The 1,153,433-nt window shown below is 43.5% G+C and overlaps 6 protein-coding genes, 8 long non-coding RNA genes and 1 other non-coding gene across 31 annotated transcripts in view; 7 read left to right on the top strand and 8 right to left on the bottom strand.

The window, feature by feature from the left end:
• The window catches only part of PRKCA (protein kinase C alpha), a 361,121-nt gene extending 59,872 nt beyond the window's left edge, over window positions 1-301,249 (bottom strand). For 2 of the 3 annotated variants that reach the window (XM_032457034.1, XM_032457035.1), the window contains exons 1-8: window positions 300,849-301,150; window positions 297,858-297,889; window positions 152,347-152,429; window positions 47,027-47,138; window positions 43,581-43,709; window positions 11,049-11,205; window positions 9,844-9,978; window positions 9,494-9,590 (exon numbers count right to left, since the gene is read on the bottom strand). In XM_032457034.1, the coding sequence (XP_032312925.1) occupies window positions 9,494-9,590; window positions 9,844-9,978; window positions 11,049-11,205; window positions 43,581-43,709; window positions 47,027-47,138; window positions 152,347-152,429; window positions 297,858-297,889; window positions 300,849-301,021 (918 nt within the window). In that variant the 5' untranslated portion in view covers window positions 301,022-301,150. Of the gene's footprint in view, window positions 1-9,493; window positions 9,591-9,843; window positions 9,979-11,048; window positions 11,206-43,580; window positions 43,710-47,026; window positions 47,139-152,346; window positions 152,430-297,857; window positions 297,890-300,848 lie in introns of all 3 variants that reach the window. The other variant, XM_032457033.1, reaches the window with a different exon arrangement.
• Window positions 12,754-28,244, bottom strand: LOC116656755. Its single transcript, XR_004311675.1, has 3 exons — window positions 27,676-28,244; window positions 26,313-26,317; window positions 12,754-12,767 (listed from the first exon to the last, which is right to left on the bottom strand). It is a non-coding gene; the product is annotated as an uncharacterized LOC116656755 (long non-coding RNA).
• LOC116656753 lies at window positions 95,780-110,188 on the top strand. The gene is made up of 3 exons (XR_004311673.1): window positions 95,780-95,790; window positions 102,332-102,345; window positions 109,133-110,188. It is a non-coding gene; the product is annotated as an uncharacterized LOC116656753 (long non-coding RNA).
• Window positions 241,551-241,622, top strand: TRNAA-GGC. Its single transcript has one exon. It is a non-coding gene; the product is annotated as a tRNA-Ala (tRNA).
• Window positions 301,250-339,602: 38,353 nt separating the features above from the next.
• Window positions 339,603-350,090, top strand: APOH (apolipoprotein H). The gene is made up of 8 exons (XM_006177424.3): window positions 339,603-339,709; window positions 340,256-340,432; window positions 341,735-341,831; window positions 342,945-343,021; window positions 343,803-343,991; window positions 346,390-346,569; window positions 348,233-348,430; window positions 349,939-350,090. Exons 1-8 carry the CDS (start codon window positions 339,646-339,648, stop codon window positions 349,992-349,994), a joined length of 1,038 nt encoding a protein of 345 aa, XP_006177486.1. The 5' UTR covers window positions 339,603-339,645; the 3' UTR covers window positions 349,995-350,090.
• An 8,331-nt stretch (window positions 350,091-358,421) lies between these two features.
• CEP112 (centrosomal protein 112) lies at window positions 358,422-731,628 on the top strand. 3 transcript variants are annotated; one of them, XM_032457024.1, is made up of 27 exons: window positions 358,422-358,558; window positions 365,218-365,331; window positions 367,848-368,038; window positions 369,927-370,099; window positions 391,919-392,009; window positions 393,879-393,956; window positions 402,383-402,430; window positions 402,682-402,759; window positions 416,187-416,273; window positions 419,716-419,815; window positions 422,648-422,766; window positions 427,970-428,113; window positions 444,904-445,058; window positions 445,354-445,483; window positions 446,252-446,344; window positions 447,072-447,131; window positions 455,267-455,346; window positions 498,123-498,258; window positions 513,280-513,387; window positions 529,972-530,154; window positions 579,464-579,694; window positions 642,314-642,376; window positions 648,454-648,603; window positions 692,804-692,893; window positions 727,081-727,182; window positions 730,101-730,165; window positions 731,181-731,628. In XM_032457024.1, exons 2-27 carry the CDS (start codon window positions 365,226-365,228, stop codon window positions 731,182-731,184), a joined length of 2,865 nt encoding a protein of 954 aa, XP_032312915.1. In that variant the 5' UTR covers window positions 358,422-358,558; window positions 365,218-365,225; the 3' UTR covers window positions 731,185-731,628. The 3 variants fall into 3 exon arrangements, with proteins under 3 accessions (XP_032312915.1, XP_032312916.1, XP_032312917.1); XM_032457025.1 differs by having other exon boundaries at window positions 358,491-358,571; XM_032457026.1 differs by lacking the exons at window positions 358,422-358,558; window positions 365,218-365,331; window positions 367,848-368,038; ... (2 more) ...; window positions 393,879-393,956; window positions 402,383-402,430 and adding an exon at window positions 408,393-408,505.
• On the bottom strand, window positions 389,486-411,016 carry LOC116656757. The gene is made up of 3 exons (XR_004311677.1): window positions 410,665-411,016; window positions 400,275-400,279; window positions 389,486-389,497 (listed from the first exon to the last, which is right to left on the bottom strand). It is a non-coding gene; the product is annotated as an uncharacterized LOC116656757 (long non-coding RNA).
• On the bottom strand, window positions 626,561-636,591 carry LOC116656758. Its single transcript, XR_004311678.1, has 3 exons — window positions 636,494-636,591; window positions 631,233-631,234; window positions 626,561-626,571 (listed from the first exon to the last, which is right to left on the bottom strand). It is a non-coding gene; the product is annotated as an uncharacterized LOC116656758 (long non-coding RNA).
• On the top strand, window positions 731,203-809,569 carry AXIN2 (axin 2). Of its 6 annotated transcripts, none has more exons than XM_032457030.1 (11): window positions 731,203-731,264; window positions 782,192-783,121; window positions 790,755-790,895; window positions 799,063-799,165; window positions 801,630-801,770; window positions 801,891-802,402; window positions 802,664-802,858; window positions 803,155-803,388; window positions 803,877-803,972; window positions 805,185-805,352; window positions 808,909-809,041. In XM_032457030.1, exons 2-11 carry the CDS (start codon window positions 782,307-782,309, stop codon window positions 809,033-809,035), a joined length of 2,532 nt encoding a protein of 843 aa, XP_032312921.1. In that variant the 5' UTR covers window positions 731,203-731,264; window positions 782,192-782,306; the 3' UTR covers window positions 809,036-809,041. The 6 variants fall into 6 exon arrangements, with proteins under 6 accessions (XP_032312921.1, XP_032312922.1, XP_032312918.1 ...); XM_032457031.1 differs by lacking the exon at window positions 731,203-731,264 and adding an exon at window positions 779,365-779,385; XM_032457027.1 differs by lacking the exon at window positions 731,203-731,264 and adding an exon at window positions 779,737-780,043.
• Window positions 809,570-810,244: 675 nt separating this feature from the next.
• On the bottom strand, window positions 810,245-819,286 carry LOC116656754. The gene is made up of 3 exons (XR_004311674.1): window positions 819,276-819,286; window positions 813,078-813,082; window positions 810,245-810,447 (listed from the first exon to the last, which is right to left on the bottom strand). It is a non-coding gene; the product is annotated as an uncharacterized LOC116656754 (long non-coding RNA).
• A 99,377-nt stretch (window positions 819,287-918,663) lies between these two features.
• LOC116656752 lies at window positions 918,664-921,444 on the top strand. The gene is made up of 3 exons (XR_004311672.1): window positions 918,664-918,878; window positions 920,006-920,095; window positions 921,041-921,444. It is a non-coding gene; the product is annotated as an uncharacterized LOC116656752 (long non-coding RNA).
• Window positions 921,445-942,149: 20,705 nt separating this feature from the next.
• LOC116669215 lies at window positions 942,150-947,106 on the bottom strand. Its single transcript, XR_004326561.1, has 3 exons — window positions 946,972-947,106; window positions 945,204-945,457; window positions 942,150-943,046 (listed from the first exon to the last, which is right to left on the bottom strand). It is a non-coding gene; the product is annotated as an uncharacterized LOC116669215 (long non-coding RNA).
• A 5,143-nt stretch (window positions 947,107-952,249) lies between these two features.
• On the bottom strand, window positions 952,250-954,408 carry LOC116669214. Of its 3 annotated transcripts, none has more exons than XR_004326558.1 (4): window positions 953,946-954,408; window positions 952,895-953,082; window positions 952,725-952,780; window positions 952,250-952,483 (listed from the first exon to the last, which is right to left on the bottom strand). It is a non-coding gene; the product is annotated as an uncharacterized LOC116669214 (long non-coding RNA). The 3 variants fall into 3 exon arrangements; XR_004326559.1 differs by having other exon boundaries at window positions 952,949-953,082; XR_004326560.1 differs by lacking the exon at window positions 952,250-952,483 and having other exon boundaries at window positions 952,534-953,082; window positions 953,946-954,013; window positions 954,146-954,408.
• A 46,528-nt stretch (window positions 954,409-1,000,936) lies between these two features.
• RGS9 (regulator of G protein signaling 9) lies at window positions 1,000,937-1,113,260 on the bottom strand. 6 transcript variants are annotated; one of them, XM_032457020.1, is made up of 23 exons: window positions 1,113,138-1,113,260; window positions 1,111,636-1,111,746; window positions 1,089,256-1,096,092; window positions 1,088,579-1,088,804; window positions 1,081,723-1,081,825; window positions 1,052,423-1,052,519; window positions 1,048,625-1,048,675; window positions 1,047,107-1,047,213; window positions 1,046,869-1,046,920; window positions 1,046,553-1,046,611; window positions 1,045,319-1,045,395; window positions 1,041,050-1,041,131; window positions 1,035,870-1,035,941; window positions 1,028,012-1,028,041; window positions 1,027,257-1,027,318; window positions 1,025,313-1,025,426; window positions 1,023,223-1,023,338; window positions 1,019,676-1,019,763; window positions 1,017,564-1,017,702; window positions 1,014,277-1,014,362; window positions 1,011,832-1,011,949; window positions 1,002,688-1,003,163; window positions 1,000,937-1,001,357 (listed from the first exon to the last, which is right to left on the bottom strand). In XM_032457020.1, exons 6-23 carry the CDS (start codon window positions 1,052,496-1,052,498, stop codon window positions 1,001,210-1,001,212), a joined length of 1,953 nt encoding a protein of 650 aa, XP_032312911.1. In that variant the 5' UTR covers window positions 1,052,499-1,052,519; window positions 1,081,723-1,081,825; window positions 1,088,579-1,088,804; window positions 1,089,256-1,096,092; window positions 1,111,636-1,111,746; window positions 1,113,138-1,113,260; the 3' UTR covers window positions 1,000,937-1,001,209. The 6 variants fall into 6 exon arrangements, with proteins under 6 accessions (XP_032312911.1, XP_032312913.1, XP_032312909.1 ...); XM_032457022.1 differs by lacking the exon at window positions 1,081,723-1,081,825 and having other exon boundaries at window positions 1,088,554-1,088,804; XM_032457018.1 differs by lacking the exons at window positions 1,081,723-1,081,825; window positions 1,111,636-1,111,746 and having other exon boundaries at window positions 1,089,256-1,095,592; window positions 1,096,015-1,096,092; window positions 1,113,138-1,113,243.
• Window positions 1,112,806-1,151,887, top strand: GNA13 (G protein subunit alpha 13). Its single transcript, XM_032457023.1, has 4 exons — window positions 1,112,806-1,113,288; window positions 1,115,744-1,115,970; window positions 1,141,041-1,141,091; window positions 1,146,332-1,151,887. Exons 1-4 carry the CDS (start codon window positions 1,113,006-1,113,008, stop codon window positions 1,146,902-1,146,904), a joined length of 1,134 nt encoding a protein of 377 aa, XP_032312914.1. The 5' UTR covers window positions 1,112,806-1,113,005; the 3' UTR covers window positions 1,146,905-1,151,887.
• The last annotated feature ends 1,546 nt before the right edge of the window (window positions 1,151,888-1,153,433 follow it).

Genomic DNA, 1,153,433 nt, shown 5'->3' with positions numbered 1-1,153,433 from the left:
TGGGGCTGGGAAGTAGGGAGGATGCTGAGAGGAACAGCAGCAGCAAGCACTTATGGAGCCAGGCTTTGCTGTAAGCACTTTTTATATTTACCCCTTTAATCCTCTGAACAACCGAGGAGGGATGTACTCTAACCACCCCCATTTTAGAGATGGAGAAACTGAGGGGAGAGAGAGGGGCTAAGTGGCCCCAAGCCACACATCTCGGGGTTGGTGGAGCTGGGATTTGAACTCAGGCAGCCTGGCACTTCGCCACCACCCAGTGCTGCTTCCTTGGGGGTGACAGTTGAGAGCAGCGCTGTCCAGCAGGGGGGCAAAGCGGGGACAGCCCCTCCCCGGGGCTGGAGGGACCACCATTACCTCCCAGGAGGGGACCCAGGGAGGTGAAGCCCTTGCCCTAATCCTTTCTTCTGTGTTGTCTCTATTTCCCTTTCCAGCCACATTTTTTTTTTTTTTGCGCCAGCTCTTCCTACATGTTGGGAAATACAGCCCTAAAATACGTATATTATTTGTCCCTGGAGTAACAAAATTTCCAACAGTAGCAGAGACGAAACCATGTTGTGCAGGCACATTGTTCCACACAGGCAAGAGATGTTTGGGTTTGGGTCACAATTAGGATCTGTGGACCCAAGGGTGAGTTCATTTCATCAGAGGAGAGGTGTCCTCTGAAGGGACAAGGTATCAGGTGACGGGCGATTCATTTGCTTTTAAGCAGGCACCGTCTCCACGTCCTGGAACGGTCAAGAGGTCTGCCTTCTCCGAGGACGCACGATGTTTTTACTCTGAGGGAAGAAATCGCCCAGGGCAGTGACGAGGAGTCTTGAAAGGCGGACGTTTTCACACATGATAGTTACCACACTCTGCAAGATTTGTGAAACCTCAAAGAGTATTTTTCTTCTTCCTCATTTCCAATAACTCAGGGTCGCTAACCTCTGGTGGCCCCTCCAGGGGACATATTTGTAGTGTCACATACAAGTTTTAAAGATGAGAGACGGTAAAACATTATTTAGATGTTTTCTTTGGTGCAGTATTTTTGAGAGTCTATTATCTGTTGATGCTAGCTTAGGGCAGGGGGTGGGATTTTCCCTTGCAAATTCTTCACCCAAGTATTTGAGTGATTAAATTCCCCTCTTGGTTCCAATATGAATGTGCTGTAACAATCCCCAGCCGATTTTAATGATTAACAAAAGCAGTGCACTGAGAACACAGCTGGTGCGTGGCCCCCAGCCAGCTCCCCCAAAGGCAGCGGTGTTGTCAGAAATGACAATCGACCAGATTTTTAAAATAATTTACATGCAAGTTGCACAGTTCCATTGGGTCGTTTGGGGAATAGAATGGTTGATTAGGTTATGACAATCAAGTGCGTTGGGAAGAAATCGAAAAAAATGAGAAAAAATGAAATGTAGTGAGTAGCATTAAGCCACCATTAAGAACGTCAGGACGATCTGATGATTTCAGCCTGTGATGTATTTACACTACACCTTCCAGATTGACGCACATACGTGGTGTAAGAACACCGTATTGATTACATGCTAATGTGGATGTGTGCTTGGTAAGACTGAAAATTAGTCAATCTGTGATTAGAAATATATATTAACAAAAAGGAAGGTGTGCTGTCAATTTAAAGATGCACTCTTTCCCCTCGTTTGATGCTTTCAAAACAGACTTGAACTTATCTTTCTTCTCTGGTAGGAGATTTCAATCTTTCCTTGGTAAAACTTTAAAGGAACCTGATCTGAAGATGGGGGAGGGCTGGGCCACTCCCTGGGTGATCAACACACTAGCGTTTTTCCTGGCTGGAGGGCCATGGCCGCCTGGACAGGAGCACACAGACGAGGATAACAATGAGCGTGAGTTTTCAAGCCACCAGAACACACAGCACATCCTTAAGAGTGGAGCGCACGGCTGTGGGCTCAGGCTTGGTGGGGCCACAAAAACCAGGGCGGACGTTTTTGTGGAAGGAAAGGCGAAGAAGGACAGAGTGGTGGAGGCACTACCTTTAAGGAGCAGACGTCACAAACCTGGAAAAGACAGGGGAGGGAGGAAATGCTGCTAGGTGAGCAGGATGCCGCTCAGGGCTCGCCAGCTGCAGGGGAGCTGAGGCCCTTGCAGGGGCAGGAACGCTTTCCCGTGTGAACAGTGTCAAGCCACAAGGGGCCAAGACCCTTCCCTCTTCTTCCTCATCATGTTTCTACGGCCAGACATGGCGTCACGTCAACAGCTCCACTACATGCGTGTGTGTTTCTTTTGCTTTTGGCCAGTCCATATGGTGGGGTGATGAGGTACTGGGGTACCGGTTAATTAAGTATCTGCCATAGTAACAGCCAGTTACCTTTACATAGATAGCTGTTATTCCATAAATGAGCATAAAAGCAAACCCTCTTACCATTAAAGCTATTTGTAACAAAATTTATTTTTTCCTCGATGATGCAGAAGGCTCTTCAGAATCTAGAAGAGCCTGAGATTACTGGTGAAACATGAACTGGTTAGTCAAGCCAAGCACCTGGTTAACCAAGCTCTGGTTGATCGAACGCCAGGTAACCAAGTTATCCTCTTGAGGTATATACTTCTTGTAACCTTACAACTTCTGTCTCAAATAACCCACCATGATTGGGTAACTTTACTTTTTCAAGTACTAACGTGAGAAGAGCAAGTTGAAATCATCTTAACGGAGAATTCTATACACGCAGTCACGAGTCTACAGGTTGAGACAGTGCGTGTGTCAGCTCCTGGGAAAAAAATGTGAGAGAAAGGCTGATCTTCTGACCCCAAATTCCACATCCTGAAAGGGCCACAACATCCCTGAGCCTGAGCAGAGAGATCAGAGACAAGCAGATTACACTTTGTACTGGGAAGGCTGCTAAGATAGGACGCTGGTCAAACTGTGAATTTCACATCTCTTTCAGACAGGTCTGAACCGACTATCTTCTATTACATCTTATAATTATGGTCCTTTAAATCTGCAATCACAACGTCTATTTATAATGATTCTCTAAATAGGCCATCTTTTTCCAATCCCCAAAAGCTCTATTTTAGGCTAGAGATCTTAATCCATGTCAAGATTAAAGGGAACTACCAAGAGCAAGAAAAACATCCTTATTGGAATCCTGGGGTTGGAACGAAACTCAGAGAAAGCTGAAGCGTGCCTTTCTCCTGCACTTTCCTGATAGAGTTGCCTAATCTTGGCTTGAATCCTCTAGGTTCCGAGGTCTCCGGACTGGCTGAGATGCTTTGAGACGCACCTAACATGGCTTTAGAAGGGTCCTACCTCTGACTCCTGTCTGCAACAGGTCTCCTGACTCTACGGGACGACAAAAACGCTCCAGCAGGGACGGACACTTGCACACATCTGCCCTGCAGCTTCGCAGCCTGCCAGCAGCCACTGGGCAGTTATTCTTAGTCTTCAATGGACCCAGAAAGAACTCTAAGCTGTTTCAGGCTTGGACATAACAAATCAACCCAAATCTCCTTCCCGGAAAAAAAAAAAAAAATCAAAGGGGAGGCTTTTGAAGTGAATCAGCCTGATTCCTCTGCACACACCTGCAGGAGCTCTGCGGGAACACTTTCCAGACCGCACGCCCGCATGTCGGGGTGGGAAGTGAGGGAGCAAAACCCTCTGCTCCAAGTGAACAGGTCAACGTCAGCCGCAATTAGCCTAAACGTTAACTACCTGGTCTTCAGTGAAGTGCTGAAGACACAACAGCCGCTGAATTCACTGGGTTCCTGAGCCATGACACTCCAGGACCCCACGTGGCTGGTTTGATGCGCTGGGGGAGAAGCACAGGCAAAGCCACAGTCTTAAAGAGCAAGGAGACCTCATTTAAGAACACGAACAAAAACCATCAAGAAAACTGAAATAACCCCCCTACAAGCACCCCAGCCACAGGCTCCCCAGCCCCATCTCGGGAGCTGCTGTCTTGAGTTCCCCGAAGCGTCTGTGGTCCCAAGTTCATGCCACGTCACCTACGCGAGCTGTGATCTTTTCAGCAGTGGGGCGGGATTCATGTCCCTGGAACTGGAGATACTGGTACCTGGACAGGGAACCGACTGGTGGCCTGAGTCAGATCCCTGCTCACCTACGTTAGCTACTGGGTGAGAGCCGAGCAGACAGTCTGCTCTCCCTCGACGGTGGGAGTCGGGAACATTACCCACACGGCGCAGGCAAAGTAAAGGTCCCACGCCCCCATGACTACTCAGCAGAATTCTTAAGAACAAGGTTCACGTCTTAACTCTCCACCCACGGAACAGCGCTTGACATGGGGCAGATGTGGGGTTCACCAGCTGAGATTTCCAGAGCCACCCATTTCCGCGGCCACAGAAATGTGGGAAAGGAGCTGGTCCCTCTCCAAGAGCGACCATACTCATCACTCAGACGGGTTCTGCCTGACTGCTCGAGGGATCTGAGCGTGTAAGGGGAGGGAGGCTGTCTCCGCCCTGGACAGCTCCCACCACCTCCCCGGGTACTGGGCTCGGACATCCTCCCCTGCGATGCGGAGGGAAGTCAGTGAAAGGTGGATTCCTCACGGGGCCTGATGTTTAGATTCTGAAGCATTTGGAGCAGGACCCGAAGTTCTTACTCCGGAAACACGAAGGGGGCCCACCTTACAGGTGTGTCCGGCAAGTGCACAGTCTTTAGTTTTGCACAGGGAGGTTTCAGACCGGTTTCAAAGGCTTGAGAATGATGAAAAATGGGTAGGAGCTGAAGAGCCTGAGACAGAGGGAAGTGGAGGGGAGGAGAGGGCCTTTCTGAGGGACCTTAAGTAAGTTCTGAGATGCGTGAAAGAGCATGGGGTGTGGTGGGCGGGGCGCGGGAGGGGTGTGGGGGGTGTGGTGGGCGGGGCGCGGGAGGGGCGTGGGGGGGTGTGGTGGGCGGGGCGCGGGAGGGGCGTGGGGTGTGGTGGGCGGGGCGCGGGAGGGGCGTGGGGTGTGTGGTGGGCGGGGCGCGGGAGGGGTGTGGGGGTGTGGTGGGCGGGGCGCGGGAGGGGTGTGGGGGGTGTGGCGGGCGGGGCGCGGGAGAGGTGCGGCGCCCAGGACCAGGAAATGAGAGAGAAGCCTCATCCTAGACAGTAGAGCCGGGTCCTGCGACTAACGAGCTTGACGAAATTCCTCCTGTGCTTTTGTTTCCCCACAAATAAAAATGATTTTAAACATCCCTCCTGGTTTTAATATTCCATTATTCCAGGACTCAGTAAACTTCTGTAAAGGACCAGAGAGCACATATTTTAGGCTTCGTGGGCCACAGTCCTCGTCACAGTGACTCAACTCTGCTCTTGTAGCATGAAGGCAACCCTGGCCAGTAAGGGACTGAAGGAACACGTGTGTGTTAATAACACTTCACGGACACTGAAATTGGAATTTCATCTAATTTTCAAGTATCGCAAATATTACCCTTCTTTGATTCTTTTTCCCCAACCACTTAAAAGTATTTAAGCCATTCTTAGCCCACAGGCCATACAAAAGCCAGTGGTTGGGTGCAATCCCCGCACTGTTTCATGTAGATACGGTCGGGGGTGATGGGGGTCTGTCCTGCCGTCACATCCTCTCTACCGGCATTTCTCAAACTTAAGTGGGCACAGGAGTCAATTTGTTAAAATACAGACTCTGATCCATTCAAAGTCTAGGATGGGGTCCGAGATTCTGCGTTCTGAGTAAGCTCCCAGATGCTGCAGGTGCTACTGGCCCATGCCCCACACCTGGAGCTGCAGGAATCCAGAGTGCCAGGGTAGCCACCGCTTCCTTTTCTGGGATGCCCAGGAGTTCAGGATCCTTGGGATCGACATCTGTAGGGACCCCGCCCCTCCATCCTAATTTTTTGTAGGACAAGTTCCTTGGGAAAAACATCCTGTGTGATGTCACCCTTACTCCAGGCTTTTCTCTTTAAGGGCCCTTTAACTGCTTCTGAGGTGCCTGAGGTGGAATGAAAAGGACCCTTGTCCCTGCTGAGTTGCACTGTCTGTGTTATGTTAACGGACACCTGCTCTAACTCTTCCTTCCAGTGCCTGTCAAAGGGAAGCATCCTTGGTACCTGCTGATCCCCTGTGGGTACCAGGGCCTGGGTCCACCTAGATAACTGCTTCTAACATTTACCGTCAGGATTGCCCTGTTTCCTTAACCAGCAACGTCCACCCACGAGGCCACCCTGATAGCCACAAACACAAGGCTTTTCATGTCATTTCGGGAATTCATTTGATGGAACAGATGACCGGAATGCACTATCTTTTTTTTTTTTTTTTTTTTTTTGGTTTCCTAACTAAAACCACTTCCATAAGAAAATGTAAACTGAAAACATGCTGCCCTGCTATAGCATGAATGCGCTCACCGTCCCTTACAGACTGATAACTAATTCCGTTCAGCTGCTCTTGGAGGCTTCGCGTTTGCTCTGTGGAGCGGCAGCGTTAACCTCTGTTGACAATGAGCTAATGAACGCGTGAAAATAATTTCCGACACTAAAGGGCCTTGTCCTATTTCAGTTTGCGATTTTGCTTCTGAGACAGAGCTGAAGCACAACGAGTGAAATAAAATCTTTTAACTGTTGTGCATTTTATAGATTTTTTTCTCCCTTTAACATCCACACAGTTCAGAAAGTAATTAAGTAAGGTATTTAGGCGGTGAAAAAAAAAACAGAATCCATAACAGGGCATATAGATTTTCTGTTTTGTGTCCAAAGGGCAACTGAGAAGTATTCTGGTTTCCATAGTAACAGGGGCAGGCCTGATCAAATCAACAAACAGCTACAATTTATCTGAGGGTCTCCAATGAGCTATTTTTTTTTTCTCATCCGAAGACTTCTGAATTAGGATAGTCCTCAAAGACAATGGAGGCTTTTGGAAAATCCAATTTCAACAACAGTAAACAGAAGAATCCTTGCTTATATAACCGAGAACTTAGTCTCAAATGCAGTGATTTAAATATCTTAACTGTAATAGTAATTGGATCACATTTTACTTGTTAATCAGTAACAAGGAAAATCTTAAGACATTTCCCCAGAATAAATAAAAACCGATCTATAGGTGACCTTCAGGCACCTGCAGCATCCCCACGGTGGTGCTTCTAGGAGTTTCTGAACCTCTATCACGAACCCTGCAAAGCAGCTCATTCTCATAGACTATGATTATCAATTTTATTTTGGCTTCTTTTGGTTTAGACCCTGAAAAGGGTTCTGCATGGTCACAAACACAAGAAACTGTGAAGACACAATATCACACATTACTTTGACAGAAGCCATTGCTAATCCAGCTTTAGATTCCGACCAATGGACATTCTGTAGAATCTGTTAAAACAAACCTTTCAAACAAGATATTTCAGCCATGAAAAGTTAGTGGCACCAGTTCCCAAAATGCCTGTTAAAATTAACGTAGCTCATGCGATCACAGTCCTCAGGTCCCACATTCACTATAGTCTGAGACGTAAAACTTTGTGTCTAGAAAGGCAGGCCAGAGGTGTTCTCTGAGCCTTCACTTCTGTGGGCCTCTGACCCTCTGCTCACGACTCTTCAACTAACCAGAAGATCTCAGTAGATTTCATTGGGACATTTGGAATTATTACAAGAAATGTATATTATTAAATTACTAGATACCCCAAATATCCCAGCTTTGTTACATCCCTGTCTCTAATGTAGTTACGTGGCCACGCAGAAAAAGTTTATTATCTGTGCCCAGTAATGGGCTCAGAAACTTGAGGGAATCTAACCTTTCGAAATCCAAGTCTCTTGGAAAGAACTGGTTTCTAAGCCAGAGGAAAATACTGTATATTAGAAAGTCATGGGTTTGCATTTCAGTCCTCATCTTGCAACAAACTATTTTTCTTCGTTGGGAAGAATGTTCTAGACTAGCTCTGTCCAATAGAAATACAGTGTGACCTACATATGTGTGACGCTGGGGATGGGACCCAAGGAAGGAGCCTTCCTTGTCTGGTGTTCCAGGCTCCTTTCCTCTGCCGTGGGGCGGAGGCGGGAGCAGACCGTGAAGTGAAGGAAAAAACAAACAGAGAAAGAGCTCTTCCTGGCAGAGGTACCTGAAGCTTCCCCCAAACCCCAGCTTCCATCTTTGCACTGCATCACCTTAAGTAGCATGAGGCCTCTTGGGGAAGAACTTCATTATTCTCATACGTCTGTATTTTTTTTAAGAGCAGAGACTGCAAGCTGGTCCCCACTGGCCGAATCCTCCATGTGTCTAAGACAATAGATGTGTGTTTGACCTACACAAGGTTCAAGCTTTAGTTAGCTGCTAAAAGCAAAAGAAATCAGAACACGCTGTATAATAATCTGGACATTTGGCTTCTCTTGAAGAAGCAGATCTGGCAGCCGTGACCCTCCCTCATGCACAGCCACCATCAACTGGTACTGAGTAGCCAAGGCTGCCACCTTTAGATGGGCCTGCACTCGCCAGTCCCGACTGAACCCAACTGTCCTGCCAACCCTGAGGCTGGCTGTCAGCTGCCATTTATTTACATTCTCTCATTTACGTTCCTGAAGGCATCCAGACTCAACAGCCCCCACCCTTACGCACTTGCCATCCACATCCTCTGTAACCAAGTATCAATGTAACAAAGCACCGTGAACATTGTTATGTTTTACATCCTTTGGGATTCATTCTATCTGGATATGACTTACGTGTTTCTTGGGGATAAAATTTTATTTGGGAGAAGGAAACAACAGCAGGCGGAAAGCAGGACCATCAGAAGCCTGTTAGTGTCAACAGTGCAGTATCTCTGTGCACACACGTGCACATACGCACCAGAGGGGAATTCCAGGGAGCCCTAGTAAGCCTGAGGAAAGCAAAGACTCCAAACGGAATTAGCCACGTACACAGGCTGAATCTGCTACTATCGGAATCCCTCGAACAGCCAACAGGCAGGGAAAAAGTTGTGACTTAGAACATAAGGCAGGTGCTCAGAGAAAGAATGTTCGTTAAAGCTGACATGCCTGGTAAGTAAAGAAAAGTAGGGAGGAAGATGAGAAGAAATAGGGAAGTGAGGAGGGCAGAGGGGGAACCGAAGAGGGGAGACAGGAGATGAGTCTGGGAAGGAAGCAAACACAGATACCCTCTGGGAGGGAGAGAAAGAGCTGGCCTTTTTGAAAGATCTGCAGCAAAATTTAGATGCTTACTTAATTACACCCAGACGACCTCCCAGGTTAAGACCCAAATGACCTCCTGCCACTTGGAGGAGCACAGCCCCTCTTTCTAATGAGAAGACTGCACGGAGAACCTTGCCCGGCTCCCTAGTGACAGGCAAACCAATTTCTTATGCGGGAACCAACCATGCTCACTTCTGGGATATTTCCAATCTCCATTCTCTAAACGGTAATAGACACAGAATGTCAACAGCTTGCAAAGGAAGGTGATGATGCGACACGTATGCCTTTGAATAAAGAAACAGATTAACATTTAAATTACTTTTTGCCTTTTGGCCGGGTGACTGCAAAATTCTGGCCCCTCCCGACATTAGGCTTTCTAAAAGGAAAGGCGGTTCCAGTCATTTCTGCTGGTCTCCTCACCTCGAATTTCTGCCTGAGCTCCACGTTTCCTTCTTCATCCCCTTCTGGAATGGGCACGTTGTAGTACTCCCCTTCCTCCTGGTTAAGCAGCTTGTACCTTTCAGAGACACGGGAGGGAGGGAGGGGTGAGAGCCCTGCCCCGGCAGCGCCCAGGTTCAACCCCTCCCCTCCACGCCCCAGCCCGGCTGCTTCTGCAATCCATCCACGGGGAGATTACAGCCAGACAACTTCATATTCAGTGGTCCCTTCAGACCTAAACCAGCTCATTTTCTGAATCTTCAAATGCTCTAGTATTTTCAGACGATGTACTCTTGGCTGACACACACGTACTCGGTCTCAGGCTTCCTTACCATCCACTGGCTGGCATCTTCATCAGCTCTGAAACTCCGAAGGAGAGGGACCCCATGAAGTCGTTCCTTGTTGTTCGATCCCAGTCCCAGATTTCTACGGACAGTCGTCGGTCTTTATCTGAAGGTTTTAATTTGCTACGAAAAAACACAAACACAGACGCATACGAGGTTATCTTGACTGTGTATTTGGGGGGTGATGTCACATGCTCACGATCTGAGCTGGTGCCTCTTATTTTTTTTTTTTTTAATGATGTATTCAGTTCTCTTCCTGTGGTTCTCCATCAGCAAAGTTGCAGCCCCTTGGCAACCAAAGCTCCAGACTAGGGCTCGGCAAACTACAATCCACAGGGCACATCAGAACCACTGCCTGTTTCTATAAATGAAGTTTTACTGGAACACAGCCATGGCCATTTGTGTAGGCACATGTTGTCTGTGGCTGATCTGACTCCAGAACAGCATCATTGTGTACCTGCAACAGAGACTGTATGACCCATAAGGTCTAAAATATTTACTATCCGGCCCTTTACAGAGCAAAGCTGGACAGCCTCTGTTCTATACACTGGACAGCTACCTTCTGGTTGTGCACAGATAAACCGCTTCCTGTGTTCTAGTCTACAAAGAGGACCACTTGCTTGTGCTCAGCTCACTCAGTGTTTTCTGACCCCTACCTTATTCATGCCATTCCCTCCTCCCTTCCCCTCCTCCCTTCTTCTCTTCTACCATCTCTACCTCTGAAGTCCCAGCACTCCTTTAAGGCCCACTTTAAATGTCACCTCCTCCAGGAAGTCTTCCCTGCTTAGAGGTAAGAATAATCTTCTTATTTCAGTGGCAACAGCCACTTCTATGGTACTCAGTCCATATTTTAAAATTTATTATTTAAATTCTTACCTACACCCTCCTCTAACCCTCAAAAGAACCTAAGTCCATTGAGAGCTGGGACACACTATACATTTTTGTATCACCTGTAATGTAAAAGAATTTTTTGTATAGAAGTTACTGATAATAATTTGCGGCCTGCATTGTGTAACTTCCTGGTAAAACAAGTCTCTATCCATCAAACGGGGGTGACAACAGCTCCCTCTCTAGCCGGAGTGGGAGAGGGCTTAGGAATGAAGCAATATTTAAAGACGTTTGTAACAAGCTCACATCATCATCTCTAACAATGTGGAGGGAGGAAATCCAGCCAGGAGAGAGGACACACTTACAATGTAAAGGATTCATTCCACTGGGGGTTTAGCGTCGAGCGGATGGTTTTGGTTTTTTGTTTGCTTTCATTCTTAGGATCAGGAATAAGTTTCAGCTTCACATAAGGATCTGAAAGCCCATTTGGATCCATAGGGATTAGATTTTTTGCGTCTCGTACTGTGGAGAGAGAAAGAAGAAAGATCAAACGTTACAGAAAGAGAACAGACCGTGTTGACCAGTGTCCTGCGTCAGGACCAAAATGGATGAGAGACATCAAGATGGTGTTTGAGGGAGAGGACGTGAGGACCAAAAGCCTCTGACCCTCAACACAGGAAAAGCTGCTCACTGCCACCCTTGCCAGAGAGAAAGGTCCAGCCTGGAGACCCAGCATCCACCTGGTCCAGAGGGACCTGGGACATTTGGATGCTTGTCAGAAATGCAGACCCCTGGGCTGTACCACTGCGTCACTCGAGGCCCTAGAAGAAGTCATCTCTTTCCTGTGTGAAGGTCGGTGATTTCTAACTTGGCTGTACATTGGAATTGTGTGGGAGGGGGTTTAAAAATTCCAGTGCTTACAACTCAATTAGAATCTCTGGGGGAGGGGGGTTGGCCCAAGTTTTTAAAAGTTCCCCAGGTGATTCAATTGCGCAGCAGAGGTAAGAGCCATTGGTGCTCACAGCTGGAAGGCAGGCTGTGCTCCGCGGGTGCCCTATGGTCGTGCTCCGCCAAGGGAGGGGGGCCCGCGTCTGAGCAGCACCTGGAGCGTCACCTGGGTGCTCAGGAGACATGCAGAATTACACTCAGAATCCTCAAGGTCACAAGATTCCCCCCCCCCCACGTGACACTAATGCACATTCTATCTTGAGAAGTGCTCATATGCAAACCCACAATAATTAGGAGGAAAGGCCGCTTCACCCACAGAGATGCACCTGGCAGAGGCTTAGGACAGTGGGAGCTGAAGCCACTGTGTGTCAGTGAAGCCCCCATCTACCACTATGAGGAGAAGGGACAAAGGCCTGAGTCTGCACACCCCAGAGGTCTTCCTCACCATCTTCCAGTGGCATCTTCCCCGACATGGCTGGAACTCCCCATCCGCAGGGCCCCTAGTTAGCCAGACACCCTCAGTACACATCTAACCAGGACCAGGCTCTGTAGCCCAGTGGCTTATACAATGTGGCTCCTGGACAAGCAGCATCACCAACTGAGTCAGAACTCGGTTGCGGGGGAATGTCAAGCAACCTGTGTTTCCCAAACCTCCAGCTGATTCTGATGAAAAGTTGGCAAACCACTACGCTAGCCTTAATTTCACTGCTAAATTAAGGATTTTAAAGAATTTTTTTTTTAAAGGTGCTAGAGTTGGCAGTGGACAGGGACAGAGGAGGAGATGGAAGGATGCTAAAGATACTGGATCTTTGGGCACAGCGCTGAGAGCAGAAGTTCCAGACAGTATTGTCCTTACCAGTCTGGGGACACGCTGAGTGCTGCCACCTGCTGGCCAGCAGCCTTACATCTTCCTTGCCTGGAAGCCGTAGCGCAGGAAGGGGACAGGTGGGACCATATTCAAATGGTCTGGGGAGAGTGGGCTGGCTCAGGGCTACAAGCCACAGAGAAGCCAGGCATATGTTCCTGCTACTCCACTTACGCCTTCCAAGGATTTTTTTCCCCATAAGATGACATCTAACCTCATCCAGCTGCGTGTGCACAGAACAAAAGCCAGCATGCACGCGTGTGCTCTGCCGCTCAGGCCACCTGCTTCCGCATCCTGCCTCCATCACGTAACCCCAAGTTCACGAGCCTCTGTTTCTCCATCTAGAAAACTGAACAGGGACATATTTCCAGTGGTCCAGGACTGTTGGGAGAATTAAATAAAATAATGTGTATAAAGTGCCTTATACTGTTGGTGGTTTGGAAAATGGTGGAAAAGAAAAAAAAAGATTGCATGATGTGAGTGCCCACTTACTATGCCCTGGCCCTGGTGTTTCCGACACATCCCACTGCCTACAATTTCAAAGTCTACAATGAGGTAGGAGGTCTCTAGGAGACCTGGCCACCTGAGAATTCCCCCAAATTCATGTAGGTTTTTAATGCGATGCAGAAAGGTCTACACTCTTAAAACAGCAACCCAAGTATCACAAAAGATGAAAAATTTGAGTATAAAAATGAAGGTCTCCCACAATGGGCCAAAGGTCCCCCTCCAATTAAGCACTGGAATGAGAATCAGATACTTTTTAAAAGGCAGAAAGAGCTCCGGCATGTCTAACACAGAGGCCACGTCCCAGATAAACTAACGAGGAGCCATCAAGGCCGCCCAGAGCGCCTCCGGATGCAGAACGAATGCGGGGGCTGGCGTTTCCATCTGCAATTGGTAGTCCTGGCAGCCGGCACACATCAAACCAGGCTGACCTCTTCTGAGTGGTGATGAGTTAAAATCTTGATGGGATTTAAAGCTGTGGGCTTCCGACTGAGCTATGGTCATTAAAGTTGAAAACAAAAAGAGTTCTCAATTCCAGCTGTCACTGAAGTAGACCGTGGATCGAAATTTCAATTTCTTATCGCAGCGGAGAACAGCCCACCTGACGTGAGCCGGGACACCTGGATCAGGATTGGGAGCGACCAACTTCGCGTCCCACCTGCTCAGAATGTGGACTCTGGGGCCAGGCTGCCTGTGTCTGCATTCTGGCTCTGCCATTTTGTGTTTGTATAACCCTGTGCCTCAGTTTCTTCATCCGGAAAACTGTGAGAATTATGTAAGTTCCCACATGTACAGTGCTCAGCACAGTGACAGGCACACAGTACGCGCTCCATAATGATGAGTATCGTTGTTGTTGTTAATACAAGTTTCCGGCAGAGAACACAACCCCAGACACTTTGATGTCCAGAAACTGGACTGTCGGCTTAGGAATCGGCAGGCGAGAGCTGTGAAGAACAGTATGACGGGGAAATTTTCTAATGTGGTTTCAACGGCATGGTGTCAGCAATGTCTTAATCTACGGAGCAGCGCTGGAAGGTCGGACACACAGGAGCAGGTGTGCGGAGGCTGGGAGAGGGGAAAGCTAGGAAAGAGAAAAGAAGAGCGAAACAGGTGGGGCAGTGGGTGAGACGTGCGAGACGCAGGAGGGAAAGCAGGAGAATGTGATGAAGACGTGGCACCAGAGGGCAGTGAGGATGCTGCCTGGCCTTGGCGCCTCGGGGGCTCATGGCACTGGGGTGGGGGTTCCCCACCTCAGCTGTGCACTGGAAACACCAGGGATGTTTTTGTCAAATACTGATGCCTGGGTCCTGCCTGCAGAGAGTCCGATTTAATGGGTCCAGGCTGAGGCCCAGATATTAGCATCGCCCAAGCTTCCCAGGGGAGTCCTGGCGGTCGTTCTCAAAGTGTGGTCCCTGGGCCAGCATCACCTGAGGCATCATTTGCATCATTCAAGGACTCAGACTAGCATTTACTTTAACAAAAAACTGTACTTGGTTTTTTAACACTCTATATTTTAAAATGTATTACTCGAAATTTATCACTATGGAAAGTGGAAAACCAAGACTGTCTGTCATAAATAGAAAGCACCCATAAAAATAAATATGATGAAAATCCAAGGGTCCCTAATTTCTCAGTGGCCTGAGGCCTGCTGTCTCTCAGTTACAGAGGGGAAATTAACAGGTGAGAGGGTGTTAAGGACATTCCAGCCCCAGATAGAGTCTTTCTCCCTGTTACAACCAAGACTGAAAGAAAATTGAAACGGTAATCATTTTTTCACCATGTAATTTAATGCTTCTTAATGTCAGTTGAGCATCTTCAGAAATCGTCTCAAGTACGACCAAAAGTCAGAGCCCCTCACAGGCCCCGTGTCCAGGATGTGGAGTATTTCACAGCCCAAGAGCACCAGCAGGTCCAAGAACTGACCAGCACAAGTCCCATGACTCATTTCCTGCCTCTCGTCTTCTACAAGAACCAGAATGTTTTGACCCCCAGAATTAAGACAGAAAAAAAAAATCATGCTCCCTTGATAAATTATTGAGAATGAGAGTTTTGGGTGGGGGGTAAAGCTCTAACGTGCCAACTCCAGTTGGAAAGGTGGATGGTCTCTGCACACTGCAGTAGAGAAGCAGCCAGTCTTCCCTATAAACTCAGTGACACTACACTAATTGTGCTCCCCAGGGTCCACCAGGCTGGCCCAGAGCCCCGCGGGGGACCGCACGCGGCAGGAACGCTTCTCCCTCCCTATCTCATTCATCAGTTCCCCAGCCCCTGTGAGAAAAACACATTTGCTAAAGAAATACACCTGTTCCATGGCATTGGCCATTTCAGAATGGAGGACTACTCTGTCACTGCAGAACTTGAACAGAGAAAGAGAACGCTAATTCTGTCACCATCGTTTGACTTGAAATGGTCAACTGTCGAGCCCAGCACTGAGAAAAACCAACCCGGGGCTGAAAGACTATATAATTTCCTGATAATGTAAAGATACCATTTCTGGACAAAGTCCATTCAGATAAAACTATGGAGACTGAGAAATACCGGCCTGGTGCCCCAGAGACACCTGACATAGGTGGCTAGGTGAGCCCGGCGCATGTGAGTTTTGAGTAAGGGTTTAGGCCAGTGTGCTGTCTCAGCGTGAGCTCAGAGGACTGGGCAGCCCTAGCCGGGCTGGGGAATCTAAATCGAAGGTGTAGATGGAACAGCCAACACTTAGGAATGAAGCCAGGGGTTTGGCCCAGGGCCTGCTCGATGGAGGGGAAGCAGAGGTGTGGATGCAGGCTGGCGGGCAGGAAGCAGCGACCGCCGTGCTTTCTCAGGGAGAGGCAAGTGATAGCCGCAAAGACTTGTCAGCCGAGTGACTGTCTAATGGGCACGGGAGGACGCACGGTGACTGTCAGGCTCACTCTGCTTGGGCACAGGCTGCAGACAGTGGCTGACTTCTTAGGGGCAGGATAACTGAGTGGCCAGGAGCGTGGGCAGCTGGGTTCAAACCCTTGCTCTCGTGCTAATTAGCTGTATGATTTTGGACAAGTTACCCCACTTCTCAGTTTGTTCATCTGCAAAATAAGAGCAATAAAAAGTGCCCGTCTCATAGGGTTGCTGGGAAGATTCAATGAGGGAATACACATAAAGCACTTCGAAGAGGGCCCAGAGAAAATGAAGTGTCATGGGAGCACCTGCTGTTGTCACTCACGGTCATGCTAAAAAGTGTTTGCTGTCTTTCTCATCATCGTTGTCACCACGAGCACCAACATCCAGTCCTCCCGTCTGGTCAGGAGGCAGGGTGTTTCCTCTGGGTGAAGAAACCAAGTATGCTAAAGGGACACGTTCGCACAGGACTGGAATGCCCAGCCGTCAGGGCTAAGCCAGAGTTCAACAGTCAGCTCCCAGCTGTTCCAAAATAGTTTGAGATTAAAATAACAAAACAATTTGGTGCAATCCTGGATCCGTTCAGAGAATGGTCCAGATTGTCTCTTGATCCCAAGAAAATATGGAGTATAACTTACCAAGTGTAATAATGACCTGTAAGCTCAGCACCTAACATGAAAGCCAACACCGCTGGACCCACCTACCATCCCCCCGCCCCTGCAACCCCACCTGCCTGCCTCCCGGGGGGGTTGTTAACCTCACGCAGGGGTTGCCGGCTGGGCACAAGCCAAGTGGAGGCTCTGAGGGCTTCGTCTGCCACACAAAGTAACAGCCCTCTTGAGGACGCAGCTCCATCCCCTTCGCCTGCAGACTGGGATGGTCTTCACTGACCCATAGTAACCTGGCCCATCACAGAGTTTATACACATCTGGACGGCGACACTGTTCCGGGATGCACAAAGAAGTCAAGTGCCCCCAAATTCAAGGACAACACAGACCTTCAAATGATCTGTTCTGCTTTAGAAAATAATTCTCTAATTTTAGTGCCCTTTACCCCCCTCTAAGAGCACCCTATTCAAGGCTTCTGTTTAAAAAGCCAACAAGCAGCACAAAAGCTCAGAACAGGGACTTGCTGCCAAAGTCTGGATCGTTCAGTGTGTGCTGACCCACGGATCCCCTCCCACCTCCATCCTTGCTCCACAGCAAAAGCAAGAGTAAACAAAATTCTGTAATTCTACCCCACATCATGCAAAAGCCAAAATTATGTTTCTGGCACTACCAACCCCCCCCCCAAACTCTTCTTTGTTTAAAATTACCAAGGGCAAAAGAGGCATGAATGCAAAAATGCTGAGGGGACAGGTAAGCGCAGAGAACAGGTGAAGGGTTAGTGCCTGTGGTCAAATGAACCTGGTGTCTTTTAACATCAGGCGACAGAGTGATGGAGGCTCCGCAAATCCATCAACCGTGCCCTCAAGCAAACACAGAGCATCGATTTTGACAACTGTAGCGCCTTCTTTCAGAGAACTTTAGACCCGTAAGTTAATTTCTTATTAAAAATATGGTCACATTTGAACATAAGTTTCATGTTAGAGAAATCTGATGAGTTATTTTATTCCTAAGAAGTTTGCCTTTAAAGAGAAGGCAGAGATGAGCAGCGGGGTGTGTGAGCTCTCTCGTTTCTCCACTGAGAATGGCTGATTTCAACCACGTGGCACTGAGGGTGTAGGCTGGTCCCTGACTCCCTGGCACCCAAGAAGCTAAAGAACATGGTGGCGATGGGAAGGGACCACATTCCTGGAGAGGTTTCTCTGCGGCTGACACTGTTTTCAGCTAACTTTACGACAAAGAGAGGGATGCTATTCCAAGCCCATTTGCAGACGGGGACTTGGAGGCAGAGAGGAGAGGGGTTAGACCTGTGTGCGACACAAAGCTAACAGGTGGCCAGGCCGGGGTAGGCTTGGAAAACCCAGCTTTCCCTTGTTATTGGGTTAAAAATGACCCCAAACAAGACAAAGTCCCAGGGAAGAGGTGGTAAAACTGGCCTCAGCTAGGAGGGGATGGGAGAAGTCTGCCCAGGGGGATGGGGAGGGTGGGAAGAGACCACAGCCTGGAAGGAGGAAGGCCACAGAGCGCGGGGGGTTCAAGGAACACACGCTTTGGGTTGAGCTGTGGGTGTGGCGCAGGGGCTGGTGGGAAGGAGGATGAAGTGCGTATTTCTGCCTTGGTGCCTTGAACCCAGCTGAAGGGACCGTGGCACCTGACTTAAGGACGGGAGTGAAGTGGCGTCTCGGGCGCCATTTTAAAATCACTTGGAACATTGGGGTGTTCTGGTTACTAAGTGATCTCGACAGCTGGGCCTCTGGAACACGCTGACATCTGCCCGAGAACCAAGAGCTTAGCCCTGAGCTAAGTAAGACCACAATGTCACCGAGACTGAGGGCCCAAGAGCGTCCAGCGATCATAACACCAAAGAGGCCACGAGGGAAGGCTCTGCCCAGGCACACGCAGGAGCGATGCTCTGCATACACACGTCCTCTCTCATCTTTGCTGAAGATACTAACTCTAGGACCAACAGCACACAGAGCGCACACGGAGAAAAGGCAGCTGCAGTGGGTGTAGAGTGAGCCGAGTAAATCTGCTCAGGCAGAGATTTTTTTTTTTAAGATCGCAAAACAAATACTGAAACTCAGGAAAATGACATTCCACAAAGCAGCATGAAATGTGCCCAAAACAGTGTTTGCTCCCCCCAGAGGGATGCTCAGAACACCCAGTGTGTGCATGCCACGAGAGGCCTGCTGAGTGGGTGGGCCGTGTTTTCATTTTTTCTAATCCAATAAGCATTCACTAGCCTTATGCAGGAGAAATGCAATGAATGGAGTCGGGGAAAGGTTTGGGTTCATAAAATGTTTAGGTCCTGCCAGGTTAAAGCCTGCTGGCTGAGGCTAAGTGGAGTGTATCGAAGAGCATTCTGCCTCAGTTGAGAGTCTAGAACTTACCCCCCCACTTCTGCCTGCCTTTTGCCAGTAGGATGGCACAGGTTATAATCTTAACAGGTATAGCAGAATTAGTTTCCTGTGACGGCTGGAACACACTGTCACAAACTTGGTGGCCTAAAACAGAATTTCACAGTTCCAGAGGCCAGAAGTCCAGCGTCAATGCCACCAGGCCGAAATCAAGGTGTTGGCAGGACCACGTTCCCTCCAGAGCCTCTAGGGAACAATCTGTACCTTGCCTCTCCCAGCATCTGGCGGCTGCTAGCACGGCGGGGCTTGTGGGCACATCACTGCTGTCCCCGCTCAGCCTCCATGCCAGCCTCCCCTCTGCGCGCCAGATCTCCCTCTGTCTCTCTTCTAAGGATGCTCGCGATTGCACTGTCGGCCCACCTGGATAATTTGCAATATTTTCCTCATTTCCAGACTCTTCACTTCAGCACATCTGCAAAGACCATTTTTTTTTTTTTCCAAACAAGGTTATATTTACAGATTCTAGGGATTAAGACCTGGTATCTCTGGACAGTCATTATTCAGCCTCCTGCAAGGTACCGTTAAGGAGTTTGCTTTTTGGGGTGATGAAAGATGTTTCAGAGTTTGATAGTGGTGATGGCTGCACAATCTTGTGAAGATACTGACAACCACTAAATTGTACACTTTAAAAAGGTGAATTTTACAGTATGTGCACTATCTCTTAATACAGATACTAGGTACCACTCACTGACAGATTTCCACGTGCCTTACTTCACCTGCTCACTTCATCCTCACAATGTTCCTGTGAAACAATGACTCAGAAGCCCATTTTCCAGATGTGGGAACTGAGGCAGAGATGTTAAGTAACTTGCTTGAGGTCAAGCATTTAATAAGCGATGGATTAAAGTAAACAATCTTATGGTTACCAGGGAAAGGAGGGGTGAGAAGGGATAAATTTGGGAGTTTGAGATTTACAAACGTTAGCCACACTATACAAAAATAGATTTTAAAAAGTTTCTTCTGTACAACACAGGGAACTATGTTCCATATCTTGTAATAACGTTTAATGAAAAAGAACATGAAAACAAATAAATGTATGTATATGCATGCCTGGGACATTGTGCTGTACACCAGACATCGACACAATGTAACCGACGGTACTTAAATAAAACATAAAATAAAATAAAAATAAGTGATTGAGTCAAGAGTACCACTGAGTCCTGACTCGGCCTGAGCCTCCGCCCCTACTCTGTCCTCCCGAGGCGACCTCTGCACCCGGGGACGGCTGTTTTCAAAGAACAGGGGTAGTGGACTTTTTCTCTAAAGGACAAGATCGAAAATAATTTAGGCTCTGCAAGCCACAAAGCCTCCAGTGTGACTCCTCACGTGTGCTGGGGCATCGTGAAAGGAGCCACAGGCAAGGTGGAAACATAGGAACGTGCTGTGTTCCAATAAAACTTTATTTAAAAAAAAACAGGCTGTGGGCCAGATCTGGCCCTCAAGCCATGGTTTACTGATCCCTGACATAGATCCAAGACCCCCACCCCCACCCCTACTAGCCCCCAACTCCCGTCACCGACAACACACTGAGCAAGGAGAAACTGACACAGGAGAGGAGCTTCCTCTTCCTGGTTAGGACTCCGCTTCCTTCTGGTTCCTTCAGGGCCTCTTGAGCTCCGACCTTGTCCTGAAGCTTGGGAGGAGTCGGGGGGGCGGGGTTGAGGAGAGAGGGTGTGTCTTCTAGCAGGAACTAGGATCCACCGTTGTTGTCCTCCGTCGCCCTCTCCAGTCTTAGCAGACCCTTCGGAATCCGAACATCGCTCACATGTCCTGACGCTGGCTTCTCTTCCCCGGGCTGTGTTAGGCTTTCTTCCTATTCAAACCTGATTTGCAGCCTCCGCCCTGGAACATCTGATCAGGCCATGACCCGCTGCAATTTGCCAACCCCCCCCCCTCCCACCCCCTACAGGTTTCACACCCAAGTGCAAACAGTGATAAGGCATCAGCGGGGGCCATTCTTTAGTCATGCAGCAGCTGCTTCGGAAATTGGAATTTTAAAGGCGTGTGTGCCCATCAGCACTGGGATGTGAACAAGCTCCTCTGTTAGACGAGAGCCTGGCGCCGCCAGAGAGGCCCCGTGCTTCTGGGTCAATGTAGCTGCACCTCCAGAGCTAAGGGCTCGACCTGCTGAGAAAGCTGCCCTCCCCGCAGCCTAAGTGACTAGCTCAGGAGCATCTCAAGTGGCCGATGGGCTGCATCAGACAGAAAAAGGGAAGAAAGCCTCACTGCCCCCCGCAATGCTGGAGCAGTCACACCACGGAGTTCTCGTGTGGCCTCTGGGCCAGGCTTTCCCGTTCACATTTGTAGGAAGAACGCCCTGTTCTCGAGGTTTGTTGTCGCCTTCACACTGGGCCTCTTCTGACAGTGCTGCAAGGGGAGAAACCGTGTCTCAGACGCTGCCAGCTCCCTCACGCCGCTCCAAGTCAGCTCTGCACCCGGAGCCAGGAGCCAGACCTCCCCCAGCAAACGCTGGTGGGGAAACTGGTGGTGAGACAGATTGCTTCCGGAACAGGATTTACCGAACGTCCTTCACACGAGATGTTTCGGGGGCGGCCAAGCTGTCGAGCAATAGGCAAGGTTCCGGGACTGGGGGATCTGAGCTGGAGCCTCTCGACCCATCAGGGAGCCGAGCCCCAGCAAGAGGCGGGGGCATGTCACAAGGGAGCCGGGGACCCCGGGAAGGACCTGAGTCAGCAAGGCGGTCAGGTCAGCCCAGAAGGTCACCGCGGGAGAAGGGCCCTGGGCGGGCTCCAGCTGGCACAAGGAAGCGGGGAGAGTGAGCGAAAGCTCCCGAGTCACTTCCCGATGCACGCGGGTTTCAGCGCTGGGTGGTGACACGTCCACCTGAACACACTCTGGGCCAGAGTTCTGCCTTCTCTTCAAGCCATAAGCTCCTTTAACACAATATTACAGTTTCTATGACCATTTTAGGGCACTTGCGGGTCCTGGGTTGAGGACCTTAGCTGAATGTCTTCAGAGCCCGGTTCTCCAACGACTGAGGGATCTTCCTCCTTTGCCCACAGCCTTTCAGAACCTGCAGACAGAGGGAGAGTGTTCCTCTGGGAGGACTCCTACCTCGCTGGGGGTGGGCAGAGGTCTGGGAGCGGTCCTGGCAACGCGGAGCGAGAACCGGCTGGGAACTGCTCTTGGGTGGGGGGCGTGAGTCAGGAGGTCTGCCCGGGGTGGCCGCAAGTTTCTCCATGAGCTCGTGGGCGCCTACTAGTGGTCGAGCTCAACCTGGCAAAAGGAGGTATCATTTCCCCAACAGTTCAGGATGAGGAGTTACTAAGGAAGGTGAGAGCTGATGGTGAACGCATCAGACTGGTTCAGCAGAAAGGCTGCTTTGGCTAGCAGAAGCAAAAAGTCGCACCCTTCCCTCACAAAGGAATCAGAACTGGGAGATTTTCTATCAAAGCTTGAGCGGCACAGTATTTTTGAGGCTCCCAATCTAGAGAAGAGGCCGAGACCCTGTGCTCTCTGTTATTTACCCTAAATTTCTATCCGGATTTTAGGGACACTCCGTACTCCGTTCCACATTCACCCCGTGATGGCGGCAAGACTTAAGAGCTGGCAGCGGTTCTGAATGGTTGGTTGTTAAGTATGTTACAGAGTTAACCACACCCAACCCCTCACGTTCAGTACTTAGGGAAACCCAAAGACCCGTTCATACCAGCGAGGCCACCAGTTATTCTGAGCCCCTACGGCCTAGTGCAGCACTGCGAACAGACACTCAGGGACTGTTCCCTAAATACCTGAATCTCCGCGCCGCTCCCATCCTGGGCTTCTGGGCTCACCCCTTCATCCTTTCCTTGGCACAAGACCCATCTTCTCTGACCTTCCGCCCCACCACCAGCCCAGCCCATCTCCACAGACTCACAGCAACTTGGGAGCAGGGGCTGCCTCGTAGCTACCTGGGTATCTCCCCCCGACCCCTGGGCAGGGCAGCACAGGGCCAGGCACAACCTGCGAGCGCCCCACAGACTCCTGCTGGGCTGGAAAGCTAAAGCAGACAGGAAACCCTGCAGACTTCTCGCGTCTGGGCTGCAGTTCACAAAGCATCCATTTGGAGGGACTCTCGGACAGGGAAAAACCTCACAGGCCTTTTCAATGGAGAATAACTCCAGGCCCAAAAGGAGTTCGGCACTTTTTTTTTTTTTTTAACACTGCTTTGAAGGAAGGGTCACTGAGCTCACAAAGGCTAAAGGACATAAGACAGGGCTCCAGTTTTATGGGGAAATATACCGAAAAGAGCCATTTACACTTGGGAAAGGGCCACTGCCACGCAGAACTTCTCTGGACTTCAGGGCAAAAATGCGAAGGTGTCATCAACCACAGTGAAGAATTTCTGTCTGGGTAACAATCGACTGTGAATCTGTGAACAATGTGGGCTCCTGGCGCTGCTGGGTTTGCCCCTCTTGATCTAATTACCTTGAGTCAAGTCTGCGGATACCATCTGAGTCCAAACTCACAGAATCTCGGGTTTGAGCTCTTCCACGTTAAGTGACCCATACATTTGGTATTTGCTTCCTGTATTGCTGAAGCCAGAGGCGAGAAAAATGAGATACACTAAAAGCACACCAGCTCAACCCTCCCCGCCCCACTCCACATCACCCAACTATAAATCAGGATTCAGGGACACTCATCTCCCCCTTTAGGGCCTATTTATTGAATGTTCTGTCTTGTTGGTGAGACTCACTGTTCAGGGATAAGAATGTCATCTCGGTCCTAGTAAATCCAGTGGCCAGTCACATACCAGAAAACCTGAGCCAGCAACTCTTCGACCAGAGTCCCGTAAAATTTATGAAACAGAACTTAGAGGAGTTTGGTGTGAGATGAGAAAAAGCAACATTTGGTCCTTGGAAATGAACCATAAAACGTTTCACTACTTTTTCTCTTACAGTTAGTGAAAATAACAATTTCTATTAAAATTCTAGAATGCTGACGTTCCAAAAGGAAGTGGAATCTGGTTTGTGTGAGGGAAATAATACTTTCCAGGTTATCAGAGCCCCAAGTGAGTCTGCATAAATATTATAGGAAGGCTTAAGAAATATTTATCTTTCTTATTATGAGAGTAATGGATACACCCATCATACAAAAATTGAAATACCTGAAAGTATAAAGAAGAAAATTTAAATCACCTATACTTCCACTGGCAGAGAGAACCCTTGTTGGCACCTTGGTGTGTTTACTGCCAGTCTCTTCCTTTGCATCTATCTATACTATTTATTTTTATAGCATTCACATCTAGGAACAACCTGCTTTATACCATAACAAGGCATGCTTTGAAATCATTTTAAATGTCTAACATTCCGTCTTCCAGCTATATCATAGTTTATTTAATCCATTCCCTGTTTGGGGCCAATTTGTAGTTTAAAATTCTCCACCTTTATAAATAATGTGGCAACTGATCATCTTCATGCATAAATAAATATTCATCTGAGTTTGATGTTTTTCCCCAGGGGACATTATTTTACTAGAAGTGGGTCAGAGGGAACAAAACCATTCAAGACTCTTGACATACAGTGCCAAATTACTCCCCCCAAAGTCAAGCCGCCCAAACCAAACCTTAGGAAGGGTGTGGGGACAAAAGTTAAAAAACTGCATTGTGATTTTGACTTCCTTGATTATTTTTGTGGTTTAACTCCCCATACCCCACCCCCACGACATGGTTATTTGGCCATTAGTGTTTCTTTTTCTTTGATTTACTCCTTGTTCAAATTTCCTACAGGGTGTTAAAGAATTTTCCTACCAGGTCAGAAGAATTCTTTGGATGTGAATGAATGGCAGTGGCCCTTTGTCATATTGGCTGCAGACTTCATTTAGATTTCATTAACTGCGCTTCTAGAAACACAGAGGCTGATGTTTGTATACAGTTAAATCCGTCACACATTCCCTTTTTCACTTTTTCCGTTTCTTTTACATTTAGAGGACGGCCTTTTCTTGTCTTCCCTTGCCTTTTCTGAGATCAGCCACATATTCACTTGTATTTTCTTTCATTATTTTGTTTCTTTTTTATATTTCACTTTTAAACCCATTTGAAGTTTATTTTGGTGCACAGTGTGAGGCAAGATCTGATTTATCTTTTCTGCCAAATGTTTAGACAACTTTCCCAGCAACATTTGTGACGTGAATCTCCACTGGATTATGTGGCTTCTGCTGGTTTACGCTGGGCCATCTCTTTGGTCATATTCAAGTTTCTGTTACTTCTTGCCACAAGCCTACACTTGACATTGTTTCAAATTTCCAACCCGTTGTGAAGGACAGCCTTTTGCATCCAGGTGCCTAGTTTTCATGGCGATTCTCTCCTTCAGCTGCTTTCCTCTGTTCACCTGAAAGCTCTCTGTCCATTCTTTATTCTTAGTGTTCATGGCTTTTGCTTTAGGTTTTTAGGGTTCAGGACACCTCCACCCCCAGAATATAACACCTTGGCATGTTAATTGTTTCCAGCTGAAGGAATCTGAGAAACAGCTGGTGCAGAAAGGACCCTCTGACCTTTCCCATCTCCCATGAAGAGGTCTTAAAACCCTCACGTGAGAAGCGCCTTCCTTACACCTGGAGGCAAGAGAATCCTTATTTCTGAAGACAGAGGAACCCAGGGAGGGATACAAATGCAGGGCCTTGCCAATTCCCCTCTCTGAGCTCACTCACATCCTTCTGTCCTATATTTTCCCACAACTTGCCACTTTTCATCAAACCTAGGACAAAAACAGTCAGGTTCAACAGTTTCTTTGGGTCTTTATTTCCTTATGAAGGCTCCTGGGTCCCGTGAAATGTATATTAAATAAATGTGTATGTTTTTCTCATTAGTTATGTCTTTTGTTACAGAGCCCCAGCTACGAACCTGGGCAGGGTAGAAAGATTTTTCTGCTTTCCTACAAGATGTAAATTTCACTAATAGAATATACATCGCTGAATTTTTGTTAAAAAAAAGTCTGGAAACTCTGGGCAGTTTAAGCCTGTATTTCTGAGCACAAGTATGTACCAGACAAAATGCTCAGGACTTTGGATCTATTAAGCCCCCATAATAACCCTACTTGGAATCCACAGTTTACAGACAGGGAAGCTGACACTGTGGGGATTACGTGGTACCTGGCACAAGGTTACTCAGCTAATAGCGGGCGGGGAGGGGTAAGACAGGCAGCTGGATTCCAGTACACTCTTAACGCCTACACTGAACTGCCTCTCTCACGTTTTTTTTTCATTTTAGAGAGGGAGGTAATTAGGCATTTATTTATTTATTTATTTATTTATTTATTTATTTATTTATTTATTTATTTATTTAAATGGAGGTCCTGGGGATCGAACCCAGAACCTTGTGCATGCTAAGAACGTGCTCTACTACTGAGCTCTACCCTCCCCCCACCTCTCCCCACTTTTGTTTTCACTCTTTACCTAACACCTTATCCGACTCTGTTACCTAACATCTCCTGGTTATTTGTTTTGTTTCCAGCCCTTTGTTACATGGTGTTTTATTTGCATTAACCTTTCCCAGAAATTTTAGAACGTATAAATCTTGCTTTAATTCCACTGATGACGGTCTTATTAAAGATTCAGCCCCAAACATTTTTTTTTTAATTCTCTGTTTCTCCAGTCATCAAGGAAAAGAGTAAACGAGTGTCTTCAGAGGTCCTCCCTCCAGTGTGTGAAGACCTGCGTGGCCGTGGTCTACTCCCCTACCCCCCCCCACTGCCGCCCACCCCTATTTCTCAGTTTTGTTACCATAAAACTACTTAGATTTTGAGATTCTTAATTATGGCTATGATTGTCACATGATTGATAGTTCTCAATAATTATTTTTCACATCAGGATGTCCAACTGATTTTAATGCTTACTGCTTATCCTTCTGTCTTAGGACCTCCCCGTTCCTGAAGTTTTAATTTTGCCTCATTATTGTCCTGCAGTCTTCTTTCGCTGGCCTTTAAATAACTTCAAGAAAGGCATGCAGCTGATGTATATTCTGAGCCCTCGTATATATTAGAATGCATGGCTTGAACGGCAATTTGGCTGGGTGAGAAATTTTGGGGGAAAAAACTCTGTTTCTCCAAACTCTTTAAGTGATGCTTCCTTCTCATTGAGCTTCATTCTGGAAATAATGCCTAAATGGAGGGGGGGGGGGTGTTCATAGGAGGCCTTGGAGAGGATGGCAGCTGTGGCCACACTCCCTCCCAGAATGTAGACACAACATTCTTCGTATAATTTTGGAGTCTTCTCTGACCCCCTAGAGCTGGGGTGGGGATGGGGTAGGAGTGAGGCTGGGGGTGGGGGTGGGGTACGCCCACAGATCTGAAGTTCACATAAACATTCCTCCTCTACTACTTGGAGTTATTTCATCCAGATCATCTGGAAAGACGGAATCAGATTTGGGGGAAGATGATTTCTGCAAAGGCTGAAGATGAGGGAACTTGAAACCTGGGGCTATGATGAAGTGACTCCACTTTCCTCAGGAAATGAGGGAAGCAAGAATCATCTCTGGGAATCGACAAACCCCCGGCTCCTTCAATACTGGGTCAGAGCAGAGCTCTGCACAGTCCTCTGAAGGAGATGGGTGGTTCCAAGACTTGCAAGAACAGCCAGTGTCTGGCGTGAAAATATTCAAACAAGAGAGGAAAAGCAGAGACAGTGAGGCCACCACTAGGAGAATCTGTGAAACTGGCCCCGGGAGAAGGGGCTGAGCATTTACGTTCAAGTGCTTCTGGCCCCAGGAGCACAACTGCCTCTTCCTTGAGATAAATGTTAAATCTTAGCCTGATGCCATTAAACAGTTACCCGATTCCCTTGTCATAACTCCATCTTTGCCTGGCAGTGTTCCGAGTCCCCTGATGTCTGTCTACTGGTAAAGAAGGCACGACCCCAGTGGATTCCTGCTACTGGCAGTCTATGGGACAGTGTTTTAGAGGGCAAATCAATAAAATGGGTTTGTTATAAATTGTCTCCAGGTATATCTTGACTGCACTGCAGAGAGTGCTTTGATCAAGTCCAAAGACACATACATGGCCAGTTTTCTTTTTCTCTCTAAATTAATAAAGTGGCATCCTGGGGTACTACTCATCAGGACTGTGTTGGAATTGGTCTCCAGGGGCCAGGGCCACCTCTGGGTGAAACTTGGTGCCTTCGGAATGGAAGACCAGAATTAGCAGCACCTGCGCTCCTGCCTTCAGATGCCGCTGCATTTCCACATGTATGTCTGTTTTGGGTAACGGAGTGCTCTGATCCTAATAACCCCCCCCAACATCATCCCAAACATATGGACACTTTTTCTTGTTTTTGTTTTAAGAAAATTGAATCTACCACAAGACTAGAGCTTGAAATACCCAGATCTGCAGTTTTCAAATGTTTCTGTGCATGAGAATCACGGTGGAGAATTCACGCACAACATACGTGCAGGTTCCACTCTTGGAGGACTGGATTCAGGGTGTCTCGGGTGGGGGCAGCAGGCTGCATACTGAACAGCATCAAGCTTTGCAGCCCTGGTGTGGAGGAGGGAGTGGCTAACAGACCCGCCGGCCGGACCGCCATGAACCATGAAGGACACCTGAGCCACCCGAGACCCCCTCCGGCCAGTCCTGCCCTCAGCCCCAAACCCAGCAGGGCTCCCTCTTCTCAGAGCATCTCCACCTGGTGGGGTGTGGGGAGAGCCACCAACGCTCACGCTCATCAGCCTGCACCAGAAACACTTTTGTTTGTGTTACGTGGAAATTCCCGGGACATGGAGCAGAAACGTTCTGCTCAGATTCAAGTTCGAGCTCCACCTTGTCACCTGGCACGTCCATGACCCTCTAAGCTTCCACTTTCTCATCTTTAAAACGGAGATAACAAGCGTCTCACCCAGTAGGAACTCTAAATATTAAACGAGATCATGCAAGTCAAACCCTTGGCATAGTGCCCGGCACAAAGTAAGCAGTTAATAGCCCCCAGCTGGTGGTAGGTGTTCTTATCAGCATCATCCAGGAAAAAAGCAGTCGTCATATGGACATGCTCTGAGGCCAACTCTGTGCCAGGCACCCTTGGAGATGCAGGGATTCTGCACAAGAGGTAAGCCTCGTACGTGCCCCGGGCACACGGGACCAGCACTCCAGAAGGGATGGACCCTTCCACATCCAGAGATGGCACATAAAACTGGGAAAGACTCTCTTGTTCTGAATCACTCTTGTTAGCAAACCAAATGCACACCCTCAGGGGTCCCCCCAGGAGCAATGAATGTCAGAGTGGCCTTGGGGACACTGCTCCCGGGCTCACAGCTGGCATGACAGCTCCAGGGGACAAGACTTTCAGTTCTGAGTCTCACTGAGGGAGCTTCTGTCTCACGCATTGACTAAGACAAAACCCATCAAAGTGGGAGAGCCTGGTATCCTGCCTCTCAAACTCCTGATCGCACAGCATCAGGGCACTCCAGAGAAAAAGAGCTACAACAACACAGGGAAAGACAGTAGTTTGCTAAAGAGAGAAAGGGAGGGGCCGAGGGAAGGTGCCATGCTGCGGTCCTCTCCTGGCACTAGGGAGAATGGCCCCATTTGTCATTCTGGCTGCGTCATAGTCTCCTCCGCGCCACACCCCTCCCTGAGCTGGTGGAACACTTCTTTACTCAGAGACAGGGTGATGAGGCTACAGGGGAACTCGGTGGGAACTCGAACTTGGTCCGGCAGACCTGTCTCCATGAAGTCATTCACTTTCTGTGGGGAGGGGTTCAGCGTGAGTAACCAGGGAGGGGAGCGGAAGGGACCTCCTCCCCCTCTTCCTCAGCCGCCCCCTCGGTCTGATGGCTTCCCCTGCATCCGTGCTTAAAATAGACTGAGCTGAACTGAAAATAACCAAGGAGATTAAATTAAATTAAATCAGGCCTGGCTCCCAGGCAGCCGCTAATAAACTCATAAGCATTCACGTCAGCGTGGCAGACAGAGACAAAAGTGCTTGTTGGTTCTTAATTTTTTCGATCTGGAGTCGCTGAACCCTCAAGAGACAAAGCCCAATGAAACCAAGCTTCTTTCTATCACCTTTACACAAGGGGCTAAGTGCAGAAGAGTTTGGGACTGGTTACAAGCAGGAATTTGTTCTTGGTAGCTTGCCTGAGGGAGCCCCATCTTCCGGGGGCCTCTGCTGGGCTTCCCTGCCTGGAATGCGCTGGCTGAGCATCGGGTGTGACGCCTCCTTAGCCGGCGATAGTGCTCCTGCGAGGGCCTTGCACCCTCGGTTGGCAGGGCAGGGACCAACCGCCCCACCCCGGGGCTGTTCCCATCACCTGCAGGACCAACGGCTCTCCCGGACTTTCCTGGTCACCAACAATGGGCTCATTGCTCATCAGGGGCTATTAGGGGTGGGAGGGGTTCATGCCAACCAGAGGCTGGTGTTAGCACTTGTCTCCGGAACACCACAGTCCTCGGAGAGAGAGACGATAGTAAGTCATTTCCCCCCAGACTTTCTATCTGTTCTAATATTGCAGCCTTTAATCTGAGAACACAAAGCTGAAAATAAATATTCATTAAACTTACCACGGCAGGGCTAAGAGATTTTCACCTGCCAAAGCCTCTTATCACCTCACCCACAGTTTTCTTGTTTTTTTTTTTTTTTTTTTTAAACCTGGATGTTCTCATTCCTGTTGGGATCTTTCTCTGACTGAGCCCATCTGTCAACACTTTCGATGTGCGCAAGGCGACCACGTGCATCAAACCTAATGCGAGACTAAATTAACTCTGAAAAAGGCAGGACTGGGGGCCGAGCATCTCGGATGTAAAAGTTTTAATCCAGTGAGATGATGACCCAGCTGTTTGTGCAGCACCGAGCCGCGGTGCTGAGGCCATCACCGAATCGGCACACGTCAGGTAGAGAGAGAGAGATGAGGCGGGAAGACAGCCAGCGTGGGAGAACCCACGGCTCAAAGACTCTGCACAGGGCGAGGATCCCGTTCCCCGCGAGGCTTGACGGTGGGGTCATCGGAGATCCAACTGCTTTGGGGAGGACATCACAGGGAGGGGACCTGCCGCTTGGAGCAAAATTGCCACAGTTTGCAAACCAAGCAGGAGACACATCATTTACCCGCCGGCGGGAGGGACTGATGGATGGCGGGGATTCAAGGATAAAATGTCCCTTGCTTTTCTTTCCCCGGCTGAATGGAAGCTTGGCCTTTCTCGGAGAGAGAGGCGAAGAAACCAGAGGCATTGTTTGTGTGTCACCAGGGAGTTTGTTCTCGCAGCTGGAAGCCTTCACGAAAGCAACGGCTTCGGGGGTGAGAGGCGCAGGGCTGCCAGGAGCAAATAAGCAAGGCAGACTGCAGGCGCTGCCCGGGGAGGGGGGCGGAGAGTCGTTTCAGGCCAAACAACCCCAAATGCAGGCTGGGGGGCTTTGTCCAGGTCCCAGGCCCTAATCAAACGTGTCCACCCTTCCTGGCCACTTGCTCTATATTCTAACTGTGGCCCCATTCAGAGGGCTCTGCTTCCTGCGGGGACCGCCATTACCGCTTCTCCATCAACACCAGTGATGCTTGCAACCTGGTGGGCTGTTTCATAGCTTCTAAATAAGAAGGGTGTCATTAACATGCCAGGTGGCTGGACTGGACAAGCGCCACCAAATCAAAATGTTTTCTTTATCCTTGCCTGTTTCTGGAAACTGGCCAGGCCCGGAATATGTTCGTTGGTTCCAAAGGGACTTAGGAGTCATACCCAACTTTTGTACAGAAGCTCAGCCACTGCCGCTGCCCTTTAGCTGTTTCACACATGTGCAACATAGCTGAGGGAACAAGGCATCGAAGGAGGAGACCGTGTCCCCACCCCCCAATCAACCCTGGCGAATGGCTTATGGAAGTATTGCATTATCTGTTGTTTTGTTTGCTTGGCAACATCTGCAAAATTTTCTTCCCCCGCCCTTAACTGCCCTCTTATAAAACCCTGCCCTTCAGCCACAGTCCATGTGTGCAGGGGCGGCACATGGCCCGACCTGAACCAGTGAATCCTTCCCTGGGACATCTGGATTCGTGCCCGACACCACAGGAGGGAGAGATGAAGCTGTAAGAGGCAAAGCTCGGGCCGTGCCTTCTGCAATGCGGAGAAAGCTAGCTTGCTATGAAAAAGACAAACGCCAGCAGGACAGAGAAAGAAGAGGTGGGATACAGAAAGCCAGCCTCCGCTTCCAGCCGTTCCTATGGTCCCACAGAACCACATTCCCACCCCTGAATTCATAAGACACCCCAGTTTTCTCTGGATAACTCTCTTTTCTAAGAGGGGGCTGAAACTTGGTTTTGCCCCTTACAACCCAAAAAACCCTACCTAATAGTCCAGTTCCCTCTCTGAGCCTTGGTTTTTATACAGGACCACATCGCGAGACCAAACGCATCTCAGACCTCATCCAGGTGCTGGGTTCCTGGAGTCTCCAACTCTACTGTCAGCTCCTCAAGAGGGGACACGCCGACGGGCACCAGTGTTTAGCTCCTTCCTGAAATGACTCTCACGGCAACAGAACCCTAGAGCTGAAGGAGGCCTCGGGGTTCATACAGGTCAAGTGCCTTAATCAGAATTTGCAGATGAGGAAAGGAAAACACAGAGATTAACCGATGAAGCCAAGGTCCACAGCAAGTTAGAATCTTAAAGGTTCATCTCCTCAGCTTAATATGCAACCGTTCCACTCACACAGGGCTCCTGCAGTTCAGAGAGTGATGACTCCACAGTGAGCCGTGGGCCGTGCTTGGGAGACACGGTAAAGGGAAAAACAAACGAAACCTGGGATGAGATGTTCCTGAGTGTAGCTGGAGTCTCACTGGGGTTAAGGTAGGTCATGAACAAGTCAGGACAGAAAGAGCTAATGTGTCAATAAAGTGATACACTCTGATTCATTGAACAATGTAACACAAATGTGACCGGGACAAATGTGTCTTATGCATGGAGGAACGGTCCCTAATACTGAGCATCAGTTGGTGTTGAAGCTGGGAGTCAAATCCAGTCTATCTGACTCTGAAGCCAAGGCCATGTACCCTCTGAAACCAGATCACTTTCATGATCTTTTAAGTCCACTGCATTCTTTCTTCACGGAGTGTTAGTCATCGAATGGGTACCAGGAAATTTTTTTTTTTTCAGAAATAAATTGGCATCCTTCAGAAGCTGGAAGTTCTGAGGGTAACCAAGAGTCCCTGTTCTCTCTGGGTGGGGGAATGAAACAAAGTTCGGGGTCATCCTGAGTAGCTGGGAACGAGGAAGAAGTCATGAAGCTGGACCGTGCTGTTGAGAACATGTAGTGAACACACACTTTTCTTTTTGGCCTCTGGGTAGATGCCTTCTGCAGGTGGTCACCCAGGGATCCCATGAAATGAGAGCAGCACATACAGCCAAAGAAATATGCCCCCACTCCCTGCACCCCGACTCCCAGCAGGGGGTGGCTACAGGCACAGTGGCTTCACACAGGGAAAGAGATGCCGGTGGGGTATTTTCCAGAGTAAGAGCCCTCCTCTCTCCACCTCCCCGCAGGGTGTTCAGCAAAACCAGAATTTCTTTCTTTGGACGACTCTCCCTGCCACCAGTGGGTCTAAGCGGGTGAGGCAACACTCCCTCTGCTGTGATTTTCCCCAAATTCAGCGCCCCTGCCTTGAAAACTTTCACAGGAAGTTTGCCTCACATCTGTTCTTGCTTCATTATTCTAGGGGAAAAAAAAATGCCTACTTTGGGTTCAAAAGGGACCCTGACGGTCTTTAATTAACCACAAACTCTTGCATTAATTACCAAGGAAAGTGGGTGGTAACATACAACTACTGTTCTTTTCAGGAAAGAAAGTCCCCTATGGGGGATGCTCTGGGGCAGAGCTTCCTGCAGGTGGCCAAGCCCTGCTCTATTCATCGGGGATATTTTAGAACAACCCCAGGAGCTAACTTATCTTGTATCTTCCCCGGAAATCTGCACACTCTTTCCAAGTGGAAACGCCTAGAAGCTGAGATGAATATAGCCTGGTGTTTCTCTGTACTATTTTGGTGCTGATAATCAGAGTATGTGCATACCGTTAACTGGAGGATTCCTTCAGAAAGCATTTGAAAAAAACATGTTTGTGGGATATCAGAATAGCGTAATATTGGAAAGGACCACAAGGAAGTGGCTGCCTCTTCTAGCTTCTTGGTGGACCACCCTCACTCAGCCTTGAAGATGAAACAAATGAAGAGAGGAAGAATCTCCGCATTTATCTGGGGACGTTTCTAATGGTGAACCAAACACTGGGTGCTGATGCGTTCCAATCTTTTGCTGGGGAACCAAAGGGACACTTACCTGCTTTTGTTTGCTCTCCCATCCTGACCCTCTTAACATTGCCTCCACTCATCAAAGAGTTAAAAGAAAGCTTCAGTGCAAGTGATTAAAAAGACATCATTTTCAGGCTTCTAAGAGATTCCTCACTTGGCCAATGCATTTACTTTCTAGATGATCAAGTTCCTTGCAATACGTTCATGGCAATTAATCTTGTGCTTAAATGATAATCCTATAACTAGAAGCAATTAGAATCCTGCATGAGAATGACCTGCTCAGTCAGTGTCAATGTCCCTGTATGCTAATGGGATAATCTTGAAAGAGGCCCCAGAAATAATTTGTTTCTCCTCTTTCCGGGGATGCAGGGGTTCAAAGCCCATCTTTAAAAATGCTTCTTCATGTCAGGAGCCATTGAAGTCAAAGCGGGTGGAAGACTGAGGCCCCTATAAGGAATCCAGGGGCTTGATATCATCTTCATCAGGAGAAAGAAGCCACGTCACTTTGAGCTTGGATACCATTGTATCCTAAGACGAAGGCAATGCCACATGAAGGAAATGTCACTGGTGACCCTTACCCCGTCACCCTGGTCTTGCTGCCTCTCACAAACACCCAGGGACCAAGCACCTGGTGTGAAAAACCATGTTGGACCCACTGCACAGAGAACCATGCAGGAATAACACTCCAAACCACAGGAAGACAAACTGCGAGTTAGTAGACATGTGACAGTCAGCTCTGCCACTGATGGGTCAGGATGAGGTACCACAGTCAGGATGTAAATAATGACACGTCTCTTTGAGACGATGCAACCTTTTTCTTGGCAGATGTGTGTTTCCCTAAAGGATCCCAGAAGTCCTTTGGCTTTATGAACGAGGCTAGAACAGAATCATTTAAATATGATCCAGAAAGAGGGTTAAAAATGGGAAGAGTTGCCTGGATTTAGGATGTAGGAACACGGTTTCAAGCTGAATATATATGTGTGTGTATATATATATATATATATTTTTTTTTTTTTTTTACACTGTGTCCATCATCATCATCATTTACTCAACAAACACGTCTTAGGGAGAAACTCAAGGCACGGGGCTGGGGTACAGGAGATAAGACACCATCAGAGGGAGACCGATGTGTAAATAAACACGTAAGTGAAACCACATTATAAATGTTATAAAGGGCGTGGGGAGAAAGTGGCCCATTTGAGGCGGGGCATGAAATGTTAGGAGAGGTGTCATAAAGGGAGCTAGAGCTGAGTGTCAAAAAAAAGATGTTCCTGGTGGAGCAGGGTAGACAGCACAGGCAAAACTGAGGGGGTAGGAAACAGCCCGCCCCCTGGGGAAACAGCACGTAGCTTTTCCTTACAATGGGAGCACAGATCGCCAAGGGGTTGGGGGGTGTAAGGGAGGCAAGGTACTGGCTGTTGAAGGGCTCACACAGACATGTGGCACCTGCTATTAAGCAGTGTCCAATCAAGGAAGAAGACAGAGTAGACAAAGGCATGGAAACACACCAGTCACCACCTAGAAGCACATGCATTTGAAAGGGACCATGTGCAAGCACGCCTCTGGGACAAGCACGGTGCTAGCGGTTTTTCGCTTAGGGGTAGTTCCTGTTTTCTTTGGCAAAGGAAGCACCTGGATGTTAAGCACTGGCAAAGCTAGAGGTGGGTTCTTCCAAGACTGAGAATTCGAGAGCAAGGACGAGGCTGCAGTGGGAAAGAACCAGGGTGGGTAAGAAAAAAACAGAGATGGTAGGTTGACAAGGATGTGGCAGGTCACACGTCGGGCCAATTCCCGCACAACCAGCACACGTGCTGAAGGGGGCTTTGTTTCCATTCTTTGTTGCTCATTTTAGGTCTTCACTTTAAGGCATTGAAGAGGTCAGCCGGATTCCCTGCTTCTATTTTTATTTCTAGCCATTATTTCTGAGGGGAAATGACAGCAGATTCTCACCCACCATGGCGTCCATGGCGCTGCAGTGATTCCAGGAGCCGTCGGGCCATCTCAGAGTAGCCTCAACTATTAACCTCAAGATGGAAACACAAAATTGCAAACCCTTTAGCAACAGTGTGGGCCACGTCTGTACTAAAGGGAAGGGACTGTGAACGGGCACATAATCTCTTATCCAGATCCAGGAGTCAGCTGTGTAAGCAGGTGGGAGGCGAGTGCCTGGGGACTGGGGACAGAGGGTCCTCCTCCCAGCAGCCGTGTGACCGGGGGCAAGTCCCAGGAGCTCTGCCAGCCTGTTTCCTTGGTTACAAAACGATGATGATGGTGATAGCTCTTTTCTGGAAGGCTTGTTGTGGTCATCGACAGGAAAGCATCCTGGTACCTGGAAGGTGTTCAATCAACGTTGGTTTCTCTTCTCCTAGGACCGAGGCACTCAGTCAATACCAGTGGCTTCTGTGGTTTGCACTGATGTCCCCTGTTCCCACATCTGCCCCCTGCGTTCTGACCGGCTGGCTCTCCATCAGCATACGCGTCAGGGACTTGGATGTTGGCTCACCTGGGGCTTCCTTCCAGCTGAGAGTGATTCCCACAGAGCACCTTTAAGTGCTGTATCCACTACAACAAAAATTTCCAGCCTAACATAGCCCCACTTTTTAGAGGTTTGGTTGGTTTGAAAATTTTCACTGATGATAAACATTGCATCACACGTGCCTTGTGTGTATGTGTGTACACACACGTATTTTCAGCTTTTTGTTTTTGGTTTTTGTTGCACCATTTGGAAGTAAGTTTCAGGCATCAGAAAAAAAAATCACCCCTAAAATATTCCAGTATCCCCTTCATAACTGCATTGCCATTACCACCCAGAAACGTCACGCTGATACAAAAACATGATCTAAAGCACAGTCCAGAGCTGGACTCCCCCACTGCTCCTCAAGTGTCTTATTTTCACGACATTCACATTTTTGAAAAGTCCGGGCTGCTTACCAAGCAGAACGTCCCAATACCTGGATTTGTCTAGTTTTCCCTCACCTCATGATTCGATTCAGGTTATACAATTTTAGTTACAGTATCAGATAGGGGTACGATACTGTGTACTTTCTACTCCACCCCATCAGACGTTGGAGTCCTATTATTATTTCCCACTAAAAACATGCCAGTGTTCCTCAGAGACACGGCTGAAGCACAAGTTGAGCCCTTCTGTTCCCAAAAGAAAGGAAGTATTGGAAAAAATGGACGGGTCTCATCAAAGGGACACGATGGGAGGGGGCTCCCACTGGCCACTTTTCGAACGATTTGAACAACAACAACAACAAAAAGACAGTAACAAAAGAACTTGGGAGCCCAAATGGCAACTTTTAAAAAGATGTAGGGGAAATGTAAAGGGAAAGCTTTTCTCTCAGAGGAATGCCAGCTAATGAACGTAGAAGGGATTACAGAGTTAGAAAATCACCATTTTGCAGCCGTCCATGTAATAACTGATTAAGGCTCGTCCGTGGATGCTAAAACTATCGGGTGAAAGGTTGCTGGTCTCCAGGTACGACACCCAGACTTACTGATTATAAATTAAAAAGGTGCCTTTGCAGTGGAGGGATCAGATAAAGACACCTTAACCCGGTGGTCAGCTGCATCACCAGTAACGGACAATCTGGAAACACTGGCACATGAGCAGCTTCCAAACCAAAGGGCCAGCCACACCAGCTGCATCCCTTCTGTGCTCCTGAGCTAGATCGAAATCCCACAGCCAAGCTTTTACTGACTAGAAATTACCTCCAACTAACACCTTTTTCCTTTAGGCAAGCTTCTTGGTCCACCTCCTCCTCGCTGGCAGCCCCACACTGGTTATTACATTTCACAAGCCTTCCTGCCAGTGGGGAAAGGACCTGCACAAAGCTTTCAGGCGACCAATGGGCTACCTGCTGTGCCCCCTTTCCCAGCATCAACAAAGGAAGTCAAGGGTTGCCGTGAATCTCAAGGTCATGCCTGGAGGTCACGGTAGGAGACTGATGCCCTATTCTTGTTGAAAACACAGCTACCTGGAACTTTAAATCCTCCTGTTTGAAAAGGAAGTGTGTGACTCGGAGCTATTACCAAGTGACTCCTAAGACCCGCGCCATCTGTAAGCTGGGATGACTGTCGCCCTAACCCCTGGAAGATGGAAAGACACTTCCCTCCAGCTCTCCCCACTGCTCACTCAAAATCCCTGGAATCCTGCACTGCGTCGAGCTTCCTGAACACACCACACCCTCCCACGGTGCTGCGTCTTCACCTGAAGTGGCCTCCGGCTCCACTCTCACTACCTGTGTGATGCCACCTGCAGCTTCCTCGGGGCAGGTGGGGCACCATTCTTCCAAGCTCCCACCATGTTTACAGGTCCTGGGTGCACTGCCCTGTCATTCTTTTTCATGTCTTAACTCCCCACAAAGTCTACACATTCCATGATAAAGAATATATCTTAATTATCTTAGCATCCCTGGCACCTGGCAGAGAGCCTGACGCTTGGCTAATAAATGTATAATAAATGCTTGAGTCAAAGAATGAGTGACTGTCATACGAAGCTGCGTCTCACTGCCTTGATTCCGTTGCAACTAGGCTACAATAAGGTGGAAGAACACACTCAGAGAATATTACTGTTATTTTTAATCCACAACAACGTGATGGCAAATCTCAACAGCTGGGGCAGTGAGACAGAGACATTGAATCCAGAAGGTCGAAGGAAGGATGCAATCTGCAGTTTGCAAGGAGCTTCAGAACCTGCAGGAGGTCCTCCCCTCCCGGCTATGGAACTCGTTTTAGAACTTCCATCTCCGTGCCAAACTAGCAACCCAAAGTATCTGAGAAAAATCAGACTCTTCTGCAGAATAATCTACTTGTGGGAGAAACGTGTTCCTGAAACAGCTGTAAAGCATACGATATTTCTCCCATTTACTTACAACATTAAATTGAAAATTCATTCCCATGAGGGATTTTTTTTTTTACCACTCCTCCAAACCAAATAAAAAGCACACAAGAATGTAGAAAATCTATTAAAATGGCATATGGATAGGAAAAAAAAAATGGAACTGTTCAGATAACATCGCACCACTGCCCAAAGGCAAAAAACAAAAATACACCACAAAAGCGGAGGCCGTTCCCATAAATACTGCACCAATCTCAAAAGTAAACTGATCTCTGATTTCAAACGGGTGACTTCCAGCCCAAAGCAGGAGTCCGTTGGGAGTTTCTATTTTGGGAATTCTTTTTCAGTTCGAGCAATTCTGCACAGGTAAAATGGAGATGGAACCAATGTAACAATTAACACAGCTGCTTAGGGTTTAAGAGGATTTTCCAAGAAATCACTTGCATGTGTACCGTAAGCTTGGCTCATTATGGTTTATTGTTGCTATCTGCGTTTTCATCGAAGCCAGGCTAATTCCTCCATCCCATCTCAGCCCTCCGCTGGAGCTCTCTTCACCCTGCCCTCTCGAGTAACTACCATCCTTCACCCTGCTTCTCTGTGGAAACTTTCCCTCCCTCCCTCCCGCTTCATCACCCCCTAGCGCCTCCAACTGCATGCTATTTGGTTCCCACCTAATTGAGCACTTAATTATATGTGGACTTGGGTTGTTCTTTAACATGTGTTACTCTTCTCTCCCCTGGTTGTAAGTCCCACATTCAGACCTGCCATAACCCCAGAGAACCTGTGGAGTGCTCAGTATGGGTTTAGCAAATATTTATGGGTTCGCTGTTTCTCCAGGAGACTCTTGAATAAAAGAGACTTGGGAGGGTGCAGCCTATAGGTACAGGAGTCAGACCTGGGCTCAAGCCCCAACCCTGTCACTTTCTACCTCATAACTTGGAGCCATTTCCTTCCCTTCTCTTAGCTCATTTGCTTATCTCGAAAATGAGAATAACATTACTCTGTAGGGGAGGGGGTAGGGAGGGTATAGCTCAGTGGCAGAGTGTGGGCTCAGCATGCCCGTGGTCCTAGGTTCAACCCCCAGAACCTCCTTTAAAAAATAAAGAAGATAAATAAACCTAAGTCACCTCTCCCCACCAAAAAAAATTTTTTTTAAAAGGAACTAGGCACTTCAAATTAAAAATAAATGGAAAAGGGAAAAAAAAAAAAAAAACCAAACCACTCTGTGCTGGTGTTTTTGAGGGGTCCATGAAACAATGACTATAAAGCACTCAGCACAGAGAAAGATCCAGGCTTCTGGACAGTAAGTACACAGTAGGTGGACTCAGTCAACGGTAGCTGTTGCTACAGAAACCATTCGTCAGGACAAGCCGGTGCCTGGCCTGCCGGGCTGGGAGGCCGGTCACGTAGGAGGGACTGCGGTGCTGCTCAGCCTGGGACTCTGTGCAGTCCTTTCATACTGGCATCGGGAAGCCTCGTGTCTTCTCTCTGACTCTTTAGAACAATTTTGAGTGACTAACTTAGGTACCAATTTTTCCACAGATTTGTCAGGTACTATTTTAAAATGTGACTACTTTGATTCTTACACTATGGTTGTGTAAGAATGTTATTTTTAGGGGGTGCTGGATGACAGGTGTATAGGAACCTGGAACTACTCTGGCAACTTTTTTTTTTTGGACCGTAAACTTGACTCTATTATGGTTTCTTGTTTATATTTTTCCTTCTCGTTGAAGCCTGGCTAATTCTGATTCTGAAAATCTAAAATTAAACTAAAAGTTAAAAAAAAAAAAAGCTTCCTAATTAGTTATTTCCTTTAGTTTGGCTTCCTGTACTTAGGACTGCATTTCCTTCACAGAAAGAACAAATGTATTTTAAAATTAGATTTGCTGCGGACTGAATGTTTGTGCCTCCTCAATTCGTATGTTGAAGCCCTAACCTTCTCAGGTGATGGGGCATCGGGGAGGTAATTAGATCGTGAGGGTGGGGCCCCCATGATGGGATTAGTGCCCTTACGAGACACCAGCCAGTTGCTTCCTTTCTCCCTTCCCCTACCCCCAGTCTCCTTCTCCCCACTCTCTTCTGTCAAGTGAAGACACAGCCTAAAGGCAGCCCCTACAAGCCAGAAAGAGAACTCTCTCCAGAAACCAAATTGGCGGCACCCTGAACTTGCACTTCCCAGCCTCCAGAACTGAGACAAATTTAGTCGACGGTTATTTGTCGTAGCAGCCTGACCTAAGACAAGATCCCAATTCTTACTGGTACTCTCATGAAAATATCCCTACTTCTATCAATTGGATATCTATCCGTTAAATTTACCCTCTGTGTGACTTTGGGCAAGTTATTTCTTTGTGCCTCGGTTCGTTCAAAAAGTAAAGGGTAATAAAGTAAATTTCCACACAGGTTTAAATAAGTTGATTATGTAAAGTGCTTAGAAAGCGTCCCTTCTGTGGGACATGCTCAGTAGGCGTTCGCTGCCGTGGCCTTTATTATTATAAGACCACAGCTGCGTGCATATTCCTGGAGCAGAGCTATACCTCTGCACGAACGTACAGACTCGTTCTTGAGAGACTTGACCGCCTGTAGCCACAGGTTGTCCTGGTTGGCTCTGACACGTGAAAAGTCCGTGTCCAACTCAGTGAGGCCGTCTTCCCCTAAGATGATTCTCAAGCTATGAACCAAGCTCAGCTCCTGGCGATGGTGGAGTTAGCCTGTGAACCCTGCTGTCCCTGCAGGGTGGGTCTTTTCTCCTGTACCGTGTACCCTGTGCCACCCCCGCCAGGGCATCTGGGCCTCTCTCTGCAGTCTTCCACCTGCAAGTCTCCTGGGGCTCACAGGAGAGACTGGAAAACTCAGGCAGCACCATACAGAGGAGGCAGGGGGCCGGTCTAGCACTCACAGTGCGTGTTTTGCTCTATTCAGAAGCATAACGAGTGAGAGCTGAACACTGGAAAACCCTGGCCGGGTATTCCTGCCTTACCGGGAGCTGAGAACCTCACAGCTGAGCCCTGACTGTTCACACGGGGTGTCTATTATTCCGCCATCAGTAGCTCACAAAGCAGAGGAAAAACACTGCAACGTTTAGCCAGATGCTCCTCAACCACTTACCATCTATTACGCCCACATTTTATGGTAATTTCCTTCTAACCGGCATGCTCTCTGCCCCCAGTACCTGACTGCTCATGGCTCCCAAGGAGTCTGCTTGCTCTGAGCGGAGGGTCCCCGGGTGTGTGCCACCCAAAAGAAGGGAGATGCAGGTGAGAACCACAGCCCTAAATGCAAGGGTGCCAACAGGATGGTTTGGAGAAAATAAACACCAAAGGTCAGCAGGGATGCTGCGTCTGTGACTGGGATTTCCCGCACCATCCGATCTTGACCACCAGCTGTACTGTGTTTGTTTCATAAGGTTTTCCAGTGGCAAAGCGTGTTAACCCTCTCTTAGCAACAACTTGAAACCCTTTGCTTGATTTTCCCTGAATTCTTACCTGACAGGACAGCCCTGGGTAAAGAACTTGTCTATTTTTCAAAGAAAAAAAAAATGTGAGGATGTTTCCAAAAATAAGCTTTCCCTGGAACTGGCCCCTACCCTCCACCCTCATCTGTTTTCCTTAAACAGACCTTTTGAGTCTTTTTTCTATAATAGCTTCAATTATTTACAACAACATTAAAGTCAGTTTTTCCAATTTTACAATAGCTTAGAATTCTCCAGTACAAATGGAAACATGGTATGTTTTCAGATCTAATGGAAACCAGTGTCCTCATCAAGGAAGAGGGAGTGTGTGGTGGTACTGGAGGGGCCCCAAGAGCAAGGAAACAAGGTTGACATCTGAGAATCAAACCACACATCCACACGGCGGGTCGTCCAGTCACTGCAGAGACACAGAGTGGGTCCTGGGCCAACGAGACTCCAGGATACCTTAAGTGAGTGTGGACTTGGTGGGAAAACCAGTGGAAAACCCACCACATGACAGTGCCCACCCAGACACGGCCCTGGGGAGGCAGCGTCCCGGCTGTGGACAGGGGATTCTGGCCCCAGGGATGGGCTATTTGTGAGGGGTGCACACGGTGCGATGAGTAGACACACAGGTTCTGAAGTCAAAATGCCTTGGTTCCAATCCCGGCTCCTCACCTACTCTGTGACACTGCAAGGTTCTCCTCTCTCTGTGCCTCCATTTCCTTTTCCGGAAAATGAGGCTAATAATGAGGTAGTTGCGAGAACTAAAGAAATGAACCTATGTGAATTTCCTAGCACCGGGTCTAACACAGAGGTGGATGCTGGTCTCATCATGGTGGACTCATCGGTCACCAAAGCCTGAAGCCGTCAAACATCCAGGTCATCCACCCACCGCCACTTGCACTACTTCCACCTTCACCAACAGCACTGTTTAGCTGGCGTCCCTCTCCCGTCCCCAGGGGGCCAATACACCGGCCATGCTGCCAGAGTACCTCAAGCCACGAGATGATTACACTGGGTATTCGGGGATTCAGTGGCCAGACCAGTCTCCTGGGAGATGTGTTCACGCGAATCAGTGGCTCTGCATCTGACCAGCCCAGGTCTCTGAGCCCTGCCTCGGGGTCAGCCTGACCTTCACCCGAACGCCCGCAGAGAAGCCACACGCCTCACACCTGTCCGCGCACGCCTTACCCGTGACGTGGAGCTTCTCGTCGGCGACCACGGCCTTCAGGTAGATCCGCCCCCTCTTCTCGGTGTGGTCCATCCCGCAGAGGCTGGGCACGTTGATGACACACTGCTTGTGCACATTCATATCACAGGCTGTGAATCAAGAAAGCGAAGGGTGAGGCTGGGCATGTGGACTCCAACCATCACTCCCTTGGTGTTTGGGTTGTACCAGCACAAGTGAAAATGAGCTATCCTCTGACTCGATACTTTGCTGTAATGTTTCTGGTGACCTCACGAACTGTTAGCAGATGTCCCTTCCAGCACAGGCTTCGTGTGAGTGACAATTTCCTTTAAATACCATTACCATATTTGTCCAGTCTTCACCGAAGCAAAATACACCCTCTGCCTGGTCTTCTGTGAATGCCTCAAATATTTCACATTGTATAAAATTCACACAGGTAAAGGCGCACAAAGGGCAGAAGAGTTAATATTTTATGTACACAGAGGCGAATACTATGCAAATTTTAAACAGAGGATTTCTTTTTTTTTTTTTTTGCCAAAGATTTATGCCTTTCTGAGCTCACCACTCAGAAAGAGAATCTGCGGGTTGAGTATAGAAATTTATGAAATTTTCCTTTCCTCGGCTAATTCTGCATTTCCAAGGAGGCTTAAGTAGATTGCCTTTGCTGCTGTTGTTGTTTCTAAAAGAACGAGTGTTTGATATTTGAAACAGGTCTTCAAATATTTAAATATTATTTCAAGTAAAACAAATACATGCCTTGCATGATAAGCCATTCCTTACAGCTGACATTCCGTGGGTGAGACGGGAGAGGGTTTAAAAAAAAAAAAGATCAGCCTTATTGCAATGAACCAAAGAAACCCTGAAAAGAATCCTGTGTGCTGAAGACAAACATAAGACTCCGTGGAGGTGTTCCAGCTCTAATGTCCTTGTCCTTTCTGGCTTCCAGAAGGAGGAGTGGCCACTGGAACCCTCACACATCTTCGCTACAAGGCTCTTCTGTGACCTTTAAGGTGGAGTCTTCATGCCCGCTTCATTTTGAGTGTTTAATGTTAACACAGTGAGGTTACTTGCAAGAGGCGTTGTGAATAACAGGTATCTGCTATGACTAAACCAGGAAAATGGACACAATGAGGGAAGACCAATCAGCTGATTCACAAAAGTGGATTCTGTTCCCAAAGGTAACCGTTCAAAATCACATCCCTTGGATTCAGCCAATACCAAGGCTCTTAAAAAGCTGTGTGATGACTTGTGTTGATCAAATTCCATCTTCTGGGCAGAACGGGCAACTTAAAGGAGAGAAACGCCAGAGCCTCTGGAAAGGATACACAGACAACGGGGGGTGGAGGGGGGGAGTTGCGGGGGCATCGGAGGCTCGAGGGCCCGGGGTTGTATTCCTATCTTGGCTCTACCATTAGCGGCTTGTACCTCTTGGGAAGCTCATTTGCTCTCTGATTCTATTTCCTACTCTGCAAACTGAGTGGCGGGGCTACACCAGTGGTTGCTCGCTTTCTTTCCACCAAGAGGAAATATCTATAGTATTAAAAGCCTATAACGTGCAAGGGCACGGGAAGAGATTTCTTCTCTGCAGAAATTAGGGGCGGAGGTCTGGGTCCTGGCATCCACCTGCTTGTTCTCCTCTTCCAGGAAGGAGCCCAGGGAGCAGCCCCCCAAACACTAGGACTGCAAGGAAAAAAACGTTTAAAACAAAACACACTGGTTGAGGTCAGTGGTTTTCAAAATATTTAGTAACAGAACCCATTTTATAATCAAAACCTTAAGCACAATCCTCACATATAAACCAGATGAGTGACATATTATTAGCATACACTTAGTTAATAAATTCAAAGCTATACATTGACTTACTCTAAAGACGTCCCTGGATAACCAACAAATCCTTCTGATCCAAAACTTTTAAAACCAGCTGTTGGTGATGTTAGGTAAAAGCTCAGTTGCTAATTCATACAGAAAAGATATGCGAATAGTTGATTAAGGGCATCCTGGTCAGCTCTTCAGCTAAGTGGACGCAGCAGGAAAAACCTGTTGGCCTGTCCTGCCCCCTGCATGAGGCTGCCAACATCAAGTCTCCAAGGTCACCTTCAACTTGTCAAGGTCAAGTGTGTAACACACCTGAGGATTCATTCTTCCTCTAAGTTTTTAAATAATTGAAAGTGTATTTACAAATGCACTTAGAAGCCACACTGGCAGAATCCCTGAAAACTCTATCTTGGGAATCCCACGGGTGTCTTGAAACACAGGAAGCCACTGGCTTTGATGGCCACAAAGGTTTCCTTAGGGTATTAAATTCTGCAGCTCTGTAAGGTGAATCAGCCCTGTGTTGTGAGAAATTACCCACCTACTCCACAAAGTGCATATATCTTGATTTTTATGTACAGATGACCCTTGAACAACACAGGGTGGGAAGTGTGTAGGTCCACTTATACACGGACTTTTTTTTCCAATAAATACACAGTTGGTCCCCCATATCCGGAGGGCCGATTACGGGGCTTGAACTTCTGCAGATTAAGGTGTCTGAGGAGGGTCCTGGAACCAATCCCCCGTGGATACCAAGGGATGGCCACGTATGCATGTCTTTACGTCAGGACACACATAAAGGCTTTCGGCTGTAAAAACATCGTGAATGAATGACAATATGCTGATATTTCCATAACATTTCCCTGTTACTAGAAAAACAGGCTCAGTCATTACCTTTTCATGTCCTAAAAATTAAATTTTATTGAAAGAAATAAATGGCCTGAGGAAATCTTATTACATAAGAATAATCAAAGCAAAGAGTTTCCACAGATGTTTTTCTTTCCTCCCGGCATCGGGTGGAGAAACATACAGAACAAAAAAGGCGGATGGAAGGGCCCCGAGGTCTTCCTCACTAGTGGTCTTCAGGGAGTTCATCTCTAGCTGGACCGACAGACATCTGATCTGTCCGTAAACACGCAGGGCCAGTGAACTTTAAGTAAGACGCCCTCCTGGCTTTTAATTTTCATTGTGGTTTAAGTTTTAAGGAGAGCCTGCTGGATTTTTCCACAGTCCACCCACTAATTAGAGACACAGGAAGATAATGACTGTGGATGCTCAGTTTATTTGGAAGCTTAACCAAATGTGGAATCCGGAGGTGGGGAGGCTTCTTTGAACACTTGGCATTTGCTTTGGGGTTTGATAAGCCTGCATTTTATAGTGATGGAAGATTTCTACCACGAATAACTGTGGCAACACCAACTTCATTAAATCGAGTGCTTTTTCGGGGTTCATAACGAGGCAATTGAGTCATTTAAGAGGCCACAACCTCGACAGTGGAGAGATTCTACGCTTTTCCCGTTGCATATGTATCTGAACGTATTCTACTGATGAGCTGGTGCTGAAAAGTTACTAAACCTTAAGTGCTCTGTCAACCCTACAGAGCCTCGCCATCTACCAGAAAAGAAAACTTACTTACTGTCGCATTTCATCCCCTGATGGATAAGTCCATACAGCAGTGACCCGCAGTGATCACAGAAGGTGGGGCTTCCGTAAGTGTGGATCTTAAACTTGTGCTTGCTCCTGGGGTCCTGCGGGGAGAAGAAGCACACCGCTCACTCTGGTCGTGAAAGGACCACACTTTTGGACTAAGCCACGCTCAGGCCCCTCCCCCCACCCCATTTCACGTCAGGGTTCAGTGGTGCCAGACTGTGCCCATTCTCTGGGGTCGGACAGTGAGTGGCGGCAACTCTGCCACATCACATTTTAATAGGGTGCCCATTCTGAGCCACGTATCAGATAGCCGCATTTCCGCTCCTTCCAGGGTGTAATTTGCACAAATCAGGGTTTCTAGCAAAGCTATTGCTTTTGGACTAGTGTCAAAGTGCGGGAGGGCAAGCACACTGTTTTGGACGCCCCGGTACTGCCGTATCCCCAGTGTTCAGCGCAGGCTGCGGCAGAGAAGGCACAGAACCAGGGTGCATTTGTGAAGATGAACTGGATGACCCTGGATCCACTCAACAGAGTCTGGGCCATTTCCTTTTGGGTGAGGTTTCCAGAAATATAAGACCAGATATGCACCCAAACCAACCGGGACATCTCTCTGCTTCTGCACTAATTCCCAAAGCACTATATGCACCGGCATGGGGAAAGTCCAGCAGAATCCGATGAAGACTGGAAATGCCCTGAAAGGACCCCGCCCACAGCCCCCTGCTGCAATTTCTTTATCTTCTCCAGCGTGCCTTACAAATTACCGAAGGTTCAACCAGGCAGCCTTTTTTTCAGGCAGTGTTTTTGTTCCTCAATCCACAGACAGATTATAGATAAGGAAGACAAAATTACACACAGCATACTGGAGTGATTAAAGAACAGACTGCCCGCATTCAAATCCCCAGCTCTGTTACTTCCCAGAAGCATGACCTTGGACACATCACTTCTCCTTCCTGCATCACCTATAAAGTGGGAAATTAACAGTACTTGTCTTAACGTGGCTGTTCTAAAGACAAAACAAGTCGATCTTAGGAAGGTGCTGGGAAGGGTAAATCCACGGAAAGCAGTAAGCTCCTTCGCTCTTTGCACTCCTGTTTCTTAACACGTAGAAGTAGAGGGTGGAGCTCAAAAATGTTATCCTATTTGAGCTATGAAACAATTTCACAGTCGACATGCCCCTCTCAGGACCCGTCCTCATTAAATTCCTCCTCCCACATCATTCTTGTGGCCTGAGCTGTTGCCACTGACTGAAGGGAGATGGCAGGAAGGCTCCACTGTAGACAAGGTAAGCTTGAGGTATCCTTTAGGGTTTCTCAGATGCAAAGACACTCAAAGAAAGGTACTCTCGGCTTCTGACTTTCTACGTAGGTGCTGGTGACTGGCGGCAATCCCAAAGGTGACTTTGACTTCATAAGCCAACTGACCTTCTAGCTGACTTTGGAACACATACACCAATGAATTATTGTGACAACTTTTTTAAAGACAGAAATTTTAGAATTCTGAAACATTTCAATCATGCAGAATCATATAAAGGATAGTGAATCAGACACTCATGTCACCTTGATACCTGTTAGCATCTCCTCTGATTTTTCACTGTATAATTATCACCCTCATTCTACAGAGGTGTTACTGATCTGCAAAGTCGCCTGGCCGGTGAATTTCAGAGATGGGATCTGACCAACCTCTGAGACTGTAACAGTGATTCCCCCATGAGAGCTTTCAGAATTCCACTCAGAATGAGGCCCTGGCTCCCAACATCTTTTTAAAAATTTGGATATTTTGTAACACAGATTTTTGGGGAAAATGAGACCACCACCTGCTTTGTAAATAAAGCTTTATTGGAACACAGTCACACTCATTCACTGACATTTTCTGTGGCTACAATGGCAGAGTAGTCTAGACAGAGCCAATGTGGCCCACATTGTCTAAAATACTTACTAACTGGCCTTTACAGAAAAAGTCTGCTAATCTCTGCTTTAGGACCATGGTTTTCAAAGTTTGGTCCCTACATAGCACCAGCATCACCTGAAACTTGTTAGAAAGGAAATTATTTAGCCCCTCCCCAGACCAAGTGAATCAAACTCTGCCGATGAGGCCCCAAGGTGCGTGTTTCAACATGCCCCGCAGGTGATCCTGAGGTTGGCAGGTCCGTGAAGGGCGGAGAGCCGCTGCTTTAGAAGGTTCCTCAACAAAGACAGAGTAAGTGCCAGGTGCGCCCGGGTGTAAATGATTAACAGTGTTCTCCAGGCGGGTCACGTGTTTACTTTTGAAATGTCTCTCAGGTGTGAAAAATCAGCACCTTCCCTGCGAGGTGCCTCTTCCTAGCCAGTAGCGGCTGTGAGCGTGGTCTGGAGAATGGGCTGGGCCTTCCACCACTCAAGCAGTGCACCGATCTGCCCAGTATCGCAGGACGTTGGGCAAAATGTCAAAAGTGCAGGCCAGTGTCAGTATCAATTAGAAGTTCCCACGCGGATAGTAAAGGTTGTACCCTACCGCGTGGAGGACAAACAGGATGCTCGGGGAAAGGACACAGCCGGTGTTCCCCGCAGGAGGAGGGCACGTCAGCAACCAGCACTAGATAAATACAATGTGGCAGCGCACATGAGGCCCTGCGGAGCCTGGGCGCACGGCAGCTCCGGGGCAGCCGTCCTGCCAGTTGCCTGTCACATTGATCTCTGTTGACGTGGCACACGGGTAACTTGTTTCACTTTTCAGGGAAATCTAAGGCTTGCTCATCCAACCCTCATCTGGCATCTTCAGGCTCCAACCGGCTGGGGGCACCGGAAGAGAGGAAACCATGGCTTCTGCCTCCTGCACAAGGCTGGAGAATGACCCAGCCTTGGAGTCCTCATCCCCTTGACATCCCATGAGTGGCCAAGGCTGGTGCCTGTGATGACAGTGATGACAGTCACAACCAGAACACCACCGCCTGCTCCTCGATCATCACTGTGTGCAGGTGCTTTATGAGAACCAAGACCTCGCCTATAAACCGAACACCTTCCCAGGATTCTGGAGACCTGTTTTCTGACTCCAGCCTTGATACAAACTCAGCAGCCTTGGAAAAGTCATGTCATTTATTTAAGAAGCAGAAATAAAACCAGTCTGTCTATGTCATAGCCTGGGGGTGAGGCTTGGGAACATAGGAGAAAGGGCTTTGCAAACTGAAAAATCCCTGGACGAACACAAGAGAAGATTAATTCCAACAATGATATAATTGTAATGAACTCCAACGTGTCCAAGATTTCCCAATAATACCTCAGTGACCTGGGCTTGAATGGGAAGGAACAAGAAAGCTAATTGACTCCAGCGATCACAGGTGCCTCGACCTGCGGCCAAGTCGGCCAGCAGGCCCAGGGCTTCCTCTGCGGTTCTGAGTTCCTGCCCTCTGCCCCAGGCCGGCCTTGCAGGGCAATGTCCATGCCGAGCTGTAAGCTGTGAAACCACCTGGCAACCCAGCCCGCCCGTGCAGTGTCTTGACGCTGGGGACCCGTCCAACTCTCGCCCCACAGAAACAAGCCTCAGAAGCGCAGATGCTCTTTCCCGTCTGATGCACCTTACCCCGTCTGACAAAAGAAATCACAGTGAGCTGAAGAGCTGTGACTTCTGGTGATGTGCGGAGAGCAACTGTTAAAAACAAACAAAAAAACCCTTTCCAGCTCTCTGAGTTTCCATCAATAGCCAGTAACTAGTGGTGCATTTTACTTCTTTGGGCCTTGAGTTCTTCATCGGGAACCTGAGGGTGTTGGATCCTGGATCAGCGTCTTTGATGTGGGATTTGACAGAGCCCCCCAGTTCTGGGAGGTGCCCGCGGGCTGCTGAGGATGGGAGAGGCAGGCCACCGCTAAGAGACAAACGCAAACGTGACTACCCTACATGATCGCTTTGCTTCTGTCTTACTTAAAAAAAAAAACTTTTAATTTTTTATTTTGAAATAATTGAAGGCTCACAGGAATCTGCAAAAATAGTACAGACTGTTCCCACACACCCTTCACCCCGCTCCCCCCAGCGATAACATCTTACATGACCACGGGACACGAGCAAAACCAGGACGTGGACACTGCTGCAGTCACATTAACGGAAACAAAAGACCTTTTTAGCATTTCTCCAGATCTTCTGTGCATAATTCCCATGCATGTATTTTTACTGCACACTTATGAATTAAATACACTGTTTGCTGAATAGGAAATAGGGTAATATTTGCTGGGTAAATACCATGAACTCAAGTAGAACACCATCAAAGGAGCATCTGTTGTTGGTTCATCAAATATATAAACCACTGGATCTCAGGGGATGGGGTTGTGGGAGGACGAGTCTAAAGATTTATTTGAAAAGCAGAATCGGAATGCTATTCTCTAAGTACAGGGAGCACATGCTGTTTCTAACATTTTTCTGATCAGTTTTCCAACACAAAAGCATTTTGAGGCACAGGCTGACTGAGGGCTCGCTCAGAGTGCGGTGCCAGCCCCCGGTCACGGGGCAGTGAAAGGTGTGTCAGCGATGGGCTTCCCAGGTGATGCTCACAACCCGGAAGGAAAGACCTCAAGGCAGGAGCTGTGCCCCACCAGCTCCACCGCAGGTGTTCTGACAGCTGCTGAGTCACACAGTGAGTGCTGTGGTGTCCCCAGGAGGCTCTGTGTGGCCAAGGAAGTGTGCAGAGAGGAGCTGAGTCTTAAGTGTCCATGTGCCACTTGTCCTCAGGTTGTGAGAGGCAGTGTTTGATGGATGGGGCCTTAGGAGTCATTCTTTCATCTATAAACCCTGACCTCCAGTCCTTCACTTGGGTGATCCCCAGGTAGCACCCCGGCTTCTCTCATCGTGTTTTCCCTCCACCTGGTCTAATCATCTTATGCCAAGGCCCCATCTGCTGAAACATCTGAAAAGGCAAAAAAGAAGGCTGCTTCCTCTCCCAGGAAGCCACTCCAGATGTCAGGACCAGACACACTTTTCTTCTCTCCTTTAACCTTCTGGAGCATTTTATTTCCTTTACAGGCCACCTATGCATTCTGCTACTTATGACAGTTATTGCTCTGTCCACCTCCTCCTTCATTTTCTCATCATTTATCACACCCCCACCCCGCCTGGAGGACAGACACTGACGTCTAAAAGAGACGTGCTAAAGCACACTGCTGAATTTGCAACTGGACCGGAACCAAGGTTGGCAATTAAATTGCAAGCATCAGCATTATCTCTGGGCTTCCTGGAAACCAAAGCAAAAAGGGAAAAGAAACATAACACATTCCTCTGGGACTATAAAGCCCCTGGATGCAGAAATCTGTCTTTGCATCCTCTGAAGTCACTGTGTCTCACACACAGTGAGCCCTCAATACCCGTGCACGAAAGGAACTTCCAAATCTTTAACAGAGTATACTTTCATCTCTGTCCATCTGAGGATTCTGGATGGTCCTCCCCCATAGAAGGTATGGTAAGTCTGGCTGAACAAGTGCTCCAAAGACGTGTCTGGCTGGTATACACCAAATCTTCACTATGACCAAGTTAGTAACAGTCTCTCATTTAGTGCAACGCATGCAAACCTCACGTTCTACTTCTCCAGGCGCTGGCAATGCTCATTAAGTGGAGTATGAAACCTGCTGTCACATGTCACAAGCCTGACATTATACTATCATGCAAGCGGGAAACACTCAGCTCAGACGCTTCTGTTGTACCCACGGCTGGGGGAAGAAAAGAAGTTTTTGATGAAACCGATTTTTAGAGGCACAAATGAAGTCTAACCCACAAATCTAAATCTAGACCTCTTAGGAGAAAAAATAACCAATGAAAATTTCAAGTTCTCCTGAGCGCCTCGGCTGGCCTGTTCTGCCTAGCTTAATTTTATAACGTAACAACTTAACTGGAAACATCTCTCAGCATTTCTACCAGGACGTCTCAAAGTCTTTCACCATCGTCACCATCAGCATCACCATCACTCTGTAACGTGCTAAATGCAAACCCACGGATCTTCAGTGCAGGATACTCTGGTGCTGACTGGGCTCTGCATTTCCTAGATGTCTTCTGGTATTATCTACAGCCATCCAGGAGGCGTATTCCAGGAGAGTGTTAAGGTTGGGTCTTCAGGGCTGGAGACTCACCTAGCAGAGGGCGACGTGAAAGCTCTACAGGAGTTAGAGCTCCCCCAACACCAGGAGGCAGGCGATCAATGATGCTTCTCGACGAGGACGTCAATACTGGAATCAAAATCGCTTCAAATGCCCTTTTAATCTGATGAGTAAAATAACGCCAGTCTTTGGCTAGAGGCTTGAATTTCCCCCCATACCTGACTGTCTCTGAAATGCCCCACGGGTTTCTCGTAAAGGACCGAAACGGCCGCCACTGAGGGCTGGAGTTCAGCCTTTGGGAGTTTCCGGGAAAGACCGCTTTTAGGTGAAGCCCTGGGGTGTGACCTGACCTCCTCAGTCGCACAGAGCACTGCGGCTCCTTCAGCTGCTCCCTCTCGGCACCAAGGAAGGATCCCTGCTTTCACCATCTGATGTGTTCTCACGAGTTCTACTTGTACGCCAAGCCTTGGTCTAAATGTCACCCACCTGCTGACTGCACAAGCAACACCAAAGACATTGCTCCGAGGGGGAAGCTGGCATCATTTCTGTGATCTTAAATTTCTTAGGGAGCAGTTTTTTTTTAACTCCATGATTTAAAAAAAAAATCCTATTTAAAACTTTTTTTTTGTTAACATGAGAGTTATGACCAGAGCCAGATAGTCTGGTGAGGGCTATTTTATGTAACTTGGGTAGGATTATAATTATTACACTGGACACCGTGTGTCGGGGGAGCTAGCCTCCAACAGCCCTTCTCAGCCTTCGGACTCAGCCTGACCAAGTGGGCTCTGCCTTCGATTATGCCAGTCTTGCTGAACGTTGTTGTAAAAAAGAACTCAGGAACTTCCATTTCTGGTGACAGTTAATCTCTGATCTTAATGTAACCCCATTTTATTCTGATGAGTAACGTTTACCTTTACAGCTGGACTAACTTGTCAAATCAAACTTTGCTGGTAGAAAGATTCTTACAGATCCTTTGCCCAGCTACACAAGATGCTGTAATCATTAAATGTGAAGCGACAGACTTTTTCTTTCCCCTATATAAATCTCTACCAGCAAGGCTAAATACACCATAATTTACTTATATTATGGAATACTCTGTAGCAGTTAAATCAAATGAGCTAGGTCTTTTTGTAACAACACGGACAGATCTCCAAGATATATTGTCTAATGAAAAGAGCAAGCCACAGAAGGAAACATAAAATATAATGACATTTACGTAAAAAACAGATTAAAAAATAACCCCCAGATAGAGAACAATAAAACAGCTTTCCTCCAGATACAGCTATAAGTTAACTGCCTCCGGGAACGTGGGAGGACACAGTCGCTTCAGAGATAACAGTGAGAGAGAGGAGAATTTAAACGTGATCTAAAAGATTTAAGTTTTAAAAAATGAATTCATACATTATCTACGTAATCCAAATTGCCATGAATCCCTGCTGAATCTATTTGGTTACATTCCACCTGGCTGACGAGATGCCATTAGTGGGAGAGTCTACACGCGTGGAAGGAATTTGGGGCATAACTGTTACACCTGGTGATCAAACGGCTTTGTTTATAGCTTCTCTAGCATCTGCTGACATCACTGTGCAGATATCTGGTACCACCAGCCATCAATAAGCTGAAATCTTAATTAAAAGCTCTACTATAACCAACATCTCCCTACTCTAATACATTTCATATATTGTCATCATCTCAAGATGGACAAGCCGCCATCTTATCAATTACACCATCTTTGAAAGCAAGCCCCACACGGGGTGGAGATGCTTGTCCTCTGGGGAAGTTGCCAGCTGGCAATGACTGGGATCTTCCATCCTCTTCCAGGTGACAGGGCAAATGGTGGGGACCAATAACACAGTCTTCCACAGATGTTCCTTTCTTTCTTTATCTATATCATACACCTAGGAGTTCTTGGATTTCTCTTTCAAGGATCTACCATTATTTTTCCTTTTCCTAAAGTCATCCTGACTCTTCTCAGGGGAAAAAAAAAAATCATCTAAACATGATGTTTCTTTGTCCTTTCAATTAGGTGAGCTAATTAACCAGATTTATAATCAACCTGGCAGATGACAATCTTCCGAGGAAAATCTCAGGCTTAAAAGAATGTCCTATTTTTTTCGCTTTAAGTTTTTATTTTTAAATACTTTTAGACTCACAAGTCGTAAAAATAGTGCAGAGAGTTCCCAGGGAACCCTTCACTCAGCTTCCCTTCGATGAGAACACCTTACAAAACCATAGTACATGATCAAAATCCAGAAGTGACATTGGTACAATGCTGTTATGTGCATCTCACCAGTTTTTACCTGCACTCATGGTGTGTGTCCGTGTGTATGGTTCTGTGAAATTTACCACATTCACAGCCACAGCACAGAAGTGCTCCATCACCACAGAGAAGCTCCCCTGTACTACCTGCCCCTCTGTAGACATACCCTCCCCCCATCCTTAGCCTCTGGCAACCACCGCTCTGTTCTCTAATAGATACACTTTTATAGCATTTTTTAAAGCATCAAACAATACTTATGCTAATGAAAGACTTGCTTAGCTCCAATGCCATAGTTTGAAAGGAAAACAAAACAGGAACACAAGGAGCATCTTAATTATGTGAACCCTTGCCAGCTTTGAACAGTTATCTGTCTCCTAAAAATTCATGGCCAAGTTTATACGACGATCTAAGAACAAGTCAGAGATAAATGGAAATGTATTTATTCAAGTGTCGCCAAGCTTTCATCATCTTTGTTTCCTTTAGTAAAGACAGAATTGGGTTGTCGGCCACGTGAGGAACACTGGCTAAAGTTCTGAGATGGGGTGGGACAACTCTGAAGCCAACTATTTGACCGAGGTAGACAATGTGCCCGAAATGCTACCCTTATTTTTTGTCATAGACTTGAAAAAATATAACCTTATTTGCAAGAAGGCTGATTTTTATGCCCCCCTCCCTACAATGTTTTGAGATTCCCACGCGGCTGGTATTTGTTCAGCAGAAGAGGCAGAAGGTGTGTTCCTGTCTCTTTTGTGACTGCAAAGTCCAAGGAGGGCAGGATCCTTTCTTTAGGTGGCTGATTCCTTGTCCAGATTGCTTATTACTCCCAATAAATATTTCCCTAAAGGCAATCGTCTCCTAGCTATGTGAGATATTTATTTCCTGATGTTCAACGACCTCTGGGGCTATAGCCTTATTTTTTTTTAATGTGCAGCTTATGGTAAAATATTAATTATTTTAATCACTTGATATTAATGGATAGTTAAATAGATTTCAGTAGTTATTCAAGTATTCATTTATGTAGATAAAATCATATTTGTTATAATAACGTTACAAAATAGGAAGTAGAAAGAAAAAATATACACCCATAAATATTTTGGTATGTTTAGTTCAAGAAAGATATGCGTATGTGTGTTTTCTTAGGAATCATACTAAGCAGACTTGGTCTGCCATTTTTGTTTTACTTTTTTTAAAGCTAACAATTCATCTCAAACATCGTTCCATGGCACTTAATATAAAGCAGAACCATATTATGCTGTATGACAATTCATCATACAGCTGTACCATATTTGATTTAACCAATCCCCAACTCCTGGACACTTAGGTTACTTCCAATTTCACTATTACAAATAGCATTACCACAAGCATCTGCGAACACACACGGTGCAAGTGTCTTATCAGCTTCTCGGAGGACAAAAGCCAGAAGTGGAAATCTTGGGCCAAAGGGATGAACATGAAATATTAAATTTAAAAGCTATCCCACCCATTATAAGTGGGGGTCTGTTTTTGATCAAGACATTCTGGTTGTGCTGGATGGTTGCTGAACCTTCTAGACAAGCTTGCAAGTACCCAGTTTTCTGTCTGGGCTAAAAAGTGGCATGTGATTATTGCTTTTTACTTGATTTTTGTTAGGCGCAGGCATTTGTCCTTGAGTTAGGATTTCCCCATTTGCTCAGTGATGGCTGAGAGTTTCCACAGAATGATGGTTGACATGTTCTTGCCTCCAACTGCAGCTCCTCTCTCCTCAAGGATGTTCCTCCTGTTGAGATCCTTTCGTTCCTCTTCTAAAACTGGGAACTGACAAACAGTGATGGTCCAATCGTTTGGGGGGATAGTAAATCTCCAATGACTTGTCAGTTAAGCATGGCTGGCCTAAAGCCAGAAAGCAGCAGAACACATTACAAATTCAAAAAAAAAAATAAAATAAAACCTCAATTTCCAGCCTGCTAGTCTAAGTCTCTGGCACTTAGTTTTACACTGATGCTCTGGGTTCAGTTTTACAGATGTGACGGGGTGGCTCTGCCACCCTGACCTTCACCCTGACCTTCACTCAGGAAAAGCGCTCTCACAGGTGCAGCTGTATAGATCTTTTGCATCAAATCCTGCACAGCCCGTCCTCATTTCTGTCCAAGCATCTCTGCATTTGGCTGCTGTGTGCTGCCGGTTCTAAAGCATGCCCAGGTGTCCAGGAGAGGCATTCCTTTCTCTCTCGCTCTCCTTTTAAACAATAGGAGGCAACACTAATGCACTTTCCTCCAACTGTGACTTTAAGTGCATCCCAAGCAATGCCTCCTAGAATAATCACAAAATAGTGCTTGTTCACATATTGCCCAGGACGGCATCGCAGACCTCCATCCCCATGTCTTAAACCACGGGCATGTTTGAAGTTTGCCCTCAAAGCAGCAGAAACCTATGATGCATATTTGATTTGTTTGTTTGTTTGTTATTTAAATGAAACAAATACCTAACAAAAATTTCACTGGGAACAGGCTAATATTTCTACTCACAGCAATCAGTTCTAAGTGTTGCAAGTAAGGCAGAAATTCAGCGTGGGTTTTCCCTGACCAACGTTTAGCCCTCAGTGCTTACGTCTCCCCCTCTGCAGAGAGAGGCTGTGAGATGGAGCAGCAACAAGGAGAAGGGGGAGGGGGCGCGGTATTTGGACGCACCTGCGCAGGTATCTCCTAGTGATGTTCTTTTCATCTGAGGATGCAGGAACACTAGGATTGCCAGTATTCTAAAAGTTTTCCCCTCCCCCTGTTAACTGGCTAGAAAAAGTTCACATTTAAAAGAAAAGGGGAAATATACCACAAGCAGATGGCAGCCTGTGGTCTGCTGTGACCAATTTAAAGGCAGCCCCAGACGCCACCGTCCTCGCCCCCAAGCTCTACCTGTATGCAGAGGGTTGGGAAATGGATTTCCAGTTTACCAGTTTATCCATCCTTTCTAACAGGATACTGTGAGGGAAATGGGGGTGAGGCCGGATAAATGTACAGAATCCAGCTTATGATTTCCTTTTATTTTGTGATATGGCCATGTAGGGTCAAAGGGGGACGGTTCCCAGTTTAGAGATGAAGAAACTGAGGCTCAGGAAGGGAAATGATTGAAGCGAGATCCATGGCTAGTAAGTGGTAAACATCAGGATTTCAACACAGGCTTTTGATGCAACAGACAGATCTGACTGTGTGCTCGATACTGAACCAAAAGCAGACAGAGACATAAATGGGGGGGAGGGTAGAGCTCAGTGGTAGAGCACGTGCTTAGCGTGCACGAGGTCCCGGGTTCAATCCCCAGTCCCTCAGTCAAAATAAATAAGTAAATAAAGAAACCTAATTACCTCCCCCTCCCCAAACAAACAAACAAACAGGACATCAGTTGGCCAAGTAAGCTTATTCTGGTATCAGGATGAAGTTGATACATAGTACAGACACCCCAATTTTTTTTTCCCCCCAAGTAACTCAAATGGATGTGGGGCAGAAGGCTGTTTTCCCCCGATGACAGGAAAAAAGATAAAACTTAAAGTCGCAGCCTATCCTGAAGTAGAAATAAATGACACTGGCACCTTCCATCCTTAGTGTCTCTACCACCGCACGTGTGTCCAAGCTGGAATAGATAGACAGATACCCTCGAATTCCACTAGAGGGGAACAGAATGACATCGAGGGATGGCAAGTCAGAAGGGTTTTCAAAGCCGTCACCGTGAGAGCAGAGAGGAATCCCTCTGCCCTTGCTGGGCGGGGGAACTCGTGTTTCAGAGTGCGTGTGGCCCTCTCCTGCCCAGCCGCTTACTCCCAAGAAGTGAAGTCAGGCTGGAGTTTTATTCAGCCTCTGTGATACGTGCTGCCCAAACATTCTGTTATTTCTGTAAAGCGATTTTTCTATTATTCGTGATCAAGGCACAGCATTTGACGGCCAAACCGATGTCATTTCACAAAGACTGTCATTGATATTCTAAGAGGATGTGGTCTGTGCCAACAGACATTTCAACGGGGAAGGCAGTTTGTGATATGGAACCCCACGGGAGGCTTCCTCATGGTGTCCAGAAAGATGGAGAGTTTGTTCATCTCACAAATGGAGGACTCCAGCCCAGGCGCTGTCCAAGGGAACCATCTGCAGGGGTGGAAGTGCCTTCTAGCTCCCTGTCCAGCAGAGTAACCGCTGGCTGCATGTTGAGCACTTGAAATGTAGTGACTTCCACTGAGAAACTGAATCTCTAATTTGTTTTATTTTTCATTCACTTAAATTTAAATAGCCACAGGTGGCTGGAGGGCTGTGTTGGACGATGCAAATTTAGAACGCCCCTCCCCAGAGACACTCTGTTCAAGACTACGCTCCTTCTTCCTCCTCCTCCTCAGAAGTACCGCGGTGGCAGAGACCCCGGGAGGGAGCGCCGGACTCTCTGCAGGTAGCTGGACGAGCTAGCCCACTGCTCAGGGGTTGGGCACCTCTCTTGAGCTGGCTCTTTCAGGCGAACCCCTCCTCGCTACCCTAAGCCAGGCGTTCGATCCCCATAGCTAGTCCCCCAGGTGGCCGTCTTCCCACTCTATGGTCCACCCCAGCTGGATGACTTGTTGTGACTCACTGCCCCCATACGTCACTCCCAGGCTCAAGATGTCCTGGTGGCTCCCACTGCCTACGTGGTCCTGCCACAATCGAATTGTCCCACCTCCCTTCTCATCACAGACTCCCTGTCCACTACTCACACCACCTCCAAGCTTGCCTTGGTGTCTTTGTTCACAGGCCTCCCTCCTCCTCTGGGAAAAGCATGGATTCTACACATGCCTCAAAGCCCATCTGCAGGCCGCCTCCTCCCTGAGGCCTCCCTGACTGCCTCCTCCTACAGTTTTCCTCTCTTGTTACACAGCCTGGACCCACCCCGCCTACCATTTTCTACATGTTTATGAAGGATCGTTGTCACTGATCAGTTCTCTGAATACATCCTTTATTTGTCTCCATCTCAGGGCCTTTGCACTTGCTGTCCCTCTGCCGAGAGCCAGGCATTCAGATCCTCATCACATGGATGCCTCTTCTGGTCCTTCAGGGCTCAGCCCCTCAACCTCCCCTCCTGCCCAGAGAGGCTCTCCTTCTCTCTCCTGTCTAAAGGAACCCTCCAGATACCCTGGATTCCATTAGCTTCATTTATTTCTTCTCATGACTTAATCAGAACTTGTTTTTCTTATTTAGTTTTAACTTGTTTTTTTTTCTTTAAAAATGCAAATTCCTTGTTGCCTTGTTCATGGCTGGGCCACTAGTACCCAGAACAGGGCCTGGCATAAAGCCCACTCTTTATGAACCTCTGTAGAATGAATGAATCCCATAGTCTTCCCAATGGATGAAAAACTGAGCTCAGAGAGTGTATCTTATACTTTCTGGGAGCTCAATACATGTTCTCTGAGGATCGTGACAACAGTGACACTTAACCCGAGCTATGGCCTTCAACCAACTATATCACAGGCAACACCCCTTTAAATGAAGCTACTTTTGTAAGTGAACCTTCCAGGGTCTCCAAACAGACATAGCACCTTTTGACATACATCTGTCTCTTAAAAAGCTGACCTCAAGTGTAGGCAAAAAGATCTAGCTAAGTTCAAATACTTCAGGATGGAAAATTAAGTAATAGTCACACTGTTACCCGTTTAAGAAAATTCTAGGACTCTGGAAAATTCTAGAACTTTTAGCTGATTTCATTTCTGAATTTATGCCACTAAGAGTGACGACATAGGTTTTCTGGGGGGAAGAGGGGGCACTTCAATCTTCTTTTACCACATAAATGAGGTGTGGTAAGGCTTTTCCACTAGTATAAGATGGGGAAGAAAACTGTTTTAACATCTGCCCTTCAGGAAACAGAGAGAGAAGGCTGAATATGCAACATAGTTACAGTCTGGGCATTAAACTTCCTCGCAAATCAAGTTTGCTGGGAAAGGTCAGTGTTCTCCAGTTTATTGAGCCAATCACCTGACAAATGTTCCTCTGACATTTTATTTTCTGGGGACGTCGGTTTCCCACATTAAAATGAAAACCGCAGTCCTCGGGAAAGACAACCCCATATGTCTTATGACAACTCACTTTAAGATTATTTGGTTACACTGTATTCTGTCCTTGAGCACCGAGCAAAAGAAATGAGCCGTCTTCTGGGCCACTGGATCCGCTCTGCTGGGCTAACATTTTGGTTGTAAACATATCTATTTGTAATCAGCTTTCCTCTGTTACTATTAACCTTGTTTCTTGGATTACAGATGGAGATGGCTATTGTTTGACGGCGTGCAATTAACTATGAGCAACTCAGTATTCACACAGGCTGCCGATGTAGTGTTATGACTGTTAGGAAGTGTGTTTTGAAAGAACTTTCCCTTCTTTAAAGAAACTGAATTTAGTTTCAAATCCCTGCCAAGTGTTAATGCAGCAAACACCGCTGAGGAGCAGAAGTTACTTGGACACACCCAAACATCGCTTCAAATGAGATTTTCCTGACCATGTGAGGAACCTAGATGCGGCTGGAGACGGCATTTGTTTGTACCCTCACTTGCCATTCTCTGAGGTTTCTGTGATATTTTCTAAGAAAACACACCAGTACAAACACCAGATCAACCACAGGTATCTGTCCTCCTGAAAGGTGTATCCTATTCCATCAATGAAGCATCAATTTTTAACGTTTTCACTTAACTCTCACCCCAAGAGCCACAGACTTTGTAAAGAAATCTGGTTCTGTTGCAGAAAGATTTCTACTTCCTAAATGGAACAAAGGAACCTCCTGGTCGAAGCCCAAGTGGTCAAAACAGGTGGTATAATTTAATTGATTACACCAGGCTTTACAATAGTAAATTTAGAGCCAAGTACATATTTAAGCATATGGGAAGAAGATAGGGTTTGTAGGTCCTTGGAGGAGAAATGATCATATTTTTAAATGCCTCCATGGATAAAATCATGATTCTGATGAGTTTCTACTGGAAATGTTTCAAGACACCTGAATTGAAAAATTATTATCAAAAAAATGCCATTTCATGGAGCTCCAACACTCAGGCAACTCTTGGGATGGCTCTGTGAGGTTTCAGAAGCCTGTAGCCCCCCAGATTTCATTGCCTGGGACAGTTTGATTAATCCAAAATTTCAGGGAAAACGGAGCCTTCTTTCAGGATGAACAGCAAAATCAACCAGAGTTTTCTCAACGGAACTTTCAGTTCCTCTGCAGACAGGTTATGAGGGGTTAATATTGGTTAGAAGCAGATGCCACAGCTAGAACTAAGAAAGAGGCTAGCTAACCTTGGGCCGATGAATGGACAAAGACTCATTTTCCCTCTGCTGCAGGAGGACTACATCATGGAACTTCTGGGCTATTTTCAGACACTCCATGATAACATGGATTCCAAGCCTCAAGGCTATTTTGTTAGCTGCCAGATAGATCTATTTCCCTTTACAAAACACGCACAGAACAATTAAGAGGGAGGTTCGGCTGACATCGAGCCTCTCGAGGTACAGCAAGTGCTCGTACACTTCCTCTGGACAGCTGCCAGGGAGATATCTGGCCAGGCCACGAGCCGGTCGGTGTCAATGGGCTGTTGGAAACATGCTCACTTTGACTTCTCAGAACCACCCCACGTCCACTTACTGGAACCTTGAAATCCCTCGCAGCAGCAGACACTCCTAGGTCCCTGACCAACATCCATTCCTCCTCTTCCCCCTTTCAAACAGATCCCTGGTTTTTGTTGGAATGGCAGCGTGTGGAGCTAACAAAGCACGCTTCCCAGCTTCTCTTGCAGCTACAGAGGTGGCCGTGGGACGTCGCTCTGGCCAGTCAGACGTAAGCGTGAGTCTGCCGGCCATTTCCGGGATGGCTGTGCTTTCCGGTTGCAGGTGTGGCCCTTTCTCCGCATCCTCCTACCTGGAGGTGGGACAGTCCTTTTACGACCAGATGCAATGCTATTCCTCTTTGAAGATGGAGCCTCCTGGAAATGCTCTTAAAAAGGGAGCTGGGTTTTCTCATCATCGCAGAGAGACAGGCACCAGTGAAGAGAGGCTGTCCGGTGGGGGGCCGAGCAGTTCTGTGGCTTTTATCCACTTCATCCAGTCTTCACCGAATCAGAAAGCAGCAGGACCGGGTGCTTCTGCTTCTCTCTCGCGCTGCCGTTCACATGACAGTGGGACACAGCTCATCGAGGAAGCACTGCTCTTTGAAAGCTGCACGATCTGTTCCGTGTGGGACACACGTTTACGGAGCCATGTTCTCATCGACCCCATTGTGGCCATTTAAGGGAGCATGTGACAGGATGGCTGACTTGAAAATTTTTTTTAAATTACCCCAAAAAGCCTGTTTTCCTAGATGTTTTGGGCTGTTCCTAAGTAACAACTACCCACATCTCAATCTAGCCCCTTCCATTACATTATAACCTTTTTTTATAAAAAAAGCAAAGAAAGGGAAAAAAAAAAAACCCATAGTCTTCTGGACATTACACAGGAAGCTTCATTCCCATTTTCCTTCTTTCTTTCCTTCCAGAGGTTTAAAAGGGGCTATAATAGATTCCTTAAAACATCTGCTTAATGAGGTTTTGCTTGAGACACCGAGTGGGGGGTGGGACTGGTTTTGACACGGTTGAGCTTTGCCAAAACGCCGTGGCTCGAGGGATCCTGCCCAGCCTTGCCATCTTGAAAGGCTTTTACTTCATGGATGAAGATAATGATATTCATTTGAGGGGCATATTACGCCCTGGTGTTGCATATACAAGCCAGTCTTAATGGGTATTTTAAAAAATGTCCCACCGGGAAGATAGGCCACGTGACAGTGCCAGGCATCATCTGTTGCTCCCTCCCAGGGAGAAGGAAAAAGAGCAAAACAGTAATCCTAGTTAGATGGAGCCAGCCACTGTTCGCACTGTGAAAAGCTCTTCGGGCTTCAGCCCACACACTTGGCTTTTGGGCTTCCTCAAACCTTCGGCCCCTGGTAGGGTTGGCACCTGCCAGCATCCTAGGCCAGTTTAGGAGAGTTGACACAGATGACGAGAGAGTCGGTGAAAGAGAGGTTCCCATGTGCCTCCTTTGACAACCCGCTCATCCTTCCATAACCCGACCCTTCACGAGTCAGACTTAGCTGTGGTGGCCTTGGTGAGAAGCCACTCCTTCTGCCATTTTGCAGTGTTACTCTCCTGACCCCTGGCCCTCCAGCAGACTCAGAGTACATGCCACAGAAAACTGCCACGACTGTTAAGGTTTTCAAAATCCATAAAGTCTCCCCTTTCTCAGTTCCTGGGGCTAATTATGCCCAACGGCATCAATTTCACTCCTTCCTCACCTATTTCCCAGGGAGAGTCTGAGGGTTCCAGAGAACTAAGATGATTGAAGGACAGTTGGAGGAATGGGAGGAAGGGGAGCAGGGAAGGAGGCAGGAACAGTTTCTACCCGAAGAACGGGGCCCAGTCACTCAAGTTGTAACTTTCCTCTTTCCTCAGCAAAGGTCTAGGTCCCTCGCCCAGCCTCGTCCCTGTGGAAGGCAGACATGTAGGACAGGACATGAGCATCTCCCAGAACATGAAATCGTTTGAGTCACAGATTCCTCTATTAAAATTCACCAGGAGAGTCTCCAACACTGTAATCCCTTGCTACTTGAGGTCTGCTGCTTACCTTTGAGAGCCAGAGAGCTGTTGAATGCCCAGAACTTTCTCTAAATTGTACCTGGAATTAATTTAATGTTTTTTTTTATCATGATTTTTTAAAAAGTCATAATGGGTCCAAATATAATCTATTTGTTTTGTAACTGAAATCTTTGGAATATGTCTTTATTGAGAATATAGGTGGAGAATAAAGATTGTTCATAAACAAAAAGGAAAAAAGTGAGTGAGAATGCATGAATAAACAAACAATTAAGTTTCATGGAGGCAATCTTAACATCTCCAGGGCTTAAAAATTAATGTAGCATTTCTTCTGATCCTAGGTGACCATGTCGGACCAACTGAACTTTCATGACACAATTATGTTTCCGGCGCCAGAAAGGTCCTGAGAAATTAGACCGCTGCCTCTTTGCCTGATAAAATCTCAATCTCGGTCTAAAACAATGAGAGTTTCCCTCTCATTGCAACGTAAAAAGTTCCTGGTATCTTGGAGGGTCATGAAGGTGATTTATTTCCAGAATTCCTTTATGTTCTTTACAAGAACTTTACAAAGGCCAGCCCAGTGCTCATCCAACAGGCCTATGGAGTGTTGACCCAATTTCAATAGGGTTTTTAAAAAATGAGGGGTAACGATGTGCCCATCTATGGCCACAGCCGGGAGGCTGCCTTGAGTTTTCTTCCATATTTGGAGCCAGGTTTTGGTAGCTGGAGCCAGATCTGCCTGTGCTGGCTGCTCCAAGCCAGTTCATGCATAATTCACTCAAATGGATGGAATAGGCCCATGAGGGACAAACCGTGGCTTGTTTCCCCTGGTTCGTCATGAGATTTGCTCTCTGTTCTGATCTCGGTGGCCTTGTAATCCTCCCCCCTTTGATATTGACGAAGCTGGTGTAAGTCAGATAATGACACGAGATGTCTGGTGGCAGACGAACTGGGGCCCTTCGGAAGAACAAAGTTAGCCTTCAAATCCAGCCCATGAGCCGGGAGGGGGAAGAGCCCAAGAACTAGAAGACAAACGTGAAGAGAAACAGCCCATACCTAGGTAGGTGGAAAGACATGAAAAGGACCAGATATTCCGTGTTTAAAACCCAGGCCGTCATCCTGTCCCCATCAGGCCCTGAGCTGAAACAGCTTCTGAACATCTGTGCCCTTTGATCTTGGGCTGATTTCATTAGGAAGAGACTGCGAAGGACACGTGGTGATGCATTTTGGGTCACTTTTCCAGAGGCTGCAGTTTATAAATGTTCTGTGTTAATCAGAATTATAAGTGAGGAATTATTTAAACTTTTTTTTTTTTTTTTTACTATTGTGAGCTGTTCAGGCCTGTGTCCCTGTCTTACTCAACCTCCCATCCAGCCATGGGAAAGCTAGACTTCCTACTGTTATCAAGAGGCTGACCATGACCCCACCCTTTAAAACCCTCCGGTGGCTTCCCACGGCCCTGGAGAGATTCTTCGCAGCCCCCAGTCCCCTCTCTCCTGCCTCTTTGCCTTCTCACTGCCTAAACTTCAGTCACTCTGCTCTTTTCCTCCCAGATGGATCCCTCTGGAATAGACGCAGACGACACTTACCACAGTTGTAACTAATTAATTAATAGTGTGACGATGGCTCAGAGCAAATCTGTCTCATTAAAGTGCACACTCCACCCAGTGGTTTCCACCGCCTTGGGAGCGGGCTTTGGTAGCTGGGGACACATGTGCCCGTGCACGCAGCTCCCAGCCCAGTCTTGGCATAGATGGCGGAGGTGGACCGAACCAGCCACCGTGCCTTAATCACCTGTGCTCCCCCTCACACCCACCCCAGCACCTACCACCGCACCCGAGGCACAGCAGATGCTCAAAAGACACTGAGGGAATGAAATTAAAAAATGAATAAATAAATCTCAGTGCCACAAAGGCTCTTCATCATCGCACCTCACTCATTCTACATTCAGGGAAGGACTTGATCCAAGACATTCAGCCCCTGGCATCCATGCAGAGCTACCATCCAAGTCTGATGGTTGGACGTACAATGTTTATCTACTCTCATTACTGGGCTGGAGGTGGGGGGACAAGGACTCATACAGCCACCTTAATGTGCTAAATGAATTCTACATACTATGTGGATGTCTACATTTTTTTTATTTCTCATTTCATTCTTCTTACCCTAAAATTCATGGACAATTAGCAAGTAATGATGGGCTATGTATGGCCCAGCCAGATTTTCTGACTTGGCTCTCAGGAAACTGTGAATTATACAAAGATTATCTTTTATTCTTCTCATCTGAAACTTGGATCCAGAGCAGCGATCAATGTCTTACAGCCTAAAATCTCACTCAGCAAAGTGGCTGAGCAAAAGCATCAAGCGATTTTTATTAGTTTTGGATCTGTATGTAAAACACTGAATGTTCAAGTCCAAGCAGTTTCAAGGGACCCTGAAGCTCGATGCTGGTGCCAAGTGTGGGGAAGCCAACATGACATCCGGGGATGGGGGGTCAGGCACAGGGTCACGACTTCTGATGGTGCTATTTTCAATGCCTGTGATGCTCTGGTTTTGATAGTTATGGTTTGTGGGTTTCCTTTAAACTGGAGGCAGCTCTGACAAAGCTTTGCTTCATTCTCCTAGAGCATACACAGACCTGAAAGGACCAATGGCTGCAGTGGGAGATGATCAAGATGGAGATGTGAATTACTCACTTTCTCTCAGGCTTAGAGCATAGATAGCCCCCCTTTATGGATAAAAAAACCACTTACAAAGCTGTTGTTCTAAAGTAGGATGCTTTTACCCTAGGAACAGGGCTCCATATATGGTTCACTTCCCAGATCAGGCTCTCAATCCTAAAGTGCTATCTTCAGAGCCCTTTTATAAAACATAATCTCATGATTACATACATTTTAGCTGGGCACACTGAGATCTGAAAGTAAACACTTCTCCAGCAGCTAAGAGTGGTCATGTAGTAAATGAGATATAAGTGAAGTGTTACATGGACTTCCTGAAAAGCTGCTTAAAGGGAGAGGCTCTTTTTGCCCTTCTGTGGCCTGCAACACAGAAATGTGGGCTGGAGCTTCAGCAGCCATTTTGGAGCAAAGGGGACTGTGCATGGAAGCCATGGGCTGAGACGGTGTAGCACAGAGACTGACCCTTGTTCCTGATGGCTGTGGAGCTGCTCTGTAAGCTCTGGCTTACCCCCCTCTATATTCTTTTCAGATGAGAAAGAAACAAATACTCTTATTTAGTCTGCTATTATCTGAGAGTTTTCTATTGTATACAGCTGCATGCAATTCTTAACTGATACGCCTATGAATAACAATGTCTTTATGGGAAAATGGGATGTCCACAATACATCTATTCCTAAACCTTCTCTGGCAGTAATGACAAAAAGAAGACTCACATACCTCTGAAAGAGCCAGGAAGAAAGCATGATAATAGGAACTGACAGTGTGGAACTCTTCATATTTGACAAACATAGTATTTATTGGCCACCACGATGCTGAATTACTAAACCTCCTCCCTTTACAGATGAAGAAACTGTGAGATTCAAGGAGCTTAAGAATCTGCCCCAAGCCAGCTGTTAGATGGCCAAGTATGAGTTACATCTTTGGCATGAGACAGACACAGATATGGTTAACAGGTAGGAAGTGGTAACATTTTAAAGATCTTGCTGACAAATTTAGTAAAGTGCAATTACATGAGAAGCTAGAATAAAAAGAAGGTAACGGGACCTAATTAAATGAGATAATACATGCAGAGGTGCCTACCCTGAGGTAGATACTCCAAAAGTAACAGCTCCCATCTGGATTTTTTTAAAAAGCCCTTTCTGAAACATACAAATACAACACTCTCCTCCTTCCAATTTTAAGATACGTCTTATCAGATCATTTTGTTTGAGAAATAACACACACAGAAGCCCAAGATCATCTCTGTGCCCGAAAAGTGAGGTGGCTAGGACTGCATTCTAGGTTGAGTGGTGTCTCCTGCAAAATTCACGTCTACCCGGACCCTCAGGAGGCCGTATTTGGAAACAGGGTCTTTGCAGATGTGGGCAGTTAAATCAAGATGAGGTCATACTGGATTAGGACCTAAATCCAAAGACCGGCATCCTTACTAGAAGAGGGAAGGACACACAGAAACACACACACACACACAGAAGGAGGCCATGTGAAGATGGAGGCAGAGACTGAAGTGATGCAGCCACAAGCCAAGGGATGCCAAGAATTTCTGGGGCCACTGGAAGGCAGAAGAAGCGAGGAAGAATTATTCTCTAGAGCCTTCAGAGGGAGCATGGCTCTGCCAACACCTTGATTTTGGACATCTAGCCTCAGGAGAGGCTCTCTGTAAGAGAATACATTTCTGTTGTTTTAAGCCACCTGTTTGTGGTTACATGCCACAGCACCCCCTAGGAAATGAGTGGTCTGGAAACAGGGTATCAAAGAGCACTGACTAATGAAAGTGTAACACTGAGATGTTATACTTTCATTAGTCAGTGCCTTATATCTGAAAAATAACTCTCTCTCCATTTCTGTATATCTGAAAAATAACTCTGTCTTATGTAGACTGCTATGCTCTTGACTTCTAGTTTCTGCACCTCAGCACCACTGCTGGGCTGTCCTTGACTCAACTCTTAGGAACCTGCACCAGGCTCTAGGATGCTGGCTGAGAACTCTAAGAGCCAGTGTTCCACTTCGTTGGTGGTGATGTACTCATTACTGAGGTGAGAAAAGGTTGTGTGTCAAAAACACCAACAAACAACTGCTGATTAGATTTCAGGATAAGATTTGATTTCATCCCAGAAATATTGTGCACGATGGATACTTGTGTATGTTTGTCTAATTCTAAACTCCACGTTCTATTCTTCTGAAATGAACATAATCAACTTAAGTATACTTACGTTCGGAATATCAAGTGAATAAACATGACTGTGTACATACTCCATGGTTTTACGAGTCTGTGATAAAGAAACCCAATTATGATAATTTAAAGACAGAAACAATAATTTCCTGCAACTGTCTGCAAGAAAAAAAAAAAAAAAGGTTCTCTTCTTCCGGAAAAATTCACAATACCCACAAATGAGATACTTGTCTCTTGAGCTTCCACGCAACTTACTTAAAAATAAAAATCCTCCAACAGAATCGTGAAACAGTCTCAACTGCACATATAAATTTCAAATTTATATAACATATGAAAAATTCACAAATATCAAAATGTTCTCAATGTTAAACAGATATCTCCACTAACTCAGCATTCCCCCCAAGAGACTTAGCACCTACCCTAACAGGCTGTAAAAGGACCCAGGATTCTATGTGTGTGCTATACTTAATATATTTTTGCAGTCAATATCTGATGTCTCCAATAAACAAAATGATTCCTAAAACTAGGTTACAAGGAACTACATTATAAGCCAATCAAACTTGCTATATCTCTTTGGTGTTTAAAATAACTGCTATCTTTCCATTCATTTTTCTACCCAGACAGAGACATATGCTTAAAATAAAAGCAGTACACTTAAAACTCCACAATGAAAAGATAAACAACCCAATTATAACATGGGCCAAGGATCTGCACAGACATTTCTCCAAAAGAGACAGATAATGACCAATGAACAGACGAAAAGATGTTCATAATCATAAGCCATTAGGGACATAAAATCAAAATCAAAATCTCAATGAGAAACCACTATCACACCGACTAGGATAACCAGAATCAAGAAGATGTGCTGTAGTAAGTATTGGAAAGGACAGAGAGAAATTGGAGCTTTTATACATTGCTGATGGGGCTGTAAAATGGTGCAGCTGCCTCAGAAAACTCTCTGGCAGTGCTTCAACATGCTAAACATAAGGTTCCCGCACGACCCAGCAATTCACGTCCAGGTACATACCCCCTAAAACTGAAAACCCGTGTGTACACAAATCCTGTAATGTTCACAGCATTATTCACAAAAAGTGCGTATAACCCCGATGCCCATCGACTGATACCTGGATGAACCAAATGTGGTATACCATAAAATGAGATATCATTTGGCCATTAAAGGAACGAAGCACTGACTCATGCCACAACACAGGTGAATCTTGAAAACATTATGCCAAGGGAAAGAAGCCAGTCACAAAAGACCATTTACGTCATTTATATGAAGTGTCCAGGGGAGACAACTCCATAGAGACAGAAAGTAGATTAGTTTTTGCTGGTGGTTTCCACGGGTGGGGAGAAGGGAGAAATGTGGAGTGGCTGCTAATGAGCATGGAGTTTCTTTTCGGGGGGCTGAAAACATTCTAAAATTAGATTACAGTGATATTTGCACAACTCTGTAAGTATACAAAAACCCACTGACCTGTATTCTTTGAATGAGTGGAATTTATGCGAATTACATCTCAATAAATCCATGAAAAATAAAAAATGAACAACTGCTTTTTAAACTATTTATTTTTAACAAACAATAAAGCAATTTTTTTTTCATTCACAATTACATTTTTTTTTTTTTTTGCCATAACAAACACGGCTCCTATGACAATTCCTTCTCCACTCAATTATGGCATTTCCCTCTCTTTTTCTCATCTCTTTCTATCCTTTTCCCCTTCCTCTCTTGGGGCTTCTGGTCAAATCATTCGGACAATTCAATGCATCTGCAACTGAACCAGCGGCTGCTTGACGAAGTCAGTAAGATATATTTCTAGGACATGCAGCTTGACCGTGCATTTCGTTGACAGGCCTTGGAGAGTTCAGCCAGACTGACATTAGTGACCAGTGACTGGCAACAGGCTGTCATGGTCCTGCCATGTTAACTCACCAGGCTGTGGCTGGTCTCTTCCGTTTCTGCTCTGGACCTGGCTGTTCTGTTCCTGAGACACTGCTTAAAAGAGACACGTGCTGCACCTCTACCCTATCAGTCATCCATTCTTCCATTCACTCACTTATCACTGGACTTTGATCACATCCTTTACCACTGGACTCAGCAGCAAAGGAGAAGCACCACGGTCCATGTTGGAAAAGCCCACGCTTATCCTGCAGACCCACTGAACGACTGTAAACGCATCTTTACAGAACTTTTGTGCGGAAACACATCTTGCCAAATTCCCCTGTGCTTAAAAAAACAACTGAATCCTACAAGTCAGGCTTCCTAACGCTCTCTTAAATTTCAAGAAGGTTAGCAAAACAATCAGTTGAGGAAGGCCAACGAGGCAGAAACATGAGTTCCAGGCACCACCAATGACCTAGGTGGCACCTTCACCTGCAGACTCTCACTTGTTGAGAGGAGAGCGGACTATGCCTCCCCAGCCTCCCCGATGATCAGGACCACCATCTTTTCATTTTGGAAAATTTCAAACGCAGGCAACGAGTAGTGCGAGCAATGAATGAGTTTATGTGATGATCTCTCGGCCTGTTTTGTCTCAGTGAGAACACCCTGATACCCTGCCTTCCTCCTGCCTGCCCCACTGGACAGCTTTGCAAGGACACAAATTCTGGGCCATACCCCATGGAATTCTGATTGATCAGGTCCATAATGGGACTGGAAAACTGTTCCCCTCCCCTGAAAGACCAATGGCCTGGAAGACCCCTGAATTTCTTTCCGGCAACAAAATTCTATCAGCAGGGAATGTATAAAGCAACAAATGCCAGAAGTCAAGTTTAGGAAACTATAAAAAAAATTTTACATGCAGCATATATACTTTATCGTGCATTAAGCCGTTGATAAAGAAGCTGATATTACTTGTTTCAATTTAAGTGTTAGACCTGGACCCTCAAGAAAGAAAAGTTCTGCTCAGTGCAGTGTTCTAGAATTTAGAATTGCAACAACACTCCATTCTTACTGCTGGCTTGGAAGCAGAGTGGAGCCCACCAGCACCAAAGTGAAGATTAGGTACCCGGGGAATACCTCGCAGCACCCAGACGTCAGCATTAAACCAACCGACGTGCTTCACAGCATTCTGAGACCATCTGACAGAAGTCGGTACCAACATGCGCACGCAGTCGTGGACACCACCGCAACCCTGCTAACTGGCCAGGCAGAGAGTTCTGATTTGGTAGCTATTGTTATCTCCGACAACTTTATCTTTAAGATGACTCCCTATGACCATCTTAGCTTTCAAATGAATCCAACGTGCTGACACAGCATCTTGTTCAGAACAAACCGTCCAGATCTTTACAGGTAGCTGCATTCAGAAGCCAATTTTTCAGCTTCCCAATAACTATATTAAGAGCCTCAGCAAGAGAAGATTTCATGCTGCATTCCTGCTCTGAAATCACAAAACCCTAAAAATGAAAGGGATTTCAGGAACCACACAGCTACCCAAATTGAAAATGAATTTTTTCTTTTAAAACATTGCTTTGAACTTCTTTTTAACTGGGGTGTCCGTACAATCCAAATGACAATCGTCCACTAAATTGAATATAAATGCAAAAGTGAGACTTGGTTGATCCTATGGGCATCCCAGACAACCCCTGTACTTTCAGATCAGACGAGGCTGTACCCAGGGAAAACCAGGCTGCATGAGATCAGCTAACAGGAGGTGGAACCTAGAAGCAGCCGCTAAAGCTCTGAGCACATCCACCTACGATGTGCCCTGAGCTGGCTAAGGAACCACACGTTGCTACTAGAAAAATTAACATTTATATAGCTCATGTTCCTTGGCATCGATACCAACACATACAGGAGGAGAAAATGACATGATGTGTTTTCTAAACTGGAACTCAAGTGTTTTTATCTTTCAATAGGCTAGACTCTGATTTTTATTTTTACGACTTTTAACAGAGGGGTTGGTATAGGCAGTCTTTGCTTCCCTCACCTCCAAAGATAAGCTTTTTCAAAGGTAATTCATAGCTCGCTTGCAGCAGAGTCTGCACTTGACTGATTATATGTCTGAACTTTTCCCACAAAACTATGCAGATTGGAAAAGCGAGAGAATCATTTAACCCTAGAACGGTTTGGCAAAGTAGAATTAATCCATGATGTCTTAAGCACATTTTTCTCATTAAGACAATACTGCTTCGTTAATCTTCATTTGCAGACCAGTCAAGGAAGCCTGCTTCTTTTGGTTTTTGCTGATTGAAATAACCTGCATAAAATAAATATTCTAGGGACTATACCTCTTGGAAATATAAAGTCTATTTGTAAAAATTTTTAAAAATGTTCTTCAAAAAGTGACTGCCTTCCAAAATAAGGAAGTGAAGAAAAAATTTCTCAGAATCCCACCCACTACAACACTGCATCATTCTCGTTGAAATTACATTTCCTTTTTGGTAATTTTAAACATGTCTCTTCTTGGCAAGTTATACACAGATTAAAATTTTACTTTTTCATTTATTATTAGGTGAATTTAGTCATGCTATCCCTGACTTCAGAATAAATTTCAAATGAATTTGTAAATGGGTCATACTTTGTGTCATTATTCTTTCATTATTGAAAAGTCAACACTGTGGTGGACATATTCGTGCATGTAACTCTATACTTCTGCATTTTTTTCTTAGAAAATATTTCTAAAAGTAGGAAGGCCACAAGCTTCTTCGAGTTCTTGATATATATTGCCACATGCTTTCTAAGAGCAGTCCCAGTTTATGAAGCAATCTGAAACCTACTGAAATACTGCTTTGATATACTCTAACAGCAACTGACATTGTTAAAAAACTTTTTTGCTAATACCTGAGAAATATTTTTTTAAGTTCAATATCTTTGTGAAAGGACCAGAATATTTTCTATTTATTTGTTAATTATATTCCCTCTATTGTGCGCTTTCTTTTTGAATTCTTTTGCCAATGTCTCTCCTGGAGTCCTTATAAATTTGTATAAGCCCTTTACTAGACTTCTTTAATTCTATTGTCTCCTGGTTTTCCTTTGGTTTAGCCTTATTACACTTAACCTTTTAATCTCTCAAGTTTATTTTCATGCATGGTATGAAATGAGTGTCTAAATTCATTATTCTCCCAAATTACTAATGAGTTTATTCTAAATCTCATTTCTTTAGTAATCTTCCACTTCAATTGAGAAGTAGCAATTTAGACAACAATTAAATTCAGTATCTTTGTTTTTTTTTCCTCCCAAGTAAGGTGAACATATCCTTGAAAAAACCTGAGTGGCAAAGAAGAGACTGGAATCTTATTACTGTCAATTTATCTCACAAACCAGTGACTACACTTACAGATGTATGCGTATGTGTATGCATATATATCAGGCACACATATATGTGTGGCTATATGTACATACATACATATATATGAATGTATATAAAGAGAAGGAAACATTTTGAGAGCAAATATAAGAACTGGACAATAGCACTGACAGCCAGAACATTAGGCATGGTCTGGGTCTGATCAATAAAATTAAAACAAATTGGTGGTGAGATGGAGAAACACACAGCCCTCTGATTTCAGCATCTGCATCATGTCAATTCACGTTTGTTATTGACCTGACAGATACTTAGCTTGAGACTTTCAATATTTCGTTGTTCCTCTTTTTGCCTTATTTTCTCTCCTTCACTATAGGGGACTCTATAACTTTGAAATCCATTCATTTGTTGATTCAACAAATATTTGTTTTCTTATTTTTTAATTTTTATATTTAAAATTTTTTTTTTTTTAGTGGCGGTACTAGGGGTTGAACCCAGGACCTCATGCATGCTAAGCATGTGCTCTACCACTGAGCTCTGCCCTCCCTGCTCAACAAGGATTTATTGATACCAACTATGTGCCGGATACAGTTACAAAAGCTGGTGAAACAAGCCTAACAAGAACCCTGGTCTCACCAAACTTTCATGCGAATAGCAGTCCCCCCACCTCCACCCCCAGACCCTTTAACAAGATGGTGTAACAGAGAATGACTTGTAATGCGGAAAATCATGGAGGACCTGGGGACGGAAACCAGCCTCTAAGTGTCACTGGACCACGGAGTGGGAGGGGAGACGGGACACAGTGGAGGTAGCTTTTCTGACCACCTCTACTTCACCACGACGCCTTCCTGACTGTGTCCCTGCCACGGGCACCGCAGCTCATGCTGTATCTCTGTGCAGCTGTTTCGTTCCCTGCTGCACGTGTCCACGTGCAGGCACCATGACCCTGGCCTCTCTCCAGGACCCAGAGCAGTGTTAGCATCCGTTAAGGGAAAGAGTCAGAGTCCCTGAAAGATGCTAAGGGATTCCACTCTTAAAACAGACCCTAACTGAGCTAAAGATCTAATCTGTTCTTAGAAACAATAATTAGTACATATATGTAAACTAAAAAAAAAGTGCAGGATACTGTATATATGCATTTACATGCAATATAATGTGTATGTGCAGTCGAAGTGTAATAATTCTACCTAATAAAACTGAAAAAGGAGAAAACAAAAAATGAACGAACTAAAAACAGAACCTAACTGCACTGCCAACCCCATCTATGAAAACCCACATTTACTCAAATGCTGCTCAGTGGTGAGTATGAATGACACTGCTATGCTCATTCTTGTACTAGTTTTTTGCATGAATATATGACTTCACTTCTCTTAGGTATACACTTAGGAATACAATTGCTGGGGCATATGGTAATTATGTATCCTGTAATTAACTTTTTGAGCAACTTTCAAAAAGGTTCCCATTTAACGTTCTCTCCAGAAGTTACGAGGGTTCCAATTTCTCCACAGCCTTGTCAAAACTTGTTATTATCTGTCCTTTGATCATAGCCATCCCGGTGGGTATGAAGTGGTATCTCATTGTGGCTTTGATCATTAACTCTTTCATGAGACATCTGGTATCTTCCCATCAATAGGGAAGCCATGTTCTGATGGGGAAAGCAGTTGCTCCTGGAGTCCCACTGGCCTCACGTCACCATTTATGAGTTGAGTGACCAGGAGAAATTCTAAAAAAGCTGGGCCACAGCTCCTCAGCTCAAGCTAATGCCTGTCTCACTGCATTCAGCTCCTAGGACAGGGCCTAGCATGCAGCAGGCATCTAATAAGTGGTGGTTGTCATCATTGCCGTGCACTGGCCCTGTGGCTGGAATAAAATAATGCAGAATCTGGTGCCCTGGGTGAATACAAGGTCTAGTCTGCAAACCCTGTGTGTACACACTTCCAAGATAACATGTTAAGGGTTCTAATGAGAGATTCACCCGGAACCTTGGGACCAGGGGAGGAAAACACCCACACCTGGCAGGGGATGACAGCTTCACGGAGTACTTAACCCAGACAAAAAGTCATGCTTTATCATCCTAGTTTCACAATCTCCATGCTTCTGCCAAAGAGTTGGCATCGCATTACAGTCAACACACTGATAAATTCAGACTCTGGGTGAGTAAAGGTTCATGAAATCCTCAAGTGAAATAAGAATTGTAATTATTTTACTTTATTTTTCCAAGTTTATGTTTGAAGCTGACCCCAGATAGTCACTTCCTCAGAGGACACAGAAGACCAACTGGGAATTTCTTTTAAAAAAGTTAAGCTGTGGGTTTGGCGAAATCAACTTGTTCTCAAAATCAAGACGATCTTTTGAGAAGCAGATGCTCCTGGCACGCCTCAAGGGAACGCTAATTAAGTAGCGTGTGAGTAGACTTGTACTTTGTCCCGAGCACATGCTGCTGAACTGAATCCAGCAAACCGTGCCTTCCTTTCACAGCCAGACAATTTCCACCCAGTAAAGGGGACAGGAGATCACCTTGGCTAATGCAAACACCCTCTGCTCCACTGTTTCCCTCTTACAAGTAAAAGCAACACCTGGCAAACAAAATAACTGCATGGCCTTCGAAAATCAAGGTTTCTTTTAGTAAGTAACTCCTACAATATTCTGGGATTTGCATACGGGTTTAGAAATGCTCCATCATGCCAGGAAGCCTTGCTCTCTCCTCGGTCACTTTTTTTCCAACACTTCCCAGGAACAGGTTTTTCTTTGGAACTGGTATCTGTTCTATTTTGCTTTCTCACAAAACTCTGGGAAATTCTGTTGATAGACATGGCTCATAACAACAAAATGATGTTCCGGGCACAAAAGCAGCTGGGGGCTACGGGTAGAATGGATGCAGAGGAAGGTCAAAGCAAGAGGAGAAGGAAGGTGGTCACAAGCCAAGTGTCCACCAGCAGATGAACGGAGAACAAAACGTGGTCCCTTCATATGACGATTATGACGGAGCCTTAAAAAGGAAGGAAATTCTGACACCTGCTACAACACAGATGAACCCTGAGAACAATGCTAAGTGAAAAAGCCAGTTACAGGACAGACGTTACAGATGGCTCCTTTGATATGAGGTCCCCAGTGTTGTCAGATCAGACAGACAGAAAGTAGACTGGTGGTTGCTGGGGGCTGGAGGGATGGGGCAGACGGGGAGCTCCTGTATTATCGAGGACAGAGTTTCAGGTCAGGGGGTGAAAGGAGTTCTAGAGAGGGATGGTGGCGATGATGGTACAACAACGCAAACACACCTACTGCACCTCAACTGCACGCTTGGCGGTTAAAGATGGTAAAGCTTATGTTTTCTATTTTACTGCAATGAAAGAAGGGACAGACCTTCAGCTCTCTCTGACTCCCCGTGCCCACTGCAGAGGCACCTCCAAGTGTTCACGGTGCTTTCGTTTCTAGAAGATCTAAATCGTTAGGTCCGGGTGGCTGCTCTGCTCTGTTAGTCCCCACACAATGAAGACCCTCACTGGCGTGTATTCCTGGCACCCTTGAGACTAGTTATCCATCCATAAATCCTGATTTAGGAAGGCGCCTCCTGGTTCCAAGCATGTACATCCATACCCTGGTGCCCTCAGTTAACTATAAAATTGTCCCCGTGGCCCCTCGGTGGTGTGGAGTGCAGCTGCAAAGGCTTCCAGATCATTGTTCCCCCCGAATCCCTGTATGTACGTTACCCTACTGATCCATTGATTTTTGTTTTTTTAAAGAAGACCCGAAGAGGGCTCTGCTTACACAAACCTAAGTGTAAAAGGAACTAGATCTGAAATGCTTTACTTCTCAACCACCAAAGGAAACACAGCCGAGGATTATTTTTCAGGCTACCTATCATTCTTGTCCTGAATGAAACACGAGTCACGTGAGGCCTTTGGGACAACAGAGTTCTCCTGCTCCCGGGCCCTCGAGGAGGCGATGTACTCAGGAAAGGGCTAACGGCCTGAATTCCAAGGAGGAGCAGCAGGGAACCATGCAGAGCAGCTGGCCCCGGCCTCCCAGGGACCCCATCACAGAAACACCTTCTGGAGACAGCTTCCAGCTGCTCCTAAAATATCCAGGGCAGGAAGGATTCCAGATGGCAGCATTAGAGTCAGACTCTCTAAGGTCCACCCTTAAACCTTGCTTCATGTTCAAATTACTACTTTTCTCTCGTTCTATAGCAGCTAAGCCACAACATCCTCGCAATGAAAAAGGGAACTGTTTTGAATATGGGGGTGCATGTTCAAATTATACTTCTCAAATTATGTATTTCTCTGGATATAGGGCCAGCAGTGGGATGGTTGGATCATAAGGTAAAGTCTATTTTTAGTTTAAGGAACCTCCATGCTGTCCTCCGTAATGGCTGCACCAAACTACATTCCCACCAACAGTGTAGGAGGGTTCCTTTTTCTCCACACCTTCTCCAGCATTTCTCATTTGCAGACTTCTTAATGATGGCCATTCTGACTGGTGCGAGGTGATTCCTCATCGTAGTTTCGATTTGCATCTCTCTAACAATTAGCGATGCTGAGCATCTTTCCACGTGCCTGTTGGCCATCTGGATGTCATTTTGGAGAGATGTCTATTTAGGTCCTCTGCGCAGTTTTGGATTGGGTTGCTTGTTTTTTGTTTGTTTGTTTGTTTTTGATATTAAGCTGTATGAGAAAAAGGAACTGTTTTAAGTTTAATATTTCTTTGGTTTCCTGCAAAGGTGAGACCACTTAATGGAAATGAAAATCTTCCCCTTGCCATGATGCATTCGGGAAGATGTCTATCACCCTAGAAAGGACAGGGACGTGTCGGGGCCAGCTTCACGGCACTAGGCATGAGGTGGAGCAGAGCTCTGAACAGCGAAATGGTGGAGGCAGGAGGGCCAAGGAAAACTCGTCCCACGGAATCATACAGCACCGAGCTACAGTTCTGACTTTCCTTGCCTGGTTCTTGCTTGCTTTTGTTTTGTTTTTAAACTTACTTTTATACAGCTCAAAGGAACCACAACAAACCAAAGGTACCAAGTGAAAAATACGCCAGAAGGTACCTATCAAGAAGTAAGGTAACACTTATCAAGCCCTGGGTGATGAATGACAGCCCCGCAGGCACCAACTAATCACAGAGCCTGAGAGCAGGCACACGCGAGGGAAACGAGTGAGCCAGCTGTTCACACGCAGCTGGGCAGACGGGGCTGCCCGTGGACGTGAGCAGGGGACCAGCCACCGCCCACCTCCACGGGCTGGGCCAGCTCACTTTCTGCCTCTTCTCATCTCCCAACTGTGAAAAACGAGCGTATTGCATTTCCAAGGCTCTGTGCTGTAAGTCCTTGAGCTCAGCAAACAGCGGGCTTAGTGGTAATAGATTTCATCTCTTTTAATGCCTGTTTGCTATGATATTGTCGCGGGTTGAATTGCGACCGGCCAAAAAGATCTGCCCAAGTCCTACCCACTGGGACCTTGTGAATGCGACTTTACTTGGAAATAGGGTCTTTGCAGTTGTAATTAAGTTGAAGCTCTCAGGATCATCTGGAATTTGAGTGGGGGAGGTGCTAAATTCAAGTTCAGAGACTGATCTCTTTATAAGAGAGAGGAGAGGGCGATTTGAGATGCAGAGTCATGAGGAAGAGAGTCTTATAAAGACAGAGATAGGGCCTGGAGTGAAGTCTCTGCAATCAAGAAATGCCGGGGACTGCCGGTCGCCACTAGAAAAAGGAGACAGTGGTGGCATAGAAGGAACCAACTCTACCAACACCTTGATTTTGGACTTTTGCCCTCTAGAACTTTGAGAGACTACGTTTCTGTTGTTCTCAGTGACTGCACTGTGGTCACTTGTCATGGCGGTCCCAGGAAACTAACACAGATGTTAATTCCTTCAGTAAGAGTATTTAAAAAGGTTTCCACCTTGGTCCTTCACCTGGGGATGTGGATTAGTGAGGGAGTCACTAGCAACTTCATGGGCTTGCCTGGAATGACACACTTTTGTAGCAGAGCTGTAAGATGTCAGACGCTCTCTGCAGCGGAGATGAGCAGGGTTCCAATCTCATTTGTAATTTAATTATTTCCCCCTGGAACTGGGGAGATTGCAAACAAGCCTGATCTTCCTATGGTTTCCCCGAACGTGTTGGGTGATAACACGCTTGGTAACATGTCTTTCCTGGAGTGCCTGAATTCGCCCTTCACTAAAGTCACTCAGACCATCGGCATGAAGAAATAAAGACATTCCAGAAATTTCTTGCCAAACTAAAAATAAGGAAGCCATCTGGGAGAGTCATCTACAGCTTTGTTCGTTCTGTCGAGCGTCATCAGGCAGGAGCTGAGTGCTGGTAAATATAGGTCTAGAACCTGCAGTCGTTGGACCATTCCACCCAGCTAACACGTGCCAGGACAGGCTGTCCCCGCTAACAGTGGGTGACGTCATCAGGTTTGGGAACTCAAGGTCTTCTTTAAACTGTGTCCTTGGATCTCCCCGTGAAATATGCTAGTTAGGAGAGTTGTGTTTGTGGGAAAGGGCAAAGACAATCCTCCATCACACCAGGCCTTCGGGTGGAATAACTGAGGTGGGACAGATGTGCTCTCACACCAACCATGCCCTCCTGGGCATCTACTTTCCAACATATGAGGGGTGTTTAATCAGGTGGATCGAAAATCGAAGCAGTCCAAGAAGCAGAAATTTCCTTTTCCCATTTTGTTAGAGGAAAAAATGATAAGGATCCAAAACATTTTTATGTCTATAACCAAGATTGCTATTTGATTCCCCTCAGCAGCCATTCTCCTCTTCTAGTGATGGAAACCCCTCCCCAATCCACCCCCAGCATTTCAGCTGGCTGCCTGGCTGCTTGGCTAGGGACTCCCTTTGCCAGCCTCTCCTGCACTTAGATGTAGCTGTGTTCCTGGGTTTAGGCTGGAGGTGTTGTGTGAATCTTCTGGGTGTTGTCTTTAAGACATCAAATTTTAGTTTAGCTCCATCCCCCACCCTAACTTCCATGCAAACCAGCTTCAGCTCTGCAAACAAGGAAAGCATTCCAGCAATGGACAGCGCATCAAGATGGCAGAAACTCAGGTCCCCAAGTGACCACGTGGAGCAGAGCTCCCCACCAACTTCAGGACTGCTACCAAGCAAGGAAAGTAAACTCCCCTCTCAGCTTAGCCACTGTAATCTGGTATCTCTTGACCAGAGTGGCTTGGCGTTCACAACAAGTAATCCTCAGCGTTAGGCAATGTAAGCACTGAGAAAATGCTTTTCTTGCTTATAGTGTTCCTTCACTGGGAACAATTTAGGGAAAAAATCAGTTTGCTTCCACAAACTATAAGAACCAGAGTCAGTTTAAACAACTCAGTGGCCAGGAGCCTGGAAGGCTTAAAGGGAGCCTCTGAGGGCCCACACTCCAGTCTTGACTGAGGATGATTTGCTGTGTGACCCTGAGCAAGTCACTGGTCCTCCTTTTCTTTATGGAGATGAGATCTCTGATTCCTTGGATGCACAGGAGAGAAAAAAAAATAAGAACAAATGAGGAAGTTTTTCATGAAACCTAATTGGTGCAACCCTTAGAAACATCGTGAGTTTAAGTCCTTTCACTTTTTCTCCCCTTCACCCCCACCTTGTTTTGAGGGGCAGTGGTGTTAAAAGGACTTTCTTAGATAAAATGGTGGTCTACCTGATGGTAACTTTTAATATCCTTACTTTAAAAAATTAAAAGTTGCCCACTCTAATGCTCATCCCATCCATTGAAAGATTGTTTGCTGGGCCAGGAAACTGCCAAATCTGGGACTAGATACCTTCAAGCCATAATACTCTGTGGTCTCTGGGAACACAAAGGCAAATTCAGAGAGAAGGCAACTGATGTTTCAGTGGCAATTAAAAAAAAAAAAAAAGAAAGAAAACCACATCTGCTTGCTTGTCAGAGATGACAGCTCTCTTGCCAAGGTGCTCAGATCTACATAGAAAAGACCCTGTTCCCTGGAGAATCAGCCGTAGCCCAGCCCCGGGCCAACGTGGAAGGCACTCCACGTGGGGTGGGTGCCAATCGATGGAGTTTCTGCTCCCTTTCCTGTAACAGCAAATCACCTCTTCCAACCTGATGCAGAAAAAGCAAATCCTCGTAAATTAAATCCCCAAAGCAGGGCACTTTTACCAGGAAGGAGCTATTTAGAAAGTTCCAGAATGATGAATGAAACCTTTTATCTGAAAAGCAGAATTTGATTTTAGGCTGCTTTAAGCTGCTAGGGAACAGTCTTCTTTTTTCTGTTCTAACAGTTTCTCTACAAGGATTAACAAGCTGAAAAATCGTAATAATCATAAGAGCCTGCGTGAATACTACAGCAGGTCCTGGGTACGTACTTTATGTGCCTCATCCCCCCTGATTCTCACAAGGCCCCTGGGAGCATCTAGATTTCATAGGTGCAGAGACTGCAGCACAGAAAGGTTGAGTCTCTTGTCCATCATCGCAGAGCTGGTACATGGAGAGCCGGGGTTTGAACCCGGGCTGTGTGGGCACAGAGCCGCGCACTCCCCATGGCGCTCCGTGGAGGATGGTTCAGTGGGTCCTCGTGACCGGCCACACCCCTGTTCAGCGGGAGACGTCCCATTTCAGGACCGGCATCCTCTCTAATGTCCTCTGGGAGCCGTTACTCATCTGATGCCCTGGTGCACACCCGAGGACATTAGCGATGCTGTTTATACAACATTTATAACAGAACTTGACAGCCAGCAAACCACTTTTCTATCCATCCTGTGACTTGAACCTGACATCCGTGAGGCAGATAAGGCTGGTGTCATCATTATTCCTGATTGACAGGGGGGGACGCTGAAACACAAGAGGTTATGTGACTCATCTCCAACACAGGCGGGGCTGCTCCTTTGGTCCAGGTAAACACTGTACGTGGTTTAGATAGAAGACTAAGGTGTGGTGAGGGGAGCTACATGGACCATCCCGGGAGAACTTCTGACTGTGACTGCCCTCCTCCCTTAACTGAAGACCAGCCTCCTTCCTCCTCAGGACAGTCCCCTCGTGTCTGGAGTCAGCCACCTTCCTAGTCACCTGCCTCTGCATCTGGGACCAAGATCACCTCAGTCATCTCCATATTCCCAATTCACAGGAAATGCCCGGCACAAGACAGGTACTCAGCATGGATCCAGGGATGACTGAACCAGATGGTACCCCTTCTTCCTCCCCCATCACAATAAATAATTTGGGGCTATATTCCAAAGTCTTAGAAATGAGCATGGCTTTGATCCAGTAATTCCTAGTCTCAGATTTTTTTTTTCACAAGGAAGTAAAGATATTCACAAATATCCATGTTCACTTCAAAGCTTCTTCAAAAAGAAAGAAAGAAAGAAAGAGCCTTTCCAATAATAAGGAATCTTTCCAAATCTCCAAGATAGAAAGGAAAACTATGCAGCCATCAAAGCTGACACTGTAGGAATATATCCACTAGCCTAGAAAAGAGATTTCCAAAGTATTTATTAAGTGAAAAAGGTACAATCTAAAACCGTAAGTACTTTATGATCACTTTTGTTATTACATGATACTCAGAGTCATGCATGTACCAGAGAACACTAAGCAGAGTATTCACAGTAGTTGTCTCCTGGTGAGTAGAAATATGTTTTTGGTGGGATTTGTAATGAACATGATTGCTTCTGTATTAGGAAAAGCCCGTCCCCACTTTGGGAGGATGGCGGCTAATCGACCATTTGCTGGCTAGCCTTCATCTTTGAGAGGCCCCAGGAACTTATGACACTCGGAACCAGAGGCGGCCAAGCTTGTGTCCCCTGTGGTGTGGGTGGTGGCATCAGCAACTCATTACTGAAGCCCAGAGCACGTGAGAATGGAGAACCACCAGGGACAAAGGCATATTCCTGTAGGCGATGCTTTAAAAAGGCAAAACAAAGACTCAGAAAGAAAAAAAAAAAATGAAAACCTTGTCCTGATACCATCTCAATAAATAAGAACTTTCACAGTCCATTCGCTTCTTGTTAGCACAGCACAGACTGCAGGTGACCCCTGAACAACGTGGGCGTCAGGGGCACCAAAAATCCACAGGGAACTTACAATCAGCCTTGGTACCCCAGGTTCCTCTGTATCCGAGGGTTTAACTAGCTGAGGACAGGGCAGTACTGGAGCATCTGCTACTGAAAAATATCTGTGTAGAAGTGGACCCACACACTTCCAACCTGTGATGTTCGAGGGTCAACTGTAGTCTCAGAAGCAGAATAAACAGATCCTTTTACAGATGCTTCTTTTAAAGCTGGACTTGCTCTTTCCCATTTCTTGTTATTCTTTCATAAAAATACTTCAGTGAAAAATGTCAGACTCTAGTCTAGATACTTGCAATTCATAACAAAAAATTAGTACCCAGAATATGTAAAGTGTTTCTAACAATCAATGAGAAATGAAGCACCTCTCCCCTACATTCCCAAAAGACTCAGAGAAAAAAAAAAATATGCCAAGGATATATTTCACATAACAAATATATGAGAAACTGCTCTACCTTCCCAGCCGTCAGAGAGGCAAATGCCAGCTATTCCACACCTGTCAGGTGGAAACATTTTGGTAAATCGTATAAAAAGCATTCACTGGTAGGGACCTGAGACAACAAAACTCTTCAACACTGCTGGAGGAATGTAAATTGCGTTGGAAAGCAAGTTGCCAAACTCAGCACAAGAGATGCCCATCTTCGGGCCAGCAGTTCCCTCTCCAAGTGTGCCCTAGACCTAGAGAATTTTCACATGTGTGTGCAAGGAGGGCTGAAGAAGAGTGTAACTGAGGCTCTGTTTTAAAGAGCACGAACGCAGAAGCAGCCTAGCTGCCTAGCAGTAACGCAATGGATCAATTATTGCCGCTAGGTAACTGACAAGGACAGTGAGGGAACTAGATCTCTATGAATCCAAATGGATACATCGGAAATCTACATGGTTGGAAGGAGAAGAAAACAAGTTACAAAAGAACGTATATTGTATAATACAGTATACGTAACATTAAAAACACACAGAATGATGGTAATAATTCGCTAGAACATTTATACGCATGTTGAAACAGTTACACACGCGATCATGATGTCAACTTCAGGGCAGTGGTTATCTTGGTAGGAAGGGGGAAGGAAAAGGGAGGACGGACAAGAAAATAAAACTTGCCTCAAGAAGACACTGTTAGAAAGATGCTTCCCCAGGACTGTGGGAATGTGGGGATGCGCGGGGCCTCAGGAACGCATCCTCAAGTTCATCCTCCACGGTTCCCGTCCAGGATCTTGCTCATTTTCCACCCCAGGAAGGTGGAAATCTCTAGGGTTCCGAGCAGACGCTGTGTGCTGACCAGACTGAGACCATCTGTAATGGCGGCATCTGGGCAATATGGCGGCCGGGAGGCTCAAAAGGGCCTTCTTCACTGTTAACTCTGCCTGTGTCTCCCCAACCCTCCGCTGTGGCCGTGTGTCCGTCTAGGGTGCCAACGGCCCCCAGGCCCACAACCCCGTCACGACTGAGGCTGGCACGCTGTGGATACTTAGTCTGTAAAGTGGGATGATGAGGGATGATGACCGTGAAGAGCGTCAGACGTCGCCAGGGTACCAGCAGCTCGAGAGAGACCACATCAACACCCTGCACTGCCCGGGGAGCAAGCTGCTGGGGGAACGTAGTGAAGTCCCTCTCTGTCATTCGCCATCAACACAGCCACAATCTCCAAGTAAGGGTGTGACTCAGGCAGCAAAGGTACAAGTGGGGGCTTCTTCTAAACTAAGTTCTAAAGGGACCAGATACTGGTCCAGGGTTGAAAGGCTGGAGAAGCTTTTTTTTTTTTCCCTGATGAAAGGACAGTTAATTCTGTGTGCTGTGTCTCCTGCCGTAATCACTACCATGGGCTCACCTCTCGTCACACCAGCTAAAGATACAGTTAGGGAGAAATGATGCTAATTCTGCTCATTACCTGAACACTTGGAGTACTTTTTTTAACCAAGAGCAGTTTTTGAGGCCAAGCAGATTGAGTTCAAGGTCAACAGAGGATAAAAAGCTAGGGAAAGTCCAGGTGGGTGGCCACCTTGCGGTGGGTTTAGGATTGACCTCCAGGGGCTCCCAGAGGCCTCCCTTCCGCTGGCTCGGACCAAACGGGTTATGTGCCACAGCAATGACAACCCCAAATTTGTGGCCACGTCCTGGCCAGAACTCTCTGCATTAATTCACTGGGTCCTATCAATAACCTGTGTCCTCTAGAGAAGTCAACTCCCCCATTTGTCCAGATTCTCCCAACAGAAGCATTAGCTGTCAGACATCATCTGCCAGCAGACAAGAAAGTGAATGCTGAGGTCAAGGAGACGCTGGTTTCAGGTTCACCCACACTGACTGAGTTCCTGCTGGAAGCTGTGCCCTGGGCCAGTGGCTTTCACAGTCTCCCCCATTCTACCCGGAACCCAGTGGGGTAAATATTATCATCTCCATTTTACAGAAGAGCTGAGCCAAGGCTGGGAGGCATTTAATTAAGCCCTCTGGCCACAGGCTAGTGAATGGGGAAAGTGGCTGTCACACTTTTTCAAAGATAAGTCTGAATCCTAACCTCCAGTAACCCAGAAACATGACCACATGACTGTCTCTGGAAAAAAGGTCTTTGCGGATGTAATTAAGGATCTTGCAAATGGGTCTTAAGTCCAATGACCGGTGCTCCCAGAAAGAAGAGAAGGATCTGACAGAGACATGTGAATGAAAAACACTGCAAAGCCATATCAGTAAACAAAGAATGCTGTGGCCATCAAGTCATCAGCTGCCACTGCCACAGAGAACTCAGGATGCAGACAAGCAGGCAGCCCAGCCTCTGCAGCCACCTCCCCCCTCCAATGAGGGGACTTGGAATGTGGAAGGACAGGACCCTGGCCCTAGACAGCTAGGTGCTTGTCAAGGAATGATTTCAATGAGCCCAGACATTTGCTCCCTCCCATACACAGAAAAGCACTAAACTCTTTGACTTGAGATGCCTGGTTTTCTTTAGTTAACAGTAATATTTTAATGTTCTGACTACCTGGTCTTTGTTGTAAAGCTCCTATATATCCTGGCTCCTCCCTGTCTCTTTGCAGCAATCCCGCAGAGTGACCGAGAGGCTGTCATCCAAGGCTCAAAGGGGTTTGACTCCTCAGACATGTCTGCCGAATAAAACATAACTCCGCCTTTAGGTTTGCACTTATTTCAGTTGACAAGGCGCGGGGAGAAAGCCGTGTGATGACAGGCAGAGACCGGAAGATGCTCTCACAAGCACAGAAACACCAAGAGCTAAAAGGGGCAAGGAAGGATCCCCTTGCCCTCCTGAGCCTCTGGAGGGAGCCTGGCCCTGCTGACGCCTTGATTTTTGGACTTCTGGCCTCCAGCACTGGAAGAGAATAAATTTCTGTTGGTTTTTAAGCCACCCAGCTTGTGGTCATTGGCTACAGCAGTCCTAGGAAACCAGTCGCAGACACACCTCACAGATTTGCTTGAGGCCAAGCCAGAACCCAGTGGGGACGAAAGAATGGGGAGCCGAGGAGGGAGGGAGAGGCACGGGACCTCGTGTGCAAATGCGGTGTTGCTTCCTCTCTGCCCACCCAGCAGACTTCGGCTTTGAACCCAAACCAAAATCAACCAGAGAAGCGAACAGCATGAAACGCCAGCACTCTGAAAATATGTTATCACCCGCTTCTTAGAATATTCTTAGCTAATTCGGGGCTTTAGGCTGTGGGTCTTAATTTTACGACATGCATCTCTGCAATCTTAGAGTTGCAATAAAGATACTTTATCCTGGAGAGAGACTATAATAGCTCTGGGTGTTCTTTTTCTTTTTTTTTTTATTCCCCCTTCCCTTTTTGAAAGGCAAGTCCATCTTTTAAAAAAGAAAAATACTCAGCACTCATCATCCAACCACCTTAATGGGATTACTTCTCATTTAAAAAAATTATCTTTCAATTAAAATCATTTTCCTCTGCCCCTAACCAGGCAGAGTGATCTGTGTGTGTGTGGCTCATTTAACTAAACATTAACCCAGGAGCTGTTCGATTTCCATCAAGGATATGCAAGACCTGCGCTGTAATTCTTTAAGAATGTTTCCCCAAAGGAAACTAACCATTAACTGCGATTTCCTTCAGAATGTCACTTTAAAGTCTCGTAGGAATAAATTCATTTTGCACAGTACTTATACTTCTACCATCCATTCTTAACCCCTATCTTTATGTGCCCCCAAACAGAGAGGCCGGTTCAGGATAAGGAGTCTGGAGCTATTAAAAATAAAATGAGACCAGATAGAAAACCATCAAATCATAAAGCAATACTCATGAGATATTTCCCCCCCAAACCTGTCATCCAGTATGTTACTTGTCTAGTGGTCATATATCTGAGAACCTCAGCTATCTTCACCAGGCAGCAGAACCAAGCAGTAACGTACCCACACAGAAAACAAAAAATAATGAGAGCAAACACACAGGGCTTATTCTGTGCCTGGACTGTTTGAAATGTCCTAACACGTATTCATTCATTTAATCCTCACAGCAACACTATATGAGGTGGGCTCTTTTCTCCCATTTGACAGACAAGGAAACCAAGGAACAGAGAGGGAGAGTAACACAGCCCAAGACACACATCTCCTAGGTGGCAGAGCTGGGGTTCCATTAGGCTCTTTGGCCCCCAAAGTCCATGCTCTTCATCCATATGTTGCATAAAACTCTCATTCCTAAGAGAACAGCTCAGGGTCTAATGCAGGGTCTCTCTTTTGACTTTAGTTTTGGACTCCTCACTAGAAAGAGCCAACAGAGAGTCAACAGAGGTGGCCGGCTTTAAGGCAGGCGAGGGAGAACTTACAGCTCACATCCTGGTGGCCACTAGGGGAACAGAAAATGATAAAATTTAGACACTCTAACATAAAAATCCTTGAGGTTGGGGGGAGTCTGACACATAAGCAAAGTACCCCTCTTAGGCAGGACCATCTAGAGCCATTTCTGTGGAAGGACGAGGAAGAGCAGTGACGACCTACCAGGGAAATGTTGCAGAAGGGACAGAGAAGACCCCTGCAGGGGGAACATTAGCATCAAGGGTGATATTCAAAATATTACCCCCGGCACAGCCTGGGTACTGGTGCTCCGTGATCAGCCGGTCGGGATTCTGTCCATGAATAACCAGCACAGCCATCCCCCGGTGTGACCAGCTGAACATCCTTTCTGACTTTGATCCCCATTTCACAGGGGATGAAACAGACCCAGAGAAGCAACGGACCCTAAGAGACATAGTAACAGGACAGGGCCAGGGTTCCTACGCTGCATTGCCCAAACCGAGTAAGAAAATGCCTCCAGCTCCTTCTGAGACCACAGATAAGCATTTAAAATTTTTAGAGTGATCTTCTTTCCAATACGGTTAAGGAGGAAAAAAAAAAAAAAAACAGGGTGGAATGACATTTTGAGGCAAATGAACATGCTACGAACTTCACATCTCCGTGTCCATCAATCAAGTTTCTGGGAGCACAGCCATGCGCATCTGTGCGCGTCTGGTCCGTGGCTGCATCTGCGTCCCAGCAGCCGAGTTTGGTGGACGCGACAGAGACCATATGGCCTGCAAGGCTGAAAATATTTCCTGTCTGGCCCCTTGCAGGAGTTTGCTGGCCGCTGATCTAGAAAATTTATTTCGAAGAATTACTCTTCCTCTGGTGATAAATAAGGCGATAATGCAGTAATAAAACAATCGACAAGTAACACGGTCATTATCATTACTGAATTCTATCAATTCTAACGGGTGGCTTCATGCCAAGCGTGTTCAGTTCTGTAATGAGACAAACTTTCCACTCATCTTGTTTCTATTATTTCTAGGAAAATGTGCTAAATGGAGGATGAGAGGGAAAAAAACCCTCAAACACTCCCTGCTCCAAATTTAATCACACGCTGTATGATTCCACCAGCATGAAGCTCAAACACAGGCAATACTAATCCAGGCCGTCCCTTCCTGGGATGGCAGTGAGCGGAAGGGACGTGGGGGTGAGGGGTGAGGGATGCGGGATGCGGGACACTGGGATGTTCTGGTTTTGGATCTGGTGCAGGTTACAAGGGTGGGTTCAGCCGGCTGCACACTGATACTGCACTTTCATAAAACACATATGCTTGAATATCAGCAAAAGCTTATACATAAAAATGGGGAGCCTCTTGCACTCGGCTGTGCAGATGCTAATGTGCTTGTTCGCAGACCTCTGAGAGGCTAAGAATGCATGGGACCCTGTGGTCTCATGCCAGACTGCATGGGCACAAAGGCCCACGAGGAGAGCCAGGAGGGTCAGCCTATTCCCATCCCATCAGGTCCCCCATGGCCAAATTCTGCTGGCTTCCAGAGCACAGCAAAGTCCCGGGGTCTTGGAGATCTGAGCAGGAATGCAGGGACCAGTAGGCTGTGCGTGGACTGGCCTGCCGTCAAGGAACCTTTTGACTCCTTAAGAATGTGAAGCTGGAGGAGGAATCCTGGTCACTTGTGCTATTAAGGGAATGGAAATTTTAGCTTTAATAACAGACCATGGGTACCCCACAGGGAATTTAATTTATTAAGGGTATAAAATTCTTCACGACATCTGCTGAGGAACTGGCAGGGCAGACTCCTCCAGGGGACCACGGCAGCAGGTGTCAGGGCCACTGCTATGGGGCTCTGCCACTGAGGGGGCGAGACTGGGCTCCTGTCTGAATACGGTAAGGGAGAGCAGGAACTCACAGCCAAGGAGCAGGGTACGGGGTCAAGGAATGGAAAGTTACTAAGAGGAAACCTCAAGGGTGGTCTGTCGGGGTTCTGGCTAAACCAACCTAATAGGATTCTTGCTGAAGGCAGGCCAGGGTGATCAGATACCCCTCTGGAGGATGGTGGGGGACAAGGAACCCGACCAGATAATCGAAGGTGATCAGATATGGAGGGTGTGGACTTCTGGCTAAATTGACTCGACGGGATTCTTGCTTAAGCTGGACAATGCAGAGACGAGCCCAGAGGCCCACAAGTCAGAGCCTACTCGAGAAGAGAGTTTGGAGGAGAATGAACAGACTTCGGTCAAGGAGAGAATCTTCGCCAAAGCCACAGGTGGTTTACAGTGTGGAAGTCACATCAGAGTTGGGTTTTCTCCCCCCCCCCCCCAATGGTTTATCAAAGGCCTCACATCAGAGCCTTTAAGATGAACCTGAAAAGTCCAATCAGCCAGAGACTGGACTTCTTTGGAAATTAATTCTCCCTCTATTCCTTTAACCTATTTGAGTGCCCCCTGTGCGTGGGGAACCCTGAGAGATGGACTCGGCAGGGCAACCCCGAGAACGCCAGCTTAGCGGAGGAGGGGGACCCACACACAGACAGCGACCTGCACTAGGCTGCGGAGGACAAGCAGGAAGAGACCAGGTGAAGGAAGGAGGGAAATCCACCCCCTCCCCATCTTTACCTGAACTAGGACGCGACAGTATGTAATTTCTCCTTGCTTCCCCTTCAATCCACTGCCGCCCAAGCAAACAAACGGGTCCCTTAAACGTGCAAAGTAGATCGTGTTACTCCCTAAACTGCTGACAAGACTCCCTTGGCCCTATCTCTGCCTTCCAGCCTCACCTAGCTGGTCTAAGCCCCAGCCACAAAAGCCTCTTTCAAGACCCTGACCCGCCCAACAGAGATAATGCAGTGATTACAGCATGGGCTTGGGATCCAGACCACCTGAGTGCAAATCGCACCACCCTGCTGGCCGCTCTGTGCCTCCATCTCCACATCTGTAAAGTGGGAGTGAAAGCACCTACCCTGGAGGGTGTTGTGAAGATTCTGTGAGTTAATCTAGGCTAAATCCTGAAGCCTCTGCCTGGCACAGAGTAAACCTCAGTAAGCGCGTGCTCTGACAACGACACGGCTTCGGTCCTTGTCAGTCTCCTCCTCAAGACCTTCACATACCTTGGTCCTTGGTCTCAGGAAGCTCTGTCTTCAGACTCACACACCTCCCTGAACCTACTTCCTCCCACAATGTCAGCTGACTCGACACACCGCTGACTCCCGGGGTCTGCTGGTCACCTTCACGGCTCCTGCCACCATGTTCAGTTATGTAATGAATGCTGTGATGACTTGTCTGAAGTCTGTCTTCCCCACCTGTCTGTGTGCTCCACGAGGGGCAAGGCCACTTCTGTCCACTGTGCTGCACCCCCCGCCCCCAAACAGGGGGTCACTTAGGTTACTCACTCTCAAACGTGGGCATGAACGCAGCCGAGGTGAGAGCAGCAGCCCCGGCCGAGGTGGAGCGCCCTCAGTGCCCACAGCCCCCCTAGAAGTGCAAGCAGCCCCTTGCGGGGAGACAGAGATGAGAAGCAAGGGATGCGGCCGAGAGGACACCCTTGGTGAGCAGATGAAGGTCAGCGTGGTGCGCCGTGCTCAGGGGAGCCACGGGAAGACCTGGAGCTAAGGAGTCGGCGGGATGGCAGGTGTGAGGCACGGCGTGTGCGCTGGCGGTGGGGAGGGGAGACTGGGGCCGGCTGGGAGACTGTCACAGGAGTCCCAGACCTGGATGAGCACATGAACCACCCCTCCAGGATGGAGAGCTGGGGCCTGATCTAAAACAAAAGATGTAGAAGGGCTGGAACTTGGTGACTCGTGGACGGGGCTACTTCTCCAGACTCACTAGTAAAGGAAATCAACTTCACTTACTTTCTTCCCTGTGGTTATATCGCACTCAGGGGGAGGGACAGTTTGTACAAACCATCCCAACCCCAAATGCGTGTGTAGCCTCACAGACATTCTTGTTGACCAGATGGCTGAACGGCTTGCAGAGTCCACCTTACCTAACTGGTGCATTTCCTAGCCTGTCATCATTTTAAGGCGATAAATATAAACAGGCACAGATCCTTCTGTGCCGAATTCCTCTTCCACTTGGTCCTTCTCCAAGGACTTGAAACCGCATTAAATTGGAGGGTTTCTGAAGGCAAACTGTGCGGACGTGTCATGAGGGACACCTGGATGGGCTGCAGGGGGCTCTACCTGCCACACAGGTGGGGAGTCTTTCAAGAGTGCTGTGCTGGGGGGGGGGACGGTGCTACCCTGACTCTGCGATAAGATGAAAAGCAAATATCAAAGGGAGACCAAGGATTCTTACTTTTCAACAAATTTAGTCCGTCCCCACCCTTGCAGATGAAAAGAAAAATGGTTTGAGTCTGGCATCTCAGAGGGGACTGAGGGCAAGGGGATGGAGGAAGGTTAGTGGAGGAACTAGTCGGGGTGGAGGGGGTGTGTGACACCAGTGCTGCACTCGGGGCTGGGCTGCACTGCAGAGCAGGGGTGCAGGGCGAGTCGGCAGCTCATGAGGGGGCGCAGGGCACTGGGGATCGGAAGTGAAGCTCACGGGATCAAAAACCATGACTCATGCGGCATCAGGGGACACGCTGGGAGTAGCCCCCTCCCCGCCCTGTCGTCCGCACCTTCACCCGGTGTCACTCTCTGCTCTTAGGATAAATGTGACAGGGAGGGAACCTCACGCTTTGGACCCCTCCTCCTTCAGCTCCAAATACATGAACACACACACAAATACAAGAAAAAGGGGGGGGGGGATTTGAAAAAATACAGTCTACTCCTCTCCAAAATAAACATCTCCATGGGTTAGAAATGGAGCAGAAACCCAATGGTGTATCAGAGCTGAAGCCACAGGCCTGCTGGGTTCCAGGTCCAAAGGAGGCCCACCAGGATGGGCGGCTCCAGCTCCCACAGACAGAGACTGACGCGGTTTGGGTGAGGGGGGCACTGGAGTGAGGCCATGGCTGAGGCCCCTCCCTACCCCCTAGAGAACCCCCTGGCCCAGGCCACGTCCCAGGAGGTCTTTGACTTCAGGGTCTTCATGGCTTTTATTCTCCTCTGGAAAGAGAGCTTGCACTTCTGAGGCTGGAACCAGGAGTGGAGCTCAGAAGGAGAAACAGAGGCCTTGACAATTGGACCAAAGGACGCAAAACTCCCCACAACTAGGACCCGAGGGAAGACCCGTTGTGCCTGGCCAAGCGCTCCGAACCCAAGAGTCGGTTTATTTCACCATCTTTTAAGCCCCCAGACTAAGACTGTTGAGCTCAAAAGCACATTGCTCTTCTCCACGGAGAGACAACTTGCGGGTCTGAGAAGGGAGGAGGGAGGGACAGCACACAAACCCTCCCTAAACCCTCTGTAAGTGGGAAGAGTCTGGGGCGCCACACTCAGGAGTCAGCATGGCAGCCGCCCTCCACACCCCCCCTGCTGAAGCCCCCACCCGCTCGTTTTTATTCGACTAGCTGAACAGTTGCATCAAATGAAATTTCAAGCCTGGTCAAGTCGTACATGGATATCCAATTTCTCTTGTCCTGTGAGTAGCAGAAATGAAATTTTGGCATGTGGGGGGAAAAAAAAAAGAGTCCTCGAGCACCTTGCAAAAATCAATAGGAAGCAAATTACATGCCGACGTAAAGAGCCATGGGCCCCGGCACTTCAAAACGCGTTTATTCCACATTATAGACAAGGTCTGGAATCATTCAAGCTCTGCCTTCATCTTGATGATACCGACAGCAGGGGCTTAAGTCTCTCTCATGCTTTAAATTAATTTCACAAGGCCAGAATCCAAGCTTCTTCATGCTTTGTTCACCACCACAGAAGCAGGCGCTACTACTGTGAAATGAATTCCTTTCAGCTCACCTTCCTGTGCATGCGTCCTTTATACAGGTGCAACAGTGGTGCACAGCATGTTTGGTGCCGTTATGTTAACGCTGTGTTGTAACTGATCTTCCATGTTGTGGCCCCAGTCTTCCAGGCCACCGTTTAGAATGGTAGCTGGCTTTCCCTCCAGTTAGGGGATGGCTCGGTGTTTCTAGCTTTAGGTACTAATACTAACACTAACGCCTAACATGGAGCGCGTGTTTATCCAGACGCTGTTCTTAAGCGTTACTCCATTAAATATGACAATATACAAGGTGAGAAGAGGCAATGTTCACTGCGTGTTTCCTGTGTGTCAGACAAGGTTCTAAGTGCTCTGCATGTTAAAATTTCATTTGAATCCTCACAAAAAATACTCAGAGGGACAGATTACTGTCATCCCCATTTCAAGACTTAGAAACAGAGGCTTAGAGGTTGAGTGACCCGCCCCAAGGCACAGAGCGGGTAGACAGACATTTGCATGCATGTCAACTGATGGACAGCCCATCCCCTGTGCGGCATACAGTTGTCCCCTGGTATCTGTAGGGGACTGGTTCCAGGACACCCCTCCACACCAGATACCAAAATCCATGGGTGCTCTGGTCCCTTAGAGTCCACGAGTTCCACATCCCTGTCCACGGAGGACCCACTGCACCACCACTCCGCAGGAACGAGCCTTTCATAAAATAGCCTTTAAATTATGGATTCTTTCTTTAGGTAAGTAAACAGAAATTGCTAGGTCGAGACTATCAGTACTAACGCTCCTGGAGACATTTTGCCAAATTCACTTCCAAAAAGACCAGATCCACTTACAGACCACAGACAAGACAGGAGGTTTTCATCTGCATGTCATCTCCCTCGCCAACCCAGGGCATTGTGATCGCACAGATCTAAGAAGTAGGATCCTGTTTCACACTGCTTTGGGACCCTTGGGCCCATTTTTCTAGATGTTTACCTACAAGTGGTGTTTCATCTTTTGAGGATGTGGAAGACGTTGATGAGCTAGGTGTACGATCTGGTGGGTGGATGTGGCCCTTCAACATGAAAAATGCTACCTAGGTAGTTACGTATAACTCAGGAAAAACAGCACCGAAGCATAAAGTCAGAGGAGAGTGCTGTGTTTTGTTATAAACACTTGTGAACATTTTTCAAACGATCTATCCCCTGAATTTTTGGTCCTTTTTAAATTTATTCTTCACATTTGTCACTGTTAGAATTTTCTATAATGAGCACAATCAGAAAAAAAATAGGTGATTTCAAATGAGAGAAAAAGATGGCTGTTACTTACAGAATAATTTTTGCTTTCTGCTCTACTAGATTAATGGCCTGAGTGTCCTTGATTTCAGCAGAATAAGAACAGATCAAGAATTCTTGGGGGTGTCAGATATACAGCCAGATTTTATGGCTGTCCTTTATTTACTAGTTCAAAATTCCTTTATCTTTTATTTTTATAACGTAAGGGCAATTCAGAAGTGTGGGCTCACCTGCCGACAGCTTGGCTCTTACATCAACCATTTGGAAGAAGAGTTGTTTTGTGTGTGTGTGTGTGTGTGTGTGTGTGTTTTAACAATTTTCTCACTTCCCACAGTTACGCCATTGGCTCAACCCATGAACCAAGTGTTTCTCTATAAGTGTCTTAAGAGATTCATGAAAAAGTTCCTCTGTAAACAGAATACAAGTTTTTCCCCCCAAACTCATAAAAACAAGTGTGTATTTTTTTAAAGCTCCCAGGCCAGCAGTTCTCAAAAGCTTTTAGGACATGGTGGAGAGATGTTACACTTCAGGTTAGGATTTCAAGAAAGCTGGTTCCATCCTGGATATTTTCCTAAAATTTTCAAAGCCGCTCAAACACAATATTCATTCTGGAAACTGTACGAATACAATTGGAGGTGAATGTATTAGCATGTAGAGGTACTAAGGGTTTAACTGATTTTTGTCTTGGGTCACAGGAGCACCAGATCGGAGCCCCAGTCCCTGAATTCCATCTCAGTTTTCATCATCATCAGTTTGCTGAACAGACGGTGCCCCTATTGGGACGGAATATCAGCGTACCATGAGCACACATGAGGAGTCTTCCCAGCACCGTCACTGGGAGTAACAAGTTACCCCAGCTTTCCACTGTGTCCAGCAGTCTCTTCAAATCTCGGTCGTAAAATACATCCACCCTCCCCACTCCCTGCTTCAAACAGAGCCCCCATCCCTTTAATCTTTCTTCTATGCTGAGGTTCAATGGAAAGTTTTAGTTCCAGAAATGTACACCTGCCGCTAAACAACAATTTTAAAGACCACTGGCCTAGATCAATAGTCTATTTCCTGAGAATAACAATTTCCAAGGAATTCACTTAGGAAGGCTGTTCGATTAAAATGAGGTTGATTAAACTGTGTTTTTTTCCCTCCCTCTCAGTCCGATATATGTCTTCTGACCAATTTATTTGATGAAAGGTTCCAAATTAGCTTTTTCTTCCATCATGGAGAACATTCCAAATAACAGTGATAAGAGTTACAATGATTATGCACCGTGAAGCGTTTCCTCACGGGCATCATGATTTGCTAACAGGTAAATAACTGAATTGAAACGTATCTGTAATATACTGACAAAAATTACTTTAGAAATATGGGTGAAAAACCCCAGTCGATCCCTGAACCAGCTCCTCTTCTGTATGTTCAGCCGTCCCATGTGGTCTGCTAATAACAGGAAAACACAGAAATCAGCGTATGCAATTCTGCAATATGTCCGAGGTTAGGAACAGGGAATTTCTACACACTAAGATTTCTCCAGAATTCCTCCATCATGTTGACTGGTTTTAACTGTGCTTTGGTTTCACGCCTCACACATCTACAGACATGCAATACGAAATCTAAGAAACATGTGATTAGCAGCTCCCTGGAACGTGTGAATTATGCAGCAGATTGCTGTCTTGTCACAATCTGCAAATCATGCACACAGACGTGACCCTGCTTTGTCTTCACAGCAGCCTTAGAGATGGGGGCTTGAGTTCCACATGTGGCTTTGACATCACTATCGTGGGGGTAGGGTGGATACCCCAGAGAGAACGGCCAGATGATCTGTCCCCGGTCAGGACTGGAAGCTGAAACTAGGCTTCCAGCCCAGAGCCCAGCCCACTGGATGCTGCTGCTGATCTGCTGGTGCAGATTTCATTCCCACCATCCGGGTTGAAAAGTTTATCAACTATTTAAGTACCAGCTCCAGACAAGCATGGCTATATCAAGACGTTACGTATAACTGCAATAGGAAACCTGCCAAAACTGGTAAAGGACGGTGGGAAAGCCTGAAAAGAAGAGCTCGGCAGAGTCTTTCATACCATGAGTAAGTGACTTAGCAACACCACAACCTCACTCTCCACTCCTTGGCATCTTTCACCAGCCTCCACCACAGCCCCGCGGGCACCGGGCAGACACTGTTGACAAACCAACCACACAGTCGCCTGTGTTTGAAGGCATTTCTAAAACAAACTTTCTTTTAATCACGTGTAACAGATTCCCCACGTGCACATATTATAACGCACAGCCTGGTGCATTAGCACGTGAACCCCCTCCTGGTATCCACACTCCAGCCAACAGTCCAGAACCCCAGGGTGCCCGCCTGCCTCTTCTGGTCAACCACCCTCCCCCGCAGGGTAGTGGTTACCCTGAGGTCTAGCAGTATTGATGAGTTCTGCCTCTTTTTGAACTTTATATACATGCAATCATAGAAAACACACAACTTTGGGCCTGGATTCTTCAGCTCGCCCTGATGTCCGGGAGAATCACATTTCTGTTGCGCGTTAACAGGTTTTCATTCAATGTCATTCAGTGTTACACAGCGTTCCTTTGTAGGATCACACACCCACACAAATCCATTCTACCTGCAAGGGGCATGCGGGTTGTTTCCAGGTTAAGACAATTATGAATAACGCTGCTCTGGACGTTCTGTACGTGATTTCTGGTACACGTATGTACGCTTCGTTTGGGTCAATACCTAGGAGTAGAATTGTTGGGTCACAGGGGTGGATGCTCAGCTTTAGTTGATGCTGGTGGTTTTCCAAAGGGGCTGGACCGGTGTAAACCCCACCAGCACCTCGTTTTCAGCACACAGTACTGCAGACCTTTTTATCTTGTTCTTGGGACAGTGGCAGAGATACCTCGTTATAGTTTCAATTTGCATTCCCCTGATGACTTATGAGGTCAAGCACCTTTTCATATGTTTATTTCCCATTTGTACACCTTTCTTCACAAACTCTGCAGATCTGCTGCCTGTTTTTTCCAATGAACTATCTTTATCTTTTCTTCTTTTTTTTTTTTATTGAAACAGAGTTGATTTACAATGTTGTGCTAGTTTCTGGTGTACAGCATAGTGATTCAGTTGTGTGTGTGTGTGTGTGTGTGTATTCTTTTTCATTATAGATTATTATAAGCTATTGAATATAGTCCCCTGTGCTGTACAGTAGGACTTATTATACTTTATCCCTCCCCACCCTTTCCTCTTTGCTAATCCGTAAGTTTGTTTTCTAGGTCTGTTTTGTAAATAAGTTCATTTGTGTAATTTTTTTTATTCCACATATAAGTGATACCATATGATATTTACCTTTCTCTGACTTACTTCACTTAGTATGATAATCTCTGGGTCTATCCATTTGCTGCACATGGCATTATTTCATGCTTTTTTATGGCTGAGTAGTATTCCATGGTATATTACCACATTTCTTTACCCAGTCATTTGTTGATGAACATTTAGGTTCATGTCTTGGCTGTTGTAAATAATGCTGCAATGAACACTGGGGTGCACGTATATTTTCAAACTAGAATTTCCTCCGGATATATGCCCAGAAGTGGGATTGCTCAATCATATGGTAAGTCTATTTTTAGTTTTTTAAGGAATCTCCATACTGTTTTCCATAGTGGAAACTGCACCAAATTACATTTCCTTCCACAGTGTCGGAGGGTTCCCTTTTCTCCACACCCCCTCCAACATTTACCATTTGCGGTCTTTGTCTCTTTTTCGTAGTGATCTGTAGAAAGTCTTTTATTCTGGACACAAGCCCTTCAGTAATTATAGGTGTAGCAACATCCTTCCCCATTCCCAACTTACCTTTCATTCTCCCAATGTATTAATGCACTGAAACTCTTAATTGTATTGCAGTCCAATAGATTAATCTTTTCCTTCCTGGTCAGTGCTTCTTACATTCCACTTAAACACACATTCTTCTCTCTTTCAGTTTCTAGACCCTTTCGTGTTTTACAGTTGCAATGAGATCTGCCATCTATCTGGAACTGGTTTCCATGGAGAGTGGGACTTGGCAGGGGAAGGCGGGGTGGAGGGTTGAGATTTCCTTTTTTTTTTAATATGGATATCATATGGACCCAGCCTCAGTTATCAAAAAAGACCACCCTTTTCCTCCACCGCTCAGCAGCTGAGGACATAGCTTTGACGTGAAAATGTTGACCTTAAATGTAAAAACTCCCGAAGGACCCAAGTTTTCAGTCTTCCAGTCGCCTAAACATCCTTGCCCAATTCCTGCAGCAACACAGACACAGAAGCCCAGACAGAAGGCAGGATTTGCTCTCCACTTTGCCATTTCACACAAAGTTGTTCTTTTTCCTGACTGGTAAGCTTTAGACAACAGAATGGGAGGGAACGATTTTTAAATCATCTCAGAATGAAGTGATTATCAAGTCGTTTCTTACCGCAAGGAACTTCTGGATCTCAAAGCCCGTTTCTTAAGTTTCATTTTAAAAAACATCCCTGCTTCACTAATTCCACATCACTTCTTCCAAAGAGCTGTCCGAGGGAACAGCAGTTGGCTGAATGAATTCAAGATAATCAGATTCTGCAGTGCAGGCCTTCTGGGTCTTTACTGTAAAATATGCATTTGAGTGAGATCCAGACTCCTCTGCCTTAAAGCACGGGTTCCTTCCTCACCTGCAACACTCAATGGCGTCGCCCAGCTCAGCTGAAGAACCCAGTGGGGAAAAGGCTAACCTCCACAGGAAAGGCAACTCTGTTTTTCCATTTTTTAATGCAGTCTAGTATAGTCATCTTTCCCTTTATGCATAGCGCTTTTTCTGGTCTATCAAGAACTCTCCAGGAAACACATACAAACAGGCGTCTTCCGTGACATCATCACTGCTCTCTTTCCCCACCCACCAGCTCACTAAGACCCTGGTGATATCACAGCCAAGGCACGAACTGAGATTTTTGGACTCCTTCCCATCTGATTTTTCATTTCTAAGATATGAAGTGCTCCAAATATTTCTGAGATGAAGTTTTCCAAAACACAGCATATCTTGGCATCAATTCCTCAAGTGTCTAACTTGGAGGTAACCTGGAATTCCAACCTTTATGTGTTGTTGTGGAGGGATCCACTTTTTATGTCATGAAACCTTGTAACCGAGGATAGGGCAGGGAGAGGAGGCAGTGAAGTCCTGGACTGGGAAAGGGTGGAAATGATGGTTGGAACAGAAAAATTATCAACTACCAGGTCCACCTTCCTTTCCACTGGGAACTCTGGTAATGGCATCAGGAATTGTTGTATGCTTGGCCTTGGGGACAGACCTGTCGTGGCCTGGTAGGACCTTTGACCCCCGTAGGGACTGACACCCTGCTTCATTCACATCCGCAATTTGCTAACAACTCACCAGCAGGGGTCAGTGTCACTCACCAGACACAGCCGGGTGGGCCTCTCCAGCCACACAGCCACGCTCTTCCACGTTCCGGAAGTGGTCTGGTGACGCTGTGCAACTTACTGGCCCACTTTGCCTTTTTGCTTAGTCACTTCAGCTCCCATTCCCCTGTTTGCTCAAGACTGAATTTTATTACTTAAAGAAACGAGTTGCTTATACTCATCCTGAATTTTTCATACTGAACTCAATGAACGACTGTAGGCAGTTCACCGTATGGCATACCCAGCTCCCCTGGCCTCTGGTATTTACTTACGACAGCAGAAAGATTTGCCCTTTCCATGCTTTACATGTTAGGTGCAGAATGTACTCCCACTTGCAATGGAAAATGTTTGAACATTAGATACTGTGACAATTTTTTCATGTTTCCACTTAGGCTTCGATGATCTAGGTGGTGACTTTCTTTTTTCTAAATTACACAACATCTTTTCATTAAGCATCTTCCCCCAAACACATCCCCTCTAAGTCCCTGGGAGGCTGGTGAGGTTGATACTCCACACAACCGAGCTCCCTTTACCTTACTGTAAAGCAGGGTCCCAAATACTGGACAGCAAGGGTGCCTGGATGGACACCAGCAAAGAAAACCTGGTGCCAGAGAAAAGACTGAAGAACCAATTTGTAACTTCAATTCTGAAGGTAGTTCTCCATTCAGGGCTCATTGCTGAATTAAAAAATTAAAGATGATCGTAGTTCTTGTTGGTAAGATACAACTGTATTTACATTGATGATCCTTTTCCTTAAAAAAAAATTTCCTCCATTAATCTAAGGCCTATAAAATGTAACATTCAGGAGGAAAAAGTTCTTACTTGCCAAAGCAGGAAAAACTGTTTCTAGGGGCAGCCATTATGGAAAACAGTATGGAGATTCCTCAAAAGACTAAAAATAGACTTACCATATGATCCAGCAATCCCAATCCTGGGCGTATATCCAGAGGGATCCTTAATTCAAAAAGACACATGCACCCCAATGTTCATAGCAGCACTATTTACAATAGCCAAGACACGGAAACAACCTAAATGTCCATCAACAGATGACTGGATAAAGAAGTTGTGGTATATTTATGTAATGGAATACTACTCAGCCATAAAAATTAATCAACCGATGCCATTTGCAGCAACATGGATGGGCCTGGAGATGGTCATTCTAAGTGAAGTAAGCCAGAAAGAGAAAGAAAAATACCATATGATATCACTCATATGTGGAATCTAAAAAAAAAAAGAAGAAGAAGAAAGAAAAAAAGACAAACTTATTTACAAAACAGAAACATATTCACATAGAAAACAAACTTATGATTATTGGGGGAAAGGGGTGGTAAGGGATAAATTGGGAGTTTGAGATTTAAAGATACTAATACATAAATACAAAATAGATAAACAACAAGTTTATACTGTATAGCACAGATAACTATATTCAATATCTTGTAGAAACTTATGGTGAAAAAATATGAAAACGAATATATATATGTTCCTATATGACTGAAGCATTGTGCTGTACACCAGAAATTGATAACACTGTATACTGACTAAACTTAAATTAAAAAAAAAAAAACCTGTTTCTAAAAACCAGCTCTTTGTGTTCACAATACTTTCCTTCCAAAAAGTGGTCTATTTTACTGAATTATAGTTTTATCTGAAATTATGCTCTCTGCTTCCTTCCCCTTAAAACATAAAATATTCCTGAAGCAAACGGTACCCACTCCCTTTCACATCGACAGGTCATTCCACGAAGGAAGGAATCCAGGGACTTTCAATAGATCTGAAAGGAGCCACAAGGAGATGTGGTCCAGGGGGCATCTTAGCCCAAGGGCGGTGAGAATGACACCCGCAGAGACAGCGTCTAAGGTTTCCACACATCCCACCCTACCTGCCTGTTCTCCACCCCTCCGGCTGCAGTAATTCATCTCAAATGTAAATCTGGCCATATCACCTCCCAGACATCTTCAGGGCTGTGTCACCAACAGCTGGGCAGGCCCCATGACCCTATGGGGGTTCCCTTTCCAGCGCCTGCATCTTATCAGTTCCTCTAACATGACCAGATAACCTCTTTATTTCTAAGCCACTTGAGGACCAGGTCTGCGACTGCCAACTCTAAATTCCCAGGGTAGTCCAGTCTCAAAAAAAAGCATTAAAGCACATACATACAGTGGGAAGATCAGTGGGCTACAGTCAAAGCCTTAGTTGGAAACAATAAACAGTTTCCAGAAGTTTCTATGTACTGCTCTCTTGTCTATCAAGGTGTTGAGACCCCTAGGCAGAGAAAAGAACCACCTGGTACAAAAACGAGGCTGCAGATCATAAAACCACCACTTTCTCCGAGAGCAATTCCATTTGCCTTTGTTTTGTACAGCCAGTCCCACATTAGAATTCTGCAACCACAATTCACAGTTTGCTCTTAGGAGCTGGGATTAAAACTCAGAAAGAGGTCAGGTGGGTGCCTCAGAAAATGGAGCCTCCCTGGGGACTGCTGGTGGAGAAAGGGAAAGGTCAAGAAATGTAAATAGAGAAGACACAATGCTCGCTGAACTTTACAGCAACTCCTTCCCCCTCGGAGCACCCGTGACACTGCACAGGCGGCTGCAGAGAGGCAGGCACGCCTCTGATGAACTGGGCTGGAGACCAGGACCCCGAGGCCGCAGTGCTCTCCTGGGGCATCCAAGCTGGGGAGAGTGACTCACCAAGTTCCTACTACAAGAGGGGAAGATGACGCATTCCCATTTTACAGACAGGAAACAGGTGGGAAGAGTAAGAAACAGCTGAATGACACAAAGGAGCATGGTAGACAGAGGCCACGCATTATTTTTTTTCTAGCAGACCTGCTCAACAGAAATATAATGGGAACCATGTAGATAATTTAAATTTTCCTAGTAGCCACACTGGAAACATGAAAAGAAACCAGAACAATGTAAACGTACTTTAATTCAGCGTCCCTAAAATACTATCATTTCCATACGAAAATCAATGTTAAGAAATTATTAATGATATGCTACACCCCTTTGTTTATGCTAGTCTTTGAAATCTGATGTGTTTCTCAGCACACACATCTCCAGTCGGACCAGCCACATCTCAAGTCCCCCTGCTCCCCCCACCGCCTCATGGGGCTTGAGGCTCCTGGACTGGCCAGCACAGGTCTAGAGTCTGGATTATTCGGATCCTAAATCAACAGGGCAAAAAGAATGATATTTTTCATGGCCCGTCTCATCTCAGGACATCAAGGGTAAAATCAGTAGGAAACCGAAAATTTTAAAAAGCTTACAGGATTTGGAAGCAACCAAGATGCCCTTCAGTAGGTAAATGGATGAACAGTGGCCCCTCCAGACAATGGAGTATCATTTGGTGATAAAAAAGAAATGAGCTATCAAGCCATGAAAAGATACGGAGGAATCTTAAATGCATCCTACTAAGTGAAAGCCGGCAATCTGAAAAGGCTGCCTACTGCTATCATTCCAACTATGTAACCTCCTGGAACAGGCAAAACTATGGCCACAACAAAACGATCAGTGGCTGCAGGGAGTTGGGGGAGGTGGAGATGAACGGGAGCACAGAGGATTTTCGGGGCAGTAAAAATACTCTGTATGAGATTGTAACGATGGATACATGTTACGGTACATTTGTCAAAACCCACAGAAGAATACGATGCAAAGAGTGAACCCCTAATGCAAACTATGGACTTTAGTTAACATATCAATACTGGTCCACCAATGATAACCGATGCACGACCGTACTATGCAAAATGTTAATTAACGGAGAAAATTCCGTGTGTGGGTGGGTGGGGGCGGGGACAGTAATACGGAAACTCTCTACTTCCCAGTTTTTCTATAAACCTGAAAACATTGCTCCTAAAATAGTCTATTAATTAAAAAAAAAAAAAGGTTTACAATATGAGACAGCTACTCTAGTTACTGGTGCTTTAACCAAGAATCATGGGGAAGAAATGAGCATTCCACTTTGAATAAAAAAACATTTTGTATAAAAATTTCCCAAGCTCATTTACGAGCACTCGGTCCACCCAGAGAGAAGATACACACAAGATGGACACACGCCCGTCCTTCACGCTGACTCCCAGGGGGTGAAATCCTCACTAAATCCTCCTTCTGGTGCTTGCTACCACCTGTGTGGCCTCAGACAGCCGTTCTCCCCGCCCACATTTTGGTCATCTCCAAAATGGGGTCATAAGAGACACTTTCCAGGTTGTTTTATTCAGAGCCTTTCTCACAGGACTGGACAGATAGTAAGTTTTTCAAAACATTTCCACCTATCCTGGAAAATCCAGGACACCAGCTGGTAGATGCAAAAGACTCACGGGACCCAGAAGAATCTCGGAGAGCCTCAGGTAAGGGATGAGCTGGACCACTCGAGCCATTTCCCTTCTGCTTGTCCTCAGCACACTCTGGGTTCCCTCAAGGTTTCCCTCCCAGGCTGCCCTAAACGTATCTCAGCAATTGCTATTCCCCTTCCATGGCTTTAAGCAAGAAGGAAAGAATACCGAGAAGTTCGCCTGCGTTTCCAGGGTCGAACCCTTCTGAATTAGGGCAGAGGAGGTCTGTGGACACACCCGTTCTTTCAGTGTTGTTTTCCCTACCTTTTTTTTTTTTTTATTGTGGTAAAATAATAACAAACTACCATCCTCCCCATTTTAAGCTGCTCAGTTCAGTGGCACGAAGTACATTCACACTGTGGCCCCACCATCGACCACCAGCGATGTCCAGAACTGTCATCTTCCCCGGCTGATACCAAGTAAACACTAAGCCTTCAGTCCCCTGTGCCCAGCCCCTGGCAATCACTGTTCTACTTGGTGTCTACGAATCTGACTCTCTAGGTACCTCAGATAAGTGGACTCATACAGTATTTGTCCTTCTGTGACGGGCTTGTCACTTAAGCACAATGTCTTCAAGGTTCGTCCATGTTGTGGCAGGTGTCAGAATTTCCTTCTTTGTTAAGGTGGAATATTCCATCATATGGACAGACTACATTTTGCTTCTCCTTTCATCTGCTGATGGACACTTGGGTTGTTTCCATCTCTTGCCTACGGTGACTAATGCGGCCATGAACATGGGTGTGCAAATTACCTCTTCGAGACCCTGATTCCAATTCTGATTCCCAGGAATGGAATTGCTGGATCACACTCATTTGTAAAAAGAGGCATCGACTCTGGGTGTGGAAATGACACACCTTGAATGACAACATAAAGTCTCAAGGACTCACTCTCTTCTGATTGAAAACACACATTCTCAGAGGTGTGATTAAAGTGTGGGGCTCACTGTGATTCAAGGGTAAAACGTGGCTTTTCCTCTGTTTGCTAAAGATCTTTAGAACTCAAAGTCGCACTGAGCTGTACTCTCTGGCTCAGTTTACACACTGACAAGGACATTGGATTTCTTCATTAAAACAGGCTAATGAGTTCTGTACTCAAAAATTTAAACTCCAGCTCTGTCGGTAAACACGAGATCTTTTCTGAACCTTGACTGAATTAAAAAGCTTGTGAAAACGACCGTTTTCTGTACATCTACTCTACTGCTGCTTTATCAGATCAGTCTCATCAGTCTAATAGTACAAGGTTTGGAATCATTTAAAATGAGAGGTTTTGAGGAAAACAGCAGCTCTTGCTCGACAGAGGCCCACCTTCTCAGGCAGCTGTCTTGTTAGCACTTCAAAACCTAGCAGGCTTTGGCTGAATCGAAATTTAAATGGGAGAACTTCCAGGGAAGATCTGGTAGAGGTGGGAAGTGAAGAGACAGTGGGACCTGTGACTGGCTTCCTGAAGGCAGAGGCCAGGGTGGGTCCTTAGAACCCACCCTGGGAGCCCTTCCCTCCTGGCTGTCAGACGTGAGGGTCTCAGACAAGCTTGCCCAGCTGAATTACCTAAGCGTTTTGAAAACCTCCAAGGCCTAGGTTTCCAAACCCAGACCAGGTGGAAGAAAAATGCCAGAGGTGGGGCTGGTCAGATTTTTAAGCTCTCCAAGTGATTTGAATGGACAGACTGAAGGTTAAAAAAAAAAAAAAAAAAAAAAAAAAAACAGAGCTGGGAAGAGATCTGTGTAACACAGCTCATAAACAGCTTTTTAGTTACATTCTCCTAAATGATTCTCAACTATTCTGTGTGCTCTGATGGACTGGGGAGGCTGTTCCTACTTCACAGATGGGGAAATGGAGATTCTGAGACGTCAGATGCCTTGCCCAGAGTCCTACAGGAAACTCAGTGCTGCAGGGTCCCAGCCCAGTGCCCTCCCACTGCATCATGCTGCTTCACAACTTAGGAAAACTTCCTGGTAAAACCCAAAACCCCCTCTAAAAAAAAATACACTGATGATGGTCCAGAAGCACAGACCAATTTTTATCTTTTCCTGAGCCTGACTAGCAATACTTATGGAATATTCCTTATCTTGTCACAAAAATGGCGTCAACATCAGTTTGTATTTTACATGTTCAATGACATTCTCAGTTGCTCATTTTCTTGATTTCCTTTGGGCCCAGCCAAGGCTCTCCTTGACAATTTCTTCACATCCTGGATTTAACTGTTACACGCTTCTTCTGGGCATTCAAAATCCGACCGCCCTCTGCGAATCTTCGGAGGAAGAGCCAGCCTCTGCCAGGTGCTCCCACCTTCTCAGCGCTCCAATTTGTAAGTGACTGATTTGTCGTTTATTTGGGAGAGCATATTCTCCTCTCTGAAGAACAGCCAACAGCCTAAATTAAACCATCAACTGCAAATCTGCAGCCGGAATCGTTCAGCTGTGACACCACCACCACAGTCCTCTGGAGCCCCCACCTTCATGCTCCATGGCTCTGTGGGCCATCTTACAGCTCAGGGCTTATTAAAGGGGGGAAGTAACACTTAAAAACACAGTAAATAGTGAATTCCGAAATCTCATCTGCTCCAGAGGCCAGGACTCATTAGATCTGGAAACTGTTTTACTTCTCACAAGAGAGACTAGAGCCCAATTACCAGAGTCCGCACATGGGGGAAGGATCCTGGTAACACTGAGATTCCTCTTTTAAGCTGTTTACTTGAAACAGCCCTGGGATTTTTGAGTGTCTTAAATAAATTAATTCTGAAACGATTTTTAAAAATTGGATGCGAGGAGGATTTAACGAAAATTTCCAAAAGTATCACTCAAAATTCTCAGTGAAACAAAGAAAAGTTGCTTCTGGTTTCTCTGCAGCTCCGCCCCTAACTGCGTGTCTTTGGTGAACATCTGTAACCTCTCCGGCCTCGGTCTCCTCAGCTCTAAGAGGACGGTGCTGGAGGGCTTCTGAGGCTTGCCCCTACTCAGTCTGATCGAAGGCTCCAAACGTGTGGGTCCCCGAGCTGGTCCCCTGCAGCCCAGAAGGATGCCCCATGCTTGTGCAAATGTGAAGTTCCAGCGAGAGGGAGACCCTCCAGCATTAAGCCCCTCCTGGGGCTCTCAGTTTCCTGGCATTGCTTCCACCCTGTCTGCACTGGACCTGTCCGCTTGGCTCTAGTAAGACACTGTCGGATTTTAATTGAGAAGTGCGTCTGGCCCGAGGTGTGCGGATCTGAGCTGCACAGCGACTCCGCCACACCCATAATGACCCACAACGACCCACAACGTACTGACCGGCCGCTGGTCATTTTTATCTTCTCCCGGAGCAACTGCCGTCACCCCGCTGCTCTTCTCACATCGTCTCTTGTCCCGCCCTGCCCCCTTTTCCTCCAAGCAGTAGCCAGGGTCATCTCTTTGATAATCTCCCTCCCAGCCTAAAACTCTGTAGCTGCTCCCTTCCGCTGCTCGACAAGCATCGAATCCTTCACCGTGGCCGACAAGCCAGGCACTTTCTACCCCTGCTCGCCCCGCTCCTCTCTGCCCAGGATGCTCCACCAGGCCTGCTGTCCGGCTCCCTCAACCTGCGCTACACATCCTAGGTCTCAGCACAAAGGGCCCGTCCCAGCAAAGCTGCGCCCACTGTCTAAAGGAAGCTTATTTCCTATCAGTACACCTGGATGTTTCTGCCCATGTAGCACCTCGCGTGACTTTAAATAACGTATTTGTTTGCATAGATGTTTACTGTTAGTCTTGTCACCTAGACCATCGACCCCAGAAGGGGAAGAGTCTTTTTACGCTTTTCAGCGTCTACACGATGCCAGGCATGGAGTTGCTGTTAAATATCTGGTGCACAAAGGAACCACCAGGGAAACCACTGGCCTTGGGCTTCAAACCCAGCAGTGAGGAGCCCGCCATGTTCCATGAGAACATCTGAATGTGCAGCTGTTCCCATGTTGGCTCGAGCTAGAAAGTTCCTAAATATTTCAGCGTCTGGCAGCAGCGGGCTTTATTCAGAGGCAGGCGATGCATCACAAGGCTCCCCCAAGGCTCCCGCAAGGCTGGCAAATCAGCGCGCTTGCTGATGGGCATCTGGACTGCACGGGGATGGTGCCCCCTGCCTGTTTAGAACATGGGCCTGCGAGATGGACTATTCAGATCCGGTAATACTTACTGTAGATGAAAAAAAAATACCCACAAAAAAAGTAGGTAGGTGAAATCATAAGGACAGTGGAGTGAAATATATAATTATTTTGCACATGTATATACACCAGGATCCAAACTGGCGTCTTACGGCATCTCTCCTGCATGTAAACTCAAAGTGCCATTCCGTGGCTAACTCCCCACCCCGGGCCTGCAGAAAATCCACCAAGGTGGGGTCTCTCACCATTCATTAAGGAAACCAGTGGGAAAACACTGGCCAAAAATTCTCCAAATTTTGAGACTATAGGGAGAAAAACAGCAACTGCAGAAGAAACCTCTGTGGGCTCTATTACAAAGCACCCTAAAAGAGATGCTGGCCCTCTGCTAAAATTGTTCAGAAAAGCCAAACCCTCATATAAAACAAACTGTATTTTGGTACCTATTACATGAGAGCTGTTACACCAATGATTACACTTAACATAAGCATTTGGAAAGCCTAATGTGTCCCTCCCCACCCCAATTTTTAAGACTTTTTAACCCATTAGACTGTGTATATCTTTTTTTTTTTTTTTTGGCATCAGATTCTGTACCCATTCAAAGAGTAACTGTGGGACCATCAGTGATTTGTCTAGAAGTGTCAAACAGGAAATCTGCTCTTTTAAGTAGAGTGCATGAATAAAATATATCACTAACAATTTTAGAACTGTAATTTGTATCAAGTTGTCTGTCTTTGTGCAACTTGCTTCACAGAGCAGTCGCTGAATAATTCATTATGTCCTTACCCAAGTCCCTTAAAAAAAAAATCAGAGACACCACAGATAATATTCTATCCCTTAAATGAGTCCTACCCATCCCGTTTTCAACCAGTTGAACAAATCTCCCTGCAGCACAAAGGGAAGGAAATTACTCCGTCTCTAAATGTCTTTGGAAACCAGAGGGTTAACAGCTTTGAGAAACCACCTAGACCAGTTTCCAGATCGCTGGCAGGTTTGCTCCAACAGTCACTCAAACTGGCTTCCTTCCTCGCCACCCTGGCCCTACAGGGTTCTTCCCTAGGGAGCATTCCGGAACACCCTGTCATCCACACCCAACTGTCTTTCAAATGTCTAAAGACAGCTTTGAGGTCTTCACGCTCTCTCTTCCTTTGGTTAAATATTTCCATTTCTGTTGCTCCAGGAGTCAACTCTTTGTTTCTCTCTTTAAATAATGTATGATGGACTAAAATGGAATTGGATCGTTTTTGCCACCCAATGCCCAAGGAAACTATTGTCTTGACTTAAAAAAAAAAAAGCGGGGGGGATCATCCTTAGACCACTGGCGTTAACTCACTGGCAGAGGGATCCAGGTGCAGATGCATATTTAATAGATGTTTTCTGGTGATAAAAATGAAATCTTGAATTTTTAAAGTATCTTTCAGTGAAAGACCCAAATGTGCTCAAAGTGGAAGGCTTCCAGGTAGTAAACAGAAACTCGATGCCTGAAGGTGTCTCCTGAGCCAGCAGCTCAGCCGAAAAGAACCCCAGTCTCAGGGAGGCGGCTCCCAGGATGGCTCGCCCCCGCCCAGCTGAGCTGGATGAACGTCTTCCTTTCCACTGAACTTTTTTTCCCCCTTAAGAAAGAGTGGTAGAGAACCAAAAACTCATTTGGCAAAATAAAGAAGGCTCTGTATTTAATGACAGGAACAAAAAAATAATTAGTAGCATTAACTGCCAAGATATGATGAAGGAAATATTTTATGAATTCTTCCTGGATTCGTTAGTGTCATTAATGTCCCTGAATGTTACCAGTCATGATTATCTAAAAGACGCTGACATCCTCTTAAGTGCTTTGATGCATGGGAATAAAATACCTTAAGATGGTTTCTCTGCTTGAGAAAATTTACCAGCTGAGGTAAATATTCAAATCAAATCTGTGGTGGTAAGAGTTCATTATTTCCGACATCAACGTGGAAAAATCAGCGTAGTTCTCAGGCATCTGGAAAACACGTCCACGTTCTTCCGTCGTTATTTGAAACTATGAAAATGACTCGACTCTCAGGCGACTTTCTATGAAAACTCTGGACAGAGAACTTACCCCAGAATTAATCATAACACCTAGTAATGGAAAATTTAGTTTGTAAATAATTTTAAGCAGCCAGGGTTGGTGAAACCAGCACTCAATGGTTCAGTCATACGGTGGGTGTTTATTGATCAGTGATGGTAAGTCTGGCACTGTCCTAGGTGTTAAGAGATGGCTATGACTCTTACAAGGTCTGTGCCCTCCTGGGAGGGGATGACGACAAACTCTGTGGTGAGAGGAGGCAGGAGTTTGGAGTGGGGCGTGTATCACTCATGGCAGGCACGAGAGAGGCCACAGCTGGCTCCACTGGATGATTCAAAGAAGGATGGGCTTGTGTAGGTTTTCAAATTTATTTGGTGGGGGGGTAATCATGTTTGTTCATTTATTTTAATGGAGGTCCTGGGGATTGAACCCAGGACCTCATGCATGCTAGGCATGCACTCTACCACTGAGCTATACTTTCCCCCTGGGTTTGTGCTGGTTTTGAAAGGGAAATAATTGCTCAACAGGTAGGTAAGGTGGGCAAGAGGGTGTGGTTCCAGGCTTAGCATGAGCTAAGGTACAGAGATGTGACACATTCGTGTTTATTTAGAGGCAAAGAACTTCAGTGAGAAATGAAGGTAGAGAGGTAGGTAGGGGCAAGATCACAGAGGACCCTGAGTGCCATGGTAAACTAATGAGATTTGAGTCTGCTAAAGACAGAGGACAGGAAATAAGAGGCTTACGTTAGTAGCAGCAGGAACACAGGGGATATGGAGATGCTACAGAGGCCTAAGGCACAGCACTGGACAGAAATGAGGGGCAATGGAAGTGAACTACTGTAAGGGGCTTATTCTGTATGAGATGTAGTAATATTGGACGGCAGTCCATGATGGGTTAAAGATGTACACCATAAATTCTAGAGCCACCAGTAATAAAAACCAAAGAGGTGAGGTTGTGGGTTGGACTGTGTCCCCCAGAAAGTGATCTTAAAGTTCTAACCCCAAGTACAAGTGAATGTGACCTTACTGAGAGACAGGGTCTTGAAGATGTAATTAAGTTCAGATGAGGTCAGAATTAGGGGGAACCCTAAATCCAGTGACTGGTGTCTTTATGCAAAGAGGGATATTTGGACCCAGGCACACACAGAGGAAAGATGACCACGTGAAGACAGAGGGAGAAACTGGAGTGATGTAGCTGCAAGCCAAGGAGCATCAAGGACTGTCAGCAACTAAAAGCCAGGAGGAGGCAAGGAAGAATCCTTCCCTGAAGTCTTCAGAGGAGCATGACCCTGCCAACACCTTTATTTGGGGCTTTTAGGTCTCTCAGGTGAGAGAACAAATTTCTGCTGTTTGAGACATCCAGTTTGTGGTAACTAGTTACGGCAGCCCCAGGAAACTAACACAGCTAATAAACCAATGAAGAAGATAAAACAGAATAATTAAAAATACTCAGTTATTCTCCCCAAGAAAGAGAGGAAAGAGGGAAAATGAACTGAACACACCATCACAGAGAGATGGTAGTGATCATTAAATGAAAACTACAATCCCATGTAAGTTAATGATAACCCCATTACACGTAAATGGTGTAAAGACTCCAATTAAAAGGCAAAGACTGTCACAATGGATCAAAAGGTAAGACCAAGCTGCATGCCATCTACAAGAAACCCACTTTAAAGACACAGATGTGTTAACAGTACAAGACTAGGAAACAGTAAGTGTGTTAACACTAATCAAAAGGAAGCTAGAATGGCTATATGAACATCAAAGTCGACTTCACAAAAAAGAAAAATAAGAAAAGAAGTAGACTTCAGTGCAAAATTAGCACATCTGAATAATATCACACAAGATCTAATTTACTTTTTTTTAAGGTGAAAGTAAATAGAGTATATTATTTTCTGATGACATTACACATTAGTTCCTATTTTCCACCAGTGTTTGCTGAATATTAGAATTCTTCAGGACACATTACATACTGAAGAGATTTCTAGAATGATCAGATTTTTAAATGTTCCCCTCTTCTGTGTTTGTCATTAAAAAGTTTTGCCTCATTTTCTTCCTTGAAAGTAAACAAAGCCAGCAACAAAAAGCCAACAGGCACTGACAGAGCCTGAGATGGTTAAACCATTTTTTCTCATTAATTCTTCCTTTACTTTAGCTCTGGCAGTCTAGCTATAGATGCGAAACTCCTGTAGCTCATAGTAAGAAATGCATGATGTGATGTAAAATTCAAAAAAATAACGCTCTCAATATAAGGATACAAATACATTTTTTCCCTTAAATTTAAAGACATAATGTGTAGATAAAGTCTCTATATTTAACTCTTGAAGCACTGACAAGTAGAAGGAACAATTTTGAAAGCTCAGAGTGAAAATCTTCTAATGTTTGCTAAAGCCTAAACAAATGTCTGGCAATCCATAAATACTTGTTGATCGACTCAAATCATGTAATTTTGGGCAAGTAATTTACCATTTCCTCATCTGTAAAATGGATTAAATAATAGTAATCCACTGAGGGCAGTTGTGAGAATTTACTTTAAAAAAGTTATACTGTAAATTATCTTTGAATAAAGACCTAAAAGTACTATAACAAGGCTTCACGTAACTCTTGTTGTAAGAAAATGTCCACATTTTCCGGATAATTATGTTTTCCCCTTACCTACTAAGTCTTTCTTTTAGGGTTTTTTGGTTTGTGTGTGTGTGTGTGTGTGTGTGTGTGTGTGTGTGTGTGTGTGTGTGTGTGTGTTTTGAGACAGCATGTGTACAAGTATTTCTAAAATGTATTTTAAGAAATCTGCTTTCCAGTGGGGCTCCCCACTGTATGGGGCTTCTGTTCCTACACTAAGTGGCCTTGACCATCATGCCTCTGTATAATTATCAGGCCCGCTAAAATTCAGTCCTGCTCTCAATGAGTCTATTATTTCCCTGTCCTCTCATTTTCTGCTTCTGACGTTTGACGTAGGAAGCCACAGAATGGGCTTGTTTTGGGTAACAGACTTTGGGTGCTGGCGATTTCTACAGTGTTGGGTATATGGGCTTCATGACCACTCCTATATTTGCTAAATGTCTCACCTTCCCCCGTCTGACTTCTCTACTGCACAATGTTGCCTCATATTAATACTAGCAAACATTGATTTCCTTTCATCGGTCCCAAAAGAGAGTGGTTGATATCATCAAAAGCCTTATCTCACAGCCACTTACATGTTTTAATGTTTTACAGTTTCTCATTATCTAAATAAGAAACCAAGCATGGCTTTGGTGAGAAGAGAAGGAAGAGCCACGTGGTATTTAAAGATTGCCAGGAAGCCAAGAGACGTTGGCATTCTCGTGAACGTTCGATTAGTACACTTGAGCTGTTATAAGGAAACTCCCCCCAAATCATGTTTCATGTAAATACCTTCCGCTCCATTCACTGCACAGAAATCTGCCATCACAGGAAAGAAACAGGCAGGTGACCATTTAGGAGGCAGAGTTTACAACACGTCAGGCGCTAAATCAAGCACACCGCACTGAGTATTTTACTGACTATAAGCAAGAGTAGGAATTACGGACATGTGTAGCTTTGGAAATTATGTGAAAATATCAGCCTAATTCAACTTTAATTGGACGCCTATACATGAAACAGTAATTGACTCTTTATGCCTGTAACTCTAAGGCATTTTATAACTATCACGTTTTTCCAAGTACAGTAATTTATTTGACAAGGCCTCACTGACTCATCAAATTCTACCATTAAAATGCTACCCCCATTCTGAGAAAATTACATGCACACACTAGAATAAAATGACCTGCCAAATATAATGTCATTTAAATTTGATAAAACAAAAAATATCCATTAACCTGCACTTGATCATTTAATAGCATATTTTTTTTTTCCAAGGGAGACGAACACAACATTTCACACACAATGGCTGGCGTGTGACTGTCAAATTTCTCCAAATCGCTCTCGCTCACTTTCCCAGCCTTCGTCTCCTACCTACCACAGGCCTCTTTCGTGGAATCCCGTCCAACCACTACTTTTTGAATAGTCTTCGTAGTTTCTAACACTTTGCACCTGCCCAGAATGCTCTTTCCTGCCCCCGGGCACCACAGTATCCCCTCACCCAAGTCTTATTGTAGCATCTTTGCAGGAAACCTTCTTTGGGCATAAATAACCCCTCCCTTTCCTCATCTCCACGTACACGGGGCTTCTTACATGGGACTCCTATGCTCTGGCTTTATTATGGCATGTCCACGGTTGGCCAGTTGCCCGTTTCTCATCCACACACAGAAAGCTCTTTAGGCCAAGTGCCCCCACTGTATGCCCAGAGAAACCAGCACAAAACTTCTGCACACAATGATGCTAATAAACATGACCTGAGTAAAGTAACTGCAAACTGTACTATGGGAATCCTAGGCGTAATAAAAACAAAATATCCTATTTTTTATGCTTATACACAACAGTTTCTTAACAACCAAGTAATTTTAAGGTTAGGGGAAAATGTTTGGCTTAGTCCACTCTGCATAAACTGTTTAAACATTAACTAGTAAGTTTTAAAAGCATGAAATGACTCCTCCCCACCCCTGCGGCTTTATACAGACTCATAATAACTCCAGCAAGAGTTTAAGGCCTCTGTAAATGCCTGAAATTAAACTCCCACACAATGGCATTCCACATGGTGGATTATCAGCCTCACCTAGAACAAATACGGGCAAACTATCTCTAAAATTCTGCTGTGGGACCCAGAAATGTTTTAGGGGCTCAGACAAGCTTAAGGCTTTGACATTTAATTGATAACTGAGAAGCACACATTGATGGAAATTTTTTTTTTTTTGAGTTTTATTTGGGGCAGTGGTAATTAGATTTACTTATTTATTTTTTAATGGAGGTACTGGGGATTGAACCCAGGACCTTGAGCACGCTAGGCATGCTCTCTACCACTGAGCTATATATATACACCCTTGCTCCCACCGGAAAATCTTCACAGGCTCAGAAAGTTATAAACCACGTAACCATACGACGTTTCTACAGGGTGCACATTTTTCTGCAGCCTCCAATAGTCAACATGGTACAAAGGGACAGTATTTTACCTAACTTTGAGCATAATTAGTCACTCCCTTGGTGGCTTTCGTGTACGGCAGGCACATGGAGTCTCCCGCACTGCCTAGGCCCCGGGAGATGGGGACTGGAAGTCAGCTCTGCTTTGCACACGTAATTCTCACAACTGTCATCTGCTGCCTCTGGATGTGCCTCTGTTTGGAGAGTGGCAATTAGTTTTCCTCCCTCATCCGAGTCCAGAAGGGTAAACTAGCTTTGATTCCCAGTTAACTGCTCTTCGTCTGTTGCAGAAATTAATTTAAGCCACAGAGGGGGGAAAAAAGTTATGAGGGAGCTAAGCCTCCAACATCTTTTGGTTTCCTTTGGCTCTGCAAAGGTTCAGCGGTCCCTTTTAAGAACAACAGAGACAGGAGCCTGACTGGGAAGGCGGCGTGGCGCTGGCAGAAGCACCTTCCACCAGACCTTCTCACTGTGCTGCCATCTTCAGTTCACTCTTGCTTATCTCTGCCAGGCAAACACGGCACCCAACAGATTAAAATCTAGTTTTTAAAAAGAAGCCTCACTCTCGCATCCTCGTTCATCAGAGCTATGACAAAGAACAGGCCGAACCCACCTGAGAGCCTATTAAAACCTTTGCCTTGTCTCGTGGCTTTAGATGTAGTTACTAACCAGCCCTGCGGTGGCCGGAGGAGGCACCCACGTGAGGCTAAAGGAGAAACAGCCACTTCCTAGCTCTGCAGGGCTGTACCAGACACTTGCACAGGCTCTACCTTCTTTGGTTGTTCACCGCAGGGGGTGATGGTGGGGGCTGAAGGGGCTGCCATTTTTTTCGGCTGAGAAAACGGAGGCTCAGAGGGTTTAGGGTGCAATGTACCAGGATATACATCCAGTGGGTGTCAGAGCTGGAGATGAAACCACAGGCTAGTAACTAGCATTTACTATGCACTGGTCATAGGCCACCACCTCCACTCTCCACGAGGGAGGCTAGTCATCTCTCTTTCACACGAGGGACAAAAAGAGATGCAGGCAAGTGAAAGTGTCAGAAATGATGGAGGCGGAAATGATTCGGCACAGGTCTAACAGACTCAACAGTCTGCCTCCGACAGTAAACCCTCAGCAAAAATCCTGACTTTCTAGACCAGCTGGCTTTCCACCCCTGGGGCCCTGGCGAAGTGCTGGAGCCCCCAGGGCTGCAGGACCACCCCCCACCCCACCCCCAGCAACCCCGCTTCTCAGCACAGCCCCCGCACTGCAGCAGCTCCCCAGCCGACAGTGCTGGGCTATTTATGAGACAGTCCCTGCTCTGGGAGGACGGTGTCGTTAGCTTATTCATTCCCCCCTAGGAAGCCAAACCAGCACACGCTGTCCTCTCAGCACCAAGCCCCGTTCCGGGTTCTGCAGGCAGCTGCCTCCCTCTCCACCCCCTCACCGACAGTCAGGGTTCCTGACTCGGGCTGAGCCTGCTCCTCGCTGAATGTTACCCTTTGTCTCAGAAGGCCTGGGCTGGCTCTGACAGCTGGAAAGCCTGAACAACAATGATGAATCAGAGTATTTATTTTTGAGGTTTTCTCCAAGCTGCCTCTTCATCAGCCCTTAAATAGCAGCATTCAAGCTGCCACAGACGCTCCCAGAAGTTTGCTGGCCTGGGGTTCCCAACGGGGAAAACTTTGCCTTCCTGGCAATGGATGCAATAGTTTTCCGAACACCCAGTTAAAGGAAGGGTGCAAACTGAATTTCTCTAAGACAAGGCGGGTGGCGTATGTGTTTAAGTTGCTTTTATAAAAAATTCTTTTCAGATCCCTCAGGATGCATGGGCAATGCTGGACTCCTAAGTGTGGTGACCTTTTCTAAAACTGTGCTTTTCACTCTCCTTTAATTGGTGCCACCTAAGACTATGTGTTACATTTACTTGGTGCATCTGAGGCAGCTGGGGATCCAAGGCGAGGAAACACGTGCATTCAAATCAGAATTAAAAGCACCAGGCATGGGTACGATGTGGCTGTCTTCTGTGAAACTCTCGTGTAAAGCTGGCCATTCTTCTGAGACTGAAAGCTTAAATTCAATAATAAAATGATCAGACATGAGAAGGGGAAAAGTAGGAATAATTCACAAATTAGGTATCTGTTTTTTCTTGCTGCATCAACTGACGGTTAATCACAAACGGAAAGCTACTCTCCACCCAAAGCATTTATTTATACACACACACCCCACACCCAGCTGGGTACTTTGAAGAGAGCAAAGGAGATTTTTAAAAGGAGGCGGAGATAGTCAAGGGGGAAAAAAACCAAAAAACCTGCACTGAAAATCTGAGGATGGCACACAGAGCCATGATGATGCTGAAACACAAAACAGCCCCCAATAAAAACTACTTTAGTACGTTGACCTATGCACAGATCAGCTCAGACGAATGAAGAGGTCAGGAGGGAGTGGACTCTTTTTCTGACAGCTTGGGATGATAAAAGGACCGAGTCTGAAGTCCAGCTGCTCAGGTGTCTGTGCCTGGGATGAGGGCCCAAGAAAGAGAACATCTCGGCGGCAGCGGCTGCCCCGCTCTCTCTGGAACGGCCCTCCCTGGGGCCTGCAGGCACGTCACCCTGCCTGCTAATTTGCTAACTTCAATGCTTTTGGGGTAAACGCAGGGTTCCATTCTGTGCTGCGATATCCATTGCAACCTATGAAAGGTCACACTGAAGTCTCAACTGCCACTCATGTCCATTCTTGGACAAGGACAGTACTGACAACAATGGATGAGATTGAAAAATAAAAGCAGCGACCACTTAACTGTGTTCTGGACCTTCCACCAGATGCTCTAGGTCTGTTCGTTACTGAGTCCTCACAGGGCCACCCCAGGGTTATGTATTACATCTCCCACTTTGCAGAAATAGGAAATTAAGGCTGAGACAGGTTAAGAGACTCTGAAAGAGGCACAGCTTTAAACGACAGAGCCAGGACCCCAAAACCACGTTCTCTACCCTGGTCCCACAGCTCCGGAACGGATCAGCCCTGCTCCCAGAACAGCCCTCAGTAACATCAAGAAAAAGAAGAGACATCGTGGAGAGGCCCCTAGATAAGGAGGCCGTCTCTCAGTCAACAGAAAGATAAATATTTAACAACTCCAGAAATGGGGAAGTAGAGACTACTTCAATTTTGTTCAGGGAAACTTTGCTACAGCAAAGATGAGATGAGAAGATAAGGCTAGCACACACTGAATAGAGTGCTCTCAGAACGGTGTTTCGTGGCTTCTCCAGTAACGCCTGTCTCTTGTGACATCTTCCCACGAATGCTGATTTTTAAGCAGCGCCCCATATATGCAACATAAAGAAGCCCGACCACAGACCCCATCAAATCACAAACAGCGCTTAGACTTTTTGGATTTAGTTGCAATTCTTACCACCACCTCCTAAAATCCATCCCTGGAACAACAGAGCCACACAAGTTTACAGTCTCTTTCAAAATTTTGTTTTATTTTCTCAGTGATTCTCACCTGTAAGATTATGCTCCCTGTGGCCTCAAATAATTTCTGCCACAAATTACAGTAATAATTTACTTTGGTTGAGGGAGCTTTGGAGAAATACTAATATCAAAAAAGAAAAAAAAATAGATTATAGCTTTCTGCCACTTCTGATATTGGGTAGGCAAGACTTCTTAACGACCTGGATGTATGCTCAATTACTACGAAGAAGAATGTTAAGATACGCTAAAATACTATAAACAAACTGACAGAAAAATAAACCCTTCCTAACCCCTGGGCAAGGAGGTGTGCCTTCTCAGTACTTTTTCCAGGACATTTAAGGCAGGTTGCTCCCAAAGGACAGAACTCTACTGGGTCTCATCTGATGGAAGTTTTTCTAAAAGATCTTGGATGTTTCCCTGCTCACTTGAAAGGACCAAGGGAAGGATCTGGAGAAAGGAGAGCTAAGCCCAGAACCTGTCGTGAGAAAGCACTGGGCAAGGCACTCATGTGTGTTTGCCCTTTAAACCCCACGGCAAACCTTTGAAGGTTCCGTAGCTGAAGGATCTGCTGCTGCTGCCTCAGTGGTGGAGGCGGCGGCGACAGCTTCGACAGCAGCATCCCCCATCCTATAGCTCACAGGGGTTCAGCACGGAGCTCAAGGTCACAGAACCAGGAAGCGGAGAAGTCACTGCAACCCAGGTCTTCCGACTCTGAAGTTAACCATGTTAAACGCGCTCCCAATACCATCCCAGATACTTTAACTTGCATTATCTTTCTTTTCCCAGACGGTATAATCTAATACACACTGTAACCTCATAAAGCATTTCCTTAGGGTTTTATTTTCCAAGCTGCGTGTTTCTCTGTGGCTCTCCTGTGAACGTGCCTTCCCGGACCCTCAGAGGACCCAACCACATATATTCCACAATGGAACGCGGACGGGCTCAGTTAGCTAGTGCCCACCAAGAAGGTTCCAGCCTCCGGACAAAGAGCTCGTGTTTCTCAGACATCATTTTCCTACCAGGGCACTCTCAGTATCACAACAGCAACTGCCATCCGGAGCTGGGATAAGGAACAGGCAGAGGGGACCGCAAGAAGTGAATGCCAGGATTAGAAAAGTGGGACACATGCGAAAATTTTAAAATAAGAATTTTTTTTAAAAAGAGAGATGTCTTTGAAATGCAATGAGTCATGCCCAGGTAAGAAATGGAAATGCTGAGTATATAAATACCAGAGGGCATAAGCCAACGGCTATCCCAGGTCCAGGCAAACAGCGAGTGACCACAGGGCGGAGGCGGGAAAGAAAACCACCAACGCCGACCCCACCCTCCAGCACGGCCCAGGCATGACATGATTTCTGGCACATGTCTTCACTTTGATTTCCAATGCAGGCTTATTCATATAAAGGAGGGTGAGTCAGGAAATGGGAGGTCTGGCCTGGATGACAACAGTCCCGCTGTACGGGCCCCTCTTTAAAAGGAGGAGGATGGACCAGAAGCCTCCGTGGTCTCACCCTGCCCTGAGATCCAGGGACTCTGTTCTTCCTGTGGGAGGGAACAGAGGGAAGACAATGGTCGAGCAGTGGAGGGGGGCCCGCAGGAACTGAGAAGGGAGGGACAGAGCCAGCCGGCCAGGCACCAGCTGCAAAGGAATTTGCAGAACCCCCTTAGGAGCCGTGTTTTGTGCCTCCTGCTCTGGTCAGGGGGCCAGCCCTGAGCCGATGGGGACATCTGCCAATAGGCAGAGGCTTATGAGCAGCAGGGGTGAGGGGGCCTGGGTCCACGATGGGGCAGGTTAAAGCAGAGCCCTGCCTGTTTATACTTCACTAACACTCCAAGACAGCAATAGAGCTCTTTTCCTGCCATGGGTTGGCTGGAGGTAAGAGCCCCTGGCCTGATGAGCACGTAGCTCAACAGATGGCCTACATATACTCAAGAATATTTGAAGTCAGCCTCACCCTTGGTGAGTTCTCTCCCTGTGGCAAAATACGAGTGATGTGGAAGAGGCAGGAGAGATGGGCAGTGATGAGGGGGTCAAGTGTGAATCCTCAAAGCAGACGGCTGTCACCCTTAGTAAATCCTGGATGAGTCCCTCAACTTTCCTAAGCCACGGCTTCTTTTTGCTGAAAAGCAAAGAGGGTGACAGTGTAATCTCAGAGTTCGGGGACAACTCGAGGAACTCATATAAAACACCGAAGATGGCACCTGGTACGTAACATGCGCAGAGTCTGCGCTAACTACGAGGACTTCGGATGGTGTTGGTAGGAGTAACGATAGTAAAGCGCTAGTGATAGTCTGGTCTCACTAAAACTGAAGCAGATTCAATCATTTGGATCCATAAGATCAGTATACGCCACTAGCTGATCTACGTCTGCCCCGAGAGAGTCTCCTTTATTCCCATTGTCAGTGATGAATAAAACAGGTAGGGGTCAAATGACAAGTCTTGATGTTTGACCACTTCCCCTCATGCTAGAAATTTATTCTTCAAACACATTTGGCCCAGAAATTCAGAAAGATCAGAATAGTCCAAATACAAAATGCGAGAGGAAGTCAGACGTCGAGGGATGAAATGCAACTTTTATCAGATTTACAGAGAACTGACCAAAGGCCGTGGAATCTCCCCTCGTGCACCGGGGACCCCCGCTGTGCCCTTAGGAAGGGTACCAACTGCCCCACCGCAGAGCTCCCACTGGAAGGGAACATGGAAATACGAATCTTTGGCTCCGACACAAAATCACGGTCAGCTCCACTTAGAGAAGAAAACAGTCAAGGTTAATGCAATCAAAACGAATCCTGCTCAGACGGGGTCGGGGGTGGCGGGGATCAGAGAAGGACCTTCATTTTGTCTCCAGTGAGAGAAAAACAGACTAGAAGTTGAAAGCTCCACCTCCCACCCCTCCAAAAAGGACATGCTCAGTAAAGACGTCTGTTGAAGGATAAAAGGGTGGACTTCTGCCACCGTCGAGCCCAGCAACCTTCAGACGACTTGTTTAAATGCCTCAGAAGCCGGCCTGTCTGGGCTGCCCTTTCCATCGGCCTCTGTGGTGGAACAAATGCCTCTGAAGCGGCAGAAATAAGCCTGAGCCATCGAGAGTGGCCCTTCTAAGTCAACAGCGGCCTCTCTCTTTCAGGACAAAGCTTGTAAGAGGAAACAGTTCTCCCAGGCCAGGGTAGGAGGCAGCAGGAAGAATCTTCTCTGGGTCTTTACTTGGCTGCTTCTGATCGACCCACTGGGTACTCAGTGAAAACCTCAGATGGGAAAAAGTGATGGGCAAGACTGGCCTGTTACTAAAGAGGAAGCAGCAGGAGTCTGACCCTTGAAACAGCCCTCCTCGGCGTAGCCGGGTTCACAGCTCGTGGTGAGCCAGGTGCTGGCAGGCACACTCCCAGCTGCGGGTGTGAGCTATTCCAGGACACGTGGCCTAATAATCAGTAGGAGGCAAACCCGTGGGGATCAGGACAGGCAAACGCTGAGCCTCAGAAAACAAGGGATGTGGCCAGATGCTCCACTGCCTTCTGGAGGCCAGAGGGGCAAGGCTCCTCTCAAGTCAAGGCGAACAAACCAGCAGAGGAAATGTTCCCTCTCTTAGGTAAACCGAAAGCAGTTGCATTGGTTATGAGAAGGTGTCAGGGGAGAAAAATAGCTAACTTCCTAAAGTGAAAAAAGAGCCTACTACTTTTCTGCATGGTTTTGGACATCCCTTTAGTATCACCTGGTAAGAGAGAAAGTGGAGAAAGAAAAGGTTCTAAGAGACACGTCACCAAAAGCGTTAATGTTTCAGGTCTCTTTGGCGTTAAAATTCATTTTCAACGGGCTGAGGTGCTGCTGACTGCCGGAGGTTGAAGAGTTTTCCGGCCACGGATTTTCCTTCACTGAAACCAGGAAAGCAAACGTGTCTGTTTTGTGCTAAGAATGCCCCGTTCCGCTCCACACTAGGCTGTGTGTGCAAACCGGCTCTACCCACGGGGGCAGTTTCGTCGCTGGGAATAAACCGAATGTCACGCACCCTCGAAGGAAGGGTTCTTTAACTGCTGACTTTCGGGAGAGGCAGTGGAGGGGCTTGTCCACGGCCACAGCATTGACCGCCAGGCCACATCATCCATGGGTGAGAACATGGGTCCAAGCCAGTCCTGAGAGTAAAGCCTTGTCCCCTGCAAGGAGGGGAGGCCGATGGGGTGCAACTGCATTCAAAAGACAAACAGAAACTTATGAAAAAAGAACCAAGAGTACTTTAAAAAAAACTTTTAAACGAACTTTGAAAGAACTGAGTCTGTTTGGTGAAAACCAGCCAGCATAAGGGAGGAGGAGTTACCATGTAATTTTTTTCAAAGCTCTGGTTGGCTCCAATTCCTTCTGCACAAAGAGGGTTGAGACTCCCAAGGGACTCCAGCCAGAGCTGGGTCTTTCGCAGAAGTGAGTCACTTGAGGGAGAAAACCCACCCCCAAGGGCAAAGCCATCTGCAGTGTTCCCTCTTGGAAATCCACCCTGACCTGCTTGGAAGCGGAACACAGGTCTCCAGAGGCAAAGGTGCTAAATGATGTGGGAATAAACCCAAGAAGGCGCGGGAGAGGGGGGCTGCATGAGCAGGGGGGCTGCATGAGCAGGGGGGATACGCACAGTTGCCTAGCTCCTCCCCAGGGAAATTAAACTCCACCCCTGGAAATGCAGGCTCGAGGCTGTGAGAAGATTACCCACTTTCTCTGCAACCCAGCTGGGAACAGGCAGACACCCCGATGTGTGGTACCCAATGGTTCCATGCGCTGAGCAAAAGGCCGAGACCGCTGATGCAGAAGTGGGCGTGAAAAGCAGCAGTCAGGACAGAAGTCCGAGATTCGGTTTGCCTCTGTTCCTGCTGGTGGGCAGAGGGCTAACCCTTCAGGGAGACAGCAAGGATGGGAGGCCACTGCAGGGTGGCTTGTGAAAACGTGGGCCAGGTCACCTCACAAAAGCTCAGGGAACCAACAGCCCAGCCATTATTTCTGCCTCCAGACACCAGGCACAAAAAAATCCATTCTCCTTAAGTCATGGAGCAAAGATAATTGAGTCTAAAGCAGAGCTTCTCAGCCTGGCTCCACATCAGGACCACCTGGGGAGTGCTGCTAAAACACTGAAGCCATCAACTCCCATGTCGGGGACATGGACTTAATTGATCTGGAGATCACCCAGGCCTCAGCCTTCCTTTTAAGAGCTCCTCGAGTGATTCTCAGGGATATTCAGGGCTGAGCAGCACTGGTCAGCAGAGCCCTGGGCAGGGATGGGGTGGAGGCTGTGCATCCGAATGTTAAAGGGGATAACCCTGCCTTTCAACTGGTTGCCCACCACACCGATGCACGTGCAGACCCTGCCGGGGGCTTCCCTATGGCGTGTCTCCCCCGGCCCACTTCATCCTGTCTTTGTCAGAGCCCTTGGGTATTTGCTGAGTGAACAGGAGGCAGCCAAGTGTCCCACTGGGGCAATGGATGTTCCTGAAAAGATCCTAATCATCAAAAACCTAGGTGATCAATTAAGCTGCTGGAGGTGGTGTCAGGAGGACGAGAGAGGGCCCAGGGGGAGGAAGAGATAGAGAGATGAGGGGCCCGGCTGCTTATTCCACGGCTGGGGCAAGGTGGGGACACAGGTGATTTTTCTAGATCGCCACCCTTTGTCCCAATACAGCTGTCCTTCGGTATTTACAGGTGATTGGTTCCAGGAACCCCTTCGGATACCAAAAACCACAGGTGCTCAAGTCCCTTATACAAAATGGCCAAGTAGTTGGTTGAATTGTGGGTACAGAGGACCAACTGGATTCTCACCTGTGAAAGGCGAGGGAGGAATACTAGCATCTGAGGCTGTGTGGCCGCACGGGAGCTGCAGCAGAGACCCGGCTAAGACATGCCTGGGTTCTCTGGCCTGGCTCAGAGAACGCCTGTGAGCAGCTCAGGGAGTCCGCTTCCCTCGTGCTTCGGATACACGCAGCCCGTCCCTCCAACTAAAACAAAAATACAGGAGATTTGGGAGTTGATGCCTCCCCTCACTTCTCTGCAACAAAGAACAGAAGATGCTGGGAAAACCTCCATTTTATCCGTCATGGAGACAGAGTCAAACCGAGGATGGTAAAAAACAGGCAACAGATGGCCAAGGTCCAGTAGTGCTTTTTTACCTCCAGCCATCTCTACGGCTGAAAAGATAAGTTACTTGCTGTTTCTTCTGACCCAAGTATTTTTCAGTTTCCCCTGTTTTGGGGGAAGTCCAGTGAATGTCAAGGTTTACTCTGCCATCCACACCTGAGAACTGGAAGAGTTCCTGTCGTGGTTTTTGGCTTAATTATATTCATGTGTTTATATCTCTTCTCTCCATCTCTCAAATCAAAAAATGGTCTCAGTTGGAATAAATGTACCCACCTTACATCTCCAGAGTTCAAAGTACTTGAAGACCTTCAAGGAGACAGTAAGGACTGGATACATCACACAGTAGCCAATCAGAGGGAACTTAACCTGTGACACTTACTTCCTGAGAACTTTTCATGGGTGCATGAGATGGACAAATCAAAGCCAGAGGAGTATGGTTCCTAACTTGGGTCACAGTGACAGGAGTTCTGCCTCCTCCCTGACTCAGTCTGCCTTTGCAACGTCGCAGGTCTGGGAGGACGGAGGACAGAGCAGGGGAAAGTGTGTGGAGTGAGTCAGCTGAAACATCACGTCTATTTGCTCGGCCGGCGCACCCCCAGTATCAGCGACAGCTTGTCTGGAGGCCTGAGAAAGAGTTTTGACTCTGAAGAATCCAGGAAATACTGGACCACAGTATTCAGGGACTTCACATGAAGCCACAGCCCCAGGGGACTCCTGTGAGGATGCTATCATAATGATCTTCACTTAGCGGCTCAAAACATGTAAAACCAGCCTTGGGAAAAATAAAAAGAAATGAAAAAAATTTCAAAACCTTCATTTTACCTGGGGGGCAAAATGCAAAGACTCTGAGACTCTGGAATTCCACTTGCGGGCCACTCACCAGAGAAGGAAGAGCTGGTCAGTGTGAGTCCACCTGCAGGTGCACGACCCTCACCAATGGTTCCGCCAGGTAAGGCAGGGGGTCCCTTCACCAGTGACGAACCAGGCTCTGCAAGGTCACAGGACTGTGGAAGAGTGTTGGCAAGACCAGAAAATGGCTCACTGGCTTCAAATGCCCACAAGGTCAAGCTGCTGGGGGAAGTGGGCAGCTGGCCTTATCACAACAACTTCCTATAACTTGGAAATGGATGGACAGGTCAGAGATGGAGAGGAAAATTGGTATATCACATAATGTCTATGTTACAGAACGCTGCCACCGCCTTATAGAAACTGATCAAAGTCTGTAAACGTGTTTTTAGCTTAATGCTTGCTCTCCAACTTGTGCAAAGCTCTGAATTACAAGGATACCCATCGTAACCAAAGGTAACACTGCAGCTCAATGAAAGTCTGTTGAAAACCAGAGAGAGGCTTCAAAAAAAAAAAAAAAAATCAGAGATTGGCTTCCCTATTAAGGTTGGAGTCATTTGCCACCCTGACACCTCAGAACCCTGACAGTAATTTTGCTGGGTTTATATACGATGCACTTGATTCTGAATTTCAAATTCTACCATTTTCCCCCACTCTTCTCACGTTTAATAGTCACTTGCTGCCTCTTCGTCTTAACCACTCAACCAAAATAAACTCATCCACCACCAAATCAAAACACACTAACCAACTAAAATACGTAAGTTTTTTTTTTACAACCTTCAGGTATCATTTTGAAACCCCTTCCAGTTACATGTGCTGTTTTATTAGTTTTTATTGTTGCTAGAACAAAGGACCGCAGACTGAGAGGTTTAGAACAGCACAAGTTTATGATCTTACAGGTCTGGCGGTTGGAAGTGCGAAGTGAGCCTCTCGGGGCTATAATTCCGGTGGTGGCAGGGCTGTGTTCCTCCGGGGGTGCAGGGGGGGGTGGCTGTTCCCTTGCCTTTCCCGGCCTTTAGTGGCCGCTTACATACTCCGTGGCTCGCGGCCCCTTTCTCCATCCTCAGAGCACAGCATTTCCACCTCCGCTTCCCTATCCTTCTGTGACTTTGACTCTTGTTCTATTCTTATAAGGACTCTTGTGATTATTCAGGGCCCACCCAGAAAATTCCAGGATAATCTCTCCATCTCAAGGAAGTGTAACAGAGCCACCTCTGCAGAGTACTTTTTGCCGTGCAAGGTAACATTCACAGGTTCTGAGTGTAAGGATGTGGCCATCACTCTGCTACATACAGACGCATATCTATTATGCGGTTCCAACCGTGTACCTGCAGTGATTTCTTATTATCTTTTTCAGGGAACACTGTACTGCAAACATTTTCCATACAGTTCTCAAGATCGTTTTTAAACTATGTAAAGTCCCATCCAGTTGAGAAAAATCCATGGTAAATATATGCTAAGGAGGTGGTAGGTATGATTATTTTTTTCTTTTAAATTTTCTTTGTAATATTTCACAAAAAAATTTTTATTATTTTTTTTTAAAAGAGAGTGAGAAAGATAAAAAGCAGCTCGAATATATGCTGACCCAGGAGGCTCGAGCCTCCCACCACAGCTTCGAAGCTGATGGGAGGAGGTTTGAGCAGACAAAAGTCTGCAGTATTTCTCATGGGAGCGGAGGTGAGCCGATCTGTACTTCACTCTACGCAAAACACAATCAGATTGTCTCTCAGCAGAACAGAAACAATCGCCCTATTGTCTCACACCATGAATGACCCACAGAGCCACAAAGCGCCAACAGTAAAGGCGGGAGCAGCAACGGGCCCCCCCATCTGTATGCGCTATAGTCTCTAATTTGTCAGCTTGTAAACTGTGGCTTAAGGATTACAGCCTGCGGATGTAAACGGTATTGGCTGCCCCTGCCAAAATCCGGGGCCGGGATTACATTATCTCCAGATTTTACAAACTCACGCAAGAATCGGAATGCAACGCAAACTAGAAAAACCCTAAAAGGGCCTGGGTGGAGACTAGAGAGGTAGAGATTATAAGTGAATTTGCTTCCCAGGAACTATTCGGTCACATAATATATAAAACAGGGGTCAGCAGACTTTCTCTGTAAAGGGCCAGGTAGTCGCTATTTTCAGTTTTGTGGGCCTGTCTGTCGCAAGCACTCACTCCACTCTGTTGCTATTATAGGGCCCGGGCGGCCGTATACAACACACACAGCGAAACATTTACAAAAACGAGCCTCGGGTGGGATTTGACCCAACCAGCTGTAGTTGGCAACCCTTGATACAGAAGGGAGGACAGGTGTCTTTTTGTTACATAAAGACCAAAGTATCCCCAAACTGTTTCTTCACCATCGCTAAGGTCATCTTGAGCAAGCCCTGGCTGCTTTTAAGAGTTACTCAGATAACATGTTGTATTTCATTACTGGCCCCAACTCCTCCCTCCTCCCTATGTCCATGCCCTTCTTCATACGACTTTGGAATTCCTCCCATAAAGGTCAAGTACGTTTCCCTGCCTCCTGACGCTGGGCTCAGCCAAGTGACGTGCCTCGTCCAACAGAAGGAGGCACAAATGCCGATGTGCCAGTTCCAAGCCCCGAAGGAAGCAAACCCGGGGTTTGCTTGCCCTCTTGGGCTTCTGCCAGCCCTGGGAGGGGCACACCCACGCCAGCCTCCAGCTCAAGGGAGGATGAGAGGCCCATGGAGTGAGCCAACCCACAGCCCCATCCTGAGAGAGCAAGGTGCCCAGCCGAGCCCAGGTGAAACCAGCCAGACCTCCAGTGACCTGCACACTGTTGGTGTTTCAGAGCCACCAACTTCTGGCGTGGTTTGTCAGGGGACCACAGTACATGCATATGGATCTATAACCAATTGTAAAGCAAACCACCTCTTTATTTCAAACCCGCTCAATTCTCTCTGCAGAAATCATCTCCATATAAAGCCTCATCTCCTTCGATGGAACAACTGGCTAGTATATATATATGTATATATATATATACACACACACACACATATATATATTTCAAGCTTTATGTTTACATATACATTTCAGCTATACATTTACTTTAAAACTTGTTTGACTAATTCTAATGTTATTAGTAAGTGTTGTCAGTATTTCCAGTAGTGTATAGCTGCTTTTATCCATGGATCAAGACAGACATCTACGAAGCACTTTGAGACCCCTCTATAAAATGTGGCTTCTCATCACTATTAGAGCAATATGGAACTGTGCTGACTTTGATTGTTTATATACAGGAAGTATTATTAGCAAGGGCATTAAACAAAACGGTGTTTATAAAGCAACTGTACACAAAATATTTCCAGACAGTCTTCTGAATTAAGACGAGAAAACAAAACAAGAAATGTGACTCTTGGACAAGAGAGAAAAGCATATGGAGTGGCCCCGTCATGTTTCTGTTTAATTTATGGAGACAGATGTTCCTATGTCCCACTTTGGGCTGACACTACCGGGTCATCACCTTCATCAAAACTTCTAGTGAAGACACAAGTCTCAGTTCGCTGCAATCCTATTTGTCCAAAATAAGGTCAGGGGGTCATCTCAGACCCACGCCTTTCCACGGACACACCAACCCTCTGCAGCCCCACGAAGCAGGACCACGTGCCCTCGGAACCTTCTACCATTCGATGACTGCTGAGTCACAGTCACCACCACTGCTCATCTCTCTCCTCACAGAACGCACACACCGAGTCACCAGCGCTCAGGCAGCTCTGCTCCAGGAGCTACTCTCTCAGTGGATGATTTCAAACGTGAAAGTCATTTTCCAAAGCCAACCTTCCAAGGACGATGTAATTCACAACAAGGGGACAACACAGCGACATCTCTATTAATACATCAGAGATTACAACTTTCAATTACTGACGACGAAAACAGTTTGTACTGATGCTGATGGTGAGCTTTCTGGGACTTTGGTGAAAACCGGTGCAGCCGCATCCATCTGGTGGTTGACTGAAACCAGATGGTCTACGATGACCTCGGTCACAGGCCTGGTGGACGACGCTGACTTGGTCTAGGGGGTCCTCGGCCAGAAAGCTCATTCCGGCTCCGCGTGGCCTCCCATCCTCAAGGAGGACAGTGAGGGCTTCCTGCTACGGCAGAAGTTCCAAGAGAGCGAGCAAGACTGGGAGCCGTAAAGCCTCTCGATACCTCGGCTCATCACTCCCCACAATGTCGTTCATGCTGCATCTGCTGGTCACAGGAAGTCACAAAGCCCAGTCTAGACTCATCAAAGTGGAGAAACGGACTCCACCTCCTGACCAAAGATGGGCAAAATCATGTCAGAAGGAAGCATGCAACAAGGGTGGGAGGATTTGTGACCATTTTTCACAATATACCACAGGTACCTAGCAATCACATATTCTGCTGTTTCTATGTAAAAGGGCTTTGTAGCTTCCACGACTTAGGCTCCCCGCACAGTCACATGGCGTGGAGCCTCTGGGGAATCGAGGGGGAAATGATCTTGGATAAAGGAAGAATGACTCAGGTACCTGGCACAGGTTACCTGTCACCTGGGAGAACAGGGTAGGTACACTTCCAGGCTAACGGCACTGGAACACGCACTCCATGAGCATGGGGATTTTGGTCTGTCTCGGTCCTCGATGGACCCACAGTGCACAGGAGGGTGCCTGGCCCACAGCAGAGGAGGAATGAAGGTCTGAGAAATCAAAGCGTGATCGCCTCGTAGGGGTTCTGAACTGAACATGACGGAGTAGTTTCTCATGCAGGGGGACATGAGAAGGACCAGCTCCTGACACGTGGGACAGTACTAACTTAACCAACACGGGTCACCTGAAGTCGACTGTGTATGAGTCAGGGAATTAGAATTAGAGCAGAGAAATGACACGCTAAGATGTTTCCACCTTAGTTTTCCCAAAGTGACATTAACAGCTTCTTGAGGCTAGAAATCCAACAAAAGCATGATGAAGTAGGCTTTATAATTCCAACGGAACAAAAATGCTTTTAGGAGTGGAAATTTCTATCTTTGTGACCTTTATAGTCACAAAGGAATGTGAATTTCAACCAACAAATTAGCAAAATCCATGGTCTCCCACTGAACAACGGATGGCTGATAGAATCAGGGACCGAAAAGCAGGGACGCACAATAAATGCTTTGGAAAGGAAGCGTGGCGAAGGTTTTTGCTGAACATCGGATAGTGAACGTCGTCTGGTCCTCCTGCCCCATCCCCCCGCTCCCCCCGCCACAACTCGCGCCAAAAGTGAGCTGAGGCCTAAGAACCTAGTTAGGGGCAGAGAGGGGACAAGAATTCAGGAGTTCAGAGTGAACTTTAAGCTCCTTCCACTGCACTCAGCTGACAGTTTTCAACAGTATAAACAAGCTTTTGAATATAAGCAGCTAAAAATAGCCATTAGTCAGAGCCTTGTATTCCATGCGTTGACATCATCAGAAGGCAGATCCACTGGTTACAAGCCCCTCTGACGCGCACTCCGAAATGCCTCTCAAGTCACTGCCATCTTTCCTTCCACTGGCACCACCCTCTCTCCCCACCCAGGCCCACACTCTGTCTAGAAGGCTCTTGCATCTCCCAGCCATCTGAAGGGCATCACAGTGTCCCCTGTCCCCCAAAGCTCGCCCAGTATTCAAGTGCATTCGCGTTTCTCAACCGTCGGCATCAAGCGTTTGTGAGAGCAGGCAGCATGCTTTTCCTAATTCTTGTGCCCGGTGCCCCGGGACGGAGCCGCTGACACACATTTAGTGAAGCACAATAGCTAATATTTACTGAATCATGACTCTGTGACAGGCAATGAGCTAATGAGCATTTTTCATGCATTATTTCACTGAATTCATCCCCAAGCTCTACAAGTAAGTGTGCTTACTTACCCTATACACACAGATCAACGAACGATGGTTCGGAGAGGTTAACTGACCTGTTCAAGGACACGCCCTGTCAGGGTGCCTGGAGTTGAGATTCAACACTGGGATGATTTAACTCTCAAGGTCATGCTTGCTAAGACCAGGTCCTTCCCATCTCAGACCTGCCTGAGCTTGGAGTGGGGCCCAGGGACTGCATTTTGGAAAGCACCCGGGGTGATTCAGAGGTGCAGCCAGGTGTGGGGGGGGTGTCACTGTCCCACCCTGTGCAGCCCTACACTGAATGACTGGTCTTACTGCTGTTTTCCTGCAACCAGAGCGGTGGTGAAACCGGAGCCTGAGCCCAGGCCAGCCTGCCCACCTCTCCTCGGGTGGCGCAGGTCATCCACACCACAGAGACTGCTGCCCTTCCTCCTGGACACCACCCTCTTCCACGAATCCTCCACCACCACTGCCGGAGACCGATGGAAACCAGAGGGCACTGGATCATTATTCCAGGAGCAGTAACAGAATTTACGAGGAAGCAGGCTGGAGGGTTCCCCAAGGAAGTCCTGAGAGCACAGCCTGGGAAAGGAGCAGAGTTCAAGGCCCCATTAAGTTCACAGTGGGTCTCGCCATGGAAAATGTTCTAGGCCTTCTTTTGGGGCTTTACTCTTTAGTGAGCCTCCCACACAAGCCACATGTCAGCCAATGACAGACCCAGCCACACAGTCTCATCCCATTTTGCCAAAGTTCAGAAGAGACACTACGGTTTTCACAGCTACGCTCAGTAACCTGGGTATCATGAAACACCCTAGGCGTCCTTTTGGTTTGCCTGGAGCAGCTGGTCCCTCCTCTCTCTGCAGAGGACTCCGTGGGGTTCAGCACAAACCACCTGGAAGGAACTAATTCAGCCCCTTTGTAATACGAAAATACAATACCTACTAAAGACATATTTTCCAGGAGATCACAACCAGGGACTTCCAGTCAGTCCCGAGTTTCATCCTGCCCCCAGGCTCCCTCCTGTTCCCCCCACACTGTTCTCGCCTTTTGGCTCCACTAACAGCCAGGAACTGCTTTCTCCCCAGTATTGTTGAGACAGCCTCAAAGATGTCACTAAATAGTACTAACAGGAAACAAGCACAGGGATTTCAAGAAGCCAGAAAGGCAGGAGGTGCTTTATAAAACATAGGTGTTTGGTCCTGCCGTGCTGGGTCACTGGCTCTGCCCCAGGTCACCCACTGTCCTGGGACGTCCCTCGCCTCCTCCCAGGCTCGGGGCCGGTGCTGCTTCTCCGGGCTCCCAGTCTGCCTCCACGCGGTGGAGGCCCATCTCAGGACCCCAGCAGCTCCCTACTGGACACCTTGAGGGATGTTCTGGTCCAGACCAAGAGACTCCTGGTCCCCCGTGTCCCAGTCACCCAGCAGGGAAGCTGAAATGTGGCCAAGTGAGGAATGAGAGAGATTGAAGGGGCCACAGGTGGAAGGAGGGGTTCTTTCAGAGCTAAATTTGCATGAGTCCCTCCATCCTTTCTTCACTTGAATATTTTATTTCAGAGAACATGCGGTATTTCGACGACTGATCTAAAAGTAGAAACCAGGTCTCCCGATTTCCAAAGCCAAGTGTTCTCGCCTTTCATAGAGTAAAGAGATGAAACCATCCCTGACCCTGTTTCTTTTCTTACACACGTAGTATCGATCCGCGACGTCGGGAGGAGTGCATCCTCGGCGAGGAATCTAAATCTAGCCGAGCCTGGCCTTCTTTTCTACATACATCCTTCTAACTTGGGACTTCTTAAAGAATACAGACTGAGCCAGACTAGATTCATCACTGCATAATTGGATGTTTACTTTTAGTTGCCCTAATTAACCAAAAAGCGGGGGGGGGGGGGGGGGGAGGAATTCACAATTCAAGTTTTCTTAGGGAAAAAAAAAAAAAGCTGAACCTCATCTTGTCATTTACACCATACTTAGAGATCCTAGAGACAGGACTGAAGAAAAAGGAAGGGTGAAAAGCAATTGAGAAATGAGAAGAAAAGAATTCTGAGGTCACACACTGCCATTGTCCTTACAGATGAGTTTACCCTGGATGTTGACAACATGGGTCAAGACTGTAAAAATGAGAACTCTGACTTCAACAGTCATTGTACTCTGTATCCCCATCGCTACACTATACCATTAGGGCCCTATTTGTACTCCCGCATTATATAAAAGCATGAGTTAGCCGTTGCCAAATTCTCTAAGCGTCTGTGAATACACTTGCTAGAGAAAGTGCAGACTGCTGCAGAAATCCTGCAACTGTCAAACATTTTTAGGACTTTTCTTTTTAAGGGGGCAATTTTCAAATCAAAATTAGCTGAAGCTACAGTTTGGTCTGTATCGAGCGGGCAAGTCCCCAAAGAGTCCTGATCCTGCTGCAGGTCACACAGGATCGGAGCCATCTCATAAACTAAGGCCCCTTGCCTCCTAACAGACCAGTGATGCCCTGGTCTGAGACTTTTAAATCACTGCCGTTTAAACAAATAATACTGTATAGCAGATTTTTTTTTTTAAAAGCAACAAAATTAGGAATGACAGACCCTGGAGAATTTTGCTGTGTCTAAAATAGCACTGCAAGTGGTATTGGAATCATTCTACTTTTCCTGTTAAGTCTGGGGGCACCAATCTAAAGCCCAGAAATCGATGGTCACGTAGGAACAAGAGTGCAGGGTACTAGAGATAGAGGAGAGTGTGGTTAATTGTTTCTGTAGCCCAAGCAAAAAGCAGAATTATAAATAGTAAATCTGGACAGCTGAAGTTTAGAAGGAAAAGGGGCGCTAACTGCATTAACTTTAGTGAGTTGAATTTGACCTGATTTTTGTCAGTGAGATAAATGCACAAAGCTTTTTTTTCATTCTCAGTGATTCTACCCTTCCTCATAGCTCAGAAATCCAAAGTCACCTTGTTCAATACCCTTCTGTAAATGGTGGCAGCAGCAAACTCTGTGAGTGACCGAGAATCTTATATGGCAACATGGACTGTGTCCAGGGCAAAGCCATCCCCAGAAACATGTCCGAGGGGAGGTGGTTCTCAGACAGAGCGCATCACCTGGACACGGATAGCTGAGCCCCTTTCCTGGAGTTGCCAACTCAGTGCATTTGTGGCACCTGAATAAAGTCAGCCTTCCTCACCTGAAGGTTCTGCATCCACGAATTCAAGCCACCGTGAAGTGAAAATCTTAGGGGAAAGATTTTCCAGAGTTCCAAAATGCACAACTTGAATTTGCCATGCAACTATTTATACAACATTCACACTGTCTTTACAACTACCTACGTAGCATTTACACTGTATTAGATATTATAAGTGATCTAGAGATGATTTAAAGTACAGGGGAATACAGGCATAAGTTACATACAAATACTATGCCGTTTTACACAAGGGACTTGAGCATCTGCAGATTTTGGTATCTTTGGGGGTGGGGGGGTGAGGGATGACTGTACTGGCTTTTCTAACAAGTTCTGAGATGCTGCTGAAGAAACAGGTGTGGGATCCCACTTTGAGAACCACTGCCCTTGGGAATACTGAAGGGTGTGGGCGAGTTAGCAGTTCCCAAGCACAAGGTCTTTTATCATCATCCCCCCACTTAAACCTCACTGCAACAGATGGGAGCATCACCAATTGATAGGTGAGGAAACTGAGGACCAGGGAGGCCATGGTATCTGTTGGCAAGTGAGAAGGCAAGAGACAAAAACCCAGGGCTGAGAGCCCACCACGCCTTCCAACTGCTCTACCCACCCAGACCCGAGTCAGTGGAATCACACACATCGTAAAAATACCCTCTGCTAACACCTGATTGGGCTAACTTACGATTTGCAAATCTACCAGCAAAACATTCTAATTGGAAGCCTCGGAGCAAACGATGAGGCACAGCCGTTTCTCATCTCAGGAGCCAGTTTCCACCTCTAAATGGCTGTGGGGAATTTCTGCTGGAAATTTGGGAATTTCCAACAATTGTTTTAACTTCTGGCTTGCTCCTTTCTTGCACCACTCAGACTTCCAAAATCCTCTCTTCTCAGTAAGCCAACCCTAACTGGTACACAGTAGTGACCTGCCCCCAGCCAAGGATGTAACTCATCACCTATAACAGAAAAAAATATGTGCTCATTGCGTGTACCTTTTTCAAGGCTCCTATGGCTTAGGACCCTGATGTTTGCTTTGTTTATGGACGTCAAAATGATGTCTTCTTTAGCGTAAGCTCCAAAAAAAAAAAAAACAGAGTTCCACGCTTTATACAACATGCATCGGGCACAACATTTAATAAAGGCTCTGTGTTGATGATATGACCTGCAGTAACTCTCCATTTCAGGGAGTCCCTCGCACTGTGTAACAAAGCAACTCCAAGATCTGTTTCCATGGCAACAGCAGCATCTCGCAGGAAAAGAGAGAGCAAGAGAGTACAGAAAGGCTCTTTTAGAAATTGCCACCAAAATGCATATCCAGTTTAGGAGACTAAAAACAAAGATCTGGCCATGAGATTTGGGGTTAAAATCCTTTCTTCAACATACTCTCTAGTGACGTGCCTATTTTTAAACACCCGATAGGAACTGATTCAGAATACTATAAATACCACCTGCCTGCCAAGTTTCAGGAGGTCTAAAATTAGGTTACCAGGTTCATCAATTTCCCTTAGAAGATTCTAGTAGAAACAGACCAAACCATTCTGGTGGCAATAACAGGGAAATGCTGATAATTCAAATCTACGGTAAATAAATTGCATTCATTTAAAAGCTTAAAAACTAGTAGCAAACTCCAAAACCCTAATTTCTCCCAAATAAAATTAAAACGGGAAGTATCTTATAAGAGAGGAGCTTCAGAAGGCCCTTCAGATGATCTACCAAGCCACGTACAGAAAATAACTCACAGCCCTATGTACTATTACTAAATCACATCTTACAAATACGAGAGAAGAAAACATCACATTGTCCTTTTCTGTTGTGCTTGCAATCAGCCTCTGCCTGTGTGCCTTTCTCTCGTGGATGAGATGGAAATAAAATGAAACACCAAAACAGTCTGAGTAGCCTTCTCCCCGCCAAATATTTTTTTTTTTCTAGCATAATTTTTCTTTCATGGATCAAAGAAAGAGCCTTCTTATACTAAAAATATCCCAGAACAAGAGTCAGAATTGGGACCTATTTTTCTTTTTTCTTAGCTACTGGGAGGTAAGGTTATTTCACCTACGTGTGTACCAAGTTATTTTTAAAACTTGCCTTGTTTTTCTCCAGTTATTCTATTTCAATAAACAAGAGGGGACGTGGCAGCCTCTTGCACTCACATTCACGCTGAGCATCCTGGCTGTTGCACGGTCCACACTGTGACCATCAACAGAGATGCAAAACGGAACCCGCATCCATAAGCCAGAATGTGGAGAGAGCTTCGAGAACACAGCTCGTGGGGAATTTTCAACCTCACGTCACAAGCATGGAAGTCAGACGTCTAAGCTAGATGGCACTGGCACAAAGAACTGTGTGTCATCCATTATTCTCAATAACCATCCATTCTGCAAGCTGGCTCAACAACAACCTGAGAGAAGAGTATTGGTGTCAAGAAAGTCAAAACCGAAATCCTCTATAACATCAAGGCAGGGTCTCACTCATCTCTCGTCACTGACCTGCAAATTCAATCAGTGTCTGAGAGCCAGCCAAACCACCAGGTTCTGGGTGAGCACTGAGGACAGGGAGACAAAGATGGGCCTTTGTCCTCAAGAGGCAGCCACGTATGGGTGGAGACAGAGACAACTGCCACCCAGGGTTATCAGTGTCTTCAGAGAGGTGCGCACAAGGAGAATGGAAGAGGGGCGGCTGAATGCGGCAGGGTAGACGAGTCCAGGGAAGGAGAAGGGTTGGTCAGGGGTACCGAATATGGTTCTTACAGGAAGGCTAAGAACTGGTCGGGTGGCACGGGGGACAGCATTCCAGAGCGAAAACTCAGCATCCTTCTGAGCCTCACCTCAAACGTGAGAGAGGGTAGGGGCGCCATACTGCTCCTTCTGGGCAGAACAGAATTAGCCTCCCTTGCTCCACTCCTCAGGGCTCCCTGCTCCAGAAACCCTCTTCTATTGCCAGTAACATCTACGCTTCGAAAGTTCCTCTTGGGGTTTACAGTAAACTCTACTTAAAACACCTTTGTCGTTGGGTATGTCTCTTGGAGTTCCAAAGGCAAGTCTACCCTTCTTTCTAGGATGGAAGGCAGCTCTTCACAGTGCCTACAGCTTATTCCTGTCTTTGTGCTGAATGCTCCTGACTCACTTTCTAGGTCTCTGTACTGTAATTTCCCACCCATACCAGTTTCTCAGTACCTTCCTTAATGCCCGCTGTCCACACGGCACTTCATACTCCAAATGATTCCTGGTACCCATGGAGGATGCTCTGTTGCTACTCTGAATGACCACAGCTGCTTCAACCAACAGTGACTGAAGCAAAGCAGGTGTATCACTCAATCAACCTTACTAATTATCAGAAACTACTATGTACTAAGAATATTATGACCGAATAAGCACATTCTGGAAGCACAAAATATCTCACTATTAAAACAATAATGTTCCTTGCAAGGTAACTTAGAAGTACCATCGCCAAACAGAAAGAACAAAGTTTTTTTTTTTTTTTTTAAAGGCGGCTTGTTAAAAACAAAACTTATCCCAAGACGTCCTCATTCCTGTCTCCTTTCTCTATCATCAACAGATCAAGAAACTCAGTTAACTGGATTGTATCTGAAACCCCTCACAACATCACGCCAGTAACAATCCTTCCCGCACTGAGATGAAGTCACGGCAACAGGATTACAGGAAAGGACGCGAGGCGCCCCCGCTGGTGAGGGCAGTTATGTCTAGAAGGCAGGAGATCCTCAGCAACTTGAACACAGACTTCACCGTGAGCTGCCCACCAACACGCATCCTCCTCTTCCGTGTCACCGACATACCTTGATTTTGCTCTGGGTAGAAGTACAACTAGCTTCAGACAAAACCAGAACCTTCCGTTTTCTCTTCGGGGTGGTTATGTGACGCAGTTCTGGCCAACGAGATGTAAATGAAGGCTGTCGGATCGGGTTTCTTGGGGGAATTCTTGAAAAGAGAGTAGACTCAACACGCATCTGTGCTTTGCCCTGATCACCCTTCTCTTTCCTCCCGCTGGACACATGGATGGGGCGGTAACGGAGCAGCCGTCTAACCACGAGGGCAATGAGGACAGGAATGAAAGGAAGAGAGTTACACGGAAAGAAGGATGAACTAAAAGGCTGGGTTGCTCCTGGAATCCTGGAGACACCAGAGGTGCCCTGGAGTCCCCAGTCCGGACATTTTGTTACATGAGAACAAAACCCCTATTTAGTTCAAACCATTGCTTGGTCAGGTTTTCTATTACTCGTGTTCCAAATAGATACACTTAGCACGTGGCCGTCTAGACACATGCAACTAACAGCTCCGGCGTCACACTGCTGGGCAGAGAATCGCCCTCAGACGGGCGGGTCTGCTGCATTCGGAGAACACTCTGGGAGACTGCAGCACTTGGCCATATTTCAAAGAATTACATGGATGAGACTAGAGAGGGGTGCAAACACGTCACATTAGAACTTTTCAAAAAATGGTACTTTTTCAACAAGATTAAATCCAGAAAGATAATGATGTCAAATCATCTTAGAAATCAAATTATCCTGATTTCAACTTCCAAGGGTCTAGTTCCTGCTCCTCAGCACACAAGTTCTGCCACAGTCCCCATCACAGGATTTATTGCTTTTATACTAAGCTTTTGCACCCAGCACCATATAAACATTTTCCTTGTCTTTATTATAATCATGATTCTTCATAGCGGCCCCTATTTGAATGCAACTGATGTGTCATAATGTAGTTAACAGCTCCTCACTGCCCAGCAAGAATGTTAGTAGAAGAAACTGACATCTGCAGAGGGAAATCTAAGAAAGAGGACACTGCACCCAAGCCAATACGCAGACATACCATCACCTGCAATGTGAACATCCTATTAGATATAAATTATTCTCAAGGTTTTAAATTCAATGCTGATCACACTTAACTAGAACAACAATAAGAATCTGGTGGTTTAACTGGGTATTCCACTTCAGTAAGATTCATCATATACTTTTTATTTCCTAATGAATTTTATTGACCATATAATCTTAACGTTAAGACTACGAAGACTATGCTTTCTGTCCAGGGAGGGGAGATACATCCAATCACACAGCAGACTCAGCTGCCGTGGTCCGTTTCTTACTGTGTGTTGTGTGTGGCATTACAGTCATAGAAAAGGAAAAATCTCCACTGATCCTGGGACGTTTCTTCTTAGTTACACTCTCAGAAGGAAGGAAACAAACCTTGTTAAGATTTTTTCGTCTCTCTTGTACAAGTAAAATGCAGTCATTCACCCAAGCAACTTACTGTGTGCCAGACGCTGCTCTGGGTCAGAGGAGTGAGACAACACCCCTGCTCTCATGGTGCTTCATGCTGGTGGAACAGATAAAAAGTCAAAAAAAAAAAAAAAAAGTTTCCAGCGGTGACAAGGAGGATCAAAAGTACATAAGGGAACAGACTAATGGAAAATAATGAGGGCAAAATGGGATCTCCAGAGGCCTCTCTAACGCGTCACCTGAGCAGAGACCTGAGCGGTTGTAAACGCACTTCAGGAAGTCCTGGGCGTGCGCTGCGTGCACAAGGGTCCACCAGGGCCAAAGCCCCGAGGTGCAAATGAGCTTACCAGCAAGTCCTGCCGGTGAGGTGGACAGGAGCCAGATCACAGTCACCCTGGGCCCTGCTGGCCGAGGTAAGGAGTGTGCATTTCACTCCGATGGTCGAGCTAGGCCACTGAAGGGTGCAGACAGAGCGATGCACTGATCCGATCTGCCTGACACACGCAGAATACCACCGGGCTGCTGCATAGGGGATAAACTGCAGGAGACAAGAGCAGAAACGAGGAGCCACAGAAAGACACTACTGGGCAAGCCGTGTGCTTGTTCAGAGGTTATTTCATTGGACTCTCCCATCGTTGGGCTCCCACAAAACCAAACCAAAGCACATTATGTCCAGACCGACGGTGGGCACGTGGACTTGCAGAGAAGGTCTGTTTCATGTATGTATGTGATTCCTGTTTAAATTTTCAACGTGCCCCTTTTCTTCCCCTCTTTCAGCTCTGTACCTTAAGCTACTCTAAATTACTGGTTCAAAATGGGGAAGAAAGAAAAAAACACCTGATTACCATGAATTACTGGAATCTTGGGGCATCATTCAAACTTAGCAAATGCGAAAGCAAAGCACCCTCCCTTTCTAGTTTTAAGGCCTGCTGTGTGAACTCCTCTTTTTCAAGCATCCCTGGTCTTTTGCGATTAATGTTAGTAACAGGAGAATGAGAACAAATGAGTCATAACACAGCTTCCTATCTAGAAACGTGAAATCCACCTCCTCCTTCCATTTTCAAGTATGAAATTCGCATGTGTTAAACATTTCTGCCCCACGACAACTCTGCAAAGCTTCCTGCCTTGAAAAAGAGGTGGGGAGGGACAAGCTAGGGACCTAAAATTACAGGCAACAAGCAACAAGGAAACTGCCCTGTGAAAGGTACTTGTCTCAGGTATGTTCATGACATGGGGAAAAAAAAAACAAACCCTCAACTGTTGTAAAATGGTTTATAACCTGTGCATTTCAAAATAGATTCTTTCATGCAGCAACCTCAAAACAATGGAAGTTCCTCACCAGCATGCCGCTGAGTCATGAAGGGATTATTTACCCTGGGACAGGGACGCATATCACAGACACACACCTTTGAATTCAAACTGGAAAGAGATTAAAGGCTCCCGGACTCCTTAGCTAGCGGTTCTTTGCTTTCCCATTTCTCTTCCTCTTGAACTGTGATCGGTTACCAACCTCTCCAACCAGCAATTGCTTCAAGGATACAGATCTAAAACATGCAACTGACAAAACACGCATTTCTTTTTAGTAGGTTATTTCCTCCACCAACGTTTAACCAAGAAAATGTTCACCAAGTTAAAAAAAAAAAATTCTGGTCACACGCTCAGCAAGCACAGTTCAACGGGCATCCTGCATAATTTTATTAGGCTTAAATTTCAAGCACTGAAGAGTCCCTCAATACAAAAAAAAAATTTTTTTTAAAGGAAATTCACTTCCCAGAGACTAATTTAAAATCAAGGAATGGCTGGTACTGATTCTGAAACACATGGAATATTTTACAGACATTTTACCCAAACCAAGAAAATTCTTTTTATTTTGGGATCAGAGAACTTTTTTTTCTTCCATTCACTCTTTTAACAAACAAAATTAGTGATCACCCGTGAGTGGTACACCTGGTGCATTTATGTAGGTTATTCACTGAAGTAATCAAATAATCATGTCCATTCCAAGGTATGACTTCCCACCAAGGAAACACTGAAGACCAAGACCACGTTCTCTCACCTCTGCATCTCATAGCACCTGGCATGTAATACATCAGGCACCTCCATAAACATGCCATGACTTGTGCAGCAGAACTTCTAGCCCTGAGCTTCCAATGACTTGAGCCGTAAGTGGCAGGCTCACCAGACACCATCTCTCAGGTTCAGGTTAATGTGGCTGTTTGTATGTCACGAACTGTGTGATACTAATAATTCACTTGATGTGGGTCAGGAAAAAAAAAATAAGGAAGCCATCATACCAAATTTGATCCCAACCAGTCAAAAGCTATGGCCCAAAGCCACCATTTTTAAAACGAAACTCCAAATAGGACAGTGGTTTGAAGTGGCTGTGGCGGAGGGAAGGGAAGCCCATCCGGGGTAGCTCCCGCCCCCGCGAGGTGGCGTAGCACCGATGGGACATCCGTTCCTGAGCTGTGGGCAAGGTCAGGGCCTGCCTCAGGCCGAGCGACAACTAGCCAAGGAATTCAAGACCAGGTCAACACAACCAGGGCTCCAATTCGGTTTTCAGACCCTCGTCTGCTCATTCTCTTTGGTTCCACGAGTATTTCTCGAGGACCCATTCTGTGCCAGGCTCTCCGCTGGGCTTTTAATTTTCAAAGAGAAGAGATACAGGATCTTGCATGAGGGAACACAACTTTTTTTTTTAAACCTGGTTATTAATAAAAATGCCCCTGAGAAGCTGTACAGTGATTCCTGGGTGCCCCTCACTCTTCACATACCAAGGTCCCCTTCAAATCTGATGTCAGTTTATGACTTTCCCAAGAAAACCACTTTCCACATTATCATCTGACTTTCTTTTTGACCAAAAATGGCACTACCCACTTTAAACACACCCCTTTTTTTGGATCTGGATCCACTGGGCTTTTGGCAGCTTCCCCGAACAGTCTCCCCACACTCTCAAAGGCTGACAGTTTGTCAAGAGTGGGGATTTTGCAAAGAATGTGCCCCTGGCCGTAGGCACCCCGTTGAGAGAGGAAGTCTAAAGATGTCTGAGCAGTGGCAATGCTAGCCACGGATTAAGCTGAAAAGCCCCAGGGGCACTCTCTTGAGAACAGGCATTCTGGTCTACAGGTTACAAAACAAGGCTCTGACAGTCACACCACGTGGACACACCCCTCTCTTCTCACTGGCCACAATTCATGAGGGGTCGGGACAATGGAGTTCCACGCCTCAGCAGTCTCCTTTAGCTCGTCAGAACTGCAGATGAGGACGCCAAAGTCCTGGAGGCTATTTTTAATTCTCAGCGAAATTAATTTGGCGCAAAAGTAGCAGGAGTCCCTTCCCTTGTAGGAAATACTTCTGTTACTGTGAATCTGGTACATAAAAGAATCCACCCACTGCCGAGCAGAATTAGCACGGGATTTTTTTTTGTTGTTGGGTTTGTTTCCCTGAAATAACTTCTTTTTAAGGTTCCCCGTGGCATCATGGCATGTGATGGAATGGTACTGGGGTGGGGGAGGGGGGAGTGCAGAGCGTGGTTTCAGGACCTGGCGACGGCCACCCTCAGACGTCTGCCTGGAGAGATGCCACCAGGACGTGCAGAACACGCTGGGTCTCTGCTGCCTGTGCTCTCTGTACAGGTCCTCCCGTACATGCGTGTCACCTGAGTTTACATGCCACTGGATAGCAGCATTTGGCAAAAGATGTAACACTCTGAAGCCAGGAGGGAAAACAGGAAAATACTGGCCTACTTGTTTTTAAAAGGAAATTTTGAAAAGTACTGAAATAAATCCTAAAAATGTCACCATCTTTAGGAAGCCTTCCTCATTCTTCTGCTACATAGATGCTCTCCCTCTCCCGTGCCCACACTCAATAGCATTTTATTTCTCCCCCCACTAATGGCAGCTGTCACATGCAATCTTAGAGTCTGATTATTTGCATGCTTCACTCATCCTTCCCATGATAGAGAAGGCACCAGAAGGGCAGGAACTGTCCTTTGCCCTTATCTGACAGCATGAAGCCCTCAGTAAGTATTTGGTGATGGAATATTATTTAGGGGTGAAAACAGCTTTCAAGGCCACCAAGTTCAACTTTTATATTGACAAAGAAGAACACCGAGGTCTAGAAAGGTTTTCAGTGACTGGGCAGGGCAGGATTCCCAATTCCCACTCCAGGACTTTCTTCCCCTCACCCTGAATTGTAAATGCCACTTTTTAGTGCCTGCGCCTTTTACAAAAAACTCACTTTTACTTTGTCGGTTCGGAAATATCAAGACATTCCGGACAGAACAGGGCTTTGCTCACAGAATTATCTTATTTCCCTATCAAATGTAAGCACACACTTTGAGAAAACAGAAGATTCGCTAATTAAATTTCTTTCTAGGTTTATTTTACATGTTTCGAGTTTTGTTATAAATGTAAAGGTTGAATTTTAAACAATCTAGCAGCCTCTTTTCTTTGCTCGGTTTCTAAGACACCGAGAAGAACGTGAGAACAAGAGAATCCTCGCGACTGTCATCAAGCTAAGAAGGCAGCTTTGCTCTCCGGACACACGGCCGTCTGCCCCGCCCGGCCACGCACCGGATGCCGCTGCTGTTTGCAGCCGTTTGTGTAAGAGGTTCCAGTTTTGGTTCTAAATCAGTCACTTTCAGTCGATGCTCTCAGCTGCTTCAAATGGCTCCGTTTCACGATCTGCACAGACTTGAAAAGCTACCCAGGTCAGATGGACCAAGTTCATTCATTCCTTCACCTGGACCCTTCCAAACACCCCGGCAGGCGCCAGCCGACTCCTGGCACCGCCTGTGCGGAGGCGGGCTGGCTGGCTCTCTCCCAGCTCAGGGACAGTAACGGCCCAGGATGTTACTTTTCAATCCCCTGAATCTACGCAACTGTGTGGCTCAGATGTTAAGAAGAGCAAAGTATCGCAGGAATTGTTTCTCCCCAGACAGGACAGGGGCCCTGGTGAAAACACACCAGGCGAACAGTAACAGAACGGCTGAACAAAACTGCAGACAAAAGCCCAAGGGAAGCTTATCACCGCCAGCGCTCTAAGCCTTTCAGCAGGGCACTCCCTCCCCTGCTCACTTTTCCAAATGTCCACACGCCCAGCGCACAGAGTAAACCTTTCGAAGATTATGTTTCAATCGTTGTTCAGCATTTGTGTCATTTTAAACACGTCAGCTAAGACTTTTTTCTCCCTACAACTTCTGGATGGAAGGGGGCGGGGGGAGCGGTGTGTCTGGACACTATCTTCAGCAGCAGGACTGAGACTGGTGCGATTCTCTCCAAGGGTCGCTTTGCAGCTTTTCTCACTTAAGGGGCACAGACTGAAACACGCAGAGCAGGGACTGGACATGCTGCTGCAGGTACACACATGCATGCACACACACACAGGCACACGCGTGCACATTGGAAGCCCACACGCCTCGTCTTCCTCCAGCAGGATGGGCTTCCTGAGCTGATGCAATTTAAGGGGAACAGAGATTGTTCTAAGAACAGGGAGGAGTTCCAGTCTGAAGGACAAAGAAGCTAGTGAGCCGAAGTCCTTAAAAGTGGAGGGAAGAGGTCGGAGGAAGAGTCAGCTTCCTGGAGCATCACCCCCCTCCACCCCACCCTGCCCCGCAGCCCGCCCCTGGTCGGCCTCTTTCCATCACAGCCAGAGCAGGGACAAGAGAACCGTCGGGACAGGGGGTCCATGGCGGCTGAACACACAGCAGCACTTTGGTCCCGTTAGGAGAACAAAGTTCCAGGGCTCACTCCCCAAAGCCAAACGAGGTGACACTCCCTCCTCCACCTGTCCATGCCCTGGATCACATCTAAACTGGGGGGAGGGAGAGGGGGAGGGGGTGGGCAGGAAGGGAGAAGAGCTATTTCTAAATATGGACCAGTTTTGTCTTATTCCTTCATCTTATAAAATCTTGTATGCAAGGCAGGGGTGCTGGGCAGAGCCCTGAGCTGCATTCTGAGGGCCAGCACCGGGAAACCCAAATCCTGCACCAACTCAAAATGCCTTTCCAACACTGAGTGGGAAGAGTGGGACTTGTTCTGTGAGCTCCGGACCGCAGCCGCCTGCATCCCCGCTCCCGCTGTGAGTCCTGGCTCCCAGATTAACAGCATCAGTGAAGGAGTTAACTTCTCGTGTTCAGGTCTTTAAAAGTCTTTCCTTTTCCTTTCTTCTCCACTCAGGGTGCATGGGGTGGCACTTAAAGTCTCAGAAATCCTGGCTTTTATCTGCAGACATGCTGGTAGGAAGTTTCTGGGGTGGGGAGGGCTAAGAGATTGGCCTGATGATGTTTAGGGGGTCCCTTCCATTGAACCCAGAAGCCTTTTCTCCTCCAAGGCTCCCCACACGTGAGCATCCATTCAGTGAGACTGCTCCTCGAGTCTTGAAGATTGTCTCTGCATGAAAGTTTTTAACTCTCTTCTCACCCGGTTACTGTCATCTGGGCACTGCTGAGCCATTTTTCAGTACTTCTTTCCTTTCATCTTGAAGACGGCAGCGCAGGTGCAGTGTCTGTGGGTTTCACAAGGTTTGTCGCTGCTCTGGCCCCTCTGTGAATGCCTTGGAGTCTGCTGAGCTCGGCGGAGGCATTATAAAGCAGCACATGAGCTGGGCATCTGAAGCATTCACCGTGGTGTGAAAAAAGCTTAAGAAGATTCCATTTTTAGAGGAAAAAAGTGCTTGGGGTAGTTTTTGCTCTTAAAGCGGGTTTCATTTTTCCTTATCCTTCCCTTTCTTCGACCTGGTCTTTCTCCTGCCCTTGAGCACTTTTCTAAACATTTGACCAGGATGGTCAACGGTCACACCAGGTAGTAGGTACCACTGTGCTCCTCTGACCACACAACCAGGTCAGGAACCTCTCTCCCCGTCTCCCTTCATGGCCAACATCCTTGAATGAATCAGCCGCAAACCTACCAGATAGTCCAGGGGCAACGTGATGCTGCCCCAGATCATCTGATTTTCTTTCTTTGATATGCCTCAGTCTCCACATGGACAGAGCACGGTTAACCCAGAAAAAATCTTTAATGGCCCTTCCAGCACCATCATCCTGTGATTTTAAAACTTCCTCTACCATCCTTGGCTCGGCTTTGCGTCCTGACACCTTGCTTTTCCAACTTCCCCTCCAAGTGAGTTTGGTTTGGGCACCCTGCAGGTTTTTACAATAAATAAAAATCATCCTGCAACACAGACGGAAGTCACGTCTCAGGTGCCGGCTGCAGAAAGCCCCAGTCACAGGTATCTGAGCGCCAAGGACCAAAAGGCAGAACTTCCCCTTGGGAGAGAATGCACAGTCCTTTGTGAATCCTGGGAGGACTGGCTGATTTCTTCGTGCTTTTCTTAAATAGTTCATGTGCTTCTTTTTCTCTCAGATTCAAAAAAAAAAAAAATTCATCTCACATCTTCAGTTCTGAGGATATTAAAACAGGAGGCTCGGCATTGACAGCAAGTTGACAAACACGAAGATGAGCAGGAACAGAACCCAGCTGATCAAGACCGCAGGTGTGGCTCCCGGTGCATTTCAGAGCAGACAGCTCTGCGCTAGGCTTTCCGCCGGCCCCGGGCTCTCCGAGCAGGGTGGCCGCCCAGGGATCATCCCCAAACAGGGTAAGAATTCTGAGCATGAGAGGGGTTGCTGAAGACAACTGAAAGGCAGAGGGAGCACGCAGAAGCCAAGGCTCTCCCAGGTAAACAAGTCTGCCCTCTGCAACCCGGCATGTGTTACCTGTCCATGTGTGGAAAGCCAACAGAATTCATAACAAAATCACAGACATGATCGACCAGAGAGTTGGCCAACAGCCCCCTTCAGGAAGTGGATATGTCAGCATCTCACTCTCCTGGGTTCCCTCCCGCTTCTCTGCTGCTCCTCCTTGGTCCCCCTCCCTGCCTTCCTCTCCCGTCCCATCTGCCGGACGGAGTCCCTCGGAGCTCTCTCCTGCCTCGAACGTCTCATCTCCTCCCTCTGTACACTCTCTAGGCAAGATGATCCATCTTCTCCATCTTCCCCTGAACATCAAGCCTACCCTTTATTCAACCCATTTTCCACAAGGCAACCAGAGCAAGCTTTAGAAGATGTAAACAGGATCACATCGTTCCTACTTTAAAACCTTTCCCTGGGTCCCCACTGCTCCTGAGACTGTCTCCAAAATCCCTCACCAGACATCAGACGCCCAGTCTGCTCCGTTTCTCTTATTCACTGGCCCCCCTTCCCACATCAGTGCCATCTCAGCTTCCCCTCCCCTCTGTCTGGAACAGTCCTTTACAGGGTTCCTGGGGCCCCAGCACACGCCCACCATTCCCTTTTTCCTGGCACCTACTTATGCCTGAAGCCTGGTTTAGATGCTGTGTCCTTGGGGAAGGCTTCCGACCACCTCGAACAGGTCTCTGCGGTGAACCTGCTCAGAGCACCTGCATCCTATTTAACGAGGGCTATCATAATGTCTATCTTCCCCCATACTTCGTCCTCAAGAAAGAGCACGTAACCTCAAGAATGAACCAGTGGAAGGAGGGACAGGAAAAACCCATTTAAACACCTGCCTGCACTCCCCACCCCCTTTCCCAGGGCTGAAATGGGAGAACACCAGAGAGAAGTGAGGAAAGATAAAATGGAAGGATGAAGTTTAGAGGAAGGAGGTGAAAGGACCACCACATGATGCTTCAGGCCCACCTTCAGAAAAGCTGGGGCTCTTCATTTGCATCTATTTTTATCTCCAAAATGGAGACAATATTCTAGAACATTCCAGAAAAGGGCGGGGTGGAAGACAATAAATGGCGTTTTTTGTAGGTAACACTCATGGTCCTGGGCTTCCTGGTCCAGGAGGATGTGAAATAGGATTATCTCTGAGGTTCCCTCTGGCTGCCACGTCCTGGGAGTCTTCGCGGGACGGCAGTGGCTCAGAGCCGGCGGCTCCCACTGGATGCTGCCTCCATCAGCATCTTCACTGAAACACATCAACTGCCTCCTTACATGTGTCAAAACAACGCAGAGCTGAATCCCTCAGACACGGGAAGAAGTCAGCCCTGCCAGCATGGAGAAAGCCACTTGGAAATCAAAGTTTCCCGACGGGAGCAAGTGCCAAAGGTAGGAATCACTTGGAGCAAATAATTGAAGCATCCGGGAGCAAAGTGATCCAGCGAAAGCAACTCAGAATAGAAGCGTCTTCTCCCTCTGCCTCCCCCGCAATTTTTTTTTTCCATTTTAAATATGACTCCCTATGTACCAGCTTGAGTTCTCCACTCAATATACTTCACATACTTGCGTTTCCCAGGCCTCCAGACTGCTGATCCTGTTTTCTTCAGTCAACAAGAGACACAACAGAGCAGCTCAACCGAGACGGGCAGAATTAGAACACAAACACATGGAATTAGGTGTTCACACACGGGCGGCTTTGGAGACCATTTGTTCAGTGAAACAGATGCTAAATGATTTAAGTCAACAGGCACATTTATAACACATAATGAAAAGGCACCAAGAATCCCAGGAAGCAAACTAGGAACAGTGTGTTACATCCGCCAAGAGCCATGACGGCCCTATTACTTAATCGACTGTTAGAAATAAAAATGAAGGGTGATTTAGGTTCATTGTAAAACTTGTCAACACTTTCAGAAAAGAGCTGCATTGTGTTTGTGGAAGCTCTGAGTATAAATTGGGTGGATTTAGCCTCTGTGGGTGCCCAGCGTCAAAGTGTGCAAACAAGGTAACAGGAAGTTGTCTTCTGATCCGTAAGGAGTCTTGCCAGGGCTCCGAAGGACTCAATCTATTCATTAGTAAACGCCAACATTCTGTGAGACAAATTGGTAAGTCTTCCCATGACCAGGATGTGTCAGAACAACAGTTGTATAGGCATTCCAAAAAAAAAAAAAATTAAATTCGGAAACCTGTATTAACATAAAATACTCGTTTCCAGGCTACTTACATCAGTGTCAGGTCCTTTATCCGCACCCGGACAAGAAAAAGTAACGAACTCATGGCACCTCTTGTGAACCACAAAACAGCAAACTGGTGGAGAGAAAAGGAAACCAGAGTTAGAACAGCCCAGGTGGAACAGGCAAGCTTTGTTTTCCAAACAGGGCTACATGCGGCCCCAAGTCAGTTCAGTTTCACTACAGACAGTCTCACAAGCAGTGATTAGAAGGCATTTCATTTGAGACTCAGCAGCCTTTGGCATTGACTGGACTCAGAGATAACAGAACCACAAAATGCCACCACTGACCGGGCCCAAGGAGACCTGAGCCTTAGGTCCTCGTCTCTAAAGTTGAGACGGAGGGGGAGGCCACAGACTCTAAGACAGTCTTCCCAACGTATAAGCCAGGAATCAAAGTGTGAAGTGCTTTGCGCTGTCCTCCACCAACACACATGGGTGTATCGATGTTCGTACTTCATTGTGCTAACAGAGTATATAACATTTATAAAGAGAATAACTTATTATAAATCACATGTGGGTATCCCGAAGTGTGGCTTGCAGAACTTCCTGAGCAGATTTCTGGGCTTAAAGAAGTCAAGACATAAACCCAATCCACACCAAACAGCCCTGTGAAATGAAGAAAAGCTGGGGAAACATCCTCACACCTTCTTTTGTCTGCCTGCTTGCCTGTCTCCCACTGGCGGAGTCCCCACAAACCTACCAAACCCACTACATAGCACGCATTTTCCAAACCCAATATGGTTTTGGTAAGCATTTCTGAAGATGAGCCAATAAACAGACTATTACAGAAATAAGTCATCCGAGATGTTTATGAATAGTGTAATGTGGAGGATACAAAAAATAATAATAAATAAATGACTAGGTAATCCTTCCTCCTAACTTGAGGTCTGGTTGTAAAGGGCACAACCTGCCAGTCTACTGTTCTCTGCTGAACGCCGCCGCGCTGAAAGACAATGTACCCTGTGAAACGCTGGGGGAGTCCTGAGGCTTCACTGCAGGAGGGAGGCTAGAATTTCCCAAGTTCTTGGCTCTTTTCTTCTCCCAGTGGTGATACTACAACTCCCGGCACACGTGTGTCAACGGATGAAGTCAGCTGATGAGGGTCAACCACTTGACTCGGTAGGAGAGGTGAGCAGGGTTGCCAGGAGCCGAGATCCCAAGAGGAGATCAGGTTCTGAGCCCAGAACCAAGCGAGGGTTCCGAGGGCCCCAAGTGGCCGGGAAACATTCAGAATTATTTCTGAGAAGCATTAGCAGCTACTGAGAGGTTTGAACAAGAGTAACCCGGACTAAAAGCAGTGCTTCTGAAGGGTAGATGGTGATGGCACGGAGAATCTGATGGAACAGATTTGGGCCATAAGGCCCATTTGAAGCTTCTTGCATAGTCTAGGAATGAAACTAATTGGCCATCATTATACCATCTGCCAAGAAATGGAAGTGAGATGCCAGCCAGAGAAGTCAAAGAACTGATAGGACTTGCCAGCTGACCACAGACGCCATTGGCTGAGCACCCTCTTATGGGTCATTTTGATGGGCCATTTTACATGCATTATCCGCCAAATCCTCATAACACGACTTAATATGCTTCGACATTGACATTTTCTGGAAGGGAAGATACAGTACTGATCTCTAAGCATCTAGCATGTCATGAGCATATGATGTTTGCAGACAGAAGAGAGGATGAGAGAGGACAGATGGATGGACCAACAGAAAAGAGAAGGTCTTATGTAAAGTCACCCTCCTACTACATAGTGGAGCCATGATTCAGACTAAGGTTTGCTGGACCCTTGACCCCTTTCCCTCCACCCTGTCACATCCATTGACAGAAGCAGAAGAGATATTAAAGGTAATGCCAAGATTCTGCACATGGGTAACAGGAAAATGGGTACATGAAAAAATTATAAATATATTTAATAAATGTACATAAGTATGTATGTACATATGAAACCTAGATGTGGGTATGTCAGGAAAGTAAGATGAGGGATGATAGTTTTTTTAAAATAGTTTTATTTTTCTTTTTAAACAGTCTTACTTTAAGATGGTCATAATACAATGCCACTATCAAAGTACACCTTTAAAAAGAAACTCAGGCTTGGCATGAGCAGGCAGAGCGGGGCACAGGAGGGAGCCAACCGGATGAAGGTGAACATCGCAGACCTCATCAAGAGCATCTCTTCAGAAGCAGAGGCGCCCTGAGGGAGGGGAGCTCTCCGTGGCTGCCTGCCCCGCCTGAGCACCGCGCACACCTGGGCAGAGGGAGGCGGCAGCCCTGCACCAGAGCAAAGAGCCCCCCGGCTGCCCCGGGCAGGGCCAGGGCGCTGCAAAGAGCAGCAGTGTGCTCCCACGGGCCTTCGGCGCGGCGGCCTTTCCGCTCAGTTTCTGCTACAAGCATCTCCATTCCTACACGCTCCGCGGATGGCTGGCAGAGCAGTGCTGGGATGGCAGGAATTAATCTCATCCGCTTGCGCTCCCCAGACAGACAGTCATCTCTCATTCACTGGAATGAGAGAGAGAGCTCACTAAAGGGAGAGGGTCACGGGAGCATCATTTCCTCATCATAGTTGATTACGGACACGGTGTTCTGAAGGGAAAAGCAGCTCTCCTATTCTCTACTTAATCGTTTAAACAGTCAAGTCTTTCCTCTCTTTTTGAAAAAAACTGCCTCTGCATTCAGGTGGGCACTTCAGAAAACCCATGTTTATCAAACCCCTTTGGAAGGCCAGTCTGCCTTTCGCTCCCCATTTACCCAACAGGGCAATTATACGTCTCCAGCTGGAAGTACCTCTACTGTGTGCCTCAAAAAAAAAAGAAATCACATATCTGACTTGGCCCTAAAAAGAGTGTGGCCCTCACTACACAATTTGAAAGAGAAGCTTTCAAAAAAAAAAAAAAAAAACCCACCTTCCCCAAAATTACTTCCTCCTCAACCTGCCTTCCAGCCCCTCTTCTCCCACCTCACGTGAAGGTCGCACATCTACCAGCAGCTGGACTGGCCCAGCAGCAGGTGGAGAGCAGGCTCTAGGTGACTGCAGAGCTGTTCTACGTGAGTTACCTGGGGGAGGAGGACCCCGTAAGGCCTGTTCAAACACTCAAGATTCAGACCAGATGCAGAATGAGCCCATGCAGTGGCCACACCTGGGTGACTGATGGAGACAGAGCCGGGGACCCTCTCTGCTCACCCCACTCCCAGGGAGGGGAGCCGGCAAGAGGAGCTGCACGTGGGCTGACTCTGGCTGGAAGCAGGGTTTGCCTGGGAAACGGAGCAAGGGCCACAGAGGTTCCAGAAATCACTGATGGAGGGCTTTGAACTTCGGTTTCAAGTTCCAAACTATGTTGGGTGATTTCCTCCTAAGACAATAAATGAGGAAAAGACTGAATAAAACAAGAGCACGCAGTGGGCTCACCTGGACTGGACAGTGCAGGCTTTCCTCGGGCTACACATTAGGAGCTACTGTTTTTATCCTTCACTATTTGGATTTTTTTCCTAATCATCTCACCACGTTATGTGGAGCAAGGGAATGGGGGAGGGGGCGCGGGAGGTGGTACCTACCACACAGGATGCTTTTGATACTGATTTGCCTGGCCTTGGCAGGCAAGGAGGAGGGAGTGGAGACACATGACAGCTTCTTCCGGCTCCACAGTTTGTGTCCTGCAGCTGGACCCCCGGCCTGTAAACAAGCCTTTGCTGAAGCCTGCATAGGCTGGCCAATAAGACCGAGATGGAACCTCATTTTCGAAGACCCTGGGTCACCTCTGCTCGTGCAACCAAATGAGAGGCTTTAAAACACGAAGCTCTCCTGCAGCTTAAAGCCACAAAGTAAATCTTCAATTATTTTCTAAGCACAAAATCGCTTTCCTCTAATCCTCTGTGATATGCTTACGCTGCCCAACAGTGACGGACAACACACAAAATGTACAAGTCACACTAAGCAAATGACATGAGAGGACAGGAAATAAGACCATGGGCCTGGACAAATAATGATTCTGAACAGTACCAGGCTTTAAAACTGAGAACACTCACGCTACTGATCCACATTGCTTGCTGGTCTTACAAAGTAAACTGAACAAAAGCTGAAGTTTTTGTCATCTGTCAAAAGTTATGTTTCAGACACAGAATAAATAAGACACCCATGTTTGGATCAGGAATCCATAAAAATTGCTGCTAAACACAGGTGTGTGTTGTGATGCGGACATGTTGATGTTAATGGTGGTTCTCAATCAGGTATTAGTTTAAAGAGAATAAAAACCAGCAAAGGGCAGGCTGAAAGCCACTCAGTGTGAGAGAAACACTCCCTCCTGACACTGGCCCCCAACCCGTGAAGTCGGTAAGAGCTGATTCAACCACAACGAGTCTTGGGCCATGAGATGCACGGGCTGGACCTGAGTGCTTTGTTTTTGTGTCAGATGTCATCACACGGACGGATGACCTGGGACTCCTGATACGGGACAGTGTTTCCCAGGGCATTTTCTTGGGCAAATGGTAAGTCCAGAAACATTTTCCGTATTCCATTCATGCACAGAGATTTACTTAAAAAAAAAAAACAAAACTAAAAAACCACGGTGAACTGACACTATATAAAAAGAAATAACTTGTAATGACAAAGAATATGAAAACAAGTAAGTGTGTGTGTGTATATATACATGTATATACACATATACATATGTATGTATGACTGGGACGTTGTGCTGTACACCAGAAACTGACACATAGTAACCGATTGTACTTCAGTTAAAAAAAAAAAAAAAGGAATAAGCTGCAGTTAAGTGCTTCTTCCTCCTCGACGCATCCATGAAGATTCCCCCCCAGGAATGCCACCAGCATGACCACACACACATCAAGCAGGTGTAGCAATGGTTCTGACATGAGAAAAAAATTCAGTTAAAGATGATTAGTCACCATGTCATACCCACTAGGAAGGCTATTATTAGAAGAAAAGAAACAATACGATGGTGAGTTTGAGAAGACAGAGAAGATATCGGAACCCCCGTCCACTGTCGGTGAGAATGTAAAACGGTACACTCGCTGTGCATGACACTACAGCTACTTGTCAAAAAATTAAACACAGAACTACCGCCTGAGCCAGCAACTCTCCTTCTAGGCGTCTCACAAAAGAACGGGAAGTGGATGTCACGCAGATATTTGCGCGTGACGTTCACGCAGCATCACCGTGATAGTCAAAGGCAGAAACAACCTGAATGTCCACCAACAGATGAAAGGATTCACTATGGTCTACACATACAACGTAACATTATTCAGCCTTAAAAAGCAAATTTCGACCCACGCTACAACATGCACGAACCTTGAAAACATTGCCACGTGCAGTAAGCCAGACACAAAAGGACAATTACCACATGATCTCACTTATGTGAGGTACCTGGAATAGTCGAATTCATAGAGACAAAGGAGAGCAGAGGTTACGCGGGGGGAGCGCGTGTAGAATGGGGAGTTAGTGTTTAACGGGTACAGATTTTATTTGGAATGATGAAGAGTTTTGGAAATGGACAGTGGCCATGATCGCACAGCACTGTGCATACTGAACTGTACACTTAAGAATGGTTAAACTGGTAAATTTTATGTTATGCATATTTTATCAAGATATAACTTAAGTAACACATCAGCCGGGAGTGATATTTATACAATTATAAACAAGGGCACATAGTCTTGCTTAGGGGACTTTATGGTTATTTGTGTGTACAGTAGAGTTGGCTCCAAAACCAAGCATTTACTTCCATTACGTAAGATTCTAATTAAAGTCCATGCCAGACTAGAATGAGGACACGCAGTAAAATTTGGTTTTCAGAGCAAAGGACTCCCATGATTGTGGGGGAATGGAGATGTGCTATTCTCACATCTCACACGGAGATAGTTAATGTCAGTAATAGTGATGGAAATATGGACCCTCACACTGCAAGCCTGGCTTCCCTCCCAAATCCTTGAGACCCATCTCGCTTAACACGTGAAACAGGATTACCCCCGTTTACACTTCACAGAGCCTACCTGCCATGTTCACTGAGGGGAAAGAACTGTATCGTTTTCCATTTCCCTTCAAACAATAATTTCCTTTCACCCTCAAGTCTTCAGTCTGTATTTCAAGTTCAGCTCATAGTCATGTAAAATGGAACATGCATAGAAACCCCGGTATCCAAAATTAATGGGGTAAAAACCCATTATGTAACAAGTCCTGAATGCAAAAAAGGAACCTACTAAATTGAATAGTTTGACTTCATTTAGAACAGAAGACTGGTAGCTGAGCTGCTGCGAGTTCCTTTTTTTTAAATACATAAATGGTTGCCACCATGTGAGATGGTTTTAATTAAATTCTGCTTCGCTGGAAGGGATTAATGAAAGGTAACGTCACAGCAGAAGACAATGAAATCAACGTCGCTAAGGCAAAGTGAATTGCTTTCGGCTTTGTGGGGAAAGGAATGAAAAACTGAGCTTATATTATATTTGCATGTTAGGAGGAAATTATTGGTTTCAGATTTGTAACAATGAGAACAGTCTTCTCGTGTGAGACGCGTTAACGCTGTATGAAAACAAATCAAATAAATGTGCTTTATCACATAGCGCAAGGAATGCCATTCTTCAATAGCACACTGATTCTGCCCCTAAGCATCTGGGCATGGATTCCGAATAAACCCTTTCAGAAACCCTAATACCCCACTTCTGACCAGGCAGCCCTCTCCGCTCCCACAGGAAGGGCATCCGTCACCTCCTCCTCAGCTTCCTTGTCTCTAATGTCACCAAGTCCTACTGATGCCTCCTTTTTTTGCATTCCTCCCTGGTAGGATCTGAGATACATTTTGAAGAAGGAGCTGAGCGATTGAACACAAGGTAGGAAGGGGAAACCAAGGCAGCCCTACGCTTCTGGCCAGAGCAACAAGGCAAATGGTGTTGGCATTGTGCAACCAAGAGGAGAGCCCTGAGGGGAGACAGAGCAGAGAAGACCAAGGAGGGCGAGAGAAACCAGATCTCGGTGCTGGCCGAGTATTCACCCTCCCGACCGCCGCATGCGACCCACCCAACACCCTTCAAAACTTAACTCTCTTTACATAGACCTTTACCTTCGTACACACCACATAATCTCATACACCTGGATACAGAAGAGCCTGTCATGCATGCTTCCTATGGTTAGTGCCAGTGTGACCTGAGCTGCCCGCACCTGCAACTCAAAGAATTCTAAGTGACAGAGAGCGAGTCGGCAGGTTGTGGAAGAGAACGGAGGAGACCAAGAGGTAAGAAAGAATTAACCTGGACTTGAGGACCCGCAGTCTCGGTCCGCCGTTCACAGCAGTTACACCGCCTGAAGGAGAAGACTTTTCCTTGTGCTGTTGTTGGAACAGGGTGGGGAGTTCTGTTTCAGACAAGCTGAGCATGATCTCCTGGGGGATACCCCCTCCCCTCGACAGATTTGTCAGGCAAGCACGTGGAACTTCGGGCTGGAGGTCAAGGACAGCTGGGACCACTGACCACGGGCTGAGGGGCATCTGCATGGTTGACAGCTGAAGGCAGGACCATGGACAAGAGCTCCCAGAAGCCGGGGGGAGTCCCAGGGATGGACACCCACATTCACGGCTGCTGGTAGAAGGGAGGTGATGGTGGGAGAGGAGAGAGTCGGGAGAGAACAAGGGGCTTGAAGGAAGGAAGAAGTTTACACAGAGTCTAGAAGCTTCCTCCACAACCACGGAGAAGAGCTAAGCTCTGATGATGACTGACTGGTCCATCACGGCCCAAGCCACACACATGGAAGATGTCACACACATGACAGCATCGCACACACCGACGGGTAACTGCCAACAGTCCCCCTTCGTGTGCTGGCTTCAGCTTCTTCCTGTATTCCTCACTGCAGAACTGAAGGGAGTAGACTTTTCTGATATCAAATATCAATATACAATAATAAAACCTTAATACCTTAAGTAACTGTGGTATAAAGGCTTATCTGCTTTAGGGAACCACACACACACAAAAAAATCTCTTAAAAGTGTGTCAAGTCATGAAAAAGCGTTTCAAGGGAAATCTGACGGTTTGATTTTGAAGCTTGAATCCTGCAGTGTTTCTGTGCCAATTTCAACATCACCTAAAATGAAACAGGAGTGGTCAAAGTCAACAATTTCTGAAGCTGTGAGATGGGCATACGGCCTTTATCATTTAACTATTCTCTTTACTTTTGCAAGTTATTTGAAAATGTACATAATAAAAGGCTAAAAATAAGATAAAAGTGGCCAAGGTCTTTTCCTCCATCTATTGGTTAAAGGCTATTTGAGAAAGTATGTCACTATACTGACAGTCAATCAGAAAAACAAGAGCAGAGACTCGCACAATAAGTTTCTTTTATACCTAGTGTGTCAAGGAACATCCCACAATTCTTTCATACGATACAATTTATGATCTTGCAACAGTTGTCCTTCTAGTCTCTGAAGCACTCAGTGTAATTGATTACTCTTTCTGCCCATATCTCCTACCCTGAGTTGCCAAATGAAAGTGTCATCTGATCATTTCAGGCACTAGCGACACTGGTAGGGGTTGAACTGTGTCCCCCTAGCCCTGTAATTCATGTGGAAGTCCTAATCCCCAGTACCTTAGAACGTGAAGCTATCTGGAAATAGGGTTGTTGCACATATATTAGTTAAGATGAGATCATACTGACATAGGATGAGCCTTTAGCCTAATATAACTTGTGTCTTTATTTTAAAAGGGGGTGGGGGGGTGGGGGGTATTTAAACACACAGGAAGGATGTCCTGTGAAGATGAAGGCAGAAGTCACGGTGATGCTTCTGCGAATCAAGGCATGTCTGGCTGCCAGGGAAGCATCAGACTTGGGGAGGGTCATGGAACAGAGTTCCCCTCACAGTCCTCAGAAGGCACCAACCCTGCTGCACCTTGGTTTTGTGCCTCCAGGTGCCAGAACTGAGAGGCAAACTTCTGTTTAAGCACCACAAACTGGGGCAGCCCTAAGAAACTAATATATATGTATCTGCCAATCACCAAGGCAGTTTCCAGAAAGCAATTCAATAAATAAAAACTGTAATCAGATGGGTGTGTGTGTAAGGAAACAGTAATACTCTGCTTCTCAAATGGAACCCAGGTTGCTAAGAGAAGGGAAAAGTCTTCAGTGCCCAGCTCAAGCTCCGTATGTAAGTCAGCTCCAGCTTTCACCTCAGTGACGTGAACCAGGGTGGGCTGTAAGGGCTTGGAGGCAATGTGTCCCTAAAGCTCCGTGGGACAGCACGTTTATGTCCATAAAACTTACCTACATCACCAAGGAAGACTGAGGACAGCTTCAAGTCCAAAGCAGCAACGAGCAATTAACAAACGAATGAATCAGAATTCGGTTCCCACTTCCACAGAGGGGATAAAAAAAAAAAGGTGCCCACAAAGATTATGCGCGACTGTCAGTAAGTCATTTCAAACCTAAGTTGCTAATATGGAAATTGTGAAATTCAAAAATACCGGGGGCATTTGTACAGACTGATTTGCTCATGATCATAAATGAGTTTAATAGTCAGAACTCTTACAGGGTTCAATGCAGAAGTGTAATCAGAAGTCCCAAACTGAAAACACTGGCTTTTGCAGAAGTCCTGCTTCGTCCACTAGCTAGTATTTGCAGTCAAAGGCCTAACAGTGACCCTGTTTGTACAACACTTGCTGGTTACACAAAGCCCTTTTCAGTCTTTGGAGATGACGCGACATACGTTTCCACACAGGTATAAAAGCACCCAGAAAACAGACACCTGGGATCCTCAAGGGACCAGGAGCCCAGGGAAGTAACCTTCAGCACTCATCTTCATGAAGGTTATTACCAATTCTAAAAGCAGTAAACATCACTGAGAGTTTGAGAACAACAGAATCAGAGGCGACGTCAGGACGACCTTCCTGCAGTAGTTTTCAAACTGCGTCCCCTGGAAGTCTTCTCGGTGGGCTGGGCGGGTGAGTACTGAGGTTATGATTCTCCCCTGCCTCGATTCTTCTCTTGTTTAATCCTAGGCTACAGTTTCACCCTTAAGTCGAAGCTCTGAAATCCTAGCCGTTGCAAAAAGAGTCAACATCTTTAGCATGTATTTGCTCAGTCAACAAGCCACTGGGTTGTGAGCTGAACGGCAGAAGCAAAGCTAAGAACCATGTCTCTCTCTGTCTCTCTGGCTTGTAAATTTCACAACAGAGAACCAATTCACTTTCAAAATAAAGTTGCACGCTCATCCTTTTGGCCACTCCTTCCTCAAATACTTAAGAAGCTCCCAATAAAAAGCCAGGAAGATAGGCAGGCATGGAAGGACTTTAGGTTTAATAAAGCACAATTCTTTGGGGACCTCTGCCAAATAAAAAAAAAAAAAAAGAGAGAGAGCGAGAGAGAGAGATGGTGGGAGGCGTCTGAGAAGAGATGGAGAAAATCTTGAATGGTTTCAAGAAAGATGGTGTGCTTGGGTGGCTGGATGAGGAGTCAGCAAAAGAGCAGAGACGGGCCTCGGAGTCCGCAAAGAGCCCCGAAATCTGTAAGGTGGGAGCGTCTCCGACAGGAAATTTTCCATAGTGTCTCTGTCACAAGGAGTCAGGGAGAAGCTGACTGCGGCAAGCCTTATCAGAGCAGGGGCTGGAGGGCCACTGTCATGCACAGATCATGCTGTGGGTAGTGGTAAAGAGATACAAAATACAGGGGTTAGCAGAAAAGCAGGTAGTAAGGAAACAGGCAGTGGGTAGGAAGCATTCCATTTAGTTCAGTTCTGGTCAAAGATTTACTGAGCACCAGCTACATCCCACTTAGGATGCGAGCCTCTGATGATGGTAAAGATCATGAAGGTTCAGGTCTCTCCAAGAGCTTCGAGTCAAAATTAGGTAATTTCAAGATCATAAAGTAAGTAAAGTCTTCCCAGGGTGGGCTGTGAGAGCCCCAAGTTCACGGAAGACTCCTGGCGGACATCACAGGGTTGTTGAGGCTGGAAAAAAAAAGACCAAAGGTCAAAGGACTTCCCCCCACCACGTGAGGGCAGTCATCCGACAACCTACAGTAAAATCTGTGTAAAACTATACAAAGAGGCCTGGGCCACTTCATGTGAACTCTGGAGACAGGCAGGTGGTCAGCGGGAAACTCAAGGGCTGATGGAATGGAACGTGATTCACATCAACCGAGAAAATACTACTTTTGGTCATGGTTCACAGAAGGAAATGAGGAAGTTGTTCCAAATATTTTAGTAATCACTCTCAGAACCTAGCACTTTTTTTTTTTTTTTTTTTTTTTTTTTGGTTTTTGGTTTTAACTATTACATGCAATTACAAAGCTCCCGTGGGTAAAGTTAGGGAAAAAGTGTTTCATATTTAATGTTCTTATTTGGCTTTGATTTCAATCAACATTGGAATGGGGGTGAGAATAGTCTCAGAATTCAAAGGAGGATGTTAACCTTTAGTTAGAAATTCAGGGTGTAATAAAAGGGAACATGGTACAACGTTACTTCTGAAATTAGAGGGCCACCACAATGCAGTGGCAATTTTTAATTCTTAGAGATAAACACATGAAGAAAGTTTCCCTAAATAAAATGCTTTCATTTTCTCGAGATTACATGGCACTTACAGGGACAAAAAAAAAAAAAGTGTCCACATTATTATGTAAATTTTTACCCATCAAGCATTTCTTTCTGCTTTATCTTGGAGAACAATTCAAAAGAAGCCATAATATACTAATTACCTCTCTTTTATCAAGGATGTTGGGAACTAATAAAGCATCAGGGATGTGGAACACAACATAATTACAAAGCAAGGAGGCCAGAAGTTTCCAAAAAGGAAAGCTGAAGGTGTCCAAGGGATTCCAGTGCCCCTGGGGAACTGTGGTGAACACCGGGGAGAGACTCGAGACAAAGGAGCTAGGAAAGTTTCTGTACAAATAAAGAAATGAGGCAGAGAGCAGCAGAGAAGGATAATTTTCTTTTTTTTTTTTTTTTTAAAAAAGGCAACCTTACAAGGTGAATATTACATTTCCAAATTGCATGCCAGAAAATAGAAGGCAAAATAAGTCTAAAAATACGATAAATTGTTATCCAGAATTTTGAGACCAAATGCTTTTTAATCTACGCTTATACACAATACTTCAAAAAACTTACATTTGATAATAATTGTGATGTGGAGCTATTTATTGACTTTGACAGAGGTACTTATTTTGCATGGGTAAGAGTCTACATAAAGACAGGCCATGCTGGTAAACGGGTTGTGCCTGAGATGGTGTCTGTGGGAAGATTTTTTTCACTTATTTTTCCTTTTTGTTCATCTACATTTATTCTAAGTTTTTCAACCATTAACTAAAAACACAGCTTTCAAGATGATATTCATAGCAACAAGCTATAAGATCCTGAAGTGCTTTCTGAATCATCGTTAAGAGCACATTAGTAAGCGCCTATTTAGAATTAAGTTTGTCTTGTTACATTGTGAGCCTGCCGGGTATTTGCTGGATGCTCAGCGACGGGGGTCTACACAGAAATTAGAAAACAACTCTGAATGCTGGAGGACAGTAAAGGAGACAAGTACAAGAATCAAAAAGAAAAGAAGGAAACCAGAGCTGTGATAACATCGAATTGTTGCCTGCTTAAAAACTTTTGGCTTTGCACACCAGCAATTCCATACTTTGCAATTAATTTTAAAACAATATGACTAGATGTGCACAGAGCTGTGTGGCACAGAGATGTTTGTAACAGCATCCTACGCAAGAGCTAAAATTTGGAAAGAAGCTAGAAGTCCAACAACAGAGATGTAGGTTACCAGGTGTCCACCTGATGTGACACTCCACAGCCGTGAAGGAATCCTTACTGAAGCGGGTAAATGCCTGTGACACGTTGCAAAATAGAAGACAAGCTGGCTATGGAACAGAATGTTACAAATTTTAAAATGCATGCGCTATTCAACTCATTGAGGGGACCATTAAGTTGGTCAAGCTGGCTCAAACAAGAATTAACAATCCACCAAGAAAGGCATTCAAGAAAAAGGTTTACTGCGTTTGAGAATGGGAGGGAGTCACTTAACAGGTTTCTTTTATCGGGTGATGAAACAGTCTAACACAGATTGTGTTCCTGTTTGCACAACTCTGAAAAGACCTACTAGCAACCACTGGACTGTATACTTTGAGTCAGTTGCATATGTGAGCTACATCTCAAAGTTTTATGCTGTTTAACACACTATTTTTCTCTCAGTTTTGTTGAGATAATTGAGATACGACATCATACAAGTTTATGGTGCACAACAATGACTGGTGTTACTTATGACCTGAGCACTACAATGAGTTTAGTTAACATCATATAGACATAAAAACAATTCTCCATGTAATGGAAACTTTATTTTTAAAAAAGCTAAAATCAAACACAATAGGTACAACACCCTAAAAACATCGTCCAGGGGCAGCACTCCTGTGTAATGCTGAAAGTCATGCTCCTGACCTTTATGTCTAACACCTAAGTTTTAAAACGATTTTTTATAACATTAAAATGTTTTTATTTTTGAGATTTTTTTTTCTCCCTTAGATTTTCTAGATTGAGCTTTTTTCTTCCCTCCGAGTTATCTGTGAAGTGGTTCTGTTCACGGAGACATGAAATGCGTTCTCAGGTGGTTTCCGCGGAGGGGGAGTTCGGCACAGAGCCTTCTCAACCTGGCAGGGCAGCGTCCTCACCCCCCGACTTACCGCAGCCGTGATCCTGGGCACCTTCACTTCAGAAGCTCAATTCTCCCAACTCTTGAGATGGAAACGACCGCCACCAACCCTGCAGGGGTGTGAGGACCTGGCCTACGGGGCACAGCGGGCCCGCTCACTGAGCTATCCATCTTCTCAGTCTCCAGATCGGAGAAAAAGCAAGCTCACAGCGGGGACGGGTCATTTCATGGGGCTCCAGAACAATGTGACTAGACCGAGAGAAGGGAAAAGGGAATATTCTCAAAGGAAGGAAACCCAAGACAGAATCAGGTTGCCAAGGAAATCGATGAGTAAGGACACAAAATGAGCCGGAGCCTCGGGCAAGCGCAGCCCATGGAGGCCAGCAAGGGGGCTGTGCTTCCTCCCGCTCCTACAGAGAGAGGAGAGACACCAGGGAATCCAGACGGCCACCTCCTCCAGACTGCAGTCGGCAGGAAGACAGCCAGCCAGTGCCCCCAACCCCTGTGCCCAGGCCAGCCCCTCTCCACCCAAAGGCCGGGTGTTGATGGAGCCTGGGCCCAGCTGGTCTAGACCAGGCAGTGCTTTGTGGAGGCCCCCTCCCAGCCACACACAGCCTCCCGGGGAGCCCAGAGCCTCCCCGAAACCAGGCATGTCAGGAAGCTCGGCCAGGACAAAGGGAAGACGGGCCACGGAGCAGAGAGGCACAGGCCACCAGGGGCAAGCCGGCAGAGCTTGGAACCGCCACCCCATCCTCATACCCAACAGCTGAAGGCCCCAAATGTGTGACCGTGTAAGCCTCAAAAAGGGTCAACCGCCAAGGAAGGGAGTCTGAACCATGGCCTCTTCCAGCCCAGGGATGGTGGAAAACCACATAGGATTAAACAAGGACCCGCCACGAGCAACTAGAGTATTTCCTTTGAATGTTCATGAACAGCAATCAGAATCTCTCACTGCACAGTTATATTTGGTAGCACTCAATTCCATAGAAGTTAATCCATACCTATAATGTCAGCAAATACCTGTACCTGAAAAATAAGTAGAAGAGAGAAAATGCATCGCTTTTAGACGAGAGCTGGGAGGGAGACCGGCGTAGGAGAGGCAGATACAGGTAACAGGCTTTGCCTTCTAGACTTGCCTGAACCCACGTAAGGCAAATGAGCAGAAAATGGGGAACCAGGAACGATAGTATGTGTCCTGGCCGACTGTTCAAAAAAAATCCCCCAATCCAAAACGACCAGGGTGAACCACAGGCTAGACCCTATCAAGATGACATCAAGTCATCAAGGTTAATTCAAACTCCCACACCTGGCTTCAAAACTACAGAAATGCAGAGAAAGAGAAAGGAAATGGAAAGACCAAGGCATTTTAACGGTGTAATTAATGAGGTGTGACTGCCCAAGGGCTACTAGGAGAAGGGGCTGCATTGACAGATGTGTATTGTGTCGGATGGAGGAGGCTGAGTTCCACACGACAATTCCTTGTTCCTCCTGAGACACAGTTCAGGGCGCCAAGGCCCTGCATTACTGTGGATACAGTCTCTCTGGTTTGGGTTGTCTACAGATGAGGAAGGTGTGAGACTCAGAACCACGCCCTTAGAGGAATGGGGATCCGCTTCAAAGGGAAGGCTCCTCCTCCAAGCAAGCTGTTTGCAAAGACTTGACCGTCTGGTTTTGGCAGAAGGGATTAAGCTAGTTCTGTTTTTCCTTAAAGTGCAGAAATGCTATAGGACCAAAGAGTGGAAGTTGCAGGGTATCAGATGTCAGCTAACCATAGGAGAGAATGATGTAAGGCCTGCCTGAAAATGGAAGAGGCTTATGGGAGAATCAGGGGGTCACCAGAGCCGGCCGCTCAGGCAGAGTCAGGAAAACTGCTTGGCGCAAATCCTGGGGAGAGCATTCCGCGACTTGGCGTGACCCAGATTACACACAAACTTTACACACAAATTACACACAAATCCTAAAACCACCAAATTCAACCAAAGCAATCAACTGCAATAATCCTATTCAGAAAACGTTTTAGTCACTATTTAAACACTTAAGTTGAGAGAAATGAGCTTCTGGTACCAAAAAAAAAAAAAAAAAAAGCACATCTAAAGAGGACTCCGGGGGGAAATAAAGCCCTTCCTTCAAGCATGTGACAATACCTTGGGCACATTTTAAAACTAAAGGTAGAGTGTGAGTCTGGAGGCTGCAAACGTCATCCTTTTCCATCTGATTCACGACAGCTATTAAACGCGCTGAAACGCGCTGGGCATCCGGCAGGAGAGCCACGTTGCCAGTGAGTTGCCCAGGGTTCCCATTAATTTTTAAAGCTCCCATGCATGCAAGTACATACACACAAGGGAAAAAGAGACGATGTCACTGGAGATTTTGGATACTGTCAGTTGCACCACGAGTGTTATTGTTTCCTAGTCTGGGCGTGCTGCCGCAGAAGGATCTCCAAGTTAAACTGTGTCGGTGTTGGATCACTTGAACTGGTTGGTCACGTTTTTAAGATAAGGAATAAGAACAACAGTCTTCATAACACTCTAAGTGATTTCATTATAGATGAGGAAACAGCGCACGGGGAGAAGGAAACCGCGGAGTCACACAGTTAATGAGCGGCGAGGCTGAGTTCCAACCCTGCAGCGTGGCTGAGGGCTCAAGCTTCTACCAGGACACCAGCTGCTGGGGTGGTAATCTCTCCGTAACAGCGGTTATGGGGGTCTTCCTTTTGGTGGTGTTATGGTCACTATTAGGCTCTGATTTTCCCCAGCTTCATGCTGGGATTGGAACAGCAGGATGGGGACAGACTGGCTGGGCAGAGGGGGTCCATGGTTACCGAGGGTCCGGGCAGCAGGGTGGTTCCCTTTGTAAAGGGCAGGCGTTACAACAAGTGCTGGAGCCCAGGTGTGAAGCCAGGCCTGAAACAGGCAGAGCAGCTGCGGCAAAGAGGAGATGGGGAGCAATGTCCCAGGAGAGCGAACCTGGACAAGCCCACGCGGTCCGCCCAGGTGTGACAGACCAGGCACGGGAACAGGGAGACCCCTCGGCCCAGGGCGGACAGCAGGTACAGGCACCAGAGCAATACGGACCCAAGGTCTAGGGGGAAGGCCTGGGGTGCAGGGGTGCGGCCTGCCTGTGTAGTCAGGTAGGGGTACCCGACGCTGGGGCAGGAGAGAATGGGGCATGGGGGACAGGCTGTGGGCAGTTCCCCCAGCTCTGGCCGACAGCCTCCCCTGTAGGAAAGAGGAGAGGAAGTGGGCTTAAGGGCTCAGATGTGAGCCTGGTCGAGGACAAAAGGGCTCACCCACCGCCAGCGATCAGGCAAGCCTGGGCTCAAGCACTTCAGATGGTGGAAGAAAAAGCCGCTGCCTCTTCAAAAGGCAGTTTCTCCCAAAACTGAAAAAACGACTCAGTCCTCGCACAGGTAACCTGTGATTCTCCAACTACTTTATATTTGGGATCCACAGAGCTGGACCTCTTTTCCAAAAACCTCCTTTGCACGAAGGTGCCTGAGTGGAGGATTTCTGCAGACACAGATGGGATCTTGAGTCTTGTTAATCTGAAGATGTTCCCTCCAAGCAACTTGACCTGAACTCTGCTGACTCTTCACTTCTTTTGGCAACTGAGCACTAAAACCCGGGAAGGAAATATGAGGTCAATTTTGTGGAAACACCTGATAATGGATTTCTGTTCCCTCGACAAAAAAAAGGAAATTGGAGAAATGCTACTAGGATTCCTGGGCTATCAGTCATGATTTAGACTATTTCCACCCTGTTACCCTCAGTGAGCAAACACAGGGACGTGTGCACGCGGCTGGGTGGGCTGTGACCACAGCACCTGGAACCAGCGAGGCAAAGCTCAGGCCTTCCAGAAGCTTCCACCCCCATCCTGGGCTCTGTGGAGGTTGCCTCACTGGTGATGAACAAACTTCAAGCTTTATCCACCAAACTGATTGATCCAATTCTGATTCTTCTGCTCCCTCCTCTTTCTTCCCTAAATCCTTCAGAATGACTGAATCCGAGTTTGCCCCCGAGCTGCTCACAGTGACCCTAAAGGGAAGCCACCTTCTCACCCAAGGTCAAGTCCAACTTTGCCACCCCTTTTTCATGAGAGCAAGTGGGGATGGGATGAGGAGGGCAACACAGCTAGACACGGTTTCCTCTGTGGATGTAAGAAATCGGATTTAATATCTTAGCGCTTCACCCCATTTTTTTTTTGAAAAGCAACTTTCATGGTTGTTACACATGCAAAAAATCTTGGAAAAACTGAATGAACTATTTTCTAACTCATTCAGATTCACCAGTCCAAAAATGTGCTTTATGTTTGCCCTCCCCCAAAATCACAGAAGGCTGAAAAGCATAGCTCTGCTCTGTGATGGTAGTATTTTCCTGTGACTGTCCCATCGATAACACATCGCTGCAATCCAACTCCATTCAATAAACCTTTGCCAAATTCTCTTATGTGCCAGACACTGGCCCCATGAGATGAGTAACGGACAGAGCACAGGCTCATCACTGTACAGACAACACACGTTCCACGATGATCAGCTCTCCCACCGACGGACACGCTGTCCAGTGTGGCGACCATCCATCACTGCCTGAGAACAGAGTTCAAGACCTATTTGCTACACCAGGGTGTCCAGTCCTTCCCTGTGAGGTGTTACTTAGAGAAGCTGACACAAAATAAACTCTGCTCTGGTGAATGCTGCTCACAGAAATGCAAACATTAGGGAAATGAAATGTTAGGTCAGCAAATGCAAAGTGAAAACTCAAGTTCCAGAAATTAGAGGCCATGTCCAAAATAAGGTTCGAGTTCATTTATTCAACGTATCCTCATGCTCTAGAATTAATGGAACACTTTGTGCAAATATAACAAAATAAGCTAAAAAAAAAAATTGGTAACCAAATATAGGCCAGACACAAGGAAGGGTTTAGAAAAGGTGGTGTGTTTCCCCGCTCCCTGGAAATACAGCCTTTCAGGTGGTCTAATTAAGCCAACACTCCGTTGGAGATGCTGGGGGCCTCCCCAGCCCAGGCGAGCAGGTTGACGAGAAGGCTGCTTTCCGAGCCTGAGTCCATTCCTGCCTCTGACATTTGAGCAGTTTGGCGTTGGTTTCAGAGTTGTGTGCTTGTTTCCCTCATCATTAAGTCCTCGAATGGCAAGGCCTTCAAGACTGCTTCCCAAAGGACAGTTCTCAGTATTGAAATGGGGGGTAGGGGGACGTTCACAGTCTGAACTGTGAGACACACAGGGAATGACAAGGTCTGCACAGATCAGGGCCCCAGAGCCAGTGGGGGCAGGCAGCTCAGACGGTGGTCATCTCCGCCCTGAACACACGCAAACTGGTTCAGGTCTGTTAACCATCAGCGACTGACAGACGTCAGGGGACTTTCTTGGCATGTGACCCTGAGGTCTCACTGCAGTGCCTTCTTCCTGGAACGTGCAGCCAAACCTTGTTATCTTCTCCTCCCGTCCCCCCACCCCTCCAAAAAAAAAAACAAAAAAAAAACCAAAACCTGTTCCCCACACCCCCCAAAAAAGGTTCCCATATGCAGCATGCAGCAACGGGCACGTGCTGTGGGTCACCACCTCAAAGAGTGTGATCTTTCCAAGCCGTCTTGAACCTTCCACATGAAAAGCTACGCCAACAGTCTCTTCGTAGACTTCGAAGTTTACAGAGACTCAACAGACCCTGAGGCTGCTTTTGCCTCTAAGACTCTGGCCAGGAGGCACTTCCTGGCACTTCCCCTCTACTTCCAAAGTTTCTCCTTCCTAAAAAGCTATGATCACCTATGCTTAGGGGCTGGGAGATTTAACCCAATTGACCCTGTGTGTCTAGGACAGAAAGTCACGGCCACTCAATTCCAAGCTTATGAATCTGCAGGCGGCTTCCCGTCCCACTTCCAAAAGCTTCCTCAACAGCCCAAGTGGCAGCATTAGGCAGCTTGGTGAACAATCTCCTGTGCAATATTCTTCAGAAGGTGTCACAACCCAGTAACTCTCCCATTTACAAAACCATACAATTGCTATGAACCGATGAAGTACACAGAATGATGGACTTCAAAACAGATGTTTAAAAAAAAAAAATTCAACTCCCCGTGCCAAGTGCTGTACTGTGGTTATCAACTGGCAGAGGGATTGTGTTAATATTAGTTCTATTTTATTTTCTCCAATGAACATGTATTACTTAAAAACCTACATTAAACAGATCATCACGCTGGCTACAGAGCAACGGAAAATTGGGTGGAAGAAATGGGTTCCGAGCAAACCTTGTGAGATGAGAGCAGGTCACCTCTGTCTTTAGCAAATTCATGAATGACAATGAAACATCTGGAAGCCGGGGGGGGGGGGGGGGGGGGGGCTGTGCCTCTTCCCTGCAGCAGCTGCCACCAGGGGGCACTCCCTAGAGGAGGGGGTCACAGATCACCAGAACCTGGCCCCCACAGAAAGATGGGGGGGGGAACTGTGACCAAACACACTCTTGCACTTGGAGGAGACAAAGGCACCTGCAAGGGAAGTAAAACTAAGTGGAACCTGGTGGAGACTCTAAGACACCAGCCTCACATCCAAGGATGCTGAGCAGAAAGAGTCTAAATGGAACACAATGGTCCAACAGGGAATTAGGCTGAGCTACTCACCCCCAGCATTTCTGCTAGGAAGAGAAACACAAGCAGAACCTTCAGGGACAGATGGGAAGGTAATTTACGGAGGTAAGAGGAAGTGGTGCGTGGGAATCTGGGCTGTTCTCACTACGCATTCCACACTCACCACTCTCACGGCCCCTCCCTCCCCTCCAGGTCCCTTTCTTTGGGGCTTTTGCTGCCACGATGATGCCCTGGTTGTCTGGCTTCAGAGGACACCCTCCATTTGGAGAGTTTGCAAGTACAACCCTGGGCGTGGATTCCCCGTCGGTTTCCCCCTGAAAAACTGTGCCCACAGGTCAGAAAACAAGCAGCCAAGGCCTGAAGGATGCTTGCTTCTTGGCCAGACACACTGTCACTTGCAAACACGTTGGACCTTAGGAAGAGACATGAGTCATGATTTGCCAGGGGAAAAAAACCCACGCATCTGCAGGAACAATTCAGCCAGCTGATTGCAAACTGCTGCAGGGAGACTGCCACCGTGAACCAGTGACAGCCAGAGACCCGCCGGCCACACCACCGGGGACACAAGAGTCCCCAGCTGCAGGAATACCCTGTAATGTGGCTGGAACAGTATGGGCCAGGATACAAAAAGTTGTCTTTCTTCCAGCTCATTTTAAGAAATTGGGGGTTTGGGGAGCGGTATGTTATCTTCTCTAATAACTACACAGTGCAGACCCAGGAAAGGAAAAAATCAGTCTATACTTTGATTTTCTGGAAGCCAAAATACCAAACGGAAAATCTGTACTTATTGCAGTAACTTTATTCTTTCAGAGACAGCCTATCTTCATCTTGGGTTTTAGAGCATCAGAAGGAAAGTGTCACAATGAGACCGTCCAAGCTCCCAGAAGCAGCCAAGCAGCAGTGAACGAGGAGTTACTGAACGGAGAACCGTTTCTGCCGTTTCTGTGATCCACGTTTTCAGGCAAACGGAGCTACCAGCAAGGAGACACAGCTCACAGAGGTAATCCTTACAACACTCCTCCGAGTGAAGTTTTCAAAAACTAGAGAAGCACAAGGATTCCACTTTAATTGTAAAATGCAGGCTACTATTCATGACAGGGTTCTTTTCCCTGCCAAACAGCATGTTGGCCCAGCTAAAGGGAGCCGTCATCCTCCAGGCATTTTGATCACAAGGAAATCTAAGACGTCACGCTGTCACAAGGCCTCATTTACAGACGAGGACACGGAGGTGGTCAAGATGGGAGGGTCCCCTAACTCTAGGTCAGCCACAGGTAACACGCAGTGAAGGCACTGCCAACCTCACCCACTCAACACGCCGGAGTCCACGAGACCTAAGCGTCCGTCGTGATGGGGTGGCCCCACGCCGTGGCCTGGATGCGAGCTGGTGAACCGTGATGCACACGCAGAGATGGCCCCACGCCCACCTGGGAGCCAGGGCAAGCTGTGCAGTCCTCCTGCTCCAAGACGCTCAGAGAAAGAGGAAACGGAGTCACTGAATAGCCATTTCTCTTGTGCATGTTTTGGGGGGAAAAGAGCTATCAGCCAACCAGTCTGACACAGAAGACACACTGTAAAACTTTCTTGCTATGATGATGACAAGTATGTATGATGTGTGACTAAAACATGATGCTGGACGCCAGAAACTGACACTGTAACTGACTAGACTACAATTAAAAAAAAAAAAGCGCATCGCTCCATAGTACCAAATGCCCATCTCAAATTTAAACCAAGGACACGAGTAACTGTAGTCTTTTAATGAATGAAGAAGTCATAATTCAAATTCCCGCACGGACTTTCCCTTCCCATATGTGGCGCCCTGTACCCTGAGAAGCGGAAATAAGGTTGACAGTATTTAAAAACAAGCGTCTAGATGTTTGTGCCTCACGCTGAACTTAAGAATGCTATCTAGGTTTTATGCGGAGTATTTATCAATAGTAGAAATCCCTTTAAAAAAAAAAAAAAGACTCAATGTAACCAAATTCTGGCAAATAATACTTTGCCAAGAAGCCTGTCCTGTCCTGAGTAGGGAGGAAAGAAATGGGAGGACAGGGAGGGAGAAGCTACTTGCTGCTTGCTCAATGGGAAGCACCTCCTGGAACACCTCAGGCCCCACCTCACCTCCTCAAGCGAAGACCAGAGGCTGAGAGAGGGCTCCGCAAGGCCACGGAGGCTTAGAAGCCTGCCGCTGGGACACGGGGGACCGCTCCGTCCCAGCTCAGCATCCCCGGGCCCGCCCTCCACCCACGCACGCGCTCTTCTCCCACGTGCGGTTCACGCTCCAAAGCGCCACCCACCGAGGAGGAGGCGCGGGCTCAGGAGAGCGAGGACACCTGGACCCGCACTGTCACCTCCAGTATTTCACGGACTCCTCAGAACAGGGCTCTGCGCACGGCAGTTACTCAAGCACAAAACGGCTGCTGGTGCGTGCTGGCTTCTGTATTTCTTTCTCATGTCTCCGAATTAAGAATGACTTCTTTCAGAGAACTGAATGGTCCTACAGAATAGATGCTTTTGACTCACAGCAGAGATTACCTTAGGGTATACAAGCTGAGGTTTCTGTGTGAAGAAAAGCTTTTGAATTTTTTCCATGTCGATTTTTACACAGTAGCAAGAAAGTACATGGAAACAAACACCTGCAAAGAAAGTGTTTCAGGTGCGATTGGGGCCAACAAAGCCCCCTGCATGAGTGCAAAGAGAGACCACGGAATAGAGAATCGTCTTAGAGAATCAAAGCTGCCTCTCTTCACAGTGAACTGACTTTTCTCTCAACATCATTCTGTTAACGGTCCAACTTTTCAGGTGCCAATTCCGATATACTGTTAGGATAAGCCTAATAAAAGAATTACTGAGTAACAATGAATTCTCATGGCAGTGACGAAATAAAGTTCCCTTTCCAGCAAAATATATTGTGTTTGCAAGACAGCTCATAGGACAGACATTCTGGACAGATGTAAAAAATAAAGCATTAGTCTTCCACATTCGGCAAATATTAAGATGTTGTGGGACGGGATGCTCTGGAGTCATTCGTTCATCCACTTAAGTTACTGGCTATGTTATTGGTGAAATAGCAAACCATGTTTCTGAAAAGAGATGAGAAAACCACCACTCTTTTTAAAAATTTAAACTAAAGTGCAAAATTATAAAATTCTAGAAGAAAACACAGCAGAAAATCTAGGTGACTTTGCAGATGACAATGACTTTTCAGATACGACACCAAAGGTACAATCCATGAAAGAAGTAATTCATAAGCTAGACTTCATTAAAGTTAAAAACTTCTGCTATGCAAAAAGAAATACCCTCAAGAGAATGCAAAGACAAGCCACAAATTGGGAGAAAATATTTGGAGAAGACCCATCTGATAAAGAATTGTCATTTAAAACATACGAGAACTCTTAAAGCTCAAGTGAAGAAAAAAAGCAACCTGATTAAAAACTAGGCTGAAGACCTCAGCAGATGCCTCACCAAAGAAGATATACAAATGGCAAATAAGCACGTGAAAAGATGCTCCACGTTATACATCAGGGAAATGCAAATTAAAGTAAGACACCACTACATCCCATTAGAATGGCCACAGTCCAGAACGGTGACAACAGCAAATGCTGGTAAGGAGTTGGAGCAACAGGAACTCTCCTTCCTGGTGGGAACACAGAATGGCATGGTCCCTGGGGAAGACTGACTGTTTCTGACAACTAAACCACACAGTTTACCACACAATCCCGCAACTGCACTGCTTGACACACACCCAAAGGAGCTGAAAACCTACGTCCGCACAAAAACCTGCACACGAATGTTTACAGAGGCTTTCCTCAGAACTGCCAATGCCTGGAAGCAATTAAGATATCCTTTAGAACATGCGTGGATAAACAGTGATACATCCAGACAATGGGATATTGTTCAGTGCTAAAAAGAAATGAGTTTATCAAGCCACGAGGGAAAAAAGGATGCACACTGTATGAGTCCAACCATAAGAGATTCTGGAAAGGGCAAAACTAGGGAGATGATACAAGCATCAGTGGTGGCCAGGAGGTAAGAGGAAGGGATGAGTGGAATGCAGGAGTTTTTAGAGCAGAAGCTATTGTATATATTATGAAGGATACATGTCGATATATTTGTCAAAACCCAAAGAACATACACCACCAAGAGGGAACATTAATGAATGTCAACTATGGACTCTGAGTGATAACGATGTGTCAGTGTAGGTCCTTCGGCTGCCATCAATGTATCACTCCGGTGTGGGAGTGGGCTGGACTGGGGTGGGGGGAAGCGAGTATATGGGAAATCCCTATACTACCTTCCTCTCAATTCTGCTATGAGCCTAAAACTACTCTTAAAAAAAAAAAATCTGTTAAAAATGCTAGAGTCTTAAGGTTAAGAATTTAGGGTATGGGTATAGCTCAGTGGTAGGGCATGCACTTAGCGTGCGTAAGGTCCTGGGTTCCATCCCCACAACTTCCCATATAAATAAAAAATTATATGCATATGTATGTATGTATGTGTGTGTGTGTGTGTGTTTATATATATATAAAAGAATTTAACCATGTAAAATCTAATTTCCAGGTAATTACAAGTTTGCTCAGCCAGCTCACATGGTTCAAAGTTGCTGATCTGATTCATGATGGTTTTGCAGAAAAGTCAGGAAAAAACGATACATATGCCACGTCAGGTCCGACAGCAGTCTGATGTTCACGCTGCTGCTCTCCCGGTGACGGAGAGATGATGGAGAGCGTCACGGAAACGTGGGCCGGAAGAGCTCCCCGGCTGCCGGGGGAGGGGGGAGGATGTCAAGGTGAGTGAGGGTGAACAACCCCACTTGACATCACCTCCAGAGCTCCTGGCCAGATGTGGCCGGCTCTCTCTAGTCTGAGAGTTAAAACAGATCCTGCAGAAATCACTTCTTACAATTGCCAGTGACTCGTTAAAAAATTTGATATCTGCATATATGGGTGTGTGCACAGGTACATGTATGTATGTGTGTACGAATGTATGGAATTCTCCCTTCACACCCTACAGTTCATATTTTCTAGGTTTTACCAACAATAAATCTCTGGGCTGTTTTTAGTAAGAAGATATATTTTTTTTCCCCTTGAAGATGACATTTTATTCCCCTAAGCTATAAAACAATATGTTTACAGAAAGCAGAAACTGTGGGCGGTAGGTAGGGGTGTTTGTGCTTCTGTACAAGGAAGTTGCCCATCACTGATAATGAAGACTTGTGTCTCCGCTTAGAAAAGAAGGTTCCTGAAAAATACAGAACTATTTACATGCTTTAGTCAATTAAGAGAGAAGGTTGCTATAAGTGGTAAGTCTGTTATTTTGCGAAAGAAATTTGATATAATGGAAATGTTTATAGATATTACAGGTAAGGTTGTAAAAACTAAAATCCCGTGTCCTGCTGTGTATGTAACAAGATATGCAAGTATTGGGAAAACGGCATTTCTACAATGAGAGGAATCACTATCTTCAGGTGACCGTTAGCTACGGGACACCTGTTTCTGGTCTCTGCTTAAGCAGCACTCTCTCTGCCATCAGCGGACCCACTGGCTGCTTCTTGGAATGAAGAATCTTACGCTGCTTGCCAGCCTCCCATTTCTGCCTTTGTGTCCTAGACAGAAGCTGTTTCCTAAGAAAATAAAAGGATATCGACAAACTGGGCTTGGTCTCGCGCGCTCGTCTCGGAAACCACAGAGCACCCTTCATAGAAGGAACCCGCCTGCACATCCTCGGTTCAGAGTTAGGAGGCCTTAATGTAAGAGTCACAGACTCTATCACACCCCCTTCGCCCACAACCAAGGTTTCGTTTTAAAAGATGAAAATACAGATTTGAGAAAGGAAACACTGAAAACTGTTGATGGAAGACAAACACCTCAGCCGTGCCCCACAAAACGTCCTCAGTCAGCAGGATGTCCTCACCCCACGCCTGGTACCCCCAGGCACCAACTCTAAACACGCCAGCTGCCAATAAGTTCACGTGCTACCGTGAAGCCTACAAAATGCTCCTACATCAAGCCAGCAGGTTCTCAGGTCAATACGCTTTAGTAATCTGCTATCGTAATACAAACCGAAGGGCCGGCAAACACTGTCTGCTATTAAGAGTTAAATCTTTGGCTGTATTTTCCTCAGAAAAAATTTACATCATTTCTGCCACTCACCCCCTGCCTCGTGCGTGAGCAGGCTGAACCTAAATTACCACATTGTGAGATGGGCACAAAGAACGATGAGGGTAGTTACTGCACAGGAAGACAAGCTCGTTTTCTCAGTCCAAATATTGGGAAATGAAGCCTGCCTGGAATTGATCAGCACAGCTCACCCTCCACTGGTGTCCCACTGTTAGAACATCGGACTGTGGCTAGAGGGTTATCCACCTCTACCTTCACGTGCAAGACAACACATGCAGGTTGAGACTGAGCAAAACAAATCTGGTGGAAATCTGGTTGGAAGAGGTGTTTTTTTTTTAATTTTTATTTATTTTTGAACATACAGATATAACACGTTAGCAGTTGAGTTTCTAATTCGGCACCTCATCCTCAAACGTATTTGGATGTGCTTTTCTAAAGAACACCTACACCCATCAAGGCAATCTCAGGAAGGACTATACGTATATAAAATATTTCTATTTCATAAAACCATTCCTGGGATAAGCCCCAGAGTAGGAGCTGGGACACGTGAAGCCTTTAGCCGCTGCTCTGATAATCCGCAGCCTCTCCCACACGTCAAATCCTGGGAATCCTGCCCTGCCTCCACGGCAGGGGAGGTGCTAAGAGCCTGATGGTTTGCCCCCCATCCACTGGTTAGGCTGGCACAAAACCAAGCAATTACATTCAAAGGTCCAATTTAGCTGGTTCTCCAAAGCCCGAGCAGAACAGATCACTGGGATGACAAGGCACAATTTCATTCCACTAACTCTCAGTAAGCACCAGTGGCCAGACACAGTGTGACTTTAGTATTTCTCCCCTCTTCCACTGCTGAAATTTAGACACAATAGAAATGCACAAAATACACACACACACAAACCCACCTTCTAGAGACAGGGTAAGGGATCAAACAGATGGCTCTGAAGGGGTGGCATGCCTCAGTTTATTGGCCTTGAATGTACAATACTGCTCTTTTCAAACACTTTCATATACTTTCAGTGTTTGAACTGGATAAAATCTCAAGGAAGCTAGGTTTTCGTTTTTTATTTATTTATTTTTGAACACAGCAGTAAGCACTGTGACTCCCCCCCCCACACCACGTTCAGCCCTGCTCAGCATTTCTAATCCATCTTCGTGAACGATCTTCATGAATTTCATTTACAGAATTCATTACATCCCATGATGATTGGTCCTGAGAATGCTCATTCCTTTGGACTCACTAAAAAAAATACAACACTGGAGTTTTTATTTCAAAAATTATGGCAAACAGGCAGAGAGGAATGGTTAAAAAAAATTTTTTTTAAAATCAACTTCGCTTGCACCCAGTGAGCACGATGGAAAACCTGCTTTCATGAATGATTCATCCGTAGAGACTGCGGATGGATTACTCAAAGTCGGCTGACGTGACCCTTCCTGCACGTGTCCCGTGTCACACAAACACCACCCAGCAGGCCACATGCTCTCACTTGGCAGCACAGAAAAAAGAAAAGTCAGGAAACAGGCAGAGAGCGATGCTTACACACCAAAAGCCAAAAGACAGCAGCAATGTCCCCAATAGTGATTTGCTTAAAAGCACTCCTAAGAGAGTCAGATCAATAGGCACCATAAAAATAAGCAGAAACACCCTCCACCACAGCCAGCAATCACGCTACTTCCTTGCCTCTCATTTCACCAAGGAAGGAAATGGACACAGAGACAGCATTGGAATCAAAACCAAACACAGCAACATCTCATTTATCCAGCACCCTTAGCAGACAAGGCGTTCCGCCAGATCAATTCTCCAGAAAACAAACATCCTGCACCCACCAAAACGTATAAAGTCACCTGGAACCACTAATCTTTCTAAAGAGCATTGCAGTGCACGCAGAGGGCCCCCTCGCATCCTTGGGTCCCGCACCTGCGGTTGACTGAATCCGCAGATACCAAGGGCTTAGTGTAAGGGTGTCCGAGGCGGGTCTGGGAACCGGCCCCCGGCAGACACCGAGGGGCTGTGCCTTCTCACACAGGAGGCCCAGAACACGGTTTCAGTGACTGCTCACTATCCCGTCCTGGGTTCTGCTGTTCCAGTGAGCTCTTCCGTGTTCCCACTGAAGTCAGGCCGCCCTTGGTCACTATGCAGGTGTCCACACGCATGAGTGTGAAAGCTGGGCAGACGAGCAAACGTGGGTCCAAACCCCAATCCCACAACTCTGTAGCTGGGTAAATTCCAACAAGTTACCTCACCTCTCTGAGCCTCTCCCTCCACATGTGTAAACCCAGGGCAAGAAACCCCATGCGGAGGGTCAGGACTCAGCAGGCTTTTAACAAAGGCCGCTTCTCCCCACCCTCCCCTCTTCCCTTTGTTTTCCCTAATCTGATGTAAACTGGGAAAGTCAGTAGCCAAACCTGTAGGAAAATTTACGATAGTGTAATTTTCAGAAGATTCTGAAAGGGTCCTTACAGGGGACTCTAGCAGTGTTAAGACGTCCCCTCAGAGGGCTTTATGACAGGTGCTTGTAGTATTCAGTTTTTTTCATTCCAGAGCCGAGGCTCTGTTCCAGAAAGTTGTAGATTTTTTCTGCCTTCCATCAATGTTTTAGACATAACTTTGTCTCAATGGCCTAAATAGAAAGCAGATTAATCCACACAAAGACCCTAACAGAGGCAACACCTCACTGTGTGATTCTGTGAGACGGGCTCTCTTTTACGGGTTAATAATATCTCACACTTTAAAAACTAAAATCGGTACCCCTCACCGACTCAGGAGCTGCCTCGCTGTGGAAGGCACCACCTTCATGACAGGACTTCGTCACGATTACAGTACTTAGGTCAGGCTGCTTCTCCAAACCAACCTGATGGAGAGATGATGGAGATTATTAAGGACCCATGAAGGCACCAGACCTCAGCCCTTTACCTGTCAGGATGAAGACTGAGGTCTAGCAGGGTCCAGGAGGTGATCCCGGCAGATGACTTCGCTAGTGAATGATAAAGGCTAACCTCTGAGAGCTCACCTGTGCAGCCTGGTGCCGTGCTGGGACTCAAAAGGCATCTTATATCATCACCAGCCCATGGAGGTGACCCCATTATCACCACCATTTTAGAGATGGGAAGGTACTCCAAGACTCAATGAGTTAGAAGCCAAACCGAGCCACCTAGGTCCCCTAGATTTCCCTGTGGGTAGTAGGCCAACCTCTTCCCACCAAACTCTTCACCCCAAGCGCAAAGGTCCTACCCTCGGGCAGAGACACAAATATGTACCGCTCTGATCCACAGAGGCCCCAAATACACAGTTAGGAATGCAACTCTTCTCTTAGACAACTGCCCTAAAATAGTGTTGAGGTTACAAACCAGAGAGAGGATCCAAGGTGACTCTACCCCTTAAATTCTTAGCAAAATACTACATCGCTCCGTCATTATGACTCCAGGCAAAAACGTTTTCCAGCCTAGCCACTCCAAGCACCCACACCAAACGCCTTGCTGGTGGAAGCCACTGGTGTTCAAGGCACACCTGGGGTCACTAAGCCAGCCTAAAGCCCGTCTGTGTGTTCCCACTCTGCTCTCTCCTTTCAAGCACAGACTGCTGCTTGTCCAAGGCCAGGGTCTGCCCCTCAGCAGAACAGCGGCTGGCAGGGTGGAACAGCGGCGTGGTCCAGTTCTGCCCAGGCTCAAGCTGTCTGGTGCCCTAGTCTTGGAAGCCAGGGCTGGGGGGAGGAGGGGAGAGGGTAGGGGATTTTTTTGGGCTTTTATCTTCTCTTCTGACAACTATACTTAACCTCGAAATCAGGCCCCACATCATCTCCAACAGCAGAGAAGGGAGCTTGAATCAAGCACAGAACCTGAGGCAGGCACCTGGCCAAGCAGATGACAACTTCCAGTCCAGACGCGCAAGATCCACCCCAACCCACTGCAGGGAAGACGGGGCCTCACACCCGGGCAGGGTCTCTGACTCTTCCAAACTCTGGGTTTGGGGACGCCAGCCTCCTGCAGGGCCTCGGACAGGGAGGGCAGTCCGTGTAGGCCACCGACAGCGCTCAAACCAGGCGGGACAGGAGGAAACCCAGCACCAGCAGCTGTGTGCAGCCTGTATCAGCAAGCGGGCAGAGAAGACACCGGAACGACAGGCGGGGTGTTCGTTTCCCAGGGCCACCGTGACCACACACCAACCAGGCAGCTTAACACAACAGGAATTCATCCTCATGACTCTGCAGGCCAGAAGTCTGAAATCCAGGTGTTGGCAGGACTGGTTCCCTCTGGAGGCTGAGAGAAAATTCCAGGCCCCTCCCGGGTGTCTGCGGGCTCCCAGCAACCCTGGGCATTCCATTGCTCCAGTCTACTGTCACGTGGCCTTCTGTCCTCATAAGGACTTCCTACAAGGACAATAGCCTTTGGACCCAGGCCCCACCCTAATCCAGCATGACCTTATCTTAAATTACATCTGCAAAAACTATCTCCAAATAAGGTCACCTTGTGATGAATTTTGAGGGGACACCATTCAAACCCAGCACAGGGAGAAAGAAGAAAAGGGGAAAAAATAAAGTGCAACGTGAGGTTTATATGAATGTCTCCCTCCCCTCCTCAGACATGCACTTACAGAGAGAAGGATTCGGGGGAAGGCATGCACTGTAGTCTCTGCCCACCCTGAGTGTGCAGATTCTTGGTGGAAGGCAAACCCCACGCAGGTAAGCTCCCAGGCACCCACGCTGCCGCGACATGGTTTTCTCTTGGAGGGTATTAAGACAGTGACCAGCAAGTTCGGTACAGCCAAACTTCCATCACTTTAAGAAGCTGACGGGTTATCTGCAGAAACCAGGAGATTAAGATAGCCTTTGGGAACTCAGGAGTGATAAAGCTTCCGGCCTCGCTGATGCTTCAGCATTTAACATCCTCCTGGCAGCTCTAACCCAAAGCGCCCCGGGGGACCCCCTTCTCCTCACAGCATCAACATAAACGGTCCTGCTCTCAGCACCCCCCGCAACTTTATGGTGTCTGTGTGGCAGTGAGAGGTACTTTTTTATCTTATTTTTTTCAAGCACATTTGTGAAAATGTGTGGGGAGCTGACTAAAATTAATGAACTTTTCTCGCCAAAAAGAACTAGGTTCCAAATTTGGTCTTGTGTTGCCAAATAGACAGTGTGAAAGAAGTCAGTGTGTGAAGAAAAAAAGAAGAACATTCCAACGGAAAAGTTGAATACAGGCAGTCCCTGAATTATTTATGCTGATCTAAAGATACTATTCATCTGAGAAAAAGAAAAAGAAGTCCGCACCTGCAGCTGGGCCCACCATCGCCAGGTACCACTCAGCATTCCTCTGCCTCCCCCACCTTCCTCAACAAACCCCATAACTTCCTGAGCCCACCGTCCCCTGGTCAGGCGGGACCTCTCTGCCTGGCCCAGCTAACAGTGATGATGGAGGGAAAGGAGCCTTCCCCGCCTCCCCAAAAAACTCCTGTGCACTTGCACTGGGACTTGCCTACACCTTGAAAACTTGAAGCTTGCCCAGATCCTGCATTCTCCAACCCCAAATACCTGAATCAGGGTTTTCCACTGACTGAGAGAAGAAATGTGTAGTCATTTATCGCCAAAGCCCATGCACTCACCTTGGTCTTCACCGTTCCCTGGCATTTTTAGATCCATGTCTGCCTTGCACTGGCCTGCCACAGAGGCACTGCACACCTGAGGCTGTCACCCCCAAAGCACGACCCCTAGGAAGCTGCCACATCGACCAAGGAGTCCACAGGGCCTTTGCACCTGCCATAGCTGCCATGTGGAAGCAGCTGCCCCAGTGAGGACAGCAGGCCTGGCTCGGCTTGGACAAACCAGTCAGAGGCTGAATGCAATTAACTGTATAATTGAGTCATTTCAGAGTAATTGAGCTAAAGCCACATCATGAAACTAGGGCATGAGGAAGAATTGTCTGCAGAAAGAAACCAGACATAAATAAAGTCTCTGTAAGTATTGGGTTTGTATCCAATACTGACATCATAACAACTGAGCTTATCAATTAAAAAAAAAACTGATTTAGCTCGAATATATAGATACCACACCCTAGAAATTAAAACCTGGATGCCCCGGCTACTGGATCTGAAAAAAGAAGGTATTCCAACTCCCATTTAAGCTAAATGATCATACTGAGAACCTCAAAAACGTATCTGTTTCCATCTGAGAGGGTGTTAGGGCAAAATGGTAAGACCAGTGTTAGTCTGAGGAGAAGGAAGCCACAATCTGATTTACTTCCCGGTCATGTCCTGCTTTCAATCCAATTCAACCCAAAACAGACGACAGCAGTGGAACCGGAGCCAGTGGACTGATTCCCGACATCGTGACAGAGACAAGGGCTGATGGTGCAGAACCATGATGGGGGGTGAGTGCTGGTTCCCAGGCTCTTCTGGGATCCTCTCAAGTCCCCAGTCCCTGCCACCCCCGGAGCCTCTACCCCAAACCACAGGATCCATCAGTGATTTCAAACTTGGGGTATTTCCACCTCCACGACCACCGAACCAATGGGAAGTGAGGGGAGGGATAATTTCCTGCTCCGTTTCCTAGGCCACAAACATCCTTGGCCTCCCAGACAGGACCTCTAACATGCCTCTCCCCGAGCCAACACGGTTAAAACGTGGTAGTGGGCACAGCACAACGCTTCCAAGCACAGAAGGGGTTAGACAGGCCCTGTGGCTGGAGAACAAAGCTGCTGCACATCCCATCGTTTCTGAGGGACAGCCGTGTGCGTGGTTCAAGTGGTAACAGCACAAAGAGAGTCTGGAGCCCATTTGTGGGTTTGTGGACATCGTTCTAGCCAGGGGTTCACAGTCCCCATTCCTGAAGGTTTCAAAGCAACAAGAACACGCAGGGTGGGTTCCTATCTAGTGATGAGAACACCCCTCGAGGTTCCTGGAAGGCATGATGTCTCCAGAAGAAACGGAAACCTCAAGACAGCCATGTGGCCAGTTCCTCGTCCTGCCACATACAGCTGTGTTTCTCCCTCCTGTCCAGACTTCTCCCCTAGTTACCCCGTCCTGGGCAACCTCACAAGGACACAGTACCCTTTCTAGGGGCACCTAGCTCAAAGGCCAACCTCTGGAAACACCTGTGTTGCACCTGGAGTCAGGTCCCCACTCTCATCCAGGCGGGGGTCCACCCCGGATAGATGAAGGCTTCGGTGAGCTCACTGGAGGCACCCAGAGAAGGCGGCGGTGGAGACACTTGCCCAGACAACAATGAAACCGGTGGTTGTATTTTCAACACATCAAACCATCCAGGCCCCTGCGGACTGGAAGGTCACCTGACGCCTCCACTCCCTGGGTCAGTCTGAGAAGTGCCCCCACGACACAGAGGGGCCATAAATGATTTCACAGGAAGGAGGGGCGTGCACCGTGAAATGAAAAGTCTGCTGGTGCCTGCGACGTGGGATGCCCTAATCAGATTTCCTTCCCAGCAATGTCCTGCTTTCAATCCAATTTTCTGGACAGTTCGGTAGGGACAGAAACAGAAAAGGTATTTTCCAGGAGCAAATGACTTTGCTTTGGAGCTTTGGACTCATGAACTGGGGCAGGTGGGCAGTGCTATGGAAAGGCAGGCAGGATCTGCGGGTCCTCTGCGGCCTCTGCCTGGCTCCCACCCACCTTCACCCCCGGCTCCCACCCTGCCATCACAGGGGCTTCACCTGCCAGGCTCCACTGGGAAGGGAAAAGCAAATATGAATGTCATTCACGTACAACTCCTCCAAAATACCCGTTCAACCCTCTAATGCTGCTAGAACACAATTAAAATCATCCTACTCCTGTGGACACAGTCTAATTAGAAAAAAAGACATGCATTATGTTATTCAATAAAGTAACCAAATACAGTATTCAACTGTATATGACCCGCACATTAACACACAAGCCAAAACAAAGGCCTCTTTCACTGAACTTCTCTCAGGGAGGAAAGTATTTCCAGTTCTGTACTTTAAAATTTTTTTGAAATTAAAGATCACTATTTGATACTAAATTCTAACATATTTTATCATGAGACTCTCCATTTATAGACCAAGTCTGGAAAGAGCCAGTATTCACAGCTCAAGCATTAAGATTTAATATGGAGCTTCACCAGCCTGGCATGTACACCTTCTTGTTCCTTCTGAAGATGCATACTAATGTCTAATTTTCTAAATTTCATTATTTTATTTAATTATTCTCATTTTGGCGGGGGGAGGTAATTAGGTTTATTTTTAGAGGAGGTACTGGGGATTGAACCTGGGACCTTCTGCATGCTAAGCATGTGCTCTACCACTTGAGCTGGACCCTCCCCTCTAAATTTCATTCTTTTAAATCAATCCACCACTTGGTTAATGAATTGAGGAGTCAAAGAAAGAAGAACAGAGACGGAAATTTCTTCTGAATCCACTGAACACCGGCTCCTCCTTTTCTCCCTGCCGCTCACCGCTGAGGCGGGTGTAGTAGGAGCCAAGTGGCGGGTCGTTTCCCTTGGAGCAAAGCTCTGAAATTTCACTCAGCAGGAAACCTCCACGGAGCAGCTCCAAACAGAACCATGTTCTTCAAAAGTTAAAATGGAAAAGTCAAAATGTTTGACTAGTGGCACGAGCGAGCGGTTTTCAGTAAGTACCGCAGCCCACCTTGTGCAAGACAGACGCAGCGCGGGAGCCCGCCGCCGGCCACGCACAGCGCCGCACCGCCGCCGCCGGCACCCGGTCACCGCGTGACAGCAGGCGCCTCCTCTCCCCGGGGACCGCCAGGGCACAGGCGGTGCTCAGTGCGTGGATGAAGGCCATCTCGGTGGTAACTCATCCGCCGGAGAATACGTCACCTGCCCTGGGACCTTCTTTTAATGCCAAGCTCTCGGCTCCCTTCAGTACCTCCTCTTCCTGGGACCTGTCTGTTCATCTCCACCCTAGAACCTTCTTGCACACAGAGCACCCTCCTTCCCGCCCCATCAGACACTGGCCAGCACCGGGGCTGGTGGCCACCCTTCATTGAGCAGACAGTGTGGTAGGCATTTCTGTCTTGTTTTATTTAGCATTTGGGACTAACCCTCTTGGGTGCTTTTATATCCACTTCACGGAAGAAGTAATCGAGACTAAGAAGGGATGTGTCCCCTTCCTCAGAAAGCCAGCTCCCAACATCTGCAGACTGAGTGGGATGACCCACCCTAAGTCCTGAGAGCTTTCTCTCACTGTCCCCTTGACTATGTCCCTCTCGACGACATGACGGCTTTGAGGGCACAGCATGGTACCCAGCACGTAACAAGCACTCCACTTAGCAAGTAGTTATTACAAGAACAATCTTGTCCAAGGTCGCTGGTTTATGACAGACAAAGGTGTAATTCCAAAGTCCCTAGCCTTCCCATTCTTCCAGTGAAATTCTAGTAAGGCTGCAAATGATGTTTTTAAGGAAAAGAAAAAGAAAAAAAAAAAAAAACTCACGCTCCAAAGGATACTTAATGAAAATGAAAACCAAAGAAAAACGAGAGCTCGCTTCTTAAAGTAACCAGCACACAAGTACCACAAAGGCTGCCTCCAAAGTGAAGCCCCCGACAACAAAAACGCACTCGCTGCCCACATCCAAGGACTGATGGTAAGCATTCATCAGGGGCGGGAGGAGAATTTCTTCCTCCTTCCTCTGGTGCCACTGTCAGCACCTCCACCTCCACACAGCATGCTGTAAGAACACACCCCCAAACAATAAAAGCAACGGTCCCAAACCTAGAAGTCCCTTTTCCTTCCTAGAAGCCCGGCATTTCGACCCTCTCACCCGGCACCTGACATTCTGCTCTCAAAGGTAACAGCTTTATATACAGAGGCCTTTTCTCTGGACTAAACTATTTCTGAATAATGGACCACAAACTTCAGCATTCAGCACAGTGTTAGGGACACAGAGGGTGAGTTTCAGGGGGAGAAGAAAGGCTGGACAAAGATGTTCAGTTCAGAGAACGGGAACAGGATCAGCACTGGGTGGGTTTGCTACTTTGTCTGTGTGGTTTTCAAAGGCAATACGGCCAAGGATTTGCAAGAACCATACCTCAGTTTCTCCATCTCTCCATTCTGCAAAGCTCAAACAGCATTTTTAAATGTTTCGTGTTTTCCAAAAGCTGGGCATCACTGTCTCCAGAATACTATGAACAATGCACAAAGAAAAAAAAAAAACTGAGCATAACTGACAGATTCAATGAACTGTAAGTACTACTCGATTTGGTTGGTTTGCTGGCCAGAATCTCTCTCCCACTTGTCCACAGAGGTGCTATATGACATGACAGTCACCGCACTTCTCAAAAGCACATTTTGGGGGTAAAGTATGCCTATTTTCATTGACTGCTTACAGGGGTTTGAGTTTTTTTTAAGGGGAGGGGGTGGCAAGAGGGTTGTTTACTTGGTCTCATTTTGGCAAATCAAAGAGCCAGGGAAACCCACAGTGAGGTCTCTTTGAAGCACAGACTTCTGTTATAACTGGAATAACCCACTCCTCATGTATTTCATCACGAAATTGAGATTTTTTGTGTGCAACTAATTTTCAAAATAAAGAGTCAGCACAGAAACACAGGGTGTTTCTAAAGAATAATGCATTTACGACAATACTGGCGCCATCCTAATTTGCCACCCTCCTCGCACGTCGCAGTTTAATGGCACTGAGCCTAATGGGTCTCAAAGAACATGACGCAGCTGAAACGGCAGGCTAGCTTCCATTAGGCACCTCCATTTCCAAAACCAGCTTCCAGCTTTCACTAAGCTCCAAAGCAGCAAAATTCACCGTTCCCTTGAACCAGAGCGTATTTCTGCAATACCACACTTATTAGGACAAACTGCAATAGGACAAAGACAGCTAACGATCCGTGCACCCTAAAGTTAAGAGGCACTGAGTACGCACTCTGGCGCCGACCAGACAAAGTAACAGCGTGACATCAGCTTAACGAAAAAAGGCACAGAAGGCAACAGAACACAAAGGCCATCTTCCACCAAGATTTCATTCTGAAGAACTGAAATTTTATGGTGTTCATTCAAGGGTTTAATTACATTCAATCCATTAACTTTCACTGAGTGCCTTCTCGCAGCCACACGTGCAGCAAAACTAGACACAAGAGTGAGTGAGACAGCCTCACCCTGCGGATGCTCACTGCCCAGCAGAGGCAGAAAAATTACCAAATACTGTGGAAAGCAGGCAGAGGAGTGATTACTTCTGCTTAGGCCTTCAGAAGAGGTCAGCGGCTGAAGGAACTGAGCAAAGGGCTGAAAAATCTCCTCCTACTCAGAACTCACCTGGTCATGCCTAGACCCTTAGCCAAAGATGCATGCGGGAGGCTGGGGGTAGCCTCCTGCTGGAGAAAAACAAAGTGGGACTTGAATAGGATACACCTTAATTGCTTTCTTCTGTCAACACTCACTCTCTAGTTAGCCCCGATGCTTCTCAGCTCTGTCACCATCCCATGGACATCTCAAGGGTATGACACTTCCTGTCTACACATCACTAACATCTTAAGGTGCCTGCCAGGACACTCTCAGGGAACTAGTCCTCCAAATACAGGACTTACCCTCTTCATGATTTATTAGCCCATCTTTAATGGCTTCATATTGAAGCAATCCTGGAACTTAAGTCTACAGTAAACTCCTGGGGCATAAGACTACGGTAAACTCTTTTAAATTAAAAGGGAGGCATTTGCTAAGTAAAGTAAGTTGACAGAGAAATATCCTGTGCTCTCTTACATGTGGAATCTACATTAAGAAACCAAGCTCATAGATACAAAGAACAGATCGGTGGTTGCCAGAGCAGAAGGTGGGGGGTGGGAGAAATGAATGAATTTTTTGTTTGTTTAAATAAATTGAATAAATAAAGAGCAGTCTATTCAACAAATGGTGTCGGGACAACTGGATCTCCACATGCGAAAGAATGAAGTTGGATTCCCTATCTCACCCCATATATAAAAATAAACTCAGAATGAATCACCTGCCTAAATGGTAGAGCTAGAACTATAAAACTCTAAGAAAACATAGGAGTGTATCTTCATGACCTTGGACTAGGCAAGGGTTTCTCAGATATGACACCCAAAGTATAAGCGGCAGAAGAAAAAACATGGACATCAAAATTTTAAACTTTTATGCTTCAAAGGACATCAATGAAGTGAAAAGACAACTCACTGAATGAGAGAAAACTTGCAAATGTATCAGATAAGGGACTTACATTCCAAGGATATAAGAAACTCTTACAACTCAGTAAAAAGAAACCAATGTAAAAATGGGTAAAGGATCTGAATAGACACTTTCTCCAAAGGAAAGACACACACGGCCAATAAAATTGCAAAAAGATGATCAACGTGATCACTAGGGAAAGTGCAAATTAAAACCTCAATGAGACACCACTTCGCACCCAGCGGGATAGCTATCATCAAAAAGACACCGGCAAGTGTCGGCAAGAATGTAGAGGAACTGGAATGATCACGCACTGCTAGTCGAACTCTCCAGTCGCGTGTGGCTGCTTTGGAGATCAATTTCGCAGAACTTCAAAGAGTTAAACAGAGCTACCGTACGATTCAGCAATCCCACTCTTTGGTATAAACCGCTGGAGACTGGAGAACGTACGGTCACATGAGGGCTGTGGGCACCCTCTTCCACTGCCCTCCAGCGTAGGCTTGCCACCTCCTTAACTCGTGCCAGCCAGTGCCTGCTTGGTTCTTTCCGAAAAAGAAAGAACACTGGGCAAGAGGCAACTTAATGGAAAAACTAACTATTAAGAATTTAATGAATGGATTATATATATGATAATAAGGCTGTTTCACTAAGAAATCAGTAAAAGTGATTCAAGAGTGAATTTCTCCAATCCAATTATTAAAAAGGATTTGCCTGTCTTTAGAGACACCTGTGTGAGAGAGGAACAAGAGAGAAGTTTTTACCCTCTGAGCTCAGGGCAGGAAGATGACCCTCCTCCCTGCAACACACACACCCAGACCAAACCCTCCATTCACCTAAGCTGTCTCTTTGTTCTGCAGATTCTGGGGGACCATCAGGCCCTGAGATGCCACTTCACCGCAGCCCCAGGAGCACACTGGGCCCTCCGCTCCCTGGAGAGGTGTCCTAGGAAGCTGGACCAGGTGCTGCTGCCTCCGAGCGCCTGTGTGCGCAGGCCCCTATGTTTCTAGATTCTGCCCGACCACCAACATTGCGAGCAGAGATGAGTCACGATTTGCACAAACCCCAGCGCCCAGGGGAGATGGCATTCTGTAGCCCTTCACCGGAATCCAGAAGAAGGTCGGCCCGAACTCAGTCGTGTCAGAAGTACAGCTGCTTAGGAAAACTAAGCCACGATCTTTTTCTTAAACAGGATTAAACTGTATCCCCATCAGGGGCCAGTCAAGAGATGCTGAAAATGTCTGTCGTCATCTTTCCTGAGTCATGGTGACTAAGGAAGGATGGAGATTACTTCCGTCTTAGTTTAGAGAAGGTGGATCAGATCTGGGATCTCAACACCCATGTCTGGCCACCAGGCTGGCCACAGTGGGAGACGGTCTCCATCACACCCCCACCCCCACCCCATCTTCTAAAGTGGGGAGGGCACTGGTGCTGGGAGGGGTGGCTATCATTTAATAAAATCAGAAAGCAGTACCTTTTTCAGAGACAAGGTTGCTGGAGTCACAGAAAACGCCAGGGCTCAGAAGTCCATCTTGACCCCTCACGTAAAGGTGATCCCAGCCCTGAGGCAGACCATTAAAACCACCACCACCCACAACGGAAGGACCAGCTGAGTAGCATCCTCTACTAGTTATGGGGGACAGAGGGATGGGCCAGGCGCGTGCGCACCTCTGACAGCCCAGCACACTCAAAGAGACACCAAATGCAGGTTTAACAGACATGCCAGAGCTCCGTCTCAGGTCCCCGGCCACATGTAAGGCCACAAATGAGTATTTCTGTGTAGAACTCATGTGCTAGTCCTCCAAGGAGTCAGTTAATCATCTGTTCTCCCCCTAGGATGGTTTCTATCAGGCCTGTGCCCTAATAATGAGGAGAAGATTTCTCCTGATCAGGCCACCAGAAGCATCCCATTCAGAGGTAACTGTCTGAGTGGCCTCTCACCCCGAACAACTGGATTCCCTGGTGTCAACATCAGCCCAGACCCGCCGCCCCCAGCCAGCCTGGAAATGTCAGTGTCAGGTGCTCTTCTGTGCGGATCAGAGCTCGGTTTTCAGTCCCCTTTGCTTTCAGTCTTCCTTGGGGTTCAGGCCTAGAAGCGTTCCCCCGACCTGGACAAGTAGGGACTCAATTAAACCACAGGGAGCTCCCTGAGAAGAGAACCAGAGAAACAGGGTCATGGGCTTTATTTCAAAGTCCCCCCTCCACCCCGGCCAATGTCACAGTCCAGGCGGCAAGTTCAGGGGCAGGTCCCTGTCACCAAAACCTCAGGGCCCATTACATTCCCCGTCAGCACCTGCTGTGTGTACCGTGGCTCCCAAGTAGCGGGGAAAGGTGCTCAAGGACTCCAGGAACTGAGTGGGATTTTCTCAAATGCTAAGAAAAGAAACAAGCAGGGAAGGAAATTAGGTTTGCTCTCAAAAGCTTTATTCTCTCCACCAGGTGCAAACAAGGCTTTCAGAGGTGGGAGTACCTTTTGACAAATAATTCACAACCCCAAGTGCTAAAATTAAACTCCTACACGTGGGCAGACAAGGGAGAAACCCTTCCCAAAATGCATCGCCAGCACACTTCCTCCAAGCGGATCCACCAAATCCCCACCCCAAGGTAAGCCTCTGCTCCCTGACATCCCCTCCTTAACTGAAATGGCGTAACACACAACCTCCTTACATTTCAGAAAAACAGGGTGTTTGTTCCCTGAAGGTCCTAGAGGGAGGGCTGAGCCCGAGGCCTCGTCCACATGGGCAGCCAGCCTCTCAGCAGCTCTGAGAATTGGGTCACTGTCACCAGCCATTGTGAGACGCACCCCCAGAAAGAAAAGAACATAGCCAATCAAACCACAGCCTGCTGGCGACAGTGAGAGGCCTCCAGGTTCCAGGACATGGAAGTGTGAAAGCATGTGTCTTAGATCTGATGAGAGGACAGGCCCAACTTCTGTCAGCAGTTCCCGGGTTACAGGAACCAGACCTCGCGGGGCAGCCTCCGCACCCAGGAAGCTCACGGCAAATATGCCCAGGATGCCTCTTCCATCCGGCACCTTAACCCTCAACGAATGTGCGCCAAGCTCTGGGCCACGATGAGCACTAGGAACTTCACATACTGATCCTGTGAGGGATCATGGTCACCGTTCCCCTTCCATGGAGTGGGAAACCAAGGCTCAAAGGTTCAATGACTTGCTAAGGCCAGTGTGACTCCAAGCCCGTGGTGTCCCCTTCCGACCTGCACTGTGGGTAAGCCTGTCTCCAGGTGAAGCAGGCATCTGCCCACAAGCTCCCTGCCTTCATGTGGCGTCTCGCCAGCCCGATCCAGGGCTTTTCTGGCAACCAGGAAACCTCCTTTTTCATCAGGCTATGGGTGGGCAGGGATTTACTATGAGCTAAACCCCTCCCCACCCCTTTCCCCCTGCACCCTACCCTCTCTCGTCCTCTCGTTAAATGGGCACACGAGTCAAGCCGATTCCACTTAGCAGCGAACCGGCTACAAGGAACCAGTTCCCACCTCGCGGCCTGGTGCCAGCTCAGTTTCACGTATTCCCACGAGCCACAACTCGTCCCTCACCAGGACTAAGACGGCTACTTGCAGCTGAAGGGAAGTGTATAACCTGTTTGGCGAGTTGCTAAGTTCCTCCTTCCAAACTCTGGTGAGAATTCTCGGCAGCCAGGGCAGAAAGCTCGTTTCGTACACCATGACAGCTAAGGAGTCCAGCTTTCTTTTCCAGGCTCCGGAACCAAGGCTTGATTCCTTTCTAGGAGTAATTTGCCAACCACCTCATCAGAGCTGTCTCCCAGGTTAGTTCTCCTTCATTACGTTCAAGTCAGAGAGCAGAGGATGAGAGACCAGCCTGTGCATCATTGTAACACTGGTCTGGACACCTGCCGAGAAGGGCAGCCATGCATCCGGCTGGAAGCAGAAATTCTTGATTCCACCCTCTTGTCCACCTCTTGCAACAATGGAGTGCGTTACTGACCGTCTCTGAGCTCCAGCTATTGGTCTAGTAAAACAAAAGCCACCAAGCAATGGGCATTCCACGAGGTCTAACGAGACACAGTGTGGAACGGCCCTTTGAAAGCAGGACACTGACAAGAGATGACCGGGCACAGGACATGGTGGGGAGGGTCACTGGCATCGTGGTTCTTGTGTTCAAAGCAACTCCAGTGACAGGTTTCCTGAAGTGTGAAAACAGTTATTGGCTCTTAGGCAAACAGGAATCCAGGAACTGCTCCTAGCCACCTAGTTCTGGAAGAGTTACCCAGAAAAGTGAGAAAAGCATGGGTACACACGTGTGTTGGGGGGAGGTATATGAGAAAAAGTAAAAATGACGTACCAGAAGTACTAGTGAGTAGTTAAGTGTGTTAAATGGTGGGGTTCAAGGGTAAATACAAAGGTGGCTTTCGGCATCAGGAAGCCTGCAGTCTAACAAGGAGAGACAAATATGAATTAGATAATTATAATACGAAATACATCCTACCTAGGATGAACACCAGGAAGAAAAAGTATGCGATGTTAGCAAATCAGAGAGGGACCCGAGATGGGGTCCAGGGAAAGGTGTTCGGAGAACAATGTGCCCGCTGGGACCCAAGGAGAAGAGGCGGCCCTCACCCGTGAGCAGTGGGAGGAGCACCCAGGCTGATGGAAGAGCTCGCACGAAGACCTGAGACAAGGAGGAGGGAGCAGGGCACACTCACGGCACCTGCAGAGCAACGGAAGGTTCAGAGAGAGAGGGCAGGGGCAGATGACACGGGGCCAGTAGCGCAGTTAGAGAATTTTGAACTTTGTCCCCAAAGCAGTGGGAAACGTCTCAATGATTATAAGTGTGCAGCGGGCCTGGGAGTTTTCAATATCACTCTCCAAAGTGGCAAGAGACTGGGGAGAGGGGGGCCAGGGATGGATGCAGAGAGACCAGCCAAGAGGCTGGGGGATTAGACCCAGAAGTGAGAGACTGACACGCGTGCTATCACGTAAAAGTCACCCCTGCCAAAGGCGGGGCCAGGAAGATAAACTGGGTGGAACCTGGGGCGACAGTCCTGGGTGACGTTCCCGTCCATTCAGCCGCCCCATCTATCCATCCAGCCAGCACCTTCCAAAGGTTACTGCACCTCAAGTGCGGTGTAGGATAAAAGCCGCAAGAAGCCTATAGTCGGTTCTGATTCGTTCTAAGCAAACCTAGAGATTATGCCACTGGGATCTATTATGGTATAAATACACGCACCCCTTAGTCACCAGGGCTAAGGCACAGATCACTCCCGTGTGAATTAAGTGTGCTGTCTTCACCTGAATTCACTGTGTCGAGAACAAAGACAACAAGGAAACAGGCGGGGGGCGGGGGGGGGGGGGGGCGGAAACAGCCCCGAAGCCATGACTCTGGCTCCACGGGAAGGCCGCTCACGGACACTTGCTTCCACTTCTGAGGAGAACGCAGACACATCCCCGGCCTGACCTCGAAACCCACCTGAACAGGAGGAGCATCGTTCTCTGGATGAGAGAGTAGTCACATGAAGCTGTACAAAAATAACAAACATTTTCAAGGGTTTTCAAAAAAAAAAAAAAAAAAGTCAGCAAACAGATGGGACTTCAGTTCATTTTTAGATACAGAAACAGACTTTGAAGAGAAAGAGGAAGTAGGTTCCGCACTCAGGGAACAGCGTTCTCCTGTGCTAGAAAAAGAAGTTGGTGAGAGCTTCGAACTTCAGGACACACCAGTCTGGAAAGTGCTGGTGCCTTGGATTCCCTGGGACAGTGCCACCGTGTCACTTCACCCTCCAGCCAACGGTCCCTCAGCGGCTCTCACTGGACGCCCCCTCGCTCCCTGGCTTCAGGTTCCAGGCCTCAGGGGTAAGGCTCCCCCCGACACCAGCCCCAGATGAGGCTGTAGGTCCTGGTGCGTCTTAAGCTTCTATCAGGATTCCAGTTTACGGTTGAACGTCCACCTGCTGGCCGACTCCACATCCCGTGAGGGCATGGGGCCCCTTTCCTACCTTCAGGGTCCACCACAGGACTCCGGAGAATGTGAGTTTCAGAGGCATTTATTGGTCGGCTTCTTAAATGACCAGGTTAGTCAACAGTAACTAAGTTGACAAAATTTTTAATAATGGAAACTAGGTACAATCAGGAGTCTTTCCCATCCTGCAGCTTTGGGGGGAAGCTCTCAGAACTGTGGGGCCTGGACTTACGTTCATTCTTTTGATTCACCTCTTCAGAAACTGGATCTTATCAACTCTATGCAGTCACCATCCGTCCCTGAGAGGTCAATGACTTCTGATACTTAAGGAGTCGATGTTTCTGGTCTTTCAGGGGAAAAGTACATTTTGGGAGGGAGAGGCAGTTAAAAAAAATAAAAAGAAAGAAACCCCAAGACCTTTATTTAGAAGGTACATATCAGTCGAGTTCTTTCTGGGAGTCATTCAGGGAACCCAGCAGCAGCAGAAGGCTATCACACTAACTACAGGATTTCCAGGGTACATGGGAGGGATGACCAAAAAAAATCCTTGTTGTGCTTTTTAAAACATGACAATGCTGATTCCCTTTCTCTGCCTCTGCTCATCAGGTCCTTCGGGTCAAATGGGTGAAAGGTTTTCTTGTCGAGGGATGAAAAATGGTGCCTCTCCCCGAAAAGAGCCTAAGCAAAAGGCTGTATGCAACGAGGCCTGTCACAGCCTTTGGCGAAGATGCAGATAAGCAGGAACCCTGCTACTCTGTTTCCCAACTTGGCATCCACAGACCTCGGACAGGAAGGACCTCAGACCACTCGGCACCAACATAAAAGGGCACCGGGAGGCCCTCTGGGGACTACCTAGCTACCTAAGAGAATGCATTTCAGAATGAGACAGCACCAGCCCAGCAGGGCCATTTATGTTGAGAGGGCAGGAGAGACAGTCTTCCCACCTCCAAGGAGTGGGGACAGTAGCATCTAATTTATTACGAGTTGTTGGAAGGGTTGAATAAAATCAGGTCAGACACAATCTCAAACGGCTTATGAGCATAATTCTGCTTATGAGCATAATTCTTTCTGCACTGAGGTCCTCCCTAAATGCCAGTTACTGCTGACAATAATGGCTTATCACTATTTGGGGGGGGGGGGGCGTTTGGTTCTCTGTTCTCCCCTTAATCTTCTCTTCTTGGTCTGGTTTAAATGAAGTAACGGTTCTAACAGTACAACTTCCCAACATCCCATGGATGATCAGTTAGTCCAACAAAGTTCCCCAGACAGCCTGTCGTCTCTCTAAAATGCTCCTTTTTCTGAGCTTTTGGTAGCCAGGGAAGAGCCCAGTTGGACGGTGACAGCCAGCCTTGGGCTCATGATCTCACACGGACCCGGGTCCGGGCTGCGTGCACACTGGCGACACCAGGGCTGCCAGCGGCCGGGGGCACTGAAACACCCAAATTTACCCTTTGCCCTCAGAGCTGCTTTGCTGATGGAGAAACTGAGAAAATGACAAGCGTCAGGGTCACTGCCACGCGAGAACAGGACCCGGAGGGCACCAGACCCTCCGAACCCGTGGGTTCTTCTCCACCTGTCACGAGACTCGAGGGCTGAGAGAAGGGGACCCTCAGCTCTGCGGCCGTCGCCTCCGCCCCGTTTCCTCAGGACACCGCTCCCCGTCTCCTCTGAAGGTTCGGGAATTCGTTTTCCCCTCCCTTCCCCCAACAGCACATCACCTAGAAGCCAGCTGTACAGCTGTACCACCACCTGATGTGTCTACTCATGGTGTCCAAACAGGAAGAGAGCCTGTTAAGGGGTATTTATAGACGTGAGTCGGTTCTTAGAAAGAACTGACAGATGAAGGATTTTCAGAAAACTAAGGATCAGGAGGGAGGCGAGTTCACTTAGGGGTCTGGACTGTTTAAGGAAACACCCTACTTTTAGTCTCCTATTAAAAGGTGGAGAAAGGAGAACGTAGAGAATCATTCACTTCCTTTCAGGATTCAAAGCATCCTGACCCAAGCTACTCTGGAGTTTCCTCTCCCTGAATTCCACCTGCTCTGCTCCAGCCACAAACAAGGCACCTGCTGGTAGGAATGAGCAGATCCCTCTGTTTCCAAACTTGTATTTTCTAGGAGAAATGACTGCTTTAAAATAAAAGCTTTTAAAACTCCGAGTTACTTCCTTCCCAGTGCTGGGAAGTGTAATGAATAAGAAATCTATTATCTGCAAAGAGGAAAAACCTTCAAGTTTAAGGTTTGAAAACCATCACCATTCACACCATTTGCAAATAAATTTTTTTTTCCTATAGAGAACACCCGTTTCCAAGGCCTGGGCTCCGGATGCAGCCCTCACCCCCGCACGGCCTCAACCAGGGCAAGGCGGCCCCTCGCCTGCTCACCTTTGCTCCCTCCTCTGTGTCATCATGCTGCCAGCGCCCCACCTGGACCCCTGGTAATCCCTACCTACATTTGCAGTTCTCATTTCTTGCCCGTCATGAGTTGCTTTCCACGCGTCTTTTAAAACACTCAACTCTCCCCTGTGGAGGGAGGGGCTTCCGTTAGCTCTGCAGCCTCGTCCTCTGCATCCTCCAGCACGGTTTCCATATCCCTTGAACGCAGCTTCCAAATCATCCCCTCACTCAACTGCTCTGGCATCTTTAATCAGCGGTATTTCCCCCCGCCCCAATGTTCAGTCCTCTTAGCGCCTGTTTTAACATAAAAACCCCACTCTCTGTCCTTGGTTGCCATGACAACACAGTCTCTTGATTTGCCTCCTAATTCTCCACTTATTCATTGTCTGTCTTTCTTGGATTCCCTGTGGTCACCCACAAATCCACAGAGGGTAGCACCAACAGCACTGTGTCCACCTCCATTTGGGTCCATCCCTCACTTATCAACCTTTGCCTTCATTTGTTAGCAAGGTCCTTTATTCTCAGTTTCATCATCTGCGTCTCCCAAATCTAGACCGTCATCCTCATCCCTGTCTGATCCCCTACAAACATGTCTCATTTTCAGTAGGACGAATATGAACAGTGAAACAGCACTAACGTTTACTGAGTGCCCTGAGTGCCAGACGCTTCTCAGCCTTTTATGTGTGTTCTCATTTAGCCTCCAGAACCATCCTACAAGGTAGTTGACAGTTATGATGCCCATCTTATAAACGAGGAGACTAAGACAGACAGGTACATTTAGCCACAACTGCACAGCTAAGGACGGGGGTTGGAACCCAGGCATTTGGAGTCCAGAGTCCAACCTTCTAACCAGGACATACACTTCCTCTTCCTCTTGGGAATAACTTCCCAAGTGACTCATTTCTAGCTTTCACATGAACTTCGTCCAACATCAGTACCACCGAACCTCCTAGCCCTCAAGCTCTGGCATCCTGGAATTACTTCTCTTCCCTCCCTTTCCTATTCACTTTTTGAACAAATCCTGAGGACTTTTCCCCCATAATGCCTGGAAGTGGGACCCCAGCTTTCTGCTGCCAGCATCCCAGACGGCCGTCAGTTTCCTCTCACACCGCTGGGGCCGCTTCTTGCTGGTTCCCATCTGATGGAAAGTTCGCAGCAGGCGATGCCTCTCTTTCAACCACAGACCCACTCTAAGAGCTGCGATGGTTTCCCCTAATCCCTGGGGACAAATCTGCATTCCTTATCTTATAACTCAGACCCTCCAGTTCTAACCTCCCCACTGGGTTCAAAGCAACATGGGGCCTTCAGGGTGGTTGCATCAAGCACGCGTCCTCCGCGTTCTCAGCTCTGTACCGCACTGATTTAACACGTGCCATTCAATCTGAAATGCTCTCTTCATTTTTTCAGATCTAGCTCACAGTCACCGACTCCTACAAAGCCTTCCACGCTAGCCCATTAAACCCACTCTATGGGCTTTAGGCTTAAGTGCATATTGTTTTAAATACGTCTGTTCACATTTCTTTTCTCTATTACCTCTTATTTTCCCAGTTTAAAGGATCCTCCCACTGAGGCTGCAGGCTGCTCCTCTGCTCTTTGCCACCACCTCCTCTCTAAGAGCCTCGTCCAGTGCTAGCATTTTTAATGGAACATCGGAGGTGGCGTCGGTGGTCCTCTGCCTGTGAGCACACCTACACCTGCTCATAAGAACACAGCACAGGTGCACGATTACACCAACACAACAAGCTGCCAGCTGTAAAGGGCACCAAGCCTTGTTATCACAACATCTGGGGCATTCTGACAACTTAAGTTGCACTTTGTAAAGAAGTCAGGGTAAGAAAGGAGAAGTCTCAGTTTATGCTAGGAAGTCCGTCCGGTGAGGTGCGGTTCCAGGCCCTTGAGTGGGTCTGATAAGGGACAGAACTGAGAAGGTGCATAAGCTTCACTGACAGTCCTAAGGTGGAAAGGAGGTCAGGACATGGCGCTCAGGCCGCAGTATCTGGACGCATCACTGGCCCATCTCCGCCCTTGTGTTTAGAAAAGTCGTCTTCTCGTTCTCAACTCAAGCGCACTGGATTCCACAGCAAGAGCCCGGCACCTGATTCCGCCTTTGTTTCGTTCACACGTGATCAAAGCTTACCCACAGGAATGTGGCCAGCAAAGTACAAACAAATTTGAAAACGAGCATCAGGAAAATCACAGATCAAACCAAAAAGCCAAGTTGGAGACAGAAATAATGGCGCCCTGAGGCAGGGCTTCTTGGTGGTGGTGGCTGTGCTAACATTAACCGAACGGTCACCAGGTTCGAGGAAGGCTGTGAGACGTCGGAAAGCTCTCACCACTGTGCTTTACCCTTCACAGTAGCCCAGGAGGAAGACAGTATTCCTCTAACTGAGGAATCGTTAGTTAGCATGACTACTGGGGGCCGTAATTTTAGCCAAGACACAGAGAAGTTAAGCAACCTGTCCGGGGCCACACAGAGCTGGTCTGAAAAGGAGCAGCTACAAATCTGGTTCTGTATTTCCCAGCCACCAAAACAAAGAGGGAACCAAATGCCAGAGTGGAGCACAGAAATGGGAAGCCAGAACAACTCCAGCAGTGGCGGCTGGGGCTGGAATGAATCGAGAACCCTCCTACTTCTGCACACACATCCCCACCCCATTCACCGTGGACAGGAGCTACAAGACAAGCTCGATGCATCATCTCCGATTCACAAGCCATCATTTAAAGCCATTAATTTCCTTTTATTCAGGTCCCTCCCTATGCACTGTGGGGCTGTGATGTCTTCACAAGACCTGCATGAATCACATGATAAGCCACATTAAAGTCCAGAACAAAGGGACCGGCTTCCATTCCCACTCACAGCCCATCCCTTAAAGAGGTGAAACTGACAGCCCCACCAAGGGATGAGACGGCACAGTGCAGCCACTGTCCGTGGGGCAGAGCAAAGCTGCTGTCCAGATTAAGGACCAGCCTACTGCCTTGCCTCCCGTGCAGGCTGCTCCAAACCTCAAGGCTCAAGCAGGAATAAGACCCATTTGCCCCGGAGCACCAGTGGCTAGCCACACACCCAGGATGGCTGCAAGATTCCCAGAAAAGTCTGGTGAGGAGAGAAAGCGGTAGTGTCAAGGGCCCCAGAAGCCAGGCTCCAACCCAGCTCCCCCACCCCTGCACCAGGAACCCAGCTCCACGCACCCCGCCTGCTCCCTCCACAAATGCAGGCAGCCCGACTCAAACAGAGCCCATTCACGAGGGGCACCAGGTTCTCAGGAAAGTTCTACAAAGACAACCCAGTGCCCAGGTCTCGCCATAGGAGGCTCTGAGTCAGACATTTTGGAAACACTCCCTAGGTGTCTGGGATGTGAAACCCTGGGGGAACCTGGGGCCAGAGGAACTCAAAGCCCATCCCTGTCTTCCAGCTCCTGTGTTTAGAATAAGCATGCTCACTCGGTGTTTCAGGGAACAGACCAGGGGAGAGGCTGGAAATAACTCAGCAAGGAGAGAGGCTGCTCTTGACTGTGTTTACAGGAAATTTCCGTGAAGGTAATTTCATTACGAGATGCCTCGAGGGCCCAGGGCAAGGGCTGAGGGGACGCGCTGAGCACTGGGGTTTCCTCCAGAGCACTTGCTACTGGGAATATGCACACTGACTTACAGCCTCCGGAAAACATCCCAGTTATTGGAACACTTAATCTCTAGAGGTCTCTGCTTTTTTAAAAAAATGGAGGGGGGAGGGGGGCAGTAATGATATATCCAGATGAGGAAGAATTCTGATAATATATCCAGATTAGGAAGAATTCTTAATTCCAGCCGGCCACCTCCCTGTTTTCTGGGCTACCTCCTTCCGCTGGCTAATGACACACATCAGAGCTTGGCTGTGGACATTCCAACTTCAGTATCTTACAACATGCCTGCTTTCTCAGGCTGCCCCCTCACCCACTGAAAGGTACATAATATGCTAATCGGAATGGTGAAGGTTTGAGGGGGTCATCAATAGTGACTGGTCCCAGGCTTTCAGAAGGAAAATCTGACCTCTTTAGCAGTGGTGGTAGCCTCACTGTGTTCAATCAACAAACATCAATTGCACACCTACTATGTGAGCAGTAAAACAAAGACTCACACACACGAGGCATAGTCCCTGACACTAAGATGCTTTACAGCCTCAGAACTTACGAGGACTACATTCTCCTGCTGACCAACTGCAAGAACGTAGAAAAGCCACCTGACCTCCCTAAGCCTTAGTTTTCCTGAGTATTTAGTACAACAAAAACCAGACCCTTGCAAATCAAGTATTATCAGGGAGACTCTATAGGAAAGACTCTCCCTGGGGGTCCCTCCTGCAGCTTTGTCTGAGAAAGCACCAAAAGGAGGAAGGGGGAAGACGGGCAGGGGGGCAGAGCTGATCTCTAGTCATGGTGACAAGAAACCACCAGTTCATCTGATTGTTGTCAACTCAGCCCCAGTACACACACTTCCGGGATCCCCACGTCCTTGTCAGGAGGCCAGTCAACAGGTTCACCCACAAGACCTGGACGGTGAACACCCACTCACTCCCACCTGCCAGGGGCAGCCTAGCACCTCATGCTTAACACCCTCCAGAGGTGTTAAGTTCTGGCCCAGAGCACCTGTCTACACAGCAGAGCTCCCCCTTCCTTCCCTGGGTCATCAATCCACTCTGGTTCTCCAACGCTGAGTGGCAGGCTCTCCCCGCACTGTGCATCACAGAAACGCTTTCACCAACTTTTGGGGTCCATTACAGTCCAAGAAGGAAACGAGAAATGGACTTGAACGTGCCCTGGAAAGGCTGAATTGTTCCAAAATGCGAAGGGGATGAGAACATGGGGAAACTGTTACTGGTTTTTCATGTCCCAGGTCCTTGGGTCCAGCCAGTGCCCGTCTGGCTTTGCTGCGGATATAATTCTAATTCACTGAACTCCTGGCTTCCAATGCTCACCGAAGATTAAAAACTGCCCAAGACGTGGGGCAGAGGGAAGAAGCTGGCACCCAGGGGAACAGAACTACATACCCGCCCAGCTCAGGAACTCACTCCATGTGGTCCTCAACTCTCAGTATCAGATGGACTTCCAGTGTGACACAGTGAGGGAGGAGTGGGGAGGGTCCATGAATAAAAAATGTCAAGGGACCGGTGCTTTGAGGGGTCAACCACAGCGACCCAGAGCAAGGCTTTCTCTGCAGGCCTCTGGGTGGCTGCAGAGAAATTCTGTCTAAGTATTTCTGATGTAATCACGTTTTATTCTGACAGTTTGGGTCAAGGACCACAGGAAGCAATGAAAAGTCAAACTGTTTCCCTGCAGGCAAAGGAAAAACACAAGGGCACCTTTCCTGAGGAACCTGGTCTGTTCCCTCAAGAAAAATATGAAAAGATCTGAAAGTATCAAAGGAAAGGGAGGGGGGGAAAGGCAGCAAAATGAATTCATTTCCACCACCACAGTCCAGCACAGCTGCACTGAACTCATTTACATTTGCTATTAAATGGCCCTAATAAATATGAATATCGCACCGCATAAAGCACAAAAGGTCCCCATTTGAAACATCTAAAAGCACGGAAAACAATGGACCAGTCCCTCAAGGAGCAGCAGTGACCTCAGATACATTGTTATTTTTCCCTCCCATCGGAAAGACAATAAATTAACGGACAATTGCAACAAATCTCAGCCTTCTGAGAGCTAGTTATTAGCAGCGCGCAAACAGGAATACATTTTCCAGTGTGGGCAGCAAGGGCCAGCGGTGACTGCACCGCAGACTGCAGCCCAGACACCGCTCCCCAGAGCAGCGTCACCCTGTGAAGCAAATTAACACCCCACGTCTCCCTGGGTCCTGTGATTGTCCCCCAAAAGCCCTGCGCCAGGAGATAAGCTGGACTTTTCCTCCCTGCACAGAAGGTATAGGAATCGTGAAAATGAACCAACCCAAGTCATCAACAGTCATCAAGCAACACCACTGGGAGCCTGGGCCTGTAACAGCCATCTTCAACTCTGCGTCCGAGCACTTGGCCACTTCCATGTGGCCCCAGGACCCACCCTCACTTCTCACCTGTGCGGGCCAAGGTCACAGGGCAACGGTAACGAGGCGAAAGTTAGCTTTGTTCCTGCGAGTTCTCTACACCACAAATGGAAATTCAGCTTTACGGGAGGCAGAGCAGGGATTGGCTCCCATCTGGAACGCTCCTCGGGACTCAGGGTGCCCCCGAATGCCCGCAGACCCGGCCTGCCCCAGATGCAGACCTCGCCCCTCAGAGAGAAGGCAGTGCTTGACTAGCACAGGAAGGACAGGGTGGATGCCTCTGTCAGCTCACCACCAGCCCAAGCACTGCTCTGACCACACCTGGAAGATGCTGGCTCCCCTGCAGCCAATCCCCCTGGGCCTGAGGCACGGCAGGGGGTGTCTCTGGAATCTGCTGGGAGGCCGAGGCTAGAACCGCAGTGCGGCAGGACCACACTCTGCTCCTGTATTTGGGGCTGCCCCCGAAGCCTAGAAGGTCAAGGAGCTTGTCATGAAGAGAGGCAGGAGATTTTCACTCCGCGTGAACTTCACCCAAAGCCTCGACAGGCACCGTGACAGGAAAAGGAAGATGAGGGCTGGCTGGCTCCCAGCAGCGCGGAAGTCATCTGGGACCGCGCTGGGAAAGAAACAGGAACGGCCCAAAATACAAATCTGTGTGTCTGCATTTTTATCTTTAGATAAAATAAAGTGTAGCCCACGGGTCCCTGCAGGATGCAGAAAAAAGCTGTGTTCTCTCACACAGACCCGAGGGATGCTGGCCACAAAAGACGTATATTATACCTACAGTCCCTAAATCTGTGCAGGATAAGTTTCATTTTAGAAAACAGACCTTAAAGCACAAAACCAGACAGAACCTCCCCCCCCCCCACAACATGCCTGTAATAGTCCTTCTCATCCATGACACACTAATTCTGCCAACCCACTCTTAGGAACGCGGACTCTACCATACTTTTGCCTGAATTTTGCAGGGAAATACAGGCTCGGGGTGGAAGGAGGGGAGATGTGTACACAGTTCCAGGGAGAAGAGCAGGGATCAGACAGGTGGCAGCTTCCTTCCATAAAAATAACCAGGAGCTGGACCTTGGGTAAGTACGTTAACACTGGTTTCCTCATCCAGAAGATAAACGGGCTGATGCAACGACGAGGGAGGTCTGTTACCAGCCCTGACAGCCCGTGCAGCACGCACACACCACCTCTCACTAATTGGTTCTTTAGATGACAATCACAAATCAAACCGCAGCAAAGTAGGAAATCCTCATTTACTAGAGCCATAATGATAAAAACTCGAGTTCTGCTTCTGGAAACCCGTTTCATAACCACACCAGAACTATCACGACAAGCAATGAGAAGGCAGCACAACCCAGCACATGCATTCACACAGGCTTATCAGGTTTATGAAACCAGCAGCACCAAAGCTGGGCTGTCAGTTTTCATCCTGGAGGGTCCTACTACTGTTACAGAGCTAGACTGACTGGGGCATCTTAAAATACAAGCCTTGTAAGGTCAGGAGGAGTAAAACATTTAATTCTATATGTATTTATGGAGCACCTGCTGTATACCAAAAACCATGCCAGACGTCAGCTAACCCAAATCAGACATAGTCCCTCCCCTTAAGGAGTTTGGCCCTGGAAGAAAGTCCGTCCCACGGTAGCAGGAAAAAAAAAAAAAAGGCATTCTTCATCACCCTCAAAGATCTTCAAACCACATTTTAATATAAGACACTCTCAACGAGCGTGAATGCTAGCTCAACGTGCATGCGTACAGTTGGCTCGTCAAGTCTCTAGGTGGTCTAAGCTCCAGCAGAAGTCGGATTGTGCCATCACTTCAAGAATCCCTCACTCACTGTTTCATCAAAATTAAACACCTGTTGCTAGGAGCAGCCTTCCTCTTCAAAGTTTTCAGCTTAACTTCTCTGGAATACCTTCCAAGATTTTTTGAAAGCTCGTGTGCAGTTTCCCCTGAAAGCTGATGTGATGGCCACCATTTCTGCCCCTGGACCGATCGAGTAAGTCATCCCTGGCGCAGGCTGCCCTCCCCCTGCACCTCATCTCACCTGTTCATCCATATTTTGAAGAGAGCTCAGTGCCTTTGCTACCATCCTTGCTTCACGCAGAGGTGTATGGATTTACCATCTGATCACACATCCTTGCCATCAAATCAATCTATCAGGTTCCCTTACCCCTGTTCACTCCAGGGCATCAGTGCCAACCGGCTCAGAACAGTCGCCAGCCAGAGAGTGGGACTGGCTGAAGCCCATCACAGGAGCTTGGCCACCACTGTGGGGACAAGAGACGCTCTTATTTACTATAAGAAAGCTCAGAAAAGTCAACGATCAAGTCAGTCATGAAGTTGGTGGAGGGAATAGCTCAGTGGTAGGGCACATGCTTAGCCTGCACAAGGTTCTGGGTTCAATCCCCAGTGCCTCCTCTAAAAATAAAATAAACCTAATTACCTCCCCCTGCCAAAATAAAAATAAAGAAAATAATCCTGGGGGAAAAAAAAAACAGTCATAAAGTGAGGGTCTCTCATATTCCTTCAGTCTTTGCCCAGTACCACAGGAGCAAGTAACACAAAAGCTGTAAGAATAATTTCACTCAACTTTGTCCTTGTCTAGGACCATCAGATTCAACATTACTTTTCGTATCTAAGATCAAGCTGTGTCTTACTTACACGGCTGTTACATCTGGATCTTTAACTTTAATTACAATAAACCTTCCTCCCCTTGGGCTTCTTCCTCCTATTCATTCCCTCTTCTGAAGCAGCTGCCCCTGGCCCTTGCCCTTCACCACCGTACTGAAACTGCAACTGATCCGAACTTGACACTGACTTCCCGCTCTTAGAAACTCTTTCCTCCTTGGTTTCTGAGGTCTGCTACTGAATCCCAAATGCGTATCTTCAGTCTGGACTCCACGTTCGACCTACGAAGCCCTTGTCTGCGCAGTGATCTCCGGTCAGCAGGAACAGAACAAGGCCGGCATCTCTATAGAGGCGGTGCCGGCTGCAGATAAACAGAAAAAACTCAAAATGACAAACCAGGAAGTCAGCAAGTTTTTCCTCTGAATGTCCAGATAGTAAGTATTTGAGAATATATGGCTCACAAAGCCTCTGTCACAATTACTCAACTCTGCTGTTAGAAAAGCAGCCACAGACAATATGATAACAGATGGGCATTGCTGTGTTCCTATAAAGCTTTAAGAAAAACAGGTGGTAGGTGGCCCATGGGTCATTGTTTGCTGACCTTTGCCTTAATAAAGACTATTTATCTTACAAAACAAGGAAAGCCTGAGGCAGGAAAATTCCACATACGAAGGTCCTCTTTCCCTCTGCCATCTGACAAAGCTGGCTCTCCTCATGGTCACAAGACAGCTGCCACAACTCCAAGAGGTACATTCACAGAAGGTAACATCCAGCAGAAACAGAACTGGCTTTTCCCTGTACCCCCTTTTAGGGTAAGAAAATCTTTACCAGAAGCCACCTGTCCCACTGGCAGGGATCACATGCCCACCCTGAGGGGATTCCCATGTCTGAGATCCATCAAGATTTACTACCAAGTCACCTGGGCAAGGACCCCGTCCCCCGACAAAGCTGGGCTCTGCCAGCACAGAAGAAAGGAGCGGCTGTCAGGTAGAGAACCAACACACACTGCGTCCACAGTGACCTTCCTCCTCAAACCAGCCACCTCGCCCTCGTAACCACCCGCATCTTTCACTTTCCATTCTCTTTTATGTCTGTCTGTTCCGCCACCTCCCGAGCCTGGGCCTTCGTTGCACACCTGGCCCTGGGACACAACCCAAGATCTTGCTCCTTCTCCTTCACTTTCCATGGCAGGCCCTGTCTGACCGTTAGGAAACCACACGGTTTGGAAGCTGTCCTAGTGTCTTCCTCCCAAACCCACCAAGGCTCCTGCAGCCAGTAAGGACCAGCTCCTCGGTCTGCACTGGGGCCCGACCTCCCGCCAGCCTGTCCTTCCCCGACCCCATGCCAACCCTCTGCTCCAGCAGGACTTGTCCGCCCACCGGGCCCTGCACCTCCTGGCTCCCCCTCTTCCATACCTTCACCCCTGCTGCTCTCCCAACCTGAAAGGTCCCCCTCTTACCCTCCAAGAAACTACACCTTTCTCATTTCCCAGTGCGGGCACACGCTTAACAAGCAGTCACATGCAGGCTGTGAGGCTGGGCTGGACTCCCAGTCGCTCAGCCGCTTGCTGCTACAGCGACGGCCTCACTGCAGTTGGTCACCCTTCTCCCTAAAAGCCAGGACCCACGATGGGTATTTCAGAGACACCATAAGGACGAAATCTGCACTGGTGATACCAGCCCGGGCACGGAGTAGCTCCCTCCCATCCAAATCACATCACCTTTAAGAAGCCTTTGAAGACCATTCCTGCTGCTACAGATTGGCACTGTTTACACTGGGGTTAACCTATCGCTGGTACCTCAGGGCTTTCAAAAGCCCAAGTGACAGGCAAACACACACATAATCTGCTGCTCCGAATCACTGGGTTTGAAAAACACAAAACCTGTCCTAAGCCCCATGCAATCCTGTTTAGTTTTGGCATCGGGTCACCAGGCCAGAGAAACACTATTATTTTTTCCCATCCTCTACAGAAGGTCCTACGAACATACCTTCAAACTCATGTTTCAGCACAGCTGCCACTGTACAATCAGCTGACACCCCTGACAATGAAAACAAACGGCCTCCAATGGCAGGTCGACAGGGAGCTGACAAATTTCCTTCACACAATAAGCAGCAAAATAGCAAGTCTCCTACCACAACATCGGTGGGAAGCCCTGGCCTGGGTGGGCCGGACAAAGAAAACCAAAACCACCCTCAGGACAAAGTGCGCACAGGAAAGTGGACGGACCGGGAACATCGGTGAAGGGGCCTGGCGGCTACGGCGCTGATGTGAGATGAGTTTGGATGCTGACAGAGGTGGGAGGAAGAAGTCTCTCAGAGATGCCGCTTTTCTGAAGCAGTCAGGAAAGGGAAGGACCTGGCCGCATTCAGTGGTTCACCCAGAGCCCGCGCGAGTTACAGGTTTTATGAGCAACGGGACCAACACTCCAGTGCGTGGACGTTCATATCTGAATGTCATTTACTAGCCTCTAGCATAGAAACAGCACAGAAGTATATCGCTAAGGCCTTTACTTTGTATACAGGAAGAAGAAGAAATCCTGGCAATGACGGATCCTTCATAAACTGATTTTCTGAGGTTAAGAAGGCTCCTTTCTCTATTGTTAAACTCTTACTCCAAGCAGTATTTTTAGAAATAGGGGAATTTCGGGAATGGGCATTTATATTACATAAGCACAAAATCGGGGTAGATATTCAGAGTATCTGCTGTTCCTCCCCACCGAGAAGATGCTGAAGTGTGCAGGGCAAGCTGAGAAACAGCCCTCGACCAAGAAACACTGCCTCTCCCCGAGACACGCAGAGGGAAAGCGCGGTCCTCCCCTAGAGCCTCCTCACAGGAGCTCACGCCCTCCTTTATTTCTGCAAAGAGAGCGTTATCATGATGCTGCAAAGTGCCAGAGAGGATTGTTTTAACAAACAGGATTGTTTTACGCTCAAACTTCAACGGGAACACTTGATCTATTAGCTAAAGTGCACTGCAGCTGGAGGAGGATTCACAGCGGAACGGAACAGCACGCTGTGTTTGAAAACTGACGTCGCCAGCATTTAAAAGACTGAATTCTTAAACACTTTCAGCTCCGGAGGAGTGCTCTTCGTCTAATTAGAGCTATCCACGTACGATTCCGGAGCTGTAAAGTGTACTTTAAATATTTTTTACTGCATAATATGATTGTGTTTCTCAACTGGGGGGCAGGTCATTCAGGTAAACCCTCATTATTACTGCAGATTACCTGGGAAGGAAGAAAAACAGGATGCATTAAATGCCTCCGTAACAGCCTGCATAAGAGTACACCCAGTGACCAAGACTGGCAGGCGGTGGCTCTTAGGGGACCATCTTGAGTCAGGTTAACGATTATTGAATGTAAATGATGCTTCTAAAGATACCTGGAAGCCAACGAAATCTTTCTTAGTCTTACCATTCCATATTCATAATATGATCAGTAAACCCCTTGTTTCTAGACAATTCCAGGAGATTAGACTAAAAAAGCAGTCAAAATTCCAAACGTGTCAATCGCAAGTAATCAAAGATTCCCAAATACGGAATCCCAATGTCAGGCACAGGTATTTACTATGGTGCATAAAAGGTTGCGTCAGGCAGGAATCTGGGCAAAAGAGAAAAATACTAGTTCTATTAACTACAGGGACAAAATCCTCTCTGCTCTCCAGGCGGACGGACACCATTAACCCGGTGTGATGAGTAAAAATGAAATTCCACCGTAAGTCTCCAACACCATTGCTAACAGAGGCCAGAGTTCCTCTCCTTCTCTGCAATATCACTTTAATCCAACGAGGTCAGAGCCCCATCTTACCTGTGTTTGCTGAATTTGAAATTGGCCATAAAGAATCCAACCACCGTTTTAAGACTATAGCATCATGGTATATAAAAATGACTTGATGCATGGTCTCCTCTGTCTTGTATTTCATGACGATGCTGTCAAGACTGGCTAGGAGACGTCTGTCTTGCTTTCTCTCTACTTTAGGATTCCTGCACAGAGCCTTGCAGTTAACGAAAATCATCACTGCCTTTGAGTTGGGTTTTTTTTTTTTTTTTTTTTTTTTTTGCTGTTGTTGGTTTTTTGTTTTGTTTTTAACGAATTTGAAACTAACATGCCTTCCTGGCACACCTTTAACTTCCTTCCACATATGACATGTATTTCTCTAACTTTCAGTGTCTGAGGGTTTACTCCATGCTCTCAGTGACAGGGACATCCTCGTATGAATAAAACAGACAAAACCAGGGGGAGGGCATAGCTCAGTGGTAGGGTACATGCCTAGCCTGCGTGAGGTCCTGGGTTCAATCCCCAGTACCTCCATCAAGAATAAATAAACCTAATCACCTCCCCCTAAAAAATAAAAAATAAATTAATTAAAAATAAATAAATGAAACCAAACAAAATCCCTGCCCCGTGGAGTGTACATTCTAATCCATGACACATCAAAGAATCATAAACTGAGCTGTTCTGAACTCTTACATAATCCAAACTCAGGAGTCCCAGAACTACAGATTTCCAGCGCAGAAGTGAGCAGGGTAAAAAGAGGAGGATTGAAAAAAAAAAAAAAAAAAAGAGTTTTAGAAATATTCATCCTTGTAAGTCTGAAAGACACTCAATAGATCTACCCAAAATTGCCTTGGCTATTTACAAACTGACGATGGGGGTAAATGGTCAAAGCAAAGGGACAGCTCCTTCCTTCCAGAGAAATGAACCCTGAAGTCGGCCCCCAAAGCAGCACTTTGTTAGAAAAGCCTGTGAACTTCTGTGACAGATTCTCCCCAAAGCCAAAGTTCCTTTTTCTTTGCTTTCCCTCTCCAAATTACTCAACCAAGACCTTTTGGTTTCACTTCTCTTCTTCCTGAGTAAAAGCAGGAGAAGGTGGTTTGCATGTGAACTGAGATCAGAAAAGAAGTAAAAGCAAGCTCTTTTGGATCCTGTGGCAAAATTCATTGTGTTACAGTGTTTTAACTGAGACCATCAGGTATTCACCTACCAGCTAAGAATATTTCCATTTTGGTATAAAATTAACATTATCAATAAGCTAGCATTCTGATCCATCCTTCTTTCAAGTTTAATTTCTCCTTCTAAGACTTTGAAACTCCAGAAAAAGGAGGGAGGCAGGGGACAACGACATCACGGAATTCCAGAACTTCAGGCCAAAAGAGGCCACCTGTTTGAGTGCCATCTTGGTCAAAAAACTGGCCTCAAATTTTAAAGGCTTTGTCAAAATGGCCCATTAAAAATCTTCCAATTGACTTCTCTTCCCTTTTATTGTTACTAGCTCTTACTTTCCCCAAAGTTTAGACAAAGCTGATGCTTTAGTCTCTAGGAACAGACTCCCTAGACAGAGGAACAGTTTCCCTCGTTCAACAAACACTGAGGATGTGGTATGTTCACTACAAGCCTCTCGACATCAGGAAGTGCTGGGCATGAGGGACCACAAGTGGCAGAGTGGATGGGCGGATATCTGCCTTGAAAACTCCCCCCCCCATCTCCCACGATTTCTACTTCCGTCTCCCAGACTTCAATAAAACAGGCTCATCCATGAGTAGAAAGTTCTCCCTTGGAGCTTTTAGAATCTAACTTAGAGAAACCTTGCAAGCCATCCCATCTTCTCTGACAAGCCATGTTCTTCCTTCGCTCTGGCTCTTCCTTCCAAATGGGCAGATGTCACTTCCACACAAGACAGTAAAACACACACTTACTGAAATCCACAGAAGTGTGCGCTGAGCAGTCTGCACTGTCCATGAAGGGGAGGGACCACACTCCAATGCGGCTGATTTGGGGAACAGAAAGTATGTGCCGTGTCTGTGCAGGTCAATGCTGTGAGACAAAGAATGGCCTAGATTTCAACCCACTTTTTTTTTTTTTGCCATGAAGAGAGCTATTTTTTAAGATGGGAATTTGATAGAAGAACGTAGATTTCTATCAGGACCAGTCACATTTTTCACCTTCCTCCACCCAAGAGGCAGCTAAGCACAAGACCAAAACTTATGCCCGGGGACTGAGTCTAACAGGCAGCTGTCATTTTGCAGCGACACTGGAGGCAGGGGGACCCTCCTCACCTGGGCTGGTGTACAGATAAGCGAGCTGGGAGCTCTGCCAAGTCCAAGTCTGTTTGTTGAGGGCTCACAAGACTTAAAACCTCAGCTCAAAGCCATTAGAGGTAGAATGCCAAGATTCCACAAGTGTGGATGGCCAGAAGCAATCCTTGCAGCTTAGGAAAGGAGAGAGGCTGTTGCCGGGCAATGCAGGATGGGAACAACCAAAGGAAATACTGCAGGTAACGACAAGTCCCCTGCACGCGGCTGGGATCTCCCCAGGTAGGGACCGGAAGCTAGCACTCTAGCCAGGCTCTTCAGGGGCACTGGGGCAGCTACTTATCTGTAGTTACACCTACACTGAATGATGCTATAAACTCTACCATGGATTTAATGATTTTCAAATTATCTTTTTATTGCCTTTGTTAAAAAAAAAAAAAAAAAGGCCAGAGTTCTAGAACCTCTTCAGGCATGGTGACATGTGCACAAAGGTGATCCCAAACAAACAAACCACAGTGGAGATTCTGGCACCTGAAATGGCAGCCCATGGGAGTGGGGTACCCCACGCAATAGAAGGAAGGAAAGAGGTCAAGCAGGCTGAGAGTCAGACTGCTGGGGATCCGATCCCTGCACCGCCTATTCCCAGTGACGTGGCTTATTCAACTGTGTTACTTGCTTCCTCATCTGCAAAATGGGTCTAAGAACAGTGCCTGCTCAAGACTATTGGGTGGACTGAATGAATTAATCTATATAAAATACCTGGCATATGATCAACATTTATTACCCACTGTTATTACTGTCAGTCCTTGAAAAGGCTGGAAGGAGTCTAGGCAGGCCACTCTGGGGGTGAACGACCGGCTTACCTGGGAGTGCAGGTCAGCCCGCAGCCGGCGGCCACAGGCGGCCACACCCCCACCGCCCCCACTCCTGTAACTCCCGTTTCTCTTGCCCCCCACCCCACTGTTCTTGTCCGAGAGCAACACACACGGGGTTGTTGCGATGCCGTGCTGTTCTACTTCCCGCACAGCCCACATCCCTCCCCTTTCTCTGGTGTCCACTCCCAGCTGGTCTGGACAGCGGCTGCCCACCCTGCAGGGATCCAGGATTACACTGCCCGAGCGGTGGTCACGTGCAGCCTCGGTCGCCCACCTCAGAAAGCGCGAGTAACAAGGGGCAGGCTCTGTCATGACGGGAGACTCGGCAAGTATTTCAGATGATTAAGAAAAACCCACAGGTAGGGAGGAGATGCATCATCCATTCAACCAACATTTCGGGAATGCTTGCTGTGCACCAGGTTTGTGTCTAGAAGTCCCAAGGAGTCACCTGGGACAGAGGAACCTGAGAGTGCAGGTGGCCTGACATTTACAGCAACCAGGCAAAGTCCCTGTCACTCAATCTCCACAGAATCCATCTGATCCTGGCGGCACAGGGAGGTGGGGCCAGAAAGCTTTTTTTTTTTTTTTTTTTTGTCTCTTTGAAGATAAACTGGCATTATAGGAAGTTTAAGAAAATGTTTCATCTTTATGGAAATCAAAGAGAATGCTTTAAGAATGCTCTTAGAAATCTGCTGGTTTGGTTTCAGAACCTCTGACCTCTGACAAAGGTATTCCTGAACGAACAGCTTAAGACTCCAGGGGCTACTTTGGGCCCAAACGTTAATCATTTACAGCTGAGCAAGAGCAGGTAAACTGCCACTTTAGCGCAAGCTTCTCATCTCTTGTGATCACCGAGAGCTACAAAAGGCATTCTCCTCCAGCGTGAGCCAACCCAGAACCAACCTGGTGCTCATCTGACACACGGCTCCTCGAGGAACAAAGTCCACAGGTGGTGCTTTTCTACATGAAAAATTACACCGAAATTTAAATTAAGTGACGTGGGAGGGCATAGCTCAGTGGTGGAGTGCGTCTTCAGCATGCACAAGGTCCTGGGTTTGATCCCCAGTGCCTCCATTAAAAACTAAACCTAATTACCGCCCCTCTCTCCCAAAAAAAGACTTTAAGTGACCGCATCTTTTCTCAATCATGGTTAAATGCCAACATCACTGAAAAACTCAGCAGAGATTATATGAACTTCACTACAAAATATAATTCATGTCACATTGTCATTGAGATCATACTGGTAGAAATGCAAATTATACAAAATATACTGGATTTCACGTCTAAAAAAATTTAAAAAACAAAATACAGATGAGTTGGTCTAAAGAAATTTTACATTGCTGATTATAAAAGTAATCCAAGCTCATTTTAGAGAATTTGAAAAATGTATACAAAGGAAAAAAATCACACTAGCACCCAGAGACAAGCATTTTCCATGTTGGGATGTTTCCTCCCAGTCTTGTTTCCTGGACATATGGAAACATATTTCCTTTGTGGTGTATTTATCTAGACGTTTGCATCCTGCCATTTTATTAAATACATCACTAACTCGTCCTTAAGAACAATTTTCGGTGGCTTCATACCATGTCATAATGCGTTAAATCAGCCCCCGACGTGCCCTCTTTCTGTTTGTGTGATGCGTGGTGTCTGTCCACAGACTGTAACATCTGTTAGAATCACATCGCCACCCATAAACAGACACCAAGCAGACTTGGTAGCAGAGGTTCTGGAAGACGAGAATCACTGCCATGCTGGTCATATTACTTAAGAAATAAACAAACAGTAAAACTTCCCTGGTTACAAACATGCACGGCCAGGGAAGGGTAGGGGTGTGGGGTTTTCATAAGCTAGCCCAAACACAGAGACACATCCATCCTGCCACTGGAGTTAAGTGAGGCATGTGCCTGGCCAATTCACAATTCCACTCCACAAAGGAAGACCTTTGTCAGAAGTCAGAGGTTTTAAAACTCACAAAGTAAGGACACCAGGAAGCAGAGCGAGCAGGGCTCAGACAAGCATCCCCACAGAAGCTTCTGGAGCCATTGAGTTCCTGGTGGGGCTCCCCCATCCTCCTACAGCCACAGTTCTCAAACTTCCTGGGCTCACGGTAAATTCTACTAGCTACTCCTTGAAGTGACAGCTTAACTTCAATCATTAAAAAAAAAAAATCTGACAAATGCACAAGTCTGAATAACTAATTGGTCAGCCACTTTTAAGTAAAAGTGATGTCCCAGGAGAAAAGCTATTAGTTAAGCTGGTAACAAAAAACGGCTCGTCTTTTTTTCTTAAAACCACCATCCGTCAGCACTCAGCAGAGGTGCTTGCCACATACGTCCCATTTCGTCACAAAGAATACCAACAACATGGAATTCAAGAGTTAGAGTCTAATCACTTTCATTATTTTTACTGCTTCACTGAGGACGTTAAGTGGAACTGTACTGTTTTCATCATCACCACAAGCGCACGGTGGTGAATTTTAAGACGGTGCTACTTGGCTGCAGTCTCAAGCCAAAGACCCAGCAGCTTTGTTCACTGCTACTTAGGCACCATCAAGGCAAATGTCAACACCATGAAACAGAAAAAACAAACAAAAAACCCTCAGTGTTATCAAGAAAGTAAGTTTGACCCTAAGACCCTCTGGAAGGGTCTTGTAAGACCTCCAGGGATCCACAGATCATACATTGAGGACCTCTGGCCCAGGGGGGAAGAAAACTAAGGCAACTTCAAGGTAGTTTTTCACTTTCTATTTTTACAGGGAGGATCTAAATAATCTTTAAAAGTCTAGGCATATCTAAAAAGAACAAGCTAGCTCATTTTTAAGGACTGAAGGATTCCCAAACAATCACAGAAAATTCTAACTCTACACATTGAGCAGCTCACGCAGCTCAGTAAGAGATGGAAGCATCTCTAAGCCAAAAAAGCAAAGCCCTTGGTACAGAGGAAAGCACACATCTGAGGAAGTCATTTGCTGCCCAAGTTCAAGAGCTCAGCTACTCAAGAATGTTGATGAATTGGAACGAAATTTATACAACTGCTCTCAGAAACCAAGAATAGCAATAGATCACTTTTTTTTTTTAAGGCCAAGATGATGTTTCCTTATACTAGGGGTATTTAACTTTGCCATCTTAGCAACTGTAAACTGTCCTTCAAGCCAGGCAAGTGAAAACCTTTAGTGCAGTTTTCAGTGACAAAGTCACAGACTAGCCACTTCTGGGTCTCCATTTGTGAATTCATTTATAAGGAGTTAAACTACACTGGGAGGTCTCCTGGCAGTGCTTGCCAAGTACATGGTATAAAAATAATCCTCATACAAAGAAAACTCACCCTCACATAATGGACATGTATATGATTTGGTAACTTTTAAAAAATTCCTTCTCCCACAAGACTGAGACTCCCAAGGCAGAAAGTCAGTAACATACAGGCTATGAGTTTTTGTGGAGGGGACTAGGGAAAGCTGACCGGTCCTCACAGTCCGTCCAGACTGCCACAACACCGGGCACATCGGAGGGCGCCCAGCTGGGACTGGTGAGTTGAACAAATGAATGAAAAAAGTGAATGAACACAGATGGTCGACTGTCCAATAGGATCTGCCAACTGAGTCTGATTTCCATCTGGAGCTCTCAGAACACCAGGGACTTCCGATTGCATCTATTTAAAAAGGCCTGGAGAGCAAACATCCTTCGAAATAACGAACCTATTCTCAAATATTTAATTTTTTGGAACACTGATAATTTCTCATAGTCCCAATACATGTAAGAGAGGATAAACTGTCTAGGGCTGTTGGATAGACGAATGGGCTATTGATTTCCTAAGTTTTCCTTTCCCAAGGAAGATGGATAACCTTAATATAAATTATCGTCCATCAACAGAACACTGTACACAGGATATCAAAATGAGGGTGTTTCCTGCCTGAATGCCACAGGGAAAGCAGAAGACACCCACGGTACCCCCTGAGATCTAGACAAGCATGCTACATTTCCAGCAAATGAAGCAGAGGAGAAAGGGGAAAAAACACTTAAGCCTTTTTTTTTTAAAACCTCCTTTCACCCAACCCGTATTTCATGAGTGTTTTCATATTTTACAAGGGGACCTCAAAATGCTTTCTAAACTTCCTCCAGCCATCACTTAAGAGGTAACTCAAAAAACTCCCAAAAGTTAACAGTTTTCTGTTATCTGCCAAATACCATTTCAATCAAAAGTGCTAGACGTCCCCCACATCAAACCAACAAGCAGCAAGCGAACTGGTTTGTATTTGACCTTCTCTTTTGCCCCTAATTGCTGGTGAAGGTAAAATAAAAGGGATATTTGCACTAAAAATGGATGCAGTACGTCTAAAACCATTAAAAAAAAAAAAAAAAAGACAAACCAAAAAAATGCAACATCAGGTAACAAGTTATGGGTCTGGACACTTCCACCTGGATGGGCACAAACACATGCATGGTGCTTTAACACCCAAGATGGATTTTAAATCACTGATTCCAATGACCGGCTGACATAGACTATGCGTATTCTCTCATTTTCACAAGCTAGTTCTCAAAGCTCGACTTGTAAAATTAAAATGTTTGACAACCCCAGACTAAAATGCAGGGATCTGAATAAATCATACCATCACAAAGGTACTCATTAACTAACAATCAGTGGAATATAGTCAACAGAATCTCATAGCTCGAAGGTCTTTTAAACACTGAATAATCAGGTTGAAATTCTTTTCCTTCCAAATATTTTTCTTTTTGCATAATTTCAAGTTTACCTGCAAACAACATGTCATCATCCTATAGTTGCCTTTGACAGTCTACTTTGATTAGAGCATGTTTTCCAGTAAATCTTTCTTATGCCAAATATCATCCCTCCACCCAAAAGAGGCACAGAAAATGAATTAGGGTCAATGCCAATTTTTATAATATGTAATTGAGCGTAACCTTCTTGGAGTCATGGGCGGTTCTAACAAATTAGATAAATGCTCAAACCCTTGTCCAGTCATTTCAAAGTGAATTTCAGCTTTTAAAATAATGATTTTGAACTGCCTACCCACTACTTAATTCTAAGAAACACACACAAGTGTACATCTATGTTCAAGACAGACCTCAAATGCTGCTTGGAATGTTCAAGAGCGAACACCATAATCCTTGGCATGTTAAGAAACAGTAAAATTCTGCTAATGTAACATAAAAGGCAACACTTTTGCTAACGTGCTAATTTAACTATAAGGAAGAACTTTTTTTGAACAAGAAATGCAAAATATTCTCACAGAATCACACCAGCTTCTACATAAACTTTATTGATTCTCAGTCTAACAATTCCTGGGACATGTTTGGGTCCAAATAAATAGGTAGGTGGATAAAAACAATGAATAAAGAGATGACTAAAGATCACAAGTAATAAATTTAACTCATTTCAACAGGATGCCCACTGGACCAGTACATAATTAGTTTCACTGAATCTACACAGTAGAGTAAATACCCAGGCTTTCGTTTTCAAAGGAAGACCGCCTAGAGGTCACATGGGAAAGGCTTTCAGTCTCGAAATTACATTTCCTAGAAATAAAGCGTCCTCCACACATGAAGCTGCCAAGAATTCACCGTCAGTCAGAAGTAGAAGTGAGCTCTTCCTCCAGGTGTGATGAAAACCCTGCATGGTGTTCAGCTCTCTCCCGTTTGGCAGACAGCGCAGGAGATGGGAAAGAATGAAGGCGAATGGTCTTTATTTTGACCTCTTTGGTATCAGGCTCCCACCAACCACAGAAATTAGTGCAAATGATCAAATGCATTTTTCAAATTTGACATCTTCACTGCCAGATTCCTACCTAACTTCAGCATGACAGATTCAGATCCACCAAAATCTTTTCTATGACACTGAAACACCCAGAAAAGCTCTACCCAGAAAATGTTTCATGAAGCTGCCTGGGCAGCATTCTCAGCCCTGCCATAGACTCCTGGCAGGAGAAGCTGTGTATTTTCCAGGCAGGATTCAGCAAGTGGTAATTAGCCACCTGGGAGCCAGTCTGATTCTGGATGCCAACCAAACCCTGAGGTGACCCAAATCAGCCTTTTGTTCATGGAGCGTTGTCAGCATCTGGAGTGTGTGTGTGTGTGTGAGAGAGACACCAAGTCATTCTAGTCAAGAGACTACACCCATCAACAAATTTTTTAATTCAACATTGCTTTTCTTTCTTCATGGGAGATCTGTAGTCAAAAAGAGAAAAAAAAAAAAGAAAAAAGAAAAAAGGGAAAAAAACCTAGGTACTGAAACCCAGAGGCAAATCTGTTATCCCGCTTTCTTAGACATCTGTAGCCAAAGTTTTTGGGTGTGCTTGGCAACTGGCACTCACTAATGGGCTGCTGCCAGCTCCCATCACTCAACCCGCTAATTCAATGTATGACAGAGCAAACTGGGGCAAGCATTCAAATCCGACAGCTGGCTGGAGAGCAGGGAAGGAATTTTTTTTTTTTTTTTGTAAAGAGGTGAGAATAATGTATGCCAGTCTTCCTCCATACCAACCGTAACAAATGTCCAGAGGAAGCCCCCTTGAAACCCACGCATAGAAATAGCCACAGAAAACCTCGCAGAGCCCAGCAACGCAAACATCCTCCCAGCAAAATGCTTGACTTTTTCGAGCTAAAAAAAATCACTAAAGAATAGCACATACAAGCCGTCTGCCAGGATTTTTCAACCTTCTCCCATTCAGACATTAGTGCCTATTGGAAAGGATTAATTTTACACGGGAAGGACAAGGGGTTGAATTATTGGATTACAAACCCTCAGAGAAATATGCAGTGCCTACCAGGAACTTCAAAATTCCCATTTTTAAAGCCAACTAAATCTTGAAATGTCTGCTCTAACTGTGAAATTCAAACAGCAATTACACAGAAGGCTGGGGTAGTTTTTTTTTTTTCCTAATTATTAATGAATATGCAGTAACAGAACACTGATGCTGGAAGATCTGGTGGTGACACTAAATATAGGCCGATGTTTCCCATGTGAGACGACGGTGGACCCGAGGCAGAAAGCTTCACAGTGGAGAATGGATGGTCCTTGAGCAAAATCCAAGGCAAACAGTAACAATGCTCATCACTGTGTCTGTGGGCCATTTCAGGAAAATCAAAAGCGAGCAGCAAAACCGGGGACGTGAGGAATGCCACCTTAGGGACTGTGGGGCTGCCAGCCACGGAACCCTCCACGGCCCGCACGCAGCTCTGCCTCAGACTCTGCAAGAAGCAAGCACTGGGTGCCCTCTTGGCAAAGTAACCAGAGACCATCATACGGCATTCGCTGTTCTGCGCCTTCCCTCCTGACCCGAGAGAAATGGATGGGCTGACATTCCAGGAAGATGGGTTTCAATTACATCAAAGGGGGCCTTCTAGCTTCTGCAATATAGGGGCAGTAATAACAGGTTTCAGCAATTGTGCGACATTACTGCTGCACAGAACAAACTGGCAGCCACCACCCTCCAGGAGCCCATGAACGGCGACTTGCCCAAAAATCAATGCATAAAAGGCAAGCAAAGACCTGAAGACAGACACTAAGATGATTGCACAATCGCCCTTGGCAAGTCGGCAGCACAGTGCTGCAACGCATTATCAGAGGAAGCTCTCTTAGGCTTTTGTGTTTCCTGGAGAAGCCAAGAACAGGAAGTAGCCACCTTGCCAGGATTATTTGAAAGATGGTGTTGCACAAGCAGAGGGGATTTTCTGCAGAGGCTTTTCCAGCAGGATAGAATGAAAGCTACCAACAAACAGTTCCTGAGCATGTCTTAATGCAGCGTCCTACCCTGGACATTTTAATTACATTAATGCCCATTACCTTCCTTCCAGGCATGCAGGACGTGAGTGCATGGAACAGAATGGGGGTGGAGGGTAAGAATTCGGGGTGAACACCGAGTTTGGTGCTTGCCTGCAGCCCTGCTTCTTGAAACACAAGAACAGCCAGCTGACTTTTAAACTCCTGTTCCCGCAGCATTGTGGACGTAGCGCTGGAAAAGCCACAGCAGTCCTTACGCCACAGAGCAGAAGCAGAGTGCTCTTCTCTGGGATATGCCTCGTTTTCCAGCTGAAATGACCACAATTCAACAACCTGCACAATAAACTGGGGAATTTTCTGGACCCACTGAAAATTAGTACTTATTCAAATTTATAATGCCCCATTTCTCCATGCATTCTGTCTAAACCTCTGATTTCTTCTCATAACGTCATTATTGAAAGCTAGCATTATGCTGCGAAGTCCTATTGTTTGAGGGGTTCATAAATGGATTTACGGCTGCTGCTGAGTTCTCTGAAAGACTCAGTACACTCTCCTCTCTCACCAGGAGCATTCATAAAGATATTTCTACATCCACATTTGCCCTCCTGCAGAGCGCTGGGGTATTTATACCTGGAAAACTTTCACTTAAATTGCTTTAAGTGGGTTCTAAGTAAAACACTACTTGCAGTGATTCATTTTTCCATTTGATTGGCCAAGGATGGCAATTACAGCCGACAGGGTAAATTCGTAAATAAACTGTGCTAGTATCTTAGCTGAGGGGTACCATGCAATATGAAACTCAGGTTTCTGTTTGTCCGTCGCAGACACACTCCTACAGCAAGCACTCCTTTGCAAAGCTGTGCAGCTGTGTGCAAAGTAGTAAATTATCCGATGTGGGCAGCTCCTTCTGCACCCTCTCCCAGATCAAGGTCAGGAACACATCTCTGCAGGCTAGGTTAGAACGCAGATATGTTTCAGGAGGTACAAGTCTCAGCATTTAAAACATGTGATATTAAACCACCTCACAATGATTTCAATATACTCCCAGCATAAGATTTCTCAGCAGGTACTGTCCATAAAAATGTCATGTGTGCCATGGTTTGAAGTCACAAGACTTCGGAAAACCCCAGTAGGTTCTTCTTGATACAACCCTGTTAAAGTAACAGTGCCACATCCTCAATCACAGATCAAATCTTCAGTAAAGAAAATCAAGCAATTCACAAATAGGAATCAGAGGGCCACTATGTGCAGCAGGAGAAACCAAAACCACCGTTCCTGCAGAAGACATAACCAGGACAGGCGGGGAAGGGGGTTTCAACAGATGCAGGGGCCAGTGACATCGCTGATGAAAATGAAGTCACGCCACGAGTGACTCATCACAAAAATTATCCTTGAAGCATCTTCCTTTAGGACTTAGTCTGTCTATGTTTAGAAGCTTTCCTCTAACATTTCTGTGCATTTTACTCTAAAATGTCTCTCTCATCATCTTTAATCTCTTACAGATACTGATTCCACAAAGATTTCAGCCCACCCTCTCCACTGTCTTCTGTACCCCAGTTCTATGAATTACTTTTTCACCCTGTATCTTCGGCTTCTCCCTCACACCCATGAGACATTCTTAGTGCTGTGCTGAAGAGTGAGACGTCCTCAGGTTCTAAGGTGGGGCTCTCTTACTGCTTCTGCCACCTGGAGCCGCTTAACCTCCCTGTGCCTCAGTCTTCTCATGAGTAAACTGCAGGTAATAACCACCTCTACATCTCCTAGGGTTGTAGTGAATCAGCGAGTTCATTCATGTACAGAGCAAGCCCTCTATAATGATAATCATTTTAACAGTAACTGACCTCCGCCCTTCCCACTGAAAAGTGTATGAGTTAGGTCTCTCCCATCCTTCTAAAATAGCTTCCCCTGACCCTTTTTTCCACCTTTCCTATTTCCCTTTCCATCTTGGCTTCTTAAAAGAACACTTTACGCTCAAGGTCTCTACTTACTCACTTAACATCTAACTGACAGCAGGAGGGTATAGCTCAAGCGCTAGAGCGCGTGCCTAGCAAGCACGAGGTCCTGGGTTCAATGCCCAGCACCTCCTCTAAAACCAAATAAGCCTAATTAACCCCCCCAAACAAACAAACAAAACCATTTAACTGACATTAGCCTCCCACAACCACCAAGCCACGAAAACTGAATCCAGGAGACTTGACTGTTGCATGTCTATGTAGCTGTATCCGAAGGAGCTGACCACCCATTCGGGAACATTCCTATTATGTTCACCCCTGTGACTCCACACCCTCCTGGTCCACCCCTAACCGAAGGTTCACTCTCCAGCTCTCTCGACATCACAGGGTTTGGCCCAACGCTCACTGTGCTGCCTTACAGGCTATTTTGAGGCTACCTAGTCCCCGTCCATAGTTTTGGCCACAGGCCGCAAATCTGGGGGCTGTCTTCAAATTTCCTTCCTCACCAGCCAGCAAACGGCTGCTGATTTTTCTAAGTATTGTGTGAGCCCCCTCATTTCCCTCATCCCAGTTCTCGTCTCATCCCATCCCTCATCGACCACTGACCCAGTTCTGCACTCATCTCACCTGAAATTCGCCCACCCTCTCTGCCTCCACCTCCACGCCGCCAGCAGAGGGGGGCGCTCACACCACTCAGGAGCTTCACTGGCTTCCCGCCTCTCATCAGGTCAAACCCGAGCTCCTGGAAGTACACGAAGCCAACTTGGCGGGCCTCCCCTCCCGCCCATCACACCTCCTTGCCCCGTGCTGGGGCCCCTCTTCCCTTCGCAGGCCCTCCCTTTGCTCTAGCGGGTCTGGCTGCAGGGTCTCCACTCACACCTCCACCTTAGCAAGCCAACTGCTCACTTTCCAAAGCTCAGCTCCGGCTTTACCTGCAAGAGGCCATCTTGATGCTCACTCTGCAGACTGACCTGGTTACTGCCACCCCTTCCCCCTTCTCACCTGGGCTCCCGCCTCACCCTTCCCTGCACACTTTCGTCTCGTCAGCCCCTGGAGGGGAAGAACTGCGTCCTGGTCATCTTTGTGTTCTCAACTGGTACTCAGCAGGACTCACTATTTATGGGCCCGAGTATCTGCACCAAATGGTAAGTAAGAAAAAAAAATTAAAGTATTTAACTAAAAAGAGTTCTAAAGAGGAACAATGCCTGGAATACTCTTGTGCAATCAGCACTCAGATACGTATAGATGTTTTAAACACCCTCCCTTTGAGTAGGACAGCAGCAAATGTAGATAAATCTCAAATGATGCTTTAAGACCTATTTATAAACATAAGGGAAGGTTTGATATAATAGATATGAAATTACAGGTTGACCCCACACCTGCTAGGATGGCTATCACAAGACACAAAAAACAAGTGTTAGAATGTAGAGAAATTCCAACCCTTGTGCGCTGTTCGTGGGACTCTAAAAATCGTCCAACTGTTATGGAAAGCAGTATAAAGGTTACTCAAAAAAATCAGAACTACCATATGATCCAGCAGCCCCACTGCTGGGTGTATATCCACAAGACCTGAAAAGGGCCTCAGAGAGATGTTTATATTCTCACACGCATGTCCACAGCAGCACTATTCACAACAGCCAAGAGGCAGAAGCAGCCCAGCTGTCCATCCGCGGATGAAGAGGTAAAACACGGCGTACACATATAAGGAATATTATTCAGTCTTAAAAAAGCAAATCATGATGTATCTAACAGGGATAAACCTCGAGGACATTATGCTAAGTGAAATAAGCCAGTCACAAAAAAAATACTGTATGATTCCACTTACGAGTAACCACAGTAGTCAAATTCACAGAAACAGAAAGTAGGATGGTGGTTACTCGGGGGCCAGGGGGAGGGGGGAGGAATGGGCAATTATTGTTTAATGGATAGAATTTCACTTTCACAAGATGGAGAAGTGCTGGGGACCCAATGTGAACATACTTAACACTACTGAACTGTACACTGAGTGGTTAAGATGGTAAATTTTATGTTTTGTCATATAGAAAAGCAACTATGGGTTGAAGATTTGACAAATTCAAAGGGAACACCTCAAAATCTCATTTATTGCTTTAAAGAAATCATGCTTTTGGTTTGCAATAAAATTATATTCTTTAAAAAGCCATAAGAAAATTCCACTTGATCACATGACCAGCAGTTCCTCACGCCCATTAGCATCATTTCTCTGTGCTTTCCACGGCCAAGCTGCCCATACAGTTCATCTCTAAACTGGATCTGAATCTACATGAAAAAATGCAGAACCAGGACACACAAAAATTCAACATGCAGTAAAATTAAGTTTTTGGAAAGAGCACAAGTTTAATTTTTAAAGTAAACATAATGACTGTCTGCCTAGTGCACCGAAATCTCTGGAAGCTTTTAACAGCAGCAAGACCCTAATTACATAACCTTGTTTTAAATGAGTAGATGAAATTATGCTGCAGTTTTACACATTACAAAGAGAACACGCGAGCAGCCTAATGCCACCCACCTCCCCGTCACCCGTCTGCCTTTCCCGTTCATTAATTACATGCACTTATGATTCTTCCTTGCTGGTTATCCTGAGCATGAACACGCGTCCTCCAAGTCACAGAAAGCTCCCGTGTTCCTGCCTCGCCTCCTAATCGCCTGATTAAACCACACGACTACCGTCTGGTCCCCTACGGTTCCGAGTTACTCATGGAACTTTCCTTCCCCATCTTACTTCTCTCCACACCCAAATGCCTTCCTCACTCCAACCAGCCCACTTCCTACCCACTTTTTTTCATTTACTCTTCCAAATTAGCCCAACATCAACTTTGATTTTTGTCCTAAGACATCCCAAAGGCACCCTGAGTCACCGTTTAATTGAAACACGTGACTGGGTTACAAGGGTGCTGTGGGACCACCTACCTGGTTCCCTCTGCTCCCCTCTGTGCCTGCATGCAGCGGTCAGAGTGTCTGGCTGGAATTCTCAGTGGCTTTCAGTGTCACTCAGGCTTTAATCTCTGCTTCATTTTCCTTCCAGTTTCAGGACACTGGGCCTGGACTTGGCACCATGGGCTTTGGAGTCAATTCAGTCCCCTGCTCTGCCCACTCATAGCTGTGTGATTTCAAGGAAGTCACCTAACCACTCTGAGTTTCAACTGTATCACCATTAGACTGAAGAAAACAGAACATTGTTGCAAGGATTAGTCATGGAAATCAAGTGCTGAGGTTCACAGTCTGCTACAGAGTAGCCGAAAAAATGTCAGTGACAGTAGACAGAAGATCCTCTGGGGAAGGAAACACAGGGGCTCCAGTTCTCTGGAGCTTAGGACCGCAGCATTATTCCAAGCTCCTGCATTGTGCAGAGGCCATGGAAAAAGGTACAGAACTCAGGAGGAACTACAGTCGCATCTTGAGGATGCAGCCGTCAACTCTGCATCAGGAATAAACGATACTATCTAGAACAGCCCCTTGAGCAGGTCAGTCTCCCTGTAACGTATTAGTGATCACATGTGTTAAGGTCACCACAAAGCTCTAGGGTACCTGGACACAATCAAGTGCCCAGTATAAGGAGTTATCACAAAACTCACGTGGAGCACAGATGACTTACAGGAAAAAGCGATGAGAACCACCTATGACCCACCCACCCAGTATCTCTTAGTTACGCCTCAGACATTTGCTCTTGGTCAGTCAAGGTCAAGAGCTCCCAAACATAGGCTAATGGGAAAAAAAAAAAGTAGAAAAAATGTCCTTCAATGTATTATCTTTTATTTTAAAATTCTGCATCAAAATAGCATGCCTATCAATTTCACAAATTCCCTAAAAACTCTAAATCCCAGCACAGGTTGGACTGTGCAGAGAAACGCACACACACACTGTAGGTAAGAATGTAAACCTGTGCTTTGTTTCTGGAAGGTCACTTAGCAGCACATTATCAAAAGCCCTTAAAAGAAAAAAAGCCTGTATTGTTTGACCCAATAATTTCACTTCTAGCAATTCATACTGCAGTATGTAGATTTTCACGTAAGTTATATAGAAAGATGTTCACCCCAGCATTACTTACAATAGTGAAAAATGGCTAATAGGTCAATTAAAGTTAAATGGGCAAGTGATGCAGCCATCACATACTCTTGAGAAATATTCAAGAATGAGAACGTACTCCTGATGCATTAAGTATAAAAAAAAACTACATAAAATAGCATAGAAAAACAGATGTCAAGAGATACAGAAAAAAGAGATTATGAATAATTTATTCTTTTGTCTTCTTCAAACTGGCTCTAAAGAACATGTTACTTCTACACATGAAGACAGAGGAAGGTGACCTGTAAGAACTATCTGCCCTGTTTGCAAGGAGTTCCTTCCACTCCTTCATCCCACAATCTTCGTTTCCATCACACAGTATTTCCGAGACCTCCTTCACAAACCAACTCTAAACCAACTCCCTGGTTTGCGGCTGACCCAGAAAAAACTCAGATGGAAATGATTTTAATTCCATTCAACAAGTAGTATTTTATCCAGCCAAATGGCTCTGCGGAGGTGGCACCAGAACTATACTTAGTAATCATGTCCTTGCTCAGGTTTAAAATTAATAGCTACAGTATTCAATAAAGAACGGTTTAAACCTGTACGGAAATAAAGCTAAAAATAGTCACGCTGCCAAGTGCCAGTGTCTCGTCCCAGTGGGAGACTTCTCAGGTTGAACATGCAGGTTGGTGGAATTCCTTCTCATTCAGGAAAGCAGTGGAAAAAAACAGGATCTACACCAACTCTGCTGTGCTCAAAACGCAGCCCCTGGGAGCCCCAGTGGTCCCTCCCAAGGACCGCAGTGCTTTCTGCTCCAATGTCACCTCCCATAGTACAGAGGGACCTCTTATCGCCTGTCCTCAAGTATTCCATCCAACAGTGTACAGAGCAAGACTACCCCCCCCAAACTGTACTAATTATCTGAACTAAGAGAAAAGTGACAATTCACAATGTGTAGGTTTATCGGCAAACAGATCAGTTGTAGGATTCTTCCCTTGTCCTCAGGGGATGGAACATTGCTTAAAGAGTGGCCACCTAATCTGAAGGGGACCCGAGCCGCCGCCCCCAGCACTCCGCACCTGCACTGTCCAAGGCCACCAGCCGCACATGCCTCCTGAACACTTGAAATGGGTCCAAGTTCAAAGGGAGATGTCACCTTGAGGTGACACACACACCAGATTTAGGAGACCGTGTAAAAAGAACACAATCTTTTTTCTATCAGTTATGTTACAGTAACAGATATACTGGATTAGATACAATACTGAAATTAGTCTCACTTGTTTCTTTTAATGTGGTTACTCGGAAATTTAAATTTGCTTTGTAACTATTCAGCAGTACTTTCTTCAGAGCAAGCATCATCTGAAATGACTCTGTTCCACAGATGGATTTGCTGATTTACTGTGGGTCCCCTGGCCCCAGACAAGCCACACTAGACCCAGACGCAGCTGTCCTGTCCACTGCTGAACACTCAGCACCCAGGACCCAGGGTGCACGTCCCACACCATCAACAGCAATCAGCCACGGAAGGATGTGACTCAAAAACTAAGATCAATGTCCATCAGGCTCCCCAGGGCAGGCCAGCTACCGTACCTTAAAACTTCAGGTGTGAGTCTGTCCTCAAAAATCCACTCTCATGTTCTCCCTAAATGCCCCCACACCCATCCCCCCCAGAGGTGCCCGTGCTGGGTGTGGGAGGAGCACCCAGTCCCCATCCTGGCCCAGGATTTCTCAGCTTAGTCACCTCATGGTTTCTGTGGACCTTTGTGCTTAGAAAGAAAAGAACTTTTTGTTCGTGGTTAAATGCTAAACGGACATCCTCCCCAAATAGCCTGTCTCCCGCGGTGCTAGACACACCCCTCGGGGGGCCTGCAAGCTCTTCTGAGCACAGCAGGTGTCTGTTGAGTGCTGGCAAGTCCAACCCCGGCACTGTCCTAGGGTGCTGGGTTCTAAAAGCCTGTGACCTGAAAGGTCAGGCCCACCTCCTCCTCCAGGTCGGGGCTCACTGAAACCTGGACTAGACACCGCTGGCACCTGGAGGGGTCCCCAGGGCACTGACGTGTGAGAGCTGCAGACCGCCCCAGGTCACCACACCGCCGGCCCCCACCCACCGGTCACCCACACTGCACAACCCAGACTCTGGGGCCTCCAGCTCCAGTCGGTGGCAGGAAGTGGTGGCCCCTTTCTGTCCGTCAGAACTACTCCTGTCAGTGGGGTGTGGGTGGGAGGGTTGCTTTTCTTTTTTGGACCCCTACCGAACTAACAAGATTGTGAATTAGATTTGGATAATAATGCAGATTGTCTGTGTCTGGGAGAAACACATCAATGAAGTGATGACGGCCAACGCCCCAGATCCAGAGGGGGCTGGACACCCTGAATGGACAAAGTACCCAGAAGCCAGAGCTGTCCTACGGTGCTCCCTGCCATCATCCCACATTTTCCCCATCTCCGGACCATGCCTATATCTCCTCCCCGTGATCAATCACCGGCTAGAATGCTGAACAGAGCCAAACGGTACTGACTCTCCCTTCATTCAGGAGGGGAGTTTAAGAAGTCAAATCACAGACCCCGGTTTGCCAAGGGTAACCACCACTTCGCATGGTGCCCTGTGTTCCAGCCCTCTGGTCTATGTCCGGAATTAGCTCCATTTCACGTGAGCTCTCGTTTCTACTCCAGACTAATACTGCGTATTTACTTTCCATAATTTCCCCTCCATTTAGCAAAAAGAAAAAGCCTCATTGGACTGGCAGTGCCTTTCTCTCTGGTCCAGAGTGTGTGTCTCCTGCTCACATCACGTGCACCTGCAGGTACGACCAAGTGCACACGGTGCTTCAGAGGGGGCCCTGCAGCTTCAAGGATGCAGTTTCAGATTTAGTAAAATTCTACATTATAGGCTAGAAACAGCAGAAGTTCTCACTGCTTGGAACCACCTGCATTTCCTTTTACTGATAAATGTACAGGATTGTTAAGCATAACTACAAATTAAAGCCACAGCTATTATGAAAATGCAGAAGGTGGATTTGTTCCCCCAGCAGACTAAACATGCTGCTGGTCTACACAGCCCTCCCCCCAACCCCCCGACACACTGATCAACCTACTAGTAAATGCAAGTGAAATTAAAGGCACTTTTTCAATGACAGTCCCTGAGAGGCTAAGAAAATAAGTGTGGTTATTACAGAACCACAGGCATCGTAAAAGCAGAAGCTCCAAATATGGTAAAGCTGAAGGAGTTTTTCAAGAAGGTAGTAAGCTCTTTAAAAAAAAAAAAAATGCATTGTACCTTTTCCCTGTTAAAATTTTAGGCAGATCCTGTAAACTTGCATCTGTGCATGGAGCTCAAATTGAATGTCACCGTTTCAATGAAAGCACTTCTAATTGTACCAGCTTACAAATCATTCTTTCAGCTCTGTACTCCCCAAGCACCGTGTGTTCCTTGGTAAGATACCTTCTGATGCCTTCTGGTGGTGTCTCTTAGCCCTTTCACAAGGCTGAAATATTTAGGGGTGGGTTGGGGGCCTCCGAGTCTGCAGCCTTTCAGACTATCTGGCAGAAGTAGGTGTGTGTGGAGAGAGAGCTGGATGGATGGATACGGCAGGTGTGTCAAGTTGTTATGTCAGCAGACCCAGATAATACAAGTGTTCGCTACACTGTTTCCTCAAATATTCTGTCAGTTTAAGAGTTTTCCAAATAAAATTCAAAATTTTAAATGAAACCAGGGCTCAGTCATTGATTGCTAAATCAAGTAAAGAATTGTCTTTCCCGATGACTAAATGGCCCCTTAGTGACTGAGTGAAGGAGACTACAGCAATTGTTCATCCAGTAAGCAGGGAAGCTCCCACCGGCAGGCACCACAGTAGATGCAGGGGATGGAACCATGAACCAGCCTCGGTGTCTGACCCCAGGGACCACGGTCCACTGGGAGAAGAGATGGCCGTGATCACTAAGGCCCCAGGTACGCAGGTGGAGGCAAGTAGGAGGTGCTTTGTAAGGAGGGAGGGAGGAAGCACGGCCTTTTCTTGGAGGAGGAAGAGGAAGCCAAGGGACACTCAAGGAATACACCACAGCCCATCAGTATTGGTGGAACCAAGCAGTGGATGTGTCACAGAGCCTGTGGAAGCTGAACGGTGTCTTGAAGCATCCAGCAGAAACGATCCACATGCAGGGACGGGCGAGCACTCCCGGCAGTGAGACCACAAGCAAAACCAGAGGGAGAAAGGACATTCTCCTCCTACCCGCTGCTCTGAAAGCCCCATCCCAGGACCCCACCACTCAGGAGACTGATGGAGAGCAACGAGCAGCCCAGGCTCCCGGCCAACGGGGTGGAGAGTGGGAAATGCCTGGAGGCTCTCATTCGTACTTTTAATTCCCTGCTGAAAGGCTGGCAGAAGACGGGTCCATCTGATCTGTCAAAGGAGGAACTCCTGCTTCTCCTCAGGCACAGGTTCCACCAGAAGCCCTCAGGAGGGTCTGATTTCCTCTCTGAAGCACCCAGAGTTTGCTGAGTTCCCTCTGCCATGCCGATCTGGTTCCTTAGCTCCTAGTGCTAATGGCCCCTGGAACTGGTTCCTGGCTGACTGATCTTGAGGCAGAGGTGAGGCCAGCCTTCCTTTCCAAGGCTGAGTGGTGACGCTGCCTACGCCCTCCCACCTGGGGACGCAGGGCTGCTCATCCCCAAGAGAATAAGCTCCTGACAGCTTTGCAAGTCGTGCTGAAAGTTTCCAACAATGGAGAAGCCAATGGAAGCCCCTGGAAAACTCTTTTTGGGGGACCCCTACATAGGTGATCTGAACAAGCAGCAGCTAAGGTATAATCTTTATGGGACCAAAGGCAGGATTTGTCACCAAGAGGGTCAGTATGATAATGACACGGGAATTCTAGAATCAAACTCCATAGCATTTGCCCTCTACCCTCCACGAAAGTCACTGCAGGCGCTGTTGACAGCCCAGAGCAACACATCTGTGCAGTTTAGTCTTTCTCTTTTTCAGATAAACAGCAGTGCTCCTTAAAACACAAAGAGCTGAGTGGGAGTCACTGCACGTTCTCCCTTTTCCTTCTGTTTGGCTGTTGGATCAAGGATATCTCTTCCTTTTGAAAATTGTTTCTCATAAACTCATTTTTGGTTACTGTAGCCCAAGGAGTCCAGGAGTGCAAAACTATTAACGTGAACGCTTATGTCATGATTGTAAGCATCCTAAGACACAGGAAATCTCTTGCAAAATGGTCCACTCTTCGTGACTTGATATTGTTCCAAAGAATTTACTTTCACTTGGGTTAGTAACAAATGCTTAAGCCATGATTTGTGTGCATTTCACGTAAGTCAACTCCTTACATATAACTTTTACAAAAGAATATTAAGGCTGCATATAAAAATGAAACTTTCAGGTCAACTCGTGTCAGACAAATAGAGGACCACCTTCAAATTCATCAGAGACCACCAAATGTGGTCTGGCACCTTTGCTCCTGGGACAAGACCTACAAAGAGGTGGTCACACGCTTCAGAAAGGATCAGAGCATCACAAAGCCCACTGGTGGTGCCAGGCCCACTCACTGCTGACCTCCCTGGCTCAGCGTGACGATGCCATTAGTGACAGTAAGTGACGATGCCAGTCACCAATTTCCCGGCATCTGGCAGGAATCAGATGCTGTTTTTCCATATTCATTCCCTCCAATCCTTGCAACAACCCTACGAAGGTGCCCTCCTGCCGAGCGGGACACCGAGGTAGAGGCCACACAGGACACGGAGCTGGAGACGCGCCCAGAGTCTAACCAAGGCCAGCGATGCCCCTTCACAGATGCCCCGCCGCCGAAGGCATGTCTCCAGGGAGGCCCAGGCCCTAGGAGAGCCATTCGCCTCTCTCCCCTTCCAGCCAGCCTTTCCATCTATGCCATGGTCAACTCCGTATTTATCTCAGCATCTTCCATGCACGAGGCCTTCCGACGGACGTCCCAGGGAAGGTGGGGGCGGTGGAGGGGGAGAGAAAAGTGGGGTTTATCTCAGGTTAAGCTCACAGCTTTAAGGCGAGCTGGATGGTGCCACTGACGGATGGCTGTTCTACACAATGCTGTTTCTTAAAATCACGGTCACATCGATGGCTTCAACAAGCCTTTCACTGTGTATGTCCATCAATTCACTATTCTCTCCACCTTTTTCCTTCCACAGCTACTTCTTTCCTAGTAACGTCATCTGTTTGATATTAAATATCTTTCTGTTATTAGTCCCAGGTGAAGAATGCTGCCACCCTCCCGACTGAGACCAATGGCAGAGAAGACAAGGAGACCAGGGCTCTGGGTGACTGCTGGCACATTATCTCCAACTGGGAGACCTGGGCAAGTCACTGCTCCCCCTTGATCTCAGACCTCAGTGTGCAGGATGGGGTGGCTGCCCACCATGCCGGTGTAGATAAACCACAGGAGCGTGGGAACCCTTGAACTTGCATGCACTCTGTGTAAGCACACCGTGTGCATTTTTCTTAAGTACAGGGTTACAGTCTTCTCCCAATTCGGCAGGAGAACTACAACCAATAAGAGGTTAGTATTACTGACTCAGCTCTCTAGGATCCCATCTGTCTCTAAAATTCTTTAATTCTACAAAAGAATAAATGTCTATGATTCCATGGAAAGCTCAGCCTTCACCTCCCCCGCCCTTCCTTCTCCACTGCACTCAGCCTTGTGAGGTCAGGAGGCTGACGGTCCAGGAAGCCACAGTGGGAGCTTTTTCCCAACTCAGGTTAATTTGCACCCCATCCCAATCCAAGGTCACCTTCCCCACCCACTTCAAGCTCAGACACAGGGTTTCTGCTCCATTAGGTTAAAGCTGAGATGCCCATTTCAACAGGAGACGACAGCGTCACACCAAGGAAGGCTATGAGCAACGAGGAAACAAAGGTCTAGACACCTTGGAACAGAGACAGTTTGGAGGAGGAGCCCAGAGCAACCCCATCAAGGCTGAGCACCGTGGGAGGACGTGCTGAGGTCAAGGGGGTAGCAATCTGCAAAGTCTGCAGAGCAGGCTGTCTGTGCTCTAACAGCCGAACCACTGCATTCTCGAACTTCTGTCCACCTCCGCCCTGCTCCTGGGGATCCTTTTCAACAAGCTGCTACGATGGCTGTGGGGGTCCCATGGAGGGGGCAGACAGGAGTTCAGCTGCGAGCCCACAGCATAGCGGGACCTGGGGGGTCTCTGGGGAGATGCTGAGGATGAGTACAAGAGAAGTGGCAGCAAAGCCGGGGGAGAATCCAGCCTACAACCTCCGTTCTCTGCCAGAAGCTGCCTTCCCAACGACCCTAACCACCCCCAGCCCTGCAGGAAGGTCAAAACGAAGGGCCCCTCTGCTTGTAAGAGGGGTGTCACCAACTCTAGGGGACAGGAGTGCTCCCAGGATGCCAGCTGCTTCCCGGGGCTTGGCCAAGAACCCCTGGCTGCCTCTCCCTTCTTCCTCTCCCCGCGAGTCTTCCCTTCAGTGGGGACAGCCAGCATTAGACCTCATCCGAGCCTGGGACAGGTAATGGACCCTGCCTCCCCGGGCGCTGCACGCGGAAACCTGAACGCTGCCCACACTGCTGCTCCGCTGTGATCCACCAGCTCGAGACACACATCGCACTGCAGTCTGGCGTTTCCCCTGAGTCTGCCCTCCAAACCTACCCTGTGAGGAGGAAAGTGAACCTAGGGCTGTTTTCCTGTTTCACCACGAGACATCCCAATGGGTCTCCACACTGCTCATCGAGCAGGACGTACCTGCTCACCGGCAGACATCAAGGAACTTTCAGCACGCAGGAAGGAACCTTCCCTCCCCTAGCCAAGCACACGGCACTGAAACAGCGAGGGGGCAGACTTCCACCCTGAGTCCAAAGATCGTGGAGATTCTCCGCGCTGTCATCAACTCTTCCCCCTGGGAGAGCTGTACCATGCACTTCGCATCACAGCGGCACTGCGTGAGGCGTGTCATTATGGAGTCAAAACGAGAGATAAGCACGAGGAAGCAAGGAGGAAACTTGCCTGCTCGCAAGTCTTGTGTTTAAAAAAACACAGCTCTACCTCGTAAAGGTCAGAAGTTGAAGCACTAGTGGGTGAAACAGTAACTCAGGGCAACATCTGTGAGACAAGCAGGAATAAGCATCAGAGTCTGAACTGCATATTTTGTTAACCAGCGGCCCAGCACATCCGCTCCGAGGGATTTATTCCAAGACAGTGTCCCGTGTGCACAGACGGACGCGGCCAGAGCCGCAGCCCGGGTGGCGGGTAACGAGCGAGCACGGCCCACGGCCCAGGGCCTGTGCTGAGAGCATCGTGAGCAGCAGCTCTTTATCCCTCTCACCCACCTCCTGAGGCGGCAGTATGACTGCCCCCACTTCGCAGATGGGAAGCCCGAGGACAGCAGGTAAAGCCACTTGTCTCACGTCAAAGGTCGAGCCAGGCCTCAAACCCGGATGGTCTATGGACATCACTGCAGCTTTGTTTGGCAAGGCGACACACAGCCTGTAAGGCCAGCGTTCATCCCTAGGAAGCTGCCGAGTGGACGGGTTACAGCGCACCCACAGGACGCGACACTGCCTGCCGGACAGACTGCTGAGGGGTTGGGGACGTCTGCGTGCGCGTGTGGAACGAGGTCCGGGACCTGCGCTGCTGGGGAGAAAGCAAGTTGCGGGGCTGCAGGACAGTCTGACACAACGTGGGTTAAACACACAGACGGAGAGTAAGGCAGAGCTCAAGCGCAGAGGTCTGACAGGACGCGCAAGAGAACTCGGCCGGGGTTCCACCTGTGCGATGGGCCTGCGACGTGGGAGAGGGAACTTTCGCACTGTGCCCTTCCGTTTCTTTTTTTTTTTTTTTAATCAAGAGTATGTAATCATTTTAATTTTTAAAAGTGTGTTTACACAAAAGATGAGAATTGTTATCAATGACACCAGAGAGGGAAGAACTTTGGGCTTCAAGTTACAGCTATTTTGAGGTGAGGAAAAGGGCGAAGCCTTATAACACAACTGAAATCCCTTGCGTGTGTGTGTCGGACCCAGAACTGGCCAATCCCAGGTTAAAGGTTAAGTTGTGCACCCAACTCCCACAAAGACAGCATAAACACTGCCTTCAGATGTCTCCTGGAGCAAGTCAAAAACAAACCGGGAGCCAGGGAGGGTACAGCTCAAGTGGCAGAGCCATGCGTAGCATGCACGAGGTCCTGGGTCCAACCCCCAGTACCTCCTCTAGAAATAAATGAATAAATAAATGAATAAACCTAATTACCTCCCCCCTCAAAACTTTTTTAAATTAAAAACAAAACAAATCAGAGCAATCTCAATCCTTGAATAGGGCTCTTTCCTGTGTTAAACTCCAGGTTGCTGGGCTGAGGACAAAAAGCATCAAAAGGGTCAGTGAACAACACAAAACAAAGACCAGAAAGGAATGAACGCACAGTTGTCAGGGACAGGCGGGTCCATGCCTTGTCCCCATCAGACAAGATACAACCCAGCTATGGACCTGAATGAGCCCACCTAACCCTAAATAGAATCAAACTGCTACATAATTCAGAAAGACGCTGGACAAGAAATAAGTTTTAAAAGTCAAAGGGGAAGGAAGTTCAAAATCTCAGGTCAGGCACTTACGAACGTCATTTAAGATGTTGGAAGAACCAAAGAGAAAAAGCCACTTTCAAAAACAAATATTTAAATTATCTTAAAATTTGGAATGCTTCCCCCTAGAGAAGAACTAAAACTTAAGGCATATTAGGTGAAAGCATGACAGATGTTTTATTCCAGAAAGGAACAGAACAGAAACCAGAGAGAGGTTGTGTGTGTAGTTATCAGAAAACAGACAAGAACATCCTTGCTTCTTGACAGTGCGTTTCTGAACTCCTGTTCAAGACAAATTACTATGCCATAAGACAGGCTTACCACGGACAGTCATTTAATTGGGGGTTTTATTCCTAATTAACACTTTAAAATCAAGTACTGTAAATCATAACCAAGACCAACAGCCCATCAAAAGGTAGCACTCAGCTATAACCCTGTACAATCATTATAGCAGAAAACTATACTCTAAGTCCTAGAACGTGGGCATAAATTTATTCATTCGTGTTTAATTCATATTTGACTATTCCATTCGCCAAGCAAATATACTCTATGAAACGCTGAAGACTGCTCAGTGTCCCATAAAGCACACAAATCACTCAAAACCAGGAACGTGTAACAGAACCCTAACTTCTAAATACATTTCAACAGTAATTGTTTTGTCAAAAACAATTTTACCTTCTTAGAATTCAACAGGACTTTCCGTAATGCTTTGAGGTTTTTTTTGAAGTCATTTTCAAATTTAAAAGTCTTCCAAGAAAACGGGAACTACTGTAATTAATTTTCTTAGTAAACTTGCTTGAAGTCAAGCATGGGAGTCATTTTATTCATCAAAAATTATTCCCATAAAAACCTTGAGTAGACACAGGTGGTTGTCTAATGACTCCTAATGCGGGTGATGATGACTGTAAAGCCAGAGCGTCTTCCACAAGGTCTGGGAGAAAGTTTCTCCCACAGAACAGAACACTGTGAAAGGCTACTGTCAGAGAAATACCACTTTTTTTTTTTTTTTTTTGGCCTATTGAATTCACAGAAAAAAGTAAGGCTTTTTTTCTGTAACACTAGTGCTTCATGCTGGCAAGAACACGGGCAAGCAGGAAGTCCATTCACTGCTAATGACGCTGAAATTAATACCACGCCTTTGAAAAGCAACTTGGAAATAGCTGCCGAGAACCACTGAAAAAATTCACCCCTTAGGAAAATACGAACACTTGTAAACCCTATCCTGAAGGAAAAACCAGACCTGAAAGAGCCAAACACACAACGTTGTTCATTGTAGTCATTCACAAGAACATCTGAGTGCTCTCAGTACAGGACAGAAATATGGCATGCAGAGTTTGGAAGACGATGGTAACCATTTTAATAAGGATGTGACACTTAAAGATCTAGACACAGAAAACTAGGAACAGCTGACCCTTGAGCAACATGGGGGTAGAGGCACCAAACAACCCTTTCTACGGCTGAAAATCTGCGTATAGCTTAGAGTCGACCCTCCGTGTACGCAGTTCCTTGTATCCAAGGGTTCTGTCAGCTGCAGATGGTGTAGCACCATAGTATTTACTACAGAAAAATCTGAGTAAGTGCATGAAGTTCAAACCCAGTTTGTTCAAAAGTCAACTGTACAGAATTATGTATAATGTGCATATAAATTAACGAAGGGAAACACAGCGACGTAACACAATTAGGAGTGGGATTATGCCTGTGTTGGAGTGGGATTCCTGCAGAATTCCCTAACCTCAGCACTCCTGGCATTTCGGGCTGGCTCACCCTCTGCTGGGGGGGTGGGGGGCTGTCCTGTGTATGTAGGATGTCAAGCGGCACCTCTGTTTTCTACCCATTGGATACCAGTAGCTCCTCCCACACCCCTAGTAATGACAGTCAAAACTGTCTCCAGAGACACAGCCAAATACCCCCTGGGGGCGGGGGGGTGCACAAAATTATCCCTGATGGAGAACCATTAGGTTTCAGCTACTTTCTTCTCTCTCTACCGTCTAGTTTCTGTTTATTACATACATTTTAAAAAACAGAAATGGTACTATGAGAGCAGTATTTAGTGACTTATTAATTCAAAGCTAAAAGCCATTCCCTTTAGTGCATCGCCTCCAGTCAATAAGACTGGGGGGGGGGGGTCCTCTCTCCTCCACCTTCAGCCAGTGGCCTCCTCATCCACAAGCAGGACCCATCCCTCTCACTGCTCTGAAGGTCATGGCTTGGAAGACTATAAGGTTTTTCTCCACCCAAGAAGCTCTCCCAGCATAGCCCTTCCTTGCTTCCCACGCTTTCAAAAAAATCCACATTTAAAAGTTTTTCCGTGACGGAGATGAACAGAGGAAGACAGGAAACAAACGTCACCATCTCTTTCACGACATCCAGGCTTTTGCATCTATGCTCTCGGAGACCCTTATTCCGTACTGAGAAACCACAAAGTGCATCATCACGTCACCGGCACGCATTTCAAAAGGAGCTTCAAATCTTCCCCGAGTTACTATAGAGCTTTACAAAAAAATAACGCAATGGTATTCTGACCACATGCTATCGCTTTTGAGTCAACAGGTCAAAGGAATCACAGAATTTCTTAAAAATGACGGCAAGTCCAACTGTTTCTCAGAATCCAGCAAGCCGAGCAATAAAATGCACAAACTCTAGGACAGTGGGGAGAGTATCACATTTAATTTTAAATGGATGTATTGGCGAACTGGTATCTGTCTTGTTGCTCCATACTAAATAGTTACATCTAACGGTAAATCCCTTTGAATAGCTTGTACAACAAAGTCCAAACTGGCCTCGAGTTACTTTTGCAACCATATTACCCAACCCCTCTTCTTCTCCTCCCTGCAAATTTAAACTTCTTGGCCCTCCTTCTCATGAGGCTTCCTGGTGGTCAACCTTACGTGGCTAAAAGAGGCTGGCTCATCTTCCACAAGCTTCCATCAGATAAACGCATCCCCTCCATGGGGTGCCGACCCAAACATACTCTGTCTGCTCTGCTCAAGTGGGAGCTCCTTGAGGACAGAGGTGGGTGCCCAAGCTCCAAGTGCTGACTTACAGTTGATCTAAAGCCAGCTCCCAAAAGCCCGACAGCTTCTCTAGCAAAGTCACAGCTTCTCATGTTTGGGCTGGGAGAGAAAGAACACCTTCAAAGTGAATACTTTCCTGAGTGTTTTTTTCTTTTTTCTTTTTCTTTTTTTTTTTAATAATAAGGAACAAATGTAAATTCCACACCAGTGGCATGTTTGCCTGTTTGGTTTTGCTTTTAACCATCACTGGCGCCATTCATGAAAACCCTAACAGCACTTCACCAGTTACACTGATGTTAAGGACAAGTAAACTGACATCAGGCCATCCTGCCGCTCAGTTCTACAACTGCTTTTCTGAATCTAGGCCACTGGAACTAAGAGGAAAATACTGTAAAACAATGGAAACATTATTACAACTTAAGTTATAAGAACTGTTTATTATTCCTTTACTGTTGGCAAGAATAATTAACAGAAATTCACCCAATAATTCAAAGATGTTCTATTAGTGTTTCACATTCATGTGAGAAGTACAGGGTATACTGGTGGCCTAACTGTATACTGACAATATTAAAAATGCGGGGAAGGCATAGCTCAGTGGTAGAGCGCATGCTTGGCATGCATGAGGTCCTGGGTTCAATCCCCAGTACCTCCACTTAAAAAAAAAAACCTAATTACCACCTCCCAAAATAAATGTATATTTAATAAATAGTGAGCATTTACTAAGCATCAGGCTCTATTCTAAGCCTTTTAATGCATCAACTTATCTAATCCTCACAACAATCCCAGGAGGTACGTACTATTAATTTCCCCATTAAAAAAAAGGCAATTATCCCCGTACACTGTTGGAGGGAATATAAACTGGTGCAGCCACTGCGGAAAACAGGATGGAGGTTTCTCAAAAAACTAAAAGTCAAACTATTACATGACCCAGCAATTCCAACCAAGGGTACAGATCTGGAGGAAAAAAAAAACAAACTTGAAAAGATACATGCACCCCAATGTTCATAGCAGCACTATTTACAGTTGCCAAGACATGGAAGCAACCTAAATGTCCAACCGCAGATGAGTGGATAAAGAAGTCGTGGCATAGAGGTACAACGGAATACTACTCAGCCATAAAAAAACAAAATCATGCCACCTGCAGCAACATGGATGGACTTGGAGGGCATTACACTAAGAAATAAGTCAGAGAAAGACCAGTACTGTATGATACCACTTATATGTCGAAACTAAGATATTTAAGAAATTAGTGACTAACAAAGCAGACTCAGATATAGAGAACTAGTGGTTACCAGTGGGAAGGGGGAGCGGGTTGGAGGAGTTGGAGACACAAACTAACGGGTGTAAGACAGGTTCAAGAATGTATTTTACAGCATGGAATATAGCCAGTATTTTGTAACAACTGTAAACTGAAAGTAACCTTTAAAACTACATCAAAATCAAATTTTATAGGCCATTATGAGGAACTTGAGTTGATGTGTTCCTTCCTCCCTAATTAAAACTACCGTCTATTTCTACAACTAGATGTGTAAGCATGGGCAAACCACCAAGTCATATACTTCCAAGTTTTTCCCCCATGAAGTCAAACATAATTTTCTTCAATTCCTAGGAAGCAGCCCACATTAGCATTTACATTCTTGTTTTTCTGTGCTTTTTAATTGTTCACTGGGGGCAATGTCAAAACAGTTCCTAAAATGGATCTTGTCTTAGTAGTCAGCTCAATTTCAGGGGAAAAAAAATTAATTTGAGACTGGGGAATTGATTTATTTCTTCAGAACACTAAACCTGTAATTCTGGTATCCTGTGACTTGTCATTTCAACAGGATAGCTGAGCAGCATAATCCTTTTCAGAAGTCAAAGCTTTTTTTTTTAAATCCATTATAATACCTCAATAACCCTAACCAAAGATTACTTTTAATAACACAAGATAGAAAAGCTTCAAAATTTAACTCAAAATGAAGCCTAAGACCTACGTATAACAGCTAATACTGTAAAATTCTTAGGGGGAAAGAAATAGGAATACATCTTCCTGACCTTAGATTTGGCAATGGTAGCTTAGATATGACACCAGAGCCTAAGGGTCAAGAAAAATGCATAAACCAGACATCAAAATTATGTTTGTGATTCAAATGTCACCAACTCAGAGGGAAAAAACAGCTCACAAATGTTTGCAAGACATGTATCTCATAAGGGGCTTGTAGCCAGCGTATTTACGAACTCTTACAAATCAAAGGACAAATAACCTAAGAACCTGAAGAGACATTTCTCCCAAGAGATGGCCAATAAACATGAAAAGATGCTCATCATCATCATTAGTCATTAGAAAAATTAAAATCCGAGCCGTGAGACTACTTCACACCTACTGGGAGGACTAAAGGACAAACAGTAACCAGTGTCCATGGAACCCTTCCGCATCGCTGGTAGGATTCTAAAGTGGAGCGGCTTCCTTGGAAGATATTTTGGCAGTTTCTTGAAATGCTAAACATAGAATTAACATGACCCAGTAATTTTAGCCCCAGGCGTGTCCCCAGGAGAAATAAAAAACACCTGTACGTGAATATTTATAGCGGCATCATGCGTGGCAGTCAAAAAGTGGAAACCACTCAAAATCCACCAATTGATGAATGGTCAGTGAAACGTGGGATCATCCACACAGTGGAATATTACTGAGCCATAAAAAGGAATGAAGTACTGACGCATGTCCCTGATACATGGATGAACCTTGAGAACAGTCTGCTAAGTGAAGGAAACCTGATACTGAAGGTCACATATTACATAACGCCATTTACATCAAGCGTCCAAAATAGGCAGATCCAAAGAGAAAATGGATTCATGATTACCAGGGACTGGAGGGAGTGAAGAATGGGAAGGAACTGCTAACAGGTGTGATGTTTCCCTCTGGAATGATGAAAATGTTCTAAAATTAGGTGCTGTAGATAGCTGTACAATTCTGTGAGTTTATTAAAAACCACTAAACTGTACACTTTAAAGGATGATTCTATGGCATACAAATTATATTCCAGTAAGTCTGTTATTTAAAATTGGCACATGTGGCAGAGAAAAAGAAATCACAACTTTTACATTAAAACATTGGGTAAAACTGTCCATCAATGATTAACTTTCCCTTCTACCCATTCACACCGAGCAGTGACCATCAGTAACAAGAAAGAAGGTGTGATACCTGGGTGCCACATCAGGTACCAGCTCAGACACTGGTAGACCTGGGACAATTCCTATTCCTCAGCCTACATCTTCTCAGAGGCCAGCAGAGCAGGAGGACAGACCATACTCTGAAACTCTGAGGCTCTGAAATCATCATCTTTACCCTTCACAGAATTCGTAACTGCCCAACCTTGAAAGCAACCAAGATGTCCTTCAGTGGGTGAACGTATCAACTGTGGTACATTCAGGCAGTGGATTATTATTCAGCACTGAAAAAAATGAGCTATCAAGCCATGAAGACATGGAGGAATCTTAAATGCACATTAGCAACTGAAAGGTGGGAATCCAAAAAGGCTACCTACTATACGAATCCAACTCTGTGACATTCTGGAAAAGACAAAGCCATGGTGACAGTAAGAAGTTCAGTGGTTTCCAGGGGGTGGAGAAGGTAGGGACCAAAAGGTAGAGAGGATTTTTAGGGCAGTGAAAATACTCTGTTATGATGGGCACACATTACACATTTGTGTAAATCCACAGAACGTACAACCCAAGAGTGAACTGTAATGTGAACTATAGACTTTGGGGATTATGTGTCACTATAGGCTCAGTTTTAACAAACGGACCACTCTGGTGGGGGATGCTGACAATGGGGAGGCTACAGGTGAGGGGGGCAGGGCATGTATGAGAAATCTGTTCCTTCCTCCCAATCCTTCCGCGAGCTTGAACTGCTCTGAAAAAAAATTATAAGTCTTTGGGGGGTGGGGGGGAACATCCTTTACAGGAGATTGAACTCCATCTCTCAACTGGCTTGGTATGTTTCCAGCAACTTCTCTGCCCCCTGTACCATCCAAAACCGGTAGGGGAGTGGGGAGGGGGTTCAACTCACCGTTCCAGGTCCAGGCTGCTCTCCCCACACACACACAGTGAGGTGCCGTGCAGGTTCCACAACCAGAATGGGAGTTCACCAGCAGGCTCCCTATCCGCCCTCTCCCAGACGCCCAGGACTACGCATCAGACCCGCGTGGCTTACCCTGGAGCACAGAATCCAGCAGACCCACCTGCTCCTGTCTGCCACCACCTCCGCTATCTATGCCAGCTTTGCACAAGGCTGAGCTCCTTATTTGTCTGTTCCCTTCCTCCTGTGCCAGAGCTTTAAAAACTGGAGTGTGCATCTGCTACCAGGAGGGTTTGCTCAGATTCCCGGGCCCCAGCCTGGAGATTCTGGCTCAGCAGTTTCCAGCGGGACCTGGGACCTGGCGGTTCCATTGAGCTGAGGCTGCTTGTCCTGGGACTGCACCCTGAGGAAGCAGGATATAGAAGGAACTCAGCAAATCTGTGTAAATAACAGAATATTTGCCAAGGTCATAAGTCATGCTTTACAAGTGCCCCGACACTTCGTGATCCACGACCTCATCTTACCTTCACAACTTAACACACTAGCCAGGCAGGTACCAGGACCCCTGTTCAGAGCTGTCTGAGTAACCCAGGCTTAGAAGGATTAAGCGACACACCAGGTCCCTGTGGTTCCAATGGGCAGGACTAGCCTGAGCGGCCAGGAACTGGGAGATTTCCACCAGAGCTACCTTGAGCCTCCGTATCCTTACGTATCTCTCTTCCCTGCATCTGTGTTCCCCCAGTTTGGCATTTGGTGGACAGCCTGAAGGGTAAAACAAGCACAGAGGAAACACAACTATTTTAAATATGAGAGAAAAGACAACTTCAGGAACTTCCCCACCAAAGGCTTGAATAACACACCACCTCTTAAAGGAACGTGCGTGCCTTACACAGAATGTTCGGAATACGTTTGGATGCTTTTCCCCAAGACTTAAACCAGCTTCATCAAGGAGTCATGAGCTCACAATGCAAAACGCAGACAGGTAAGGAGACCAATCAGGAGCGCCACTGGCTCCGTGTCTGGAAAAGCCACCCATCACTGCACAGCCCCCGAGTCATCATCCGTCTTCAGCCAGCAAGTCAAGCGGAAAAACTGCCTGTTGTGTAAAGCCAGCGCCCTTCAAGTCTGTGGAGACTCGGGTGTTTCCAGGTGACAGGAAATAAATATTCATTAACCAGCCTTAGGTGCTCCTTTCCTCGAATGCCTGTCACCTACAACTGGAATGAATTCCAGCTCTGCCCCGTCTTTCCCTCCATGCCTCGTCCTCCCAGGACCACTCTGCAGAGCACACGGGTAAGAGCATAAACCCTGCCGTTCAGTGGGAAGTGCTCCCATGAAACTGTCACCCAGCTGGAGGCCACAAACCACGCAGAAGGAGGAAGGTTCAGCACAAGAAGAATGAGGCTCACAGGTGCTGGGCACTCAGACACTCAGAACGGCAGCCGTAACGATCTCATGACAGGAGGTCCCCACAGACCCTGGGATCCAGCTCTCCATCAAGGCCAACAAAGACTTGTTTGTTTGCTGGATTAACTCAGGGGGCTGAGGTGCAGAGAGGACTGGAGGTTGGAGGAGGAAATTAGATAGTGGAGGATCCTCTGGGCTGGACTGGTACCATGGTAACAAGGGAGCAAGAGGCCATGCGAACAGCAAAGGAGACCGAGGTGACATCTGCATGACCCCGACAGCAGCAAACCCAGGAGAGGAGCAGCAGGCCTCCAGCAGTCTTAGGAGGACCAAGCCCTCGGCGCTTCTGCAGAAGGGATGTGAAAGCCACACACGGCACTCTGTGCCACTCAGCACAGAGCAGGTGACACGGCAGGCCTGGGGGGCGAGGGAGCTGGGGCCAGCAGTGAGCGCTGCAGGTGGAGGAAGGGTTGGTGGGAAAGCCCCAGGAGGATGTGAAGCACGCTGGGATGCAGCCTCACCCAGGCCACACAGGTGGAGCAAAGCCCTCCCTGGCCCCAGAGACAGACCAGACCCGGCAGCACCCGCCAGGGGAGCACGGTCCCTGTAAGGATCAAGGGCACGCGCCCAATGCAGCAGCGCGAGGCAGGAGCAGGGCCGGCGTCCCCACCGCGGGAGCCTGGCCCCCACACCCTGTCTCTGGAAGTGAAACAGCCAACCAAAGCCACATTGGTCTCCTTGAACGGAGGACTGCTAAGGCCTAGCATTCACAGATTCGATGCTAAAAAACCATTTAGTCCATTTTCTTACCTACATTCAAATGTAGGTACCAAATGTAACAAGCCAAGAGATCATCTGCCCTACACAGGAGGGAAACTGATCATGAGAACAGGAGGGAAGATTTCAATGGCACCTCCTCTGCAAAGGTGAACTGGTTTAGCTTCCGTGTGATGGTCTCACGTAAACCCCTGAATGGCAAAGTAATACCGAGAACCAACCTGAAACGTTTAGAAAGCCATTAGGATTTTGTCAGTTTACATAAGTATTACATTATTAAACTGGTGGTTGGGGGGGAAATGAGAAAATTCAGAGAAGCAGAGAAAATAAAATCACCACTCAAATACTGTGGACATTTTGGCGTAGATCCTCATAAGGCCTTTAAGAAACACTCCTATCGACGTAGGAGCAATATCACACCCATCAAAGCACAAGATCTGTGGTGGCCACTCACGAGGCTGTGTGACCTTGGTTAAGTCCAGTTCCCTCTCTGGACCACATGACCTCCATCAGCAAATAGGGCTAACACTTCAAACTCATAGGTTTAGGGTGAGGATTCAAGGAAATAACCCATTTCAAGTGTCTGCCACACAGTAAGTACTCAGTAAACAGGATCTCTGTTAATAACTGACAATCATGTTCCTTAACCTGCTGTTCCCTTTACCCGTATATCAAATATCCTCCCCATGACGGCAGACTTCCGCTTTTTCAGTTAAGAGCTCTGTATGCTACAGTACATGTGAGCCACAAATCGATCCGCCTCCCTTTGCTGCCCATTTAGATGGTTGCCACCTTGTCCCTGCGATACATAACAGGAGCATCTCGGCTCACCCACCCAATTCACTTCTTAGGGGAACTCTCCAGGTCATTACTGAGAAAGAATATACTTAGTTATGTGGGCTTCGGCCTTTTTTTTTTTTTTAGAGTGAGACTTAATGATTTCAGAACGAGTTAATCACAAAGAATATATCTAATAAAATAAAATGAAGTCACAAGGATTCAGTGAAGAGTCTCAAAGTTTCTTAAATGCTGCATAACCGAGTATCACCTCCCAGCAAAATGTGTGAGCAAATGTTATCCCTGCTTACATTTTAAAGAATCAGTGATTCACAAGTGCCACCCAACCACCTAGGAATTTGGCTCCAAAATGTTCTTAATAAGCAGACTCAGTGGGTCTCTGCCTCTATATGCACCACATGCACATGTATCTTTAAGTGGTTTCCATTACTTCTCTATTTTGCAATTGCCCAGAAGCTGTACGAGCATGCAGGTACACGGGCTGAAAACAGTGTTTCTCCATGTTTGGTCCACAGACCATCTGTGTCAATGCGGACGCCTGGGTCCCACCCAGACTGAGGCAGAATCTCAGATGCTGGGGAGGCACTTTTCAGTGACGCTCCAGGAGGTTCTCGTACACGGGGAAGCACGGCAGGTGCTGCCCTCACGTGATGGTTAGCTGTTGATACCCCGCTACAGCCTCCATCTACATTTTCACCTTTCCAACTGTAGCCTCTGGATTCAGCTTCTTAATCCTGCATTTGTTTTGATACTAAGCATTTCAAAATTGAGTTGCATTTAACAGAAGGTGTTACATGCCTATTATGGGCCAGGCCTTGGACAGGAACTTTCCAGAGGCTGCCTTGTGCCCCAAGGAGAACTTCTAAGGAAAAAAAAAAATCCATCACCTGGGTTTTTAGGCAGTATTACCATATGTCCCAAAGACTTGGGTCACTGGACAGTAATTTTGTTCTACTGTATTATCTGGTGGCCTTTCCAAAGGCAGCACGTGGATCATAGATAAAACAGTTACACTGTTGCTCTGTGGCCAGGCCCCATTCTAAGAACTTTCTATATTGGTTTAATTCCTTCGACAATCCCTACAGAGTTACTGGTATTATCTGCATTTTACAAAGAAAGAGGGAGGTCCATGACTCGCCTGAGATCAAGGTTAGAAGTGGAAGAGGTGGGACTTGAACCTGGGCAGTCTGGACCCAGGGCTGTCCTCTCCACCGGGCTAGACTGCTTGTCTATGGTTCAAAGCCCGTCGCTACTTTCCACTGAGGAAGATCACTTTCAAAAATGGTCTCATGTGGATCTGAACTTCAGGAGAGTCCATCATTTCTCTTCATTCAACTCCACTCAACCTTGTTAGTGACTGCAGGGTGGGGCAGGCAGCTTGGAATCAGGAGATGAGAATTCGGGCTTCAAGGAAGAGGAGGAGGGAATGGCTCCAGTGGTAGAGAGCTTGTTTAGCATGCATGAGGTCCTGGGTTCAATCCCCAGCACCTCCTCCAAAAATAATAAATAAAAAAACCTAACTACTACTGCTCCCCAAAATTGTTTTAAAAATAGTTTTAAAAAAAATTCTGGCTTCATTGCTAATGCTAAGTGATCAACTCTCCATGGGTTTAAAAGGTCATTCTCTTTTGCCAAAGATGGGAGAACTTGGGAGAGAATAATTATAAAAATGATGCATAATCCTACCTTTTATTTACTACTTATATTATTCCCTCCTTCTATAATTGTAAGTTTGTACTTTTTTGTTGGAGACAAATAGAAAATTATTTTTTTCCCCAGAGAATCACTAGGAGACACGCTTAAGGCAACACACAATTTGCACTCTTCTCTATGTCCCTGCCCCTCTATCAGCGCAAACGGTTAACACAGGGGCTGTGAGCTCCAACTCTGGGTCTGAACCCCAGCTTCAGCTGCTTACTCCTCACTTTCAGGCAAATAATTAGCTGCTCTGTGCATCAATATTCTCTATGTAATCGAAATTGGAACCTGGAGTTATTCTAAGGATTACATTCGTCTCTACCAAGTGCCTGCCCCACAGCTGACACCTGGTAAGCGCTCAGTAACTGTTAGCCACCCTGAGTTACCACCCCTGTCACAAGTTCAGCAAGCTAATTTATTCACTGTTTCATCAACTGATGACGTCTGCTGATGGAGATATACAGGGACTGTCCTTACCATCAAGGAGGCTTTGATCAAGCACAGGTGACAAGCAGGGTGACCATATGTCCTGGTCTGTCTGGACAGTCCCAGTTTATGCCTGTTGTCCCAACTTAATTATTAATTGTGCACCTCCCTTCACTGTCAGGGGTGTTCTGGTTTGGATGATAAATTACATGTTCACCTTCATGATAAGACACCAGAAGGAGAAAAACACTTGGCAATGTTTAACAGCAGTGATGTAAACAAGAGTTCTTGGGAGAGGGGTGGAGGGGGAGATGGACAGCAGGAAAGATGCCTGGAGATGGAGGAAGCCCAGGGGGCAGGGACGTGGCCAACTCAAAGGGAGGATGGAGCAGACCGACACTCGGTGAGCTGGCACCCCTCACTCCTGTTCTCTAAGAGTGGACTGTACCACATTCGGTGGAAAAAGTGCAGTGGACTGCTCACGGGTAAATGAGTCCACGGATTTTGCTGGACTATCTGGGGGTGGGGATGGAAACTACGTGGACACTGAGTGAGTACTTCCAGGCCTCCAAGTTAAAAATTTCCAAGTTTATTAATCATTCATCTCAGCACCAGTTGCTTTAATCTGATCACCGTCTAGCCACAGTCAGCCCCTTACTAAGAATGGGAAGGGAAGAAATCACCTGCATGGGTTTCAGTTCAGCTCACAGGTCTTCCCATCTCCCCAAACACGTCTCTTGCTGTTTTAGGCTAGAATCTTGGGACCTAGGACAATCTTCACATGGTCTTCCTCCGTACGTGCAAGGACCTCGTTAGATGGGGCTAGTCACGGAAGCTCCTCAAGGGGCAAAACCTTAGAGGCTCTGTGATACCAAACCTCAGATGGAACCCCCATGTGACGTTTACCTCAGCCTTCGCTTGGGGAGAACGTCTCAACAGGAGCGGAATTATAAACTATTTCCTCAATTAGAGATAAAATACGGCTCTGACCTAATGTCTATCAGCCACCCTTTCACAGCCTGTCAGGCGGAAGGTACCAGTCAAAGAACGATGGGACAGACCAGAAGAGCATGTCTGAGAAGAAAGGGCTCAGAATAAGCTGGCGAAACTCCCTCAATTGACAGATTAGGAAACTGAAACCCAAAGAGAGAGTGAGACTTTCCCTGGGTCAGATGATTCGGGCTGGGCCAGGAAGCAAGACCCAGACTTCTAACCTGCCCCCTCCACTCTAAAACCAACTAAACCAGCCAGGAGGCTCAACACTTTCACAGTACTTTGTATTTACATGGAACCTAACATTTTAAAACATTGTGTTCACGTGTCTGCCCTTCTAGAAAGAGTCACCCTTTCTATCTCTATATTGTGAATGAGAAACACGAAGTAGGTATGCCAAGGGATGCGTTCCAGGCCTAAAGACACTGGAATAGTCAACAAATGAGCCTCGACGGTCAAAACGCCCTGTGAGCTACCATCTGAACCAAGACACATGGAATTCAGCACAAGGCAGGAATTACCAGAACAAGCTTCACTGCCTTAAACACACGTGGCGGGCAGGACAGCTGGGATGCCGTGGCTGGAGTTCTGAGCTCACAACACTGACCCATCAGGACAAGTGCCAAGGATCGTAGCACGGTACCCTAATTTCAGTCACTCACCTACGATGGGGAGCTGCCCCGGGCAGGGCGCTTTATAAACCAGGAACTCACTGCGAGGGGATATCTCTTTAGGGTTTACTAAGCGTGAGCGTCCAGTCAAGTTTATGAAGCGCCTGTTCTGCACAAGGATCTTTCCCATCTCACCTCAATTTATCACCGCACGATTCTGAGCATCGTGTTGCAAATCGGTGTGGTCTCCACTTAGTAAACGGCAACACAGGACGCAGCTCGCACTGAGAACTTGCCGCGCGCCATGAGGCCAGCAAGGGCGCAGCTCAGACCCAAAGCCCATCTTGTGAAACCAAGCACTGGTTTCCTACTACGATGGCTTTTACTTAATCCAGTCAGTCATTTAACCAGGGGAGAAAAATAGACTTTTTTTTTTACCCCACTTCCTACCAAGACTATCTTTTAGAATGACAACAGCTTAACTGACTTTGGAGGACTAAGAGTAGAATTCAGAAAGGCAACAAAAGGGCAAAGCCCCAAATTCTAAGCCTTCAAATTTTAAATTCATTTTCAGCTACTGTTTCAGGTGCGGCCATGGCTTTTACTGGATACGTTCACCACCTCGGGATTTCTAGTTCACAGCCTCTGGCTTCCAGATCGTAATTTTTCACCTGCCCTCCAAGCTTCCATTAAGTCTTTCATACCCCAGCAGCTTTTTCTAAGCTCAGGTTCCAGGCTGAGAAATTCTTGGCCAAGGGCCCAGGCACTTGGGAACAGTGAGTTTCTCTCTTTCTGCTCCCTAACATCGACTTCCCGCAAAGAACACTGGAGCCCTTTTTGTTTCCTTTAAAGAAATCAGAAGTTGTGAACTCAATATGGTCCTGTAAAAAACAAAACAAAAAAACACTCACCACTTCCAAACTGTCTGCAAATTGAGGCCCATTATATGTGCTTTCCCTCTGACACCCTGAAAGCAACGTTTTCAGAAGATTTTAGTTTTGCCCTGACAAAACAATTCTGAAAACAGGGAGGGGAAGAGGGCCACCTGAGCCCATCACTTTGACATGAAAATTATTGTTACATAAAGGCCAACATGGAATAAAAGTCCCCAAAGCGCTTCTCCAATCATTGACTAATTTAGGTAAAGATTTAATTAAAAATTTTTTTTGAGACCGACTTTTGATCTTTCGTGGATGTCTCTGGCTTTGACCCTCAATCATACTCGGTCAACAGTAATTTCTTCAGTCTACAAGAGCTACACGTGAGATTCTGGCCTCAGAGTGTTTTCCCTCCCCTCAAGGAAACCGGCCAACAGGGCCAGCCAGCTTCTGAGACTTTCGTTTTCTCCTCGGTGTAGCTTGCCTACGGGTCATTCATCATCCTTCCCTTTCCCTTCCAGTCCTGCCATCTCACCCCTTCCAGTTCGTGGCTATTATTTAACTTTGACAAACTCCCTACAACTAATTCATATTCTTAATGCCGTTAATGGGACAATTAGCGTCTCTTCCGGATTCACTGTGTGTATGATGCCTGGAGCAAAGAAAACTGCCCAGTCAGCTTCTAACCAGGCTCTGAAAATGAGAACACAAAGGCAATTTATTTTTAATAAGCTAGTCAGGTGCATGTCACCGTGAAAAGCCTAGCAGGGAGAGTTGCTTAAACCGGAAACAGTTTAAGTTTTGCCTCCGAGGACTCTGGCTATACCAAGAGGGGTCTGTTTCAGTTATTGAAAACCTTATAGGACTTTTGGCTTCAAAAGGTTTCCTTCAAGGTTGCATCATGAACAAAAAAGAGCCTCTGCGTTACTATCTAAAAGCTCATCTTTATAATAGTTGTCTTTAACACTATGAATTTTTTAAAAAAGCAGAAATAGAGCTTTCTTTCAGCTAGGAAGATTATGACAATCTGTGGGGATAGTTTAAGGGGCCCATTTATAGCTGCCACAGTCTTAATCATAAAGGCAACTGCCAAAGTACAAAGCATACAGACACGTGTAACAGGTGTCTCCCTACTTCTCTGGCTACTCAGGACAAGATAAATGACCTATTTCAAATGCATTCTGCACGTAAACAGAAGTTACATGAACGTGCGTTACTGTCAACACTCAATTCATAACAAAGAAAAGCCATGGCTCAGATCATGTTAAACAGTGCGCAGCTGATCATTTATGTTAGGCATTGGCCTGAGTTTTATACTTGTGCTTAAATAAGGAAGTGTAAGGTAATCAGGGAGCGTCAGTCGCCCGTAACTGCTTTCGCAGTGGACATACACTGAGTACGATCGATTTTCTGTCAAGGAGAATCATCTTCAGTTTTAGAAGTATTTACTGAGCCTTTGGGATTACGTGAGACTTATTCTAGGTGCCATGAAGTATACGAAGAGAAAAGCAAGCGACAGTAGCCCTCAGGGCAGAGTAAAACCAGCAAGGAGGGGAGCCTAGCGGTTAAGAGCATGAACTCTTGAGTCAAGGGTGTTTATGATACGCAGCCTCCTCCGATGAAACAGGATTAAGTGAGATCATGTACGTCAAGTGCTTAGTCCAGGGGCCTGGGTCATCCGCTCACACCTGCTCCGTTTTCTCCTGTGCATTAGGCTTTAAGAAGCCAGCGAGACGGGTAGACCTTCCTCCCCCGCCCCGTCCCCCCTCTCTTGCAGGGCTACTTAATGCCACGACCTCTTATCCCCACTATCTTGCTCAACAAACACTACACATCCAGCATGATGCTGAATGTGGGGTCTTCCCGCAGAGCCTGCCCTCACTCCCCCCACCAAGCCTCCAGAAAACCCCACTGCAAAGGCATGAGTCTATTCCAGGAGCATCCAGATGCGAAGATAAATACTGCTTTTAAAATGCTGAGTCCCCTCTTCTAATGTTTGGGCTGTGTTTGTTTCTTATACAACTTAAGAGACCTTTGGAGACTCATGAACGTGTACACAACAGAAACCACCGCTTTTTAAATACCTGATACGATCAGATTTTACATTCCTCAGTTCTGAGGGAATCTGCAAGGGAGAAGGCACTTTAAAGGGCTCTGAGCCCCCCATACAGAAGGGACGGAAGGTCGTGTGGTCTAAAATCCGAAGAGGTCTGCCGAAGACCATGACGGGGCTGAAAAGTAGACATGAGAAGACAGAAAAATCACTGGCTGAGTGAAGAGGTTAACCATGCACAAAAGGCAGTCAGCAGCCCCGGAGAAGGAGGAACTCCCAAATGCGAGGGGAGGAAGGGATGATGCCCCCTTGTCACGTGACAGGCTCGGCAGGAGGCAAACCCTCCCTGCTCCCACGTTTCCTATACTTCTTGCTCTTCTAGGAGATCAGCATCTTCCAGCCTCTATGCCTCCACCTTCTGCTCGCTGTTCCCTCTCCTGCAACGCCCCTCTCCTTACACAGCTGCTTATTTAAAGTTCAAGTCATACCTCCTCCTCTTTGGGCTCCAAACCACTTTGGTTTTGGCCCCTCTGGTGACGTGCACCATGATTTCCCTTTTGGGCTGTAGGTCATTCCCTCGCCAGTTACTCCCATGGAATTCTCTAAGCAGCCCATCCCTCGCTTGTCCACGTCAGCACCTCTCCCTGCGCCTGGCCCAGCGCACAGCACATCAAAGATGCTCCTTAATTTACTGCGAAACTGAACTGGCTTTATTTGAACAGTGCTCCTTAATGAGTTTCCTTGTAACAAACACTATAAATTCACTAAATTATAGACAGTTTGCCTCATTAAGTTGTGACATTACTTATGGAATGTGAGGGGATCTTTTACATTCAGATAGCTTAAAAAAAAACACAAGTAGAAAGGGCATGCCACGGCTTCATTTTTCTGATTTCCCACCATTATTGCTCGTTCTTCTAAGATTTGTTCCATGCACTTGTCATGGGAAAAGACTGCCCCATGTAATGGGAACTGGTAAAATACAAGGGGTGCTGAGCAAAACACCAGCCAGCAGCCGTGCATTGCTTACCACACCCCTTGGACTAGCTTAGCTGGTGCTGAATTCTGCAATGCCTTTTAATCTAAATGTTCATATCTGCAGAAACAAAACGAGTCTCAGTGTAACTGAAAGAACACAACTGCTGGGCACATCTAGACTGTCACCTACAGATCAGGTTTCTAGGACGGTATCATCACAAAACAAAACGACACGTCTGAGCAGCCTGCAGACCTCCAAGGCACCATGCTAGGATGGAGACAGAGAAACAGATCTGCCCATCGGGTAACAGACTGTATTCACTGTCTTCTGTGTCCCAGGCTCATGAGGCACCAAGGAAAGGCTTGACCCCTCCAACCCACCAAGGAGCTCAGGATGCAGTGAAGGCATCAAACACCAGACAGTTTCAGGACAGACGCCTAACACTGGAGGTTATGGGACAACCGGGCAGAGGACAGGGAAATACCCGACCTGAAGAACCAAGAGGTGTCAACAAGGCTGAGGGCAGGGCCTGCGGTGGGATTCTACCCAAAGCAGCAGCAGTAAAAGGTGAAGGTGAGAGAGCTCAACTCCTAGACTGTGTGAGTGGCTCAGCACAGCAGGAGCTGAGACTGTCAGGAGAGGAAGCCTCTGCAGCAGGACTAGGGAATCACCCCTCACTGCCCTGTGAGCCAGACTCCACGGAGTCGAAGGGAGCTTAGAACAGCGCCTGGCCCAGAGACCGTGCTATCGCCCAGCACTGCTGTGTGGACCACCACCACCCACACAGACCCATCTGACTTACCCGATTTCTTAGTGGCAAGCTGAAGTCAGTCTACACATCTGGAGATTCAAAAAGCAGGGACCACATTTAATAAAAGACAACTAGTTGAAAGGCAGAACAAGGAAGACCAGGAAGACGCCATGCTGTTAGCCAAGAGAAGAAAAAAAATCAACGTGCCTGCCTCTAGAAAGAATGACAAGAAGGATAAAGAGATGATCTGTTCTGGCCTCTGAAGCCTCAAGATCCAAAAAGGATGCTGTAACCTAAACAGCTTGTTGCTTTCTGGGCTCCAGAGAGAAGTCACCAACAGACACGGGGCCAAGTTCACTCACTCAGACTGGCTTCCCTTTCGGGAAGATCCTCTGGTCTACGGCCCTGGGCCCAGCCAAGCGGTGTTCAAGGCCTTGGAGTCTTGCAAATAATCCTCGATGAAAACCACATAGTCACAGATCATTGATGGCTTACTGTAACTTAACTTCCCTCCTATTTTTAATCATCCACTCAAAACAAAAAGGAAAGCACAACAAAATGACGACTGTACCCCCGATTGCTTCAACCAAAAGAAGAAAATGCTCCAAACTCATTCCCTGACCCCCTCCCGCACTTCACCGAGACTCTTTCAAAGTGCCGCTTTGGGACCGACCAGCCACCAGCTCAGCTGTTCAAGCCCTGGGTTCAACTCAGAGCCGGAAGAGCCAAGAAGCTGCACCATCCGGTTCAGATGGACAGGGTGGCTTTGAGACGTTCCATGAAGATGTGCAGAGGAAGATGCTAAGCAGAAGCCCCCTTTATCGCTTCCATCTCACCTGCCTGCAGGCTCGCGAAGCATCTGTGCCAGAGCCGGGCCTTCCCCGTCAATCACCCTGGCTCACTGCCGCCACAAGCAAACGTTTACAGCACCTCACCCGCGTCCAGGTTTCTTCCAATCCATGTCCCACCTCCCAACCCCTGAGTCGAGCTGGGGAAACGGGGCCATGCCTGCCAAGCACATAACAGAATACTGGGGCAAAGCCTACAAGGAAACCGCTGGCGTTTCTCTTGTGAGCAACTAAAACTCGCCTGGAGGAAAGATGCCTCCTGGTCTTTCCACCCCCAGTGTTGGATGGGGCTTCCCATCAACTAAGGGGACCTTGTTTGAATCAACCTCACCCAATACTCACCCTTCAGCCCATGTGAAAGGTTCTCAAGGTTTGCTGAACTGAAAAGCTGTGGAAGCTCTTCCAACTTACTTACTACCAAGAAGCAAAATCCACTTAGGGTCTCGGTCACCAACCCCAGCAACATTTGAGAGGAAAAGTTATTTTGAAAAGAAGGGCTTTTGTGCCGTTCCAACTGCTGCTACAGAGATAACGAAACAGTCCCAACTCTACTCATGAATATGTCTGTCTTCAGAGACATCCTGGCCATCACTGCTAGGTCTAAGGAACATTACATTTAAGGGGTGAAAAACAGAGCTAAAGAGACATTTAAACCATGAGCAACGGTTTAACAGGAGTTAAACGGTCTGAGGCTACAAGAAATAATTACTTATTCCAGTTTCTGTAGAAGAATAATTGCAGCATGCCTGCTTAAAGTACTTTGAGTTTATGTGCAAGTTCATGCCTACTATAAATATTTCTATAATCCTTTTCTGCTCCCAACTCCCCGAGAGAAGCCTAAAAATCTGAAATACTTTTGGTGCTGGCCTAGAGTGAATTGTATTTGGGACACAATTCACTGAGTTATTCACCAACATCCTTCACACCCCTTCTTCTTGCATAATCTGCACACCCCACCCCCACCAGGGATGTTCTGCCAAATACAACCAAGTCTTCTCTTCAGATGACTATAAGCCCAAGAATAAAAGCCCTCCGGAATTTCAGACCCATGTCGCCAGGCAGGGCCCCTTCTGTCAATAAGCTGAGGCCTTAATCCTGTCCGTTTTACAGCTACTGAGAGGTTTATGTCATTACACGGTGTGATACAGTCCAAAGGAGGCAGGGAAAGCAGTTTTCTGTGTATCGAATCCAGTTCTAAATATAAACCATGATTTTTTTTTTTTTCTTTAGGAGAAACTTGCTGGTCAGATTTAAAAAATCACTAACAAATTCATCGTTTCTGATGAGTATATGTTTTCCAAGAATTAAAGTGAGACCTCTCCGTGGCCACGGGCTGTTAGGGATGAAAGTTGGTGCCATTCAAGAATCTGGGAAGTTCTGTTTACCGAGGGCCATAAGTTTCCTAACATCGAAATGTCACACTTCTAAATTTAGGTGGCTCTTTCCAGATGTATGTTGGTAAAGGTAAACCTTGAAAATTTTATACTGAATTTCCAAACAACTTTTCGTTTCAAGGTGAGCTCAGCAGAGACAAAGCCAACCACCAATGAGAGAGAGGACTAAGACTTTGTTGGAAGTTACAGCTCATGGCAAATTTTAGGCTCACTTCATTTGTCAAGGTGAAACATGTCCTTCCCAGAACCGCTAAGGTCCTCTCATCCTACCACCCTGTTAAATTTCCTTCCAGCTCCTCAGACTGACATGACAGACGCACCTACGAAAATCAAGCAGAAGAACATGACTGTTCGTGTGAAAATATGAGACTTTTCTTTGTGTGAGTGGGGCCATTTGGACTCTACTCGTACTACATGAGTCAGCCACAGGGAGACGATGAATTTATCTGAGCCGAGCAAATGTGCCATCACTGGGAGAGGGAGACAAATAAAGCCTGAGAAGAATAAGGAGGTGCTGGTACACGCTTTGCATGCCGACGGGGGAGGAGCACCGCTGCATTCCCACGGGTTACTGAAATCTGTCGCAGTACAGAGAGCAAAGAGGTCGTGCTTTTCTCACCAGGTTAGCTTGAGGCTTGTATCTTTAAGGAACCAGGTAGGCTAGTCATTTACCATCGATTCATTACTACGTGCAAAGAATGTTCTAGGCACCGGAAGGACAAAGGAGAACAAATCTGGTCTCTCACCTCAAGGAGCTGATTCATTTTGCAGCCACTGACACAAAGCATCCATGAAGCCCACTTAGTACCCAAGATGACAGATCATCCAATTACAGTCAAAAGATCATCTGCCTTTAGGGAAATCATCTTTCAATTCAGCCCTCAAGAAGTATAAGAACTCCACTGATGCCGACAAGTACATTTTACCAAACTTTTGAAAATGTTCAAGAGATCAGATTATAAAATTGTAAAATACCAGGTGGAGAGCAAAAACACGATAGTTAGATTATAATTGTCTTAAATTCAATTTAGTATCATTATGCCCTAATTCTTGTTGCTCTTGTTTTCCTTCTAAGTTGACCAGAAGAAAATGTCCTCACACCAAGGATCTTACCTGCCATCATGCTACCGTTCACCTGCACTTTCAAGGAACCATTCAGAACCTCAACCAGGTTTCTATTCCAAGCTAGAACAACAGACTGTTCCCCCGACACAGCATTCAGCGGGTCTTTAAATAAAACCATTTATTTTCTCATGATGGTCACCAAGTACGTACATATTAAATCTCAGTTTTCAATTTATTATTATTTATTGGGATGTGTTGACGCCTCTGCTGCCTCTACTATCAGGACAGACCCGACTCTTATTCAGCGTTGACTCTGCATTCACAACTCATAGCATTAAAAACTATAATGGTAATAAAAAACAAAGATAAATTCAAGAGAGCTGTTCCAAGACACAGTGTGACTGAGACCACAGGTGCCTTTGGTGAGCTCCTCCCACCTGTTCTGAGCACCCACCCTCCCTGCCTCTTTCCACCAATTCCTGTACCCCTTGCTTAGAGCCCACACTCTAAGGGGCTCTGAGACCCCACCTGAGAGCCACTAACTGGGCACTTTTACCTCCTAGCAGCCCTGTCTCCAATCACACAAGAGAGTCTTCAATACCCAAAAGGATTCATTTTAAGAGTTACTTTTATTACCTAAGCATCCATTTCAAACTATGTCTTGTGCACTTTAAAATATCTATACAGTGTTTCATTCTACAAATGTGGTTCCTTTTAAGAAATTAAAACCACAAAGACCGAGGAAAACGATGAAGTCAGCTATCAGTTATCACCATTCAGGTTTTACCCGGAGATTTTTTCATCACTAATCATACTGCAAATATAATTTAATTTCTTGTAAGTGGCATGGTATGTTTCCATGACCATTTTTTTTCATATTCATCTTAAATGGCAATTTGAAAAAAGAATGTAGTCTACTTGAATGTACAGTACTGATCACTAAATCATTTCCGTTAAAACTGGACATAAAGGATGCTTCCCGTATCTTGCTACTTTAAGCAAAGCAGCAATGGGCAAGTTTATCACGCAAAAATCTTCCATAGTCAAGATTACTTCCTAAAGGATGATTCTCAGAAACTGGGTAAGAGGGTAAAATGACTCAAAATGACGAAGAAGGCCATGATAATGGTGCTGACAAAATATTCTAGAGAATCCAAAAAAACGTCACAGAATGAAGTAACATCGATGTACCCATCAGACTGGAATTTAGTGATGGGAATTCAAGACCCAGCAGCAGAAGCAGAAATACATCAGGCGTTGCAGCACCACTGAACATGCAGTTTCAATGCTTAACTCCAAAAACCCTCAAAGTTTACCAGTCAAGTCTATCGGCAACAGCAGTCTCACCACCTCCCTTTCATTAGCACTTCTCTTGGTTTCCATTAGCACATTCAGCAGGGGTTTTAGAGGATCTGGGTTCACTGCCTGCTTGTGATTGAACTAGAATGGCCTCAATTTTAACGAAGCCTTTCCTGCATATATAAAAAAGGGGGCAGGGCAGGTATTCAATGAGAAAATTTGACCTCAGGAATTTGGAGAATATTGTCAGCAGATACCACAAAACGTGCTTACTTCAAATTAATCTTTCAGAAAATAATACCACATGCCAAAGATCGTTTCAATTTTCAGTCTTTTCTCCCCCTCTGGCAACTAGGGTTCATAATGGGTTGGTTAAAGTGTAAGCACGTATGAGAAAGAAAGAATCCTGTTAGGAAGCTGCAAACAGTATCAGTGATGACAATAAAAATTGTGTTTCCCCCTGACTACACTAGAAGATAAAAGAAACATCACGAAAAGGCAAAAGCATAAATGAAAACTAAATTTCTGCTTAATCATCCTTCTGCAGAGAAAAACATAAGCATTTTATGTGCAAGGCAGCATCATCTTTTAATAGCTATAGGACACATTACTATTACCCTGCTGCTTCTCGGCTGGAGAAATAGGATTAGTGGCCTAAGCAGAGAGAGCTTAAACTAATTACTCAAGTAGGCAGTCCTAGTGCAAAAAAAAAAAAAAGCAGGAAAAAAAATCCCAGTCTTCCGAGGGTTAAGGAACCTCAGTGATCGAAGGTTGGTCCAGGACTTCAGACCACAATTAACATAAGAGGAAGTAATGCCATTTTTAGCAACATGGATGGACCTGGAGATGATCACACCAGGAGAAGTAAAGACAGAGAAACAAATATCTCAGCCCTTCTATGTGTCATCTAAAAAGTGACACAAATGAACTTATTTATAAAACAGAAAGACTCACCGACATGGGAAACAACGTTACTCAAGGGGAAAGGAAAGGAGACACAAATTAAAAGTTTGGAATTAGCACATGCAAACTACTATATACGGAACAGATAAACAAGGTCCTACTGTACAGCACAGGGAACTATATCCAATATCCTGTAACGACCTATAATGAAAAATATATATGCATAATGAACCTATAATGAAAGATAAATGTGTAACTGACTCACTAAATACCAGAAACTAATGACATTGTGAATCAAAACTATACTTCAATAAAGAAATTTTTTGAAAGAAACAAAGAGGGGTTTTAATCCTCCATTTTCAAAACAGACTCCAAGTGACAGGTCAGACTTAGGCTGGCTTGAGATAAACAACTTTATCTAGAGTTTCAGAATGGTCACCATACATCTATTTTTTATTCAACAGTATTCAGCAATTGCATTTTAGGCACTGTCTATATAATGATGTAGGACCCACAGCCCGATACAGGGAGCAGAGTATGTGTTGGTTTGGAAGTCAGATACTGATTTTGCAAAAAAAAAAAAAGAACCCTCTCATGTCTAAAGATGAGTATTAAGTAACTCTAACACAATCTAGAAACAGGCTGTGTTCGTGCCTATAATCCCACCCAAGAGCTCTTTCCACAAAAGAAACTTTCAAGAACTTGATGCCAGAAACGAATTTTTAAGATGGACCACGTGACATGCTTGATGGTAACACCAGCAAAGCTACAAGGGGCCTATTATCTACTTAACACTCTAACTCAGGACAACAGAAAGGCAAGTCTCACTGATACGACAGTTTCCAGCAACTGAGGATGCTTCGAGGCCTGAAGTGAGATCCTAGCATTTGTTTTGAGATTCTGGAAAGAGCCAACCACGGCCGCAAAAACTCAGAGCAAGCCGTGAGAACCTGACACCACTGTAATTCCTTCACTCCAAATATTTTCCACACAGTTTCTGCTGGGGAATTCCTCAGTGCTTTCGTAACACGTCAGAAGGGAAAGCAAACTCCCGTTCTGAATCAGACAGCCCGATTACATCTGTTGTGTAAAGGAAGGGATACTGGTCATCAAATTCAGTGGACAGCCCAGAGGGGAGGTTACCGAGAGCAATTATAAAAATTAAAATAGAGATTATGATCAAAGTGAGCCATCGAAAACGGCTAAGCTTCGCCATGAGGTGAAGATCTGCCTGTATTATACTTAATGGAAAGGATTTCAAAGGTCAGATGTAGGACATGGCCCTTTAACCAGGGGACTTCATTGGTTTAATGCAATCACAGGTACCCAGCTGTTAAAGAGATCTCTTGAGAACACAGCATGAAAACCAAACTACCTTCCCTGCAGCCAGGCCAAGCTGGTTGACAATGTACACCAACTACAATGTCTAACATGATACTAAAAACAGATGACTGAAGGGTCACAGCTAAGAAATACTTCTGAAATATGAAGTGGGTGGATAAAACTATTTCCCCTGAGAAAACAGAGAATATCCCTCATATACCATCTCTACCGCTTCCCTCCTCCCCAAACCCCGATAAATGCACAACTCAAAAGACCAAACTCAAAATGTTCTTTTCCTTCTGGACACCCTTTTCCTCTCCTTTGCTCTAGAGCTGTCCATGGGAATTCGACTACTTTGACAGCATTGCTATTTCAACAACCCGTGGCATGCCAGAGCCCTTCCAGGCTGTCTGCACAACCAGGGGCCTGCTCTGAAAATCCCACCCTGCACACGAGGATGGGTGTCCAGCTGGGGCTCAGGGCGACAAGCGGAGTCCCCCAAAGGGAGCAGTGGGAAGTAAGTAGGAAACAGGGAACTCTACGGCTTGCTCTGAGTTCTGTCGCCTCGGTAGATTGTCTCCAGAATTCTGAGATGGTTCCCAGATGCTGGGATCTCACGTCAGTCCTTCAAGCTATTCATTCCCCAGACCCCTTCCCCTGTGGGCAAAATTCACCGGCTCAGGGTGGGCACCTGAGCTGGCTGGGCCAACCATGCTCTCTGCTGGGAATTCCTGTCAGCATTTGAACCTGGGGGCTGGCACACTCAGGACCCATTTTAGAATGTGGCAAGGAAGTGAAAGAAAGCCCAGTGGCTGTCACAGAGAAGAACGAAGGCAGTTCAGGGAGGGAAGGGGACATGAGCCCCGAGGGACCTCAGGCTCAGCTCCTGGTGCCGTCAGATCCTGGTTCTAAGACCCCTGGCTGCCTGACAGCATTTCCTGTCCTTGACCCCCATCAAGTGCTCTGTGTGCCCTTACATAGCAATTCTACTTCCATGGCTTCAACTGGTTAGAGCAGGCATTTGTTTTTTGTAACCCACATGTCATCATCACATGCTTAATCCTTTAAATGCCAACATCTAATGACTTCTAACCCCAGTAGAAGAGCTTAGAAGACTGTTTCTTTAGCAGCATGTATTAGAATCTATTTGTTTTCAGACTCAAAGTGTTTCATATTTCCCCATAGCCCTTTCTAAGACACGGTCACATGCACAGGAGGAAGTTTAAATAAGGGTTAATAGAGTCACTCTCCCTGCCTTAAGCTGAGCTGTTAAAATCTAAAAGCCTTGGGTGAAAGGCTTTACTCACATCTTCAAAATTCAGGAAGAGTCTCTCAGGCTCGAAGCACATACCAAAGGAACAGCCACAACGGTGAGAAAGCTCATTCAAGGCTCAGAAGCAGGGGCACCTAACCTGGCGGGAGTTCCTACCATATGGCCTCTAGCTGTCACCGTCTCGGCCCATTTGCTGGCGCCAACCGCAGCCTGAGGGGGGAGATCAGGGTGGCGCCGGGACTCTGTGGTTTCCCGGCCAGTAAATCTGGCTGTGCTCCTGCAAACCCCAACCCATTCAACAGACAATGCGGTGACTAGCCCCACCGTGTAGCGGGCTCAGCGCCACGTAGTGGGGAGTATGGGGGTGATTAGGACAGACAGTGCCCACCCAGAGCTTCTTCCATCAAGCATTTACACTTTAGTAAGAGAAAACAGATCCACAGTTAAAATATACTGCAGCGTACGATGAGGTGAGAGAAGCAGGGTCCACTGCAGGACTTCAGAGAAAGAGCTGTCAGTTCCCCCGACTGGGGATGGAGGGAGGGAGGGGAGAAACCAGGACAAACTGTCCTCAGGATGCTCCGAACTTACTTATGGATGCTCATTTACCCGTAGTGACCACCCAGCCTTCCAAAGGTAGAAGACAATCTTCCAATACCTTCATTTCATTTTTCTGTTTATTTTTAGGAAGAAGGGGAAGAAACTGTCTCCCCTGCCATCAACCTCCTCTGCTTCTTAAAGGTCCACTGACACCCACCGGAGAAGGAGCCCCGCTTCCCGTCCAGGTTCGCCCCGGGCTGGACGGACCCCTCACTCTGTGCCCACGTGGCTCATTTAGCCATCGGGTCCTGAGCCCTCCCTCTCATTGGAAATGCATGTTGCCTACTGAGCATCCAGGTTTTTCCCCTAGGACCGCTTCAACATGTGCAAAGCCAGTTCCCAACACAGAGAGAAGCAGCATTATCACAAACTGTCCCATTTGTAACCCGGCTGGGCTGTAAGCAGACTCCTGCCAGCACCTGAAAGGCCATCGCTCCGAGGACACTGGCCCGAGCTTTAGTTACAATATCTCTTTTCACTGCCCAGCAGGTGCTCACCCCCCACCTTTCCCCGCACCCAGCTACCGGGTCCTGGGGCGGATTTTTTAACCTCTGTAACTGAAGACCTGAGAGGGCCACGGGACACAGAGCAGTGGCCTAAAAACCATTCGTTTTCAATTCCAGCAGCTACATACAGCTCACTTTTCATGTTTCACACACAGAAGACATGAACGAAGGCCCTAAAAATAAGAGACACGGGAGGCAGCCAGAGAGATACCTAACACCCAATCAGAGCCGCGACTGAGGAGGGCACCAGCAGTTTTTGGGAGCCAGGCCAAACGCTCTCCTCCTGGGGGAGCAGACTCAGCGCCGGTGCACAGGCAGCAGCCTGGAGACGGTGCAGGAGTGCGGGAGCCGGGCGACCGGGAGGCCCCGGGAAACCCTCCCTGACCCTGCCCTGCCCACGGCCCCCACGCGGGCAAGCCCTTCACAGCCAGACTGAGCAGAGGGCGGTTCACGTGTTCCAGCCACCAGGCCAGGAGGAACATTAAAAGCAGAGGGAGGAGAGAGGGAGCCAAGGATGTGACAACTTATTTGCCAACCTCTGGACAGCCCTGTACGCACTAAGACAGGTCAGGGGCGGGGGTTCCTGGGAGCTACCGGCTTCCCATTCCTTTCCCAAGGAGTATGCAACCCTGCCGGATGCAGAGGTGCGTTCAGCCTCACGGGAGAGCGGCAGAAATGCAGCATCGGCGGGAACTCTGCCTCCTCTTCAAAGGTCTCGTGAGAAACACTACAGGCAAACTTTAAATGGAAAGCACAAAAAAAAAATCTGCTTCTACAATGCTGCCACAGGTATGACAGTTTATTAGACTGTCCTCTGGACGTTAAAGGGGAATCAAATTACACACAGCAAGAGGGTCAAGTGTTCTCCACTTGATGGAAGCTCCTTTAGAGAAGAAACCTCAGCTCTTCAGGCTTTTTCAGCGGCTGGTGCACTTGGAACACTTCCTAAGAGAAGTTACTGATGCTCTTAGTAACACTGTTACATTCCAAGAGACAAAAATTCCCAACCCCACCCCAGACACATTCTCAGTTAAATGCGACATTAAAAGTTTGCACAAAGTATCTATTTTGGAGACCTGTAATTTTTTTTGACTGAGTAGTTTTGCTTTTCAACTAAGCGGCTGACTAAAGCAGAGAGTAATTTTACAACTCTGTTCTCCACATGTGGATGATTCACTTGCCAGATTATCCTAACTTCAGGCTTCCCACCCCCTCTGCTGTCCAACCTGCTCCGGGGGACATGTCGACTGCCTGCTCTTACAGGCTCAAGTGTGCAAACCAATGTTAACACACCAGAAACAAAAATAAGGGTGCGATGATGCTATGCCCTAAATGCATTTCTAAGATCAATACAAATCTTGAGTTGTGCATTGTTCTGGACAACTGATACAATTTCTATTAAGTAGGGATTTTAATGTGGTATTTCCAGACTCTTAAATCAGAGTCTGCTTCAAAGCATGAGCCACAGATCTTCAAGGGTCCACGTGGCAAAACTATCTTCCTGATAACAGGTTATCTGCCTTCTTGCCTGTGTTGCCATTTGCCCTGATGCTGTGACAGCAATGGTGATAGTAAGACGGCTGGTACCTTAGCGTGAATCAAGGCAGCAGCCCCGTGCTGCGCTAACGGGCGTGACACTCTATCCTACCATCAACTCACAGGTTGTTCTTTCTAACGCCAGTTTCATATTTAAGAATGTCTTGATGAAGCATTAAAAATTCGATGATAATACCCTAGTGTGACGCACCAGGCACTTGATCCTCACTCTGCATGTGATGGTTGTCACATCACCTCGTTTCAGGCAACACCACTTTTACTTGAAACAACTACCAAACTACGGTTATCCAGACTTGGATACTTGGCAGATACCTCCTTGAAAATGGAGTGAGCCTGCCACTTGGGGGGTAATAACTAACAGTGTTTATTGCCAATGATAAAAGTCAAGCTTTCAAGTGAAAAACAGTTTTAGAAAACTCACATCTGCCATGAGCCTGACAGCCTCCTCACACCTAGAGGGGTTTTGATCAGACTGATGGTAATGTTAACTAATTTTGGTTTTTTTTTATATAATGAAATACTTTGACGCTTAAAAGATTTGCAAGACTAAGTGAAGTAGCGTTCTCCAAACCAAAGAATGAGGTCACAGGCGTTTCAAAGAGCCATTCAACACTTGATGCCGATGGACACAGGTGACCTGTTTCATATGCTGTACTGCAACTAACTTTTAAGAACTTGCCAACCATGAATATTAAAGAACAACGTCTCCAGTTATCTGAGAAGGCTGTTAAAATACTCTTCCGTTTTACACTTCACATGTTTGACGTGCACTTCCAACGCGACATTTCACAACACACTGAAAGCCAAATCAACTGAGTCCAAATGTGTTTCATGGAGGCAGAAGCAGACGTTAGAGGAACTTCCAATGTGGAACACTTCTAAATTTTGTTTTGAAAAATGTGATCCTTTTTCATAAAATTACGTGATTTATGTCAGCATATAAAGGGCTTATCATTGTTATTTGTTATAAACAGAATTCTGTTTATTTTGTTATTCTGTTTAATTCATCATTTTTAACTTCTAAGTTATCATTTTTAATGTCTAATATTGGTAGATAAAACCCACCTAAATAAAAGCTCTTTGGAGCCCCCCTGCAATTTTTTAGTACCACTTTAGGGGTTCCTAAGACCTAAAGGTGTAAGAACTATGACCTTAATGTAACTTATATCAAAAAACTCAAAGTCAGTTCTTGTTTAATATTTCTAAATAAAAATGCTGTTCTGGTATCATAAGACAGACATGATATTTCTTAAAAGCTCAACTTTAATGTGTACTTTGCTCTTATCTCTTAAGAGTCTGTCCTTTTTCTACTAAAACCAACCCAACAATTCATCTTTTAGTGGCATTCACTTAGTTATCCATTCACAATGTAGTTATTGAGTCCTTTCAAAATGATCCCAGAAATGTAGCAACTCTGCCCTCGGGGAGCTTAAATTCCAATGCCATTCATCCACCTGTCTCACTCAATAAAATTAACCAAGCACTATATTTGGCCTTCTCACAATCACAACACTGATACACCTGATGGAGTTGCTTGTGGGGGCTATGAATTTTCAGATGTTCAATTTTTGCTCATTTCCAAATTTCTTTGGAGTTTAGAGAGATCTTCAACCTAAATTTGCAGGCTATTGTTATATTTGTTTTTCCTGTCCACAATTTCATAATAAAAGATAAAATTTCCTAAGAGGAAGACATCAGTTGACTATCAGAAGGACTGTGGTCCATTCAGCTACTCCTGACGCTTTCTCCTTTTTTTCATGGTAGAGGAGAGGTCCCCTGCCCAGCAGCTCCGGGGAAAGCCAGCCTCTAGTTTTAGGAGGGGGACCTAGAAACCACCCATCTGTGCTAAGAGAAGTGGAGGTTCCCCTACTTGGCAAGGTGATCCAAGATGGCAAGGGTTTTCCTTGTCATCAGGCAAGTGACACCATACATAAACCTTACTCTGCAAGTCATTAAAGCAAGATTCCAGGGAAGACTGAAAGGTAACTGTCCATTAGTCACACAGGCTGAACATAAATGAGTGCTTCAAAAATCCAACATTTTAACGAACTTTTTCAATCACAGCCTTTAAAAAAAAAAAAAAAAAAAAAAAACCAAAGGCACTACCACAAACCTAAGAACTGGCTAGAAAACTAGTGAGGGAGGTGAGGACAGTCACACAAATCTCAAATCTGACTTGGGTATAGTAATTCTGTGAATCTCAGAATCTCAGCATTCTGTTTCTAAAGCAAGAAGAAGAGTTCCAAGGTATAAGAGTTCCTAATAAAATTCAGACAGAGAATAAAAAAGGGCATTTAATCCTACTCCTGGGGATATATATCCAGAGGGAACCTTAATTCAAAAAGATACATGCAACCCAATGTTCACAGCATCACTATTTACAATAGCCAAGACATGGAAACAACCTAAATGTACACCGACAGATGACTGGATGAAGAATCTGTGGTATAGCTATACAATGGAATAGTACTCGACCATAAAAAAGAATAAAACAATGCCACTTACAGCAACATGGATGGATCTGGAGATTGTCATTCTCATTCTAAGTAAGCCAGAAAGAGAAAGAAAAATACCATATGACATCGCTCATATGTGGAATCTAAAAACTAAAAACAAACAAACAAACAAAAACTAAAAAAACTTCTTTACAAAACAGAAAGACACTCAAATATAGAAAACAAACTTATGGTTTCCAGAAGAGAAGGGAGTGGGAAGGGATAAACTGGGAGTTGAAGATTTGCAGAAACGATTATATATAAAATGGATAAACAAGTTTATACTGTATAGCACAGAGAACTATATTTAATATCTTGTAGAAATATGGTGAAAAATATGAAAACAAATATATGTATGGTCATGTGTTACTGAAGCACTATGCTGCACACCGGAAGTTGACACAACATTGTAAACTGATTATACTTCAATAAAATATATATATATACTCAAAATAAAAATATATATATATACTTCAATATATACACATATATATACATACACACACACACACACACACACACATATAAAAAAGGACACTTAGTTTACAGAAGAGATAGGAAATAAGTTAAAAGGGGTAATCTTACTCTAGGCAATTGCAGGGTCACTACACGAGAGAGACTAGAACAGACTGCAGGATGCTTAACTGATATTTTCAGTAAAGATCTGAGTATAAAACAATAAAATACAAAGAACAGATATCACTTCTATCAACAGGACTTGTCAATGCAGTGGAAAGCAGTGTGATTGGAGTCAAACAGACAATTCAAATCCCAGTCCTGCCACTTACTATCCACCATTAACTTACATTTTCTAAGCCTGCTTCCTCATCTGTAAAATGGGAATGCCAATACCAATCTCATAGGGATAATGATGTAAGTTACCTAGCACAGGGATATGCTAATGTTACTATTCAAAAGGCTAAGCAGGGTATGAAAAAATTTTTTAAGTAACCTAATAACTGCTAAAGGAATTAAGAGGTTGATCACTGGGCTTCCATGGTCAGGGAAGACATCCTAAAAAAAAAAAAAAAATATGGCACTTAGGAGTGGTTCAAACTCCCTCTTTCAAAGCTGAACAGGAAATTTCCACTCATTGGTATTGTTCCTGGGCTTCACGAGTCTATGACAAGCATTTATTGAACAGTCATTGTGATGAATACTTAGTGGTTCTTAACCTTTCTGCGTCATGGCTCTCCCCTGAGAGTCTAATGAAAGATCACAGAAGGAACTTCTCCCCAGAAAATGCTGATGATTTTTTATTCTAAGTTAGGGAGGGAGAGGCCCCTGGAAGCACATTCATGGACCCTAAAGACATACAATGCTAAACATTAAGAGGCTACTGATTTTAAAACAAAGCCCAAGGTCACCTGGTCCAGCTTCATGAGTCAGATGGACAATCAGGCTCCCCTTCCATCATGTCTTATCTCGGGGAATGACACCACCATTACCCTATCGCAAGCTCAGAATCCAGGAACCACCCTGGACACTCCCCGCTCCATATCTAGTCTTCCACTAAGTCTTGTCCGTTTTTCAAGTGTGGCCTCTTATTTCCACCTCTACTGCCACCTCCTCTATCCAAGTCACCATCATCCTTTGGCAGGATTGCTTCAGTTGTACTGTAATTGGTCCTTCTATATTCCCTCTGGCTGGGTGTAGAACATAATACACAGCCAATGGTCAGTATGATAAGACAGTATTACCTCTCTACTCACCACAGTTTTGGAAATTAAGAGTACAAAAATTTATTCATATCCCTAACACTCAAAATGATCTTTGAACATTTTGGCATTTTTTAAAATAAATTCAAGAACTTATACAATGGAGAGAAGGACATATGCCAAAATAAACCAACTCAAACAGGAGTACATGGAAACATCATTAACATTAGTCAAGGACCACGTGAGGTATCTGTGTATATGGATGGATTGGTTAGGTGGACAGAGACAGATAAAATTTTATAAAATGAGATATTCAATGTGCTAATTCATTTTTATGTATTAAATTTAAATTTGCTTGTCTGTATCAAAACAATTTTTTGTGTGTGATTTTGTTTGAGAAGATCAAAAATGTTAAAAAATTGAGTTCCTTTTTTCAAGGACGTCCTTCAGTTTTAGGCAGAATCGGTTAGCTCTCCTTTGAAAGGCATGGACATCAGCATGCTAACACTTCCTTTCATTTTTAATTTTCACCTCCAGATTGTCCTTTAGTTACATTATGCTTATAGTATCTCGCTCTGTACCTTTAAAATTCTGTCCTGTACTCATAATTCCCTTCATTATTTGGCACTAGTTCTACCTACATGTAAATAGGTTCAGATGCTCACCCCACCTCCCACAATATCTTCATCTCCAAATTCCTTGTTTTCATTCAGTTTTTAATTGGATGGGTTTCAGCACTCCCTTAGAAGTAGGGCCACAACTGATTTGCCCAGTGCCACACCCATTGGATCCTGCATATAATAGGTGGTCCAGAAAACATCTGTTCAATGGTGGAATTTATAACCACAGAACAGTCTGAAAATAGCTTACAATCTATTAAACCACATATATCATATCTGTGGCCCATATGATAATCCTGACTCTTGAATTCCTTGTCCAAGAGTCAAAAAAAGCAATACACTAGACATGTGTTACAATGATACAAGTCACCTTCCTGTTTGAGATGTTCCCTTAATAAACTGCAGTAACATGCAAGGTGGCTTAAAAAAAAATTTAGGGCAACATGCAAAAGATGTTCATTCACGCAAGAAATATTCAGAAGATAACGAGGTCAAGTTCAGTCTCAAATTCCAAGCTAACACCACCCTGTGCTAGGATCATCCTGGCACAATCAAATATCTAGTTAATCATTTGTGACTGATTACCATTCTTAACTCATCTCACCCAAACCATTCCTTCCTTGTGTGTACTTCTCCAAATTCCAAAGCTATTTCTAGTTGTTTTAAGTGTTTAGCCTTCAGCAAGCTTCTTCCAAGGGGAGAGATTCAGAATTAAGCACTCACAATGCAAAGCACATCTCCCCACCTCGTAAGAATCACAGCCCACATTTCAAAACATGCCTCGCTCAACTCTGGGCCTCTAAAAGGGTAACTCATTCAAAACACAGATGTTAAATTCTTAAAAACTGCTTAATACCTATCAGAATTTGCACCTTCAATAGTTATTGCAGGAAAAAAAAAAACGTGACTGTGATCCGACAGACTGAAACCGAATTTGAAAAGCTTGCTTAATATTTACCGTCTGCTGCCAACAAGCAGGAGTCACATGAAGAAACTGGGAGGTCTGGCCATCTCCCAGAACTTTTTTATTAAAGAGTAAGGAAGCTAGCAGCTTCTGGACAGAGATCTGGGACCAGCCAAAAAAAAAAAAAAAAAAAAAAGGTTCAGCAAGGTGTTGGGACGTCTGTGGTTTGTCTTTCCAAAAAAAAGTAAAGAATTACAAAGATCCACGCAGGTGCTTTTTCAGATCTGTAACAGGGCATCTATCCTTTCTGCAGGCACAGAGGATTTAAGGACTTGATTGCCTGCCCTCCTCTGACCCCAGACTCCAGACACTGGACCTTGTGACAGGAACTGTCAGGTTCCTCCTGGGCCCTGTGGGACCGTGAATGGTCCCTTACCTGAACTGCCAAATAATTTGAGAATGCCTTCTGGCCTGACAGCACACAACTGCTCTCCCAATGATGAATACGAATGACTTCTGCATAAGGGATTTCTGAGATATCCAAATTCAATTAGGCTTCGCCTGCTTTGAACAGACAACAGCACCCAATTGTGACATTTTTCTTTGCCCTCCACTGACCATGTTAAAGACCCTAATATTTATGCTTTAATTTTTCTCCTCTCTCCGAATGTCATTTATGCACTCCCATCCTCAAGAGATGAAGAAGCCGCAGTTATACTCAGGCCTAATTCATCTTGTGGACAGAAGCAGCATGTCTCTGCTGACCCGTCTGCTACGAGAGCCTCTGGAACATTCAGTCACAACCTAAACCAAACAGGGACCTCGTTCTCACAAACTACATTTGCCACTGCCAACACCAGGATTCCCCCGTACCTCGCCAAAGGCCAACCTAGTCTAGTTCCCCGAGGCCCTGGTAATTGTTTGCCATTAACTGAGATTATCTTCAAGCAAAAAGTCCATGGTTTTTGTCTAAGCAATTGTCTAATACAAGATATTATGGTGTGTAGCTTGCCTGTAAGGCTTAAACGTCTTTCGTGACCCCAGAGAGTTTAATGCAATTCACAAACAAGATGAAAGTGTGTTTAGCACAGAACTAATCCATACCTTTTTAACCCAAAATGGTCCTTCCTGTTAAGCCCAGAACTAAAGTGCACATCAAATGCTAAGGCTTACACTTTATAATTCAGACCTCTCGCTTTCACTTCTATTACATAATTTTATAAAAGCATTTGAAAACCTGACTAAGCATGCATTCATATCAAAATTGGCAGGTTCCAAGATGGACTCTTACTTTTGGGTTATTGTGTTACTTTGGGGAACTTTCTAGTTTGAAGACCTAAGTTAACATCAGGCTATTTCCATAAAATCTTTTTGTCCTTTTTGGTGGCCTTCAGAGGCAAGCTGCCACTCTTTGCTCAGTAACTGGAAGAAATAAGATAGGGTTTGGGGTTTTAAGGCAGCAAAAGGAAACAGCTTCTATTTAAAGGTCTTTGAGGGGAAGAGAAAGGAGTCGAGGAAAAACAAGATTCCGGAGTTTACAGTTCTTTAGACGTACTCCAGAGCAGCTGTTATATTTCTTTCTAAGTTCCCCTCAAGTAGCAATGACAAAACAATATTAGGTTTTGAAGCAACAGAATAGAAACAAAAAATTCCTTTAAAGGAATGGTTTTTCAATAATTCTAGGAAAACAGTAGGAGCCATATAAGACTTTTTTTTAAGCGTAAGCTGAAGTTCAATTTGTTAGCTTCGAAGTGGTTTGTTAAAAAAAAAACTAAGTGGAAGCTTAAGAAATTTGGGTTTTTACAAGAGAATCTATTTTTCTTTTCAGACACTCCATTTTCAGGAGGCCCAATTTTAAAAGATGAATTAAGTACTGGGGCAAACACACATCGGGGACCACAGTGCTAGCACCCTAAGGCAGTGATGAAGGAAGTACCTTCTGGGGACTTTATAACACTCTAAGATCACAACTCCAGACGTAAGTGTTGCAAGTCAGCTTCAAAACCCCCAGCCATCCCTCCCTCTCCACTGATACTATTACAGTAACTGTGGTAAGTTCTGTATCTGTTCCACTCCTTTTATTGCTAGAGTTATCGGAATCAAAACGGTCATCTACCTCCCAGCCTATCTTTCTTTCCAACACACAGGCACAAACTCTTCCACAGATGCCTAAGGAATACCTGCAAGACAGACAAGCCTGACTGAGCACTGTGGCAATTACCGCCTCATAAAGCTCAAATGACAGCACGGCTAGACCAGTGAGCCTAGGATGGTGGCCACAAGTATGACCTTTTCCTTTCCTTCTATTTCCCTGAGATCAGGAGACATTTCCAAATGCAGTAACCCAACGGCCTGGTGAATTTGTTTGCTATCTACAACCACAACTGACCAGAAATAGTTGTCGGTGTCTGAGAACCAGCTGTAAGAAACCTCTGCCAGGAAGAGCCAATTAAAATTAAAAAAAAAAACCAAAAAACTTGATCTTTGGTTAATAGTCCATTCTACAAAATGTTTTCCCCTTCTTCCTACTGCAGCCTCCTCAAAACACTGTCAAAGCCCCGAAGCAGCTGCAGAATCTTGGTTCGTGTATATTTAAAAAATCTAATCTATAAGACAGCTCTGAACAACTCCAAACCCCATCTGTTTAAAATGAGTGGGGGGAGTGGTACGCCCTTAGCATACCAAATTTGCTTATTGAACAGCTGCATCATGAAAATAATCCTAGAAGTCAAGAAAACCAATACGAGGAACATATAAAGCCCTGGCAGGTGCTCTCAGTGCCAGCCTTTGCTCATCCTCTCCCCTGGAGGATAACAATTTAGTATAAATTGTTACCAATTTAGTATAAATTTTACTATAAAGCAACATTAGTTGCTTATGCTAATATGCAGAGTGTGGTTTGCAGCCAAAGTGGGCTTTTTACATAGTAAGTCCAAACAGCCAGTTCTGAAGTCTTCAGTTTAGAGCCAGGCAAGTTTGGTCAGTGACCAAAGAAAGCCAATGTTTTCTAGTGATTGCAACCCACACCTGGCAGCCCTAGGATTGATGCCAATTCCAAACCTCCCTGAACAGAAGGTGAAGTGTGAGGCTGGGTTAACAGCAGCTCCCCAGAGGACTTTTCAAATGCCTAAGGACATCTTTCAAGAAGAACTGGACAGTCTGCTGGAGGAATTCACAGACAGGGTTAAAACTACCTCTCCAAGAGCAAGTCACCTGTCACAACTGAGACTTTGAGAAAAAAAGATTTCCAGGTTAAAAAATACCAAAAACAAATAGGTATCTATGCTTTTTACACATTGTAGCAACAAGAATTTAAAGACTTTTGGCTTCATGGAAAGGCAAAAAAAGTCATTAGTCATGGGCTAAAGCTTCTGCAATTAGGATTTCTCCCAGTAATCCACTGCATCAAGCTCTTTAATGCCTAAAGTCAAAAGGCCAATGCCAACTTTTCTGGTAAATTTCCCCTAACAAAAGACATTGAGGTATATTAGAAAGAGATTGGGTTTCATTATCAGTTCACGCAGGTTTAAATCCTTGGTCCACCACAAACAGTTGTTCTTCGAACTTGGACAAGTTACTTATCTCTTAAAGAGGTGGTTTCCTAGCTTGTAAAGTGGGCCAAAAAATCTTCAGATTGCAAGGATGAAGTTACACGGAAGGACGCTTGGTCGTCGGAGACAGCTAATGGTTTATACTCCTTTCTCATCCCCTTACCTCTCATCCTTTCCAAGCCCCCAAACATCTTGGGGTTCCCCATAGCCTCATCCCCCAATCTGCTTCCCTTCCTCCCAAGATTTGTGAGTGTGACTTTGCAGAGGAAGTGAAAATGATGATCTATTCTAATTAAACAGATTCTTATAAACAAAGTGGACCTACACATCAGAGTCACTTAGGAAGAAGGGCAACAAATGACCTAATCTCAGATTTCATACCAAGACCCAACCAGGATCCAAGGGATCTCGCACTTTCCCGAAATAACTGCACTGTAAGCACAGATCAGAGCTTGAAGAACGTGGGCAGTAGAGACAGACTTCAGAGCTGAGTGACCCAGCTCAAGCACACAGCCCTTGACAGGAACGGACTGCATGATGCAGCCCATGCTGACCTAGCCCCAAGCACAAATGCCGGCTGGAGACTTGGCCGGCCCTCACGACTGACTCCATCCCACACTGCAGACAAGAGGTGGTCATGGGCAGTGGGGCTGTCTCCTCCCAACTCTTCTACGTGCAGGGTCCTTCCTACAAAAGACGGTTGAAATAAATCACAAAGTTACTTGGGGCTGGGGGCAGGGGAGGGGGAGGGTGCACAAATGGAACTGAGAAGGGTAAATAATTACAATGTATGTAAATGGCAAAAGGTTAGTAGTTTATAAAGCAACAGTAATCAAAACGGTATGGTACTGGCACAAAAACAGACACACAGATCAGTGGAATAGGACAGAGAGCCCAGAAATAAACCCACATCCCTATGGTCAATTAATCTACAACAAAGGAGGCAAGATTATACAACGGAGAAAAGACAGTCTCTTCAATAAGTGGTGCTGGGAAAACTGGACAGCTACCTGTAAAAGACTGAAATTAGAACATTCTCTAGCACCATATACAAAAATAAACTCAGAATAGACTTAAATATAAGACTGGATACTATAAAACTCCTAGAGGAAAACATAGGCAGAACACTGACAAATTTCAGTGATTTTTTTTTCCAACCAGCTCCCAGGGTAACAAATAAGAGCAAAAATAAACAAATGAGCCCTAAACTTAAAAGCTTTTGCACAGCAAAGGAAATCATAAACAAAATAAAAAGACAACCTACAGAGTGGGACAGAATGGGAGAAAATATTTGCAAATGACATGACTGACAAGAGACTAATTTCAAAAATACACAAGTTCATACAACTTAATAGAAAAAAAAAAAAACAATCAAAAAATGGGCAGAAGACATAAATAAGACATTTCTCCAAAGAAGACATCAGATGGTCAACAGGCCCATGAAAAGATGCTCAATACCACCAATTATTAGAGAAAGGTAAGTCAAAACTACAATGAGGTATCATCTCACACCAGTCAAAGTGGCCATCATTAAAAAGTCTACAAATTATACTGGAGAGGGTGTGAAGAAAAAGGAACCCTCCTACACTGTTGGTGGGAATCTAAACTGGTGCAACCACTTTAGAGAATAGTATGCACAGTCCTTAAAAAAACTAAACACAGACTTACTATGTGATCTAGCAGTCCCACTCCTGGGCACATATCCTGAGAAAAACTAATTCGAAAAGACACATGCACCCCAATGTTCATGGCAGCACTATTAACAGCCAAGACATGGAAACAACCTAAATGTCCATCAACAGATGACGGGATAAAGAAGCTATGGTGTGTGCACATGTATGTGTATACACACACACATACACACTGGAATACTGCTCAGCCATAAAAAGAATGAAATAATGCCATTTCCAGCAACATGGATGGATCTAGAGATTATCATTGAGTGAAGTAAGTCAAAGAAAGACAAATACCCTATGTCACTCACATGTGGAATCTTAAAAAAAAAAAAAAAAAGACAAATTCTATTTACAAACCAAAATCAGACTCATGGACATAGAAAACAAACTATGGTTACCAAAGGCAAAATGGTGGGGAGGGATAAATTAGCGGTTGGGGATTAACAGACACATTACCATATATAAAATAGATAAACAAGGACCTACTGTAGAGCACGGGGAATTACATTTAACTTTTTGTAATATCAATGGAAAAGAATCTGAAAAGAATACATATGTATGTATACGTATAACTGAATCACTCTACTGTACACCTGAAACACTGTAGATCAACTACAGTTCAATAAGATTTTTTTTTTTAATGTTAGTTTACTATGTAAAGGGTATTTAAAAAGAAGGTAACGTGCTGATATGGATCAAAAGCCTTAAGGGCCATACCATGCAGCCTAATTACCTCACATCTAGAAACTGATAGTAAGTATCTGTAAAGATAAAACTGATACACAACGATATTATTTACAAAACTGCTCAGATTAGTGAAAAATGGAACAAGGTTGTTGCCCAAAGAAAACGGAAAAAGTTTCCATATAATGGAATATTATATCTATGTTTTCAAAGAATATTTAATGTGGGAAATGATCACAATGTATTCTCTTAAACTGTAGTATCTTGTACGTAGCATACAATTTACCATCTTAACCATTTAAATGTACAGTTCTGTAACATTAACTTCATTCACATCGTTGTGCAAACACCACTACCATCCAACTCCAGAACTCTTTCATCTTCCTCAACTGAAACTACCTTTAACCACTAACTCCCCGTTCCCCATCCCCTTGGAAACCACCATTCTACTTCGTCTCTACAAAGCTGACTACTCTAGGTACCTCATATAAGTGGAATCATGGTGCCTTCTATGGAGACTGGCTTACTGCACTTAGCATAATGCCCTGAGCTGAAGCAGGGAAGGTCCCTGCATGATACGTGGTCTCCTCCCCAGCTTCTGAAGGAGGCAGCCTTAGGTTCTACATGCTGACGTGCAATAGACGTGCATGGTGAAGGAGGTGCAGACAGATTTGGGGATTAACATACTGCCGTGACACGCAACCTTCACAATCCTGACCCAGTGCAATGAAAGCATGAAGACAGTAAACACAGAATGTGGCACCAACCACACGGGAGAGAATAAATGTATATGGGAGTCTTCAGAGGTTAAAGAGGGGAGATGCATAGGGGTCTGATTTATACTTAAGCTCAGAAAAATGAATCAAGGTCAAGGGAAAGGTTGGAAGGACAGAAAGCAACCCAAACTGAGGCTGTCAAAATACAGTCATGACAGTCAGACACCCAACCCCTCTTCCCCGATAGCTCACTGCCTCCAGGACTCAGGTTAAGATCCCAGATTATTCTGATATCCCACACCTGTCTATCACCCCAAAAGCACTCAAGAACAACTTATCTTCAGGTCTGTTTTCAGCAGCAGCATCCTAGACACACCCCCGTGTTAATTTATAGAGCTGCTTCAGGGATTAAAAATGCAAAGCAGTTAACAAATTTCTTAAGAAGAGAACAGAAGTTAACGGTCCTAGAGTAGAAAGAGTGAAGGCACAAGCAGGCTGTGCCTCCTTCATTCAGACCAGGATCCCCACAGAGTTGGAAGCCGTTAATCCTACCACCAGTCTCACCCACACACACAGATGCGTCCAAAGTCATTTTCCCTGTTGCTGTTTTAAAGTCCGTCTTAACGTATTTATGAAATTCCGTAATCTAGTTAATGCCAGAGCATGTGATCCTCCAAATATCCCTTCTTCTGCAATCATGCTGATACCCTCTTAACAAAATACATGTAAATGGAGTTCAGACTCTAACAGAATATTTTAGCTTAATAAAAAAAAAAATTCTAGCTTAATAAAATCTCTCTCAAACACCAACAAAGGCTCCCTTGCTCACTGATCCGTTTTATCTCTGATAGGATGAGGAGATATCACAGCCGTATGACAAAAGAAAATTAAGTCCTTTTACTGATAAATACAAATGTCCTGGCTGAGTAAATAAAGGCAAAAGGGTGATGGTTGGGGTTCCTGCCTCCCTGAGTCACGTACAAGTTCATTATCATCTGAGAACAGCTTATCTTCCCAGATGTTTCCTTCTGTATTAATACCCAAGAGAGATGGAGAGAGAGGGGATCAAAACAAGATCCAGTTCAATGAAGACTGGGTGTTGGATGAAAATTTAAGAATTAAAAAACTCAATTTTGAAAAAAAAATGCTGATCGGTTGAAAGAGACATTTCTAGGGAGCCATAACCTCAAGGACCAGAGCACAGAAAGACAAACTACCCTGATGAGCACCAGGATGCATTTAAACTGAACAGTCCTCAGTAACTGCTCAGAGAGCTGCTGTCTCCTTTATGCTCTGCCCCAGGGCAACCAAGTTCCGGCCCCAAGAGCTCGTCAACCCAGCTGTTGTCTGTAAACCTGACCCTACCCACAGCAACTGGTCCTCCTCTTCCCTTGGCTTTCCTACACCACAGTCCCTGCGCTCTGTTCCTGCCCCCACCCCCACTCCTTCCCCTTCTGCAGACTCACTCTCATCTGATGGGCAGCGTTCCACCACGCTGACTGCACTTGCTTGGTTCCCTCTCTCTGGGAACGCTGCTCTCGGCCATTCAACCATTTCCACCTGTGAGATGACTCACATCTGCCTCTCCCCAGCTCTGGCCTCTCTCTCGGTCTCAGTGCCTGCATCCAGCTGCCTTCCCGACTTTCCTCTCCTCCTCTGGAGATCTCTAAGGCATCTCTCATTCAACAGGTTCAAAACCGTGTGCTCTTCCCTGAAACCTGGTCTTCTAGCTCATCACAGTGAACGTCACCACTGCCCATTCCACTGACACCTGCTCCTCCCTCCCACATCCAATTCATTCACAGTGGTGTCCAGCCGGTTTCACCTCCTAAAGAGACCCTGGGTTTGTCAACACCTCTCCACCACCTCTCCAGTTTCAGGAACCCAGTCTCACTAGAGTGAGGGCTGCGCCTCCCAGTAAGCTGCCCCATCCACTCTCGCCCACGTCGAATTAGTTCTCCATATAACAGCACATGCAATTCTAATCAGGCTACCTCCTTCCTTAACCTGTGATGGATCCCCATGGCTCTTAGGCCAAAGGACTGAAATCCTTACCATGGTCTAAGACCCCTGCCTACCTCTCCAGCCTTCTCTCACCTGGTGCTACTTCTCATTCAAAACCCTCCAGTAACTAAGGACCACTTTTGGTTCCTGGAACAGACAGGGCCCCACTTTGCACGTGCTGGTTGCTTTACCCAGAAGGCTCTTCCTTTTTCCTTCACCCAGATAACTCCTCTCCACACTCTTTATAGCTCAAGTACTTCCTTAGGTGAGCTCTTTCCTGACACCGCCCCCACCCCTGTTTAAGTTAGACGCCTCTTCTTGCCACCCACTGCCGAAGTCCTCCGGCCTTTCCTGCACAATTCCATGAGCTGTTCATGGTTGTCTGTCCACATTATGACTGGGTTAGTGGCTGGGTCCATTACTAGAGGGATCAGAGCAGAGTCTGGTTTGTTTGTATCTCCAGCGTTAAGATACCCTGCCTGGCAGATGGAGTGGTGGTCAGTCTCTATTGAGTAAACAGTCACCTAAAACTTTAGACTTCATTTTGAGAGGATTCTCCCAAGCTTGTAAGACTAAATATTCAACTATGTGATGACTTCCATTTCCAAAATCACGAGGCAAGAGGAGGCATAAGGACAGAGCAGAAAGGATGAACTGAAATAGAGAATGAGGGCACGTGGATAGAGGACATAAGTTGACAGATCTGACTTCAAGTATATGGAACTTAAAGAAATGACACAAACATAGGAATATTTTTCAATCAACTGGTTATCAGAAGTAAAACAAAAGTATCATCTGATACCATTTTCAACAAATCTCCCCTTCATCAAACTTCAGAATATCAAGAATTTACAGACAGTGATAAACTAGAGGCCCACCTAAATAGAAACCCAAAAAATGAATCCGGGGAACACCTGTAAGTACACACTGCCCATTCTGAGGGAAGCTGAGGTTGTGATGGCCAGAAACCACCCAACTCTGGCTAAGCTCAACATAATGGATCTCAGCAGCTCAGAAGAATGGACAGGGAAGACATACAGCAAACACAATTAACTAACTTGTTTCCATCCTCAGATTAGGACAGAAGAAGGTTGCTCTTAGAAAGCGAAGTGACTGAATTATTTTCGACATAAACTTGTTCTGTGTATCTTTGAAACCTCCTCAATGCAGTTTGCTAGGCTTGGCCGCACTTGTTTTATAGCATCATTATATACCATCAGGATATAAGACAGGAAATTAAAGAGCGTGTTCTCTTCCATGTTTTATCATGAAGGATGGTGAGGCAGCAGGGAGGGAAGACGACATCGGGACCCACCGTGTAAAATCAGGGGGCTGTGTTTTCTAAAATATACAAACCCATGAAGAATTTACCTTTCAAAACCTCTTTGGGTGAAGCATCACCAAAATCCATGTGGGGATGAAAAGAAGCAAGTGAACCCACCATCAAGATCCATGTTCCAGTATAAACCTAACCCCAACCCCAACCCTAACCCTAAACCCTAAACCTAAACCCAACCCCAACCCCAAATCCTAACCCTAAACCCTAACCCTAAATCTAACCCTAAACCTAACCCCAACCCCAACCCTAAACCCTAAACCCCAGCCCCAACCCTAACCCTACCTAACCCCAACCCTAACCCCAACCCCAACCCTAACCCCAACCCCAACCCTAACCCCAACCCCAACCAATCACTTGGTTGTATGATTCAGGCAACACTTGACAGGTGATAAAAGCACCTTTCTTATTTAAGACATCTCCAGGTTATCTATGTAAAATGTTCAACCCTGGGCCATAACACAAAGGCCATGGTGAATAAATGTTAGGTACCATTATTCCCAGCAGCTAGCACAGTGCCTGGTAGACAATATGTACTGAACATAAAATCAAATGAGGAGATAGAGGGCAGTCAGCCATAGATGGAGACCTTCGAGCCTTTTAACATCAACCGTAAAACCTGAAACGTCTCAAAGGCCAGCTTTTTTTTTTTTTTTAAAAGGGGGGAAAGGAGAGACAGGATGAGAGACAGTAATGGAAATTTTAAAGGTCAAATTTGCACAAATAGGATTTGGGCATGCAAAAGCATGCAGTCCTATAAACTCTAAGTAATCCTAGGGCTCTATCTAGCTCAAAGGATTGTAAGCAAGCTCTCAAAAAAAAAAAAAAAGGAAAAAAAAATCCCAACTACCCACCCTGTAGGGCTTTTCTCATCTCCCTTCACTGTTCTCAGATAGTTTTAGGACACTCCCTCCTGACTCGCTGCCTCCACCATGAGCTCCTCCTCAACGCATTTCTGAATCCCACCAGCATCAAGCATCACTGGGGTGAAGGTACCATTATTTCAGCCTTACAGTTCCTACAAGATAAAACACAAAGTTATGCTCCTAGTATTTATCTTGTTATTTCCTCTCCAGATTAGAAAGGGGCTCTGGAGTGACTATTTGGGTCACAGAGCTCTGTAAAAGGCCACAAAACCAAAACAATGCAAATATACCAGATTTCAACTATTAGAGGAGTTCACATAAATTAGATGGTAAAAAACACTGGCCTGTACACCCAACAGAAATTAGAAAAAAAAATTTTTTAACATTTTACATGCTGCCAATGAAGAAAAACATTGAGGATCAGATCAGGGTTTTTTTTTCTCATCCTAAACCAACTCAGCTCCTGGCTGAAGGCCAATTCCCAGCAACCAGTGGTTTGTTTTGCATGAAACTTTCAGCATTTCAATGATAATATTTTTAGTAAAAAGTTCAGTACCATGGATTTTTTTTTCAAGATAGTGTGCTTCAATGAAGAATTAAAGGAAGGGGAAGAGGGGGTGGGAGGGGATAAACTGGGAGTTTGAGATGTACAGATACTTATATAGATAAACTACAAGTTCATACTGCATAGTGCAGGGAACTATATTCAATACGTTGTAGTAACTTATGGTGAAAAAGAATATGAAAATGAATATGTATGTTCATGTATGACTGAAGCATAATGCTGTACACCAGAAATTGACACAACGTTGTAAACTGACTGTACTTCAATAAAAATATATATACACACAAAAGAATTAAAGGAGAGTGTATATAAACATGGAGAAGCAAGGTGAGCCATGCTACCAAAGATCTCTAGCCTCAGGAGATCAGTAGTCGGGAGGACACTTGGAAAGTGGACGGCCTAGGAAGGACACATTTGGTCTTCCACATCAGTATGTCAATTCCAATCCACTGATACGTAATGGCTCCTTGGAGCCCTGAGTTGAGGATTCTGAAGTTGAAATCAGCCATAGCAGCTGGCAGGAACGTCACAGACTTGCTATCCCCAATAGAGTCTGACCCCAGCGCAAAGAGGACAGAGGCCTAAACTGGATTTAAAAACCAGGATCACCTTATTCACAGTCTAATGCTCATTTGTCAGAGGAAGGTCTCTTGATTTTTACACTTTAACTTATGCATGTGGACTTTCTTTTTTTTTTTTAATGTAAGTATTCTTTAGTACTCTTTGTATAAGTCGTACTTATCCAGTTGTATTTTAAACTCTGATAAGAGTGAACAGACCCTGAGTCTTATGAAAACCCTCTTCCAGATCACCAGTTAGTATATAATTCTGCATACAACAGATCTAGAAATCGACCTTCTGCTTCTTCAAATAGAAAGACACCAAACTCACCTCTCATGTGCTTACTTTGCCCCCGCATGTTCCAGTGCACAAAAACAACTAGAAAGCCCAACTTTGATCTTGTGTTGGAAAGACCAGAACAGAAGTATATACAGTCATGTGGGTGAGGTTTAGCCAAGTAAAGGGCTACGTAACAATTCAATTAGCAATTATTTCCACCACCCAGACAGATAAAACCACCCACGTGAACACACACCAACTCCTTGCCCACAGAAGCACTTGGGAAAACTACAGTTTGCATAGAGATGTAATGAACACCATCCATCTAGAAAAACCTCTGACAATCTACTTGTCCACAAGTAGCATGCAGTAGATGTTTCCATGCTTCACACTATATACTGTACAACTTAAACTGATGTAGCTAATTAACTTCTCGATGTTGGATACTTTGGTAGGAAAAAATACCCCATGTTCTTTCCACACCAATATACATGTAACTAATATGCATGTGACCTTAAAAAGGCATCTTAAACTATATGACCCAAATTGAACTGGAGTCCAATCAAGCCTCTGGATCCAGATGCCAATTTGCAGGAAACACAGAGGAATAAGATGTACTATACTAGGTGCATGCAATTACCAAGGCTCTGACTGTGAGAAACTTTAGAGGTCCAAAAACCCAGGTACCCTCCTCCCCCAGGTAAGTTACAAGGAAATGGGGGTGGAAGAGAAAGTTGCAGATTAGAGACTTAAGGACAGTTCCAATTATTTTTAAATGCACCAGATTAAACATCATCTAGGAATAACCATTTGGGTGATAAAGCTAAAAGAAGTGCACACAAGTGATGGGTCTAAAAGTCATGCAAGTAGTTACTTTGGAGGAAGAAATGAGGTAAATGGACTAGCCAAGTTCTACTACTTGACCTGGGTAGTCGTTACAGCAATGCTGGCTTTATGGTAATTCATTAAACCATCCATCTTCTGTGTGGTCTTACATATTTGTGTTTTATTTACAACAAAAGGTTTAGAAGGTACGATCCAATTTTACTCCTTAAGGATGCTCTAAAGCTGAACTCTCCAATACCACAGCTGCTCACTACATGTAGCTATTTATCTTTAAACTTTAATTTAAAATAAACAGAAAAAAAAGTTCAACATTTTGAGTGCTAATTTTCCAGATGGTGCTAGTGGCTACCATACTAGACAGTACAGATTATCGAGCATTCCCATCACACAAAATTCTTTGGCCAATAGTCTAGAGAACAAGCTGGCTTTCCAGATCAAGCTCTGAATTTCTAGCTCATTTCTCCAGGAAAAAACCTGGCAAATGCAGGAGATCCTTGACCTACAGATGCTTCCACTTCTATTATTCTGCTTGTAAATAAGATTCCTGGCAATAACAAGCGATATAAACCAACAACCACCCCAAAACCAGTGACCACAGGCAGACTCCACCCAGAGTGGCATTATGCCAATGCAACAACAGTGATTTTAAAAAAACAGGATTGGTCTAATTTGTAATCAAGGAAGACATTTGATTGCACCAATGCATGAGCAGACTTAACACACCCTTACAACTCTGATTAAAAAAAAAAAAAAAAAACTATTTACCTCCAAGACTAAAAAATTAGATGCACTGTGGGATCCAGTATAGGATCCTCCGAGAGAAAGAACATTAGTGGAACAACTGGTAAAAGTTCATGATCTGTAGTTTAGTTAATATTGTACCACTGTTAATTTCCTGTTCTTCATGATTATACTATGGTGATGTAAGATGTTAACATTGTGGGAAGCTGGGTAAGAGATACAGAAACTCCCTGTACCATTTTACAACTTTCCAGTGTCTGGAAATTAGTTCAAAACAAAAGTTTGAAGGAAAAACCTTCTTCCAAAGGCTTAAGGAACTTAATGAGAAACAAACTCCAGTTGAAGCCAAGGATGGTTTAATCACTTGAGGATGAAATGTAGTTGGCATAAGTTTTAGTTTATAAAACTGCCAGTTCCCACTCACTGCCCCACCCCAGAATCCAAGATTTTTCCAGAAAATTGAGCTGAATTTGAAAAGACTATTATGGCTATTATTCAAAGCAGGCATTAACTTCCACTTGGCAGCCGCACAAAGGATCAAAAAGGGTGGCACGGAAACTTCCTATTCTCAACACTTGAGTCCTATCAAATCTTCAAAATTATCCATATGTATCAAATACACGGTGATCATTAGAACTTCCTAATTCTGAATCTAGTTCAAAGACTGACTCTTGGAGCAATAGAGATGTCTAGGAGTAGGGCAGGGAAACCTCACCAAGGAAAAAACAGGAACCATCCTTTTTGGCTCATTTTTAAAGCAACTTAGGAATCTAGGACATGAAGGAAATTTTTCTAAGGAACATTTACAAGATGTGTTGTTGTATTTGGATTTAGATAGAAAATACTGAAGAAGGTAAGCATAAACATCCATGTTTAATTTCAGTTCTGTCATTTTCTATATTTTGTGTATTTACGTATATATTTCTAAGATCAGAACCTCAAGTCAACAACATTGAAACTAAGGTTTTACTTCTATGTTTGGCTGTACACTATTCAGAAATAATCTCATTTCTAAGGATGGGGTTACTTATATTACAGAAAACAAAGCCACCAAATAAACTTTGCAGTTACATTTAATCACCCTTTGAAACTTGTTTACAGGGCTACTAAACATGCTCATTTCCTGATTAATACTAATCAATCTGTACACATGTATTTCAGCTAATATATAAAGTGAAAAAACTAGCTCAGGTGTAACATCCCAATGTGCGATTAATAGACTAAGAAACAGCAACGTAGCCTGCTCCCAAAGAATCCTGACGAGCTAAAATTAGAAAAAAAAAAATCAGAAAAAGTCAAATATGTAATTTCAAGTAGAGTCATTGTACTTGCCCGTGAATTCTTGTCCAAGTCAAAGTCTTAAGCATTTTTAATATTTTAAACAGGGTCTCTGTCATCACCAGACTTGGTTATCTAAACTGACAGATAAATCCACAAGCCTTACTCAGTAAAACTCCTAGATTTTAGAGCAAGATGTACTACACTTGATTCTGGACCCAAACAGGCAAAAAGTCAGTCCTCCGCACTTCTGAACGCGTGCAGAGCGAGAAAATGACAGTTTTAGAAAATGACAAAGTTTTCCATGCTAATGAGTCACTCAGATTGAAGAAATTAATGTGAAACTAAAGTGACAAAAATCACTTTAGTGATCAAACACACTCAGCATGTGAAAAAGTTAGATTTACTCAAAAGAAGATTTCAAGGTTAGGCAGATGACTCACTGCGTGACCATTTTGTAATCCAACTATTAGATGTTAAATATCCAACCACAAGTTTTTATGATTATAGTTGCATTAAGCCCCTGTTAGAGGATTTTACAAGAATGATTTAAATCACTCCCTATGTTGTAAATAGGTAAGAATCAAGTTGTAATTTCTAGTTTTAAAAGTGAGACTCTCCCATTTTCACACTTGAAGATAGCTATGTACGGCTGTATGCATTAATTCCACAACAGAAGGAAACTAACTGAAGCTCCCCTGCTGCCACTTAACTTCAAAACAAATCCAAATGGAAGCTAACGAACACCTTTACACAAGCATGAGCCTAGCTTTCTTGAACCAACGAGTTTTATTCCAATTACAACAAACAGCACCACAAATCATACTTTATTAGAAAACCTGAGGGAAGGAAAAACAAGTGAAAAAGATGAGTCAAAGACATTGGCTACTTAACGGTATAGCTTCAGATACTAAAAAACTGTTGCAATTAAAGACATTTACTAAATCAGCCTGGTCTCAAAGCAGCAGGACCATGAGCTACTTAACCTATTCCCCAGCATCCACTCCTGCAGAGTGGGGACAGCGATGCGTGCTCCCCGTAGGTTGGAGGCATATTCTAAGTATATGTCAGCGTAGTGGCAGTATTAGGTGAGCCTATTTGGTGAATTGAAATCCAGATGAAAATCCATCTTACGTTCCCATCTGGGGTACTCTGCAGCCCCCTCCCCCTTTTACCTAGGTTCCTGATTAAGGTTCTAACACCATCTCCTGAGTTTAGCCCCACAGAGAAAGAATTAGTACTGATAATGAACCAGAAGTTCTGGCTGAATAGATCAGTATGCAGTTTTTAGAAGGGCTGCTGGTTTTAAATGTAAATGTCTTACTTCTTTATTATTTCCCTCATTAACGTGTATAAGCCTGTAATAACTCAGTGTATCACCTCCAGTCAGGACCTCCATGCTGTAAAACCCTGGACTTCCAACCCAATGCTGTCCGTCATCAGTGGTACCAGCTTGAGAATACAGAGATCCTTGGAATAGTGTCAAAGCAGCACACTTTCTAAAACAGTTTTCCAAGCATCAATACAATGCATCTTTCGCATGGAGATTAAAATGCTTTAATCTCCTACGATGCAACATTTTTCTGAAAAATGAGCATGACAAAAATAAAGGTTAAAAAGAAACCACGGATTAAGATAGAGGAACCAAGTGGGGAAAGGCATGACGTAATTCCACGCACACCTCTCCAGTCTGTTCTTCTGTTTGGGGATCGGTGCTGGCAACACCTCCAATAGCAGGACCTCCCTGAACATACCAGTCACTTCCATCCCTCTTCCGCTCATTTTCTCCCTTTAGACCATCCTCCCCTAGCTCCCCAATCAAAGGAAATTCTATGCATCCCACGAAGCTCAAATCGAAAGCCACCTCCTAACGAGCCCAGAAAATAACTTCCTCATCCTCACGAATCAGCAACTCCCAACTTGGTTCAGACTTACTACGATGACCTGTCTTCATCTGAGTCGCCAGGCTTTCTGACCCATGCCCCGCGGCGTCTGGCACACTATGGATACAGCAGAGGTCCACGTGTCTGGCAGACCCTCCCACTCCCGGTAGTCAGCACTCAGGTGGTACCGAGTTGAACTCTTCATCCTTCCACACCTCCACCATCAAACGAGTGGTGTAACTGAAGTCTGACAAAGCAAAAGGAACTGTGAGGCTGCAGGGGACCCAGGTTAATAGCATGGAGTCTGGACCCATACAGCCTGGGTTTGAATCCCAGCTCTGTTATTTCCTCATTATGTGACTTTGGGCAAGTTACCAAACTTCTGTGCCTCGGTGCCTCTGTTTCCTGATCTGTAAAATGGGGATAACACTACTTACCTTTTCAGAAATGCTGCGAGGATCAAACGCACAATTAAAAGGACTCAGAACAGGGTTTAAGAGGAAGCGCTACATGGGTGATTGTTACTGTGTTTCACACACAGGAGAATCCCTACATCACAGACTTTGCACACTAGGTACTATACCAGACAACATCACTGCAACAGTCACGGTCTCAACAACACACTAATCAACACTTAAGAGTTAGATCATCTCTAAATAGAACTTGGCTTGAACTCAGCTATTAACTGCACCTTCCTCTTATCTCATTTCTCATACAAATTTGTCCAAGTTGGATCTAAACTTATTTGAGTACACCTTCAAGTCCTGTGCTTCTTTCCTTATTTACCTACCAGAGTCATCCAAGATAATACAGGTGGATCTCATATTTCCCAAAATGCCAAAACTAGAGATGTATAGATATTGGAGGGGAAATACAGCGAATGAAGGCATTAAAGATTAATTGCCTTCATGCTCTTCTCTGTGAACTTACTCTTAAATTCTAATCTTGTGCTGACAATCCCCTCTATGCCATTCTCAATAGAAATCTATTTCCAGAAACCATTTTCCCCTTTGTATAATTTAAGAGGGTTTCTTTTTAACGTGGCTACGGTAATTTCAACTAGCCAATACAGAAATGTTCATGTCTCAGGTCAAAGTCTGACATGAGGTTTCAGTTTGGCGGAAGAGACTTGAAATCAAGGGTCTGTCATGGAAATTCTGACAGCGGACAGCGGCAGGGCCTTAATTCTATGCCACCAAGCCATGTTTCAGCGTTTCCCTTAATGGCCTCATTCTTTCCTCCCCTCGTGTAAATCCAGGCTTTGTAAGTACCAAAAAAGTTTCCATTTGGCTCTGAAAAATGTTTTCTGCAGAACTGTCAGCATCTGAACCCGTGCTCCACCCTTCCAGGCTGGTAAATTCAACTCTTGTTTCTTTAAAAATGACAGCATTCTGAGCTTAACGGGGCACTTTTGAAGGAAAGTATTAAAGAATTAGACAGCTCCGAGATGCCCAGCCTGTCACAGCATTTAAGTTTCTCCTTCCAATGGAAAGAAGCTCGTCAAGGGACTGTAACAGTTACAACCACTCTCCTCCATCTTTCTCCCATCAAAGCGCAGAAACCTTTAGGGTAGGAGTTTTTAAAATGCCGGAATCAAGTTGAGTTATTCTTCCCTCTGGAGCATGACAATTGGCTTTCAGCTATTAGCAACCTTGAAGTAAAAAATCATCTAAATAACAGTACCGAACATACTGGAGCTGGTTTTAATTTTTCCACCCTGTACCCAAGGCATCTCCACACCTCCTGCTGTGACCCATCATATGTTCTTGTTTTGTTTGTGGCAGTTAAGATTTCTGATTCCTCTAGACTTACCATATGACCCAGGAATCCCACTCCTGGGCTTGTATCCAGAAGGAACCCTACTTCAGGATGACACCTGCACCCCAATGTTCATAGCAGCACTATTTACAATAGCCAAGACATGGAGACAGCCTAAATGCCCATCAACAGGTGACTGGATAAAGAAGATGTGGTATATTTATACAATGGAATACTACTCAGCCATAAAAACCGACAACATAACGCCATTTGCAGCAACATGGATGCTCCTGGAGAATGTCATTCTAAGTGAAGTAAGCCAGAAAGAGAAAGAAAAATATCATATGAGATCACTCATATGTGGAATCTAAAAAACAAAAACAAACAAACAAACAAAAACAAAGCATAAATAAAGGACAGAAATAGACTCACAGACAGAGAATACAGACTTGTGGTTACCAGGGGGGTGGAGGGTGGGAAGGGATAGACTGGGATTTCAAAATTGTAGAACAGACTACACTGTATAGCACAGGGAAATATACACAAAATGTTATGATAACTCAGAAAAAAATGTGACAATGAGTGTGTATATGTCCATGAATAACTCAAAAATTGTGCTGAACACTGGAATTTGACACAACATTGTAAAACGATTATAAATCAATAAAAAATGTTAAGAAAAAAAAAAGATTTCTGATGCCTCGGTACTTTTCAAAAGTTAGAAGACACATAAAGTGCTTTATTCCTACTGTACCAACTCATCAGGTTTAACCTTACACGTAATTTATAGATACAAGTTAAAAATTTAGAACAGAAAATTTTAAGTATGCTTAGCTTCAGAGAGTACTTCTTCTGAAGCCATCTAAAGAGCTACCCTAGTTGACATAAAACTAGATTATAAACTAGATTTTTTTTTTTAAACAATAGGCAGGCAGAAGTCACTGTGATCCTTCTGGCTATGAACATTCATATCATATCCCTAATATTTATATAATTTTACACCTAGCAAATATTTACATACTGTCTACTGAGTGCCAGGCACTGCATTAAACACTGGAGACAAAGAAATAAGACTCAGTCCTTGCTCTCAAGGCTGGCAGAGCAAACAGACCAGTGCCAACAGGGTAAGGATCCCGTGAAGGGGAGCATGCCCAGAACGGCGGGCAGCATGAAGAAAGGTCCGAGCTAAACTTTAGCCTACAACTCGCAGGTGAAACAGGTATTATCTGGGCAAAAAAAATAAAAGCTGGGGAAAGAATCGAGAAACACTTCCTGGAACCCACAGCTTATTTACAGGGACTAGAGTGGGAAGAAAGCACACTTAGGTGAGTCTGAGACAAGACAGCAGATTTAAGAGCCTTAGCAGGTCCTGCCAAGGAGCTGGACTTCATCCTGATATGGAAGCTATGCAATTAGAGCTTTTCTGAAAACAGAACAAAGGAAAAAAAATGAGCGAGCTAAGGGTTCATGCGCCTAAAAACTTAAAATCTGAGTATCACCCAGGAGAGTGAAACACTCAGGATAGTAAGTCATTGTAAAATTAAAGGAAACGTACAGTCAGATTCATCTGCAAAAATACTCATTTGGTTTCTACAGCATAAAAGGATGCGTAACCACTCCATACACCACAGCATCGGCTTCTGGAGGGGAATCTGTGAATAAACACGCTTTCACTTGGTGTGCTGAGTGAAAGAGGTAACTCAGAAAGCCGTTCGTCAGAAATCATTTCACAACCAGTTTGTACCAAATGGGAATCCCCAATACTCCTTCTCCCCGCGTGTCCCACTCCTAATGAGTATGAATGCACTTCTGCGGAGGGAAAAAAAAAAAAAACCTGTTAGTTCTAACTGCCCACCACAAGCACTTTTCTGCATTTTAGTCACTGTGGACAATTTCATCTTTGAAATTGAAATAATGCTTTGCTCTGACCTCAGTGCAAAACCTCCAGAGTTTCGAGTTAAACTCATTTGCTTGGACCTGTCTTTTTGGAACTGTACAGATAACCAGGAGTTCATCTGTAGTTCTCATAGTGTCTAATTTGGGGGAGGGGACAAAATGAGAAGTGGGGTCCTGAGATGCTGACCTGTTTTGAAGATGGAAGACCCCGAAATAGGTCTTCAAGATCGAATGTCACCAGCAAAGGTGTAGGTAAAGTTGATTTTTAACCCTTAATGACAGAAAAATACAGAGCTTCAGTCAGAGTCACAGGTGAAGAACAGAATTTGGTGTGTTCTTAGAAGGGAAGCAGCTTCAGATTCACAACCTTCATTCGCAGCGGCATACTGCAAGCATGCGAATCTGATTAGTTCCCCGCAAACAGAAACACCCGGTGCCGACCGTTCAGAGCCAACAGTCTGTCAATCACGGACATCCGCGGGAATTAATTCTGACGCTGTCTCTTTAGGGTGTATTAATCCGAGAGCCAGGGTGAGCAGTACATTTTAATCTGCGACATTCACCAAGAGGGAAAGAAGAGAAAAAGCAGGAAAAGCACGCCGAGGTTAACCAGATGTAACAGGCTAACTGGCACGTCCAAGAAGCAGGTCACATTTTGAGAGGCTGTTTCTATCACTGTAATTAGAGGAGCGCTTGGATCTTGCTAACTCTGAGGAGGAAAAAACAAGTTGGCTCATTCCTTTTCCAGCAGTGAAAGGAGGCGATAAGGCTGTCCCGGCTCTCAGACAACTGCTTTTGGAAGCAGTCAGAGCAGGACAGAGACTCCTGACTGGAGACAGACCTTCTAGGTTTGAATCTCAACTTCATCAACAACGAGGCCAGACAAGCTTACTTCTCTTCCTTTTAAGGAAAAATAAAAAATAAAAAAGTGGGCAAGGACCAGCTCTCCACCAGCTTCATGAGATGAAGTGAGCACTGAGCAGATCAAACCTACAGAACACCAAGCCAAAGAAAAATCAAAAGGCAAATCTGCGTCCTGTCATTTCAGCTCTATAAAGGCACACGCTTGTCTTCATCTCCGAGAACCTTAAGGAGGTTCCATGTCTTCAAGATCTACCCTGCACTTTCTTCTCCCCCGTGTTTAAGGTCCTTGGTTCCACCAGGACAGGAAGCAACTTCTCACAACGGAGTGGTCCTGGGCATCTGTGCAGGGCTGTACCCCTGCACGGCCACGTAAGGATGGCATAGAACCCACCAAGTCAAAGTGGGAATAACCCAATGAATCTCTCCAGACAACTTCCCTGCTTCCACTGACGCACTATCTTGGAGAAGGGAAGGAGGTGGGAAATCACCCTACATGCTTTTTCACATCCTTATAAGATATATAATGCTTTCTAAATGGCACAGACTACAACTCCAGTTTTAAGAACTAAAACTTATTTCTTATTCTTCCAACTCTTACTTAACATTTCGCAAGTAAAACGATGAGTATTTTAGATTTAAAGCTAACTTACTCCACGAATATGTGACTCATCCGGACCATATGCACCTCTAGCTGAAGTATACTTAGCCACAGATATTTTATCTACTGACCAAAGCAACACACTTCATACTGAGAGCTAGAAGACGCAGTCTCCATCAGCTGATGGCTGAGGAATACTAAAAGCAGCCTCGAACTCCAGCTGCCATCTCCAGAGCGTGTGCTGCCAAAGGCACAGATGAGAACAAGTCATTCTCCCGAATAAGAATGAGACTATCAAACAGAACCAACGGGAAAAGTTAGAGAACATCAAGAGAAAACTTAAACATATTCTAAAACGGTCCGATGTTAAGATTGAGGCAATTGCTGAAACAGGAAACCCTGGGTAACTATTGTGTGATTAAAAGCACTGTCCTGAGCTAACACATCCTTAACTAAGTTACAACAATAAGGCAATGGGTTAGCACAGGCATATTCGAAGTCAAATACAGATGACACATACTAAACAACTGTAACAAGGAGTTAGCACTCTACAGAAAGACTTATCCTTGAAATGGATTCTGAATTAAAATCTGTAAATGCAATAGGGGAACTCTATTAAAGAGATCTGGTTTAATTCTTTCAAGCAAAGAACAGTGCATAGAGCACATTTTCACTGCTATGATTTGTCTGGTTCAAAAATCCTGAATTTCAATTAAGGAAATTCACAGGACAAATATAAATAGTTGAAACATGTTTGGAAAAGTGCTCAACCTTATGCAGGAGATGGAACTTGAAAGAAGGCCCTTTTCACCTACCACAGCAAAAATGTAGAAGACTTTACAGTATCTGCTATTGGTAAGAGTGGAGACAAAGGGGTATGCAAATGGAATCTGAAAAATATAAATTGGAATCTTTGGAGATCAACTTAGCTGTGCTCATTAAAATTTAATGTGTATACACACACTTTTAGGTATCTATTGTAGAAATACACATATTAGTGGTCCAAGAGTATTGACAGCTATATTTGGACTAATAAGTATTTAGAAACAATTAAAATGTCCATCAATAGAGACACAGGTGAATAAATCTGGTATCTCCACACATGCAACTGAATAAAGTAGAACTGACATTTTGAGTTGGAAGGACATCTAGCGCCTACTGCTGAGTGAAAAACGTCGCAGGATGATTGTGAAATTTGATCTCTTTAAAAAGCATGTGAATAAGTGAATGAATGGATGTCTTAGACATTATCCCTGAGGGCGGGAAGGGAAAAGGGTATATACAATTTCATTTTTATACAGTGTTTCTACAATTTTTGTATCACTTTTATAATTTAGGTAAAAGGGAGCGATGCTGACAGACTTAATCTGCTAATCCACTATAAATTCTGGAAATTTAGATGCTCTGGGAAAACCATTCAGGTCCTGCTGTAGCCTCGTGGGCCCGCTCTTCAATTTCACCAACAAAATCTGCAGGTCGAAAAGGGACCAATCCTATCCTAGGATCTTTGTGTGTAGAAAAGGATAGTTTTTTTAAAAAAATAACATACCGACCTTCTCTTCGACAGTATCTAGAACATTTAGTAAACATGTTTCCTCTAAGTTTCCATAGGTTCCCCATCCAAACGTATCAAAAATGACAGTAGATACGAATCACACTGGCCCAGAATCACAAGGTTACATTTTTAAACTTCCTAAAATCATGTTCAAAGACTTCAAACGTTGCCTATGAAGTTCAGGTCCACCACTTTGAGAACTGCAAAGAGCCACAGCTTCCTTTTATCTCTTATGAAGAGACTGGCAACATGCCTTTCTCATTCTTTTTCAAAGGACTCTCCCGATTTCTCAGTGTAACTCTCAAAATAATTTATTCAATAGGGGTTTTAAGCACATTGCGAAGAAAAGTAGAATGCTGATGAATTAGTCCATAAAATACCTACACCTAAGACATGTTTAGAAAATGTGTATAAGAAACAAGCTCACAAATCTGCAGGGTTTAAAAGGCAACCAATTTACCAGCACAATTTTTAAGTTATAAAAAGTACACCCAGTGTCTCTAATGTGCTTAATATTAAACAGTGTTAGGATAATATTTTCCAGGCTACAATGTACTTTCCACTTGCCCTAATAATAAACCTATGCCCAGATGGGAAATGTAACCAGGACTAAATAAACATAATATAGACAGTGCGCAGGAGAGCCAGACGGTGCGCTAATGAACGCAGGATGCCTTCACAAGTGAAAGTGTTCTAAAAAAAAAAAAAAAAAAGTTTAAACAAACAGAAGAGTATGAAAAGTTCAGACACTAGATGTGCATAAAATGCAACCACAGGTCAGAGGAGGAAATGGATTTCTTTGTGGACGCAATGGATAGCATTAGATGTCTGTCACATTGTTAAGGTGAAGGAGTAATGCGCCTCGCCCTACAGCAACCAGTCGTCATCAAGACATCTACGCAACTTTTAAAACGTGCCAGCTCTGTTCTGGATGACAGTTGGTGATCAGAAAACAAATTTATCACCATGATGTATGGCCTACAACTAGGAGTCCAACCCAGTGCATAGGCAGAAGATGAACAAAAACAGGAAGAAAGAAAAGCCACACAAATACAAAGTGATTCCATTTTTTTCCGAACACCCACACACAGACAAGTCTCCGACAAGCATGTTCTTGGCAACAAAAATAAAGTTACAGGAAGGCTTTTTTCCTTTAAGAAAAAGGCAGTTCTATATGTAGATTACCAGGCAATACCACACGATTTTTTTTTTTTAAGGCCCAAATTTACAGCCCTCATTTCGAAAATATCTAAACATTTTTTTGGATCACAAAGCAAAGACGACCAGAAACACTGTTCCAGTTTGGAATGCTTATTTCACATCGTACTTGAAAATGAAATCCAACATGGCAGCTTACCTTGGCACTGGAAGCCTTGTTTCCCAAACCCCCTGAAAAACAAACAAGAACAAGATTTCTTAACATTTTGTGTTGGATACCACACTTTAAGCCAGTTATGTGACAAAGCATCCTACAGAGTTAAAGATTTGTACGTGAAACCCAAGGACTTGACAGTAAAAACACGCCTAACTAGCTAACTGGAGTACAATGCTGTCAATTCAACTCTGAAGAGGTCTGACCTCCCTAAGGCTTGCTGAACCATTTCAACATATTCAAGGTTCATTTCCAGCTTTTCACACTTTGTTATCGATACTCAAATCTCAAGGCAAGAATATGACTATATTCAAAGTTGTTGGCTACAATATTCAAGTAACAAAAAGGACCTTATAGTCAAAAAAAGTGGCTTACTACAGTCCTTAAAGACCAACTGAAAATTGCTTTTTCTCCCTAAAAAGACAACTAGAAAGTGGCTTCATCGTTTGCCTGTGAATTTGTTTAAAACAGTATTTCTCATCTAGAAGCTGCCAAACAGCACCATTCTTAACACTGAATTTTTGCTTAAAGGAGCCAGGTTTTACAAATATCATTCATCTTGTTTGCAGGTGAGATTATGATCTAATTTTACTGAGAAGCAGTAGCAGTTAAAGCACATTCAAAAGCTATTCTGCTCTTGTAAATTACTTTGGAGAATTTACTCTCTAAGCAGAGAACCCAGACGTGGACATTAAATTGCAAATACCATTCCAACTAGGATGAACTACATTAAAATCCTCAGAAGGTTATGAGTCCATCTCTTGCTTTACATAGCATTTTAAGTTCACAAAGCACTTCAAATATCTCTATGATTAGCTTAGTCCTTCCCCTCTCCAAAAATTACTTAAACCCAAATAGTTTTAAAATACCAGTGCTTTAGTATTTAGATGATTCGTAAATCAAAGGACCCAGAGAATAAAGAAAACTGGAAAATTAAAACCTCTGTTACACAAATTCTAGACTATATTTTCTGGAACTTCCAAGTGGCTGCCTTACAGTTAAGTGGAGAAAGGGTGCAGGGATTACTCTGGGAGGAACAAGACAGGGTGATCTTTATTTTCCACTTCATGTTACACCTGTGACCTGACATGCCACAGCAGTTCACCAGGAGCTAACAACTGATAGTGGAAAGACTTTGGTCAGCCTGCATATGTATGTTGCAAGTCCCTTTTCCAACTTATCTACTTCCTTCAAAAGTAATCAGCAGTCTAACTGTTCCCTTTTAATGGGATTTCACAGCTGACACAGGAGGCTGAAAACATCCCCTTAACTAAATGCAGTATCTTCTCTGCCCTGATGCTCCAAGCACTTATTTTAATTTAGCCTTATCTACAATTACCTACTCCTTGGAGTGCAATTGCTTCATACGCTGACTACACGTTGGAAATCATTCATAGAGGTGGCTGTGCTTGTCATAAGTGTGCTTTTGAGCTGATTTCTAAAAAAGGATTGGAAAAATTAAGCATTTATTAGCACTTAGAGATGATTCCCCAGGTGTGGTGCATTCAGATAAAGTAGTCCATAAAAGGAAAATGAAGCACTTATCAGCACCACCTTTGAAGGATTTGCCCTTAGAGATGATTTTCCCCAGGTGTGACAGATCCAAGTAGCAGCATCCATAAGTTTTCCGGAGGGCCCCAGCAAGATACTTAAGCCACACAGCCAGCTGCTGTCAGGGAGCACTACGTGGCTGCCACCCTGGGGCCGCTCCCCAGCCTAGGAAGGGTGGGAGTTAAGGACTCCTAGCTACAGCTCACACTTAGGGACCTTCCTACATCCAGGAACAATATGTACAAGAGGCAGGTGTCTGGCAACCTGAAAAAACCTACTGCTCCTCAAACTAGAGCACCTGGACTTACTTTAGTTTCAGCTTTCTAAACTTGGGGGGGGGGGTCACCGACCTCTAATAAAAGTTCTGGTTAATAAAAGCCATGATTCTCTCACTAGGGGAAAAAAGCATACACACGTACACGATTTCATCTAGTTTTACAGGGTTCAGAGACCCCCCTGAAGCCTATCCACTTACCAATTCTCCCTAAAGCCCCCAGGCCCCCCCACAAGTTAATACCTGCGTTCACTGAAAGTTACCTGAATTCTGACACCTTTAGCCCATCCAGTGTTTTTCTTAAATAAGGCCTCTGTCCTCATCAACAGGGTTACAAGTCTAATCTCGTGTTGACAGGGTCTATTTTAAATGACTCCCTCTGCCCTTCTGCCATTTGCTTGCTCCGTTTAGTTCCCCCTCCCCCACTGCAAGCTTTCAACAGTTTGCTGCCTCTCCAACTCTCCGGGCTCACCCAGGAAAGTCGAAGTCTCTCCGTGCCCAGTAGATACAAGCTACAGTAGGCAAGGATCCAAGGTTCCAGGGGAGTTCAAGCCCGAAGGGAAACACAAAATACACACTCCCCGAATGCGCCCAGCCTGGCTAGCCAACTTGGACCGCGCCGCTGCGTCGCCGCCGCTCCCCCGCTTACTCCCGGGCGTGTTTCTCCGGGAACCTCTGCCCTCTGCATTCTAACCTTTTCGCTTTCCTCTTCGCTCACTCCCCGGCAAACGGCTGCTCGCCGGTCTGTACCGGAGGGCGGGAGCGCCGGGGAAAGACGGGGGGCACCAGCCCGGTGGAAAGGATCAATGTCACTACCACGCCGGGCCAGCCTCCCTCCTGCAGCAAGGGGTGTGTGACCGGGAGGCTACTTCCCCGGGAGTCCTGTCCGCGTGTGTCAGTGGCCGGGGCGGCCAGGCGCGAGGGTGTCATTCCGGGAGAGAGTTAGAACTCCCGCCGGCTCTCCAAGTTCCCCGAGTGAGTTAGCCCGGGGTGGGGAGACGCGCCCGTACGTGGGTGGGGCGGGGGGGCGGGCCAGGCGAGGGTCCCCGGGGGCGAAAGGACCCCGAACTGAACTAGGAGGGACTGGTGCCCGGCCGCCGAGAGAGGGGACCGGGCTGCCGGTCCGTGCGCCCCGCCCCGCGCGCACCTACCAGATGAAGTCGGTACAGTGGCTGCAGAAGGTGGGCTGCTTAAAGAAGCGGGCGATGAATTTGTGGTTCTTCACCTCGTGCACGTTCTTCTGTCTCAGCGCCCCTTTGCGGGCGAAGCGGTTGGCCACGTCCTGAGACGCCGTGGAGTCGTTGGCCGGGAAAACGTCAGCCATGGTCCCCCCCAACCACCTCTTGCCTCCGCCGGGGAGCAGCAGCCGGGGAGGGCCGGGTGGGCGGGGGCGGGCGGGGGAGGGGCGGCGGGGCCACGGGCGACCCCGGGCGGGGGGCGCGGGCCGGCGGCCGAGGTCGCGGCGAGGAGGCGCGGAGGCGGCGGCGGCGGCGGCGGCGGCGCCGGGGGAGAGTCGGGCCGGAGCGGCGCGGAGCGGGAGCCGGAGCCGCTGGCTCGCTCGCTGGCCCCACGCTCACTGACAGCCCGGTGCTCGCGCTTCCTACTCTCGGCGGCAGAGGCTGCCCGGAGCGGCGCCGCCCACCGCGCATGCCCCGAGTGCGAGAGCCGCGCGTGCCTGTGGGGCCGCGCGCGGACGGGGGCGCGCGGCGCTGGCGCCGGAGGAGTCAGCGTCTCCGCGTTTTCGGAGCAGCCCGGGAAAGGTGAGAGGCTGCGTCGGCCCTGGGAGGGCCGGCCCGAATTTGGGAGCGGAGGCGGACGCCGGGAGGGGCGGGCCCTTTCGCCTTCGCCGCCTTCTTCTCTTCCTCCCTTTTCTTCCCCTCGGGCCGCGCGGCTTTCCTCCCTCCTCTCCTTCCGCTCCTCTTGCTCTGCCCACTCCCCTCCCGTCTGCCTCCATCCCGCTCCCGCGCTCTCCCGCCAGCTCATCCTCCTCCTCGCAGCCCGAGTCCCGGGATGGGGCCTCGCTCCGACCCGCTCGGACCCGCTCGGACCCGCTCGGACGCTCACCTACTGCTCCCCGCTCCCCGTCTTCCAGGAGCCACCCGTGTTTCTCGGGCACGACGCCCGGGTTTTATCGGCTTGTATCAATTTGAGGTTTCACCTGACTAAAACCTCCACCACCCCCCCACCCACCACGCTGTTTTATACACGGCCCGAGAAAGGGCGCGAGTTTCAATCATGGAGCCCTGACCCTTTCACCTGCCTCCAGTGGTCGACCTGTGTTTCACCTGAGTCTTGTGTAGACCTTTAGCTTGGTTGTTAGGATGGTTAAAGGACTTGTCCTGGTTGTTTATCCCGTTACATATTGGCTACCACAGTTAAAACTGTTGATAATCAGACTTTCTTGATTTTACAAGTCCAGAACCTTAATTTAGAAATCGTTTTGCATTCTAAGCTAATTACTGCAATACTGACAGGTGCAGAGTGCGGCCAGTACATTTGTAAATTACCAAGTAAAACTGCTTGTGAAAGGGCAGCTGGTATGAATATGCAAAGGACGCACGTGGGGATGTACTAACTAATCACTTGCTGAATATTTATTAGTTCTGCCTGGAGAACGCTAAAATACGTAAGGGAAACAACGATCTCCCAGCATTTCATTATTGCTTTATTTCGCTGTCAGAGTCACTAAGTTCATAAAACAACTGCATGTACTGAAGACATCAAGAAAAAGAACATGTTCAATCCTTCAAGAAGTTAAAAAAAACTTTTCTAAGATGCATACTATCTTAGGACATATCACATAAACCAAATGGGGCTATGATTTTTTAAGACTGCCCCATTGAATGCTTGATACAGGAATGTCTTTTATATTTCGGCAGGTGTTACCTATTGACCGGCCATTAATGGGGCATTCACTTTGCTGGCTCACTTACAGTCTCTCCTGCCGATATAGTTGGTGCTTAAAGAGATTGCACCTGTTTGATATTCTGGTCAGAAATTTCTCCCCTGTTGGCGCCCCCCTCCAGTCCAAGGAGACAAAAAAAAAGGAAGAAGCAAGGAAGGGAATAAAAAGCAGAGGGTGTCAGGAAAGTAGATCAAATACTCTAGAAAACACCATAAGCATCTCAAGCCATTGTTTACTGCTTGTAATCAAATGGATTCACAAGTAATACTTGTGAATCAAATGGAACGCAGTCAAAAGAACATAAACTCTCTCCTCACAGCCATCTGTATCTAAGACAGATTTTCCAACTTTTTACGTAGACAAGCTTCTTTCTGTTTCCCTGAAGCTTTGGTGTAAGGACAGAAGAAAAATATGGGGGAGTGGAGGGTGGGGTTGGAGATAGTGAAGTCCCTGGGCTAAGTGGTAAGGGGACATGAGCTAAGAACCAAATGGGCCTTGGCAACACCCTGGCCATCACCTGTGTCTGGGGTAGAGCGACTGATCTCAGACCAGACAGAGACAATATCTCTCTTTTCTGTCTCAGGTTGTGGCTTGGCTTTGTTGCCTCAGTTATGACTGCTGTTCCTTGTGGGTATGGAGCGAACTAACTGGAAGTTCGTCGATTGATAGTTGGTCTGAGCTTGCCCACAGCTTAGCTTGGTTGTGGGGGCGAGGCTGGGAATGCACCTGGAGCAGGAAACCATCCAGCAGTCTAGCACGGCCCCCTGTAAGGACAGACGGGAACGTGGGCCACAACTGGCCCCTGTAGCCCACCTGAGAAGGATCTCTGTGGTAGCACTAAAATGGAGGTGGTTTCAGAAAGGGGAGCCCCTGGCGGGAGTGGTCACGTAGACCTGGAGTTAATTATTTTAGAGTCTGATGTATCACAGAGAAGTTGTTGGAAGGAATGGAAATAGTAGCCTGAACAGAGTTTGTGAGAACCCTCCTCTGTGACCCCTGCCTTTGAAAAGTGAACTCGACACTCTTTGGAGAGGTGCTACCTAGACCAGGGGGGACCCAGAGGCTGCAGGCTGGGATCAAAGTCAGGCCACAAAACTGATGATTCTGCACCAGAGTGGTTTACTGAAAACCAGGAATCTTTATGATGCAACTGAAGTCTTGTTGCTCTAGGCAGATAACTGGTCTGTTCTCAGATGGACCAGGCCATTTTCATATTGAGCAATGGAACTTGCTTTTAGATGTGGAAAAAGCTTGATTCTGAAACGTATAGTGACCAAGATGATGTAAAGGCTCTTGGATTGCTCTGTGCACTGGATTCAAGGTTTAGGAGCTAAGTCAACTGTCATAAAAATAATTAATGAGGCAAGGTTAGCGTCAGGGTGAATGGCAGATCTCAAGAAGTGGGTAGAGAGGGATGAGTGAAATAGGTGAGGAAGACTGAGGGGTACAAACTTCCAGTTAGAAAATAAATGACATAGGGATGAAAGGTACAGTGTGGGGAACAGAGTCAATGATAGTGTAGTATCTTTGGTGACAGATGGTGACCAGACTTATCACGGTGACCATTGTGCAATGTACAGAAATACCGAATCACGGTGTTGTGCACCAGGAACCAACATAGTGTTGTGCGTCATTTATACTTCAACAAACAAACAAACTCATAGAAAATGCGATCAGGTTTGTGATTACCAAAGGCAGGAGTGGTGCTGATGCAGGGGAATTGGATAAAGGTGGTCAAAAGGTACAAACTTCCAGTTACAAAATAAATACGTACTAGGGATGTGATGTACAGCACGACTAACATAATTAACACTGCTGTATGTTATACTTGAAAGTGGTTAAGAGACAGTAAATCCTAAGGAAAAAAATATTTTTTCTTTTCTTTTGAATCTATATGAGATGATGGATGTTCACTAAACTAATTGTGGTCATCATTTCATGATGTATGTGGATCAAATCATTATACTGTACACCTCAAACTTTTACAGTGCTGTATGTCAATGATAGCAATAAACTGGAAGGAAAATAAAAGAAATGAGTAGAGATAAGGTCTGGCTAGGAAGGGGCTGTTCAGGGGTAAGCTAGGGAGCAGGGTAATATTTCATGGAGGTGGATGAGTCAGAAGCCCCCGTTAACCTCAAGGCTGCCAGAAGTTACTGATGAGAGGAATGGACAGACTTTCTGTTCACCGTGTCCACCTTGTTGTCCCTTTGAAAATGTGTTCCTAGTTTAAGAAAATAGAGTAACCTTCGGAAGGCCTTGACACAAAACATAGATCTCTAATTGGATGTATTATATTCAAAGAAGACCATAATTCCCTAGTAAGTGAGAGAAGCAGAATGTAAAACAGTATCCAGAGATTCCATTTTTAGGGGGCTGAGGGTACAGCTCAGTGGTGGAGTGTATGCTGGGCATGCCTGAGGTCCTGGGTTCAATCCCCAGTACCTCCATTAAAAAATGAATAACCTAATTACCTCCCCTCCCCAAAAGATGAAAAAATAATAAATAATGTAAAAAAGAAGATTCCAGTTTTGAAAATGTCTGTACATGCATGCACACTCACATCTGTATGAATATAAATACTCTTGTGCGTGTGCACACACGTAGACAAAGGTATATACAACAAAGTGTTCATTTAGGTGACTGTCTGGGTGGTGGGAACATAAACATTTTTCTGTACAGGAAGAGATGCCTTTGGCCTAGGACTCACATTTGGAAAGGGCATTAGAAACCATAATTTTTAATGTTTCCCTTCCATCAAAAGGAGGTATTTCTTATTTTTGACAGAAAATGTTTTACCGCCAGAACTTCGCTGTTCTTCCGTGGAGTAGAGGCTGCTCCAATTTGAATGTGAATTGGTTGCGAAGTGTGTTTTCAGCTATGAAACCCTTACCTCCTTAATGCTAACCCCCCATGAGAAGTTAAATTCCTGAGTGGACTGCCCAAATGAGCTTCTTGGCGTCCAGGATTTCTGTTTCCTCCCCAAAGCGTTTTTTCCTCCACTTTCTGCGAGTTTCTGGACAGTAGCCATGGCACAGACCAGATGCGGGACTCAGAAGACCTGGGTTCAAGTGCTAGCTTCAGCACTTACTGGTTTGTGTAATTTGGACCAATTAACTTCTCCAAGTCTCTTATTTCTCCATCTGAAAATGGAGATATTCATAACTACCCTAGGATTTCCTTAAGACTTTAACCAGATGATACATATATATAAGTGTATATAAATATAAATAAAACCAGATGATGTTTAGTAAATGCTAAAGTCTCATACAAACGCAAGGCAGGATGGTTGTTTTCAGCTTTACCACCTCTGCATTTTGGAGAAAGTGAGTTGAAAGCTCTCCTCTTCCGGGCCCACTCTTCCTCCAAAATTGACAGGTGTATTTCCCTCCACCCCCAGTGACTGTGAATTAGGAAGCAAGAAATGACCCATGGAAGGAGTACAAAAAATGGATCTTGGAGTTCACGTTTTAAACTCAGAACATTTCCTACCACCCTCACCTTTAAAGTGCTTTAAGAAAGGTTATGACACCTGGGTTCTTTGAAAAAAACTAGGAGCCAGAGGACTCAAGCAACTCCCATAGCCTTCCATTCACCTGTCATTTAATTGAAATGGGGCAGGTACTTAATAGTTACCTCATGATGCTTTCCTAAACGTGTCTGGGGGCGGTATCCACCCGTGTAAGTGTTAAAACTATGAATCCCGTGCACCTGTCACCCAGCTCCAATAATGATTAATTCATGGCAAATCCTGTTTCATCTATCTCCTACCTTGTTTCTTTATATTTACATAATAAAACCTTAAAATAAGTCAAACTCTGGGAGGAAACTTTTAATGGCTATATGCATTATTTGTTGGTCCACAGATACTCACATTTTGAAACTCACTGAATTGTCCGCTTTAAATATACGTACAGTTTATTGTAAATCGATGATGTACTCAACAAAACTGTAAACATTTCTCAAGCTAAATAGCTAAGTACACTAAAACAAATAAACAGAAAAACTGGAAGGCTAGCAGAAGGACCAATTGGCCCTCCCACAGGACATTCAGTTGTCCTTACGTCGGGGCTAAGACATGCCCACTCTGTCCAGTCAGTGTGTGTCAAATTCAGTTGCAATCCCAAAGCACTCACGGAGCTCCAGCTTTATGGCAGGTGCTCTACTAGACCCAGGAGTACAACATGAAGGAGACAAGCTCTCTGCCCTCTGGGAGCCCAGACTCTTAAACTGATGTAACCCTAAAGGAGAGAGGTTCAGCCCTGGAGTGGAGTCTTCTTTCAAGAAGCGCAGTCCAACAGGCGAAAGGAAATAAATTAAAATTAAAAGAATGTCATTCATTTTCCTCTAGGGTATGAAACAAAATCCAATTTATAACTCTCAACTGACTCTTTAACCCCCCTTTCTTTGTTCTTTCTCCTGCCCCGTATTCACTCTGACCTCCCACATTCTTTGTAGCCTCTCAGAAACACCCTCACCCCCCAAAATATTCCCTCCTTCTCCCCACAGCTCGATCCGCTTTTCCTCCCCCTCCTCCACTTTACTGGTTTTTTTGGACTGTATTATATATCACTTTCAACAAAAGCCTCTTCCAGCTCTCCCTTCAGGGCAAGGCCTTCCGCATTCTTTTTATGATTTTGCACCACAAAAATCTAGGAACTGGTTTTTAAAAGGGTAGGTTGCAATGAAAGTGAGCGTCAGGGTAGCTAAGGAGAGGGAGAGTGCTGGCAATCACTGGATTCCCATCCATTTATTTAACAATGAATGCTAGGTATTAGTGTATTGTGTTTATACTGACACAGTGGGGAGTCAAACACACAGACTCTCTGCCTTTGTGTGATTTATATTCTCTTTGGTGATTTGAGTGGGAGAGGGAAGTTTGTGGACACTTCCACCCAGGAAAATTTAGCTCATCTTCTCTTTTGCTGATCACCATCATTTAACACACATGCACAACTACCTTCAAAACTTTGATCGTGTTTGAGTTTGGATGTTTTATGCTGTCCCCAGTGATGGAGTAAAAATAGCTCAGCTCCCACCAATTGGCACAGGGCAAAGATTCAAGCAGAACTTGGAAAAGCTGCTCAGAGGTATGTCCAACAAGGATTACTAGGTAAATTGGTAAGTGACATAGAATTCCAGCTTCCCCTTGGGTGGAGCTTTTTCACAAGAGTCAGTACAGCAATGGCATGGTCCTTTTGAATGCACACTTAATATTTTTTGGCAAACTATACAAGCTGCAATTGTTTCTGTGGTTGGCATGGCCTTAGAACTAGAATGGTGACACTCCCAGAGCCTTGGAATCCATTCAAACCTCATTCAAATTTCTATATAAGATGTGGCTCTAACAAATAGGAAGAATAGAAAAACCACTCAGAAACACAGTTTATTTAATAAATACAGATTGAGCTCAGGCATAATGTGTTCACTAAATACTTATTACATGCTCGGGCACTGTTAGAGATATTGTGGATGAACAGTGAACAGAACAGAGTTTCACTGGAGACGTGGGAGAGGATCAGGCTTGTTTGGAGGGCCTTTAAAAGAGGGGAAGAAGAGAAACAAATCAGAGTTTAGAGGCTACTGTTGCAAATAAGAGTTTAAAAAAAAAAGGTGAGGGAGGGTGGTCAGTGAGCTCTAAATACATTTTTTTATGGGAAAATAAATTCATGTTTGTACAATAATGAGAATGACCCCAGAGAGGGACTAATAAATAGATATGTCAAATCATTCTGTTGATTAAATATGGTTGATAGGTATTGGGGAAGAAAAACTTTTTCTCTACCCACTTAGGTTCACTGATCGGGGCCATGTGAATTAAATTGAGAAAAGACAAATGAACAGGAGAAAAGACTGACTTTTATTCACTTACACAGAAGCAAAAATAAAAATGTTACTCAAAGGGATGGTTAGAGCTTGGGGCTCATATTCCATCTTAATAGGGAAGAGAAGGCACTTAGGTAAAAACAAATGACTTTTAGGAGAGACAAATGGGTCCTTAGGAGAATAGATGGGAAACATAGTATTTTTGTGACAACGACTGCTTAGGTGATCTCTTATCCTGGTGGTTTCATCTCCAGTGATGAAAATTTTGAAATTCTCAGGAAGGGTATTTTATGACAGTGGAGTTCTTTTGGAAGGCTCTGCTTTTAGATAGATAAGGAAAGTTCAGAGAAAAAGCCTCTTAACTGCATCCATGATTCTCAAATGACTTCAGCTCAAAGTAATTTTAATGCCACAATGGTGTAAGTTTATATTTTGGAATCTGTGTTGGAGCAATAATTAAAAACAGCCCAACTCCATAGGAAGTCAGGGGAAAAGTCTTTCCAGATGTCACAGTTCCAGATTTCCTTTAGAATGTCTGGCAACAACCTCAGCTAGGTGAGATGATAACCTCGGGTTGCAGATCATTTCAAATGTCTTCTGTTCAGTGGGTACATGTCTGCTTCACCTCCAGGAGATGGCAAATTAACTGTGTCAGTGACAAAGTAAAGCTACAGTATTTGTACTTTTGAGTTAAGTTTAGAAACAAGACTGTGTATACTCGTTTTCGAGAAATTTGGCGCATTAGGGATTTTAACAGATTCTAATTTAAAATGTGTAGCTGAGTAAGAAATGTGGACTGATTTTAAGTTGAAATCTCCCTGACTTTGTAAGCAGCAGAAAATCACTTAAGAGAATTTAAAGACTCACCAGGTTTTTTTCCTTCCAATTTTATGGAGATCGACTATGTAAGTTGAAGGTGTACAGCACAATGATCTGATTTACGTACATCATGACATGATTATCACAGTAAATTTAATGAACATCCGTCATCTCATATAGCACCATTTTCATGAGTTGAATTCCTTAGATTTATAAACCTTTAAGTCTTAAAGGAGGGGACCTTGGTTTGCCAGAGACTTGACTGTTTATTATTACTATCATTTTCTTCAAGCATCTCTAAAGTGATTTGTAAACAAAAGAGTAAGATTTGTAAACTTTAAAGAGTTTAAGGAAGAACTGTATTTTTAAATCTGTAACATTAGCTAATTAAACATGAATGTTAAAAATAGATCCTTCTGAAAAATAGATCCTTCTCTTTAACATGAGTGTTAAAAAATAGATCCTTGTTTTTCTGGCAAAATGAAAGAATGACAAACGTGACCCTCAGGGACATAAAAGCTCACATTGACCGTTTTGTGTGTAATTTTACCATATACCCACATTGATGCAGGGATTTTTTTCTGGTCCTTTTAACAAAGGTCTAGGAACCATCAGGAAGCCCAGGGTTCATAGCTGGGATACTGTGTGCACGTACATTTCTAAGAGCACTTGAGTTGCTTTCTTAAAAGTATGAAACACATATTCAGAGTGAGTTGAACTAAAGTTGTCAAATCTTGAATTATTACCTTTGAAGCTGAATGCTTCTCTTACAGTCTGAGTAGGATCAAAAACTGGTTTGAGCTAGGGGTGGAGAGAGTATAGCTCAGTGGTAGACAGTGTGCTTAGCATGCACAAGGTCCTGGGTTTAGTACTGCCGTTAAAAAGTAAATAAGCCTAATCACTGCCTCCCCCCCACCAAAAAAAAAAAAAAGAGAATAGCAAAAAAAAAAAAAAGAATAAAAAGGTTTGCACTAGATACGTATATAAATATATAAGAGGGAGACTCATGAAGGTTCAACATTGATGGAAATCTGGCCTACCAAATTGCTTCATAGCCTTAAGGAAAAAGAAAAACATGAGTGGAATTTCAAAGGCAGGAACTAAATGCACACAGAAAGCATACTGGGCAGGGGAGGGTATAGTTTAGTGGTAAAGTGAATGCTTAGCATGCACAAGATCCTGGGTTCAATCCCCAGTGCCTCCATTAAATGACAAATAAATAAATAAGTAAACCTAATTACCCCCTCCTCTTCCCCCACAAAAAAATTAAATTAAATTTTTAGAATAAAAGAACGCATACTGTTTGATGAGAGCTGCTCTCTCACAGGAACAACGACACCCAGAGAGAGCCTGGGGAGGTCAAGTCAGATGACGGTATTCCCCTGCTCTTTTGGGCCAATGAAATATAAATTTGAAATCCATAAACATTGTCTCAAATAAATACCTCTAGTTGACATTAAGGTAGTTTAGTTCCCTCTAGCTGACCGAAATTGATTTAATAGAAAAGTTTCACAAGAGAGAAACAACAATAAAAAAGAAAAAAAGCATTTAACAATTACCGAGGGCTTGACACTGTCTCAAGAATTATTTGAAACTCTTTGCGGGCAAGTGTTAACTCTTTCAATTCCCCCTTCCTTGAGGTGGGTGTTAATACTATCCTTGTTTAACCGATGAGGGGCAAGGGAGTACTGAGACACAAAGAGATGAAGTTACATACCCAGGATTGTGCAGCCGGTAACCAGCAGGGCTGAGATTTGAGCCCTGGCAGCTTGACTCACAGCCCATGCCCTAAACCCATCCACTCAAAGGCCTACCGTCCACGGCCAGCGCCACCGTCATTTTCCACGTCAACCCTTGTGGCTAGTCAAGAGGAGTTCTCCCAAGTTGGTCCTCTCAAGGACAGAGTGGGAATTTTTTTTTTTCCAGTTTAGGAGATCCTTTGGTGAGGAACTAAAGCTGCTGCTGACAGAATGTAAATATTGAAAGAGTTGGAGAGAAGGCAGTCTTCCATCTAGTGGTGCAAGAAGGCTGTGCTAATGGAACGTGGAGCTTCCTCGTGCAGCTCAAACAAGGAACAAATAAGCAAAACAAATAGTTCATGGCATCTGAGTCGCCATCTCTTTGCTAGATGTTTTTTTTTTTCCTTTGATAGAGTGTATAATTTACCTGGGAGCATTTGGACTAAGTGCAGATAGTGTCCAATGTTTGATGCTTTATAACTCTACAACTATATCAACTTTAACCCAGGAGCCGAAGCAACAAAGAATCATTAGTGAATAATAATTTCTTCTGTGCAAGTTAAAGAGCTGGAGACTTGCATATACTTTTGTGACTGTGGACTATCCCATAGTCTGTCATTTTCTGTGCTCGCCAGTAAACCCCCAAGAGGATTCTTCTCTTCTCTGCAATAATTTAATTTATGGATAGAACATGGTAAAGAAAGGCCACTTTATGGACACTGACAAAATTAGCAACAAACAGCAAATTTGTTTTATGGTTTTTATTGCTTTTCCTCTGCCAATTCTCAAACACGGCTAGCAAATTCCCTAGAATAGATACAGGTGTCTTGCACACAACAGTTAGACTCTCGGGTTCTGTATATGAGACTATAGAAAGACTTGAGCCAGAAACACCTAGTTTCGTACCATAGATGTGAGTAACGTGTTGCAGATTGGAATCTACTCTTGTTCCTTCTAAGGTTAGATGTCTGACTATGAAGACAAAGACACCTGTACAATAGTTTCTTTTGGGCTCTGTCTAAATAAAGATAAGCAGGCAGGCCTGGGCAGGCCATGGGGATGGCCAAGTTTGTCTCCCTTCTTCTCCTTCTCGGACCAGTAGTAGCAGACTCTCCACTTAGCTATCAAGTAGTTCCTGTCGTCCTGATCCCTAACTTTTCCTCCTTGCCCCCACACACTCTGGGAATTAATCTTTTTATGCTTAGTCTCCCCAGCCACACAATTCGTGAAGTCCTTTTTTGGTCCCGTCCTGCTTCATGGCACAGCATCTCAACTCCATTCATTCCACAGCCAATAAACATTCCTAAAGCACCCACCATGGACAGGCACTGGGGATGCAGTTGTTACTCAAAATCCCTCCTCTTATGGGGCTTCCATTCTGCTGGGCTGGGCTGAAATAAACCAACAGAACCCAAAACAGTACCACCCCTCTGTGCTTTGACCAAAACCATTCATATCTCGTTAACTCTATCACTTGATCTTACTTGCATTAAAAATTTTTTTGATCCATCTATAGATTGTCTTTCTGGACTTGTAGAGAAATCTGCATGTGCTGGAAAGTGTGGGAAGACTTGGGAAGACAGGCAGCCCTCTTGCCCCTCATCGTTCCAGTTTTAAAGAGGGCCATGGAAGCCCAGTCCTACTTACGGAGCCTGCTAAGTGGGAGATTGTCAGAACGGGGCTCAGTCAGCCTCTTTTCTCTTCCCCCGGCTCCCTTGTTCTCAGCCTCTGCTGGGAGGCTGATTCTCAGGGCACACTGGTTTCTAAGGGATGTTTTCCCATCGCTCCCTTTTTGTGCTCAAGGTTGCAGACTCCAGAACCTGCTCTGCCCGTCATAAGCACGGAACACTTTTGCTGCCCCTGTTACCTCATCCAGTCCTCTCTCTGAGCCCTCTCCGCCCTTCCTCCCTTCGGCTGCCTCCATCCCTCCATGTCCCTGGAATCCCAAAGGTAACCAGTTGTCCCAGAACAGGCATCTTTATGCCATATCATCTGAAACATGGTGGCCAGAGTCCACGGCTCAGGGCTCCTGATTCTACTCGGACATCTTGCTTGGTCCTTGGAATCAGAGATCAAAGCCAAGTTTCTCGTCTTCGAGGAGCTCAGGGTCGACTTATTTCAGTCCAGTGACTCATGATCTTTAGAAGATGTTCTAACTTCACTTCTGACTGATAGTCCTTAAAGGACCTTCCAGTTTTAAGTTCTCATGATTCCCGACTCAACCAATCAATCATCTTTAAACAAATACTAAGATGAACTTGAAGGGCTGTTGCCTGAACAAATTCTTTATGGAATAAAGATAAGGGTTCAGTAAAAATCATTCATAACACTGCTAATTTATCCTTTCTGGAAATTGAATTTTCAGATGTAGGATCTCTTTAAAAAGTATGACTATACCCATTTGTACTTAGTCCAGTATCTACAAAACACTGAATTATTGTGCTGAACTATCAAACACCCACCATTTTTGTAAAAGAGCCCTTTGGTGACATAAAATAGTTTTAACAATCACCAGTTCGCCTCATGTCACTTCATATGAGAAATAAATAAATATTTGTACAGTTGACCCTTGAACAATACGGGTTTGAACTGCACAGGTCCACTTACACATAGATTTTTTTTTTCCCCAATAAATATGGTTCCTATACTTTCACTTTGTAGATCCGTAAATTAACTAAGTGTGGGAGAAAGTATGTGTTCGATTAGAGATCACAGTACGTGGAATCAAAGGGACTAGGGTTTGAGTCCTGATTCAATTCAGACTGTTTCAGCTTCCTGTCCTTGGGTGAGTCATTTATAATTCCTTCGTTTCTGAGGCAGAGAGAGCACTCTGCAGATTTTTGCTGTGGGGGCGCCCCTAACTCCCACATTGCACAAGGGTCAGCTTATTTTAAGGAAGGATGTGCAGGATACGGAGAGAGCAAATCTTGTTATTCTTTCTTCTTACTGCAGTCATACTGCCCGGAGGGACAGGCGAAATGGATGCCTATTTGTTGGGAAAGAGTCCACCTGGGGTCCAGCTGCAGCCGTCCGAGGTGCCGGAGCTGTTCCTCATCTATGCAGGACCAGGCAGGGGCTCCGAGTGAACGGACCCCTGAACTGGAAAATCTCCACTGACAAACGAGGGTGCTGGGGCCAGAGGTCCTCAAACAACGTAAAGTGGAGAGTCAATGTGATTTCTCCTGGGGCACCCAGCTAATTACAGCTGAAAATGTTTTGCCTCAGGTTACAGGAACCAACCCTCACCTTGATGGGTGCATGTGACATCCAGAACCAACCAGAGCGACTCAGAAGTTAAGGTGAAAACCTGAAACCTTTCCATCCGCATTTCTCCTTCAATGCGCTCAATGACTAAGATGCTTTGCAGCCTTACAACAGATACGTCAGCTTGAAAGAAAAGGAAACTGCATGTTGTCAGTGAATCTGTACAGATGGGGTGAGTGTCTCAAACCTGTGCTCTCCTTGTGCTCCCTGTTTTTTCGTTTGAACTGGTTTCTGTTTTGTTTTGTTTTTTGTTTTTAAAGAAAGCTCAGTTCTAAACATGTGGTCAAATACAAATATTAGAGAAATACTTTTTCTCCCCGCTGCCTCCTCCCTTTTTATCCCCCAGAGGTAACCTCTGTATATACTTGCCTTTTAGAGAAAAATATTCATGTTGCACAACACAGTGTCAGAATCCAAGTTTTTACAAAGTGACAGACAGATCCTTGAGAGGAGCCTCCATCTCTCCCACACCCCACTCTCTCTTTCAAAATGTCAACCATTGGTTCCATCAGACACTTGGAATGAAAAGATTAACAGGTATCAGAGCTCAGGATATCTTTTTCTCACTATGTCAAATAATGTCTTTTCATGTTCACTCAGCCTCAGAAGAGATCACTAAATAATTGTTGATCAGATAGATTGTTTTTGGTTCATTAAAGAGCCATTTAATTGGAAAAATAATAAAGAGGCATAGAGCCTTCATTCTTGGCTTCCTTTACCACATAAAATATGCTGGAAGGCAGGTCTCCACAATCAGAGAGTCTCTGTGAAGGGGGGAGGGTACAGCTTAAGTGGTAGAGCACAGGCTGAGCATGCATGGAGTCCTGGGTTCAAGCCCCAGTACCTCCCTTAAAAGTAAATAAACAAATAAACCTAATTACCTCCCCCTACACAAAACAAACAAACAAACAAAAAAAGAGTTTCTTTGGATGATCAGAAATGTAACTGGTCTAGAAAGAAGAGAGAGAGAGACAGAGACAGAGACTGAGAAGCTGAGACTAGTTCTTGGAAGGACCTCAAGTGGATTCATTCCAGAGCTTATTACTGTTTTATTACTGCTAATAATCCAGGTAAGGTCGAAGACCCTCTTTTACTTTTTATGAAAAAGTTTGGGGCAATAACAGTAGAAAATGTCTATGTCTGTTAAAAACTCCATCAGCGTCAAGTTGTTATGAAAGCTGCTACTCTTACGTCCGTCGTCTGGGAGATTCTATAAACGGAGGCACGTGGCCGCTGACTCCCGCTCACCATCACTTTGCCTGCAGGGTGAGCGCCCTTGAGGGCCTGGCCAAGCAGGTGCCTGCTTAGACGGCTCACGGAAAACCTAGACAGACAGCAGAGCACTTGGATTCCTCAATCTCTTCCTTATGAGGATTCCTACTAGCAGGTCAGGGGCCCTCGATAGAAGGACAGATCTGGACTTTCTAAAAACCAACCGGAATTCCCTGTCTCCTTTGTGAACTTGAACTCAAGTAAGTCATTTCTGTAGCTCCCTGAAGGTTCTTCACAGATCTTACAGAAAATAATGGAGAGAAAATGTGTTTTGGAATCAGATAAATCCAGTTGTAATTCTCAATGACAGCCCACTTCGCTGTATGATGTTGATAGATTGTTTAACTTTGGGGAGCCTCAATTTCCTCTTCTGTAAAATGCCCACAAAGGCTGCCGGGAGAATTAAGTGAGATGATGTACGCGAGACCCCAAGTCCAGTACTGGGCATGTAGGAGGTGCCGATAAATCCAAGTTCGCTACTGAAGACATATACGTTGGGAATGGAAGAAAGAAAGGATTGTAAGGGAAGCGTAAAAAGAAGACAGGAAGGAGGAAGCAAGGACCAGCAGGAGGAAGAATAAGAACTTAACAAACAGCTTTCTGTCCATGGAGAAAATCCTCAGTGCTCAGCGCTCAGCTGCTGCGTATTCCAGAACCTGCTTCTCCCTCCTACGGTTCAGCCTTTGGCCATTTCATTCCTCATTAGCACCTTCCCGGGGAAGAAGAAGAGAGAGAACCCGAAGTTCAGATCAGTCAATTTTGCGGTCATCAAGTCTTGTCAGCATTGAGTTGGGAGAAGAAAAGATGCAGTCCAAATAAAGATTGGGAGTTGTGTGTGGATTTCCATGCCCTTTGTCTCTCTTTCTGTCTCTTTAAGCAAACATCTGTGTAGGGACGTCTGGGTGCTACATTGCCACATCCCCACCTTCCACTCCTTGTTTAACACTTGCCAATTATCTTCAAACACACTCCACTCCCAACTCAGGGCTCTACTGACTTTGCTCCTTCAAAGGTCATCACTGACCTCCTGGTTGCCAGATCATATGTATGGCCTTTTCTGAGTCTGAGTGGTTCCAGCATAGTTATTCTTGTAAGTAACTACACCCCTAAGTATCTGAGAACATTAGTGGTCTACCCAAGTCCACCTGCCCTTTATTGCTTGCTGTCCTATCCTGGGGGCAGTGTGCTCAGCTAAGAGACCACATTCCCAGCCTCCTTGGCAGCTAGAAGGGTCCAGTGAGATGTAAGCGGGATTATGCCCAGGGAAGGGCAGCCTGGAAGTTCATCAGCCGAGTCTTCTGGTGGCTGGAACCCTGACTGCAGCCTCCTTTTCCACCCAACCTTGGGAGACCTGAGATCATTAAGGAAACATTTTCCTAGGACTTAACACGAGTTCAGCCCTGATGAAATGCTCCCTCTTCCCGAACACGGGTGTGGAATAAGTATCCTGAGGGGAGTTGTGGTTCTTCCTCTGCAGTGGGTGGAGCTGAGAAGGGAAATGGAAAATCCATCTGGGAGAAGAGGGTTTCTGGTGAAGCCTTGGGTGTAACTCCTGGTTGCCCTGCTGGTGGCGGGGCGGGTGGGGCACATCCAGAGATGATAGAGCTGCAGGAAGATTATAGGGCCTGAAGCAGAGGAACCCACCCTCAGTACCAGCAGAAGTCAGGCTGGAAGGGGGGCCGTCTGAGCTGACACAGGAGGGAAATATGCTGTTGCCCAGAGCGTCTGAGGAAGCCCAGGAGGGTGGGGAGGCCAGTCAGCCTGAGACCTCAGCCGGGGCTGGCACGCTGGTGCCATCAGCGGCGCTGGATGGGATGGGAGGCGGTGCAGGACTGAGTGTGCAGCGGGTAGAAAAGCTGAGTAGGAAAGAATCAGTAAGGTGTAAAGGTCACCAGGGAACGTTCATGATCAGAGTAGGGCCCTGGGGCTTCGGTGAGTCACGGCGGCATAATACACAGCCCGGGCTGGTTTTGTTGTTTCGGTGACACATCTTCCTGGTACGCTGCGGCCACTATGCTGGCTGGTCTGGAAGTCTGTGCCAGCTTATTAGTCACCTACTGCAAAGACTGTCTTAGACAGGAAATATCTCTAACGGATAATCTGCCGCAGAGTAGGGAAGTACGTAGCGGTCAGAGGGAATCCCTATGACTTCGGGCAAATACTATTTCTCTGTTTTGGGCCTCAGTTTCCTTAACTATAAAATGGGAATAATAAAGCAGCTTTGTTTTCAGGACTACCTGAGGGCTTTTATTTAAATGGATCTCAATGAGTGGACGAGTGGATTTCAAACTTCAACCACCTGAAGAGTGTTCATCTTGCTATATTTTTATTAAACTTTAAAAACTGCCTGATTAAAAATAATCTTTTGTGGGGAGGGGATGGCTCAGTGGTAGAGTGTGTGCTTAGCATGCGTGAGGTCCTGGGTTCAATCCCCAGTACCTCCATTAAATAAATAAGTGAGTAGACAAACCAAATTACTGCCCCACCCCAAATAATAATCTTTTAATCTTGTCAAAATACAGGTGACAGGGCAGGGTCCTACCTTTAGTGTTTCTGATTTAATAGGTCCAGGTGAGTCCTGAGCATCTGCATTTTGAACAAATCCCCAGGTGATGCTTCTACTGGTTTGGGGCTCCCACTTGTAGAACCCATGCTTTAAAACATTTGGGCTCTTCCCGAGACTTACATAAACAGTTTTAATGAATGCCCTTTCTTCTTCCTGTTCATACAATGGCTGTTTGTAACACAAGGCTTAGGCTTGTGAAATCAGTCTTTGGGCACAGAAACTATCAATCAGTGCTCCATACTTAGATCAGCCCGGTTTGTAAGAAAGTATCTATATATAGTGTGGTCTTTCTAGGGAAAGTCACAAAGCTAATAGTCGTGCAACACTTTCACAAGTATCCTTTTTTTTCCATCTTCACCAAAACCTCATTTTGTAGATGAGGACACTGAGGTCCAGAGAGGTTGAGTAACTTGGTCAAACTCAGCTGGCAAGTGGCAGAGCCCGGACTCAAGCTCAGGTCTTCTAACCGCAAAGCTACTGTTCTTTCCACCAAATGCTGCTGACCTCTTTTTGTTGTGATGATAACCTAATAGGAAGAAAGGTTCCCCCCATTGTATCTTTCATGAGGTGAGTGGTTTGCTGCCAAATCCCTAAGTTGAAAGACTGTCACTCCCAGCCCTCCACGGGCTGCCACAAATCACAGATGTGGCTGGTTTTTTAGTGTTTGTCCCCGAGGCATGCTCCGTGTTAACCCAGGAGTAAGCTAAAGTAGTTCCTTTCATGAGAAATCCTGCCCTGTCTTACACTTTCCTCTTTAACAGGGATGCCCCCTGCCCCATAGGACTACATTAGAGGTGATGTTTCACAGATGAAAAAGTTTAGAACTTCGTTCAGTCGATAAATTTGCTGAAAGGCTAATGGAAATTACATTCTATCCCGGGAAAAGGAGAGCCAACCCCTTCTGAGAGATGGGACGTTCACAAGGGTGGAAAAGAAGCAGCTGGCTTCATTTGCAGCAGGATATGGAGCCAAAAGACCCTCCCACTTCAATGCAGTCAGGGAATCACAGTTTTCTTTTGAGGAGCATGGGAGGGAGGGCTGGATGAGGTGGAAGCAGACAGCCCCTGGGATCAGACAAACCTGTCTGCCAGTGTGGGCTCCTCCACTTCCTGGACAACCCTGGGCAAATTCCCAACTTCTTTGACAGCACAGACCTCTCAGGGCCGTTGTGGGGATTTAATAGGAGGATGCTAGAACCCCTGTGCCTGTTGTGTGCACCAAGCACATGATCACCTTGTAGTGGACTTCTGTCTCTTTTTTCGGTGGTGCTGTTATCTTGGGTGTTTTTCTGCCTTACATCAGAACATGGTTCTTGTTCGGAGATGAGTCTTGGGGGCAGCAGGCACTGTCTCCCTTTATCAGGGGTGAAGCGGCCACATGCTCATCCCTGATTCCCAAAGAACAGGTGTGCGAATAGGTGTGGCCAGCAATGGCCTTTCCTATCTTAGTTGGGGTTGCCTGAAAACAGAGTGAGAGGTGAGGACTTGGGTGTGGGGAGTTGATGTCAGAGGTGATCCCAGGGGGCGAGGCTGCAGGAGCAGGGAGTGTACGATGGAGAAGGAGGCACCAGGTAACGGTGTTTCTGAGCTGCGCACAGCTTGGGCCTGGGGGCTCCATCCTGCTGGGAACCGTCTGAGGAACAACAGCGAATGAAACTCACAGGTGTCCCTTAAAAACAAAAGGCTCGAGCAATCCCACTCCTACTCATACACCCAAGAGAAATGAAAACGTATGTCCACACAAAAACGTGCCCGAATGTTTATAGCAGCGCTGTTCATAACAGCCAAGAGATGGAAACAACCCACGGGCCCATCAGCTGATGAATGAATAAATAAAAGACGGCTGGGGAAAGGGGGCAGTGAGGAGTTAGTGTTTAATGGGCACAGAGTTTCAGTTTTGGAAAATGAAAGCGTTCTGGAGATGGATGGTGGTGATTCTTGAACAACATTGTGGTTGTACTTAGTGCCACTGAACTGTGTACTTAAAAATGGTTTAAGATGGTAAAAAAAAAAAAAGCCAGTGGCTTCCTGTACAAATAAAGAACTCTATGAAAAATGTTATGGGGGAGAGGAATTATTCAGTGGTTGTGCAGCCATCCTCATGGGCACAGTGGGTGGTCTGGGTGCCATCTGCAAAACACCGTGGCTTCCTGCTGCCTCACCTCCCTGGGTTCTGCCTTTTCCAGGCCTCAATCTCCAGTCTTCCAGCTCCAGTCTTCCTAAAGAATCCATGCGCTCCCTGAGAGCCTTCCAGTACGTTCCTTCTGTGCTCACAGCTGCCGGAATCTCTTACTGTTACTTGCAGCCCAGAACTCTGACTCACACTCGTCTAGACTAGACCTTGCAAAGATGTCGTCTCCAGGTGTTTTATACTAGAGCCCTTTGTTAACTCACATCCTAAGTCCGGGCTTAATCACATATTATGGATGTGATTGTTTTTAGGCAACATTCAGCCTTTTTTTAAAAAAAGATTTTTAAGTTATTATTATTTTATTTTAATGGAGGTACTGGGGATTGAACCCAGGACCTTGTGCATGCTAAGCACGCACTCTACCGCTGAGCTGTATCCCTCCCTGCTTGGCCTTTTTTTAAAGCAAAATTAAACAGGTCCAACTGGTGATTCCAGAAAAGTGGGCTTGGGAAATGCCTGCTCTTGGAGGAGGTGGGAGCAGGGTAGGGGCCACTTCCTTTCTGTCAGCCTTCCAGTTAACACAATTGCCCTGACTGCAGGGCTGCTGGATCCTTCCCTGGCTGGCAAGTCAACTGTTTCTCAAATATGCTGAGAATAATGAAAAGAGAAGGGACCCATCCTGGTTCCCTAAAACCAGCCCTGGACTTCACGGCAGGATCAGGGAGAGTTACTAAGGGAAAAAAAAATAGGTCTTTAACTGGATTTATTCTCTCTACTCCTCGCTTGCTTCTGTTCCTGAGAAGGAAAGACCAGCATGGTGTGTCCAACAGCTCACTGCAGGGGGAGCTGTAGGAATCACCAAATGGGAGCAGCTGGAAGGGAGTGTGGGAGGCAGAGACGACCAGGGCTGAGTGCTGTTCCCTCGGAGCACATGGGTGCGTGCCTCTGGTGTGCAGCACCTTCACGCCGGTCAAGGGGACCTCTCTGGGGGGTGTTTCTCAGACCCCCCTCACCACACCTAGAGCAGCAATGCTTGAGAGTCAGGGACCACATCTTGGCAGGGACCAGGGCTTATCGGCAGCATCTTGGATCCCAAAGAACAACTTGAAAAATGGTGACCATCATAGACTAAGGTCTCAGCCCCGTCCCCAGCCCAGTTTTCTAATGCCACAGAAGTGAGGGGACTGTATAACCAAGAAGGGGAAGAGGGGACCCTCTAGAATCTCTGGAGATCGAATTTTCTGCCAGTCACTAGGTAGGGGCCCAAAGCAATTTAAATTTGATTTTGAGATATAAAGTAATGGGACCTTTGGTGCAGCCGAATTCATAGTCAGCAGATAACTTTATCACTTTTCAATTTCCACCCTTCACTGTAGTCAGTAATTGTACAGTCAAGTCAGGTGTATAATTCCTTTCTGGACAGCAGAGTGATGTTATGTGTTTTCGATCAAATGGAGCTCAGTCTGAGCTCGACACCGGTCCACTCTCTCTTTGGTGTCTTCTCTTTCTGGCAGCTTGGGACCCCTTCCCTGATGCTTCACCTGGCTTCCACTCCCAGGTTAGGGCTGTCCTCTCTTTCTTGGCTCCCTGGGAGGGCCTTCTGGGACGTCAGGATAGTGTCCCAGCCCTTAGATCAAAACTCCTCCTCCTGCTCCCACAGCCTCCTGAACTACTTGGGAATCTGAGGCAGCTGCAAGTCCCCAGCCCCAAACCTGGTAGTGCATCCGAATTGCTTGGAGGAGCGTAAAAATCCATCCAGGTCCTGAAATGATGATGCCCTGCTGACTCAGCGGCTCAGGTGGAGGGCCGGGCATCTGTCTGTTTAAGCATCTTCTTGGGCAGTTCTGAAGTACAGCCAGGTTTGAGAACCATTGTCGTGGCCAGAGCTTTTCAAGCTGCCTACTTCCTAACCACAGAAGCAAACCAGCCAGGAGCCCCTGGGAAAAGTCTGGGTCTACGGTTCAACTTCCCACAAAGCCAAAATGCCTTTGAAGCCCTAGTGTCCTGTCTTAAAACTCATTTAAATTCTGATTCCTTAAAGTCTCACTTCTGCGCTCTCTGCTCATTTTAATTTGATTTCAGTGTTAACATTGCCAGCTAGCACAACCCCCAAATTCCCTATCACTCACCACATCTAACCATTTCCACTCTCCAAGTTTCCATGAATAGACAAATAGGGTGCCAGGTGTTTTATTTAACTGAAGTCATCAGACCTTCCCAACAACATGCATGGATTTATAATTAATAATAATAGATATTATTATACCCATTTTACAGATGAGGAAACTGCAGCTCAGAGAAATGACACAGCTAGAAAATGACAGAGCTGCAATTAAAAATGTTTTATTGTGGTAAATATACGTAACATTTACCATTTTATCCTTCTGTAAGCGTAAGATTCAGTGGCATTCAGTACATTCACAGTGTTGTATAACCATCACTGCTGTCCGTTTCCAGATCATTTTCATCATCCCACGCAGAAATTCTTCACCCATTAAAAAATAACATTCCATTCTCCCTTCCCCCAGCCCTTAGCAAATACTGTTCTGCTTTCTGTTTCTATGAATTGGCCTATTTAGGTACCTCATATAAGTGGGATTATACAATACTTTTTGTATCTGGTTTATTTTATTTACCGTACTGTCCTCAAGGTTCATGCTTGTTGTAGCCTGTGTCAGAAAGAGATGCAGTGTGAACCCAGTTCTAACAGATTCCTGAATCCGTGCTCTGTCCACTTCCCACTTGGCCTCTTGAATATTGAAAGGGCTGGGAGGTGGAAGAGGAATCAAGCATGTTTTGTTTGGTCACAGAGCAGAGTAATGGAATCGTCAGCGGCCGTTTGGGTGAGGCAAATTCCAACCTCGGAGGCTGAAAGGAACTTCTCGTCGCTGGAACTGACTCAAAATACAGTGGGGCCAACTCCCTAGGTACTGGATTTATTATCACTGGAGGTGACAAAACGCAGGTTGGACAACCAAGTGACAAAGAAGCTGATTTCTCCTAGTCCCCAGGATTTTGGTTGGGAGCAGGAAGGGTTGGAATAGAAATAACTATTTTCAATTGCTACTCCTGAGATTATTCCAGAATCACTTGAAAATCTCTTGTTAAATTTTAAATATAACTGATTTACAATATTATGTTAGTTTCAGGTATACAGCTTCAGACTCTTTTTCCATTATAGGTTATTACAAGATATTGAATATAGTTCCCTGTGCTGTACAGTAGGGCCTTGTTATTTATTTTATATATAGTGGTGTATATCTATTAATTTCATACCCCTAATTTATCCCTCCCTCACCTCTCTCCCCTTTAGTAACTATAAGTTCATTTTCTTGTCTGTTTCTGTTTTGTAAATAGGTTGATTTGTATTTTTTTTAGATTCCACATGTAAGTGATATCATATGATATTTGTCTTTCTCTGTCTGACTTCACTTAGTTTAATAATCTCTAAGTCCATCCATGTTGCTGCAAATGGCATTATTTTATTATTTTTGTGGCTGAGTAGTATTCCAGTGTGTGTGTGTGTGTGTGTGTGTGTGTTTTGTTATCTTCTTTATCCAGTCATCTGTTGATGGACATTTTGGTTGCTTCCATGTCTCGGCTATCGTGAACAGTACTGCTAAGAACATTGGTGTGCATGTATCTTTTTAAATTAGTATTTTCATCTTGAAAAACTTTTTTAAAAAAAGGATTCCTGGATCTCCCTGCAGAGATTCTGATTCACTGAGACTCAAAGGTAGGTCTCAGGAGGTACATTTTGGAATCGCCTTTGGAGACCTGGGATGCACACCAGGGTTAAGAGGGACTGGATTGGCTGAGAGCTCCCCCCATCCCAACACTAGATCTCCTTGATTTCAAGGGCTGGACGGTCACTCTCAGCCAGAGTGTCTAAGTTCCAACTGTTTATTAAAAGGACAAGGGCTGCACTGAAACAGGCGCTAAAGGCTGTTAAAATCTGAGAAGCAGAGGTCAGTGGTAGGCAGCTGCATCTGGATAATGATTCAAGCACTAAAGAAAAACTTTAGAATGGCGAGTGCTCAAGTCCATTAACATCATGGGACATTGCCAGGCTAGGGAAGCAGCAATCATTCCGTCTCCAATCTACGGAAGTAATGGGACCCAGCTCAGCAGCCCTTTAGACCCTGTGGTGTGTTGGCCTCACCCTCCAGCTGAACTCTGCCCCATCCCCGTCCCTCCCTCCAGCACTCCCTGGTCCCCACCTGTCCTCAGGGTGTGCATGTGGGGTGGAATAGAAGTAGGGGGAGAGATGCAGCAGAGGAAAGCAAGCATGAATCACCTAGGGATCTTGTTAAAATGCAGGTTCTTATTCAGTGTTGGGTGAGGCAGGGGGACTGGAGATTCTGCAATTCTAACAACTCTCAGTTGATGACTGATACCTGCCATTGCTGCCTCCTATATCCCTGCTCTGGGGACCACACTTTGAATTGCAAGAGTGAGGGATTTCAGAGGACAGGTTCTGGAATCAGAATGCCTGAGCTGGATGCCAGCTCTGTGTTGTCACAGTTGCATGACCTTGGGCAAGATGCATAACCTCTGAGAGCCTCAGTTTCTGCATCTGTGAAAGGGGAGAATAATAGTACTTATGTCATAGGATTGTGAGGATTCCCTACAGTACAGAAAGCACTTGGCACAGTGCCTGGCACACAGTAGGAACTGCTCACCAGTACTAATGAGCAGACTGAAGCAAGGGAGTTGCTGGTGGAGCCCGGGCTGGGAGGAGGGGCAGCGCGACTTCCCGACCAGGAGCTGAGCTGGGCACTGGGTGTAGCTGTCTCTTCCACTATTTTGCCAGCCCACCCCACATGGAAGCCCATTTCCTCAGGGATTCCACCACTTATGAGAGCTCGTGGAAATTGCTGTTACTTTATCATCTGCACTTTCCACGAGGCTTGTGCAGATGGTGCCGATTGAGACCCACGTTTCTGGTAGAAGGCACTTACGGGGTTCCCTTGAATTTGCTGCCACTGCATCTGCTCAGCGACCACACCTCGGTGTGCTTTAGATCAGCCATCCCTAAATTGCTATCCTGTGGCTTCAGCCCAACCATAGAGAAGCCAGTAATGAGTCCAGCCTGATGAGCGATTCAGGTAGGAACATTCTTTTCTTTCCCCCAGTGAGATTTCATCGACTACCCAGGCAAGACCCAGCGGGAGCTCAGAATCATCCTGAGCTTGTTAGCAGCTCTGGCTTCCCATTGGCTGGCCACTTGCCACCTGTACCCAAAGATGCTCGTGGGACAGAACCCTCCTGCAGCCCTGCTGACCTGTCCTTTTTTGCTGGTTTTCTGGATTCTCTGTACACCTCTTTGCCCTCTCTCTCCTGGACATTCAAGATTCTGATAGGTGGTCTGTTTGCTCATCTTTTATTTGTAACGATCAAAGCCTGGTGTAACTCGTGAGCCAAAAAACCTGGGCTTGGAATGTTGCAACAACAACAAAATCTCTGCTAAGTGACCAATCCCACAGCAGCAACAATGGCTTAGAAGGTATTTGAAGCCACTTCTGGAGCCGCCTGATGTGGCCTTTTTTATTGTAGCAGAAGGATCGAAGGGATGGGTCTGCTCCTCCAGGATTCTCACGTTATTTCATGAGACTGACTAACTTAAATCTGAGCTGTAGGCCTTTTCCATGTAGTTGGATTCAGGGCAGGACCTCGGTCTCTGCAGGGCGAAGTCTAGGGATGGGTGTAGCAAAGGGTCCTTTAGCAGTAAAAATGAGATAACAGGGAAGGGAGGTTCAGGAGTCCAAGGCCAGCTGGGTTTTTGGCAACAGTGGCCTTGAGAAATGCAAAATTCTATATGGATGAAGTGCACAGGTCACCCATACCTGGTGCCTCAAGAGACAAAGCATGTCTCACTTTAACAGTTTCTTAGGGATCTGTCAGAAATGCACTTCACACATCCTTGTATGGAAAACCCAACCTATTTTCAATGGCTCACCACCATTATGACAGTCATTATTCTAGTGACAAGTCCAAGGAGTTTGGAAGTGTTGACCCTTCCACAAAATAGCCCAGACCTTCAGCTTTTTATAACTAACTTGTTCTGCTTTTTCTGATTATAAAGCAATACAGTTAAAAGTTTTTTTGTTTTAAATTATTCACTTTTTAGGAGTCTTCACTTTCTCCTTCCAGACTGCTCATCTGACCATTGGTTTCTTTTGGCTCCCTTTAATACACTTCCAGCAGCATCCGTCTCATTGTTTACTTTTCATCTAGATTTAGGCTGAGAAACCACACAATCAAGCTTATTACACTTGTGTGTGAAGGGTACCCTCAGGATAAACAAACACTTAGCCGATCAATGTCGCTATTAGGGTAGAAGTTTCAGTGGCTTATAGAGGGAGCTGTAGGCTGTGGAATCAGACCCTAGTATAGATTGCCTCTCTGACCCTTATGGTATTGGGAGCTTCCACAAAGGACCGTATCATCCTCAGCTTCAGTTTCCTCAATGTGCAATAAAAATAATAACCCCTAACTCCCACGGCTATTGTGAGGATTAGAAGAAATAAGATGCCACGCACCTGTCGTACTGTTTGGTTCATCGTGGCTCCGCCCTCCCATGCCTCCCTCCTGTGCATCACGACGCTGTGGAAGGGGAATGCCTCTAGGACAGTGGTTCTCAGACTTGAACTTGCACCAGGATCCCCCTGGAGGGCTTATTAAAATACGAGTTGCTGGGCCCACCCTCAGAGTTTCTGACTCAGTAGGAATAGGTTGGGCCCCAAGAATTTGAGTTTTGAAAGAATTTCTATCCCTGTTGGTGATGCTGATTTTGCTGGTCCGGGGTCCACACGCTGAGAACCTAGAACTGATCTAGAGGATGGATGGAGTTTGGTCCAAAACCTGTTTGGCCACTCCATGGTTATGTTACTTTGAATAAGTCATTTTACTTCTGTGGGCTGTGATTTCTTAGCACTCGATAGGTCTAAAACACCTAGCACGTAATAGGTCTTCAGAAACCTTGATTTTTCCTTCTTTTTAAAATTAAAAAAAAATGTTGTTTGTCGGGGAGGTTATTAGGTTTATTTATTTATTTAAATGGAGGTACTTGGGATTGACCCCAGAACCTCATGCCTGCTAAGCACGTGCTCTACCCCTGAGCTATACCCTCCCCCCGCTAATATTTCCCTCTTTGAGACAGGATCCTTTCCTGTTCAGCTTAAGGACTTTTGGTGTCCCAAGGAACTACCACAACTCAATGATTTGGTCCCTAAAATTATGTACATCTCATCGTAAACACTTTACAAATAAGACCTCTGTCATTTGCTCAGGGGGAGCAAAAATAGACTCTGTAATAGGTAGTAAATATTGGTCCTGTCTAGGTAGCTCAGGACATTAGTTTCATTAACTTCCCACCTGTTTACCTTTCAGGGGAAAGACAGATTGATTTAAAAATGTTTCCCCCTGCAGACTAGAAAATGTTTTACAGACAAGCACACACAAATCAGCGAGGACTTTTTCCATTGGATATATGTGGGCGCTGGGCTGCAGGTGGGCAGCCAGCCATCCAAACTCACCTCTCAAAGTGTACTCCTAAGTTACAAAGCAGGTACAACTCTTATTGGATTTATGCTGTTCAAATGACACACTCTCCAAGAAAAAAAAAAAATGTTTTTCTGCTATGAAATTGGTTTGCTGGGGTTCTGCCAAATGGAAGCCTTATCATAGTAAATATATCAACTCTAGTTATTCATTTCTGTTTGCTTGAAGAAATATTCTTATGTGACATACATATGCTCCTACATTTCCTTGTTGCAGCAACATGAACTAAATAAGTCACTTTCGCACATATATGCAACTCCAAGAGTTATTATCGCTAGCTTGTGTTCTCTGTACCATTCACACATTTTCCATTCAGCTGGAGAAAAGGTGGTGTTTGGGTAATGGGGAAGAATCGAGGAGCAAAAATGAGGATCTTTTTAGTGTACTTTCCAGGAAGGGGAGAAAAAAAAAAAAAGCCCAGGCTACCATCTGCTATTATGGATGGACTGAGACATCTCCATCTACAGAGATTCAATAACGTCTGACTGGTCCGTCAAGTCCATCTTCTGAATCTACATAACCAAATACAAGGCTTCAAGTCTTTGCAGCTTATCTGCAAGTCAGCCGTGGCAGACACACAGGGTCTGTTCCGCCATCTGGTGTTCATGGAAGGAAACGTCCACTGAAATGAGTTAAACATCTAGCGTTGTCTGCCTTATTGGTGGCTGTGAAATTCACAATCGCAGTGAAAGGCAATTCCATCATCTCTGCCAAATTCCAATAGAAGACGATTTGAGAATATCTATTAAAATTTAAAATGCGCACATCCTTGGTCTAGTGATTCTACTTTGATGAATTCATCTTATGAATATGTTTATGTACATGCACAAAGAAATGTGTATAAGGCTATCCCTGCAGCACTGTATGGAGCAGCAGAAGACAGGAAACAAGCTAAATGTCCATCACTGGGGTATGGTTAAATACATTTCAGTACACTCATATAACAGATGAACCCTGCAGCTGCTTGAAAAATAAGGCAAATCCTAGCGTGAAGGGTATAGCTCATACGGTAGAGTGCATGCTTAGCATGCAGGAGGTCCTGGGTTCAATCCCCAGTACCTCCATTAAAAAATAATTTAAAAAGTAGACTTAATTACCTCCCCCTTAAAACAAACAAACAAAATAAGGCAAATCCGTATTTACAGATATGGGGAAATCACCATTTACTAAGTGAAATAAACAAGATCTAGAAGAGTGTGTGTAATATGCTGACATTGGTGTAAACAGAATAGCACAGAAGAAGCAAGTAGCACAGGATATCTCTAGACGGATACCCAAGGAAGTGGTAACCTTGATTGACTTTGAGAAGTTTTCCATATTTACATTTTGTACTATAGGAAGAATTTTAAACATGTGTATGGAGATTGTAGCAACCATACAACAAATAGCCTTGTAAACATTCACAGGGAAAGTGTGGACATCTATACTTGTGACATTTGGAAATTCCACAAATGCAGTTTTGTACAATGTGAATATCCACAAGTACATGGAGAAGAGTGACGATGCCTGCACAAAGCCCTTGCCGCCGTCTTCCCATCTTTTCTCTTTTGCTGTCCCCCTCCAACTAGGGGAGTGAATGGGGATAGTCTGGAGTGACACAGGGCTGAACCAGAGAGTCCAGTCTGAACCAGCAGCTGACTGTACTAAGCTGAATGAAAACTTTGGAGAACTCTGACATCCTTCCATGGCATTTTGTCGAAGGCAGTTGTCGGTTAGGTTTTGGGGGATTTGCCTTCTCAGAGAGTCTACATGACAATGAAAATGGAGCGTGTCTGGTTTGAGAACAAAACAGGATGATGGTTTCCGTGAAGGTAATCTACTCTGTCCTCCCTCTGGCTTTCAGACTCACGGGAAAGAAAAGTCATGGTAGTGATGGCATTCAGGACACGCTACCCCTATATATGGGACCTTGACATTGAATATTTTAAGCCGAAAGAATTTGACAAATACTTTGTGCAGGAAGGATCTTCTGATGTTCCTGGAAGCGGGTCATAAGACATTGCTGTGAGAGGTGCCCTGCACATACCCTGAGGACAAGGACACTCTTATCTCTGAGGTGAGAAAGGTCACCAGAGGAATTTGAAGGAATAAGAAATAGACCTGCTAAGTCTCCCCTAAATGACTACAGTTACTTCATATCCTTTTTATCCAATCCCATTTTTCCATGACTTTCCACTCTTCATCAAACCTAGCATAAAAATGGTCAGGTTTCACCACTTCTCTGGATATTTCTTTCCTTATGAAGGTCTTCCATGTCACATAAAACTTAAATAGATTTGTAGGCTTTTCTCTTGTCAATCTGTCTTTTGTTACAAGCCAAGAAAAGCAGAAGGAAAAGATAGCTTCCTCCCCCTCGGTAGCAAACTGGCCATTGCAAAGCCCACACTGATGTCTTGTGACTGAAATGTATGTTTATTTCAAGATAAAAAAATTTTTTTCTACTCTGACCATTGCTCTAATCTAGCTTTGATCATGGCGTTTTGTTCAAGTCACATTAAATGAGGGCACGAGATTTTTATGTTTATCAAACAATAATGTGTTTGATAAATACATCGCAAGGACCAACATCTACGTGTGGATAAAAGGATGGAGAGGCACAGTGATTTCTTCCCCCAATTATAACTGTGGGAAGCCCTGGTTCACTGCTGGCTGAAGACTTAAATAATAAACTGCGCTGGTTTGTTGAAAAAATGAATTTGAAAGAGGTTAAGGTGCACCATTCAATGGCAATCTTGAATTTTTACCTCCGGCTCAGCACACAGCTTCAAGGGATATGACCAGAGCATTGTCCTGGCCTTGGTCACCTTTTTTCTGCATCTTTGCCATTTCTGCCCAGGCTACTTATACTTGCTCTTCTTCCACGCTAATTGTGCCACAACTTAATATTCTGATTGAATTAATTTTTCTTACATTATGGATGAGGCTTAACATTTCTGGGAGGCATTTGCATTTTCCAAAGAGGTTTATTTACAGAAGCCAATTTCAAGCTGGTGAGTGTTGCCAGGGAAATGACTTTGACTCATCATGTTTCTTTACTCCTTTCTTCCCCCATTCATCAGCCCACAACTACTTATGAGGCATTTATTGTGGGTCAGGCACTGTTCTAGGTGCTAAAGATGCAACAGGTCAACAGGTAAAGACAGTCCTTGGAGGGTCTGCACTCTAGGTGGGAAGACAGACAATACTAAGCAAATAAAGGTAATTTCAAGCGTCGATAAGTATGACAGAGGAGGTAAAGGAAGGCTGTGTGGTGCCGAGTGAATGGGGGATGGAGCAGTGTTTTAGCCAAGCTCGTAGAAGGCACGAACCCCAAGTGATGACAAGGAGGATGGCGGAAACATCTGGGAGAATAGTTTTCCACGCCCAGAGAACAAATGCAAAGACTCTGGCAAGTTTCAGAGAAAGAAATAAGACTGTGGATTTAAATACCATACATGTACTCCCAGATTCATCTCTCCAGCCTACACATGTCTCTTCAAGTCCAAATTCTTACATCCAACTTGACTCTAGTAGATATCCCAAATCTATCAGGTAAAATGGATGGATTATTCCAATCACCTCAGCAGTACTTAGGGTGTTGGCTAAGGTGCTGTAACAAAAATATTGTCCTAGCTAAGATGCCGAATGAAAAAGATGGTCGTTCAAATAAGATAGTAGCTTATTTCTCTCTAGCTAAGAGGCAGAAGGCTCTCTGTTGTGAGGTCGTCCAGGGAACTAGATTCTTTCAATTGTGTGTCTCCAGTATGCATTTAGATAATATTCTTTTTGTTGTGGTTGAAGCAGGCTTACTACCAGTCAACAGAAAAGGAGGGGGAAAAGTATAAAAGAGAGAATATGTGTAGGGAAAGGGCAGCTTCCTTTGTAAGGATGCAACCTTGATGTTGAATATATCCCTTCCACTCACATTCCATTTGTCAGGACATGGTCACATGGTCAAGTGTAGCTGCAAGGGAGTCTGGGGAAATGGAGCAGGGCAAATAAATGAAGGGAGGCATGCTATGTTGAAGAAATTAAATACGAGAACACATAGATACAAAGGGAAATCACGAATACCCTTGACAGATTAAATAATCAGCTGGATTTATGTTTACTTAGGAGAGAAGGGAAATCATTTGTAAAGGACCTTGATGTTTGTGAACGTTCATATAATGAGATGCTTTAAGAATGTCTCTCAAAATCCATAATCTTCTCAAGGGGTCCATACAAATCAACATTGTTGGATGTCCTCACTTACTTGAAAGACTTAAATTTAATATAAGGAGCAATAGCTCATATTTCTTGGAGATATGTATGCCTCTTCCTCTCTTAAAAATAGTAAACCATTCTCCAAGCCTTCCTTTACTTCCATATAAGTTAGACCTTTTAGAGCTTATAAAACTCCATGGGGGTTGATTTTTTCATATTATACCTACCAAGCAGAACTTTCCACGTATAGTTTGTACAAGCAGTTGCTAAGCCAACTAATAGTACTATATCCCAATCCACATCTCACTCCCAAGGGTATCAACAAAAGATAAGTCTTCAAATGCATTGCTAAAATGGAGACACACATTACTGCTAAAGCATTTCCCCTATTTACTGAGCTAAAACTATGTCAAACTAGAATTGGGCTTAATTTGTTGTAACCTGTTGGAAGAGATCTCATGTTGTTTTTTAGTGATCATTGCCCATTCACCTAAGTGTACACAAACCAACTTGTTTAACAATTCATAACACCAGACTGTGGATTTACGTCAAATTCACTGATGCTTGGTTTTGACAATCTATTGCTTTTCCTCCTGTGTCTTCCTCCTATTTACCATTTTTAAAAATTCCTTTTTGTCCCACCATGAAGCGATACAAACACACTACATAAAATGTGGAAATAGAGAAAACAAGAAAAACAGTCTCTTCCTAACTGAATTGCTTTTAATATTTTGGCGCATCAACTTCCAGCATTCTTCTATATATAGTCTACACATATCACAATGTTGTACGTATATGTTTTTAAATAAAATGTCCATGTTATTAGAATGTCTTCCTTCCCATCCTATAATGTAAAGATTGATGACAGTGATGTTGAAGTCACAATTACAAGTTCATGTAATCTGGGACATATTTTCCTGGGTTTAGAGCTCCGAAATGCATTTTGGACAGCTGATTGCTTATACTAGTTTCTAGCAAACCTTTCATTCCATCTTCATGATGTCCATTTTACCTTTTTCAGTGTGAATATACTTCTCTTTGGTGAGTAAGCTAGAAGAAAACCAAAAATTAAATAACTGAGCTCCCTCTTTGTGAGTTAACATTACACTCTATTTAGAACCTTCAAACATTGTAAAGTTGGATCATAAATTGAGCTAACATTTAAGGAAGGCAGCCAAACAATATGAATCCAGATCCTTCAAGATGTTTTTTGCCCTTTGTCCAAGTAATCCCATATCTACAAATAGGATCCTAAGGAAATAATTTGTTCAAAGACTTTGTTAAAGAACTCAGCTGTGGTGTTATTCATCATGGTAGAAGACACCACCTAAATGTCTAAAACACGGAGATGGTTAAAATATAGACAATGGGAGATTATGTAGTTACTTATAAAAAGGTATGCTTTTAAAGGATAAAATAATAATCTGGGAAAGCGCTTATGGTATGAAAATAAAACATAAAATTGTATGCTGAATATAATCCTGATTTTGAAATATAAAAATGCCAAAAAGACATAACTCTTTGTGGTGATGTTAGGATTTTTATTTATTCCATGTGCTTGTTTTCCAGATTGATTCAAATAATTATGTTCCTTTTCTAATGAGAAAAGGAAACATAATTCCCATATGTATGAACCATCTTGCTACCAAATAAATAGACCTCTCCTGCCTCTTCCTGTTCTGACCCCCAACCTTTGTTATCTTTGCAGCTTTTGCAATTTTTATCTTATCCTGCACTCGGCTGAGGTCCTGACATTTCGCAGACTCAGTTTATGCTGCGTATGAATTCATTCCGTGTAATATTCCCCTTCTTCTGTCCTTTTTTATCTTTATTTTTTAACATGGTCTTTTTATGTCTGAGCTCATCAGAGAACTTGGGAGGTCATAGCAGCTCCCTGGGCCACCTTTGCCTTGTCCTCTACATCAGATCGTTAGGGAAAGCATTTCCAGCATGTTGTCCTCAGGCCTCATCTGTTAACCCTTATTCCCATTTAGAATCTCTGGTGATGAGAACATACAGATCTTATATTTGGATTTCTTTCAATATGTGTTTCTAAATAAAGTATGGCACCTGTGTGTAGGGTCCCAGTGTCCTCTTCTTTGTGTTCCAAAGTGTCATGGCTTTTGTTTTGTTTTGTTTTGGTTTTTTTTGCCCTAACTTGGGACTTCACATGAAGCAGGAAAGGGGAGAGAGTTGAGATCTGACACTTGACCCACACATCAGGACTGGCTGGAGGGCTGAATCCAGTGAGCCAGCTGAGAGGCAGACTCTGGAGGGACTGGCCTGAGTTTCTAGTAATCACTAGACATTACTTGGGTGAAATGATGACTAATGAATCTTAGAGGAAACATCTCTAGTATTTTCTACAAATATGAATTCCAGGAGCAGGGGAGTCCAATGTTTGGTAAATAGCTCCTGGAAATGCTCATTTAACATGTGTGAATTACATCCCTACTTTTGTGTTTGTGGATTTCCATACGGACATACCTTTTTTCTCTAAATGTGAAAATAGATTATCTGTCTCATCTGGTGATAAGATTTTAAAAATCAGTAAAAACAAAATAAAACAAAAATCTGATTATTAAAAAAAATAAGAAAGTGAAATACCCATATTCCACCACCTAGAGATAACTACCATTCACATTTTGCAGCAGAGTATGGAAAGTAATTCTTTCTTTTGGTCTTTTGGTCTTTATTTTTTCTAGTAATGAGTACCAATTCACTGAGTCTCATTGAAATCTGTAAGTTTTTTTGTGCCTTTGTGCAGGACCTTCTGGTACTTGAGCATAAGACATCTGACGCATTGATATTCATGCGAAGAAGAATGTTAATGACAGCTAAATTTTATCAAGCACTCAGTTTAAACCAGGCACTTTGTAAGTACTCTGCATGCATTCTGATTTAATTCTGACAACAAGGATGTGAAGTAGGTTTTATTTTCACCCCCACTTTAGAGATTAAAGCTTGACCATAGGATGGTACTTGCCCAAGATACCGCAGAGTCAGGACTCAAAACTCGAGTGTACCATGATTAAAGCCACTGTCCGTCATCAGGACACCACACTCCCTCCAGGGTGGTGGGCTTGTCCTCCTTCCCTGATAGAGATCCTATGAAGAGCCAGTAAATATGTTCCTTTTCTCTGTTTGGTTCACATTCTTCTCCATAGACTCTGTATCCCAACTCCGGGCACTTTTCAGATCCAGTTGAAAACCTGGGCATCTGGGTTGATGCATCCTCCCAGCAAAATCCCCTCCAGCTGCTGAGTAATGTCCTCAGTTCTTTGATGGAATTCCATTCTTCTGGCATCTCAGGCCATGATTTGGGAAATAAAATCCTTCCCTCCAGCTCATGCTTCAGGAGAGCAGCGCATCTTCTGAGTCATCACGGCCAGGTGTACACGTGGTCGATTTCATACAGCTCATTTCATAAAAGTGGCTCCCACTCACTAACAGCACAGAATGCAAGGCTGGTTTGGAAAGTGAGAATGGAAGATGAGTTCAGTTTGAGGTGTACTAGGGTCTTTCTTTTTTCAACCCCTTTCTCTCCCACACTGCCCCCTTTCCCCAATCGGTCTTCCATGCTGCTGCCAAGATTCTTTCTGAGATACAAACTTGACTTGGGTCCTCCCTTCCCCTCCCTTCAGAATTAGTTCAAACTCTTAAACATAGCATATGAGAGCTTTCATCATCCAGACCCTACCCCTTCTCCTGTCTCATTTCCCACTATCCCTCACTTCCCACTATTCCCAGAAATATTCTGCTCCAGAAACATCCTGTGTTGCAGCTGTTGGGGATACATCATGTCGTTTGATGCCTCCTTGCTCTGATGACTACCTGGAATATCTTCATCCTTAACTACTGTACCCCAGTCCACCTCACTCCCTCTGAACCGCTAAGCTTAAGATTCTTTAAGACATAATCCAAATGAAATATCCTCTCTGAAATTTCTGCAGGTGCTTCTAAAAAAAAATAAGTATCTTAGACTTTATTATTTCATTTGTAGCACTGTGTCCCGGTCCTAGTAAACCGTGAACTCCTTACAGGCAACAATCACGTCTTGCGTATTTCTGAAATTCCAGTGTCAACCGCCAAGTATAGCTTAACAGGGGCTTAGGAAATGTTTGTAAAAGAATGAATGAATTTGTGGAATCCAGGAAGTAATTCACGAGAGATCAAGGAATCACACACTGTGGAATGTATAAAAAAGGTAATCTCACATTGGTAAGGGAGAGAATTATGTGGTAGAACCTTATCAGCTGAACTTAACTTAGGTAAATATTCACATGCTGACTCAATGGGTCTTAATCCTCACTGTGATCATGATTACCTGAGGACCTTAAAAAAGTCCAATGCCTGGATCCTACCCCCCGAAATTCTGTTCAATTTTTCTATTTTTCTATTTTTTAAAAAAACAGTCTGGGAGATTATGCTCTGCAGCCAAGGTTAAGAATAACTGCTCTAGACCGACATAGAAATTGCAGTGTATAAACTTAGTAGTTTCTTCAAGGTAAAAACTGTTTGTATGCAGGAGATCCCAGAATTCACACAAAGATGTCTCAGTGCTGACTTAGGCTGCCTGTGCATTTCTCGACACATGTAAGCATGCCCATTAAGTCCTGTGACATGCTCCCTTATCCCCTCTGCAATGTGTTCATAGTTCCTGATAGGTTTTGCTATGCTAGGAGCAGAGGCACTTGCATCTTCCCACTGAGAGCCTGTTGGTGGATACTGGCTAGAATCCCAGCCCAGAAAGAGACAGCATTCAAAGTGTTTTTGTTTTTTTTTAAATCTAAACTGTTGCTAAATGTTTAATGTTATGGTCAAAGTCTCTGCTTGTGAAGTAAATAAGAAAGTGTTTGAACATGTGATGCAATGTGATCTCAGGATACACAACCTTGGACTCTGAATCTCTATAGTTTAATTTACAAAGTAGAGTAGGAAAAGATAAAGTCATTAAGAATTTTTTCCCTTTTTTCAAATTGTACTATAGTTGATGTGTGATATTATGTTAGGTTCAGATGTACTTCATAGTGATTTGACATTTGCATACATTACAAAATGGTCATCACTATAAGTCTAGTAAACACCTGTCTTCATACAAAGTTATTACAATATTGTTGCCATATTCCTTATGCTGTATCCCTGTGGTTTATTTATTTTATAACTGGGGATCTGTACTTCTTAATCTCCTTCACCTATTTCATACCCTCCTTGTCGAAGTCATTAAGAATTTTAAGTACAAGGTCTTATGTTCCTTGCAAAACAAATGTCATATATTCTTCAACCTAAGTGTCTATGTGGCTGTGTATCCCTGTTCATAGTTAGTAAAATGTAATATGCTAAGTGCAACATTAAATCCAAGGACTGGCTACTCTTTAGTGATGATTATAAACCCAACAATGCAAAACAGGCACTTGATTTGTCAAAATTTTGTTTTAATGGTTTTTCCATTTGCGCTGCCAAATTAAACGTTAATGGCAAGCTTAAATGTGTGTTTAAAATGTCATTTAACGTCGATTATCAGCCAGCTCTTTGGTTATTATATTACTAAGTTGTTATTGGAGTGTGAGCTGAACCATATGGAGAGGAAGACAGATCAGACTACACATCAGACACATGGTGCTAAAGCGATATGGAAAAATACATCACAGACTGGAAGGTGAGTGATTGCCTCTCATCTTAAGGCTCATCATGAAGGCTTTTCATTAGACCCATGTGTGTTTTTATAGGAGTTTTGGGGACATCTTGTAATTTTCAGACATTTCAAGTGTCAAGGCACTCAGGACTAACAATAATTATAACTTATTAATTGTGCAGATTACCATCCATCATGTTTGCATTTAATTATACAAACAAGGGAAAATTTTACTAGCCAAAAAAAAAAAAAAAAGCCACAAACACGTGACTCCCCTCAAAACCTGTCAAACTAAGTTTTACTTTGCTGTTTCTTCATTTTCCTGATAGTATTATTTTTGCATTGTTTTCTAAAGTTCAGTAGCTGGCAAATAGGAGCTGGTTGTCCATGATCCTGTCCCTCTTCCTCTGTCTAGCTCAGATCTTAATTATATAGAGCAACTTGGTCCCTCTTTATTACCTTTTTTCTCTTCTCCGCCCATCGAGGAAATTCTCCATGATAAAGCAGAGCCTGTGAGCGATCTAGCAAGCACAAACCCTTCTCCTTAGGAGGGGGAGGTGGAGTGTATGCTTGTGTGGGCATCTATGTGAAGACTGTGATGTAATTGCAAGGGGGGAGGACCACCCTGATTTTATGTTCGAGGCAGTACACTGTTCTCCTCATCACAGAACATAGCATTCATTAGGAACATCATTTCAGCATCACTGTCTGACAAGAACACTTCTCAAACTGATGTGCCTCAAGGAACTTTAGACCTATGGATATAAAGCACCCCCCACAAATGAGAACAAGCAAAGACTATTCATTTAGAGCTTGCTATAGGGAGTCAGCCATCATCGTTTGTGTTTGGCAGAGACTCAAAATCAGTTAAAGCCGTGGGAAGACTTTATGGTGGACAAAAGGGAACGGCTTCAGGTATGCCCTGATTGGAGGCTGTTAGTCTGGGGAAGCTGGAGGTGGAATACCTAGAAGCCAGGCATCCTGTGTGAGTGATTAGAGGAACATATTTGGTTTCCTCTGGTTGGTGCTAAGTTTGGCTATTGCTACAGAGACTGTGATTTGGCTTCCTGGACTGGTTGCTACAGAGATTGCAGGTCAGAGTTCTGTTTTTATACCTTGTCTGGCCATTGTCTCTTTGCATATTCAGTCCCTTAGAGCAAATGCTGTGTAGGAGAAGTCCAGGGTCACGGATGGTCCGCTCTGAGCCCTCCCAAGCAGCTTCACCAGCATTGGCCCATCCTCTCTGACTTAACATCTTTTCTTCTTTGAGTCCAAACTTGTAATTTCACATCAACTTTCCAACCTCTCAAACAGATTTGGAAATCTATCTAGACAGATCTAAAGAAGTATTAAGAATAGATGAGCAGGACTTTGGGTTGATTTGGTGTGAGAGAAGACTGAGGATTCAAGCGTAGCTCCTGCAGCTACCAGGAAGGTCGTGTTGCTCCCTGCAGGTAAAAAAGGGATTGGGAACAAATAGTCATTTTATAAGAGAAGATGATGAGCTCAGTTTTTTAGGCATTATAATTTTAGACGCCTCTGTGAAGATGTTCTTTAGAATCATCCATCTGGGACCTGGAAAGTGATTTTGAAGGTGTGGAGACAGAAACCCTGAGAGTAAGTGATGATCCTCAGTTTACAGTTCAAGGCTGTGGGTGGAGCAGGCACTTGAGTCTTTAGGTGTTCCATCCACGCCGTACACAAAACAAAGGATGGAGAGTAAGAGGTCTGGACTAGAGACGCAGCAATCTGGAATCACCAGGATCCTATCAGAGGCAAGAATGAGCAGTCTTATGCCATTAGCATAAATGTCACAAAGAGAGAAGCCATCGGCCAAAGATTTCACAACAGACCCACTAAAGTGAAAAGTAAATGATTAAAGAATGTTGGTCTCAAGTTCCTTTCACATCATGATACTTTATCTTCTATTTGCAGAGATAAAAGTACATCCCCCAAAAGGTTAATATTTAAGCACCTTAATATTTACACGTCTCTTTTTAGGAGAGGAAAGCTACTGTGGTTGTGTCTGTGTGCAGCACCCACAATGATTTCCCCAGTGCTCATCTTGTTCTCGAGTTTTCTCTGCCATGTTGCTATCGCAGGACGAAGTAAGTACTCTTTGCTTTTGGAAAAAAAATCATTAATATATCCAAGCCCCTCTTATATGCCAGAGATCCATAATGCTTACTTATTCCCTTTAGGGTGGATGCTGGCGAGACTGGGCTGATGGTTATTCTTTAATTTTGCCATGCTTAAAGCGTCTCCATAAGATAGTTAGCTAGTTTAGGCCTCAGTGTAGTGACCTGTGAAATAAGGAGCACCAGCACCCCTCATGGGGGGAAGTGTAGCTCAGTGGTAGGGTGCATGCCTAGCAGGCATGAGGTCCTGGGTTCAATCCCCAGCATCTCCATTAAAAATAAATCAATAAACCAAATTACCACCCCCACCCCCTAAAAAAAAAAGTAAAGAAGGAAATAGTATGCTTCAAACATCAGTGAGGAGATTGGACGAGATATTGCATATAGCAAGTATTTGGTACAGAACTCAGCATACTTATTATTGGTAGCATGAAATATTTTTCATTTGTGTGTGCTAGCTGAGCCTAGAAATGCAAATATAGGTTTCTTCACCAACTGCTCTGTGCTCTGTTTCAGCCTGTCCCAAGCCGGATGAATTACCATTTGCCACCGTCGTTCCATTAAAACAGTCCTATCTGCCGGGGGAGGAGATAGTGTACTCCTGCCAGCCGGGCTATCAGTCCCGCGGAGTGGTGCGGCGGTTCACCTGCCCGCTCACAGGGCTGTGGCCCGTCAACACGCTGAGATGCTTACGTAGGTCCAGTCCGTCTCTCACATCCTCCCCCTCCTTCGAATTCCGGCCGTCTTGGGGGTACACAAAGTCAGCAGAGCTGCCAGGAAACAGGAAGGCCTGGGGGCTTTCCATGGGAGAAGAGAGCAAGGGTGACAAGGGCCGTTTAGAGAAGAGGGGACAAGCATAGGCTGGAACTAGGGGGGATTTTAAAAAGAGACTTGGTATGGTAAAAGGAGAGGGGATCACTGCAGACGTGAAAAGGGACGTGGAGATTACATTACAAATTATACTTATAATAAAGTAGAAATTATTAATCATGTACAGTAATATTATATATAATTATATACCATCTGTAATACAGCAACAATTATGTGTATATATATTATATATATGAATTTATGGTAGTTGGTTTTATTTATTCTTTGGAACATGGTCTGTGACGTCATGCTGGCGTTATTTTTTTATGGTTGACTGTTGAGCAATCAACTAGAGAGAATTTCAGGCAATTTTAGGTAAAAGTCAAGCAGTAAAAATAATTATATGAACTTAACTGAGCTCTGGTTATTTTAGTTGGATGGGCATTGCCATTTGTGAAAACAATACATGTTCCTACAAGTGATTTTAATATGCTTTTTGATTTAAAAAAGACAAAACATTAAAAAAATTTTTTTATTGAAGTATAGGTGATTTACAATGCTGTGTTAGTTTCTGGTGTACAGCATAGTGATTCAGTTATACATATATATTCTTTTTCATATTCTTTTTCATTATAGGTTACTACAAAATATTGACTAAGTTCCCTGTGCTATACAGTAGGACATTGTTAAAACATAATTTTTAATGAAAAACTACTGTAACATCATTAGGGAAAATTTTTCTTTAAATCATTTGCCGTAACTTTGAAACACTAACAACTTCATTTTTCAAGCTTTCCATATGTATGTTTTCATCATTGCAGAGAGTCGATACCATTTTGTGTTTTTCTGTTTTCACTAACATTGGAAACATCGGCTGTGTCTCTGTGATCTTCATAATTCATATTTTATTGGCTGTCTTATAGGTCAGCTGGATTTACCATTTACTTACCATTTATTAAAATAATACCATGACAGCAAACATTTAGACTGTTTGATTTTTAATATTAAAAATAACAATATAATGAACAGCCTAGTGCACAGATCTTTTGACTTATTTTGAGTTATTTTCTTGGGATGGTTACCAGTAGAGTTACTGGAATGAAGGACAGAAATGAGTTTATATATTTTTATTTTAATAGGAAGTTCTGTAACTAGAAATTGACCTTTTTTACCTTTAAATCACAGCCAGAGTATGTCCTTTTGCTGGAATCTTAGAAAACGGAGCTGTACGCTATACAACTTTTGAATATCCCAACACGATCAGTTTTACTTGCAACACCGGGTAAGGACTTCTAGCCAACAGATGCAGCACGTTTCTGCACCGTTAAGCTAAACATCAAGACTGGTCCATATTTCATTTCTACATTTAGGTGGGACTTGCTGAACACAAATCACTGAATATACATACACAGAGGCATTGAGGGGGGTGGGTATGAGCTGGAGGCTGTAACAACTGTGAAATATGAAGTCAGTGCTATATTTAATTTTTCTGCTCCTGATTACTTATTGGAGGAGAATGTTGAAATTATTGAACCAGGGTGATAATCCTTGATAGTCCCTGGGCCAATCTTAGCACGAGGGTTAAAACACTTTAGTAATTGGACTTGGGCTTTGGTTATGAGGCTAATTTGATTGACTGACCTGGTAGTGTCTAGAAGAGAAATCTATGGAGAGGGCTGGGATTGTGATGATGTAGAACGTTATTGCTCTTACTCCTCACCTAATGCAGTACAAAATCCCTAGGAAGAAAGCACTTTTGGTTGGTCATATAGCTCAGCTGCCTTGTGAGCAAATACGCCATCACTGTCGATAGCACACTGGCTGTCGAGTAGGGCAAAATGTTACTGAGGACCCTTGTTTGCAATTAGAGATTAAGAAATACTGTGTGTGAAAGAGAAATGCAGTCCTTTCATCTGAAACACCAATTTACTGGCAGGCTTCATGCTGAATGACCTTGAACAAAATTGGCTTCAAGGACAATGTTACATCCGCAGTAGAAATAGACTGCATCGTTTTCACACGTTCAGGTCAGCAGGCTACAGACAATAAATAATAGAGATCACTCAGTTTGATTCACTTTTGTGATCCTGAAAAAGAGGTGGTTCTTTGCTTGAAGCAGATAACCTGACCAGCTGGTTAGAGCTGAGGGATTTGGGGTTTTGGCCTCTACACCCATCATCTCTGGAACACTCTCATTCTTCAGCAGTTCACCTGCAGCACTAGGCTGGGAGACTTGATGAGCCTCAGAGAAAAGTTAAGCTTCTCAGGAAACAGTATTATAAGATGGAAAAGAAGCCAATAGCATTCATCTGAAGCAATGCTCAATGGAAAAGACATCTGAGATGCCATTGATGGATTATTTTATTATTTAATGGATTAAATGTTTCCTTTGCAGGTTTTATCTGAAAGGAGCTAATTCCGCTAAATGCACTGAGGAAGGAAAATGGAGTCCGGACCTTCCTGTCTGCGCTCGTGAGTCTGTGGGTCTCACTTATAGGGAAGGTAACCAGTTGGTTTGCCTGGGAGTTTCCAGGTTTTCACTCTAAGTTCTACACCCTGGAAACCCCTCAGTCCCAGCTCAGTGGGATGGTTGGTCACCTTTGGGGGACTGTTCATCCTGATATCTTACTCTAGAAGATGAAACGACCACTTTGGAATGATAAACCCTAACCCTAACCTTAACCGTACACTAACCTAACACTAACATTGAAACTCCAGGTTAATTAGATCAGGTTGACAGCCCACTACTGAGTCTCCATGTGAAGTTACTTGTAAAAGCTCTGTCAACACAGTTACAAAAGCAGGAGTTATTCAGAAGGAGCGAACAAACCTGAGCTAGCACCAAGAGGTCACTCAGATGTCACAAATGACTTGTACCAAGCTGCTGTCATCAGCAATTATTGCAGGATGGTGCCTCAGCCAAGTCCTTCACCAAGTCTGACTTCCAGACACATCTTCCAAGGTAGCATCTGGATCAGAGACATACAGTAACCTAAGCATTGTGGTCCTGTAACAGGCAAATTAGTGGTGGCAAGACTGAAATTTACTACTTTTTTAGCTTTTTGACCGGTTCGGACATCTGATTTTCAGATCATATTTTCTTACTTGGCTTCTGTTGACTGTTTTTAACCTGGCATTTGATCAAATTTTGCATTTTCTCAAATAAATCTTTGGATTTTTCCCCCTTTCTGTAAAGAGTATATTTGAAAGTCTCAACTATTTTCATAAAAATGATTGTTCTTTCTTTCTTCAGCTATAACCTGCCCTCCACCATCCATACCTAAGTTTGCAAAACTTAGTGCTTATAAGCCATTGGCTGGAAACAACTCCCTCTATGGAGGCAAGGCAGTCTTTGAATGCTTGCCACACCATGCAATGTTTGGAAATGACACGGTTACCTGCACGCAACATGGAAATTGGACTGAACTACCAGAATGTAGGGGTAAGTGCCTTGATGAGACAAAACAATCATGGTTGTGTGGAATCTCTTTTTTGAAAAGGACTGAAAATTCTAGTATCATGGAGTGTTTCAAATGACCTCATTCAATGAGTATTTCTTGGCATGTATCATGTGCCAGGTAGTGTGCGAACCACTGGGGATACCAGATGACCTCAGGAAAATGATAGCTAATGCAATGAACTACCTGGAGCTGCCTGGGAAATCTTCCCAGAGGAAGGTCTTAGAGGAGGAGTAGAGAATGAGGGAAAGGCATGCCACTGAAGGGCACAGGCTGGGGAAAGTCAGGGGGGCATGAAAGAACAAGGTGTGTGCATGGATGTCTGAATATTATGGTGAGGATGGTAAAGAGAAGCCTGGAGTAAATTGGGGAGTCCTAAGTGATAAAGGTGAAAATTGAGTTGCAGTCAAATTGGTATAAGCTTTTATCGTCTTTCCCTAAAGTTAGGAATCATAAGAATATTTGATTTAAAAATATGTATGAAAATCTTTCTCCTTTAATTTGACCTATTATTACCATCTTTGAATTTGTCAACTACATAACAAGTAGACAAATCATAGAGTTTATCATGCACATGAGGAGTTATACCAAAGACTGTTAACACCTCCTCTAGTGGATGGATAGACAGATATCTATTGAATATTTTAAACACAAGTGCTTTCCAGCATAGGGAAACTACCAATAATAATATCTAGAAACCTTTCGGAGGACTTAACTCTGGGCCAGGCACAGGTCTCTTGCTGTATATGTGCCATCTCATTTAACTCTCCCAAGTCTTCAGCGGTGGGTTTTTCTTTTTTTTAACCATTCACATAAATACATCAGCCGTCAGCATGTTGTGACATTCTCTCTCTCTTTCTTTCTCTCTCTAAAAACATACTTTTTTTCCCTGAACCATTTGAAAATAAATTTTACGCATCATGACACTTACACATGAATATTTCAACAGCATGAATGTCCCAAGAACAAGGACCTTCTCCTATGTTATCACTGTAGCCAAGACATTTAACATGTTTTGAATTATTAGCCATAACAATTTAAGCAATTATAGCATATACAAATAACAATATTTCTTTCATATGCAAATTGCCTCAATCCATCCAGAAGTATCCTTCATACGTATGTTTACTTTTATGTGAGATCTAATCAAGAATCACACATTCCATTTAGATGTCATACCTCTTTAGTCTCCTTTAATGAAGAATGAGTCCCTGCCTTTTCAGTTGTCTTTCAGTGACATTTTTGAAGAGTACAGGTCAGTTGTCTTGTAGAATGTTCCATAATCTGAATTTGATTGCTTATTTACTCATGATTAGACTCAAGTTAAACAATTTCATTAAAAATGCATTCCGTCTCATCAGAAGGCACACAGTGTCAGCCCATCCCTGGTCATGCTGAATTTAATCTCTTGGTCAGGTGGGCTATGCTGGTATCTTCTCTTGGTAAAGGCATCCCGTCCTCTTTGGAATTAATAAGCAACCTGCGGGTGATACTTTGAGATTGTGAGAATACCCACTTTCTAGCAGTCTTTTTAGCATCCATTGATAATCAGTGACTCGGTCAATTAAGACATCGGTGGTTACAAAACAGTGGTTTTCTAATTTTATCTTTCCATCTATATTAATCAGCTGGAATTCTTCTATAGAGAAGAGTTTTTCTTCCATGGAAACTATTTCTTTTTAGTATTATTGTAAACTTATGGATTCTTTTACATTCAATTTGTGGAAGAGCCAAAACTGATCCAAGCAGTCCCACTTGGGACTTTGTCCTCTTTAATTACCTCATTAGACTACCAAGCAAGAGCTCTCTGCTCCTGCCTCTAGCCCTGCTTTCTTGTACCGGGGTAAATGGATTTGGGGCTCTGCTGCTGAGGATCTTAAGAAGGCCAGGGGGCAGCACCATTTTTTTCCTTTCTGTTTTATGCTGGCTTCTTGTGTAGTCTGAAGACAATCATAAGAATTAGATTCATCATTTAAAATCCAAACAATGGTGTTCTAGTGTGCATGGAGGGAGCCTTTGTGTTTTAATTTCATGGTCTGTTGATTGAAAGAGACAAACTTTTTCTTTCAAACCCACCATCTTAGACTGTGTGGAGATGAAATTTGCAATAAATAATACTGCATGATTATGTGAATGCCCAAAGAACTTGGTGACTCATTACTTTACTTTCAAAGTGTTGTTGTTTCTATTTTAGTATCCAAGGTCCCATAAGTATAAGATAACTGGGACAGAATTAAGCGCCAGGGTACCCCGAAATTGCATTCTAGTCCCAGGAATACCCAGTGATTCAATGGTGTAATAGAGACAGGACTGTAACTGTTTCATAACCACTGGGTCACACTGCTATTTATACTAATACGTCTTATTGCATAAACTTTTTAGAAGTAAAATGCCCATTCCCATCAAGACCAGACAATGGATTTGTGAACTATCCTGCACAGCAAGTACTTTATTACAAGGATAAAGCCACGTATGGTTGCCATGATACATACACCCTGGATGGACCAGAAGAAGTAGAATGTAACAAATTCGGAAACTGGTCAGCACACCCAAGTTGTAAAGGTACGAAATACGGGTCTTAAACCATCTCCGAATTTATCCAAGGAATCACCTTTCCTTGCCATTTTCTTGTTCCAATCATTTTCCACTTCGTTTCTCAGACTTGCTTCACAACTGTTGGCATGTGAAAGTTCTGGGATTTATATGTGCATGGGGAAGCTTCATGCATAGTGAGCTTATTTGAGATTAAACTGAATAAAAGAAATTTTAAGCACAAATGTTGTAAGCACTGGTAATATGGTGGAAGGCTGTGCGGGCTTCTGTAATAAAGTCTGTCCACGAGCATCCTTTCTTTGCTTTGTTCTAGTCAAGACTCCTCTCGTGGCAAAAACCAACCACACTTTCAAGCTAGTTCCAGGAGATGGGGGCTAATTACAAATGTGCAACAGGCAATCACATGGACATTGAAGATGAGGAAATGAAACACAGCTGGTCCTCCTGAGGACTGGCACTGAAAGGCGGGAACTATTGCTACTCTTTCTGAATATCATTGGCCTCACGATCTCTCTCATATCTCTGTGCTTCTCTGCTTACTCTCCTTGAACTTGGCTTAATTCTACACCACTACCTCTCAACTAAAGGATTCATCATCACTCACTGGCATCTTTTCCCTGAGATGCTGGTTGCTTTTGAGTTGGGTGTCTATCTGTGATCTGGTCAGTGCCGTGCTTTTACAAAAAACAACCACCTTGCACTACACTGGTGCTCAGGTTGCTGTCGGCTGGACTGTTTAAATAGCAAACGAAATTAGGCACTAGAGGCAAAATGACGTATAACTAGTTCAGGGTCCCCTAGAAGCAGAGCCTGAGCCAGGGATTCAAGTACCATTGATTTATTAAGTGAGTGTTTTGGGAGAAAGAGAGTGAGGCAGGTAGGATGGAGAAGGGCACTGGTTCTCAGACTTCACTGTGCATCAGAGTCCCCTGGGGGGCTTGTTTAAACAGAGTTTCTGATTCGCTGGATCTAGGCTAGGACCTGAGAATTAGAATTTCTACCAAGTTCCTAGGTGATGCCAATGTTGCTGACCCAAGGACCATGTTTTGAACAAGTATGTGATCTCAGCTAGAGTCTAGCTTCAATTTAATCCCCTGGGAGCTCTGGATCATGAATTTTACCCCAAAGTAGATCCCATAGAGAGGCTAGGGGACCTGCTCATTTTTATCCCTGTCAATCAGACATAGGCTGTGGGCTGCTCCCTTCCCTGACCCTGGAATTGTGGGCTGATGTGCATCCTCTCCTGGGAGCAGTGTCTCCCTTATGGCTGAAGGCAAATTTTCAGAGAAAGGAGCATTTGTGAGCTGTTAACAGCCAACGCTCACAGTGGCTAGTAGATGGATGCACTCACTCAATAAATGGGATCAGAGTGGGGCAGGGGAGGCTTACAGAAAATGGCAGTGTCTGATGGGGAGTTTTCACTGAAGTCTAGAATCTCATGCTTCTGCGTTGACATTCCTTTGTGGCTACTATATTGGGGAAGAAAGATGATCTTGGAAGCCATGGTTAATGGTTCTATGGATAAATGACTGCAGTTAACAATGATACTGATGTTATTGACTTTTGCATTCTTAGAAGCAATTTGTTTCAGGTCTGCTCATCTACGGGTTCAAATGCTTAGGAAAGAGGAAATGAACTCTTAAGTTTTGACTACAAACATTGTCTCTTCCAGCATCTTGTAAATTATCTGTTAAAAGAGCTACTGTGATATTTGAAGGAGAGAGAGTAACTCTCCAACAAAAATTTAAGGATGGAATGCTGCATGGCCAAAAAATTTCTTTCTTCTGCAAAAATAAGGAAAAGAAGTGTAGCTATACAGAGGATGCAGAGTGCATAGACGGCACCATTGAGATCCCCAAATGCTTCAAGGGTGAGTTTCAACGCTGGAACTTTTAGCGAGCACTTCTGCTTGCCCTTTACCATTTTCAGTTCTTTTATTACATAATGACTAAAAGAAGCCATGTCAATTTGGCCACTGGATTTTTTAAAAGAGTGGGGCAGGAGGAAACAGCAAAATGAAGCAGTAAGCTGCATTCAGTTTCTCCACTTTCTCTTCCAATTCTTTTTCTTAAAACTCAGGGTTTTAGGGTTTTTTTGTTTTGTTTTGTTTTTCTTAATGGAGGCACTGGGGATTGAACCCAGGAACTCATGCATGCCAAGCATGTGCTCTACAGTTGAGCTATACCCAGACCCTTAGGGTTGAGGTTTTATTTGAATGAATGTTGAGGTGAATTATGCCATCTTGTGTAATTCCAGATTATGCTTGAATAATAATAATAATTATTATAATAGTAATAGTAATAATAATAATATTGAATGGAATATCAAATCATAATACCTCTTAGTTCCAAATGATAAAGAACTAACTCCAAATTACACATTAACTTATGTCAACGGTAATTGGTTTATAGATCTTCGAACATTTTTTCCTTCCTCCAGCAATTTCTAGTGTTTGAAAAGTACCCATTAGAGCAAAGTATTCATTAGAGCAAAATATTTTAAAGAAGAAGATACTGTGTTTGTGTGAGACAAAGAATGTATAATGGTCAACATTTAAACCTTTTAAGGTGTCAGGTTTCAGGTTTAAATATGCTTGTTGCTGTGAGGGAAGAGCTCCCGGAGGCTGAAGCTGTTGCTGCCTCTAGGTTTAGAAATGCTTCAAGAATGTTGACAGCCCTGTATCAGCAGGCTGGTAGAGGGAAGAGCTGGGAGTAGATTAGAGAAGAGAGGGTTCTAAGAAGTGGCCAGCTTGAAAGAATGATGGGAATGATAACTAGCAAACAGTACCCACCTCACAGGTTTTATGACTAGAAATATTATCCATGACTTGGATTAAGTGCTCAGTGATAATGATAACGGTTACTATCATTATAATTTCAAATTGCTAGAAATGCACTGGATAAATTGTTATTGTTCGAAATATAGCAGAGCCCTGGTGAGATGTTCAGTACTAAAAGTGACAAAGCACAAGAATCCTAGAACATATCAGCAGAAAAAATATTAGCAGAGGATAATTTAAAAAACCAAACAGAGCTTTGTTAATGTATTTCTCTGGGCTGCTCTCTTTTTGAGTCTTCTGGCAGAGGCAGCACTGTTAGTGCATTGTGGAATAAATAAAGGGCCGATACGGGGTTTTTTCCTTTTAATCTTAACTGTCAGAATTATATAGAACTTTTTATTTTCTCTTTGGAAACAAGTGCCTTATCATTTCCCCGATGCTTTCTTGAATCTCTTAAACCTCACACTAAACGGTTTTGTTCATGTTATTAGATTTATTCTACCCATTTGTAAAATATATTCGATTTGGCTTAGCTATTTAACACATTTAAGAAATGACTTGTTTCTCTCAGAATGTTTTATCTTTTTCTCCCCAAACAGAGCACAGTTCTTTGGCTTTCTGGAAAACGGATGCATCAGATGTAAAGCCATGCTAAGCTGGTTTTCAGATTCAAAATTAAATGTCATACTTGTATGTGTTTGTCCAAGGCACCTAATGGAACGGGAAAAATAAAGTGACTGAATTTATTGTGTCGGTCATCGCAGTGTTACTCCCCATGGCAGCTTACTTTTAGTTATATTACCTGGTTAAGAAGCCCAAATATTTGGAACATTGTCGTTGATGTTCCAAATCTGTGTTCATTGCTATGGACATTCAGTGTTCATTGCTATGGACATTCAGTGTTCATTGCTATGTTCATTGGCTATGAAATGGGAAGTGTGAACAATTACCTGGGTAACCCCAGTTCGCCCCCTCCCTAATTCTCCTCTTAAGTGCTTTCACCTAAAGCAACTGCAATATTTTTCATAGAATGGTCCGAAGACCCTTGCATCAGTATCACCTGATACTTATTACAGAGGAAAAAATACTGTGTCCTAGAATTTCCAAGGATGGCCCCCCAAATGTGCATTTTATGACAAAGCCCCCAGATAGTTATTTGCATTCTTAAGTTTGAGAAGCATAACCATAGAGGAATGCATAGACGCCTAGGTCAGTAGAACTGGATCTGAACTCTTAATGTTTGGTTTACATAATGCCTAAAAAAATCTTCCCTTACCTGTGAAATTCTAGGATCCATCACTGACATTGCTCCTTTGTTTATATTCAACTTCCTTGCTCTTTTCTCCTTCCGTAGCACATGCTGGCAAACCCCACCCCAGACTCTAGCTGCCTTTCCTATGCCTGCACTGGAGCAGGTGAACATTGCTGGGAAAAAAAAAAGAAAAACTCACAATTATGCTAACAGGTCCCACCTGGATTCATGAACATAAACCTCACGTAAGCCCCTCGCTGTGCCTGGCAATCCTACCGTATTTCTCTAGTTTGTTTATCCCCCAACTGGCTACCTGGCTGTTTCTCTTCTCAACTCTCCTAAAGCCACCTTCTCTCTCCTCACACTGACCTGATGACTTTGGTCCTTATTTCAGTGAGAAAATAGAAAAGACCCCTTTTTAATCTTTCCACAACCAAATTTATCATCTATCTCACCAGCATCTGTACCAGGTTCTTTGCCCTCTGTCTTGTTATGATGGATGAACTCTGAGATCCCATCCAAGGACAGACCTTATGCCCAGCATCCCATCTTCTGTTTTCCATTTAAGGCTTTTGCTCCTGTGATGAATGATCTTCCGTTTTTATTTTTTCCATTTCTATTGGAGCATTTCTGTCAGCATACAAATATGCAGTAATACCACCAATTAAAAAAAAAACCTTATTGTGACTTCACATCTTTTTCTAGCTACTCCTCCATCTCTTTATCCCTTGTTTTTATAAAAGTCCCAGAAAGAGTTGTTTATCTTTGCCATCTCCATTATATACTACCCATCACTAGTCTTAAGATTTGTCTCCCCCAGAGATACGTCCTCGGCGATGCTTCTTCATCGGGTCTTGACCTGCCCCTCGTGAGATACGGGCCAGCTCGCTTCTCCAAGATGCTTTTCTGCTCCTCCTCCTTTTACAGACACCAGATTGCCATTCAAAAGTTCCAAATTCCCATTATTTAACTTTCAAAGACAATTTTACTTTTTCTCCCTCAATCCTTTTCTGGGATATCGCCCCTTTTCCCCACTCTCTCTCTGTCTCAACCTCTCTCGCCTTCTCCCCTCTCCCTCCATGTCCCCTCCTTTCCCTTCTCTTTCTACTCTCTCTCTTTCCTTCTTTCTCCTCTCTTTGTGTATTGGCAGTTAGGTTTGAGAGTGTGTGGTGTTGGTGCCTCCCCTTTCTGAACCAAAAAGCTGCATTTATTGATGTTGCTGAACAAAAGAACCATTCACCTTGGATACACATTCTCTGTATTTGTAAGTCTGTTTTTAAAATTTTTTTTAATTTTTAAAGTAAAAAATGGGGGTACATAATTAATTGTATTATTATTATTATTATTATTATTATTATTATTATTATTATTATTATTATTATTAATGAAGTCACTGGGGATTGAACCCAGGACGCCATGCTTACTAAGCACACACTCTACTGCTGAGCTATACCCTACCCCCTACATCTGTAAGTCTGTTTGTACTTTCTTATATACATTGATTTATTTCACTTTTTAGATTCCACATATAGGTGATGGTATATAGCATTTGTCTTTCTCTGTCTAACTTATTTCAATAAGCATAATACCCTCCAGCTCCATCCATGTTGTTGCTAATTGCAAAATTTTATTCTTTTTATGGCTGAGTAGTATTCCATTGTATGCTTATACCATACCTTCTTCATCCAGTCATCTGTCAGTGGACACTTAGGTTGCTTGCATGTCTTGGCTATTGTAAACAGTGCAGCTATGAACATTGGGGTGCATGTGTCTTTTCCAACTAGTGAAGAAAACAGGCAGAACATTCCTTGACATAAATTATAGCAATATTTTTTGGATCTGTCTCCTAAAGCAAAGGAAATAAAAACAAAAATAAACAAATGGGACCAATATAAACTTAAAAGTTTTTGCAAAAGGAAACCATTGACAAAGCAAAAAAACAACCTACTCAATGGGAGAAAATATTTGCAAATTATATGACCGATAAGGGGTTAATATCCAAATATATAAACGGCTCATACAACTCAACATTAGAGAAACAAAAATAAGCAGAAGACCTAGATGGACATTTTTCTAAAGAAGATGTACAGGTGGCCAACAGGCACATGAAAAGATGCTCAACATCGTTACTCACAGAGAAATGCAAATTAAAACCACAATAAGATGTCACCTCACACCTGTCAGAATGGCTGTCATCAAAAAGACCACAAATAACAAATGTTGGGGAGGATGTGGAGAAAAGGGAGCCCTCATACATTTTGGGTGGGAATGTAAATTAGTGCAGCCACTATGGAGAACAGTATGGAGGTTTCCCAAAAAACTAAAAACAGAGCTACCAAATGATCCAGCAATTTCACTCCTGGGTATTTATTTGACCATATAGTTTCTTGTAAAACTGTTCTGCTGAAATTTTTAATAAGGAATCACCAGATTGAACTTTTAATAGATTATTCTGTAGAAAAGCTCCTGGAATATGACAAGTTTGTTGAGGATGGATTTTTGCATCATTTTGTTCATCAGAAGGCATTTTAGGCTGCTGGATAGGCTTGGGTCCCCGAAAAATTAATCAAAGTAGACTTTAAAGCTTAAGCCATAGTAATGATTCCTCTAATTTAGTGATCTTTTCACAGAAAGGAAAATCTGCTATTTTTTCAGTCTGATTAGGCAATTTGGATTAGAGGAGCCCGTCAGTAGACATTGCCCAATTGCAGCCCTTCTATTTAGTGATTTTGCGGTCCATTTAGTTCCATAAGTCGACTCTCTATTCCTAATGTTTTTCCTCTTAAATGCTTAGATCCCCAGGTTGCCTGTCATCAAAATTCAGCTGTACCCTCCCCAGCCAGTGCACAGTGATCTCCCCCATGGGCTTATAGTCCAGGAAGTACTAGTCTCCTCCCCCCACAGGCAGCCTGGTGAAGAAAGAATGAAATTATAATCACAAATTGATGGTTATCTTCCTACATTTTAACATGGCTGAATTGGGTCTTCCCATCCAATGTAATGGTGCTTAACTAGCAACCCCAGCTCCATTGAAGCCTGTGAGCTGCATGTGGCGCACAAGGTGTTCTTCTGTGATAGGCAGGTCCCTGGACTAGCTTTCTTATCTTGGACTATGGCAGATGGGCTTCGAAACGCAAAGGGATCCAGGCCTTAACTTTTCTCTCGTGGCATAACACTTTTCCGCAAGAAGCTATAGAAAAATGAATGTTTCTAAGGTATTTACCAATCTTTCAATATGTAAAGTCTCATTTCTGAGTCCCCAAAGTCAGTAATAAGTATTCACCAGTAGAATTTCCCATCTGCTAGCCTGAGAATCATTCCCCAACTTAATCCTGAAGTAAAGGATTTAACAGCTGAAAGAAAGAAGGAAAGAGAGAAAGAAAGGAAGGAAGGAAGAGAAATAAAGAAAAAAAGAAGGAAGGAAAGAATAGAAAAGAAAATAGCTTGGAGTGGTGCATATGTGTGTGAGTATATGCATGTGCGAGAGTGTGTGGTTGATGTGCACATATGTGTGTGTCTTGTTTGAGTGTGTGTTCATGCACGTATGTGTATGTGAGCATGTGTGTGTGAATATAATGTATGTGTTTACATGAGTGTGTGTGTGTGTGTGTGTGTGTGTGTGTGTGTGTGTGACAAGTTCTTTGTGTGCTAATGCTGCCTCCTAGTGGCATCCATTGCTTCCAAAAGTGCACACAAAACAGTTTGAAATGAAAAGACCTGGTATTGAAGTTTCCTGTGTCAAGCAGTGGGAAAAAAAATCTCTATTTATCTAACCTCCATTAATTCAATCTTCCCAGTCATCCCATCAGGAAGGTAAAGAAACTGAAGCTCAGGGAGGTTATATATCTTGGTTTACATAGGTAATGGAGCCAGACATCCAAACTTCAGAACTGTGACTTTTCTCTCATTCTTACACTGCTAGTTAAGCAGTGAACTTCCCAGTGGCTTCGTGGAAATAACTGAGGTTCTAGAGCTGGAGCTTCACAGCCTGGAGAGGAGTGCTGAAATAAGGTGGTGGAGAGATTTTCGTATAGGTGAGGCTCTGAAGTGCCCTCGCAGGTGGTTGCTAGTTTGCATGGACCATGGCTACAACAGTATGTATACAAATCTTCCTCAACTTACCATGGGGTTATGTCCTGATAGACAGAGTGTAAGTTGAATATATTGTAAGTCAAAAATGTGTTTAATACACCTAACCTACTGCGCATCATAGCTTGGCCTAGCCTACTTTAAATGTGCTCAGAACACTTCCATTAGCCTACAGTTGGCCAAAATCATCTAACACAAAGCCTATGTTATAATAAAGTGTCGAATATCTCATGTAATTTATTGAATACTGTACCGAAAGTGAAAAACAGAATGGTATGGGTACAGAATGAAAGCAAATGGGTTATTTACTTTCCTGATCTCGTGGCCTGGCATCACCATTGAGCATCCTACTTCATATCACTAGCATGGGGAAAAAAAGCAAAATTCAAAATTTGAAGTTTGGTTTCTACTGAGTGCATATTGCTTCCCCACCATCACACAAATTGAAAAATCTTTAGTTGAACCATCATTAGTGGGGGACAGTCTGTATTATTTGAAAGGAGGGAGGGCAGAATAGCCAGATTATCTCTGTTAGTAGCCGCTAGCACGGATTGCCCAGGAAGGGCAGGTAGAGAAGCCTCACAGGTTGGGATGGAGTGGTGAATTCAGCTTAGTTCTGGCATAAGGAAGGAATCCAGAATCAATGTGTTAAAGAGTGAATGTGTTTTCTAGTAGTGAAGAAAAGATACCCCATTAATGCTTGATTTCTGCTGTCTTTAAATTACATCTGTTTGGGGTACAATTTATACTTTCATGACCTATAAATAGAAAGTTCTGAATCATTTCTTATCTAATTGAAGGAATTTACTGGCTACAGGATTATTCTGATAGTTATCTGTAATGTGTTTATATAATAATACTCATTATTAGTGTTTATAAATTGCTTTCCATTTAGAATTGCTGAGGCATTCATGTATTTCAATCTAATGATAGAGAGTATCTTAATAATGCAAAATAGTGAACCACTGACTGAAATTTGGTTATTTAGAATATCAGCTTAGGCGTAAGTACTGTGTACAGAGCCATTTGCTGATTTTGAAACAATAAATGAAAATGTGGAAGATATGTATATCATGTAAAATTCCCCTCCAAATGGGCCAAGGACTAGAGAGATAATTTGTAGAAGAATAAAAGGAAAGGACTAATAGAGATGTTTAAATATTTCAGCTTTTCTAATAGTGGAAAATGCAAATTAAAAAGAGATTCTATTTTTATACATACAATTAGCACAGATTAGAAAAATTGTTAATGTGAGACAGCCACCCTCAGGGACTGTTAAATGGAATTGCAAATTTGCAGAACACTTTTAGAAGGCAATTTGGCAGTACTGAACAAAAGCTTTCATTTCTTTCATGCCCATAGGAATATCTTTTATGGAGATAACTGCAACTTCAGCCAAGATGTATATATTAAAATGTATTTATTGCAGTATTACTTATAAGAGCCAAAGTTGCTAATAACTTACATATTGAATCACAGGAAAATAATTAAGCCAATTATGTTATATTCAAATGATACAATAATAAGTTGACATTAAAATGATCATATATATGTATAAGATTTGAGAAAATATTTGCAATTGTTAACAGTGGTTATTCCATAATGGTAGAATTACATGTAATTTTTATTTTCTTCTTTAAACTTTTCAGTGTTTTCCAATTTCCTTACAATACCACTAAAACTTTTATAACCTGAAAAAAGAAGGGAATTCAAAAAATCCCAGCCTAGGAAGAAAAATTTTATTTTTCTTTTCAGTTAACTCTTGAGTGCCTGATAATCCATCTGAGTGATCCAAAGTCACTAACATTTGTTCTGGTGTCTTGTACTTACTTTGTAATGTGTTTATTGTTCACAATCCTTCAAGTTACTGGATAACTTCACATTGAAGTTCTTGAAACCTTGATTCCAGAATGTCTTAGAGGAGAATATGGTGAATTTCACAGTTTTGTGTCTAAGTGTTTTTCAAAATTGAGCTATTTTTTGGAGAGATTTGAGGATATTTAGGAAGTAAAACTGACAGGACTTCAATCATCTTTAATTTCTTCACCTAGAGGGTTATTGTCCACGTGTGATCCACATCCTTACAAGTTGTTTTCCTTTCTCTCTCTGTGTGTGTAAGTATGTAAAGTGAATCCTAAGGTGAACACAACTATAAAAACCCAGCACGCATATCTTAACAACACTTTTGCTTACATCACACACTCTCCCCTCCCGTGTGTATATATATATATATATATATATACACACACACACATATAGTGGAAATAGTGACAATCTGCTAGTTCTTGAAAGTGTAAAGGAAAACTTTCTCATCTTACTTTCACCTAAATATAGAAAATACTTTAAGAAATTTACTGTCTTAATTGTTTTAACCTTTTAACTCTAAGTTATATTTTTTTTCTGCTGCAATGGTTTCTTCTCAGATGAACTTAACTTTGTTGCATTTTTCCCCCTTAATACCTTTTTTTTCTTCTACGTTTCTGCTTGTGTTCATTTAGACATTGTTTGTCAAATTCATTTCATGTTCTTCCAGCATTGTCGTTTTGAAGCTCTTCACTGAGTGGTCAAATTCCTGCAATTGCACATGTGGGTTTTGCATCCCTGATTCTCTGACTGAATTACCTACATAATCATTCTTTAGCTCTAAACATGTTTAAATATGCTTTTGAAAAGCTAAACATTCTTAAAAGCATTTCATACTTTTTCTTTCCCTTAGCTTTCAAAATATGTCACTGAAATAATGAAAAACTGTTGGTGGGAAAAATTCTTACTTCCAGTGGAAGAGTTTGAAAAAGCTCCTTGGAAAGAATATGACTTCACTCTGGAAGCTTGAAAGTAACTAGTCACAAATGAATGAATCTTCTATTTTCTTTATATAAAATTGAAAAGATGCTTCAAGCTGTGTTTATGTTAGGTTTGGCATCACAGTGAGTGATTTGCAAAGATACTGCAGAAGGAATCCTGTTGTGAAATTACATGAAAAACAGTGGTAAACTGAATTTCATTTAAGTGAATGTTTTTACAATTTCAATTTTATTTCTGCCTGGTATTTAGAAAATATAGTTCAGAGCTTTTACAGAAATGTAATAAAAGACCAAAGAAAACCACAACATAGCTTTGCAGACAGGGAGGCTGCCCCGAGGTGGATGAAATTTTCTGGGAGCAGCAAAAATACATTTTTCCACTTGATCTTATTATTCTGCACCGAATTGGTAAGCACAAAGCCTTTTTATTTTATTTCAGTATCTTCAGAATTTGGGGTAAGTTTTTTCAGACCTTGGATAGTTATGAATACAAAAAAAAAAGTTATGTTCACTTTCCCGTTTAATTCAATGGCGTTCACTTCTGGGTTGTGAGATAGCAGGCAGTAAGTTCTCACTTCTTCAGACTCATTCAATGTCCACATAACGGGCACACCTCTCTGAATATTCTCTGCAATCCCATTTTCTTTGCTCTTTCTGTTCTTTCTCTACGGTCTCTAAAGTGGTCCCAAGCGCCTCTCCTAGCGGGATGCCCGAGGGCGGCAGTGCCAAGACAGTGGTCTGGTTATCCTGGGGCCTCCGCCTGGGATAGGCCTAGGGTGCGCGAGGCTGGAAAGCGAGCCAGGAGGCTGCGAAGAAGGCCGGGACGTCGCCATGGCAACGCCGTCAAGCTCACGCCGCGGCCCGGGGGGCGGGGCCGGCCGAGGGCCAGCGTGTCGCCATGGCAACGGCGCCGCTCGCCAGCCTCGGCCGGAGGCGTGAGGAAGGGGGCGGGGAATGTGAGCGCGGAAGTCTCCGCCCCCGGCCTGCTGGGCGGCGGCGACCGCCGCGGCCCGCAAGGATTTGAAACCGTTTGGTGGCGACGGCGGCGACGGCGGCCGAAAGGGAAGCTTCCATGTAGGGGCGCCAGGTTCTTGTTTTTCCGAATTTCCCTCCCGGGTCCCTACCCTCGGGTTCTCGAGTGGAATCTTGCGCGGGGTGGGGGTCGCCCCACCCGTGCGAGCGGGCTCGTTCGGGGAGGGGCGTCGCCCCGCAGGCCCCGGGCCCGTTCTCCAGGCCTGAGGGGGCGCGCGCCGCGCGCGGTGGCGCCGGGGATGTCGTGGGGTCTCCGCGCGGAGCGCTGCGGTTTCCCTTGCAGAGTGAAATCAAGTCCGGGCACGGATGGGGAAAGTTCTGAGGAAAGTGGTATAAGCGGATGGAGCTGGTCCGCATGACGGGGGTCCAAAAATTTGTGACCAGAGGGTTTGGCGCTTGTGAGGAGAAATCTGTGTACCGGTCAAGGTAGGGAAGCGGCCTCGGCCCCGCGGCCTCGCAGGCCGCCTGCCCCGATCCTGGAGCGATTTCTGCCCGCTCTGGCCGCATAAGTTACTTCTGGGCACCGCCCCGCTGGAGATGTCACATTCCCCTCAGGACTGGATCGCCGACTCAGGACTGAAGGCAGTACCGGTGTCCCGTTCCTTTGTAGGGACCGCCCGCTTGGGTAGGCCGTGTCCCAGCATCACGGCGTGTTTCTGAGTTTAAGGGTTCAAGAGAACAAGTTAAGTAAATAAGAGCAGCTTATATTCCGACCGTCGTGCGGCTCTTTTTATTATGTGTCCTTAGTAGTTAAAGATGCGGGAAAACAGGATAGAAAGGCCAAATGGAATGACACGAGCCTATGCATCGTGGGCAGGCTGCCGCGGAGTGGAGCGCACGGTCTTCTGCGCCTTGTTCAGGCCCAGCTGCCACTTTCCGTGGGACCCTCGGTCACTTACGTAACCGCGCTGGGCCTCAGCTTTCCTCCTCTGTGAAATGGCCCTGAAATAGTGCCTGTCTCTGGGGGTGGTTACTGGCATGTGTTTGTAAAGCGCACAGCGTGCCAAGGCTCCATCAGTGCTCTGGTAACTGTCCAAACATACAGATGTGTAAGCCAGATAAAACATGCACCTGTACACCGTTTTGATAGAGTGCAGTACGAATTTCAAGTTCTCTTTAATTGACCCCGCCGTACATTTAAAATACGGTTTGAACAAAATCGGTTTTATGCAACTTTGAGAAATATTTTTATTGTGTTTGGCCAAGGGGCATGATCTGTGTGAGGTGTATTCATTGTTTAGCAGTGTGGCTGCTTTTTGCCCCCGAGACCTTTTCATATTTTTGGCTTGCTTATGCTTTGCTGACTCCTCTGATAGTTAAGCACCTTGAGAAGGTCTTAGCCCACTTTGTAGCTGTCCACATAGACATAGGTTTAAAAAAAGACAATGCTGGTGAGTTAAGTAAAAGATACGATCCAGACATAGATTGTAGCTATACGCAAGAATCACCCAATTTACTTCTTTTTTGCTTTTGTGGTAATTTATGTGACTGGTAAGCACACTGTAAGTACTTTAAGCCTAAGTCAAAAATATAGCTTTACTTATTTTTAATTCTAATAATTTAAAGCTGCAATTCTAATAAGCAGTAATAAAACTTTTTGATTAGCTGAAACTAAGCAGATGTTATTTATAAGATATAATTTGTGTAGCAGGAATTCCTTGAAGGTTTGAAATGGTAACTTTTTGTTGTTTTGTTCAAGAATAAATAAAGGATAGGGGGCAGCTGATTTTTAGCTTTTACTGAGTATCACACTGATTCTTTTTTGTGCTTTTTTTCAATATTGCATGTCATTAAAGCAAATTATGATTCCCTTTCTACTTTTCAAAAAACTTCTTTATTAGTTGGAAATATTGCTGATTTATATTTAAATAGCCAAGGGGCACATGTAATGGACCTAGGAGCTAAGGATTTCAGAATTTTAGTCTGAGCTTTGTGCTTAATTTCATGATTTGGGTGAGTCTTTTTACTCTTGAGTTTTAGTTTCCTCTAACATTAAACACTAGCATCTCCTGTCAGGGTCAAAGGATTTATTGAGAATTAGTGATTATTAGGAATCCTTTTGTTTTAGGCCTGTTTATGGGTGCTCTCAGGCATATATTTGAGTTTGTGGGCAGGTTGTACTGTTTAAGCCTGGGAGTACACTTCCAGGCCAGAGCTGTGCTTAGAATTCTGGGGTTTATGACTTTCATTTGTCTGTTCATCCATTTGAATAGTTGCTTTTCAGCTTCATGATGTAACATTCCAGCAGTGGTATCATAGCCTTCTGTCAGGAGGTACATAACTGATGTAGTTATGTACGAATACAGCTAGTTATTGTAGGAATGCAAAACAACATCAATGAACCAGGTAACCCCAACCCAACTAACCAGTCAGAAAATTCACTTAAATAAAATTTATGTTAACCAAGTCTTGAATTTGAAAATATATTTTTTCTACTGTAATGCAGAAGGGACAATGACCAGGTTTGGTAAATAGAATTAAGAGTATATAGTATTTCTATTCTAGAAGACTTATTTGGTACTCAGAACAGAACCTTTAAAAAAAACAACAGACAACTACAGGCATACCTTTTTTATTGTGCTTCACCTTATTACACTTCACAGATATTACAGTTGTTACAAATTGAAGGCTTATGGCAACCCTGCATTGAGCAAGTCTGTTGGTGCCCTTTTGCAACGGCATTTGCTGACTTCGTGTCTCTATGTCACATTTTGGTAATTCTCACAACATTTCAAACCCCCTACCAGCAAAAAAATTACAATTTGCTGAAGGCTCAGATGATGGGTAGCATATTTTAGCAATAAAGTATGTTTAATTAAGGTATGCAGATTGTTTTTTAAAGACATAATGCTGTGGGAACACTTAACAGACGACAGTGTAGTGTAAACATAACTTTTACATGTACTGGGAAACCAAAATAGTCATGTGACTCACTTTATTGTGATATTTGGTTTATTGCTGTGGTCTGGAAATGAAGCTGCAATATCTCTGAGCTCTGTCTTTATTAGTTACGTTAAAGTAGGATATTAATCCCTTTCGTTAGCATTGCTTTATCAATCAATTCTTCAGCTTCTGTGATATGCCACGTGATGTACTAAGATGTTAAGTCAGGGTCCCTGCCTTCCAGGAGCATCTCACAGATGGTAGAAAACATCTTAATAGTATGCAGATTTGTAGAAAAAAAGTAACAGCATGGTACATGCTCCCACACTGATGAGAGCGGTACACACTGAGGATGGAGCAACAAGTTTAGAATAAGTGGGGCAAGCTTCACTCAGAGGTGACGTTTGAGCTGTATTTAGGGAATAACCTGTGAAAAGGCCATGTAATCGTATAAGGGCTTGGAGTGTTTGAAGAATGAGGAGTTCATTGGTGGTGAATGGTCATCGGTCGGTTGGCTAGTTAGGCAGAGCAGGTTGGTTTGTGTGCAGGGAGGGGTGAGAGGTGGGCTCAGTGCAAAGGCACTTGTAGGCCTAACTTTGGGTTTGGATCATATCCCATTGCAGTAGGCAATCGAGACAGGCAGTGAAATGCTTCGCTTTGTACTTAAGAAATCTGCTCTGGGGCCAGTGAGGACTAAAGTAGGGCAAGTCCGCAGCAGGGAGACAGGCTGTGGCAGTAGTGTAAGTAAGTGGTGGGGAGGGCTGTCTCAGAGAGTGGCAGTGAGAATAGAGAGACAGGCAGGCTTTGCGGTATTTCTGAGTATTTGCTGCTGTATAGCTCATGGGGGTTTAGAGAATGGAGGGGAAGGAGTCAGCGGAGATGGCAGGTGTGAGGCGGTGGGGAGGTAGCTGACGGGTGATGGGGTACTGGCCGTAGGGAGGAGAGTTCATGCTTCTGACACAGAGGCAGAGCAGGTAAGGCTGTGTTCTCTGAGAGGGGAGCAGAGAGGTGGAGGGAAGAGCATTTTCGGGTGTTACCACCTGACTATTCTTTTTCCTCTGAAGTAGAAGGTAAGATTTAAATGGAAAGTGAGGGGAGGCTGGAATGGGGCTTCAGGGGCTTTAAGATGTCTGCTGAGAGCTTTGTGGACTAGGAAGCGGTAAAAGACTCCTGAGAATTCTGAGGAGGCTGGAAGCTGCCTGACTGCAAGGCAGTGCCGTTTTTTCTCTAGCAGACCCTTCGTTAATGAATGAGGGAGGGTGTCAAGCGGTGACTGTCTTGCTGAGAAGAGAGAGAGATCGGGAGGGAGAGAGTTTTAGAGGATGAGAGGCTGATCAGATGGAAGGGTTTTGGTGGTGGCAGTGACGAGAATGGGGAGCACTAGGTATATTCCCCACAAGAGGGGACTTGGGGGTTGAGGTTGGCAGAACAGTAGTGGGGAGGGGGCAGCGTGGATCTCAGTGACTTTCCTTCCCTGGGCAGGGCTGGGGGAGCGAGCGAAAGAGTCCAGGACGCGCATGCTGGTGGGAAGCTGTTCACCCCTGACGGCTGTGAGGGAAGTCAAGCTGGCCGGTGAAAGTTAGGGTCTGCTTCCAGACTGGGCAGAGAACTTTCTGTGAAGAGGCTGTTGACAATAAGATGGAGGAAACTGTGGTAAATGTTAGAAGCCAGTGGGACAGAGGGAGAGCTGTGGTCTGTGGAACAAGACAGCTGATGAGGCACAACAGAGATTTTTTCCAAATACATAGTTTGTAAGTAGAATAAATGACAAAGTGGGGACTATGTATAATGTAGAGATAGTCCACATGCCTACCAAGACATTTCAGCACTTAGAGGAACATGTTGAGTGTTGGATATATTTTTAACGTAAGGAATTTTGTCAGAACCTACTTTTCTGATTTTGGGGATTTACCCCCTTTATATTCAGTGTTTTTCTTGCTGATCAGGAAGAAATACAAGGACCAATGTTTTAAGTGTTTTGATCGGAATTAAAAATTTTACGTGTATGTACAGTTAAAACCACTTATTTGGTATATGGTGTTATGAATTTTTACACATGCGTGGAATAGCTTCTTATAACCTCCTGCACAGACAGCATGCAGGGCAATTCCAGCACCCTGTGTATTTTCCTTGAACTACCGCTTTTTATTCAGACACCCCTCCCAGTGCTAACTCCTCTGAACCACAGATCGGTTCTCCACGCCTGTATTTTTTGCCTTATCTAGAAGGTCATACAAGTGGGTATTGTCATATAGTATGTAGCCTTTTGAGAATGCTTCTTTCACTTATCATATTGCATTTGAAGTTTATCCATGTTTTTGGATGTATCAGCAGTTCCTTCCTTTCTGTTGCTAACTATTGTTTCATTGTGTGCGTAAGACCACAGTTGGTTTTCCATTTCCCAAGGAAGGGACATTTGGTTGTTTCCAGTGTTTGGTGGTTACAGATGAAAAAAGCTGCTATAAACATTACATTAAGGTTTTTCTGTGAATATAGATTTTGCTTCACTTGGATAAATACCTAAGAGTGAGATTTCTGGGTCACATACTACGGGTATGTTTCACTGTGTAAGAAATGGCTGAACTGCTTTCCAAAATGATTGCACCGTTTTGTATTCCCATCTGCAGTGTGTGAGAATTCCTGTTCCGCGTCCTCAGCAGCTTTGGTATTGTTTGCGTTTCTAATTTTAGCTGTCCTGATAGGTATGTAGTGGTATCTCATGGTGGTTTTAATTTACATTGCTCTAATGACTAATGATATAAAGCATCTTTTCACGTGCTTGTCAGTTGTATATCTTCTTTGGTAAAGGAACTAACTTTTTGCCAGTTATGTTTATTGGGTTGTTTGTTTTCTTGTGGTTGAGTTTCAAAAATACTTTATATATTCTTGATATACGTCTTTTGTGAGTTATATGATGTGCAGTATTTTCTCCCAGTCTGTGGCTTATCTTTTCAACTCCTTGACAGAGTTCTTTGCAGAGCAGAAGTTTGTTTTTGTTTTTGTTTTGTTTTGTTTTGTTTTGGGTTTTTTTGTGGTGAAGGAAAGTGCAGCATTTATTGCAGAGTGCCAGGCAAGGAATCCAGGGCAACTGGTGCTCGAAACACCTGAACTCCAGAAGATTTTTAATTTTCATGAAGTTCAGTGTATTGATTTTTTCTTTTATGGGTAGTGCTCTTAGAATTGTATCTAAGAAATCCTTGACTAACCACCCCAGATTGTGAAGATTTTCTTTTATGTTTTCTTCTCAGAGTTTTGTACTTTTACATTTTACACTTAGGTCTGTAATTTGTTTTGAGTTAATTTTTGTGTGTGAAGTGTGAAGTTTAGGTTGAGGCTTACTTATTTATTTATTTTTGCATGTGGATGCCCAATTGTTATAGCATCATTTGTAAAAACTATTGTTTCTCCATGGGTTGTACCTTTGTGGAATATCAGTTGTCCACATTTGTATTGGTGCATTTCTGAGCTCTCTAGTTTGTTCCATTGCTCTGTGTTTGTTATCCTTTCACAAACACCACATTGTCTTGACTGCTGTAGCTTTATAGTACATCTTAAAATCAGGTCATGTGAGTCCTCCAGATTTGTTCTTTTTCAGAATTGTTTCTGCTATTCTGCTTCCTTTAACTTTGCATATAAACTTTAGAATCAGCTTGTGTATGTTTACAAAGAATACTGCTGGGGTTTTGATTGAAATTGCATTAAATCTACAGATCAGTTTGGAGATATTTAATGCTAATGAGTTTTCTTTGATTCTTTTTCATCAGTTTTGTTATTTTCAGTGTACAGATCTTAATATTTTAATTTCAAATCTTTTACAGGCTGAATTATGGAAATGGGAAGTGAAGAAGAAAAATGGGAGAAGCTTGATGCGGAATTTGATCACTTTGTGGTAGATATGAAGCCCTTTGTTCTAAAATTACCCCATAGGTCAGGTAAGATGATGTTGAAAAATTAGATTCTTAAAATTATTTTTCTTTGTATTATTAAGTCAAACCAATGACCTTTCAAAATGAAAAGAAAACTGAATCCCTTTAATTAATAGTTTTCATCTTAAGCTGATGTTGGATTGTTTTCTTTGAACTGTTGAAGGGTAAATAGAAATTTAGTGATTATGTCCTACTAAACTGTGGAAAGGTCTTATTGTAAAACCGTTTCTCATATGTCATGAGCTTTAAGTGCATGGGTCTTTAAAGTTAGCTACAACTGTTTTTTCCTGCATCTTTCCCTCCTACCATGGAAAAGTTTCCTCATTCAGGAGCCAACTGTCCACCTGTCTCTGACCCTTGTTTATTAAAGCAGAAAAGAACCTATTCTTCTTACATGCTTATTGGCTGATTGAATAAAATCATGTGTGAATGAGTTTTTGTTGCTATCTTGTCTCCAATTCCTAACCTGTTATCCTTAATTGTGGAATGAGAGTCTTTGTCTCGAGTCAGAGATTTTCAGGTAATTTTTAAGGTTTATCAGAGAGCAACTGAAGAGAGTTTGAGGAGCTAGGAAGATTCTCTGAGTCACAGTAGACATAAGGCTGGCTGTAAGGGAAAACCTGATTGATAGCTTTTGAATGAAGGATTAGGAAACTCTTTTACCCAAGTTTTGTCGAAGTTCCCTGTTTCTCTGAGGTATCTGAGTGAAATCTGTGTTCACAATGAGGAACTAACTCAATATTAGGTATTTGTTCCAGGGAGCTGCGCTGGGAGAAGGGAGGGTAGCATCCGAGTTACGCGTTCTGCGCTCACGCATCCTACCAGGGCTTGCAGCTGCGCAAGTCCAGGGTGGCTTGGTGTGGTCTTCCCTTCCTGCCTCTTCTACCCCCGTCTCTTGCCTTGTCGGATGGTAACTTCTTCTTTCTTCCTCTGCTGTTCTTCAGAATGAATACTTCACGTCCTGTGGCACATTCACAATTAGTTGAATTAGTATTTAATGACACTTCTACACTGTATCCTCTTCTGATATTCATTACCTTTTTTCCTTCTTGTCCTAGATCTGCTGATCAGGATAAATGTGTACTAAATCTCTCATTATAAATGTACTTTAAATCAAACTATCCTCATATTTCATCTTCTTTTAAAAACGGGTTTGGGGTACATAGAATTGGATTGATTGTAATCTTTGGTTCATGACTCATTGTCAGTATGTATTGGTACATCCCTGGCCCTCTTTTATTTAATTTCATAATGAATGCTCACATCCCAGTCAAGAACCTGAACATTCATAATAACTTACGTCTTCTTATAGCTAAGTTCTATTTTTGATAATGGGTTTTCCTCAATATTTTAGATAGAGGGATGATTTTTTTCATTAGCCAAGTTGTTGTACTAAGTTCTGTTCATTTGAATATTGTATAGATTTCAGCTTGCTGTAGGGCTAATAAAATACATAGTTTGAAAAACTTTACTTAAGTTTATCAGTTTTACTTTGTATTTTCTTTTTGCACAGAGTGTGCCCAATATTTCAAGAAGTTTATTTTGTGATTATATGATTTTCAAAGCTGAAAATACAGAAGCTTTTCAGAGTTCTGTAGTGATAAATCCAGTGTGAGCAAAGTAGTAAATCCGCCCCAGTGAATTTTGTAGGTAAAACAGTAAATGAATATGACCTTTAGAAACTAAGAAATTAACGCAGATTTGTGATTTGTGTTAGATATATAATCCTCATATTGAGTTAGAGTGATAAAAGATTATTGTCAGAATAGTTTTCATAAGACCTAAAAACAATTCTGTGTCATGGCAAGGTAAGATAGTCAGTAGGTCATCATATATGGATTCAACTGGGCTATATTTTTAAGGTAGTTTTTAAAGGAATATTTTGCAAAATTGCATGTAAATATATAACCCTCAATTATTTTGAGAGGTTAAAAGGAAACCTTAAATAAATCAACCACAAATCCCTGAAAATTATCCGCTTTAATATATAAAACTTTTGAGATTTAATTTTAGATTAAGTTTAAAATACTTAAGTAAATAAGATTGCATTTTACCTCTCTTTTGGTTTGTGTGATTAGAATTATAGAAAGATTTTTCAGTACAACTAAAATTATTTTAGAGATGATTTTACATCAACATTTTTGTCTCAGAAATTTATTTGATAATAATCCTGATATTTTATTACTAGTTAACTGATAAAGTTAAACACTAGACCAGAGATTGGCAAACTGTATCCCCAGGACCACATATAGGCTGCTGCCTTTTTTGTGAAGTTTTGTTAGAAAACATCCATAACCATTTGATTACATGTGGTGTGTGGCAGCTTTCTTGCTGCAGTGGCACAGTTGAGTAGTTGTGCCAAAAATTGCATGGTCTGCAAAATCTAAAATATTTACTGTCTGGCACTTTATAGAAAAAATTTGCCAGCCCCTGCTTTAGACAAAAGCAGATGTTTTATGGGTCTTTAATAATTTTTCATTTTCTGAAAGATCAAGTCCCTAATAGCTCTTATATATTTGTAGAGCGGCAGAGGTGTGCCCTTTGGATCAGAAAACTGTGTGAGCCTTCAGGAACGGGTGCAGGCATAATGGGCAGGAAGAACCGAAACTTGTATGCAAAGCTGTTACTGCACATGCTCAAGCGAGGGGTGCTGGAAGGCCCTTTCACACACCGACCCGAACCAGGGACACTAAAAACTTTACCGTCATACATGGTAGGTGCCATTGACCAAAAGATGTATTAGTTTGTTTCCCTAAAAGTGTCAATTTATCATCCCATTTGGGAATGGTCCTATTATTAAGTTACAAGTCCTAGATAATATGTTAGTTAAAACTATTTTTTGCTCTCTGATTCAGTTTTTTCCCACCTTGAGCAGAAGAAATCAGCTATTGGGCTCTGAGGGGACTATACTCAATTGATTTAGTCATCCCGCAGTATTCTACAATATTTCTAAAAATCTAAAAATGAATTTTTAAATACGGAGCCTTAATTTCCCACTAGTTTTCACTGTATTACATTAATAACAATTCATGTATATCAGTAAGTTCTAGTTTATTAAGCTATTTATATGCATTATTTAATGTAGACGAGAGGTTGAATTGAGTGACTTCCAAAGTTCCTTTCTACTCTAGTAAAATGACAATAATAAGTTGGAGTTTAGATGTTATTTCCTATACTTCATTTGATTTCATTGTCAAATTCAGCTTTGTTACAAAGGCAGTTATAATTATGCTTGGGTGATGAATTGTCACTACCTTAGGCCTTGTAACTGTGAAATATGTCTTAGTTTGTATGGTTTTTGAATACTTAAGAAATCTAACTGGAGTACTAGGTATATATTTACTTAAATATATTGCTGTTAGGTATATATTTACTTAAAAAAAATAAACCGCAAAATTCTTATGCAGTGCATTTAAGATTTTACTGTATTTTATCAGTTAATTCAACATTCAGTCAGGAGGAATGCTGCACACTGGATAATAATTTCTATTACCTACAGCAGAGTGCCAAAAGTTTTTATGTTGTCACCAATTGTATGTTAAAGTTGGGCCATACTTTTGCTTAAGATCAGTAGTCTTTGGGATAGTAGTTACTTGAATTGATAATTGATTTTACATTGGAGTGACTATCTCATTTAAAAAGCAATTGTTATGCATGTTTGACTTGGGATAGAAGGCCATGTGTCAGCCCTCCCTAGAGAACAGCCTCTTGAGGGCTTTTGAATAGGATGGGGAGAGTTATAGTTAATGCAGAATTAATGCAGAATTTTATTCAGAAATGTGTCATGAAGCCCAGCTCACTTGAAGAGAAATAAATGGGCTAAAGTCATTCTTCTTAATGACTGAAGGAAGAACATTTTCTGAAACACATTCAGATGTTGAAATATGAGTATATTGTACCACGTTTTCCCATTCACACTCATTTCATGGAATCATAGGGAAGGGCTTTATTTTACAAATAATAATGTGTAAGTCTTGAATTTTTCAGCTAGTTTATGGCATGGCCTTAACTAAATTCCAGGTCTTCAACTCTGTTGTTCCAAATTATGAAGAGATTCCTCATTTTTATTTTTTCTTCCTTTTTTTTCTTTTTCCTTAACAGAGGTACTGGGAATTGAACCCAGTACCTCGTGGATGACAAGCATGTGCTCTATCACTAAGCTTCACCCTGCACCCACCCCTTCATTTTTATCTCTGATTTTTATTGATTATGATTTCTCTGCCTACTGATTGTGTGTGTGTGTGTGTGTGCGCACAGAGTGGTTAATGATAACAGAAGGAAGTAGGAGAGCACATGATTTAAAAAGAACTTTTCATAAGGCTAATATTCCTTTTACAATATAAATAATTATTATCAGATTTATCTGTTATGTAATTTTATCATTTATCAGATTTCTCATACAGCGCTAAATAAAATGTAAACCCATTTTATGTGTTTTAATATTTCACTGAATGCTACATGTTTATATATTTTTATATAATTGAATTTAAGTTGAGTATTTGAAAGGTTGTTACCAAACTTGAAACTGAATGGAAATCTTAACTGATTATTTCATTATAGTGCATTTTGAAAGAATAATTTTTCTAATTTTTAAAAATCAGTCCATCTATTTTGATGAACCAAATCCAGCACAAGCAAAAAGTTCAAGCCCAGAAACATTACCAGATTGGGTAATGGGTGAGCTGGGGACAAGTGAGCACAAGTCAAATGAATCGTGGAAGCTTTCTTCTGGAGAAGATTACTCTTTGATGCAGTCACCGACTGATGTCCACAGGTATGCTATGAACTGGGAATTTTGGATGGGTTTCATCTTTCATCATTTAGCCTATCTTTGAAACTAGTTCATAGATTCCATTTTTCCTTATTTTTTTTTTATGGTAAGTTGTTGGTTTACTTTATATTTTTGTTAAGGTTGAGGACTATGAAGGAATGTTGGGTAGGTAAAATAACAGTTTTGCTTTTCCATTTATTGTATATTCAAGATTATATCATGTATTTTGCTACTTTTTGGATACCTGTTAAATATTTGTATCTATTCCATTGCTTGGGAACTGTTGCCTGAAAACCTTAAAATAACACAATTCTCTGTTTTCCTTTATGACAAACATGAATTAGGAACATTATCAGTGACTTTAGCAAAATATAACGTCCTGCATATCCACCTTGAAGCTTATGCTTGAATTTCTCTCCTTTTCCCCCTCATTGAACAAGATTTGTTTTGATTTAATAAAACAGTAAATGCAAACATAAACCCCATTAAACTGCGCTTTCTTATTAGAGTACTAAGCTTAAATAGGATTTTTAGTACAAATGAAAGTAAACTAAGTTTTCTAAATACTGTTGTATTATAACTTTTGGCTTTTAGGAGGGATAGATTTAAATTGGACTTTTATCAGATTTTGAATTTTGTCTTTGGCATTGTTCCCTGAAATGTTAAAATATTGGACAGTGTCAGTTGACGTGTACTTTCCTTCATACTTCACTCCTCACCATTTTTTCTCTTGGTAGTTTTAATTTTTGAAATTTGATTAGGTTAACAATGTAATCTTTCTTTTCTACTATAATTTTTTGGGTCTGTTCCTTAATGGAATATAGGAATCTTATTAGTAATTTGAAATGTCTTCATAGTTGATGTAGTCTGGTTATGTTTTAAGACCTCAGATACTGTGGTGGAAAAGAATAAATGAACACAAAGCAAGAGGTCCAGTCCATAGGAATTTTTTTTTTTGTTAGAAAGGGGAAACAAATTAATATGGATTAATACAGAAAGGCAACAAAGGAAGAGGTGATACAATTAAGGACATGTTTCAGAAGAGTAAGAATGAATGAATACATGAGTTCATAGCAGGTGGTGTTACATACTTATTTTTGCATTCATAGGAGATTTAGAAGTAGATGAGCTGTAATTGTGGAATTTTTGTTAGCCTTATAGCAGTAAATGGAGGTGTGAAGAGATTTTGGTCTGTATACAAAGAAAAATCCAGTTCTTGGTTTAGATGCAAAATCCATCAGACATTTGCCAAAAAATTTGTAGAGTGTCCAACTAAATACTGGATTCCTTTCTGGGTGTAATGAGTGTGGAGTTTACAGAATGAAGGTCAACTGAAGTAGTTTCTTACATCTAAGAGCTTAGACCAGAGGTTGAAAATTGGTGATCTTCCTGGACTGAATGAATCATGTGAATAGATTTGTTTTGTTTGACTTACACAGTATCTCTAAAGATTTTTGAATCAGTTGTCACAATTAACAATTGGGGAATTTTGTATAAAAATCTAATTTTCTGGCTTATTTTAAAAAGTGGAGACCTAGCAGTCTTCCCCAAAGACAGCCATAGGTGGGAGCTAATAATACTTTTTGCTCCTTTCAAGTGTCATGCCTTAACTATTTCTTGCTAATTCCTGACCCTGAGTTTGAGGTCATTGCATTTATTAATGAGCTTGAGGGTTTTTTTGTTTCTGTTTCTGTTTTTTAAAGCAGGGTTAAGAGGAAATGAAGTATTTGTTTTTCCATTTTAGAGGAGTAGGGAAGAGAGATAAGTACTGGGCTAATTTGAATACAGTGGTGTGTGTAGTTGTGGAGATATTTGTAAAGGTTTAGTATGCATAAAAGTGGGGTGCAGGATAGGAAATAGACTTGAGATCTCCAGGGAGTCCAGGTGAATGGGACTTTTTCTTTATCAGAACAGAGGATAAAGTTTGAGAAAATACAGTGAGAGTATTCTTCAAATATTACTCAGTGATTTTTCTGAATGATGAAACCATCATAAAACCTCCACAGCTTTAACAAATAACATTTCTCTTTGTTGCTCAGCTATAATAAAATGACATTTTAATGCAAATGACTCGAACATGAGGTATTAGTTATCAGTTACGTAGTAAGTAGTTAATGGAAAAACGCAAGCAGTCCTTCAGTCCTGCTCAGTCCTTCAGATCTCACAACTTCAGAACAGCCTTACCTGGCACCCCAGTCTGTTTGGGTGACCCTTTTATTCACACCACAGTGCTATGTGTTTCTTTGTTGCACTCATCACATGTGCAGAGGTTTCACATCAGTCCTTTGTGCTAGACTGTAACTCTCATGAGGCAGGAACTGTTTTTTTTCCTGTTGGCACTGAATTCCCAGTGCCGAGCACTGGGCGGGAATCTGTCAGGAGCTGCATGGGTCTTTCTTCTTGGTGAGCGCACGCGTGGAGGAGTGAATGGGCTGTTAGGCACTGCCACACATTTAATCTGTACGAATCCCCTCTGAGACAGGTATATTGTGGCAGAGAGAATGGACCAGAAGGATTAAAAAAAAAAAAACTTTTAGAAAAAGTTGAGGGAAGGATAACTTTTAGAAGTGGAGAGAAGTATGGACATAGGCTGTAGAGATGCCCTTCACGTACCGTGAGGAACATAGAGACAAAGCAGGAACCGAAAAAGACAAGTATCTTCTTAGTCAAGTGTTAGAATTTCACTAAGGCTAAGGCCAGTTAGGGCTGCAAAAATGAAACTTCTCGGGGTATCTTTTCTTATATGCTATCCTCTCGTAATTCAATTCAATTTATTTTAAAATTTTAATTTGCATGTACAGTAATTAACCGATACTTGTAATTTTACATACATGAAGGCATTTAAAAACGAAGCTAACATTTACTTTAGCTAAAGGCAGCACCACTGATTTAAGGCCAAATACATAATGTGTGAGATCAGATCAGAAGTGATGGTGAAATCTATTGATGGTCTGTCTTAATATTTCTTTTCTAAAGTTGTTCCTTTACTCCGAGTGGTCATACTGTGCTAGTGAAAAAGTTAGAATCTGCTAGTGTTGACCTAATACATCTAATCAGTTCTGCAAGAAATTGTTTTAAAAAGTTTAAGAGGCTTATAATATTTGACACATGTATGTTTTTATAGTGAATAATTTATTGTTACTTAGAACTGAAGTTTAATGCTGCCTCATAAATTTTACAACCACTTCAACTTGTCCTTTGAAAAACCTCTTTAATCTTAAAAGATTTCCCCCCTTAGTGTTTCTTTTTTGATCACTTTATAAAATCCTGCTTTACTCAGACCTTTTTGTATGTGAAGTATTTCTAATGGCATTTTAGATTATGCTGTTTGTGTCCTAGCCTTTTTATATTATTAAAGGTGCAGAGTCCTTTTGAAGCCTCTTTGTTAGGACTCCCTATTCAATAGAGATGGCACCTTTCCTTTACCTTTATCCTTCCTGTAGGGTACGGTATGTAGTCTCGTTCTAGACACGTTAGAAGTAGTATGAGATCATAGTCTAACAGGCGCATCATTGTGCTTTTCCTCACCAAATACCCATTCCACACTAGTAAACTTAGCATTTCCCTTCAGACGGTTTTAACACAACTAGTCCTGACTTGGTTTTATTCTTTACTTTCCTTTTTCGTGGTTCTTGATTTAAGGTTATTTTGTTACTCCTGGTTTTATTTTAGAAAAACCACTTTACAAATTGCAGTGCCGTTTTATTAGAGATCTGTTATTGTATTTTTATGTCAAATATCTGCTTCTTTTCTTGACGGTGAAATACTTGGGTTATACCTGAGTTTGGACCATGGTTTTATAAAATGTTACTAATGAGCCCGTAGACTTAGATCTCCTCCCTGTATGGTTTGGTTAATTGCATTTTAGTTCTATAGCCATGAACTATATCCGTATAAATTACTTCCTGGTCGTCTTTCAGATGCTTACCATTGAGAGCTGGTAAAGACCTTAATTTTTGTTGTAGTAGACAGACTTCCAGGTGGCCCCATTTCCTGTTCTGGGTGTTCATAGCCTTGTACAATCCCTTCCCCCTGAGAGTGGGCAGGACCTGTGGGTTGCTTCTAAACAATAGAAAATGGCAGTGGTGATGGGACGTCACTTCTATGGTTATATCACAATATATAAGACTCTGTCCTGCTAGCAGACTGGCTCTAGAGTCTTACTGTCTTTTCCTTGCTGGCTTTGAAGAAGCAAGCTGCCATGAATCCTATTGTCATAAGGAACTGAATGCTCCTGACAACTGTGAGAACTAGGGGAAGCAGATTCTTCCCTAGTTGAGCCTCCAGGTGAGATCCCACCTCTGGTCAGACAGTGATTGCAGCCCTTGTGTGGCCCTAAGCAGAGGACCCAGCTCCACTGTGCCTGAACTTCTGACTCACAGAAACCGTGAGCAAATATATGTGTGTATATATAAAGCTGTTAAGTTTGGTGATGTTATGCAGCAATAGATGACAAATACAATTTTTGTCCTCATTTTAGAAAATTACACCATCTATATACAATACGTGCTTATAAATATCTCAGTGTAGAACTGTGAAGAGTAAAAAGTCAAAGTCCTTCTCTCCATGTTCTTCTTACTCAGCTTTCCTCAGGAGAGGTAATAGACATCAGCAGTCTGGCGTGTGTCATTCTCCAGTACACACATAGCCATGCATATGTAATTAAGAGTATAAATTGGCTTGTACTGTGTGTATTGTTTTTTTGTCACTTAACTCTGTCTTAAACCTGTGTCGTGTAGCTTGTGTAACCTTTTTACTGGCAGATAATAATCCATAGTGTAGATTTACTGTAACTTAACCTGCCTCTGTTGTTTTTGATTCTTTAGTTTTATAAAGAAAGCCTTAGTTAACTTCCTGGTACGTATATCATTATGCACTTGTGTGTGTTTGGGCTATTATTGACTCCCAGAAAAGGAACTGCTATTTCTGTAGCTAGGCACATTAACAGATTTAATGGATGAACTGTTGGTGGGATTATGAGTAGGTTCAACAGCTTGTGCAGAGGTAAACAAAGATACAAATGGGCTGGTATGGAAAGATCTCTATGATATGTAAAGTTCAAAAGAAGTACATCAGAGTGTAGTAAGCTTCCATTTGTGTGTATGTGTGTGTGTATTTTAAAGAGGATATATGGATATATATGTACACATATGCATGGACTATTTCTGGGTGCCACATATGAAAAATTGTTTTACCTTTAGGGAGTGGGATTAATCTGCTATGGAAAGTTCAAACTTTTTGTTGTACATATGTCTGTTATTTTTGATAGTCACACACTTATTTTTTGATAGATAGTGTCAAGTTGCCCTCCAAAATACTATCTTATTAAAATGCCTGGGCATACACATCATTAATATTAGTGATGCCCATTAATAAATACACTATATATAGCAAAAGACAGATTTAAACGGAAGAATGAAAATTTCCCAATAAACGCTCTCAGTGTTTGTGGATTCCACTTGCTTTTCTAATTTGTTAAAACAGGAACCAGATGAGGCAAGTGGTACACTTATGAAGCACCTACTGTATGCTAGATACTATTCTGGAAACCTTTTATAAGTTACCTGATTTCACCCTCTCTGTAATTCTATGAGGTTGACATAATTGCCTTTTGTATTGTTAATGAGCTAACAGCTTCAGTAAGGTCAGTAAACTTTCCCAGTGATGGAGTCAGTGTTGGAATACAGGTCTTTATGATTCCAGACCCTGCGATCTTTCTAGTATACCACGTAGACATGAGTACTTTATGCAACAAATATGGAAATTTTAATCCGTATTTTTTAATCCATTTTTTTGTCTACTTGAGCTGCATCAGCAATCTTGGGCGATGGTGCCTTTGTTCTTGGTTATTTCTAGGTTGAGCTGAAAGGAGGCAGTTTGCCTGTGTTCAGATACCCCTTCCGACACTTGTCAACCATGTGTCCTCAGGCAAGTTACTTAATTTTTCTGAAGTGCAGTTTTGTCATTTGTAAGATGGAGATAGGGGTAGTACTGACTTCAGAGCTGTGAGGATGCAGCACTGCAGGTAGGGCCTTTGACTCAGGACCTAACACTGTGAAAGTGGCCGCTGTTGTGTGGTGATGGTTATTTTAATAGTTCATACGGGGTTTGCTTGTTAGATTGACTGGTTTTTTTTTGGCTTCTCTAATTAAATCTTATCTTCCCAAAGGCTATTGTTTTAAAATCCATTGGTCTTTAATTATTTTCAATTAATAAAAATCATTTTGTGTTTCTAAGAAAAAGAAATTAATGGCTATGCAGAAAGATTCTGATTATAGGTAAGAATCCTGCACACTCTCAGAACAGAGTGGTAATAGTATTTTAAAAGAGGCTTTGAAGCAATCTTAATTTAGGTAACTCAGCAAGTCTCCTTTTCCAGGACAGAAGGAACACAGTGTGGCTGGCCCTGTTTTTTAACATTTTATCACACCATGTGTTGGAAGCTGCCTAAGTACTATTAGACTTTAGTTCATGTCATTGTTACGTATTTTTTTGTGTGCATTATCCCAAAGACAGACAAAGATAATAGGATGTATTCTCTTACAGTTCTGTGAAATAAGTTTTGAAGCTTCTTTTTAATGGCTTGTAATTATTTTTATGACTTTTCAGTGAAGGATGATTTGGTCTGATAGCTAATCACTAAAGTGCAGTTAGGTTCTGGGATAAAGAAAGATGAAAAAGAATGATTTAATACTACTTATTATTTTTACTTGAAACTTTGATGAAGAGTTATGAGCTAGGAGAGTGCAAAGAGGAGTAATGTTGAATCAACCCCAACCTTAAACACTGCTTTACAGTGGAAAAAACACAATTCTGCTTATTGTAGAGGAATTCATTGGTGAAAAAGAAGGCATTTAGATTTTTTCAGATGCCACTTTATAAAGAACCATCATCTAGATTATGTAAAAAATTCTAAGAACAAGCAGACAGAATTATTACTGTTACTCTGCCATATTAGATTTAGGTTAATGTGTATAAATTAAAGTTTTTATCTTTTAATTTATGTGATGTCCTCTAAATAACAAATATGTTCATACCTTTAAGAAAGGACTTGGAGAATAATTATCCTATTTTAAATGATCATAGAGGACTGTAATTTTTGCATCTTGCTTTAATGAGATCTTTCCCTGGGTTATTTGATGCCAGATTTTAGTTTGGAATGAAGACTCTAATTATAGGCCTGCCCTTATGGAAAATATGATTTGCTTTACAATGATCCTCTTTTTAATGTGGTTTTCCAGGAATGCATTGTGGCAAAAAGCTGAGACTGTAAGTCCTTTAAAAATGTCTCCCAGTATAGCTAGCCTTTCATTTGTGCAGTTTAAGAACATTGCCAGCAGATGGTGATCAAGTATAATGAAAATGTGCTTGTGGTTGAGTCTGTGCTATGTGAAAAGACATTTTTCTCTTTAAAAATATTGATTCAATTTTTAGTCTACATACTCAAACAACTATAGTAGATAGAATTTTTTTACTTTGTTGAACTCCATTTTTATGTGTAAATGGCACTAACACTATAAACAGCCCCTGCTTCTAAATTGTTGGATGAATTTATGGGGGAGCTGAGTATTACCTTCCTTCCCAGGGATTCTTTATGTCCATTGGTGTAAATAAATATGGTTAGGATTACACATAGTAAAACATCGTTAAATGTTACTCACAAAAAGTACATTCATTTTATTTAAGAACTGCCTGTTGATTGGGCAAAGATATATTTTGCAGCAGTACATTACATGTATTCATGCCATTCATCCATTACACATTCTCCGGCAGCACAGTAGAGCACTCTGCAGTGGTGGAAATGTCCTATGGCTGTGCTGTCCACTGTAGTAGCCACTGTTCACGTATGACTGTTGAGCACTTGAAATGTGACTGAGGAGTTGAATTTTACATTTTAATTAATTCAGATAGCTATATGTGATCAGTGCCTACCAGAAGGGGCTTGGAGTTCTAGACTTGTGTCTTCTGCTGGGCCATCATGAAACCTGACCTACTAGATGGAGAGCTGCTGTCTAGGTGGGGGTGGGGGTGGGAGTGGGGGTGGGGACTAGGAGTTGGGCATTGGAGCACACAGACAGCCTCTGCCACGGGTGAGACCATTATGCCATGCTTACTTGCAGTTTGTGGGTGTCTCCCTTCTTCAGTGAAGATCACCCATGATCAATATCCCATTGTTTTTCTGTTGGTCAGTGTAAGGTTTCAGAGGAGCTCTCCCTAACAGATCTTTTTGGTAGAAAGAAAAATTAATCATTTTTCTTAAATTAATGAAAAATTGATTTTTTTCATTATTTTGTTTCATTATTGATCTTTTTCATTATTTTGTTTCATTATTTTGGATAGAACATTTAGTATGGTACAGATATGGTTAGTTTGATCTTTTTGATAGGATGGGTGCTTGTTAGGTAGACATTTAGCCTTGAGCTTTAGAAATAAGACTGCTACATAAATGAAGAGTGTTTCTTAGGATCCTAAGTGAAACAGTACGTTTCATACACATAAAACTACTTAGCTACTCATTAATTTTCAATGTTAATGTACTAATTAAATATCATTCTTAGCTGTTTACCAAGGCAAGGCCGAGTGGCAATAATTTGTAACTGAGATGGAATAGCTTTGAAAATAATGGACTTGTACTTCTGTTAGGGTTTTTTTTTCCGTCATAGAGTCTGATTTTTGAAAAATTTAGTCACTTTTTCCTTTAAAAATTTTTTAATGGGTGGGGCTTTGTAATAAGTATCTTTTTATTTCACAAGCAGATTTCTTTTTGTGAGATCATAGTATTGAACACTTTAGTTTTGATTGTCCTTTTAAACAAAAAAGGATGACAGTAAGCTTATATAAGTGAATCATAACACTTAATTATAGGGAATTAAAATAGTGATTATTGATACTGTTAAGCCAGAGATATGTTAATAAATATTGATTTAAGTGACTTTTAAAGACGGTTTTTATTTTTAATTTTAAAATCAAATGTGTTATTTTAAAGTAGGAAATGGGAAAATACGAAGTCTTAAAATGTTTATGAATCTCTGGTCAGTTTTTAGTTTTGCCAAGCTTCTCATTTTTAAAAAATTTAGTTTTTTTTTTTTAAATAAAGTTCCCTTTGAAAAAGTAAAATAAAAATGTTGTGGATCATTGGAAGTTATTTTCATTTTCTTTCAGTGTTATTTGATACTTTACTGCGGTATTGATTGTTGCTAATAATTTTTACCTTTTGTTGATATTTAGCAATACCATAAGAAGACTATTCTGCAGATGGTATACAACAGTATTACCTGCTGTGCAGATGAATGCAAAGACATGAAATCTAAAGTTAGTTCTTATTTTAGTTTTCTAATCATTTATAATGCAGTAGTTGTGCAGTAGTTGTATTACTCTTAAAATGTTTTACAACCATGAAACGTAGCATATATGTAAAAGTGTATGAAAATGCACACAGTTTAAAAAAAGTTATAAAATAAATATCCCTAGACTGTTTACCCAGCCAAGAAATGGCATATTCCAGTACTCCAGGAGGCCTTCCACTAGTGCCTCCTCTTCCCTTCTCCTGGAAGACCACTGTCATGTATTCTGTGGGAATCATTTCCTTGCTTTTTTTTTTTGAAATTTATATAAGTGAAATCATACTGTATATATAATTTTGAAGCTTACTTCTTTCTCACTGTATTTTTCAGATTCATCCATGTTAATAAATGTAGCTGTAGTTCATTCTTTGTTTTGTGGTAAACTCTTAAAATCAGTGTGTAACGTGTGCATCAAGACACCCAAATCTTAAGTGTAATGCTTGATGAAGTTTTGCAGAAGGAATACATCTATATAACCATCTTCTAGATCAAGATAGAGAACATCACCAGCTCTCCAGAAACCTTTCTCTTGCTTCCTCCCAGTCATTTATCATCCCTTCAAAAGGTGACCACTATTCTGCATTATATCACCATAGCTTAGTTTTTGGTTCATAAAGTATTTTCACTCTTTTCTAGCTTCTTTTGCTCAGCATTATGTTGTGAGATTGGTCCATGTTGCTGCATTTAGCAACAGATCATTTTTTTTTATTACTGTGTGAATGTATCACATTTATATACCCGTTCTACTGTTGTTGGATGTTTGGAGTTTTTCCAGCTTTTGACTATTACAAATAATTCTGTGAACGTTTTTTACACATCTTTTTTAGTGCACATATGTACACTCTGTTGACTTGGAAGTATAATTACAGTAGGTACTGCCAAAGAGTTTACCAAAATGTTACAGCAATTTAACATTTCCACCAGTAGGATTTCAAAGTCTGTGACTCTTCATCTTTACCAGTACTTGGTTTGTCAGTTTCTTTTAGTTTTAGCCATCTAGTATAGTGGATGTGTCTTTTAATTTGCATTTTCCCTCATGACTAATGATACTGAGCACATTTTTCTATGCTTGTTGGCCATCTGGATAGCTTCTTTTGTGAAATTCCTATTTGTCTTTGTTCACAAAAATAAAAAATGGTTTGTCAGTTTTTTCTCTGTTGATTTGTCACAGTTCTTTATATATTCTGGATACAAATTCTTTGACATATTTATGGCACATATCTTCTCCCACATTCACTGGTATGTTCTGTTGAACATTATAAATTATAATGTAATTATTTTTAGTCAGTTATCTCTAATATTGTTTGTGGGTTTGTGTCCTGTTTAGGCTTCCTTGCCTTCCAGTATTGTGGGGATATTTGCCTGTGTCATCTTCTAGAAACTTTCCTATTTTACTTTTCTCATTTAGGTATATGCTACATTGGGAGTTGATTTTCATGTATGAAGTGAGGTAGGAGTCGTTCCCCCACCCCCTCCTGTGGATAGCTAATAGCCATTCAATCCAGTATCACTTAAAAAAAATTCTTTCCCCACTACTGTGGTTGGCACCGTTATTACAAACCAGAAAAATCTTATTTGTGTAGGTTTCTAGATCCATGTTTCCTCTGTTGGTCTGTTTGTCTGTCTATGTACTGATACTACACTGCCTTAATCACTGTAACTTTAAAATAAGTTTTGATTTTTAGTAGTGTAGTGCATGCACTCTGGCTTTCTCTTTTAAGCCTGCCTTGTCTCTTTTTGGTTCTTTCCCATATTAATTTTAGAGTTATCTTGCCAGTTTTTATAACACATACTCACACATGCGCCTGTTGAAATTTTGACTAGGTATACATTGAGTCTGTAGACTCAATTTGGGAAGAATTAATATCTTTATAATAGGAAATCACACTCCAAGCCCCAGGCAAGTAGTGCTCTGCTTTCTATCACTATAGTTTTACCTTTTCTAGAAATTTCATGCGAGTGGAATCATGAGCTGTGTAGTCTTATGCATTTGGTTCTTTTGCTTAGCATATTGTTTTTGAAGTTCATGTGGCATTCTTTTTTATTACTGAACATTGATGCGTACATCACATTTGCTTAACCAATCACTGGGTATTTGGATTGTTACCAATTTTTAACTATTCTGAATAGTGTTGCTATGGCCATTCATATGATATTTTTGTTTGGACATGCATTTCTTTTCTGTGGATATCTAGCAGTGAATTGTGTGATAAGTGTATTTTTAAGTTTTTTAGGGAATTATCAAACCATTTTCCAAAATGGCAGAACCATTTCACATCCCCATTAGCATGTAAGAATGTTTCAGTTTCTTCACATCTTCATCTCAGAGTTTTAGATTTTGGCTATTTTAATGAGCATGCAGTGGGATCTCATTGTGGTTTTAATTTGCATTTCCCTGAAGACTAATGTTGCTGTGCATCTTTTCATGTGCACACTGGTCATTTGTGTATCTTCTTTGGAGAAATTCTATTCCAGTAGTTACCTGCTACCAACACACCCAATGTTCAATAATTACTACAGACATTTCTAAAAAGGAGAATAATAGGAGGTACAGAGGAGTCTATAGCATTTCTGTAATCCAGGTGGGCCAATGTTGGAAGTTCCTTAATTAAAGCTCAAGACTGAGGGATAATATTCCATGTCTCTTGGTCACTTGGTCTCTTTGATTGCATCTTCTGAGTTATCCTTACTTATTCATGAAAGATAGTATGTGTTTGCAGTTGGGTAGTGTTTGCAGGTGAGTAGTTTTCTTAGTCTGCCTCCTTTCAGAAGAATTTTAGGGGTCCAGTGGCCCTTTTCATTCTGTACTCTGTCTTGTTCAGTCCAAGGGCAGTGATTTTCTGATACAATTTTCTCAAAAACTTTATAGACCTCCTGTGCATCTCATGTGTGTTCACTCCATTAGACAAAAGCCACATATACTAATCTCTTCAAGATAAGTCCATTTTACCTTGGGTTGCTTCTCAGAAGATGAAGGACAGTGTCCTTAAGTTTTCCAGAAGCCTTATTGTTTGAGAGGCACATGCCCTTTTTAAAGATATCAATGCATGAATATATAGTACTCTGATGTACTACTTTTGATCTTTTTTACCTTAATGAAAGGTTTTTGATTTATAGTCTTGGCTTTATCTCTAGGCAGTGCCCAAACTTAGGTTGGGTACTACTTCTTAATTTAGTATATTTTGCCATCTGGAGAGACTGAGAATTTTTTAAAACCATGAAGTCTTGGTTCTTTATTCTTTAATTGTCCTTAACTTATTACTCTCCTCTTGACTTCTACTGTAAGCAGCAAGAAATACTTTCCTTGGAAATCTCCTCAGCTGTAACACCTATCCAATTCATTTGGCACATTTTTCTGTTTTACATGTTACTGAAATGATGGTGTGGCTTTCTACCACTATATAGAAAGGATTTCTCAGTCCCTCTTGAGCCCTCACTGACAGTGTCCTCAAATTCCAGATTTCTACGAACAGCCTGTTCAAGTCAATTTTGTCTTTCTCTTACACTCTACTGAAAATCCTTCTAGACTCTAATACCTAGTTCAAAAGACACTTCCGCATTTTTAGGCAGCACCTCACTTCCAGGTACCCAAATCGTTATTTGTTATCTATTGCTGCATAACAAATTATCCCAAATCTTAGCAGCTTACAACAATAAACATTATTATTTCATGAACATAGCTTAGTTGGGTTTTCTGGCTCAGATTCACTTAAAAAGCTGCAATCAAAGTATGGGCTGGGGCTGTGATATCAGTTGAAGGTTTGACTAAGGGGAGAATCCATTTCTTTTCTCACTTATGTGTTTCAGAGGATTCAGTTATTTGTGGGCTGTTGGTCTGGGAGACTCAGTCTTTAATGGTTGTCATCCAGAGGCCTCACTGAGTTCCCTGGTTTAGAACTTCTCCATAGGGCAGCCAGAATATGGCAGCTGGCTTCCATCAAAGAAAGTAAGTAAGATGGAAGCCAGAGTCTTTTTGTAAGATAATTTTGGGAGCAATAAATCCTAGGGCCAGATGGCTCCACTATCAAATTCTATCAAATATTTATAGAATAGTTAACACCTCCTTAAACTCTTCCAAAATTGAAGAGGAGCAAATACTTCCAAGTTCACAGTGTAAGGCCAGCATTACCATGATACCAAAGCCAGACAAATGCACAAAAAAAGAGAACTACAAACCAATACTCCTGATGAATATTGATGAAAAAATTCTCAAAAAAATTCTAGCAAACAATTCAACAGCACATTAAAAAGATTACACACCATGACGAAGTGGGATGTTTTCCTGGAATGCAAGGAAAATTTGACAGATGAAACTCAATCATTATTTTACAGCACATTAACAGAATAATGGGAAAAAACACATGACCATCTCGATGTATTAAAAATGTGACAAAATCTTAACATTTAAATCATTTAACAAAATAATTTAACAATGATTAAAAATACTCAGCAAACTAGGGAATAGAAGGAAACTACCTCAAAATAATAAAGGCTGTATATGAAAAGCCCATAGCTAACGTCGTACTTAATGGTGAAAGAAAAAGCTTTACCTTTAAGATTAGTAATAAGACAGGAATGCCCACTCTCATCACTGCTGTTCAATATAGTACTGAAGTCCAGACCAGAGCAAGTAGGCAAGAAAAAGAAATAAAAGTCATCAAAACTGAAAGAAAGAAGTAAAATGATGTCTGTTCACAGATGATGTGGTATTATATATATAGAAAACTAAATATTCCACCAAAACTATTAGAACTAATAAACAAATTCAACAAAGTAGCAAGAATACAAAACCAGCACAAAAAAGGTTGCATTTCTGTACACTAAGAATGAACAATCTGAAAAGGAAATTAAGAAAACAATTCCATTTGCAATAGTATCAAGAAGAATAAAATACTTAGGAATAAACTTAACCAAGGAGGTGGAAGAGTTGTACACTAAAAAAATTATAAAATATTATTGAAAGCAATTTTAAAAGACACCAGTAAATGGAAAGACATACTGTGTTCATGGTTTGGAAGACTTAGTATTATTAAGCTGTACAGTACTACCCAAAGTGATACATAGATTTAATGCAACACCTACCAAAATTCCAGTGGCTTTTTTTTTTTTCAGAAAAAGAAAAATCCTCGTTAAAATTTATATGAAATCTCAGGTGACACTGAAAAGCTGAAACAGACTTGGAAAAGAAAAAGAAAACTGGAATTCTAACATTTTCTTATTTCAGTGCTTACCACAATGCCGCAGTAATCAAAACAGTGTGGTACTCACCTCTCACCTCTCAAAATGGCCATCATTAAAAAGTCTACAGGTAACAAATGCTGGAGAGGGTATGGAGAAAAGGGAACCCTCCTACACTGTAGATGGGAATGTAAACTGGTGCAGTAACTATGGAAAACAGTATGGTGGTTCCTTAAAAAACTAAAAATAGAGTTGCCATGTGATCCAGCAATCCCACTGCTGTGCATATATCTGGAGAGAACTATAATTCCAAGGAATACATGGACCCCAATGTTCAGAGCAGCACTATTTACAAGAGCCAAGACATGGAAGCAACCTAGGTGTCCACTGACAGATATCCATTCATAGATATATTTTATATACATATATATATATATATATTTATATGTATATGGAATACTAGTTAGCCATAAAAAAGAATGAAATAATGCCATTTGCAGCAACATGGACAGACCTAGGGATTCTCATACTAAGTGAAGTCAGTCTGAAAGAATGACAAATACCATGTGATTTTACTTATATGTTGACTCTAGAATATAACACAAATGAATTTATTTATGAAATGGAAACAGACTCACAGACATAGAAAACAAATGTATGGTTGCCAAAGAGGGGGAAAGAGGTGGAAGAGAGGTAAATTAGGAGTTTGGGATTAGCAGATACAAACTACTATATATAAAATAGATAAACAACAAGGTCCTACACAGGGAACTATATTCAATATCCTCTAATAAACCATAATGGAAAAGAATATAAATTATATATATTCATATATATATATGAATTAATCATTTTACAGCAGAAACTAACACAGCATTGTAAATCAACCATACTTCAAAAAAACCCCAAAAATAAAAAATGACGTGGTACTGGCATAAAGACAGACATACAGACTAATAGACTAGAATAGAGAACCTAGAAATAAACTCTCGCATATATGGTCAGATGATTTTTGACCAGGATGCCAAGACCACTCAATAGGAAAAGGACAATCATTTGAACAAATGATGTGGCAAAACTGGATAGCCACATGCAAAAGAATGAAGTTGGACTCTTTACTTTTCATTCTATACAAAAATTAACTAAAAATAGATCAAATACCTAACAGTAAAAGCCACAGCTCTAACTCTTAGAAGAGAATATAGGGGGAAGGCTTCATGACAGTGGATTTGGCATTGATTTATTGGGTATGACACAAAAAGCACAGACAACAATAAACGAAACGTAGATAAATTGCGCTACATCAAAATTGAAAACTTTTGTGCATCAAAGGACACAATCTACAGAGTGAGATGGCAGCCTATGGAATGGGAGAAAATGTTTGCAAATCACTTATCTGAAAAAGGGTTAATACCCAGAAAATGTAAAGAATCCCACAATTAAACAACAACCAAAGCAAACAACCTGATTAAAAAATAGGCAATGGACTTAAATAGACGTTTCTCCAAAAAAGATATATAAGTGGCCAATAAGCACATGAAAAAAATCACGAATCATTCTGAAAATGTAAGTCAAAAGCATACTGAGAGACCGCCTTACATCTATTTAGGATGGCTACTATAAAACAAGCCAACAAACAAAGTAAATGTTGACAGGGATGTGGAGAAATTGGAACCCTTGTCCACTGTTGGTGGGAATGTAAAATGGTGTAGCTGTTGTGGAAAATAGTTGGAAGTTCCTAAAAAAAATTACAAATACAATGATCAAATTACAAATATCATCCAGAAATATCCAAAAGAATTGAAAACAGAGACTTGAACAGATATTTGTACACCCATGTACATTGCATCATTATTTTCAGTTGGCAAAAGATGGAAGCATCCCAAGTGTCCATCAGTGGATGAGTGCATAAACAATGTGATATATACATACAATGGAATGTTACTGAGCCTTAAAAAGGAAGGAAATTCTGACACATATTACAACATGGGTTAACCTTGAAGATACTATGCGAAGGCTGATGAGCCAGTCACAAAAAGACAAATACCGTATAATTCCACTTATACGAGGTGTAAATTCAGAGGCAGAAGGTAGAATGGTGTTTGTCAGGAGCTGAGGGGAGGGGAGGAAGGGGAGTTACTGTTTAATGGGTAATAGTGTTTCAGTTTGGGAAGATGAAAAAGTTCTACAAACGGACGGTGGTGATGGTTGCACAACAGTGTCATTGTACTTAAAACCACTGAACAGTACACTTAAAAGTGGTTAAGATGGTAAATTTTGTGTTATATGTGTTTTGCCACAGTTAAAAAGTAAAAAGAAACCACAAATTAGCAATATCAGGAATGAATGAAAGAGGAGGCCTCACACAGATCCTATAGACATTAAGAACATAATAGAATATTATAAACAACTGTAGCAGTGATAACTTGGATGAAAGAGAGACATTCCTTGAAAGACACAAAGATCAATGCTGATGAGAAGCAATGGGAAATCTGAGTAGCCTTATATCTACCAAAGAAATTTAATTTGTAATTACCCACCTTCCCATAAAGAAATCTCCAAACTCAGGTGACTTCCTTGGTGAATTCTGTCACCAAGAGGAAGAGATATCATCCAACATGATGTTTTTTTTCAGGAAATAGAGAAAGAAGGAGTCCTTCCCAACTTATTTGTTAAAGTCTGTGTTACTTTATTTTTTCAAAAGAAGACAAAGACATGCAATAATGTAAAACTACGTACCAATATTCCCCTCATGAATGTAGATTTAAAATTCTTAATTAGTATATTATATTCAGAAAATATAAAAAGGATATTATATCATGAGTAGGTGGGACTCCTTACACATGGAGAAAATATTGTAAATAGAAATATCTGATAAATGACCTGTGTCTAGAATATGTGCAGAACTCTTAAAACTCAAGGAAAAGTAGACGACAACCCAATTAATGTGTAAAAGATTTTACAGACACTTCACACACAGTGTGGCTAATGTACACTTATGAAAAGATGCATCAATATTATTCTTTATCAAGGAAATGAAAAAAGATAAAGCACAATGTGATACCACTACATACCCATTAGCATGGCAAAAATGGTAGAGTCAGAAAACCAAGTATGGCGATGATGCGATGAAACAAAGCCTCATGCAGTGTTGATGGGAATATAAAATGGCACAACCACTTTAGAAGACAGTTTACCAACGTATAAAGTTTCAGGTAATTTATGATATGACCCCACAATTCTATTCCTAGATGTAAAGTCAGGAGACCTGAAAATGTTATGTCCATGTAAATTCTTGAATGTTCATAGCAGCTTTATTCATAATAGCCAAAATGTGGAGACAAGTGTCCATTGGTACATGAATAAAAAAGCAAATAAAGTTCATCCATATAATAGAATACTTTTAATCAACAGAAACAAATGAACTTTTGATACATGTAACAACATGGCTAAATCTCAAAAACATTTTCCTCAGTGAGAGAAGCCAGATATACGTGCATACCATTTGATTCCATGTATAAGAGATTCTACAAAATGCAGGTTGCCTGGGTTTGCAGAAGGGAGTAGATTGACTCCAGAAGCGCTCAAGAGACCTTCTGGGTGTGATGGAAAGAGTCTGTATCTTCATTGTAGTGGTTACATGAGTATATATGTTTGTTAAAACTCCTCAAAGTCTACATTTTAAATGGATATGGCTGTATTGTACAGAAACTATATTTCAACAACTTAATAAAAATCATATCTAGGTGTAACTGAGGCTTCCCTGGTATGGCTTCTTCCATTCTAAATACCTGTGAATTAAAGTCATAAGTTCTCCCCTTCCCAACCCCCACATACTCACCCACACAGTGGAGAACTCCCATTCAAAAAACCGGGGAAACTGGAGACACACACCAATGACAATTCTATAGAAATTCTGAAATCTGGCCAGGTGTTGGTTGCTTGTTTCTTGATTAGGGTTTAGTGCTGCTTCCTAGAAGTGGTATTTGTGGCTTTCTGCTCTGTCCTTTGGGCTCTTGGCTTTTCCCTCTGAATTATCTTTTTTTTTCAAACCAAAAGAAATGATTTGTTTTAAGCAAATCATCTGAGTTTGTTTCTCTCAGCCTGCTTCCTGTTTGTAGGCGTTTGGGGAACCAAATACCTCTTTTCATTTTGAACTCTGTCCTTCCAAATGAAGAGTCTGATTCCTTGGCATTGAGGCTATGTCTTGTCCTTTGCCTTTCCTAGGCACAAAGCTTCTTATAAAACATAGCTTTCAGAAATGATCACCAGCACTCATTTTCAGCTTCCTCTCAAAAACAAGGAACTCCATCCTGCCTCTGGTTTCTTGGAGAGTTTCACTTTGTTCCTCCACTTAGAGGAACTTTGATTCCCTTCTGCTTCTCCAGTCACACTTTCCGGCTCTTCCTAGCTGCCTCGGAAGCCAGAGCCTGGCTGACCTTCAGTTTCTATTCTTTTTATGGCATTGCATTTTTATATTCAAGTATAGTTGATTTACAATATTATGTTAGTTTCAGGTGCACAACATAGTGATTCAATATTTTTATAGATTATATTCTACTTAAAGTTATTATAAAATATTGACTGTATTCTCCATGCTGTGCAATATATCCTCATATCATTTATTTTATACATAGTAGTGAGTACCTCTTAATCCCCTAACCCATCTTGTCTCTCCCCTCATCCCTCTCCCTGCTGATAAAGATTAGTTTGTTATCTATATCTGAGTCTGTTTCTGTTTTGTTATATTTATTCAATAGTTTTATTTTTTATGTTGACCTCTTTTTTGGGGGTGGGTAATTAGGTTTATTTATTTATTTAAAGGAGGTACTGGGGATTGAACCCAGGACCGCTTGCATGCTAATCATGTGCTCTACCGCTTGAGCTATGCCCTTCCGCTGTTTTATTTTTTAGATTCCACATAGAAGTGATAACATACAGTGTCGTTCTGTCTTATTTCACTTGGCATAATGCACTTCAGGTCCATGTTGTTTAGCACCATGACTTGCTATTCTGTGTGGCAGGCAACACTTGCTCTTCTTTCTAAAGGATAACATAGTTAAGCTTTGCCTCCCACCCTCTGTCTCACCCTGACCTCCAGCCCCATCGCTGTGAATTCGAGCTGTCTTTGTACCTACTTAGAGTTCCAGTTAATTATGTTTCCAGCTGGAGTCATTATCAGTGGCAAGAAATGAAACCTCTGTGCTTTATGTCCTATGTTTCTTGTGCCAGCCAGATTTTAGCAGTGATACTGACCTCTTTCTTTAGTTGTCTCACCTGTGTTCACAAGAAGTTGGCTTCAGCAATGCCTCTGCTTTACTTGGCCTGCATTGGAGCGTGTTTTAGGGAAATATAATGAATTTAGTTCTGGGCGTGTAGAATTGGAGGTAGGGCTATTCGATTTGTATTTGTAATTGGGTTGGAGGCCAAGAGAGCAGTTTGGGCTGGAGATGTAGATTGGTAATCAAAGCTTCTTATTATTTAGAAAACTAACAATATATTGAATTGCTCAGGAAAAGCATATAAAAGAAAAATAGATAAGGTTAGATGTAGAACCTCGGGGATTATAGTATTTATGAGATGGGCAGAGAAAGAAAAGCTAGTGAAAAAGCAGTGAAAGAGATTTCTGAAAGATCAGATGAGAACCAGGAAAGACTGTTTCTATGGAGCCAGTAAATGTGGCATCTTTGCAGCACTGCCCCTGATGTTGTAGTGAGATCAGCCAGGATAAGGACAGATTACAGCTCATTTGAGCAACTAGGAGATCATCGGTGACTTTACTCACAGCTCTTTCAGGATGAGTGGAAGTCAGATTGTAGTTGATTGGAAAGTATATGGCAGGTCAGGACATGGATCCAATAACTTACTTTGAAATTTTATTATGAAGGGAAAGTGGTAGACTGGGGCAGAGGACAGCTATAAGTGACTTAAAAGGACACGTTGTTTTATGTATGCACCCTGTGTAATAAATAGATAAATGTTTCAGTTCTCTTTTTTATTAATATTTTGTATGAGAAGAATTACTTTTAATATTTTAACGTTTTTCAATTTTTAAGTATGGCTCTTTTTATGATTGTTTAATCTATTCTTAAAGAACAGGCCACTGCTTAGTATGATGTAGCAGGGCGTCTCTTCCCACATACTAAGTTGTAAATGCTTCTATCAGCTCAAGAACATTGGTTGACGAGATATTTTCAAAATATTACTGTATTTTTCTCATTTATTTTTAAGTATTTGTATCTCTGGGCTATTGAGTAGGGATATAAAAAATCAACAGCTTTCTTTAAAACAGATTTTTCAGACATTGTAAATTACTTAGTAACTAGTCTAAGAAATGTTATTCTGTCAGTGTTAACTACTAAAGAACACACTCATTTTTAATCTTATCTTTTTGAACTACTGTCTGTTTTTTGGGAATTCTTTGGGTATTCTGTCTTTTGGGAATACTTAGTATGACCCACAGTTTGTGAAAGAAATCCTGAAATGGCTAGTGGTTGAAAGTCAGGGACTTTAATTCATTAAATAATGGTTAGTTTTCATATTGTGTATCTTGAAGCAGCTGTTCTTAGAAAAGATATTTGTGATGATGAAACTTTGATTGAAGTAGCCTGAACAAGAATGTATGAGAGACTCCGGGCTGAAGTAGAATACTGAGAATGATATTTTTGTACTATATTTTATATTGGAGAAGAATCTTTTTGTCCAAATTCATCTGAAAACCTAAACTGTTTTCCTATTTATGCTGTACTTATCACATTTTACCTGAATTAACTTGGCATATTTTTAAATTTAAGACTTTGATTTATCTGTGGTTTCTGACACAGTTTCAAATTAATTCATACTTTCAGCTCATGAAATTGTTAATTTATATGTTTATTTGTTATTTTATATATTTTAAGATTTCATGTTGATGTGAAACATGAATCCAGTAAAACTTGCTAACCTTTCAGAACAATTATCTTCTCTGAGAAGGAATGCTTCATTTTTTCTCCCCCTACACTTAGGAAAAAGGGGAATACTTGTGGTTTATTGCAGTCCCACTTAACAGTAGCATTTGTTTGTAAGCAAACATGTGGCATTTAGGTGACATTTTATTTATAGTTTAATATAATTGAAATAAAATGTGAGAAATACAAGTGGTTATTGTTTGTATTTCTTTTTTCTTTGCTATTGAAACATCATTGTTAATATAAACAATCATCTCATTTCCAAAAGAAAAAAAATTGGTAATCCTAGATTTGAATACCTCTGCGTCCTGTGAATTCCCCCGATTCTGACTGTGACTATTTTGGTCTCCTAGTAGGGAACAATGCATTGCGAAGCTCCAAACCGGATCACAGTCTATGAGTCCAACCTTCAGAGAAGACGGACAAATTACTCCAAAGAGTTGTGTAAGATCAGATTCTTTTGTTTTTTTGTTTGCTTCTTGTTTTAAAATAATCTCCACACATTTTTAGTTTCGTGTTGTCAAATTCCAACAGTTACTTACAAACAATGAATAAAGTCTGATGGTTTTGGTGAACATCCTGGTTTCAAAGAAAGTGATATATTTGGTATACTCCGCAGCATTCCTTCTGCTTTCCCAAAGATTCTGAGGCATCATGTTAGTCTGTCATTTTCCTGAACATTGAAGAATAACTTTGAAAAGCTTCATTTTTTTTTAGTTATTTTTTCCTCTTTACTCAATCTTTGTATAAAAATGGTTAGACATACAGCAGTCATAAACTTAAGAAACTGGGATTAGTTTGCAGTGAAGTAGGGAACACTGCCTTTCTGATGAAGGTGAACTGTTTATATTGTGAAATATGAATACTTTTCTTGCATTAATTGCTTAACACAGTTTTGGTTTGAACATGGAGCTAATGAGCTTTCCAGTTAGCTTTGTAAAGAAGACTTTGCCTGCTTACTGTAGTCTTTTTTGCATAACTCTGGCTTGTCTTGGGTTACGAGGAGATCATATGTGATACATGACTGTTTTAGCACATATTGCTCTGAATATAACTCCTTGCATTTTCTCAGGTATGGAGAGTTCAAGTTTGGAACTTTCAAAAATATTTTAGTGTTAAGAGTAGCACATTTAAAATATTTGTGGATTTATTATCAATCATTGTACTTTACTCAAAATAAACAAGGGAGGTACATTTTTAAAGACATCCTCATTCACACACACACAAAAACATACAAAAAGCAAGGGATCAACAGTAGAACAGTAATGAATTTTAATATAGTATATATAATAAACCCAACATTTTGTTCAATAGAAATTTGGCAACTCACTAAAATATGAAGAACATTTTAGTGTATTTTTATCACTTCAGATAATTTAAATGACCATAGGTAAATAGATTTGTTTATTAGTAATGAAGTTTCCTAGAAGCATGAAGATGTTATACCAACAAATTAAATTTAAATTTAAATAACAAAAATTTTTAGCAGTACTGTAAAATGTACGTTATTATTTTATACAGCATTACCTTACTAAGTTTTTAGAGTTCTCAGGTCATTGTCCATTTCTGGGCACAGATCTTTGGCTCTTCTCAGTTAATCATAATTTTAATCTGGTTTGATAATGTGCAATGTAATAAATTATATGGAAGGGAAAAAACATGGAATTTTAATTTTTTTTAAAGTAAAGAATTACCATAACTGTGTTTTTATGAGGCGAATCCAAAACTTATTTCTCTTTATGTTCAGTGGATGAATGAGAATTAATTTAAGAACAAAGAGCTTCTTGGACATCAACACAAACTTCCCTGTTAACTAATTTTAACGAGAGTAAATAATTCATCTTTTCAAGTGTTCCTCTATCCCCCTTTAAAGCTACTGTGGTATACCACAATTAAAACTTTGTAAGAGAACTTAAAGAGAAGAGTTTGGATTATTTTTTAAAATATTCTTTTGATGTTGTGTTTTTTTTTTTTTTTGAATCTAGTTACTGTGTGAATATATTGTAAAGGCATCTCATAGCCCTAAGCGGCTATAATAAACAGTCATTACTTAGAACTGAGAACTAGCTCAGTTGTAACATAATCCTTTCCTCTGAGGGCAGTATAGCATTACTGAAAAAACACACAAAACTCTCATTACTCTGAATGACATATATTGTCCTGTTTTCTCCCTCCCTCCCCCTCTTCTGTTCCCTTCCTGTTCCTTCCTTCCTTCTTTTCCTCCCTTCTTTCTCTCCTTCCTTTCCTCTTTTATTTCTTCCCTCCTTCCTTCTTCCCTCCATCCTGTCTTCCTTTTTCTCTTTTGTATTTCAGGAAGTTCATTCGAAAAAATCTGCTCTTTCTTTGGATGACAGCGACATCGAAGCTCGCCTTAATAGTTGGAATCTTGGGGTAAAAACATGTTTTATGTCTATTCATTGATGTGGCAGAATCGTATTGTATTTGGAAAACATCTGAACTAACTGAATTCTAAGCAGTGACTATTATTGGATGTTAGACATTTTGTACTGTGTTAGCACTGAGAAAGCCTTGGGGAACAGGAAAGAGAAATAGCATCCCAAAGAAGCATAAAATAGTCCCTGCCCTCAACAAGCTGCATTTTCTTGTTGGTGAAATAAGAGCTATACATACGAAACAGTTAAACCATACTTTAAGACCATATATGATCAAATACCAAAGTGAGTTATACAGGAAGTAGAATACTGAGGGGGAGGGCAGGGGAAAGGGTCAGAGAACAAGTCATCTGGGTTAAAAGAATTCTCAGGGAGACATCATGGCTGAGCCGCCACCATGGACAGCAGTTTTCAGGTACAGAGGCTGAGGGGCACAAGTGTGTTTGGATAGGTGGAGGGGAAGGGAGCTAGAATTCAAGGCAGAAGTTGGTGTGAAGAAAGATGTGCTGGTGTAAGTGAACTGTCTGGACTGGATCTTTGGGATTTATGTAGAGGATATGAGGACAGTGGTGTCAGGCTGGATTGTATCCGAGCTTTGAATGCTAAGTTGAGAAGTTTAGCTTTAAAATTTTAGGCAGTAGTGAGCCCTGGAGGTTAATTTTTTCCCCCTCTACGTTCTACCTTATGTATATGCTGTTTAAATGCTTTGAGGAAGTGAAAAGGGAGTTAATCAATTTTTAATGACACTTCATAATTATAAAAATAATTTACCCCTTGCAAAATTTGAAAAACGCAGAAAGTCAGAAGAATAAAACATGTTTTAAAATCTTAAACTGAGAGATACATTAACATTTTTTCACGTATCTCTTTCCCTTATTTTTTTCTGTATTTATAAAATTAAAATTTAAACAAAACTGGGGTCATATTATAAAAACCATTTTAAAATGTTCTGTTTTAAATTTGGTACAAGTTTATAATAGCTCTATTAACATGAATATTAATGGCAGCACTATTTTTTCTTTTGGGTGGATATTTCATAACTTATTTAAGCATTATGACATTTTTTTGACATTTAGGTTGCTCCCAGTTTCTTGCTAATATAAGTAATACTGCAATAAAATTCCTTGAAAGACTTTTTTTATGCATATTTGGTTGCTTTCTTAGGTTATGTTCAGTCTTGGTACATTGCCCTCCAGAAGGTGTATACCAGTTTATTTTCCATCCAGCAGTATATAGGACTGTCTCTTTCTTGGTTCTTCACTGGCAAGGGGTATTGTTATTTTAAAAAAAAAAACAAACAAAACCTAAAACCCTTCCTACTAATAACGGTCTTTAATGAAATCACTGCTTTAGGAATATCGACTAGGTGGTATTATGAAGGTTGTACTATAGGATGTGCTTAGAAATGAAGAAAGGGAACCAGACAGCTTTTAGGTATTTGTATTGGCCTCCACGTTGGTGTGATTTCTGTGACGATGGAAAGGGTGGAAAGGAAGAAGATTTCCAAGAGAATAAAGAATGCTTAGTGACTTAAAGAAGAAAAAAAAAAAAAAAAAAAAAAGAATGCTTAGTGACTGACTGGTGGGCTGAACAGGAGGGCACCTTAAGATTTGGTCCTAGGAAATGGGAGTGTTGGCTCTCTGTCAGTTAACTGATTGTCGGATGGATGGATCCATTTTAGGGGTTTAAAAGTTTTATTTTAGACTGGTGGAGTTTAAAGAGATGGTAAGCCTCATTGGAAAGTTCAAGGTTTTCAGCTTCTTGAGTCTCAAGGGCTCATGAAGGAGTCATATTTTGTCGTCATAGTGCTGGAGGTGGTGTTCACCCAGAGTCTGAAACAGCTTTAGTCTTTAGAGACTTCAGGGTGAGGAGAGCTGGGTGGAGAGAACAGAGTGAGGAGGGCTGGCTCATGCAAATGGCCACAGTTAGAGGGAGGGAAATGGATAAGAATTTAAAGCAATGTGAATCTCTTTGTCACTTTAAGAATATGTTAATGAAAGAGAAGAGACAAATGGAATTGATAATGAGAGGGGATTAGTAAGTCAAAAGAAAAGCATTTCACATTTGAAGGGGTAGAGGAAGTTGCCATTGGAGGGAGGTCCTGTGTTACTAGTGTGGGAGAGAAGCAGACAAATTCTTTTTGCCAGAAAGCAATATCAAAATGAAAAATAAAATTCTGGGCTATCCTTTTAAACTTGCCTTTGCCCTTAGCCATTTGAAACTTCTGACGTACTTTTCTTAGCACATAGAGTACTGTTTACAATTATTTAACTGTTAAGAGATTAAATTTTTTATTCATATAATAAAATTAAAATAAAACATCTAAAATATTTTGAGGTAATGCCTTAAAACTAGGACTGCCTGAGGTTTTGTTTCACATTTTTATTGTTCAAAGAATGTACCAACAGTGTAAAATATAAAAGTCTTGCATTTTTACATATTTATAACATATATGCATTAATCAGGTTGAACTATAGTCTCTTGATCGCAGTAGAATAATTTAAATATCCAGTGTATTAGAAAGTTTAGATTTTGCTTTGATTTTAGTTTTGTATGAGAATGTGTGATGGACTTTTTTCTTTCTTCCTCTGAATGATCGGTTAATAGCTAGTTAATTTTTGAGCTTTATACTAAGGGTACATTTTTTTATTGCTGGCATGCTTGTCAACACCTTCATCCTGATGCATTAGATGTTCTAGATTTTGAATTTTCTATTTTTTTTAATATTTTCCCCAAATATATTCTTTCTTTTCCCAGGTGTATGTTGATATTTCTTCTAGGAATACATAATTCAAGTAGAGATTTACTTCCTAAGCCTAGTAATTAAATTTTCTTTCTATATTTTTTAAATTACTCTTTAACCTTTCTAACCTTTAGCTCTTGAGAAGTTTTCTTGCTTTGTTAACATATTTTATATATATTTTATGCATGGGTATCTTTATATAAATTTTTATTCTTTTTTCTTTTTTCCTGAGGATGGGTGGGGGACCAAGAGGAGGAAGACTCTCCTGGGCCTTCCATCTGGGTCAGCAGCCATCCACTCATTTCCAGCCTGGGTCTCTGTGCAGACCCTCACACCCACCAGGAGCAAACAGTGAGGACTCTTTAGGTAGAATCCCTAAGGTCACATCTCTGGAAACAGAGCCCAAGAGCAGGATCTGGGCCTGCAGAATCTGTGCAGGGAGAACGTCTGGACAGGCAGTGGAGGGGATGGGACCTGGCAGAAGAAGGAGCCAGGCGAGGTCAGTGGGAGTGAGGCTCCCCTTGATCCTGTGAGGAGCTCCAGAGGGTGGACAACATCCCCACTTGGAGGTCAGGGCCCAGCAGGGAGAGGGTAAAGTTCCCTGTCGAGGGCTAAGAGCGCCTGTAAGCTGTTAGCAGCTGGGGATGCCCCAACTGTCCCACTCATTGTGGCTGTCCTCAGTGTGGCCGGTTGAGAACTGTTCTTATTGGTCACCCAGGCACAGCTGTGCCACTGGTGAACCAGCCACATGAGGAGGTCCAGTTGAGATGAGTTGTTCCAGTAGATGAGCCACCCAGGTTGCCCACCTACAGAGTTGAGAGCTAAATAAAGTAGTCGTAGTTGGAAGCCATGAAGCTTTGGGGTGATTTGTTACACAGCTAAAAGCTAATCAATACAGTAGATGCTGCCAGTTTTCTAAAGGGATTGTGCCAATTTGCATTCTCATCAGCAGCTCGTACCAGTTCCTACTCCGATACTTTTTCTTCAGTACTTGGTATTGTCACTTAATTTTTTTTAGTTATAAAACTTCGCCATTCTTTTTTTTTTTTTTAATTAGCTATTCTTGAGAGTGTTTAGTGACATTGCATTGTGTGGTTTTTTTAAATATGTGTTTTCCTGATGACTGATAAAGTTAGATGCCTTTTAATATGTTTATTGACAGTTTGGCTAGCCTTTCAGAAGTGCTTACTTAAGACTTTGCCAATTTTCCTGTTGGGTTGTCTGCCTTTTTCTTACCAATATATAAGAACTTTGTATATATTCTCGGTGAGTCCTTTGGAATATAATATTATATATATTTTCTTCCATTTTGTTGCTCTCTTCCATTCACTGGTGACTTTGATGAACAGAAATTTTAATGCAGTTCATTTTCACATTTTTTCATCTTACGAAAAAATGCTTTTTGTGCCCTGTTTAAGGTCTTTGACCATTTTAAGTTCTTGATGATGTTCTATGTTATCTTCTAGCAGCTCTGTTGGTTCACTTTTTCTGTTTAGATCTATTTACCATTTGGAGGTGATTGTTGTGTATGTTGTAAGATAGGGAGTTAAGATTTGTTTTTGTCCCTTATAAATATTCAGGTGACACTCCCATTTATTGAAAAGACTATTCTTTTCCTGTTGCACTGCAGTGGTATTTGTCTCATGCATCAGATGACAGTACATGTATGTTTCCATTCTGTTCCTGTGACTTATTTGCTTTTTTTGAGCCGGTGGATGGTGTCTATATCTGTATTTTATTTGTGCTCCTTAAATGTTTGTTGAAATGTGAGTAAACCAATGAATGAACCTTATTTGTAGCATTTCTTCTGTGGAAAACATTTTTTCAAGTTCTAAAATATTGGCTTAAAAAAGTTGTTTTGGAGCATAATTGATTTGACACTGAGGACTGAATTTATTTTATGCTATAGTAAGAGTTTTGGCATTTCTTCTGATGGATGCTATGACTTAGAAACACTTATTTTAGTTGTTTTGCTAGTAGTATATTGCTCAATAATGTCCTTTCCTCTAAGACAGCTAAGATATTGGATAAAATGTCTTTCTATTTTTCTGGAGCCTTAGAACATCTCTATCTGATCAACATTAGTTAATCCATAAGGAGGTCAGTTTGACCAAATCCTGATTAATTTGAAGAAACAAACTGATAGAACCCTTTGTAAACAAACAATTCTACTAAAAAAACTAAACAAAATAAAATGTCAAAAGCCAGTTTTCATTAGAGAGCATTCGGATATCTGTATTCAGGTCTAGTTTAAATTATTATTTATTTTATTATTGTGATTCTATTTGTTTCTTAAACAAGAAATGCCCTGTCATGTGATTTATTCTTGTTATTGGAACTTAATTATTTTTGGCTTTGCTTTTTGTATAATATTTTGTTAGACTTTAATGTTTCTCATAAGTTCTTTTTATCCTCCATTTTGGACATTTCCTTATTGTGGTATTCTTTCTTGAGGTATTATGAGAGAACAAGAAGTCTTCTAAAAGAGCATGAAAAAAGTAAATGTTAAGACTGTTTACAGATTGCTTCAAGTCCATGTTACTTGTGGATTACAAAGTGGGAACATTTAACTTCAAAGCACATCTGGCTGCTGTTATAAAATCAGAAAATAGTTTGCTTATTTCCCTCAAATAGACTCAAGAACATAACTCTACTATGAATAATTCTCATTACATATTAAAAGTGGTTAAGAGACAAATTCAGTCTATTGTAAATGAATACCAACAATTGAAGATTTATACTTGTTTACAGTGTTCATTGTTGCTTTTAAATAATTAAAATAGACTTTTGTTTTGGTCAACTTGAGAAGGGAAATTTATGATAACAGAATGAGTACTAAACTTCTGTATTTAATGGCTTTTAAAGATGAAGAGGATGAAATAGGAGTTACTTCTGCATAGTTGAAAGGCTACATTGTAATTAGCTAAACCAATATTTTGTACCCTGCTTATGAATGTAGAGCTGGGTAAAAATAAGTCACAGATGGTTTTCTTGGCTTTTGGTTTTAAATTTTAAGCTTAATTAGAGCTTGAGCGTCTTTGAGAATTCTCTCTTTCCCTCATCCTTTATTTTTCCCCTTATATTTAATTCTGCTTCATGAATTAGGGTTTTATATATTTGCAGATTTGTGTGTGTCTTTGAAGGCCTTACTTTGTATGCTGGTTTTCTCCATTCCAAAAATAGAGGATGGTTACTTACTTTTCATATATATACCTTCAGACAATAAATATTTATTGAGTGTGCTTTGCTGCCTGCTGGAAATTTTCTGCCTCTATTTTTCAAGAAGCTGTGTATATATAGTACAGTGTTATTTACTAAAGAATATGCCTCTTTCTCTACCATGATATTTAAGTAGATTTTATTATTATCTTTACTTAGTAAATGTTTCCCAAAGTAATTGTACTAATTCATACAACCCAACAGTGTTACTCCACATCTGGAACACTTTTACTGTCAAGTTTTTAATGTATGCCAATCTGGTGGCTGTAAAATACCATCTCTTTGTAGTATTACTTTACATTTTTCATATTTCTAAACAGATTGAACATATTTTCATATGTTTTTGTCATTCACATTTCCTCATCTGTTAAATGTGGCTCAAGTTTTTTCCTATTTTTTTCCTGATGGATTGTTGTTCTTTCTTTCATGGATTTTAAAAGACCTTCTTTACACATATTGTAGACTAATTATATGTGCAAACATCTTCCAGTTAATGGCTTGCCTTTTCAGTTTATTTATAGTATCTTTTTTAGAGATAAGTTCTTATTTAAAGTGGTCAAAGTTATTGATTGATTTTTTGTTTGTGTCTTGTTTACAGAAATATTCTCAACTCCGAAGCCATAAAATCATTCTTCTTAATTGTCTTCTGAAAGTTTTATAATCCTGCAATTAATTAGAAGTGTTTAATACATTGAGAATTTATTATATATGGTGTGAGGAAGGGATCTACTCTTATTTTCTCTCTCTCATTGAACACATCCTTATTTGCTCAATAATTTGCAGTACTATGTCTTTCATGAATCATATTCTCATATATATTTCAGTTCCTGTTACTTTCTAGTCAGTTCCTTTGACTTATTTTCATTACTATAGTTTTATTATGTCTTTGTAAGACAACTCATGTTGATTTTTTTCTTTAGGCATGTCTTGTATAGTCTTGTCCCTTTGTTTATTTAGATACATTTTATAATGAGCTTATCACATTTTCCAAAAATTATATTGAGATTTTGGTTTGAATAAATTTAGGAACTAGATCAAGTTAAGGGGAATAGACATTTTTATAGTGTGGAGGCTATCAAAAACATGATTTCACTCTTTTTATTTCAGTCTTAATGTCTTTCAGAAAAGCTTAATTATTTATTCCATGAAGGGTTTATGTATAATTTTACAGATTTACTTTTAGGAATTATACATTGTTTTATGATTATAAATGATGTCTTTGTAAAATAATCTTTTTTTATAGGTGATTTTTGCTAATTTACAGAAATGCAGTTGACTTTTACAGATTGATTTGGCCTCTGGTAGCTTTGCCAAACTCTTATTTGGTCAGCCTCTATTTAACATCTTTCTATTTTTTGGTCTTTATTTGTTGTGTTCTTTATGAACTCCCTTAAATTTTTAAGAGTTATGCTTGAATACATATTGTTCTCATGGTGGTGGAACATAAATATCATCAAATATTGACCTGCAGGTGAGTGGCCTGCCTTAAGTGGGTTGTACAAAAACCCTGATGAATCAGGGTGCTGCAGACAAGGGAGTCAAAAGGAGGACTTTATTACCATTTTCTTCAATTTCATGGACTTTTTAAAAAAAGTGATTCCTTCTGCTGACAGGTTTTGGTTTTAATTTTCTATTTTTATAGTAAGTTTTTATAGATATCAGATCCTTTTTTCTGTTCATGGTTATTTATATTTGATTTTTTTTTTAACAAATAATAGCCAGTGATGATATGAGAGCGGTGGCTTGGGTAGTTTATTTCTTAGTTCAGGAAGGCTCTCTTCTCCTGCTCCACTGAACTTCAGTTTCTTTAGTAAATGGTGCCTTTGTGGCTGTTGTTTTGACTTGTCTTCTTCTGATTCATTGGTTCTGTGTTGTTTCTGTAGGGCCCTTTTTTTCAGCTCCTTTTTTCTTTTTTCTTCATTGTGGACAATCTTCCTTCCCAGGAGCCTCCATCTTCCACAGAAGTGGTTTCTTCCTAAGATTGTCTTCTCTGGTTCTTCATACTTTCCATGACCTTCTGGTTGTATTCTGGTTGCTATTATGGAGGTAAATTTAAGGATTCACACACCAAGTCTGCCTGGGAGTGTAGTGATTGAGACATAAGAGATGATAGGTGCATGATTTCAAGGGTTGGAGGGGTAGACAAAAGTACAGAGGCACCAGAAGACTTGCCATGTTTTGGTAACCTAAGCCATTCAGCATTCTGGGAGGAGAAAACATGAGGTGAGGAGAAGTGGAGATGAGGCCAGGTAGTTAGGCTGTTAGAGGTTCACGAAGGTTTAAAAAAAACTTCTCTGCAAAGAAGTTCCTGTTTTGTATTTTACTTGTTAGTGGGCCACTAAAAATATATTATGCATTACTCTAAGAAACATACTAAATATTAATAAATATAGAAAACATTTTCATATAGCAGTTTACTAAAAACTCAAATGTTAATGTCTATTTTATTTTTAAATTTTCAGATAGAAAATCCTCGGTACCTGAGGCAGAAGCCTATCCCTGTTACTCTGGTAGGTGAAAATTGCATTTAACTTTTCCTATGGTCAGATATTTTAAAATAATATAATCATTAAGTTATTCACAAAAAATAATGCATTATGAAGCATAGTATTCTTATTAATTCTATTATATGGAAGTGAATAAATTACATTTTTTTCTTCAGTGTTGGTATTCTTTTGGCATTAACTTCAGGCAATTTAGAATTTACTTTTGGATAAGCAAGGCCTGAAAAAGGATTGAATAATTCTTACTCTTTCAACAGATGACTCCCAAATTCAGCCTGAGAAAATCCAGCAGTCTACACGATGATCATTTACTCTCTCGAATGCATGAGAAAGAGGTAGGATTGAGATATTTCTGATGTATCTAATTTATTAACACGATTTTTATATTTTGTATGTTTTCAGGTTCTATTTAGAATAATGATGCATGGTAAGAAGAGGTTGTTGTTGGTACAAATATAAAATAATGATACAGGTTACATTTTAAAAAGCCTTTTTGAGAGTAATGCTTATATTCAGATGCACCTTCTCTGAAGCTGCTGTTTTGAATTTCTTTCCTTTTAAAAATTGTCATTGATTATTTTTGTAACTCATTATAAGTCATTACCAATCAATTTTTTTCTTTTCCTTTTATTTTATACTAATTCTTACTTTTGAGGCTGCTTATGATAGAATAATTAAAGTAATTGAAAGGACCTGGCGTCTTTTTGAGGTTTTTTTTGGTCTTTCATTAAATAATGTCCTTATTCTCTTTGATGACATCTTGGGTCAGGGGTACACATACCAAGGCTCCCCACATACATGTTGAAAGACGAAACACTTAAAACTATCATGTATTGCATCAGGGATTCATTTTAAAATGTGTGTGGCTTTATTTTTTTCTACATCCTTGTATTTTGTTTTTCTTTTTGGCATACTGTAAAAATATTTGTGGCATCATTGAGAAGTTTGCATGTAAACATCGACTTACTCCGTATCTTAAAATATATCCAGTGTATATTTTGGCTAAAAAGACCTTTGCACAGTTACACAGTCATTTCAGACTATTTTTGACAAAATTTTTTGATCATGCTTTTTCTCCATCTTAAAATATTTTAAAGTATATGCTGATGGGGAGAGTATAGCTCAGTGGTATAGACTGTGTTTAGCATGCACGAGGTCCTGGATTCAATACCCAGTACCTTCATTAAAAAAAAAACCTAGTTCCCTCCCCTCAAAAAATAAAAATAAATTTTAAAAAAGTATATGTTGAGTTGCCCCATTAAGAGAACCATCTTAGTTTCAGCTTCCTTTTAAAGTAGTATTTGTGATTATAAAATAATTTATGGATTTTTATTAAAGAAATTTTAGAAAATATGGACATATGTAAAGAAGGAAATAAAATCACCTATAAAACCAACACCTAGAAATAAAGACACTGGTAAAATATCATTGTATTGCCTTTCAGTCTTTTCTTTATGTATCCTATAAACATTATTCTTCCTTAGAAAATTGAGATATCATATATAATGTTTTAAATATCTTGAGTATTTTTATGCTATTAAATATTGTTCCTAAGGATCTATTTTTAATGGCTGTATTACAGTTCATATTATAGAAGTATCCTCAGTTAGTTTAATTTATCCCTATTGTCGAGTATTGAGGTTGCCTATAGTTTTCATGAATATAAATAATTCTGGGAAGAATATCCTTATATCTCTCTCTATTATACATGCATTTCTAAATATTTCTATGGGGTAATGAATTATATATTACATGATAAAATTGAAAAGATGGATTTTTTATAATTTTATTACCATAAGCAATTTAACCTCTAAAATGGAAGTTAATACTTGGAAGTCACATGAAAATTGTATGTGATTATAAGGTACAAGTAAAGAATGTATTATGTGTGAAAATGAGAATGAATATAAAAAGGCAAAAGTAATTAGGAGCCATTGAAGGCAAAGGAAAGTAGCAGTTTAGATTGCTTTTATCAATACAAAGATACTAATTATATTTTTAATACAGAACATGTAATTTTTAAAAAAGTTTTTTTCAATTTCAGGACAAAATTTTTTACTGTTTTAATTTTTTTTTTTTACTGTTTTAATTTCTGACATAGAAAAATACCAATCATTAAAAGAAAGATATTCAGAGTTTAGTCCAGGAAAAAACATTGATTTTCCTGAATTACATGTATGTTCTCTATGCTATACATAATATAACTGTTAGAGATCATGATATTTCCCCTATTCTGATCACTAGAAAGATCAGAGATTCCAAAAAAACATCTTCAGCAACTGTAATAGTTTATGACATGTGTTTTTGTGCGCTGTCCTGAATCTTTGTCCTTAGTGGTCTCTTAGTGTTTTATAATCTTCCCAGTTTTTTATTTATCTGCTTTAATTTTACTGTATTTGTGAATATTTGTGTAAGTGTCTCACATTCTTTCTAGAATGGTATGTGAGTAGATGAATAAATTAAAAATCCATTTAAAAAATAATTTAAAAAAGAAAATACCAATCAAACTTCTTTAATATTTTTGTCTGTTTTCCAGAGATAGTTTTTTAACTTTCCCTAAGTTTCCCTAACTTTCTGTTTTCCAGAGATAGTTTTTTTAAGTTTCCCATAGATACATCATGATATGTATAGCTATCCTTTAGAAGGGTAATCTTATGTCTCCTTACTTAAGTCACTTTTGTTAAACAATTATTTGTGGAAATGAGGATAATTGCTTTTCTGTTTTGAAATTCTGCAGACTCTTACACGTTCACGAAAGGCAACTCTGATGTGTTTTGTGCATGTTCTCATCTAAAAGCACTTTTGTTGTTGTTGGGTGGAGTTTTAAAAATAATAAATAGCATTGTTTCAAGTGAGTTAAGTGTTTTTTTTTGAAACGAAATATTAAATATTAGATTAAATATTTCATCGTCATTTTCTCAACACCTACTCTTTATTTTTCAAGGTAATCATTGCTAAAAATTTAATGTGTATTCTCTTTAAAAGTGTCTAGGACTATCTCATTTTTAAAATACAAATACGAACCTAGGTCATACTCTATATGCTGTTTCATTTTGCTTTTTTAACTTAAGTATATATTCTGATGATTTTTTTTATATCAGAGATATGGCTTCATCCTTTTTAGTAGTTGCATTGTATTTTATTTTACTGATGGACTGCATTTTATTAATATAGATTTCTATTGAGGGATATATGTTATCTGGAGTATTTTGCTACAACAGACAATATTTAAGAATATCCCTTTGTATATTTTTGTGTATTGCATGTTTATTCTCATGTGATAAATTCTGTAGAGTGGAATTGCTCAGTCACAGGGTTGCACTTTAAATTTTTGATTGACGTCGATAGATTGCCCTTAAAATAAGGTTATGTCTGCCTAGGACCGCAGGCCTGGAAGAGAATGGGGAGTGATGGCTACTGTGTATGAGAGTTCTGATTTTGGAGTGATGGAAAGGCCGTAAAAGTAGATTGTGGTGATGGTCGTGTAATTCTCTGAAATATTAAAAGACATTGAATTGTATACTTTAAGTGGGTGAATATTACAGCATGTGAATTATATGTATCTTAATAAACTATTTGAAAAAGGTTAGGTCTGTTTATACTTGCACCATTGGATTTGAGAATGTGTTCCCATTTCATCATCAACACTGAATTATAAACATTTTTGATTATCTATGAGATGAAAAATAGTATCTTATTGTTTTGATATTTACATTGCTTTTATTATAAGTGAGAATGAACATACTTTTTGTCTGTTTATTGCCTTTTTAATTTCACTTTTGTGAGCTATCTTTTCTTATATTTCCATATTTTTGTTAAATTGTTTGTCTTCATTGTGATTCCTAAGAACAATTTATATGTAAAGAAATTCAGGTTTTTGTCATATATCTTGCAAGTATTTTTCTCTGTATGTCTTTTGATTTATTTCTGTTTTTTTTTTTTAAATGTATACATGTTTTCTTTTCCAATAGTTGAATCTATCAATCTTTTGTCTATGGCTTGTGTTCTTTGTATCATGTGGAAAAACTTTCTTTTTCCAAGATTATGAAAAAAATTAACTCGTATTTTTGTCTTTTTTAATCTTATTTTTATATTTAAGTCTCAGATCCATTATAGAGGGTTTTGCTATGAGTAGTGATGATGATCTAGGTTAGTCAATTCTTTAATGTTATAAAATCAAAATTTAGATGGTTGAAATGCTTAAGTTACAGAATGCAGCTAGTGAGGAGAGAATTGAGAGAGATGAAATTCTGTACAGATTATCTGTGCCATGAAACATTTAATAAAAGTTTTAATTCTGTTGTTGACGCTTTGGAGTCCTAAAATATTTAATTAGCCTTTATAAATCAAACTTTATAAATCAAACAAAATGAACACAGCTTTCATTTTAAGTTTATGATTGTGTGAAAAATACCTTAGATGTTAAGTGAGTAATATTCACAATAGTATTTTATTAGAATTGAAGAACTGTAGTAGTTTTCTTTTGGTGGCTAAAAATACACCTATAAAATATTTTAAGATGAAAAAATGTTTTTCAATTTATTGGAACATTATGGGAAAACATGTTCAGTGACGGTGTTCCTTTTGTTTTAACCTTAACCTCATTCACAAGCATACTTGGACTTGTTTGCCTTTGTAATTGCTAACATGTTTCCTCTGATATCCACATCATAGACCTGTGTGACAGTGAATCTCATCAAGCAGTGGGGTTTTGTTTTTTTTGTGTGTATTTTTAAAAAAAGATTTCTGACATAGATTAAGATATTTGGTAAACCATTGTCACTGAAAATGAGAGAAGAGACAATGCAACAAGGGGAGATCAATTTTCAGAGCAGCCATCAGTGTTCAGAGAACAGATGGTAGAAATTGCTCTTTTTGTGAAATAAAATAGAAAATTTCCTTTGAACTTCACCTCCACCCATATTGAATGTTCCCACCCATCGCCTAGAAGGGGATACTGCTTCTTTCTTACGTAATGCTAATTAGGCATTTTTTTCTTTTGCAAATCTACTAGTTAAATGTAGAATTTAAGTACATCCAAGAGGACAAACTGCACAGTCACTGACATAATAAATGAGAGAGTTGATATTTTGAAACATTTCTTATAAATACAGCATTCCAATACACGCAGTCTCACCAAATAAATAATGATACAGAGGAGTATCACTGTAAATCACATGCAGGCAGGGATTAGATCATTGCCAGTGTCCCAGCAGCCTGCTGTCTGACCCTTCCCAGTCATGCTCTCTTCCATCTCCCCTAGCAGTAACCACTCTCCTGACTTTTCTGATAATTTCCCTCCGTTATTTTTGAAGTTGACTTCACCACCAGTGCCTGCATTCTTACAAATGCAATTATTATTTTTTTATTAGATTTTGAACTTCATTTAAATGGACCTAAACTTTGCATTTGTTTTTTGTGTCTTGCTTCTTTTGCTCAATGGTATGTTGGTGACATTTGTCCTTGTTCTGCCATATACTGTAGTTAGGTTCATTTACATTGCTTTCTTTTAAGTGAATCTGCCACAATTTCTTGCCGTTTTGTCAATGAACCTGTTCTGATTTTTGGCTTTTACAAACAGTAATCCTTCGAACAATCTAGTACGTGTTTCCTGACACATGTGCAAGAGTTTCTCTAGGACAGTGGTTCTCAAAGTGTGGGCCATGAACCCTGTGGTCCCCAAGACCCTTTCATGAGGTCTGTGAGGTCAAAATCATTTTTGTAATAATGTTTAAATGTTACCATTATTATTATTATTTACTGTATTGACATTTGCATTGACGTTGCAAACATGATGCTGGGTAACGCTATATCCCAGCCCACATCAAGACAGTGACACCAAATTGTACTGGTTGTCATATTCCTCACTGCCGCATGCTCACAGGGGAAACATGACCAGTTTTACTTAAGAATTTTCTCAATGAAGCAAGCAGAAAATTATTAATTTTATTAAATCTTGTACTTCAAGTATGCATCTTTTAGATGTCTGAGTGATGAAATGGAACTTTGTATAAAGGACGGATGGGACATATCAAAGTCCAGTGGCTGCCCAGAGGAAAAACATTTGTGTGCTTTTTCCAGGTATGAATTGCAGTAGCTGCTGTTTTTGTGGAATATCATTTTTACTTGAAAGAATGACTAATGGACAAAATGTGGTTTATTCAAGACTTGGATATTTGGCAGATGTTTTCTCAAAAATGAACAAAATGAGCCTGTCACTTCAACCAAAACAACTGACAGTATTTGTTGCTAATGATAAAATTTGACCTTTTAATACAAATTAGAATTTTGGCATACTTGTATCAGTCACTGTGAGCTTGAGAGCTTTCCAATACTAAGACTTTTGCAATGAGATCGGTAGTGATATCAACCAATGTGAAGTTTTGCCATTATGTAATGAAATTTTCAATATTTGGAAATCTCTATAACTCACCGAACTGATGTTTTCCAAATGAGTAATGAATGATGTTATAAAGTCACGCATGGCTAAAAGATCCATTCCCAAATTCAAGAAAGGCCAACAGAACTTACTGTGATAGTAGTAAAAGTTTCAGATTCCACAGTGCAATTAACTTAAAAACCTAGCATTTATGAGTGTTCGTTTACTTAAAAAGAATTATCTACACTTATTCAAAAAGGGTATTAATATGCTCCTTCACTTTACAACTATGTATTCATGTAAAGAAACATTTAAGGAAGAACTAGTTCCAACATTAGATAAATTCTTTGAGATAATAGAGGTGGAGGGACTACTTCTCCACTCACTTCATGAGGCAGACTCAGACACTAAAACCAAAAAGAACATTACAAAAAAATTAAATCCCAGTAAAAATAAAAAGGTAAGAACAAAGTTTATTATCAATACATTGAGAAAAGACTTTTATTTAATAAATGATGCTGGTACAATCTCTCATTTACCTGGAAGAAAATAAAATTGGTCCTTTCCTCTAAAAACAAAAATAAACAAAAACAAATTCTGGATGTACCTAAACTTTAACCTATAACTGCCCAAACAAAAAGTTTCAAAACAACAAAAATCTTGGCATTGGGAGATCTTCCTAACACAAAAACCTTTCCAAACCTGGAATATATAAAAGGGATAATAGAAAATTTTCACTCAAGTGAAATAAGGACCTTGTAAGTAGAAGCAAGATCAATAGAAAAACAATCGTTTTGAGGAAAATATTTGGGACAGACTGTAGGTTAATGTATACAGCACCAGGAGGTCTTCTGATTGACAGACAAACATGGATCAAAATTGTGAAAAGGCATTTCATAGAAGACCAGATTCATATGGCCCAAAAACATGTGAAAGAGACTGACACAGTAGTTTTCAGGGAAATGCAAATTAGAATAGTAATGAGATATCTACTCTTCTGGCGAAAATGTGAATTTACCTTTAACAGAGGGCAAAATCTATTACGATATATCAACAATCATTGGCTTTTCTTTTGAGAATCCACCCTGAGAAACTAAAGGTCCAGTGTGTCAGATGTATATATAAGAATGTTTTTGCATTGTTGTTTGAAATAGAAAAACACTGAAAATAAAGTGAACATGCATTAAGGGGAATAGTTGAATACATTTTTGTTTTTCTCCTCATTAAGGAATAGTTCGTAGCAATTTAAAAGAATGAATAGAAACTATAGCAAGTGTTTTTAGAGAGATTTCCATGAGATATTGTTCAGAGGGAAAAGCAAGATGTGGAAAACATAATTTTGTGTGTGAAACATTCATAATAAAAATTATATATTGCTAAGCGTATAGTAGTTTAAAGAAGAGAATTTATTGGGCTCTCATAGAACAGTCTAGGGTATATGGGGAGTGCTCTGCTCTGTGATGTCATCAGGGACCCAGGCTGGTGGGGAAGGGCTACCATCCTTAGCATACAGCTTCAGTCTCTGGAGCTGAGGTATTGATTGCTCACAAATACCTTGTCTTTTAAGCACTTTCCTTATGAAAGAAAGAGGCTGGAGAGAAAGCCACTTAAAAAAAAAATGTCTCATCAAAGTTGCCTGCATCATTTCTGTCTCATCATCCCCCTTGACCATGCTTATCTGTGAAGCAGCCATCTGCCCTGCCCCAGTTTGGCGCTGTTAGTGGAGCCCCGAAGGAAGAAGAGGAAAATAAGTATCTGGGGACGCTAGAAGTCTCTGCCCCAAACCCCATACTGGTGTGTGCATTTTGCTTGTGTGTATTTGTATATGGTTCTGTGAGCGTGGCGGAAGATACGAAAATACACTGAGTTGTTAATGTCCATTTTCCATAGTCCATGCAGATGTTGATGTAGGAAGATATAGTGAGGAGAGGGAGAGATTCAGATAAAAAAGGAGACGAACACCAAGGGATACAGAAGAGCTAAACAAAATAAAGAAAAACTCAGTATGTAATATGATTATGTCCATGTTTTGTGTAAATTATGTTCGTGTATGATATATGAACAAAACTAAAAATTAGAAAAAAGAAAATACCAGCATGTACTATGCATGTTTAAATATCACTTTTTCCCTTAATGTGATGAGTTCTGATGAAATTAGAAGTTACCATTTAGGAGAGTTCCGTACATCTCTAAGCACCAGTGATAAGATAACAAGAGAGGTAGACACATTATTTGTGCTATGTTTATAAATAAGCACAATGAATAACAATTGACATTATGAAATATTACAAATTAATAATTTGAGAGTAGAATACACTGGAGATATTAATCAGGAAGAATCTAAAGTACTGACATGATAATTTCCTCTGACTAGTAACTGATAGAATTCTCTAAAAAGATTGTAACAATTAGGTATCTGAGTAAGTAGAGTGATGATTATTTCATGAATCACTTCTGTAATTTGCTGTGATGATTGTTGAGATGTAGAAAGAATATATGACTAAGAAAACACATCATTCGGTTGTGTTGCTGATAATACTTTAGAAATTGCTGAGAAGTAGAGATGGTTGACTTCAGTAATATTTTTGACCTTTTATGCTTTACAATTTAATTGCTACGTAGGTACAGGAAATAAAGGCAGACGCAAATATTTCAGTAACATTACGATGGCTACATTTTATACATCACTGAAAACTTGTAGAGTTTGTAGACTTATTCTCTGCATCAAAATAAGTCCTGTTTTTTTCTGTACATTTTATTCCTTTGACATGATTTAGGTAGTTGGTCAACATTAAAGCTTTGAAATAACATTAAAAGTTTTTCCTTGGCATTTTAAGATGTTTAGATGATGTTTATCTAAATAACTTTAATACATTATTTTCCTTACAAACTCATTAAAGTAAAATGCTATTTTGTTTTGTTATTCTGCTACTTTGAGTTCAAATGTTAAACACAATTTGCATATAGAAAACTGGCTAGTAAAAAGTAGGATTTTGAATAAGAAACCTGCTCTTCTGTAAGAGGGAATGTTGAATACCTGAGTGAATAGATTGGTAAGTGTTCCTTTAAAAAAAAAACCCTTAATCCAAAATTTGTGAAGAGTCAGCTGAGCAAAATGACTTTGCTAATTAGTTATACTGTAAGTAGGATATTTTTAAACCCAAGGAAATAGTTTTACCCTAAGTAAATGAACATGTTTCATCAGCTTTATTCATTTGGTAGCAATGTCCAACCTCAGAGCTATTCCTTGAAGTACATACTTCACAGAAAATGGGGCCCAGTGAGCTTTGTAAATAAAGTTTCCTAAGCTCATTTTAAATAGAGATTTCAGAAATTGTCTTAAAAATAGCTTGTGGGAAAGCTCTCTTGAAAGTGAAGCTGTCCAATTTTAGTTCCTTTGCTTTAGCAGTAGGTTATCCACAGAATGTCTTTCCTACACTCTACTTACCCTGTGGAGTTGTCACCATCTCTTGATGGCTTTTACTTCTTTTTCTAGAAGTGTGTGGTTTAGTCCTGGAATGCTTCTAGTAATTGTCTGAGTGGACCTTCTGGTCATATTGCCTAGGGACTTGGTTGAATGGGGTGAGGTTATCCTCTTCCATTTATCCCAACTGATTCTCACCATAAAATATTTTTGATGGGGGCAAATGGCCTAGAGGGGTATTTCAGTTCCAAACCAAATCTCACTGATGTTAGAAAATTGGTATCAAGATAGGAACAAATCTAATGAGGGCATTTGGCGGTGGAACAGGAGAGCACGCCCTTTTCTTGCAGACTGCTTTAAGAGGGGCTTCTCTGCTCATCCTCTTTCATGGCTCACTCTGCCTTAGCCCGACATCGAAGATTCTGTAATTTAGGCTCACTTATTCGTTGTGTTTGCCGTCTTGGTTCAGTGGGGCTGCGGGTTCTACTTGAATCTCAGCTGTTGTGTCCAGGCAGAGCACCTGAGTGACACTGGGACTCAGCTTAGGAGGATGACAGTATTTATTGTGCTGCCTGAGAATAGTTGTTGTGTGGAGTCTGAGTTACTTGAAGATCAAATAAGTTGGCAGTGTTAAATTCAGTCTTTCAATTTCAGTCTTTTGTGTTAAACTAGACTAAGCAAGGCTATTTTCTGTCTTTCCTGTGGGGATGTATGTAAGATGCACACATATGTATAGCCATCCACATTTATATTTATATCTATGTCTTGTATTCTGTATTGTCTTTATTTACTGTGCTAGTAAGATTGTTTCTATATTGTAATCCTGCTGATCGATCATGACTCATGCCCTAGAGTATGCGGCAGAAATACAGAGTTATTCTGTGGTGTCAAGGTAAAGGGAAGAGATACTTTTTTAATTAAAAAAACTTTTTTAAGGTTGTCAATAGAGAAACTTTCTTTTTAATACTACCCTTGTAATAACTTGGTGTTCACTATCTTAACCAAGTTATTAAACCTTACATTGGCAATATTGAGACAAACCAACCTCCTAATAAAGATGGAATGAAAAAGGACACGTCACTGTAGTGTCATTCTTGCCAAAACCCAGTAAGTCTAATCATGAGGAAACACCAGATAAATCTGAACTGAGGGACATTCAATAACTGGCTGTATTCTCTAAAAATGTCAAGATCAAGAAACACAAAGAAAGGCTTTTCCTGATTAATGGAGATAAGTTGATGACAGTTATGACAGTTAATGGTAGTGTATGACCCTGGATTGGATCCTGGATTGGGAAAAAATGTAGCTATAAGTGACATTGTGATAACTGATAAAACTTGCCTATAGACTGTGCATCAGATATTATTGTGTTAATATTACATTTCTCAATTTTGATAACTGCTGTGGTTATAAAATACAGTTTGTTTTAAGGAAATATACACTGAGCTTTTCAGGATGATGCCTCTAACTTTCTTCCAAATCGTTCAGAAAATAACTTGTGTGTGTATATATACATATATATATGTCGTTAAAGCTATAAAATGGTAAAGCGCATGAGGCAAAATGTATACAATTGGTGAATCTGGGTAAAGGGTATATGGGAGCTCCTTGTGCTATTATTGCAACTTTTCTTCAAGTTTAATATTATACCAAAGTAAAAAGTTGTATCAGAAAAACAGACTTTAGAAAGCTGTCTTTGGTTGCAAGAACAGAGGTTCATGAAGCTACCTAAAATAAACAGGAATACAGAAATTGTTTCAAATTCTAGTAGCTTAGTCTCATGGAGACTATTGAAATTGCTTACTTCGTATTTCAGGTGTTGTGTGGTTTCTAGTCTTTGCTGTTTTGTGTATTTGCTTTGCTTTCTTCTGTGTCCTGGATTTATCTGCTTTTTCTGGGTTGCTAGAACCTTTGCCTAGTAAATGGATGGCTACCTCTCTCTGTACCACTCATAACATTTATTATTTTTTTCTTCAAGTTTTATTGAGATATAATTGACATACAGTACTGTATAAGTTTAAGTTACACTGCATAATGATTTGACATACATACATCATGAAATGATTATCCAGTAAGTTTAGTGAACATCTGTCATCTCATACAGATACAGAATTAAAGAAACAAACAATTTTTTTCTTTATGTGAGAACTCTTAGGATTTACTCTACTAAAAGCTTTCATATACAGTGTACAGCAGTGTTAACTATATTTATCATGTTGTACAGAACATCCCCTAGTACTTATTTATCTTGTAACTGGAACTTTGTACCTTTTTGACTGCCTTCATTCAATTCCCCCTCCTCCTACTCCCCAACTCTGATAACCACAAATCTGATCTCTTTTTCTATGAGTTTGTTTGTTTTTGAGGAATAATTGACCTTCAGCACTGTGTTACTTCCTTGTATACCACATAGTGATTTGATTTATATACATTTTAAAGTGATCACCATGTTAAGTCTACTTACCATCTGTCAGCATACAAAAATATTATATAATTACTGAGTATATTCCCCATACTGTACATTTCATACCCTTGACTCATTTATTTGTAACTGGAAGTTTGTACCTCTTAATTTCCCTCACGTATCTCTCTTCCCCCGACCCCCTTCCCTGTTTGTTCTCTTAATCTGTCTCTGTTTCTGCTTTGTTATGTTTTTTCACTTGTTTTTTTAGAATCCACATATAAGTTAAATCATACAGTATTTGTCTTTTTCTGACTTATTTCACTTAGCATAATACCCTCTAGGTCCATCCATGTTGTTGCACATAGCATGAATCTGTGTTATGTTTTTGTTTGTAAAATTTTATGATTTCATTTTGATATGTTGATTTGATTATGCACAGTTATCTTTAGTTCATGTTCATTATTTATTTGAAACAGTAATTGAAAAATATGAAGTATTTTTCAAAAATTTTCAAGAAGTTGTTTTGACAGCACATTTCTCATATTTTAAAAGCAAAATTTTCTGAAGGTTGTAGACTAATATTTTTTGCATACCTACTTTGTACCAAGCATTGTACAGAGAGTATGGTTACTTAAATGATGTCATTGAATGTGATTGTCATAACTCATTGAGGTAAGATAATTATTCTTAATTAGAAAAGGAAATAGAATCTCAAAATGGTGACTTGCCCAAAGTCACAATAGTGGGATGAGAATGAGAGTTAGAAATGAGTTCTGTCAGAGTCCAGTGTACATAGTCTTTTAAATAGCAAGGAGTCAGGTGGTCAAATACTTTCACATTTAAGATGATCAATTTTATATTGTTATTCTTAAAATCTGTTACTGCTATTCTTTTAATCCTAAGGTGCACTCATTATTATCAACAAGCATTGGTGACATTTTTGCTGACTTTGCTTAGAACACTGGGTGTTAGTTTGAGGAGGGTAGGAAATGTTAATGAATACTAGAAGGGAGATAAAGTCACTGCCTTGAGGTAGTCAGAGTCTGTGAATCCAGGAGAGAGAACTGGAAAATCTGTGCATTATCAGTAATGTGCCATATGTATGGACATTCATTCTCAAGTTGTATTTAAGTGTATAGGTTAATAAGAGTATTTTAAATGAGCATGTAGATATGAGGAAAGAAAAAAGTAAAAAATTGAATAGAGGCTTAAGTGAAAAACATAAACAAAGGCTAAAATACCAAGTAAATTTGGCAAAATATCACCTTAAATGACTTTTTTGGGAGTCAGTGGGCTGGGATCACTGATGAGTCTGTATTCAGTAGTTTAACTGCTACCTGTCAAGTGAAATTTATTTGAAAGACTTTTAATTGGCTTGAGAATAATCAAAGAATGTAACCAACATTTTGTTATATGTAGTGCGATTGCTAGACTAGTAGCTGTAGGGTAAAAGTGGAAAATGATACTCTCTTTTATATAAGGAGTTGCTTTAATTGTGTGTTTTTGCCAAAGGGAAAAGTAAATTAATAACACCTTTAAAATATTTTCCTTGAAGTTGGACATGAAAACAAAAATGTTGGAGGCTAAATGTCATGAAGAGAAACTTAAATTGCAACAGAAACATGATGCTGATGTTCAAAAGGTAGAGTATATACCGCTTACCATTTTATTAGTAGTGAATATTTGAAATATTCTAGGTCTTGTGATCATCCATCCATCCATCCACTTACTTATGTACTTACGATAGTGTGTGTTATAAATCGAATTGGCTAAGTTATTATCCTAGTAAAAGTTGATCTTTAACTTCATTTGCTAAACAAATGTACAAATGTATAGTTTAATTACCTTTTAGTTCTCTATCAATTGTTTGAAGGCTGGTCTTATGGTTCTTTATCTACATTCTATCATTACCTTTCATAAAGGCCGAAATAAGTCATCAACTGTAAATACTAGAGTTCGTTTTGGTCTAATATGCTTTCAGTTTTCTGGCAATTAGAATTTCCTTTTTATTTTAAAAATAAACTCTTTGATATAGTTCTCTTTGGTAGAGACTGCATGCATTGTAATGCTAGTACTGACAATGTAGGCTTTTATTTTCAGTAGCACATTGAGTTTTATGCCTTCCAGTATTTTAATTTGTATTTTTGAATAAAATTGATTTTTCTTCTTAATGGGCAAAGCAGAAGTCATCAGTTTATATTTATTGTACATTGAATCTGAATTGATACTATATTTTAGTATGATTTTTAAAATTCAGTGATGTATTTCAGTACATAATAGAAGAAATTTTAATTCATGACAGTTGGTCCAAATAGAAACTTCTCATTGATTGTTTCAAAACTCAACCTATGCTTAATTTCGAAAATAATACAAACAGCTCAATATCAAAAAATTAAACAGTCCAGTCAAAAAAAGAGCAGAAGACCTAAATAGTCATTTCTCCAAAGAAGACATACAGAAGGCCAACAGACACATGAAAAGATACTCAGCATTGTTAAAATTAGAGAAATGCAAATAAAAACTACAGCGAGGTATCACCTCATACAGGTCAGAATGGCCATCATGAAAATGTCTACAAATAGTAAGTGGTGGCGAGGATGTAGAGAAAAAAGAACCCTCTTACACTATTAGTGGGAATGTAAATTGGTGCAGTCACTATGGAGAACAGTATGGAGGTTCCTTAAAAAACTAAAAATAGATTTACCACATGATCCAGTAATCCCACTCCTGGGCATATATCCGGAAAAGATGAAAACTCTAATTCAAAAGATGAAAACTCTAGTATGTGCACCAGTGTTCATAGCAGCACTATTTGCAGTAACCAAGACGTGGAAGCAACCTAAATGTCCACTGACAGATAAAGAAGATATGGTATATATATGTATGTACACACACACACACACACACACACACACACACACACACACACTGGAATATTACTTAACCATAGAAAAGAATGAAATATTGCCATTTGCAGCAACTTGGATAGACCTAAAGACGATCATACTAAGTGAAATAAGTCAGACAAAGACAAGTATTATATGATATCACTTTTATGTGGAATCTAAAAAATAGTAAAAATGAGCTTATTTACAAAACAGAAACAGACTTATACACACTAGAAAACAAACTTATGGTTACCAAAGGAGAAAGTGGGGAAGGGATACATTGGGATTTTGGGATTAACAAATACATAGTACCATATATAAATTTGATAAACAACAAGGATTTACTGTACAGCACAAGGAACTATATTCAATATCTTGTAATAACCTGTAGTGGTAAAGAATTATATAATATATAATGTATATAACTGAATCACTTTGCTGTATACCTAAAGCTAACATAATATTGTAAATTAATTATGCTTCAAGCGAAAAAAAGCTAAGCCGATGGTTCTGCTTCACAAAACTAGGTGACAGAGTTGGAGTCAGGAAATTGAGGCCGTAGCGCTAGGCATCCAAGCTTTCTTAAAAGCTGAAAATACGTTAGTATTTAGTCAGGTGTGTATTTGGCTTACCTTCTCTCAAAGCAACAAGAAGGAAACCACTGATTGAAAATTAGAAAAAGAAAAAATATTGTATCCATTTCCTTCTCCTTCCCTCTTTTGCATTCAGATTTTAAAGGCAAATATTCCCTTCTGCTCTTACTAGAATTTTACCTTTGTTGGAGAAAAATGGTTCTCTATCATAAATGTTGGAGATTCAGTAATATAATTTCAGTTAAGCATAATGTATGTCCATATGAAATAGAATCTCTTGATGTATAAAATACTGATGTAGAAGATAAATAAATATAAAAATATATTTGGAAAAATCATGGTAATAGAGTTTGAAATAGACTTCTTGGTATGTCCGTTACAAAGATCTGTGCTAAGAAAAACATTTAATAATAAAATCCTTTCCAGGAATTTCTCTTTAAAATAAATACTGCGTGAAAAAAGAAAGCAATGCAACTAGTTTGAAAGCCAGGTAAAATATAAATAAAATCCTTGACCTTATGCCAGACTTGGAAAGTATATTCATCAGTTTGTTGCATGTATGGCATTTTCTAAGGATTAGGAATTGGGATGGAATAAAATTGAGAGTGCTTTATCTATTTGCATACATTCTTTTCCTTTTTTGCTTCTTTATGGATGTTAGGGTCAAAATACCTCCTTTTCTTATTTACCAATCATTCTTAGAGGTGGGACCATAACAATGAAAGGTAAAGTATAATGCTGGTAATAAAAGCACTAAGAAAAGTTGATTAGACATTGGTAAATAACCTTTTTTTAAAAACTGAATTTGGGTGTGTAGGAAATATACTTCAACCATAAAAAAATTGAGGCTCCTGCCTCAATTTGGTTTTCTTTTTTCTCCTGGGTTAGCACATTTATTTTCCTGCTTGCTAACTTTCCTACATTTTGGTTATTTCTCTAGTTTTGGTTTTATTTTTTTTTTGAGTGTAGGTGTATTTAGAAGTATATAATCATAATTAAGTTTTTTAAACGATTCATTTTAAAAGTTCTGACAATGTAAATTAATGATGTAAAATATTCATGCAACTTTTGACATGTTTTGGGCTGACTTTACTGATTCTCAACTAGCTATCTAGCAGAACTAGATATAAAGGAAGCCTGTTACATCTCATCTTCCCATGTATCTGGAAATTCTTGTGGTTGTGCGTGAATATGATGGAAGGACACTAGTGGGAGATTCAGGAATATGCTTATCTGAAGATGTTCTAGTCCAATGTGTTGGGAAGGTGAATTGTACTTTATTAATATATCAGGTTTCTGGTGGCTTCTCTCTGCTACTTCATGACAGTTTAATCTATGAGTTATATTTTAGAGAATCACCTAATGCATTATTTATGATCTCCTTAATAATTGGTATATGAAAACTCAAAGCAGATAGCATATTTCTTTCAGTAATCAATTATTCTAGAGTATTTAATATTTTATCAACGCACTAAAGTGTAATCTTTACATCTTTTTGGGGAAACAATTTATGGGATTAGCTGAGATAGACTTGGAAAAATATTTTTAAAAAATTATATTTCATACAGTATAGCATACTAAAATATTTTAAATTCATTTGTAGATTTTAGAAAGAAAGAATAAAGAAATAGAAGAAATGAAAACTTTATACAAAAAGAAGCAAAATGAAATGGAGGAGACTATTAGAAAACTTGAAAAGAAAGGTGATGTTGTATTGTTACATAAATCTTTTAATAACATTTCCACTCTACTTTAGTGGTTGTAAAAGTAAAATTTTATTTTTTGACCTTTTGTAGTATGGGACAGGAATGTTTATGTGGGTTTCCATCAGTGTATTATGTTGATGTGAGCTTCCACGTGACTTAAGGAAAACTGTGTGTGTGTCTCTGTGTGTGTATGTGTGTGTGTGTGTGTGTGTGTGTGTGTGTTGATTTGGTTAAAGATTTGGAAGAGTCTGTGATTGTTCCTACTTAACTCTCTTCCTGTTCATTGGGCTGGAGCTGCCAGAGGTCAGTCATAGAATTAGAACTTTATGGCTTTCACAAGGCAGTCTAGAGAAATTGCTCCTTTTGGCCTAATAAAATTCATTACATTAACTATTTGCTTTATGCTGTGTAGTATATGCTAGTATTGTGATTGACAGAACAAACATTTAAAAAATGTTCCCCGTGTACACTTTCATTATGAAGGAAAAGAAAGCATGTAATCAAGTGTTAAATTGGCTATAAAACATTGAATAGCAATAGACAGTCATTAGGGAGACTGTTGAAAATATTTTTTGCAGGAAGAGAACTTTACAAGTTTTAAAAGATTTGATTAATTGGAGAGAGGAGTTCCAGGTACTGGAATAGGATTGCTGATATTGGTAAGTTATGGGAAGGATGCTACAGTTAAGTTAGAGTGGATATTCTATACGTTAAGAGACAGATTGAAAAAGATTAAGACAGGTGACTTGGCATGACTTAAGCATGACCTTGAACTTCAGATTTAGAAGTTTCAAGTTTATCCTGTAGATGCTGGGGAGTCAGAAGATTTTTGACAGGTGAGTTTTAAGACCTCATATTTTAGGTGGAGTAGCCTAGTAACAGTGGGTGTGCCCAGCATGGTGAGGCCAATTCCCAGTCTGTTATAACAAACAGAGGCAGAATGGAGGGAGGGAGGGAGGGAGCGAGCGCATTCCACTCACTAGAAAACATAGTCTCTAACCCCAGCTCTGCTCTTCGGTGTCACCACGTGACATCAGCAAGTCTCTGGGCCTTGGCTTCCTTGCTATAAAACGGTGCAATTAGATAAGTAATATATGTAACGTCCCTTCAACTCAAGGATGTCGTGCTCCCATGCTTCCGCAGTTTTGTGTGTAAGATGATAAGGGCCCAGAATATCTGAATGATGGCAGTGGGAGTAGTGAGAATGGAACTGAAGAAGAAATTTTGAAGGATTCGGTGAATGGTAAGTGATGAGTAAGAGGAAAGTGGAGAGGTGCTCATTTAGGGTTTCCATGTGGGACTTACTGACTCTCTCCCAACCCATCAAAGCTGAGTGTGTCTGAGAGAATGGTAATGCCCCTGAAATTTAGGGTGGCAGTTACAAATATAAGTTAATTAATAAAATAGGTATTTTTAGGTTTCTTTCCAGCTTTGAATGTTGGTGAAAGTAATGAGAAATTTGTTCAGGTTTTTTTTGTCTAATTATCAGGGCTACAAAAATATTTTAAATTTATTTCTAGGTTTTTATTTCTTACCTTGATTCAAACTGGGCAATTTAAACATGCCTAAGGTTTAAAAATAATATTTCTTAAGTCTTTTTGAATTGCCGATAGATCTTCATTTAAATTTGGATTTGTGAAGTTAAGATGTCGATGCTAAAGACTAATATTAGGTTAACCTGGATTCTTCTCTTTTTCCCCTTATTTGTTGCACAGTTGAGACATAAGAGTAAAAGAAATTTCTATGTAAATGGTTATGAAAATTTTACTATCTTGAAGTAAATGACTAATGATGTAATCAATAAGCTGAGGAAACATTACATTCAAGCAAATACACAGCTGAATTTATTTTGCCATCCACGTGACATGAATATATTAAATTTTCACTGGAATCAGTGACAGTTCAAATCATTTTAAAAAAGAAGATAGATATTTAAATGATTTATAAGGGAAATCTTTTATATAATTTAAAGCGTATTTTGTTTCAGTCACATAAACTTTGGCAATGATTTTAATGTGTTTGGAACAACAACATATTGAAATGGTGGGTTCCTTTATGTGTTTATTCAGTACACATTGTTTTTGAGTGCTTGCCTGTGTGGCATTCTTTTGCTGAGTAGATAAAAAATTGTCTTTCTCCTGAGGAAATAAGCAAGTAGACTATCATAACACATAATGCAATAAGTGACTTAATGGAGAAATATATGAGGTTCACTGGGAATAAAGAGGAGTTTTTGCCCCTGCAAGAGGAGGAATCTGGTTGATGGATGGTTCACAAAGAAGGTGTTACTTGAATTGAGACTAAGAATGAGTAGGAGTTTTTCAGCAAGGAAGGGAGGGGCATTTCAGGCCTATAGGTGATCGTATTTAGGCAGCGATGTATTAAAGGATGTGGCGGCAGGAACCCGCAGATAGGTTGGGATGCTTACAAGTTTACAAATACGGAAGTGGCAGAAGATATGGCCAGAAAGCAGTCAGATCTTAAGGAGCCGTTTTCCATGTTAGAGGTTTTTGGCCTTTATCTTGTAGATGAGAGGAACTGTGAAATGATTTTTAAGTTTGGGAGTAACATTAGAGAGGACCCACTGGAAGAGAATGATACTGAGGCCAGCACACTGTTAAAACTGTCGAGGGATTGAAAAATGGTGGCTTCAACCAAGGCTAGAAATGGAGAGAGAGGAAAGAATAAGAGAAATTTCAGGAGAGAGAGCTGAGAGGACTTGGAGGAAAATGGAATTATCTATTAACTGGTGCACTATTTTTTTTTTATCATCAAACTCTTATGTGGTGGCTAGAATTGGTTTAACTGTGTTTTCATCATTTTTGACAGTTCAGACCCTGATACGTGAATGTCAAGTTATCAGAGAGACCAAAGATAACCAGATTGTAGAGTTAAAAAAGATATGTGAACAAAGTACAGAATCTCTGAATAATGATTGGGAAAAAAAGGTAAGCTACATACAATAAAATAGTAATGGAAAAATACAAAGGGTTATGCTTTAACATATTTAATTAAAAAAATAATGGATGTTCACAGAATATATAGAAGAGTTTGAAAAAAATTATATCCTAGACTATTTAGAAATGGCTATTCATGTTTTGGTATATTTTCTTCTGGAAGTTTAATGGTTTATAAAATAGTTTTCATTTAGAAAATTTGCTTTTGTCTGATTCTCGAATTTAATTTAGATTCTGAATTTTTTGTCATAGCCAAGAGATTTTAGCAAAATAAGTAGAGATATGACAGGAAGATAGTTTATGAAAATTAAACCATTCAAAATTTGGATGTAGGCCACTGGATCATTTCCAGAAATCTCGGATAACACAATATTTATAGTATAAACTTGTTTTTAATGTGAACAAAATCAGTAATGGATGGGTTGTTCTTAGAGGAGCATTTGATTTAATTAAGAAAAATATTTTCATAAATTTTAGCAGTGCCAAGAGTAATGTAAAACGATGCTTATTATGAGTGAGTCTTACGTACTCATATAATGCTTTCACTTAGGAGCCCTTAGCCATTAGTTGAAATTATAATATGTACTTAAAAGAAATGAAATATGTTACTTTTTTGAGGTATTCTGTCATAAAGATCTCTAGTTAACTCCTCCTCCTGTTATTCTCTCAAGTAGTTTGGGTTCCGAATATTTTGCTGAGAGGGAGGAAAGCCTTCCCAAGCAGGCACTTGGCCTGATGTGTCCTGGAGGTGGTAGCTTCAGCGCTGGCCTGAGACGCACCTTTATTCAGAGGGACAGAGTTAGCTCTTTTCTAGTTTTATTTTAATTTATGTGGTTTTAGCTTTTCTATAATTTTGGCATATTTTTGTGCACGCTGCAGGTACATTGTGTTCATAGCGGGCCCCCTTCCTCCCTTTGCTGAACTCCCAGGTTCCTTATTTCCCAGTTTGAATTGTCAAGTATTTGAAGAGAAAAGTCTGCCTTCTGTCATGTGCAAGGGTACATTTTATTCTTTCAGCTGGACTAGCTTCTCTTTTTCATAGTTATACAATCATTAGTGGGTGTGAAAAAACTGCAAATGTGGTTAAAGGTCTTTTTTTGTGAAGTACAGTTGCATGTAAATCTGGGCAGAGATGAATACCTGGTGCCAGCAGGAAATCTACCAAAAATTAATAAGCAGATGATAGACTTACTTTGTGATTTATGCAGTCATTTGTTCAAAAGTTGGTAAGTCTCTATATGGACAAAGCGATGTGATATGTGTATGTGTGTGTGTGTATATCTCCTAATAGAAATCTCCATCCTCATCTCTCACTTTAAGTCCCACTTATCCAATTACCTAGTTAAGATCTCTTCTTGATTAAAATTCCATCATTTGCCCCAAACTCCTCCGTCTTCTTCCTTTGTTGCTAAAACAGTCACCTCCTAAGGAATTTCCCTATTTGCCTATTTCCTAGGGTATTGCCATCTACTCAGCTTCTCAAAGACTCTTCTTTTGGCTTCGTTTCTCACATCTAATCGCTTGCCACTTCTATTCATTCTGTTTGTTTTGAATTTACTCACCAGTGTTCCTCCCCTGGTTCCAGACACCATGGTCTCTTGCCTGGATCTGCTGTAACTGGCACCTCATCAGTCCACACCCCACAGTGTGGCCATATTGATGTTTTTTCTAAAACAAAAAGCTGGTTTTCCTCATAAGCATTTGTGTTACCCCAGTGAATGCCCTTAGATTTACAAGGGTCTTCATTACTGAGATGCTGGTGATCTTTCAAGCCTCACTTTTTGTCACAACCCTACTCTGATTTTTATACTTTTCTACTAGCTGTGAATGGAGCATGACCACATGGGGCCTTCCCAGGACAGCCCCTCCCCCATGTCCTCTGCTTGTCACTTGTCTGTAGAAAAACTTTAGTCAGAAAATTAGTTTAATCAGACAAAAAAAAATACAGAAACAAAGGGAAATAGTCAAGCAAAACAAAATAATAATAGTTTAGTCATTAAACAAAGTCAAGGGCCTTTAGTTCTTCAAAGGCCATGTCCTTTGAGCTGTCTTGTAGATACTGCAAACCCCACCAGGTGGAAGAAGTGAACTACATGATGACCAGCCAGATGGTAGCCATGACGTAAGCTGCCACAATTCCAAGAACTGGCCTTAAAGAAATGGGAAAAAACCAACCCTGGAACTGGAGATTAACTGTACTTAAAACATCAGGGTGACGCTGATCAGACCACCACATGACTAACTTCAGTATGACTGTCACAGCTGACTGTGCTGTTCTGCATGCAGCCCCCTCCCTCCACCTGTATGCCCCTGAAACTCCCCTTTAAAAGCTCTTGCCCACTGATTGGCAGGGGGAGTTGCCTTTTATTTTTTATTTATTTATTTATTTATTTATTTATTTATTTATTTAAACTTTTTTTATTGAGTTATAGTCATTTTACAATGTTGTGTCAAATTCCAGTGTACTGCACAATTTTTCAGTTATACATGAACATATATACATTCTTTGTCACATTCTCTTCTGCTGTGAGCCACCACAAGATCCTGTATATATTTCCCTGTGCTACACAGTATAATTTTGTTTATCTGTTTTACATTTTGAAATCCCAGACTGTCCCTTCCCACCCACCATCCCCCTGGCAACCACAAGTTTGTATTCTATGTCTGTTTGAGTCTGTTTCTGTTTTGTATGTATGTATGTATGTATGTATGTATGTATTAATTAATTAATTAATTTTAGATTCCACATATGAACAATCTCATATGGTATTTTGGGAGTTGCCCTTTAGACATGAGTCCACCTTCTCCCCCAGTTGCTAGCCTCCAGAATAAAGCAAACTTTCCTTTCTACCAACACTTGGCTCTTGAGTATTGGCTTTTGAGTGGCAAGCCGCAGGACCTAAGTTTCAGTAACAACTGTACAAAACTTTTTCATTTTTATCTGACTATACCATGCTCTTTTTAATCTATGTGCCTTTTGAAAAATTGAGTTATGATTCATACACCATAAAATTTATCCTCAAAATGTACAATTGAATGGTTTTCAGTACATTCATGAAGTTGTGTCACCGTGACCATATAATTTCCAGGACATTTCTGTCAGCCCAGAAAATGCCTTGTACCCATTAGTAGTCAGTTCCCATTTTCCCTCCTCCACCCTCTTGCAACCGCAAATCTACTTTCTGTCTATAGTTTTGCCTATAGAATCATACAATATGTGGCATTTTGTTACTGGCTTCTTTCACTTTTCATAATGTTTTTAATTTTCACCCATATTGTAGCATGAATCAATAGTTCAGTCAGTATTACGGCCAAAGAATATTCCATTGTATTGATATACCACATGTCATCAGTTTGTGGACATTTGAGCTGATTCCACTTTTTGGGTGTCATGAATAATGCTGCTATGAAAATTTGTGTACAAGTGTACAAGTGTGGATGTGTGTTTTCATTTTTCTTGGCTTTTGTACAGGGAAGAACACTGCATTTTCCTTTACTTGCACCCTCATAGTACTTCTGACACCAAATGTATGGGTTTTCCTTACAACAAGCAATTCTCTTTGACGTCAGTTGGATGTCCTATAATTCAATTAAACTTTGACACTATTTAGCTAGAATTAGCATCAACAAATGCTAATCAAATGAATCTGCCAAGTTACAGCATACTTGTTTTTGCTAGTGTCATGTTTATACTTGTAGTCTCAACTGTAAATTCTCTGGATGAGTTTTAAAGGACTCAAGCTGACTTGCAGACACCCCTCCAACTTCAGCAGGCACTGGCCTTTTATAAAGCGATTGTGGGATGCAGCTGAGAAGGCATGATGGGCTCCTAGTTTTTGACATTGAGTAGACATATGTCCTAGAACATTTGGGAGACCCTCTGCATGAAGAGACCACAACAACATAAGTATAACCACAAAATTCTCAGTGACTCCTTTAGCTCCCTTTAGCAGAGTCACTATGCATGTCAGTCAACAGCTGTGAAGTAGCACTGAAATTTAGGTGCTGTGGGCTTGGCTACTTTTGAATACCAGACATAATACCAGTTTAAAATGTATACTTTTGCAAACATACAAATACAACATACCAGGGATTTGAGGGACCACTTACAAGTAGTCAAAGTTGCATGTGTTAGATTTGTGAAACCCATGGCTCTTCTGTATGGCTGTTACTGAGCCATCCTTGCTCTTCCTGTTCAGCCAGAAACTAGAAGAAAAGTTTTTGGGACCCTTACTGCTAGTTGGCATCACGATTGCCTACATTCTGCCTCTCATTTCCACCTCTCAGGGTTTTCCCTGTTCCTCCAAATCTTCCTAGTCAAATAAAGGTCTCTGTGCATATGTCATAGCCTTGTCTGTCCTGTTTTGAATGGGAAGTAAAATATAACTTTAGACTGTTTTGGACTCCTGCTCTCCCCACCTGGAATGAGTCTAGGGTTGGATGCAGCAGGTAGGAGTTTGAGTCTGAATTCCACTCTCATTGAAATAGAGGAACGAATGCCCCCAAGGCTGGGAACACAGGTTTCAACTCCCTCTGGGAGCTGTTCATTGAACCTTGTTTTCCTTACCTTAGATGTTCTAGAGCTTCATTCATTTAAACAGTATGTACATAATCTTCATAAAGAAAGACCTATGTACATGAGAACGTACTGTATACAATTCTCCCCAGAGAACTCTATTTGATTTATAAATGCCATCTTTGTGTCTACTTTTGTATAGAATATGGAATGGATAAAAATAGCTTCTTGTTGGGGGTCAGAATAAAGGATAAAGCATTTTTAACATAACTTTTGTGCAAAATTTCATGCAAATGAAATGAAAATATGGATAATATCCCTAATCAATAACAATATTATAAATATTTCTGTTTTCTGAGTTCAGGCTAATACTAGTGTAGTTTAGCTGATGCACTATATATCTGTCTGATTCATTTACTATTCCTACCTGAGTTGGACAATTCCCTTTAATATTTGTTTATCCATTAAAATGTTCAGTTCAGGAAAGTAAACAAAAGATTATTTCTTAATCATGCTCTTTATGTGATATCTTTACTTTGAATGTTTATTTATGAGTTTTGTATCTTTTGTCACCCCATTAAATAAATAGAAAAATATAGGAAAACATCTTTTTCTGAATTGCAAGGTAGTCTATTCTGTATAGTACTGAAGGAGTCAATTCTTGATTTCACTTTGTAGCTCCACAGCGCTGTAGCAGAGATGGAAAAGGAAAAGTTTGATCTTCAAAAGCTGCACACTGAAAATATTCAAGAATTGCTCGAGGACACAAATGTACGTCTGAATAAAATGGAGGGTGAATACATGGCACAGACGCAGTCCACAGTAAGTCTCCCCTCTCCCTTTTCTTGTCATGTTTATAAACGATCTTCTTCATCTCCATGTCTGCATGCTTCCAGGATGTGTGCAGTGCACAAATAAGCGTGTTATAGAATTAAAAGAAAACACCCACCTTTCTGTTTGACACAGACTTATATGTGGCAGTGGACAGTCTCTTGAAGTTTGCTGTGGGATTCCACTCTGGATTGTTTGATACTACTTATTTTTTTAAAACCCCCAGAAGCTTTTACAAATCCCTTTTCTTATTTTTTTCACTGATTTTCGGTCTAGAGATAATTTCTTTTCTTTCTTTCTGTTTTATTTGTTTCATTCTTTTAAACTGAAGTCTTAATTGTTTTTCTGAAAATACATTAATGCTAGCATGAAGGAGATCAAATCAGGAGATAGGAGTAGTGTGACCAATTTAAGACAGATTTTCTGAGTAGATTCATCTTGACCGAGGGACCAGACAGAGATATCACATGAGTAAACCCCAAAAGTTCCTCTCCTAAAAGGATGCAGAAGGAGGTCAGTAACTTTCTGCAAGGAAAGAAGGGGGACCTCTTGAAGAGCCCCCTCAGTGAGCACCTGGTTGCAGAGGGTAGGTCTGAGGGAGTGAATGTCTTCAGCGTTTCGGAAGCTCAGCTGACTTCCTAAAATACATAAGCCTGGAACAGGTAGGCTAATGGGCACGTGCATGAGGGCTGCTCACATCTGAGGCAGGTGCACCTCATCAGTCTTGTTCCTAATATATGATACGACCTCATGGAATGGTACAGCCTTGTATCCTCGGCAGGGACCCAGTCTTCACTTACCACTCAGCCCACCCAGGCCAGCCTGGCTTGGTCCAAAGTACCTCCTTGAATTTAAAGCTGTCTTTATTGTATTGTATCTAATTGTATCTATTACACCTTTCATTTCAATTTTTATTTTTTTCATATCCAATATTTTAATTTTCTTTCTCTTTTTTTCCTCCTCCTCTTTTCTTTCTCCTTTTTCTTCAACAATTTCTTGTTTTTCACATTGTTAGTATAATCTTTATCTTCTTAAATATATTTATTAGGCTCATTTAAAACTCTTGGTCCATCTGTTTTCATAATTTGCCTTCAGAATATTATATATTACATATTATGACATTATATATGGTACAAATTATAGTTGCTATATATTATAATATCATTTATATATACTTTATTGCTGGTTTTCTTTCATAGTTTTCTCAGAGTGTCTGTTTTGTGCCGTGAGCTCATGTCCTTTGAGTTTATCCATTATTCTAATGTGACCTGGGGAAGAGTTGGAAGAGCAGATCCTTGAGTGGATCAGTTATACTGTAAACAGCGAGGAAGGGGTGAGTCTCAGGGTAGACAGCCCCAGAAAGCACAGGACCACTGCTGAGCTCTCACTGGCAACCTCTCACCTGTAGCACACAAACCTCTCAAACCCTAAGGAAAATGCGACTTTGGAAGGGGAGTCCCCCGGATTGGAATGTATCAGCCCTCAAGCTGTAGAGGCAGAGATGATCTTTGGATGAAGTAAGGTCGTATTTTTAACTTAGTCAGATGTATCAATCTTTTATAAAGAGTGCTTTTTATGTCTTAAACAAGTCTTTTTCTAGTATAAATGCAGAAAGGTTCACCTATAGGTTTTACTGAAAGCTTTAAGGTTTTGCTTTTAATGTTGAGTTCTTAATCCATCTGGAATTATTTTTTTGTGACTGGTGAGAAATAGGGATCTAATTTCATTATTTTCTATGTGAGTGACCTTCTTGCCTGCCCCTTCCCTTAGTTCCTCCATTTGAGCAAGCCCTCCTTTGGTCATCGATCTGCCATGCTATCAGCTTTCAAACTTCCATGTACCAGGGTCTCTATCCTAGCTGATTGGCTGATTTCTCTACGTCTGCTGGTGCCATAGTGTCATCATTATTATAGCTTCATAGTTACTCTCGATGTCTGAAAGAGAAGTCTTTCCTTGTCCATCAGAAGGGTCTTGATTACTCAGCCCTTTTCTTTTACATACACATTTAGAATCAGCTTTCCAAGTTAATAAAGAAAATAAAACCCTGGGGTCTCTTGAACACCTTTTGTAATGTTTCTTCCTGCGTCTTTTACATTTTTGTCATATAAAAAATGTATACTCTTGTTGTATGAAAGACTCAGGAATAAACATATATATGTCTTATAGCTTTTAGCTCTTAACATTATGTGTAATAAATATTTTATTACAGTTTATTGTACCTTAACTAGAGCTTGCAGAAAATGTTAAATAATGGTGATGAAAATGGATTTAAAAATAAAATGTTCTCTTTTGGAAAAGATATTCACATGTTCTCATTATTGAAAATTTAGGGAAGAGATATAACCGAAAAGAAAAATTAATGTCTGCATAATAAAATTACTCTTATTGGAGGTCCATGAGAGTGCCAGTTCTTCTACATTTGGGGGCTGACAATGGATGTTTTAATTAAAAACACAAACAAACAAACAAACAAACAAGCCAAAATTCTGCCAGTATGATAGGCATATTAGTTTCCTAGGCTGCTATAATGAATTACCACAAATCGGGTATCTCATAATAACAGAAATTCATTGTGTCACAATTCTGAAGGCTGGAAGTCTGAATTTAACATGTCAGCAAGGCCATGCCCTCTCTGAAGGCTGGAGAGGAAGATCCTTCCTTGCTTGTTCCTAGCTTGTTTTTTTAATTTTTTTTGCTTTTGTTTTTGTCTGTTTTGTTTTGTTTTATAATAGCCTTCCTACTGAGTACAAAGTCGTATCTCATAGTGATTGGTTTTGATTTGCATTTCCCTAAGATTAGTGATGCCTAATATCTTTTCATATGCTTATTGGCTGTTGTACATTATCTTCTGAGAAATATCTGTTCAAGTTCTTTGCCCTTTTTACGACTGGGTTGTTTGGGTTTTTTTGTTGTTGAGTTTTGAGAGTTCTTTATATTTTCTGGATGTCAAACCCTTATCAGATACATGATTTTTATTTAGTTACTTTTTTAAAGACCTTAACTCCAAATACAGTCACATTTTGGGGTACTAAGGAGTTAGGATTTCAATGTTTGAATTTGGAGGAGGACACAATTTAGCCCACAACAACTGTATAAATTAACAAAAAGATAGCATGATATAGAAAAATGAAAAAGCCTGAGTAGGTTTTGGCTTATGCCAGTTAACAGTATTTCAAAATTACATTTATTTATATACCACAAACATATACTAAGCTCCTAACATGTCCCAGGCATTACACTGGACACTGGAGACATAGCAGTAAACAAAATGTCTCTTCCACAGTGTTCCCGTTTCCATGGGGGGGCGACAGCCAATAAACAGCTACAGATACCCAGTAGCGAAAAGCGGTGTGATGGAAGAGAAGTCAGTGTAAAACGTGTATTGTAAATAGGGTGATTTCATCCACCAGGGGACGGAAATTGATTCTTGGGATTAAAAAAACTTGGATACTACAGTGGTTTGTGACCCTCCAGTAGGGAAAGTTTATAAACAGCCAGTCTATGGTATTAAAATTTCACAGTAGGGATGATTAGAAGAAAACTGTCTAGAATGGCTTGTTAATTAATTATTTAATGACAATTTTAAAAAAGATTGAGCAACACTGGGGCGAGGGAGTGAAGTGGAGGCAAGTGCTTCTATAGGTAAGGTGTTGGGGAAAGCCTTTCTGAAGGTGAGATGTTTACACAGAGACTTGAAGAAGCATGGGGAAGCCACGTGCTAATCTGGAGAAAGCATTCAGGCAGGAGGAACAGCCAGTGCAAAGATCCTAAAACTGGGATGAGTTGGGCAAGTTCAGAGAAGAGCAAGGGGGCAGTGTGGCCGGACCTCTGTGAGCAAAAAGGAGAGTGGTAGGAAAGTTTGTCATGGGACACATCAGGGACAGCCTTGTAGATTATGGTGACTCATCCTTTTTTAAAAACAGCATTATTGAGGTATAATTTATATACCATAAAATTCACTTATTTTAAAGTGTACAGTTCAGTGGATTTTTGGTATATTTGTATTTAATTTGTAATGGATTGAACACATGACAGTGGTTCCATCTGACTATTATTTTTAAACTATCTCGTTCTATGCAGAGAACAAACTGTGGGCGGCCTAGAATGGGGGCCAAGAGACTGATTAGGAAGCTGTTGTAGTAGGTCCAGGCAAGGGAAGTGGGTGGCTTGGCCTTGGGTATCAGTCTAGAGATGAGAACTGCCAGATGATGATACCATTCAGCGAGGTGGAAAAGGCTGAAAGTGGATCAGGTTAATTAGTGGGAAAAAAATCAAGGATTTATTTTCTGGGTACTCAGAATAATGATGATACTCAAAGTCATGAACAAAAACCAGATTTATATCTGAAATACATTTTCGCCATCTCAACGTCCTAAACTTTCACAAACATAAATTAAATATATTAAGTAATTTTAGAGTTGAAGTCTGTGAAACATACTGGTTTCCTAAAATGTTTACTGCATCATTGTATTTTATTGATTAAATAACATTAAGAGGACAATAGCTTTCAAGGTGTACTTTTTCATTTTTCATAAATTTGGGATGTAAAGGGATACGTTGGGGCCAAGAGGTTACTGTCAGAGAAACTTCATTCTATTTTTAATGAAAGTTGGATTTAAAAATTAGCATTCAGACCTGTCATTAGATAATAGCAAATATAGGGGAAAATGGACAGAGTCTGTCAGCAGAGTTGAATTTAAGAATCATCAAAATGAGGCAGATCTTGCTGAGCAGCTCTTGATTTAATAATTAAAAAAGGTAGAGTTCAAGGCATGGCTTAAGATGAAAGACGAGACTGTCACTGAGAATTAGTTTCCCTGTTTTGTTCTTTCAGGCTTTTTTCTTTTTTTGTCGGGTCTTGTTTTGTTTCAGTGCCGTTTGTTGTAGGCAGACATGTATCGATTATTAGACTTGGGTCTTTTGATAATGGCAGGGGTTTTGTTGTGTAAAACTCGTGATTAAACATGTGAACACTGGATTTTTTAAAACAACATATTAGAACTTATAAATATGAAAATTACAGCAAAATTATTAGATGCTTGGAGTGGCAACAGCTGTAAAATACAGGGCTCTCTTCATTTCAGGGTTTAGACACACAAAGTCTGTGAGTGGTTTTATTGAGATCTTAGGCTTTATAGTGGAATTCTTTACCCTTTTCTGTACCATGAATGCCACTGGCAGTCTTGTGACGTCTGTGCAACCCATCTCAGAATAATATTTTAAAATTTAAGGCAGTGTATAAGATCACAAAGTAAAGAAATTATATTGAGTTACAGTCATCAAAATATTGTTAGATCAAAGCCATGATAAAGTAATACTATGTTTCTAAGCTAATCAAATAAATATCAGTATTTAGCAGTGGGCCTAATAACTGTTCTAATTCATGAATAATGATGAGGGTAAACAAGATTTAGTGATTAACCGACATTGTAATGGACTATAAAAATACTTGTGATTTCTGTTAGTCACAGGTATTGCTAATACTACGTTGGTTTGTTGACTATATTCATAGTTGAAGGGAAATGCTGAAGGTCAGTTCAGGGACTGAAAATAAAGATGAGTTATTTTTTTTTCCATTCAAATTCCCTGACACTGAATTATAGTTATGAACCTGTAGCAAGTTTAAAGAGTATCAAGAGGCTTTAGGCACCTGAAGTATTGCATTAACTGTTATTAACTATTATTGCTCGAAGTGGCATGTGGTAATTCATGCAGCAGCTCCTCACTTTCTGGGGTAGCTGGGATTTGTCATTTTATAGTTGCCACCGGGGTTTCTTCTCCTAGCCCCACGATTATAATGAAGAAACTCCCAAATAGCACCTGTTCATCATTTTGACAAAGATGACCATTTAAAAAATAGATTTTGTTTTTTTAGAAGTTTTAGATTTACAGAAAATCTGAGAGGATAATGCAGAGAATTCCCACATCCCCCACACCCAATTTCGCCTCTTAGTAACATCTTACATTGTTTTGGTACACTTGGTACAATCAGTAACTCAATACAATACATTATTATTAACTGAAATCCATAGTTTATTCAGTTTTCCTTAATTTTTACCTAATGTCCTCTTTCTTTTCCAGGGTCTCACCCAGGATACCACATTATATTTTTTCCTTAGGTTCCTTTTGGTTGTGACATCTTCTCAGACTTTCCTTATTTTTCATGACCTTGACAGTTTTGAGGAGTACTGGTCAGGAATATTGTAGAATGCCCTGTATTGGAATTTGTCTCATATTTTCTCATGATTAGACTGATTATGGATTGAGGCAGTAAGATCACGGAGGTAAAGCGCTAGTCCCCTCATAGCATCGAGGATACATGCTGTTATGACTTACCACTGTAGATGTTCAGCCTGATCACCTGGCTGAACAGTGTTTGTTAGGTTTTCCACTGTAAAGGCACTCCTCGCCTTACCATACGCTTCTCTTTGGAAGGAAGTTACTGTGTGCAGCCGATGCTTAAGAAGTGAGGTGTTATGCTCTCCATACTTGGGGATGGAGTATCTATGTAAATTATTTGGAATTTTTCTGCATACGAGATTTGGCTCTTACTCATTTATTAATTTAGTCAACCACTTATTTATATCAGTACGGATTCATGGATATTATTTATATTATGTTCTAGGTTATAATCCAGTACTCTCATTTTGTTGCTTAAATTGTTCCACCTTCAGCCATTGGCAGATCTCCCAGTAGTCGCCTGTGCCTTTCTGACCTACCCCCATCTATGTGGACTATATGGAGAATGGTATTAGAAACCAAGATCTGTTTGCTAGGTGTACTCATGACTCCTGGGGTATCATTTCTTTTATGTCCTCTCACCAGACAGAGTATTTATATATGTACTAACCTGTATATACATTTGCATATCTGTAAACATTAGTATATGTAGCCATTTGTATCTATATTAAGTGAAACATAATTTCTTACTGATGCCTGTAACTCTAAACCACTACCACATGGCTTATTCTAGCCTTCTCCTCCCCTCTGTAAATTCTCAGTCCAACAGTGGAAACTTGGCCTCCACCATCATCCATCCACTTTCTGATTGTTCAGTTTCAGTATACACATATACCAGTATCAGTTGTTAATCTATATCACCATGGGAACCAACTTTGTCAACTAGAGAACAGTGCTTATGTGCAGGTCCTTTTGCCTTTGGGCTTACAGACTCCACTCATTTCAGAATTGCTTAGGTCAAAACCTTTTCCACTATCCCTTCAACGAGGTTTTTTCATGTGTTTGTAATATAATTAGATTCTTTTGTCACAGCCTGCGTTTCTTCCTGGGATCCCCAAACTACTAAATGATTTTTTTTAATTTGCATAAAATAAGGTTCATTCTTTGTGCTTTAAAATTCCATGGGTTTTGACAAATGCATCTTGTCATGTGTCTACCATTATAGTATCATACATAATATTTTCACTGTCCTAAAAATCACCTGTACTTCATCCTTTTCATCCCTTGCCTCTCTTCCCTAGAATCTCTGGCGACCACTGATCATTTTTACTGTTTGCAAAAATTAGTTTTTTGCATAGTTTTATCTTTTCCCAAATGTCATATAATTGGAATCATACAGTATGTATCCTTTTCAGACTGGCTTTTATACATTTAAGGTTTATTCATGTCTTTTTGTGGCTTGATAGCTCATTTCTTTTTATTGCTGAATAACAGTCAATTATTTGGATGTATCATAGATTATTTATCCATGTACCTATTGAAGGACATCTTGATTGCATCCAGTTTTTGACAATTATGAGTAGAGCTGTTATAAACATTCACTTGCAGGTTTTTGCTTGGTCATAGTTATCAAATCAGTTGTGCCTTAACAATTTCACTATAGGGTGTACAACCAAAATAAATAGGTGAATATGTGTACCATGAAATGTGTGAAAGTATTGATAGCAACATTATTTTTAATAGCCAAGCACTGAAAACAACCAATCAGTCAATAAAATGGGTAGATTATTCTAGGTATATTCCACAAAGGAATACTGTTTATAGCACTGAAAATGTTTAAACTACCACTACACCTCATAACATGGGTGCTGAATCTCACAGACATATAATATGCCTGACACAAAAGAGTACATGTACTCTGATTGTATTTATAGAAAGCTTCAAGAAAAGGCAGTTAATTTTTTGTGATAAAAGTCAGAGTAGTGGTTACCATTTTGTAGTGACTCATGGCTTTTGTCAATTTGTAACGAATTATCAAAAATGTATGCTTAAAGCGGGGGTTTAGCACAATGGTAGAGCACATGCTTAGCATGCACAAGGTCATGGGTTCATTTCCCAAGTACCTCCATTAAAAATAAATAAACCTAACTACCACTCCCCTAAAAAACCCCATCAAAAATGTATACTTAAAATTTGTTCATTTTTTGTTTATATGTCATATTTCAAGAAGCATTTTATGAAATAAGATAAAATATGTTGCTACTTTTGCCACAGGAGTTGAACTTTGAACTCTAAATAGTTGCTGAATTCTAATCCTTTCTAATTTTTGACTCCTATAGAATTTCAAACAACATTTGTGTGTAAATCTCTAACAATTCTTATTCTATCTGTTGATTATATAATTGAAGCCCCATCAGATATTTTATAATTTCCTAATACTTGTTGAAAATCATGTCTATAATTCCTAACAAAATAATACCCTTTCACAAACTCTCTCTCACTTCCCAATGTGCCAATTCTCTTGACATATTAGATTTTGAACCTGGAAGATGTATGATTTTTGCCACTTCTCATCTCCTTCATTTCCTGTTTTACTTAATCATACTGCTTACTTCTCTGAAAGTTTTCTTGGACCTGCTCTCTTCCCTTCTGTTTCCACAGCTACCACTTGAGTTCAGGCCATTGTTGCCTCATTCCAGGACTCTTCCAGTAACCTGCCGGTTGCTCTCCCTGCCTCCTCTTGTTCTGTATTTCCACAAATGCAGTTTGTCCTGTTTTCTCACAACCAAGAACTTGAATTACGAATCTAATGCCTATTATAACTTCTGTTTACAAGCCATGTCCATTCAAGAACTCCAACCTAGTCTTCCGAGTACCACCTTTGAGTTCACGATGTGGGAAGATACTCTTTGTCCCCAAGGTAATCTGTTTGTTGTTGTTCCTTCTCTGATCCTGCTGTCGTAAACCCTGGAATTCCCTTTCTGCATTGTCAGTTATGGCCTGAAAAATATGATTCAACACCAGCATCTTTTTTTGGAATGGCTTTTTACCTTATTTTGAGGCCTCCTGTTCTGTATCCCCTCAGTTCTTTGTATTCGCTTTTAAAAAGATTATTTTGGCCAAATGTTCTTAAGGCATTTCATCTATTTCCATAGGCTTTCCATTGATATCATAAGATTTAAATATATTTTATTTACTTTATGCTTACTTTGTGTAAGACACAATGTGTTAAGAATATGCTTTTTAAATAAATAATTAAAATAAATAATAAAATGAATAACTCATCATACATTTTACTTCTTGAATCAAAGCTTGTATCAGTGTGTGTGTATATATATAATATTATATATATATTATATGTATATAAATATTTGTTCAATTAACATAGATCCTAATGCAGAAGCCACTTTTTCATTTTATATAATACTTAACTGCATAACAGGGCCTGGCCCTTTAATCCTGTCCTTACACCAGAAACCATGCCAGCTTCTGACAGCACTTTTGTTAAACACAGGTGCTCATTGTTTGAGGATTAGTATCAGAACCATCCTGTTTTTCTGTTTAAAACCTGTTGATATTTTACTCTTGTTTCTTCTTCTGTTACTCTCATCCCTCTTTTACCTTATCTTTCTAGTTGGATTGACTGCTAACCTGTTTTTCTACTACTGAATCCTTTTCTTATTTTCCAGTCTCTGTCTTCCCTTTAGTGACTGTTCTGTTTGGCACAGCCCCACGACTTCCTACTTTTGTGCCTGCTTCACAGGTGGTACCAGCTTGATTGTATTTGCCCATTTCATGGGCTATTTATTTATATATCTCGTGTTCTATACATATAAATTATTTGAATTAATTGCTAAGAGACTTTCAGGAGGAATAAGTCTTTGACAACCCGATCTTAGTATGTTGGAATTAACATGAACATCATACATAAAATTCATTTCCAAAAGTAGTGAGCATGAGGAAATGTGTTGAGTAGTGTGGTAAAGGGGATGGTTCTAGGGCCATTTTTTTTTTTTTTGTTACGGTTTTTTTAGTGTTTTATTCACAGCAGAATTGAGGAGAAGGAAGGTACAGAGATTTCCCATATATCCCCACAGAGCCTCCCCCATTATCCACATCTCACACCAGAGTGCTTCATTGTTACAGTTTATGAACCTACATTGATACATCACCACCCAAAGTCCATAGCTTACATTAGGGTTCACTCTTGATGTTATTCATTCTACGGGCTTGGAAAATGTATAATGACATGTGTGCACCTGAAATTATAGTACGATACATAGTATTTTCACTGCTCTAAAAACCCCCTTTACTCTGCCTTTTCATCCTTCCTTTCCCCTTAACCCCTGGCAACTGCTGATATTTTTACTGTCTCTATAGTTTTGCCTTTTCCAGAATATCGTATACTTGGAATCATATAGGGTACAGACTTTTCAGATTGGTATCTTTCACTTGATAATGTGCATTTCAGTTTCCTCTATGTCTTTTCATGGCTTTATAGCAAATTTCTTTTTAGTGCTGAACAATATTTCATTGTCTAGATGTACCACAGTTTATCCGTTCACCTACTTAAGGACGTCTTGGTTGCTTCCAAGTTTTGGCAATCATGAATACAAAGCTGCTATAAACAGCTGTGTACAGATATTTGTATTTACACAAGTTTTTACTCATTTAGGTAAATACCAAGGAGCATGTTTCCTAGATTGATAAAAGTATGTGAGTATGGTTAGTTTCCTGAGAAACTGCCAAACTGTCTTCCAGAGTAGCTGGGCTACTTTGTATTCCTGCCAGTAATGAATGAGAATTCCTGATGCTCCACATACTAATCAGCATTTGGTGTTGTCAGTGTTCTGGATTTTGGCCACTCTAAATGGGTGTGTAGTAGTATCTCACTGTTACTTTAATTTGCATTTCTCTCATGATACATAATGACATATGATATAGCATTCTTTCATATGCTTATTTGTCATCTGTATATCTTCTTCTGTGAGATGTCTGTTAAAAGTCTTTGACCCATTTTTTAATCAAGTTTTTATTTTCTTATTGTTGAGTTTTAAGAATTTGTTGTACATTTTGGATAACAGTCCTTAAACAGATGTGTTTTTTGCAATATTTTTCCCAGTCTGTGGCTTATGTTCTAGTTCTCTTGATATTGTCTTTCATGGGATAGGAAATTTTAATGAAGTCCAATTTTTAAATGTTTTCTTTCTTGCATTGTACTGTGAGTGTTATATCTAAAAAGTCACTGCCAAATTTAAGGTCATGTAGGTTTTTCATATGTTATCTTCTAGGATTTTTATAGTTTTGCATTTTGCATTTAGGTCTGTGATCTATTTTGAGTTAATTTGCAAAGTCTGTGTCTAGATTCCTTTTTTTTTCCTGCACATGGATGTCCATTTGTTCTAGCACCGGTTTTTGAAGAGACTATCTTTACTCCATTGCATTGCTTTTACTCTTTTGTCGAAGATCAGCTTACTGTATTTATGAGGGTCTATTTCTGGCCTCTTTGTTCTGTTCCATTGATCTGTTTGTCTTTTCTTTTAACAGTACCACAGTGTTTTGATTACTGTAGCCTTATAGTAAGTCTTGAAGTAGGCAATGTCAGTCTTCCAAATTTGTTCTTCTCTTTCAATTTTGTATTGGCTATTTTGTGTCTTTCGTCTTGCCGTATAAACTTCAAAAGCAATTTTTCCATATTCACAAAATAACTTGCAGGGATTTTGACTGGTATTACATTATATCTACAGATCAAGTTAGGAATAACTAACATCTTGACATTATTGAATCTTCTTGTCCATGAACATGGAATCTCTCTCCATTTATTTAGTTCTTTGATTTTTCTCATTCTTTCATCAGTTTTGTAGTTTTCCTCATATAGATCTTCTACATATTTTGTTATATGTATTTCTTTTTTTTAGGGTGCTAATATAAATGGTATTATGTTTCTAATGTCAAATTCCTCTGTTTTATTGCTAGTATATAGGAAAGTGACTTTTGTATATTAACCTTATATCCTGAAACCTAGCTGTAGGTCTTATTTTTCTCAAAAATTTTTTTCTCTCTCCCCTTCTCTTTCCCCTTTGGTACTGCTAAGTTTATTTTTTATGTCTGTGAATTTGTTTCTGTTTTGTACATAGATTCATTTATATTATTTTTTAAATTCCACATATAAGTGATACCGTTTATTTGTCTTTCTCTGACTTGACTAAGTATAATATTCTCTAGTGTCTTATTATCCCTTAATGTTTTATTATTTTCAAGAGTTTTTGATGGATACTTTCAGATTTTCTACTGAAATTTAGTTCTTTCAGATGATCATATTTTCTGTGAACAAAGACAGTTTTATGTCTTCTGTCCTGATCAACATACCTTTTATTTCCTTTCCTTGTTTACTTCATTAGCTAGGATTTCCAGTATGATGTTGAAAAGGAGTTGGGAGAGACAGCATCCTTTTCTTGTTCCTGATCTTGGTTGGAAAGCTTCTAGTTCTTCATTGATAGCTGTAGTTTGGTTTTTTTTTGGTAACATTTTCCCCCATATTGAAGAGATTCCCCTCTATTCCTAGTTTACTGAGAGTTTTTATCATGAATGGGTGTTGGATTTTGTCAAATGCTTTTTCTGCATCTGTTGACATGATCATGTGATTTTTCCTCTTTATCCACTGATAAGATGGATTACATTAATTGATTTTCAGATGTTGAACCAGCTTTGCATATCTGTCCAGGGGCTATTCTTTTTATTTCTATTACTGCTGAAGTAATTGGGAGTGTACTTTTCATATTTGTATGCTGCTAGAAGGAGTCATCATAAAAAGATGGGCATAAACTTGTTGAATTAGAAAAGTCTTCCCATGATAGAATTCAGGAGGGACAGTTTAATTTGTTCAAACAGGAAAAAGATTATATATAAATATAGTTGAATGTGATGATTTAATCATTGGTCACCATTATAGGACTGGTATAGACATAAAACGCAAAATAGGGAAAGCATTAGTTATTCAGTGCAGTTTGAAATGCAGGAGCTGGAAGGTAATCATATAATGCCCCAGTCACATTGCCACTACCTATTAGAGAAAGAGACAAAAACAGGTATCTATATCCATCTGTCTATCTGTCTGTCTGTCTATCTCTGTATATATTTATCACTGTTACTCTGTTCAATGATTTACAGACAACTGAGATCAAATTTTGCTTCATCATCCTGTACTTTCTTCTCTCATTTGTTGAATAACTTTTCCTCTCACCTGTTTTTTTTCTTTCTCTTATAGCAAATACTTTTATACTTTCATCTGATCATTTTCTCTCATGTCCACTGTATTCAATATTCATATTATAGAAAGATGGTTGACTGGTTTTCAGGCTGGTAGGAGTCTTTTTTCCTTAGCAAAGTCTGGAGACTTACTTATTGTATCAATTCAATAAATACTCTTTGCCTTAGTTTCCTTAACAATTAGGTATTTTCTAATAATAATGATCATATATTTCTTTTGGATTAAGAAAAAACGATTTTCAAAAATACTTTGAATATAAGGGGATTATCTTTATCCCTACTTTGAATTTCTTGCGTTCTATCTCTACCTTTTATAACACACACAAAAAACCTCTTTGGTATAGTCTATGAAGAACAGATGTTTGTTATTTTCTCATTATAATCCTATTATAACCTTACATGATGTGCTAATGTTCTTCTATAATGTGGCCAGAAAGCACTTTAGTTTTGAGTATGAAGTGGAGATTTTGAAAATTTAACAGTTATCCTGTTTTTAATTAAAAGAATTTATAGTCTACAAATCTATGTTGAGTACTTACTACAAGCCAAACACTGATCTAGAAATCAAGGGATTTATAGTGAACAAAGCAGTGTCTTGAGCTTACATTTTACTGGGGAAGATAGACAACAAAAAACAAACAAATAAGTATATAAGTTTATGACAGATACTGAAAAGAAAAATGAAGGTTAATAAATGAGAAGGGAGAGTGGTAGGAGATGAAATCAGAGAGGGCATGATAATCACTTCATTCTCTGAGTAAGAAGGGAAATCATTGGAGAGTTTTGAGCAGGAGTATGATATTTCATTAATGGTCTAAAAAGAAGTTAAATAACTTTACCGTAACTGTGGCATTTTTTTCATCTATGTCAGTGTTATAGTGTGCCCTTTCAATTAGTATGTATTTTTCTTGTAGTATGGTGCTTAATATATTTGTTCTTTTACTATTTTAGTTCTGATTCTTCAGGTACACTAGTGATGTAAATGTGAACCATCCTTCTTCCCTTTTCTGTATCTTTTGTTTGCTCTTGTGTTTAATTTTGTTCATTCCAGTTTTGCTTGCTTTCCACAAGCTTTTCCTTCATTCCTTCTTTCCTTCCTTCCTTTATTTATTTATTTATTGTCTCTCCCTACACATTCTTTTTCAGAGCTCTTTCATTTTAGTTTTCCTTTTCAAGATGCTTTCTTCCCCTTCCACCTTTTCTTGAGCTCTAGGTGTTCATGTTTTATTGCTCTCTATCTCAGTATAGCTTACCTAAGATTTTATAGTTTTTCTCTGACTTATTTTTTATAGAGGTAAGGTTTGTTAAGTTTTAATGGGTATATAATCTTTTTGCATATTGTGAAAGATATTCCTTGTGACACACCTGGTATTGATTTTAATTGGTCGCATGGAAGTGATTTTATTTTGTGAATAGTCATCTGTCTTTTGTTTTTTTCTGCCTTTCCTCTCATATCCTTACCACATATTTACATAGATTGTATGCTGGCCTATTTTTTTATTACTACTCATCTTTCAATATGCAAATTTCTTCCTTGATCAGTTATTTGAAGACTGTTTCTGGGTATGTTTGGCCAGGGCTGTGTTCCATAGTAGCATGAATTTCTTACTATGCATGGATACATGTGATTCAATTCTTTGAGCATTCATTGCTCTGTATCTACAGTCAGGCTCCTCATAATGTCATTTCTTTTCCTTAATTGCTCTCAGTCATAGATTGCTTCCTGCAGCTTAACACAATGTGGACTCATCCCTCTGAGGTTTCTTCCTCTGGCCCCCATAAGTCCTAGCCTGCCTTGGAAGTTCTCCAGTGCCTTCCAATAGATTTCTTCTGTATTTTTTGTGGTTTTCAGTTGTTCTCAGTGGGAGCGTAATGTGTTTGTTGCAAGCTACTCCTTCATAGTTGGAAAGTTCCTTTTCCTATGATTTATTAAGATGGAGTTTCATTTGTGTTTCTAGTGTATCTTGTCTCTTTTTGGTAATACGCAAGAGAAGAAGGAAAACGAATCATCTTTTTTCCACCATTTGAAACTGGAAGGCAAAAGATATATTCTTTTCTTTATTTTTTCCAGGCAATTAATATTTAGGAAATAAGGAGCATTTCGAATATTTATTGGAAAATGGAAACTATCTTCTGAAAGAAATTCCTAAAGCAGAAGCATCATTAATAAAGAGGCAAAATAAATAGGGTATATAGAGAAGAAATCTGAGCATCTGAATGTGTCAGGCTCTGCGCTACAAGTTATATGTGCTTTTAAAAGTTAATCTATATACCATGTTTTTACATAAGATATAATTATTTCCATTTCTCACGTTTGGAAGTTATGGCACCAAAATTTAAACTATATGCCTAATTCGTATTATAATGAAGAAAGGATGAAATGAAAAAAGATTTGGGGGTTATACTGTTATTTAATGCTTAAACTTTATTTTAAATATTTATCTTAAAATGAGTATAAAAGGATACTAATTGATTAGAACATCATCTTAACTTTTTCTAATTACTAACACTTCCTGGAAGTGTAATTGTGAAAATGAAAATTTATTATCCTTTTAGCTAACGCTTGCTTACCCTAATGTTAGATAAAGTACCTAGTCATAAACATCTTTATCCTAGTTCTATAAAGATGAAAAATTCAAAAGAACTTAAATATCAAGAGATAAGGAAATGAGTTAATTATGTGATAATTTTGAAGACTGTGGCAGTATGAAGTACTTTTGATAAAATGGTAAGTAAATAAAAAAATGAATGAAAAAATTGTGTGCAAACACTGCAGCTATGTAATAAAATCTTCCTGGACACATATGTGATATTACATGCATCACTTACATGATAACCCCTGTATTAAAATATTTGGGTTATGGATTTCCTTTTTAAACACATTATTAAATTTCTTTTGTAATTTAAAAAAGTTTCCAAAACTTCAAATGAGGATCAAAGAACTGCTGAGTACTCACCTAAGATATAAATTTATTAAGTTGCATAAGGAGAATGGAACCTTCTTGAGGTTAGGGACTCTTCTATTTACTGCTGTGTCCCTAGATAAAATAGTGCCAGGGATCAGTAAATACTCATTGAATGAATGAATGAATGAATGAATGAATGAAAGAGTGAATGGCTAAAAGTATATAAACACAATGGCTTTAGTTTTATGGTAGAAGGCATTCCTTTAAAAAAATAATTTAGAGATTGGTCTAATTTTTATTAGTATGGTTTATAATATATTTTTTAATGTTCTTATCTCTAACCAGTTATAGTTTTTTCTTCCAGCTACTTAATGAATCTTAATAAAGTCAGTCAGAGGCTTTCTTAATAATGACCTATTCTTTTAGAACCAGATGATCAAAGAACTGGAGTCTCGTGTCCAGCAGCTGACTGGAGAAGCAGAGAACAGTAATTTACAGAAGCAGAAGTTAATGCAAGAAAAATTGGAACTTGAGAGATGTTACCAGATAACGTGTAGTGAATTACAAGAAGTAAAGACAAGGTAATATCTGAAGTCAGATATCTCTCAGGTGTGATATTAACTCTATAAATGGTCTGCTAAAATAATCACGCTTTGTGCCTTTAGCCTTGGGAGGTTTGCAATCTAAATGCCATTTGTTAAAAATTTTAAGTACTGTTTAATGTAAGAAGTGTACTGTTTAAAAACAGTTGATAAAAATGTGGATACTTATTTGATATATTGAAAGATAATGCATTTGGATTTGGTTGACCAAAAAAGTCCATTTTAGACATTGATTATAAATGTTGGAAGTATATTTTATTCTTACTGCTTTTAGGCGCAACACACTGCATAAAGAGAAAGATCATCTTGTAAACGAGTATGAACAAAACATGAAACTGTTACAAACCAAATATGATGCTGATGTAAACCTTCTGAAAAAGGAACATGCTCTTTCAGCTTCTAAGGTATTATGGATGCTGGTAGATAGAACCATGAAAAGTGGTTACTTTCTTTTCTCAGCATGTAACTATAGGTAGCTATGTAGAATCGAACTATCAGGCATTTAAATTAGTCTCTCCTTTGCTTTATTTGATGCTAAGTGTGTAATATATAGTATAATACAAATATTTAATAAACTGAATTTTGCTATGAATTAATCCTTTTAAGCACCGTTTTTAAAGGAGGAAAGATAAAAATCTGAGAAATGCCCAGTTGTGTTAATAATATATTTTTTAGAGTAGCTATATACATTGTAATCATTATTTTGAGATCTTGGTTATGCTTTAGTTTTCCTGTCGTCACATACACATATATGAGCCCACAGACACTCATGGGTACTGACACACTTCTGTGTCAGTTAATTGAAACTTTCCAAAAAGGGAATCCTATAACTACAATTCTAGGGTAGTCAATTACTTGATATTTCATGAACTAAATGTTGCAGTGGCTGTGGTTTTAAAATTAAAATTTAAGTTTTCTGTAAACCTGTTATTTTTATACTAACATTATACTTTCTTAACTTGAAGTATAATGGAGAATTTAATTTCCATTTGTACTTTAAAAGATTAATCTTTTAAGTTTTAAAATAACATTTTAAAATTCAGATTTGTAGGTAGTTTTAATTCTGATTGAAACTTTGGGGGGAAAAAAGGTAAATTTATTTAACCAGAAGTTTGTAGAATGGTACAGAAATCAATATTCTGTTTTTTGTTATTTTCTTAAAATCTTCCTAGGCATCTGGTGTGATTAAAGAATTAGAACAGAACATCTGTCAATTAAAACAGCAGTTACAGGAATCAGAACTTCAAAGAAAGCAACAACTAATGGTGAGTCCTGTATTTTTACAGACAGAGATGACTAAAGCCCACCTTTCCTTTTCTTGATGTGTGGGTATAAACAAGTCAATTAAAAAAACTCAGAAATGCAATAGCCATTTCTGATCTTATTGCATGGCATAGTTTTTCATCTTATTTATTCATTTTAACAAAAGTAGATATAATGGGATATACAGTATAAGGAACAGTACTTTTATTTGAATAATCTACTTTTCTGAAATTAGCTTAAAAATAAACCTTATTTAAATGTTACTATTTTAGAATAATTTCCTCTCTTTAAATTATTTTCTTCCATTCTTCATACCTTCTCTCTCTTTTCTCTTTTACACTTTTTAGATCTTTCCTTTTATCTCATGGTCAAAAAGTACCAAGCACTGGTATATAGCTTCAAATTTATTATTTCCATATTGAATTATTTGGTCATTTTTAAGTAATCTCCTGCTTCTAAGGGTGGAAAGTTTCTCTTCTGTTGTAAAGTAGCTACTTTTGAGAGTAGTAATATCTTGAGATAACTAAGGTTTTATGTGTTCCAACATAAAGCTATTCATATTTCCATTTGTAGTTTAGAAGATTTTGACAGGTAGGGCTCTCTTAGTAATATACAAAACTCAAATAAGGTTTGTTATCAAGGAGACTGATTTATTTTGTTAGATTTCTAATTTTATTGACTCTAGTGGCAATTTTGAGTATAATAAAAATAAATGTTTATTATTCACAGGATGAAGAAAATAAGTTTCAAATGGAGAAAAGTCATTTAAAACGCACCTATGAAAAAAAGGTAATATGTTTGGTGGGAAGCTATAAGACATTTAAAATAGCAACTGAGGCAATTATGAATGAGGGCTGATGAATTCCAGCCCTTATTTCTAAGTTTATTTCAGCTAGCCAGTAATCAGATTTTGCTTCTTTATTTTTCATGTCTATAAACAGCTTCTTCAGTTTGATTCTTAATTATATCAACATTAAAACACCTCTTCTATGTTATATTTAATGAGTGAAGAGTATTATTATGTGAACTTCTCATAATAACCCTTTGAAGTTATATTTTCTTTCTGCCAGTTTAAAAGTATGATCTTACTGGTGGGGGTGTTTTTTTCCATTGTATCATATGTATAATAGGAACTCTAAATATTTAACCAAAGAATATAAAACAGTGAAAGAATTGTCTACTACTTAAAAAAATCAATTAACAGTTGTTTCTTGTCATTTAGAACAGTGAATATTCCTACTAACATATGCTGGTATCTTTGTTAGCGATAGTAACTGGGGGTTTATTGACACACTGTTAACCCCTTTGGCAATAAAGTACAGAATTCTATAGGTTTGTGACTTCCAAGCTTCAGTTTTGAATTTGTTGTTTGCTGTGTAACTGTAGTTGAAATAGCAAAGCTTTTTGTTGCTGCTTTTGTAATTATTTACAGTTCTGACATTCACCAAATTAGTCCTCTTGTAAAATACACACAAAATGGAAAATGAGAAAAAGGATGGCCCTTCAACTAATTAAAATACATACAAATTAAAATGAGACAGATTTTATATATAGCACACAATACTTGAGACACTCGGTAATATGCATATAGTCACAGCAGATACTCATTACGTGCTTTCATTCGGCAAAGTGTTGTGCTAGGGCCTGGGAGGGAGGAGAGGGGTTGAGGATGAGTTAGACATAGATTCTGCCCTCCAGGAGCTTGATGTCTAGGAAGAAGAATGCTTCTGTCCTTTGGAAAAGTGAGTATTTCTACTGATGTGCATGGACCTAAATATGTGCTCTTTAAGATTCTCAGTTTTCTTATTGCTAATTGTTTTTTTCCCCTGCAGTTTTAGTACAGCTCAGTGCAAGGTACTGAATGCATTTCATGCCTACAAAATGGTATCGGAGCAGGAGGGGGAAAAACTGCTTTCACTGAAATAAAGTATTTTTGTCGGTTTCTACTATTGAGCCGTGCAACTTCATAAATATTTGACTTACCAGAAGAAGACCATGTATTACCACAAGCCTTGCTCCCCACTGTATGAGGCATCCACATCCTCTGGGTGTACTTGTCAGTCCATTGTTCATTCTTTGGGCAGATATCTGGCTTCCTGTCTACTAAGGAACACCTTCCTGGCCTCCTGCTCTGTTACACTCTGTGGTCAGCCCTCTTCCTGGGAGGTTGTCTCTGTGCACCCGTGAGACAGAGAGAGGGCCTGGTACCAAGGGGAAAAGCACACACTGACTAACTTAAAAGGTTGTATTCCTACCCCCAAGTTAAGTCCTGCGGTGGACTGTCAGACACAGAGATTTCTCCTCCCACTGTCTTGTCTTGGCTATTTAGCCATGAAGTAAACTAAGGTTTCAGCCCCTCTGCCCGAGGTTCACACAAGGAACAGACTGTTAAAGCTCAGTTCATTCTTATCCAGTCACCTTCTCTTCTATTTCACTTCAGGGAGCAGACCTGATCCTTTTAATTAGGTGTCATACTACAGTTTTTCCCTTTCCATGAGCTACCAAGTGGCCTCACTTTTTAATAATGTAACTAGTTAAAGTGTGTTAATTTTTTTCAATGTAAACAAGACGTGTTTAAAATAACAGCAATCTGTAAAAGAGAAATAAGCACATTTGTTCATACTGCATAAGTTCTGACATTATTTATATCGGAAGAAAATGTTCCTCAGCATGTCACTTTTTGTTTTACAATTAATTCCATAATCTCCCCTTTTTAAATTGACATCTGTTCTTCTTTCTTTATTAAACCTGCTGTGATCTCAGTCCTTAAAGATCTGATGTCTTGTACCCCCCTCAGGGAATATCCTTTTTGACTGCTTAGGGAGCTGACATAAATCTTACCTAGCCCTGGACTGTGTAACCGGATAGCCAAATGGGATGGATAGGGCTTTTGTTTGTAGACAGTGTTACAGGTGTGCACATTCAATAACTTTTGGTATAAAACTGAGTTGTGAAATCTGTTCAGGAGGAGGAAATGCCACCTGAATGACATTATTTCCTCATGCCAACAAGAAAGCAGCATGAGAGATTCTAACTCGTCTTTGAGGTCAGAAAAACAGCGTCAGATGCTGTCCTTAATTTAAGCACACACACATTATCTAATGGTCTTTATTGATCTCTGGTGGCTATTGCCTGCTCTTAAGATCTTTGAACATCAAACAAATAATAAGTAGTAAAACTAAATGTCATTGTTTGATGAAGTGTCCTAATCTGTTAAATCAGGAAATGGTTAGGCTAAATGATTTTACTAGCAAGGAAACACCTGCCTCCTACAAATAACCTATTGCTTGTTTTCCAAACAGGCACCAGAGAGTTAAAAGATAGTGCTGTTTACCTAAAGAAGTTCATGAGGCAGATGTTAAGCTTGCATATCCTCAAGTGTGCTAGAATTGAAGTATCTACTTAAAATAATTCTGATGGAACTGTGTTACAAATGAGATATAAAGTCTGATGGAGTTCAAAACCATTAAAGATAGCTACCCCGGTGTTTGGCATGCATATATAATTCCTTTAATTAGGTTAAAATAGTTTAAAATTTCCACAGTTCTGCATATATTGTGCAGTGTTTTCCAACTGATTTTCTTTAAGAGGACATGTGCCTTGAGTGAAGTTTTAAAAGATGAAATTGTGCAGTGAAATGATTTTTAGAAAGCATGCTGCCCAGTGCCAGGTATTTTTTGCAGTGAGAAAAGGAGACATGGTGGGGCAGTCCCCTAGTCGACATGTGGGTCCGCAGCAGATCCCTGTTCTTTTATATGCTATGATGCTTGCCGCAGTCTGTCTGTTTCCTTACATATAGCAGCAGATCTCCTTCTTATTTACACAAGCATTCCTTTCTTAACAACTTAAATTCTTATGGTGCAAGGGAGTGAAATCTACATTTAGTAAATATTCAGTAAATGTGCATACGGCTACTTAAATCAGTCATTTACAGCAAATTCCCATGTTTGAGAATATATGCTGTATCTTTGACTGTCTGGTTTGTGTTTTCATTGTTTAAATTTATTATTTAAAATCTTAAAATTCATTTTTGATAGTAACAATATATAATAGGGTAAGAATTACAAGCAAATCAATTTAAGTCTTATTCCCTGCTGCCATTGGTACATTAAAAAGGAGAAGTTGACAATAGCATTGTCTCTATCACCCACAACTATCTGGAATATTGGTAAAAACTAAAAATATAATCCAAAAAGACCCTTAAGCATTTAATACAGATATATTCAATTAAGAACAAACAGACAAACCCAGAGGAGCGTTTATTGACTATTCTAGTATAGGCCAAGTATTGTGCTGAGTGCTGGGGATATAAAAGTAAATGAGAAACAGCTTCGAGCTTTAAGGACCCCCCCCCCCCCCCGCCCAAGCTCAGAAGTCTGTGCGTTGACACATGCATGTTTAACGCAGAGGGAAGGCTCTCATTCCCCCACCCAGATAGTCCCATTCCTGCTTTAGAAGCAATAAATTAGATCAAGGTGCTTGGATTAGCACAAGCCACATCAGGAAGAGGCAGCTAAAACTTGACAGAGGTTAAGACTGAATAGCGAGTGGTAAAAAGTGCTTACAGGAACTCAAAATTCTTAGCAACTCAGGGCACATTTTATGAAAAGGCACACAGCCCATCTAAGGGAATTACTGTATTGTGGCACACTATAATGTGATTTTGTGTGTTTATAATGACTTTGAATTTTCAAGAAAATGTTTGTGTATAGAATATTCAATCTGAGAAGGTAATGATAATAATTGTTAACACTGCTGAGCATTTATTATGTTCCTAGTATTGTTGTAAGAGCTTTACCTGGAGTAACTTAGTAACTCATCATGATTCTTAAAAAATATATTCACTTTATCATCCTCACTTTTGAAAAGAGGTGACCGAGACAGAGTGTTAGGTAACTTGTGAGGGAGGAGGGGCAGAACCCCACACAGTCTGTCTCCAGAGCTCACTCTTGTAATCACCATGTCATGTTAGATAGATTTTTCTCAAAATTGGTTAATTTTGGGGGGCATTTTTCACTTGAGGGGGTAAATCTCAATTATGCTATCATTCATAGAGGTCTGAGTGCCAGGAAAAAACTGAGCAGGAAGTAGAGGGGAAACCCTTGGTAGCACAGCACTGTGGAGGCCAAGATGTAAGGTATCGTTGACTCGTCAGTAACTCTTGACAGTGGCTTCTGGTTAGTTTTCCATATTTCGTGTAGTTTTGGAGAACCAGAGAAGTAGTCTGTGGGGAGAGAGCAAGCCTCCTTCTCAGTAGGAATCCCCAGCCCTCCAGGGATCTCCTGGGAACCGGGTTTTAACTGCAGCTCTGAGGAGACAGCCACACCAGCAGACATGTAACCGAAATGAGGCTGTGCCCCCTGTATTTTTTTGTCAGGCACCAAATCTGAACAGATCATACTCTGTTTAAGAATGAGTAGGTGAAAGAAACCAAAATAGGGTCTCTGAAAAATACTGTAGAGCAAAGGGATGAGAGCATTATACAGGAGACTCCAAGAAAGGAGTTTCTTCTGGAAACATACTACTCCATAAGAAAACATGGAGACATTCATCAGTGGAGAACCAGGAGACATGATGTCTATGAGGGAGAAACAGGTGTCATGAGGAAAGAAAAGGATGAGGTGAAATGGAGGTAACTGTCACAGGACGGTCTGTAAGGATCCTAAAACAAACACAGCAGCAGATTTAAAACCCACATGGGGCTGCTTAGACCCGGGTAGAGCAGATGTTGGAAAGAATTAAATCAGTGATATGGAGGACAAACCTTTATCTTTTAGACTAAAAGGAAAAAGGTGAAGAAAACATTTTTTTTTGAGAAAAGAGATAGATATTAAGGCGGAAAATAGAAAACTAGTATACAACAATCGATATTCCTGAAGGGGGGCTCAGAATAAATGAACACAAAATGAAAGATATGAGGAAGCTTCTCTGAAGGTCTGTGTATGCAAATTTAGAAGCTTCACCTTGTGTCAGATAAAAATCAATAACAAGATTAAAACCCATTGGAACTGTAGTACCAAGGGACTGGTTTCATAAGGGTCTAGGCCAGGGGGAGAGGAGAGCCAAAGTCAGTTGACTTTAGTCTTCTTGGTACAAATTTAAATGTCATAAAGTAATAGACCAGAATGCTGTGACTCAGTAATCTTACACACACACCACTGTCCTTCTTGTGTGAAGGCAGCAGCATGGCGTTCTGGGATATGTGAAGCCTCAGAGATATATCACTCAGGTATTCTTTTTGAAAATAAAATTACTGGATGAGGTGCTTTAATCAACCTAAGGCTAAGAAAAAAAATCAAACCAAAACACTACAACAAAACATACTCAAGAATAAAAAAGGAGTAGTGGCAAATGCCAAAATTAACTAAAAGGGAGATGAATTTAAATACTTATTGTGTATATGACATAAAACAATGCAATTGTCAGAAAAAATTTTTGAGAGAAAGGATGTAAAATTAAAAAAAAGTTAGAACAGCTGTCTGGAACAACATTCCCAGATCACTTGATAGAAAACTAATGTGGATTACTTCTCCTACAAAGAAGTGAACACATGCTAAGCTATTATGTAAAATGAAGGACTCATAAGTTAATTTTTCACTTGCTGAATATTAGAGAAATGTAAGTTAAAATAATTGTGAAATCTGTATAGTATCACTGGTGAAATTAAAAACTGTCTTTATCTGTCAATCTGTCAGAATATAGAGGAATTTGGAATTTTAAAAAAGCCATGTAAAAAGGAACAGAAATCAAGAAGTATAAAGACAAATTGCGTACATAAGAATATTTTGGTGATGGCAATAAATCCAGTAAAATCCTAAATTTCAGTCAAAAGCCAAATCTGTGTGATACTTACAAGAGATTTAAAATTGATTAACAGAGAAAGATTAAAGCAAAAGGATAGGTAAATTTGTATAAATGTCACCATTCAAAAGAGCAGTTTAGATAAATTTTTAACTGTGTTAATGCTGGTTTCTCTGGTTAACTTTCTTCACAGTTGTCCTTCCCCTACCTTCCACTCAAATAGATAAGCTTTTCTTTGTGTTTTTATTTAAGGGGTTTGGATTTTCACATAAGCTTTTATTTCAAGAGAGGATTTTACTGACATGTAAACACATGTTTCCAAAATCTCTCAATTAGGTCATCTCTGAATTTAATTTTAGGGCTTTAGTTCTTTGAGTCTGTACATTAAAGAGACCAGATCAGTGTTGCAATGGTTCTGGTGCTTAATTAATGTATTTACTCCAATTTAGCATGCCTACTAAATGCTGTGATACATACTAGGGATCTGAGATAAATAAGGCAGTAATTTCAATCTTGAACCTGTTAAATTTTGGATGACACACTCCCCCACTCAATGTCAGATAAAATAAATGTGCTCAGTATCCATGGGGGATTGGTTCCAGGACCCCAATACCAAAATTGGAGGATGCATTGTAAATGGCATAGTATTTGCATATAGCCTATGCACATCCTCTGATAGATTACTTATATAACAAATACAATGTAAATGCTGTGCAAATAGTAGTAAATACGATGTAAATGCTCTGTAAGTGGTTGCTATGTGTAGTAAATTCTAGTTTTGCTTTGGAAACTTCCTGGAACTTTTTTTTTTCCCAAATATTTTCAATTTTGATTAAGTTTGAGGATTTGACCTGTGCGTAGGGAGGGCTGACAGTAGTGGCAGAAAATTTGCAAGGCAAATTAGTTACTTTCTCTTCCTAATAAGGTAGGTATTTATTTGGTATTTTAATTTTAGCATTTAAAATATGGGGGAAGGGGTTTCCTGTCTTAATTCTCCGAATCGTCCACCCGTACCACCACCCAACATGCTCCTCTCTTGTTTCCATTTTTTCTCACCTTGGTGATCGCCATCGTAGCAGCCTGTAGAAGCTTGCTGAGATTCTCATGGAAAACCTCCTCTGCTCTCACTACTTTCACTTTACAAGTAGTTGATTTTATTTATTTATTTATTTTACTAAAACACTGAGGGGGAAAAATACAGAAGAATTGTAATAGGAAAAGGCCAAAGAATGTAGGATTTTTTAGTTAAATAAGTCTCCGATAGTTAACTAAATATAGGTATTTTTGAGTACCACTGATTCAGTATGTGAGAAGGTTTGTGATTGTGTGCGTGCATGTGTGCATGTGTTCTTCTCATTCCTCTCTCATGTCTTGCACTTTCATCCTCACCTGGGTTGCCAGCAGCTGTGTAGCCCCACCCCACTAAGTGAATTGAGTCTTCTTACCTCCCCGCTGGGCGCTGCACCCTCGTTTGCCCCACATGTGGAACCACAGCTGCCGTTTTACTCTTCCCTTCCCTCCGCCTGTACCAGCATTTCCTTTTCCTATTTTTAGGTCCATATAATGGGTCCATGTTCGGTATGTTTATCAGCATTTGCATGTGAAGAGCTCTCTGTGAAAAGAAATTTTCATTTAGTCATTACTCTTGCTGCCGTCACACCTGTTCAAAGGACACCACACTGGGGAATGAGATTCTCATGATGGGGGCTTCCTCCCAAACTAAGTACATGGTCATACAGCTCATTCCCAGAAGTGGAAGTATAATAACCTGTGTCATCATCTACCGTATTCTCATGAATCTTGTGAGGTTACTTTCCTTTGGCTAATATATAATGCTAAAAAAAATTCAAAAGTGATTCCTCACTTTTTGAACTTCTTACATATCAATTTATTTTACAGGGAATCCACATTCAGGTACATTCAGTCTTAGACCAGAAAATTACTATTGAAAGAATAGTATTGAAATAATTCTGTGAAAATGATTATGTTTAACCAAGTCTCTGTCTTGAAAAATCTAAATCCAGTTTTATATTAAAAGTGGATTTAAGATTACTGTTTCATTGTATTTCTCCTCTGAGTAAACTTGACTTGTCTTCCAGTAAATTTTGTTTTTGTCATGTCAGGTTCATGATTTGCAGAGCGAACTTGATAAAGACAGAGAAGATGCTCAAAAGAAAATCCATAAATTTGAGGAGGCTTTGAAGTGAGTAAAACTGTAATATGTGTAATTTTTAAAAAAATATTCTAAACTGTGAGCCAAATTAAGTAACTGAAACCTAAACATATTTTTATTGTAACTTTGCTATGATTTAGTTTGAGTCAGTTTTCCATCATGAGTATCTATTTTCAGAATTTTATTACTAGCCAGTGAATTTTTTGTAGAAAAGGAAAAAAATCAGTTCAGCTGTTTTTAAGTGATAGGAATGTAAGAAAGAGAACTTAGTGGTTTCAGATGCTTTTGTCCTCTTAAATGAAAACAGATTTAAAAACAAACAACAACAACAATAAGGTTTAGATCTTAGGACATTTCGAAATTCCTCTGTAGATTTTTTGGAGAAATTTAGGTAATGAAATGTTCCAGTTGTTATATTTAAAAATGGACTACTACACAGGCATTGTTTGGGAAAGGTTTTGTCTTATGATACTTAAACTTACACATTAAAGTATTAGATTTTGTCTTTTTCATTCTTTTACTAAGTTGATGAGGCTCTACTTATCACTAGGTGTTATTCTGCAGTTTTTAGCTGGAAAACATTGATTGATTCAGTAAATATCGAGTTCTCACCATATTTCAGGCTGTGCACAGTTCCTTCCCAGGGGACCTCATAGTCTAGTTGAGAAGATATTCAAACACTTTGGCAGCAATAGTACAGAGTGATAAGAACTTTAATAGGAGAATGGTCAGTGGGTACCTGACCTGAGAAAATGATTTAAAAAGGGAAGCTTACTTGAGTGCAGTGTATCTGGCTAACTCCCAGAGAATTCCATTTTTCATGCTTTTCCAAACCCCCAAACAGGAATAACTTACAGAAAGGCCAAAAAAGAATATCCAAGATCGAACAAACCTAGTATCAAATTCTTCCTGGGAAGTTTGCATAACTGCTCCCTCTCCTTTACTTGGCTTGTGAGTAAAATGTCCTGAATGGGTTGCTGAATAGAATGTCTTAAAACAATTTATGTACTATAACATCATAGGATATCAAAATTTTTTTATCTATACCAGAACTTAGTGATTATTTGTTCACCACATGTGAATTAGATGAAATTAGAGAAGAACTATAATATCCATTAAACATTAAGTCAAATAGCTGTATTTTATACTCCGACTCGAATAATGACACAGCTAGGGCATTCTTGCTTGATGAGCGGGGTGCCTTCCCTTTATCCCTCATTAATTCATTTTTTTTCCTCCTTACAATGTTTTCCTATTTCTTTAATGGAGGTACTGGGGATCAAACCCAGGACCTTGTGCATGCTAAGCTTGCGCTCTGCCACTGATCTACACTCTCCCCCCGCCCTTAAAATGTTGATTAACAACTTTCTTCATCTATTCAACTTCCCACACTTCCCTTTCTTTTTTGTTCTTCCTGGCCTCTTTTGTCATTTCTTTATACTTTTCCCATTAGCTTGTTGATTTGTATTTTATATCCCTAAAGGAGAAGATAACCCCTTTAAATAACAGCAAATCAACAGGTACTTGTTTAGAACCTACGCTGTCTATTGTAGTATCGTGCTCAAAGAAATAGGAGGTTTAGAAGCTATAACTCAAGACATAACAGTGCTCTTAACAATTTTATAGTCCGGTTAGACATTTGAAGTACTTAGAGTGTTATATATTAAGTTGTTGACAATAAGTGCAATTGGAATTAAGAAAGGTTTTTTTTTTCCAGTGGAATATTGGGAGTTTATGTGTAAAACAGAGTGGTATCTTTTAATGTTCACTGAGGACAGTGAAAAAATCCTGAGACCTCTATAGTTTCTGTGAACAACATAATCTATTTCTAAGCCAAGTAACACTCTTTAAGGCTTTAGAGGTCTTTACCAAAATACCGGATTTTACTTGGAGTTAAAAAGGCTATGTTAAGATTTTTAATAACGTTCTCCTGTAGGACTATTTCTCCCATTCCTTATGTCTTCATTTTTGCTAAATGTCTATATGATTTTAACACCTGGAATAGCACGAGTAATCTGGTCTGAAAGTAGCAGGATAAGCTGTGTGGTGTGAACTTCAAAGTAAACAGCGCAAGCTGGCTGTTTTCCCAAAGGAGAATATTCTGGGGGCAACTGCTACTATTTTTCAGTCTTAAGAATAGTGTTAGACCCAGTTGGTCCAGAGACAGTCCCATTTTTCTAAAAGACAAATATATGGTGTAGAAATTTGCCGTGATCATTAGCAATTTTTTCTGTCATAAATACACACAACGTGAAAAATCTCACTTTTAGAATGTGGTGGTATTCATTCATTTTTTCATTCTTTCACTCAATTATAGGGTTTGTTTCCTCTGTGCATGTTGAATGTATCATAGAGAATATCACAGAACTGGAATCTATACCTATGAATTAATATACAAATGGACACATGATAACTGTATTCAACTCAATCTTAGGTTTAGTGCTCAAGTTGATACTTCAGACACAGTGGTTATTTAAGAGGGACATTGATTTGAAGTCAGCACTCACTGTAAATGCTAACTCCTTAAAGCAATTTGCCTACTTGTTAGTGTTTTTCAGAACTAAAACCAGTTTAATATTACTGCCCTACTATGTACACTTTTTATTCTACACATATTGTAAGCATTTTTTTGCTTCCTATTTCATTTTTATTGCAGAAAATAATTTTAACAACCTCCAGTAACTGAAATTTATCTGAAACTATAACTGTAAATGGTATGAATTGTATGTGCTTATTTTTCATTTTTCAGAGATAGGTAAATGGGAAACTTAGTAGACTAATGAATGGAAAATTATCATATGTAACAAGATAATTTACTTTAACTCTTTGAAGTCCTGACACTGAAAAAGCATATTTTTGGAGGAGTTAAAATCTATAAACAACAGATGTAGATAGTGTAGATTTGGTTTATTCCTTTTTGATATTCATATGTTTACCAAATTTGATTTCTAAGTTTTTGGTGCTATTAAAAATAGTAAAGCATTGTTCTCTGAGATATCTTATAAATTGTCTATTTTAAAACATTCAATGAAACATTACAAAGTTGTATTTTTGATTGATACCTCTTTCAAACTTGTCTTTGGTAGTAAAATACAAAACTATCTTGAAACAGATTCTGATCCATTTCAGCTTTTTTGCATTGTCAAATTATAAACGTGATAAATATTTCTACTCTGACGCTAATATATATATAAGATTTCTGTTTTTCAGTTGGTGCTAAAAATAAGTAATGGTAATTTCAGTAGAATTTCAGTAATTGGTCTTTTGGTGATATGGTTGTAAGTGATCCTACAAGAAGCAAGCTTTTAGTTAACTAAAATACATTGTTTTGGTTGTAGTTGCTAATATATACATGTATATGTATATGTGACTGTGTGTGAATGTATCCACCACAAATAAAACTTTTATTGGGTTTAAAAAAATACAGAGAGATAAGACAAATTTAAATCTGGGTCATAATCTCTCAGGCCAGAGGCCTTTTGACATTACTAAAACAAATTAATCATGCATTTTGTTAAAAGAAGGTGTCTCATGAAAACTGGATATTCCATTAGTCCCCTTTTAAATCATTATCTTGAATATTTGCCACAATTAGTTTATAATCCTGAAACATACGTTTAGCTAACTTTTTGCAAATCTATATAATACATAAGATGTAGATATATATTTGATTATATAAATATTTGCAAATATCTGCTAAGTTTGCTCTTACTTAGACTTTGCTATAAATAAATATACTATGGGGAAAAGTGAAACAGTGGTTTATTATACCTTATAATTTTTAAATAACTTTTTAAAACTAGGTAATAGAGTTCCATGGTTTGAAATATGAAAGATGAGGGGAAAAAGAGCATATAAGGAAAAGCTCCCTTTGGTACCAGCCTTCTCGCTACACATTTTCCTCTTTGGAAGGAGCAGTGCTCCCAATTCCCTGTGTATCCTTTCTTATGCAAACATGACTGTTCTTTCCCCATCATCTTTCCCTCTATACTCTCCATATATCCTGATTTTTTTCCCACTTATCAACATACCTTGGAGATTATTTCATATAAAGATATAAAGAGCTTCCCCATTCTATTTTATGTATTTGATATGATTTCTTTATTGATGAACACATGATGAAAATGCTTCCATTTGTCTTCTGGTACATATATGATTTGATTTTAACATTATATCTGCGATCCATTTGAAATATACCCAGTGTAGGTTGTAAGGTATGGATCCTGTTGTTTTTGGTTTTTGTCAAATGGTTACTCAGTAGCCTCAGTGTCACTTATTTAATAATCTAGCCTTCCCCTCATCAGAGTTCTGCTGCAGTACCTTTGTCATTGGACTTGTTTCTAGACTTTCAGTTCTGCTCAAGAGATCTGGATACACTTGGACCAGTCCCATACTCTCTTAATTACTGCAATTTAAAAATAATGTTTAGTGTCTAGTAGGACTTTTTATCCTGTTATGCTGTTTTTTTTCCAGAATCATTCCTTTTTTCTTGTTTATATTTTTCTATTGGAGATTTATAATTAGCTTGTGTAGTTAAAAAAATCCCATTAGTCTTTTTCTTAACATTGCTGAACATATGTGGTTCAACAAAGGAAGAGGTGACATCTTTTAATGTTGAATCTTTATGGAAGAACATGGTATGCCTTCCTTCATGCAGGTCTTCTGTGCAGATCCACAGCTATATTCTTTTTTGAAGTAGACATTGTTTGCAAGGAATTTATGTTACTTAAATATCACAAGTTGGTTCTTTTGTAATAAGTGTGTGTGCTGGTATTTTGACTATTAAGATGCGGGATGTGAAACACAAATGTGTAGGTTGTTGTGCATTCTAGGTTTGAAGTTTCACACAGAGTTTGGGATGTGGATTTTAAACTCTGCGCTTTTGGTCGTACCATGTACTTTTCATGAAGAATGTAAAACTCTTGAGGGCATCACTTGTTTTGTTTATACTTCTGTAGCCATTCAATGCCTTGCACATGATTTTAATCAAATTAATTTATTAATTCCTCCAAACATACATTTTATTTTAGGAACTTTGTTGGTACTGAGTATAAAGTGCTGAACAAAGCAGGCAAGGTTTCTGCTGTGGCCACTGTACATGGCTGCACAGATCTTCTACTGCATAATACACTGCCCACTAGTGTATTAATGCCCACAGTACAGAGGGCACTGTTCACATGGACACTGGGTGATTCAGGTGTGCTTTTCCTGCTTCGCTTAATAACATAAAGTATTCTTGACTTTATTTTATTTATTTAGTGTAAAGTCAGTATTTCACTTTCTATTAAACTATTGTTGGGACTGCTGCATTGTTTGTAAAAGTAGAAATTTTGTAATGAGGAAAAAGAAGTGAAGTGTTTCAGTCATAATTTTAAGAGTTAGGGTTAGTATTTATAGGAAGTCCAGAATCAGTCTGCTTAACCTTCTATGTCCACAACATTTTTTAAAATCTCCGTTGCCTGAGCACCTCCTAATCATCTTACTGCTCAGTTGGCCTCCCCTTTGCTGGTTACCATCAACTGGAATATTCAGAGTGCACCATGTTCCTCCTCTGAGTGATTTTTTTCTTTGTGCGTGTATGCAGAATGAAAATCAGTGTTTATTCTTCTAGAGGCTGACCTAATAGAATGCCTTTAAAGCTACTCAACTTTTCCTCTGAGAGAAAACATCTTAGGGGTTTAAATACAAAGTCTTATTTCACCATGGAATTTCTATCCAGAACTCTTTAGAGAGTTACTGATTTTTCATAGTGCTGATTCCAAATGGCATTATGAGTTTCAAATGCTTTCAGGATCATATCATTTAAATAATGGGTGGATATAGGAAAAGCAAATAAGAGTAATTTTTATTAGGATTTATTTCAGCAAGTAAATAGTTCCTGTGTTTATAATACATAGATTTAGTGAACTTATTACAAGAAATAACAAATAAAATATCTGTCTTTATTTCTAAAACAGACTGAAATGTATTATAGTATAAACAAGTATCAACATATAATTGAAATTAAAATATAACATAAGCATGTAAAAAAGAGTGGATATTATTGTAACAGAAATAAAGTTATTTCTGTGTTTAAATTCTAAATTTGCCTTGACCTGAACTCTTTCAGGTGGTTTTGGGAGGCATTTGAGTTCAGTGTAGGTTAAAGAGCATGGCCTCTGGATCCAGCCATTATGGGTCCAAATTCCAGTTCAAATTACCAGCTGTGTCACCTTGGGCATGATGCTTAATTTCTGTGTGATTCAATCTTTACATCTGTAAAATGAGAATAAGAATAATATCTTCCTCCTAAGATTGTTAGGAGGCTTGGAAGAGTTAATATAAACATTTAGAATGAGCCTGTTGTATATGTGTGTTAATGCTAATTTTTAAATTTCTCATTATCTTATAATGGATACAAACAGGTTCTTCAGAAGGAGTAATCATTTCCTGGCACCAGTTTTCTTTTTTAACACCTTTATTGTGGTTTCATTATTACCCCATAAATGCACCCAGTTTAAGCACACAGCTCATTGATTTTTAGTAAATTTAGAGTTGTGCAACCAAAACCGTAGCTCAATTTGAGAACATTGCCATCATCCCAGTCAGACCCCTCATGGCACCAAATTTTAGAAGGAAATTATCATGATTGATTTTTTTTCTGACCAAAAGGAGTAAGTAATAAGAGGTAAGATCTTCAGTAGTTATTTCTGAGAAAATGCAAACTGGCCACTTCTTATTTTGACCCTCAGTAAAGCTCAAGTCATAATATTAAGATGTGCTTTGGCATTTTGTGGAGACCTGAGCTGATATAGCCCTGACATGTTGCTTCCAGGTGAACTGTCTGATGTTTTAACTTTGATACAAGGATGAATTAGGAAAATAGATTCTGTGTGTGTATGTAAATGCACTGAAAGGGACCTGGAAATACATACATGCCAAAGCGTTTGGGGTAATGTTGATGTTTTCCTCTTTATATTTGTGTGTAATTTGAATCTTTTCTGCTGAGACTATTGTTTGTTACTTTTGTAGCTTAAAACAATAAAAGAGAAAAGAAACCAGTAAAGATTTTAGAAGGAAGAATTATAAACGTCAATAATAATTGTTACCCTTAATCAGTGAGCATGTGGGATTTTTAAAAATTCTCTATATTTTGTGTATTCTATAATAAATATGTCCAGCAACTCCTTAGAGTCTTGAGGACTTTCAAATCACTTAGCCAGCACGGGGTGGAGCAGGCTGGACACTCAAGACAGTCTCTGGAAATATCTGAACTGAATATTTTGAGGTTTTGATTGAAAAAAGCCTTCTATGTGTTTCTTACAGTAAATGGATAGTGATAAGGTTGATATTCCATTTTTTAACAGATTAGAATTTTTCTCACTTTGACTGGAAAGACATCTTGCCACAGCATTTCAAGAGAGTTTATTAGGAGGCCAACAGAATATCGACTAGGAAATATAGCTTTTGAATAAGTATAAAATGAGGATATTTCAATGAAAGTACAAGGTATTCTCCATGGAAGATTATATTACATTTTAGATATGTTTTAAATTTTCTTCCTGTGGGAATTTACATTTAATACATAGATTCATTTTCTACTTTTAATTTATCAACCTTACTTTGTAAAATTAAATCTGATTGTAGCTCACATATTTTGATTCCTAATGTCAGAGCGGATTACTGTGCACTGGTTATCAATCCCAAGAGAGTAAGGCACCATCCACTGGTTACCGATCTCTGGGGAGGACTCCAACTATCTAGAGGAGAGCAAAGATCATCTCAATGCCAACCACTAGGAACAGAAGTCCAAACATTTCTGCTAAGTGCATCTTAGTATTGGAGTCACCAAGAACACAGCGCAGTCGAGCACTGAATGGAACAATACTTTACTTACACAGAGAAGAGACAGAGCAAGATCAGCTTCTGTAGTGGGTGTCGATCCCCCAGGGGCAATGGGTCTCTTCTGATAGCTGACCCAGGGCAGTTTGCCTGTGCCTCCTGTGCTGTGGTAGAAAGACTCTGTCCCCCTTCTGTGAGAGCAGAGATAACAGTGGAGGGTTGGACAGGTGCCCTGTAATGCACACACTTCAAGCAAAGACAAAAGAGCATTCTTTGAGCTGAAACAGGGAGAGATATTCCCAAACAAGGTGATAAGCCCAGCACAGGCTTAATGGGCTCTTTATCTCTTGGTAAGGAAGTGTTCGAAACCCAAGGCCCATTCTTATGTGGCTGAGTAGGAGCTGGAAGTCTGCGTGCCTGTGGCTGCCTTTCCTGACACCTAAATAGCCTAATATTTAAGATAGGTCAAATCTTGTGCCTGAATTGTGTACTTTAGGGAGATTATCCTGGCAGGAGTGAGAATATCATAAATCTGAGTGACAAGAAATTGGAGGCAGGAAAACAAGGAAGACGAACCTACAGTAATAGTCCACGTAAGAGACACTGAACTCTGTGAAGGTGTTGAGTTGGTGACGAAGAGTATAAATACGATGTCCAGGAGAAACAGCCTCTCTGGAAATATTCAGTCTCACCCAAGCACCTTTATTTTATTCAGAGTCAGAATGAACTTTCACAAATAGTTTCCAAGAGATACACTGATGGAAAAAGTACACTGTTTTATATGCTTATTCTGTGCAAGAAGTAACTTAAGATTGGTGAGTAAATGGAAACACGAAGTATTAATACTGAATTTTTAAATACTGTTTCATGATTTCTGAAGATACAAATTTAATGATGTCTAACTTTCATGATTAATTTTTCCACCTTTATTGAGGTATAATTGACATGCAACATTGTGTAAGTTTCATGTGTACAATGTGTTTGATATGCTTATGTGTTGTGAAATGATTACCACCATAGTCCTAGCTAACACCTCCGCCAGCTCACATAATTACCATTTCTTTTCAGTGGTGAGAACACTTAAGATCTACTCCGTTAGCAAATTTCAAGTATATAATACAGTATTGTTAACTATAGTCACCATGCTGTACATTAGATCCCCAGAACTTACACATCTTATAACTGGAAGCTTGTACTCCTTAACCAACATCTCTCCATTCCCCCTCCCCTCTGAGCCACTGGTATCCACCATTCTGCTCTATTTCTATCAGTTGGGCTTTTTTTAGATTCCACATGTAAAGGATACCATGCAGTATTTGTCTTTCTCTTTCTGACTTATTTCATTTAGTATAATGTCATCAGGGTCCATCCATGTTGTTACATATCATTGTAGTTTATTCATTCTCATTTTTTTAGCTTCTATTTTTTAAATTTAAGTATAGTTGACTTATAGTATGACATTAGTTTTGGGTGTACAGCATAGTGATTTAGTAGTTTTTGAAGATTATACCCCATCATAAATTATTATAAGATAATGGCTATAATTCCCCATGCTATACAATATAACCTTGTTGCTTATCTATTTTATACATAGTAGTTTGTATCTGTTAATCCCATACCCCTAATTTGTCCCTCCCCCTTTCCCTCTCCACTTTGGTAACTGCTAGTTTTCTATATCTGTGAGTCTATTTCTGTTTTGCATATGTGTTCATTTGTATTATTTTTTGGATTCCACATAAAAGTACTAAAGTACTGACATGTAGTATTTGTCTTTCTCTGACTGATTTCACTAAGCATAATATCCTCTAGATCTATCCATATTGCTTCAAATGACAGACTTCATTCTTTTTTATGGCCAAGTAATACTCCATGGTGTGTGTGTGTGTGTATCACATTTTCTTTATCTATTCATCTGTTGATGGGCACTTGGGTTGTTTACATGTCTTGGCTGTTGTAAATAGTGCAGTTATGAATATTGGGGTGCATGTATGTTTTCATTTTTTATGGGTATATATATACCCAGCAGTGTAATTACTGGATCATATGATAGTTATATTTTTCATTCTCATTTGTTCAATAGTATTTCAAAGTGAACATACCACAATGTATTTATCCATTCTACTGTCAGTATCCATTAGAGCAGTTTCTAGTTTTGTGATATTATTTATTGTGCTGCTATGAACATTCTTATTATTTCTCTTTTGTTAAACACATCTGCACATTTCTGTCAGATATATATCTTCATCCAATTTTTATGTTGTGCCGAGAGAGAAACATATCTGGGGAGGATAGGCCTTTAGACTGTGCAGTGCATTATCAACAAACCAGCCAAAGTTAGTGGGAGTTCAAGTTGGTTTGGGAGCAAAAGTAAGTTAAAGTAAGGCCTTTCCTCACTTTTACTTCACCGTGGTGTAATTTTGCAGATCTGATTCTGAAAACACAGTTATTGTATCAACTTTACTTGTTTAGGAGGAGCTAAGACACAAGTGATCTGATTCGTGGACCTGCTAGTTGTTGAATGGGTGATTATAAGCTAATTGAGTAAGTATTATGAGCAAGGAAAGAATGAAAATTTCTTAAGGGCTCATTGACCATATTCTTGATTTTTAAATATATTTCTCCCTCCCATGAAGATTTCTGTTATTGGTAGTTATTTTTTTTGAAAATGTGTAATTTTATTTTCATATACCATTGCCTTTACAAGTACAATTTCACTTGCACATAGAATTATTAGAAAAATTTTTGATGTTTCCTAAAGTAATTCATGATGTTCTTGAATTATATTTTTATCTGACCTGTTTTGAAACCAGCTCTCAATGCTAGTGTTACTCAGTAAGTGTTCACCGTCTGGTTTATTGAAAGTCATTCTATAAAATTATTTATCTATACAAAAATTAGCAGCATCTCTTCTTTTGCCTGGCTTTATCTATAGTTTTGTTTAAAGTGAGGACATTTATAAAGTAGTTTTGAGGTGTTATTTTTCTAACAAAAAAGACATATAGCTTTTAAAGAACATAGTCTTTTCTTGCTCAATATATGTGGTATTTATAATCTCCCACTATGATGGATAACAGATTATTTACCCCTGAAGTTATATTTTTAAAGAAGTTATATTTTTAAACATAGGTGGAAAAGCTTTCCTGTAAGATTCCTTTAAATTGCCTTCATTTGTCTTTGGTTGCTTGTTTGTTGTTATAAGTCAACATTTATAATATTGGTAGGAACAGGGATTAATCTTCAAATAAGAATGCCTTAGAGTAAAGATGATAAAACTGCAAAGTTATAATGACAGTGTTTTTGTACTTTTATTTGCTAGAAATTAATCTTAAAAGAAGATTTAAATGGAATGCTAAACAATCTTGTGATTATTCAAAGAGGGAGTGGACTACATTTTGATTAGGTTTGTTTTTTAGTGGAACACTGCATACTGCAAAAATTTGGATGAAGATACAGACATTAAAAGCAGATAACCTTGCAGATTAGCCAGGAGCTTGGATTTGGAGTTTTGGTAGAAAGGGAGAGGTAGGTTAAATCAGTCTTGTGTAGGGGTTTTAAAGCGCAGCTGAATAGTGTAATTCTAAATTTAGTTTTACATATTGCCAAAGTAAGGAACTGTAGAGTGGTCATTTTGTTTGTAGGATTGGTGAAAAATATCTCAAGGAATTGGTAGTGATGTATATTTTAAAATCAAAATAAATGGAATTAAGGAGCTCTCTGGAAAGAAGTTAAAGGAAGCCTGCAAACCTGAATAGTCAGTCTAAAGATTTCTGTGCCTAATAAATGAATGAAAACACCTTACAGGGTCACCTTGATAAGAAATTTTATTCTGTGTAGAAAACAATTTTGTATTTTTAAAGTTTTCTTGGAAGAGTAACTAAAAGTCAGTTCCAGTACAATATGAAAGTAGCCTGTAACTTATGGTACTTTTTAAAGAAGATGTGGTATTGGTTTTAACCAAGAATATATAAATTTAAAGACTAAATCTAAGTTTTTAGTGTATTTTTCCTATTACTATTACTAAAATAAGAACAGATACAATTTATAATGTATTATTCAATCAAAACACATCAGATTTTTATATCTGCTTATAATGTTACCTCTGAAAACCTAGGTATTGTGTAGAGTTGGGGAGCAAGAAGATATTATTTGCCATGTATGAAATCGTCTTAGATTTTATGTAACTAGAATTAGATTAATTATATCAAAGCAGGATTAATGTAACCAGAAATTGGTAAGTTATATTATAGTTGAGATATTTAAAAAGTTTATCTGTCACTGAATTTAAATTTTAAGCTAATCCAAAAGAGAAATCCTTTTTTTCTACTATTGTAATAGAGGGCTTATTTTTAAATGAACCTATCCAAGGTACTTGGAGGGTGAACTCTGATGCTGACATTGTCCAATGAGAAAACTTCAGAGTGTCTGTTCTTTAGCTTTATTTTCATCACAAAACTAGTATATGCTAGCTGTGGAAAATTATAAAATTACATAAAAGCACAAATAAGAAAATCAAAATAGCTTACGATCACATTATTTAGAGCTATTTACTGTTACGGCATTTTATTATTTTTATGGCAGTATAATTCACTTATAGTAATTGTTAGTTTCAGGTGTACCATACAATGATTTGATACTTTTGTACATTTCAAAATGATCACCATATTAAGTCTAGTACCATCAGTCACTGTACAAAGTTATTGCAATATTATTGATGGTATTCCCTCAGTGTACTTTATATTCCCATGACATTTATTTTATGACTGGAAGTTTGTATCTTTTAATGTCCTTCACCTGTTTCGCCCATCCTCTTACTCCCCTCCCTGCTGGCAACTACTAGTTTGTTCTCTGTATCTGTGAAGTCCGTTTCTGTTTTGTTACATTTGTTTGTTTGTTTTGTTTTTTAAAAACCACAATGAGATATCACCTCACACCAATTAGAATGACTATTATCAAAAAGACAAGAAACAACAAGTGTTGGTGAGGACGTGGAGAGAAGGGAACCCTTGTGCACTGTTGTTAGGAATGTAAATTGGTGCAGCCACTATGGAAAACAGAATGGAGGTTCCTAAAAAAATTAAAAAGCAAACTACCATACAGTCCAGCAATTACACCTCTAGATGTTTATCTGCAGAAAATGAAAACACTAATTTGAAAAAATATGTACAACCCCAAGTTCATAGCAGCATTTACAGTAGTCAAGATAAGGAAGAAAGCTAAATGTCTATCCACAGATGAATGGATAAAGAAGATGTGGTATGTATACACAGTGGAATATTGCTCAGAAGTAAAAGAGAGTGAAATCCTGCCATTGGTGACAACATGGCTGGACCTAGAGGGCATTACTCTAAGTGAAATAAGTCAGACAGAGAAAAACAAGTATCATGTGATTTCACTTACATGTGGAATCTGTTATGCCATTTTAATTACTCTGAATACATGTTAAATCTTGAGCTCTCATAGAATGAGAATTACCCCTTTAACACTGTATTCTTCATTTTTCCCTCACATTCCCTTCTTTATCTCCAAACAAGCTATTTTTAGCTATGTGCTCTTCCATCTCAATTTTAGAATCAAGTTTTACTAAAATTCTGTTGGAATTTTTATTGTATTTTTATTTTATTAGATTAATATAAGTAGAATTAAATTTTTTTACTATATTGGTTTCCTCTTTTACAAATAGTATTTTTTCTATTAACTGTCTATTTTAATGTCTTTCAATAAATGTTAACATTTTCTCCATATATATTTTATATATTTTTGTTAGATTGATTCTTAAGCGCCGTATAGTTTGTGCTACCACTTGTATTTTTTCTGAAAATTAAATTTTCTTACTACTGACTGGATCTAGCTGAACAGAAATAAATTTTTTAATACTGAACTCCTGTATTTAGCAACTTTGCTGAATTTATTTTCAGTGTTTGTAAGTTAGCTTGGATTTGCTGTGTGGATAATGACAAATAATCAGTAAATAACTTATTTTTTCTTTCTTTTTCAATGTTTATGTTTTATCTATCATCATCCTCACCTTTCTGCACTGGCTAGAATTTCCAGTAAAATGTTGAATATTGTGGTGAGTGTGGGCATCCTTGTATATAGGGAATACTTTAACCATAATGTGTAATTTTTGGTTGAAGGTTTTGGTTAGACATCTTATATCAGGTTAAGGAAGTTCCCTTTCATTCCTAAGACTTCTTATATTTTTAAAAATTATGAATAGATGTTATAGTGTATCAAAAAGTTTTTATTGTATTCAAATGATCATGTAACTTTAAAATGACTTTAAAAATGTAAGTTCTACTGTCTTGGCAAATTTTAATTATACAATACAGTATTATCAGCTATAGTTACCTTGTTATATATTAGATCTTCAGACCTTATTCATCTTTTAAGTGAAAGTTTGTACTCTTTTACCAACTTTTCACTATTTCCCCCATCCCCCAGCTCCTGACAACCATTTTTATACTGTGTTTCTAGGTTTTTTTTTTAATTTTAAGATTTCACATATAAGTGATACAATGCAATATTTGTCTTTCTCTGCTTATTTCATCAAGCATATGTCTTCTAGGTTCATCCATGTTGTAGCAAATGGAAAGATTTCCTTTTTAAAAAGACCATAATATTCCATTGTGTGTGCAGTGTGTGTGTATGTGTGTGTATATGACATTTCCTTGATCCATTCATTCATTGAAGACACTTAGGTTGTTTCCATACTTTGGCTATTGTGAGTGACGCTGCAGTTAACATGGAAGTACAGATGTCTCTTCAAGATAATGATTCTGTTTCCTTTGGTGTATTTCCAGAAGTGGGATTGCTGGATCTTATGGTAGTTCTGTCTTTAATTTCTAAGGAACCTCCATACTGTTTGGTAGTGGGTGTACCAGTTTTTATTCCCACCAGCCGTGTAAAGGGTTCCCTTTTCTCCGTATCCTCACCAACACTATCCCTTGTCTTTTTGATAATAGCCATTCTAACAGGTTTGTGGTGATATCTCATTGGGGTTTTGACTTGCATTTCCCTAATGATTAGTAATGTTGAGCACCTTTTCATGTGAATTCAGGTTTTTTTTTTTTTTTTTAGGTCTTTCTTTTTCTTAATGTAGAAGTTGATCACTATAAACTTCCCTCTTAGAACTGCTGTTGCTGCATCCCATAAGTTTTGGTTGTTACGTTTCCATTTTCATTTGTCTCAAGGTATCTTTTGATTTCTCCTTTGCTTATTCAGTAGCGTGTTGTTTAATTTCCATACACTTAAGATTTTTTCAGTTTTTTTGTTTAATTGATTTCTGGTTTCATATTATTGTGGTTGGAAAAGATACTTGATATGATTTTAATTTTCTTATATTTATTAAGGCTTGTTTTTTGGCCTAAATTTGGCCTAATTTATCCTGGAGAATGTTTAATGGGCACTTGAGAAGAATGTGTACGATGCTACTGTTGGAAGGGCTGTTTTATAAATATCTATTAGGTCCATCTGACCTAGCGCATAGTTTAAGTCCAATGTTTCTGTATTGATTTTATCTCTGGATAGCTATCCATAGCTGAAAGTGTGGTATAGATATCCCTACTGTTACCATATGGTCTATTTCTCCCTTTAGATTTGTTAGTGTATACTTTATGTATTTTCTTCTCCTGTCTTAGGTGCATAAGTATTTACTAATGTTACATACTCTTGATCAGTTGACCCTTTTATCATTATATAATGACTTTCTCTGTCTCTTGTTACAGTCTTTGTCTTAAAGTCTGTTTTGTGTGATGTAAGTACAGCTGCCCCTGCTGTATTTTGGTTTCCACTTGCATGAAACTATCTTTTTCTGTCTTATTGCTTTCAGACTATGTGTCCTTAAAGCTGAAGCAAGTCTCTTATACGCAGCATGTAGCTGAGTTGCTCTTTTTTTTAATCCATACAGCCATTCTTTATCTTTACATTAGAGTATTTCATCCATATACATTTACAGTAATTATTGATGGTTGTGGATTTACTGTTACCATTTTGTTAATCATTTTTCTGGTTACTTTGTAATTCCTTTGTTTATTTGTTCCTCTCTTGCTCTCTTCCTTTGTGATTTGATGATTTTCTGTAGTGGTATGCTCTGATTCCTTTCTTCTTATCTTTTGTGTCTCTGTGAAGTCCAAACTCCCTGCTCCTCAGGGAGAAGCTGGAGGTTGAGAGTTCTTTCCCTATTATATGGCACTGCGTGGGACGTGGTGTTTATGGCAAGAGTGTGTCTCAACTTTTCCTACTCTATTATGTGTAGCCCAGGTGTATAGCCACGGGTTGTTCCTGTGCCCATTAAGAACTGCTTCTTTGTTTGCTACAGCCCTGTGGGACTCGTAAATGCAAACCCCGCTGGCTATCAGAGCCAGGTGATGTGTAAGAGTTACTCAGCTAGTTTCTGGGTTTTGGTCAGAGGTAATTACTCCACTTGTAGCTGTACATTCAGTGTGTCTGTGGGAGAAGGGGCCTCCTGTGTTATCATCTTGGTCGACACCCTCTAATATGAAGTTCTTACTCTTCTTAAAACTCTTTCCACTCTTTGCTTCCAAAGTACCAGAAGCATGTAATGGTTTTCTCCCTAACTGTTCGAGTACTCTTTAAATCTCCTTTGAACTGAGTCCTCCTTTTCTACCAGGATTCTATATTTTAGAGTTCCCCAGTTTTAGTCCTTGACCGTCTTTTCTTCTCTATTTATACCCACTTCTTAAGTGATCTCATCAAGTCCTCTAGCTTCAGGTACCATATATTTAGTAAATTTCATATCTTTATCTCTGGTCCAGATCTGTTAATACTCCAGAATCTTTTATTCAACATCTTTCTTGAGTTATTTGTTTATTTTTTTAGCATCTTCTTTCCACATCCATTTTTAATTTTTATCATTTCTTCATATTTATAATTTTCTTCACTATATTTTATATTTGTTCTTTGTCCTCTGAGTATGTTTAAGATGGTTTGTAACATTATTGATTTTATTTTCAACACCTGCATTTCTGCTCTTTTGCATTTCCATTATGAATTTTTATTCTGCTCTAAATTTTTCTTTTTATCCCTTCTTTATCTTTATCATTCCTCATTTTAATCTTATTGAATTCTTTGTATCTTAGATAATGCTTAAGACTTTACCTCCTATTTAATTGAGACTGCCTCCTGTTGTTCAGATGCCATACAATTTTTCTGATATTTTCTTCTGGATATTATATTAGATCATTTTGACAGTAGGTTTTTCTTCTGTGTATGTAGAATGTTTCTTTTCCAGTTTCTATTCCTAGGTTCTGCAATAGCTTTCAGGCTCCCATTGGTATTTATCAACTTTGTTACTCAATTTTGAACAAGGTAAATTTTGTTTGGTCTTGATATTTTATTTATTTAACAAATACTTATTGAATTTCTACTGTGTGTGCACTTTTGTAGATACCATCTGACTTTAGATGGTATCTGTGTGTTTTTTGTTTGGATTTCCTCTGTTCCATGTTGACTTATATAATTTTCATATTCTCTTGAAGATATGCAGCTGGATAGGAAAAAATAATCTGTCAGCTACCAGTGAAGTTCCAAGTTTGTAGAAATTCTATAGAAATTCTGCTTTATTGATGAGATAATTTTTCATAACCTATATGGTATGTCTCTGTTATTGTGAACAAATGTGAATTCTGTAGTTCTCAGAATATTTTGAACTCAGGTTTCTTATTTTTCAATCCATCTATATAACTTTAACTATGGAAATTACAGTTTCCTGCTTATAGTACATCACCATTAGTCATTTACTCTCAATCCATTTGTCTTCTGGGAGTGATTGGTTCTGAATGGATGTATATAAAATGTCGGTAGATGTTACTCTGATGTTCCCTCTTCATGGAAGAATTCCAGCTACTAAATTTTTTTATTTTTTTAGACACAGGGTTTTTGACCTCAGAAAGAAAGAAAGTGTCTTCCTATCTCATTTTTCTCAGCATCTGTTTCCTGAGACTAATTCACATTTGCTCCCATGTGGACCTTACAGATACTTCTTTATCAGTCCACTTCCACTTGCTTGGTATTTATTAGAGATTCCTCTCGAGTTCTTTAATTGGGTGCTTGCTGTTTGTTTATCTTAGTTCTTGTTGTCATTGGGATTTTTTCCCCCATTTTTTTCTCTTTCTCTTTCTAAGTATTTTAGTGAGCATTTGAGAGAGGCTATTCAGGAGATGGTGGCCAGATGTCATTTGTATATGAAGACAGGAACAATTCTTATTTTTTGATAGAGTTCTTTTTGAAATGTAATATATGCATTCCCACCCGTTTTATCCTTGCACAATGAAAACAATTTATGGTAAGTTGGCATCATCACTTTTGGAATCAATTATTGTGATTTGCTGTAGATTCAATTGTAGATTAGTTTGTGTGACTAAAATCTAAACACACAGTGACCTTCTCGTGACCTTGAAACTTGATTGAAAAAAGTCCTTGATCTCAGCTTGCTTTGTGGTGTTTTGCCTCTTTTTTAAGAGGATAGTGAGCCATGTGGAGCCGTATGACCTCCTGAGCAGTGTAACACTGTTAGCTTTCTACAAAATTAATAAGTGAATCAAAGGCTGAGTTAGATCTCCCAAATGGTTTTTTTCTCACTCCAGAAAATCATCATATTCTCTGTTGCCATGAGTGTTCTTTGATTTTTCACACCACTGATATATGCTTTATTAATGTAATAGACCACAGTCAAACCCTTCTGAGTGTTTATCCTTATTTTTAAAATTACTGACACTATTTGTTCATGGAGTATATAGGGACGCCTTTGTCATTACTTTGTCATCACCCCCCCGCCACCGCTCCAGTCGCCTATCACTAATTATATATAAAATTCGTGCTTTCTATTCTTGTAACTCCAACCCCAAATGCTCTTTCTAATTTTATCATAACACCTTTGTTTTAAAGCCTTACTTTCTTGTATTCTGTTAAATTGCAAGGTATGTCCCTCCCAATAATCCTTCCACCAGCTCTTTGCCTCCTCTTATAACGGACTGCATATTCTCCAACGTGCAGGCTAATTTAAGACCCCCTTGTTGGGTTTCACTGCATTGGTCCTTTTAACATTTAGACAAGGGAAAGAATTAATCTTAAAACCTCCTTTCTTAACCTCAGCCCCTCCCTCTTCATCTGTGATCCTTTCTCCCTCTTTGCTTTGATCAAAAGTCAGTTTTCCTGAAAGAGTTGCTTATTGCCTCTGTTTTCTCATCTTCCACTTCCATCTTCAGCCCAGTCCAGTCTGGCTTCTTTTCTCATTTTACCAAAACTTCTTCCATGGTTACAGTCACCTTCCAGTCTGGATTCTGTTCAGTCTCCCTTCCTTACAACGTTCTCTTCTTCAGGTTTTGTGACACATATTCTGGTTTTCTTCCTTCTGCTTAATCTGCTTTGCATGTCCATTCTCCTCTCTACTGATTCTAGATTCTGTCCTACCCAACCCAAGACTGTGACTTTAGAAACCATTATTTTGTACCATCCTTATAGCAATGATGTATGAAGGTATATCTTAGTCTCAGACTATTCACTTCCTCAATTTTCTTTATAGTACTTATTACTCTATGATATTTTAGTATTTTTATTTACGTCTCACTTTTTAAATTCCACTTTTAAATTCATTTCCTACAGAGTTCCAGGATGTTGTTAAAGCCATTCCTTCTCCATTTTTTCTCCTGCATGATGTTCTTATCTTTGCTGCTTCTGTGCTCTTTGCTGGTCAGTTTTGTTGTTTGCCTAATTCAAGCTCATGCTTTCCAGTAGCTGTTACAAATTCCTGGGCTGCAGGTTGAGTCATTTTGCACATGTGTTCAGTTTGGCCTGCACAATATTTTGAACATTTTGAATAGGTTGTGAATATAATAAAATCCGGAGATTGCATGAGAAATTTGGATTTTGGGTTTCTCTTGAAAAACATGAGTTCTGGCAACACTCAGCCATCTTTTTTCGTGACAGTACATAGCTGGTGCTGATTGGATAGTGCTTGGATTAAGTCATAAAGGAAGTCACAACAGTTTTCAAAGAACCATTATTATTGAGACCACATTTTCTGTTCTTGGCGCAATTAAATTAGGAATAATAAACTGCCAGTTTTCTTTTTACACCCTCATGTTTGAAAACTTAAAATCGTGCTTTTAAGTTACTTAGGTTTAAAAAGGAAATAACAATAGAATTTTCCAAATATTTAAAACTGAAAGATAATGAGCATGTTATTCATCAAGTATTATGAAGTATCTCTAATCTGGTATCTGGACTGAAATGAGCTAAGCCTTGACCTCAAGAAGCGAGATAAAGACAACAAAGTGAATATGAAGAAAATATAAAAAATAAAGCTAAGGACAGAAACCAAGAAGTTGGAAGCACAGTGCAGAGAATCACCAAAAGCACTTTGAAAAGAAGTTAATAAATTACGCAAGTCTTTACTAGACTGGTCAATAAAAGAAGGGAAAAGACTAAAAGGAAAGAAATTACCTAACTTTTAGGGAAAAAAGCCCAGCCCAGGAGCATAACTACTTGCAGAACAAGTTATTTTTGGCTCACTCTTCTCATTTTTGTTACCTAGACCCTGTAGGCATTTTGATTTCGACCCTTGCTCCGCAGTTTCAGTTACTGGTTGCTTTTTTAAAAATTGAAGTGAAATTCACATAACATAAAATTAACCACTTTAAAGTGAACAATTGAGTACATTTAGTACATTCACAATGTTGTGCAACCACCACCTATGATTCATTCCAAAATATTTTCATCATCCCCAGGTAAAACTCTGTACTCATTAAACACATTAGCCCCCATTACCCCTCCCAGATACCTGCAACCACCAGTCTGCTTTCTGTCTCTGTGGATTTACCTGTTTTGGATATTTCATATAAATGGAGTCATGCAATATGTGGCCCTTTACGTCTGGCTTCTTTCACTGGGTATGTTTTCTAGGTTCATCCACAATGAAGCATTACTTCACTCTTTTTTATGGCTGAATAATATTTCATTGTGTATATATAACAATTTTTTTTCATTCAACTGTTGGTTGGCACTTGGGTTTCCATCTTTAGTCTGTTGTCAGTAGTGCTCCTATGAACACTCGTGTGCCAGTATTTGTTTGAGTATCTGTTTTTAATTCTTTGAGAATATATCTAGGAGTGAAGTTGCTGGGAGAGCTCTTTGTTCTTGTGCTTGGCTTCTTCTGTTGATCTTCAAAACGATCCTCTGACAGATGGCACACATATTTCCCTTCCCCCCCTAGTTCGCAGCTACTGCTTTAGCCCACAGCAGAAGAGTCATTGAAAATTTTGTAAAGGGATTCTAGGCATTCATTTTCCAGTGCACTAGTCTATTCCAGAATTGAAACCATTGATTAAACCGTTGTCTGATAACACAGAATTGTAACTAACAGAGTTGAGTGTTCTTACGTGATATTTCTGTTAAATTAGGCTAACAGTTAAGTTGCATAATTTATCCCTCTCTACTTTGAGGATATTTTGCCTGGATCTTCTTTGCTAGGCTTCATAAACAAAATTTTTTCTCTGCTAATCAGTGCTAAAGTTACTCTGACAGATTTTTACCTTCCATATTCATCCATGTGTAATCATCAGTATAAAAAAATAGTAAATTAAAAGCATCACCACTGTATGCCAAGAGAGTTACAATAGAATTATTAGATTATTACACCTGCTGGCTATTGGGCAGTTTGTGAGTGTTATAGCAGCTCATTTATATAGTAATTTTTAACATTTTTTTGTATTTTTGAAAATCAGAAAAATAGTGCCAATACTAGTAATAAGAAATCAAATCTTACAAACAAAACATAATTGAGACAAGACAAATCATTGGCGTTGTATGTTGAAAGCCTGGCTTCTTTAATCTCAATTAATTTCACATTGGACTTAAGCCTGTGTGTTGAAGTATAAAGGAAGAAGGCAAAATTAAATAACATAACTGAAATATGGGAAAAACATCCTCGATGATGGTAACGTCTCACAGTTACATTGGCTGTTAGCTATTGGATCCTTTGGTTTCTTCATAGAGACTCACAAAATAAGTTTCATCAGTAATAAATCTGTATACGCTACCTCTCAATCTATTAATTTTGATAGTAGATCTCTTTCCAATGGTGCACACAGTATTCTAAACACAATGGCTTATATACGTGATGTATTTATTCTTATATATGGTAAAAGTCATCCAGAAAGTTGGCATTCGTATGAGCTGATACCTAGAATGGAGAGTGCAGAGTGTATGTGAATAAACCTGTGAAGATGACCCAGCAGGAACAGAAGGTACAGGAGACTCACGGTCCAGATTGAGAAGGACTCTAAATCCCCACAAGGGCCGGAGCAGAAGGTTGTACTTTCCCCCGTAGGGAGCGGGGAATGGGTGAAGAATTGGTAGCAGTGTGGTTTATGATGAAAGTGACATTGGAGGAGGATGTTTTCTAAATATTTCTCCAGCAATAAACCAGTTTTGAAGAAAAGATAGAAAATTTGCTGGTGAAGAGAGAATTTCACTACCAGAAGGAATAAAATGTTTCAAGGGCATGAATCTGGTAACATGTTAATGTCCGAGCCATGAGGTTAAGAGTCAAGCAAACAGACCTGATTTTTCTGAAAGAAAGATTTTGTCAGACTACAGTAAACAGTAGATAAGTAAATGTCAAACATTTCCACCCTTAAGAAAAGCATGCTTTTCTTTCCTTACTGAATTTCCTTTATTCCTTCCTAAATTGTAGTCCCTGAGGTTTGATGTCATGCAATTTAACAAGAGAATTTAAAATTGGTGGCTTTGTTAAACTTAGGATCCTCTAGTTTTTTTATTACTTGCTATGAAATGTATTCATTTTAGGTGTGGAAAACACAAATGTGAAGAAACTTCGAAGAAACTTCCAGTAATTTGAACCATATATCTCTATTCTTAGTGAAAAATGAAAACACCCCAAAGGAGGTTTTATGTGGAGTAAACCAGGTCTGGAAATGGTCTGTACTGGAAGACCTAATGGCCTTTTGATGTCTGATTCTTTGAATCGGCTTTTTCTTTTTAAAGGGTGCTATGTGATTATAATTAGAAACATTTCAAGTTCTTTATTTGGGAAGTTAATTGCTCCTTAACTTGCTCAGTTATAACTAATCATGTAGTTTTGAATGGTGGTAGTGTTTGAAATTATTACTAAGAAGATTCACCTTTTTTAGTAGAGAGAGTGCCAATTCATTGTGAAAGTTTTATCACATCCGTAATGAGTAGTCATTCATTTTGTAGGTTGTAGCTGTGATGTGACCATACATTTATTATATATTTAAAATGTTTCATTTTAATGATTTTCTAAGTAATTAGTGAAAATATAATAATCTGCTTTTCTTGCAACTGGTACTATTATATTTGAAGTTGGAAATTGGATAAATAAGTAGAAGGCACTGCCAAAATTTTATATTCTTTTTTGTTGGGTGACTTAAAAAGTATTCAGCTTTGCATTGATACAAACCTTTGTGTCATCTGAACAAAGTTATCCCTACATTTTGGAAAAAAAATGCCTAAAAACTCTGAATATAATTTTCTTCACAAAAATAGCTTTGTTAAGTATCAGTGGTGGTGGTGGGACCCATCTGTTCTCTTTTCTCCACTCTGCTTGAGCATCTGAAACCATTTTAGATGGAGAGCAGTCAAAGTTTCCAGTTTATTGTAAGCATTCCTGAGCCCCAGTGAGCACGCTGACATAACCCTCCCTCTCAGAAGCACGATGGAAAGCTTGAAGAGAGGATAGAAATATGTGGTGACCTTGTTTCAAGTTGAAAAGGAAATTTCTATTCTATTAAGTACTTCTTTGTGGGCATGTCTTCACAGAACTCTGCATTTCTTCTCACTGCTTTAAATGAGTGTCAGTATAACAGATGGTCAAGAGGCTTCTTATTGACAGAAACAAGTGTGACTGTTTCACACAAGAGTTTTAATTTATGGCATGAGACTTTTAAGTTTATTGGATGATTTCTTCAGGAATTAAGTTTGCAGAACTCATTTTTTTTTAGCAGTGTATATATTTAGCCTCTTGAGTTTTACTACAATCAAACTTTACTTTAGCAATGGAATGGGATGAAATAAATATTATCCTGGTGGGGAGTTGACAAACTGATAAAATATGGCAATACTTTATATTTAATGTTTTATAGTTGGCAAAATGATTTTAATATATATTCCCTTAATTTATCCTCAAAAGAATTTTATGTGATTGTTTGTTATTTTCTGCATTTTAAAGGGAGAAACTGAGGTTCAAAGAGATTAAGCAGTTTAAGAAGTAAGGCATAGCGAGGGTGTGGCCGAGCCAGGACTTAAACCTAGGCCTTCCGCTTCCTAGTTTTGTGCTCTTTCTCTGATAGAATACTGACTTTTACCTTTTGTGCCTCTCAGTAGATTTCTTTTTGTGCTTTTTTAAATGACTTGATCCAAATAATTCATTGATGAAAACATATACTTGATATGTCATTACTTATTCTTGACTTAATTCCCAAATGAGAGAAAGTGTCCTGCCCACAGCTTCTGACAACTGCCCACCACTTTCTCTGTAAAGGACGACCTCCCTCTGTCTGCCATACTTATTGGATCTAGCGTGGACACCTGATCCAAAGGTAGCAAATTCATTTTACTTTGAGGTGCAAAGAGCTTAAAGTCACTTAGCTAGTAAGTGGAGGTGCCAGGGTCGAAATTGTGTGTGCTTGACTCTAAATCCCCTATTCTTAACCATGTTGCTGTATCGCACTGCCCCTCCTCCCTGATCTTGGGAGTTTGGAACTGGAAAACCAACAGACTAACTCAATCAATGCAGAAACTGAAAAAGCGGAAAGTTACTATGATCAAGATTGGCTAGGCAGCCATGGTGGGCCATATGCAAGCTCGAGGTTTGAGTAGCTAGTTGATGCCAACAGGAAAACGGAGCCAGACGCACAGAGAGGAGCTGAGAAGCTTTAAGAAGTGCAGCCCATGTGTAGAAAAGCTTTGTCTATTCCAGTTGCATCTCAAGAGAGACACTTCTCCGAGATGCTGCGTCTTTATAGTATACAGCTGTTTTATTTAGGTGATGTGAGTTGGAAGGTATTTTAAAAATTTATTTAAATAATTATATTTATTTAAAAAAATAGACTAAATATGGCCCAAATACAGTGTGTATATATTTTTAAAAGACATTTATCTTAGAACAAATAAAGGCGAACTTCAGTGTCCCCTCTGTCAAAATTCTCAAGAATTTGTGCAAAGAATGTCTAAATTAGTGCCGGTGTGGCATACTTCTGTAGATTCCTTAGGCATATTAAGGAAGATTATTCATGAAAATAAAATTAATGATAGTACTTTATTAGAAACATCTAGGAGTTTATTCAGTAGGAATAAATTCTCAATATAAACTTGTAAATCTGAAAAATTTGTAAGATACTTTATTTGAGAGAGATTAGAGACCATTAAATAATACCCATTTCTCCCCTCAGATTTAGAAGTCATTTGAAAAAAGAAAAGAATCAGGTAGATGGAGTTGTGGTTTAGGTGTGTGTCCAGCGGGAGCCTTGGGAATCTTCCTGCCTTGGGTTAAATGCTCTCACCTGGTCACAGCAGGAGCCAGGAGCCTGAGCAGAACAGAGAGCCATTCCCGGTGAGAGGACAGGATGGGGGATTTCAGGATTGCTTCCCCCAAAGCCAGTGGTTGTTAGTGTGTGCGGGAGAGAGTGGGATGAGAAAGGGCAGAAGTTTTCTTCTCGTCCAGAAGAGTGGACGGAAGTGCTTACTTTGTGGGCTGGGTTAGGAGAGGTTGGAGGAGAACTTAACACAGTCCACAGATGCAAATTTAACCAAGGGAGCATCTTGTAATATTTACTTCAGATCCTTTTTGTTTGAAGGTAAAAAAAAATATCATAGCATACATACGGGTTTTCCCCTTTTCCTTCTTCCGAGATAATCACACCTTTCTTGTCCACATTTTATACTTTTACCAAGTCTTTTAAAGGCTGTATTATCTCCTTGAAGAGATACCTGATTTTCATTAGGATGAATTCTCTTTAAGGAGAGTTGTCTGTCCCTTATGTAAATAGACTTTCGATAGTCATAACTGAGCAGTCTATCACAGAGACCAGGACATGCAGGAATCCCACAGCTGAAATCACGATCAGTCTCAAACGAAGACTCCCACTACATGTACTTTAAGTAGAACAGCAGAATTCCAATAAACATTTCAGTTGCCTTTCTTTTTCCAACTTACATATTTAAGGCTTTAAATTGTTTTAAGAAATGCTTAAGTTGTATCCTGCAAATTTTTATATGTATTTTTTTTTGTGGTGGTTTAGTTACAAGTGTAACTAGTTCATGATTTTCAATATGATTTCTTATTAGACACTTAGAAATTACCTACAAGTATTTCTTCTCTTTTCCAAAGAAATTACTCAGCAGGCAGAGATAGGAAACAGATGAGTGTATACATCCACACATGCATATACGTGTGTGTGCATATATAAATATGTATGTATCGTTTTTATATCATATACATATGTTCATATGCATATCTACCACTATTTCTGTATCTGGCTAAATATATAAAAATCATGAATTCACACTGATTCCTTCCTTTATTTGTTTTTTTCCTTCCCTTATTTGTTATTCCCTTTTCTGACAATGAGAAACCTGACTTCCAACATATATAAAGTTGTTTGCTCAAACCTTGAATACCAGGAAATGGTTTTTGAATCGATAAACCATAGCTCTGTGAAAAAGAAACCTAAAGCTATAGTTTAATATTTTTTTTGCATTCTGTTTGTCCTTAGCCTGAGAGCGTATGATCCAAATATTGTGTTCAAAAGTTAACTTGGGTATTTCTTATCCCTTCCCTGTCAGTGTGATTATGTTGTTAATTAATTGAAGTGCTGTTAGATTTTCTTACTGTTGTTGGTATTTCATTTTAGAATTTCCCTCCTCCATCCTTGTTTATTTCACTTACTCTTTGAGTAAATGGAACATTAGCGTGGTTTTCAAAAGTCAGGCCTGTCCTAAAAGGTAAATTGAGATAAGGGTCCCCCCCTTTCCTTCTGTCCTTTCTGCTCCGTTCCCAGCCTCCCCTGTTGAGGTGTGCTCCATCAGTCTCTGGCTGATCCTCTCTGTGTTTGTTTTTGCACAAATGAGCAGTTACATATATATCTCATTATTTGATCTTCATTCTTACACTTTGCTTTTTTCATTTATTATTAACTGGAAGTCATTCATTTTTTTTCCATCAGCACAGTATGTGAGTGTGGTGTTGAATTATAGTTTGTGCAATTGCTGTCCTGCCTATGGGCATACGGGTTGTATCCAATATTTGTAGTGACAAATGATTTTGTAATGAATAAACTAGTAGAATATGTTTTTGTATTGCTTGAAATATATATTCAAGGTCACTTTTTAGGGGTGAGAATGCTGGGTCAAAAGATAAACATATGTAGTTTTGTTATATATTACCAGATGCCCCTTCATGAAGGGGTACTGACTGAATTTCTGTTGGTTACATATTAAAATGACTTTTGACCCGCAGCCTCCCGAGTAGAATGTGTCATTATATTTGAATGTTTTTGAAAATCTGATAGGCAGTAAAGTTTTTCAATATAGTCTTAATTTGCAGTTCTTTTATAATAGGTGAGAGTAAACATTATAAACATATTTTCACATATTTAAGGGCCATTTTAACAGCTTTCTTGAATTATAATTGAAGTACAATAAATTTCACATATTCAAAGCCTACAGATTCACTTTTTGACATGTGTATATGCTTGTGAAACTACCAACACAAAGAACGTGTTTATGTGAGTGTAGAATTACTCTCGCCCCTATGTTATCTCCCTGCCCACCCTCTGCCTTCTCCGTGTGCAGGCAACCACTAATCTCCTTCTGTAACTATATTTTAATTTTAATTTCTAATTTTAAGTAAATGGAAGCATACAGTGTGTATACTTTTTGGTCTCACTTCTTTCCTTTGGCGTACTGATTATGAGATCATCCATGTTGTACTGTATATCCATAGTTCGTTTTTAAAATTTTGAGTAATGTTCCATTGTATGGATATACCATAATTTGTTGATCCATATACCTGTTGATGGCCATTTGCATTGTTTTCACTTTGGGGCTATCACAGATAAAGCTTCCATGAACATTAGTGTCCAAATCTTTGTGTGGACATTTGCTTTTTGTTCTCTTGGATAAAACCCTAAAAGTCAAATGTACAGATCATAAGGGAGATGTATGTTTAACTCTTTAAGAAACTGCCAAACTCTTCTCCAAAGTGGTGGTGCTATTTTACAGTTCCCCCAGCGATGTATAAGAGTTCTAGTTCCTCCACATCCTTGCCAAAACTTGGTATGATCCGTATTTCTGTTTTCACAATTCCGACAGGTATGTACAAGTGTGTCATTGTGCTTTTGCATTTCCCTAGTGACTAATTTTGAAAAATCTTTCCATGTCCTTTTTTCCCATAAGTATATCTACCTTGGTGAGTGTCTGTTCAAATCTTTAGCGCCTATTTTTTTAAACTGGGTTGGTATTTTCTTATTATTGAGTTTTGAGAAATCTTTGTACATATTGGATACAAGTACTTTAATAGATGATTTGCAAATATTTTCTCCCAGTATGTGGGTTTTCTTTTCATTCTTTTAATAGTTTCTTTCAAAGAGCAGGTGTTTTTAATTTTGATGAAATCCAGTTTATTTATTTGTTCTTTCATGGTTTGTGCTTTTAGTGTCATAGCTAAGAAATCTTTCCTTAACACCAGGTTACAAAGGTTTTCTCCTGGAAGTTTTATAGTTTTAGGTTTTACATTTAGGAATGTAATTCATTTTTTAAGTTAATTTAGTATATGTTGAGAAGTATAAATTGAAACTGTTTTTTCTCTTTATTTTATTAATAATTGCCTTCTATTCCTTTTAATACATATAGAATCTTTAGTGATGTAACTGCTCTCATTTGTAATATTGTCAATTTGTACTGCTTCTTTTTCCAGATTAGTCTGGGTACAGGTTTATCAATTTTATTAATATTCTCGAAGAACTAGCTTTTGGTTACATTGATTTTTGTCTAATTTTTCTGCTCCAATTTTATTGATTTCTATTCTGATTATTATTATTGTCTTTCTTCTACTTATTTGTGTTTAATTTGTTGTTCTTTTTCTAGTTTATTAAGGTGAAAGCTGATACCAGTGACTTGACATCTGTGTATTTAATTTTTGATACAAGTATTTAGTTCTATAAAATTTCCCTCAAGTACAGCTGTAGCAGCATCTCTCTAATTTTGATATATTTTATGTTCATTTTCAATAAGTTCAAAATATTTTCTAACTTCTTGTTTGATAGAAGAGTGTTATTTAGTTTCCAGTTATTTGGGGGTTTCCTAGAAATCTTTTATACATTTTAAATTTAATTCCACTGTGATCAGAGAGTATATACATTGCATAATTTGAATCCTTTTAATTTTTTGAGAATTGTTTTATGTTGTAAAATATAGTCTATTTTGGTAAGTGTTCCATTCACTTTTGAAATTAATATGGATTCTGTTGTGGTTGAGTGGAATGTCTATAAGTGTCAGTTAGATCGTGTTGGTGATAGTGTTATTCAGATCCTGTTTATCCTTGTCTATCTGCTTTCCCTATCAATTATGGATAGAAAGCAATATTGAGATCTTTAATTGTACTTTTGCTTGTCTTTATTCATCCTTGCAGTACTATAAGTATTTATTTCTTGTATTTAGAAAATTTGTGTCATGTTGATATTTTGACTAATTATTATAAAATGACTTTTTTATTCTTGGTAATATTCTTTGCTCTGAAATCTTCTTGGAATGATATTAATATAGCCATTCCAGCTTTCTTTTGATTAGTGTTGGTATAGTATATATTTTTAATGTTTTTAGTTTATTAGCCTCTTTATTTTTAAAGTGTGTTTCTCATTGGCAGCATGTAGTTGACATCTGCTTTTCAACCAGTTTGATTGCCTTTTACTTGGGATATTTAGACCATTTACATTTAAAGCGACTAATGATATGGTTAATTTTAAATCTAGCATCTTACTATTTGTTTCTGTTTTTCCTATATGTCCATCATTTACCTTTATTTTTTTCTTCCTTCTTTTGGATTGATTGCATATTTTTTTATGAATTCTTTTATCTCCTTTATTGGCCTGTTAGCTATAACTAGTGGCTTTGCTATTTTAGTGGCTGATTTAGAATTGAGAGTATACATTTCAAAGTTGTCACAGTCTACACTCAAGTCACATGAAACTAGTTCATGTATAAGGATCTTACAGTTATTTACTGCCATTTCCTGCCTGGTGACCTTTGTGTTATCCTTGTCATACGTTTCACTTTTACATGTCACAAACCATACACTACACTGTTATTATTTTTTATTCAAACAGTGAATTATTTTTAGAGACTTAAATAATATAAAAAAGTCTTGCTGTGCATCCCTTTGTATATATCCATGTTTCCATTTCATGTCATTATCCTTCAGCCTGAAGGACTTCCTTTATTTATTTATCTTTAGTACAGGTGTCCTGCTATGAGTTCTTCCATCATTTGAATATCTGAAAGATATTTTCACAGGGTATGGAATTCTAAATTGAGTTTTTTCTTCCAGCAATTTAAGGTGTTGTTTCACTGTCTTCTTGCTTGCATTGTTCCTACTGGGAAGTCTGCTGCCATCCTTATTTTTGTTCCTCTGTATTTTTTCTAGCTGCTTTCAGGATTCTTTTTCTCTTTGTCACTGGTTTTGGTGCAAATTGATTATAGTGTGCCTTGGTGTAGTTTTCTTTATTTTTCTTGTGCTTGGAGTTCCTTGAGTTTTGGATCTGTAAATTTATCATCTTAGCTAAATTTGAAGAACTTTTGACCACTATTTCTTCAAATATTTTTCTGTTCCCATCTCTATTCTCCTTAGGGACTCTAAGCACACATATGCTAGTTGCTGAAAGTTGTTACTGATGCTTTGTTTCTTTTTTATTATTCTGTTTTCCTTTCTTGCCTTGTTTTGGTTAGTTTCCATTGCTATGTCTCCAAGTTTGCTCATCTTTTATTTAGTAATGCATAATCTGCTTTTAATATCAAGCATTGTTTTTCACCTCAGACATTGTAGTTTTTCTGTAAAACTACAAAAATTCTGTCTCTAGAATTTCAGTATGAGAAGATGATTCTCAGCATCATCACAAGCCCTTTTCTCTGTTCTCTGTATTTTAGTCATATTGGCTCTGGTTCTCTTCTTTGTATGATCAACAGTCTTCCCCTTTCACAGCTTCTCCATTTGTTGTCCTTTATGCTGGACTGCCCTTATCCTCTTATTTTCTTTTACCCAATTCTTCTCACCCTTCAGTTGACTTTAACATCACTTTCTTAAATCCTAATTCCTAGGAAAGGTTTCTTTTCTCCCTATTGTACAAACCCTTAATACCCTATGTTTCTCCTTTGTTCATTGAATTGAATATTCACTAATAGTAATGCATTAATTCATGGTTTTTTGCCCTGCTAGACTGAAAGCTTCCTTAGCACAAGAACTGGTTGTGATTAATCCAGTGATGTCATCTCAACATCTAGCAAGGTGCCTGGCATATAATGGGTATTTAACACATTAATGGTAAATGAATTAATGAATACCACATGGTAGCAAATTAACAGATGACTGAATTTATCATTAAGCACATGTAAGATAATCACTGGAGCCTTTGGAAAAATTTAGTATGAGGTGGGATAAAACGCTGAGTGAAACATGGATATATATTTATAAAAACTGATTGTTATTTTAAAACTAACATAAATCCAGGTAACATACTTTTATGCACTTATCAATAGAGTTTTTGTAATCAGTAAAAATGATTTTATATTTTCTTATATTTCAAAGAAAACTTTAATCCTATCTTTGGAAATCTTTTGCCCCTACCATATTCATCTTCCATTTGAAATAAATAAAAATCTTCTGATGGAGATTTGCTTTTTTCATAGAAAGTATGATGGTAAGGAGGAAAGTGAAAGATATTTACAAATACCAAGTACAAATATGTCTTTTACAAATACATATACATTTATATACATGTGCATATGTACCTTTTAAACATTCTTAGTACTGATCTTACCAAAATGACATGCCCTTTGTGCAGCTTTTCTGTTTTATTCTAGGCACGATGAATTCTTCTAGTCTTTGTTTGCTCTTAGTGTGGCGTTCATATCATTGTGTAGCTTTTCTTACCTGAAAATAGTATAGAGTCTAACTTCCTTCCCATATTGAAAGCAAGGACGAGGTACTTCTAGCACCAGGCACAAATCCTGGCATACAGTAGGTCAATAGGTGTTAAGTAAATGCTTGGTAGACATTTTAGCTTTCATGTGTTCAAAAAGGATTTGATATGCAAATACTGCTATATGAGGATAAGTTATAGTAAGGACCTAGTTGTAACTTCAGTTAACTAAACAGTGATTTAGTAAAATTATATATGTATGTGTATAAAATTATATATATATACACACACACACATACACACACATACATATACATACACAGATTTAAAGAACTAGAACAACTTTTGACTTTGAAATCAGATGGGCTGATTTAATTTCTCATTCTGCCATTTACTATATAATCATAGACAAATCATTTAACTCTTCTAAATTTCATTGTTTTCATCTGTGAAAAAAGTAAATAATTTTTCTAGTTATAAAAATGAAATGAAACAATATATGAACTGCTCTAAGCTGTAATGAGCACAAAAAAACACTCAAAAAACTGTTCACTCTTTTGTCATTTGCAAAGACATTAAAATTATGGTTACACTATAAATGTTATAGTTTGTAGCAGCATCATTCAGTAAAAGTACTGGAAAATATCTATTGTGACTTTAAAATATATTTCACATAATTTAGAAATCATTTATGATAAGTAGAAAACTTCCCTCAATGATAAATACTACATTTATATTTGGTAAATAAGAGAAAATTTGCCTGCTTAAAGTTTGATCTACTTGTGCACAGTGATGAATGTAAGTGAGAATATTTTGCAGCTACTTTGAAATATTGAACTGCCCAGGGACAAGGCATGGATGATGTTTTGAAGGAAATAAATATTTCAGCTTCACATTTCAGCCTTTCTTCTTTATTCCTTTGATCTGGCTTTGGTTTACTTATCATTCTGCTTGAATGACTTCACACTGCCTTTTCCCTCTCCCTGCTAACCAGAAGTGGTCCTGCACCTATTTCAAAATATTTAGGCTTTGTCATTTTATAGGATGAACATGTATTTCCTTATTATTTACTGATACACTGCTGCCTGTAAAATAAGATAAATTGGTGGATATGTATGTAGCTTTGCATGTATGATGTATAATTTATATATGGAACTTTTAATCAGTACTTTCTTAAATATAAGTAACATGAAAGGAAGCAATATTAGATTTGGGATTTATTTTGAAGTTTAAAGAGTTTAAAGATTTTAAAGGAAGTTTCTTCACTATACACTGAAGCTGTTTTATCTTTAAGGATCATTTTCTCAAGGTTTTCTAATTTCACCATAAAAATTTCAATTGCTTTTTTATTTGCTGAGGTAGAGTTCTTTTAATTTACTTACAGGCCCATATTATAGGCAGTTTAGCACAAAATTATTATGTAAAACTTTATTTAAATGTTTCATTACATTTACCTATATTGCTTTGTTTTACACTGTCCACACAAATTTTCTGATCTTCTGAGACTAATTCTCTTATACACCCTCACTGCCTCTTTCCATTTTTTGTATTCCCATTGCATTTACAGTTTGTCACAAAATATATGTAACATTACACTATTTGATTTTTTGTTGCATTTTTCTCTTTCCCTTAATCAGATTGTAATCTCTCCAGTATAAGAACCATTTCTCTTATACTTCTTCTAAGTGTTCTGCAGTATTTCACTGAGAAGATTTTAGAATTTGCTGCCAGGACCCTTCCCTAAGCTCCTGGAACATGACTAAGTTACTGAGAATGTAGGAGGTTGATGCCAGGATCTGTTCTTTTGAATCATGATTCAAATCCAGTTGACTTCAAAGGATTTATGGACCTCCTAGCTGCAATCCCTGTCTCCTTAAGAGATTTTTGGGTAGTTGAAGCAGATTCCTCATTCTTATTTATAAATAATGTGCTTTAACCAATCACGGCTCTTCTAGACTGAAGTTTGACCCTGGGGGCATGGCTTTTGTAAGCCTAAATCATTGTGAGAAAAGTTCCACAGAACTTCTCTACGTTGTTACCTTCCTTTCTCTAGCTGGTTTAGTCTCAAATCATCATAGTTTCATTGAACCTTATTGTATACTTGCCTGAGGTTGTATCAATGCTGTCCTGTTAGAGCCATGGTTGTGGCTCATCTACTTCTGACTTTGAGAACTGCTAGCTTTCTTTGTTCTACCTTTACTGCTACTGTCTGTAAATCCACTCACCCTGAAAGGCTTCTGAGAAGTTGGTGCTGCTTCACCATGGTAGGATGGAGATTCCTGCAGTAGAGATCTACTTTCTACAGACTCATCTCTTCCATTAAATGCAGTGGAATAAAATCCCTCTGAACTCTCTCCTTCTGTCTTTCAAGATCCTGTGTTCAAACCTCTGTTGTAATATTTAGTATTTATCTTTTTCATTTACTTGATGGGGCCCTCTTAACAAGACAGGTTTCTCATACAGCTTTGTTCCTTAGTATAATAAGTCAATGGCTAACATGTAGTAGATCTTTACCAGTGTCTGATGAATGAGTCAGTAAAAGGTTGAAACATTAAGGCTCAAAATGTTATGTTCTTTTAGGAGGAAGAAGAATGGAGAAAATCTTCTCAGATTTGCTGTGGCCATTTTGAACATCGTTTTGTTACTTATCTTTACAAATACTCGTTTTATCTTTATTATGTTACAAAAGATGTATTTATCTTTGGCTTTTTAGATTTTAATGGATATATGCTAATCTAATTTGCAGCCTACTCTGTGACTGAAGATAGCACTTTGTCCTTGAATATCTTGAGTTGGACTAGCACATACTAGGAACACCCACAGTATGTTTCAAAATTGTGGTATATGTCTTTGACGTGAGCAATGCAGAAATGTTTGGCCACATGATTTCCTTATTAGGCCTTAAAACTTTCCCATAAAAAGTCACCTTAGCTATGACTTGGCATTCTCCTTTAGTATATGCTCATCTCTGGGGCTCCCTGAATTTTTTGACAATACCTCCTTCTTCATTATCCATTGCACAGTTCTTTTCTATGTTGGCTTCTAATCTTATGAACTTACCTTAGAAAAACTAAAGCTTTATTTGGTCGCTTCTTTCTTTGGCAGGCCCTAGCAGTCATTGATCTCCAGAAGAGATTAATAAACTGCAAAGAGCTACACAAGCATATCATCATCATCATCACCAATTTAGGGTTCTCTCTGAGTCTTCTTTCTCTAGTTCAGAAGCACCTGCAAGGCACATGCTGTAAGGACAAGTAAATTCTTGGTGGTAGAACCATTATAATCGTCTGCAAGCATTGTGTGACATTGAATTCTTTAGAAAATTGGATGATAATTGCTTTATCAGGTTATTCTCCAGTATCCTACACCCTCTTCAAAAATCAAATTCACAAACACCCTGAAACCAAATGATACGTACGCAAGTCGTCTTCCACTTCATGGTATTTGATAATCATACCTTCTGGCATGAAGTACCATTGAGTGGCTCTCATTCAGGCATGATTTTGTCACTCCAGGGGACATTTGACATGTCTGTAGACATTTTGGGGTTGTCAGAATTGGGGATGGGACATTGTCACTGGGACCTGATGAATAGAGGCCAGGCATATTGCTAAGCATATCACAATGCACAGGACAGGTGCAAAGAATTATCTGGCCTGAAGTGTCAACAGTACTGAAGTTGAAGAGTTTATTCTGTTCTGTGGTTTCGTTCTTGTCCCATCTAGATGATACACATTTATCAAACCAACATTGAATAATTCTATACATATAGTATGCTAAAGGTCTGTAATATAAATAAGAGGAAGATACTGTTCTGTCCCCACACCCTCCATTCCCCTGATCTAAAAAAGATTTGATTATCCTGGAAAAGATAGATACATACATTTACAACTATAACAGTGTATATAAAATGCTATAGTAGCAGCATAGAATGGATAATAAAGAACCTAAAGAATGAATAGTAATCTGCCAGTCAAAACAACCAAGAAGGGAGGTTCCAGTTCATATTATGACCAGGTAAGCTCCAATCAGACTAATCCTTCCACAAAAATAAAGTCTGTACAAGATATAAAATAGGACTACCTGAAGGCCCTGGAGAAAGAATAAGCACAAAGAGGTAGCAGAAGGGAGTACACACTTAGAAGGAGGAAAGGTGAGCTTCCCACTTCTGTAGTATTTATCTGACCACATTTGATATCATGTGGGACAGCTAGAATGTGGATAGATACTTGCCCTCTTAGGGCTTAAAGAACCAGCTGAAAGAATGGACAGTTATAGCCACTAGCAAACTAAGATGGAAAGACACCCAGGAAATAAGAGAGCCAGAGAAGGGAAGCCCAAATTCTTCATATGATGTCAGTTCATATTTCTGACTGATCCCTAAAATTCCAAACAGCCTAAGACTAACAGTTGAACTTATAGATGAGCTTCTGCATCCCACAGGGGAGACAGAATTTATATTGTGAATTCAGCCAAGTTGACTGCCTGCTATAAACAAATAATTAAAATTATCAATCAGTACTATTCAGAGGAAAATAACCAGAATCCAGACTCTCTACTATGTATCATTCATAACAGATACAAGCCAAAATTATTTGACGTATGAAGAATCAGGATAAGAAATGACCTGTTTATTTTCAATCAGGATAACATGACCTTTTTATTCTCAAAAGATAATGCAGTCAATGGAGACCACCCCAGGATGAATTAGATGCTAGAATTAGCAGGTAAAAATTTAAAGTAGCTCTTGTAATTATGCACAAGGGTTTTAAGCAAAATTGGTGGTGATGAATGAAAAGTTAAAAAAAAAGTGAAAAATATAACATTTGAAATTTAAAATGTGGGGTGAATGTAACAACAGAATGGAGATGACAGTAAGATTCAATGAACATGAAGATAAATCATTAGAAATTACACACTCTGAGCACAAAAAACAAATGTACTAAAAATACAAGTTGCAGGGACTCACAAGACAATAACAATGTATAATATATATTTAATTTGAGTCCCAGAAGTGGAGGGAAGAGAGTAATAGAGCAGAAAAACATTTGAATAAATAATAGCCAGAAATCTTCCAGTTTTCATGAAAGACATAATTATACTAATTTAAGAACTCAGTAAAGCCCAAGCAGGGTAAATGGAAAACAAAACAAAACAAAACAAAACAAACAGCAGTTGTTATTATTTCTGTCTTGTGATTATAGCCGTTCTAGAGGTTGTGTATTAGTATATCATTGTGGTCTTGACTTGCATTTTCTTGATCAGCAGTGGTATTGAGAGTCCTTTCATGTGCCTATTGGCTAATTGTGTATCTTTTTTGGAGAAATGTCTATTCAGATTCTTCAACTATTTTTAAATTGTATTTTTTTATTATTGATTTGTAAGCGTTCTTTATTCTTGATACAAATCTATTTTCAGATACACGACTTGCAAATATTTTCTTTCATTTTGTGGATTTCCTTTTCACTTTTTGTTAATATTCCTTTCAGCACACGTTTTTTAAATTGCTGGTGTATATTTATCTATATTTCGTTTTCTTGTTTTATGCTTTTGGTATTATATCTATGAAGGCTTTGCTTTTAGCTCAAGGTCACAAAGATTTACTCCTGTATTTTCTTTCTAAGAGTTTTATATTTTTAGCTCTTACATTTAGGTCTTGACCCAACTTGAGTTAATTTTTGTGTATTGTGTAAGGAAGGAATCCAGCTTTATTCATTGGCCTATGAATATTCAGTTGTCCCAACACCATTTGTTGTAAGACTATTTGTTTTCCCATTGAACTGTCTTGGCACTCTTGCTGAAAATCTGCTGATTATCAATGTAAGGGTTTATTTCTGGAATCTTTTTTTTTTTTTCTGGAATCTTAATCCTGTTCCATTGATTTATATGTCTGTTCTTATGCCAGTAGCACGCTGTTTTGATTACTCTAACTTTTAGTAAGTTTTGAAATCAGGAAATGTGAGTCCTTCAACTTTGTTCTTTTTCAAGATTGTTCTGCCTATTCTGGGTTCCTTGCTTTTCCATATGCATTTTAGGACCATCTTGTCAGTTTCAGCAAAATGTTCGGGGATTGTGTTGAATCTGTAGCTCAATTTGAAGAGTACTGTCATCCTTACAATTTTAAGATCACTTTTAGTTTCCATTTTACCCGTGTTCCTTTCTGGCTTTTGATGTATCAGATGTTTAGATGTCCACAGTGTTTACCATTTATAATAAGAATTTAGCAGAGACCATTAGTCCTCGCAGTCGTGTGAAGAAGAGCCCAAAGAAATCTATTCATTTATCATGCTTAGTGAAGGTATTACTTTTAGTGCCTTCAAAGTCATAGTTGTATCTCAGTGTTTTTAGCTGACTTGCTCTAATCAGTTTAAGGACCAATAGCAGCCATGAATATAGATGATGTAGTACTTGAAAGTCGTTTTCCAGCCCAGCTGGAAAGGGATTGGAGAATCTTCTGGCTGTTTTTCAGCCCTGTTTGAAGTTTTTTGTTTTGTTTTGTTTTTCTTGGAGTTTCCAGTGGAGATGCCAAGCTGGCAGCAAATGAAGTATACTGTAACGTGAAGCCATGTAAATATACATTGGATCACTGCCATCATTATCAAAAGTGCTGGTGCAGAAATGTGCAAGGGAAGATTTTCAAATTGAAGTTGGCCTGTACATATAAATGTTAGCTTTTAAAGCTCAAGAAATACTAAATTGTAGTCCATTAGTCTCCTACATTTTATTGCCTTTTTGGAATAATCATGTACTTCAGAACATCCTTTAATCTGACCTGGCTTGTGGTTGTATAAGAATGTAGCTTCTTTTTTCTTTATGCTTTATATACTGAGGCAGGGAAAATTTACTGCATTTTATAAATAAATCAGAGTTAAAAAGCAAATATTCTTCCCACCTTTTTATCTTCATGGAGGCCAGCTTTAAGGCATTTGAATGATGCGTTTATACTCGGCCCCACAACTAATTCCACTGAAAAAAATAATCTTCAAAGTCACATTTTTTCTTCTTTTTTTACAGGACACACTATTTGGAATCATGGTATAAGGAAATACTGTTCTTATGTTAGTGAGGAGCAGACCTTTCTCTCAAGTGCTGAAAAGTTTCACTTCTGTTTCATTCCTTTGGTAGAAATTAAAATGGATCCTTCATTACAATGAATATCATCTCTTTACTTAAATTAAGGCTGATAGTTTGCTTATACTAAGATAGAAGGTTCCTAAATATTAGTGGAGCTCAGGTTTAACTGGACAGGAACATCGATTTACAGTGAGTGATGCCTTCTTTGATATTTAACATTACTACCAAATTAGATGCACAGGTGTGGTGGGACTGAAAACAAGCCGAGAGGTTTCACGCATTTCCCTATGCTTGCTATTTCATATGAAACAGTATTTGCTATTTGTAAATCAGGCTGCAGATGCTCAGTTAAAAGCAATGTGCCTTATTGCACTAGGTTTTATTTTAACAAACAGTATTTTTTACAAACAGTATTTTTAATATCGTCTCAATACATAGCTGATACTGGGTAAAATTTATAACTTTGACTTATCTTTTCATGAGTCAGTTATAAAGTAAGGGAACTAAACTTGGTAGGTAAGAAGGAGATAATATAGATGAAATATCCTATTAAATTTAAAGTATTTACATTAGCTAGCTCAGGTGAATTATTGGGCAAAAAATGTGAAACAACTGCTTTTCAACATTCATAGAACAAAGCTGATATTTCAGCCATAATTTTAAATTATATGATATATAAATTTTAAAGTTTTCAAATACTGTCCAGTGTGCTTTCTTTTCTATTTATATAGGCTGAGGAAGCAAAGGTAAACCTTTGAAATATTGTAATTCTAACTGTGAAATAGTCTTCCCAAGTGTGTTTAGGAGGGCCTCAAAAAGTAAAGAGTAACAGGGATGAACTAATTACTGTAGCGTTTGGCAGAGAAGCAGCCTTTGCATTGCCTGACCCCAACCCACTGCATGGGGACATTAGTCATCTACCACAGCAGCCTATTCCTGTGAGCCTGGTCTCACAGTCCTTTTAATAGATCGTTCTAGGCAACTGCTTCCAGTCACTGGGGTCCATCAACCTGAGCAAATGTCCATCAAACATTAGTGACAACTGTCCATCACCTATATCTAGGCCATGGTACCCAGTATGATTTATATGACTTCATCTGTTTTCATAGACTATTGTAATATTCAAATATTTGAATATTCAAACAAAATATTCCATGTTTATATCGGGGAAATCCTATATACAACTCAAGACTTGTTTTTGAGCAGCATAGTATAAGGGTGATAATGCTTCAGGCCAAATTAAAATCCCCTGTAGCCGTCAAAGTGCTCAGCCTTTTATGTAGTGATGGCCCTTGACTCAGTCTTCAGTATGACATCCAGTTTTTAATCACCTTTGTCCAGCTGCGTTATTAACATTAAGGGGCAAAAAAAAAAGCATCATGAATATAAAGGCCTTGGACTTTGGCAGCCAGTTAACGTTAAAGACATTCTGTTTTAACAACATGTCAGAAAAATGGAGGGCAGCAAGATATTCGGGTTCCTGTTATGTAGTCAACTAACGTGGACAACTTGAAAAAAAGCTGTAAAAACATTCCCAAAGCGAATGCCACATTGCTGTAAAAAGCGGCAACCACAAGCTTCGTCTGGCGTGCTGCATGGCCGGGGATGGCTTCTCTCTCATGCAGGGCCTCACGCCTCTTGGGACAGAGTATTAAACCCTGTAGGTTATTAAAATGATGGTTATGCCTGTAAAACAGACACATAGAAGAAAAGGGAGTTCAGTGGAAAGACTGCATAGTTTAAGCCAGAGATGTCTTGATTATCATCATCTTCAGGTAGAGGATGTGTAGCATGAAGAGATAAACAGACATAAGTGGTACTTATGATGAAAGATACGGAAAGGGTGGATACAGAGTTTGTTCTTCCGGGCCATCTGCAGGGAGCTGCTTATCTGCAGATACGACACACCCATGCATGGATGTATGTGTTGGAGGCGGGGGGGATCTCTATATGCATTGCTGCATTTTACAAAGGAACAGGAGAGGTGACACTTTTTCTTATCAGTCTTTCTGCCATTTAAGCTTTGAGAAAAGTTTCCAATTTGGGGGAAATTGGTATTTTATGTCACATATATGTCCTTATTGGAAAACCTAGAAATTATTAAGTGTCTTAAAGAGGATTTTAAACTCAGGTCTGAGTAGCTCCAAAAAGCTCAAATTACTTTTTACCTACATCTTAAAAGATAGTAGCATCATTGTTTGGGAAATGTCTTTCCCCCCCATTATGATGTTTCACTAAAATTTGATTTATGTGAGTTAAATTACCCCATCTCCCCAGCTTTCTTCAGTATTACAATGAATAATAAGATAATTTTTATATATGTATAAACTTTCACATTTAGGGAAAATGAGCCAAATTGGTCTTACTTATGATATACTAGTCCATTTGGGTGGCTGCCCCAAAATACCACAGATTGGGTAGCTTGTAAACAACAGAAACTTATTTCTCACAGATGTGGTGGCCGGGAAGTCAAGATAGAGGCACCGGCATGGTCATGAGCCAACCTTTTCCTGGTTCTTAACTACCGCCTTCTTTCTATGTCTTCACATAGTGGAAGGGGCAAAGGATCTCTCTGGAACCTCTTTTCTAAGGGCACTAATCCCATTTTGAGGGCACACATGCAGACCATAGAACATGACATCTGGAAAATCAGGAAAGCAGCAGAACAGCATAGCCAACAGCAGGAGCTCTAGAAGCAGGCGGCCAGGTCTCGATTCCTGCTTGACCTGTCACTAGATGTATAGCCTTGGAAGTATTCTCTATGTCCCAGTTTCCTGTTCTGTAAAACCAGGGATATAATAGTCTTACACAAGTTGACTGTGAGAATAAATGAGAGAAGACATATCAAAATAGTTTGCACAGGGACCGTACCTACTTAGAGCTCAGTAGTAGTCAGTATTAACTTTCACGTATATAACTTAAAGCCTTTGTTTTTTATTTCTTTTATCAACACGCAGATTTATCTTCCTTTGTTGAACCTTTTTGACTACTTAATTTTAATTCAAGGTGTTAGAGAGATTCCTATTAGTAATTTTTAAAAAATGAGACAATTTCACATACTATAAAATTCATCCTTTTAAAGAGTACATTTAGCAGATGGTAATATATTCATGAGGATGTGCAGCCATCACTACTATCTAATTCCAGAACATTTTCATCACCAAAAAAATCCCCCAAACCCCACAGGCATTAGCAGTCACTTCCCGTTCTCCCTGTCCTCCCAGCCCCTGGTAACCACAAATTTACTTTCCATCTCTATGGATTTATCTGTTCTGGATATTTCTCATAAATAGAATCATACACTATGTGACCTTGTGTCTGGCTTCTTTGCCTGTGTATAGTGTTTTCGAGGCTTGTCCGTGTTGTACATGCATCAGAACTTCATTCCTTTCTGAGGCTGAATCCCATCTCCTGGATATACTGCATTTTGCTCATCCATTCATCAGTTGATGGAGACACATTGGTTGTAAAAAGTTTTCGTTTTAGGGAAATCTCTGAAAGTAGTTGTATCCTCCTCAGAACACGTTATATGTTGATGCTCTTTCTACACTGAGACAAATTATGTTATTGTCAATTTTTTAAAGGGAAGATTTATAGAATTGGGATCCAAAAAATTGAAATCTGAATTTTATTTTAGAGAAGGTTAAATATTGTTCTTTGATTTGAGCCAAGTTCTTTCATTTTATATTTTACCTCTGAAGCTTTTCTGAACTTTTTTAGGGAAAAAGAGGAGCAGCTAACTCGTGTGACTGAAGTTCAGAGGCTGCAGGCCCAGCAGGCCGACGCCGCACTGGAAGAGTTTAAGCGGCAGGTGGAACTGAACTCAGAGAAAGTCTACGCTGAAATGAAAGAGCAGGTGAGGAGGCCGCTGTGCTGTCTTTTTTGAAAGTCATTCTCTCAGTGGGAAGGTATATTCTGATCTCAGGTATGACAGAAACATGTTTACTTGTTCAAAACACTTTGTCAGAATTAGCCATACAATTGGGTCAGGGATACAGAATAAGAAAGGGATATTAGGCCTGGCAGAGGAGGGCACCTGTCTCCACCAGAGCCTCAAAGGAAGAGGTGGCTCCTAGCAGCCAAGAGCAAGAGCCCCAGCAGAGAGGGCTCAGCCGGCAGACTCCTTCTGCTCCCGACAGAGCACAGGAGGGAAAGGGGCCGTGGTGTGCATCTCTGGAGGGTTTGGTCTGTGCTCCTCCCGGGCTGCTGGTGGCACTGGTCAGCAGTTTCTTGCTGACAGTGAGTGGAAAGAGAGAGGTGGACAAGAAGATGGGTCCTCCTTCCTCCTTCAGGATTCCTTGATTCATCCTTAAAGAAACGCCAGAATAACCATTTTAAAGTCCTATCCACAAATGTGGTAACGCCTGAGTGTCTTGCTTTGGGAGCATGGATCCGCCTCCAGGTGAAGTCCCATGACCGGTTTCTGCAGAACAGGGCCTCGAGCTGTCAGCATCTGTATTTGTTTGTGCGCCATAAATAGCATTATGTTGATCAGTTACAGCACATTATCTTCACCTGGCAGTTCAGGAGCACAGAGGCTGTCTCCCGCTCTTAAACAAGTGGTACGTTTTATAGTTTTGAGGGAAAATTAAAAATTATAAAAGAATAAAGAGAACAGACACCTAGGCACCCATCTGAAGAATCAACAATTTTTAACACCGTTTATTTAAACTGAAATGTTACAGATGTAGTCTCAGTTTGCTTTGCTGTTACTCATCTCTAATCACATTACTCTATCCTCTCCTGAGAAAACCTGCATAATTATTTTAGTGTGTATTATTTCAGTGTATTTTATACTTTCATATGCATATATAATGTCTGTGTATATCATATGCATGTATTATATATACATATGTGAAGTATATGAATATATGCATATATAATACTTATCCTTCTAGTTTTTAAAAGTTAGGTAAGTAACTTTTACAGATTTTATGTATTGTTTGCTCTTTTACCTTCAATTCTGCATATCTGTGTCCTATCCATGTTGATTTAGTTCAATCCTTTTAATACTGAGTATATATTATCATATGAATAAACTGGGTATTTAGTTTATTTTTCAGGTTTTCTTGATTAGAAAGAATGTTGCAATACTTGTTTGTGATTTGATTTTCAGCTGGAGTTACCTTCCTCAGGAGTCCCAAGCACACACTGGTGGTAGAACTGTCCCTACAGGTTTACTGATGGAGCTCTGTAGGGTTTACCAGTTTGGAACTGTGTTTTCTTGTTGTTTCCTTGATTCAGATTTCCACTCCTATTGAGTTGTGTGATTTGGGTCCTGAGAGTGGGGTCTGAGATCCCTTCCCTCTGTTTCCCTACTCCTTGCCTTGGGCAAAGGCTAGATTCCTGCTGAGAGTCGGGTTGGAAGGTGGAGACTTTCAATCTCTGTTACATGAACGTGCATCTCTTCCCAGCTCCCAGCTATCATCAGAGCCCAGGCCCAAGAAAGTATATCTGGCCCAAATGGGCAGGGGAGCTGCATAGGAGACTCTTTGATCAGCTTAACATTTAAAGGAATACAGAAAATATTGGAGGAGAGGGCCCCTGGCAAGAAATTTTAAGTATATAGTGAAGAAGGCTAAAAAAGGGGCATTTGTAAGTGCTAAGGCTGATAGTACAACTTTCTGACAAAAGCTGAGGCCATGACAGGCACCTTTGGATCAAGAAATGCACTTCTTGGGGTTGATGATATAATATTAGCAGATTATAGAATTTATGGATAAGTAAGGAGGAAAACAAGCAAACAACATGGGACTTCTGAAAACATTTTGTAGAACAAGAAAAAGGCATTTGGATCCAGCAGTCACAGAATACTTCCAAAACCAATCTACTATAGAGTTTAGGAAAAAAAAAAAAACTCTCAGAAAAGTAATACCTTTAATAAGAAGACATGATGTATACAAAAGAGGCCACACTTACCGAGTGAAATTAAGGCAATGAAACTGGATACATTCTTAAAAAAGAATTGAACCTCAAGGGAAAAATGAAAATCATACAAGCTCCTAGGCAGGATGAAACTGGCAAAGAACTTAGAGAAACAATGGAGTAATGCTTCAGAGTTTTGAAGGGGAAAAGTTGTGACCCAATTTTATACATAACTAAGGAGTTTTTCACTTGCAAAATCAACAGAAAAACATTTTCTTAGTAAGATTTCACGTACTGTATGCTGCTTATTTCTTTTCTAGAAAAAAAATTATATCAACACATCAACCAATTCAGAATGAAGCAAAAGACATCCCACCTGTGGGGAAACTATCACATTAAAGGATGAGTAGAGAACAATGGAATTTAACAAAATAAAAACAAATTTAACTAATTGTTGAAAATCTGGTTGTAAGATAGAATGCTAATGCTTACTGATTCTTGAAGAAGAAGGTATATAATGTACAAAATACAAGTTTGATAAAAACAAATCTAAATCCCTAGGTTACATAAATAAAGTTCAAGAAGTAAGTGGACAGAGAGGAGCACAGTATGCCAAAGCTCTGCCATGAATAGGTGAGATTCAAAGGATTCTTAAAATTAGGAAAATGTACATTAAAATACTGTTTTAAGTTTATAAACATAAGCATTAATAAAATTAACAAGATGTTACAGTCTCATAAAAATTTTGAGAAGATAAAAGCAAAACTTGAGATATTGCCAAAGGAATAGAAGTAGAAATAGAACAAAATGTCCAAAATAAGACAGAGCATATAATTATAATAGTAAATATTAACAGGTTAAAATTTTCTAATGAAAAGAAGGTATTGATTAGTTTACTTAAATCTGAGTATATGCTATTTATAAAAGCTATGACAATTATATAAGTATATTTTATCACTTGTATTCAGAATAAAAGGAAGTAAGAATATAATATTACACAATTTAGAATCAATACAAGTCAGTAAAATGGACAAGGGAATATATATATATATTTTTTTTTTCTTTTTTTGAGGAGGGTGAAGAGGGTTTTATTTTGGATATGTTAAGAGCAGAGAGGGCCTTTCTTGGTTAGGTTACCCCAAGGGAATATATTTTTGCATGCTTAAGCCAAGAGTACTTAACAATGGAAAAATTGGAATGGAATAGTCATGGAGTGCTTTAATAAATTTTTCTCCATCTTTGACAGCTTGGGGCAGGGAACAAAAATCAAACAAATAAGTGATCAAAATAGCAGCTTATAAATCAGCTAGACCATAAAGAAACACTCAATGTATTTCTGAAACTTAAAATGACAGAGAGCACTTTTTTTTTTACCACAATGCTTAGTAAAACCAGAAATTAAATTTCAATTAAAATTGCTACATCAGACTTCACCAAAATTAAAAACTTTTGCTCTTTGCAAGACACCATTAAAAAACAACAAAGGGAAAGTAAGGCAAGCCAGAGAATGGAAGAAAAGGTTCACAAATATTTCCAAGAACTTGTATCTAAAATATAAAAGAAATCTTACAGCTCAGTAATAAGACGACAAACAACCCAGTTAAAAATAGGCAAAGTATTTGGACATCTCAAAGAAGACTAATAAGCGCATAAAAAGATGTTCAGTGTCATCATTCATCAGGGAAGTACAAATTAAAACCAAAATGAAATGCCACTACATGCTTATTAGAATAGTTAAAATTACGAAGATTGGTTGACAGAGCCAACTGTTGGTGAAGGCATGGTCAAATGGAGCTCTTCTACAATGCTGGTGGGAAAACTGCCAGTTTCTTAAAATGGTAAACATACATGACCATATGTCAGCCATCCATTCCTATATGTTTGTTTCAGAGCAAAATTCTTGTCTCATCTTCTGTGAGCAGGTTCCAGTTTCAGTTAAGTTCCAAAGCCTTTGCTCTAGTGTGTTGGGTTTGTATTGTGCCACTCAGGACTGAGTCTAAGAGTTGGGTAGTGATTTAAATCACTCCACCCAATGACTCCAGGCACTCATGGAACATTCTCCAGGATAGACCATATGCTTGGCCACAAAACAATTTTCAATAAATTTTAAAAGGACTAAAATCATACAAAATGTGTTCCTTGACCCCAATGATAATAAATTAGAAATGAACAATAGTAAGAAATCTGGAAAATCTCCACATATTTGGAAATTAAATGACATACTTATGAATAACTCGTGGATCAAAGAAGATATTATAAGGAAAATTACAAAATATTTTGAACTGAACTAAAACAAAGATACAGCGTATCAAAATTTATAGAATACAGCTAATGCAGTACTTAAAAAATGTTTATAGCTTGAAATATCTATATCCAAAAAGAAAGTTATCAAATCAGTAACCTAAATTTCATCTTAAGAAACCAGAAAAAGAAAAGCAAGTTTCTGCTCAAGGGAGCAGAAGAAAGGAAATAATAAATATTTTTATCTATTTGCAGAAAGCAAAGTAGAAAACAGTAAAATAGAGAAAACCAATGAGTCAAAGCTGGTTCTTTGAAAATATCAACAAAATTGACAAATTTTGCTTGACTGATGGAAAAAGAATTTTAAATAAGGAGAAACAAATTACCAAAGATAGGAATGAAAGAGGAGAGGACACTGCTATTGATCCTACACAAAATGAAAGAATTACAAGATGATATTTTTAAAAACTTATGCCAACAAATTATACAACTTAGGTGAAATGGACAAATTCCTAGAAAGGTGAAAATTACTAAAACTTTCTCAAGAGTAGAAAGTCTGAATTGTCCTGTAATAGATAACAATATTTAATTAGCAATTAAAAATCATTTTACAGAGAAAATCCCAGGACCAGATGACTTCATTGGTGGATTCCATCAAATATTAAAGATAAATAATTTTAGTTCTCCAAAAACTCTTTCAGAAAACTGACGAGGAAGGGACACTTCCCAGTTCATTTTCTAAGGCCAATATTACTGTAATATCAAAGCCAAAGAGACTGCAAAACTATAGACTAATATGTGTCAACACTGTAGACTGCAAAAACCTTAATGGGATTTCAGTAAACTAAATCTAGAAACACATAAAAATGATTATGCAGAAAGACCAAGTGGGACTTATCCCAGGAATCCAAGGTTGTTTTAAGATTTGAAAATCAGTTACCATCACACAGCATATTAATAGAATGAAAGGCAAAACCACATGATCATAATAGAGGATAAAAAGCATTTGAAAAAATTCAATGCCATTTATGATTTTAAGAAAAAATTTTGGCAAGTTAGGACTAGACACAAGCTTACTCAGCCTAATAATGGACATCTATGAAAACCCTAAGCTAAAAAGCTTAATGTTGGAAGACTTACTGCTTTTCCTCCTAAGAACAAAGAAAAGATGTCTGCTTTTGCGACCTCTTGCATTGTATCGGAGACTCTAGCTGGTCTCCAACAGGTGAAAAAAAAAGTCATACAGATTGGGAAGGAAGAAGTACCGATGTCTTCAGTTGACATGATTCTATATGGTCAAAATCCATAAAGGAAATACCTAAACCAATAAATGATTTAAACAAGTTTGCAGGGTACAAGATCAATATATAAAATTCAGTTATACTTCAGTATACTAGTAATGAAATATTTGAATATGAAATTGAGGAAACAATTTAATTTACAATGACATCAAGAAAATAAAATATTTATAGATAACCTAATGAAAATTTGAAGACTTACACATTGAAAACTATAAAATACTGCTGAGAGAAATTTTAAAAGATCTAAATAAATGGAGGGCTATTCTGTATTCATAAATTGGAAAACTCAATGATCAAGATGACAATTCTTCACAAATCGATGTATAAAAATTCAGTGCAATCACTGTCAAAATCCCAATACACTTTTTGGGTAAAAATTGACAATAAGAGATGTTCATTTTCCCTAGTAAATTTTGAAAAAGTAAGTTAAAATAGCAATGAGCTATTTTTCAACCAACACATCAGTAGATGTCCATGGAGGCCTGAGGAAACAGTGACACACATCTCTGGTGGAAGTGTAAAGTGATACAATCTTTTTGGAGGATTGGTTTAACCTTGTGCTTATCATTTACCTGTTCTACTTCCAGGACTCAATTTTTCAGGACTACAGTGTGTGTAAGATGTGTGTTCAAGGATGCTTATTGTGATGTTATTTATTAATGGTAAAAAATTAGAAACCATGTGTCAAAAAGAAGTTGGAGAGAAGGTAAAAATTTGTAATGTCTTTTAAAGATTAAAAAAAAGAAGAAGTCTCAGAGTTGTGTGGCAGAACTGAAAGCTCTGGAGATAAAGTCATCTTGGGAATCTCGGGAACCATTAAATTAAAATCCTACCCAGCCAGCCGCAAAGTGAGACTGCCGTAAAATGAGGAAAGCCAGGGATGAAAGACAGAACGTGTGCAGTTGATTCTGGAACCACCCTTTCAGTTGGTCCACCCTCCTATCTGACTGCTTTGTTCTGTGTCGGGTTCGTAGTGTCTTCTATGTAACATCCCAGCTCTGCCCGCCCATTTTACGCTCCCATTTCTTGACCTTAAGAGTTCATGTTCTCTTACCTTCTAGGTGTCACATCTCTATGGACTGGTTAAATGACCCTAAACCTCTCTGATGCATGCCTCTGGGATCCCTCTTCTTCCACGTACCCCACACCTGTGTCCTTTCTTTGTAAGCAGTCTTCACTGATCTGTCCAGTGGTTTTATATTCAGACTCAGTGAAAAGTGATAGTGATGGCAGTTGGTGAGCAGGAAAGCTTTTGATTGTTTTCTGTTGGAGAAATTTTTTTTATGGTTTCAGTCATAAATAGTTTTGCCAAGTGCAGTTGAGTGTCTGAAATAGAGAAAGCACCTTTGGTGCAAATATAATAATAAAGAACCCCATTTTTAATGGACTCCTCATAGCTAGGCTTATTTGCAAATCAAATAATTCTCACATGGCAAATTTTAACAGACATTAAATAAAATATATGTGTCAAAACGTGGTAAATTAGAAGTCTTCTATTCCAGATTATCAGTTGATTAAAAAGTGCGAATCTAATATAGCTCAAATTCTAAAACAAAATCAATCAACAGATGCATTATTTGGAGAAACAAATGTTTTCAGATTTTTCCATAGTCTGTATTTTCCTTTTCTATTGTTGTTTTGAACTGCTCTTTTCTCTTTTCACTGAAATCTTTTGTGTAAAAGCCAGCAGAGCTTAGGGCATCTTTTTCCATTTGGAAACTACTGCAGATAGCAGACAATGAGAATTTGAATTAAAAAATAAAAGCTTTGAGTTTGTTTTTGAAAGCGAGTTGCTGTTTCAAAAATGAGGCCCATGAGAGAAAATGGAACAGAGTTAAACTTTCAAAAAAAATTGCTTCACACTGTTTCTTTCACTTCGAAGAACTTTTTATCTCATTTAAGATTGCTTAAATAACCTAATTTTTACTCCAATGGTGAAATCCATTATACGTGTTAACTGTCAGCAATTAGTTGTGTAAAATACACATATTTTAATTGTGAAAATGTATTACTCTGTTGGAATTATTTCTATATATATATACATAATTGTATTTTTTTAAAGAAATAGTACTCTATATTTACCTATTCTCTGTGAAACAAATACATGACTGAAAAAGACAGCTATGTTTTTTGAAGTATTGGCAGCAATTCTAAAATGAAACTTTTTCATCTTGTAAACCGACTGAATGTCAGCTAACGACTTTCTCCTGGGGCTTCCACTAACCACTTGACTTTTCTAGTTAATTTTTCTCTTCTTGAAAAGGCATCCTCATTAGGTGATATTTGCTGCTAAATATCTGGCTTTAAGTTCTGCTCCTTTTTCTTTGCAGCCATCAGCTACATGGTATTAGCTTTATACTTGGAAAACCCACTGGTTTGCCATGAAAACAAAATTCGAAAATGTTGTTGACTAGTGAGATTGCTTCTGGCTCCTAGTACTTTTGAAACTGGTTAACAGTTTCTTACATTCTTAGAGATTGTAAGTTTAGTTCACTATCTCATTATTGCTGTTGAATTAATGAAAAAATTCTCAAGTTCCAAGGAAGGAAGAATGCCTTCTGGATATATTCATGCCTTTAAATGGAAATGGATAACAAATAGACTTAATGAAAGAAGGAGTCATCATACAGGCCATTCATTGGGACTTAACACCTTTGTCCTCTTGTCCTTTAAGGGTCATGCTGGCTCATGTAATTTTAAATAAGTTTTTTAAGACTAATTTTAAGATAATAAAAGATCCAATATAAATAGAATCATTTTCTCTCCATTGCTTTTTGATAATAGTGGAGAAATCTGTCTACCCTTTTAACATTTGAAAATTTCTTTAGGTGAGATTAGGCAGCAGAGGTAAAATTCAATATCACTGATGAACATAGATGCAAAAATCCTTACCAAAATATTAGCAAATAGAATCCAACAGCGCATAAAAAAGATTATACATCATGATCAAGTGGGATTCTTTCCAGGGACACAAGGGTGTGTCAACATATGCAAATCAATCAGTGTAATACATCACATCAACAAGAGAAAGGACAAAAACCACATGATCATCTCAATAGATGCAGAAAAAGCACTTGATAAAATTCAACACCCATTTATGATAAAAACTCTCACCAAAATGGGTATAGAGGGAACATATCTCAACATAATAAAATTCTAGTACTATATTTAAATGTTTCAGTAGAGCTTGTTTTGCTAATTAGTCTGTTCCAAATGACACAACATCCAGAGAATAAGTATTTGGCTTTGAAAAACAAAATTAAACAAACAAAATAGTTAAAAGAAATCTTAACTTTCATCCTTAAATACTTAACAGAGTAGTGAGTGAAACTTTTTCCTAATAATATTCATCAATGACAGATCTCTTTTGCAGAAGAAAAATTAGCCAGAAAAAAATCTACTGAGAACATGGGATCAGGAAATAGTCATTCTTTCTATAATTGGCTGATTTGAAGGGTTATTGTGAAGGTTAATTGTGAAAATAGTAACATTATTATTTTTAATACTTCAGCAGTTTTATTGACTTACTAGCCAAGGATTCAAAAGACTTGATTTCTTCTTTCATTCATATATAAAAATTTTGTGAATACTTGCTCCATATTGGCCATTGTTGTAGATTGTAGGGATTCAGAGATTATTAAGATGTATTTGTGGCTTGTGTGATAGACCGATGCATAGAAGTGTGTGATTATAATTGGTGGCATAACTAGTGGAATATATAGGTCATTTAGGAGAACACAGAGGGACATATAAGTAGCCCAGTAGATTATGTGTTTATCTGCAATTATGGCATCTTTGTGCAACTGTGAATTTCTCAGATACTTACATGTTAAAATGTTATTGGTAATGGATTTAGTAAAATCACTAAATACAAGGTTAGATATGCAATTTGATTTTATTTCTATATATTAGCAACTAACAAATAGAAAATAAACTTTGAAAAAGATGTCATGGTATCAGAACCACTTATCTAAGAATAAGTCTAACAAAAGAGTGAGGCCTGTATTTTGAAAATGAGGAAACGTTACTGAGAGAAACCAAAGAAGACCTAAACAAATTGAAGGATATATCATGTGTAGGGATTTGAACTCTCAATGTTTTAAAAATGTCACTTTTCCCCAGATTATTCTATAGAATCAACAGTTCTAAAAATCAAAATGTTAGCAGTGCTTTTTGCAGGGCGGGGGTGGGCAGTGAGGGAAACTGGCAAACTGATTCTAAAATGTCTGTGAAAATACAGAAGGCCAGGAATAGCCATGGCAGTCTGGAAGAAGAACACAACTGGAGAATTTATCCTACCAGACAGTGAGACTAATATCAAGCAATAGTAGTTAACAGAATGTGGTTCCAGCACAAGGATAACCAGTGTTTTAGAAGAAAGAGAAAAATAGGCTCACACGTGTATGATCAACCTGACTGATGTCAGAGGAAGAACTGCTATGCAGGAGGGGAAGAATGGTCATTTCAGTAAACGCTGCTGTGCCAGTTGGATAGCCACGTGGGAAAAAGAAAATCCTGCCCCTAATTTTATCCCATTCACAAATTAATTCCAGCACTGTAGATACACAAGGGATAGATAAAACAATAAAGCTTCCAGAAGAAAATGTAGGAACTAGGCAAAGATTTTCTAAATAGGAAACAAAAAGGCATAAAAACAAAGTAGTTAAATTCATCAAAATTAAAAGCTTCTGTTCATCAAAAGAGACCGTAGATAATGTGCAGCATACTCAGGGTGGGAGAAGATAAATGCAATTCAGATATTGAACAAAAATTCGTATCCAGAATTGATAAAGAACTCCTACAAATCAATAAGGAAAGGACAGGCACCAAACATGTGTTAATTGATTTTCTCTGTTAAGGATATTAATTTCTTCTGAGTCTTTGAGCCAAGCACAGAAATAATTGTTTATCTGTCTTTCTGCCATTTGTATCTATCTGTCTGAAAATATTTGAAGGACGATTTCTTATGGTTTATCTAATATGTTTTAAATAAAACAAGATATATTTTGAATTGTACATTTCTAAAGAATTGTATAATTGTCTAGTGTGAATTATACATGTCAGATTACTGAGAACGTAACAACACAAGAGTACTTGAATAGAGGAAGAGCAATAACGTATATGACCATATTTGACAGAGACTGCCAGATGTCGGTCCAGTGTCCCTTCCTACTTTCTTACTAATGCGATAGACCCCTGATTTTATTTAGGGCAACGTTAGACACAGTTTTAAAACTACAGTCTCTTACCTTGCAGATGGAGTTTGGCTTTTAATGCCGTTCTAGTGAATGAGATGCAAACAGTGTAATTAATTTGCTATTGACAAGAGCTTGCAAGAAAGCCCCTTAAAAGAGTTTTCAACTCAGCTAATACGGACCCTTTGCCCTTGTCCCCTCACCCTTCACCCTTTGCCCTTCCTTTCCCAGATGTGCATAGCTGCAGAGGCCATTTTGCAACCATCATGGGAAGCTGAATTGCAGAGACCTTAACCCTGACATCTTTGAACTGCCGATGTAGCAGCCTATTTCTGAACTTTTTGTTACAGGAGGAAAACACAAAGGGCCTATGTTGCTGTGGATACTTCGGCTTTTTTCTTACATGTAGCTAAAGTAATGCTTGAGGCACCGGAAAATTCAACATCTTTGTTTACCTCTTTTCATTACCTGTAAACATTAAACATTCACAGAAATACACTCAAGCCCTTTTCTGCTCCTAATTTGATCACTCTTAGGCTTTTTGGAAGCCAGAGTTACATAAGAAAGGAGTGGAGTTTTTTTCCCCTTACACTTGAAGTTGAATGGAATATGGAATGATGTATGATGAAGCAGAATCTTTTGTATCCATGGCAACTGAGAACCCTGTGCTTCTATACAAACTTCAAGTATTTTACGAGACTTGCTTTTTGATTTTTGCTGTTAGATTGTGGAAGGAGGATGGAGTGGGGTCTTGCATTTTCGGTCAGTATAGAACACCATTTTCATATAGCAGTTACTATGGACTTTGAATTTTTCTTGATATTTAGATATAAAGGTCTTTTCATGTGCTTCAGATTTCTGTTTTGATTATAGAAGATAATTCTATTTTTGGGAGGAAGAAATTCTTTTTTTTAAATGAATTTACTACATAAAGCTCTTAATTTTTATTTAAAGTATTTTACTATTTTAAATATTTTAATATTTATTATTTCTTTTTAGTATTCAATCAGTGAAGCAGAATAAGAAAGAACCAAAAATCGATTTCATATAAAGATCTGTCATAAAAGTACTAAATAAACCAGATCTTTGATCTACCTTTTTTCTTTCTCTTCTGTTTTTGCCTACTCTCCTTTCACCCTTAAGAATTTAATACATATTTATTCTGCATACCATGGCAATTCATAATGAAGATACAGAAGAAGGAATTATAAGTCATGGTTTCTTTTATTTGGGAGCTCATACTGTAGATGAATAAACAAAGCTCACCCATTTGAAACACTCCCATACTGGAGGGAAAAACACAACGTGCTAAGAAGATGATGTTAAGTCCTAGAGCGCAGAGAAAAGGTCGATGTTTATGTCAGTTGGTGAATGAAACAGCACCTCAGAGAGGAGAGGAGGCTTGAGTCAACCTTGAAGATTGAGTGTTTGGACGAGGGAAAATATGGGGAGGAACAGCTGTGACTTGTTTGGGAAGCGCCCAGGGAACTGAGGTGGAGGCAGTGTGGCTTGCTGAGGACAAATTAAGGGGACTCTGGTAGAGGTCTGATGTGAAAAGCACTGAAGGAGCTAGAGCCTTGAAACCCACATCTTGAGTTAGAAACCAACAAAAACCAAGTGGGCTCGACTGTGCTTCCTTTAATAATTCCTTAGCAGATTTACTCTTGACCACAAGGCTGAAGTCTCACGGATTGATCGTCTTAGAGCTCTTATCACTGAATTTAGAAGCTGATGACTTAGTATCATCAAGGTTGCAGTCTTCGGTATTTACAAAGAAATACTAAATGTCACGCCATAATCTAGATACTCCAGACTTTGATGTAGGAACCGGAAGCTGAAAGGTGTTGTTAGCAAGCAGTGGTGGGCGGCAATAGACATTTTGTTCTCGTCCAGTGACACTGGTGCTTCTCACTGAACAGCTCTGCTCCCCAAACCTTAAAGTTTAATCTGGATAAGTGCATTTGAGTGTTTTTTCCCCATATTTAATGTGAAAAACTGAAGGAAGTGTTTTCGTGGTTTATTCCTCCTAATACTCATGTTTTATCTAATCTTAGCACTTACCAAAAGGTAACCTGAAAGGAAGACATTGTGTACAAGTTGAAAAGGAGAAATATCTCAGCATATCAGTGAAGCAGAGTAGTAAGAATACAGAGTGGCCAGCGATAGAATGGTTATCACGTTAACTGACAGTTGCCTCAGAAAAATATCTTCCGAAGTTAAACTCAGGGTAGAAAGACAAATACTGTACCACTTTGAATTAAAGGTGCCATTTTCATGCTACTAAGCTGAAATCTCTTACTCTGTGTAAGAATGTCTCTTTCCTGTCACATGTAAAAGAGCATCTGGTAAAAGTGAGGACAATAATATATCATCTATCTAATTTTCTAAGCAACAGAAAACATAACATAGATTCAATACTGTGTTATTTAATTTATACGTGTTGTAAAGAATTTGGTGCTATTGTTGAAGATTGTTCATTCAGCAAATTTCAAACCAAGTTTGGTCCACTGTGTCTTTTTATTTATTTATTTTTGTTGTTTTTCCATTTGATTAGTATTTATTGAGTCCCTATATGTGCCAGGCAGTGTGCTAAATGGTTGAGTGAATGTGGAGTTACAGTCCATTGAGGGAGACAGAGATTAAAAACAGCCCTAATGAATAAGTAAGTTGTATAGTATACCATATATCCTATGGTAAAAAAGAAACAGTAAAGGAAGGAGATTGGGCGGACTTGGGGGGGGGGGTGCGGAAATTAAAGCAGGGTGGTCAGGGAAGCCTCAGTACAAAGGTAACATTTAAGCAGAATTTTAAGACTTTGAGAAAGAAGCCATGTGACTGTCTGGGGGGAAGTTTGTAGACCCTAAGATGAGAGCATTTCTGGCATGTTTTAGGCCAAGTAAGGAAGCAGGTAGGCTGGAGTGGCGGTGATGGTGGAGGTATAGAGCAGCAGTGATGAGCTCAGAGCAGAACTGGGACTGGATCGTGTAAGGCTTCATAGAGCGTGGTCGACTCTGACTTTTTTAAAATAACAGCTTTATTGAGATATAACCATATACCAACAATTCACTCATTGTAAGTGTACAGTTCAGTGATTTTTAATATATTCACAGAGTTGTGCAACCATTGTCACAATCAATTTTAGAAGATTTTTGTCACCTCTAAAGAAACCCCATGCCCTTTAGGAGTCACCCTCCTACCCACCTTTCACCTTAGGCAGTCCCTAGTCTGCTTTCTGTTTCTACAGATTTGACTAGTCTGGAAATGGTCTTTTCTGACTGCCTTCTTTCACTTAGAATACTATTTTCAAGGTTCATCCATGTTGTAACACAATACTTCATTCCTTTTTATGGCTGAATAACATCCCATTGTGTGGATTTGCCACATTTTGTTTATCTGTTCATCAACTGATGGACAGTTGGGTTGTTTCCTCTTGTTGGCAATTATGAATAGTACTGCTATGAGTATTTGTATATAAGTTTTTAGTATGGATGTCTATTTTCATTTCTCATCTATGAGTGGAATTCCTGGTTCATATGGAATTTATATGGGCTCATGTGGTTAAAACTCTGTGTTTAATCTTTTGAGGAACTGTCAAACTGTCTTCCAAAGTGGCTGCATGATTTCACATTCCCACCAAGAGTGTGTGATGGTTCTGATTTCTCCACATCTTCACCAGCACTTGTTATCTGTCTTTCTGAGTATAACCATCCTAGTGGGTGTGAAGTGGTATGTCATTGTTTTAAATTGAAGTTGCCTAATGACAGTGGAGTTGAGCATCTTTTCATATGCTTGTTGGCCATTTGTATACCTTCTTTGGAGACATGTCTTTCCAGTTCTTTTGCCCAATATAAAATTGGTTTTAACTGCCCATTTACGATTGAGTTGTAACAGTTCTTCACATATTCTGTGTATTCTAGATGCAAGTCGTTTTTCAGATATATGGTTTGCAAATATTTTTTTTTCCCATTCAGCACACAGCAAGGCCTTAATAAAATCTTGTTGACTAAATATCTGGATGTTCAAAATTGTATTTCCATTACAGTGTTACTGTAACATTAGAATTTAGTCAGTTATATACCAATTATAGTTTTCCTAACTTAAAACTATTAAAACATATTGAATTGACACATCTTTCATTATTTTATCATCTTTAAATTCAGTATTATGATTGGTGAGGTGTTGAAAACCTGTCATTTTAATGAATGGACAAATGACAAAAATATGGAATACCATTTGTCATGTAAAAATTTAATATTTTATTTTTAAATTTTATAGATGGAAAAAGTGGAAGCAGATCTAACTAGATCCAAGTCTCTTCGTGAGAAACAATCAAAAGAGTTTTTATGGCAGCTGGAAGATGTCAAACAACGATATGAACAGCAGGTTGGTCCTTCCTTCTGATGATGCTGTCTGATTTTCTGATGTACATGTAATCTCTCTTTTAAATATCTCTTTATATCACAAAATCTATGTACAGTGAAAATATTTATAAGGACATTATTACCAGTGTATTTGAAATATTTAAAATAATATTTGTTTCAGTAGAATCCAGAGATGGAGATTTTAAATCTCCATAAACTGAATGTTTAATTGAAACATTTACTGTGAATCTTCAGTTCTTCTATTTCTGTCAGAGGGTGAGTTTGACTTACTCATTTATTTAAGAAATAGTTTGGCATGCCTACCGTGGGCCGGATCCTGTCACCGACACTGGGCAGAGCAGTAAGCAGGGCCAACAGGGTTCCTTTCCTCATGGAGCTTGGATTTTGGTGGGAAGCCAGCCCATAAATAGAAGGTGAACAATTTCAGAGTGAGTTGCAAAGAGGGAACGAGGGTGTGTACCTAGACCTTGCCGGGTAGAGGATGAAGGAGGGTTACCAGCATTGGTCAGTGGGCAGGGGACCTTATGCTGAGAAAGTTAGGGAGGAGCTAGCCATGAAGTCTCTGCAGGAAGAGTGTTCCAGGCTCAGGGAACAGCAAGTTCAAAGATCCTGAGATGGGAGCAGCTGGGAATGTTCAAGGAACAAAATGACACTAAAGGCTGGTTTGGCCAGGAGCCTTGAGAAGAGAGATGAGGGGGAGTGAGGCTGGGACCGGGACATGCAGGGAAGCATACGGAGCTTAGATTTTGTTCTCACTACTCTGCCTCTTATTTATTCATAAGAAAGGTTTTATTTGCATCTTTTAAAAAATACATTCCTGCTAATTCTTGGAATATTTAATTAAGGTGGCTGTTAATTTTTACTTGTTTGTCTAATTTGCTTGTCTTGTTTCCTTAACATCTAGGAAAACAGTGATTAGCTTAGTCAGTTAAAATTTTTTTCTAAAGACGGTATTTGAACCTTCTTATTCTGGAAACCTGAGTAGTATTTTTCATTATTATATTTTTAGTCCCTTATTAAGTGGGTACCTCATCTACCATTCCTATAGGAATATTTTTACATGTGCAAGATGATATATGTTCATGAAGGATTATTTGGAATAATGAAAAAAGTTTATAAAAGCCAATGATTAAATAAATTATGCTAAATCTAGACTATGGAATACTGTCATTAAAAATATTAATATAAACTATATGAGCCAACATAAATTCCTAAGACATAATGTTATAGAGGGGAATAAAGCACATCACAGAACAATTTTTATATTATGATCTTATTTATGTATACATGTATCTGTATCATATAGCTAGATATGAAAGTTTAGCTTTAAAATTCTAGAATGCATGTCTATAAAATGGGCATGAAATTATAGGTTAGATTATTATAAACTGAGACTTTCATTGTATGCTTTAAATAAACTTTTACTTAAAATTTCACAAAGGGCATGTGCCATGCATCGCTTGCATAATTAAAACATTAAGGTTATGAATGTAAAGAAACAATAGAATAGAGTAAATATAGAATATTTATATTATATCTATAGTATTGTAAGTGGAAAATAAATTTGGAGAAATGAAATACAAAATCAATTCAAACAATTCATATACAGTATAAAATTACCCAAGAGATAAAAATCCTAAAAGATAAGAAAAGACATAGAAGAGAGAACAATAGCAGATTGTTTTCAATGATGCCGAAATATGTATCGCTTTAAATTTTCTAACTGCAAAAGCCAGTGCAAAAGAATTATTTTACCAGGATCTTTTTTTTTTTAATGATGTAAGAATAAAGTATCTGATTTCTGACTAATAGGTGATGGCAACTGAAAGTCATTCTGACATATGCCAACTTAAAAATACATTTCCACTGAAATACACTTTCTCTAAAGAGCTATAGAAGGTGTTTTCCAGAACTTTAATACTAGAATGGAGGTTGCTTGGGAAACTAGCTTTAGAAACGAGGCATAGAAATTTATACAGGAAGTGGAACCCACAAGTAGGAAGGGGGGAGGGGTAAGAGGGAAACTGAGGCAATAATTCATCAAATTTAAATAAGAATATCGAAGGAGGGCAAGAAATGTTGTTTGTTAACATGCTGGAGTGTAGACCCGAGGTGATTTGGGGGCTAAAAGCAGTATCAGAAGCACTAATAAAAACAAGCAAAATGTCTGTTCCACCGTGTAAACTGATGAAGGAACAGTGGAGAGAGGAAAACCAGCAAGTTTAAAACTCTCTGGGACACAAATACTCATCAGAAGCTATTGTACTGCAGGGTATGTATAAGGGGTTGAAAGTTCTCTGAGAGTTTTTAAAATTATATTTTCATTTTGATGGTAACCATGTGGATGACACATTTATAACCAAGTGTAGCCAAGTAACTTCAGTGTCTGATTTGCATTTATTTTGTGATTTTTTTGGCACAACTCTGGCCTTTTCAGTTGGATGTAGTAAGTGAAACCACGGAAGAAAATTAACATTTGACTAAATAAAAGTTATTTTAAGTTAAAGAAAACAAAGAAATAATATTTACAGCAAATATGATAGACAGAGAGTGATTCCTTTTGTTAAATTAATAAATGTATAACAAATAAAAATAAGATATAAATAAAGTAATTAGCACAAATTATAAGAAAATCATTAATGCCCCAATAAATGACCAGGCAAAGGAAAGAAACATATAAGAAATAAATTGAGTAAATGACCACGTAGGAACATCTTCAGCCTTGGTGTTAATAAAAATGCAAATTAGAACCAATAATGATACATCATCTAAAGTTGACAAAAGTTTAGTAAAATTAGTACTTTCATATGTTGCTAGTGGCATTATAAATTAGCATAGCCAAAAGGATTTTGGTAGTACCCACCAAAAGTCATAAAAATGTTTATACCCTCTGGCCCAATTGTCCTTAACCTTGAAAATCTGACAGAAATATTCAAATAATGAAGTCAGTTAATTTTTAGATGTTGGGAATCGTGGTTGATTCTTTTTCTGAGAGCTCTAATTTCCACATTGTGATAGTGTCTTTTTAATGTGACTGTCACTTTTTTAGTGTAAAAATAAATTTATATAAGCTCATTTGAAAGAATGTTAAGCTTCAAAGGTTTTTATCAGAATTATAGGTTTTAAAATGTACGAAATGTTTGTCTTTTATCATCTTGGGCAAACATTTAATAAGGAAAATTGATTAATTCTTTAAAGATTGATACTGTTAATAGAAACGATACACTATTGAATCAATTTTTCTGTATTTCATTTTCATGAAAAAGAGAAATGATATAAATGTTATACAAATGTATAACAGGAATTTTTTAAAAACCACTCGAAGATCTCTGATGTCAGTGCAGATTTCACCCATTTTTATTCGTCCTATGTCTGTAGGCCTGTTCATTCGAGCCCATGTTGAGAGTGAAGATCCCAGGCAGTAAATTATTAAAGGAAAGATAAAACAAGAGTATGAGCTAGTAGGTTTTAGGAGAATATTCACTGATGTGATAGTATAGAAACTTTTTCAAGCCTTTTTTTCAGCAGAAAATTCTATTAACTGGAACAGTGTTCCCCTTGACCACTCCAAATTAAGGTTTTTACTGTGAAAGTTTGTCACGAGAAAAGACAGGCATATAGTAACGGTCCCTACAAGCCAGCACGAGTTCACTGAAAGTGAAGCCGATTAAACTAAGCTCGTTTCCTTTTTGAAAAGGGTGGCCAGGCTGGTAGATAAGGAAAGAGAAATAGATGTGATACATGTGGACTTCACTGAGCCCTCTGACAAGGCCCTTCGTGAAGGCAGAATGGGACACGTGGTTCAGCTATTGGTACATTTATGTGGTTAAATGCTAGTTTAAAAGGTCGTCTCTGAATGACTAGTGTCAACCTGAAGTGAGGTTTCTAAGTGGGTCACTAGGTGATGATACAGGAGCAGTTTCCTGCTTGCTTAGAGTTCACAGGAGTAGTTCACATGTGGGAAATGGAAATCAGTTTTCTGAAGCTTTCAACAGCTGAAATTAAGAAGATTACATTTTGGGGAGCTGAATATAAAATACCATGCTTCGGTTTAGAAAACCATCTGCAGAAAGTATGTGGCAGGGGAGGCGTAAGGTTGTAGGGGGTGGGGGCGGCAAGGAGGACGAACCCCCTGAAACAGGGGACTAGTGGGAGCTAAAAGATATGGTCTCCAGTGTGTACATATCAGGTCACATGAGGAGTAGTCGATCCTGGTCGCCAGATTTTAAGTAGGACACTGACAAACTCAAACATGTTCAAAGTAGGGTTTCCAGGAACACAGAAACGTTTAGAACTATGTCAGAGGGAATATTTCAGGAAATAAGGATATTCTGCCAAGAGAAGACAAGACTACAGAGAATTGCATATCTATCTGTTTTTAAATTCAGGGTCTGTAATAGAGGAAATGTTAGGATTGGTTTGTATAATGATAATCATAATAGCCAACAGTCAGTAGGACCTACTCCAGGCCAGGTGCCGTTTCTGTGTGCTTTACATGACTTCAGCCACTTCCCGTCTTCGCAGTAATCTTGTAAGGCAGGTACCTCTATTCATTCTTGCCATCTTCCAGTTGTAGAAACTAAGACATATCCAGTTAAGTAACTGGTCGAAGGTCCCACACAGTTGATAGTTGGTTGATATGGACTCCCTGTAGACTTCCAGGGGGCAGAGATTGAATCTCTGGGCAGAAAGTATCATGAGGAACATTTTGAGTTATTTCAAGGTAGTTCTTTCCTAAAGAATTATTCATATATCCAGTGGTTGGTCTTATGAGAAAGTATGTTTCCCAACCTGAGCGTGTTGAGGTAACTGCCCTGAGTGTGGTGGGTGGATGCTGTGCGTTGTGGGTGGGGAGGGGGCCCTGCTGCTAATGTCACTTCCAGATCCAACGTTCTGTGACTTTCCGTCCCTTGTTGATTAGACCCTCCACTCCTCTGTGGGTCTCTTGACAGATGTAGCTGCTCCGGTTCCATCACAGACTTACTTCCATTCCTCATTGCAGGGTTTCTGCCTTCCCAGTTGCCACTCAAGTACAAGTGTGGCAACCTTTCTGTTATTTTTGTCTTACAAATGGAAACATAAAAAATCTAAAAATCTTAAATGCTGTGGTTGTAGCATGTCACACTGGAAGGGGATTTAGATGCTGATCACCCAGGTCCTTGCCTCTCAGACTGGGGTAGGTGATCCTGGGATAGCGAGTGAGTGCCCACCAGGGTGGGTGTGAAGCTGCCAGCAGGTTTCCCAGAGCATGGATTCACTAGATTATTTTGTGGGGAAGCAAAGTAGTTTTACTGTTGGGGTAACATTCGTATTAAAACAAACATAGACTTTTCCTGTTTTGTAAAATGCAAAGTTCTCATGAATTTTTTAGATAAAATAGGACATTTACGCGAAGCTGCTTCAGGCTGTGCCCTCAGATCCCCTGGGGAGGAGTACTATTCATTTTCACTGCTGTGAGGGGTACTTTGGAAGAAAAGTTTTAGAAGCACTTTTCTGGTCTAATACGCACATTTTATAATGAGAGAATTCACATCCAGAGGAAATGAACGACTTAGGCCTTCTGGGCCTCAATTTTCTTATTCAGCTGTAATTTTTAAGTCCCTCCCATATACAGAGCATCATGCCAGGGACTGCAATGAAGTGAGAAAAGCAAAGTGCTTTTTAAAAGTATTTTAGCCAAAATGCACGCATTAAGTGTGCAGATGTGGAGAGAAAAACATCAAACACATGGGATAAACACTCACACAAATATCCTGTAAAGCCCAAGCTTTCATCAAGATTTCCTGTTTCTTTCCTGTATAACCCATTGGAACAAAAAGACAATTCTAATTGTCTTTTCACAAACCTCATTCAAGTTGGAAACAAACAACAAAGCAGGCATGCTAGGATTTCCTGAACTATGGAGATTTTTTTTGGCAACCCATCATATCATTCTTTAATCTTAATATTTTATATCTTCTTTTTTCACTGCAAAGCCTTTAAAGGGAAATGTAGTTCAACAGATTAAACAAGTGGTCAGATTTCCCAGAAAGAATAAATACTTACTGTTGTCAATTACCAAAAGCACTGAAGGGCCAACCCCTTACAAGTTACCATTATTTGAAACTTAAAATATTTTGGTAGCAAAGACAAGTCAGAAATTATACAAGATAAGCAACTGGGAAATTTTAAGATCAGTTGAGATATTTCAAAAGCAGATAGCATGCAATTCCCAGTTTTTTTTCTCTGTAAATAGTTTACTTTTTTAGTTATCTAGATTTTTTAGGTAATAGAGCCTGAAAACATAGACCTCTTAAATTAGATTGGTCTACACTGGAATAGGGTATAGCAGAAAGCAAGAGAGAGCGGAAACAGGGGGTCCAGGTTCTCAGCATAGGTGGAGGTGCTGGCCTCGGAGGGGAGGGGCCTCGGCTGTACCTGGTGGGAAGTGGGGAAGGGACGGAGGCATGGAAGTTTGTAGACGCTATTACTGGAGCTTTTCCTTTGTGAGATGGGGGGAAGATTGTTTGCTGAGACTGAAGGAATTACATGGAGGGGAAAGCGGACGGAAGTGGGAATTGTTTGAAATTATTTTGGTGATGGCACTACTGATATGGGTAGAAAAACTTGATAAAATTTCTGTCTGATATTGTGATCCCAAATGAGGTTGATGACCATGAATTTGTGGGTCTGCCTTTCTTCAAAATGGATTTTCATATGATTTATTAATGTCTACAGCTAGTACACTGCTGCTAATCTCTCTGTCGTGTTCTTCTTGCTCACCTATTCATACTTTTCTTGAAAGTCTCTTTTGCTTGGCTTTCCTTTTTCAGTTTGTAATAATCGTTGAGCCTCAACTACAGTCACTGGGCTCCTCATTGGCGATCAAGACAAATGCAGTGCCTGACCCAGTGATGCTCCAAGTCTTTTGAGTTATTTTTTTCCCACAACCACCTAATCCAGGGAGTGCAGCCGTGTTTCACGGCACAGACGGTCCTACAGGAAGCAGGCAAAGCCAGACTCCTGGCCTCTTGGGCTTCCAGCATCAGAGAGGGACCCCGTCTGTGAAGCAGCAGAACCTGGGCCCGTGAGTCCAGGGCACGTGTTGGGAGCCAGGGTTCATGGAACAGGCGTTGATTCTTGATGAAAGGTGCTTAGGGTAGGGTCTCAGCTTCCTTTCTGTAAAATCTCTTGGCTTGGAACTTTTCTCATCTAGGTTAAAACAAATGACGCTGTTACCTAGAGTGAGAATTAAGCAGGCAAAGATGAGCAGTTTTTTTCAACGACTGTAGTATGAAGTGTAGATGTTTCATTTTAGGGATATTCATTTTTAGAATGTTTCCCAGATAGTGACAGGGCTGACTGATGATCCCATTGTCCAGGTACCTAAAAAATCTAAAGTCGAGTAATGTCTTTCCAGTCATTCATTACTCAAGGCGTATTACTGAGGAACTACTTTGTGCTAAACACTGTTCCAGGGGCTTAAGACATGGCAGTGAACAAAACAGAGTCTCTGCACTTACAGTAGGGGAGACAACAGCAGCCACCCCAACCTTAGAAGGTAATGTAGGTGAGGTCATGGTAGTTGCCATGAAATAAAGCAGGAGCAGGTGTTCGTGAGTGAAGGGGCTGTTTTTATATAAGGTTGTTATTTCATCTAAGATGTTATTTTAGGTAAGGTTGTCAATGAAGGACTGAAGAAGTGATATTTGAATTAAAACCTGAATGAAATGAAGGAGGAAACCATACAAAACCTGAGATGAGGAAAGAATGTTTCAGGCGGAGGGAACAGGTTGGTATATGGCTGGAATGGAGTGAGCTGGGGAGAGTGGGTGGAGCCGAGGTGAACTGATTGTAGGGGAGGCAGGAGAGGAGGCAGAGAGGCTGGCTAAGAGACCATTGTGATAGATTGACCAGAGGTTACTATGGCTTGTTCTAGGGTGGGAGTGGTGGGTGATGGCCAATGGTCAGACTTAGGATAGATTTTACAAGCAGGACTTGTTAATGAATGTGAAGTAGAGTGTGAAGGAAAGAGGGGACTCAAACATGACTCAAGTTTTCCAGCTGAGCAACCAGGTGAACCGTGGTGATAGACATTGACACAAAAGAGAAAGAAAAGGAAGTCCCGGTACTGAGCCAAGGGACATACCAACAATTAGGGATGGGGAAGAGATGGAGGAAATAGCAAAAATGACTGAGAAGGAGCAGACAGTCGGGTAAGAGGAAAAACCAAGAAGATACGATTTCCCATACGCCATGTGCAGCGAGTGTTTCAGGAAGGAGGAAGTGAGTAACCAGTTGTTTTAGGTGTTGCCAAGAGGGGAAATTAGATGGAGACTGAGAAATGACCATTGGATTTGGCAAGGAGGTCTTTAGCTGCCTGACAAGACCAGTTTCAGTAGAATGTGGGAACAAAAGGCTGAATGATATGGGTAGAGAGAGGATGGGATGTAAGCAACCCTTTGAGGAATTTTGAAAGAAAGGGAGCAGAGAAATAGGGCAGTCGCTAGAGGGTTGTGTAGGATCAGGGGAAAGGTTTTTAAAAATGACATATAGTAAAAACATATTTGTTGATGAGCATGATCCAATGAGAAGAAAATGTTGATGATGCAGAGAGTGATGGGATAATTGTGAGAGCGACATGCGTAATGTGGCAAGAGTGGATGGAACCCAGTCCAGAGATGGAAGGACTCACCTGGCAGCAAGGCCATCCATCCGTTCAATTCAGAGGAAAGGCAGAGACTACACAGGTAGACAGGCCAATTTGGTGATAAGGTAGATGAAGTCATTCTCTTCTGACCACAGTCGTCTCTTGGTATCCATGGGGGACTGGTTCTAGGACCCCCCTTGGATACCAAAATCCATGGATGCTCAAGTCCCTTTTACAAATTGATGTAGTATTTGCATATAACCTATGCACATCCTCCCATATACTTTAAATCATCTCTAGATTACTTAGAATACCTAATACAATATAAATTCAATGTAAATAGTTGCTAGAGCACTGCAAATTCAAGTTTTGCTTTTTGGAACTTCCTGGAATTTTTATTTTTTCCAAATATTTTCAATCCTTGGTTGAATCCACAGATGCAGAACCTACGGATAGGGACGCCAGCTCTCCTTTTAGTTCTGATGGCTCGTGAGTGCCACAGGTTCCATTCAAAATGATGAATAATGATGATGCATTGTAGGCAGTGTGAGGAAAGTATGAAGAAAATAAAGTCTTCGCCCATATGCTGGAGGAGTTTATAACCTGATTGATCAGTTCATCCTTCTAATTTTCAGACTAGCTGGGAAACTCTGATGATTTTTATTTTTCACATTCATTCCACAGCAGTGATATACTATTGATTAAGTCATACTAAATGTGTTTTAGAAAAACAGACATAAGGTAAAATAAATTAAAATACACAGTTAAGACTTTTTTTTTTCAGAAAATGTTGAACTCTAAGAGGGTGTGTTCTTTGTTAATGAATTTTCTATTTGAGTGGTTTAAGTAAACCGTCATTAAACCATGAAGAAATATCTTGAAGCATCCAACTCTGAATCTTTACTGGGTTTTAACTGAGATCTGGCAGATAAAAACACAGAAAACAGTAGCTAAATTTTCAAAAAGTTTTAAAAGCCCCCAGATAGTTCCTGTCACTCATCACCTACAGGCGCCGGCTAAGTATTTTGAGGTGTTAGCTGGGAAAGCAAACTGCCCAAAGCAGTACTTGCTTCCAGCACAGGCAGCACTGATGGACCGTCCTTCTAATCTCATGGTGCTTCCAGCCTTCAGCTTTCAGCGCATCCTGGGGCTTCGGCGGGCATTTGTCCAGGCTGTTGAAGGTTGACTGTCGAGGAGAAGGAATGAAGCGGCAGCATGGGCTGGCAGATCCTTGCTGCATCTCTCATAGCAGTTAGCACAGCAATCTTAAACTTCCAGATAAAGAGAATTTGGGTAACTACACTGAACTGTTGATTGTCAGATTTCATGGATGGCTCAATTTGTTGTAGCAAATACCTAATCCTGGAGCCACAGGGACACCCACAGATGACAAATTCTATTTCTGTTCTGGACACACTGCTGACTTTTTATTATTTCTTTTGGTGCCTGTTTCTATTAACATGTTGTTTAGAAAGTCAGACCATACTGTAGTAGTTTATGTATTGAAAATGTATTTTTCCTTTGATTCCAAAGGGTTGGAGTCTTTATTTCTCATGAAATGGAATGTCAGATAGCACATTTTATATCGTATAAGTGCAATTTAATAAAAGACTCTAACATATTTTAGTGAGGAATCAGTCTAGTGAAAGGGTGCTAATTTTATAGTAGACTGTCTCACTGGAGCTAAATTTCTAGAAATCTAGAGAATTTAGTAACTTATTTTGACATTTCAGATGTGCTGTTTTGCTATTGCAAATGGGAATCTGCTCAGAGACATAATCTGATGATGTCAAGTCTATAGCTCATTAAGCAAAAAAAAAAAAAAACAACAACACAGGGCATGATGGACTTGTCTTTTAGTGTGGATCTTAATGCCCCGAGTCTTGTCAACTACATAAAAGTCATACTAAATTTCACAGCCAAGAAGCAAAAACGTTTCACAGGAAACCCTTGAGTAGGATATGAGCTGATGTGGAAGTGTTACCTGACAAGCCCTGTAGAAAAGTCCTTGACTTTCAGTGGCTAGTGTTTTAAAACAAAGTGCCTTTTGAACTATCGTTAGTCTAATGTATATACTTGTTCACAATTTTGAGCTGACATTCATCTATCTTTTGAAATATGTGGCATGTTTACTATAGCTCGTGATTTTACTAGGTAGTGACCTTCTGTGCTACTCCAGCCACACTGATCCGAGGCGGAGATGCCAGAGTTGCTTTGGCATAGTATTGAGGGTGAGGTCAAGATTCTCAGGAAAATGAGAGTATTAGAATGGTTCGTTACTTCCGGCCAGATAACCTGGCCCGCGGGAGGGCCTGTTAACTGCTGTGATTTCATCATAACGTAGTTGTTCCCAAGAAGAGCATATAACTGTTGTAGTCACTGTTTTTGCATGCTTCAGAGTCACTGGATGTTCCTTTATTTTTGAAGGCTAGCTTGGCTGGGCGTAAAATTCTCTGCTCTTCCTTTCTTTCCTTGAAGTTCTGTACAATAGTTCCACTGCTTCTTGGCACTAAGAGGTGCTCTGAACACAGCTTCTTTAGTCATCCCTTGGTTGTGTAAATTTTCATCCTCAAGCTTTTTCTGTTTCCAAGAATGGTTTAGGTTCTATAATCCTTGAGTTTTTCCATGTTTGAGTTTCGTTAAGATATTCTTGAGCCATTCTGTCCCTCGATCTGAATCAGTTTTTCTTGGTATACAGTGTGCTTTGTTTATATACACATTTAGCTCTTCATTCATTTCAGGGGAATTTTCTTTATATACATGGATTTTCTTTTTCCACTTTTCCTCTGTATTATCTTTTCTTTGTCTCCTTCACAGACCTACACTATGATTATCTCAAGTCTTTTGTCAATATCAGTGATTCAATTTTTAGCCACATTTATTCAACTCATTGTTTCTAATTTCGAATTAATTTTGTGATGGAGTTATTTGATCCTCGGTTAATTCTGTTGTTTTATCTTCTTGTCCCTGAGTTCTTCTTCCATTGCACTCATGTTCTTATTAAGTTCTCCCATCACTCTAATTGTTTCTGATTTTTAAGGTGTGTTTTCGTCTTGTCCAGAAGGATGGGACTTCCTTGCTCTCTTCCTTCCTTCTCCACCCGTCCTCCTTTTTGGGCAGAGTTCATTTTTTACCTGGTGTAATATTTGTATAGTTGTGCAGACATTGTTTTCCCTTCATCTTGCTTGTTTTTAAAGTGTGCAGCTCTGTCTAAATCTGCAATTTGTTCTGGTATAACATGCATGAATTCTCTTTGACTCGTTTTCTATCATTATTTTCAGCCCGTCTGTCTGTCTTTGAATTTCAGTTTGAGGGCATGGGTATTTCGTTGCAGTTACTTTTCAATAACTTGAGATTATTGATAAGGATGGAGGAGGAGAACTTAATTGGGATCTCTGAGCAAATTTTGTTAGAGAAACTGATGTTCGCTCTGTCTCTTAACATTTTATTAATGTCCTGCACCATGATTTGCTCTTTGTATGGCTTTTTTCTTTTTTAATGGGAGCTTTGAAGCCTAGCTTTTATCAGAAAGAATCAGCCCCAATTTTTTACTTTCCCAGTTTTATTCATTTCTTTCCAGTAGCCATTTTATGCCATACAATTACCATCTTTAACCCCCTACTCAGGCAGAACAGGGAAAAGAGAGTGATTGATATTTAGTCTGTTTCTCTGTAAAATTGGAATATTAGAAAATATTCCTCAGCATTATTTCCAGCAGTTCTTCCTGTGGGGGAAGGGGACCAAATACTGTGTCTCCCAAAACCATGTCAGGATCTTCTCTTTCTTGACTGTCACCTTTTGAAATTTATGGCTGAGATACTATTCCGTGTTTCTTGTTTGGTTGCTGCCAGTGAATGTTCTTTTGTTTTATTTTTAACATTTGTTTTTGTTCTTTTCCAATTTTCAGCTTCCTCTACTGTCTTTACCTAGAAGTTTCAGTGCCAGGTGTGTTCAGTATGAGGCAGAGGTTTCCTTGGAACACAGTCATTCCCTTGCTGTAAAACCATTCCAGCAGCAGTGAGTGACTGTCAGGTTTGTAGGGAAGATTCCTAAGTCAAGCAGCCTCCAAATCTCTCCAAACTCTTTGACTTTCACATTTCTATTCACTTGAAATTAGAGTCGTTATCACTGACGTATAGGACAGCTCTGCTTCTGGGGCCCCTAACTGGAGACTCCTCCCCTCCTCCTTTCCTAGCCAGGAAATGGGGGCGGGGCGTGGGGCTCTCTTTCTACTTCCTACAGCTTTAACTCATTCTTATAGCAAAGCTTGCAGAATATAGATTATGTCATTTGAAGTTATTTTAGTTAGTATTTTATACCATGATTCCTCCTTTTTAATGTTTTGTACATTCTATCATATCTGTAATTTATTCTGGTTTTAGAATTTCTGACTTTGAGGTGTGTTATTGGGATGTGTTGATCTTCTATGTATTGTGTACTGAGAAGTCATGACTTATTTCATCCCCTTTGTCTTATTAAAAGGTGTTCAGGCCATATTTGCTAGCACTAATTTTGCTGTAAAAAAATTACCGGAACTTAAAATATATATTCTGAGACCTCTGGAGACTTGGATATCTAGCACTTCCTCTTGGTCTCTCTCAGGGTCTGGATGTGCTCCTGCCCATGGGCACTTTCATGAAGCCTGAGTTGGAGAGAGGACACCATCATCAGACTGCAGTGGGATTCAGTCTGTGATGGAGGGCTTTGCTTTCAGGGACTTCAGAACTTCAAAGCTTCACTCTTGAACTTCATGTTCAGAGTGTGTTGGGGCGTAGCATAGTGGGTAGAGCAGGCTCCTTATTCATCTCCTGTTTTGACCAAGAAAAAGGACAATTTCACATGAGTCAATCTAGTAGTTTCTAGGCAATAAAGCCGTTTTATCACCCAAACCCTAAACCACCCAGCTATCAAGACCAGCCTCACAGAGGATAGCAGATGCTACCAGATGTGTGCATGTGAGGCCTAGTTTCTTCCCTTGTCCCTGGAAGACATTGCCAGTTTGCTTTAATACCTGTAAGGTGGGCATTACAAGTATAGTTACCTGGCCCACAAGGATTAGAGAACTTAAAGCCTTTCCTCCTATGTTACAGACAGCTCGTATTTACCTGGCCTTAATTAAAAATTCCTTGGTGACGGTGCATCCTCTTCCCCCTTGGCATGTATTATGGTTCCTGGACCACCCTGACTTAGAGACCTCATTTGACCACTCAGCATTCATCCTTGTGGATGCTCTCTGCTTTTACATCCTCCACATTTTCCGTGATGTACCACCTCCCAGTCACCAGTAACTCCATTACACATTATTGCTGGTCAACTAAAAGTATCTGGTAGCTCAAGGTAAAGAGGATATGCTACTTCGTGTTTACCTTTGAGATGTGCCCACATAAAGGACCAAACTGGAAAACCCAAAGAACTCTTTTTTTAACATTTATCTACATGGAAGGGGCTAGGAACCTGGAATTTTAACACAGATCCACCTTGATGGTGGCATTTGTGGTTATGAATATCGTCATGAAAATATTTCTGGAACGTTAGGGTTCTTCTCCTGGATTCTACCATTAATCTGCCACCCCTGCCTGAAATTGCTGACAGCGAGGAAACCTAGGCAAAGACTAGAAAGTTCTCATAACATCTAGAAGTTGGCCAGAGTTAGATTGAGCAGACAGGCCTTCACATTCAAAGGCTCCAGCAGCCTTGAGATTTGTTCATTCACTAGAGTCACTAAGTACCAAGTCCTGACAAAATAGCAAACTATTTCAGTCATTTAATTTATGAACATCTATCTTTAGGTTTCAAATTCTATTATCTCTATTTCATTTGTTCCTGATTTTTTTAAATGAATAAACTGAAATTTGAACATGAGCAGAGTCACTGATCAGTCTCTCAGAACTCTTCAAGTAACTCGGAGAGTTTCTGTGGAAGTGCATCATTCCAGAGCCTAGAACAGGGCAGTGCTATTACTAATGATTGCCATAGTGAGTCCAGATCATGTGTCTTTTCTTGGGGAAAATTGCTGTAATTCTTCTGTCTTAATAATAGGTCAATTGGTTACTTTCCCTTAGAGTACTGTAAAATATTTTGCTTTGTATCAATTTTAAATTGCACCCATTATCCCAATTTTTTAAGCCTTTTGAGAATCAGATCTCAGTAGAACTTTTCATTTCCTCCTATTTCCTTTCAGTGTGTTACATATTTTAATGTGTTTTACTAAAGTTTGTAATTTTCTTATTATAACATGCGATAGTATAACACTGAATAGAAATAATAATGTGTCTAAGAATATTCTAAAAATATCCTAACTCAGTAATTCATATACTTGGCTGCCTGAAAATGATGCAGTAATATCAGTAAAATTTTAAATTATTTTTTTGTTGGGATTAGCTTTGTAGTTATGTGAATCAACAGAGTTAACCATGCACATTTATTTTAAATAATCAAAGAAAAATTTTCTTTGCTACTTAGTATAGTATATAAGGAGAGAATTTAGATATATATATTTTCCAGTATATTGCCAACAGTAGAATACCATGGAAGAAAGATCCCTAAATTTTTAACAGACATAAATTCACTAGAATGCATCTTTGTTCTCAGATGCAAAATAAATTTTTCTGTATTATTTTATACACAGTTGTATTCCAGTAAGTGTATGTATTCAAGAGTTTGTATACTTTTTTTTCTTCTAAATAGTGTAATAAATTTGTGAGTGGCCAGAAATTTATTGTTGATTTTTCAGCTCTCTAAGAAAAATCACAGTAATAAAACATTTTGAAAACTACATTTAAAAGAGGTTTAATCTGTGTTTTGATTCTTAATTTGCAATCAGAGGATGAGAATTTTAAATCTCAAAAGAAAATAAGTTCTGAAATGGAGCTCAGCATGCACGCCTGGAGAAATGAATACTATCGCTTTAAGATAAGGTAGTCTGGTGATTCATTGCACGAAACAAGATCGATTTGGAGCAGGCTCCTACTGTTAGCTTTTTTGAAGGTGGATTCTCACGCCGAAAATAACACAACATATTCTAGATAACAGCAGTTTTTTCCCCTGAAATCCACCAAAACTGAAGAAAAATCCAAGTGACTGTTCTTAGCAGCTGTGTGGCCTGGAGTTCACTGGGGAAGCTGGCTTCCTGCAGTCCCCTATTCATCACCTGCTTCAAAGACAGCCTGGCTGGCTATAGTTTGCAGGCCAGGTAGGGTGCCATTGTGCACAGTCTGGGAGGATTAGTATCAAAGCTGCGGCAACCAGGCCCTTGGTCTCGGGCTGCCATTCAGTCTAGCAGGGAGAGGCTAAGACTGGCCAAGGTCACAGTCTCCAGTGTGGAGTGGACTGGGAAAGGATCCTGAGAATAGAATGCTTTTTATGAAATCATGGCGCAAGCTTGCAGCACAGCAGGTGCCCTTCTGGAACACATAACATCTGTTTATGTTGGTATACCGTAGCTGACAACGAGATAATAGAGCTTTGAAATTTATCATTTTATTAAAAAAAAAAAGACAACTGTATATACAATAATCCAGATGCGTATTTAGCTTCGATCTTTTATTTGAAAACCATAAAGAAAACTGACCGATTTGATTGCTGCTTTTTATGTGTATATATGTAAGCAAAAAGCAAAGCGTACTGACTGTTAACCATTTATAACCACTACTGATCAGTAATACCCGAATTCCTGGGGAGGAAATACCTAGCATTCAACATAATTTTTTTCAATGTTCAGGCATTTGTGTCAACAGATTGCAGAAGGATTTACTGAATATTCCCAACTGTCTTGAATATTAGGAGGTTTAGATCAAATGCCCCCCTCAAAATGAGAGTATTTTAAGGGTGAGGTAATAATGACGCAAAAATAAAATTTTCAACTTGGACAAATTAGAGAAAAATTAAGCTGTCCATGAGTTGTCATGACGACAAGGATGTTCTGTTGATGAACTGTCCTCCTCATTGTCCAATCAGATAGTAGAGCTGAAGCTGGAGCATGAACAGGAGAAGACGCACCTATTACAGCAGCATAACGCAGAGAAGGATAGCCTACTCCGAGACCATGAACGGGAAATTGGAAACCTGGAGAAACAGCTTCGCGCTGCCAACATGGAGCACGAAAATCAAATCCAAGAGTTCAAGAAACGAGATTCACAGGTAATTATCAATAATATTTGATAAAACGGGTATCTGTTTTTAAAAAGTCATCAGCGTTTCATGTTTTCTTCTTATTCTTGTTGATGCACGCTGTTTGATCATTTGCAAAACTGACATATAAATGTGATTTTTTTTGTTTTCTCCCCACCCCCCTTTTTGGGGGCTGAATAAGGCTTTAACTACAGAAACCACAGGTAGCCAGATTAAAAATCCCATGGCGCGCTATAACTTGGCCCCTTTTTTATAATCTTGTCTCAGTTCCTTTCATGATGGATTTTTTTTAAGGTATCTGCCCCTTACCCCTCCCCTCAGCCTTAGCAAATCCCTATGAAATATATCAGCCTCACTCCTTGCGTTTTGTTTTAATCTCTGTAGGTAATCGAGCAGCTGTTGTAATATTTGCTTTTCCTTCCTAGTGTTGCTTTTTTTCATTAGACTCTATGTTTGATTAGATTACTCAGATGATAATTGATAAAAATGACCCCAGAGAAGGGCTATTTCCCATCAGGTCTGTCGCTTTTTCCTACATGCACATACACATGCCTCCCAGCCTCCATCTCTGTAGTCCCTGTTGGAAGCCATTTGGCAGAATAACCCCCAGCTGTGGTAGCATTTGACTCTTCAAACTTATGGATGAAATGTGCACTGTCAGCATGGAAAATTATCTTTATAAATTTCAGATGAAAAAAAATCTTATTGGGTGTGTTTCTTTGTGGTACAATACATTCTTTAGGGTATATATAATCAAAGGCCTTTAGTGTATCCTCTTGAGGAGGTTGCTGTGAAATTTTATTAAAGAAAAATTGAAGAGCAATTGATAACAATAAAAAGATAATTTTCTTTTCTAATAAAACCATATCATATACTAGGTCTAAATACCTCTTTCCCATTGAAATCTAACCATATTATCTACACCACACATTAGCTTTTTCTTAGTTATCCTTCCTCCCCAAATAAAATAATTTTTAAACAACGAAATAAACCTTCTATTTATTATAATATATGTTTAAACAATTTTATCATTTTCTAAACATAAAAATACTACTGATGGAATAAGATGTTAATGTCTTGAGTGGAGGGCGGGAGGCGGTAAGGCAAAGAACAGGAGTTATTGGTTAATTTTCATTTGACCTTGAGTTGTCTTTTACTTTCAGATAATGATGGGGGCAATATAAATATATTCAGCACAGGGTTTTTTTTGTCAATAATATGCATTTATAGAAAAGCTATTTTAATTTGTTTTATGGGGGTTTGTTAACTAAAGAGGTAGTCATTGTAGTAGCCATGGTACCAGAATAGTCAGGTGGTTCCTGTTAAATCAATGTGTGTGATATTTTTGCCACCAACCTCTTTAGAGCCTTTATAAAATATATACTGGCCTTTTGATTGTTAGTCATATAATATATTAAGAGTATTTTCAAACCTTCGTTCTCCTTCAGAGATGATGTTAAGCCTAACCATTGTCTTCTGTGAGAAGGTATTTGGGTTCTGAGTCAGTGTAGGGTCTGTTTGCATGGAACAATTGAATAATTGATACAAGAAATACTTCAGTTTATACAATTTCTAACTATTTTGGTGTTCTTGTGGAAAGCCGACACAAGTGGAGGCCAAACTTAGAGGAAATCTTTTTCATTTTGCATATGTCGTATCTGCCATATATAGGGTGCGGTTCACCCAATGATAACAAAAGGGAAATTTTAGAATTATTACATATAATTAAGCCACAGGGAGAGTTTAATAAGGTTATTAATTGAATTTCTTCTAACTGAAGTATTAAGTATGAGGACAGTTTGACCACTTCAAATACTGTAGCATACGATTATATTTCTCAGATTTTCTGTCTGTCTTGGAACAATTGGAATTGCTGTCACGGGAATGCTAGTAAGCAGTGGAAACTTAAGCTAAATGATCAAATGCATTCTTTATCAAAATGAAAATGATTTTCTGTATAAGCTATACTAAGTTGTTTTTAGAGAACATATTTAAAAAAACTTTTATCAATAAGTTGTATTTTAAAAATCTAGTCGTGTATACCAAAATGCTAATAATTTGTATCCATTTTTGGCTATTTATTGGGGGTATTCATTCACAGTTTCCTCAGGTAAGTCCTAAATTTTCCAGCTATATCTTTTCTTGATTGTGGTCTAAGTAATCTAATGTATAATACCTTTTAGGTCATGAATTCCATTCACAAATTAAAAAAAACAAAGTGGCATATATTTTTTAAAATAGAAGAGTCTTCTTAAAAAATCACTGTTTTGTGGTTTGATGCAGAACAAACACAAGTGTCTTAAGCATTGGATTGTGTGATTTTTTATTTTAGCTCCAGGGAGGCATTTGATTTTCAGTTCATGTCTGGCTGCTCCCTTTTACCAGTGGAGGCCATTTTGTAAAAAGGACTAGTTGTAATACTTAACCAGAAGAGGACCAGTGAAATAGCTGTTTTGGATCCTATGGCTTTGTTTGCTGCTTTTCTTCTGTCAGAGTCTTGATTGCAGGCAATATACTAAAAATCTACTTTTGGTTTCTTTAGAGTATGTAGTATATTGCATACTAATAAGAAAATCATTATTATAAAGTACAGTTATCTACCTTAAGGTAAATCTTATCAACTAGGAGCTCCCTTTTGGTGAATATGCTACATAGTTATTACAGGTTAGTTGTTATTCAAGTAATTTCTGTTTTGTAGAGAAACAATAAGCTATAGTAATACAACGAAGAACAGTTAAACATCTCCCTCTTTTTATTTGGTGCAGTTAACTAATTATTCTATGCATTTTTATATTTTTGTTATAATTCCTTGATTTTCAGTGGTGGGATATTTTATGTTGTGATGCTTTCATTTGCTAAAATGCTCATTAAATTTTACCACCCTCGTCTAATATGTTCAGTCTGGTATGTATCTGAGGTCATGATGTTTAAGAAAAAGCATCTAGGTAAGTAGATATCAAGACATATACAAATTCACAACCTCATTATTACATATTTCTCATTTGCCAGATCCTTCTTACTGCGGTTATTTTGGAGAATGATTTGATTGATTCCAACATGGGTTTTTTTTTTTTAATATAAAGCAAATGTATAGTTTTGTTATGATCGTCTTAGGAAGGCTACTTCTAACATGGTGGTCCTCCATGTAATTCTTATTTTGGTTTTGAACTGAAATGCAGTGAAAGAATTTCTGCAGTTTATCCCTTTGAATTAAAAGAAAAACAAGACAGGTTCCTTAATCCCTGGTTGTTCTTTTAGGACCCTGAACCACTTAGAGGTTACTTGATCCTTTTTGTTTGTTGCCGAAGTGAATGGTGTGTAGGAGTACTGTAGAGTCTGTCACAGAGAACCTTTGTGATCCACCCCAGAAGTGGTGTCACCATCTTGGGACAGCTGTCTATGTGACCTATGGAGGGACAAATTGAGGAGTCAAGGTAACCACAGTAGCCACTGTGACCCACATCTGTATAATGCAAACGATACAGCATCCTTGGAGAAGGTTATCAGTGGGATCTGGAGTTTATCAGTGACATCTGAAAATACATTTAACTTAGAATTTGTATATAGTAAAACGGGTCTTGTCTCACATTGACATCTTGATGCCTTTCTTGATTGCCTAAATGAGAATCATGATCCTAATATGAACAATTTTCTCACAGTAAGTGGACAGATCATCTGAATTTTGCCAGATTGATTCATAGTAAGAGGCTGCGTATATCATTAATTCTAAAATGTGGGATTTTTAGAATTCCTCTTCTTTATCTGTTCTACTTAAAAAAAAAGTTTCCAAAAAAAGATATTTATGATAGGACAGTTTTAAAAATCATATCTCAATAATATGACTTTATTTACCATGAATTTGGGAGTTTGGGCACAAGATAAAATGTCGATTTATAAACTGGGTGTGTACGTGTGTGCTAAATAAACACTGGCTATTATTCTTCACAGATTACTCAAAGAGCAAATTTAGCAAAATGTATGTTCTGAACATTATTGTCAAGCCTATGCGTGGTCTTTGAGCTTTTTTTTGGCAGGGGTGGTGGGGGCAGCATTTTTTCTATTGAAAACATTTTAATTTCTTTATATCCCAAGTACTTTCAAAAAGGATTTTAGGCAGCATTTTATAATAAACCCACACTTATACAGGTAAAATATAACTGAAAATAATAATTACGCAATAAATGATATTAACCACATCAGAAAATTCATATTTTAAAAAAATGCTCCAATTAAGTACAAGTTTTAGCTCTGAGCTTACCTGGAAGCCACAGTGAAGAGGGAAACATGCTGAATTGTGAAATTCTAATTATCTAATGAAAGAAATCGTACTGGTTCATTTGTTTTTCTAGCTGTCAGTTCTGAGAGAAATTTAAGGCACTGATCAGTATAACTGATGGTGTTCTCTATATGTTAAAACATTTGGAAATAAAATCTAGTGGGGAAACCTTAGATTCTTTAAAAACTTTCACAAAACATAGTTAGCAGGTTTTATTTTAATGTGCCAAAGTTTCATTTTAATTACTGAGTATGCCATTATTCTCAAAATTAAAAAACACAGCTGCTTTGAGAGATCCCATCTTGTAGGTATCATGAATCAAAAAAAAAGTATATTTTAAGTCACAAGCCTAACAGTTTCTAACTATCACTTTATGACTTCCAGAAATCCTTACAAAACATGTTTAGGGTATAAAAATTAGAAACTTGGCTGAGACTGGAAATAGTTTAAATTTAATGCCTTAATGTTAATTTCCAAGTGTCTCACTCTTTTTCTTGTGTTTGTTTCTCTTGTCCTCTGAATTTATACTATGGAAAATTGTAAGAAATAATAAAATCAAATGGTAAGTTAGTCCAGGAAAATAGGATAGTTGTACCTGTACCAAAATGGTTTACACCCTACCTACATAACCAAAATAGTATTTTATCATCAATATTTATTCACTAATACCATTTGCTTTGTTGTGAGGTAGTAAATATTTTTTATTTCTTTGGGTCAAACTGGACTGATTGCTTGGATGAACCAAGTTATGTATACTGTATTTTTCCCCCAGTGAAATGAGGCTGTTGCTGTTCATGTAACCCTGCTTTTTTGTTCCTCTCTTCTCTGTGGTGACACACACGGTCACATCAGAGTGGTTGCCTGGTGTTCCAGCTGTGTACACACCACACTTTGATACTCATCCCCTGATACACTGAGTTATTTGTATTAGGGGGAAAGAGGAGTGGAATTAAGTGTGCTTTAAGTTTTAAGTGGGCTTTGCTGCAATGTACATACTGTTGAATGTCAGACATTAGAAGAGTTGATGGGAAAATGTTTTTAAGAATTCACTTTATTTTGCAAAAAGGAAGTAAGATTTTTTTCAGTGGACTTATAAAACCACACATTAAAAATTTCAGCTTATTTTCTTTAGGTGAAATTTTATAGTATTATCTAAGTGCTGTGTTTAAGATAACCCAAGAATTTTCTGTATACTTTTAAACATAAATAGAGGTTTTCCCCACTAAGCCATTTTTAAAAGCCTGTGGGAGAAGTATTATTTTTCTGACACCAAAAACAAGCTATTCAGGATTCTCCAAATAGGAAAAAGGCCTTCTTTTATTTTGACATAGATGCATTGATGCAAAGATCTTGTTTTATTAGCATCCGATAGTGATGTGTCTAATAGTATTACATATGAACTGATAATATATTTGTTTAGTACATTGTTATATGTATTACTGTATATAAGAATACTATTTCTTAATTACATAATTAGGAAAAAATATAGAGAGGTGCCCTTGCAAGTAAAGTCTACATTTTTGTAGGTCACCAGCTTTCTTTTTTCATTATAATTCTAAAATTCTGTAATTATTTTCATCTTAAAAGCATAAAAGTAGCATACATACCTATAATTAAACCATTATAAATAATTCAACTTGGTCTTCATTGTGGAGAAATTATATTAAGTTTAAAAAGCAAAAACAGGCTGAGACAAGGAAATTGATTTCTCTAAGAATGATCCATTTGTAGAAGTATTATACAGTGTATCTTTAGTCTGTGCATATTTTTAAAATGTGGCAGTTACCATGGAAACCACATTCTATGGCATGTGGTCCACTTTTAGATAAAGAATATTCCTTTTCAATACAAACCTTCCAAATAATAACATATAAAGTATTCCCTTTGCATTCACAGCTTCATGTCAATCAGTAATGATTGCTTTAAAAAATCTGTCCTTTGTTCTCGTTATACTTAATAGGTTTTCAAAGGAATATTTAAATTGTTCTTGAAGAAGTAATAATTAAATGCTGGAGATATTTAAAATACAGGGTATAATGTGATCACTCTGCAGTGGTGAAAACGGGGAGATTGCAAGGGAACACAAGTGTGGGTATACAGTGTGTTCCGATAGACAAGAAGCTTTTAGTCGTTTCGAGTGTCTTAAGTATCCAGAAATACTGTAGTCAGATTAAGTAATCGAAAAAGATGACCACATCCAATTATTTTCAGTTTACACATAAAGATTCTGTGGTTCAAGGACATCATCTTGCCCAAGGTTACAGAACTAGCAAATCAGGGCTTCTTAATCTTAGTTCAGTGCTCTTGCTTTATCTCACAGCCTCTTCCCATAAAGATTTTAGATTTTTGGAGAGACTTGGACATGGCAGAAAAGGAAGAGGGTTATATGTGAATCTCTGCCTCGCATGGAAGAGAGGCTGGTACTCTTTGTTTCCATGCTGAGAGTCTCAACGCAATTTGCATTTCTTCCAGTGATTTGCCATACTTGACGGTTGCTGCAAAGTCATAACTGAATCATGCTGTTTGAGTTCCAGTTTTAGTAAGCAGTCCCTCCTAGAACAACACTGATTTTTTATGCTTGTGTATGTGTTTAACAGCAGCAGCAGCAACAAATATTAATTGTGTGCTTCCCACATGCCAAGCTCTCTGCCAGGTCCTTTCAGTCGTATTAACCCATTCAACCCTTCCAGCACCCTATAAGGATTACATTTCCTGCTTGGAAACTGTTTTGACCTCCATACCTGGGTCAGAAGATGAATCTATGTATTTCCATTTTATCAATGAGAAAAGACTCTGGAAGTATACATAAATTGCCCAACGTGACGTTACGGAGAGTGGAGCTGAGACTCGAGGGGAGTCTCCTGCCCCATACACCTGCTTATGTGTGAGTTCATTGTCTCTGAATTTCATTTACTCTGCACAAATTCCATTATATTTTCAAGTTGGGATGGTTAATACATTGCTTGATTTTAAATACTGATACCTATAACCCAGGCTATGTGAATCCAAATCAGCTTTTTGCCAGTAGTTTTAATCTCTCCCCAAAGCCACCAGCCATGGCTCTGTCTCTATTCCGAGACAAATGCAACTCTGAAGAGATATGCGTTTCTTCATATTTTATTTGGAGTAGAATTCCTTCCCACAAATTTTAGAATTTGTAGAATGGAAAAATGAGTATGTTTTTGAAATGGGTTCCCTTTTGGTTTTCACATTATTACTGAAATAAGAAGCTATGTCCAGAGTAAAAATCCAGTAAGCTTTTTAGGTTAGTGGGACCTACCAATCTTTATAAAAAATTGCTTAGGAATTTGCATTGAGTTATTGGTGAAATGTGGTTTGTTGTGAATAGTTTATTATAGACGAACATCTGTTATATTCACATACTAATTCAGAATATTACATATGATCCATTCATCTTATGGAGTGAATATTTTAATCCCAAAGACTTTTAATTTTTCCTAAAGGAATCCATTAAAGGATCCTATTGCATGACAACAGCTAGTCAAAACCTTTTAGAAATGAGGTCAAAGTGGTTTAGTAAGTTCAGACCCAGAGACTTTCTTGATAGAAGTCCGAGGAAGAATCAGAAAATGTATTTCTTTTAGAATCCTCAAAAACAATTTATGTTGATGCAGTTTGGGCTTATTCTAGAGTAATTTTGGTCAAAATGAAAAGCTTTCAGATAATTTTTTTAACGTAAATACTCCCGCAATAAATTGTTGTTCCACATGCTGAATATCATTCCCACTGACATAAGGAAAAATACCTTCAGTTATTTTTAGCACATCGCTCTTCCTTCTCTTCTTCACCTCCACCTAAATGAAATTACCAAGGATGTTGGCAGAAGTTATCTGTGCGGAAATATTGGATGAATAACTCTTCTTCCTTGATGTCTTGGAAAAGTCATTTTTGGGTTTCTGACTCAGTCAGTCTCTAAGACACATCCTTGATGTCTTTATTTGTATATTTGAGGTAATTTTTTTGTGACAGAGAAGTTGAAGCCAGAGTGCAAGAAATGATTGGCAAAATGATGATATCATCAAATGTTCAAAGAGCTGGTGAATTGAAGCTCATTAAACTGATATTTTGTCTTCTATTCAGGACTAATTGGAATCATGCCTAGTTGCATGATATGAAAGATATTTAACACCTGAGCATTTTTCATGAGAAAAATGACAGAAATTGATGTTAGAGAGACCTTAAACCCCTGTTTGAGGAGTAAAGCAAGGCATTACATGAAAATAATAACCTACTTTCAAACTACTTTAATATTTGCGTGCAGAAAACATTTGAAAGACGTCATTAGAAGGAAACTTTTAGATAATAAAAAGTGGCCTCACTGAGACCTAAAGCACTGAAATTGGTGGATTAATGTGGAACTTGAGGTCATATTTTTCCATTGAAACAAATACTAAAATTCAGTGAAAATAGTTTTTCTTCACTTGTTTTAACAATTGTTTAAAATTGTTAACCTGATCTCTCAAGTACTCTGGGATATTTGTGTACTGAGAAGTTGAGGAAAGATCTCAAGAAATCAGAAAGAAACGATACACAGTTAGACTTGCAGGGCTTGAAATTATGTGTTATTTTTCCACTTCATTTGGATTTATTTTGCTTGGATATGAAGTTAAGGCCGGAAAGCAGTAGTAATATTTGAGAATGAGTTAGTAGTGTCATCAGAGAATGAAGTTTGCTGAAGTATGGGCTTGGGTCTGGGGTCTCTTTCGTTGTTAGTGGGGGCATTTGCAATGTAGTGTTAGGCTTGGGATGTGTGTATGTGTGTGTGTGTGAGTTTGTGTATCTTACTGATATTATTACTCTGTGGTACAGCGGAGCTTTCAGTGAACATGGAACCAATGGTCTGGCCAGGCCTAGCATCTTAAAACAAGGGAATTTTCCAGTGGAAGGACTTGAAAGTTGTAGGTCTTTAAAAAGGTTAAAATTAAACTGGTGATTCATTCATCTTAAGTTTACTTCTTAAGTCAGTATTTATTAATGCAACAAACCCCAGATCTCTAGGGTCAAGTGGGACCTTATTTATTTTGTTATTTGCAAAGATGTCATTTAATGTACAGAATGCATGTGTTCACCAAATGTTTCCTGAAAAAGCTAATTTTTTGTAATGTAAATGTTATCCTCACTTGTTGGGCAAGTTTTGTAGAAGCTCCAGATAAAGTGATGTTGGCATGTGCAGCAAGAGGAGTGGAGTGTGAGAGCTGAAAACTTTTTGTCCTTCAATTATTCAAAAATTACTGCCAAAGCTGTCATTAGACAAAAGCCATGAGTTCAAGAGGTACGGTGTGTTCCCAGCGCCTATTAAAGTCAATTGTGACTGTGCACGTTCTGGTTCAGGCTTTGAGAAACATGGAAAGGTACCCTTGTACTTTTCCTTCTCTAACCATTTCTAGTGACATGCAGCAAATATAATCTATTACCATAAAGTTGATGTTTCTTTAAAAAAAAAGTACTTCAATTCAGAAATAAGAATAGTAGAGTTTATCTTCTCATAAAAATTGTAACTATTGAGGGGATAAATAAGGAATTGGAGATTAACAGATACACAATACTATATATAAAATAGATAACAAGGACCTAATGTAAAGCACAGGGAACTATATTCACTATCTTGTAATAACCTATAATGGGAAAGAATCTGAAAAAGAATATAGATATATATGTATAACTGAGTCACTTTGCTGTACACCTGAAACATTGTAAATCCACTATACTTCCAAAAAATGTTTAGATGGGAAAAAAAGAAATTAAAAGGAAATCATAATTATTGTTAGCTATTTTGATTTCTCTTTGAAATCTTATTGTTCCATATCAATATTGACAAAATGGAACTCTGTGTGTTGAAAATTTTTACAATTGTGACTCTTTAGATAATATATAAATCAAATTTATTTACACATAAATTTTGCTATCTGTAAAATTAATTAGGCAGAATTATGTTAGCCTTATGACATAGCCTTTCTTCAGCTCGATTCATGCATTCAATAAAGATTTTTTGAGTGCAGTTCTGTGCCAGGTCCTGGGGATGGGGGAACACACCTTTAGGAGGTGACTTTCACAGGAATATTGCCCCAGAGTTGTGTAGGGAATGGTCTGTATTGCCCTAGAGGGGTTCCTCTCCAGGGTACAGAAAAGAACAAGATAGAGGAAGTCCTCCGCTCTAATGGAACTTACGCTTAAATGGGACAAGACAGATGATAACACAAAACACAAATCAACAAGAAGAGCACCACACAACAACAACTGTTCGGTGGAGAATTAGAATGGAGAGACCTGAGACCGTGCCTGGGTGACTGTGTTAGCTGGCCATCAGAGAGGCCTCTCGCGTGAACAGCTATCTAAGCTAAGAGCTGACTAATAAGAGGCCAGCCAGACTGAGGGGACAGCTGGTGCCGAGACCCTGCAGGAGAATGAACTAGGTGTGCTCAAGAAAAGAAAAAGGAGACCTGTGTGGCAGAAGCATGGCAGGTGCAGGGAAGGGCAGGGCCTTTGAGGAGTTTGGATTTGATTTTAAATGTGTTTGAAAGACAGTTAGAGGCTTTTTAGGTAGCAAGGTGACGTGATCTGATTCCTGTTTTTAAAAGGCCACTGTGATTGTTGTGGACAGTCCTGGATGTCTGTATGACTTATCTTTTGAGTCAATAGGACTTGTTCATGGATAAGGGATGGAAAGTGAGGGAAAGAAGAATTCTTTAGAGTTTGGGTTTGAGCAGCTAATTCGATGATGGTGTCCAATAGGAGGACAGTTAGGGGGGAATAAAAGCAAAAAACAAGAGTTCTATTGTTGCCAAGCTAAGTTTGATCTACATCATAAACATCCAGATGGAGAGCATCACATGGGGAACTAGAAATGCTGGTTGAGATTCCAGAAATATGAATTTGGACGTCACTGCAAGCAGTATAATTAAAGCAAGGGCCTAGATGCAAAGATTAATTTCTTACCGAATATGAAGACAAGGATGCTGGTTCATGACCACTCTCCACCACTTACTGGCTTTATGAACCTGAATAGCCTGCTTCATATCTCTGATCATCCCTTTCCACATCTGTAATATTTACTCATTCAGTTAGTGTCATCTGCTGAGCTCCTACTATGTGTTAGGTACTATAGTCAACCTTGGAATAAAAAGGAATGATCCCTGCCTTCCAGCTTGTAGTCTTTGGGGAAACAGGCGTTGTGCATCTGTCGTGCCAGGGGGGTAACATGATTCATTCCCCTCCTATGCAAAGAATGTCTTCCTTTAACATAGCGAAGGGGTGCATCAGGTCCCCATGAAGGCACCCTTTTGCTGATAGTACCACCTGATTGGTGTGATGATTTAACCAGGCCATTGAAGATACTTAACTCACCATTCCTTGAGGTGGAGGGAGATTAATACTCTACTGGCTTCTTTCTACTGTTTGGAAACTTTGCCTACATGCCTGCCTTGTCCACCGTGTGTGTAAGGGACTAGTAATAACACCAGCACGGAAATGGGCAGTTCTATCCTGTGGCCTCCTCTAGCAGGTCTTCCAGAGTTAGACATATGTCCAGCAAAGTGCGGTAACATGATGAAGGTGCTTTGATCCCAGGTAAAGAAGAGATGGAGTCACAGAGTGTGAGGACATAGGGCCTGGGAGGTGATCAGAAAAGATTGCATTAAAGAAGGTATCACATGCGTTGCATTTTAAAAATGAATATAAATTCACTATGCAAATTAGAATAGGAAAAACATTCTAAACAGAAGGAGAAGTGTCAGTACCTGGAAAATACTCTATACCTTGTTGACAAGCTGGGACTGGATCTCCTTGAACACTGGTCTCCAGTTTGGTGTTTATACTCTATCTGTGCTGCCATTTCTATGTCTTCTCTAATTATTTAAAACAGTGCTCTCCCAAATCAGATCCATTAGAATATAGGAAGAAAAAAATCCCTTCCATTTATGTGTTTTTGTATTTCATCTATTTTGTGCAAATTTTTGTAATGTACGTAATGTATTAATACGGTATTGTTACAGATTTACACATATTCATGTGTGCTGGGTTGTATGCTCCAAATTTTTATGAGTGTCCAATAAATAAACTGAGAGATCATAGCTGTCAACAATCAAAAGCCACTGAAGAATTTTAAGTAGAGGATTAAGAATTGTAAGGCAGTGAGATTAGATGCTGGGTGACTAGTTCAGAGTCATCCTAGTGAGAGGTAATCCTCAGCTAAGGAGAAGGACTTAGCTAAGGAGAGGAGACCAGAGTTGGGGTTTGATGTGCCACAGAACACGTAGGTGTTGATGTCACTTAGGCAAGTGGAAATACAAGACTAGAGTTCAAAGGAGAGCCTCCTTTGGAGATAAAGATTTGGGAGTCTCCAGGATGGATGGCAGTGAATACCAACTATGAAGATGAGATCCACGGAGCAGGGGGGATAGAATGAGGATGGACCACACTCACTGCATAAGAGTAGATGGAGGAAATAGAACTGAGCAAGAAGACTGAGAAAGTGGGTTAAGAATAACAAGGGAGCCAAGAAAAAGTGGTATTTCAGGAAAAACCACCACCACCACTGACAGCAACGATAATGCTTAGCTATTATTGTTATAATTCCTGGATTATTGTGGGAATTTGAAATGGGCAAACTTTTTGAACAGCCCTATAAATGTTAGTTTACTCATTTCAATTTATGAACTGCGGCCATTTAACATAAACGGACTACTGCACCAGATGAACAACAGTCTATGAAGACTGACTCCACATCACCTAATCCTGCAGCTGGACATGGACTTCGAGACCAAGGAGTCCAGAGATGGAAAGCATGAGACTCCAAAGCGGTTAGCAGCAGTGCCTGGCGTGATTTGCAGGCAACACTAACCAGGCTTCTGTAGTGACGTGGGGAGGATCACCCACACATCCAGCTCAATGCTTCCAGTCCCACTGCCGCTCCTGGGAGCAGTGAGGTTGCAAGTCCACAGAGAGCCTTGCCAGGCTGGGGACAGAAAGGCTTCACAACTCACCTACAGAAGCAGGGATCAATTGTCAGAATCACCCAATGAAGCAAAAAGGAACAGGTTTTATCTTGACCTATGCAAGAGCCAAGAGTTTGAGGATCTGAGATCAGAGGGAGAACCTATCTTGCATCAGCTGACAGAAGATAAGGAGCTTACAAGCTGCTCTGAAGCTCCCCTAAAATGCCCAGGCTCTTGGCTGTAAGAAAGTTCCCACTGCAGAATAGTTGCCACCACGCCTGGGATCCATCAGTTACATTGCTTGAGATATCTCTGAGTAGAATGCATCTGGGCTGACGAGTGTTCTCCCTTGTTTGCCCTCTTCTTTATTTCATGCATTTGCCTTGACTATGTAAGTCATACATGCATTTAAATATTCAATATGGATAATAATATACAGTAAGATGACTTCTTGAATAGGTAATTCATGAGCACTTTTACAATTTGGGTGACTAAAGACATACGGTAAAAGAATAAATGATTTCTTTTAAGATGGAAATATATGTCCAAGTGATGATTCCTTCATTCATCTCCTGGTTCATTCATTTATTGAATACCTTCACGTACCAGTCACTGTTCTAGGAGGAGGGACCCAAACCTCCCCGGAGCAGTTCACAATCCTGCCAGCCCACTTAGCAAGTACACAAAACACTGCAAATGAGACAATTGCTGTTATCTGGTTGTCTGCCCAGAATTCCGAAGGAACCAGTGAAGTTTTCAGAGAAGGGAAGATCTGAACAGCATTAAGGTAGAGAGGGAAGTAGCTGTCGTACTACCATTTTATGAAGTTGTTTCTAATTAAATTACTCTCATCAAACTGAAACCCATCACACTGAAGAAAAGGGAGTTTTGATGGATGGAAAGAGTGGAAAAGGAGAAGGAAGAAGAATATTGCAGGAAGATAACTTCCTGGTGGGACACCATAGGGGAGTTGCCGCCCGAAAACTTGGACTGTCTGGAGGTGGGGGAGGGGTAAGAAAAGATTTAGGACGTGCAGGCACAGAGGTAGGAAGATGCTCAAGGCAATCTTCACCTGCTTGGAAGTTCTGCCTAGGATTAGTAATGCCCCAGATAGTCGCCTGGAGACACAGAAGAGGCAGCAGCCCCTCCCTGAGGAAAATAAACCCCAAGATGCTCTTGTCCTCATTGAAAACCTAGGGGCAGGTGAGAGGATTGCAGGTCAGCTTCTTTCGTGTACATCTGGAGGTCTCCTGTCTGTCAGAGGTCTGCTCTCTGAGTTGGGGCGTTCCTGACCCCTCCCCTCGACTTCCCAGGTTTGGCCTGCTCCTGCTTAAGAATGTTATTCCCTCTCCGGTACCCTAGTCCTGCCGTGGTGCCCCAGTCCTGCTCTGGTACCCCAGTCCTGCCGTGGTACCCCAGTCCTACCGTGGTGCCCCAGTCCTGCCGTGGTACCCCAGTCCTGCCGTGGTGCCCCAGTCCTGCCGTGGTACCCCAGTCCTGCCGTGGTGCCCCATCTGCTGAGCTGCCTTCCTGATGGTCCTTGCAGGACTGGGCTAAAGGTTAGCTTTCAGAAGCAAACAGGCATATGCTTAAGGGCTTGACCGGTCATGGTCATGGTCGTGTAAGATTACAACATAAGGAAGGGGGCAGTACTTATAAGCTGCAGCTCATAGCTCTATAGAAATTTCTGCAGAAATTCTCAGTGAGAGATGACCTTGTTTTATTTTTCTCTGGGTGTCATTTATTTTGAGAAAGAGAATTGAGCACAATGTTATGTGTTAGACACCTTCACATGCTTTCTGGAGGAAGTAGGTATTATCTCAGTTTTTACAGAAGGAAGACAGACTCAGGCCGTGCTGCATGTAAGCGTAAGGGCTAGGATTTGAACCCAAATCTGCTTGACTTCAAAGCCCGTGAACTCTCTCTCCCCTGGACCACCTCATAATATCAATTACAGGCATACCCGTTGGTGGGAAAGCCTTTTTTTGCTACTACTCACTAGTGACTTGTGGTTAACATTCATGAATATTGTGAAGGTAATTTCACAGAACAAATCAAATTGACATGTCAGAACTATTTAGAAGGACAGAGAGTTCGGGGACACTCTGAGTCCCTCCCCTAAATCCTAGCGAAGTGTCCCCTAGCATTTTACACAGGGTACTACAGCCCTTTCTTTTTGAGTAGGCATTAATGTCATACTGTAGTTATGGCTGCAGTTTTTCCCTCTAAGCAACTCTTTCTCTTCTGAAACCCTATGGCAGCCCGTGGTTGTTTAGATTGAGCTCAAGAGTGTTTTTAAACATTAATTTGGTTTGACATGACTTGGTGCACAAATTAATTATTCAAGCACATATTGTTCCATGTACATGAAAAGAATGAAGCTGTAGTGAATTGCATTCTAACTACCACATGTGAATCCTAATGTTACTAGGAATAGACTATTAAAAGAACAAAAGCTGGCAACATATAGCAACTCTGAATTTGGCCAGTCCCACAAAATTAGCATAAATATGTGAAGCAATCAGAACAGTTCGGGACTTCCTAGGAAAGTGTCCCTATTCTTATCTAGCTCTAAAAGAATGTAGAATAAACTATTCATTTAACTGAGGATAAAAATATGTCTGCTATGCAGTTATAATCATATGTCATTAATCAGAAAATACTGCAGAAACTCTGACAAATTAAAAACACAAGGATGTGTCTGCAAGGGTTTTTTCAGCCATTAAAAAGCTGCTTCACCTCTCAGGCGAGCTCTTTTATGGCAACTTCTTGCTCAGTGTACTGACATCTTCAAAGGCTCTGACATCTGTCGGCCTTTGAACTACCATTAAAAAATATTATCCCATTTCCATTCTTTTATGCCCATTTTTTTAATTATAGCCCTTCTTTCAAGTTGGGAACATGGTTGGTTTAAATGATGCTGTCCTTTCGTTTTCAGCCACCCAGCTGCGGTTTGAATAAATTGATGTAGAATCAAAGGCGGGACTTTAAAGGAAAAAGGTTTGATGGACTTGGACTCCGAACCAGATGAGGTTTTATGATGAAAAGGGTTTAATCCCAGCACAGGCATTGCTTCTATCAGTTGAGCAGTACAAAGCAATTCATATATATAGGTTCACGCGAAATGATCTATTTTTTTTTTAACAGCGCAGATCTCTTCAGGACTTGCAAATGTGGCATTAGCTAATATTCAGAGAGCTGATTTCCTTTCATCCACCAGAAGCTTATGATTATAGTACAGTTCTCGAATTGGAAATGAGAGCTGCAACACAGATTTAAAGCTGTGCTGTCTGATTTGTATTCAATATACATGTCACTGCGGGACAGGCTAGTCTGGGCCAAGCTGGTTCAATACAAGGAAAAACAGTTTCATCATCTGAGATTCTTAGTCAAAAATATCACCAGCTAATTAAGACAGCAGTCTCATGACTCTTAGCGAGGTGTTGGGTTGATTGGTATCTCTTAAAATTTGACAAGAAGGATTGAAGACGCAGCCTCTCTTTTATTACATATTCTTCTTGCGGTGTTAATGTGTTCAAGTGCATTGCATGGTAATGAAGTGTAATCAGTTAACTCAAATCACCTTTTTAGAAAAGGAAAACACCATAATTGTAAAATAATGACTTATTTTGCATTCAAATATTTCCACTCATCTGATTATTGATCTGAAGCAAAAATCATTTCTGAAAGCCGACTTGAGCTTTGCTCAGTAAACCACTTAGTGAATGATAAGTGTTATCTTGAGCCAGATAGTTCAGGAACTGGATAAGTAGTTTAGGATAATTGCAAACCTAGAACATAGACCTAAGTCCATTTTAAAATAAAAAATGATTTTTACAAAAATTTCTAATAATAATTCAGGGTAAATTGTACTTTTAATCCATTAGAAAAATTTCTTAAGATAGTAAGCACTGGACTTACATTAGAAATGTGCTATTTCTCAGAGGAAAAATATGGTTCTTCCATTTATATGGAAGTTTTAGTTTTATTTACTTATACAGATTTGATCATTCTGCACCATTTTTCATCCTTTTCAAATAGAATTTCTATTTTAAACTACAAATTAATATCCAAACCATAGCTTGAAGAAATTCTCAATATGTATAATTTTACTTTAGCAAAACAAATGTCAACTAGAAGAGCAATACTTTCATTTTTATGTTACTACAATCTATAGTCTTCCTTATATTCTAGGATGTTTCATTTTCTTTTTTTTTTTTTTTTACTTCTCCCTTCTCCTTAGGAGAAAACATAGAATGATACACTTTCATGTAAGATTTACCAGGAAATACATTCTGCCTGGCCCTTACATATTTTTGTAAATTCATAAGTTCATGGAATTACTTGGAAGAAGTTGGATTTCCCTCAGTATAATCATTGTTTTCCCTTCTGGAATCCTGTTTCAGCTTCCCCTTTTTTATTATGCAGTGACCAGCCAATCTTTCACTGCTTTTAACCATGTAGTAAAGTTTTCATCATATATGTATCCCTGTCACTCTGTCCTACCAAATTATGCCTGTATCTTCCCAGTGAGCCTTAGTTTTCCACTTGCCTCTCCCACTTCTCCATCTTAGTTTCTTATTTCTCTTCCAGCGCCTCTATCTTACACTAAATATGGTAGTCTGCCCACCTCTTTTCTTAATTCTTCTGTTAAGAAACCATCTACATTTCAGTGGCCTTAAATAACAACTATATACAAATAATCTCAAAGTTCCCATCTCATCTGAGAATTGGACTCAAATATCCAGCTGCCTCTTGCAATCTTCTTTTAGCTAGCTCATTGACACCTTGGATATCACATGTCCAGAGCTGAAACCTCTACCTCCATCTTCTCAATGTCTCTGAATAGCATTACTGTATACTCAGTGCTCAAATCAAAGCTTCAAGGTCATTCTTGAATGGCTTACCTTTCTCTCTATTCGTCAGTAAGTACTGCAGATTCAGCCCCCCACATAGATCTCTAATCCATCATTTGCTTCACTCCTACCCACTGCTCTAGTCCGGGTCACCACCATCTTTCACCCAGACCTCCTCAGTACTCTCCTAACTGATAGTCTTGCTTTGCTTCTTGTTCTTTTCAGCAGCCATAATCATGATTTTCAAAATGTATATTGGATGAGAACCTCCACCCCCTATTTAAAATCCTTTAAGAGCTTGTATTTAGAGTAAAATCCAAACTTCTTAGCATGGCCTACAGTACCTTGCATGATCTGGCCCTATTGTTTTAGCCTTCAGACTTTGGCCCATGCTGCTTATTGGGACTGGAAGGCTTTTGCTCTGACCCTTTGTATGATCAGCATCTTATTTTTTAAGTCTTAGGCTAATTGTTAACTCCTCAAATAGGCCTTCCCTAACAATTCTATCTAAAAAAAGGCTTCCTTTCATAGCAATACAGGCTTTCTTCAAGAAACAAGGAAAATCTCAAATGAACAACCTAACCTACCACCTAAAAGAATTAAGAAAAGAACAAACAAAACCCAAAGTCAGCAAAGGGAAGGGAATAATAAAGATCAGAGAGGAAAGAAATGAAATAGAAATAGGAAAACAAAAGAAAAGATCACTAAAACCAAGAGCTGTTTTTTTTGAAAGGATGAGCAAAATCAATGAACCTCTAGCCAGGATCACCAAGAAAAAAAGAGAGAGGATCCAAATAAACAAAGTAAGAAATGAAAGATGAGAATAACAATTGATACCACAGAAATACAAAAAAATCATAAGAAAATACTATGAATGGTTATATGCCAACAAATTGGACAACCTAGAAGAAATGGATAAGTTTCTAGAAACATACAGCCTGCTAAAATTGAATCAAGAAGAAACAGATAATTGGAACAGACCAGTCACTAGAAGTGAAATAGAATTTATGATAATAAAATTTAAAACCTCCCTGCAAACAAAAGACCAGGACTGGATGGCTTCATTGGGTACTTCTACCAAACATACAAAGAAGAACTTATACCTGTCCTTCTCAAACTCTTCTAAAAGATTGAAGAGTTGGGAAATACTCCCAAACTCATTCTATGAAGCTACTATAACCAGATACCAAAACTGTACAAAGACACTACAAAAAAAGAAAATTACAGGTCAATATCTTTGATGAATATAGATGTAAAAATTCTCAACAAAGTATTAGTGAACTGACTCCAACACTATATAAAAAGGGTCATACACCATGATCAAGTTGGATTCATTCCAGGGTCGCAAAGATGGTTCAGCATACACAAGTCAATCAATGTGATACACTGTGTTAACAACAACAAAAAGACAAAAACCACATGATCATCCCAATAGATGCAAAAAAAGCATTTGATAAAACTCAACATCTATTCATGAGAAAAACTCTCACCAAAGTGGGTATTGAGGGAACGTATCTCAATATAATAAAATCCACATATGACAAACCCACAACCAATGTGATACTCAAAGATGAAAAGCCGAAAGCCTTCCTGCTAAATTCTGGAACAAGACAAGGATGCCTACTCTCACCACTTCTATTCAGCATAATAGTGGAAGTCCTCGCCACAGCAGTCAGACAAGAAAAAGAAATAAAAGGTATCCAGATTGGAAGAGAAGAGGTAAAATTGTTATTAAATGCAGATGACATGATACCCTATATAGAAAACCCTAATGACTCCACACAAAAACTAATAGAGCTGATGAACGAATTCAGCTAGGTAGCAGGATGCAAGATTAGTCTACAGAAATATATTGCATTTCTTTACACTAACAATGAAGTGTCAGAAAAAGTAAAAAGACAAGCCTATTTAAAATTGCATCAAAAAAAAAACAACCTCTAGAAATAAATGTAACTGAGGTAAAAGGCCTATATGCTGAGAACTATAAAATATTGATAAAGGATATTGAAATTATTCAAAGAAATGAAAAGATATCTCATGCTTTTGGATTGGTAGAATTAATATTGTTAAAATGGCCATACTACCCAAAGCAATCTAAAGATTTACTGTGATTCTCTATCAAATTACCCATTACATTTTCCACAGAACTAGAACAAATGATCCTAAAATTTATATGCAACCATTAAAAGATCCAGAATTGCCAAAGCAATCCTGAGGAAAAAGAACAAGGCTAGAGGAACAACCCTCCCAGTTTTCAGGCAGTACTGCAGAGCTACAGTCATCAAAACACCATGGCATTGGCACAAAAACATATAGATCAGTAGAAGAGAACAGAGAGCTCAGGAATAAACCTGCAGACCTACGGTCAATTAATCCATGACAAAGAAAGTAAGACTATACAGTGGAGAAAAGACAGTCTTCAGTATGTGGTGTTGGGAAAGCTGGACAGCTTCATGTAAATCAAACTAGAACACTCCCTCACACCATATACAAAAAATAAACTCAAAATGGTTTAAAGACCTCAATATAAGACGTGACACCATGAAACTCCTAGAAGAGAACATAGGAAAAACATTCTCTAACATAAATCGTACCAGTATTGTCTTAGGTCAGTCTCCCAAGGTGATAGAAGTAAAAGCAAAGATAAACAAATGGGACCTAATTAAACTTACAAGGTTTTGCACAGCAAAGGAAACCATAGTTAAAATGAGAAGACAACCCACAGATTGGGAGAAAACACAAACGATGTGACTGACAAGGGCTTAATTTCCAAAATATACAAATGTTCATACAACTCAATGTCAGAAAAATGACCCAATCAAAAAATGGGCAGACAACCTAAATAGACATTTCTCCAAAGACATACAGATGGCCAACAGGCACAAGAAAAGATGCTCAACATAGCTATTAGAGAAATGCAAATCAAAACTACAATGAAGTATCACTTCACACCAGTCAGAATAGCCATCATCAAAAAGTCTATGAATAATAAATGCTGGCGAGGGTATGGATAAAGGGGAACCCTCCTACACTGTTGATGGGAATGTAAATTGGTGCAGCCACAATGGAAAACACAATGGAGTTTCCTTAAAAACTGAAAAATAGGGTTACCATATAGTCCAGCAATGCCACTCCTGGGCATATATCCAGAAAAGACAAAAGCTTTAATTTGAAAACATACACCCCAGTATTCATGGTGGCACTATACAGTAGCCAAGACATAGAAGCAACCCAAGTGTCCATCAACAGATGGTTGGATAAAAAAGATGTTTTATATATACATATAAAATACATTTATATATATAATATATATATATGTATATAGTGGACTATTACTCAACCATAAAAAAGAATGAAATATTTCCATTTGCAGCAACATGGATGGGCCTAGAGATTATCAAACTAAGTGAAGTAAGGCAGAGAATGACAAATATTATATGACATCACTTATATGTGGAATCTAAAAATAATACAATTGAATCTGTAGACAAAACAGAAGCAGACTCAGACACAGAAAACAAACTTATGGTTACCAAAGGGGAAGGGGAAGTGGGGGAGATAAATAAAGAGTATGGGATCAACGGGTGCAAATACTAGTTTGCACATAAAATAAAAAAGCAACAAGAATTTATAACACAGGGAATGATATTCAATATCTTATAATAACCTATAATGGAAAACTGTCAGAAAAAAATACATAACTGCATTACTTTCCTGTACATCTGAAACTAACACAATATTGTAAATCAGGCATACTTCTAAATAAATAGGGCTTCCTCTATCAGAGCACCTTGTTTGTGGACTTCATAGCACTTCTCCCAGTTTATATTTACATATTTGCTATACTTTTGTCTAACCCCCAAATGGACTAATGAAAGGGCCCTTATTCATTTCCCTCACTTCTGTATACCCTATACTGAAAAGATTCTTGGTATGGACTGTGGCCTCAACAAGCATTTGTGAACATCTGTGTTAACAAAGGCAGATGCACTGATCCCTATAGCACAAGCCGTGGGAAAGCCGACCTGGGCTCCCTCTGAGGAGCCAGTAGTGGCTCAGAGTTGGGTGCGGTCACAGGGGAAGAGACTAAGGGTTGGCTTGCTCTCAGAGAAGCCCACCAATTCGTGATAGCCTTTTAGTTGTGTTTGTTTGTTCTTTGGTGGATGGCATTGTCAGTGTACTTGTCATTCCCATCTCTTGAGTTCTCACAAAATTTCTACTGTACCATGACAAAAATACATGCTTAGGGTTAGCCCATAATTACTGCAGTGTCATTATCACTTACTTGTTTCTACCTTCCAAGAAGGAGCTTTGCCTTATGTCTCTGCATCCAAAGAACCTACCAGAGGGCCTGGCCCAAGAGCTGATGCTTAATCAGTGAATGAATGAACACAAATCAATTTATTTTGCAGGGATTGGTCTAGGTCTGGGCTTTGCTTGTTCCCATATCATATTTTTTAACCTTCAGATTTCTAAAATATGCAGCCAATGTTTATTAAATCTCCAAATAGTATTGACTTGAGAGCATTGGTTACCACGTTGGAAATATGATTAAAATTACAGAATACTCATCCAATGTGTATTGAGGACTTCCTTAGTTCCAGGCACATTGCTGGCTGTTGCTAAAGTAGCAAAAAAAAAAAAAAAAAAAAGAATAAGACACTTAATCACTAGGAGAAAAGGACAAAGAAGCATAAATAGAATAGGATGTGCTAAGCACAGTCTTAGAGAGGTAAGGGGGCTTTATGAGCCATGAAGAAGGAGACCTTAGCCATTCTAAGGGGCATGAGGCATGGCGTAGTTCCATCTTTCAGTGGTGCATATCCCTTGGCCACTGCTCCGTGCTGTTTTCTCCAGATTGAAAAGAGTATAATTTTCCTCCTTTATTAGTTCTTTAATGTCTTTTGGTAAATACAAAGTTATTTTATCTCCATATGGGTTCTCCCTGCAGAGGTGGCCATGTCCATAAAGAAGCAGAAATAATCAATAAAAGTTCCCTTTTTAATTCTTTGCTAAAAGCCACCACAGTCAGCCAAGGAGTGAATTATGCTCCTGATTCCGCAGCGTTAGAAACATGTTCCTACATATTTTAATGTTCCTCTCCATTTATATTAAAATCTTCAAAGTGTGGAAGGTCAGTACAGAGAATGCCTTTAATTTTGTTGTCGTCTTGTAGTGGTCACTGAGATTGGTGTGTTTTTATCCTAGAGACTTTCTAGGTGTTTCTCTGGTACATAAACCGAATTCAGTGTGCAGAAATCCACTCGGATCCCACTGAAGTGTTGCCACTCTGAGGACAAAGGTAGTAACTGTGTCGTGGTGTACTGTGGTACCCCAGAGCCATCGCTTACTCTTTTTATCCACGTCTAATGAGGATGATGTTATAATTAAGGATAGTTAGTTGGCCAAGGGAACATAGTCTGAGATCATCTTCAGGAACTTCTTTAGCTCTTTTCCAGGCAATAAATTAACTTTTAAGGGGTAAAATAATAAGACGGTTGTTTGAAGCTATGTCTGATGGCCAAGGGGAAAACAGACACACATGGCACGTGTGTGCTTGCGCGCGCACACACACGCACACTGAGCCTTTCTTCTGCGTTGCCTTGAAGTTATGTGTGAAGTTGGCTGCATCTGTTCTCATAAAAATGACACAAAGGAAAAAATATGTCAGTTACAGTAAAGTAGCATGGCTTTATGTTCCAGAGGCCCTTTGGCTTCCTATTCCTGTTTTCTGTTTCTGCTGTAATCAGACTTTCTCAACTGAGGTTAAGAGTGTGGAATTAATACATTTTGTTCCTTTACTAGACAAAGACTCTGAGGTTGAACAATCAGGAGATTTTATCATTTGAATAAGAAACGTTAAGACAATTAACTGGCGTTGAGTACTGTCCATATGCCTCGTACTGTGGTCAGAGGTGTGACAGCCTCGCCCTCAGCAGTGGGTACTTCATCCCTCAGAATGACAAGGTGGTTAATTGCCCGTAGCAAGCTTGTTCTAACTCTAAATCAGAGACCTCAAGAACATCTTCCCGACTCTTACTTTTTCTTTAACTTTTCATTTTGTCTTTTCACTCAGTGTTTTTGTAGATTTCTTCTCTTTATGCTCAAAAATCATGTTTCAAGCCCTAAGAAATCTTTTTATACTTTCCTATTTATTTTCATAGCCTCTTGTTTTCATTTGATAGATGTAATAAAATTTCCTCTTTTCAAGGTTATGAATTAGAATTTTTTTAGTACCATTCCCTGAATTACCTCTTTCCCTCCAGGGTTGGTTATTTTATCTTTTAATTTATCTTTCATAATTATTTCTCTTGGCTTTTCTTTTGCACTTGGTAGTTCTTGCTCTCTCTTCATATTACAAAAGATGAATATTGTATTATTTGCCTGTTGCTGTTGTAACAAATGAGCACAAACTTAAAACAACAGAAATTTATTATCTTACAATTCTGAAGGTGACAAATCCAAAAGTAGTCTTACAAAACTAAGAGCAAGTTTTCAGCAGGGATGGTTCCTTCTGGGGGTTCTAGGGAAGAATCTGCTTCCTTGCCTTTTCCAGCTTCTACAAGCCACCTACATTCCTGCTCGCGGCCCTGCACCCCATCACTTTCCTCTTGCTGCTGCCTTTGTCACTCTGCCTCCACTCTGACTCTGACCCTCCTCCCTCTCTCTCAGAAGGACCCTTGTGATTGCATTGGGCCCACGTGTGCTCAGGGTGATCTCCCATCTCCGGATCCTTAAGCGAATCTGCAAAGCCCCTTTTGCCATATAAGGTAACCTATTCATAGGTTCTGGGGATTAGGATGTGGACATCTTTGGATAGAGGGGGCCATTATTCAACCTACCGCAGACCGGATTGTGGGATAGCCGATTTGTTGTGTAAATAGAGTTTCTTTCCTGCCTCACCTCCTAATATGTCTCTACCTGAGAGGGAAATCAGAGTGAGTTCTGGGATGGGGGTGGTGACATATGGACTGAAAGATGTGTTAGAATCCAGGCCCCTTAAATGCTGGAATGAGGAGGGCTTTATTCTGGGTTTGTAGAATCCACACTGGAAGCCTTGGGTTTCCCTGGATTGATTTGTTTTGTTTTGTTTCTTTTTTTTAATTCTTTTTTTATTTTAGGGAAGTGCTGTCTGATTTTCACCTAGTATGCAACAATCTGCAGGTTGGACTGGGGCTTCTACCCTCTGTGCCCAGACCTTCAGGAGCTTGTTTTCACCCTCACGTCTCACTGGTGTCTTTCCGTCTTTGCAGTGTGTGAGCCCAGAGCCTCTTGAGAGTGCTGGAGAGACAGAGGGGCTCCACCTCTCCTGATGCTTCCCCGTTACCTTGGTTCTCACAGCTCGTTTTATCCCTCAACACCTCAGTATCCTCTCTTCTACTTTCTGTCCTGCAGAAGTGTGCCGATAGCTCGTCTCCACTGGTGAATGTCTCCCAAACATGCCTGTTTCTATTCTCTTTGTTTCTATGACTGAATTTGTTTTGTGCATCTATAGTTTTCATTTTACTCATAATCAATTTTTTGAAAGTACATTTTGCATTTTACTTATTAATCTTTATCTTTTTGACAATACTAAAATGTGTCACATTGCTGTTTATTTAATTGAAGTCTAGTTGATTTACAATGTTTCACATATACAGCAAAGTGATTCAATTATACATATATATATTCTTTTTTCAGATTCTTTTCCATTATAAGTTAGTATAAGATGTTGAATGTAGTTACCTGTGCTATACAGTGGGTCCTTGTTGTTTATTTTATATATAGTAGTATGTATTTAAGTTCACTTCTTACTAAATTGGTTAAAGGTCACTGAAAGAAGAATTCTTAATATTTCATAATGTGCACTTAAAGATGTACAAATATTCATGTGTATAATGACTAAAATACTGCATTCAGGGGATGGATATTGTTTTAAAGTTTTTGCTAATTTTTATCTGATAACAAAATAATTTGATACATATTACTTTTTAAACTAATGGCCATTGAAATTGACTGGAATGAGGGATAACTAGACATCTTAATAGAAATGCAACCTGCTACTTCCTTTGAAATTTCACATTACAAAGTAGTGCTGCTACAAACACAATATTAGGGGCTTAATTGTGCTCGGTGGTGTTGAGGTTTGGATTATTCTGGAAACAGAGCCTGATATAACAACTAGCACACAGGTGGTTTATTTGGGAGGGAATTCCAGGAATGTGAGGTGAGGGAACGGGAAGAATGAAACAGGGAAGGGAAAATCTAATAAAGGGAGCCTTACTGATCAAGTTACTACTCAGAACAAGGAGTTCTCCATTCCATTCAGGACCCCGGGTAATCTTTCAGAACACATCATGGAACTGTCCCACCAAAGAATGGGAGTCTGGAGCACTTATCCATGGAATCTGGATCCTTTTGATTGAGGGTGCTCCTGAAAGTCATCTGCTCCTTCATTTCCTGGCCACACCTGTGCTTCCTGGCCACACCCACACTTCCTGGCCGCACCCACACTTCCTGGCTGCGCCTGTATCTCCTGGCCGCACCCACACTTCCTGGCCGCACCTGTACTTCCTGGCCGTACCCGTACCTCCTGGCCGCACCCACACTTCTGACTGCACCTGTACCTCCTGGCCGCACCCACACTTCCTGGCTGCACCCGTACTTCCTGGCCGTACCCGTACCTCCTGGCCGCACCCACACTTCTGACTGCACCTGTACCTCCTGGCTGCACCCACACTTCCTGGCTGCACCCGTACTTCCTGGCCGTACCCGTACCTCCTGGCCGCACCCACACTTCTGACTGCACCTGTACCTCCTGGCTGCACCCACACTTCCTGGCTGCACCCATACTTCCTGGCTGCACCCGTACTTCCTGGCTGCACCTGTATTTCCTGGTCACACCCACACTTCCTGACTGCACCCGTACTTCCTGGCCGCACCTGTACCTCCTGGCTGCACCCACACTTCCTGACTGCGCCTGTACTTCCTGGCCGCACCTGTGCTTCCTGGCTGCTCCTGCACTTCCAGCTGCACCTGCAGTTGGGCTCAGTGGCCTTCCTTTGCTCTGAAGAAAGCTCAAGGTGGAAAAGTTGAGCCACACGACAGCCCACTTGAGGTGGAATTAGGTATAATTTGCCTGCCTCAGAGGGGCTGCAATCATATGGGTCAAGGAGACCTAACCCAGGACACTGGAAGCATCTGGACTTGGATGGAAATGGTGAAAGTGGATCAGAAATAGAGATGCATTTTTCTTTGCACAATAGAGTCTTCCCTACAAAACTGCATTAAAACAACTTTCAAAGATTTGGATCATGTTATTTAAAACATACCCAAAGAAGCCTAAAATAATCATGCCACATGAGTTTACTTCCTGTTCCTCACAAGGCCCCCCTTAAAATGACAGTAATGGGACACCAAAGGCATAAATGTACCACAACAGAGAAAACATGAGGGTGGCCATCAGCACACGAGAGACTGAGACACATTTCTGGAAGCTGTGCTGAGATGGCCAGCTTCTAGCTACACATGAAGAATATTACAGCCTAGGAAAGAGACTGTCTTCCTCATAAAACCCAGGAGAGGCCCAGAGCTCCGAGAGTCCAGAAAGGAAGGGCAGCAGAGGAGATGTGAGGTTGAAAATAGGACTCATTGGCATTGGAAGCAGCATACAAAATAGGCGATCTGTCTCCACCATGAGCCCAGAATGGCCAGCATTTATTCCTGGGCTGAGGGAAGTGTGTGAACTCTCCGGGAAGAATACAGGGAAGCTGGTGTGGAAAACGACGCCTTGGAGCAAAGCCTTCTGCTCCAGAGTGTTCTCAGGATCAGTGCTACAACAGCATCCTCTCCCCTCAAGCACAGTGAGCCCTGTAACATGCAGACTCGGGCTCCACACACACATACAACGTCCTCCTCCATCTTGAATGTGAACAGGCAGCCCTGGGTCAACTGACATTTGAGCATGAAGCAGAAGGACTTAACAAGCGGATGACTCCAGAGAAAACAAGGTACTTTAGGGAGCAAAAAGTAAATTTAAGGAGAGCAAAACTGTAATACCAAATGCAGTATAACACATAACAGAGTAGGCTGTTGTGAAAATGTAGGAATTGAAGGAATAAAAAAGCACTGTGAAAATTAAAAATTGTTTTAATTATTGGCCAAAACTCTTGTTGAACAAATCTCCCACAAGAGAGAACAAGAAGTAGAGACAAAAAGTTGAGAATAAAGACATGTTTTTAAGAAGTGAGACATAGATGATTAAGCCAGGATGCTCAATAGTTATCTGATGCTCAAGAAACAGAAAATAGAGTGGAGGAGTTATTGTCAATGCAGTCATAGTAGTGCTGGTCACAGGGCTGGCGGATGTGTCTTCAGATTGAAAAGGCTAGTGAGTGCCAACATAATGAATGGAAAAAACCTACATCTGCTCACATCACCACTGAATCTCAGAACAGAAGGAATATAAGAAAGATCCTAAAACCTTCCAGGGAAAGATAAGTTCTCCTGCACAGAAACAACGTAGATTGGCATCATATTTCCAGTAATAAATGGTAAAATATAATAATGGCTTCATTAAAATCATGAAAGGGAAATTTTTTCAAACCAGATTTCTGTACATAAGTGAACAATCAATCATGTTGGAGAAAGACATTGCAAACATGCAAGAATTTGTAAAGTTTATTTCCTGCATTTCTCTGTAAGTTGCATAGATGTTCTTCAATAAACTAAGGGGCCAAATATAAAAGAAAAATGCACAGGATTCAAGGGAACACTGGACCTGGACAGGAGAGGAGAAAAGGAAAGCCCTCAAGAATGGCTACACGATGAGTCTGGAAAATACCCAGTCCAGATTGGAAGCAATGTGGAGTGAAGGAAGGAAAATACATATAATCAGACAAGCCACTGGATATATAGCTGAAGGAAACAAAATCACTATCCTGAAGAGATATCTGTGCACCCGTATTCATTGCAGTGGTATTTACAATGGCCAGGACAAGGAAACAACCTAAGTGTCCATCAACAGATAAATGAATTGAGAAAATGTAATACACACACACAAACACACACACACACACACACACACACACACACACACACACACAAACAATGGAATACTATTCGGTCATAAAAAGAAGGAAATCCTGTTATTTACTACAACATGGATTGATCTTGAGGGCATTACGCTAAGTGAAATAAGAAAAAGACAATTACCATATGATCTTGCTTATGTGTGGAACCTTAAAAAAACAAACTCATGAAAGCAAAGAACAGATTGGTGGTTGCCAAAGGTGGGGACTTGGGGGAATTGGGTGAAGATGGTCAAAAGGTATAATCATCTACTTATAGAGTAAGTTCTGGGGAGGTGACGTACAGCATGAATACCATAGTTTGCAATAACCGTATTGTGTATTTGAAAGTTGCTAGGAGAGTAAATCTTAAAAATTCTCATCACAAGAAAAAAAATTAGCAACTCCATAAGGAAGATGGAGAGGGAGTGATGGTGGATGGTATGAGGAAGCTAAATCTTTATCTTTAAAATGAGGAAGTAAACAGGTAGAGAATAAGTAATTCATGAGTGGTATAAAGGTATGAAGATCATTATCAGAAGAGTTAAAAACGCGACTGAAAGAAATAAATATGTCTGCCTCTGGGGTTGGATTGGAGATGGGAACTCAAAAGCGGTACTGGACTGTTTTCATTAAGAGCACTTCTATACCATTTGGCTTGTTTGATTATACATATTTTCAAATTTTAAAGAAGCACCTGGGTGAAAAAAATTCATAAGAAAACTTTTGTCAGTACAATGGCCTAACCTTTTCTATTTTCATTTAATCTTTGTTTTCTGAGGTGTTCCGTAGAAAAAGATTCACAAATGGGCTTGGACAAATTTCTGCCTTGTTCATTCATAATGCACTTTTTCAGAGAAATTTGAAGACATTCAGAAGACATTTCCCATTTGTGGCTGATGTTTTGGGATGCATTTATCTCTCATCCTTTAAAATATCTCGTGGTACCATCCTTTACTATGTTCTTAAAAGAATGGTCCGTAAAATACTTCTGTCATTCGTGCAACCAAGTTATATACGTTTTTAAATTAAGAAGAGAAGGATAAGCGTCAGTTGGAGTAATAATTGAGATGAATAGCTTAAGATCGCACAGGGAGACCTTATCCATGCTCCACGGTGGGGGTCATAGATGCTTTAAATAAGAGTGACATGTTTTTCTGATGCCAAAGTGAAGAACAGAACTCAGGCATAATTTCATTAATACAGAAAGGGCATTAGATGACTTCCATGATACAGTAGTCAATGTTGTAGTGAGCTGAAGATATGAAATCTAAGTAGAAGGACTTATAAGAATGCTCAGAGAAATAGACCCTGCATGAAATATTAGTGGAAGTAAGTAGAAGACTGATTGAGGCAAGACTTTCTTAATAAATCTAGAATATCTTGTTGAAATGTAATTTCATGATGCAATAAAATTTCAGGTGAGAAGCAAAATATCAGACTTTAGTAAAATAATATTGTTTCAGATGGGTACTTCACCAATGCATGGGAAATCACTCCATGTGGAAGAGACTAATGTGTGCTTTTCCCCACTGGTGTTATTTTAGATTTCTTTAGCATTGACACGTTAGTTGAATCATTTTTATTGATCCAGCCGGCAACTGTTTGAAAAATAAAATAAAATAAATAATGGCTACTTAATTAAACTTTTAAGGAAGTGCCCCAGTCACTTGAGTCTAAGCCTCTGTGCAAATTTCCATGAGTTCTAGAGCAAGTAGCTTTAAATAACCAAAGCACAGTGCTGTCTAACAGAGCAGGTGAGGAAAGCTAGGGTGCCTGGGAGCCAGTCCTCATTGCTGCTTGCAAGATTTGTGAGCTAAAAGATGGCTTAATCCAGTCTTTTAGAGCACCCATTTAATCATTTTTATGGAAACGATAATACCTCTATTTATTATAAGGATTCCAAAGAAATTTGGGAAGCTGCTTGTAAAATTTTGAAGCATATAGAATACAAACACACAGACAGACACAATGATTTTCTAAAATATAGAATTGAAATGCAGAGATTTATTTGTTATGGTTTGTATTATGCATAACATTTAAATTAACAACATCCACTTTATTATATACATTCAATGGTAGTCGTAGAGAACTGGGAAAATTCTTTTCCTTATGACTTTTGAAACTGGTATACAGCATATACCAACATTCAGGGCATCTTGTACTGAACGAGCATAAAGCAAACAAAACCCCCTTTATTTAATTTTCTGCTAATAAAAGTAATATGTGCTTTCTGATTTCTTTGATCACATTTTTAGTTGCTTCTGCCTCTTTATTGGCTCCTTTGGAATGCATAGAATAAAATTAAGGTCATAAATAGAGTTCTGTATCCATAGCAACGAGTATTTCTGTTTCAACACTTTGCAGGTATTTATTTTCATCCTATTACTTTCTTAGAGTTTGCTGATTTCTTTGGAGGATAAATGACTCAATAAATGGCGTGAGAATAAATCTAGTAATTTCAGTACTCAAGGAGAAAATAGAGGAAGGAGACTGGAAACCCAGGTAGCTAGGAATTACTATGGACCATTAAATTATTAGGAGGGTCAGAAACTCCAGTAGGTCAGTTTAGGAGAATGAAGTCAGATCAAGAAGTCAGGAAAATGTTTTCAAGAGTCCAGGTAGTTAAAACAAGAGATAAAAAGGATGTAATCACATATAGTCAAGAATCTAATCATGACAACAGACTTGGGGAGTGGGTAAGTAACCTCAATTTTGGAACATGCATAAAACCAGAAATCCAAATCCCAGATTTTGAAGCAACCAAGTCTCAGATTGAGCATAACAAAAAGGATTAATCAGGCAAAGGAGTCTGACAGGCCACGACCAAAGTTCATGGCTGTGAGCCTATCTTGGAGGAAAGATCTATTTTGGCAAGAGTCCTCATGGGTGTGCCCTTCCTTAGCAGGGAATGATCCGATCCGGCGAGTGAATGGGCAAGTGCAAGCTTGTGCCTTAGGTTGAATGGGGGAGAGATGATGAAAAGATTTTCTGAACCTTTTAAGTTAATAAACAGGAAAATAATTTCATAAATCATATACTGTCAGGTGACTGTTTTGTGCACTGAGTACAACAGGCAACTTAACAGGCCTTGGAAACTTGAATACTGACTAGTGGAAGTTATAGATAGTTATGTGGACTTTTTAATCACAGAATGGTATTAGAAGCACTCTGCATTAAATTTTGTAGAACATTTTGTTAACAAAACTATCAGTTTTAAAATACACTGGATATTTATTAGTATTTATTGGAAAAAAGCAGTTCACATATTTATCAGAAATATTAAGCTAATTTAAACATATTTATTGTTAATGTTTATCTCTAAATTTACTTATAGCATTTTTTCCTATGGATTTTGAAAAATTTTTGGTATCCATGATCTAGGTAGCTTTTGTTCCTCAGTTTGTTTGTAAGAGTGTTATTATTAGGATCAGTGGGCCTGTAGCTAAGTGTTTGTATATCAGAGATGCGTAACTTAGATCTCCCAACTGTCTAGTTTTACAGGAGCAAGAATATTATGTTGAAAAGAGTTTGACATTGTATTTGGTAAAATGATTTCTTAAAAGTGGTGGTCTAGATCTATCTATAAATTCATTTAAAACCTTTGCTTTCATATTATATCATTGTTATGAATCGTGTTTCTAATGTTGGTGTGCCAATTATTATATAACTATGCCTTTTGAATATACACTTGAATATATTTAAGAACAACCTTTTTTTTAAAAAAATTGAAGTACAGTCAGTTACAATATGTCAATTTCTGGTGTGCAGCACAAAGTCCCAGTCATGCATGTACATACATATATTCATTTTCATGAAGAACAGTCTTTTTTACACTAACTTATATTGAGGCTCAGCTAAAAAAAAAAACTCACAAAAATGTTAAGTGAAAGTAATTTTAACTGAAAAGGCTAAATTATTTAAGAAATTAACAATGATATATTTTACGTTTATAAACAGAGGCAAATAATAACACCGTGGATTTAGTTAGTACATTTTTTTCTAGTTATTTGCTTTACCCATACGATTTATTTTTATATTAAGTGAATTCATTTTATGAATGGAGAAGTAAAAGCAGCAAGTAACGGTTTATGTACAAAAGTACAAACTATTCCAGTAAATTAAGTTATTGTTGCAGTTTTGTGGGGTTGTGGTATGGCTATCAGAATCATCCTGGAGGCTTTCATGAGTGGGATGGATTAAGAGTGAGATAATCTCCCTTTCTCTTCTGACCCTTTACCGTACACATAATACAAGGTATTCTAACACCTAAGTTGTCTTGGGGAGGCCCATGTGGGCAGTAACTTTACCTAGATCTCAAAACTGTCTTCTAAGGTCAAGTTGACTTAGGAGGATACTGTGCTAATGTGCTGAAGTTACCACCAATGCCTTAATGGCTTTCAAATATATGCTTATTTTGAACTTCTTTCAAAATTCCTAGAAGTAGATCTACCTAGAATTACACTTTTCTGTAATTAGTGAAAAGACAGAAATATTAAAACTGGGTCTCCTGGTGTTTACATGGTACTGACTTAGAACATTATCATGTGATTTTTCTGCTTTAGTTTCTGCATGTCTTTAAAGAATTAGTTGTATAAAGTGCACATAGTGCGCCCACAAAAAGTGCACTTAATTGGAAGGAAATGCCGTTAGAAGTAATAATAAGGGAGGACGCACCATGTCCACGGGGCGGAGTCAGACGTGGAGTCAGCGTCAACTTGCATAGGAGGCAGGGCTCTCCTCCCTTTCGTGGGCTCATTGTTAAAAGTTCGGGTGTTTGTGCTTCAGAGTGTTCTGGATTTTCTTATATTTAATTAAGCAGCCAAAACTTCGGAATACTTTGCTTCAGTAAAGTCGTATGGTTGTTAGCACAGTAATTAGTGTTTTCTGAATGTCACTACTGTAATGTTTGGGCTCCTGTGACCTTAGTGTGTATAGAATGTTTGGATAGAATGGCTAACGCAGAACTAGCAGAAAACCTAGGTCAAAACTTTACTTTCCTGACAAGCGGAAGTATAGTAAGTGGGGAGAATGTTGAAAGTCTGCTTTCCAATTACTTGCATGTCATTCTTTATAGAAGAAAGTTTCCAGTGAAGAATTCAGCCTGAATTTTATTCTTCTTCCAAGGCCAAATAGGTTACCTGTGACTCCTGGAAACACTGTCCAAAAAAGAAAGAAAGAAAAAAAAAATCTTTTAAGTGTTTCTAGATGTTGCAAATAACATCTTCCTGAAATGTAGTCCTGTTCATTAGCCCGGATGTTGCACCAGCATGGGTTGTGGATAATACATCTGTGTTGGCTTTTTAATAGTTATACTTTGCATTCTCAAGATGAGGTTATTAAAGTGTTATTTGGAGATAGTGTCTTTTTAATGTCATCATTCTCAAGTGGAATATTTCCACTTTTATAATTCCATTTGAGTCTAGAAAAAATATATATGCATTTTGTGCTTCTGTTAATTGTTAATATATCTAATCCGTTTAAAAATGCTCATACGCAGTCATTTTAAGTATAGTAGGCATTTTGTTTGCAAGTTTCGAAAATAGGCCAATGTGATATGAACCTCCTTTTCTCCCTTTTAATTGTAACTTAACCTAAAAGCAAACTGCTATGGGTTTTCACTCACTTTCCTCAAGACCTATTTTCAATTGGATGATTTGGGTGGTTCTTTTAGAATAAAACCAGAAATTTCAACATCAGTTATGAATTTTTAGTAGTACCGTCATTATTCACAGAAAAACAAATGCAGCCATAATGTTTGCCAGTTCATGTGACTCATTTCATGTTCTACTTCTTCTTTTGAAGTTTTTTTCTCCAGATAGGCATGTAAATTAATGAGTGCTTTTCTTTTATATTTCACCCTATTTCTTTCTTTTTTTTATTCTATACTTAGAGTACTCTTCTTTTGCAGGTAAAAAATATATTTTACTTCTTGACATAAGCCCTGTGTAGTATGTTCCAAAACTGAGTATTAATTGTTCTAAAAATTTTAATCAAATTATGTTTTTTCTGGCCTTTCCTATAAACTCTATCCTCTCTTTCATCATGTAATTTAGTAGTGTCATGATCAATGACACCACATTTTGGTTTTGTGTATGGAATTCCTTCCAGAGCTAAGCTATTCTTTTAGAATTTAGGAGAATGTAAAGCCCCTTTCTCATTTTTACAAGCTACAGAGGTAATATTTTCACTGAACTACAAGGTGGGTTAATGATTATATTTTTAATTACTAGGTCTAATAACTGTAGAACAAGAGTCCAAAAACACAAGTATACTTTAAATATGCTAAATATGCATATTGATCTCAGAGAAAATTTTGAATAACTGTAAGGTAAATCTGCTGGCTCAGTTCTAAATCTCTCTCAATAACTGAGGGATTTAAAAAATATTTTCCATTTGGTAGAACATAGGCATTATGAGTCAAGAAAGTTCTATTTGCAGCCTAGATGCAGCAGCTAATAAACAGGTAATATGCTGCCTTAGAAATCTGAAGACCTGGTTTCTTATCCAGGCTTTTATGTGACTTTACCTCCATCTCTTCATATGTCTCTCTTCTACTTTGATCAACTATGTGTCTTCCCTATGATATACGGGAACACACTTGAAAAGCTTTTTAGCCCTATAAAAGCACTAAAAAGTATAAACTTTTATTATAAAAACTCAGCCAAAAAATTTACTCACATATAAAATAATGTTATAACACTTGGCTTAATTTGAAATTATAAATTTCCAAATATGTTAAAAGATAATATTGTACATTATAGGATGTAATTATACAGTAAGTTGGCTTTTATTTTAAGTATTTAGATGAATTTCAGTTTTTAAATTATAATAAACATAGGATCTCATGTAAGATGTAGTTTTATGCATGCTATAAATTTAATCTCTATAAAATGACCTCTATAAAACCTTTCCAAATACTATTTTTATTGATCCAACAGTATTTTTATAACATGTTTGACAATTGATTTTTTAATATATATGCTGTCTTTCCTTGAAGTCTGAATAACCACTTTTATGTCAATTATATACCTGGGAATGGAGAGAATTTATTTCTGTCTATTGTGTAACGGATCCAGTGTTGTTTCTTCCCATATGAATAACTTATCTTAGCAGTTTTTAGGCTAGTTCAGCACTCCGCCAGTAAACCACAGGCCAACTCTGTCCCATGTGTGCTCGTTTCTAGGCTCCCCATTATGTTCCATTAGTCAAGTTTTTCTACTCTCTATGGTGATACTACATTGTTAACTTAGTAACATTATTTTAGGTCCTGATTTCTGCTGTGGAATGCCACACCACCTGTCCCTCTGTAGGAATATCCTGATACTGTGTTCATCCCTGTACACTTTAGATTCCGCTTATCAAGTTTTTTTTAAACTTTTGTTGGAATTTTAATTGGACTTGCACTGAAGCTGTAGATCAGTTTGGGGGAGAACTGATGGAGAGACTTTCCGTCACTGTGATATGTCTCTCAGTTATTTATGTCTTCTTTAATATCTTTCAAAAAGGCTTATAGTTTTTTCTTTAGACTTTTGCACATCTTTTGGAAGACTTATTTCTGAGAAACTTATATTCATTATACATAGTTGTAAATAGTGTTTTATACTTTTTTCCAGTGTATAAAAGCTACAGGTGATTTTTAAACATTGATCTTTTATTCAGATGCCTTTCTAAACTCTTATTATTTCTAGTAATTTGTACATTCATTTTGCATTTTCTCAATAGACAGCTATAGCATCCATAATTAAAGACGGCTTTGTTTTCATTTTATTTTTTTCTTGTTATGCACTTATGAGTACAAGTAGTGGTAGCAGGCATTCTCTGCTTCTTCCTGGGTTTAAAAGAGCTGTTTTAAAATTTCACAATAAAGAATGAATAAATGTGCTGAGTTTTTGGTAAATACCTTTTATTTGGTTAAGAATAGTCTCTTCTATTCCTATTTTGCTAAGAGTTTCTATGATGGAATTTTATCAAATGTTTTTCTGTATATTGAGATAATCATATGACTTTCTTTTAATACATCAATGGAATAAATCATATTATAGATTATTGTTTAACATTAAACCAGCATTATGTCCCATCCAGTTTTTTCACAATGTATTGGATTCAATTTGCTAATAAATGTTGGGAAAGATTGACCTGAGATTTTTCTTTTTTGGACATGTTAATTGATGTTATGCTAGCCTGAATAATCCTTCTTTTTCTATTCTCTGAAAGAATTAGTATAAGAGTGACTTATTTGTTTCTTAAATATTTGGTCAAACTGGCCAATAAAGCCATCTGGGCTTGATATTTTATTTCTGGAAAGACTTTGACTACTATTTAAATTTTTCTGATAGTTATAGGGTGCTTCACATTTTCCAGTTTTTTCTAGTTAGTTTTGGTAAATTTTTTATAGTTTAGGATTTTTTCTTTTTATCTAAATTTGGTATTTATTGGCATTTATAGAATTTTATAAATGTTCTACTGCCCTTGCATTCTCTGCAACTTGGTGATTATTTATTTTATTCTTATACATTACTGCACTTGGTTTGCTATTAATTTACTTAAGATTTTTATGTCTGGTCCGTGACTAAGCTGGCCTATAATTTTTATCTCTCTTCCTATTCCTGTCACCCTTTGGTATCATATTATGACTTCTGAAGTAGTTTAAGTGTAGATATCTCATTTCCTATTCTCTCGAAACGTTTGTAAAAGATTAGAATGATCCATCTCCTGGGGATTTTTCTAGAACTCACCTATAAAATTACCTGAGCTCAGTGTTTTCTTTGTCGGAAGATTTTTAACTGTTCTTTCAGTTTCTTTAATTAGATTGCTTTAGTTGATTGTTTCTTCTTTTGAAATTTTATATTTTCCTAGGAATCTGTTTCACCTAGGGTCTTCAATTATTGGCATACTATTTTTATAGTAGTATTGTCTCTTTAATCTCTAATGGTTCTGTAGTATGTCCTTTTAAAATTTTAATATTAGTTATTATCTTTTTTCTAGATAATATTGCCATACTTCATTTTCATCCCTCATATTGTTGATTTGTGCCTTCTTTCTTATTTGCTTCATCAGTCTTATCAGAAATTGTTCTGTCTTGCTCATTTCTTAAATCAGTTGCCTATTTCATTAATAGTCTTTTAAAAATAAATAGCATATTAAGGCTACATATTTCCTTCACTTTTATTTCATCTTTCATGATTTGATAAAAAAATGTTCATTATCAATCATTTCTAAGAATTTGAATGTTGTAGTTTTATTTTGATTAGAAAATATGTTAACACCAGTCGAAATTTAAAAGTCATAAAAATAGGTACAATAAAATATCTCCATGCATTCCTGTCAGCAGTAACCCCCACATTTCCATCTAAAACAGTACAAATGTAAAGTGTCCTGTGTCTTCTTCCAGAGATTAGTTCTAAGTACTTGTAATTTTTATCTTAACTTCATTTGAACCATGAATTATTTAAGGTGTATATTTTAGATTTCCAAGTATATGGGAAATTATTTTGGTTTTGCATTGCTATTTCTGTCATGGATTTTAATTTAATTGCAATCTTGTCAAAGAATATCTTTGACACCACCAATTTCTTGCAACATGTTAACACTTGAATTTCATGTATGTGTATATGGGTATAATGAAATCTTTTACTGGAATGGTGGACTTGACCATTTTCTCCTGTAGTTCCACTAAATTTGTTGTATACATTTTAAGATTGTTTTAGCACATGTACAAACTTAGATGTGTCTCCCTGGTGAATGACATTTTAAAAATCATTTAGTGATACTTATTTTGAAAGGGCCTTTATTAATATTCCACTGTATAACTTTTTGCAACTCTTTAGTTTCAATCTCTTCATGTCTTCAGTGTGTCTCATGAAAAACAGATGAATTTTGATTTGTTAAAAATTTAAATAGGCTATTTTAAAACCAGTTTTAGATTTATAGAAAAACCGAGAGGATAATATCAGAGACTTCCGTTTATCTCACACAGTTTCTCCCATTATTAACATCTTATGTTAGGATAGTGCGTTGCTTACAATTATGCACCAATATTAATACATCATCATTAATTAAAATTCATACCTTATTCAGATTTCCTTAGTTTTTTCCTAGCATTTTTTTTCTGTTCCAGATCCCATCCAGAATATCATATTAATTTTAGTTGTCATATCTCCTTGGTCTCTTCTTTGCTGTAATAATTTGTCAGATTTTCCTTATTTTTGATGATCTTGAGGTGTGTCTATTAGGAATTTGTAAAATGCCTTTCTACTGTAATTTGGAATTCTTCTGCAAGGAAGATTTGTCTCCTCTCCTTTATTTATTTATTAAATCATTTATATCAGTATGTACTTGTGGATATTTATTTTATCTTTGGGGTATAATCCAATGCTTGTTTCTCAGATTGTTCTAGCTTTAGCCAGTGGGAGCTCTTTCAGTTGGTCCCTTATCCCTTTGATATGCCTCCACCAGTGTGCACGCCCTTGCTTCTAGCACAGCAAGATGTTCCAGGCTTGTCTTAGGTATTTTCTGCCCGTTCTTAGAATCAGTCTTTTGTCCAAAGACTACTGGTTCCTTTCATTGGAGGATGGAATGAGAAACCAAAATCTGTTTCTCCCCTACTCCTTCTGCTTTTAAGTTTTTCTCTTTGTATTTTGTGTCCTGCCATTTTATTGCCTGTTATCTAGATGTGGATTTCTTTCCTTTCTTTCCTTTTTTTCCCCCCTATTTTCGCAGCTTACTTGATACTTATTCTGCTCATTATTTCTGTGGAGTCTTGCTTTTCCTCAGTTCTGGAAAGTCCTCAGACATCATCTTTTCATACTTTCTTCCTTTCTCTCTCCTCTCCCTCTGGAACTCTAGATACACATTAGATCTTATTTTCTGTACTATGGCTTCAAACATCTCACTACTGTTGGTTTTTTTTTTTTTTTCCCTGATATTACTTGCTGCATTGTGGGTAATTTATGAAGCTCTCCCTTCTGTTTCACTGTTTCTCACTTTTGCTAGGTTTCAGTTGCCTTAACTCATCCAGTTTATCTTTTATACAAAATTTTTTTTTTTTGGAAATTATGTTTGGTTCTTTCTCAGATCTGGTAATTTTTGCTTAATTTCTTCCAGCTTACTCATTTTGTGATTCCATCCTTTGTTTCTTCAAATATTTAATACATGTTTATTTTGTATGTTTATTTTATATTTTTTCTGATAATTCCCATATCTGAAGAGCTTGCTAGTGAGAATCTGTTTCTGTTGACTCTTACCAACTGGGTTTTTTTTATTTTTTGGATGTAGTAATTTTTTATTATAAGCTCTTTTTTTTTTTTTTTAGATGTAGTAAATTTTTTTGGATGTAGTAATTTTTTTTGATGTGGTAATTTTTAATTATGAGCTCATTTTTGGTGTATCCTTAGTTTGTGGGAAACTTGGAGACATTAAACAGAAGAAGCTTCTCTCCAGAGGGGATTTGTTTTAGCTTCAGGTGGGAGCTGATAACACTGCTGACCTGAAACCACTTGAGTCCTGTTCTAGGATTTCTGGCTTAATGGGTGGTGTCCTGTTCAGTTACCACATTCCTTTCGCCTCAAGTTGCAATGCTGATATTTTCCCTGAGAGATATCTTGCCTTTTGATTGGGCTTCCTGCTCATTATCTTGGTTTTGGCACATGCAGTTTCACATTTGTGTAGTTTTTGTTTTGTTTTTCCCTTTGGATGTTTTCTTACTTCCTACAAGCAAAGAGGAAAAACTGTATTTTATACAGGATTCTGTTGTTTCATCTCACAAGGGTGCCTCAGCATATCTAGTTTGGCAAACTACTTGAAGTAAATATCCTAAATCACCAATATGCCTCACTCTTCCTTGCCTTCAACATTTGTTTAGTCACTTAGTTCCTTTAATTCTACCTCTGAAGTTGTATTCCCATTCATTCCACTCTTTCCCCCACTGCTGGCCTTCCCATCTCCTGAGTGTGTAATCTATTTTGCAAAATGCCTCCAGATTAGTTTTTCTTGGTACAAATCCAGTGGTATTTCTTGGGTCAGTATCCCCACATACCCTGCTCCAGAAACCAATTTAGGCTTCTTCATTGCTTCTTCAGTTCCCTGAAATCCAACTCTTGTAGCTCATGTTCAGAATCCTTCAATAATTGCACCAAATTTCTCTTTTCTGAGTTTCCTTGCTTCCTCTTTAATGCTCCATTTTTCTTCTTCCATGTGGCTCATTCTTTCTGCCTGAAATGTCCAACATCTATCCCTGTCCCCACATGGTACTAATTTATCTCTTAAGGTCTATCTCAGATGCATTCAGTTTTATTCAGTTTTCCAGAATCCTTCCAAGCTCACAGTAACTGCTCCCTCTTCTGACCTCTTACAGCACTTTGTCTTTATGTATGGCTCTTATGGTGTGTGTGTGTGTGTGTGTGTGTGTGTGTGTGTGTAGCTTACATATTATAATCTAAACTGTTTAGGGAAATGTTTTTTCTGGAATTCACTTATCACAGCGGCTTCCACATCATAATCCTAACAAACTGTGAATTATTCATAATTATAAATTAAAGAGTGGAACATGGAAAATATTTCAGCTTGTGGTGGTGATTGCTTGTAAACTCTATAAATGTACAAAGGTAACCTAATATATCAGTAAGTTGTTAGTGTGTCTTTATTCCAAAAATAACTGTAGAATAATTTTTCACTTTTGAAAATAAGATAAATGATTATTTCTTAACCATGAATATGTCCTTAGCTTAGATACATTTTGCTTTCATGAAGTACATTTAAAATTTTGTTTGGTATAATAATCCTGGCCATCCATAATCATTTATAAGATGTTTCAACTTCTCACTTCTCTTCCAGAATTTGTCAGATTCAGAGTGGTTTCAAGAATCATTAGCTTTCTGAGGAAACTGGTTTATATTGTTAGGGTGTTTTGTAATCCATTTCTTATCATGGTAAAATACACGTAATATAAAATTTGCCATCTTCACCAAAGTGTAGAAGTCAGTGATACTAAATACAGTTACATTGTTGTGTGGCCCTTACCATCATCCATCACATCACTCCTTTCATCCTGTAAAACTGAAAGTCTGTGCCCATTAAACAATAACTCTCCTTTCTCCTCTTTCCCACTTTATACTCTTTATCTATATGATTTTGTCTATTCTAAGTACTTCCTATAAAGAATCACTCATAATTTGTCTTTTGGTGACTTGGCTTACTTTACTTAGCATAATATCCTCAAGATTCATATATGTTGTAGCATATTGCAGAATTTCCTTCCTTTTTAAGGCTGCAAAATAACTCATTGTATGTATAAACCACATTTTGCTTATCCATTTATCCATCGGTGGACATTTGGGTTGCTTCTACGTTTTCTGGCCTCTATGTTTTTAATTGAGAGTCAGCTGGAGTAAAAGTTGTCATTATGATTTGTCTCTTAGGGACACAACTTTTATTAATTTGTGAATTTTAAAAATAATTCTGCTCTTTCGTATTAGTCACATTGATGAAATTTTGTAGCTCACTATTTATAATATTAAAGAAAAATGAACACATCTATTTCAAATTGATCTTGGCAGTTTCACCACTCTAGCTATCAGCACATGCTAATGATTGAAATATTAAATACCTAAGGGAAGGCTTCAGCATTAAGTTCTTTCATTTAATGTTTATTTCTTCCATAATTAGTTGATACATTTTTCAGCATAGTTTTTCTACTTGAAAATCACCATTGGAATAAAGCCAGTGCATATCAGTGTTGCCAGCAATGTAAAATGCCTTCCTGTAAGTTACTATTACATACCTAGTCAATGCACAGAAGGAGGGAGTGCAGGGTGGCCAGGGTGTGGAGAAACAGGTACAGGCATATGCTGGTGTTCACTCCGGAAATGAATTCAGTGTTTCTGTAGAGCAATTTGGGAAAAAAGTAAAAAGTTATTCTTACATTTTGACCAAATAATTTTGATAATTAACCTAAAAGCAAAATATTGTAATTTATTCACAGATTTCTCATATGTAATAATGAATAACTGGGAACAAGACAAATATTCAAAATAATATGATTAAGTAAGTTATGATAGATCGTACTGATGAAATACCATAGAGCCACTAAAAATAACAAATACACTAATAAATAAGAATAAAGATGTAAAACCAGGTGTGGGAAAACGTAGAACAGCACCTATGCAGTGATTATACCCTTAAAAATATTTTTATATACATTAACAAATACTGAAATTCAGTTTGGGATGGTGTTAGTGCCTTTGGAAAACTAACATTTTTTGATTTTTTAATTTTTTGTAAAGATTTAATGCCTATGACTGGCATGTTAACTTTGTACTAGTCATAGTGAAAATTAGGGATTAGAGGTACACAATAAGGATAAATGAATAAAATACATACTACACTGCTTAGAAATACCATTCTTTATGAGAAATTCTCACTACTTTGACACAGTATAGTGTATGATTAAAAGCAAAGGCTTTCAAATCAGAATGAACTTGGATAAAATCTTTCCATGTCTCTTCTTCTCAGACTCCATGTCTTAGTTCACTTGGGCTGCTGTAACAAAGTACGACGAGTTGGGACAGAAATTTGTCCCAGCTCTGGACGCTGGAAGTCCAAGAGCAAAGCACCAGCGTGGTCGCATTCTGATGAGGGTTCACAGCCAGCATCTTCTCTCTCTGTCCTCACTTGGTAGAAGGAACAAGGAATTTCTCTGGGGTCTCTTTTCATAAAGGCAGTAATCCCATTTTATAAAGGCATTTATTACTTCCTAAAGGCCCCACCTCCTAGAATCATCACTGTGGGCATTAGGTTTTCAACATACGAATTTTGGGGGACACAAACATTCAGAGTGTTGTGCTCCATTTATCACAATGTTGTCACTTCCTCTGTCCTCTTCAGATCTCAGCTTCTCTCTTACATTTCCTATCTCTGCCTTTTCCTGGTGTCTTCTGGGAGAGTCCTTCAATTTGATCATCTTTTGCAGTTTATAATTCCGTTCGTTGGCTATAGCTCACTGTTTCTTTCTCCCGTCATCGCCACTTTTCCCTTCGTTTATGACTTCTTATTCCTGCTTTATGTCTCTAATTTCTTTGCTTACCCTTTTTAGTATACTTTTATGCATATATACTCACATATATATGTATATATAAATATTTATTTATTTATTATGCTTTTTAAAAGTTATTTATCCACCTGTTCCAGCTGTACTGCTTCAGATGATATATGCCATTTAGTTGTTGGGTTTTTTGGGGGTTTTTTTGATAGTTGTTTCACTCCTCAGGGATTTTTAATTTGGCCAGTGAGCTAATATTCCCCTGGAACTATCAAACAGTCTAAGTGGTAACATCTACTGGAAAGAGCAAAAGGCCAGGCTTTAGCTCTTGACTTGCTGGCTGAGTTTACGGAAGGAGGGGGAGATGGCAGACCCTGAAACAGAGCACTCCATTGCGGCACCTCTGCCGTTCATAGCTACTCAGGAAAATCTGCTGTTCAGGAATTCACCTTTAACCTCTTGGAAATAAACAGCAATAGGAGGAGGCAGTTTCTAAGGTTAAATATCATCAGTTCTGGAAATTGGAGTGGGCAATGTGAAAGAGTGAATGCCCCAGAAGTTCTGATAAGTCTGCACCTTTTTCTTCAACTCCTCACCCCAGCAAGGCATTTGCTTGCCTTGGTCTGACCAGATATCGCAAGGTCACGTTGGGTTCTTGATTCCAAAATGGCAATGGGACACTTAAGATTGTCCCATGGCAACAAAAGGGAGAGTCAAGAGCAGAGAACAAAGCATTCTTTCAATCCCCCTTCTTACAGCTTACAGTTTCCTGGTTTTCTTCCCAGGCTGCAACCCCTTCCCTTCCACAGACACATAGTCTGCAGTTCAGGACAGCCTTTGTTCTCTGCAGGAGCTCCTCTGAGTTTGTTTTTGCTATTGTTTTTACCGTTGTGGTTGTTGTAATTGTTAATATCTCAGATTCATGCTTCCTGTGGTTTCTCCATGGTTGATTCTGGGAAACAAAGTCAGTAGCCCATCCTCGTCTGCCATTTTGAGATGACTGTTTTTTAAAAGACTATTTTGCCTCCTAAAAACGTAACTGTTATCACTCCCTAAGTCTGTCGGCTCTTAGAAGATTTCTTCTCTATTTCAGAACATGATTAAATTAACCATCTCTTTTCTTACTATGTCCAAGTATTCAAAGGGGAGGAATCATAAAACAGGGAATAGAGAGAGAGCAAGGGGCTTTGTTTTCAGGATAGTTGGTCTATAGCTGTCCACCAGTATACAAATGTCACTGCATCTGTGAAGCAAGGAAGCAGATGCACTTTAAAACATTGCATACTTTCCTTGCCTTTTTTGTAAAGTCCTCTTGCTCATTCCCCTGGGGCCATCCATCCACTTCAAATCAGCTTTTTCTTCAGGGAGGCAGAATAAAAATGGAGCACCTATCACCCCCAACCCTGGGGCTAAGGTTTGTTATTTAAACCCTTTCTTCTCTTCCAACATTAATGTGTTTGACCATCCATCTGTAGTTCATGTCTCTTCCAATCTAGTGTAGATGGGCGGGGTCAGTAGTTAAAATTCTGTGTACTAACCACAATCCAAGATAAAGGAAAATTTTGTATGTTAATATCTATCATGTTGGGTTATTTAATATCTATCATAGTAAATAAAATAATCTACATAAGATGCCTGGTGCAAAATAAATACTCAAGATACTAGCAATTATTATTTATCATGTAGAAATTGTAAAATTGCTAACATTCAGATAAATGATACACGATTTATATTGAAAATAGAGTAATCTCTTATTGTATATATTTTGATTTGGAAAGCAACGTCATTTAGCTTTGTATTCCTGTTCCCAGCATCCTAATGTAACTTTTGTCATTACTGTCACTTTTGGATTTTCTGATTTCCAGTCAGGGGAATGTTGGTTCATGCAGAGCTTGCTGAAGTACATCATACATAGAACAGTTATTGTCATGTTTCAGGAAGTGTTGTGTTCACAGCTAATGAATCAACAGCAATAATGACGATGACAGTGGCGATGATGGTGATAACTCCCCTTAGCCTGAACTACCTGTTCATCTGGGAGCAGGGCGTCCTAGGTTCCCTGATCTACTTTTCCTCTGAAAAACAATTAAAAGCCTAGATATAATTTTTTTAAAGAACATCTTCTTGAATATATTCACAAGATACTAAGTGAGGATACTCAGATATCAACATCTAAATGAAAACAGAAACCCAGAGGTGTAGGCAGAGCACTGAAGACAGTTCTCACCTTGGAGACCTTTTCTAAAACTGGGTGCACTTGAATTTTGAGGGGGCTTTTTTTGGGCACAGCGGGTAAAAACGAAGCCCAGGGTTTGCTTAAGGTGGGAAATCTAGGATACCACCGTGCGCAAAGCTGGGGCACCAAAGGGCCACAACCACCGTGTGTGGGTGAGTTAGGAACCAGTGAACTAGAAACAGTGTTAGCATTGGGGGGGGTGTGCCCCTGAAAATTCATAGCTATAAGCCAGTTGTCAGGAGCATCTGAGAAAAAAATATGAGAGAGAGGTTCAGTGAAATGAAAGAATGGAAAAATCTAATGTACATCTATGTGAGTTCATAAAGAGTGGAACAGAGATATTAAATTAATAGGTTATGCCTGAGAATTTTCCAGTACTTACAAAAACAGATTCAGAGGAGTAGCGTGTCCCAATCAGAATAAGTAAAAATATATCTACACATATTACACATTTTTTATTTCTCTGCACATATTTAGAGAAATAAAAAAATTGAAGAACACAAAACACAAAGAGAAGATCTTCAAAGCAGAGAGATAAAAGCAAATTATCTTCCAATGAATAGCATCTGACTTTTCAACAACACCCATAAAAACATTTTCAAATTAATGAAAACTGAGAGTGCTTGCCACTAAACTTCTTCAGATAACTTAAAGGATGCACTTGGGGCTAGAGGAAAATGGTTGGATGGAAGGAAGGAATGATGGAGTAAGACAGTGGCAATAAATGGATATATCTAAGCAGTTACTGACGGAATAAAATAATTAGCAGTATTGAGTTGATAAAAACAAAACAAACTGAAAATAACAACTCTAGCATATAAGTATGGAAGACTGCAACAGGGCTTAAAACGTCCTGAGTTTCTTTTTTTTTGTTTAAGAGGATATAAAAATAATTAACTTTAAAATTTGATAAGTGAAACTTGGGTGTTGAGGCCTCTTACTGTGAGCACTGAAAGAAAATATAGTAGATCACTTCCAAATTAGAGAGGAGAAGGAAATTGAAGGAGCAAAAAAATTTATTCATTTAGAATAAAAGAAGGAAAAGTAGGGAGAAAAACAAAACATACAAAAGGTAGGGCAAATGGCCCAAAATAAGAGGAAAACATAAAGGCAAATATGTTAGCATGTACAAACGAATGGACTAAGTTGGACTAAATGCTCCGTTTAACAGAGAAAGGTTGATTTAATTTTTTAAAAGAAGTCTTAAAAATAAAAATATATGCTATTCATAAGACAGATATCTAAAACTTGAGGATACAAAAAGGTTTAAAGTAAAAGAGTGGTTAAAAATATACCAAACAAATATTATCTTCCCTCTAAAAAGCTGCTATTAAAATCTGTTAATCTCAGATGAAAGTGTCTTTAAGGCAAAATCAAAAGAGGCTGAGCATCACTATTTGAAAACAAAAAATCTAATTAACAGTAAGGTATAGAACTTACATGGACCTTAAAACCTCAAAATACATACAAGAAAATTTAACAGAGCTACAGAGAGAAATAAACCTACCATTAGAGTGGGGGATTTTAACACATCTTTAAGTAATCGATAGCTCAAGTAAAGAAAAAAATCAGTAAGACATAGAATATTTCAACATAATAAATTGAACTGATGGATTTGTATGGAACACAGCACCCAACAACTTCAGAAAATATAGAGTACATATTTCCTCGCAATCATTCAAGAAGCTTTAAAAATTGTATAAATGGCCATCAAGCAGTCTTAACAAATTTCAAAGAATTAATGTAATACAGACTTCATTCTCTGGCCACAATGCACTTGGAAGTGAATAACAAAAAGACAGTCATTAAATTCCATGTTCTAAGTTGATTGATGCGCCCCTAAAATTTTATATCCATCCAGAACCCATGAAAGTGACTTTATTTGGAAGTAGGGTCTTTGCAAATGCAATCAAGTTAAAATTAGGTCATTCTGGATTAGGGATGAGCACTAAATCCAATATGACCAGTGTTCTTAAAAGAAGAGGGAAACTTGGACACAGAGACAGACACTCAGATTCACCTGAAGATGGAGGCAGTGGTTAGACTGATGAACCTACAAACCAACAAACGCCAAGGATGGCCAGCAAACACTGAGCTTGGAGACAGGCATGGAACCAATTCTGCCTCAGAGCCTCCAGATTGAACCCACCCTGCTAACACCTTGGTTTCAGACTTCTAGCCTCTAGAACTTTGAGAGAGTAAGTATTGTCTTAAGCCACCCAGTTTGTGGTACTTTGTTATGACAGCCCTAGGAAACTAATAGACCCCATATGTTTGGGAATTAAGAAACATACTTTTAAATAGATCATTAAGTCAAAGAAAAAATAATAGTGAAAGTTAAAAAATGTTTTGAACTAAATAGCCATGAAAAGATCATATATTTAAACCTGAGAGATTAAACTTTAAGCAATAGTTAGAGAGCTATTTATAGTCTTAAGTTTATAAATCAGAAAAAGAAGAAAGGATAAAAATAAAAGAGTTAAATATCCCAAATATGAGATTAGAAGAATAAAAAAACCCAAGAATGTAGAGTGAAGGACATAACAGAAATAAGAGCAGAAATCAATGAAATAAAAACAAAAATACAATAGCAAGTACTAGGTGAATCTCAGAAGCATAATGCTGAATATTTGAAGAAGCAAATTGTAGAAGAATACATGTAATATTCCATTTACACAGATATTCAAAACAAGGGAAACTGACTATGTTGTATATGGTGACATGTTTAAGGTAGTATCTGCATGTAAGTGAGAAAGAAATGACATAGGACTGGAGAAGGAGGGAAGGAAGGTAAGAAGGAGAGAGAGGGAAGGAAGGAGTGAATTTTTTGTATGTTTGGTAGCCTTTTGCAATTTCTTATATGACTTTCCTACTCATATCCTCTGCCCATTTTTCCGTTTTCAAAAACAAGGTCATTGCTGACATGGAGGCGCAAGTTCACAAGTTGAGGGAAGAGCTGATTAATGTGAACTCACAGCGCAAACAGCAGCTGGTGGAGCTCGGTCTTCTTCGTGAAGAGGAGAAGCAGAGGGCTGCGCGGGACCACGAGACTACTGTCAACAAACTGAAGGCTGAATCAGAAAGGATGAAGATAGAGCTGAAAAAGACGCACGCTGCTGAGACAGAGATGACGCTGGAGAAGGTAAGATACCCAACTGGGATTTTTATAGACAGTTGAGACCCATGTTTGAAATTCACTGCTACAATCCTTATATTTAATTTCCAAAAGGTGGTGGGCATAGAATAACTCTTTAAATTTATAAACTACTCAAATGAGCAACCCAAGTATCTTGCTGTCTGTCTAAGGGAGGTAGGTCTCCTAGCTTTTCCCTTGACTTTCATGGAAGGGATTGTATGGAATAGCTCATTCCACAGTAATTAAATAGACATTCGATAAAACAGCGTTCTGATATTGTCAGATATACCGATTGGGGTATTTGGGCTATAACCCTGAGTTTTTCTAAGTTAAGACTAGGTTTCAGGTCTTTTCTAGATTGTCTAATAGTCATTTCTAGATTTTACAGCTTTTTATAACAGTGTCACATAAATGATGACATATTTTCCCAGACTGATATTTCAAATGAAGAACTCTCTTTAGAATTATATATTTTTAAACTGTATGTCAGTATAATGTTTACACATTTTGAGTTGACCTATATTCCAGATACAGTTTCAAGTATTTGTTCTTCTGATGTTCTAGAAAAGTGTAAATATTTTATTCGGGTAGTAAATGTAAATTGCTATTAATCATAACAACTGTAAATTGCCCCTGTTTAAGACCGATCTATATCATAGGATCAAGAAACTTGGAAAGGATACCCTTTGCAAGGGTATAGTAAGAATCTTCTAATTTTGCTTATTTTTTCTACCTCTTCTTCATCTTTAAATGCTGAGTCCTCACCGAGCATACAACACCATTCTAGGCACTACTCCATCAATTTTACATAGATTGTGGTCCTAAGGTGCTTACTTTATAGTAGTAATAGCTTAAATTATCTGAGAGTCAGATTTTAAACTTTGCCCTTGGCAGCCAAGCTCTGAACTCAGAGATAAATAGAAAAGGTCTCTAAAGAGGCAGGAGTGAGCCTGGCTTCTTACAGGAACATTAAGGAGGTCGATGTGGCTGGAGATGATGATGGAGGAAGAGAAGGAAGAGGTGATGGGGTCAGGGAAGAACCTGAAGGGATGTATGAGGCCCTGGTGGTTTTTGTAGGCCCTTGAAAGAGCTCCGCTTTGACTCTCATGAGTAGAGAAAGCTTGGTGGGTTTTGAGCAGAGGAGTAACATGACCTGGCACATTTGAATGAAATTTCTCTGACTGCGCATGCTGAGAATAGACTGCGCATGCTGAGAATAGACTGCGCATCTGAGGGCAAAGATGGGAGTAGAGAGACTAGTTAAAAGGCTTCTGCAGTAATTTAGACAAGAGATGATGGATGCTTGGGCCTGGCCCGTAGCTCTGAAGGTGATGACTGATCAAATTCAGGTTATGTCTGAAGGTAGAGCTGATAGGGTTTGCTGTTGGTTCTGATGTGGGGAGGGAGAGGGTGGAGGGAGAGAGAGAGAGAGTGAGAGCTAGGAGTCCAGAGTCATTCCAAGGTGACTTGCTGGAGCCAGTAAGCAAATGGAGTTTCCCTTTGCAGAGAGATGACTATGAGAGTCATTAGGGCAAGTGGGACACGTCCCAGCTGAGATGCCTTTTATACATCCAAGTGAGGATGTTAGTGATAATTCCATCAAAGCAGTGAAAAGTAATCATGCTCTGATGCTAAAATATACCAATTTTCAGGAATTAGGGGAACATCCTTCTATTTGTGTATTCCGTATATATCGATAGTTTTAGCCCTCTGACAATAGCAAAAGAGAGACCGATGGGGAGTGAAATGGTGTTACACTCACCTTTCTTGGAACTGGTACACACCCCACCTTGGCCTCACTCGTCTCTACCAGCAGTTCAAAGTATTTACAAGGAAATGTTCTTAAATGGCTCAGACACCAGTGCACCTCGAATTAAAAAAAAAATGAACATAGTAAAGCCAGACTTATAAAATGTACAATTCATGCTTTCATTTTGTTGCATCATATATTCACATTTTACATTTTTTTAATAAATGAAAATTTTCAAGTAGAGGTTTATATGTGTTACTAATTGACAAGTTACAGTTAATAAGAGAAATTAGTATTAAAAACCATCAGTAATTTATTTGGCACATATTTCTGGAATATCTTCTATATCCCAAAGGCATTACTCCAGGCACTATAGGATTACACAGGAAAAAGAGAAGAAAAGACAGTGTCATTAAGGAGATTATACAACAGTAGTGACAGGAGAGCACACATGCATCCATGGATAACTGTAATGCAAGGCAGAGTGTGAGTTGGGGGGGAATTAAGAAAATCAGGGAAAATTATCAGGAAGAGACGTCATTTGAACTAGGTGTAAGTAATTTGTAGGGTTTTGATGAGTAGATACGCAAGGTGGCATTCTAAGCCAAAGGAGTAACCACAGCAAGAGCAAACGAACCATGTATGTGGCATAGAAGTCACTCAAGGAGAGTGGTTAGTGATCAGGCTGAAAAATAGCTCGGGGTCAGTGCAAGTCTCCAAAGCTATGATAAGTGTTTCAGCTTCATTGGGTAAACAGTGAGAAGCTACTGAAGGTTTTTAAGCAATGAAGTGTCAAGATGCAAGTGATTATTAGGAAAATCTCTCAGTCGGTGTTGGCAAGGTACCATAGCGGTAGAAGTAGTTGGCGGGGACTGGATTAATCCAGGTGAGAGGCCCCTGAGGGCACATTCGAGGTGCGGGAAGGTAGTCAGAGTTTAGCAGTGACAATGGGCCAGAGGAGACATGTTTGAGAATGAGCTCAGAGATGGCACTGATTAGACTTGTTAAGTATAAACTCAGCCCTTAATGAATGGGGAACGTGGGAAGTTTCTGGCTTGGGGAGGAAGAGGATGAACTCGGCAATGAACTTCAGTTGTATTTGAAGAGCCATCACAACACCTAGTTGTGATGTTCACTTGCGATCGAAGGACTACTTGTATATAATCAAAGAAAAGTCAGGAGTAGAAGAAAGAGCTGTAGGAGTCACCCACAGAGAGGGAGCCCGCTCAGGAGAGGAGAACAGACAGAAAACAAACAGCTGTGAAAGACTTCATTTAAGAAGTCGGGGAGGAAACAGTCAAAGAAGGGTCATTAAGGTAAGAGGAATATGAGAAGATTGTATTTTCATGGAACTAAAGGAAGAGAGTATTTGGAAAGGAGGATTGTAAAGAATGTGACAGAAACTCAGGGAGGAAGAGGGTGGAAGAAAGGTCACAGGATCTGAAACTGAGAAGTCATTGATGATCTTGGACAGAGCCCTGAAAAATGATAAAGTGAACAGGAACATGGTTGCAAAAGACACATGAGAGAGGAGTGAGGACCTGGGCATTGGTGAATACACTATTGTTGGGGGAAATCTGATACTAAAAGGAAGGTGCAGTTCCAGCGAGCAGCAGGAGTTAAGGAAAGTGTATGTTTAGGCTGAAAATGTCTTGAAATACTTGAGAGGGACTAATGGAGAGGAAGAGGGTCATGATGGAGAGAACTGTAGATGACTGATGGCTTGTGGTCTGGGAGATGAGGGTGCAAGTGGAATTACCAGCCCCGGCCCAGCCTCTCCCCTTGGCCTTGAGGATCCAGCTGCATAAGACGAGGGTCTGTTCCTGGAACGTGCCTCGCTCTCTCCTGCCTTCAGGTCTTTACTCTTCCGCCCCCTCTGCCTGGAATGTTCTTCCCCACAATTTGCTTGTAGTCATCCTCCTTTTCATCCCTGTGCTCTCCGCAGGATGCCCTTCCCTCACCTCTCCATCTAAAGGCTTGCCTACCTCTCCCACCTACCTGTCCCCTCATTGTCTTCATCACTCATCTTACTACCAGAATTCATCTTTTCATTTTTCCACTTGTTTATTTTCTGTTTTCCCCATTAGACCATAAACTCATGAGCAGGACCTTGTCTATCTTGTTCGTTTCTGTACACGTCTAGAAATCTTGGCACGTGGCAGGTGCGCACCTGGTATAAATTAAGCTAGTTAATGATAGGAGCCGTGACTTTCAAGGAGGGATGGAGGAAGAAGAGAAGTGGTAAAGATACAAAGGAGTTCCATAACAAGACTTGAGAAGAGTGTTTATCTGATATCATCTCTATCCTGAGCAAAGCATCACAGTAGTCTGCTCAGAGTGAGGAATGTTAAGAAAAGTGAAACACCAGGGTTCAGGCTGAGCAGTTGGCCAGAATGCAGCTGAAAGGAAAAGGATGTAAAAGAGTTGGCTCAGGTAGAATTGACGCTCTGCAGGTAGAGGAGGGAAGTAACGGGATGAGGCTGGAAGAATGGGATGCCCCGGAATTAAACTGAGAACCCAAGTAACACAAGAAGATAAAAACGAGGTTTTAACATGGTAATTTTAGCTGACGTGAATAAAGATGCCAAGGAGGTGAATTAGAACGCAGGTATTTGGTGCCCTCAAGGGAGTCTGGGGAACAGGATGAGAGCATTAAATGGCTAGTGTTTAGTGCTGTGAGTTTGGTTTTTGTCTAGATGGTGGAATTAACCAGTCCCAAAGTCCATATGATAAAATACAAGTGCTGAGTTTCTGCTATGAAGAGTAATTTTTATTTCTGATGGATAAATGTTTTTCCTTAACTAGTTAAAGGATTTCCAAATGCAGGGAAGAACTGAACTGTGAGTTCCCTGAAATAGTCCTTGTGAAATACTCCTTTCTGAAGTTTCAGGATCATACATGGTGCCTCGTACACAGTAGACATTCATAAATGTTAAGCAAGTGAATAAAAGAACGATGATGAACTGAGAAATTCAGCATAGCAACTATCAACGGTAATAAAAGTAAATTAAAAACTGTTATTGATTCCTCCAAATTTGATTTCAATCCATTATAAATACTTTGGAGTCACATCTTTATATTCAAATATTTGTTTAGTATTGTCATTTTGTTCATATTAGTAATAAATGCAAAGCATAAAGTTTTTTTAAACATAGTTTTAATTTTTCTACACAAAATTAGTAGACATTTGAGTTCTTACTCTAAAAATTTGAATTAACGCTAATAAACTAGTAGGTAATTCTGTTGCCAGCCTGTTGTGTCACTGTGCATGTTCCTTGAATTCATCTCACTGTGTCTGGTAAAGGGCTTTATGTTTTGCTATGTTTAAATAAATCTGAAAGTTAAATATTTGCTAGCATTTCAAAATCCAGTCAGAAGTGAGGGGTTTAGAAATAGATTTTTCTCTCATTAAGTATAAAGTTGAGGTTCAAAAAGAAGAGAAAAATGCCAGAATAATAAATTACCTAAATGTAACCTTCCCTGTGGGTCTGGGTTGTTTCAGTAGCACACACAATGTTAAGGTTATAAAAGAATCCTAAGTCCAGAGCCTACCTGAGTCTCTGTCAGCAGCAATTTAGACCCAGATGGTATCTTCAATGGCTTTGAGTTAAGAGAAACATGAAATACCTCCACAAGGTCAAAATACTTGAAATAGAGAATCCAAGAGAATAAATGATTGACATTTGCAAAGTGAAAGCTGCTTTTCCAGCCTTTTAAAATCTTTTCAAACCAAATTGAAACAAAGTCCATAAAATATGAACCTTTGAAAAATTGAAGAACATTACTAAATGATGGTAGTCAGTAATTCTCAGAAGTTTTATTAAACCTTTGGTAGTTAAAATTTACCATTCCTTCAGAAATCTATCCAGCTATTTCAAAAAATAACCTTTCTTGAAATAGAAGATATTTTAGAAAATATGGAAAATAGAGAAGTGTAAAATTCCTTAATACTATCAACACCCACAGATAACCAACAGTAATAATTTAATGTATGTATCAATAGCTGTATTAACTTAGCTGACTGAGAGCATACTAAATAAACAGCTCTGCCTTTTACTTTTGAAAAAAAAATTTTGTCTAAATTGATGCAAAAATTAACATCTTTATACAAAAAAATTTGCCAGCATTTCAATTTTTTTCCCTTAGTTTAATATCCCAGTAGAATTACAGGGTCAAATTCCTTTTCCAAAAGGTTGTACTAATTTATATTTTCCCTAACAGAATATCTATTTTATCTAGTTCTTAGTATTAATATTTTTCTTTATTTTTTGGTATTTTTTGGTGAAAAACATTTATTGTTTCCAATTTGTGTCTTTAAGAGTGAAATTGAACATTTGTAATGGATTTGTTATTCGTATTTCATTTTTTGAGAACTGTCTGTTCATATCCTTTGTCAGTTTCTCTTCTATTAATGTCCTAGTGTTCTTTTCATCGCTTATATAAACTTGTTGTACATTTAGGATGATAAAACTCTTTGTGGCAAGTATTTTTGGCATCTGCCTTTTAATTTTGTCATTTAATTTTATGATATACAAAATTATTTGTGTTTCGTGTAATCTGCCAATTCCTTTGTGAAATCTCCAGTATAAGTAGATATTTTAAGCTTCATGATTTGATATTTTAAAATATATGAACACACATCAAACATTTTCCACACTGTTCTTTACTAAGTAAAAAGCTCTTATGAAATTGACATAGTATTTACCAGCTTGGGTTCCTGGTCTATAATTTTAATGGTATCTGAAGGATTATACTGGAATTCTGCCAGCCTGAAGTCATAAAAGGCTTTGAGCAACAATTCAGCATCTTTTTCAAATTTAAGAAAAGCTCCATATGGCATAATTATTCAAAGCTAAGGTCATAGAAACTACTTAAACCTTTGAAATTTATAATTAAAGGATTAATATTAACTTATGAAGACATTGTCATTTTGGCTTAAAATGGATTTCTAATCTCAATTCTGTTCTTTTTACTTTGATCTTTTCCTTGACTTTTTCCTTTGCTAAAAATGTGAAGTTTTGTATCCTTAAATTTTTAAATTAAATATTAAACTCAAATAATTCAGGTTTATAAAAAGTGATTGTCAGACAACATCCAGTTTGATTTTTACAATATTCCACAAATGCTGATGAACTTCGAGTTGGCATGGTGTCTTCTGGGTGTATAAGCCACAGCTTGAAATAATGGACTTTAATGATACCTCTAAACATAACAGTAAATTAATCTACAAAAGAAAGAAACTTGCACAAAGGGAAACTTGGAAAACTTTGGGTGTGTACATGATTTGAATATGATGGATTGGTGTTCACTTATATTAAGGTTTAGAATTTTAATATATCTGTAAATGACCTCAACTGTAAACCACCTTATACAAAAAGCAAGACTTTTTGTCATTTTGACAGTATATACAAATCAAGCCAAACCAAATAGTTCAGTTACATCAGTTAATGTATGTCCTTATGTAACAAGAGGAATTGTGTGTTTCTTAGAGACTCAGTTTTGCATCAGTCTCCAGCTCTTTCCTACTTTTTCTGATTCGGAGTAGAATCACAGTGATTTCCACTAAAGAAATACTGGAATCGTGTATGGAGTGTTTGCTTATTAAACAAAAATAGCAGAGTATCTATCATCATTCAGCCTGGAGTATTTACGTTGTCAGGGTTTTACCATCCCCTCCTGAGTGGGGCTGCAGAGTCATGGGTAGAGATGAAAGTGCACTGCTCCAGTTGCAGCAGCTTTCACTGTTTCCTGGCGAATCTCTTGCTCTTTCTCCCTCTGCCTCTGCTCCATGTTAAAGAGCACTCCTGTTTTCTGGCAATAAGGGAGAGCAAATCAATAGCTTAACTTCAAAGTCTAGTTTCCCTAGGCTAGGGAGCTACTTGGAGAAAATTAAAAGACAGTGTATTTTATATTAGGGTTATTTGAAAACAAAATCTAGAATTATAAATGAATCATTATTTATTTTTAAAGTTAAACATTTAAAATTTGCAAGATTAATGCTTGTCATTCTGTAGCCTAACTTCCTAATATTCTAATTGCACCATTACAAATGGGAGTTCTGCCTATCACCAGATATTGTTGGTTTTATCATTTTGGACTTTCTTATGGGAAAATTTTTTACCTAAAATAAAGGGGAAAAAAAATCTCTTAGGTCAGGACAACAAAACATAGTACTTTGACTTGAGAAGCTATTGAAAATAGAGCAGTTTGTTTGCCATCTTCAGAGATTGAGATCCAAACTAAAAGAATTGGGAGTAGGTAAAATGATCAGGTATTTGTGCCCAAAGGGCTTTTATGCATATGTTTATTTTTGTGGGTATTTTAGTGTGTGTATGTGTGTTCAAATTAGTACAGATCGTTATACAATTCTTTTGATTTTTTTGGCTTCATGGACAAACCTATGGGTGTCTGACTGATTAATTTAATCAAAACCTATTTGATATGCAATATTATAATAGTTTCATGTGTACAACATAGTAATTTGACATTTGTATGCATTACAAAAATGATCAACACAATACATTTAGTTACCATCTGTCATCATACAAAGTTAATACAATATTCTTAAAAATTTTATTTATTTATTATTTTTTAATTGACATATAGTCAATTTACAATGTTGTGTTAATTTCTGGTGTACAGCATAGTGATTCACTTATACATATATATATTCCTTTTCGTATTCTTTTTCATAATAGACCATTATAAGGAAATACAATATTATTGACTATAATTATCCATACTATACATTATATTCCCATTATTTATTTTATTTTATTGATTATTATTTATTTTATGACTGGAAGTTTGTACTTTATCCCCTTCACCCATTTTGTGCCATTCCTCAACCTCTCCTTCCTCGGCAACCTTCAAAACTATCCTCTATATCTGTGAGTATGGGTTTGGTTTGGTTTTGTTTGTTTATCTTGCTTTTTAGATTCCATATATGAGTGAAATCATGCAGTATTTGTCTTTCTCTGATTTATTTCATTTAGTGTAAAACTCTGAAGGTCTATCCATGTTGCTGCAAATGGCAAGATTTCTTTATTTTTATGGTTGAGTAATATTGTATTGTATATAAATGTATCACATCTTCTTTATCCATTCATCCATCGATGGCTACTTAGGTTATTTCCATATCTTGGCTATTGTAAATAATGCTGCAGTGAATATAAGGGTGTATATATCTTTTCAAATTAGTGTTTTTACTTTCTTCAGATAGATACCTAGAATGGAATTGCTGGATCATATGGTAGTTCTGTTTTTTAATTTCTTGTTTTCCATAGTGGCTGCACCAATATACATTCCCACCAATAGTGTACGAAGGTGGCCTTTTCTCCACATCTTTGTCAGCACTTATAATTTCTTGTCTTTTTTTAAAATTTATTTTATTTTTGTTATTTATTTTTTGGAGGGAGGTAATTAGGTTTATTTATTTATCTATTTAATTTTAGAGGTGGTACTGGGGACTGAACCCAGGGCCTCATGCATGCTGAGCATGTGCTCTAACACTTGAGCTATATCCTCCCCCACTCTTGTCTTTTTAATAATAGCCATTCTGACAGATGTGAGGTGATATCTCACTATAGTTTTAATTTGCATTTACCTATGAGTTGTGATGTTGAACATCTTTTCAAGTGTCTCTTGGTAATTTGCATGTCTCCTTTGGAAAAGTGTCTATTCAGATCCTCTGCCCAGTTTTTAATCAGTTTGGTCTTTGTTGTTGAGTTGTATGAGTTTTTTGTATATTTCAGATATTCATCCTTTATCAGATATATGCTTTGCAAATATCTTCTCCCATTCAGTAGGTTGGTTTTTCGTTTTGTTCATAGTTGACTTTGCTGTGCAGAAGCTTTTTAGTTTGATGTAGTCCCATTTGTTTATTTTTGCTGTTGTTGCCTTTGCCTTTGGAGTCACATCCAAAACATCATTGCTAAGACTGATTTCAAGGAGTTTACTGCCAATGTTTTCTTCCAGGATTTTTATGATTTCAAGTCTTACATTCAAGCCTTTAACCTAGTTTGAATTTATTTTTGTATATAGTGTAAGAAAGTGGTCCACTTTCATTCTTTTGCATGTAGCTGTCCAGTTTTCCCAACGCCATCTATTGAAGAGATTGTCCTTTCTCCATTGTATATTCTTGCCTCCTTTGTCATAAATTGACCATATATGTGTGGTTTTATTTCTAGACTCTCTGTTCTGTTTCACTGATGTATAGGTCTATTTTTAGATCAATACCATACTGTTTCGATTACTGTAGCTTTGTAGCATAGTTTGAAATCAGGGCACATGATACCTTCAACTTTGTTGTTCTTTCTCAAGATTGCTTTGGCTATTTAGGGGTCTTTTGTGGTTCTGTACAAATTTTAGAATTGTTTGTTCTAGTTCTGTGAAAAATGCCATTGAAATTTTGGTAGGGATTGCATTAAATCTGTACATTGCTTTGAGTAGTATGGACCAGAAAAAGTGCAGTTGGCTTAAACCTCTTTATCTTCACTAGTCATCAAGGAAAATACTAATTAAGACAAGATACTACTTTTCACATATTGAATAAACACATTATTTTAAATAATACCAAGTACTGTTTTTGATTAATAATACCAAAAACCATAGATGCAAAAATTCTCTAAAATGCTGTTAGTGCACATATAAATTGGTACAACCTTCTGAAAGCCTTCGGTAACCTACATTATTGACTTTTAAAATATCCATCTCTTATGATTTAGTAATCCGTTTCTTGGTTAGCTTAATATTGATATCAAAACCCCAAAAAGATATCTCTCTAAAAACAAGTTAATCTTACTCATGAATATTGTAAAAAAATTCAAATCAAATATTAGACAATAGAATCTAGTAGTGATTTAAAACATCATATACCATGACCATATGAGTTTTATTCCAGGAATGCAAAGATGGCTTGATACTAGGAATGCTATTAGTATAATTCACTAAATTGATCAATCAAAAGAGAAAAATTTATATAGTTTTCTCCATTTTATTCACAATGAGCCTGAGCTGCTGTTAAAAAAAGAACCCCAAAATATGGTGGATAAATGAAATTGGGAGTTTATTTTGCTCTCTCATAACAGTCTGGTTTGGGGATGGAGCAGATTCTGAGCAGGTCGTTTAGGAACCCAGGCTGGCTGGTGGAATGGCTCCATCGTCTTCAACATGGAACTTCCATCTCTTTATTAAATGGTTCCAGTTGTCGCCATTTCCCAACCAGCAAGAAGAGGGAAAAGGAAGATGAGGAAGACAAGTAATTTGCTTTTCAGGAAGTGCTATGGCCATTGCATATATCATTCTCACATTCCACTGGAGAAATCTTAGTCCTAGGGCTGCGCCTGGAGAAACAAGAACTTGTTAGCATGTGCAACATTAAAAGTTGGGTGATTATTATTTTTAAAAAAGAAGAACAGATGCCAGAGGACAATTAGCAGGCCATGGCACATTCTTAATGCTTTTAGCATGTAATATCTATTTTGTGTATCATGGTCCTAGATGCTTGATAGAGAAATGAACAAAACAGGCAGATATTCCTGTCTTCTCAGAGCTCACATTCTAGCAGGAAAAACAGACCTTAAGCCAAGAACATCCTACATAAGTAACATACATAGAATTTTAAGAAGTGTCTAAGTGCTGTTGAATACAATGATAGAGAAAGTTACGGGAGGCTCTGGAGTGCCAGAGTAGGGACCATTTAAAGTGTGTGGTCAGTGTTGGCCTCACTGGTAAGGTCAGTGAAGGAGCTGAGTTAGCCATGTAGATATTTGGAGGAAAAAATTTCGGATAGGATGAACGGCCAATGCAAAGACTCCCAGATGGGAGCGTGGCTGGTGCGGTTACAGAATAGCAGGGAAGCCAGTGTGGAGAGAGCGGAGTAGACAAAGGAGGGAGAGTGGGAGATGAAGTTTGGGGGATCCCAAGGGTCCTGAGCATACAGGCCCTTTGAGGCTGTTGTAAGAATTTTAACTCCGAGTAATGGAAGAAGATTAGGATATTATGCCAAGGAATGATATGATCTGACTTAGGCTTGAAAAGATCATTCTGGTTGTGTGAGAAAAAAAGGTGAGAAACCAATTAGAAGGGCACAGCAGTAATCCTAGTGAGAGATGATGGGGACTTAGACCAGAGTGGCACCAGCAGAGGTGGTCAGATTCTGGGTATATTTTAAAGTTGGAGACAACACAACTTTGAGGGATTTGATATGGGATATGAGACTGACAAAAAGTAAGCCACTGATAAGCGTATATTTAGGGGGAAAATGGAAATATGCTAGTTCATTTCTTTGTGGAATGGCTTTATTTGTGATTTTTAAATTGTTCAATTTTCTAAATGTCCTATGTTATAACCACTTTGTAAGCTGAACAGTGATGTACGATAGTCACCATCTAGTTATATTGTCACCCTACCTCTAAGCCCTAGGGCATCTTCAACCTGCTTCCCGTTTTCTGCCCCTGGGATCAGAGTCACAAGGAAAAGGATGTGCTGGCCCTCAGGCCTGGCCTTACATCAGCTGACATCAGACACTGAGCAGGATGATTGTGATGTCACCAGCCCCTCTCACCCCTGCCTGAATCCCTGTCCCCTGACCAAATCACCTTTCTATCATGGCAGGGAGGCTGCGCCCTCATTAGCATCAAAAAAGCAGCTTTGCCTGTCCTGCAGCCTGCTCCTAGGGCTCTCGTCTTTGCTTCTGAAATCTTCATAGGGGCCAGAGCAAATGTGGGCTTCTCTGACTTTAGACCCCTCATCTCCCAAAGAAAGTCAAGCCCAGGGTCTGCTAGGGATGAAAGGAGGATGTGGCAATGCCCCTGAGACAGAGCTGGCTGGTAGTCTGAGGCCCCTGAGGGACACAGGACCATCTGGCCTCAAAGAAAAGAAGGTAAGATGAGACACCCTCTGTGTTCCTGAGACAGGGATCTTTCTAAAAGGCAAATGTCATTCCTGGGTTGGAGCAGGCACTGGCAGTGTAAAAACAGCTTTCCCCTCAAGGTGAGTTATTTTAATGGGCAAGAATAATGTAACGAATGAGACTGTGATGCCATTTGACTGAAATCAGAGCCATCCTAGATCTGATGGACAGTGTGCCCTGAGAAACCCCCGAGAAGGTGTCTGGACATTTGTCAGGGTGGAGTAGGAATCAGGCAGAATTGCAGGACAAGGTAGCTTGTGAGCAAATGGCATTTCCATCTCCTGCTTAAAAACTTAGTTTCATTGCCCACAACAAAATGAGTTTGCCACAGCTCCTTAGCTTTCTGACCAAGGATTTATATAATCTCATTTCTCCTCTTCTACCTTTCTTTTTTTTCTTCTTATTTATTTTAATTACCTTAATTTTTAATGTACAGTTTAGCAGCATTAAGTACATTTACATTTTTGTGCAGCCATCACCACAATCCACCTCCAGACCTTCTTTCATCTTGCAAAACCTAAACTGTACGGAATAAACACTAATTCCCTATGTTCCCTTCCCCCTAATTTCTGGCAGCCTTCGTTCCATCTTCTGTCTCTGTATATTTGACTACTCTAGGTACTTCACATGAGTGGAATCAAACAGTATTTGTCTTCTTGTGACTGGTGTTTATCACTTAGCGTGATGTCTTCAGGGTTTATCCATGTGCTAACATATGTTGGAATTTCTTTTTTTTTTTAAGGCTAAATAACATTCCACTGTATGTATATACCACATTTTGTTTATCCATTCATCCCATCAGTGGACACTTGGGTTGCTTACACCTTTTGAATGCTGCTATGAACATGGGTACACAAATGTCTAAGTTCCTGCTTTCAGTTATTTGGGGCATATATCGAGAAGTGGAATTGCTGGATTATGTGGTAATTCTGTTTTTACTTTTTTGAGAAATCTGCCATACTGTCTTCCATAGCTGCTGTACCATTTTACATTCCCACCAGCAGGTCACAAGGATTCCAGTTTCTCCACATTATTGCCAACACTTGTTTTCGGTTTCCTTTATTTTTATAACAGCTGTCATGATGAGTATGAAGGGGTATCTTCCTTTACCTTTCTTAACTGTCTCTCCCACCACAGACACAATATGTGCTGTGCCCAGCCCAGAGGACTCCCTTCTGTAAACAAATAGGCTATAAACAGTCTTTCTTCATGGCGTCATACGTGTTGTTCCCTCTGCCTGGAAGACTCCATAAACTCATTGTCCTCATTCAAACATGTTACCTGTCCCTGGCTTCCTCCTTCCTACACCAACTCATAAGAAATCATGCTCTTTCCTATACTCCTGTAACTCTTCATTCATTCCTCTCTTTTTAAAACATTTTTATCAAGATATAATTTACATACAGATAATGTATAATTCTGTAAATTTTGACAAACCATCTCCACAATCAAGATAACTGTTCCATCACCCCAAATATTCCTCCAGACCTTTGGTGTCTCCCTAATTCCCTCCCCTTGCCCCTTCTCCTGGTAACCACTCATCTGTGACTATAGATTTGCCTTTTCTAGAATGTCATATAAATGAATCATTCATTCAACATAGAGCCTTTTGAGTCTGATTTCCTTCCTTTAGCATCGTGCATTTGAGATTCTTTCACATTGTGTGTAGCAGTAGACCGTTCTTTTTTATTGATAATAATATTGCTTGGGTGTTTATACCAGTTTGTTTATCCATTCTCCAGTTGGAAAATATTTGGGTTGTTAAACATTCACGTGAAGGTTTTGTGTGAACATAAATGTTTAATTTCACTTGGGTAAATAGCCAGGAGTGGGATTGCGGAGTTTTATGTTAAATATATTTTTTAATTTTATTAGAAACTTCCACACGGTTTTTCCAAAGTGGCCGTGTTGTTTTGCATTCCCATCAGCAATGTATGATAGCTGCAGTTGCTCTGTGTCCTCACCAGTATGTAATAGTCTTGTTTGTAATGTTATTTTAGCCACTCTAATAGGTATATTTCATTGCATGTTTATGTCCCTAGTAACTGATAATGTTGAGCATCTTTTCATGTGTGTATTTGTCAGCTGAATATGTTCCTTGCTAAAGTTTTTATTTAAGTATTTTTCCAATTTTATATTCAGTTGTTTATTTTCTTATTATTGAATTTTGAGAGTTCTTTTTATATTTTAGATACAAGTCCTTTAAAAGATACATGATTTGTAAACACTCTTCACAGTCAATGGCTTCTTTTCATTCTTTTAACAATGTCTTTCAAAGAGCACAGGTTCTTAATTTTTATGAAGTCCAGTTTATCAATTTGTTCTTTCATAGATCGTGCTTTTGGTGTCATACCTAAGAAATTTTTGCCTAACCAAATGTCACAAGGATTTTCTCCTATTTTCTTCTAGAAGTTTCGTAGTTTCAAGTTTTGTATTTGTGTCTGTGGTCCATTTTGAGTCAATTTTTGTGAATCGAGCAAGATATAGATTAAGATTCAATTGTTCTAGCATAATTTGTTGAAAAGACTATCTTTTCTCCATTGAATTGCCTTTGCAGCTTTGTTGAAAATCAGTTGACCATACATGTGTGAAGTAACTCTAATTTATTCTACTGATATGTATTTCTATCCATTTCCAATACCAACTGCCCTAATTATTGTAGCTTTTATAGTCAGTCTTGGAGACAGGTAACATGGGTTGTCCAACTTTGCTCTTTTTTAAAATTGTTTTGCCTGTGATAGTTCCCTTTGCTCTTAGAATTGGTATAATCAAGTCTACACAAAATCCTGCTGGGATTTTTTTTTTACTTGGAAGAAATTGATTTCTTAATGATAATGAGTACTCTAATCCATGAAGTTAAACTATCTTGTCATTTATTTAGTTTTCTTTAATTTCTTTCATCAGTGTTTATTGTTCTCAGCATATAAATGTTACATTTATTTTGTTAACTTATACCTAATTATTTCATGTTTTTAACTGTAATTCCCAATTGCTCATTACTAATATATAAAAATATAGTTGAGTTTTTTACAGTGATCGTGTATCCTGTGACCTTCTAAACTCAGTAGTTCTGGTTGCTTTTTTGGTAGATTCTTTAGAATTTCTACATGATCAGATAAGTATCTGTTATTTAATAGTTTTCCATATGAGGGATTAATTTTAATTTAATGAAGTAGCATATAATCAACATATTTTATTTCTCATAGTAGCATGTTTTATTACTAGACTGGTAAATTTTAGAAAATGACTTCTCAAAACAAACATAACAAATGAAAAGTCAAATGAAATCACACCAATCGTAGAAAATACATACAGAATATGGAGGCAGGAGCATGTTTAGTTTCCCAGTTTATTTTATTGTGTCCTATGACACATATATGATTTTTTAAATAACAATAATATACATAAACAAATTGTAGGCCAAGTAATAGGTATTTTTAAGTACCTCTTTTTAAGATACAAGTTATTCTTGTTCCTGACTCTCCATATTAATCATTCTTTTTAAACCAAATGATTTAAAATAATAGTTTATGCATATATTCTAAATATTGGATTGGATTGAGAGCCTCTACTACTTAAATATTACAAAATTTTTGCAAAAGCTATAATATTGAAATCAGGCCCAAAAGATATTTCTCCTACACACACACACACACACACACACACACACACACACACACACACACACACACAAATGGGTGAAAAAAAAAATCCACCATTGCTTGTACTATGTCATTCTCAGTAACTGAATGTCTTTTTTAAAAAATACTACTTCAATAGTGGAGAAGTTTTTTAAAGTACTGGAATTCTCAAATTATGTAGAAAAATCTCTTTAACTCCCACGTCTTAAATTTTAATACCCTTTAAAATATTTTATTTCTTTTAATTGATTAATTAGAACATTAGGGTATATTTTGAACTTTATATTCTGATATATACAGATATATAGAGATAGATAGATCGATCAATCTAGAGAGAGAGAGAGATCGCACGCTGAGATCTGTGTCCAAAAAAGTTACTAATGCATACACATACAAGCATATGTCCACAGAGCACACTGATCAGTCTCAGTAATAGTACAGGCTGCATCATTAAACTATGGCTAAGACACTAACCCGCCAGGTGTAGAGGTCTGTATACTATTTTAAAATTTTTTCACAATGTATTACAAATTATTATTGGAAAAAAGAAAAGCTACATTTTTAAGTGTGTGCAGATGTGAATTTTGGCTAACAGAACTGTTTTTAATATTCATCTACGGTATTTTCTTGGCAAAGAAAATGGACATTTGTTCCCACTGCATGAGTTTAACACATCAGTAGACATCCAAGGAATACTCTAAGGAAGCAACCTTGGGTCATGGAAAATATCTCATAAAACATCGGTATCTTTGAATCGTATTTGTGACAGTTGCTTTTATTATTATACTTTATATTATTATTGCATGAGGAACTGTAACAGATATTTAAAGAAGATTTTAAATATTTATAATTTAGGCCTGTATTTCTATTAATTATTGCCATGCTAATGTAGATTATGGTGTTTATTTAACCTGGATCACCTTATTAAGTTGAAGGAAGTTTCATACATTTTAGAGACTTCTGAGAGCAAGGAATTATTAGAATTGCCATATACAGATCATAACTAACTGTCCATTTAATCCTGTATTTGGTGTTAAATAGCACAAAGAGGGGGTAAGTGGCTGATGTAAACTTACAAATCTTTAGTTTCCCTAATTTGTGGGTGAATGAGTCAACATATATTTAACAAGCATTTACTGTATGCTTAGCTCAGTGCTGATCAGAAAGAGGAATGTAAATCTGTCCGTGCTTTCTGGAAGCTTTTATTATTGTGATGATAATCAGAAATACAAGCATTAAAGAGCTTTAAAAACTATATAGCTATACATAATAAAGTTCCTGATTAGAATACAATGCTAGAAATCTGAGGTCTGTGGTAATCAGAGGCTGGAGAAGATGGTCCTTGAAGTACAATATTTGAATTGACACTAGACAAAAAGAATTTTCTGAGGCAGTCCAAGGGGATAAAGTGGCAAGCTAAGAGATTAGGATACATTGGGGGAATATCAAGCAGTAAGTATCAAAACTCTACTTACAAAAAAAGATAGAAGATGACTTCGTAAAACTTTTTTACGAAGTTTTACACTTACTGAGAAGTTTAAAAAAATAGTGCAGAGAATCCCCATACACCCTTCACCCAGCTCCCCCGCCCCAACCATGTGAGCATCTTATTTATTCATAGTATGATCATTGAAACCAGGAAATTAACATTGGTTTAAAAAAAAAAAATTTACATTGGTAAATGTACAGACCTTGTTTGAATTTCACCAGTTTTCCTACTAATGGTCTATTTTTGATATTCCAAGATCCAACCCAGGATCTCACATTGCATTTAGTTGTCATATGTTTTTCGTCTCCTCCAATCTGTAACACTTCCCCAGTCTTTCCTTATTTTTCATGACCCGGACACTTTTGAATAGTGCTAGTTATTTTGTAGAATGTTTCTCACTTTGGATTTCAAAGATGCTTCTCACTTTTGAACTCAAAGATAACTTTTTAGATGCAAGTTTTTTTAGAGTAAGGAATCAAATTTAGGGGGAGATAAAAGAAAAAAAAATAACATGATACTAGAGTTAAGGTTAGTGAAAAAAAAACAATGAATGCTAGGAGGGCTTGTATACCTCCTAGAGAGGGACCTGAATTTGGCTGTACATTTTTTTCAGGAACAAATGTAAAGACAGCATCATGATTAGAAAAAGATTCAATGCAAGTCATTAGTCAAATTTCTGGAATTGAAATCTTCAGAGAAAAATTTACTAGGGGTTCTCATGAAGAAAATAGCATGTAATGTGGTTAACATCCTCAAAACATTCTCATGGAACATAACATTTTTATGGGATATTTTCTTAAAATGGAGGTGTAATAGGCATTATTTTGAATTTAACTTTTCTACAAACAGAATGATAATCAGAGTGAGATGTAGTGTATTAGAAGTCAATCTGAGCTACAGAGGTCCTTAAGAACTCACAAACTGTTACATAAAGTTTGTGAAATTATTTGGGGAACAAACAAATTACTGACTAGATAGATTTTACTTTAGCAAAAACTGAATCTGTGCTATTTGAATGGTGATGTGCTAAATAACCAAAATCTTCTTATAATAGTACTTTCTCTGGAATAGAAATCATTTAATCTCAAACTATGTAAAATGGATTAAATAGAGATGGCCTCAAATGACCTTTTTTATAAGATAGTCCCACAACATTAACCTTGAAGAGAAAGTTAACAGAATTGAGATTTGTCAAGCATTTGCTTTATTTGTTGTAATTCTTGAGAGACTTTTTACTACAGATTTTGCTTTTTCCAAATTGAAGTATGGTTGGGTTACAATATTGTATTTGTTTCAGGTGTAATTCATATTAATTCATAGTAATTCAGTATTTTTACAGATTATACTTCATTAAATGTTATTACAAGAAAATGGCTTTAATTCCCTGTGCTATATAACATATCCTTGTTGCATATCTATTTTATGCATAGTAGTTTGTATCTCTTAATTCCATATCTCTTAATTTGCTCCTTCCCCTTTTCTTCTCCCTCTGTTGACCACTAGTTTGTTTTCTGTATCTGTGAGTCTGTTTCTGTTTTACTATATGCATTCATTTATATTATTTTTAGGTTCTACATATAAGTGATATCATACAGTATTTGTGTCTAACTTCATGAAGCATGATATTCTCTAGGTCCATCCACATTGCTGCAAATGACAGAATTTCCTTCTTTTTATGGCTGAGTAATATTCCATTGTATGTATACACCACAACTTCTTTATCCATTTGTCTGTTGATGGACACTTGAGTTGCTTCCATATCTTGGCTATTGTAAATAGTGATGCTAGGAACATTGGGGTGAGTGTATCTTTTTAAATTAGTGTTCTATTTTGCTTCTGATGATAATTTAGTCCACTGGAACTGAATCCTGAGAAAAGATGTAAAGAGAATTGAGAGGGAGAGAAAAAGTGTTCATATGCTGCTTCAGTTGTCTCTCATTAATTTTCTATTTCTAAAGAACTAAAATTATTTAAAATTTTTACATTATCTTAAAACATGTGACTTTTGATCTGCAATGAAGGCTTTGCTATTTTTAACCAAAAAACTTAAAAATCCCTTTCACAACATTTATAAGAATGACTGTCTACCTGAGGTATGCAAAATAAGTGTATTTGTACATTTAGAAAATTTTTTAGTGAAGGAACACTAAATGTATAGTTACTTCTTTCATTGTATATCACATGAGGGTCTGAATCTGTGGATTATTTTGTAAATTGCCACATCACCAGTTTAATTTGGTTGAACTTAAAATTCAAGGTAAGCATTTACCGTGTACTTAAAATATGAGCTTGGAAATGTGTTAAGGACCAGCGATACAAAGAAGAAAAGTTACCATTATAGATTAAAACATAAAGGATTAAAATATATTTTAACATAGTTTTTTTAAAAAAAGTCACAAATTAGTTTATTTCCCATAAAATGTAGCTGAGTATGAAACAGCCCCAACATAGTATCAGCTCAAGTTAGATAAAGAACTAACCCAGGGTAAGTGGACTGTACTTGGCAGGGTTTATAGAATTTCCATATTATCTGCCTTTACTAGGTTACATGCTGAAAATAAAATACTATAAAAGTTTCCAGTCAGAGTGATGCTTTGACATGACTTTTAACTACCCTGTACGATCTTTTTAAAATGTGCCTTATATGGACAAAGAATTAGACAGCATGTTAATCAAAAATCCAGATGGGAAGATTGAGTTTTGTTTTGTAAATACTATTTGAGAACTGAGGAATAGAACCAGGTCAAAATTGTTGAAAGTTATAAACCCAATCTTTACTCTTCAAAAGCTATAAATAGCACAATTTTTGACAGGCAATTCTTGGGGAAATCTTAAGTTTTAAAAACAGTATGTGCCAAGACTTACCTGAGCATAAAGGGAGTCTGATTTTTGCTTTGATTAGATTTCTGAAGAAGGAAAGAAAGGTATTTTAGAAACTATTTTGTAATCTTTTTCAAATAGCTATTGGTTATTTCAACCTCACACATCTTTTTTTTAAATTTTTACTGATGTATAATTGACTTACAGTATTATATTATTTCCAGGTTAGTGATTAGTGATGTTGAGCATCTTTTCATGTACCTGTTGGCCATCTATATCTCTTTTGGAAGAATGTTGACGTAGGTCCTCTGCTCATTTTTAAATTTTGTTGTTGTTGTTGTTATAATGTTTTAGGAGTTCTTTTGGATATTATTTTGTATATTAACCAAAATAATGTTTTGTTGATCATTTCCTTTGCTGTACAAAAGCATTTTAATTTGATGTAGTCTTATTTGCTTATTTTTGCTTTCAGTGCTCTTTCTAAGGAGACATTCAAAATATTATATTGATTACAACATCAAAGAGCATACTGCCTATATTTTCTTCTGTGTGCTTTATGGTTTCAGGTCTTACATGTGAGTCTTTAATCCATTTTGAGATTTTTTTTGTATACTGTGTGAGAAAGTATTCCAGTTTGATTGTTTTGCATGTAGCTGTTTAGTTTTCCCAACAGCATTTATTAAAAAGGCAGTATTTTCCCCATTGTACATTTTGCCACCTTTGTCATAGATTAATTGACCATATAGGGGTTGGTTCATTTCTGGGTTCTATTCAGTTCCATCAATCTGTGTTTCTGTATTTGTGCCAGTACCATACTGTTTTGAGTACTATAGCTTGGTAACATAGTTTGAAACCAGGGACCATGATACCACCAGCTTTGTTCTTCTTTCTCAACATTGTTTTGGCTATTTAGGGTCTTTTGTGTTCCCATTCAAATTTTAGAATTATTTTTTTTTTCTAGTACTGTGAAAAATACCATTGATATTTTGATAGGGACTGCACTGAATATATAGATTGCCTTGCATAGTATGATCATTTTAAACAATATTCTTACAACTCATGAGCATGGTACACCTTTACATTTGTTTGCGTTATCTTCAGTTTCTTTCAACAGTGTCATAGTTTTCTAAGTAAAACTTTGGTTAGAGTTATTCCTAGGTATTTTACTCTTTGATGCTATTGTAAATGGTATTGATTTCTTCATTTTTCTTTCTGATAATTCAGTTAGTATATATATATATATATATAGAAACGCAACAGATTTCTGCATATTATTAATGTATTTATTGTGGATATAGATGATTTTACTATTTTCATCTTTTAACGCTCCTACTTTATAAGTGGTTGATCTACAACCTTTCTTTCCTGCATGTTTGCCTTTACCAGTGAGTTTTTTCTTTTATAATTTTCATATTTCTAGTTGTGGTCATTTCCACTTAGAGAATACCTTTAACATTTCTTGTAAAGCTGGTTTAGTGATGGTTTAGAGCTTTTGCTTCTCTATAAAACTGTTCATCTCTCCTTCAAATCTGAATGATAGCCTTGCTGGGTAGGTTGGTTATATTTCCTGGTACTGGAGAAGTGGTGTTATGTAGGAGATGTCCTGTGGAGTCCAGCAGCATACTCCCCTTGAGTCACCAGAGCTGTATGCTCTAGGAGTGCCCCCTATGTGGGTTGCATGGGCCTTCCTGTTTTGGCTCAGTTGATTACTATGGGTGTGCTTATAGAAGGGGCTCACTCCCAGCCCTGGTAGCTGCAAGGCCCTGCTACAGCTGCATGTATGGCCTGGGGCATCCCCATGGCTGGTGTTGGCCTGCTGGAAGATCAGGCCAGATCCCAGGGTGGCTGGCTTCAGGGCTGGGTTTGGAGACCCTGGGGCTGGTGCTGGCCTGCTGGTGGGCAGGGCTGAGTTCCTTTGCAGCTGGATGCTCAGCCTCTGCTGAGGGGTGAGGGATGGGTCCCAGGACTGGTGCCAACCCGCTGGTGGTCAGGTAAGCCCCTGGTGCTAATAGGTTAGAGGGAGAACTCCAAAATGTTACTTGCCAGCACCAGTGTTCTTGTGGTGTAATGAACTCCCAAAAGGGCTGCCACCAGCATCTATGTCCCTAGGGGTAGCCCAGGTTACCTCCTGCCTCTCCAGGAAACTCTCCAACATCAGCAGGTGGGCTGACCCAGGGTCTTTTCAAATTATTGCCTCAGCGCTGGGACTGAGAGCATGTGAGATTTTACGTACACCGTTTAAGAGCAGAGTCTCTGTTTCCTACAGCCCTCTGCCTCTCCTGTATGGAAGCCCCACTGGCCTTCAAAGCCAGATGTTCTGGGGGGCTTGTCTTCCCGGTGCAGGACCCCTAGGCTGGGGAGCCTGATGGGGGGTTCGGATCCCTCACTCCGTAGAGAGAACCTCTCTACTTGTGATCATCCTCCTGTTTGTGGGTTGCCTGCCCTGGGGGTGTGGGTCTTGACTATTCTGCATCTTTGCCCTTCCTGCCAATCTCGTTGTGGTTCCTTCTTTATATTTTCAGTTGTGGAAAATCTTTTTTGCTTGTCTTTCATTGTTCTCATAGATAATTGCTCTGTAAATAGTTGTAATTTTGGTGTGCCTGTGGGAGGAAGTGAGCTCAGGGTCTTCCTGCTCTACCATCTTCTCACACACCATCACATCAAGTATTTCAGCCACTGTTTTGTGATAGTTTTAATTAGATAATATTTTGGTTTTGTTTGCATAACTTGAGTGGTTTTTTAACCCCCTAATTAAATGAAGAACATTAGTCAATATGCTGAATATTCACATTTCTATTTAATTGCTAATTAATATGTAACAATCCCCTTTAATAATATTTGTTTATAAACTAACCTTTACTTTTATACTATATCCAACATTATTTATATATTTTATATGTACATATACATAAATTATCAGTTATATTGTCTGTTCACACACAATATATTTTTAAGTGAGGTAGGAAAAAAACATGTTAGGGAACATTTTATTTTTTGCTTTCACAAATACTTGGTAATCTCTGTATTCAAGTAGCTGTGCCAGTGTTCTCTATAAGAATTATAAATAACTTCTTCTACAATCTCTTTATGGAATTAGCTTAAGGGTAATGAGTGAGTGGATAAACAACTACATTTTAAACCAGACGACTACACTGGTGAATTTTATCAAACATTTAAGAAAGACTGAAAAATTGTGCTCTACACTGAAAATTGACACATTGTAAACTGACTATAACTCAATAAAATAAAAAATAAAGAATACCAATTTAATACAAACTCTTTCAGAGAACAGAAGAGGAGAAACACTTCCCAATTTTTCCTATGAACTTAGCATTACCTGATACCCAAACTAGACAAAGATATGGAAAGAAAACTGCAGACTACAGGCACAGAAAAATCCTTAACAAAACATTAACCAACCCAATCTAGCAATATAAAAATAGGAGAGCACATTATGGTCAAGTGGGATTTATCCCAGGAATGCAAAATTGGTTCAACATTCAAAAATCAGTGTAATTCATCATATTAAAAGACAAAAAAAAAAAAAAAGAAAAATCACAATAACATCACAGTAGATGCAGAAAAAGGATTTGACAAAGTTTAACACCTATTCATGATAATAACTCTCAGAAAACTAGGAGAAAGAGCAGATACCAAAAAAAAGGAAGATCCATAGGCCAAAATATACTTAACAGTGACAGACTCTATGATTTTTCCCTAAGATTGGAAACAAGGCCAGAGTGTCCAGTCTCATCCCTTCTGTTCCATTTTTTACTGGAGGTCCTAATCAGTGCACAACAAGTAATAAATAAATAAATAGCATACATATCCCAGAAAGGAAAACGTAAAATTGTCTTGATTTGCAGACCACATGTCATCTACATAAAATAATCAAAAGGAATTTAAAAAACAAAAAATTAAAAACCCTACTAGAACTAATAAGTAAGTTTAGCAGGGTCACAAGGTACCAGTATGCAAAATCAATTGTATTTCTATGTCCTAGCAGTGAATGATTGGAAATTGACATTGTAAAAATCAACACTATTTACGATAGCAAAACAAATATAACATACTCAAAATATTTGTAACAAAAATCAGTTTAATAAATATGTGCAAAACTTATACACTGACAACTACAAAGCATTGTTGATATAAATTGAAGAAGACCTATATAATAGATAAATATCAAATTCATGGGTGAGAAGATTCAATATTGTTAGACTGTCATTTCTCCCAAATTGATTCGTAGATTAAGTGCAGTCTAAAGCAAAATCTCATCAGTTTTCTTGTGTTGAAATTAATAAACTGACTCTAAATTTCATTTGAAAATCGAGTCTGGAAAAGAACAAAGTTGGGTGACTTACATTTCCTGATTTCATGACCAACTATCAAGCTACAGTAATCAAGAGAATGTGGAATTGGTATGGGAATAAACACATCAATTAATGAAACAATATAAAGAGTCCTTAAATAGACCTATACATTCGTATCAATTGGTTTTTGACCAGAAATTGTGCTAAGATAATGAATGGGGCAAGGATAGCCTTTTCACACATAGTTCTAGAACAGTTGACTATCCATAAAGGGGAAAAAAGAGGCTTTACTTTCACCTCACACTTATACAAAAGTAATGTGAAATAAATCATGGACCTAAACATAAATGCTCAAAGTATAAAATCCTAGGAAAAAACCTTAGTGATGCTGGTTCAGGCAAAATTTTCTTTTTGGACTCAAAAAGCATGAGCTGTGAAAGAAAAAATTGATAAATTGGACCTAATCAAAATCAAAACTTTTTCTTTTCAAAAGACTCTTTAAGAAAATTTTAAAAGGCAAGCCATGGACTGGGAGAAAATATTTGCAAAATATATATATTATATAAAGGATTTTTGTCTAGCACATGTAAAGAATACTTACAAGTTAATAATAATAAGACATTACACTTAAAAAATTCAGAAAGTCATTTAATAGACTGTTCACCACAGAAGATGCCCTATAGTAATTGAAATTTTTACTGTTGTTGAGGCACTGGGTTTATCTAATGAACCCATGAAAACTGAAATCCAGGCAGATCAGAATGTGCACAGCAAGGGCTACCTGTATTTTAAAAACATAGTCACAACTACTTTCGAAGTTAATAAGTTTCATGTGTTTTCATTTGTACTAAGTGTCAGACAAGGGACACGTCCTATTTTATTTAGGGGAGAGCACCACACGGTGAATGTGTTGACATCCGGTATTAAACACTCTTTGTCCTAATTGCCCTTACCGAGGGTAATGAAAATGGCCAACATTGATTGCATCAAGTGTCAAGCATAGTTGTAAAGGCTTGTCTCATTGTCTCCTCTTACAGCAAAGCAACTACTGTTACTCTCTTTGTGGAGGCTTAGGTAGGGTCAGTAATTTGAAGGGAAGAATCAAACTCAGTTTGACTCTAGAACCTGTGCCTTCATGACTGTCATACATGTGGTGACAATATGTGTGGTGACTGTGCTGAGAAGGGAAATACAGGGAGCTCTGAGAACATGCCAGAGGGGACAACATAGCTTTGAGACAGAGACAGACTTCCCCGAGGAAACAGTGCTAACACTTCTTTAATAAGAATGAACGCTGAACACACATGCAGGAGAGACGTGGGTTCTAGCCAGGCCTTTGTCAGCAACTGGCTAAGCAGTCTAGACCAGTGACGTCTCTGAACAAGAGCCCGTCCTTCACTTACACAGCTACTGTCTTTTCAAGTTTCAACTTAACGCTTTCTCTCTTCTATTGAGAGAAATGGGCACCTTGGTGGATAAAGATGTTTATTACCTGGGTTTAACTATGTTTGCAAATAATTACTTTGTTTACTATCTTCTTTTCCTTTCTCATTTCCACCCCAACAATTTGATTAGAAAATTTAAGATTTTTTAATAGGACTGTTCTTGTTAAAAATTGACATCAATGTCATGAAACAAATTAACTACCTTCTCTGTATTTTCTTAAGGTCAAACAACCTAGATTCTCTGTTTAGCACTTACTTGTGCTCAAATTCTTGAAAATAATTGATGTGATTGGTCATCTTGAATGTTTGGTATCTGACTCATCTTTAGCTCTCATTTGTTCACTTTGAACGTGATCTCACATCCATTTGACTTAATGTACCTTTCCAAGCATAAGTGTTGGTCCAGATCGCTGGATAAGAACCATACCTCTTCCTGGTGTTTCTATATAGGATGACCAGAAGTATAATCTTCCTATAGCATCCTGCTAGTCACCTGCACTCTGTGGTATCAGAGGAAATAGTCAGGCATTATCTTTTTAAAGTTCAAGTATAGTTGATTTACAATATTGTGTTAACTTCAGGTATATAGCATAGTGATTCAGTATTTTTGAAGATTATATTCCATTACAGGTTATTACAAGACAATGGGTATAATTCTCCGTGTTATACAAGATATCCTTGCTGCTTATCTTTTTTTTTTTTTTGGATGGAGGTACTGGGAGTTGAACCCAGGACCTCGTGCAGAGGTAAGCATGTGCTTTACCACTGAGCTATCACTCTCCCCACAAATCTGTTTTATAGATAGTAGCTTGTATCTGTTAATCCCACACTCCTAATTTGTCCCTCCCCTACCTCCCTATCCCCTTTGGTAACCATAAGTTTTTCTTTTCTACATCTGCAAGTCTGTTTCTGTTTTGTATATTGATTCATTTTTGTTATTTTTTATATTCCATGTATAAATGATATCATATGGTAATTGTCTTTCTCTGACTTATTTCACTAAACATAATATTCTCTAGGTCTATCCATGTTGCTGCAAATGTATGCTTTTTTTTCACTCATGCATTATCTCGTTATTTGAAATTTATGTTGGATTTTTGCTTTGTGCTTTAATTTGCACTAAAATTTATACTTTTATATGAGTAATATCTTTGTTCAGTAACAGCTTCAGAAAAGCAGTGTCTGCTTTTGCTTTCAATCTTAAAAATGTTAAAAAGAAGCTTTCATCTCATATAAATTCTAAAGTTTTATACATTCAGTTTTAAAAGTGCTAGTTCCCTTTTTATATTTTGCATTGACAACTGTAGAAATTTCTGTCCATTTAAATAGCAGTGCTTGAAAGTCACTTTGACTTTTGAAAACTGCCAGATTGCTTATCACTGTCTTTAAGAGATTAGGGATGCTTGTTTGGAAGGTTGCTTTTTTTCTAAATAAAACTGAAGTTTTGTTGTTCCGTTGTAATATTTCACTTTAATCTGATTGGTTTCTATCTGGAGATAATATATAACAGGAACCAAAAATAGTTCAAAAAAAACCTTCAATTACAAGTGGGTTGACTATTGTTTGATGGCTTTAGGTGTCCTTGTCAGCTGCATTAGACTGCTGCATTTGATAGATATGGAATAATTTTCTCTGGGCTCTTTGGGTCTGTGCTGGAGCAAGAATTCTATTCCTTTCTTAACTGTGAATCATCTACAAGGGGGAAAAGCCATTTTTCCACGTAAATATCCTGCAAAGCAAGAAAATGAAAGTGAAGGGAGAGTAAGATAGTTTTCAATAAAAAAGAAGTGCCTTTTTCATATGAATGTGATTGGAAAATAGCGATGAAAAATATCTATTAATGGAGAGAAATTAAGAATGGTTTTACACATATTTTGTTAGTAAAGTGCCACTTCAATTTAAAGCTGTAGACAAAAATAAGGCGTTCTCTTATTGTAGAAATGCATGGCTCTTCATTGAGCTTTAAGTTATCAACAGATTAATGAAGTTAAGAGCAAAATTTTAAAAACTCTTATTTAATTAAATAACATTTTTCTTATGAAATTTAGATACTGTTTCAAACACTTTCTCATTCATAGGGCTTTACTTTCATGGCTGTAATTTGAACATGGTTAAACTGGTACAGAAAGAGCAAAGCATGTCTTGACTCAAATCATAATAGTCTATAACCGAGATAACATTGGGTGGATGGGCCCATTGATGAGAATCCTTACAATGCAGTGACCCCTCGGTTACTTTAGCTCATCACTCCTCTCCTTAGCTACCTGCTCATGGTTATGACGTAGAGTCCTTGCCCGTATCAACTTCAAAATCTTGGTTTCAGGCATTCCACTCTCTCTATGTGTCTCAAGCCTACCCCCGCTTCCAACTCGCTTAGTTTACCATCCTCACTCCAAGAGATTTTTGCCCCATGGGTACTTCTAGTCCATTAACCTCACCACTTTTCACTTTCCATCAAGTTCCTCATGCCTTCACTTCCCAGCTTAGATTTATATTCCATCAATGCAGTCACTCCTTTAAACTACCCTCAACTTCCTTGCTTGCCCCTCTTTTCCTCCACTTTCCTTACTTACAAATCCCCAACCCTGGTTAAACCAGATACTCATGGACCCTACTCTTGTAGCTAAACGGTTGAACATGATTCAAGAGAAGAAACACTTACTTAAACCTAAGGCCAAAAAGCTAAATAAGGTGGGCCCTCAGCACTTCATAGTTAATTCATTTCCCCCCTATCTAGGAAAATTTCATACCTCTCTTTTTTCCTCTAATATCCAACACTTCTTCTTCATTCCTTACTCTCACTGAAAACTTCTGTTTCACCAGAAAAGTAGGAGCAACAGAAGAGAAGCACCTCATCAGCCCATCCCATATCCACCCTCCAACTGCATCTGTATCCGTACGTTCCACCTCCCCTCCTTTCAAAGGCATAGTTACTTTACTTAAGGAAATGTGTACCTCTGTAAGGTTTTCACTAGTGCCCTGCACTCCTCACTTCTCCTGAAGGACTTTTTAATCATTCATCTTTTTTCTCATATCAGCATTCTTCTCTCCACTATATAATTTCCAAAAATCATAAAAACATTCTATAATATTTTAAAGAATTCTTTGACCACGTACCAAATTATGCAAAGTTGTACTGTGGTAGCAAATTGACCCCAAAATCTCAGTGGCTTAACAAATGTTTATTGTTAACATAAATCATAAAGTGCTGTTCATGTAGGTCTAAACTGGTTAATTATCAATAATACCATGTGATTAAGTAATACTTTCCCAGATAGTAAGTCCAATATTGTTTGACAGGGAGACTCCACAATCTTGAATATCACCAGTCACCCATGGCTAGAGAAGCCAAGACATGAACTCATACCTTGTGCTTTGGTCCTACACTGACACATATTCCACTCACAGCCCTTCAGCCAGAACTAGGTAAAGGGCCCACTGACCTGCAAGGGCTAGAAAATGGAGGTGGGAGGGGAGAATGGATATTCAACATGCAGTGAATGCTCTGCTGCAATCCAAATTCCCGCTCAACCCCTCTTGCATTTTCCTGCTTTTCTTTATAGCCAAACGCTCTACCAAGGCTTGTCTACTTGCTCCACTTAATCATACTCTCTTTTGCATCCATGTCGCTGGGGCTCTTAGCCACCCTATCAACATTTGTTGATCAACAAATGACCTCTGCACCAAATACAGTGTTCATCCTCAGTCTTCATCTCAGTCGACCTTTCAGCAGTTTTGACACCATTGGTCACTTTCGCCTTCATAGACTTTGATCACATTAACAGTATCACACTTTCCAGGGGTTTCTCCTGTTTGTCTACCAGCTCGTACTTCACCTCCTTTGATGGCGCCACCTTATCTCCATGCCTCTTAATGTTTCTTTGCTCAGCCCACAACTGACCGTGTCCAGTCCCACAGCTTAAATGCCATCTACATACTGCCAACTTTGTTTGTATCTCTTGTTCTGGTCTCTCTTGAGCTCCAGGCCTGTCTTTCCAGCCTCTTCTAGACATCTGCCCTGCAGTTCTAACAGGGATCTCACACTCCCCATTTCTGAAACAGAACTCTTGATTCTCCCCCAGGCTTCTCCAAGTCGGGAAATAATACTCAGAGTCACCCTTGACTCATATCTTTCTTTCACACCCACTTTGTTTCAGAAAGTCCTGCTGACTTTGTCTTCAAAATACATCCCACATCAGACCATTTCTCATTGCTTCTACCATGACCACTCTAGTTTCAAGCACCCACAGCTCTTCACTGGGTGTTATAGCAGCTCCCACCTGATCTCCTTCCTTTCTCACTTGCTGTCTCACAGTCTGGTCTCCACACAGATTCCCCTGCTCACTACCCTGCAGTGGCTCCTCATCAGCGTTAGGACGAAATGGAGACTCCTAACCATGCCCTCAGGGTGCAGTGTGATCTGGCCCCTCTCACTTCTCCAACTTGTCCCCTCATAACCCCACCTCACTTACAGACCCAGCACCTGGCTCTCTTACCATTTGTAAATACGCCAAGCTGTTCCTACCTAAGGCTACACTTACTTTCTCCCTTTGTCTGGATTTCCCCTTCAGATCTCATCTCTCCCAATGACCAGCTGGTTCCTGCCTAAATGTTAGAGTCCCCTCTCACTTTAGGTGATTGTACACCTTTTCTCTCCACATTACTTTTCACTTCTTGGGATTTGTTATTGTTACTGGTTTATTATTCACAGTTGTTTCTCCTGTGCTGTGGGCAGTGCCTGGCACACAGTGCTCATCCAATAAAAAGTTGTTGGTTGGAAGGATGGATGGATCTTTATTGTCTTTTCAACTCTAGCACCCCAATTAGACTGAAAAGATTTCTTAAAGAATAATTCTTGGCCCTTGATTTCACTAGCCGATGAAATTGACACAGACATTTCTTGCTCTCTGGAAACAGAATAGAACAGAATAGAACTGCTTTTGTATCAAATATAATTGGAATGAACCCATGAGGAAGCTTAAAATTATGAAAATAATGCAGAGCTGGTAAACATTTGAAACAGGATAACTAAAGTGACAAAGGAAATGAAGCAGCTTCCTCGTGAGAGTTTTTTTTTTCTAAGTTTTCATTTTAGGTAGAAGATTGAGAGATTCTGTGATCACATTCTCTAATCTTCTAGTACCATGAATGGGTTAATTCTGATTATTTTCTCAACAAAGTACTGTCTAGAAGAATCTGAAAGAGATAGTTTCAAGATAAGTGAAAGGAAGTACAGGAATGCCTCGTTTATCAGATATTGTCCAGGAATAAAATGTTCCACGTGTCAGTTTCCAAATAACTACAATGTAATGCCTATGTATGTGCCAAAACTTACATTTTGAAGACTGCGTTTCTAACATACTCCTCTACTCTTTTAAACAAGAAATACCAAAACCATCAATAGCCCTCCTGACAACTCGGAGTCATCACTGTGAGCGTTTTGGTGCCACACACAAGTTTCCCTACAAGAAATGTGCCCCACACTGTCATTCTGGTTCTCTCTGCTTTTGTAGTTCTGCTAAGCCCTTCCTGTTCTTTCAGTTGTCACTTTATTCTGGTGGCAGCTGCTTTCAATCTGTTGACTGACTTTCTACATTCAATAGCACGGGCAAGGGCCGCAGGGCAGCTCTTAAATAATGCACATGATCGTCACTGGAACTCTGACCTCTGGGCAAGTGAGTATTTTGGCGGTAGTAGAAATAGTAAAACAACATTAAATGCGTTGAATGATGGTGTTGATGAAGACCTTTAAGACTCTTCCTGTCACTATAAAAATTACTGATACAGTCATGGGCTTGGCTAGATGGACTGTGGACCTCACCTAGTATGGTTTTGTTTAATCTTACTCTGTTAATAGTATATCAAAAGTATAATTCATACTTAGGATGACCATAGGCCCCAATTTCAATGCCTTGTTTCCTCAGTGTAATTCTTAACACTCCATTCACGTTCAAAAGTTATCCAATTTTGACAATAAATTATACATTCACCCTTATACATATTGTATTTAGAATAATTCACAAAGTACTATTAATTTTATTCATTCAGCCCAGAGTATAGCTGCCTGAAATTGGGAAATAAAACTCAAATAAGGGATTTTTTAAATGATGACATCAGAAATATACTTTATGAAAAATTATGCACAATATACTAAGCAAGAAGAAATGAAATGTGAATTGAGGAACTTTTTCCTGATATTTAACTATAAAACTGTATATCTCTTCTAGAGGAAGTTTTGGCCGTTTATATAATATTCCCAACATACGTGTTGAATGAGTAATTAGATTCCTTTGCCTACATTTGAAGTGGAAAAATATATAAAATATGTTATTTTTGATAAATTTTTTAAAAAGCTTTATAGACTTAGAATACAGAACAATGTCAGGAGCATAGACAGCACATCTAATTTTAATAATACAGAGAAAATTTCTCTTATATTTGTGAATCAAAGCTTTTCTTGTGTTTACTTAAATTAATATTTCTTTTGGCTTAAACCAGACAAAACACGTTTTTAGAAATTATAGGTAATTAATCCCAACTCTTCTAAAACATATTAAAAAGTTATTGACAAGTGACAAATTCTTTTGGATGAGGCTTCGTTTAATGTTTAATTTCTTTTATCTGTGTTAAGTAAGCATCTGTTCTACCAAAATATAATCTCAAGATACTCACAGCTATTAGCTTGAGGTTAAACATGTGTTAAAAACAGAATTGTTATTTCTGTCATTGTGGATTTTTCTCTATCTAGGATATATTAAATAATTCATAAATTTAAACTATTTTTAAATGTATTAAGTATCACTAAATGTGTGAAAATTCAGAATTAACAGAAGTGCTCAATGTTTTATAAAAGGACTCTCTTGATTAGAACACTACAAAAACGCATTAAGGCATTTAATACAGCAAAAGTTTGCCCAAGAACAGTCAGTGTGTGAAACATGATATGCTTAGATATTATTGTGCTAGAAAATTGTAATATGAATGATCCAGAAGTTATTTTTATGAAATTCTCTATTTGGAGGGAGTGTGGAATAGGGTTTTTGCCTTTCAGGATACCATGCAGTATTTGGTTAAATAGTCACGTTAATACTTGAAAAAATGTATTTTGAGAAAATAACGCAACCCGTAAGTATTTAGTGAAAAGTTTTCCTTGCTAGATGCAAGTTCATTTTGTAACCTCATTAATTAAATTCTGAAAATTTTTGACGCAGTTATGAGATACTTTCCCTTTAATCACATATTTACCACTTTTTTCCATTTAAAAATGACTCATGATAGAGAAAACAAAGACGAATATTGTGTGTGCACCAAAATACTTCTCTATATCATCTTCATTCCTTCATTTGTTATTTTTTCAGTTATCTAATGTTGTAAAACAAGTCATCACAAAACATAGTGGCTTCAAAAAACATTTATCTCTTAACTGTTCCTATGGGTCAGGAATTGGGGAGCTGTTTAACTGAGCGGTTCTGGCTTGGGAGCCCTCATGCAGTCAGACGGGGACTGGGACCGAGGCCATTTGAAGGCTTCTTCACTCCCATTTCTGGGTTGCATACAGGGAAGACTCAAACAGCTGGGGCTCCTCTAGCATCTCTCTCTGTCTGTGTAGCCTCTTCACATGGCAGCTTCAGTGTAGCTGGACTTCTCACATATTGGCTCACAAGTCCCAGTGCTCATGTCTTGAGACAGAGAACCAGGTGGAATCTATGTCACCTTTTTAACCTACCCTTAGAAGTCAGGCACTGTTATTTCCACCTCATTGTCTTGGTTGAGGCAGTTACAAAGTTCTACCCAGTTTCAAGAGGAGAGAATAGATCTGACCTCTTGATGGAGGAAAGTCAGCACTGTATTGTGAGAACACATGGGAAGATGTATGTGTTGGTGCAACCATCTTTGGAAAATACACTTTGCTACACAGATAAGGCACATGACTGACTCTGATGTGCTTGGCACTGTGATGATACTGGGAGTAAGATGAATAATGTACAGTTCCTGCTCAAGATGCTTATAGTCTAGTGAGAGGATCATCCATATAAATAAATGTTATACAAGGGGATAAGTGTATTCAGATAAGAGGTATTCCCACTGCAATTCCACTCCTAGGTATATCCCAAGAGAATTGAAAACATATCCATGCAAAAACTTGTACAAGAATGTTCATAGCAGCATTATTAAAATAGCCAAGAAATAAAAACAACCCAGTCCCCATCTAATGATGATAAATAGACAAAATATGGTATATCCATACAATGGGATATTATTCAGCCATAAAAAGGAATGAATTACTGATACATGCTACAACATGGATAAAGCTTGAAAATATTGTACAGGTGAAAAGAGCCAGACATTAAAAAAAAACCCACATACTGTATTATTCCATTTAGATAAAGTATTCATTTGGATAAAATATTCAGAATAGACAACGTCATAGAGACAGAAAGGTAGATTAGAGGAAATTTCCAGGGGCTGAGGGGAGGGAGAAATAGAGAATGACAGCTAATGGTACAGGATTTCCCTTTGGGAAATTACTCTGGAATTAGACAAAAATTTGCACAACTTTGTGAACATACTAAAAATTGCTGAACTGTACACTTAAGAAGGGTGAATAAGATGTAAATAAGCTATATACCAATTTTTAAAAAAAGAAAATGGGTAATGGAAGCAAGGGCAATTGGTAATACTGAGAAAGGAGTGTGTCAGGAAGTGGAAACAGTTATGAGAGATTGACTTCACACTGACATCACACAAGGACAGGTTTCTTATCCTCAGTGTCTGAGGAATTATTTATGATTCACCCAAAATTAGATCCCTCAGTGTATCTTTCATTTGTTCCAGTTGCACCCTGAAAAACATACCCAAATTAAGCATCTTTAAACAAAGAATCACTGTAGGAAAATCCATTTGTGAGTCAGTGTTTAGGTGCCCACGTGTTTCTGAAAGGTAGTAAAAGGTAGATAGTATGTAAAGAGTTCAAAATGCCATTATTTCCTTTGGTTTAATTTTCTCATTTTCCCTAATGCAAATTTCTCCTTCAGAAAGAGGCACAAACTAGCATAGCCCCATTTCACTTCCTTTGTCTCCTCGATTATTGTAGTTGCATTAGGACTTTAAATGAAAGCAGTAACTCTCTTTGGCTGTTGCTACAATTATCTGCTCTGCTCTTCTGGTTCCTTCTCCATAGTCCCGGGAGAGTCATCTTCCCGGTGACAGCTCTCCTCATGTCACTCCCTGCTCACAAACCTCTAATGCATCCCGTTGCATCCAGAATAAAATCCAGACTCCTTGGCCCAAGACTCCTTAATTTGGCCAAAACCCTGAATTTTTGGCTCTGAAGTCAGGGTTGAATGGGGGACAAACAGAGTAGCTATAACCAGTAATGAGGCATATCTGAGTGAAGAGGAGGGACGAATACATTGGGAAGTCATCTTGGGGGTGTTGGGAGTGTTTTGTTTAAGCTGTCAAAGACAGTGTTTCTTATCGGTAGATGTTCCTAAGATCTTCTGTTGGCAGCCACAGATTTTATTTCAAATGTGAGGGAAAATAAGAAAACAAATGTTTTTTAGGAGATCGTGCATAGAAAACATTTTCTTTTTACTTCACCGCAAAATGGAAGCAACACTGGAGAATACTACTACTAAAATATATTTAAACTTTGTAAACCAAGTGGTGAGGGACAGACTTTGAGTATATTTGGGGTTAAAACATTCATGTTATACCTTTGACTGGTCAAGAAAATTTAAAAATTTAGTTTCTGCCTATTTGGCTAGTAAATTATTTAGTTCACAGCTTTTGATTTTTTTTAATTTAAATATTCGGAAGGCTGGTGGCCATTTTAAAAGACTGAGTCCACTAAAGCACTCCAGAATAAAGTCTGGCTCATGACACACTTACATACAGAGTTTTATTTGTTCTTATTTGAGGGTGAATTGAAAACCATAGTCGGACAGTTCCTCAGAAAAGCGCTTCAGGTTTTTAGTAGCTTTGGATTTTTTTTTAACATTTTTTATTGATTTATAATCATTTTACGATGTTGTGTCAAATTCCAGTGTTCAGCACAACTTTTCAGTCATTCATGGACATATACACACTCATTGTCACATTTTTTTCTCTGTGAGTTATCATAACATTTTGTGTATATTTCCCTGTGCTATACAGTGTAATCTTGTTTATCTATTCTACAATTTTGAAATCCCAGTGGGATTTCAAACAAAACGCTTCCCACCCTCCACCCCCCTGGTAACCACAAGTCTGTATTCTCTGTCTGTGAGTCTATTTCTGTCCTGTATTTACTTTGTTTTTGTTTGTTTGTTTTTGTTTTTTAGATTCCACATATGAGTGATCTCATATGGTATTTTTCTTTCTCTTTCTGGCTTACTTCACTTAGAATGACATTCTCCAGGAGCATCCATGTTGCTGCAAATGGCATTATGTTGTCAGTTTTTATGGCTGAGTAGTATTCCATTGTATAAATATACCACTGCTTCTTTATCCAGTCACCTGTTGATGGACATTTAGGCTGTTTACATGTTTTGGCTATTGTAAATAGTGCTGCTATGAACATTGGGGTGCAGGTGTCATCCTGAAGTAGATTTCCTTCTGGATACAAGCCCAGGAGTGGGATTCCTGGGTCATAAGGTAAGTCTATTCCTAGCCTTTTGAGGAATCTCCACACTGTTTTCCATAGTGGCTGCACCAAACTGCATTCCCACCAGCAGTGTAGGAGGGTTCCCCTTTCTCCACAGCCTCTCCAGCATTTGTCATTTGTGGATTTTTGAATGATGGCCATTCTGACTGGTGTGAGGTGATACCAAATTGTAGTTTTGATTTGCATTTCTCTGATAATTAGTGATATTGAGCATTCATGTGCTTTTTGATCATTTGTATGTCTTCCTTGGAGAATTGCTTGTTTAGGTCTTCTGCCCATTATTGGATTGGGTTGTTTATATTTTTCTTATTGAGTTGTATGAGCTGCTTATATATTCTGGAGATCAAGCCTTTGTCGGTTTCACTTGCAAAAATTTTGTCCCATTCTGTAGGTTTTCTTCCTGTTTTACTTCTGGTTTCCTTTGCTGTGCAGAAGCTTGTAAGTTTCATTAGGTCCCATTTGTTTATTCTTGCTTTTATTTCTTCTAGGAGAAAATTTTTGAAATGTATGTCAGATAATGTTTTGCCTATGTTTTCCTCTAGGAGGTTTATTGTATCTTGTCTTATGTTTAAGTCTTTAATCCATTTTGAGTTGATTTTTGTATATGGTGTAAGGGAGTGTTCTAGCTTCATTGTTTTACATGCTGCTGTCCAGTTTTCCCAACACCATTTGCTGAAGAGACTGTCTTTATTCTATTGTATATTCTTGCCTCCTTTGTCAAAGATGAGTTGACCAAAAGTTTGTGGGTTCATTTCTGGGCTGTCTATTCTGTTCCATTGGTCTATATGTCTGTTTTGGTACCAATCCCATGCTGTCTTGATGACTGTAGCTCTATAGTATTGTCTGAAGTCTGGGAGAGTTATTCCTCCAGCCTCTTTCTTTCTCTTCAGTAATGCTTTGGCAATTCTAAGTCTTTGATGGTTCCATATAAATTTTACTATGATTTGTTCTGGTTCTGTGAAATATGTCCTGGGTAATTTGATAGGGATTGCATTAAATCTGTAGATTGCCTTGGGCAGTGTGACCATTTTAACAATATTGATTCTTCCAATCCAAGAGCATGGAATATCTTTCCATTTTTTAAAGTCTTCTTTAATTTCCTTCATCAATGGTTTATAGTTTTCTGTGTATAATTCTTTCACCTCCTTGGTTAGATTTATTCCCAGATATTTTATTACTTTGGGTGCTATTTTAAAGGGGATTGTTTCTTTACTTTCTTTTTCTGTTGATTTATCGTTAGTGTAAAGAAATGCAACTGATTTTTGAACGTTAATTTTGTAACCTGCTACCTTGCTGAATTCTTCAATCGGCTCTAGTAGCTTTTGTGTGGACCTTTTAGGGTTTTCTATATATAGTAACATGTCATCAGCATATAATGACACTTTTACCTCTTCTTTTCCAATTTGGATCCCTTTTATTTCTTTCTCTTGCCTGACTGCTGTGGCTAGGACTTCCAGGACTATGTTGAATAGGAGTGGTGATAGTGGGCATCCTTGTCTTGTCCCAGATTTTAGTGGGAAGCTTTTGAGTTTTTCACCGTTGAGTACTATGCTGGCTGTAGGTTTGTCATATATAGCTTTTATGATGTTGAGATATGTTCCCTCTATACCCACTTTGGCGAGAGTTTTTATCATAAATGGGTGTTGAATTTTATCAAATGCTTTTTCTGCATCGATTGAGATGATCATGTGGTTTTTGTCCTTTCTCTTGTTGTTGTGATGTATTACATTGATTGATTTGCATATGTTGAACCAGCCTTGTGTCCCTGGGATGAACCCCACTTGGTCATGATGTATAATCTTTTTTATGTGTTGTTGGATTCTATTTGCTAAAATTTTGGTGAGGATTTTGGCGTCTATGTTCATCAGTAGCTTTGGATTTTGAAGTAATTGGCTATAAGCTTTCCAAACAAGAGAGAGTAAAAATTCTTGGAATTTTTCCAAGTTCTTTTCTGAAATTACAGTACTGGAGATGAGTGCTTGTGACAAATCATATGTATTCAGCATGTTGAGAAGCTGGTTTAGAATGTGAGCAAGGAAATATAATCATGGACAGAACGTAGGATAACAGAAAACCTCCTCCAGAACCTAGGTCTGCTATGGTTTCAGTCTATGTGAGTCATATAACCTATTCAGGGACTCTGGCAACACTGAGTTTCTGGCCCTGCAAAGCAGGGGATCAGACTATGATTCATGGTGGGGTCAACAAATTGGATGCATGTCGTGGCCGGCATCACAAGACATGCTTGAATCCTCATGGAAGCCAGCTGGCCAGCCAGCCTTTCCCAGCAATACACTAACCTCGGTAAGGTTCTTTTATTCAAATGTCTACAAGAAGACAGCAAGTTTCAAATTTCTGAATTGAAGTTATAAATATATGATTTGTCTTTCATAACCAAGTGTCCTGGAGAGGCAATAAGAAGTGACTCCCCATTGATCGGGTCATGGGCTGACAAATTAATAAAGATCCAAGGGGTGAGGGTCTGGAAGAATTTTGTTAAGAAACTACAGTGCTGGAAAACCAGTGTGGTTCTAGAGGAAACCTGGAGCTCTGAAAACCCAGCTGGACCTCACGGCTGAGGTGCCATATTCATACACCACTAAGGCATCTCCAGGGGTGCTAGACAAGTGAGCTGTGAGCGTCTCCCATCCTCTCCCACTTTGTTCGGGAGCGTGAGACCCTCAGACCTATGACCACCACCACCATCAGAACCATCATGACCCTCTAAAAGGTGGTCTCAAGGATCTTGGAAATTTTGAATTGAAAGAGGCCTAAGGACCATCTGGTCTGACATTTCCTTCCCTGGATGCAGACTCATGTTCAGAGAACAGGAATTTCGGAGAAACATAAGTTCTAGCAATTCAAAAGCAAGTCGATTTCATTACATATAGTGCCTAATTATCTTACCTATGCTTTTTCTATATCATAACCAAATATAAATTTACTTTTTTTAGAATCTTCTAGATTTCCATATTTGTGTTTCTGCACTTATTTCAAATTAAATGGAGAAATGTAGTCCTTTTCTATGAGAAAAGAACATTAGTATGCGACTAGTCCCACATTGTTTAATGGGAACAAAAGCAAAATGTTCCAAAATTATTTTCTTGCAGCTACAGAGCACGTCTAAGGAATAAAAATCTCCTTCATTAAATGCATGAGAAAAAAAAGAATTGTTTTGAAGTTCTTATGATCAGCTTGTATAGGCTTCATTGTAAACTGATACTAAAGAGCCCCCATTATGAGCTGTATATTTTGGTGCCAGAAGGTTTTTTTTCTTATGCTGAATTATTAAGTTCTGTCAGCTGCTGGGCTGTCATATAGAGATATAGTAAATCACATTATATTTTGTCATGGATTACACGGAGCAATAAATTTGGGAATAAAGATCAAAGTCGTTCCACAATCACATCTGAGTGTAGGAGGGATGTTTAACTTGTAGAAAACTGATTTAGGTGAAGCTGTTGCAGTTCTTGTGTGAATTTGAAATGAATTTGGATATTTGGTTGAAAATGAATGAGGATCAAATCCCAAAATGACTTTCCATTTTTGTATTTAGTTCAGAGAAGTTAATTCTAACAGCTAGCTACACAATTTGAAATAGATAATTACATGCCGAGAGTAGTGGACTCAGTGAAAATTGTATTTATGGATTTTAAATTGCTTTCATATTAAATAGTATACTCCATTTTGTTTTTGTTTGGGATTTGGGGGGGACCACATAATTAGTTAAATATGCTTGTTAAGTAATACTGTCTGACTCCTTGGAACTGACCGTTTGCTTTTTACTGCATTGAAAACCGTTAAAAGTAAGCCAGCTTAAGATCACTAAGCAACCTTGATTATTTAGATCTTGGTGGTTATTATCTTTGTTCTGTGTTACCATAGAAACCCTTTCAAGGTTATCAAAGTTGATGATATGCATTCATTTAAAACAACCAATCTCAACTTGTTGGGCTCTTTTTACAAAAAAAAAAAAAATCACAATAGAAATGAGATAATACAGCAGAATGGCAAAAAGAAATTATGTGCTTTATATAAATTATTGTCCTAATACATTTATTTAAGAAAGTGCCCACAGTCATATCCTCAGTTAGCTAAAGCAATGAAATGGCTGATTATCAGAATCAACAGGGGAGCTTTTCATACAGATTCCTGGGCCTAAGATCCTGATGATTCTCAGTCAGTTTAGAATCTCAGATAACATTGTTCTTATTTCACCCATTTTCTCCTACCTGCTTCCTTCATTGTAATCCTGTTTGGGGAAATATTTTCCAGTTCTACAGGCTATTTACAGACATTTAAATTAAGCTTTGCAAAATTATTTCTCAAGATTTTGGTTTCTTGTTTAATTTTTAGTCTCCTATTGTCTTCCTTTTATTTATATCTCTTTCTCTAGTGAAATCTAGAAGATTTACACTAACACTATAATAAATCAGACATTAGACATAAACTAATCACTCCCAAAAGTCATATGAGGATTAAGAACTCCCCGTTCTAAATGAAATCAGAATAACGTGTAACTGAGATATAGATATGAGCTACTGCAGTGCTGATTTTGATCTGAAAGGAAGTAAAAGGCCAGTTGGTGAGTGATTGCATCAGGTGTATCCCCAGGGGAGAGTGTTAGACTAAGATGGACAGTTTGGTAGTGATACTGCAAAGACCTAGTTGTAAGAAATTGAACAATTTGAAGAACTCAGCATCTGTCACAGGGGTTGAGGGGAAAACCCTTCTGCAGAAGATCACAGAGATTCTATCGTCAGGCCCCAACCACTTCTAAACAGGCCTTTTCTCATGTCCTCTGATAATGCTCTGATGCTTGTAAGTCCAAGGCTCCCAGATTGGAGCCGCTGTTTTAGACCATCACTGTGAAAAACCAAAAGCAAGTAGAGCTTTCAGAGAATGACCTGAGCCCATATGTTTACTACCACTTCCGTGCAAAGAATCCAAATTGCCGAGGACTGGAGAGGTTAAGACTGCAGAGAGAAAGGTTCAGGATTCTATCCCTGCGGCTTCAGTCTTCCTGAAGTTACTGAGGCTACATGAAGTGATCATACTCAGGTTTGACCTAGAATACCAGCTGAAAGGCGGCAGGTGGATATATATCAGGCAGGAAAAAAAGCAGATAGAATGGAACAGAATAGAATAGTTAGAAGGCTATTGTGAAAATTCAGGAAAGAAAAGGTGAAGATAATAGAAGTGAAAGTTGGCAAGATTTTCAAGGTGAAAAAGGAGGATTCTAGGAAATTCTTCTAAGCTTCTGATTTGGGTGACTAAATGATGGTGCCATGAACTAAGATGAGGAGAAACAGATTCAGAGAAAAGTGATTGAGTTCAGTGGGGACAGTTGGTTGAGTGCCTGTTAGCCATCTCAGAGAGCGGGCTCCTCTGTAACCTGCGGCTGAACATGAGTCTGGATCTGAGTGCAAAGGATGTGGAGGTAAGAGATAAGAGTTGGAATTCATATCAACAAAAAGGTGACTTAAAACTATAAGAGTGGATTTTTAAAAGATGAATTTAATAGGGAAGAACAAATGACATGGGGAAATTCTTATTTAAAATCAGCTAGAGATCAGTAAGCAGTTATCAGAGAGGTAGCGGGAGAATCAGGACGAATAATGTCATAGATACCAAGGAAGTAGGAAGTAATACAGTAAAATCAAAATTTGATCCTTTGAAAGACTAGTAAAATACAAACTTTCTGGAAGTTTAAAAATAGGGAGAAAGTTGAAAAATAGGGAGAAGGCACAAATAGACAAGAGAGGAATTGAGGGAAATGACTACTGATCCAGTAAAGATTGAAAAGATGATAAGAATATGAGTACTATGCCAATCAAAGTAAAAATCTGGATAAAATGGAAAAATTTCTAGAAAATGTGATTAAATGAAGAAGAAATAGAAAACCCTAATAGTTCTATAAGATGTTAAATAGAGCATTTAATTTTAAGTGTTTCATCAAAGAAAGCAACAGGCTCAAGTGATTCTATATTCAAATTCTTATCAAACTTTGAAGGAACAGATAATTCCAATAACATACAAAGTCTATCAGAGGAAAGAAAAAGGGAATATTCCCCAGTGCATTCAAGGCCAGGACAATCTTGATATGAAAATCAGCCAGAGACAGTAAAAATAAAATTACATACTAATCACACATTTAAATGTAAAATTTCTAACAAAATGTTAGAAACAGAATCTAGCAATATATAAAAATGATCATGACAATCATTTGGGTCTAATGCAGGAATTCAAAGGTGAGTTAATGTGAGAAACCCATTAGCATAATCCACTGCATTGCCAGATGAAAGGAAAGAATCCATAGGACCATCTCAAATGAAGAAAAAGCATTTGGTAAAATTCTACCCCATCTGTGATAAATAATGTTAATGAGCTTGAAATAGGAGGTAACATCCTTAACGTGATAATGAACAGCAATCAAAACTTAGAGCAAACATCATTGTTATGGTGAAACGTTGGAAGGATTCCTTTTAAAATCAGGAAAAGAGAAGGATGCCCACTATTACTCCTGCTGTTAAACATTGTATGGAGATGCCATTAATCACAAGATAAGAAAAAGAAAGAAATAGAATAACAATTAGAAACGGACAAGCAAATCTGATGTCAGAAATGACCAATAAAAGAATTGGGTAAAGATATGATAGCATTTCACAGAAGTGGAATTATAAGTAGCCTGTAAAGATATGAAGAACACTCATATCATCAGTAATCAGAAAGGAAAACTAAGACCCTAATGAGATACCATTTTATACATAATAGATTGACAAGAAAAGAAATTAGGCATCCAGATTGGAAAGGAAGAAGTAAAACTATTCCTATTCACAGATGACAAGACCTTATATACAGAGAAATTCTATGGATTCCACATCAAAACAAAGAAACTACTTGAAAAAAATGAGTTCAGGGTTGCAGAATACAGATCAACATAGAAAAATCAATTATATTTTGATACACTAGCAATTAACAATCTGATAATGAAATTAAGAAAACATCTATTTAAAATAGCACAAATTAATTAACTACTTAGGAATAAAGTTTAAAAAAAGAAGTGTAAAACTTGTACCTTGAAAACTGCAAAACATCCTGGAAAAAAAAAAATAAAAGAATACCTAATAAATGGACAGGCATCCATATTCATGGATTGGTAAACTTAATTCTGTTAAGATGTCAGTACTTTCCCAAATTGATCTACATATTCAACACAATCCCTATCAAAATCCCAGCTGCCTTTTTTTGTATAAATTGATAAGCTGATCCTAAAATTCATACGGAAATTCAACAAATAGTCCTGGGCCAACTGGGTTTCCACATGCAAAAGAATGAAGTTGGACCCCTACCTCACAGCATACACAAAAAAATTAACTCGAAATGAATTACAGACCTAAATAAAAGAGCTAAAACTGTAAAATTCTTAGAAAGAAACAATAAAAGAGAAAAATGCTATACAACTCTTACAAGAAAACCTATGAGCAAATCATCATGACATTGGACTAGGCAAAGGATTCTTAGATATGACACCAAAAGAACAAGTAACAAAAAACAGATAAATTGGACTTCATCAAAATATAAAATTTTTGTGCTTTAAAGGCACTATCAAGGAAGTATAAAAACAACTCATAGAATAGAAGGAACTCATTGCAAATCATGTATCTGATTAGAGTCTAGTATCTATACTATATAAAGAACTCTAGAATTCAACAATTTAAAAAAAAACAAATTTTTAATTGGGCAAAGGATTTAAATATAAATTTCTCCAAATCCAAAGAAGATATATAGATGGCCAATAAGCACATGGAAAGATGCTCAATATCCTGAGTCATTAAGGAAATACAAATCAAAACAGCAATGATATACCACATCATACTGCTAGGATGGCTATAATCAAAAAGATGGAAAGTAGCAAGTTTTAGCAAGGGTGTGAAGAAACCAGAATCCTCATAGCTTGCTGGTGGGAATGCAAAATGATGTAGCCACTTCAGAAAATAGTTTAGCAATTTCTCAAAAAGTTTAATGTAGAGTTACCACATGACCTAGCAATTCCACTCCTCGGTATATACCCACGGAAACTGAAAAAGTATTTCTCAAACAAAACTTGTGCAAGAATGTTTGCTGCAACATTATTTTATAATAGCCCAAAACCAGAAACAACCCAAATGTTCATCAACTGATGAATACAGAAACAAATGTGATATATCCATACAATGGAATCTTATTTGGCAATGAACAGGAATCAAGTACTGATACATGCTACAACATGGGTGAACCTTGAAACATGCTAAGTGAAATAAGCCAGTCACAAAAGGCATGGATTGTATGACCCCATTTGTGTGAAATGTCCTGAATTGGAAAATCTGTAGAAACAAAGAATACTAGTGATTGTTAGTGGCTTTAGGGGAGGAGAAAATGGAAAGTGACTGCTAATGGGTGTGGAATTTCTTTTTGAGATGATAAATATGTTCTGGAATTTGGTGGTAGTGATGGATATACATCTCTATGAATATACTAAAAAACACTGACTTGTGCAGATAAAAAATGTGAACTTTATGAAACATGAGATATATCTTACTAAAGCTGTTATTAAAAATAGGAAATTGACAATGCTAAGTATGGTTGAAAGTGTGGAATAAAAAGAATGTATATACCGTGGTGAGAATATAAAATGTTAGTGGCGTCTTGTAAAGTTGAACATTTGATTTATGAATCATCAGTTCAGCTCATTGGCATATGCTCTAAAAATTCACAAATATATGCCAGAAGATACATACTGGAATGTTCCTAGCTTGTGGAGGAAGAAACTTGAAAAGTTCAAATGTCCATTAACAGAGGAATGCATGATTTTGATCTGTTCACACAATTGAATATACTAACACCGTGAAAATGGAGGAAATAGGACTGCTTCAAATGAAACATCGTGAGTGAATCTTAGAAACAGTATTGTGTGAGAAACAGCACGTTTCAGAGAATTACGTAGAGCACAATTGTTTGTGTAAAGCTAAAAAATAGTAAAAACCAAATAATATGTTAGAGGTATTTACACATATGATAATTTTTTAAGCCAGGCAATAGATAAAATTCAAGATAGTGGTTAATTCTCAGGGGGAGTCCAGGGATGCACTGGGGTAGGGGGAAGCACTGGCATTCGCAATGCTAAGTATTAAGTTGTATGGTCATTTTAGGAGGGTTCTTTATTGTGTTTCATAACATACAAATATTTTGTTGTTGTATGTGTCAATTATTATAAATTTAAACATTTACAAATAATAATTATTAGCAATGTCAAAAGCAGCAGAACCCTCCAGTCTTGGGTACATGTCAGGAAGAAAATTGCAGGCAAATAGTTATTTTTATGGACTCAAAGTGGAAGAATTAGGGAAAAAAAAGAGTAACTAGAATTGACTACAAGACTTCCTGATAGCTGGCTTTTCTGATAGACTGGCCCTACAGTTTTGTAAGCTTATAAGTTCTGTCTTGTTTCCACTTTATCCATCAAAAAATGCAGCCACACCTTAGACCTCAACATTGCTCAGCGAGGTCCCCTCTACGATCTCAGGCTATCAAGTTCCCCTTTTGATCACTCTTGCCTTACCTTTTATTTTTCCTGTTCCCTCACGCATAGAGAACCTGGTCTTTGTCCTCATTCCAGTGCTTACTCACCACTCTCTGATCCCTTGCCATCTTGAACGTCCACCATTCCTACATTGTCAAACCTCAGCCCAATTTAATCTTTATTGTCCACTTTATCTGCACATTCTAAAATAGTGCCCAGGGAAGTTAAATAATTTGCCTGTGGTCACACCACCTGGGTTGGTTTAACTTCAAAGCTCATGCTCTTAGCCACCGTGCTCTACCGCTTACCGTTTTGCAACAGTTGTTGGAATAGTCAATCAAAGCAACCTGAGTTGATGAGAAAGATGGTTGGAGTAGCTCTGAGGGTCTGGCTGATGGGAAGTTGACCTGCATAGCAACAAAACTAACTGAAGACCTTCTGTTTGCACACTGAGTAGGGGATAGGGCATGTTTTATACAGGCATCATACTCATTATTGTCAAAAGTATTGGATTTTATTTTTCAATGAATTGATATGATAATCCTCTGAATACAGTTGACTCTAGAAAACGACATAGGTTCTAGGCCATTTTTAATAAGGAAGATCTAATGACTAAATCTCAAGAATGTCCTCTCAGCACCTTTTCCAAACTTCCAAATTATCCAGTAAATGAAATAGAGCTTCCGTTGAGGATTAGGATTACTGTTTTATATTGAAGTGCCTACAAATCTAACATAGCGACTTACTATAAACACATTATTTTTAAAATTCCCAATTATTATTCATTACATTTTATCTTCTACAGTGAGCCAAAAAGTAGAAAAATTTCCAAAATGAGTAAAATATTAGTGGGATTTATGAGTATGCCAAATCAGGTCATCTAACTTCTACACTGAGGGCTTACTTGAAATAATTTATTACTTAACCAATAATTCAATTAATATATTAATATCATCACTGGACAGTGTCAACATTTTTTAATGTCTGAAATCACATATTTGAAATAGATCCTGTATCTGCTTCCTAAAAGTACTATGCCAACAAATGTGGCCCTCATATGTAAATATATTACATATATTTAAAATGTATATTACGTATGTTAAAATTTGTTAAATACAATAGTCATTTTCCTTTAACATTTGTCAAATCATGCAACATTAGATTTTGGTAAAAACATAACAGTAGCAAAGACATAAAAATATTATACAAAGTAGAGATTCTTAAAAAAAATTAATTGGCTCCATTTACATTTGGTCTTTGATGATAAATTCTTTTTTGCACATCAGAGAATAGTTGCCTCTTCCCTAGAGCAAAGTAAAGTTTTTTTTCCTCCCTCATTCTCTTAAAGTTTGTATTTCTGCCCAAGTAATAAATGAGTTTCAGTTTCTGTGGCCTCCGCTTCAGAGAGCTTCTCTGAGGGTGAGCTTTTGAAATATGATTAGATCTTAATTCTTTAACTATTTCCTTAAGCTTATTTCACAGTTTGCTTTCTTATTCAGTGAGTGGGGAGGAAATTCATGTAAACCTTATGTGATCACTTACGGGTGTTAGCCATGTAAGTGTGTATGTTGCAATGGTGAGAAAAATCAGTCCTTGTGTATTACAGTGAAGGCAGAAAATCAACTGTCCCATGGTATTCTTTAGGTTATCTGTCATTAAATACAGATTATTTTAGTCCACAGTATTCACCACAATTACTAAACCTGTACAGAGGATATATCCAATACTAATTTGGCATATTCAGAAATAGCCCAAATTCAGGAATATGAACACTTTCTCTGAGACTGGATCTGCCAATAGTTACTGAGTAGGTATTCAGTAGTGATAATTGATAATGATGCCACAGCCCTCTTCCAAAACTGTCCAGTTTCTTCCTTCTTCAGTAGAGGATGTATCTTCTCCATGGAATTCTTACAAAATAAATAGGCAGTGACAAAAAGCAAAACACTTGGAGTTCCTAATTATTAATGTGATTCTGGGTAAAGCAACTATATAAAATGACTCAATCAGTTTTCTAGAAATGAATTAAAACTGCAGCATCATTAAATATGGCATTTGCTGTTTAGACTAGGTTGCCATTTTCTCAAGCTAGGATTTATATGTAATGATGGAAAAGAAAAAGAATTCTTTAATTAAGTACCCTTTCTTGTAATGATTCTATGACATGTAACCTTACTCAAAGTAAGATTTGTATGTTTTAGGATGCAACATAACATAAAGGAACTTTATCTTATTCATGTTTGTATTCTCACCTGGCACAGAGTAGGTATTTGACAAATGTTCATTCATTTCCTGCCCCAAATTAGAAATGTAATCATCAGAAGTGATCTCCTTACTTGTCCTCAATTAAGCAGTTGATCTTGAAGATTGTCATATCAGGAGAATTAGTGTGATCAAGTCATGGACGGATTAAACCTTTTCAATATTCAGTTCAGTAAACATTAAGTGCCCATTGAATGCAAAGCAATGTGAATATTTCATTAAATGTACAATAAATAGAAACTTTATTATAATTTTTTAGTCCATTCTGAAAGTTAAAGGGTATAGAGGTGAAAGTAAAGACAGTTCCTTAAAAACATTGATATACTGTTTGAGGAAGCATAGGAATCTGCAAAGCAAAATTATATATAATCTTTAACTTAACTTTCATGTTTTTAACTAAGTAAAATTTTATCATTTAATATGATGTTAGGAAAAATTATCACTATAACTGCAGGGTGAGAAAAGTAATCTTTTTCTCTGAATTGATATTAAATTATATCTTTAAAAAGTTAGTTTCATAAACCACTTTCTTGTAATATTTGGAATATCTCAATGTCTTAAAATATTTATGGCATATAAAATAAGTTACATTTACCAAGGTGAGAAGTAGTGTGGATGCCGTTGCTCTCAAACATTTATGCTCAATTTCCATTTTACTCCAAATTATCTTTCATCTCCTCTTAGAAGAGATCATAAAGTACGGTAAATCATGTTTTAAAAATACTCATAAACTTTCCCACTCTACGTCTCCCTCCACCTTACCTTTCATATGTTAAGTGGAGATGAAGAAATTGAAAGCTATCCTCTTCTTCAAACACTGTCAAAAATCCTACCAATTCAACCCATAAATACTCTTTTCTTCATTAATTCACTAAACATTTTCCAGGCAGCTACAAAGGGCAAAGCAATAATGCCAAAGCCACAAGCTCTGTTCATAATCTGTTAGGAAAGATAAGACATGTTTTCAAAAGACTATAGAACAGTCATGCAGATTACCAGGACTGAGGACTTTGTACACAAAAGGAAGAAAACCAAATCACTTCTGTAGGCTATGAGCAAAGAAAATGTCAGCATTTGAACTGATCTGTGTATGCACACTGGTAGGATTAGAGAAAAACATGATGCTTATGGAGGGGCGGAGTCCACAAAGCAATGAGGTTGTCTGGAAAACCCCATTAATCCATATTAGAAAATGTTTATTCACTCATTCAACAGATATTGGTTGTATTATATGTTGATCTTGGGATGTATCAGTTAATAGAATAGACAAAGATTCTGTCTTTGAGGAGCTACCCTAACAGCATAAAATTAGTGTTTGGGGTGTTGAAGCAGAAGAGAGATGTGGGCTCTGCATCGCTGAGGACCTGGAGTGCCAGGCCAAGGAGCTTAGACTTGGTAAGCAAGATTCTTCAGCAGGAGAGTTATCAACAGGGATTCAGGGTGGATTAGAGGTTGGCTAAGTGTGAAGGCAGGGAGGCAAGTCAGGAAAATATTGTTGGCATGAAGTTGAGAAAAAACTGAACTGGGTAAAGCAGAGGAAATGTTAAAGACCAATAAACTGAAAAAACAAAAGTCGTGGTTTAAACCCATGAAGAAGCTGAATGTGGTTTCACTGTGTTTACAGAAACAGTGCTATTTAATCTTCTTTGGGTCATGCACGCCTTTGAAAATCTGTTGAAGTCCTTAGATCCTATTCCAGAAAAATACAACATATCTAAAACTTTGTATAAAATTTTAGGGGTGTCTGTGGACTTTTAAAGCCTATCCTTGGACCCCAGGTTAAGAATCTTCCCCAGGTTAAGAGGAGAAGGAGAACTTCAATCACCAAATACTTATCGAGCACCTACTATTTACAAGGCACTTGACATGAGCCTTGGTGTGGAATGTGTTGGAGGAAGGGAGATAAATGAGTATAGCACAGCTCCTACCCCCAAAATATATAGAATTGTCGAGATACTGAATTTTGTTGTTGCCAGGGGGACACCTTAGATGAAAGTGGCTAGTAGGCAGTTGGAAATCAGAACAGGAACTCAGGAAATATGACCGGTAAATACAGCTGTATTTGTTAGGATCAGAATCATCGGTGAGTGACACAAAACTCCAAATACTAGTGGTTTAGACCAGATAGTTTATTTCTATCTCACATAAAAGGCTAGACTAACCATTCAGGTCATGGTGCTGTCTTTATAGTGTTGCCCTCATCTTTGTGGTCCAAGGTGACATCTAAAGCCTAGGCAGTTGCATGGAAAGAAGAATCAAAGGTCACATTCATACTGCCTTTTAAGGAGGTTTCCAGAAGCTTCCATGCAACACTTCCACTTACATGGGCAGGACTTGGACACACGGCCACACATAGGAGTCTGCATAGGAGTCTGAAAAATGTAGTCTTCATTCTGGACAGCAGATATCCAACCAAAAATTTTATTCCTATGGAAGAAGGTGAAAGAGCTCAAAAAGTATTTCTTCCATACATTGACTTGGTAATTCCACTTATTGGACTTTATCTTAAAATCTGATCAGTACTGCAGTGAAACATTTATGTATACAGATGTATCTCACAGTGTTATTTTTAATGGTGACATGTTGGAAACAATCTAAATATCCAGTAATCGAGAAATGGTTCAATAAGCCATGTTACAGCTGGTCAGTATCTGAAATAAAAAAAAAGAAAGCTGACTTTATTGCTTATTAGAATAAGGGACATCTGTGCTTGTCAGGCACAGCCTCTCTGAGCAAAGCAGACTGCTGATCTTGTAGAGGAGTTAGGGGTAGATTAAACTTCAGGGGTGGGGAGGCGGTGGCTCGACATCATCAGCAGAAGCATGGTGACTTATGTGAGACTCACTGATTGGCTGACCCTCGGAGCTGTGTTTGTTGGAGTGAGTCTGTTTGTGACTGGCTAGCTTTCAGAAGTGAGGAGTTGACACCTCTTGCTTGGCTGCAAAGGTGTGTTCACCAACTCTTGTATGTGCCTTTTAGTAGACAAAGACACTCATCTATCTTGGATAGTATACCTAGGAGTGTAATTGCTGAGTGAGAAGTTTAGCATCTGTTTAATAGATATTGCTGAATCATTTTCTAACCTGGTTGGATGAATTTGCACTTCCACCAGTAACGTGCTAGAGTTCTACTTGCTCCACATCCATATTATCCTTGATAGTGTCAGTCCTTTCAATTTTAGCCCTTTTTGGGGAGTGCACAGTGATGTCTCATTGTGGTTTTAAATTGCATATCCTGGTGAGAGCTGGTGTTGAATACTTCTTTACAGGCTTATTGAACATTTGGAGATCTTCTGTGAAAGTGCCGTTAAATTTTTCTCCCCTTTGTAATTGGGTTGTTTGTCTTTTTCAATTGATTTGTGGGGTTCTTTATATATTTTAGATGTGAATCCTTTTTCAGATGTATGTATTGCGACCGTCTTTTCCAAATGTATGGCATGCACACTCACTTTTGTAATGAGTTTTTATTGAAAAAAATTAATTTTAATAAAGCAAAATTTATTAATTTTAAAAAATATGTTCACCAAAGTGAGTTGAACAGCTTTAAAACTAGTTGTGATAACTATTTGTTACTGTTGCTACAGAACATTGTCTTTTCCTCAGTTTGTGGGAACATTTTTTATTCTCAACTCATAGAATGAGATATTAAGTTTTTAAAAATTGTGTTTTGAAGCGGGGAGGGTATAACTCAAGTGGTAGAGTGCATGCTTAGCATGCATAAGGTCCTGGGTTCAATCCCCAATACCTCCTCTAAAAATAAGTAAATAAACCTAATTACCTCCCTCACCAAAAAAAGGAAAAAAAAGAATAAAGGAAAATATAAAAATATTGTTTTGAAATAATTTTAACTACATGGAAAAATTTATGATGTAATGCAAAGTGGCAAAACCAATAAAAATGCTTCTGCACTCCTGCCCATCTCTGACTTCTTGCCCCCGTGCTCCACATGCAGACGCTGTCCTGATGTGAATATGCACATTGCTGGCCATGTTTGATGGTGCACAGGGTCTCTGTGTGTCACTCTTGCATGGCTCTGTCTTCCTCTGTTCCCTCATCCATGCTGTGCGGGGATAGACTGGAGCCTTCTCAGGGAAGGCTCATCCTTCCTTAGGCCTCAGTGAGCTTGCTGTTGTTTCAGGTTCTTATCCAATGTGGTGGATTAAGGGATGGTCAAACATTAATTCAAGCTTGGAAGGAGGGAGTCTAGACTTTATGAGGCTTGGAGACTCACTAGTTTGTTGTCTATAGCTGTGAGTCTGCTTCTTTTTTGCTATATTCACTAGTTTGTTGTATTTTAGATTCCACATATAAGTGATATCATACAGTGTTTGTCTTTCTCTGTCTGACTTATTTCACTTAGCGTAATACCCTCCAAGTCCATTCATATTGTTGCAAATGGCAGATTTTTATTCTTTTTTATGGTTGAGTAGTATTTCTGTGTGTGTGTGTGTGTGTACTACATCATCTTTATTCATCTGTTGATGACCACTTAGGTTGCTTCTATACCTTGGCAATTGTAAATAATGATGCTATGACCATTGAGGTACATGTATCTTTTTGAATTAGCTTTTTTTTTTTTTTTCCGGATATACACCCAGGAGTAGAATTTCTGGATTATATGGTAAGCATACAGTGCCCAACTCGGGGGAGGTACTCAAAGTAACTGTGTAAATCAACTACACTTAAATAAAAAATAAGAATTAAAAATAATAATAATCATTTTAAAAAGATGATTCGAGAATTACTAACATGGAAAAAAAGTGAAACCATTACAGGGATATATCAGGATTTCAGGGAGGACTGTATGTGGGGTGTGTGTGTGTCTGAAAAACTAGCCTATTTATAATCACATGGAAACAAGTCAATATAGGAGAAAATATTGGTGATGTGAAAGGAAGGGAAACTGGGGAAAACTAATGGTGTAAGGCTTTTGACTGCGGTAAGAAGTAGAATCCATGTTTTGGTAGACGAACATTGCTCCTTTAACCAGTTATCAGGATGCAATTTCTGCCTGTTCTATTTTCTGGAAGAGGTGATGTGGAGTTGATTATTTCTTCCTTAGATGTTTGGTAGGTCACTAGTAAAGCCACTTGGGCTTGAATATAGGGGTGTGTGTGTGTGTCCCATATAGTGATGTAGAACTCTTTGAATTTTCTATTTCTTCTTGAGTTACTTTTCGTAATTTGTATCATGCAAGAGATTTATGCATTTTGTCTAAATTACAAAAAATTTGATAGTATGTTGTTTATAATATTTCCTTATTGCCATATTAATTATCTGTAGGATCTGATAGTGATGTCCCCTTTCTCTCATTCCTGATGCTGGTAATTTATATCTTCTTTCTTTTGTTTCTGATCAGTCTATCTGGAGGTTTATTGATTTTATTGGTCTCTTCTCAAAAGCTTTTGGGTTCATTGTTTTTCTGTTTTGTTTTCTATTTTCTATTTCATTGATTTCTACTCTAATTTTTATTATTTTCTTTCTTACGCTTTTTTTGTCTTTAATTTCCTATTCTTGTACAGGCTTCCTCGGGGGAAACTTTTATCACTTATTTTAGATTTTTTTTTTTTTTTTTTTTGCTGATAAAATAACTGAAAGCTAAAAATTTCCATGAGGCACTGATTTAGCTGCATTCCACAGATACCATGCTTCCACTTTAATTAATTTAGAAATATTTTCTTATTTCCCTTGTGATTTCTTCTTTGACTCATAGAAATTAAGCGTATATTGTTTATTTTCTGGACATTTTAGAAACATCAAATACATTTCTATTATGGATTTCTAATTTAATTTTATTGTAGTCAGAGAAGATACTCTATGATTTCAATCCTTATAAAATTTATTGAAATTTTTTGTATGGTCCAAAATACGGTCTTTCTTAATTAATGGTCGAGTTGTTTGACAGTCTTTTTCAGATCATCTGTATCCTAATTTTCTACTTTTTCTGTTAGTTCCTGAGAGAAGAGACTTGAAATCCCCTCAAGTATAATTTGTGGATTTGACTACTTCTCCTTTCAGTTCTGTCAGTCTCTGCCTCATGTATTTTGAAGCACTTGACATTAGGTACATACACATTAGGATTGTTATATCATTTTTATGAATTAAACCTTCCTGTCATTATAAAATAGCCCTCTTATTTTCTGCTAAGCGTCTTTGTTTTCAAATCTACTTAGATATTAGCATAGACACTCCACTCTTCCTATGGTTAGTGTTTGCATGGTACAACTTTCTTCATCCCTTAAATTTTAAATTTTTAAAAAATATAAAGTATTTATCTTGAAAACACCATGTAGTTAACACCTTTTAAATCCAGTCTGACAATCTTTGTCATTTAGATGGAATTTTTAAACCATTTATATTTAATGTAATTATTGATAGTACTGGGTTTTAATCTACTGTTTGGGCTATTTGTATTTCTACTATTGGCTTATTAGATATGCCTCTTAACTTTTTATATGTACTTTATGATAGTCTGCTTTCATAAGCTATTATGCCAATTTACATAAAATTTAAGTATCTTAGTACATTTCCCTTTCCTATACCTATCCTATTTCTAAATAGATTGTCCCTAAAACCTCACGATATAGTTTTATTATTATTGCTTTAACAGCATATTGTCTTTCAAAGAAATTTTAAAATGAGAAAAAAAGATAATTATATTGACACACATATTTTCTATATCAAGGGCTCTTCATTCCTTTGAGTTGATCTGGGTTTCCATTTGATATCATTTTCCACCTGCCTGAACAACTGCCTTTAACCTTTTATGTAGTACATGTCTGCTAGTGATAAATTCTGTCAGATTTTTGTTTGTTAATATTCGTATTTCATCTTCAGTCTTGAAAGATATTTTTTCTAAATATCCAGTCCTAGATTGACAGATTTTTTTTCTTTTAGCACTTTAAAGATTAATTAATGTTATCTTCTGACTAGGTCAGTTTTGGATGAAAAATCCTTATTCTTTTTAATGTATCTTTTTGCTGGCTGCTTTTAAGATGTTACCTTTATTTCTGTTCTAGCAGTTTTGTTATGATGTATCTTGTTGTGGTTTTCTTTATGTTTATCTTTTTGTTCACTGATCAACTTGTAGGTTTATAGTTTTCTTCATATTGGAAAATTTTCAGCCATTATGTCTTCAAATATTTTTCCAAACCTTTCTCCTCCTGATATAACAGTTACACATATGTTAGCTGATGTGATATAATCTCAGAGATTACTGAGACTATTCGTTAAATTGAGTCTTTTGTCTCTCTGGCAATCATTTGGATATTAAAAATGCTTTTTCTTCATATTCACTGATCTGCCAAATCTGTTGTTTATCCCACCAGTAAAATTTTCCTTTCAGATAAATATATTCCTATGCTCTAGGTTATTTAGTTCTTTTTTAATAGTTCTGTTTCTCTCTTCATTATATTTAAGTTTTTGTTTAAATATTTGAGTCTGTTTTTAATGGGTAACTTAAAGTCTTTGTCTACTAATTCCACCATCTCTGTCATTTCCAGGTCTAACTCTATTGACTGATTTTTCTCCTGCCTATGGCTCACATAGTCCTGCTTCTTCTCATGTTTGGTTATCTTTTATTGGATGTTGGGCACTGTAAAATTTGCTGTTGAATGCTGGATTTTCTTGACTTCTTTTAAAAACTACTGGACTTTGTTTAGGAAGCTGTTAAGTTACTTATGGATGACCAGTTTGATCCATATGAGGCTTGTTTTAAATTTTGTTAGAGCTGACTTAAGATTGTCTTTACTCCAAGGCTGGTTTAACCCCATGACTAAAGTGTGACCTTTCTGGGTGTTCTGTGAGGACTCTCCATTCTGGCTGGTCAAAACTCAAATATCTCTCAGCTTTGTGTGAGCTTTGGGAATTGTTTATCTCAAAGCTCACCAGTCACTTTTCACTTGGCCTTATAAGACTTAACCCTTCACATGCACAAAGTATCAGCAACAGACTCAAGGGGAAACCAGGCAGATGTCCAGTGCTATTTCTCTGCATAGCTTCCTCCTGTCTAGTGCTCTGCTCCCACAAATTCCAGCTTCCTCAGCCTTCCCAAACTCCAGTCTTTGTTTTCTCAATTCACAATACTGCTACGCTCTCCTTTGATTCCCTTCCCCTACATTCAGGCCCAGAATGTGCCTCCCAGATGAAAGCAAGGGTGACTGTGGGCTTATCTCATGTGTTTCCCTTCTCTTCACATAGTCACAGTCCTGTGCTTCTTGTTTCCAACATCTTAAAACAGTGTTTCCTTTATCTTGTCCTGTTTCCTAGCTGTTTACTGCAGCAGATCAAGTTACTCTGTCATGGCCCAGGTGGAAATCATGAATTTTATTTATGCTTCCAAATTTTTACCTTTCTTTTGAGGTAAAATATAGAGATTTTTCAAGTTTGAAAATTCTGTAAATATTTTAAATTAAATTATACATAAATATTTGTTATGACTGCTCTGAATATTTTTGTTGATAAGGTAGTAACGCAGTTGTATGTTAACATCTGGCACCAGCTGGCCATAACTGTATTCATAATGCTTGAAGAAGCTTCAGATGGATGCCTACAAAGCTTCTGAGTAGAAAATACTGCATAATAATCTGAGCTTTATGCTATGTTTCAAGAATCTGGAAAATACCCTTTCTTTTTAATCCTATAAACAAATATTTTATTCAAAAATGTAATACTATTATATTTTAAAGAAATTTATCTTTACAAGATCTGGGCTTACCTTAAATATAAGTATTCTAGAGGAGTCTCCTAATTTTCTTCCTTCCAAACCACCTTCCTGGAAATCAGGAATGCCTGAACTTTCACCGTTAATAAAAGGAAATGGAAAAAAAAAAAGGGAATGAAGGATTTTTTTGAATTAAGACATATTGCAAAGTACCTTGCAAGGAAAGGGTAGCAACTGAGATGATCAACAATGATTGACACCTTTGTGAAAATTGTTTGGTTTGTTCCTTTCCAGTAGGGTTTTAAACCCAAGATTTTTATAGGAATTACATGCAGAAAGTGGACCCACACACTATGCTCTTTAACAGAGAAGAATGACCCAAGGAAGAGGCTCTAGAACAGTAGAGGAGAACTGAGTGCCTGGTCGAGGGTGGAGGGCGTGGCCAGCACACGTGGGAACAGGGAGAAAGAGCCAGAGATTAAAACAACAGCAGCAAAAAAGAAAACAACTTTCTCATTTCAAGACTATGATTTTCCTCTCATCTGTTATTCTATATCTGTTCAGGTCATGCTGCAGACGATTGAAAGTCGTATTTCTATATAGTAATGATACCTGTAAAAATAAGATTTGGATTAAAATAACCCTAATCTAATCGTATGTATGGAAATGTCCAGTCAGTACCATCCTGAGAATAAAATTATTCATGCTTTATAGACAGTTGGCGTGATAAGTTAGCTTTATAAATTTTCAACCATGCTAAACTAGAGCTTTTTAGGTTTATTTAAAAGGAGTTCAGAAATGCAGGCTACTGTGATTTTGGTTCAAATAAATAGTAAAAACTCTGAAGGTTGATAAATTAATTTTATTTATTCAGTCATTCTCATTATTCTCCAAAGTGTTGACTCTGCTCCATTTTGCTATTAGCAAGTTCTAGAGGTGTTCATCTATTACCAGTTGGTCTCACTTTGAATTCAACACTGGTCATTTCAAGTGGGCCCTAATAACCACTGTTACCTACAACTCCTGCAAAAGCCATCTCTTCCTCTTGTGCTCTAGAATCCACCCCATCTCCTTCACTCAAGGACATGCCTCCAGTAAATCTTTGGCATCATCTATTTCTCCTTCTCTGCTGCCATTTCTTTCCCATCATCCTGCGCACATAGTGTTCTCTTATCTTGTAAAAAAAAAAAATAATAAACAGACCTTTCTTTACTCACTTCTCCTGCAACTTCCAGCCCATTTCTCTCTCTCTTTTTTTTTCTTTGTAACAAAACTCTGAAGAAATCATCTTATTTGCTCCAGTTCCTCTCCCTCTAATCCATCTTTCTTCCTTGCCACTGTACCAGAATTGCTTGTATCCACATCACCAATGTTCTCTACACACTTAAACCCTCAGTCCTCACTTGATATGACTTCTCTGTAGAATCTGACACAGTTTAATAGTCTTTGAAACACTGTCTTCATTTGGCTTCAGGATTCCCTCTTACCCCATTTTCTTCTCTCTCCAGCTATTACTTCTGTTTACTTTCCTCCTTATCTACTTTCCTTTCCTCCAGTCTACTGACATTTGCAGGCCCAGAGCTCAGCATTAGACTTCTCTATTTGATATACACTCAGTGCCTTGAGGTCTCATCCAGTAGCATAGTTCTGTCTGCCACTTACATACCGATGATGTCTGGATTTATACTTCTAACCTAGACCTCTTCTCTGAACTCCCGACGTGAATATCCAAATATCCATCTCAACAACAGATGTCCAAAAGCCATCTCCAGACTTAATACGTCCAAAGCTTATCTCTTAATCTTTCCCCCCAAATCTATTCCATGCATAGATTTTTTGATGTAAGTTAATGACAACCCTATTCTTCTAGTTGCTTAGGACAAAAATCTTGAAGTCATCCTTGATTCATCTCTTTTTTATCACAAAGCATATCCAATTGGTTCTACTTTGAAATCTTTCTCAAAATCTGACCACTTCTCACCACCTCGTCTGTTACCATCTGGATTATTTGCAACAGACTCCAACTGGCTTCTTTGCTTGATTCTTGCCCAAAACCAGAGCCAGAGTGATCTCATAAATACTAAAGTTAAACCGTGTCACTCTTGTACTGAAAGCTCCTCACTGACGCTCCATGTCACTCAGATTAAAAGCCACATTCCTTACAACTGCCTACCACACTGTGAAGGATCTGGCCCTTCGTTCTCTCTCAGACCTCATCTTGTCCAACCACACTGGCCACCTCACTGTGCGTTGAACATGCTGTGCCTGCCTCTGCCTCAGGGCCTTTGTACTGGCTCTCCTTCTGCCTGGAGCACTCTTTCCCTAGAGTCCACCATGGCTCCCTCATCTTCTGCAGGTCTTTGCTCACATGTCATCCTCCCATTGAGACCTTCCCTAACTTCTGTGTTTTAAAAATTGTAAACTCCCCCTACGTTTCCACACCTCTCATCTCTCTCTCTTGCTTTATCCTTCTGCACAGCACCTGCACCATCTAAAATATTATCGCTTTGGTAAGTTATATGTTAACTCTCTAGGTTAGAAGTTCCGGGTAGAGAGGGATTTTTGTCTGTTTTGTTCGCTGCTGTAGTCCCAGTTGCCTGAAATGGATGAATGAATTGGATAGTTAGTTGTAAAAGGACCTACTTGAGTTTGTAGAGCACTGGGCTGGCTAGCCATAGACTCATGAAGAGTCACTGCATCTGAGACACAGGCCATCCTCCACTAACCAACGTCTCTGGGAATCTTTATGACACTATAATTTTAGATTTATATATAAAATTTATATTTTCTAGTAAGTAAATATTTTAAAGCATTTAAAACAGTGCATGGTAGGAGCTCTACAAGTGTTTATTAAATAAGCAACAAATACTTTATCAAGCGTTTTGTGATTAAAAAAAAAACAAAACTACCCAGTATATTCAATGGGATTATGGATGCAAAGAGATTTATGGGATAAACTCTATATATAAAGAATTGCTTTTGAACTTCAATTAATAAAACACATGACTATTGTCTCAGTCAGCTTGGGTTCTATAGCAAAACACCATATATTGGGTGGCTTATCAAGAACAAAACTTTATTTCTGACAGTCCTGGAGGATGGAAGTCCGAGATCAGGGTGCCAGCATGGTCGAGTTCTTATAAGAGTCTTCTTCTCGCTTGCAGACTGTCATCTTCTCCTTGTATCTTCACATGGCAGAAGGAACTAGCTCTCTGACCTCTTCTTATAAAGGCCTTAATCCCATTCAAGAGGGCTCCACCCCACGATGTAATTACCTCCCAAAAGCCTCACCCCAAATACCATGACAGTAGGATTAGGGTTTCCACATACGAATTTATTCCTTGTCCATCTCTGCCCTCACCCCTGGTTTGCTCTCTGGTGAGGTGGGATGAGAGAGGGCAGCCAGCAACAGCTGAGGGCTGAAATAAAAACAGGATTGTACAAAAATTGCCATCCTGAGCATCTAGGCGCCCTTCTGAAAACACTGGCAGCCAGATGTGTGCTGCCAGGTAGTAAACTGGAGGATACGGCTCTGGGCAAAGTGGTCCAAGAAGAATGTCCACTCAGATAGTGGCATGGGAGAGTCCAGGACCCCTTGTGATCCCTGTGATGACACCCACCTGTCCCCAAGCCTGCCCCTTTTAGAAGGCCACACTTTAAATAAGAAAAAACACCAAAGATCACCAAAAATTGAGGAAGGTTTCTAAAGTGAGAAAGAGACCAAACCAGGCTGGCAAGACAAATAAATAAGATGAACTAAGAAAAAAAAAAAAACACTCTAGAGAGCAGAAATATAATTAAAATATGTGTGTGTAGATATAGACATATGGGTATGTACATGTATATATGAAATTAAGAACCTCAGGAGAAATAGGGAGGCATTGTATGAGAGGCGATATGCGATGTGTTCTAGCTGGAAAGCACCCATGCCTTACAGTGCAGGATCGAGTCCTGGCTCCATCACTTCCTAGACATGTGATGCTGAGCAGCTTACCTGAGGCAGATTACTGTGCGTCAAGTTTCCACATCTGTAAAAAAGGGGAGTGAAGTTGGTACTCAGAGAACAGCAACAAAAACTCTTGGAAATCACAATGAGTACGGCAGAATTTTTTTAAAAAATCCAATACAAAGGTTAAAATTTAAAGTTGAGAAATTGCTACAAAAGATCACAAAGACAAAGTAATGGAAAGTAGAAACAAGAAGAAAAAAGGGATGATACAGCTGAGAGGTCCAGTAATCAGAGCTGCAGGGACAGACAGAGACGAGAGAAAGAGACAAACTGGGGGGGGAAAAAGAGAGGAAATTAGGAGAGTAATGACCAAACCCCTTTCTAGAAATGAAGGACACTTACTGCCTGCACAATGGATGAAAAACAAAACAAAACAAAAAAAACCCAGTCTAGGGCATGTTGCTCTGACATTTCTGAGCTCTAAGGATAAAGTGAAGATCCTGAAGGCTTCCAGAGAGCGGGAAAGCAGGTCACACACAAAGGATCGGAACTCGGGTGGCACAGGCGATAATAAGAGTTCTAAGGAAGGTGGACTTATTCTGGGAAGGCCACCCTACTTCCGGAGCATAAAAAAAGTGGTTTGATTTAGATACATTTGTCACTTCAAAAAAGTGTTCTTGTGTTAGGCAGAGTAGTGAGTCAAATCTTTGCTCAGTAAATCTGAAAATCTGTCTGCCTCCGTCCAGGAGCATCTAGCTCTTTCATCTTTAAACTAAGGGAAAGGGTATTACGTTTCCCTTGTACTTTTCCTCCGCCTCCGATTCCCTGTCCCCTCGTGTCCTCTCCCTTTCCCTGCTCCCCCTCCGAGCCCTCACACTTCTGCTGGGTCTATTTCTGTCTCTCCTCCCTTTCTCTTTCTCTCCACAGAAGTCTGTGTTTGTCTAATAATTGGCAGGAGAGATCTTTTTTTTTTTTTTTCTCTTTTGCTTTTTGCTTTTTAAGTGATGAATAGTTGGCGTTAGATCAAAGACAAGCCCTGTGGTTTTCTGGCCGCCCCAGAAGGGCGGTGCAGCTGGCAGCCATCCCAGCTGCCTGGTGATAGGCATGTGGAAGAGATACCAAACTCACAGGTCACTGTGTGTGTGTGTGTGTTTGTGTTCGTGTGTTTTTCAGGCCAACAACAGGCTCAAGCAGATTGAGAAGGAATATACTCAGAAGCTTGCCAAATCTTCACAGGTAAGAATGTTAAAGGAAAAAAAAAAAGCAAAACCAAAACAAAGAAGAAAGAAACCTACACATAAAAGCATTTGTACTTTAGAGTTAAACTGAATTCTTTTCCATTTTGTGTGTGTGTGTGTGTAGATTAGTATATTTTTTATGGATATATAGATAAATAAAATACGCTTTTCGGTCTTAATTTTTTTTTTTTAAATTAGGCATATTGAACCATTTGAACCAACACACACACACACATCCAGATGTCGTAAAACCAGCCCGTGTACTTGAACAAGCCCAGGCTGAAACATATTTCACAAGGGCGGGAGATGTACACACCTACATTTGTGATGTCAGCAGTTTGATACCATCTGGGCTTTTTTGTAGAATTCCATTTTGCTTCACCTGAAGACTGCTTAACAGCAAAACTCAACATGGCAAATACACTGGGTTTAAATTAGCAGCCAACCATAGACTCATTTGGGGGAAAAGAAGAATTATAATTCATACCTTGCTGTATGTTGTTGCTATGGTAGTTTTAGTAGAGGACCAAAAATGAAATGCTTGTCTCTACTTGACGTATGATGCTCAGAGTCCTTTTTCTGGAAAAGTTGCTATAATGACTCCCATAGTGTCATCCGGGGAATCCCAAGCATTCCTTAGGCATATGAGTAATTCTGGAATACACACTAATTTCCATCTGATGGGTGGATTAAGCCATTTCATTTTGCAAGCATCATATCTAATGATTTTTTAAATCAGCTTCTCTGAGTATTTTTGCCATGTGTATTGTGATATGTGGCAGTAAACTGAAATTTATTTACCTTTTTATGGGTTCCTGCACAGTGCTAGTAATAGCAACAGGACAACAAAATGTTAATAAAATTAGGAATTTTATGGGGCACTAATCCTATTGACTCATTCAGTCTTCATTTACAGTAACTCTGGGGTTAGGAACTCTTAGTGGCCCCATTTTTCCCCTTGAGAAAACTGAGACTCAGAGAGGTGAGGTCGCACAAGTGACCACGCGACTAAGCCAGGACCCAACCTGTATCTGACTTTGGAACGGAAACCCTTAACCTGACACCACCAGTCTGGCCCAACCCCTCACATTTTTAATATGGCAAGACTGCTGATAATTATGAAATTTCTTAGGTTCTATAATTATTTCTAAAATGCACATGTATTGTATAATTCACACCCCATTAGGAAAGCAAAAAGTCTCTAAGAGAAGACTTCTGTGTTTATTTAAAAGATGACGATGAGGTCTTGATTGCCATTATTCCAGGAAAGAACATGGGGAAATATCCTTTTTAATCCACTGAGAAAGATTCTTATAATCAAAAGACATCTTCTGGGTCCAAAAGTTAAATTAAAACATGGAAAACAAACCAAAAAAAACCCACCCAGCTGGCATTCCCTTACATCCTGCTCATTTTCCTTTCTATTGCATGGGGGAGGCAGACCGAAAGTGAGATATAAGATAGCTAATAAAAATGCTTAAAGATCTAGAGCGTAAACAGGAGTATTAAAGTTTATCTGAAGGAAGGTGTGAAGAAGCCTGATTAGTCCATATTAAAGCAAATTAGATGTAAGTTAGTGTGGAAAAAAGCCTAAGCTTTGGAGTCCGCAGACCTGAATCTGAATACCAGTCCCACCGCTTCTGTGACCTTGAGCGAGTTACCTGCCCTCTCTGGAATTCGGCTTCCTCACTTGTAAAATGGGGGTGTAGCACTTACCTCATAGGTCAGTGTGAAGTATTAAGTGATCCAATGCCAAAAAAGTGCTTAGTACAGAGCCTGCTACATGGTAAAGCATTTAATAACTGTTAGTTTTTCCGGGAGCATATTAAAATTGCAGTAGAAAAAGAAAGGGAGGGAGCAAAGAATGACACAGGTATGGAAGGAGCAAGAAATTATTTATTTTAAATACACTTCTGGGTGTTCAAGGATCGGTGAAGTCTCCCTCCAAAGTTTGGAGAGGCATGGGGTCGCTGAATATTTTCCCACATAAAGACATGAAGGAGACGAGGAGGAAAAATCAGTAACAACTATCATGTCCTTTACCCGTCATTTCATAAGTGAAAAGTGCAATACAAAAACAGAAAAAAATCTTAGAAACATGATAAAAGTCCATCCTTCTTACATTACGAATATTTTGTTAGCTCACTTCTAAATACACATAAGTATTTATATGCATATAAATATATGTGTCTATTTGTCTGTGAACTGGCATTTGAAAAATACCGGTCTATAATCTAGTCAGTTCAGAGAAACAGATTGTTTGAAAATAGACATTATGAAACAGACCTGTGGACTGACTTGCTGTTTTCCAGTGATGGTTTGCTGGAATCTCTTAACACATATCTAAGCTGAGGAGCATGCCAGGAGCAAAGCTGCGTAACTGTTTATCAGATTTTTAAAAATCCCTCTCTCAAAAAAAAAAAAAAAAAAAGTAGTAAGATGAATGCATTAGTAATGAATACACTGGTGCCTAGGAAATCATCAGGTTAATTTGGAAAATATTTTAAATATCTTCCTCCCTTAAAGGAAGTTACTTAATCTTTAAGATTTTATCAAGCTTTTAGACCTAGTAGACCATGTATGCTAAGCCCTCGGCAGGGCCAGGACTGTGCCCCTTCTGGGATCCTCAGTGTTCACGTGATGGCAATGTTTGCATCATCTCTGGGCACACTCCCAAATACAGTTCCCTCAGAATCACATATTTGTTCTTTTTTTAATCTTAATATTACATATTAACCTTGCCTTTTCATCTTTCATGCAGTTTTCCCCACTCAGCTGACTTCCCCGGTGGCCATTTTTCAAAGAAAAACATTGCCACTTTGCAGGAATACAGGTAGCTGTGGGGAACACTGAAGCTGAATGCCAGCCAAGCCCCCCATTGCCAAGGGGCTGGCTTCCCCCGCACTGCCCCACACCCCTCCTGCCGATGCAGATTGATGCCCGCGCATGAGCCGCGTGTCCCACGTGCCCCCAGCCTTCATGTCACCCTCCAGGGTGGCGACTGGAAGGAAGATATGCCCCTCTTCCACTCATTTCCTGAGGGTCTTCAATGTTTGCCAAGCCTTCCCAAGCATGCCTTGTCTACTGTATTTTAAAGAAGAGTTTTATAAAAATCTCAAACTATACTGTGATCTGAAAAACAATAGAGTTAAAAATGAAATCTTAACCTCTATTTAGAATCCTGTAGTTATTTTTAAGACCTAATAAGACTGTTAACATTTATGCAAATGAGAAATTGCTTAACAATAATGATTAACTCTTACAGCTTTCTTGGTTAAGTTGCTTACAGTATTAGCCCCAAATAGATTTCCTTTTGCTTTCTAAAATATTAATTTTTCATATCCATATGGAAATGTTCTAATGCACTTTTTTCTCTGAAGCTAATACAGGGTAGACAGTTAGTTGAGTGGTGGCATTTTGGTTCATGATTTTTTATATGATTCGATCAAAACTGATGGGGTTTGATTCGGATTGTATAGATTAGTTTTCATTTTTCTCGGAAACGTTTTACATTATTCTATGAAAAGACTAGATTAGCTCAATATCATTTGCCAGGGAGTTATTTTTTCTTATTTACTATGATTGTAGTTCCACCACTTAAGCTTTTATCGAGTGCCAGTTATATGCACTGAGCTAAGGTGAAGAGTCTGTTGTCTTATACTCTAGGTCTGCAACCAAGAGTTTTGTTCCTCACCTAAAGCATGTTAATCTGGTTAGTGTGATTACTTCTCCATCTTCAAGTAAATCTCAAATCTGTTTTTAAAATTATCCATATTTCAGTCACCTCTCTAAATCTATATTATTGTCAGTCTATCAAACAGTTTATCTACTTATCTTTACAAGGTATTTCACCTGAAGTGTTTTGACACTCTCCCTGTATCATCTTCATAAATTTTAAAAATAACTTTCCAAAGATAATCTCATTATCTTCCCAAAGGAATCTCATAATCCCCCCTCCCCCGAGAATGTAAGGTTTCATTTTCTAAAAGCATGCTCTCCTCAGAACATCCTGGTCTTTGCTCATCACTCCTCCCAAAACCTGCATTTATTTCTTTTTGATGTACTTTTGTCATAAATCTTTTGAAAAGAAGAGATCCATGTCTCATGTCCTCATGGTCATTTGGAAAGCCCCCAGATATTTTTATCTTCAGTCTTGGTCAATTAAAAGCTAATCTAAAACTTACTATTTTGTAAAGAATACGAAACTACTTTGTGCCTTAAAAATGCATTTTGTGATTGTGATAGTGGGTATATGAATCTATACATGTGATAAAATTGCATAGAACTAAGCACACACACACGCACACACGCACACACTGAACACATTACAGAATTAAACTCATCACTTCTACCAAGTTTTAGTTTACTCAACTTGAAACATTGCAATAGTCATTGAAATATTAAGTTATTTTTACTATTTGGCCCCGTGTTCCTATAAAATATCAATCTTAAGTTTCATGTTGGGCCAAGGAACTCTGGCTCTTTCTTATCTCTGGCTCCTCTTGCTCTGTGACTGTGAGTGGGCTGATTATTCTGTGCCTCAGATTTTGACATTTACTCTAAGAATTTAACCTTCCCTGTTTCATAGAAGTGCTATGAGAATTCATTGAATTGATGCCAGAATGAAACCATTTAATCAGAATTCAGAAAACAGATGAAAACATCTTCATTCCTAGTAAATGAATTCCTCTACTCATAGCAGAAGGTTCAAGTTTGCATTTAAAAATATTAACATATTTTGTCATTTATTACACAATTGTCTTAAAATATTTATAAATTCTAAGTGTTAAACTTTGTTATAGTGAGTTTGCTCACTTCTAAAAGCATCAATGTTCCATTTTTTGGTAAATATTTATGTCACTAGTAACAACTAATGTTTCTCTAAGACTTGGCATCTGGAAGACTCCAGACAGTTTCTATTTATTGCCTTATAACTCTGTAATCTAGTTTTATCATCAAATAATAGTTGGAAAACTGAGCTTCAAGGGAGATAATTAACTTGTCCAGTGTTTCTCACCAACAGCATTATATTCTAACCTGGAACTAACTTCCTTTTTTCATTAGAAGAAGCCACCATTTCCTGCTTTTAAAAGGGCATCGCTATTGAATTTGAAAGGAAATGGGTGCATCCAACCCAAAGGAAGAGCAATTCTCTCAGTAAACCTGTCAAATAAAAAGGTCCCTCATCAGATTTACTTCGGGAACGTGGAGGGAACTCAGTGATGGAAGAGAACTAATTCTCAAATGTAGAGAATGCTATGGGAGTCTCTGAAATGACTCTTTTGAACCAAAAACAAACTTTCATGAACATATATCAGTTAGGAAGAAAGCCACCTATTTGGAGCTATATCCTAATAAACTCTTTAATGCCAAAACCTTGTTTAAAAGAAAGGCAAAGAGTAGCTAGTTAAGAGGAATCAACTATACAGCAATCAGTCTGTCTGCACGGTTCAAATCCTGCCTGTCTCCTGGGTGGATGTCATCTTCAGCCATATAAAATCTTTGACCTCTTTCTATGCCTCTGTTTCTCCATTTGTAAAAGGTGGGCCATGATAATGCTTGTCTCACAGTAGTAAATGACACAGAAACTCAAGTGCTTAGCACAAGATGTAAACATTAGTAAACACTCAAAAATGATGGTGTAGAATTAGGTAACTATGAAGAATGAACTCTGTTTATTACTTTCTTTGGTTATTATAGTTCAAAGTATCATGAAAGGCAAAATAGTTGTTTTCACTCTAATAAGTATGCTTCTCAGTAAAAGAAATTCTGACACGTTCCATATTTTTGAGATCACAGATGTTCTTTCCTCTGATGAGTAAATATTGTGGAATGTTATAGTGGAAGTGGCTTCCAAGTATATTTGGTTCAGCAGTTGTTCACCATTCACAGTTTTATTATAGTCTTTTATTGTGTGGAATTTCAGGCACTAGAGTGTGTGATATGTTAATTGAAAATATTTAGTTTGTGGACTAGCGTTTTGCCAAATCCCTTCTTCTGTTAAGCATAAATACATATAAAATAGGTGCCTCTCACTGAAGAATCTGAAGCTATAGCATGCTGTTTTCATTTTAGATCATAGCAGAACTTCAGACAACCATTTCCTCTCTGAAAGAGGAGAACAGCCGGCAGCAGCTTGCTGCAGAAAGGCGGCTCCAGGATGTGATGCAGAAGTTTGAAGATGAGAAGAAGCAGCTGATTAGAGATAATGACCGAGCAATCAAGGTAATCTGAAGACTTCAGTAACCAGTGGTACCAGCTGCTTTAATATAATTAAAAGGAGGGCTGGAATCCCAGCAGTGGGCAGATGAATGCAGGTATCTGGCTTGTTCACACAGCCTGCATAATTCCATTCACTGGACTCTACCTTTGATGTATCCAGTGACTCAGGCTGACTTCCCTCTAAGAGATCACATGCCAGCATAAAAAGTCATTTTTGGCAAGCCCAGTCCATTCCCATTGAACAAATATTTGAAAAATACCCTGTCCTTTCTCTTGAGAACCACTTTGGAACTGTCTCTTGAAATTAGCATGACTGTTTTAGTCCAGTACTGCTGGCTAATAAATTCAGAAGTCAGCTTCCAATTTACCTTCTATTCTTTGCCCACATCCTTTCATTATGTGTTCGCATAATGAGAAATAACCTGTTTGAGGTTTGGAATGCCAACCATTTGATGTGCTTTGACATAGTACAGGGTAGATGTGTTGCTGCTGAGAACCTAGGTTGTTTCCAAATGGCTTCAGAGAATCACACCTTCAATAGCAACAGAAAATTCCCTGGACCCTGATCCTTTAGGTGACAGGCAGTTAGATCTCAAAGTAGTTTTTTTCTTGGCTTCATAGCAGTGAATATTATTAAGTGTCTACATCATGCTGTGTTTAATCTGTGAGGATAAGTGTCTGGAAACCTTTATAAATAAGATTTAAAAGAGAACAGAACTTTTTCTTAAATAATTCTCAGCAAAAGATTATTTTTCGGTGATTTTACTTTGTTATAACAATGCTTAAAGCGTGTAGAGTAATCGTACAAAGCAGAGGAAAATAAAAGAAACATTTGGGTTTTATCACTACCCTTTTCTGCCTAATCCATCCATCTTTCTTTTCTATAGCCCATTGCAGGCAATCTGAGTAATTTAGGCAAAAGTCAGTGTTAACTTAAGTTGCTATTTTATATAAAGCCTTTAAGCCTGGACAACACTGAATAGAATAAAAAACCTTAAGATATGGACAAAACCTTGGAGGCCATTACATCGAGACTCCTCGGTTTAAAAGTGAGGATTAATTTTGTTATTAATGAGATTTTCCCTGTGTTTTTCCATCCATGAGCTTTTTCCCCCATACGTGTGATATGAGACAAAAAAAGATGTTTTTCATATCCTGGTAACTTTTTAAAATCTTTGAAACTCTTATCATTTATAAATGTAGAGGAAGTACTCATGGATCTGCATGACTTTTGCTTTGCATGAACTGAGTTGACTGCTTTGTTTAAATTCGTTTGTTGTATAAAAATTTCATTTTAAATAAATTTCTTTTCCATTTGCTATCCAAGTACCAACTGGTAGGTAACTTCCGAATTTTAAATAAATAATTAAATCCCAGTATATACAAAAGGGAAAACATGAATTTACTCCGTAATAACATGGTTTCTAGTATTGTCTCTTAAAGATTTAAAAAAACTTGGAAGAAATACAATTAGTATAACGGCCTATTTTTAATTGTTTTTGCATTTACCTTTTAAAAGGGAAAAACATTCTGATCCTAATTTCCAACAAACTGTCAAATCGTAAAGACTGAAGTTGAAGTTAAAAGATGGCAGTATATATACATATATATAGTGTTCTATTATATTTATGACATCCAAAACATAGGTACCATAGGTACTTGAAAATAATTAAAATTACAATGTAGAGAGAATATAGTTGACCTTTGATTCACTCAGACTCTGTATAAAGTGAATGCCTTTTTTTTTTTTAACTAACTACGTAAGATAATTTATTATCACTCATTGCCTGGCTTTCTTTTTAGGCTATGTCACAAACAATAACAGGAATAATAGCTGATATTCATTCAACATGTAGTGTGTACCAGGCCCTCTGCCAAACATTTTCATTCACCTCACATTCCATTACCTCATTTAAGCCTTATAAGTAATCTTTACAAGGAGGGCATTTCTGTCATCCCCATCTTACAAATGGGAAAACTGAGGCTCTGAGGTTAAGTAACCAGCCCCAGGTCAACTGCTAAGTAACTGTCAGAGCCAGGTTCGAGTCACAGTCTTTCTGACTTGAAAGCCTCAACTATTAACTATTACACCATCCCTCCGTCTCTACATTCTGTCTGTGAAAGTGTGTCAGTGACCAAGTGCATAAGTGGACCCGAATACCCTCACTCAAATTTTCTGTCTGCCTGAATGGTAGCAGCACTTTTGCAACAGTTGTCTGAGTTGGACATTCTAATTATATTTGAGTGTTTTATAGATATAGATACTCAGAGAGAGACACAGTCACCACGAGGCTTGCATTTGGTTTTCTGAAACCAAATACATTTGTCTACACAGACATTAAAATAAGCGCATATGGACCTAATATTTTGTAGTGTTTAAATACTGGCTGTAAATAGTGCTGTAAAAGCAGTGGGCTCACTCACTGTGACATGTACTTCACCCCACTTTCTGGGCTGATGATGCGCTGAGCTCTCCAGCTGGTGATGGAGAGTGGAGATGGGCACTCACTTGGCCAGAGCTTCTGACCTTTCATTAAAGCAAGTCTTTAGAGAAAAACCCAGGTATAAAGCAGGCCGCTGAAATCCATTTGAAGGGCCACCCGTCTGGGGTAGTGGAACTTGATAAAACATTCTGGAGAATAATCTGGTGCTCCCTGTCATTATTAAATTGCCCGGGAGACATGCCTAGCCTTTGACCCATTTCCAGAATGTGCCCTAAGTGGCAGTTAAAGAGTTGTACTAAGCTTGAGCTAGCCAAAGAGATGCTCATTCTCACATTCGTTCATTTCTCCTAGAACTGTTTATCGAGCTCCCATTGTGTGCTAGGCACCCATGGTACCAGCATGTTCTGTCTCCCTTTTGTACTTTATTTTCCACCAAAGCACATGAGCTGAAAACCATGCAATAGTGAAAACGCTGTTGGAGAAGGGTATTTAAGAATCTTGAAGATGTTCACAAGATAGTTTTCAATGAAAATGCAGTTTACAGAACATTATATACATATGGGGTCATCTTTGCAAAAAAAAGAATATATAAAGAGAAAAAGACTAGAATTGTGTATCAAAATTTTACTGGTGGATATCTTTGAGTGATGAAATTTGTGGTAATTTTCTTCTTTTATCATAGCTCTAGATTTTAAATTACAAAACCACTTTTACGATAAGAAACAATAAAAAGTATTTGGTAAAAAAAAAAAAAAAAAGGAAGAGCCTCATTCTTAAAGGGATCCAGTGGACACTGAGGGACTCGTGGTAGCGGATCCTCACAGCAGGAGTGATTCTTGCTGTTTAAGAACAACTGATGAAGTGAGGTCTTTCATAGACCAGAATTCCTGAGTGTAAAAGGAAACGCGTTCACACGAGTAGATACTTTATGCTGTAAGATACCCTCTCTCGAGAGCAAAAAAAAAAAATCGTCTTTATCACTTATTTACTGCTTGAGTTCACTCCTTACCTTCCGAGTCAAGCTTCTAAAAAGAGTTATCTCTGCTGCATACCAAATCACCCCAAAACTTGATGGTGTAAAATAACACCTGTATTACATGCCCACGAGTCTTGGGATCAGAAATTTGGGCAGGGTTGCTTTGGGTGGTTCTTCTGCCCAGTATTTAAAGTCAACCCAAATCTCATCACCCAGAAATAACCATCTTAGTACTGACATGAACATCACTGCAGATGTCCTACTACATGAAAGGAGAGACGAGAAGGAACTCTAAATGGACTTACAAGATGGGTTAATATGCTTGATTCTGTATTTTCACTAGTTTTAGAAAAAATCTCAAGTTAATTTTACTTCAGTTCGACAGATGAAAGAAGAGTTAAACAGAAGGCACTGTTGAACTTTCAGATAGAATTTGATTTGTGGCTGAAAGATGAGTACATTCGTACGCTCACATGTCCTCCCATCACCCTCCTTGCCACCTCCTGCCTGGGGTCGCGTTATAGCTTTACACTGTCCAGGTTTATGATAGTTACAATTTGTTTTTAACCAAAACCTTAATATTCATGCGCTCTTTAATTGATATGGTGCTTACCCGTAGGCCTTTGATACCACAGCCTTTTACACTTCCATTCCCAAAGTTTTTACTTTGATGTCGTTCTTAATCGGCTGGATTTCATGGTCAAGTACTCCCTTCAAGACTCACAGCACTATCTTCCCTCAGTTTTTCCACGTTTAAGAATGTCTGCTGATTAACCTTTATGTTGGAATGACATGTTAGATGGGCAGAACATTCTTGTTCACATTTTTTCCCACAAGAACTTAAACATTGCTCATCTAGCATTTAATATTGCTGTGGGGAAGGCTGAGCAAGATTGAAGTGTTCCCCCAGGTCAATGATTTGCTTTTTCTGAGGGATTCTTGAAGAAGTCTTTCTTAACATGTAAGTTTAATAGATTAACCAAGATACATTCAGTAATTAACCAGGATACCTCTAAATGTTAAACGTTCAATGTCGCACGTTTAAACACAGTGAATCTCCCCTTTGTCGGTAACACTTATTTGTAGTGTCTGCATTTTCTGGAACCTGAGGGGACAGGGAGGAAGAGCTGGGGTAGAGATGTGGGTGCAGTCTGGTTGGGGTGACTGAGTTCATGCTACCTTAATGAGAGAGGGCATCTTCTAATCCTTTGCGGTTTGAATTATCCCAATTTGGTGTGTATTCCTGAAGTCCTGACACCCTCACTTCCCTAGAAGATAGACAGCTCTGATTTCTACCAGTTTTTCCACTGCATCCATTTTGCAGTCAGAAGAGGGAAGAGCTGAAGCTACTTACAGTTTTCTCCTCTTCAAATTTGGCAATGTTAATATTCTCAGGATTTTGTTAACTCACAACAAAGTAATGAGTTGGGGGAATTGGGCAGATTTTGAAGTTGAGTCACTGAAATGCTCCAGAATCATGTTTTTTTTTTCCCTTGACCACAATCCTTTGAGGGTTTTTTGTATTGTATCTACCTTACTACCCTATTTCAGTGCTCTAGTGCTTTTCTGCTCATTTTCACTCTTATTTACTCACTTCATTTGGTGTTGGGAGAGGGAAATTCAATCTACTGTCTGATCTTAGAAACCTGTTTGACTCCTTTATAACATTTAACAAGGAGCCTGTGTTAGTCAGCTATTGCCACAATGCTGATTAACAAACAATCCCCCAAACTCAATGAGTTGTAATAACAAACATTTACTTTTCTTTCAACAGACCTGTGGATCATTAGTGTGGTTTGGATTCAGGCTGTGGCTGAGTTTGACTCCAGGCTCTAGATTGAGTTCATGCCTGCTCTACTTGTCTGCACAGTCTCCATGGACTAGTAACTGCCTGGTGTGTCTTCCCCTTGGTGGATTACAAGAGGGCAGAAGGATGAGCAGGCAAAAAAGTCCCTACAGCCTTGGCTTTATTTCCATCCACATCAGTGGGGTGGGAGATTATATATACACTCCAATCTGAGACCACAAACATCTATGAACAGGACTTACTCTGCCATATAAACAGACTCTAACAGCATCCTTAGCCCCATGGCGGCACTTTCCCAATTCACCTGCTGTTCTAAAACCCTCTTTCCCATTCCCTGTCTCCTCTTCCTCTTTTTAATACTCAGATATTCAGGTTAAGCCAAGCCTCATCTATTTTCTCTGGATGTGCCATCCCTAGACAATCCAGCCCCTCACATAAGCTTCCATGCAAACGAATTGTGAGTCTTGACCTCCACGCAGACCTTCTCTGAGCTCTCCATCTGTATTTCCAACTCCTGTTGCATGTTTTCACTTGGAGGACCCTTAGGCTGCTCTAACTAGATTTATCATAAACTGACTTTATCTTGCTCCCACTCTTCTTACCCCCAACCTGTTCTTCTTGTCTCGATTATGAGAATTAAAGTGCCACTGTCATCCACTCAGTCACTCAAGTCAGATTCTGGAAGTCCCCTTGAATGAATTCTTCCTCTTCTTTACCTGCCCAAGGTCACTTCCTAGAAATAACACTTAATATTTCCAAATGCATACCCCATTCCCCAATCACAAGTTCCTGCCTTCTTAGTCAGACCTTCCTCGTCTTTGACCTTGCCTGTTACAATCCCTTTTTTGTAGAATCACTGCCATGAGCTTGACCCTCTCAAATCTGTCCCTCGAACTGTTGATAAAATGACCTTTCTAAAACACAAATATGAGCATGTGGTGCTTTTTAAAATCCATCAGTGGCTTTCTGTGCCTACAGGATAAAATCTATACTTGTCAGCATGGCAGACAAAACCCTTCATGATCTAAACCAGTGGTTCTCAAGGTGTTGTCCTCAGACCCCTGAGGGTCCCTGAGATCTTTTCAGGGGCTCCATAAGGTCAAAACTATTTTCATAATAACACAAAGACATCACTCGCCTTTTTCACTGTGTACACATTTGCACTGATGATCTAAAAGCAATGGTGGATAAAACTGCTGATGTTTTAGCAGGAACCATGACGTTGACACTGAACTGTACGAGTAGTCATTATTTTCTTCACCAGCACGTACTTGTGCTTTGAAAACAAAAAACAAAACAATAAAGAGTATTAATTTTATTAAATCTCAATCCTTGAGAACACATCTTTTTAATATTAAGAGGAAGCATGCATAAGGCACTTCTGCTGCGTACACAAGTAAGGTGGTTGTCTCAAGGAAAAGCAGCTCTGCACTTGTTTGAGTGAGACCTGAACTCTAGTCACTTGGAAGGCAAACTGCGCGTATTCCGTTTTGAGTATCTGACAGAGGTTTTCTTGAAAATAAAGGAAGTAAGCCTGACACTTGAAGGACAATGACTGACTATATTGTTGTTAATGATAAAATTTGAGCTTTCAAGCAAAAATTAGGAATTTGGAAAACCTATACCACCACTGTAAGCTTGACAGCTTCCCAGTACTTAAAGACTTTTCTGTCAAGATCAGTGATATTACTAATGATGTGCGTGGGAAGAAAGGGGGAAGAATTAAGTAAGGGTATCAACATTTGGAAGATTTTTATAACTCACTGAACCAGTGTTTTCCAAATGGCCAATACCCGATGTTACAAAATCATGCATGGGGGGAAGATCCATTCAAAATACAAAAGGGAACAGTGGATCTTAATATAACAGTACACAGAATTCACTGATCAGAGTTTCAGAACCCTCACTGTAACTAACTTTTTAAAGAAACTACCACTTTTCAAGTTTTGATACAGTCCCAAGGAATACCCACAATCATCCGTAAAAGTTACTAAAATACTCCTCCCTTTTCTTTTCTAATTACTTACCTGTGTGAGACTAGGTTGTCTTCCCATATTTCAACCAAAGCAACATAATGCAAGAGATTAAATGCAAAAGCAGGTAGGAGACTAGCTGCCTTCTATAAGTGAGACATTAAAAAGACTTGCAAAAGCGTAAAACAGAGCCACACTTCTCATTAATTTTTTTGCTTTGGAAAATAGTTCTTTTTTTATTTAAAAAATACATTTATGTTCACGTAATGGCTTTATTACTGTTATTTTTAGATGAATTAATAAATATTTTCATATTCCTTCATTTTAATTTCTGAAGTGGTGAATGTCAATAGGTAAGACCCACATCAACAAAGTCTCCTTGGGGTTCTTAATTTTTTCAGAGTGTAAAGGGGTCCAGAGACCAAAAACCTGGAGAACCACTTGTCTAGTATTGCCCTTCCCTCCACCATATCAACAGGCAGCCCTCTGCGTTCGTGGTCTCTGTGATGGCGTGAGCTCCATGTGAAGTCCTTTCCCTTTAAGATTTAAATGTCATCTTTCTGTGAAGTGTCAGAGTGAAAAGCTCATGCCAGCTTTGTTCCTTCCTCTAGGGAGGTTTTCACTGCACTGTAATGCGGGGGTCCCCACTCCTTTATGCAAAACCTGGAGGTTGAATGAGTTTTGCAGATCAGGATCTGCAGATTCCAGGAAGGCGACACAGTGCTTTTACTTTATCTCCAGGGGGGTCTGGGACAACGCGCTGTCCCCAGACGCAAGTGCATAGTGAAACGTAGGACTACCCCCCAGTAAACGGGACAAACAGAAACTAGGTCAGTCAGGTTTTGTTGCCTCACAAGTTAACCACAACCTTTCAAAAATACTCTGTGACTTTAAGAGGATTTTCAGATTGCAAAGAGGAGATCGCGAACCTGCACTTTGATTAATTCTCTTTCTCGCCAAGTAGATTCTAAGCTTCTTGAGAGCAAGCACTTACTGCAGTGTTTGGTTCTAGAAGTGGAAAGTTCTAGAAATATGCTGAATAAATGAATGATGTTAGCTCATAAGTCAAGGCTCTGGAAACTAATTATGTCACTTTATTCTCATGTTATTTTATTGAAGGCAGCAAGCTTGCAAATATTCTGTGATGGTATAGCAGATAGGCAAAAATAACTCAGATCCTTTGGTAATAGTGATTTATTTTGCCTAATAGGCAGATTCTAATAAAATATCCTACACTTTGTTTATATTATCCAAGAGCATAATTTCTAAGCTCCAGTACCCCAGGGGTAGGCCCGCATAAGGCTGTACACCAAAGCCAAGTTATCTGAGTGCTAGTTAGCACTCTCCACTGAACTCACAGAAGTTCATTGGGGGAAATTGTTAGAAATAGTTCTATAGAAAGACTGTGGAACATTCTTCTGGCATCACTGCACCACCAGGGCTAAGCCCTTTCTTTGAAGCCTGTGTATTGAAAGTGCCTCACTGTGAAGCCAGATGTCCAAGCAGAGATTTCATATCAAGGAGAAATGTTGTAAAATTTTTGCTTGCAGGCATAGAAAAAAGATTTTAAAGCACTGATGCTCCTCTCCCTTGGCCACTGACTGGAGTTCACGAGAAAAGGTCGGCTGCCAGTAGGACATCTAGAAATCTGGTCTGTGTTACCAGAAGGGCTTGAGAGAGGGAAAAAAAGGAATATTTCATAAGATTGGGCAATTCTCACTGTGCTAAAAGCTTACAGGAATCCATTTCCCAAAGAATAAAATTACAAACCTCATTGTGGGGTTTTAGTAGCATTGAGAAAGAGAAAGAAATCTCAATGCCTAGCATCAGATGGCTTTGTTTGGGACCTGTTCATTATTTAATTCTTGTCTCCCCTGCATGCACGTCCTGAGGGCGCAGAGGGAAGTGACATTCTCTTTGTGCCCTCCTGAATTAGAATTAATAATGCTAAGAATAGAAATGTATTTTCCATCCCACCCAAGAAGGCTCGCCTGCTCACTTAGAAAGGAAGACAGCCGTTCAGTCATACTAGCATAAAGCGTAAGTGCCATTTTCCAGGAAGAATGTTCTGGAAGATAAGCTGGGATACAGCGTGGCAGCGAATGATGACCTTGCTTCCTAGAGCAAGGAGAAGCAATAACAATAAATGAGCAGGGAAGAAATGAAGAGCCCGCCCTCTAAAGTATTTACCCCATCCCTTTCCTTCCAGTTCTGTTTTCTGGCAAATTTTGATTTTATTTAAAGACAGTTGAATATTGTTCTGTGGAAAAAATCCTTCAAGCACTATGAAGAATATTTTTAGCCCCTGGAACATTGCCTTGCATATACTAAGGAGTCAAATAGGTTTGATGAGTGAACACATGAGTGACTGAGTGATTGAAAGAATACAGGCCAAAAAAAGATTCTTCTTCACCAATGTCCAGGTAAATGTTACTCCTAGGAAGTCACTAAGTGATTCTGTATGGTCAGTTTTATTATTGCCTGATCCAAACTACGGACTGCTTTGGTTAATCAAATTTTGGAATATAGATGCATTATTTAGTGTTTTTTTAGTATATAAAAATAGTTTAATCTTTAATAATTCTGAACTGTATCAGAAACTATTTCAAAGTCAGTATGATGAACATCGTGAGCACTGAAATATATAATTTCATCATTATTTAGGTATCAACAGCTAAAATTACACATAATGATGTGTATTTACACATGTGTATATTCAAAAGCACTGGGTTATATAGAATCCTAATTATTGGAAGACTTGATAACGATTTAATATATTAAGTTAATTTTATTAAAAAATTCAATTCAGATGGCTCTTTACTCTAGAAGGAGCTGAGTTTCTCTTCAATCCCTTGTGACCCTTAACAGACTCTCTTTTACCACTTATTAATATTGAAGTCCATGCCTTTTCCTTTTAACTAGCACAATGTTATCTCTTGCTTCTCAGGATTTATTCCTAAAGAACTCAACACCCTGCTCATGTCCTCCTGTGCTCCATCCGCCCCGACTTCAGCCTGGGTGACAGCATCACCCAGTTGGTGTGCTGGCACGTATTGTGCTGGCTTGAAGGGGCCGATTGTTACATTGTCAGGAATTCTGCCAGCTGGAGTATGTGCACCATGGAAATCGGTGCGTGCTGCTACAAATATTTTTTGAGAGCCAGTTATTAAACATTCACCAGCCTACTGCTGCACACAGTGCCCTTTCCCCCACTTTCTTGATGAAGCTGACTTCCAGCTCTAATCCCCACAGTCATGATGACACTCAGCCTTCTCAACACAAGGGTGGAAGGGCAGACAGGTGGATGGGAGACATTCCACTGTCCTCTGTGATGTGCTTTCTAGCTACTGACCAACCTCTTGCTCTGTTTTTTCCTGATGTATGAGTCAACTCTTCCAAATATTCCCTTGAAGTCCCTTTTCTAAGCCCATCATAATACAGAAAGTTTACGAAGTAACCTAGTACCTCTTCGCCAAGTTTAGTGGTGTTTTCCCACTTCTAATCATCCTCTGACTCCATGCAGCATTTGACTATATTGACCAAGAGTTTTCCTTCTAGAGATTGGAAAACTGTTTTCCGTAAAAGGGCTGGATAGTAACTATTCTAGGTTTCACGGGCCATGGGTTCTCTGTCACAATTCCTCAGCCTTCGCTATTGTGTTATAAAAGCAGCCTTAGACAGTAGGTCACCAAGTGGGCATGGCTGTGTTCCAATAAAACTTTATTTGAGAAAGCAGGCCAGGGGCCAGATACGGGGCCTGCTGGCCATAGTTTGCTAACCCCTGCTCTAGAAACTCACTCTTCTATGGTCTACTTGTCTCCTCCGCTGGTCTCTCTTCCTCCTCATGCATGTTCCTCAAGTCTGTGTCCTGGGCTTTGCTTCTCCTGTTCCCTTGCACGGTGAGCTCATCTCCTCTGTGACTTCAGCTGTCACTTGTATAGAGATGCTTCCCAGAAGCCTCAGCCTGATTCCTGGTTGGGTCCCATATCTGACACTGCCTGTAAATCATCTTCTTTTGGAGCGTGCACTACTATTTCAGACTCAGTAACTGAGCATCAAATTATCATCTTCCCTTCCAAATTGGCTCCTCTTTCCAATCTGTCAGGGTTACCCCCAGTCTTTCTGTTTCCTGTTAGAAACTTTGGGTTTGTCTTCATCCTCTTTCCTTCATCCTCATTTATCTCATGTGTATCACCAGCATCCTAGAATATATTTCTTATTCCTCTGATGACCCTGTTCAGAGCCCTTCTCAACTTGAGACTGATTTAAAACAGCCTCCTCTCAGCTGATGTCCCTGCCAAAAGTCTCTCAGCTCCAATCCAGTATGAAGAACTCTGCCAGAAAAATCTTAAATCACTGGTTTCCCTGCCTTACAAAGAGTACTTAGAAATCAATAGGAAAAAACTAACAAGTCAGTGGCCCAAAAGAGCAAAGGACAGGAACACAGAATTCACAGACAAAAAGTAATATCCAGCAAATATGTGAAAATACGCTTATTCTCACCCATTATTAAGGAACGTAAATCAAAACTACGAAGTTTCAAAGGGCCTGGCTGCCCCTTGGTGGGCATACATTTTAAAGAGAAAATACCCAATGATGCACTGTCACTGGAAGTTTAAATCAGTGTAGCCTCTTCGGAGGCCAGTGTGCGGGTATCTACTGGCATTTTAAGTGCACATAACCTTTGGCTCAATAGTTCCACTAATTGGAATTTATTCCATGGATGTACCTGCAAGGATCTACCATATCCTTGTAGTATTATTTGAGCAAAAAGCTAGGAAGAATTAAATGATGGTACATGCATACAGTGAAATATTGTGAGGCCATTTTAAAAGAATGAAGTAGACCTCTCCATGAAAATGAGACAGGATGGGCAAAGTGTAGTAAGTGGAAAGAAAACAGAATGTTACATATATTTAAAATTGCCTGACTGGGTCTCAAAAATGGGTGCCTGGTTATTTTGGAGAAATAAGACTTTCATTTTTCATTTTATAACTTTTGATGATGTTTTAATGTCTCACTATGTCACATTACTCAATTGAATTTAAAGGATCAGTTATAATGATAAGATCAAACTCTTCCTGCCTGGCTTCCAAAGCCCATCCAGATTTCTCAGTGTTCCTCAACACGCGTATTCTGTTCTGGCCACGCTGGTCCTCTCGCTGTCCTCGGTTCATATCTGCCTTCATCTTGCCTTCACTCAGGCCATGCGCCTTCTTCCTCACTGCAGCCTCCACTTCAGCCCTCTGGCTTGTCGAGTACCACCAAGGCCATCTCAAGGTCCTACCTACCTCCTCCATGAAGTTTTTCTGACTGCCCCAGGCCCTGGGGAACCGTACACTCTCCTGAAGTTCTGTCATTAATGCTTAGTGATTCTCTTCTTGTCTCCGGTTTCTGCATGGAACCCATGGTACTGGGCACCCAATAATAAAGATTTAGTTGATTGGAAGAATACAATCCCTAGGTATCATATGCGAAATTTTACATCTGTTGTATTTTAAGGCAGCTTTAAGCACATCAGCACCAACTTTGCAGGTAAAAGAAGCAGAGATCGCCACACAGACTCGCAGATGCATGGTCTGCAGTTAAAGAGCTGAGCCTAGGGGTCAGCAAACTCTTCTTTTAAGACGCAGGCGTCCTTGATGTGTTCTAAACCACTTGAAGTAGTTCATTCTCTAATGTGAAACTGTTTAAGCAGAGTCTTTCTTCTTAACAATTAGATGAGCTATCTCACTTTGACGGACACCGAAGTAGTATGTGGAGGAGGAAGTGGGGAAGGGGAGCCAGAAGGTAATCTAGGAGCCTGAGGAACAGAGCTGGCGGGTATATGCAGGGTGGGGCGGGCAGCCTTGAGGACAGGCCGCAGTGGAAGAGGGGAAATACTTCATGGGTTTTTCTGACTATATTTCACATGATGCTGTACTGACTTGTACAGGTTGAGATACAGGTGTCCTTTTAAAAAAGGAAATGGAATGCATGTATATATGTACGTGTGTGTATTTGGGTATTTGTGTGAATATACTTTTCAAAAACAGGTAAACTACATCTCCATATGTATGTACATACAGGTGTATTTTCCAACAGTTATTGTACATTCTTAGAAAAAGTGAAGCTACAAATAAACAGTGGTATTATCGTAACTGTGATTCTGCAGTAGTGTGCGTTATAAATCATGGGAAAATTTTCCGACAAGCCTAGCTCATTTTGCTTTACACTTGTAAGGTGTTATTTTTAGGGGATTTGTTGCATAAAGAAATAGATCATGTACAGAATTAACCTACAGCTTTACACAGAATTTCTAAGGGACTAAATCAAAATTAATACATGAATGAAGATAAACCGAGTTTTATGCATGTATTGTACTTTCCAAATGCATCTCATTGGAAAAAAATTAACGTGATGCTGTCATGCCAGCGGAAAAGACCAAAATGTTATTTCCAGGGTTGTCAGTAGGAGTCTGTTGCTATCATAGCAGCAGTAGTAGCAGCTGAAACTAAAGATTTGGAGCAAAAGAGATCGGGGTGGTTGGTGGGTTACAGGAATGCTTTAATGTTGGAAGCACAGAGGAAAGAGTGGAATTAAAAACAAAGACACAGCCCCCACTTTTTTCAAGAGAGGCAAAACCCTTTTGCTTTCATGCCTCTGTCACTTGCTCCAGGATTCTTCATAAAGCCCTCTAACCACATAAATAAATATTCATATGGCTGCTCGACATCTCATTAATAAAACAAGATTTGGTGGTAAAATATTTCAGAGTAACATATGATTTGCATCTCACCCTTGTTTAACTTTAAATCTCAAGCAATTAATAAATTAGACTCGAGAGCTTTTTAAGAAGTAACATCTTACATGCACCACAAATTGCATTATTTTTATGTGTAAATAATGATGAAAGGAGAGATTGTTCCTTTGATGTCTATAAACTACACTGTAAAATATGCAGAAAACATTCTTGAGTTTAGTTGCAGCCAAAACAAATAGACTGGTTCATAAAACAAAGCAGCAGCATTCTTAGAAACAAGCATTATTTTTTCTTCCCAATTGCTCTTTTTCCATCTTATATTCTTGCCATTCCTTGTGGCAAATTCATTCCAAATTTAAAAGCGATGCTAGCCTGCATTTCCTCATCCGGAGACCTGGGTCCTTCTCAAGTTCTTCGCAGTAAACTTGTCTTCTCGTAGAGTTCTAACCTGGCCTCAACTAGACTGCCAGTTTTCGTGCAGTGAATCATTTTTGTCAGTGGTATTTCATTGTTGCTTTTTTTAAAAAAACAATTATTTCAAATGTTAGCAAATACTGGTGTTCCTTGGAGAGATGTATTTTGCTTTCTTCTCTGTTTTCCAAGCTGGCTTATCTGGTTTCATTTTATTTTTAAATAGTATCTGAAAATCCTTGTTTACAAAGTCTGAATTTGACCTAATTTTTCCTTTGGTGTAGTTAATAAACAGTGCGGTGTTGTAAGTTCATGTCTACCATGGGAAGAATACAGAAGTGGTTTGGGCTCCTGTTAGAATATGGAACAAGTCCGTTATTAACATCACAAGATGGTTTGTGTTCTACATCTAACCATGCATGTCTTCTGCTTTGAACACACCTTACAGGGTAAGATTAAATACTAAGTGGATACCCTTAATTGGAGAGGCCAAAGATGCAGGCTTGACCCAAATTCCCTCCCAGCCTAGACAGTGGATGTTCTTCTGTGGGATCGACTTTGCTGTGGCCCCTGTTTCAGCCTTGCTAACAAGTCTACCATCTCCCTTCTTGGCCTAATGCTTTTTCGTTAAAACTGATCCTGAGCTCTGATCATTTCAAATAACAGTCTTGTCTGTCAGATCCCATGTTACATTTTCTCTAGCTGAATTTTTATTCTGATTTCTTTTCTTCTTGATGGCAGTTTTCCACTCAAGTTCACCATCTCCCTGTTCTCAGACATCATGTTCTCATCCATCCTTCCTTTATTCTTAACAGAGTTTAATGAGCAGAATATTAAATATAGTCTATTCGTGCAAAACTGTTCCCTTTTATACCTACAAAAATCATAGTCCTATATTATTTGTTGATTAATAGAATCCTTTTTATTGAACTATAGTTAACTTATAATTTTGTGTTAGTTTCAGGTGTACAGCAAAAAGATATTAAGTTCAAATTTTTTTCCATTATAGGTTATTACAAGATATTGAATGACTAGTAGTACATTACAGTTGAAAAGAATCTTAGAGAATTGGCCTGCCTCACCTCTCGTCTCCCCACCATCATCCCCCATTTCACAAATAAAATCTTGAGCCCACCTGAGGGTAAGGACCTGGTGCTTTCCACATAGCTCTTGGCAGCATCAAGCCTTGAACCGAAGACTTCCAAGTCTTTGATCTTTCCCACATTCTCCATGTATTCAAACACACATGGAAATGGAAATAAATAAAGTATATTTTACTTTAAAATATATTTGAGCTGACAAAAGGGATGAAGCATCTTCCCCAGTCTTATATGGTTCCTTGTGACTCAAGCAGGACTTGCCCTTGGCTTTCAGAGTGGAGCTCAGCAAAGCCATTTCTTATCTGAACTGTTTAAGAAATGTTTCCTTGGGTAGTCGTCTTTGTTGCTTGCTGTGATTTTTTTTTTTTTAATTATCACCAGTTGTCCTTGGAATCAGAATGTTCTAGGCCAATTTAGAAAAGAGGTCATGATTTGAAAAGCAACTTTCCAGAACTGTACCTAATTTAAAGAGCATCCCAAAGGAAGGAAATGCTGACGAATAGCCATCTCTTGCAGTCCCATAGATCTGGAGGTTCAGCGGACGCTTAACACCGCGATTGACTTATGAGGAGACTGAGGAATTTGTTTTCTAAGAGGAAACCAATTATTTTGAAAATCCATTTAGTTCAAATGGCTTTATTTCTGTGATGTCAAATGCTCAATGACTGAATAAAAGGAGGCAATACAGCAGTGTTCTTTATTTTCGGAAGGACGCTAACACAGTGCCGTGAAAATGACAGGCTCTGTGTTACCCTGAGTAGTTGTTCAACCTTTGCCAAACCATGAAGTTTTACACGAAACCAGATCTTTTTGTTACCACCGTTTCATTTTTCTAAGACTCGAAGTATCCTCTTAGATGCTCTTGCATGTGTTGCGTTTCAGAAAGCTGTAGGGCTTGATGACATGGATTCTGGAGCCAAGACTGCCTGGGTTCAAATCCTGACTCCACCATTTAGAAACCATGGGACCTCAAGCAAGTTCCTCTACCTCCTTGTGCCTCAGTTTCCTCATTTCAAAAAAATAGAAGTTACAATAAAAGTTGTAGGAATTGCTGTGAGAAATAAATGAATTACTACTTGGAAAACATTTAGAATAGTGCTTCTACTTAATAAGTCCTGCATAAGAATAATTGTTCAGTTAATTACTAAAAAGACCCTATCCAATAAGAGTTGAGATGTGTTCAAATGGAACCCATATTACATAATCCTTTCTTTTTCGTTGGGTTGGTGGGGGGGGGGTGAAGCTGATCAGGTTTATTTGTTTATTTATTTAAATGGCAGTACTGAGGATTGAACCCAGGACCTCCTGCATGCTAGGCATGAACTCTACCACTGAGCTATGCCCTCCCCCCTTAAAAAACCCTTTCTTGATCTTCATTGGGTTCCCAGGGGCCTGGGGATGCAGCCCAGATGCTGTCCCAAGGCTTACAAGACTTCATGACTGCCCGGCTTGTCTCAGCCATCTCTCCTCTCTTCCCTCTATGCATCCCACACTCCCACCATACTCATCTTGTAACTCTTCAAATGGGACAAGCTTGCTCTTCCTTCAGCTTTTGCCCCTTCCCCTGTCCCACTCCTGCTCATTCCACAGGTCTCATCTCAGATGTCTCTGTCCCTAGGTAAGACTTCCTTGGCCGCCGCAGCCTCCCAAGACTGGCTTTCAGTCCATCCTTTATCCTACATCTCTCTGAGGCAACCCATTAATAGCATTTCTCTGAATTTTTCATTTGGAAACACTTGACAAAATTTTAGGGCTAAAAGAAGAATCATACTTACAGACTTTCCTGCAAGATAAGAATGTTTTCTGATCTGTCCTCTTTCGATTATCAATCCCCAAGCTATCTAGAAGCTCTGAACTGTTGGGTCCCTTCCCCTCCTTCTTATGATGTTTATCCAAGTTTCTGTTTCATCGTGTTCAGACTAGATTATTTCATGACAGAAAAATTCCTTTCATTTTATCAATAAACATAAACAAACGTCCAAAAAAAGTTAAACGAAATCTTCCCAAAATAAAAATCAATAGAATTTCATACAAATGCATGTTTAACTACTAATGAAATGGACATTAAAATTAAGGGGCCCATGAAAAGAGGGTGTCTTCTTAATGGGATGAGTTGAAGGAGGCACTTGGCAAAAATTTAATCATTGATTATACTGTGTAGAGAAATAGTCAGTATTTGGTGAAATTAAAGTAGCAAATGCAACTTCCAGTTAAGATACAGCAAAATATCACCTTCACACACAAACATGTTCATTTAGTCAAGCATGGAGGGTCGAGATGAGTCAGATTCTAGATTAATAGAGAAAAGTTGTCAGGAAAAAATATTTACAAGCAAAAAATTTTTTTGCTCCCTTTGGTTTTTAGAGTGAGATTGCTACAAATGCTTATAAGGTCCGCCCGCCTAAATGACCGTCAGTGGACAGGACAGAGCAGTCAGCTTCTCTACTTTTCTCTTATTTCTTCCTGGCCAGGAAGTCAGGGGACCTTTGAAACACTTTCACCTTCAGCCACTTATACCTTCACTTGGCACAAAGGCTCTAGCAGCTAGTTTTCCAAGAAATAGCATGCAGGAAAATTAAAACTTGGAAACACGGAGAGTCTGGAAAAAGATTTGACAAAAATTTTTTTTCAAAGCAGTCCTTTGTATTTATCATGTGTGCCTCCTATGCTAGGGGACACTGAATGAGAATATGTACTTTCAAATATCTGCCTTTAGGTTAAGCCCTGGAGCCAGGAGGAAGAGCCAGGGTTCAAAAGCCAGAGAGGGAAAACCGCTAATCAAAAGAATAGATAAAAAATTATGAACAGTGGCCATCATACGGCATTTCTGAAAATCATCAAATCAGTTTCAAAACCTTATTTTTGTTCTATCTCTAGTGTCTTTTTGGAGTTTTTCTCTCTCTTCTGGGACTGACCTGTTTTCATATCCGTGAGATCATTATAGTTTAAAGAAAGTACAGATTGGGCTGTCTGCTGCCCATCCAGCCACTTGCCTGAGGCACACGGCATACTTTCAAAGGCTGTTTCCGGGGGCAAGGCAAGTTTTTAAATTCATAGTAAAGACTTTTAAGTGTGATGTAGTAAGAGGTTCTAAAATATACATATTTATTTAGCTGAGCAAATTATATTTCCCTGTGAGAGCCCAGTTATAAAGGTTAGCATTTTCCTAGGGATTCAGTAAAATGAAACATGTAAATATAAATTTTCTTGCAGGCGAGGATGTCTTCAGACTTGAATTACTGGCACCGTTGTTTTAGAGACTGGCTTCTGTAAGGTATAAATGCAATTTTTAACTTAAAAGTTATGGCGGTAATAAATAATTTCGAGAATCCAGACCTGTGATCACGGCGTCACTCCCAGTCTTCCATTTCCTGTAACGTCCTTGCCCCATCGAGTACCCAGCAAGGCCCTCAGAGTCACATCGTCCCCCGAGATGCCCCTTTATGGCATTGTGTTCTCTGTTTTTCTCCTCATAGTCTCGTGAGCGCATCTCTTGTTTCCACCATTACCCCCCAAATTTTGAATCAATTGCACACACTACCGAGACCATTGAAGGGGAAGCTGTGTCTCTTGCATCCCAAATGGAAACAGGTTTTTCAACAGAAATATTGTAATAAACAGTGGATACTGGGTCTCACAGTATAATTAGAACAGTATAATATTTCATATACATAAAGGTTAAATAATCTTTTTCAGGTTCAGTTCTCCCCCCAGATGCAAACTTTGGCTTGACCCTGACTCCTCGAGGACTTTCCCCTCTTGACCTCTGGGAACCTGTTGCGAGCAGAGCTATGCCAGTTCTCTGTGCTTTCTCACCGTGCATTCCTTTCTTGTTCTTTGCTTTTTACCCAGCATCCAGTTCAGTGTTTGACAAATAGGAAGCACTCAGTAAATTTTTGTTGAATGAAGAAATGAGTTTGGCATATACATCTACCAACTAATAAAACCATACTCTTAGACATGATTGACTTCCTCCTACTTGTTTTTATCATTAGCAATGGTAGGAGTGGTTGTTACTGTGATGGTGATTATGTTGATGGTGATGGGAATGATGTCAATCATGAATCTCCCCTGGAACAGCACTGGATTCTGACAACCACCTCTTTGAAATCCTCCCCGTCCTTGACTTCCCGGATTCCACACTCCACTGAAAATGTCTTCTCCGGTCGTATCGTCTGACTCCTATTCTCTCTGCAGGAGCCCTAAATATAAATTCTGCTCGAGTGCTCTGTGATTTTCCTTCTCTATTTTATCCCCTCAGTAAACTCAATCACTCCTACAGTTTCAACTGCAGAAGAATCACAGCTTTGAACTCCTGACTCTGATTTCCCCTCCAGTTCCAGACTGAATTGGCACCTCTGTGTGGCTGACCTCTTGGAATCTAGAACTCAGCATGTTTTCTCCCAACTCTTACTACTCATGTCTTAAATTATGCTGAGACCTTCAGCTGACTTTTTTGCTTCCTGGATTCCTACATACATCAGTTGTTTCTGTGCCTTAAATTAACCCTCCCCTTTCTGTTAGCATCACTTCAAGCTGATGTATGCTTATTACCTCCCCTGGACTCTTCCTGAATCCCTTGCTCCCCCTGGTCCAGCTCTGTGTGCTACTAGAGCGTATCTGCTTTATCAACCAGCCGTATGTCTGAACAGACCTACTCACATTACTCTCCTACCCAAAAGCTGCCTACTAGTCCTCACTGCCCAGAGAAACACAAAACAAACAGCCCCCTAGCCTGCCTGCCCTCGTCTGCCTCTCTCCCCAGTATGTATCCTCAGCGTCAACTGGAGTGGATTCTTTTTCTTGCCTAAATATACCCACTGTTTCCTGGTATATAAATCTTTGATGATATCATTTCTTTCACCAGGTCAGGATGTGGGATTGCTCAATTTAAGACTTCAGACATGCACCAATTCTAAACAATAAGAAAATACATATGATAGCCATAGAAAGGGTGGTCAAAATGGAAGTGAATTTAACTTTTTCAGAGGAGAGAAAATGAAGGAACTAAGAGAATGACTAGGGACACAGAGGGCTGAATAGTGAAGACACTGAGCTCATAATTGTAGGAGTTGGGAAAGGGAAAAGGCTAGGACAGCTCACATTCTGAATCCACAGATAAAGGGAGAGGAGTAAAGTGACAGGAGTATATACTACTAGGTAACATTCGTCTTCGTGTAAATAGCCGATGGTTATCAAGTCAGTGGTAAGAATTTTGATGTTGTGTAGACCCTCCCTCTACCAAAAAAAAAGAGTATTGTAAAATATCTGGTTTGTTGACTTTTTTACTCTTTGATCAGTTGGATCATCATAACCCAAAGAAAATTAGATGTGACAAACAATTACCTAAAAATGCTACATATGTACATTGTAGGCAAGAATATGAATATATCTATGCATAGAGAGAGAGAGACAGAGAAGGATACTTGGAACTCAAAGGGACATATTCTCTTGGGAAAAATCAAATCCTGTTTGAAGAGGAGAAGATAGACGATGCTTGCATAGTATAGGTGAGGAGTACTGACATTCAAAGACTCCTTTAGAAGGGTGACGGAGAAGCTGGTATGATCAAATGAGGAGTGGCCAAAATTAGAGAGAAGAGATAGTTTAACTGTTCTTCAGCTGCTTGGAGAGGGACTTCTGGAAGAAGGAAACTAAACTGACTTGACATAGAAGGAATTAATAGCTAGTAAAGAATTTGAAGGATAGGAGTGGACTGTTTTCATGAAATCTTTGAGTTTTGCCATCACCTGAATGTGTTTTGTAGGAACCAATGCCTAGCATGACAATTTGCTATAGCTCTGAAAATAAACTTGTTCTTTGGATGGTATAGGTTTTCCTTCAATGGCTATATTTAGATTCTCTTACGTTTTTGTTTCTAAAGTTAATATAATTTGTATCCTTTGCAGATTTGGACTTGCAGTTCCCCAAAATAAAGACAGCAATTTGAGAAGGCTGTGTAATAATTTTAATTCTATCAGCAGGTTCTAATCGTCCACATACCTGGTGACACCCTGGACCACTACTAACTGCTAGGAAGGCTATACTGTCTTCCCAGCCTTTGTGATGCATTTCCGTCAAGCGACCAGAATACTCAGTTGCTATATATCATCTACCTACCTTACTATAAAGGTCAGAAACCAGGAAAAAACACAAGAAAAGTGAGAATGATTGATGGATGGAAATTATAGTGTGGTTTGGGTTGTCAGTGTGCTCTGCTTTGAAGGCTTTGAACGCTTCCCCATTTATTTTGTGCCTTGAGTCTGCCTTCCAGGTCTTCATGCCCAGTTCTCACCTCCTCCCTGACCCAGCGTTAGCTCATTCAGCCTGGCATAGGTGATTTGGGGCGTGAACTCAAGCTTCTTTTTAGTTGCATGCCGCCGATAGCAAAGCTCCAAGTCCCACCTAGTCCTTGCTTTTGAATGTCCCCCAGTGCACCCACCTACACAGAGGATGACAGACTTGCTCACTTCTTCTCATCAGAAGTGAAAATTAGAGCAGAGCCCAGACAGCCCTAACCCAGCTTACTTTCTAGTACTATTTTGGTCACTATTTACATTTGCTGGTGAGAAAGCAGAAGGCTTTTTTTGTTGCTCCAAACCCGTCTGAAACCCCATGGCATGGCAGAAATTATATGTTTGTCTGGGCTTTGCCAGTCAGATGGAAGAGGGCGGTAACTACACAATGAGGGTGGTGACGCGGATAACCCTGTCCTGTTTTATATTACTTCTGCAAGCATTTTTTCAATGTGCCGTATTTCAAAAGTCTCTGGAACTATTCCTGCCTGGGATACAAGCAATGTAAGACATCATTTTCTCCAGGCTACTTTCCACCTGACATATAAATACAGAATACTTTAGACTCCTCAGAGATCTAAAAGAAGTAGATAAAGAGGTGTTTATTTTTTGTCCTATTATTCATCTTCTGTGTGTCATAGCCATTAGTTACAGGGGAAAAATGTCATAATTACCCCATGAGGGCAAGAAACATTCATTTTATGCCCTGATTTCCCTCGCTTACAGCATCTCGGTAATTGTTCTGTTGAGCACAGTGGCCTTTCGATACATATCCGTTAAATGCGCACAGGCAGAAAGTGAGACTTCTGTTCAACATGCCTCCTCTTTGCAGAAGAGAGAAGGAGGAGCAGAGGACCACTCCATCTAGCAGCCCAAGAGCAGTGTGCAGGGAGAGCTACAGCGAAGAGCTGACGTCCAGGAGGCAAGGTGAAGGCAAATGGTGAAGGATGTTTCCAAAGGAGGATAACACATAAGAACTAGGATGGTGAGGCCAGGATACACCTGAGCATCCAGTCCAGTCTCAGTCATCATCGGGGATGTTGGTGTATTGTAGGAGCCCCACCAGGACCACCCTGCTGGCTCAGGTCCCGGGCCAGAGATAAACAGGAACTGAAAGTACCTTGATAATAAATCGTAAGATGATGTTCTGGAGTTCCCTTGAATGTGTCTTGCCTTAGATCATATTGAATTAGGAACAAATTAATTCATTGAGAATGATCTATGTGGATTATGTGTGCAAATTAAAGTGACCATAGGACTATAGTGATGTGAAAACTCAAGGTCCCTTTCTGAGTTTTCACCAAGGGACAGGAGAAGAGGTGTCTCTATGAAGCAATACTGAAGGAACAGTGGGAGACAGGGAGATGGAAGCTTTTATGATTATACTCAGTGGGTCCTACAGGTTCACCATGCTGGTTTCAGATGCATAGGGAAAAAGACATGGGAAAAAGATGTTAGGCTAATAGAATGGTTATATATGAGTGCAAGGATTATGGAAATTTTATTTTCTTTATACTTTTCTGTTTTTTTTTTCAACTAGAAGGTATTATTTTACAATCAGAAGTAAAACATAAAAACTGGGGGGGAAAAGAAATAAGAAAACATAAATTTTTAAAATTGATCCTGGAACAGAGTTTGACCAACTACTGGGAGATTGAGAGGCCTTAGCTATTCTGAAGCTGGACCAGCAAGCCATGCTAGCAGTGAATCAATGAGGAAATAGAATTTTTAAAAATTAATTTAAAAAGTCAGATTTCCTAGGCCACATCTTTTTCAAAGATACCAATCATGTAATGCACTAAAATGAGTTCTGTCAATTTTGAAGAGAAACAACACCTTAAGCTGTAGGTGTTTCATTTGTGGCATTTCATTTCAGAGAACCTGTGCTAGCCTTACAGTTTCAGTTACAGGCATAATTCATTCGCAAAAGAAAGACTTTGATGAAAAGTTAAGGTTGAGCAAATGTGTTTTGGCTCCATTCTGCCAAGAAGCAGCCTTGGTTTTTGCTTTAAAATATTTTTTTTTTTTTTTTTTTTACTATTTGCATCCCTACATTAAGTGTGCTGGGTCTTTTGATTCAAGCTAGTTCTTGTATAGTTCATGAAGTCTCGATTTACAAATTACACACTATTGTCTTTTGTTAAAGTTACCTTGAAAAGTATTAAAACATTATTAAGTGCTTCTCTTTGTAGTTATCATGTACTGCTCCTAGTAATTAAAGGGAAAACACTTACCTTCCTGACAGCAGTTACTGTTAATTCAGTAATTCACAAAAAGTTTTAATTCTTCATGTTCACATGGGAAACCAGAATCTTTAAAAAAAAATCCAGTTAGAAACTTCTGAAACTTTTGTCTTTAAAAAGCAGCATAAATCATCAAATTAGATGCTTCATAATTTCATCATTAATGTATTCTTGCTATGTATTTAGGAGCCTGAATGTTCATGTTTATTATTATACATTCAGATTGGAATTTAGAAATAATACAAATTTTCTCTACCCCTGCTATCAGTAAGTTTTATTTCCCAACAGAATGACTTTTTTTTTAAATACAGTGGTCTCCAAAGTCCTTCACTGCCAAGAACAGCCCCTGAAAAATATGACTAGAAGAAAATATAGATGCTGGTTAAATAAAATGGTCCCAGAAATATAAGAATGTGATTCCAATGGGGATACAAAGGAGAGGCACATGGTGCTATAGGAGTACGTCATAGCGGACCTGATTGGAAAGGTTTCTCTACAAGAGTGACATTTAAGCTGAGATTTAAAGGCTGTGTAGAGAAAGATAACGGTTAAGTGGCAAAATCATACTCATGTTCCAGATGGAACAGAATGTGCAGAGCCCTGTGATGGGAGAGAGATGGCACAAGAGAGCCAGTGTGGCTGTCGCATGAGGAATGGGCAAGGATGGTGCAAGATGAGGGTTGAAGGGGAAGTAGGAGCCACACCAGGCAGTGCCTTGAAGACTGTGTAGAAATTTTTGGAATATTTTAAATGGTGGAAGACATGATCAGATATTACACAGCAGGTCTTGATTGAGCACTTCTAATGTGCCAAGCTCTATTCTAGATCCCTGAAATTCAGTGGTGAGCAAGATCAATTCCTGGCTTTCATAGAGTTTTCTAATAAAAGAGAATAAAGAATAAAATTATCAGATTATGGTAAGTGTTCTGCAGAGACTTAAATATGATCAGGTGGCCAGCGTTGGCTGCATGGTCTCAAAGGGTCTCCTTAAGGAAGTGATGTGTAATCTGAGACTGACTACAAGCAGGAGCTGACCATGTGAGGAGAAAGTATTCTTGAAAGAAGAGAAAAGCCAGTACAAGTCACTAAGGTGGTAATAAATTGACACTTCCAAAGAACAAAAGGGAAGCAGTATGTGGCTGGACCAGACAGGGCAAGAGACTGGTTCAAGAAGAGGCCTGAGGGTTGGGTGAAAGCCAGGTCCTGTAGGGCCCTGTCAGCCGTGAAGGAGTTTGGATTATGATTCTCAGTGTAATGGTAAGCCACTGGGGAATTTTGAGCAGATGGGAGGAATTTACACTTCAAAGAGATCAAGTTGACTACTGTGTGCAGAAGGTATAGGAGTAAGATGAACAGAGACTATTGAAGTTGTCTTTAGGTGAAAGATGGCCATGGCTTAGAGGAGGGTGGTAGAAATAGAGGGGGAGAAAAGTGGGTGTGTTGTGCATGCTTTAAGGTAAACTCAACAGAACTTAAACTGATGAATTGGTGGAGAAGAGGAAGGTGAGGGAAAGAAAGGAATCGGTAATACCTTCTAGATATGCCTTTTGAAATAATTGACTGCTCCACGGACAGTAGACTGATGGAATCGCAAGGAGTAAGTAGAGACCAGATAGGAAGCCCTGATCATATAATCCTGAGCATGTCAGTGGAAATGGCGTAAAGTTGACCAAATTAAAAGGTGTTAAAGAGATTGAACCCGCAGGGCTTAGTGATGAAAAACAGGACTCTGTGGGAGGGAGTATATGGAATAAAAGCAAGTTGTCAAGGATCCTTCCTGAGTTTTTGCCTTGGATAATTTGATGGATTGCATGGGTGACGGTGGTGCTGTTCTTTGAAACAGGGAAAAGTCAATGATCAGGAGTATTATTCTGGCAACAGTGAATTGGAAAGAAGAGATCTGTGAATATGGCCAACATCCAGATGAGAACAGGAGCAGTAACAGTAGGGCTGGAGAGGAGAGACATTTACAAGGCAGGTAGATGATTGAATGAGAGGTTAAGGGTAGGGAAAATGCAGAGGTGTCCTCAAGGTTCCTAATTTGGAAGACTGAATGAATTTGGGTTCTGTTAATCTAGATCTGAATACATAGGAAAATATATAGGTTTAGGCAAAGGGGTGGGTGGGAGTATGGGGGAAAAAGTACCTGCCGGTTTTGTACCTGCCAAGCCTGGGACATGTGTTATTGATCTCTAGGAAGTAATTATATATACTTACCTTGAGTTTAAGCATTGCACAAAAGCCTGTCACCTCTTTACCAAATTAAATATAAACTTGGCCTGGCATTCAGAGCCTCTGTGCTCTGACCTTGCCTCCCGTTTCAGGACTTTACATATTCCAGGGCTGCTCCTTTGGACTGCATGTTCTTTGCTAAGTATACCCCCATTTTCCTCTTATTTAAACTTTGTTTAAAATTGAGGCATAATTTACATAAAAGAGTACATTAGTTTCAGATGTATATCATAGTAATTCGATACTTACATACATTTCAAAATGACGACCATGATAAGTCAAGTTACTATCTATTTCTTTTTTTTAATTGAAGTATAATCAGTTTACGATGTTGTGTCAATTTTTGATGTACAGCATGTTTCAGTCATACATATACATACATATTCACTTTCTAAACTAAAAATAGATTTATCTGATCTAGCAATCCCACTCCTGGGCATATATCCAGAGGGTTTACAACAGCCAAGACATGGAAACAACTTAAATGCACATCAGCAGGTGACTGGATAAAGAAGTTGTATATTTACACAATGGAATACTACTCAGCCATAAAAAATAATAAAATAATGCCATTTGCTATTCTAAGTGAAGGAAGCCAGAAAGAGAAAGCAAATGCTATTTCTTTAGCAGATAATTTTCCCCCTTTCCTGCCTCTGGCTGTCAGAGTTGTAGCTATTATTCAAGGTTTTTCCCAAATGCCACTTCATACCTGAAGACTTTCCTCATCAACTTCTGCTTCTTCCCCCCCATGTCATTTTATTGTATGTGAGTTTTTAAGATTTCTTATGAAAGTTTGCAAACTTGCCCAAAAGTAGAGATGTTCAACAATTATTTAGCCACATTTATTTTATCTTTTCTCCTTTTTTTTCTTGGCTAAAATATTTTAAAGCAAACTCCAGACATCATGTCATTTTACCCTCTGGATTCCAGAATGCCTCTCAGAGAACATGGACACTGTCTGACACAGCCATGGTGCCACTGATAACTAAGAAAATTAGCAGTTCTCTATGAGTATCATTTAATACCTGCTTCATAATCAGATATCCCCAATTTTACTCAAAAACACCTTTTTAAGTTGATTTGTCCCATTCAAGATCCAAACGAAATCTGAACATTATGTTTGGTTGTTATAGAGCTCATGTCTTTTTAAATCTAAAGCAGACCTCTCCTTACTTTCTGTTCCGTGCCGTTGACTTCTTGCAGAAACCAAGTCAGCTATCCTGTAGAATGTCCCACATTCTGCATTTATCAGCTTGCTCCTTTGTGGTGTCATTGAACTTCTTCCTCTGTCCTTCCTTTTCCTTTTGTTCTCTCAATTGGTTGCTTTAGACACTTACTGTGCTTTCCTGCTTTTTGTCCTTATCACATACCTTCTATGATAGTGTAAGCTCCTTAAAAGGTTTCACTCAACGTTTTGCTTCCTATATGATGTCTAGCACATTGTATGTACTTAAAAATATCATTCAGTTAAATTATCTAGACAGAGTTTTGATTCCTTTTGCAAAAATGTGAACTGGAGGTATACTCTTATGTGAAGATACTTGTATTAGGAAGTAAGTTACCAGAGAAATCTCAATAATGTCCATCACGATTTCCTAATTTGTACTGAAAGAATTACAGCCTAACTTAAAGTGGCACATTCTTATATCTGAAGATGCTTACCATTTGGAGCATAAGCACTTAACAATTTGGCATTATAGAACACTTATATGAAATTTCCAAGTCTCTTTCACCGTCTCTAGGTCCATATAGAAATGATTTCAGAACTCAGCTGTGTTGTGCATTCAGCATGAAAACTAGGTCACTAATCATTTTTCTGATCAGAGAATTTAATTTTGCTTAGTAGTTCAGAAATCAAACTGAAAGACTGACTATAAAAACACTATCATATGTATGCTTTGTTGTTAATAACTAACTGCAGTCCAAGCTCTAATAACTAAAAGGGAGTGGAAGAAACTTCAAAAGGTTGCATGATAAATGTTTTTGACAATGTGTCAGCTGAACATTAAACAGGATCTTTGTAAATCCTCTCATTCTAAGTGGTTTAAACGAAAAGTTTTAAACTTCTTCCTTCATAAGTATTGGCTCCAGATATCACAGTATCCTAAGGTTAAAAGAAAAGAAAAGAAAAGAAGAGAGAAACGCTTTATCTGGCGTATATAATTCCCATCCCTCTGTGAATGGGAGTGCCGGAAGCAGGCTCACCTAAGGGTCTCTTCCTTCACATCTCGGGCGCTTTTCTCTTTCATCATCTAGGAATGTGCCAGCATTATGTTGGAATGTCTTCCTTTCTAACCTGATAAGACTACATACACAAAGATATAGAAAAACAAATGAAAAAATGTCATAGGAGTAATACACTCCTAATGGCATTTTCCAGATTGTCTCATAATGAGAATACTCTTGGTCCTTACATGGATAAAATGAGGTCTAGAACTTGGAAGGAGTATATGTATGTGCGCACGTGTGTGTACACGCATGCGCGTGCGTGTGTGTGGGGGGGGGGGTAGTGTATCAGAGAGAAAATATGTAAAACAAGGGAAGCTCCTTCCCGTGAGTATTAACTTCCGAGGGCTGCCATAGTGAAGTACCAAAACCTGGGTGGTTTACAGAAAGTGGTGGTCTCCGAGTTCTGTGGCCCAGGAGCCTGAAATCGAGGTGCCAGCAGAGCCACGCTCCCTCCCAAGGCTCTGGGGAAGACGCCCACCTTGCTGCTTTCGCCTTCCGGTGTCTCCGGCGATCTGCGGTGTTGCTTGCAGTTCGTGGATGTGTCACTCTGTGATCTCCGCGTCCACTGTCACATGGCCTGCCTCTTCCTCTGTGTCTCTTCTCCTCTTGTAAGAACACCTGTCATTGAATTAAGGCCCCACTCTATTCCAGGATGACCTCCTCTTAACTAATTATTTCTGCAACAACACTATTTCCAAATAAGGTCACATTTTGAGGTTCAGGGGTTAGGACTTAAACGTATCTTTTGGGGGGATTCGTTGGCATCATAATTACTACTGAGTCTGTGACATAGAAACTTACTTTTCTTCCTGCTTTTCATACATTTTAACTCATTACACTAAAGGCTAAATATATTAAAACCAAATCCAAATCATTAGGGGTCATTGGAGGCTTTTGAAGGGCGGTAGCATTAGCAGAGATAGAAGGACAACATTCTAGATAAGGTGGGGAAAAGTACAAAGGCCCACAGGGCAGGGCAGAGCTGGGCCTCGTGGCCACGGAAGGCGGAGGTCGAGAGGCAGACAAGGCAGTTACTCAGGCAGCCCACTCTCCCCATCCTCGGGGGAGGCTGACCTGGGGCCGTGTCCTCTCTTCCTGACTTTCCAGCTGGGCAGCCTCCGGCGGCCTCTAGGAGACTTAGCTCCTGCCTGTAATGTGGGGCTTCTATCCCAGGAGGTTACTGTGAAAGGAAGTGAAGTCCCAGCACGGTGCTTGACACGTAGGAACTCACATGTTAACTTCGACTTAGTATGTTGAGCACAGTAAGAAAAATGATGAAGAAATTCAGAGCGAGGTGGAGGAATTTCAAACTTGATGGGGTAAGAGAGAGTCAGGCATTTCTATTCTTGAATATGAAGAATGATATTAAAAGATAGCTTCTGAGGAAAAAAAATTGTCTTCAGTGGTTGGCAGGATGACAAGACTGGGGAAAGTGGGGAATCCGGTGTGCAAAAAGGAGAGTCATTTCAAATAGAAATGGAAGGAATCTGGGCGAGTGACTTGGAGGGAGCCCTGAAAGAAAGAGGACTCAGAGCTGACTGTGAGACTGACAGCCAGGGGACTGGAAGAATGGCTGTGTCACTGATCAGCAGGACGGTCGGGAGGGAAGCTGGTTGAGGGGGACGTCATGAGTTTGGTCTTGAACTCTGAGTTGGAGTTTGAGATGACGGTGATGACAGCTGTGTGCACACATGAGAGAGGCAGTTGGAGATGTCAGATTAGAGGACGGTGAGAGGGTGTGGAGGTGAGCTTTAGGGATCAGCAGCAGGGAAGCCCTACTTAGAACTGGTGTTACCAGTTGGACAGGGAAAGCTGGGTGTCATGGTATGCATTCAAACTCTGACCGAACTTGTGATCTCTCTGCCCCTAAACTGTTTCTTCCTTCTCTGTTTCTTTTTTGGCACCGTACTCTAATGGTCAAGCCATTGGCATTATTATTACTTTTGAATTTTGTCCCAAAGAAATTTATTGTTTCTCTTCCTTACTGTATATTTTAATTCTACTGTGTTCCCTGTTTTAGTAAATGGCAGCAATTAGCCACCGATGCTGGGGTCATTCTTTAAACCTCCTTCTCTCGTACCTGACACGTTCGTGCTGTTACCGAGCCCCATAGCTCTGCCTTCTGGCTCTACTCCCACCGCTGCATGGAAGCTCCCCGGGGCTGTTACTTCTGGCCAACTTTTGTGCAAGCCAAGCTCAGGTCCCATGTGATATTGCAGTGGCCCCCTTGGTCTCCCTGCTGTGACAGAGTGAACACCTAAGGCAGATAGATTGTCCTACACGTTTTATGCTCTGTAATCTGTAAAATTGTGCCTTTTAAAAGTTTTTTTTTTTTTAGAGTTTCCAAAGCATCTCTCACTGACTCGAAATGTGCTGTTTTTTCCTCACTCTGTACTCCCAAGCCTTGGCAAAATACCTGTGCCTGGTTTTTTCACAGGTGATTATGAGGCTCACAGGTTCAGATTCCTGGCCTGGCTCCCACCGTACATTGAGAGGGCGGCGTGAAAATGGGCTCTTTCCCCTGTTCTGTCCTGTAGATTCACACCCGCATCTTGCCAAGACCTGTTAATGGCCTCCAGAAGCCTCACTGCCCCCACTTTCCACATTGCTTCCTGAATTGTCGATCTGATCATCGTAGGCCATTTTGTGGCTCCCCATTACCACAGGATAGAATCTATGGTCCTCTTAGCCCACAAAGCCCTTCCAAGTAACCCCAGGCTGCCTTTTCTGGTCAGTTCAGTGTCCATCGTCCACTTGCCCTGCCTCGTATGCAGCCACGCCTCCGGTCCACGTAGCTGTGCCTTTTCCACTGAATTGAATCTGCAGGGACCCCCCTTCTCTCCTCCTAGCAAACATCCTCCAGCCACACATTGCCTCCCGGCTGAAGTCTTCTCTCCCTAATGCTTCCCCAGCACGTGCTGCGTTCCTCCTGTGCTCACCCTCCACGCTTGGTAAGGCTTCTCTTTTCACTGTTTACATGATATGATTGTTATTCCTGTATAAACATATACACTAGATTCAGTGCATTTTGAGGGGCATGTTTGACACAGGGCCTAGTGTATGTTCAGGTTACAGACGTATTTTTATTAATGTATGAAACTGATTGCCTAAAGAACACCATTTAGAACGAAGAATGGGGAGATAACAACCTTGTCTGGGAAACATCCACAATTAAAAGGGAAGAAGAGGAGGAGGGGGAGGAGGAGCAAAGAGCATGCTGAACGAGAGAGGAGGACAGCCAGGATTTTGTGGTGTCAAAGGGAAAGTTTTCTGGAAGCAGGAAGTTCTAACAGTGCCCAGTGCAATGGAAAGTTCAAGGCAATTGAAGACGTGGGAGAGGCCATTGGAATGGCAATGAAAGGGTCAATGCTGGCCTTGCAGAGAGTGGGTTTCATAAGGTGTTGGAGACCAAAATCTGGTTACAGATGAGGGGAAATGTTAGCTGATAGGGGGTGGATGGGTAACGCAGTAAGATGCTGGAGAAGCATGGCCATCGCGCAGTAAAGGAACATCAGGGTTAAAAGGACTGGAAGTGGAACTGGCTTCCCATTCAACATATGTTCTCCTATCCAATGTATGGAAAGCAAGGAGACCAGTTTCTGAAGGGCAGCAGGGTGAGGACAAGCCAGGTTAGATGCTGAGAAGGGCTCAGCAGAAAGGGAGAGATCACCAGTCATGACTGACCCTCGCCAGACACTGGGTCCTGTCCAAAACAGCCGTTGGGACACTTGGTCCATGCCGAAAGGTTCCTGATAATTGGTCCTGTTTCAGACATTCGGTCCACACCAAAAACGTCCTTGAAATTTGGTCCTGTTGAAAACATCCACTGAGACATTTGGTCCCTGATTCACTAAATAATACAAACATTTAACGTTAAAATTTTACTTACATTATTTTTATTGTCATTCATGATGATTTTGGATTTTATATTTATTCTTGTTCTTCCTCCCGAAGTCCAGCAGGATTACTCGTAAGTCGATGAGCAATTGCTCTCAAGTATGTATCAACCTGATTATGGGCGTTCTATTGTCTTACCTGTTAACAGTTTTGGTTATATGAATTCGATTTTGGCAGTATCATTGTGAGGTTTATGGCCATATTTGAGTGTGACCACCAAAAACCTGGGTGATAACTTGTTCACTGCTTTGCTGTTTGTCTTTTAACACGTCAGTAAATCTCCAAATTGAACAATGATGCCCTACCGTCAGTTTCTGAAATTTGCTATGCCAGTCTTCCACTGTGTGGGTCATCCTGTGATCACCAGTTAGTATTGATGTACAAACAGACCAAGTTTCTGCTGGAAATCTTGGAACCTCTGGTCTTCTGCCTCTGCCACACTTTCCACAGACATATACTCTCAACATAATCCCTTAGGGCATCTAATTTTTCTTCCACATACATACTCACAAGTTTCATTTATCTACTAAAGGCACAAATGGAAATTTAAACAACATGGATGGACACTTATAGGTGTGACTTTCCTTTGTCATACACCCCCGTGTAAGACCCAAAGAAGTTATTCTTTGCCACAATGATTGTGAAAGGTGAAGCAAACATCCTCTTACTTGTGCGCTTGGTAGGAGCACTCAAATCACATTCATATTTGCTGTCTTGAAATCCATCATGCACAGTGGTGATTTCTTTCCTATGCAAATACAAGTACTTTCTCATATATAGATATATATTTTTAAGTGTCTTTTTGCCCTTTCATTGTTAGTGCATAAATCAATGGCATAGTATAACCTGATACCACACCATGCACAGTAAATAATTGAGTCAGCTGTGTTGATGCCATTGAAGATGCCATCGCTGAATAATGTGGTACCAGTGCTTAAATATTGAATGTTGCCTGAAGTTGTGTAAGTAAGAATTCTTTCACCATCTTGAGCACCAGAATCATGCATAAGAAATGGTTTCTGCATCTGGTCACTTGATACCCATCTGGAACTTCAATTCCACGCAGTGCAGTTTGGAGGTCAGTGTCTGTTTCTGAATTCTACCCCCTTGCCCCTTCAGTGAGCTCCTTTCTGATAGCACCGTCACAGCCTCTTCACCATGAATATCACGGAGAGTTCTGTGATGGTTTTGCGTCTGATTCTTCTTCTGCATGTCATTTTACCCTGTCTGGGTCTTCCTTACTTCCTCTTCAGCATCAACACTGTGCTGATGTTTTCCTGTCCCATCTTGAATGATTCTGATGTTGCCCAAATCCTGACTAGTTGTATGTCAGGCAACACAGACTCTCCTCTCTTCACAGAGCCAGTCCCTTTTGCTCCTATCTCTGTTAAAGGAATGGAAATGACACCAAAAACCATCATCACGTAGCACTGGCTTTTCTTTTTGTGAGTAGACCCTTTCTGCCACGTTCAACTGAGAGCTTTCAAATAAAGATTTTATGTTGCCAAGTGACCAAAGAAGGGTTTTTCTTTTGTACCCATCTGACCAATGACCCCTGGTTTACTGGTAGGGGAACCCTTACTAATGTCTTAGGGATTTGACACCCAGTATGGCCAGGCTGGATCAGCCAGCGCGTGGGCATCAGCTAAAGGCTTGGTGGTGTACGCTGACCAGCAGGTATGTGTGGGAGTCACACCCCCTAAAACCTCTCCGAACAGCAGCAGATTCTTCCCATGGTCTGCTGTGATCGTACCCCTGTAGGACACTGATTCAAGGGAAGCATCGCTCATTAACCCTGGACAATGGGATAGTTGTTGAAGCGCTCATTAGATGCCTGCTATTCCCCTCATGGTGGCTTCACACCTGATCTCTGTGTGTTAGGAGAGGATCCCTGTTCTCACTCCTCCAGAGCAAACAGTCTGTAGTGTGTCAGTGCATTCACTGCCCCTGTTACATAGTGGCTTGACCGAGGTCCTCCTTTCAAACGCCACCCTTGCTGGACAACAGCCACATCCAACCAAATGCCCAGTGACGTATTGATGCGCCGTGTGTTGCGAGATCCCATCCACGACTTGCCGTCCTCTGTGCATTTCTCTAACTGTAGGAGTCTTCTTATACTAACACATAGTTAATATAAATCCTGCTCTTCTGTAAGAGTCGAACCCCAACCCATCTGCCTAACCCCGTGTGCCATTACCAACTAGGCTACTGAGGCAAGAAGGGTTATTATTGGTAATACTGCCACAACATAATTACTGGACCAGCAAAACATGAAGGTATATTTATGTATTTATCCTATAAACCAAAATGTAAATACACGTTATGGGCTGTTAGAATCCAGGGACATTTTCTAAGCATGGACATTTTGTTAGGACCAAATATCAAGGACCTTTTGGCATGGACCACATGTCTCAGTGGACATTTTGGACAGGACTAAACATCTGCTAATCGTGACCAACCCCTCAGAATTTGAAAAGAGAAATGAGGACACTGATAAATGCATTCTCTTGAGAAAATGAGAAGGGACACCCCTTCCGACGTTTGAGGAGCAGACTGGTAAAACTCTGACATGTTTATCTAGGGACAGAGTAAGAGGAAATGTGGTTGTGTAGTCTGAGGGGGGAAAAAAGAGATCTGGAGAGATTTTAGTGGGAAGACCTCGACTATTTTCAATGAAAAGTAATTTGTTCTTTTCTTCTGGTATATATATATATATATATATACATATATATATATGTTTTTTATTGAAGTATGGTCAGTTTACAATGTTGTGTCAATTTCTGGTGTACAGCACAATGCTTCAGTCATACATGAACATACATATATTTGTTTTCATATTCTTTTTCACCTTAAGTTACTACAAGATATCGAATATACTTCCCTGTGTTACACAGCATGAACCTGTTGTTTATCTGTTCTACGTATATCAGTTAGGATCTGCAAATCTCTGACTCCCAATTTATCCCCTCCCACCCCCCTCCCCCAAAAGTAATTTGTTCTTTATATAATTGGTTGATGTTACCAATAAATACTGTTACCATAGTGTCAACACTGTACTAAGTATTTCAGAGGTCACTTTAAAAATATGGGCAAGGTTGTTACCCTTGTGAAGTTCATAGTCTAAAATGAGAAAAAAAGAAGGTCAGATGAATTCATAATACAAAGAGGTATGTAAATATAGTATCATGTAGGGGACACACTGACTTATTGAGAAATCTGACTTCAGTTTTAATAGAGGAGAAATTCACGGTTTATTGGAGGGGAATTGGAATGATGCTGTAGGCTCAGGGGATTGCATGTGTGAACGATTAGCCGTGTAAGAAAATAAAAGTTTAAACGAATGGCTTACGGGTGCGCCCTCTCCCCCCGGCTTGCGCAGAAGAGGGGTGGTCTGTGAGGCTTTCACAGGTTACACTGTTCCGCAGAGACTGAACTCCAGTGTAAGTGGTTATCACGCGGGCCAAATGAGGAAATTCCTCTCTGATCCTGAAAAACCCTAGCTGTGGTTCTTGAACTTGATCCTAGATTTCTACCACCCGAGATAAGAACTTGTTCACAAGTGGAGCTGTCTGGAGTGACAGAGCAGGGGAAATGTGCTTTGAATTTCCGGGGGAGAAATATACTGGCTACTTTCAGAGGAAACGCGGGTAATGTCAGGACGGTCTTTGTGTGACTAGGAAACATTAATGAAGTGTGTTGGGGGATTCCAGCTTCCTTAGATCATCAAAGTCTTGAAATAACATGATTTCTTTTCCTGGAACCTCTGTTAAGACCAGGAAACACTAACTTTTTTAAAAGTGCGGTTTTAAGACTTCTAAAGGAAGTTATTTAGGAATTTTAAAGGACTGAAAATATGTGAGAGAGAGAAGAAAAGAAAGAAAAAGTGGAAAACTTTTGAATTTGGTGAAAATGCTACCCTTGTTTTTATATTGGCCACAATACTTTGGCCTTTTATATTGAATCAATAGCCTAACAGATACTGTAACAATAGCTCAGAGCAAAGTGCAATTTCTCATTCATGCAGTTTGTTGCAACAACTAAAAAGTTTCCACCTGAAAGGAATTTCGCCTTATGTGAAGAGTAACGTGTATTTGGTTAAAACCCCCAAAGACCTCCCTTTCTTCATCCCAGTATCACAAGACACTGAATTATGAGGGTTAACAAAAGAAAAAAGGTACTTGTGTGAAATGTGAAAAAAAAAAAAGATTAAAAACCCTAGCACAAGGCATTAGGAAATAAAATTGTCCTGTTGTGTTTTGAATACATTAGTGGCCTCTGTAGTAACTGTGGTTCTGGTTGTCCTTAGATCTATAGTGTGAACCCCTTCCCCGTTACTGTAGAATCACTCATAAAACTTTCTTACAGAGTGTTATTCATTCTGAGTAGATCTGAAGAAATCATTTTAAAATAAATCTTGACTGGCATTTCAGCTGAAGAAGGCTTGTTGCTTTTGTTCGTAGATTTAGCCTGTTTTGAAAAAAATAAAATAGAAAAGGAGCTACAGTGGCCTCTATAAACAGGCAGTGAGACCACCCAGTAAAAACGTCACTCTCTGCTTTTGTGTCGTCTTCCCCAGTCCCAGATTTATGTCTCCTCCGCTGGGGGTAGGACTTGGTCTTCTTGCTGGATCCCAATTGTTTAAGATACGACTTAAAAAAAAAAAGAGTCTATAAATTTAACACCAAAATAATGAGATTTCATTGTTTTATTTAACATTCCCTTAACTTTCGGTTAGCAGTAGTAGAAAGAAAAATATTTGCTGTTTCTGTGTCAATTTACCTGTCAAAGAAAACCTATTCACCAGAAGTACTGTCAGCAACATTTGTAAGCTGAATTGAAGTAATGCTGCTTAAACAAATGTGGGCGTTGTTTAAAAGGCAGTTAAGATTCAAATGACAGTTCTCCTTATTTCCCCTTTATAATTTGTGCCTCTTCTCTGTGGTCATCGATCAAGTGTCAGTTCTGTTCGATGGATAAACCAGTCAGTGGAAGATGGTTTATATCAAGATTTGATATTCTTAACAGATACTTTACGACACAAACTTTTAAATCATATTACATGTTTTTACTGGAAAACAGGCCGTTACCATTTTTTTAAACCTGGAATTTTACTGTATGTAAATTATATCTAAATAAAAATATAAGTAAGCTTCCCTGTCCAGTTACCTCTCTTTAGGTCAAAATATGAACACCCTGCTCCCCGCTTCCTTTGCTTTATGTCCAAAATACACATGGGGAAATCCTCCTCCATCCCTCCTACTCACTGAAGGATGAATGAATCATCTGTTTTCTCTGAAGTAAAATAGTAAATCCAAACCTCATGAAAGGAAGGATATGGTGACATCATGTTTTTTAGGCCAAAAAAGCTTTAAAATAATTTTTTTTTATTCCTTATTATGGAAACTTTCAAACATACACAAAAGTAGGGAGAACAGTATGAAGAACCCATCACCCACCACCCAGCTTGAGCAGTGTGCCAGGCTGACTTCTTTTTGGCAGTATCCTTAGCGCAAATACTCTGCCTTTTTCTCTTGTAACTCCTTGGCTGTGTGGAGCTTGCTGCGAGCCAGGCCGTGTCTGCATGTCACCTGGCAGAGACTCGCCCGCTTCCCTGATTCTTGACCACAGACTTCACCCAGAGTCCTCAAAATCAGCTCCAGCTTTACACTTCTATAGGACAAAAAAAAAAAAAAAAAAATTAATCCACAGGCTTTTTGCTTACACATGCTTTAATGCAGTCCCTTTAAATAAAAGAACACTGTAACGTTCAGCATTCCCACTTGGGACAGAACCCAGGAAAGGAGCCATTTACCCTTCGCCCCTCAGTGGATGGCAGGCACAGAAGAACGTGCCCGTAGACCTCGTGATGCCTTGAGAAAGGCCAGATACAGGGATTTGCCAAGACTTGACAACACAGAATGAGCCAGAAATGTAAGTGTGAAGCACACTGAATTTCGGGCCAGTGAGAACTGGTTCAAAACCACTTAGCCAGTAGGAGAGCACGGTTACACAGTCTGCCTGCTGGAGGATGGCAGGGTGTCCCCAGGCCACTCCGCTGCCAGTATTTCCCCAAAAGGTGATTCCAGAGAAGAGTGGCTTCTATACTGTTGATTCTGTTTTGATTTGCAAGTGGATTTTTTTCACATTTCTCACAACTGAGGTTTTGGTAAAGATGGGAAGGTGGGGAGTTCGAGATCATATTCTCCAGTGAGAACGTGGAAAACAGATACTCTGGGTGATGAGTGGAAGCCAAATTTGCCAGCCTGTTGAGAAAGGGCAGTAAGGCCATAGCTCAGACGTGTCATCTCGGACACCCACCCCCCCACCCCCAGCCCCGTACAAAGACCTGGCTGAGAGTCTGGCCAAAGGTAAGGTCAGAAATCTCTGGAAAAACTTTTGGTTCTACTAAAATACAAAGTCTGAAAGCCTCTCCCTGTCATACTTTGTGCCCTGGGAACATTTGATCATATCTTGTGTATCATTTCAGCACAGTATTTCTCTTTTCCAATGAAGTCTTCCTTTATTGAATAGCTTTTAACCTCTTTCTACTTTAAATGAACTTTCATTTCATTGGTCCATGATTAAAAGGCATGTATCTGCCATCATTTCATGTTTGTATAATTGGTGCTACAATTGAAGTACAAGAGGAACTTTGTTCTTTAGTAACTCCACATAATTCCTTAACGCACGGCTTTACGAGTTGAGTAGCTGCTTTGAATCGTGTTTATAAATTTTATGAAAATAGCATTCACTATAACACTCTTCTTTTTTCCCAAGTGAACATAAAAGCCCTCATACGGTCACAGGAGCCGTTCAGCGGGCCGTTAGGATCACAACTTGTCCTCACCCTGGAAAGTCCATTAACGTGTAAAATCTTTCCCACTTTAATTTGCTCTAATTATTTTCATATTTTAAACAAACAAATCAAATTATCCTACAACAAGCTCCCTTTTAAGGAATGTGCTATGCCCTCATTGTTCTTCCGGAGCTAATTATGTCATTTACGTTTTTCTTCTGGAAAATGTCATTCTTTGTTCCCGAGCAACACAAAGCGCTCTGAAAGTCGGCCCAGCGTAGCTTCCCACAGCAAGCTTAGCCGACTCGCATGACGTTTAAAGGCAGGTTTAATTGGGAGCAAAGAACTGCCTTCCAGTAGCGATGCAAGTTAACACAGCAGAGCTAAGAGACAGGTAATTCTCTTGCAGAATAAACAGTTTGGCTTTTCAACTTGGAATTTGTTTTATAATTTTTGACCCAATGTTGGACATTCCATTCTTTAATTATCTTGGGCTTTTCTCAAGAATAAAGTAAAAGTTGTGCTTTGTGTGTGTATGTCAAATGTCAGGTTTGAAGGTTTTTCAATAAAGAAGCCACAACTTAAAAGAAAGTTCCTGCTTGTGCTTTGAGTAGTTGTGGTCATGTTCACAGGGTCCTTATGTCAAATTCTGTGGTTGAAAGTCTAATGACCTAATAATTTTTTTAGAATGTAAGGCCAGAAACAGCTGTCTATATAAACTGTCATTCTCCTTTCTTCTGGTGCATTTTAACTTTTTTGAAAGTGGAATATTACTTGGTTACTCTTCAATTTTTTAAACTAATTTTTTAATAGAAATTAGAAGTAATTTCTAGACATTCTACTTTCTCTGATTAACCTTAGAAAGATGACATGTTTTACATTTTAGTTAAACTTATGAGCAAATTTGAAAAGTGGTACCTTTTTGAAAAGCAAATGTAATTTCATTTCTATTTTGATGATATTGATAAAATATAGTAGATTTAATTAGTCTCCTCATTATATGAAGCACAGAGAAAGGGGCAGCTCTGTCACCTGTCCTCTGGGAAACCCTTCTGACCCCGTTCGCATCACACTGACCTCTCCCCGGTCGCCCCCCGCACCTGGGATTCTCACTGAGCCTCTTGGCCTCCTTGCCCTCTGCCACTCACTCTTATGTGGGTTTCAGAACCTCGTCTCTTCTTACTGACGTCCCCAGGGAAGTGTTCCCTCTGCGCCTCTGTCAGAGACCCCTCTCCACTGTTCCAACCCACCTTCCCAGCATGATCAGTCCCCTTTGAAATCCCAGCAGCACCTTAAACTCAACTTGTCAATGACCGCGCTGCCCCACCCTGTTCTGACTGGCTCCTTGTCCCGTCCCTTTGTCAGTTCTCTGCTCATTCAGGGTCAAAGCCTTGTGGTATTTTGAATCCCTCTTTTCCCTGGTGCCCCATTAATGGTTCTGCCACATCCCCCTCCTCCTGGACCTGCCCTCATGGCATCTGGCCCTCGCTGTTACAGCAGCCTCCATGCTTCACCCCCCAACTTCACTCTGCAGAATTGTTTCCTCAGGATTCAAGGGGAGAAACCAATCGGGGCATGAACAGGGCCAAATACTGCCATGGAACGAGGAAGAGCAGTGGCTTCTGGCTTTGGCATTTGGGAGGTGACAAGTGACTGGTGAGAACTGGCTCAGGGAAGTGAGGGGTAGGAGTGGGAGGCAAGGACGACGGGGGCCGAGAGGGCGGGAGGAGGGGACAGGGACACGGAGTGTGGGCTGTCCGCTGGGGTTTGCTGGCCAAGTGCAGGATGCAGATGAGGCAGGAGGTAGGGAACAATTTTTTGTTTAAAAGACAAGGGAGATGCATGTCTCTTTTATTTTTTCTGTGAAATGAAACTAAAAACAAAAATCAAGAGAGTGTTGGTTTTTGATTGTGGTAGAAACCAGACAATATATTATTTACAAATAAAAATAATATATATGTGTACATAATATGTATGTGTAAAGATAGAGATCTTGGGAAGATATATTTATATGTTCCATATTTTAAGAAACATAATAAACTTTAGTTTACTGTGCCATATTAAGGACAATTGGAAGCCCTGATGATTGAAGTAAATTTCCTCAGGAAAATAGTTCAGATATGTGTTAGTTCCTTCCCAAACACGGATTCAGTGTCATGTGTGCCAGGCCTTGAGTGGGTTTAGCACCAGGCTGGCAGATGTGAAGAGGAGAGAGCCCTGAGCTTCAGGTGCCCCCAGTCTCACGCAGACATGGAAACCGATTCTCTTAAACACTAGATGGATAAAAGCCCAGAGGAGGCCAGACTTGACTCTCGGGATAGGTCGGGGGTTACACCATCCAGCAGCAGCAGATGGGGCAGCTTCCAGGCAAGGAGAAGAGATGGATTAGCATGAATTAGCACAAACATACTGAACCTGAAATTGGTCAAGATCTGGAAATTCCAGCCTAGCGCCTTCCTACTGGCCGTGTGGACCTGAGCAAGCTGTTCAACCTCTTTGAGCCTCAATCATGTCCTCTCCAACACAGAGGAAATAATAAATGCCTACTGCACAGGTTTGCAGCGAGGGTTAAAAATGAAGCCCACTCAGTCGATGATAGCTCTTGTTGTTAGCGATCGTAGCAACGACATCAGCACGACAGCGGGGCTCCATACGGCTCCGCATGACCCGAGCCAGGGGATGAAGCTCCCTGAGTACCACGCGAGGGGGGTTGAGCTGTATCTCAGGCATGCGGAGTGTCGTTTAAGCATTTCAGTGGGAGAGTGAATAATGAGATTTTGGTTCAACACGGTCACTCTGACAGCAGTATGAGGACGGACTGGAGAGCAGAAAAGAGTGAGAGCAGAGAAACAGGGACAGATATTCTTCCCAGTCAGTAATCAACACCCTCCTTGATTTTGTCACAAGAGAAGCTGATGACAGCTTACTTACTGGTTAAAAAAAAATTATCAAAAGGGAAAAAATGCTATTTGGTCAAAAAGCATAGGAACAATTGCATTCATCATTTTGAAAACAGACCACAATAATAGAATTATAAACAAAAATAGAGAGTTTCAAGCTCATCGTCAGACTCGGTTGATTTATGGATTTTATAATCAAGTATGATATCAAAGAGCCCCTAACACTTTTAACGTCATTCTCAAACCATTATACTCTTTTAATTAGAGGTTCTTAGCCTGGAGTTCCTCCATGGAAATCACAAGCAAAATTAGAAGCATGTTTTTCTGTGTGGTGAGTGACCACATAGCATTTACCAGATGCTCCAGTGGATCTAGAACTCCAGAAAAGGCTAAGAACCACTGTCTATACCTATATGTAGAAAAGACTGAAATTGCACTGAAAGAATTTTTAATGGATATGGCCTTAGACATTCTGCCTGAGCTCCAGACTGCTGCACATAGCCGCTACCCAACACCTGCGCTTGGATGTGTAACAGGCATTCCAGACGTAACATATCCCGGGCTCGGCTCCAGATCTTCTCCCCTGCACCTGTCCCTCCTTAACCTCCCCCAACTGCAGTCTTCTACCTGCTCAAACCGCAAACTGAGCTCCTGGGGTCTTTTTTTTTTCATTCTCTACGTCCATGCCTCAGGGCTGTCATCTCTATCTTTGAACGTGTCTTGAATCTGACATTTCCCTCACCCCCAGCTGCTACCATCCTGGTCTGGTTCTCCGTCACCCTTTCCCAGTATGTTTCAATGGCCTCCACCCTGCCTCCCTGCTTCTCCCCGTATCCATCTTCAATCTATTCTTCCCAGCAACCAAAGCAACTCTGCCCACAACCCTCCCATATACCTTGAATAAAATGGAAAGTCCTCGACTGCTCTCTGAGGCTTCACGTGACCTGATGTGATTTGACCCCTGCTATGTACCCAACACTGTTGCTCCTCTCTGCTCACCACATTGGCCTTTTTTGGTTTCCTCCAACTTGCCACCCCAGGATCTTTGCACGTACAGGGTACCCTGCCTGGAAGGTTCTTCCTGCAAATTTCCATGTGACTTGCTCTCTCTTCTCCTTCAGGTTTTGCTCAGTTAGCTTTTTTTGGGCCATCTGTTTAAGATTGCAGCACCCCTCCTTGCCCCACTCCAGAATATCCTCCTCCCCTGCTTTATTTCCCTTCTGCACTTGTCACCGACATATATTACACTTACTGTTTGCTTGTTGTCTGTCCCCCAGGATAATGGAAGCTTCATGAGTGGAGGGAATCTTTTTTTTTTTTTTTTTTTGGTCTGTTTTCTTTCACTGCTTTATCTAGAGTACCTATCACAGTTCTTAACATTGAGCAGAAACTCAGTAGTCTTAATTGAATGAATTTTATTTTAAGAATCCATTTAGCATCTTTGCAATCACCATCCCATGTATTCCGCTCACTGTAATTTTCCATGTATTATGTCTGTAATTACATTGGATTGTTTGATTGGATCCTGTTTCTTCTCTAGTTCACCTATTTACTTAAAATAGTAATTGGCATAATGATATTTATTGATCTCTGTTGTTCCTAAATTCCTCCCAGATTAACCTCTATTTGATTTCCAGCAGCTACTTGGCAACTGAAAGAATTCATCTCTGTCTGCTTCTTATAGGCTTCTCAAAGTCCACGCGTCTTCAATGGCTTAATAAATTCCTTTAGGGTTACTGTGCTTTACTCAAATTACCATAGTGTAATTTTGAAAAATGTCATGTTGGTCCAATATTACAATTCCTAGCTGTCACAACGCTTTTCAGAGTGTGTGTGTACCTTGCAGGGGTACTAACAGAGCTATTTTAATTAGCAATAGCTTTACGCTTTATTACATGCTTGTGGGTCTATGCTGGGAACATAGGAGATATTTTTATAAGATGAACTGACACCTGCTAATGTGTCTGTTTTGTAAGTTTGGAATTTTTAATACTAGTTATTCCTAAAGTAGAAAACATCTGGGCCTGAGAAAACTCTTTGGAAGAGCAGGAATAGACTAGAGATCTGAAGCCTTTATAATACCAGTTCAGGTAATAAAACTCTTTTTTTCAAGGGCACAAATTTTTAATGTGTTGTGTTTATCTTACATTGTTTCAGGCTTTACAAGATGAACTAGAAAACCGCTCGAATCAAGTGCGATGTGTAGAGAAAAAACTACAGCACAAGGAATTGGAGTCACAGGAACAGGTACTCTCCCGCCTGGCCGGTTTGTTTGTTTGCTTTCTTTAGGTCAAAGAGCTTATATATGTCCTGTTTCCACTGGGATGCTTTGGCTACAAGTAACAGAATGCTCCACCCTTGCTAGGGGTAAACAGCAAAGAGATCTATTGCCTTACAAAACCGGAAGTCTTTAGGTAGGGCAGGCTCCGGGCAGAGAGCCTTGGGGCCCTGGCTCTGCTGCTCTCTCATCCTCATGGCTCTAGCTCCTGTGTTGGCTTTATCCTAAAACCAATTCCAAGGTAGCCACAGCCGCTCCAGGCATCCCATGCAGATCTAGTAATATCTGGAGGCAGAAAGGGACTGTACATTTCTGGGGTCCCCTTCTGAAAGGTAAGGGGACCTGCCCCAGAACCACCACCCAGACTCACCTTCCTTTTCATCTCACTGGCCAGAACAGATCACATGCTCAGCCTGGCATGTCCAATCCCTGACAAGAGGACAGAGAGTACCAAAATTATTTTATTTTTTATATTTTTAAATTTTATTTTATTGAGTTATAGTCAGTTTACAATGTTGTGTCATTTCCAGTGCAGAGCACAATTTTTCAGTTATACATGAACATACATATCCTCATTGTCACATTCTTTTTCATTGTGAGCTACCACAAGATCTTGTATATATTTCCCTGTGCTCTACAGTATAATCTTGTTTAGCTATTCTAAAAGGGTACCAAAATTAGCCTAGACCAATTAGGACCTACCTGCTGGCGCTGGAATTACAGGAGGAAGGATAACATGAATGAGGAAGAGGGTAACGGATGTTGGCTATGCAGCCGACAGTGTCTGCCATGTCATCATATTAAAACAAATGGGCATTATTGTACTTAGAGGCATAAATCATGTTTTCTTTTGAACTTTAATTTTCTCCTCTTTTCCATTATGTTAATAAAAGTAATTTAATATAACCAGAATAATCTGGCTATGACAATAGCTAATGACCTATTTCATTTTCAAGTGACAGCATCATTTTCATCCAATTCTTTTAAATTTAAACTAAATTTAACTAAATTTAAACTATAAAGTCGACAACATATCATAAGATCATAAGTCTTAATGAAACTTTTTATAAGTGCATTGACGTCAGGCTAACAAGTCTTCTAAGTGCCCCAGTCTTCATGGACGGAACCCACCATAGGTATTGGCAGATGTTTGCACTTCGGCTGTCTCGAAGTAAATTCAGTACAGGGATCTTGGGTTAGGTCACTGTGACCTTGTCAGAGGCGTAAGCCCTGAAGTAGGGCTGGGGGGAAACTTTTGTCATCTCTGGAGTTGTTCACAAACAGGACCCTGCAGTAGAGGATTGCACAAAACGTTAGGCGTAAGCATCTAATAGGTGCCGAGTGATAATGCTTACTGAACTGAACTGACCTCCGACAGTTCCTTCTACTGTCTAATGTGTACCCCGTATCATATAATGTCACGTATGGACATATGTATCGTGTATCTAGGATATGTATTATAAAGAGTGTATATCGTACAGTTGATAATAGGCTAATGCTAGGATGAAAAATTAATAATAACTGTGTTCATCGAAGGCCTACAAGATGAGAGACACTGTACAAGAAACGTTACACATATCAGTTCACTTATCCTGCAAATGACCATATAAAGTTCTCCCCATTTCCCAGCTGGCACACTAAAATCCAGAGACGTTGAGTGACTCATCCAAGATGATATGGCTAGTAAATAGTACAGGTGGCTTCAAATCCTGGTTTATCTGAATTCCGAACCTTTGCTCCTCTCATGAACGTTTTTAAGTTACAGCATTTGTAGTTCATAAAAAAGCTGCATAGCAGTGACAGGGAAAGAGGATTTATTAAGGTTGGCGGGAAAACAAACACACCGCCCCAGACACCTGGCACAGTAGACAATGCCATTAGCTCTCAGTGGGCAGAGAACAGCAAAGAGCAAAGGGGACGAAAGCAGAGCTGACTTGGCCACAGGTGAAAATGCCTCCTTAAATGGCAGCCTGGCCTTCAGGTGGGACCGGCACAGGTTTAATTGTCACTGAGGTCAGCTGAGCTCCCCTGGCTGGCTGGGGTGCCTGTAACTCAAATGAGACAAGCATCTTAAAAGCAGGAAACGGTGCTCCCTGGAGGACCGGGCCTTCTCCAGTTTGTGATAAAATATGACTTAAGGTAAAACTTTGTTGACATCACTCTAATTCATGGCAGAACTTCACACAGAAAATTCCATAATATATTGAGAGTAGGGAAATTAAGAAATCCCAAATGAACAATAGGGAAGGATTCAGGAACCACTCTCAGTCTTATTTTATTGACTTCTTTTTGATCATCAAAGTTGCTTTCATCTTTGTAGTGACAATAGCTTTCTAGACTATTTCTTACACTAATTCCTGATATCTTCTCTTAGGCTGCAGTTTAGCAAAGAAATGTCAGGAAATACCCAAGGGTGAAGTTGAGTATTTCATAATCTTTGCAACCATGAAATGTTGGGTTCTTTCCACAAGATTCTAGGGTATATAGTGAAGCAAAAATGCCAGTTGTTTCAGTAAAACTGAAGACCCAAACATGGGCACTACATAGATACTATTCATCTCTATTTAAGTTGATTTAACTTTTATTTTATCTAAATTTGACCTTTCCATTTGTGACACTCATAGAAGTAGTCAAAAATAATTCGACCTACAGAAGTATCGTCATGTACGGTTTTTAGGGTCTGCTTACATCATGCAGTGACTGAGGATATTTAAAATGTGAAATTGTTTGTGATTTTCTTTTTTGCATCTGTCAAAGCAGTTGCCAGATAACAGTAGCTAGCCTGACATTAGCCAATCAAACAACCAAAATGTGTGCAAAACAGCTTCTTGGAACTTTTCTTCCCTTTCTTTTCAACCAAATATTGTTATCCTGATACTATTTGCATAAAGAATCAAAATTGAAACTGGCAGAATTACAGAACACAATTTCCTGGGCTGCTTTTATTTTAACTTGCTTGCTTTTTTTAAAGGGGGGGGGGTGTTAAACTGTTTCTGTTTTTCATTTAAGAAAAATTCCTGTGTTTTGATTCTATAAAAACAAAAAAATGAATGAGGCATTCTAAAAGTTGTGTTTTTAATTAAAAACAAAAAGCTGCTTCTCATCAGATCTTGATGGGTGGTATCCTTGCTGCCCACCACTTGCCTCAGTGTCATCAACTCTCTCCTCTAAGTCCCCGCCCTCAGCAGATCTGTCAACGGAGTGCCCAGGGCAGGTTCGTTCATCGTGGATACAAAGGGTTAATTCGCTCCTTACGTGGAGTCAAGATAACACAAACAGAATGAGCAAATACCAATTTTCTATCTAAGTCAGCCTTCCAGAGACATATCTTTCCTGTAATCCATAAATAGTAAATGAAAAAACATCATTCTTTTTATCCATACCAGGAGTTAATAATTTCTAATTTCCGATAAGATCCGAGCAAGAATCCCATAATTGCAGCGAAGGAAGGGAGATCAGAGTTCTGATCAAACTTCCTCAGCATGCAAGGAAACTGAGTCATCAGGAAAGGATGTGACTCCCCTCACACGGCAGTGGCAGGCCCAGGGTAGGACTGGACGTAGGCTGCCCGCTCCGGGATCTTACTTTCCATTATACTGAGCACTGTGTAAAATGGACCTCTGCCATGTAACACTTGGGTTCAGATTATATATAAAACTAAATCTCATTTTCAGAAACAAACAATGTTTTATTATTCACACAGAGATTAAGTGATTTGCTAGTCCTTGCCAAAATAATTCAGTCTAATAAATCACAGAAAAGAGAGGGAAGAAAAAAATAGTCTAAAATTTTAATTGGTGTTCTTAACACCATACAAAGAAAGCATATAATGATCACAAAGGCGTTAAATAATGTCAGACTTGAACCTAATATAATACAGATAATAATATACATGTAACAAAACCCCTACTTTGAACTGGGTGTTTTAAGTTTTGAAAGTATGAATAGCTTTGATTACATTGATCACTCGCTTTCCCAGAAGATTATTTTAAATAAATTAGTGAGTAGAAACAATACTTCAGGACCTAATAAATAAAATACAATGCTGTGCATTTCACAGCAAGGTCTTACTTTTTTCACTCAACGTTTCCCTCCTTTGACAAGCGTATTGTGTTCGACCATAGCAGGTACTGAGAAGAAATACAGAGGAGTAAGTTGTAGTTCCTGCCCTCAAGGAGTTTACAGTCTAGCAGAGCAGAGGAGATATGTATCAAGCGTAGGTTTCAGGCAGGGAATTTAAAGGAAGTTCTTTTTCTTCTAAAAGATTTAGAGCCTCAGATCACAGGCTATGGGAGGGACACAGCATGGATGCTGCCCACCATCTTCCACCAGCACCTGTTGAACTGAAGTGCTATAGGGCCTTTCTGAGTTTCATCCTCAAAACAGTCTTGCCCGCTCCATGTCCGTTTCCTCTGTGCTCATGTCACACTTTCTGTGGAACTCCGTTAAAGGCTTTCCTGTCAGACTCCCTTGGTAGATGTTTGCTCTTTGAGAGTGGGCCCCTGAGCTGGGATTGTGTCCTATTTACCTTCTGTCTCAGCATTTAGCCCAGAGCCTGGCCCATGTGGTGCCCAGTGAGTTCATGGCAGAACGAAAGAAATGAAGGAGGAGGGGAGGGGGGGTTAGCAGCATCACACGCTACAGTGAGTTTGAGGATGAAGTTCCAAAAGCCACTGACCTTGAGCAGTGATTGACAGATTCTTCCTAATGCATCTCCGAAACGTATTCTAAGTGGACTTTTCCTACACGTATTCTTGTCCATGTTGAAACAAATATGAAAGATATTCTTTTATAACGTTCATCTGGGATGAGCAGGATTACTGAGCCTTCTCCTGGCTTATCTGTGGACCCTTGGTTATTTCCCCAGACACTGCACCAAAGGATTCATAGGCCAGGGAAAACCAAGAGGGACCAGGATGCTCCAGCTCCTGCCAGCCCACCTTTCCTCTTTTTTTTCCCTCCAGTAATTTTTTCCAGCTTTATGGAGATATAATTGAGAAATAAAATTATATATATTTAAAACAAACAGCATGATGATTAGATATGCATTGTGGAATGATTGCCACAATTAAGTTAATTAGCACATCCATCACCTCACATAGTTACTCTTTTGTGTGTGCTGGGAACGTTTAAAATGTACTCTCTCAGCAAATTTCAAGTGCACCTACAGTATTACTAACTATAGGCCCCATCTGTACTTTAGGTCCCCAGAACTACCTTATATCTGAAGATCTGTACCCTGTGGCCAGCAGCTCATTTCCCCCACCCTCCAGCCCCAGGCAATCACCATTCTACTCTGTTTCTATGAGTTCGACTTTTTTCTTCTTTAACTCCTTAGATGAGTGAGAGCCTCTTTCTCTGCCTAGTTCATTTCTCTTAGCATAACGCCCTCCGGGTCCATCCCTGTTGTCACAAATGCCCACCGTTCTGCTTGTCCCTAAAGCAGGACAGACTTCCCTTGAAAATCTCTCCCACAAAAAATGCCCTCAGAAGGCCAAAGCAGGAAGAATACCAACTGAGTCCTTTATTTTCTCTGCAGATAAATTTAGCATTCTGCTGCTTCCTTAAACCCAGGTTCCTGGCTTTAAGAATAAAACATGGTCCCTTTGGTACCAATAGCTTTGGGGTAATGTTAAACATTCTGGGAGTGCCTTAGCTCCTTCCGCCTGTTGTACCATTACAACTGTTATCATTTGTATTCCCAAAGACTTCATTGGCCTCCCACAGTGCCCAGTGATCTATCGGGGAGTAACGTGAACATTAGGAGAACCAACATCAATATATTTAAAGCTTTCGTTGGATAGCACTGCTTATCTTTAAACCACCTCAGACATCATCAAGGGTAATCAACAAATCCAGAGGGTCACCGGCAGCCTTACAGAGGAAGATGCTGTGTAGACAGAAAATCAATTAAGCAATAATCATGTCAATTGTTAAAAGGAAGATTTGGTCTTTTACAGATTTCCAAGCCTTTAATTTCCATCTTCCATCATGGATTTTCAAACTTCACAGTGTAAGCTGCTGTTGGCTAACTCATCTGCAGTGAAGTCTATTTAAAAGTACTAACAGCTCAAAACTATGTTTTATCCCTAAGCACATTATGAAAACAGGAATAATAATTGAAACAGAAATATAATTCAAAGACTTTTATTGACTTTTCATGTTTAATGGTTATTTTTCTGGCTTGTTTCAAGTAATTTTAATAACCACAGTTTATTTACAAAATTCAGGCTAATTCTTTTGTTCCCAAGCCAACAAAATATGTTTGTTCCCAGGCAGCTGGTATGAAGCATCATTCTAAAATTTGAGTTGTTGCAAGGGATAGAACCACATTTAATCTGGGCCATGTCTTATTCTCAGTGAGAGTTTGAATACTTGCCCCTGTTTTCTGAAAAACACTTGAAGCGTGGTGTCAGGGACGTAAGTATTTTCATTAAAAGATACATCTCATCAAAATATTCCTTATAAATCAGCTATTCTAGTAGATTTTAGTAGCAAAGCAAGCCAAACACTTGTACCTAAAACCACCACTAAAAACCAAACATGATGATCACAAAGCCATTTTTATGGAGAGCTTGAAGCAGCTCTTCTGGGGTGAATGGGCTCTGCGTTTCATCGTTGCTTTCTTGAGATTCCCTTTGTTTTTAACTTCACTGGAGGAGAGAGGAGGTGGGTCCCTGGTGCGCCTGCCGCATGGTTTTAATCCTCTGCTTTGCTGACATATCAAATCCAAGTGTCAGCAGCAAAGCAGCCCCTGCGTCATTGCAGCTGTTTTTCCGTGAAGCATTTTCTACATTGCTGAAGGGGCTCTTGGTCCGTGCATGTCCGTGAAGGCTGGGGACGATGAGGATAGGGGTCGGGGCCACGGGACCGCACAGGGCCCTGGCCCAGGGCAGCCAGATTCACAGCCGGGCTGCGGCTGCTCAGGGCTGTGTCTCGGCTTTCACGCCTGTGACCGAGTCATGTGATAATGCATTCTCACTTCTTTTGGTCTGACCTTTTTTTAAGGTAGTTTTGGCTTTCATTTTAGTCTTTAAAAAAATTAGTTTCTAAATCAAAAAATGATTTTATCCAAATGATTCACTCCCAATCAGTAAATTATGGAGGCCCTCAAAGAAAAAGCAGGAACGAAAGCTTGAAAGCAAGTGGGGTTCTCTACCACCTTTTAAAATTGGTGAACAAGAAAAATGATCAAGCATTAACCTGGGTAATCGAATATAGTCTCCCAGGAAGATAAAAAGGAGACCGCATCCCTGAGCAGTGTGCTATCAAGGCTCATTTTTCTGGCAGCTACTAAGCACTGAGTTCATGGAATTGAGTGAGCAGCTGGAAAGAGGAAGTAAAAGAAGAGATAAATACAGAGATGGTAAAACAGGGTGGGTGAGTCAGCATGGTAACAAGGGAAACATTTGAGGACTATTTATTGTGCTTGTCACGTTCAGCAAAGAGTATCAAATATTCTAAGATACCACTTACTTGCAATTCCTTTTCTACTGTAGTCCAGTCAGAAAAAGTCTCCTTTTCCTGTTGAGGAAGGGCTATTTTGAGGTAGAAGCAATTGAAGTTGTTTATTGTCAAACAAATGACAGAGCAGAGGTATTTTAGAGGCATCAGATATATACCAATTTGAATTAGAAATAAGGAAATCAAGGTGACTCTTTTTTTTAATACAAAGGAAAATTCAGAAGTTTGAAAGGCCATTTGAATATACTTGCCTTGTAAATCACCTTTCGGGTTTCTGTACAGAATTAGAGGACATAGTTCTGATTGGAAAAAAATATTATTAAAAAATCTTCAAGTGCAAAGAATGATTTATTGAATCAAATGGAAAAATTAGAACTAGTGAAGAATATAGTGTCATTGGCACTATTAAAATTTTGTGAACTAAGAGGCTGATTTTGAATCAGGCAACCCAGTTCCTGCTCAGCTAAGAGCATATAGAAACTACATGAAAAACTTGGTGTCCTAGGAGCTTCTGTTCTTATAATAAAGGGAAACACTGTTTGAAGATCCATTTTTGGTTTTGTACGTCAGGTTTATGCTCAGGTTTTTTCAGAAATGATGTGGAGTAGTAGAGAGACTACGATGGGAGATTTTTAAATTTTTGATTAAGAAGTAAGAGAGGAATTTGCAGCATGTTGGTGTGGGCCCTGACAGACTCATGTTGGGGGGGCTCTACCCTGCTCAGGTAGCTAGTGAGGCGTGTGGAAAAGAGGGTGCAGACGTCAGGCTCGGACACCTGTGCTGGCTTTTGCAGCAGCAGAAAGTGATCTGACGAGGGGTGCATCAGGCCTGGCACTCCCTGTGGAACCGGAGCAGCAATCCATCTTAGTTTTCTACCCTTCAGCTTTAAGATTTTATTTGAATGAATGCCTCTGCAGAAATAATGGGAAAATATTGGGAAACTAGACCAAATGATCCCAGATGCTTCATTTAGCACATAAGATGTTGAAGTTTTGCTTGATTTGATCAACAGAGAAAAATAAATGAGATGGTAAATCAGAACATGCCATGATAACTAAATGACAGCTCAGAGTGAATTCTTTTTCTAAACGCCTAAGTGATACTTTCAACATTTCAGTTCAATTCAACAAATATTTTCCTGATCACCTATGATATATCAGCCTCTTTATTGGCCTGATATATGTCTGTGAACAAACTGAACAAAAATCCTTGCTCTTGTGAAGCTTAGATTTTAATGACAGGTTCTTCATAATCTTTTGCATTTCTATATAAATTTTAGATGGGACTGTCAGTTTCCAATAAGTCTTCCAATCCATGAACATAGTATATCCCTCTGCTTTATTTAAGCATTCTTTAATTTTTGTTATATTTGTATCATTTTATGTAAAGCTATCTTGCACATTTTATGTTAGATTTATTCCTATGTATTTGACATATAGTGATGCCATTTTAAGTGATATTATTTTAAAAATTTTATTTTCTCACAGTTTGTTGCTGGTTTTTAGAAAAACAGTTGACTTTTGTATAGATTCCCTTTATCACATTTAGGAGGTTTCTTTCTTTTCTTACCGAGAGTCTATTTTTCTTTTTAAAATCATAAATGGATGTTTCTTAAATCTTTTTTTTAAGAAACATCCTTTTGGAGACTTTTTTTCCATCTGTTGAGATAACCCCTATATGAATTTTGTCCTTTATTCTGCTAATGAAGTGAACTTCATGTTTTGCTGGATTTTGGTTCGCCAGTACTTTGTTTAGAATTTTTACATCTATGCTTATGAGTGAGATTAACCTACAGTTTTCTTTTATTGTGATGATCTTACTTAATTTTGGTATCAAAGTTTGCTGGTCTCATAAAACAAACTTGAGTGTTCCTTCTTTATCTGTTTTCTGGAAGAGTTTGTATAATATTGATAATTATTTCATCCTTAAAATATTTGGTAAATAGAGCCATCTGGGCCTAGAGTTTTCTGTGTTGGAAGATTATCAGTTAATTATGGATATACTTTCTTTAATGATTATAGTATCAGATTTTCTAGTTTAACTTCTACCTAATTCTCTCTTCTCTTTTCGAGACTATATATATGTATATGTGTATATATGTGTGTCTGTATATATGTATATATACACACACACACACACACATATATGACCTTCTAACTATATTTCCTATGTTCTGTATTAATTCTGGTTGTTTTAAAATCTAGCTTCTGGTTCACTAAGTTTCTCCTTAGCTGTATCTAATCTGCTGTTAAACCCATTCTTAATTTTGGTTATTATATTTTTTCAGAGCTAGAATTTCTACTTAGTTTTTTTTTTTTTTGTTTTGGGGTTTTTTTGTTTGTTTGTTTGTTTGTTTTTAGTGTTCTGTTCTAGGCTAAACATATTTATCTTGATTCTTTTAAAGTGTAGGCCTGATAACCATTATCTGGACTTCACTTGGTTCTTATTTCATTGTATTTGTTTCTCTTGGCTTTTGGTCGTTTTGTCTTGCTTTCTTGTGAGCCTAGATACTTTTGATTGAGTGCCAGATATTTTATATTGAACTTTATAGGAATAATTTTAGACCTAGGATGATGATAATTTCCTCCAGAGAGAACTTACATTTGCTTCTAACTAGGCAGGTAGTGGCACTTGCCATCTTGAATAAACAATCCATTTTCAGGGATTGAGATGATTTGAAGCTAGACTTCAGTTTTGGAGAGGTCTGGCCTATTTCCAACTCACTCCTGCTCCTAGCATGGGATTATATCAGGCACTCATCTTTAGTGAGCCCTGGACTGCAATTTATGTTTCAATGGCTTCTTTTGTGAGTCTGTTAAAAGATCTGTTCAGCTTCTCAACCTCTCACCAACCAATCTAGAATTAGCAAAGGCTACAATGTTAAAATGTCCCCAAATGTCAGACTTACAAGTTCTCTTGATTTCTATCATCTCCAGCATTGGCCCCATAATTCTTCCCTGCCTTGTTAGTTCCCTAATACCTTGAAGCAGACTTGGAAGAAAAATAATTCCATTATGAGAAGCTTCTATTAGGAGAAGTAGAAATCTGCCACAGATCTTCCTTGACTTATGGTGGGGTTACAACCCAATAAATCCACCATAAGTTGACAATATTGTAAGTTGAAAATGCATGTAATACACCTACCCTACCGAACATCATAGCATAGCCTGCCCAGCCTTAAACATGCTCAGAGCACTTACATTGGCCTCCAGTTGCACAAAATCATCTAACACAAAGCTTATTTTATAATAATGTTGAATATCTCATGAAATTTATTGAATACTGTACTGAAAGTGAAAATTTTCAGAATGGTTTGTATAGATGCAGAATGGTTGTTAACATATTGGTTTTTCACCCTTGTGATCACATGACTCACTGGGAGCTTCTGCTCACTGCCGCTGTCCAGCATCACAAAAGAATGTTGTATCGCTAGCCCAGGAGAAGATCAAAATTCAAAGTATGGTTTCTACCAAATACATACCATTCCCACATCATGGTAAAATAAAAAATCATTAAGTCAATCCATCATAAGTCAGGGACCATCTATCTGTATTTACATTCCTATGAATTGTTTGATCACATTCATTGCTAATCTGTTCTATTGATTTGTTTTTCAAGTTTGATTGATACAAATTCATTTTCTTACTTATTATGTATACTAATGATTTGTTAAATAAGTTACAAGTACTTTCTCCCAGTTGCTTATCTTTAATTTTTTTATTTGGTATTTTAATTTTTTGAGAACATTGTCTTTTATTTTTTCTTTATGATTTCTAAGCTTGCTTAGGAAGGTTCTCCCTACTCCAAGATTATAAAATATATTCTTTTATTTTCTTCTAGGACTTTATGCATTTAACTCTTTAAGCCACCTCAAATTTATTGCTATGTACCATGTGGTATAAGGGTTGCAATAGCATGTTCCCCGAAGGAGATCCACTCCCTAATCCCTGAAATTTGTGAATATATAAGTCACATGGCAAGAGACTTTGCAGATATAATTAAAGAATCAATGACCTTAAAGTAGGGAAGTTACCTCAGGTTATCCCAAGTAGTGAGCTCAATCTAAACACATGGCCACTTTAAGGGCAGAGAACTTTCTCTGGCTGGAGGCAGGAGAGATGAGGCAGAAGGGGAGATTCTAAGTATGAGGAGCATCCAATGCACCAGTGCAGATTCAAGTTGGAGGGGGCGACGTGAGGAGGGTTGCAGAGGGCCTTCAGGGGCTCCCAGAGGCTCCCAGCTGAGAACCAGCAAGGCAATGGGGGTGTCAGTCCTGCAACTGCAAGGAACTGAATTCTGCCTACAACCTGAATGAGCTTGGAAGCAGATGCTCCCTCAGAGCCTCCAGATAAGCGTCTAGGCCAGCCCACACCTTGATCCTGGCCCTGGGATACCGGAGCAGAGGGGCCCGCGGGGACCCGCAGACTTCTTACTCACGGAACCGGGAGGTGATGGATTTGTGTTGTTTCAAGCTGCTGAATTTTAGGTGATCTGTTACAGCAACCATAGAACGCTTATGCAAGGACTTTACCTTATTTTATTTCCAAATAGATACCCAGTTATTGGTACCATTTATTAACTGAGATATTCTTTCCCCCACTTGTTTGAAATGCTACCTTTGTCAAAAATCAAATTTTTCTGTGTGCACATGAATCTGTTTGGGACTTTGTTGTCTTTCCTGGTCATCCATTTCCTGGGCCAGCATGAGTCATATATGATGGTGCTTAAGAGCGTGGACTCTGGAGCCACCGGGCCTGGGCCTAGGTCCCTGCTCTGCCACTTCCACTTCCTTGCTGTAAAAATGTAAACAAATGAGTTTACTTTTTTGCCTAAGTTTGCCTGTTTTGAAAATGGGTTAATAATAACCTGGCCCACCTCATAAAATTGTTGTGAAGATTGTCAGTTATTACAAGTAAGCCCTTTAGAAGAGTACTAGGACATAGCAAAGTATTATCTGTAGCGGGAAGTTTTCCCTCATCCTTTTTTTCACGTTTGCCTTAGTTATTCTTAAGCATTTGTACTTTCTTATGAATCTTGGAATAACTTCCATGTTTTAAGATCTCAATAATTGTTTGATTGGAATTGCTCAATGCAGTTGGCCCACTCTTATTACACCATCACGAATTAGTCTGGGAAGAATTAACACCTTTGTGTCTCTGCATTTCGTTAGGTCTTCTGTTGTATCTGCTGCCTATCCATCTTTCATCCCTCCACGTTTTTGTTATTGCACAGGCTGGGGCTCTCTTCAGAGGAGCACTGAGGAGTAGGAATGATAGACTGTGTCCTTGCCTTTTACTCAGCTCTGATGGGAATGCTTCTTAGGTTCTGCCCAGGTGTTCTGGTTTCTGATAGTTACTCTGTTGGATTTAGATGCACCACTTTCATTGTAATTACTTGTGTACCCGTTTTGTCTTTCCCATTAAACTAAGACTCCTTTGAGGGCAGAGGGTATATTACAGTAGGAATACACACACACATGTGCATATATATATATACATACCTGTATATTTGTTGTGTGTATTTTATATATATCTGCCCTGTGGCCAGCTTTCACTACAGAGAAGATAGAGTTGATCTCTAGTTGGTATAGGGAACTTATACCAATCAGACAGACACACAGAGAGCCTCAGTCCTCTTGCACATGTGTAATAGAAGCACCGCTCCCTTCCAGCTTGTCCTTACACCAGTCACAGAGTGACTTCTTGGCCCACTCTTACCATACCATCGTAGCGTCTCTTTAGATACAGAGAGGAACCTCATCTCTGAGGAAAAGGACCCCCTCTGTAGGGAGTCAGAGAGAACTCCTCTTACCGCATGTGCTCACTCTCTCCCAGTCCCCCTTCTGGAGCTGGCAGACTGCAGTCAGGGGGTGTCTTTTCTGTGATGTCACTCTGTGGTCTGACCTTCAGATTCCCGGCCCGCTGACTACTGTTTCCCGTTTTGCCACCTGCTTAGAGTACTTCCCTTTTCAGCCAGCTGCATACTGTTTGTTTTGCCCACCCTCCACACAGCCAGACAACCCCAAAAGGCATCTGAGAAATGCATTTCCCTTTAGAAATAGCAGTAAACAACTCTTTATGTATTTGTATATTAGTCTGTTATATCTCTTATGTATATATTCTTTATAATTGTAAATTACTCTTTTGAGGACAGTAATGTGATGTAATTCCCCAATCATTCACATTAAGCTTAATCTTGGTACCTCCCCACCCCCACGCCCAGCCATGGCATCCACACGGTGCTTTGCACGGGGTGCGCATTTACTGCTTGATCAGTATTTGAATAATACATTCCATACGTTTTTGGATTGAGTTGGCTGACAGATTTATTATTCTGAACTAGTGTCTACTTCATTTTCATCAATTTTTAAAACTGCTAAATTTTTGCTTATGCGTATACTGACCTTTTTAGTGAATCTTGCCAAAAATTGATTGTAGCATATGTGAAAATTATGTTAGTTAATTGTTACCGGTTCCACTTTGTGAGCTATGGCATTTAGGAGCATCTAAATCTGGCGGAAGGTGAGGTTAGGTTGAAGCTGGAAGGACACATGAGGTGTTTTAAAGTTGGCATTTTGGGGTATTTGGTTTTTAAACAGGTGACAGATAATGGTAAAAAGTGTTTGCATTTGTGTTTACAAAGATGTTGCCAGAAAATAGAAAACTTCCTGATAATTTAAATTATGAGTTTTTTTTTTTAATTCCAACTGACTTAGAACAATATACAGAAAGTAACAATGAGTTGACCTGCCTGTCAGAAAACCCTGGCTATGATGTCTACGCCACCATTAATCAGAGGATAGAGTGTATTTTGAAAGTGATGAAATGCAAGTTTTCTAGACCCTCTTTAAGCATCAATAAACCTCAAAGAAGATATGCCTCACTGAAGAGAGAAACGACTTATTTTTAACAGGAGAAGGCTCTTATTCATTCAACAAACGTTTACTTAATAGCTGCTGTGTGCCAGGCACCATTAGCCCTGGAGCCTGAGTGAGACCATCTTTTTCTGGAGGAGCCCATCACTGAGTGGAGGAGATTCTCAAAGTTCACTCGCATTGGCTTGTTGACACGCATCGTCCTGGTTCTCTGCTCCCTTTTAGATCCTGCCTTTTCAGTCTCTTCTGTTGACTTCCGATCTTTGGCACTTCCCCATTATCATAGGTAACCTGTTTTCTGGTCTCCATTTCTTACTTCTTCCAGCTTTATATTCTCTCCTCCCCAGCGATACCATCTATTCCCGTGGGCTTCGGCACTCATTTCTTGCAGTGAGTCCCAAATTTCTACTCCAAGGGCACACGTCTTCTCAGACTAAGTCCTGCCTTTGTATCTGCGTGGTGACCTGTGCATCTCAATCTGGCGTATCAGTCTCTAGGATCCAAAAGCAAGGTCTTGAGAAAAAATGCTCCCCGATGCCAAATGTAGGTTTTCCAGCTGATCTAATATTTGGGGCTCAATGTCATAACATCTTCAAAAAGAAAGAGAATGAGCCGCTAATAATAATCAATAGTAATAGAACATCTTAATACCAGGCAAAGTCAAGCTAGCAGTGTGATGTCAGTGAAGACTGACGGGCCAGCTGCCCCTCTCCCAAAATGCTTCCCCTACCCACTTGCTGGAAACTGAAATTACGAAGGCAAAATTTTAGGTTCTCAGGGACCAGAACTTTATTTTTTCAATTAGAGAGACTCATTAGTGCAAGTTATCCCTCCAAATGGTCACCCCTCAGAGCCTTTCCCAAAAGGCAGTTCTGCTGGGAATGAGTGGTGAGAAACTGTGAAAACACTGGGCATCAGAACAGGGTGAGGAGGAGGCAAGATTCGTGTGGCAGGGAGGACAGAGGAAGGAGAGACCAAGAAGAAAGCACCGCTCGACTGTCTCGCATAGTGCTGGCCTGAGAGTCAGAAAGAGCCCGTCCAAACCTGTCCTCCGCTAACAGGGTGGCACTAAGTCTTAACGGGAATCAGTAGAGCTGAACTGGGAGAAGAGAAACCTTCAAATGTTAGCAAAACTGGAGGGAAAAGGATCCCCTTCTGTTCCATCCCAGGAAAGGAGGGGAAGTAGATCTGTCTTTGTGTTGTTGTCAGAAGGCGCTTTGATTCTTTTTCGGCCTGTGTAATCCCAGGAATGTTGCTCCCCAAAAGCCGCGTGCAGTCGGGTGGTTTTAAGAGCTCTCTCTGCCCTTGTGGTTATGAATTATATAGACTTTTGGTGCTTAACTACAAACAGGGGATTTTCCAGGTGGGGGATCGGAGTTATGAAAAGAAAAATGCTGAAATACAAGTCACTGGGGTAATAAGGTCTCTTGGATGTGGGTAGAAAGTTCCTGACTTAGAGCCGAAGGCTTACTGTGTATATTGAACAGCTCAGCATACCTGGAGGGCCCTGGGAATTAGTCAGAGGACAAGGCAGAGGTGGTTTTGATGTGTGAATTGTTTGCAAACCAAAAATAAATTTTTTAAAAATAAATGGCCTTGTCACCAACTTTTAGCTTATCAAACGGGGTGACTGTCCTATGAAGTGTCCTGGGCATCGGGCCCCAGTCTGAAGGGCAGGAGTGGCTGCTGGGACAAGCCTTCCCAGGCGATGGCAGACTCTGCCAGCCCGTGATGCGTGTGTGACTACGTTGTCGTCTGTTTTGTTCTTCACGGTTTTACCAGTTACTCAGTATACAGATATTACAAAATGATCTTACTTCTTTTTCCATTTCATCTAGTTGTATGAAATGTAAAATATATTCGTTCCTAAAATTAATTAGCACCCTGATTCCCACTGCTGATTTTTCGCTGCTCTTGGATTCTTCTCAGCAGGCGTGTGTGTGTGTGTGTGTGTGTGTGTAGGGATGTTTTTTAAATGCAGACCCTTCATAGAATAAATTACAGAGGGACAAGAGAAGGGAATATGAGATTTTGGAGTTTGGGGGTATTTTGTTATTGTTTTATTTGTTTGGTTGAGTTTTTTGTTTTGTTTTGTTTTGGGGTGTTGATTTGCTTTTGTTTCTGTTTTTTGCTTTCTAGTACATCGATCTGAGTGGGACCACAGCTGTAGTCAGTTCTATCACAGATACCAACTCAGAAAATAATCATTTTATTCCCTCACCCCATGGCCCTGAAGTTGTGATTACTCTGTGTAATTCACTGGGCTTCTACACTTGGTTCCCTGGGCGCTTTCCCAAGCTTGTTCAACCATTAGCCTCCTGGACTTCTGGGTTTAAGTACTGTCAGATCAGATTTAAATCATAGGTTAAAGCTTGGTGGGTCTGTCATTGTCCTCAGTTTAAGAAGTATTATAGAGGTCACGACACTGCTACAAAGAAGGTGGCACCCATCCGTCACTTTATAAAAGGGAACACTGTGGTATGTGTTGCACCGAAGGCCCCAGCCTCACCAGCCCCAGGACCCAGAGAACCAGCAGTGCGCTCGTTTCCTCCACTCTCTCTGTACGTCCAGGGATGGGCAGTGCAAAACCAGATGTAAACTATTTTTCAAATACTCCTCTGACTTAGCATTAAATTTCCTTTAGACCAGATGCCAGTGTTTAGATAATATCCAGAAGGATCCAAAGAGAAGGAATTACTCATCGTGTTTCATTCATATAAAATCTGAAATAAAGGGGGAGAAAAGTACAAAGAAACCAAAGTACCTTGGCTATGCTTTGCCAGACTATAATAATTTGAAAAGAACATTGCCTCTCTCAGAAGTGAAGTGTTCTTTTTCTTTAATTATCAATTAAATTTCCCATTGTTTGTTATTAGAGCTTTTCAGTAAAAACAAAGACAGACCGTTGTAATTTCTCTTGCAAAGCAGTTTGGTTATGTTTTCGGGAGATTGGGCAACACTGGCTTTAAAGTGGCTCTGTCCTTTAATCACTTCCATTTACTTCTTTTATTGATTTATACCTTGCTCGCTGCAATTACTGCTTTGATGGCCTGCATCAATTAAGACACACAGCAAAGAACTAAACTCTTGACTTTGAATAAAGTTATTTTCTGTGGTGTTCCCTATGTGTTGCCAGAAGCTTCACCAGGTCCTGAATTACAGGGCCAGTCACTGGCAGATGATCAGCAGTATTGGCTGCTGGGTACGTAGGTCTCCTGTAAGACAGCAGTCGTGTGAAAAAGGCCCCACACAGCGTAAAACAGAGGCCAGCGAAAGGTTTGCCAGCAGTGGGAAAGGTCCGGTGAGGTTAAATAGCATGAATTTGTAGTTGACCGTATCAAAATAGTGTGTGTGTGTTATTGTTGTTTCCTTTCTGCAGCAGCAAAAGATAGCTTCAGGATGGAGAAAGCAGGTGGCAAGGAGTACCCAGAGCTGGGGTTTGGCCCAAAGGACCCAGCAGTGTAAGGTATTAGCGTATAAAGCCTAGGTTAAGTCAGCAGGAGAGTTCAGGAGAGAACTGTCCCATCAGTTTGGAAAGTAGGGAGGCTGTGGGTAGCCAGAATGGTCATGCTGATAAGAGTGAGGAGGTAGACAAGCTCGTTGGAAATGCAGAGGTTGGTTTGAGGGTCAGAGCTGAGCAATCCAGTCCACTCAGTGGGGTGTGGCCGTTTAAACAGCGGCCATCATTATGTGGCTGGCTGGCTGATTGGGCCAGCAAAGTCAAGGAAGGCCTTTGGCAGAGAATCTCAGCCCTGGCCAAATAATCCATTAGAAAGAGCTGGTTGAAACTCACACTGCTTTAAACAATTAGATTTTTTGCTTCATGTAACTGAGAAGCAGTATTGGCTTCAAGGGAGGCTTAATCCAATTACTCAGATTATGTGACCAAAAGCCGGTTGCTCTGTCTCCATTTTTTTGGCTGTGCTTCTTTATTGTTGGCTTCATTCTCTGCAAGTTATCTTCCTCGTGGTTGCAGGATGACTGCTAGCAGTTCCAGGCTCAAATCACAGAAAAAAGAAAGTTCATTGGCCCAAACTCCAATCCTAGCAGGGACCTGGAGCAGTTGGCGGGGGAAAGGCGGTTCATGCATCAGCACTGGGTTAGTGAAGTCAGCCTTCGCCTGGGTCCTGAGCCCCCTCGTACTGGGTCTGCACTAGTAAGAGAAATCCTGCTGCTTCCAGGTGCTGGGCTTCTGCTACTAACATCCCTCCCTTCCTTACCTGCATTGCTCATCAGCTTGTGAGGGCTGGGCTTGCAAATGACAAAAAGGCTGAGTGACACAGCAGAGTGGGGGTGAAAAAAGTCTATAGTGTGGAAACAGGAGTCATTAAAATCAAAGTGGTGTTACAGACTGGAGATTGTATCCCCCCCAAATTCAGTCTGGAGCCCTAAACCCCAGTGCGATGGTATTTGGAGATGGGACCTGTGGGAGGTAATTAGGTCCTAGAGTGGGGCCCTCGTGATGGGATGAGTGCCCTTGTGAGAAGAGAGATCTCGTTCTCTCTCCACCAGGTGGGGACGCAGCAAGAAGGTGGCCGTCTTCAAGTCAGGAAGAGGCCCCTTGCCAGAACCTGCGCTGCTGGCACCCTGATCTGGGACTTCCCAGCCTCCAGAAGTGTGAGAAATAAATGTGTACACCACCCCGTCTATAGTATTTTGTTATAACAGCCTGATCTAAGACAGGTGGGAACCAAGAAGCCAGAGGTGCCCAGATGGTTCATCTGTAAGGACCCTGAATCCCTGACAGTGTCAGCAGGACTGAGAGGAAGACTCTGCTGGGAATTTCGACATTGTCTTGGACTCTGGATTCTCCATCAGTCACTATAACCATTTCCTTACCAAGTTGTGTCATTTCTGCCGCTAAAAAGTCATTTTTGACTCTGTTCATCTTTTCCGTCCTCCTCACTTCTCCATCCTCCCCACTGACACCTTTGTTCAAATCCTAATCACCTGTGTTTGGATGAAATAGCCTCTCCATCACTGGCCTCCCTGCCTCCCCTCTGTGAGTAATCTTCCTTAAATACCACTGTCATCATGTTTTCCCCTGCTTGAAAATACAGCTGGCTCCCACTCCCTGATGGACTTCTCTGCCAGATTTCTAAGGGTCTCCATCGTCTGGATTAGATGGAGTCCAATAGAGGACAGTCCACTATTCTTTCTAGGCAGTCCTCAGCACCTCTAGTCAGGCCTTCTCTGAGTAGGCTCTGGGTGTCCATACCCATCACATTCATCTTCCCCGTGGCTCATGCTTTGTTTCCTTCACTTGGAATCTCCTTTCACCAAATTTCTGCCCATTCAGTTGCCATCCTTTGCCATGCTATGGGTGCTCAGCTAAATACTCACCCTCTCCCTCAGACCTTCCCAAATGATTCCATGCCACGAAGATCTTTTTCTTTATCCAAATTTCTGTTATACTCAGTTTCCTCATAGCTGTTTGTGGACTAATTTTGTTTCCCAAGAAAACTGAAAACTCTTTGAAGACAGGTTTTAATTCTTCCTTTGTGCTCCCCACAGAGCATAGACTGGTAAACTGTCTATTTTAGGGGCTCAGCATTGGTCAGGGGAGGTAAAGAGGCACAAAACGTGTGTCCAGTTCTGGGCATGCCGTAGGCTGGGCTTCCGAGGCAGCTCCACCCATGCTGGCAGTTTCCCACCTAACCATCCACCAGGCTCTCCCGTCCCATCCCCATCAGCATGGAATCATTTAAATTAAGTAGTACAGGTTGCTCCAGAAATCCTGAGATGGCAGTTTACAGACCTCTGTGCCTGAGACCAGCCATCCTTCGATATTTTGCTCCTGATCCCTAGACAGCCACGCTGGCCACCCACCTTCTCCCAGACTTCTTAGGGACAGGTGCCACATGTGACCCAGAAGCACAGTTGAGCTACACTCTGGGTAGATGAAATTAAATGTTCCAGACGAATCTTCCAGAAGTTCTTATTCCATCAGACATTTAATTCCCTTAAGGGACGTTTAAATTGTGTGTTAGCCTAAGTTCACAGTACATCAGCCCTTCTATTTCTGAGATCACTGGACCAAGGTCACAGAAGCCACTTTTAGGACGGAGACTTGGGCTTATCTGTCTGAGTATGTTAAATCTTTCTGAGGCCAGAGGAAACAAGATTAATTTTCTCAAAGAAAATCTTTGAGAAAAGGATTTTCTCGAAGTTGTGGAGGAAAAAAGTTAGCATAATGCAAGATAAAATAGTATCCTTATCCCCCAAATCTTAAGCTTGTTGCTGCCAAGGTCGGTTTTAAATACATATGCAAGATAAAAGAGAGGGAGTGAAGCTGCTGTGGAGTCCTAGGGTACCACTGGGTGCAGCTACACCGGAAGACCCCTCTGATAGCAGCCTCCAGTGGATGCAAATAAAGCAAAAACAAACCCTCCCGCATTCTAGCCGAATAAGAAAAGGCCTTTTCTGTTCGTTTTCACAGAGAAATGAGGTAGTTGAAATTTCCCCCGTAATATGTTTTACCTTGAGGGCCAATAAACTTGAAGAATAATATTAGTCATAATATCAGCATCCAATATTTAGGCTCTTTTTCTCCCAAATTTTTTTGGAGAGTGATTTTTTTCCCTCTGTCATTGAAGTAAAAAGCTGTCCCAGTGAGGATCGTGTAGCCCTCGGCCCCCAGCGATGGTGGAGCGATTTTTCCCTTCGTCTTTTTACTCTGAACCGTGGATTCTGCTCAGACATCATCAGAATATGATTCTAGATTTCAGTACGTTTTTAATATTAAAGCAGTATCTTCAACTGAGAGAACAAACTCTTCCTGCTCTTTATTTGACCTTTGTTGGTTTGATGTGTCGTAGAAAAAGATCTGGGCAACAGTTTTACAAAGAATGCATGGAGACATATTCCTGGAAGAATGCACTGGTGAAAATAATGGCGAAAACAAGATTAGACGAGGAAGCCTGTTGCTCAGCCTAACAGACTGTTGCTGTCCCCGCACAGTTTCTTAAGGTCGTGTTGGTTTTGTCTGAGTCAGGAACAATGTACTTAAGTTTTCTAAAGATATTTTAATGGGACTGTTTCTAACAGAAATTTTACATTCACGTCTGTCCAAGCAGACCAAGCCAAGTTAATATGCATTACCACTTTATCTGATTTGTAAAAATAGAGACCACCATCTCTCTTAAAAGACTGAGAGTGAACCGCCCTTTGGCTGGCCGTTTCCCCATCTCACCTAACACAGGTGTGGTGCTGGTTATGTGAGCCTAGATCTGTGTCTTCGGCTATGTTCTGCTTCGTGCAAACTCCAGCCTGCATAAGAGGCAGGCAAAAATGCTTTTATGTTGGCCCTCCCCCCCCAAAAAATCCATAAAATGTTTTCAAACTTCAAATAAGTAATGATGTAAACTTACGTTTTAAATGGCATTGATCTCCGTGAAACATAGGACTTGTCCTCAGGGAACCCATAGTCTAATAGGAGAAAGCATTGGGTAATCAAGAATTATATTATGTAAAAAAAAAAAGAATTATATTATGTGATAATGAAGTAAAAGAAGGGGCGTTGGGGTAAGGAAGACCTAGATGTGGGTGCTAGTTCAGCTGCTAATTAGTTAGCTGTGTGACTGTGGTAAGATAGGAACTGCTCTAGGCCACTTCTTCATGTGGAAAAAGCCATCAAAGTACCACATGGAATTAGTAGGGAGATTAAAGAAAATACAATATAATATTTTATGCAGAAGAGTGCAACATGGCGCCTAATACATGGAAAACACTCAGTGAATGTGCATCGCTGACGGTGATGGCGGTGAGCATCATAACAATCGTAACTGTCAGATGCATACGTTTTGAGGCATCGTAGAGGAGGGAATGGTCGCCTGGACTGGAAGGCTAAGGAAAGGTGTCCTGGGGAAGGCTCTATGTGAGAACAGTGAGGAACAGAAGGGATCCAGAACAATGTGTGCGAAGGCATGAGGCACAAAATGGCATGGGTTTGGGGAAAATGCCAGTCGTTACTGAAGCCCAAGGTGTCCTGGAAAGTTAGGCTAAGATCAGCTCGAGAAGGTTCTTAGGCCATTCATATGTGCCAAGGAGGTTGTCTTTAATCCATAGCTAAAAAAAAAAAAAAAATTAAAGTATTTTTATGATGGGGGAGTCCGGGACAAGTTGATCAGATCTGCATTTTAGAGAAATTGGTCAACAATGTAGAGAATCAGTGGATGAAATATCTAGAAGCAGTACAACAGCAGTAGGTTCCTTTCCCTGTAACAGAAGTCAAGATATATTAGTCTCCAGTCAGGAACCTTGAGTTTTCCCACTGTCTTCAGAATAAGGCATAACCCTTCGAGTCCTAACCGCGTGACCTCCACCTGGCTCGCTCAGCCCCTGCCCACTGCACCACCTCCGTCCACCGCCGACCACCTGACAGTCCCCAGACGTGCCACACACGTCCACCTGTGTGCCTCCCACTCTTCCCTCACCCAGCGACTTCTTTTCCCTTCCATCCATCTTGAAAGCTCCTACTCATTCTGCAGCACCCAAAGCAGGTCTCACCACCTCCATTATCCCACTTAGAGGTCATCAGTCTCTCCTATCCCTGTCTTTGGCCTATGACACGTCAATTATGTCTTTACGTAGCTCCTTTTTACATGTCTCGTGTAAGAAGTGTAGGCTTCGGGAGGACAAAAGCCATTTCACATGCACTTTGCCTACCCCACACAGAGCTGGGCCGAGTAATCAGCCGTAAACGTTGGCTGGCTGCAGCCCTGGCCGTTGGCATTCAGAAAGCCTAAATGAAGTCTTTTGACGACTTCAGTTCTCTAACTTTTAGTTGAATGAAAATTCCTTTTATCTCTGCTGTGTAAAGGTGAACAACTCATGAATTTAGTCAGTGACTGTTCACAATGGTGTTGTGAAATGTTCTGCTGTGAGGTTGTGCGGTCTCTGTTCCCGTTCGTTGGGAGGTAAGGGGATTCGTGCACCAAATCCTCATTAGTGTTAATTGGAGCTGCCTGAGTAAATCCCAGGCGCACCAGGGGGACAATGACCGCCTTTGTGTTCTTATTTTGTGTTTTGTATAGAATGCCATATCTGGCGAGACATGCCTTCTCAAACTTAAGGACATAATTGGTACTTTGAGGGAGAGATTTAACTTATTTATAATTGTCAAGAGTTTAAATATGCAGAAAAGAAAGAGCAGTCACGGCTTGCCCCTTTTAATAGATGCTCTCAAGCCAGGTCAGAAATCTCTAACTAAATCGGGTATTTTGAATGATACTCAACTGAAGGTTAGATATGAACATTTGTATTGTCATTTTTGCTTTAAAAATAAGAAATGACATATTTATCGAGTAATTCCATCTCAAACTCTAATTGTAGCATGACTGCTCACCAGAATCTCTTGACTGATAGGCTGTCTGGATGGCCCTGGGTCATGTGAGGTGACGGCACGCGAGGCAAGCGATGAAGATGGCCCTGGTCTCTGGGCCGCATCTGACACCTATTGCCCCCCTCCCTGTGGGACCAGGGCCATGCTCCCCACCCCCTACCTTCTCTGGCCGTCCTGATCCTACCTCCTTCCACTTTTCCTGCGTCCCAAATGCTGGAGCCTCTTGGGGATGAGTCTTTGCTCCTGGGCAATTCCTAGTCTCTCCTGCCCTCTGCAGAGAGTGCTTCCATTCCCAAGGCTTCAGCATCCTCCTCTAGCGGGATCCTCAGGTATCCACTCCTGGCTTTCCTCACCAGCTCCGCTCCTCACCTCCTCACGCGTGTCTCCCCCGGACCTCAAACCACGAAAACGCAAACCCACACTGTATCTTCCACCCACACACAGACCACTCCCTCCACTTATTACCCTGTCTCTACATCACATGGCTGAGACATAAATTCTCATTTAACTCACCTCTCCCTTTTATTTTTCACAAGCCAGTCAGTTGTCAGCTTCTATTATACGGACTTCGCATAGCCATCACCTTAGAACAAGACCGCCTCACTCTCCTCGACCTTCCAGCCACGCCTGCTGTCCCCTGAATCCCAGGCCCTCCCCCGCCTCCCAGCAACAAGGAGATGTCAGGTCTCCGTCCTGGTCTGACAGTTGCTCACTGTGAGCCTGCATCCTCATCTAGGAAATAAGTATGATAATATCTATCTCCCAAACTTTATGCAAGGATTAAATAGAATCTCCACAATATGTAGATTATATAGCAGATCTTAATACAGTGCCTGGCATCTGTCAGGTGTTCGCAAGTGTTGGTTTCTCTTTACTGTCTCTGTTTTCTACATTAAATCTAAACTTGTCAGCATGTCTTTTATCGCCCTCCATAATCTCAAGGTCCCACCTACCTATTCAAATGTAGCTTTGTTCAGTCAGTAACTCATTAAAACAATATTTACTGAGCATTTACTATGTGCTGAGTGTTCCACTCTTACTTCAGGGTACAAAGAGTAAGTATCAAATGGCCTCCAAACCTCCAATCAGCCTTACTGACTATCAGTCCCAGTCCCTAAGTCTTCTTGGGCCTTTTATTAACAAAGTCAGTTAAAAGTCTCAGGAGTCTTCTTTCTGCCCTTGGTGGGCAGTTTGGTCCTCTGCTGATGGACCCTGCCTTTTCAGGGAGTCTAGCCCCACCAGAAAGGGCTGGTCCCCTCTCTTTCTGAGATGAAAGCCAGGAGCTGTAAGTAAACGTGAAAACAATGTGCCCTCCTGTGGGTGTTTTCTCCAGACCCTTTCAGAGATGTACCTTATGGAGTAAAGTGGGCAGTCTGCTCTCCTCTGACTCATGAGAACTCGCCCTCCACGTGCCCGTGTCGCTCACCTCCCCAGACTTCCCCAGTTATCCCTGCTCGTTCCCTGCCTCTAGAATTCCTGCTCAGATCATAATCCTTTAAAACTTACATCAGCCTTTCTTTGAAGTGAGGGAGTGTTCACAGTATGTATCACCCTAAGTGAAGTGAAGAAAAATAGTAGGAACAATATTATTAGGAAGAAAAACTTTAGATAGAGAAACCAAAAGATGTATTCTAGTGAGGAAGGAGCTGGCATTTAATTTGGGGGGGAGGGGGAGAAGCATGAGTCATTTAATATCACAGCCTTATAAAAAGTCTGATAGTGAGTTAGGGGGAGGAAACTTAGAGGAGAGAACAGGGCACGGACGAAACAAACTCCCCTCCTTCAGGGTGAATCTCCCAGATCACTTTTGATCTCAGCAGCCCTGTAAGCCCTGGTGTTTGCCTCCGATTTTCTCAGCTTTGAAGCTGGCCTGCTTATTAATAGCCACCGTGCTGATTAAGAGCTGCAGTGCTGTGATGACGGAATCTGCTCTTTGTATTTCGAGAAAGGTTTTGTGATGAGTTTACTCTAGACATTCTGAAAAGCCTGTCATCTTAAGACAAAGACTGACTTAACACCAACAGTTGTGTGCTCTTGGGTTTTGATTCATTCATTCACTCAGCAAATATTTAATGAGTTGCTGCCACTATGCCAGGCCCCGAGCTGAACGCCTGAGCTGCAGAGGTCAGCAAAACGGACACCATCCCTGACCTGTGGTGCTCACAGTCTGGGGCAGGCGCCAGCCAACTTTCCGGGAAGAGCTAGCTAGGAAATGTTTTAGGCTTTACGGGCCATAGGACCTCAGTCAAGACCACTCGGCTCTGCCAACATCATGGGAAAGTAGCCATCAATAATACTTAAACAAATGAGCATGGCTGTGTTCCAATAAAACTTTATTTACAAAAAAGTAGGTGGCAGGCCTGATTCAGTCTGCAGGCCAAAATTTGCTGACCCCTGGTCAAACAGATGCAACACACAAATGCATGTTAATATTTTGTATGTTCTGCCTTGTTTCAGTTAGGACAATTTTGGTTGCAAGCTACAGAAAATGCAACCCAAACTGAAAAATCAAGGGACAGGGCTAACTTTGGGAGCAGACTGATAAAGGGCCCAGTTCCGGTCTCTCCAGCTCTCTTCCTCTGGATTGGCTCCACTCTCAGACCGGCTTTCACTCCTTGGGAGCAAGATGGCTGTCCCAACCCTGGAATGACACTCCCCGTGTGAAGTCCAGAGGATGACAATTGGTCCCATGACTCTGGGTGGCTGGTTACCTGAACTTAGATCATATACTTAGGTCCTAAACAGTCACAGCTCGGGGGAACATGAGGTGACGATTGGCTGGGCCCCAGTGCCTACTCCACCCTGCGACCACCGTGGGCCGATGTGGGGGAGGGGGGACCCCAGTGACCGGACGACCCTTGAATGAATGAACGCTGAGGGGCAGAGCTCGCCATTATCCACTGCACCTGTGAAATTCTAAATGCGCGCCTCTGGGGGCCACATTTGTTTACTGGAGCTCTGTCTCCGTCAGGAGGTAAAATGTACAGCCTATATGCAAAATTGCACTCGAAATTTTAACATTCACACGTGTTGATTTCATGTCACACCCTCAGTCTTTTTAGGTATTTAAGTCTCTGATTCATGAACAGATTTGGGCAGTTTCTTGGTAATTTTCTGGCCTTTGACCGTCTTACCTGTTTTCCCTCCGTTTCTACGTCAGTTCTCAGGTAGACTTTCCCACATTTTCTTTTTGGTGTCAGGAATCTTTTCAGCTACCAAAGTGGATTGAGAACCTCTAAACCTACTTAAGTGCTGGGTGCAAACCATTCTTTACACTCTCAGGCCACCGTTTTCTCCACGGTACCCAGAAAGTGGTTCCTTCTTCCTGAAAACCTAACCCTTTCCAAAAACAAGTGCACGCCACCTGTCCGCTCGCGGGTCGGCAGTGGCTGCACCAGTCAGCCGCCCCCTCCGCCCCCGTCCTGAGAGGCCCAGGCCTGCTGAGCAGCAGGCTTGTCTCCTTCAGGGTGGAAACCGGTCCCTGTGAATAGGGGACAGAGGACTCCCAGGAGCTGCAGCCGCAGTTTGAGGGGACGCCAATTGGAATAAAGAACAGTAAGATAAAACCATACTGAAGAAAGAGGGGGAATGAATATTTTGAAGGTTGTTAAGAGAATTACGGCGACTTTGACATTTTCACTTCTGACTTCAGAACCAAAGTACACAGGCTGTGCTGGAGAGCATCTTTCTTAAAAGGGATCTCTTGGCAGTTGCTGTGGCAACACATAATACCTTAACCCCAATAAAAATGGAATTTCTTAGAAGGCAGTGCATTTTTTCTCAGCTGCACTAGAGCATTTTTTGCACCGTCTTTTGCTACTATTTCTTTCATTCTTATTCTTCAAACCACATTGGAATTCAATATCAAACCTATACATTCTATATATCATTCCCCTAAAAAGCCCGTGCAAAAGCTTTTTATTGCACAAAAGCCCATGGCTCAGAATACTCCACATTTCTGTTTGCATTGTTCTGTTTGCATATTCAATCCCCCCAACGCCTCCCTCACCGTGCAGTCTCCTACCCACCTCTTACCTGGCTTTCACTACCCTTCAGAAGCCCAGTGTCTTTGTGATGCTCCCTACATAACCCCTACTGCAGTGCCCATCCATGTTCACGCTCCCTCAGAGTATATACTGTGCTGCAAACTTGTCTCTTGTTATTTCCCCCATCTCCAACCCCCTACAATCTACCCACCAGTCAAACTCAGCTTGCTTTATGGCATTCAGCTAAGCCAGGTGTTAAACGGACAGGCTTCTGAATAAACGAATCCATAGTGAGTAAAGCATCTTGTAATGTCCCTTCACCCTCCCATAGATTTCTAACTGGTAGAAGTCCAGGCTGGGTGGAGAGATAGTTTTGAGCTGAGATCCAGACATTCCTACCCCAAAGCCTGAGCTCTGAACCCCTGCACTTTACTATATTAAGTTAAAAGGCAGGTTACAATCAGTCTGTCCTTTTGTACAGGAAGGCTCTATCATGTCATGTTACGGGGCACCCCTCTGCCCCAAACCCTCAACGATGATTAGTAAAACATAAAAAGAGAAAAGTAAAAAGATATGTTTGGTATGAAAACCAAGATGAACATCCATAGGATCAGAAACAGAACAGAACCCCAGGGTGGTGAGGCTGAAGCTGCCGGTACAAGGTCCCAAGAGCAGCGGCAGGCAGAGGCAGCTGGGAGGAGAGACCCAGGTAACCGGGCCTGGAAATGCAGGAAGGGCCCCTTGCCTTTCAGGTAAATGACAAGAAACTGTCGCAGCTTGAAAGCAAGGGCTGTGGGGTGAGCCCCGGTTCCTGAAAGGAGACTTTTGACAGCTGTTGCTTACCTGTAGCGAGGGGCCATGGCTTATCCAGACACAGCCCCATCACCAGGTCTTGAGAAGCTCCCCCGGCTGGGTGCCTGGACCCACAACACCCCTGATATTGCCACAGAGCAGGACCCTACAATATCCAGAGTTTCAGATGGAAGCCGTGGCAAAACCCATGGGACAGGAAAGTATAATCGGAAAAATGAGATACGCCCTGGGTAAGAAAAAGCATGTGGGCATTTGGTGAATAAACTGAAAGCAAGCTAAGATGTCTGATGCTCCAGAAGCAGGGAGACTGGGGTGACAGGACGGTGAGAGGTGGAGAAGGGCAGGATCTTGTTGGCCACATAAAGGATTTTGATCTTGACTTTAATGGTGGAACAAATTCAGTTCGAAAAACAAAATCAGCATACCAATATTGCAGTAGTCTGGGTGCAGAATGAGGTATTGTGGACTGGGGTGATCCCAGGGGTGACGCAGACTAGTGGAGAGACATCTAGGAGACAGCATCGATAGAGTTCTTAGTGAGTTCCCTTTGTCTGCCACTGAGCTGACCCCAAAAATGCTTGGTTGGAATATGCTTTGTAAAGTAATATTAGGCAATGTCATATTCCTGATCTTCACTCTTACTTTAAAACACAATACTGACTGTGCAGAGATGTGTTAAAAAAAAAAAAAAAAAAACAGGATTTACCAATGGCAATGCAAAAAGTGGCCTTCACTGTCTCTCACCTCTTTGAAAGTGAGTTTAGTATGGGGTGCATTGACGCTTACCATAAAGTAACTTGTGTTTGAAACACCATCCCCACATTGTCTGTACAAAGCTACCATTTCCATCTTGTTTTTACAGTAGGAGGTTGATGTATTTGACAAAGTTCTGACATACTGACATAACTGATACTGTGTTTCTCAAATAAAAACACCCCTACATGTGTTACTTCTCCCATCTATATTTTTGATGAAATCATAGAGTTCCAAGGTTTGATTTTTTTTCAACATCACTTTGAATTTTTATCTCCAGGCACCCTCTTGGCTCAAGTCAACTTCATATTCTTTACACTTCATAGACTCTTACTTATGCAAATGAATATTTATCTGATGAGACAGGGTATAAGTTTTACCTAATTGTGATGCTAACCTCCAGTTACAGTGTTCTTGGTCTTCGTAGTCTGTTTTTAAAATCAAAGGAAATGTTGTCAGTGTTGTGCCTTCCAGGGAAAGGTGGGCAGTCTGTTGCCATGGAGCAGAACACAGCTCTCATTGGTCATGTGGGTACCATGTTATACATACACCGTTTCCACTCAGCCTACATTACAGGAATGTCATTGTTTGTCATGATGTCCTGAGTTGCCTAATTCTCCTTCACTAAAGGAAAGGCAGTGAAGGAAAGTGGAGAGAGAAGTAACCATTGTGGAGAGAAGGGAGCTATGTCTGTTTGGTGTGATGTGGTTGTGGAACATGGAAGAGCAGATAATGATACACATGGCTTTTTGAGGGCAGTGGGAGTGCTAAGGTGGAATGGAAAGGAGCCACAACTGTCTGGGAAATTCCTTTCCAGAAGTACTCAAGCAAGAACAGTCTTTGAATTCTTCTGTGTTTAATAAACATCCTTCACTGGTGTAATTGGACACTGTGTATGAATAAAATTTAATATTCAAATCTAATAATAAAATCGATTTGTATGTAAAAAAATTTGATCTCCTTTAGTAAAAGGAATTGTATGTATGTCCAGCAAACCTTTTGCTTAGATCAATTCAACTTCCTCTTGTTTCTTACTCTGTTGTAAGGCCAGATTAACACCAAAAAAGAAATGTGGGAAGACAGGAAGGAGGGAGAGTGGCATGTGTAACAGTGAATAGTGTGTGATTAGTCTATAGATAAACGTTATCCTTCCCTGATTATTTCCCGTCAAACACATCCCGGGTCAGAGGTGTGGACAGCAAAATAGTAACAGGAGTCGAAAGTGATATAAAGAAATATAAGCTAATTCTTTCCTTCCTCTTTCTTATTCTGCCACAGGACAAACTTAGAGATAGCCTTCACTGATTGAACTTTAAAGTGTGCACTTCCGTGGGGGGTTTGTGGGAGTTTTATTTTAGGTCCAAATGTGTACTGCATTTGTACAGATTTTTTTAAAAATTAGCCTTATCATAAATCCTTGGTAAATTAAAATTTTAAACCAATGGGAAAGTATGGGGAACCATACCATACTGGAACCAATTGTTGTTGACATTGTTGTCATTTAAAACATAGAGCGAAGACTAGCTGGATGCCTGGAAAGATGTCCGCCAGCCCCTGTTATGCTAGGGAGAGCACCAGTGTGCTGTGGATAAAGTGCCCTGTCTGGTTGTGTATGTCAGAGTCTTTTCCTTTGGAGATGAAAGAGACATTTCAGCATGTGGAAAGACTGTGTGAGAAATTGCAGAGCATAGTGCTAAGAATATGTGCTTGAGAGTCAGACTGCTTGAGTTCAAATTGTGGCTTACCCCTCTGTGCTTACCTCATTGGGTTGTCAGAAGGTTTAAACACTCCTTAAAACACTTAGAATTCAATCGGCACATACGAAGTACTCAATAAACATTTGCTGGTAGTAACGTCATTAACCTCATAAATAGAGTAAAACAGATTGGTTAAAGTTTTCCATGACTTTATTAAAGTAACAGAATTCTGCTTGGTATAATGATGATTAAACTCAGGATTTGAATTTAAGGGTTCAGAGTTGTAATATTTTCCCGATTGATAGTCTCACCCATAGGTGAGGTAATTTCAGATTTTCCAAGGGCTCATTTTAAGTTCACTCAGATTCACCAAAATCAGAAAAACAAAGAAGAAAGGACTAGACAGAAAGTAGAAATGCCAGGATCCTCAATAAAGGTTGGAAAATACAGCATATGGAATTTTAAAAGTGATGGGAGGGATAGTCGTGATCACAGAACAGCCTGGCTCACACACAGCTGTCTGCTGTCTGTGGCCTAGCCTCCGAGAGAGGGAGACAATCAGATGTGAAAAGTTAAGTGGGGCAAGAGAGTAAAGAGAAACTGTGAGCATCAACTTAAGGGCTTAAGTTCTTGGCCATGACTTCCAAAGTACTTGAAAACTAAGAGGAGATGGGCCCCAAGAACAAACGAAATAATAAGCTTGGTCAAAGGGTGTTGAAGACTACGATACAGAATCATAGCTGTGGAGTGCCCCGACGCACTCCCCCTTTCAGCAAATACTTGGTTCCATTCAAAAATGAGGTTTAATTTTTTTTTAAGAAAAAGGAACTAGTATAAGATCCTTGCTAGATGAAGAGAGAGAGAAAGAAGGAATGTAAGCAAAAAGCAGGTTAGAACATAGATCAAATGGGCAATTACCCAAGAAATAAGGAAGAAGGTTCAGACAAATTACAGTTCTTTGAAACAAAGAGTTCTTCATAATGTCAAAACATTTACAAAACACATTGATAGATCTCTCTGTCAAAGAAAAAGATGGAGGGGAGAGAGGAGGGAAAAAAGATATGTTTAAAGATGATAGAAGTTAACAGAGATGAAAAGTGATCTCTCAGAGCTTAGGGAAAATGGTAGCTAAAATCAAAAGACTACAGAGATTGAAACCATATTAGAAGAAACAAAAATAGGAAAATCATAACTAGAACATCTAAGAAAATATGGTGAAAACACAACATGAAGTGAAAGTATAAAACAGATATAAAATGATAAGAAAGTAAAATAATAGAACAAATTATAATTATGGAAGATTGTCAAAGAAGAGCCAACACATGCAAAATCTCTGTTCCTGAAGTAAAGAATAGGAAAAAATTTATATAGAACCCGAACATATGTAACTATAATGGAGAACAATTCTTCTAACAGAAGAAACTTTTCTTCAAAGAACTAAATATAAAGGTAGAAAGGGCACACATGGTGTTTCAGGAAAATTGATATAGAGTCATTAATACCAAAACATATCCCAGTGAAGTTACTGAATCAAGGGAAAAAGAAAATCATATGGGCATCCAAGCAAATAAAGAAGGTCACATTCAACATGGAAAAAACAGAAGCCTAGCTTCAGACGTCACCATAGCAATGCCAGAAGACACTGAGGAAGCATCTCCAAAATTCTGAGAGAAAGAAAGAGGGACAGAAGCATTTGTATACCCAGCCAAGTTGTCTTTCAAATGTACAAGCAGTGGGCAGACATTCTAAACAAACAAGGATACAAGAAACAGAGCAAACACGAGTCCTTTTTAAGAGTAGTAGCTCAGAATTACAGAGCCAGTGTTGAGTGATAAGAATAAAATGTCAATATATAATAGTCTGTGAGCCCTCGATAAAGGTTGCCCCTAAGGTCTGTTTTATAAATCATGTGTTTTGCTCTGTGTTTGCCTTTCATTTGAGTCAGCTGATGAATGTAACTATTGGACTTAAGTCCCAGATGATAAAATGGAAAAAAGCAAATATTGTATCAGTGAGAGATCATTTTTCATTATTTCTGGTTTTCCTTTAGGTATAAATCATAAGATTGTAACATACATCAAAAAAAAAAACCCACTTTGCCAAAAATTGAAAAATTGTTACCTAGAACATTTGCCATGGGATTTCAGTAATAAACTATTAGAACACATTTCTTCCTTAATTTAGTGTAGTATAAGAAAAGATGGATATTAAAGGCAAATAATTTTAAATTATCCTCAGTAAATCCATAGATTGTCTAACTGAACTCAGTTGCACATCCTTCCGTAGTATTACTACCTTATTTTCAGGTGTGTCCACTGAATCATTTGTGGGCTACACTGCAGTTCAAGTTTAATACCAGTTAAGTCACACACAGCACATGCAGCAGATTTTTTAATTCCGTTGCACCTCAGATTAGGAGGAAGAAAAAGAAACAGAGCTGAAGAAAGACATGAAAACAGTCACGCTCACATTCATGGTCACACTCATACACTTCCTCATCCTGCTCAAGCATATTCTTCCAAAGACTTTTCTTCCACCTTCCCCACCTTCCTGTTTAGAGCTTTAGCTTTTAGAGAGATGAATGGGATGAGCCAGCAACCTTTTCTTTACCAGCTCAGTGACCATCAGTTGAGCAAGAACTGCTGGGGCTCTGGAGGCAGAGGGAGACTCACGAGGCAGAGATACTCGTGACGACAGGGGCTCTCGGGTAGAGGGGAGGCTTGGAGACACAGCTGTGCAGATTTTCCTTCATTTGTGTCTCCATACTCGTACGGATCATATCCAGCACCCAGGCGCCTAGACAGTCTGGGGGGCTCTCTTAATCAGACCAACAACATACCATGAATTGTCCTCAAATCACAGTTTAGTATGATCACAGTCCACATCCTGATCAAGAAAAGGATACAGGGTTAGCAAAACGTGTACATCATGAGTAAGAGGAGAGAGCAGGTGTTGTACTTACCCAGTGCTGAAAACTGTGCCAGCAGGGATTTTAAAGAAATAAAGTGTGGCTGCAGGGACTGTCTCTCCTAGACCCTCATGGACAGGCTGAGTACCTTTTTCAGTTTGTGACTGTTTCCCTTTATTTCATCTTTGTTGTCTGGTTTCTGACCACATGTATCAGACATAACTTTGTGATGAATGGATATTATTCTGGGATTTCTTAAATTCAAAACAGTCATTTCTGTGATCAGCAAGATAAGCTTTTATTTTTTTTTCCCTTTAGATAACTTACATACGACAAGAATATGAAACAAAATTTAAAGGGTTGATGCCAGCATCTCTAAGACAAGAACTTGAAGACACTATTTCCTCCCTAAAGTCACAGGTAATTACTAGAATCAAGGAATTTTTCAAGGATTTAGGTGATGTGCATATCTGAATTCATAAGTTTGATTCTAAATTGATGCCAGAAATCAATGTGATGTCTTAGCATAACCTAGTTCTCAGGATGAATTGGTTTGGGGGGCTCTTTTTGGGTAGGGGAGGTAGATTTTTTTTTTTTCTTACTAGTTTAAGAACTCTTTGTCTCAAAATTTTCTTAAAAGCATCCTTGAAATTGAAAAGTTCAGTTATGGTTACTTTTATTTACAGTCCACATTCCAATACAGACTCACCCTTTTATTCTTGGTACCATTCCCAAAATGCCATCACTTAGCACACTGCTAATTCCTTACTGTGTGAAAGGGCAGAGAAATAAAAAACATGGTTAAGTTGGAAGCATTTTTATTCTGGTGTATTTTTTATGATTATTAGAGATAATGAGATGCATTTTAAGATCCAGGCAAGATAATAACAAGGTATTCAAACAATCAGGTTACACATTTCTGCTGCAATGTATAGTTCTTGGTACAGTGGTTTACAACATGAGAGATAAAACTGGCTTAAATTTAGATACTAATTAAAAACTTCCTACAGAAGTTTTCTCTAAAACAAGTTTTATATATTGCTGTATATATTTTAGATAGCGTTAGTTTTATATATTGCTAGTTTAAAAAAAAAACTAATGAGTATTTCAACTCCACATGAGAAAGAGTTCACATATTCCCATGTCTAACACACTTAGAAATTCAAAACGTCCTTTTTTTCTGGGAGAGCTCCACAAGGGAAAGATTTCTTTGCTCTCTGTGCCAAGAATGATGCCTGTCACAGGGTACGTGCTCAATAAATTTGTTTACGAATAAAACAAAGGATGTAGTTTGATGGTATTCACGTTAGCCGTTTATGACGCATAAGGTGAATGCGGAGCAAATGTCAGCCTTGCCTTTTATATTCCCCTGAGTAAAAGTCTCTTATCTGAAAATACCAATCTCTAGGCAACCGTTAGCGATTGCTTTTGTAGTCTCAGAAGAAGTTTTGCTGTGCTAGCTCCTACGTGTAAAAATAAGTACCAAGGGAGGGTGGTGGCTTAGAAAGGGTTAAGTCATCATTATTGACATGAAAAACTCTCTTCGAGGTGTGGTTTTCCCATTAACTTCGTAGGAGAGCTTCCTTAGGGTCAGCTGTGTGGGACCTAGCACCTTTGGAGGAGTTTTTTTAAGAAAGAGAAGAAAGAATGAAATCTGATATCCACCTGCAGGGCTTCTGTTATCATTCATATCATTTCACTGTAATAAAAACCACTTCAGCCTCCTAAAACTGGATGTTGACCCAGAAGGAGAGTGCTGCCAGCTGCGTGAGGGCCTCAGCCTTGGCAGCTGCGTGGAGGAGGCGCTGGCCATGTAGTGAGCAAATTTAGTTTGAAAGCACAGGTGCCTGTGTTTTTGAAAATTGTTGGAATTCCGATTGCAAAGCACGGTGGGGGCAGGGAAGCTGAATCGGTGCAGTCCTTGCATCTGCTGAAATTATCAGTTGTCCTGGGGGGTCATGTGAGCAACTGGATAAAATTAAGGCCAGGGTTCTATGACACATAAGCAAAACCGAGGGGACCCCTTTGATACGTACCCATTTAGAAAACCTGTGCTTTTCCCCGCTTCGAGTACATTTTCTCTCCTGCCAGCTGTACTCTCTTGCATAACTATGTTTCAGAATCAACCGTTGCCATGGTTTCAGTGCAGCCCAAAGAGGCAAGAGTAAACAGTTCCGAAGTGATCAAATACCCCGACTCTTGATTACATTAAGTCATAGGATAAGTTATCCCCAAATCATTTTTATTTGGTTGTATAATGTGCTATCGAATTTATACCTGATATAAGTAGCTTTAATAATATAGAAATTTATACTTCAAAATAACCCAACCACGTTGTAAAGGTCTGACTTAAGAGAATATATTTGGCAATTAAGTTTCCTCCATCCCCAGCCCCATAAGAGTACCTGTACTAGGCACTTTCTATTAGTCATTTCATGTCATCCTCATAATTTGGGGAAGGGGCTGTCATTACCCCTGCTTCACAGGTAAAGCGTCAAGAGCATAAGGAAATTTCCTAGTACCACAGAGGCCAAACCAGGAATTGAACCCATGCTGGCCTAACTCCAGACAAAGCTCGGGCTCTTTCCACCACACGGTACTGTCTCTCCAACCTCAGGGAACCCCCGGGATGGATTAAGGTTTCTCGTAGGCAGTAATCTTTCCACTCGCTCATTCATTCATGAATGAGTTAAGGAATACCAGCTACGTGCCCAGCCCTGTAAAAGAAACTAGAGATACAGAGATGAGTGAATGTCATCCCTGCCCCAGAAGAGCTCTCAGGCTTGAGGGAGAGAGACGAAAACAAATAACCACAAGGGAGTTTGAAAAGCACTAACAACAGAATCAGAGCCTAAGGAGGAGAGGGCCGCTGATTGCCTGGGGCAGGACCAGATGAGCTGCGGGGGAGGAGTCAAGGAATTCAGTAGGAGATGTGACTTTTGAGCCAGACAGTGAAGGATGAACAAGAGGCAGTTAACCAAGCATTCCCTAGAGAGAAAACGTCCTGTGCCGAGGGGCCAAAGAGGATGAGAGACGTGGAGTTTAAGGCGGCGACGGAGGGGAGGGCATGAGGAGAGATGGAGCCGCAAAGAAGGGCTGGACCGGATCCAGACAGTGCTGCAGTGCTCCCTGTGAACCTGGTCCTGTGGCCTCTGAAGGCTTTTCAGTAGGGATGTGATGTGATCAAACGTAAAAAACACAACATGAACACTCAACAAGTCCTCTGCGTTTTATCCAGGGAGTCATATGAGTTTAAGTAAAATCCTGCCATCCTGTGTTTGCACAATATTGCCCTTTAAGCCACGTTCATCTCTTCTCATACAAGGTGTCTTTTCTAGGTTAACTTCCTGCAAAAGAGAGCAACCATCCTTCAAGAGGAACTGACCACATACCAAGGCAGAAGGTACAGCCTGGGATCAGAATGCCTTCTGAGTAGTTCGTATGGTCTGCACCTGTGAGCCTCCTGGTTGGACATTAAAATTTGTATTAAAATGCTTAAACATATCAATTTTGAAAACAAACAAACAAAAAGACTTATTTTTAGTATAGAGCCTGTCTTGGGGAAAAGCCCGCCCCCAGCACGAGGTGCAAGGGCCTGCCTTTGCCTGACGTGGCGGGGCCTCACCTGTGGAGGCAGGACAGGACATTGTCTTGAAGCCCAGTTGCAGGGTTAGGGAGACACTGTCTTCCTCTTAAAACAGTGAGATGGTGCAATTCTTCATACCGTAGCCCACATCCTCAAAGCCCTACATCTCCCGTAGGCTTGGCTCTGTTGCAGATGTTTTTCAGACCAAAATATGGCTCAGTGATGTTGCAACACTTGCCAAGACTTCGGTGCCCCCAGAGCGCACTTCTCAGGGTGCAGGAGATCCTTCTAGTTAGAGGTTCCCAGAGGCATCACTGACACAGATCACGTTTACCTGCTCTGATTCAGTCTACAACCTTCGCCTTAGTGCAGAAAAAGGCCGACCCCTTATTTGGCATTGAATTAAAAGCAAAAACTTTGGATACACACTACCACATACAAAATAGATAAAGATTTACTATCTAGCACAGAGAACTATATTCAATATCTTGTAATAACCTATCATGGAAAAGAATTTTAAAAAAAGAATATATAGATATACATCTAAACATACACTGACTCACTTTGCTGTACACCTGAAACTAACACAGTATTATAAATCAACTATACTTTAATTAAAAAAAGAAAAGAAAACCTTGTGAATTGTTTACTTTTCAAAAAATTCTCTTGCTTGGTACAGATATGACTTGATCCCTTTAGGTGTAAATGATGAAATTTTGGTATCAGATATCCTTTTTAACTTCTGTCCGACTTCTGAATTAGAACCTATTTTATTATTGACATGTGCGTTGAACCTAGAGAAAGTCATCACTTTGGGGTTTTTGATTTTCAGGTAACTGCACGTAGACTTAACTGAGTCACACAGGAGAGTGGTGGATCTAACCGTCCGGGCGGCGCTGTGGATTTCTTCCAGCAGGTTTGAAGATTTGGATATTGTAAACTGTGAGATCGATGGCATTTTTTTTAATGCTTACATGTAATTAAGAACATAAAAACATGCATTGCTCGTACACTCATGGGGTGGTTTCATTTGTGTCTGCCTAAGGTATTTTTTTAACATTCCTTTATTTCTGATATCCATATACGTGTGCCAGTGAGTGTGTGCTGAGACTTGCTTATATTCGGAAAAGAAATGATTTCTGGCTCTGCCTCGTTAATCCTTTTGCGTAGAATTTTACCAGTTGCATATGATCAAAATCACGTTTGTAGTATCATATCCAAAATTTTAACATGTTCACACTTGTTTTCATGTTGGCATACTATTAAAATATTATTTCGTACTTATCAGTTTTATTTCTACTTTTTACTGCACCTCATTTGCTAACATAAATATGACATGTGCATGGGTGTTTTTTTTCCCCCTAGAAAATACTGTCACTCTCAAATTGTGCTATGGGGAAAAATACCTTATGTCATGTCAAAGATCAAATCCATAAGTAGCACATTTATTTAGAATAAAAAATCACTGGGTTGTCTGACATCAGTCCAGGTACATGTCATGTTGGGCTCCGATCTGATCCTGGGACTCCGGTTGCAGAATAGTGTAAGAATTGCATATAGCAGCTGCGATTTTATTGTGGTTTTCTTGATCTCTGACTTGATGGTTGTTGTTTAATTATAATATCAACTGACATTCCTTAAGAAAGCCTAAAAATGTGGAGATATGTTGGGGGGCATCCCTGGCAAGTGATGGCAAAATGAGCTTTGATTCGTCCCATTTTCCTTGTTGAGAGAATATGGTGTCAGCTCCCATGGACGGATGGGAGCTAGCCTCACCCGAACGCTAGTAAGCAATTCTGTGTGGATTGGTCAACCCTGACTTACCAAGGAAATTCTGAATTGCAGAGGATGGCTGTTCCGTGTTCTTTTTGACTGTGTTGTGGTGCGTGCCATGGGCCCTTTGAGACATTCTGAAATCTGGCCTGTGGGCGGGGCTGTAATCATCTGATTTACTGTGAAAGGACAGGGCAGAACGTTTATTTACAGTTTTTCAAATTCTTTTCTCTTTCCCACGCCCATCTTTGTTGTTTGCTGCCTGAGGATTAATTATCCTTTTTTGTACTGTAACTGAGACATGGAGATGATAAGGAAGTAACAGGTTTTACAGCCACTTCCAAAGCTAGGGCGTAAACACTGCCTTGTGGCCTGCCGTCAGTGAGAGGCCTCAAATCCTTGCACTAAATCATCTCTGCCTGGTCACCACTCTGCCTGGTCATGTCCACCCGGACACCTCCTCCAGAAATAAGTCTCTGTCCTTTGAAAGATCGGATTTTTTTCTTGCATATACAACAAATTATAGCACTGGCTTTGAGAATATTCGGGAAAAAGAGAGATTGTATGAGATGCTTTTAAAACTACCGAACAAATGATAACAGTTGGTGCTATGATTGAGTACTTGGAAGGGAAAGATTACAACTACATGGTTAATTTCAAGTACTTCTATACAGACTGTGAAAAACAGGTTGAAGCTCAACAGATTCCATTAGGAAGGTTATTAGCTGCTTGAGGTGAAAATGCTTTGTGAATTGCATTGTGTGCTGGGATTGGAACTCCCACTCGAGAGTATTTGTTTTTCATGAGTAAATATTAGTAGGTGTTTTGGAAAGTTGCCTGCTATGCTTTCTTTTCCTTATTTCAAGGGTTATGAAATTACAAACACTGGTGAACCTTTGACATTACCCAGATCCTGTTTCCCTTCTGAAGTGTGTCATATGCGTCTGGGAGTAAACGGACTGAAACTTTAGGTCAGTTCGATTAAAGGTGATAGGAATTAGGTGGCTGACACTAATGTTTTTGTGAACATTCTCTGCTAAAGGAAGAGAAAGAAAAATTGCTCTGGGCCTGTTTCAAATTCCTCACTGAATTGAGTACCCAGTCTATAAATGGCTACTGGGAGATAAAGCAAGTGCTTAGGAAATAAATTATAAACAGTATGCCTTATTATAAAATCATCTAAGATGTCATCCTTTCTTTTATCTGGTGGAAGATCAGTTGTGCCTCACAAGTGCCTAGTTTAGTTACATTTCGAGCGGGTTATATTGGCTGCTGTATCTGAGTCAAATGCTTGTGCTTTTTACATTTCAACATGTAACTGTCAACAGGTGGTGGCTGGTAAACGTCTGGAAGAAGCTGATCGGGGGAAAGTTGTGGGGTCGCGGTGTTCTCGGGTGTATGTCTATCCGGTTGGGGGTCGGGCAGGGGAAGGGTTCACAGGGGTGTTGGCTGTCAGTCACCAGCATGTGTCATGATTTGGTTGGAGTCCACCAGTTCTGCGTCACCAAACAGTGAGCCATTTCAGGGGTCTGACCTCTGGTTTTTGCCACATCCCCACTCACCAGTCAAATCCTCTGAGGGCAGCCCTCCAGGGGCACAACGGAGTAAAGAAGAGGACAGAGAGAGAGAACGGAGGATGGAGGGACCCGCTTTATAGTTTGGACAAAAGAATTGACTGTGACTCAAGGGAAATAGTTCAGATTCAAACCTTATCCTGTAATGTCCCATAGTAGCAGCGATTTCCTCAGAAACGGGCACGTGCTGACAGTGGTGAGCAACCTCATTAAAGGAATCTGCAGAGAAAGTGCAGAAAGAAGAAATTGTGAGTTTGATTAACAATTAACAGCTGTTGTTCGTACTGAAGTGCAGCAAGCAGCCACGGAAGGCGGTGGTGTCTTAGCTTTCTTTCTCAGAGTAAAAAGCAAAGGTAAAACATCAAACATGGCGGGAGGAAAGTTTCAGAACACAAGGTCATTTTAATTCATAGTTCCCTTAAAAGAACTATCTCTTCTCAGCTTTCATATTTTGTTCAGAAAGGTCGTCTCTTTTAAGCCTCGTCATTAAAGACGGTTTGCTCTTTAAAGTGAATTATCAAAGGGGGTAGAAATTGCAAGTTACTGAAACTAAAATGCATGATCAATTTTAAGTCTGCTAACTAAAGCTTACTTAAAATCGGATGTGCTTTTGCCCTGGCAGCCCCTTTGATAAAACCAGAAAAAGATACATGGTTGGTCAATTCAAAGTCGGAAAAGAGATAATTAGATAAAACTTTTTTTCAACCATTGAAGTGGTTTTTGGATTTGGAGGCTTGACCAGGAGGTAGTGGCATGGGCTGGAATAGTATTTGAAAAGGAAGAACTGAATATCCCAGATTCTGACCTGTGTTAACATTCTTCGCTATGGTTTTAAGAACTGAGTCAAGCCTTAGATCATATTATTTACCTCTCAATGGAGGAAGGAGAATGGAATTTGAAACATAAGATTGAAGGAATTTTAAAATCTGGATCCTTCACCAGTATCTAGTTCAGTTGAAAATTCGTGTTTCTAGACATTTCTGTCTTAAACAAGGATTTCCATCAGGTGAATGTTTTAAAACCAAGGCCCAAGATGTTACCATAGATTCTGCTGTTTTTAGAACTGAGCTTAGTCTAGACGTCAGGCTATAAATACTTTTACACTTGAGGGTCTCCCAAGTAAGAGAGCTCTTACAGAAAACAGCTAGTTGGACCCAAAGGCTTTTTCCTGGAACAAAAAGAGGGGGCTACCTAGTTGAGAGCCCAGTGTATTTAATTAGCTAAACTGGGGGCAACATGAGTGAATCCATTTTGTCTGTACGCCTTCACTTCAACTGGAAAGGGAAATTAGTCCATAGGTGGGGTCTACCAATCAGCTCTGTTTCCTTAGGCAATTCTCTTCACCTACTCAGGCCACACTTTTCTAACCTATGACATAAAGACTACATACAGTTAGACCAATATCTCCTAATAGGTACCATTTCAATCCTCTAATTCAGTGTTTCTCAAACTCGTATTCCATCCATCCCTGTTCTGTATGGTTTGTCTTCAGGTATTTGGATGTCACCTTTATGAATTGTGTCATGCTATATCTCCCCTTCAGCTGCATAAGACAGTAATTTTTTATTGTGTCTCTGGTTGCTGAGGGTTGATGGGTGCCGGCAGATGTGGGCTGGGCTGCAGTCATGGGAGGCTTACTGGGTTCAAGCCCATGATGCTTCACTCACATGGCAGCTGTGAGGAGCCCTCAACAGGAAACCCACCGAGAGACCAACCCCAGAAGCCACCAGCCATGTAAGGTCCAGGCCCATAAGTGGAACAGCATCATTTCTACTGAACTGTGTCAAAGACAGAGGCCGCCCAGAGTCAAGGAGAGAGGACAACAAATTTCTTCTGTATGCATAGGGAATATCAATATCTTATAATAACCTTTAATGAAAAAGAATATGAAAACAAATATATGTATGTGTGTGTGTATATATATATGTATGTATGACTGGGACATTATGCTGTGCTCCAGAAATTGACATATTATAACTGACTATACTTCAATTAAAAAAAAAAACATAGAGGACCGAGACCCCAGCAATGGCAAAGTTTCTATGACCATCTCTTTGGTAAAGAAACCTGACTTTCTTTAATCTGGAATCTCCTAAAATGGTTTGATCCATGGAATCATTTTTTAGGTTTTTCTGTGGACCACATAGCTTATTTTAGTTAGAGTTCTGTGAGATGTTGATTAGAAAAGTCCAGATCTAGGATGATGGCTAAAAAGTTCCTTCCTGTTCAAAAACTCTGTTAATCTCTGTTGTATTTCTACAGTTGTGAGGGATCTGGAAACACTGCTTAGGTTAGGAATATTCAGGAAGGCCATATTTTCCTCTGTGATTCTTTAGGAAGATGGTAGCAACCACAGTTGAACGATTCTTTCAGTTCTTCTCTGTTCGGGGCTTGGTATGCATTGTTTATTGTAATTATCTCGGCCAGTGTGTTATTATAAAGGTCCACCGAAACACATACCCTGTGCTTAGCCGGGTTTTTCCTTCTTTCGTGGAAATATCAGGCACATGGAAGGATGTGGACTTGATGAGCCTGTAAAGGAACATTTCCTGAACCACAGAACACTTAAAAACTACTCAGCTAAGTAGAGCACAATCACCCAGATAAACAAATGAATCAGCCTCCTAATTGCCCCGTTAGCTTTCTCACCACCGCTGAGTTATCTCTATTGATCCAACTTATCCTAGCTCCTGTATCTCACTGTTCTCAGCCTGAACCTCGGTGGGGCGGGGGGGAGGGGGCTAAACTTGAAAATGAAGCCAAGCACCCAAGGACAAGAGCGAGGCCACCATTCCGCTGTCTAACTCTCTGGATCCTACTGACCGCTGCAGGTCCCTGGATGGTCGAGCCAGCCTGGTGATGAGCCCGTGTTTTGAAAAAGATCAAAATGGTTGATCTGAATGGCGTTTAGCCCTGTACTGCAAGCAGGACGTGGCAGTTTAAGGGTGAAAAGGAAAACAGAAGAGACATCGTTTCCTTAGGAAGAAGAAATATTTTCCTAACAGGCTGGCAGAGGGTCCTGAGACTCTTGGGTCTTTTGCAGAAATAGCCTGACATCTACGGTGATTTCGCAAAAGCCAGTTTGCATTTCCCAGCCTGGCTTCCCACGGCTTGACTGAGGCTGCCACCGACCTGCCTCCCACTTGCTTTTCGAGTGGTGCGTGAACTCCGCTCGGGTCTGCTTTCCCAGCTACCACCGTGTCACAGTCCTGTGTGAAATCCTTTTACGGAACTGATTGTTTGGCCCACACCACCGTGTTTGGAATAAAAATATTTATTGAAGCCTGGCGCAGGGTTCCCGCATGAAGCCCGGGCGGGGTTGCCTCAGCCTGTCTCCACCTGCTGCTCCACACAGTTAAGGATCTGGTAGCAGTTTTCTGCCTAGAGTGATATTTCTTATGTTAGGGAACCTTTCTCTGACTGAGTTCCCACTTATGTTATCTGATTTTCTCCTTTGGTATTTAGATTTATGCATTTGGGCATGTGAACCTGGAAACTGCTAGAATGCAAATTGGATTCAGGGGATTTTTTTTCTTTCTTTTAAATTGCTTTCTACAATCTTATTTGGAGTGTGTGTGTGTGTGTATGTGAGTATGTGATAGTAAATCCATACACTGTCAAAGGCCTATCCATACATTTTTTTCTTGTGGTATGTTTCTGGTAGAATTTTTTAATAGGCTAATTAAGATGGCAAACCTAAGTAGGCCTCCTACTACTGGCCTCTGCTTTTAGGTATTTTGCCTACCACCACATGATGCTCATTCTCTCTGCTTACTTCTTGGTAGAGGAGAAAGATTAATTGGCCCCATCTCCATCCCACATTGTAAGTATTGTTCTCTCTGTGATAGAACATCTAACATAGGAGGAGCATTTTCACTTCGTGCAAACTGGAAACTGAGCTCAGCTCTTCAAAACTTCAATATATTTGCTCCAAAGTTAAATGCCCTGCACATCTTTGCTGGGTGTCTCATCTGTCCCAGAGACAGAGCCTGGGACTATGAGACACACAGAGATGAACAGGACCTACTTCCTGCCAATAAAGAGGTTGTGATCCAGAAGGGATGATAAGACATGTATAGGAAAAGAAAGAGAATACGAAAGAGGACGTGATCTTTCTATCAGAGAAATGCCAAATGTTATGGGAATTTCAAGAAAGCAGTAATATTTTGGAATCAAGTCCCATAGGAGAAGGTGACATTTAAGCTGGACATTGGAATAAGAGTAGGATTTCAGTAGGTATAAATGTGAGGAAGGATATTCCAGATGGAGTCGTTCAGATGATCTAGGATAAAAGTAATACAAGAGAAAATGTAAAAGGTGTTGGAGTCAGATTATAGAAATCAGAGTGGACTGATCCCCTCCAGCATGGCCAGACCTCAGCCCCTGTGGCTAAGGGCTTTGGAGTCAGAGGGACCTGGAATTGGGTGAGTTGCATAGTCTCCCTGAGTCTGTTTCCTAATCTTAAAAAATGGAGGAAATAGTAGAAGATGGTTATGAAGATTAAATGAGATAATACATGTAAAAGGCCTAACAGGCAATAAGCATTGAAGGCTATTTTTATTTTCTGACACTCCTCAATAGTTTCATGAGATAAGTATTCTTTATACTTGAGGAAACTGAAGCAAAGAGAAGTTTGGAAATGTGCCCAAGAGCACATCTGTAATATGTGATGAAAGCAGAAATTGGAACCCGTGTCCCTCTCTGAGTCCCTCTTTTTAGTTTCTTCTGCTATATTGTGTTGCTTGCATGGATTAGGAGAGGTCTGGAGTTTTACTTTATAAGCAACCGGAAACAGTTTGAGAGTTTTGAGCAGCGGAGTTACATCATCCGAAATTGCTAGATGAGCATCTGTCTAGCAACAGCACCGGGGGGATAGCTTAGAGGAGACAAGAGGCTGGAAGCAGAGAAAAGTCAGGGGATGTGTGCATGTCCGTAAGCTGGACCAGATCCCCAGGGAGAGAAGCTTCTCTCCATGAATGGAAAGTAGGTCAAAGATTCAGTAGCTACCATGGCACCTGAATGAATGAGATGACTGTGAAAGAGAAAGAAACAAAAACAGGGCCAAGGTTTCTAGCCTAAAAAGATGCAGGGCACAGATTCGAGTGGAGGGAGAATGATGCCCTTGGGTTTGGACATTCGGAGCTTCCATTGGGTCATTGGAAACCTGGGTCAGTGCCCAGAGGTTTCTCAATCAGGAACATGTGGGTGAGGGTTGATGCTGAGAGAGCTGACAGTGTCACAAGAAGGGGAAAGGCTTGGGAGAGACAGCACGGAAAGGGAGAGGGACAGGAGGGGACCTGGAGAGAGTGTGCCATTCTGGAAGCTGAAGAGAAGAGTTTATACAAGAGAAGTAGGAGTAAGGAGACGGCTGGTTGCACAGTGAGACACAGGATGCTTCTAGGAGGATTAAGAAAATCCACTGAATTTGCCCTTGAGGAAGAAGTCAGGAGTGCAATGAACCGATCGAAATTCCTTGAGGGTCCAGGCTGAAGGGCAGAGTGGCTCCCAGACATCTACAGTCCCTAGATAAGTGGTGGAGAGCTGGGGACAGAGCACCGATAGCTCCTTAGGGACTGGAGGCAAGGTTTCCTTTTTTGATGCTAGATAACAGTTTGCAGTTGGCACCAGTTCCCCCAGACACTAACCCCACAGACACACTGGAGCGCATGCAGGCCTGGCCATATAGGAGTGGGTATCCTGGATTATTTACAAAAGGTTAGACACATGTTTTTGAAAGTTCAGCTCTTCTCTCATCATACCATCTGCATGCACCACTTTGTAAATTTTTCAGTGTTGTTAAATTTAGTTAGCCATTTTTCAAACCAGCCCTTGGGAGAAACCATAATAATAAAGTTGATCATCCTCAAGGGACATTCCTCTGCTTTCAGATATTTTTTGGTTCTGATCCTTACAGATAAGGAATTATCATTGGTTTTTAGGCGTTTTTATTTTTATAACAACAACCAAGAAAAAGTCAACTTGAACTTGATTTTCGGTAGAACTTAACTTTGACTAATATACTTGGACACTTTTTAATGTTCAGCCTCCCCCCAAAATAAATAATAGTTAAGGAAAACCAGGTGAATGATTGTGGATATGTTTTGGGGAGAAAGGAGACTGTGTTAAAAACAGAGTGCTGTAAGGGCAATAAATGGGCTTTGGTAGTGAACGCCAGGAGATGAAACAACTTCTTAAAAAGGGAGATTAAACTTACTAAAATTCTGGAAATATAGGTAAGACCTTCTTACTACATAAAAGCATTTTGATACCCTAAACTTCTTTAATACATTTTGTAAATGTTTAGCATAATGACTATAAGCCATAATGTCTTCCTTTCCTTTTTTTTTTTCTTTTTGTAGTTTGACACCCAGATTTTTTTCATGCCAACACCAAAAACTAATACGAACTAGGAAAAATATGAGGCAAGACTTTATAATTCTGTCAAAATAGATTATGGTCTCTTTTTAGAGGGAAGGCAGGGAGGGATTTTTTTCCTACTAAGGAAAATTGAGAACAGGACATTTGGTCACTTTATAATTTCCAGCAGGGATTGGGAGGGTATAAATGCTTTCGATTTGCTGACTGTCCTGCCAAGTGGAAGTGACAAAGGGAACCCAACTTTGCCCGGTGCCCTTGAGCTGTTGGAAGAATTCAGTCAACTCAAGTTGGCCAGGCTGTGACTTCCCCTACGTGCAGAGGTCTTGGCCCTCGGGGGAACCATCTAGAGATGACCAAGGTGCCTGAATGTGCCACCACTAATCTAACTCTGGGTTTCTTTCTCAATAATAGAATATGCCCCTCTCTGCTACAAAAGGAGAGGTTGGAACCCAGCCTCCGCCTTTTAAGCATGTCAATATTTGGCTTGTCCGTTGCAGAGATCAGCAGTGTAGACAGAGGGAGACTTGTAGACAGTGACTCAGGGTTTTTCTGCTGCTGGTGTCCTAGAAGTGGTGCCACTCCGGCTAACTGGCGTCAGCTAAAAGCACACTGAAAAATGCCTCGGGTAATTATGAGCTTGATTTTCGAGTACTTACCGCTCTGCTGCCGGATAAGATGTGCTTTCCACCAGGCACATCGGGAACAAATGGAGAGGATTCCAACAATATTGTGGCAAAGTCTTGAGTTTTGTTCCTAGAAATGTATGTAAAACTGGGAGTAGCATTTATCTTCAACTGAAGTGCCTTTGGACTGGAAATAGAGTCTTATTTCAGATTAGCTTCACAGTAATACCATCTCAATCATTCTATTTTAGATAGTTAAATTTTACACTGTACTGCCTCCTTGGTCATAACGGTTTTATCTGTGATTATTCCCCTAAGGGTAGCTGAATTTTACATTATACCTTCTGACCACAGAGAAGAGAAAGTACAGTTCTCCTGTGCCTTCACACAAGTTATTAAATATTTTACTGTGCAAGTATCAGTCACAATATTTTACTTAAGACAAGAGCTGGTCCTGATAGACAAATTCAATTTCTAACACTGGTTAAATTGGCCTTTAGGCTAGCCACTTAAACTCTGTATGCCTTAGGTTCACCCATCAAGATAAATAGACAAGAAAAAAATGACTCTAGGATTATCAGATTAGTGATGTGTTTAAGATATAAAAGTCACAATGCAGAAATCACTCAGGCCATCTTGAAAGAGAAATGCCACAAGCAGCTGCTATGAACAACCCTTCGCTTTCAACAGCTTGTTTTGATACTACCCCTGCTTTACCATCTTCTCTTAACCGGACTCAGACCACTAGTAACCATCAAAACATGGATTTACAATAGCCTAAATCTTGGATGTACAGTCTGCCCATTCAAGGTCAAGGCTGATAGTAATTCATCTGACTCCACCTGCAGCTTAGGAAAAATAGATCTTTTTTGCAACACTTCATTTTTAAAAATTCATCGAGTATTGAAATGTTTCCATTTCACTCTTTCTAGGAAAAGCAAATGTGATGTGTGGATTCTTGAATTGACAAAAGGAAAGAAAGGTTTTAGAAATAAAGCATTTAAGCAAAAGGAAGACATCTTATTTGACTCCAAGCACAGTTTTGAAGGACACAACAAATATTTGAAGCACACATAGAGCCAATTCCTCGGTTATAAGAGAATGTGATAGGATCATTTATAAAGTAGGAAAAAAATTGGATGGCAAACTAGAAACTAATCACATGCAGTGAATCCACATGCCTCTGATTCGAGCAGTAGTTTGAGCAAAAGAACCATTTCTGTCCTAAACACAGAAGAATAGGAAGGCCTTTTCAGCACCACCAAAGCAGTCTTCATCACTTCCGGAAATGAAGTTGTTGGTTTGATGTCAAAGTACAGGAAAATGCTCTAAGAACCTATTCAGAAGCATCAAAGAACTCTACAGAAAAGTTCACGAAAGGGAGCAGCAGAACCTTCTCTCCCCCAGCAGTAACCCCTTAATGAATTTCTGTATCTGTCTCCATAGTAACTATTTTCTAGAGATGACCCAAATTTTGAACACAGTTCCAAGGCCCTTGGAGCGATGCAAAATATTGACACAAAGATGCCTTTTTCTATCCAACGTCATTGGACTCACATTTTAAGAAAACTCATCCAACTCAGCCCACGAAGAAAAGCCTTCAAAAAGGAACATGTATGATTTAGTGTGTAACTTCACTGATTTTTCTGAGATCAAAGTAAAGTGACTTTTCTGAGATCAAAGGTCAGCTACTGAGTGACCAGATTAAGTCTAGAACCCAAGTTTTTAGTTTCAAAGTTCATACTTCTCCCCCTCCTGCTGCTTCTCCCCTCCGCATCCACAGCACACAGAGAGCATCAGACACATTAGTTTAACTTTACGGTGAAATGAACCAAGCCTTTTTTTTTTTTTTTTTTGGACAATGATCACACTTGGCCAATATCCATTTATTAGTTTCTTCAGTACTTTGTATGTCTTGTGATTTAGAAAGGCTAGAAATTCTAGCCCTTCATCACCCTGGGAATAGCGTCTGTTTGAAAATGTGCTATAAGGCATCAAAGCTTCATTTCATAAACCATCTGATAAGACATTTTATAGGAGAACAACACTTGCCAGAGTCCCAGAGAGTGTTATGTACAAGAGTCTGCTCTTGGGCAAGAGTGTGAGAAACGAAGAGGGAACTGGGGGAGAGGACTCCTGGCATCACTTGCAAATGCTCTCTGGTCTCAAGCTATTCCCCTTCCATGCCCAGGCCCTCAGTTTCTTCTTTTCTCTCAAAGAGATTCTTTTCTGGGTAGTGGAGAAAGGGTCCATGAGGAAGCCATTGCCTTCCAATGTTAGCCATTGCTAAAATCAAATAAGGAAATCCTTTCTCTTTGGAAGTTAATTTCTTTCCCATTATTTGCAACGTTAGAGTAGCCATCTGACCTTCCCTTCCCCCTTGGAGCTAGTGGGTCCTCATTCCTGCAAGCCTTTGAGCAGTGGTGTCAGGGAAGCGGTAGGTAGAATGAGAGATTGCATTATGCAAGCCTTTGATCTGTATCTCGCGGGTCCTTTGTAACTCCAAGATTCGATGACAAAATCTTAGGGTGCAGATAAGTAGCTGTACTTGTGCAATAAGAGGGGAAAGTGTGAAGCAACCAGACAGATCCTTGACATCCAGCCAGAGAGCCTCATATGGGGACACTACAAAAACTGGATGCCTTCAAAAAGACTCTAGTGCATAAGGATCTGGCTTTCCCATCGCTGACGTCTCTGATTTTCCATTGCATGATGATGGAAACACGACTGAAGTACATGAATAGGTTGGTGCTCGTTCCGGGGCAATCTGAGATATCTCTTGAGAAGAAAAGAAACAGAACCTCCTGTTCTCCCAGCTTGGGTCTCCCTGTCACTGAAGACAGATTCAAAATGTCACATCTCAGGTTTTGCTTGAAACAAAATGCTCCCAGATAGCATAATATGCATATCACCTATGGGGGCCAGCAGCTTCCAGACCCCTCAGGAGTCATCAGGAGGCAGGGCTACCTCAGAATAAGCCAGGCGTCCTCATCTCTTCCGTAGTTTGCACAGAGGTTGAAAAAAAGGGGCACACACAATTCCTCAAGAGAGCTGGTTGTGTTTACTCTTGAACAACATAAAACATGCCAATTTTGAACCACAAATATTCATATGTTGGTCAGTCGCAGTGGGAGATCACCTATTTTCAGAGGCCAAGCCACTTTTACGGGCATTTTCCCCTGAATCCTCACAACCATTCTGCGAGGTCAATGCCACTGGCTCTTCTTTACAGATGGAGAAATGAGGCTGAGAGGCCATCTCCCAAAGAGAGACAACCCCGTTGGTAGAGCAGGGATTCGAACCCAGGTCTTTCTGATGAAGACCTTTCCACAGGCTGAGATGAAATTTTTCTAACTGAAAATCAGTTGGATTTTTCCAGCTTCATTTCAAAGATCTGTTTTGAAAAAGCAGAAAGTGTTGCATTAAATCTACAACAACGTGGCCAATTCAGATGCCTCCCCTTCACTGGCGACATCTCTGATGGGTGATCTAAGAACTGTGGTGGCTTCCCAGTAGTAAGTGGCCCTTGTCTTTATCGAGTTGGCCAGTGTGGCAGGAGAGAGGCGGGACTAAGCGTCAGCTACCTTCCAGCCCACTTACTATGAGATTTAATCCCTACTGTCTTCTTCCTCAGGATGGAGAGACCTGCCCACAGACACCAGGGAGACAGAGTTTGAGAAACTTCATCCTAAGGGACCACGAAATGATAAGCATCCCAAACTCTTGTGTTTCTGTGGGAGGGAGAGGAGGGAGGTTTGCCGACAGAAGAAAAGCAGAGCTGGAGGATATCCTTAGGTCTAAGCCTGTTGGGATGGATGGGGTAGGGCTGCCATGGTGAACTTCATGAAGGGGGAATTTGGCCAAGTTCACAAAAGCGGAAAATTGCAGAGCTAGGCCTAGTCTGACCTCAAGCTATGACCTTGGAGATTCACCTGATCTGTCGAATTAGTGGACAACTAAAATGCCTTTTCCTTTCACTTGTTAAAAACAAAGGGAAATTAACATACCACCGTTATTATGAGAAGGCTCACTTAGGCACAGGACGTGCAGGGCAGGCCCAAGTCCTGGAGGTCACTCAGATGGGAAGAGGATTCTGGACGGGGTCGATGTAAGGTGGAAGGGAGAAAATGCAGGGTGGCGCCAATATGTTTGGCCTGAGGAATGAGAAGCATGTAGCTGCCCTTAAATGAGATGGGAAAACCGCAGGTGGCGCGGTTGAAGGGACCCTTCAGGAGCTCAGTTTCAATCACGGTAATTCTGAGATGTCAGTTCAGCTTTGACTCACACCCATCGTGTTTGTAACGTGCCTGGCGCAGCCTGGGAGGAGCTCAGTAACTAATCGCCACAGTTTGCATTATCATTGCTATCGCTCATGCCGCTGCTCCACCTTGAACCGCGCAGTGGTTAGCGCTTTAGAATAAAGGTCAGATGCCACTGAGCCCCTCATCCTTCTTGCCGTGGTGATTGGCTCTCTCCCCTCATGAAAAAGCATCCGAGGAGGGACCCTGGGCTCCCTTCCCTGGGGATCTCAAGCCCAGGATGAGCAGCCCCTGACCACCTGGAAGTTTCTTTACGTCAGGACCTTGAGTGAAAGAGAGGTGACTCAGCCAAAGGCACACTGCAGCTCTGAGCGTCCAGCCAGGGCCCCAGGCAGAAGGGCCAGCAAGACCCTCTGCTCTCTGTGAACCAGAGAAAGTTCATAGTCTCCTCAAAGTTGGAGCTAATGACCGCAGAGAGGGATCTGGGTCACAGGGCAGGGGCCTTATCCTTTGAAGATAAGGAAGCTAAGACCGAATTATGGGAGGGACTTACCCAATATCACACAGCCTGTTGGTGGTGAACATAAGATTAGATGTAAAGTCTTTAATCTACTGTCTACCACACAGCTAGTTTCAAATGGGGGTGAATTTTCCATAGGTTGCTGTGTTTCTGGGTAAAATGGGGTTTTTGTTGTTATTGTTTTAAAAGCATGCTATAAGCCCTTTGAGAGCAGGAATTCAGGTCAACACCTGTTGATCTTTGATTTTGTGCAAGGTGCTTTCTTGGCCCTGGTGCCTCAGAAGTATAGATGATGTGTGTCTGTCCTATAGGATCCCCAGTGTTTTCCTCCATGCCCTGCTGCTACAGATGCTTGGGAAATTTCAGGTAGGAGTGCGCCCCGCCATCTCCTTCGATGTCATGCTCCTCGCCACCATGACCTCCACACACACACACACAGGGACATACATACAGTCCAGATGTTCCCAGGCACAGGAATCTCCTTGACGCCACAATTTTTCTTATTTCTTTGGACAGAGGAGGATGATCATTGTATAAAGATTAAGGGGATCAAGATCATAGAGATTGTGTCACGTTCTGGTTCCCAAAATGGTGCGAGTGAAGGAGATCAGTGATAAACTCTTGACAAAATCATTTAAAAAAAAACAAAAAAACCTGTTTGGAGGCACTGGAGAGTGGCCAAAATCAGGCATAACTGGAGGTATTTAATCATTTAAAGAAGAGAGCAACACTCAGAGCCACAGTCTTGTAGATCTGCCCCCTGAGGGCAGTCACCAGTCTGCATGACATGGGGAGACAAGAACTCAAGCAAAAGCCATAGGCTTATTTTTTTGAGGTATCAGAAGACATCTCTGGGGCTGCCAGAGTGTCCAGAAATTGAGGAGAAAGCCAGGAAAAAAGGGAGCCACATGTGGGGAACCTCAAAATCTGCCTATGAACTTACTCTGATTCTTGGCCAATCCCTGAACAGTCAGTGGGTGAAGAGACCCCAGGGAGCACAGAGAGTGATAGCTGGGAGGATGAAAGCACAGCCAACATGTCAGCGCTGCTGCCACAGAAGACATAGATGGTTCAGAGTCTGAGTCCCATCCAGTTAGCTGCCCGCTTAAGAGAAAAAACTGCAATCTTCAAAGGAAGATGAAATCCAGGCTCTACAGCATTTAAAGCACAATGTCTAGCATACAATTAAAAAACAAAACTGCAGGATGTGAAAGGAAACAGAAAATATTATCTTAGTCAAAAGAAAAAGCAATCAAAAGCAACTGACCCCAGTATGACTCAGATGTTGGGATTAGCAAACTATGACTTTAATGCAACTTTTGTAATCTGTTCAAGGACTTAAAGGAAAATATAGTCATAATGAATTTAAGAATGGAGAATGTGAGGTAAGAAACAGAATTTTTTTTAAGTCAGAAATTCTAGAACTAAAAAATATATCTAAAATGAAAACTGTACTATATGGGCTTGACAACAGGTTAGAGATAGGGAAGAAAGCTCAATAAACTTAAAATTAGATCAGTGGAAAGCATCCAATTTGAAGAAAAGAAAAGGTATATTGCAAAAAAATGAGCGAAGCCCATGATTTCTGGAGCAATAACATGGGTTCAAAAATATGTGTAATATTTGAAGAAATAATGGCTGAAAATTTGGTAAATCTGGTGAAAACTATTAAGTTACAGATCAAAGAAATTCAGCAAATCTCAAGCACAATAAACAGTACAAAGAAACCACATCTAGGTGTATCATAGACTATTGAAAACCAGACAGAAAGAGAAGATCTTGAAAGCCACCAAAGAAAAAAGACATTCTAACCAGGAAACGATGTTAAGAATCAAAGCTTACCTCTCATCAGAAACACTAGGGGCCAGAAGACAATGGATCATCTATAAAGTGCTGAAAGAAAAACTGTGAGCATCGTTTTAGATTGTCCCATCTGCCTGACTGCTTCTACAGCTTGGCTTGGAGAACACTAGATGTGTGGTTAGTTCTACACAATTTTATCACATATGTATCTATTTTGTTTCATTTTGTTGGGTTTTCCCCCAATAGATATTTATAGTCTGATTAAGAATACCAAGGAAACATATAAGAAAAGTTAGAATATATGTTTAGGGAATGTTTTTGTTTGGTTTTATTTAGATTTTTTATGGTGGTATAACTTATATACAGTAAAGAACACACATTTTAAGTGTACAGCTTGATTAATTTTATGTATGTGCACACCTATGTAATCATCACCCAGACTAAGATATGAAACAAACCCATCACCCCAGAAGGTATTCTGTGCCCCTTCCTGGTCAGCGCCCACTACCAGAAGTAACCAGCAGCCTGACTTCTATCACCAAAGTTAATTCGCCTGTTTTATACTTCATATAAATGGAATATAATACATCCTCTTGTGCCTGGATTCTGTTGTTCAACAAAACATCTGTGAGTTTTAGCTATGTTATTGTTTATATTTGTAGCTAATTCATTTTTATTGCTGTGTACTATTCCACTGTATAAATATCCCACAATTTATTTATCCATCCACCTATTGATGGATATTTGAATTCTTTCCAGTTTGGGGCTATGATGAATGTAACTGCTATGAATACTATTGCACCTGCCTTTTGGTGGACATGTGTGCAATCATTTCCCTTAGATATGTACCAGAAGTACAATTACTGGGACATAGGACAGACTTATATTTAGCTTCAGTAGATACTGCTAAACAATTTTTCAAAATGGTTGAACCAATCTACACCTCTGTCAAAATGTATGAGAGTTCCCATTGCTTCTCGTGCTTGTCAACACACAGTATTGTCAGTCTTTTAAATTTAAGCCATTCTGGTGGATATGTGATGTCAGCTCTTGTGGTTTTAATTTGCATTCCCCTGGTGAGTAATGATGTTTTACCTGTTTGTCATCCCGGCAAGCAGCATGGACTGGGGCATAGAGTAGGTACTCAGTGTTTGTACCTCTACCCTATCTCACCTTTGCAGAGAAACCATGGGACAGACTTTTCAGGAGTCAGAATGGGAAACTGGGGAGAAATAAAATTATCTCTGACCTTAAGGCTCTGACCTTTTTTTTAACTGAAGTATAGTCAGTTTACCATGTTGTGTCAATTTCTGGTGTACAGCATAATGTTTCAGTCATACATGTACATATATATTGCTTTTCATCCATATATATATTCCTTTTCATATTCTTTTTCATTATAGATTACTACAAGATATTGAATATAGTTCCCTGTGCTATACAGTAGAAACTTGTTGTTTATCTATTTTATATATAGAAGTATCTGCGAATTTCAAACTCCCAATTTATCCCTTCCCACCCCTTTTCCGCCCTGGTAACCATAAGTTTGTTTTCTATGTCTGTGAGTCTGTTTCTGTTTTGTTAATAAGTTCATTTGTATCTTTTTTTAAGATTTCACATATGAGTGATATCATATAGTATTTTTCTCTCTTTCTGGTTTACTTCACTTATAATGACAATCTCCAAGTCCATCCATATTGCTGCAAATGGCATTATTTTATTCTTTTTATGGCTGAGTAGTATTCCATTGTACATCTATACCACAACTTCTTTATCCAGTCATCTATTGATGGACATTTACATTGTTTCCATGTCTTGGCTATTGTAAATAGAAGTCTCTGCCTTTAAAATAGAGACAGTATGTCTACATCTTTCTTCCAAGGGACCTAGAATTGGGCAGTGTCATAGGATCCTTCTCAACTTCCCTATACAGTGAGATCACTAAGGACTAACCCTATAAATTGCCTATGAGAAGGAAAGACGCTGTCCAAGTTCATTATATCAAGATGGTAGCACAACTAAGGCGAGAACACAGGTCACCTGGTTGAACATAAACCCCAGGCTGATCTCCTGAGATACAGAGTCCAAAGCGAGCTACACCTGATGCCTCCAAGAACCCATCCACCCTAACACTGTTGTGTTTAGGACAGTAGCCTGTTGCCAGGTGGCAGGTGCATGGAAAGCAGCTGCCTTGGCCTTGGCCCTGGATTGGAATGACTGCATCTTATCCCCACCTAGATATTAATCACTTTGCAAACCGCCAGCTCGTTGCCAGCTGCATTCCTTGACGGCCCATGTTTTAATAAGGCCTGAGCACTCCTGGTAGGCTGGAGTACAATGTGTCGATTCGCCAGACAGGATTACAGGAAGGGCCTTTCTTTGCTGCACTAGGCCCGGGAGTTTGTGTGCGTTTCTGCCCCAGCACAGCATCTCCAAGGAGGCTTTCGCTTTCTGAGAAGGATGCTACCCACTGAGCTATTCAGAGTGGGTAAATGAGAAAATGGGTTAATAAAATACATGCTAGAGAAAAAGAAAATAAGATTAGGGGGCTGATGTTTGGGCTGAGAGTACTTTTCTGGGTTCCAGGAAAAATAGAACAAGATGATTATTTTTTTTTTCGGCCAGAAGGACGTCATGCCCAGAACACTACCACTAATCCAATTTTCCTGTTCTAACAAGTATTTTATCAACACCTTTTTAAAAGTTCAGTTCTCATACTGACTAGCCACTAGTTCTACTTTATAGATATATTTTCAGTTTCTTTGGCAGAATTGACTCTACAATGCTTATTTGCCGTGATCCAAGGGTAGTGGGGTATCTGATACCATTTTCCTACCATAACCACAATCTTAGGGGTTCCCACTTTTAATGGCCCAAGAACCTGTGAGTTTATTTAGTCATTTAGGTAGTGCGGACGTTGAAAGTCAGCGCTGAGTGCCTGGCCCTTCCCAGCCTGATTAGAGTTAACCTTGTTTGGTGAACAGACAGTAATCATTTTTCTCCTTAACCAGAAAAGGAGGAAGGGAAGACAGAGCAGAGCTAAGAACTGAGGGTTTTCGGCAGTCAAGACTCTTTCCTAAACTTTCAAGCTGAAAAGGTTTTTGAAGAGTTCCAAGCATGTTTTTGCAAGATGTTAAAAAAAGAAGAAGAAAGGTTAAATATAAAAATTGAAGTTTGGCAGGCAGTATTCCCTAAACTCAATGCATTGCTTGTGGTATTTTTGAAAAAAGAAAAGAATTTTGCTTTGAAAATGTCATACTCCAAAGAAGTTTTTGTAAGTTATTTGTAGGGGAGCTGACTCCTATTTAGTTGAATGGGTGATTTTGACTGTTCCTTTAAAGATATTTCAAACTGTTCCAAACAGTCGCTCTCTTTTTTTTTTTTTTTTTTTTTTCTTTAAAAACAACAGAAGACCTACCAGGAAAACAAGGTAGGAAGGAAGACATTTCCATTTCAATGGAGAAATAATAATTAGAAAAATGTTACGACACCAAGGCTCATGCCTGATAATCTTCTCAAAAGATATGGAAAGAGATGCCATTCCACCAGCTGGGCCCAGAAAGCTCCCCAGATACGAAGCCAGCAATAGGGTGATTTATTGGAACTTCAGGGAAGTTGCCACTATGCCATCAACATGACTGTTCTAGAAAAAGAACTCTGCCTTTATTCTTCCCGCTCAGATGGCCCGACTTCCCTGTCCCCGTCAGGAGGTGCTCAGAGTGGGTGTCCCGTCAGGAATCCGACTTCTTTCCCTTTGCATCAGGGGACAGGCATGGCACCCAGGCCTTCGTGCTCTGGTGGTTCTAATAAGGAGCCTGCTAGAAATGGATGGCCCCGCAGGCCGTGGCGAGGCACTCAGAAAGGGAGGGAGCAGGCTTTTGATAAGAGGGGAAAACATCTGCGTGTGAAGGGACAGGTTGTGGCAGAGCATGACTATGACAGTGAGAAGAGGCGTGACCACTCTGGAGCAGCAGTGTGCTCCTCGGGGTGATGTCAACTACCTGTTCTTTTCCACATGGATCATGACACATAGAACGTTTTTTGCCAAAAGAGGCTTTGGAGGTGATCTGGTCCACCCCCTCACTTTACAGAAGAAACTAAGGGACAAAGAATTTAAGTGGCTTGGCCAAGGCCACATGGCTAGCCAGGGATAAGTATGACTGAGCTGCTCAAATGGCCCCGACACAAGGTGAGCCCTGTAATAGATGCAGAATATGGTCGGCCCGCCAGATCCGTGGGTTCAGGATCCGTGGCTTCCGGGGAGTCATATCCTCGGTCCGCTGAATCCGCAGATGTGGAACCCGCGAATACGGAGGACCACCTGTACTCCGCCATTATAAGTTAGGGATTTGAGCACTCTGGGATTTGGGGTTTTGGTAAGCCCGCGGGGTCCTGGGACCAATCCCTCACCGATACTGAAGGACTGTGGTACTCTCTAAGTGCTGAGGCACAGTTCCCAACACACACCATAGTTGCTCACGAGTGTTAATGGAAACAAGTGAGTGGACTACCTCATTAGATTACCTGCACATACGCTCCTCTCAAGAGCACAGGCTCGGGCAAGTGCATGAAACAGTGGGTTCCAGCAAATATCGCTGTAAGGAGAATCCTATTTTCCCATTGACTTCTGTTGCAAGACCAGAGTCACTGTCATCCTGGTAGGGCAGGGGAACCCTTCTGATTGGTTCAGTCCAGTAGAGAAACATCAGGACCAAAGCTTTGATCTCCTCTGGGCCCCTTCCCCTTTTCCTGGTGCATCATTAGTGATTATGCCCTACTCAGTCATACGTTTGTGACGGGCCATGGAGCCTAGACAGGATAGCTCGGGTGGATGGCGACAGACCCATCACAACTGCTAGACGAGCAGGCAGCTCTGCAGGGTCAGAGTCCACCAGGAAGGCAGGTCAGTGTATATTCTGTGTGCTTAGTCTCCAGGAGTGGCATACTGCTGGCAATTTGAGAACCTGGTAGCACTTTGACCCTTCCTAAATTAGAATGCTTCCTTCACCTTCATCTCCTCTTCTGTAGCTTCTAGTGCCAAGGATCCCCAACTCTGAACTTCCTTCCCCTCTTCCTGAGGGCTCATTGCTGGCAATGTCTAATAGAATTGGGTTGCATTTCCAGGCTGTACCAGTAGGTGTCTCTGTTTAACACAGGATGGACTTCATCTCATTCCCCGAAAATTGGTCACATCCGTTCAATAAAATGAATCAATGTCCAATTTTGACAATCCTGCGAGATTATGCTTTTGGTAAAGCAAAGGTCACTGTAGTTTTCCTGACCAACAGCAAGTCTACCACGGTCTGTGACAGCAACCACGACCACATGGTGGTGGCCACCTTGTTCCAGGCAGAATTCTAGGACCTGAGGATACAAAGGGAGAGGCAGTTCCTACTCTCAAGATGCTTCCAGTCTTGGGGGCTTACGTGAAATCCATTCTTCTCTGGGCTTGTGCACCCAGAACAATTATTGGAAAAATAACAGAGCGTACTGAGTGCCTGCCATAACTCGCCAAAGACACTACACCACCTCTAATGATCACAATTCTGAGACAGTGATTCCCGCCCCTAGCCCCCACCCCACCACCCCATCTTACAGACTAGGAAATCTGAGTGAGGTGCCGACTCAGGCTAAATGATGACTAAAACTTCACAAAGCCAGGTTCCTGGGGTGGTGGGTGTGACTCACCATGGGGTCTGTGAGTCTTAAATTCATTCTTTACTTCCACAAAAGTGAAAAGCATTCTGGATTGTCCCCCCTCTTCTCCTCCCGTACATGCACGTGAGCACACAGACACACAGACACACACATGCTCCCCACCTCCCCTCCAGTGGGTGACTGGAAGCCGAGGAAAGGAAGCCATCCATCCTTTGAGTGCTGACCTGAGGCCTGTTTCTGCTTTGAGGCCAGAGCCTGGTGGAAGCTTATTAAAAAGAATGTCCCTGGCTGTGGGCCCTCTCACGCCTCCAGCAAAGCCACCTTTAATACAGCCTATTCCTGACACCTACTCTCATCACACACTCAGCCTTCTTCTCTGAAAGCAACTTGAAAGGAAGGCCTTTTACTGGGTTCCTAAAGTAAGACTCTCCCTGTGGCCTGTGGCCTGCAGCATCTTTTGGAGAACCCTCTAGGTGAATTCAGGTTTAGTTTCACTCGGTAATGAACATCCATTGTCTCCTGCTGCAGAAATGTTTGTCACACTGAAAAAGAGAAAAAAACAGCAAGGTATAAAGGGGAAATATGGGCACACCCCAAAGGGAAAGATGGATAAAGGATGCTGAAGAATCAAGCCAACCCCTGACCCCAGTTCCCCCAAAGCATTCGGGTCACCATGCTGGATTCCTAGGACCTCTGTGCCCGCCCAGGGTCTCTCTCCACACCCTTTGCTGCCCAGCTCCATCCAGCAGAATTACATAGCAGGACCCAGGGTTAGACCTTCTCAAAACCAATAATTAAAAATAAACTTCATATCAAATCTTCCTTTTATGAAGGAGTGAACACTGAAAGAAATGTTTTCAAACGTATTTTAGAAGAATCCAGGCCATTTAGAAGCTTAAAAAAAAAAATCCACGCCCACCGTAAGTTTTTTTCCCCCTTACTATAAACAACCCCAAGCATCTTTACTTTTCAATGTGCAAAGATTAAAAAACCACTAGAAAATGGAAAATCCAGCAGTGAGAAGAGATTGCAATGATTCCTAATGTGGGCCAATTTGGGTGTCCGGGGCTTTCTAAATCTTTTATTTCTTCACAGTACAAATGTTTGAGCAGTTGCAGTCCTGGCAAAAATGCAAATGAAACCCTCCAATTCAAGGAGAAGTTCCTCCAGGGTCTGCTCAAATCATACTAGAAAGCAGCTTTTATGTATCTAGAATAATTACACTTGATTTGAAGAAGTTTGTTTTTTGTTGAGCTAACTTTAGCATCGATGCTAATTGGGAGCAGACGCACCCGCCGCAGCATCCCAGACTCGGCAGCACCTACGCTCACGTAGAAGGATGCGAACATGTTAACACAGATGGAGTACATGGGAGATAATCACTGCCCGGCATCCACCAGCCCTGCATCCACCCCAGTTTTCTGTGATTTCCCATTGGCTGGGCCCGGGTCATCTGCCCCCTCAACTGGGACGTCCCCACTCAGACTCCCACTCCCCACCTCCATGCCCCAAAGCAGAATGGCTGGAGCCCCTTGGCTCATTCTGAATGACATGCCCACATTGGTGACCCCTCTGGTTCCTTTAAATCCAAGAAATGGAAGAGTGACCTAAAAGAAGTGAGGGCTGAGGCTTTGAAGGATTACTCTCTTAGAGAAAAAGTTCAGTCCCTGGGACAGAAGCGCCCTAGGCCTTTGGAGAAAGTATGAGAAACATTTTGATCTTTTCACACAAACCACTCTACTTTTTCAAAACCTGCTGCTTTTTTTTTTCTCTTTTTTCTTTTTTCCAGAGCACTCGCTGAGTATGTGTATCAATAAGATAGAAGTAAAAACCTGAGAGAGGCGTTTTGAAATGAAAAACCCAAGACAGGCTCATTTCAAATTGAATCGGAAGCGTGCATGTTGGGGTCTCAAAGCAGTTTGTCCTTGTCCCCAGCCAGAGCAGGAGGGCCTGACTCAAGTTACTCTCAGTGCAGCCATTGCTCCTGGGCTGACTTGGGGGTGGGGGGCAGCAGTCCCTCCCCCCACCACCAAGTTTAAGGAGGTTTAACTGCCTCCCTTAAACCCAGAGCACAGTGGCACCCGAGCCCCAGAACCCAGGCCAAGGGGGCCAGGTTCAGAGAGGCCTGACATCTGGCAGGCAAAGGGCAGACCTGTTTGTCAGACCCACCCCCCGCCAGGGCTTCTCCCCGCCGCCCACCCCCCATCCCGAGCTCCAGGCTGCATTGCCAGAGGAAAGGTTGGCTCTGAGGCTGAAAACACTGTCGGGGCCTAGCAGATGGGGAAGGGAGCTTTCCAGATGTTGCGCACAATAAAGCGACTTTTTATTTTATTATTTCTTTTTTTAATGAGGAGAGAGGAGTTGTAACAGGGGCAAAATGTGAGCTTTCAAATCTTCAGTTGGCGGGGGTTTGTGCATGTGTGCGTCAGGCCTGGGGAGAGGGGTGGGCTGCTCCGCGGAGGGGCAGACGCTGGAAATGTCACATTGAAACCCGGGCTGGGGCTGCTTCTCGTTGTAAGGAGACCGCTCCTTGGTCCAGCGCAACTGGGGAACGGCAGACACAGCCTCTTCCCCTCTGTGTTTTCATCTTCTCGGTGTAGACAAGCGTTCCAAATGGGATTAAATGAAAAGGGAAAATGAAACACACATTGCCAACGTTAGTAAGCGCCCCCCCCCATTTTCTTTCCTCTTTCCTCTCCTGCTGTATCTCTCTCTCTCTCTCCCCTCTCTCCCTCTCTCTCCTCTCTCTCTCTCTCTCTCTCTCCTCTCCCTCTCTCTCTCTCTCTCTCTCTCTCTCTCTCATCTCTCTCTCTCCTCTCTCTCTCTCTCTCTCTCTCTCTCCTCTCTCTCTCTCTCTCTCTCTCTCTCTCTCGTCTCTCTCTCTCTCTCTCTCTCTCTCTCTCTCTCTCTCTCTCTAAACAGGGAGAGAGAGGCAGCATAATGATCCTGCAAAGTGCTCTGCCTCCAGGAGCCCAGAAAGACTTTTGCCACAAAAAAAAAAGAGTTGTGATGTTTTCTCCCCCTGATGATGAAGATCTGTGTGCGACGGACTTCCCTCTCTGGTGGGAGACATCGCGATGAAAGCGCCCCCTCTCTCCGACAGACTCTTTGGGGGGCAGATCTTTTTAACAAGCCATCGCCTGGCGCGTGAATCCTTGGTTCCCTTCCCCCTTGTAAGTGTCACGCGCCATGACAGACATCAAAGCCCTAATTAAACCCATTCTTCAGTTGTGTCTTTTTGCTTCCTGACTTTCTCTCCCCCTTTGATAAAGGCTGCCCCTCTCTGATGGCCCCCAAATTAGCCCTTTTTCTTTATTTTTTGGAAGGTCTGAAAATTACTCAGTGGGGTGTTGTTATGAGGTTCGCACCCTTGCTTTTTTTCTCCTGCAAGTTGGGGGACACAGCCCTTCCCCCTGCCCCATCCCCCACCGTCCCCAAGCAGGCCAACAGTTAAAGGGATATTCACACCTTTTCCCCTCCTGGCTCCTCTATTCTTATGAAGTTTCCATTGATTATTGTCCTGAAATTCCTTGGTCCAGTCATAGATAAAAGGATAATGACTTCAAAGGGAAGAGTTAAGAGTTTAACCCCAAGCTAAGAGAGTGGACAACTAGATAATTGAGGGTAATAACCCATCACAGACTTGCTTTCAAAGGATCGCCAAGCTGAACTCTCAGGTGGCTTTAATTTTATTAACATTTGTAGCCGCTGACTTGAGAAGACGGTCTGGAGTCATTACGAGCTTCAAAGCTCCAGGTAACACTCCACCAGGCCCGGGAACCTGACATCAATTTGGGCCTGAGCGCTCCCCGACCCAGGATGGCAGTGATTGGTGCTAACCCCAAACTTCTCTGCCAAACCACAGACCCAGAAACCCCGGGGGTGGGGAAGGGGAGTGCGGCAGGAAGATCAAAGGTCCCTTTTGGGCCGCCCCCCACCCCAGCCTTTTCATGATGGCAATCAAGAATTCAAATCAAATGAAGACGCTTAGCACAAAGGTTTTCTGAGGGCTGGAAAGACTTCCTTCTCCGCTCTTCTGGCAGGTTTTGTAGAGGCTGGGGATCCCGCTTCCCAAAGAGCCCAGATCCACTCTGTGCTGGTCTGGAGCGCAGGCAGTGAGTGGGAGGAGGGCTTCCACCCTCAGGGGCCTTTGTGTGGGGGGTGGCCCCTCTGCCTGACCCCCTGCGCACACACCTCCCCTCCCAGGTTAGGTGTCTTTCAAGCATCCTGGCATCTTCCGAGATGCCCCTGGTGTTCACGCAGAGAATCAGGCCTGGCAACCAGGCCAACATGCATTTTATGAATGAGAAGATAGCATTTCAAAAAGTGAGATGACTTGCCTCCAGATCACCAGCTAACTGGTAGTAGCAGAACCAAACCAGAGACAGAGCTCTGACTCCCACAGCGACAGGGCGGAGGGACCAGGAGAAACGAACCAGGAAAGTGCCCGAGGGAGTCGACATTTAGCCTGGACACTTGGAACAGTCCTCACTAGCCTCCCTCCGCAAACTCTGGGTTGCCCTTCTGCTCTGCACACCTGCCGGTGGCCCTTCAACCCCAAAGGCGAGAGGGGGGCCTCTTCTTGGTCACTCTGGCCCCTGCTGCCCCGTCCCCTGATTTGTTGTGCTGATCACCCAGCTCCGGCTCCCTCCTCCCGGCTTGGAGAAGGGCTCCAGAGCCTTCCAGGTCACTGGAATTACGAGGCCTTCTCTATCCCTGGTTTCGGGCTGTCCTTTTGGCCGTTGGAAGTTTAACAAAAGGCCTTTGAAATGGATCGACACTTGCGCAGCTGGCCAGGCAGCTAGAGCCTCTCTCTGCTGACCGAGGGGCAGGGCTCTCTGACCACATTCCTTGGCAGGGTGGGGCAGAGGGTCCTGTCGGAAGCTGCCTGCAGGCCTCAGTCCCATGCACCCCTCTCCTCCTGGGCTGTTACACAGAGCCACCTGATTCCCCAAAGGACCAGAAAATGTCCCAGGCCACTAGGGCCAGCAGGGTGATTGCCACTGAGTGTGCACTCTAGTAACCCTTCCCTCAGTGTGTGCAGAGCACAGGGGGCGCTGGACAGCTCTCAGGGGCATGGGTCCCCAGTAGGCCTGAGAGGACCACCTGACCGCAGCTCATCCATCTGCAACCCTCATGCCCGTCCTTGCCAAAACCTTTACTCAAGAAGCATAAATGACTGTTACCCTAGCAGAAGGGGTTGCAGCATCTCAAGCTACAACCCAAACTCCTAGAGTGGAGTTGCGTGCTTGGGTCTCAGGTGAAAGAATGGGGGCAGGGGCAGAAGTGAGCTGGGGAGTCCTCCAGAGTGCCCACCGTTTGCAAAATGACTGCCTTGGAGAGATGGGGCAGCCAGTGGGACCAGGGAAAGGAGTGGCTGTGGCCAGGAGCCAGCTGGCCCCTTGATTTTAGCAGCTTTTAACACCTGACATCTAATCACTTGGTTCCCAGTAGCATCTATCACCTTGGTTACACACCCTCCGAACTACGCCACTGGGGATTGCTCGGTCAGTTCTTTGCATTTGGTTTGTTCTTGGAAAATTACGATGAAATTTCAGTGTAGCCTGATAGTGAAAAATTATATATATATATAATTTGTTCAGATTCCAATCTGAAGTTTTGGGGTTTTTTTAATCATCTGCTAACTTAGATATTATACTCTGCAGGCTACATACTCCTGTAGAGAAGAGAATTTGGGGGTAACCAGAAACATCCGTAGTGTGGCCTGACCTTTCCATGCTGGGAGCTACATGGACACCCTCTGCGTTCTTTTACCCAGAACCCCTTGGCAGCCAAGATGTGCCTGGGGTCAGGGTCACAAGTCCTTGGCTCTGAGACAGAATGAGTCCATGTGTGAAACTGGATGCTGGGAATGTGAGTATGGCCAACCTTTGATTTTTATGATGTTGTAACCCAGATGTCTTAGTTTAGACACATCTGTGGTGTGTTGGAATATGCCCAGACTTTGAAGTCAGAGACATGTGTTCAAGTCCAGACTCTACTATTCACGGACCAGCTCAGCTTGGACAAGTCCTGTAGCCTCTTCTATCCTCGGTTTTTCCAGCCGTGTGTGATGAAATACAGTCCCCTTTAGCCAGGCACCTGCCTTGTGTGAAGTTCTTGGCGTGTAAAAGAGAATGAATCTTGTCCTTGACCTTAAAGGGCTTAGGGTACAGAGCTCTGGGTAGAGACTCCCTTGCCGTCCAGAGGGATGAGGACTTGGATGTAGACACAAGTGTCACAGGAGGGCCTGGCCACCCTGGAGCACCAGGGTTCCCCCAGGGAGATGGGGCACAAACCCTGCCAGAGAATCAGACCTGTCAGGTTCCACAGGTGTCCCCCGACACATATTGCAATCATAGTTTTGATTTTTTTTTTTTCTTGCAATCTTGAGTGTCCGAAACAAGTAGTAAATGGGCCTGGGGCACAGATTTCGATGCTTTAGAGGGAGCTGTTCTGCTTGTGAGCCTACCAGGGAGAGGACTCCAAGGGGCTGCCAAGGGGAAGGGGGGAGAGTGGGGTTGCCGAAGACATCACTCACAGTGCTGATTTTCTGAAGGAGAGAGGCAGTGGCTTCCCTCCTCGTTCTAAAGGGGAAAAGGTTAACTTTGGAGCTGAATGGTTCTGGAGCACTGTGCAAGGCTGGTCTAGCCCTGGAGGGGTCAGGGCAGGACTCAGGCTTGACCTGCGGGCACAGTGTGTCTGGCTGGGCTGGGAGGATGGGTGGGGAGCTGGCTCTGGGCCTGGTGAAAGGCTTATCAAAGTCTCATTGACTGTCCGACTTTGATCTCTATCTTGCAGTCTGAAGAGGCAGCACAGATGCTCAGTGATTAATTGCATTTGGAAGGAGATCACGTGCCTTGTAGGGACATCTTTGGTATCTGTGGCTTGTAGGGACAGACCAAGGTCTCTGTCAGTATCCCGCCTGAGGGTCAAAGTTCTACCCTGTGCACCTTCTCACCGCTTGCAAGAAGCCTGCAAAGGCAGCTGAGGCCTGGAGGGGATGTTCAGTAAATGTTACTTTCCTCCCTGCCTGCCAGTGTCTGACGTGACTCACCATTTCGGAAGTGTAATATACTTGAACATTCTTGGAGATCTTTCCCAGGCTGGATTCCCGTTTTTATCTCCATAACAATCTTACAGGTGGGTAGGGCAGGTGGAGCCATCCTGGTTATGGGGATAAAGGGCACTGAGTCACCCATGGATGAGGACCTGCCCTTGCCCCACATTCAGGTGACCAGTCAGTGGCAGCCCACGGACAGACTCCTGGGTCCCAGAAAGTGGGGTCAGCATTTCTTTTCTCTGCCCCTTTCACAGCTGGGAAATTGAGGCTTTTAGTCCATAATCCTGGAGACAGACGGATTTGGACTGTCCTTGACCTTCTAGATTTGAACCCTGTAAGTTCTTCCCCAGCAGTAACTCCTGGCCAGGCGTGACTGGGACCAATGCTCATGGTTTGCACAGGGAGCCCTTGGGCCATCTCAGACTGGAGCAGATAACTGTAACTCAGTGTCTGCGCTCAAACCCCTCACCTCCCTCAGGCACCAGCTTCTCCCTGCTTTCACTCTCAGCTGGCCCTCCTGATGAAGCTGCTGGAGCCCACTTTGCCTGCAAGCTTGGAGAGCAGGAAGTATCCCCTATCCTATCCCCCAGCCCTTAAGCAGTGACTAACAAATGCCAGGGCAGAAATACCCCAGCTCCCTTGTCCCCAGGCCAGGATGACAGTGAGGGCTGGCCTGCACTGGCTCCAGAAGCACCTGCAGAATGAACCAGTCCCTTCTGTGGGCACTGCTGGGCATCCCGCCCTTACCAGTTTCTTCCTTTCCCCAGGCCACCTCCCCACTCCCCTGCAGGTTTTCCCTGAGACTATTTCCTAATAATTCCCATGAATTCCCAGCTCAGGGTCTGCTTCTGGGGAGCCCAACCTAAGACAGTTGCTGAAATCAAATGTAAATATCTAACCAGGAATGACCTCTTAGATTCTAACAGACTCCCCTTGGGGTCTCTGCTTCTGGAATCCCCACCCCTCATTGCATCCAGCCCGACATTCCCACAGAAGGCACTTCCTAAAGCACAGCTCAATTACATGGCTTCCCCACTAGCTGATTAAAGCAGTTTCTCTATAGAGTTTCTCTAGAAAGTCAAGACCGTACTCTGTAACAGAGGCTTCGGTTTCTCCTTGATTCGGTCATGCCAACTCTACTCTCCACCCCTGCAGACTTAATGTGTTCCGTGCTAGCGTGGTAAGCTCCTACAGGGAGCTGTCCCCATTCCCAGGGCTGTGTCCAGCTCCAAGACTTCGATCATGCTGTTCCACCTTCCAGGGCTGCCCTCCTCAGCTTCGGTGAACTGGTCCTGCCTGTGTCATCTCATCCATGGTGGGCTCAGCGCCTTCTCTCACCACACCCCTGCAAGCACCCCATGGGCATCTCTACCTTGGCCCTTTGCTGCTATTGTTACCTCATCTGCTTCTGTGTTTATGTCTCACGCCATGAGGGCTCCTGGAGGAAAAAGCCTGTGTCTGACCATTGCTGACACTCATGTGCAGACTGACCTGGTGGCGCTCCTTGAAACGCAGTGCTATGAGCTGAATTGTGTCTCCTCTCAAGTTCATATGGCGAACGCCTAACCCTCAAGATGATGGAATTTGGAGGCGTGGCCTTTGGGAGGCAGTTAGGGTTAGATGAGGTCCTGAGGGTGGGACCCCCCGTGATGGGATTAGTGCCCTTATGTGAAAAGGAAGCAAACCGAGCTCTCTCTCCCTCTGCCTGTGAGGACACAGTGAGAAGGTGGTCATCCATAAGCCAGAGTTCTCACCAGGTACCAAACTGGCTGGTACCTTGATCTTGGACCTCTAGCCTGCAGAACTGGGAGAAAGAAATTTCTGTTGTTTAAGCCACTCAGCCTCTGGAATTTTGTTGTGGTAGCCAGAGCAGACTAATATCCCCAGAGCACAACGTAAATAATTCTGAGTGAATACCAGAGCACCTATACTGGGATTCAGCGTTAGGACCTGCGGGAATTTTTTTTTAATGACAGGAGAAGGAATTAAGGCATTTCTGCCCATTAATTGTATCTGCACATGACGGCAGTGCTACCACCCATTTGTTTTAGGATATCCTGGTCCAGGCATGTCTGCAAATCAGTGGACTCGCTCGATGACCGACCCCTAAACTTGGCCTCCTGAGTCTCCAGAGCAGAGCCCTGGGCCTCCCCAGACCTACTGATGCAGGTGACAGGGGCAGCCTGCAGCGCCATCTGGCACCACTGGGCCTGGGAGCTAGAACAGGTCTAAAGCCGGACTTCAAATGCTCTCACTCCATGATCCCACTTTATCTATTTTATCCCACTTTTTCTGTCCTACTTTTAAATTGTATGTATTATTTGCTTGTGCTATACGGGGTCAACAGTGAGGCAGGTATCCCCAGAGCTGAACAGTGTGGATCCAGCAGAGATGAAAGCAGGGAGGCCAGCCTGGAGGAGCCATTCTGAGCACTCCTGCCTGGAGTGGACATTAGCTTCACCTGCCTGGGCATAACATCACTGTTCTTCCCGGTTCTCTGAGGGTCGGCCAGAGGGGTGGGTGTGCACTTTCTTTATGCTGTCTTGAGTGGGGGGACTGGGTAATAAGGGGTCTCCCAGACCCCACCTGCTCCATCTGCACCCCTGGCCACAGAGCAGCCCTCAGGGCCTCCTGGGGCCTCGGGGACTCCCGGGGGGTGCCGCCCACCCTTCCAGCGCCAGCACGTTAGCCGGAGCTTTGCCGTCTCTGCCAGTAGCCAGCGCTGCCCTTGCCAGGAACTCTTAACTGTGGTCCCACAGCCAAGGCTTTGTAGCTCCTTACGGAGAGCGAGGCCGTGTAGCTTCCTCTTCAGCCGATCCAGGACCCGTGGGGCTCCCTTCCTCCCAAGGCCATCAGCCCTTAAGAGACAAAGCAAATCCTTCTCTGGTGCTCATGATCCTTGCAGGGGTTCCCCCTGGGCCCCCAGAGGCAGAGACCCAGCCCCAGCCTGGCAGGAAACTTCCTCAGCCTTCCACGCAGAAAACTTTGGGAACAGAGGCAGGAGAAGAGTTAAGTTCTGGGCTGAGGCTTCAGTGTTCAATTTCTTTATTTCCTGTTGATGACATTATTGTCTTCCTACAACCATTGACACATGTTGCTTTCATCTGTTTCATTTCAAGACATGAGTACACTCGCTGGAAACTATGCTTAATAGCTAAACTCAAAACAGTTGGATTTCCTTTCCTTCTCGACTCTTTGCTGGTCTGCTGCATTCTCTGGTGGGTTAGTTTTTTGGGTGGTGGTGGTGGCTTGGGCTTTTTCAGCCACCATTTTTAACCCAGCGAAGAGGGGTTTCCTGGCCAATTGCCTCAGGCCCCTCTGTTACATATGGGATGTTTCACTTGGGGGCGGGGTGGACAATGGCTCATCCAACCCCTTGTTGTGGTGGTTGCACAGCCTCTCCTGGCCCCTTCCTCTGGTCAGCTCCCTCCACTGCCTGTCAGGACAGCACTAGCCTGTTTAGCTAGAGGATGGGCAGCTGGGGTCTCCTGGAGGTTGCTGCATCCTTGAGCTTCACGACTCATGGCTTGGACCTTCTGGATGGAGCCACCAGAACAGAGAGGTGAGCCTGTGAATCTGGACCCAAGGACTCAGGGGAACAAACAGGCCTGGCGGCCTGGGCATGGGAGCTGGACAAGTCTCCCCCTGGCCAGGACTCGGATGGCAAGCAGCCGTTGGAATCAGGCCAGCCTCGTCTGGTTGGAATTGGGTTTGAAACACGTTTCCAAACCTGGTTGCAGCCACTCACCCACTCCCTGGGCCAGGACGGCATCGCCTGTTGACACAGTCTACAAAGTGAGCAATCCGTCAGCTCATGGAAGAGGCTGGAAGATGGCCACCCACTCGGCCTGGGGTGACTGCTCTGAGCTCAGCATGCCCAGCCTCCACCAGGCTCGCCAGAGGATCTTGGACATTTTTCCTATGGGGAGGCCAGGGAGGGAGTGGGAGGCGAGGGCAGCTCAGCCTGGTTCTAAGATGGAAGGAGGCGAACATTCACAGGATACATGGACTTGTACGTCCCGTCTCTCGTTTTACCCTCCCTGTAACCAGGTGGTTTATTCCCACTCCACAAGTGAGAAAACTGAGGCTCCAAAAGAGCGAAAAAAATGTGCCCAAGCTTACACAGCTTTTAAGTGGTGAAGCAGGGATATGAGCCCAGGCTGAGGTCCCCCCAGGAGCTTTCTTCTGACTGCATCACACCTGTTCTCTTCCCAGCAGCCTGGGGTGCAGGGTGGGGGTGCCACCCCACAGGGCCTGCCTGGTTGCCCTGGAATAGTCCATAGGCCTCCCTCTCCTCCCCTTCCCCCACTTCGCCCACTCTAGGCCTTTTCTGCCCAGCAGTCTGCATTTCAAGCAGGTAGGAAGAAAGTTCACCAAAGCTAATAGGTAGGTGAGTGTGGCTGTGTGCATTTTATCCAGGAGGAGAGAACGTTTGAGGCCACCCTACCACCCTTTTCAAGTCTGCAGATCTGGCCAAGAGTCTGAGGTAGCAGGAAGTGTGGAGAACAACCCCGCAAGGGGAGCAGCCTGTGCGGGGAACAGACATGCCAAAGGGGCCATAGGGCCAGGAGATGTATCGCTCTCATCAGCTTAGAGTCACTAACAAAAGTCCCCTCACTGAGGAAATGGACTTCAAATTCTATAAAACTAATTATGTATTTTCTGCCATTTTCTCATATGGTATTTCCAGGTGGTTTGTTTTCTGGTTCGTGTGTGTGTGTGTGTATGTGTGTGAGTGTGGGAGTCTGTGTAAGGCAGTACAAGAGACCTGTATGCAGTCTGAGGATGTGGTGAACATGACAGCAATCAGGCCAAGCTGTCTTTCAAAGATGCCATTTCTGAGACGGACAGGGCTCTGTTAACCTGTCATAGAGTGTCTGATGCCAAAGCTCTCAAGTGGAGATCCTGGGTTGCACCGCATCCAAAATGGCCTTGAGCTGCAGCTCTTCTGTAACCCTGGTGGGATGCAGCCAGACCAGGCTTATTTAAAACATTGTCCAGGTAGAAAAGGCATTCCAAAATGGTGCGGTCTCCCAAGGACGTGATGGACCCATCTCTTTGATGGCTGTTTTATTTAAAGTAATGTAAAGTCACTGTACAAATTTCAGAAAGTCCAAGATAGCATTATTGCTCGGCTGCAAGGACCAGAGACCCACAGAACTGACCTAAAGGGAAAATGGGGGTGCGCTGCAAGAACACAAGTGGCTGGGACTGGTGGGGAGCGTCTCTGTCGCTCAGGACACGGTCCCTCCCTCTGGGGACCTGCTTCCTCTGCTTACCTTTGGTCCCTGCTCTCTCATAACTTGAACAAGCACCCGGCCCGTGGCAGCCATTCCCCCAGCCTCGCTCTGACCCCCTTCCATAGTTTTGGGTCCCACAGAGCACAACTTTCTCTTTGTCTTTCAGTTCAAATTTCTGAACTCACGTGAAGAGCTAAGCAACGCGGATCGTCTTCCTAAGCCTATTACTCAAGTCACGCGAGCCCGTCAATCTGTGATTGGCTGCCATGAATGATGTGGCCAAACGTAGTCCAATCAGCTGTGCCTGCGATGGGGGTGGGACCACGTGATACAAGACGTCGCCATCTAAGCCTGCCCCTCCCTCAGGACGGGGCATCGACTCCCACTAACCCAAATACGAAAAATTATCCATAACGCCGCCGGCTACTAGTCGGTGTTTTTTTTTTTCTGTACATTTTACCTTGCCGTAAATGTCTATACAATTTTTGCATCTTGCTTTCTGGATTAACTTCATACCGTAAGCATTTCCAATATCATTACAACTCCATTACCTTTTTTTTTTAACCTTTTTTTTGGGTTTGTTTTAAGTTTTTAATATGATTTTTTAATGTTACTTTCCATTTACAGTTCCTACAAAATATTGGCTATATTCCCCGTGTAGTACAGTACATCCTTGGGCCTATCTCACGCCCATTAACTTGGGCTGAGCCCACACATTTGTCCTGGAGGGATGTTTACGCAGCAGCTCCTTTCAGCCAGGGCGCTCCCAACTGCTCCGGAAAAGCATCTAAGCAAGTGGAGCTGCCATCTTCCAAGACAATGGCCCGCCGTGAATCCCCTGCCTTATCAGGAGAACCCACCTCTCAGCAGAATGCCCCTGAACTGTTTACTTACGCTCTCTGAGCCTTCACCTTTGCCTGTGGTGGCATCTCTGTGCCTCCTGGAGAAGGGCTGGGAGGAAGGGAGAGACCCACGCCGAGCCCTGTTCTCTCCCACGACCCTGTGTTCACACCCGGCTGCACTGCTACTTACTACCGAATGTGTAACCTTCCTCAAGAGTCTCTAATCCTCTAGACAGGATGGCTTCGTAGATCTGTGCCGCCACACCGGGCCCCACGCTCAGAGGGCACCCCCCACCCATCCTCATGGGTGTAACGCTCTACTGTCGCCATCTTTAAATTCCTAGTAATCGTTGAATAAGGGGCCAAATTTGTGTTTTTTACTGTGCGCTGCAAGTGAGGTAACAGATCCTGCTACAACCTTTTCTGTAAAAATCGGTTGATAATAGTGGTGGTTGCCCAAGGGAGGGAATGAGGTGATCGCCTTCGTTGGGGGGCTGGCCCACAGGAAGGGTGCCTTCCCCTCCGCCGTCTTTCTCTGTCATTGCCCCACAGCCCTCGGCAGGGCACGCTCTCACCCACTCCTGTCCTTTCCAGTCCCCTCCGAGGGCTTCTCCCCCTCGAGCTTCTCTATCTCCATGGACTCTGCACCAAGGAATCAAATATCTCGGGCACAAGGACCCAGACTTGGAAATCACAGCTGTCTCCGCTGCGCCCTTGCAGCCCTTATCAGAAAGGAAACTGCTAACGACGCTGTCTCTGGTTTATGGCAGCTCCGCTTGCTTTATGGCCCTTTTACTGCCCTCAGCCCTGAGGGTTCAGACAGTGCCGCTTTTTGTGAGGGAAGATGGCGCCAGGGAGGGAACCATCGCTGGTGGATGTGGCCCACCTTCCCTCTGGGGACAGGCCTTGGAGTCCCTGTAGCTGGGCAGGGCCAGTCTGTGGTGATGCCTGCCTTGGCCCAGCAGCCACACTTCCAGGACCGAGTGTGCTCACCCTTCCCGGGTCTCTGGGGTCGACTTCCTGGACCTCACTGACCCCTGAGTAGGAAAATGATACTCAGAGCACTAGCAGTCACAGAGCTGTCTCTGTGCCAGCGACGGTGGCAGGCACCTTGCATAAGTGATCTTGATGCTCACGACATCCTGGCTCCATCGGGTACCCAGGGCTGAAACGTGGCAAATGAAAAAGAGCTTTAAACTGTCAGTCCTGAATAATGCTTACAAAATGGTTTTTTATCCCTAGTTCCATTATGCAGATGGAGAAATGAAGGCTTAAAAAAGATAGATAGACAGATACGGAGAGAGAGAGATACATATGGCTTATTCAAGGTCACAGCTTCATGGTGGTAGAATCAACATTTGAAACTTGATTTATCTTTCTGACTCTAAAGTCCCAAGGGTGGTGTTGCTTCTCATCCATTAATTCCTCTGGTCCTTCCTTCTTTCCACTGTGTTGGTTTCAAGAGAAGTGGAAGGCGAGGTCCTGGCAGCTTTGATAGCCCCGTGTGGGTCAGATTGTCCTGACATGCATCCCTGGACAAATCTGGCACCTTATACATGCAAGACAAAGAGTCCAGTGCAGGGCATGTGCAGAAGTGTGGGGGGAAGCATACTTCTGCGATGGGGGTGACTCTGGCTTCCTGCCTCTGTGTGTTTCCCCCTGTTGTCCCCATCTCTTCCCAGCCTTGGGTGCCCCTAGGTAAGACCCACCTCAAGGAGTACATTTATAGGAGAAACAACTCCTAAATTGGGTGTTGAGGTTTGAGGGGAGCTAATAAATAGCACCCCCTTTTCCTGCCCCAGGGCACAGCAAATTGAGAGCAGACACAGGAGTCAGCGAGCAAAATGTCAGGTTTGCTGCTGCTCAAGTAAGTGCACAAAAATAATCAGCAACAACTGGCTTCCCAGAGCCAGACCCTGAAATGGGCACATACACCACTGGATACTGGTTGGGAGGGGTGACCTTGAATCTTCCCCGTCCGACCTGCCCTGTGAAACTGAGGGCTTAGAGGGGCAGAGCGAACCGGGGACACTCTGCAGGTCTACCCCTAAAGAGAGAGGGCAGAGCTGGAGAGTCTCATTATCTAATGGGATGGGGGTCAGGGGGCCTCCCCCACCTGGAAACTAAAGGAATGGAGGGCAGGCATGCTCCCCTGCAGGGCGAGCAGTCAGGACACAGCCACCCAGCTGGCAGGCAAAGGACCTGTGTCCAGGAAGGGGGATTGGCAGACGCGGTCAGTGAGGAGCCCTCCCAGCGTCGTCCATCCCCAAAGCCTTTGGAGGCTCCGTGCTCTTTACTGCAGTGGGCAAGGCCGAGCATGAAGGGTCCAGGTCTCCCCTCGCCCTCTCTTGCCCCTGCCCATTCATTCATCCTGAGTTGGGAGAACAGGGCCCAGAGTGTGCGGGGTCCACGGCACCTAATGCAGTCATCCAGCCCCACTCACCAGAGAGGAAACTGAAACCTGAAAACTGATGGCCGGCAGTCCCTGCAGGACAGCCAGACACCCTGTCAGGTGCTCCCAGAATGAAGTCACTCCTCCCGCTCTGCCTCCTTTCCTTTCATAGCATTAAATGCCCACCACACAGGGCTCTGGGCTGGCTTCAAAGACAGAGATGCAGGTGGGCTTGCGTGTGCCTTCCATGCCTTTGGATGATGCTCTGCCGAGGGGGCTCTGGGAACCCAGGGCCGGGAGCCTCCAGGACGTGTGGACCAGGCACACACAGCAAGAGGAGAGCCCAGCAGGGATGCTGAAGAAGCTTTTGGAGTCAATAGTCCAGCATGTGGGAGCACCAGAGGGTCAGAGAGGAGCCTGGAGAGGCTCAGCCCTGAACTTGGTCGTCATCTTCCTCTAAACCTCGCATCCACCGGCGCGCCGCCAGACTCACCACAACCCCAAGATGTTACGCCGGCCGTATCTCAGAGACACACCGAGGCCTTGTTCATGGGTGAGACCCAGCAGGATCTCACTCGCTGTACTTCGTTGGGAACCCCTGGCCGACAACGGAAAATGCACCCTGGCAGGAAGACTTGACACCGCCCCGGTGATGCCCTTTTAACAAGCCTTTTCTCTGATGCAGAATATGAATGAGGAATGGAATCGCTACCGAAAAGATTCGATGAAACACAGCGTCGTGCGGGATTTACAAAGAGAGGAACAGAAGTGCAGACAGACGGCATCATAAACTTGGTTGTCACATCTCGGTCGTTAAAAAACCGTTAATACAGAGAGAACCGGCATGCAGGGAAGCATATCCCTTGCCGGTTGTGCAAAGCTCTGCGGAAGGCTGTGAGAAGGAGGGCGCTGCTGGGAGGTTTGAGAAGCGGGGCCCAGGGATGCCCACCCTTGCTCTCCTGACCTTACCCAGTGGGGCCTATCTTATGGCTCTTGTGAGGAGCACTGAGAATTACCTAACAACTCAATGCTGTTCACAGCAGAGCCCGTGGGCACCGATGCTGTGCAGGATTGTACAAAGAATGGTGGACCATTTGCAAACACCTAGAAGTCACAGTCATCAGAGCCAGACTTGGACCCAGACTCACAGTGAAGTCAGCCAGCTGCAGCCAGGTGAGCGTCGGAAAGGTGAGAGGCATCTGCCAGCCATGGGAAACCATTTGTGCCAGAAAACTGATCACTTACATCTTTCAGAAACAGAAGTTTACCGTCTAGAACCTGGCCACTCTAACACCACCTTAAACATGCCACGATTTTATTCCTGTTTTAAAGTGAAGGGGAGAGGGTGTCAAACAGCCCCAAAGACTTGCAGGACGTCCTTACGGGGGTGCTGGGCCCCCAGCCGGGCCCCTCTCCTCAGTCCCCACCCCCACCCCCCAGATGGCTAGTCCTTAGTGCTCACTGGTCACCAAATGAGGTTCTCATCACTCTACTGTGTCACCTCATGTAACTCCCATGACAACCCCCGTTACTGGGACTTCAGTTCCTCTCCTTTTATGTTTGGGGGAACCGAGGCCCGGACAGGTGATAAGCTTCCCGTGGGGGAGCTGAATATTTTCCCAGGCTCCATGTTTAACCACTGAGCCACAGTCCCCTGGCCCATAGTCACACTTTAGGATTAAAGGCCGCACCCCCTTCCCATTGCCCACGAAGCCAGTCCGCCTGCCTTGCCTGTCTCCCTGGCTCTCAGTTTCTGTGGGTTTCCAGGAAAAGACAGCTTCCTCCTACCTGGGGCCTGAGCAGGTCCTGTTCCCAGCTGCCCCCAGCCCAAGCCCACCGCTGGGGTGGAGCACTGATTCTAGGCTTGATCTCCCCTAGGCTTCCTGGGCCCCAGGTGATCAGCATCCCCATCTTGTGCCCTCTGGCCTCTCTTGCCCGGCACTTGTACAAAAAATACCAAAATAGCTATCAGGTTATTAAGTCGTCCTCCTCCCACCCCCCACCCCTGCCCAACAGCCCCGGACCTGCTGCTGAGAGCTGGCACTCTGACCTGTGACCTCCCTTCCACTTTGGGGACTCGATGCCCACCGGTGGAGGTCTGCCTTCCTCTTCCCATCCAGATACCTGAGAAAAGGCACCGTCTTCTAGGGCAGAGCTTCCTCCTGAGGGCACAAGGACCCTCCATTGTCTTGTAGAGTTTAAGGTTGACACCTTTTCACAGGGAAATTCAGAGTCCAGATGCCCTGGGGATGGTTGGAGAGGAGGAAGGGAGGTGGCCCTGGTGGAGGTAGAAAAGGTCAGGGCTCTGGTGGGGGATGGGGAGGACCAGGTCAGTCACAGAAAAGCCAAGTTTTGGGTGAAGCCCGACCAACAGAAAGCCGGTGGCCGCCTAGGAAAGCCCAAATGGGCAGAGGCCTCAGGGCCACCCACACCCGTGCCCTCCCTGATGGCAGAGTTGACTCTTGCCTGTTGGTGGGTCTTGGCCTCTGGAAGCCGTCCTGCAGTTGCGGGCTCCCCTGCCCCTCCTGAGCATCCACCAGAGAAGACACTGACCCCTGGACCCTCCCCAACTTCGACTCTGCAGGAGGCCGTCTCACACCTGCCCTCACACCTTGCCTCCGAATGTCACTCTGACCTTGGACTAGAAGCAGGTGGGGAGGAAGTCCCTTGCTCACTCCCTTCTGGTGACCGTATTTTCTGACCCCAGATCAAACCACCAGATCGTGATCATTTTCTGATTTGTGAAATAATGGATTCATGTGCAAAGTTTTACAAAGGTAAACAGACTTAACACCTTGAACAAATTGATCTTCTTGAAAAAAAAAAAAAAAGAAAACTTCAATTCTGCAAAAAAGAAATACTCCGCTCAGGGGGAGGGGAAACGATATTACCAGCTCTAAGGTTGGTCTTCTGACCTCGGGCATCTGTTGAGGTTGGTGGTATCTTTCCCTAGTTCTTGCTTGTCTGAAAAGCTGGACCAGCACAGGGCTTGTTTATTCCACTTCATTTTTTCTAACATCCCCTAAGCTTTGGGGTGATTCCTTGAGATTATCAAGACAGGTTTCATGGTTTAAATAGTTTTTGTACCTTTTTCTATGCTCAAAAGTTATTGGGGAAAGTTTTTATCAAAAGAACATTAGTAACAGGAGGTGAGGTTCAGTTCACACAATTTATTTGGGGGATACTAATGCATTTGCTAAGAAAACCATTAAGTATGTTCAGCAGATAACTTCTCCTTGTTTGTTCAGGGAACACTCTCTCCCAGTACCCATCATCAAAATGATCATCAAAGAACAGAAAAGTCTTCTCCAGAGTTGTTCTGGGCCACCCTGTTCTGGAATTGCCCCCCCCCCCCATCTAAGTTCATTGACAGGAATTCTGAGAATTATACAAAGATCATCATCATTCAAATACTCAGTCCCAAGCCCTTGCTACTTTTGGCACCATTTTAATCCCAAAGATACTCTCATTAGCATCTTTCTTTCAGGTTCTCCGTTACTCCGGAGGGAAGAGTCACTTCCCTCATCTAAATCTGAAAGCAATAACTAGCAAATAATATTCATATTTACCTTCTAAGATGAATAAGTTCTGTCTCTCCATTTAGGGGGGGAAATTTTGGGAAAACTTCAAAGCAAAGTAAATGTTGCTTATTTATTTATTTGTTTTTATTTATTGGAATATAATTGATTTATAATGTGTTAATTTCTGGTGTACAGCATAGTTCATTTACACATATATATATTCCTTTTCATGTTCTTTTTCATTATAAACCATTACAAGGTATTGAATATAGTTCCCTGTGCTATACAGTAGGACCTTGTTTATTTTGTATATAGTAGTTAGTATCTGCAAATCCTGAGCTCCCAATTTATCCCTCCCCACCCCTTTCCCCTCTGGTAACCAGAAGTTTATTTTCTATGTCTGTGAGTCTGTCTCTGTTTTGTAAATAAGTTCATGTGTGTCTTTTCTTTTTTTGATTCTACATATAAGTAATATCTGATATTTTTCTTTTTCTTTCTGACTTACTTCACTTAGTATGAGGGTCTCTGGGTCCCTCCATGTTGCTGCAAATGGCATGATTTTATTCTTTTTTATGGATGAGTAGTATTCCATTGTACATATATTCCACAACTTTATCCAGTAATCTGTCGATGGACATTTAGTTTGTTTTCATGTCTTGGCTATTGTGTATATTACTGCTCTGAACATTGGGGTGCATGAGTCTTTTCGAATTAGAGTTTCCCCCAGATATATGCCCAGGAGTGGGATTGCTGGATCATAGGGTAGCTCTACTTTGCATTTTTCAAGGAATCTCCATACTGTTTTCTGTAATGGCTGCATCAAACTACAGTACCACCAACAATGTAAGGAGGGTTCCCTTTTCCCCACACCCTCTGGAGCTAAATGTTGTTTTTGAGTGTGATCAGATGTCACTATCCTATATCACTAAAGTCTCAAAACGATTTTGGTGTTCGCTTCATAACCTATTTGGAGAAATTTGATATATTTTTATAGAAACTTCCAGTAACCTTTGAAGAACTTCAGACATGTTATAATTACTGCCAGTTCTGCTTGTCACCATTACTCAAGGCTTGGCTGGGTAGGAATCAGCTTGCAAGATCACTCCATTGCTGGTAGCAGGCCTCGCCTCTCTCCACATGGGCCTCTCCACATCACAGGACTGCCTTACGATCCTAAAAAAGTGCCTAAGATAAAAGTCACAGTCTTTTTATAACCTGATCTCAAAAGTGACTTCTTATCCTGTCTGCCATGTTCTGTTTGTTAGAAGTAAGCCCCACCCACATGCCGGGGAGGGAGTTACCCAGGGCACGAGTGCCAGGAAGCAGCGATCATTAGGGGCCAACTTAGAGGATGCCGACCACAGTTCCCCTGGACACAGCAGCTGAAGGCTTGACCCTGGTGGGGGGCTTCCAAGACCCCACTCCAGCACCCAGCTTGGCGTATGTGTTGATTGGCCCATGCACGTGTTTCACCAGTTGTTAACTCTCACATATCACCCTGGTCCACAATGCAGTTCAACCATGTATTAAGTCCCTACCTCATGCCAGGGGCTGGGCTAAGGGATGCAAGTGTCGTAAAACGTGGCCCCTTACAGGGAGTTCACGGTTGAGTGTGTGGCCACCTAAGTATCTCAACCGAAGCATTTTGCTAGAGGGGAAGCCCAGGAGCCCCGGAAGCGTGGAGGAGGGGCTTCCGGTCCAGGTGAGGATGAGTTAGGCTAGGAGTGAAGAAGCCAAAGAGGGTGGCCAGCTGGTCAGGGGACTCTCGAGTGTAAAGACACAGATGAAAGGGAAGTGGACCCTCCATGTGGGGGTGTCTTTGTTGGACATAGGGGCAGCAGCAGGAGAGAGAGTGGGAGGTCGGCCTGGCCGACCACCTCCCACACCAAGCTAAGAGCTTTGTTCCTCGTCCTGAAGGTTCCATGCAGCCAGGAGAGAATGTGAAGCCGGGGATGATGAGGTCAATTTGGGATTTACCACGCTCCCTGTGGTCACAACATGTAAGGGGGCCCAGGGACAGGGGGCTGTAAACTGCGGTCGGGGGAACAGTCAGAACATTTTGCTGCTCCTGGCAAGAGACAAGAAGATTCAGAGCTGGGTGGTGGTTGTAGGTCCGGGGAGAAGGGAGTGATTTTAGGAGGATTTTAGGAGGCACAGTCTACAGGGCTGGGTGACTGGATGGGGACATATAAGGGAGAGGGAGGAGCTTGGGCACAACTCAGGTTTCTGACTGAGGCAGCAGGGGATGGTGGGGTCACTGCCCAACAGGAGGATGCAAGGTTTCCATGAGGGACAAAGGAGGTTCCGTTTTAAGAGTGTTAAATTCGAGACACCTGTGGCCGTCCTGTCCAAGGTGGGGATAATGAAGGAGGTCAGTGCAAGAGGGCAGGGCTCTGGGGCAGGGAGGCCCTGCTCTCTAGAGAGTGGAGCCTGGAGCTATAGATGGAGACAGGAGATGGCTCAGAAAACATGTTAACGGGGAAGGGACCCAGAGAAAGAGTTACAGGTGGGGGCTGAGGGGTGGGGTAGGGAGGAGGAAGAGGTGTCTTGAAGATCAGCAGGAGAGGGAGGTGGCCATCATTAGAATGTTCTCCAGGTGTTCTGGGGCAGCCCAGGACCCTGCCATGCATCCCAGGCCACCGTGGCAAGTCCCCTAGAGCCTGAGAAGCCAGCCAGTAGCTTGCAGAAATGCCGAGAGCAAATCAAGAAACACTGACATGAAAGAATAAAGGAAATGATTTCAAGCTTGGCAAAACTTCACTTTCCAAAAGTTGTTTAAAAGGAGCAGAATGAAACTTTAGGCACACACACACACACAAAAAAAAAAAAGAAAGAAAGAAAGAAGAAAAAAGAAAGTCTGTGGAGAGAGCCGAGGAACACAGACCTATTTATTTGCAAAGTTTCCCGTGTTGCCAGTTGGAGTGCTGACTTGAGGATTTTTTTTTTCCCTATCTTTTACTTCCTTTTCTGAAAATGTGTGTGTGTGTGTGTGTGTGTGTGTGTATGTGTCTGCTTGACACCCTGGAGAAGATAACTTCAAAAATCAGAACCTCTTTCTGGATTTGTTTTAATATTGATGGTCTCTTCTGGTTACAAGCCCCGGCCAACTCCTAAAAGCCAAACTCCAAGACGCTGCCTGGTGGGATGCCAACAATCCCAGCAGTTTGGAGCTCCATTTATAATAAATATTAAAAGCACTTGAAAGTACATCAGATTAGGATGTTTTAAACTATTGTTTAGCTTAACTTGTGTTTTAAATGTAACAGAACAAAGATGATAACTTTATTAAAAATATGTTTCCCCACAGTGCTTTCAGTGATAGGATTTCCTAAGGAAACCTCACTTTTTCGCCTGTGGCTTCAAAATCTCCACCTTGACATTCCCAGCCCCGCCCTCTGCAAAGGGGAGAGGAAGCAGGGAGAGAGTGGCAGGAAGCTGAGCCCGCCTTTCCTGCTCTCTTCCTCCTTCAGACTCTGTACAAGCCAATTCTCCCTCAGGTGGACCAGACCCACCGAGATGCTCATGGAAACATCTGTCACCAGTGAAGACTTGGTGGAACGTCCCCCAGTCAGGCTGAAGGAAGCCCAGTTCTGGGGGGCAAGGCTGTCCACTGGTAGGGGCTGAATGAAGTATGCTTTGGTGGAAATTCCAGCTGAAATCCTGTGATGCTTCTTTTACAAAAGCATCCTAAATTATATTCATTAGCCCTGCCATGGAAGCCAGGGACCCAAGATGCTCAGGACGCCCTCTTAGGCAGCCCTGCCCTGGGTCTCCTCGCCATGGTGTGGAGGAAAAGAGGACGATGGACCAGGAGTCAGGACCCTAGGAGGTTCTAGTTCAGCTCCGAAATGGGCCGAGGAATCTTGGGAAAATCTCCTCGCCTCCTCTTGGCTTCATTTTCCTCATCTCTTCAATGATGGGTTGGATTAGATGACATTTTAAGGGCTCTTCCTGGCTTGAAGATTCTGATACTTCTTTTGGGATCCTGGAAAGGACCGCCTTTGAGAGCTGGCAGACAGGCACCGACCCCTTTGCCACCTGGCCCTTCTGCTCCACGGGGAAGACAGCAGGACATCCTTGGTCAGCTTCCAGATCCCCACCCACTGGAGCAAGACTTCTAACTGGAGGGCATCTTTGCTTTGGAGATGGGAATTTCTTCCCGGAAAGGTGGTAGCCTATTAAGGAACCAGAGTGACTGCACAGAAATAACCACCACGTTCTGAGCACCTACTGTGTGCCAAGCATCATGCTGGGTGTTACTGATAGGTGCTCCTCACGGCAGCCTTTTGGGGGGGTGTTCCCTCCGCTTTACAGGTCAACACAGGGGTACTCCGTGGTTAGGTGACTTGCAGTCTTTGGAAAGATGACCTGTGTGTCTCTCCACTCCCCCCTCCCTAAACAAAGCTACATTGTCTAAGGTGGCACTTTTCCAAGGAAATAAAAGACAAAGTCACTGAATCTTAAAGAGCAATGTCCTGGGTCTGAGTGCCTCTGAAGCTGCAGCTGTTGTGACTTCCCTCCAGAGGGGTTTTTGTCGGGCTGACTAAAGATTGGAGATCTGGCCAGATGCCTCTCAGGGAGCCCTGAGTTTTCTGGGATTCTAGGATTTCAGCCCAGTACATAATTCCAGAAAAGAATTACTCTCTGCTTTATTAAACTTGTCTGCACATAGGCAAAGTGTGCTGTTGCTCCTCTGCAGGGTTTTTCTTTAAAGGAGTGGGGAGCGAGCATGTGCAGAAATCCATCACCTTGCTTTCCAGTTTCCAGGCAACCGTGCAGGATTACAACCAAGTCACATGATGTTGCTGCTGCCAGGGAGAAGGGGAAAATGGAAAACTGTGCTATCTTGAGAAGGGCTGGGTATAAGCAAAGGACTTTGGATTCTCCTCCAGAGATATTATCAACAAGTAGTTGGAGACCTAGAGGCTTGAGAAGGCTCCCAGCATCTCAGTACGTGACCCAGCCCCATGGCTGGATGGGAAATGTACCCCCAGGGTACAGGGAAGGGGTGAGATGGGGGAAGGGGTGCCACTGCCCCAAGGTGACCAGGCACCTGTTCTGGAAACCAGGCTCTCCAAGGGGTTATTACTGAGAGAACCAAACTGGACTCAGCCTTGCTCCTGTGTCCCCATCTCCAGTGCCTCCCTCCTGCTGCTGCATCCCCGGGATAATGAGGGAACAGGAGAGTCCTCTGGTTAAAGCTGAGCCTGTGATGATTAGGGCGGGCTAGGGGGCATGAAGGGTCAGTGGGGACGGCTGGGAGGGGAGGAAAACCACCCATGAAGACCAGGTTTCCACTTCCTTTTTTAAAGTCTCTTCTTTCTGATCATTGTTTATTTTGATTTTGGATGTTTTGATTTTTCTATCTCCCCTCCCCAACACCGTGTGTGCGCACGCGCACGGGCACATACACACACGTTGCTGTAGTTTATATGGTAGACGCTTCTGTGGCAATTCATCCCCCTCTGTATACACTTTTGTTCCTATGATAACATCCTCTGTGGCCTCAACCACCCTCCTTGGAACCATGGGGACAGCTTTGCTTCTGGCTCTCTTGGGGTCCTGAAGGGAGTGGCTGTGCCCTTGGGCCATGGGTCTCACCGGGGCTGTTAAACGGAGCCCATCTAAAGTGGACTGGCTTCCGGTGTCCTTGAACCCAGCTGTTGTCCCAAGGCAGAGATGTCATCTGGCCACAGTCTTTCACTGGCCTTCCTGGTTTGCCCCAAGGTAGCCACGTTTCACAGCCTGGAACGCTGGCTTTATGCCACCTGGCTACCTCGGAAAGTGAGCCCGGAGGGGCTGACCATGGACACAGGCAGGTCTTGGGGAGGGAGATGCCACCTGCCATAGTGTCCGGAAGCTGAAAAGTCTGGAGCATGGCTTTGCAAGAGTTCTGGTCCCTTGTCCCAGCCCGAGAGCACCTTTCCTGCTGCTTGTCCTTCCCCATCTTCTTCCTCTTTTCCTATGGAAACCTAAAGAGAAAGAGAAACACCTTTCTTGCATGTTTTAAAGTTCTGAAGGCCTAATGACAGGTTAGAGGCACCTCTGCATTTAAGTGGGTTTGTCATTCATTCAGTTCAATCAAAAAGTAAATAAAGGAAAAATGAGTAGAGTTGGAGAGCCAAAGCCTCCCACCGCTCTGAGGATGCTAGGCTCTTCCCCTCACCTCTTGAACAACTTTGGTCTACACCTTTATGTTTTTTAAGAGGAGGAAAGGTCAAGTTTTAGCTCATCATGTGAGAGAGCTTTCTAAAGCAGTCGAGGGGTAAATAATGCTCTGGGTTTGTGGTGTATTTTATTACTTTAAGTGAGAAGGTTGTACCTCTTAAACGTTATTGGGGGAACGTTGGGAGGGATTTGATGGTGACAGTGGGGTGAGGGGTTTTCAATACGTTAAAACAGAGAGTTGATGGAGGGGAAAAAAGATATTTCATGTCTGTTTAATATGTAACATATGGGAGAATGGGGGATGCTTCCAAGAGACTGTTGGGTATGCAGTTGAAAGCAGAAGATGGTCCATATGTGTGCTAGGAGGGTCCTGATGGCCAGGCTGGGAATTTGGGGTTAAATCTTCAGGGCCACGCTTCCTGACGAGGTGTCAGGGCCCATCTCCAGCACTCAGGCCTATGCGGACAGATTCACACCTCCCTCTTCACACATCCACAAATGCACGCACCTGGATCCTAACTCACACTCAGATACAGGAGCGCACAAGCAGGCACATGCCTTCTGCGTCCAGGTCCGCGTTCGTCCTATGACACTTGGCCAACCCATCCCAGGACTAGTATCCTTTTACAAGAGCCCTCAAGTCCAGATTCCCAGGAAAACTTGAATAGAGGTAGAAAAGTGTTTGATGATAGGGGGGAAAAAGTCTGCCTGCTTGCAGTTCTTGTGATGGCCAGAATGCTACAATAAACTGTTGCTTTCCAGAGCTGGAGAGGACGGGGCAGGCCCGGGGGAGGAAGCCAGAGCAAAAAGGCCAGGGAACTTGAAAGAAGTCATCAGAACTCAGGCTGAGAGCGCCCGGGTGGCCGCGGGGGCCTGGCAGGGGGCGGAGGAGGGCCGGGGAAGGGTTAACGCGGGAGCTGAGCGTGCGGCGGGGGCGGGCCGGGCCGGGCCGGGCCGGGCCGGGGCGGGCGTGGGGAGCTGTCCCTTTAAGGCGGGAGGCGCGGGCCGGCCGAGCGCGGCTGTGATTGGTGCGGCGGGATCACTGGCTCCCCAAGCCCGGCCGGGGGGAGTCGGCTGGAGCCGGCTGCGCTTTGATAAGGTCCTGGCAACTCAGTAACAACCCGAGTGCCGGGAAATAAAAATAACCCCTCATAGCAATGGATTTCGGGGCCGCCCGGCGTCCGAGGCGCCCGTCTTCCCCGCCGAAAGCTTTGCTGTAAAAGGTGGGGGTGGAGGCGCGGCCCCAGCAGAGCCTCTTCAAAGAAAGCCCCCCTCGGACCGGGGGCGAGGTCGCGCCCAGCCGCGTCGCGGGCGCCGGGGGCGGGAGGGGGTCCGGCCCGGCCGAGACCCGGCCAGGAGGGGGGCTGCGAGCCGGACGGCCCCGAGGAGGGGCGGCGGGGGCACGGGGGACGGCCCGGGGCGGGGCCGGCGCGTACCTCCCTTTCAGGACCGTGCGCTCGGCTCGCGCCTTTGAAGTGCACAGTTAAATCCACAGCGCAGTTTTTGTTGGAAGCGCCCGGAGGACATTTGGTGCGCGGAGTGACTGCTGGAAACAGGACCTGTGTTGAAAGCCGGGCCGGGCGGGGGCCAGAGGGGCCGGGGGCGGCCGCGGCGGGGGCGGAGGCCCACTCGGATCTTTTGCATAAAAGGGGCGGCGGGGCGCGCGGCTTCCCCTCCCTCGCTGGTGGATCGCCCTCTAATCCCGGGATTGTTGTTTCCCCGCACTCCCTCCCCTGCCGCGCGACTCCCCATGTTCCCCGACGCCGGGACCGGCCCGGGGGGGCCCGGGGCTGCCGCTGCGAGCCGATCCGGGGGCCGGGGCCGGGGCCCTGCCCGGGGCGCCTGCGAGGTCTCACCGCGGAGCGCGCGCGCGGATCAATGGTGAGTGCCGAGGCCGCGGCTGCGGGGCGGCCCGCGCGCTTTGATGTGCCGGGCGGCCCTTTGAAGTTGGCAGGCTGGCTATTTCGGGGCGCGCTCCGGGCGGGCGCAGAGAGGAGCGGCGGGCCCGGTGCCCAGCGCTCCGGGGGGCTTGGCCCGGCCGCCTGGCGCGCCCAAGCCCCCTCCCCAGCGTGGTGGCCCGGGTGGCGGGGGCCCAGGCTGAGAGACTTCAGCAAGTGGAGGCTGCGGCGGGGGCGGAGAGGGGGCAGATCCCCCCCGGGGGTCCCATCTTTGGTTGTTATGGATGTGAGTCGGGGTGTGAGTGTGCGCCGGAGTGCCTTTGGAAGGTGGGATGAAAGGGTGGCGGCGCCCCCCGTTTGCCCTCCCCTCCGCCCCCTCTCCCCCACTTCTCCCCCCGCTTCATCCTCCCCTCCCTACTCTCTCTCCTCCCCTCCTCCCCTCCCAGCCACTGGTCCGCGCTTAGGGGCCCCGAGCGCTGGCCGAGGCTCAGTCTGCGCGCTGGAGCGGCCGGAGCCTGGGGCGCCCGCGTCCCCCGCGTCCCTCCTCTCGCCCGGGCCCCGCGCCCCCGGCCGCCCGGCCCCTTTTGCGGAGAGACAGAGACTCTGCGCGTCGCCATTTCTAGACTAGGCTACTGCTTTCCGTGCTTTTTCTGCGGGCGCCTCCGCGAGTTGCGGCGCCGGGGACCGACCCGCGCCCGGGCTCGGGGTGTTGAGCGCGCCTTCCGGGGCTCTCGCCCCGCGCTCTGCGGCCCGCTCGCCAGGGCTCTGGACGTGTTGGGTTGGATTTGGGCCGGGGGTGGGCAGGCCAGGGGGGCTCGGCGGAGATGAGAGCCGGGCCTCGGGCCGCCTTCGTCTTCCAGGTAACGGGGCTGCCCCACCTCCCCTCCGCCCGGGTAACGCCCGCTGCCGGCGGAGTTGTCCAGCCCGGCAGCCTGAGGCCCCGGTCGGGGCCACGCACACCCACCCCGAGCCCGGGATCCCCAGTCCCTGGTTCAGGGTCGTGCCCCATCTCTCCCGGCCCGCCCCTGCCCTCTCCTTAGTTTGATCCTTCCCTTGCTAAGGAGAGCAGCTTGTTTATTGGTTAGATAAGACTTTTTTCTTTGGGGGAAAAAGGAGACAGGCTTGTGGTCAGTAGAGTTTGGGATTCTTGGCACTGGCAGTGGTAGCGTGAGGCGATTTCCGACCCGGTTTTGTAGGGTTTGCGACTCCGGGAGGTTGGGGGCGGGGGGCACGGGGGCGGGGGGCACGGGGGCGGGGGGCACGGGGGCGGGGGGCACGGGGGCGGGGGGCACGGGGGCGGGGGTCCTGAGGCCTCTCTGCTCTCTCGCAAAGTTTGAAGATCAAAGTCTTGTCTGAGTGAGTTGATTTCTGGTTTGGGGGAGCCAGGAAGACAGAAGTGTAGACTGAGTCGGATTCTTGGAGGGAGGCGGGGGCGCAGCGAACATTTACATCAGGGTCGGGGGGTGGGTGGTTTCCAGCTGGGAGGCTGGGAGCCCATTCCGCCCTGTGCTGGGCGGGCTTCTTTTTGGTGGAGAATCTTCTGAATTTTTAAGGAGTGGGAAGGGGGAGTGCAGAGGGAAGGGGTGGGTAGGAGGAATGGGAACCAGATGCCGGGGAAGGGCACGTTTGGAGCTTGAGTTATCTGTGTGGAGAGCCGAGTGGGGAAATTTACCGAAATTGGTTTCACCTGCACACAGCCCAGCGGCTCCGGGTGCGCGTCTCTGAGTTGATGCTATCCGGGAGTGGGGAGGGAAGGACTGGGGAGGGAAGGAAGGGGGAGCGGGGAGGCGCGGGCCTGGCTGCCCTGCGTGCGCCGAGGCCGGGTGGGTTTTTGGAAGGTGGTGTCTTACACCTCCCAAGCCACTCCGCCCCACCTCCCACCCTCCCCACTCACCTTCTCCGCCCCTTCCCGCCCCCCTCCCCAAGTGTGCAGGGAGCTCAGATTTCGCCTTTGAAAAAGCAGCGTCTGATACTTTAGATGAGCACCTCGCAGATAGCTGGGTTGCTTGATTTGAATTTGAGGAGTTGAAAAGCCTGTTTACTTTCTTGCTTTGATGTTGGGTAGATCTGGTTTTGATTATATCAATACCCTTTTCTCTCCCTCTGCCTCCCCTCTTCCTTTTCTTCCCAGAAAGGAGGCTCAGATGAGTCCCTGCTGACTTGAGAGAGAGAGACCACGCTGATTGCTGAGAGGAACTGGAAGAAGAAAAAAATTTCCTAAACTCAGTGAGAAGAACTCACAAGCCATGAGTAGTGCTGTGTTGGTGCCTCGCCTCCCAGACCCCAGCAGCAGCTTCCGGGAGGATGCTCCGCGGCCCCCGGTTCCAGGGGAAGAAGGGGAGACCCCACCGTGCCAGCCCGGAGTGGGAAAGGGCCAGGTCACCAAACCCATGCCTGTCTCCTCCAACACCAGGCGGAATGAGGATGGGTTGGGGGAGCCCGAGGGGCGGGCATCTCCGGATTCCCCTCTGACCAGGTGGACCAAATCACTGCACTCCTTGTTGGGTGATCAGGATGGTGCTTATCTTTTCCGGACTTTCTTGGAGAGGGAGAAATGCGTGGATACCTTAGACTTCTGGTTTGCCTGTAATGGGTTCAGGCAGATGAGCCTGAAGGATACCAAAACTTCACGAGTAGCCAAAGCGATCTACAAAAGGTACATCGAGAACAACAGCATTGTCTCCAAGCAGCTGAAACCAGCCACCAAGACCTACATAAGAGATGGCATCAAGAAGCAGCAGATTGATTCGATCATGTTCGACCAAGCACAGACTGAGATCCAGGCGGTGATGGAGGACAATGCCTACCAGATGTTTTTGACTTCTGATATATACCTCGAATATGTGAGGAGTGGGGGAGAAAACACAGCTTACATGAGTAACGGGGGACTGGGGAGCTTGAAGCTCGTGTGTGGCTATCTCCCCACCTTGAATGAAGAAGAGGAGTGGACTTGTGCTGACTTCAAGTGCAAACTGTCACCCACTGTGGTTGGCTTGTCCAGCAAAACTCTGAGGGCTACAGCAAATGTGAGGTCCACAGAAACTGTTGAAAACACATACAGGTAAAACCTTGGCAGGGGGTGGAAGTGGGGTGGGGGATTGGAGGATGAGATGGACGTTGCAGATGTTTTGAGTTAAGTAGGATGGATGGATGGATGTGCTGCTGAAGCTGATAAAGTTGTCTTGAGCTAGGACCGCTGGTCAGGAACCCTTTGATCTTGCTTTTCGTTGTTTAAAGGGAGGGAGAGTGATGCACACACAGCTAAATGCCTATAGTCTTCCAGTGCGGACTTCAAACAGTGGCAGGCAGTATTCATTAATGCGGGTTACTTATTATCCTGGGCCAGTCTTAGAAGGGGTTGAGAGAGAGAGACAGAGAAGAAGAGAGGGAGGAAGGGAGGGAGAGGACAGCAGTTTTTGATGCCGCTGAGTCATCAGATACACTGAGCACCAGTTTTGGAAGGGGTCATTCACCACTAATCAGTAGAGAGTAGAATTTATGTGGGCAGGGAGGCTGCTGGGTTGTGGTGGAGGCACAGGAAATAACGTGTGCACCCATTGAACATGGGGGTAAGTGGGATCTTTTGAACTTTTATGTTAAGAGCCAGCAATTGGCTTAAGAACTGAGCTTGTGGTTCTCTTTGTAGAATGAGATACTGACCCAACAGGAAACCCTCCTAATGAGGGAAGGCCCTGTGACTTTCCCCAATGAAGAACCCTTAGCCGTGGAGCCTGCTGATATATTAAGCTGAGTTTTTAATGTTTGCAGCCCAAGCGTCAGACCCCAGTTGATTATTTTGTTGCTTTAGTGCCGATGGAGAAAGGGTCTTGGCCAGAGAGGACTGGGGCCTCGGAGTACCTTCTCTCTGAGGCTTCAAAGACAAACAGCCCTTTATAGAATAGCCAAGTCTTAAGGTTCTTGACCTTTGGCGGCGACTTCAGACCTCCTGTTAGAATGAGTTTTTCTGTTTCTCTCTCTGCTCTTCCAAATCCAAAAAAGAGAACTAGCCTCTTAATTCTAGGTTGCTGCTGATGGCTGGCAGGGGGAGGGGGCCAGGCACTGGGCTACTATCTGAGCAGCTTATCTTGCTGTCCATTGTGTAGTTCTCCGTGTGTTAAGGCAGAGGGATGCTAGGGCAGAGGGATGCGGTCCAGCGGCTGTCTCTGTGGAGACTGCCCTCTCTCCGTAGGGTGGGGCCTCCAGGGTCGGGCAGCTGGAGGATGGGCAGGGTAGCAGGGTCTGAGCCTAGAAGCAGTGTGGTCTTGGGGTGGCCTTGGCAAGGAGGGAAGGGATTGTACTCAAACCACCAGGGGGCGCGCTCACAGCCTTAGGCTCCAGTCTCTGCATGCACAGACATCTGGTCCACACCTTAAGTGGAAAAGGATTGGCTTTTGCAAGGAAGCGAAGGATCACGTGAAAGGAGTTGTTTCTGCGTCTTTAAGCTTCTGGGTTCAGGTTGTTTCCGAGAGAGATACTGGGTCTGGCTTCTGTGGCTGGCAGTCGTTAGGCACTGAGCACCTGCCACCACTGCCCGGTTCCATTATGTGAGCATTTGGGTAAACCTCCGCTGGCCGCCTTGCTCTCGTTTGGCAGCGGTGGCTGAGACTACTTAAGGCCTGTGGTAAGGCAGCTTCTCCAGGGGCCTCCTGACAGTGGGGCTTCTGTGTCTCCCAGTGTCAGGACCCAGAGTGCCACCTTTGTCAACAGTGCCTGTGTGGTTTTGGAGATCTTCAGGAAGACCGCGCTCCCGGGGCGGGACCCTGCTGTGACCCCGCCCCTTTGTGGGTGGGCCACAGAGACCCAGCCCTCGAGCGCCCCTCCCCGCTCCAAGGGCCTCAGCTGGGATATTACTGGGATTAAACTTTATGGAGATGACTCTTGTGGCGCTTTTGAGATCCTGAATGCTGGGGCCAAGGATCCTTTGTGTTTCAGCACTTGCCTTTTTGGTTGTGAACTGTGTGGGCATTGTTTATATAAAGATGACACCTTTTGGTTGGCCTCGTGTTTCCACACTAGATTCCTCTGTGTGTGTGTGTGTGTGTGTATGTGTTTGTGTTTGTGTGTCTGTGTGTGTTTTCTCCCACTGTTGGGTTGAAATGATTGTTATATTTTACCTGGAATGCACATATCTTCAGTGGGCATTGTCAGAGAGAAAACATACCTGAATTTTTTTTTTAACATGCAAGATATTCAAGGGTACATACCATGTGTTAGGAGCTGTCCCGAGTTTTTCAAAGACCTGAGTTCCAGCCACTACTTACCACCTGGGCTGAAGGCTTTGTGAACCCCGTGTGGCATCTGTAAAGTGAGTGGGCATCATCCCTTCTGTTTATGTCACAGGCTGCTATTAGGATCAAAATAATAAACAATGAAAGCCCTTTGTAAAGAGAAGTGTTTTGAACAGATGTAAAGCATTGTAATTAGTTTAATTTAACAATGCTATTAATTGGCTCTGTGGAAAGGGCAACTGGGTTCAGGTATCACTTTCAAAGAGTGCCCCTTGGGTTCTAGCCCATTGTGAAGTTAGAGGGTATGCCCGCTCTCCCACATCTTAACTTTCTCTTCTTGTTGAACTGAAGTCTGTTCCCGGCTGGTTCCTGGGATGTATAGGGGTCCTTTCTAACGCTTTCAGTCCCCTCCCCCACCCAGTCCCCTCACTCAAGGTACCTGGCCTTCGGGATGGGCTCAGTGAGTCAGTCAAATGAATGAAACAGAAAGCAGTCTTGCTGAGGGTCTCCCTTTCATCAGCTGTTGAGTAGCAGTCTGGGCAGCTGGATGCCAATAGCACAGGCTGGTCTTCCAGGCCCTGTGTTTACCCTGGGCACTCAGAGGAGCCTCATTTTTAATGACTTGTTTGTGTCCTTACTGATTTGGTGTCAGGTTTAATATAAATAGTTGGAACGGAAGAGCAGGAGTTATCCTCAGAGGGAAGGACTCTGGTTTGCGAGTGGTTGAGTGGGATGCCTGGGCTTTTGATGGTCGCTATAAATAACCCAGAGCGAGAGTGACCTGTTGGCAGAAGCACGTGTCAGAACCCCAGCACGCAGACACAGACGCAGGCGTCGAGGTGCGTGCGAAGGGGGCTGTGGGACTCAGAGCTCAGCCTGGCGTTTATTTTGGGCAGGAGGAGACGGTGTTGTGCGCACAGGACGCTCTCTGCGTCGGTCCTCGTGTGCTCCGGCCCAAGGCGGTCTCATCAGTCTCGTTGGACCTTCTCCTCGGGCCTCACTTAAAATAAGCCGGACCCAGCAGATGGCCCTCTGCCGGTCCCCAGGGCGTCCTGTGCTCTGAAAGCACCCGCTGATGAGGCCCATTTTTGTGCAGAGCCATTGGAAGCAAGCTTGGCTTCAATTATCAAAGAAAATGATGCCACAGGAAAGATATGCTGGAAGCAGTAGTTCGCAATTAGAGGATGAAAGCTCTGATGAGGGCAGCTTGCTAAGATGCACTTGTAAAAGTTCGCCTGTTTTCAAAAGACCCCATTGCCTGATGCCATCTGTGGGCCAGGCCTCGCACTGAGGCACCCCACCCCCCACCACAGTCATGCCTTAGAAAATGCTTGTGGGAGGGAGTATTGCCTTTTGGGGAGTGACTTTGTGAGTAAATTTTGAAAAGAAAAGCCTTAAACGCAGGGCCTTAGAAAAAATACTTTTTAAGTTGCATTGTCTTGAGAGAGGACCCAGAAAGGGGTCCCAAAGGTCACTTCTATTGTGCTGTCTGTATGGGGCTTTGCCCTGGTGTATGGGGAGGGGGCAGGGGCCACAGCATCCCATCTAGATAAGAGATAAGAATGGGCTGGAGGTGGGGGGGGGGGAGAGCTGCAGACTTTTCCCTTCCCTTAAGTTCCCAGGAGCCTCTGCTACCTGACAGCGGAAAGCCCTTTGCATATTGAAATTGCACGCCTGGTCTGTGGACGCATGCCCAGTGCAAAGTCTGTACCATGGGCCTCCACTCTCCGGAGGAATTTAAACGCCTTGCAGCAACTGGGAGCATAGCAGTCCTGAAGAAACAATCAAAGCATCTGGGTACAATTACTGTAGCCTGGTTGAGCTTCTTGCCTCCTTTTTTTTTTTTTTAAAGCAATCACAAGAAAACAGCTCTAATTCATTTTCTTGAAATTATGCGACGATTTTGACAAAGTTCTGGATTCTGGGGAAAAAAAAAATCGAGTCTCTGCCTCTGCCCCCAATCCTGCCTCCTTCCTCTGCCTCGTCTTGTTATGATTGTAGGAAAATCCAAATACTTTATTGCAGTCAACTGAGCTCAGGGCAGTATATTCCATTTTTAATTACTGGTCACACAGTAGCCCTCTATTTTGGAAGGGAGGGAGACGAGTTTATTTTGGGATCCACGTGTTGGACAGAAAGTGCAAAGCTGTGTGCACACACACGGGACTTGAGTGGGGAGCCTTTTTTTGTTGGGGAGGGAGAGGTCTTGACTGAGTCATTTTCTCCCTGCAGAGGCTGACTTATGACCCCGACACTTGGGACCTTGTTGATGTGTTAATACCACAAAGATAGCAACACCGAAGGGATGGGAAGAGTGTTTGAATGCTATTTAAGGCCGTTTTGGCTTTTTTGATCTCCTTGCTATGCCTCTGAGATGAAAAAAAAAACTCTTTAGCAACCCCCTCGGTCCCAAAAAAGGAGGTTGAACCAAGTTTTGAGCTTCTGCCATGTGCCCCAGACTGCCCGCAGCACCGGGGAGACACGTGCAAGGAAGACAGTCTGGTCCCTGCCCTCATGGAGTCTGTCGTCTCCATGCACAGGACAGGCACTCAATGTGTGAATACACCGACGCTGTGTAATCATAAGTCATGCTACATGCCGCCCCAGAAAGTCTTGTTTTTCTTGGTGAGTGGTTTTTTGGAGTGTTACTCTGATCCCCCCAAATTACAGTGCCCTTGTCGGGCCTTTCAGAGAATGTGCAAACACCGTGCAGATGGCCGTGTTTGAACGGCATGTTTTTGCTCGCGGGTAGCCATGTCCATGGAGGCTGTGACACCCCCATGGTCACCCAGCTGGCCCGGAGCCACGCGGCGCCAGCTCTCCACCTCCTGAGTTCTGTTCCCTATTGAAGGGCTTACAGAGCTTCCTCATTACTGAGTTCCTGAAGATCGGTATCTCGTCCATCCTGCTTTGAGGCAGGAGCGCATCCAAGCAGGTAGCAGGGGACTGCGGGCTGACTTAAAGCTGGGTGATTCCATAACCCGCCGCACAGGTCTATTCGGACTGCTGAGGAGCGCTTTCTTCTGGCTCTGCCGCTCAGTGGCTGTACCAAACAACCATCCTCTTCCTTTTGGGTTGCCTTGTCATCTACGAGGCTGTTTTTACTAGGTCATCCCCCATCCCTTCTCTTCTCCAGGAAACCAGCTGCCTCCCCTTGGCTGTCACCACTCCCCCCTCTCTCTCTTGCCCTGGTGTCTGGATACCCCATGTTGAAGACGTGGGGACCAGTCCTCAGTCATGGAAGGCCTTACCAGCCTCACGTAACCATCATCAAACATCCTAGGAGGTGGTCAGGCCTCTCACCCTCTACAGATAGGACAGCAGGGCCAGAGTGTCCAAGTGACAGCTCAAGGCCATTCGGCCCAAGGAAGTCAGCGGGTTCAAGCGAGATGTTCCTGTTTGCGCTTGGGTCAGTGCTACATCAAATAACGTTTCCAAGCTCCAGCTTTCCGTTCTGGCCTAACTCAGTCCAGCTGAGTCAAGGTCGTTGCTACCATCAACTCCTCCAGGAATCCGGTGTGGGTTCCACATGGCCAGGTCTCTAGCAGGTGGCCTCCGACAGCTCCACTACCTCCTTGGGTAGTTGTGAAGATGAAAGATGACTGCGTAGCAGACCGTCACTGGGCATCTACCGGGTGCCAGGGGTGCCGCAATGATGAAAACAAGACCCTGCCCATCCTAAGTGTCCAATCCCGGGTGGCTCTTGGTTGGGTTAGCTAATTTATAAGGTTCACTCTGGCTCTGAAACATTAACGACTGAGTGTCACTTTTCCTGTTTGCTTTGCCACTCCAGCTGGAGTACAAGCTCCCTAAAGGCAGGGACTGCCTCCTCCACTTTCTTTTCCAGCCCCACTGCCTTACCCCGTGGGGACCCTCACACCAATTGTGCCAGCAGCTCCCTGCCCACCCTGCCCCCACCTCCAGTCCAACCTCGTGCCCCCCCCCCCCCCCCCCGCCGCCGCTGCCCATCCCATATGCTGCTGGGAAGCCTCAGGCCCCTTCTCTCCCAGCCGCTTCCTCACCCAACCTGCCGCTCTCCCGCCCCAGTCTGGAAGGACCTTTCACTGCTTTTCACTTCCCTGGTCCTCGAATTCCTTCTCACCCATCAAGGTTCACTTTAGGAGGCAGAAAGAGAGGTTGTGTGGGAGCCAAACACATCAGTCCCACACCCACTGGCTTCAGCTCCGTGATCCACGGCAGGCTGCCCTGCTGGTAGGACCCCCAGGAACACAGCTGCAAGACGGGCCCAGGGCCCCCTCTCCCCCATGTGGCTGTGGGGACTAAGTGAGATGGTCTGCGTAAAGGTGTGCCCCTCTCGGGAGCCTGTGGCAAGTGTCTGCCTCCCTTGTGGCACCTCCCTCCCACCTCATTATGGGGACACACCTACCAGGCCCTGGGTGTCAGGAGACCAGAGACCGGGGCTGGGTCCCCGCGGAGTCCAGTGTGGTGTTGGACACAGAGTAAGCGAATTGGAGCTTGGAGAACATGGGCAGAGAAGACTGCTTTGACCTTTGGTGGGTCCCTTTCCTCTGCCAACCCCAGGGCCACCTTTATAGACCGGCAGCAGGGGCCTGACGGAGTAAGTTCTCTTTTCTGGGCCTTTCCCTTCTCCTGGGACTGGTTCCGTTGCTGTTGGCTTGGACTTGGTGGGCCTGGCGGAGTGTGCCAGGGTCTTTGTAAGGGCGGCCTCCCACACCTGCAGCCCGCCGGCCACAGAGGTTCCTTCTTCCTTCCTTCCCCAGCTTCGGCCCCTGGCTGGTGACACCAGAGGAATGCAGCCCAGCAGGGGACAGGCACATTGGTTGTTCTGGGAGGAGATCAAGAGGGCAAAATGGGGAGGCAGAGGCCACTGAAGCAAAAGGGCGGGAGACACTAGAGGAGGGCCTGGGCTTCGCTTCGAAACAGCTGAGCTGCTCATTTTAATCCTGTGGGCCTCAGTCAGCCCCGGGGGCAGGGGGCCTGGCTGGGGAGGGCACGGCAGAGGCCCGGCTCAGGGTGGGATGGAAGTCCTAAACACTGTCCTGAGCCTCTCTGTCCCCTCGGTCAGCTCACTGGGCGCCAGGCTGGGAGTTTGGAGGTTTAGATGTCTTGGGGCCCCCAAATTGTATTCTTCTGGTACAGGCTTGGGTGTGGGGCTAGAGATGGGGAGGGCATCCCACCACCACTGACTTCTTCCCCTTGCTCGTTCCATCGCCTCCCCTCCTAGAGCAGAGTCCTCTTCCTTCCTCTCTGCAAGTGTCTATTCAGAACTTGGTAAGATCCCCTGGGCTGCCTCTGGGGTCCTGTGTCCCCTGCCAGACCTGCCTTTGGGGGCAGAGAAATCCAGCATGCTTTCTTCCCAGATGAGCTCCTGGCCCTGGACAGCAGGTTGGCCTTGGACGGATTGCAGGATTGGCCTGGGGTCACCTGGAGACCCAGGTTTTTGGTGAGAGTCGGTGATGCACTGCCACTGTGCTTTTCCCACAGGTCCTTCAGGAGGAGCGACCCTGTGAACCCATACCACGTAGGTTCCGGCTATGTCTTCGCGCCGGCCACCAGCGCCAATGACAGCGAGATATCCAGTGATGCACTGACCGATGATTCCATGTCCATGACGGATAGTAGCGTGTAAGCATATTCTGGTTTCCCCACCATGCACGCGGTTGGCAGCGTGGCCCCGCCAGGCCAGCTGGGCAGAGCCGTCAGCCATCCTCACCTGGCTCTGCCCACCCCATCTGTGTCTGCTGAACAGTTGTCTGATGGGAAGGGAGTGTGCACATGGTGGGTGGCTGATTTAGGAGGGTCACATGGTATCTGGGTAGTGTTAAGCTTAGAGCCTGGAAAGGGAAGTTGAATGATACTTTAAACAGAAGAAAAGGTAAGCAAAGGTAGAAAGTTAAGGTGAACATCTGTAGATTCCATGAGTTTAAAAGCCCATCTTCTGGTTCTTATTTTGCCTGCCTTCCCTGTGGGCAGACATGCTTGGCTGGTCTTGAAACCCAGGTAGCCTGTCTGCAGAACCAACAGGTGGGCGACAGGGTGGCATTGGAAGGGTTTGTGTTTAGGTGTTGATTGCTTTTGAAGGAAAAGACATTGAACGTGGGAGTCAGAAAGCCAGAGCTCCCTGCAGGGCCACTCTGTGTGTAATGCTTCCTCACAGGGGTGCTCCAGTGGGCGTCGTTAATTCAGTGAGTGTTGGTGGGCCACCTCCTTTGTCAGCTGGGGGTTCTGCCCCTAAGTGGGGGTTCTGTCCAAAGTAGTATCTGATCTTGGCTCTTTTGCAGATGGATGGCTGGGATTTCTGAAAGCAATCCAAGCCATCAGGGTGGTCTGATGAGGCCAGCAGGTCATCGGGCAGGGTCATGCTTCGAGTTTGAGGTCATCTGAGGTCATGCAGTCGTGACCTCTGTGGATGGAGAACAGTGATTCTCTGTGAGTCTCAGGTGGGTGGGGATTGGACTGGGGTGGTGGAACGGGCATCCCCATCTCGCGCCAACCTTGGAGACTCTGATTCAGGAGGCTGGAAGGAGGTGGAGTCTGGGCTTGGGCAAAACTCCCCAAGAGCGAGTCTCTCGATACCCCGTTGAGAACCACTGTTCCAGAGCTGGTCTTTGAAGGCTTTCCTCCAAATATTTTGGAGTAGGATCTTCTGCTAAGGGAACAGTTTTGAAAGGCAAGCCCATTGAGCTGTTGTAAGTTCTGGCGTACTTACTTCAAGTTTGTTCTTTTCAGCTTCCCAAAACTGGACTGTCTCTTCTTCCAGTTTGTTTGAAATGATCTGGTTTCTGTTGGCCAACGATCTGTTGCTTGGCCTGCGGCATGGAACCAGCTGGAAGGAAAGATGATGAGGTTGGTTTGGGCCTCTACTATTGATTTTCCTGGTGGCTTTTATTGTGTTACCTCAGAGTCCCCTGTTAGTAAAAGGAGAGATCCTTAAGGTGAAAAGTTCCATGTTAATAAAAGAATAGCACCATGACGTGAGTGGAAGTGAAGGGAGGGGACCCATCTTTCCTCCGAAGTGAAGAAATGAGGGCTTCCATAGAGGTAAGTTTTCTGTATGGACTGAACTCTTTAAGTATCGTAACTTGAAAAATATTATCCTCTGATGGACATATTTCTTAAAATATGTTTTTGTTCTGTCTTTATTGAAGAGTGTTAAGACAAGGCGTAATTTCTTTCTTGATCCAAATAATTAATCCCAAGATCTGTTTTCTTACTACGTTGTAATATGATCTCAGAATACAAGAATATATTACGCTTTCTGCCCCTGGAGATTTGGGTGCCTCCTCCCCACTTTTTTTTTTTAATGCTTTTTCTTTTTTTTGCTTTGTCATTCTGTCTGCAGTCAATTTTTGCCTGTGGGTTTCTTTCTAGCAGCAGTTTTCCCTTTAGCTTTTAACTTATTTGTGGATTTGTGGGAGTCAGCGTTATGTGTAAAATAAGAGTAAACTGGATGTGAATGAGGGCATTGAGTGAAATCTCCTTAGTCAAATGTAGTTTACTTAAGACGCTGAGGCTTCTGTTTAGTTTTCTTGGAGATTATTTTTGGTTTGCTTCCTGGCCCCCATCACGGAGGTGTTATTCTGGGTTCATGATGGGATAACTTGAGTGTAGTCCCCATACACATCTGAGCCTCACAGGACCCAATCAGAAAGGTTGGCAGTCACTTGTGACTTCCGCGGATGAGGAAGAAGTGCCCAGTGCTCCCATAACTGCTCGTGTCAGAAGCACAGCTCAGATCCAGGCCAGGCGTCGGCCCCTGCCCTTTGCCTGTTCCTCCCCTCCCTGCAAGCATGAAAGTTTCCAACATGACTTATGTTAATAGGACCAGTTGATAATGAGACCTTTGAGCCACTTTGAGTTTCTTTTATTTTTATTAGTGATCACACTGCTTTTTTACTTTTTTTTTTAACTGGCTGGGGGAGGGGGAAGAGGGAGCAAGTTCTAACTTCTTCCCTGCACCCTCTGCCTTCGCACCTCTTCTTTTATCCCCTTCCCAGAAGAAAAACATCCTCAGTTTTACTGAGAGGTGATTTTAAGCTCTTGCCCTTCCCTTCCGGTTTTGAGCTAAAGCACTAGTGGGCTTACAGCATGTAAAGCAAGGAGGAAGCCACTTTCAGAGATCAGAGAAGTTAACTTTGCGAGTCAGCGGTCCTGGGTAGCGGGGGTGAGAGTGTGAGCCAGTGAGATCCTTTTTGATGATGGAGACAAAGGGCAAATCCCTCCTTTAGCAGCTTTCTCTCTGGGGGACAGTAGATGATGCCCGCAGGTCCCAAGTGGCAGAACCTCAGGGCATGGTCAGCCCCTCCCTTGGTGTAGCTGCCCTGGATCAGAGATGAGTAAACCAGGATGCCAGTGCCAAGGGGGAGGTCCCTGGGGGCCCTCAGTGTTGGAGCTGATCTTCCTGGTGTCAGCGCTGGGGGGGGGGGGCTCTGAGTCCTCTGCCAGCCTAGTGGGCAGGTTATCAGATGCTGCCGTCACAGCTCTACTCACGTGGGCATGTTGATACCAACTGGGAGCACATTTCCCATCAGCAGGGGGCTGTCCCCCTCTCAGGAGGCATTTGTCTGGGGCTGTTGCCTCATGCTGCCTCTGGTGGGGGACAAAGGGGTCTCAGGACAAGAGCCCATCTGATGGGGTGCGGGTTTGGGCTCAGAGATCCCTGTGGGTCCCTGGCCCTGCCCACTCCCCTGCCCGGCTGGCTTGGCAGGCACTGAAAGCCCGGGCCGTGCGAGGCACTTTCTGGCCGGCTGGCCCTGGGTGTGTGTGATCTGCCCAGTGTCGGGCGGGTCACCCGGGATTCCCAGGGCTGGGATTAGACCCCCTCTTCAGAGCTCTGCCAAATGTGGGCCTGGCGCAGATGAGAGCGCTGGGCAAGAAATAAAGTATGTGGGGGATGAAAAGCTGAACTGAATCGCTTTCAGCCCATTGTTCATCCCGGGAAGCTTAGAGAGGATAAGAGGGTAGCAGGCCCCTTTGAAATTTCCTTGAACAAGTGAATAGGAGCGCCCCATAAAGCATGAAAAAGAGCCCTGGCTGCTTCTCCCCGTCACAATGGCCAGAGAGGGGCTGTACCGGGCTGGGAGCGGGCTGGGAGCAGGGCTGGCTGCCCTGCTGGGAGTCGGGTAGGGGACGCGGCTGTGGAGAGGGGGAGAGGGGGTCACAGGCGGCCTTCAATAGACTCCAGAAGGTTGGAGTTCATTAGACACAGGCCCGGGGAAGCAATCGTCTCATTTGCGACAGACCCAATTAAGTCCTGGGGGCCTTTGCAAGAGGCCAGGGAGGAGCTGGGCTGGACCGCCCTGCCCTTGGTTATTGCAGGGAGCTGCACAGGGGCCTGGAGGGACCTAGCAGGCAGGGCCTTTAAAGCGTTCACTGCCTTCTCCCAAAGCCCGCTGCTGACTTCTGTCTTTCCGCGAAGTAAAAAGCCCTGTTAAAGATGGCTGGGGACTTGGGTCTTGATAGTGGGCCTCTGAGAAGGCTTGTTTTTATGAGCCTGTTGCTCTGAAACCCTACGTTCTCGGAAGAAATGGCTTTTTAATTTTTTTTTTTTTTTGAAAGTTAGCTGCCAGACTCCCAGCAAAGTCCTCAACCCCAGTCCTTGAATCGTCGCAGAAGGATTGTAGGCCCATAGAAGGATGAAGCCGGGGGCTGGGGACGTCAGAAGCAGCTGGTCCTTGCCGCCCAGATGTGGTGGCTTCTCTGTTCCAGGTGGCCAGGAATTGCGAAAGCTACGTGGGCAGCATGGGGGCATCTCCCTGACTTTTCTCATGGCGCAGAGGGTGGTGCAGGTGTATTTTCCTTATATCTTATTTATGGGTTTACTTCGGGGGAAGCATCCGAGGGAACTTCAAATATGGCCTTATCTTACAAGCCAGGCTTTTGATGTTGGCCGTGATGAGAGGCGGTCTTCGGAGTGGTCGCCAGATGGAGATGCAAGCGGACGCACGTGCGCGTGCGTGAGTCTGCTGTTTCCAAGCCGCCGGGAGACGACGTTCAGGTTACGCCGGGCACCGCCGAGTCAAAAGGCTAAGCTAATTGGCTCGACTTAAATGGCAGCTAAGCGAAGTCCACACTTCAAACCCAGTGCTGCCCAGAAACAGCTGGGCCCGGCAGCGGGCTTGTTAGCTAAAATGTTTATAATTAAAAGAGACTGTATAGGGACCAAAACTCGGGCACACTTCAGCTCACAGTTCTGAGGAGCCAGGGAACTGATCACAGACTTTCAGAGCCTGGATAAAAAGGAGAGAGCCCCCTCCCTTGGAATGAGGGGCTGTTTTGGAAGAAGATTCTTGGCTGGGGGTAGAATGAAAGCCACATTTCCTTGAAGGCGCCTGTTAAGCCTCTTTGAGCCTCTGCAAGTTGGAATCTCCCTCTTCTGCTCTGGTCACAAGTTTCCTTTCCTGCAGTTGGATCCTTCACCTGCCCTGGGTGTAGAAGGGCGGGTGTGTTGGTTGGGGGAGTGTTTAGAAAAACCATTTGTTCCCCTGGCCTTCAGATGGCCAGTCACCTGCTTCCCCTACCCCTCCTTTCATCCCTGCGTCCACCAGTTCCCTTTTCTTTCTCCTGCTTTATATGGGAGAAGAAAAAGTCTAAAAGCCTTACTACTCATTTCACCTGGGAGGAAAGGGAAACGAACAAAGCTGCTAGGGGACACTCAAGGACAGAGTCTTGGAGGGGATGGATGGGGTCCCTCTGGGACTCTTGGAGCCCTGCATGTGTCACAGTGGGGTCCATGGGGCACTTGACTCACACACCCCAAGATTGTCCAGAAGAGGCCTGGAACAGAGCCATCCTCTCAGTCCCGGGAAGAGCTGCTGGTCAGGAGAAGGACATGGGCATTGTCTTGCAGCCCTGGGGCAGCAGAAGTTGGTGAGATTAGCATGAGACCCAATCCCTGTCACCCCACGTCACCCCAACCCCACAATTTTAGGTGCGAGGCAGGGAGATGGTCACTGTACCTTGGGAACCACCGGCCTGCCCCATAGCCAGTGAGTACTAAGTGGTGGGGGATGACTTGCCAGCATGTTCCCCAAATTCCCATTCACCCCTGCAGAATGTCAGGTGACTCCGTGGGGCTTAGGAAATGGTGCTCCCATCCCCCCTACATTCAGACAGTCAAGAAGCTTGGCTTCTCTGGTTGGACCTGGAACTGTAGGTTGTTAAGGACCCCTGTTCTGGAGGAGAAGCCTGGATCTGACCTCCTGACTATGACTCCAGGAGAGCTGTGGACCATCTCTGGTCACATGTGAAATGTGGTGAATTAGAGCATTTGTGAGAATGAAGTTGGATTATCCATCAGCTGTGTCTGACCCGCAGTAGGAACTCAGTATATGGCGGGGCTGGCAGCCTTGGATTGGAGTCACCTGGCGTGGCATTTGGTTACTGGTCAAGCCAGGCATGCTCGAGGAAGCCTGCCTTCCTCCTGTGTCTTGTAAATGATCCTGGGGTGAAAATTTTTGGTAAATAAGCTCCAGGTGGTTCGGCAAGTTTCTGGACTTAGAACCTTTTATACTACTTGGCCTTCATGGGTCCAGTCAAGTCCCAGGCCTTAGTGAGTAGGAGGCTGTCTGGGAGACTGGAGCTCATTGGTCAACCAGCTAACCGTTTCCAGAGTGCACCATCTGCCTTTCTCTGGGACAGGACTCAACACTTCCACGTAAGTCCTTGCTTCATGTTGATCTGTCTTCTCCCCCAAACCCTCCGTAGAATTAGTCTTTATGTGCTTCTTAGCCAGAGTTTGGCCAACAGGTCAGTTCCTCACCTACCATAATCTGCATCATCATCATCCCCGAGGCGGCCCCGTTCTCCAGCCCAGGGCAGCAGACTTCCGGAAACTGCAGCCACTTCGAATTCTAGGGCCTTACAGATAAGGAGCTGGAGGTCAACCAGTTAACCCAGGCAGGCTACTTCTGGGTATTTTCAGGCACAGCTGATTTTCACGCACTGCCAGAGGTATTTTCCTTCCTCCCATCTGACGGTGAGCAAAACTCCAGGGAAAGGGAAATAGCCAAACAGCTAATTTCAATATTTACAGCCTCAAAGGATGATTCAGTATGGAAATGTCTGAGCCCTGAGGCTTTTATAAATAAGTGGCTTCCAGAAGGAACAGCAATGGGAAAATAATCACACCTTGACCATTGACTGCTTTCCAGAACAAAAGTCTTTTTAAAAAAAAAACCATAGCAACTCCAGGTTGTGTTTTTAGTGAAGACTAGCTGGGGTGGAGTTGTTTTTGTTTGTTTTCAAATCTTTTCCATTTGCTTTTTAAAAGTATAATGATAAAGTACTTAAGGCAACGGAATATTACTCAGCCACAAAAAAGAATGAAATAATGCCATTTGCAGCAACATGGATGGACCTAGAAATTATCATATTGAGCAAAGTAAGTCAGACAGAGAAAGACAAATACATGATATCACTTACATGTGGAATCTAAAAAAAAAAAATGATACAAATTCTATTTACAAGCTGAAAACAGACTCATAGGCATAGAAAACAAACTGGTTACCAAAGGGGAAAGGGCAGGGAGGGATAAATTAGGGGTTGGGGATTAACAGACACACATTACTATATATAAAATAGATAAACAACAAGGATCTACTGTATAGTACAGGGAACTATATTAAGTTTCTTGTAATAACATATAATGCAAAAAAATCTGAAAAGAACAAACATAGGTATATATGTGTATAACTGAATCATTTTGCTGTACATCTGAAACTAACGTTGTAAATCAACTACACTAAAATAAAAATTTAAAAAAAACAAAAACAAAAATTTAAAAACTTAAGGACCCCTATTGCCTTCAGGTCTCTGCCTAGAAGTCACCTTCATGGTGAGAACTTCATGGCCCTGCCTCCCCGCCCACACTTTAAAATTGCTCTGTCCTCCCCCCACTGCCCTCTCCCCCCCTTACCTGCAGTGTATTTCATCTTAGTACTTACCACCTTCTACATACAATAGATTTGCATTTTTATTCTTGCTTCCTGCCTGTAACACTCCATTAGAACATAAGCTTCCTACGGACAGTGATCTGCATTTTTATTCCCTTCCTTCAGTGCTCTCTTGCTTGTTGCCTAGAACAAGATCTGGCACACAGTAGGTACTCAAACATCTGGATGAACTGCACAGAATACGTCGGAGTAGGGACTTACTCTTTGTGCCCGCATTGGTCATGTGGCTGAGAATCTGTTGGTTGGGGGTGGTGGTAGGGTTTGGAGCTGAGGGAAGGAAGGAGCCCAGAGATGATTGATGAAAGGAAGACATTTGGAAACAGCTGGGAGGTTGACTGTTGGAGAATTACACATACCTCCAACCAGTGCCTGGCTTAGTCGTCTGTGGGTCAGATCCCTATACTTGGAGCACTCTGCCCTGGTATACTCCGTAAGGCTGTGACTTCCGGATTTGGGGTAATAGTCGGTGCTAACAGACTCTTAGAAGAACCCAGGGGTCTTAACACTCTCCTGCTTAGGGCACCTGTAAAATAGGGGAGCCTTCATTCTGCAGTGTACCCAGTTCTAAGACAACAGCTGAGACATGAACTCTTTCCAGGTTTCCTGTGTCTGACAGGAAGCCAAGTTTCCAGGGAGGATTGATGGGCAGGATGTTTGGCAATTGGATCTCGGATTGATCTTTCCCTGTGGGAACAGCCACAGTGCCTGGAGATGGGGTGCACTCCCATGGAGGCATGTGGTCCTGTCCTTTGGTGGGATCTCATGATGGCTCGTGTGAGTCAGTCCATGTGCTAAAGCATCCTCATGAACCTGTGGGTTCTGTCTTTTCCTTCCCTTAGAGATGGAATCCCTCCTTATCGTGTGGGGAGTAAGAAACAGCTCCAGAGAGAAATGCATCGCAGCGTGAAGGCCAATGGCCAAGTGTCTCTACCTCATTTCCCGGTGAGTAGAGTCTGGATGGGGGAGGCAGCTGTTGCCTGCCATGTTAAGTCTGGAAGAAAAGGGCTGGGAGGCAGAGTAGGGGGGGATAGGGAAGGCAGGAGGAGCAGTGCCTGGGATCCTCTGGGGGAAAGGGAGAGAAGGGAAGGACCACGCAAGAGGTGTTACGAGGTTCATTGGGATGTAACAAGCTGGCCGAGGGAAGCTCAAGGTGACCTGCTTGACCTTTTGTATTTTCTCAATTCAAAACAAAGTTCTGTATGAGAAAGAAACCATGCAGTTCCTTTCCAGAAATCAAAAAAGGGTGAAGGGTAGTAGATAACCCATGCTTTGGGTTGGGTTCCCACTAGAATGGTCTATTGTGTTAACTGCCGTTTCCACAGAGCCCAGCACAGTGCCTGGCACATCATAGGTGCTCAGTAAACACTTGCTGATGGGATGAAGGAATGAGGAGGCCAGAGGAATCTGCCTCTCATGGGAGGAAAAGTACATCCCAGGGACACTCTCCTCGTGTTGACTGCGTGGCTGGGTCACTTCAGTCATCCGTTTCTCTTTGTACTTGGCCATTTCCCCTGCTGACTTCTGAAGCCCTGGAGGTCAGCTGCTCCCTCTTGTCTGTTTCCAACCCCAGGACTTTGCTTAGGACCTGCTGTTGAATCTGCACCCAGTAAGTGCTGAATGAATGAAGTATTTGGAAGTGAGGATCCCAGGAGCAGGTTCTTCCTGTGATTGAGATGGGAGGCAGCATGGTGTGAAGGGCTTTTCTGGGACCTCCCCTTCTATTTCCAAGTCCTGGAGAGCAGCCAGCCTGTGGCGCCCTGTACCTAAGAGAGCCTCCCTGTCTGCATTTCAGGAGCCAGGCCTCTTGCGATACTCTGAGATCCAGGTTGCAAGGAAGCTAGCTGTTCCTTAGGGAGGGGAGGACAGTGCCCAGCTTAGAGCACACCTCTATTTATGAATCCTTCCTGCCAGCTTCAGAGAATCCAGTTGGGGTTCATCGGTTATGTCGCATTTAGAAAATTAGCACGTCGAATTGCTAATCCCATGTTGCATTAGTGTGTGGACTGTTGCTGGAGCAACTTCTCTCCAGAAGCTCCTTGAATGGTCCAGGGCAGACTTAAATTTGTCAAATTAGCATATTAACATCGCTTTTCTGGGGTCTTCCAGCATCCACCTCAGTAAACCCCAGTGCTCCCCCACCAACAATATTGGTGCTATATAATTTTTTGACTTGGTGTCGGGGGTGGGGTGGGGGTAGGTGTGTTTAAGAAAAGTTCTATAGCCCAGGCTTGTAAATTAGATGATTTCGTCCTGGGGTGTGCAAATCGACTTTCTCCATGAGGCAGCGCTTTGATCGGGGGCTGCATGGAGCCAGCCTGTGCGAGAGCGGCAGGCTCCTACAGATGGGCCTCTCTCCCCTCGCATGGTTCTGCAGCTCAGCGGTTGCCGTGGTGAGGCCCAGCTCCTCTGCTGGGGGGGATGCTGGCCTCTGCAGGTTGGCTTTCGGCTGTGCCCCCCACCCCCCAACCCCGACCCCAAAGAAAAGGGCCAAAGCAGGAGGGAAATGAGAGAGAAGAAGGCAGAAGCACCGAGGGGCTGGGGGTGGGGGCAGAGATGACAGGAGGAGGACCGAGAGCTGGGTGGTGGGGGTTCTCTCTGTTTGCTGCTTTTGGCAGGCGTTCTCCGTGCCTTTTTATATTCCATACTTGATTTGGAGATGTTCCCTTTTCCCTTGATAGATCAGCTTCAGGCAGCCAAACTCAGCAGTGTTCTGCTACTAGCCTGCAGCAGCTTTCTTCATTTTCTGTACAAAGAGATGGGGAGGAGGGGTGGAGAAAAACGAGGGGGATCTAGGGCAGTGTCAGACAACACCACCTCAAAGGTGCCCAGTGTGCGGCCAGGAAATAAATTACCACTTCTTCTGATCTGGGCCGTGTGACTCCTCTCTCGCGCGCGCGCCCCCACCCCTCCACCACCCTTACAATCTTATTTTTTTTAATTTCCCACTACCTTTCTGTTTAGGCTCTACTTTTTATTCCTTGAGTTGGGCTCTCTCCCCTCCCCATCTCAGAGAGCTGCTTTTTTTTTTCCTTTCTTTCTTTCTTTCTTTCTTTTTTTTTTTTTTTTTTTTGATGTTTGACAACAGTCTTTGAAGATTTCCTACTTCAGAGTAGCGACTGATGGGCTGGTTGTACTACAGAGAGAGCAAGCGGGGCCTCTCGGAGTGTGACCAACTGCTCCTGCCCAAGGCAGGCGCTGGTGGGGACCATGGCTCTCCATGAGGCCGCGGCGCCAGCGCATAAAACCGCCGAGCAGCCCGGGCCCCCGCGCTGGCCGCTCTCTGCGCGGACGGCGATGCGGACGTGGACGTGGAGCCGCAGAGCCCATCCCCAGGCCCGGGAAGCCCCAGCCGCCGGGCGCTGGTCCCCTAACCACGCCCGCTCCCTCTTCTTCCCGCGTCCTGTAGAGAACCCACCGCCTGCCCAAGGAGATGACCCCGGTGGAACCCGCCACCTTCGCGGCCGAGCTGATCTCCAGGCTGGAGAAGCTGAAGCTGGAATTGGAGACCCGCCACAGCCTGGAGGAGCGCCTGCAGCAGATCCGAGAGGTAGTGCTGGGCTGGGGCTGGGCAGGTGCCACCTCGCTCCTCCCCCTGATCCACCAACCTGCCCTGGGGGCTGGGGGCTCCTGCTGACCGGGGCGCGCCCCTTCCTGCCTTTCCTTCCAGGATGAAGAGAAGGAGGGCTCGGAGCTGGCGCTGAGCTCCCGGGACGCGGGGCCCACCCAGCACCCCCTCTCCCTCCTGCCCTCGGGCAGCTATGAGGAGGACCCGCAGACCATTCTGGATGACCACCTGTCCAGGGTCCTCAAGACCCCCGGCTGCCAGTCCCCAGGTGTGGGCCGCTACAGCCCCCGCGCCCGCTCCCCTGACCACCACCACCACCACCACCAGCAGTACCACCCGCTCCTCCCGCCCGGGGGCAAGCTGCCCCCCGCTGCCGCCTCCCCGGCCAGCTGCCCCCTCCTCGGGGCCAAGGGCTTCGTGACCAAGCAGACGACGAAGCACGTCCACCACCACTACATCCATCACCACGCCGTCCCCAAGACCAAGGAGGAGATCGAGGCCGAGGCCACCCAGCGGGTGCGCTGCTTCTGCCCCGGGGGTGCCGAGTACTACTCCTACTCGAAATGCAAGAGCCACCCCAGGTTGCCGGAGCCCTCAGCATCCGAGCAGTTCGGGTGAGTGTCGGGGAGACCCGCGTGTTCCAGTTGGGGCTTCTCCCCCAGCCAGAGCCTCTGGGCGGGTGCGGTGGAGGGCCGGAGGTCACAAGCACTTAGCTTCCAGGAGGGCGGCCCGGGTGGGGCGGGGCAGGGGGAGCAGGTGCCTGGGGCTTTCATGTCACCCCACCCGTCCCTCGCCCACCTGTCCGCTCCGGGGGGCCCCGGAGATGGTGACGTCCCGGGGTCTCCGGGATGGATGTGGTTCTTGGTTCCCCGCAGCGGCAGCAGAGGCAGTACCCCACCCAAACGAAGTGGGAAAGGCACGGAGCCGGGCCCGGCCCTGCCCGCCAGGGAAGGAGGGGCCCCCGGCGGAGCGGGGGCGCTGCAGCTTCCCGGGGAGGAAGGAGGCAGGTCGCAGGATGTCTGGCAGTGGGTGCTGGAGAGCGAGCGGCCCGGCAAGCCCAGGCCCCATAGGTAAACACCGCCGCCGCCGCCCGGGGTCGCCGCGGAGGCATTGTGGGGATGGCTATTTTTGCAGTTGGCCAAAAACAAATGGGACTGTTTGCTCCTGCCGTCTTAATATTAAACGTTGGACTGAGCAGACCACAAAAATGCCATGTTTTGGCAACGCCCCCCTGTTCGTGTTATGGCAGAGTTATTTTTTTCTCCCCTCTCTGAAGGCAGAATAGAGAGTTTTCTATCGAAGTCACATTTTCCAGTTTTTCTAACCCCGTTTCTTTCCTCTGCTTTCTCTCTCGTTCCTTGTCCAGTGCCCAAAGCACAAAACGGGCCTACCCCCTGGAGTCTGCCCGCGCAGCCCCAGCGGAGCGGGCCGGCCGCCACCACCTGTGGGGGGGCAGCGGCGGGCATCCCCGCACGGCCCCCCGCGCCCACCCGTTCGCCCAGGACCCTGCCATGCCTCCCCTGACCCCACCCAACACCCTGGCACAGCTGGAGGAGGCCTGCCGCAGGCTGGCCGAGGTGTCCAAGCCCCCAAAACAGCGGTGAGTGGACCAGGCTGCAGAGGTCAGAGGAGAGGCAGGGGTGGGGGTTGGAGGCGGAGAGTCCCCTTGCCAGCCTCTCCAAGTGGTTCCCTTTAGTTCCATTCCTTCCGAAGAGCTAACCAGGGTCTAACAAGTCATGCCCAGGAGGAGTAGAATGAATTTCAGTAATTCCTTACAAATCCCATTTTTAATGAATATCTCAAGCATTTAGGGCTGGTAGGATGAGCTTGTAAGAAGCCATGACTGATGGGGAATCTGGAGCCTTCAGGCCTCTGCCTGGGCTGGCAGTGTCCAAACCTGGGCTCCCGGGGTGCTGAGCATGGCTGTTCCAGGCCTCCTAGAGCCCCTGTCAGCACAAGGCCTCAGTTGGGTCTCCCCACGGAGGGAAGTTGGGTCTGTCTCTCCTTAGGAGGCCAGTGAAGGGAGTTCTCTGCTTCCCATTTGCCCTGGGAACAGCAGGCTTCCTTCTGAATCCTTTGTGTCCCCAGGTGCTGCGCAGCAAGTCAGCAGAGGGACAGGAACCACTCCACCACTGGTCAGCCAGGAGCCACGTCCTTCTCCAACCCAAGCCTGGCTGCAGAAGAGTGAGTGTCTTTACCTGGCGTTGCTGGGATCTGCCCATGTTTTGAGGGTATTTGCTGTCTGGAGTGGTGATTTTTGAAGACCTTTTTTAGTCTATAAAATCACCTTGATCTTAACATTCTCAACAAAGAACAGTAAACCCAGATGTTGCCGAAAATTAGGATCTTCGGAAGCCCTGCCTGCACTGAGAAATGCATCGTGACTCGTGCACAAGTGTTTGTTCCTTCCTGAAGTGGTAGATGGGTGGCTCAGGGTGCCTGGGCTCATGTGAGTCACAGGCTGAGACGTGAAGCCATTAGCAGAGGGATAAAAGTCACCCAAACCCAGATGGAAATGTTGCCTCTGTTCGGCTAGAAAGTTAGCAAGTTGGAAAAACATCTGTGTCGCACTGAGTGGGAAGATGATTCTCCACCATCGCAGAGATGGAGAGAGGGCGACCTTTGTTGTTTGGTTGGGGGAGACAGAATATCTTCTCTAGTCGCGTCACAATTCCTCTCGTGAATTTACACTCTTGCAAAGTAGACAAGGCAGCCTGGCTTCGTTTCATTCCAGAATGGATGGTGCATTTAAAAAGTAATCAGCTACAGAGATCAAAAATGGTCTAAATCATTAAAGTTTTCTTTCTTAGCTTCTTCATCGTGAGCGATGAGCAGCATGTGAAATGAGAAGACCTGCCCCCTGTTTTAAGTGGTTGACCTTAAGCCCATCAGCTGTCCAGGCCTGCAGCTTTTTTTTTTTTTTTTTTTTTGGTTGGTTTTTAAGCCACTCTGACTGAGGGCTGACCCCAAGAGGGCCCTGGCATTCTGAGTTCATGCCAGCCCTGGGTCTGTCTCTACAGCAAACCCTGATCTGGGCGAGGGTCCCTGTGACTCTGAGATATTTTCTTGTGTCTCCTTTTCATCAGCAGGCACCCCGTTTGTGCCCACCTGGTAGAGACTGCTCTGTACCCCCATTTGGTGGAAGGAAGTGGTCCCTTCCTGTGTGCCCCAACGCAGATGGCCTGGGGTAGGACTGTGTGTCCACCAGAAGGGGCTGCCCCTGGGACATGGGGGCCCCTCACCCAGACACGCTTGGAGCACATGGCTGCAGCCTCACTTTACCTCTGAAGACAGTGTTTGTAGAGCCTCCGTGTGTGTGTGTGTGCGTGCGTGCACATGTACGCACACTTGCTGCCTTTAAATGCTGAAGTTCTTGCTTTTCCATCTTATTTTCAGTCACAAAGAGCCAAAGAAACTAGCAGGGGTCCACGCTCTCCAGGCCAGCGAGCTGGTCGTCACTTACTTTTTCTGCGGAGAAGAAATCCCCTACAGGAGGATGCTGAAGGCTCAGAGCTTGACCCTGGGCCACTTTAAAGAGCAGCTCAGCAAAAAGGGAAATTATAGGTAAGAACTCTGTGGCTTCTCTCTGCTCCAGAGTTTGTTTGCTCAGGACCAAGAGCCAGAGTCACTTCCCTGGCCTGGCTGGACCTGGCGGGGGCCCGGAGGGAGGGGGCCCAGGAACCCCAGGGGAGCCTCTGGACTGGGCTGCCTGATGCTTCACTTCTGTCTCGTCTTCCTCTTCCCCTCACCACCCGCAGAAATAACGCAGCAGCAGCGGGGAGGGCTCTGTGGGGACCTGGACGGGCTTTTTCGACCAGGTGAACAAGGCTCCGAGGAGGAAGGAGACAGCTTGCTTTGTCAGGAGAGCTGGGCTGGGGCCATCTTGTGGAGTGGGGTGTCGGGGTAGAGAGAAGGAGAGGACAGACAGACAGACGGATTGATTAGGAGACAGAAAGCCTGCCCTCCTGGCTGGATCTAGAAGACACCGTCCACACTGAAGGCTCGGGGAAGGGCAGAGACCATCGCCTGCACGTGTAGGCCACCTTCTCCTCACTCAGCCTCTCTGCCTGGAGAACCGCCTCATTCTGTGTGATGAGTCATGGGAAGGATGCACTTTTGTCCGTGACAGAATGGGCAGGACCTGTGGGTGGGCACCAGGGGGACAGGGCTGGCCACTCTTCTGCTGGGTCACTGCCTCCCCTCCCTGCCGGGGCCTTGGGAAGAGAATTTGCCCTCCGTCTGGGCTCTCCTTCCCCGTCTACACAGTTGCAGGTGCCCACCTTGGCCTCCCAGGGCCTGAAAGGGACTCAGGAGCCAAGAGCTGGCTCAACGTGGGGCAGCTAACCCCTTCACCTCAGTTTATCCAGAGTCCTACCTGCGCCTCCTTGGCTGCCTTCCTCTGGAGGGAGCACGTGGGCTGTGCTCCGCTGTATCTGGGGTGCAGCGAGCAGGGGCGGGGGCTCAGTGCCCAGGCACTCAGGTTAAAGAGGAGCACAGTGATTGCCCAGAAGGTGCCATTGCACTTCGGCCTCAAGCTGGGGATGGGAGCGGAGAACTCTGAACAGCACTGAGCGACCTGCCAGGCGGTCACCGACTCCTGGACCCAGGCAAGTCCACCTCCAGGCCCTGAGACCTCGTCCCTTCCAGAACAGGCCCCGCACAGCTTCACCGGCTGCCTCCTCCCGGGGCTGATCTGGGCAGGGGCCGGGGCTGACTCCTTTTGCAGGTGAAGGGATGGGGCTCAGGGGGTGGGACCCTGCAGGTGACTTGGTGAGCAAGGTGTGGAGCTGGACTTAGATCTTTCCCTTTTACACCTGGGCAGAGAGAGTTCTGGAAATGAAGCAGAGGGACTGGGGAAAGGGTCTGGCTGCTGCTGCCGCAGCTTTTTCTATCTTGAACAGACACAAGGTGAAGCTAATCACACAGGTGTGCCCCTCCAGGGATTCATTTTGATCTCTGCTTTGACTCGGCTGGACTTTGAGTGGAACTGCAGGTGACCTTCAGGGGAGAGGGGCCAGGGAGCGTGGAGCAGAGAGGCTGCGGGAGCCGCCCCATGCTCAGCCACCCCGGCCACATCTGGCTCTGATTTTTTTTTTTTTCCTAAGGCACACTTAATAAGCCTGGCTTTGAAGCCTCGGCCTCCCCTTTAATGCACAAAGACTTGCACAAATGGTCGACTCGCAAATTCTTTACTGATTGGATCAGGCTGTGGCGAGGCCCTTCCCAGCCTCCTTATCTGTCTACACTTGCTCCCTGGGCCTGAGCTGGACCCGTTGCCCTCCTGGGTTGTGGGGGCACTGGGTGCTATGGCTCGCCCTCCCGGTAGGGGGGGCACTACCCCATTCACTCTACCCAGTAGCCCCCCCAGCACAAAGCCCAGCGAGGATGGAGCTGGGGAGTGGGGGACCTGGGCTGCGTTGGGTAATCTCACCATGGCAGGGGTTCAAAAGGAGAACAGTGCCTCCAGACGTGCCAGATGCTATTGGTGCCAGATGTCAGAAGAAAGCAGAGTCTGCCACATAAAGCATGTTGCAGTGGAAAAGCCCATTTCTTGGAGAAAATGAGGGCAGCCCAGTGCGTTTGAAGTCTTAGAGGGGTGGCCCGGGGGAATGTGGTCTCTCTCCTCCCTGGAAGAGGTTGCAGTCATGTGAAAGGTCATGGCGGGTCTGCTCAGAGGCCGAGAAAGCCCCACGTGGTGAACCCGAGCGGTTTGGGGCTGGGGGCTGAGGGGCATGACTCGGGTGGTGTTGGAACTGGAGTGTCTCTCTTGGAAATGTGACTTTCCCCCGCCGTCCCCAGGCTCCTGTGCGCAGTGCCCCTCCCCGGTTCCTCCCCACCTCCTGTCGGGCGGCCCCAGGGATGCTGACCACCTCGAGCCGGCCTGTCCGGCCTGATGCTCTCGCTCAGCTGGGGATGCCAGAAACTAAGACCCTTGACTAAATCCAGCTGTTTCACTTTATTTAGCCTTATCTCCCATGGAAGTATTTGGCTTGCCTTCATTAAAGAGGAAAGAAATTTAGCTCTAACCAGGGGGAATTAAAATTTTTTTTCTTAGAGAAAAGACAAAAACAAAAAAACAGCCGTAACCTTGAGACACACAGTTCCATTTTGAGTTTTGAGAAACTGTTCACCTCCCCACCTTGGGTGGGGGGACTGCGACCCTCCCTCCACGAGTGGCCTTTACTGCCTGAAGATGCCAGCTTGCAGGGGCACATTTAATCCGTCTGAGGGGTCTCCCTTGCTGGGAACCGGGAAGGACGAGGCCTTCGCGTAGTTTCCTCCGAAGGGGCTTGGGGTGTGCCTGGCCGGGAGGGCAGCACTCTCCCAGTGTGACTCTCCAGAGAGACGCCGGTCATTTGTGTCCATACAATTAAACAGGCTTAAAGAGAGAAGGCTGGGATGGGATAAAAGGAACCTCTAATCAACGGCATAATAGAAGGGACTTTACTGTTTGACCCTGGAGGGGTGGGGTGGGGGGGGAACGGGGAGAAGGGGAGAGTAGCGTGGGGCCGGGGCTGTCTGCAGCCCTGGGAAGGATGGGGCTGGCCTGCCTCCTGCAGGTGCCACAGAGGGAGCAGCCTGTCCCCCGGCTGCGCCCGAGACTGGTCAGGAGAGTTGACACTTGGGCTCCGGAGGGTGGGAGGGATGAGGTATCAGCCTTCCCCAGGCTTCTGCAGGATCCAGGTGGCTGAGTCTGGGGTCTCTGGGAACCCCCTTCCCTCAGCTGCTGCTGCACGTGAACTCTGGGCATGCTTTGACCTTTCCCTCCCCGCCCCTCCCTGAAAAGGGGGTGGGGGAGAAGTAGCTCTTCTCTGCAAAACTCTTCACCACGTGTGGGGGGCGTGTGTGTGTGGGTGTGTAGCGGGGTGACAGCCGCAGCCTCAGCGCTGTTTGCTGGAGGAGGGGAGGTGTGCCCAGCCTACCACCTCCAGGGTGCCTGCCTGGCTCTGCCCTCTGGCCAACCCCAGGTGTCATCCCAAGCCAGATACGGGCAGAGATCTCCCTGCCACCTGCTGCAGCAGCATTCTCCAGATACCTTAGTCCTCCCGTGTTGAGAAACTTTCACCCAAAGCAGAAAGTGCAGTTTTTACCAAGATGCACTTTGGGTTTTCCTTTTAAGGTATTACTTCAAAAAAGCCAGCGATGAGTTTGCCTGTGGCGCGGTGTTCGAGGAGGTCTGGGACGATGAGGTGGTGCTCCCCATGTATGAAGGCAGGATCCTGGGGAAGGTGGAGAGGATCGACTGAGCCTGGAGGGCCTGCCGCCGGCCAGCGGTGGGGCGAAGCCCTCCCGCCCGGTCTTGGACCTGAGCGACCGGGACATAACACTTTGAAGGAGACTAAACCAATGAAGTCGAAGTCTAGGGGAAGAACCTCGGCCGCTGGGCCTTCGGGAGGGCGGGGGGAGGTTGGTTTTCATTACTTATGGGCTGGGCACTGAGATGAGAGAAGCCTGAACTATTTATTAAAAACATGACCACTCTTGGCTGTCGAAGATGCTGACTGTATTTGAGAGACTGCCATGCGCAATATATGACTTCCTAGGGATCTGAAATCCATAAACTAAGAGAAACTGTGTATAGCTTACCTGAACAGGAGTCCTTACTGATATTTATTGAACAATTGATTCCCGCCCCCCCCCCCCAGCCCCCAGCCCCAGTTTATGGATATGCTGCTTTAAACACGGAAAGGGGAGAGAGGAAGTTTTTAATTGTTCTATCTAAACTTTGGAGTTGAGCTCGGTGTGCATTAATGATTTCTTCATTAAAAGTGGAATTCAGCTCTACCCTGTGTTTCTCCAAGGGAAGATAGACTTTTTTTTTTTTTTAACGGTGCCCTACTATTGACACACAGAAATCGGTGCATTTTTTTCCCCCGATGCTGCTCTATTTTGTCATAAAGGTCTTTGATGAGGATGCAAGTCACCGCCGTCTGGCGGGGCCATCGTGTTGGGTGGGGTGGTTTATTACAGTGGGGGGCGCTGACTGGGGCCCCGGGTTCATCTTGTAACTTCTTGTATCTCCTCACCACGGCTCAGCCCCCGATGGCTGGGGCCTGCTAGAACCTAGTGGTGCACCTTGTGCTTTTATTGAAATGGCAATTCCGTGGAGTTTTTTGTTTTTTTTTTTAATCATCCTTTGGACCCCCAGCCATCCTGGAACTCCCCCACCCCCCCCGCTGCAAAGAAGCGAACAGTTGTCGGGGGTAGGGGGGAACAGTTAGCAGCGCATTTTCCTCCAGACGCCTCCATTCTGACGTTCGGGTTTTTATGTTAACTTAATCTGTAGTCTGTTTGCCATCGTTACCTGTACTAGACGTCTGTATATATCGTGCGGCAAAGGAGTATTAATCCACTGTCTCGAGTGCTTGACTGAATCAGTACAGTACCTGTACCTGCACGGGGCTCGCTCCGTGTGTCGCCCTATATTGAGGGCTTGAGCTTTCCCTTGTTTTTAGAAAGGGGTTTATGTATAAATATATTTTATGCCTTTTTACTACAAGTCTTGTACTCAGTGACTTTTGCCATGGCATTTTGTTCTACTTATACTGTAAATTATGCATTATAAAGAGTTCATTTAAGGAGAATTACTTGGTACAATAATTATTGTAATTAAGAGATGTAGCCTTTATTAAAATTTTATATTTTTCAAAGTATCGGCCTCGTCTTTGCACCCCCGGGATGGGCAGAGGCACCCCTCTGTGTGTGTGTGAGCATCCTGGCTTGACTCCCCGCCTGGCTTGAGCCTTTTCTGCTTGACTTCGAACTGTCCTGACCCAACCTGGGCCTGAGCTGGCATTTCGAAAAATGACTTCTTCAAACATGCCTATCTGCTGACTGGCCGCCGTTTGCTTGTCGTGGAGCAGGTGTCGACGGCCTTTTCCCTGATCTCCCCCTCTCCCGCCTGTATTCAGCCTCGTCCTATCCTCCCAGGCAGATGGCTACAGTCTGGCCAGGTAGGTACAGGTGAGAAGGGGCTTGGATGGGGTCCTCCCAGGAGTCCTTGGCGTTTCAATATGTGTCTCAATAGGAGGTGGGAAAACCTCTGAAAATGGTGTGCGGGTCTAGAGTGTTCAATGTCCAGTGTTCGCTGGGCTGTGTGGCCTTGGACGTTGGCGGGCACTGAACAAACACATCTCCCCTCCCTGAGTGCGGGGCTATATTTCAGGTGCGGGAGAGCAAGTCCATTTAAAGGAGCCCTACAATGAACCCCTTTTTAGAAATAAAGGGTCTGTGATGGCATTTGGACTTGGCCTCATGCGGTGGGGTCTGCGGCAGACCTGGCTGGCTTTCTGTGCCTGCTGTGAACCGGTGTGGGGCTGACGAGATGGGGGAAGGCCGGGCTCCCGGCCGCGTGGGGCTGGGGGCGGGCGGCTGGCGTGAACTTCGCAGCCCCAGCGTGGCTGTGTGCTGGGGCAGCTGCTGGGGGAGTGGGTGAGAGGACCAGGGAGTCTGGGCTGCAGGTTTCCATGACCGTGGGCCTCTGGATACAGGTTGCTGCACCCCTCCTCTCCTGGCTGGAACGGGGGCTCTCTGCAGGGGTCCCCCGAACCCACTCCCAGAAGTGTAAGTTTCTTTCTAAACCAGAAGGATGAAGATATTGAAGCTGTTGCACGAGGTGGTGACGGGGGGTTATGGCTTTCCATCTTCGGGCCTTTTGATTCATCCCATGAGAATAATGAGGTCTCGCACAGGTTTGGGGTTCAGGCAAACCTGGACCCAAGTCTCGGCACCACTGGCTTCTGGGGGACCTTAGGCAGCTTCCAAGCGGCATCTGTGAGCAAGAAACCAGACGCGGTGACCGATCACTCGTGTTTGGACCTCTTCAAAAGGGATCTGTTTCTGCTTCTCATTTTAACAACTGGTGATCTTCACCTGGCAGGGGTGGGCTTCTGGGATTAGGAACCCTTCACGTTGTTTGTAAAATCACCTGTGCCTTCCTTGACAAGAGGATCTATGGTTTTATTAGAATGTTCAAAAGAAAAAGTTAGAACCCCTGGCATCCTTCCTCCAGCCCCTTGGGTCTCACCTGGGAGCCCAGGTGGCACGGCCGCCCACCCCATACCTCCCCCGCTGATGCTCTTGTGCTCTGGGATCTTCCTTTCCTAAATCCTGGCTTCAGATCTGATTCACCTACGGGGGCTTCATTTCCTAGGCGCTTCCGAATGCTCTGGCCTTGTTTCTCCGATTAACTGTTCCCCAGTTCATCAGAGGCAGGCCCACTTTGGGCTGTATCACACTGGGGGGTCGTGGTCTCCTCATCCACTAAGTGGGGACAGTAAATGTGCTGGTGAAGGGAGGGACGTGTCCTGGGACCTCCCCCCGGGCCCCTGGAGCACTCACAGCTGCATCCTCACTACCTGCATTATTAGCAGCTCCTCGTGGGGAAATTCCACCCTTCCCCCTCTTCCTGCTGCAGCATCTGGATTCCGGCACCCTGCTCCTCATGCCCTGGCAGCGAAGCTGGAAGTGGGGGGCCATGTGCTGACAGGCTGCTTGCTTGGGAAACGGAAACTTTTCAGCTGGAGCCTCGCTTTGTCCCCAGCTCATCTTTAAATTTTTCTTTATTAAGTCTGACCTTACACAGTACTTGGAAATCCTGTGTGGACCCTCACCTAGCAGGGCCGTTCATGCAGAGATGTGGGTCTTTTGGAAAAAGAATCTTGTTTTATTCTCCCCACAACCCCAGGGTATGTTAGGACCACAGTCATGCTGTCAAAAGGAAGGAAATTGGAAATTACCCCCAAGAAAATAGTCCAGTCTATTTGAATAACTAGATAAGATCAGCTTTTGTTTATTTTGCTGTTGTTGGTTTTGTGTTTTTTTGGGGGGGGGAAATGTTCCTCTTTTTTTACCTTTAGTAAATAATTTGGTTGAACAGAAACTCCCCAAATTACATAGAAGCTTTAGAAGAGTGGTTTACATCTTCCTTAGCAATTATTATCTCACTTTATCAACAGGATTTTCTAAAAATCTGAGACTGAGCCTCCGCTGTGTTCTGTGACATGTCTCAGTAAGTGGGCAGTAGTGATTTAGTTTAACACACACGCCAGCACAAAACAAAACAAACAAACAATGCATTTTGGTAAATGTTGCTTGGAGTAGTCAGCCTGATTTGTAGAGTCTTTGGTTCCAAACAGGTAGAATTTGCACAGAACTTTAGGGCTGGCCACTTAGGAGGGTGTGTGTGTATGTGCGTGTGTGTGCGTGTGCGTGTGCGTGTGTGTGTGTGTGTGTGTGTGTGTGTGTCAGGGGTGGGGAGGACACAGAAAGAACAACTATCCCCTGAACAGAGCCTCCTTCACCTCGTCCAATGCCCAGTTCTGAAAACATAAACCCCCTGTGCTCCATCCACACTGACTTTTATTTCCCCTAAAGGGGCTCAGATGCTCAGGGCCTTTGCATATGCTGTTCCCTCTGCTGGGCACCACCCCCTATGCCACCCACCGCACCAAGTGCTTCCTGAGGTTGACTCCTTTTCAGCCCTCAGGTCTTGACTTAAATGTCAGAGGTCTTTCCCGACCATCAGATCCGCATATATCATCACCTGATCCTGTTCATCATAAAATATCATTTATTCTTTCACCGCACATTCTTAGAATCATGCAATAATTGTTTAATTGCTTACTTATTCATCCATGAGGCAGGAATTAATGTTTTTATTACTATTATCTGTGTAACATCCAGCATAATGCTTGGCACCTAATAGGTCCTCAATATTTGAGGACTCAAAGGAAAAAGAAAATAAATTTCTTTTCTTAATGGAGATACTGGGGATCAAACCCAGGACCTCATGCCTGCTAAGCATGTGCTCTACCATTGATCTTTACACACCCGCCTAAAAATTATATAGTAGTGCCACCTAAAATCCACATAACCACTATTAACACTTTGCAGTATCCTTCCAGATTAAAATACACACACACACTCACACGCATATGCATAGGACCATATAGTATATACAATTTTGTGATCTGTATTCTTCAGTCAACAGCATGTCTTTGGCATGTGTCCATATCAATAAATATTTTTCCATATTTTTCTATAACATGACATAAAGGTATGGCTGAACTATAATTTATTTAACTGATCACTTATGGTTAGACATTTATCTAGCTTCCAAATGCTGCAATTATAAGCCACAGAGTAATGACGTTTTCATAGTCGATTGGTAGAGCTAAATGGTCTTCAGTATTAGGATGAAGGTTTTTCATGAAGAATTGCTGGGTCAAAAGTCCTTTTTAAAGGCTTTGGCCCCATCCTGCCAGACTGTCCGAGGCGGCAGCTTCCTTGTCTGTGAGTCCCCAGCACCTTACAAATCTCAAGCCAGGTTTGTGCCTTCAATTTCCATCTCAAGCCTGGATAGTCAAGGCTCTCCTTAATCAGAAATGAGCCTGTCTTTCTGCTGTTACTACCACTTACCAGCTAGGGAGCCTTGAGCAACGAACTTCCTCTTCTTGGGTTGGCCTTTTTGGACAATGAGGCGAGTCACCAGCATCCTTCAGAGCACTGGTGGAAGATGCTGAGGTGTGCACAGTTCTCAGAAGGGAGTCTGGCCTGTGATGAGGGTACATGTCGGTTGCTATTACCTCCCGCTACCTGGTCCTCATGCCTGACTCCACGCAGCCCTCCTTCCTTTCTTCCTCTCACCTGTGCTGTGCTGTGCAAGCCCCTCCCCCTCCTTGCTCCTCCCCTCCCCTTCCCCAGCCTTCTCAGCCTGTGCTCACCTCTGCCATTTTTTCCTTTTTTCCTCCCCCAAGTTGCAAGCCACTTGGAGAGCAAGGATCTTGACCTACAAGAGCTTTACAGATAGGAGGTCACCCTGAGTGAGAAAGAAAGTGCCGGGCAAACGTCATCCAGACATCACGTGACCACACCACCCTCCTGAACCCCACATCTCACTTCGTTCTGTTTGCCCAAACTCGACTTTGGCCCAAATCACGTCACCGGGAGCCCCTGTTGCTGAGCTTTTCATAGTGTTTGCGTCAGACACGGCCCAGGGAGAGGATCAGAGGATGACCTGACGGTCTTGGGTCAGCTGAGGGCTGGCTTTCTCTCCTACCCTCTCCTAGGGATTTTAACAAGAGGAAACTGGAAATCAGCCCCGTACGGTGTTGCGGTTAGGGTTGCCAGATTTAGCAACTGAAAATACAGGATGCCCAGTTAGATTTAAATTTCAGATAAACAATGAATCACTTTTTAAGAATAAATCTCACGTAACAGTTGTGATATACTAAAGACATATCTGTTATCTGAAGTTCCGAGCTAAGTGGGCATCCGGCCTTGACCTAGCAACTCTTCCTGGGGTGGATGGGGTGACTTTCCCACTCGACGCACCTCTTGACTGCTAACGGGCTTTCTTGTGCTCCACAGATTGGAAAGCTGAACACTCCATTTTCCAGACTCCCTTGTGTCTGGATGTGAAGTGGTTTATCCCATCTAGCTTCGCTCAGTGGGAGGCAGAAGTGTCTTCCTTCTGGCTCACCTGCTGACTACGAAGTAACAGAGACACGGGGCTTGTTGTGGCCACACGGGTGTCCGTTGTCAGCAACCTGGTTACCCAGGGGCTTGGAGCTGGGAGACACGACCCGACTCTCTTCGGCGGCGCCCAGCCACCAGCTCATGGATGTAGGATACGTGTAGGATGTGTCGGATCGGACCTACAGCAGTGCATCCATAGACATACCCTGGACCAGTGGGCTCTGTGGGGTTTTAGAAGTCAGGACACAGGCTCAACCTAGTCTGTTGTTTTTACACCTTAAATCTCCAAGCATCTCATACCCTGTAGAAGTTTACTGTTGTGTTCAAATGCTATATGGGTTTGGAGCTGCTGTAACAAAGCACCACGAACTGGGAACTTAGAGCAACAGAAATGTACTGTCACACAGTTCTGGAGGCTGGAAGTCCCACATCAAGGTGTCAGCAGCGCCGGGTTCCCCTTGTAACCTGTGAAGCCTTCATTGCCTCCTCCAGCTTCCTGTGGCCCCAGACGCTCCTGGGCTTGTGGCTGCGTGACTCCAGTGTTCACGCGGTGTTCTCCCTGAGTCTTCTCATGTCTGTGGCTGTGCCCAGATTTCTCCTTTTTATAAGTCATGTGGAATCAGAGCCCACCTTCATCGCCTCGCCTTAGCTTGATTCCATCTGCAAAGATGCTCTTTCCAAATAAGGTCATGTTCTGTGGTCCCAGGGGTTAGGACGCCACTGTAACTTTTTGGGAGGGACACACTTCAACCCATAACAAATGCGTAGTCTCTGACGGTTAAAACTCTCACACCTACCATTTCATCTGTCCTAGCAGAAAAACAAACAAACAACCCACAGATCTTTCCAAGAGTAAAACTTGAGCCATCGTCTTAAGGAGAAACTTCTTCTGACCACATACAAGACCTTCATGCTCCCGCTGCCCGCCTGGTACCTCACTGACTACATCCTGCCTGCCTGCCTGCCTCCGCAGACTCCAGCGGGCTAAGCTTTTCTGAAATACGTTCAATGCCGACTGCTACACCCACCTCTGGTTTTCATTCCCACTCAGCCTGGGTCAAACTGGGGAATCCAGGCTGCCTAAGTCTTTGCTCATCTGAAGATGTAACCAGGATCTGAGCCTTTTCCCTCTGTGCTTGTGGAAGGTAAGACAGGATAGAAAGTGGGGGATGCAACCATCACTCCAAAAAAAAAAAAAAGATCTTGGCTACCAGGATATAAAACCCCGACATAGGTCATTGGGAAAAATTATGGAATTTCTGTCTCCAAAGATTTCCAGGTTGAGAATATTGAAGTCCACACACCTCTTCTGGCCCAGAGGCTGCATCCTGGGCTAGATGACCTGTCCAAATCTCTTCCTCTCTGAGATTCTGAGTTTGGCACAGGCCTGGGTCAGTCTACCGTATTTTCCCAAGGGAAGGGACCAGCTACCTGGTTGCTGGGGACAGTAAAGAGGGAGGAGGGTAGGTTTTAGAGGAAGGTTTCTGTCCTGGCAGGGACCTGCACTGGTAAAGTGAGCCTCAGCTCCCACCCCCAACCAGGCAGTGGGCGCTTGGGTGTCTGTTTCCACAAGGGTGAAGTCTTTCGTGATAACCAATTGTGTAAATGGTTTGTGAATCTTGTCAAGCACTTGGCAGGCTGAAGACAGCGAGAAGCAATTAGTCTTCTGATCAACATGGTTTGTCAACATAAAAGGTTTGGGTTGAAGCGCCTCCAGATGACACCCACCGCTTGGCAGGCCTTAGATGGCCACCGGCCCTTGTTGTTCATTCATCCTGCCCGAAGCAGCCCAGGGGGTGAGAGGAGGGGGCAGGGCGCGGGCTGGGGGAGGGGCGCAGCTGCGGTCCATCTGAGCCCCCTTCCCCTGGCAGGCAGCAACCCTGCGCCATGGGAACCTGGGCTTCTGCTTCCAGACTCAGCCTCCTCCTGGAGAAGCAGAGACCCCTCCCAACCTCGCTTTAAGGGGGCACGGCTGCTTGGGCCACCTGCGTCCCAGTCACCCAGAGGCCAATTATCCAGACAGAGGGATAGCCAGGTCCCCAGGGTAAGGGACAGAGAGATGGTGAGAAAACAAATTAAATGGAAGAGTGGATTGTGATAGTAAACGTCTGGCTCACAGGACATTTGACGTGAGTTGCTTAGAGATTTTCCCCTTAATATGTATTTTTTTGCGGACCACAGAAATAGAGTCATGGTAGAAAAATTGGAAAAGACATAGAAGGACAAAAAAGACCCCTCAAATTCATCCATAATCCCACTACCCAGAGATACCAATTGATAATATTTGGGTGTATTTTCTTCCAAAGGATGGCATACTCTCTTGCTCAGTAAACTTTTTGAGCATCTCACGATTTTTTTAGGAGAAATCCCGACATGTGTGAAGACTTTTATTGTTCCAAGTTGCCTGTGTGCGGCCATTTCTGCAGACCGCCCTGGTCACTGTGCTGACCTGCCTCGACTTCACCACCTGTACCTTCTTTTCCAACAAGACGCAGAGCACACAGCCTCTCCGACTTGGAGGCAGGAGGCAGAGACCCCAGACTCCCCCGGGAATTGTAGAACCCTCTTCCGGACTGGGATGGGATGGCTTGGAGCTTCCCGCCTGCCTCGCCTTAGCCCTTACCTGCTGGGCGGTGCTGCTTCTGGTCACACCTGCTTGATCCGTCTGCTGCTGGCCGGGCTCCGTCACTCCGCGTCTGCCACTTGGTACACCTGACGGGGTCTTGTTTCTGACCCTGGTTGATTTCCACCCTTTTGTCCCCAACACTCATTGTCTTCCAAGCCACCTCCTTCTGAGAATCTCCATAAATGATACCAGTGAGGTTTCTTCTTGCAGTGGTCCCCACTGCAGCTGGCTTGTATTTGTCTCCTGATAACAGCACCTTGGTTTTCCTTTGGGGAATATCCCTCAGCTACCAAAATGGCACGTGATCTGGCCAGTTGTATATTCCATCTCTTTGGCTATCACGATTGGTTCAGGGATGGACGTGTGACTTCAGTTGGTCCCGTGAGATTCAGCCATGGGACTTGGGTCAGGAATTCAGAGAACGAGGTGTTCTTCTTATATTGGGGCTTCTAAAATGGTAGGACAAAGTCCCACAGCTTCTGGGATTTCCCACAATGTGGAGAGGGCCCACCTGGGGTTGGAACCAAGGAAGAAGAATTCAGAGCCAGAAGAGGAAGGGGTGAGAGGCAGAGAGAAAGACTGACCAACTTCTATGCCATCACTTGGATCCTTAATTCAAACTGCTCAAACATGTGGCCTTGTGAGCCACTACATCCTGTCATCTCTCTTTTTTTCCCCATATGTCAATTTGACTTGGGTTTTTTTTTTTTTTGAGGGGAGGAAGGCAATTAGGTTTATTTTTTTCTCCATTCATTCATTCATTTATTATTATTTTTTCTAATGGAGCTGCTGAGGATCGAACCCAGGACCACGGGCATGCGAAGCACGCGCTCCACCACCGAGCTATCCCCTCCCCCTGACTTGGGTTTTGTTATACTCAATCCAAAGAATTCTGACTAATAATGCAACTCCTGTCCCAGGAGTGGGTGGTTAGGTTCTCAAGACCAGGAACATACAACACATGGGGAGAGAGAGGCTTGAAAGGGGAAACTGGCCACTTTAAGAAACAGGATGGAGTAATGAAGAGACACCTCAACTTCAAGTTATAGGGGATGCCATGTTTAGATGCTTACAACCAACGACTTAGGTACATAATGGCCTTTTAAAAAAAGTGACTCCTGGGACCTGAGCCCGTCTGGCTCTTCCCTGCAGAACAGCCTCCTCGCCAGCATCAGCAACACCTCCTGAGAACTACCATGTGCCAGTGCTGGGGGTGGAGGTGGGGACACGGACGATGAAGACGTGGTCCCTGCCCTAGAGGACCCCCCACTTCTGGCATTTTATAATTCAGTGTCAGAAGTTGCCTGAGTAATGCTTGTCTGGCGACCCAAAGGAGGGCACCTCGGCTTGACCTCCCCAGAGGGAGGTCACTTCCAGGCCACGTGGTGTAGGGTCCTAGGAATTGATCAGGAGAAACCTAGGAGAGGGAACAGCTTTGGGCAAGGCCAGCGGGTGGGAAAGAAGAGGAGCTGGTGGTGAAGGGTGCCTTGGGGTCTTCCAGGTTGGGTCTCTACCCCAAATGAAGGTGGGTGTCGATTGTTCTGGGAGAAGCTAACCCTGGTGGGGGGCCTGGAAGACGGATGACGGAGAGGCAGCAGCTTCCTTCAGCGCATCCTGCCCCGCTTCCCCTCTCCCCTCTCCCTTCTCTCCTCCCTTTTCCCCTTTCCATCTTCCCTTGCCTCTTTCTCACCCCCACGTTTCCCCTTTTCTCTCCCCATCCCCTCCACCCTCTCCCCCTCCTCTTTCTCTCTCCCTCTCCCAGTCAAATTAGGGGCGTAATCACACGGAGTTTGGGGCGAGCCCTGGTCCCTGCCCTCCAGCACCTACAATCTCTCACGGGCTAATTTTGGCCAATAGATGCCCCTCCCACAACTCCGGCCATCCCCCACCCCTGAAAGGGACCCTCATGGCAGGGATACCCTCTCCCCAACCCTGGAAGGGCGGTCCTGAGCCAGGAGAGCCTGGGGCCCAGGGAAGCTGCCGGCGCAGAAGGGAAGTGAGAACCAAGCCGACTGCTTGTTATTATTTTTCTCCCCTGGGGGCCGCGAGCAAAGACTTCTGGGCTCCGAGTCTTTATAGATCCTCACTCCCTTGGCAACCCGGCACTCCTGTCCAACCTGGAGTGTTTAATTACCAAGGAAAAGAATGATTTTTTTTTTTTTGCCCTGAGAATCCATTTAATTATTTGATTGCACAGTAACCAAAGAGTGTGAGAGGCCTGTAGCCAGAAGGGACTTCAAAGCAATACCTTGATGTTGCTGAGTGGGGCATTAATGGGTTCTGAAGGCAGGCGATTGCTAAAGAGAAGGAAAGTATTCAAAGCGCCCCGTGATCCTGCCAGCAATCTCGAAAAATGCATAAACACTGGAATGCTCACTGGAGAGGGAAGGCGAGTTCAAAGGGACTGGGAGAGTTTTCATGTAAAGTTTAGAGTTTAAGGCGTGACTGTTGGCTACGGAGCCTCAGCGTTTGAACTCTTGTTTATTAAAAACAGTTTCCCAGCCATTCAGCGGGTTCCCAAAGACAACAGAGAAATGCAGACTTTTTTTGGTGTGGAAGATTTAAAGGCTTCATTGATTTCTACCTAGGGTCTTCCCCCTCTCTCCACTGACCTCCCCCCAACTCTTTTGTGCTTGCTTTTTTTTTCTTTCTTTCTTTGTTTCTTTCCTTTTCTTTAAATCCCACTATCAGAGGGAGATGGCAGCAGGGAGAAGGGGTGGTCTCCTCCCCCAGTTTTACCCAGGAGAGCAGGTTGCCCTGCCCCTTGTTCCGCTGGGAGGATGGGGACTGAGCTGATGACTCCCCAACGCCCCACCCCAGCTCCCACGGGAGCCCTAGGAGCCAGGGTCCTTTCTTCACGGGTGAGGGGTGGGGGTGGCCTAGACTCTCAGCTCTGGCCCCTGTGGCCCAGCAGGGTTGCTGACCTTAGGGGTCTCCACCTCCCTCCATCTGTCCTTGTGTCCCAGCTTGATGGAGGGGAGGTGTCGCCAGCATCTGTCCTCAGAAGGGGCTCAGGGAAGGTCTTCAGCTTTCCAGTTCTGATCTCCAAGCCCAGGGACATGGGCCAGTACCTTGTCCTGACCCCACACTGTTCCTTGATGAGGAAAAAATAGACATCACAACTTAAAGATAATTTAAATAAGTTCCAAGAGGGCCCTCAAGCCTCAGGACTCTGGCTCCCTGCTCCAACGCCTCCGTTTTGCTGATATTGACCCATCTGGACTTGGAATCCCATCTGATTGGTCTCATTCATTGTTTCCCAGTGCCTGGAGGGAATGAACTTTGCTTCATGGGCCAGGCTGGTACCCAGAAAGCTAGAGACAGCTCAGGGCAGAGCCACAGCTTCCCAGACCCTCTGCTCTCTGGGAAATGGTCCCCTCCTCCCGCTCGGCCTCGCCCGCAGGGAGTGTGTCATGGTGCAGGATGTTTCAGCTCTGCCTGAGGCTCACCTTGGGGCCCCTCGAGCAATCCTGTCTTTTCCAGCTGATTGCAGGAGCGTGAACCATCCAAAGGCACATGGAACAGAGGCTGTGGCCAGACTCTCCCCAAATTAGGGCTTCTCTGCCCTTCCTTTGAGGACATGGCCAACATCTCACACAGCTATATTCTGCCATCCAGCTTTATTCCAGTACAAAGAACAGGTTTTCTTAAACAAACAAACAAACAAACAAACAAACAAAAAAGCGATGTTTTGTGTAACCAGAAGCCCCTATGCTACCAATTACAATTATCCTTTAAATCACGGTATGGAATGTTATCCAGGCTCTCCCCACTCTCAGTCCCACCCCCTCCTCTGTCTTACAGGAAAATGGATCTTCAGGGCAGTTGCAACTGTCTTTATGACATAAGAGGAAAGATCATAATTTCCAAACCACAACGGCCATGTTCACACCCACGAGTGTTCTCCTTTCGGTATGAATTTCACTTCTCTCTGAGTCAGAGGCAGTGCTGTGCTGGCAAACACTGATCCACCACCACTCCGGGGAATAAGCCATGATTCGTGGCATTTGCCAGTTTCCGTGGTGGAAAGGACCCCACCACGGTCAGTTTCAAACCGGAACCTGAGGTCAGCTCTCACAGGCCAGTATGAGCTGGCGCCAGGACGCCACGGCAAAGGGCGCCGGCGTGACAGATTCGGAGATGCTCACGGGCGAAGCTGCCTTGTCTTCAGCATGCCTCCTTCCCAAAAGCCTGTGCCCCAGCTAAAAGGTCAAAGAGTCTTTTGGTTTTATTAAAACATCTGTGGATGTAGAGATAAAAGCATAAAGAATGTGGGGCTGGGACAAAGGCTATTAACACAATGTTTCTGATGTCAGGCACCGTACGAACGGCATGTGTGCAAGTGGATGTGTGTATGGGTCCATCGACATGCCGACGTGTGTGTGTAATAATAGAACGTGATAATACTATCAGTTGACCAGAGGACTTCTTTGTTCTTGCTGCACTCCTGGTTGCGCCCTTCTTGAATTCTAATTAGAAAACTTAGATTCAATTTTGTAGGATGGGAGGCGCTTTCCAACTGCTACATCTCAGGTCCCATCCAGTAAAGAGAATATCTTCAGTCCTGAGAGATTTGCTCAGGGTGATTTACCACTAGAACCATGCACTTTTAGTTACCTAATGGCTGAGAAAAAGTATTTCAAGGTAGCATTGAGTCATTTTTTTTAATCAATTTTATTGAAGTATAATTTGCATAAAATAAAACACTTCTTTTTGCTACAATCAAGATATAAAACATTTTCTTCACTCTTGTCCTCCTTTGAGGACGACCCTCACTTTCCCACCGCCCCTAGCCAACAGCAATCACCAATCTACCTTCTGCCGTGATAGGTTCGTTTAGTCTGGGTTTCTCAACCTTGGCACTTTGGGCATTTTGGGTCAGGTAATTCTTTGCCTGGGGGCTGAACTGTGCATTTTAAGAGGTTGAGCAGAGCCCCTAGTCTCTGTTCACTAGGTGCCAGTAGCATATACCAGCTTGTGACAAACCAAAAATGTTTCCAGATATTTCCAAATGTCCCTGGGGGCAGAGCAAAATCATCCACAGTTGAGAAGTCCAGAATTTCAGAAAAATGAATCACACGGTATGTACCCTTTGTGTCTGCTTGATTTGTGCAGGATGGTTTTGGAGATTTACCCCTGTTGTGCGTCTAGCCTGTTCCTTTTGACTGCTGAGTATTAATCCACTCTTTGGATGAACCATAACTTGTTTATCCATTCACCTGCTGATGGACATTTGAGCTGTTTTCACTGTGGGGACCTTATGAATAAGTCTCCTTTGAATATCCATTTCTACGTTGTGTGAAGGTAAATTTTCCCTTAAGCAAGGAGTGAAATCATTGGGTTGTATGTAAGTATGTTTTTAACCACAGAGGAAACTGCTAAACTGTTTTCAAAAGCGGTCTGGTCATCTGGTCATTTTATTTTATTTTATCTATTTTTATTTTATTTATTTATTTTTTTATTGAGTTATAGTCATTTTACAATGTTGTGTGTGGGTTTTTTTTTTTTTTTTTTTGGTCATTTTATATTTCCACTAAGAATGCATGAAAATGGGTGAGAGTTTTCTGGTTGCTTCACACCCTCTCTTCCATTTGGAACGATCAATCTTTTTAATTCTACGTCTCCCAGTGCCTGTGTAGTGTATCCCACTGCATTTCTCTGACAACGAATGGTGTTAATCACCTTTTTGTGTGTTTATTGGTTACTAATATAGCTTCTTTGGGGAAATACCTGATCATATCTTTTACCTATTTTTAAAATTAGGTTGTTTTCTTATTATTGAGTTATCAGAGTCCTTTGTATATTTTGATTACAAATCCTTTGTCAGATGTTTGTATTCAGATGTTTTCTACCAGTTGGTGGCTTTCTTTTTCAGTTCTTCAATGGTGTCTTTGACGAGTAGATATTTTTAATTTTGACGAAGTCACATCTATCCATTTTTTTTTTGATGGTGCATTTTGTGCTTTTCCTAAAAATATCTTTGCCTATGCCAATGTCAAAAAGATTTTTTCCTCCAAAATTTATGATGGTTTATAGTTTTTACAAAGTTTAGCTCTGTGGTTGATTTTGGGTTAATTTCTGTCGATAGTGTAAATTTAGATTTAAGATTCATTTTTTTTCTCATATAGATATCCAGCTGTTCCAAAGCTATCTTTTTCTTGCTGAGTTTTTCCAACATGCTCACTTAAAATCAATAGACCACAGATATGTTGGTCTATTTTTGGGCTCTACTCTGTTCCATTGATAACTCTGTCTTTCTTTAATATCAATACCACACTGTCTTGATTACTGTAGCTTTATAATGTCAGCTTGTCAATTTCTACTCCCAAAACTCTGAGATTTTGATTGGTACTGAGTTGAATCCATAGATCAGTTTGGGTAAAATGAATATTTTGACAAGACTGAGTCTTGCAACCCATCTCTATAATGTTTTGTTGTTTTCAGTGGACATATTTTTGTTAAATTTACTTCTAAGTATTTCATGTTTTTTTAACGCTATTACAAATGGCATTTAAAAATATTGTTTTCAAATTGTTCTTTGATCATGTATAGATATAGAACTGATTTTTTATTTCGACCTCATATCATGTGCCCTTGCGGAATTCACTTAGTTCTATTAGCTTTTTAGAAATAGTTTCCTAAAGATTTTCTAGGTTCACAATCATTTTAGGCAGTGACGAGGATGTGCTGCAAAATGTGAAATAAAGGTTATGAGATCAAATATCCTTGCTCCTTTCCAACCTTTAGTGGAAAATTTCAGTCCCTCAGTATTAAGTTTGATGCTGGTGGTAGGTTTGTGGTAGATAGTCTATCTCAGATTGAAGATGGTCCCTTCTCTTCCCATTTCCTCTGAATTTTTATCATGAATGTAAGTTTTACTTTGTCAAATAGTTTTTCTACATCTATCAATTTGACCATATGATTTCCCCCTTTGTTGTGTTAATATGACAATTTACATTAGTTGGTTTTTAAAATGTTAAATCATCCTAGTAGAAGCCCGCTCAGTCGTGATGTACTATCTATTTCAATTATTGCTGAATGTGAATTGCTAATATTTTGTTAAGTAATTTTACATCCACATCCATCAGAAATACTGGTCTATGGTTTTCATTCTTTGTAATGCCTTTGGTTTTGCTATCAGGCAATGGTTAGCCTTACAGAATGAGTTGAGCAATGGTAACATCTCCTCTATTTCCTGAAATAATTCATGAAAGACAGACATACATCTTTTTTTTTCTTTTCTTTTTTTTAATGTTTGATTGAATTGACCAGTGCACCCATGTGGCCTGGAGTTTTCTTCGGGGGAAAATTTTAAATTACAAATTGAATATCTTTAATAGACTAGAGCTGTTTCTGATTTCCTATTTTTTCTTGGGTCAGTATTGGTAATCTTTGTTCTTCAAATAATTTGTTCATTTTATCTAAAGTGTTTAATTTAGGAAATTGATATTTCCTTACTCTCTTTTCATTCTCTATAGGATTCGTCATGATGTCCGTCTTTCGTGTTCCTGATAATGGTAATCTGTGTGTTCTCTTTTCTTCCCCCTTGATTAGTCTAGCAAGAGGTTTACAATTTCATTGATATTTTCTAAGAATTTGCTTTTTACTTCATTAAGCTTTTCTATTGTAGATCTATTTTCTATTTCTTTGATTTCTGCCCCAATTTTCACTATGTCTTTTCTTCTGCTTCATTTGCTCTTTTTTTTTTTTTTACCAGTTTCTTAAGCTAGAAGCTTAAACAGTTGATTTTCAGATCTTCCTTCTTTTCAATTATAATCATTTAAAGCTACCATTTGCATTTAAGCATTGCCTTAAGTGCACCCTCCAAATCTTGATATGCTGGGTTTTCTTTTTCAGTCCAAAATATTTTCTAATTTCTTTTAAAGAAATTAAGAAGTCTTAATTGACTTTTTTTTTTTTTTTGATTCATGTGCTATTTAGAGGTATGCTGTTTAATTTCCCAGTATTTCAGGATTTTCCAGAGACTTTTCTCTTTTTTTTTCATTCAGTTCTGTTGTTGTCAGCAAATACAACCTATGTTTCCAATCCTTTTACATGTATGTATTGATTGCCGTCTTAATGGTATAACAAATGGTCTGTCTTGATAAATGCTCCACGTGTATTTGAAAATAATGTGTATGCTGAATAAGGTGTTTTATTAACGTCAGTGAGATCAATTTGGTTCACAGTGTTGTTCAAGTCTTCTATTGCTTCACTGATTTTCTGTCTATTTGCTGGATCAATTCTGAGAAAAGAGGTTTAAAAATCTCTAGGTATAATTATGGCTACCTTTTATTTCTCCTTTAGTCCTGCCAGTTTCAGTGTTACTCATATTGAAGCTCTGTTTTAGGAGCATACACGTTTTGATTCTATGTCTTCTTGATAAATTGACTCTTAAATCATTAAGAACTGTTCTTCTTTATCCTTGATAATATTCCTTGTTCTCAAGTTTATTTTGTCTGATACTAATATAGCCAACTTTCTTATGCATGTTGTATCTTTTCCCATCCTTTTACCTTTAACCTATCTGTGTCTTTATACTTAAAGTGTGCTTCTGTTTTTTTTTTTTTTAACTGAAGTATAGTCAGTTTACAATGTTGTGTTAATTTCTGGTGTACTACAGTGTTTCTTATACACTTTACAAATAGTTGGGTCTTTTTTTTTTAATCCATTTTGGTGATAACCTCTGCCTTTTAATTGGAGTGTTCGGAGCATTTATGTCTCATGTAATTATCAACATGATTGGGTTTATATCTCTACCACTTTAATGCTGCCAGCACATCAGGACCCGCATCAGGTGGGGTCTGGCATAAAAGCCACCCTGAAGACATGGAGGAACATTTCAGGGAATCCCTTGGGTTTCCTCAGAGCCCCAGGCTCCCCGTCGGTCTCCCTCTCCCCACTTTGTCCTCTGGGGTTTGTGCTTTCCTAACTTTATCTGGTTCCACCCTTCAGTGCCCCAGGCAGGAGGGACCACACTCCTGCAGTCATGCCTCTCCTCTGGGTGGGCCGGAGATCAGCCCTGCCCAGCAGTCTGGGGGGTGACACAGAGTGATAATGAGGGCCAGACAATGCCCTGCTCCTCACCCCACTGTATTGTATTCAAAAGAGAAACATATGAAAGTGCACACTCAACTACAAAGTAAATGTATAGAAGTCAATAATTTCTTTCCCTATTTCAAAGCTTTTGGGAAGCATTTAAAAATTAGCTGTTGGTACCCTGCTTTGTAGGTGGCTGTCTAAGCACATGCTTAAGCTGCCACTGGGAATCCCAACTTGGCTGATGGCACCCATTCAATGCCCCTTTGCTCCTACCCTCCACCACTACCATCATCACTGCAATCAATGTCCTCAGTTGTGGACATGATGGATTTATTTGTCACCTTGCAGTGCCTCCCCTGGGGAATTTCCTTGCCCCACTCCATGTGATTCTGGTAAGCTGTCAATCATAGGGCCCCACCTCCCCTGTCAAAGGAGTGGGTATAGGACAGATGGATCCTCTAGTGATCTGGCCATGTGCTTGGCTTCAGGATAGACATGGCTTCCCCACCTCTCTTAGGTTTGTTTTTTTTTTTAAATCATATTTACCTTTGAAGCTATACAAAGTATATGACATGCTTTTTTTTTTTAACTTAATATTATATTGTAAGCGTATTTGTGTATCCCTAAATAGTCCTTGAAAATATGATTTTTATTGGCAGTATAATATTCTGTCCAATATATTTATGCTAAACTATATTAAACCAATTTCTTATTTTCAGACACTTAGGTTGTTCTTAATTTTAAAGTCATCATGAAGAACTCTGTGATTAATATCTTTATATGCAAATATTTTTTTCTTAATTTATATTCTTTAAAAAAATTTTTTTTTATTTTTTGGGGAGGGAGGTAATTAGGTTTTTATTTATTTATTTATTTTGATGGAGGTACTGGGGATTGAACCCAGGACCTTTTGCATGCTAAGCACGCACTCTCCTGCTGAGCTATACCAACTCCTCTCCCTTAATTTATTTTCTTAAGAGGCATTGCTAAAAGTGAGAGTGGCTAAATAAAGGGATATGAAGAGTTTAATTCATATTAGGAAGCTGGCCCCAGAAATACTGTATCACTTTATATTTTCTGTAGCTTTGAATCAGAGTTCCTGTTTCTCATACCCCTACCAACATTAGGTATTTAAGTTAAAAAAAAATATAATTTCATTGTTATTTTAGTTTGGTTTTTTCGTTAGTTTTTTTTTGGGGGGGGGAGTGGAGAGGTAATTAGGTTTGTTTGTTTTTAGAGGCAGTACTGGGGATTGAACTCAGGACCTTGTTCATGCTAAGCATGCACTATACCACTTGAGCTATACCCCCCAATTTCACTGTTATTTTGTTTTGTATTTATTTTATTACTCAATATGATATACTTTTTACATTTGCATGTCTTCATTTGTAAATTACATATTCATGTTCATGAACTTTTTTTCAAACTGGGATTTTCCTTTTTTTATATTAATTTTTAAGAGCTCTTTATATATTAAAGACATTTACTCTTTTGTATGTGTTCAAATATTTTGTTTTTCAATCTATATGATTGTACACAGTTTTCTTTCTTTTTTTTGAATTTTGAAATAATGTATTTTATTTTTTTCATATATTTTTATTGAATTACTGTCAGTTTACAATGTTGTGTCAATTTCTGGTGTACGGCACAATACTTCAGTCACATAGGAACATACATACATTCCTTCTCACATTCTTCTTCACCATAGGCTACAAGTTGTTGATTATGGTTCCCTGTGCTATACAGAACATTTTTCCTTATACCTATAGAAATTGTTTTCTTTCACAGAGAAAAATTTTACATTTAGGAAAAATATTCAAATCTTTTTCTCCCTCTGTTACATGTACTTCAGATGTGTATGTTTAGAAATGCTTCCCCACCTGAGCTCATAACAATTCACTAATTTTTTTTCCTGTTTCTCTTACCAAATTAAAAAAAAAATTATAAATGTTGCCATTTCGTCTCTTTCCTCTGTCTGCCTTTTTTAGGTATCCCATTTTCTTTGTTGGTGTTTTCCTCCAGGGCAATACATCCTTAAAACGAAACAATCAGGGTATCAGCTCCCTTGCAAATTAAACCCAAATCTTCAAAGGACAGAGAAAAAGAAAGATTGCCTCCTTATTAAGGCAGCTGCTGGGAAAACTGGGGCATCAGAAGTCACTTCCATCTCAAGAGCTACCCATTCCAGCTTCTGGTCACGCTACTTCCATGGGAAGATGAAGAGGGAACGACCTCACTGTCTCTCTCCAGCCCCGGGATGGTGGTCTTCACAGATGGCAGTCCAAGAAGGTTGGGGATGGTGACTTCTATCGGGCCTCAAACCAGTGATTTGTCCTCTCCAGTCCCCTTCCTCCCTGTAGCCCTCTCCAGCCACTGCTCGACCACACAGCACCAGGCTCCCGGGTACACCTAACAGTGTGAACTCTCAAGAGAGGGAGCAGAAGTGGGAAGAAAGGACAAACATGCTTTAAGCACTGTGTGGTATCTATCTGTCTGTCTGTCTACAGAGAGATCGTCATTTTAACCCCTACAACCACAACCCTACAACTACAACTAAACTGTGTGGTCAGCGGCATCCAAGGCTGTGAGATGCTGAACAGGAGGAGAGGAGACATTCCTGCAGCATGGTTCTGGGAAGTCATCAGACAGAACCACTCCCGTGGAAGGACTAGGGCACGGGCAGGAGGTGGGGACCCTGAGGCGTAAGGTTCAGGCAGGATGGCTCTGAAGAGACATGAACTTGCATAAATGCAAACGCAGAGGACCCAGTTAAGAGTGAGCCATTCACAGAGCTGGAGCGAGAAGGCAAGACTGGCAGTGTCCCACACTACGGCTCAGAGAAGTCAACTTTTCTTGACTGCCACTCGGCATCTCCTGGAGAGAGTGAAAAAGGTGGGGCAAAATGCCTCCTCCACCCCTCGCCTCATTCACGTGACCCAAGTCCGTTTCAAGTACTCACTTCCGCTCCTCCAGAGCCCCCAGCACAAGCGGGTTCTGGACCCTTCAGACAAGCCAAGTTTCTGCCAGTTTGAAATAACATCCCCAAGGAATAAAATTTGGCAGCTGGAGGCTTGGGAGATCTCGGCATTGACAAACAGAGACGGTCCCACCAACCAGTCAAAGGCAAGCTGGTTTCCCTCCAGTGAAGGGAGAGGTGCAACTGGGGGCCATGACTCCCTGCCTGGGAAACTAGCACAGCGCAGGGGCCTTGTGGGGCGAGCAGCTGGCGTTCACCTTCTGCAGCATCTCGCTTTGCTGAGCCTTCTCTTCGGGTTGGGGCAGTGCGGGCAGGAAGCAGCATGGATGCTGCCTTTGGAGGCCTCCAGGCCTGCTCTGAGGCTCGCTGTGTTCTAGATGGGGCAGCCCGGATTCCCACTCTAGATCTTCCTAGCCCAGGGGCCAGAGAGCTGAGCAGCCTCTTATTATAAACCTCAAAGAGTTCTTTGTTCTGTAGCTGTGGACCAAAGATTCAGGGCAGTGTCTCTTGGCTGGTTGCTCGGAGGTTGCTGGGAGAATCCCTCAGCAAGAGAAAAAGAGGTTTGGACCAAGATCACAAGAAGAAGCCAGCTCTTTCTTGCTCTCTGTTCCTTGCCTGGAGAGAGGCTCTGGCCACTTCTCTCCTTTTTTTTTTCTAAACGAAGAAACAGCTTTAAACTCATTTTGGTGCTCATCAATACAGCAGTGGGGATGGGGGGGGGCACTTTAAAACCTACTGATGCCTGGGCACCACCCCCAGAGATTCAGACTGAATTGAGGTGGAGGTGGGACGCCCCAGGGGATTCTAATGTGCCCCCAAGATTGAGGACCACTGGCTTTAACGCTGCCTTTATATGTTTATCTTTAATGATGGAGACGGAGGTGGGCAGAAACCTCTTTCCACCTGGGCAGAGCGGGACGGGGAATGCATTTTTCACTTGGAGCTCAGAAGTCTGCAGTTGAGGCCCTGGATAAATGGGTCCTTTAACCTGCTCTGGCCCAGAGCAACTTTTTTTCTCCTTCTGTAACCAGTACCGTCTAAGGCAGGGCTTAAGGATGGAGGATGCAAATATAACAGAAGCATCTCCCTGCCTCTGAGCTATTAAAAATGTTTTTTTTTTATTCTCCACCGAATCACAAACCCTGATTAGGACTTTCAAGGTGTGGTTCCTCCAACCAAGCTTGCCCTGACCAGTCCCTTCCTTTCCCACCTTCCTTCCCCCAGGGTTTCCTCTGCCCTTTAGAATTGGAAAAGCCTTTATTGGAGTTTCCATTCCTCAGCGGTCCAAATAGAAACAGAAGCTCTCGGGGCAGGGTGGCTCTTCTCTCTCCTCTGAACCCCCCAGGGCCCTTCACATGAGTCTGGGGTGCTGATTCCCAGCCTTAGTTTCTTTATCTGTAAACGAGGGGTAATAATATTCACTTTGAAGGGTTGATGTGATGGTGAAAGAAAATGAATGGAACACTTTTTTTGGACCAGGCCATTTTCTAAGTGCTTTATTTCTATTAACCCACTGGGTCATCACAAAACCCTGTGAGACAGGTCCTGCAATTACCCCCCTGTGACAGTGGGGGAGCGCTCCCCTCCCTCTTCCTTCTGTCCCCTGAAGCACCACTGACACGCGTCACTAAAGGCTGGGGTTGTGTGTGGTGGGGGCACTCTATAAACTCAAGGTCAGACATCCCTGCTTTAGAACCCTGTGTCCCCTCTCCCAGCTCCTCCCACCCCTAATCACTCTGTCTCCTAGGCTGCCGCCTTATTCTGCCTTTCTGGATTAAGCCAAAGGGTCTTGCTTTTCTCTTCTAAGAAGCCTTGTCAAGGCATCTCTAAGGGTTTTCTTCAACATCTTACCTGTAGGATGACTCATCCCCGACCTGGAAACGGGTAGTCACAGCCAGTGTTGGGTTTGAAAACTGTTGTCATCATTCTACAAAGCATGGAAGGCCCTTGACATGGAGCTGAAACCCAATAAATGCTACTTTCCTTCCTTAGGACCTGGACCTGCCCCTGGAGGGGGTCCAAGTCCTGCCTCCTCCTCCTCCCTCCTTCTCTGACCCACTGGCTCCCATTCAAAAATGTTGATGAGAAACTTTGATTTGCAGAACCCTGGCCAGGCAGGAGGAACAGGTCCTGGATGGCTCACCCCTGGTCCCCGTAGGATGGCCACGCCCAGTGTGATCAGTAAACAGAGGTACTTGCAAATGGTGAGGGGCACAAATCAGGAATTCAGGAAAGGCTTCACCAAGGTGCTCACACTGGTAGGAAAATTCAACAGACAGAAGAACGGGCACCCAGGCTAAACAAGGAACACTGACCAAGACTGGGAGGTGCGGAAGAACTAGAGAGACTCAGGAACCACAGGAATTGGCAGGAGCCTGGGACCTTGGAGAGGAGAGGTGATGGGCGGAGGCTGGAGACCAGGCCGGGACCCCACTGAAGGACTTCGTGCCTCCATCCAGCAGTCTGGGTTTTCAAAATGAGACTCGAAATCCATCCATGAGGGGTGAAAATTAATGGAGAAGGCTACAACCAGCATTAAAAAAAAATTAAGAGTAGAAAATACGAATGCACTGCGTGTAAACACTGGGAGATTTTGAGTTTTGTGTGGATGATATGTGCAGGTGTAGACTGGGCCTCCATGGAGAATGCGCATCCTCCTGGGGGTCGTCCCAGTCTGAGGTCGGCTGCGGTGGGTCACAGCCCCAAGGAGGAGGGTCTGGGGAATGTTCTCGCAGCTTCCGGGTCCAGCTTGCGAGCGGGAAGGGCCCCGCCGCGCCCTGCACCGGTGGGCAGCTGGCATTTCCCGAGGCCGCTGGCCGTTTGAAGGCTTAACCGCGGCCTGCTGTGCAGCGGCTCTTGCTGAGTGCAAAGCATTTTGGAGGGAGAGGGGGTGGGCGTGCGGACTTGTTGCTTAATTAAAACAGGGAGAGGCTGACAAGAGGGACCTTCTCGTGGTGTTTGATCTCTCTCTCTGCCCGCCTTCTGACTGGAGGGGGGAAGAAAGCTCTTTCCTACTCTTTCTTCTTCGACCTCTTCCGTCTTTCCCAGGCCTGGCAGGTGCCGCCGGGTGTCCAGTCCTCCCCAAAGCCCCTCCTCCTCCTCCATCTCAAAACGTCTGGGTTCGGGGTGCAGTTTATACACAGGGTGCTGTTTGCTGGATGGATTCACCATTCACCCTGGGGAACAACTGTCATCTCGATCTGCTAAGGCATTTTAAAAATATATCTGGTTTCACTCCAAAATAACATAAAAATGTGTCATGGCAAATTAGCAAAATCTCTGTTATTTGGCAAAAGCTGAAGTAACATAGGTGTTGGGGCAAGTAGGCTCAAATTCAGGTTCTGGTTGGGTTGTCTGTTACCTACGGTCTTGGGAGGGTCAACTTCTCCGAGCCTCTAATTCCTCGCCTGTGGGATGGTTTACTGTGGGGCCATCTGAGCTGAAGCAGAAAGGGCAGGGTGGAGCGCGGGCTGGGATCGCTCAGTTGTGCTCAGACGGTGTTGTGACCTAGATGTCAGGGTATGTGCCTCTGTCTGTCGGTCCTCACAGAGAGTCAGAGCCAAGAACGAGATCACTCAGTTCAGCCCTTCGTTTTGCACAAGGGGGGAGCTGAGTCTGGAGACATGAAGCGATTTGCCGGGTTCGTGTGATTTATACATCAAATAGATTATAACCTGTCTTAAGGCCTCTTGGTTGAGTCTCTAACTGGGATCTCTGGAGGGTGGCTTTGAAAATCTCAGAAGCGTGTATTCTGATCCGCCCCCCCACCCCCAACCCTTAGTCATCAGGAACACACTCATAAACACAGTGATGTGTGGGGTGTGCAGACCATCGGGTAACGAAGGTCTAGTCTGGAGCAGAGTCTGACTACTCACAAAACGCTTTCATTTCCACGTCTCTTTATCTCCTTCCCATAAGCCGTCGGCAGGCAGGGCCGCCAGCATCAGCCTCAGCACCAGACTTCTGGAATCGGAGGCTGAGCGGACTGAGCATCCAGTGCCAGTTCCCAGAGCTAACGCAGCTGCAGAGCTCACCGGCCCTAGGGACTAGGGTGTGAATATATTCAGAGGGCCATCATTCAGCTCCCTGAACTAACCAGTCCTGGGCACCCTGCCTTAGGGACCTCTTTGCAGCTGCTGCTAAGTGTTCTTAATGTCCAAGAAGGTTCTGGTCAGACATTCTCAATGACGTGCTGGTAGATATTTAACAACTGACTCTCTGCATTAAAAAAAAAAAATCCTGATCTGTAGCAAATGCCAGTTTCTCTGGTGTAAATTCTCCCACTGTGGCTGATCTTAAGCGACACTATGACTCAGTGAACGTGAAGCTGGGGAGAAGCACCGCCAGTCTGCTCCAGCACACCGCTGGCCCGTTTTCAGAAACACATCCTGCTGGTGTTCTGCTTGGCTTTCATTCTGCAACATGCCACTCGCTTTGTGGCCAGGGCAAACACCCCACACAGTGGAGACGCTGGCTGAGTTTCTGGGACCCTCTCTTCCCTGCCACCTCCTCCGTTCTCTGTCAAAGATTTGATCAATTCCTGAGATCTTAATGAAAGCACAAGGGTTATCCTTCCCAGGGATATTTGGGGTTTTTGTTTGTTTGTTTATTTAACTTTCTACTTTGAAATAATTAGAGATCTAGAAGAAGTTATAAAAAGGAGAGAAAGAAACCCACAGGAGGCCTGTGTACCCTTTACACAGTTTTCCTCAGGATGACAACTATGGTACGATAGCAACATCAGGAAAGTGACATTGGTACAACCCACAAGGCTTATTCAGATTTCCTCAGTTTTCCACGGGCTCATTTTGCACATGTGCATTTCTATGCAATGTTATCACATGTGTAGATTTATTGTTTTGGGCTTTTTTTGTGTGTAGCGGGGAGGTAATTAGGTTTATCTGTTTATTTGTTACTTTTGGTGGAGGTACTGGGGATTGAACCCGGGACCTTCTGCATGCTAGGCATGCACTCTGCCATCGAGCTGTACCTTCCCCTCTACGTATAGATTTATAACCGCCATCTCAGTCAAGATACAGGACTGCCCCATCACCAAAGGCTAGCTGGTGCTCCCTCCCCCACCCCTTATAGCCAGGCTTCTCTTCTTCCGCACCCCTAACTCCTGGCAGCTAGTCATCTGTCCCCCTTCTCTATAACTTTGCTATATCAAGACTGTCTCACATAAATGGAATCAAACAGCATGTAACCGATTAAAATTGGGGTTTTTCTACTCAGCATAATTCTCTTAAGAACCATCTAAGTTGTTTACCCATAAATTGCTCGTTCCTTTTTATCCCTGAGTCGTGTTCCAGGGTTTGGATGTACCTCCAGTGCACCTACTGAGGGCATTTGGGTTGTTTCCAGTTGGGATTGTTACGGATAAATCTGCTGTGAACTTTCCTGTGCAGGTTTTTGGATGAGCATGTTTTACCTCTCTGGGATGGAGGGTACCACAGCTGGGTTGGACGTTTATACGTGAATAAGGATCAACGCCTTGGAAACTTGAAGCTGTGAAATCCTGGAGGAGGGAGGTCGGACACAGCAGCGGAGGGAGGATATGTCTGAGCACTGGATTCTGCCAGAACTTCCCCGACTATTCCACGTACTGTAACTTCATGAAGATAGTGGGAGATGCCTAGAATGTCCTAGAACCTGGTTTGGAGAATTGCTGTCCTAGATGTTAAAACATGGGCCTGCTACACAGGGGATCCCCCCCCCAACAAATGAGAGGGGCAGCTTCTGGAATAAGGCCATCCCCTAAACTCTCCCTCACCCCATCCCCTCTCCAGCCTCATCATCCCCATTTCCCCGTTTATCATGCTTCTTGCTTTTATCTGAGGAACCCCCTTGCTGTCCCCCGGCCACCTGGCTGGTGCTCACATTCACTTCTACTGTCAGCCTCACCCAAGACCCCTCTTCTTCCCTCTCCTCCTCCAGATCCTAACCCTCCCTCCCGGAAGCCCGCCCTGGCCTTTCCCAGCCATTCCCGATTTCTCCTTGCCTTGATCTTGTACTGGAAATAGTAAGTGGCTTTCAAACATTCTTTGAGTCACAGATCCCTTTGTTCAAAGGAAATTGTACCCAGAAATATACACAACTGAAACTGACAAAGGCAGAGCCCTCAGACTAAAGTTACTGCAGGGGCGTAGGGAGCCCCTCCCGGCTGGGGCTTCTTCCCGCTCCACCCCTACCTGCCTCTGGAGAACCCCACCCCTGGGGGCTTCAGGACTCCTGGCCCGGGTGGCAACTCGTAGCATTTAACGAGATTTGGACAATTCATTGTGAATTTCTGGGTTCTCTAGAATTCCCTCTCTTGTCTCTCTTGCTCAGACGGCAATGGTTCTTTTCCCACTGAGATCTTCTCTCTCAGAGTGAACCCCCATGCCTCCATCCTCCCGATAACCCAACATTCTCAAGTCGCTGGGCACCAGGAAATACGCTCAGTGGGGAGGGACCTCAAAGGCCGGGGACGGGGCTGCAGTCAGGGGCCATTCCAGGGCTCTCATTCCAAGGTGTCTCATCTGATACTAACAAGTGTGCATCAGATACCTGCTGGGTACACAGCACTGTGCTAGTTTTGGATCAGGAGCAGGAAGACATGAGTAAGATGAGGTTGTTGCCCCAGCGGAAGAGAAAGACAGGTCAGGGGTGGAGCAGGGCTTAGAGGGCTGGAGAAGGCAGTTGGCTGACTCAGAGACCAAATCAGGGCATGGGGACACCACGGTCCGATGGGGCAGCATCCCCCGAAGTCCGTGGGGCCCCATCTCATCTTCCCAACGATGTTCTAAGCCCCCGATGGTAGTGACTGTAGTTCCCACTTTTCCTTCCCTTCGCAGACCCTACGTAAAACTGTGCTCCGTGTAGCAAGCATGGCTAACGTGTCCTGAGTGCCTGCTCTGTGCCAAGCCCTTGACGTTCATTCCTGATCCTCACAACCATCCACTGAGGAAAGTACCATCACAGACCCATTTGCAGGTGAGAAAAGTGAGGCTTGGCATTGTGAACCAGCTCAGCCCAAGTCACACAAAACTGAGAGGCAGTTGGGATTTGACCTCCTGAGGTTTTGACCCCTGGTACTCACACTTGTCCCCTGCTGGTTATCCAGGCTTCATTTAATTGGTTTAATTGCTCTTTTTTTTTTTTTTTTTAACCACCACTCATTCCCGGTGAAGCTTGGGCCTCTTGGGGCCGCCTCTGCTCTCGGGAGAGTGTGAACACCCCCGATGGGGCCTTTGCGGCAACTACTACAAGACTGAGAACGTGTGTTCCCGCTCCGGGGGGAGCCCAGGATTTCGTCTTTCCCACGATAAATCGACAGCTGGGGGCTGGTCACGTGGCAGGGTGTTCCCACACTGTCATCTCCATCCTCATTAGACCGATGATTCTGAATTCTGTCTCTACCATCGTGGGGAACCCTGCCCGGCTCCCAGGCAGCTGGAGGAAAAGAGGCCGGAGGAGGTGACTCAGGAGAGAAGAGAGGCGCGGGGGTGTTTCAACCCTCATGCAGCAGCCCTGAAGCCAGCGGCCGAGCCCGGCTCTGGTCCCTGTTGGTCCCGTTGCCTTGTGGGCTCCGCAGACCCCTGGCTGCAGGTGACAGTGAGAGAGTGTTGGGCCTTCCCAAAGGGACGAGTCAGGATACATAATAGACAAAAGAAACGAGTAAGGATGCATGCGTTCATCGCCAAGTGCTCTGGAAAGCAGAACAAATGGGTCGAATGGAGGCGCGCGACTTGGTGGGGGGTGGCAGGGTGCATCGTGCAGGTGACTGTGTTAAATGAGAAGGTCGGTTGTAATAAACAAGGGAGGCCTCATGGAGACTTGCGCGTCATCCAGATAAGACGTGACTGCGATGAGGGAGCTGACCATATGGATATCTGGGAAGAAGTTTCTAGAAAGAGGAAACAGCCAATGCAAAGGTCTCAGGAACTGTGTCTTCCTGATAGAACGTAAGCTGCCTGAGCGCAGGGACCGGCTTCTTCACTGAAGGACCCTCCAGCCTGGACGTGGTGCCTGGTCCAGGCTGGGCGCTGGAGCAGTTGCTGGAGAAGAGAAACTTGGTCTCCTGGTGCCAGTAACATGGGTAGCCAGCGTGGAGGGGCAGGTAGAAAATCTCTGGCTTGGGTCCCTGTCTCCGTCCTCCCGGCCACCCCAGGAGCCCCAGGAGGATTTCTGCTGCAGCTCGGATCCTGCGTTTGGTCCTCCTCCACCTCCTTTCGCCTTCCCCTTGGCAGGGTCCCTCCCGGCGGCCGCTCTCACAATTCTCCCGTCTCCGTGTTGCCGCCCTCTGCCTTGGAGCCCTTATCACATCCCCCCTTTGTGTGGGAGCCAAGCTAAACATATTTGGGGACTGTTCTGCTTTTTTCACATTTCCTCATGAGTCAGTCTCTCCAGCTTTTTAATCATTTCTCCCCCCCGTGAATGGTTGGCAAGGATCAGAGGCCCAGCTCTCGGGGAAGAGACACAATCACCTCCAGCTCGCAGGCACAGGCTGGGGCCAGAGGGCCTCCCATCCACCTCTCCTGGAGGGTGGGGCCCCCCGGGAGTCGGGCTGGGGGCCACCTGCCAGGTTGGAGAGCCCCCACCCTGGCTGGCTCGGTGCCCGGCCTCTCCTCTCCAGGCTTGTGCAGCAAGGGGGTACCTGCTGACTTAACAAGACGGTAAAACCAGTCTCAGACTGAGTTTCAAAAGACGGGTGCCCAGCCGGGGGTGGGGGCGGGGAGGGTACAAGACGAACCCAGTCCCCCAGACCTTTGTTGAGCATCTATCAAATGCTGGGATTCAAAGTTACAGAAGATGTCTGCGTAAACAAGTAATTATGATGAAAATGTTAAAGGTGATTTGAAAGAAGTTCTTGGGCTGGGCACCCAAACTGGGGACAGACCCATCGGCTTTCATGACAGGAGGAACGGAGAGGCTCATGGGGCATTTTAGTGCGGAGTTAAGCAAAGACTTTAGAGCTGGATAGGTCTGGGTTCGAATCTTGTCTCTGCCACATACTGGTGGTACAATCTTGGGCCGTTTGCTTACGCTGGCTAAGAGTTTTTTCTTTTGAATTTTTTTAATGAACTATAGTTGATTTACCATATTGTGTTAGTTTCAGGTATACAGCAAAGGGATTCAGTTATAGATATATATTTCAGATTTTTTTCCATTATAGGTTATTACAAGATATTGAATATAGTCCCCTGTGCTGTACAGTAAATCCTTGTTGTCTGTTTTATATTTTTATATATGGTGGTGTGTATCTGTTAATCCCACCCTCCTAGTTTATCCCTCCCCCCTCCTTTCCCCTTTAGTAACTGTAAATTTGTAAAACTTAGTTTTTTAACCTATAAAATGAAGGTAATAATGCCAACCATACAGGCAATAACTGGCAGGTGTCGTGATGGTGGAAGCAGTCATCCTGTGCACCTGCTCCCTGCTGCTCAAATTGCGGTCCAGGAACCCTGCAACCGCCTCACCCGGGAGTTGGGAGCAATGCAGACTCCCAGGCCCACCCAGGCTCATTGAGCCGGAAGCAGCATTTTGACAAGATCCCTGAGTCGCTTAAGGTTTGGGAAGCTTTGCCCTGCGGGTAATGGGATCTTGTGAAGCCCTTGAATTTCCATGTGAAATTGTGTGATACGGGCCTAGGCACGTTTTTCTGAAGCTGAGAGTCTGCCACTTTTATGGGATTTTCCAAGGGGTGTTGGGACCGCCCAGGTCAGTTTTACATTTTGGGTGATTCCAGTGCAGGGTGGATGGGGATGGGACATTTTCATAGGGTCTGGGTGAAAGACGATGGCAGAAAGCAGAAAGGAGAGGGCGTGGGAGGAGGTGACAGGTGTGATAACAAACACAGGAGACACTGTGGCCTTTAGGTTAGGGGGTGGAGAAGGGAGGGGTACAAGCTGTTGATATTGACCCCCGAGTTTTAGGCATGCGTGGTTGTGACTGCATGGCTGCGCTCTTCACCCATGCAGGGAACGTGGGGCGGGGCAGTTTGTGAGGACAGAGGGCAGGTGTGGAAGACGTATGGAGACGGGAACGTTCTGGGTAAACCAGAAGCCACAGACCCACCTACGTGCTCAGCTGGAATCGGTGCTGAATAACCCAGAGCCGTTGACCGACCACACCAATGAGCAAGTGCAGCGTGCAGTGGGTTGAATACTGTCCCCCTCCCCACCCCAATTCACGTCCGCCCAGAACCTCAGGATGTGAGCTTATTTGGAATTAGGGCCTTTGCAGATGTAATTAGTTAAGATGAAGTCATACTGGATCAGTGTGGGCCCTAAATCCAACGACGGGAGTCCTTCTAAGAAGAGCAGAGGACACAGAGAGAAGCAGGACACGTGAAGACAGAGGCAGAGATGGGAGTGATGTAGCTAGAAGCCAAGGATTGCTGGGGCCACCAGAAGCAGGAAGAAGCTAGGAGGATTTTTCTTTAAAATCTTCAGAGGGAGCACAGCCCTGCCAGCACCTTGATTTCAGACTTCTACCTTCTGGAACTACAAAAGAATACATTTCTGAGCAGCACTATTTACAGTAGTCAAGACACGGAAACCACCCAAATGTCCATCAACAGATGATTGGATAAAGAAGATGTGTATTTATATATGTGATGGAATACTACTCAGCCATAAAAAAGAATAAAATAATGCCATTTGAAGCAACATGGATGGACCTGGAGATCGTCATTCTAAGTGAAGTAAGCCAGAAAGAGAAAGAAAAATACCATATGATATTGCTTATATGTGGAATCAAGGGGAAAAAAAGGGCACAAATGAACTGCTTATTATTTATAACTTAGATGACTAATTTCTTGAATATATGAAAGCACACCTGACTGTCCTTTATGAGTAAATTACTGCATTCTGTTGATTCTTATTTTGTGGTTGGCTTTATACCTTTGATAACTGTGTAAGTTTAAAAAGCTAAATCTCTAAAAACTGTTCTTAGAAACCGTGAACGCTACATATATGTACATTTTTAAATGAAAAAAAGTACTCAAAATGTAAGACAAAAAGATGAAAATGCTCAGTTTCATATTCAGTTTAGTTTCAGGGAAGCTTTTGAGAGTTATTCAGGGGAAGAAGCATACTATTTACTGCTCAAAACTTTAAAAATTTCCTATTTCATATCTAATATGTAGAAATTAATAATGAACCACTGCCAACAAACCTATACAAATGTCGAGGCTCTGCCTTGATTTGAAGGTCCGAAACAAAAGAACATTTCTGTTGTTTCCAGCCGCCCAGTCTTTGATTGTTACAGCGGCCCTAGGAAGCTAATACACAACGTAACTTGAACAGAGTGAGGTACTTACAGCTGTATTTCAGCTTCATTCTAATCATAGTCCTTCTTCCCATCTGGCAGGCTGAGAACTCTGAAAAGAACGGGAGGGTGAGTTTCTCGGACCATATTTCTTAAGAGCAGCCACAGTGAAAGAATTAGTGAATGAGACACCTTTTCTTGTCTTGGCCTTGGACTCCAAATGTGCTTCAGGAACATGGAAGGGTCCACAGAGCCAGCGCTGGAAGACACGGCCAGTGCTTCCAGGTCAGGCGTGTGGCCATGAACTTCCTCAAGCCCAAGGCCCTCACCTGTCAAATAGGGGTTGGGGATGACACGTCCCTCGCTGACTCCCTGGGCTGCAGGGAGAGCAGAGGAGAATGAATGTGGGGCTCTTGGAAGAGTGGAGGTGACCTCGTCCAAGAGGGTCCCGAGGAGAAGGCACCTGGAGTCCAGGGCCAAGACAAGGCAAGGCGACCACAGAGCAGATGAGCTCTGCTAGTCCCAGCACCACCATGGCTGCTGGTGTTTTAATTGCCTCCTGTTCATCCCACTGGTGAGGGAGGGATTCCTGCCCCAGGGTCATGGCGATGGCAGGATACACACCACCTGGCAGGGGAGAACTACCCTAGTTTGTGAGGCAGTTAGCATCACAGCCTGGGGGAGGAGGACACTGCACAGGGGCGTTGCACCTGGGCACAGAGTGGGTAATCAGAGCCTTTGTAGTATCAAGAGGGTGAGGTGCCCCTGGTTCCTGTGGGAGGATATATTGGCTTCTTTGACTAACTCATAGATAGACCAGAAACCAAAACACACCACTCGAGGATAAGCAGGGACTGCTCCTGGTCCCCTCCACTGGGAGGGTCACTTGGCTAAGGGACCTTATCCATGGGAACAGCCCAGGGACGGGAATCTACAGCCCATTCAACACCCTCCCAGTTTCCCCAGATGTCAAGGGAACACGTCACATTGGGCCTTACTTTAGTCCTTCCTCCACAGCCAGGCGAGGGGACGGGCGTAGCAAGGGCTGTACGTTCTGCCCTCTTGGTTGCCAACGCTTCCTCATCCCTGGAGACGGTGCTGGACCACGTCTCCTTGCCTCAGATGTGCAGGCCCTGTTGAAATTCAATGGTTGCATGAATTCAATGTTGGTTCTTGCCAACACATCTTGGAAATTTCACATGACACTGAGGTTCTGTTGTGATGGGGTTTGTGGTGACCGTTTGTAATGGGGATGTCCTGATCGGCTGAAACTTCTTAACGGACTGCAACTTTCTCCATTCCCTTCCGACCTCTGTCATGGCGATGAAGCCCTAGCACCTGTGGCTCAAGGCGCAGCTCAACCTTAGGGCACCTAGGAGTCGTGAGTGTCCTGGCAGTGGTTCAGAATCTAACCTCGGAGGGCGCGAGCAGCCGAGTCACTCAAACCTGAGGTCTTTGTTTTCTCTTCTGCATCAGTTGGTGGGTGGCTGGGGCGTGTGCGCCTGCAGTATTATGCACATGACTGTCGGACAGAGCAGCCCGTGCTAAGAAGGCTGATTGTTCTCAGCCCGAGCAATCTTTTGGTTTTGTGACTGCAGGGTTGATGGACGTGTCTGGGGTTGAGAGCCCATTGTGTGCAAAGCCTCGTAACCAGTTCTTAAGGGGGTGAAAAAAGCTTGAAATTGCAGCTGCACAAATACACACGTACACGTGGAAGAGACCCCGGATTCTTGTGTGGCTGCGTGTAGAGGTGTGCAGATCAGAAAGACGGCCTTCTTTTACTTCACTTGACCCTGCTCCTGTCTAAAATGGGAAAGGAAGCCTTCAATAGTTTTCATTCTTTAGTTATAAGTCAAATAAACCCAACGCGAAGTAGCTTAAGACAAGATGGGGGCTTTTCTCTAAGGATATCGGAGTCTCTTTAGTAAATCGAAGACAGAATATGATTGTTCTAATGATCTATTGCTGCAGAATAAACCACCCCAAAACTTAGTGGCTTCGAACAACAGTAGTCACTTATTGCTCCTGAATCTGCAATTTAGATGCGCTCAGTAGGGATTCTCACCTCTGGTCCATTTGGTGTCACCTGGCTTGGTTTTAGTGGGGACTGGACCATCTACTTTCAAGGTGGCACACTCCTGTGCTTAACAGGCTGGTACTGGCTATCACCTGGTTGCTCAGCTGAAGCTGAGGACTAAGGCTTTGGTTCTTCTCCAACCGGGCCTCTCCCGGTGGGTCTGTTCTCACCGCATGGTGGCTGGGTTCCATGGATCAGGGTCCCGAGAGAGAGAGCCACATGAAAGCTATATCAATCACCTTTTACGAACGGTTCTATGTGTGAAATGTGGCTAGTGTGAGCGGGGACGTGAGTTTTTAACTTTATTTAGTTTTAATTAATTTTACATTTAAATAGCCACACGTGGCTGGTGGCTGCTGTATTGGACAGCTGTCCGCCTCTCTTGGGGGGCTGTGATGGGCCGTTCTTCCCTCATATGTCCATGCTTCATGGAGATGGGGAACGCTGCCCACATCTGGGTCACATGTCTGACTCCCTAAGCAAGATTCATCTCATCTGAACTACATGAGATGGGTCCCTAATCAAAAGAGGGTTTCTATATCAGAAGAGGGAAGGGACCTGGGCTGGTGGAAACTCTTATCTCCCCACCACCCAGGCCACCCACAATGTGCCATATACCTCACTGAAGGGAGGAGGGGATGGGGATGGTAGGAACGAGCATTCACTAGGCAAACATTCACAGAGACCCTTGGTTTCAGGCACTGTGTCACCTGCTGAGAACACACACACACACAAAATCATGACAACAGCAAGAGCATAAGACCCTACTCCTCCCCGAGATTCTTGAAGATACAATCACAAAACAGGGCATAAAGCCCAAAATAGAGACGGATGAACACATTGTCAGAGGGACAGCTAAATTTGTCTTAATTTAGCAAAAAAGCAAGCCCTGATTTTCCGTAAGTTTGCAAGCTGCTGATATGCTGCAAAGTGACCTCTGTATATTTCCCGCTTCTGAAGGCAGTGTTAAGAAATTGCTTCAGTTTTAGTTTTAAAAAAAATCAGAAAGCCAAGTCCAGTCTTGGAGAAGGGCCAGTGTCTGGCTAGGCATGAGTTGTCTAAAAATAGAGTGGAGGCTGATTAATGAATGTCTTTAACAAGATCAAACCTACAAGATGTAACAACACAGCTGACATGTGCTCTTGGGGGACTTTGTGCTTTTTTAGGGAATTGCTCAAAACAAGGTTACCCAAGAACTTGGCCCGCATGCCCACTACTCCACTGAGCTGGACAGGAGGGACTTCTTGGGTCATACCTGGCTGACGGTAGTGCAGAGTGCAGGGCTGGCCCCCAATCTTCTTGGCCTCCTCTCCCTGTCCTAGGCCTGTTCCGTCAGCATCCAGCAGCCCCTGTCCTCACCCCATCATGCCCTCTGTGGGGTCAGGGTTGGGGGGCGCCTTGTGCCCAGCTCCTTCCAACTCCCAGAAATCCGCTTGGTTAGCCTAGCTCTCCATGCATGGGCAGCCCTAGGCAGTGGAATGTCAGAAGAATGGTTCTGCTTATTGAGGGATGTTTTTTGACTCTTAACCCATTTAATCCTCCCAATGAGCCTATGAGGTAGGGCCTTAATAGCTCCAGTTTACAGACGGGAGAACTGAGGCACCCAGATGCTAATAGCTTACCCAAGGTCCCAGAGTTCATAACGGACAACTGGGATTTGATCCCAGGCACTTGGTTCCAGGGTCCCCACACGTTCAACCACTACCCACTGTTCTTGATTGTCCCTACAGATAGATAAATCCCTGTCCCCATTTTACAGATAGGGTCAGGAGATGTCTAGCTAGTTTAGGGAAATAAACACCAAGGTGAGTGGGATCTGGAGACCAAGGGCTGGTCTGGGCTCTGCATCCATTGTGCTCTGTGACCTTGGGATCGTCAGCTGCCCTCTCTGAACTTCTTTTTTTTCATCCTTACCCTGTCGAATTTAGCCATTATTTTTGAGCTTCTGTCCCAGGCAGGGCTTTGCCCTGCTGACTCCATACACATGATGCATTTAACCCTTCAACAGCACTCCGAGGCTGAGGACACCAGGGACTCAGCCCAGCTTACCAGAGGGTCCTGCATAGAGATGGGAGTCAGAACCGGAATCCAAGTCTGTTTGGTCCCAAAGCCCCTTGGTTTTCCGCTACTTGACAATGAGAGACTCACGTGAAGGACTAGGTTTAAAAGCTCTAGGTGGAACCATGCTGTGCCATCTGCCAGGGGAAAAGGGCTTGATTCTGATGATCAGCCTCAGGATTTCTTTGGGGGCTGTGGGGTGTGCAAAGTGACAGCCCCGTTACCTTGTGGTCTCTCCCCCAATGAATACTAAGAGAAGGTCTTTATGGATGGATGGAGGTCAAAGCGAGGAGGATTGGGGACAGGAGACCCAGGACAGACAGATCCAGGTCACCAAAGCTGAGGGAGGGAGGTGAACTGTGCCGGCCTCCACCCCCCACCCCCCAGCAGCCATCACAGGGGTTTATGGTACCCTCCACCCCTGGCACCTTGCCTCCTGGGTGATGGATGTTGCTTTCTGGCCAGCACCTACCCCTCTGCCTTCCCTCTGATTTTCTATTTTGAAGCCCCTTCAACTGCAGAGAGAATTCACTATGTCTCTTGAGGACACTAAAACCTGGAACAAACAGTCTCTGATAATAAATGTCTTTTTTTTTTTTTTTTTTTTTTTTTGCGGGGGATCAAAAGCTCTCCAGGAACTTTCAGAGTAAGCCAGCATGCTTTGGCTCTCCAGCGCAGCCTGGGATGCTGGACGGCTCAGAAGGAAAGGAGCTGGGAGCACTCGACTTGGCTCTGGTGGTTCCTGGGCCCTTTTTAGAGAGATCAGGGGCCCTGCTGAGCAGAGGGCAACAGGCAACAGAGTGGGAAGAGGCCGAATGCCAGGCCCCCGGGACTGAGAAGCAGGGAAATGTTCGTACTTCCCCCCAGGGGACCTTCCCTGGAGGCAGCGGTGCCCAGCGCAGGGTAACTCTGCCTGGAGGAAGGTGGCAGCCTGGGACGCTGATGGGCACATCTGGACAGTCGTAGCTGCCTCCCTGGGCAGCTCTCAGGCCTGGAAGGAGCTCTGAATGCTGAGTGTTGACAGGCCCGAGTTGGAGGATTCCAAACAAAGGTCCTCAACAAGTAGAGTGAGTCGTGTTGTTGAGGATCCAGCACCATATCTTAAATTTTTTTCTTTATTATTATTATTATTAAATTCTTTAAAAAATGTACTTGGGGGGCAGGAGGTAATTAGATAATTTATTTATTATTACTATTTTTGCTTAACCAACAAAAATTTATTTTTACAGTTCTAGAGGCTATATATATATATATATATATATGTATTTTTTTTTTAAGGCAGAACTGGGGATTGAGCCCAGGACCCTATGCGCGCCAAGCACACGCTCTACCGCTGAGCCACACCCTCCCACTACCAGCTCCGTCTCTTTCCGCGCCGTCCCTCCCCAGGCAGCCGGACCTGGCTTGGATGCTCTACGCCTCCACCCAAAATATCATTCCGCTGCTTCTCGTCTACTTTGGAAACCCCTCTTCCTTCACAGTGGGGTCGTTATGGGCTTGGGCTCTGGAGCCAGGCAGCCCTGGGTTTCAGCCTTGTTATCCACAGGCAAACTGCTCATCCTCTGCATTCATTGCCATTTGCTGTGTGATACGTCACTCCCAAAACGGAGAGTCTTAAAACAAATTATGATCTCACAGTTTCTGTGGATGAGGAATTGGGGAGTGGCTCCCCCAGGAGGTTCTGGTGGTGGGTCTCTCAGGAGGCTGCAGTCACGATGGCAGCTGGCCTTGGAAGATCCGCTGCCTGGGTGGCTCCACTCACAGGTTGGTGAGTCCGTGCCGACCATTGGCAAGAGGGCTTCATTTTCTTGTCATGTCAGCCTCCTCACAGGGATGCTGGAGTGTCTGCATGACACAGCGACCAGCTTTGCATCCCCAAGATTGGTGATCTAAGACAAGGTGGCAGCTGCCACGTTCTTTAGGACTTAGCCTCAGAAAACATGCGCGGTCATTTCCACAGCATCCTGTTGGTTACACAGCTCAGCCCAATTTCACGTGGCAGAAGCTTGCACAGGACAAATAGCAGGAGGTGAGGGTCATTGGGGGCCATCTTGGAGGGTGGCTACCATGTCCTCCTTGAGTTTCAATTTCCTCAAGGGAGGGGGGCTTCAAAACCAATACTTCCCAGTGTTGTGGTGAGGAGTGATGACATAAATAAAACCATCAGGCGTGGTGCCTGGCACAGAATAGACACTCAAAAAATTATTGTCATCCTTCAACAGTAATACCAATGGGAATAGTCTTCATCCTCTTCCTTGACAGAACAGCACTTGGGTTACCGTGTTGCAAACATTATTCTGAGTGCTTTACCTTCTTTAGCTTATTGAGTTTCACAGCTAGGTACTACTCAAGCACCTACTGTGGTAGGTACTATTCTCACCTCCATTTTACAGCGGGAAGTGAGGTCACGAGGCTGGTGAGTATCAAGATGAGACTGAAACCCAGGCAGCCTGGCTTCAAGCCCATACTAAGTTTAGACTAAGTCCAAGACACCCCTTTTCTGAGAAGCCTTTCTGGAAGCATCTTTTTTTCCCGCATCATTCATCACTTCTTTCTGCCTGCTTTGTCAGTCCGGATGGTGTGGTGACCCATATTGGAAACATCTGGCTTGCTCACTCCCGCGATGTGTGACCCTTGGCAAGTTCCTCCTCGCTCTGATCCTCAGATTCCTCATCGATGAAGTAGGGACATGCACCACATCCCAAAGCTGTTGAGAGGATGAGAGCTGTTGAGAGGATAAAAACTCGTGAAACTACAGGTCAAACCAAGAAGTCCACTTTGCTCAGTTGTGTTGGTTTGGAATGACCAGCTCTTTTCACCATCTTGCCCCTTTCCCTGTAACAAAAGCTGCACTGATTTCTTCAGGACACTCGGTGAGGTGATGGGAATCAGATGGTGAAGGCTCCCCACCACTCCTAGCCTAAGACTGGCAACTTGACCTTGAGTCAGGCTGGTCAGCCAGCACCAGCGGCTGAGCATAGGGGTGGGAGTGAGGGACACCCTGATTCTCACGTTCTTAAAATCCCTGAGTTGTTGGTGGATGGAGGGTCCCCTACTGAGCTGGAGATGGGGGTCCTAGAATATCTGTGTATGGTCCTCTTCCTGCTTAAGCCTCTGCTGGGCTTCAAGCTAGGGACCTTGTTGGGGTCATTTCTGTCCCATCAGCCATCCCTTAGCCCAGTCTGATGTACAGTATGCCCTCAGAGAGGATGCAGTGCAGGGTACCTGCAGAGGATGTGGTACACAGAGCATAGTGGGCACTCAGAGGATGGCGTGCACTCAGGGTCACACTGGGGAACTCCTTCAACCTTGGTCACCAGCTTATTTGAATGGGGATGCTAAGGTGGCTCAACCTTGCATTGGCTTCTTGTGAAGTTTCAGTGAGGCCGTTCTGGACTTTAGACAGTGTTGCATAGACATTCGTTAATAACAGGAACGATAGATGTCATTGGAAGAGCAGCCGGATTCTGCCGAGTGTCCGGCGTGTTGGTCAGAAGGCAAGAGGGAAACTCTGGCAGCCTCAGCCTTGCCCGCCCGCCTCCTCCTCTTTCAGCTCCCCCGGAATCTTGAAAACAAAGTGCCCCTTTCTTTGGTTGGAGAGTCCGTTGCTTTGGGCCTCCCGAGGGCGGCCAGCCCCCAGGCCTCTCAGCAGGAATCCCCCAGTAGACAAGGCCTCCCTGTGACCTTTCACCTTTTGGCCTCTGGGTGAAGGACCATTAACCAAACTGCCTTCCCCAGTCTTTTGTGGAGGAGAGTCCTTTGTCCAGCTGTCCTCTAAAAAGAAACAGGTGGAGTGATGGCTTCTATCCTGAGGCTGCGTCTGAGCCTTATGACTCCATCTTTGTTTGCCCAGTCCTTTATCATTTATAAAATTCTTCCATGGGTGCCATCTCATGAGGTCATCAGAGAGGTTATCTGTCTTGCCCAAGGTCACTCAGCAAGCGGTGGCTGAGACAGGACTGGCTTCCGGTCTTGTGATTCTCTGACATGTCTCCATCGCTCTTACCAGGTTGTCAGGCAAGAGGAGGGAAGGGCTTGGGGAATAATTCAGAGGGAGACTTTAGATCTGCCCCAGTTCTGACCCCTTCTGAGGCAGGATTTCTAGATGAAACTAAAGAAAGAGAGTTACTACTTCTATTTATTGAGCGCCTTCTTTTTCCAGACGCTTTACGTAAGTTACCATATTGGTTTCAATTTAGTCCTCATGGGACTGCTTAATAGGGGTGTTCTACTGCTTACATAGGAAGAAATGACTATTGAGAAGCCATGGACCAGAACAAAGGCCACAGAGCTGTCGAGCAGGAGCAGCGATTTGTACCTTGCTCTCCCCAGGATTCTGAAGCCCATCCCACTTCCGCCACCTCAGAGGCCCTGGATTGCTGGTTCCATGCACAGCAACCCAGAACAACTCGAGGACAGGCCTGGGATTGCTCAGAGGATAACAGGGATTTTTATTCTGAGTCATAAATCCGCCACGACCTGCACAGGGTCACAGGGTCCAAGAAAGAGGTGCTGGCCCCTCTGCTGTCCACCAGCTTGTGGACATGAACGCTCTGGGACTCCCAGCAACACTAGAAATACAGTTCAACCCAACTGGCATGTGATGGTCACTTATTCTGAGCCAGGGAAGGGACTCAACTGTATCAGTTAGGATTAGGTTCAGCGGCAATGAAGAGACCTCAAATAACAGCAGCTTAAACACAATGCCAGTCTAGTTCCTCTCTTCCATAAAAGTCCAGAGGAAGATGGTCCAGGGTTGGTATGGGGGCTCTAGGAAGCCCTGATGGACTTAGACTTCTTCTGTCTTGTTGATCCACCATGTATGCTCTCCATTCCCACCGTCCCCTGATGGTCTAAGATGCCAGCTCCAGCCATCATGTCCGTCTTTAATAGGAAAGTGGATGAGATGAAGGAGAAAGACAAAGAGTGTGCACCAGCATCCTCTTAATGATGATTCCCGGAAGCTGCCACATGATACTTATGCCTTGATGCCATTGGCCAACCTTGGTCACATGACCACACTTAGCAGCAAGGGAGAGTTGGGTGGCCATATGCCCAGCTAAAAATTGGGGTCCTTATTACTGTGGGAAAACTGACCATCAGCATTATCCTGCAATGGTATGTTTAAGCTTTTATCATAGATTTTTACCTTCACTACATTTTACCTTCTTTGTCTCAACAAATCTGCCATTTCATTCTTTTTATTCCTTTTCTATAAACGAGAAGACTGATCATCAGAGATATTAAGATACAAGTTCTAGGTCACCCAGGAAGGAAATAGTGAGGCCGGGCTTCAGGGAAAGGCTTGTTTGACTTTTAAACCCGGCTTCACCATTTCCAGGCTTAGGAGTTGGAGCTACCCCAGAAGATAGCACACCTTTTCTCCCAGCGTTATTAAAGAAATTATACCACTTTTATTTTGTAGCTTTTTAGAGTGGAAGGAGGTGACTGATACAGATTTTGGCTGCTATTATGGGATGGATATGTCATTGCCCCCCACCAATTTATATGTTGAAGTCCTGGCCCCGCAGTACTTCAGAATGTGACCTTATTTGGAAATAGGGTTGTTGCAGAGGTAACTGGTTAATTGGGATGAGGTCCTACTGAAGTAGGGTGGATTCCCTGGTCCTATGTGACTGGTGGCCTTATAAAAAGATGGCCATGTGAAGACACAGAGATACAGGGAGAACACCACGTGAGGATGAAGGCAGAGGTCAGGATGATACAGCAGAAGCCAAAGAAGGCCAGAAATTGCCAGCACATCATCAGAAGGAGAGAGGCATAGATTTCTCCCTCCCGTCCCTCAGAAGGATCCAGCCTTGCTGACATCTTGATCTAGGGTTTCCCATCTCCAGAACTGTGACATAATACATTTCTGGTATTTAAGTTGCCCAGTCAGTGGTTATTTGTTATGGCAGCTCTAGCCAGTGAATACAGTTGCAATGTTTTGTCCACAGCTTCACCATAGAAATTATTCAGATATTTGTGAAGAAGTGTCAGATTTCCAGCAAAGGGGAACCTTGATTTCCTTTATAAAACAACCGAGTCCCTTTCCTGTGGGCTGTTCCCAGGTATCCTCCAGGGCCATCAAGTTTAAGGCGACTTTTATTGAATGGCTTCTCACGCTCCAGGCACCGAGCTTGATGCACAGCCCAAAGAAACCAGATGAGCCTCAGAAGGAATCAGGATGCTGCACTTAACACAGAGGGAAGCCTTGATCTTGGCACTGGACCTCTCTATTTTAAGCTCAGACATTCCTGGTCACTGGCTCCCTCATTGCCTTGGCGCTGGGTAGGGTGAGACAAGCAGGTCCCAGTTTGTTTGCTCCTCTGCCGGATGAGATCAATGTACCCAGTACAGAGGCTGGTGTGCAAAGACCGAGTCCTCTCCTGGTGGGCGGGTAGTGAGCCAAGTTGTCTGGGTGTTTGAGTTGCTTCATCCATGGCCACTTATCTCCCTGGCTTAGAGCACGCCGCACTCATGAAGCCAATGTCCCCATGTCCTCCAGGGATGGTTGGAGTACCCTGCCCTTGAGTGCAGCCTGCCCTCCTGACCCAAGTGGCTGAGTTCCAGGCAAGGCTGTGCACTGCTGTGGCACTTTCTTGCTTCGTGTTTCAGAGATCCATCCCATCACCCTAACTCTATCACACGGCCTGGATTGTGTGTGTGTGTGTGTGTGTGCGCGCACATGCGCGCGCTGAGAGAACACAGATTAGCTTTCTTCTTCTTAAGAATAGCTATTACACGTACAACTCAGCACCAAAAAACCCCAAAGAACCTAATTAATAAATGGAATAAATGGGCAAAGGACTTGAATAGATTTTTCTCCAAAGAAGATATACAAATAGCCAATAAGCATATGAAAAGATGCTCAACATCACTAATCATTAGGGAAATGCAAATCAAAAACACAATGAGATACCACTTCACGCCCATTAGAATGCTATTATAGGGGGAGAAAATGCACACACACAAACAGAAAATAACAATTGTTGATGAGGATGTGGAGAAATTGGAACTCTTGTACGTTGCTTGTGGGAATGTAAAATGGTACAGCCACTGTGGAAAAACATTATGGTGGTTCCTCAAAAAATTAAACATACAATTACCATATGATCCCATAATTCCACTTCAAGATATATACTCAAAGGACTTGAAGCATATGTGTGTATACCTGTGTTTATAGCAAGCAGTATAAGTCATGATAGCCAAAAGGTGGAAACAACTTGAATGTCCATCAGCAGTTGGATGGATACACAAAATGTGGTGCACACACACAAAGGAATATTATGCAGCCTTGAAAAGGAATGAAACTCTGACATGCTACTGCATGGATAAACCTTGAAGACATTATGCAAAGTGACATAAGACAGATACAAAAGGACAAATATATGATTCAGCTTATGGGAGGTCCCTGGCATAGTCAAATTTGTAGAGGATGGGAAATCGAGCAGTGGTTTCCAGGGACTGTGGAAAAGGGGATGTGGGAGTCAGTGTTTAATGGGCACAGAGTTTCAGTTGGGGAAGATGAAAAAGTTCTGGAAATGGGAGGTGGTGATGATGGTACAACTTATGAATGTACTTCATGCCACAGAACTGTACACTTAAAAATGGCTAAAATGGGTAAGTTTTATCTTATGTATTTTACCGCCATGAAAAAGGAATAGCTAGCAATACTCTCTGCCATTTATTGAATCCTTATTAAATGCCAGTCTCTGGGCGAAGCACCTTACATGCTCTAGCTCCCCGAGGTATTTATTGTTTTCAGCCTCATTTTAAGGATGTGGAAGTTGAGGCATAAAGGGGTTCAGTCTCTTGCCCAGAACCGCATGGCTAACAGCAAGAAGTGGATTCCAACCCAGGGTCTGAGATCCTACCTGCCTCATCATACAGTCTCCTGACTTCATCGTTGCGTCTCAGACTCTGCCTTGAACACAGCAGCCCTTGTTCACCTCCGACCACTCTGGAGTGAAGTAGAGACCCTGACAAGTCACCAGAGCTCACCGGATGTGGCTGAATCAAAACTGTCCATACAAGAGGTGCTCAGAGGTGTCAACGTTTACCTTTCAAAAAATTAAACACATGACTGAGACTCATGTAGTGAGTGTGGGTCCAGGGCTGGGACTAGGGTGAGGCAAAGGCTGCTCCCTCGGGTCTCCTCCTGCCTCCTCATAATCCCAGCTTTGCACGTATTTGATGTGCTTAATTCATGAATGAGCAGGATGGTAAAGCTGATTGACAGGAGTGTACGAGACACTTAGCATATGTCGTCATTGCAAGAAAGACTGCTGGCGATGACTTTACTAAGTTAAGTTCAAAACTGGTTGGTGTCCTACAGGGCAGTAAAGCTGTGACCTTTTGAGGCTGTCTTTTCCACTAGACAGGAATCACTGGCATCTCTTCTGGACAAATATTGTTTCTTATAAATTGGCATCGAGAGTCTGGATCTTAATAATAAATAAGAAGTCAAAATGACTTCATATTAAATGACCCTCTGGTATTGCCCAGATCCACCTTCCAGACCCAGCCCTGTCCCCCAGCCACTGAAAATATCAGCTGCTGATGGTTTACGGTCTGTCTCTTGCTGGGAATTGCCCGAGATGGAAGGCAGCTGTCTCCCCCAAGGTTGTACCCTCCTCTCCCCACCCCCTGGTTGGTCTTGAACAGGTGTTTCAAAGCCTAGTTCTCTTGCCTCAAGGGCCTTCCCAGCTCCAGAGTTTTCCAAGGGATGGGCGGAGGTCCCTGTGGCAACCACACTGCAGGTCAGCCTCTCCCTGGCCCAGTTCTTCCGTCTTTACTACTTTACAGGTGTACCCCCCTCAGAGAGCATCCCGCTTTAAGGCTGGTGCACGCATCTCCTGGTCCATCTTTGGCTAGTCTGTCTGTGTCCAGTCTAAGACAGGAGGGTTATTAAACAATGCTCTAGTGTGACTTTGAAAAAGCATCAAGTCATCTATTTGCCTTATTTCTAAGTTTTGGGATAGTTTCTTCTTAACAGAAGTTGGTAAAAATCTGTGGAATGAACAGACAAGAGTGGGTGGAAGAGGCTCACTGGAAATCCTCCCCCTCACCTGGAAAAACAAGTCTGGGTCCTTTGACGGGGGCCAGAACCAGCCTCCAGGCCAAGAAGTGTTTATTGGGGCTGTTCTCTGGCAAAGGTGAGAAATCTGACCGGTCAGCAGTTGGTGTGTGAGATCAGGTGAGATTCTCCACCTCCAGAGAGGAGCGGAGAAAGCGTGCTTAAATCCTCAGGGGGTTGTTTTCAGTTGAATAAAACAGCCTGATTGAAAAACCGGCAGAGCCTGAGTGCAAAGCCTGTACCCCCTCTGCTCCGAACCCACCGCCTTCCTGGGGAGCCAGGGTAAGCTCACGGCGAATCAGGAGACTTCAGCTCCTGCCTCTGCCTTTTCCTTTCCGAGACAAAAATAAAGTTCTGGAAGGTGCAACTTAAAATAGACCTTTCATAAAAGATTCATTCCTGAACAAGAATGTCACGACAGCATGAAATGTGCAAAAGGCTCCAATCTGAATTCCACTCCAAGTATTTGGCAGTCGTGATTTTTAACATTTCCCCACAAAAGGCACTTTCAATTGCAGGAGAGCAAGAAAGATCAGTAGGGATCAGGGCCAGGTAATTTTTTTCATGGGTGAGGGGAGCTAGTTTCAAGTTTTAGGTACTGATCTAATGCATTTTGGAGATTAAGTATGAATATTAAGTGGATTTAGTTTGTTTTTTTTTTTTAAAGCCCAACGCCATTGTAGAAAAATACCTGGAAAGCAGAGGCTCAAATGAGGTGTAAATTACCTCCAGGAAAAGCCTAATGAGCCATTATTAGGCACCCAGTCATTGTGAAGGGCGCAGGGTGTGTGCTCTGAGGGTTTTAGAATGATCGTGTCCATAGAACCACTATGAGCCTGGGGTGGGGATGGCTGATGGTCGTTCTGTCCATAGAGGTATCTGCATTCGGGAACTGGCTCCAAAGCTGACTTTTCCAGCCCCCACAAGGGGACCCCCTCTTGGGAGCAGACAGACTCATTTTCCATCCAAGTTGACAAAAGCAGCCATTTCTGGGCAGCCTCTCCACCTCCATCTGGATTTCTTCCCCTCATTTTCCCCCGATCATTTTACCATGCTGACTGGCAGGTGGTGTGGTATGTGTGTGCACGTGTGTGTGTGTGTGTGTGTGCGCGTGCATGCATGCAGGGAATGGCGGTCTTATGGGAGGTTCTCTTTCCTTTTCCTTGGGGACTTAACATGATATTAGGGGCATAACTCAAAGTAGGCTCGTTACAGCCTTCTGCAAAAGGGTCCCTCAGTCTCCTTCCTTGTGTCTGGAGGTGCTGCTTGGGGTCTGTCCCAGCTCATGTCCTTACCCAGGTTAGTTCCCTGTGTCCAGTGTCAGAGCTGTATGATTTCCAGTGTGCCCAAGTTCTCTGGTTCTAGAAAAAAGGTCTGGAGAAGTAAATTTGAAAAATGGCACAGTTGTATGTATCGATATATACATACAACATATGTACACATATATATGCACATGTGTCTATATATATATACACATGTGTCTGTCTATCTATCTATCTATCTTTCTATCGCTCCTCCCCTACCCCTCCAGACCAGAGAAAATAAAACAAACCTCCTACATGTTTGAAGTGGTTATGGCTCTAATGATTCCCAACAGCCACTGGGTTTTATTTCTGATCCTTGATGGGTGATAAAGTTAATTGCTGCCCTTGTCCACAGGTGTGCTTTCTGGAAAGCTTGGGAGGAGGCAAAAAGAACACTGATAAGTCACTGAGGTTTGGTTCCAGGGATTCTTTTTCAAGAAGAGAGACCCAGTGTTGGGCGGCCACCCAGGTGGAGGCAGACGCAAGCAAGGGGACCCTGAGCAAGTGCGGGGGACCCTGGCACAGGTCGGGGCCGGAAGACCCTCGGGGACAGGCTCTGGGCCCAACGTGGGGATGCTGCCACTGCCAGACCCCAAGGCGTGAGGAAGGGGCAGAGAGGCAGCGGGGCAGGGGCTGGGCGTGGCACCCTCATCCCTGCGGAAGCTGGGGCAAACCAGGGCTTGCCTTGAGTGGAGTTGGGGCGTGGCAGATGGGAACAGAGGCTCAGACAATGAAGGATCATTTCAGCCAATGGGGCTGTACTCCAGACAGGAGTCTAATAGGACCCCAAACTCTCAGCTAGGGTGACCAGCTCACCCTGATTAGCCCAGGACTTTGTGGATTTTAGCCTCCCAGGAACCTTACCAGTCCTGGGCAAAGCTGGGTATCAGCTGACCCTGTTGTCATGTGGCCCTGCCCCACTCCCAGCTCCAATGAGGAGCTGCAGGGGCCAGATCCACTGCAGAGGAGGCTCCTGGGAACTCAGGGTGACCCTCGCAACATCTCGAGTCCGTGGAGCTAGGCATATTATAGTAGGACCCAGCTCTGCCCTCCGGTAGCTAGTGGCAGAGCCACAAACAGAGGCGGGAACCCGTCCCTGAGGTGGGGGGCTGAGCGGACACAGAGAGCCTGTGGTGCACTCACAGTGCGGTGTGACTGATGCTGTCCCGGTGGGGCACAGCGGGGAGCTGGGGGGACAACAATTTTATTTGTTTAACAAATACTTGTCTTGCGGAGTGCTCACCCTGCCAGGCACTGTTCTAAGATCGTTCACAATTATAAACTCATCTAATCCTCTCAGTCACCCTGAATTGAGATACTCTTTGATGCTAGAAACCCAGGTTCTCAATTAGAGGCAATTTTGCTCCCCAAGGGACATTTAACAAAGACTAGGGACATTTTGGGGTTGTCACAATGGCAGGGGGTGGCACGCATCTATGGGGCAGAGCCTGGGGGTGCTGCTAGACATCCGACAATGCACAGGACAGTCCCCCACAACAAAGAATTATCCAGCCCCAAATGCCAGTCGTGCCCCGGCTGGGAACATGCCAGAAGGAATGGGAACAGTGGGGCCCCGGGAGGCACCACCTAAAACCAGTGGTCTCCACGGCCCCTCCCTGTCCCCAAAATGAGTCTAGTGCAGTCCATGCCTCGGCTGGCTTCTTGCTGTCATTTCCTAGGTTCATCCAGGTTTCAGGTCCTCTTCCTATTCCCTGTTCGAGCAGCTGAAACTTTTCTGGCCACGCCATGTGCCTCTGTCCCGGTTTGTGAAGTGAACTGGATTTTACAGATTTTCCCTTAAAAGCCCCATAAATGGCATTCACAGCCCTTAGCGGGGCTGAGGGTGGCCAAATCAGTAGGCTGAGTGAACTTCGTGGGATGATTAACACTCACGTGCCCCCTAGGGTTCCTCCAGCTTCCGCCAGGCTGCTCAGATCTGCTGGCTTGGGACGAAACCAGAGTCCAAACGGGCACGAAGTCACTCCCGGGGAGCACCTCCGAGCTCGCGCTGGCCGGCTCCTCGCTGCAGGCGGGCACCGAGAGGGGGTCGTCACCTGTTGCTGTTTTAATTTGAACTAGCTGAGGTTAAAACCAGAACTTTCTCCTCGGGGCCAGGAAGCTTAGCTGCCTTCAACTGGAAGGGGTTTCAGAGGTCACACCATGTCTCCTTAATGTACAATAAGGTCCTCCCAAGACCAGTTACATGATTTGTGGGGGCCAGTACAAGATGAAGGTGTGGGGCCCCAGGTTCAAAAGTTGGCGATTTTAAGAATCTCAAGACTTCATCCGCAAGAGCCTTAAACCACAAATAGGACCCTCTGAACGTGACTGCACAAGTGGCGTGCCCGCGAAGCCGGCCCCACTCCCAAGTCATTTTGTGGTCCATGACCAGGTGACAGTGTGCCCCGGTTTACCTGTGACAGTCCTGGGTAACCACTGTTATCCCAGTGTCATCATTAAGAGTTTCCTTTCATGCTCAGCACGATCCTGGTTTGGACAACAAATTATATGCTCACCTGACAATTATATGACCACCTTCCAAATAATTGTTCTCTCATCTTATTTATGTTATAATGAATGCCACTCAAAATCTAGCCAGCTCGTAATGTTATTCTGGGGACAAAGTGATAATCACCCTCTGCAGTGGCTGTCGCGATTTATGAAGCACGTGTTCATATGCCAACCTAATTTCATCCTCACAACTAGATCTGCAGAACAGGGGGGCTTATATTCGTGGCTGAACTAAATGAGGCTTAGAGAGGGCAAGCGGTCTTTTCACGGGGGCCCCAGCGGCTGATAGGTAGCAGATCTAGAATCCAAGCCTGGATGGTCCGATTTCCAGTTAGGGTGACCTATTGTCCTGGTTTGCCTGAGACTACAGCGATTTGACAGGCATGGACATTTTAGCTCTAAAACTGGAAAAGTTCCAGAAAATTAGGACAAACTGATCACCCTATTCATAGTCCGCCATTCTGTGCTGCCTTCAGGAATAATTTTTGAATGAATAATATTATATTAAAGATCCCTTGACGATCCCTTCTGGGGTTGGACTTCTGTTTACCGCTAGAGAGGGGTCTTGCCATGCCTGGCGGGTGGGGCATGAAGGCACGATGTTCTAGTCAAGAAGGATTCCTAGACTGGCTGCATCTCCTCCTAGACTTCTGTCTATGCACATGGATACACATGTCTATAAAATATACCTTTGGAATCTGACTCGGTGATATTTTTTCATTTACAGCAGGGATCAGTGCAGACTTCCCCTGTAAAGGGCCAGGTAGCAAATATATTTTGCTTTGCATGCTGCACGGTCTCTGTTGTAATTACTGAGCTCTGCCATTGGCGTGTCTATGCTTCAATGAACTTTATTCACAAAAAAACAGGCAGCAGGCCAGATTCAGCTCACAATCTAGAGTTGGCCCATCCTTGATCTGTAGCATAAACGGCTTTCCAGGCCAACTGGTAAAGGATGAAAAGAAGATCTGAAAACCACATGACTAGGCTGCTCTGGGCCACTAGGACCTCAGAGCTTCTAAGTTCAATGGTCTCACCATTGCTCAGCTGCCTCTCTTGTTTCCCTCCAGTGCTGCTCAGAATCTTTACCACCATCCTCGAGCCCAGCCTGCTCCACCCCCACCAAAGCCTGGCCCCTCACTTTTGGCAGACACTTTCTTCTTAATTCTTTCTGAGGAAATCCAGGTTATCAGGCTGATGTCTCCCAAAGTCTTGCCTTCACACACTTATCTCAGTCTTGATCCTCCCTCCTCTTCCCTGCAGCTTCAGAAGGAGGATGGTCTTCCTGCCCTTTGAACCCCAAACCAATCTCTGCCCACCTGCTGAGGGTCCTAAGGTATCATATAAACACACAAAAGCCTTTTATCGTCTTAAAATAACAACAGCCCCCCAGGCTCCAAACCCTGTCTCCATCCCCTGGCCCCATCTCTCTCTGTCCCTCCCCTGACAAGCTTCTTGAAAGAGCTGTCCCAGCCACCGCAGCTATGTCATCGCCTCCCATCACCTCTTCGTGGACTGCATGCTGGCTGCTGGCCCTACCGTTTCACTGACACGCTTGCCAAGGAGGCCGAGGAATTCTTTGTTGCAAAATCCAATAAGCACCATTTTGTACTTCTCTCTCCAGACCGCCCTGCGGTCTTTGACTATCAACTTCTCCTTAAAAAGCTTTCCCCTCCCTTATCTCCTAGGACACCTGTCTCCCCTAGTTTTCTTCATACCCTTTAAAAGTATTGTCTTCTGGGACTTAATACTTGGTCTGTTTTTCATTGGATCAACTCCTCCCAAGTGATGCGTCCGGTTCTGGAGCCCTAGCGACCACCCATATGTTCATGCTCTTCCGTGAACATCCCATGATGATTCCTGTCTCTCTTTCCAGCCCGGAGTGGTCTCCAAGCCCGACCCCCCCACACACGCATCCTGTAAAACCCACGGACGTCTCCTGTTTCATTCTCGAAACACTGCCATCTCGACACAGCTCAGGGCTTCTCAGCATCCTCCTCCCACGTGCCCGATACCCCTCTCAGCGACCAGCATCACCAGGCACAGATACTGATGCCGGGACCCTGGGAGCCACCTGTGACTCTGCACTCTCCCGCCCTTCCCACTGCAGCTCCCCCAGCCCCGGCATGTCTTCGCCCGAATCCCTCTCCAACCTGAGTGTTTCACCCCATCTCCATCAGTGCTGCTCCGGTCGGTGACCACCGTTCTCACGGGCTGACTCCAGCAGCTTTCCAGCAGCTCTCTCTGCCTGCAAACTTGCCGATACCACCTACTGCACTGCAGCCAGAGGGAACATAAGTCTGTGTCCACTTTGGAGCCTTCCACGGCCCGCGGGGTTCAGTGGCCAATCTCCTTGGCATTCATTCAGTCTTTGCGGAATCTCCAGCCTCACCTTCTTTACCCCCTTCCTTACTCTCCACTCCCACTTCATGTGGACATTCTTTCCCATTCCCACCTTCTCCCTCCTTGGCTTCCTCTTCCTGAAAACCTCCCCAGGAGTCCTGCTCCCAGCTCCCTGAGCTGCCTGCGCACATCTTAACCGTTGCATTCATCACATGGCTTTGCTGTTATTTATTTTCTTCCACCTTCCCAGAATGTGTGTTCCCAGAGGACAGGGACCCATTTTGCCTGGGGAATCCCAGGGCTTAGTCCAGAGCCTGGCATCTTGTAGACAGGCCAAAGAAATGTTGTTGATCAAATCCATTCAGCTCTAGGAAGGCTTATAGTTTCATGCAAGTGGCTTGAGGAGAGTGACAAAGTTTGTGACTTCTGGTAGGTTCATGTGACTTGGAGTGGGGATGAGGGAGCGAATCTGAAGTTTGGGTATAAATGCCTGTTAGCTGTGTGACCCCATGCAAGTCACTCAACCTCTCTGAGCTTTTTTCCTTTATCCATAAAATGCCATAAAAATAGTTTCTACATGCAGATATAAACTACGATATATAAAACAGATAAACGACAAGGTTCTGCTGTATAGCACAGGGAACTATATTCAATGTCCTGTAATAAACAATAATGGAAAATAACATGAAAAAGAATATAAATATACACACATACATACATACAACTGAATCACTTTGCTGTATGCCAGAAACTAACACAACATTGTAAATCAACTACACTCCAATAATGAAAAAAAGAATAGTTCCTGGAGATGTCAGGAGTCCCAAATACAAAAATAAATGTAAAAGTCTGTTGTCAACTGTCAAGTTGTTGGTAGCAATTTGGAGGATGGGATGAGAGTAGGGCAATTCTCTTCCCACAAGACTTGTCTAAAGAACCAAGACCATTGGTGGGAAATTTCGTGTTCCTATTTCCCCTACACCTTCCTGGAGGGTGAATTTCTCAGTGATCAGAAACAAGTCTTGGATTCCCCTATGTCCCCCCATGCCTAGGGTACTGCGTGGTCAAAGTAGGTGTCAGTGAGTGGTTCTCACGTGGATGATGTATGGCATTGATGTTTAGGGGCCAGGTAACCATGCTGGTTCCTACTTTGTTGTGAGGGGGGAAAAAAACCAAAGGGAGGCAGTGCTGGATTGGGGAATGGTGGACACCCACTGGTTTTGATTTCCAGCATTCATTTACCTTCTCCTAATGATAGGACCCCACTTTTTCAGAGGAAACATTCATCCCGTGCTGTCAGGTCTCAGTCTGGAGATGGAACTGACTTTACCTGTTCTGGGTACAGGCATGTAACTCACGCCTGGCCAATCAGAGCATTGTATTCCTCTGGCCACTAGGATAGGCATATGACCCTATGAGAGCAAGTGGGTCTTAATGAGTATTTTGCTGAGACTTTTCAGGAGAGTGACTTTTAGGAGAGAGAGTTGTTGGACTCAAACCTGGGAGGATATAGGCTTGAAAATTGGTACTGTGTCACCATATGAAGCTTGAGAATAAAGCAAATATGGAGTAGATCAGAGAGACTGAGTCCTACTGACGTCTTTTGAACTCCTGGATCAAACCATATCTGAAGCTAGTGTGTCTTTTCAGTTTTCAGTTATCTGAGCCAATATCTCCCCCCTTTGCTAAAGTCAGTGTAAGTTGGGTTCTCTAGTATCTGAACTGAGACTGAGGGTGATCTGATCCATGGTGCAATGAGACTGCTGTGGCCAGGGAGAGTGTATTTTCAATCTCTCTTACCTCCTTGGTCTTTTTGGAGGAGCTGACGATGACAGAGCCTGTGCAGATTCAGGGACTGATCACCTCCAAGATCGTTTATAAAGCAGGATGAACCTAAGAGACTATCAGGGAACTCTTTTGACCCTGAGGTCCCAGAAGTCTACACCACTGCTCAAAGATGGTAATTTCATACCTCCAATTAATGCTGCAAAAATCTCATCTGGATATGGCTCAACTGCCAGCAAAACCTTAAACACTGGCTCTGCTTTGGTGTCAAATTGTAATTCGCCCCTTTCATCTTCCCCTGCCGTTCCTTCTGTTTTTCATTTCTCCTGATTTCTTTCTTTGGGCTTTTGATCTGTTTTCTGTTGTTATCACTCAGGCATTTCATGCCTGAACTTTCCAAGTCTGTGTAATCCAACCATAACAACATCTGGGATCTGTGGTCATGTATTAACGTCAGCGCCCCTCGATGCTTCGGGACTGGGTACTTTGCTGGATTATTCTGTACCTTTGTTCCACGAAGCTGATCTTCCTCCGAGCCTCAGCCCCAGGATTTCCCAAGGAGCCTTCCAAGGTGGGCAGGATGTGGAAGAGCTCTTGGGGTATTTGCTTTGCTATCTTGTCTTACTTCTTTCCGCCACCAGTGTTCTTCACAGCCCTTTGCCTCTGATGATTGGCTCCTTGGAATCAGGCTTCCATATCTTGGAATGTCCCTTCAAACCACCCAAGCCTTGGATTGGGTGTGTCAGACCTGGCTGGAATGGCTGGAATGACCATTCTGCTCCTAATTGGTCATTTAGTTGTGAACAAGTCACCTAACCTCTCTGGATGTCAGTTTCTCTGGAGCAAAATAGGGATGTTGGTTTTAAAGTATAGGATTGTCATGAGGATCAAATTCAATACAGTCATTTATATAAAACACTGCTGCATCATGGCATTCAGCCCCAGGACAACCCTACTGAGGAGATGTTATTATTCCCATTTGACAGATGAGAAAATCAAGGTTCAGGGAAGTCAGTCCCAGAGTTTGCCCCTCTTCTCTCTCCCATGCTGCCTGACACATCGCAGAGACATCAGCCATCACTTCCAGCAGAAGAGGGGCTGTGACCTCTGGGTCTCTCCCTCCTCCACGCCGACGTTGCTATGGCTTTTCCGATGACACTGTCACCACCCGGTACTGGACAATAGCAGCTGCTCACTAAGTCTGACGATCACATTCCATACCTGTGATAACTGAAGCTCTGGAAGGGACGGAAACCAAATTCAAACTCAAAGGAAGACATGTGCCTTGGGCAACAGAAAGACCCCAGAGGGGCTGAGCGCTTCTCTCTGTGTCTCCTGGCCCTCTGTGTCTCTGTCTTGACTAACATCCCTTCTACGTGGTGGTAGGGGGTTCCTGGCAGTGCTGGGCTGTCTCCATCAGGCTCATAAAAGCCCCAGGAGGCTTCGCTGGTCCTCTTGGATCACGTCCTCATCTCCAGGACAAGCAGCGTGACCAGGCCTGGGGCATGAGTCCGCCTGGGCGTGGGGGGAGGAAGTCGCTCCACCCCACCCACCTTGACTCAGGCAGGGTAGGGACACAAGAGCGTCAAAAGGGCCTCCTTTGTCAGCTTGATGATTCTGTTTCCTGAACTGGGTTCCAAGCTGTGGTGACACCACCTGCTTGGGTCTCATCCCAACTAATACTACCCGTGACATCACAGATTTGGGGACATTTATACACACACACACACACATATATTTAATGTTTTATCTACTACTTATTTTTCTAATATGAAAATACATATGTAACTATGAAAAAAAAGCTCTACCCATGTATTACCTAAAATAATCTTTCATTCCACCAGTAGCTACACCACACTTTGGAAAACACTGATCTGAATTCATCCTTTTACAGCTGGGGAAATTAGGCCCAGCCAGCCAAGCAGTCGACATGTGGGCAAACCAAAAGTGACAGACATGGGACAAGAAGCCTGATCCTTGCTTTTCACTTGTTGTTGCTGTTGTTTTTTAACTCCCCAAAGCAACATGGTCTAGTGGCGCTGCCACCAACCAGCTGTGTATCCTTGGGCAAGCTACTTAACGGCTCTGTGCCTCTGTGTTCCCACCTGTAAAATGGGGACAATGATCGTGTTCACGTCATAGGACTGTAACGAATATTAAATGAATGAATATTTAGACCCACTAGGGCAGAAGCTGGTACACAGTAAGCATTATATATATTTGTTAATAAAGAGGACCTGACGTGTGGTAATGGTAGATACAAGCTTGTAGTCCATATTCCAAATTCCTTGGGGGAAGAATTTGGATTGTTCATTATCACTTTTTTAGGAACATCATTTTCACCAATAGATGTAGTTTAAAAAGCCACCCCAGGACAATTAGGGTAGACATCACTTTAAAGAAAACTGACATATCTAAGAACTTCAGAAATGCTTTCTTCAGTTCTGATTAATCTTCTAAAGCTTCTCTGCAGCCCCAGACAGTCTGTCAAGCTACTAAAACACCAAACACAACTAGAAATGTTCTGAGGGGGTTCAATTCAAGGACTCATGAGATGATTTTTGTTTTCTTAAAAGAAAAAATTTCCTTATTTGGGGGGGTAAGTTTGTGAGCACCCCCTGACCACACAAGGGCCATCGTAAAAGCAGGGACATTTCAAAGATGCCATGTGACCAGCAGTAACAGGGTGCCTTTTCTGACACATTCTCCATTCTAGATGTTATAGCACTAGAAATTTTATCTTTCTATCTGAATTCCACCAGAGAGAACAGCAAAAATCTTATTCATAATGACCTGTCTCTTTGTGAGGAAGTGATCACGTGTGCAGGAGTCGGGTTGAAATTCACCCTGAATTAGCAAGCATCCTCCTTCTTTACCTACCCTTCCCCCACAACGTCCAGAGACACTGCTGTTGTCACGACCAAGGGGGTGCTCCTGGCATCGAGTGGATAGGGAGTAGGGGTGCTGCGAAACGTCCTGCCCTGCACAGGACAGCGCCCCGCCACGAAGAGTGAGCCATCCCAATGCCAGGAGTGCCCAGGTTGAGACGCCCTGCCCCGAATCAATAGCAGAGGCCAAAATGCTGCAAAATCTAAGAGTCCAAATGGAATATTTAAGACTGAGTTTTGGTTTCTAAAGGCCCCCGGGGACTTAGATGGACTTGCTGGCATACAAGTGATGTGCGGAAATGCATAATATTTCTGTCCTCCTTGAAGCAGATTCTGACTAGTCTATCCTGGATTAACCTGATTTGATTTACCTTTGGGAAATGTTTACAACAACGTCTTCTTGCTAAACAATTCTGGCCTTTCCTCTGTGAGTTTCTCTGTAAGTGGGCTTTGTCCATCTTCTCGGGGACAGAGGACACCTGCCAAGAGAGGAGAGGCAAAGAGCCACCATTGTGATTCTGAGCCGCCCAGTCTCAGGCTCCTTTGAGTCCAGTGCCAGCCTTGGCAAAACCCACCACCCCAGAACAAATGCTGCTTAAAAATCCGAAGGCAGCTGCTAGGGAGGGGAGTCCAAGATGGCAGAAAGGGACAGTGGCGCTCCGGCTGGCTCTCTGCCCACTGCGTTTGGATCAGCCAAAGCCTGGTTCTCCATCCTTTCTGTGCAAAGCCGGATGAAAGCCAGTGTCCGCGAAGGCATCCTGTTTGTGGAGAAGCGGTGTTTACTCACAGGACGGCCCTGGAAAGCCTCTCCCAGGCCTCCACCAAATGTCTGGAGCTGGAATTGCTCAGCGAGGACAAGACTGGCGGCTCCAACACAGCATCCTCAAGGACCCAAACTGAGGGTCAAGCCCAGCTGAGCACTGAGTCCCAATGGGGAACTAAACTGTGTCCTTGGGTGTCACTGACAGGTGAGGGCTCAGGAGGGGAGAAAAGTGGAGGGTGACAGGGAGAGAGGGGTGCAAAAGAGAGAAGAAAAAGGGCCATGCCATGCGGGATAGCTGAGCAGGGTCAGCTAAGGAGCAGGCTGGCCGGGCACGTGCGACGGGAACCACCACCGGGTCAGCCACAGATGGGCGGTGGGTGGTGAGACCAAGGGACTGCCCTCTGCGGTATGAATCCCATCGCTGGGACTTTTTATCCATCCCGCCTCCCTCTGTCCTCAGCAGAATCCCGACCTGTGTTCCTCCCCTTGGCGGGGAGTCTTGACTTGCTGTTTGGACCTCAGTCAAGCTCTATCTTTAGGGAAGGGTCAGTTCCCAAACCCTCACCCTGACTGCTCTCAACAACCCAGAACCCAGGGCTGCCCGCCTAAGGGGACAAAGAGTGGGTTCCACCTCCAGGATAGGGAGGCCTCCAAGTGTTCTGCCAGCTGTCCCTGGCCTGGGCAGCCGGGGCCCTGTCTGGGGTGCTGGCCGACTTCCCTCCGTGCAGTACAGCCAGCAGCAGGAGGCCCCCTCCCTCCACAGGCCTGGGGATGGGGTGCTCCACCACCAACCCCACCCCAATCGCAGCCACTCCCTTGATTAGGGCACTTCAAAGGGGCTTGAAAACATTTCCATCCAACTCTACAGCATCAAAGAAGCCATGTCCATAATCCCACTCATCAATCCTATGCATTATTTACATTTCTCCAATGCCCTTTCCATTTTTCGTCTGTGAAAGTGTATGTTTCTATGTGGTTGTAATTGTGGGGCATATATATTTCACTCAGCATTATTTCCAGTATATTTTTCCAAGGTTCCGCCTAGTGCCCATATTTATTATTTTTGCAACCACCTAATAGACCACTGAGCTAATTACACTGAAATTTACTTCGTGTTCTACTATAATTGGATTTTCTTTCGCTTTTAGATTTTTTTGCTGTTACAAAGAGGTAATAAACATCTGTATAGAATCAGACCCCCTCCCGCCCTTTTTTTTTTTCTTGTTTTGAATTATTTCCCTCAAGTAAAATTCCCGGGAGTGGGATTACTGGGTCAAAGGAGATGAACATTTTTATGGCTCTTGATATATATGGACAAATTATTTTCCCAAATGACTGTATCAATTTCCATAGCCATAAGAGATGGGTAAGAATGTTCCAGTGGGGGTGGGGGAAAGACTTCAAATTTTCAAAATAGAGTTTATTGGGGTTTTTTTTCCCCCTCTTGCCCATAATGGGGGATTTTAAACTTGTGGCAGTCCCCTGGCTTTGCTTTAAGTGGTTTTCATTTATAAATGCCATTTTATATGAAAATGAATATATGTATGTATATGCATGACTGGGAAATTGTGCTGTACACCAGAAACTGACACACTGTAACTGATGGTACTTCCATAATAAAAAACAAAAACAAGCCCCTCCTAAAGATGCTATTGTAGCATCTCTAATGCTCTCATAGGTGATTTCTTTACATTCCTCTAGTCTGTTATTAGAAGATCCAAATGTAGGCATTGGGGGTGGAGGGGAGGGGACTCATCTGAGAGAGAATGGAATCAGTCAGTGGGGCTCGGTGATGGAGTAGGTGTGGGTAGGACCAAGTGCCGAAAGGACAAGAAGGACTCAGGTCTCTGGGTAGGATGCCTGGATGGTGGTGTCTTGAGCAAGACTGGGACCAGAGGAGGAACCAGTTGGGGTAGAAGCTGGTCATAATGGGAACTGCAGCTGGAGTCGTGGGCTGGTGGGTGGAAGAACAATGGAAACCCACTGGAATATCCAGTTTAAGAAGAAAATAGTGAGAGATTCAGTCCTAGCAGATATGAAATGTGATTAGTTCCTTACCTGCCACTGTATTTCCAACTCTATTTCTCCCAGTCTCTTGCCCCAGATCCCAATAAGGGCAGGTCTAACGACCCTGGGCCAGTTAAAATTTCAGAGCAGGAGACCGCTCCTTTGGAATCAGCCTAGAGTCACCACCATCCATTTCTCCCTTGGATGGTACTGATTTTGGGGGCTTGTGGGTTTTGCCGAGGGAATTGTATCAGTGGAATGTGTGCAGCCGCTGTAATGTTGTTAGCCACACTCCTAATTAATCCCTGGGAATCTCAGGCATATTTCCTTCTGTCCTTGGCTCAAATGAAGGTGTGTTAACAACTCCTTGCCTCCAAGTTCCTAAATGAGCCCCACACCCTCTGCCAGTGATGCTATAATTTCATCGAAATGGGACCCTTTCCCTTTGATCTCCTCTGGTTCTTAAATCCAGCAGTTGTGTGTTCGAACATCAATAGAAATGGGGTTTCAAGCTTCCTCTTTCATTATCTTTCTCAAAGATTAAACAAGAGAGAGAGCAAAAGGGGGAAAAAATGTCCTAAGCTTTGTAGATGAGGCAATATTTTTATAGTAATTTCTTTATCTGATTATATCAGAGCAACAAAGATGTTGTTTCGAAATACAGGTCCACCCTCCTCTCTCCATTTGAAAGGTGGCTTTTCTTAAAAATAAATTTAAAAGGCATCCACCTCATACCACCCTCCCCATCGTCTACTGCCAGTGCTAGAGGCCTCCTGTCCTGTCCAAGATCGTCGTCAGGGAAGATGTCTGGGTATTTTCAAGCTCTGGAGGTCTGGAGGTGAGTCTGAAAGCTCTGTGGGTCAAGGATGAGATGCAGTCTTTCCAAGGAACTACCCTATTTCTCAGAAAGGAACTTTCTGTTCTTGGCAGTGCGGGGAGAAGAGGCTTCTAGATTAAGAGTAATTAAATATCTGACCCACGACTCCCCAAATGCCTGTGGCTTCTCGGGCTTTGATGTGGGCAGCTTACTGTAGAACGGAAAAGTACAGCTTCTTCTCAAAGCCTTCCGCATCTGGGAGTGAGGAAGGCACAGAGTGAGGAACTCCAGGGTCTCTGGCTTGAAAACAAACAGACAGGACCCCAGCCAGAGTCTCTGGGCAGTGGGGATGTGCGTGAGCATGAATCTTGAAGTCATAACTGCTTCACGTGGCCCATGCACAGCCCACACCCTCGAACCTCTGCCAGTGTCCGTGAGCTTGAACCCCGCTGCCTGCCACCTCACTCATCCCCCTTGGTCTTTCCCAACTCCTCCTTCTCGCCCTTTTTCCTCCCGCCGTGAAGCCTTTGCATGGGGCTGTTGTCTCTGCTTAGAATGCTTCCATGTCCCCTCTCTGTCTACATGTAACCTCTGTTCGCCCTTCAGCTCTCTGCCCAACTGTGCATCAGTAAGGGGAGGGTGAGCCACGCTGCAGTAACGACTAGCCTTTGAAAACTCAATGGCTTAACATAATAAAAGCCTGTTTCCTACTACCGTTAAAGTCTGATGTGTCTTCAACAGCTCTCCCTGGTGACTCTCCGAAGCAGTCCTGCAGGGATCTGGGATCTTCCGCTATCTGGCTGTGCCATTTCGGAATCGAAAAAGTAAGCATGTAGAAGGTTTGCATAGGGGATGTCTGATGGCCAGGTCTGGTGATGGCTTACCTCACTTCTGCTTTTATTGCATCGGCCAAAACCTAGTCACACGGGCCCACCCAGATGCAAGAAAGGCTGGGAGATGTCATCATGTGTGCTTGGGAGGCAAATGAAAGTCTGATGACCTTGGAGCATGGTTTCCACCAAAATTATCATTTCCTCAGGTAAGCCTTTTGTGACTTCCTGGTGGGATCTAACAGGTTAAGGCGCCCATTTCCTCTGTTTTTCTCTCCTTCGGAGCACTTTTTACAACGGCACTGTTCTATCAGTTTGTGTGATTATTTGGTTACGTATACTGTACGCTCCCTGAGGCCAGGGACCTATCATACCTGCCTGGAACATAGCAGGCCCTAGGTATTTTTTGTATCAAGGAATTTGTCCATCAGTAGAGTTTCCAGAGTCTTGAAATTCAGATGCTTCCCTGGACCAGAACAGAATGGAAGAGGGCAGGAGAGCCTTGGAAGGACGTCTTTCTCTTTGTTTTGAGGCTCATAATATAAAGGGAAACATGAGTTTTGGGTGGGTGGGTGGGTGGGGTTCTGTTTATCATATTAATTAGTATTCATAATTGCAACCAACAAAATTCACTCTGGAGAACTTAAACAGAAAAAGAAGCTTATTAAAGGATATTCATAAAAACGGGAGAGGTCCAGAGAGCTGAGCTGGGGGGCTCTGCTGCCCGACACAATGTCCCTATGACCCTCAGCACTGATCCAGGTGACACCTTGGCCACTCCTTGGGATGACACCAGACAGAGCCCCAGACTCCACTGCAGATACAGCCTCTGCCCCTGGCAGCTCGGGGTCTACACTGTAAACCAGATATTTACACAGCCATCTTTTACTAAACGGATTCTGTGTGGCACCTAATTCTTGGAATCACTCCTGAAGCCATGTCCCACAAAGGTGTTTCCAGTTGGCTGAGTCTAAATCACATGACCAAGCCCTCGCTGCAGAAAAAATGGATGGGAAAGCAAGTATCTTGGGGAAATTCAGACCATTAAGAGGGAGATAACCCAAACACAGGAACATAAGGAGCATGCTCAAAGGTAGCAGGTGGCTTTAAAAACAACAACAAAAAAGGTTACTGTTTATACAGGAAGGTTCAGATCAGTTTGGAGCCTGGAGTGGGGTTTGAGATGAGGTTAGGAAGGCCTGGAGGAACTAAACAGAGACTCCTAGAACCATTCCAAGTGCACTGAGGGCACGCCATGATTTGGGAAGGGGGGTCTCTTTTTCAAAGTTTAATGAAAAACATAGGGCTAAAGCACTAAAGATGGTGAAAATATACTTTCTTTTTTACAGATTCTAAATATAAATTGTTTCAATCCTTCACATTGTTTTCCACCAATTTGCTTTGTTTTCCCTCTTGAACTTATTTTTAAAAACCAGACAACAATAAAAACACCGAGGAGCAGATGGTGGGGTGCGAGTGGGGGCACTTAGGATGGTTCCAGCCCACCCCGCTGCCGCCCAGGCTTGGATCTCAGCTGCTTCTGCCAGAACCCAGTCCCTCTGTTTCCATCCAGCAGTAAAACAGTCTGAACTAGGTTCCTTGGTCGTTAGTGGGGTGCTGGGAACCCAGCAGCACAAAGCTTCCCCTTCTTCCTGCCTGGCAGGACATACTTTCAGGAATGCCGTGAATGCTGGCTGCTGTCAGCCCCGGGCATCTTCCAAAGGATGCTCAGTGAGTAGGTGGCGGGGGATACTGATTGCATTGCACTGACAAAGCCTTGGCGTCTTTGCCAAACCAGCAGCAGACAGAATACACTGCGGGTTGGACCCGGACCTGGGGGTAAGTGAGGGGAGGGAGTCTTAGACTGTGAGCCTGGAGTCTGGCTATAGGCCATTGTATCAGAATTACCCTTCAGACAAGATCCATGGGAGAGAGAACAGATCTGTCTGAAATGGGTTAAAGCAAAGTGGCGGGCGTGGGGAATGACAGAAGACCTACAGCCCAAATTCCCTTAGATAAGCCTGCAAAATCTGGAAGACACACAGAAGAACCTGCCCGTGGAAGGTCATGGGTTTCACAGTGGCCTGAGAATGAAAAAATATTTATTTTTCCCAGTCTCATCTTGGCCTGTTCATAATGCTCCTGGGAGAGACGCCTGGAGGCCCCCTTCTCCGTCTTTCCTCCTGCTTCAGTTAGGAAAGGCTAGCTTGTGCTGCAGTAACAAAGCCTCCGCAAGTCTCATTGGCTTAAAAGAGCAAATGTGTGTTTCTCTCTCACTCCACACACTCAGCACGGGTCGGCAGGTGTTCTGCTCTGGGCAGATCTTGCAGCCACTGTCATGAATGTTACCAGCCCCTGTGGCAGAGGAAAGAGAGGAAGCTGTGGGAAGAACTTTCATGGGAAGTTAAGCGCTCCAGCATGGAAATCACACCCACTTCGTCTTGGGTTAACTGGCAAGAACTAGCTACCTGGTCCCTCCCCAAAGACAAAGGATCAGAAAAGGCAACCTGAGATGTCCAAGAGCTGGAAATACAGGGTAAAAAGCCCTTAAGACTACTCACTACACCTTCTCCTCCTCCTCCTCCCAGGATTCTCTCTTCTCTTTTGATCCCTCTGGTCTCTTCATGGGGTCCCCTTCCATGAAGGAGGCTCAGGGTCAGGTTTTTCAGGTTTTAGGTACGCATCTTACTTCCGACCTTCAGCACTAATGGAAGAGGATGTTGTTGGTTTTCCAGAGTAAAGCATCTCCAATTTAGCTACGTCTTTCTTTTGCTCTTTTTGATGGCTTCTCCTAGCATGCCTTTGGTAAATTGTTTTGCTGGGAAAGTCTTCCCACGTAAGGCATCTGACGTTGTGGAACAGAGACAGGCCATTTTTGCTGTGCTATGGCCAAATTGCTGCCCATATAATCTATTTCACTAAAGACTTCCAGGAGCCAGTGGAGAGAGGCAAAGAGAAGTGGGTGAGGGATTAAAAAAAAGTCTTAATGCATTTGTAATGTTTTTCTCTTAGAATAAAAGACATGATGCTTATAAATCATTAACCTGTTTCTCTGACCCTGGTTGGGGAATATCATCTGTCTCCATGACAAGCTGTGTGATGAGGTGGAAGTTCACGCAGATGTGGATTTAAAAGCAGTATGCTGACCATTCTCACAGTGTGGTCGCTGGACTGTCAGCAGCAGCACCACTTAGGAACTTGTTAGACACACACATTCTTGGGTCTCCTCCCAGGTTTACTGAATCAGCATCTCTGGGGGTTGGTATTCAACAATGATACTCACTGAAGTTTGATGACCACTGGGATACACTGTTGCTTTCTGTGTGCGGACAAGTACCTACCTGACCCTGTCCGGGCTCTAGTTTCCTCATCTGCAAAATCAGAAATAGGAACCCCCACCACCACCACATGATAAGGCCGGGGGCTCTTGGTATAGAGTTTCTGATAGAGAGTAAGTTCTCTTCTCACGTTCTTTCTTTTCACCCTTTTTCCCCCTGTGGCAAATTGTTCTTTCCATAAGATCACAACACTGTCTCCCATCCCTCATGTTTTTTCCTACACTGCAACAATCCTCCCATTAAGGATTTCATGTCCTCTCTCTTAAACCAGGGAAGACCTTCATGACTGCTGGCCTCACTCTGTGACAATAGACTATGACCCAAGTGATGCTATGTGACTTCTGAGGTTAGAGCATAAGAACTCCATGTATTTCAACCTTGCTTTCATAACACAGTTGCCTTTGGCTCTTGAAACCCAGCGCCATGCTGTGAGGAAGCCCAAACCAGCCCATGTGGAAAGATACCAGAGAGACGCCCAAGTGTAGGTCAACGAACAGCCCAGCTCAGGTCCCAGCTGACAGGTAATATCAACCGTCAGATGTGTGAATGATGATACCTTCAGATGATTCCAGCTCCTGGTGGTCATCAGACATTGTGGAATAGGAACAAGGTATCCTCCCTGCCATGGCCAAATCACTGCCCATAGAGTCCATCAGGATCACACAGTGCTTGTTTTATGCCTGTATCCTTTGGGGTGGTTTGTTCTGCAGCAGCAGAAAGCTGAGATGCTCCCCTGATGTTGACCTGGGAATTCACCCACCGTGGCCTACGGCATCCTAGAGAGCAGAGGCAGAAGGTGACGGCGGGAGAGAAATGTGGAGAAAAGGCAAAGCCCTGTCTGCAGGAAGCCCGAGGCAACAGAGGTCTGAAAAGTAAACAGTAAGGGGCTGAGGTGGTCAGGAGTGCTTAGTTTCTGTCCACCAAGAGATGGTCCCTCATAAAGTCTTCCACAGACTCACATTGATTTGCAGGGCTTGGGAGGGGAACCCACGGACCACATGAGACGTTAGAAGGAATAAATCAAGCCAACAAACTGCAAATGATGTTCCCTCCTTCTCTCATGATATAAGTTCAGAATGACCTGGATGGCCAGGTGCAGATTCTTGGGCTCCTGGGAATTCCTTGCTGGAAGGTGAATGAAAATCAGACCCCTGACCCCTGACCCATCTCCATTTCACTTCCCACCCTCAGCTCCATCCCATGCTGTCTCAGTGTCCTCATTTCTAAAATGAGGCTCCGGATGCTGTCACCTTCTCAGCCTGTGATGAGGATTCAAAGTGGTAACCACGTGCTGGCATGTAACAATTGCTCAGTAAACTGGAAGAATAATAATAGTATTTTGACATTAAATATTTCAAGTGCTATCATGGGGAAGAAGACTTTGATTTATTTTTTATACTTCCTGAGTATGTAATTAAAGACCAGTGGTGGGAAGATGCAGAAAAGCAGATTTTGGTTCAACCTAGAAAGATCTTTTTATGATAAGAACGCTCTGAAAATGGGTTAAAATCCTTCAGAAAGTAGGAATGTGTCAGGTGGGAGCTGGATTTAAGCAGCCTTAAAAGTTCACTTCTGATTCTGACTCTGTGTGAAGTTATATTTTTACTTTGGGTTTTATCCAACGATCTGTCTTTGGGACGCACATATCACGAGGATCTGTTTCTTAGATAGTTAACCTTCAGTGTTCAGGAATCAGGTGCCCACAATTTACATATCATATCATACATTTAAGGAAAAGCCTTGGAAAGCTTCTGGAAAGAATTAATATCTTGTGCAGCTGTAATAGTTAAGGTGATTCTAAGTCAAGTTACTAAAACTCACTAGCTTACCAAAAAAAGGCGACTTTACTGGAAGAATACCGGGGAATAACATGGAATCCAAGGAAAAGCTGAACTCTGAGTGGCAGGAGAGGAAGGAAAGTGGATGGAGGAAGGGAAGTGCAGGGCCACCTGGAACTGGGAACTAAAACATCCTTGAGATATCCCCCACCTGCATCTTTCTGTCTTGGCTCCATTCATCGTTCTGTCTGTCCCCTCATGGGCTTTATCCGGAGGATGGACCATATCCAGCCCAGCCACCCCGGCTCTTTCGGTTGGTATTATACAGCCTCAGCCACCAAAAAGCCTGGCTCTCTTTCTCAACCACAGCCTCACATCTCTCAGGATTGCACTGTGATTGTCCCAGCCCACACCAGGCCCCTGCCTTTGGCTAGTCACATGTGGCCAGGAAGGCAGTAGAGGTCTTTGAAATTGTTGCTTGTGTGACAGTCATGCGGGGGGAGGGGGTGGCAGGGAGGGGGCTGGAGGCAGGACTGGGCAGACCCAGGCACTGTCCAGCTCACGCATCTTAGACGTCTCTGCTTGGCCTTTGGCTCTGATGGCTGGGACTGGTGGAACGTGTCCTTGGACTGGGGTGGACTCTCAGTCCCTCTAACCCGGGAAACAGTTTGTTAGGAGTCAAATAGTCTCCAAAATAGGCTTTCTAAGATAAAAGCTGCTTCCAGAGCATTCTGAACCGCTTCAACCGCTGCTCTGACAGGCCTGTCTTCTGATGAGTGTCCAGCAGGTGTCCGAGAGTCAGGCAGACCCTGTGGACTAAACTGCCCCAACCTCCCGGTCCACGGCCAGCGGGCTGTGCTGTAACCCAGACACCAGGGTTGATCGGGGTGGGGTGGGGCAGTGGCCAAGGCTGGCAAGACGTTCTCTGAGGTGCTGCTTGCTTTCGTGAGTCAGGGTTGGGCCTAGGATTTTCCTGATGTCCCAGGATTTTATCCTCATGGAAAATTTAAAATCCCACTCCTCCTTTGAAGACCCAAAGTTCTCTGCAAAGTCTTTGGAAGGAAGTCTGGGGTGAGGTCTGGGGTGAGGTCTGGGGTGAGGTCTGTGATGAGGTCTGGTTTCAGCTGAGCTTGCCTGGACGTGGGGTTGGGCTCACACCCCTGCACCCCGGAATCTGGGATTGGGTTTATGAAATCAATACGTATTTGCATGTGTGTATCTCACACGTAAATATCCACGCAGTTACAGGCAGACCTCATTTCATTGTTCTCTTTGTTTCATTGCACTTCTCAGATACTGAGCAGATACTGAGGTTTTGTTTTTTCATTTTTTGTTTTGTTTCGTTTCGTTTTATGAAGTAAGGTCTGTGGCAACCTTGTGTTGAGCTAGTCTACCAGCGCCATTTTCCCACAATTTTGTCACAATTTTGGTAATCCTTGCGATATTTCAAACTTTTACATTATTATGTTTTTCACAGTGGTCTGTGATCAGGGATCTTTGATGTTACTACTGTTATTTCCTGAAGACGCAGGTGATGGTTAACATTTTTTAGCAATAAAGTATTTTTTAATTAAGGTGTGTACAATTTTTTTTTAGGCATAACACTACTGCACACTTAATAGACTACAATCTAATGTACACATGACTTTTATATGCACTAGGAAACCAAAAAATGTGTGACTTGCTTTATTGTGGCATTTGCTTTAGTACTGTAGTGGTCTGGACCTGAACCCACAATATCTCTGAGGTGTTCCTGTACACGCAATATACGCATGTATATGCCCACACACACACATGCATATACACGCCTACATACACAAACATACCTATACACATATGTTGTTTAAAATCATGATGCTCTTTCCACACTTCTGTGACCCTCCCCTGAAGATCTGCAATCCTTACATTTCCCTTGGTGGATCGTGGCAAACCCGGAGCCCAAACAAAAGACTTGGGTGGGGGCTGGGGGTGGGGTTGGCTTTGGGGGAGCAGGGTGAAGACTGGGAGTGAGGGTGTCTTTTGCCATTTCCAGGTCAGGAGATGTGTTCATGGTGGGGCACGTCCCAGCATCTCGGAGCCCTACCGAGTGCATTAGGACTTGCTTTTTGTCTCTGGCTGGCCCTGTATTCTTTGGTCCTAGTAGGCTCACCAGGGCTATGGCTGGAAGGAGAATGCAGAACCAGGCTCTCTGCCTACCCATCCTCCAGGGGAGGTTGGAGGAGCAGAGGAAGTGGAGGTAAAAGAATCCCGAACACATAGAGGAGACACGGGTGAGCGATCTACTTTGTTTAATTTCCCTCTTTGCCTGTTTAATTCCCCCTCATCCTTAATGTTTCTGGATTGGGCAGTCAACATCTTCTCCACCATTCTTCCCCTGGGATAGCCACCTCGCTCTGATACTCACGTACCACCCCTATGTAAGCATCCATCCTTTACCCCAGCAGGGGTCTCTCCCCAGTTTTGTGGCTCCTAAAATAACACAGATTTGAGGAGATTTCTTTAAGAAAAAGAAGCCAAATAATGAATACAGAATTAGGTATGAAACAATATATTTATTTAGAAAGATGAAATAAACTCCTCCAAAATATAAACTTTTAAAAGCTGGAAAATGCTACGTGTTTTTAAATGAACTCCTCGACCCACCTCTATAATCTATTTTCCTACATCTTTTGACTTCATACTCTTTGATGGCCTCTTTGTATGACAGTGATTTTGTAGTGTAACTTTCTGTAGGGAAATTAAAAAGACAATTCAGTCTTTCCATTTGGCAGGTTGACTGCAATGTGATTATTATTCAGTATTGGAACACATCAGACATACAACTTCACATACTTGCTGTATGTGGTACTGTTCAGGGTCTGGGCCCTACAAACACAGAATTCTGATACCTCCTATTTCATATAACTCCCACCAAAAGAAGAAAGCATGTGCATTGTGCACAATGCAATGCATGTGCGTTGATAATTGTGTAGGCTACATCATTGGATTGGTCCCATCAGGAAGAGAGAGGGCTTCTGTTTTGACCAGACATGGATGACAATCAGAGCCTTCACTTAAATTTTGCACATCTGATGATTGGAAGTATTTCCCATGGATTGGCTTCTGGCTCTGTACATTTTAAACCTTATCTCTCCTCCATGATCTACGACTTCTGGTGCCCATCCTGCTGGGTGGGCAGTGAGTGGTAGACTTCTTCCTGGAGGCCACTGCTCCACTATCAGGGCTAATGTTGACTTCACTCCATGGGGAGGTGATAGGGAATTTTATATATATATGTGTGTGTGGTATATATATATCCCACAGAATTAAAATGCTTTCCCAATTCAAACTCTTGGCTGGATCCCCAGAATGCCAAGGTCACTCCAACACCAGAGGGCATGAAAGGTAATGGAATGGAAGGCAGGTAGAGTGGAAAGAGGCAGCCCTAGCTGGGGTGCCCCGAGAGCTTAGCACGGGGCCTGGCACAGAGGAAACGCTAAACACATGTTTGTCTAATGAATGAATGCCTTCAGAATGACTCGCCTCTGACTCTCTGAGGGCCTGGGTAAGTCACTTACCCTCCTCTGTCTCTCCATCTAAGGCAAGAGGCTATTAATGCCTACTTCATAGAGGTGCTGGCAGAGTTAATTAAAGTTCGCTAAGTGCTTTGAAATCCACGGATGAAAGGCCCAGTAGGGGAGAACTTTATTATTATTCTATGTACATCTTAAGAAATGTATGGTGATGATAGCCACCTGGTACTTTTCATCTTCAAAGTGTCCTCCAGACATTAGCCAATTAAACGTCACAGTCTCCTGCCCAGTCGGTGGGTGTCCTCCGGAGGGGGAACCATGTGGTGAGGAGATGACTCCCTTCCCCAGCTTGACCACCAGGCTGTGGGGTTCCACGCCAGGACCCCAGCTATCCCAGCTCTTTCTGCTGCAACCTTCCCCTCTGGCTAATCTTTCACCTTCCTGGCCCCTGGTCCTCTCTCCTGCCCAGGCTCAAGTCTTTGAAACCAATTTACTTCTTTCATAGAGTGCATGACGCTATGCATTTTATATCATCAGTTCTAAGATGCATTTTTTTTCACCTTTGAACACCCCTGAAATCTGTGTGCATCTTACGACTGATGAAGGATCATAGTTCTGTTGGAAGCGTTGTTCTTCTTACTGGTACATAAACTAACAGCGTACTCCACAATTGTTGTCATATGTCAACCAAAGTTGAAGCATGGTATTGCCACTCTAGAACTTACAGCTTTGTAAGTTTTTATAAGAACCTCTCCTTTCCCCATTCCCATTATAACAGTAATATATGGGCACTAGGTTATGTGGAAATGCAGATAATTAAAATAAAGAAATGACAACAGTAATCCTGTCTCATTTTTTTTGTATGCTATCACAGTGTAATGGTTACAGAAATAACATACTTTTAACTTTAACCTGCATTATTAACATTTTTCCCCCATTACTTCCTTAAGTTGAGATACTCAACAATAAATCCAGCTTTGGTCTGTAGCATCTGCCAATTTCCATCGTATAAATACTCAGAGACCGATGCCAATAGCATGTTACTGTGTTTCTTTCTATGCTTTTCTCCTTCCTGTATTGCAAACATTTCCCTCCTCTGCTTATAAAAATAATGTATGCCCATAGTAGAAAAATCAGAAAACACAGAAGCCAGTATAATATAGAATTCCAGTCACTGATAATCCCACTGCCCAGAAATGACTACTATCAAAATTATAGTAACTACTATATTTACATATTACACAAGGAAGTCGTGTTAATTATAAAATACAGAGTAAAAGAGGAAAGAAATCTGCAGTTAACTTTCTGATGAATTTCTTTCCATCATACACTTGTATTTGTCTTTATTTCTGTCTGGAAATAGGTATAGCACTGCTTCTATGTATATACACACAAAATGGAAAACATTAAGTGTGTATGTTTCCTGGTTTTTAAATTTAACCGGTCAGCAGAATTGACCAGAGCTGATCATACATACACTCTGTGACCCGGAAATCCCAACCCTGTGTTTGTTTGCAAGGTACGTCAGACCAGCTGGATTAAACAACAGAAATGTATTTTCTCACAGTTCTGGAGGCTGCAAGTCTGAGGTCAAGGTTGGCTGTTGGTTCCTTCTGAGGGCAGAGAGACCCTTCTCCTTGGCTTGTGGACAGTCACCTTCTCCTTATATCTTCACATTGTCTTTCCTCTGCTCATGTGTGTGTCCAAATCTCTCCTTATAAGGGCACTGGTCATACTGGATTAAGGCTGACCCAATGACCTCTTTTTCACTTAATTACCCCTGTAAAGACCCTGTGTCCAAAAATAGTCACATTCTGAATTGTCAGGCTTAGGATTTCAACATGTGAACTTTCGGAGGGGACACAGTTCATCCGATGGCAACAGCCAAGTGCATAGATCCGCAGAAGGCACGTGTAAGAATGCTCATAACCACTTTACTCATAATAACCCCAAGCTGGAAATGTCCCTCAGTAGTAGAAGGGATGAAAAATAAAAAGTGCTACCTTCATACAATGGGATACTACACCACAATAAAAAAAACTACAGCTACACATATAATACAAACGAATGTAACAGAGAAGCCAAACATAAGACTCCATATTGTTTGATTCTATTTATATGAAGTTCAAGGGCAGGCAAAATAAACGCGTGGTGATAGAGGTCAGAATAGTGCTTCCCTCTTGGTGGGCGTTGAGTGAGGAAGGGAGTCCTGGGGGGTCCTGGAAATGTTCTGTCTCCTTATCTGAATGGGAATTACACGGGACTCTATATGTGCAAAAACTCATGAGCTATAAACTTAAGATTTATTCTTTATGTAAGTTACACCTCATTTTTTTTTAAATAAAGCACCTGCATAAATTTTCCTGTATCACTAAGTATTTTTCCAAAACAGGGCCTTTAATGGCTGCAAAATGTTCCATCTTCGTAAGAATGGCTAACATTTAACATGGGCCAGGGACTGCTCTAAGGGCTTCCTGTAGTGACTGAATTAATCCTCACAAAACCCTAAGAGGTAGGTGACCAAACTTATCCCCACTTTACAGATGAGGAAAACGAGGCACAAAAAGCTAACTTCCTCAGGCTACACTATGGGTAAGTGGTAAAGCCAGGATTTGAACCCCAGTAATCTGACTGAAAGGCCAAAGGCTTAACCACTCTACCATATTGCTTTCCTGACTGAGTATCAAGGCTGCCCCCCATGCAAGCACATCGAGGTTGATTGGATTTAGTTGGCTTTCCTTCTGTTATTGGACATTTAGTTCAGTTCCTTTATTTTTTTAATTATAAAGAAAGCAGCTGTGAACATTTCTGCATGCCCATCGTTTCTTGCATCTTGATTCTTTCCACAGTGTAGAGCCCTAGGTGGATATTAACTGGATACAAGACTGCAAACGTGTTAAGAGCTCTTGCTACAAATTGCTAGTTTGTTCTCTCAACTAGTTTGTATTCCTGCAGTTAGTTGCTAATTCTTGTATCTCCACAATATTTCCCATTTCTTTTAGGCCTTTTGGGAGAGTCCAGGTCATCATCCTTTCTGTCAGTTGATTTATGCTCAGAAAAATTAAAATTGAAATTCTATCTATCCATCTGTCTATGTTTTATGTATATGTTTATTATATAAATGTAAATGTATGTGTGAACACACACACACACACACACACACACACACACACACACACACACAGAAATATCCTTCCGGATACGCCTTCTAACTTTGGTTTCAATTATCTTTGAATGAAAGGCCAGAGGAAAGAATCTTTGAATGATCTGCACCAGAATTCCCACGCATTGTGATGGATTCTTAGAGCTTTAATGATTTAACCCCAAGTGAAGAATGGCCGGCCCTTTGGTAACAGGAGCGAGTGTGGTGTCCAAGGAATATGTAGGTATTTCCAGGTATCTTTTATTTTCTAGTTGTTCACCTTCATGCCTACCCTTTGAGGCAATCTAGTCTTACTTCTTGGTTGGTGAGACTGAGAAATTCTTTCTTTGCTCCCAAGGAACTTACTAAAAGGACACGTAAGAGTGGCTACATCAGGGTTCAAATCACATACAACAAATGCCTGATACATCCCTCCACTTACTTTAAGAGGTTGTATATATTAGCCTGGACTCTACAATGGGCCAGTTTTGTGGTGTTTTGTTCAATTCTTTATTATATACACACACATACACACATACACAGTAAACAAACACTTGTTGATCAGCTACTGACACCTGGGTAGATGATACACACCTTGTGAGCTGGGCTTCTTATCCTGCTCTGATGGTGAAGGGCTCCTAGAAGAGGGTGCTAGGGCCCAAATGAGATGAGGAATGGCTTGATGTTTGAGCTGAGAACGTCAAAATCCCCAAGTATGTGACTTTCGCCATGACAGATCATTTCCCTACAACATGCATTGTAAAAATCACTGCACTGCTATCTTACCACCAGTTGCTTCAAATAAATAACACCTCTTTGTCTTTTCCAAGTTCCAAGTGGAGAGAGAGAAAGAGAAAGAGAGAGAGATTCAGTGATAAAAGCTGTGTTAGGAGTGGCTCAGAAACCGAGCCACCAGGGGCTTGCTAATTGTGCCCCCTGAGTTAGACATCCCAACACACTCTGACTCTGGCAGAGCTGTGGACCCCCTCCTGCCACGGCGGAGAGACTTCCATGGGGCAGAGAAGGGAATTGCACGCATTGCCACCATCATTCTGTGGCCAAAGTAAGCCCAGGAGGCTGGCATCCCAGTTCCTCCCGCAGACCTCACTGATCAGACCAGCCAGCCCTGAAGCCGGGAGGAGACACGGTGGGACTAGAGTCCGAGACATCGCGCTGGTGGAAGCATGAAGCCAGGGGAATGGAGGCTCCTCTGACAGAGCCCCTTAGATACCCCTGAGATCACATTTCCCGTGAGAGCCAAGAGCCCTGGCTGAGTCTCAAGTGGGTTGTCAATCTTCCCAGACATATCAGTGCTGTGTCATTCACTGGATGTGCAATTTTTGTTTGTTTTGTTTACAAAGAAGTGTGTGTATCCTGTCCATTGCTATCACCAAGATTCTTCTATTTATCTAAATTTTCTAGAACCTTCACATCCTCAGGCCTCTTAATTCCACTTAACTCCTTTTTCGTTTCAGGGTTCCTTCCCAGACACAAAGAGAAGTAGGTGGTGGCGCCGGCAGTGGTGGTTGGGGGTGGGGATGGGTCCTTCCTCCATCGTCATCTCGCGGGAATAACTCACACGGGACGAGATAAGCTTCCGCCGCTGGGCTCCCCCACTCTGCTTTCAGGGGCCTCACCCGCGGACCTGCTGCATCAGGTCTGGGGAGTCACACGAGCAGGATTCACACGTGTTACTAAGTAACCGTGCTCGGAACGCTGGGCTGTCTCACGAAGGGTTGCAACAAGAAATACGACATCTGCAAATGTCAAGGGTCTAGAGCAGCGATTGGCAACCTTTTCCAATCAAGGATCAGATAGTAAATCTTTTCAGCTTTGTGGGCCACATGGTCTCTGTCCCAACGACTCAATTCTGCCGTTGTAGCGGGAAAGCAGCCACAGACAAGATGTAAACAAACGTGCATGGCTGTGTTCCAGTAAAACTTTATTTACAGAAACAGGCGGCCAGCTGGATTTCGCCCCTGGGCTGTAGTTTGCCCTCCCTGGTTTGGGCACTGAGCGCCATTGATGGGAAAATAGAACAGAGCGCAGTGGCCAGACAGGGTCCTCGGTCCCTGCTCTGCTATTGAACAGTGGCTTTGGGTAAGTCACCGAGCATCTCCGCAGCAGCTCAGCTTCCCCTTCTGTAAAAGCATGGGACGCATCTGCACCAGAGTTTGCACACTGGCACTCCAAGGTTGTGTCTGGCTCACAGATGTGTGCTATTTGGCTGGTGGAGTATCCAAAACATTTTGAATTTGTTTCCAACATTTCGGATGGGGAGATTTCATATAAAAGTCCAGATTTCTGGCTGCTCTTGAAATATCAGAAAATCTGGCACCCCTGGGCCCACATTCTCTGGTGGCAGCCCTTGCCCAGGGCTGAGAGCAGGGTCTGGTCGCTCTGGCTGGGCGTGTACCCTGGGAACACAGCAGCCTCCCGCTGGCCCGCTTCAACCATTGCTGGTGTTGTAGTTTGTGATACCTGTAGGAGATGCCTGGTGCCTTTGACTTTAATGATCTCACGTTTGCTAGTTAGTCCAGACCATTACGTCATTGCTCTGCCCCAGATACCTGCCTCCTCCGTTTTCCCCTCCCTTTCTCCAAATTCCTTGGTCTCTGAAATCCACGCGGTGCCAGAGAGACAGCACTGCCCTAGGCTAGGCAAATCTGCCCATCCGTCCCCTGGTCCCCTGGCCCCACCTTCGGTTCAGGGTTGGGTGTGTGAGTCCCATCAGTGCATCAGAGTGACTCTCTGACTTGGCTGGAACACTGGGACAGAGATGTCCCCTTCCTCTAGAGGGTGGGAGGTGGTGAGTGTGAGACCTTTGACTGCTTTGAAATTTTTCTTACATTGAGGGAAATCTACCCTCCACCAAAGACTCCTGTCTTAGTCAGTCTGGGCTGCTGTAAGAAATGACCACAGACTGGGTGACTTATGAACAACAGAAATTTATTTCTCACTGCTCTGGAGGCTGGAAGTCCGAGATCAGGGTGCCAGCATAGTCAGGTTCTGGTAAGAGTCTTTTTCTGAGCAGCAGACTGCCGACTTCTTGTCTCATCTTTACATAGTGGAAAAAGGGCTGGAGAGGCTCTGGGGTGCCTTTGATGAGAGCACTAATCCCATTCATGAGGGCTTTTCCTCATCCCTTAATTGTCTCCCAAAGGTCCCACCTCCTAAAACTATCACATCTAGGCTAGGATTTCAACATATGAATTTGGAGGGAACACGAACATTCAGTTCATTGGAACCACAGACAGGAATAGGTGGATACATACCCTATGCCCTAGCCCCTGGGGCAGGATGACTTGAAGATGCATGCACTACACTGTCTCCCCGAGTTCTCCAGTGGCCCTTAGTGGTCATTTGCTTGACAACACACCCTGTGTTAGCTGCCTTCCCTTTTCTGTCTCACTTTACCACTCTCTCACTAGGGTTTCCTGGAATCACCTCCCAAATAAATCATTTTCACCAGAATCTACTTCTCAGGGCTCTCAAATTAAGATAGCAATATATTAGAAGGGGCAGAGAAAACACATTAGAGACAAAAGCAATGGGGTCCTTATGGCATTTTGTATGTCTGGATCAAACCACTCCTGAAGGCCACTCTACCTTTGCACTTTGCATTATAAGAGTTGATAAATTCCCTTGGTGTTTAGACTGGCTTGATATGAGTTTTCTGTCACTGGTATTCAAAAGCATCCTACTTGTTAGATGGGGATTTATCTATCTAACTAATCTAAATGATTAACTTTTTTGTCGTTAGATTTCAGACCAATGAATTAATGCATGCAAGCTTCAGGACCGACAACACCTTTTCATATGGAGTTTTCTTGGGCTGCCTACCTAAAACGATCTTGGACTTTCAGCTGAGATGTTGTGTATCCACAGAGCTCCACAGAGGCCTCATGACGGCCATCAGGAACCTTCATTTATGCACTCCCTGTTGTAAAGGTGTACATCTTTATTCATCCTCTGATGAATGAAACACAGGGCAGTTAGATGAGCTATCGTGGTATTTGCTGGTTTGGAGCGAGTGCTGTGGAAATGGCATGTACGGAAACCTCACCATGCCGCCTGGGGGACCCACCTAGTGGGATGAGATGAGATGAGGGGAGCTCCGGGTTGACAGTGCTAAGGAGAGGCCATGCACTTCGTGATCCCTTTGCCTCCGATTCCCATGGCTCCAGGGTCTACCTGGCAGAAAAGAGTGACTCCAAACTGAGTTGTGAGGACCCAAGAGAAGCCAGCCTTTTCAATGATGCTGACCATCCAGAGAGGTGAAGGCTTGCCCGGCTCGTGTGCTCCAAGCTTCGTGGTCTTGCTTTTCCCCCCAGACCTGCTCCTTCTGGGGGATCCCATCCACCTCACTCTAGAAGCCCCCAGTTAGGACCAAACTCAGGTTTTTATGCAGTCTGAAGCTTACAGGATTTCTTGAGGGTTCCTCTTTAAGAGAAGGAATATAAAATCATTTTTAAAGGAATATAAAATCATTTTATCAGACATGCTGACAGAGAGTTGCTTCCTGATTACAGCCTTGCTTCTTCTCACTAGAGAATGTCTCTAGGCATCCTGGAACCGCTTGCTTCTGCCAGCCCTCAGAGGGACCCAGTTGTGGGAGAGACCCTAAAGCTTAAATTTTATTCCCAACAGTGAATCCTCCTCTCCTCACAAGAGGAAAAATGAGGGGTTCTGTGTGTTCTAGAGACCTCGTTCTTCTGAGCTTTCCAGCCCCACTTGGAAAACATTTACCACACAGCTAGCTCCCTCCAAAGGTGATGCAGAATGGGAGGCCAGCATCGCAGAGTCCCTCTCACAGGTTGCCTTGGTTACCTGGAGGCTTTGATCTCGTCCTTGAGAGCAGGGTTTTCAGCTGAGGCACAAAGAATGTCTCCATGAGCTCAGTGACAAGGATGTTGGGGACAGGGAATGATGTAGAGCCAACTGCACAGACGGTAAAACTCTTGGAAGACCCTAGGCTCGCCCCAAGATTTCTGCCAGACTGAAATGACATCACTCTGAAGACCAGGAGTCATCCAAGTGCTCTCCATCTGAGCATTTGCTGCAATCACAGTCAACACCAGAATGTAACTCCCGGAGGGCTGGGAGTTCTGTTTGTTAAGGACAGAGTCGTCAAGGCCCAGAGCAGTGTCCAGCCCATTATAGGTGGATGGTAAATATTTGTTGAATAAACGAACGCATTGGTTGAGCATTTACTGTGGGATGGGAGCTTGTCGAGAACTTTGTATGTAGTATCTCATTTAATCCTCGCCACATCCCTCTGAAATAGGGGCTGATCTTGTCCTCCGACAGAAGGCACAAGGGAAGCATAGCAATGGGAAGAACTCCCCGAGGGGGTCTCAGAGCTGCGGTCCCCGAGGCCGTACTTGGATCTGCGTTATCTCCCACTGTGTGGGAGGCGTGTGACTCCCCGGAAGGAGATGAATCTGTCCCCAAAGTGTTGAATCACACAGCAGAACACTGACTCCTCCTTGCAACCTCCTTCCAGTCCTCTTGATTCCAGGCAAAGAGGAAGGCTCAGGCAGGGGTGAGAGTGGCTTTAACTCCTCTCAAACCTGTCAATTTCCCAACTTCAAACAGCAGGGAGAAAGGAGCCCAGGCTGAGAACTCTCAGCTGAAACACCACCCAGGCAGAATCTAGCCTAATGCTGCTTCGTCCCCATTGCCTTCATCAGTGACTAACACCAGTGTTGGGATTTGCTCATAAAGGTTCTGGGAGGGTGAAAAAACCACTGCCTAAAAAGGGAACCTATGCTGCTGGTGGGAATGGAAAACAGTATGGACTTTCCCTAAAAAACTAAAAATAGAGTTACCATCTGATCCAGCAATCTCACTCCTGGATATATATCTGGAGAAAACTCTTAATTCAAAAAGATACATGCATCCCAATGTTCACCACAGCACTATTTACAGTAGCCAAGACATGGAAGCAACCTAAATGTCCATCAACAGATGAATGGATAAAGAAGAGGTGGTAGTTACAAACAGTGGAATATTACTCAGCCATAAAAAAGAATGAAATAATGCCATTTGCAGCAACATGGATGGACCTAGAGATTATCCTAAGTGAAGTAAGTCATACAAAGACAAATATCATATGGTATTACTTATATGTGGAATCTGAAAAAAAATGACCCGAGTGAACTTATTTACAAAGCAGAAACAGACACACAGACATAGAAAATAAACTTATGGTTACCCAAGGGGAAACAGGGCAACTAAGTTTAGGGCATATAGGATAAAATTAGGAGTATGGGATTAACAGATGTATACCACTGTATATACAACAGATAAACAAAAAAGCCCTACTGTATAGAACAGGGAACTATATTCAGTATCAATAATCTGTAACAGAAAAGCATATGGAAAAGAATATATATGTGTATATATGTATACATATATAGATACAAAAACATTATGATGTACACCAGAAGCTATCACAAATAGTAAATCAACTATATTTCAATTAACAAAAAACATTGCTTGCACGTGCTAATTTATCCCCCCTTCATTAAGCTTGCAACCTGGCTCAACCCTGGGGCAGAGCTTCTCAACCTTTCCGGGCGCATATCCCAACAGCCAAGGCTTTGTTAGATCTGACTCTGTCGTCTGCACATTGTGAATATAATGTCTCTGTTCCCAGTTCTGATACGCAGAGCCACCTCCACCTTCGTACTTCTTGTAAACTACTGCCTTAGACTCGTTAGCAACAAATTCCAGCTCTTTCCCTAATCATAGGGACGCTCTAGTGGAGTGTGTGTGAGTGATCGGGGGCTCCTCAACCATTTAATTCAAGTTCAATGTAAAAAAAAAATTTAAGACTGCTTTAAAAACTGTACTGCAAAGCAAAGCAGCGAGTCTACCCATGGGCGTCACCCACCAAATCGTAACATATCAGAAATCACCAGTGCCTTAACGCACTGTCTCTGGGCGTATATTTGAACTTCTTGCCAATGTGTCATTGATTAGAAAGAATGAACTGGTCTTTTTCTAAACTCAGGCTTGGCAAATTGCTCACACAAAATTATGCAGCAAATGTAGGCGGGACGCAAGCACATCTGTTCAGTGCATGTTCTTGGCGTTTCCTTATTTTCAGTTGCACAATAATAAGTAAACATATTGTGTGTCCTCCTGATCACACTGCATTATAGATTTTTTTTTTTTGCATTTATTCTAGGAGGGGTCCCTCTCTCACTTCTGTATCTGCGATAATAAATGGAAGCCAAGGTTACAGCTTGTATGTATTTCAATTTGGAAATAAGATTTCGAGCTACTTCTCATTTGAGTCTTCAGATCAGTTTAATTAAAGAGTATGCTGGAACTGCAAGGCAGGTTGTGTAAAAAAAACAAACCTCTTATCTGTGTGAATAGGCAGTCTTGCGCTACTGTGTAACCAAAACAAAAATACTGAAATAATTTACACATTGGACGCTGAGGCTGGTTGAAGAATGAATTGTCATCTAGTTGAGGGGTAGGCAAACCTTTTCTGTAAAAAGCCAGATCATAAATCTTTTTGGTTCTGTGGGACATGCAACCTCTCTCACAATTACTCAACTCTGCCTCGTAAGTCCTAAAGCAGCCACAGGTAACAAGGAAAAGCAGCAGCATGGTTTCGTTTTAATAAAGCTTTATTCGTGGGCCCTGACATTTGAATTTCGTATATTTTCACGTGTCATGAAATACTGTACTATAACCTCTATAACCCCAAATTTAACACTGTTTTCATCCATTGAAACAGCCTCATGATGAAAGTCTGGGAGATGCAAGAGGATGCAGTTGGAAAGGGGTGGAAGGATCTCAAATCCTGGCAAGTTCAACTTCTTGAACTGGGCAGTGATTATATGGGTGTCTATTTTATATTTATTCATTAAACTGTACATTTAAGGCCTTTACTTTACTATGTGTCCATATGTAATATTTTACAGTGAAAATATTTGAAAGTAAATAACATAAATTAACAAATACAAAACATTGTGATTCTCTTGTGTCCTTAGCAAATGTTATTCATTTGACTTTATAAAATACATTAATACTAATTTAATTAAAATGGCAATTTTATTTGATATATTGAGGTTTCATGCAAGATTTTATTAGAGAAAAATAATTCCACTGCTAAAAACCTTTGACGACTGCTGTTTAATCAGTGCTGTACAATAGAATCTCCTGCAGTGATGGAAATGTTCTACGTCTCTGCTGTTCACATGTGCCTGTGGCTCCAGCATCGGACAGTGCAAGTTTAGTTTTTTTTAACTTGCCCTTCCATATTATAATTTGATATTTATGCATGTTTGTCTGGGTTCAAATCTCAGTTGCACCATCAGGCAGCTGTGTGACCTCGGGCAACTTACTTGACCTCTCTGTGCCTTAGTTTCCTCGTGTAAAATGTAAATAGTGATAGTACCTACCTCATGGTGTAGCTCAGAGGATTAAATAAGAAAAGTTTATGTGCCAACACCATGCCTAGTTTACACTAAGTACTTAATGAACCTGCCTTTATGAATTTTGTCAGCTTCATCCTCAGAGCAATCTTATGAGGTTTACAGAAGAGGAAGTTAAGCCTCCCACAGCTAATAAATGGCAGAGCTGGACCTAAATCCTGGTCTGTCCAGGTTCTCCTGGGTCCCTTTGATTCCCAAAGAAATTGACATTGCAATATAGCATAATGATCATCTTTATAACGATTTGAGGGGCAGATCAGTGTATTCACATAAAACGGGGTGGGTTCTAAACTTTCATAGGTGTCCCTCTGTGCTTGTGTGAACACCCATTGAGTAAATGAAATTAAAAATAATAGTCATAGGCAGTTGCCTGTGGCTTTAACCCTCCCAACCTTGCCCGTTAGCCAGGCAACCTCCCTATTGGCTAAAAGTTAAGTTACGAGGAAGTAAAAAACTAAAAGCTTAACTCCAGTTACAGGCCAAGCCTTTAAAAATTGACTTTGACAAGCTTGTTTTCCCTTGAACTTTTCCCATGGCCAGCTTTCACAGATCAGAATTACACTTGTCCTGAAATTCATCCCAGGGACTCCGCACCACATTTGTGCTAGTGCCCGGCTTGTAGTGGGAGGAGTTAAGATCGAGGGATAAAGGTCTTGGGGGTTTGAGACTGATGTTTATGACTCTGTCTGTCCTTGGTGCCTTTGATCTGTTATCCTGCATGGATGGTGCAGCCCGCATTGTTTATGGGAGTGATTGAGTTTTTTTGTTTTATCAGATTCCTACACACAGAATATAAGGGTGGAGAGATTACAGGGCAGGTTTGGAATTCGGATGGGTTGGGTTGATTGTGTTGTGGGAATTTGTCCAGTTTGAGTTTTGCTTGTGGGGGCTAGGTTCTGGGTCTGGGAGGGAGTGGGGGACAGTGTGGATCTTTATGGGGACCGGAGGCTCGTGACTTGGGCTCATCCACATGGCTCTCACGCAGCCCCAGACTTGGTGCTCTAGGGCTGGGCCATCAGGCCTCAGCTGGGGGCCCGAGGACCAGGGAAGAAATGACAAAGGCAGGATATGTCTCAACAAGGCACGAAACACCCTCCGCCCCCAAGCTGCTTCAATAGTGAGCTGGCGGGGGCTTGATGGGCAACTGTTGGCTGAGTCAGCCCCAAGATGCGGGCCTTGGCATATGGCATCGCTCCAGCCATGGCGCTGATCCTCCATGCCCTGGCCACCGGCGTCTGGCCTGCCTGGATCCCCACCGCACAGCGGCCTGTCATGGCAACAGCTGGGGGGTGGGGAGAGATGCGGCCCCAGCCTTGCCTGGCGGGCTGAGATGGATGGGTTGCAGGCGATGTGCCAGAGGGCCCCCACTCCATCTCCCCCTGGGGTCTGTCGGGAGGCTGGGGTCAAGGCTTGAGGAAAAGCGGGAATTCCTCACTGCAGGGGCTGAGAGCTGGGGAACTGGGATACTGGGGGTAGGAGTGGGGCAGTTAAAACTCTGAGCGTCCCTAGCTAGGTATTCTGCTACCCACCCCACATTCGCACCCTCATGGAGCAGGCAAACTGAGAAATCGGCCATGGGATGTTGAATTCTGTTAGAAATGCCTTGAATCGGGGAATTACCGAAGTGACCCACTTGGGCCCAAGCTGAGCCAGGCCCAGCTGAGCCAGCCCCAATTCCTGGGCCATTGACCTTTCCCTGCCTGACCCCTCCCCTGCTGAGAAGGAGAGACTCTTGTCAGGTGGCCCGTTTGTCTGCTGGCACCTTCATGGTCGTCATCCTCTGGGAGGAGCTGAATGGATGTATTTGACTTGCAAATGAAGGGTGTGGGGAGGGGGTGGACGATGGGCAATGGTCAGGGCGGAGGGTGGTGGGTCTGTGTCCTGCAAGTCAACAAAGGGGCTCCCAGCCCCAGCCTGAGTTTGCTGGTGAAGGATGTGCCTGCTGTTCTCTGCCTGTATCTCTCCAGGTTTTCAGCTGTCAAAAGCATTTACATTCGGTAGGGAGCAGAGAGAAGATTGGATTCCTTTTCTTGGTCATCTGCCGACTCAGGAATACCAAGTGCCGTTTTTGGCACCTAAATCGTAACCTCAAAGGCTGTACTACTAAATAGTAAGTAGAGGAAGGACTATTTCTTGTGGTTGCTCCCAAGTTCACGGTCTGGTGAAAAGCCATGAACTGAACTGTCCTAAACCAGTGAGGCTTAGTTTGGGCTTACCCTACTGGAGGCACCAAGCACTTTTACAGACAGGCAAACGCGCCTCTGTGTGGCTGCAAATCTGGACGTAATGGCTGGGAGCCTTTCCAGACTTTTTCCATTTTTAATTCTCGTGGTTTATACACATCTATTTAACCAGGACCTGCGTGAAAGTGCGCCAACATCTGATAAGCTGATCACCTCCTTCTGATCAAATCAGAAGCCTCTAAAAATTAGGACATCAGAGCAGCCTTGGAACCAAAGAAGGGAGCCTCGCTGGAACGAAGGCACGGAGATTCAGCCCAGAGTCGTGGGACGTTGTTGGGATCTCTTTGATAGGACGCCTTAAATGGAAATTATCAAATGGCTCTTTAAAACATGCACTCTTTGGTTTCATTAGCCTACTGTAGGTAACCTTTATTAAACCTGATCTGAAATTACAGCCATGGCCAGTGCTTCTTTGATGCTGTGGCTGTTTCATTTCCTGTTTATACTATGATACACGGTGCACCAGGAGATAAAGCACTTCTGAAGGATATTAAGACATAAAAGTCCCTTGGCTATTTGCTGGCACTGTTTTGATGTTTTCTTGCTCCCTAGAAATTAGCATATCCTTTTCAAAGGCTGCCTCTGATGAGAGTAATCCTTTGCCATGATGTATTTGCTAAAAGTCATCAGTGATAGTGTATTGTGTAAAGAAACGACACACAAAAGGCATGATGCTAGATTATGGATAAGGAGGTAACTTGCGTAACAGTTGCTTTTGGCTTTTCTAAAACGTATTTTGACACCATAAATACACTGGGCTTAGATTAATAAGGATCGAATGCTTCTGAGATTTTAAAGAAACTCGCACAGAGCAACTTTGCCAAGGAAACACTAGTAGGGGGCAAAGTTGGACACTGGTACTAATTTCACCAAGTTATGTTCTATCAAGACATTTTATTGCCTTGGAAATCAGAAATGACTGTATGCTTTTTGTTTTTCCTCATTTTCAGAGCTTAGAGTTAATGAGTAAATACTGCGCGGATAGAGACAACGTGGGAAAAATGGTTTGCCCACATACCTAAAATTCTGTTTTAATTCAATAAGGGAAGAATGAATGAAAGGAAGACAATTAGGAAGGAAGAGAGAGAAAGAGATAATAGAGACAGAGAAAGACAAAGAAAGGTGAGAAAAAGATTTCTTTTTTTAAAAAGAGAGGCAGGAAGGAAAGAAACAAAGGGAGAATGGGGAAAAAAAGGAAAGAAAGCTAAGAGAGAAAAAGAGAAAAAAGTTTTTTAAAAGGAGGAAGAATGAACAAGTAAGAAGCAAAGATGGAGAAAAGAAAGATGAAAAGAACAAAAAGTAAGAAAGACAAAAGTGAAAGAAGGAAGGAAGGAAAGAAAAAAGCAAAGACAAGGAATGAAAGAGAGAAAAAATAGAAGGTAAGGAAAGAGATGGGGAGAGGTGGGAGGGAAGGAAAGTTCTGCCGCCCTGCATGTTGCTAAGTTATTCCACAGAAGGGATCTGGCAAACTTCACTCAAGTTGAAAGAACATTTAGGAAAAGCATTTTTAATTAACCTTATCTGAATCCATCAGTTGACTTATCCTTAATCTAAAGTTAGTGATTCTGGGAGTTTAAACTTTGAAGGAGGGTGAGCTACCATCTCCTGGGTCATTTCCATTTCTAGGCAGAACTGTGTCCAGACTTCTGCCAGGAAGATCATTCTCGAATTTTGATTCTTTCCATTACAACTCAGTGGCAAGAGGTACTTCACTGTTCTTTCACAATTACTGAAAAGTACGGAAGAACAAAGCAGCATGTAGCACTCTGGCTGAAGAATCTGTCCCTTGGACCGTTCTTCTCACTCTGATGTGACTGTCAATTAATAGTAAGCAAATATTTAAGATGCTCGCAGCAGGGACATTTTCTTAGAAATCTGCATACTTTCAAAAATGAAATATTTCAAGTGTTCAGCTTTCTTTTGTCTGCTTCTCCATGCATTTAACATGTGTTGGATTTTCCGTTTAAGAATCAAAATTCTTTTCCTAATTACGAGCATACTGCGTTTGAACTGTGGTTTAGAATATTTCTTTCTGGGATGTTTGATCCCATCTTGGCTGGTAGAAGACCTAGGGCCAAGGAAGGGGAATGGAGAATGGCACTGGGTACCATACCTCCTTCCACCGACAATTTCTGAACACCTTTTGTCGCTTATCCTCCGAATGGCTGCATTGGCACAAACTCATCTTTAAAAATTTAAAACTAGGGAACAATCAAAGATGGGGGATCCACTCATTGACTAAGATGGGGACCAGGAAAAGCTACTCTTGTGCTCACCAACCATCACATCTGTATCATCATTAAGCACCTTTGATGCTTGTTCTAGATGAACAAACCAGTTATCGGTGTTCTTGAGTAATGACCAACTGACTCAATCTACTCTTTGATCCGATACTGAGTTTATCAAGAGTTTTATAAAGGAACTAGTTTTGCCTTGCATTACAGTTTCTGGAAGTGAGAAGCTGGAAGTCTGGATACAGCGAGGGAATTAGAAGATTTGTTAGCCTTAGTGCTCAGTGCACTTGATGGAGTCCACGCTTGTTCTATTTACTGACTGACCTGGCAATCTCAAGGGCAAGACAGTCATATCCTGCTCCTCCATACCAACTCCAAGTCTTTCCCAAATGCCGATGTTCCAGCTTGGAAGGACTTGCTTACCCAGCGGCTTTCCCATTAGGAAGTCAAATCTCTACACTCAAGTCTGTCTCTGTAGACGATAAATGACTGGGGCTGGTCCCACAACTGAAGTAGGCTTATGGAGGTGCTTCTCAAACTTCCTGTGGCTATTTTGTTGTTTTCTTTTAATTTTCAGTCCATCAAAACCCAGTACATGGCCCTGCTCTGCAAGACTAGCAGACAGCTGTCACCATGACGACTCACCATGGGAGTCGAACACTTCCAGAAATGCTGTTACACTGTTAAGTGAGACAAGCCTACCATCTTGTGCTTGGATGTCTTGGCAACATCAGATATCCACAAAAGTTTCTAAGCGCTCACTCTCAAATTTCCATACTTACCTCATCGGGAACAGTAATAAGAGTTTGTGAACCAACGTCAGATCTGGGGGACCACACTTTGAGTGCCCTGGTCTAGAGCAGGCATTCCAGACCTTTTAATTATTAAGTGTCACCAGTTACTTGGTTACTTATAACAGAATGGATGCCTAACGTTATTGATGATGGAAGGAGTTATAATGGTAGGGAACACAAGAATTCTTCATCTGGGTCCTCATCTTATCAGTGGATTGATGTGGATTCCAAGCCAGTCATGAGCTATGACTACTGATGTATCATTGAGACTTGTGGAAATTGTGAATTATTACAGTGCTTGGGGATTGTGATTTTTACAGACATAACTGGCGTTTTCAATCTTGCCCTTGAATAATTTTTTTTTTAATGAGAAAGAGGAAAGGCAATGACAAAAACAGTATGAGCAAAAATGTTATTTGTATGAATACCCCATGGAAAATGAGTAAATTCTATGTATTATTTTCAGCCAAAATATCAAGTTTATCTTTGCTCGTTCTTCAATAATCATTCTTGCTTTACTGCAATTATCTGTGGAGTAGTGATACTGGGGAGAGAAATCAACACTCATTTTTTTTTTTTAAAGTTCGTTATTCTGAAAAATTATGTTAGCCTATTTCATTCATTTTCCATTGTAATACAACCAGTTTTGATATCTTTAACTTGGCTAGATCATAACTTCCAGGCTTATAAAAAGTTTTTGTGAAAATCATGCCCAGCCCCCAGAAGACTACCCTATTGCTGTTTCTTTCACCCCAGCATTTAAAAAGTTAAATTGCACGCAGGGATGATGACACGTGAGCATTCCCCGTGGCAGTATGTTGCAAGCGATAAATGCCATGTCATGTTTCGTTCATAGCAGGATCCAGCCTGGATTCAGGGCGGGAGGGGGCAGTCCTTTTCCCAACCATCTGGGGCCAACAGAGGAGTATACACAGCTTGATAGCTTGTCCTCCTCTTGGTCTATTTCAGACCTTCTGAGAGATTGGGGGCCCTGCGTGGTCTTAGTACCTTCTTCTTAGTACTTCATGGGGACACAGGACAAAGCTGGGAGCTGGCTGGGCCTGGCAGCCATGTTTCACGGATCTTTATGTAAGACACATCCTGGAGGAGATGCCTGCAGTCTCTTGTGCCCTGAATATAACTGATATATCAGACTCTGAGAGAGGAGTTCACAGGAGGAGTGGGGAGCACGGGTCCCAGCTGGACATTCTAATTTGAGGAAGCTGTTTCCTTCCTCCACATACCTACTTCTTTCTCCACGTACACAACAAGCTTCAGGGGATGTCGGAAGACTATTAATGAGTTCAGTATCCATAAAGGTCTTAGGGATGTTTGGACGTGAATACAAAGCGCACTTACTTACCTCATAGGCTTATTGAGTGGATGTGCTAATTAATGAACAGGGATGCTTTGAAAACGGAAAACACTACATTATAATAATTGGCGAGTTCCTTCATGTCTCAGCTTCCTCATCCGCAGAATGGGGATAATAACACAAATCTCATGGGGGTGTTGGGGAGGTCGATGTTAACTTTGACCTGCTTTGTGCTTTCATACTGAGGAATGATTTTGACAGTGTAGCGCAACTTTCAATCAAGATGAATCCTGTGGTCCAGACTTGTCATTTACGTCCCTCCTTCACTGAGTAGGTTAAAGTGAAGATGCTATTTTTGCTTAAAAACTGACAAAGGAGAAAGAGGAATGCCTTTCTGAAAATTTATGCTTTAAAAAAAAAATTGCTCAAATTGCATGAGAATGCAAGTGTTATTTTTAGCCTCAGTGGAAAGGACGATCAGAGAAATAGGACCAAAGCCACGGAGTATATTCCACTAAACCCCCAAGGAGAGTGTGTTATTTAGGATTAGATTTCTCCACAAAAGGGCAGGAGGCCCCAAAGAGCAGCATCTTCAATGGTGGAGAAGCTTAAGTTCATTTTTCTCACATGACGAGTTTGGAGGCTGACTGTCTATGTCAGATATAGTGGTCATTTGCTTTACAAATTCCTCCAAAACTTAGATACCTTATAGTTCACTGCTCTGTCATCCCTTAGGGAACTTAGGGTCTCCCTTAGGAGATCTCTGAGATCAAAACAATTTTTATATAATACTAAGATGTTACTTGCTTTTTCACTCTCATTTTCTCAAGGATGAGTATTCAGTGGAGGATTTGAGAGATTATATGATGTGTGATGATATTGTTGCTCTGAAGGCTAATGGGATATGGGCTTGTGCATGCTTGCTTTTAATTTGTTTGTTTTAATGTGTAATACTGTAAATATCAATAAATTAACTTACACAAGTAAAAACTTTTGTGGGGGATCTTTAAGAATGTTTAAGAATGTAAAGGGGGCCCTAAGACCAGAAAGTTTAGGATCACTGCCCTATGGTATGGCCCTTGTCCTCATGGACCAAAAGTGTTGCTCTAGTTCCAGCCATCACATCTTAATCCCAGCCAGCAGGAAGGAGAAAAGAGAGGGGATAAGAACATACTCCCTTTCTTTGAGAATGTTCCCAGCATTAGCACATAACACTTCCTATCATTGACTAGTTCTTAGCCAACTGCAAGGGAGGATGGTCAACGTAGTATTTAGGCTATATGCCCAGTTTAAGAGGGTGGGGAGAGGAGAAAGTAGGCAAGAAAGACTATTAGCAGCCTGTGCTACAGGTGAAAAGTACAAAAACCATATTCTTGCTCTTGAGATGTGGACACACCGCCATCTGTGGAGCACAGATGGCCTTCCTTTCACACCAGGCAGATGGTCTCAAAGAAGCTCATATATCTCAAAGCCCTTCCCACACACGCACATTTGGTTGCACATGTTGCTCTAATTTTCACTCACCCTTAAAACTTAGCTTGACCTGTGAGATGCTCTTGAGAGCTGAGCTCAAGGGACCTTTGTGACCTAGTACACATCTGGGTCTCTCTGGCTAAGCAAGGGCTGTAAAGGAGTTGATATTTTCCAAAAGGGGATCATGCTGGAGCTTAGTGAGAAAGACCTGGGAGTGAAAATCCTTTTAAGTGGTAAGAAATCTAGAAGAAAAAGAGCAGTGAGTCACGCAGTGCCTGAGCCAGTTAACAGGGAAGAGCAATGTTAAGGAGGCCAAGGCTGAGCGGTCGCCCTGGCCCAGAAGGACCAGATAGTTTTGTTCAGACTAATTCTGTAACCTCGATCAATCACCCATCTTGCAAATTGCTCCTGTTTATCACAGGACAAACCGAATAGAGAAGCATGAGTGGTTCAATTCAATCCATCCCCGTGTTGGAAAGGGGAGCTCTGAGTGTGTGCTCTGTTGATGATAGATCTATAGAATGACCTTTATCTTGACTATTGCAGCGAACTGGAAGGTCTATTCCAGAAGTCACACGGGGCTACAGGGGTGCCTCAGTACCTAGGGTTCTCTTTCTCCTAACTGATCCGATGCAAAGCTTTTAGTCCTTTGGCTAGAAAAAGAACCCCGTTTGCCCATTTTTTTTCCCTTTGGCTAGTGTTATTTCTTGAGGTTTTCATGATAAGTGACAAAAATGGACATAGTTCTCCTGCTGGTATATTAGAGGCACTTAAAGAGTATTTGTGGATGTGAATGGACATTTCTTACTGTGCAATTCCACCATTTTCCTCTACTTTCCTTTTTACCAAAGATGAACTACCTTCCCTGAACCTCTGGACCAAGGTCTACTGGGAGACAATCTTCCAAGAATGGTCCCCGGGGACCCCAGGATGGGGCGCGCTTTGTCACACATTCAGGGAACGCAGCTTCCTTTCCATCCACCCGTCCCAGTGCCGATAGGCTCTCTGGGGTGATTCTGAGCCAGTTATTTTGCAAGACTGAAGCCTGAGCATCAGTGCGATTTGAATGTGGGCTGTGTTGAGCTTAACATTATAGAAGCAAAACCTTGAACGCTTTTAGAAAACCTAAGCTCAGAGTCAAACTCTTGGAACAGCAGATACAGGCTGCCAGAAACAAAAGGGAAGACAAGAGAAGTGGTCTCCTTTTGGCTTTTGGAAGGAACGGTAATTATACCCACCCCCCACCCCCCCTTCCTCTAGACCACATCTAAACAACGCCAGGAATCTTGCTCAGGTAGCAGACATTTGCTGCTACAAACCAACCCCCGACTGGAGTCCTCTAACCTATTTCAAAAGTTGTCTTTCAACCCGGACCATTCAATTCTGTCTTTATTCCTCGGCTTTCATCCATGTGACTGTGGCAGTGCTCTCTGGAGAAGAGAGGAAAATCAATGGCTGACCTGCCTACAAGCCGCACTCGGTTAACCTGGCTTGAAAGGGAAGAGCCTGTTTCTTTCTGCCTCCCCTTGGCTGTCGCTAACACTTTACTTCCCTCCGAAAGAAAACACGCCAGGACTTTGCAGCCCAGAGGGGAAACCCTGGGACATATTCAATAAAAGAACTTTCCCAAGCGTCTCCGATGCTTTGGGACACAGACTCACTGGTGTGATGTGGAATGGAGGCCATGTCAAGTATCTGGATGGCTGAAGCCTTCCTAGCCTGATTGGAAAATGAATCCTAGAGTTACTGGCTGAGCCCGACTAAAGTAATGCAATGTCTGTGGTGTCGCTAATGCCAGTGGCCCCTCTTAGTATTAGTAGCACAGACTGTTGAAGGATGTAGCTCTACATTCGGAAGGCCTGGGTTCCGTGTCCGCCACTGTCATCCTCTAAACAAGGGACTCTGGACAAGTAAGGCAGCTTCATGAAGACTCACCTTCCACATCTGGGCAAAGGGGTAATAAAATCCTTACTCCACGTTTGCAGTCATATGAGAAGGACTTTCAGAGCCTGGGCTGGGAGGAGCTCCTCCACAGGACCGGAGAACCAGGAGGGTTAGTTAAGTTTGCTTTGGTTGGGGGAGGAGAGGGTGACGGAGCACATAGACTTGGTGACCCCTCCTCTTCCTAATTTCCTTAACTGAGATGTCTGATTGGGAGGCCACAAGTCTTCCCATCACCTCTTCTTTTTATACCCACCGTGGTAAGTTAAAAAAAAAAAAGGCAGCTAGACTTTTCTAAAGAGGAATCCTTACAGGCCCTGCCAAGGTCTCCCTCTTAAGTTGGTGCAACGTTCTTGACCATCCATTGAGCTGCACAAGATTGCTCCCTCTCCTCATCCTGCAGTCAGTGCCCTCTCCCCCTACACTCCACTTCTACTTCCACGGCCTCTATTAAGTCATGCTATTGTTCTGAGATGACAGTATATAAAGAACTCCTAAATGTCCATGCCTCCAGGGAGCCTGCCTGGATTGACTCCTGCTTTCCTTTATCTAGTTGGAACTCCCTTCACCGCCTGTCTGCTTCATACCATCTTGGTTCTTTGTTGATAGTTTACTTCCTTGAGTTGTTGCCTGTGCGTCTCAGATGGTAAAATCCTGGAGGGCAGAACCTTGGCTCTGTAATTTTCTGGGTTCGCCTTTGATGGTTGGTGATAAGATGCTGTGGCCTAAAGGGGTGTTTTGCTTTTGATGAGTGAAAATGAAAAGCAGGGGTTTCCACGCCCATGGTTACTTCCAGTCAGGGTACCTCTGTCCCAATCTGCCATCACTGCTAGTGTTTCTCCCTCACTTTCTCATTTCTTCCAAATCACATACCTTGAAGCCCATGCTCCTTGAATCCATCCAGCCCTCTCACTTGCTCACGGGCACCCACTTCCTAGAGTAAGCTCCTGTCTCAGGTCCATCTTAACCAGCATTAATCATGAGGTTCATCGGCCAGGCTTGCTAAAGAACTATTCCATCCCTGCATCCTTAGCACCGAAGTTCAGCCCTCACTTCTATCCACCTGATTTTCTGGTTAGGGAAGGTGGGTTTAACGATGATATGGAAGGCACTAGTTTGACACCAACCCTGGCCAGAGAAGATGTTGTAATTCCAGTGCTGGGTCACAACTCCTCGCCTTTGCTTTGATCTTACAGTGGGAGGGGCAGGCTTCCTGCCCTTTGATTTTGGCCTTTGCTACATTACATGCACTGACCGATGAAATGTTAGTGAACGTGACAAAAGCGGAGACTAAAAATGTGCTTGTGTGACTGATCTTGCCCTTTGGTGCCTCTGCTCTCAACATGAGAAGAGTGACCTCTGGCCAGCTGTTGACCCTTCAGTACAGGCCCCAGAATGGACACACACTGAGCAGACTTGAGCCCCACCCATAGTGAGAAGCCAAGCTCAGCAGGACTGCAGCTTGAAGGAGAGCACTCCTGGCCTGATTCTTCCTAGATCAGACAAATCCCGGATGCCTCCAAGACGGGTGAACAAGAATAAATGATTCTTGTTCTAAGCCACTGAGTTTTAGGGTGGTTTGTTATGCAGCATTATTTTGGCAATAGCTAGCTGAGACAGATGGCAGGTAGGTTTCCCCTTGTAAATCAACTCTGTTCAGTTGGTAGAGATTGAGGACTGGGTGGCGAAGGATTGGGAGACCAATCTGGGATAGTGTGAAAGAATTCCAGGATTGATTAGTGATGTCTGACACAGGAAAAGTAGTGGCACAAGTGCCATATAGCTACTATGGGTCTAAAGCCTCTCCTGATGACTAACCTTGTGGCCTCCCAAAGACATGTAAGAACATAGGAATTGAATAGAAATTGGCCTATTGAAAAGTACTAACGTAGGAATAGGTGACACATACTCTGGTATTTGCATATTCATCTTTCAGGCTATCCCCAGTATGCAAAGTCACCATTAGCACACACAGCTTCTTAGAAAAATGCACCTCTTCAGGGCAGATGCAGCCTCAGATATTCCAACTTGGTGAGCAGTTAGTCCTTTTGTGGGGGGAAAAAAAGGGTATCTCTTCCTCCAGGTAGATGGGCCCCATGCTAGGGCACATGGCTTAACAAGCATAGCATGGACTGGATTTTAGCCCCTAGTCACTCCCTTGGTTGAGCATTTTTGTACAGTGCACAAACTGTACCACTGTACATGGCAGGCTTACCAGCATAAGTTGGGATGCAAATAAAACAAAAAGAGGAAATAAGATGAAAAGAAAAAAATCCACCCTTCTAGCCCCATTCCTTTGGATTTTTGAATGAGTCATCTTAGCTCTAGTTGACCTTGGGTTTCAGGCCCAGAGTGCTTGTATATTCAGGGTAGTTGGAAGAATGGTTTAATTGAAGTGGATAAGCTTACTACTAGACAGACGTGTTCTATTCCAAAAGAGGAAACTTCCATCTCGTTGAATCTCTAGCCTGGAAATGTTGGAAAGTGCTAAGCTGAGAACCAACTCCCTAAAATCTTTTGCTCACTCCTGCTTGTCAGGTACCTTGGAAAGTCAAACATCTTAGGGTAAAAAGATCCTCTTCTGCAAGGTAACTGAAAACCCAAGTAAAGACTGACCCTGGGAATTAGATTGCTTGAGTTTGAAGAGCCAAATAAAAAGGAGTCACATCTGGTTCCATTTTTCTTGTGAAATTATCTCACACTGACCAAGTAGGTCCTTTCCTGAGTATATAAATACAGAAGACACACACATGGTTGTTATCAAACAGTATTGTGCAAAATTAAATTGGCTACTTTATGGTGAAATGGAGAAGAATGGCAGGCATTTCAAACACATGGGTTTCTCTTCGTTGGGTCTGGAAGCAATCACTCATGAAGACAGCTACTTTATCTGCTAGAGTGTGGGCCATTCTAGAAGGGACATCAGGTTGGGTTAAAACCAGTGACATGGTCAAACCTGAAACAGACCAGAGGTACACAGTGCCCTGATTGCCCCGATTGCTGGGGGAAGGTAGTCTGAATGAATGACAGAAATTGCCCGCACCCTGCGTCCCAAGCTGGTCTTTCGGACGAGGACTCTAATGTGCTGACCATATGTGAACTCAGGGCCAAAGGGAATGGACTTACTGGGATTTTTCAATTATCTTTTGGTCTCAGAGACTTGCTGCATTGTTGCTACCTGGCTCCCATCCCCAGATTGTTCCGGGGAATGCACAATAGATGAAAAGCAGAAATCAAGGAAAGATCCCAAGCTCTAGCTGGGACGAGCCTTGAAATTGCTCCATACTGAGCCAGAGAAGGGAATGTTAGAAGCGGGGTGGGGGTTGCTATTCCCAGCCGGGCATTTTGGCGAGACCATCACCATCCAGCAGCCATTCTGAAAGAACATGAATCCCTCCCCTGATGAAGTTTCCCACAGGACCTGTGTGAGCAAAAGGATGGTGGTGGGCGGTGGAGGAAAGAGTGAGACAATGAACTGTGAGGCAATAAAAGGTTACGAGGCTGGGAGAGGGAGAGGGCCCATGAAACCATTTGCCCGACCCCTCTGCCTCGGAATTCCCAGACGTTCTCATTTTTATAGGCTGGGTTGAAGGATAAGCAGCGTGCACTAAATTAGGATCCATGAATGGTGTGTCAGTCGGCCAGAAAGGAAGCACGCTGTGAACTGTCCCAGGGACGAGAGCTCAGTCCTTGCCCAGAATTCCCTTCTTTTTAACCTTCCTCTTTCCAAACTTACTGTCCTGGTCAGAGCTTGTTATATTCCAAACTGCCCAATTCTCCACACCACCAAAACAGTTTCAGGCTCTTGCTGTCTCCTGAAGGACTGGGCAAGGAAGACGACAGTTGAGGATGCCAGCCATCTCTCAGAGTATGTGGAATCTGGGTTTGAATTCAGTTCTTGGAGAGATATTTCTGGCATGTATATTCTTGTAACATTCAAAGAAGACCGTGTCTAACAGGGAGAAGAATTGGAGAGGAGAGTCTTTTCTTTTGTCCCAGGGGATTAAGATGGCCATGTAGGGTCCTCCCTTGAAATAGAAGGCAAAAAATAGAAATGGCCTATATAAGCCCTGGGGAAATCAGAACTTGGCCCACTGCCTTGTAATTGGAAGATGGGAGACATGGAAAAATTTCATTCATTATAGTTTAGACTTCTCTGAAAGGGTCTGGAGGAGTACTTAAAAGAAAGAACCTATTTTACAAGATGGAGTTTTCCATTTCCATTGGCAAGTGGTAGCTGTGGTGGTGGGAACAGCATAGTAGATTTCTTTAGGTAAAGTGTTGTGAACTTGAAACCTAGGAGTGCCACTCTCTTAGCAATCTGGCTTGGGGTGGTTGGAAAGTCAGTGGCTGAAGAACCTGTAGACAACTGTGCAATCAGCCAATGTGAATCTATGGCTCTTGGTCCTCAGTGGTCCACTGACTAGCATCACTCAGCCTAAGAAGTCTTAGACTTCATCTATCACTTAGCAAGTTTCCCTAGACTGGCCCTATTTGTGATCATTTAGTGCACTCAACTTAAACATTTTATTTTAGGAAGAGCTGTCAGATCCTTTGCATTTGCTTTTTCCCATTCAGGAAAAAAAATTGGAAATTATAACCCAGGTCACGCTTTTCTGAGTGTGGATTAATTAACACTTAAATGCTTGCTATTTGTCAAAAGCTGGCAGCCTCAGCCCGGAATGCCCTTTGCAGAGCTGTGGTGAACCACAGACAAAAGGAAGGGAACAGGCAGAGAAGGATGGAAGACCAGAGGCAGGATCTGAAAAGAGGTGGGGTGAGGAATGAAATGTTCAGTTAACTGCCCAGCTTCTGGCCCCAACTCTACCAGACTGATGTCCTTCCTACCCTCAGCAGTGGCCGATGCCCTTCCCTTTCAGTCCCTAACACTTAACCTCCATGAGGTGAGTCCAGAGTGGGCTCCCTGCACCACCTCAGCCCCAGGGAATCAGGAGGCTGTGCCTGACAAGCTTCCAAATTGCCTTGAGAACTTGAAGCCACTCCAAGAGTGAGAGGAAATAAAGTTTGGAAAACATTAGCAAGAAAATGGCCAGGTTATTCCACCTCATTTCTTCAGCCTCTTCTTGGCATGAATTAGAGAAGACTAGCCTGATGAAACTGCAGGTGTCTAAGAAGAACTTTGATTTTTCTAAACATTCACTGTTCTCTTTTATGCAGTCAGAAAATGGGCAAGAAAATTGAACATGTAAATCTTTAAGCAAACGCATGTGTCAGAGAGTTGCCAGACCCCCTTCAGAGGAGCAGATGATCAGAAAAGATACCCACAGAGGAAAAACAGAAGACGGAAATTTCCAAACAGCATGGCTCCTCACACCGGAAATAGACGCCTCAAGCAGGAAGGGGCGGGGCTTCCCCGAGAGCCAATGGGAGGCCTGGCCTTGCCCGGATAAAGATGGAGGACGTTGGTGAAGACGGAACCGGCTGTCTTTTGCTCCAGGTCTCACATTCCCTGAAGAACAGTGGGTTAGAATGATGGGGGAAAATTGTATCTGCTTCTTCTGTCTTTTCAAATCTTGAAATTGATATCCTTGAACGCATGACTTTCTCTTTGAGGGCCATGACCATCATGAACTGAACCTTCTCTGGAATCTCCTAGGAAGACAGCCTTGGGGAAAATGGTGATGATCAAATTTGGTTTTGTCTCTCTTTCTCCTTTATTCTTATATCCGTCCCTTTTAATAAAATATCTCATACAAAAAATAATCAAATAGAAAATATAATGAGTATCAATGAAATATAAAATTCTAGGAATAAATTTAGTAAGAATTTTGTGCAGAACTTATAGGAAGAATGTTTAGCCTCTACTGAAGAATGTAAAGAGGATGACTAAATGGAGAGACATCCTTTGCCTTTGGGTAAGTGGATACAATCTTAAGAGGTCTTTTCTCCCTAAATTATTCTGAAATCTTAACACTAATTGAAATCGCATAAGAGTTTTGAGTACTTGATAAATAATCCTAGATGATGAGGGAGAATAGAAAGGTGAGAATGACTAGGAAATCCTTCAAAATGAAAAAAAAAATTCAAGGTGTAAATAGCCCTCCCAGATAATACAGCATGTTATAAAAGTATAGTGATGTATACAGTGTCATACTAGGAAAAGAAGACAGATTAATGGAACAGATTCGAGTTTCCAGAATATACCCATGTAAATCTCAGAATTTAGTATGTGATAAAGGGCATTTTCAAATGAATGGGGAAAAGATAATTTATTGAGACAACCGGCTAGCCATTTGGGGGAAAAAATGCTATCATCCCCACAAATGCATTCCAGATGCTTTAAATGTAAAAAATAAAACTATAAAAGTACTAGAAGAAAGCATGGGTGAATATTTGTAAATCTTTGGATGGAAACTTCTAGGCATGGGACAAATGCTATAAAAGTAAAGAAACAGATTGAAACATGTGACAACATAAAAATTAAAAACTTCTGTATGACAAATACCATAAACAAAGTAAAAAGCAAAACACAAATAGGAAAAATATTTAGGACACACGTCAGAGGGTTAATACGCCTAATACAGAAAAATGTCTTACTAATAAGAAACCAAGCAACTCAATGAAACTATATGTGTGTATCATGCTTCAAGGTTGATAAAATAGTTTCAAGTTTGGGTTGTCAGTCAAAACAATATTTGGGATGCACACTGGAAAGGTATTTGTTGTTTATCTAAAACTCAGATTTTAACTGGGCATCCTGTATTTTTCTTTGCTAAAGCCAGAAGCCCTATCTCAGACCCGTGATCTCATTTTGGCCCTGGTGTAACTCAGGGAGGTAGAGAAAGAGAAGTTAGTTAAGCCATCTAACAGCAGTTTCCTCATCTGTTAAGTACAGTGTGAGAAAAAACTGGACAACGTATGTTTGGAACTTAGTGTAAGACCTCAGGAGCATTCAACACACGTTGGTTTTCTTTCTCTTTCCTTTTACATGGGGCTCATTTTACAAATGAAAAACCTGAAGTTCAAAAAGGGGAAGTGGACCCAGGTTCATCCAACTCATAGGATAGAATTAGTCGCTGTACTCCAGGTCAAAGTACCTCCTTCTCTGCTCACTGTTGCCCTGTTTCACTGTGCTCCTTGGGTTCTCCCACGTCTTAATGCGGCTCTCTTACTTTTAGTTCTTAGATCCTGTTGGACCTGATCTCCTTGTCTCTATCTCGGGTGTCTGACCTTTGTCTGCTACCCAGTCTATCAACTTGGTAAGCTAGTTTGTGCTAGAATAGTGGTTCTCCACCTTGGCTGCATATTAGAATCACTTGAAAGGAGATTTGAACACTCCAAAGGCTCAAACCACATCAGACCACTTAAATCAACTCTGGGCATCGGGTCCAATCTTCAGTGTTTTTTCCAGCTCCCCCAGAGATTTCAGGGTGCAGGCAGGGTTGGGAATTCCTGAGTATTCATGGCCGATCTTGACACTGTAAAATATTTGCCTATGAGATGATTTAGTCCAAAGCTCTCATTTTATGGATGAGAAAACCAAGCAAGGCCCAGAGAGGTAAAACAACTTGGCTCGGGGGGCCCAGCCGATGAGAGAGGCAAAATGGCGGTGAGAACCCAGGCCTGCTGATTCTCATCGCTCCGTCTACTGGAGCATGTTTAGGCAATTGTGGTTCTTTCCCCAAACACACACCACCTTTGTTTTTTCAAGCATCTTCAGCCACAGAAAGAATCTAGGACTCCGGTTTACAGTAATGGAGGTACCTGACTGCCGCCCTTGGCCCCCACCCCACAAGTTTTGTTCCACGAATTGAATTCCCTCTGCCCTGATCCCCATTTCCTGTCTTCTCAGTCCTTGGCTCCATCTCTGGTGACCATTTCGGCCCTTTCCCTCAAGTGGGCAGTGTGAACAACTCTCCCTTGGCCCTGGTAGCAGTTTCAACGCATCCTGGCTCCTGAGGACAGCGCGCTCCTCTCCCGGGCGCTCCGCTCCCCTGGGCCAAAGCTTGAGTTTCCTGATTCAGTACCCTCTTCAGGCTTCAAGTTCTCTGTCAAAACTTACCTCTGCTGTTTATGCTACAAGGTAATAGGAACTAAGCTGATAAGCTAATTTGCCTTGGGTATTCATCGCTGTTTATTGCTTAGCCTTAGAAAAACAAAACATTTCTTCTTCCTCTTCACTGTTTTCCTGCTCAGCAAATCTAACTGGGCTCTGTCTGGGTCCTGTGGTCCCTGGACCACTGAGCAGTCATGGAATTCAAGGGGTCTGTGAACATGGCTGGGAAAAAATATGTTTTCATCTCCATTAACAATAAAATAATGTATTTTGCTAAACAATAAAATATATCTTTCTTTTCACAAACCTTTGGCACATCCTTCAGTTATAAATGTAGACAACAAACCACAGTAGTCCTCTTGGGTCTGTTATTGTGCTGCCTACAAAATGAATAGATATTTTTGTATCATGTTATAGTCGTTGCAAATATCTTTCAGAGTCATTTACGCTCATCACCACTCTGAAATTGTGGTACGTATGAAACCTGTGGCTGGAGTTTCTTAATGTGCTAACGACAAGTACACAGAGTACTGGGTCTCCATTTTAAAATATTTTGATGATTGGTTTTCAGTGTGATTGGTTGCCTTTGCAATCCTGTGTATTTTATTTTCTGCCTTTAAAAATATTCAAAGTATTTTAAAAGCATCATTCTGAGAAGGGCTCTGTGGCACAAAAGCAGTTCCAAAGCCCTGGGCCAGCATCACCGAGTGACGTGTGCTGTTAGAGACGGACTTTCGGAGCCTCTGAAGCTGCATCAGTGGCCGCCGCCTGCGTGGGCGCCGTCTGCGTCATCAGTCGTGTTAGGTCAGGGCTGGTGGAAAGTTGGGCTCGTCTGAAAAGCTCAGCCTAGAAGATTTGTCATCTTTGGGGCAGCTCCACTTGTTTGAGAGTCCGGCTTCCTTCCACAACCTTAACAGGGAATTACATATTCAAGAAGGACGACTGGCAAGCCTGAGTCAAAGCCCTTTTGGTAGCAAGGGGCAGAAATGCATTCACGCCGGCTCAGAGCAGGGTTTCGAGGTGCTGACCTAGAGTTCTCATGGAGACAGAGCACGTGGGGGCCACGTGGGGTGGGGGAAGCTGCCCAAGGCCAAGATGCCTGCTTTCCAGTCCCTCCGGAGCCTCCGGTCCTCTGCTTCTTCCCGCACATCTGCTCCGTGTTCTCTTTTCTGATTGGCCTCCTCTGTTTCCCCTTGAGATCTGCTGTCCCGTAACTTCAGCTCTGGCTCCTTCCAGTGCCCACTGGGGCCCCGATACCCCAAGGCCTTGCCGCCCAGCTTCTCACAGCTAACTGACTGTGCGACGTCCCTGCACCGTTGCAGTCAGGCGGGGTCATGTGACTGCATCTGGCCAATGGGTTGTGAGAGGAGGGGAGCAGGTGATGTTTTCCAGTCAAAGCCTTTAAAAGTCAGTGTGAGCCCTTTCAGGGCTTCCTTTCCCTGACTGGTGAACCCCCGACGCCCCATGTGGAGATGACAGTGAACCTCTGTCATAAGACGGCTGAACCTCCGTCAGCCTGGGGCCCGAGAGAGCCTGTGGAACAGAGGATTCTCCTGCTCCCCATCCCCACCCCACCCCCACCTGCAGTGGAATGTAATGCTAGGATTGAGCACATGAGCAAGGAATAATTTTTTTTTCCATACACAAAGATTTTAGAGTAATTTATTACTGTATCATGCCCTATCCTTTCATGACTAATAGACTATTTCCTATTTAGATATAAATTGTTGGGAGAAGAATCTGAGTGGCCTGGCTTGGGTCAGTTGTTCACTTATGGTCCATTAAGAGGTAACTGGGATAAAAAAAAAGAAAGAAAGAAAGAAAAAATAAAGAAAATGACAAACTCTTAAAAAAAAAAAGAGGTAAGTGGGATAGAGGTGAGTCATGATTGAACTGTACGTGCCTTCATCACTTCAGAGAGGAGCTTGTTGGAGGAAATATTACTATAAAGAGAAGAGGTATCCATGGTCTTTAGTGAGAGATGCAGTCAGAATTTAGGAAAGGGGAATACTGTAACCCGCCAGCAGGCTGAAGTAGACTAGGGTGGTTATGATGGGTGTGCCAATTATGTAACCTAGATTCAGGGTTTCTCCACAGTGGCACTATTGACACTTACACTGAATAATTCTTTGTTGTTGGAGTCTGTTCTGTACATTGTAGGATGGTGAGCAGTAACCCTGGTCTTTACCCAAGAGGTGCCAGTACCACACTTTCCCTCCCACTGCGACCTCTCCAAGTCATGACATTAAAAATGTCTCCATTGCCAATTTTCCCTGGTAGTGGTGTGGTGGGGGAAGCGGTAGGCAACAAAGCTCTCAGTTGAGAAATTGCTATCCTATAATTTCTGGGACAGTCAGATTTAAGACATAGTTTCCATGTATATTCCTAGTCATAAGATCACTTTCCCCCATTTTGGGTTCAGAAATTAAAGTCATATTCATAATGAACTTGTTAACTTAGCTAGGGAGTGAGCACCATCAACTTTTTGGTGTCTTTTTTTTTTTTTTTCCCTCTATTACTCAAAAAAAAAAAAATAGCCCTATTTAGTAAAAGGAATGACCCCTGCTACCTTTCTGTTTTCCTAGCACCTACCCTAAGCTACTTTTTTTGAGTAGGGTCCATGTGCATTTCCAAGCCTACACACCACTCCACTGGGAGCTCTGCTGGTGACCGTGGACAGGTTGGAAACTTAGCGGTGATGCTGGAAGGACCCTAATGACTCACCCTCATTCCACACGCGCTCTTTCTCTCAATCAACTTTTCCTTTAGATGAATAACAGAAACCAAATTTAGTTTCTCCATGAGCTCTCTTGTTGTTGAATTTTGTCAGAAGACGACACGCCCTTGTCACTGCTTTAATTGGAAGGGCCTCCTCTCTGCTCTGCCTTAAGCGAGACAAGAGTCCTCTGGCACATGTAAGCATAATAGACAACATAAAAAATAATCATCTAGCAAACAAGATCCTCAGAGGGCCTCTGGTGTGTGACCAGTTCAAGGCGGCCACTTGCTGACCAGTAATTAGCTTAGTCGAGGTCTGCACAGTAGACCCAGTGAACTACAAAAGGCAACTGTGGGGAAGAAGTTTCTTTCTTGAAGGAGGCGGGAGGAGCCTTTCTAAGACAGGTACTGCCCAAGCCTCTTCTGTGATCTTGCACGATGGAGGTGGAAGGTGGATGAAGGCAGGAACCAACAGACTATGTAAGTACTTGCATGCACTCATTCATTCACGCCTGGTCCAGCATGAATTTATTCTCTATGTTAAAATGCCTGCTGACCTCTGCGATTTCCTCCCCCTCAAATTCAGAAGCGATGAATAGGATGCTTTCTGACTTTAAATGCAATGAAGAGCTTTAAAAAGGATGGAAAATTAGCAACATATGGACTGAAGAACCCAAAGAGACCCAAAAGGGAAGGAAATGCCTGAAAGAAATTTCAGATGTCATCATGATCCTGGGGCCAGCTTCAGGATGGGTTGGTGGCTTTGTGTGGTTAGGAAAGGGGCTCGGGGCCTCTGTGCCCACCCTGACTTGGCTTCCTGTCTGACTGTTTTCTTTTTCTTCTTTTCTCCAGGCTCCACCAAACAGGAACAAACATTCTCCTGCTCGAAATGGTCTCCATGGAGTCCTTTGGACATTCTGACTGATACTACGAAGATTGAGACCCATTTTCTCAAGCACGTTCCTTTCTCTTCTTTTCTTCAACGTATAACACCGCTAGTCCTTGATCTTGTCCTCAGAATTTGCCGAAGTGGTTTAAAAAGGCAAGTAATGCAGTCAGGTCTGTTCCTAGATAGATGCCCCTGTTCTGCTTGAGGATCATGGCAGTTGCTCTAAATCTGCTATGTTAGTCCGATCTCTGTCCATTGTGAGGATCAGAATCCAACTTCAGCTAGTCTGGACAGAAACATGAAGTTTCACATAACAAACCATAGGAACCGTGGAGCTGGCCCCTGGATCAACTGGATCTAGAAATTTAAACAGTCTCAGGGTGCCCTCACTCTTGAACTTGGCCTCTTGCTTCTGTTTCTTTTCACAGGTTGGCCTCATTCCTACCTATTGCATGTGGGCTCTCTCCACACAGCAGGAACGTGCCCCCCAGGGGCCTGGATTCTTCATGCACCAATTTAGCAGTCCCAACAGAAAGACAGTTGTAACTCTCACCTGCTCAGTAATACAAAAAAACTAAGGAAGGACTCTGATTGGACAGGCTTGGGTTATGAGTCACCCCTGGACCAATCACTGTAGCTGAGGAGATGGGGCTCTCTGATTGGCCATTTCTGGATGACAGTCTCTTTCCTGCCTCTGGGACTAGGATGGGCCATGAGAAGCGCATAGTGGGAGGTTGGGGGAGCTGGTCTCTAAAGGAAGGGAGGAATTATAACCTGGGTAATAGAATAAGGGTTGCTGAGCAGACTTAAACAGCATGTCCATTAAATTGGTCATCAGTTCCCCAGTGTATAACTTCCCAGGGCTCCTGTAACAAATTACCACAATGTGGTTGTCTTGAAATAACAGAAATGTATTCCCTCACAGTTCTGGGGGCCAGAAGTCCAAAATCAAAGTGTTGGCAGGGCCACACTTCCTTCAGAGGCTCTAGGAGAGATTCCTTTTCTTGCCTCTTTCAGCTTCCGGTGGCTGTCAGCATTCCTTGACTCGTGGCTGCTCACTCCCATGTCTGCCTCCTTCTTCACGTGCCCTCTTCCTCTTCTCTGTCTGTGTCTCCTCTTCGGAGAAGAACACTTGTTGTTGGATTTAGGGCCCATGTGGATAATCTAGGATAATCTCAGCTCAAGATCTTTAACATAATTACATCTGCACGGACCTCTTTTCCAAATAAGGTCATAGAGCCAGGTTCCAGGGATTAAGACATGAGCAATCCCTTTGAGGGGAAGGTGTCCACCGTTTAACCCATTACACCCAGTGCAAGGTGCCCTGTCAAGAGGCAGGGAAGCTTTGGGACTGGCTTTCCCACCCACATACTGTGAACTTTCCTACAGGTGCCCAAGTCCCATTTTCAAACTTGCCAGCACACCCCAGCAGGAGGCAGATGGGGACCTGGACACAGCTGTTTCATGTTAGCTTTTTGTGGTACCTCTTTCCTTGCCTCTCTCTCTCTTTTTTTTTTTTTTTTTTTTATCTTTTTTTCTTTTTTATTATCCTGGCCTGTTTTATTCTCTAGAAGTATATCAGGTAGTTAAAATTCTCTCCTGGCTCTCTTTATTGGGCAAATAATTTAAATCCTCTGAGCCTCAGTTCTCTCATCTGTAAAATGGGGATAATAATAGCACTTATCTCATGGAGATCTGAGACTCAAATAAAGAAATCCACACAAAGTAAACACTCCATAAAGTTAGCTATTATTACAATATACAGGCAGATCAGATTTTTGAGTTTCTTTCTTTATTCTCTAGTTTTTCTGGCTACTTCTCTCTTTTTCCTTTAGGTTTCCTTTCTCCAAGTTCTTCTTGATTTAGTGCAGAGACTCACAAACTCTGGTGTGCACCCAAATCCCCTGGAGGAGACTTAAAATGCACAGGGCTGGGCCCCACCCTGGAGAATTTGATTCTGTGGGTCTGGGGCAGGTTCTGTGCCCCTGACTTTGACAAGTGCACTTCAAATGCAGCCAGACTTTGAGATCCCTGGGAGTGAGAGAAAGGTTCGAATCCCATGATTCATTAATTTACTGTATGGTTGCGGGCAGGTTACTTGACCTCAGTTTTCTTATCTTTAAAATGGGGATAACAGTACCTTCCAGCCAAGGTCAAATGAGAGCATGCTTACAGTATCTAAAATATCTTACAAAAGAATGGTGATAAGACCCAATATCGCTGATGCTTTAAGAGTTTTGGAAACTCAAACATACGTTATTACTTCATTTAACTTTTTCAAATAATCTGTAATTTGGGGGCTAGTTTCCACCATACAGATGTGCAAACTGAGGCTCATGGGGTGACTAGCATGCTCAAATGAGTCAAAATCCGTAAAGAACATGGTCAGCAGTTTTTGCCTTTATTCTAACCCTCGACCTTTTTGTCCCATCGCGGCAACCGCCCTGCAGACGGTGTTTGGTGTGTGGGAGTGTTGCGCTCTGGCCTTCTGTTCCCTCTTTTCTCTAAAGGAAAATAGAGAATCTCAAGATCAGCCTCTGGTACAAATTAGTTCAGCTTACAGTTTAGTTCAAGACTAAAATGTCTCAAAGCACAGGGCTCAAAGTCCAAAAGCAGATCCTTGCTGACCAAACTCTAACCAGGTCATCAAAGGGTCCCATCTTCCTGCTGGGGCCACAATCCCGGGAGAAGGGAAGCCCAGTGGGCCACCCGAAAACTAGGGCACAGGGCACGACCTCAGAGCTGGCAGCCCCGGGGTGCAGCAAACTCAGGGGGAAAGATGAACCCGGCCAGCTCGACAGAGTGGAGCTGTTTTCTGCTGAGAAGAGAGTCCAGCTCCTGGAGCAACCTCTGGCTTCCCCTGAGAGCCTGCTCCCCACGACCACCACCTGCACCCCGATTCCCCTTTACCTGACTGACTGGTTGTCCCAGAGCCCTCCCGAGTTGCTTCACTTCTCGGCAGGCCTCTGTGACTCCTGCGCTCCTGACCCGGATGTTTGCCTTCCACGTGGCTTGCAGACCTGGCTGCCTCAGCTGGGCTCAGCCTTGAATTCCTCCCTGGCTCCAGCTCAGAGCTGCTCCACGATATGTGTGTGTGTGTGTGTGTGTGTGTGTGTGTGTGTGTGTGTGTTTGCGTGTGTGTGTGTGTGTGTGTGTGTGTGAGAGAGAGAGAGAGAGAGAGAGATTTACTGATTTACTTATGAATAAAGTAGCTAAAGCCTTTCCAAAAAATACTTTATTGATATATAACTCATATACTGTACAGTTGTCTCATTTAGAGTCTGCAGTTCAATGCCACTTAGCATATTGACAGAATTGTGCAACCATCACTGCAGTTAATTTGAGAATATTTTCATCATCTCAAAAAGAAACCTCCTAGCCTTGAGCTACCACTCCTATGCTCCCCAGCACCCCAGTTCCTGGCAACTGCTAATCTCCTCTGTTTCATAGATTTCCCCATTGGGAACATTTCACGTAAATGAAATCATATACCATGTGATCTTTTTTGTCTGCCTTCTTTCACTCAGGATCATGTTTTCAAGTTTCATTGAAATGTTGTATTATGCTTTGGTACCTTTCTTTTTCATTGCTAAATAATATTCCATTATATGGATATACCACACTTTCTTTATCCACTCATCAGCTGGTTGACTTCTAGGTGATTTCCATCTTTGGGTTCTTATGAATAACGGTGTTATAAACATTTGTGTACCAACTTTTGTGTGGACATCTGTTTTTAGTTCTCTTAAGTATAGAGCTAGCAGTGGAATTACTGGGTCACATGGTCACTAAAACTTTTACTGTGTTCAAGACATGAAGATCAGAGCTTGTGAAGGGTATTGAAAGTTAAGACCCTCTACCTTACCTGAGCCATCTAAAAAGTTATTTATTTTTAGTCTGCAGTTATTTTCTATCTGATGGGAGGAAGGGGGAGATAAATGAGCCCCCAAAAGATTCAGAAGCACTTGCTCAGACTTCAGAGTAAAATACAGAATGCCTGGACCAGTCTCTATTTTCCCACCATTTAGCTGAGTTGGAGGATGATGGGATGTGGCTTTTTCACATGATTCTGTCTCTATGTTTCTCTTTAGCTTGTTTCTCTTTTCTAATGCAGAGCTCTTTAAGGAAGCATTGGAGGAGCCCAGATCTGGGGTGCCCACGGAAATCTTTTGGGGTTAGTGCAGGAACCTACACTCTTCGGGAGAAGGACTTCCTTCCAGGGACTCTGTCTGCATGGAGATAACCCACTTGGTCCTTGTGGAGGACAGTCAAATTAGGTCACTTTTGAGGGCTGTAATGTCTCTAAAAATTTTAATTCATATTTTTTTTAGCATAAAATGACTACATACTGTAAGCGTTAGAGCACATTTGGAAGTTGGAGAAAAGCAGGTGAGAAAAAAATTAGACTTTGTCCCACCAATCAAAGATAACCACAGTTTTAAATAATTTGGGTGTTTCCATTCTATTTAGTTTTTTTTAATGCGTAGATTTTATCGTTACTTTCTTCACTCCGCTACAGGGAAATAGATTTCACTGCTTATGGGTGACCCCCAATTTTCCACAACGGAGGACCTTAGGAGCACCTTCTGGTGAAAGGAGAGGCTGGAGGATGTTTTGAAGCTGTGTTTGCAAAACAAGCCTGTGTGTTTACTTGGTGGTACAATAACTGGGGTAGCTTTAGGGAAGAGATGCTCAAAATTGGGAGATGTCAACTTCACACCCACCATCAAAGGGAGGTCGGGAAATCCCGGGCCCACGTGTCCACTAGAGCCACACCCTTCTGGCCAAAAGCCAGAAGCTCTCCTCCTCCAGGCACCTGGCTCCGCAGTCCTGCTGCCCTGGCTGAATGGTGCTCCGGTTCCCAGGGCCCTGGTTTAGGGTGACTCTCGGCTCTTGTTCCGGAACTAAAGTTCCTCACTTCAGCTTCTTGAGAGCTTAGCTTATTCAGTGGCTTCAGTAGCCCTGGTGGCTACTTGGTGAGACTTAGCATCAGAAACCAGACACAAAGGGAACCACAGGCACAACTAAAGACACAGTTTTTAAAAAAAATTTTTTTAGAGGGGAGGTAATTAGATTGGTTGACTGATGTTTTTAATGGAAGTACTGGGGATTGAACCCAGGACTTCATGCATGCTGAGCACACACACTCTACCACTGAGCTATGCCCTCCCTGCAAGACACAATTTTTTTAATTTAGGGTGGTTTTTTTTTTAGTCTATGGCTTGTGTCATATGGTTGTATATGTGTGTGTGTGGTGGGTGGGTGTGTTTCTTCCAGTTTTACTGAGCTAGAACTGACACCCAGCACTGTAGAAGCTGACAGTGTACAACGTGATGACTTACCCACATCACGAAATGATTACAGTAAGTTTGGTGAGCATCCACCACCATAGAGATACAAAAGAAAAAAGCGTATTTTTTTCTTGTGATGAGAACTCTTAGGATTTACCCTCTTAGCCACTTTCATATATAACAAATACCAGTGTTAAATACATTTAAGTTTCGTTTTAAATAGGGATCTTTTCGAGTTTCTTCTAACCCTGAAGCTCTGGCCATACTGCCGAGACTGAGCAGATAAGATAACTGTCCTCATAAAGTGTGACGTGCAGCCAGGGCTGTACATGCAGGTGACACGCAGAGCTGCCATGGAACTGTGTGGTAATCAGACCCAGGCGACAGCATTCTGCTTAGTCAACTCTCAGGCGTGGGGATGTTACAGAACCAATGCTTTTTTTTTTCCTTCTCTCTGTTACTTCTCCCAGACTGAACCCGTGGTCAGCACAGATGGCAGGGGTTTTCCTGAAGTCCCGTGTCCTTGGAGACTGCGATTCTTGCCCCTTTTCTTGCCTCCCCCCTCTCCTCACTCCCTCTGCACGTGCATCCTGTCTGTGCACAGGAGTTCTCCAGCTCTCTTCCTGCGACCTGCCCTCCTCCTGGGCTGCTGGTAGCTACAAGAGCCAGGCAGAAAGGCGTGAGGACCAGGACGCCAGGGATTGCCTGGTCAGCTGGGAGGTAGGGAAGGAGAGAAATTAGAGAGAAAAGGCTTTGGATCCCTAGCCCCAGGGAGCCCAGGAACAGGTGGAGTGGTCTGGGGTGACTCCGAGTTGGAGCCCAACCACCTCATCCAAACTCAGCCATCCTTCCTGTACAACCCGGAGAAGCCCCTGCCCTCTCTGGAGCTTACTTTCCTCGTGAGGGGATGGGCCATGGATACACCTGACACCCTTTTCAGCTGTAATAGTCTGCGATGGAGATGGTGAAACGGAAGGGGACCCAAAACCTGGCGAAGTGTTTCTGAGATGGGAATAGAACAGAAACAGCCTTAGGACAGGGGTCCAGGGTTTAGAGTCCTCTCTCAGCCAGCAACTAATAATGGCCTTAGACAGTCCCTTGTCCCTCAGTTAATTTCTTCATAAAGGAGAAATAAAAATACGTATCTACGTGCTTCTCAATTTGGTAGCCCAACACCCATGGAACGGCAGATGGGAAAATGTAAAGAAAAGAATGTCAGGTGATTCAGCGGTGGTGCGAGCCCTGGAGGTAGGGGTTGGTGGGGGGTGGGGGGCAGGGGACTGCCTTAGGGACTCACTGAGACGCTCCGTCTGCCTGGAGGGTCTGGCAAGACCGCCTCTCAGGGCAGAGATGGCCCAGCATACTGGCGTTGACAGGCAGCCATGAGGCTCAGGAGGGCAGATGGGAACCAGGGCAGCGGTCTCAGTGGAGAGAGGATTCAGCCTTGGGGATGGGGGGTGGGACGTGGAAAGAATGACTGCTGCGGGGGGGGGGGGGCAGGACGGGACCTATTACTGGGACTGTCTTCAGCCCAGTCCGGGGAGAGGGGGGTAAGAAATGAAATGGTGTAGTTATTCTAGAGTCAGGGCACCAGGAGTGTTCTATGAAGTAAAAGGAGAAAACCAGGCCACCCGTCAGGCCCTTTTAGGCGATTAGAACATTTAAGAATGGATGTGGGCAAGGCTGCAAACCAGGCAGCACGAATGGCCTCCAGGGCCACCTGGTCTACCAAGGAGCCTGGCCACCTGGGCACCGGGCCAAGGGAGGGAGGGACTGAGACGCTGGGGTTCCCGTGTGTCTGGTGCAGGCTGAGCCTCACAGACGGGCATTGTTCTCCGCACCCCTTTGTTGTCCTTTCCCAGGCGCCAGGCGGGTGGAAACTGGGGAGGCATAGGTTACCCAGAGATAAAGTCTTTTTATGAGCTTCCTGATTTAGCTGAGAGAGGAACTCGGCCAACTGGCATGGCTGATGGACAATCCCCTCTACCTGGTTCCTCCTGGGGGAGTGAAGTTCTTCCCAGTTCAAAAGGAGCGGGGGCGCTGACACCCTCTGGGGAGGCTTGTGTTGGGACGCCGGGCCCTGAGGCCCAACCCATCGGGACATTGGCAGGTAAGAGGAGCAAGCTTGTGTTCCTCCTGCAGGGATCAGCCCCACCGTTCCAGCAAACACATGCTCGGAAGACTCCAGCCATCGCTTCTAGTGGCGTACAGGTCATTTTCCGAGTGGCTGCTCAGCCAGCGTGAGTGGGCCTGGGGGACCAGCAGTTCTTCAAAGCCTCATCTCCCCTGAGCAAACTGATGCAACCCTGCTTTGGAGCCCACCAGACCGAGACCCAGCTGTGGGCGCCACGGCTGATGCTCCGTTAGCCACCTGCTGGGGCTCCCTGTGGGTGGATCCCACCTCCCTCACCCTCACCCTCTCCTTACCTGCAGCCCGCCAGCTTCACCATTTTATTCATAGCAATAAAAACAGACTCTACTACTGTGATTTTTATTTTTCTTTTTGCTCACCAGGATGCAAATAGGAATCCCCAGATTCATACTTACACGCAGAAGAAAATTAAGGCCATTGTTTACCCCAAATGGGTTTTTTACACAACACAGACCCATGTAAATTTTGATGGAAGTGCCTCAGCAGATTCACATCTGTTCTGGGGTGCCCCCGGGGTGATCCCGTGACAGCTTTCCTTCACCCATGTCGACTTCCCAGTGCATGTGGGGAGACGGCTTCTTTCCCTTGCTTCCGTTTTCTGATTGATGTGCATAATGCTTGGGAATCAGTGAAATGTTTGCATTAGTATTGCTGAATAGATTTTTCACAACCCACTGAGTGAGGAAGAAAGGATTCTTTCCAATTATGCAGGATGAAGAAACTGAGGTCCAGAGAGGCTAACCGACTTGCCCAGAGTCACATAGCAGAGCCATGCCTTCGCTCCCCTCACATACCACATGGGCTGGCTCACCCATCGTTGACCTAAACCCATGCACCTTTGGAGTCCACATGTGATGATGGCAGATCATCTCCCTGTCCAGGGAGCTACATTTGCTTAAAGTAAAAGAGAGAACTGTCACCTCATAGAGCGTGATGGCCATCCAGTCTTCTGAGAGGCCCTGGCCCCAACAGTGTCCTCCAGGGGCTCAGCCCTACCCCTTGGAGAAACCATCCACATTACAAGAGTGAAAACAGTATTATAGCAGGAACGAACTGCAGCTTCCCCACCTTGCTCTGGTTTTCAGGTCTCTGCTCTGTTGCTGAAGGTAAATATCTTAAGAAAAACCAGCTTTGACCGCAGCTGTCTTCAGGGATATGTGTACATTCAAGATAAGGTGAGTTGCCCCAATCACTTTATACTAATTGTTGAGGAATCAGATATTCATCTTCAAACACATCCCCGTGACCCTCCCAGCCTCCTCCTGTGCTGATTAAAATAGAGCTCTTTGCTTATGAAACCCCCCAGAGCTGTAGCACTTATAGTCATTTTTTTTTCCCCGTAGAAAACCTAATTTCCAGACGGTGTGCCTCGCCCCAGCAGGCCTCTGTGTGGCTTAGACAAACAATGCAAAATCTCCAACAACCCCTGCAAAGAACTTGCTCCCTGCCATACGGGCCCCATTTCATTTCATTTGCTTTGCTCTGCGTTTGTTTTCTTTTTAAATTTTTTTTTATCCAACGAATCATTTTGGGATGGTTTTTGTCTTACGCTCCCCCAGTTGTACACAAGTTCTAAACTGTAAGCTACTTCTGGCTTTGCTACTTATGAAAACCACTAATATGCCTGGCTGCTTTGATGTCTGCTGAACAACAAAGAGAGAGAGTTACTCTGGGCCACTGTAATCCTTGATTTGTCACTAAGTTATGACACCCAGCAGAGCCGTGTGACAGTGCAAATCAATCATCCCGTGTGCTCGGCGGGGCCTTCCCTGCCTCCCGCCGAGCCTCTGCAGTTTAATTAGCTTTTTTCACACCGCCATAATGTACATCTGCAGCTTCAGCAAGAAAAGAGACAGAACAGAGTTCACTGGAAAGTGGGGGCCTTAAAGAAAAAAGTTCATATTGTGGGAAAAAAGTCCGCAAGAAGAAACATCAGAAATCTTTGTGGTTTTTGCTTCAGACATTATGCCTGAGATATACAGGCTCGGGTTACTCTGTATTGTTAAATGTAGACTTTAAAAAATAGCTCCATGAATCCGGTTATGGAGGAACTATCTGATGCTGTTTAAAGGGCTTTTTCTTCTTTGGGGGAGAGTCCCTGTCTTCTGTTTCTTCTCCAGCTCCAACACAGTGGATCATGCAGAAATTCTTTGCACCCCGGCCCTCCTCGAGCCCACCAAGATTCAGGAGTCAAGACTTCGATTGTGGCCAAGTTTTGCAAAAACTTTGCATGAATTCTTCCGGTGGAGCGGTATCCGTGAGTGAAAAGCTTGTTGCTCTGTTCATTTTGCGGTGATAAATAATGCCAGGCAAAGAATAAAGCCAGGAATGAAGCCGAGAAGGTCGGGAGTAATTGACGGGGACGGCAGGGGTGAGAGCAATTCAGGCCGTGGTGTCAGACACAGAGTGACACTTTTGTCCTGGCCCTGGAGGGAGGTAGACAGATGAGATCGAGCTGACTCTGAGTCTGTTGGGGGTTTCAGGAAGCTGTCTGGTTCCTCTGGAAAACCTTCTACCAGTGGAAGGGGCGGGAGACAGCCAGATGGCTTTCCTTACTGGGTTTAGGGTGGGTTAGGGGTTGGACAGCTTCCTCCCAGAATTGTCTTTCCTTGCCTGGCTGGGGGAGTTGGGCAGGCTGTGGAGTAAACTGGCACGTCACCTTGTCACCACCCAGCATCCCCTACTTAGGTGATGCCTTGTGTTACTGGCAGGGAAGGGAGCCACTTATCTGAGGACGCCAGAGCCCATCTAAAGGGAGCTACGTCCACCCATGCTGGATGGGCTTTATCAAGAGCCTGGCCCCTCTTTCTTCTGTCCCTGTTCCTTACTCCTTGGCACACTCGGTGGATAGGCAGACTCTTGACTGTGGGCGGCCCTTCAGAGACTTAGCTGCCAGCCTCCCGTGAAGATCCTGGCCCAAACTGCAGCATTTCCTGCCCCACATCAAGTCATAGGGTCAGCGCTAAAAACAGAGGATCTTAGCAAACCCCGAAAAGACGTGGAGGAAACGTAAATGCCGATTGCTGAGTGAAAGAAGCCAGTCTAGAAAAGCTGCGTACTGTTTGATTCCAACTCTGTGACATTCTGGAAAAGGCGAAAGTATGGAGACACTAGAAAGATCTGGGGTCGCCACGGATTGTGGGGGGGACACATGAATTGGTGGAGCACCCCGGATTTTTAGGGCAGTGGAACTCTTCTGTCTGATGCTATAATGGTGGACACATGTCACTACAGGTTTGTTCAAACCTCGACAATGCGTAACACCCAGAGCGAACTCTGATGTAAGCTCTGGATTTTAGTTAATTATAGCTGACTGGGATTGGCTTGTCAAGTGTAGCAAATGCACCACACTCATGCGAAATATTAACAGTAAGGAAGACTTACTCAGGGAGGGAGAGTAATATGAGAATTCTTTGTAGTTTCCACTCTTTTTTTTTTTCTTTCTTGGTAAATCTAAAACTGCTCTAAAGAATAAAATCTATTAATTTACATTTTAAAAACAGGACACAGAGGCAAAAGCCACAGAGGCAGGAGGGAGAGGATAGGTGAGCCAGGGGAGGCGTCCCTCCCACCTGGGATGTTAATTTTGTAGTTAATTGCCAGAGGGCATGCACTGAAGCCTGTAGTTACCTGCAGGACCGTCTTTCCTCCAGGAACAGGCTTCCTCCTGACCTTGCTTTGAGCATTTAGTGCCTGTCACCTCCCTGTTAATGATGCTCGAAACTTGAGTCTGTCCCCCATTCCCATAAAATAAGTGCCCCATTTTCCTGTAATGGGTGGATGTACAAAGCGTTGCCATAAGTGGAGTTGCCTTCTAAACTATACCAAGAGAACGGTCTCTGGTGAAGTCTTCATTTCAGAGCAGAAAGTATTCTTTGAGATCATGTGGTCCAACCCCCCTCCAGAGAGGTTGAGCAACCTGACCAAGGTCACACAGCCAAGCCCGAACAGAACTGAGGTCGACTTCAGGATTCCCGACTCCCCAGCCTGTCCAGCGTCCTTCCGCGGGGTCGGGCAGGTGAAACAGTCATGCAGGTGTGAAGGCGGCATGCTGAGCTTCGAGGAGGCCAGAGCACAGTCCTACATCTGCATCACTTTACTAAGTCCTCTAGCCTCCCCGTGCCTCTGTAAACCTTCGCCTGCACAAGCCCAGGTGAATTTCCTCGTCTCCAAAATGGCCACACCCATAATATCAACTCTCAGCAGCAGTTATGAGGATTGAGGCGTTTTGTAAAACAGACAGTGTTTGTCCTGCGCCCATAAAGGCCACCTTTGAATCTCCCTTCCCCTACTGCAGTGTTATTCCAGAGGGGGATTATATATTTTTTCCAGAGGGAGATTATATATTTTTTCCAAAGGGAGATTATGTATTTTTTCCAGAGAGAGGCAAGGCGGTTACTGGTTATTAACTCCAGGGGAACAGTGCTCTGCCAACATGATCGTGCCCCCGAATCACTGGGGGACCTTGTCAGGATGTGGGTCCTGACTCGGCAGGCCTGGGGGCGCTGGCCCACCCGCGGGGTGAAGGGGCCGGATCCCTTCAGCGGTTTTCTCATTCACAAGAGAGAGGATGCGGAGTGCCCAGTCCAGGCCTGGCTTCTGTGTTGGGGACAGGGGAGCCGCGGGGGCGAGTCCCTGCCCCTAATGGACGGAGGGACGGGGTCAGAAGAGGCGGGGGAGCTCCCCAGGGTCTTGGGGATCAGCTGTGGCGGCATTCAGCCCGGCAGGGTTTTCTGGCCCCCTTACTCATTTTTGGCTCCTGCTCAAGCTCAGACCAGGAGCTGGCAGTCTTGCCTCTTCCCCTCGCCTACCCGAGGGCCTCCCCCTTCCATCCCCCCTCCCCACCCCACCCTCACCCCCGCCCCAGTGTCTGACGCGGGATGTTCAGCCGCTCAGAAGCTCAGCCGTGCTAGACACTTCAAAGACTTCCCCACTGAGGGGCTGGGGCGTCCTGCGAAGGCCTCGCAGCACTGGGGGGTCGGCTTCAAAGATGGAGAGGAACTGGGGGCCCGCCCCCTTTGGAGAGGCCTTATCACTTTGGGGGTGATTCCCTTCAGGAAGGGCCTTCTCAGCACAGAGGGGAGGGACGTCCCCTTTGAAGGAAAGCCCTGTTTTCCTGCCCCCCATCCAGCCCTCTCCCGCCTTGGGGCCAACCCTCACCCTCTTCATGTCCTCCTGGCTCCGGAGAGATGGGGACTGGAAGGGTGAAAGGAGACGCAAGCCTGACTCTGCCCATGTGTGACTCCCCAGGTCTGTGCTTGGACCTGGAGAAGCTAATGGAGGTGGGAGAGCTCCCTGAAGACTGGGTCTGCGTGAGCATCTTGTCACTGCCGTGGTTTGCAGTTCCCAAGGCAGGGCCCAGGGCGGAGCACCCAGTGAGGACACTTAAAGGCGGGGGGCTCTGGGCCTCAGCCTCCCCGGCCTATTGGACCAGACAAGCCTGCCCTGTGCGAGATATTCAGTACCCTTGACCCAAACGCCAGAGTCCTCCTCCCCTGACATGCGACAATCAAAATGCAGCCCACCCAATTCCAAACTCCCCTCCCCTGGCCGAGGGGCTCCATGGTGGTGGAGACCCCTCCCCAGTCAGCCAGGCAGACCTCGTCTCTGCGGGTCACACGCTTGAGAATCCTGGAGCAGAACTGGCAGTTAAACCTCATTTCTGTGGCTCCTGAGTGTGGTGGCCTGTGCACCCAGGACAGCACAGCCCGGGTCACTGTGCTTCCTGCTGCCTCTCTGCTCCAGTGCCTGCCCCCAACACACACACACACACACACACACACACACACACACGGTCCCCTCAAAGCCCAGGTTTCCACGTGGGCTCCTCAGAAGAAATGCCCCGCTACCCTGCAGGGGACTCCTGCCTCCTTGGAGCAGCCTGGGAAGGAGGGGGAGATGTTGGCATAACCCTGTGCCCTTGGGGACAGACGAGACAGTGAAGGCTGGAAGGCGAGAGGCCCGTGTTGCCTGTCACCAGCCCAGACAGCAGCAGAAGTCCACAGGGCAGAGGGCTTAGCTAGTTAGTGACTTAGCTATAAAATATAATATAAATGTCATAACCTATAATGAAAAAGAACATATATCTATATATATAACTGAATCACTATGCTGTACACCAGAAACGAACACAACATTGTAAATCGACTCTACTTCAGTAAAAATGCGTATAATATAAAAGAGGTTTTTAATCTAGTCCCCTCCCCACCACGTCGAAAAGAAAAGTAATTCACGCTTCTGTAGAGAATTTAGAAATCATAGAAAAGAAAATGATACTAAATCAAATCACCCACAATCTCACTGACCCCCGAGAGAGGATCGTTGTTAACATTTTGTTTATCTAATCATTTTCCTAACCATCTATTGTCATGGTTGGTTTTAGGTGTCAACTTGGCTGGCTCTGTGTATGAATCATGCCTTTTTATTTGCTTTATTCCAATGCCTTAACATCTTGGGGCCTTGCTGCCCGTGGAGGGATTGCCCCTGCCAAGGTTTGCCAGTTTCTAGAGATAGCAGAAGACCCACCCGCAAGCACGCCTTTCATATTCCAACCAATGAATCCAGAGCCTGAACCCACAACACCTCTTTCGAACCCACACTCAGGCCCCCTCTTCCCTGCCCTCATCACCCCAGGGCCAGCTATCAGACCACGAGGGACAGCCCCTGTACCGCAGAGCCCGCTGGAATTATGTCCACTAGCCAATCCAAAACCTGCTCACCCTGCCTCACATGCTCCTTCCTGTGGAAACCACAATAAAGACTCCTATCCGTGCTTTCCCGCTGCTCTCTCTGCCTCCTGACTGACCCTGGTACTTCTCCATGTGGCCCTTCCATCCTCCCTTCTCTTGGGATAATGTGTGATACACAACTGCCTTTTCAATGGTAACCATCTCCTGATCTGTTGGCCTCACCACACCTGGATAATAGTTAAACCTAAACTTTAAAACACGGTTGCTATAGTCTGAATGTTTGTGTCCTCCCAAAATTCATATGTTGAAACCCTAACCCCCAAGGTGATGATATTAAAAGGAGAGACTTTTGGAAAGGTGATTAGTTCATGAGGGTGGAGTCCTCATGAATGAGATTAGTGCCTTTTTAAAAGAGGCCCTAGAGAACTTGTGAGAAGCTGGCAGAAAGCCGTCACCGGAACTGGAGCGTGCTGGCACCCTGATCTTCAAGTCTGCAGGATCAACTCCTGCACATGCTACGTTTCTCTGGAGAAATCTTTGTTTACTCTGAGATCATGAAGAGGTTCCCCTGTGTTGTAACTTTCATATTAGATCAAAATCTACCTGGAATTGATGTGTTAAATTGTGGTAAAAACACGTAACATGAATTTACCGTCTTAACCGTCTTTAATTGTACAGTACAGTGGTGTTAACTATATTCATATTGTGCAACAGATCTTTAGAACTTTTTCATCTTGCAAAACTGAAACTCTACACCATCTCTCCATTCCTCCTCCCTGCAGCTCCTGCCAACCACCATTCTACTTTCTGTTTCTATGAGTCTGACTACTTTAGATACCTCATATGAGTGGAATCATACAGTATTTGTTTTTTTGTGACTGATTTATTCCACTTACCATGATGTCCTCAAAAGTCTTCCTGGTTGTAGCTTAGGACAAGATTTTCTTCTTTTTTAAGGCTGAATAATATTCCAGTGTATGTATCTACCACATTTTGTTTATCCATTCATCCATTGATGGACACAGGTTGTTTCCATCTCTTGGCTATTGTAAATAATTCTGAAATGAACAGGAGAGTGCAAATATCTCTTTGATATGATGCTTTGAATTCTTTTGGATATGTATGCCCAGAATGGGATTGATGGATCATATGGTAATATTTTTTTTTTGAGGTCTCACCATACTGTCTTCTATAGCAATGCCCCCTTTTACATTTCCACCAACAGTACATAAGGGTTCCAGTTTTTCCACATATTCTCCAACACTTGTGATTTTCTGCTTTTTTTCATAGTAGTCATCCTAAAGAGTATGAGGTGAAATCTCACTGTGGCTTTGATTTGCCTTTCTTTAACAATTACTGATATTGAGCATCTTTTCATATACTTGTTGGCTGTTTATTTTATCTTCTTTGGAGAAATGTCTATCAAAATTTGCCCATTTTTAAATTGAGTTACTTCTTTTTCTTTTGTTGTTGAGTTGTAAGGGCTCTTTTTATATTCTGAGTATTAATCCTGATTAGATATATGATTTGCAAATATTTTCTCCCATTCTTTAAGTTGCATTTAAATTTATTGGCATAAAATTATACTCTCTTCTTTTGTTAAAAATTGAATCCCTTTAGGATTTGTAGTGACGTCTTCCTTTAAATTTAATTCCTGATACTGGTTGTTTGCCTTCTCTTTTTCATTTGATTAATTTTATGAGGGAATTATCAATTTTATTAATCATTTTAAGGAATCATGTTTTGGCTTTATTGAGTCTTCTATGTTTGTTTCCTATTTCATTCATTTCTGTAAATAGCTTTATTTCTTGTTACCTTCTCCTTTGGGGGGGGGTTAATTTACTGTTCTTTTGTCTAACTTTTTAAGTTTGGTACTTAGATCATGGATTTTCAGGCTTTCTTTTTTTCTAATGTATGAAAATTAGAAAAGAAAAAAAAAAGTAGCTCCCTCCAAGCATCACTCTAGCTGCATCATATAAAATTTCTATTTCATTATCATTCAGTTAAAAACATTTTATTATCTCCATTGTGATTTATTCTTTTACCTATGGATTATTTAGGAGTATATTTTGTTTAATTTATAAACAAATGGGGATTTTCTATTTATTGTTTTGTTATTGATTTCTAGCTTAATTGCATTGTAGTCAGAGAATTTATTATGTATGATTTTAATAGCTTGAAAATTATTGAAATTTGTTTTATGACCCAGCATATAGTCATTTTTAAATCCCTTTTTTCATGAATGCTTGAAAAAAGTGTACTTGAAATTCTTGATTCGAACATTTCATGTATATCCGTTGAGTCAAATTTGCTACACGTTTCTCAAATCTACTATATTCTTTATCATCGTTAACAAATCTACTACATTCTTGCTGATTATTTGTTTTATTGTAACTTCAAGACATATGAAAATCTCCTTTTATGGCTATGAGTTTACCTGTTTTCCCTTGTAGTTCCAAAAATGATTGCATTGTGTATTTTGAAGTTATCTTGTTTGTTGCATGAAAATTTAGAATTATTACATAATTTGGTTGTGAATTGAAACTTTTAGTTTTTTTCAACCTTTTTGTCTCTAATAATGCTCCTTTCCCCTTAAAATCTACCTTGTTTTAATAGAGTTACACAAACTTTCTTTTTTTTTTTTCCTGTTCGCATGGTTATCTTCATCTAGAGAGAATTTTCATTTGCTTCAACAAAGTTCCTGGGAACCTTAGCAGCATGGCATCACCTCAGTCCAGTTTCAACTGAGATTATTCAAATGTGGACTACAGCATCCATCACCTATAGACAGCATTCTTCTGCCTATATTGCCATTGTCTCTTTCTCTCCCATGTGCCTATCAAACTCGGAAGTTATCTTCCAAAGCCTCGAGCCAGCTTTAATGACTTTCTTAGAAAAAAACAATCACAACTTCCCCCGTGTTATTCCCTCACCCTGTACGGACCTCTCTCACGGGTGCTCCTCACCCTGGGTTTTAATTACTGGTTCACGTGTCTGTCTTCCCCAATAGACTCAGTGGTCTTTGCCCACAGGCATCTCATCATTGTGATATCTTTCTATTTCCAGCAGCCAGCACATAGTAGGTGCTCAAGAAAACACGCACTCACGGCTGAATGAAGACAAGAAATCATCACCATTTTAGAGAAAAGGAAATAAAACCCAGAGAGCTGAGACAGATTGCTCAAGGTCACACTGGGTCAGCCGGGCTCAAAGCCAGGTCTTCTGATGCCCAAGGCCAACCCTACTTCCAACACCCAGAATAAGCAAAGCCCCTTGTACAGGGCCAGCCTCCGTGAGCTCGCAGAGAGCCAGCGCCCCCACGGACCCCCCAGCTCCCGCCGCTGGGGACTCTGCACCACCCCGGCCCCGCCCACTGCCCACCGCTGGCAGCTCTCCAGGGTCCCTGTCTGCCATCCTCCTCCCTCCACGGAGGCTGAGTCACAGGGATCCCAGGGAAGTTCCTGAACTCCGCTCCTGTCGGAGCTGGCCACCAACCTCCCTAATGATGCCCGTGGCAGGGTTCACCGAGATAAAAGGCATCCCTCGTCTCCAGAGCCAACAGTTGACTTTGGCCAACAACTCCGGGAACGCACACCCGACGTTACTCGAGGTGTGGCCCTCAGGGGGAAGATTTTGCAGCGAGAAATGGTCTGTCCTTCCCAGGATGTTTTTCTGGAAAGCCTCAGGTCCTGAAAGGGAGTCACTTAAGCAGGCAGAAAGAAGGCTTTCGTGGGTTGGGTTTTTGTTTTTTGGGGTTTTTTTTTTTTTGCTTTTCTTGTCTTTTTTAACCTTCTGCTTCTGACTCTGCCCGTCTGTGCCTCTCTCACCCCCCCGAGATTTCTCTTCAATACTGGTCATCCGTGGAGTCGGCGCTGCCCTCTCTGCTTGTGACTGGGGAGAGAGCGGAGCCGCCTCCCTCTAATGAGGGGCCCTCCAGGCCCCACTGCCCTCATTTTTGATACCTGGGGAGAGGATGTTACAGGCAAGGGGCAACTGATCAGAAAGGCCCCACTGAACAGACATCACAGCCAAGCTCAAAGAGTGCAGGAAGTCGACGGAAGAACAAAAACATTTACAGAAGTGCGACAGTGTAAGGGGAAAAAGTACTAGCAACTCTAACAAGGTCAATGGTGAGGGGAAAAAAAATTTCTTTTTTTTCTTTTTTGAAAGGAATCGCTGAGGGAAAGAAAGAAAAAACCTCAAAAGGGGGCTGAGAACTCAGCGTAGGTCCTGCTGGTTGGTTCCTGGAACATTTTCCTTGATATCTTCCCATGAAACACTATTTCTCCAAGACTTCAATACATTGGAAAAGTTTATGCAACTGGTTAGAAGGAGGGTTAGAAGTTGTGAGTCACCATCATCAGCTCTGTGTGTGTTTGCTTTCAACACCAGCTTCCTGTGGGACCACATGAATGGAGCCTTTTTGGTTCTTTGGCATGTGCTGGGGCGGGGTGGGGTGGGGGCGCCCCGCCAACCTATTTCAAGGGAGTGTGGGGCGCCGGGCCTCTGTAGCTACTGAGAACAGAACACATGGACTGACGTTGCCTTGTACTCTGATCCCCGATGTCAAAGAACCGCAGGGAAGGTATAGGTGGCACTAATGCTAAATTCTGTGACTTGGGGCGAATTCCGTAAGCACTCCGAGCCTCAGTTTCTTTACCTGTGTAATGGGTATAAAACAGTCACCTTTGCAGGATTATTCTGAGGAGGATGACATTCAGCCTGCAGGTCACAGGGGCTCCTTAAGGAGCTGCTACTCTTTTTTTCCCCCTTGTAATTATTTATCAACGAAAACCAGAATGTTAAAACAGATCCTCTCAAATCTTGGGCTTCTGAGCTCATAGAAATGGGCCCTTATAAGCCTGCTTCCCCGCTTTTTAATGGGACAGGCGGCCGTAGGTCTTCGGTGGACTGCTAAATTCTACTTTCTCCTTTTGTGGGTTATCTGTGTGCAAATATTTTAATCTGACTTCCTCTGGACACCCAGAGAGCTGTAGAATTGTTCCTCTTTGATCCCATTAGTCATACTTTAAATGATGCAACTCGTTTGAATGTCACCCCAACAAAAGTACTTGCCAGGTGGGGCTGCCGCGTGCTTAGCTGTGTGAGAGGGAAGGATGGCCACTTCTTACCAAGCACCTGCTCCACACCCGCCCTCGGCAGCTCCTTTATCCACTTCCACTCAATTCAGGATGGGGCCTGGTGACAGCCTCCCTAGCCAGCGCCTCCCTCCCAGACCCCACTCTTTACTTCAGGGTATTTATTTCCTTCAAACAGACCACCAAACTTACTTATTTAAGGTTTATTGTTGGTTGGCCCCGCCCCCAGAATGAAAGTCCACAAGGGTGGGACATTTTTTCCAAAGACAGTTTTTAATTTTAGAATAGTTTTAAGTTTACAGCAAAGTTGCAAAGATCGTACAGAGGGGCCCTGTGCACCCCACTCCCCGTCTCCTCTATTGTTCACTTCTTCCATAACCACGTACTTTGTCACAAGGAAGGAAACAGCGATGGTACGTTGACGAAACGGCAGGCTTTATCCAGATTTCACTAATTTTTCCCAAATGTCCAGTTTCTGTTCCAAGGTCCCCTCCAGGATCCCACACCGCTTTTAGCCATCATGTGTCCCTAGTCTCCCCTTGTCTGTGACAGTGTCTCAGACTTCCCTTGTTTTTGGTGACCTTGACAGTTTCCAGGCATGTTGGTCATGTGCTTTGTACAGTGTCCCTCAGTCTGGGTTTATCTGATGTTTTGCTCAACTCTGTTGCTGGTGTTTTAACCTCCTAATGTGTCGAATCACAAACCCAGTTTTTCTAATGTTACTTAGAAACGTATTTCTATTTCTTACAATTATTATTATAATTGTATCATGCAAGGGCCAGTCTTCAGACACTAACATTATAAACATGAGGCATAAAGTTGTTTCCTTGAACTGGAAAAAAAAAAAAAAGAAGAAACTTATTTCTAGAATAATCTTTATGCCAAGTAAGTCTCACTACTTAGTCTTTTCTTTCTTTCTTTCGTTTTTTTATTGAAGTAGAGTCAGTTTACAATGTTGCGTCAGTTTCTAGTGAATGGTGTAATGCTTCAGTCATACATATACATACATAAATTCTTTTTTATTATGAGTTACTACAAGATATTGAATATAGTTCCCTGTGTTATACAGTAGAAACTTGGGTGTCTATTTTGTATATAGTAGTTAGTATCTGTAAATCTCAAACTCCCAATTAATCCCTTCCTGCTTCTTTTCCACCTTGGTAAATATTATTATTCTTTAATGTATTGCTGGATTTGATATCTAGTATTTATTTTTTCACTGTCTATAGTAATTTTTGTATTTTTATTATAATTAAAGTCTTCTAAGACCTTAGTGAAGTCTAATTGACATACCATAAATTGCAAATATTTAAAGTGTACAATTTGATAAGTTTTGACATATGTATACACCTGTGACATCATCACTACAATTAAGACAATGAACATATCCATCACCTTCAAAAGTTTTATCAAACCCCTTAATATTTTAGTGTTTCCTCCTCTTTATTCCCATCCCTGGCTGACCTCAGGCAAGAGCTGATCTGTTTTCTGTCACTATATATTAGTTTGCATTTCCTGGAATTTTAGACACATGAAATCATAGAGTACTCTTTTTATCCATCTGGATTCTTTAACTCAGGGTTAATTATTCTGATTTTCAAGTATGTTTAGCATGTGTCAATAGTTTGTTCCTTTTTATTGCTGAGTAGTATTCCATTGTGTGGAATCTCACAGCTGCTGGACATTTATGTTGTTTCCAGCTTTAGGCTGTTACAAAGCTGTTATAACCATTCATGCAAAACTCTCAAAGGACATATACTGTCATTTCTCTTTAGCAAATACCCAGGAGTGAAATGGCTGGATCATACAGTAGGTATCCACTTAATTCTTTAAGAAAATGCAAACTATTTGCCAAGTTGTACCTTGAGAAATAGCTGTACCATCTTAACATTTTACATTTCTGCCAGCAACATATGAGTGTTCCACCTCCTTCACATCCTTACCAATACTTGGCAGGGTTCGTCTTTTTAAATTTTAGCCATTTTAACAAATTAATATTGGTATCTCATGCTTTTCATTTGCATTTCCCTTTTATCTATTGATGCTGAGAATTTTTTTAATGTGCTTATTTGCCATCCATCCATGTATCTTTTTTGATGAAATGTCTTTTCAAATATTTTGCCTATTTTTGTTTGTTATCTTATTATTGCATTTTGAGAGTTATTTACATATTCTGAACTTACCAAATATATGCTTAATAATTATTTTTCCCAGTCTGTGGCTTTTCTTTTTTTTCCCTAGTTTTCCCAAGATAAAATTGACATACAGCACTGTGTAAGTTTAAGATGTACAACATGATTTGCCTTATATACATCATGATGAAATAGTTGACACAAATGAATGAACATACACCATCTCCTATAGATGCAAAATTAAAGAAATAGAGAAAAGTAGTTTTCTTGTGATAAGAACTCTTAGAATTTACTCTCTTAGCAACTTTCATATATAACATACGGCAGTGTTAATTATATTTATCATGTTGTACATTACACCCCTAAAACTTGTTTGTCTTATACCTGGAAGTTTGTACCTTTGGACTGCCTTTATCCAGTTCCCCCTCTCTGCACCTCCCTGGCTTATCTTTTCATTAACAGTATCTTTTGAAAAGCAGAAGTGTATAATTTTGATGACATCCAACTTAACAATTTGTTTTTATGGGTTGTGATTTTGGTGTCATTTCTAAGAAACATGTGCTTAACCTGAGGTCACAAAAAATTGCGCCTGTGTTAGGTTTAGGTTTTATATTTAGGTTAATAATCCAATTTGAATTAATTTCTTTAACGCGGTATTGGGAGGCAAAAAGGTTTTTTGTTTTTGTTTTGCATACTAATATCTAATTGTTCCAGAATCATTTGTTGAAAAGATGATTCTTTTGTCACTGAATTGTCTTTGTATCTTCGCCCAGAACCAGTTGTTTGGATATGCATGGGTCTACTTCTGGACTCCCTGTTCTGTCCCATCGATCTATTTGTCTTCCCTTATGTCAATATCACACTCTTCTGTTTGTTTGTTTTTGGTTTTTTTTGTTTATCTATTTTTAATAGTCAGTTTACAATGTCTTGTCAATTTCTGATGTGTTGCACTGTCTTGATTACTGGAGTTTATGATAAGCCTTGAGGGTGAGATGTGAACCATGTAGTAGGTTTTGTGTTCCTGTGAAGGAGACAATCAAGTACTAACGTAGAGAGGAGTCGGGCAAGCCCCTCTAGAACTAATGTGAGAAACCTCATAGGTACACAGAAAGTGAGAGCTGGTAGGGTTCTTAGAACTCATCATTATTTAACTCAGCAATTATTAACTGAGTGTTTGCTACATGCTATATTTTAAACTAGGCACTGGGGATGCAATGATATATAAAATTAGGTAGTATTCTTGTTCCCATCATGTTTCCACTTTAAGGGGGAGAGGGGAGTCAATCACACTAAAATGTATAATTACAACCCAAAACAAGTGTTCTAAAGGAGATGAATAAGCTTCCAGGAGAAGGATGCAATTCTTCCTTATAGAAGTAATCCTCCACCTGGTGTGTGGGTAGGAGTGTGCCAGGACGTGGAGGGGAAGGGAAAAAGAAACTGCATTGGAGACTGTTTCCCCACATCCGTATATATCTATACTGCTTCTCCTTCAGTTAAAGAAGGTATTTAACAAATTTCTGCTTTTCTAAAGTTTTAGGAAGTTGTGGTTGTGTGCATGTCTGTCCTTGGCGAACACTGTATTTCCCAGCCTCGTCTGCAGATGGGTGACGCCACGTGACTAAGTTCTGCCCTGTAAGATCTAGATGGAAGTGCTGTGTGCAAATTCCAAGAAGTGTCTTTAAAGGGAGAAGATGTGCCTTTTGCTCTGTCGTAACAACTTTCTGCTGGCTGGATGTGGACGTGATTGCTGAAATTGAGCAGCCACGTTAGCCACAAGAGAGAAGCTGTGTTCTACCACGGAACAATAAGGGTGGCAGAAAAGTAAGAGAGAAGGAGCCTTGACTGTCTTAAAGCTACCAAACAAGCTTTGGACCATCTACCTGGACTTCCACAGAAGAGAAATAAACTCCTGTCTCATTAACTCACTGTTACTTCGGGTTTGCTCACTATACAGCTGAATCTAATCCTAACTCATGTGAGCGATAAGCACAGAGTCCTCACAATGAGGGAGCAATACACACACACAAGGAACTAATAAGAGGTCAGTATGGCTGGAGGGCAGAGTCTTTCTCTCCCATTTAATGGACAAAGCGATGGAGACCCAGAAATGAATCAACTTGAGCTCAGACTAGAATCATATTGATGGATTTCCAATAGACGTTGCCAGTGATGAGTGCCTACACCGTACCCGGCTCTGTGCTTGACAGATGGTAGCTCCTTGGATCCTCCCAACAACACTGAGACGTAAACATCACCATCCCTTTTGACAGAGGAGGACACGGTGGCTCGGGGAGGTGCACAGCCTTGCCCAAAATCATAAGCTGGTTTGTGGCTGAGCAGGGAATTGGGACCCAGGTCTGTTTGATTTCAAAGCCCCTTCTCTTTCCACTACCCCAAGTCCAGGGGAATTCTACTCTGCAGGTCCACAGAATAACCCAGATGTTTGTGTTTAGTGAGTCTCAGAAGGAAAAAGAGACTTGGAAGGCTTATTATTCTCAATTTTGTTATTTGTCAATCCAGCTCTGAAGAGTAGTGATAGACAAGGGCAGGCTTTTTGGCTTCTGTCTTCTGGATTTCTTTTTTAAAAACAGTCACAATGCTATGCATTTAAAGCCAACATGTTGCCAGCCTCCTGGATCGAATGGGTGCATCTTTGGGATATAGGTGTGTATTAGTCAGAGATCTCCAGAGAAACAGAGGCAATAGGATAGATAGATGATAGATAGATAGATAGATTTATATAGAATTAGCTCACACAGTTATGGAGACCGAGACGTCCCACAACCTGCCATCTGCAAGCTGGAGAACAGGAAAGCTGGCGATGAAATGCAATTCAAATCCAAGGACTTGAGAATCAGGGGGCCCGTGGTGTGTGATCAGAGTCTGAAGGCCAAAGAACCAGGAGTGCCAGCGTCTGGGGGCAGGAGAAGATGGATGTCCCAGCTCCAAGAGAGAGTAAAAGAATTTGCCCTTCCTCCTCCTTTATGTTCTATGAGGCCCCTCTGCAGATTAGGCGATGCCCACCCACCTTGGTGAGGGTGATCTCCTTTACTTAGTCAGATTCAGATGCTAATCTCTTCCAGAAACACCCTCAGAGACACAACTAGAAATAACATGTGACCAGCTATCTGGGCATCTCCTAGCCCAGCCAAGTTGACACATAAAATTAGCTCACACAAGCTGTGCTGGGGGAAGGGAGATTTGGGTACAAATTAAAATAATGCATCTCTGGGCATAATATACACCCGAGCAGGACATTTAACTGTGAGCAGTGATTCGCTCCTGCTTGCAGCTCTGCCCGGCCTGGGGGAAATGCCATGATGTCAGAGTGACCTGGACTCCCCAGGGCAAGCTGCTCTGAACACCAAGCAAAGTCAGGCCGACCTGAGCTCAGGGGATAGGTGGGAATCAGAAAATCATAGAGATAGGAAGTAGAATGGTGGCTGCCAGAGGCTGAGGGGAGAGGAGAAGGGGGAGTTAAATGGGGACTGACTTTTAGTTTTGCAAAAGTTTTGGAGCTAAATGTTGGTGATAGTTGAAAAACAATGTGAATATACTTAATACCCCTGAACTGTACAGGGTTGTACAGATGCTAAATGTGATGTTATGTGTATTTTACCACAATTTTTAAAAGTTAATGAGAGAGCGAGAGAAAGAAAGAGAGAGAGAGAGAGAAAGAGAGAAAGAAAGGGAGGAAGGAAGGAAGGGAGGAAGGAAGAAAGAAAGAGAAGAAGGAAGAAATGTCACACACGTAATTGCGCTCTGGATACTGGAGAGCTGAACAAACTCTAAAAGAGAGAGAAGGGTCTGGGCAGAGGGGTCAGCACTGGGGTGGGGTGTCAGGGGCCCCATTAAGAGTCTCGTGTGGCCAGCCATGGACAGTAGGAGCAGAGCTGCAGGAGCCCCCCCGCTGCCAGGAGCAGTGGTGTGTCCGGTGGGGAAGTGGGGTTAGGAGGTACTGGTGGGTTGACTCCCGAGCCCTGTGCCCTGTCCTTCTGTGCTGTTCTAAGACTCTGTGTCAGCCCGAGGTGGGCTGAGGGTGTCTCGGAAACCCCACCACTCTTCCCAGAGTCGGTCCTTCCCATTCCCACCCCAGGATCAAAGCGAGCCTCCCCTTCACAGGAACCCTTTGTTTATTTCCTCCATTTCCTGACGACCTACTTTCTGGCCCCTGCTCTTTATTCCCGCTCTCCCAGCGACTCCTTCATCCCACTCCCGCTGTGTTGCAAGGAAAAGATGCTGACCTTCCAGCCCAGATGGTGGCCCTTGGGCCTGCTCGCCGCTCCCCACGCTGGTGGGAGCCTGGCCAGGCCTGAGCTCCCTGTGGAAGCTTCCCTGGGGGCTCCAGGAGATCCCCCAGGGCCCGTCTGCACGGTCTCCTGTCCAGTCCCCAGTGCATGATCTCGCCCCCAGCTGGAGGAGTCAGCCCCAAGCCAAGGGCGCCCTCTTTCCTCCCTTTTGAAAAAAAAATTTTCATTTTTTTCTAATTATAAGCAATACCCACGTGTTCAATGTAGACATTTGGATAATACAGAACATTAAAAAATTAAATAGAAAATTATGCATGATGCCTCACCCAAAGAGGAGAAGTGTTAGCATTTTACGTGTGACCTTGTCTCTCCCTCAATGTGTTTACACCTAAGTTTACATGGGAAGGTGTTTATTATTGACCAATGTATACATTCAACTGTATAACACGTATTAATAAGAAATACTAAATAAATATGACATAATGTAGTTGTTCAAGGGTGCTTGCTGTTTTATATGCTGCTTTCCTTTTTCGGTTCACAGTATAGCATAAATATGTCTCCTGGCCGTGGATTGATCTCCTATGAGCGTTCTGGCTTAAGAATTCAGGTTAACCTTGTTCTAGGCTTTGTGGTTCAGTTGGTGATACACAGTACCCAGCCGGGGAAGACCCAGCATTCTCAGAACCGTTACTAAAAACTCACCTTAACACTCAGTCCCCACGTCTCCCTGTAGGACTGATAGGTGCATCTTCAACCACCAACCAACGCCAGGTACCAAGATTTATCCTTCTGAGACAATGGCTGGTAATGACCCTGACACTCAGATTTCTCCTAAACCCCTGCTGTCCTTGCCTTTCACAGTTCCATCTTTAGGGATGGAGGGGGTGGCTAACTTCCTTTCTGGACAGCCCTTTCCCTCACCAGAGATGGGTTTGAAAGGTGTTTGAACATTGAATTGAACTCTGGTTCTCCGTTCCCTTTCCCCCTTGGCATTCGTCCACACAAAAGGAACAAGTTTAATTCCCCGGCCATACGACTCACCCCCAAAATGTTGGAACCCAGCATTTATGTATCTTTGAGGCTTCCCTTCTCTAAGTGAGGGAGCCCTGACACCTCTAGCTGGTCTTCATCTGAATAGTTCCCAATCCTTTCACCCTCTGGGCTGACGCCCTCCGAACGTGCTCCAGTTTCTCCGGGTCCTTCCTCAATTGTTTCCCGGAACCGAAGGTGGGGCTCCAGATGTGGCTGGCCTGAGCGCTGCAGGATTTGCCGCCTTTGATGCCGGCTAAGATTGCCTTTGCTTTTTGGCAACCACATCACACAGTTGCCTCACATTGATTTGCAAGCAACTGAAACTCTGCACAATTTTTTTTTTTTCAGTAACATGTGCTCTTGTTAAGCCATTCTGTACTTGTCTGGCTGATATTTTTGGACCGAAGTGTATGACCTTGTATTTGTCTACCCAAGAGTTCCTTCTTGTGCGGTTCAGGCCCTGTGCTCGTCTGTTGAGGTTATTTGGAACCCCAAGTCGGTCACCCAGCTGTCCCTCTGGCTTTGTATTAACAGCCCATTTGATCCACGTGCTTCCTAGAGCTTAATCCAAGTCATTGATAAAAATGTTGAATAGAACCGGACCAGTGACATAAACCCTGTGCTACTAGAAATTTTTCTTAGGGTTACAGTTCACACAGTGAAGGTCCAGGTGTGTTTTCTTTGGCCTGTGTGGCATTTTTCTTTTCTTTTCTTTTTTTAATTTTGAATCAATGGCCAACATCTGGATTCCAGCTTCTCCTGAAATAGTGACTATATCTCAACACTGGGTCCACAGCCCAACATGACAACAACCAGCTGGTACGGCCCAAAGCAGCTGTGTGTGGTTGTGTGGCTTGTAGACTGCATGTCCCACCTGGATGTGTATAGTGATCACTTCAGCCATTAGGCAAGACACGGTTTCCATTTGTCTCTGTCCCCATCACTTTCTACTATCAAGCATCCTGCCTGGTCCTACTCTTTAATGACACCTCTCTCACTCCCGAAGGCAGTGAGCTGGCAGCCCCGACTCCCCATTCATCATCACCCTTTCAGTGTGATCTGTCAACTAGGTTATAAATCCATCTAGCTGGATCATCTCCCAGGCCACAGAGTCTCCTTCGGATTTTATGAGAGATCGTGCCAAATGCTTTATAAAACTCAGTTTTCAAGGTTTCCTGAACCTCCTTAATTTACCAGATTAAGACCATGGGAGATGCAGTTGAGGTTAGCTTGGCCCTCCTTGGTCTTGGGAGACTGCTAACTCTTAACTGTTACTATTTACCTTTCTAAGTGCATGTAAACTGTCTTTTAAAACATTGTTTTTAGTACTCTTTAGAACTTAACCTGGAATTGGTAATCCAGCCACAAAGCAAGCCTGCACCAAGACAGTCTCTCTTTCATGACAACCAGGAGTACATTTTGCCCACATTTAGTTTTCAGGTACTTTTGTGGCTCTCCGTGGTGCCTAATTTGTCACCATTTTCACAAATCCTCTTGTGATCTCTAAAGGAGAACCATCCAGGCCACGTGGAATCAGTAACTATTTTGGGGGCTTCAATTCTTTCCTTTCTTTCACCAATGTCCATTTTACTCTATTCAGTCTGATTATTCTCTTCCCAGACAGAGAAACAAGAGGTGAGGAAATTCATTTCCCTTCGTGTTGTAAGCACGGTACCATAAGATTGAATAACAGGTCTACCCATTCTTTGATCATCTTCTTGTTGTGTCACTCAAAAAAAGAAAACCCTTTTATATTGTTGTAGAGACAGTGAGTCGCCCATCAACACTGTACTTTCATCTCCCTTTGTATCTAGGTGATGCTATATGACTAATTCTTCCCAATGGAATGTGGAAGAAGTGGTGAATGTCACTTCTGGCCTAAAGAGCTTGGGATAGGAGTGATCTTCTTCACCCCTACTTTTCCCACCTCCACCGGCTCACGGCTCATAGCTCAGGGCTCTGGGACCCTGGCAGGGGGTGCAGACGCAGGGTGAAGGGGCACAGATCCCTGCATCACCGTGTGACAGATCACCTGCCTATCCAGACTCCCTCGTTAAGCTTTTCAAGTGAGTGAGAAACTAGCTTGAATGATGTCCCGCCACTGAGATGTTGTGCTTTGTTGGTTTCAAAGTTCACCCTAACTCATACAGTCACCCTAAGTATTTTTCCTAAGTCTCAGCTGGGAGACCTTCTTTTATGACTCTGGACCACTTGGGTCTTTGTCCTTGTAAATGTCTTTCCATCTTTTGTTGTATATGTTCTTTTAGAACTTCAGCTCTCCTGACACCCCCTGTGTAGCTAATCTCTTCCAACTCCCCCCACCCTTTGCTTCCTCATCAGGACTCTTTGAGACTGCATGGTCAGACTGCATCTTTACCAGCTTCTAGCTCTCTGGAAGCTTCTTTCTGTCAAGGCCATTGCTGTGGAATCATGTTCAAGACTCCAGAACTAGGTGCTTGGACTCTCTCCCCAACGTCATTCAGCTTTTGGAGCCTCTCAGATGGAAGATATGAATTATACTGGAGACTGTATATTAGTTCAGATAGTACCAGATGCTAAATAAGCCCCCAGATGGCCCCCTAATTGGGGACAGGCTTTCTTCTGATTCAGAGATCCAGTCTCCTTCCATCTTACAGCTGTGCCGTCTTCAACACCTGGCTTCCCAGTTGTCTTGATGGCCATTGCTTCTGCATCGGCCCCACCTACAAAAGGGTCTGGGAAATGTAGTTCAGCTTCAGGCCCAGGGAGAAAAGAGTTAGTAAGCAGCTAGTCAGTCTCTGCCACAAAGTGTAAGATTCCTGGTAGTTTGAAAACCACTCTCACAGATAATGGTTTATAGTTTTCTTGATTCAGTCACTCAGAATTTATTTGTTGAGCGCTCAGTGGGTGCTAAGTATTTAAGAGGTAAGAGGTCTTCTGAACCCCTACCTTCCCCCCAGAAGCATCAGTGGGTGCTTATCTGCTCCCATGTGCAGCCAGCTTAACGACCTCCTGGTTGGGCTGTGAAGGTTTGTGTCTGCTCTGCTACCCAAGTGACTTTAACGTCCAGATCACGGAATTCTTTCCCCCTAACTTCATCCTGTGGCCAGGCAGCACGCAAGCCACAGGGAGTACAGTGGTAAGCAAAGAGATACTGCATTCTAAATCATCCCATCAAGTAGGCAGGGACTATGTTTTTATTCCCATTTAAAAGCTGAGTCCAACAACCTGCCAGAAGTCACACCTGCAGTCACTGGCAGATGAGGGCTGGGGTATCAGTCTCTCAACTTAGGTCACCCTATGCCCTGTGGTGGCAATGAACGGCACATATCTGAGTTAGCGTTCATGCTTCCTGCTCATTTGTGCAAATTAGTTCAAATCTGCAGGCCTGACATCAGAAAGAAACTCAACTTTGGGGGAAGAAACACTTTTAGAGGCGTGGAAACCTAGATCGTGTCCCTAATACTTTGCTAGGTTGGCAGGGTAGCGCTACCCTCGACTGCTCTGCGCAAGAGTGGTGGAGACGGAGTGGCAAGGGGGAGTCTCCCCATCTGGAACCTCCCATGTGGTAATCACACCTCGCGGTTTGGCCCCCAAACCCAAGCTGTTCCAGTCTGGTGAATTTCTGCTCCCAGACATTCATGCTGTGGATTCATTGGCGTCCTTCTGAACAAAGCCCCAAACATTTGGTCTGGCCTTTGTTTCTCAAGTTACCACTTACCTAATATGATTTGGTTCTGCTTGTAAGTAACAGGGCTGCAGAAAGGACATCATCTACCAAGGTCCCGGCCACCTGCAGCTCCTGCCAGGTTCTGCCTGGGCCGGCAGTGCCAGCCACACTCAGGGTTTGCTTGGGGAGCTGACCACAGAAGATGCTCCGGTCTGGATCCTTCTCAGTCTGCTCCAGGGCAGAGAGAGATGGGCTGCCTGTCACCATAAAATCACCCCAGACACGGGTGGATGGGGCCAATCGGTTTGCTAGAAGTGAGGTTTTTGGGACTCCTCTGTACAGAATGGATTAAAATCACCTTGGACCGAAAATCTGATATTGATAAACTTTTTTTTTAATATTACACCAAGTAAATTATGTTTATTATTTGAAAAATGTTTAAAATAAAAGAACTAAAAATCACTTCTATCATCATCACTTGGATATAATCACTCTTAACATTTTGGTTTCTACCGTGGACTGAATTATGCACCCACCCCAATTTAAAAACTTCATATATTGAAGCCCTGACCCACAATGTGATTTATTTGAAGATGGGGCTCCTAGGAGGTAATTAAGGTTAATTGAAGTCATAAGTCATAAGGGCTGGTCCTAATCCAACTGGTAGCCTTATAGGAAGAAAAAGACGCCCTCCCCACACTCACCCCTACCCCAGTGCCCACACCTCCATGAACACCCTGGAGGGAAGGCCGTGTGAGGACACAGGGGAAGGCGGCTGTCTGCAAGCCAGCAAGAGAGCCCTCACCAGAAAGGTCATCAGCTAGTGCCTTGATCTCAGACTTCCCAGCCCCCAGAACAGCAAGAAAGTTAATTTCTCTCGTTTCAGCCACCTAGTCTTACAGTACTTTGCCATGGCGTCCTGAGTCTACAAATGCAGCCTCAATGCCCTTCTCTCTCTCTGAATGGTGATTTTTATTTACTAGCATACGAAATCTTTTACATATATATATATTTCTAAGTTGCCTTCTTGTCTTAAATTCTGTTCTACCATTTCACATGTCACCTCTAATGGTTGTGACGTGTTCATGACGGAGCATTCACTGGTGTGGATCTGCTACAAATGATTTAAGCAATATCTCATTTGGGGGCTATTTGGGTTGTTTCCAAGTTTTCGCTCTTGTAGATAGCACTGTCAGGAACCTGCGTCTGGCGTGGGTGCTGAAGCCTGACTGCCAAGGTTCACATCCTGGCTCTGTGTCTCAGCTTCTTCGCCTGTAAAACAGGGATGATTAAAAACCTCGCCACTGGGGAATTGTTGTGATGATGAAATGTGATAGTCCAAATAAAGCTGAGAACAGAGACGGGCACAGAGTAAATGCTCACTAAATAAGGAGCAGATTAAGAGCTATCTCGAGGCTCCCCGAGATCTTTCCGACCCAGGTGAGCTGTGCCTTATCATCTACAGAATGGCAGCAGCAAGGTCTCTGCCAACCCCTTCCTCTCCTTCACCTTCGCCCATAGTGAGTGCAGCTCTCACTTCCGTCATTACGAAGGCGCTGACCCCCTGACACCCCGCGAATCCTACAGAGCTGTGTGTAGCCACCTCCGTGCCCTTCCGTGTTCCCCATCAAACAACAGGTTCTTGAGGAAAAAAAAAAAAAACTTACTCCCAAAGAGGCAGGAAGGAACAACAAAAACTGACCCGTGGTTAGTATTGGAAGAAAGTTAAGCCAAGCGTGCTGAGCAAGGGAGTGTGCTTCTGGTCCAAGAGACTCCAGTTGGAGAGGCTGGGCTCCCGGCTAAGCCCTATTTTCCTCTTTATGATGAATAGCAGTTCCGTCTCCATGAAAAGAAAAGAAGAAAGAGGAGAAAAGAGAGAGGGGCAGCTTCACTCCCTCAAAAAAGAAAGGAACCCAGATTTCAAAACACTCAGACTTATTTCTCTTTCAAAAGGCAACTTCAGAAACCTGTCCACCCCTCCATCAAAGAACGGCGCTGTTTGAAGCCACCCCCTCCCCAAGCCTACCTGCTGATTATTCAGGAAAATATTATATTGACATGACTCTTTAGAACAGAAAGGCTTTGCCATGTTTGGGTACCACCCTAGGACTATCTTGCGCCCACACATGATTAAAAATTTAGATGGCTAACTTTGAAACAATCAAATGCATTAGAAGCCTCTTAATGAGCCGCTATCGGAACTAAAGAGCTGCAAACTTCAGAAAAGTGCTTCTGTGGAAACTCCGTTGTCTTTGATCCGGTAAAGTCACGGCGGGGTGGATTTATTTCAAGTTTATTTTTTTGGCGTACTGGTCCTCCCGAAATATTGGGAGATATCTTTCTTAGCAAGATGTGGGGGAAAACAATGGTGCCGTCTCTTTCATTTATCTGCAATTTGACAGGAGTGCGGTTTACTGACTTGAAAAGAGGCCAGGACATTATCTGAAGCCCAGAGACTCTAGCAGGGATCGCCTCCCTTTTGTACCAGTGGGAGTTGGCGACATTTTGAACCTGCTCACCATTAAATGCCGTCCTGAGTGGTGGAAAAGCCTTTAAAGAGAAAGCCGATGCATTTATGATGTAAATTTGTTATTTTGACGGGTCTTTGAAATCTGTCATATTCACATCCAATTTAATGCTTTGCAAAAAAAAAAAAAGTCTTTTTTCTTTTAAAACACTTTTAAGATTTTCAAAGCCATTTTCATGTAGCAAACTATTGTTATACCTAATATATCCTGAAAGTATTTTAGCAAAGGAAACTTATAGGATTCTGTTTTAAGTCATGTCGAGTTTTAAAACATGGCAGTCTTCAAACATGCTTGGACCAGGATATATCTTTTTGATTAGTTAAAAGCTGTTCTTGATTTCCACGTACACAAGTAGCTCGAGCACATACGCATTTAAAGGCTTAGGCAATTGTTTAGCATAACAAAAGTTGGCTTTCTGAGCAGTCACATAGGTTGTTGTATCTTTTGGGTAACGGAATTGTCTGGACCTTTGACTGTAGAGGTCTCTTATCGGCTCTCTGGAACACAGCTGAAACCCTGGGGCAGTGGGTCTGAACCAGGGGTGACTTTGCCCTCCAGGGAAGATTAAGCAGTGTCTGGAGGCACTTTTGGCTGTCACAGCTGGAAGAGACGAGCTACGGGGTCCAGAGGGTGTAGAACAGGGATACTGCTAAATCTCTTAGGATGCACGGGCCATCCTCTCACGGCAGAGAACAGCCATCCCAAACACCAACAGTGATGAGGCTGAGAAGCCCTGTCCCAGAAGCAGGCAGTGAAGGTCACTCCCTGCAGGTCTGTACTGGGTGTCTCCATGCCAATGCACTAAGCGAGTGGCTCCCAAGCTTGCACAGGGTGAGGACAGCTGGCCTCCTTTTTGACAAATAGAGATTCTCAGAAACCCCACCCCCAACTCCACACCTACCGAAACAGGTCCTCCAAGGAGGGAGTTGCAGTGTCCGTATCATTCGGATGTTCCCCAGGTAATTCTGATGCAATCAGTCCACAGCAGCAGCTAGGAACCATCATGCTAAACCAAAGGCATCTTTTCAGGGTAAGAGGGTCTCGGCCTTGCTCAGAATTATAACTTACACTTTGTTACCAATTCTAATGAGCGTGCCTACTGCCTTCCTGGTTCAGGATATACTCACAGCTAGGTGGCTGGCAGAGATGGGAGTCCTGAGGACAGCAAAAAGTGACAGTGTTCAATAAAAACAGAAGAGTCAGACAATCTACTTAAAAGAAAAAAAAAAGCAGATATAAATTCCCAAAGCACAGCACTCTGGAGCTAACTTCTTCATTAGAGGGAGTTGTGTAGACAGGCAGTAAAGAACTGAGTGAACAAGTAAACAATTAAAACGTCCGCTAGAGGTAAACACTGTGCAGAGAATTAAAACAGGGCGATAGAAAGTGGCTGGGTAGCTACGTTGGTTTGCAAAGTCAGAAAAGGTCTGTTTGAACTGACTTTGAGATCTGACAAGAAGAAACCAGCCGCAGGGTAGTAGCATTCCAGGCCCACAGCCCAGCTAGTGCAAAGGCCCTGAGGCTGGAATGAGCTTGAGGATGTTCTGAGGATGGGAAAGAAGGCCGGAGAGGCTGGGCAGCAGTGGCCCAGAGGGAGAGTAGTGCGAAGTGAGGTTGGAATATTAGCGCTGCTGGTGCTTTGTACACCATGGGAAGCAGTTTGGGTCTTGTTCTTAACACAAGAGGAAGCCACCAGAGAACTTTAAGCCAGATAGTGACATGATCTGATTATCTCTCAGTGAGACCACCTGGTCAACAGGTAGAGAATGGATTGCAAGGGGCAAGAGTGAGAGAAGGGAGGTCAATACGGTTGCAACCATTGACGTATAGATGGTACTTAAGTCATCACTTAGGGCTGGACAGCAGTAGGGAACCATCATGGAGAGGCCGAACGAAGGAATGGCGCAGCAAAAGTAGGGAGTAAACAGGAGGAAAGTTAAGAAAGGGGCAGAAGAAGATACTGCAAGCAGGAGAGAGCGGTTAATGGTGCCCCCGATGCAGTTCACCAAGAGAAACGGGCACCTTGCGCCGCGGGCTGGGTAGGATCCCGCCAGACAGTCCCCCTGCGGATGAGGACAGTAAAGATGCACAGCAACTGACAAGGCTCTGGCCAGTCAGTGCAGACCAGGCCTTGTAGCAGCTTCAGGTGCCTGCGATGTGGGGCAGTCCGGGAATTCCTGGGGGAGGGGAGGGCGACGGGGCAGCAGGTGGCACTCCAAGGACCAGAGGCTGTGGCTGTTTGTCAGCCCCTTACCCCATGAGCTCAATATTTTCACCACCAGCTCTAGTGCAGACCACAGCCCCGCATATGTGGCTTTCACCATTGTCAGCGGTCTGAAGAGTCTGGTCAGCACCTGCTTTAGAAGCCCCTGGGGTCTTACTAAAACTCGGGGTCACTGAGTCCCACCTTAGTCTTTGCAAATAAACCTCTGCTTCACTGTCACCTCAGAATCTGCCCTGACCAAGCTTGGCGATTCGCACGCCTGGTGAAGTTTAAGAACCACCGTGGAGAGGGAAAAGCCCCGCGAGACTGAAGGACTTTCTGACTTTGAAGGTGGGTGCCCTCCGGGTGTCTGGCTGGGCGTCTCCTCCCCTCCCCTCGGTGGTGGGATGGGGTGGGGGCGGGGTGACTGGGGTTTGGGTTCGTTTTGATTGAATCCAAACCTCACATTTTTCGACTCAGCCTTCCCTCCGAACGCCGCATCGCAGGTCCTCTAATCTCTGCCACCGAGTGGATTTCAGCTGGATCCCAGCTCCTCTATCAGCCCGCAAAACATTTTCATCTCGTACGGAGGTCTTCCTGCAGTTCTGCTTCAAAGCGGCGGACCCAAGAAGGCGGGCAAAAGAGCTTCAGAGTGTTTACAGATGCCTTATCACCGAAGGGGTGGGGAGGCAGCGAGGGGAGGGGAGGGCATCGGGCAAAAGGAACAAATTTCTCCAAAGCAGTTCAGAGCTCACCTAATCTGCTGAGGCGATCAAACAGTAGCTTAAAAGATCTCTCCTACAAAGAGGGAAATTAAGTTTTCTGGCTTGTCAGTCACCCAGGATCTAGGCTGGTGGTTTCCAATGTGTAGAATTGTCCTTTACAGGGTGCTAATTACAGGGTTCTGGAAGCAGATGTATGCGGGGGTGCAAACACACACACACACACACACACACACACACACACACACAAGCATATCATCCCGTATTTATGTCTGTGAGTGCGTGTCCATATAATTAAGAGAATGAAGTGCCTGGCCTCTGAAAGCACTGGGGAGGGAAGGTGCTCACTTTGGAAACCATTCTCTCTATTTCTGAGTTGAATTGGGGGTGCAGGGAGGGGGCCAGGGGATTGGCTTTACCAAGAAGTCACCCACCAATTCCTTTAATTGCCTGACATGAGCAAGGGATAAATATATATTCCCCTTTTTCCCCCTCACCTAGGGAGCTTCTGTTCTTCCCAAAGCTTCTCCCTGGAGAAGGGAAGTTGAGTGCTTCTGCAGCACAGAAAGGCTAGCGGGGAGGCCAGCACGTCCGGAGCTCAGAGGCGCAGGAAGGAATCCACTAGGCGTGCCTGGTGTCTGCCCATCCTCAGCCCCAGCAGTGAGCAAGGCTCAGGGCTGGAGCCTCCACATCCCGCCTTCTCCTTGGCGTAAGTGAGGCCTGGGCTGCTAGGAAAAGAGCCAGTTTGGAACTCGGCCTGATAGACTTGGTCCCGGTTCAGAACAGAGTACACCACACAAACCACCATAACAGCGCCGGGTGAGAGAGAGAGGATGCTCCCATGTTTGGCTAAACTGTGGGCTATTTCCTTTACAGACGGTGCAGTTTAATCGTGTTTAAGTATAGGTTTGTTGTGGCAGGGGGAAGAGTCCCTGTCATCCTTGATTTTCCCACAGAAGGGCTTGGCTTTCTTAGTGTCAGCCACTAAGTACCGGGGGTTCCCTGGACCGGCTGGAGCACAGCCTCCGTCCTTCCCATGGAAGCCTGGCCAGGGCCCCAGCCACGGCAGGAGCATCTCTCCTCGGACCATCTCTGGCCTCTATGTGTTTAGCCACCTGGCCCGTTTCAGGGTCTCAGAGTTCTCAGCCTTGTCTTCTCTCTTGTAAGCATCTTCACTTTCCGGTGGACTTAATTTTTGAGGATGAATTGCCCTGTGGTCTCCTGGAAGAGAAGGCCTGGGCCGCTTCCACTGCTGTTGAGAGCTTAGACCTCGGAGAGTCTGTGAGCTCTGAGTACCTCGGGGAGCTTCCTGAGAGGCAGGAAAGGGTCGGCCTTAATAGCAAGAACTCCGAAGCTGGACAGTGGGTTTTGGACTTTGTGCCCAGGTTTCCTGTTTCCTCAATGTAAAATAGGAGTAACAACAGTGCCCACCTCCCAGGGCTCGGGGGGCGAGGGGAGGGCTAATAAGTGTGAGGCCTTAGAATAGTGCCTGGTTCGGACGATTCTTAGCCATCGTCATCCTGCCCCTTGGGTGGCACCCGTGATGACTGTGTGAGGGGTTTAATCATCTTCCGAACTGGCCCACAGTTGTGATTCGGGGCAGAAACTCACAAAAGCCTCTAGCCCAGGGGCCCACGTTGGTGCTGAAACGGGACATTTCCCTCTGCAGCTGCTGCAGGAATGGGTACCTTTGGGGATTTGTCTGTCTACAGGGCCTTGGGACCCATGGAAAGGGTGCTTTTGGAGGTGACTCAGGGGTGGGCACCAGATCTGTGTTGACCCCTTTGGACGTGCCTGTACTGGGCCTTGTGTTCGAGTGACAGCCACCACCCAGGATGAGCCCCACCCCAGTGGGCCTCACACCTTCCATCCGTCCGTCCTCAGCATCAGTACTCGTGCTGGGGTTTCACTATGTGTTTTTCCATAAGTCTGTGGCTCCAGACTCTTGCCCCCAGGGTAAGCTGTAAGCTGAAGATGCACTAGCCTCCTCGTTAATGCTCCTGACGGGTCTCCCAGCTTCCACTCAACCCCCGAGGTCCATCCCTCAAAAGCAGCCAGAGCCATCTATTCAGAGCACGAGTCGGAACATCCTAACCTTGCCCCCTGCTAGAGTCCATCCAATAAAATACACTCCCACATCTTTCCACAACCTGCTCTCCCTTGATCGACCTCTTTGTTCTGCGTTCACGTCTCTCTGGCCACAACAGGCCACCTTCGGGTCCTCTGACTCACCAGCCTGGGTCCAGCCTCCAGGTCTTTGCCTTTGCAGTCCCCTGCATCCAGATTCCGCTCCTCCCAGCTCCTTCGACCCTTCAGATCTCAGCCCAATGGTCACCTCAGCAGAGGAGTCTTCCCGGACCACCTGATCCAAAGTGGCCCCTCCCCGGCCAGATCCTTCTCTCTTCACTGTGTGCCTTTTACCACAAACCATACTGCAAACTCAGACTGACGGTGTTGTAGACTGACTCAACAGCAAAGTCTCCAAGAGCGTGGTCCATCAGACACCCTCCTTTTCCACAAGTCCCAGGACAGGTCGTGGCCCATGTTGGCTTATGTACATACACATTTTTTAATTGATGGATAAAACACTGCCCTTGGACTATTTTGTGGGGACTCTCTGAAGGGCCTTGGACTCGGGATGGAGGGTTAGGGCAGATTTGGGGGATTCAGGTTGCAAATGCTGCTGGGTGACTTACCAGCAACAGGGGCTTAGGCAAGTTCACCTCAATATCTCAGGCCTCAGAGTCTTAATTTATAAGAGGGGAGAACACCAGCCTCTTGTAAGTGGTCTGGGTCGAGATCAGCATGGCGCCCGGCAGTGAGTGGTAATTGCTTTCGTGGTCCTGGTCGCTGTTGTTATGATGGGGCTGGGAGGTAGGCTGTCCTAACACATCTCATCAACCCCCATCCTAAATGCCAACTGTCATTCCCTTAATCCTTTATATGCTGTCACAAGGTCTAAATTAAAAGAAAATATTTTCCCTGGAAAGGCTAGTGCAGTCACAGTTTGTCTACCTAAACCTCAGTATGAATTTGTAGGCCGAGATCAGAGGGACTCCAGGGAAAAGAAACACAAACTTATTTAAGGGTAAGAGAGGGACAAGCTTGTCCAGGTTAAAGACGGACCACCTCACAAGGTCAGATACCCTGACTTCCCAGAGACATCAGAGGAAGCCCATTTGGCAGGTGGTCAGGCTGGGACTTGAACCTGGGCCTCAGTTCCCTCCTGCTGGGTGGCCCGGGCAGTTTGAGAGCAGGGTGAGGGTTGGGGACAGGGTGGGAGGGGAGGGGGCAGAGCCAGCGGCTGGGCCGGGAGGTGGAGCAGAGTTCAACAGGAAGAGTATCCACTCTTCAGTCTTGACCTTGGCCCGTGGCCATCGCTGCACCTGGCTGGAGAGACTGCAACCCCTGGCTGGCCCACCAGCCCAGTCCCAATTTCTCCACCTGTCCTGGAAGCCCTGCGCCAGCCTGACCTCCCAGGAGCACCTGCAGGGAGGCCCAGGCCAACGTGATGTGTCCCAGGCAAAATCCCCGTGTTCTGCTGGGGCTTGGCTCCTCCGGCTCCCAGGCTAATCACTGTCATCCTCCGTGGCCTCACGCCGTGATCGCCAGGGTTAAAGAGCTACAGTCGGAGAGCCACTTTGAGCCGTGTGAATGAGAGGGCTCAAAGAAGAGAGCTGAAAAGAGCAAAATATTGGACTGGGGGATAAAGTGCCTCTTCTGGGTGTTGCCAGGAAAATCACTGTACATCTCTGAGCTCTCGTTGCGGTTTGATTCACCAGAGGCCGTTCTGCAATCACCGTATGTTCTCTGCCCTCCTCCCCATAGACATAGACTATACTGAATGGTCTAACCCCATCACTGACCCCCAATCATATGGGAATGGCTGGAGACTGAACAAGTCCGGCTCATAGCCCTTCCCACGACTTGGAGACTCGGAGAGAGGGATGGTCATTGAACGGGGACCACCCCACCATCCACCCGGCAAGTGCAGAGGAGCAGGACGCCTGCAGGAGGGCGAGAGGACCAGTGGTAAGAGGAAGGGGGATAGTAAGAGGACCACTGAGCCTTGGCCAAGGAAAGAGGCAGGTGCGATCAATTCCACTGGCTGGGCGCAGCCCTGCATCCTCTACTTGGGGCTTGAGCCCCACCCGGGGGGCACTGGCTGTGTGCCCCGTGGTCTGAAGACAGGAGGGGACAGCGGAGACATCGCCAGAACAGAAGACTCTTAGAAGAGTTGTTTCCTGGTCTTGGAGTCTTGATGCCTCAGGAGTAGGAGCAGGGAAGGAGAAGGTCTGAAACATCCTGCTCTGAGTTCTCTCCAACTACAGTTACAGGTTGGATGCAGGTGAGATGAGAGAGACAAAGAGGCAGAGGAGGCCGTGCTGGGCTAGAAGTGACCGAGCCGAGCGGAGGCTGCAGCCCAGCCAATGGAAAGTGCTTATTTCCGATGCTAGAAAGTCTGTGATTACTCTTGCTGGCAACACTCTCTCTTCTGAAGCCCAAAGTGGCTGGATTGCAAGTGACAAGAAGTCAGGGCTGGGAGAGAAATGTTGAGGTGCTTCTCCAGGGGATTAATAAAAAGCCTCCAGAAGAAAAGGTTTAAAAGCTTAAATACTTGCTGATCATCCAGATGGGATTTTTGCATCAACATCGATGCCAGAGGCAAATGCAGACCGTGCCTAATTATCCAAAAACAATTCTTCCCGGAATCACTCCAAACTTCAGTCTTCTTTTAGCATTTCAGTGGGGGTGAGAGTCTTCAGGGGAGAGGGCAGAAGGAGACAGGCAGCGTTGAAAAACAGGAAGAAATTGGTTTTTTGAGATTCTCTTTTACAAGGACACCCACTGTAATTAAAATTGCAAAGCAAATTCCCTTAGATGTACAAGGGCTTTCATTATTCCAGTATGAGATTGTAATCTTTCCTCTTTCCCTGTTCTCTCTCTCTTATTATACATACGTACAAAAATATTTATGTATATAAATATATATATATATATATATATATTTTCCTCCCCATTTCTGGGCCATTTGAGACAGAGTTGCAGATATCACACCCTCTTTACCCCTTTTAGGGTGCATTTCCCAAGAGCAAGGACAATGTCTTACAAAACAAGAGTAAATGACCAAATTTAGGAAATTTCCGTTAAAACAAGGCTTTTATCTATCTACAGTCCATAGTCCACATTCTGATTTCATCAATTATCCCAATAACGTCCTTTCTGGCAATGTTTGTCTTCTGGTTCGTAATCCAGCTAGAATCACAGAAAGCAGGATGATTTTTCAATTCAGTCTTAGCTGAACCCCATCAATGTCCATCTTGTTTTATTTATATATTCTATATATTTATATGTATTTTTGAAATTGGCATACCAAAAAGGGGGCATACATTATCTGATAAGATAAAATACAAATTAAAACTGTCTCATGAAGGCAATGAAACAAGGGAAGAAAAACTAAAGCTGGGAGCTAGCTTACTTTTGTAAAGAGACACACCTCAACATCCTTCACGTTTGTTGCTGGAGGTGAATCATGGTTCCACCTTGAGCTTTCTAGCGGCCCAAACAAAGAAAGAAACAAGATCAGATGGACATGGCTGCAGGATGGTCCCAGGTGAGGGCTTCTGTCTTATAAGGTAGCTTTTATTTTTTAACGCTAATACTTACAGTTCATGATTGTGGTACATGCTTTCTTTCCAGCTTCTCCAAGCTCATGCCTACCTGAGCGCCGGGGTGAAGGGAGACAGAAGCTTGGGGAAGCCTCGGAGACCGTGGTAAATCATCATGACACAGTGGCGTAGCTCTCCCGGCATTCTCGTCCTTTCTTTCCTGGCACTGTCCCCATTTGTCATTTCCTACGAAATAATCTAACTTGATTGTAGTTCACGTACATTTGGGTGTGCATTTGACTGTTTCTTCTCTCCTGCTGGAGTGTAAGTTCCTGGAGGGCAGGGACTCCATCCGTTCTGTTCCCAAGCACCTAACGAGTGCTCCAAAGCTTTTGTTGAATAAACCATTGTCCCCAGGAACCCGCCTTTCCCCTTCCACACACAGGACCCACTGCATGTCACTCCTTCCTCCCCTGTGATGCCTACAAATCCTGAAGGAGCCAGATCAGTTTCTCTGCTTGAACGTGGAATGCAAACTCTCAGAGGACAGCTGGGCAGCCGGTGGACATTCAATAGTGCTTGCTGACAGATGGACACTGGGACTGGCCGAGTGGGGCCAAGATCGCGGCCGGCGTGGGCCGGGGAGGTGAGGACCCCCGCCCGCCTCCTCTGTCTGCTGCAGCTGCGTACAAGAGCCATCTGGGCCACACCCGGCTGGAAGGGGGGCCCAGTGGCGCCAGTGTTCCTTGTGAGCCCTGGGCAGCCTGCAGCTTGGCCCCACCACTCTCCTCCCCCGTGGATCTCAGGACCTCGACAGGCGCCTCGTGGCTTTAGGGCTCCAGCCCCCACCAAATGCTGGGCTCCCAAAGGTGCCCCGCCACCCACACTGCCCTCTGGCACCTTTGGGATCACACGGGGAGTGGCTGGCTCGGCCCCACATGTCTGTTCTCTCTCTGCAGCCACCACTCCCCGCCCCGGCCTTTCAGCCACCTTCATCCCCCAACCCAACACATGCGGCGGGCCCTGCTTCTCCGAGATTCAGTCAGAGCCTCCCACACATCTTTTATTAATATTAATTCTAAAAAATTTTTTTTTCCAGTGCTATTTACCATCTGTTTTCTCCTTTGGCTGAAAATAATTGGAGATGAAACGCCGGCTGCTTGGTCCCCTGCGTCGTCTCAGAAGGAACAATGGGAACAGACAATGGTTCCATTTTCTCCCCCAGCAAAGCAAGCTTGGATCCACTCTCCTCCCCGGGCTGCAGCAGCCACCCTCAATCCAAGGGGTGCCACATCCTGGCATTTCTTACCACCTGGCTGTTTGGGGTCCTGTGCACCTTGGGTCCAGAAAGAAGTCTTGTCCAGGGTTTGGCAGGGGAGGTCTTTGATTTCTATCAGCCGAGTTCACTCCTTTTCCTCTGTCCTGACCACATCTGGCGCATCTGATGTTCCACTCACGTTTGCACCATCTGTAAATATAAATAGCTTGGTCTTGATTCCATTAGAGGCCCATGAATGGAACAAAAATATTCCCAACTGACTGTGCTGTGAGGCCGTGGGCCTGCCGGCATCGGGCTCCCGCTGGGGAGAAAGGAAGCGGAGGCCGTATGGGCCCTCCTTCCCCGGGAGCCGGACCTTCTGGCTTCCGGGCTGAGGGCTCTCGGCCTCCCTAGGTCCCTCTGAGTCACGGAATCGTAGGGAAATTACAGAGGGTCACTCAGCAGATAAAATGCTGAGGCCAGAATGGGCTGTGATGAATCAAGTTCACAGAAGCAGGATGAGAGCCGGATTCCTCTCGCCCGAGTGCACGATCTGAGGGGAGGTGACCCAGGCCGCCCCCTCCCCGGGGAGCAGCCCCCCAGAGACGGATCCCCCAGGGCGTCTGCAGCCCTCGTCACTCAGGGCGTTTGTGGGCACCCCGCTGACGTGACACTGAGCCCTCGTCCTGCCAACCTCGTTCAGCTCCTCTGCCCTATGCCCACCCGTTGGCACGAGGGGTGCCGAGCTCACAGCAGAGGGACCCTCCATCACTAGGTGGGTGTGGCCCAGGGCGCCAGCGGGATTCCATTCCTCACAGGCACCCACTGACTTCCCCGCCTCCCTGCTGGAGGCCTTGCTGCCTCCTGCCCTGATCTCTGGGGGCAGCCACGTGTCCGGTCACTGTGTGCCTGCCCCTCGGTGTCCAGGCTGCATTTACTCAGCCTTCAATCAGTCTCTCTCTCCTTCTTCCTCTGTCGCTCCCCTTCCTCTCAACTTCCAAGCAAAAACCAGGATAACTTCTCAACCTAAATGTTATAGACTGCAGGTTTGTGTCTCCCCAAAATTCGTATGCCAGAGCCCTAAGACCCAGTGTGATGGCGCTGGGAGACGCACCCTGGGGAGGGAGTTAGGACATGAAGGTGGAGCCTCGTGATGGGATTAGTGCTCTTGCCAGAAGAGGCCTGAGAGAGCATGCTCTCTGTCTCTGTCTCTGTCTCCCCTCCATCCCCCTCTCCCATGTGAGGACAAAGTGAGAAGCTGTTCTACAAACCAGGAGGCAGGCCCTCACCAGACGCCTGATCTGCGGGGGCTTTGACCTTGGATGTCCCAGCCTTCAGAACCATGAGAAATGACTGTGCATGGTTTCAGCCACCTAGCCCACACTGCCTGGGATGCTAGCCCTGGCACCCAACGCTCAGCTTCAGGGAGAAACCACTTTTGGCAAAGCTACCTGAAGCTTGACCCAAGGGTGCCCTTGAACGTCACCTGCGTCCTCCCTGTTGTCACAGCTCCCGGTTGCCTCTCTCCACCAGCACCTCAAACAGCCCCCCCACAAGACTGAATCTCCTCTGTAACCCCCAGAGTCGTTCACTGCTTTGTCTCCATCTCCTCCACCAGAGACTTTCCAACACCTGGCACGGTGGACATTCACCTCCACAGCACAGGCCTCTGTGGGTCTCTGATCAGACAGCATTATTATCCACCAGCTTGTCTGGGAAAATGCCCCATATAGTACCATCTGTGGTGTCACACACCAAAGGGGAATTTGCTCGATAAGTAAGACTGAGCTACTGGGTGTCATGGACTGAATGTTTATGCGTCCCGCCCCCTTCCCCACTGCCCAGATTTGTATGTTGAGGCTCTGATCTCCTGTTGGACTGTATTTGGAGATGGCACCTCTAAGGAAGTAATTAAGGTTAAATGAGGTCCCAAAGGTGAGGCTTGATCTAATAGGATTGGTGTCCTTTTAAGAAGAGACACCAGAGTGTCTCTTCCTCTCTGTCTCTCTCCCCCCACAGACTTCTGCCCTCACCGGATACCAACCCTGCGGGCACCGTGACCTTGAGCTTCCAGCCCCCAGAACTGTGAGAAAATACATTTTATTGTTTCCAGCCCCCAGTTTATGTTTTGCTGTGGCAGCCAGAGCAGATTGACAAACCGGGTTAAACAGAGTGGAAGTTTCCAGTACAATCATCATTCATTCAACCACTTGTGTTCAGCAAATAAGTATTTGCTGAGCTCCTCTGGAGTCAGCTGCTGGGCTGGGCACTGGGGACACAGTGGGGACAGCAGGCCTCCTCTCCGTGCCTCTTACAAGACAAAGCGCTCTGTGGTTCTCAAAGAGGGGATGGAATATGCAATCCCTGCTCATATCTGACCACAAGAACCTTTCTTTAGGGAGCAGTGTGCAACAGATATTTTGAAGAAAGCTCAATAATACTTTGGTCCAATAGGGAGATGGATTCTTTGGTTTGTGTTTCACCATGATTATTATTTGATCCAGCAGATTTGGGCTCCCATATTCAGTACCTAGTACCTGGCTGAACACTGGGAAGATTGAAAAGCAAAGAGAAGGCAGGGAGTTGGGAGAAAACAGTGTATTCTAGAGGGCAGGGGCCTTGGAATTGACAGACCAGGGTTCAAGACTTGAGATTGCTATTTGTGAGCTGTGTGACCTCTGATTAGTTACCTGACCTCTCTGTGCTTCTGTTTCTTCCCATGTAAAAGAAGGATATCTTGGAATATTAGTGATGCCTCAAAGTAACACAGATATAAAGTTTTTGGTACACACAGCACGTGCCATAGGTGGTAGCCATCACTATGTCATGTGTAGACTGCACCCTCGGTGGGCAGAGATGGGAGGACTCAGCTGCTCTGGCCCAGGATCCATGAGCAAATTCCCCAGCCTCCTCCCAATGCTCATCCAGAAACCAGGGAAGCCAGATCCTGGTTGCCTTTGGGTCCCCCTCAGAGCCCCCAGCACCGTGGGCTGCTCTGTCCGACAAGCACCGTCTCCCACATTGGCCCAGGGAGTCCAAGCCAGGACCTGGGGAAGTTAATCTGTATTTCTACTTATTCAGTGGTAACCATTCCCCTGCCCTTCAGTGGAGGCCTAATTACAAAGGCTTAGTTCCACATCTTCCCTGGCGGGATGATAGTCAGTGTGCTCTGCTTTGACCTGCAAGGAGCTCACTGGAGTTCTAGACGGGCTGGATTTGCATTGCCACGCTCTGACCCTCTTTATCATCCCCCCAGAGAGGAGACGGGGAAGCTTTTTCAGACTTGCCTTTTAAGTGCACCTCGCCAGGCCCTTGGTGCCTGTTTGGTTTTGTTTTGTTTTGTTTTCTTGAACAGGGTTGCCCCACCCCACATTTATCTTCGCTGCTAAAACTCTCTGTGAATCCACATTAGGGGTCAGAAAGGCCTATGCTTGCTGAGATATGGCATCGAAATGCAGCTTGTACCAGTCGAGGTTTGACCTCCCAGGTGTGTGTTAGGCGATATTTGTGTGCCTGCTTTCTCTCCCCCGTGTCCCTGGGGGACTGGAAGGCATACGGGACTCTGGGTCACAAGAAAGGGGCTTGAATCTACTTCCAGCACTAGCTCTGTCCGTGGCAGCGGGCGACTTGCTGAATCCCTCAGGACTCAGTCTCTATTTCTGAAAAGGGGGTGGGTTGAGGATTTCCCGATGTATCATTTGCTCCGGTGCTGTAACAGTGTAGCACAGGCTGGGTGGTTTAAACAACGAAAGCTGGAAGTCCAAGATCAAGGTGTCCCTGGGTTGCTTCTGAGGCCTCTCTCCTTGGCGGGAAGACGGTCACCTTCTCACTGTGTCCTCACATGGTCTTCCTTCGGTACGTGTCTGTGTCCTAATCTCCTCTTCTTAGAAGGACCCCAGGCATGTTGGATTAGGGGCCACCCTAATGACCTCCTTTTACTCCAATTACCTTTTCAAAGGTCCTCTCTCCAGATACAGTCACAAGCCGAGGTACTGGGGGTTAAGACCCCAACACGAGAATTTGGAGGGTGCACAATTCCATCTGCAGCTCCAGATGTAACATAGGGGGAGATGGTTGTGTTACGATGTATAAGATGCATTGTTGAACCCAAATCTGGTGACAGCTCAGTGCCTTCTGTCATTGAACAAGTTTTCCTTGTTAGCAAGCACCTAAACAAGTTTCGTGCCCTACAATGCGGGATGAGGACCCTCTTGCAAAGGCCACCAGAAAGAACATTGGCTGTTGGAGAATAGTCTGAAACGGCCTTAGACTGACTACCAGAGCTTGAATCCCACGCAAGCAACTCAAGCCAGTTACGTGAGTTCTATGCTGGGCCTCGCCTGAAGGCAGGGACCATTGTAGGACCTTCGTGATGATGAAATGAGATAGCTATGCTAAGCTCTGGACAGAAGGCTTGGAGCATAATAAGTGCGTGCGCTCTGTGAGCTATGGGGATTACTTCCGGTTGGCCCCTCGGATGAAAGCCACCAATGGGAGACAGTCAGGCTACCCCGGGGTTTGTGCGGTTCATTTCTGGAGTTGGGTTATTCAGACTCTCCTTGGCTTTTTCCAGGCGAAATAGTTCCCATTCCTTTAACCTTGCTTCACAGGCCCTTGTTTCCATGCCTTTGATCATTTCTGCGGCTCCTGCCTGGACACTCTCCAGCCTCCCCAGGCCCTTTCAGGAGGGTGACACAGACTCAACCCAGCAGCCTAATGAGGAACTGACTAATGCAAGACCTGAGAAGGGGGATGAGCCGGGGGCCGGGGCATGTCACGGGCCTTTTATGTGTGTGGAATCCAGCCGGCTTTGAAGAAGGCAAGGCGCTCTGTTGACTACGACCAGATGCCCTGGAGTTTCCAGGACGGGCTTTCTGGAGATGGTTCAGATTTCAAATATTCTATTTGATTGTCCCCATAAACCAGTAAAACATCCCAGAAGTCCTAACTCTTTCTGCTTCCACACTGCAGATCCCGGCATGCCTTTTATACACGGATGTGACACTAGAATGTTCCCGCAGCAAGTCAGGGGGACAGATGACATTCTGATGCAAGGTCACATGATGGTAGCCCTCGATTTCGAAGACTCTCCCCTTTTGCAAACTGGGAGTTATCCGTCATGCCAGACCACTCTTTTGGGAGTTTGTATTCATGGAACTATGACCACGTGGCGATCTTGCTCATTTGTCCTCAGCCTGTGAACTGTGATCACAACTAGGACGTTTTCTCCTAAACCCATGTCTGGCCCCAGTCCTTAGCTCAAGGTCAGACACGTAGGAGGCACTCACCTGGTAGTCGCTGACCCACTGGGAGCTGGTCCTGTCTTCATTCTAAACATATAGCGACTGCTTTTAGCCCTAAATATATCACCTTCTAATTGTACTATTGAATTTCATCCGGTTTTTGTCAGGGTCATGTTTTCAATTTGTCACGGTTGTTTTGAATTTTATTCTTGGCTTTCTGAGTGTGAGCCACCCCACCAAATTTAGCATCATGTGAGGATTTGATGAGCACAGCCTCCATCCTTTTGTTTAAGTCATTAGTAAAGATAGACCCGGCACTTAATCCCAGAGGAGCGGCATCCTTTCAAGTAAATGCCACAGCCCTGATTATGCAATAAAGCGTGGCTTTTCTTTTTGGCTGTAGAATGTGCGTTCATTTGCAGAACATTTACAAAATGCAGATAAGCATAAGAAGGACATAAAAATAACTTGTAATCCCACCATGCAGATGCATGTGCTGTCGTTTGGTGTGGATCCTTCTGGTTAAATATATATACATATACAATTAATCAGCATGGATTAAGGGACATACATTTGTGCTTATTTGTGCATTTGATCATATAGCATGACCGGAGAGCTAGTTACTATTCATACTCAACTACTGCACAGACATTCCCAAATCAAAAGCTTTTTTATATAATGTACAGATACACACACGCAACCCAACTACAGTTGACTCTAGAATATGGGTTTGAATGGCATGGGTCCACTCTTACAAAATTTTTTTTTCAATAGTAAATACAACAGTTTTACATGATCCACAGCTGGTTGAATCCGAGGATGAGAGGAACCCGAGATACGGAGAAATTGTTGATATAGACGGACCCAACATAAGGGAGGCTGACTTTACATCATACTCGGGTTTTCAACTGCATGGTGAGTCAGCATCTTTAACCCCTGCCTTGTTCAAGAGTCAACTGAATATTTGATGAATACCACCTCCACGAGATGGTCCAAAAATATAAGGGTAGCACTGTTAATTCCTTTGAGAAATGCTTTCACTATACTGGCCTCTAGGAGATTTCCAATGTACATAGACATATTAAAGGTTCTGAGAAGTCCTGCAGTTTAAAAAAAAACCCTGTATTTTTTTCAAACTCAACATTCTCCTTATTTACTTATCCATATGACCCTGTTTCTAGAAGCACCTATTACTATTTCTTTGAGAAACATTTGTAGAAATGCTGTTATAGATTAAATCTTGACATCAGACTGAAGAGTAGTAATAATTTTTAAAAGCACTTGACTTAAAGATCAAGAGACCAGATCCCGTCTTTGCCTTTAATGTGCTTATGCCCTTGGGTAAGTTACTTTTGTCTGAGCCTTGGTTTAGCAAAATGATTGGATTCCCTGGTAACCCCAACCTGCCATACTTTCCCCTTAAAGAGGAATGAAATCGGTCAGGGAAGATGGGCACTTCACAACATCATTCGGTTATTTTCTCCGTCCCGCAGTAATAGTCATCATTTGTTTAGCACTTCACACAGGTTAACTCATTGGATCCTTACAACATCATCACGGCAGGTGATAGGAACTGAAGGGGTTAAATGCACGTACTTGCCCTGGGGCCCCTTAACCAGTGAGGGGATGAGGATTTGAACCCCAGGGCTCCTGTTCTCAGTCACTAAGCTCCACCACCACCGCTATGCTTCCCCCACATGGGCGGTGACCAGCTCCAGCATCTTCCCAGGAAAGTTTCAGCTGCTGGTCACTGGCTTATAGGATTTATCTGCTCTTTCTTTCTTCAGAGGTGAGCAAGCATTTGTCACCTCCCCTCCCCTGGTCCTCAGTGATGCCACTAGGATACCAATTCCACCCCAAAACGCCCCAGTCCCTTGGACACCCCTCGGGGCACCTCCACATGTCCTCCTGGCTTGAATAAACCTGGCTTCTAAGTTCTCAGCTGCCTCTTCCCATCTCCAGGTGAGCCTTCCTTCACCGTGGAGACTTCATCTGATCCCCTGGTGGTATCAGATTTCTGGACAATTGAAGGGAAGGAGTCATTCCTGTTCACTGCCCCTGTTTTATTGGCTTCCTCTTCCCGTCTTTAACGGGAGTGGGAGGCGGGTGAGTTTGCACCAGCCTTTCCTGCCTGCTTATGCTACTGAATAAGAAATAGCTAAGATTTCCTGAGTGCTTACTACGTGGCAGGCACTGATCTTATCACAGGCACTCTATGAGGTAGTATATCTTCAATTTACAGATGAATCCATAGCAACAGAGAGGTTGAGTCATTTGCCTAAAGCCACACAGCTTGTAGGAGTTTGAGCTAGGATGCAAATCCAGACCCAGCCCTTCCTCCCGGGGCTGTGTAATTGACTCCTCTGTAATAGTGCCTCTCCCTTTCCACCAGGCTCTTCCTCTCCTCCCTCCTCCCTACCCACCTTGTCCTGAGGGACAGGGTGCCCCCACCTCCCCAGGTCCTCTTCCACTCTGCACAAACCTGCACTCTCTCTGGTCTCTCCATCCCTTCACACTTTGTCTGGCCTTCCCAGCCTTCTCCTGGTCCCTAAAATGCCACCCTCCTGCTTCCTGCCAAGGAGAGAGGACCTGAGGAACCCTCAGAGCATCCCTGGGCAAGGTGGGTGACGCAACTTGGGTAGAGAGGGAAGGAGGCCTTTCCGCATCTGGTTTCTGGTGCATGTCCTCCTGCAAGAACCAAGGCGGATGTGAACCGTGTGTAGCAGAGACAGCTACTGGCTGCTCTGAGAACAGGCCCTGGAAACCCGGGAACAGGCTCATGCTTCAGAGGACAGGTAGATGCAGCTACTTGGCAGGGTTTTCTGTCTGTTCCGTTCCCCTCTCAGGCCAGGCTAGACTGGTCCCTGAGAAGGCCTGAGAGGACCAGTTCCCCCTCTTTCTTCTCTTTCTCTCTCCTCCCTCTCCCTCTCTCTCTTTCTCTCGCCCTGCCTTGCAGACCAAGCCAAAGGGAGGAGGAAATTTTATTGCAAAGCATCAACCCCTGAGGATGACAGGCTGCTCACCACTTTGTCCACTTGTCAAGAAGGAGGGGCAGAGCCATTTATAGCCAAGTAAACAAAGGGCAGTTTTTCCGTCATGTAAGTGGAGGGAGGGTCACAGCCCACGCAGGTCGATTGGACCTGAAGTGTGTTATTCGTGAAGGACCGTGCTCCCTGGCCGCCTGTCTCCCTTTGAATCAGGGTTTACAACCCCGTATCCAGGGCCAGGCATCATTTGATGTAGACAAATGAGACCCACCATTCTGGTTAATTGCCACAATTTGCCAGTTCAAATATTGAGCTAGAAGGTGGCTGGTGGAGAGAGTAACCACTTCCTAGGAAATCACTGAGCTAAGACAGCCAGGGAGATTCATCCTCAGATGTTCTGCCAAAGAGCAGGGACACCACTGCCAGCAACAACCACTCCCCAACCTTCCCCCCTTAGAGAAGAACACGAGGGCCAGAGTGATTACACGTAGGTGTGGGGTGCAGTTGTTTCCCAGGTGTATCCGAAGTATTTCCAAGCTTCCGTCCGGTCTGAATGAACCCTCTTCCCCAATTTCATTTCTTCTTCTGAACCGGGGCCTTATTCTCCAACCAACATTTGTGAGTACTCAGATGTGTCTCACACACAGTGGTGGGGATTCAGGAAATAACAAGGAGCTTCAGCAGGATCACCGTCCATCGCCAATGTGAGAGGGAGATGCCTAACTTTAAAACATCAGGTCTATCTTTTCTCATGAGTATACTCGTCTCAGGCAAGTCCAAGGAGTTTACAAACTCTGTGAGTGAAGAAGATCTAAGCCGCAAGAAGCTAAGACATGATTACAGTCATTTAAGAGCAGTTAGATTTCAGAGTTTCCTCAAGACAATCGGATGATTGTTCCCAATGACTTGGTGCAGACATGCTCCAACGATGAGACAGGTGACGCTGGATGGCGTAAACACGGAAGGCTTCTCGGAGGAGGAGGGTTTCATAGGGCTCTTAAAGGATAAATAGGCTTTGACAGGAGGAGGAATGCCAAGTGCAGAAGGCATGCGAGGAAATAAGCCCGTTTGCGACAGGAAGGAAACCCCATGATAATAACCACCCCCACCCCTGTTTGCAACAGGGCTTAGAACCCCCAGCTAAGGAGTCTGGGCCTCTTCAGTGTCATGAAGCAGCCACTGAAGGCTCTTCTGCACACAAGGGTCGGCAGAGCAATGCCGTTGGAAGAGTGCAGGAGGAGCGAGAGGTAAGAAGCCGATGGAATGGTTCTAGAATGGCAGAAACAATAAAACCACATGACTGGTGGACACAAAAATACAGATGCTTCTTAGTCGGGGGGCGGGGAGGACTGGCGGGGTGGGGGCGGCCCCTGAACGACCAGCTGTTATAGGGGAGCAGGCCTACTGGGTCTTTCTTCCCTGGTGTTACTAACAGGGTGAAGTTTCAAGGACAGAGCGTTTTTAAAGGGGGTTGAGGAAGGGAGGGCATAGCTCAAGTGGTAGAGCGCGTGCTTAGCGTGCATAAGGTCCTGGGTTCAATCCCCCGTACCTCCATTAAACAAATAAATGAACAAGCCTAATTACCCTCCCCAAGTCACTTAAAGGGGGTGGGCCCGAGCATGGGCTTTAAGTGCTCAGATGCAGCAGAAGTTTCCACGGGGGTGGGGCCGGGGGACAAAGCAGTCCGAGCACACTAATTTCCTGTTACATAGACAACTGGATGCCTCCAGGAGGGACGGCTAGCCCAGTGATCTCCAGCAGAAATGGAATTCCAGATTCCTGTGTAATTTTAAGTTTTCTAGGAGTCACATTAAAAAAAAAAAAGTAAATAGAAATCAATGAAACGAATGTCATGTTTTATGATAAGCTCCATATATCCAGAATAGTATCATTTTAATATGTGATCAGTGCTCTAAGATTGCTATTGAAATCGTTTACACTCTTTTTGTCTGTTTGTTTGTTTGTTTGTTTTGTACTAAGTCTTTAAAATCTGGTGTGAGTTTTACACTCAGAGCACATCTCAGTTTGGACCAGTCATATATCAAATGCTTAAGAGCCACACGCAGCAAGTGGCTAACATCTAGACAACACTGAGTTAGCCTCTAAAGCATGGATTTGCAAATCCCAGGCAGTTTGTCTCCCAGGGGACATTTGGTAATATCTAGGGACAGTTTTGGTTTTATCTGGGGGTAGAGACCAAAGATGTGCTAAACATCCTTCAGTGAACTAGGAAGTCCCCCACAGCAAAGAATGATCCGCAAATGTGGATCGAGGCAAGTCGGAGCGCCACAGAATGCTGGGAGGAAGTGGGCACTCTGGGCCAGGTTGTCAGGGTGATGCCACTGCAGACACTCACGCTAGAGCTCAGGCCTCGCCTCAGACAGGGCAGGCTTCCAGGCGCCAGTGTCAGAACTTCCTGGTGCTTTGTGATATGGCAGGGACTACACCCTGAGCCACTCAGATAAGCCAGATTGTGTTTGGAATGATTATAGTCCTGCAATTACCCTCACTGCACCCCACCCAAACCTCAGCATTGTGGTTGCCGTATTGTGTGATTCTCGCTCAGGGCAACTGTGCAATGGACAATCATGTGAACAGCAACCCCTACAGTTGGGCAGTGCACAACCTATGCAGCTGTACGTGGCAGCTCCACTCCCAGAAGCCCGGGGACCAGCTCTCATCATCACAGCAACCTCTTCTGGTTTTCTTCTTGGCCATCTCCTCGTTTAAAAGCCACCAAGTAGTAGAGCAACTGATGATTATGCACGTAGCAGAAGAAGACTCTCAACGTGGGAGCCACGACCAAGAATTGAAAGTTCCACCGGATTTCTGTCCAGGGTACCTGCTCTTAAGACAGGGATCCTGCTTTTTTTTTTTTTTTTTTTTTTTTTTTTTTTTTTTTTGGTAAGGACAACCTTTCCTTCCTCTTCTCCTCCCTCTCCTTCCTACAAATATTTGTTATAGTGCAAAGTTGTGAGTTCACAGGGGGTTGGGCTAGGTCTCGGAACAGATCAAGGCAGAAAGATCGCTGCTGGTTGCAACAATATCTCTGCAGGAAATCAAGATAAACTTAGAGCAAACTGTTTCAGTAGAACCAGTTTAGCTGATGTTAATAGGTAATATGATTTTTTTTAATCCATCATCAAAAGAGCAAGGGCAATTCTGAGTTAAAGCAAGAGTATACATAGCATTCTGATTATGCAGACATTCTCTGGAGCCAGGCTTCCTGGATGTGAAGCCAAGCTTCTCTGCTCATTCCCTGTGCTACCTTACACAAGTCCCTTAAATGCTCTGTGCCTCAGTTTCCCTGTTTGTAAAACGGAATCATAATAATACCTATCTCAGAGGGTTGCAGTGGGAATTTTAACATGTCAGGATATGTAAAATGCTTAGAATTGTGTTTACCATAAAGTAAAGGTTCAATTAATGTTAGCTTGTAAAGTAAATAAATTTTTTTTTCACCACAGAACTGCCGTCTCTTGCACATGCTCATGGGCACCGTGACTCTCAAAGCAAGAAGCAGGGTAAAGTAGGTTGTATTTCCTATCTTATTTGCCCACTGTTGTTAACCAGCCCTCTAGAAAACAAAGCAGGTGGCAAAGGTGGAAGTGCTGATAACTTTATTTGTGAGGCACAAGCCCAGGGCAGTAAGGATGAAGGAAGGGGAAAGGGGGCAAGGAGAGAAGTGAACCAAGGTCGTACCACGCATCATCACACTGGGTACCACTTTGCCACCAGGATGCTCAGCAAGTGTGCTCGCTGGGCACACCGGATTTCTCCGGAATGGCTACAAGGAAGAGAGGCGCTCCAGAGTAGTCCTCCAAAGGGAGAAAGAGGGAGGATTTCTCTGCCCAGTCCCTTCCCATGTCCCTCTGGTCAAATTTCCCTATGTGAGGAGCTGATTCCACGGGTTGTATCATCTGGCCCCCGGGCGGCTACTCCAGATTCCATACCTGGAGGTGTGAGTTTCCATCTCGGTCTGGAAGGAGGAAGAGCGAGGTGGGACACCAGCCCAAATCAGGGAAGAAGGGGACGGTCAAGGGGACCTGAGAAGGCATGTGGGCTCATGGCAAATGCAGCCACAGAACTCCTTCAGGGGAGATCTCCTCTTGGTAGATGCTCTGGGAAACATGCTTACGCCTGCCCAGAATGGCTCGGAGAGCCATACTCCTTATCGGTGCCGTCAAGGAACCACAAGGAAATCACTACAATATGAACAAATGTGATGCATTTGGGGAGGACCCCACCTGGTGTGATGTGTGAGGCTGAAGCATCAGTAGGAGGTTGGCGGTCAAGGGAAGATGGAGTGAATGAACACGGGATAGGGGAGTGGGGAAGCAGAGTCTACGACAGGAGATATTCATTCATAGGGCCACCATAACAAAGCCCCACAAACTGATGGCTTAAAACAACAGAAATTGATTCTCTCACAGTTCTGGAGGCCAGAAGTCCAAAAATCAAGGTGTCAGCAGGCCACGCTCGAGGGGAGGAGACGACCTTGTCTTTATCCTGACTTCTCGTGGCTGCAGGCGAGCCTTGAAGGTCCTTGGCTTGTATCTGCCTCATTCCAATCTCTGCTTCTGTCTTCCCATGGCTTTCTCCCCTGTGTGTTTCCTGTGTCTCTTCATATAAGGACACAGTAACACTGGATCAAGGGCCCTCCCAACTCCAGGATGATCTCATCTTAGCGAATTACATCGGCAACAACCCTATTTCCAAATAAGTTCACCTTCTGCTGTTCTGGGAAGGACACAGGTTTGGGAGAAACACTATTCAGTCCAGCACACGGGGAGAAAAGCACGTGCAAAGGCCTGGAAGGAGGAAGAGAGAACCAGGCCAAGAAAGTGGCCGGCGTGGCTGGGTGGCCCTGGAGATCAGGAAGGAAAAAGAGAGGCTGCAGAGAGACTGAGGGGGGGGATCCCAGGAAATTCGAAAGCCCAGGGCTTACCCTGAGCCGGGGAGTGAGGCCTTTGACCAAGTCTTCGCTCTAGAGAGACCCTTGGCCCCCACAGGGCATGCAGTTTGAAGGGATCTGAGTTGAGCCGTGTGATACTGTGATTTATAAGAAGAAATAAATATTTGGTCTTTGTCCCGTGTCTGGCACAGAGCTCCTAAAATCCTTGGAATTTCCTAAGTGATGAGAGCGATGAAGGTGTCTTTTGTTATGTTAATGAAATGATTTTGGATCCCACCTAAGGATGGGAGCGGGCTGCCAGGAGAACTAACCAAGTCATTAGATAGCTGGCACTTTCCATCCATCCCCCCACCCCCACCCCTTACCCCAAGAGGAGAGGCTGGAGGTTGAATCAATCTCTAGCGGTTGATGATTTAATCAAGCATGTGTGGATAATGAAATCTCCATAAAATCCAAAAAAGGAGTGGGTTCGGAGAGCTTCCAGATTGATGACCGCGTGGTGATTTGGGGCGAGTATCACACCTGGAGAAGGCATCACAAACTTTCCCCACCCCTTGCCTTATGCATCTCTTCCATGTGGCTGTTTCTAACTTACATCCTTTTACAACAAACTGGTGATTTAGTGAGGAAAATGTTCCTCTGAGGTCTGTGAGCCGCTCTAGCAGATTAATCAAACCCAGGGAGGGGATCGTTGGAACCTCTGAACTATACAGCAAGTCGGTCAGAAGCACAGGTGACAACCTGGACTTTTCAACTGGTGCCTGAAGGGTGAGGGGCAGTCTCGCAGGGCTGACCCCTTCACTTGTGGGATCTGATGCCATCTCCACGTAGGTGGTGTCAGAGTCCAGCTGAATTGTAGGACACCCAGCTGGTGTCGCAGAGAATTGCTGGTGGTGAGGGGAAACCCTCGCGTATTGAAATGTGTGTCAAAATCTGAGGCAGGTTAACCTGGGAAGGCTTAGGGTGGATTTGAGATCTGAGCCAGGCCTTGAGCAGGTGATGGATTGGCAGGGATGGCCATGCCAGGTGGGCACAAAGGGCCTAGAGCCCCAAACGAGTTGTATGTTGGCTCCATGAACCTTTTCAATTGGGTTCTGCTGGAGAGGCCATGGCGGCGTTGGAAGCGATGCAGGGTGGACTGGGAGATGCAGGGTGTGGGGTCCCAGGGGCTGAGCACAGACCCGCTGACCGTGGGGCGATGACTCTGCCGGCCTGTGTGATGGACAAGTTGCCTCTGACATCGGACCAACACATGCTGAGCCACCGTCCTGTGGCCCCTGACTCTGAACATCCCCCGGAGGACCCCAGCCTCTTGCAGCAGCTTCTGGAGCCTTTCCTGGAGACGGGTTTTCTGAGACGAAGCCACAGAGGAACTGCTGCTCCCCGTTCCCGGTGGAGTGGCTGAAGTCTTCAGGTCCCTCCTGCCCTCCACCCCTCCTTCCCCATCATGCCGCTCAGCACAGAGGTGGGAACACAGAAGAGGGCTGTGCTGGAGAATGCTGGGGTCAGGAACTCCGGGAAAGAATGTCAAATATGAGAGGGTTCTGCTGACACGATTGAAGATGTGGGTGGCTGGAAGCTGCAGGGGATTTTAGATTTAAAAGAGTTTCTGAAGACACTTCTTCGAGGTCAGTGACAGGAGGATCCAGGCACATCTCGTGCCTCCTGCCAAGAATTCCGGAGGCCAGGACCCTCTTTCTGGGAGCTGAGGTTGGAGAGTTTCCCATGGAGCCCCCTGATGTGGGCAAATTCCATGTCTACCCATTTTCTTCTTCTAGACTTCAAAGCTGAGGGAGACCCCAGCTTGGGCTGGTGGCAAACAGACAGACGCCAAGACAGGCAGGCTCCGTCTCTCCACTTATGAACTGTGTGATCTTAAGCAACTGACTTAACCTCTCTGGGCCTGTTTCTTTACACAGAAAAGTAGGTGTAAACTGAACGGAGGCACTCAATACAGTGCCCGGAGTACACGGTAGATGCTCACTGTCCTTTTTCACTTCAAAAGATGGCTAATGGGGCGGGATTGTATACATGGATTGCACTACCAACAGGGGCTGACCGGTGAAATTTCATTCATTCATTCATTCATTCATTCATGTATGTTACAAATAGTTATTGAGAGCTACTGCCTGCCGGCCACTGTCATGGGCACTAAGGATTTGGCAATGAACAAAACAGAGTCCTGAGAAGCTTGCACTCAGATGGAGGGAGACAGAATTAAATCATCAGATCAGTAAATACAGTTGACCCTTGAACAACATGGGTTTGAACCGTGCGGGTCCACTTACATGTGGATTTTTCTCAGTAAATACTCCAGCACTATCCAATCCGTGGTTGGCTGAATCAGTGAATAAGACACAAGGGATATGGAGGGTCCACTGGAACGTTATACATGGTGGCACCCCTAAACCCTGCATTGTTCAAGGTCAGCTGTATTTAATATAGCAACTAATGATAAGTGCTAAGAAAAAAATCAAGCAGCCCACAGGGGCCAGAAGTGCTGGAAACGGGGACACATGGCAGAACCCGGGTGGAAATTTATTGATTGACTGATTGATTGGGTAGCATTTTAAATAGGGATGCAGAGGAAGGTCTCAGATCAGATGAGCTTTAAAGAGAGACCAAACTCAAGCCAGGCAGGAGCAGCCACAAATGCAAAGGTGTCAGGCAGACACAGAGAACAGCCATGAGGTCAGAGCAGTTGAAATGCAGAGAACAGAAGGGTAGGAGGTCAGAAATGGGATCAGAAAGAACTGGGCCTGTATCATGGAAGGGCTTGTCGCCCACCACCAAGACGTTGGGTTTTATGCACAGTGAAACAGAAGGCATCTGATCGGTCATACTGTTTCCATAACTACTATTAATTGAGCTCTTCCTTGGGGCCAGGCATGGGGCTAAGCACTTTACATACATTTAACTCTTACAAGACCCCCATGAGGTGTGTACTGTTACCAGCCCCATTTTACAGATGAGGAGGTTCAGCTGTGGAAAGCCTGAGTTGATTGCCCAGGATTCAGCCTAGAAGTCCCTGACTCTGTATCCTCCTTCATCTTAGATTGTCTTTCCCACAGTGCCTCCAACTCTCCAACTTATTTCACTGTTCTCCAAAGAAGAAGTTCATGGAAGGACCCATGTGAAGATAAGCACAGATTGAAGTGAGGGATTCACAAGCCATTGAATGCCAAGGATGACCAGCAGCCCCCAGAAACTTGGAGAGAGACACGGAACAGATTCTCCTGTAGAGCCTCCAGGAGGAACCTATGCTGCCAACACCTTGATTTTGGACATCTGGCTTCCAGGACTGTAGAAAGAATAAATTCCTCTTGCTTTAAGCCACCAGGTTTGAGGTAATTTATTATGGCGGCCGTAAGAAACAAACACAGATGCGTGTAGCATGTTGGAACAAACCCTATATTTGGAATCAGATGACCTGAATTTAAGCCCTGCTCTACACCTCCCAGCCATGTGTCCTTGCTCAAGTCCTTTACTTTCACCCAGGCCTCAATGTCTTCCTCTGTAAAATGGGTGCACGATTATCTGGCTTCCTGGGTTGTAGTAAGAATGAAATGAGATCTAAGCCACTGTGGGCAAGCAACTGGCAGACTCAGTGGAGCTCCTACATCCTAGAGGGGTAGGCTTGGAGAACCAGATGATGAGCTGGAATCCCTAGCGCTCAAGATCACATATGGGACAAGATCTAGAAGCACCAACTCTTGGGCATTTGCTTCCAAATGCTCCAGAGTGTTGCTGCCAAGGTGGTTTCTCCCTGACATCACCTCCTGAAGAGGGAGCGTCCAGCTCCTGGGCCAGGCAGAAGTAACCGCTTAGAGAGTGAGTCAAGGAACCCTGGCACTTGGATCCTCAGTCATTACTTCCTGCCAAGAGTCTGGGTGTGTGTCGGGGAGGAAGTCCTGTGCCAAGGGGAGTCTTAGGGCTTCAAAGCCAAAGAAAAGGCAATTAAGTTTATGGTGGAATTAGTCAGGAAACTGTAAACCTAGGACACTGCCCCTGTACAGAAGATCCTTTTAGCACCATCTCAGAACACACTGAGCAGTCTGGGACCTAGTTCCAACAAAATTGTCTCTTAAAAATAAATTCAGAGTCTAGACACAGTCACCAGGACCTCCTTGCTACCCCTGGGTCTTCATATATCATCAGGCTGGGGATTGTGCCCCAGTGATAAACCAAGATGTTCCGAGTCCTGGACCCCCAACCTTAACACAACCCCACCCTGGATCTGGCATCCACTGAGTCCCTCCCAGGGGAGAAACATGGGAAGGAAACTGGAGATGGTGCTTTGCACAGCTCATCAGAGTGAGCCAAGTGTTAAAGTGACTTGGCCTCCGATCATGGGATGGACTCAGTCCCCACAATTGGTGAAACCAAGCGAAAGCAATCAAAATGCTGCCTTCTGGGCCGTGGACCAGATAAACAAGAACATTTCACAATGATAAAGGAATCAGTCTATCAAGAGGACATAACAGTCCTGAACATTTATGCTCCTAATAACAGAGCTTCAAAGCACATGGAGCAACATCTGATAGACGTGCAGGCAGACATGGACAAGCTGCAGTTGCAATCAGAGATCCCAATCCTCCTCTCCTGATAATTGATAAATCATGTAGACAGAAAATCAGCAAAGATAGAGCAGATTTGGACAACACTGTCAACCAGCTTGACCTAATTCACTGGAAATAACCCCAATGCTCATCAACAGGGAATGAATAAACAAGTTGTGCTATATGCATATAGTGAAACACCATCAGCAATAAAAAAAAAAGAATAAACTATTAATCACTCAGTGAAATGGATGAATTTCAAAATTACTATGCGCAGCAAGAGAAGTCAACTAAAAAGGAGTACATACTATATGAATCCACTTACATAAAACTCTAGAGTTAGTCTATAATGACAGAAAGCAGATTGTGGTCACTTAGGGAGAAAGGTGTGGGGAGGACAGAGAGGGAGTTATTAACAAGGGGCATGAAGAAACTTTAGGAGGAGAGAGAAATGTTCCCTCTCTTGGTTGTGGTGATGGGTTCATGCATATATGTCAAAATTTGTCCAATTGTACATGCTATGTGCAGCTTATTATCTCAATTAAACCTCAGAAGAGCTGTTCTTAGAAATGTCTTAAGGCTTTCCAGAAGTCAGAGGAGAAAGTCTCCACCTGGAAGTCTTGTCTTCCCAGTTGCACAATTTGCCTGGTAGCGGGCTCATGTGCTCTGCTCACGAGACACTGGTGAAAGGCATCAGACACGCAGCGCAGCATTTTTGGTTCAGAGAGAGCATCCTTAGGAACCCAAGGCAACGTGCCAAGTGTCCCAGGTAAAACCCCTTCTGAGAAGGGGACATGGATACTTGGCAAGAAACTACAGAGATTTTACTGGGGCAGAGCGACATGAGTCCTTGTTTGGGCCATTGCTGCGCACCTGGCTCTCCTGGCACCTGGAGTTGCAACACCCATTTCCCCAAGTGCCTCTTTCCATTTGGGTCTATGGAGAGACCGAGGACCTCCTGGGGGAAAAGCTTCTGGTACACAATCATCATCCAGTCATTGGCAGATATATTTGGCAAACATTGGGTGGTGGTGCTGGGAAGGACCAGGCCATCTGAGAATAAAGTCATGTTGGGAGAAGGAATTTGGCCAGAGGGTGCCAGACTCAGCCACACCACCTGAAGATCAGGGCTAAGGGTAGTTCAGGGCAGAGCACGCTGGCTGGGTCCTGACCCTGTCCCACATGTGAGCCCTGGGGAGGAAAGCAGTGACAGAATCATCCCACTGACACTGCCGCCTGTGACTCTGCCGCCTGTGATCTTAATGATATACACATCGACTCTCAGAACAGGTATCTTCAAACTACCGACCACAGGCCAAATCTGCCCCACTTCCTGTCTTTGTAAATAAAGTTTTATTGACACAAGCACCTCTATTCATTTGTGTGTTTGGTCAATGGCGGTCACACTCCCACAGCACAGTTACGGAGCAGCACGATTGCAGTAGGGACCACGTGACCCATAAAGCCTAAAATATTTACTACCTGGCCCATTAAGGAAAAGTCTATGAACCCCTGGCCCTATGTGCCAGGCTTTATTATGGTGTGAAAAATCTGCTTAACCACTAAGTCATTGTAAGACTTTTTATTTAAAATAAACAGATATAGATGAACAGATAAACACAATGTAATGTGTACACACACACACAGGGATATTATTCAGCTTTCAAAAAGAAGGAAGTTCTGACACATGCCATCACATAGATGAGCCCTGAGGACATTACACTAAGTGAAAAAACCAGGCACAGAAGGACAAGTACTGTATGATTTCCCCTCGTGACGAGTAATTAGTCGTCAGATCTGCAGGGACAGAAAGTAGAATGGTGGTTTTCAGGAGCTGGGGGGAGTGGAGAACGGAGAGTTATTGTTTCACAGGGACAGAGTTTCAGTTTGAGAAGATGATGAAGTTCTGGAGGTGGATGATGGTGACGGTCGCACAACAGTGTGAATGTACTTAAAGCCCCTGAACTTAAAACTGGTTAAGACGGTCAATTGTATGTTATATGCATTTTACTACTAATTTTTTTTTAGAGAAAGAAAAAGGAGAAACAGATATGTGATCAAGTAGAATGTAACTTTCCATGAATTTTTTTTCTTTAGATAAAATAAAACAATTCAAAGAATTTTCAGATGCCTTCGGTCTCCTTGGCTGTTTAGGACACACAGGTAGGCAGAAGCTGTCACGATGCTCTGCACATCCAGGGCCAAGTGGTCGCCTTTCCAAGTGCTCTGAGGCTCATCGGATCTCATTCCTCTTTGGTACAGGTGAGTACCATGGGTGTACAGTGCCAATGAAGGCCACTGTGCCCAGGCGGCCTTCTCAGGAGAGGATGGCCACCCACACGCTCCGGGGAGCAGGCTGCCTGACACGGTCGCTGGGGTCCCCTGGGGGAGAGGTCAGCAGGGAGGAGGGCCCAGTGCCAGGACTAGCATCTCTCCCAACCACACCATCAGAGATCTCCTGGGAGAAGCAAACAAGATAATGGAAGTAGATGTGAAAAGGCTTTTACAAGTTTAAAGCACGTGATGACGGTTGGCTATTTCCTCTGCCTCCACGGGGTCACGTCTGTTTGTACAGGTGGAGCAGAGGCACAGGCCCGGGCTAAGAGCTCAGGGGGCCTCCGATCGGGCACTGGCTCCGTGACCTACTGGTTTTGTGACCTCTGGTGAAGGACTTCATGGATCTGAGCCTCTGAGTCTGTTTCCTGGTGTATAAATGGGAACACTAATATCTCAAGGAGGGGCCACGAGGCATCAGTGAAGGGTGAGACACGGCGCTCCTGAGTCACGGTCCTCCGGCGTCAGCCCAAGTCCTCACACCCCAGCCAGCCCGTGGCCCCAGGCAGGTAGCGGATCCACCCCAGATCTTCTCGAAAGACTGGTCTCTCCCGCCTCAGACCTGAGGGGGGCTCTTTTTACTGTGAGGGTGGTATGATGAGGTTATCACACACCTGCTGGGTGCGCCAGAGAGGCTCCATCTGTGTAAACCGGCCCCATCCTGCACCCACAGCCCTGTCAGGGTGCTGAGTGAAGCTGTCGCGAGCGATCCCACTGTTCGGCCGACTTCTAAGTAAGACGGAGCTGGGCGGCGCGGCCGGGGCCAGCACTGATTCCTGGGACAAACTGTTCTACAGGCTGAGTTGTGGAGTGACAGCCACCTATTTGTCAAGATGGAGCCTTCTGTGCGCAAGAGGGAGGAGGAAGAACGGAGCTAAAGAACCAGGCGGGACCGTGGCTCACAAACAGGACTTCGGAAGCACAAGACACCCTCCTCCTGGCCTCCCGTGGGACTGCACCTGTCTCAGCCGCTCCAGGGCTCCCGGTCTGGGGGTGGCCCCGACCTGGCCCCTCTGAGGGAGCATTTGGAACCTAATTGCTCACCATCCTTTGGGGCAGCCCTGGAGAGAGTACAGCCATCTGAATTCTTGTAGGACTCACAGGACTTTCATCGCCCTCGGACAAAATCTGGACCTGGGGGGGTTTGGCTGTGACCAGATTCCCTTCCTGTTGGGGTTGAGGAGGGGGTGTGGAGAGGATTCTGGGTTGGAGGTGAGAGATGGAGAGACAGGAGAAAGGGCTTGACTTGATGCTCTCGTGGTAGGAATCTTCTTGGTCTTCTTAAGAAAACTCATGTGGACCGTCTCAACCAAAACAGAAGTTAAAACCCAGAGATGAAAACAAGACTGCTTCAGTGGAGATTTTTTAAACTAAATAAAGGGTGAAAGCAAATGATAAAATCAAGTAGATGGCTCTGGGCTGTCTTCTCATCTGACTCTCAATCCAGTCAGCACGCACGTGAAAGGACATTCACTTTTCTCCTCTTGCTGAATGCGGTGGAATTGTCAAATGACACTTTGTTGAAAATATTAAAACCTAGAGGTCACGCCAAACCCAGCTTGAAAGCGGGAAGACATTCTTTCGTCTTAGCACAAGTGCGTATTTGGAATTGTAAATGCAGATTCTTTGGAGACAGACTTGTCTTCCCGGCTGGCAAGTACAGACAGAACATTTGAAAGCAGGTCTCGCTTTAATTTTTGACAAGTGTTAGGAAGAGGTACCCTTTGCAGCTTGCAAGAGGGAGAATGAAAACCAGCTTTCGGTTCAGAGAGTGGGAAGGGAGAGCAAGGAGAGGGGGAACTGATTTCTGGAAAGAACCATCTGACTCAATCTCCACCCCCGTGAGGGCTTTCTCTGATGTTAAGGAGGGGGTGGCCGGCACGTCTCTAGGGGAAGTCCAGTGGCATCATGGTAGCCAGTGCAATGGTACAGGTACCTAGGAACCTGGCAAGCGATCGGAATTTTTCCAAAGAAGGACAGGAGGCAACAAAGGCTTGGGTTCCTGAAGACTCTCCGTAGTTACCTGGTGTGTAGTGGTTTGCATCCAGCCCTGAGCCTTATGGTCCAGCTGAATTTTTGTACAGCTCATGGGAAGTTGCCCTCAAAGTTTAGACCTAAGAGATTTGGAACCAATTATTCACCATCCATTGAGGCAGCCCCCCTAGGAAGAGTATAGTCGGCTGAATTCTTGTAGGACTCATGGGACGTTCGTTGCCCTCGAACCTAGGGGATTTGGCTGTGATCAGACTCCCTTCCTGTTGGAGGCGAGGAGAGGGTGCGGGGAGGATGCTGGCAGAGTTTGGGTGAGGGCATGTGGTGGATACAGTTTGTCTCTTCACCCAGCCTTCCCACACACGAAGACAAAGAGAAGGGACAAGTAAGGTATTAACCTTGACTGGATATGCACCAGGTGCCTGGAACAGACATTGCGTCTTCCCACCAACCCACGTTGTCGATGAGAAAATTCAGTTGGTTGGGGGTGGGGAGTGGGCAAGTAACCTACTGAAGGTCTCCCAACATTCAACACAATTTTGCCTGGCTCTGAAACTCTTGTTCTTTCTTCTTTACTGAGCCTCCTACACGTATATGAGAAAATCAGGAGATGTCCAATGACCAGATGAAAGTCCCTCAGCCGTGGAAGAAACGAGACCAAAACATGCATGTCTCAGTCACCTCGTTTGGGCCACTGTCACTATGAAAAGGTGACCTCTTGCGTGCCTCACTTACAATTAAGGAAAAATCCTACTGTGGCCAAGAGAAGTTGGTCTTGATGCCTCCTCAGCCCTCACTTGCCCTCTTAGCTTTCCGAATCCATCCTCCAAATTCACCCCCACGGCCTTTAAAAAAAACTGAGATATAATTCATACACCATACAATTCACCCACTGAAAAGTATACAATTCAGTGGCTTTTAGTATACTAACACACATTTGTCTAAAATCAACGGAGCATCAGTATATGGATTTACTTCTGGGCCCTCAGTTCTATTCCATTGACCCGTGGGTCTGTCCACACGCCAGGATCACACGGTCTCGATTCCTAGAGTTTTGCATAGATTTTTGATCATTGTAGCTTACTATATGTTTTGAAATTGAGAAAGCATGGGTCTTCCAACTTAGTTCTTCTTTTTCAAGATTGCTTGGCTGTGCTGGGTCCCTCATTTCCACGTGAATTTCAGGATCAGCTTGTCAATTTCCACAAAAAGGGCCAGCTAGGATTTTCACCACGTGGCCTCTTATCTCTGAAAAGGGAAGGGGAGGAAAGCTGCGGGCAGGTAAGGGAGCTTTCTTAGCACATTGACAGCAGGAACAGGACAGTGTCTGTCCTCCAGACTAATTGTCTGACACCCGCTAATAAAATATGATACGGCTGTGACTTTGGTAACAGCTGAACGACATGGGATTTCTAACTAAGCCACCGCAGTGGGGGAGCACTTTACGTTTTCCTGTCCACTATTCCTTCGCCGCTTGCAAAGGAATGAACGGATTTCCGTCAAGTGTAATCTATCACTGAGAGAGTCAAGACGCACAGTGAATTTGATTTGGGGGTTGGCACACCATCTTGAAATTAAATAGTATATCTTCCGTGATTTTTAACCGAAGCCACGGAAATTTGACCAAGGTGATAGATGTCTGCTCTTACTGTAGAGATCACTGTTAATTTTAGACTCCAGTGAATTGTCTGTGAGCACACACCGAGGTGGCCCTCAGCTTTCTCGTCTGTAAACAGAGATGACCGCTGAGTCCCCTTCAGCTCTGAGGACCTACGGTTTTAGTAACTGGCTGAGTTACGGGGAGAGCGCCTTCACCCCTCGGGTCCTTTCTCGGTGCAGGAACCATCGCCTCGGTGATGGTCCTCATTGAAAGGGGTTGTCTCGGCTGAACAGAGTGACGAAAGGAGACAGATCCTGTTTGAGAACCTCCTGCTGCTTTATGCGTTTCTCTAAGATAAGAGAACACAGGTCTCTAAGAGAGGGGGACAACTCACTGTAGTGACTCCTAGACTGCTCTTCTCACATACCTTTAGGTAAATCCTTGCAACTCAGGGGGAGGCTCATCCTGCAAGATCACCCAAACTGCACTTTCTCAGATCTTCGTAAGCCCGTCTGCCTAAGTCACTGACCAGCCTGATTAAACCAGGCCCAGGTGGACCCTCCCCAAGTCCTAGAAGTCTTTCATTACTGTCTTGAGGCTCAGAACAAGCATCCTCTGACCCCTCTACCCTCTTAAAACTTTGCAGTCTATTTCAGAGGAAGGAAATGAGTTCCTATGACCTCGGGTGCCAACTCTCACAGATGGGTAGTGATTTCTTAGAGGGCTGTGTTGAGAAGGACTCTGAGGTTGAGTTGCAGACTCAGCTGGAAAGAAGTGGAATGATGGAGTGTGCACAGATTAGGGGCCTGGAGGCATAGACCCCACATATTTGCCACCTCTCAGCTATATACAGCAGTAGGTTTGTTCACCAGTCTGTGAACTCTGAAGTAAAGATGCTCAAATTGTCTTTATTCTGTCTAATGATTGTCTATTATTATTTCTAGGATGAATCATGCTTTACACATATACATGCAATGATTTTCCAAATACGAGTAGATGTAGCAATAGGAGGCAAGCTTATTTCAAAGAATAATTCAATTTAGGCCAGAGATAAGAAAAGTCCACAAGAAGCCTTTGAGAGTTAAAAGGTGTCCTCACCCTGAGAAATGTGGGAACCACGACATGATAGCCTTCCCGTGAGCAAAGGCTGAAGGGCAAACAAAGGCATCAGACATAATCATGTCACGATGACTTGACATGAATCGCACATACTGAATGAGTTGCTTAACTTGCATCCTGGCGTCAGCGTGGTTTTTCCAACAGCCAGGTAAGCCTGTTGCCTTGGGAAGGGAGGTCCTGATGCAGTCCTTCCCGTGCCAATGCGTCTCCAGGGATGAGGGAATGGGGCCACTTCAATTTCTTCTTGATTTTGATCTCAGAGAATGCCAGTACCAAGGACCCTTCGAAATGTCTACTTCAGTGATTCTTAAACAGTGTTGTTCGTAGCAGATTTCTTCCTGCCACAAAATTTTACCCACAAGTACAAAACATAAAAAGATGAGAGAGGAGCCATTACAGTTGAGGGGGGCATCATTGTTGGGGCACCCAAACTCCTCCCTGTTGGGCATTCCCTCAGCTCCGCCATGGCTATGCTTACAGACTCCCAGGCCTGGGTACCAAAAGCATCAAGCCCCTGACCTCATGGCCACCTTTACCACTCAGAGTAACGAAACCAAGACCCACAGCCTCAGCCCCAACCTCAAACCAAATCCTATGCCTTGACAAAGCCCAGGCAAGCCAGATATATCATCGTCTTTCCAAACTGATAAGCGTGGTGTCTTCACGTTGGATCGCCATGGCACTGAGGGTAGCCAGCCAAATCTTGAAGCCTCATGGCTCTCCTGAGCAGGAATCCTTCCAGGCTGTGAGTTTATCTGCATCTTTCTTTTTTTTTTTTTTTAAGTACAATAGGATGCCAAAACCCCAGGCATCTTGTGTCTCATTTATATCTTGTATCTGTAGTATAAGAGCTGCCTAGACGTCCACCTCCACCCTCTCTCCCTCCCTCCTCCCTTCTTTTCCCACTACTTCCCCTCCTCCTCCTTTGAGCTGGGTTGAGCTGGTCTCCACTGGGTCCCGCCCCTGCCGTCTCCGGCCCAAGCTGCCCCGCAGAGCAGTGGGGGCCCGCCTCCATTCCACGCCACCCCCTGGGCCGTTCCTTGGCAGAGATTTGAAACATTTCTATTTAAATGACATTTGAACAAATGTGGAGGGGTTCAGTAGTACTTCAATCAAATTCCGTCGGATCCAGTTGGGAGCCCGGTCCCTGTGGACAGTGCGCATGGAGTTCCCTCTGTTTTCTGATTTGAATTGCTTTGTTCTCAGTCCAGGAAGGGGGAATGAGGGGGATGCATTTGGCCCAAAATGAAACATTTCCCTTTTAAGTCAAAAACTTGAACATGGCTGGAAGGAGAGAATTTAAGCTCCATAATCCCCGGTCCTGAGCAAAGCAGTAACAAGTCTGCAATTTCCTTTTTGGAGAAGGGAAGTCAGGGACACAGCTACTGGGCAGAGCCGCCTGGCGCCCTCCATGAGCCTGCCCGGAGCAGGCATTTCACATGCTCCTGGGGCCGCTGCTCAGAATCGTGTCCTGCAAGGCAGTTGGGCCTGTTTCCTTTCCAGCCTACACAGCTAGGCTCTGTGTTTCCATTGCTAGGGGAGAGAACCCCAAGGAAGCTCTTCCGTGGCTCCTGGCTCTTTCCCTCCACTTTCCCTCCTGTGTGGGTCCCACCTCCCGCACCCATCCCCACGCCAGCTGACACTGCTTCCTGACTGGCCCTGCTGCGGTTGTGCAGAGTCTTTCTTCCCTCCCTGCCCACCAGCCATCACGAAGTGATGAAGTCCTGGGGGAGCGAAGTGGGTTTCAGGTCTTCGCACAAACCCTCCAAGCTTTGGGTATCAGACATTTGAGTATTCTCATCCAGGATGTGAGAAAATTGGACCGGATAACACTTAAAGTTACCATCCATTTTGAAAACTGTTTGAATCACCAAAGGAATAGCACTCAAAGGGATTGACCAAGTATCTCGTTAGATTCCCTCATTTTTTCTCTGATGAAAAACAGGGCATCTAGGGGTAAGCACAGCTCAGTGGTAGAGCACATACTTAGCATGTATGAAGTCCTGGGTTCAAGCCCCAGCACCTCCATTAAATAAATAAATACATACATACATAAATACATAAATAAATCGAATGCCCCCCCCCAGGGAAGACTTTAAATATATTTTTTTAAAGAAAAAAAGATATAGAGGGCATCTGACTGAGCCCCAGCCTCCAGGCACAGAAATGTCTTGCTAATTTGACCTTGACCTTGTGCTTCAAGTCCTCTCTCTCACAAAGCCTTGTGCCAGTTGTTTAAACTCCATTGATATTTGTTTAATTCATAGGCAAATGAAGAGACGGATGGATGAATAAATGAATGGATGGATCGAGATTCTGTCAGACTAACAGATGCTTTCCATCCTGCCCAGGATTTGATATCACAATAAAAAGGCTCAGAAGCAGGTGTCAGAAGCACTGTAGAATCAACCCAATGCAGTTCCTTGGCCATATACGTCTCCCTTAACCATAGGTCCAATTCTTTCAAGCCCAGCCTTGCCCCTGATTTGTCCATTCTGGAAGAGGAGGAAATACTTTACATGGTGATTTGATGTCCTTGGAACCTTGAATCTTTTTCCCAAGGAGAATATTGCAAACTTCTGATCCAATTTCTTCACGTTAATATTTATGTGGGAAGCGCATCCTGTTAATCAGAGCGCTATTGGTTACAAGTGCCAGAAATTCAGCCCGACCTGGAATAAGACCCAAAGGGAATTCAGTGGTGGCGTCTGTCAGCCAACTCCAGGGGTGGATTTGCCTCTGCATATGGCCGAAACCAGGTCTGTAAACAATGTGATCGGAAATCTTTCTCTCTCTTCATCTCTCAGCCTTACTTTCCTCAGTTTCAGCTTCATTCTTAAGCATGGAACCTAACAGAAGATGCTGCACACCAAGTAGCTCTAGCTCCAAGCTCATCAGGTGCCCTAGAGTGGTCGTCCAATCAGATTCTCTCAGTGAAAAATGAGGCTTGTGGAGAAAGAAAGAGATGTGATTAATAGGGTGGGGGGAAGCCACTGAAAGACACTCAGAGAAGACTTGAAATGCCATAGATGATCTGAGATTGTAGAAGCCTTAACACAGCCAACCAGGAAGTGGGAAGGCAGAAATCGGATGCCACTTTGTCAATAGGAGCAGGAATCTACTGGCCAAGCAGCTAACTTCTGCCTTCTGCTCAGAGGGCAAGGATGTAACCAAGTCACTCTGCTAGATGATTGGAGTTGCTATGGAAATGCCATAACTACTGAAATGCCCTACTGAAAAAATTCTAGCTGTTGAAATACAGTAGCTCCTGTTATGGTATAAGGTGTTCCTGTGCTTTGTGGGATGTGTCTAGGCAGCTGCTAAGCTATTGGCTGTCTCTCTAGATTCTCTGGGCTCCCTTATCATAAACCCCATGAACCATGGCAACCTGAACATGCATGTGTTGCATACGACATAAAAGAACCTCTCATACACTTCTCTCCCCCGAACACGTGCCTGTCTTAAAAGAAAGTGTGATGTAGACATTTCAGGCATCAGTGAAAAAACTAGTTGGTACATATATTTTGATTAAGGAAATGTAAAAAATCATAGCCCGCACACCACAGTGTCCAACTTAACCGGCAGAATCAGCATGCTGCCACATGCAAAGGACTATAGTAATTATTCTTCAAAACAGTGTTTTCTACAAAAGACTTGAATAGGACTTCACCAAAAAAAGGATATCCAAGCGGCTTGTGAAGAGGTATTCAGGTCCTCAGCTTCATGAAGGCAATGACATGCCACCATGTGCCCATCAAAACAGAAACGACCAAGAGCTGGCAAAGAAGCAGAGTGCTGGAAAATTGTATCCACTCTGGGTTGAGATATAACTTGGTACAACCACTTTGGAGAACTATCTGATGGTATTTACCAAAGCAGAACATACATATACCCTGTGACCCAGCAATTTCACACCTCGGTATGTGGCCCAAAGAAACGCATTCACCAAACAACATGGAAAAAAAATTAGAAACAATCAGATGCCCATCAGCAGGAGAATGGGTAAGTTCTGCTGGATAGTATATAGTCAGTCACTCAGTGGATGCTGCCTGTCCATCCGCTTGAACAAACTTCATATAAACATCATAATCTTATAAACATTGTATGATCTGTTTATATTATGTTCAGAAAGTTCCATCTACATAAAGTTCAAATCAGTCACAACTTATCTAAGGTGTTAGAAGTCAGGGGGGTTATTGTCTTTATCAAGGGGGAGGGAACTGGAAGGGAATATGGTTGTGGGCGGTGCTTCTGGGGTTCTTGCGATGCCTGTTTCTTGATTTGGGAGCTGGTTACTGGGCGTGCTCACTTTGTGAAAATGCATCAGGCAGTGCCCTGGTTCACTGTGTGAGCTTCTCTATTTATGTCAAACTTCAATCATAATGTACCTTAAAAAAAAACACTGTCTGGTTCCAGAATTACGCTGAGTAGATCAATGTTGATGTGATTCATGTGCCTCTGTCTTTTAAAAACAGTTCAATTCTTTCAAAAACGATTCTTTCATTGTGGCATCAGTATAATTCATCATGGCAAGCTCTCCTTTCCCACTGTACAGACAGCTGTGTCCTCAGGCCCCATGCTGGCCAGCCCTTTGTACGGACTCTTCTGTTTATTGGCAAGGCCAGCTCTGCTCAGCACCTGTGCTCGCCTGGAGTCTCTAACCCTATCCCAGATGCTTTGGCTAATTTTGTGTTTAGCAGGGAAAAACAAACAAAAAAAAAAACCCTGCTCTGATAGACAGTGAGGTGGGGTGGAAAAGCGCAGAGCTTGGAGTCAGACCTACACCATGAACATATTTCTGCCACATTAGGTAAGTTGCTTAACCTCTCTGAGCCTCAGATTTCTCATCTGTGAACTATGTATGGCAGTCCCTACCCCATAAGGCAGTTGTGAGGAAGGAATGGGGTCATATAAAGTGGCCAGCCCCATACCAGGCATGTCAAGCATCCTTAGTAAGTGTGAGCCATTATTGTTGTTCTTGGAGAAGGATCTGAAATAAACTGTTTTTTCTAATTTCAAAATTAATGAATGTTCTATTGCCAAACACTTGAAAAACACAGGAAAGCACCCCAAAGGAAAGAGAAATCACTCCGTGATAACCACTGAATCATAATTTTGTGTGTCCTCTTACTCCTTTCCTGTGCCTAAATTCTGGTCCACAGCTTCAGGTTGGCAAGAAATAGGTCTTTATTCCCTCTAATTAACCTTGATTTCTGTTACGAGCCCATGCTGCTGCAGGCAGGGATTCAGTCTCATCACTTCAATCCTCCTCTTTTCCCTGGAGTTGTATCCAAATGCCCACGGCAGGTGGAGGAGGAAGAGAAGAGGAGGAGGAGGAAACAGGGCACAATGGGATCTGGTCCATGGATCTGGTCCATGGAACCAGCTACGTGGTTCACTGCCCATTACCCCTCTCTCCCATCTGCAAGCCCTGTGGTCCAGCACCTCTGCTGCATGGGTCCCCTGGAGCTGGGGGTAAGCCAGGGTGCACCATAGTGGCCATAGAGGGCGCATCACAGGACCCTCTCCACACAGCATCCCTGTTGAGTCAAAGTCCCTCTGAGGAATTGACCTCAGATCCCCTTGGTTCTTGGAGCCTTTGAAGTAGCCCCCACCTACACTCAGCCCTCAGCAGGCTCAGCCAAGTGAGGGTAAGGTGCTGGACTTTTTCTCAGGAACCCTCCAGCATCTAAACTCTCAGCCCCTCTCCCTCTCCTCAACAACCCCCCCACTATCCCTCCATCCTCCACCCTCCAATCTTAATCCCAGGGGATCTTTGTCTGGGGTGGGGCTGGGGGAAAGTTTGTCATCATGTCTTCTGATGTCTCGGCCCTGAGGACCTTTCTGTTTTTCAAGCCCCCAACCCTGACCACTCTCCCTTTCCACTGCTTTCCAGGTCACATCCCTTCCCCGAGGCCAAACACACCAAAGAGCTGAACTTTAATGCCAAGATAGTGGGCTGGGAGGGGGTTCAGCAAAGGGTAAAAGGAAATGGAGATACAAAAATATCCCTTAATGTTGGAAAGATATTGTCTACACGTGCCCGCACACACACGCCAGTACGATGCGGCTTTGTGGCCTCATTTTTCCATATAGTGATGGGTTATGAACCCATCCCTGTATCATTATGGTATTTTTTTTTATTGACTGCATGCCGTCATGCATTACTTGACTCTACCCAGTGTTGGAGAAATACATTACACATCTTCCTTGACTTGTGATGGGTTTGCATCCCAATAAACCCACTGTAAATTGAAAATATCTTAGGTCGAAAAGCTACCAAACATCGTAGCTTAGCCTAGCTGACCTTAAACATGCTCAGAACACTTACGATAGCCTCCAGTTGGGCAAAATCATCTCACACAAAGCCTACTTTATAATGAAGCATTGAATCTCTCATGCGATTTGCATTCGAAATTGTACCGTTGAAAAATCATGTCAGATTGCTGTAAGCTGGGGACTGTCTGAATTTCCAAATCTTTATTACCGTAACTAACACCGCCATGCACGTCTCATGGGCGTGCCATTCTAAATCTGTGGGATCTAAGGCAAGAGTAATAACCTCTCTAAGTCTCCATTTCTTGATTTATAAAACGTTAGCCATACCGCACAGAATCAGTGGAAGAAGTCAATGAGATACTAGATGCGAAGTTGTAAAGTGCCCACCAAATACATGCTCAGCCAAGGGTGATGAAGATGATGCTGGTGGTGGTGATAGCCCATATTTTCCTCCGGATAAAAACCTAAAAGCAACACTGCTAGGTTAAATGATATGTACATTTTCTAAAATCTTCTGATAGCTGTTTTGATTTACCCTGCATGCTCCCTGCCCAGAACCTCTTTGCCGGGCTGATCCCACCTGTTGGGCGTGTTGACTGCAAAGGCTCACGGCTGTGCTGTTACCTGGAGAATCGCCCTTGGCCTAGAGGACTCGCCCGTCTGGGAAGTGCCTGGAATGTCAGCCCGCCCCCAGCGCGGCCCGCAGCCAATGGCCGACTGGCACCGGGAACAAGGCCAGCCCCCTTGCCCGTGCGTAGAACCACCTGCGGTTCTATTCATGTTCCACGGCTCCCTGTGGGATCAGGCTGAGACCCGACTTCTTGGCTAGGTTTCTTCCTCTCTCCTGCTTTCTTCACTTCCTTAGAGGCTTTTCTCCTAAGAACCTCCCACTATAAATAAATCATTCACTTGAGAACCTCCTCTAGAAAATCCATCTTGAAACACTCATCCAATAGCAGTTTGAGGGGGTTGTGGGGGGTGTCAGGTGGGAGGTCTTAGGTGTGTTTTGTAGTTGTCATTCTTCAAAATACACGACAACAGAGCCTGGCCACAGGAGGGCGTGTGCTGGTGCAATGGGGCTCTCAGTCCCAGGACATCCCTGCTTTGAGTGGCTGCATCTCCCCAGACACGTGTGTACAAGATGCCCTCACCCAGCAAGCCAGTGAGTCTCAGAGGCAAAGGAGGGGCAGACAAGCTGTTCGATAACAAACAAGCCAGCGCTGAAAGGCAGCGATGTAGACCTCTGCTGCTCTTCCCCAAAGAGCAGCCAAGGAAGCCAGCACACAGAACCTGGGGGTGGGGGTGGGGGGCCAGGAGAGGCGAGAGGGGTGGGCAGGCTGAACGAAGCCGAGACAAAGTTCAGATTGGGGCCAAGGTGAAAATCGAACAGTCTGACCTAGTTCAAGTACATCGTTTAACAAGGACACTCATTGATAAGCGAACCACCTGATGCTTGCACAGTAGAAAAAATAATAACAATGAAACACCTGGTACTGCCTTTGGGTTGATAAGCCAGTATCTTTCATCACATCTCTCTCTCTCTCTCTCTCTCCTTGATGACTGAAGTACCCACTCTATGAGGCCTTCTGCTCAATCCACACTGGTAATAGTGACAAGACTTTGATGTCCTTCTCATTCAACAGAATGTTGTTTAGTTCAAAGTGAAGAACAGAGGCAATTCTTTGCTTTTAAATTATTAGCTCCCTAAGTCTTCTGTAATGATATCGTTTGACTGAAGTGTGCAGTTTATTAACTACATAAAGACGGCATTATCAGAGCGGAGAAAGGCCGAGGCGAGCCTCGCCTTTCAGCCGAGCAGCAGGGGTTCTAGATACTTTGATCTCAATCAATGCTAAATGTCTTTGTGCGATGGGGAGCGCGCTGAAATTATCTTTGGCATGACGGCAGCATCAATTATTCAAGTCCTTTTCCTGACGAATTAAAGTGTTCAACTTCTACCCCACTTGTGGCTTTGGTTTTTTTCTTTTTTTTCTTTTATTGTTGTTTTTCCAGTCAGGAAAGGCACTTGGAATAAATCTCCAAGCATTCGCTAGTCATACTCCAGCTGACCTTTGAAAATTCACATCGCCTCCTCCTCCTCCTCCTTCCTAATCACTCTCCCCACCCTCACTCCGAGCCCTGGTCTTCTCGGGGGTGACCCGAAGGACTCTGCAGAGAAAACGGAGGTATTGTTTCCATCTGGCTTTGGGCCAGAATGGTCAGTAGAGGCCCATGAAGTGACCCCTTGACAAGAAGGGTTGGTTTGAAATCTGATGAACTGGAGGCGTCTACAGGCTGTTAGAAACCCTCCCAGCTGACCCCGGCTACTCACTGTACCTCCCAAGGGAGCCTTCAGCTACCAAACTGCCCCTCCGGTCGAGACCCAGCTCTTTAGAATACACTTACCCTCTGGGATGATGACTTTCAAACTGCAGGCTGAGACCCAGGAGTGGGTCATCAGATCAATTTAGAGGATCACGTCCAGCAGAAGAGAAAAGAAAGGACCAGAATGCATTTGATGGATGAGGGTAAGCACTGTTGCTTGAAACTCTGTTCTGGATGTGAATGCCCCGGGTCACCATACATCATCACCACCATCCCCTTTCCCTGTCAGAGAAACCCTGAGACAAGGATTTGGGAGCAAGTTGCTTATTTGGGGGGTGATTCCAGAAAGCACTGTGAGGTCATGGGGTAAATGAGATAGGAAGGCAGGAAGCTAATGAAGTGTGTGTTAGGGGTGGGCTACCACTATGGGCCACTGGAGTCGTCCTGCCAAAAATGAGGGAGCTGGAGCGCTGGCCTGCAAATGCTGGTCCTCCATTGGTCAGGGTCTTGCCTGGGTTTCAGCTCCCCAGAACGCTTCCCTATGCACAGACCAAGTATGCCCCTATGGCCAGAGAACACCTTCAGGCCAAGAGACGGGACAGCCAACAGAGAAAGGAGGAACTGTCTGCAGTGACCTCAGGAATATGGACGGAGGACCTACAGCATCCGCACCACCATGTAAAACGTGTTTCTAATCATGGACAGCAGTCAAAAGAGTTTGAACGTCCCTGCCCTGGCAGATAAAAGTAGGAGAGGTATCATCCACACCACTAAAATATTCTCTAAGCCTTCTAGACTTTTCTTGAAAGGTATTAATTACATGCACTCACTGACTACATGTACTTCACAAGTTAGTGATGTTGACACAATATAAGACCATGTAGGTCAATGAGCCCAGCACAGTGTTTAGCCTGGAACGACTACTATTATGTGAGCCAATTTCTTACAATTTCTCTCTAGATATCTATCTATCTATCCATCTATATCAAAACTGATAACTACCTACTTACCTACCTCCGTATCTCCTTTTGGTCCTGTTTCTCTGGAGAACACCAATTAATAACACCTAGATTCTCCCTTTTCACTTACCCTCACCCCCTCACAACTTGCTTACCAAACTCTTTGGCTTCACCTTTTTCTGGGCTCCAGAATCAATCCCTTCTTTCCCACCCACACCATCCCACCCACACCGTCTTCTTGAGTTGAGTGATCACACTCAACATGTAATTAGACTCTGTCCCCTCTCTACGTTCAGGCCCTATGGTACATTTTTTTTTTAACATTGGCAAACTAGAAAATGAGAACTTGACCTTGCCTAAGATGACCCCAAGAGTTGGGCGCAAAGGAGAGAAAGACAGGCCAAATAAAAGGCTGGAAAGGGACAGAAGAGGGGTACATCAGGGCTTCCTAGAGAAGACACCGCTTGAAATGAGTCTTGGAAAAATGGGTGAGTGTTTGCCAGGCAGGACGGTAGAAGAGCATGAGAAAATTTCTGGAAGAAGGAAGTGGCACTCTGGGTTTAGGGAACACAGCTCTGTTCGTGATGGTTTTTTTGAAATGCCCTTTTAAAATCATAATACCCACAGCATGTCAAATGGGTGCTCATATATTCTACGGAGAGTATTTTTCCAGAAGGCAAATGACCAACAGATGTGAAGAGCATTCACAAGTTTCCTCTCATTTGACAAGCAGTCGTATTTCTAGGAATTTTCTTTTTGTAAGAAACACCTGCCGAAGTGAAAACTTAGCAATACCCCAAATATCCAATAAAGTGGGATTAATTAAATAAATGTGCTGTATCCCCTACAATTGAATACAACACTATTATTAAAAATGATGTTGAGATGAACATGTGTTGTCATGGGAAAGTGTTCATGGCAAAGTAGGTGAAAAAGTAGGTATTAAACTGGTTGAAAGGTTTATGGGAACTCTCTCTGTACTACTTTGCAGCTTTTCTGTAAATCTAAAACTATTCTCAAATTTAATTAAATTTGAGAATAGTTTAAAGTAAATTCAAAAGCAGATATTTACAGTACTGTTTCATTTGTGTTTGACACACACACAAGGGAGAGTATATTTGAAGGGCGTCACAGTGGTCATTCTCCATGGTAGGATCCGTCGGTCAAATATGCAGAGTTAGCGTGCGGGGAGAATGGACGGAAGGACATACCTTTAGACACAGGGTAAGTTGTTGTCATTTGCTGTGAGAACTCTCGTGACACGGAGCAGCCAAACAACTCACACCCACTCCGGGGCTCATGCTGTGTAACCGCCCGTGGGTCCTCAACACCGCCAAGCATCCCTCTGAATTCCTCTCGTCCACTCTCACATCCACACTCTTCTAGATTCTGCTCTTCTATCTCCTCTTCTCGCCCTCGGCTCTGTCCCTCAATATTCTCACCTACTCCCAGACTATCAGTATTTCCATTATGTCTACAAGGATGTCCACATAAAGCGCCATTCCTCTGCTCTTCCTTCCCCTCTCATTTAAGGTTCAACCTCAGCTCATCTGTGAAAACCCTGATGGCGCCGGCAGGGTGATCTCCCTTCTCTGAAACTCTGTACTCTCTAGGCAATTTATCACATTCTGCTTTGTATCATTTTCATGCGTGTTTTAGTGCCCTGACTTCGTAGGAAGTCCTTGAGGGCTGATGGCGACACAAACCATTCTTGAATCTTCCAGCACCAAACACACAGTAAGTCCTCAGAATGGCTGTTCAATGAATCCTTAAATTATTGACATTGTTGAGACTTGATGAGCCAGGCCACGTCTATTGATAAACCACTCTCTTCCTTAGCTGGGTTGCTAAACACACACACAAACCATCTCATTTGCAATTTCCTTGCAAGTCAAGCAGTGCATACCGAACCCTCATTACAGACCCATCCAACTGCTCTCTCTTCAGATCCAGATCTCTTGCCCTGAGGGTTTCGAGCCAGCTCCCCCAGAATAGAGCCTCAGTCTCAGGGCTTAGCCGACTTCTGAGGGTCTCATTCTTTGTCTTCCTGTCCCCAGCTTTCCACTTCTGGGACAATCCGCAGGCCCAGGAGCAAAGCCAAAGCTTGACCCCAAGGCGGTGTCCCCTCAGAACCAGCTCAAGAGCAAAAGAAACCTTGCCTTCCCTGAGATCAAAGCTCTGTGCAGCCGGATCACCCGTGGCCTAATGCCACGCTGCTATGGCAACAGGAATTTTAAGCAGACATCGGCAGAACCTGCCTCTTCTATTTCAGCAAGTCTGGAGCCCGCCTCTCCTGGGCGGGACTTCCCACAAAGAGGGTCCCTGGTGCACCTGAGGGACCTGAGTCATTTTCTGGGGTTAGGATGGCCTGACCTGGTAGCTGATACCCTGAGACCTGGTAAGGAGGCTCGGGGGAGGAGGGAGGTGTCACACGAGTGCATTGCTGGGGAAGGTAGTGGGGGGAACTGGCTGCCTCAAGGGCAGAACCCCCAGAAGAAGGCTGAAAACTGATCATCATGTCCCTACCCTCCAGGAACCTAGGCTTTTCTGTATCTTTGGCATCCGTGCAAAAGATGACTAGCACCTGATCCCAAGCATATCACCACCTCTTGGGAAAATAAATCACATATTGAAATGACGCGAAGTGGATTGTAACTGAGGTCATAATAAAGATTCCCTCACTTCCTGTGAAGCTGTATGCTGAGACCACGGGTGACGGGGGCACCAAACAACAAGCACCCAAAGCCCCAGCGAGGCTGGGCTGCCCCAGAGGACAGGCAGGGAGGCACATGCCTCTCGCTCTCCGTGACCATCCCCACTGTCCTGTCCTCCCAGGGTCAGGAGCGTGCAGGGAGACGAGGGCCCCAGCACACTCAGCCTTGTGCCCTGGCTCTAGAAGAAAGTGCTCAACCCCAGATGGTCTCCCTGCTGAGTAAATGCAGTGCAGACAACATGACAGAGTCAACGTCAGCTCTAACCAGGATGCGAGGAAATGACTGCCCTCAGACCTTCATGTCGGTAGACGTCTAGATTTGTAGACTTTTAAAGATGATTTGACATGGTGGATTGATCTTAAAATTATGCATACTTTTAATTAATACTTACTGTTGTGTATTTGTATATATATATAGTTGTGTATTCACACACACACAATGGAATACTACTAGGCCATAAAACAGAACGAACTTGTGCCATTTGCATCAACATGCATGGACTTGGAGGGCATTATGCTAAGTGAAATAAGTCAGACAGAGAGAAAGACAAATACAGTCTGATATCACTTATACGTGGAATCTAAAAAAATACGACAAACTAGTGAATATAACAAAATGGAAGCCGACTCACAGGTATCAAGAACAAACTAGTGGTTACAAGCGGGGAGAGGGAAGCGGGGAGGGGTGATACAGGGGTAGGGGGACTAAGAAGTATAAACCATTAGGTATAAAATAAGCTACAGGGGATATTGTACAACACGGGGAACATAATAACTGCAAATGGGGTCTATAACCATTCAAAATCATGAATCACTGTATTGCACACCTGTAACTTACATGATATTGCACATCCACTATATGTCAATAAAAAAGTGTGCTCCCCAGCTACACTATGAATTATTGAGAGGAGGACCTCATTTTTTTCATGGCAACACACCAAATACCTAGTAGGCCCTCTATGAAACTGAATGGATAGACAGATAGAAATGTTAGGAAGGAGAAAACTTTTCGCCCTATCAACTTATGTCCAGTGGTTGGGGATTTGCCAATTAACTGACAAGAACAGGTGAGCAGATTAATGGTCAGAGGTTCATTCTCAGATTCACCGAGAAAAGATCAAGTTTATTCACGCACATGAGCACACACAAAGAAATGGCTCCTGTACAACGGGTTAAGGGTTTATATACCATCTTAATAAAAAGGGGGGTTAAGACTTCAAGGGAAAGCAAATGATGGGAAACTAATGAGAAACAAATAGGAGAAAAAAGCAAAGGGTATAGAAAGTTTTGGAAAGACTCTGTTTATGGAATTTCTCATCCAGGTGCAAATGGTCCATCTTCTTTCTGGATGTAAACCTCCCAGAGAGGGGATTTGCGGCAGCTGTATTTTTGAGGCTTTGTTTAAGTCAGGAAAAAAAAAAAAGTGTTAATAAGGGCTTTTTCTTCCACTGCTGTTTGTTCAGATATTTTCAGCTTAAAGTAAAGTTCATACCACATCAGTGAGACCATCAGATGGATGGACAGATGGATGGGTGGGTGGAATGGTGACAGTGGATGGTATAGACTCATTTGTGTGTGCAGGGTGCAGAGTGAAGAGGCATTTCAGGGCAAGGCCAGAGCCAGAGCCACTCAGGGAGTGTAAATCTCCCTGCCACCAAATTGTGGTGCCTACAATTCTAAGTTTGGAAATGCATTTTCTTGAGCCAGACATCTCTGTTAAAATGGAGCTATAATGGAGCAGGAAATGGTATAACTTGACAATTTGAGAAATGTATATGAACTATATACACATAAATATATGAAATGTATGTGCATAATAATACACATACACAAATATATACATACACATATATATGTATATATGTGTGTGTGTGTATACATAATATTATATATATATATAATATATTATATATATAAATATGGTAGGCAGCTGTGTTATGGTGGAAAAGAAGGCTTTGGATGAACTTCTAGTTCCTGCAACAGGACAGCTGAGCTACCATGGACTCCCCTCTGTTATAAAATGTGGCAATAACTCTGAATGAAGATAACAATTACATAGTCCCTGAGGGAGAGCAACAGGAGGCCCAGAGACTTGAAGGGCCAGAACTAAGTCCCCTCCATCAAGCCAGAATACCTGAAAGGCTGCCCAGGACAGGAAAAGGGGACTGAGAAAAAAGACGGGACATCCCTCTAAAGTATAACAAACATCTAATAGGAGCTGCCAAAGACACCGGAGAGAAGGGAGAGGAAGGAGGAACATTATTCAAAGAGACAGTGGATGAGAATGGAAACAAGACCTGAATCCTCAGATTGAAGCAGCACCATCCCCAGCAGGATACACAGGGGCAAACTTCCAGCTCTAGACACACTGCAGGGAAACTGCAGGACACTCAAGACAAAGACCTGTTCTTAGAAGTGAACCAGAGAAGAACAATCTATAAAGCAACAACAATTGGACTTCTCATCAGCAACAAGACAGGGTGAAAGGAGGAAATAATATCGGAAATGCAGAGAGGATTACTCTCAACCAATCATTCTTTATTCAGCTAAGCAATCATTTAATAGTAATAATCAAAATACTGTTAGGGTACAATAGTAATGAGGGTAAAATAAAGACATTTTCAGACAAAAACACAGTTTACATTTCAAAGCCATCAATGAGAGAATCATTAAAGGATGCACTTCAACACAAAGAAAAGTGGACCTGGAAAGAGGAAGTGGGATCCTAGGGACAGTGATGAGCAAAGAATTAGGTCAACATGTAGTTGAAGCTGAATGAGCATTGAGAAGTAATAAACAATAATGACCATCACAATGACTCATTCGTTTAAAACCATAATGAAACTAATAATAACATTGAGCAAACGTTGGTGAACCTTGACCCTGGAGCTACACCCAGTCAACAGCATGTTTTCTTTCATATGGCTCTCGTGGTAAGAATAGTTTTCACTTTTTTTTTTTTTAATGGTGGTAAAGTGGACATGACATAAAAATTACCATTTTAATGATTTTTAAATGTACAATTCAGGGTATTTAGTACATTCACATTGTGCACCAGTATTACTACCATCCATCTCCAGAACTTGTTTCATCTCCCCCAGACTGGAACTCTATCCCCATTCCTCCCCTCTCCCCCCTGGCCCCTGGCAACCACCATTCTGCTTTCTGTTTCTATGACTTGGACTGCCCTAGGGACCTCATATAACTGGAATCATACGGTATTTATTCTTTTGTGACTGGCTTACTTCACTTAGCATAATGTCTTCACATTCATCCCTGTTGTGGCATGTGTCAGAATTTCCTTCCTTTTTAAGGCGGAATAATTTCCATTATATGGATAGACCACATTTTGTTTATGCATTCATCCACGGATGGACATTTGAGTTGTCTCCACCTTTTGGCTATTGTGGATAATGCTGCTGTGAATATGAGTGTGTAAATATATGTTCAAGTCCCCGATTTCAATTCTTTGGGGAGGGCATATACCAAGCAATTGAATCATATGGTAATTCTGATTTTAATTTTTTAAGAACCCTCCACACTGTTTTCCATAGTGGCTGCTCCATTTTACCTTCCCACCAACAACACAGAAGGGCTCCGATTTCTCCACATCCTCGCTGGTGCTTCTCGTTTCCTGGGTTTTTTCTAGTAGCCATCCTAACTGATTGTAACGTGATCTCTCGTTGTGGTTTTAATTTGCATTTACATAAAGATGAGTGATGTTAGGCATCTTTTCATGTCTTTATTGTCTATTTGTATCTTGCTGACATAGAAGATGGGAGGGTGGATGGATGAGGGGAGGCAGAGAGAAATATTGTTTTGCCTTTTTTTAAGTATTTAAAGTAATTTGGGCAAAATGTTAACACGAGTTAATTCTAGGTGATGTGTATATGGATGTTCGTTATATTAATCACTGTATTTTTAAGTATTTTTTAATTCCAAAATTGAATTATAAATAACACACATACACACAAAGAAAATAAAGTGCATTAGACTTCAACTGGAGTGTTTCTACCTGTTGTAAGTGGGGAAATCACACCTGCACGATGAAGGCAGTGATGCTCTCCGCTCACAGTGCTGTAGTGAGGATTAAATGTGCTCAGGAATTCATGGAGGGGCTCTGTAAGCCTGTAAGCTGTGGTTGTGTAAATCCCTAACTCCTCAAGACGAAGAACTTCAGGACAAGACAGTTGGGTGGCTACTTGTGGGCTGAGGAGGAGCAGAGGGTACAAAAACTGGTTAGAAGATGGAGAATGAAAAAAGGATTTTTTTCTAAAGGTTCTGAGATGAGTCCTGCAGTAATTCTGCAGCTCAGAGCATGGCTTTCTTTGTTCAAGTCGGTTGAACCTCAGCGGATCCCAGCACCCTAGGCAACAGGCTATGGTCACATCTCCCCAAACATCTGGGGTCAGGGAGACAGAAGATTTCTTCATAAACATCAGGCTTGTCAAGGACACATCCTGTGATGCTCTCCACGTGCCTCGTGGTCTCCAGATTCACCACTGAGCTACTTTGTGTTAGGGTGTGCGTGGTGTCTCCACTGCAACCAGTGTCTGGCCCACACCCACGGCATCCCATGCATGTACCACACAGACACTCCATGCACACACAGGCGGGGTGTACACACGTGGTCCCGGGTGCTTGCGCATGCACGGGTGACTGCGCGCACCTCCATGCACACGGGCGAGCTCCCCCTACTCCTTAGATGTGCCCGATGCTGGTAAACCAGCGCCTATAAGCTCACCCAGCTGTCCCTAATACACTCATATACTATTAGCCGTACCTAACATACTCCTCCTCACAGAGTTCTTCCAATAGCTTTGCTCTACTTCTTCAGAAGAAAATGAACCTTCTCCTCCCTCAGTCTCCTGCCCTGTGTCCATACGGGCCCCTCCCACCAGAAGTGGAAAAAGCTTGCTTCCTGATACCATTTATTTCCCCTACATATCACCCCGTAAGGCAATGCCCCAGCTCTCCAACCGCGCCCGCTCAACAGAGATGCTGACAGATCGCTCAGGCTGAGGAGTGAAAGATGAATGAGGCTTAATCAATTTGCGGTCCCAGGAGTCGGAGCTTGACACAGAGGGATGACCCTCCAAGGGAGGAATTCTACTGGACGTGGTCCACAGGCGAGGGAGGGGGCATTCTTCCTGCAGGAGTTTTTCTGCAGAGTCTCAACACTCACCCAAAGCCACTAGGAACAGCACAAGCCCCTCGTCCCAATCCGTCCCAATCCGAGCACAGCAGCCAGGAGAACCCTGCGGCTCTCCCCTCCCCTTCTCTCTCATCCTCCTCCACCATGGGCAGCCCCGGGGGCTCTGGGGCCGAGGACAGGAGGACAGAGTGCATAGAGGAGCCCTTCTGCAGCCCCTGGATGGCACCCCAAACTGACTTTCCAACAAGTAAAGTACCTTTCTCCAAGTCCCTCTCCCTTCTTCTCCACAAAAGCTCTCTGAACTCCTGAGGGGAATCCCAGCCACCTCTCTCTGGGGATCCGTGATCCTCCAACTCCCTCTTCTGGTGAAGAATGGGGAGGGGGCTGTACCCAGAGGCCCCTGTCCCCTCTCCCTCCCTGGCTCACCTTCTCTGTGCCCAAGGACCCCAGTGCCCTTGGCAGGTGCAGACTACATGATCCTTCTCCCCTTTCCTGGCAAATAGCAAGGGACAGCCCTGTCTCCATTCAGGGTCAATGAGTTCACAGCCTCGAGTGTGGGCCACCAAGAGTCCCCTCCCTGGAGGACAAAGGGACAACCGTCTTAGGAGAAATTGCTTGCTGGTAGATTTTCAAAAGAAGAAAAATAAGCACATTTCTGAAACTGGGACAAATATAATGAGATGTTAAACTGGATTCTTTCTCTGTTTCTGCTGTGGACCCAAAGGCTGAGAACAAAACAGTAGGTGCCAATCTCTTGCCCAGGTCCAAATGAGCCACCGGACATGTAGGTCCGCCTGGTGGCCTAAGAGTCATTCTTGCAATGCCACCTGTTGGGGAAAAGGGAGCTTGGCCCTCTCTGGAGCTAAGTGAGGGGTTTCACAGGGCCATGCAGAGGGCTTGACTCATGTTCCAGAGGGAGAGGGGCAGAACTGGAGGAAAGCTGAGGCCGGCTGAGGCCACGAAGCAGAGGGGAGAGAAAGAGAACAGGACTTCCCTGTTGGGACAAGGATGCTGGGGTCCAAAGGGGCGGCACAGAAGGGAGTGATCTGCATCCATTAGAATCTGGCCCCAAGCAACTGGAGACATGACGACCATCGGTTGCTCAAGGGACAAGAGAGGTCCTCGTGCAGCCAGCTGGAGGAGACTCGTGGGCCCTCCTGACCAAGGAAGCCAAGGCCATAAAGCCTCCAAGAATCTAGGAAAACTCTCAACTAAGTGAGACCCAGCAGGGGAGTCCCAGCAAGCACGGGCACGGGTGGTTTCTGCGCCAGTCACCTAAGAACTTCCCTGTTCTCCTGTCCACCCCTCCAGGAGCCAGAGGCCACACAATGAGCAGGGAAGGAAGAAAAGAAGGGCAAGGTGGGGAGGAGAGAAGAAGCTGAGCCCCGTGTCCCCCAGCCCAGGCACCAGCGCCGCCCCAGCCGGGAGCAGTTCAGCAAGGAGACGGGGAGGCGCTGGACCTCTGGGCGACATTCCGAGGCTGCTCGTTACACTGACATTTGAACTGTGAACGCAACTGGATAGAGATTGCTTTTGTCACTGACAGTGCTTGGAGGATTTATTCTCTGAAAGGGACCAGAAATGTTATGGAACTTGCCAGAGCTTTCATTCAGGGTTAAGAAGAGAGCTAAGGAACAGCATAGGTTTAAAGAGAGAATTGGGGGGAAAAATAAAATTGTTTTCTTCTTGCACCCTCTAAAGATCTGAACAGGCAAAAAGTTATATATGTACCATCTCATTTTCTGTACCTCCAAATAACCCTATGAAGAAGGTCAAATTATTACCTCCGATTCACAGAAATCAAGGAGCTGTCCCAAGCTGGAAAAGGAAGGGGTAGGACTCAAGCATCCCACAATCTTAGGACCCACTAGTAACCCAGAGAGTAACCCACTAGTAACCAACTTCTCCACCGTCTTCTGAGCAGCAACAGAGCACCATGAAGAAATCAGCTTTATTCGCAGCCCCTCTCTTGGTGTTTGGCTCCTAGCAGGCATTCAGTCTGAATGAATGAAAAGACATTCAGCCATCAAATGGAGCATGGCTGCATTTCATAGATGTTGACAAACTATTTGGCTCAATTAAAATGAATCAGCCACTCTCGTCTTCTCTTGCCCCACCCACTACCGCCTCCCATTTTTCCATCCCCCAACCGAGACCATGTAACAGTTCCAGCGTGGGAGTGACTAAGCTTCCCACCAGTGTCCACTCTCCCCATCTCCCTTCCTGGTATCAGAGCCTCCAGAAGTTCAGCTGTTCAGAAGCTGGCCTTGCTCACAAAAGAATACAATTCCCAGCCTCCTTTGCACCTAGGTGTGGCCATGTGACCAAGCAATGAACCATGGGAGGTGAGTGGAAATGACACGTACTACTTACAAGTTATGAACTTAAGAAGAAACCGCCCTCCCTTCTCTTCCTCTTCTCCCATGGTCTCCGTGGGCATGAACTGGGACCTGGGGGTGGTGAATCAGCTTCAGTCACTGCCCCAGGGCAGTGGTTCTCAACCCTGTCTGGACACTGGAATCACCGGGAAAAGACTCTTTTGAAAAAAAATCTTGATGCCAGGGCTCCGTCTCTTCTGACTTGATTGGACTGGGTGTGGCCCGGGCATCAGGAACTTTCAAGGTTCCCCAGAGAATTTTTATGTCTAGACAAGACAGAGGCTAATCATACCAGCGACTAGGGGATGCGTGGGGCAGCAAGATAAAAACATATCGGTCCCTGGATTTCCTCTCTTCCGAGCTGTCTGCTCACCCTGGGCTGCCTCCTGCCTTTCAATAATTATGTGACAGAAACAGAAGCTCCTTCATGTTTGAACCACTGCCCTCCATCTGGAGTTGTTACTGCACTTGTCACTGGGCGTCACCTAGTCCAACCGCTGAATCCTGCAGCCTTCAGTCATTGATGCTGGGGATTCATGTGGGCTTGATTTCTCTGTAGGACCCCAGGGGCTTAGGAGTCGAGCCCCGTAACATGAATTTGCAAGTCCAGCCTTGAAATTCTTGAAATTCTCCTTATTTTCCAGACACCCTGGCTGCTGGTGGGGTATGGATTTGCCTTTAACCTCATTTTAGACCAGCTTTGCAAGCATAGACATCAAACTAATTGGCCTGCTCACCTTCCAAGAAAGATCTGGCTGAATTTTGCTTACTCTCTGGGAGAAAAGTTTCCTTTCCCCGAAGGGAGTGACTCCTGTGAGCCTGAAGGAGTGGATTCTGTAGAATCTGAAATGAAGCATCTGTGTTTCAGCGGTGAAGCATCTGTGTTTCCCTGCAGGGTCAGTGGGTCCAGGCTTGGCCAAACACCCGGGTACCCACCCACCATTCACCTGGAGATGAGTGCAGAGACATGGCGCAGCACCCCTAATATTTATGGGCTAAATGAGGTAAATTGTCCCGGATTAAAAGCAGGTGAGGGCCTCTTATCTGCTCATTGAATTCTGACGAAGCTAAGGATTAAAGGTGAGAAGCATAATAAGTGGTTTTGCAAACCACTTAAATTTTTTTTTCCTAAGAGGACTTTCCATGCAACTCGTGAGAAATGTTTTATTCACCACGTAACCCTTAATCTCAACCCACCATCCAATCCAAATATGGTCCCAGTGGGACCCTTTGGGGCAATGCTTCAGGGCTTTGGACAGAAACCAGTGACAAGGGCACATGCCCAGCCACACAGGGTGTGACCTGTAACCGCTCTTCCAGGGTTTCTCCGCAGTGGCACTGAGATTTTAGACCAGACAGTCTTTTGATGTGGAGGGGGAGGGGCTGTCCTGTGCATGGTAGGATGTTCAGCAGCGTTTCTGGCCTCTACCCACTAGATGCCAGTAGCAACACTCCCTGCCCCAGTCTTGGCAACCAAAAATGTCTCCAGACACTGCTAATGTCTCCTGGGGACAAAGCTGTGCCCTGACTGAGAACCACCAGTCTAGACGCATCTCAAGAAGCAAGACGTCACAGCAGCATCTCCAGGACCCAGCACAGTGCCTGGCACATAGGAGGGGCTCAATAAACGCTTGTTGAGTGAGTAACAGAAGAGGAGGTGGGAGGGGCACACCAAGGCCCAAACCTCCAGAAGCACCTACTGCACTGGTACGGCAGATGTGAAAATGCGTGCTCAGGGGGCAATGGACTGAGGCCCCCAGCACATCCATGCCAGGGCCAGGATGCCCACAGGTGCTCCCAGCCAGTGACCTTGCACGGTGGGAGTACTATGCAGATCCGTTCTCCCAAGATACAGGCTCAAGGACACCCCGGCAGCCTGGACAAAACCTTCTTGGTCTCAGACGTGCCCACTCCTTCCCCAGAGGTCAGCCCCGTGCCATGGTCTGAAAGCCCTCACTGACCTCCTTCTCCAGTTCCCACCCTTGATTCTTCACAGGTGTTCCCCCTAATCCCATCCTGGCCTCTGCTTCTTGGTGGATCTGAAAAACACACCTGGCATTCTAGAAAGATGCCTTTCCCCAGTCCTCTCTTCTTGTGGGATGCCACACCCTGGGGCTTCCCCCTGGGGATCTCTGTTGATGAACGCATCATGCACAAACCAATTTAGACGGGGAGGGAGTTCTTGGAAGAGATTCAGTTCCTTTGTCCAGAAAAAACCAAGAAGACATGAGTTGATCTCATAAATAGCTAATAAAACCACACTCACATTCCAATCCAAAAACACTTTTACAAGTTAACCTTTCATTGGAGTTAAGGCAGTAAGTAAAGTCCTCTGGTTCACATGACTTTCTTCTGACCAAGGGAGGAGAGGTCGGGGGAAAGAGAAGGACTTGGCCATTGGGAGCCCAGCCAGAGCCCTCTTTTCCATAATCCACCCCATCCTGTCTCTCCAACCCTCAAAAGTGATCTTAATGCACATTGGTTCCCAAGTAAGCATGCCCCGTGGCCCCATCCAGCCAAGTCTGTGGGAACAAATTCCCAGTCCAAGGTCCAGGGCTCAGCCCGCTTTCCCCTCGGCCAGGCTCTCCCAGGGGCAGATGACCTCCTTTATGGCCTGGTCACCCCGTTCTCCTGTCCCGGCATCCTCCGAGTCCATCAGGCAGGTCCCGCTCCCCGTTGGCACATCCATTTTGATCTGGAAAAAGCTTCAGGCAGAAGAGGAAAGCAAGTGTGTGGGGACAGGAGGGTCACCTCATCCCCAGCCCACCCTGACATCCCTAAAGAAAAGTGAACACAGGTGCGATTTGCCAAAAGCCGTGGGTGCAGCCATGGGCTTGGCCAATCCTTTTCATTGGGGATGGAGACTCTTATTTTCCTGCTGAGTTATGGGTAATTCAGAAAATGGTTTATTTTCATTTTCAAGGGACTTGAGTTTTCACGGTTTTGATGAATTCAGGATGTCCCGAGAAAACATACTGAGACTTAATCCTCTGCCCTTTAAACTGCCTTCTGATGAAGTGGTGGCTGCTGAGGGAAGAGCTTTTAAAAAGCCCCAAGCCTGTATGTGCAGCACAGCTGTGGCCACAGAGCTAGAACATTCGCTCAGCAAGGCCAGTTCACCCTGGATCCCGACACCCTACCCCCTTCCCCAGCTGCCACAGACAGGAGAGGAGCAGTAACCTCCGCTCCCTCCCCGCTGTCCCCATCTGCACAGCAGAGGCCGTGGACTTGGGTATCCATGGCAACCCAAGACCTCAGCAAGGCGCCCTCTTTCTCCAGGACCAGGCAGGGTCAAACACAGTCGCACGCTAGTTGGTGCAGGGGTGCCCCCGCAACGGTTTCCCCTCAAACAAAATAAAGGTGGGGGCTGACTCGTTGTTTTGCATTGACTACAACTTTTCTTTCTGCCACTGGTCCAGGAGTTATCAAGTGCCCCTCAGAGCCTCTGTTCTGCACCCAGAGAGCTGCCTCGGGACACTGGGGGTCTCAGAGGTCAGGCTGGCAGCGTCACCCACAGCGGAGCTTAGAGACGCCACCCCTGGACAGAGCCTGGGCACTGTCAGGATCGCTGCCGGCCCTTCTGAGCAACTGTGCAGGTGTGTGCAGGAGCGGGTGGGGGAGGCGAGGGCGCCTAAGGCAGGGGAGAGTGTGCTGGAGCCCCAGAACCGCCCCCGCTGCATCCACCTCCTGTGGTTCCACGGCTGACCTTTAAAAATGCGATGGAGTCATTAGACTAACGTTCTTGGCGGGGGCAGGGTGGGTGGAAATGCATAGAAGAGGGAAAAAAGATGGAAAAGAAAGACACCCTTCTTTTCCTCAGGAAGACAGGGGAGGGCAGCACTGAGTTTTTGGAAACTCTCCAGCGGCCAAGGGGTTTCAATGGCCCATCAGAGGCGTCTGCTCTCCCAGAATCCTCCTTAGCCAGGGCCCAGCTCTAGATCACCACATTTGCATCACAGAGCCTCGATCTTCAACAGACATCCGTGCACGTGCGCACACACACACACACACACACACACTCTCCTCTCTTCTTACTTTGTTACCCTCCTGGATTTCAGCCGTGGCAGCTGCTGGCCCACATCCCCCAGGGGCTGCACCTTCCCATGGGACACAGCAGGGCACTTGGGTGACAGCCTGGCAAAGACTGGCGAGGCCAAACAGCCACGTCTCAGAAACCTGCTGAAGGACAGAGACATGCGGGCCTGGGGAGGGGCCCGGGCCCGGGGCCGGGGCCGGTCCCTGGAGGTCTCGCTGGTCTCAGCATCCGAGGGCCCGTGGCCAGCACCGGATCCGCTGGCTTCCCCCTTCTGCTCCAAGCCCGAGGAGCTCTCCAATGCCACTCTGATGGGTGAGGGGCAGATGGTGCTGGGCCGGCGGATGAAGCGGCAGGGCGAGGGGAAGGGCCTCCTGGGGGAGCGGCACTGAGGCGAGAAGGGGCTGGAAGGGGAAGGGGGCACGCAGGTCCCGGTGTACACGGCCAGGTGGGGGCTGGGAGCCGTGTGCTGGCCCGGCTGCAGAGAAGGAAAGAGAGTTCAGGGTGAGTGCGTGGCTGGTCCCCCATCCGTTGGCTGCCCTCGGCTAACTTAGCCCCTTCCAGTGCCCGGAGCACAGGCCAGGTATGGCTGCTTCCCGGGGATGTGAGAAGGATGCCCCATGCCACCCAAGACAATGGCACAGTCATACACAGGCGTCCCGCTAAGGGCTCTGCCTGTCCCAAGCCTTGGTCACGCCCCCAGAGCCGGGCAGTTGCATTCCAGGGCACCGACTGGCCTTCTTCCAGGCCTGGGCTGCTGGGGTGTGGCCAGGCTGAACTTCCAATCGCCCACCAACTCTGCCCCAAGGGAGCCATGCTGAGTACCCACCCCACCCCATCTCACCCGTCTGTCCTTGTCCTTGGTGCCACCTAAGGACTGGAGGCCTTTAAAACTCTTTTAACAGAGCAGAAGGAGCCCTCGCCATGCTTGCGCTGACTCCCAGGCCAGAGACCACCCGCCTCGTCCTGATCCCTGACCACGTCCACACTGACCACACCTCGGGGATGGCCCGGCCCCGCACTTTCCAGTGCCTCCCGCAGGCACAGCCGCGAAACCTGGACTAGCCACGGAGAAGCAGGCAGGAAACAGGGGGTGAGGAGGTTACTTGGTGGAGAAAGAGGACATACGTCAACGTCTCTGGGCCATGGTGGCCCGGGTCCTGGTGCACTGCGGAAGGAGTGTGGGACCAGGCGTGTTTCAGCTGAAGGAGCCCGAGAGAGCTAGGTCTGGGCTGACAGAGGAAGTTAAAACTGGAATTTAAAGGGAGGCTCTCCGCCCTCACCTCTCTTGGACTTGGTTTCTCGTCTCCTCCCAAAGGCCTGCCGTGGCCACATGCCACATCAAAGCCCCGTGTGAACAGATCTGGAGGATGTACTGGTTGGTCCTGGTGGGGCGGGGGACCCCCCGGGACAGTTGGACCAACACTGTCTCCAAGAGACTCGGAAATGACTTCAGGGCAAAACAAACCTTCTTTGAAATGCCATAGCCACCCAGACATCCCGCTCAGAGGGAGCTGCCTGCCGCCGGGGCCTGGGCACCGCCCTGGGGTCGAAGGAGGGCAGCTCTGCGCGCGGAGCTGGGGGCAGCTAGCTTCAGAGGAGTGCGGCCAGTCCCGACCCAAAGAGGGAAGGGCGGGCACATCCAAGAACAGCCCTGGGAGGAAAAGCAAGGCCAGGTGGCCACAGAGGGCTTTGTTGTGGGGGACAGGGGGGTGGCCTCCATTCTCTCCCACCAGCTCCCTGAAGTTCAAGTGAGATCCTGTTCTGAAACAGCAGCTCAGAGCCACTGATTCTGCTCCACTGCTCAGACAGGCTGCCACACCCGAGCTGAGGCCCACACCTGAGGCCACGGGGTTTCATAGTATCGTCACTATTATTGGTAACATGCACCGGGAATTCAGCAAACCCACGTGAGGTTCTGGGCTGAGCCCTTTGTGAGGATTATTGCATTTACCTCCCAGAGCCACTCAGTGAGGCAGCTAACTATTATTATGCCCATTTCACAGGTGAGAAAACTAATGCTTCCAAGAGCCAAGCCCCAGGAATGCTGGGAACGCTGGGCAGGCTTTGAAACCAGGTTCGCTGGCTCCATAGTTTGCATGTGTAACGCTACCTGGATGGCTCAGGGCTCCTGCAGGTGAGAAGCACCCAGGGTGCCTGTTATAAATGTAGATCCCAGCCGCACCCCAGCCCCAGTGAAGGAGACTCGCAGGGGGTGCGACTCAGGAAAGCATCTTCTCACAGACACCCGAGGACACTGCTTGGTTCTTCTGTCCAGTAAGTTTGAGGAGCTCAGCACTGTGCTTCTAACACCTCCAGGGACACGTGTCCCCCATTTAGGACAAAGTCTGCAAAGAACAATAATACCAATAGTGGGGGAGGCTAGGCCCTGGTTAAGGATTTGGGAGTCGATGTTTAGTGAAAGAGTATGGCCCTATAATTTATTAAGATCTACTACGTGCTATGTTCTTTGAATCTATAATCACCCCATTTTAGAGAACCGAATATTGAGACCCAGAGAGGTTCATTACCATCCCCCAGGCTCTCCCAAGAAAGCAGTGACTGTGGAATGTAGAACTCTAACGTGGCCACCAAGATTCCTGTCCCATTCCTTCAGGATGGGTGTGCACTGTAAACGTCAGGGAGAGTCACCCCCATGGCCAGGCTATGTGACATGGCGTTAGGTAACTTTCAAAAGTTACCTGGGTGAGCTTGACTGCATCACGTGATCCCTTTAAAGCTGAGTCTAGAGGCCAGAGACAGAAATCAGGTTTGAAGCATGATAAAAATTCAGTGAGGAAGTTCTCCATTGTTGACTTTGAAGATGGAGGGTAGGAGCATGTGGCAAAGAATTCGGGCAGCTTCGAGAAGCTGAGAGCAGCCCTCGGCTACCAACCAACCGAAAAAAGAAAAGAGGGGGGGGCCCTCAGTCCTATAGCAAGAAACTGAATCCTTCCAACAACTTGCAGAAGGCTGGAAGCAGATTATTTCCAGGAGCCTCCAGGTAAGAACACAGACAGCCCGGTGACCCCTTGACTGTGTGTCCTGAGCAGAGAACCCAGCCAGGTCTCACCTGGCCAACCGTGAACTTAATAGATGTTTGTGCTGATTTGTCACGTGGCAATCGAAAACGAATACAGTGGCCAAACAAGAATCTGATCCCAGGTGCGAGTCACCCCAAAGCCCTTGCTTTTTCTACTGATTCTCCCATTGCCTGGGGGATCTGGACAGGACTTGGGGTCCTGGGGAGTGGGCTGAAACAGCAAACTAGGGGAGAGAGACAGGAGGCATCAAAGTTCTCCTCCCTCAACAAGTTGACTGAGGACACCCCCAGCCCCAGCTCATTAACTTAAAGCCCACTTACTCAGAACATGTGATAAACGCCTGTTCTAATCCGCACTTTACAGATGAGAAAACAGAAGCTCATGGAGATGATGCCACTTGATCAAGATTATACAGCTTTGTGACAGGATGAGCCACCCGCATCCCCCACCCAATTCAGTGCCCTCCTCCCCACCTCACGCCTCCCCCAGCACCTTCTTTTTTCCAGGATGAATGACAGGACAGGTAGGGAAGGCGGCCACCATCCTGCTTCACTTACTTGGCCCGAGAAGGTCCTTTCTTCTGGGCAAATAGCCCTGGACACTCCAAGCAAGAGGCCTTTTCTACCCCCTCCCACCATGACCCTGGCCTCTCCCACAGGGGCCTGGGGCTTGTGCTTGGAATCCCCGCCCCCCGCTTGGAGGCCACGCCCACTATCAGCGTGTGGCAGCGAAGCAGTGGCGTGCAAGGCACACGGCACAAAGAAATGACACACACAGACACAGTGAAGGAGAGCCCGGCTTGGCTTTGTGCTGCTGCTTTATTATGCAAGGGAACCAGGAGAGCTGGGGAAGGAGCTTGAAATGGAGCAGGGTAGTGGCCATGAGAACACAATCAAGGCTTTTTAATGAAAGGCAAAGCAGGTGGCACAGAGATGCAATTCACTTCCTGTTCAGAAGCTGGCTGAGAATTTGAAGGAGCCCTTGTGGCCCCCTGAACTCCCACTTCCTGGGAGCAGGCAGGAGCCGAGGGCTGCATTCCGGCTCAGCATGCAGTGAACCATCCCCGTTTCCAGCCCCCTCTTCCTCTCCCCACTGCCCCACTGCCCCCAAAAGCGAAAGAGCGAAGTTGGCCCCTTGGAGAAAAAATCCACATGGGTGAACACACCATCTCTCCTACCAGTCGTTTCATCTGTCACAGCCCAGCATGAGACCTTCCCATTTTGAACGGACCCTCACTTCAGCCGTGAAACTTGGGACCAATGGATTGACCAGTCACTGTACTGTTACTGCTCAGCCCTCTCATGGGAGCTGCAGACAGATGACATGACATCAACACCCCGCTTCCCTCCCCTCAAATATATCCTAATGGTCCCTGGGGAGTCCGACTCTGAGCGTGAAGAGAAGTAAGATGGTTTGGGTCAATGATGCTTTAAATGCACCTCAGGAAATGCCCTGAATAATAAAGAATAATGAATCACTCTTCTGGGCAACACTGACAGATGCAAGAAAACACAAGCTTACTTTAAGACCAGGAAGCTACTAGGGATGGTGAGGGTGATGATGATGGTGACGGTGATGGTGGTGATGGTGATGATAGTGGTGATGATGACGGTGATGGTGGTACTAATGAGGATGGTGGTGGTGAGGATGATGGTGGTGATGATGATGATAGTGGTGACAATGACAGTGATGGTGGTACTAATGAGGATGGTGGTGGTGATGGTGATGATAGTGGTGACAATGACAGTGATGGTGGTACTAATGAGGATGGTGGTGGTGAGGATGATGGTGGTGATGGTGATGATAGTGGTGATGATGATGGTGATGGTGATACTGATGAGGATGGTGAGGATGATGGTGGTGATAGTGATGATAGTGGTGATGATGACGGTGATGGTGGTACTGATGAGGATGGTGATGGTGAGGATGACAGTAGGATGGCAGTGATGGTGATGGTAATAATAATGGTTGTGATGATGATCACAGCAGCTAGCATTACTGAACACTTGTACGCCAGGCATTTTCCTAAGCACTCTACTTGCATTTTCTTGTCCTGAGTCCTTGTACTTCCATGCAGCCCTCACAGCAAAAGCAGTATTTTCTCTAAAAGCCAAGCTTGAAAATGAAATTCTACCAAGGGAATCCTGGTAACTTATAGCATACCTTATACTCTAGCATAAGATATACACCACCATGGGGAGAGAAACTCAAGCTGTTTAACACATAGCAGTAAGGAATTAAGACGGTGACTCAGTACAAGGCATAACAAGAGAATATCATAATGATTTCAATGTAACAATAACATTGTCCAAATAAATACTATTTTTTATGTTATTTGAGATTCAAATGGGCCCTGTGGGGCTACTATTATGTTTGATACCTAGAAACAAAGCTATCAGGAGAGCAGGGGCCACCGGCTGAAGTCTAGAAGCAGACACTTCCACAAAACCTCAAAACTGGGCAGGGACCTGTGGCTCCTTTCCTACAAAACATGAGAATTTTCTGGCAGATTCTCCCTCGATCCCCCAGGTCAAACAAATCTGCCCCATCTCTGTGCTCTCCTAGCACGTTGCATGTGCTCTACACCATCCAGCCTCCATCATGTTCTGTCTCATGTTGTGGCTGTTGGCATCTATGCACCCTTGTCAGCCCCTTGAGGGCTGAGGGAAAGAGAACATCTTGTCCATTTTTGCATCTCTGTCCTAGAACCACTGAGTACCACCACCTGCTCTCACACAAAACAGGGATTTAAAATACATCTGTGGAGGGGATTAAGAGGTACACATTACTAGGTATACAATAAATAAGATACAAGGACATAGTATACAGCACAGGGAATGCAGTCCATATTTTACAATAACTATAAATGGAGTATAATCTATAAAAATATTGAACCACTATGTTGTGCACCTGCAACTAATGTAATATTGCAAATCCACTATACTTCAATAATGAAAAATAAATAAAATAAAATACATTTGTAGACTGTAGCTCCTGCTATCTAGAAGGGAAGCCATTTATCACCTCCCTGCCTTTAGATGAGTAATGTTGAAGCACTTAATTATTCATCCATCTAATAAAGAATGATAACCTACTGCTTGGCATGCCTGTGCCTCTCCTTAGATTGTGGGATCCTGTGTGTCTGATGTTGAGAAGGTTTCCATCAATAAGTTTGGTATACCTACTATGTGTCTGACACAGAGCGCCTGGGAGTCTGTTGGAGGATGGGATGGGTTAAATCAAAACTGAACAAGACGTAGTTTGTGCCCTGAAGAATTTATGACTTACTTCGACACTCCCACCATCCCCATCCCCATTTTGCTAAGTGTGTAATCTCAGCTCACGTAGGGTAACTAGGAGGGATGGCAAATACCTCTAGTTTCATGTTTCTCAAACTTTCCCATGGAAGTAGGCCAAACAGCAGGAGAGCCAGGGAACTATTTTCTCCTGGGAGTCTGAGGGCAAAGCCTCAATCTGCCACAGCCAAGCAAGAGATGTCTTTGATGTCTCAAATTTTATCTTAAAAAATTCATGTACATCTTGCGGTCTAATTCATAATATATTCATGATTGTTTTCATGTGAAATTTTAAGAATTATCTAACTTTCCTCCCATTCCAAATCTTCAAGTATAACTTTTGCTCCAGGCTGGGTATCTTCCTGAAATTCACTGAGTCTGGTTTGAGAAGCATGAATCTGGTCCCAACCCCTCATTTCACAAATCAGAAAGCAGAGAGGTGAAGTGACTTGGTCAAGACCATATGGTTCATGGTAGAATGAGGACCAGAGCCTAGGAGGCATTCTCCAAATCCAGGGCTCTTTCCACTCATCCACCCACCCATCCATCCATCCATCCATTCACCCATCCACCCACGTAATACTTGTTTCTACAGATCTAGATCTCAGGCATTAGACTCCAAATGGTGAGTGAGATACTCAGTTTACAAGGGTTCATTACCTGAAATTTCTGCTTGGGGTTCCCTCCCTGAGTTGGAGAAGTCCAACATTCTTCAAAAAAGAGATGAACTCTCTAGTTACTCTTTCAGAGTGTAAACTAGTCTATGACTAGGGAAAACGGGGAGAGTAATAAAATCATTTTGCTAACATGAAACCAAGAGCCTCAAACTCCTTACAACAGCCTAGAAAGTCCTCCTTGGCCTGGCCTTCCCACTTCTCTAAGCTCATCTTGTACCATTCCCCCCCTGGTCCACTAGGCTCCATTCATCTGGCCTTTCAGTCCACTCTGAGCCATTTCCCACTTCTGGGCTTTGGCTCATGCAGCTCCCTCTGCCTGGAAAGCTCTTCCTGCCCAGCCCAAACTCCTTGTATGGTCAGCTCTTTTTCATCCTCTGCTCATCTGTCATCACCTCAGAGAGCCCTCCTTAGTCTACACACCCCTCATCTTCCCTGTCACAGCACCATATCCATTTCCTTTAAAGCACCTTCTCCAGATTTTGTCATATATTTGTTTGACCTTCTGATTGCAATGATGGTCTCAGTTCTTCAGCCTTCCCTGACTCCTTGTCTTTTGCCATAGGACTTCGAAATTTCTCTCACTGGAGAGGTAGAATCAATTTCCCTATCCATGATTCTAGGCTGGATTTGTGATTTGCTTTGGTTAATAAGATGAGGCACCAGTTCCAAACCTTCATCTCAAGAACCTTATGTGTTCCCATTTACTCCCTTGCAATTCTACCAACATCACAGGATCAGCCTAGGGTTGTTGAAGGATAAGAGACACGTGAACAGAATCATTCCACTCATCCTGGCCTGGGTCAACCCCTACCAGGCGTAGGAGGGAGCCCCACCAAGAGACACAGAGCCACAGAGATGACCCTATGTGCATAAGCCAGAAACACTTATTCTGGTATACCACTCTAGTTTTGTGGTTGTTTGTTACACAGCAATGGCTGCCTGATACGGTTGGCTTCATTATTTTTTGTCAGTCCTAGACCTAAGCTCCATGAGGCAGGGGCCATGACTATGTTATTCACCAATGCCTGGTACATAGTAGGTGCTCAGTTAAAGTGTTGAACGAGTCTTCTCAATGCATAAGTTCAGTCCCTTGGTCATTGACTTGTTTTATCTCCTTTGCATTACTATACAGACATACAGGGGCAAATCCAACTTCTAGAATTACCTTCTAGGCCTCCAAGGTCGGATATGGAACTGTCCTGGCCACCCCCACCCCATCCCCACCCGCCCTGACCACAGGCTGGCCTGATCTAAAACTACAGAGGAGGAAGCACCACATCTAGACAACAGCCCAAAGAGTATTATCTTTGACTCTGATTCATTTTGGAAATGTCACAGACCTCCACCATCCCTCCTGCCACGAATGAAGACATCAGCACCTTTGTCCTTTATCCAAAAAGATGCTCCCAGCAGGCCATTTCACCTTGAATGCTCTGGACGCCTGTGACCTGAGTCCTTCGTTCCTACAAGCTATGAATTCTCCTAGCATCATGTAAAAAGGGGGTGGGGAGGCAAGAGGGAAGGAGAGAGGCCACCAACCCCTGATAATTGGGACTAAACACGCTCAACAGAAATTCCCAGGCAGGTGTGACAGGAGCCCGGGAAGTGTGTCTGCAGAGGGGCCCTGCAGCCAGCCCCTCGGAGGGACCCCCGGCTGCTTTAGAAGCAGAGTCTGAACTGGGGAGACGGGATGAGGAGCACCATTAAGCTACTGGAAACAAACATGCCTGAAAGAACTATGCCCTGGAGGTGAAGAGAGACCTTCTCATTAATTTTCCAAAGCCAATGGTTGTACACAAAGCAGCCTATTCTCTCTGGTTCTCACCCCAGGAACTCCCTAGGGTGCAACAGGCCATCTCACAGCCACTGAGTCGGGGCCCTCCCCTACCATGCAACCCGGCCCTGTGGGGGGTTGTGGTGGGAGGAGGGAGCCTGGGAATGGAAGTCAGAGGAATCAGAGGGAGGCCTGGCTAGTCCACCACCCCACAGAAGAGGAATGAGCCCTCCAGACTCTGCCTCTCTCTGCTGGCCCCGCCCCCGCCCTCACCCCCAGGGGGAGACCAAGTATGGATTTATTTGGGAGGCAGCTCTTTTCTGAGCTGGCTCCTGCGGTCCAGCTTGCTCATGACCTGGGTGATGTCCACCGTGTTGGCTGCTTCTCGAGCCTTGGCCTCCTCTTCCAGCTGCCTGAGGATGACAGGGCTGGGGCTGGAGCGCAGGTGACGCCGCATGAACAGGAGGCTCGAGCTGAAAGGAAGGACAGGACTGGCATTAGCAGAAAGCCACGTGCTTGCTTGCTCAACAAGCAACAAGTGACCTGGTACACCCCACCCGGTGGGAGGTGAGGCCGGGGCTGGGGGATCAGACTCTAGACTTGTTCCCTCATCCTCCCGGGGAGCCTCAAGGGGGACCTTCAGACCTGAGCTCTTTTCTCCCCTCTGGGAGGATGGGACCAGAGTGAGTACCCGCTGCCATCAAATTTCAGGCTTAGGCGCAAGGAAGACTGCTCAGATGGGACCGAGCACAGACTGCCTTCTACAGTGTTTAGAAATCAGTGTGTCAACTTAACTTCCTGGAGGCTCTTCCTGAAAGGGACAAGGAGGCTTTGGATGCTGGAAGCCCAAGGGTTCTTCTTGCCTCAAGGGAGAATTGGAGCATTTGTTTGCAAAAGCCAAGGTTCTGGGAAGGAAGGAAAGAGCTGGGCTGCCCACGAGCTAGGCTGGGCAGGCACAGAAAAGGGGAAGGGGCCTGGGGAGGGTGGGTGAGCTGGCGGTACTGTGCGCAGGCACTGGACAAGTCGGAACCCTCTACCAAAGCCAAACATGGATTCCCGACACCAAACTCTCTCTGTCACAGCCTTGGGGGCCAGGACAAAGCTCCAGGTGATGCAGGCGATGGTGAGCAGGCTTGGAAAATAAGCATCTCAGCCCCAAGGGTAGACTTCAACCCCAGGACGTCCCCAAATTTCAGGACCACATAAGCCCCTGGAACTTATGTGTCTACCCTAGCGAGGAAGAGGGCTCCCCTATCAGTAAGCCACGCCTGAGACTGGGTCTCCCACCAGCCCTGCCTGCTTGAGGCTTGATTTAACTTGTTCTGGAAAAAATAAGCGTTGTACATTGTCTCACGCCTGCGCGTCACGGGACAAACTCACACCCTCTGCCACCCGTGCAGAGTCACAGGCCGAGCGTCCCACGTTCCAGAAGCAGTCCCACGTGCACTCTCCCTCCCAGCAGCGGTGACAGCGTCACCCCACCCCACAGCCAAGCTCTACGCCTGCGGTCTCGTGCCACCCCGGCTCTCAGAGCACCCGGGGTGCCCCGCAAAAGACCCCAGCTGATTCCTCAGGTCGGTGCCAACCAAAAAAGATCTCTGGAGAGAGACATACGAGACTCCCCTCCTTTCCCCACTACTTTCTGGCAGGACTTCTGGAGCTATTATGGGCCTTCCTTGCGGCTTAAAGAAGATGCTTTCAAGTCCCCAGGGACACTGAACTCCTTCCTTACCCTGTAAACCTAGAAGAATAGCACCACAAAGGCCTCCTTTCTCTCCTTTTATAACACAGCCATTATCCTCAAGAATGGAACCAAGTTGGGTGTTTTTTTTTTTAAGCTCCTTTGATAAAGGCTCTGGTCCAACCACCCCTCTTTTGAATTGACTGGAGACGCTGGAAAAGAGCCCAGCGTGGGCTGAGCCAGCAAACAGGGGAACGTCTACTAACGGGGCGGAGGTGGGGAGCGGACAGGACACGCACTGGCGCTGGGAAAGCCTCAGCGAAGTCCCAAGTCTTTGTTCAAGCTGTCAGTTGGTTACTCTTTTGGATCTTCAGTCCCTGTAGAGTTTTCTTCCCCCTCCTTCAATAAAAAGTGTTCAAACTGCCCCCTCTGAACACTTCGTCCTTTGCCCAAGGGCTCTTCAGGTGAGGAAGATGAGAATGAGCGCAGTAACTGAGGGACTTGATAAAGGATGGTCCCCCCTGGACACAGCAAGAATGCCTGAAGTGTCCCTGTTCACTTCCCGTAGTAGTGCACCGTTTCTCTTGGGGTGCAATCTCCAAGGTCTTAGGCCATTACAAGGATACCAGGGCATAGCTAAATGAATTGCAGCAATTAAAAGACCAATGGCAGGGGGAGGGTATAGCTCAGTGGTAGAGAGCACGCCTAGCATGCACAGGGTCCTGGGTTCAATCCCCAGGACCTCCACTGAAAATAAATAAGTAAATAAACCTAATTACCTCCTCTTGCTGCAAAAAACAAAACAAAACAAAACAAAAAAACTCAGTGAGATGCTTTCATTTGTGATAAAGGTAACTATCCCATCTGCTAGTCAAACCTGTTTCAAACTAGTATTAGGGGAACAAAACTTACTGGCAGTAATTACTATGTACATCTTGCGAGCCTGATTTCAGGGCATTATGGAGCCAATGAGGCAAATCATACCCTAAGAAATACTTCCCAGTGCCCAGTATTTTCATCCAGCGAGTACCCTGATCATAGCCATTTGGCTGAAGGAGACCCTCATTTCTCTGTAAACAGAACAGCAGGCAGCGAGCAGTTGCAGCCCCTTCCACTTGCCTCTTCTTGGTGGTTTCCTGAGGCTCAATCGCTTTGGCCAGCATTTCCTTATAGATTGGGGATTTTAAATAGCGAGCGTAAGAGTCCTAGCGGGAACAAGGGAAAAACAGTAATTACGAGAGAGAAAGTGTCAAATCAAACGAATAAATTTGCTGGTTTTCCAGCCTTCCCTCGGCAGTGAGATGGCAAAGTTAAGAGACTCTGTATCCTTGTGTGAAAGGCATTCCGGTGTGGCTCTCAAGCAACGGTTCCCAAGTGTGGTCCCCAGGCCAGCAGCATCCATTTCACCTGGCCACCTGCTGGCAGTGCACATTCTCAGGCACCCCAGTCCTGCTGAATCGGAAACCCTGGCGGTGGGATACGCCGAGTCTTAACAAGCCTCCAGGTGACGGTGCCACACTTGCTGCTGGAGAACCGCGGTCTGCAGCCACCCACACAGAAACTCGGGGCTTCTCCAGTCAAGTGCGCATGAAACAGAGGGCACCTGCCCCCAACCTCTCTCCCACCCAGCACCTCCCACTCCAAGCCCACGAACAACCCCTTCTGCCCTGAATTTGAGTGTAAAGGCAAAAAAAATACAAAAATCAAACCAAACCAAAAAAAAAAAAAAAAAAAAAAAAAAAAACCCAGTCTCAGACTCCTCTTGTGTGTCTACTTCCCAGGACCCTGGTCAGATTCAGAGAAGTTGCTTCCTAAATGCCTGCAACCTCCAAGCCAACTGGAAACTCTAGTGACAACAAATATGGGACAAAGCACACAGAAACAAATGTGAAAATTTCTCAACAACCAATTAAGATTTTTTTTTAATTTATTGAAACAGCACCTTTCTAAAGACTAAGTTGTAGTAGTAAAAGCTATGAGAACTACGGGCAGAAGATCTAAATAGAGAGCGTTTCAAAGAAGACACATAGATGGCCAATGGGCACTGAGAAGATGCTCAACATCACTAATTATCAGAGAAATGCAAATCAAAACTACAATGAGGTGCCACCTCACACTGGTCAGAAGGGCCATCATCAAAAAGCCTATACAATCTGTATAGAGATATAATAATCCATATATAGTAATTACATATAATCTATAATAACAAATACTGGAGAGGGTGTGGAGAAAAGAGAACCCTCCTACACTGTTGGCAGAAATGCAATTTGGTGCAGCCACAGTGAAGAGTAGTATGGAGGTCCCTTAAAAAAACTAAAAATAGAGTTACCACATGATCCAGTAATCCCACTCCTGGGCATTTATCTGGAAAAGATGGAAACTCTAAGTCGAAAAGATACATGCATCCTAATGTTCATAGCAGCTCTATTTACAATAGCTAGGACATGGAAGCAACCTAAATGTCCATCGACAGATGACTGGATAAAGAGGAGTATATAGATATATAGATATACACACACAGTGGAATATTACTCAGCCATAAAAAAGAATGAAGCATTGCCCTTTGCAGCAACATGGAGGGACCTAAAGATTATCACACCAAGTGAAATAAGTCACACGGAGAAAGACAAATACTATATGATATCGCTTACATGTGGAATCTAAAAAATAATACAAATGAACTGATTTACAAAACAGAGACAGATTCACAGACACAGAAAACAAACTTACAGTTACCAAAGGGCAAAAGTGGGGCAGAGGGATAAATTAGGAGTATGGGATTAACAGATACACGCCACTATACATCAAATAGATAAACAACAAATTCCTACTATGTAGAACAGGGAACTATATTCAGTATCTTGAAATATTCTATAATGAAAAAGAATCTGAAAAAGAATATATATATATATATATATATATATATATATATATATATATATATATTCACACACACAGATATATGAACATAAAACTGACTCACTTTACTGTACACCTAGGATTAACAAAATATTGTAAATCAACTATAGTTCAATTTAAAAAAAGAGTAAGAAAAGAAAAAAATGCAAGGAGAACTAGGAGACAGCAGAGGAGTAGGGATTATGGAAACACGGGTCATGTTGATTTTACCTGTAGTGACACAAAGCGCTATGAGCATAGACAGTGTTCTTTTCTTAAGTTACCCGCGACTCTGTTCTGTTCTGGCTAGTAGCTGGCCTCCCTGGGGGGTCTCCCTGCAAGGCTGTATGAAAGCCCCATGTTTAAGAATCAAAATGCATTTTAAAATTCATTATTAAAGAAGCCCTGCTGTGAATCTTCTTGTAGGATAAACACAGAGAAACCCCACTGATGAAAAACAAATGATGAAAAAGAAAAAAAAAGGCTGTTCTAGCTTGGTAAAAATCAGAAACTATTACATATTTTAAAAGTAAAGTTTAAAAAATTTTATAACATAACCCACATAAAAGACTAAACAGAAATACATAAATGAGGGAAGCTAATAAAAGTCCGTCACTTACACAAGCCTACATGATATAATGAAGTTCCTAGAGATGTTTTACCATCAAAGAAATAACTACCGTCACAAGAAGGTGAAGCTACCCAGGGAAGTCTTGCTGGGCATGGCACCCCCTCACAACCAAACCAGACAGCTTCTCCTAGGCCACCTCTCAGCCCCAAATTCTAATTTCTTAAGAAAGTGACTGATTCTCTTCCATGTTCCCTTTACCTTTTTTTAACAACTCCCTGAAAATTCCACCAAGTTTGCTTTTTATTAATAATCCAGAAGGCAGTCTGAATTCTCAAAGGCTTTTACCATAACCACACCTAGTCTGTCTCTTTCAGATACTAAATCCTCACACCCCCTACCATGTGTTACAGGTGCTTAGGGCCAAGGCCACCAGAAGCACCACCAATCCACAGCAGAGACTAAAAGCTTGGCCTTTGGGCTCACGTAGACCCGAGTTGAAACCCCAGCTCCACTTCTGGTGAGACCTTGGGCAAACTCTCAGACTCTAGAGACTTGGGGTCCACTTTGTTGTCCTTGGGTACAAAATTCTGCACTTTGCACAGTGACTGCACCTCCAAGTCCCTAATCAAGAACAACCATTATGGCAATCCTACCATTACCAATGTCATTACTGCCTGCACCCCCACGGCAGAGTGAGAAACCACACGAAGACACACAGCCCTTGCAGGTGGTCCTCCCCGGCCAGAGAGCTTGAGAGCATGAGGAGGGGCCAGCGCCGTGGACAGGAAGACGGCGGCAACAATTCTGCATTCCCAACACCAGCAAAGCAGTAACCATATATGAGCTCCCCTTCCCCCGTATCTAAAGAACCGTCCAGGTATCTGGGCAGGGAAGGGCTTCCCGGCCCCCACGTATGCTCAGCACAGACCCCACCTACCTTCTTCATGAGCATGTAAATGTGGGTCTGCGCCGCATCGAGCACGTAGCGGTGAGGATGCTTCAGCCCCTTGACCGTGATGTCCATGGTCTTGCCGTCTATGTTTATCCACCGTCTTGCTCCCGGGGCCAGGAACAGCCTGAGACGGGAGGCGGGGGGGATGTTAGCACAAGTAGCCAAACCAAGTCAGTTAACAAAGACTTCACAGCTGCTGGGGAGTGAGTGAGTGACAGACATGACTCGGGCCACCCAGGATGAACGCGGCCCTTTTTTAGGAGACAGTAAAGAATTTGCACCGGTTGTCAAGCAACATTTCCCAGAAGCAAGTAAACAGCCCCGCCAGCCCTGGGAACGTGAATACGTATTTAACGTTGGTGTTCCCAGCCTCTAGGGGAGAGAGCAAAGAGTGGGTGGGGTAGCCCCAAGCTGGGTGAGGCCCTAGCCTCTAGAATGACAAATCCAGCCTCCAACTTCGTAAATTCTGCCTCCTTATGTGCTAGGATCCAGGGCTCACCTGGAACCAGGCTAAGACACCTTCAGACAGGTGTTCCGCTCTGCTCTCCCCTGGCCCCGGCTAGGCGTGTCTGGGGATAAGTCTCTAATGCTGAGAGGGGAGGCAGCCCGCATTCCCAGAACCCGAATCCAACGACCCGGGCACCCTCACCAGGGGCCCCAGCGAGAATCCAAACTCAGCCACACTTTGTGTGTCCTGCGGCTCCACCTGGAATTTCCAGCCCTGGAAGCCTGCTCTGAGTCGTTGAGGGGCTAGAAACCCTTATGTGGATATTTTGCCACAATCCCAGGCTCTGCATTAAGAGTCTGGAATTCAGACTAAGATTTGTGTGGCAGGGGAGCCCAGGAGGAAGGAAGCTGACACAAAGTTGGGGGGCGAAGAGTTCTGAAATTCTGGAGTTCTGGAGTGATGAGTGTGTGGCTGTGTGTGAGGCCACTGGGTACCGCTGTTCTGGGGAAGGGTGTCACGGAAACTTCATGGACGGACCATCCCTCCCTCACCCCCATTTCTCCTAGTGTGCAGAGTCCCCACGCCGTGGGACGAGGTGGGTACATTTAAAGAAAGTCCAGGAGCCTCTTGGTTTGAGGAGTGGGGCCCCAAGATCATCCCTTCCACGTTGTTAGCATCTCTCTGAAAACTGGGATGGTCTGAGTCCATTCATTCAAACGGATAAGCACTCAGAGGGGAGGGGCCAGTCTGGCCAGCTGCCCCAAGCTCAGCACCACAGTCTGATGGCCACGGAGGGCTGGCTCCAACTCAGCTTGGGGACTGGGAACCACAGCTCGGCTGGTGAGTAAGAACGAAACACGCTGGGCCCACAGAGCCCAAGACTAGTGTCCACTCTGGCCAGCGCAGAGAGAAGCACCAGCAGGGATGCGATCACATCAGACAAGGCACCCTCCACGCCAGGGGGAGGAGGGGACGGGTGCCGATTCCCGCAGCTCTGCACCTCAGCAGCCCTGGCGGTCTCATCGGACGTCCCCTCCCCGCTCCGCCTGGCCAGGACAAGCCCTGTTGGACTGGAACCCTCGGTTCTTGGGGTTCTGGGAGGAGATGCAGACCTGGAGAGGGACAGACTTACAGAGCCATTAAGTGCAGAATAAAAGATGTGCCACACTTGTGCGCCAGCCGATCTCCCTGTCCCAGACCCTCCGGGGACCCTCCCTTCCCTTCATGGTCCTCACTTCTCTAAGACGACCTGGGAATCGGGTTCCCATCTCACCTATTATCTCCTTTCTCTCTCTTTCTCTCTCTAACACACACACACACACACACACACACACAAGACCTAAGGGACTTCAGTCAAAGCCCTTCACACTGTAATTCAGGGCCGCTTGCTTTTTTAACTCCTAAGCACATTCCCCTCAGAGCCGGAGAATCACTCACGCCTCACCAGGCTTTCTTCCGAGGAATCCCCTCCCCCCACCTCCCAGAGCAGTGGGAGGTGTTTCCAGCACGAGGCGCAGTGACTGATGCACACACGCGGACACGAGGCGGGTGGTGCCTCCGGTTCAGTCTCCGACCTCAAACGCATGGTCGGGGTCCGGGGAGCCCCAGGCCCCAGAGGAGGCTTCTCCCACAAGCTGGCTGGTCCTCACTTGTAAATCTCCTCCGCTTTCTCCTTGACTTTGGACTGATCTCCATACTTCAGATCCTCACAAGCTTCCCAGAATCCCAGATTCTCCCCTGCACGGGGAGGGGAGGTCCACGCCGATGAAAGCCAGACGGGAAACGGGTGGCAGAAGAAAAGAAGAAAGAAGAGAAACGGGTCAGCTGGGACAGACGCCATTCCCGGCGCAGTGACTGTCTTCCCTCTGCACAACGAGCTGAGGCACGAGGCAAGGCTGGACAAGACACTCCTGGGAGAAGGAGCCCCATCTTCCTTCCAGGGCCCGGGAGAGGGTTGTTAACTGAGCAAGGGCACCTCCGTGTTCTCTGCAGTGAACCAGGCTGGCACACCTGGTCTGCGGCCTCCGCAGCCGTATGTGTCTGCTGTGAACCTGCGCCTTCCCCCAACGGCGCACGAGCCAGAGCTCACGTCCACCCCCAGGGGCTGCCACATTCCTTTTCTGCCCTAGAATGTGGCTGCAGCAGGTGCGGCACGAGCAAGTTCACGCAGGACTCGACCTGGAAGCAGGCGTTGCTTCACTCCAGGTTTCCTTCATGAAGGGCCCTGCTGACGTTGCTCATGTTCAGTGACCACACGTGACTTCTGCCTCCTTCGTGTGCAGAGACCCCATCTTTTAGAGCCCCTCGCTGGGCATATTCCAGCCAAAGGTCCTTACAGAGACGCCGCTCAAGCAGCAATGCTGACGGACTGACTCTCCGGGAAGGCCTGGCCACTGCGGGACTTAACAAAGGGTCACCTGAGCCAGAGAGGCTCTGTTCTCTGGTCCCAGAAGAAAGCCAGATGCCTCCAGGTCCCTCATTTCTTTCCAACTTGAATTTCTCTAACCAGTTCTCCCCAGCACCCGGAAGTAGTGTGAACACCTAGGTACAGTCATCCCAGGTGGCAATTTTTGCCTGAGAAAACATAGTCACAGCAGTGGGAGAGCAAGAGCCTATGTGTGCGTGTGTGTGCGTGTGTGCATGCATGTGTGTGTGTATACGTGTGTGCGTGTGTGTGCACATGTGTGGGTGAACCACAGACTGCCACTGTGTGGGGAAATGGATAAGACCACGCCCCCTCTCCATTCAGAGTATTCTTTGAAAGGCTCCCAGGCACTTCAGACTAGAAAAGTCTGCACAATTCCAAGCTAGGTGACCCTTCCCCATAACTCCATAGAGATCCTTCCTCGCCAGCATAAAATTCAAGGTCTTCTTAGGACTGAGACCACAGGCATGAGTAACCAGGCCAGCGATGCTCTTAAGTGCCAGCCACTGGTCTTACATCACACACCATATAAACCAGCTTGCCCAGGGCAAAAAGGCAGTTACTTGCTTAGGCGTAAAATTAAATGAGTAATTATTCACAATAGTCAAAAGGTGGAAACAACCACAATGTTTATAAGCAGATGAATAGATAAACAAAATGTGGTGCATACACACAATGAATATTACTCAGCCTTAAAAAGGACTGAAGTTCTTGCAGACGCTACAAGGCAGACGAACCCTGAAGACATCGTGCTAAGTGACTAACAAGCCAGACACAAAAGTAAGATTCCACTTACAGCGGTCCCTAGTGTAGTCAAATTCACAGAAACAGAAAGTGGGATGGTGGTTTCCAGGGGGCTGGGAAGTTAGTGTTTCATGGGGACAGAGTTTCAGTTTGGGATGATTTTTCGAAAGTTCTGGAGATGGATGGTGGTGATGGTTGCACAACGATGTCAATTTCACTGAATGGTTAAAACGATTACGTTTTATGTTATGAGTGTTTCACCGTCGTAAAAAAAAAATTAAATGAGCACACAAAAATGTGTACGTGAATGTTCACGGCAGCACTACTCATAATAGCCAAAAAGTTGAAACAATCCAAATGTCCACCACCTGAGGAGTGGATGAACAAAATGGGGTATATCCATCCGCACACTGGAGTGTTATTTGGCCATAAAAAGAAGGAATGTTACATGCTCCGACAGGAATGGACTTGAAAATACTACGCCAAGTGAAAGGAGACAGAAAGCCACATTTTGTGTGACTCCATTTATATGAAATGTCCAGAATAGGCAAATCTATGAAAACAGAAAGTTCCCTGGGGCTGTGGGTGGGGGTGGGGGGAGCAGGGAGCAGAGGAAAAGGAAATGACTTCTGTGGACTAGGAGTTTCTGAGGTGGTGAAAATGTCCTGGAATTACATAGTGGTGACTGTTGAGCAACTCGGTGAATATACTAAAAAACCACTGACCCGTACACTTTAAAGGGTATGTGGATTATGGTTTGTGAATTATATGGTATGTGAATTTATGGCATGGGAAGTATTTCTCAATTTAAAAAAAAAAAAAAAAAAACCTTAATTAAGTGAACTGATTGTTTGTGGGTTCTGTTCATCCCTGAAGTCCCTGGAATCCTGTCAGGAGATCCCCAATAGTAATTTTTGAATGACGCAGGGAAATCTTTCAGATGGATTCTCTCTAAGTAATGCGTGGGTGAGACAAGCTCAGGGTGTAGTTTGTCATCTGGCCACGAGATGGCACCCTATCCACTTATTCACCAGTTGCTTCTGGCCTGTGCACTTCCCTTCTCCCACCCGTCTGTTCTGGGTTTTACTGTATCATGGCAATTAGGCTTAATTGGAAAAAGGGGATTTTCAAGAATCCATATTATAATGTAATGCGCTGCATCAAGCAGTCAAACAGGATAATGGGATGTCCCGTGGGTTAGTTTTCAGGTGCAACCTCACAGACAAGTAGTCTTGGAGAGGAAGTGTCAGGGCTCCAATGCGATGCTCTCCGTGGCTGGGCACTCGGTACACGAGCAACAGAATCCCATAAAAGTAAATATTTCAGGGAAGGTGGTTGAGCCAGTGGGATGCCCAACGTAACAAAATCGGTCCTAATTTGGTCTTTGCCTTTCCCAGATGTTTCCACGGGGCAGCATATTTAAGAAGCTGCAGGTGCTCCCAATCATAAGACGTCCCGAGCTGGGCTATAAGTGTGACCCCACCCCTTCCAATCAAATCCTCACCCTCTAAGGAGGTAGCGACCCGGAGCTGAGACAGCGGCCACACGTTAGAATCATCTCAGTGAGTTCTCAAAACTTCAGAGATTCCACCCCAAACCAATTAAAAAAGGAACCTCTGGGGATGGGATCCAGGCAAACATGTTTTAAAACACCCCCAGGCCATGAGACAAAGGGAGCTTGCTCTCTGGCCTGAGCTCTTGTCAGGTTTCCCTGAGGGTCTGCCCCAAGCGCAGGAGACACAGGAGCCTGTGGGCAGGTGACCCAGGGGTGGGAGTGAGCGAGTGAGGCCAGTGGAGGGCATGGAGCCTTGGAAATGTGAGTAACGCTAATGTGGATTCTGTGAGCAGAAGCAATTTCCCCCAACTCTGGGGCCCCTTGGAACCGGTGGAAAGGATGGGTCCAGGGAGCTCCTGTTAAGAGTCAGAGCTATAGAAACACATGCCCAGCAATGCTCGGAACCGAAGGCTGGATACTGCAGGAGTGTTCCTAAAAGGAAATATTTTATTGAAGAAAATTAGAAACCCACCACTGAATTCTTTCTTGAGAAAGTACTGGAAGCTCTGCCGCCCCTTGGGGTCTCGGATCAACTCGCTGAAGTTGAAGGCCCACCGCTCCACCCGCATCTTGGTTGGGATCTCCACCCTGCGAGGACAAGCACCATAAGCGCTCCGGACACTCAGCGGGAGGAGGGGCTGCGCCAGGCGGGGGCCTTCACCCCACTCACCTCCGTTAGTCCCACGGCCCAGGACGCGACCCCATCCTCCCCTCTCCCCCCGTCCCAGCACAAACAACGCAAGTCATCACTGGCTAGGAAAACACAGCCTTGGACAAGTCCCCTGGGCCTTGTGTCAGAAGCTGGCCACCTGGCTGGTGAGAAGGATGCCGCCAGCGGACAGCCTCGTACTCTGGCCCCCCTCCCTTAGCCATCAGGGCAAAGGGACACAAATGCCTCCTCCAAGGTCTGTGGAGACCGGAGGGTCAGGCTGCCACACTAGACCAGGAGAGATCCCAGAACAGCACCGGTGACGGGTGCTGTGGCCACTGCCACCCCTGGATGCTGGTCACCCACCGCACAGCTGCCCTTTCCCCACAGGGCCACCTAGTGGTTCTTCCCCTACCTGCCTTCAGCCCATCTGCCCGCAGGTAGACCCCCGTCTGCCATCTGTGCACCCTTTCCCTGAGCTTCCCCTGAGATGCAACGCCCTCTCCACTCCCCGTCATCTCCCTAAAAGGTCTCCCTGATCCCAGGCAGGACTTGCAAGCCCGGCCAGAATGGGTCTCTCATTCCAAAAAATCAGGAAAACAGTTGATTTTTCTCCTATTCCTTATGGAAGTCTCCATAATCCAACACGGCCCCTTGGAAACAGGTTTCCGAGGCCATGACACCACGTTTCCCGCTGATGTCACAGCTGGAACCATGTCTGGGTACAACTGATGTCTGTGGGAGCTCAAGTTGGCCAGGCCAGTTTACTTTCCATGACATCAGCATGAAAACAGTAGGAATCTGGATTAAGATGAACCATTTATGAGTGTCAGCCTCTGGGAAGCACTGTGCTTTACATACCCATCGCTGGGCCCTGCAGAGAACACGGGCCACTACATGCCACAACATGGGGAAACCTTGGAGGTATTATGCTAAGTGAAAACGCTAATCACAAGGGACCACATATGACATGATTCCATCCATAGGAATGTCCAGAATAGGCAAATCCACAGAGACAGAACATAGTTTACTGGTTGCCTAGGGTTGCAGTAGGGGGTTCTTTTTTGGATGATGAAAATGTCTTAAAAATTGACTGTGGGGATGGTTGCATGGCTCTGTGAATATAGTAAAAAAATTTGAATTGTACACTTTAAACAGGTGAATTGTACAGCATGTGAATTATAACACAAAACATTACTTTGAAAAAAGATTAGCAACAGACTTACCATATGACCCAGGAATCCTGCTCCTGGGCATATATCCAAAAGGAACCCTACTTCAAAATGACACCTGCACCCCAATGTTCATAGCAGCACTATTTATAATAGCCAAGACATGGAAACACCCTTAATGTCCATCAACAGATGACTGGATGAAGAAGAGGTGGTATATTTATACAATGGAATACTATTCAGCCATAAAAACCGACAACATAATGCTATTTGCAGCAACATGGATGGCCCTGGAGAATGTCATTCTAAGTGAAGTAAGCCAGAAAGAGAAAGAAAAGTACCATATGAGATCGCTCATATGTGGAATCTAAAAAAAAAAAAAAACATAAATACAAAATAGAAACAGACTCATAGACATAAAATACAAACTTATGGTTGCTGGAGGGACGAGGGGTGGGAAGGAACTGGGATTTCAAAATGTAGAATAGATAAACAAGATTGTACTGTGTAGCACAGGGAAATATATACAGGATCTTGTGGTGGCTCAGAGCGAAAGAGAATGTGACAATGAATGTATGTATGTTCATATATAACTGAAAAATTGTGCTCTACACTGGAATTTGACACAACATTGTAAAATTACTATAACTCAATAAAAAAAGTTTAAAAGAGTAAAAAATAAAAAAAAAAAAATTTTTAAAGTTACTTCTAAAAGAACACCAATATATATCGAATACATACAATTTGGCATTTAAATCCCAGAACTGGGTGTCATCTGTTATCCAAGGATTGCTGGGGAGGCAGCCTGACATGATGGCGTCGTTGGACGAAAACTGCTCGCTGTATTTGACGATCCTGAAAAGCAAATGGAAAGCGATTTCCTAGACATTCAACACCCCGGGGACCAAATCAATACTCACGTTGACTGACCAGCGTGTCCCCCTTTAACCTGATCGATTTCGTTACATCCTTATTACTGTCTTCCGAGAAACACGTCCTAATAGCCCTGGGGACTGGTGGGTATTTCATAAGCTCTGCCTCTCTTCTCCTGGTGAGATGAAACACCATTCCCTGATCCGGTGCCTTTGTGATTTCTCTGTACCTATTTCATTAAAATATACTTTATCCTGAGCTTTCAAAACACAAAGCCGATGCAGTTTTCACGGGTTCAGACAAGTGTCTTTGGCACCACCTTGGAAGCACGAGGTTGCCAGGGACTCAGTGGGATCCTGTTGCCACCTTGGGGGCCACCCTTTATAGAGATAATGCCAGTGTTGGGAACTTAGACCAACTGTTCAAAACGGGGTCTCACTGAGACAAACGCGGGCAAGAGCGAATTCCCTCTAGCTGAGCTCCACCCGAGCTGACCCATTTCCCAGCGTCTGGGAGATTTACAAAAACCTGCATGCTTCCGCCCACATGGAAGGCATGGAATTGCCTCCCTAGCGAATGCATAAAGCGCCTGCCACGAAGCCTGCCCACAGCAGGAGATTTTGACAGAGGTGGACCCATGCCCACGGGAGATACACGGGAACTCTCGGTTTAGCGTTCTGTGCAGAACTCAGCTCCCCTGGCTCAATTTCTCCCAAGACCTTCTTATTCTTATGAGACCTTTACAGTGGAGCAGCTGCAGGGAAGGAAAAAAACTCATCCACAGGTCTGAACACTAATGATGTCAAAATTATGGTAATGAGTCTCTGAGACCAAAAAAAAAAAAAAAAAATTGGAAAGTGGGTCTAAGAAGCAGCCTAATACAGCCTTTGAGCCTCCTCTAATGTCTTTCCTAATTGGTTTCATGAAACTGGGTTTCTGGAACATCAGAGTAGACGGCTGTCACTCTATCACAGAACAACGATGATCCCTGTAACCCCAAGTGAGCACCCCTGAGAAGCCGGGTGCACACTCATCTGTGACTGGGCTCAGCAGCCGCAGGCAGAAGTCACTGAAAAGGTGGGTGAGGTCGGGGCACATTTTCTCGAGCAGGTGGTATTTTTGCAAACTAGGGGCTTGGAGAGATATAAAAAGACATCTGAAGATTTTTACAAGAGCCTAACCCCTCACCACATCGGGAGAAAGGCACTGGACGAGACACAGCGTCTTCCATCTCCCTCAGCACTGCTACCGGAGCCTCACACAGGAAGAATAAATGAGAAGTCGTGTTGTGTTTCTCCAGAAAATGGAGCCAAGTCAATTTTCACATGTGCAGAAAAATCACAGAGTTAGCAAGGTGATCCCAAAATGATTTCCCCATTTCAAAAGGGTCACTGCTTACATTTCGGGGGACACTAAACCTCTTTGTGTCTTCCAAATAATGCCCAATGGGGGATGGGATCAAAACAGCCTGAAGGTTCAATAAATCAAACATAAATTTTCAACTTCTCATCGGATTTTAAATCAAAAATGAACCCCATTTATCAAGACAATGAACCATGGGGTCCAGCCTTTCCACTCTTTCCACCCACACAGACAGACGTGTGCAGACACCCGCCCCGACCCATGACTTTACCTAACCCACGATGAGACCTGGAGACTCACACGGAGCAAAGAACTAGTAACGTAACCCCTCAAGAGACAGCTTTCGTCCCTTAGAGCCCTTTCAGATCTTACACCAACCTATGACTTGTCAAATTTGCTTTAAGGCAAGTCATAGGTTGTCTCAGCAAGACCAACAAATCAGAGACGTACCCTCCGAGGGACACTGAGGACTTCACCGTGGACCTCATTAAGGCCTGTCGGTAGTACATGATCTGGAAGAGACACAGCTGTTAGATGTCCAGCTTCCCCACCCCGGGGTGTCACAAACACTGACGCGTACACACGGCCTCCAAGCCGGAAGCCATTTCTCCATCAACGCGCCCCATCCCGTTCCCTCAAACCAGCCACCTCAGTGCCAGCGGGGCTCAGGTCTTCAGTATTCCATTTAGGGACCTCCTTAACGCAGCATATGTTAGTCTCAGAAAAGGCACTAACTGGGGAAAAAAAAGTCCTACGGTGCATTAGACCGAGACACAGGACAGGGACAGAAGCTGAACCTTTCCCTTAAATGCCTCTGACTCACAGGAGCAAATCTAACCTCAACAGCCAATGCTTCCCAGGGGCTCTGTTTTGAGCCCTGGATACAGGATTTGCCAAAACAGGCAGCCTGTCACCCTGGACAGATACTGGGCGGCGCTATAATTGTAGGAGCAGGGACCAGGGTGGCTGCACACTCTCCCACGTCCCTCCGGTCTGTGCCTTCAGAGGGCGCTTCATTTCCCAAGCCAGACCTTATGAGAGAATGCTTTGGCATTCTGAGCTGTCTGTCCACTTGCAAACCACTGTCTGCAACATTACACGTGGTTTTCATTTCATCGCTGAGTATGGAGCACGAAGCCAAAGTACATATAATTTGTTAGAGGATTTAAAAATCAAACTTCCCCGGAACTGGGAGACTAAATTACCTCTTTCCTGACAGAAACGACCGTTTGTTTCTGTAAAATAAAGAAGCAAGAACCATTAAACAGATGTCATTAAATCATTAGAGTTCAAATACCCCATTTGAAAAATAAAAGCACTTCCCTAAGAGAAAACGGCCCACCTTTTTTTTTTATTTATTTAAAAGAGAATTCCCCACCATCACCACCACCACTTCTGCCCTATTTGATGCAGCTATTGGAGAATTAGATCAACCGAGAGGTTTGGTGAGGGAAGGAGTACGATTTACCACTGTAACTTTGCCCAACTCTCCTCAAAGCCACAGTGAATTAAAGACTAAAGCGTGGGACTGGTTGCAGCCTACCGCAGTGCCCACAGAACCATTTTAAATGGAACGAGACATAAAGATGGGAGAGCAAGCCACCTGACCAACAGCACAAGTTGGGGGGGAGCCACATTGCCAAAAATAAAGCACACCATTAACAGACTCAAGCCCACTGAAAGCTGAGCCCCAGAGCTGGAAGAGGACAGCGGGTCCCATCCTCTCCCTGAAGTCACGGAAGCAAGTCCCCGCTGGGGATGGGCTGCACAGCATCCTCCCTCTGGACTCTCTGAGGTACAGCAGAGAAAGGATGGCTCCGAGAGAGGCTCCAGGTGTAAGACTCTGGAAGCCCCTGGAAACCGTTTGGTCCTGTCTCCTACTAAACTCTCCTACCATCTGACACGCTTCCTTGGTGTCACTTTTCTGCCCCACGCAACTCCTGGAGGTTGGGCACAGTTGGTGGTGCCAATCTCAGCGTTCCTAGGTTTGGATGTGTCTGGGGGCTGCTTGGTGCTGACTCTTAACACTTCAAGCTGAATATCTAAATTCCCGGCTGCTTAATACTCAGGCTGCTTAATGCAACTGGGTTTTCACTCGGAATAGAGTCAGAAGTCCAAGGAGGACACTAGTTCCCTTAGCCAGTTAGTAAAATAAATCGTGGACCAGAGTCCTCCAACGAAGGAGTGTCCAGTCTCGAACATCAGATACGGGTCTCTGCTTTCTAACCCATGCTGGGTATCATTTTGCTTCCTTAGATTGATTGCTGTTATCTTATTGCTTTTCACAGGAAATCCTTTTTCCTGGGTAGGGGAGGAGGGAGAAATGACCTCTCAGAAAGGTAATTAATGCTCAGGTAGGTGTCTCTGATTTGGACCCCCACACACCCTAACTTCCTCCTTCAAAGCACTGATCACAAGTGTAATTAGAGATTTGTTTGCGTGACTCTTGGTTTAACATACGTATCACCCATTAGGCACCATTAAGAGCAGGAAGACCATGTTTATCTTCCCGAGCATAATGTGTGGTGCAGAGTACATGCTCAGGAAGTACGAAATAAGTGATGACTGTGGCGTGCTTGGAAGCCTAGAAAAATGGAGATGTACCTTAAGGTAAACAGAATATTTTTCCACTTAAAAAAACTGAAAATACTCCCCAAATGACCCAAATATTTTGGCAATCATACTGACTACCTCTCCCCATTCTCTCCTAACTTAAGACTGTTTTAGAAGACACACGTTTCAGTTAGAAAAGGATCCTGGGGTCAGAGCGGATTTGCATTCAAATCTAATATAAGCAGATTCTTCTACTCGAGCCGTGTGGAAGTAGATTACGAATGGTGTCTACCGGTCTGTGCCCTCTGCTCAAAAGGGAAGCTGGACTTCTGTGTGATAATAATTACACCTCTCTGAGCCCTTACAGAGTTTAAGCGAGGGAGGTTCAATTATTTTGATTTTCAGCTGAGGAAACCAAGGCTCTGAGAAACCTTCTCAACATCTCCTCGTCGGTAACTGACCAAGCCAGGATTCAAACCAAGATCTGCCCTTCGCAAAGCTGAGAAGTGATCCGAGAGAGAGGAAACTGCTCTCTTCACCAATTCCTTCCTTGCCGTGAAGACGAGGATACCACGGAATGGAATGTCTCTGTCCAGCCATTTCATTTAAAGTTCAAACAGAAAAAAAAGAATGCTAGAGCCAGCCCCAAACACAAGAGGACACCCCAGCCCAGGAAAGACCCTTTCATTAACACTAAGGATAGTAAAACAAACTCCCAGCTGAAAGAGAAATAAGATCTGGGCATCTGACGCACAGCATGGTGACTGTAATTCACAGTCCTGCATCATATACCTGGAAGCTGTTCAGAGAGGAGACCTTAATGGTTATCACCGCCAAGTCATAGTTACGCGAGGAGATGGAAGTGTTAACGAATTCTGTCGGTGGTATACTTTGCCATACACACACACACACGCGCGCGCGCGCGCGCGCACCTAATCGTTACATTGTACACCTTAACCTGATATATGTTCTATGCCACTAAAAGCTCAATAAAGCTGAGGGGGAATAAATACCACTAGGGGTGGTAAAGATTGCAATTGTACTAGGTCTGCGCCCAGCAGGCAGCGTTGTAAACACCCTCCTTCAAAGTGCCCACGACTCGAGATGAAACCTCCTGTCCATCACGGTTCTACGGCCACGGGGATCCTGAGTGGACGAACACAGACAGGATGAGGCAGGCTCTCAGGCTGTCCGATGTTCTCTGGGCTCCATGGGGAGCTGTCTGTCCTTGCACGTGGGTCACCGGCACACCCGCTTCTAGTCTTCCTGAGCGTGGTCTGACTTTGGCCTCATGCGTTTATCTCTGGGGCCATTGTCTCAGTCTTCCGGGCTTTTAAAATTTTTATATTGTAATTCACTTCTTGACTTTATTACCCTTTTAGGGCTCTGCGTCGATGATGTGGTTTGCTGTTGGTTTTCTGATTCCCAAAATTACCAGCCATCTTCTGGGAATCAGACTGCAGTGAATTGGGTTGAGTCTAAGAGCTTGCCCATCCCTACACTGGATTGTCCATATGGATTTTAGAGTTTATTTCTTGCTTCAAAAACCACTGTCCAGAAACTAACACAACGTTGTACATCGACTATACATCAATTTAAAAAAATTTTTTTGCTTAAAAACCCACTGTCTGTGGCATCTTCCTCCTCCAGATTGACATATGGGGTATCACTGTCCTTCAAGGAGTGTGTGTGTATCTGGGCAGTGGGGGAGAGGGTTCTGGACTTTTCTGAAAAACGGAGACAGAATTTGATGGATTGAGGGTAGTTTTAAGAACCAGTATCAACTTAGGGGACAGAAAGGTCAAAATCCTGGTTCTGTCGCTTACTGGCTACATGACTTTGGGTAAGTTATTTAGCATCTCAAAGCCTCTGCCTTCTCATTTGTAAAAGGGAATAGAAAAAAGGGGGAGTGGTGACATAATAGACTTAAGTGACTGGCACCGAGCAGGGACTCAGCGCTCCGTGGTTACTAATGAGGGTCCACATACTGCTGCTGAGAAGATGCACGGTCCTAGTTACCAGATAAAATGCAGGGTGCCCGGGCAATATTCGGGACACAGTCATACCAACAAAAGTTATTCGCTGTTTATCTGAAATTTAAATTTAACTGAGTATCCTGTATTTTATTTGCTAAATCTCACAAACCTACCATCGTTACTGTTAGTACTTAGCCAAAGGCTGTAAGAAACATTAAAGTGAAGTTATTAAAAAACACACACACACATTTCTAAGCAATTCAGAGAAAACCGCCGCACAACAGAATAAGAAAGAAACATGTTTTTCACCCTGGAATCCACGCCGAAGCCCCGGCTTTCTCAGCTGTGGGCCCTCCTTTAATCCTTGTCCCAGTGACACACTTTGCTACAGTAGGGACCCTCTGGCCAAGGAATCTTCACATTCTCTGCATTCTTGGAATTCCAGCTTATTATTTTCCCACTTACAGAGTTGCCCAAACAGGGACACATCCAGAGTTTGTTCACACAGCTTGCTGGCCAGCTTGCCGGCCCTGAAACCCAGATGCAGGCTGCAGACAACTGTCACAGGGCAGGAGGGGTCAAGGCCAGGCCCCCGAGAGAGGGAGACCCTGGGGTTACTGCAGACCAGAGAGTGGGAGCCCAGGGCAGGGCTGAGCAGGGAGTCTGGGATCCGGTGGCCAGACAGAAACAGAGGTGGGGGCCGGGCGAGCTATGGAGTGAGACACAGGATGGGGAGAAGCATGGAGAATTGGAGAGCACAGGCACTGAGGGCAGAGGCCGTCAAAAGCCAGAAGCCAGGAAATCCGAGAACTGAGACGATTAATGCAAAGCAGACATGGAAAGAGATGGGGTGGAGGACAGCTAGCTGTCCAAGGGGACAAGAACTCGAGGTTGAGATCCCCCGGAAGTAAGTCTCCATCTGCCTGTCCTTCTTGGTCCGGTGGAGGCAGGACTGCCTCCACAACTCCCAGGGCCCAAGATAAATTGAAAATGCAGGGCCCCTTGTCCAGGGAAAAAAAAAAATTTAAGACAGTGACAGCAGAACATCAAGCCAAGCACGGGCCCCGCTGAGTGCGGAGCTGTGGGCCTGGGCACGGACCACCCACCGGGGACATTGGTCCCGGGTGCAGGCCAGAGGTGGCACATGACCTCTCCTACCAGGCTGCTGTGGGAATTTAATGAAATGCAGCAAAGCTGCTAGAAGCCACACCACAGACTTTAGGACACATCAGGCAGGGCACGGGTGCCCATCAGCTGAGGTTCAAACCCCGGCTCCAGCACTTCTGAGATGCGCATCTCCGCTGAGCTGCCCACCCCCTCGGCCTGTCCCCTCAGAGATGCTAGTAATACTCGTTACCCCACGAGGCTGCCGCAAGCCCTCCCGGAGCGCTGACCAGGTGTGAGCCCTCGGGCCCCAGGCCCGTCACACAGGGAGCTGTCGGCAGGCCTCACCCCTCCTCCAGCCACCACCGGTCACGCGGGAGCCACAGGAGGGAAGCTACTTGTTCCCAGTTGGTGGGAGTATTCAGGGGGCTGTCACTCCCGGAGGGCTCCCCTCCAGGACCACTGCTTAACACTGTGGACCCACATTCCTAGCTTTCACCCACAGGCCCGTGTGCCCACCAGTGTAAACTGCGCTGTTCTCTGCGGCTGCTTGTGAATGAGGCAGGGATGTTGAGATGGGTGTGCACCTGCCTCCCGCCGCCTCCAACAAGGGCAGAAGCAAGAGAAGGTATCAGGACAAAAGAGGAAGCCCGCCAGGTTCAGCTCCCCAAAACAGGGTCTAGGGTTTCCGGGGTGCCGTGAGTTCTCTCTCTGGCAGCACAGAGACAGACAGTGTCTCCACGTCGGACATCACTCCAGTCACGTCACATAAATGACCCCGCTCAATCTTCTGAAGGAGGAACTACTGTTAGTCCCATTTTATAGATGGGGAAGCTGAGGCTTTGAATTTGAAGGGCTCCAAGAGCCTGGCCAAGATCACACGTCCAGGGAGTGGCAGCGCTGGGAGTCACTCTGATAGCAAAGCTCTCCTCAGCACGCCACACTGGCCCGCATCCCAGAATGACCCCAGTAACCCTGTTGGGGTCTGAGGGAGGGCCAGCCCTGGCCACCACTGCCCACAGCCACGCTGGCGCCCGGCTACCACCCAGCCTCTGCACCGCAGGGCCAAATTCTCTCTGAAATAAAGGGGAGGCAGGGGGCTGTGCATGCTTGGTGCCCCTGCACACCCCAGGAAATCAGAACTGAGAGAGGACACGCTCTCTGGGGGCTGACCTCGGCTCTGGCCGGTTCCTCCCAGGGCTGGGTAGCCCCTTGGCCGACAACCATCAGCCTGAGGAAGTTGGTCACCCAGGGTCCTAGACACCTGCCAATCTGACACCCTCCTTTCTTAACCTCGATGGTGTTTATTTCTCTTGGATTATGCGCCTCCGTTTATGGAAAACAGACATCTTTTCAAGAATTTACAAATTCTCAGAAACGGGCTCTCTCTTCAAACCGGTACCAGGAGCGAATCTCTGAAATGAGCCAAAAATCCGACTTCTTCGCGCACCCAGGGCCTCAGGGACACACTGCACAGTCTCTCAGGGCAGATAAACAGGGGACACCTAGTCCAACTGTGGGAAATGTTACAAACGGATAAAGCTCAGCATCGGCCTCCACCCCAACAACTGGGTATGAGGGGAGGGGCCCCGCTGGCAGAATTACGGTTCTTGGTTCTTCTCAACACACCACAGCAGGAAGAGGGCAGACGGAGAAGGAGAGCTGGAAGGAGAGAGAGATGGAGAAGACCATGGGTAAACAGCAGTGACCGCACACCCGGATCAAACGGCACCACGGCAGCGACAGCCCTCAGCCTCAGCCTCAGGCTATGCTCTGACTCTGGGCTGAGAGCATTGCTGGCATCTGGCAAGAAATGGGCTTCGAAAGCCAGAAGGCAGGCTCTCCTTCCCCACCGCCACCAGAGAGCCTGAGGATGCTGCCTCAGCGAGGAGGGGTCTGGCCTCCCGCCCCCTCCCCTGGGACATCACCCCAAATAGCACCTAGGACGCCCTGCTCCACCCTTCCCTCCTCCACACCAGAGAGGTTTCCAGAGCTGCCAGTTATCCATTAAAAAAAAAAAAAAAAAAAGGCAAACCCCCCCATCCGGGTTCAGTATTTTCCTCGATGATTCTGTTTCCATGGCAACCAAGCCCGACAAGGCCTCACAATTATCTGTCATCTGACAGGGGGAGAGTGGAGCAGGCCGCTGAAAGCTGACTGTGTCGGGCGTGTATCAAAGGAAGGGTCACTCTGAGTGGTGGACCACGGGCCCAGGGACGCCCCTGGGGGATGCCCTTCAGGGACGCGATGTCCCCCTCCTCCCGGACTCCACCCCTAATCCCGGGCCTCTGGCTCACGCGCTAGTCGGGAGAGGTCCCCACAGCCATCCTGAGTTCGGGGCCCCAGTGGGCAAAGCTAACAAGTCAGAGCCTCCTCGCCAGCTTTTTCCTGCTCCTTCCTCTTTCCCTTTCGACTTCCTCTTCCTCCTTCCTGGCACATCCCTCTCGCTCCTGCCTGTGCCTTTCGGCACTGCGGAGGCTGACATGACACTCTACGCTAAATAGAGGTGCCTGACCCCTTGCTGCCCAAAGACAACGTTAGACAGAGAGCAATGAAACCATCTACGACTAGTTTAAGTGGGTTTAGGCTGGTTTACTGGGGTCTGTGGTTCTCAGCAGGGGCAGTCTTGTCCCCCAGGGTACACAGGACAATGTCTGGAGATGTTTTTGATGGTCAGGACTAGGAGGCGGGCAGGGTAAGGCACAGAGCTACTGGCATCCAGTGGGTAGAGGCCAGCGATCCTGCTACACATCTTGCAATGCACAGGACCGCCTCCCTAAAAAATTACCTGGCTCCAAATGGTGCCAGAGAAACTAACTGGGGTGCTCACCTTTCCAGCAGCTTCTGAACAGCATTTCCTCAAATAAAAATCCATCATAGGAAACCGGGCCTCCATCATAAATGGCGGCCTACTGGGGGAAAGGGTCCTTTTGAAACAAAAAGCATAGGAGATTCTTTGCAAAGATCCCACCTTACTGAGATGCAAAAGAAAGTAGGACATTTCAGGTCTTGTCATGTGCAATAAGGTTTACAGCCAAAGTTGACTCAACAGTTGTGAGCCTGGGGCTTATAGTCTTCAGGGCGTGGGTGAACTGGTGCAGTTGTGTGCAAAATGCCTGACCGTGCGTCTCTGGGTGAAACGAGTTCATAACTTCTATCAGATTTTCAAAGGGGGGAGTGACTCAGGAAAGCCTGAAAACCAACCATCTAGACCTCATTTGCTCTGACCTGCACTCTTGTCTCTCTATGCAGAACCCTCGCCATGCAGCCCCTCCCCGATATCACAAAGCCCACGGGCCTCCTCTCTATGGCAGTCCCAAAGCGGAGAGACCATTGCTTCACAGACACAAATAGACAACAGACCCGTGGACAGCTTCCCAGGCTAAGACCCTGACCTGGGCCCTGCCCAAAGCACGCAGCAGAGACCTACCTGGTTTACCTGAACTTCATTCGGATTGGTCACTCGGTCCAGGCCATAGTCGAGCACGTTGTTCATTCCTGGCTGAATGGGGAAAAGGGGGAAAAAAATTACGACCACTACTGGGAGAGTTTCCAGTTTCTTATTAACTTTGGATCTTGGCCAAGCTGCCAATTGTGAGACCAATCTGAGACGAGTTTGTGGCCCAGCCCATGGGGAGCTACAAGGGTATGTAAGATTCTCTAGGTGAGCTGTTGAGTTTCACAGGGCTGTTCAGCCACCACAGCATCCCCAGAATCTAACAGTGGGATGGGTGGAGGGAGGGTGGCTGGATGGATGGATGGATGGATGGATGGATGGATGGAGGTCGGATGGATGCATGGAGGATGGATGGATGGATGGATGGATGGATAGATGGATAGATGTATAGATGAATGAATGGATAGATGGATGGAGTGAGGATGGATGGATAGATGGATGAATGGATGGATAGATGGATGGAGCGAGGATGGATGGATGGATAGATGGAGGGTGGGTGTGTGCATGGATAAACAGATGGATGGATGGTTGGATGAATGGATGGATAGATGGATGGAGGATGGCTGGCTGGATGGATGGATGGATGGGTGGATGGATAAATGGATGGAGGTTGGATGGATAGATGGAGGGTAGGTGTGTGCATGGATAAACAGATGGATGGATGGATAAATAACACACAAACTCAGTAAGAGTTCACTGGGATTAGCACACGGGACTCATGTCTACCCTCACAGGGCTCCTTCCCCACTCTACAGTCTATTGCTTTGGAGAGTCCAGGCTTCCGTCAGGCACCCAGGGGATCCAATCCCGGTTCTGTCATTTCCTAGCTGTGAGGAAGATCTTGGGAATTACTTCTCCTCTCTGCCTTCCCTACCTCTTCTGAGAACTAGAGATGATCCCTCCTACCTTTCAGGTTCTTCTGAAGATTTAACAAGATGGACTGTGAAGCTTTCAGCCGAGGGTAGCTATTACTAAACAAAGGATTGTGTTCGTTTTTAGATCATGCATATAAATTCCCGGCCCTAAGCTGGGTCACAGTCTTTGTCCTTATCCATCAGGCAACTAACTCTCCAGCCAATCTTGCCTGGTCTCTCTCAATTCCCTAAGGCAAGCAATTTGAGACTTTCACCTCCTCTCTGTTAGCCTGGTGCAAGCAAACGCTGAGTCTCAGCCCACGTGATTAACCAGGCTGACTCCACTGAAGCAGATGCAGGAGGAAACTGGGCTTCCTCCCCACCAGATTCAGCCTCATCAAGACGACCAGCCACATTTTTAGCTCAGAGATAGGGTTGCCAAATAAAATACAGGGCATCCACTTAAGTGTGAATTTCAGATAAATAACAGATAATTCTGATATATAATTTTATATAAAATATATTCTTTTTTTAGTATAAATACACAGTATGTATAAAAATACCAGGACATAAATCATTTGGTGGCTATCTGAAATTCAAATTTAGCTGGGCATCCTCTATGTTATTGGCTAAATCTGGCAACTTAACTCAGCAGGCCACCATGGGGACAAGCACTCGGCATACAACCTAGGCAAGGGAGAGGAAAAAAAAAGAAATAGAAAATGGGTGGGGAGGAGGACAGGGAAGGGGAGCCAACCTCCTCACCCTAGTTGTTACACATGGACCTCGATCAATAAATATTTGTCAAGAACCTACCCTGGCTGACGTGGTGCTCAGCCCTGGGGAGCCCTGGTGAGTGTGAGCCCGGCCTCCAGGCAGCCCCGGCGGGCATCTCAAGGCACTTCCTGTCTCACGGAGGAGGAGGCAGCCACTCAGCAATTAATCACACAAATGATAAATTGCAGTTGTGACAAGTGCTCCAAAGGGACAATACAGATGTCCAAGCCAGCCCTCGACAGGATCTAATCTAGCGTGGGGGCAGAGGCAGCTGTGGTCCTCAGAATCCAAAACGTCTCCCCTGCTCATTTTCACAACAACTGTTGTTTGCATTGTGCCCAGATCTGTAACTTTGCTCCATTTGGGTAAACAATGAGGGCGGAACACCGCTTTCCTTCATTAAGGAAATGAAGGAAAGGTCCCCCTTCCCTTAATCAACCAGCCCTCGCTGCGCCTCACCGCGCCTGGGTCTCGTCTCTGGGAGAGCACTGCTCCCCCTGTGACGGCGGTTTGGATTTTGAGCAACCTGAGCTGGAAGTGGGAAGTCCACAGCGACACGTGTGACAAGTGGACTCACGTCCCAGCACTGCCTAAGCCACTGAACCTCTCTGAGCCTTGATCTCCCCATCTGAACTACGAGGACAATGACACTCCCAACTTCACAGCATCGCCATCAGGCACGTGGGACCATCCACGCCGAGAGCCTAACACAGGCACGTGGCTTTGAGCTGGTATTTCGTGCCCGGTACCTAATTCCTTAGCTGGCACAGAGTCAGGGCCCCGTGAAGGGTTCACGGATTAGTGAACAGACCGGTGAACAGGGCACTGAATCTGCTTGGTAACTTCAACAGTTGGTTACCGTCAGTCCCCATCCTGGAGGCGCCACACGCCACCCAGCCAAATGCTTTGTCTGCCTGGCTGGCTTTTTTCCCGCCGAACTGACAGCTTGTTTGGGTCTCCGGGAGACAGTCTGACAGTCCCTAAGCTCCCCGGCTCCCTGGGTTTGTCAGTCAGATTGCTCAGTTTCCAGGCGGAGACTGACTTCAAACAGGATGCTTTTCAAACAGCGCGCGTTTCTAATCCTCACACTCTCGGGCTACCAAGAGGAGGAGAGTGTTTTAAGAAAGTCGGGGAGAGGAGGGCCCAGGGGCACCCTGGCTTCATCTCTGACTCCTGCTCCAGCTTTGACTGAGGGGAGCAGCAGTGGAGAGACCGGGCGTGAAGAGTGGGTCTGTGTCTGAGGAGCTTTACGTCTGCTGCCAGCACCTCAGAGCCTCGTTCTGAACTTGGCCCCCCAGTGCTATCAGGGAGGCAGCAGGCCCCCCGAACCCTGGTGCCATATTTGCTAGAGCCCCAGCAATCCCTGCAACGCTCTAATGGCCGAGGAGGTTACAAAGAGCCCTTGGGTGCACTACGAGATCACGTGATACCGTCGTGGGAGGCAAAAGAGCCCAGGGATCAAGAGCGAGGGCTCCCCTGGGTGGGCTCAGATCCCCCGCTGCGTAACTTTAGCCAGATAACAATATCGTTCAGCCTCCACTTCCTTATCAGCAACATGGGACTAATCACACTGCCACGCACACAAGACTGCAAAGGTGGAATGAGACGGTGCGTGCAGAGCAAGGCGCAGCATACTGCAAGTTCTCCTCGCAGGTCTGCCTTGATGGCGGCGGCGACAACGACAGTGACAACGGTGGTGGTGACGGTGACAGAGGTGGAGAAAGTGGGGGCAGCAGGGGAGGTGGTGGACACAGGGGAGGTGATGGCAGCAGTGGTCATACGGAGACACATCAAACGTGTGTACCTCTGTACCATACGGTGAAGAACCACTCAGCCTGAGTGTGGGGCCTGAGAGCCTACCCCAGGAGAACAGGGGAGCACTCAGAAAGTCTCTTTCTCATTGTGTCCCTGTAGGCCTCCTGGTTGCAGGGACTGAGAGAAGGAGAGGGACCAGGGCAGACGTGCACAGCCAGCCTACATCGCTTGGGGAGGGGTCTAGGCACACTGCATCCCCACACCACGCAGTCTCTCCATGTGATTTGGAAGCCACGCTCCACCCTACGAGGAGCAGGACTGCTTTGGTCACGGGGGCCACTGGACACCAGCGCACCTGGTCAACTGAGTCGGCTTGTCCACCATTTGCCGTTATCCTCACCAAGCGTCCCCCTTCAGGGACAGAAGGCTGAGCAATGTCTGGTTCCCACTCACACGAAGATCTCACTCCCCAACTACCAATGGGGTGGCATATGCTTGATTCTGACCTTCAGGACCCTGTGCTGAGTCAACCACTCTTTCACTTAGGACCCCAGGGACCTGTGTCCAGCATTGGCGAGCTGGTCTACATAGTGGAGGCGCCCTGAAACAAAGGAAAACCAAACATGCTTCTTGGGGATCAACCCCAGGACCTTAACCTCACAACAAGGCATCCAAACCAATGCCCTCACGGCTGGAACACCTTATGGGATGTGTGCTTTGAACGTAGAAAGAAAATTAGCAGAACAGCCGAAATCTGATGGGCTTGAAGTTCAAAAATCCAGAAGCTGCGGGTGGGGAGTACAGCTCAGTGGTAGAGCACGTGCCTAGCATGCACGAGGTCCTGGGTTCAACCCCCAGGACCTCCATTAAAAAATGAATTTAAAAAAATTTATTTTAATCCAGAAGCTCTGGCACCGTGACTGACCCAGTTCACTTTCTGGTTCTGAGAATCCGGTTTCTTGTCAGCTTGTCAGGCAAGAAAACTAAAGGAGGAAGAGGAAGAACACCTGTTCTGAACTCATCATTTTTCAGAGTCCCTTTCACATCTCCCACCTCCGGTGACCCGTAGGCGGCACGTGTGTATGACGCAGGAGTAAACGGAGGCAGCGGAGTTCACCGCCGCGGGTGAGGGTTACAGCCTGCCTCTCTGCGCTGGGAGATGAGGCTACCAGTCCCAAGTAATGAGCTGTGACAAGTAACATCATTTGCGTACAGCTTGTCTCTCCAGGCCACTTACAGTCCCACAGCCAGAGATGCAAAGTGCTCTAAGCAATGAGACAGCCCACATTATCTCTCCTCCCCTCCTCCCATCTCCGCCGCTGGGGACCCGCTCGGGAGGAGGAAAAAGAGGGAGCGAGTGACCCAAGGCATGGCTGTGGCCGGGCAGATTTCCGCATCCCTACAGCATGTGATGGGTTGTTTTGTTTTGTTTTGTTTTTTCTGCTTTAGAGCCTGTGTCCTAGTTTTTTCTTTCTTTATACCTTCTCCGAGGTATTGAGTCCCAGCCGTCACAAAAGGCAGACTCATGCAGGTCCCTCCCATAGTAATTTCACTCAGTGCTAACGCCAGTGGACGGGCAGACTCCATCCAGACAGTGAATTTCCTCTTCCAGCCAAGAGGCACTTGGATGCTAACTCAACACTGAGCAGCAGCTCCTGCAGATTCAATTCTAGCTCCACAGGGTGATGAAGCAGCAAAAGAGGGTGGTGGGTCCAGGATGGGGAGGCACGAGAAGAGACGGGTGACACCAGAGAGGGTAGTACTCACAGGGCATCGGTGCACCAGCCAGTACGCCTTCTCCTGGCAGTCCAGCGCATACCTGTCTGCTTTATTCCTTTCCTTTCCAGCCCTGAAAAGCCAAAAGCCACATGGAAGGCCAGTAAGATTTTGCATCTTTTGCTCAGTCATGGACCTCTTTCCTGACGGACCCCATCCCGGACCACTCTCCCGATCTGCGCAAATCATCTGTGTCTGCCGTAATAATGGTCATGAAAACCGCAAACATTAACATCACACCTCTGCACTAGGCACCCTGCTAAACACTTTCACACCTGTGAACTCACTGAATCCTCCCAGTGAGTCTTTCTCACTCTGCAGTTCAGGGGATTGAAGCAAAGAGAGGTTGAATGCCCCACTGAGGGTCACATGGTCAGCATGTGGCAGAGGTGGGACTTGAACTTGGAGTGTGGTCAGCTCCCCCTGCCAACAGGACCCGCCCGAGAACAAGCCATCCCCGCCAACTTCACCACTGGAGCAGCGAGTGTGGAAGGTACTCTGGGCTGACACCGGACCACCTGGCTTCTGAATTTTTCCCGGTTGTGACAAACACCATAATCAGCATCTGAATAAGCCGGCAGCCAGCACTGCCAGAGCCTGTGCCGGGGAAAGCACTGGCCTCAGGGAGTCCTTGTCTCTCTCAACCTGTCACTTCCACTCTGTCACTTCAAAGGGTTCATGCCAAGTCAGGGTTTTTCTGAGCCCAACTTACGAGTATAAAAGGTGATTTATTTCCCCCTTTAGCTCCCGGTCTCCCCCTTTCCTATTACGGATAGGAAATGATCGCTGCGCTTTCCTCCTACAGGAGCAGGGTAACGTGCATTATCGCGCCACGGGCCCCCTTCAGCACCATGTCCATGGCGACCTGCACTCACATGCGATGATGCTTGCTTTCCCAGGCAACGTGGGATGACGCGCATGCCCTCCACGAGACAGCGTCGGCGGATTTATGTGCCAGCTAAGGGATCGTGAATAACATCCCAGCATCCAGAGAGCCAGATGTGGGGGGGGAGTGCCACTCCTGTGGGGGCTGCTTTGCAACCTCCTCTGGAAATCAAATAGAAACACTGTCGCTCCCTTCCCCTCGCCAACCTAACTGGGCTGTCTACCGGGCTAACTAGCCCAGGTCCTCAGGAGGACGGGCCGCAGATGGCCGGAGGCACTGCGGAGTTCCCAGGACACTGGACAGCCTTGGAGACCGAATCGGCCGCTAATGACAGCGATGTCTCTCCTGGCCACGCTCCTCGGCTTTTTCGTGACAGGCATGACTGCAGGAGAGTCATGATGAATGGGATCCAAGAGAAGCAGTACGCGAGGAATTATCTTACTTTGTCATGTGCGATCAATCTTTTCAAGCAACAGTATTACAATCAATATTCATTCATTCGTTCGTTCGTGCATTTATTGATTTCCCACTAGGCGCCAGGCACTGGGAGTATACAGGTGAACCAAACAGACTGTTGTGGAATGAATGTTTGTGCCCTCCATCCCAAATTGATATATTCAAGCTCCAACGTGAGCGTATCTGGAGATGGGGAATTTTAAGAGGTAACTGGAATTTAGAAGTAGTTAGATGAGGTCATGAGGGTGGCCCTTATGATACAATTAGTGCCCAAGTTAACAGGAGACACAAAGAGCATCTCGCTCTGTCTTTTTCTCTCTCTCTCTCTCTCTCTCTCCCCTTCCCTCTCTCCCCCAAGCGAGGACACAGCAAAAAGGCAGTTTCTACAAGCCAAGAAGAGGCTCTTCATCAGACACCAAACCCCGTCAGGACCCTGCTCTTGGGCCTCCCAGCCTCCACAAGTGTGAGAAAACCAGTGTCTGCTGTTTCAGGCACCCGGGCTACGGTGTTTGGATGCGCTACGGTGTTTAGCTTAAGCTAACACAGACCCATTGCTTGCCTTTGAGTAGCTTTCGGTGTAAACATTACACACGTGGTCAAGAAACAGATATAAAATTACAAACTGTGTGACGAGCTATGAGGAAACACTGCGTGTCCTGTCACGCAGAATCGGGGACGGCCAGGGGGTGCTTTTTAAATCTGTCTGTAATTCTTAAGAATAAGTCCTTCCATTAAGAGGTGGGTCTGTGTCCTCCCCCCCGGAGACCAGGTGGGGTCTGGAGGCAGTTCTGACCAGCAGAGTTTACCGGAGACGGCCCTCTGTGATTCCCGAGGCTGCGCTCTAGAAGGCAGTACAGCTACCTTCCTCCTCGCCGGCGTACTTGCCCTGGACACTTCCAACCACCTGTCAGCAGTGTCACTGCCCAGATGCCACCGTGCTTTGAGGAAGCCCCAGGCAGACCTCATGGAGAGACCCAGAGGCCACCAGATGAGGACAAGAAATGCACAGCCCTCTGACCCGCAGCCCCTCGAGAGACTCTGACCCACAACTGCTCAGCCGAGCCCGCCCCAAATTCCAGACCTACAGAGATATAATAAAATAACCATTGCCACCTGGAGCCACTCCGTTTTAGGATGCTATGTGTGCGGTACTAACAGTTAATCAGAAAAGCCCCTTTGAGCACATGACACTGGAAAGGAGGGTTCTCTCTCTAAATGATGTGATAGGATTCTGTTTTGTGTTTCAAAAATCGGGCAAAGGCCAGCAGAGAGGCCAGCTGGGAGGACCCTGCCATGGTGCAGCCGACAGGGCAGAGGCGGTGGAGGCAGACAGAAGGGGGCAGGTATGGGAGAAGGGGTTTTGCCAGAGGAAGCAACAGGACTGGAGTACTGAACGGTGGACATGGGTGGGGGAGAGGTGAACGGGGGTTCCTTGTACTGGTGGGGGTCACGCTGAGGGAAGAGAAGGTTTGGGGAGGGAGGGGGGAAACATTCCAACATGGACTAGTTAAGTTTGAGGTGTAACATCCTCTCCAGTCACCACCAGCATCCTTCACCTGGATGCATCCTGTCTCATCAGCATGAGATGTTGAGTATGTAGCTGGATGCTGAGTTTGGGATCCAGAGAAGAGGTCCGGGTTGGGAGACCCAGTGTAACAAAACGACTACCTCATGAACCAACCTACATGGCCAACCTAATTCTGCGATGAGACCCGGTACTTGGATTAGTCAGCCTTCTCCAGAGAAATAGAATCAATAGAATAGATGAGAGAGAGAGGGACAGGGACAGAGACAGAGACAGAACTTGTTTATTTTAAGGATTTAGTTCACACCATTGAGGAGGCTGGCAAGTCCAAATTCTGCAGGACACACCAGCCAGGGAAGAACTGATATTGCAACTCGAGTCCAAAGGCAGTCTAGGGGTAGAATTGCTTCTTCCTGGGGGGAACATCAGTCTTTTAAGGCCTTCAACTGATTGGATGAGGCCCACCCACATTCTGGTGAGCAATCTGCTTTACACAGAGTCTACTGATGTAAATGTTCATCTCATCTAAAAAATACCTTCACAGTGACATCTTAAACTGGTATTGGATGACCTATCTAGGTACTGTGGACGAACTGAATTGACGCATAAAATTAACCATCACACAGTGGGTGCAAAGCACATCAGGGCTCCAGCTGGCCCACAGTGGACATGTAACACCAGCAAGGAATGAACCTTGTGGTTTCATTCCCCTGAGCATTGGGGGCTGTTTGTTACGACAGCCTAACCTCATCCTGACTGATACACTCTTCCTAACATTTATATCTGGCTCCTATGGACAAGGCAGAGACTCCAAGGGATCTTTCAGGTCCAGTTTTGAACTGGCAAATGAGGACCAGTAGTGGGTGGCTCTCACAGATGAATCTGATTACATCTCTCCCCTGTTTAAGATCTCTCTATGGCTCTCCATGACCCTTAGCACAAAGCCCTCTCATGATCTGCTCCTGCTAACATGTCCAGTCTCACTTCTGCCAGTTTCACGCTCTCTGTGCCAACTACAGGGAACTGCACCCAGCAGGCACTCCCTTGCCCCAGACTCTGGTTCTGTCTGCTCAGAGCATCCTTCCTCCCATCTCACCCTTCCTCCCCAGCCCCCACCAGCATCCTTCACCTGGATACATCCTATGCAGCCTCCAGATCCAAGGTTGTTTCTACAGCTCCTTCTCCAAACCCGGACATGTGGCTCTCAATTCACTGTAGCATCATGGCCTGTTTGCTTGTCTGCCTGACTCCCTAGAAGATGCCTTTACATCCCCTATGCCCGGCCCATTGTTTAATACATAAACTCCCAATGAAAGTTTATTTTATTAAAAGAAAACAAAGAAGAGGGGAGGGAGGAAGCAGCACCAGAGGACCAACACGATTTCTCACTCACCGGTACTGCTCTTTGGCCTGCATAACCACAAAGTCCCACTTGTAGTTAATTTTTCTGTTCAAGAAATTGTAATTTTCCTAGAGAAGGAAAACAAAATGAGAACGCTTAGCCCCATGACATATGTTGTGTGCAGAAGGTAGAAAGCCCTAAGCCAGAGAGGGCAGGCCCCAACTTTGCATCAACTAGACCTGGACAAAGGGTCTCCCAGCCCAGCTTTGCAAAGGCCTTCATTCAAAGGGTAGCACCAAATGCTCAAAAAGCCTTCACAACAGAAGCCATGCCTTGGCTTGGATTTTTGTGTTCAATAAATGGATCCCAAATCTGATGAGGAAGAGGGGAGTAGTGTGGCGAAGAATACAGAAACAACATTCAACAACAGAGCATCGCAAACCCACGAAGATAAGCCCTAACATTGGTGCGATGTCGGCTCCTCTCAAACCATGTTTGTTAAAAATAAAAGTGCAGTAAGATGGTTGCTCTCTGCCCAGAAATCCAGCCTTTGGGAGGTTAGGGTGTGTTCTTTGAGAAATCTGACTCATTCTGCCTAAAACAAAAATCTATACTGTTGTTTTCCCCATGACAAACTCGAGTTCAAATCTGTTCATCCTGTAATATGCATTCTCACACATATTAATTAAGTCATATTACTTAGGGACGGTGAAAGCTACTGTGTGCCCAGGAGTTACTGAGGTGGTGGCCTGAATTACAGCAGGAGAAATGGCAGCTCAAGATGGCGGGGAATCTACCTCAGCTGCCTGCTTCTAAATATATAGATGGATGAGGGATGGATGGAGGGATGAGGGATGGATGGAGGGATGAGGGATGGTTGGAGGGATGAGGGATGGATGGAGGGATGAGGGATGGTTGGAGGGATGAGGGATGGATGGAGGGATGAGGGATGGTTGGAGGGATGAGGGATGGATGGAGGGATGAGGGATGGTTGGAGGGATGAGGGATGGATGGAGGGATGAGGGATGGTTGGAGGGATGAGGGATGGATGGAGGGATGAGGGATGGTTGGAGGGATAAGGGATGGATGGAGGGATGAGGGATGGATGGAGGGATGAGGGATGGATGGATGAAGGAGGGATAGATGAGGAATGGATGGATGGATGAGGGATGGGTAGAGGGATGGATGGGTACATATGAAAGTAGTAACAGGGGAACAGGGGAAAACAGCTCAAGACTGTATTCCACTCAATTATAATAACCCATACTTGAAAGCATCTCTATACCTTTTCATATTCTTCTAAAATCCCTTTTTTCTTGATATTTCGCTTGGCCAGATAAATAGCTGGAAAAGAAAACAATGACATTTTCCATCATCATCAAATTCCAAAACCCTTCTGTGCGTGAGACTGCCGCGCTCGGCTTGGTGAAGAGCACAGCCAGCAGACCCGGTCCCACTTCCCCTGGGGATCAGTTCTAATACAGATGCGAACTGACATAAAGGTCGTGGTGACAGCAAGACAAATGCCACCAAAACGCAGCGAGTAAATAAGCAGCCTGTGAAGCACCACCGAAGGCATGGGAGGAGGTGTGGGGTTTTACCGTAGTCTGTGTCTTCGGCCGGCCACTGCTGGGTGGGCCAGAAATACGGCGTCTACAAAAGAAACCAGGAAACCACGCTTACACTCTGGGCTGAGATCCCCTGGACCCCAGTCCTGTAGCTGACAAGATAAAACCACCTTAGCCTCTTCCACTGTTTCCATAGATCTATGAGGCTGTGAAGCCATCCAGTTATCTTTTCAGACCCATTTTCACACCCAAGGTCAAGGCCAAGACTCACCTGGAATCGGTAGAGGCTGCTGTCAGGCTTGAGAACGAGGTTCTTGGGGTCTTGCAGGGGGTAAATGTAGCCATACTTGACAATGAAGTTGCCCAAGTTCTGTGCCTCTGGGGAGAAGCAGTCGGGACAAGGAAGTTAAGAGCAGAAGCTCACTGCCTGGCCCCCACACGGCACCCCAAACTCCAGGGGAGGTGCCCCCCTCCTAACAGCATGTCATCCAAGGAGGGAGGCCAGTGCTCCCTGGACTTAGCCATGGGGAGCATGCTTAAAGGAGGATCCCCCGGCCCAACCCCAGGAATGACAGCTCAGTCAGTCTGGAGGGGAGCCCGTGAAGCCCAATGTTGACAGATGCCACAGGGCGTCCACCGCAGGCGTTTGGGGTGACAAGACGGGGAAATCCTGGAGAAGCATCCTTGGGCTCTTTGGGTCTGGAGAAGCCCCAGGGACAGGGAGAGACGGCTTGACCAGCAGCCACTTCCTCACTCCGAGAGAGAAGGGGAGCCCATGTTTAAAATCAACTTCCACTCCAAGCTCAACTCTGCCTGCATCCCAGGGCCAGATCCTCTGGCTCCTCCCCACCTCACTTTAACTCCCACCCCTCTTCAGTTTGCTTGGAAACGTGGTCTTGCTTCTGGACTCGCATCAGTTAAAACAAAACTGTCCTAGTTCATTCTCAGAGGCACCAATGAGAGCAGGTGTCCTTCTACCATTGAGAGAAAATTCCATCCCTTCCTGTCCTCCAGGCTCCAAAGCCCAACCCACATCCCATCCCAGAGCTCAGTCTCCAAGGAGTGGAAAGACTTCCTCCCTCTTCACGTCTCCCTCCCTCTATCAGAGACCAGAGCCTCATTTTTTTACACCTGGTTGTACCAACAGCCTTTTTTTCTAGTGGCAAGTCTGGTCCCAGAGTCTTTTGCTCCAATCCATACTTCAAATTGCTGCCAAACATCCTAGCTGAAATACAATTATCATACACACTGCCATGCTCAAAAATCTCCTGTGGCTTACTGTTGCCTCTCTCCCAGATACAACTTGGAATCTGCTAATACACTAGGTGCGTCCCACCCGCCCACCACCCTCCACACCCAGATGAAGTTGCTGTACCCAACTTCCCCTCGTGACCATTTCTTCTTCATTCCATTTCTACATCAATGCTCTTGATAACTGCCCCCCTGGGAAGACAGACCCTCCAGACTCCCCTCCACAATTCACATGCATCGCTGCTTTCGAGAACAGGTGTAGATATGCATCACCTCCTCCAAGAAGTCTTCCTTGACTGACTCCTCCCCAATCACTCCTGCTATTTACATGCTCTCAATACTTTGTATGAAACAAAAGTTTGTCCCCCCGATTGTCATGCCTCCCGTTTTGATTTTGCTTGTTTTACACATGAAGGCCTTGTCTCTCCAATTAAAAGATCAGCTTCTCAGAGACTGAAGCTTCCATTTAGTTTCTACTTTTCAGAGATCCCTCGGTGGACTGCGGTCCTTGGTAACTGAGGGCCAGACGAGCTCTCACCCAGATTGGAGATCCAAAGCCGCTGGATGATCCACTGCAGAACCTCACTTCCTGCAAAGCAGAGGTAGTGGGCAAACGTCAGAGCCTCTTGGCACACCCCCGGCCTCCACGCCCTCCTCCGCGCTGCGGCCCAACTGGCCTCCTCCCCGTTCAGCTGTGATCTCACCCCTCTTCTGCTCAAAGCTTTCAGGGACTCCCCTCCACCCTGCCCACAACCATGTTCAGTTCAAACCCTGCAGCCCATAATTCAGGGCCATCCATGATCCGACTCCAGCCAGATTTCCAGCTTACGCTTCCCTGTACACCCTCAGTCTTTACCTCTCTTGGGTACTCATTTTCTCAGCTTACAGGAGTTTGCACATGGACCCTCATTCATCCAGTAGGAAGCAAACAGTCATCAGACTTAGCAATGAAAAGAAACAGACCCAAAGCAAGCTGCCCGTGAGGTTCTGGGTGGAGCTTGGACACATGGGAGTAAATCAGAGCCAGGGATGGGAGGAGAAGTGGGGGTGGGCCACGGTGGGGGGAGGGCTGGTTCTCCTATACCCCCAAGTTCCCAGGCAGAACTCTGAAGAGTCAGAGCATTCTAAATCTAATTCTAAAGTCTTAAATCTAAATTCTGAAACTCTGAAGAGCCAGAGAGCCCTAGAATTCTAAGCACCTGGCTTTCAAGGTACTTGTGTTAGAGCAGGAGGGTGGGACGTATTTTAGTAACTCTGAGGGTTGATTTACGACTTCAGACAGTGGAATGTGGGCTCCGTCTGTACTCTCGCCCTGGGCCCAGCAAGTCGAAGGGGCTGGCCTGGGAACAACACAAAGTGAAGACTGGCATGAAAAACAGCAGGAGAGGCAGACAGGGACCAGGTCAGGAGGGAAGGTGCATCCCTCCCATCACCACCCTCTGCCCGGATTCAGATTTATCTAAGGGCCAAGGCAAGCCAAGTTCCACCAGCAAGTCCAGAGCTGTTGCAGGAACTCAAGGAGGCCGTGTACCTCCCTCCAGCCCCATAAGCAGAACGTGCTCCTTGTAGGAGGTGGGCAGCACCGTCCAAGAAGAAAGACGTGATGTTCTGGAACCAAGCATCCCAACTCAGTCGTCACCTTGCCAATGACCACGGTTTCCAGCAACTCCAGCCTGCTTTACAAAAGTCAAGCTGAGTCCCCTGCCTGCCTGCAAGGGAACCGGCCCACAAAACACACCAAAGAGGAGGGTCAGGGTCTGAAACCCCACTGCCTGTGTCCTTGTGGCTGGACTGCTGGAAACAACACTCCCCTCCTTCAAGGTGATTAAGGGACATCTCGTCTGACGCCCTCCAGGGAAGGCCCTGATGGCGCCTCATACATGCTCTGGGCTTAACCACCTGCCCACAGCATGGCTGAGGATGGACAATCTGTAGCTCTCTCCTTTGTAGGCACGCCCCGGGGCACACACAGCCAGACGTCCTCTCCCAGTACCCACACGCCCACCTTACGGCTTTCAGAGGTTCTCTGTTGCTCTTGGCTTTATTCAGCCCTTGTTGGCTCTTTAAAAGCAAAATTCTTCATCTAGAATCCTACTTAAAATCCTAGGACTGGGTGTTTCAGACCTTCCACCCCGAGGCTCTGCACTGGTGGTGCGCAGCCAGGGAAGGAGAACCCCAGGCAGACAGCAGATAAGCGCTCTCCACCAAGGAGCCAGGGTTTTCTCATCCACTCGACTGCTTCCTGAAATAGATCAAATGAGATTATGGGGCCACCAGTATTTCCAACACGTGACCGACCCGTGCTGATGGCACAGCCAGCAGCTCAGGCTCCCACGTCAGCCACCTTGGTCCCCGGAAGTCCTGGGTCACCTGCCATCTGAGGAGCTGGACGGCGATGAGCCAATTTGCTTTTATTACAGCTGATGCTCCAGGACACAGCTCCTCCTGGGTGAATTCACCCAGGCAGGAGGGACAAGGGTGGGCAGCCCCACCCAGATCCAGGCACTAAGCGGCCACGGGTGCAAGGAGGAAAGCAGCTCACACCGCGTGTGACGATCGACAGGAGTGTTGGCGCTGGAGTCAGGTAGCTGGGCTCCAGTCTAAGCTCAGCCACGTACGCGTTTAGTGACATGGGGACAAGGTGCTGGAAGTCTTTGTGTCTCCACATCCCCATCTGCAAGAAGGGGCTGGATGGTCATATCTCTCCCTACGTCCATTGTGGGTAGTAACTGACACGCTGCAGGAAGTTGCTAGGTGCCGGCCCCCCAGGAGCATCACTGAGCGCTGGCCACATGCACAGCACAATCTCATCTAATTCCTGCAGTCATTTCCTTAGGCAAGGATCGATATGCCTGCTTTTAAAATAAGAAAATTAAGACTAGGGCTACACAAGAAGAATAAAAAAAAAAAAAAGACAGAGAGAGAGAGAGCAAGAATAAGGTGCCCAAAGGGCTCAAACCCAGCGTACCTCCAGTGCCCTCTGGGCAGCGTGCTAGACCAGGACTGATTCACACATTCAATGACCTTTTATTAAACTTCCACCCTGACCCACAGCTGTGCTAGGCACTGGGGTTACCCAGGTGAGCAAGATGAGATATCCCCTCACTGAGGGTCTCCCAATCCAGAGGTGAATTCAAGCCAGAGTTAATGACAATGGGGGGGGGGGAGGCGGGGTCGGGGATGCCCTCAGGAAGAATTATCACACCTGCATCTTAAATGCCGGGGGAGGGGAGCAGAGACACCTTGAAAAGTCTGCCCATCAGTCCCTGCTTTCTGGGAGCCCAGGCTACTCTGGCTCCTAGCCTTTCCCAAGTCTAGCCCATCAGAGTTTTCTCTTTTTCTGTGAGCTACCCTGCTGGATCGCAGTCAATTCCTCTACTGCTCCCACCAGCCAGAGCTGGTCTTCTGCTGCTTGCACTCAGGGAACCCAAGAGGCACCTAGCTGGCGGGGGCACCCCTCCTCCCAAGCAATCCAAAAGGGAAACGGGACGCTGTCAGCTAACTTGCCTCTGAAAAGACTCTGGCACCTTGAGTGAAAAACATTCAGGTCTCGGGTGGGGTGGAGAGCGAGGGCTCACAAGGCTAGCGGCACAGTGGCCCGTCCCTGGCTCGTGCTTCGAGAAGCTGTCTGCTTCTGCAGACAACGCCCCTCAGCAGGAAACAGACTCTTTACTACAAGACCAAAAATCATAAAACATACGCAACGCATTAATCAAAATGCATTCCTATTTTGGGGTCCAGCCCCTTCGGCCGATATCCTTAAATGATGTCCTTCAGCCCACACCCAGAGGAAGGAGACTATGGTACCATCATCCCCTTGGGGGAGTTAAGAGGGGTCTAAGTGTGAATCAGAAGACAGGGATGGATGGAGCAAACAAAGGCCAATTTTTTTTTTTTTTTGCCAAATAGTATTTTTTTCTGCTACTTGATTTTATTAAAACAAAACAAACAAGACAAACAATATTAAAAATAAACAGTAAAGGTTTTTAAAATGACCTCTTGGGAAGAACGGCTTTACCAAGTGACCCACTGAATTCTTTTCTCTTTTCTCTTTTCCTTTCTGACTCCCTCCTAAGGAGCTGTGGTCCAGGAATCAGCAAGTAAGCAGTCAATATTTTCAGCTTTGTGGGCCATAATATGGCCCCTACACAACTACTTAACTCTGTCTTGCAGTATAAAAGCAGCCAGACAATACATATGGGGGGACGTGTCTGTGTTCCAATAAAACTACGTTCACAAATACAGAACACAGGCAGCATTTGGCCCGTGAGCTGCAGTTTGCCAGCCCCTGCGTGTGGTCTGTTCCAGGCCAAGACTAAATCACAAGACACATTACCCATCATGGCGTGTGGGACGCTGGCGACCGTGATCTTCTGGCTCTGCATCCTGACCCCCGTCTCTGGGTCCTGCATGTCCTTCACCAGAGTTTCAATCTGCAAGATAGAACCACAAATGCTGGCTGAGCAGAACCATTTCAAAGGCTGAGAACGGTCCTTTTTGCAGCGCCAAGGGAGCAAAAGATACAAAGAGGAACACGAGGGAGGCGCTTACAACCAGGAGCCCACCACCGGGATGGGCAGCGAGCAGCTACCAGGCAACTAGCACGAAACGCAGTTCACAGACACCAACACCCCGCCCGGTGTGAGACTCAAAGAGATGCCTTCTGATCTGGGGACTCGGCAGAGGCTTTCAAGGGAAGATGAGACTTAACCAAAAAAGGGTCTTGCTGGACAGAAAGTCAGAGAACAACACGAGCAAAGGTGTGGGAGGCTGGCGGTGCCCTGGGTGTGAGAGGGACAGGAAACCTCGGGAGAGGAGGCTGGAGTGGCAGCTGGAGGCCAGATCACAGTGAGCCTCGGGCGCCTCTCCCAGGCTGTGGGCTTTGTTCCAGCAGCTACTGCTGGAGAGCCGTGCAGTTGGGCCCGCGTTTTGGAAACGTGGCCCATGCTAGAGAGAAACACATTTTAGTATGAAGAAGTCTGCCAAGATAGAGAAAAGTGGAGGGTCTGTTCAAAACTACTGCAGAAGTCCGGGCAGGAAGTGACGGCGCCTCGTCCCTTGCCACTTTACCCCTCGGTCCGTCGTCAGCTGAGCAGCCAGTGTGGGACTTCCAATTATTTTAGGATGTGTCCCTTCTCTGCCTGAAACTCTGCAAGGACCATTCCACTCAGAGTCAGTGGCAGAGTTCTCCTACCGGCTGGGACCCCTTCCTCCCTGACCGTGCCCAGCCCCCTGCCTCAGGGCCTTTGCTCTGACCATTCCCCGGGCCTGGACCACTCTTCCCAAGACTCCTGCAAGGTTCACTCCCTCACCTCCTTCCTCTTCTAACAGTCTCAGGAGCCCCCCACCCCCACCCCATCCTATTGAGGGCTGCAACCCTGAACTCCACCCCAGCATCCCTAATCCCTTACTTGCTCTTCCCAGGGTGCTCACCTTCTAACACACAGAATAATCTACCTGCTTATCGTAATGCTTACTGTGTGTCACCCTTGCTCCTAGAAAGTAAGTTCTTCAAGGGCAAATTTTTTGTCTTCTGCTGTTTGCTGCTGTATCCTGACTGCCTGGAACAGTGCCTGGCACGTGGACGGTACTCAGTAAATCACTGGTGCAAGAATTAATAAATAAACAGAAGCAGTGGTAGGAAAGATGAGAGGAAGGCATGGCTTCCAGGGCCCTAGTTCTAACTCTAATTAACTGGAATTACATGTAACCTGCAAGGGATGGGCTGGTTCAGTAAGGGTGGCAAAGATGAACTGCCAAAGTTTGTAAGTTATATGACTGGAGTTGCCAGTTGCCAAAATAGAAAATTCAAAAGAAGGAGCACTGTCTGAGAGCAAATGCTTCTGCTTTCGGAATGTTGGCTGCAAAGGGCTGCTGAGATATCCACAATGTCTGGAGGGTGACTGGAAATAAATGTCCCAAGTTCAAAGGACATAAGGGTGAGAGATACGAACGCAATTCACGAATGTTGACAAGAGAGTGGAAGCCAAAGAGACTCAATGAACTGTCCAAGGAAGACTGAAGTGCGGGAAGGCATTCACAAGGCCAGCCCAGCGGACTGTCTTCAGAGTAATTTTTTTTTTAACACTGATGAATAAAAAATGTTTTTCCACTTGAAAAAAATGAAATGGGAGTAAAATCAACTGAAGGATATTTTAAGACAAACTGGATGGGTTGGCACAATTAGAAAAAGACAACCCAAGTGTTTGGTCAATGTTGGTGACTGGCATTGATGAAGCCTCCCACGCAGAGGTTTCAAACTTCATGCTGCACCAGGAAACCCCTCACTGATGGAGAAACCATTCACTCCCCTAGCCCTCTACATGCTGGCAAATGACCAGTCAGTCATTCAACAACCAGGCAGTCACGGTTGGCTCTGGGAAACCAGACAAAAAGATCTGGTCCTTGAGCTTAAGGGGTTCACCGTCTAGTGCCAGGATATGACAGGACAACACGGGAAGCACACTGACAAAGGTGAGTCTGTGGAATCCTCAGGACACACCAGGGCCAGGAGGGGGTCAGAAGGGTCACTCCTGGAGTGAATCTTCAAAAAGATGAATAGGAATTAGGCAGCAGAAAGGGAAACAGATGGTGGGGGAGGGCATTCCAGGCTGCAGGAGCAGCAGAAGCAAAAACACGGAATATGAACGAGTAAGTGGGAACAAAGACCTTTCCTGCCCTCCTCCCGCCAGAAGCCCTCTCCCAAGGCCCGGGCAGCTGCGCACAGCTGGACAGATCCCCCTGGAGGGTTGCCCCTCAAACCCAACCTGCCCGCATTCCAGCCACTACCCACAGCAAAACAGCTCCCTCAGCTGCCTGCTTCCCCCCTCCCCTGGTTTAACTAACTTGGTTACATCATCATTAGCCTCCTGCTATGTAATAAAATAACACTCCCTCACACCATATAGCCCGTTACAATTTCCAAAGTCCTTTTAGAGTCTGCATGTGCTTGTGGTCCAAAGAAAAGGAACCCTCGGGTCTCACAGCCTCAAGGGGTCTCCTTTCTGTCCTAACTGTAGGAGTCACTTAACCTCTCTGAATCACCTTCCTGTACCATAAAATGATAGCATATGCTAATTAATAGGGCTTGTAATTGCTGAGAATCTAATTGTGTAAAAATGCTTTGTAAGAACACATACACGTTACATACGCACAAAGGTACATAAACATAAAGATACAGACTTTATACAAAGAGATATTTGTCAGTGGTTGTGCTTAGAATCATTAATATCAGTAGCATTCATATAATGAGGGCATCTTTAAAACTTTGCCTGCAGAGCTGTGTTTAGATGCCAGGGAATAAAAACCCTATGCTACTAACCATTCATATGTGGGTATTTACTGAGCATGTACTAGGGGCCCAACCCTGTCGGGGATTCAGCAAGGCAAAAGACAGACTCCTGGTCCTCGGAGAGCTGGGAAGACATTTGTATGAAGATAAAAAAAAAAAATTATCTAAGATAAACACTAGGGATCTGGGTGCAAAAAAAGTTCAGTTCAGACCCCACTCTGATGAGTAAGCGAAGTAAATCACTAAATTTCACTAAGACGCATTCCTCTGTAAAACAGAGATTACGATAGTAACTACCCCCCAACCAGAGGGACGCTGTGAAGGTTAAATGACATTAAGCATTTAAAGCTCTTAATACCGGGAGATGCACAGTGTCCATCAGACAGCAAATGCAGGCTGAATTATGCACCAAAAACCAGGGAAGGTACTGATTGGACTAGAGGCAGGAGAAGAAGAGGATGGCTGAGCTGATCAAAAAAAAAGCGTTCACAGAGGGTGAGAAGGGTTTCCCTAGACGGCGGCTGTACTCTGAGCGAGGGATGGTGTGACATCTTCTCTACGCAGGAAAGTGAAGGATTGAATTTGGGACCCTTGGGCACTGTTGGTGGAAATGCAAAATGGTGCAGCTGCTACGGAAAACAGTATGCAAGTTGCCCCCAAAATTAAGAACAGAACTACCAGATGATCCAGCAATCCCACTTCTGGGTAGTTATCGGAAAGAACTGAAATCAGGATCTCAGAGATGTGAGAGCTCCCAGGTTCATGGGGGCGCTACGCACACCAGCCAAGATGAGGAACAACCTAAGTGGCCATTGATGGACGACTAGATAAAGAAAACTGGGCACATCCATGGGACGGTGAATTACTACTCGGCCCTAAAAAAGGAAGGAAATTCTGCAATGCACAACAGCACGCATGAACCTAAAGGACGTTATGCCAAGTGACTAAGCCAGTCCCAGAAGGACGGCGCAGTTCCACTATCTAAAATAGGCTAATTCATAGACTCAGAGTGGAATGGCGGTTGCCAGGGGCTGGCAGACAGGGAAATGGGGAGCTGCTAATCAGTGGGCATAAGGTTACAGTCAAGCAAGATGAATTAAGTTCTTGAAATCTGCCCTAAAATACTGTATCTACAGTTAACAACATTGTGTGCACAGTTTAAAAAAGTTTTAACTGGTAAATTCTCAAGTGAATTGTTCTTATCACAATAGAATAGAATTTTTTTAAAAGACGAGAGAGAGAGAGAGAGAGAGAGAGAGAGGTTGACTGGGCTGCACTGGAGGTGACAGGTCACGCAGGGGAGCCCTGAACTGGAGAAATTCTACCCGCCACCCCCCATTCTGCCAGCTCCTGAAGCTGGAAGGCTCCCACCTTCCCAACGGGGGAAGCAGTGTGGGACAGACCAGGTCCTAAGTCAATGCCGAGGGCTGGGGTTTCCTATTTTGATCTGTTGCTAAACCAGCATTTGCAGCAGGACCACAATCCTGAGAGAGGGCGGAGGTCAGGTGCAAGGTCAGGCCGCTCTGGGCACAGCGCCAGCCGCTCAGCCGGTGCGAGACTGGCCGGGGCTCCTTGAGCAAGACTGACTGCAAGCCCCGTCTGCACAGACGCTTTCTCGGCTCCCAGAAATGCTCTGGAACAGAAACTATTCATTTAGGCTCCATTTGGAGCTGCAGGGCTCGGCCTTCTGAGATGTCAGGAGGTTTCACTGGGTCAGCCGAGGGACCCACAGCAGAGAGGGAAGCAAAGAGACGCCCCAGGGGAGGGTGCTGGAGGGTGGCCTGCTTCCCCTGGACACGGTCAGGGGACCGAGGAGCCGCAGGCTGCAGGAGTCACTTTTGCTGGAGTTTTGAGCCTACTGTGAGCCTCGGATTTACCTGCTGCTCCAAGAAGTGCCTACCTTCCCGACGTGAAAGCTCAGCCTCCCCTTCCCCACGTTATCTGCCAGGTGAGTGTCCGCGTCCATCCCAAACCGTGCATTAGCTGAAACAGCAGTGTCTCGTGGATTCAGGGGGCTCGTATCTTGGAGAAGAAGTAGAAACCCACCTGATGAGTTAGAAACCCAAGTTTCTCCCACAGAAAGTCAGGGGATTTGATTCCTTCTCTTTGCAGTAAAGGAAAAAAAAAAAGTCTAGTTCTAAAGAGTTTGAAAATAACCTTCAGAGGAGGAATAATGAGAGTTATTTTAAAAACACAATGAGGGGAGTCAGCTTTCTTGCTGGCAGGTGTGTCACCTCCACAGAAAGGAACGGCTGATGGGAGGAGGGGACACCACAGGGACCTCGAGCACACTTTGAGGGCGTTAGGCCCCTTGGGATTTAGGTCAATTTTCCTTAGAACTCTCCTCGTGTCAGTTCTTCTGAAGGGTCTCCCCAGTCACCTAAGAAGAAAACCATCACATTCCGGCTGGTGGCCTTGTCTCTGAGAGACTCTGTTATGGACTGAGTTGTGCACCACCCCTCAGATTCACAGGCTGAAGCCCGAACCCCCAGGACCTCAGAATGCGACTGGATTTGGAGAGAGGGGCTTTGAAAAGGTAATTAAGTTAAAATAAGGTCATTAGGATGATAATGCAACCGATCTCCTTTGAAGAAGAGGAGATTAGGACACGGGCCCCCAAAGAGGGACACCCACGGCCGCCTGCAAGCCAAGGAGAGCGGCCGCTGAGAAACCAGCCCCGTCAACACCTGGATCTCAGGCTTCCTGGCTCCAGGGCTGTGAGGCACACATCTGTCACGGAAGCCACCCCGGCTGCGGTGGGTCCTGGCAGCCCAAGGACACTAACACAGGCTCTGGGTTCTGCCTTCCCCTCCGTCAGCCAAAGCCCTGTGCCCACCACAGAGAGGAGAGGGTCCAAGTGGTGTCCCGAGCTCCCCGGAGAGCGAGGAGCCCTCGCCTGTGTGCTCCAAACTGCTGCCAGCTCTCACCCCCTCCTCCTCGTGCCTCGTGGGCATCCCTCCAGAGATGAGGGAAAGGACGGCCACCCCCACTCCAAAGGTCAGCGTCGCTCCTCTCCAGACTCAGCTCCCCGCACCTCCCAAGGAGCCACGTCTGGTTCCCAAGTGACATGAGAATGAGGGGTAACCAGGCCGCGCTGGACCCTGCGTGACCCGGTGTTGGGGGCCAAGTGGGGACAGAAGAGTGAGCCCCACGTTTCCCCCTCTCCAGATGCAACGTGACGGCAGGCGTGTCAGGGAACCCCAACATCGCAAAGGAGCAGGAACGATGGCTTTGAAGGGCTCGACGTCTCCCACCTTCCACACCCACGCTGCTCCTCGCGAAGGAGCTGTCACTCACTTTGCAAGATCTCTGGGCTGGAATTTTCCTCTGAGCCAGGGCAGGTTCCCTGGGAGGGTAACAACAATCAGTACTTTCCTGTACAAAGATGGGGATTGAGACCCAGAGCCGTGGGGTTGCTTTGCAAACAGAGGAGAGGAGGCTCCTGCTGTTAAGCCTGTCCACACAGAGGCCAGCGGAGCCCTCGGCCACCTCAGCCCGAAGTCTCCCAGACCGTCGGGAAAACCACACCCTAATCGGTGCTTAGCAGTCTCTCCCCCAAACCTGCTCTTCCCACCCTGGCCAAAAGGCCCGGAAGCTTTCTATATGACCCGGCCAGTGGCGGCCAGCTGCGGTGGACTCCACCTCTGTTTTTAACACATCTCCCATCTGCTCACTAAGTCCTTCCTCTGAGGCACATCTAACCTTCTTCCTGGACCAGCAGGTTCTGCCCACCTGCCCTCTGCCTTCAGACCAGCCTGTCTCCAGACTCCAGCGCGCCCTTCAGCCCCAGCACTCTTGCATTTGGGGCCGGGTCGTTCTCTGTTGCGGGGCTGGCTGTCCTGTGCCTCATGGGTGTCTGGCTGGCAGCAACCCTGCCAGTCCCTGCTACATGCCAGGAGCACCCCCTCCCCAGCCGTGACAACCCAGAACGTCTCCAGGTATGACCGAGTGTCCCTGGGCTCTCCGTCGGGCTGTACATTCAAATCACCTGGAAAGATTTTCTTTAAAAACAAACAAAAAAAAAACCACCCAATGTTTGGGCTCCACTAAACTTAACTATTTAATTACCTCTTAAGTAAATCAGAAACTCTAAGGATGGTGACTTGACATCAATATTTTGTAAAGTGCAGCTGGGGTAGAGAAGCACTCATACCCTTTAAACAGAACCATCTTTCTAACATGAGAAGCAACACATTCTATTCACCCCTGATTTGAAAACGTCAAACGGCTTCTCACTGAACACAGAAAGCGTCAAATCCCTCAGCTAGACACTCGAAGCTCCCCAGTTCTGGGCCCTTCTCCACTCCCAGCCTTTCCATCACCGCCGTCCTGCCCCCGCTTACCCCCTGCCCCCAGCCGGATACCCCAGTCCCCACATGACTCTCCCCCAGCACCGCGATGTTTCACACGTCCGAGTTTTGTATTGTCTAAAATGTCACTCATCTTCCCATCCGCCTGGCAGAAAAAAAAAAAAAAAACTTAATTTTTCAGACCTCAACTCAGTTACCACCCACCTTGTGAAGCTGCTGATCCCCCTACCCCAGCAGGACTGACCACTCCCCCGCTTTGTGTTACAGACACGGCCTCTAACCACGTCTCCCAGGACCTACAGAACACTCTTCTCACTTATACATCTGTCTTTCTCTAGCAGACGCTAAGCTCCAGGAGGAAGGGGCCCTGCCTTCATCCTCACGGTGTCCCCAGCCCTGGGCACAGCCTAGCACAGGAGCACACGACGCTGTGTGTGTGCACGACTCGAGCACGGCTACCGCGCTCTGCTCAGGGCTCCTAACACTTCTCTTTCCGCGCTCCCTCCTGAAGCCAGAGGAGAGGCCAGACTCCACACAGGAAAGCAAAGCCATCCGACAGAAGGCTTCTTTGCGAGGCACCAAGAAAGTCAAGCCCGCCGTGAACTCCAAGGGCAGCAGCAACTGGTCCCGCTGGGACGGTGATCTGGAAATCACCAGGTGAGGGGAGTATGGCCAGTACTAGAACAAGAGCCCTCAGGAGCCATAGGAGGTGGCTCACTGTGTGTCATCGCACACACACACTTAGCACATGCTGTTCCAGAAGTGGCTTAGCGGCTATGACTGGGGCAAGTTGCTTCACCTCTCTGGGCTTCCATTTCCTTCTCTGTAAAATGGTGACATCAACTCTGACTTATAGAATAGATGAGCAAATGCATGTAAGGCCCCCACTGGGGACAGGGCATATCTCATAAATATTCACTGATAGTTCATTGAATATTCATTGAGTGGTGAATGACAGCCGCACTCAAGTCCACATTCCTTTGTTCCGGGTCCTTCCCCAGAAGGCTGGACACCTAGTTCAGCTGGTTCATCGTTAAGGGCCCCCTGGCAGGGGCTCTTGAGGCCTGCTCTGAGGAGCAACGTGAGCTGACCGAGGACCTCAGGACACACAGACAGACAGGGTTCCTCCCCACGAGGCAAAGGGAAAGAGGAGGACTGAGGTGCAGGCAGGGTGTGCAGGGCAGAGAAGGAAGTGGCTCTGCTCAGAGGGGGTGGGAGAACCGGCTGTCACAGAGGAGGGGCCGCTGGGCTGGGCCGCAGAGGAGGAGGGGTGGGGGCTCAGCCAGGGGGGAGGGGAGAAAGGGCTTTCCCAGCAGAGGACCTGAGGCCTGAAAGGGCATCAAGTTCCTAGAAAGGTGAGAAGGGGCAAGAGCCCCACTGAGAGCTTGTGGCTGCTTTGTTTTATTTCCCTGGAGGGCAGGAGTGGACGGCCAGTAGGAGGTAAAGCCAGAGAGATGGGTCAGAGCAGAATCCTGAATGGCCAAGCTGAGAAGGCTGGACTTCATCCTGTGCCCACGGGAAGTCAGGGGTGCGTTTTAGGTTGAGAAGGTCAGCGTTGGTTTGGGAAAGAAAACCAATGTGTTCATGAAGGGTATTGTGGAGGTAGGCAGGCTGGGGTGGAGGAGGAGAGGCTGGGGTGGAAAAGAGGAGGCCGGGGTAAAGTCTGGTGAGCTGGAGAACCAAGACACTAGTCAGAAGGCCACGGTAAAGACCAGAAAAATCTACCAGATGACAGCCAAGATGGAACAGAATGTCTGAGATTCAAAAACAAACAGAATGTCTCCAGACAATTACTCTCCGAGCCTCCCTGTCTGGGAGAAGGCAGTCCTGGGGAAATCCTGGAAGATGACTGACGGCTCTCGGAGATCAGGCTTAAGGGGCTTCTGCTTTTAGGAGCCGGTGTCTGCGAGATAGGTTCGAAGGGTCCTTTCTGAGTGAGACAACACTCTGCTTCTCTGTTTTATGGATGAGCTGCACAAGTAGGTGGACGGACTGTGACCAAGTGTCCCAGTGTGCCCAGGACTGTCCAGGTTTTAGCTCTGAAAGTCCTGGACAAAGCAGGACTGACTATACCAATCTGCTGAGCTCCAGGGGCTCAGAGCAAGGCTCTTATTGTCACAAAGCATTGAGCTAATTCTACTCAAGTTAAGCCTAAGAAGCTGGACACCGTGCTCTGAAATGTGGCTGTGGGTGGGATAAAGGGTAGCCCAGTGACCTAGGACCAAATCCTCAGCTGATCTCTTCCGACACTGATTGTCTCAAAAGCCCAGAACAAAATGAGCCGCTTCCTCCCCAAATACATCACCCACAAGATGCATCCCACCTCCCACGTGTCCCCAGGATGGACACCCTGTGCCTGGCCATGTGGTCTGAGGGAGCCTTTACAACCTTTACAACAGAAGGGAGAAGCTCTGCCTTGGGCTGTCAGCACGGAGAGACCTGAGATACAGAAATACACACGCCGAGCGAGGACTCGAGGGAAGCTGAGAGCACAATGTCCCTTTCTCCTACAAATCACATCATGTTCACGGTCCATGTGTACACGCACGCACACTTGAAAATACCACAGTTTTGAATTTTTTAAAAAAACGGCAAAAAATGTTCATTTAACATCTGGGTGCCTTATAGCAATATCAGACTCTCTCAAATCTGACCGAGCCGCGCTGAACTGCCTTCTGGTACCTCCTCTCCAAGTAACAGGTTGTTTTCAGCCTCCAGCCACCCATCGCCCCTGGCTTCAGATTCTCCACTATAAACAGGGTACAAGGAAACCTAATCGTTATAGTCTTTAAAAGACACACCACACACACACACACACACACACACACACACACACACACACACACACACACACACACAAAGAGAGCGCAAATAAGTCACTTAATAACATCAAGCAGCACTGACGGACCACAAGGGATGCCCTGCACTCCTGCCCACACGCTGCGAGCCACCCAGCATCTGCGCCGACACTTCCCAGAGTTGGGTCCCTGCGCACCTCCCCGGGCCCAGGCCACGGCACCACGCTCACCTTCTGCAGAAATGCCATCCTCGGCCTGTACTGCTGGCCTTGGTGTCGGATTGTCATCTTGGACCCTGGATGAATTCAGACCAGGCGGGAGAGAAAGGAAAAGCTCCGGAAAGAGAGAGACAGAGAGAGCGAGCCGGCGTGGCCCGCACTCGCGCTGGCGTCCCCCGGGGGGCGGGCGGGGGGCGGCGTGGCGGAGGGCGCGGGCGGGGCGGGGCGGGGCGGCTGCTGCCTGCGGGGCCCCTTTACTCGCGTGGCTCGCGCCCCCGGGAAGCAGCTGGAATCCGCGCCAGCCAATCAGCGAGCCGCGCCGCGGGCTCCAGAGCGTGCGCTGCGCTTGCGCCCACCTGCCGCCAGGGGGCGGTGTCCGTCCCTGCCCGGTCCCCGCGGAGCCTCAGGTGAGACCCGAGTGTCCGGGACCCGCGAGTGGGAGGCTCTGTCCAAAGAGCGAGCCTTTTAAGCAGGATGGGAGTTCTGTACAGAAGTGAGGCAACGCAGACTCATGAATGAGAGCGGTGGAAATCACTGGCTTTGCCATCCCTGCTCTGCCGCTGGCCAGCTGGGCAACCCTGGGCGAGTTCCTTAAAATCTCCAGTATCAATTTCCTTATGTGAAAAGTAAAAATAAAAATTCGATCACAGTATCCAACAGTAGCGTTGTGTATCATGTAACGGGGAAAGATGTAACAAATGTTTAGAAATGTTTAGGGGAAAAACAAATCCTGCGTGGAATTGGTGAGGTGTTGGTTAATAAAGAAAGAAAGTGAAGAAGAAAGAAGGAAAGTTGTAGCCCCCACTGGGCCAGCGGCCCCGTCTAGACAAGTTAACATGGTATTTCTCTGGCCCTTAGTGTTTCCATATGTAGAAATGAAAGGACGCCCTCCTCTTGCAGTAACATCAGGACCCTTCAAGTCGTGCCCTATAAAGCACCTTTTCCTGTTCATGCAAGCTGGATGGTTAAGGAGCAGAGAAAATGGTTATGTTGGAAGAGAACAGAGGGGTTTGCCTCAGTAAGGCACAGTCAACTGAGTCCCTTTAAAGCAGTGGTTTTTATCCATATTTGGGGTCTGTAGGATTCTGATAAAAGCGGTGGATCCCCTCTCAGGAAACACACGAGCACGCACACTTGTCCACATAACGCTGGCTCAAGTTTGCAAGCAATTTCAAGGGGTTCATGTCTGATCCCCTCTGGAGTCTTTCCATGGACCGCTGATTCAAAGCCACCAACATCCCCCCGCACTACACACAGAGGATCCTGGACCTCTAAGTGCTGGAATATCTTGACTTTTTTTCATGGAGCATCTTCTGGGCCTGGTGTTACACAGAATTCACATTGGGAGACATTGGAACAGGTGAGCTATGAGACTGCTTCCGGCTTCGACGTTCCTTAATTCTATAAGCCTTAAGCAGAGAGGAGATAAGTGGCTTTCCTAAGATTAAGGATGAGAAAAATTATTCAGGGGCAAAGATGGGCAAAAAGACAAGGGAGTTTGCTCAGTAATGGGGTAGGAGAGCCCTCCAGGATGCCTGCCACTCTCCTCATCACCCCTTATTCCGTCAGGCTCTGCTCTCCAAGTAGTTCTGTTTTATGGGGCACTGGTCCCAGCCAGTCCATGGCCCCCAGTGTGGGCATGAAGGGGATCTGAGAAGCTTAGATGAACTTGTTAGGTCATTATCTTCACAAAGGCTGACTTAAGCTGGACAGAGATAAAGTCAGGACCAGTGGAGGCTGAGGCCAAGGGCACGGGGAAGCTAGGAGGAAGCGGAGACAAAGGCGAGCAGAGGAAGCCAATGGGAAAAGAGGAGCAAACACAGCAAACAGGCCTAGAGCAGCAGAGGGGCCCCGAGGCTGACAGAGGGGTCCCTAAGGTTCACTTGGGCTCTGTGTCTTTCCAAGGGCACATGTGTTTTTTTGAGTCCTCCTCCCACATACCCTGAGTCTTTTTTTCTTGTAACCAAAAGGGTCTAATGTGTAATGTGGGGTTAAAAGTTTAGTGGTAGTGTCCTAAGAAGAAAAATTGATTTAATTCACTTATTCATCTAAACATCCAACATATTGTATGCCAGGCATTGTGCTGGAGTCAGGAATTCAAAGCAGAATATGACCCTGTCCTGCCTCAAGGAGTTCACAGATTAATGGCAGAGAAGAATACTTGCACAAAATGTTACCAAACAAAATCTATGTAGAGTGGAGATCTAGTCAATGAAAGATAGGACTTTGTAGAAGGGATTTTATCCAGCCTGAGTGGAAGAGAAGATCAGGGAGACTTCCTGGAGGAGGAGTCTTAAAGAAAGATGGGAAGTTAATCAGGTAAAAATAGATAAATGCAAGCACATCACAGGGAACAGCACGAGAGTAGACACAGAGGCCAGGATCCGCATGATTTGAGAGTAGCATCAAGGAATTCACTGGACACAAGGTGACAGGAGATTGAGGAGAGGAAGGTAGGCAGGGATCACACAGTGGTTTTGGTGAGGGATGGAGTTTGGAGAGTTTGGGTCAGAGATTCAATGAAAAGGCACAGAAGAGTAATTTCTGGACTGATAGAGATGCTCTGTATCTTGATGGGAGTGATGGCCACACACAGGTAACTGAGTTTGTCAAAACTCATCCAAACACTGTACTCTTAAAATTAGAGCATGGCATCGTCTGTAAACTATACCTCAATAAAAAAAGATTGACCAAAAAAAAAAAAAAAGCAAGTATTATCTTGCAAGATGGCAGAGGGACGTAGTGCTAAAATGAGATCCTCTCATGACTCAGTCAGGTAAGTGGACACCCATCATCACTAAGTCATCCATGTCTTCCTCTTCATCAACAAAAAGGTGTGATTTGGGATCTAAACTGGGGTCATGCTGCCCCGCATGCTATGCAGTGTGATCTACCTGGGCCTCGACCCTCATCCGAGCACAGTGATGTGGTCATTTACAAAGCAGTGCCCTTTCAAACCCAGGTCGTAGGTCACCTCCCAGGAAAATGTCCCAGTACTTGTAGTTAACTCAACAAGTTAGCTCAGTCCACTGTGCTTAGTGCTGAGGGGACGAAGTTTAACACATCATGCTCCCAGCCCTTGTGCCCTCCTGTGGGAGGGGAGACAGAATCTTAAACAGTTCATTTCTATATGATGGATGTATCAAACTGCTTCCAGGCAAAGACCTTCTTAGAGGCAGGACAGGATTAAGGAACCACTAAGGGATGTGGGGGTACCCAGAGAATAGCAACCATGGGAAGCCACTGCCACCACCCAAGCCCAAAGGGATAGAGAGCCCAAGCCCTGGTGGAGGGGCTGCCATGCAGGGGTCGTCAGCTTGGAAGCCTTTGCTAGAGTGGACGTCAGGAGAATAAATACCCCGACTCTCTCTGTTCCCATCGGTCAGTCCTCATGGGAGCCAGAGGGCAACAGAGCCTTCGGGATGCAGTCTGTTAAGATCAGCCTCCTGGGGCACAGAGCCAGGGGGAGAAGGGCAAAGGACTGGGGGTGGGAGGGACACGGGGGAGGCAAACCTTGAAGGAACAGCACAACGGGTTAAATGTCTTCTACAGTTTTACGGTGTGGAAGCCCAGAGGACAAGTCTCAGAGTTGATCCTGTGTCCGCAAGCACTTCGGGCAACTCAGTAACAGCACCTCCCGCACCTGCACAGACGCCTCCCTGACTCAGACGGAACTCGTGTGGAATTCGTCTGACTCCCTGGGACATTGCTCGTGCTCTATTCCCTGGTTGCATTTTGTATCACTCTGTCTTCTTCGAATTTGTTACAAGTGTGTATTACATTTGCAATTCTGGAAAACCACATAGAGGGGGAAGAAAAAAACCTTAGATGCATGAATGTTTCTTCCTAGCTCCCCTGAGAGAGGCAATAGCTCATGAAAACACGTTCTGGCAGGGAAACTGGAGGGTCTTAATTTCCATTCAGTGAGCACCCCAGCTGGACAGAATCTCTCTGCACATCCGCTGGTCAGCGCCAGCTCAGCAGTACAGGGGAGTGTGGGTGGAGCACACACCCTTTTCTCCGTGACTTTCACTTTCTCTACAACAAAGCTATTTTAGACCCTCAGAAGCTGGCCACCCCTGGTGAGGCCCTGACTGCTTGATGCCGGAGAGAGGGAGAAAGAGAAGAGCTGGAACTTTTCTGGAAGGTTCCTGCCTCTTCCTCTGTGTTGGCCCAGTGGGGGCTACCAGCTACCACCACCAAGTATGGTCCTAGAATAAAAATCTTATCCTTATCTTTTTTATCCTAAATTGGATTCATTGGATGCATCCAGAGGCGATACTCTGCACAAAAGCACAGCCAGAGAAAAACACAGGAAAACAGAACAAAATCACACCTCCCTCTGTCCCCACCCTCTTCCCAACTCCATCGGGCACACTTACGTCTGTCTGTGGACTGAGTCAGCTTGGAATTGTTACATGGCATCTGCAACTTGTTTGTTAAGGGTGTTATTATATTTCATTATAGACAATTTAGAGCTATGGAGCTTTTTTAATGATAATTATGAAAATTGGTGCAGCCACTATGGAGAACAATATGGAGGTTTCTCAAAAAACTAAAAACAGAACTATCATATGACCCAGCAACTCCACTCCTGGGTGTATATCCAAAAAACCCCAAAACACTACTGTGAAAAGATACATTTCCCACAAGGCTCATAGCAGCATTATTTACAATTGCCAAGCTATGGAATCAACCTAAGTGTCCATCAGCAGATGACTGGATAAAGAAGATGTGGTATATTACATATACAATGGAATACTGCTCAGCCATAAAAAAAAAAAAAAAGAACAAAATTTTGACATCTGCAGCACCATGGATGGACTGGGAGGGCATTATGCTAAGTGAAACAAGTCAGACACAGAAAGACAAATACTGTATAATATCACTTATATATGGAATCTAAAAAACGCAATAAACCAGTCAATACACACACACACACAAAAGCAGACTCACAGATATAAAGAACTAGTGGTTACCAGTGGGGAGGGCGATAGGGCAAACTAGGGGTAGGGAAGTAAGAGGTACGAACTATTAGGTATAAAATAAGCTACAAGGATATACTGAGCAACACAATGAATATAGCTAACATTTCATAATAACTATAAATGGAGTATAACTTCTAAAAATTGTGAATCACTATATTGTTAACCTGTATAACATACACAACATTGTATAGCAACCATACTCCAACTTAAATTTTTTTAATTTAAGAAAGGGGAAACAAATGATATTATAGGAAAAGGCATTTTCACACATTGAAAAAGGCTTTGGTTTTAAGACAGCACCGGGGTTAAGGGGAAGTGTGAAGGCCTCCAGGCACAAGATGTGTGTTCTGCCCCCCCCCCCTCCGCCTCTCACCGGATGCGTGACTTTTTTAACAGCTTCGTTGACCTTTAACTGACATACACTTGACTGCACGTATTTAAAGTGTACAATTTGAAGGGTTTCGGTTTATGTATACCCCCATGAAACTATACCCACGATCAAGATGGGGAACACATCTGTTATCCCCAAAAGTTTCCTTGTGCCCTATGTGACCCCTCTCCCGGCTGCCCCCGGGTAACCACTGACCTAGTTTCTGTCACTCTGAATTAGTGGGAGAGATGACTTTGATCAAGTTACCCAATCTCTCTGATTCTCTGTTTTCTCAGTACTAATAAGAATCAGATTTGATGAATTCAAAATTCCCCTCCAATTTTAGAGTCACATGACTTTAATAGTCTAAGTAGAATAAAAAGCTCAATCAGCCCGAAGGCTTTAGTGCTTCCTACAAATCGAGGTCCTTCTGGACTTAGATCAGCCACCTCGAAATGGGATTCCACGCGGCATTCCAAAAAGCTGAGCACTACCATGACACACCCCAATTGTTCCTACCACATGTGATCAGGGATGGGTGGGGGTGAGGGGCAAGAGGTACCTGCTTCAGGAGAGGAGACCCCCAAGAAAACGTATTAGCTGGTGCACCCCATCTAGATTAGTCCTTGTGAAGACCCTTTCTTTTGTCAAACACGCCCATCAGCGAAGGATTTTAAAACCCAAAGCCCACCAGCGGAGGGTCCTCTACTGACACTCAGACGCTCCCCCTGACTGTGTGGGGTGGCTCAGGCTCACAGCCCGGGTTCCCAGCCCTTCCTCTGGCCTCCAGCCCCCACCTCTGTCCTTGGAGAAGAGCCCAGAGGGCAGCAGAGAGCAAGTGTCTTCCTTAAGGCTTTCCAAAGATCCCTTCTGCTTTTCCCTTGGTTTCCTCAGGAATGGCAATGTCTGGAAGGGTACAGGAAGATGACTGATAAAGGAGATGCCAAGAAAATAAAAACACTAACCCTTGCAAGAATTTTCTTTCAGTATCCATAGCTTCCATTTCACCTGGATGTTGCATTTGAAGATCTGTTTTGCCCACGCTTATTTCTCTTTGCTCCCATGTGTAGATTTAATATTGCTTTCTCTCTCTTCTCTCTCTCTCTTCTCTTTCTAGATAGATAGATAGGATGGATGGAGGGAGGGAGGGAGGGATGGATAGATGGATAGATAGATAGACAGACAGATAGAATGGATAGACAGACAGACAGGATAGATAGATAGATAGATAGATAGATAGATAGATAGATAGATAGATAGATAGATAGATAGATAATAGAAAGAAAGAAAGAATAGATAGACAGGTATCTGGTGACATCTGAACCTTGGAAAAGCTAATTCTGCTCTCTCCCTTTCCCTCTTTATGTTTGGTAGACCGCCCTTCTGGGTTCAAAATTCCAGCCACTTTACAGACAACCAAATTCGATGTTTTGTAAAAAGCACAAAGCTTTAGGGGAGGAAGAAGTCACTGCTAATGAGCATGGAGTTTCTTCTTGGGGTTATGAAAATGTTCTGGAATTAGATAGCGCTGATGGTTGCACAACCTTGTGAATAGACTAAAATGACTGAATTGTACACTTTAAAAGGGTAAGTTTTATGGTATGTGAATTATATCTCAATTTTTTGAAGAGCAAGCTCAGAAAAATAATTTCCTCAAGGTCTTGCTACTATAATGCCCCCTCTCTTTCTTAAAACTCTGCCGTGGCTCCCAGTCACCTCCCTGATATAATTCATTCTTTCATAGTCTGGCCCAACCTCATTTTTCAGCTGTTGTTTCACTGCTCCTCAACGTGGAGTCTCTTCTCCGGCCAGACCTGGAATTTGCTTTTTCTGAGCACGTGGTGGATTTTCTCACCTTCAGGTCTTTTCTCTCGCCAGTTGTTCTGTGGATGCCTCCCTCCTCTTCACTCCACCTGCACGGAGTTTGTGCCGCACACGTGGCATTTTTCCACACACAAATTTGGGTGGTGGATAATTGGTGCATAGCTTACATCCCCCACGCCAATCAATGAGTTTCACCAAGGATACGGTCAGCCAGTGGTGAGCAGTGGTTTCTGGGTTCTGGTTTTGGCTTTGGCAGGGGGTAGATTTGATTGTGGCGTTGCCAGCTTCTGTGGTGTAAACACTCCTATTAACGTGACATCGCCGGATGGGAGCTGGAGGCGCTTCTATACCTGCTGGATTCATGTTGGGGCACCAAAGACTGCTAAGGATGAGCAAAACTTGAATTGGGGCATCATTACAGAAAGATTCAGTGGAAGCACTTTCTAGCAATTACAACGGTTCCATAAACTAAATAGGTTATCTCATGGACCAGGGAAGTGGGAGTCATTAGAATGTTCATAGCTTAAGTGGCTATGATGGTCCAACATGTTGTAGTTGAGATCTGCACTACACTGGATGGGAAACTAAATACTCCTGCCCATCTCTTCCAACCATAAGAATCATTAAGTCTCAGGTGGGTGTGGCTCCAAGGGAGTCTCATATGGCAGAGACATGGATGCTGTTCTCACTCATCCAGCATCACCACTGAAGGCAGGCAATCATTGGAAAGGGTTTTCTGGTTGGCCTGATCCACCTCTCCCATGCACCTACTGAAGCCTGACCTCTTAAGCCCACGCTCCACTTTGCATCGTATTGTGAGTTTTAACACATGAACATTAAGCTTGCAGGGAGGCATCTGGTGTCTCAAGGGTGTATTTGATTTTTTTGAAGGCCACGGTCATCTCTCCTGCCATTCCCCAAGGGAAGAAATGGGTTCTAAGGCAGAAAACGGAAGCAGTAATTCAGAAAGTCAGCCTTAGGTACCAGTCTATTGCTGGGACTCACATGCCCAGTATCTGAGAGCAAGTCCAGTGTCAGGAAGAACGGAGTCTGCAATCCCCAGGAATCACACCACTTTTGGTAAGAAAATTGTTCTAGCAACATACGTTTTTCACCATTTCCCTCCTTCTGTTTATCCCTCTAGGATTCACTACATTTTCATTAAATGTTACAACTTTCTCTGTTCTGTGTTAAAGAATATTCAATTTTGTTCAACAAATCTTTACTGAGCAAATCGCTAACTATCAGAGAAATGCAAATCAAAACTACAATGAGCTATCACCTCACACCAGTCAGAATGGCCATCATTTAAAAATCCACAAACAATAAATGCTGAAGAAGGTGTGGAGAAAAGGGAACCCTCCTACACTGTTGGTAGGAATATAATTTGGTGCAGCCACTATGGAAAACAGTATGGAGATTCCTTAAGAAACTAAGACTGGAGTTAACATATGATCCAGCAATCCCATTCTTGGGCATATATCTGGAGAAAACTCTAATTTGAAAAGATACATGAGGGGAGGGTATAGTTCAGTGGCAGAGTGCATGCCTAGGACGCACAAGGTCCTAGGTTCAAGCCCCAGTACCTCCATTAAATAAACAGATGAGTAAAGGTAATCACCTTCCCCCCAAAATTAATTTAAAAAATAAATAAGTATAATTTTTTAAACTTTTGGAAAAGATACATGCACCCTAATGTTCATCACAGCACTATTTACAATAGCCAAGACATGGACACAACCTAAATGTCCACTGACAGATGACTAGCTAAAGAAGATGTAGTGTATATATATGTATACATACATACATACACACACACATATACATACATACATATATATATATGTGTATACACACACGTATATACAATGGAATACTACTCAGCCATAAAAAAGAATGAAATAATGCCATTTGCAGCAACATGGATGGACCTAGAGATTCTCATACTAAGTGAAATAGAAAGAGAAAGACAAACACCATATGATATCACTTATATGTGGAATCCTAAAAAATGACACAAATCAACTTATTTATGAAACAGAAACAGAGACTCACAGACATAGAAAACAAACTGATGGTTATCAAAGGAGGGAAGGGGGATTAATTAGGAGTTTGAGATTAGCAGTTACAAACTACTATATATAAAATAGATAAACAAGTCCTACTGTATAGCACAGGCAACTACATTCAGTTTCTTGTAATAACCTATAATGAAAAAATATATGAAAAACAATAGATCTTAATGTATAACTGAATCACTATGCTATACACCAGAAACTAACAGAACATTGCAAATGAACTATACTTCATCAAAAAACAATACTAATACAATAAAATAAACCTTTATTGAGTACTGTTTCTGGGGTAGGAACTTTGTTAAGCACCCATGGCATAAAGGTGAATAAGACATGGTCCTGCCTTGAGGGTGTTTCCAGTAGGAAGGAAAGATATAAAATATAATTCTGGGATAGTTCAGAGGATGATGCTGGAGTATGTGGAAGGCAAAAAGAAAAGGAAAGAAAAGAAAAGTGATAAGAGCCTGCTCAGAGGTGCAGAGGTTGGAAATTATAGAGGTTGCACGTCACAGGCATTAGTATACTTGCTTCACTCACGTGGTCCTTGCTACAACTCTAGGAGAAGACGTCTATTATTAATACCCCCATTCAACAAATGAGTGAAGAGGATAAATAACAAGCTCAAGTACATGCCCCTATTAGGCAGCTGAGCCAGGACTGGGACCCAGGCAACCTGGCCTCTGCCTTGACACCTTACCTCCACGCCATGCTGGGATATTCCAACTGGCCAGACCCAGACTGACGTAGATTGAGAGCTAGCTGGTTTCCCACAGAAAAATCATGATGTTAAAACCAGAAAAAAAGAAAACTGGACACTGGGCAAGCGAAATCAACAGCTGTCCATTGTAGAATCACTTCAAAAATGCAGCTTCTCCTCTCTTGGATTATTTGCTTGGGATGAATTTTCCACAGATGCTTATCTCATGGGTCAGAGCCTAAACACGTTCAACGGCTTCTGACATAGATCACCAAGGAGTTTTTCAACAGGACTGCAGATTTACATTCTGTTCACCCAGAATTAACTGATTTCACCACACTTTTATTTGTGTTGAATGCTATTACGTTTTTTTAAACCTAAACAATTCTAATTGTATTAGATTCTGTATTTATATTTGCATAGTTTTCCCTTTTTTTAGAGCAGAAAATCCAAATAAAAGAGAATTACTATATACAAGTTATTAACATGAACCTCTGAATCAACAGATGAGCCAGTTGGGGCCCCTGGCTCATGAGGGGTGAGGGGAAGGACAGGTGTGCCCAGTCATCCCTGCGTTGTCAGGGAACAGGAGGGCTGCGCCTGTGAGAAAGGACAAGACCCTGCAGGTCCAGCCCCAGGCTGGGATTCAAGTTCAAAATGTATTTCAAATGTAAACCTTTTTTTTTTTTTTCAATTATTTAGGGTCATTACAGCTGTTATCGCATGAACGCTAGACTGCACGTCAATAAAAAATGCATGTGCGTCTACACCTGTAAAAAAAAAGAAAGAAAGAAAGGGCTAGAAAACTGTTAAGGAGTTTGGGAGTACCCTCTCTTGCCCCCGTTCTCCATTTTTAAAAATCGTGATGAAGGCAGTTTCCGACTCTCTGCTAACAGTGCTGACAAATGCACACAGGCACAAGAGGGTAAGAATGTGTCCCAAAGACAGTGACCCGCGCTCTACCCTACGGCGTCCAGCGTCCTCTTTCCTTCCCGCCGCGGAACCCAGAGAGGTCCAGACCATAGAGGCGCAGATATCTCCAAACCCCTAGAGAGGAAGCGCAGGCTCCCGGGAAGCCGACTTCCGCCAGCGGCCCACTTCCGGCCCCGCCCCACCCGCTCCTGTAAGAAGAGTTTGCGGGGGGGCGGCTGGAGGCAGTGTTTCCTGCTAGGGGGCTGTGGGAGCCGTTCGAGAGGGGCTCGGGCTCCAAAAGTTGGGAGGAGCCGGGAGAAAGGCTTCACAGAGGGGCTACCTTGAGGCCACGGCACCGGGGCTCCGGTCCCCGAGGTGCTGACTCGGGGATCGGCCCCTCGAATATCCAGAGCTGTGGATTTGTTTCCTTGTTACAGCTGGCTCGCAGAAAATAAAATGGTGAAAACCCCACTTCAAAATACGTAACTTAGGGCTTGTTTTCGTGTAACTAACTGAGAGAACAACCGATCTGAAAAAACAGTCAAGTAACTAAAACAAAAATACTGTGGTGTGAGGATTTCACTGTGGCCAGATGTGGAAGAGAGGAGTTAGGGCAAACGAAGAGGCCCTGGAAGGAGAACCGGGTACCAGGGGAATTTGTAGAGTGCGGTTTGGAAGGAGGGCGGGACGTACCGGGGTGGAAGGGGGTCAGAATGATCTCCCTATGGGAGGTGGGGTGTCAAGACTTAGACTCAAGTTCTCTGACCGAGAAGGGGGACTCTGGTGATCAGATTCCTTGCAGAAGACTGGCCTGGGTTGTTTCCCTTCCAGGACAGCCACTTGCCACAGGCGCTAACTGCCTAAACTTTCTGACCTCGAGTGTCCTCAATTTTAAAATGAGGACGGTATCTGCCATGCTGTCCTACTGTGTGTGATCACACAATGGCTATGTTCTTGGGTGAACCGGGTTTACATTCTCTGACACTGTAAGATTGTGTTGGGAACATTTATAAAGAAGCTCTTCCCTGAGAGGATAAAAAGATGGACAAGTTCAGGATTTGAATTTTGGTCTCTTAGCACAATGAGTAATAAAATACTGAATTGTTCTGAGAAGCCCTGCAGTGATGGAACCCGCCTAACATTGTTTAGCCTGGTGTTTCTCAAGCATTTGACCACGGAAACTTCTGAGTTACTCCCTATTAATGTCTCTCCAACGTGGTTTTTTCCAGAAAGACATTTTTGGGAGACACTGACATAAATCATTCACCTGAGCACAGACCTCCTCAAGAGGCACTCTCACTTCTCAAAAGATATTTCAGAACTACTTTTTGAAAATCATCTGACTGGATTTCAGTAAGGATAGTTTCAGTTTTACAGACGTTCGAGAAAACGGTCCATAAATAATCAAGCACTACAAGCTATGTAACATACGGAAAGGGAAATGAACCCTCCTTGCCCTTCCTCCTATACGTCATGGACAGTAGATAACATCTTAATATTACTAAGCAAATATCAATATATTATTATTTATAAAACAACAGAAATAAGTAAGTGGGGAAAATATGAATTGTTTCAAGTGGAAATTCTACAATTCAGGGCTTCTTAATGACAAACCTAGGAAATTAAGGGCTTATTTTAGTAAAATATGATTAACATTTTCTCCAAAAATAGAATGTAGCTAAGAATCATTTAAGTACGTTGGATGTATGCATGAAGTGACATTCACTGGAAACTTGCCCTAACATTATGGAATAAAATTTAGTACAAGGATTGTCTTCAACATTATTCATGGCGACTTCGTTACTGAAGTAACAACAGAAGCTCTTAATGAGGTAGTTTCACATGTTTGGTACAATCCTCCGTCAAGGGGAGCTTTGAAGTGACTTACTAGTATGTTACTAAAGTTACTAATAGTGACTTACTAGTATATTGCAGTTTCAAGCAAATCCTGCCTAAGGATGATAGACAATAATTGTAATGTAACGTGTAATAACTGTAATGTGACAATACATTAGAGTGTCCTTGTTCCAGTGTCTGGGCCTCCAGAAACCTACACAATTCTTATAAAGATAACCAGGCTCCAGAAGACACTAATGCTAACCAAACTCAAAAGGCACTGATGTATAAACCTGGAGTGTAAGTTAATTCCTTCTAGTGAAAAATATACTCATCAATCAGCTGGATAATTTTATTCACCAACAGCGTGCTCCTTCTTGCAGGAAGATCTACATGGGGTCCAGATTCATATACTATGAGTATATTGTACTGGAGGGACATAGCATGGAATCAGAGCAAGGGGATGATATCCCAGTTTAATAGCATTGGGTGTCTTCACTCTACAGGTGTACCTGTCGAGTTGGCTAGATATTCATGTTCATGGGTAAAAAGCACTCTCTCTCATGGTGCCAGAGGCAAGATAAGTTATTTGGTCCCTTCGAACATCTATTTCAGAGGTGCTCTCCTCATATTCCTTCTCAAGCGAGAGTACAACATAATTGACTTGGTTTAAGCTTTTCCGTTTACAGCTCCCATGCAGCTCTGCCTCCCTGAAGTGGCACCTGGGTCACCAAGTTTGCATTTGGGGTCTTCACAGACAGTCCCTTGGGTACCTTCTATGATGACTGATTTCATCTGATCTCTTTCTAAAATTTAAACATCGGCTGGCCCCATTGTTGGTTAAGCATCTGAGACTCCAGATGGTCTTAACAACACATTACTCTCTCAAAGCTGAGTCCTTGAAAACAGCTTCTACTGTGGGAACCATGAGCAGATCGAACATTCCAAGGACAAGGGAGGGGTTGAGAAGCCTCCGACTGCCCAGGTCCAGGTCAAGGATCAGTCAGTCACATCCTCGTGGTGACCTCCTTCAACATCCATTGAACTCATCCAAGAACCAGGATCTGTATTAACCTATTTAATAATCTCCTCTCCTCTGAGACATTGTACTTGACGTTAAGACTAACTGCACATGGTCTTCTAATCAAATAGTACCTTTCAATTCCGTAGGGCACGTAGTCAAAATCACATTTATCCAATTTATGCATTGTTGAGATATTACAGCTATCATCAGTTTGGTGGCTCCTCCAATTCTAATTATAAATACGAGTGGTGACTGGCTCTGTGTATATTTTATATGCTTGCAACAACAGTTGTCATTTATCTACATTGGAAATAATTTATCATACTTGGAGTGGCCCTAAAGAGGAATCACCAGGAGCTTGAAGAGCTTTTGGGGTCTACACTCATTAGAACTCATCTGTGACAAAAAAGACCCAAGAACTTAAGATCCCCCTGCTCCACCCAAGCAAGAGGGGCCTAGGATAGAGAAGGTGGAAAAAGAAGAAGATAAGGGGGCAGAAATGCAGGCAAGAAAATATAACACCAGCCAAGAGATTCTGCATCAGCACTTTAAGAAATGCTCATGCCAAATGATGTCAACAGCCCTTGGGATTTTGAGCAGAGTCCAAGAGCTGTGTCATGAACAGCTGAGTCCAGACGTTTACAGAGAAGAGCAGGTACCGGCACTGCTGACGCTGTGGCGGTTCTGACCATTCCGCCAGAGGGTGCCAGAGTCCTGGGGGACCTCACCCAGCAGGTGCAGGGGGAGCTGTGGGGAGATGCTGGGTGATGAGGGGCACCAGATGAGAAGCAGTTGATTGAGCCTGTGGAGAGCTGGGGGCCTGGGAGCAGGGGCCTCAGACCACCAAGCTAGAGCAAGGTACCCAGTCCCAGCGGTGGGAGAAGAGATGCTAAAACAGCCTGTGCCAGGCTGGACTGATTGACTCCCTCAGAGCTTGCCCTGCAGCTCACTGCCCTTGGACGTTAATGAACGATTCTGACTTCATTTTCTTTCTCCTTATGTCCTTGGAGATACTGTGTTTTCTTCTAGGGTTTTCACTACAGTTCTGTGCTGATGCCTTAACAGGCCCAACATAACCTATCCATGTACAAGTCAGTCTATGCATGGACAAGAAACTGTTTCTTCTAGAAGGGGCTCACATGGCATCAAGAATGTGTCCCAAGCCACCGGAAACAAGTATTTCAAGACCCCCTGGCTCTAACTAAGTTAAGGAACATGCCGAAGGGCCCACACAAGCAAATGCAGGGAGGGTCTGAATCAAGTCTAGCTCATGCTCTTTGTTCCCAGACTAGCGGCCACTTCCACTTGTGTCTCGGCAGCTGACACTCTGACTCAGCTGTCCCCAGACATTTTTCCTGGAAGTGCAGGAGCTGAAGGGGAACTTCGAGGTCACCCACTCCAACCTTTCATTTCACTGAGGAAGAGGTGGCGACTTGGACCAGGTCAGCGGCCTGGCTGTGGCCACACTGCTGTCAATCACACTGTCCTCGTCCCGGTCTCTGGACACCCTTCTTGTCTGCTCTCAGTCATGTGTCCCCGCCTAATGGCTGTTGTTGGAGGACTGCTCTCCTATCGGGAGGCTTGGACCATTCTGTGGATCTAACCCCAGCCCAGGGTACAGGGAACTTGTCTCCAGCTCACCATCTCACTGTCTGACCCAGAAAGCTGTTTTATTAATAATGGTTCATCTCGGACTAGCAGTGCAATGACTGCTTCTCTGACTCTCAAGCTGGAGTGCTTGGCACTGACCGTGACCTTCTTTTACTCCATCTGTGGTTCTCCCCAGTACCCTTCTCTTTTGCAAGAGGAGGGGATGAAGACGGCAGCCTGGACTCGGAGCTTGACTTTCTCTGACTTGGAATTCCCAAGTCTGCCCCGCAGCTCTGGACTCCAGATCATGCCAGGCTGGAAGGAGGTCAGGGACTACGGCCGATCCCTGGGATGTCACCTGTCCTCGCCTTTTTTAAGGTGATGGTGCCTCCCCCTATTTGTGGATACTTGCGCAGATTTGAAGCCAATGCCCTCAAGAATGTGTGCTCTTAGAGGTGAGGGTATAGCTCAAGTGGTAGAGTGCATGCTTAGCATGCATGAGGTCCTGGGTTCAATCCTCAGCACCTCCCCACAAAATAAATAAACTCAATTACCTCCCCCCTAATTAAATAACACAATAATAAATTTAAAAAAATTTTTTTAATGTGTGCTCTTAAAGCCTACTTGACAGGACCCAACCAAACCGGAATTACTTGGTCTTTGCTTAACTACTCAACAAGTTATTTTACACAATAGTACTTTTTTGCCTTAACAAGACCCATCAATTATTTTACATGTGAAATGGACTAAATAATCCAAGAAAAAGACTGTCAGATGGGATAAAGGGGAAAAAAATAAAACTCTATGTAACTTCTAAGAGAGACTATCTAAATATATGGAGACAGAATGATTAAAGGATGAGAAAAGACAGACTATACACACCCTAGCAAGAAGAAATCAGGTGTATCCATACAGTATCAAATAAGACTTCAAGGCAAGAACTGTTACTAGACACAAAGAAATATCATCATGGGTCAATCCAACAAGAAGACATTAAGTCACAAATCAGTATGTACTCAATGACATAACTTCAAAATATATAAGGCAAAAATTAAACAACTCGAGAAAGAGACACCCACAATCACAGTGAAAGCCTAATGACACATCTTCCTCGATAGTTTATACCACAAGCAGCTGACAGACCAGCAAGGATACAGAAGATGAAACACACAGTTAACAAACGTGACCTGGTTGTTACACAGAGAATTCTGTACCCAACAATCACAGAATTTACATTCTTAAGTGGAAACATGTACCAGAATTGACCATATGTGGATTATAAGGAAAGCCTCAAGACATTGCAAAACGTTGAAATCTTTCAGAGAATGTTATTTGACCACAATGGAATTAAGCTTAGAAATGAGTAATAAAAAGATTATATCCATCGCCTGGAAATTTTAAAATATGTTTCTAAATAAACCATAAATTAAAGAAAAAGTTCAAACATATTTTGAACTGAATGATAATAAAGACATAACTTATAAAAACTCACAATATGCAGATAATGGGGGGCATAGAGGGAAATTTATAACCTTAAAAATGTACATATTAGCAAAATGGAAAGGCTGCAAATCAGTGATATAGTCTTCTACCTAAAAAACTTACCAAAGAATAGCAAATTAAATATAAGGAAAATAGAAGGAAGTAAACAAGATTATAAACAGTGAGGTAGGACACAAACATACAGTAGAGAGAAATCAACAAAATCAAAAGTTGGTTCTTTGAAAATGTCTTTAATTGGTAAACTAACAATACTGTCCAATGAAAATAAAAGAGAAAACACAAATTCCCACTATTAGAAATGAAAAAGGGTGTCACTACAGACCCTATAGACATTAAAAGGATTAGTAAACAAATATTATTTTTTTTAACTTTACACAAGGAATTTGACATTTTTGATGAAATGGGAAAATTTCTTGAAAAATGCAACTTCCCAAAGCCCACCAAAGAAAATGAAAAATTGAATATCTAACATCTAATAACATCTAACTAAATTCTGTTATTCAAGAACTTCCCACAAAGAAAACTCTAAGCCTGGATGGTTTCACCAGTTAATTCTTGCAAATATTTAAGTAATACCAATCTTTCACAAACGCTTCCCGGGAATAGAAAAAGAGTATGTGGCCAACGTAACATTGATAGAAAACTGGACTGGGATAGTACAAGGAGGAAAAATTACTAGCCAGTCTCTCACGTCATGATATAATAAAAAATAAATAAATATATGGCCTTTGTCTTGGCGCCCAGCTCTGAATCTCTTGGGAGTTCAGGACAACAGGAGTGTCCTTTGTATGCTGTTGAGATGACTGGTGGCTGGAGGCCCTTAGGGCTGGTCATCAGAAAGAAAGAGGCTTGATTAGAGGACTGGAACTTCCAGCCCCAACCCCCAAACTCTAGGGAGGGGAAAGGGATGGAGATTGAACTAATCACCAGTGGCCAATGACACACTCAACCATGTCTACATAAGGAGACCGCCATAAAACCCCCTAAATGACAGGGTTCAGAGAGCTTCTGGGTTGGTGAGCACAAGGTTCTGGGAGGCTGACTTGCCTGGAGAGAGTATGGAAGCTCCAAGCACACACCCCCAGCCCCATATCTTGCTCTGTGTCTCTTCCATTTGCCTATTACTGAATTGAGGCATTGGTAATAAACCGGTAATAGTAAGTAAAGCGCTTTGCTGAGTTCTGTGAATGGTCCTAACAAATTATGGGGAAATGTTGGGGGGGGGGTAAGTGGAAGCCCCCAATTTATAGCCAGTCGGCCAGAAGTACTTGACCTAGACTTGGGACTGGTGTCTGAAGTAGGGGTGGTCTTGTGAGACTGAGCCCTTAAACCTAACTCCAGGTAGTCAGTGTGGCAAACAACAATAAAAAAAGGTTGCATGCCATTTCAGTAAACAAAGATTGTTGCCCGCCCACCATCAAGCCATCAGCCACTGCAGCCAGCGATGAGGTACCCTGAGGGGAATGCAGGATGGAGAAAAACAGGATACTGGCCCCAGGTAGTTAAGATGCTTATCAAAGGAATAATTTCAATAAGCCCAGACCCTTGCATCTTCCTATACATAGAAAAGCACTTAAGTCTACAACTTGACATACCTGTTTTTTGTGGTTAGCAGTAATCTTTTGATGTTTGACCACACGGGTTTTTGTGGGGTTTTTTGTTTTTTCAGCAAAAACTCCTATATATCCTGACTCATCCTCATCTCTTCGGAACAATCCCTCAGAACTATCTGAGAGGCTGTCTCCCAGGCCATAGTCCAGGTCATAGGCCTCAGTAAGGTCCCCAAATAAAACATAACTTGCAACTTTTAGGTTGTGGGCTTTTTTCAGTCAACAGCATCAAAATTAAGTTGAATTGTTAGACACCCAGTTGGTCAAAGGATTGAAGAATTGGTTGGTGTCAGAAGAGGGGAAAAAACCTTTACTCATGAATATAGAAGCAAAACCCTAAATAAATTATTAGCAAATGAAATCAAGCATTCAGCTAGGGTTTATTCCAGGAATGCAAGAGGGATTCAATATTCTAAAATCAATCAAAGTAAGTCATCATATTAGTAGGAAAAGAATAAAATCATAAACCATCTTGACACACATAAAAATGATGACCTCAGGGAAAGTGGTTTTAAGAAGTAAGATCAGATTCCTCCCTCTGAGTCCTATCCCTCCAGTTTCTAGGAGAAAACTACAGTCTTGTTTCATACCTGGTCTGAGCCACAGGCGCAAGGGCCCCTGATTATAGGACCCTCTGGCTTTGCACTTTGACCCCCATCTCTGATTCTCCATGTCTTTTACTGATGCTTCAATCTGCAAGACAAAACAGAAGGAGGCTGGCCTGCAGGTACTACTGAACAATTAATTATTGTAACAGGCACTCTGGCAGGTCCTAGAAAAACAAATATGAGTCAAGGTCCTGGAAGATTAAGTAACTCAAAACTAAAGATCCAAACTGTTCTTAGAAACAATGAACAGTACACATATGTAAATTTAAAAAATACATGTGCAGTATATTGTATATATGTATTTACATGCAATATATTGTATATGTGCAGTCAAACTATCAATTTTACCTAATAAAACTGAAAAATGAAAAAAAAAGATTAAGTAACTCATCAGAAGTCCCCCTCTAATAAATGGCGGGGCTAAGATGTGAACCTAGTCAGTCTGGTTCCCGAATTCATACTCTTACTCATTCTGTGTCACTGATTCTACACGTGCATAACTAACTGTAATACTAAGCATTAAGGGTCAAACTGACGTAAGTTACACATACTGTGGATGTGCAAAGGAAAGAGATTCTTTTAACTGAAGGTGGGTTGGCTCTAGAAGGCTTTTAAGAAGTAGCATTTAAACTGGAACTTATAAGATAAAAAATTTAACCAGCAGAATATGAGAGTGTATTAGTCAGGACAGGCTGGGTTATGCTGCCGTAGCAAAAGGTTTAACACAACAAAGATTTATTTCTCTTATGCAAATGCTAGTTCAAGTGGGCAGTGTCTGGGGCACACCCTCAATGTCAGGCTTCAGGGATACAGGCTGCTGCCGTCCATGGTCCCTCCTTGCATCACATGCCTTCATAATCAATACGCAGGGAAGGCACCAAAATGTGGAGCATTCACACATGCCTTTCAGTGCTTTCAGCCTGGAAGCCACACACATCACTTCTGCTTGGAGCCTATTCATTCTGCGACAACACACGGAAAATTTGTGAGAGTTTTTTTGCCTCTGCCACAGAGGAAAGGGGCATTTCAGAATGAAGAGCTAACACATGCAAAGGCATGAGAGGATTAAAAATGCTTATGTGCACAAGAAGAGCAAAGAGACTTAGGACCCAGCTGGCCTCGAAGGTCATTCCATAGGCGTATTAGTTTGCTCCAGCTGCCATAACAAAATAGCACAGGCTGGTGGCTTAGACATCAGAAATTTATTTTCTCACAGGTCCAAGATCAGGGCGCCAGCAGGGCTGGTTTCTCCTGAGGCCTCTCCCCTTGGTGTCCGGATGGCCATCCCTCTGCCCACATGCCCCTGGTGTTTCTTCGTGTGTCTTAATCTTTTCTCATAAGGACAAGAGTCAAATTGGAGTAGGGCCCAACCTAATGGCATCATTTCACCCTAATCATCTTTTGAAAGGCTTTATCTCTGTTAAGGACTTCCTGTTTGTGTCTTCCCCAAATTCATACGTTGAAGCCCTAACACCCAACGTGACTATACTTAGAGGTGGGGCCCCGAGGAAGTAATTAAGATTAAATGAGGCCATAAGGATGGGGCCTTGATCTGAGAGGATTAATGCTTATAAGAAGAGACACCAGAGAGCCTGCTCTCTCCCTCTCTTCCTGGGAATCCTCAAAGGGGTCCTGTGAGGACACAGAGATGCCTCAGAATGAAACTTACCTTGCTGGCATCTTGACCTTGAACTTCCCAGCTTCCAGAATTATGAGAAAAATTTCTTTTGTTGAAGCCACCCAGAGTGTCAGTACCCTGTTACAGCAGCCTGAACAGACTAAGACAATCTCGGACTGCAGTCCCAGTCTGAGATGCTGGGTGTGAGGGCTTCAGCACATGAATCGGGGGGCGGGGCAGGGAGACACAATTCACTGCTTTACAACAGGCAAGTGGAAGCTGTCAGGGAGGAACGGCGTCGTCGCTTGCCTTGTTTCATAAGGTAACAGAAGGTGACAAAGAGAAGAGTGAGCAGATGTAGGAACCCACAGAGCTGGTGATGGTGACAGTTCAGGCAGTAGCAGTGAGGACAAGAGAGGATGGAGACTGGGAGCACTGGAGGCTTGTCCTTGGCGACGGGATATGCTTTGGTGAGGGGAAGAGAACGTGAGTGCCAGGTTTCCAGCCTCCCTGTCAAGCAAATGGTGGCATCAGTACTCAACACAGGAAACACAAAAGCAGCGGCCTGTTTTGGAAGAGGAAGACTTGAGTTTGCGCCCTGTGGCTGGACCACGCACACAGAAATGTCTAGGGGACGACCAGAAATACAGCCCCAAGCTCTGGGGAGTGAGGAAAGGGAGCCAGGGTTGAGGGCACAGCATAAGCAGAGGGACAGGGCAAGAAATAGCAGGGTGTGTGCAGACAGCCACAGTCGGAACAAAGGTCTCTCCTCGCCGGGTGCCCCAGGCCTTCCCGCCCTCCTCACAGCCACTTCCACCCAGAGGGCCCCTCAGATGCACCCAATGCCCTGACTCCTGCCAACCAAATCCAGAGCCATCCAAACCGACTTCTCCCTCTTAATTCCACTGCTTCAATCTGGCTATTTTCCCACAGTTCATCTAATTCTATGTAACACTGTAGAAACCCTTAGTTCACAAAGTCCTTTCACAGGCATGAAGGTATCTGTGGCCTGAATGGGACACTGGTCTTCCCAGCCTCAGGGACGCTTTCTAGGTCAGCTGTGTGGCCCTAGGCCAGTCATTTAACCTCTCTGAGCCCCAGTATTTTCATCCACTGGGTTGGGCAAATGTAATATCCACTCCATTTAAAAAAAGTAGTTGTGAAGGTCAAATGAAAATATTGTTATGTCATCTCTAAGGGAATAGAGGAACAGTGACAGCTGGGGTGGGAGTGGCAGTGCCAGAAGTTATTGTCACATCATGTCCTTTAGAGATCAATGAATAAGGCTATGGAAGAAACACTCAAACGCTCAAAGAGAACCCAATCCAGAAAGATTTAACTGAATGCTTCTTGTGGGTCCAATTCTATGATTGCTACCAATAAACAACACAATCTTCGTTCTCCGGATGCTGAGGCAGCAAAGTACGCAGACAGGTAGAGATTAACACAGCACAGGATAATGCGTGTCCCAGGTGGATTGCACAGATCCAAACTGCACAGGAGCCCGAAGGAAGCAGAGATCTTCTGGACAGTCAAGGAATGCTTCCTGGAGGAAGTGGACTTTGAAGGGAGCATATGGTATGGGCAGGCAGAGAGGGAGGTGCATACGGACCTGGCTTCCTTGGAGGGGAAGCATCGTGCAAGGGAGCCCTGAACTGGAGAAACTTTACCTGCCACCCCCCATTCCACCAGCTCCTGAAGCTGGAAAACTCCCACCTTCCCAATGAGGGAAGCAGTGTGGGACAGACCACGTCCTAAATCAATGCTGAGGGCTGGGGTTTCCTATTTTGATCTGTTGCTAAACCAGCATTTGCAGCAGGACCACAATCCTGAGAGAGGGCGGAGGTCAGGTGCAAGGTCAGGCCGCTCCGGGCACAGCGCCAGCCGCTCAGCCGGTGCGAGACTGGCCGGGGCTCCTTGAGCAAGACTGACTGCAAGCTCCATCTGCACAGACGCTTTCTCGGCTCCTAGAAATGCTCTGGAACAGAAACTATTCATTTCGGCTCCATTTGGAGCTGCAGGGCTCGGCCTTCTGAGATGTCAGGAGGTTTCACTGGGTCAGCCGAGTGACCCACAGCAGAGAGGGAAGCAAAGAGACCCCCCACCCCGGGGTAGGGTGGCAGAGGGTGGCCTGCTTTTCCTGGACACAGTCAGGGGACAGAGGAGCCAGAGGCTGCAGGAGTCACTCCTTCCTGCAGCAGCCAGCTGTCCCTCCTTCCCTAACACACACACACACACACACACACACACACACACACAGACCCCGTTATGCTCACTTCTGAAGACAGGGCTAAAAGCTCCCTCCTTTCACTCATAACTTTGCAGATTATACATAACTTTTCCTGAATAGACTGTCTGACCTTCACTGGGTGAAGCCACCACCTTCTTAGCAGGGAATCAGGGGGACTTAACAGTGGATGGAGGCGTTTTATCTGCTTGGTCAGTTAGAAATGTAAATTTTTGGTGTCTACATCTATCAAAATTCATCACATTATACATCTGAAGTATGTGTAGCTTCCTATACAGGAATCATACCACAATAAAAGTGTTTAAAAAAAAGAAATGCAAATTTCTCTGATAAACAATGTCAGCAGGTTCATTCCTTTCCCTCTGTGTTAAAAAAAAAAACCAATCTGTGAAGAATTTGAAACCCTTCAGAGGAGAATAATAAGAGCTATTTTCAAGAACACAACAGAGGCAAATTTCTTTCCAGCAGGGAGGTCCCCCTTTGCACAAAGGGTTTGCCCAGAAGAGGGGACCGTGTGTGCGCCGTGTATGTTTTCAGGGAGCTGCTGTGATCCGAATGTTTGTGTCCACCCCTCACCAGATTCATATGTTGAAACCTAACCCCCAAGGTGATACAATAGGAGGTGGGGTCTGTGGGAGGGGATTAGGTCACTAAGGGGGGACCCCCATGAATGAGATTAGTGCCCTTACAAAAGAGACCTGGAGAGATCCCTGATCCCTTCTTCTACCACGAGAGGACATGGCCAGACATCTGTGACTGGGAAGGGGGCTCCCACCAGAGTCCAGTCATGCTTGCTGGAACCCTGATCTCAGACTTCCAGCCCCCAGGACTGGGAGAGATACATTTCTGTTCTTTACAAGCTGTCCAGTCTGCGGTATTTGGTTATAGCAGCCTGAATGCACTCAGACAAGAGTCTTCCCGTGAGGATATTGAGTAATTTTCCTCTATAAATTCACTTAAGTGGTTCTTTAAAGAAGGTTATAATAAATCTAAAGTGCAAAAAAAAAAAAAAAAAAAAAAAGACTGACTCCTGGGGTCTCAGAGAGGCAATCCTGGCCATCTTCCTGTGTTGAGCAGAAACTCTGTCCACCAACAATAGAAAATCTGCCTTGCCTTTGAAGCTCCCCAGAAAGGCTGCTCCAGCTCCCATCATCTTTGTGTTCTGTGTGCATCCCTCCTGAGGGTCTCCTTCCAGAAGACACAGGGAAGACCCCCAGCCCCTATCCTCACTGTCACCCTCCCCCCCCACACACACACACACTTGACCAGACCACAGCTTCCGGCTCTAACAAGATGTCATCGTTGGCCCATCGGACCCCAGAACAGGCCAAGCGTCTCCAGTCTCAGAATCCAGCTGATGGAGGTACAACACCATGCATTTAGGAATCCAGACACTAAAAGTATCAGAAGCAATGGCTGGGACACCCTGTCCCCCCACGTTAACGTGGCTGTCGCTCTCCATGACGTCTCAAGGAGCTGCTGCTCCTATAGGCCAGAGAGGGCTCCCTGCAGACGATACTTATCACATCCTTTGCTGTGCAGAGCTGTAAACAGTGACCCCAAATCATTGCTCTTTCTTTCCCAGTAGGGGCTTGTGTCCCAGCTACAGCACTGCCATCCACAGTCCAACTGCCCAAGTCCCATGTGCTCCCTGAGCTGCATTCAAGCCTCACCAAGTCCCCATTTTTTGTGACATTCTCAATAACCACTGAGAAGCACTCTCCAGTCCTCCAGCGCCTCCCTCTAGAAGCAGAATTGCCTGCTGGCCATCACACCGGGCTCCAATCAACAACTGGAGGTCCACAACCACGTGCGCACCCCTCCTCTGCACCCTGGCCCTCTGCCTATGCCCCACCTGCTTCACGAACCCCCTCACATCCTCCAAGTCCCAGCTCAACCACCACCGAATCTTCCAGAATCCTTTCGTGATATTCTATTCACCCAGGCATGACCTCCACCCTCCAGGTATCTGCCATGGCACCTGTGATGTGCCCTCAGGCTAGTGTATGTGACTGCGTCCCACTACTAGACTAGAAGCCACCTGAGGACAGGGACCAGGTCTCCAATGTCTTTGTCACCCCAGCGTCTAACGACGTCTGACCCACAGTAGTTGCTCCATGAATGACTGTTGCGTGAAGAAATGTATAAATGACACCACCAGCAATTCTAAGTCAGCCCAAGCCTCATTAGATGGCGACTCTCTGCAGTCCTTGCCCAGGACCTACGGTTTCCCTAAGTTAAGAGGAAAGCATCTCAGGGGGCTGGAGCAAGTTTTTTTCCACCTCACCCCTAGATGGTCAGGGTGGCCGGGACATAGGAGATGACAGGCTGGAACTGAGGGGGCTGCAGGCCACAGCAGGCTGCCTGGCCTGGCCATGCTCTCAGACGGCTGTGTGTCATCGGCTAACTAGGCTCAGATAAAGCTCTGGTCTGTGGATGCACCACATCTTTCTGCCGCATCGTAAACAAGCCCAGGATCCCTCCGTGGTGGGTGCCAGTCACCAGGCAACAGAAATCAGAGGCAGGGCCGTGGCGTGGCTGGTGGGCACGTCTAACTGAGGGCTACACTGGCCTGAGATGGCGGCATGGGAGCCACAGCAGAAAGAAGGGCCCCTCTGACCAGCACCTTTCTCCCTGGCTCTGTCACAAGCCCGTCATTTCCTTGGCAGCTGGAGTTGTAGTGGACACAGGAGTACCCTGAGTGAACTCTCTAAGCTCAAGGAAAAGAAGACACACCATCCATTCCTGTCGCTCACATCAGAGTGGTCTTTTGAATGTGAATCTGACCACATTACTCTTCTGCTCCAAATTTCTCGGTGGCTTCTTTTGGGAAAAATTAGGACCACCTTTGAAAGGCTTGGGAGATTGTTATGATCCGCTCTTGCCTGCCTGTCCGAACTCACACTCTCCTTGTATATAAAAACCTCAGCAACCGGGAACAACTTGCCTGGACACACCAGACCCGCACACACCTCTGCTCTGGCAAACGCCGAGCCCGCCGCTTAGGTCTTCCTTCTGCCTCTTCTGGGCCCAGCGGAAGCCCGGATGCGGCATCCTTCAGTTTCAGACCCGGGGCCCTCTCCTCCTGGGTGCCTCCGCTACTCCTGCAGCAAAGTCGGAAGCACCTTTCCAGCTTCGCTGTATCTGGCGGCGGACAGTTCTTCCAGTTTTGGTCCTTACTAGCTTCAGTTTCCTTACCTGTAAAATGGGGTTAATAATCAAACTTATCTCAGAGTATTGGTGGGAGGATTGATGCCCAGAAGCATGATAAATGGTCGGGGAAGTGAGCCAGGGAAAGAAAGGAGGGCAATACAGGGCGCATTCCTGTGCAGGTTACCCATGTGGGTCACTGGGGTTACTGGGGGCCTCTGGGAGCAAGAGTGTAGCGTGTAGAACAGTCCGGCCCGAGTGGGCAGGAAGCTCCTGCTAACAGGCTCTTCACCCTCCAATATTCTGCCCACGCAGGGCTGATTCTTCACCACCAACAGGCAGCTTGGGAACTTAAACTGATACCGTTGTTATTAAGACCACAAAGCAGTGGCCTCCACTCCTGCCCACACGCTGCGAGCCACCCAGCATCTGCGCCGACACTTCCCAGAGTTGGGTCCCTGCGCACCTCCCCGGGCCCAGGCCACGGCACCACGCTCACCTTCTGCAGAAATGCCATCCTCGGCCTGTACTGCTGGCCTTGGTGTCGGATTGTCATCCTGGACCCTGGATGAATTCAGACCCAGAACACAGGCGGGAGAGAAAGGAAAAGCTCCGGAAAGAGAGAGACAGGGAGAGCGAGCCGGCGTGGCCCGCACTCGCGCTGGCGTCCCCCGGGGGGCGGGCGGGGGGCGGCGGGGCGGGAGGGCGCGGGCGGGGCGGGGCGGCTGCTGCCTGCGGGGCCCCTTGACTCGCGCGGCTCGCGCCCCCCGGAAGCAGCTGGAATCCGCGCCAGCCAATCAGCGAGCCGAGCCGCGGGGGCCAGAGCGTGAGCTGCGCTTGCGCCCACCTGCCGCCAGGGGGCGGTGTCCGTCCCTGCCCGGTCCCCGCGGAGCCTCAGGTGAGACCCGAGTGTCCGGGACCCGCGAGTGGGAGGCTCTGTCGCAGACAGCGCCCCTTGGACCGCAGCACGAAAGCCCGAGGGAGTGAAAACAGTACACCATGGGCTTTGGACCCCTGGCTAGCCTGCCACCAGCTCCCTGGATGGGCCTTAGCAAGTTGCTTAAAGTTTCTGAGCGTCGATTTCCTCCTCTCACTGGAGAAAAGCAAGTGAGTGGCTGGGAAAGGACACCTGTCTGTCAGGTGCTGTGAGGACGGAATGAATAACCCAGTTAACTGACAGTGGGGTGTGGCTGACAGTGAAGACTGCTGCTCACCTGTCAGGTAGGCTGGCTCTGAACCCCGGATAGCCACTTGCTGTGGGATCTCAAGCAAGTCAAACTTTCTTTGCTTCACTCTCCCCATCTTACCAATGAGGATGCTGCACCCTCCTTGTGGGTTTTTTTTGGGGGGGGGGTTGGTTTGGGGTTTAAGATTACTGAGCTAATACACGTAAAAGCACTTAGAACCATAATTGACATGTGGCGAATGTCGGGTAAACCATAGTTTCTCTTACGTCTCTTGGGACTCTTAAAAATTACCATGCCTAGTGGCTCCGTTGCACTCCTAGTCTGAGATATATATCATCTCAGAATAACATGAGAACTCTTGGAGTAGTAAATGGAGGCAAGCATGTAGGCTCCGGAGTCAGATGACTTGGGATCAAATCTCAAATCTGCTGCTTACTGATTAACCAAGTGTGACTTCGGGCAAGTTACTTAACCCCTCTGTGCTTCGGTTTCTGTAAAATGGGAATGACACCATGACTGCCTACACAATAAAGTTATTAAGGGGAGACAATGAAAAAAAAAAAAAAACATCTGGTGAGAGCTCCCTCCTGCAGGCTGGTTTCATGGGTGTGCAGCCTGTGTAGTCACACAGGGCCCCAAGCTGGGTCTAATGCTCTGCTGACACTGTCTTCAAATTTTTAATAATTGTGAATACAGGGCCCCACATTTTCATTTTGCCCTCAGCCTCACAAATCATGTAGCAGGTATTGCTCTCCTGCTAAACATGTGATGATCTGGAGGTGGGGCCTTTAGGAGATAATTAAGTTGTGAGGGTGGAGCCCCCACAGATGGAATTAGTGCCCTTACAAGAACAGGCCAGAGTGCTAGCTTGCTCTCTTTCAGACATGTGAGTACACGGTGAGAAGCAGGCAGTCTGCAACCCAGAAGAGGGTTCTCACCAATCCAACCATGCTGGCATCCTGATCTCAGACTTCTGGCCTCCAGAACCATGAAAAACAACATCTCTGTAATGTATAAGCCACCCAGCTGATGGTATTTTGTCATAGCAGCCCAAACTGACTGAAACGCTAGTACCGTGAATGGCACGCAGGAGGTACTCAGTTAAAGCCTAAGAAATCACTTGTAGAGGTAAAAAAAAAAAGGGGGGGGGATAACAGAGTAAACAACCAATAGATGTCAATTGTTACTGTTATTAATAGTATCAATAGTTTAGTATCAATAGACAGCACAAAATGAATGAAAGTGGTCTTAACAGTTACTTTCTTCCCCTTGTTCTCAGTTTCTTCATCTGTAAAAGGAGGGGCGAGAACCAACCAATCTCCGACAGGATGAGACCTCCCAGGTCTCACAGGAGTCTCAGGATCAGGGACATGCCTGTTTTTCATTCTAGAGCAGGGCAGCTGGAGAGTGGCAGATAATGCTAGAAGAGGGCAGGTGGGCATTTGCCATAGGAGGTGCAATCTGCAAACAGCTCTTCGGATGATCTGGTTCCCATCCCAGCAGAAGAGCCAAGTTCCTGCCAAGCTGCCCAGACACCTCAGCTCTGAGTTAAAATGCTGGAATAACAGTTTCAGAAACCAAACGCTGAGGTCTGGTTGACTCATAGGGGAATGACTTGGTGCAAAGCCAGGAGTCCCAGCCCCAGCGAGGCCACTGAGACGGTGCATGACAGACAGCAGGAAACCACTCATTTCTCCCAGGTTTCCAAATTTATTGGAGTGGGTTAAGCAAAATAATATCAGAATCGTTTCAAATGTGTGTGCATCTTGTATCTTGGAGAATTATTTCCCCATTCTCTTATTTTGTTGATTTGTGATTTCTCTCTTTTTTCTTAATTAGGTTAGACAGTGATTTATCTATTATGAGACTGTATGTGTGTGTGTGTATTTACTTGAGAATCAGATTTTATTGAAAATTTAGAACTTTAAGATCATCTAGTCATTGGGTATTTCTGCTGTTTAAATTAGTTAACAGATGTGAGAGGTCTCTGCAAACTAGAAAAGAACTTCAGGGTATAGAGTGACCACCTGTGTCACTTTGTGTCACTGGTTGTCCAAAAGTAGTTCATGATGTCCTCTCAGAAGTGACGATGCTTGGATGATAACTCCTATGGGTCACCCTGATCACCTGACAATTTATTACTCTAACAGTGATCTAATTGAGCTTCCTCATCTCCTAGGAAGATGAGGGAGACATCATGGGGTAGCAGAAAGAGAGTATGACTAGGACTCAGGACATCTGGATTCTGGTCCATCGCTGACCCACTGGGGGACTTCAGGGATGACGTATCATTTCTTGGAGCCTCAACCCCTGGTCAGGGTTGTTCAGTGTTTCCCAAAGTTTGCTCTACAAGTCGCCCTTCTCAAACTTTAATGCATATACTAGTCCCCTGGGGATCTTGTTAAAATGTAGGTTCCAATTCAGCAGGTTGGGGTGAGACTGAGATTCTGCATTTCTAACAAGCTGCCAGGTAATGCCCATGCTGACCTCAGTCTAGTGACAAAGGTCTAAAAAGACCTGTTCCACAGACTACAAATCAATATGACATTAAAAATAAAAAGTGGGGAGGAGGTTCTAGTGAAATACATTCAGCAATGCATCTGCTTTACATTTAAGAGGGATTGTTGACTGCAGGGCTCCCCAAAGTCTCTAACATACACCGGAGAGAATGGTTTGAACAACCCAGAAAGGATGTTCAGAAAGACAGAGGTCTTTATTTTTTAAACCGATGCAAGCGAGGCAAGAGAGCACCTGGCTTTCCCACGCTCACGCTCACTCTCTCTCCCAGATGAACACGTGAAGTCTTTGATTGCTTCCCGGACTTAAACCACGTTGCATGGAAAAAGGTTTCAGCCACAGCTCCCTCCATACTCACTAGTTCACATTTTGGACCATGTGACGTGAGCCATGGCTACCTGGACCCGGGACACTGGAGTACCTGACCCAGGCCACCGGTCCACAGACTGGCCAACAGCCTGTAACATGGCTAGATGTAAAATGATGAAGTGGGCCCACCAGGTTACCCCTCTTGGAGATAATCACTTGAACTGGCTGGTGGATGTGGCCAGATGTGAAAAGAAGCCGCAAGGTGGAATCAGATCCATGACCGGGCAAAATCACTGGTGAGCTAAAGTTAGGCGGAAGACACACTCTGAGCAGGCAGTAAAAGCCTGGGGTAGAAATGAGACTGGATCAGCATCACAGAGAGAGGCAGGGATACCCCCAAGAACTCTTAGAAATGGAAGTGAAGGCCCCAGGGTGCGGGGCTTGTTGGCAAAGAGCAAATTGCATCATCTTTGGTTACTTTTTCGTGGAAGTAATGGGCTACAGATTAGGGGACTGATGGAAATACAGTATAGTTGTGTTTCAGCAAGACATTTGTGGACCAGAGGGGAAAAAAGTGAACATTGCCCCCTACTCTAGAGCCCAAAGCAAATTTGCAACCAAGTCATGGCAACAGTAGGACTTTATTGCCATCATATATCCTCAGTCTGTCCACCCTAACCTTATACCTGCCCTGGTCTTGACTCCATATTTAATTTGTTTTCCTTATCCTGATTTGTCACTATAGTTAACCATTTTATTTTATGCATCTCTTGTATGCCTCCTTGCCCCAGTTGTGAAAAGAGACATGATATGAATAAATAAATAGTTCAGATGAGAACTAACTTAAGTGGATGCATGTCTGAATGACCATATCCCCAATTCCTGCTTAATTACAGAGATAGGTCTCCAGCTGCATGTCACTGGCTTGACCCAAAATTACATCTGATGGAAAAATCATAATGATTTAGATAACAACATTGATGACATAACGTTTACATTTTCAAACAAAGATGCCAAAAAAAAAAAAATGGCTAATACATTAGAAAAACAGCATTCACATCCAGAAATGTTGGCCAGTCAGAGCTTCACCTGGTGTGCTTTCAAATGCCCGCCCTGTATCAGCATCTCTGGGTAAAACTTCAGTGTTAGGGTTTCCAGCTATTACCAGAAGTCATTATAGCAACAAGCCATGTGAGTTTCTTTTTGGAAAAATTCTGAGTTGACCCAAAACTGTTGTCAAGATAGTGTCCATTCTAGCTGTCTACCATGTACCATAAGAGAAATTTCTTTCCAGGTTTAGGACCAGGAAAAACTGAGTCTCCCCTGAAAAATAAAATCGCAGTGTAGCCTTTTCCCCCATCGAGAGAGATGAGTATCAAGTTTCCTTTTTCATCCTGATCAACAGAACACTTCAAATCTAGCATAAGGCTCCCTTGGAGCACCTGCTGTGAACATTTGATTTTTAATTTTCTCTCCAATCTGTTTTCCTATTTGAGCTTATATATTATCTGTTTTGTTATCTGAGTTTTTGTCTTTTGGTAAGCCACAACAACTCATTTTTGGAATGACTTGAGATATAAATAAATTAAATTATATTTGAGTAATGAGTGGGAGATGGTTTGATGAATTGGACGAGATCAGGAGAAAAGGAAAAATAAGCAATCTCAAAAATCTTCAAGATGAGTAACTCTATTTATCCAAATATTTGTTTAACCTACATTGCTTTATTTTAGCCCAAGATACGGGAGAATAGTGTGGTGAAAATATATTTGAGTTTAATAAACAATCTTGCGTTCTTTAGAGGACAATTGATTAGATCACATCTGTCCATCTAAATTGACCAGCTGGGAAGTAAAAGTATGTCTCATTCCTGCAAGCAGAGATCTCCTCTCTCCTCCCTGCACCTCCATACTTTCCAGGTGAGGTGGGTGAGTGTGTAAGTGAGGGAGGGGGAAATGGGTAGGAACGTAGGCATGCAGCTGGGTGCTAGGACTTCAGGGAATTCACACAGGATGATCTGCTCTAAGTAAGAGCTCCTCGTCACCTCCAGTATGTCACCCTGTTATGAGGGATCTTCCCCCTCCATCCTTTCCCTTCTAAGGAGTAGAGTTCCTGCAATGAGTCTGGGGCAGAAATTTCCCAGAAACACTTGCTAGAAACCATCAAAGGCAAATATGACCATACTGTCCCATCCTCTGTCCCCCAGAAGACACCATACTATCCCTCCCTTAAACAGGAGTCAGGTGGATTCTGCTTAATAAGGTTGATGTCTTTGCTTTTACAAGTCTCTTTTTTCCACTATAAATATACACTCACTCCTAAAAATTTAGAAATAGAGAAAAGCAAATTTTTAAACATTTGATAATATCCAATTGGGGGAGACTTGAGCGACTTGAAATGGAACATAGGAGGGAAAGGGATGTGCCAGAGCTGCCAGCACTTCTTGTCTGGGTGACCATGACACCATCTAATGGGGCCACGTTCAATTGTAAAAGGGAAAGGTTGGATTTACACACCCATGTTCACAGCAGCTTCAGCCACAGTAGCCCAAAGGTGGAAGCAACCCAAGTGTCCACTGATGGGTGAGCGGATAAATAAAATGTGGTCAAGACATACAATGGAATATTATTCAGCCTTCAAAAAGGAAGGAATTTCTGGCACATGCTACAACATGGTTGATTCTTCCGTGATTCTCTCAGTACTGTCTGTCTGTCTTCCTAACTGGACAGTCAGCCCTGTGAGGGCAAGGACTCAATTCTCTTGTTCATGTGCTATTTCCAGCACTTGGCATCATGCCTGGGGTGCAGCAGGCTTTCGATTGATCTATGAGAGAAGATAGAGACTCAGAAAGACTCCCCAAGAACAGAAATGAGGGGCCACGTGGCCCCAGGAGCCTCAGTTTCTGTCTGTTCGGCTTCAGCCCCTGAGAGAGGCCCCACTGTCTGTTGACTTTGCTGCCTTTCAAGGCACAGACATGTAGTTGCAATCACTTTATGTAAGGTGGCACAAGGGCCCTTTTGTTCCTGGAGTGCTGGAACCCCCTCAACCCCACCCCGGAGGCCTTTCAGATAGTAAGAATGATAACAAAGCTCACCGTGCCACCCTGGTATGAGCTAGGCGCTGGTGTGAGCGTTTCAAAGACTTCCCCCTGAGGGGGTAGTGGATACCGTCCCCACTGTTCAGGTGAGAGGAGGCCCCGTGGGACCTGGCACAGAACTAGGAAGTAGCAGAGAGAGGATGCCAACCTAGCAGCCCAGCTCCAAAGTCCGCAGAGTCACCTCCGCCCCGCACTGCAGCACCGACATGAAGTGTGGCGTCAACGTCTGTGGAATAAAGATATGGATGGAGACGGCTTCCCTCCCCTCCCCATGTTTCCTTCCTCCAGCCTGCCCCACCCACACCCCAATAGGCCCATCCTGGCTCCGCCCCTTTACTCATTCTGTCCTAGAGGAGGTGGGGTGACTCATCTGATGGGCAAATTTGGAAGAACTGCCGCCGGCCCCTTTCCTCCTAAGCACTGAGCATCCTGCAGGCTGCATGGCTTCTGCAGCACCTGCCCTGCGAAGCCCTGCCCTGGGTCAGGTGAGAGATGCTGCCTCGTTCTGGCTTCTGCAGGCCCATGTGACCCTCAGACTGAGCTCAGTTCTCCCACTTGGTCTTTATCAGAAGAAAAAGTGCCATTTCTGTGCTCAGCCCATCTAATTCAGGCAGAGTGAAGGGGCTCTAAGGGTGCCCGCAGTGGTCCAGGTGGTGGGGCAGTTTTAGTGCTTGGCCCCTCTGAGCTTAGACACCCCAAGCTGAATTCCGAGTGGCAGGCGCTCAAGACAGGTATATCTACCCTTGCAGACACCACCCCTCACCCATGAGTGAAGACGGCTGAGGGCACCGCTCCAGAATGGGGCATCAAAGATGCCCTCACCCACGCGGTGGAACCCAGCCCTGCCCTAGCCGCCTCCACCTTGTCCCAGGGCCTCTTTGCTTTGCCAGGTCTCCCTGGGGCACCACAGATGAAGCCAAGGAGAGTACCCCACCTTTCCTGGGTGTCTGCAGGGTGCTGAGCCCTGACACCTTTCACTCACTGAATTCTCACAACATCCTTAAGGGGAAGCTACAGTTCTGAGCCCCATTTTACAGACGGGGAAACTGAGTCAAAGAGTCTTACAATAACTAGCCCATATCATGTAGCCTTGAATGGTAGGTGGAGAGCTGAGATTTCACCCCAGTGAGGTGGTTTCCAGAGTCCACACTCCAAACTCCCTCCCAAGCCCTGGGCTCCCTCAGCCCCACTGGATACCAGCTGATGGCCCTCAGGGACACTGGCCACAGAGATCTCCCCCTGGGGTTTTGCTGTCCCTGGTGTTCCCACGATAGGCTCCAGCTTAGCCTTCCTGGACCCCCAGCCCCTCCTTCTGCTTCCAGCAGATAATTTTTTTCCCTGAGGAGCAGATGGGGGAACAGGAGCAAGTGTGTCTGTCCAACTGTGACTTTCCCAAGTGAGGGACTTTCCAAAGTTGCCACCCCACTGCTTTCTGCCGCTGATTTTCCTGGGAACAGCGACATCTGGAAGGGTTCAGGAAGATGACGGATCCAGGAGAAGGAAATGAAAACAAGCACCTGCGAGGATTTTGTTTAACATCCACCAGTTTCACTTTCTTTATGTCAACAGGGAGTTTCAAACCCCGTCTCCCTCACTCTTACTTCTCTTCGCTCGCCATGTGGGTCTGAACACTGCCTCTCTCTCTCTCCTTCCCCTCTCCTTCCCTCTCCTCTCTCTTTCCCCAGTAACATTAGCCGGCACCTTGGCCTTGGAAGCTGGAGCCCTGCCCTTTTGCCTCCTCTCTCTTCTTGGGTAGGCAGCTTTTCTAGGTACAAAGCCAAGGATGCCCTGCAGACACCAAACGTTTTGTTTTTAACTCTTTTATAAGCACAGAGAATTTATCTTCCATGAGGATGGCTAGCATCCCTTCCTCAAAGATGTTCTGTGGAAAAAAAAAATCTTCTGTGGCTCGCAATGGCCTTCCAGGAGAAGACGGTGCCCCTCCTCCTGGCATTCCAAGGCTGGCCCAGGTCTAAGCTAATTTTCCAGTCATTGCTGCTCCCTAACACCTTCTTCTCTAGTCATTTCCAGGGACTGGCTTTTTCCTGGGCACATGTTGAACCTGCCTTTGGCTCTTACCTCCTCTGCCTGAATTTCCCACCACATCATTGACCGTTGCTGCAGCCCTGATGCCCTGCTTCCGGACCATCTCCCTGGGCCCCAGTCAGAGCCAGGCTTCCTTCCTCTGCTCTGGTGCTGGTTCCGTGCCTGCTTGTGACACACAGCTCGCAGGGGCTCCATGTCCCCTGTGGACTGCAAGCGTCCCCAGGGGTACAGCAGGGGGGCTGGGACAACTTCCTCATACCCTTCACCCTGCCCCCGCATCACACAGTCTCCCCACCCTCCCTCCCCATCCAACCCACTTCCTAAACAAACTGTCCTCTGTCCCCCCAGAACTTCTCCTTGAAACTCAGCAGCCCTGAGAACACTATCTCCCTAGCAGCTCCCCTACCTGCCTTGCCCAAGACCAGAGCAGAGACTTCTAGCTTCTTCGGACATGCCCCTACTCAGATGCTAAAAGCCCAGCTCCCCTCGGGCTCACACCACCCAGCCTTGCCCCCTCCACCCATCCAGGTAGCGGCCTCCAAGTTTTTCCCTGTGTTCAGTGTCTTGTCCTCATCTTGGTGACTTCAGAGTCCCCCTGCATGACCCATCACACTTCATAATCTCATGACCCCCAAGGTCCTCTGCTGCCCCTTCACTTCAGCCACCCACTCCACCCCCCAGAGCCACACCCTAGACCTTGTCCTCACCCAGAAATATGCTGCCTTCAAAACCTGGATTCTAGCTCCTGGCCCTGGGAGCCGGCTTCCAGTCCCTCCAGTGCTCACTCCCCTCTCAGTGCCAGGGCCCAGCCCTTCAGCCTCTTGTTCATTAGGCCCTCCTCATTCGCCTGGACTCCACATCAGTCATATGAACTAACTTCTCAAGAGCTTCTCCGCCTCCCACCCCACCAGCAGACTTCCCCTCAAACCCCCCAGGCGAGGGGTGATTTTATATGCAAGCGAGTAAGAACCTGGAGGAAAACCTAACTGTCAGACTCCATCAGGACAATCCCAGGGTTACCGTCTAATATGGGTCCTAACTAAAAATAAACATACCATATGATCCAACAATCCCACCCCTAGGCATTTATCTGGACTGAACTCTAATTTGAAAAGACACATGCACCCCAGTGTTCACAGCAGCACTATATACAATAGCCAAGACATGAAAACAACCTAAATGTCCATCGACAGATGACTGGATAAAGAAGTTGTGGTATATTTATACAATGGAGTACTATTCAGCCATAAAAAAGAATAAAATAATGCTATTTGCAGCAATCTGGATGGACCTAGAGATCGTCATTCTAAGTAAGCCAGAAAGAAAGAAAAATACCATATGATACCACTTATATCTGAAATCTAAAAAAAGAAAAAAAAGAGGACACACATCCCCACTTTGAACTTGGCAGATTCCTCTGCAGCTCACCCACACATTAGCCCTCTTCCCAAGTCCCTGACCAAACCTCCACCCTCTTTGTTCTTTGTAAGCAACATGGCATTCACTTGGCAAAGCTGCTTGCAGCCTTGACCTTGACAAACCCATCCCCACACAAACTCATCTTCATTCACTCCTCTCAGAGAAGGCGTCATTTCTCTGGTTCAAGGCCACCACCTCCAGCTGTGTGTGTTCTTGAGTCTGTTTTCTACTATCTCCTCCTTAACCCTGCTTCATTCTGTCTGTCTCTCTCTCTCTCCCTGTCTCTTTCTCCTTGACTATGGGGCTTGCCAAGAATAGCCTGGTGAGACTAGTGATACGAGTTGAATTGTGTCCCCTGCAAAAGATACATCCAAGTCCCGACACCTGGTACTTGAGAATGTGACATTGTTGGGAAGTTGGGTCTGTATAGAGAAAATCACACTAAATGAGGTCAGGTGGACCCTAATCCAGTATGATTGGTGTATTTGGAAAAGGGGGAAATTTGGACAGAAGGAAGGTGCATCTATGAGCAAGGGGTGACAAGGGGTGCCGGCAAACACCAGAAGCTAGAAGAAGGAAAGGAGGATTCTCCCCTAGAGCTGTCAGAGAGAGCATGGCCCTGCCAGCACCTTGAATCGGGACTGGTAGCCTCCAGGACAGAGACAAGGCCTTTCTGCTGCTTTAAGCCACCCAGTGTTGGCACTTTGTTGTGGCAGCCCTGGGAAACTCATACAGCTGTTCCCATCCCAGCTCCGCTACATCCGAGCCATGTGCCCCGGACATGCTGTCACTCAACTTCTCTCTGTCTCAGTTTCCTTAAAAGTAAAATGGGAATGATAGCAATCACAACACCTGTTTCAATAGCACCACGTACGAGGCTTGAATAGATTATGTGTGAAGCATTTGGAACAGTTTCTGGCACTTTGGTTGGTGTTCATGGCTGTAATTATTATTGTTGACTACATTGTTAATAGCACTCAGTAATGTCAATTGCTCTTAGGATGATGATGATTATCATTTTTTATTTTTAAGTTCTGAATTTGATTTTTATTGCTGCATAACAGATCACCCCAAAACTTCGCCACTTAATACAACAATAAACATTTATTATCTCACATGATTTCCTGGGGGCCAGGAATTTGGCAGCAACTCACAGCTGCCGGGTTCTAGCTCAGGATCTCTTAAGAGGCTACAGACAAGAGATTGCCTGGGGCTTGACGAGGATCTGCTTCCCAGACGGGCTCACTCGGGTGTCTGGCAAGCTGGCGCCGGCCGTTGGCCATAGGCCTCAGTTCTTTTCCACGTGGACCCCTCCATGGGGCTGCTTGAGCACCCTCCAATATGGCAGCTGGCTTCCTCCCTGCTGAACAATCCAAGAGAGCTAGGTGGAAGCCACAGAATCTTTTATTATTTTTGTTGTGCCACAATAATCTAGTAGTTATGGGGGTTGGCCCTGTTCACCTGGGGAGGGTGTGAATTCCAGGAGGAGAGGTCCAGTGGAGGTCATCCTGGAGGGGGACAACCACAAGTCCTACAGGGTGTGGCAGGGGCTCTGAGTTCCGTGGGAGTTCAGATGAGAGGGAGAGAAATGAAGGTTAGTGTGCTCAGGGTACAGATGGATTTTTTGTATAGCTTGATCTTGAGGGAAGTCCGTCACCATTTCCTTCTCACATTCCTTATTTCCATAGCACTTGGAGAGAGAGGGTAGGACTTTCATCCTCAGAAGGGCAAGTTTGAGGAAAAGTTTAAAAGGTGTGAACAGGACTTATAAGAGGGATAGTAAAAGGGAGACTGACATTGGGTTGGAAAAGAAGTCCAGAAATAGGGTACAAGAGGCAGCCTGGGCCGGCACAGAGAAAGTCCCCAAAGCCAAGTGAACATGCTGAAACTAGCTGGAGTAGGAAGCAAACATTAAGGGCATAAGGCTTTGGCTAAACACATTTTCAAAATGCCTGCAGGCTTGTTTGATGTGGGGGATTTGAGGCTAAAGAATTTTCAAAGGTGAAAAATAGCCTCCTCTAAGAGACATTCACTTCAATGTGAGCATGCCCGGGGGAGGTCCAGGCAACACCAGGAAACAGAATTTAATAGCTTCCTTATATCAGGGTAGGAAGCTCAAGTTGATAAGACAATTAGAATCAAGCATCTCAGTTGGAGGAGAAGCCTTCCCAGAGGAAACACTGGAGCGGGAGATAGTCTGTGTTTACACAGCACTCGGGTGATGTCTGCAGTTTACACAAACTGCATCCTCGGGCAGCTGAAGATAGACCCGCCTGACCTAGAAAAACCCACATCTGGTGCCCAGCCAGCGCCAGGAGGAAGTGCCTGCCCAGACCCACCCAGCCAGTGAGTTCAAAGCTGCTCGGACATGGACATGCCCGGGGCAAGGGCCACCCTGACACCAGACACTCCAGTGATGGGCAAGTCCACGATGGTCACTTACCTATCACCTTCGTGCCATGCACAGAACTACCTATTCAACTCCTCCAGTTAGGTCTACTCATTGAGATGATAATAAAACCTAAAGTTTGTAAATCAGTGTGGGGTCCTCACATGCTCCCAATGGGACATTGAATGGTTCGCAGTCCCTGGAGTGCACCGTGCTGCTGAGACAGCTGGCGTGAGTCAAGCACTTCTGGATTCGCATCAGCATCACCCCCTGAGTGTGACCTTGATGAGTGCCCTTTACAGCTCAGAGCTTCAGTTTCCCCAGCTGGAAAAGGGGGACAAAGCTGAGAGACGAGAAGCCCTTGGACAGTGCCTAGCACACAGCGAGCACACACAGACAACCACCACCAGCATAATCTCATTATTCCATTATTATTCCATGCCTCTTAATCTTCATCTGAATGTTATTCCCCAGCCCAGAATGCCCTCATTCCCATTCCCCCTCTTCCCCTTCTCTTCTTCCAAAACTCAACTCGAATACCTCCCACCTGCCTTCAGAGTGGCCCCACCCCAAGCTCTCAGGCCAGCTGACATGCTCAAATTCTCCTGGCTCTGGGCAGCTGTCCCTGCTCCCAACCCAGCACTGTAATGGCTGGTTGTCCTCACCCACTGTAAACACCTGGTAGACTCATTCCCCTTTATGCCCTGTAGCATGTAGCACAGTGCCCGGCCCAAGCAGGCACTCCTCACCCATCCAGATGATGTGTTGCTGGCCTTGTTTCGCCATCCATAAGTCAGTCCCTCACTGTGTGCCAGCAGCCCCAGCAGGCTTGCTTTTGCCCTGGACCATCCACAGGAGGAGACTGGCGATTGCAGTGACTCAGGCCACTGGAGGATGAGAGGAGCCCAGGGTGGTGTGGAGGGAGGGAGGGCCTCCTTTCCAACAGAGCCTTCCTCCTTTCAACACAGTGAAGCCCGAATTCTCACGTTAGAAGGAATGCTTTTCCCCAGGGAAGGTTTTAGGGGTATGGAAACAACTAGCCAGGGAATGGTTGTAGCCTAGACTTTTCCTCCCACTTCTGAAGTCTTTAATTCAGCCTGGATCCAGCACCTCAGGGAGTTCTCTAGAATTAAGGAGTGTCTTTCACAATCGCTAAGACTCTGGGCAAAGTCCAGGGTCCACCGTGTGATTCAGAGGGTGGAGTGGATGTTATAAATTATACATTTGCTTAAAATAAAATCCATAAAAGAAACAGTCTTCTAGACCTGGGTTCAGCCATCTGTCTTAAGGGAGTTGCTTTCTGACAGGCAGAAGCACTCTGGTTCCTTAAACCTTTCAGTGTCAGCCCAGTCTCCCAAACATGCAGTCCCCAAGCCTCCCACCCTCTGAGCCTCTGTCCTTGCCCTCATCCTAAAGAGACTCCTTGTTTTCCAGAATTCTCCAGATGGTTCTATGCATTCTCACACTAGCCAGGTACTATCAGTGCACACCTGAATTACTGAAGCCACCTCCAAGCTGCTCTTCCTGGCTGCTGTCTTGCCTCACTCCTTCCCTCATGGGTACCAGCACCAGGGGGATCATCCTAAAATGGTGCACGTGGAGTCCACTCCCTGCTCAAAAATATTACAGTGGTTCTTGTTTAGCAACAGAATAAAATCTTGACTTCATAACCTGGGATCCCACCCCTTTCCAATCTGACTCCACCATGCCTCTTTAACCTCAACTGTTTGGTTCTTATCCAACTGGCTCCCACATTGTCCCATGCATGTGACAGGCGCATGCCCAATCTCATTCCACCTGCATGGAATGCCCTTCCTCACATCTTTCCTCGGAACCAATCATTCCAGGATTTTGTCCCCATCCCATGGACCGGCCCAGGAAATAGCCACCAGCTCCAAGGAGCTGTTGAGCGCTTAAAATGTGGCTAGTGACACTGAGGAACTTAATTTTAAATTTTATTTACATTTTAATTAATTTAAATGTAAAGACTGATACTCGACTTAGGTATTGTGGAACTTTTAAGTATGTTTGGGACAATCTGGGGTTGTGATTCTATTTTTTCAACTGTAAATTTTATGAAACCTAAACACAGACCAGATATCTTCAATGAAAATGTAGCATTTACTGCAACTGTAAAAAATACACACTGGATTTTGAACACTTAGTTCAAAAAAAAAAAAGAAAAATGTAAGCCATCTCTGTAATAATCTTTATATTTATTGATTACATGTTGAAATGATACTTTTGATATATTGGGTTCAATAAACTACATTGTTAAAATCAATTTCACTTTTTTTTCCCTAACATAGCTACTAGAAAATTTAAAATTACGTATATGGCTTGCATTACATTTTTTGTTAAACAGCCATGCTCAAAACTCTAGGTGCCTGAAGCAATGATCAGTATAGTACATTTAAAGCTTAGCATACACAACTTTGCATTTTTTTAATCATTATAATTACACAGCAAAATCATTACCACTTTCAATCCCCAGGGCCTAGCAGCAAATGCTACCATTATCTGACCCCCTATCTTGGGCAGGCACTTCGCCGGTTTCTTTATATGTTATCATCATACTTGGTCCTCTCAGGAGCCCAGTGAAGTGTGGGCATCCTTAGCTCCATTTCTCAGATAACAAACATGACGCTTAGAGTTTCGGTGGTTTTTGCCAGGACACTCATGGTAGGTACGTGAGGTAGCAGAGCTGGGATTTGAACCCAGCCCTGCGTGTCTCTCGCTGCTGCTCTTGGCGACCCCAGCGCCTGCCTGATAGGGATGGGCAGCTGTTGAGAAGTAAGTTCTAGTTTTCCCTGGCCCACCCAGGCGAACTTCGCTGTCCTGCTCGCCCCACCGTGGGCAGGCTTCTTGATTGATGTGTGTGATGGTGTGTGATGGTGTGCCCCAATCATCCCACCCCACACACACCCTTCAGCTGGTTCAAGTCACTTAATAACCCATAAGAGGGTGTTATCCCGCCACTGCATGTTAGCAGAGGGTACAGCACCATCCAAGACTCTGGTTCAGACAAGTGGGGCTGAGCCAGAAGTCCCTCGAGTCACTGCACACGTCCCTCCAGTCCCAGGGTGCTGCAAATCCAGCTGGCAGCCATCAGAAATTGCAGCAAAACAACTTGAGAGTAGCAGATGGTGCACACCCACGTAAATCACATACACGTACAATATGACATACCAGCCGCGAAAGGGACAGGGTAAGCTGGCTGTATCCCTGCCTCAGAGGCCCACGTTCTGGTGCAGCGGGCGGGTGAGGGAGGGGACAAGGACAGTCCAGGGTGATCAGTGCTGGGATGCAAGAAGCGAAAATGCTGCAGGACCTCAGAGGCCAGGTACCTTGACCAGACCAGGGGGGACAAGGGGAAGGAAGGAAGGAAGGAAGGAAGGAAGCAAAGGATGGGGCTGGGGCAGGGTGGTGGTGGGGAGGTCAGGGCAGGAGAGGGAGCAGGGGAAGGAAAGGATCTGAGGCAGGGGAAGACGGCCTGAGGAGCAAATCAGGGAGAACTGTGGGTTCTACCATGGCCGGGCAAACCAGAAAATGGCTGGTGCTGTTGAGATGCGCATAACATCCACCAAGAGAGTCATTTGTCAAAAGAAAGTCTCCCTAAGACAATGCTAGTATTCCATGAGAGGATTACGCTGGGAGAAGGAGGGAAGGCTGTTCAGAAACACCTCTTAGTCCCTGGCTATTGCTAAGGTGCCTGCTACTATTATTTGTTCCCTCATTTATGGAGAAGTTTAAATAACTAAGAATAGGGCCATGGAGGGACATATCTTTTGGGGGCCCAAGACATAAATGGAGGTACATTAGAACTCATTGTGCTTTTCCTGGTGAGTCTATTGGGTCATGTCTGTCCCAGGGGGAGTTAAATAGCCCCCCAACCCCAATTCCTTAATTGTTAAAGCAAATTAGCCAAGTGTCTCTGTGACCTGCTGAATCTCTTCTTAGAGAGAAATGCGCCTAAGGCAATAGGTGTTCATCTTTTACTGTCTGAGCACCTGGCGCTTTCTGCCTTCCAAACAGCACATACAGAGCTCCCAAATTGCAGAGGATGAGCTTTGCTTAAGGGCTTCACATCCTGCTTGAGGTTGTGCCCCAGGACCCCACTTCTTCTTGCAGCTGGGTTTAACTTCTTGGGGTAGCTTCCTTCGCTTCCCCTGAGGTCCTGAGCAGAAATCCAGGGTGAGGGGATGACTGAGGTTCGGTCCACAACACATTATGTGTCTGCTCTTCTAGTAAGTGCTCATTGACTTAGTGCCCAGGGTGGCCTTGGGAAGGACAGTGATGCCCGAGAAACTGGCAGGCTTTTACTAGAGGGGCCCAAAAGTCCCCAGCAAGGGACTGGCTAATGAATGACTTAAATACAGTGTTTCAGCCGAACAGTCACAAGTTTCCCCCACTGGGATCCACTTCAAGAGCCTGGGTAGCTGGACACTTCTGAGGTCTAGTTTGGGCCCCATGTCTGTAAAATGGGGGCAATTTAGGTGTTATCACACCCTCCCAGCCAGTACTGCCCTAACTCCAGGCAAGAGAAGCCCCCACCACCAACCTATGCTTTAGAGGGTCCTACCCTGGCCCTCTTCTAGTGCTGTCCCTACTCCAGGCCAAGGCCAAGGGACCCCCCCCCCCCAGCCCATGCTTCCCCCTAGCCAAATGCCAGGTAGCCAGGAGCCCAGAGTTCCTGATTCAAGCAGGCCAAATCCGCTTCCCTGAGTGTGAGTCTGTCCTAAGGGGTGACTGCACCACTGGTGCACCACCTGTAGGCTCAAGGGTTGTTCAATGGAGGCTGTTGGCAGGAGAGTGCACAGAGCATGGGCACGTGGGCTGAGGCATCCTGTCGTTCCCATGGACAGATACTGGTTCATCAATTGGACAAGCAAATACTTTTGACAAAAGGAAACGTGGTGACATTGACTAAAAGCCTGCTCTGTCATTTTACATAATTCCCCCCAAATACTTAGATTGTTATACCCACTTTACAGATTAGAGAACAAAGGCCATGCTCTTAATGCACTGTGCCAGCATCTCCACTCGAACCTCAGCTCTCTGGTTGGGGTGATTCCCCGTGCTCCCTGTGCTGGTGGGAACAAATAAACCCTGCCCTTCATCAGAGCTCAGATTTGGAGGACAACCCCTATCACACATGTATTTTTCTCACTCTTGTATCAGCAGACCCTTTCTGGGGACACACCAACTGCCGTGAGTGAATCTGCACACAGGAAAGAGAAGAGAGGTGTTTAAACCACAGAAGGAAGGGCTCAGAAAGTACATGGGAGCATGTTCTGACCAGGACAGTACAGCTAAACCTTCCAAAGGGTTTTAAAGAAGTTTGGTAGCTCTGTCCTCAAATAATCTAAAACCAGACCTCTCATTTATGGACGGAGATAGAGTGCATTTGTTCTATCATTTAATCCTCAGGACGTAACTTTATGTACAAATGCTCCCGTTTTACAGATATGAAAGGCAAGGCGCAGATACGTTAACTCGGTTCTCCCCAAGTTCCCAAGCCCGGACTCCATTCCCTCTCCGGGAAACACCACGACTAGCAAGCAATCTTGATATGCTTCGTAGGGTCTAGCCAGAAAAGCAGATGACTTCAAGTCACTGCTTAAGGCTGTTTTTCCTATTACCATTGTGTTTATTAGCAAAAAAAAAAAAAAAAAAAAAAAGCAATCACAGTGCAAAATCGCTTGACACACAAGGAACCGCTTCTCTTGGCTTTTACTTCTTCGCCATCTTCTCCTGGGTGGGCCTGACATGACCCCCCCAACAGCTGGGAGAAAGCTAGTAACTAAAGCTAGATTAGACCCTCTGCGGCCATTACTCATCTTCCCTAGACCTCTGATTCTGTGATTCTGACTCAGCAGCTGGTACCTCCTCCTGTATCCCGCCAGGTGCTAGCTCTTCTTTGCCTTAGTGGCTGACGCAGGGCTTTGGAGACAGATGCGCTGATGACACTATTTGCTCCGGGAAGCCAGGCTGCCACCGTCTGACCAAGGCCACGGGGACCATTTCTCTGTGCCCCTGGATGAGCCCTTACTGCTTGATGGTTAAGTCATCCCGGCATTTATACAGAGGCAAAGGCTAGGTGTATAGGTCCTGACAAGTGACACCACCTGGCTGGCCAGCTAGCCAGGGGTGTGGTTCCTGGTAGCAACAGGTCGCAGTCAGCTAGCCCATGTTCCAAGGAAAAGAAAACTGAAGCGGCTGGACTGGGAGCAGAGGATTTTAAGACACAAGAATCAGTTGAGACTTTGCAGACTTAAACTTTGGAGAAACAGAACTTACGTTAAAGAACATTTACCCATTACTGCCACTTACAGGCAATTAAACATTAAAAAGTATTCCTCATCTTTAAAAGCTGTAAGGGAAAATAGAAACTGAACAGGATATTTTGTTTCCCGGAAAGGATCTCAGATTTACAAGAAAAGCCTTGTGTTTAGTGTTATATAAATAGACTGCCCATAAATGCGTCAGATGCAGTAAGCAAGGTGTTAAGAGTTTCTATGAATGGTGGACGGTATCTTTAAGACACAGGCCACTGACTTTGGAGAAGCTAAGTGAGGTCACAGCTGGTCAACAGCAGCTCATGGGTCTTTCTTGGAGGCTGAGAAAAATGTAGCCAGTAATTAAAGTCACGTTTTCCATTAATAACAACGGCAACAAAACCCACTGACAATGGAATTCCACATGCCGAGTTTCTTACAAAACTTTCCACATGCGAGGCTCACGCTGGTAAGGGCACCATCACATTTCATGACAAAATTTGCCTTTTCACATCGAGCACTCAGTAAGGGAACGTCTGGGGATGGTACACCACGTAAATATTGCCATAAGCATGGCTCCTTTCTTATTTCTACATCAACTGCCCGGAACACTTCACAAACCAGAGGCTGAGCTCCATTACAGAACATCTTACCAGAATCAGCCCAAGAGCTGGTAAACTTGGAGGTGGCAGTTACCCCAAAAGGGGCTGGAAAAACAGACCGGCCAACCAACTAACCAACCAACACACGTAACAACTGGACTCTATGGTGTCTCAGGGTTAAGTACAGCTAGCTGTTTGTTTCTCAAACTTGATCTTCATACACCTGGGGACCCAGGGCTTTACCTCGATTTTGGCATATCAGGAAGAGCTCCGGATTCAGAGTCAAAAGGGGGAGGTTCCCAGCTCTGGCTCTGCAACTGGCTGGGCTGAGTGAGGTTTTGAGCACTCAAACTTTTTTGATTCACTTAAATTTTTCTTCCCCTCAGCTTCGTCCTGCCATGGGAGTGAGGTTAATGCTGGGTGTTCCTAATCAGGCTATTGTGAACAGAATGAGATAAAGTAGGTCAAAGTGCTTTGGGGCATTTAACACATTACACACACATACACACACACACACACATTACACAACTGTAAAGGATTTGTATTTTGGGAGGGCTAGGGAATTCCCTTCTTACTCTGGTATGGAAAGGAAGATACGAAAAATCTGTGCCTGTTTTATCTGTAAAAAAGAATTCGAATTCACCTATTTTATGCTGGTGCTGAGATAGAACAGAGTTGGGTAACGATAACCTGGATATGTCATCATCCTTATTAGAAAATTAACACACGGTTTAACCATCAAGTAATGTGACTGATTTTTAAATAAACATATCTAAATGGGTGTTGTCCCACCCTGAGGAGTGAGTAGTCACCTTGGCGGCCAAAACTGTTCTTTAAATTATATTTCCCATCATTCCCCCCCAAAATTTTTTTTCAACTCATCTTTTGGAATTGTTCCTAGAGCCTCTGGCACATTCTTCTAGATATGTCTGAGGGTGACAAATTTTTGTCCTTTGTGGATAGTGCTGATTTTTGTAAACAGCTCAAGGTTATTTGGCATGAAGTTTGGTAAATGAGCTTAAGTAATGCCACTTAAAAAAAAAAAGTGTTGGTTTTTTTTTTTTTTAAAGCTATGACTATAAGACAGCAAAGCTGTTTTTCTTTCAGTTCCAACATAAAGTTCCAAGTAGTAGATTTCAGGAATTGGCAGTATTGCTAGAAAGGGTTTGTTCCATCCTAAGGCGACCACATTAGAGGAGAAAAGCCATGTTGGAAATGTATTTCTACATTTTTTTAGTTACATCTTCATTATTTATCTTGCAAGCCTGTTTGCCACTAGACTTTGAGTTCCCAGAAGGAAAAGAACATTGCAACTAATTAACTGTTTAATCATTTTATCACAGTTCCTCAGGACATCTGAATCCCTCACTAGTGTATGGATTAACTGGCTAACAATACAGATGTTTCCAATGAATCACATCTGGGTCTATTGGAAATAGAGCACCCAGCAGATTCAATTCCAACCAAAAGACCCTATATTCCCTTAAAAAGTTTTTTTTTTCAGTTATGAAACAATTTATCTGAAAATTAAAATATCACTAGTATCATTACAATGTAACCTAAAGTCACAGCTAGAGTAGATCTGCTTTTGGTGCAAATAATTTAAATTCTTAGTCTTATTTTAAAATAAACATAATGGCTCTTTCATTCACTGAATATTGCACAGAGTACTTCAATGTTAAATGACGCCAATGACTTCTTTTACGGGAATTATTGTCTTCCCTATCTCACTTTTTATTGTGGTGAAATTCACGTAACATTAAATTCATCATTTGACCATTTTAAAGTGTACCGTTCAGTGAATGACTCATTACCACTACCTAGTTCCTAAATATTTTCATCACCCCAAAAGGGAACTGTGTACTCATTAAGCAATCATTCCCCATTCTTCCCTCCCCTGGCCCCTGGCAACTACTATTCTGCTGTTTCTTTCAATTTGTCCATTCTGGGCATTTCACATAAATGGAACCTTACAATATGTGGCCTTTTGTGAGTGGCTTTTTCATTTGGCATAATGTTTTCAGGGTTCATCCACATTGTAGCATGTGTCAGTACTTCATCTCTTTTTATGGCTGAATAATTCCATTGCATGGATACACTACATTTTGTTTATCTATTCATCTGTTGATGGATACTATGGGTTGTTCTCTCCTTTGAGCTACTCTGCCATGAATACAGGTGTACAATTTTCTCTTTGAACACCTGTTCTCAATTCTTCTGGGTATATACCTAGGAGGGAAATCGCTGGGTCATATGGCAATTCTGTTTAACTTTCTGAGGAACCCCCAAACCTCTGACTCATTTTTATGCTCATAATTTCAAGGTAGTTTGACTACTAGCTTGACTACCTTGGACCCCAGGCTGGGCTCAAAGAGGTCTCTTTTTTCGGAAACACTGCTCGGAGCAGCTGGGCTTGATCTGAGCCAAGCCTGTTCCAACACAAGGTTACAGGCAGGGCTTTGAACAGCTTTCTCTGCTGCTCTACCTGTCACAACACGAACTGGCTGGGCAGGAATACCTTCCTGCCTCCCGGGCATCCTTGGTTCTCCACTATGTTGCATACACTTCTGGAAAAAGAAAAAAGAGAACTACCTAACTCATAGGCTTCCCTCTTCCTGTTTTTGTAGATGAGTTCAAATTAGCATCTGGAGTCTACGCAGAAATGGTGCTTAAGAGTCAGTGTTACAGCCCAGCCTGGGCAGAGTTTGGTCCTTTCACAGGTGGAGAACAGAACCTCCTGAACACCAGCTAAGCTCTTCCACCCAGGGTAGACTTTTACCATATATTTTGCCTGAAGGCACCGCCTAGTGACTCTGACCCCATCAACCCACAGATACTGAAGTGGCAACTACGCTACTTTGTAGACTGTAGATTGTCCACCCCATGGGCTTGGCGAGGACAACAGGAGATAATCCTACTGCAGTCAGTTTACTGAGTCATGAGGCTCCTCAGCCATTAACCTAACCCGGAGAGTAAACTGATTTTTAAATTTAAACCCGCTCATGAGTCTTTCAGAGTGCTGACCTCTTTCTTACCTCAATGCCTGACACACAGACGTCACTGAGACAGGGAAGCCCTAATCAAGGAGCGTTAGGGTTGTGGTGACAAAACCAGAGACCGATTCAAATGGCTTTTTCCACTTGAAACTAGAATACAAAAAATGAAGAAGTTGGCTTTCGGGGTCCTTGCTGCGTAGTCTCTCTGCCAAACCAGCTGTCACTTGTCGCTTGTCTCCTGGCAGCCCTTCAGGTGTCTAGGCCTGAATCTGCCATTAGGCCAGGAAAAAAAGTCCCTTGGCTGGTCATATCCTCTGTGCTGGCAGGAAACCTAAAATTTGCCGGCTCTTGTCCCCAGTTTGTTTGCTTATCTGCTTCCTTGTAGGGAAGAGTTTGCATCACAGTGTCCGGTTAAGGGGGATTTTCACCATGACCTCACCCTCCTGCAGCTACCGTCAAGACTGCAGCGCGGCCACTCGGGTGAGACTCCACATCAGTGAGACACCAACAACCCACCCCCAGCATATCGCAGATTAACATCAACTCCAGGTCTTTCTCCTCAAAAGAGGGTATTTGCAGAGGTCCGAGAATGCCCCCCCCAAAAAAAAAAAAAAAGCTGCAGGTGAGGGTGGAGGAGAGGATTGATGACGTTTGGTTATCAGTCTGGGCTTGGGAGAGCAGAATGTCAAGGAAGCTACTTTAAAAAAATGCACGAAAACCTTTCCAAGCTCACGCTCCCCGTTTGAATAACATTGGCGCCAATGGGCACGAAATTAGGCGCGTGGACGGTGACAGCAGGAGGCGGGCAAGTAACCGCAGAGTAAGAGCGGCAAAAGCGATTGGGGAACCCAAAGGGCAATGTCTGGGATGTGGTCTCCGGCCTCCAGGGCTCCCGGAAGTTGCCCTTTTGCACGTAGGTGGGTGCAGCTAATTAAAGGGAAACATAAAGTCTAACTCCCCACGCGCGCGCCCCGGCGGAGGCGCCTGGCCCCTACCAAGCTCACGTGACCACCCAGGGCCCACCCTCGACCCCTCCCCGCGCGCGCGATCGGCGGCGGTCGCGGGCTCGCGATAGAACGTGAATCGCCGGTCCAGGGCGCGGGGAGGGGGAGCGGCCGCGGCGTGCGTGCGCGCCCCCGGGAGACAGCGTGCGCGTGCGCGCCCCCGGGGCCACCGCCCCTCCTGGGCCCGCCCTCCTGCCCTCCCTCCCTCCTCCCTCCCTGGCTTTCCCGGCCCGCCCTGCCCGGCCCGCCCTGCGAGTCAGTTCGCTGGTTCCCTCCCTCCCCCGACGCGCTCGGGCCGCCGCAGCGCTCCCCGCCCTCGAGCCGCGGTGCCGGAGCCGCCCGCCGCCCGAGGAGGAGGTGGAGGGAGCCGGAGGGGCCCGCCGAGGCGGCGGCGGCGGCGGCAAGATGGCGGACTTCCTGCCGTCGCGGTCCGTGCTGTCCGTGTGCTTCCCCGGCTGCGTGCTGACGAGCGGCGAGGCCGAGCAGCAGCGCAAGTCCAAGGAGATCGACAAATGCCTGTCCCGGGAGAAGACTTACGTGAAGCGGCTCGTGAAGATCCTGCTGCTGGGCGCGGGCGAGAGCGGCAAGTCCACCTTCCTGAAGCAGATGCGGATCATCCACGGGCAGGACTTCGACCAGCGCGCGCGCGAGGAGTTCCGCCCCACCATCTACAGCAACGTGATCAAAGGTGCCGGGCCGGGGTCGGAGCCGGGGGACGGAGGGCCCCGGCCCGGGGCGGCCGGCGCGGGGCTGGGCACCGCCCTCGTTCCCTCGGTCCCTGCCGAAGGACGGGGCCCGGCGGGCCGGCGAGCGGGAAGGAAGGGGGCGCGCCCCGGGCATCGGCCCTGCCTGCCCTTGGTGCCCTCGGCCCCGGGGGGAGGATGCCTGGGGGCGCCCAGCTTTCCCCCTTCCCCGCGGCGGGGGTACGGCTGGTCCCCCACCCCCACCCCCACCCCGCTGCTGGCCTCGCCCCCTGCGAGAGGGAAGTGAGGCGAGCGGGCTGCTTCTGGGGGGGGGGGGGTGACCTCTCCTGTCTTCCCCCGCCCAGGCGAGGCAGGCCGACCCGAGAGCCAACCCCAGTCTCGACACCCTCACCCCACGCCCCGGCGCTGCCCGCCGAACCTCGCCGGCCCGGGTGGGTGGGTGACCCGAGTCACATGGGATCGGGTCTGCTCCCAACTCCCTGCTTCCTCCGTCGCCTCCTGAGCCAGGGAGTTCTGGAACTGTCGCAGTAAGGAAACTTTTGCCCGAGACTTTGGTCAAGGGCGAAGGGTGACAGCTCTCGAGCCCTTTGGGACAAGTATATGAAACTTGAGAGAGTCCTGTTTATTGTGTTGGCGTCAGGAAAGGGCAAGACCCATACAGTTAGTCTAAAAAAGTTAGCATCAGTGGTTTTTCGCCCCAGTGTCACGGTTGGGCAGGATGTTTGCCTGTAATCACAATGCAACACATTCCACTCTCCTTTTGCTTAATAATAACTGGGGGCGGGGGGGGGGGAGCGGGGTACCACCACTTGCTTCTACTACGTAAGTGAAATTGTGCGTTGATAGAAAGCATCTTTGGCCTAAAAGTAATGCGGAGCCTGTGCAGGTTAAAGACAGTGAATCAGTATCAGCTTGGATCATAGGCTCGGCTTGTTTGTCAGTATTTTTGAAATTAGGGTAAAGCTTTGTTCGTAAATGAAAAACACAAGCATTTTGTTTCTGGACTTTCAAAGAATTAGAGAAGAGGGATTTTATTTTGTCATTTGAGAGAGAACCAGCACTCATTTTCCTTAGTATCACGTTTTCTGCTTTATAGAAGGCATTTTGACAAAACTGAGGTACAGTGCCTGCTACTTAAGGTGCGTCAGGGTTCTCTCAGTTGCATCTGGGTCGCAATTATCTAGGAATTTGCTGCAGATTTCAAGCCTTCTTAAGCAGTGGGTTTTTTTTTTTTAAGTGGGAATTTTTGTTCAGGAAGTACTTAAGTCACTCTTTCGTGTCACTTTTTTTCTCTCCCAGTACTGAGTAGAGGAAAACTGCTGGGGGGGGGGGGGTTGGGAGGGGAAAGCATCGTGGGGTAATGACAGGGAAGAGCACTAGGCCAGGAGCTCACACACCACAGCTAGCCTAGTACTTCTGTAGTTAAGGTGTAAAAAACAGTTGTACTTATCCTCCCTTAATGTTTAGTACAAAACTAAGGTCTCTTTCAAGGCCGAAGACTGCTTAGCCAGTCGTTTAATTGAAGGTACCTTTGTGTTCTGATGCAGCTGAACTTAAGGAATCCTGTCAATGGACAGAGTCAACATGTTCATTGATTATGGGCCAGGTCAACACCTGGTTCTTAATGTGCACAGGCTTCTAAGTGTGACCTACTTTGCGTCTTGATTATGAGATGAAGTCACGCACTAGACAGCTACTTTTTGAGTTGGCGTGATCAGAAAATTGATAGCAAAACATTTTTTCATTTATCCAAACAAGTCATGTGATTGTTAAGATGAACTAAAGACAACAGTTTAGTGATAGAAGTAATGGGTTTGGATGAATCTCTGTGAGTTGAAATCTCTGTTTTTGTATCTTTTTTGCAGTTGGTCTTCTCCTGTTAGGGATGTCGAAGGCCATCCTGTGTCTCACAGTGATTTGGAGCTTGGAATGGGAGAAGTTTCTGAGCTTTAAATGTGTTCTTGACTCAGTGTTGGGCTAAGCAAGGTGCTCAGGGGCCACACAGAACACAGGGTGATAATGTTTGGTTCTTGGCATTTCATAAATAAATATCTCTTCTAAAATCTTGCTTGTAAATCTTCAGAGCCTAGAAGTCCGGCTTTGCAGCATAATTTCTTTTTCCTTCGCTAGTTTTGGTTCTCTTGTGACTACCTTCTACCCAAAAGTTATTTTATAAATTAGAGCATGTCAGGATCCTTCAGAAAGAGCCAATTGTGTTAATTGTATTTGCTTTTTAAGGCTCTAATTTTATGACTGAACAGCTGTTAGTTTTTTTTTACTCTCTGGGAAGCTACTCGCTCTTGTTTTGATGTTGGTCTCCATTTTTGGAGGCAGTAGGCCTGGAGTACTTAAGTTTAAGGAAATAATACTAGAATCAAATCTCTAAGAAAAATCTAATGACTCCCATCACATTATTTTTTCCTTTTTTTTTAAACAAAGGTATGAGGGTGCTGGTAGATGCCCGAGAGAAGCTTCACATTCCTTGGGGAGATAACTCAAACCAGCTGAATGGAGACAAGATGATGGCATTTGACACCCGGACCCCCTTGACGGCCCAGGGAATCGTGGAAACTCGAGTGTTTTTACAGTATCTTCCTGCCATAAGAGCATTGTGGGCAGACAGTGGCATACAGAATGCCTATGACCGGCGTCGAGAATTCCAACTGGTAAGAGATTTGGTTCTTTAAATGTTGTGATTTTACTTTAATGACGTTTATTAGTGTCTGATTCAAACATACCAGATACACTGACTTCTACAATATAATGTATCTATCCAGAATTTTAGCCTTAGAAATTTGGATTGCTATAGAGATAAGCTTTTTAAACTAAGCAAAATGAAAATAAGGTAAACCCCACAGATTTGATGAAGTTGTTATAATTAGTTGCTCATTTTTCCTTTTTGAAAGTAAGATCATAATGATTTTCTTAGACATTTTTATCTAATTTTGTTCTCCTTTTGAAAGTAATTTCCTCCCAATTAGAGCAACAATGTTGATCTTTCTAAAAAACTGACCTTTTACTTCTGGATTAAGAGTTCAGTAACTGAACCTAATTGAAATGTGCTTTTTAATCTTTAGAGGTATTTATTTCATGATACAGGTTAATGTATAAAAAGATTAAAGTCCTTAATGTGTAACAGTTACTGTGCTTTTTGTATATTTGCAAACTATGTGTTTTTTTAAGGCTTCTAAGCACATTTTACAAAATGTTCCTTAAAAAAGAAAAAAATCTGTTACTTTCTCTACCTTTGTTTCACATGGAAAGCACCTAGAATTTATTTTACATTTATTATTTCTACTTTGTCTTAAACAAAAGTCCCTGTAAAACTTGGTAGCTCTTACACAACATTGAAGAGAGAGTGGAAGATAAAAGATCTGATCTAGGTTAAAGATACAAAAATAATAATTGAAATAGATTTTTTTTTCAATCAAGTGTTTTGTAACTTAATTGTGAATGCTCTGATTGTGTTCGGGGTTTTATTTGCCAAAGACCGGAAAGATGCCAAGGATGACAGCAATCCAGACAGTATGCAATTTGGAAGGAGTTCAGATCTAAAGTGTTTCACTATAATATGATCAAAATAAAGTGACAGTTAAAAGTAAAACTGCTTAGAAAGTTGTTTGATGATGTCACCAGCATTAAAGCAATTCACATTTATGGGTGTGGCTGCAAAATGATGCACAGCCAGCAGTCTTTGCTGTTACAGTTTGTACTCAGAAGCAGTCTTGGCTGTTGAAAGTTCTAGAAAGTGTTCATGATCACTTTTGATAAAAGTGAGACCTGAGTCTTTGCTTTCTCTGAATTACGGCTCATGTGTCATACAGCCTAGCACCTGATTATGTACCGCCTTGTATAGCTCTCTTCGGAGTGTGTAACTTGTCGAGTAGTTTATGCGTTAATGAAAGGCAGAGGCTGTCTCACATAGCTGTTAAAATTCAGTAGCTGGCAGCATTATATGTTGAAAATTATGAATTTAAATGGACATGTAACCTCCATCCAGTTCTCAGATTGGTAGTTAGTTCTTGTCCTCCACACACCCCTGCTCATCTCCCTTTACCCTCCCTCCTGTTCTAGGTGCTGCTTATTCTCCTTTCTTCTTAATTCATTTTCTCAACAAACCACACTTTTCACTGTAAATTTTCCCGGGATGTTTTTCATCCTTCCAGGCAGGGAAGAAACATCCATTTGTAATAGCGCACGCTGCATGTTGAGTCAGTGAACAAGCAAACGACTGTACTGTAAAGTTCTCTGTAGGGAACTTTTCCGTAAGTGCATTTAATTGAAGTTGGACTTCACTGACACTTCTTGAACGATAGGTAAAACCATTCAGAGTGAGGACCTGCAAGTTCTTAACTTGAGCCAACTGATGCTTTCAGAGCAAAGAATGCCTAAGGACAAGAAGAGACAAGGTCCAGAAACACTTTCCCTGATAAAAAGTAGAGACACAAGAAGAGTGGCAGGGAGAGATCTAGTTTTAAACTGGAAGACAAGGATTCTCATCCTGTGTGTATTCTCAGCATTGTTAATGGTACCTGGCGTGTGCAGTAGGTGCTTAGTTATTACGTTGGATTAATGGCTCTCATGCTTTTGGATGCTCTGTGGTGCTTGGCATGGTGTCGAACACTGGGAAGGCACTTTGCTTATTTAAAATTTTCTTCAAAGTCTCGTCAGTTCCTTCTTTTGTCTACATACAGCACATCCCCAAGTCCTGTCTTCTCTACCCCTGAAAAGTCTCTTGCATCATTCCCTCCTTTCTACCTTCCATTTTTGTCCTACTACCTCCTGCTCGGACTCCCAGTAATCTTGTTCAAACATAGTATGGATTTGTGCAGAAAACTCTGCTTATTCTCCAGAGCTTCCAGAACAGAGTTCAACCTCATAATGTGAGTCAGGACTCTGAACAAGCTTACCTATGATTCTAATAATCTATTTCATTAGACCACTCCACCTATCCTATAACCTCTCAAATCCCACATACCCTGGTTTTCTGCATCCCTGGCTATCTTCACAGAGTCCCTCTGCCAGGGTATTTCATTCCCATAGCTGGGAATTCATTAGGTCTTACCCTTCACCGAGAACAATGCTGAGCAGCCTTTCTGTGTGACTGCATGTGGTCCGTGGCCCCTTGCATCAGGTTCAGCTGGAACCCTTGCTTAAACAGAACACGACACACTTCCCTAGACTCTGTTCCTGGAATTGGGAAGGGGAGCGGTGATCTGTATTTGTAGCAGACAGCCATAGGCGAGTTGGGTGGGTTTGCTCTCTGGCCACAGTGCCTTGGGGTCCTGAGCTCTCTCACATGAAGCATTCCCCGTCCCCCAACCTGGAGTGCGTCTCCTGAGCCTGCGCGCTCGCTGACCCTCATCTGGTGCCTCACCTAGTGTTACGGTTCTTTGGTTTGTGTTTTGTTCTCCCTGTAAAGCAGAATCTCCTTTGGTTTGCCTTTTTTTCCCCTTTTTCTCTCACTAGTGTAGGGCCTGACACTTATTTCCTCATTTTTCACATTGTCAGAATTATATTATTCTAGAAAAAAAAGAAACAGTCCACATTTTTTCTGGGAAATGTGAGTGATTCTGTATGTTTGTTAGTTTTCCAAGGGATGGGAAATTCCTGTATTACAGAATCAATTTTTCTTTCTTGTTACATTTAACAGTGTAGTATATTCTTGAGTCTTGGATAGAAAAAGTAAACATCAGGGAAAAATGGGGGGATTTAGCAGATAAAATAACTAAAATTAGCCTTTTTGGTTTCAACCAACACTTGGTGGTTAAACTTATTAATGCAAATTGAAATGCAGGAAAAATGGGGGTAGTTTTTAAGCCTCTCTACAGCTTTTTTGCTTAAGATGAACGACTGTCCTTTGATCAGTCTTGGGGAAAAGGGTAAGGCAGTGACATCACAGCTTAGGTTTTTAGCAGACCATTCGTTTGTTAGTAATAACTTCGGGTGCAAACATGAATGTTTTCTTTCCCCAGTTCCCAAAGGCAAACATTTCCTTTTCCGGTTAGTTTTATTATGGGCAAGCTAAATAGCTTGCTGTGGAGAAAGAAAAATCTAAAGATTCACGTTGTTACAGCTTATGGTGCCTTTCTCCTTCTTATAAACTAGCACACTGAGGATAATATATCCTAAGAAGTGATCTCTTATCAGTCTCGATTAAATATTTGTAATGCTCTGCTTTGGCTGTACATGCACGAGAGCCCACCACTGTACTGAGGAGATACCTCTCTTTAGAAAACCGTATGTGACCGTAACTAGGGCATTTGCTAACTTAGATGACTAAAAAGATGGGAGTCAAAGGTTGGCTGGGAACTGATACAACTGGAGATACATGGTGAAACTAACCAAGTGGCTAGGGATCACTGCCAATTAAAATTTGTGTGTGTGTGTGTAATATACAGGTGCTTACACAGGAATATAAGCAAAATGTATAGACCTGGTTATATAGGGCAAGACAGTGTGTGACACTGGGACAAGCACTCCTAGGTTCTGTGGACACTTAAACGTTGTCAGCATTAATACAGCTTCCTGTAATGATCAGTCTTTTCTTTGCAATTCCTGCCACCAAAACTGTCTTCTTTGTTATCATCATACCTTCAGTTAGACTTCATTTTTCTTACTCAAATAGTACAGTTTGTGCCTGGTGGTAGTTACACTTCGAAAGCTGATGAGCTGGTTTATTCATTAAGACAGAGCTTCCCTCAGTCTGTGTAACAAAGTAACTATTAAGCCTCATGCACTGGCCTTTGAGAAGGGGCTGAGTACTAAGTAAAATAGGAACTCAGTTTGGGCTAAAGTATTTGTTTATTTGCACTGCGGCATGGCTTTGAAATACTGTATAGTTAGAGGCATTTGTTTAACACTAATTTGAATTTGCTTTAAAGGGTGAATTAATTACTACTTTCAGTTGTAAACTATTTTCAAGTTTCTGTTGGAGAAGAATTTGGTCCATTTCCTTTATGTATAAAACCTAAAAAGGACTTTGACTTCAAGTTGCTAAAAACCTACTGATTCTAGGCTTGGGGTAAAACATTTCAGCCTATATAACAAGAATTGTATATTACATTAGAGATTGTAGATATTTTTAAACTTAGGTCTCTATAGAATTTGTTTTTGGTGAACTTGATGAGATGTCAGAATGGTTACATTTTATCAAAAACTTGGAAACTCAAGAGTTGTACTACCCTATACATTAAAAACAGGATGTTTTGGCAAGTGCTTATAGTTTTAATGTAACTTTGTGTGATTTTGTGTGTGTGTGTAACACACATACATGCACACCTAATTATATCTCTTGATGTGTTGTATCAAGTTGACATGTTCATGTTTACATCGTTTTATTTTTTGGTAGAAACTTGACTAGCTGTGGGATGTCCAAGCTCTGGGTGCTGAAGAGGGATTGTAAAATACTGTGCTGCTTTTTATATTATTACCATTTATTGCTGTTCTATACTAGAATGTGGACCTAAGTCAGGAGAACCATTTGTAAGCTTGCTTTTAAGAAGAACGCGATGGCCAAAGGTGTCGGTACATTGAATAGTCCCTGTTCATCTTTCACAGATAGGCAGCAGCCCAGACAATTCGCCATATCCTGTCCTATTAGCTGAAAACAGGTGCCAGTTTTTTTTCTACAGAAAATTAATTCAAGAGCTAATAATTAATTACATAACTTTTTAACAGTTTGTGTTTTACAGAAATTGCTTTGTCCTTTTCAAAGGATGTTAATTACTTCTATCACATATATTATCATTTAATCCTTAAGAGGGAGAAAAAAAAACCTAGAATATGAGCTGTTGTCCTCATTTCACAGATTAAAAAATTAAGATGCAGTGAGGTTCCTTCAGATCCCAGAGGTAGTAAATGGTGTGAGGGTAGACACTGGAACCTCGATCTGCTGACTCTTGGTCCGCAGAGCTGGCCTCTAAACCATTTGGCAAGCACTCGTGCCTTCTATCCATGGAGCATTCTTTCCTTTCATTACCAGCCTTTTCTGACCAACACACGTACACCCAAATAGTTAACGTTCCACTAGTAAGTTCTAGCAGATTATTTTAAATATCTGTAAGGTTTTCTTAGGAATACATAGCATTACACTAATACTGACATAGTTCTCTTTGTATTCTGAACTGTTCATAACATCTTTGTGCCATTCCTTTTTCACTATATTAACTTAGATTATAGGCATGATAGTAATGGTAATAATTTTATATTTAATGGTAAATTTACTAACTTTGGTACAGTTTATCCTAACCACCATGCTTCATGATAAAGGCTGTTTGAGTGTTCACCTCCTTGAAAACTACTAGTGACCCTCAACTGACGTTTCATCAGTGAACATAGTTTTTAATGTACCTTGAAAAATAGAAGTTTAATGGCAACCAGTTATCTGAAAGGCAGCAGTATATTCTTCTAGGGAAGTGACATTTGGAAATTGGCATGTGTCTGGTATACAGTTGCCCAGATTTGCTCTTGGTTTGGAGAAGGGGCTGTCAGAGCACTTTTATTCTGTTGTTTTTATGAATTCCTTTGCAGTGTTTCTCATGTAGTCGTCACAGATTTCATTCTGCTTATGAGTATTCCAGATTGCAGTTTGTTGCAAATTTTTGTTCCAGTTAGGAAGTACCTATTTCTGGAAATTAACTGATTTTTATTTCTTTGTTTGAAAGTACTTTTTTTTTTTTTCAGCTATATGATAAAATTCACTTTAGTCTGTGTTGGGAACATACAGTTTTTTTTGTTTTTTTTTTACAAGATGCTTTTTTTTTTTTTTTTTTTTGAGATTTTTGTTACATCCACATTAACATAGCATTATTAGAATGAGCTGATACGGATCAAGGAAATAGCTTTGTTTTGAGAACTGAACTTTAGTGGCCTTGGCTAAATTTACCAGTCTCTTTCAGTGATAGTTGTTCATCTTAATCTCTCAAATTTAATCTCTCTTCCTTTGGCAGAACGAATGAAAAAGATTTTTAAACTATTGCAATGGGTGAACTTTTTCATCCACAACTACTCTGCAACAGATGCAGAATACTTAAGTAGAATTACTGTCTGCTGATTTATTTTGGTTTTTGGTCCAAGTCCTAAGACCTGGATACTTGGTTTTGCTACGTGGAACTTCACTTGTTTCTTCCAAGCAAATTAGAAAATACCTATGTTCAAATTTATTGACTTATTTTACATATTGTAAACCATTTTTACAAATGATTTTAACGTGATGACCTTAAAATGTGATGTGTTTTTCTGCTGTGCTGTGGGATAAAATGGAGCTAGATGGAACTTGTGTCCTGGTTCTGCCGCTCAATGTTTGAGCTTGAGCGAGTCCCCCGATCTCTCTGACTTACTGCAGCTGTGAAATGGGGATGATTCAACTACTGTTACTAGTTGTTGTAGAAATTACATGAGATAATCCATGTAAAGCCTTTGGCACGTTGCCTGATACGTAGTAACCACATTATTATTAACAATTAATATTCCTAAAATGCCGTATGTGCAAACCACAAATAGTTTTCTAAAATATAAAGCACTGTAAACTTTGATAAACTCTCTAAACTTGATTTCCAGTATGAAAATTCTGAATTCTGAGGAATGCAAAATCTGATCTACACTCATTAGACCATTTGTTGTCTCTAATGAAACCAAAGAGAGGTTTGAGGTTGTTGTTGCTATGCTGGTTCTTGCCTTCTGATACCGCTTTGCTTGATTTTCAGATTGAAAATCTGTGATGTGGTTCTTCATTTCTTCATAGTAGCTTTTTAACAGTTTGTGAGAATGGAGATACTTTCTGAACTTTTAACATTAGAAACATTAACTCCAAATATTTCATTGCAGTTGTCCCTTGGAAGGTCAGCTCTCTACTTACTTATATTGACTGTTTTTCTGGTACATAAATTACTATACTGACCCAGATTAGCACACTTTACCTTTACCTGTCACTGTTTTGACTATATTTTCCATCTCCTTGACAAATAGATACATTTTAAAGAATATTGCTTAATTTGTCTCCCTGATAGCCATAGTGAAATCATTTCTGAAAAGCCTTTGCTTATGCATTCATTTTGAACAAAAACCATTTTATAAATAGTGGGTCTGTATCTTTATTGCTAGTCCCTGTGTAAATTTTTGCATGATTTTTGAAACATTCACAATTCTAAGGAATCAAATGTAATAATGAAAATTAAAATGTTTTGGAAATAATAAAGCATTATATAGATGTGTGGTGAAAATAACCAGTATTCTTCTTGCCCATGTTCACGGTGAGATTTACAGCCAGAGTTGTTTAGTTGTTTGGAGAGTGCTCCTGAAATGCTGCAGCTGTGTATGCCGAAGTAGCCAGATCGTCCTCCTGCTAGAGGTCTGGTGGGACAGCCTCGGCGTAGGCACAGGTGCTCCGCCGCTGCCGCTGAGCGTGCTGCTCTCTTCTTTCCCTCTCGTCTGTCTCTGTGGTGCCCCTCCACCTGCACGCACCTCATACTCTTTCCCTTTTTGCCGGTTCCCGTGGCTTGGCAGAGGTGTTGTGAGTACTCAGATTAAAGAGGTTATTTGGGCTTCTTTTCCAACCTAAAAAAAAATTTCTTATATTCATAAAATACAGAGTGTCCTTTTTAAAAAATATTTTATGTTACTTTTTTTTAATGAGATTTTAGAACTACTGACCATTTTGTTAAAAAAACAACTAAAAACATTAGTCTAATTGAATCTCTGCTTTTTCTGATGGAGCAAAATAAACAAATTTCAGATTTGCTTTCTTAAAGAAAAGGAACATTTTATTAATTTTGCTATTTAAAAACAATGCTAGGCAGCAAACAGAACTCTTGTATTCACTCCCCCCTCAAAACAAAACGAAACAAAACCGTGTCTTTGGGTTCTTTGAGCCAGTGCACCTACATTTGGCCTGTTAATGGGACGTTTCTCTTTTACTCTTCTAGAAGGGTTAAACAGAAAGTGCTGGAATAATGAATGCTGTCGTTGGGGTGAGAGGCGCTCACTTTCCCTTTCAGTATCCTGGTTACCATTTTTCTGTCCGTCAGTAATCTTTTTAAAGTTATTTTCCTGTTAAATAGGACAAACTGGTCAATGGAAATTATAGAGAGAGAATCTGTCCTCTTAAATCATCATGTGATTTGCATTTAGACCTCAGGCTGTGAAGTGCGGTTGTTTCCATTTATTGATGCTAAGTAAAAGAAAAACTCAGGGCAGCTGTACTAGGTTTTCCAGGTTGCTAGAGAGTTGCTCACAAGTTATTTCCTGGCTAGCTTTGCTAAGTGAGGCTTAACAGATGAGATGTACATGCAGATACTTTAGATAAATAAATTGCTATACAAATGTAAGATGGTCTCTAAATTCATTTTTATTGATTTTTTTTAAACCTGAATGATTGAATGCTTTATATTCACAATAAATATGCTTTATGTTCACAGCTGCAAATATCATATATCCTAGTTGAAATATTTATAAGAGCAATGTGATTTAGCCTGTTGAGTTAAAATATTGCAATACATAGGTAAACAACAGTGTCCTACTGTACAGCACAGGGAACTATATTCAATACCTTGTAATGGCCTATAATAGAAAAGGACATGAAAAGGAATATATATATATGTATAAATGAGTCACTGTGCTGTATACCAGAAAATAACTCAACATTGTAAGTCGACTGTACTTCAATTAAAAAAAATACTGCAAGACAAATGATTTGCTATTTTTAACCGGTACTAACTTGCCACATTAGCAGAAAACTGTCCTTGTTTATTAGCTACAGCTTCAAAAATGATGGGTACGTTAAATTGTTGCCATATAGATTATATACATTTCAGCTGTAGGCTGGGACGAGGAGAATTATACTTAATTTTCTTGTTGACTTTTTAAATTGTTATGTTATGATCAGATGTTACCAGTTTTAAAGTTGGTGTTACAATCTAGTAAGAAATCAAGGTTCTCACCTCTTATATAGTATTTTGCACATTTGGCCTTAATATGTCTTTTTTTTGAAAAAAGTTTTCTTTATTTAAAAAAAAAATTCATTCTGTAGAACTTCTTCCGATAGGATTATGTGTGTATGTATCCATTTGATATTTTTGTATGTAACTATTTTATACTATATACAAGTGTTAAGGTTAGGGCATTACTTTAAGAGTATCCATTTTCATTATGGTAATCTGAATTCTGTTCTCCTCAAATGTGAAGAATGAAGAGGAAATGTAAAAGGGCAAGAGGCCTTGGGTAGCACATTTCAGGAGATGGGTTATTCTTTACCAAGAGTTAAACATCAATGAAATGATAACTGGCAGCCTTCAGCAGCCAATCAGTGGCGTGTTACTGACCATCTAAAAAGAGTCAGGCACTTTTTTGCAGACTGCGTGCTTGCTAGTGAACCAGTGAAAGTAATCTTTGTTCCCATTGATCTTAGGTGCTAGTAGGAAGAAACTACATTAAATAGACAAACAAGTAAATAATCACGCACGTGAGAAATGCTCTGAAGGAGAGGGAAAGGAGGCAATGAGAGAACAAGAGGGTGGTCTGAAGACGTGGCATTTGAGACCCCGTGGATGAGGAAGGGTGAGGAGAGGGAAGAGGTCAGGAGGCAGAAGGAGCACCATGTGTGCAGGTCCGAAGGTGAGGAAAAGCTTGCTGGGGTGTGGAAGTTGGAGGGAAGTGAGGAGAGCGGTCGGACCTTGATTGAGAACCTCTGTACTGTTTGGGTGCTGAGCAGCGCTCCAGAGTTAGGAGACTGTCACAGAGAGAGTGCTTGTGGTGGTGGTCGCTGTGGAGATGAAGAGAAGACAGTGGGTTCAAGGTATGCTTTGTAGGGAAAGTCATTGGGATGCTGATGGGTTGAGTATGAGAGGAGGGAGGGAAGCATACGTGAAGAGTGACTTGGATTTCTGGTCTTAACAACCAGGGGGGCAGTGGTACTTTTTACTGAAATGAAAAGACTGTGAGAAGGAAATTTGAGGGGGAAGATTAAGGCTTTAGTTTGGGTTTATCAGGTTTTGAGATCTCTATGAGACCTGCAGGAGGAGTCAAGTGGACGGTTGTATACATAGTCTGGAATCTAGAACAGAGCTTTGGGCCAAATGTAGACATTCAGGAGTTGTTTGTATTCAGGTGATATTTAGTCTTTAGAATATGCACAGTTACTCAGGGAAAGGGTGTCAAAGAGATTAGGGCTCAGGAAAGAGTCCTGAGGAACCTTCAAACCATTTGAGACTGTTCAGAGGAGGAGATGCTAGCAGAGATGGCCAGAAAGGCAGAAGAAACTCAGGAACATGTAATGCCATGAAGCTGGCAAAGTGTTTTAAGGAGGGAAAAAGTGGTCATCAGTGCCATGTGCCACTGAGAGGTCTCATACAGTGAAGACAGACATATCCACTGATTTTGGCAACAGGGAGGTTATTGCCGAGTGTGGCCCGTGATGTGAGGGAGAGGAGGTGAGGAAGTGGAGAAGGTTTACTTGAAGTCAGGCTGACTGTTCTCATTTCCCTTTTGCTGTACTTGCAGCCCACCTGACTGAGTAGGTTGGGTTTTCAGGCCTTTTTAAAGTTTAAGAGGACATTGTATTTTTATTAACCAATTTCTTTGAATCTCACTCTCAGAACAAGAGTCAGTGTCAGTTAATGACATTGGTCATCTGTTAGGCCCAGCAAACGCAAGTGATGTTTCCTTAGGACCATTTCTTATCTAGTGAGGGCACTCACTCGAGCAGTGATACAACATGGCACTCGTTCATTCGTTTGTTCCTTCAGCAAGTGTGTGTTGAATACCTGGCCACAGTGTGTTTGGGATGAGCAGGCCCTGGGGACTCAGGGACTGCCTGTCTGGTCTGCCTTAATAAAGGCTCTTGATCTAATAAGGAGCAGGTTAGTCACCCAACAGCTCTTGCAAATGATACAATAAACGGTGTAGGATGCTGCATTGAAGCTCCTCTGCCAAGATTATGCAGGATCATAAGTATTTACTAACATAGAAAAGACACAGGAGGGCAGGTGGTCCAGTTCATTTCATTTTGTACGTAAAACAACTCCACAGAGGTTAAGGTCACAGCTAGTTTGAGTGTGAGAGTCACAATTGAATACTTACTACCATGCTTCCCTGCGTCCCTTAATGACACAATTAACCTGTAGTGACTCGGAAACAGGAACTGATATGCCAGTAAAAAATTGTGAGCTATTACCCACATTCATCAGTATTTAGAAACATTCAGAGGCTGCATGTCTTTGCTGTCTGACGTGATTGAATGGGAGATGAGGTGGGGGAGGTGGCTAATGCTCATGGCAGCTGTGTAGAGCTTCTCTGCTGCCCAGCATTTGGGATGATGGGCTCAAAACACGCACCTGGAAATAAAGTGATCTGGGTTTTCCTCTCACCTGCTGTGTGACCTTAGGCACAGAATTACTTTTTAAGTTAATGTTGATTGTTAATGTTAATTAAAGTTGATTATTGCATAACGTTTGAGTTGTGGGGATTTCAAGATGCGTTGCAGCGCATCAGCAGAGAGCAGAACTTTCCATCTGGTGCGCATTCACAAGGACTTGTGGGTGTTATGAAATGCTCTTACAGGCCCTCTGTTTAGATAGCAGGGGAATTGAAACTCTATTTGGGAAGTTATGTCTCATGTTGGAAAACTGCATATCCTTTTTTTTTTTTTAACAGTCAAGGTCATTCCTTCTGAATTTGAGAAATTTCTTTATATACTGTTAGGATTCGTATGTTTGACCCTTTTCAAAACAGTGTTTTAACTTTGAGGAGTTTTTCAGGGTTCAAAACTCTAAGCTTCTTAGTATTATCATTCTGTGACAACTGAAAAGCAGGGAAGTTGTTTTGTTTTTGTTTTTTTGAGGGAATTACTTGTAATAGGCTCCAGAATCCAAATTAGCTTTTTTCGAAGTTTAAATTTTAAAATGTGTGTATGTCCATTGTAGAATAGCATCTAGTTAGCCGCTGTACTGCCACCCCAAGACATCTTTGTTGACATTTTGGTGTTATTTCCTTCCAGTATTTGAATGCGGTGTTGGCTGTTGAGATAAACTTTTCTGTACTTTCTGTACAGTTTTATATCCTGTTCATTTAATGTTGTACCATTAGCATTTCCCGGAGGTGGTGATTTTATCAGAGGACCAGTAAGCCATTCTTCTAGAAATGGATGTGAATTTCTGACATATGGAAAATTCTTTCCTGCGTATGTATATTTTTTTATGAATAGTGGTGGTCAGTGGTAACATGGAGTAAGTAATGACAGAAATCTTACCTAGTGAGCAGCATTATACACTATGTCAGAGCAAGCCCGTCTCTGCAATATTAAACTTCTTCACATTAAAAGTTTTTGCTTAACTTTTAAGGGAATAGGATTTTATAAAGAAGTGCCGACTGCTACTCTGAAACCTGTATTTTAAAGAAGGGGCTGTAGCTCTTATATGAGGTTTTGAAAATAATTGATGCTTTCTTAAGATAACAAAATTGAATAGCTTATAAGATATAAGCATCTATAAATGCTTATTAGACTTATGACCAAACTTTTTTTTTCTACCTCTCCAGGATAAAACCTTTTAATAAAATAAGGCCCTTCTTTTTTGTGACATCTGTAGTAGAATTACTAAACTGCATTTACATTTGTATGGTATGTAAACTGGGATTTGGTGGGACCAAAGGAAGACTCTTAGAAAACGAAGATCATTAGCTTTAAGTCATTTTGGTGATAAGTCTAATTAGAAAACTTGTTATAAAAAGGAATTTATTAATTTGTGAGCAGTGGCAAGAAAAGGGCAGTTCACAAAATAAAGTTCTAACTTCTTTCCAAAAATCTTATTTCTGATGTGCCTCTGTTTGTTTTAATAGCTTATATGCAAGGAAAATCTGAAACTAACTGTTTAATTTAGAGGTATTCTCTTTGAAATTCTGTTTAGGCTGTTATAAACTATCTTGATCTGGAATGTTTTCAAATGTTTAGGTGGTTTATAATATAACTGACTAATTTTGGTTCTTTCAGGAGTTTTGAGTGATGCACATAGAAAATGCTAGTGAGAAAAGAAAATGCTAGTGAGAAATTTGCATTCAGTTGGAGTACTACTTAATTTTGACCTATCTATAGAGCAAAGGAAAATAGCTTGTATTTCTTTGACTATAAGTAAATACTGTCTTTCTCCTTGTGAACCAAAAAACAGGCATGAGTGGTAGTACTTTGAGTATGCTTTCATGATATAGACGCAGTATTACCCTTACTGAATATGCACTGCGTGTCACATCAGTACCTTACGATGTTTTTTTCGGAGAAAAATGAATAAAGTCATTTTTTCTTTAAAGGTAGGTCATCTCAAAGATAAGAAACAATAAAATAGATCCTTCTTGAAGACCAGGCAAAGGGAGAATGTTGGAGGGGCACTTAAATGGAGGCAGAAGAGAAGCTGTTCCATGGCAGAAGCCCTGAGAACCAGGAGAGTTTTGTGCCTACCCTGTGTATGAAACTAGCTGTCCTCTTTATCGTATTTTATTTTGAAATAAAAATTAAGGATGGGAAAGATACAGAACCCATTCAATAAGAAATATTACCCTCTATTTTTATTACTGACCACACCCTTAGATTGAAATGAAGAGTCTTGCTTGATTCATTAATCAGCTTTAACGCCGAACGTTTCCATTTTGTACTTCATTTATATATGGCATTTGACTTTTGCTGTAAACTTTACATATAAGTTAATGTTAGATGGAAAGGTGTATGTTACTCAGAGTCTATTCATAGAATATTTAAAGACTCCTTATTTAGATGTGACTTCAAGATATTTACAGGGCTGAAATTACTAGTGTATACACATATGAATTATTGATTTAAAAAAAAAAAACCTACTTCTAGGTCACTTTTAAAGGCAAGTTAATAAGTTGCCTGTTGAATGGATTTCTCCAAACATGTGCTTAATGAATATTCAGAAAATATTTCTACCTGGCTTAGTTTGGGGATTATAAGACTAATAAAAATTAAAGGCATGTTATGGGTGTACAAAAGCCTTATTTTGGCAATAGAGGCAGTGCCATATGGCAGTATAATTCACAGTTGTAGTCAATTTAAGGAGTAAACAGATTTGTAATTTTCTCTCTCAAGAATCTCTCGATTTTTTTCCCTCTTTGAAATATTCCAAGCTTGCAAATGGAAGGACTTAATATGCATGGCAAGTGTGTGAACCACTTGAAACCATTGGACTTAGCTGTTTCAGAATACAAACCTTTATTTTGTAGTTTACTAGTACTTCAGGAAGTGTTTTGCTATTTATGATACTTGGCAAGTGGTTACCACTATATAAAGAGAAACTAGATATTAACTCTGAGTTATGCCATCATTTGCAGAATCATATGTATACTTAGATTTCAGAAGAAAATTTCTCACTCCTTAATTTTCTCGGTAATACAGATTTTCTTTGAATTTTAATATTTCTTGTACTATTATGTTTACTCTTAAACAAAAAAACTGTTTTAGGTAATGTTAGTCTCATAACTAAAAGCGCCTCTACACATAAAAAATGGGATACTTCTTAATTCACTTATTTTTTTCTAGTTGACTTTTTTTTTTTATCGTGAATTTTCTACCATTTATAGACATACCTAATTGGCCTGCAGTTAAATTCTAGACATTTTACAAGACTAAGCAATGGTAGTTTATTTTAGTAGCAAACTAAAATCCAGTGCATTACATATAGTTTGCATTCGATTGAATTTTGTGACCTTTTTTCATTCCAAGGTGTAATTTTCACCTGTTCACCGGGTAAAAAGATATAATGCTCTTTATTACGCACTTTGAATTGCTTTGTTTACTTATTTGCAGAGTTTAGGTGTCTGTTTCAGAAGTGAATTAATTGTGTAAGTCTGAGGTTTTAAGTTCCTTGGATCCTGTTGCTAAAATATAAGTAACAGTGGTTCTAATAATCGTTCTCATTTGTGCTTTTTTTTAGCTGCTTGGGAGTGTTATAGCTGGAGTGCCAGGTTCATTAATTTTAAACCACAGAAGTGTCTGGGAGCTAGCTTTGAAGGCTGTGGACTCTGGCGGACATTTGAAATCAGGCTCTAGGAACTCAGAAAGGAAGGCAGCTGGAACTGTAGTGCAGTGGGAACTAAAGTATGCCTGAGCCACCAAATCAGATCTTAAAAAGAGAAAGCTCTATTTGTAGATGTGATTCTGCTGATTCTGTCACGATTTGGAAATGTCAGGTGATGCTTTTCTTGTGAGACCTAGTTGAACGCAAGTAAATGTTGCTTGAAACCTACTTTTGTAATAAGATAAAGCTAAATAAGTTTCTAATCTAGTTTAATATTCTTGGCATTTTTACAAAGCTTTAAAAAATAAACCCTAGCTGATTTTGTATAATCAATATCAAAAGGCAAAATTAATATAAAATCCAGTTTTGAGTCAAACAGATGTCCAGGTCTGAATTGATGCTAGAGTTGGCTATGTCGGAATCACTTCTCTTGGAGCTTATTAAAATTTTGATTTAGTAGACTTGTGATAGGCCTGGGAGTCTTTATTTTTACAAGCACGTTAGGTGGTTCCGATACACTGCCAAAATTAAGAACTGTTGGTCTAGAACAGGAGTCAGAGAACGTTCTATAAAGGGCTAGATAGTGTGATATTTTAGACTTCGTGTGCCAAGAGTCAAAGTCAGGGGCATTCTGTAGGTAAGTAACAAGAGAGAATTCAAATTTCCACAGATTGTTTCATTGATGAAACTCAAAATACAATAATAAAAGTGCATACAACGTTTTGTAGCGCAGGTTTGCTAGTGGGAAGAACTGGACTCTGTTGGAAGCTGGGAGAACATTTTGCTCAAGTGGAGTTTGAAGCTCTAGTGTTCCCTCTCAGAATCAGTTGCAAGTGTCCATCCATTAATGCTTACCCGTAGTGAGATTTCACACGTTCCATCCTTAGAAGTGTCTTTTCACACAGGTACTACCAAGTGAGCATGAGCTTCACTGAGCATGAACATCGCTTGGAAGACATTTATAGAATTCTGTTAGATTCTTCTCCACGTTTGCCTCTTGGCGTGTCATTGCCATTGCAGGTTTGCCATTTCCAGTCGAAGGTTCTGTGGATGCTCCTCATTACACAGTTGAATGGATTTTGAAGTATGGACTTTTTGCGTTTGCACCTGCATTACAGTCTGAAAGATGTTGCTGGAACTATAGTTTGATTTTAGAAATACATACCTGCCGCAAATGTATGTGAGAATGGAGGCCCACTGTTCTCACTTTTGACAGTGAAGAAAGTATATAAAGCAGTTGGACGTTGCTTATGATTTAAATACTGCTAGTTGTTAAAATGACTTTTCCACAGTATAAATTTGGCAAACAACTGTTATGCCTTTTAGTTTAGGGTTGAATTCATTAAGAAATGCAATTAAGTCTTCCCTAAAGCTGATTTTGAAAAGCCATTCAGTGTTCTGCCTTAGTGGTTGAAGGTGATTCTTGTTCAGAAAAAAATTCAGTTTCATCCATTAGTTCAAAAAAACTCAGTAAAAATTTACCTCTGCTGAGCCATCAAACTGTGTTATAGGGTAAGTTAGCACATAGGGCAAGTCTGTTTCTGACAAAAATTCGTGGAACTGATGGTGATCAAGTCCATGAGAGTGAGTTAAATTCATCGTTAACAATACTGGTTCAATAACACATTATAGATTCATTTATTTCCTCCAGAGTCCCTGCTGGTGAGTAATACATGGTGTAACCATTTTCACAGCTTTGTAAACTTGTCCCTTTTCCGCGCCACACACGTTTTTAGCACCATCAGTTGTAACACACCCTAACGTATTCCAGTTCAGGTTGTATTGATTGTTTTCTCAGCTTCTTTGAAAATAATCTCACCTGTTGTTCTTCCACACAGACTGCTCATACAGGCTAATTTTTCAGTCACTTCACACTTGGCATTATTGATCCCTTGAGGAAACAACTGCTGAGCAGTCTATGGCAGTCCTGGCTTGACCAGCAGTTGCAATCTCATTTTCGTTTTTTTCCTTTTGTGAAGAAATTCTGTGATGCACTGTTCCATTTTAAGTTTTGTCATTTTTCCAACTGTTGCTTTTCATCGAGTTGAGATGATTTTCCAGGGCGCTCAGTCTGGTAGTGTTGATGTTCATGTGTCCTTTTAGCACAGCGCTAGGCTCCTGGCATAATAAACCCAGGGCTTTGCCGTCTCATTTAATATCAGAATTATCCGCATTCCATTGTGCCTTAAAAGTATGCCATATAAAGTGCTCTTTCCCTTTTTGCTTCTTGTGGTGGATGTGCCCTAGTAATAAGAAGGTCCTGGTATTGCAGCACTGGTGACACGTGAAGTCTTTCCACGCTCTAGCTGCCTCGGTGCAGTTTGTGGTGCAGAGCAAGGAGAGCGCCGCACGCGGCCCGTCGTGTCTGCTCTGCTGATGGCCGTGGCCCGGAAGCAGTCAGGGACAGCCAGTCCCTGACAGACGAGCACGCTGTGCTTCAGCACAGTTTTATTTGTGGACGCTGAAATTTGAATTTCATATCATTTTCAGACATCATGAAGTAGTCTTTTGACTTCCCCCCTCCCAGCCACTTAAAAATAGGCCACACGGAAACAGGCAGTGGGCTGGGTTTGGCCTGCAGGCCATATTAGGAGGACCCCTGGTCCAGAATATATAAAATGCACACGTGGAACGATTCAGTGGCTCTCAGCTAACCTCCTGCCGCAGTAGAAATTCTCACCACTCTTGTACTCGCATACGCTTCTGTAGCTCCATGATGCAGATCATTGTGTACAGCTCCTGTTACATATGCCAAATTGCTGTCTAGAATACGTATGCCTTGCTTTTAAAATATCTGATCCTTATCTCTACAGATTTTAGAAGTTTAGATTAATCTTTGAAGTGAAAATCTGTGCTAGATTGTACCTATAATATGTAAGTAGAGTTGTTCCCTTCCTGTTGCTGTAAAGCTGCCAGTATTTGAGTATATTCTTCTAAAAAAGCAGATCTTGTGTGTTCTTTGGCTGTCTAGCTTGAATTCCACATCCTTTTAAAGTAGTACATTCTAAATCCTGTCCTATATATATTTTAGTTATGCAGAAGAGAGTGTTGAATAAATCTGTCACTTGTTTGGTAACTGAGCAAATAAACTGCCAACTCTCCCTGTAACTACACATTTATTTAATAAAAGTTTTTTTCTAATTCGTGTTCTCAACTTTTCTGTTAACCTTCAAACTCAAGGTCCCTGAGCCTTTTTGTACTTTGCAAGCAAAGACTTTCTAATACATGATTCTTGTAAGTGCGGACGACGCTGAGGCCATTCCTAGTTTAGACACAGATTTGGAAAGCTGACACAAAATATGGTTCATAGAACTAATAGAATTTTTAAGAGTCTAATGCTCTACCGACTGAGCTAGCCGGACGCTTAGAACTAATAGAATTTTTAAATTCAAAGGGCCACTGGAGCTAATAATTTCATCTATCATTTCATTTTATTCTTGAGTTAACTTCACCAGGATCCACTGGCTTTGTCAATAGCAGAGCCTGTCATGTGATTAGAACCCAGGTCCCCTGGCTGCTCTGCTGTTGTTTAGATGGAACCCAGATATCCACAGGGTAAAGAATGCTGGAAAACTTTCAGAGTGCCCTGGTGCTTTGTACTTTCCAGGCTTACTACAGTAACCTAGAAAGTCATCTCAGTATTTCAAACAGAGAAAAAAGAACTAAAGGATGATACAAAATGTGTTAAATTTTTAAAGTCGTAAGTGTCAAATGGCTTTTCTTCGCAATTTTATTAAAAATTCCCTTCAGTAACGTAAAACATCAAGGAAAGTTATAATGGAGCCTCAAGTCATAACCAGCAGAATCTTAAACTCTGGGTATTTCTTGCCCAATACATGAAGTTTTTTACTTCTGTATTAGCCAGGAGACTAAGAACATAACTTGAATAATGAGTCACAACAAAAATGAATTTAAGATTAATAGGCATATAGATGAAAGGAGAGCTTAAATTTAAATCAATTGTACAAACTGAAATTGTTGCCTGGGGCAGAACTTTGGTGATTATCCATTGAACCACAGAACTTCCTCATTTTGCTGACCGTTAAATTGAGGGCTGGAGGAGTTTAGAGACTTGCCAGATAGATCACTCAATGTTAGAGCGAGGACTAGCATTCACATCTTGTTAATATTAGACACCCAGAAGACTTTCCATCACTTTTGAAATGGTTAGGAAAAAGTATTTGAGGGAAATCTTCCCCTAATAATTCGTACTTCATTTGCTAAACACGTGGGGAGGAAGAAGAGGAGGCTACCAGGTGTCAGGCGCTAAGCTAGGTGTAAAATTTGCATGTGAGGGCACTGAAGTTCAAACCAACAGCCATGGTCAGACACTCTTGGTTACTGAGAACAGAGATGCCATTATTCATTTTCTTTGTCCTTCATGGTTAATTGCAAATAACACACATTTTATGTTTTTTAATTAAAAAATATTTTTGAGATTATAAAAAGGTTTTCTCTTGGTTTGGTTTTTTGTTTGTTTGTGAGTAAAGGTCTTAAAATTCCCCTAAATTACCTGTCAGAAAAATCCTCATCCTTTTATAGCCCGTGTATGTTCGTATGTGCACGTGTGCCTTTGCATGTGTGTTTGAAACTTTTGTTTCAGAATAGGTTCATTTGAGGGAACCTGCTCTCTTAACAGTAAGAGGCTTTAGTTTACAACCATGTGCATTAAAAGATTATTAAGACTATCCTTATGTCTCCCGCTTTCAGTTTTCTTACTGTGGAAGGATCAGCAGTACCATCTATGACACAAATGGTGAATTCACATGACTTTTCTTTTGACTGGGGAGTTATTTTATACCAAACTGTGTTTTTCATGAGAAAAACGTTTTCAAGTGTTTATCATGGTTGAATAGATACTGGCCGAGTGGTAGGGGAGAAGGCAAAGAGTATGGTCAGTTGGCAGCAGGGAACCTTATTTAGGACTTAAAATATTAGAATCCACACATTCAGATGTGTGAAAATGAATTAAAGTATTTTTGTTTAGATTTTATAGTCTTAAGGGCACAAAGGACTTTGTAAATTATACTGATGAAGCTTCCTTCAGTAGAAGCTGAAACTTAATGAGAGGAGCACATACATGTTTCTGTAATATGATCATTTGATTCTGGTGAGAGATGAATTCCTAATAAACAAAGGCATGTAGTAATTGGAGCCCAAAAGATCTAAGACCTCTCTTAACGAATGCAGTTGAATCAGAAAGCTTCAGTAAAAAGAACTTAAAAATTTTTTCTCTTAATATTTGTAATGCCAAGAGAAGAACCAATAGGGATGAGTTTTCCTTCTTTAAAAAAAAAAACAAAGGAATATAGTCACTCACAGAACCACGAAATCACCTTGTCCACATTTTAAATAGCTAAAATCAAAACATACATAATGTTACAGACCCATTCTTACCATAAATCCCTGAGTCCGTGCTTGTTAATGGAATTAAGAATTCTTTGGATTACAGATAGATAATACAATGTATGTACTCTTTATTGTGTAATCGCCACCGTTTTTTTGCAGCCAAACATTTGAATAGTTTCACAATGTAGGAGAAATAAAAACTATAAAGAGCCTCACCTCAGATCAGGTCAGGTTTTGCTGCCAAGTGAGTGTTGGGGCCCAGCTTACAAAAAACAAAAACAAAACCAAAAACAAATTGTGGGTAAGATGTTGTGGACCTTCGCTTTGTAGCCTGCTACTTAATTTCACACTTAGTGATATAAAAATATGTTATGTTTAGCAATTACATAAAAATAATTATTTGATGACTTACGTTATTATGTTAGCTTACCAAAATTTATTAAATCATTCCCGTAATAAGTGGAAAAATTTTGTTTGTATCATTTTGTTTATGTTGAATAAATTCGTTAGAATGCACAAAAGTTCACTGAAAGTTTTGTGAAGTTGACTACCCATAGATTTCTAAAAAGTTTGTGTGAATTTGCAAGGTTGCTAGAATGAGTATGCCAATTTCTAGAAATGATGGGTTGGGTACAAGCATTTATTTTGTTTAACGGGAGAAAGAGGCTTGCTGCTTTAGATAATATGTTCATCTTAGGGTTACTTTAACCCTCATTTATTTGCCCATTAGTTAAGATAAACAGCAATATTAATTGAAATAGATGTTTATATAGTTGAACCTTTATTGTCAATTTGGAAATGGAACATGTCATTTTCTCTTTTAAACAGAGCTCGTTTGCCCTGGGGTCCCTAAAATGATAAGCATCAGTTACAGCACAACGTGGGGCCTCTGAGAGTTTGCACTTTAGTTTATTATAGAAGCATCTGCAAAGCACGCTGATGTGATCTTGGCTAAGTTTATCTGCATCATAGTTTCACTATTAATATACTCAGTATCTTAACTGTTGGGTAGGCGAGAATCAGTAGAACCTTTGTGGCAATAGGTAGTGAGTGTCTTTAAAATGTTGGATCTCTTTGCCTTAGTAATTCTTCCAAGACCACTAAGAACATAATTCAAGAGCATGTGCAGTTATACTAAAGCTGTTTACACAACACTCTTTATTTTAAAAATATTTAAACTGTTTATTAAAAGCGGGGGAAGTAACTCAGAGGTCCGATGTTAGATTATTGGTTTTCTTAAATTTTTTAGTGCATAAATACTAGGAATTATTTTGACCATTAAAATTTACTTCCAATTGCTTAAGTGGAAAAATCAGGATGCAGACCTGTCTATATTATTTCAAATGTGTTAAATATACAAAAAGTGATTGGAAATATCCTCAAACATTAACTGCAGTTACCTCTGCGTGGTGGAATTAATGATTATTGCCTGTTTCCTTCTTTGTTCCTTTTTATAATTGTCAAGTTTTCTACAGTGAATTTGTACTAATTCTAAAATCAAGAAAAGTCAGTAAATGCAACATTATAACACTACCAGTCAAAAAACACCTTTTTTGAAATGTTTTAAATTTTAACATTAAGGATTCAGTATGCACATTACTAAAAGGGTAATAGTTTTGTTAGTCTTCTACATAAACAGAATGACTACCTTTTATCATATTTGTCCAAGAGACTCTGTGTATACTTCAGTGTAACACAGTTGGTAACATTCGTTTGAATTTTACTTTTTAAGTATTTTAAATGTGTATAACCTCATTTGGGTTGTACAAGCAATTCTTTAAGTAAACACTGATGTTATTTAAAGATTAAGCCCCGATTCCCTTTGGCCTATGTATGTTATCCGTCAAAAAAACAAAAATACTATGTTTTTCATTTAAATGGATGATACAATACAAAATATCTGTACAGGCTTGACCATATAATCTCTTCAGTAACCCAACATGAATTTTTTCAAGCTTTTTCTTTTCCCTTCTCTTAAAAATCATCTTTAGATGCTATAAATACTGTGCCAGTATTCCAGGTCCAGAAAAAAGCACGACCATCTGCTACTGCTTACAGTCATGGGGAAGTCACAGGCAGACCCTCCCTGCCCCACCACTCCCACCACAAGCACACACACACCTAGGTACACACTCTCCGTGACGTACTGGGAGGAAGCCGTTCTCAACGTGTGGTCCGGGGATCCCAGAAACCCTCTAAAAGTAGTCTTCATGTTTACCACTCTTTATAATGTTACTGAGATGTTATTTCCCTTCATTATGTGGACACCTGGACTCATAGTACAGAATAGCAGTGGCTGAAACTGCCAGCGCCTTAGCACAGGTCCACGTGTTGGCCCCAAACTACTGGTTGTCTTCTTCACTGCTGTGTGTTTGCAATTTAAAACACACACCAGTTTCACTTAAAATTATCCTTGAGTAAACAGTAGAAATTAATAGTTTAAATCTCAACCCTTGAGGGCACAGCTCTCTAAAACTCTGTGTGGCGGAGTGGGAGGCACCCTGAAAACTCCCCTGCAGCGTCCTGGAGCAGGACCACGGTCTCAGGGGAAGCACTTCTGCAGCTGGTTGTGATGTGATCTGAACTAACTACATTTTTCATGGAACACCATTTTTATCTGAAAAGACAACCGACTTACTCAGACTTGAGCATTTGACAGGCATTTTTTTTTGAAAATAGCCTGTCATTTCAAGTAAAATAACAGTATTTGTTGCTATTGATAAAATTTGAGCTTTGAAGTGAAAATCAAAATTTAGGAAAACTTGTATCTGCCCACCACTGTGAGCTTGCCAACTTCTCAAGCCTTCAGGCTTCTGATGAGATCAGTGTGATATTTAATGAGTATGATTTTCTTAATACCATGTACTGAAACATGCCAACACTTGGAAGATCTGTATAACGTAGTTACTCTCTGTGTTCCATGTAACCAGCACTGGATGTTACAACACTGGGGGTGGGTAAAAGACCCATTGCAAGCACAGGATACACCAGTGAATTTTAATGGATGTAACAAAGTACAGAAAGCTAGTTGGTAGGCTTTCCATCCCACAGGGAGCTCACTTTTAAGAAACTACCATTTGTCAAGTTCTGGTGTAAAAATGAAAATATCTGTAATTACCTGAAAAGATTATTAAAATAACTCCCTTATCCAATCAACATTCTGCATAAAGGCCAGATTTTCTTCATATGCTACAACTAAAACAACCTTTGTAGCAGTTCCAATGCAGAAGCAGAAGAGTGTCCCACTGTCTTTTATTAGGCTGTACTAAAATATGCTAACATGAATGGGTTTATTGTTGATATTTTTAAATGAATTAATACTGTATTTGTTAAGATGTCTCAGTTTTACTTTGTAATATGGTAAATATTGATAGGTATAACCCCCTTAGAGGTCCCTTTGTGTCCTCAAGAATCTTTAGATGTACAAAGGATCCTGAGGCTAAAAATGTGAGAACTGCTGCTTTAAGGCCTTATGACGCCCAAGTGTGGTCCCAGAAATCACCTGAATTGCAGACACTACTCTTCTCCCCTCCTTACCTCATCAGATCCTGCAAACAAGATCTTCAGGGGATTGTCGTATACATTAAAAAAACACTGCCTTTAGGAACTTGTGGAAGCCACTTCAGGCAGGGGAAGCAGAAATCCAGCAAGAAAGCAGAAACACTGGGAGACTCCAAGACACAGAGCCCATCTTTCCCTGGATGGTTCCCCTCTTACCTGTCTGGCCTCTGTTCAAGTATTTCCTTTAAGGAGTTTTATCCTCATACAGTTTAGGTATTCGAAATTGCCTGAGGTCTAGTAGAAATCTGGGCTCAGAGAGCGTCCGCTGGTCACTCAGGAAAAGAAGACCTATTTGCCGATGGGAAGCCTGCAGCATTATTCAGAGTCTTCAGAAGCAAAGCCTGTCTGTCCAGGCATTTGCCTGTTACTGGAAGATCTTGTACGGTGTTCTTACCTCACCTCTGGCTTGCTCTTGTCTCTGAAGATAACCACCACTGATAAATACTTAAGGCACAAAAATGTACACAGAAGTAATCCCACCTGAACTGTAGTTGTATGTTTATCTCAAAAGCAGTTTCCGCCGTTTAGTTCCATCTTCTCTCTGGATGCACAGTTACATCAGAGAGCACACGTGTGATCCTGTCTGGACGGTGGCTTACGTAACGACCGTGAAATGAACCAGGCTGCCGCGCTCTGGCAGAGGCAGACATTTTATACGTTTTTAGTGGGGTTAGCTGTTCAGTCTGAAATTGGTGACTAAACGGGGTATGTTTGGATTAAGTGTACAGCCAGACGGTTTAATATAAACTGTTGTAACAAAGTCTTCCATTTCTGAGCCCTAATAACTATTTATTTTCTTCTTGTTTTAGGGAGAATCTGTAAAATATTTCCTGGATAACTTGGATAAACTTGGAGAACCAGTAAGTTTTTAAACCGAATGTTTATGTTTATTGTCATTTGAAAGCAGTAATCAGGATTATGAAATTTAGAAAAAAATTAGGTAGAAACCATTTCCTTTTTCCTAGTGGCAGTATTCTGATTGTTCCTGCTTCATTTTTCCACCCGTCAGCATCCTGATCTCTGCCGTTTCCTTGAGGAATGCCCTGTCCACTGTTCCGTGAAAGTAAAACTGTTTACAGAAAGAAGTTTATGCTTGAAAATGAAATGGCACATTAACTATTCTACTTCTGTGTCTTTTGCTTTTTTTGTAAGCAGAAACAGAAAGAACACAGTGGCTTGATTGATTTCAAAACTTTTCAGCAAACGGTATTTTCCAGTTCAGGACTCGTGTGTGTGGAGTTCCTGTGGAGGAAGGCTAGATGCTCAAGGCTTGCTGAAGGGACTCCATGATATAAGAGGGGTCGCCCTTGGAAAGAGAGTTTGGTTTTCCGGCAGGGTATCCCTCAGAGGCAGCCGCGCTCAGCTGTGGCCGGCGCCGGCGGCCCTGGCCCGCTGGGGGAGGACAGCTCCACTGTCTGTTCTCAGTGTTAGGCTCGTGCAGAGACTTCGCTGGAAGAGTTCTGTGCCACGTAGAAAGTGTTTGAAAGCCATTGCCCCAGAGTCATTTGTTATGTACTAAATTGAGTATAGCTTCATATGCCTCCTCTTAAACTAAATTTCCATTATAAATTTTAATGTGGTCTTAGGGGTTCTTTGAGTGAACCCCCCCTCACAAGTAGAAAAGCAGCATGCTGATGTATCTAGGACACGAGAAAAAGTACCGTATGTGTGTCTCCTGTTCCCTAGACACAGGTGTTCCAGAAGTTAGAATCTGCTTAGCCGTCTGTTTAGTCACTCAGTTCACAGTGAAACTTTGTATTAAGACTTACTGCTTCATTGTCACTTTTCTATCTGGTCAGATTATAATAAGCCTTAAAAAAAAAAGAGTTAATATAGGCCAGATGGAGTGAAGCCTTAGTACATTAACTTTGTAAGAGTTTTTTCATGTTTTCCAGTCCAAGTAGTGCTGACTTACCTGTTCTTCTCAGTTTGCCGTTTCAGATAGGTCTTCCTTGAGCACGCCATTCAAAGTAGGTCCCTCTTCTTGTTTTCAGTATCAGCCCTTGCTTTTTTTCAAACCCCGTTGCCCTTACTGCAGTTGGTTTACCCCGTCACGTGTTTGCTGGGCGTTTCCCCACGCCTGTCTGCGAGCAGAGGGCCCGTGCCTTGGTGTGAAGGCACGTGACGCCGTGACGCCGAGCTGCAGAGCCTGGCGCTCACCAGGTAGCCTCTAAGGGAGTGGCTCTGAGCCGGCTCCAGCTGTACTGGATGCTTAGAGTTCTGTGTTGAGAGCAAACAATCCTGAGGCGACATCTGGAATAAAAAGAAGTGCTGTGATCAGTTGTGATGGTTGTAAAGGCAGGGAGAAAAAATCTGGGTGTGCTACAGACTGACCACCCGTTCTGTGCATGTCAGACAGGCCACAGGATCACATTTGCTTCTCCGTCTCTGACAGAAGTGCCAGGACCATTGAAGCCCTTCTGTGTGCCGAGCCCCAAGACCCTCTGGAGGTGGGACCCCAGGGGTCAAGGACATGGGCTCTACAGCCAGACGACCAGGGTTCCAGTCCCAGTTCCATCACAGACTGGCTGTGTGACCTTCGGCATCTCTAAACCTTAGTTTCTTCATCCATATTATGAACATAGTAAGAGAACCAGCCTCGTAGGTTAAGGGGGCAGTTACATGAAATAAGCTCCAAGTCTTAGTCTGCTCAGGCTGCCATAGACCAAGTGCCTTAAATAACAGACATTTATTTATTAATAGTTTTTGAGGCTATACATCCATATCAAGCTGCTAGCACAGTCAGTTTGTGGCGAGGCCTCTCTTCCTGGCTTGCAGACTGCAGCCTTCTTGCGGTGTCTTCACACGCCTTTTGCTCATCACGTACGTGTGAAGAAAGAAGGGGAGAGAAATCTCTCTCTTACTCTCCTTACAGGCCGCCAGTACTACCTGATCAGGACACCACCCGTATGCTTCATAACCACCTGAGAGCCCCATCCCCAGATACAGTCACACTGAGGATCAGGGCTTCAGCTCATGAACAGGAGGGGAGAGGGGAACAGTTCAGCCCGTAGTGCCCAGTAGGGTGTTCAGATTGGCGCCTTGTGCGCAGTAAATGCTCAGTCTTAGCCGTTTTGTTCTTTGATCTCCACACTTAAGGAACTCATTCTAGTCAGAGACAAAACTAACATACGTAAGACAAGCAGAGGACAATTAAATGATACTGATCGTGAAGATGGTGTGAGTTCACAGGACGGAGAGAGCTATTAGTCTGGAGCAGGAGCTAGCCCGTGAGGGCGAGGGAGCCTGAGCTGCCTGAGGGCAGGCTGGGTTCAGGCACGAAACGAGGAGGCGCGCACAGCTGTCCGACAAAGGACCGTCAAGTTCTTGGCTCTAACTTACAAGAACAGATTTTAGAAGGCAGTCACGTGGATCTGGATGCATTATTCATTGCACTGTTGTTTATCACACGTGAATGGACATGTTACGGTATCGAGATTTGAGGCTCTGCTGAGCCTCAGCAGTGTGGAGCAGGGCCTGCCGGTTCCAGCACACGGGGAGTAAGGAGGGTCGTGAGGGCCAGGTCACGGTTCGGCTCCTGAGCTCTGAAGTCATGCTGCAGGAGGGTTAGTCTGGGCTTGGCTTAGGGATGGATCCAGAAGGGGCGAGACATTCAAGGTGAAGAAACAAGTGATGAGATGGTGCTCCAAGCTGAGATGATAAAAATGGGGACAGTGAAAAGGGAAAATGTAAGAAGGAGTCAGAGAAGGAGCAGCAGTCGGATTGACGTGAAGTAGGAGATGACAGAGAAGTCCCACCGAGATAGGAAGGCTCGGAGAACGGGGGTGTTGGCGGGGCAGGATGTAGACAGGAGAGCGTCCTGGTTGAACTGAGGAGTTGGCGAGGATGACAGTTTTCTTGCTGAAACTTGTGTTGTGAATGGATTGTCAGGTGCGAACGATTGGTGAGCCTTTACAGGTGAGAGACTTGGATGGAGGTTTCCCTCGCTTTAGGGCCGTGACGACAGCGCTGGCAGCGGTGGTGCAGCGAAACTAGTAACACACGGACTATATGCCAAACCCAGTTCTGAACTCAGTCCTCACAGCACCCCTGTGAGTGCTGTTTTCTGTATTTTACAAATGAGGAAATTGAGACACAGAGAGGTTAAGTGACTTGTCCAAGGTCACACAGGTAATATAGGTGGAGAATTCAGTCCTAATCAGTATTACTCTGCCAGACCATTCAGCACTTGATTTCATTGTCCTCTGTTTTGTGCTTCATGTGAATTAACCTTCAGCTTCCTGACTAGATTGTTAGCTCCTAATTAAGGCAATAATAAAGAGCTTTTCATGTTTATGAAATTAGAACATTAAAAAAAAAACTCAGGGCTCGCATTTTCTGAGGCAGCTGTTACGCTCATGGACTATAAGTTGGTTAGCACCTTTCTGGAAAGCAGCTGGGCATTAAGTGTCCAGGGTCATCAAAATGTTCATAAGCTTTGACTTCATAATCTTATTCCTGGTTATTTAGTTTCAGGAAATAGTCCAAAAGGGGGGTAAAAAATATGTGCGTGAGAAGTTTAATTGTAGCATTTATATTAATTAAAGCAAAATATTGGAAACAACTAAAGGATCACTTACAGTGGGGGAATACTTATGTAAATTATAGCGCAGTAATCCATTTGATGTATGTTGTACTTTTTTTTTTAAGTAAAAGTAGATTTTTTGAGGGATATACACACTCCATAGACGGAACGTGGGCCATCTCAGAAGGCAGGAGATGCCCGTTACACTCTTTTAAAATGAAATACAACCATATCAGCATGTGGTCCAATTCATGATAAAATGTTGAGCAGAAAAAGTGGGTGCAAGCTAACGATTGATTGGCTGTGCTGATTCTAAGTACAGTAGTTTAAGTATGTGTGCAAAAGCTAGACGGAAACATGGAAATACCAACACGTTATTGGAGTCCTACAGTTACTTCGTAAATCGCTGTGGATTACAGATACCTGAGAACTGCCTACATTTTTTTTTTTATTCTTAACCGCACTATTTTAAGGAGATAAGTTTCACATTATAATGAAATTTCAAAATCATACTGTTTGGGAAGGCATAAATCGCAGCATTGTGTATAACAGTTGGCTTTGTTTTAAAATTCTGCCTTGATTTTAAAAACTGTTTGACCTTGATGATGAGCACTTAAAGCTCTTCTGTTCAGTATTGTCAAAAAGCTGTGTCAGAGTTCTGGGAAAATACCAGCCTGAGAAGACAGAACCAGTTCCACTGCGTGGGAAAGCGCGCCGTCGAGGGGTGGCCGGTGCCTCCTGAGACCTGCGGCTTCCCTCTGTTCAGGGTCTTGTAGTCGACTGTCCATTCACAGGGGAGGGCTCATTCGATGTTGGCATAGGCTCTCCCTCCGAGGCACCTTCGTTTCACAGGCACAGGTGCTGGCAGAGAAGTGGTTTGTGTCAATAGGGAGAAAGCAGGAGCACAGCCGCTTAGACTGCACCCCAGAAACAAAGCTTGGAAGGGACCCAGAGTCAGTTCAGTTAGTTTGTTACAGTAGCCAGGGCGGCTCCCGCACAGTCTTGTAGCAGTGATGACGTGGAGTGACCTGCGTGGAGGTTCTTAGTCATCAAGGCGGCTGCACTGAGCAGGAACGTTTGGAATGGGCTGGAGAGAGAGAGCGGCAGAACCTTGAACTGGCATGTGGTCCTCGTGAACTGACATGCCGACCTCATTGCTTTTCACAGAGGAATGAGGAGCAGGTGGGTGGATGCATGAGCAGTAAGGTCACTCTGGTTGGTGCTGGAGTGGGCACTGCTCAGGAGTCAAGAGTAAAGGGAGATGCACAGCGGTGGGCGGGGTGAGGACAGCTGGTAGATAAGATTTAAATTTGAGTAGTGTTGCAGAACTGAAAAAATTTAGTAGGAGCCTCTTTTTGGCAGTGAATCTTAAACCAGTTTGTACACTAACATTTTAGTGTATCTTGACATTTTATAATGAGCGTAATAGTGGTATTGATCCTTTAATGATACCCGGAGATGTCATTAAAAAGATAATTTTGTTTGCATATCTCTTCACTAGACCAGCCAGTAGTACATTAAGCATTCTAATTACTTCTGGATTACTGAGTATAAACCAACTGTTTTCTTTTCCAGGATTACATTCCATCACAGCAAGACATTCTGCTGGCCAGAAGACCCACCAAAGGCATTCATGAGTACGACTTTGAAATTAAAAATGTTCCTTTCAAAATGGTTGATGTAGGTGGTCAGAGATCAGAACGAAAACGTTGGTTTGAATGCTTCGACAGTGTGACATCAATACTTTTCCTTGTTTCCTCAAGTGAATTTGACCAGGTGCTTATGGAAGATCGACTGACCAATCGCCTGACAGAATCTCTGAACATTTTTGAAACCATCGTCAATAACCGGGTTTTCAGCAACGTCTCCATAATTCTCTTCTTAAACAAGACAGATTTGCTTGAGGAGAAAGTGCGAATTGTGAGCATCAAAGACTATTTCTTAGAATTTGAAGGGGATCCCCACTGCTTAAGAGACGTCCAAAAATTCCTGGTGGAATGTTTCCGGAACAAACGCCGGGACCAGCAGCAGAAGCCCTTGTACCACCACTTCACCACCGCCATCAACACGGAGAACATCCGCCTTGTTTTCCGTGACGTGAAGGATACTATTCTTCATGACAACCTCAAGCAGCTCATGCTCCAGTGATGTACAAAAGACTTGCTGTTTTAATACCTTTCTGTCCTTTTGATTGTTTTCTGTTTTGTTTTTTTTTTAATAGACGTTTACAACAGGAATTAGACAAATCTTGATTCTGTTTAACTTCTTGGAAATCTTAGTCCTTCTTCTGTGGACTTTGGTTTGTGGCTGACAGCTGCTGGATGACACATTGCCAATATCTGCTGATGTTCAGCTCTGATCTTTTTCAGTCTGGCTTCCGTTGAAGTGGAATTACAGTTTCCAGCCAGACCTCAGACTAGGTATATTTCAGGCTTTAAATTCTTCCACTTTTCAAACTGAATTCTCTGTAGTGCCAAGTATTGAAGATGTCCTTAAAATATTTGTAGGTATGAGGTTAAGAATATTCAGTTCTGAAACAAGTAAAATAAAAAAATCTTTTGTCTACCCTATGCGTAGCAGCCACACCTGTGCCTAGCTTTATGGTGACCTGCTTTGAAAGGGCCACTGGAAAAGGTTGCTCCAAGGAATGGCACTCTGTGCATTTACCCAGACTTAGCCTTCATGTTTAATTGCTTATATATGCAAAAGTTGTTTTTGTTTTAAAATTTCTGTGGTTCCTGCAGATAATATTCTTAAGTGTTTTAAAGTTTACATAAGGATTTCTGATGCTAATGAACGTTCACAAATGGTACGGGGAGGGGGAGCAAAAGACAGGCACCTGCCATCTATAATGTTTTGATTAAGAGTCGAGTGAAGTATAATGTGCCCTTTTCTTATTTAAATATCATGTATTAAATGTGCCACATGAAAGACATTCTGGCCATAGCAGCAATCAGAAAGTACAAGCAGCCTGATACAAGAACTTTCTAAATGAATAGACGCTTTCCCCAGAATATTACGTGTTTTACACTCAAGACTTTTAAATCCTGGGTCCTTACTGTGGGAAGTCATTGTTGCACCATCACAGACACCTTTTTTTTGCTCTCCTGTCTGTCCCCATCAACTCCCGTCGGTGGCATTTATGGGACTTTTTTGTTTATTTGGAGCTTGCCAAGGGCAGTATGTGTGTGTCTCTGAAAGGGTATGTACACATTTGCAACATTATTATTTATGAAATTCCAGCTTTATTGAGGTACATTTTGAATGTTTCAAGGATATTTCTGAGAATGAGTAGTGATTTTTTTTTGGTTCATACTAAAAGAGTATGAATTTTATAGTTTAAAATATACTTTGAAAGAGAGAAATGAATTTTAGTGAACCTCTGGATTGTGAAACATTTGACCTCCCCCCACCACTTGACCAAATTACAGCGTAGCCACGAAGTAGCTTTGTGATTACAGGTACACTCATCGTGAGCTCATCAGAACGGCTGGTTTGCAGTCGTGCAAATACTGCGTAGTAGTTTACACGCAGTGTTAGAATTTGATTAGAGAAACAGATGCACAAGGCTGGTGACAATTTGGGGAGTCTGACCCCTTTTCTCCTTTTCCTGAGAGTTGTGATTAAGACTGTGACACATGTCACTTTATAGCTGACTGTGTTCTCAGGTATTTTACTGGCTAAAAAGTCCTTGAAAGATTGATCAACATGATGGATCACCCAGCCTTTCCAAGACATTGGCGCTGGGTCTGTCTTGCTGTCTGGTGAGATTAGGGCTTTGCAGTGAACTCACCAGGGGATGTTCTTAACGTACCTGACTTTTCTTGCATCTGAAATTGCCACCATCATTTCATCCATACCTGCCAGTGTTCCCACATCTCGGTAATCCGTGGGCTCCTGACATGTAGGTCCACATCACAGCGCGAGGTGCCTGGTGTAGTGTCTAGTTGATGTGTGTTTGAGTAGGTCTGCATCTGGTGCTTTGTACCAGAAAGAATGCATTGTTGAAATTCGCAGTTAGAATCCTTTCAGTGCTAGTCGGTGTCTGAGTATGCGCACAGTGACCTGGAGACTTCTGGTGGAGAGTCTGCCTGTAAATTTAGCAAATGGTTTCACTGAATGGCCAAAATATTATTTAATTCCAGTGAAGGCTAAAGCTAAAGTCACTTCCCTGTATGTATAAAGAGGAAAGACAGTCTTATTTAAGTTATATTTTAGATCTGTGATACGAACCATAAACATTGCCTGACAAAGCAGGAGTCACCAGTGTGACGACCACAAAGAAATGGCAAAGCACCAAGTAGATACATTATTTTGAGCATTTGAGGTTTTCTTTCCTGAGAGGTATGAAGAAGTCTCAGAATCAACTTTCTTTTAAAATAAAATCTAGGCTATATTTTGAGGTAATAAATCATTTACACTTAATGGCAGGCTTGCTTAGACATCATAGGGACCGTAAGGTTCAGTCTGAAGGCGCTAGTCCACATATTTTATATCCTGTTTATTTTTAAACCATTTGAAGGACTCCTACATCTTCTATACCATGAAAACCAGATCCCTTTGAAATAGCACTGTGTGAAGAGGGAGATGAAACTTAGTGAACAAAATTGAAAGGGTGCTCGTAGTTTTCCCTATGCCAGTCTCCCCCCAGTCTCTAAAGATGTAATTTGAATACAAAGTTTTTCGGTGTTTGATTTTCTAAGTCTTCATGGTTATGATTTGGAATAAAATGTGCCTAATTCTCTATTGCATTCTATTCATAAGTCTGAGTGTCTTCTTGTTTAGTTCTTAAGAAATGTCACGCAAGTGTCTTCATTGACCTTGAAATTTATAATATACAGAGTTGCCTTATAAATCAAAGAACACTGCAGATTTTTGCCTTGTTTTTTTTTTTAAAGGGAAAAGGTTTTGCCAAATGTTTTCTGAAAATCCAGACAACTTAAGGTATGCCTCTGCCACTCAAATATTATTTTTAATAACCCGAATCATTGCTTGCTGCCAAATATTGTATTAAGTTGAAACCTTCATTTCAGTGTTATCGTCTGGAAAGGGCACTTGATAGCAAGAATGCAACAGCAACCAAAGAAGGCATCGTGGAGTGAAAAGGTTTGGTTTGGTTTGAAGTTGCGTTGACATGTATTTTCACATGGTTAGGATCCTGTGGTTAATCTCTCAAGTGAGGTTATGTAGGGAAATCCATGTTCAGTTGTTGGCAGTGGTTGGTATAAAGTAGAAGGAAATAAGATTACCTTAATATCAGAAGTGGTGAGAAGTGTTGCTTTAGATTCCCAAGAATCATATGCCCCATACTTTTTTGTAAGCAGGAATGAATAAATCTTAACTTCCAGTGCATACCCAAATACTTGTGTTTATGCTCTTGGTAAAATGTATTTTCAGCATTAGTACACATACCCAGTTATGCCTTATTTATATGAAGAATAAAGTTACCAAGTTTATGTTCTGTTATGTTCTGAAACTCAAATCACTATTTGAGAAACCATCAAATTGGTGCTTTCATTATATAATGATACATTGAGACAAAAACCCCAAGCCAAGCCATTTGAAACAAGATTCTCTCCATTGCCATTTGTAGCAATGTTATTTCTGTACATGTAATGAGAAGTCTAACTTCATTGTTAACTCAATTTCTTGTTTGAATCCGTGAAATCATGCCTGTAAAGCTCAGTCAAACATTTGTAACAAACTCCCTAATAAATCTAGAGAAAGCCACTTTGTTACCTTTTCATTTCTTTTAGTTTTAATTGAAGGATCAAGAACAGAAAGTTTGAAGGTGTCTTTCAGTTGGAAATCTGAGCTTCTCTCTCTTTCCCATCATTTGAACATATAAAGTTACATTAGTCACAGATGATTTATCCATGTGTTTGTGTCACTGGACTAAAAGCACTTTTTTTTTTTTTAACTGATAGGATACAAGTTGGCTTTTCAGTGCAGAAAACATGAGGACAGCAGGGCTTGTATGTGAGTGGGTGTGTATATGTCTCCACATTCCAGATAAAGCAGATGATATAGTCCATAGCCATTAATTTACGGTACGAAGTTAGGGACTAATACATTTATACTAGGGTTAAGTCTAAACCTGGACATTTTAAACAAGTTGGACTCCATGGCTTTTTCAAGTACCATCATGTTGGTATTAGCTTTAGGCTGGTAAGTGATTATTAACATAAATTGAAGTACAATGTTTGTACCACTAGCATTCTGTTGTCTGTACTTGAATGTATAGTTAGCAATTAAGTATCTACAGTCATTCTTGTGGCATCTAGGTCTAACTATCTGATTTCAAATGCCAGAGCTCATGTGGAGCAAAAAGTGTTAACGATAGGACAGTAATTTCTGGGTTGATTAAGATTTTGCGACCTATCCATACCAGATACTGATGAACACTTCGGGTTGGACTGCAGTACGCTAGGACTCGCTATGCATTAATGTTCAATCAGTGAATGTCGTAATAGCTACACACTATCCCTTTGGTATCTGATTCGGGTTTGTATTTAGAGAGCTTGTTTGTAATATTTCTTGCCATAGTAAGTGATGCATTTGTCCTCAATCATGCCTGTCTGATGGTGCCAGGAGTAAAAAGGGGAGGGGGCGGGTAGGAGGTAATTCTTGGGAAGTAGATGTGAAAAAGCAGCAAACTATACCGTTTACCCTTTCTTCACCTCTTACTGGAAAGCAGAGTCGCAAAATGTTTCAGTGGCTTTTCTATACTCTAGCGTGGTGAGAGCTCCTTTACCACAGAAGCCTTATCAAAAAGTATGTTTTGTAACAACCTCATAGATACACTGTACCTAACAAAACATGATTTGTATTAGCTCTGTATGAAAGTATTTCTGGCTTTTTTATACATATATCTTTTTATAGCTTTCCAGGAACTGAGCACATATCCGATAACCGTTGTAAATTTTTTTCTGTCAGTGCTTTTAGTTCAGGATTGGCAATAAATTATTTCTAAAGGAGGTCTGAAAGTGGGAAGAATGGCTTGATTTTATAAAATGAGTTGCTAGACATTAAGGCTTTTTACTTTTGTACATATTTTGCAGACATTTTGCCTCTTGCTATTAATATTTGCTTTGTAAAAATTACTGATGTTTAATAAACATTTATAAACTATTTCATACTATGATGTTATTTAACAGTTCGATAAATGTAACTGTAAAGCAGATACCTAAAGTTTGAAAGCAAATTTTCATCCAGTGAAGGCACAGCAGTCACTCTTTGGGCAGATGTCCAGTGATCTAAATATTAGTCTGCAGACGTTTCCCTACTGAGGATGGAGGACTTCATCCAAGAAAGCTCCCAGACACTTTAGTCTGTTTGGATGTGGGAATGGGGGGGACGGGGACACTCACTGTTCTCTTTGCTCCTCTTAAAATTGCTGAAATTGCACTAGGGTGTTTCTGGGCTCAGGGTTTGTGCACCTGTAGGAGTAATGGCTGCTGTGACCTTCGTAATTGAAATGGCGTTCGAGAAACAAATTAACATGTTACCACTCATTTTTTTTGTTTCAAAAAAACTTTATGATTTACAGAAAAATTGCAAAGATGGTAGTTTCCCTGTAGTCCCCTCCTTTTGTAATAGTTTCCCCAGTTAACATTTGCATTAGTATGGCTTGTTATAATTAATGAACCAGTATTGATATTTTTAAACTAAAGCCCATACTTTATTCAGATTTCCTTGGTTTCTCCCTGTTGCCTCTTCCTGTTCCAGAATCCATCCAGGGAACTATTTTACATTGACTTGTCCTGTCTCTCTGCTTCTCTTAGCTGTTACAATCTCTCAGACTTCCCTTATTTTTGATGACCGTGGCAGTTTTGAGAAGGAATACTGGTCACGTATTTTGTAGAGTGTCCTGTGTTGGGATCTGTCTGATGCTTTCCTGGTGATGAGACTGGCTTATGAGTCTGAGGGATCACAGCCGTAAAGTCCCGTTCTCGTGAAATCACATCAGGCATTCCACCCATCTTCCCCCTCGCAACTCCAGCTGAGTTAGAAGCTGTAAAATAACTTTTGACGTGTTTATACCTTTCCTTAACTGGCATTTATGGAAAGCTGAGCATGTGCTTTCCTTCCACCAAGCAGAATGTGCTTTCTTCCTTTTCCCACAATTCAAATTGCAAAGCGTGTGAATAAACGCTCAGTGCCGGTGGCCATGATCCAAGACTGGCTGGCTCAAGGCCATTCTGGCAAATAAAAATTCTGTCTAAGGCCTCACCTTTAACATGAAATTTCACTGTTGGTCTCAAGAAAAACAGAAAAATTTGGACTTAGAATTATCTACAGATACCTACAAATCTGTAGATTGGAAACAAGTCATTAAATGAGGCTCTTTTCGTGAGATTTAAGATCTTTTAAAATTGAAACTAAACTCACTTGAGCATTTGAATCCACAAAACAAACCAAGAAGTCTTTGGGGAGAAAAAAAAAAAAGTATGCTATTGTTGGAACAAGAGACTATTCATTTGTCCAAGGAAACAGCTGAAACTCAAACTATTGTCCAGTAAAGTGTTGGGCACCCTTGTGGTTGATTGGCACCATCATGTATCCTTGGCAGGGGATGCTCTCTCAAAATGACCTCTTCCACTGCCCACAATTTGGGTTGTTGAAAGAGAAAAGAGAGACTTTGGTCTCTCGAGAACGCAGGAAACTCAGTTTATAG

The sequence above is a fragment of the Camelus ferus genome, chromosome 16, assembly GCF_009834535.1.
Source record: "Camelus ferus isolate YT-003-E chromosome 16, BCGSAC_Cfer_1.0, whole genome shotgun sequence".
In the NCBI taxonomy this organism is placed as follows: Eukaryota; Metazoa; Chordata; class Mammalia; order Artiodactyla; family Camelidae; genus Camelus; species Camelus ferus.
Note: the sequence above shows the minus strand (reverse complement) of the source record. Positions and strands in the feature narration are given on the sequence as shown.

Bases quoted from the DNA above. Each gene is read 5' to 3' on its own strand.
- GNA13 (XM_032457023.1), top strand. From the start codon at position 1,113,006: ATGGCGGACTTCCTGCCGTCGCGGTCCGTGCTGTCCGTGTGCTTCCCC. The intron at 1,113,289-1,115,743 runs GTGCCGGGCCGG...TTTTAAACAAAG, and splicing joins CTACAGCAACGTGATCAAAG to GTATGAGGGTGCTGGTAGAT. The intron at 1,141,092-1,146,331 runs GTAAGTTTTTAA...TTTCTTTTCCAG, and splicing joins TGGATAAACTTGGAGAACCA to GATTACATTCCATCACAGCA.
- CEP112 (XM_032457024.1), top strand. From the start codon at position 365,226: ATGGAAATGGGAAGTGAAGAAGAAAAATGGGAGAAGCTTGATGCGGAA. The intron at 422,767-427,969 runs GTAAGCTACATA...TTCACTTTGTAG, and splicing joins ATAATGATTGGGAAAAAAAG to CTCCACAGCGCTGTAGCAGA. The intron at 648,604-692,803 runs GTAATCTGAAGA...ACATTGTTTCAG, and splicing joins ATAATGACCGAGCAATCAAG to GCTTTACAAGATGAACTAGA.
- AXIN2 (XM_032457032.1), top strand. From the start codon at position 782,307: ATGAGTAGTGCTGTGTTGGTGCCTCGCCTCCCAGACCCCAGCAGCAGC. The intron at 790,896-799,062 runs GTAAGCATATTC...TCCTTCCCTTAG, and splicing joins TCCATGACGGATAGTAGCGT to AGATGGAATCCCTCCTTATC. The intron at 803,973-805,184 runs GTGAGTGTCTTT...TCTTATTTTCAG, and splicing joins CCAAGCCTGGCTGCAGAAGA to TCACAAAGAGCCAAAGAAAC.
- RGS9 (XM_014553030.2), bottom strand. From the start codon at position 1,062,772: ATGACAATCCGACACCAAGGCCAGCAGTACAGGCCGAGGATGGCATTT. The intron at 1,028,042-1,035,869 runs GTAGGTCTCTGC...TTTATTTTACAG, and splicing joins ATGAAGTTCAGGTAAACCAG to AAACAAACGGTCGTTTCTGT. The intron at 1,001,358-1,002,687 runs GTAAGAAGAGAG...TTCTGCCTGAAG, and splicing joins AAATCCAGGAGGGTAACAAA to CTTTTTCCAGATCAAAATGG.
- APOH (XM_006177424.3), top strand. From the start codon at position 339,646: ATGATTTCCCCAGTGCTCATCTTGTTCTCGAGTTTTCTCTGCCATGTT. The intron at 340,433-341,734 runs GTAGGTCCAGTC...TTTAAATCACAG, and splicing joins CAACACGCTGAGATGCTTAC to CCAGAGTATGTCCTTTTGCT. The intron at 348,431-349,938 runs GTGAGTTTCAAC...CTCCCCAAACAG, and splicing joins GATCCCCAAATGCTTCAAGG to AGCACAGTTCTTTGGCTTTC.